The sequence below is a fragment of the Pantherophis guttatus genome, chromosome 4, assembly GCF_059756535.1.
Source record: "Pantherophis guttatus breed Tessera chromosome 4, ASM5975653v1, whole genome shotgun sequence".
NCBI lineage: Eukaryota > Metazoa > Chordata > Lepidosauria > Squamata > Colubridae > Pantherophis > Pantherophis guttatus.
In genome coordinates, this window is record NC_142066.1 from 99589263 (window position 1) to 100742695 (window position 1153433).

At 40.6% G+C, this 1153433-nt stretch overlaps 2 protein-coding genes, 1 long non-coding RNA gene and 3 pseudogenes across 10 annotated transcripts; 4 read left to right on the forward strand and 2 right to left on the reverse strand.

The window, feature by feature from the left end:
• Positions 1–201480: 201480 nt before the first annotated feature.
• On the forward strand, positions 201481–220091 carry LOC148114260 (uncharacterized). Its single transcript, XR_015733947.1, has 2 exons — positions 201481–201722; positions 219120–220091. It is a non-coding gene; the product is annotated as an uncharacterized LOC148114260 (long non-coding RNA).
• A 111249-nt stretch (positions 220092–331340) lies between these two features.
• LOC148114261 (uncharacterized) lies at positions 331341–332752 on the forward strand (annotated as a pseudogene).
• A 65612-nt stretch (positions 332753–398364) lies between these two features.
• On the reverse strand, positions 398365–403583 carry LOC148114262 (uncharacterized; annotated as a pseudogene).
• Positions 403584–417265: 13682 nt separating this feature from the next.
• On the forward strand, positions 417266–934323 carry CPNE4 (copine 4). Of its 8 annotated transcripts, XM_060683625.2 has the most exons (16): positions 417266–417586; positions 563768–563950; positions 729799–729978; positions 764395–764466; positions 767912–767986; positions 803482–803565; positions 821809–821898; positions 861288–861386; positions 896997–897083; positions 899583–899642; positions 918457–918590; positions 923367–923421; positions 925825–925876; positions 927322–927455; positions 928989–929225; positions 933748–934323. In XM_060683625.2, exons 2-16 carry the CDS (start codon positions 563771–563773, stop codon positions 933877–933879), a joined length of 1671 nt encoding a protein of 556 aa, XP_060539608.1. In that variant the 5' UTR covers positions 417266–417586; positions 563768–563770; the 3' UTR covers positions 933880–934323. The 8 variants fall into 8 exon arrangements, with proteins under 8 accessions (XP_060539608.1, XP_060539610.1, XP_060539609.1 ...); XM_060683627.2 differs by lacking the exon at positions 928989–929225 and having other exon boundaries at positions 417282–417586; XM_060683626.2 differs by lacking the exon at positions 896997–897083 and having other exon boundaries at positions 417282–417586.
• Positions 593386–602892, reverse strand: LOC148114263 (uncharacterized; annotated as a pseudogene).
• A 20868-nt stretch (positions 934324–955191) lies between the features above and the next one.
• On the forward strand, positions 955192–1017790 carry MRPL3 (mitochondrial ribosomal protein L3). Its single transcript, XM_060683748.2, has 10 exons — positions 955192–955426; positions 956960–957141; positions 959554–959645; positions 961254–961352; positions 967093–967192; positions 979777–979837; positions 995135–995243; positions 996279–996356; positions 997762–997839; positions 1016514–1017790. Exons 1-10 carry the CDS (start codon positions 955314–955316, stop codon positions 1016664–1016666), a joined length of 1065 nt encoding a protein of 354 aa, XP_060539731.1. The 5' UTR covers positions 955192–955313; the 3' UTR covers positions 1016667–1017790.
• The last annotated feature ends 135643 nt before the right edge of the window (positions 1017791–1153433 follow it).

Sequence of the window (1153433 nt, forward strand, 5' to 3'; positions counted from 1 at the left end):
CACCGAGACATCACTTCAAGGGTCTATTTGAGTCCTGCTTAGCCAATCTGCTTGGACGTTGGCTGAACTGGAGATATGTTCCACTTTCATCCAAGTGTGTGTTTCTCCGCCCAAGTCAGCATCTTCGTAGACTCGGCCATGAGGGCTTTGGGCCAAGTGCCGCTTTCCCGGTTCACATGTGCCTTTGTTGTTACATTGTCTGTGAGAACAAGCACATGCTGCCCTGTCACTGCTGAGTGAAAATGGCGCAGGGCCAGATGAACTGCCCGCAGCTCCAACCAGTTGATGTCGTTTTTTAGATCCTGTGGAGACCAACGACTCTGGGTGACGTTTGTCTGCAGATGGGCACCCCAGCCGAACATGCTCGCATCCGTTGTGATAGTAACTTGGTTGGGTTCCTGAAAACAACCTTTCTCTATGGCCATCGACACCCACCAGCGAAGGGACAGGTGGACAGTCGCCGGGAGAAATACTTTGGCTTTGGAGTTGGCACGGCAAGACCTCTGGTATGGTAGAAGGTACCACTGTAACAGGCAGTCATGCAACCGAGCCCACGGCACAATTGCAATGCATGAGATCAGTTTCCCAAGTAATTGGGACAACAGGATCAGAGGAACTGACTTGAGTGTCAATATCTGTCTCACCAGTGTCCACCATTCTCATACTGAGAATCCTGTCGGGAGACAGAAACATATAGGCTGATGGAGTCTATCACTGCCCCCAGGTGCAGGATGCAGGTGGTAGGTAGTAAATGGCTTTTCTCCAAATTCAGGGAGAACCTGTGCTGTTGCAGGACCCGGACTACCATATGTAGATTGTCCATAGCTTGCTCCTGTGTGGATGACAGAATTAGTATGTCGTCCAAGAACACAGCACTCTGATGGGCATCAGTCTGAGGGAGGTGGCTACCGTTGCCAACAATTTCATGAAGGTCCTGGGGGCCAATGACAGGCCAAATCGCATGGCCTGATATTGGAAATGACGATTGGAGTACGTGAACCGCAGAAACCTCCAATGAGATGGTCAAATTGGGACATGCAGATAAGCCTGTTTGAGATCTATCGACCTCATAAGGTCCCCCGTTCGAATGCACCCCAAAATTGATTAGAGGGACTGCATCTTGAATTGGTGGTACATAATGAATTTCTTTAAAGCCTAGAGATCCAATATTCTCCTCCAGCCCCTGGAACTTTTTGGCACTAGAAAAAGGAGTGAGTAGAAGCCAATGCCATGTTGTTCTATAGGTACAGGTTCGATGGCGCAGATGTCTAGTAGATGTTGAATCTCTGCGTCCATCAATTGCCTCTTTTCTGGATTGCTCGAGACCGGGCATGAGATGAAGCGGTTCAGAGGGCTGGAGTGGAATTCCAATGTGAGGCCGAGCCTCACCGTCTGGAGGACCCAAGCATCGGTCATGGATGATTCCCATTGGCTTTGGAAATGTATAAGTCGGCTGCCAATGGGCATAGTAGCATGGTAGTCACTAGCCTCTTCTGAATGACCTATTGGCCCCACCTTGGAATGAACGCTTGATCGAATTCTGGCCTCTATCCCGGTCACGGAATGTAGATCTGTCAGAAGACTGGTCAAAGCTTTGGGAATATTGTCGTGGAAAGTAGGACCCACTGGGTTCGGACTCAGTCTGAAAGGGCTGTCGCTGGGAATAAAGAATCCATCTCCTATCCGCCCGTGGGTAAGAGGATGGCATAACTTTACATTTGTCCTTGTCCTCCACTAAAATTGGGTCCAAAGCCTCTCCAAAGAGAAAAGATCCTTATAAGGAGCGGACGCGAGCTTCTGCTTAGATTTTGTATCCGCTCTCCAATGTCACAACCAAAGGAGGCGTCGAGATGTAACAGTGGAAACAAGAGCGCGCAAAGCAAATTTTGCGGTGTTTAACAATGCGTCTGCAGAATACTCAGTGGCAGTCACCAATTTATTGATGTCTGGTGGAGCCTAGTATCTTCAGGTGGTAAACGCTCTTGTAATTGGCGCAACCATATCAGAGATGCCCTATTAAAGAAAGAGGCAAATGTTGCGCCCTGAATGGCCCAGGCAGCCGCTTGATGAGTCTTGCAGAAGGATAGTTCAGCTTTCCTATCTTCCGTTCTCAATCCATCCATTATGTCATTGGATATGACAGAGGAGGAAGTTAGGCTGGCCACCGGTGCATAAACCGCAGGTAACTGGATCAAGTTCTGAAGACTTGGGTCAGAACAATAAAGCTTTTTGTCAAGTCCATTCGGAGCCGATATGGAGGCGGGTTGACACCATGTCTTTGTACTACCTCCGTGAAAAGTTCGGGGCACAGAATAAACTCCTGTTCCTGTTTAGGCATTTGAAATAGGTCGCCATGAGGATGAGAATCCCCTTGTTGAGTAGGTTGAGACTCCAAAACCCCCATGTTAGTCATTACTTTGGCTTTGTGGAGCAAAGACTTGAAGAGGGAAGGATGAAAGAGACCCATGAATGAAGGTTTATCTGATAATAAGCCCTCATCATCAGAAAACTCCATGTCTCCATGGTCATCATCATCCCACAAGGACTCTTCGCTGTGGAGTGACTCTGGATGATAAGAATGATCACAATGCGGATCCACATATGCATGGGTCTGCGGTTGAGAAGTAACCTGCAATGAAGGACAGTGGAGTCCTTGGTGAGATCTAGATGTCAGGACTCTGGAAGTGGTCTGAGAAACCAGGGCCTGAATGTCACGGGACAATGCCCGCTGTAGCCCTTCTCTGGTGCAGACCCCCGCTGCGGGCGGGGTAAAAGTTGCTTCAGGTGGAGGGCGACACGGAATAGGTGGAACCTGACTGCCAATCCCTGAGGTAGAAGGAACAACTGTCGGATCCCTGAGAGAAGCTCCAACCGCTTGCCCCTGATCGTTAACAGCGGCTGAGACGGCAGTCTGGGACACCTCTGGCAAAACACCTGGATCCTGGACAGAACCATGTGCAGGTGGTTGAGAGACAGCAAGCTGGTGGTCCGTGGCCTGCGCCTTCTGCCGAGCCATGAGGAATTGTCTCTCTAAGGCTTTGTGTCTCCTCTCTGCGATCTTGTCAGCCACAGAGGATCGTTTTGGAGGACGAGGACTAGAAGAACGTGTCCTGCCTGCCGGTTGTCTGGTGCCCCTAGAAACACCTTTGGAGGCATGTTTTGGCTGTTTCTGGACCTTAGGAGGGCTGAAGGCATGCTCCAGATCTGAGGACAAATCTGAATCTGCCATCGTATTGGTAAACCTGAGGAGGTGATGAGGGAGGTTCAATTGTATCGAAAGGCTTGCTTCCATTTATTATTAATATTTATTTATATTATTTTTATTTATTTATTTTATTTTTATTTTTTTGAATAAAGGTGGTGCTTGCAGGCACTCACAACTGACCAGCCACACAGACCCGGCTCCGATATGTGTTAGGGCTGATAAGTCCACTCAGCTCCTAAGCGCCTGACAGCTGAAGCAGAACAACTGCAATAGTGACCAACAAGTAAGCATGCGCAAGATGGCGACGCTAGCTGAGATCGCGGTGTGAGGATGGGCACTGATCTACCTTTTGGGACCCTCTGAGGATCGCCTTGAAGACCTGGCGACCCGGGTCCAGTTGGGGGAACTTCCTCCCATTCCGGGGATGGCTTTCTGCTCCCTCTTGAACATCGTGGTGGGAGCAGAGAGCAGAGAGCAGAGAGCACAGCATCGGCGAGGTTCGGAAGCCTCGGAACAGCTGAGAGGCGGCGGGGCGGCGTTTTTCCCCCCCAGCTGGAGCTCGCTGGGAGTGGAAGCGGCGGTGGTGGCATTGCGCTGGGGGCGCCTACCACGTGGACACTGCCCCAGGCTCTGGCTTTGTTGAGGTGCTGTCGGGGCTGTTGGGGCTGCCAGTTCCCTAAAAAAATCTCAGGGACGCTGCCGGGATTTCATTACGGCAGTGGGGGATGGCGACGAGGGCAACAACCGCGAAGACTTCCGGCTGGCTCTGACGGGGAGAGGAGCGCCCCATGGCCTTGATGAAGGGCGCTAATGTGGCCGAGGACCATCTTTTCGAGCCAGGATAGACGAGGATTGGGTGTGTTATCGAGGGGGGGTCTCCACTGGGGTGTTTTAGAGTGCCTCGGGGACTGGGGGGGTTAAAGTGTAACCCCTCCCTCTTTCCATCTCTCCCCCCTTAAAACACGCCCTTCTCGGACTTGCGCCCTCTTTTGGCTTCACCTCGCTGACATAAATAGCTCGCTTATTCCATCTGAGCCCTTCCCCTATTTGTTTGGAGGACTAATATCATCTGAACAGGAGCTGGTATATGACTCCATCCCACCAGCTGAGAGGACCAGCCAAGAGCCTAACCACTGTGAGAGAGTGACTTGGGCTCTGAGCCCCACGGGCTGAGCTGGGATGGCATTAGCTATTTGGCACTTTGCACTTTGTACCTGCTGGCAGGGGAATGACCATTGGACAAACCGCTGTGAGAGGGCGGATTGGGGACTTATATCCTGGGTGCTGTACTGTTTCTGTTGTACCATCATTCGGCACCTGCACTTTACACTTACACTTTGCTGGCAGAGGGACGGATCATCAAATCCGCCGTGAGAGGGCGGATTTTGGACCTATATTATGGGTGCCAAGTGCACAAGTTGAACCATTACTTCCATCTCACCAGTAAAGGGGGCAGACCATCGAGCCAAGCCGCTGTGAGAGGGCGGTATGATTTATTCTTCCTCCCCCCTTGGACTGTGTCGACCTGGAGACGGACTTGGCCTCTGTTGTGAGAGAACAGTGGACTGGGTCTTGAATCCTTTTGTGGCTCCTGTCTTTTTATGTTCTCCCTCGGACTTTTCTGTATGGACCCTTTAGGGGACGGTCACCCCATCCCTGTGGCAAGATGTACACAGCAGCGGAGCTTCTTGGTCTGCGAGATTCCCCCCTCTCGCAGGCTTGGCCCCCCACGTTATCGAGGGCCTACCTTGATGACGGATTTTGGAATCCCGAGAGGTGGCATGCCGCAAAGAGGGGGCTGAGGGGTTTTTTAAAATTGTCTTTGTGTAAATTTTTAAGGGGTTTGGGGAGGGGGGTGGGGAGGGAGGCCAGTCTGGCTGTTAATGGTGCCATAGGGGGTACGGACTCTGGGGGAAAGGAGACTGTTAGAATGCCCTCTATTGAGGGCTTTTCCATCAATACGCTGAGTGGGAGGGGCAGGTATGGCGGGAGCAGGGGGCCACATCATGTGGTGGGGGCACGCGCTCGCTATCTCCGAGCGATTGCGTGCCCCGGTCCCCTTAGCTCTTCCCGTTCCTCAGGCTGCTTAGAGTCTCAGGGCCCGAGTTTCCGGCTGATGTTGTGTAATGCCAGGTCCATAGTAAATAAAGCCCCCCTCATTTGTGATCTTATTCAGGAGGGGGGAGCGGACCTGGCAGGTATTACGGAGACCTGGTTGGGCCATGAGGGGGGGGTTCCCCTCGTGGAGATGTGCCCATCAGGCTTCCGTGCATTTCATCAGCCGAGAGCTCAGGGCAGGGGCGGGGGGGTGGCGGTCATTATAAGAGAGGGTCTTGATCCGAGGGAGACCACTGTGCCTCAGATAGCCGGATGTGAGTCCCTTTTCGTGAAGTGGGGTCGTGGGGTGCAGATGGGTCTGTTGATCACATACCTGGCTCCCTGCCACATGGCGACGACCCTGCCCGAACTCCTCAGTGTTATAGCCGAGGTGGCGGCTGATACCCCCAGACTTCTGGTCATGGGGGATTTCAACTTGCCATCCATTGGTGAAACTTCTGAGGTAGCTCGGGAGTTCATGGCTTCCATGATGGCCATGGACCTGACCCAAGTAATTCACGGCCCTACTCACATGGGGGGACACACTCTGGACTTAGTTTTTGTCTCTGGTCAGTGGTTGAGTGGCCTTGATATAGGGGATATAGATACTGAACCCTTGTCATGGTCTGACCACTCGCTCCTTCGACTTGACTTTCTGACCGCCGCACCCCGTCGCAGGGAGGCGGAGCCGACCAGGTGGTTCCGCCCCAGGCGCCTGATGGATCCTGATAGGTTCCAGATGGAGCTTGGGCCATTTCCTGAAACTCTAGCTCACGACTCGGCTGATGACCTGGTGGCCGCCTGGGATAGTGCGGCTGCCGGGGCTTTGGACCAGGTCGTGCCTTTGCGGCCTCTGACCCGGCACCGAACTCACTTAGCTCCTTGGTTCTCCGAGGAGCTGAGAGAGATGAAGCACCGGAAAAGATGCCTAGAGAGTGGTTGGAGGGCCAGTCGCTCCGAATCCGACTTGACACTGGTAAGGTCTCATATTAAGACCTACCTAGTGGCGATAAAAGCGGCGAAATCTAGCTATTTTGCCGCTCTTATCGTGTCATCAGATAACCGCCCAGCCGCCCTGTTCAGGGTGACCCGCTCCCTTCTCCATCTGGGAGCGCAGGAGGACCCCTTGCAGGGCCGAGCTGAGGATTTTGTACAGTATCTGGATGATAAAATAACTCAGATTCGGGAAAACTTGGCCACTGACTGGGTTAGTTCAGACGAGATGACTGAGGCAGGCCTTGAGAATGTTATCTGGGAGGAGTTTGATCCTGTGGCTCCCAAGGACGTGGACAGGATCTTGGGACGGCTGAACGCCACCACATGTTTATTGGACCCGTGTCCCTCCTGGTTGGTGCTGGCTTCCCGGGAGGTTACACGAGGCTGGCTCCAGGGAATTATCAACACTTCTTTGAGTGAGGGTGTCCTGCCGGCCGCCTTGAAAGAGGCGGTGGTGAGGCCTCTCCTCAAGAAGCCATCTCTGGATCCGGCTGTTTTGGCTAACTATCGTCCAGTCTCCAACCTTCGCTTTATTGCGAAGGTTGTTGAGAGTGTGGTAGTGTGACAGCTTCCACAGTACCTGGATGAAGCTGTCTATTTGGATCCGCTCCAGTCCGGTTTCAGACCTGGGTACAGCACGGAAACGGCATTGGTCGCGTTGGTAGATGATCTCTGGAGGGCTCGGGATAGGGGTTACTCCTCTATCCTGGTCCTGTTAGACCTCTCAGCGGCTTTTGATACCATCGACCATGGTATCATGTTGCGCCGGCTGGAGGGACTGGGAGTGGGGGGCACCGTTTTGCGGTGGTTCTCCTCCTATCTCTCCAACCGGTCGCAATCCGTGTTGACAGGGGGGCAGCGGTCGACCCCGAGGCGCCTTGTTTGTGGGGTGCCACAAGGGTCGGTCCTCTTGCCCCTCCTGTTCAACATTTATGTGAAGCCGCTGGGTGAGATCATCCGTGGTTTTGGGGTGGAGTTCCATCAGTACGCTGATGATACTCAGCTGTACATCTCCACCCCAGACCATGCCTTGGAAGTGATGTCCCAGTGCCTGGAGGCCGTGCGGGTCTGGATGGGGAGAAACAGGCTTCGACTCAACCCTTCCAAGACCGAGTGGCTGTGGCTGCCGGCGTCCCAGTATAGCCAGCTGACGCCATCGCTGGTTATTGGGGGTGAATCATTGGCCCCCACGGAAAGGGCCCGCAACTTGGGCGTCCTCCTGGATGCACGGCTGTCCTTAGAAGGGCATATGACGGCCGTGGCCAGGGGGGCTTTTTATCAGGTTCGCCTGATACGCCAGTTGCGCCCCTTTCTGGATCGGGACTCCCTACGCACAGTCACTCAAGCACTCGTCACTTCTCGTCTGGACTATTGTAACGCTCTCTACATGGGGCTCCCCTTGGGATACACCCGGAGGCTCCAACTGGTGCAGAATGCGGCCGTGCGGGGGATTATGGGAGCGACTGGGCGCTCCCATGTGACTCCTCTCCTGCGCGAACTGCATTGGCTTCCGGTGGACTTCCGGGTGCGCTTCAAGGTGTTGGTGATCACCTTTAAAGCGCTCCATGGCTTAGGGCCAGGGTACTTACAGGACCGCCTTCTGCCACCAATAGCCTCCCACCGGCCAGTTCGCTCCCACAGAGAGGGCCTCCTCAGGGTGCCGTCGGCTAGACAATGCCGGCTGGCGACCCCCAGGAGGAGAGCCTTCTCTGTGGTGGCACCTACCCTTTGGAACAATCTACCCCCAGAGATACGAGTGATCTCCGACCTCCGGACCTTTCGTCAGGCCCTAAAAACTCATCTCTTTCAGTTAGCCGGTCTCTCTTGATTTTATGATTTTATGGTTGGTTTTAAATTTTGATATGGATTTTAAATTGATAAATTTTAAACTATGGGCCAAATTTAATTATTTTAAATCTATTTTTAATCGTATTTATGTATAAATGTTTTTATTTTGGCTGTTCACCGCCCTGAGTCCGAAAGGAGAAGGGCGGTATAGAAATTCGAATAGTAATAGTAATAGTAATAATAGTGGGCCAAACAACAGAGTCCAGAAAACATCAGCTCGTGAAGGCGCAGGAGTAGACAGAACACTCCTTCAGCGCCGTTTCGCAAGGGCCACAAAAGCTAGGCACCGAATTCAGTAGATCCACTGTGCCCTTCGGGATGGCCAGGTAAGGCTGTGAATTAGGCATGGGAATCAAAGTTCTTCCCCAGCGCCACTGCGGATGACCATTGGAAACAAAATGGCACGTGGCTGACAGAAACCGTCCTTCAGCACCACCGCGGCAAGAAAACGGCCCAAAAATGGAGCACGAGTACTAAAGAGCACTCCCAGCACAGCGAAACTGTCAAGAATGGAGTATGCCGCTGTAATTGGGTAGGGACTCTGGGCCGCCTGAGGATGTTGGTGGAGCAGTGAGGATGGCAGTGGAGGTTGTGCTGGCAAGCCGGAAAACCAGCGCACATGCCGGCGGCAGTAATTACACTTGGAGATGCCTTCGGAAAGCAGAGCTCTGAGGACGCTGCCCAGGAATCCGGGATGGTGGTAGCCGGCCTGGAGCCTCAGGAAAGACTCACCCACTGCCGGCAGCTGAGGAGAAAGACTGAAAGTCCGACGAACAGCTGATAGACACCGCTCTTGACAGATGGTAATTAGTTTAGAACAACCAAAGAATGGATTATTTTCAGTCTATTTGCTAGAGCAAAGGAAAAAAACCAGTCTCTTGCGTGATTGAATGAATAAACGAGCTCAGCCGAGCGAAGGAGGCATGGTCAAGGAAGTTCTTAAAGAAACATACATTCAGTCTCTAGCAAACAGACGAAGAATAACCCATGCTTTGAATTCTCCAAGCAGCGTGCTGGGGAACCAGAAGCAATTTTTAATAAATAATTTAATTAATTCATTAATCAATGTGTACAGTTTTTACTGAATAGTTTTAGTAATATTTATTTTTCTTTTTAAAATTTTGATAATTATTAATAGTGGAGATGTGAATGTAAACATTAATGCTTATGGTTTTGCAGTGATTTACAATTATTTCTCAGAATGATATAATGAGCTTAATTTTATATATTTAATTAATTATTTAATCATTAAATAATTATTTAATCTGTTTATTTACTAACATTTTGCTTTTCATCCACTATGTTCTTCTTTTATTTCTTCTTTTAAATAGTCATTTTTAAAATTCTTTAAATATTTTAAATTACATAAACTAAAAAACAACAAAAGTCTAACACTTTGATACCATCTTACAGTATGTTCCTCCCCGCAACATAAATATATTCAACCTGACGGGACAATGATTCTTCAGAGACAAGTCTGTTAACTTATTGTTAGACCAATAAATAATCCTTTGAGAGATTCTGAAATAGAATAAATAATTCATATTTTCATAGAGGAATAATCTCTCTCCTTTTAGTGAACTCCTGTCTTGATACTGAATCCCAGCCCAGCCTTTAGAGATAGGCAGAAGACGGAAACTTAATCAGTGACTAAATAAATAAATGCTATTCAGGAAAACAGAAGTTCTTGTGTGCAAAATGGTATTCATTAATAAAATCCCATTTATAAAGTGAAACATCATGTGACTATGCCCGACTTAATAACATTAGATTTTTAGAGTAACAGAGTTGGAAGGGACCTTGTAGGTCATCTAGTCCAACCCCTTGCCCAAGTAGGAGACCCTAAACCAGTGATGGGTAACCTTTTTGCCGTTGCTTGCCAAAAGTGGGGGGAGTGTGTGGGGTCACGTGCCCATGTGCCCATACCAATAATTCAATGCACCCCATCACCCTGCACATGCGTGTGTGACACCCCCCCACTTCCCCTGCTTTTGTTACGCAATGGGACAGTGGGCCCGGTAGGCCCATTTTTTGCCCTCCCCAGGCTCCAGAGGCTTTCTTGGATCCTGGGGAGGGCGAAAATGGCCTTCCCCATCCCACTAGGCCCTCAGTAGGCTGGAAACAGCCCATTTCCTGACTTCCAGTGGACCCGGAAGGCCCGAAAATCAGCTGGCCAGTGTGCACATGCGCGCTGGATTGAGGTAGGACAACACTTGTGTGCCCACAGATATGGCTCCACATGCCACCTGTGACACGCATGCCATAGGTTCGCCATCACGGCCCTATATCATTTCTGACAAATGGCAGTCCAATCTCTTCTTGAAAGCCTCCAGTGATGAAGCTCCCACAACTTCCGAAGACAAGCTGTTCCATTGGTTGATTGTTCTCACTATCAGAAAATTTCTCCTTATTTCTAGGTTGAATCTCTCCTTGATCAGTTTCTATCCATTATTCCTTGTCTGGCCTTTGGGTGCTTTGGAAAATAGGTTGACTTCTCTGTAACAGCTCCTCAAATATTGGAACACTACTATCATGTCTCCCCTGGTCCTTCTCTTCACTAGATGAGCCATGCCCAGTTCCTGTAACCGTTCTTTGTATGTTTTAGACTCCAGTCCCCTAATCATTTTGGTTGCTCTTCTCTGCACTTTTTCTAGAGTCTCAACATCTTTTTTATAGTGTGGTGACCAAAACTGGATGCAGTATTCTAGATGTGGTCTTACTAAGGCTTTATAGAGTGATATTAGTACCTCATTTGATCTTTTTTTCTTCTTCAAGTTTTTTATTTTTTATTACATATACATATCAATGCATGAACAGTGTGACACCTGGGTACCATACATTTCAGTACAGATAAAATAATATTATTAATCATAGTTATTACATTCATCCAGCTTATATATTTCTAGTAGTAATACACATTTATATCAAATTATAATCTTTCATTATTTCATATTGTTTAAACATACATAATACTACCACCATTCAGTTTCTAAACCTCCCTCTTATCATTACAGTTATCTTATTTTATAAAAATGTGTATGCTAATATTTCCCCTTTCTCTTATTTCTGTCTTTATTCTAACTTTTATTCATGTCACTATTATATTAAAAGATATTCCCTTTGTATTACAATACTATCCTTCATTATTTCATTGTTCAATATTTAAATATACAATTCTAATACCAGTCACAATATTATTTAAACATACAAATTAATTCTATTCATATGCTTTACATTCGTCCAATCTATATGATTCCACTATTAATACACCTGTTTATATTAAAATATATTCTTTCATCATTTTATTACTCATTATTTCACTTTATTATTCCACTACAAATCATAATATTATTTAAACATATTCAATACCATTATTCAATCTCTAATTCTCCCCTTTTTAATACTTAGTTCTTATTCATATTTCTAATATTTCCCTCTTCGAATCTATTTATATTAAAATACTATCCTTCACTGTTTCATTATTCAATGTTTCAATATACTATTCTAATGCCAATCACGATATTATTTAAACATACAAAATAACTCTATTCATATTCTTTGCTTTCATCCAATCTATATGGTTCTAGTATTAATACACATGTTTATATCAAAAGTTCTTTTTGTTATTTAATTGCTCAGTGTTTACTAATCACAATGTTATTTAAGCTTACTTAATAATACCATCATCCAATCTCTAATTTTCCCATTTTATTATTACTTTTGTTTCATCATGTAAAGGTATATGTACAAGTAATCCCTCAATCTCTTATTGAACACATTCCTATCTCTGTTCTAATTTCTCCTCCCACCACCATTATAAAAAAAGGAAAGAAAAAGGGAAAACATCTATTTTCTTTCTTCTTTTTTCTATCTGCCTTCTATCCATCATCTCTTGCCCACATCAATACTTTAATTCTTTTTTTAACTTGCCTCCCATATTCTTCTCTTAAATCTTTATCTCTATCTGTATCTGTGTCTACATCCTGCCTAGTCAATCTAAGTATTTCTCCCATTCCTACCCTCTTCCACTGTCTAGTTTTGAAATTATCAGTCTGGACCCCGTCTCCCTTCCCAAAGTATGTTCCTGCTCCTCCAGTTCTCTTTTCAGATATCTTAGAATATTTTCCCCCTGGTTTGATTCATCAAACATTAATCCTACTGCTTTGCCTAAGGGTATTCAGATCTTGCTTTAGCTGGATGGCTTTCACTTCTGCTTAATAAAGAAATCCTTTTGAACAACCACGTTTCAAGAGTTCGTACTTTCTTAAATTGGAAGGAGAGGCAATCTTTACACCAGGAAAGGAAGGAGCTAGCAGAAGGAATAGAGGTTAAAACAGAATTGAGGAATCAATGAAAAGAAGATAACGAGGAGTCATAAATAAAATTAATGTTTGATGAATCAAACCATTCCAAAGCAGTAGGATTAAAGTGGTAGAAACCCCTCCCTTTAAGTCAGAATGCAGATTTTAGCCAATACACAAGTGTGAAGATGTTTTCTTTACTATTTCCTCTGAGAACCCAAACAAACATGCATTCCCACCATTATACTTTAAAGTGAGACATCCCACATGGCTATCATACAAATTCCTGCAGGTAAAGGGGATCTCAGGACTCTTTGGTGCCAGGATATAGGTTGTAAAGTATCTGTTGACACAGACAATGCTAGGGAATCAAATCCAAGTGTCTCCCCTCCTTCGATTGAATGGCATTATCACTTTTAGGGATCTGACATGCTACCCTCCTTAGAAAGCGAAAGGGTCCACCTGAAAAATATATATATACAAAAGATTTCATGATAGTATATTAACAAGGTTTGGTAGGATATTGGGAGTGAAATTTTCTCAGTAAGATAGGATCCCTAACGTGGTGTTTAGCAACCCATTCATTGTGTGCTGATGGTAAATGTTTCCAAGCAACTAAGTATTGGATTTTCCCTCTGTGGATCCTAGAATCAAGGATTTCCTTGATTTCAAAGTGTTGTTCACCTTCAGTCATGATGGGCACCAGTGGTCTAGATGCAGGTGGTCTGAGGGATGAGATTACTTCTTGTTTGAGTAAACTAATATGGAATATTGGGTGGACTTGCCTGAATGTCTTTGGAAGGAGTAGTTCAACTGCTACTGGATTGATGATTCTAGTGATGGGGAAAGGTCCAATGAACTTTGGCCCTAGTTTTTTCGATGGTTGTAATGATTTCAGGAATTTTGTAGATAAGTATACTCTGTCTCAAATATGAAAAGGTTTGGGTTCCATCCTTTTCTTGTCAGCTTGAATTTTAAAAGCTTCTCTAGCTTCCTTCAAAACTAGTCTAACTGCTGGCCACATGTTTTGTAAATTATCCATCCACTCCTTTAAGTGAGGGGATGGTGGGTTCTTCTGTGGGTAGTTCAGGCATGGGGCTGAAATCCTGGCCTGTTGCTATTCTAAAAGGAGTAAAACCAGTGCTTGAATGGACAGCATTATTAAACGCAACTTCAGCAAAAGGCAAAAGTTTGGTCCAGTTATCCTGTTGAAAATTAATAAAACATGTTAAATATTGTTCTAATACCGAGTTCAAAATTTCAGAATTTCCATTAGTCTGTGGATGATAACCCGAGCTTAACCCCTGGCCAGTACCAAATAAATCCAAAAATGCCCTCCAAAAGTTAGAGGTGAATTGAACCCCTCTGTCGGAGATGATCCTTTGTGGAGCACAATGAAGTCGATAAATGTGTATTAGGAATAATTTGGCTAAACTTTTAGCAGTTGGGATCTTTTGGCAGGGTATAAAATGTGCCTGTTTTGAAAACAGGTCTGTCATGACCCAAATAACAGTATTTCCCTCACTGTTTGGCAATTCCACAATGAAATCCATAGCAATCTCCCTCCAAGGCACTGAAGGTTCAGCTACCTTCTGCAATAGACCTGGGGATTTCCCCTGATGTCTTTTTGCTGCTGCACAAATGGGGCAGCTAACTACATAGCTTTCTATGTCCTTTTTTAGTGATGGCCACCAAAATTGTCTTTTAATCAGGTGTAAAGTTTTCAGAAACCCAAAATGTCTAGCTAATTTGAAGTCGTGGCACCTTACCATTAAGCATAGTCTTTGGCTGGCAGGAACATACAACTCCCCCCCCCCCAAGCCAAGTCTTCTTTCATCAGACAGCTGGATTTGTTGTTCAAAAACCATTCATCAGTGGCCAATGCTTGTTTAAAATTTTGGGTGGTGTCATTGCCCATCAATGTCTCTTGTTTTGCCTGGGATCTGGTGACTACTTTGGCAGCTAGTTGATTGTTTTGTACTATGGATTTGATTATGTCTGGCTTTGCACTATTGTATTGCGGTTTTCTGGCTAGCGCATCTGCCAGAAAGTTTTTTCCCCCGGGGAAATATTTTAGAGTAAAATCAAACCGTTTAAAGTACTGAGCCCATCGTACTTGTTTTGGGGAGAGTTTCCTTGGGGTCTTTAGGGCTTCTAGATTTTTATGATCAGTCCAGACTTCAAAAGGAGTCTTACTGCCTTCTAGGAAGTGCCTCCAGGTTAACAATGCCCAACGAACTGCATAAGTCTCTTTCTCTAAATGGCCCACCTTTGCTCAGTCTCATTCAACTTTTTGGATGTGTAAGCGCAGGGTTGTAGTTGGTCTTGCTCATTCTTCTGAAGCAGGACCGCTCTTATTGCCACATCGCTGGCATCTGCTTGTATGACAAATGGTTTCTCCATGTCTGGGTGTTTTAGAATTGGTTCTGCCGAGAACAGCCATTTAGCTTTTTCAAATGCCGCTTGGCATTCCATAGTCCAGTTGAATGGCTGCTTTGGTTTAGGGTTGTCCTCCCACTTAGTTTTTAAGAGCTTGGTGATGGGGAGGGCAATCTGAGTGAAAGCAGGGATAAACTGGCTGTAAAAGTTGGCAAAACCCAGGAAGCTCTGTAACTGTTTACGCGTGCGTGAAGGGTTCCAATCAAGTACAGCCTGCACTTTTAGAGGATCCATCTCAACCCCTGGTGTGAAATGTGGTACCCCAAATAGTCAATCTTCTCTTGGTGGAATTCACATTTGGAAAGTTTAGCATAAAGTTTGGCAGAGCGGAGTTGGCTTAAAACCGCCCTGACTAGTTTTACATATTCTGCTTTGGTCTCAGTATAGATTAAAATGTCATCCAAATAGACCAGGACCCCCTTATATAAATGTTGATGCAGCACTTCATTTATTAACTGCATAAACACCGCAGGGGCTCCTTGCAACCCTTGAATTGGTAGCAGCCAAGTGGGGTGTTAAATGCCATTTTTCACTCATCCCCCTCCTTAATTCTGACGCAGTAGTAAGCCTCCCTTAAGTCCAGCTTTGAAAAAAAATTCCCTTTAATGAGGTGGGCTAACATATCTTTCATAAGGGGAAGGGGATACATGTTCTCTACACTGATAGCATTCAGGGTATGAAAATCAATGCAGAGATGTTTAGAGCCATCTTTTTTTCTCTCTAAAGAGCACTGGAGCTGCAATTTTTGGTCGGGCTGGCTCGATGAAACCCCTTGCTAGGTTTTTCTCAATAAATGTTCTCAGCTCTTCCAATTCCCTTGGTGACATGCTGTACATCTTGGGTTTAGGGAGTTTTGTGCCAGGTAAGATTTCTATTGTACAGTCAGTGGCGTGATGGTGGGGGTGGGGGAGCTCATCTGAGGCTTTTTCACTAGAAACCTCAGCTAAATCTTTGTATTCTATGGGAATGCCCTCAGTTGGTATGGCATGACACGGCATGGCTGTTTCTTGATTCTCTGCCCCCTCAGTTCCTTTATGTGGATTCTCAGCAAAAGTCACATTCATCTGAAATTTTATGATGCCTTGTTTCCAATTGATTTTTGGGTTCCAGTTTTTCAGCCATGCAAGGCTCAGAACTAATGGCCATTCCATGCCAGATGCCACTATAAATGTAAGCCTTTCCTCGTGGCTTCTGATGCCTATAGGTAGAGGCTCAGTGGCAAAAGAAGCTGGTTCCCCTCCTGCTATTGACCCATCTAGTTGGCAGAAAGCAATGAGGGTTTGCAGCTTTCTTACATTAATTCCTAACTTCCCTACTAAGATTGGGCTGATCAAACAACAGTGCACCCTGAATCCACTAGGGTGGAGATATATCTCCCTGTTCTGGTTTGGGATAAATAGTCTTAAGGGGAGGGTAAGCGGTTTAATTGGTTTGCTTACCAGTGGTTCATAATCTGGGTCACTTCCAAATGAGTGTGATTCCTCCTGTTCAGATGCCAGGGTATCCTCCCCAAAGAGGGGAGGGGATGGAACTTCTGTGGTCTGCCTGCTCCTCAGAGCAGTCTCCTTCCCACGCTGACCCGGTTTTGCAGGGCCCTCCCCCGGTGGGTGGTTCCGGGCGGGTGTTTGCGAACGACACTCTGCAGCTCGGTGCCCCTCTTTTCCACACTTGAAACAGGCTGAAGATCTCGGAGAGAATGCGGTTTGTGGTTTGAGGGGCTCTTGCTTCCATTGGAGTGGGGATTTCTTCCATGCTTGCCCTGCTCGATACTGGTTTCTGGCCATATCGATCTCAGCTTCTTCGACGGTGACATACCATTCATGTAGGTGATTCGGTGCACCTCAGGCCATGCAGGCATTGTATAGATCATCACTCAGTCCGTCCTTGAAACAGCTCACCAAAATATCTTCCGGCCAGTGCACATGACACGCGAGGACCCGGAATTCTTCAGTATATTCTGCTACTGGCCATCGCCCCTGCTTCACCACCTTAATGCGGTCACTTTAATTCCTTGTTCCCACATTTAAATCTCCAGTAGTCATAGGGTAGATGTATATAGTCTAGTAAATATTTTCACAGTCCTTTAAATGAGTACTTCCAGACTTGTATTTTTCCTTTCTATCAGCAGATGGTACTCTCAGGTTAATTTTCAATATCATTACTAGAAATTTGGTTTTAATTATTTTAAATTGTAATTCAATTATAGAAGCAGTGTTAATTATTTAAATCCATAATTCCAGCATTTTAGATTGCCTTCCCAATGTCACATCTTCCCAATTTGAGAGTCCAATTTCCTGCAGGTTTTTTAAATTTTCTCTCTCTTTAATCCTTTCCTTCCGGTCTGGTAGTTTTCTCAAAGTATTTGATCACCGCTTTAACAGTTAGTTCTGAGTAAATCCTAGATTTCTCTTTTAGGGTTAACTTTTGGGTAAAAAAAATTCCTCTCACCTAGTTCCACACTGTTCACCAAAGTCCACTCCAGCTCAAAGCTTAGATGGTTGTTGGCTGTTCCAGCTTTGTGGCAGCCATCTTACACTGACTCTTCTCCTTGTCATAGCTGAGAGGGAAAGTAAGCCCTCTCAGGTAGGAGAACTGCGACTCTCCAAAGCGGCTTAGGCTCCTTTTGGAGCCCACCAATGGGGAGAATTCGGCACGGAAATGCGGTGACCCTCTCTCCATGTCTGATCTCACTGCAATGTCAGTTGGAAGTCCCTGTACCTCACTTGATTTTGATTGTATCCCTCTGTTCATGCAATTTAGGATTGCATTGGCTTTTTTGGCTGCCACTGCACACTGCTGTCTCATATTTAACTGGTTGTCCACTAAGATTTCAAGATTCCTCTCACAGTTACTGCTACTAAGACTGGTTTCACCCAGTCTATATGTGTACTTTTGGTTTTTCATGCCTAAGTATAAGACTTTACTTTTCTCTACATTGAATTTCATTTTGCTAGCTAGGGCCCAGCATTCAAGTCTGTCAAGATCCATATGGATCTTGAGCCTATCATCTAGGGTGTTGGCTACTCTTGCCAGCTTAATATCATCTGCATATTTGATAAGTTCCCCTTCTATTCTCTCATCTAAGTCATTTAAGAAGACACTGAAGAGTATTGGGCCTAAGATGGAACCTTGTGGTACTCATGCTTCCTTCCTTCCATGTAGATGTAGACCCATTAAGGACTACTCATTGAGCACGGTTTGTCAACCAGTTATGAATCCATCTAGTGGTGATGCTATTTACCCCACTTTTTTCTAGTTTACCAAGAAGTAGATTGTGGTCTACTTTGTCAAATGATTTGCTGAAGTCTAAGTATATTATGTCCACAGTATTTTGCTGGTCTACGAATATTGAAGAATGAAATTCTACACATTGTAGAACAAGATGGCGGGACCAGCCTTGCAAGCGAAAACAAAAAGTATTTTTCAAAAGAACAGGGTGAAATTGGGACTTGAACTTCAAAACAGCAAGTATTTGTGTTAGCCCTGTGATTAAATTTAAGTGAAAGATTGAAAGTTTCCTGAAAATGGCACCCGGCTTCAGCCTTAGTGAAAGCTGAAAGCGAAAGTGGATTTGCATAGTCATTTCAATACGCTACAAAGTAATACTGTCTACAACAAGTGAAGAGAAAGGGAAATTTTCTTTAAGTAAGCCTGATTCTGACTTAACTTTATCTTCAACTTGACTAAACCTGGGGGAATTTTTTAGAGGATTCTGTGGAAGAAGAAAGGGAAAAAAGACTTCCTTCTTTGAAAAAGTTAGACTACGTGGCAGAATGGCCTCAAAACAGACAAAGCAAGAAGTGAAGGCAGCAGGGGGGGGGATCTCCCATGCACAAGCCGCAACAACAGCCTCCTAGTCAGCAGAGCCAGAGAAAGGAGATTGATCTTGAAAATTTAAAAGAGTTTATTGCTCAGGTTTTGATGAGGCAAGATGAAAACATGGATGAAAAATTTAAAAGATCTCAACAGGAAATTAAGCAGGAGATTAAAGAAATCAAAGAGGTGGTTCAAGAAAAATATGATAAGGTGACTGGCCTGTCAGATGCAGTTGTGCAAACTGATAAAAAAGTGGAGGAACTTAGATTAGAAGTAGATAGCAAAATGAAGGAGACGGATCATAAAATCTTTAATGCTGATAATAAAATGCAAAGGATTGAAAATGAGATGACAATGATGCAATTTAGATCTATGGAATTTGCTATAAGACTTAGAGGTATAAGAGGGAATAGCAGAGAAGACCTGAGAAAGATCTGTGCTGATGCTTTAGCTGTGATGTTAAAGATCAGCCCTGAAGAGATTTTTTGCAAGATGGACAAAGTCTATAGAGTGAATTCTTGGGTGGCTAAACAAAGACAACTGCCTAGAGATGTGGTGATATATTTTACAGATAGAAGAATAAGAAATGATATTTTGCAAAGGTCCTTTGTGTCTGCTGTGCAAGTGGATGGAAAAGAAATTGGAGTTTATAAAGAGTTGCCGCCTAAGATGTTAAAAGACAGAAAGGATTTTGGATTTTTGGTGACTGAGCTAAAGAAACAAAACATCCCATTTAGGTGGGATGCTCCAACCGGCATAATATTGAGGTTTGAAGGAGAAAGATATCGATTAAACACTGTTGAGAAAGCGGAAGAATTTTATTCTACAGTTTTTAAAACAGGTTCAACATCCCCACGTACATCTTCAGTGTTGGAGATAAAGGAGAGTGATAAGGAGAAGCAGTTTGAACAAGAGATTGAAGAGCAGTGTAAACAGATGGAGAGGGAGGCAATGGAATTGCAGGGAGCTACAGGGGGACTTCTTGATGAGCCCCTGTTAGATCTCCCTCTGGAAACTGTAACTGGACTACCCAAGAATACAAGAGAAGTGGCTTTGGACCTAGCCCGGATGTGTGAAGCTAAAGATCACGTATAACTCGAGCAGCTTATAAGCAAATTAAAGAAAAACAACAACAGGGAAGGTCCAAGCCACAGCAAGACAAGAAGGGAGCTAAGGGCAATACACAAGCATGTGAAGCCATGGGAGGAGCTAAGCCGAAGACTATCAACCTGGAAGAAAGTCTTCAGCAGATGTTCTTATCGCTTCAAGAGGCCCCAGATGACAATTAAGTTTCTATCTTGGAATGTGAACGGATTAAATTCACCACAGAAAAGGAAGAAATTATTTAATTATTTGAGACAATTTAACAATGATATTATTTGTCTACAAGAAACTCATATTCGAACACAAGATCAAAAATACTTAGTAAACTCTAGATTAGGAACACAATTTATAGCTTCAAATTTGGAAAAAAAGAATGGCGTAGTGATTTACGTAAATAAAAGACTATCAGCTAAAATTATAGAAGCAGATGATTGTGGGAGATTTATAGCAATTGAAATTTATACAGAAAATGGTCCAATTTTGGTGATTGGAATTTATGCTCCTAATCAACAACAAGAAAATTTTTATAAGACATTGCATTTTAAAATATTGCAATGGGATTATAGATCTATTCTAATCATGGGAGATTGGAATGGAGTAATTGATCCCAAAATAGATAAAAAGAGTTTGGCAAAGTCAAGGATCAGACTACCGCAGACTTTTTTTGATATGAGAGAAGATTTGGAATTAAAAGATATTTGGAGAATAAATAACCCAAAAGATTTAGACTTTACTTTCTTCTCAGACAGGCACAGATCCTTCTCTAGGATTGATTTTATTTTATTATCATCTGATTTACTTGTTAAAACAAAAAAAAAACCAAAGATTTTTCCAAGGACTCTAACTGACCATAGCCCGGTATGGATAGAAATTGAAATGGGAAAGACTGAGAGAAGATCATGGAGAGTAAATGAAAACTTGTTTAGATATGAAAAGAATGAAAATGAACTTAAAAAGCAAATGAAAGAATTTTTTGAAATGAATTTGAATAAGGGTACCCCTATTGAAATTGTGTGGGATGCGAGTAAGACATATATGAGAGGGGTACTCATTTATATGAACTCTAAACACAAATTAAATCGACAAAAGAAAAGACTTGAAATGGAAGCAGAGATAAAGAAAAAAGAACAGTTACTTATAAAACACCCAACAGATGAAAGAATACGAGGAGCTATAAAACTCTTGAAAGATCAATTTCATATGCTTATGGCGGAACAAACAGCAATTAACTTACAATTTGCAAAACATAATACATTTTGCAATGCTAATAAACTGGGCAGATGGTTGGCCTACACATTGAGGAAACAACAGAGTACATGGGTTATTGGTAGCATTGAGAGTGGAGGAAAGGAAATTTTTCAACAAAAATTAATTAAAGAAGCTTTCTTAGACTATTATACCAAATTATATGCTAAAGATGATATAAAAACTGGACTTATAGATAAATACTTAGAAGAAAGAAGAGTTATGAAAATATCTAGTGAACAAAAGGAAAGAATGAGTCAACCGATAACAGTTGAGGAGATTATTGCCGCAATTAAACAACTGAAAACAGCTAAAGCATCAGGGACGGATGGTTTAACTGTGGTGTATTATAAAACTTTACAAGCAGAAATGGTTGAATACCTCAAAGACTTATTTTGCAGTATACAACAAGGGGGTAAAATACCTCCCTCATGGAAAGCACCTTATATTTCATTGATACCGAAAGAGCAAGCAGGTCTTAAAAAACCTGAGAATTTCAGACCAATATCTCTTCTGAATAATGACTACAAAATTTTTGCAAAAGTATTAGCCAACAGGTTAATGCCAGTTATTCAAGAGGTGATTCATCATGATCAAGCAGGATTTATAGAAGGCAGATACATGAAGGATAATGTAAGGCAAATAATAGACTTATTGGAATATCTTGAGAAGAATAAACAGATCTCTGCAGTGCTGGTGTTTTTGGATGCGGAGAAGGCCTTTGATAGAGTGGATTGGAACTTTCTATTAAAGACTTTAAGAAAAATGGACTTTGGGGATCAGTTTATACAGGCAGTTGCAGCAATTTATCAACAACAAATGGCACAAATTATTATTAATGGAAGTTTGACTACAAATTTTAATATTGAAAAAGGAACAAGACAAGGTTGTCCGCTATCTCCATTGTTATTTATTTTAACACTAGAAATCTTGTTGAATACAATACGGGACTCAAATTCTTTACATGGAATAGTTATTAGGCAAGAAGATTATAGGACTAGAGCATTTGCAGATGATCTGGTTGTTATCCTAACACAGCCGATGGAATCAATAATCCAGATGAAAGACATTGTAGAAGAATATGGTATGGTATCAGGATTTAGACTGAATCAGAAAAAAACGAAGATGATAGTTAAAAATATGACACAAGTTCGAAAGCAGGAACTTGAAAGCAAGGCAGGCTTTGAAATAGTATCAAAGGTTAAATATTTAGGAGTTCAAGTTGCAGATTCAAATTCAAAATTATTTCAAAATAATTATGAGGTGTTGTGGCGAGAGGTACAAAAGGATATGGAGACCTGGAAAAAACTGCAGCTGTCGCTACTTGGAAGAATAGCAGCAGTTAAGATGAACGTTTTGCCTAGATTTCTTTTTTTGTTTCAAATGATTCCGGTGCTTAAAAGTGATAAACAACTGAGTGAATGGCAAAGAGGAGTGAATAAGTTTGTCTGGAATGAGAAAAAGCCAAGAGTTAAACTGAAAATTATGCAAGATGTCCCAGAAAGGGGAGGCCTTAAACTTCCAAACCTACAACTGTATTATGAAGCAGCGGCCTTGACGCAAGCAAGTGATTGGTTTGGAAGGATAAAGACTGGAATATTGAATATAGAAAGTCATGATCTTGAATTTGGTTGGCATGCATATTTATTCTATGAGAACAAAGTGGACAAAGTATTCAAAAGCCACATACTTAGGAACTCTCTGATGAGAGTCTGGAAGAAGCACCGACTCAAATGGGATTACAAAATACCGTTATGGCTGGATCTTGGTCATATTATGTGGAATACAAATATAATGTCACTCGGGGGGGTTTTATACAAAGAAGTTTTTTTTATGGATGGGGGCAGATGGCAACTAAAGACATTAGAAACACTGTTGGAAGAAGGGATTAATTTAACTTGGCTACAGTATAATCAACTCCAATTGAGATGGAAAGATCAAAAACTTGGTATAATGATGCATGAAGAAGAATTGGTTAGACATATAAAAGAGAAAGGTCCAATGCACATTAAGAGGGTTTATAATGTTTTGTTAGAAAGAGACTCAGAAAATGAACTGGTTAAAGATTGTATGATAAAGTGGGCACAAAATTTTGCAGAACCAGTGATGTTGGAAACATGGGGAAAAATATGGGTCCAGAATGTTAAATTTACACAGACGCAGAACTTGAGGGAAAATTTTTATAAAATGTTTTATAGATGGCATTTAGATCCTAAGAAACTATCGTGTATGTATCCTAATGTTCAACCAAAATATTGGAGATGTGATTGTTTAGATGCCACATATTATCATATATGGTGGACCTGCAAGAAAGCGAAGGCTTTTTGGATAAAAATTTGGTGGGTTATGGAAAATGTTTTGAAGAAAAAACTTCAGTTTTCTCCACAACTGTTTTTATTGGGTATAGTTAAGGGTTTTACATTGGGTGAAACAAAGCTGATATTGTATATGGTGACAGCAGCGAGATTATTGATAGGCCAATATTGGAAAAATGATGCTATGCCCACTATTGAAGAATGGACTTTGAAGATGGCCAGTTTTGCAGAGATGGCGAAGATTTCAGCATATTTAAAAGATCGAACTCAAGAGACTTATGTATGGGAGTGAAAAAAGTGGATAGATTATGTGCAGAATAACTATCAAACTAGGAAATATCAGATAGCTTTTAGCTGAATGTATTATGTAGGGATAGATTAACTGAGTTCTATGAAGATATAAATAGTACACAGGGGGTGGAGGGGTTTAAGTTTCAAAGAATGTAATTTTGATTTTGATTTTATCTAGAGGGGAGGGGAGGGTTAGGGAGGGTTTGGGGGGAATTGGGGAGAAAATGTATTTGTAAAACTTTTTAAATAAAAAAAAAAGAATGAAATAAGATTGGTTTGACATGATCTGTTTTTAATAAATCCATGCTGACTGCTAGTTATTACTTTACTCATTTCTAGATGTTGGCAGATCTGTTTTTTTATTATCTGTTCCAGTATCTTCCCGGGTATTGATGTTAGGCTGATTGCTCTGTAGTTTCCTGGCTCTGTTTCCCCCCCCCTCTTTTTTTTTTTTATTGCAAAAGTTTTACAATTACATTTTCACCCTTTCCCCCCCCTCCCCCCCAAACTTGCCAACCTCCCTAACCCTCCCTAACCCTCCCCTCCCCCCAGACTTCCCTATAATATACTCATAACTGGTAAAAAGAAAACAACCAAAAAAATAAAAAAAAACCTTAATATAACACTTATATGTAAACTTGAACCCCTCCCTCCCCTGTATAATTTTTCTCTTTACCTCATTACATTAAAATATTTCTAATACATTGTTTTTAAATAAAAGCTATTTGATACTTTCTAGTTTGATATTTGTTCTGAACATATTCTATCCACCTTTTCCATTCCCATTCATAAGTCTCTTGTGAACAATCTTTTAAGTATGCTGAAATCTTCGCCATCTCTGCAAAACTGGCCATCTTCAAAGTCCATTCCTCGATAGTGGGCAAAGCTTCATTCTTCCAGTATTTACCTATCAACAATCTTGCTGCTGTTATCATATACAATATCAATTTTGTTTCACCCAATGTAAAACCCTTAACTATACCCAATAAAAACAGTTGTGGAGAAAATTGAATTTTTTTCTTCAAAACATTCTGCATGACCCACCAAATTTTTATCCAAAAAGCCTTAACTTTTCTACAGGTCCACCAAACATGATAATACGTAGCATCCAAACATTCACATCTCCAACATTTTGGCTGAACATTAGGGTACATACATGACAACTTTTTGGGATCTAAATGCCATCTATAAAACATTTTATAGAAATTTTCCCTCAGGTTCTGTGACTGTGTAAATTTAACATTCTGAACCCAATTTTTTTCCCATGTTTCCAACATCACTGGTTCTTCAAAATTTTGTGCCCACTTAATCATACAGTCTTTAACTAATTCAGTTTCTGAGTCCCTTTCTAGCAAAACATTATAAAGCCTTTTGATATGCATTGGACCTTTCTCTCTTATATGTCTAACCAAGTCTTCCTCATGCAACATAATACCAGTTTTTTGGTCCTCTTTCCATCTCAATTGTAATTGATTATATTGTAACCAAGTTAAATTAATCCCTTCGTCCAACAGTGTCTGCAATGTCTTCAGCTGCCATCTGCCCGCATCTGTAAAAAGAACCTCTTTGTATAAAACCCCCCCGAGTGACATTATATTTGTATTCCACAAAGTATGACCAAGATCCAGCCATAACGGTATTTTGTAATCCCATTTGAGTCGGTGCTTCTTCCAGACTCTCATCAGAGAGTTCCTAAGTATGTGGCTTTTGAATACTTTGTCCACTTTGTTCTCATAGAATAAATATGCATGCCAACCAAATTCAAGATCATGACTTTCTATATTCAATATTCCAGCCTTTTTACTTCCAAACCAATCACTTGTTAAAGTTAAAGCTGCTGCATCATAATATAACTGTAGGTTTGGAAGTTTAAGACCTCCTCTTTCTGGAACATCTTGCATAATTTTCAATTTCACTCTCGGCTTTTTCTCGTTCCAAACAAACTTATTAAGTCCAGTTTGCCAGACTTTCAATTGTTTATCGCTTTTAAGCACCGGAATCATTTGAAACAAAAAAAGAAATCTTGGCAAAATGTTCATCTTAACTGCCGCTATTCTTCCAAGTAGAGACAGCTGCAGTTTTTTCCAAGTCTCCATATCTTTCTGCACCTCTCGCCACAACACCTCATAGTTATTTTGAAACAATTTCATGTTTGATTCTGCAACCTGAACTCCTAGATATTTTACCTTAGGTACAGTCTCAAAACCTGCCCTTCTTTCAAGCTCATGTTTACGATCTTGTGTCATGTTTTTAGCTATCATTTTAGTCTTTTTTGGATTCAGTCTAAAACCTGAAACTTTACCATAGTCTTGTATAATGTCCTTCATCAGGATTATTGATTCCATTGGTTGTGATAGGGTAACAACCAGATCATCTGCAAATGCCTTTATTCTGTAATCCTCTTGCCTAATCATTATGCCTTTCAAGATATTAGAGTCCCGTATTGTGTTTAGCAAGACTTCTAGAGTTAGAATAAATAAAAGTGGGGACAACAGACATCCCTGTCTTGTTCCTTTTTCAATTTTAAACTCTGTTGTTAAACTTCCATTAATGATGATCTGTGCCTTTTGCTCTTGGTAAATTGCTGAAATCGCCTGTATAAATTGATCCCCAAAATCCATCTTTTTAAAAGTCTTTAATAGAAAATTCCAATCCACTCTATCAAAGGCCTTCTCTGCATCCAGAAAGACCAGCACTGCAGGAATCTGTTTATTCTTCTCAAGATATTCCAATAAATCTATTACTTGCCTTACATTATCCTTCATGTGTCTGCCCTCGATAAATCCCGCTTGATCATCATGAATCACCTTTTGGATTACTGGCATCAACCTGTTGGCTAATACTTTCGCATAGATTTTATAATCTGTATTCAAAAGAGATATTGGTCTATAATTCTCTGGTTTTTTAGGACCAACTTGTTCTTTTGGTATCAAAGATATATAAGCAGTTGTCCATGATGGGGGTATTTTACCCCCTTGTTGAATATTGCAAAATAAATCTCTGAGTTGTCCCACCATTTCAGCTTGCAAAGTTTTATAATACACTGCGGTCAAACCATCCGTGCCAGGAGCTTTGGCTATTTTTAACTGTTTAATTGCTATTATTATCTCCTCCTCTGTTATAGGATAATTCATTCTTTCCTTTTGTTGATCAGTAATTTTTGTAACTCTTTTATCATTTAAATATTTTTCTATAAGTCCATTCTGCACCTCCTCTTTGGCATATAGTTTGGTATAATAGTCCACAAAAGCTTCTTTAATTAATTTTTGTTGGAAAATTTCTTTCCCTCCAATATCAATACTATCAATAGTCCGTATACTTTGTTTTTTCCTCAATGTGTAAGCCAACCATCTGCCCGGTTTATTAGCGTTACAAAATGTGTTATGCTTCGCATATTGTAAGTTTGTTGCAACTTGTTCCGCCATAAGCATTTGAAACTGGTCTTTCAAAAGTTTTATAGCACTACGTATTCTTTCATCTGTTGGATTTTTAATGAGTAACTGTTCTTTATTCTTTATTTCTATTTCCAGTTCAGATCTTTTCTTTTGTCGAAACAGTCTATGTTTAGAATTCATATAAATAAGTACCCCTCTCATATAAGCTTTACTTGCGTCCCACACAATTTCAATTGGGGTACCTTTATTCAAATTTATTTCAAAAAATTCTTTCAAATGCTTTTTAAGTTCTGTTGTATTTTTTTCATATCTAAACAAATTCTCATTTAATCTCCAAGAACGTCTCTCAACCTTATCCATCTCAATTTCTATCCATACTGGGCTATGGTCAGTCAAAGTTCTTGGAAAAATCTTTGTTCTTTTTGTCTTAACAAGTAAGTCATCTGTCAACAAAATGAAGTCAATCCTAGAGAAGGATCTGTGTCTATCAGAAAAAAAAGTGTAATCCAATTCTTTTGGATTATGTATTCTCCAAACATCTTTTAGTTCCATATCTTCTTTTATGTCAAAAAAGGTCTGTGGTAATCTGATCCTAGACTTTGCCAAACTCTTTTTATCTAATTTAGAATCGATTACTCCATTCCAGTCTCCCATAATTAAAATAGATCTGTAATCCCATTGCAGTATTTTAGTATGTAACATCTTATAGAAATAGTCCTGTTGTTGATTGGGAGCATAAATTCCAATCAGAAGAATTTGGCTATTTGCTGTAAGCAATTCAATTGCTACAAACCTACCATCTTCATCTGCTTCTATAACTTTAGCTGTTAACTTTTTATTTACATAAATAACCACACCATTCTTTTTTTGCGAAGTTGAAGATATAAAATGTGTTCCTAGTTTGGAGTTTATCAAATATTTTTGATCTTGAGTTGTGATATGCGTTTCTTGTAAACAAATTATATCATTATTAAATTGTTTCAAATATGTAAATAATTTCTTCCTTTTCTGTGCTGAATTCAACCCATTAACATTCCAAGATAAACACTTAAAGGTCATCTCCCTCTTTCTGGAGCAAAGAGCAGAATAATTGAAGGTCATCCGAAAGCTTCGATCTCGCTCCCCCCATGGCTCCAATCTCTTGTGCAGTACTCTTAACTGCCTCCTTGTCTTGTCTTTCCTGTTGTTGTTGTTGCTTTTGTTTAAGTAACTTAGATTGAGCTCGAGTTATACGTTGATCCTTAACTTCGATCATCTGAGCCGGGTCCAAGATTGGAGAAAATTCCAGCAAAGGCTCATCCAAAAAACCTCCTTCTGCGCCTTGCAGAGGTTGCTTCTCTTCACTCTCCTTAATCTCCAAAACTGTAGATGTGCGTGGAGATGGTGTTCTTTCCTTAAAAATAGTAGTGTAGAAGTGCTGTGCCTTCTCCACGGTATTCAAACGATATCTTTCTCCCTTATATCTGAAAATTATACCAACTGGGGCGTCCCACTGGAAAGGTATCTGTAAATTTTGCAATTCCTTAACAAGAAAGCCAAATTCTTTTCTAGCTTTCAGCACTTTAGGGGGTAATTCTTTATAAATTCCAATTCGTGAGCCCCCCACTTGCACAGAAGTGTAAAAGGATTTTTGCAGGATATCGTTTCTTATTTCTCTATCTGTAAAATATATGACCACATCTCTAGGTAATTGTCTTTGTCTGGCCACCCAGGAATTCACTCTATAAATTTTGTCTATTTTGTGGAAAACCACATCTGGATTAACTTGTATAATCTTGGCCAGGGCCTCAGAACAAACTTGTCTCAAATCCTGTCTTTCCTCCTCTCGAATTCCTCGAAGCCGTATGGCAAACTCCATTGCCCTGAATTGTACCATAACAATCTCGTTTTCAACTCTTTGCATTTTATTGTCAACATCAGCAATTTTATAATCATTGTCTTTCATCTTAACATTAACTTCTGATTTAAGTTCTTCAACTTTAAAATCAACTTTCCCAATAAATTCTGCCAGGCCAGATGCCACTTCTGATATTTTTTTGGTCACCTTGTTTTGGTTCTGTTTCACCATATCTTTAACTTCATTAATTTCCTGGATAAATTCCTGATGTGATTTTTGAAGTTTATCATCTATCTCCTGTTGAGATTTTTGAAATTTATCATCCAAAGTTTTAGAAATAAATTCTTTTAAATCTCCCACATCAAATTCTTTTTTCTGAGTCTGTAGCTGTTGAGCAGGGGGAAGCTGCGTTTCATGTTTGTGTGTGGGGGATCCCCCCCTGTTGCCTTCCCTTCCTGCTTCTTTGAAGCCATCCTGCCACGTAGTCTAGTTTTTCTAAAGAGGGAAGTTCCTTTTCCTTTCCCTCCTGCACAAAGACTTCTAAAAAAGTCCCCCAGATTTGATCAAATAAAAGCTGAAGTAAAGCAAAGTCAAGTATTGAAAAGGGAGAAATTTTTCACTTGTTTCTCTTATTACAAACAAGGCAACTTTGTAGCAACTTGGTAACTTTGTAACAAAGCAAGATAACTTCACCAATCCACACTCGCTGGCTCGTTAACTCTGAGGCTGAGCGCCATGTTTTTTCAAAGCACTTTCACTCATTCGCATTTTTCTCAATTTGAAAAGTCAACAAAGCGCCAATACTTGCGTTTCCTAGTTTCAGGGTTCAGGTAGTTTCGCTGTTTATTAAAGCTGGTTCTTTCGCTTTGAGTTTCCTGTAGCCGGCTTGTTCTGCAAAAGCAGAATCGTCCCACGTCGCCCGGAGTTTCAGCAGGTTGGGAGGGAGCCGCGCCTGTTCTCTCCCCAGAAACAATTCCCTGGGGGGTTACAGGGGCTCGACCTGTGCCCTGCGATCTCTGCTTCAAGAATCCTGAGGATTTTGAAGTTTTCGAGCCGCTTCTGGGTCGCGAAGCGGCTCTACAGGCGGCGGGGCTGGCGGAGCTTCAAAAGGCGCCGCCGTCGCCGAAGACAAGGAAACCGGAAGTCTCCCCCCCCCCTCTTTTTTGAAGATGGGAACCACATTAGCTCTTTTCCAGTCCTCTAGTAGTTCCCTGATGCCTCAGGATTTTTGACAGATGTAGCACAGTGGTTCTGAGATATCATCTGCCAGCTCCTTTAGAATGCTGGGATGTAATCTGTCAGGTGTTCTCTTACTAATTTTTTTTTTTTTGCTTATGTTAACTTTTATTTCTAGTCTGTTTTTTACAATTATATTTTATGTTAGGGTTTCTTTTTGTGTGAAGACCAATGCAAAGAATGAGTTGAGCAGTTCTGCTTTCTCTCTGCTGACTGTTACTTTCTTGTCATCTTCTCTCTTTAGTGGACCGTTTCCTTGTTTTTTTTCTTATTATTTATATGTTGGAAGAAACCAGTGGTAAAATCTGAACCGGTTTACTACCAGTTTGCTGGCTGCGCATCTGCAGTGTACACCACACACCAAATGTGAGATGCATGTGCACAGTGCATGCCAAAAGGAGGCATGGGGTAAGTAGAACAGAACACGAGGGGGGGTGATCAGCTGTGGTGCACAATCTTTTTTTTTTACTTTTAAAACCATTGCTTTTAAAAGTTTAAAAAAAAGAGCCTCTGATGATCGTGTGGCTCAGCTGGGCATGGGGGGAGGGGCAAGGATTTTTGCTACTGGTTCTCCGAACCACCCACTGCCATCACTACCGGATCAGGTGATCTGGTCCAAACCAGGAGCACTTCACCCCTGGAAGAAACTTTTTCTCTTATCTTTGACTTTTGTGGCAAGTCTGTTCGTTCTGAGCCTTTGCTTTCCTGACTTTGTCTTTGCAGATTCTGGCTATCTGCTGATATTCTGCCTTAGTTATGTGTCCCTCTTTCCATTTTTTGTACTTGTCCTTTTTGTCTTTCAATTTGTCAGAGAGATCTTTGTGCAGCCATGCTGGTTTCGTCTTGGATTTCTCGTTTTTCTTTTTCAGTGATATTGTGCTGGTCTGGGCTTTTATGATCATATTTTTCAGAGTTTCCCAAGGTTTTTGAGTTGTTTTCCCCTTTAGAATTTTCATCCAAGGAATCTTTCCCAAGTTCTCTCTGAGTTTGTTAAAATCAGCTCTTTTAAAATCTAAGACTCTGGTATCATTATATTCTATTGCTTGTATTTGTGTTATGTTAAATTCTAGTATGACATGGTCATTCTCACCCAAGGTTCCTGCAGTTTCAACTCCCTCTACCACTTCTTCTCTGTTTGTAAGAATTACCAGTATGGCTGTCCCTCTAGTTCACTCCTCTACATTTTGGACAACAAAGTTGTCAGTTAGGTTGGTTAGGAATCTATTTGATTTCTCACTTGATGCGGAATTAATCTTCCAATTGATGTCAGGGTAATTGAAGTCTCCCATTACTATTGTGGTGTGTTTCCTACATATATTTGTTAGTTGATTACGAAAAGGACATTTATTTTTTCTGCTTGATTGGGTGGCCTGTAGTATACACCTATAGCCATGTCATTCTTTTTTTCTTTTATATTGACCCATATGCATTCTAGGAGGTTTTGTCTTTGGTCTCGTGCATTTCTGTAGCAATATAATGGTCCTTTACATACAGTACAACTCTACCTCCTCCTTTATAGGGTCTGTTTTTTTGAACAGTTTGTATCCTTCTATCAGTATGTTCCAATCATGGGTTTCACCCCACCAAGTTTCTGTTATTCCAACTATATCATATCTACCTTCATGTATTAATAGTTCAAGTTCACCCTGTTTGTTCCTCAGACTTTGCGCATTTGTATATAGGCACTTGAGATCTTTATATCTGAATCTGGGTATGCTTCCTATGTTTCCTATTTGGTGTTTGAGTTTGTCTTCCTTCCCATCCCTCCTTACTTTATTATTTGACTTGCTTTCTAGTGATTTTTACTTGGAATTAGATCCTGGAGATCCTAGAAAATTGATCACCCCTCCCTCCTCAATTTTAGTTTAAAGCCCTCCTGATAAATTGAGCCAGTTTTCTTCCGAAAACAATCTTCCCAGCTTTTGTGAGGTGCAGCCCATCCCTTGCCAAAAGCCCATCATGGAGATAGTGCTGACCATCGTCCAGGAATCCAAAGTTTTTTGGCAACATCAACCCTTTAGCCAGTGGTTCATTTCTAGAATCCTTTGTTCTCTTATCGGATGTTGACCTTTCATTGATAGTACAGATGAAAAAACTAGTTGGGTAGTAATCTGTGGGCCTAATTATTTTGGTTAGGTTCTCAGCCACATTTTTGATTTTTGGTCCAGGGAGACAACATACCTTTCTGAATTGACTGTCTGGTCTACAGATGGCTGGTTCTGTTTCCTTGAGAGTTGAATCTCCTATAATCAACACTCGCCTTTTTTTCCTAGGGAGGTTTGGGGTATTTTTCTATCTATTGCAGAAGCATTTGATGATGCTACTTTTTAAGGGACATTTGATGATGCTTCTTTTCTATGTGTCTGCATGTTTTCTTCCAGGAGAATCCATGAAATTGATTGCTTGGCACCAATGGGGCTGCATCAGAGTGGGTTGGGTTGGACAGGGGTTCTGTATTAGGTTTGTGCTTTTTTTTTCCCTATGAGTGACGTGTTTCCATCTGTCTTCTCCTTCCTCTAAGGCATGGGTCCTCAAACTACGGCCTGTGGGCTGCATGCGGCCCGCTGAACCAATTAATTCAGCCCATGGAGCTCCATGAGGTTGCCCTGCCCACATCACCCCACCCACCTTCAGCAGAGCACAGGACTTGCCTTCGGGAGACCTGTGGGCTGGAACCAAAAAGTAAGCTCAACAATTTTAGCCTGCAGAATGCTTGTGTGTGTGGGGGGGGTGTTAGAAGAGGCAAAAAAAGAGGCAAAAATGGCCCATTTGTGGCCAAAAAACGAGCCATTTTTGTCTGGTTTTAGCCTTCAGAATGCTTGTGGAGGTAGTGGGGGCGAAGGTAGAAGAGGCAAGAAAACAGGCAAAAACGGCCCATTTTTCACCTTCAGCACCTCCACAAGATAGAGAGAGAGAGAGACAGAAAGAGAGAGGAAGGGAGGGAGGGAGGGAAAGAGAGAGTGAAAGAGAAATTAAGAGAGGGAGAGAAATAGAGAGAGAGAGAGAAAGAAAGAGAGAAAGACAAAGAAAGAGAGAAAGAATGAAAGAGAAAGAGGGGGAGATAGAGAGAAAAAGAGAGGAGGAAGAGAGAGATAGAGGGAGAGAGACAAAGAAACAGAGACAGACAGACAGAAAGAGTGAGGGAGGGAGAGAGGGAGAGAGAGAGACAAAGAGAGACAGAGAGACAGAAAGAGAGAGGGAGAGAGAGAGGGAGAGAGAAGGACAGGGAGAGAGAAGGAGAGGGAGAGAGAGACAAAGAAAGAGAGAGGGAGAGAGAGAGGTAGAGAGAAGGAGAGGGAGAGGGAGAGAGACAAAGAGATAGAGAGAGACAGAGAGAGATTTCTCAAGCTCCTTGGGGCTGAGAAGAATTGCAGCAAAACTGACTTTCCTTTTTTTAAAAAAAAAATTTAAAAAGCAAAACTTTATTCATTCTTAAAAACATTTAAAACATACAAAAGCTTGATTAAGTTAAAAGTTAACTTAATCAAGAAACAAATTTACATATACATATACAATAAACAACTTCAACTACTAACTAATTTCTATTATTATATATACATATATACAAACCTACAGTGATATATTTCATTTTCTATCTATCTGACAGTGCATTTTTTAATTATATTAATTTCCTCTAAATTTCATCTCTACCAATTTGGCCTCCTCTGATTTATCCACTGGTACCATCTATTCCATATTATAAAATATTTTGAGTCCTCCTTATCCTGTAACTCTAAGGTTAATTTGTCCATTTCTGCGCATATGTATATCTTTTGTATTAGCTCCTGATCAGTTGGCAATCTATTTGTTTTCCAAAGTTGTGCTACCGCTAGTCTAGCCGCTGTTATTATGTGAAGTATTAAATATTTTATGTCATTCCTAATGTTCTTTTTAAGCATACCTAATAAAAAAATTTCGGGTTCTAATTCAATTTCATAATCTGTTATTTCTGCTATCCATGTTTTTAACTTGTTCCAATATTTCTTAATTTCTGGGCAGAGCCACCAAGCATGATAAAAAGTTCCCTGTGCTTTTTTACACTTCCAACAGGTCGGGTTTACATTTGGGTACATTTTTGCTAACCTTGCGGGGGCCAGATACCATCGATACCACATTTTATAGTGATTTTCTTTGTAGGCTACCGATTTTGTCATGCTATAGTTATTTTCCCATGCTCTTTCCCATTCTTCTAGTTGTATACTGTGCCCAATGTTCCTCGCCCAGGCTATCATCTGCCCTTTAACCAATTCTTCTGCCAGATCATATTTGAGTAAATATTCATAAATTTTCGAAATTAATTTCCCTTCTTTGGATTCTAATAATTTGTCCAATCGATTTTGTTTTAAATCTATTCCTCCCTCCTCCTGATCCTTCCTATATCTTATCTTTATTTGTGAGTATGGCCACCAGTCTATTGCTATTCCTTGTTCCTTTAATTCTTCTCTGGTTTTCAGTTTCCCCTGTCTATCTAGTATTTCTCTATATCTTAATATTTTTTGTTTTGATAATATATTGGGATGGGTTATTGCTTCTATTGTCGATAGCCAGCCGGGGATTTTCATGTAGTGTTTGTGTTGGATTTGTTGCCATGTATTAATTAAAGATTTCCTAATAGTGTGGTTATTGAAGCGTTTATATATTTTATTCCCGGTGTTCCAAATAAAGGCATGCCATCCCTTCATCAGGTCATGTCCTTCCAAGTTTAACAACCTTTGATTATCCAAGGTTATCCATTCCTTGATCCAGCTTGCAGCCTTGTAGTATTTTTGCCATGCTGGGAAACCAAATCCGCCTCTAATTTTATCGTCTTGCAATATATTTAGTTTTATTCTTGATTTTTTCCCTTCCCACACAAATTTTGTGGTTATTTTATCCAAATTATCGAAGAATTTCTTGTCCAATTTTATTGGAATTGTTTGGAATAAATAAAGGAGTCTTGGCAGTATATTTGATTTTATTGCTGCTATCCTCCCCAACAAAGATAGTCTTAATTTCCCCCATTTCTCTAAATCCTCTTTTATTTTCTGGACTAAAGGTTCATAATTATCTTGTTTTATTGTTATAGTTCTAGCCGTCAGATGTATCCCCAGATATTTCACTTTTTTAACTGCCTGTAATCCTGAATCTTTTCCTAATTTCTCTACTTGTTTTGTTGTCATATTTTTTGTTATCATATTTGTCTTTTCCTTATTAACTTTTAGACCTGCTACTTTTCCAAATTTTCCAATCTCTTTTAGTAATTTCGGGGTTATTTCTGTTGGGTTTTCTATGAAGAAGACCAGGTCGTCGGCAAAAGCTTGGACCTTGTACTCCTCTCTCTTAATCTTTAATCCTTGTATTTCTTTGTTTGCCCTAATTCTAATTAGCAGGTTTTCCAAGGTTAAAATAAAAAGTAGGGGTGATAGCGGGCATCCCTGCCTTACTCCTTTATTTATTCCAAAAAAATTTGTTGGATCTCCGTTTATCAAAATACATGCTTTTTGGTCCTGATATATTGATGTTATCATTTTAGTAAATTTCTCTCCAAAATTCATAGTTTTGATTTGTTGTTTCATAAATTGCCAATTTACTTGATCGAACGCTTTTTGTGCATCCAGAAAGATCAGAGCCACCTGTCTCTCTGGATGCACCTCGTAATATTCCAAAACATCCATTACCATCCTTATTTCTTATCTGTCTTGTGGGCAAGAAACCATTTTGGTCCTGATGTATTTTGTTGTGTAATATTTTTTTCAACCTATTGGCAATTATACTCATGAAAATTTTGTAATTGGTATTCAACAAAGAAGTCGGCCTATAGTTTTTTATTAATGTGGTATCTGCCCCCTCTTTTGGTATTAGGGAGATATACGCTTCTTTCCATGTGTTTGGTAATTTTGCCTCCATCAGCGCTTCATTGTATATTTCTAATAGCATTCCATTTAATAATTCCCCAAATAATTCCCCAAATTATAAAACTCCGTTGGTAGACCATCGGTCCCCGGAGTTTTATTATTTTTCTGTCTCTTCAGCGCTTCTTTTAATTCCCCTATCGTAATCTCCTTATCTAATAGTTCTTTTTCTTCCTCTGTTAGTATTTGCACTCCCTCTCCTTTTAGATAATGTTCAATTTCCTCCGTTGTTACTATGTCCTTCTCATAGAGTTTTTGATAGTATTGGACTACTATCTCCTTTTTTTCCTCTAAGCTCTGATGGATCCTTCCCTCATCATCTTGTAGCTTCTGAATTGTCTTTTTTTCCCTTTCCTTCCTCAGTCTGTATGCCAACCACCTCCCTGGTTTGTTTGCATGTTGGAAATAGTTCTGCCTTATATATCTTAAAGTAATTGTGTATTTCCCTTGTTCTAATATGTTCAGCTTGTGTTTTGCCGCTATCCATTTTTCCCTTATTTGTTCATCCCCTGGTTTTCCTTGCAATTTACGTTCCCAATTTTGAATTTCTTCTCGTATTTTATTATATTCTTTTTCTCTCTCTTTTCTCCGTTTTGCATTATATGCTATTGTAAGGCCTCTTACATACGCCTTAGTTGTGTCCCATAAGTTTTGTAGGGAGGTGTGTTGTTTTGTATTTTCCTTATAAAACAATTCTAACTCCTTTTCCATATAATTCTTATATTCTTTTTCTTTCATCAACTGTATATTCATTGTCCATCTGTTTTTCCTTTTCTGCTGCCCCTTCCACGTCATCATTATTGGGTTGTGATCCGCCCAATCGTTTGATAGAATTTCTACCGCTTCTATTTCCATCATTAACATACTGGATACCCATGCCATATCCAACCTAGACCAGGACTTATGTGGATTCGAATCATATGTAAAATTTCTAATTTTGGGATTATAGAATCTCCAGCTATCTATCATATTTAGCTCTTCCACCATATCTATAAAGGTTCTGGGCAATACATTTTTCTTATTTTTATTTTGCTGGACACATTTATAATCTTTTCTTGCATCTAAAATAGCACTGAAGTCTCCAATCAGACATACATTTTCCATTTTTTGATCCATAATTTTCTCGTGCACTTTTTTATAGAATTCTAATTGTTTACTATTTGGGGCATATATTACTACTAACAATATATTTTTAAAATCAAGTTTTAGCTCTATCATCACTATTCTACCTTCAGTATCCACATATCTTATATTGCTATCTATTCCTTCCTTAATATATACCACTACTCCTCTTTTTTTTTCTTCTGCCAATGATGAGTATGCTGTACCTAATTTCTTATATTGTATATATTTTATATCTTGTTTTCTTATGTGTACCTCCTGGAGGCACACTATATATGATTTTTGTTTCTCATTTTTTAAAAAATTTGTGTCGTTTTGATGGTGAGTTGAGTCCATTTACATTTACTGATAGAATTTTTAGAGTTCTTTCCATTTTTTACTGACTTTCCTGTTGTTTCTTCTTTGTTTCTTCCTGTTCCTTTTTTTTTTGCCTCTCGTTTGCATTCCTCCTTCCTCCTGTGTCTCTTCTTCGTCTTCTTTTCCTCCTTGTGGGGGGGGGGTTCATGTTCCTGCCTCTGTTTTCCTTTAATATTCCTTCCTCCCTCTTCTTTACTACTATTTGTTGCTTCCCTGCCCATCATTTGGTTGTATAGTTCCCTTGCCTTACTCTGCGAGTCCACCTTTATTTTCTTTCCCTGCCACATTACTAACATCCCTTCCGGCATCGTCCATCTAAAGGGTATATATCTCCTATTTAGCAATGTGGCCAGGAACCAATAGTCCTTTCTCAGATCTCTTATCCTTTTGGGAATTTGTTTCAGAGTAATTCTTTATTTCTATAGAACATAGGTTCGTCCTTTGTTATTTTGTATACGATATCCCTCACCTTTCTTCTTACGAATCTTATGTGTACCTCCCAGGGAAGTTTATTTTGTCGGGCATAATTTGTATGGACCCGATACACTTCATCAAGTTCATTTATTATTTCGTCCTTTTCTCTTTGGAGCGCCTCAGCAATCATCTTTGCCATTATCATCGTCAAATCTTCCTCCCTCTCTTCCGCTACATTTTGGAAACGCAGGTAAAATGCCGCTTTTTCCATTTCCAGCTGTGCCACTGTGTTCTCAAGTTCCTTGTTTAATCCTGTCATTTTTTTATCCAGTGCTTCCAGTTTTTCTTCTGTCAATTCTGTTTTTTGTTCTATTTCTTTTATCCTTTGGTCAGTTTTTTGAATAATTTCTTGTATCAGATCCATTTTTTTGTCAATCTTTTGGATATTGTTCTTACTTTTCTCTTTACCTCATCCATATCTTTTCTGGATTGCTTGTGGTTCCTGGTCATACATTCTTGCATTTTGGCCATGGTTTCTTGAATTGTTATTAATGTGGCTTGCATTGTTGGCATATTGGGTGTGCTGGGTTGCTTCTCTGATGCAAACATTCCTTCCAAGGTTTTCTGTGACACTGGGGAGGCTGCTGTTCCTGCTAAGATTGATGTTATCTTCTTCCCTGTCTTCAACGTTGTTGTGGTAGTACTCGTCATCTCTTTCAAAATTCTATGTTGCGCCACCAATATTTTATCAACTTTCTCCCAAATCACCATCCAAATTTTGTATAATTTCTTTCTCTCTCTTTTCTTTTCTCTCATAAAAAATTCAATTCAATAATCTCTCACTCACTTAATCTCTTTCCTTTAAGCAGATTTCTTTAAATAATCTTTAAATAATTAAATAATTAATTACCTCTATAAAATACTCTGTAAAAATGTGGCAGAAATGTAAGTATAAATATAATATAAAATAGCGATATAGATATTAATATACGTATAAATATATATAAATATGCAACTTAGATAATCAAAGACTTATTCAATCAATTCTTAATACTTAATATTTAGTATTCAATAATTAATAATCGGTTAATGCTTATAGTACTTAAATTAAGCACAAATTTCACTATAGTGAAATTAGTTAATTTCTTAGTTAATTCCAATAAAGAGAATAAATAAATAAATAAATATCCAATAAATATCAGTAACAATTATCTATTTTATCTATAATAATCAGTAACAATTATCTATGTCTAAATAAAAAGAAGGACTATATATGAGCAGTATATTTCAAATGTTCTATGAGTCTCGTTTGTTGTATCTTCAACAGAGGAAAAAGCAAGTCTCTCTCTCTCTTTTTTTTTACACTGAAGTCTTTTCCTATTTCAATATGGTGACCTCTAATCTGCACAGTCATAGTTTGCAGTTTTTACTTTGCCAAACTACCTCTCTCCTTCTGTTAGGGCAGCCAAAAAAGGAGGTTACAAAGAATGTCTATTCTTCTTCAAATCACCGCAGTTGATCTAAGTCCACTTCTTCTTCTCACCTTCGTTTTCGCTGTTTTAGTGTTTTGGTATTTTTTATTCTTTCTCTGCTGATCTATATCCCGTCCTCTTCCTTTCTGCTCACCTCTACAATTGCCGCCCATTCACGCTCTGAGGTCTTCTCTTTTCATGCTACCCCTCCGGAAAAATACTCTCTCCTTGATTTGCGCCAAATTATTCCAAATTATTGATTCTTGCTTTCTGCTCACCCTCCACGATCTTGCACTGTACTCACTCCTCCCCTCCCGATGGTCTCAATCGGCTCGTCGGGCCTCCGGGCCAGCTGCATTCATCGTGCCCGCTGGCTTCTCCCGAGTCTGGAATGAGGGATCTTCGCGGTGCAGCGAGAGATCGCACCTCTCCTCACCTCCCCCAAAGTTTCCCCTCCTTATTCCTGATCTCTCCAAGATCGGTCTCAGCCAAAAAAGGCACCAAAAGCTCAGAAATCCGACACCAAAGAGAGAGCGTTTCTCTCCTGTGCCGCCACGACTCTACGTCACCGCCGGAAGTCCAAAAACTGACTTTCCTGAAGTGGCCCACTAGACTCCTAAACAACTGAAAAAACTATCTAGTAAAAAGGAAAGGCAACCAAAAGAGCAACATGCAAACAAAAGCAAATAACACCCCTCCAGGAGCAAAACAAATTAAAGTTTAATTTGTATGCATTGTTCAATGGACGGTTAAATTGGCCCACCCAATCACATGACCTAGCCATGCCCACCTAGTCACATGCCCACCTACCCATGCCCTTCCAGCAGATCCACCCCCCCAATAGTTTGCGGGACTGTGAATTGGTCCCCTGTTTAAAAAGTTTGAGGACCCATGCTCTAAGAAGTCAATTCTTTTAGAAGTTGTTTGATCATTATTATGTTCAATTTGGGCATATTCTTCTTGCAAGATTTTGGGTTTCTCATTTTGTAGGTTATGTTTCAGAGTGGTTAGAGTTTCTTCTAGACTCTTTACTTTTTCTTCTAGTAACTTAATTAGTTTACATTTCGTACATATATAGTTTAGGTATTCTATGGGCATAAGTGTACACATGGAACATGTTTTGCAGACCACAATAGTATTAGTTTCTTTATTCATGAGTGGATTTTTAAAAAATTGAAAATGAAAGTGTAGAAGGTTTTACCACAGATTTTTAAAAGGGAAAAATGTCCAATTTAGAATTTTGATATTCTAACAGATCATTTAAAATTTAAAATTTAGGGGGAAAAGTCTAACTAAAAATTTAAAGTTCGAGCACTTAAAAATGTGTGAAGTTTCTGAAAGATGCCCTAATTAATTCATGAGCCACAAGCCAAACTTCAAAAGAAATACAGTCATTTATTAGGAGCACCATTTCGGCAATATTCAGATGCAGTTAGAACTAATCCCATGTAGATTTATGTTCTCCTACAATCCTGTCTCTCCCCTCCTCCCTGGCCATGTCATAAATCATATTCTCCAATTAACCATTTTGGCAGGTTGTGAAACCCAAAACTCTCCTACTGATTGTGGTAAAAAAAAAATCCGTGGAATGTAGTTTCAGTTAGGGAAATCAATCAGCTCCATCAGTTCTCCCTCCCCACCGCTCATGGCAACTTGAAAGCTTTATAAGTTGACATTCGGCTCTCCTCACTTCCGGAGGGCGACCTGTGCAAAGCAGAACAATTTGAGTACAGATGTAGAGTTTAGGAACGTGACCATCCACCTGGCTTGTTTGGATTTTCTGAGTGAAATTTGGTTATAAGGCGATCAGCCTGGATGTTTTGACTCTTTACCCAAGATGCCTCTGATAAGGGGTAACCTTTCCACTTGATTAAATATTGGAGTTGTCTCCTGTGCCACCTCAAATTGAGGATTCACTGCACCTCATAATGGGTCTGGCCCCCTATGACCATGGGGTCCAGGGGTTCACGGGATAGTGGCCTCAGGGGCAATCTGACCACAGGTTTTAAGAGGCTACTATCAAATACCGGGTGTATTTCCCTAGCAGTTGGGGCAATTTCTATTGCACTGTGACTGGGTTGATTATCTTTACTATGGGGAATGGTCCCATAAACTTTGGCCCCAGTTTTTTGCTAGGGAGTTTTAACCACAAATATTTTGTGGAGAGGTAAACTTTCTCCCCCAATTGAAATGGCTGTTGGGGAGCTCGGTGTTTGTCTGCCTGTTTCCTATAGGTTCGTGCCTCTTTAGCTAGTGCTTTCTTGACATTCTCCCAGGTTGCTTTTAGCGTCGCCATCCAGTCGGTCAAGCTGACTGAGGAGGGGAGCTCCCTTGGGTACTCAGGCATTGGGACAAAGTCCATGCCACTCACTACCTTGAATGGGGTTAGCCCTGTGCTACTGTGAACAGCATTATTATATGCGACCTCAGTGAAAGACAGGAGGTCCGCCCAATTGAACAGCTGATAGCTCACGTAGCACCTCAGGTACTGCTTTACCATGGCATTTAGCCTCTTTGTCCCCCCATTGGTGCTCAGATGAAAGGCTGAGCTAAGGCCCTGGGATGACCCAATAGACTGTAGAACTCCCTCCAGAACTTAGCTGTGAACTGGATCCCTCTGTCTGAGATAATTCTTCTTGGTACTCCATGCAGGCAGTAAATATGTTTCAGGAACAGTTTGGCCAACTGGTGGGCTGAGGGTAGTCCGCTGCAGGGTATGAAGTGTGCCTGTTTGGAAAATAGATCTATTACAGTCCAGATCACTGTGTTTCCCCCACTTTTCGGCAACTCCACTATAAAGTCCATTGCGATCTCCTCCCATAGTCTTGTTGGCTCTGCTACTGATCGTAGCAGTCTGGGGTTTTTTCCTGATTGTTTCTTCATTGTGGCGCAGATGGTGCAACTTTTCACATAACTGTCCGCGTCTTTCTTTATGCTGGGCCACCAGAACTGCCTCCGTAAATGTAAAGTCTTTAGGAATCCGAAGTGGCCTGCCGGTTTAACATTATGGCTCCTCTGGAAGATCAGGGTGCATAGGGATTCTGGGATGTAGAGCTTCGTCCCCTTCCATGAAAGGTCATCCCTTTTTGCCAGGATGTGTTGATTGTCTCAGAACCAGGGGTCTGCCAGCAGTTCAGTTTTGAGTTTTGCTATTAGATTGTTTGTTGGTTGGTCATGCCAGTCACGGCATTGTCGTCTGGTGGTTACTTGGGTCACTATTTGGGTAGGGGGAATGATGGCATCCACTACCTGCTCCCACTTGCATTTGTACTGGGGCATGCGGGAGAGGGTGTCAGCTAGAAAGTTTCTCCCCCCTGGAATGTGCTGTAGCACGAAGTTGAAATGGTTGAAGTATTGAGCCCACGGACTTGTTTGGGTGATAGTTTTCATGGGGTCCTAAGGGCCTCCAGGTTTCTGTGGATAGTCCAGACTTCGAACGGTTTCTGGCCCCCTTCCAGCAGGTGTCGCCAGGTTAGCAGTGCCCATCTCACTGCGAATGCCCCTGTCGAGACCCCATGCTCGACAATCTGACGATGGGATCTCACCTGCAGAAGCGGAAGCACCGAGAAGGGGGGTGGTGGGGGTGTGAACCGGGATATAAGTTCTGAGCACGATCTGGTGGAGGCAGGTGTGAGAAGAAGTAGGCGGGCGGTCACAACGCGGCCATGTTAGGATGGTGAGCAGCTGCTGCGTGTTGCCGTTCCTGAATGCTGGGACGCAGGGAGGAGCCCGGAAATACGACTAATGGGCGCGCTTATTTAACTTATGCTGAGTGGCGGCGACTCCCAACGCCGACTTTGTATTATCTTTACCTGAACTCAGCAAGCATTTGCAGCACCTCCGGACGCTGAATAAACTGTTTCCTGCTTTAACGAGCCTTGACTGCAGCGTCGCTTATTACCGACCTTGGGTGTGAGCGAGAGAGCTGAGAGAAAGTCGGCGTTTTCCTTTTTCACCGTGAGTAACGCCGAGAGTGAAGGGATGGCGGAGGGAGCGGAAACTGGGGCGGCGTCTCCCGAGGGACCGGAGGAAGACAACACCGTGTTGCAAGCGGAGGAACGGAGCCCCAAAGACCCTCCAGTGGTTAGAGCGAAGGAGAGGAAGCCTCACCATGCAGAAGGTGCCGTTGAGACCCAGGACTCGACCGAGACGCAGCGGATGAAGAGCTCGGCAGGGGAGTGGTGGCAGAGCTCCGCTCTCGTGGGCTCCGGCACCTATAAAGCCCCAACCCCTGGGGGTTACTCGGGGGAGTCTTCCTTCCGTGGCTGGAGGGAGAGAAAGTGGCTGCTAGACGACGACGAATGCGATGGAAACCAGTCTACTGGCCTTGGAGCATCCACCCTGGATATCTTAAGGGAAAAGTTCGGGGAAGGGAGTTTCAGAGATGCGGCGTCCTGGCAACCCTGGATGGGAACGGAGGCTACTGACTCATGGCAGAGAGGAGGAGGTGGTCGGGAGTCCCGGTTCCATTTAGCAAGCCCGAAGTTGTGGGTAGAACGGAGGGAAGGCAGCAGGGGCCAACCGATGGGACAGTCTCGACCCAGGGTTTCCTCAGCAAGCGAGCCGCCCCGCGACACTGACCAAGAACGGCAGCCGAGGGTGGCGAGGAGGGGGATGGACCAGAGTGGTGTTGGGGGACAGCCAGGACAGCCTCGGTCAGGGGCCCCGGCACAGGGCAGTGGAGCCAGCAGTCATCCCCCCCCCCATGATGTTGCCACCCGGATTGTGGCCACAGCAACATCCCGCGGTGTGGGGTCCTCCCCCTATACAGGCCTCTTTTGACGGGAGCCCTGATAGGGTCTCTATCTTCCTAAGCCAAGTGCTCAGTCACACGGATCTCTATGGCCATCTGTATCCCTCACAGTGGGCTGTAGTCATGGCCATAACCGCAGTTCTCCAGGGGGAGGCTGCTAATTGGGTTGCAGACCTACATAGCGAGCATGCTAGGGAACTGGCCAATGTGGGGCTGTTTTTGGAGGCGCTGCGAGGACGTTTTGAAGATAGCGCCAGAGTCCAGGTCACCGAGGGGGAATTGTTGGCGCTGAGACAGAGAGGCCGGCCAGCCAAAGAATACGTAAAGGACTTCCGGACACTGGCAGGAAAACTTAGGTTGTGGCCAGAACGATTACTAGTACACCAGTTTCGATCTGGCCTGGACAGGGAGGTGAAACAAGCCTGCGTATACCGTGGGTTACCCCCAAAACTGTCCGAATGGTTTAAGGCCGCAGTCGAGCTAGAGGTTGGACTATGGGAGTTTCGAGGGCGCGTGGGCCAACCCCAGCGTTTTATGACAACCGGAACGAAACCAAAAGAGTATGGGGTGAGCCCCTCACCCAGCAGACCAACAGCAGGCGGAGGACGAGGGGCTTTCCGTTGCTTCTGGTGCAACCAACTAGGACACCGGGCTGCCGAGTGTCCCATACCCCCCTTGCAAGCAACACCGGCACGCACCCCACCGTCCGGAGCCAAGGTGTGGGAGAGGGCATGGTCAACATCAGAGCGACCATCCATGTCCACACCGATGCCTGCTAGCTGTTCCCGATCCACACTAACCGGTGTGCAGAGCCCTTCGGGGGAAGGGGTTTTACCAACGTTAACGGATGGCAGCGATGACAGTGGACCAGAGGACCCTATGGTGAGCGGTCCTATACGTCCGTTTGTAATACCAGTGGTGCTGCGTAATATACGCACTCTAAAGGGGGTTCCACAGGGAGCGCTCATCGATTTGGGGTGTACTTGTTGTCTTATCCGGAGTACAGTTGCGGATCTTTTGGGGCTACAACGGGTGAAACTAAAAACCCCTATTCATTTTGAACAGATGGATGGGTCGTTGTTAGGGGGTTCACCGGCCTCTTACGTTACAGAGGCCGTCTACTTGGAGATCGGGGAACACACGGAGCAGATCCGGCTTATTGTAGTCGACCGGATGGTCGAGTCGCTTATCCTGGGCCTTGCATGGTTGGATAAGTGGCATCCCACTATATGGTGGGAGGGGGGTTACCGAAAGTTACAGATCAGTTTAGGACCAGACCCAATTCCCGAACCCCAATCACAGGTCCAGCAGTGTCATGGATTGGGACAAGCTGGGTCGGGATATCCAGATGTATATAAGGATTTAGCAGCTGTGTTTGACGAACGTGAGTGTGAGACGTTACCGCCTCACAGAGTGACAGACTGTGCAATAGAACTGATACCGGGAGCGAAGTTTCCTAAACCGTGTATGTACGCCATGACAAAACCAGAGTTAGAAGAGCTGCGGCGTTACATTGATAAGAACCTAGCTAGGGGGTTTATCCAGCCCAGTCGGGCACATATGGCAGCCCCGGTTCTGTTCCGCGAAAAGAAAGACGGTGGTCTTCGTCTCTGTGTTGACTTCAGGGGCTTGAATGCTGTTTGTGTCGAACACCTTTACCCTCTGCCGTTGATGAAGGATTTACTAGCCACGCTGGCGACTGGGAAGGTGTTCACGAAATTGGATTTATGAGAAGCTTACTACAGAATAAGAATAAGGGCAGGAGACGAGTGGAAAACAACATTTAATTGCCCGTTAGGGAGCTACAAATTTCGTGTCATGCCTTTTGGGTTGCAAGGCGCGCCGGCCGTGTTTATGCAGGTTATAAACGAGGTGTTACATGAGCATCTATATCGGGGCGTTCTTGTGTATCTGGACGACATTTTGATATATTCTGATACGATGGAGGAACATGTCCAGCTAGTGAGGAAAGTGCTGTCTAAATTACTGGACGCAAAACTCTTTGTCAAATTGTCGAAGTGCGAATTCCATCGCACTACATTAGATTATCTTGGGTATCGTATTTCAGCACGAGGTGTGGAGATGGATCCGAAAAAAGTCTCAACAGTATTGGAGTGGCAAGCACCCAAAACCCGGAAGCAATTACAGAGCTTTCTTGGTTTTGCCAATTTCTATCGGCAATTTATCCCGTCGTTCGCACAAGTGGCCCTCCCATTAACGGATCTGTTAAAGACGAAGCATTTAGGAGGGGGTAAGATAAGACCAGGACAACTGTTACCATGGACCATGGAATGTCAACAATCGTTCGAGCGGTTGAAGGGACTGTTCGCTAGGGAACCCGTATTAAAACATCCAGATCCCTCGTTGGGATTTGTGGTACAGGCAGATGCTAGCGACGTAGCAGTGGGGGCTGTGCTATTGCAGCGGACTTTAGATGGAACCCTATGTCCGTGTGCGTACACATCCCGCAAATTGACACCCACAGAGCGGGGTTGGGCTGTTTGGGAAAAGGAGGCATTTGCGGTGCGATGGGCTTTAATGACCTGGCGACATTTGTTGGAAGGAACGGACAGAAGGTTCGAGGTCTGGACAGACCATAAGAACCTAGAGGCCTTGCAAACCCCTAGGAAACTGTCGCCGAAACAGGTTCGTTGGGCACAGTATTTTCAGCAATTTAATTTCGAGTTAAAGTATGTCCCAGGGGGCAGGAACTTCCTAGCCGATGCATTGTCCTGGATGCCGCAATTCGATAGTAAACGGGAAGATGTGGTGCAAGCGATAATCCCAAAACCCCAACCAATAGCAAGGGAGGGTGATAAATCAACCCGACTCGAATGGCCAATAGAATTGGAAAAGGCAGTACAGTGCGACCCCTGGGTGGTTGAGCATAGAACAATGGTAACCATGCGTGATGGGTTAGCGTGGATGGGGTCTAAATTATATATACCACAGTCCATGCGGTCAACAGTGTTGAATAGATGTCATGATTCCAAAACCGCTGGACATTTTGGGTTTCTGAAAACACTCCATCTCGTTCGGCGGCAGTTCTGGTGGCCTCGTATGCGGAAGGAGGTAGAAAAATATGTGAAAGAGTGTCACGTATGTGCTGTAATGAAGACAAAACCCGGTAAACCACTCGGTTTGTTACAACCAGTCGCTAAGCCCAGTAGACCGTGGGAAGAAATAGGGATGGATTTCGTGGTAGACCTGCCTGATAGTAAAAGCCACATGGTTATATGGACTGTGGTTGATCTTTTTTCTAAGCAGGCTCATTTCATCCCCTGTAAAGGCTTGCCAACTGCGAGACAATTGGCTCGGTTGTTCGTACGACACATATACAGATTGCATGGTGCGCCCCGACGGATCATATCAGACAGGGGTGTACAATTCACAGCGCGCTTTTGGCGTGAGTTTATTGGTTTGATCGGTTCCTCCCAAGGGTTGAGCTCCGCTTACCACCCTAGTACCAATGGGGCTGCAGAAAGGACTAACGCTATGATAGAAAGATATCTACGTTGTTATGTATCATATCAACAGTCCGATTGGTCAGAGCTCATACCACTCGCTGAGGTAGCCTATAACAACGCGGTACACCGAAGTACTGGTGCTACCCCATTCCAAATTGTGTATGGGCGGGACTTTATTGCAATCCCTGAACTTGACGTAGGTGAGCCGGAGAGGGTGTCTCCTAAGGAGTGGGGAATACGGATTGGAGTCCAGTGGCCAAAAATCAAGGAGGCGTTACAAAAAGCGGCAAAAGAGTATAAAATATTCGCTGACAGAAAACGGAAAGACCACAAACCATTTCAGGTCGGAGACCAGGTATATGTATCCACTAAATACATTAGGTTACAGATACCCAGTAAAAAATTAGGTCCCAAATACCTCGGGCCTTTTACTATTGTAAAGGTTATAAATCCAGTAACAGTTGAGGTTCGATTACCACCATTACTGGGAAAGATCCATCCGGTGTTTCATAGCAGCCTGTTAAAGCCAGCAACTGGTATGCGTAACCCTCCACACCGTCCAGGACCTTTAGTCGGCTCCCATTACGAGATTGTAGAAATCCTGGATTCCAAATTAAGTAGAGGGAAATTAAAATATCTAGTGCGGTGGAAAGGCTATCCTCTGGAGGATGCCTCATGGGTACCAGTTGAAAGTCTTCGGGCTGAGAAGTTACTTAAACAGTATCACAGGAAATACCCCCACAAGCCTGGAAATAGCATGCAAGCGACTACATGATTACTTGTTAATCTCTTACCTTATCTCTTACAGGTGGACCCCTGGTAGGGGGAGCTGCCTGTCGAGACCCCATGCTCGACAATCTGACGATGGGATCTCACCTGCAGAAGCGGAAGCACCGAGAAGGGGGGTGGTGGGGGTGTGAACCGGGATATAAGTTCTGAGCACGATCTGGTGGAGGCGGGTGTGAGAAGAAGTAGGCGGGCGGTCACAACGCGGCCGTGATAGGATGGTGAGCAGCTGCTGCGCGTTGCCGTTCCTGAATGCTGGGACGCGCCGGCAGGGAGGAGCCCGGAAATACGACTAATGGACGCGTTTATTTAACTTATGCTGAGTGGCGGCGACTCCCAACGCCATCTTTGTATTATCTTTACCTGAACTCAGCAAGCATTTGCAGCACCTCCGGACGCTGAATAAACCGTTTCCTGCTTTAACGAGCCTTGACTGCAGCGTGGCTTATTACCGACCTTGGGTGTGAGCGAGAGAGCTGAGAGCCTCCTTTTCCCATGATGCCCATTGTCTCTCTGTGTCCGTGAGCTTGCGGGAGGTGTAGGCGTAGGGTTGTAAATTTCCTTGACTATTTCTTTGGAGTAGTACTGCTCCAACTGCCACATCACTGGTGTCTGCTTGGATGATGAAGGATTGTTCGGGGTCAGGATGCTTCAACACCAGTTCCTTCGCAAACATTTCTTTTAGTGTTTCAAATGCCTCTTGGCAGGTTAGGTCCCACTGTAGAGGTTGTCCTGGGAGGGGTTTTGTTCCTGGGCTCCCTGTCTTTAGGAGGTCTGTCATGGGTTTGGAAATCTTCGCAAAGGAGGGTATGAATTGCCTGTAGAAGTTTGCGAACCCTAGGAAGCTTTGGAGCTGTCTACAGGTGCGAGGGGATTGCCAGCCTAGGATGGCTTGCACTTTGGCTGGATCCATCTCTATTCCCTCATTTGACATTCGATAACCCAGGTAGTCTAGCCATGTATGGTGGAATTTGCATTTTGACAGCTTGACATACAGGTTGGCTGCCAGAAGTTTTTCCAGTACCTGGCGGACAAGGGGTATGTGGTAGTCCATGGTCTCAGTGTAAATGAGGATATCGTCTAAGTAGATGAGAACCCCCTTGTAGAAGTGCTCATGCAGCATCTCATTTAATAATTGCATGAACACCCTGCTGGGTGTTCCCTGCAGTCCAAAAGGCATCACTTTGAATTGGAAGCTCCCTAGGGAGCAGTTGAATGCAGTTTTCCACTCATCTCTCTCCCTAATGCGTACTCGGTAGTATGCTTCTCTGAGGTCTAGTTTGGTGAAGACTTTTCCTTTGGCCAGGTGAAATAGCATGTCCTTCATGAGGGGGAGGTGATATAGATTGTGTACACACATGGTATTGATTTCTTGAAAGTCCACACACAATCTCATAGTTCCATCTTTTTTTTTCTTTGAAGAGCACTGGCGCCGTGACCAGTGGTTTGGCTGGCTCAATGAACCCCCTTTCTAGGTTTTTGTCTATGTAATTGCGCACTTCTTGCATTTCCCGGGGTGTCATGGCATACAGTTTGGGCTTGGGTAGTTTTGCCCCGGGGATGATTTTGATGGCGCAATCTGCCTCACGGTGGGGAGGCAGGACGTTGCACTCAGCCTTGCTGAATACTTCTGCAAGGTCCTGATATTCCCTTGGGATCTGTTCAGTCTCTGGAGTTTTGTCAGATGTGGCTGCTAGTTGTTCTGGTGTGCTCTTTTGGAGGTTTCCCTGCATGGGCTGTGTTTCTGCTCGTGGTGTGGGAGGAATTGGGGCCCCCTTGCTAATCTCAGTCTGCGGGTACCCCCTTGCCACCGGATGGTTGGTTCCCCACTTGTCTAGCCAGGAGAGTACCAGTATAACTGGATCTGTCATTTTGGGGGCTATTACGAATCATATTACTTCCCAGTGATCCGCTAGCTCTAGCCTCACTGGTTCTTTTTTTTTAATTTTTATATTGCCCTTCTCCAGTAGGACTCAGGGCGGTGAACTGAACGAGATAAAACAGAGCATACAAATTTAAAAAAACAGTTTAAAAGATAATTAAATAATTTCAGCCCACAATTTAAAACAACCCAATTAAAACCAATTTCAAATTAAAACCGAACGGATGGGATCAAGCCAGCCCGGCTAGATGAAATAAATGAGTTTTCAGGGCCCGACAAAAAGTCCGGAGGTCTGGTATGGTGTGTATCTCTGGGGGTAGGTCATTCCAGAGGGCGGGTGCCACCACAGAGAAGGCTCTCCCCCTGGGGGTCGCCAGCTGACATTGTCTGGCAGACGGCACCCTGAGGAGGCCCTCTCTGTGCGAGTGTACTGGCCGGTGGGAGGCTATTGGCTGCAGAAGGCGGTCTCATAGATACCCTGGCCCTAAGCCATGGAGCGCTTTAAAGGTGGTCACCAACACCTTGAAGCACACCTGGAAGACCACTGGGAGCCAGTGCAGCTCACGCAGGAGAGGTGTCACATGGGAGTGCCCCGTCGCTCCCATAATCCCCCGCGCGGCCGCATTCTGGACCAGCTGGAGCCTCCGGGTGCACCCCAAGGGGAGCCCCATGTAGAGAGCATTGCAGTAGTCCAGGCGGGAAGTGACGAGTGCCTGAGTGATCATGCGTAGGAAGTCCCGATCCAGAAAGGGACGCAACTGGCATATCAGGCGGACCTGATAAAAAGCCCCCCTGGCCACGGCCATCATATGCTCTTCTAAAGACAGCCGTGCATCCAGGAGGACGCCCAAGTTGCGAGCCCTCTCTGTGGGGGCCAGTGATTCGCCCCAATAACCAGCAATGGCACCAGCTGTCTATATCAGGACGCCGGAAGTCACAGCCACTTGGTCTTGGAAGGGTTGAGTCGGAGCCTGTTTCTCCGACTCAAGTCACTCCAGTTCAGTCAGGTGAGTGGCATAGGCTCCCCCCATTGGAGACCCATCAACCTGTTCGATCCGGATTGGGTGGGTCAGTCTTTTTGCTCTGATCCCCAGTTTCAGGACTGTGGTTAGGTTGATCAAGCATCTAGTACAGCCTGAGTCTATCAGGGCTTGTAAAGCCCCTTGGGTCCCTGTTTTTGGGGCTGTGAGGCATATTGGGGAAATGAAAGGGTGAACTGGTCTCCTCACCATTGGGTCATTTTCGCCCTCATCCTCACTGTCATAGGATTCTGGCAACAGGTCATCATTGCCTGGGGTTCCCTCCCTTCAGCTGGGTGGGGAGGGACCTCTTCAGCCTGGAGGGCCCTCCGGGACATGTTGGTGGCCCATTTGGGGCCTCGTTTCAGTTGTGCCCTGGATGGTGGCTCTGGCCTAGGGTCCTGCACATAGATGCCATGTGGCCCTTCCCTACACATCTGTAGCACTTCAGCAGACTTCGAGGGAGGGTTGATTTTGGGGTCTGCCGTGGTGCTGTGATTCCCCATTGGCTGGTGGTTTCAGGTCAGGTTGCCCCCTCTCTTTCATGTCTGGTTGCTTTCTTGTGTTGTTGGCGCGCAATCCACTGTCGACTTTTATTGCTACTCGGAACCACTCAGAGAGCTGGTGTGGGATGTCCCAGTAAGCCGTTACTTGGGCAATTTGCTTGTCCACGCTTGTTCTGAAAAAGTACACTAGCAACCATTCTGGTAAATTCTGTCTATCCCTCCCAATAACGCTCCTAAATTTGCGGATGTGCTCTTTTTTTCTTTTTTTTAAAATTTGATTTATATGCCGCCCTTCTCCGGAGACTCAGGGTAGCTTACAATGCACTAAGCAATAGCCTTCATTCTTTTGTATATTTATACAAAGTCAGCTTATTGCCCCCACAACTGGGTCCTCAATTTACCTACCTTAGAAAGGATGGAAGGCTGATTCAACCTTGAGCCTTGGCGAGATTCAAACCTGCAGTAATTGCAGGCAGCTGTTCTTAATAACAGGGTGCTTTAGACCACTGTACTACCAAGGCTCTTAATGGGATGGCCCCTCTGCTTTAGATAGCTGAGCTCATCTTCTGCATAGGGTCTTCATCCGCCTCCTCAAATCTGGCCTCTAGCAGTCGTAGGAAGTCATCTGCGTCTTGCAGTTGGAGGGCTGTCCTCTTGTGGAGGGCTGCTAGCCATTTAATTTAATTTAATTTAATAAATTCAATTTATATGCCGCCTCTCTCCAAAGACTCAAGGCGGCTCACAATACATTTTTAAAAATCATTATAAAAAAACATTTAAAAATTAAAAACATTAAAAACATTAAAAACTCATTCCCGCCATTCAGGGCGGGATCTTGCCAGATCACAAGAGCGAGATCAACAGCCCGAGGCCTGCTGAAAAAGCCAGGTCTTCACCACTTTTCAGAAGGCCAATAGGGTGGGGATGGTCCAGACGTCAGGAGGTAACTGGTTCCAGAGAGCTGGGGCAGCCACAGAGAAGGCCCTCCCACATGGGCCCGCCAGCCGGCATTGTTTAGCTGATGGGACCCGAAGGAGACCAACTCTGTGGGATCTTACCGGTCACTGGGAGCTATGCGGCAGAAGGCGGTCTCGAAGATAACCTGGCCCTGAGCCATGTAGGGCTTTAAAGGTAATAACCAACACCTTGAATTGTGACCGGAGACCAATAGGGAGCCAGTGCAGCTTGCGGAGAATTGGTGTAATGTGAGTGTATCTAGGCGAACCCACAACAGCTCGCGCGGCTGCGTTCTGGACCAACTGTAGTCTCCGAACACTTTTCAAGGGTAGCCCCAAGTAGACCGTGTTGCAATAATCTAACCGTGAGGTGACAACGGCATGAGTGACTGTGAGGAGAGCCTCCTGATCCCAGTAGGGTTGCAATTGGAGCACCAGGTGAATCTGTGCAAAGGTCTCCCTAGCCACAGCTGTCAGATGTTGCTCTAATCTTAGCTGTGAGTCTAGGAGGACACCCAAATTGTGAGCCCATTCTGAGGGGGACAATTTCTCCCCCCCCCCAGAACCAAGCAACCATTCCTTTGCTTCCCCCTCTAACCCCTCTGCGATGGTATTCACCATGGCTCTGGGGGATTGGTAGAGATGTCCATAACATTCTAGGTGGATCTCAGCTGAGTCAAGGAATAGAGCTTGCTGGTCCGAGTCCCCATCAAACTTTCCTCTGAACTGGGGTGTTTCATTCAGCACTGCTCCTCTCTCCCCCTGTTGGCCTCTGTATGCTTGCGTTTGATGTAGCTGGTCCTCTTCCTCAGCTCTAGTTTGAAGGGAGAGAGGGGTTTGTCTGCCCTGGGCAGCCTGCCTGCTGTGGGGAAAAGACACTGGTTGCAGCCTCCTTCTGATGGGTGGAGAAGGGGGGCTGTGTTCCTGTCTGCTTCTCCCCACTTCAAAGAGATCCACTGCTCCTCCCCTCTCCTTTGGCCTGCATGATGGCCCCTCATCAGGAAGGGTGGCCCGGTCAAATTCCTCCCTCGGCTGCTCTCTGGAACTCCCCAGGGGTTTTGGGAGCCTGGCTTGTTTCCAGTCCAGCCTCCACTCCACTCTTTCCAGCTCGCTCAGGGGCTTCCCCTTTTTCCAGGCATTGGGGTGGGGGAACTCAACCTTAGCTGCTTTAGGGATTAACTCCCACCAATAATCATCTCTTCTTGCTTCCACCGCTGGAGCAGGCATCTCAGCTTTGATGTTTGAGGGAGGTTGCACTCTGGCTGCAATCAGGCTCTCTTCAGATAGCCCATCTTCGGCCATGGCTGCCTGATTTTCCCTCCTGGCACCCCAGATATCGGGGAGCGATTGGAGAGTCCAGAATTCAGAGAACCTGGTGATCTTGATAGATTTTAAAAGTAGTTCTACTGTCTATGAAGTTTCTGAAAGATGCCCTAATTAGCCACGAGTCAATCTTCAAAAGAAATACAGTCATTAGGAGCACCATTTCAGCAATATTCGGATGCAGTTAGAACTAATCCCACATAGATTTATGTTCTCCTATGACCCTGTCTCGCCCCTCCTCCCTGGCCATATCATAAATCACATTCTCCAATTTACCACTTTGGCGGGCTGTGAAACCCAAAACTCTCCTGCTGATTGCTGTAAAAAAAAAAAAAACATCTGTGGAATGTAGTTTCAATTAGGGAAATCAATCATCTCCATCAGTTCTCCCTTCCTCCCGCTTATGGCAACTTGAAAGCTTTGCAAGTTGACAAAAGGATTTAAAGCTCTGTAGTTCAAAATTGTCTAGTTTAAAAATTTTAAGTTCTAGTAGATCATTTAAATTTTCCAATTTTAAAAGTTTCAGTGGTTTTTTAAAATAAATTTTTTATGACTTTTTCTTTAACATCCATAAGTGCTTCGTGAACAGTGTATTATCTGGGTCAATATACTTTGCATACAATTCTGATAATAATATTACCATTTAAGTATACATAATCATAATTTTTTCTTTTTTTTTCATTGTAAACCATATTCTTCTTTATTTTAATTCCAGTAGAACAGAACCATAATCATAATTTTTCAACTTCTAACATTTGTGTATATATGGTAATTATATGTTCTATTATATTTCTATATACATAATACTATTTTCCCATTTTATATTTTCTACTTCTTTGTTCTAACACTTAATAAAATAACCACCATGTTAAAAAATATTCTATATCTATCCATCATCTCCTGCTCTTTCTTTAATTTCAACTCTTATTAACTTTTTGGTGAATCTTTCCTGCTTCTCCTCTTGTATCTTGTAACCCCCTTTTATCATATTTATTTAATCTAAATATTTCCTCTGCCACAGCATCTATCTCTTGCTGTTGAATCTAATCTGCAGTTTCCCCATTTTAAGGAGATCTTTCTCTTTATTCTCTTTTCTATTTTGAATTTTAAAAAAATATTCTATTTGTTCTGTGTTAGAGATTATTGCTATCTCTTCCATCTCTTTGTCTACTTGTATCGTTTTTGGAATTATCTCCTCTATTCTCTCCTCAGCTCTTTCTCATTTCTCCTCCATTTTTGTGGGGAGTTTTTTGTTCATTTCTTTATTGTCATTTGCTGGGGGTTTCCTAATCTCACAGTAGCTTGCATCAGTTCCATCATCTCCCTATGATTCCTTGTTATATCTTCCTTAATACATTGAAACATCAATAATATTTCTTTATAAACTACATTTGTTTTCTCCTGCTGAGACAGTTTGTGCTGATATACTACACTAATCACTGCTCAATATTTCACCAAAATTTCAATATCCCAATTGTCCAGAAACATCAAAAACACCAGTATTAATAAAATTTACACAGTCCTGGAACTGTTCCTCAAAATCCCCTAAATTTATAGTCCTTAAAATTTTCCAATTTGCACCCTCTACGTTTTCCAGGTTTTTAAGTCTTATTCAATTTTTCTTCTTTTGCCTCGTAGAATGTTCTGTCAAATGATCTTAATAATCCAGATTGGCCCACCATATTTCCCCAAATTTCAGTGTTCAGTGGGCTTAAGTGCAGGGTTCGCTCTTCGCCTGAAATGTAATGTTCTATAATTATCCCTTTCCTCCCTCCCTTCTTATGATCCTTTCCCTCCCTGCCTTCTTGTGGACTTTATTTATCTCTTTCTTCTCTGCCTTTATATGTTCCGTACTTGCTATTGTCTACTCGCCTTTGATTTTTTTTTTTTTGCCTTGTGTCCTGTGTTGTCTTTTATCCTCTCTTCCTACTTGCTTTTCTCCTGCCACTACTGGGTATTCAGCTCCCTTGTTTTTCTCAGTCCCCCCCCACTGTAATCTGTTGGACTGCCACACTGTTCTGTTGCTGTTCTCAGTCTATTCTGTTCTGTTGTTGTTCACTGGTCCGCTATGCTGCAATGCTCCACCACCACTGTCAGCCTCTGGTTCCACCACTGCTCTACCATCACTTTCCACATTGTTCTCTGTGTTGCTCTCAGGATTTGGTTTGCTGTGCTGCTCCTTGCTGCTGGCTCTCCTTTCTGTTGCACTGCCACTGCTCTTTGTTCCAGAACAGAACTGCCTGGATAGCCTACAGTAAGCTTGCCTCTTGTCTCCTCTCTACACATGGTTCTCCTCCTCCTCCCTGCTCTGCTGTCTCACCAGCTCACCTTTTTGTTCTATGCCAGTCATTGCTTTGCCCGCAGTTGGCTCGCCTCTCTGTCCCACAGATTATTTTCCTCCCTGCTTCACAACTGGCTCCACTCGCACACTGGCTCACCTCCTTGTTCTCTACCAGTTCGTTTTGCCTCTCTGCTTACCTCATTTCAATGGGTCTCCAGGTTCTTGGGTAGGCCTCTCAGGTGCAGCTGGGCTTCTCTAAGCGGGTAAAATTCACTGTGGGCTGCTGCCTTTGGTGGTGTTTTCCTCCTATTTCTCCAATCTTTCATCTCCTTTTCCTTTCTCCACTCTTTTTTCTTTTTCTGTGATTTAGCTTTCCTCTCCACTTCTCCTATCATTTATCTTAGTTTAATAGAAACTTTTCTCCCTGCGATGTAACTATGCTTCCTCTGTTGCTGCCATCTTGAACTCTTAGTTTTAGTTCCAACTCTGACTGTTAGGCAAATATTGTTTAACAATATTCCAGATGGGAAGTGACCAGGGCGTAGGTAACTGTGTGAAGTGCATGCTGGTACAGGAATGGGCATAAATGTCACCATTTGAAATTGTGCAAAGGTCCTCCTGGCCACAACTACTACTTGTTTCTCAAGCACTTGTCGCAAATTCAGGAGAACATTCAGATTATGCCTAAAGTCAGTTTGAGGCAATGTAACCCTATCCATGACCAAAAATGATAATTGTCGAAAAACCAAAGAGCCTTTAACCCAAAACCATTCAATTCTCCTCATTGGAAGGAAACAGCAGTCAGGCATGGGAGGTGACTTCGTCTATGTAGCATAGGACCGAGTCTGCAGATTTAAATAGCTCTGCCCTCTACTGGTGCTCTCCAGTGCCGCGACTCGGTCTATGCTGGACAGACATGTCTCCCAGCCTAGCCGTTTCCTCACAGATTTTTTTTGACTAAGTGGACTGTTTTGTTCTTATCTGGATTTATTCTGATCACCCTTCCTAATTGTTGGCGTGAAAGGTAATTTTGCCTGATACCGCTGAAGGCCATGAAGCCGGGGGGGGGGGGGCTGCCGGCCTAGGCCAATTTGGTTGTCTCAACCTCTGCCCCAGTTTCCCCAGGATATTGGGTGTGTCACTACTTTATATTGGCTGCGTTTTAACAGCATTTGCCTAGCAGCACACCTAGCGCTTCAGGAAGAGTAATTTCGGCGCTTTTAAACTGCATTTATTGCTGGACAGGTAGCAGCCCATTCTTGCAAGGCTGCATGAGAGGGAGAGAGAGGTCTGACTCCTCAGTTCCAGCACTTCGCCTCTGTTAGATCCGGGAGGCTTGTGATCCCTGCTGAAGTTGCCCGCACATTCCCTTTTCACTTGGACTGTGTTAACTGAGGCAAGGGTGAATGGAGCTGCTGTTGTTTATTTGGATTTGGCCGCATATTGCTCTCAGGACATTTTCAAAATGGCGGATGTCACGAGGCAGCATCACGCTAAAGGCACAATTGTTTGGGGGAGGCAAAGACACACTAGCGATCCAGGCGAGCACCCCTCGGGGTTACCCCCTCCCCCAAAGAGACCCCACCCAAAGGATCCGGATAATCTCCCCACTCAAGCCTCTAAGCCTTCCAAGGAGGAACTGAGGTGGCACAAAGCATTGGAGAAGGTTGTTCTTTGAGCCCAACAACAGCAGGTGCCTCAGCCAGTGGCCATTTTAGGAGCCTCATCGATTTTAAATTATGCTTCCCAGTGCAGCAGGGCCTCATCTCCCTCCAGTACTGTGGCCCATTCCAAATGGGAATTATCTCCGGATCACCCAGCCCCATGCGGTCCCTTCCCTCCCCCTGGGAGTGAACCCCTTTTTCAAACCCTTCCTTCCACCAGTCCTCTTCAGACTCTGGGGGCAGAAGCCCAGGGTGCAATTAGATCATCTCCTGATCACCAAGGATCTCTCCCTGTTGGTGACCCACAGGGTGTGTCCTTCCCTGCAGCCTTAGAGACCATAATCACCAGGGCTATTCAATAGGGGCTGGCTCAAGGTTTACAACAGGAATTCATGCCCTCTCTTCTGCAGTATGCTGCTATTCCACCTCAGCCTCAACCACCCCAGGAGGCTATTTCTGATTTGGAACAGATTGAATCCCCTGAGCATTCAGACCATGGGTCCATCTCTGAAGAGGAAAAGACCAGGGACCTGGCTCTTTCGGATTATGAGGGCCTCGCGCCCAATCAGCCTGCCTTCATTGGACTCTTCCATCCCCAGGTTTTTCGATCCTTACTTTTTAAGGCCCTTTCGGTCAGTCGCCTTGGCGGGACTCCCAATTCCAGTGAAGCTCCCACAACTTTTATCGACCCGGCTTCCTCGTTATTTGCAGAACCACAGGTAAAACCTGAGACCGTGCCTGCTCCTAAGCTATTCACCGATGTCATTCAGAGACAATGGGCCCTTCCTGGTTCCGGTTCAACTACTAATGGCCTGGACAACTGCCTGTACCACTCAGCTCCTGCTCTTTCAGGTCTTTTAGAGGTTCCTCCCTGGACACTCCTATAGCAGCTCTTACCTCCACTACCCGTCTCACAGGTGCCCCTGAAGAATATCTGCGTCCTGAGGACAGACGTGCTGAAAAGACCCTTATCAAGGGCCATCAGGCAGCAGCCTGGGCTATACGATCTTTCACTTCTGCTTCTTTCTTCAATCGGGCGTCTCTTCTTTGGCTTAAGCAGCTTCAGGATCGGCTACCGCCTTCTGACATGCGAACTCATCAAGATCTAAACAAGATCATGGCAGCATTGGAGTACTCGGCGGATGCTACTCTAAATTCCACTAGGTTCGCGGCTAAGTCCATTGGATTGACTATCACCTCCCATTGTCTTCTGTGGCTCAGACATTGGTAGGCTGATGCCAGGAGCAAATGGCAGCTGGCCTCTTCTCCCTACTCGGCCGGCTCTTTGTTTGGTCCACCCTTGGAACCTCTTCTCGTTGAAACCAGGGACCGGCGCAAGGTTTTACCTTCCATCTCCAGACGGAGTGATTCCGCTATGCTCCTTATACTCAGCCCCAGTCCTTTCATGCCTCTGACACCCGCTTCTATCAGCCTCGATAACAACGGTCCTTTCAGGCCAGGCCACAGCAACTGGATTCACAGGTCAGGCAAGGAGGCAAGTTCCAACCAAAGCGTTCCTTTTGGGGAGGCAGGGGCAGGTCTTTCCGTAGCCCCAAGTAACTCAAGTAACTTTTACGGCTTATCTTTGTTGTACTGTAGTAGTTGAATGGTGAGGCAAATATACCAACAAATCACCAGAACACCCCTGGGATCACTACTTTCAGGACTCATAGAGAGACAATATGTCTTCAAGAAGTATAAATCCTTCCATTCCCCACATCCAATCAGAGCTGAAGAAGCTTCTTGGATGAGAAGTGAAACATCTTCAAAGAAAAAACAGAAAGTCCAGTTGCCTCTTGAAAACACATCTTTGGAACTATTAGTATCGCATTTCCAGACTACAAACTCCAAGTCTCCTCCTCCTCCTCCTCCTCCTCCTCCTCCTCCTCCTCCTCCTCCTCCTCCTCCTCCTCCTCCTCCTCCTCCTCCTCCTCCTGATTTTCTTCTCACTATTCCTCCAAGCTACAGTAAATAGTTGTGGAAATAGGTTTAGGTTTAGGTTTAGGTTTATTAAATTTGTATACCACCCTTCTCCCGAAGGACTCAGGGCGGTGAAGCCAAAATTAAAATACATACAGTATAAAAATTAAATTAAATTAAATTAAAACAGAATTAGATCAGTTTGGCTTCCCCCTATTTTACCCATAAAATAGCCCATTAAAATAGCTCATCCATGTCTTCTACAGGAGGCATTATTTATTGCTTCCCAAATATTTTCCAAATATTTTCCTTCATTATCCAATACGGCTTATTAGAAAGTTCTTTTTACCCAATGTACGTAACACACTTTAAGTAGAACTAAATAGTCCTGTTGTGATTGGTTATTGGGTTTGACCCAATTTTGGGTAATCTACACAGATTTTGGAAGTACTGACCTAGATACAGATGACCTGAGAATGCTGAGACAGTTAGGTCAAGTTTCAGCTGCATCTCAAGGGAGCAACAGGTTAGCACAGGTTGGCATACAGCATATCCATTGGAAAAGGGCCAAGGTAGAGCACTGCTCTGAGTGCAGCACAGATAATTTAATACATAGCTATAAAGATTCTAAGTTATTTAGTCCCATTACTAACAATATACAGAAAGTGACAACTCAAACTGTTCCTAAACAAATGAAAAGTTATTTTAAAACTATTAATCTCACAGAGAAACAACTAGTGGATAAACAGACAGGCAAACAGACATAAAGACACACATTCAAAATTCAAAATCAGATATAATTAAAATACAATTTAAAATTTCTTTGGTAGTTCATATTAATAAGAGTTCAAATTATGGAAAATACTGACTTCTAGTGGCTATTCCTTTCTGGTGCGGGATAGCTTTTCTGTATATTATGTTTTTAATTCCCTATCTATCAACCTCAAGAGAGGTTGCTTGAATAGGAATCCCTTTCCTTTCTTTTGTCCTTGTGTCTTTCCCATCTCTTTTGACTCTAATGACATTTGTATGCTTGTATTTTAGATATTGTCACCTTCTCAGACTATAGCTGTGGTTGACTAAGTTCATCTACCTTTGAGCCAACATTAAAATGGTACATATGATCATAATTAACCCAATTTTTTTGTTGCTAAGTGACAAACAGTTGTTAAGTGAATTTTGCCCCATTTTACAACCTTTCTTGCCACTTGCCTTGGCTGGGTCAAGGAATGCGGGATTCCCTGGCTCCGGCCTTGCCTCAGAGCCACTGTCCTCTTGCCGCCCCCCTCAGCTGGGTCGGGGAATGCGCCATTCTCGGCTTTGGCCTTGCCCCGGAGCCGCCACCTCCTCACCACTTGCTCGCCCTCTGCCTTGCTCACCTACCTTTGCACCTTGGTGGTGGAGGACATGGCAAGGCTCGGCCATCTTTTGTGCCAAGAAGCCTCCAGCTGCCGGCAGTCATTTTCAGCTGCCTTCTGAGCAGCTCCGCTGTGACGCAATCCCTCTGGCTGCTGCCATTCTCCTGGCTGGAAGGCAATGGCACAAACTGTTATGGGGTTGCTTTTAATCTTTATCTCTATGTGCCTCTATGAGGTGTTTCCGGTTCCTGGGTGTTGCCTTTGAAGACGCTTTATAAGTGTTGTTTGTTAGTTTTACTTTGTTAATAAAAGCATATCTGAAACATGGTGTCAGAAGTGGTTCGGCCCTGAAAGTGGAGCGTTTGAAGTAAGAAATATAGCACCATGGCAGATAATATACCACTGCCGCAACCCATGCGAGTAAGTGAGGACTCTAGCACTAATTGGGAAAACTTTAGGGCAGAGTTTGAAGATTACTCTTCGGCGACAGGCTTAAATGATAATCCGGCAGCAGTACAAGCTGCCACATTAAGAAGATTGATGGGTGCAGAATGTCTTCATGTTTATAAGCATAGTTTAACTCTTACAGAAGAGCAGAGGACTGATACTAAGGCTATTTTGGATGCTTTGGAAGCTTTCTTCAGACCGCATAAGAATGTTATATATGAAAGATACCTTTTGGCAGCTGCACGCAGGAAGAAGGGGAGACAATAGACGCCTTTGTAACACGCTTAAAGGAAAGGGCGGCAAGTTGTGATTACGGTTCCCTGAGAGACAAACTCATCTGAGACAAAATAGTTTTGGGTGTTGCCAAGGAAAGTACACGCTGCCGTTTATTATGGGAACATGGTTTAACTTTGCAATTAGCCATAGAAATATGTCGGACTACTGAATTTACAGATAAATGGCTGATGGTGTTGGAGCGAGATAAACAGACCAACTATGTTAATGTAGCTTCCAGGCACCAGCCAAATGTGAGGAATCGTCAGCAACAGCAGCAGTTTAAACAGAAGCCTCGCAATTTGTCAGCAGACAACCACACACTGTGTAAATACTGTGACAATGTGCATGCACGTGGGAAAGATTGGTGTCCAGCGTATGGTAAAATCTGTAGGGAGGCTGAACCATTTTGCTGGGGTGTGTCTGGCAGCAAGGAAGTTGCATATGGTCAAGCAAATGCCGGACTTAGAGGATGTATCGCTGTTTACCACAGATGCGATCTATATGAAAGAATGCATTGTGCAGTACATTCAAAAGGCAAAAAGTGGTTTGTTAATCTTCAATTTAATGATATAACTCAATCTTGTCAGTTGGACTCGGGGGCAACATGCGATGTGATGAGCCTAAAGGATAAAAGGAAATTGGCACCTGAGACACCCCTTCAGCCTAGTAGTGCCACATTAAAGTTATATTCGGGGGAACTGATGGAGTCACGAGGCTTATTTTATATAGAGTGTAACATATGTGGGGTTACTCACAAATTGGAATTTGAAATTGTGGATGTAAATCAAAAGCCATTACTGTCAGGCTCAACGTGTGAGCGTTTGGGACTGATGCGATTTACCATTCTGAGGGAGTTGCATAATGTTGAAACCTATTCCTCCAAAGCCTTGGGGAGACCATTGATAAAGCATCAAGTCCTCCAAGTTTATAGGGAGGTGTTTGAGGGCCCTATTGCATCCGTTCCAAGAGAGGTTCACTTTCAACTTGATCCCGCTGTCCCTCCAGTACAGAGTGCCCCGCGCAATGTCCCTATAGCCATTAAGGCACAGGTTAAAGCACAGTTGGATAAATATGAAGCAGAGGGACATATTGTTTCAGTAGCCGAGCCAACCAACTGGATAAATAATATGGTGGTGATTAGGAAGTTGGAAAAGATCCGAATTTGCATCGATCCCAAGTTTTTGAATATGGCTTTGAAACGATCGCATTACCCAATGCCAACGTTAGAGGATGTTTTGCACAAGCTGCCTAAGGCACAGGTTTTTCCACTTATTGATGCCAGGGATATCTTCCTACAGTGTAAACTGGACGAAGAGAGAAGTTATATGACTACGTTTTGGATTCCTTGGGGCAGAAAGAGGTGGCTTAAACTGCCCTTTGGTGTATCCATAGCACCAGAGACCTATCAAAGGAAGCAGCAGGAATTATTGAGTGGCCTCAGAGGAATTGAGCTTATAGCTGACGATATCCTTATAGTTGGGTGTGGCGACACTGATGATGAAGTGGAGCATGATCATGACGGGAAATTGATGGCACTATTGGAGCGGTGTAAGCAGGTGAAGCTGAGGCTCAGTATAAAGAAGCTGCAGTTTAAGGTGCGAGAAGTCCGCTTTCATGGACATATTTTAACATCACAGGGGTTAAAAGCGGACCCAGACAAGATCAGAACTATTGTGAACATGTCACCGCCTACTGATGCTAAAGCAGTGCAGAGATTCATTGGCTTTGTTACATATCTAGCAAAATTCTTGCCACACTTATCTGAGGTGTGCCAGCCATTGAGACGTCTGTTGGATAAAGACGCAGTTTGGCACTGGCTCCCTAAACATGACCAGGCAGTGCAAGAGATAAAACGCTTGGTTACTAGTACTCCAGTATTAAAATACTATGATGTCACAAAGATGGTTACTATTCAAAGCGACTCAAGTAAGAACGGTCTGGGATGCTGTCTGTTACAAGAAGTTCAGCCAGTTGCATACGCGTCCAGAGCGCTTTCGCCAGCAGAGTTAAACTATGCTCAGATCAAGAAAGAATGTTTAAATATCGTATTTGCTTGCCAGCGTTTCCATTATTACCTTTATGGTAGAGATATAATTACAGTTGAAACTGATCACAAACTGTTAATAACTATATTCAAAAAGCCTCTTCTGTGTGCCCCGAAGAGTTTGCAAAGCATGATGCTCAGTTTACAGCATTATGATCTTGATGTCGTTTTTAAGCCAGGACGTGAAATGTATATCAGCGATACCCTGAGTAGAGCCACAGTAGATCAGACAGCTACGGGAGGAGAACATGAATATCAGACGGTTTGTTGGCTGCGACAGGAACAAATATGTTTTGCTAAAATTAACCAAGCAGATTATCTTAATGTTATGAATCAGCGGTTACAGCAGTTGAGGCAACATGCTGACGTGACCCTACAGACACTAAAGAATATTGTGCTGAGTGGGTGGCTGGATGTGAAAGAGGCAGTTCCCATGATTGTAAGGGAATACTGGTCCTCCAGAGATGAGATTGCTGTACAAGATGGCATTCTGTATAAGGGTCCAAGAATTATAGTGCCAAAGTTATTGAGATTGGAGATGTTATTGCCCATCCATTCAAGCCATATTGGTGGGGAGGCATGCTATAGACAAGCCCGTGACACATTGTACTGGCCGAATATGCGAGGCGAAATTGAGGATTTTGTCAGTAATTGTACCATCTGTAATGAATATGCATATTGGCAACAGAAAGAAACTATGATGTCACACGAGATACCATCCCGACCCTGGCAGATCATTAGTATGGACTTGTTTAATTATGCAGGGAAAGAGCACTTGATAATAGTGGACTATTATTTGGATTATTGGGAAATTGACCTCCTTCCAGACCTTTCAGCTGAGACCACCATCAAGAGATGTAAGTCTCAGTTTGCACGTTACGGGCAACCAAATGTAGTGATTACAGATAATGGTCCTCAATTTGTAAGTCTGCAATTCAAGAAATTTGCTGCTGAGTGGGAGTTTGATCATATTACTTCATTGCCACGTTATCCACAAGCGAATGGAAAAGCCGAATCAGCTGTAAAGATTGCTAAGAACTTATGTAGGAAAGCACATGGCGAATGTAGCGATCTGTGGAAGGCTATTTTACATTGGAGGAATACTCCAACCGAAGGTATGGACAGTAGCCCAGCATAAAGATTAATGTCACGGAGATTAAAGATGTCCTTACCCGTGGCAAATAAGTTGCTTGAGCCCGTGGTGATACAAGGGGTCCCGGAAAGGCTACGGCAGAGGAGGCAAGTGGCGAAGGCCAAATATGATAGATCTGCAAGAGACTTGCCAGAGTTAAAGGTGGGAGAACGAATTCGGATGAGACCACTGCCTGGAAATCGGACTGGCCGTTGGGAAAGGGGTACCTGTTTACAACAAGTGGCACCTCGCTCCTATTTGGTGGAGGTTGGAGGAACCTGATATTGGCGGAACCGTGTGGACTTGCGTGTGGCTGAGCAACCAGACTCCTCATATCCAGTGGGTGGGTCAGAGCCATTTGCCAAACCAAACCTACTTAAGGATAATAAAGAATGCTTGTCTGACATTGATGACAGTCCTGAGCAAGTTGGTGCATCTGGTAATAGCCAAACATCCAAGGCTTCAGAAAATGGCGAGCGAAGAGATCCGGCCTGCGTGAGAGAGTCAGGTGTGAGAGAGCCGGTCGTTACTCGGAGTGGTAGATGCTCACGCCCCCCTGATAGACTCAATTTGTAGAAAGTGTTGCTGTTATTAGAAAAGGGGAGATGTTATGGGGTTGTGTTGCTTTTAATCTTTATCTCTATGTGCCTCTATGAGGTGTTTCTGGTTCCTGGGTGTTGTCTTTGAAGATGCTTTATAAGCGTTGTTTGTTAGTTTTACTTTGTTAATAAAAGCATATCCGAAACACAAACAGGGCAGTGATGGCGGTGATGGGGGACAACGGGGTTGAGAAGTGGAAAATATGAAGGAACTGATTGGTGGACACATTTTGAACAAGTAAAATAGGTGATTAAACAAAGAAATATGTATATGTGGAGTAAAGATACTAAGACTTCCATTGTTAAAGGGAGGGAACACTGAGACAATCAAGCATGCACACTTGATTAGGATAGAATAATTGTGATTTCTCACCTCCTGCTTCCTTGATGAACTTTTTTTTAGGTGTGGGTTTTCATTGTTTCATTTGTGATAAAATTAAAAAGCTATTTTGGAAGCAGAAACATAGCCATGTTTGAGTTACACATTAGCCTAGGCCTGATCTAGTTTACAAACGCAAGTGTTTGTGGGATGAACAAGAACAGGAGAGGGAAAGAATTTGGAACAGAAAAGGCGGGGGAGGGGGAGAGAGGAGCAAGAGTTTGGAGAAGAGTTTGCAATCTTATTTTATTGTTCTTCCATCATAGTTGATATGATGTGGATTCATTCTTCAAGTCCTCAAGTAAAAAAAACAGCACCACAGAAAGATCAACAGGCTTAGGATGCCCCAAGATTGAAGAAGTATGACTATCAAAAAGAAATCAAAGAAACTAAAGTAGTGGGACATAATAAAGGAAGAGGAAGAAGAGGTTGAGGAAGAAAGAGGAGGAAGAAGAGAAGGTGGTAAATAAAGAATAAGTCCGGGGGGGGGGGGGTTGGTAGCACAACACATTGTTTAATACAGCAGAAAAAATTGAGAGCCTTTGATGCTGAAAAAAAATTGAAAGCTTTGGTGAAAGGGTAAACAGAATGAATAGAACCTCTAGCTAAGATTCTGTGCAGTTTAAAAAAAACCCAAATCCTGGCTGGCCCCGCCCACCTCACCCCGCCCCTCCCAGGAGTCCCCATGTAGCCTGTTTTGGATGCAGGTAAGTGCAAGGCGTGCGCGAAGGCTCGGGGAGGGTGAAAAAAGGGCCTACTAGAAATTTGGGAAGGCTGGAAATGGACCTTCCAGAAAGGGCCTCCAGAGCCTGGGGTGGCTGTTTTCGCCCTCCTGGAAGCTCGAGGAAAGCCTCTGGTGCCCAGGGAGGGCAAAAATGCCCCCCTCCCATCATGGTGCAGGAAGCCAACTAGGCCATGCCCACCATGGCCATGCCCACACAGCATCTGGGCAGAGACTCCCTTGCTAAAATTTTTGAAGCCCACCCCTGGTTTGTGTTATATTCAGAATACACTTGGAGATTTAAAAAATAATAATTCCAGGATTGTAGGCTTTACAGTTTTTTGCATAGTTATGCTGATCGGCTTAAAAGGCTTTGCTTACAATGTTACCTTTTCTCTAATGTTGTGTCTTTTCTCCATTTGAATAATAAAACACAATTTTGCAATAGTGGCTTGGCACAACATCCTGACTGGAATTTTCATGACAATGTTTAAGCTAAAATTATTTTGATCTCAAAAGTAATAACAGGCAGACAATGCATATTAATTACTGTATTTTTTGCACTATTAGACACACCGGATCATAAGACACACATTAGCTTTAGAGGAGGAAAACAAGAAAAAAAAAATCTGCCTCTGCCTCTAGCATCCATCCAGTATTCATCTGGCTAACATTCTTGCAGCAAACAGCAAACAGCCTGGTCAGCTTCAGCACGTTATTGCAGCCTCCGCCCCGTTGTGCCCACCACTGGTCAACTGAGCTGAGCTGCCACTGCCGGCAGGAAATACTAGAGCCTTTGCTGCTGAGCAGCTGATTGGTGGTTGGATCAGCCTCCCAGAATACTGCCTGTCCCAGAATATCAGCTGTTCTAGGGGGCAGGGATCACTGCCACCTATCGCCGCCGCCAATCAGTGGCAAATGGTGGTGGCATTCCCCGCTGCCTAGAACAGCTGATATTCTGGGACAGGCAATATTCCAGGAGGCAGATCCAACCGCCAATCAGCTGCTCTTCAGCAAAAGCTCCAGCATTCCCTGGTGGTGATGGTGAACTGCAGCAGTGGTGACAGGAAACGGCAAACACCACCACCGCGCCAACCCTCCTTCCCCCCGCCGCAATGCACAGACATTTCCACCCACTTTGGGGGGGGGGAGTGCATCTTATAATGTGAAAAATATGGTAGTCTACCTTCAAAATATCTTTGTGTTATGAAACCCTTCCTTCCTTCCTTCCTTCCTTCCTTCCTTCCTTCCTTCCTTCCTTCCTTCCTTCCTTCCTTCCTTCCTTCCTTCCTTCCTTGGGTTTTATCAAAATAAATCACTAAATTTACTCCATCATTATCATTAAAAAGAGGGCCTAATACCATAAAAAAGCAGGTAGGTAACTGCACACCCACTCGTATCATAATGTTTGTAAGCTATTAAGATGCACCAATGTTTTTGCTTCAAAATGTAATGTTTTCACCCCTAAATAATCTACAGTTGTATGTCAAAGTATTGAAAATGCAGAGCTGTCTTTTCCCAATCTTTTGGGCTACTTTTTCTCTTCTAACATTGCTCTGTCCCAGCAAATCATTAGTGGATGAGAAGTTCTTTAGGATATTGAGTTGTATAAGCAAACAGTATAATAAGATACTATGCAACAGCAATCTAAGAATGATTGAAGCCACCAGAAGAGCAAGAACTAGAAGTTTATATACTGTATCCTTCTACACTAGAAGTGGTAAAAGAGGAAAAAAAGAAGAAGAATTTAAGAATACCAAAGAATACAACATAATACAACAAAGAAAAAAATATATTGAAGACTATAGTAAGGCAAAGAAAGAAAGACCTTTCACCCCTTGTGCCAGTCAAGGAACCTCAAAGAGATGATGATGAATGGGCCCTTTTAAAGCCAACAATTATGCAGCACCCTCCCAATAAGGTCTGCATTGAAGTTCCATGCTATGAAAGTTTCTGACTAGCTTATATAGGCTTTAAACCCTATTTTATAATCTGCTTTTCAATGGGCTCCTTTCACTGGATTCTACTAAGGACAAGGACTGTTGGTTCTTCTTTGTATGGAAACATTTGCTTTCCTGCCAGGAATGAAATTATCAAAGTTCAAGGTTGAGAAATCATGTCAAGAATAAAACCAATAAAGTTTATACCAGGCAATGATACCATCTCAGAGTTAAAGAGTATCTGTTTTTCAAGGTTAATTGGACTGAATATGAGAAAAATAATCTTATACTACACAGGTGTTTTACCAAGGACAAGTCAGAACAAAGTATAACCCAACTTTGATCCTTCAGTGTCTAAAATAAATGCTTAATTCTACACTAGAACACTGATGCAATTAACGGGGGTGGGGGTGGAGGGAAGAAATCATATAATTAAGTACCAGGTACCTGAGGGAAAGAGGTTTGTCCCACTATTCAATTTTTCTTGGCAATCTTCTGTGGAACAGCCATAACTACAGATCGTTTTGGAAAAAGCTTATCCACATAGTCATTAAAAATCGACATTGAGTTTATGGCGTATATTAATGAGTATCTTTTGTGGGCTTTTTAATAATACTTTTCAGGTGGTATTTCTTATCTCTGGCTAGAGGGAGAATTTAATTATAGCTGTGTTAGTATTTATGCATCCAGCCATTTTAAAACATTCTGTGAATAAATTATGTTGTTGACAAGGAAAGAGCAGAACAATGATTTGCTTTGGAAACAGATCCAGCCAACTTTTGCTGATCTGAAAGTTTCACTATAGTGACTTCCGGCAGTGATGTCAGCATGTTAGGGATGAAAGGAACGGTCTCCGTTCTCCAAGTCCGTAATATCTTCAATTTAGGAACCGATTTAGGCACTATTGACCTCGGAGAGGTCAATAGAAAAAAGGGGAAACTCCGAGGACCTTGGGGAGGACAGCAATCCCCCCGAAGGTTCAGGAAATCCCCCTTAATCCTGATCGGGGAAGAACCAGCCACCCCAGCTGGCCAGAAACATTGACAGCTGACTAAGAGGGAAGCGAAAATCAAATAAAGAAGACTTCGGTGGAAGGATCGGGAAGAAAAAGAGCTCAAAAGGTATATTTACAATCCATAATGTGAGGATCGAAGGCGGGAGAAGATAAAACTCCAACTAAGAAGCGAACTATAGCTAAACAAGCGGCGACTGAGAAATAAGCGGAGACGGATTCCATCTTGACAGTGACAATGCACAAATTAACAACCGGCGAAATCGGAGGAAATCCAGAGGAAACCCAGGAGGAGAAAGTGATCCCAGAGAAACTTGGACTTTGGATATTTTGCTACAGAGGAGAGACGGAATTTAAGGAGAGAAAGGGATAATTTGACAGACTTTGCCCTTTGTGGAGGTGACGAGGCAATCAACAAGCAGCCGATGCCGGAAGAGGGGGGGTTGGCAGAAAAACTCCATTTAAAGTGGAAGCTAGGGGCTTTTGAAGCTAAATCAAACCAACCTAAGTGGAATATTTTCCTTTGGACTTTTGGATATTTGAAGATTTGGATGAAATTTGGACAGCATTTAGACATTTGGACTTGGATTTTTTTTTTTTGAAAGGTGGGCGCTTTGGAGTTTTGGTGGACACTGGACACTCAATCTAAAAGTATTGGGACTTGGATTTTTTTTTTGAAAGGTGGACGCTTTGGAGTTTTGGTGGACACTGGACACTCAATTTAAAAGTATTGGGACTTGGATTTTTATTGAAAGGTGGATGCTTTGGAGTTTTGGTGGACACTGGACACTCAACTTAAAAGTATTGGGACTTGGATTTTTTTTTGAAAGGTGGACGCTTTGGAGTTTTGGTGGACACTGGACACTCAACTTAAAAGTATTGGGATATTAGACCTTGGAAGTAAAGAGACAATAAATAAGAAGGATACAAATTTGAAAAAAAAAGAAGAGAGTGATCTAGAAGAAATAGAATCAATTGTAAAGTATAATTAATTGTATTAAAAGCTGATAACAAATTAGTGATTAATAAGCATAAAAAGTATTAATATTAAATGTACTGTTTTTGAAATCTCATATATAACCTTATATACCACATATATAACTGTTAACTTAGTTTTATATTTACTTTAAATATATATTTATACTTATCTTAGTTCTATATTTTATCTTGGTAGTTAAATATCATATTGTTTTGTATGTTTAGTTTTGAAAAATTATATTAGACAGACTAAGTGAATCTAGGATTGTAATTAAGGGTAATTGATATTGATAAATAGTAATTAATAATAAATTTAAATAAGATAGTAAGTAATTAATTATAAGGACAGTTAACTGATGAATTGCTGAAGTATTAGACTTTTCCCTCACTCACTCCCTCTCTATTTCACCCCCATGTTTAGAGAGTAATATAGGCTAAATAGCCATCAAGAATTGAAGAACTCTGTAAAACATTGAAAAGTGAAAGATAGAACTTATAGATAAATTTATATATAGATAGTGATTGTGTGACAAGGAAACTTATCCTAGTTGTTTATCTCCCTGGGATTACTGAAAGCCATAAATTGAATATAAATACCAAAAGAAATATAACAGCCCAAATAGTAATCAGTATACTGCTGCACCCTGCCGCAGGGAGGCGGGACCGACCAGGTGGTTCCGCCCCAGGCGCCTGATGGACCCTGATAGGTTCCAGATGGAGCTTGGGCCATTTCCTGAGACTCTGGCTCATGACTCGGCTGAAGACCTGGTGGCTGCCTGGGATAGTGCGGCTGCCGGGGCCTTGGACCATGTCGTGCCTTTGCGGCCTCTGACCCGGCATCGAACTCACCTAGCTCCTTGGTTCTCCGAGGAGCTTAGGGAGATGAAGTGCCGGAAAAGACGCCTGGAGAGTAGTTGGAGGACCAGCCGCTCTGTATCTGACCGAACACTGGTGAGGTCTCATATTAAGACCTACCTAGTGGCGATAAAAGCGGCAAAAACTAGCTATTTTACCGCTCTTATTGCGTCATCAGATAATCGCCCGGCCGCCCTGTTTAGGGTGACCCGCTCCCTCCTCCATCTGGAAGTGCAGGATGACTCCTTGCAGGGCCGAGCTGAGGATTTTGTATCTGATCTGTATGACAAAATCACTCAGATTCGGGAAGGGCTGGCCTCTGACTGGGTATGTCTGGACGGGATGACTGAGGCAGGTCTTGAGAGTGTTATCTGGGGGGAGTTTGATCCTGTGGCTCCCAAGGACATGACAGGGTCCTGGATGGCTGAACACGACCACATGTTTATTGGACCCGTGTCCCTCCTGGTTGGTACTGGCTTCCCGGGAGGTGACACGAGGCTGGCTCCAGAAGATTGTTAACGCTTCTTTGAGTGAGGGGGTCCTGCCGGCCGCTTTGAAAGAAGCGGTTGTGACGCCCCTCCTCAAGAAGCCCTCTCTGGATCCGGCTGTTTTGGCTAACTATCATCCAGTCTCCAACCTTCGCTTCGTTGCGAAGGTTGTTGAGAGTGTGGTAGCGCAACAGCTTCCCCGGTACCTGGATGAAGCTGTCTATCTAGACCTGCTCCAGTCCGGCTTCCGGCCTGGGCACAGCACGGAAATGGCATTGGTCACGTTGGTGGATGATCTCTGGAGGGCTCGGGATAGGGGTTGCTCCTCTATCCTGGTCCTGTTAGACCTCTCAGCGGCTTTTGATACCATCGACCATGGTATCATGTTGCACCGGTTGGCAGGGTTGGGGGTGGGGGGCACCATTCTGTGGTGGTTCTCCTCCTACCTCTCTGACCGGTCGCAATCTGTGTTGACAGGGGGGCAGCAGTCGACCCCGAGGCACCTTGCTTGTGGGGTGCCACAAGGGTCGGTCCTCTCGCCCCTTCTGTTCAACATTTATGTAAAGCCGCTGGGTGAGATCATCCGTGGCTTCGGGGTGGAGTTCCATCAGTACGCTGATAACACCCAGCTGTACATCTCCACCCCAGGCCACCCCAACGATGCCCTTGAAGTGATGTCCCGGTGCCTGGAGGCCGTACGGATCTGGATGGGGAGGAACAGGCTCAGGCTCAACCCATCCAAGACCGAGTGGCTGTGGTTTCCGATGTCCCGATATAGCCAGCTGATGCCATCGCTGGCTATTGGGGGCGAATCACTCGCCCCCACGGAGAGGGCTCGTAACTTGGGCGTCCTCCTGGATGCATGGCTGTCTTTAGAAGATCATTTGATGGCCGTGGCCAGGGGGGCTTTTTATCAGGTTCGCCTGATATGCCAGTTACGCCCCTTTCTAGATCGGGACTCCCTACGCACAGTCACTCAGGCACTTGTCACTTCCTGCCTGGACTACTGCAATGCTCTCTACATGGGGCTCCCCCTGGGGTGCACCCAGAGGCTCCAGCTGGTCCAGAACGCGGCCGCGCAGGGGATTATGGGGGCGACGAGGTGCTCCCATGTGACACCTCTCCTGCGCGAGCTGCATTGGCTCCCAGTGGTCTTCCGGGTGCACTTCAAGGTGTTGGTGACCACCTTTAAAGTGCTCCATGGCTTAGGGCCAGGGTACTTACAAGACCGCCTTCTGCCACCAATAGCCTCCCACTGGCCAGTACGCTCGCACAGAATGGGCCTCCTCAGGGTGCCGTCCACCAGACAATGTCGGCTGGTGACCCCCAGGGGGAGAGCCTTCTCTGTGGCAGCGCCCACCCTCTGGAACAACCTCCCCCCAGAGATACGTACAATAACAGACCTCCGGATTTTTCGTCGGGCCCTGAAAACCTATTTATTTCAACTAGCTGGGCTGGCTTGAGTTAAATTTTAAATTGGTTTTAAATTGGGTTGTTTTAATTTACGGCCAAAATATTTAATTATTTTAAACTGTTTTTTAAATTTTGTATGTTCTGTTTTTTACTTTGGCTGTTCAACGCCCTGAGTCCTATTTGGAGAAGGGCGGTATAGAAATGGAAAAAAAAAATAAAATAAATAAAAAAATAAATATGAAACTCTGGGAGAAGATAACAAAAGAAATACTATTGGCAACTACAGGCTCAGCAACAATTACTAAGTCAAGTAAGAAAATACCATCAAACCAGATGATACTCACGGCCCCTCCAGCACAACAAAAATCAGTTGAAACTATGGAAAAAGATAAAGCAACCCCCACTCTTAGTATGCAAAACATTCATTCCGTATTAACAATGATCCAGGAAGGAATGAGTAGAATGCAAGAGACCATGGCCCACAATCATTAGGAGACAAGGAAAAATCACGAGGAATTTAGGACGGATGTGGGAGAGATAAAGGATAATATTAGGAACATGGATGAGAAGATAGGAAAGATACAACAGAAAATAGAGGAAAATGAACAGAGGATTCATAAGGTGGAGGAGAGAATAGAACATATGGAGAAGAGAATGGAGAAGATGGAATACAACCAAGCAGCCACAAATAAGGACCTAGAGGACTCATTATCATATCTCGAGATGGAGAAGGCATCCTTCTATTTAAGGTTTCAGAACATAGAAGAGCAAAAGGAGGAGGACTTAAGAGAAATCATGACTGAAATACTCTCAGAAGTGACCCAGAGGGACAAGGAAGAGATACGAAGTGGAATAGATGAAATCTATAGAGTTCACACGAACTACGCCCGGAGAAATAAGTTACCAAAAGAAATACACATTAGATTTACAAAAAAATCTTTAAAAGAAGAGATCTACAGGAGGATGAGAGAGGATACAACTATATATAGGGGAAAAGAAATTTTAACCCTCAAACAGATACCAAAAAGGACAAGGGACCAAAGAAGGAACTACAACTTTCTAACGGCACAGTTGAATAAATTTAAAATAAAGTTCCGCTGGCTAATACCGGAGGGTCTATTAATCTCCTGGGAAGACAAAAAATATAGAATTGATAACTTAGAAAAAGCACAGGACTTTTTCGACCAACACTTCGGGAGGAGGAGCAGGAGAGTAGAGAAGAAGAGGAACTTAAGAGGCAAGAGGAACAGTGGACAGAGAAATAAGAAAGAGATCAAGAAGAAGGGAGAAGATTGGAAAGAGAAAGAATGGAGAGAGGGAGCGAGGGAAAAGACGCAAAGAATTACTAGAAACACAAAAAGACTGAAAACAACAAATAGATAAATAAAGAGAGATGGAAAGAGAGCTAAAACTTATTTCAATCAATATAAACGGACTTAATTCACCAGCCAAAAGAAAACAGACATTTACAAAACTTCAAAAACTAGAAATAGATATCATAACACTCCAAGAAGTACATATCAAAAGACAACATCAAAAATTATTGGACAATCAAAGATTAGGAAGACTATATGTATCTCTAGGAGACCAAAAAAAGAGAGGAGTCATAATATATGTAAAGAAACACCTAAAAACAAAACAAATATATGCAGATACAGAAGGACGTATCTTAATAATAGAAATACAAACAGGTTCCAAAACAATATTATTAATATCTATATATGCACCCAACAGAAACCAAAATGACTTTTTTAAAAAGCTACATAATATAATCAAAGACCTGGAATACGAAACTATCTGCATGGTAGGAGACTTCAATGCAATCATGGACATAGAAAAAGACTATCAGAGTAACAAACAAAGTAAAACTAGAAAGAAAATTCTACCGGAATCTTTCAAAGACATGATCAACGAACTGCACTTGCACGATGTATGGAGAGAGGCAAACACACAAACAAAACAGTATACATATTACTCGAACCCACAACAGTCATGGTCTAGGATCGACATGGCCTGGATGACTTCGGACCTCAAAGAGGAAGTAAAAGATATCAAAATAGCAGCGAACACCTGGGCAGACCATAACCCCATTAAAATAGTATGGAAAGGACATCGAAAGCAAAGGAGGTGGATGATGGACACGGGAATAATAAAAGATAAGGAATACATACAGATGATTGAGAAAGAGGTTAAAATGTTCCTACAAATAAATACTAAAGAACAGACATCGCTTCAAAACCTTTGGGACACAATTAAAGCATACATAAGAGGTCTTACAATTGCGTATATGGCAAAAAAAAAATAAAGAGAAACAACAGTCAAGGAATAAGTTGTTAGAACAACTCAGAATATACGAACTAGAATTGCAGAAGGAACCCCACAACAAAACAATAAAAGAAAAATTAAATCTTACTAAACATAAAATCAATCTGATTACCCAGACAGAAATTGCACAGAAAATCAAGCTAGCAAAACAGAAACATTTTGAGCATGCAAACAAAACCGGGTGGTGGTTAGCATATAAACTGAAAAAAGAAAAAGAAAGGAGAACAATATTTCAATTGCAGGACGAAACAGGACAAATATACCATACCAATCTAGACAAAAAACGTATAGTCAAAAAAATTTTTCAAAGTCTCTACAAGAAAGAAGAGATCCGGGATGAAGACATTAAGGAATACTTATGTAAAACAAACATTACAAAATTAGAGGAGTCCCATAGAGAAGCATTAAATAGACCAATTATGATGTCCGAGCTGGTGGAAGCAAGGAAAAAGCAGAAAAATAACAAAGTTCCAGGCCCGGATGGAATACCAACGGAGTTTTACAAAAACTGTCAAAATGCAATGGATGAACTGTTACTCCAAGTTCTCAATGATGCATTATTAGAAGCAGAAATTCCCAAATCCTGGACTGAAACCATTATTACACTCATCCCCAAAGAAGATACGGACCCCACACAAGTTAAAAATTATAGGCCGATCTCATTGCTCAATGTAGACTACAAACTCTTCATGTTGGTTATAATGCAAAGACTGAAAATAATTATTTATAAATACATACATACAGATCAGAATGGTTTTGTCCCAAGAAGACAGATCAAAAACAACATAAGAACAATTATCAACGTCCTGGAATATTACGAGAAAAGAGTTGACAAACAAGTAGCCTTAATCTTTTTAGACGCACAAAAGGCATTTGACAATCTAAATTGGAATTTCCTCATATTGCAACTAGAAGCCATGGACTTCGGTGTCAAATTTTTACATATGATTAGAAAAGTATACTCCTTCCAAACGACCAAAATTATGATTAATGGAGATATGACTGAAAATCTGGATATACAAAAGGGTGTGAGACAGGGTTGCCCTTTATCCCCACTACTGTTCATAATTTCATTGGAAATATTACTAAATGAAGTTAGGAAAGATGCGGAAATAAAAGGTTTGAGAACACGGAAAGAAGAGTACAAATTGCAAGCCTTTGCTGACGATGTGGTATTTATAATGGAGCAACCGGAAATAACAGGAACCAAACTTTTAGCGAAGATAGAGGAATATGGAAGAGTCACAGGGCTTAAAATTAACAAACAAAAAACTAAAGCATTAACAAAGAATTTGACAAAGGTACAGGAGACAAAACTAGAAGATAAATTAGGAATACAAATTGTAAAGAGAATAAAGTATTTAGGAATCTGGCTTACTGCTAAAGCAATAACAATTAGAGAAGACAATTATAACAAATTAATGAAACAAATTAGAAAAGATCTGGAAACGTGGAACAAATTACAACTGTCATTTCTAGGGAAAATCGCATCCATAAAAATGAATATACTGCCTAGATTACTCTACCTCTTTCAAGTAACCCCAATCTGGCCAGGAAAGAACTTTTTTAAGGACCTTAATAAAATAATAACAAAATTTATTTGGAATGGGAAAGGGCCAGAGTCAAAATAAAGTGTATGCAAGATATTCGGGAAAAAGGAGGTTTAGGCCTACCGGACTGGGAGTTATATTACAAAGCAGCATCGCTAAACTGGATAAGAGATTGGATAGATCTCAAGAATAAAAGAATGCTACTACTAGAGGGTTTTGAATTACAACGCGGATGGCATGCCTTTTTGTGGGAGGGAAAGGACAAGCACCATGGATATTTCCAGCAACATATTATCAGAGAATCACTGTACAAAACACGGCAAGAGATTAGAAAGCACTATACCAAAATTCCACGATGGTTATCGACAATGGAAGCACTAATATATCCCAACGCCATGGATATAGAGAAAATGAGGAGTTATAAAGAACTACTGAATAGTGAAGGAGAATTACAAACAAGACAAGAATTACAAAATCAGGGTATAGACATTGATTGGTGGCCATACATGCAAATAGAATCAAGATACAAAACTGATCGGGCACAATTCGGATTCCAAAATGAACCAAATGAACTGGATAAAATATTACAAAGTACAGATGAGAAAATGATTACCAAAATTTATAAGTACCTACTAAAATACAAATTAGAAGAGGAGGTCGTCAAAGAGAATATGATAACATGGGCCAAAAATATAGGATATACTATTGAACTGGATAAGTGGGAAAATTTGTGGAAGATCAATTATAAGATGACATTGTCTATACCCTATAAGGAAAACCTTTACAAAATGTTCTACCGATGGCACCTCCCACCGGCGCACCTGGCCAAGATGTTCCCAAATACGTCTCCAATGTGCTGGAAATGTAAATCACAGAAAGGGACATATTATCATCTTTGGTGGTCATGCCGAAGGGCAAAACAATACTGGCAACAAATTAAAATAACGATTGAAGAAATCACAAAACAAAAACTGGAAATGAGGCCGGAAATCTTTTTATTGGGAATAATCACAGCACAATATACCAAAGAAATAAAATATCTGATCATCCATATCCTCACAGCAGCACGTATACTCTTCGCCCAACATTGGAAATCTGAACAGTTACCCACAGAGGACAAAATAATAGATAAAATTACAGAATGTGCAGAATTGGATAAGCTCACAAAAGAAATACAAGAGAAAGACGATACTGATTACTATTTAGTATGGCAAAGATGGTACAGCTGGCTGGAGGCAAATAGGAATATAAAGATAATTTTCGACTATTCAATAGAAATGCATAGAAGTAAACAAGGAGTCAATTATATATATACATATATAACCATGTAAATATGTGAATGTAGATATAGATACAAATAGAAATATGAAAATAACCCACCGTTGTAGTAACTTCTAAAAATCAGTCATTGGACTGAATTGATATTTGTCCGTTTTGTATGTTGGTTTAATGTATTTATGTTGGTTTTTTTTATTATTATTATTAATAAAAATATTTTTTAAAAAAAGAAAGTTTCACTATAGTTATGGCAACAGCTGTCAGTGAATTTTAAAATCATGACAGTTAAAGCAGAAGTTGCTGGTATATATAAGAGATAAACATGTGGTAAGCTGAATATTTTATAGATTCTTTCAGAGTGTGGTGATGACTCCCTCATGGCAACCTTTTTGCCCTCAAAGTCGAAACAGCCTTGAAAGGAAATATTTATGGCAAAGCCCAGAAAAATGTCTTTAGCCATATACAGCTGATGTGGAAAGTTATAGCCTTAAGGTGAAAGTGAATAATATCAGGGACATTCATTGATATTGATCAGCTATACCCATTCCATTATGAATGGTTTAAAATTGGATTCAACCAATTAAAGATGATTAATTTCACACGATTGCTTCTTACAAATTTAATATTTCTGTCATCCAAAATTACCATTTGGCAGCAGCTGATGATGGGTATCTGGTAAAAGTTGAAAGGCATTGCATGTGGTCTGGACGCTTCAGGTGATGCAATATTGTTATTGGGAAATAGGTGATTTTTGTTATATACCATATAAGGAAGTGAGCTGCAGGCTTCACTCAGGTCCTCCAAATAGGTGGGAAAATACTTGAATCTCATTGGCTAAGCCGTCTGGCAGCCCTCTATAAAAGAGGACACTGCCAGACAAGCAGGTTGTTGAGTTGTACTGGTCTACTATTAAAGAGCTGTTGTTACTGAAGAACTGTGTCCATCTCTTCTATCACCGAATCCAACACTGACGATGAAGGTGGGATCAGAAGAAGCAGGACAAGTAGACCAGAGTCCCAGCAAAGCAGAAGCACGACCGGCACCGCTCGCTGCCTGCAGAATCAACTTCTGCCAGCATGATGACCACATACACACCGCCTGCTCCGTTCAACCCAGCGCTCGACAATTGGGATTCCTATACTAATCGCTTTGAGTGCTTCATGGAAGCAAACGACCTCCTGGGTCTGTCCAACAACCAAAAGTGAGCACTGTTCTTAGCTACTGTGGAATGGATGTGTTTGACACGGCGAAGGCACTTGTTGAACCAGTCGCGGTTCAAGTGGTACCATGGGCCACACTACAAAACACACTACGAGCTCATTATGTTCCAGTGCAGTCAAAATTTGTATGAAGGCACAAATTCCACCGCAGACTGCAGGAAGAAGGGGAACTGGTGAACCACTGTATAGCGGCGCTCAGAAAAGTCACCGCATATTGTGAGTTCCGATGTGGATGTGTTGTTGGAACAACTCATCAGCAGAGTGAGGGATGTTAGCTTACAATGTCAGTTGTTAGCCAAGCTGGCCCTCACTCTGTAAATGGCCTTAGATGAGGCCAGAGCAGCAGAAAACTCGCAGAAGTCAGCTGCAGCCCTGCAAAGAGCGGGAAACGTGCTGACTTTGCGGCCAAACGCTGCAGTGCATCAGGAGAGCACCGAGCTGATCGAGTCATCTGAAGACGAAAATGACATTTACCGACTCCAAGATGAAAAGGAAAAAGCAACTCACAATGTAGATAGGAGGCAAACCTTGTGTGCAGGGTGCGGAGGGCCCCATTCCAGAGCAGCATTATTTATTTTATTATTTATTTTTATTTTTTATTTATTTGATTTGTATACCGCCCTACTCCCGAAGGACTCAGGGTGGTGAACAGCCAACAATAAAATTCATAAATACACAAAATTTAAAAACCCGATAAAATCAAATTAAACTTTTTGGCCCAGACAAATTAAAATACCCCAATAATTTAAAAACAGATTAAAATTTACATATTTTAAAAAGGGAAGAGATCAGGCCAAGCCCGCTTGATGGAATAAAAAGGTCTTCACAGCACGGCGGAAGGAGCGCAGATCCGGGATCCTCCGTATCTCCGGGGGGAGCTCATTCCAGATGGTAGGTGCCCCCACAGAGAAGACTCTCCCCCTAGGGGCCGCCAGTCAACACTGTTTGGCTGACGGCACCCGGAGGAGTCCCTCTCTATGAGAGCGTACTGGCCGGTGGGAGGCTATTGGTGGTAGTAGGCGGTCCCGTAAATAACCAGGCCCTAAGCCATGGAGTGCTTTAAAGGTGGTAACCAAAACCTTGAAGCGCACCCGGAAGACCACCGGGAGCCAGTGCAGCTCGCGCAGGAGAGGTGTTACATGGGAGCGCCATGTCGCTCCCATTACCACCCGCGCGGCCGCACTCTGCGCCAGTTGGAGCCTCCGGGTGCTCCTCAAGGGGAGCCCCATGTAGAGAGCATTACAATAGTCCAGGCGGGAGGTGACGAGGGCATGAGTGGCCGTGCGTAACGAGTCCCGATCCAGAAAGGGACGCAACTGGCGAATCAGGCGGACCTGATAAAAAATCCTCCCGGTCACGGCCGTCAAGTGCTCTTCTAAAGACAGCCGTGAATCCAGGAGGACGCCCAAGTTGCGAGCCCTCTCCGTGGGGGCCAATGATTCGCCCCCAATAGTCAGTGATGGCGTCAACTGGCTATATCGGGACATCGGAAACCACAGCCACTCGGTCTTGGATGGGTTGAGCCTGAGCCTGTTCCTCCCCATCCAGATCCGTACGGCCTCCAGGCACCGGGACATCATTTCAAGGGCATCGTTGGGGTGATCCGGGGTGGAGATGTACAGCTGGGTGTCATCAGCGTACTGATGGTACTCCACCCCGAAACCACGGATGATCTCGCCCAGCGGCTTCACATAAATGTTGAACAGGAGAGGTGAGAGGACCGACCCTTGCGGCACCCCACATATGAGGGGCCTCGGGGTCGACCTCTGTCCCCCTGTCAACACGGACTGCGACCGGTCAGAGAGAAAGGAGGAGAACCACCGCAACACAGTGCCTCCCACCCCTAACTCTTCCAACCGGTGCAGCATGATACCATGGTCGATGGTATCAAAAGCCGCTGAGAGATCTAACAGGACCAGGACAGAGGAGCACCCCCTGTCCCGAGGCCTCCAGAGATCATCAACCAACGCGACCAATGCCGTTTCCGTGCTGTACCCGGGCCTGAAGCCCGAGTGGAACGGATCCAGATACGTCGTTTCATCCAGGTGCTGGGGAAGCTGTTGCGCAACCACACTCTCAACAACCTTTGCCACAAAACGAAGGTTGGAGACCGGACGATAATTTACCAACATTGCCGGGTCCAGGGAAGGCTTCTTGAGGAGAGGCCTCACCACCGCCTCTTTCAAGGTGGCAGGAAAGACACCCTCACCCAGCGAAGCATTTATAATCCCCTGGAACCAGCCTTGTGTCACCTCCCGAGAAGCCAGCACTAACCAGGAGGGACACGGGTCCAATAAACAAGTGGTCGTGTTCAGTCTACCCAGAATCCTGTCCACGTCCTCAGGGGTCACAGGATCAAACTCATCCCAGATAACATTCTCAAGACCTGCCCCAGTCCCTCCCCCTGAGACTATCCAGTCGGAGTCCAGATCTTCCCGAATCTGAGCGATTTTGTCATACAGATATTGGACAAAATCCTCGGCTCTACCCTCCAAGGGGTCCTCCCGCGCTTCCTGGTGGAGCAGGGAGCGGGTCACCCTAAACAGGGCGGCCGGGCGATTATCTGATGACGCAATAAGAGCAGCAAAATAGCTACATTTCGCTGCTTTTATCGCCACATGAAGATTTAAAGACACTGTGTGCCAGAGATGCGCCTGTAAGGGGCATCTGGCCTATTTCAATGCCTATTTCCTTCAGCCTAGATCCCAAGGTGGCCCTAATTAGGATTAAACCAAGAAGGGTACCCCTTGCAATTAGCCTAAAATTGATAAGGAACTAGATAAGTTAATTGCCCAGGGAATCCTTGAGCCGGTGGATCATGCCCATTGGGAAACCCCAATAGTCACACTAGTCAAAGCTGACGGCTCGGTCCACATCTGTATGGACTACAAGTCTACAATCAATAAGGCCTTGCAGCAGAGCGCCTATTCTGTTCCCATCGTTCAGCACTTACTGCACTCATTGGGAACTTGGACCACGTTTGCAAAATTTGATCTCGTGTAAGAGTACCAGCAGTTGCCAGTCGATGGCAGCACAGCCGAAGCACAAACAATTGTCACCCAAAGGGGTGCATTTAAATGCCGCTGCTTGCAATTCGGTATCAGCGTGGTACCAGGACTGTTCCAAACTCTCATGGAACAGATTTTACAGGGCATCCCTGGAGTGGTGCCCTATTTTGATGACATCCTGGTGTCTGCTACTGCTAAACCAACCTGTTTGTCCGCTTTAGGACTGTCCTAACCAAATTCAGGGAGGTGGGTCTTAAAGTTAAGCACAAAAAGTGCACATTGCTGTGCCCAGGATGGAATTCCTGGGTTACATGATTGACAGCTCAGGGATTCACCCAACCAAATCAAAATTGCCACCATTAGGGACGCCCCCACCCTCCAAAATAAGCAGGAACTGCAAGCCTTTCTAGGGTTGCTAAATTTTTATAGCATATTGTCGAGCCCCGGATGGGCCTCGCCATTGTTGGGGAGGAAGATGAGAAGGGGCCGAGCAGCTATAAACTCCAGTGACGTGCTCCCAGCTGTTTGGAGGGACCTTGCCGCTCAAGAACAAAAGAAATGAATGCTTTCATCGGAGCTCGGTGGAGCATAAAGCTTGTGAATGGCGCCTCCTTGTGATGTAACAGGAAGCGTGCCCTATCGTCGAGCAAGCTAGTGGGAAGGAGTGTGTGGTGTTAACTGTTTGATTGCCAAATGGTAAATTGCTTGTTACTAAGTGTATAAAGAGCACTACACAGCGGCTGCGTGTAGTGCTAACTTTAAACGTCGGTGCTGGCTTGTGCCTTACTCCTGCCTGTGTTGCTGTGCTTAACCTGATTAAAGACGCTGCAAACTGCTTCGTTTCCTTCTGGTTGTTGTTTGCTTCCAGAGTGGTTGGGTGGACAAGCTGAGAGAAAGTTAGCACTCTCCTCAATCACCATCCCAACCACCTTTTCTAGCAGCGTTTTGCGTGTTGGAGGAGTTTTGTTATGGCTGAGGGGACGGCGCCAGGAGCCTCGGAGTTGGAGGTACCTCTAGAGGCAGGTGTGGAGGAGGTGCTCATGGAAGCGGAGGAGCTGCAAACCGCACCCCCTGAACAGCCGGTGGTCAGACCCAAACTGCGCCAGCTCCGTGAGGAGGATTGTTGTGGGCTGGCTGGTATGCAGAGTCAGGGGTTTGAGCATTCTGGATAGGCTTCCGGTGGAGACTGGTGGCCCAGTTCCACCCACACTGGTTCTAAACTGCCAACTCCTCCCCTGTTGGGTCCATCTTTCAGGGGCTGGAGGGAAAGGCGCTGGACAGATGACGAGGAAGCGGATTGGGGTTTTGCAACTATGGGTCCTGACTCCAGTGCTATGGAAGCCCTTTGAGACAGGTTTGGGGAGGGGAGTTTTCGGGACGCCCCCTCTTGGCAGCCCTGGGCCACCGGATCGGAGCCATTACAGGCATGTCTTGGCAGGACAATGGACTTTCCAGGTCAGAGGTCCAGTTCCGCATCGCCAGCCCTAAATTTCGAAGGGAACAAGAACCAGGTCGAGCAGAGGGCCAGACCAGGGCCTGGGAACATCGGATGCCCAAGGGGGAGTCCAGAAACAGGGGTCCCGAGCAACCATCGCATAGAAGAGAGGTAGGGGCTGGAAAAAGGGCACAAAGTCTTGTGGGAGACCAGTTTGGTTCCACTGACAGGAGGACTGTTGAAGACCAAAGGAGTGATAGGGAGAATAGGCCACCTGTCCTGCCTCCAGCATGGCCTCCAGTTCCTGGGATGTGGGCACCTCAACCCACTTGGGGCCCCCCAGCACTGCAAGCTACATTCGACGGGAGCCCAGACCATGTGGCATTGTTCTTAAGCCAGGTGATCAGTCATCTAGACCAGTATGGCCGCTGGTATACGTCTCAATGGGCCATGATGGTGGCCATTACGGCTGTGTTGACAGGTGATGCTGCAGATTGGGTGGCTGGTTTACACCGAAATCATGCTAGAGAACTAGTAGACGTGGGCAAGTTCTTGGAGGCCCTCCGTTCTATCTTTGAGGATGAGTCCAGTGAGCAAGTTGCAGAAGGTGATCTTGTGGCCCTCAAATAGAGGGGTTTTCCAGCTAAGGACTATGTACGGGACTTCCAGAAACTTGCTAGTCACTTAAGGGACTGGCCAGAATGAATGCTAGTCCAGCAGTTCCGTATGGGGTTGGATCGCGAGTTGAGGCAAGCTGTGCATACTGAGGCCTAGCTCCACGCTTAGCCGTCTGATTCAAAGCAGCTATTGAACTGGACATAGTGCTCCGAGAGTTTAGGCCTCAGTCGGAAGTTAATGTGGGACAGAGAAAGACCGCCACGGAGAAGTCAGCGGAGAAGCCTCAAAGCATGTGACTCCAAACCCCTCTGTCCGGCGCAATTTTATTTATTTATTTATTTATTTATTTATTTATTTATTTATTTATTTATTTATTTAATTGAATTTCTATACCGCCCTACTCCCGAAGGACTCAGGGCGGTGCACAGCCATGAAATAAAACACATAGATATACAAAATTTAAAATCGAATAAAATGAATTAAATAAATTTGGCTGAATTAATACCCATAATTTAAAATACCCATATTTTAAAAATACAGTAAAAATTTAAAATTTACACTTAAAAGGGAGAAGATTTAGGCAAGGCCAGCTTGATGAAATAAAAGCGTCTTCAGCTCGCGGCGGAAGGTGCGCAGGTCCGGAATCCTCCGTATCTCTGGGGGGAGCTCATTCCAGATCGTCGGTGCCCCCACAGAGAAGGCTCTCCCCCTAGGGGCCGACAGCCAACATTGTTTGGCCGACGGCACCTGGAGGAGCCCCTCTCTGTGGGAGCGTACTGGTCGGTGGGAGGCTATTGATGGTAGTAGGCAGTCCCGTAAGCAATCTTGTCTGATAGATCTCAGAGACCAGCCTTCCTTTGTTTCCGGTGCAATCAGGTGGGCCACAGGGCGGCCGAGTGCTCTTTACCACCGTTGCGGTTACCACCCGAGAAACAGGCTGCGGGGGTGCCAACCAAGGGTTGATCACGACAGCCGCAAGAATGAACGCAAGCGCTCCAAGGACCAAAGACTGTCGTAGATGCACAGGCCAGGGATGTCGTACCAACACCAACGGCGGGGAGGTTCACAGTGGTGTCAGGCGACAGCGACGATGACGAGCCGGAGGACCCAATGGTGAGCGAACCTGTGTACCCTTTTGTAATACCTGTGGTGCTGAGAAACCCCCACTGCCCAACAGGTCTTCAGTACGGAGCTTTAGTGGACACTGGGTGTACCCGTTGCCTGATTCGTAAAGCTGTGGTAGATGCTCTGGATCTACGGACAATGTGGCTAAAAGTTCCTGTCAAATTCGAACAGATGGACGGGTCATTGTTGGGGGGGGCGCCTGCTACCCACGTAACAGAAAGTATGTTGTTGGCAATAGGCAACCATCAGGAGTCCATTTGGTTCATCGTAGTCGAGAAAATGATAGAACCTGTCAGGGCGTTGATTAATCCCATTTTTGGCTCTGGGACAAATCACCCTGGTTAATTAGAGGATGGATCATGGCTCCTCCTTGTTGCAATATTCTGAAAAGAAATGCGAAGAAAAGTTTCTAATAAAACTCATTTATTTGTTATAAAGAAAATAAAACACCTCACTAACTAAGAAAAGTTAATTGCTACATTTTGAAATAGCTTTTGCCGGCTATCTCAGCCGGACCTTTCTGGAAAGAGAACAAAGGAAGGAGTGTGTGAAGCAAGTGAAGGAATGTGGGTGGATGGACATGCGTAGTAGCTTTTGATAACAATTCTTGGCAAGGTACGGAAAGTCTGATAGTCCAGAAATAATTGGCTCAGCTGGTAAATAAAATAACGCAGTGACAGAACCGGTGATCCTGGCATGGTTAGACAAGTGGCAACCACACATCTGGTGGGAGGGGGGTTTACTGTAAACTCAGGATCCCCTTGGGACCAGCCATCCCACCCCCGTCCCTCCAGTTGTACAGCCAGGTGGGGGGCAGGACAGTAGCTGTGCATCCACAGAGGTTTTGCATGCACAGAGATACCCTAATGTCTATCAAGATCTTGCAGCCGTATTTAGCAAGGAGGAATGTGAGGTACTACCCCCTCATAGGCCCACGGATTGTGCTATCGAGTTGGTGCCTGGAGCTAAATTGCCGAAGCCACGAATGTATTCCATGACCCAACTGGAATTAGCTGAGTTGTGACAATATATCGACAAAAACCTAGCCAGAGGCTTCATTGTCCCTAGTAGATCCAGGATGGCCACCCCAGTTTTCTTCAGGGAGAAGAAGGATGGCGGGGTACGTTTGTGCGTTGACTTCCGAGGTTTGAACGGAGTGTGCGTAGAACATTTGTATCCTCTTCCGCTTATGAAGGATCTTTTAGCTGCATTATCAACTGGCTGTGTTTTCACAAAGCTCGATTTGCGGGAAGCGTATTACCAGATTCGGATCAAGCCAGGTGTCGAATGGAAGACCACCTTCAATTGTCCCCTCAGTAGTTACCAGTATCGGGTTATGCCGTTTGGACTCCAAGGCGCTCCAGCTGTGTTCATGCAGCTTATTAATGAAGTGCTGCATGAGCATCTTTACAGAGGAGTTCTTGTTTATTTAGACGACATCTTGATCTACACCCACAACTTGGAAGAACACATTAAATTGGTACATCAGGTTCTGGAGAAACTGTTGGCTGCTAAACTGTTTGTAAAACTCTCAAAATGCGAATTCCATAAGTCAAAAATAGATTACCTCGGTTATCAGATATTGAGCAACGGTATAGAAATGGATCCATGTAAGGTCCAGGCTATTGTGGAGTGGCAAGCTCCTAAAACAAGGAAGCAACTCCAAAGTTTCCTTGGTTTTGCTAATTTCTATCGCCAGTTTGTCCCCGCCTTTGCCACTATAGCTCTACCATTATCGGACCTATTACACACTAAACCAGCTATGGTAAACCCAAGACCAAGGCAGGTGTTGCAACGGTCAGCCCAATGCCAAAGTGCATTCGAGCAATTGAAATATCTCTTCACCAGAGAACCAGTACTCAAGCATCCTGATCTGTCACGTGAGTTCATTGTTCAGGCTGACGCCAGCGACGTTGCTGTGGGAGCAGTGTTGTTGCAAAAGGATGAACAGAATCAAATACATCCTTGTGCTTATACCTCACGCAAATTGAACACCACGGGGGGGGGGGCGATTTGCAAAAAAGAAGCTTTCACCATCCGATGGGCGTTGATAACTTGGCGTCACATTCTGGAAGGGGCAACCCTCTCATTTGAAGTGTGGACAGACCATAAAAATCTAGAAGAGTTGCAAACGCCTAGGCGTCTATCTCCAAAACAGCTATGCTGGGCACAATATTTTCGAAGGTTTTCCTTTAAACTGAAATATGTACCAGCAAGAAAGAATTTCCTTGCTGATGCACTATCACGTATGCCGCAATACAATAGCAAGCGCGAAGAAGTAGTGGAATCCCTTATACCGCCTATTGGGACTGGACAACCTGTTGCAGCAGCGCTACGAAAAGAATCGTCTTTCCTAACAGACCTACGAACGGCTATCCAACAGGACACGTGGTTAACCCAAAACCAGACATTGGTAATCTTACGAGATGGATTGGGGTGGAGTGGGGATCGGTTGTACATTCCAGAACCACTCCGAGCGACAGTCCTACGATGATGTCATGATGCCAAACCAGCAGGTCATTATAGTTTCCTTAAAAATCTTCACCTGATCAGACGTCAGTTTTGGTGGCCACGGATGCGTGGTGAAATTGAACGATACATGAAAGAGTGCCCCACATGTGCGGCAGCAAAACCATGGTCAGGGAAGCCGATTGGGCATTTGCAGCCAGTGGCTGATCCTAGTCGTCCGTGGGAGGAGGTTGTTATGGACTTTATAGTGGACCTCCCTTCTAGCAATGGATATACTGTCATCTGGACGGTAGTGGACCTATTTTCGAAGCAAGCGCACTTCATACCTTGTCGAGGTTTACCGTCTGCTCGACGGTTGACAGACATGTTCATCCAACATATTTACCGTCTTCATGGAGTTCCAAAGTGAATTATATCAGATCGGGGTGTCCAGTTCACCACTCGATTCTGGAGATCTTTGATCCACCGGATAGGATCTACCCAGGGATTAAGTTCAGCCTTCCATCCCAGTACTAACGGGGCCGCAGAATGGGCTAATGCCACAGTGGAACATTATCTCCGTTGTTATGTTTCTTACCAACAAACTGACTGGTCTGCTTTGATCCCGTTTGCTGAAGTCACATACAATAACATCAGCCATCGTAGTATGGGCTTTTCTCCTTTCCAAATCATCTCTGGGAGAGAATTCCCTGCCAAACCTGAAGTAAAACCTCCAGCTACAGATGTAGCTACGCCTTCCGGCTGGGCAGACAAAATCCGACAAACGTGGCCAGAGGTTAAGGCTGCTCTACAAAAAGCAGCGAGTGAATACAAACTGTATATTGATAAAAAAAGAGCAGATCCAAAACCGTTTTCAGTGGGGGATCAAGTTTATTTATCAACCAAATATTTAAAACTACAGTTGCCTAGTAAGAAATTAGGACCCAAATATATAGGTCCTTTCCCTATAACACGCGTGATCAACCCCGTCACTGTAGTGTTCAAATTACCTTCACTGTTAGGAAAAGTACTCCCTGTTTTTCATAGCAGCCTCCTAAAGCCCGTCAGTGGGGATAGAGCTACAACTCAGCCTGACCCACCAGGACCGAACTATACCGACCAGTATGAGATAGATAAAGTGTTAGATTCCCGACTACGCAGGGGCAGGCTGCAGTACTTAGTACGTTGGAAAGGTTATCCGTTAGCACAAGCGTCTTGGGTGGCAGCTCCAGACATCCATGCCGACCGGTTAATCCGTCGGTATCATCGCCAACATCCAGATAAACCGGGACCCAGTGGGTAGAGTATCTTCTGTAACTAATGTCTCTGTTTTACCTCTTGCAGGTGGACTCCTGGTAGAGGGGAGCCGCCTGTCGAGCCCCAGATGGGTCTCGCCATTGTTGGGGAGGAAGATGAGAAGGGGCCAAGTGGCTATAAACTCCAGTGACGTGCTCCCAGCTGTATGGAGCGACCTTGCCGCTCAAGCACAAAAGAAATGAACGCTTTCATCGGAGCTCGGTGGAGCATAAAACTTGCGAATGGCGCCTCCTTGTGACATAACAGGAAGCACGCCCTATCGTCGACCAAGCTAGTGGGAAGGGGGGTGTGGTGTTAACTGTTTGATTGCCAAATGGTAAATTGCTTGTTACTAAGTGTATAAAGAGTGCTACACAGTGGCTGCGTGTAGCGCTAACTTTAAATGTCGATGCCGGCTTGTGCCTTACTCCTGCCTGTGTTGCTGTGCTTAACCTGATTAAAGATGCTGCAAACCGCTTCGTTTCCTTCTGGTTGTTGTTTGCTTCCAGAGCAGTTGGGTGGACAAGCCGAGACATATTTTTGAGGCATAAGGCCACTGTTGCCGAACCCTTACATAAGTTGTTGGGAAAGAAGGCTTCCTGGGTATGGGGCTGGGCCAAGGCAGCTGCTTTCACCGCCATAAAGAAGCTGCTGACTTCTGACAGCATATTGGTGCATTACAGTGACTCCCTGCCCCTAATTTTGACTTGTGACGCTTCACCTTTTGGGGTTGGGACTGTCCTCAGCCACCAGCTTCCTAGTGGCCTGGAGGCTCCTCTTGCTTTCTATTCTTGCCATTGTCTGCCACCAAGCAAAATTACAGCCAGCTGGATAGAGAAGTGCTGGCTGCAATTGCTGGGGTCCGGCGTTTCCATGACTACTTGTATGGCAGACATTTCACCCTCGTGATGGACCACAAGCCCCTGTTGGGTTTGTTGGCTGGTGACCACCTGACTCTGAACATACTACCCCCCCCCCGGGATGGGGCGCTGGTTGCTGTTTCTCGCTGCCTACAGCTACTGGGCTGGTTCATCATCCTGGAAAGTCCCTGGGGCATGCAGATGCCCTTAGCCATTGCCCTCTGCCTACCTTGGTTGAGGACCCTGCACCGGTCTGCCAGGTCCGCCTGCTTGAGGACATTGCTGCAGGTCCCATCACCGCAGCTGAAATTGCTTGACTTACTGCTAAGGACTCTGAACTATTGCAAATTTTAAACTATGTGTGGAGGGGCTGGCCTGGCAAACCATTGTCGGAATCAGCACAGCCTTATTTTTTGCGGCGAAATGAATTGTCTGTGTTAAAAGGGTGCTTATTATGGGGGGAAAGGGTGGTCATACCTTCCAAGCTAAGAAAGGAGTGTCAAAGCGTGAATCAGCTTCATCCCCCCCACCCTGTGGGGAAACTGTAATTAAATAGAGGTGACTGGATCTTGTCTTCCATGGTGCATACTCCCAAAGAAAGAAAACCCGAAGTATATATTCTAAGAAACATTTTATTATAAAAGTATAAAACTAGCTAACTACATCGTACCAGCAGTTATCTCACACAGATGGACAAAGGAAGTATCAGGAAGTTAGAAAAGAAAAAATGTAGGCATGCACAGTAGTCCAATGTCTCACAAGACCAGTCTTATCTCAGCTACAGATAAGGTTCTCGGCCAGGCTACCATAAGACTTAGAATGGGAGCTCAGCTGGCAAACACTTAACACAGTGACAACCCCTTCTTTGTCAGTTGAGCGGACATCAGGTACTTCCATCAAATAAGGCACATCTTCTTACTCAGATACTCGTGCTGAGCTGCTGGAAGCAGTTTATTGAGCATATCAGCAATCTGATCATGTGTAGGCACATACTGCAATTTTACAAAACCTTGTTTCACTAATTGTTTTATATTTTTTTGTAATGGATGTCAATATGTCTGGACCTAGAAGCCGTGAAACATCATTCAGAAATATAAACTACAGATTCATTGTCTTCCATCACAATGATTGGTCAGCTCGGGTGTGTCCAGATATCTCTGACCAAAGCATCAAACCAAGTTAGAGAATTACATGCATCTGAAACACAAGCATATTCAGCTTCAGTAGATGAACAAGAAACAAAATTCTGTTTTTGCACATGCCAGTAAACAGGACATCCATTTAAGAACATCATATAACCTGAAGTACTTTTACGTGATTTCTTGTCACTCGCCCAATCAGAATCTGCATAACAACATAATTCTGCATAATCAGTGTGTGTCGGTTCTAACAATAACCTCATATGTTTAGTGTGTTTTAGGTATTTCAATAATTTCTTAACACATGTCCAGTGAAACTGTTTTGCCTTACCTACGTGTCGAGACAAAAGATTAACACTAAGTGTTTGACATGGCGAAGAATTGTGGGAAATTAATGAAAAAGGAGAAATAGCAACGAGATTGGTGTGGGACACCATGAAGGCGGTGACACGGGGAATATGTATTAGGGAAGCTTGTAGTGTTAAAAGGCAAGAAGCTGCATTACGGGAAATATTAGAGGAACAGATCAAGAAATTGGAAAAAGAGTATTGGCATATAAGAAATAAACAGAAATTAATAGAATTACAAACTAAGAAAAAAGAATTAGAGAATAAAAATTTAGAGGAAGTTCAGAATAATTTAATATACATGAAAAGAGAATTTTTTGAAAATAGTAATAAAAATTCTAAGCTGCTTGCCAGGCTCACACAAAAGGAGAAAGCTAAAAATTCAATAGGTATAGTGAAAGATAAATTGGGGAATTATTGTAGTACAATGAAAGGAAAGTTAAAAATATTCCAGGAATTTTATCAAGAGTTGTTCAAGGGTAAGGAGGTTAAGAAGGATAGAATGGAAGCTTATATTGGGAAATATATAAAAAGGGATCTGGAAACGGAGCATACAGAATTAATGGAAAGGAGTATATCGCAAAGGGAAATTGTAGAAGTAATTGAAAGTTTGAAGGTGGGTAAATCACCCGGGGTAGATGGATTAGGAACAGAATTCTATAAAATATTTAAAACATTGTTAGTACCAAAATTATTAAAGCTGTATAATGCAATATTAGAAGGGGAAAAGATTCCAGAATCATGGGAACAGTTGTTAATAATATTAATATCTAAACCAGATAAGGATCCAATGCTCCCTGACTCGTACAGACCTATATCATTAATAAAGCAAGATGCAAATAATTTTTCAACTATTTTAGCAAGAAGAATGAATTTTTCATTTTCATTTCATTTTATTAAATTTGTATACCGCCCTACTCCCGAAGGACTCAGGGCGGTGAACAGGCACAAAATAAAACACATAAATACAAAAGTTAAGACATGATTAAAACCCAATTAAATAATTTTTGCCCGAGACAATTTAAAACTCCCAATAATTTAAAACGAATTAAAATTTGAGTTTAAAAATTTAAAAGAAGGGGAAAAAATTAGGCCAGGCCGGCCTGCTGGAATAGGAGTGTCTTCAAAGCACGGCGGAAAGTGCGCAGATCCGGGATCCTCCGTATCTCCGGGGGGAGCTCGTTCCAGATAGTAGGTGCCCCCACAGAGAAGGCCCTCCCCCTAGGGGCCGCCAGTCGACATTATTTGGCTGATGGCACCTGGAGGAGCCCCTCTCTATGAGAGCGTACCAGCCGGTGGGAGGCTGTTTGTGGTAGTAGGTGGTCCCGTAAGTAGCAAGGTCCTAAGCCATGGAGTGCTCTAAAGGTGGTAACCAAAACCTTGAAGCGCACCCGGAAGACCACCGGGAGCCAGTGCAGCTCGCTCAGGAGAGATGTCACACGGGAGCGCCATGTTGCTCCCATAACCACCCACGTGGCTGCACTCTGCGCCAGTTGGAGCCTCCGGGTGCTCCTCAAGGGGAGCCCCATGTAGAGAGCGTTACAATAGTCCAGGCGGGAAGTAACGAGGGCATGAGTGACTGTGTGTAGGGAGTCCCAATCCAGAAAGGGACGCAACTGGCGAATCAGACAAACCTGATGAAAGATCCTCCCGGTCACGGCCGTCAAGTGCTCTTCTAAAGACAGCCGTGAGTCCAGGAGGACGCCCAAGTTGCGAGCCCTCTCCATGGGGGCCAGCGATTCACCCCCAATAGTCAGCGATGGCATCAACTGACTATATCGAGACATCGGAAACCACAGCCACTCGGTCTTGGATGGGTTGAGCCTGAGCCTGTTCCTCCCCATCCAGATCCGCACGGCCTCCAGACACCGAGACATCACTTCAAGGGCATCGTAATTTTATAGGTAATTATATAAGGGAAGATCAATGTGGATTTGTAATGGGTCGACAAATGCATAATTTGGTTGGAAGAGTGTTAAATGTAATTCACAAGATTAAAAATCTAAAGCTTAAAGCAGGGATATTAGCCTTAGACATTTTTAAGGCCTTCGATTGTGTGAGCTGGCAAGCATTAAAGATGGTAATAGACAGAATGGGGTTTGGAAACAAATTCAAAGTTGTAATAGATCAATTATATTCTCGGAATTCTGCTTTAGTGGTAGTGAATGATGGAGTTACAGACAAGATACAACTCGCCAGAGGAACAAGGCAAGGGTGCCCACTCTCACCTGTCCTATTTGTATTGCTTATGGAACTATTGGGCAATGCATTGAGAGATGACGGGGAGATAGAAGGGATAGGTAAAATAAAACTAAATATGTTTGCTGATGATATATTTTTAACAGTTAAGAACATAGTAGATAAGATGGAAAGAATTGGATGGCATCTAAAAGAATTTGAAGAAATAACTGGATTAAGAATAAATTGGTCAAAATCTGAATTGATGTTGTTTAATTATACTAAAAGGGAAGAGAAGGATTGGGAAGGGAAGGGAAGCGAAATGAGAATTAAAGATCATATTAAATACCTGGGAGTTAGAATTACAAAATATTTGGAGAAGTTAGAAAAGGAAAATCTAGGCAGCTTAAAGAAGGAGATTTTGGAAAGTTTGAATAAATATAAAAGGTTGAATTTATCATGGTTTGGAAGAATTGCTTTAGTAAAAATTAAGATTTTAGCAAAGATTAATTTTGCTTTTAGGATGCTACCAATAATAATATCAGATTTAGAGTTAAAGAGTTGGCAGAATATACTGAATAACTATTGTAATGGGAATAAGAAAGCGAGGATAAATAAAAATAAGTGGTATCTAAGCCAAAAAAAGGGGGGTTTAGGACTCCCAAATATTAAATTATATTATGTCGTTAATAGGCTTAGACATGTTATAGAGCCAATTTTAGGAATAGGAGAATTGGAATGGTTGGAAGATAAATCTAAAATTAAAACCAAATTAGAATGGAAGCTGGAAAATATATTTTTTATGGAAGGTGGAAAGAAATGGGCTGAAAGCATAAGCAATCTCTCCTGAAGTTTCATTGGGAAATTTGGAGTAAATATAAAGGGAGGCTGCTTCCGAAGAACTCTCCATTATCACCGGTAGTAATCTTGGAAAAATTCCCAGGGAATTTGAAGAATAAAGTGAATAAAATTTTAAAAGAGAAAAATAAATTGAAACTAAGGGAATGGTTAGGAGGAATGAGGACACGTGGGGAATTGGAAGAGGTTCTAGGAGGAAAACGGTTGTCTTGGTTAAATTACAGCCAAGTGGAACAATGGACTAAAAACTGGATAAGAGAACATGGAAAGTGTAGAGAGTTAACGAGGTTCGAGGAATTAATTGAAAAAAATGAAACTGTAAAGGAAGAAAATAAAGGGATAAAAGGCTTAATGAGTGGAATTTATAAAATATTGTTGGAGGAAGAGGAGAGGGAAAATTTAGGAAAGATGGTATGGGAAACTGATTTGAAGATTCAAATAGGGCAACAGAGTTGGGAAAGAACTTGGCAACAAAGAGTATTGAGAAATATGTCAGTAAGAATAAAAGAGAATTATTATAAAATGGTATGGAGGTGGTACTTAACTCCGGTTGGATTAAGCAATATGAATCAGAACTATTCAGATAACTGTTGAAGAGGTTGTGGGGAAAAAGGAACGTATTTACATATTTACTTATTTATTTATTTATTTATTTATTTATTTATTTATTTATTTATTTATTTATTTATTAAATTTATATACCGCCCTATTCCTAAGGGACTCAGGGCGGTGAACAGCGAATGATAAAAATACATGTAATACAAACGTTAATAATAATAAAAAAAACCAATTAAAATATACTAAACATTCTGGTCCTAGATAATTCAAGACATCCCAGTTTAAAATAAAATCAAAAAGCAATATAAAGGGAGAGTTAGGCCAGGCCGGCCTGCTGAAACAGGAATGTTTTGAGGGCACGGCGGAAAGTGCGCAGATCCGGAATCTTCTGTATCTCTGGGTGGAGCTCGTTCCAGATGGTGGGTGCCCTCACAGAAAAGGCTCTCCCCCTGGGGGCCGCCAGTCGACATTGTTTGGCTGACAGCACCCTGAGAAGCCCCTCTCTATGGGAGCATACTGGGCGGTGAGAGGCTATTGGTGGCAGAAGGCGGTCTCGTAAGTACCCCGGTCCTAAGCCATGGAGCGCTCTAAAGGTGGTAACTAAGACCTTGAAGCGCACCCGGAAGACCACAGGGAGCCAGTGCAGCTCGCGCAGGAGGGGAGCCACATGGGAGCGCCATGCTGCTCCCATAACTACCTGCGCGGCCGCATTCTGGACCAGCTGGAGCCTCCGGGTGCTCCTCAAGGGGAGCCCCATGTAGAGAGCATTACAGTAGTCCAGGCGTGAAGTGACGAGGGCATGAGTGACCGTTTTTAACAAGTCCCGATCCAGAAAGGGACGCAACTGGCGAATCAGGCGAACCTGATAAAAAGACCTCCCGGCCACAGCCATCAAGTGTTCTTCTAAAGACAGCCGTGAGTCCAAGAGGACGCCTAAGTTGCGAACCCTCTCCGTGGGGGGCAATGACTCATCCCCAATAGTCAGTGATGGCACCAATTGACTATATCGGGACGTCGGAAACCACAGCCACTCGGTCTTGGATGGGTTTAGCCTGAGTCTGTTCCTCCCCATCCAGATCCGTACAGCCTCCAGGCACTGGGACATCACTTTAAGGGCATCATTGGGGTGGTCCGGGGTGGAGATGTATAGCTGAGTATCATCAGCATACTGATGATACTTCACCCCAAAACCACGGATGATCTCACCCAGCGGCTTCACATAAATGTTGAACAGAAGGGGTGAGAGAACTGACCCCTGTGGCACCCCACATACAAGGGGCCTCGGGGTCGACCTCTGCCCCCCTGTCAACACAGACTGCGACCGATCAGAGAGAAAGGAGGAGAACCACCGCAACAAGGTGCCCCCCACCCCTAACTCTTCCAACCGGTGCAGCATGATACCATGGTCGATGGTATCAAAAGCTGCTGAGAGGTCTAATAGGACCAGGATAGAGGAGCAACCCCTGTCCCGGGCCCTCCAGAGATCATCTACCAATGCAACCAATGCCATTTCCGTGCTGTATCCAGGCCTGAAGCCCGACTGGAATGGATCTAGATAAGCCGATTCATCCAAGTACTGAGGAAGCTGTCGTGCTACCACACTCTCAACAACCTTCGCAACGAAGCGAAGGTTGGAGACTGGACGGTAATTAGCCAACACTGCTGGGTCCAGGGAAGGCTTCTTGAGGAGACGCCTCACCACCGCCTCCTTCAAGGCAGCAGGGAAGACACCCTCTCTCAAGGAAGCATTTATAATCCCCTGGAGCCAACCTCGTGTAACCTCCCGAGAGGTCAGCACCAGCCAGGAGGGACACGGGTCCAATAAACATGTGGCTGCACTTAGTCTGCCTAGTATCTTGTCCACGTTTTCCAGAGTCACAGAATCAAACTCTTCCCAGGTAATATTCTCAAGACTTGCCTCCATCCTCCCTCCTGAATCTACCCAGTCAGAGTCCAAATTTTCCCGAATCTGAGCGATTTTGTCATACAGATATTGTACAAAGTCCTCGGCTCTACCCTCCAAGGGGTCCTCCCGCGCTTCCTGGTGAAGCAGGGAGCGGGTCACCCTAAACAGGGCGGCTGGGCGATTATCTGATGATGCAATAAGAGCGGAAAAATAGTTACACTTTTCCGCTTTTATTGCCACCAGGTAGGTCTTAATATGAGACCTTACCAGTGTTCGGTCAGATTCAGAACGGCTGGCCCTCCAACTGCTCTCCAGGTGTCTTTTCCGGCGTTTCATCTCCCTCAGCTCCTCGGTGAACCAGGGAGCCAGGTGAGATCAATGCCGGGTCAGAGGCCGCAAAGGCACGACCCGGTCCAAAGCTCCAGCGGCCGCCCTATCCCAGACAGCCACTAGGTCTTCAGTCGAGCCGTGTGCCAGAGCCTCAGGAAATGGCCCAAGCTCCATCTGGAACCTATCGGGGTCCATCAGGCACCTGGGGCGGAACCACCTCATCGGTTCTGCCTCCCTGCGGCGGGGTGTGGCGGTTTGAAGGTCAAAGCGAAGGAGGGAGTGATCTGACCATGACAAGGGCTCGATCACTATATCCCCTATTTCGAGACCACTCAGCCACTGACCAGAGACAAAAACCAGGTCCAGCGTGTTTCCCCCCGTGTGAGTAGGGCCATGAACTAATTGGGTCAGGTCCATGGCCGTCATGGAAGCCATGAACTCCTGAGCCACCTCAGACGCCTCACCGACGGATGGCAGGTTGAAGTTCCCCATGACCATAAGTCTAGGGGTATCAATCGCCACCGCGGCTATAACGTTGAGTAGTTCAGGCAAGGCCGCTGCCATGTGGCAGGGAGCCAAGTACGTAACCAGCAGGCCCATCTGCACTCCATGACCCCACTTCACAAGGAGGGACTCACATCCGGCTGTCTGAGGAACAGTGGCCTCCCTCGGACTAAGACCCTCTTTAATGATAACTGCCACCCCCCCGCCCCTTCCCTGTGACCTTGGCTGATGAAATGCCCGGAAACCGGGTGGGCACATCTCTATGAGAGGGACTCCCCCCTCCTGGCCCAACCAGGTCTCCGTAATACCCACCAGGTCCGCTCCCCCCTCCTGAACAAGATCACAAATGAGGGGGGCTTTATTTACCACGGACCTGGCATTGCATAGCATCAGCCGAAGGCCCAGGGCCTGAGGGTCTGTGCCACTTGGGGAACGAGAAGAGCATTGGGGGCCGGAGCGTGCCACCGCTTGAAGACAGCGAGCGTGCACTCCCGCAACTTGATGTGGCCCCCTACTCCCGCCATATCTGCCCCTCCCACCTACAGTACTGATGTAATGTCTATCAATAGCACAAGCTCTAACCCTCTCCTTGGCCCCAGATTCTGCATCTCCTCCGCCGTGCTCTTCAGATGGACTAGACCCCGTCCCTCGCGGGTTAATCCCTGAACCCATACAACCCACCCCCCTCCCGGGAGGCCCCCCAGCCTCATTATTTACATTGGAAACCACCCTCCTCCCAGATCCCCTTAAAATAGAATTTGAAAAACTATCTAAAAAACCCCAAAGCTTCCGGTTCTTAGCATACCACCTCTCGGGGTTCCAAAACCCGTCCTTGAGGGCGGCCCTAGATAACTGGGAGGGCCAAACTTGCGAGAGGGGGGAATCTCGCAGTACTAGGAGTTCTGTTATTGAATACATCGGAGATGAGATAGAATTGGAGGCGATGAAAGGCCATTTTCTTCTTAAGGTGCTAAAGATGGTTTAAAACAGATGGTTAAGACAAAAAGGGTAAAGTAGATAATTGTACAAGGAAGCTAATATAATAGAACATCGGAATACCATCTCCCTATTACAGTGATGGGAAAGTCTTGTGATTAAAATAAGTTAGTCATAAAAAAGGGGGATGAGAGTCACAATGACCGCCCTCTCACGGCGACCAGTCCAGAGTTACAGAAACAAAGGAGAAGATGGTCCGTCCCATCCACTTGTATAAGTATTACAAATAAATTGTTCAAGACTCTCGATGTCTATGCTTCCTCCCTTTCTGATACCAGCAAAAAATCCGAAGATAAGGTCGAAAAAAGCAAAAGTGGAGCATCCAGGTAGAAGAGATGAAATCAAATAATCAGGATAATTAGGATAGTCAAGGAGGAAAAGATATTTAAAAAAGGCTATAAGTTGATCGAACAGCTGCAATTTTTTTTTACTTTTTCCGCTGAATGGCCAAACTAGGCCTAGGTCTAGTAAGGGAGGGGGGGAGAAGCAGACAGGGGAAGATCAAAAAAAATGTCTTCAGTTCTCAGCCCCCACCACTACCATGCTCTTTCAGATAGGGCCATTCAGGTGATTAAGTTGAATTCAGGTGATTAAGTGAATGTCCAGGCCCCCTCCCCATTACATCGAGGGGGGGTAACTGCTTGCAGCAAAGCCCTCTCCATTGTCTAGAGAGGGCATCCTCATAGCCTAGCCTCCCGGTGTTGCTGTTGCTGTTGCTGTCAACATCGTAGTTGCAAGTGTCATTTTAGTCGGCTCCGCCTCCGTATCCATGGCTGCCGCCATGTGGTGGGATTGTAAATTTGTGCAAAAATTGTGGAAGATGGTGTTTAAGGAGATTGAAGAAATTGTAGGAATAAAGATAGAAGAGGCACCAAAGGTAGCATTACTCTCACTATTGGAAGATATAAAGTGTAAAAAAGAGACTAAAGAGTTGATAACAAATTTGTTGACCGCAGCAAGGTTAATGATTTCTAGGAACTGGAAGATACGAGGTGATTATTGTTTGGAAGAATGGTATAAGGAAGTATGGGATATTGCCATAAATGATAAACTGACTTGTAATATTAAAGTAAGGAGGGGCATAATGAAAGGAAATGAATTCAATGGAATCTGGAAACAGTTCCTAATATATGTGTTTTCGGGAGGAAGGGGGATATCACCACCAGAAGAAGCTTTAAGATTTTGGAAGCAGGAATGATCCCGAGGGGTGGGGGAGCACTTGTTGATTGTTTGTATTGTGTATATTGTTATATATTATATATTATGATTTATGTATGTTAATAAAATCAATAAAAATTATTTTAAAAAAAAGATTAACACTAAGTGCAATGTCGGGTCTAGTCCAACTACTAATATACAACAGTGACCCAATAACTGAACGTTAAAGTGTTTGATCCTCGAACTCAGGACTTGCTTCATGTGTCAAGTTGTGAAAATCTGTTTGCATGGGTATGCGTGTTGTATTAGCATCTTTCGTGTTGCAATGATGCAAAATTTGTTCAATTTTATCTTCTTGTGAAAGACTAAACCCCTTCTGTGTTTTGTCAATCTGAACACCTAAATAAGTGCTAACATGACCTAAAGATTTCAATGTGAAATATCTCTGCAAAGCTTTAGCAAAAATCTCACTCATCTTCTTATTTGAACCAATATAAACAATATCATCAACATAAACAAGAACTATCTCATATATATTATCAGATCTTTTTGTAAATTCGCATTCATCAGTTTCGGACTTAATAAAGCCCATTGAATTTAGTTTGTCAGTAAGACATAAGTACCACATAAGTACCACATTATGGACTGTTTCAGACCATAAAGACTTGTGTAGAAACCAGGTATCCCCTTCTTGCTGTCGGAACCCTGGAGGACCTCTCACGTAGATCTCCTCATGCAGGTCAGCATGTAGATAAGCCGTGTCAACATCGAACTGGAAAGCTTCTAAACCAAGAATAGTTGCAGTGGCTAAAGCAATTTTTACACTTTCAGTCCGGACTGTTGGTGAGTAGGTATTTGTGTAGTCCTCAGGATAATGTTGAGCGAAACCCTGAGCTAGTCTGGCCTTGTACAATGACTCACCATTTGGCTTCTTCTTGATTCTGTAGACCCATCGAGTGCCAATGACTTTTTTGTTTGCTGGAGGTTTTGCAGGCATAAACACCTTAAGTTTCTTTAGACTGTCCATTTCAGCCTGCATTGCCTCATACCACTTCTCTTGCTCTGAGTCAGGAAGATGCTTGATTTGTGTGAACTTATCAGGAGGAAGTGTAACAGTACAGATCAAAGGCAATGGTGTTTTTGTCAGTTGCCACGAATATCGCTGTGGAGGGATCCCCTTTGTGGCCCTTTTGGAACGCCTCAAAACAACCATCCATTCTTCTTCCGTTTCGTCGTCTTCACCACCGTCGTTAGTGTCAGGATCCGCGGCTTGCGAAGACGGAACATCAGGTTGAGAACAACTAGTGCCTGGAACATTTGCTTGTGAATCTTGGTCATCAGACTGCGAGACATCAGCAACATCATATCTAGGAAAATAAACTCCAGGATCATTGGAATGAATCCCGGACCAGTCAGCATCTTCCTCAAAATTGGCGGATTGGGAAATCACTATCACATGTTTTGAGTCAATAAATTTACTCCATTTTGAATTATCATCAATACCCATAAATCTCATCCTCTTTGCTGCTGGACCTCCTTTCCTTCTTTGAGCTAAGGGAATGTTCACCATAGCGTATGAACCAAAAAATGGAGGTTTTTGAGATCGGGCTTGTACCCATACAACATGAAGAAAGGAGTCTGATTTATTACACTACTCCAAGTACGGTTGACAATGTAATTTGCATATTTAATAGCTTCACCCCAGTATGGGTTACTGAGGTTGGTGTCTTCTAGGAGACACCACATCATGGTTTGCAGGACCCCTTGTCATCTTTCTACCACTCCATTATGCAGCAGTGTGTAAGGGGCCGAGGTCTGATGAAGAATTCCATTCTTACGCATCCAGTCCTGGAACCACTGAGACATGAATTCAGCACCACGATCACTTTGAATTCTGGCGATGCTAATTCCATGTTGGGTATAAACAAGAGCGGCAAAGTCTTTAAAGATCTGAAAGGTCTCAGATTTTTCTTTCATGGGATATACATATCCATATCTAGAGTAATTATCAACAATTGTTAGAAAATATTTTTTTACCACCAAGTGTTGGCGTAAAAGGACCCACTATGTCAGTGTGTACCAAATCAAAAATGCGTGTTGACAGGCGTGTAGCGTGTTTTGGAACAGCTGCTGCTTTGGATTTGGCCTTTTTGCATACAGCACAATCCAAAAACACCTTACACCCCTTTAGATCCAAACCTTTTGCAAACTCCAGCATTTTCCTAAGAACACGGAAACTGGCATGCCCCAGTCTTCTATGCCACTTATGGATACACCTGTAATGCAAAGGTTTACCAGTTAGTGAATTTTCAACATTAACAGTTTTGTTAGGAACTTCAGTCTTACTCTGAGCAACCTGTTTCCTAATTTTCTTTTTGTTGGCTTTAGGAGCCTTTGGAGTAGCAACAGGATCTCTCACTGGAACATCTCTCTCTGGGCCTGTGCTCTCCTCTTTTGGAGTTTGTATACTTGCCTGTGCTTGCGGTTTAGATTTTGGCTTTATGTAATAAGCACCACCAATTAACATGGTTTCAGCAACAATATCTCCATTTTTAACTATATAACTTGTTTTTTCGAGGTGGTGGACCTGGAACTTTAATACTCTAGACAAGTGACTCTGACTAAGCAAACTACTATTTGCTGTTGGTATATAATAAACATCAGGAATGAATGCATCGAGCTCTTCAACATGAACAGTTCCTTTTCCTACAACCTGACAAGGATGATTGGAAAAAGAATAAAGTTCATGTAGTTCAGGTTCAGGTTCATGCATCTCTGTAAAAAGTTCCTTTCTGTAGGTAACATGCAATGCTGCACCACTATCCAAAGTCCACAGAAGTTGTCTGTCGTATTCTGGATGAGGTTGTGGATTGTTGGTTAAAGCCAATGTGGCGAGTGGAGCTTGCGGATCACGCCTTAGACCACGAAGACCTTGTCTTCCGCCTCTGCCTCTGCCTCCTCTGGAGTCTGTTCCTCTGGGCTGATACGTGATGGGAGCTGGAAATCATTGGGGACAATCCCGGGTGGCATGTCCCACATGATTACAGATGTAGTATCTTGGCATCCTTGGAACGTAGCTCTTCCTCGGAAGGGGCGCCTCACTGGAGCTCTTGATGCGGGTGGTCCTCTCAAATGAGTTGTGGCAAGCATAAATGCCTCTTGTTCAGTTAAAATTCTGCATGCATGATCTACTGTGCATTGAGCAATAGGCACTTGATTGATCTTTGTAATGGCATCTTTCCATTCATAATTCAATGTGTTAATAATAATGCTGATCATTTGAAAATTATCAATATTATAGCCTCTTTCGCCCAATTCCTTTCTCATTCCTTTCATTTTTGTTAAATATTCTCCAATATATTCACCAGGCTTTAATCTCGAACCATGGAACTCAGACAAGAGCAAACATGTAGATTCAATTGTAACAGGCCTGTAGCAATTTTCCAATTGGACCCAAATTTGTTGGGCAGTTGCATCAGGTGGAAAAATAACCTGTAGTTCAGTATCCATGGACATCAATAATGTTGTGCATGCTTTAATATCTAAGTCTCTTATTGCAGGAGTCCATGACTGGTCAGGAGGATTAAACACCATGCAATGGGTACCTTCTCTACAGAGCAAGAGTCCAACGTCACTGACCCATGCTTTATAATTTTGTCCTGAACGCTTGAATTTTGAATCACCAGCCAGTGGAACAATAGAAGTTGCCTGTTGAGGAAACACCTGTGGTACCATTGGAACAGGCGCTGGTCCTGGCTGAGCGGGCTGTGCAGCTAAAGGCACTTGTGGTTGAACCTGTGGTTGCTGTGCTCCATCTGAACCTGGTGCTTGAGCTGCAATATCAAAATGGCCTGCTGGAGATGCTGGCACTTGTCTTTGCTGCATTAAGCATTGTTGTGCTCCATCTAAATTAGGAATCTGGACAAAAACGTCATCAGTACCATCATGATGATTGAGCTGATGATTGAGCCTGTGGAGGCTTGGTTGCAGCCTGAGGAACTGATTGATTTAGAGACATGGCTGAAAAAGCCCGATGTAATTGTCCTAACTCCTGTTGCATTGTTCTGTGCATTTTAGCTTTATCTTGTAAATTACTTTCGCCAGCAGGTGGTGCTGCAGTTTCAGGCATTGCAGAAGACATTTCCTCTCTACCAACGTCATGTGAAATCTGAGAAGGGACAACATCACTAGACACATGTGACGTGTACACAGCTCTCTGTTCTGATTTGCCTGATACAAAACCCTCTTGGGGGTGTGGCTTTGGCTTTGGAGAAGACAAGATGGAGGACTTAGGAATTTGAAAAAGACGAGAGTCCTCTTATCTGGCTTAAGTATAGAAACAAATGCTTTTGCCTTGTGCAGCTCATGTTCCAGAAACTCTATTTGATCACAATAACCACACACAACCTTATCATGCAGAATTTCTTCAGGGGTAGGAGGAGAATAGTGAAAATCATCAATAGTGAAAACACAGCCGCTTGTGGAAATTTAGGTTTGGCACCAAGCGTTTCAAATTCCTGGGCTTCAATAGGAACTTCTTTAGTAATTAACTGGAGGCTTGAAGAAAGATAAGTGGGCATCACTGACCTCAGCACGTCTTCTTCAAGAGCCGTTCCCCTAACAGCACCTCCATCCAGTCTGGTTGCTGAAGCAAGCGGTGTTTGAAAAGTTGAAAGCCTCTTTAAAATTCTTTTAGCCGCTTCATCAGAGAGATCAGAGATATCTATGTCTTCAGCAGACTGTGTTCTGTATTTTGTTTTCTTTTTCTTTCTTGGCATATTTGCAATAAATAATCAGCGTTCTGCAGTCACTGAAAACTAATTGCCTAAATAGCCTATTCGCTTATCAGTTGAGTAACATCCAAGGAAAACAAAATAAATCAAGCCAAACTCTGCTACCATTGTCGAAGAGTGAATCAGCTTCGTTCCCCCCCTGGGGAAACTGTAATTAATTAGAGGTGACTGGATCTTGTCTTCCATGGTGCATACTCCCAAAGAAAGAAAACCCAAAGTATATATTCTAAGAAACATTTTATTATAAAAGTATAAAACTAGCTAACTACATCGTATCAGCAGTTATCTCACACAGATGGACAAAGGAAGTATCAGGAAGTTAGAAAAGAAAAAATGTAGACATGCGCAGTAGTTCAATATCTCACAAGACCAGTCTTATCTCAGCTACAGATAAGATTCTTGGCCAGGCTACCGTAAGTCTTAGAATGGGAGCTCAGCTGGCAAACACTTAATGCAGTGACAAGGAGGTGTTAGAAATTTTCCATGATGGGCATCCTGGTATATAGTCAGGATGAAAGCCCTGGCTGGAGTTACGTCTGGTGGCCTAAAATGGATTGAGACATATCGGAATGGGTCGCCATCTGCTCCCTGTGCCAGGAATCCCGACCTGCTCCACCCGTTGCCCCACCAAAAACATGGGAGACCCCCAGGCGCCTTGGGCCAGGGTGCACATTGACTTTGCAAAGGGGCAAACATTCCTAATTGTGGTGGACGCTTACTCTAAGTGGTTAGAAGTAATTCTAATGACATCAACCACTGTCAAGGCCATAATCAAGGCACTTAGAAAGCTGTTTGCCACACATGGCCTCTCCAATGTACTAGTCTCAGATAACGGCCCACAATTGACGGCTGTCCCATTTGAAACATTTTTAGCCGACTTGGGCATCAGACATGCCCTGGTGGCACCATTTCATCTGGCCAGTAATGGGCAGGCCGAATGATCAGTGAGATTTACTAAGGAAGCCTTGGCTAGAATGGGACCAGGGGATTGACAGGCCAGAATTGATAAATTCTTATTAGTACAGCACATTACTCCATGTGCAGCCACCAACAGAAGCCCCTCGGAACTCCACATGGGAAGGAGACTCTGATCGATTGGATCGACTGCACCCAAATTACATTGCAGATACTCTTATCAATTCAACTGGAAAAATTTGAAAATTTGAGATTGAGGACAAGGTTTATGCCCACAATTATGCCAGGGGTGCCCTTTGGATTCCTGGCCCGGTCGTAGGAATATCTGGTCCTCGCTCCTATCAAATTGAGTTAGAGGATGAAAGATTGTGGCGTCGGCACTTGGACCAACTCTGAGGCCGACTTTCTAATTCTCTACTCCGAACACCAGACCTAGCTCAAACTGACCAGTGGCCAATCCCTAACTGTACTAAACTGTTAAATCAATGTCTAACATGACTCAAACCCGATTGTGCAGCATGAACACCCACCTGTGGAACCAAGACTTCAGAAAAGATCTCCAGAGGGGTTGGACCTTCCAGTCCACGCCACACCCAAAGACGTATTCCAGGAGATTCCATTGGCAGTCTTAGAGACAGCAACTAATCCACCCACTCAGGACAACACCGAGGACCATACTGAGCTGCGCAGGTGAACTAGGACTCATACTAGCCCTGCCTACCTGCATGATTACTTTTGTAAACACGTAAATATGTAAATTTGTTCTAGGAAGGGAGGGGTGTTATATACCATATAAGGAAGTCAGGAAGTGAGCTGCAGGCTTCACTCAGGTCCTCCAAATAGGTAGGAAAATACTTGAATCTCATTGGCTAAGCCATCTGGCAACCCTCTATAAAAGAGGACACTGCCAGACAAGCAGGACGTTGGGTTGTACTGGTCTACTATTAAAGAGCTGTTGTTACTGAAGAACTGTGTCCATCTCTTTTATCACCGAATCCAACAATTTTGAATTTCACAATTACCCTAAAGTGATCAATTCAGGTGAGCTTCAGATTGGGAAGGAAGAGGAAGTAAGAGAAAATGATACAGAAAGTGAACAGAAGAGTAAATATCAGAAAAAGAAATGCTCTGTCCCTATGCAAGAACACATTCACTCTGAAAAAACTTCTAGGCTATGTGGTAATCCAAAGGCAGATCTAGTAGTATGTAAGTGAGAGAGCGCAAACAATAGCCCTTGCTCTCTCTGCTACTTTAGAGCACAACAATTTCACTACACTTGATAGCTGTGATGTTAAATGATTATCTGCTTAGGCTTCTGATTGCAGGAGAATGAGAGAGTGGGCTGCTTATTTGCCAGGATCAACTCTTGGGGTTCACAGATCTGGCACAAGTTAGCTATCCACAAGTAAGGAGCTATTTTTTATCTCTTTTACCTGCCACCTTTGGCAACAGAATGAACAGAGATGAGGGAAGGCTCTGATCCATGCTATCTGATAGCATTTATCCTACCATTCTTCCATCCCTGTGTGGCAGGCTCTCAGGTAAACATGTATTAGCAAAAGTGGCAGCCAGGCTGAAAAACTGTGGTGGGGGATAGCATCTCATTTCATGTCCTTCCAACACTTGTCATTTATTTGAGGGGGACTATTTTTAAACACAGGCACTCTTTAACACTCTTCTGAAAAAGCACCATATCCTTATTCAGGCTATTTTTAAATAGTGCTAAATCAGAGTAAAAGAGTAGTTTGACAGCAGCAGCAGGTTTGTTTGTTGCAGCAGGTGAGTTCCTTCATCTCAGAATCATCACTGCCATACTACACCTGCACGAGAGATACAACCAGAACTGGGAGGAGTGGTTGGAGAACTGGAAGAAGCTACTCCTTGCCCACCAATCCTCTATTTGTGAGACTAAGGGTTTGGCAGATAGACAGAAAATTTTCTGCCACCATCTCCTGTTTTACTAAGTAACTTCCCCCATCTCTTGGGTTGGCTATAATTCCAGCTCGGATCTGCAGGGTGGGACAGGGCATGAAGAAAGAGAATTTCTACTGCTGATTTCATCCACCCCAAAGATCACCTATGATGATACCAGGTCTCAACAGATGACCTAATCATTTTTAAAGTCACCACCTCTCAGGATCATCCTCATCCCATGTTGGATTTAACAATAGATAATAGTTTCCCATATTGGTGGGTGATATTTCAGGCATGAAGAAATGGAGCCAAGGCAATTCCTCATTTTCCATAATTTGCTCCACTAAAAACTATAAGGACAGTGTGGCTCATTACTGAGGCATCATGGAGTTCATCAGTTGTCACGAAATTTTATGCCCATATCCTTTTCTCTCACCTCTCATACTGGTGGATTGCCCTTTAATCTGACTATTTGGCTGTGACCTGACATTAACATCAGCTAAAAATTCTTCCTTCTTATTGCAAACAGGAAAGAAAGTGTGAGTTAAGGGATGGAGACATGGACCTTTCTCTTTGGGGTGGAATAGATGTGCATATATAAGTATATGAGGGTGGGATAGGATGCATATTTGAATGAGTAGAGATTGCAAATCTGTGAATGGAGAGTATTTGTACATATGTAAATGGCCAATTGTATATGAAAATAAAGTAGGTGGGTGACTCCAGACAACATATAGGAGCTGGATACTTACAATGATTTGGTTCAGTTTCATTCATTTTCAATGTTTCTAGCATTAAATTATTGTAATACCTCTTTGGAAACAATGCAGCCTTGGCTGAAATAAAGCGTAATAACACATAAAAGGGCAACTTATACCCACTTATTCAAGTGGGTAAGAGTCACACACTCTGCTACATTGAAGTGTCCTGAGGATGGGCTCCAGCATGAGTATGATGGACCTGGTCCTGCAACATCTGTATGCAGGATATACAGAATCTGTATATTTGCCTTCATCCTAAGTGTTACAATGCCTTTATCTCAGGGGTGAAATGCTAGCGGTTCGGGCCAGTTCACCAGAACCAGTAGTAAAAATTGGCTACTGGTTTGCTGAACCAGTAGTAAAAAATGAAAAAAAAAAGTTCTGATGATCAACTGAGCAATTGCATGATTGTCAGAATTTTTAAAAAAAACTTTTTAAAGCATTTTTAACTACCGGTTCTGAGAACCGGTAGTAAAAAAATGTTTAAAAAGTTTTTTAAAAAAAGTTCCAATGATCACGCATCACTCAGCTGATAGTCGGAACTTTTTTTTCTTTTTAGGCATATTTTTACTACCAGTTCGAGCGAATAGGTAGTAAAAAATGCTTTAAAAAAATAAAAAAAAGAGGCTCCGATGATCACAGCTGTGCTGTGCAATTGCCAAAGCCTTTTAAAAACTTTTTTAAAGCATTTTTTTTACTATCTATTCGCCCGAACCGGTAGTAAAAAAATGCTTTTAAAAGATAAAAAAAGGTTCCGATGATTGCGGGGCACAGCTGTGATTGTTGGAGCCTTTTTTTTACCTTTTAAAAGCATTTTTTTTACTACCAGCTCGGGTGAATAGGTAGTAAAAAAATGCTTTAAAAAAGTAGAAAAAAGGCTCTGATGATCACAAATGTGCCACGTGATTGTCGGAACCTTTTTTTTTTTTACTTTTTTAAAACATTTTTTACTAGCTATTTGCTTGAGCCAGTAGTAAAAAATGTTTTTAAAAAGTTTTTAAAAAGGTTCCCACGCATGCCACAGCTGATCACTCCCCCACGCTGTCTACTTACCTTCCCAATTGTCCTTTTGGCATGCACTGCACATGCATGCACACCTTGCGTTTGGTGCGCACTGTGCATGCACATGCCCAGTGCGAGTTTGGCACATGGTGCGCATGCATGGCCAGCAAACCGGTAGTACACCGATTCAGATTTCACCACTGCTTTATCTGCTGTCATGCTTTACAACTGTGATCTAAGACTTTGAATGCCCATGTTTCCTTACTTATTAATAGTTTATCCTTGGTTTGAAAATAAAGAAACATCAGAAAGGTAGTAAGCATGACATGTGATGGCTTGATTAATAAGTAGCTTGCTGACAAGGAGTATTGCAGAAAGTTACCAGGCTGCACAAGGGCATGTAATGTTCTGGAAAATGCAGGGAGGGAAGATCTTTTCTTATAACCAGGCATGTAAAAAATTTAATTCAGTCAAATGGAACACAAATCCAGAAGAGCAAAAGTCATGAGGTTTATCAACTAACTGGAATTGCAAGGACACAAGAACACATATCCAAGGCTGAAGAATTGTTCCACCACAACCTCTGCTAATCAGCCTCTGATAGCTAATGTTAAGTAGCCTAGATGCAAGTGTGGTTCAGCTACAAGTTGCTTGTCGAAGAGCTGAGTAGCCCACCTTTGGTTGGCTCCCTGAAGCTGTTAGTTCAGGGGTGTCAAACTGGCGGCCTGCAGACCAGATGTATCACACAAGCCATACCCATTCCAGTTACGTGAATGGGGAAAACATTGTGAAACATCACATGATGGCAATGTGAAAGCTGCGAGTTTGACACCCATGTGTTAGTGCATCTCAGAACTGGCTGGAGTCTTCCTGATGATTTTTTTATTGATTCAGCCTCAAATGTTTGTTTTCTCCTGAGGCTGATAATCTGATGGATCAAGCCTCTCACCTCCTTAGAGTCAGCATAGCTCAAATCAGCAAGATTCTTGTAATTGGCTTAGGAAAAATAATTCTAGAGTCTCTGGAAATGCATCAGCTTATACATTCTCACAATTAATAAGCAAGTTTTGTATACATTCAACAGACCACTCTACATACATTTTGTCCAACACAGTATTCTTTTATTACAGGAAACGTTTTGTGAGATGCATCATGGTTTCCTAGAAGTCCTCAAAATGGAAGAAATGAGGATAGCTGCTGCGCCCCACCTGTAATCCTATAGTTTAGGGTAATCCAGACATCTCAGAGTTTCAACTTTCATCATCCTTGGACAGTATGGCTTGTAAGATCTGTATTACAAAATAGCTGGAAGAAAGATGTTGACTAGCCTGCTGTACAACTTAACTGGCAGCACTATCTGATATGGCTTCAGATCTGCGTACACATTGTACAGCATAAGACTCATGTTGCTGGGGAATTCCCATTAGTATGAAAGCTTGTCATTGCAACACAAAAAAGCCACAAGTGATATCCCATAATATGTCTCTGCTAATAGGGGATTCCTTTTTTTTTTCCTAAGTGGTTATGAAGCAACTTGAAGCAACATCTGGAATTGTCCTGAGACAATTACTGATTATTGTGGAATTTCTTTTAATTAAAAATTGGCTAAAATGGAATATTAATTAATATCTAATTGAACCCAGTGGGACTTGCTTGAAGCAATATTAGATTTTGCAGTGGAAAGCAAAGGAAGATGGTTTATATTTATTACAATTTTTTGAACTGTCAGCTCAGTGTCTAGCAAAGTATTTTCCTGAGCATTTTCATTTGAAGAGACAAGTGTTTGAACCTGTGATTTCCTATGCAAACCATTATTAGTTCTTGAACTGTATATTTTTGCATAATAATTTTACATTCATATTCCTGTAGCATTTTTGGGTTTAGGATGAACTGTGTCAGTATATGAATCAGAGAGATTTCCATTTTGTAATGATCACTTTCATTTAAATTGACAGAGTAACAGTAGATGTGGAGAATGGAGTGAGTTCAGCTAATGTTGTCCAATGAAACATACATTGAACAAATGTACAATCACAAATAAGGATTGTACATTAAACTTCTAGAACCATGTCCATATTGCTGCCACATAGTATTCCTCCTGTTCATTTTGCAAGAGTATTTTAGAAACTGTAAAAGAAGAGAACTTATACCACTTAATTATTTCAACATGGGTGTAACTGCAGTGGTGGGTTGCTATCTGTTCGCATCGGTTCGGGAGGACTGGTAGTGATAAATTGGTGAGGGTTGCAGAACCGGTATTAATTGCTGGCTGGCCACGCCTCTGAACTGGTCCCCACCCCACCCAGTCACTTCCTTTTCCTCCTTACCACCTGGGCGGCTTGCCTGCCTAAGCTGCCTTCTCATGCGGTGCCTAACCTGCGCCCCAACTGAGCTGCCGCCTCCTGCCTATAGGTAAGTCGCGCTACCCCCCAAGCATGTTGCACCACCTCCATCGGGCTCACGACCTTACCTTCCCCGCCCCTTACAGGGGTTCCCCCCGTGCCCCTTTTTGGCTCCCAGGGGCTGCAGGGAGGCTTGCTAAGGCCAAAATGGGGCATGAGAGGAGTGCCTAGCAAGACTCCCTGCAGCCCCCTGGAAGCAAAAACGGGCTGCGGGGCGGGTGGGAGGGCTTCAAGGGAAAAAGAAACAAAGAAATCGTCAGTGTTTAGGGAGATCCTCAGGTGCACTGAGCTTGAGTTGGAAGCTTATTGTAAGTCCTGCACTAGCTATCTTTGCTCAGGCTAAGCTACAAAACGTTTTTCCTCACTGTTTGGGGATCCCCATGTGCACTGAGCTTGAGTTGAAAGCTTATTGTTAAGTGGCTGCTAGCTATCCTTGCTCAGGCTAAGCTGATCAATAGTGGAGCTCTAAGAATGCCAGATGATCAATGGGCATGTTCTGAGTTTCAAAACGTCTGGCTTTTCTTCCTCCTACCAAAGACCTTCTGGGGTTCTTCACAGAAAGGGAGAAAGGAGAAAGGGAGGGAGAAAGAAAGAGAGAGGGTGGGGAGGGAGGGAGGGAAGGGTAAACCTTTTTACTCACACTTCATCCTCACTGTTTGGGGATCCCCACGTGCACTGAGCTTGAATTGAGAGCTTATTGTAAGTGCCTGCACTAACTATCCTTGCTCAGGCTAAGCTACAAAACGTTTCAAAACGTCTGGCTTTTCTTCCTCCTACCAAAGACCTTCTGGGGTTCTTCACAGGAAGGGAGAAAGGAGAAAGGGAGGGAGAAAGAAAGAAAGAGAGAGAGGGGAGGGAGGGAGGGAGGGAGGGAAGGGCAAACCCTTTTACTCACACTTCATCCTCACTGTTTGGGGATCCCCACGTGCACTGAGCTTGACTTGAGAGCTTATTGTAATTGGTTGCTAGCTATCCTTGCTCAGGCTAAGCTAATCAATAGTCAGGGCCGGATTTTCCTATAGGCTAACTAGGCTTCAGCCTAGGGCCTCAAGATCAAGAGGGGCCTACATTCAAATTGTTAGCAAAATTAAAATTACACTTTCACTATAGGTGAAAGGGCCTCATAAGTGGAATAGCCTAGGGCCTCTTTTCATCTAAATCCGGCCCTGTCAATAGTGGAGCTCTAAGAATGCCAGATTATCAATGGGCATGTTCTGAGTTTCAAAATGTCTGGCTTGTCTTCCTCCTACCAAAGACTTTCTGGGGTTCTTCACGGAAAGGGAGAAAGGAGAAAGGGAGGGAGAAAGAAAGAAAGAGAGAGAGAGGAGAAAGAAAGAGATAAAGAAAGAAAGAGAAAGAAAAAGAAAAAGGAAGGGAGAGAGAGAGAGAATGCAGATATCTCTTAACAGAGGCTTGAACTTGCCTGAAATTAGATCAAGCCCTTAACCCAATGTATCAGATTAAATTGTTATTGAATTATTTTTGGTATATATACTACATTCTCTTATGTAATTTAGTTATAGTGTAAAACTAGTCTATTATGTCTCAAAATAAAAGGGAGATCAAAAATCCAATTAGTGCCATGTAAATTCTGGAATTCCCAAAGACCTTTCTCATTGTATTTATTAAACAAATTTATATAGCTACCCAACTCATATACAGTGATTTTATCACTTTCGTGTTCCTTTCATGTAGTTCTCAATGTGTCAATCTCCTTGCTATTCTATTTCCTCCACCAAAATTCTATTATAAATAATATTACCACACATTACAGCTCTAATTTTGTGTATTTGCGCAAGTAATTTTCAGAAAAAGATTTATTCCTCTCTTACATAGTTATTTAGAAGTAGCTTCATATGTCAGTTTACTTTTACCATTAAAAAAATGTTTTGTTGTATTATATGACTGCAAAAGCCTTTTAGTAGTTTCATGTAACAGGAAATATCCAGTAACAATTTTGAAAGTAGTTGTCATAGCCACAAACACCCTCCCCCAAAAAAGACAGAGAAAGAGAGAGAAAGACAGGAAGAAAGAGAAAGGAAGGGAGAGAGAGAGAGAAAAAAATCTCTGTGCTATTATTTTTAATTGTTCCATTATTTATCATGTGTTAATATTTTACACTGTCCCTACTCCTAGAGTGATTTTACTGCCTTTCTTTTGCCCAGGGCTACCACATATTTTTCAGGGATTTACATGCATTCAATGTCTATAATCCAGAGCATAAACATGTGTGTGTTTATTTTGTACATCAGGTTGCATAAGTCCATTTTAATATGCTATTCCTGGTATGTAATGTTTTGTATACATACAGAGAAAGAAGCACTCTTGTAATCTTTGACTTTTATGCTTGCTGTCAAACATCAGCCATAATACGAATTACTGTTTTGAACAATATGCACGAATGGCTATTTTATATGTGAAATTATGGCTGAAATATTTCTGCATCTATATTGGTTCTCACTGTCAGGAAGTTTCTCCTTAGTTTTAGGAGAAAAATTAACTTCCCTTTTTGTTCAGTTTCCATCCATTGCTTCTTGTTTTGCCTTCTAGTGCTTTGGAAAATACATTGCCTATACATTCTTTCTGGCAGCCCCTTAAAAACCTGTTGCCTATCACACTCTTGGGCAAGGCATGTGAGCCATTTCCTCCTTTCAATGGTCCATGAAACTACATCTATAATATGTAGATAATAAAGTTGAAAAAAGGTGAACAATATTTTTACAGAACTATAGATACGTTGAGGCTGTGTGTGACAAGGAAAGGCTGGGAGGGGAGGGGCCAGACAAGGGACCCCTTGACGTGAGTGACATTGAGTTGGCCACGCCACCCAGTCACATGACCATGAAGCCACTCCCACCATCATGACCAAGCCACACCCACAAAATAAGCCACGCCCACAGAACTGGTAGTAAAAATTTTTAGAATCCATCCCTCTTCTTCTTTCAATGATTTAGCCAGTAAAAACACTTTTGTGCTAATAGCCCTTAATTGACTATCCTTATGCAATAGCCATAGCAGCTGAAAAAACTGCCAAGTCAATATAGGATGCAAGTGTTATGAATGAAGTCAGCAAATTATTAGGTATCATGTCAGCACAAATAATAGCAGAGAAAAAATGATGCTATTGCTTTCTTCTGCTATTTATATTACTGAAAAGCTGCTGATATATATGTATATAATCCATAAAATGTTGGACATACTTAGATATTAATATTGGGGATTATGAGAATGATGTAAGCATGTCTAAATCCACATTTTTTTTCAAACAGAAGTCTTTGACAGTCTTTAATTATATGTAAAGCAAGTGGCATATAATTAAAGCAACAAGTGGCAGTAGTTTTCCTAGTAACACAGAACTAAACAATTTGAATGAAAGAATTTGAGTTATTATTATGTATGATAATCTACAGGAAACTTAATAATTCAATTCAAGTCCTAATCAACCTAAAATTTTAACTAACCATCAAACAACAACATCTGCAAATCCTAGACCTACATCCTTGGAAAAGTGGCTCAAATTGCCAAATCCAGCCTAAATATCTAGCTGACTGCCCAAGCAACCATAATAGTAATAATAATAATAATAATAATAATAATAATAATAATAATAATAATAATAATAATAATAATTTTTATCATTATAATTATTATAATAATTATAATTATATAATTATAATATATATATATATATATATATATATATTATAATTATATAATTATAATTATTATAATAATTATATAATTATTATCATAATTATCATAATGATAATATATTATCATGCCTTGCACCCTAAAAGTGATGTTGACCGATTATATTTACCAAGAGTAGAGGGTGGTCGAGGACTCCTACAAGTAAAGCAGACTGCGGAAGAAGAAAAATGCAGCTTGAATGATTACATCCAGAAAAGTGAAGAACCAATGATTAAGGAAGTAAATAAAGGAGGCCTTTTAAAGACAACTAAAACAAAAGCAGAATATAAGAAAGAAGTAATTGAGCAGTGAGCTGAAAATTGGAAACACAAAGCTCTGCATGGCCAATACTTGAAAAGTATTGAAGGCAAAGCTGACCAGAAACTAACTTGGAACTGGTTAAGATCAGGAGTACTGAAAAAAGAAACAGAAAGCTTTATTTTGGCAGCTCAAGAACAAGCCGTAGCCACAAACTGCATGAAGGCAAAAATTCAACATGTTACCACCAACAGCAAATGCCGCCTCTGCAATGAGAAAGATGAGACAGTCGACCACCTGATCAGTGGGTGCAGCAAAATTTCACAAACTGACTACCTACAACACCATGACCGTGTTGCTAAGATCATTCACTGGAAATTGTGCCAGAAGTTTGGATTTGAGTACAGCAAAAACCACTGGGAACATCAGGTTGAGAAAGTTTTAGAGAATGAGAAACTCAAGATCTTGTGGGACTTTAGGATTCAGACTGACAGGCACTTGGTCCACAACACACCTGACATAACAATAGTTGAAAAGAAAAAAGTATGGTTCATTGACATTGCAATAGCTGGTGATGCACGGATTGAAGATAAGCAGCAAGAAAAAATCACAAAGTACCGGGATTTGCAAATTGAAGTTGAGCGACTGTGGAAAAAGAAATTGTGTGTTGTCCCAATTGTAATTGGAGCCCTTGGAGCAATAACCAAAGGGCTACCCCGCTATTTAGAAATTCTAAATTTGCCAGACTTGAACATTTTGACTCTACAAAAAACCACCTTACTTGGAACAGCTTACATCCTCCGATGATATCTTAACAGTTCCTAGGTCCTTGGTTAGGACTCGAGCTGCTGAGCTATTAACCAGCCTCAAAGGCTGTGAATCTCACTAAAGATTAAATAATAATAATAATAATAATAATAATAATAATAATAACAACAACAACAACTTTATGAAAATATTAGTAATAATAATTTCCAACATTGAAGACTGTCCCTAGAAAACATTTGGCACCATTGCTGATAGATGCGAACTATGCACTTGCAGTAGTCCAGATAACATCAATTGAACAAACAAATCAGTTTGCCTACAGTACAGCAGCCATAGTAGGGGGCCAAAAAGCCCTACTAAGCAGGTATATACAAAAGTATGAAGGCTATTGTTTAATGTATTGTAAGCCGCCCTGAGTCTCTGGAGAAGGGCAGCATATAAATCGAACTAATAAATAAATAAATAAATAGTAATGGAAGAACTTGGGATTCAACAGCTGCAGGCCCATAGAAAATCGACTGGAAAACTGCAATGGAAAATCAGGCTGGAGTTGAAAATCAAGAGCCTGCGAGGAAATGCAAGCAACCTGAAGAATTTGCAGGAGAAAAAGCTGAAGAACAGCAAGTAACACCTGATAAAAAAATACAGGCTCAGCACAAGAAGAAATGATGAAGCATTGGAAATTGTGAAGCAGCAGATAACAGCAACAGCAAGAAAAATTGAAAGATACAAAGCCAGTGTCATCCAGTACAAACAAAATCAATTGTTTCAATCAGACCAAAGACGGTTCTATCAGAGTCTGAATCAGATGGGGGATACGAAAATTGAAAAACCTGAGAAAATGGCAACTACTCAATTTTGGAAAGATCTGTGGGAGACTGAGAAATGTTACAACAAAAATGCTGGGTGGATCAGAGACTTTGAGACGAAATTCTCCAAGAGCAAAATGGACCAACTGAAAATAACTACTGAAATGATAAGCAACAGAGTGAAAAATATTAAGAACTGGACATCGCCGGGCAATGATCAATTGCATGGCTTTTGGCTCAAATACCTGACCAGCCTGCATGGAAAAATGGCTGAACAATTCAATGAGATGCTGCAAACAGGAAACATCAGTGAATGGTTAACAGCTGGGAAAACCTACTTGATACAGAAGGATCCGGCAAAAGGGGCAACACCTGCAATTACAGCATTACAGGCCAATAACGTGTCTGCCAACTATGTTCAAGCTGCTGACTGGCATTATAGCTGACAGGATCCAGGACTACCTAGAAGCAAATAACATCTTGCCAGTAGGGCAGAAAGGAAACAAGCAAGGGAGCAGAGGCATGAAAGATCAGCTCCTGATCGACAAAATGATTCTAGAGAACTGCAAAAGCCGAAAAACAAATCTGCATACAACTTGGATTGACTACAAGAAAGCATTCGACTCACTACCACATAGCTGGATCATCAAGTGCCTGGATGTCATCAGAATATGCAAGTGCACTGGTACTTTCATTACAAATGTGATGAAGCACTGGAAAACGGAACTGTTTATTGGAAGTGAAAGTTACAGACTGGTCAACATCAAAAGAGGGATTTTCCAGGGTGATTCTTTGTCACCTCTGCTTTTCATCATCCCCATGACCCCTCATTTGCTGTACATAGATGACCTGAAGTTATACGGAAAATCAGAAATTGAAATCCAGTCACTGACCAATACAGTTAGAATTTTCAGCACTGACATCAGTATGGAGTTCGGCTTGGACAAATGTTCCACAGTGGCACTGAAGAAAGGGAAGATCATAGAAAGTGATGGAATTGAAATGCCCAATGGACAAACCATCAAGCGTCACCAACCCAAAGCCTACAAATACCTGGGCATACTGCAGCTGGACAATATCAAGCATGGGCAAGTGAAAAATGTGGTCAGCAAAGAATACACACAAAGGGTCAGGAAACTTCTAAAAAGTGAATGGCGATAACACTATCAAGACTATAAATACCTGGGCCATACCCATCATCAGATATACTGCTGGGATCATAAACTGGACACAGGCAGAACTGGATAGTCTGGATAGGAAAACAAGAAAACTTACGACCATACACTATGCGCTGCACCTGAGTAGTGACATCGACAGGCTATATTTGCCCAGAAAAGCAGGCGGCAGAGGACTTCTGCAAGTGAAGCAGACAGTTGAAGAAGAGAAGCATGCTCTGGCAGACTATGTGAAAGACAATGTTGAACCAGCTTTGCTGGAGGTCAACAAGAGGAAGCTGCTCAAAGTGCAGCAAACCAAGATTCAATATAGGAAAACAGTGATTGAAACTCGAGCTGACAGCTGGTGTAACAAAGCACTGCATGAACAGTTCCTTGAGAAGATCCAGGGAAAAGGAGATAAGGAAAAGACCTGGTTATGGCTGACCAACGGAACACTGAAGAAAGAGACAGAAGGCTTGATTCTTGCAGCCCAGGAACAAGCCATCAGAATGAATGTAATCAAAGCTAGAATAGAAAAATCTGCTGATGACCCCAAATGCACTCTGCAAAGAAGCGGATGAAACCACTGATCATATACTGAGTGGTTGCAAGACAATAGCTCAGACTGACTACAAACAACGTCATAACACAGTCGCTCAGATGGTCCACTGGAACTTGTGTCACAACTAAAATCTGCCTGTAGCAAAGAACTGGTGGGATCATAAGCCTGAAAAAGTGGTCAAAAATGAGCATGCAAAACTACTGTGGGACTTTCAAATACAGACTGACAAAATTTTGGAACACAATACCCCAGATATCATGATTGTGGAGAAGAAAAAAGTCTGGATCATCGATATTGCCATACCTGGTGACAGCAGAATCGATGAGAAACAACTTGAAAAAGTCACCAGATATCAGGACTTGAGAATCGAACTGCAGAGACTCTGGCATAAACCAGTGCAGGTGGTTCCAGTGGTACTCGGCACACTGGGTGCTGTGCCTAAAGACCTAGGCAAGCACTTAAAAACAATTGGCGCTGACAGGATCACCATTGGTTAGCGGCAGAAGGCCACCTTACTGGGACCTGCTCGCATAATCCGCCAATACATCACACAGTCCTAAACACTTGGGAAGTGTTCGACTAGTGATTTGTGATACGAAATCCAGCATGGTCATCTCGTTTGCTGTGTATTTTGTCATGATAGTAATAATAATAATTAGTAGTAGTAGTAGTAGCAGTATTATACCACTTCAAAACAATGATATTCTCCATGTCATGGCAAAGATCAATTAGCATGTTGATTTGATACATTTTTGATGAATAATAATGTGGGAATATGGATGCGGGGCAACGATACAAAAATAGCAGGTGTGACTTGATAACTAAGCAGAAGATGTTCAGTTTTCTTACATATCTATACACTCATTCACAGATACGCAAACACACTTTTTACATGCAAAGTCACTTGAGAAAGGACTATACTTTAACCTCATCTCTGCACAAGTAATATTGTTATTTTTTCTTTTTCCCTTTTTAATTTTACATTAAGCATTTGTACTGACTATGTAAGATTCCAAAAACCATTTAAAAATTAAACTAGATTAACTGGTTTTCAAAGACATTTGCAGTCACTCACAGCAGACTTCATGTCTTCTAATGGATAAAACATATTGACTTTCTCTTCTGCATTTAACGAATATTGTTCTGAATGCCTAACATTAAAGATTCCCAGATTTTAATTTGATAAGAATGCATTTTAAATGATGCAAATATTTAAAGGAATCCCAAAAATTAACATCAAAACCAGTTTGGTCTAATGATTAAAGCACTGGTCCTCAATCATTTGGGCACCATGGACTGGTTCCATCGAGAAAGGTTTTTCCATGGACTAGAGGGGGCGTGATTTTGCATGCTGCCTGCATCCTGTGGATGGGGCTTCACTTGTTTATGGCATGCCAGTGCTAGTCCACGGACTGGGGAATTGGTACCACTGGGTTAAAGCACCAGGGTAGAACCCAGGAATCTATGAGTTCCAGTCCTGCCTTAGGCATGAAAATCAGCTAGGGAGTTTGGGCCAGTCCTCTCTCAACCCAACCTATCTCAGAGGGTTGTTTTGTGAAAAACAACCCTTAGGACCGGGGTATCTATGAGACCACCTTCTGCCACCAGTAGCCTCTCACTGACCAGTACGCTCCCATAGAGAGGGGCTCCTCAGGGTGCCATCGGCCAAACAGTGTCGACTGGCGGCCCCCAGGGGTAGAGCCTTCTCTGTGGGGGCATCTGCCATCTGGAACGAGCTCCTCCTGGAGATATGGAGGATCCCGGATCTGTGCGCTTTCTGCCGTGCCATCAAAACATTTCTATTCCAGCAGGGTGGCCTGGCCTAACCTCTCTTTTAAATTGTTGTTTAATTTTTTTTTAATTTTTAAATTTTAAATTTTTCTTATGAATTTGGGGTGTTTTAAATTTCGTTTTCCGGGCCAATTATTTAATTGTATTTTAATGGTTTTTTAACATTTGTATTATATGTATTTTATTTGGCTGTTCACCGCCCTGAGTCCTTCGGGAGTAGGGCGGTATACAAATTCAATTAATAATGATAATGATAATGATAATGATAATGATAATGATAATGATAATGATAATGATAATGATAATGATAATGATAATGATAATGATAATAATCAGGAGGAGAAAGGAGTATTAGGTATGTTTGCTACCTTGATTTATTTATAAAAATAAAAAGGTGGAATATTTATTTATTTATTTTTTGAATTTGTATACCGCCCTTCTCCCTGAGGACTCAGGGCGGTGAACAGCCAAGTAAAAACATCAAATACAAATATTAAAATACAGTTAAAATATACATATATAAATTTGGCCCCATTAATTAAAAACAATAAACAAAACACTTAAAAACACTTAAAAAAATAGGCCAGCCCGGCTTGCTGGAAAAGGAAGGTTTTAAGGGCACGGCGGAAGGCACCGAGGTCTTGGATTCTCCTTATCTCTGGAGGCAATTGATTCCAGAGGGTAGGTGCCCCCACAGAGAAGGCCCTCCCCCGGGGGTCACCAGCCTGCACTGTTTGGCTGATGGCACCCCGAGGAGGCCCTCTCTGTGGGAGCGCATGGGTCGATGGGAGATCGTCGGTGGCAGCAGGCGGTCTCGAAGATAGCTAGGCCCTATGCCATGGAGCGCTTTAAAGGTGATAACCAACACCTTGAAGCGCACCCGGAAGACCACTGGGAGCCAGTGCAGCTCGCGCAGGAGCGGTGTTACATGGGAGCGCCAGGCTGCTCCCGTCACTACCCGCGCTGCTGCATTCTGGACCAGTTGGAGCCTCCGGGTGCTCCTCAAGGGGGGCCCCATGTAGAGAGCGTTGCAGTAGTCAAGGCGAGAGGTGACGAGGGCATGAGTGACTGTGCACAGGGAATCCCGATCAAGAAAGGGCCGCAACTGGCGGATCAGGCGAACCTGACAAAAGGTCCCCCTGGTTACAGCCGTCAGATGTTCCTCCAAGGACAGCTGCCTATCCAGGAGGACTCCCAGATTGCGAGCCCTCTCTGTGGGGGCCAACGACTCGCCCCCAATAGTCAGGGATGGAATATAAATAAATAAATCATACTAACATCAAATTTACAGTGCTTTTCAATGACATATATATCCACATGTGTGGGAATCAGGTGGCCATAGTATATGTGTAGACCAGTCTACCTGGTTGGACATGTGTACGGAGCTTGGTATCGAAATAATCTGAGTAGAAAAAGCGGGTTCAACTGGATGATCACTGAAGGGCCCTATTCATTCTCTCTTTGTTCATAATATTGTACAAACATAGGCTGTGTTTGCATAGCAGAGACATCTCCTTGTAGAACATTCCTGAGGACTGAGGTAATCTCTGATAACGGAGAGATGGGCCTCTCAGCTAGCAGAAGAAGATGCTGGGAGAATTAAGTTTCGTTTTTTCCTTAACTTTTGCTTTCCTGAAATCCACGTGATTTACTGTAATATTGTAGAATGTGAAACCTATATGGATGCTTTCCTTTTTTCATGTGTGTAATATGAGATGTGTAGCCATAATAATGCCTTTTGATGACGCTGTACTTTGATTACTAATAAAAGAGATTGCGGGGCTGTGTGCTTTGCTCTCTCATCCCGAGAAACATTTGTGCCTGTGTTTTCTCTAATCTGGACTACTCATGAGGAGCCCACCAGGATGATCACAACATCTGGTGACCCCGATGTGATAACCCTCGTGGCTATACGTCTCTTGGAACTCCTATTCTCACCGCCTGGAAAGAGGCTGCGCACCCGATTTCACCTGAAACACGACAATAATCTTTCGTGAGAATGGGGGGAGGTCTTTCCAAGCTACAGACGGAGCATCTGCGGGAGCTTTGTGAGATATCCAAGACTAATATTAATATTTTAAAAGATAACGGGAAAGTCCTGCCCGTGATATCAAAAAAAGAATTTGATTTACCTTCTAAAATACATTTGGCAACATTATCCGGCTTATCCAGAAAAGGGCTCTTTAAAAGTGAAAGTGTGGAAACAGATGGGAAACTGCCTCCACGAATCTCCTCGAGCCCCTGGAAAAATTCTTGCACTCTGGAGATTGGCTATAGAGTGTTTAATGATGCATGAGAAAGTTTTCAGGACACTGATAAGTTTCCCGACAAGCCCTCCACCTGATTATAAAGTTAAAATTGTTACCTCAAAACCATCTTTATTGAACCATCAGTTCCTTCTGAAGGAGCTGGTTACACCCCCATTAAGCAGAATTTAAAGAAACAGTTAGACAAAAAGAGGGGGGTGGAATATAGAAGAAATTCCTGAAATGCTTTCTGTCTGTCTACCGGCTGCAACTTTGCAAGTTTCTTCTGAATGTGCTTATCAAGCCTTCAGAAAAGTGCCTGTTTCTGGCAAGCGTCAACAAGCCTTCTCTAACATAAGGAAAAAAGCTAAAGAGAACGCCACTTCTGAATGCCAAAGAGCAATCGTTGGGCTGGGAAAAGATCTTGATTTGGCAGATATGATTAAAGTGTGTCAGGATATAGGAACATCGTATAAAACCAATTTGTTAGCAAGGCAGCAAGCCTCAAGAAAAGTGTTAAAAATCCGGGGGGGGGCATGTCTGTAACATCTCGCCCTCTCTTTTATCAGGGATCAAAAACCCTGGTTATCATCGTATGGATGACATTTTAATTGGAGCGCAAAAAATACAACCTAATTGGCTTTTTGAAATACAAAATGATAATACAAAGTGTAAATGAATTGCACATTGCCCCAGAAAAAATACAGCTGCATATCTTTGTTAATATTTCCTACTAGTAAGCTACCCACAGGAATATTGGCTGCTTTAGAACAGCAAAAAGTATATTGTATTGAATGGCTTTATTTGTCTCATTACCATCTAAAAATGTTTTACCCTTTATCCAAGCTATTGCTGAAATTATAACCTTGGGGCGTACTCCAGCCTGTCGAAGAAATGGAACTGATTTAATAAATATTATTCTTTCTATCTCAAAATCTGACTTTCACTTTTATCTTCAGAATAATTCATTTCTTCAGTGTGCTCTAACTGACTATGTAGGCTGTATTTCATATCATTTGCCTAAAGATCCTAGGTTTACTTGCTTAATGACTTCCTCCTTTCCTATTCGCTCATTACTTTCTTCTTACTCATGACAACATCTGGAAAGAATCTTACACTAATTGTCTGCGGCTATTTTAGCTTTCGACACTTTTTCTCAACAACCTTTTAATCTGATCTCTGACTCTCAGTATGTTTGTCAGGCTGAAAGAAGAAATTGTTTATTGTTCTTCCCACCCGGGGTTTAGCAGTTAATAAAAACATAAAAAGCCTGCCTAAATGGGAAAGCTCAGATGATTTGAACTGATCAACTTGAAGTGATTTCTGTTAAAAATATTTTGTTGATGTGCATCTATAATGATAGTATGTAGAATTGAATGTGGTTGAATTAATTATGATATTTTTGGCTGGCCAGTGAAAATGGATGAGCTTCGGCTTGAAGCTGTGGAGAAGCGGCCAATGGTTTGGACCCAAAAATCACCATTGTGATTAAAACTGCTGCCTGTGTTTTCCGCTGTTTTGGGAATAAGCTGGTTCATTGAAATAATTTTTAATGACTGATTTGCATGAAGGACGCATTATACAAAAGGTCTGATTTCAGTACAGATGTGAATGGGTGTGTATGTAGTCATTTATTGGATTGCATGAAATGTAATTTTGTGTATAAGCATTTTTTTTCCTTTCTCTGCCTGTCTTCCCAGGAAAAGGGAGGCTTGTCCATTTTAAAAAATTTTTTCCTTTTTCTCACCCCCCCTTTTTTTCCCTGGGAGGTGAGAGGCACGAAGAGGGGGGCTACGGTTTTTGTTCTTTTCACCATTTTTTTCTCTCTGCTGAACCAGCCTGAGAAAGGCGGGGTAAAGGGTGATATCTGATACCTGCCTTTGCAGTTTCAGAGTATTGACTCAAAATACCTCTTTTAGATTGTTTGTTTTATTTTTTAAGCTGTTTTTCTTACTCCTTAATGTTTTTAAGTCTGCGTGCATTCTGCATACTTAACAGATGGCACGTTTGTTCGTTTGTTCGTTTGTTTGTTTATTTGTTTGTTTGTTTGTCCGCAGAATAAGTTGCTGCCATTTTAGGAATTGTCACAGAGATGAGTTAGAAATTACAATATGTAGAAAGAGAGATAAAATACTTAGGACATTTAATTAATGAAAGAAGTAACACCTGAAGGAGTTGAGGAAATTTCTAGGATTGACTGGATATTGTAGGCTGTGAATAGATAATTGTGCTATTTTGAATAAAGACTGGTATGCAAAGAACCCAGTGTTACAGGGAATGTAAGGGAATGGCTTTGAGGGTTTTAACCCAGAAGTGGGGAGGGAAGAGAGAGTCAGTAAGGAAAGCAGAAAGTTGACTTTTGGAAGTATGCTTGTTTTTGTTTGAATCAAGCTCAGTTTATAAGGAGATTTAGAAGGACGATCAGATATTGGTGCTGAGAAGGGGTTGAATTGTTTAAGAGAAGACATTTAGGTAAGTTGGTTTGCACAGACTTGGGCTGGCTTGGAAGTCAGAATGGCAATGGGAGAAGGACTTGAATCTTTAGTGTTATAAGGAGATTTGTTTATTGGAAGGTTATAGATGTTGTGGGTGGCGGAGACAGAGAATTCCATCAAAATAAAAAAGCATTAGCGAAGCAATTTGGTCTCACGGCAGCCGAAGTGACTGCCATCATACAACAATGCCCTACCTGTAGTCAACAAGCTCATTCTATCCCTATGGGTGTAAACCCTGGAGGTCTCAAAGCTTGTGAAATCTGGCAAATGGATGTGACTCAATACCTTTCCTTTGCCCCATGGAAATATTTGCATGTTTCCGTGGATACTTATTCAGGATTTATTATGGCATCCCCACAAAGGGGAGAAGCAACCAAACATATAATAAATCATTGTATTCGGACTTTCGCATCGATGGGACACCCAATTGAACTTAAAACTGACAATGGACCTGCGTACACCAGTACTGCCTTTGCAGACTTTTGTAACAAGTGGTCCATCACACACAAATTTGGTTTACCCTACAATTCTCAACGGGCTAATCAGACCCTCAAAAACGCCCTGGATAAATTGAAAGAGGAAAAATGCCTCAGCCTCCAAGCCATGCAAAACAAACTCAGTCTTTGCTTATATACTTTGAACTTTCTTAACCTGACTGGACAGCCTCCCACATCGGTTGCGACCCGTCATTTTTCTGCTTTCCCATCAGCTGCCCCAAAACCGAAGGTCTATTTCTGCCAACCACCCGATCCTGCATGGAGAGGGCCCGCTAACCTTATTACCTGGGGCCGTGGATACGCTGCTGTCCAGTACAACGATCGCATCATTTGGATCCCCAGAAGACACGTAAGACCATATCATTTACAACAAAAGAAAGGAGAAACCCCTCGTGCTGAGTTTTAAGAAGAAAACACCTTGCTGAGTCCTACCGACAACGGACTCTCAACGCACGGTGGTGATCATCAGCTTTGTAGGACCACACCGGAAGCTGGTCCCTGGTACAAAGCGGAAGATTTGTAAGGAAGAACCTGTCTTTACGTTGTACATACACATTTATTAACTTTAACATTATTCTTTCTTACACATATTAATGTTGGTAGAAGTTTGGGAGTGGGTTTTGTGGGTAATTGTTTTTCTAATTTTGCTAGTAATTTTGTTTCACATGTATAAGTGACTATGATTTGTTTATGGCCTTGGACATTGTTAGCTTTGGGACTCTCAAGTGACCATGTAAGGAACATCAAATTTCCACATGCATGCACTCACATTGTTGTACCTATGTATCTGATTATCAGTATAACATCAATCACACCATAGAACATATGGAAAACTTGATCAAAAACAATCCCTTATCATCCGATGGATCTGGCACCATTGACATCTGGGCTGCCCTTTGGTCATGGCTCCCGGATGGTTCTTGGTTGAAATCAATTATGCCAACTATTGTATCTATAATCGTACTGCTTGTTTTGCTTTGTTGCTGTATCCAATGTCTCCCCTCCCTTCTGCAAATGTGCAAAGGTTTTATTCCCTCCAATAGGAAGGACATCCTGATAAGTGAAACCAAAGCCCTTCTGGAACTGGAGGAACAAATCAGGTGTGGTCAGAGAAGGTGCTCGGGACTTGCAAGATAGGGCTTCCAGAATAACTCAGAGGTTACAAACTCCTGATATGTGGTTTTCTTGGGTGCCTGGATCCAGATGGATTTATAATTTGTGCGAGCGATTTGTGGAAATGTATAACTGGAATACAACTCAGAAACTTGGCCTACCTCGCTTGACATCTCCTGGCCACTTTTCCACTAACTTTGTTCACCATAATAAAAGGATGGGTGAGCTAAAAACATTTGCAGAAAACGGATGGCTGAAGAACATATTGTCTACTATACTCATGATCATTGCTTTGCTTATTTCTGTATGTTGTAGTATCCAATGTATTCCTGCTTTGTTTGCTATGATGACAGGCATGTTTCCCAGGCATAAAGAGAACATCATAATAACAACACAGCTGAACCCCGTTGCAAAAAACAAAAACAGAGGAGATGTGGGAATCAGGTGGCCATAGTATATGTGTAGACCAGTCTAGCTGGTTGGACACGTGTACAGAGCTTGGCACCGAAATAATCTGAGTAGAAAAAGTGGGTTCAACTGGATGATCACTGAAGGGCCCTATTTGTTCTCTCTTTGTTCATAATATTGTAGAACATAGGCTGTGTTTGCATAGCAGAGACATCTCCTTGTAGAACATTCCTGAGGACTGAGGTAATCTCTGATAACGGAGAGATGGGCCTCTCAGCTAGCAGAAGAAGATGCTGGGAGAATTAAGTTTCATTTTTTCCTTAACTTTTGCTTTCCTGAAATCCACGTGATTTACTGTAATATTGCAGAATGTGAAACCTATATGGATGCTTTCCTTTTTTCATGTGTGTAATATGAGATGTGTAGCCATGCGCACGGTCACTCATGCCCTAGTTACCTCCCATATGGACTACTGTAATGCTCTCTACATGGGGCTCCCCTTGAAAAGCACCCGGAGGCTCCAACTGGTCCAGAACATAGCCACACGGGTGATTATGGGCACAGCTCGTTACGCCCATGTAACACCTCTCCTACGCGAGCTGCACTGGCTCCCGGTGGTCTTCCAGGTGCGATTCAAGGTGTTAGTTATCACCTTTAAAGCGCTCCATGGCTTAGGACGTGGGTACCTATGAGACCGTCTTTTGCCACCAATAGCCTCCCACCGACCAGTTCATTCTCACAGGGAGGGACTACTCAGGGTACCGTCAGTCAAATTATGTCGACTGGCAACTCCCAGGGGGAGGGCCTTCTCTGTGGGGGCTCCAACCCTTTGGAATGAATTGCCCCCAGAGATACGGAATATCCCTGATCTCCGTGCTTTCCGTCGTGCCCTCAAGACCCTGATGTTCCAACAGGTGGGGCTAAACATAGGAACATGTGAATGATTTTTTAAATGTTATCTAATTCTGGGTTTTATTTAATTGACCAAACTAAGTAATAATTTTAATTAGCAATTTTATGATGTTTGTGTGTCTATATTTTTCTTGACTGTACACCGCCTTGAGTCCTATGGGAGAAAGGCGGTATAGAAATATAATAAATAAATAAATAAATAAATAAATAAATAAATAAATAAATAAATAAATAAATAATAACACCTTTTGATGACGCTGTACTTTGATTACTAATAAAAGAGATTGCGGGGCTGTGTGCTTTGCTCTCTCATCCCAAGAAACATTTGTGCCTGTGTTTTCTTTAATCTGGACTACTCATGAGGAGCCCACCAGGATGACCGCAACAACATAAAATATTGTACATAATCTTACTATAATATTTATAAGTTTAAATTATTATTTCAACAACATAAAATTATATTTTATGTTAAAAGACCCCTGAATATTGCAATTTTCTGCAGCTGTCATGTTAGTTTATAGGAAAAAAATGGCATAAAAATAATTATGCACGGTTTTCTTTTGGTCTTTTGTAATTTTCCTCCAATCATCCTCTGATAGTGGTCTATGAAATTTACCAAGTTTAGCATTTTTTAAAAGCAGGCATTGCTTGTATCTCTCTTGAATAATAGTTTTCAGACTGGTTTTGTATAATGCTCCCCCCAGATAATGCATTGGCTACAAGAGTTTTAGACATTTTCTCTTTCTTATCACTTGAAGAAGAAAATAGCATCTGTGACAGATAATCACATAGAAATTTTAATTTCCTGTGAGCAGTATTTTATGATGTATTAACAGACAGGGCTTTACTTTATCTTTCTCTGAACTTTTATGATTTTAAGCAAAAAGCTGTGTTCTAACTTTGCCACTGAAATAATGTATATATTATAAGCCTATTATAAACTGGAGGGGTTCAGAGGTACAGTAGAACTATCAAAAGGTGAAAAGAAGTAAACCATTGTATAAACATGCTATCCCAGTTATGTAAAACAGCAAAATGTTTTTTTTAAAAAAAACTTGGATGAAAAACTACCTGATACATTATAAAGATCATTTCAAAGACTTTTAAGTACAATGTACTATAATATCCAAATGTTAAAAGTGCTTCACTGCTGGTTACCTCTTAAAAGACATATTTAATATCAGTGGTATGTAGAAACCAGCAGAGAATTATCATTGCTGTGGATTCTTTGTGTGACAGGAAGCAAATCATTAGTTGTATATGTCTAAACAATGGAGGATCAGAGCAGCCCATTTATTCAGTTCAGTTTTTTAAATCTAGCAAAACATTTTACAAACAAGCATAAATCTCTCTTGCTTTCTCTCACATACACACACATACACACACACACACACAAAGAGACATAGAGAAACACAGACATATAAAGAGACACAAACGTATAATGACAGATACACACTTAAAAAAAAGAACAGCCATGAACAGCTCTGCTGGAGCTGAGGAGGAAAGTTCAACTGAAGCAGAATCTATCAAAAGAAAATAGATTAAAACATGTAAAATATACCTTGGGAATGTAACCAATCAATAAAAATATGTGATTTTGATTTATATTTTTAACTCTTCTCAGATGGCATTGTAACTTTTCTCCCTTTGCAAAAGTTCTTTGAAAGATGTTTCTCAGCAATGTATTGTCTCCTTCCTATAAAGTAGAATAGGGACTAAACTATCAAAATGACTATCAATGACCTACCACATTCCTGTTCAGTACTTTAAAGTTAAGAAACTAAGTGTCTCCCCTGGATATTACAAAACCCTGAAATTCTTACTTTATTTGACTTCCTTGTCAGTTAAAATCTACTGTATTCTTGTTTCCAGTGTCTGTATATAGGAAGTGGAATTCATCTTTGGATACCATGTGATCTTTGCTTGGCATTGTTTATCTCAGGTGGAGAATACAGTGACTTATTGTAATAGTTTTAGGTCTTATTGGCTTTATTTGGTGAGACTTTCCACCACACTACTGAGATAGTTTTCAGCTCTCCTCCTCCTCTCTCTGGGAGGCTTTAGCTCATGTAGAGAAAGTCCAACCAAAGCAGATAGATTATCTACCTCCCTTCTCATTTTCTGTTGTATTTATACTTCCTTACAAAATTAACTTGAACACTGTGTAATTTATTTTAACATCCTTGATTATTATGGGCTAATAAAAAGTGAACTCTATTTTTCTCACCTCTACAAATGTGATTGCTCATCCATGCCTACACTTAACCCGCTGCTATGTGTAGATCTGTTCACCTTTACATAAGAGAGTGACCCCAACCCAATCCTCTATTCATGTCTGTTAGATCGGCGCTGGAAAGAAACGCGACTCAGCTGCTGTCCGTTCAGCACTCTTTATTAGAACATAGTAAAACAGACTGCTGGCAGTGGCTCCCGAGACTCCTTATATTCTGCTCGGGCCAGCCAGCCGGCCAATGAGAGTTGTTCAAACTTCCCGCCGGTGGAAGTAACCAATCCCCCAGTGGATGTCCTTATAAGGACATAACACCCCTCCCCTCTTAGTCCTCAGTCAATCATCCCGTGGCGTACGTGAGTCACGTAGTCGCGCAGGTAGGCGGGACGAACAATAGTTCTACCTGACTTGCGCGGTTCAGTTCATTCTCCGGTGCTGCTCCCAATGGGTCTGGCTCCTTCTGGCTCCCGTCCCCCTGGTGGACAGACCCAGAACTTGGCCATTGAGTGTGCGGGGCCTCGCCTAGTGCCTCCAGCTGGAGTGGCCAGTCCGCCCCATGGCTGGTGGATTACCTCATCGCTGCTGGGATGACATTGGGTCGGTTCCTGTCGTTCGTCGTGGAGTCGGACTGGACAGCTGAATCTCAGTAGAACCCTCGGCTCTTTCCTTTGGCCTCTGGCTTGCTTCAGGTGGCTTTCGCGGTTGATGGTGGCGGGGTTCCTCACCCAGGTCAGGTTGGTGTTGGCTTCCTGTGTCGGGTGGTCCCCGGTCTACCTCGTCCTGGTACTGGTGATCCCATGTCCCGGAGGGTCACTGGCCATCGTCGTCGTTGGCCTGGTGACTCATCCCGCTGGGTTGGCCCCGGTCTACTGTGTTCTTGTTGTGTTGCTGGCAGTAGTCCCCTTTGCCGTGAGGTCGCTGGCCTACTCTGTTGGGGTGTTGTAGGCCTACCTTGCAGGGGTGTTGTAGGCCTACTTCATCTGGGTATGGCAGGCCTACCTTGCTGGGGGGTGGCAGGTCTACTTCGATGGGGTGTTGTAGGTCTACCTTGTTGGGGTGTGGCAGTCCTACCTTGTTGGGGTGGTTTCCTACAACCTCCCTCACCCTTTTGCGGAGCTGGTCGATGTGCCTTCTGCATGACCGTCCGTCGTCCAGCTCCACCTCATATATTTTGGGCCGGTCACTCTTCCGATTCGGCCTTTTATCCATTTTGGCTGACCCTGGAAATTGAGCGCGAACACCAAGTCTCCGCTAGCGAAGCTTCGCGTCGGTGGTCGGTTGATCGGCTTGTCTTTCGGGTTGTACTGTGGATGAAGTCTATCTAGCAGTGAGCAGAGCCTTCTCCCCATCAGAAGTTTGGCTGGGCTTTTCTTTGTTGTTGTGTGCAGTGTGATGTGTTGTGCCAGCAGGAACTTGTCGATTTGTTCCTGCCAGTCCCCTGGGCCCATCCTGGTGAGCGTGTCCTTTGTGAGCCGTACCATTTTCTCAGCCTGTCCATTTCCAGCTGGCCTGTACGGAGCGATGAGGGCATGCCTGATGCCTTGACTCGCCAGGAAGTCCTCCATGGTCTTAGCGGTGAGCTGCGGGCCGTTGTCGGAGACCAGGATGTCCGGCAGCCCATGTGTGGCGAATAGGTGGCGGAGTGCCTTGATGGTGGCGTCTGTCATGGTGGATGGCATTGCGATGACCTCCAGCCACTTTGAGAATGCGTCCACAACGATGAGAAGAGATTTCCCATTCATCAGCCCTGCGAAGTCGATATGGATTCTCGACCATGGGCCACTGGGTTGCTCCCACTCTGTCGGCTAGGCTTGTGGAGGTGCTGGTCTCATCACTTGGCATGGATCACATCTGGCGATCCACGCCTCTATGTCTTTGTCTAAGGCGGGCCACCAGACGTAACTCCGTGCCAGTGCCTTCATGCGAACTATGCCCAGATGGCCGCAATGGAGGGTTTCCAAGGTGCTCTTCTGTAACGTGGGAGGGATCATGACCCGGTCACCTCAGAGGAGGCAGCCTTTCATGGTGGCCAGTTCGTGCTGCATCCGTATGAATGGGGTGAATTCTTCGCCCACTCTTCCCATCGGCCAACCCCTCAATGTCCATGATAGTACCTGTTTGAGGGTCTTGTCCCTCAGTGTGTGGGTTGCCACCATGGCAGACGACACCGGGCACATCTGGTCATCATCTATGTGGTGAAGTCCGAGGGTAGGTGCCAGGTCAACGACTGGTTCTTGCAGAGGGCATCTGCTGAGGCCGTCAGCATTGCAGATGTTCTTGCCAGGGCGATGTATGAGCTTGTAGGTGTAACCTGAGAGGAAGATGGCCCAGCGTGTCATCCTGGGTGACATGTAAGGTGGGGTCGGCTTGTCCCCGGCAAGCAGTCCAAGTAGTGGCTTGTGATCGGTGACAATCGTAAATGATCTTCCATACAGGTATTCATGGAAGCGTTTAATGCCAGCTACGAAGGCAAGGGCTTCCTTGTCGAGCTGGCTATAATTCCGCTCCACTGATGACATGGTCTTGGAGAAGTAAGCAATGGGGGCTTCGCTGCCATTGGGCAGCTGGTGGCTGAGGACAGCTCCGACCCCATACGGTGAGGCGTCACAGGTCAGGAACAGTGGGAGCGACTCATGGTATTGGATGAGGACGCTGTCGGAGGAGAGGAGACTTTTGATTTTTCGGAAAGCTGCTTCTTCTTCCTCTTCCCACTTCCAGGGCACCACCTTCCCTAACAGGCGGTGGAGTGGTTCAGCAATGGTGGCTTTCTGGTTCAAAAAGACACTGTAAAAATTCAGCAGTCCCAGAAATGCCTGAAGCTCCGTTTTTGTTTTGTGGGCTGGAGCCTCATGTATGGCCCTGACCTTGCTTTTGGTGGGGTGGATGCCCTTGCTATCGATTAGATAGCCCAGGAACTCAACCTCCTGGACCCCAACAATGCATTTGTCCCTTCTAACTCTTAGGCCCTTCACCTGGAACCGCTGTAGGGCAAGCCTGAGCCATTCCATTAGTTGGGCTTCCGAGTTTCCAGAGATTAGTACGTCGTCAAAGTAAGGCACCACCCCAGGAATGCCTTGGAGAAGGCATTCCATCATCAATTGAAATATCCACGGGGCGGCGCTGACTCCAAATTGGAGACGGTTGCACTTAAATGCCCCCCTGTGTGTGACAATTGTTTGTGCCTCCGCAGTCCTCTCGTCTACTGGCAATTGCTGGTAAGCCTGGGCCAGGTCCAGTTTTGCGAAAATGGTTCCGCTGTCAAGCGAATGCAACAGATGTTGCACCACTGGCATGGGATATGCGCTCTGCGGCAGTGCCCAGTTGATGGTACACTTATAGTCAGTGCAGATGCGCACAGATCCATCATGCTTCATGGGAGTCACAATGGGGGTCTCCCATGCCATCAGTTCCAGAATGCCCTGGGCAATTAATTTATCTAACTGGGCATCCACCTTAGGCCTGAGGGCAAACGGAACTCTGCGGGGCTTGAGCCGAATGGGTACAATTTTGGAGTCTAAATTAAAAGAGATGGGTTTCCCCAGAAATTTACCTAGACTCCCATCGAAGACGTCCTTGAAGTCCTCTAGGAGCTGGTCGAGTGTGCTAGCCTGGATTTTGTTGATTCCGCCAATCATGAGCCCTAGGGGCTTGAACCACTCCATGCCTAGTAAGGTTGGATGGGCTTCCTTTAAGACGGCGATGGGGAGGTCTCGTTCAAAGTCTTTGAATTTCACCCAGATATTGGTTCGTCCCAGGATGCCGATGGAATGCCCTCCAAAATCCACCAACCTCACCTGGAATGGCTCTAGCTGTTTCTTGGATAGTCGCAGTTGGAGTCTTTTAAGCTGGTCCCAGGCTATGATGGAGTACAGTGAGCCTGAGTCTATTTCCATAGGGCATGGGGTTCCTTCCACGTGGACGGTCACATGGAACTTGTCGGATCCCTTGGCTGCAGCATGTGCTATTGTTGTCTGGTGGATCCCTCTGCTTTTGGGGTGGCCGTCGCTGTCTTGCCGCGGGTACTGGGACCGTTTGGATGCCCTCTGGTACTCGCGGTCCGTGGCTCTGGGAGGTATGAAACTTGGTTCTGCCACCCTGTAGGCTTCTGCAATGTGGCCCTTTCTCTGGCAGCATCTGCAAGTTGCATCCCGCCAGCGACATCTGGCGCATGGATGGTCCCCTTTGCAGCTGGCACAGCGTTCCTCCGATCCGCCATCTTGTGGTTTTTCCCACTGTTGGGGTCTTGTGACCTTATGGATGGCCATCTCAGAATTGGAGTCTGACCCCGTGGAGGTCTCGTCAGATCATGGCTGGGGATTCCTGCGGATCTTGTGGATCTCCTTGGATCTTCTCATTGTGGCTGCTGCCCTGTCGGAGGACTCGGCGGCTGTGGCTTCCTCGATGACCTCTTTCAGGGACACTTTCTTTCAGCTGAGGAGCTTTTTCTGGACTGTGCTGTCCCTCATGCTGAAGATGATGCGGTCCCGCAGCTGGATGTCCACATTTTCAAATTCGCAGCTGGCCACGATTTTCCGGAGCGCCAAAATGAATTCTTTGACTGATTCCCCTTCTGCTTGATTCCTCTGGTGGAAATCGAATCGGTTAGCCAGAGGAGTGCTCACTGGGGTGTAATGGTCCTGGAGAACTTCTTGCAGTTCGGACCAAGGCATCTACTCGATATCTAGTGGTGCCACGAGGTCCATGGCCATCTCTAGGACCTCCAAGCCGCAGTGCACCAGGAAAAGTGCCCTCTTTCTGCTGTCGTCTAGGTCGGTGAAGCCGCTTCCTGCCAGGAACTGCCTGAAGCGAACCATGAAGGACTTCCATTTCTCTAGGCTCGGGTTGAATGGAGCCATCGAGATTTGTGGTCCGGACATGGTTGTGACTTAGCTCAGTGCTTCAGCTCTTTTGGTCAAGATGGCAGTTGGCTCGCTGCTCTTCATCGGTTCTTCTCTAGTCCTTCGTCGCCAGTGTTAGATCGGTGCTGGAAAGAAATGTGACTCAGCTGCTGTCCGTTCAGCACTCTTTATTAGAACATAGTAAAACAGACTGCCGGCAGTGGCTTGCAAGCCTCCTTATATTCTGCTCGGGCCAGCCAGCCGGCCAATGACAGTTGTTCAAACTTCCCACTGGTGGAAGTAACCAATCCCCCGGCGGATGTCCTTATAAGGACATAACAATGTCCAATGGTACCTTATCAGGTTTGTAAGAGACAAGTAAATAGGACCATTGCTACCTATACAGAGTTGAGAAGTGTGAAATTCTAACCAGTTTAGGATTTCAAACATGAGCCAGTGGAATGGGTGAGTTCATGCACTGTTATCAATAAACTGCCTAGTGGGAACAGAATATCTTCCCACACTGGACCTAGGCGGACTGAATAACTCATAGGCAGACCAGCTTTGCAGCCTCTCACTTCTTTTTCACATGACTTGTAGAATTATTACATTTAAGAGCAGTAGGTCAGAGCCCTGTAAAGTAAACAATATAATAGGAGCATTACAATTGAAGAACAACTACATTATATGCTGTTATGAGGTACAGCAGAATGTAACTTTCCATAGTTAAGTTGGAATTTAACTCAAGTTACAACATTCCAGCTGAGCTGGTCAGATTGATGCCATGGATTACTCTCCCTGATAAAGAGCAAAGAAAACGGAGGAGATGAAGAAAACACAGGCAAAAACGAAGCTGTAGAGCTGGACTACGTTAGGCTAGGTAAAAATCCTCACAAACCTGCATTGCCAAGTCTTTTTGTTTCAAATGTTAGATCTCTCCTTAATTGGAACTTACTATCTCTCTGCAGGAAAGCATTCAAGACTGCTGTGTCATGGTCTTTACAGAGACATGGCTTGACCCTACCATTCCAGGGGAGGCTATCGAATTACAAAGATGTTCAATATATTGAGCAGATAGAACCATTGTCTCTGGGAAGAGCAGAGGAGGGGGAATATGTGTTTACATAAATAATAACTGGAGCACAAATGTTAACATAATGGGCACGCACTGTTCTCCTGATCTGGAGTATTTGGCAGTGAAATGCCTCCCCTTTTATCTGCCTCATGAGTTTAATGTTGTAATAATAACTGCAGTATATATACCTCCTGATGCTAATACGACTACAGCCATGAGTCACCTGTTAACTGTTATTAGCAAACAGCAACAGGCCTACCTGGATGGAGTGCTGGTGGCTGCAGGTGATTTCAATCAAGCCAATTTAAAGACTGTCCTCCCTAAATTCTATCCTTATGTAGACTGTCCCACTAGAGCATTGGTGGGTTCCTCTCAGTTCGGCCCAGTTCGGCTGAGCTGGTAGTGGTGACGATATGACGTCACCGAACCGGTTCTCATTGTTCGGGAGCTGCAGCTGATCAGTGTTAAAAGGCAGTGTGGTGGTAGACCGGGACGCTCGAAAAACAAATGGGTAGACCGGTGCCTCCAAAAACAAATGGGTAGACCGGGACGCTCAAAAAACAAATGGGTAGACCAAGACACTCCAAAAACAAATGGGTAGACCAGGACGCTTGAAAAACAAATGGGTAGACCGGTATAGCTCTGCAAGCAGTTAAAAGCCTGGTAGACCAGTACCTCTGCTAAATCCTAAAGAATTGTCACATGACCACCAAGCCATGCCCACAAAATAAGCCATGCCCACAGAACCAGTAGTAAAAAATTTTAGAACCCACCCCTGCACTAGAGGGAAAAATACCTTGGATCAGATATATAGAAACATCATGCATGAATATAAGACTATGTCTTTATCCCATCTGGGACAGCATACAGACCTCTTGTCAACAGAATTAGACCATCGATTAGAGATATACAAGTGTGGCTACAGGGTGTATTGGAGCAAAGTGAAGATTGCTTTAGGAGTACTGATTGGGCACTGTTGGAGGAGGACAATATTGATACTTACACTTCAACAGTACTGTTTTATATCAAAAGCTGCATTGAGGTTGTCACTACCACCAGACAAATATGGGTGTTTTCTAACAACAAGCCCTAGATAAATAGAGAAGTGTGTCTTTTATTAAGAGCTAGAAATGCTGCTTTCCATTCTGGTGATGTACTACAGTATAGTGAGGCAAGAGCTAAATTGAAAAAGGGTATCAGGGACACTAAAGCTACGTTCAGACGGAGGATTGAAAAAGATTTTGAGAACTCAGACTCTTGTTGGGTATGGCAAGGTCTGCGACAAATCACGGGGCAGAGCAATAAAAATAGTTTGTTTGGCAGTAGTGATTCTTTGGCTGAGCAGCTAAATCAATTCTTCAGCCGCTTTGAGGTGAAAACAGGAATGACCATCATTCCAGCATCTACCACTGATAGCACACCACTAACATCTACCATCGATAGACAACCACTTCTACTGCAGATCTCTGATGTGAGACATGCTTTCCAGAATGTTAACATCTGGAAGGCAGCTGGGCCTAATGGAATCATGGGACAAGTTGTTAGGAACTGTGCTGCAGAGCTAGCTGGAGTGTTCACAGATATTTTCAATCTATCCCTGTCACAGTGCTCTATCCCTACCTGCCTGAAGACTTCTATTATAGTGCCAGTCCCTAAGCAGACAGTAGTGGTATCTCTTAATGATTATAGACCAGTAGCTTTAACATCTGTTGTCATGAAATGTTTTGAGAGGCTGGTGTTGAACTATATTAAGGCTAGTCTTCCATCTACTTTGGACCCATACCAATTTGCATATAGGTGTAATAGATCAACTGATGATGCTATGTCTATTGTTGTCCATATTGTATTGAATCATTTGGAACAATAGGGAACATATGTAAGGTTGTTATTTGTGGATTATAGCTCTGCCTTTAACACCATTCTACCCAACAGGTTGTTTCTTAAAATGACCAATTTGGGTATAAATCAGAGGATTTGTTTGTGGATAAAGGATTTTCTGACAGATAGGCCACAATAAGGATGGGATCTTACCATTCTTCTACTCTGAAACTAAACACAGGAGCCCCCCCCCCCCCAGGGTTGTGTGCTAAACCCCTTCCTTTATTCCTTGTATACACTTGACTGCACCCCATTGTATAACACCAACACAAATTAAATTTGCGGATGACATGACAGTGGTGGGGCTCATTAATAAGAACAATGAGTCTACTTTTAGAAAGGAAGTACAAGGGCTGACATTGTGGTGTAAAGAAAATAATCTTATACTTAACACCAAAAAACCAAAGAACTTATAATTGACTCTAGGAGGAAGAGAGAATGGTGACGAGGGGGAGAGGGTTGGTAGTTTTAAATTTCTAGGCATTTATATCTCGGGGGACCTCTCATGGACTATGAATGCTGACATGCTTGTGAAGAAGGCACAGAAGAGGCTGTACTTCCTGAGAATGCTCAGGAAGATAATTCTAACTCAGCATCTACTTCTGTCCTACTATTGTAGCACCATTGAGAGTATCCTGACATACGGCATTCTTGTATGGTATGGGAGAAGCTCTGCAGCAGACATAAAAGCTCTACAGAGAATTATTAAAACTGCCCAGAATATCATCGAGTTCTAGCTACCAGCCCTGGATGACATCTTTGCATCTTGCTGTTTGAGGAAATTGCACAACATTCTCAGAGATTCTTCCCATCCTGCTTACAATTTTTTTGGACTGTTGCCTTCTGACAGAAGATACAGAACAATTAAAACTCAGACCACATGTCTTCTGAATAGTTTTTATCCCAGAGCTATAATTGCACTCAACAATGAACTAAATGGCCACCATCAGTGAGCTGTTGGACAGCATTACTTGGTCTGCTGTGTAGATGCTTGGGTGGTTTAGGGGTGGGGAATTTTTGGTGGGTGGGTGAGTATCTGGGGATTGTCATGTGTGTTGGGCTTGGTTTCTGGGTGTTATGTGAATTTCATTGTATGGGTATACTGTGTATATACGTAGAATGACAATAAACTTTATATATTTAATCTCTTAGTTAGAAAAGCAAAACAAAAATGCTAGGTCAATCAACCTTTGTCAGCAAAAATTCATTAAGGGCAATTAGATATAACTATTTTTTTCATGATCTCTCTTCTGTCCATAGTTCATCTGTTAGATAAGAAAAACAAGTCTCTAATACTCAATCTTTGTCAGCAAAAATCCAAAGATTTAACTATCTTTACTTTTAACACTGATAAAACAAGCCAATCTTACAAATCTACCCTAATTTTTAAAAAAATGTTCTTTAACTCCTTGAAAAAAAGTCCCAGAGCTAATCTGCTGCTCATTTGTGTTTCAGCAAAAAATTTTCAGAACTTTAACAGTTCAGTTAAAGTATTCATAAGTAAAATTTATCCTTTTGCTTGTTATCTCTAAAAATGTCCTTCCAAATTTTAGCAGAGCTTTTTAATGAATTTGAGCCTCTTCTAAAGTTGCAGCCAAATTATCATATTTATCTTAAGGGGAAAATTAAATACATAAGAAATAATATTTTGGTGGTGTAGTCCCTAATCCCAGAAAGTTATACACTCAAAGAAGAGTGAGTTTCTTGAAGAAAAATGTCAGTGTACTACAAAAGGGAAAGGAAGAAAGATAAATTGTTGATTTATTAGAATTATTTCCTCCCTTTCCTTACAAAGTTTGATAAAAAATATAAAACAAAATAATAATTAAATATAAGCATAATTATGAAGTTATATTTTATGAAACTAGTTCAGTAGTATGTCCTATGTTTGTTTTGTATTTGAATGTAAGACATTCTAATTATTAATTATGTGAGCTTTAATAAGTGTCTGAATCAAACATTACAATCTTATATTTTAAAAAAAGAATGAAGGAAACAATCTAAATTTTCTCTTTTAGTCTAATTTAAGCAATGAGAGTAGCACTACCATTACAGGTAGTCCTCTACTTACGACCACAACTAAGCCCAAAATTTATGTTGTTGAGAAATTTGTTCAGTGAGTTTTGCCCCATTTTATGACTTTTCTTGCCATATTTGTTAACTGAATCACTGCAGTTGTTAAATTAGTACCATAATTGTTAAGTGAATCTGGTTTTGCCATTGATTTTGCTTGTCAGAAGGTTGCAAAAGGCGATCACATGACTCCAGGACACTGCAACTATCATAAATGTGAGTCAGTTGTCAAGCATACGAATGTAAATCACGTGACCATGGGGATGCTACAATGTTCATAAGTGTGAAAAACAATCATAAGTCACTTTTTCAGTGAATTTGAAACTTTGAACGGTCACTAAATGAATAGTTGTAAGTCAAGTAGTACTTGTATTACCTCTCTGGCTTTCAATCACTGAAAACATAATTTCATTGTGGAATTAGGTTATAAATATTATTATTTTTCTTTTTTATAACCCTGTAATCCCTTGATTTGGGTTGTAGTTGGGGCAACAGGGTGGAGCTGAGCATTTACTGGCTGGATGCCCTTCCTGATTTTTATGAGGAGTTCACAACAGATATTTTAATAAGCAATTGCAAAAGAGAAGTGTGAGTAAGAAATATGATGATGGATATTTGTACATATTTGTACAAACTTATGTACAAATATCCATCCTCATATTTGTATGTAGTATGTATCCTAGTACCTAGTATATATCCACATATATCCACATATATTATATCCTGAGTTTCTTTCTCTCACCCTTTTGCTGTGATGAACTGCTTGCTGCCTATTTTTTATATTGTCCTTTTTGATATCTGAACCATCTTTGTTCACAGGTTTCTTGTGTCCTCCCTTATCAGCTTTGGCCCGTTGAAGTTCAGATTGTTTATTCGCAATTAAGCTCTAGAAAACCAAACAGTTTATTAATGAAGCCAGAATGTATATTGGTCAAAAGTTAGGTTTAGGGAGAAGGAAAGGGTTATACATGGGAAGATGTAGGATTAGAGTTAAATTTGCACTTTCTGGTATCATCAGCATGTGACACTGACTACTGCTTTAGAGCAGGAACAGATTACACTGATATCCAACTCCCATTTTATTGTATATGAACCCCACACCCATGTTTTCCTGCTTCAACTCAAAACTACAGTTTTCTGATCTAAGCTGCCTTAAGTCCTTCAGAGTAAATGATCTCCAGCACTTGGTTCTGTTCTAGTAGTAGCCCCACCTCTGACTGCTTGTAATGCCCAAAATGCTCCCTCTGCTCCATCCTGGGCTGTTTTAAGAAAACTGTTCTCTGCTGTGACAATTGCTTGCCTCTTTTTTTTTTTTTTTTTTACAATAGTCATGTGGTTGATCCAACAATGGCCTATTAAGTCAGTCTTTAACCGTAGGCGCTCATGCTGCATTCAACCCCTACCCATAGTACAGTGAAACTTCAGTTCCCTTCATTCTTCTATTCATTTCTTTAGACAGATATGAGCTTGGCCACATTACAAACCAAATACATTCCCTTTGTAGGTTGGTTTAAGAAACAAACAGGAGCAGCACAGAAGACAAATAGGTTAGGCTACAGTGTGGAATTCCCTTCAGAATTAAGTCTGCTATTAGCTGGGGAAGGTCATTGAATGACTTCAGATTGGTATACTTCCCAAGTCCAGCAGAATCCTCACAGAGGAAATTGGATAAAGAAGACGTTGCTATCCTACTTTGAGCTCTGGAGTAAAGATGAATATAAATCTCACAAATAATAGTTGCTATTTCATTGAATTAAATGATCACCCAATGCTACTGTCATTCTACAAATTATACCTCCAACCTGCTTCAAAGTTTGTGCCGCTAAAATACTGTGGTCAAATGAACAGGTAAAAATGTGATTGCAGGGAAGAATTCAGGGGTGAAATTCACTTACCTTTGCTACCGGTTCACAAATGTGAGTGTGCACGCCTCCACGCATGCGCAGAGCCTTCTGTGCATGCGCAGAGGGTAAAAAATGGGACATGATGACGTCCGGGCGGGTGGGCGGAACCTCCCACCACCGGCGCTACCGGTTCGCTGTAGCCAGATAGAACCTGCTGAATTTCACCACTGGAAGAATTCCTTTCTAAGTAAGACTGGAGCTTATGCACAGGCAGAAGTAAGGTGATTTGAATAGCAGTTCTGGTAGCAACAAGGAATAAAAATAATGTACAAACAACCTAGACAAAGAAAGTTTGGAAAGGTCATCCCTGTACTGTTTAATATGACACATATCCCCCCCGAATATGATTTGTAGTGGAATGATTCAGCCCATGTGGCAAAAATTGGAGATGTCAGTGCCTTCTTCTAGAAATGGGTTTCTTTTCATCCTGACCCTACCTTCTGCTTTGGGTTAACAGCTTAGTACTTCCCACTGCTACCATCTGCCTTCCATGAGGACAAGGAGGAAATGTGCAAAAGCGGTGCCTCAGTACATGTATCTTTGGATGTATGAATGTTATATCTTTGCTGGGCCAGGAAGCCTCAGTAAATCTGACTTTTGTATCATAGAATGAATCAACTTTTTTCTTTTGTCTGTATTGTATAAATCAAATAACTTCTTGAAACGGCAGCCCTTTTCCCTGCCCCATGCTGAACTTCTACTTCATCTCATTGGAGATGCTGCCCTCTGAACTCCTGGCCTTTCTCTCAATGAACTGAATGAATTAAATTCTTTAGAAGTTAACTAGTTCATGAGGATTTATCAAATCAGAGTCATTTGTAGGTTTTTCAGATGCATAAGTCTGTTTAATAGCCTATAGTTTGTATAGTTAGCAGCTATGTTTAAAAGACATGATTATTAATTGAACATGATTAATGGAATTAAGCCAATTTTATTTTTTTGGATAGCACATTTCAATTTAGTCCACCATCTGGTACAAATCCAGTCACTTATGGATGGGGGAGAAATCCATGAAAGATAGTTCTTTATCTTATATGATCTTCTATTTCTTTGACCCCTGAGAACTCTGAAATGAAAAATCGTGTCAGATGCTGTGAAAGAAAAGTCATCCCCTCAAGGCGGAGTGTCTTTACAATAAAGATAGTTCCTTCTGCTGTGTCAGTTTCTTACACCAATGAAAAATTATTGCTTTGAATAGCAGCTATTCTCTCCACTTCTTGCCTTTGTGCAATGTAAATATCCTTCATATATCTTTTGTGGATGGTACAAATTAATTTAACAGATGCATAATTAAGCTGTTCATATTTCAGATGTAAAAAAAAAGTGGGACTGCAGTTCCAGCCCCCAATCTTGTGTTTCCAGTTGTAGCCTTGGTTGTTCTTAGATGCAGTTTACTGAGGGACTGTTCTACAAATGTTGCTGAATGGCATATCTCCAAACAAAGACAAAAAAAGAAGAAGAAAAGAAAAGAAAGAAAAAGAAATCAAATAGAAAGGTATAATTTAACCGAAACATGTGAGAGAAAAGAAACAATAGAAGAAATGGAAAACTTTCGTTTCTTTCAGCTGTTGAAGAGTACCACAGAAGTAACATAGAAATTTATCATTATCTCTGTTATGTTAAGAATATCATATCTTAATTTACGATGAGTGTATTGTCAGAATAATTGTAACAGTTATTTAAAGAGTCTCATTGCAATGGAACCATCAAAGTATTACTGGTTTCATGTAATGTGCTAGAACAGAGTTCCCCAATCTTTCCAGCTCTGGGGACTGGCAGAGGAAGGGGAGAAGGGATGGTTCCGCACAAGCAGCTAGCAAACATGCATGCATGCACAGCTCCATTTACAAGAAAGGCATGCATGCACACCTGCCACTCATGCAAATGGAGTGCATGTGCACACGCTCACCCACTGTTCATGCAAGTGAAGAGGTGTGTGCAATCATCTGCCATTTTCACAGCCTGGATGCAAACATAATACGGCCCCCTAGTGGGCTGTGGCCAGTGGTGGGTTTTAAATTTTTTTACTACCGGTTCTGTGGGTGTGGCTTGGTGGGTGTGATCTGGCTTGGTGGGCGTGGCTTGGTGGGTGTGGCAGGGGAAGGATACTGTAAAATCTGGATTCCCACCCCATTCCAGGGGAAGGATACTGTAAAATCCCCATTCCCTCCCCACGCCAGGGGAAGGTTACTGCAAAATCCCCATTTCCTCCCAATCAGCTGGGATTTGGGAGGCAGAAAATAGATGGGGGTGGGGCCAATCAGAATTTTTCTCCGAACTACTCAAAATTTCCACGACAGGTTCTCCAGAACTGGTCAGGACCTGCTGAAACCCACCTCTGGCTGTGGCCCAGAGATTGGGGACCTCTGGCTAGAAAAAGACTGCAATCCTAAATGCCTATGTTTGAGCAAAAAATATTAGATACAGTACAATACATTATGACACCGGGTATTCCTTCACTGTAAACAATGGAATTTCTTGTCCTGGACTTCCTTTGAAGGAAGACTTATGAAATTCAATACAACTGACTTGGGAGAAACCACTCATAGGATGACTTTGCTAATCATTTGTAGTTTGATTGGAGAAGATGACTTTTGTACTGGTCTGTCATGGCAGAACATTATGAACCATAAATATAACCATCTTGCAATAAGTTGCTAATATTTTCTCCATTATTTGAATGATTACGAATTCAGTATAATTCACCAAGTAACTTTAATATAATTTTTCTTCTCAAAACAATGCAACCAAAACAATTTATCTTGTCTTTTGTTTCTATGTTTGTTTAACTTGGTAAGTAAGAAAAAAAAGCTTTGCAAATTCATATAAATTTATACAAAGTGTTTTGGAGAAGCAATAAAATGATAACCCAGGGGGAGAGGCATGGCCAGCATCACAGCAGTATGGCAGACTCTTTGGAAGCGTCTAAAGAGCCATCGATATCTGCACTGCCCAGTGGTCTTAAGTGACCTAAGTTGTCCTGTAGGGACAACGAACAAGAGGAGCATGGACTGACCAACACAGGGGGGGATCACAAACTCCCTGCTTGGTCAGGAGAATTCCTCAAACTGGGCAGCAGAGAAAGCGATCCTAGAAGTCGCTAAGAAGCTGGGGCGGCCGCAACGGAAGAAAGCATAAGAAGACAGTGTGTGTCATTGAGGTGAGCAATAGAGTGGAAAAGAGGCTGAGAAAGAGGAGAAAGAGTGGGAGTGTATACGGCTCTCACATCCAGCATTGGCTGGTGAAGAAAGCGACAAAAAGAAACTTTCTTTTTGGAAGAAAAAAGAAAGAATTTGGGGATTCTTTTAAAAACTAGGATTAATAATAATAATAATAATAATAATAATAATAATAATAATAATAATAATAATAATAATAATAATAATAATTTTATTTCTATACCGCCCTTCTCCCGAAGGACTCAGGGCGGTGTACAGCCTATTTAAAAACACAAGACAAAACAGCAGTTAAAAATTAAAATGATTAAATAGATTTGGCTCAATTTAAACCCCCAGAAATTTAAAATACCCCAATTTAAAATTATTATGTTGATAGGCCAGCCTGGCGGAACAACAGGGTCTTCAGTGCGCAGCGAAACACCCGGAGGTCGGAGATCTTATGTATTTCTGGGGGAAGTTCATTCCACAGGGCTGGGGCTCCCACAGAGAAGGCCCTCCCCCTGGGTGTCGCCAGCCAACATAACTTGGCCGATGGCACCCTGAAGAGACCCTCTCTGTGGGAGCGGACTGGCCGGTGGGAGGCTATTGGTGGCAAAAGACGGTCTTGAAGGTACCCGGGTCCTATGCCATGGAGTGCTTTAAAGGTGGTAACCAACACCTTGAATCGCACCCGGAAGACCACTGGGAGCCAGTGCAGCTCGCGCAGGAGGGGTGTCACGTGGGCACAATGATTAAGCAATATAAGAAGTCTGAACTTTTTTTTCTTGTGAAGAGATGAAATAGTAGTAAATAATTGTGAAATTAAAACACAGAAAGAACTAATTAAAAGACTTAAAGATTTTTGTTTAAACGATTGAACTAGCCTGGAGTGCCATCTAGTGGCATAAGGAAAAAAAAGGGGGGGGGGAGAGAAAAGGACTTTGAATTAACTTTAGTTTTAAAACTGACCTTGATAATTCTAACTGAGAAGATAAGAAAACAGATGTGCAGAGAGAAGAACTGGATTGTTAACTTTGTTTTTACTTCTTAAATTTATATATATTTGTTTTGGCTTATTTGCTTACTTACTTTTTCTGAACACTTTGAAGTATTTTCTTTGGATTTTGTTGTGGTGGATAAGTATTGGAAAATTCTTTTTGTTTTTGCTTTTTTTTGGGACCTTGAATAAAGGGAATAAGGAGTAGAACATTCGAGGGTTTTTTTTCCTGGCTTTTTATTTTTATTTTTGCTCATCCTTCTTGTTCTTGCTATTAGATTTGAAAAGAACTGAATTGTTGGATTAAGACAAGAAGAGTCTAAAGAAATCTTTTTTTTTCGCTGTTCGAAATTAAATTTTTGTTTTTACTTTTTCTCCTGAATATTATTTTCCTTTTTTTCCCCCTTTAGTGGATTTTTTTCTTTTTTTTTCTTTTTTCCCATTTCTTTTTTATAGTTGGAATAATTTTTGCACTTCATTTTTGCGGGGTTGATTGTAGTCTTTTTCTTTTTTTTTCTTTTTTTTCCTAATCCAACCATCAGGGAGGATTAGGAATTTGGATTACAAATAAAACATAAAAAGATTATAAATATATCTTAGATAACATCGAAATGAAGAACATTTACACCCAGCAGCAAGCCTCTCATTGACAGAAACTAAAACTTCGGAGATACTGGAATTAAAAAAAATCTCATACAGTTTCTCCATGATGATTTGAAACAAGATTTAAAAGAAATGAAAGAGATGATTGGGAAAAATGAAGAAAGAATTCAAAAAGTAGAGGAAAAAACAGAAATGACAAAAAAGAGGGTTGAAGAATTAGAAGAAAAGTTGGTATCAGCTGACAGAAATCAAGAAAAAACAATGATTTCGTTGGAAATGGACCATTCCGACTATTACCTAAGATTCCAAATATAGAGGAGGAAAAAGGAGAAAATTTACCAGAGGCAATTGCTGAGATGCTGGCAGAAGCTATAGAAGAACCCAAGGAGAAGATTTTAAATGAGATTGATGAGGCCTTTAGAGTACATATAAGATATGCAATGAGAAACGAATTACCAAGAGAAGTACATGTAAGATTTACAAAGAAAGCACTAAAAACAGAGATACTACAAGTAACAAGAAGTACAGCACTGAAGTATAAAGACAAAGAAATAATAGTACTGAGACAAATACCTAAAAGAGATAGAGATTTGAGGAGAGAGTATCAATTTTTAACAAAATTTTTAATAACAAAAGGAGTGAGCTTCAGATGGTTAATACCAGAAAGAATCTTGGTGACATGGCAAGAACAAAGACATAGACTGGATTCAATTGAAAAAGCGAAGTTATTTTATGAACAATTTTGAGGACCATTAGAGGATGAATTAGGAGCAATAAGAGAGACTAAAATAAAGATGAAGAAAAAGGCAAAGAAAACATAAAGGAACAGGAAGAGAGAGCACTAAGAGAAGGAGCAAGATCAAAGGACCCAAAGGAACAAAAGGAGACAAGAGCGACAAAATTAAAAACTAGTAATAAGTAAAGTAAAATATGGAAGAAGAAATAAAAGCAATATCAATAAATGTAAATGGACTTAATTCAACTACAAAAAGGACTAGAATTTTTAGCAAATTAAATAGACTAAAGATGGACATTACATGCTTACAAGAAGTGCAGACTAGAAAATAACATGTGAAATTATTAGAGTATCCAAAATTAGGAGTCGTATTTACTTCATTGATACAACTAAGTAAAAGGGGAATAGCTTTATATGTTAAAGAAAAATTAGAGCCTAAATTAATCTTTGAGGATCAAGAAGGTAGGATTATAATGGTGGAAATAAAAATGAATTTTAAACAAATACTTTTGATAGCATTATATGCTCCAAATGACAAACAAGAAAATTTTTACAAGAAGCTACACAGGAAAATTATAGACTTGGACTATGAATATATATGCATAATGGATGACTTTAACGCTGTAATGGATGTGGAGTTGAACTATAAAACAACAAAGATAAATAAGAAATCCAGAAAAACTCTGCCAAAATCTTTTTTTTTTTTGCAATGATTGAAGAATTAAGTATTCAAGATATTTGGAGACAGAGACATTTGAAAGAAAAACAATATACTTTTTATTCAAATAGACATTTGTTGTGGTCGAGGATAGATATGATATGGATACCAACAGAACTTATAGATAACATACAAGAAGTAAATATTGAAATAAACACCTGGGTGGGCCACAATCCAACAACAATAACTTGGAAAGAACAGAAGAAAAAGACAAGATGGACATTAAATCAAACAATATTAAATGAAAAAGAATTTCAACAGAGTATGGAAAAAGAATTAGAGTTTTCCTTTAAAATAAATAAAAAGGAGGATACATCACTTCAGAATATATGGGATACAATGAAAGCATATATAAGGGGTTTCGCAATAACCTACCTGGGAAAGAAAAATAAAAAGAAAAGACAAATACAGAAGAAATTGGAAGAGGAGTACAAGAAATTAGAGAAAGATTTACAAAAAGATATACAAAGTAATAAAATTAAGAAACAAATGGAAATGAAAAAACATGAAATAAATTTGAATGAGCAAGAATTTTTGGCAAATAAATTAAGAACATCCAAGCAGATTTTTTTTGAAAATGCAAACAAACCAGGAAGATGGCTAGCATATAAAATAAAAAAAGAGAAAGAGAACAAAGTAATAAAATATTTACAAGATGAAAAGGGAAAAATATACTATAGAAGTGAAGAAAAAAAGAGAATAACTCAAAATTACTATGAAAAGCTTTACTATCAAGAGAAGATATCTGAAGAGAAGATAATAAAATTTTTAGAAAAATCAGATTTACGTAAAATATCTGAACAATACTAGGGGATCTTAGAAGAAAGAATAACAATATTTTAGAAGAAAGAATAACAATATTTTAGAAGGGGACTTCTGGTTTCCTCGTCTTCAGCGGCGGCGGTGCCTTTTGAAGCTCCGCCAGCCCCGCCGCTTGTAGAGCCGCTTCGCGACTAAGAAGCAGCTCGAAAACTTCAAAAATCTCTAGGAGTTTTGAAGAGAGATCGCAGGGCACAGGTTGAGCCCCTGCAACCCCCCCAGGGAATAGTTTCTGGGGAGGGAACAGGAGCGGCTCCCATTCAACCTGCTGGAACTCCGGGCGGCGTGGGACAAGTCTGCTTCTGCAGAACAAGCCGGCTACAGGAAACTTTAAACTGAAAGAAAAGGAACCAGCCTTAATGAGCAGCATACTGTTACTTGAACCCTGAAACTCGGAATCGCACGTATTAGAGTTTTCTTGGCTTTTTAATCTGAGTGAAAAAATGCGGATGAGTGAAAGTGAACTGTAAAAACATGGCGCTTAGCCTCAGAGTTAACGAGCTGGCGAGTGTGGATTGCTGAACTCATCTTGCTTTGTTACAAAGTTTCTAAACTGCTACGAAGTTGCTTCGCTTGCAACAAGAGAAATAAGAGAGAAATTTCTCCTTTTTCAATACTGGACTTTGCTTTACTTTGGCTCTTATTTGATTAAATCTGGGGGACTTTTTTAGAAGTCTTTGTGGAGGTGGGAGAGGAAGAAGAACTTCCCTTTTTAGTAAAACTAGCTTACGTGGCAGGATGGCCTCAAAGAAGCAGGAAGCGAAGGCAACAGGAGGTGGATCTCCCACACATAAAGCACAGCCTCCCCCAGCACAACAGATACAGACTCAGAAAAAAGATTTTGATGTGGGAGATTTAAAATAATTTATTTCTAAAACTTTGGATGATAAATTTCAAAAATCTCAACAGGAGATAGATGATAAACTTCAAAAATCACATCAGGAATTTATGCAGGAAATTAATGAAGTTAAAGATATGGTGAAACAGAACCAAAACAAGGTGACCAAAAAAATATCAGAAGTGGCATCTGGCCTGGCAGAATTTATTGGGAAAGTTGATTTTAAAGTTGAAGAACTTAAATCAGAAGTTAATGTTAAGATGAAAGACAATGATTATAAAATTGCTGATGTTGACAATAAAATGCAAAGAGTTGAAAACGAGATTGTCATGGTACAATTCAGGGCAATGGAGTTTGCCATACGGCTTCGAGGAATTCGAGAGGAGGAAAGACAGGATTTGAGACAAGTTTGTTCTGAGGCCCTGGCCAAGATTATACAAGTTAATCCTGATGTGGTTTTTCACAAAATAGACAAAATTTACAGAGTGAATTCCTGGGTGGCCAGACAAAGACAATTACCTAGAGATGTGGTCATATATTTTACAGATAGAGAAATAAGAAACGATATCCTGCAAAAATCCTTTTACACTTCTGTGCAAGTGGGGGGCTCACGAATTGGAATTTATAAAGAATTACCCCCTAAAATGCTGAAAGCTAGAAAAGAATTTGGCTTTCTTGTTAAGGAATTGCAAAATTTACAGATACCTTTCCGGTGGGACGCCCCAGTTGGTATAATTTTCAGATATAAGGGAGAAAGATATCGTTTGAATACCGTGGAGAAGGCACAGCACTTCTACACTACTATTCTTAAGGAAAGAACACCATCTCCACGTACATCTACAGTTTTGGAGATTAAGGAGAGTGAAGAGAAGCAACCTCAATGAGAACTGCAAGAACAGTCTAAGCAGGAATTAGAGGAAATGCAAGGCACAGAAGGAGGCTTTCTGGATGAGCCTTTGCTGGAATCTTCTCCAATCTTGGACCCGGTTCGGATGATTGAAGTTAAGGATCAACGTATAACTCGAGCTCAATCTAAGTTACTTAAACAAAAGCAACAACAACAACAGGAAAGACAAGACAAGGAGGCAGTTAAGAGTACTGCACAAGAGACTGGAGCCATGGGGGGAGCGAGATCGAAGCTTTCGGATGGCCTTCGATTATTCTGCTCTTTGCTCCAGAAAGAGGGAGATGACGTTTAAGTGTTTATCTTGGAATGTTAATGGGTTGAATTCAGCACAGAAAAGGAAGAAATTATTTACATATTTGAAACAATTTAATAATGATATAATTTGTTTACAAGAAACGCATATCACAACTCAAGATCAAAAATATTTGATAAACTTCAAACTAGGAACACATTTTATATCTTCAACTTCGCAAAAAAAGAATGGTGTGGTTATTTATGTAAATAAAAAGTTAACAGCTAAAGTTATAGAAGCAGATGAAGATGGTAGGTTTGTAGCAATTGAATTGCTTACAGCAAATGGCCAAATTCTTCTGATTGGAATTTATGCTCCCAATCAACAACAGGACCATTTCTATAAGATGTTACATACTAAAATACTGCAATGGGATTACAGATCTATTTTAATTATGGGAGACTGGAATGGAGTAATTGATTCTAAATTAGATAAAAAGAGTTTGGCAAAGTCTAGGATCAGATTACCACAGACCTTTTTTGACATGAAAGAAGATATGGAACTAAAAGATGTTTGGAGAATACATAATCCAAAAGAATTGGACTACACTTTTTTTTCTGACAGACACAGATCCTTCTCTAGGATTGACTTCATTTTGTTGACAGATGACTTACTTGTTAAGACAAAAAGAACAAAGATTTTTCCAAGAACTTTGACTGACCATAGCCCAGTATGGATAGAAATTGAGATGGATAAGGTTGAGAGACGTTCTTGGAGATTAAATGAGAATTTGTTTAGATATGAAAAAAACACAACAGAACTTAAAAAGCATTTGAAAGAATTTTTTGAAATAAATTTGAATAAAGGTACCCCAATTGAAATTGTGTGGGATGCAAGTAAAGCTTATATGAGAGGGGTACTTATCTACATGAACTCTAAACATAGACTGTTTCGACAAAAGAAAAGATCTGAACTGGAAATAGAAATAAAGAATAAAGAACACTTACTCATTAAAAATCCAACAGATGAAAGAATATGCAGTGCTATAAAACTTTTGAAAGACCAATTTCAAATGCTTATGGCGGAACAAGTTGCAACAAACTTACAATATGCGAAGCATAATACATTTTGTAACGCTAATAAACCGGGAAGATGGTTGGCTTACACATTGAGGAAAAAACAAAGTATACGGACTATTGATAGTATTGATATTGGAGGGAAAGAAATTTTTCAACAAAAATTAATTAAAGAAGCTTTTGTGGACTATTATACCAAACTATATGCCAAAGAGGAGGTGCAGAATGGACTTATAGAAAAATATTTAAATGATAAAAGAGTTACAAAAATTACTGATCAACAAAAGGAAAGAATGAATTATCCTATAACAGAGGAGGAGATAATAGTAGCAATTAAACAGTTAAAAACAGCCAAAGCTCCTGGCACGGATGGTTTGACCGCAGTGTATTACAAAACTTTGCAAGCCGAAATGGTGGAACAACTCAGAGATTTATTTTGCAATATTCAACAAGGGGGTAAAATACCCCCATCATGGACTACAGCTTACATATCTTTGATACCAAAAGAACAAGTCGGTCCTAAAAAACCAGAGAATTATAGACCAATGTCTCTTTTGAATACAGATTATAAAATCTATGCGAAAGTATTAGCCAAAAGGTTGATGCCAGTAATCCAAAAGGTGATTCATGATGATCAAGCGGGATTTATCAAGGGCAGACACATGAAGGATAATGTAAGGCAAGTAATAGATTTATTGGAATATCTTGAGAAGAATAAACAGATTCCTGCAGTGCTGGTCTTTTTGGATGCAGAGAAGGCCTTTGATAGAGTGGATTGGAATTTTCTACTAAAGACTTTAAAAAAGATGGATTTTGGGGATCAATTTATACAGGCGATTTCAGCAATTTACCAAGAGCAAAAGGCACAGATCATTATTAATGGAAGTTTGACAACAGAGTTTAAAATTGAAAAAGGAACAAGACAGGGATGTCCGTTGTCCCCACTTTTATTTATTCTAACACTAGAAGTCTTGCTAAATACAATACGGGACTCTAATATCTTGAAAGGTATAATGATTAGGCAAGAGGATTACAGAATAAAGGCATTTGCAGATGATCTGGTTGTTACCCTATCACAACCAATGGAATCAATAATCCTGATGAAGGACATTATACAAGACTATGGTAAAGTTTCAGGTTTTAGACTGAATCCAAAAAAGACTAAAATGATAGTTAAAAATATGACACAAGATCGTAAACATGAGCTTGAAAGGAGGGCAGGTTTTGAGACTGTACCTAAGGTAAAATATCTAGGAGTTCAGGTTGCAGAATCAAACATGAAATTGTTTCAAAATAACTATGAGGTGTTGTGGCGAGAGGTGCAGAAAGACATGGAGACTTGGAAAAAACTGCAGCTGTCTCTACTTGGAAGAATAGCGGCAGTTAAGATGAACATTTTGCCAAGCTTTCTTTTTTTGTTTCAAATGATTCCGGTGCTTAAAAGTGATAAACAATTGAAAGTCTGGCAAACTGGACTCAATAAATTTGTCTGGAACGAGAAAAAGCCGAGAGTGAAATTGAAAATTATGCAAGATGTTCCAGAAAGAGGAGGTCTTAAACTTCCAAACCTACAGTTATATTATGATGCAGCAGCTTTAACTTTAACAAGTGATTGGTTTGGAAGTAAAAAGGCTGGAATATTGAATGCAGAAAGTTTTGATCTTGAATTTGGATGGCATGCTTACTTATTTTATGATGACAAAGTTGATAAAGTATTTAAAAGTCATATATTTAGAGACTCTTTGATGAGAGTTTGGAAGAAGCATTGACTCAAATGGGATTATAAAATACCGCTATGGCTGGATCTTGGTCATACTTTGTGGAATACAAATATAATGTCACTCGGGGGGTTTTTATACAAAGAGGTTCTTTTTACAGATGCGGGCAGATGGCAGCTGAAGACATTGCAGACACTGTTGGACGAAGGGATTAATTTAACTTGGTTACAATATAATCAATTACAATTGAGATGGAAAGAGAACCAAAAAACTGGTATTATGTTGCACGAGGAAGAATTGGTTAGACATATAAGAGAGAAAGGTCCAATGCATATCAAAAGGCTTTATAATGTTTTGCTAGAAAGGGACTCAGAAACTGAATTAGTTAAAGACTGTATGATTAAGTGGGCACAAAATTTTGAAGAACCAGTGATGTTGGAAACATGGGAAAAAATTTGGGTCCAGAATGTTAAATTTACACAGTCGCAGAACCTGAGGGAAAATTTCTATAAAATGTTTTATAGATGGCATTTAGATCCCAAAAAGTTGTCATGTATGTACCCTAATGTTCAGCCAAAATGTTGGAGATGTGAAAGTTTGGATGCTACGTATTATCATGTTTGGTGGACCTGTAGGAAAGTTAAGGCTTTTTGGATAAAAATTTGGTGGGTCATGCAGAATGTTTTGAAGAAAAAAATTCAATTTTCTCCACAACTGTTTTTATTGGGTATAGTTAAGGGTTTTACATTGGGTGAAACAAAATTGATATTGTATATGATAACAGCAGCAAGATTGTTGATAGGTAAATACTGGAAGAATGAAGCTTTGCCCACTATCGAGGAATGGACTTTGAAGATGGCCAGTTTTGCAGAGATGGCGAAGATTTCAACATACCTAAAAGATTGTTCACAAGAGACTTATGAATGGGAATGGAAAAGGTGGATAGAATATGTTCAGAACAAATATCAAACTAGAAAGTATCAAATAGCTTTTATTTGAAAATAATGTATTAGAAATATTTTAATGTAATGAGGTAAAGAGAAAAATTATACAGGGGAGGGAGGGGTTCAAGTTTACATATAAGTGTCATATTAAGGGTTTGTGTGTGTGTGTGTGTGTGTTTTTTTCTTTTTACCAGTTATGAGTATATTATAGGGAAGTCTGGGGGGAGGGGAGGGTTAGGGAGGGTTAGGGAGGTTGGGAAGTTTGGGGGGGTGGGGGGGAAAGGGGTGAAAATGTAATTGTAAAACTTTTGCAATAAAAACAATATTTTAGAAGTGTTAAATAGAAATATAAGACGGAATGAAGAAATAAAAGGGATGAAAATTTAAAAAGAGGAATATAAATTACAAGCCTTTGCGGATGATTTAGTATTTATTCTGGAAGAACCACAAAAGACAGGACCTAAACTACAAGAAAAAATATGGAGAGGTTGCAGGTTTAAAAATAAATAAAGAAAAAACAAAAATATTGGTGAAAAATACAGAAAAACAAAAAAGAGAATTAATGGGAAAATTAGACATACAAATTGTGAAAAAAGTAAGATATTCAGGAATACAACTAACTTCAAGATGTGCAACGATAAAAGAGGACAATTATTATGACTTAAAAAGACAAATTGAGAAAGATTTGGAAAAATGGAAAACTTTGCAGTTATCACTCATAGGGAAGATTGCAATAATTAAAATGAATATATTACTGAGATTATTGTTTTTATTCCAGACAATTCCAATAAAAATTGAAAAGACCTATTTTCAACACCTCAATAAAATAATGAAGTTTAACTGGCAAGCGAAAAAGGCAAGAATTAATGTAAAGATGTTACAAGATGCAAGAATAAGGGGAGGTTTTGGATTGCCGAACAGGGAATTATATTATCAGGCAGCAGCATTGACTTGGATGAAGGAATGGATTGAATTAAGAAAGACAAGATTACTAACTTTGGAAGAGCATGATTTACAATTGCGTTGGCATGCATTTTTATGGTATGGCAGAAGTAAGATATATACGTATTTTCATAGACATTATGTAAGAAATGCATTGTTATTAGTGTGGGAGAAAGTTAGACATAAATACTATTTGAAAATTCCAATATGGTTATCAACAATAGAAGCATTGATACACCCAAACATGGATAATTTTGGAAAGATTTTTAGATATAAAGACTTACTTACAGATAAGGGGGAACTGAATTGGAAACAAGAACTGGAAGAACAAGGGATTGTGATAGATTGGTATATGTATATGCAAATACAAGCAAGATATGAAAAAAATCTAAGATTATATGGCTTTTATTTAGAAATGACAGATCTGGATAGGATACTCATGGGAACAGAGGATAAAATAATAATAAAAAATTATAATTTTCTACTTAGTATGGAATTAGAAAAAGAACAAGTAAAGGAAACAATGATTGCTTGGGCAAAAAACTGTGGATACTCAATTGAGCTCAATAGATGGCAATAGTTATGAGAAAGGAACTATAAACTAACAATGGCATATGCCCTCTGAAAAATTGGCAAAAATGTTTAAAGACAAATCAGCTAAATGTTGGAAATGCCATCAAATATCAGGATCTTATTATCATATATGATGGACATGCCCAGAAGTTAGAGTCTATTGGAACAGAATTAAGGTTTGGTTGGAGAAAATGACCCAACAATATATTGATTTAAAACCAGAGCTGTTCCTACTGGGTATCGTACCACAGAAAATTAGTAAAGAAAATGTATATTTGATTATTCATATAATAACTGCAGCGAGGATAGTATTTGCGCAAAGATGGAAATCTGTTGGAAGGAGAAGTTATTAAAAAAAATTTAGACTGTGCAGAAATGAATAGATTAATCTTGATGATTAAAGAGGAGAAGACTTCCGGTTTGGTTCCTGTCGCCGAAAGATGGTCTTTTTTCGGACCACCAGCCCCGTTGCCTGTTAGAGCCACTTTGAACAAGGAGAAGCGGCTCGGAAAATTCCGAATCCTGAAGGAATCGCGAATAGAGCCAGCGAGAGGCAGGTAGAGCCCCTGTGAGCCCCCAGATAGCACCCCTTTGCTTCTGGGGGGGAAACAGGCGCGGCTCCCTATTCAGCTCGCCGAGGCTCCGGTCAGTGAGGACAATTCTACATATCGTAGAACAAGGCGGCAGGACCAACCTTTCTATCGAGAACAGAGTGAACTCTCCAAACAAACAGGGTGGAATAGGAACTTGAACCATGAAACTGAAAGTATTTACTAGCCCTGTGACTAACTTTGAAACAAAAGAGTGAAAGTCTCTTGAAAATGGCGCCCAGCTTCAGCGTTAACGAGAGCTGAAAGCGAGAGTGGATTTGTATAGCTATTTCAACTAGTTACAAAGTAGCATTGCCTGTAACAACTGAAAGAAAAGGGAATCTCTTTTAAGACAAGCCTGATTCTGATCCAATTTCATCTTTAATTTGACTAAACCTGGGGGAATTTTTCAGAGGACTCTGTGGAGGAGGAAAGGGAAAAAAGACTTCCTTTTTTGAAAAAGTTAGACTATGTGGCAGCATGGCTTCTAAGCAGACCAAACAGGATGTGAAGGCGGCAGGGGGGGATCCCCCACACATAAGCCTCAACAACAGCCTCCCAGCCAGCAGAGCCAGAAAAAAGAGATTGATCTTTTTTATTTTATTTATATTTATTTATTTTCAATTTATATACCGCCCTTCTCCCTGAGGACTCAGGGCGGTGCACAGCCAGAATTAAAAACATGAAATACAAATATTAAAAACAATTAAAATCTATATAAATTTGGCCCAAAATTTAAAAAACCACAAACCAATTAAACATTTAAAAATTTTAAAAAATTTCTTCCTAAGCCAGCCCGGCTTGCTGGAAAAAGTGGGTTTTAAGGGCACGGCGGAAGGCACTGAGGTCTTGGATTCTCCTTATCTCTGGGGGCAGCTGATTCCAGAGGGTAGGTGCCCCCACAGAGAAGGCTCTCCCCCTGGGGGTCACCAGCCTACATTGTTTGGCTGATGGCACCCTGAGGAGGCCCTCTCTGTGGGAGTGCACGGGTCGCTGGGAAGTCATCGGTAGCAGCAGGCGGTCTCGAAGATAGCTAGGTCCTATGCCATGGAGCGCTTTAAAGGTGATAACCAACACCTTGAAGCGCACCCGGAAGACCACTGGGAGCCAGTGCAGCTCGCACAGGAGCGGTGTTACATGGGAGCGCCATGCTGCTCCCATCACTACCCGCGCTGCTGCGTTCTGGACCAGCTGGAGCCTCCGGGTGCCCGTCAAGGGGAGCCCCATGTAGAGAGCATTGCAGTAGTCAAGGCGAGAGGTGATTAGGGTGTGAGTGACTGTGCACAGGGAATCCCGATCAAGAAAGGGCCGCAACTGGTGAATCAGGCGAACCTGATAAAAGGTCCCCCTGGTTACAGCCGTCAGATGTTCCTCCAAGGACAGCTGCATATCCAGGAGGACTCCCAGATTGCGAGCCCTTTCTGTGGGGGCCAAGGCCTCGCCCCCAATAGTCAGTGATGGAGTCAACTGACTATATCGGGATGCCGGGAGCCACAGCCACTCAGTCTTGGAAGGGTTGAGCTTGAGCCTGTTCCTCCCAATCAAGATCCGCACAGCCTTCAGGCACTGAGACATCACTTCAAGGGCATCGTTGGGGTGGCCTGGGGTGGAGATGTACAGCTGGGTGTCATCAGCGTACTGATGGTATCTCACCCCGAAGCCACGGATGATCTCACCCAGCGGCTTCACATAAATATTGAACAGAAGGGGTGAGAGGACCGATCCCTGCGGCACTCCACAGATGAGAGGCCTCGAGGTCGACCTCTGCCCCCCTGCCAACACAAACTGCAACTGGTCAGAGAGAAAGGAGGAGAACCACCGCAATACGGTGCCTCCCACCCCCAACTCTTCCAGCCGGTGCAGCATGATACCATGGTCGATGGTATCAAAAGCCGCTGAGAGGTCTAACAGGACCAGAACAGAGGAGCAACCCCTGTCCCGAGCCCTCCAGAGATCATCAACCAACGCGACCAATGCCGTTTCCGTGCTGTGCCCAGACCTGAAACCCGACTGGAACGGATCTAGATAAGATGTTTCCTCCAGGAATTGTGGAAACTGTCGCGCAACCACACTCTCAACAACCTTCACCATAAAGCGAAGGTTGGAGACAGGATGGTAGTTGGCCAATATTGCCGGATCCAGGGACGGCTTCTTGAGGAGAGGCCTCACCACCGCCTCTTTCAAGGCAGCAGGGAAGTAACCCTCACTCAACGAAGCGTTGATAACACCCTGGAGCCAGCCTCGTGTAACCTCCCGGGAAGCCAGTACCAACCAGGAGGGACACGGGTCCAGTAAACATGTGGCCGTACTAAGTCTCCCCAAAATCCTGTCCACATCATCGGGAGTCACAGCATCAAACTCCTCCCAGATAACATTCTCAAGACTATTCCTCGTCACCCTGCCCTGATCTACCCAGTCAGAGTCCAAATCCCCCTGGATCTGAGCGATTTTGTCATACAGGTATTGTCCGAAATCCTCCGCCCTGCCTTCCAGGGGATCCTCCCGCACTCCCGGATGGAGCAGGGAGTGGGTCACCCTAAACAGGGCAGCCGGATGATTCCCTGATGACGCAATAGAGGCGGAAAAGTAATTAAACTTTGGCGTCTTTATCGCCACTAGGTAGGCCTTAATATGCGACCTTACCACTGTTCGATCAGATTCAGCGAGACTGGCCCTCCAACCGCTCTCCAGGCATCTTTTCCGGCGCTTCATTTCCCTCAGCTCCTCAGTAAACCAAGGAGCTGCGCGGGATCGGCACTGGGTCAGAGGCCGCAAAGGCATGACTCGGTCCAAGGCCCCACCAGCCATCCGATCCCAGGCGGCTACCAGGTCCTCACCCGAGTCATGTGCTAGATCCTCAGGAAATGGCCCAAGCTCCATCTGGAACCTATCAGGATCCATCAGGCACCTGGGGCGGACCCATCTTATTGGCTCCACCTCCCTGCGGCGGGGTGTAGTGGTTCGAAGGTCCAGGCGAAGGAGCGAGTGATCTGACCATGACAAGGGTTCCATGTCTATATCCCCTATAATAAGATCACTCAACCACTGGCCAGAGACAAAAATCAAGTCCAGAGTGTGTCCCCTCCTGTGGGTGGGGCCATGAACTAGTTGGGTCAGGTCCATGGCTGTCATGGAAGCTTAAAGGATTTTATTGCTCAGGCTTTGATGAGGCAAGATGAATGTTTGGACGAGAAGTTTAAAAAGTCACAACAGGAAATTAAGCAGGAGATGAAAGAAATTAAAGAGGTGGTACAAGAAAAATATGACAAGGTGACCAAAAAATTAATGACTGTGGTGACTGGATTGTCAGAAGCAGTTATTAAAACTGATGAAAAAGTGGAGGAACTTAGACTAGAAGTGGATGTCAAAATGAAGGAGGCTGATTATAAAATTTCTAATGTTGACAATAAAATGCAAAGACTGGAAAATGAGATAACAATGATGCAATTCAGGTCTATGGAATTTGCTATAAGGCTTAGAGGCTTAAAAGAGAATGATAGGGAAGACCTGAGAAAGATCTGTGCTGATGCATTAGCTGTGATGTTAAAGATCAGTCCTGAAGAGATTTTTTGTAAAATGGACAAGGTGTACAGAGCGAATTCTTGGGTGGCCAGACAAAGACAACTGCCTAGAGACGTGGTGATATATTTTACAGATAGAAAAATAAGAAATGATATTCTGCAAAAGTCCTTTGTCTCTGCTGTGCAAGTGGATGGAAAGGAAATTGGAGTTTATAAAGAACTGCCACCTAAGATGTTAAAAGACAGGAAGGATTTTGGATTTCTAATGAATGAATTAAAAAAAACAACAAATCCCATTTAGGTGGGATGCTCCAACTGGCATAATTTTGAGGTTTAAAGGAGAAAGATACCGATTAAATACTGTTGAAAAGGCAGAAGAATTTTATTCTAACTTTTTCAAAGTGAGTTCACCATCCCCACGTACATCTTCTGTGTTGGAGACAAAGGAGAATGACAAGGAGAAGCAATTTCAGCAAGAGATCAATGAGCAGTCTAAGCAGTTGGAATTGGAGGCAATGGAAATGCAGGGAGCTACAGGAGGATTTCTGGATGGGCCCTTGATAGATCTTCCCTCAGAAATTGTAACTGAACCACCTAAGACTACAAGACAAGTGGCTTTGGACCTAGCCCGGATGTGTGAAGCCAAAGATCAGTGTATAACTCAAGCAGTTGCTAAGCAAATTAAAGAAAAGCAACAACAGGAAAGGACCAAGCCACAGCAAGGCAAGAAAGGAGTTAAGGGCAATATACAAGAATGTGAAGCCATGGGAGGAGCAAAACCGAAGACTACCAACTTGGAGAGCCTTCAGCATATGTTCTTATCGCTTCGAGAAGACTTAAATGACAACTAAGTTTTTATCTTGGAATGTGAACGGATTAAATTCACCACAGAAAAGGAAGAAATTATTTAATTACTTGAGACAATTTAACAACGATATTATTTGTTTACAAGAAACTCATATTCGAATACAAGACCAAAAATACTTGATAAACTCAAGATTAGGAACACAATTTATAGCCTCGAATTTGGAAAAAAAGAATGGCGTAGTGATTTATATAAATAAAAGACTGTCAGCTAAAATTATAGAAGCAGATGACTGCGGCAGGTTTATAGCAATTGAACTCTACACAGCAAATGGCCCAATTCTGGTGATTGAAATTTATGCTCCTAATCAACAGCAAGAAAATTTTTACAAAACTTTGCATTCCAAAATATTGCAATGGGATTACAGATCTATTATAATTATGGGAGACTGGAATGGAGTAATTGACTCTAAAATAGGCAAAAAGAGTTTGGCAAAGTCAAGGATTAGATTACCACAGACCTTTTTTGATATGAAAGAAGATTTGGAATTAAAAGATATTTGGAGAATACATAACCCAAAAGATTTGGACTTTACTTTCTTTTCAGATAGACACAGATCCTTCTCTAGGATTGACTTTATTTTATTATCATCTGATTTACTTGTAAAAACGAAAAGAACAAAGATTTTTCCAAGGACTTTAACTGACCACAGCCTGGTATGGATAGAAATTGAGATGGGAAAGAGTGAGAGAAGATCATGGAGAGTAAATGAAAATTTGTTTAGATATGAAAAGAATATAACAGAACTTAAACAGCAGATGAAAGAATTTTTTGAAATGAATTTGAACAAGGGTACCCCTATTGAAATTGTGTGGGATGTGAGTGAAGCATATATGAGAGGGGTACTCATCCATATGAACTCTAAACACAAATTAAATCAACAAAAGAAAAGATCTGAAATGGAAGCAGAAATAAAGAATAAAGAACAGTTACTTATAAAAAACCCAACAGATGAAAGAATACGAGGAGCTATAAAACTTCTGAAAGATCAATTTCAAATGCTTATGGCGGAACAAACAGCAACAAATTTACAATTTGCGAAACACAACACATTTTGTAACGCTAACAAACCGGGCAGATGGTTGGCTTATACACTAAGGAAGAGGCAGAGCACACGGGTTATTGATAGTATTGATAGTGGAGGGAAGGAAATTTTTCAACAAAAATTAATCAAAGAAGTTTTTTTAGATTATTATACCAAATTATATGCTAAAGATGATATACAGAATGGACTTATAGAGAAATACTTAGAAAAAAGAAGAGTTACAAAAATTTCTAGTCAACAAAAGGAGAGAATGAACTATCCTATAACTGCTGAGGAGATTATTGCCGCAATTAAACAATTGAAAACAGCTAAAGCACCAGGGACGGATGGTTTAACTGCGGTGTATTACAAAACTTTACAAGCAGAAATGATTGAACATCTTAAACATCTATTTTGTAGTATACAACAAGGGAGTAAAATACCCCCATCATGGAAAACAGCTTATATTTCATTGATACCGAAAGAACAAGTAGGTCCTAAAAAACCTGAGAATTTTAGACCAATATCTCTTCTGAATAATGATTATAAAATTTTTGCAAAAGTATTAGCCAACAGGTTGATGCCAGTTATTCAAGAGGTGATTCATTATGATCAAGCGGGATTTATAGAAGGCAGATATATGAAGGATAATGTAAGGCAAATTATAGACTTATTGGAATATCTTGAGAAGAATAAACAGATCCCTGCAGTGCTGGTTTTCTTGGATGCGGAGAAGGCCTTTGATAGAGTGGATTGGAACTTTCTATTAAAGACTTTAACAAAGATGGACCTTGGGGATCAATTTATACAGGCGGTTTCAGCAATTTATCAAGAACAAATGGCACAAATTATTATTAATGGAAGTTTGACAACAAATTTTAGTATTGAAAAAGGAACAAGACAAGGTTGTCTGTTATCCCCATTGTTATTTATTTTAACATTAGAAGTCTTGTTGAACACAATATGGGACTCGAGTACCTTGAAGGGAATAGTGATAAGGCAAGAGGATTACAGAATAAGGGCATTTGCAGACGATTTGGTTGTTATCCTAACACAGCCGATGGAATCAATAATCCAGATGAAAGACATTATAGAACAATATGGTATGGTATCAGGATTTAGATTGAACCAGAAAAAAACTAAGATGATAGTTAAAAATATGATACAAGATCGAAAACAGGAACTTGAAAGCAAGGCAGGTTTTGAGATAGTACCAAAGGTTAAATATTTAGGAGTTCAGGTTGCAGAATCAAACATAAAACTGTTTCAAAATAATTATGAGGTGTTGTGGCGAGAGGTACAAAAAGACATGGAGACTTGGAAAAAACTGCAGCTGTCTTTACTTGGAAGAATAGCAGCAGTTAAGATGAACGTTTTGCCAAGATTTCTTTTTTTGTTTCAAATGATTCCGGTGCTTAAAACTGATAAACAACTGAGAGAATGCAAAGTGGAGTGAATAAGTTTGTCTGGAATGAGAAAAAACCAAGAGTTAAGCTGAAAATTATGCAAGATGTCCCAGAAAGGGGAGGCCTTAAACTTCCAAACCTACAGTTATACTATGAAGCAGCAGCTTTGACGCAAGCAAGTGATTGGTTTGGAAGGAAAAAGACTGGAATATTGAATATAGAAAGTTATGATCTTGAACTTGGTTGGCATGCATACTTATTTTATGAGAATAAAGTGGATAAAGTATTTAAAAGCCACATACTTAGAAACTCTTTGATGAGAGTTTGGAAGAAGCACCAACTCAAGTGGGATTATAAAATACCGCTATGGCTGGATCTTGGTCATATCATATGGAATACAAATATAATGTCACTTGGGGGGGGGGTTATATAAAGAAGTTCTTTTTACAGATGCGGGCAGATGGCAATTGAAGACATTAGAAACGCTGTTGGAAGAAGGGATTAATTTAACTTGGCTACAGTATAATCAACTTCAATTGAGATGGAAAGAGGACCAAAAAACTGGTATAATGATGTATGAAGAAGAATTGGTTAGACATATAAAAGAGAAAGGTCCAATGCATATTAAAAGGGTTTATAATGTTTTGCTAGAAAGGGACTCAGAAACTGAACTGGTTAAAGATTGTATGATAAAGTGGGCACAAAATTTTGCAGAACCAGTGATGTTGGAAACATGGGAAAAAATATGGGTTCAGAATGTTAAATTTACACAGTTGCAGAATTTGAGGGAAAACTTTTATAAAATGTTTTATAGGTGGCATTTAGATCCTAAGAAATTGTCATGCATGTATCCTAATATTCAACTGAAATGTTGGAGATGTGATTGCTTAGATGCTACATATTATCATATATGGTGGACATGCAAGAAAGCAAAGGCTTTTTGGATAAAAATTTGGTGGGTTATGCAAAATGTTTTAAAGAAAAAAATTCAATTTTCTCCTCAATTGTTTTTACTGGGTATAGTTAAGGGTTTTTCAGTGGGTGAAACAAAATTGATATTGTATATGGTAACAGCAGCGAGGTTGTTAATAGGCCAATATTGGAAAAATGAAACTATGCCCACTATTGAAGAATGGACTTTGAAGATGGCTAATTTTGCAGAGATGGCGAAGATTTCAGCATATCTAAAAGATCGGACACAAGAGACTTATGTATGGGAGTGGAAAAAGTGGATAGATTATGTGCAGAATAAATATCAAACTAGGAAATATCAGATAGCTTTTAACTGAATGTATTTTTTTTTAATTTTTTAATTTTTTATTAATTTAAGAAACCACATAATACATTTATAAATGCAAGTAAAACAATTTACAACAAACATCATCTTTATAACATCTATCTATAATATCTGAATTGTTACAATATCAATATCCTATATTCTTCAATATACAATATTTCTCTCACCTTATATAATGATATTATTTTATTGATATCTCGTGTCTCTTTCTTAAATTTCATTTGATGTAAAAATTTATTTTACTCTATTGATATCTTTTCTTTTATTTAATTTTTCTTTCTTTCTTCTTCTCTTTTTTTCCACTTCCCTCTAACCATTTATACCATTTTTGCCAGACCAAATAATATTCAGATTCTTCTTTTCCTTGGATCTCCTTGGTAAGTTTATCCATCTCTTAACTGAATGTATTATACAGGGATAGAATAACTGAATTTTGTGAAGATTTGAATAATATACAGGGGGTGGAGGGGTTCAAGTTTTATAAAATATGGGCTTGATTTGGATTATATTTTGCGGAAGTCCAGGGGGGAGGGTTAGGGGGGTTAGGGAGGGTTAGGGAGGGTTAGGGGGGGTTAGGGAGGGTTAGGGGGGAAATTGGGGTGAAAATGTATTTGTAAAACTTTTTCAATAAAAAAAAAAGAGGAGAAGATACAGAATATTTTAATATATGGGGAAATTTTATGATTAGTTAGAAAAGAGAAATAGATAAAGATTTTGATAACAAAATAGGAGAATATTATATTAAATGTACCGGGGTGAAATATTGTAAAAGAGAAATGGAAATTATATGGGAAGAAATGAAGATAGGAGGAGTAATCAAAAAGAAGTTACTGAAGAAACACTGAGATGACACACAGAAGGATTGATGTATTATGTGTTTGTGTAAACTTTTTAAAAAAAAATTACAAAAAAATATATGATAAACCAGTTAATCCCAGTTGCAGCTCTGGATCACTTTCAGTCAGAATTCCCAGCTGAAAAATGGGCCTTTCCAAGCTTTGAATTGTTGAGATGATGTGACTGAAAGTGTTCTCTTGTCTCCAAAGATCCATAATTAAATGATAAAACTATAATTCCCATAAATGTGTAAATACTGTTGCAACCAGGCCATTTTTGTAGTCTTTCTGGAAGTGTTTGGTTTGCAAGAATCTTCTAATAGTTTCTTGATGCCTCTTATGGCTCTTGCTCTTTTGGAAAAAATACATTAACAGAAAAAATACATTCTTTGTTTCCATAACTATGATTGCTGGTCAAAAATAAATCATGAATTGTAAACTATACATATTATATTTTAAAAGAAAAATAAGATTTTAGGTTTGTTAAAAAACTTAAATCTACTTGGAAGTTTTCAGATAACAAACAGCATGGAGGATAATATTATTAGTGAATACTAAACAAACACCATTCGTTTTTAATTCAAAACAGAACTCTGGCAGACTCCATGACTAATAAAACAAAACTCATGCACTATAAGCAAAACAGTACCCATCCTAAAGAGATGATATGCTAATCAATGACAAACAGAAACCTCAGTGTGATTCCAAAGAAAATTCTAGTATAAAGGCTCTATTGCAACAGAAGCAGACTAAACTTTTTTAAAAGTTTGAACAATATGACGTGTATTGTTAAATAAATTAATATGTGACTAGAATTCTAAATGAAGAAAACAATCTAGATTTCCCCCCTCTTTTAGTCCAATTTAGGCAGTACAGTAAGCATTACTATTACTACCTCTTTAGTTTTCAATCACTGAAAATGTAATTTCACTGTGAAATTAGGTTAATTTCCAATATTTCCCAATGGCCTATTACAGGGGTGGCAAACCTTTTACTCACCGAGTGCTGAACAGGTAGGTGCTTCGCACACTTCGCGCACTTTGCGCACACACGTGCTATCCACGCTAATGTGCAGCTCATCTCCATGCATTGCGCATGCAACCACACCATCTGCACATGAACATGGCTTTCGCGCGTGACCCCCCCATGCGCTGTGCATGCAACCACATCATCTGCACACAAGTGCGGTTTTTGCATGCCCAATGCACACACACAAACACTGTCTACACAACGTGTGCTGTGTGCAAGTACTCTCTTGTGCATGCACAAATGCACATGCATGCGCAAGAGAACTCCACAGACCAGCTAGGTCCCCTGAATTGCATGCATGTGCTCTGGATAGCAGCTGGGGTGTGCGCACATGCACAGCTGCAGGTGAGTTTGGCGACAACTCGCATGCCCAGAAAGATGGCTTTGTGTGCCACCTCGGGCACGCATGCCATAGGGTCACCATCACGGGCCTATTAAGATAAGAGGAGAGGTTTGTATATTTTTGTACTATTTATTTGTTGTTAAAATCTCAATTTTTGTGCAGACTTTCCTTCATAATATAATTATCATGGATACCTCACACATGGAATTTCAATGAAACCTGACCATTGTTTCATAGACTTTACTATTAAAAAAACTTGGTATATCTTCATAGTATTTTTTTTTTAGAATTTCAGTTGTGAATTCTATATTCAGTGAAGTATATATACTGAGGCTCACTAAAGTTTATGTCTTTTAATAAAATGAGATTGTCTGAAGAGGAGCTGCCATTGACTAAGATAGCAGTTCTCTTATGAAGTATAATTGAAGGGATCAAGAAATTGAAATTGATTCCCTCACAAAGTAATACAATTCACAGCCACCTCCCTCACCCTCTTCTCTCTCAGTTGCAGCTCTGTCCTTGGCTTCAGTCCTCTCTTTTTCCTTTGCCAAGCATCAGACCTAGAGACAGCTGTAAAAGTTCTGGCTATCTTAACTATTTCCTATGCAGATTTCAATACCCTGTATCCAGTGGTGGGTTGCTCCCGATTTGGTCCAGTTCTATAGAACTGGTAGTAAAACCAGTGGGAGGCTTAGCCCACCTGCCATAATGTCATCATGGGTGATCTGCGCATGCACAGAAGCGTGCGCACGCTCCCGCTGCGAACTGGTAGTAAAGGTAAGTGGAACTCACCCCTCCCTGTATCTTCCAGTTTTTCTCTTTATTCAAGTAGAAATTTATTTTGAAGTGGAAATTTAGCTTCTTCATTCTAACCAATAATATATTTCTAACTGAAAGCATTCAAAGAGCTATTTTGATCTTGTTTCATAATTTCTTCAAATGTGTAACTATTTTATTACCAATCAAGTTCCAATTGAGAAAACATTTTTTTTCCTGTCCAGAATAGTAGGCCTCATTATTTAGAAGTGAGAGTTGAAGTATTATTTTAACACCTTTTGATACTTTTCTGCTTTCTCTTCTCACCCTCTTAGTCCAGGTGATAAATACCTTTTTTCATGTAGTTATCTAATGTGTATGTCCATATAGATGATATTCCTTTTGTCACTTTGTTCTGATCTTATTCCTTTAATATTTTTGTTTCTTCCCCTCTCAAACTTCCACAATGTAAAAGACAAATGGATTATGCTACAGCAGAAGCAAAAACAGAGCCCTGAAAGATATGCAAGAAAGAAGGGAAGACATGAATGTTCATTAGTGACTTTTCTCATGTTTTCTTTGTGCAAAGTTCTGCCCAACAATGGCAGCTGGTAGGCAACCAGGCATAGATGCTTACTGTTGTGTGAATGAAAACATTACCATCAAAACTTGTATTTTCCTTACTTCTATATCTACAGTAAATGCTTGCTAGCAGACTAGGGGTACTCAGAAAGAATTTAGAAACGGGTGTTTCTATGCTGTGATCATTCTCAGTTTCATCTTGGAGGACAGTGCTTTCAAACAGAAGCTGCTTCAAGAATGTTTGGATTTTGTTGTTTATTTTGTAAAACATTCATATATATTAATACATTTGTTTTAAAAAAGGACGCCCATAGAAATTCAGTCTAAAATAATACACCATTTTATATTTTTATATTTATATTTTTTAAAACCCTACTTCTATAGTTGTCCTTCCATTGAAGGGCTATTTAGTATTCCATTTCTCACTTAAAATACACTATAGTAGGGGTGTCAAACTCGAGACCCGTGGGCTGGATGTATACTTCTTACAGTTTTGGTCATCATTTATACAAAAAAAGATCTTGAGACTAGAGAAAGAGTGTAGAGAAGAGCAACAAAGGGGACTGGAGACTAAAACATATGAAGAATGGTTGCAGGAACTGGCTATGTCTAGTCTAACATAGAAAAGAACTAGAGGTGACACGACAGCAATGTTCCAATATCTAAAGGGCTGCCACAAAGAAGAGGGTTCAACCTATTCTCCAAAAGCAACTGAAGGCAAGCAAGAAGTAATGGATGGAAAGTTATCAAGGAGAAATCCAGCCTAGAATTAAGGAGAAATGTGCTGACAATCAGAACAATTACTCAGTGAAATGGCTTGATTCTTGAAGTTGTGGGTACTCTGGAGGTTTTTAAGAAGAGATTGGACAGCCATTTATCTAGAATTGTATAGAGTCTCCTGCTTGAGCAGAGGGTTGGTCTAGAAGACCTCCTAGGTCCCTTCCAACTCTATTACTCTATTATTAGCAATAGCAATAGCACTTAGAGTTCATATACCGCTTCATAGTGCTTTTACAGCCCTCTCTAAGCGATTTACAGAGTCAGCCAGCATATTGCCCCCAACAATCTGGGTCCTCATTTTACCCACCTTGGAAGGATGGAAGGCTGAGTCAACCTTGAGCCGGTGAGCAGGGCCGGATTTAGATGAAAAGAGGCCCTAGGCTATTCCACTTATGAGGCCCTTTCACCTATACTGAAAGTGTAATTTTAATTTTGCTAACAATTTGAATGTAGGCCCCTCTTGATTTTGAGGCCCTAGGCTGAAGCCTAGTTAGCCTATAGGAAAATCCGGCCCTGCCGGTGAGATTTGAACTGTTGAACTGCAGCTAGCAGTCAGCTGAAGTAGCCTGCAGTACTGCACTCTAACCAATGTGCCACCTCGGCCCTGCGCCACCTCTTATTCTATTAAAGTTGGCCCTTTAATAAACTTCTTGCATATTTTTTCCTAGACTAGTGAGTGCTCTAGTTTGGATTTCTGACCTCAGTACATGTAGATTGTGGGATATTTTTACCTCTTCCAAGTACGAGGAGACATTTCTAAATATAATATCAAATGTATATTAGATTTGCTAGGTCACCAATTTTGCCTCCCCCCTGGGTAATTTTTGGAAGACTGAACTCAGAGGTGGTATTCAGCAGGTTTGAATCAGTTCAGGTGAACCGGTAGCCGAAATTTTGAATAGTTCAGAGAACCAGCAAATACCACATCTGATTGGTCCTGCCCCTGCCCGCCCAGTCTCGGGTTGCCCTGCCCTGCCCCACCCACCGTATATATCTTGCCTTCATCACACAGCCCAGCTAATCTCCGCACCTCGCCTCTGCGCCTCACCCGCTCTGCTCACCAAAGGTAAGCATGCCACCCACTCGCCCTTTGTCTTAGGTTGGGGCCCAGGGATGTGCCTTGCCCTGGAGCCTCTGCCCTCTCATTGTTCGCCTTGGCCAGGTCGGGGAACATGCCATTCCCTGGCTCTGGCCTTGCCCTGGAGCCTCCTCCCACTCACTGTTGGCCTCAGCTGCATTGGGAATGTGCCATTCCCCAGCTCCAGCCTTGCCCCAGGCCTCCGCCCACATGCTGTCACCCCCCTCTGGCTTCAACCTATGCCCCCCTGGGCCAAAGAAATTTATTTGGCCTGTGGCCTGCCACGTTAGGCCGAAGGGCCACAGGGGGGGCATGAGTGTAGGAGGGCCGAAGCAGGTTGGGAATGGACTGAAGTCTGGATGGTTCTTCTTAGCTGTAAGAAGTCCCATCTGGAAAGCGCTGCAGCAGAGATCTTGCAGCCGCTTCTTCCATCCCTTGATGAGCCTCAGTCACTCGCAGAGATGCTCCATGTGTTCTCCTGGTTGACAGCTGCTTCTCTCCACTGCTGCTCTTTCTGGAAGAGTGTCCTGTACAATTTAGCAGAAGTGAGCCACCACTTTCCTCTAAGTCCCATCCGAAAAGTGCTGCAGATGAGAGAAACAGCAGCCATGTTGAATGCTCTTTCTCTCAGCTGCAGCGTTTTCCAGATGGGACTTAGAGGAAAGTGGCAGCTCACAGCAGCTAAATTGCACAAGATGCTCTCCCAGCATGCGGAGAGAAGCAGCCGCTGCCCCAGAGAGCAAAGATGGAGGGGAGCAGGCCCCGAAAGACTGTTCGGTCGAGTCTTGCCATGTGGTGGAAGCCATGCATGTATGGAAGTCATGTGTGCGTGCATGTGTAGAAGCCACACGGGTGCATGCACAGAAGCTGTGCACTTATACATGTGCGCATGCACATTTTTGGCGAACCAGTGGTAGAATTATTTGAATCCCACCACTGACTGAACTGTAAACTGAAATTACTTTTCTTTTCTGCTTAACAGGATAGACTCTTGGAATAATTACTAAATGAAACATGTGCATAAGAATGGTTTATGAAACATAATATTGAAAACATTTAAAACATAATAAATAAAAATATAGTAATGAAGAGAAAATACTTCCTAAGTTCATCCAATGGCCACATGGTGGCACTCTTAACAACAATTTTTGAGATATGATAAGCAATGTATTTAGAACAAGAAAATTTGATGCTTTATAGTTCAGCAAAGTTGAACTAGAGATGAATCTAGAGTTGTTGTTGTTGTGGTGGTGGTGGTGGTGGTGTGTGCATTTGCTTATTGTTCTTTAATTTGCAGAATTACAAAATCAGTATCAGAAGTGAAAGAATAGCATATTGCATAAATGTTACAGTTGGAATGGCCTATTGCCATCTACTGTATTATTAACTTCTGTTTATAAGTAAAAGTTATATGACAAAAGAATTGTAGTTCCCATTAGATCTAAACTAGTCTCCTTTCTAGTAGAAATTTCAAGTCTTAAAGAGTTCCTAGTCATATGTGAGGTATGCTTTTGTATTTCTAGCTAATAAAATATGCCGATACAATATTTATTGGGTCAATATCCATCAAAAAATTTAAAAAAAAAAACAGAGTGTAGCAAATAGATTCAAGTCTTAGCCCTATGTCTTGGATTTAGCTGGCTTCCAGAAATAAATTTAATTAAATTGGCACTGTGTAGAAATGAAAAGACTACAAAATGGGTGCGAGTGTTATCATATCACTGTAAACAGAAATTCTTCAACTGGTTGTTGTGATTTTGCAGGAAGTCATGAAAAACTTTTAATGGGAGCCATTAAAAGCTCCCAAAGGAAATACCAAACAATTTTAATACCCAACAATTTATGACCAATTAACATAAACCTTAAAAGTTAATTATGAAAAGTCAACAGGAATTGCACAAATTTATTTACCAGATTAGAGAGCTGAAATTCTACAAATCTTCAGAAGCCCTCATGTGAAGAGTTCTGTGAATTTGAAATTTCTGCCATTTAAGAATCAAAGAATTGGTATTTGGGTAAGCATACGCCAGCCTCTGAAAGCAGTATTGAATGCACTGCATCCAATTCCCTTATGATCATTTGAAATCATAATGCCAGCCAACTATTTGTTAATTAAAAACAGATGCAGGCTGTATTTTGAATTATATTGAATTATATTGACTATGCATGGTGGAATGATGTGCTTTGGGAAGAAATGAAATATACTTAAATCCAGCAATTAAAAAGCATTGTTTTTTTGCTTTGTTGTCTAGCAATACCGATGATGATATAATTTTAGAATCCATTACTAATAATTAATTACTAGGTTCAGGACAGTCTAAAGCATCTGTGCATGTTGGTTTTTATATGGAGTTGTACGCTATTATCAAATTCCCGTGGACAGCTATGGCAGAGATTTGCAAGTTTAATTCTGAAAGTCAAATCAATCTAAGGCAGGTAGTTCAGCTACCCATGTCGTGCAAACTGCATATGGCCCCAGACTCCTTCCTCCACCATTAAAATCTGTAGAAAAGTATTGACTTCCAGTGGCATAGTAAACCTTCAATAGGCTTAACATAACTCTTCCACTAACAAGTATATAAAATACTCAGAGTAAAGAAATTTATAGAGCAAAAGCCCAAAATGTCCAGGAGACCTGCCAATTTCAGAATATAACCATTTTGTTTGACAAATATCTATATGGCCTTTTTCCCAATAAATCTGGGGCAGCTTCAGAAAACATAACTATAAAATCGAATTCACCAATTAAAATCATGCTATCAAAGCTAGAGAAAATCTTTCTTTGAATACTCATAGATAAAAGAATGAACTTTAGTCCCAACCATGCATTATTCTGTATGCTCCTCATAGTTGCACATCCTATCACAGCCATAATCTCTGCACACATTGGTGTTGCGTAACTAACAAATAGAGGGAGGAAGATAAGCAGCACCTAGCTAAAGAAACCTGACTAGTGCACATTGGACATTGATTCTTATCATGTGATTCCCTTTGTTAGATCTGTAAAGCCCAGGTCTACATGACATGACCTGGGAATATGGTCATTAAATGGATTAATAAGAGGCTGGATCGTTTGGCCAGAAGTGATCAGCACTTCGGTGGTTTGAGCCCAGCACCATGGGACAGAATGAGTTCCCATTACTTCATCTCTAGCTCCTGTCCACCTAGCAGTTCAAAAGCATACCATCTGTGAGAAGATAGATAGTATCGCCATTTTAGTGATGGGAAACACTAGTTGCATTCAGGGAGTAAAAGCTGGCACTGGATTTGCCTGGACACAATTTGCGGAAGACTGACAGAAGAAAGCTCTGGATAATCCGGTTTCCTCAGGAGTGTTGTTGGCCAGCTGGTGTGGAGCAAGTTCCCCTCCTGGTGGAGCACCAATGCAAGAAAAGACTAGCAATTGTTGTCTGCCAGAACACCTACCATGTGTAAACATTGTAGCCCTATGCCATAAACTAAATAAATAAATAATAACATGCAACACACAATAGATTTTCCTATTATAGTCAACAACAGAAGAAAGAAACATTGGTTGTGAATTCTGTTGCTGGATTCCAAGCATTATACTCCAATTTTGACTTTAATACTAATAGCAGGAATAGGAGTTAAACTGACATGACTTATGAAAATAGGTAACATCTGCAATTTCTTTGATGTAATTTAGCTGTTATAGCTATTTTTGTCTAAAACTTCCAATGAATTTTGAGGACTGATCAAATCATTATTTAAATAATAGAGTGAAATGCAACATGTTAAACTAATATATCAATCAGCCTTTCCATTCTGATTCTACTTTTTTTGTTGTGCTTTTATTTCAACATGATTTCCTCTTTTACTCAAAAATGTCAGTCTCATCATCTGTGTAATTTTCTCTCCTGGGAAAATTATATTCACTCATCAGTTTTATCTTCTTCAAAGATTCCTATTTGTAATTTTCATCAGCAGGAGTCATGATGACACAATTAGATCCTATAAATGGTTGTCAATATTAGTTTCCAAGTGAAAATAAGTAGGAGTGTGTGAATGTGTTGCTTTCAATACAGAAAATAGGTTTGGAGTCAGCAAGTGAGAAATCTGCTATCTCTGCTCAAATATTATTCCCTGAATTAAATAAGAAGATTCCCTGATATGAACATTAGCAAAATTTATGTAATAGCAGAATTTCAGATACCATCTTAATCTCTCAAAATCTTTACAGAGAGGTTGAAAAGCTGTTGGTGATGCTTTAACTCTGGATTTTAAGTATATGATTGAAACCAGTACTACAAGTCTAGTATTTGTAGACTACTAGTAATCTAGTAGTCTACAAGATTACTTTCAATTCTAGAATGAGGTTTATTTATTTTTACTTGTTTAAAATATGTATAACCAAAGAATAAACAAAGAATATTGGGACATATTATCATCCTTTGAAATATTTGGATTTTTAAATAATAATTTTATTAAATACTTCAATTTTATTTATCTGTTAAATTTATTGGCCACCTATCTCACCATGGAGCTATTCTAGGTGGCTTACAATAATAAAAAGGAAGAAAAGGAAAATAGTGTAAACAGAGGTAAAAGAATTAGAAATTTTTTTATTTTTAATTATTTTATTATTTTAATCATTAATTAAACAGATAAAAACTAATGTGAACTAAAACAAAAATACAAAGAAACAGAAAAATTGCAGAAAAGAAGAAAAATATAGAAAGAAAAATAGAAAGGAAAGAAAAATAGCTTATCATCTTCTCTTAAAATATAAGAAACAATTTCTTCTTTCTATAACTCATTTCTTATTTGGAAATAAATTCTTAAAGCCTCATCGTTTTAGTTCTAATGTCAGCAAAAGTCCATTAAAAGATACCAGAGGCAAAAATGTAACCTTTTAACTTCGATCAACAAAACAAATTTTATATTTCTTTTTTTTTACATTTAAAAATCTTGTTTTCAATCCTTTCAAATAATGTCCTAAAACTTTATTTTTGTTTTTTATTTTTTGCTTCCCAAAAATACTTCAAACCTTACCAAGGTTTTTTTTTTTTTTTTAAACTCTAATATAGAAAATTTATTCAGATCATTCTTTTGGTTTGTTATTTGTATATCTTTTTTAATTTTTAAGATTTCAGCCAATTATGTTTGCTTGTCCATTACAGCATCTGTCTCCATATCATTCTTGTAGCCTGTCATTTTTAAATCTCCATTCAAATCAGTCTCAGTCTAATCCAATCAAACTTGTTCTTCTTCCCATAGCATCTTTTAAACATACCTATAAAGGCAGACATTCTTAAAAATTAATTTCTGTTCACAAATATCTTTCAATGTCCAATGTTAAAATACTTTGCTTTAATTCTGTAGTAGTAATTTATGTGTTCTTCTTCATTTGCAATCTTTAGTCTCTTCTAGTTCCCTCAAATATTCAATCTTCAAATGTCACCCTATCATCTTTTTTTTAAGAATTCAAAACAACAGCATTATCCCATGGAAGGGATTCTTATATTAAATGTGTAAGTTGCTCTTGATAGTGAGATGGGTGGCATAAAATTAATTAATAAATAAATTCAATTGTTTATTTGGATTCCTTGTGAGTTTATAACTTTCTAAAATCAAAGTTCTATATAATTTTAAAAATGTAGGTTAAGAAAAAATACATATAAAGATATATGCTGCTTGATCTATGGTTGAACTGTATATAACTGCAGCGCAATCATGGATGGAGGCTTATAAATATTCAATTAAACAAACAATTCCCAAAAGTTAGCTTGCAAACTGGTTTATTATATTATATTATAAATATTATAAATGTAGACAGCTCTTTTATTTTTTTGATCCAATAAAATGATTTTAAAACATACAAGAAAAATAAAAGAATATTTGGAGAAATATAAAAATTGTTGATTAGTTCATCAGAAACTTCACCTCTCACATTGCTAATAGTGTGGATATAGCTCTTTTAATGCACAATTCACAGACAACATTTCATATTGAAGGAAATAATGTAAAACACCATTTAAAAGGTAGAGTGAAAAAATTTCAGGAGCAAAATATAACTTAGAGATCATTGTCTGCAGGTGAGAAACTGCAGGAAACAATGATATCAAAAATGGTACACAAATAACCTTGCAAAACAGTATATGAAAGAAGACATAATTAAAACACTAAGGGCAAAATCCCACTTTGTTTTCCAATTTACATATGATAAACTGGACCTTGATGTGAAAATTTGCCACATGCTTTCCTTCTTTCAATTTCCTTGCCATCTGGCAGGAAGAATAATTGTCATGAAAGATTCATTGTGTTTTTCTGGCTGAAGCTTCAGTGCCATTGTGCTAAGGTATTGTGCAAGCATAAGAAAAGGTCAGATCTTGCTTTTGCTTAATATTGTTTAAGTTCAGTCAAGAAGAGAAACGGAAGAACATTTTGGGTGAATTTCAAATGAGGATCGAAATAAATCCTCCCTCCATCATATGGTAGGTGGAGTTAATGTTTTCTGATGACACAGCAGTTCCATTCTGTTTCTAGAAACAACCATTTTAAATAAAGTATGTAGCATTATCCTGACAATTCAGCAAAACTAAACCATACCTGGAAGACTGCTTTTTCTCACATGAATTTCCCTGAATCTGAAATTATTATCTGAGACCCACCTCACAATTTTTTTTTTCTAGATAAGTAGCTCCAAAACAGAGAATTCTGAGTTAGGGCACTTAGGTTGTGGACATCAACGCTTATGTATCTTGTGAGGCATCCACTTTAAAGATTTTTAGATGTTATATGATGGAATTTTAAATTTCTTTATTATTATAGCTTATCTTTTTCTCCTTTTTACTTTTATTCTTAAGAATATTTGTTCCTACAGTGTAAAATATAGAGTCCTTTATAAACATTGAAAATAGAGAAATCAACAATAGGATTCAGATATTGAACAATTAAGTATCTTTCATGAAGCACAATCCATATAACATGGGAAATTACATAAAGGGCAAGGATAACTAGAGGAGAGGATAAAAAAGGCAAGAATAATATATTGTAATAATGATGCAGGTAATTACCCAAAGAGCCACTAAGAGTTAATTTTCCCTTAGAGCTTTTTTTTTTTAAACAAAACTCTACCAGAAGTCACTCACAATACAAATCTAATTTAGAAGCTCTCTATTTATGTTGCCGAGCAATGCAATGACACCGAGGAACTTAGATAGGCGTTTTGTGTGAATAGTAGTTTTACTCTGGGCAAGACTGAGGATCTTGTGGCTCCCCATATGCTGAAGAATTACAGTTCCCAGGAACCTCAGTCCTCAAAGCCATTTGTGAGCGATACAGAATGTTGCAGTTCAGCAGCATATGGAAAGCTGTTATTTATGCTGTCAATACTTTCAATACTTACTTATGCTTTCAATACTTTACTGAAAAACTAATTTCCTTACTTGAGTATGCTCTACTTTTGAACCTAGTAAACTTTGTCATTCATTGACTATAGGCTTATTCAGAAAATTTTTGTCATAATGTGTACTCAATAGAGGGCTATATTACATTTAGGTGAATCGAAGTTGAATCAGACCACTTTGGACTGATTTTAGGTAAAGCAGGAATAGATCTGTCAGGGTATGTAGATTTAATAGCTGTAAGCTGATGTAAGGTTGTAAGTGGAGGCAACTGAAAGCTGATGCAATGGGAATGAGGCAGCAGGGTTACTGCCAATTTAAGAAGCTGGGTAAGAAGCTGTCTATATAAGGGAAGCCATTAGAGGGTGTTCCCTTCTCATGTTCTCTCTCGTCGTGTATCTCATTGCTCTTCATGTGTCAGTAGCTGTATGATATGGTATTTAACCATTTATATGTATGTAAATATTTAGTTGTATATAAACCACTATTATTTATCTAAAGACTCTGTGTGATGTGTTTTGTTCCTGGGTTTATCTCATAATACTAGTTACGCAGTGTCAGTCAAATAACCTAGCAACTGTTCTTGTATAATTGCTGAATTACCTTGGTTAACTTCTGGTCCTGGTAACTGATCCAGATTGGATCCTGCAACATTATACTGGGATACATATATTCGCCTTCATTCATCAGGATTATTAAGGCAGCTGCAATGTTGCCATCTGAGAAACATTCATGAGGGCCTCTCCAGAATTATCTGCTGATAGAAACGATGTCAAACGGTTCTACAAAGTCCTCAGATCATTGTACAGCCCTCAGGGACCTCTCCTCAACTAGACTCAAATGGTCCAACTCTCATTACTGAGAAGACTGATCCTACAGCTTTGGGCTGAGAACTTCCAATCTGTACTGAACTGCCCATCTTCCATCAACAACGAGGCGATCGACAGAATGCTCCAGGTGGATATCAACCATAGCCTGGACACCCCAACATCAAAAACTGAAACCCTACAGGCCATCAGCCAGCTGTCCAGTGACAAGGCCCCAGTGGAATTCTATAAGGATGGCGGTGCAGCACTTGTCGACAAACTCACTCTGCTGTTCCAATCCTTCTGGAATCAAGGATCCATTCCTCAGGAACTGAAAGATGAGTCCATCATACACCTCTACAAGAGGAAAGGGAATTGACAAGTCTGTGATAATCATAGAGGAATATCACTGCTTTCCATTGCAGGCAAGATCCTTTCAGTGTTGCTGAACTGCCTGACTAACCAACTGGAACAGGGTCTATTACCAGAGACACAGTGCAGTTTCCACAAAGAGCGTGGCTCTGTGGACATGATCTTCACAACCCAACAGCTCCAAGAGAAGTGTCAAGAGCAGAATCGTGAATTGTATATCACCTTCTTAGAACTCACCAAAGCTTTTGACACTGTCAGTTGTGAAGGTCTGTGGCGCATCATGTCAAAGTTTGGGTGCCCTGACAGATTCATCCTAATAGTATGCCAGTTCCACAACTGCATGACGGCTCATGTTTTGGATGACAGAGAAGCTTCAGAGGCCTTTCCCATTACAAATGGCATCAAGCAAGGTTGCATTCAGCATAATGTTTTCAGCCATACTGTCAGATGCCTTCCAGAACAGTTCCTTGGGAGTTAGCCTTAGATACAGGACCAATGGGAAACTGTTCAACTTGCAAAGACTGCAGGCTGTCACAAAGATAAAGGAGACTGTGATACGAGACCTCCTTTTTGCTGATGACTGTGCCCTAAATGCTGGATCAGAGCAGGAAATGCAAGCCAGTGTGGACAAATTTGCAACAGCATGCGACAACTTCAGCCTCCTCATCAACACAAAGAAGACCAAAGTGATGCATCAGCCAGATCTAAAAATCTAACATCAAGAGCCCACCATCACAGTGAAGGGACAAAAGCTGCAAGCAATGGACCAATTTAAATACCTTGGCAGCACCCTTTCCTGTGGAGTGACAATTGACACCAAGGTCAACTGCAGAATCACCAAGGCATGCTCTGTATTTGGTGGACTACTGACCAATGTGTGGGACCATCGTGGAATAAGACTTGCTACAAAGCTCAAAGTCTACTGAGTAGTAGTGCTACCTACCCTGATGTATGCTAGTGAGACTTGGATTATATACAGGCAATTGAACCACTTCCACATGACCTGCCTCCACAGACTTCTGAGGATCGAGAGAAACCCGGAAGCGTTGCAATGAGACTGGTTGGGAAAATAACAGGCTCTAACGAGCTTGGTGAAAACCCAGTCAGACAAACCGCTGTCGGGGGGTCTTTGGACCGGAACTGTCCTATAGGCACAGTGAAGAAGGAGAGGCATCTTGTAGACTGAAGAGGAACAGGCATGTTCCTTGGAAAGCCAGAGAAAACTCTTCGATCTGACGGCGGGAGACAGCGGTCATTGCGAATCGCCCTGAAGCTGGGGCATCCAGAATAAGAATTGTGCAGGAGCAAAGATCTGGATGGAGTACTGGTACCACGTGAGTGATTGGCCAACTCATAGGTATAAAAGGAAAAATTCGGAAGTTTTAAAATTACCCCGGCGTAGAAATAGCGGCTAAACAGTGTCGAAGGGACATAATTGATGGCAAAGAGAGAAAGTGGAAACATTAAAGCCCAAAAAGGAAACTTATATTTAAATGTTATCTGAAGATATTGAATTTGGAGAGACTAATTTGATTACAAGAAAAAGAAACCCCAAAAATTTTTTGGAACAGAATTGGATATAAATGGTTTAGAAACTCTTGAATTTTAAAAGAAGATTAAAGGAGGAAGAAAAGCCCGTAACAGAAAAATCTGGCTAAAGATTTTAAATTGGATTGAATAGAAGTGGAATTTGGACTTTGTAAATTTAGATTGGACTAAAAACTGATTTGGTGTATATAAAACAAAAAAGAAGAAAAGGAAAAAAGAATTGAGATTAGTAAAATCTGTTAAAGCGGATCCCAAACTAAATGGATACTCTTTCTAGTTGCTGATTGAAATTGTGGATTGTAGAGAGACATCTTCAGGAGAAAAAAGATCATTACAACATTGAATTTTTGTTTTTGTTGCAAGAGATAATAACTGTGAGAAAAAACCTTGAACTTTAAAAGGAATAACAGCTGTGAGGATTAAGAAAGACTCGCCTGTTTGTAAGCAATTTGATTTCGAAAGGAGGATTATAACGTAATTTTAAATTGGAATAAATATTAACTTAGAAAGTAAAAAAGATGCAGGAACTTAAGGAAATGATGAAAATGATGTACCTTTCACTGAAAATGGACACAAGGAAAATGACTACAATGACTATAATGCAGGGAAAACTGAAATCTGATGACTCAAAAACTGAGTTAGAGTACATCCAAGTTGACAAGGAAACAACAAATGGGAAGCAAGAAAAAGAGATTGTTAACAAAGAAGAAGAGAAAGACAAAGACAAAGAGTATGGAAAATTAAATGATTATGTGGGTAGCAATAATAAAAAGGAGAAGTTTAAAGATTACATTGGGATTAACAATGGAAAAAAGAGAAAAGAGGGAAAGAGACAAAGTGTCAGATGTAAATGCCTTATTCTCCATTGTGTAAATAATGTATATATGGAACATCAGAGGTTAACTTATTCTTTGGACTTTAATGTATTCATAACTTACCACTCCCATTCCTAGCTCCACCCCTTGTATATATAAGGAGCCACCCTCACCATTCTCGTTGCTTCTACCTTGAATATTCAGTGAATATAGAATGCCTATCATAATTAAAAAGAAATATATTTAAAGCTCTAACTCCTATTATCTTTATTGAGTCTGATCCTGAAAATACTGCAACAATCTGGTAGCAGAGGATGGTTAATTGACTCAATAAGTAATTAAAAATGTCCAAGAAAGATAGGCCCAACACCAGGGCCTACAGCAAAGAAATAGAAACTGATCAAGAGATGATCAACGAATCCACCAATGCGATTTCGAGAGAATCCGAAGAATACACCACTGAAGAAGAAGAACTAATGAGTGAAAATAATGACCAGAAAGAAATCGAAATAGAAAATAACGAACTCAGGTCAGAGATATTAAAGATACTAAAAAGCCAAAAGAATGATGAAAGTCTCATCGCGGACCTCCAGGAGATGCTGAAGAACAGCGGAGCAGCGAGAGAGAAAAACGTCATTAAAGAAAAACCCAAAGATCAAAAAACCGTAAGTGAGATGACTACTGAGAAAATAGTTGTTAAAAAGAAAAGATGTGATCCCGCGCGAAATTTTGAATGGCAGCCATCTTGGTTTCAACGAACTTCAAAAGAGAATGGAGCAGAGCCAATCAAAACGCTCAGTTCAAAATTTCTGGCGCGAAAAACACTATCAGACGAAGAAAGTGAGAAAGAAGTCTCAAACTCTTCAGATGATCCAAAATCAGAAAGTGAAGACGATTTAACAAAATCTCAAGTAAAATCAGCAATGAAAACACTTTTTGCTGCTTTTGGGCCAAGACTGAAAATTACCAAGACATCTACGAAGAAGCAAGAAATCAAACCGGCGACTCAAGACCTGCACGCTCCCATCCTGACTTCGAAAGCGACGACGCCCGAGCCCAGAGAGCCATGCCGATTTCGCCCTACACCACAGACAAGATCGAATACCAACGCACACAAAAAGAAGAAAAGAACCGTCGCCACCACCAGAACCCCAAAAACCGAGCCAGAGACCGACTCATCTGAGGAGGAGCGGATCGAGAGAGCTGAAAGGGAGAGAACCTTCCACGACGCCACCAAAGAAGAAATGAGCAACGCGCATGTGCGAAACTACGTAGACGACCCAGAAGGACTTGAACTGGCCAGAGAACCGCGCAGACTCATTGCAAGCATCCCAATGCCGTTCTGTAATTTCCTGCACTTGAGAGATCACGGACTGCCCCAGGTTGTAAGTAATGGACAGAATAATGTAGGTAACTTACCCAGTGACTTCCCAAAACTTAGAATTGATGGCATTAATTTACAAGAGTGGTATCAACAGCTTCAGGTTATTTTCATGAAAGAAAATTTACTATTCTTTATAACTAGCCCTCCAAGAAGACCTTGGACTTTAAAAATAGATTGTTTACATCATAGAGCATTTTTCATAATAATATCTAGCGTGTCTCCTGCAATGTATCATAGCATCAAACCAAACCTAACTGTATCAGAAATAATTCAATGCATGTTTAATCTATTTCACAGCGATAGCGTAGCTACAACCACAAGGATGTCTAAGGATTTCTTTTCCTCTAGAGTAAAACCAGGGGTTTCTATAAGTGAGCATTTGATAAATCTAAACAAAATAAGAGCTGAGCTACAATTGAGGGGGGAAGTGATTTCAGATCAAACAATGAAAAGTGTTATTATCAATTCACTTGATCCATCATGGGATAGCTTTATGTCACACTTAGATACCATTAATTTGGGATATTTATCCATAGAAAGTCTATCTAACAAATTGATAGCAGAAGACAATTCAAGAAAAAATCGATCCAGTAACAAAACAGACCACAAACCTTTTAGGAAAGTAGTCTTTCAAGATAAACATAATGAGGCCTTTAGATGCTACAATTGTGGATCCAGGGAACATAGTAGAAGAGACTGTCCCAAAGTCTCAAGAGAGAGACATAGGCCAGAATATAGGAGCAAATATAATTACAGACAATCTTCCACAGATAGACACAAATATAGAAGTCCACCAAATTACAAAGAAGGTAGAGGGGGTAGAGAAAATTCAAAAGAGAGGAAATCTGGGTCACTGAATGGGCTAAATAAACAAGACAGCACCAGAACACAGCAGGACGAGAATAACAATTGGCTTATTGATTCTGGTGCAACAAATCACACCACCAACAACAAAAGTATATTATCTTCATTTATAGAAGATAAGTTTGTGATAAAGGTAGCTAATCAAGAAAAGGTTCAAGTACTAGGCAAAGGAAATGTGACCTTGCCTGGTCTAGGGAAAATAGAGGGGGTATTATTAATCCCAGAAATACCTCACAACATACTAAGTGCCATAAAATTAAGCAGAGAATCTGATATCAATATAGTTTTCTCAAAAGGGAAAGCAACTATAGAAAAGAACAAAACAAATGTAGGTACTGTAATGATAAAAGGAGGTCTACCCTATCTGATAACTAAAGAAAGATGTTTACATAACATTGATTCAAATATGGAAGATTGTATTGAAGCAGATGATGAAAATGTCAGTAACAGTGACAATGATGAGTGTAGAATAACTCATGATCACAAAAATACATACAAGGAAAAGAAACCAAAAATAGGTAAACCAATTCATGATGAGTGTGCTCACATCTTACACAGGAAGTTAGGACATGCAAGCTTTCCTGTAGTACAAAAAATGACTGAACACGCAGAAGGTGTCAAAATAAAAAATTGTGAAAATTATTTGGAATGCTCAGTATGTAAATCCACCAAACTAAAAACCAGTCCCAGACCAAAAAAATCTAACAGATCAACTAACAATATTTTTGATTTGGTACATATGGACTTAGTTGGTCCATTAAGTCCCTCAATTACCTATAGAAAACGTTACTTCCTAACAATAGTGGATGACTACAGCCGATATGGTTTTGTTTACACATTAAAGCACAAGGATGAAACATTTCAGAAATTTAAGGAATTCTACAAACGTATAGAAACACAACATAATATCAGAATAAAGCAAATTATGACAGATAGGGGATGTGAGTTCATGTCTAAAGAATTCTCCCAATGGTTAAAGGATAGAGGAATGTTACATTTCACGTCCAATCCTTTTTCTGCATTTCAAAATGGAGTTGCAGAGAGGAAAAATTCCACACTACAAACCATGATTAGGTGCACATTAGAGGATGCTGGTTTAGGCAAACAATTTTGGTCAGAGGCATTACATTATTCGAATTACACTCAAAATAGAACCTGGTCCAGTATTGTGAATAAGACACCATATGAGGTGATGTACAATAGAAAACCCAAATTATCACACATGCACATATTTGGAGTCACTGCAGACGTACACATACCTAAACAATTGAGGAGAAAGGGAGAAAACGTATCCAGGAGATTAAGATTCATGGGATACGAAACTGGAACCAAAGGGTACAGATTTATTGATAGTAATAACAAATTTATAGTATCCAGAACAGCTGTGTTCCATGAACAGGCCAATTGGTCAAAATTGCACCTTAATGAAATATTTCCTAATAAATGTAAAGATACGATATCTTGCGAGGAAGGAACAACAGAAAATCAAAATATTAACAAAAGTAAGAACAAAACCAAAACTTGGACTAATAGTCAGCATAAAATAAAGACAGACACATTAACAAAAAAGGAAGCTAGATATTTGCATGATAACCATAGCAAGCCTGAAAGAACTATTAGAAACAATAGAAACCAAATACCAAATAAATACAAAGATTACATAATGCATATGAATGGAGAACAAATAACACCTAATACATATGAAGAAGTATTGAAACTTCCACATGAAGAAAGAGAAAAATGGGAACTAGCTATGGAAAAAGAGATGGAAAGTTTACAAGGATTAAATGTATTCACACCTGCGATCGCACCTAAGGATAAAACAATTATAGGTACCAGGTGGATTTATAAAATTAAGAACTTAGAAGGAGGCAATACCTTATACAAGGCTAGACTAGTTGCACAAGGCTATGCACAAAAATATCCAGAAGACTATACTGATACATATTCACCCACAGTGAGAACAGAGAGTGTCAAAACAGCCCTTGTAGTAGCATCTGCACTCAATCTGGACGTATTCCAATATGACATACAGACCGCATACTTACATGCAAAATTAGATAAGGAAATATATGTAAGAGCACCACACAGTCAATACACTAATAAGAACGAAATTTGGTTATTAAATAAGAGTCTGTACGGATTAAAGCAATCCGGCAAAAGATGGTACGATTGCTTGGTAAAAGTACTTAAGACCATGGATTTCAACGCCACCACTGCTGATAATTGTTTCTTTGTAAAAAAAAGTAATGATCATATTGAATTTGTATTAATTTACGTGGACGATATTTTATACATTGGAAAGCATAAAGAGAGCAGGGAAATCTTTGTAAATAAGTTAAATGAACACTTCTCACTGAAATCTCTGGGTAAAGTGAATAAATACCTTGGTGTGCAAATTAACAAAACTAAAAGGGGATTCAAACTTACACAGAAAGATAAAATCATCGAACTCCTAAACAAATGTAACTTAAATAATGCCAAAACCTGTGACACCCCTATGCAAACTGATTTTCTTAGAAACACTGATGAATCTTCCCCTGAGTTTAAAGACAACACATTTTACAGATCAGTTATAGGTTCACTCCTTTATATATCTAATTGGACTAGGCCAGATATTGCATTACCTCTCAATCTATTGTCAAGATATGTTAGCAAACCAACCTTGTATCATTGGGAAGCTGTCAAAAGAATTCTAAGATATCTGAAGGGTACATTAGATTTTTGTTTAATGTTGGAACCCAATAATGACAGAGAACCAAAAATTACTTGTTATGCTGATGCAGATTGGGCTGGTGATACATCATGCAGAAAGAGTACTTCTGGTTATGTTTTTCTATTGAATGATTGTCCAGTTTACTGGTATACTGGTAAACAAGAACTAGTAGCCACTTCTACTACAGAAGCGGAATATGTTTGTTTGTCCAAGGCTGCAAATAACCTTGTATGGTTCAATGATCTGATCACTGATGTTTGGAAGAAACCCACTTTACCATTTATTATGCATGAAGACAATAAAGCGGCCATTGAAATATCCAGATCCGATGCAATTGGACAAAGGTCCAGGCATATTGATATAAAGTTTAAGCATGTGAGACAACTGTCTCAAGACGGATTCATTAAAGCAATACATTGCGATACTTCTGAACAATTAGCTGACATATTAACAAAACCCTTACCTTCTAAACAACACAAATATTTAACTTCTAAATTATATGTATTATATTGTCCTGAATCAGAATGTAATTGGTGTTGTGTAACGAACCGGCATTTAGAGGGGGATTTGTCAGATGTAAATGCCTTATTCTCCATTGTGTAAATAATGTATATATGGAACATCAGAGGTTAACTTATTCTTTGGACTTTAATGTATTCATAACTTACCACTCCCATTCCTAGCTCCACCCCTTGTATATATAAGGAGCCACCCTCACCATTCTCGTTGCTTCTACCTTGAATATTCAGTGAATATAGAATGCCTATCATAATTAAAAAGAAATATATTTAAAGCTCTAACTCCTATTATCTTTATTGAGTCTGATCCTGAAAATACTGCAACACAAAGTCTCAGCCCCTCTGGAGCCGCCGGTGCTTCGCCAGGCGTGAAGGAACACACACACACATACACATCCACGATAGAAGCTGCGGTTCAAAACCTGGTTTAATGAAAGCGACTACAGCGACGAACAGTAGGCACTGAGCTGCTTAGCAAAATTAAAGTCGGAGACGCCCAAGCTTCCCGCCCAGCTGGTTTTATAGGGCCTCATTAACCTCATTATCTGTCCCCAGGCAATCTCTCTCCGCTGTTACACTCAAATCTGCCTCTTGTTTTTCTCTTCATTTGCCATTGGTCGCAGCCCCTTGACGTCAATCTCCTTTTCACTCTCAATCCCTCAGACATATGTCCACTCCCCCTTTTCTTGGGTCCCGTCCATCACCCACTATCAGTGTGTATGCTGTCCTAACACAACACCCCCCCCTCCACCGTGATCCATTGCTGGAGTTTGTTCAGATGTTCTGGATCCTCCGACGGTATTCCCCCCCCTCCCATGGTCTTCCATGCTGTTAAGGTATGTGTGGTGTCGAGGATTATTTGACACTTGATACAAAGAAAGAAAAGAGAGTGGAACAGAAAGAATAAAAAAAAATTAAACGATTCCACTGGGATTAACAGTGAAAATACAAGAGGGAAAAGGGGTGGAAAATAATGGGAAATGTAAGGCAAAATAGAAGAGCTTATGTCTTTAAAATACAAAATGATTACATTGGGTTTAACAATGGTAAGATGAAAAAAAGAGAAAAGAGATGGGAAATAATGGGAAATATAGAAAAGAAAAGAAAGGGAGAGAAAAATAAAAAAATAAAAATAGAAATAGAAAGAAGAAAGGAAGAAAGAAGAAAGAGGAATATGATGAGAGGAATGTTAGAGATAAGATGTAATTATGATACTTTAAACAGTTTAAAATAATGGAAAACTAATTTAATTTAATTTAATTAATTTTAATTAATTCAATTTATATGTCGCCCCTCTCCGAAGACTCAGGGCGGCTATGGATGTATGAAGGTATGGATATATGAATGAAATGAAATAACTTTTAGAAATATGTTTTACCTAAAATTGGAGAAATTGTAACAATTGGAATACTTTTAATTTCATGGTTGGAATTTATAAAAGGACAAGATCAATTAGGGAAATTACAATAATTGGAATATTTTTAATTATTTACTTGAAATTTAATTTAAAAAATAATAATAAGGGGAAATGATATTGTATTATGAATTAATTAGATTGTGGTAAAAGCAGAAATGATTAAGGTGTGGTTTGAAATATATATCTTTGACAAAGTATTTGAAAATGAGAGAGAAAATTTAAGGAAGCAATTTGGTTTTTTATTATTATATTAAAAAGGGAAAAACTGTTACATAAGTAATTGATTCTTATTAAGATGTTGGAGTGTATTATTTGGAATAAGATTTAAGAAAATGTATGGTATAAAATGTTTTTGGTTTATTATTTTAGTAGAAATGATTAAGGGGTTTGAAATATGTATTTTTGACAAAATATTTGAAAATGAGAGATAAAATCTAAGGAAGATAAAATCTAAGGTTTATTGTTATTATATAAAGAGGGGAAAAACATACAAGTAATTAATTTTTATTAAGATGTGGGAGTCTATTATTTGGAATAAGATTTAAGAAAATGATAGAGACAAGATGTAATTATGATACTTTAAATAGTTTAAAACAATGGAAACTAATGGATGTATGAATGAAATGAAATAAGTTTTACAAATATGGTTTACTTAAAATTAGAGAAATTGTAACAATTGGAATATTTTTAATTGCATGGTTGGAGTCTATAAAAGGACAAGTTCTAAAAATATAAATAAGATTAATTAGGGAAAACTGCTATATAGGTAATTGATTATTATTAAGATATTGGAGTGTATTACTTGGAATAAAATTTAAGAAAATGTATGGCATAAAATATTCTGGTTTATTATTTTGATATTAAATGAATGATTGTAATATTAGGAATTATGTTAAGTGAGATTTTAAATTTAAGGAGTTTCATATAGAGATGAAGGAAAAAATGAAATTTGGTGAAGATTAGAGTTAGGATGAATGGGCAATACGGATTCAAAAAAAGGAAAAGAAGGGAAAAGAAGGGGAAATATTATGGCTAAAGGGAATATATAAATTGTATTGAAAAAAAATTTAAACTTATGAACCGGCCAATATTCTGTTCAGAAAAAATACATTGTTTGTGTATTTGTCTGTATGTTAAAAAATAAAAAAAAACTTTAAAAAAAAATCTTCTGAGGATCTGGTGGCAAGACAAGGTGCCAGACACAGAAGTCCTTTCCAGAGCAGGCCAGACATCAGTTCACACCTGCTGATGAAAGCCCAGACACGCTGGGCAGAACATGTTGCAAGGATTCCAGACCATCACATCCCTAAACAGTTCCTCTATGGTGAGCTGTCTCAAGGAAAGCGATCGCACAGGGGACAAAGGAAGCAATACAAAGACATGTTGAAAGCCTCCTTCAAGTCCCTGGATATTGACACCACCTCCTGGGAAACCCTGGCACAAGATTGATCAACATGGCGCACGTTGATCCACCAAGGCTGCCAGACATTTGAAGACAGAAGAACAACCATAGCACAAGAGAAGCGAGCACTCCACAAAGCCAGAGCAGCAAATGCTGTAACAATGGTGCCCACACATGTCTGCCCAACACATGGCAGAACATTTCATGCCTGTATAGGTCTTACCAGCCATCTGCGGACATACCATGGACAGCTCACAACCTGTTAGATATCAAGGTCTTCTTCAAACATGATGGATGAACATCATCTTTTGTACATACTTTTGGAAACTGCTTCTCAGTTATGATTGCATCCATATTAGTAGGGTATTGCTATATATTCTCCTAGCAACAGGTTGTGTGGGAAGCTATTTCTATCTCTGATGTGAAATTTTTGCTCCATATTGGATTCGTTCATTTGTTCTGCTATACTCAATACTTGTTTGCAATGTATGGCTGTGAAAGTTGGACCATAAGAAAGGCTGAGCGCCAAAGAATTGAAGCCTTTAAGCTATGGTGCTGGAAAAGACTCCTGCAAGTTCCTTGGATTGCAAGGTGATCAAACCACTCATCCTAGAGGAGATCAACCCTGACTGCTCTTTAGAAGGCCAGATCCTGAAGATGAAACTCAAATACTTTGGCCACCTAATAAGAAGGAAGAACTCACTGGAGAAGTGCCTAATGTTGGGAACGATTGAGGGCAAAAGAAGAAGGGGATGACAGAGAATGAGGTGGCTGGATGGAGTCACTGAAGCAGTCGGCATGAGCTTAAATGGATGCCAGGGGATGGTAGAGGACAGGAAGGCCTGGAGGAACATTGTCCACGGGGTCGCGATGAATCGGACATGACTTCTCAACTAACAACAACAACAACTCAGTACTTGCAGGGCTGTCACACATACTGGCACAACATTTATCTAAATTAACAGCTCGTATTAGGGACAGAACATCTAAATTCATAACATATATGTAAACACCCACACATAAACACCCACATATATACAGTTTATGCACTAAATAAAATAAACAGTATACATCATGTATACACACACATATACTTCTCTCTCTCTCTCTCTCTCTCTCTCTCTCTCTCTCTCTCTCTCTCTCTCTCTCTCTCTCTCTCTCTGTGTGTGTGTGTGTGTGTAGTGTTTTTCTATCAAAGCACCTGCTTTACCCCAATATGGGAAGGAGCATACTGCTTCCCTTTCACCTTTCAGGTCCAATCCAGGAGCACTCAAGCAGTCGCATTCACAACAAACCATAACCTAAATCTATTATTTGACTGATTAAGAAATTAAATCTAGAATTAGCTACAGATATCTCCTTTCCCTCTTAAGCTATGGGGGATAGGCTACCAGATTGGAAGGACAAGAAAAGCCCATCTGTTCTTCTCCACTTACCGTATTTTTTTGGAGTATAAGATGCACCTTTTCCCCCCAAAAAAGAGGGTGAAAATCTGGGTGCATCTTATACTCTGAATGTAGCCCCACCCAGCTTCTCAAACGGAGGTTTCAGAGGTTGAAAAAAGCATCAGAAATGAAGCTTCAGAAAAGAAGCCCCCAAACAGAGCTTCAGAAAAAAAGCCCCCAAACAGAGCTTCAGAGGCTTTTTTTCTGAAGATCTGTTTTGGAGGCTTTCAGAGGCAGGAAAAAGTTTTTTCTGAAACAGAGTTTCAGAAGTTTCAGAGGCAGAAAAAAAAAGCAAGACACAGAGCTCACAACCATTTTAGTTTGCTAAAATTCACCTCTGGGAACAGCTGATTGGGGGTATTCCGGGAGGCCAATCCACCTGCCAATCAGCTTTTTTCTTATTTTCCTCACCAAAAACTAAGGTGCGTTTTATACTCCAGTGTGTCTTATACTCCGAAAAATACGGTATAAGTTTGTTAGGCCAGTCCATCAGCCAAAGTGCATTTATGCTACTTTCAAAACTGAATTCCTAAAATTACAGTGATTTCTTGTTCTTTTTTTAAAAAAAAATTTTATTGAGTATTTTACATTTTAAAACCAAACACACAATAGCAAAAGAAGTCAAGAGACGAAAACAAAAAACAAAAACACACGCACATCAGATGTTAAAATACAATACTAACAACAGATATATACAATTTTACAACTTTCTGCATCGACTTTTGTCTTTACTCTTAGCTTTTATCCTCCCACTCCTTCTTTTTATTTTTAAATATTCATAATTAACTGTTTTGTTAGCAGAATCATTATTTACATTTATATCCAATATGTTAATATCAAATTTCACTTAATATTCTTATTTCTTAATTTGATTTCTGTTTTCCAACCATATATAAAATCTATTCCACACTTTATAATAATCCGAGTCTTCTCTTTCTTTGATCTCCGTTGTTAATTTATCCATTTCGGTGCATTCAGGGATTTTCTTTATTATTGTTTCTTCTGATGGTGTATTTATTTTATTTATTTATTTTATTTTATTTTTGAATTTGTATACCACCCTTCTCCCTGAGGACTCAGGGCGGTGAACAGCCAAGTAAAAACATCAAATACAAATATTAAAATACAGTTAAAATATACATATATAAATTTGGCCCCATTAATTAAAAACAATAAACAAAACACTTAAAAACACTTAAAAAATTAGGCCAGCCCGGCTTGCTGGAAAAGGAAGGTTTTAAGGGCACGGCGGAAGGCACTGAGGTCTTGGATTCTCCTTATCTCTGGAGGCAATTGATTCCAGAGGGTAGGTGCCCCCACAGAGAAGGCCCTCCCCCTGGGGGTCACCAGCCTGCACTGTTTGGCTGATGGCACCCCGAGGAGGCCCTCTCTGTGGGAGCGCACGGGTCGATGGGAGATCGTCGGTGGCAGCAGGCGGTCTCGAAGATAGCTAGGCCCTATGCCATGGAGCACTTTAAAGGTGATAACCAACACCTTGAAGCGCACCCGGAAGACCACTGGGAGCCAGTGCAGCTCGCGCAGGAGCGGTGTTACATGGGAGCGCCAGGCTGCTCCCGTCACTACCCGCGCTGCTGCATTCTGGACCAGTTGGAGCCTCCGGGTGCTCCTCAAGGGGAGCCCCATGTAGAGAGCGTTGCAGTAGTCAAGGCGAGAGGTGACGAGGGCATGAGTGACTGTGCACAGGGAATCCCGATCAAGAAAGGGCCGCAACTGGCGGATCAGGTGAACCTGACAAAAGGTCCCCCTGGTTACAGCCGTCAGATGTTCCTCCAAGGACAGCTGCCTATCCAGGAGGACTCCCAGATTGCGAGCCCTCTCTGTGGGGGCCAACGACTCGCCCCCAATAGTCAGTGATGGAGTCAACTGACTATATCGGGATGCCGGGAGCCACAGCCACTCAGTCTTGGAAGGGTTGAGCCTGAGCCTGTTCCTCCCCATCCAGATCCTCACAGCCTCCAGGCACTGGGACATCACTTCAAGGGCATCGTTGGGGTGGCCTGGGGTGGAGATGTACAGCTGGGTGTCATCAGCGTACTGGTGGTATCTCACCCCAAAGCCACGGATGATCTCGCCCAGCGGCTTCACATAAATGTTGAACAGGAGGGGCGAGAGGACCGACCCCTGAGGCACTCCACATATAAGAGGCCTTGAGGTCGACCTCTGCCCCCCTGCCAACACGAACTGCGACCGGTCGGAGAGAAAGGAGGAGAACCACCGTAATACGGTGCCCCCCATCCCCAACTCTTCCAACCGGTGCAGCATGATACCATGGTCGATGGTATCAAAAGCCGCTGAGAGGTCTAACAGGACCAGAACAGAGGAACAACCCCTGTTCCGAGCCCTCCAGAGATCATGAACCAACGCGACCAATGCCGTTTCCGTGCTGTGTCCAGGCCTGAAACCCGACTGGAACGGATCTAGATAGGATGTTTCCTCCAAGAATTGTGGAAACTGTCGCGCGACCACACTCTCAACAACCTTCGCCAGGAAGCGAAGGTTGGAGACAGGACGATAGTTGGCCAATATTGCCGGATCCAGGGACGGCTTCTTGAGGAGAGGCCTCACCACCGCTTCTTTCAAGGCGGCGGGGAAGTGACCCTCACTCAACGAAGCATTGATAACACCCTGGAGCCAGCCTCGTGTAACCTCCCGGGAGGCCAGTACCAACCAGGAGGGACACGGGTCCAGTAAACATGTGGCCGCACTAAGTCTCCCCAAAATCCTGTCCACATCATCTGGAGTCACAGCATCAAACTCCTCCCAGGTAACATTCTCAAGACTATTCCTCCTCACCCTGCCCTGATCTACCCAGTCAGAGTATTGGTCAACTTCCACATTTGCACTAGAGTAATTCTGGCCGCCGTTAGAATATGCAGTATAATATAATAGAGACTTTTTCCCATTTTTCTATCAATCATTCCTAGGAGGAACATCTCTGGTTTAAAATCTATCTTTTGGAATGTAATCTCTTCCAACCACCCTTTAATTTTATACCAAAATTTCCTCACCTTAGGGCACATCCTCCACATGTGGTAGTATGTCCCTAGTTTGTGACCACATCTCCAACATTGGGGTGATAAATTGGGGTACATTTTTGCCAGTCTTGCTGGTGCTAAATGCCACCTATAAAACATTTTATAGCTGTTTTCTTTGTATGATACTGCCATAGTCAATTTGTAATTTTTCTCCCACAATTTTTCCCATTTATCTAATTCTGTGGTATGTCCGAAATTCCTAGCCCAACTTATTATCGTTTCCTTTACTGTTTCTTCTTCCAATTTGTATCCTAATAGGTAGTTATAGATATTTGTAATCATTTTTCTTCGCGATCCTAATATTAATTTATCTAATTCCAATTGTTTCCTGTTTATGCCAAATTGTTCCTTATCTTTTTTAAATCTAGTTTTGATTTGTAAATATGGCCACCATTCCAAATTTATTCCTTGTTTTTTCAAATCTTGTATTGATTTTAATTCTCCTTTTGTATCTAATAAATCTGCATATCTCACCATTTTATCTAGGTCTGTGGTATTTGGATGTATCATTGCTTCCACTGTAGACAACCAAACTGGGACTTTCATATAATGATTCTTTTTAATCTTTTCTCATATTTTCAGTAGTGCATCCCTTATCTTATGACATTGAAAATAAGTGTCTGATTTATTTTTCCCATTCCATAAAAAGCCATGCCAACCGAGTTGAAGGTCATGGCCTTCTATCATTAATATCCGCTTATTTTTAAGTTGTATCCAATCTTTGAGCCACGTTAGGGATGCTGCTTGATAGTAAAGTTCCATTCTGGTAAACCGAAACCTCCTTTTTTCCTACTATCTTGCAATAATTTGAATTTAATGAGCAGCTTTTACTCTGACCTATGAATTTCGATGTCAATTTTTTCAGTTGTTCAACAAAAAAAAATGCCCTAATGCTATTGGTACTGTTTGAAATAAATATAGTAATTTGGGCAATATGTTCATTTTTATCATTGAAATTCTGCCAATTAACAATATTGGTAATTTAGTCCAGTTATCCAAATCTTTTTGTATTTGTAATAAGAGTGTATCGTAATTGTCCCTCTTTATGGTAGTACACTTTTCTAATAGCCAAATTCCTAAATATTTAATTTTCTTTGTTCTCAAGATTCCCAGTTCCTCCTCTAGTTGTTCACTCTGTCTGTTGTTTAAATTCTTAGTCTATATTTTAGTTTTCTCTTTATTCATTTTAAATCCTGCTACTGTGCCAAATTGGTTTATATCTTGTAGTCAAATAGGTGCAGATTCTAAAGGTTCCTCAATAATAAATGCCAGATCATCTGCGAATGCTTGGACCTTATATTCTTGTGACTTAATTTTTAATCCCTTTATTTCCGAATTATCTCTAATGTCTCCACAGACAGAATGAACAACAGAGGAGACAGCGGACAGTCCTGTCTTACTCCTTTAGTTATTTCATAACTTTCTGTTTCTTCCCCATTGATTATTATCTTTGCCCTCTGTATAGTGTATGTGGCTCTAATCGTGTCTATAACTTTTTCTCCAAAATTCATTCTTATTAATTGGTTTATCATAAAGTCCCAGTTTAAGTTGTCAAAAGTTTTTTGTGCATCCAAGAAAACCACAGCTAGGGGTGAGCTTCATAATATTCTAATGCATTGATGATAATTCTTATATTGTTTTTTATATATCTGTTGGGTAGGAATCCATTTTAGTCTGAATGTATAATTTCGTTCAGTATATTTTTAATTCTATCCACTATTATGACCATAAATATTTTATAGTCAGCATTTAGCAACAAGACTGGCCAATAATTCTGAATCTTCTGTTGTTCACTATTGTTTTGGGGATGAGAGTTATTAATGATTCCCTCTGGTATCCTGGCCTTTTTCAGTACTTTATGAAATGTTTCTAATAGCAGTTGTTCTAACGACTCTTGAAATCTTTTATAAAATTCAGCAGGAATTCCATCTGGGCCTGGAGTCTTATTATTTTTTTGCTTTTGAATTGCTCTTTGTATCTCCAGTTTCGTTATTTCCTCGTTTAATATTTCTTTTGTTATATCTGGTATTCTGGGAAGATTCTTTTTTTGAAGATATCTTTGAATATTCTCCTCTTCATTTTTTTCTGAATTGTATAGTTTTGGAAAATAGTTTACTGCTATACTTTTCTTTTTTTCTTCCTGTAGATGCACCATTCCATCCTCATCCTCTAATTGTTTTATTAATTTCTTTTTCTTTCCTTTTTTTAATTTATAAGACAACCATCTTCTGGGCTTATTGGCATTTTCAAAGTAATTTTGTTTAGTTGCTCTAATTTTTTGTGCTACTTCTTCTTGGGTTATTAATTGTAATTTGTGTTTAATTAACTCTTTTTCTACTTTGATTTCTTGGTTTTGGGGTTCTTTCTGTAATTTAGATTTTGCTTTTTCTAATTTTCCTTGGAGCTCTGCAAGTTGATTCTTTGTATTTCTATTTTTCCTTATTGTGTATGCTATTGATAAACTTCTTATATAAGCTTTCGTTGTATTCCATAAATTTTGAGTTGTAGTTTCTTCATCCCAATTTTCTTTTAAAAACAGGCTTAATTCTTTTGTTGAGTATTGAATAAAATTCTTCTCTTTCACTATCCTTTGGTTCATGGTCCATCTCCCTCTCCTCCTGACTTCTCCTTTCCAACTGATTTTTAATGGATTGTGGTCAGCCCAGGAATTGGCTTCAATTTCTATTTCTGCAATGTCTTTCCCTGTTTCTGGGTCCATCCATGCCATATCTATCCTTGACCATGATTTTTGGGGGTTAGAGAAGAAGGTATATTGCTTTTTTTGTGGGTTAATTTCTCTCCATGTATTTTTAAGTTAAATTCCTGGGCCAATTCAAAAAATGCAGGTAGTAATATTTTCCTTTCATGATTTTTCTTTTTTCCAGTTTTGTAGTCTTTTTTAGGGTCTGCCACCGCATTGAAGTCACCTAATATGCATAAGTTATCTACTTTTAATTCTATTAGTTATTTGTGTAACTTATTATAGTATTCTCTCTGATGTATGTTTGGTGCATAAATGACTACAAGTACAAATATTCTTTTTTGTTTTATTGAGATTTCAATCATTAGTGTCCTTCCCTCATTATCTGCATACATTTGTTTGGGATTTAACCTTTCCTTTATATAAACTGCTATCCCTCTTTTTTTTGTTTCTGCCAATGCTACAAATAATTTCCCTAGTTTAGGGGCTTCCAAAAAAAACACTTTTCCCTTTTGGAATGTGCATTTCTTGTAGGCATATTATTTCCATGTTCACTTTTTGGAGTTTAGTAATTGTTTGTCTTTGTTTTATTGGTGCATTCAATCCATTTATGTTGATTGATATTAAATTCACCTCCTTCTCCATTAAATTACTTATTTGTCCTTCCTACTTCCCTTTTTTGCATTACTCCCCTCTGCTGTCTTGTTCTTACCCCCTCTCTGTATTGGTTTCTGGTCTCTAACTGCTCTTCCGATCCTCAATTTGATTCGTTTTCTTCTTGACTTTTGGATTCTAATTCCTCTCTACTTTCTAATTCTTCTCCAAAGTTTTGTTCACTCAATTCCTGAGCCTTTTCTACCATATCTATTCTATTTTTTTTGTCTTCCCAGGTTATTAACATGCCTTCTGGTATTAACCATCGGAACATGATTCTATGATTGGTCAATTTAGCAGAGAGGAATTGATAATTCCTCAGTTGCTCACGAATTCTTTTGGGTAATTGTTTTAGTATTATGATCTCCTTCCCTTTAAACATCAGTTTATCTTCCCTTGTCTTTTTATAAATTTTGTCATGAATTGATTTCTTTATGAATCTGACGTGAATTTCACGTGGTAGTCTATGTCATTTTGCATAATTTGTATAAATTTGGTAAACCTCATCAATACTGTTCCCTAATTCCTGTCTATCTATATGTAGGGGTTCTGCTAATAATTCCACTATGAGTTTATATAGATCCTCTTCTCTGTTTTCTACCACTTTTTGAAATCTTAAGTAATAGGAGGATCTCTCTAACTCAGAATGGATCACTGTCTCTTCCAACTCCTTTTTCTCCATTTCCCATCTCTCTTTTATAGCTTCCAGTTCCTTTTCAGTTCTCTCTACTTTAATCTCTATTACGTTTATTTTTTTGTTCATTATTTACTATTGATTCCTGAATCTTTTCCATTTTGTCATCCAATTTTCTTATGTCTCCCTTCACCTCACCCATATCCTCTTTCATTTCTTCATGATTGTTTTGCATTGTTTCCTGCAGTTTCATCATGACCTCTTGAATCATATTCAAAGAGGTCTGCATGTTTTGCATGGCTGTTGCTGTTCCTAGTTTTTCAGAAGATGGCATATCTGTTATTAATTTCTGCCCTTCAGGTGAAGCTGTCACAGGGGTTGTCTTTTTTACTGTTTTTGTGATTGTAGCTGTATTTGACATTTTAATTTTTTGTAGAAGGGTATTCCACAGCACCATATATATCTAAGATTTTACCCCAAGTTGTATCTATATTTCTTTCTATTTCTAATCTTTCTTCTTAATCTTAAATCAATATAGAATATGGGATTTTCAATAGCAATAGCAATTATCAATAATATCAGTTCACAATTAATTTCAGGTCTATACAGTGAGAAAGTAGATGTATTTCCTATTATTAAATTAATTAAATTATTAAACAAAATCTAGAAGAAAAGGAAGGAAAAGTTAAGTCAATAGGGAGGATCATCAAATGTTGAAGAAGGGAGGGGAATCACATATAGTGAAAATTATATAACAATATTTAGTATTATCTATATTAAATCTTAGCTAACAAGTTCCAGAGTTACATTAAAAAAAATTGGATTAACTATAAATTTCAAATCTCATACAGATATATTAAGAATCCTTTACCAGTCAATATATTGGTTTATTTAATATCTCCAGTCAATAAGTCTTCTTCCAGTGAATCAACATTCTTTCTTCTTCAATCACTTTCACAATTCTCCCCTTTTTTTCTTCCTGTTCTCCAAATTTAAAGATGGCAGCTTTCAATTTGCCTAGTCACTGTCACTTCCTCCATCTCTATCTCCAAAGGCTATTCTTTACTTTCTTTTTTCTCTGACCTGTTCACCACCTACACATACCTTCAGTACCTCCTCGCAGCCACAATCATAGTTCCAGCTTTCTTTGTGATTTTCTCATCAATCCAATCCACAATCCACAGTCCACAATCCTTTCTCAGCACTGCTCGCAAAGCACTTTCACTCTCCACCAATCTTCCTTCTGCTCCCACCGCTAAGGCGCCACTTTTTTCCTCTTTGGAGACTCACTTTTTCCCCTTGTCTGCCACCTGTACAGTTTCACTGAGACACTTCAGATATTTTGCTTCTTGTAAAACTCTTCTCGCCAATCCTTCTTGTTGCTTCTCACTATTCTGCTTCCTTGTTTTCCATTCGGGTCGCCATGTCTCCAGACCTGGCTCTGACAGCCGGCCTCTTCCACGCTGGATTCAGGGGGTTCCACCCTCCTTGGTGGAGGATCGCCTTTCACTCCACCACCTCTGGGCTATCCCCTTTCGTTCGCTGTCCTCTTCAAGGTTCTGCATTGATGTTATTGGCTTCCATACATGGAAAATCGGGCAGGAGAAGCGGAGATTCCAATTCCCTGCACCAGCATGCACTGCACCAGCATGATGGTATCCTGGAAGTCGTCTTGTTCTATATAATAGTGTTTGGAAAGGGAGATAGATAAATACCAATACCTTTGAAAATCCAAGCTTTAGAAATATCACTGATCAAATACTTCTGATATGCTGTGTTTTGGCATGGTGGATGAACTACACACAATCCTCCTTTAGAACAAATCAGCTTCAGTCCCTATTCCTCTACATCTCATCAAATTAATACAGGGAGGAGGAAGCAAACCCAGTTTAGAAGTGGATAATTTCCCATATCTTTCTGTTGTGCTGATTAATACTAGGGCGAGGGAGGGAAAAGGATTCCTTTAATTTTTTTTTTTTTGCTACAGAGAATTAAAGAGTAGCCTAACAAATGGAAAAATAGGACAGAAGAAAAAAAACTGTGACAAGGTTGAAAACTCCAATTTTTCATTATATAAAATACATAATATAAGTGTTTATTTCTTAAAGAAAGTGAGTTCTTTGTACTGAGATTTTAGACAAAAGAATTCTTCTCTCTGAATGAGAGGCAGGACTGCTGCTGCTGCTGGAGCATGTTTGCAGCAGCTCCTCTTGGTTTTATTTTTATTTTATCAATTTTTAGTATACCATTAGAGTCTTTTTATTTAAATAATATTTTTCAGAGATGATAACAGCATAGACCACAATACAGACAAAGTTTTGGCTGCTGAGGACTAATAAGGCATGGGGAAAAGAAAGAAGCACCATGGCACCAGCCCTGGATCTCTCCCACCAATGAAGAATGCAAAACAACCAAAAATCGACAAGCACTTTGCTGACAAGAGATTTGTAAGTAAAAATATCCCCCCTCCATTTCCAACAACCTGGAGAGGTTAGAATGCGACCTGCAAAGAGATTTGACAAAACAGCAGATACTAGACTTTCCCAATCTGGGGGGAGGGGAGCAAAATGACAGCCAGCTGTTTTCACAAACAACAAGTCCAGCTACAACCTGTACGGAGACCAAGATAAAGTCTAAAAAGTTTAATAACACACTAATTCAGAGTGTGGAGAGCTTACTGTGGGAGAATACAACAAAGTTTATGGCAAAGCAATGCCTTCTTACAGCACAAATGGTTGTTTCAATATATATATATATATTAAAATTTATATACTGCCCTTCTCCCTGAGGACTCAGGGCGGTGTACAGCCAGAATTAAAAAACATAAAATACAAATATTAAAAAACAATTAAAATATATATAAATTTGGCCCAAAATTAAAAATACAAACCAATTAAAACATTTAAAATTTCTTCTTAAACCAGCCCGGCTTGCTGGAAAAAGTGGGTTTTAAGGGCACGGCAGAAGGCACTAAGGTCTTGGATTCTCCTTATCTCTGGGGGCAACTGATTCCAGAGGGTAGGTGCCCCCACAGAGAAGGCCCTCCCCCTGAGGGTCACCAGCCTATATTGATTGGCTGATGGCACCCTGAGGAGGCCCTCTCTGTGGGAGCGCACGGGACGATGGGAGGTCGTCGGTAGCAGCAGGCGGTCTCGAAGATAGCTAGGCCTGATGCCATGGAGCGCTTTAAAGGTGATAACCAGCACCTTGAAGCGCACCCGGAAGACCACTGGGAGCCAGTGCAGCTCACACAGGAGCGGTGTTACATGGGAGCGCCATGCTGCTCCCGTCACTGTTGCATTCTGGACCAGTTGGAGCCTCCGGGTGCTCTTCAAGGGGAGCCCCATGTAGAGAGAGTAGTCAAGGCGAGAGGTGACGAGGGCATGAGTGACTGTGCACAGGGAATCCCGATCAAGAAAGGGCCGCAACTGGACTTCCGGTGGCTCCGCGGACGACGAGGACGGTCTCCATAGACCGCCAGCCACCCGATCTGTAAAAACCGCCCTGACAGCGCTAAACAGCTGTCCGGCAGTTTGAAAAAACTCTCCTTCAGGCAAAGAAGGAGAGGAGAGTCGGAGGGGGTGGGTAGAGCTCCCCGAAAGTCACTGGATTAATTCCAGGGTCTCGGAGGGTGAGAGCTCCCCAGTTCACCCCTCCCATTGCTCCGGATCGCTGGTGCCTCTATTAATCAGAGCAAGACGTCTGCGTCCAATTCTGCCGGCAAACAGTGAGTTCTAATGATTTCTAACAAGGCAGACAGAGCGGAAGCAAGAGTGCAAGCTTTCTAAAAGAAACAGAACTTAACTCCGTAAATACATTGTTGCAAACGGAGCTCTCTTGAGCTGGAGGCTGGAGAGGAAGCCTTTGTTATGGGCGGAAGGGAAAGTGAAAGTTAAAGGGAAACTGCTTGTTAAGAGCCCTCTGCCTGAAGAGTAAACTGCTGGGGATTGAGTATAGCTTGAAGAGAGGATTGTTTATTTTGGAAAAACTTTGAAACATACTTTGTAAGACTGTTTATAAGATTCTGTGGCTGCAAAAGGAAAAAACTCTTTTTAAAAATAAAATGGCTGCTAAACAACTAAAGCCACCAACTTCTAAAGGGGGAGGAGGTTCCCCTGTAGTGACTCAAAAACAACAACTTCCGGCTGATACACAGTCACAAGACCTTAAAGAATTTATAATGGGTGCCCTGAACAATCAGACAGAAATGATGAAAGAATTTTCAGAGGAGTTAAAGAAAATTAAAAGTGTGGTGGAGGAAAAACATGATGAAATAAGAGATGACATTGTTTTTGCAGTTTCAGGACTGGCTATTTATATGTTAAAGATTGAGGAGAGAGTACGGGAAATTGATGATGCTAACTTGGAGCTTGCAACTAAAGTAGGAGAGGTTATGATACAAACAGAGAAAGTGGATGACGAAATGGTTATGTTACAATACAGATCAATGGAATTTGCCCTGAGGCTGAGAGGTTTGAAAGAAAAGAGTGGTGAAAATTTAAAAGATGTTTGTTCCAATGCTTTAGCAGAGTTGATCTCAGAAAGGCCAGAAGATATGGCAATTCAAATGGACAAAATTTACAGGGTCAATTCCTGGCTGGCAAAACAAAAGCAGCTACCAAGAGATGTGGTGATTTATTTCACAACAAGGAGAGTTAGAAATGACATTCTGCAAGCTTCTTACAGAAACAAGATTAAAGTGGATGGACAAGAGCTGGTGGTCCTGAAAGAGCTTCCTCCTAAAATGTTAAGAGACAGAAAGCAGTTTGGTTTTTTGGTGAATGAACTAAGAAACCAGCAGCTCCAGTACAAATGGGATGTCCCATTTGGGATAATAGTGACATACGCTGGGCAAAGACATCACTTAAACACAGTTGGAAAGGCAAAAGATTTTTATGCCAATGTTTTAAAGGCTGGAAGGCCACCCTCACCAGGGGGTGCTAGAAAGCAATTGGAAATTATACAACAAGAGAAAGATGGAGGGCAACCACAAACTTACGCTCAAGCACTAGCTGGAGGAGCCAATTTGGAAGAAGATCTACTGTTGAGTGGGGATCCACCACCAACCCTTGAGTCATTAACGATGATACAGCTGCCAAAAGATCAATGATTGACAAGAGCTACTTACAAACAACATCTGGCACAACAGCCTCAAGATTCAACCCAACAAGTCCAAAAAACACAAGCAGTGGGAGGAGCTAGGCCAAAGTCTAAAATGGCGGAGGAGGTTCAGCTGATGCTCTCAAAGCTTGGAGCGCCCAGAGATGGCAAATAAATTTTTATCTTGGAATGTCAACGGTTTAAATTCTCCACAAAAAAGAAAGAAAATATTTTACTATTTGAAGCAATTTCAGAACGATGTCATTTGTTTGCAAGAAACGCATATTAAATCCTCAGATCAAAAGTATTTGATAAATTCGAAATTAGGTACACATTTTGTGGCATCAGCACCAGAAAAGAAAAATGGCCTAGTTATATACGTTAAAAGAGGCTTAGTGGCCAATTTAATTGAGGCTGACACTCAAGGTTGCAATCGAATTAACAACACAGAATGGGAAGCTGCTTGTAATTGGAGTATACGCACCTAATCAACAACAAGATAAATTTTATAAACTTTTACATACCAAAATATTACAATGGGATTATAGATCTTTACTTCTAATGGGTGATTGGAATGGGGTAATAAATACCCAGAAAGATAAAAAAAGTCTTTCCAAGATTTCCATGCGTGCTAAGTTGCCTAAATCTTTTTTTTTGATATTTTGGAGGATATGGAGCTCAGAAACATTTGGAGAGAAAGGAACGTATTGGAGAGTGATTTTACTTTTTTTTCAGATAGGCATCAATCTTTTTCTAGGATTGATTTTATATTAACTACAAATGATCTTTTTTCTAGGGTGAAGAGTACGAAGATATGTCCAAGAACTTTAACTGATCACAGCCCGGTTTGGGTGGAACTAGAGCAGGAAAGAGGGGAAAGGAGGTCTTGGAGGTTAAATGAGAATTTATTTAGATATGAAGATAACTTCTGTGAGCTTAAAAAACAAATGAAAGAATTTTTTGTTAACAATATGAATAAAGGAACTTCGATGGAGATGGTATGGGATGCGTGTAAGGCATATATGAGAGGAGCATTAATTTTTTTGAATAATAAATATAGACTAAAACAACAAAACTGACGGAAAGAGATAGAGGAGGAAATTAAAAAGAAAGAACAATTGCTTATAATTAACCCGGGAGATAAAAAGGCAAAAGATATGATTAATATTTTAAGAGAGCAATTTAATATGTTAATGGCTGGGCAAGTAGCAACCAGCATACAATATGCCAGACATAATACATTTTGTAATGCTAATAAACCTGGGAGATGGTTGGCTTACACGATGAAGAAAAAACAAAAATCACGTGTTATAGACAAGATAGAATTTAGAGGTAAAGAGATTTATCAACAGAATTTAATAAAAAAGGCTTTTTTGGAGTTCTATACAAAGTTATATGCTAAAGATGCAATTCAAGATGTTGATATTGATAGATATTTAAAGATGGAGATTCCTGAATTAACGCTGGAACAGAGAGAGAGATTGAACCAGCCAATAACTTCCGAGGAAATTGTTGGGGCAATTAAACAATTAAAAATAGGTAAGGCTCCGGGAACAGATGGACTAACAGTTGTCTATTATAAACATTTACAATCTGAAATGTTAGAACCACTCAAAATTTTATTTAATAAAATACAAGTAGGAGGAGGAGTACCACCTTCTTGGAAAACAGCCTTTGTCTCACTAATTCCAAAGGAGGACCAAAATTCCATTAAACCTGAGAATTTCAGGCCAATTTCACTTCTGAATACTGATTATAAGATTTTTGCTAAGATATTAGCTAATAGATTAATGCCAGTTATGCAACAAATAATTCATAATGATCCATCAGGGTTTATAAAAGGGAGACAAATGAGATATAATGTTAGACAAATTGTAAACTTACTGGAATATTTGGAAAAAAATAATCAAGTCCCTGCAGCGTTTATATTTTTGGATGCAGAGAAGGCATTTGATCGTTTGAACTGGCAATTTTTGTTTAAAATAATAGAGAAAATGCACTTTGGGGAATATTTCACACAATCAATTAGAGCGATATATCAGCAGCAAACAGCACAAATTATAGTTAATGGAGGTTTAACAGAGGCTTTTAAAATTGAGAAAGGAACAAGGCAGGGGTGTCCTCTGTCCCCACTACTATTTATTTTGACTTTGGAGGTACTATTGAACAAGATACGTGATTCAGAAAAATTGAAGGGTATTGTAATTAGACAACAAGATTATAGATTAAGAGCATTTGCAGATGACTTGGTTATTACCTTATCCCAACCTATAGAGTCAGCTCCATATATATTGGATATAATTGATCAATACGGGAAAGTATCAGGATTTAAAGTTAACTCACATAAGACAAAGATGATAGTTAAAAATATGACTATACTTGAAAGAGATAAACTAGCAAGATTAACAGATTTTGAAATAGTTAAAAAGGTTAAATATCTAGGGGTATACATAGCAGCTTCAAATACAAAATTATACAAAAACAATTATGAGGTTCTTTGGCAGAAGGTACAGAAGGATATGGAAAATTGGAAAAAATTACAGTTGTCTTTATTGGGAAGAATTGCAGCAATTAAAATGAATGTCTTACCTAGATTTTTATTTTTGTTCCAAATGATACCTGTGCTTAAGAAAGATGAAAATCTGAGAGAATGGCAGAAAGGTGTTAATACTTTTATTTGGGCTGGGAAAAAACCCAGAATAAAAATGAAAATTATACAAGATACACGTGAAAGAGGGGGTCTCAAAATGCCTAATTTAAGATTATATTATGAAGCAGCGGTTTTATCACAAATTAGTGATTGGTTTAATTTAACTGAGGGGAGAATTTTGAATTTAGAAGGTTATGATTTGTTATATGGATGGCATGTCTATTTGTTATATGACAAAAAAGTGGATAAAGTATTTAAGGTTCATATATTAAGAAATGCTTTGTTAAGGGTTTGGAAAAAATATCAATATAAGTTAAATTATAAGATACCTTTATGGGCAAATCCTAGACATGCAATAGAAAATATAAGTATAGAACAAAAACAGGAGGTGATTACCTATAAAGAGCTTCTTATTATGGAAAGGGGGTTAATGTATTTGAAATCTTTAGATATACTGAGAGAAGAAGGTATAATTTATACATGGTTTCAGTATGGTCAACTTCAAGCTAGATGGAAGGAAGATCAAAAAACTGGCTTTGTGCAAAATGAGGAGAATTTGGTAAAATAAATTAGAGATCAAAAACAAATGCATATTAAAAGGTTGTATAATGTTTTATTGGAAATAGATTCTGAGACGGAATTGGTTAAAGACTGTATGATTAAATGGGCACAAAATTTTCAAGAGCCAGTAATGATGGAGACTTGGGAAAAGATTTGGATTAGAAATGTGAAATTTACACAAGCACAAAATTTAAGAGAAAATTTTTATAAAATGTTTTATAGATGGCATTTAGATCCTAAAAAATTATCAGGTATGTATTCTAATGTGCAAGCTAAATGTTGGAGATGTGACTGTGATGATGCAACTTATTATCATATATGGTGGACTTGTAGAAAAATCAAAGCATTTTGGATAAAGATTTGGTGGGTGATGCAGAATATTCTTAAAAAGAGACTGAAATTTACTCCACAGTTGTTCTTACTGGGTATAACTACGGACTGTACAGTTGCAGAGACTAAATTGATTTTGAACTTGATAACAGCAGCAAGATTGTTGGTAGCACAACACTGGAAGAAGAACTTTTTGCCTACTATTGATGATTGGATATTGAAAGTAACTAATTTAGCTGAAATGGCTAAAATTTCAGCGTATCTGAAGGATCACACACAAGAAAGGTATATACAGGACTGGAGAAGATGGATTGATTATATACAAAATAAGTATCAGACCAAAAAATATCAAATAGCTTATGAATGATCTCTTTTATTTGTATAAGCGTTATATAAGTGATATTAGAAGTATTATGTTTAAGAAATAGGATTTTATATATGGGGGGTTAAGAATTTTTTTTAGGGGGTGTTAGTTTAATGATTGGTTATGCAATTTAGTTTATTGTTAAAGGTCAATAGAAATACCTTGTGTTCTGCTCTGGGAAGTCGGGGGGGAGGGGGGGTTGGGAGGGGGGTTGTGGGGAAATTGTGTTTGTTTTAAAACTTTTTCAATAAAAAAAAAAAGAAAGGGCCGCAACTGGCGAATCAGGCGAACCTGACAAAAGGTCCCCCTGGTTACAGCTGTCAGATGTTCCTCCAAGGACAGCTGCATATCCAGGAGGACTCCCAGATTGCGAGCCCTTTCTGTGGGGGCCAAAGACTCTCCCCCAATAGTCAGTGATGGAGTCAACTGACTATATCGGGATGCCGGGAGCCACAGCCACTCAGTCTTGGAAGGGTTGAGCTTGAGCCTGTTCCTCCCCATCCAGATCCGCACAGCCTCCAGGCACTGGGACATCACTTCAAGGGCATCATTGGGGTGGCCTGGGGTGGAGATGTACAGCTGGGTGTCATCAGCGTACTGGTGGTATCTCACCCCGAAGCCACGGATGATCTCGCCCAGTGGCTTTACATAAATGTTGAACAGAAGGGGCGAGAGGACCGATCCCTGCGGCACTCCACAGATGAGAGGCCTCGAGGTCGACCTCTGCCCCCCTGCCAACACAAACTGCGACCGGTCGGAGAGAAAGGAGGAGAACCACCGCAACACGGTGCCTCCCACCTCCAACTCTTTCAGCTGGTGCAGCATGATACCATGGTTGATGGTATCAAAAGCCGCTGAGAGATCTAACAGGACCAGAACAGAGGAGCAACCCCTGTCCTGAGCCCTCCAGAGATCATCAACCAATGCGACCAATGCCGTTTCCGTGCTGTGCCCAGACCTGAAACCTGACTGGAACGGATCTAGATAAGATGTTGCCTCCAGGAATTGTGGGAACTGTCACGCGACCACACTCTCCACAACCTTCGCCATGAAGCGAAGGTTGGAGACAGGACGGTAGTTGGCCAATATTGCCGGATCCAGGGACGGCTTCTTGAGGAGAGGCCTCACCACCGCCTCTTTCAAGGCAGCAGGGAAGTAACCCTCACTCAACGAAGCGTTGATAACACCCTGGAGCCAGCCTCGTGTAACCTCCCGGGAAGCCAGTACCAACCAGGAGGGACACGGGTCCAGTAAACATGTGGCCGCACTAAGTCTCCCCAAAATCCTGTTGACATCATCGGGAGTCACAGCGTCAAACTCCTCCCAGATAACATTCTCAAGACTATTCCTCGTCATTTTGAGTAACTAATTTGAGTAACTAATAACCATCCAACATGATGTAGAGATACTGAAAAAAGATATAGCTGTTTTTCTGCAAGCACAACATCAGGCTATAGGCACCCCCACTAAAGTCTTGGGTAAATCCCATACTCAGGATAAGGAAGTGGAAAAAGAGCAAATACCCAGGGAAACAATTAAAGAGCCTGCCAAAAAGTGGAAGCCCACTCAGAAAAACAGTCCTTCTCCAGACAAGGTATCAAGAAGAGGAGGTATTAATAGAGCAGTTTCATTGGAAGACGGTGAAGCATCTCCCCCACAATTACAGCAATCACATCGCTCACTACAAACACATCAGGTTGCGCTTAGAATCCATATGAACAGAATTAATCCTGATGCTGGATTACCAAGAGTGCTATACTTAGCTGAACTAAGCCAGCTTCTTCACTGTCACTGGGGGCAGATTGATTTCCGTGCTGCGGAATGGCTTCCTGAGGCCCCAAATTGGAAGCGGATAGTTCTATCTTTCAAGCAACCCACCCTACCACTGATGCTATTCAAGATGAAGGCACATCTAGCCTCCTTTCAAATCTTTCCCATCAGAGTTTGAGGTTAAACCCTCAATTGTTAACATGCGAGCTTCCAAAGTTGCTGTCTCTTCTGCATTTTCAACCTGGGAAAAGAGAGAGGAAGAAAGTGGGAGTAAGCCAGCCTTGTCCAGCGAAGATGTACTTAACAGCACAGAAACCAGTCTCATTAATGCTTTTGGTGCTCTCCCAAGGAAAGAACAAGATAACATACTATTCAAGTTATAAAATTGAAAGAAATCCTTATTAGACATAATCAACATAGCTGAACTGCTTATTGATCTGGTTTCCCCTATAATTGAGCCTCTTACTTTTCCCCCAGGGTGCAAGGGTTTGCATGAATATGAGAGCATGGAAAACAGAAGCCAAGACATACAGGGGCCATTAGAAGCCCCAGTAGAGAAGGAGATGTTAGCATCCTTATGTGATTATCCTATGATACCTTTAGCACCATATCAAGAAATTGAGAGAGGGCCTACGTCAGTGTCATCAGCTCAAAGCTGAATGGAGCATGACTGAATAACCTCCTGCTCTACACCTAGAGAAGAGGCATCGGAATGGCAAGCCTTGTTAGCTGGTGCTAAATCCTTTTATCCTGAACAATTTTACCAGGAGTTGACACAGAATTTCGATGGGGCACCCCTCTTTTTAGAGAAGGCCAATTTTGTGTGGATGACACCTCAAGCCATTGCAACAACCATACAACTTCCCTTTGTATAAATAAAATTTCCTGATGACGTGCAAAAGAGGATCCCCTCTCCATCATAACCTGAAATATAGCGGGTTGGACTGTTCCATCAAAAGACCAACTTTTTTTTATATCAAATTTTTATATCACAATTTGGCATTCTCTTCTTACAGGAAACCTGGGCCTTCGCAGAGATACAGTTAGATGGTTATTGGATTAACTCTATCCCAGCTGTCCCAAGTAAGATGGGTGGGAGAGCTAAAGGGGGCATTGTGACATTAGTGAATACATCCTTGCAATTTAAATATGTATCACTGCCACCTTTGCAGACTACCTTATTCTTATTTAAACAGGTGGAGATTTTGTTTTTTAATATCTACATTCCCCCACTCAATAAGAATAATTTGATCAACAAGATTTGGGATGGTATAGAAGATTTTATCCTGGGCTGTTTAGATAAATACCCTAAGCAGCAATAATTATTGGGGGGACTTAAACGCTAGGATGGGCCCAAATGAACAAGCATTATTTAATCAATTTAAGATCAATTATGATGAGAACGTACCAGGAGAACCCCTGCATCCCAGACAATTTAAAGACACTAAGGCAAATCAGGCAGATCTGTGTGTAAGACTGATGACTGTACGCTTGGACCTTTGTATCATGAATGGTTCCACTTGGGTGACTACCCAGCAGACTATACTTATCAGGGAGAAGGAAGAAAATCCACAGTTGATTACTGGATAACATCATACGACCTCTTGAAGTTGGAGGTATATTCGCATCTGGAAAGCGATCACGATTCATTTATCTTTACTCTTACATTACACCAGAAATTACTAAGGGCTGGCTCAATCTACCTACCCAGATTAAAGAGCCAAAATACCCAGGTAAAAATTAAATGGACCGAGAAAAATGCAAAGAAAGTTAGTAAATGGATGTTAATTTCAGAAACCATAGAATTACATACATCTCTACTAAGAAATAAGTTTGAAGGACTATACTTAGAGGAATTTGAAACTTTAATTTCAAATTTGAAATCGGTTCCCACTAACAGAATACTAGCTCACTCCAAAAAGCCAGTTTTAAAGAACAAAAAAATGGTTTGATAGAGATTGTGTGCAATTAAAAAGGATATATAATAAGGAGTACAGAAAAAGTAAAAATGACTCTTCTGAGGATCACCCTCACTTCTTAAAACAGTTGAAGGCACAATATAAGACCCTCCTAAAAGAAAAGAAAAGTGCGGCTTTGAAGGAGTCTTGGCAGAGATTAATTACATCAGTCAGGACAAAAAATACATCCCTTTTTTGGTACATCACCAGAGGATTGGGGAAATCCCCCTTACCCCCAACTAATCAGGTACCGATTCAGGCCTGGGAAGAATATTTTAGAGAGTTATATACAGATCCTGACTATGTAACTAAGGAGAGCCAAATTAGTTTGGACCAAACTGCTTATTGGCCCCGTTACACCAGAAGAGATATCCCGGTTGATTGGAACCCTTAAGGCTAATAAGGCACCTGGTGCTGATAATGTCCTCCCAGAAATAATAAAAAAGAATACCAGTTGCTATTCTTTTAGCATCTCTGTTTACATTTATACATAAAATGGCCGTATGCCAAGAGATTGGGGATTATTATAGAGATTGGATAATTATTATACCAATCTATAAAAACGGTAATAGAAATGATCCAGGCAACTATAGACCCATTAGTCTTCTGAGTGCTATTAGTAAATTGTATGGTAAACACCTAAACTATAAACTTCAGGATTGGCTAATTTCAGGGGGAATAATCAAAGATGAACAAGCCAGTTTTAGGGAAGGAAAATCTATGGTGGATCATATCCTGATACTTCACCATCTGGTGCAAAAATATACGTACAAAAAAAAAATCCTCTCTCTATGTGGCCTTTCTTGATTTTAAGCAGGCCTTTGATTCAATATCCAGGAACACCCTACGGGAGAAATTAAAATGCACTACAATCGATAAACGCCTCCTTTTCCTCATACAAAAATTGTATGCCAATTCCACCTTAAAAATGAGTTGTAATCCTCAAGAGACTTTAACCGGCCCAGTAAGGGTTCAAAAAGGGATACAGCAGGGCTGCATCCTGTCCCTCTCCCTTTTTGACTTCTATATTAACCCCGATTGATCTCTTTCAGAACCCTACATCCTCCTAACGTAGCACAACATAAAATCCTGATTCTCCTATATGCCGACGATGCTGCTATTATTTCACAAACTCCCATAGGACTGAAGAGAGCAATTAGGGCAACACTTTTTGTAGGCAGAACAAGTTGGTCCTTAACTTTGATAAATCAAAAAATTTAGTTTTTGCTAAAAGACCCAGACAATACTCCTGGAAAATTGAAGGACACAGATTGGGACAGGTTAGGACATTTAGATACCTTGGGGTGCTCTTCCATTCGCAAGGGACATGGAAGGGACACCTGGAGCAGACATTGCAAGCAGCCAATAGGTCATCAAATGCAATTAAACACTTCTTTTATACAGGCGGAGGTCAATTAGTACCTGCTGCCTTAAAAGTTTTTGAGGCCAAAAACTTTATGGGGCACAAACAGGAATCCTTGCAAAGAAAAACTTGCTAGAAACCATACAAACCAAATTCCTGCAAGCCATCTTAGCTGTACCCAAAGGAACTCCAAATGCCCAGCTAAGAATTGAGACAGGTATGCCTCAAATTCAGGTAAGAGCCTGGAAGATGATGATCATTTATTGGCTAAAAATTCATTTCTTTCCAGAGGGACTGTCCCTGCTAGTGTTGACTGACAACTTCCCCTCACCCTGGAAACAGGAGATAGACCACAAGCTGGGCTCTTATGGGCTCTCATCGGTATTCTTAATGTTCCTAGGCTTTGATAAAGCAAATCAAGTAGTAATTGATAGAATGAAGGACATGAAGTTCCAAGAAGAACTAAATAGGTTGCCTCTCCACAGTAGGGACAGAATCAAGCAGGATGAGTGGAAATCAGCAAGATATCTAAATGATCTGATCTTCCCAAAACAAAGAATAGCTTTCTTCAGAGCCAGATTTAATATTCTCCCCTCAGCACTTCTCCAGGGTAGGTACAAGAGAATACCAATAGCAGAACGGGTATGTATATGTGGAAAAGGAGAAGTCTAAGATATCTCACATGTTTTATTGTACTATGAGTTATACAGAGTATGTAGATCAATATATATTCTCCCCTTACTAGAGAGATTGCCAGGGAGGACAGATGACTTTTATGTAGGCTTTCTCCTCCAAGACTCAAACCTGGCTACTTTGCGGGCAGTGGCAAAATTCTGTGTCACTGCAATGTCCTCAAGAAAAAAATTGGTTACAGAATTATAGATGTCAACTGGTGCCAATTTTTTTGAGTTATCTATAACAATTTTTGGAAAAATACATTTACTCACATACTTAATTTACTCATGTAAATTAGGGAGTGACCCTAAAAGTTTGAGATCATGTATTTTCATAACAGGGATGTTATTATTTACGATTAATGTCAGTGTTATTTTTAATTTATTATATGTCCATTGCTGGTCAATGACCGTAATAAAGTTTATATTCTAGTCTTCTCTCTGAATTATCAGTGCAAATGACCATAGGGGATGTGACCTGATCACAAGATAAAAATTGGAACACAATGAGTCTTTACTAATTAGACCTTGGGCCATATCAAAGTGCAAAGTTCCAGAAACAAATTATTACTAAAATTTGATAAAAGCAATTTAAAATGGAGTTGGATAAAATACAATTTAAAATGAAATTGGAATAAAATATAGTCTAAAATGAAATTGGAATAGAATACAACAATTTAAGATATAGATAAAATATCATAAAATTATACTCCAGTGTTACTCCTGCAATCTACCCCAATCAGTCCCACATATACACATCTCAACTGAATCATTTTGTTTAAGAACTGTGCTGTGTTAAATGTTATTTTCAGATTCTGGCCACACATAAGGTAAGTTGTTTTGATATGGGGATCCCAATGGGTCATTCGTTTGGTATATAGACCAAGGTACCTGTCTCTCACCCTCTTGTACAGGCAACAATCAAATAGGATGTGAACCAGGTCTTCTACCTCTGCTGCTCCACAAATACAGAGACATTCATTGTAGGGTATAGAATGGAAACTCCAATATCTGACCATTGTGTCAAGCTGTTCAAATCTCGCTTGCGTAAATATCTTCCTTAGATGTTTGGCAGTTGTAATTTCAAATTGTTGTCTATTTGAAAAGTATGTTTGTATTTGCTCAACCATTTCAAGTTACCCACCTTACTAAGGATAGCTATGTCATCTTGTGTTTCTATATCCTTAATTCTTTGGGCAGCTCTTTTTTTAAATCATTCTCCTGTTACACAAGAGACAGGAAGGCCACAGCTTCTTACAACATTTTGTTTTGTAAGAAGCTGTGATTAGAACTCAAAAGACAGTGATCTAGAAATAAATTATTCACTTAATAAACAGTAAATATTTAATTTGGGAAGAGATTCTATGGCTGTATGTTCTTCTAAACCTAATTTCTGGTTTTGGATTGGACTATACAAACACAGTTCATAAAACACTAGAGAAACACTTGTGAAACTCTATTAAACTAATAATGTGTTCGAGAATTTATTGCAGTTGTGGTAAAACTCCCCTGAAGTGAAAAGAACAAGGTCAAACAACAAGGTCAGTTTATGATATTAGGCTGATGATCATCAAGTGCCTTAGCAAATTGTTATTATTAAAACGTCATTCTCTTTGGGAAATGTCAAAGCATTATTGTTTTATTTTTTTTTCTTTAATCAGATTAGAATTTTAAGCTTTTCGAACAGAAAGCAAAGTTTGTGCAATTATATTGGAAAATTTTGATTATTGGTATGCTTTCATAAATGCTAGGAAGGTAAGTGACCTTAGTAACATTCAAATATAGGACAGTCAGATGAAGGGAATGGAACATTTTTTAATCTTCCATTCAGAGAATTTTTTAAAATCTTCCATTCAGTTGTATCCAATTTTTAGAGACTGTCTGGACAAGTCCCTGAAGTTTTCCCAACAACATTTTTTAGAAATGGTTTTCTATTGCCTCCTTCCTAGGGTTGACAAAAAGTGACTGAGCCAAACTCACCCAGTTGGCTTCATGCCCAGATGGGACTAGAACTCATGACCTTTCATTTAAAACTGCCAGAATGGCCAGTTACAAAACATATTGGAAATTGAAGTTCGACATTGCAAGGATTTCACTGAAAAATGCTATTATGTTTGGAAAAGGAAGGAAAAGGAAACCAGGTGTCAGCTCTGGTGTGCCAACCAGCCCGGAGCTGCCATTCGGGGAGGGGGGGCGGACATCAGAGACGACCACAGAGGAGGGGAGGCTGCATGCTGTTTCACTGACCTACTGGAGACCGAGATGGACAGCAACGAGGCTTCCTGTCATCCCATACAGCTGGGAGATGGTTGTGCAGTGATGACATAAACCAGGGAAGCAATAGAAGCTGATAGAGTCGTTCCCTGCCTCCCTCTTTCATCTCTACAGCACCCTTTGTCACTGCCAAGCTCTAGCTATTGCTAAAGCATGAACTGAGCCCTTGTCCCCAGGCAGCCCTACCCTGAGGGGCAAGGCATAGACTGAATTCCAAGCGCACCCACATTAGCACAATACTTTCAGGTCACATGGGAGGGCTGGCCATTCAAGATTGGGTAACAAGGGTTGGATGCATGGGTGAAATGTATAAATGATGATAGGAAGTCCAGGCAGATAGCCCTAACAATATTTTCATTTGAATGGTCAGTACATGCCAGAAATAAAAGGCAGCAGCAGAAAACCAGATTTGTTTTGTTTGTGTCCTTTATTATTGTTCTCGAACTACTAATCAAGGCTGGGGATGAATGGAAAACAGCCTTCAATTGTCCCCTAGGCAGCTACCAATTCTGTGTCATGCCATTTGGGTTGCAGGGCGCCCCAGCGGTGTTCATGCAGTTCATCAATGAGGTACTGCATGAACACCTGTATAAAGGGGTGCGCACCTTTTTAGACAATATCCACATCTATACCTGCTCCATTAAAGAACATATCCATTTGATGAGAACAGTACTTTAAAAATTGTTGAACGCACACCTCTATGTGAAACTCACAAATCATCCTTGGATTACCTAAACTTTAGGATATCACCCAAAGGAGTGGAAATGGACCCTAATAAAGTCAAGGTGGTCCTGGATTGGCAAGCCCCTAAAACTAGGAAACAATTACAAAGTTTTTGGGGGTTTGCTAATTTTTACCACCATTTTATCCCCTCCTTTGCTAAGGGAGCGCTCCCTCTGACCAACTTGTTATGGACTAAACATTTAAATAAAACCCCATGTCCAGGGTATGCTCTTCAGTGGACTCCTGCGAAGGGGGTCCTCCAGCTGTGTGCATACACGTTGAAGAAATTGAATGACACTGAACGTAATTGGCCCATTTGGGAAAAGGAGGCATTTGCTGTATGGTGGGCACTGTTGACATGGAGGCACCTCTTGGAAGGTGGGAGTGTCCCCTTTGAGGTCTGGACAGATCATAAGAACCTGGAGGCTCTACAATCCCCACATAAATTATCACCAAAACAGGTTCATTGGACGTTATATTTCAAGAGATTTAATTTCCACTTAAAGTACATCCCTGGGGGAAAGAATTTCTTAGCCAATGCCTTGTCTCGTAAGCCACAATATAATAGTGAAAAAGAGGGGGTAATCCAGGCGTTAATCCTGGTGAGGGCAGCAAAACCCATTATAGGCCTGCCGACAGGGTGACATATTCTAAGTGTTTGAAGAAGAACCTACCACAGGCTATTAAAGAAACCCTCACAACTGATCCCTAGTTTCTTGGAAACCAGACGTGACTGACAAGGGGGGAGGGGTTCGCATAGAAAGGGTAAAAAATGTACGTTCCAGAAAAAATGAGACTAACTGTACTGCAACAGTGTCACAATGTATTCCAGCAGGTCACTTTGGTTTCCTAAAAACATTCCATTCACCAGTTTTGGTGGCCAAACATGCGAAAAAATATCGAGGCATATGTCCATAGCTGCGAAGTATGTATAACCATGAAGGCCAGGCCAGGAAAACCTCTGGAATGTTACAAACAGTAGCTACTCCCACACAACCATGGCAACAAATAGCCATTTGTTGGGAGTTGACCTCCCAAAGAATCAGGGCAATATGGTGATATGGACAGTCATTGACTTGTTTTCAAAGCAGGAATATTTCATTGCCTGCCTGGGGTTGCCATCAGCTAGAAAACTCGCAAAGATGTTCATAACACATGTGTATCGTCTTCATGGACTACCTCAGAAAATAACATCCAATAGGGGTGTACAGTTTACCACCAGGTTTTGGAGGAAATTCCTAGAAAGGGTGGGGTCCAACAGAGGCTCAGCTCAGCTTTCCATCCAGCAACCAACGGAGCAGTTGAAAGGACAAATGCAATGGTGGAGAGATATTTGTGCTGTTATATAAACCACCAACAATCCAACTGGGCTCACCTCCTCCCTTTTGCAGAAATTGCCTACAATAATGCAGTACATAATAGTACCGGGTTCACACTCTTCAAAATAGTGACAGAAAAAGAATTCGTACCTATACTTGAGTGTCCACCATATGACACAGAGGATATGAATATAAAAGACAGGATGAATCAAATAAAACAGGTGTGGGAAGGCGCCACGGACATGTTAAAACAGGCAGCTGATAGGTATAAACGCCAGGCAGATAAAACTCGGTGTCCCCAAACCTCTTTCTATATTGGTCAACGAGTGTTTCTAACTACTAAATATTTGAAATATCTGAAACTACCCTTACCAAGTAAAAAACTCAGACCCAGGTGATCAACCTGGTGACCGTACAACTCCAGCTACCCAAATTATTAGGGAAGACATACTCTTGCAGTCTATTATGTCCTGCTGTCTCCTCCACACTCAGGGGGATGAGAACCATGGCCCCGCTGCCAATACTAGTTGATGGTGAGCAGCATTATGAGGTGGAGAAAGTGCTAGATACGAGATAGCCCAGGGGAAAACTCCAATACCTACTATTGTGAAAGGGCTATCCCCTTGCTGAAGCTACCTGGATCCCTGAAAAAGATGTAGCTGCTCCCAAATTGGTTGCCTGATTCCATAGAAAGCACCCAGAGAAACCCAGGGGACCAATGACTCAACCTTTGTCTCACTATTGTCTTTCTGTTACAGATAGATGCTCCATGGTAGAGGGCCCGCATGTCAGCTCCGGCGTGCCAACCAGCCTGGAGCTGCCATTCAGGGGATGGACAAACATCAGAGATGACCACAGAGGAGGGGAGGCTGCACGCTGTTTCACTGACCTGCTGGAGACTGAGATGGACAGTGACGAGGCTTCCTGTCATCCCATACAGCTGGGAGTGGTTGTGCACTGATGATATCACCAGTGGAGCAATAGAAGCTGATAGAGTCACTCCCTGCCTCCCTCTTTCTTCTCTACAGCACCCTTTGTTGATGCCAAGCTCTGGCTATTGCTAAAGCATGAACTGAGCCCTTGTCCCCAGGCAACCCTACCCTGAGGGGCAAGGCATAGACTGAATTCCAAGCGCACCCACATTAGCACAACACTTCGGGGTCACATGGGAGGGCTGGCCATTCAGGATTGGGTAACAAGGGTTGGATGCATGGGTGAATGTATAAATGGTGATGGGAAGTCCAGGCAGATAGCCCTAACAATATTTTCATTTGAATGGTCAGTATGTACCAGAAATAAAAGGCAGCAGCAGCAAATCAGGTTTGTTTTGTTTGTGTCCTTTATTATTGTTCTGGAGCCTGACACCAGGCTGCTAAAGGACACGTTGGCTGGACACCATCAAAACTAACACTAGACAGAGCATTAAAAAAACTCAAAGAAGTAGTGCAAGATTGGAAGATGTGGAGAGCTGACTATAGAATAACCAAGAGTTGGATTTGACTGAATGGATATCATCATCATCATCATCATCATGATTATATAATTCACACCTGGGCTGGACTGTTTAATTCAGTAATAGCCCTAATTGGAGCAAGATGCATTTGAGGAGAGCTCTTGGAAGTTTGATACTTCTATATTCCTGGCTTTTAATGAAAAAAGAAAGAAAGAAAGAAAGAAAGAAAGAAAGAAAGAAAGAAAGAAAGAAAGAAAGAAAGAAAGAAAGAAAGAAAGAAAGACAGAAAGAAAGAAAGGAAAAGAAAAGAAAAGAAAAGAAAAGAAAAGAAAAGAAAAGAAAAGAAAAGAAAAGAAAAGAAAAGAAAAGAAAAGAACTAGTTTAGTATAATGGTTAAAAAATCAGGCTAGAAACCAGAAGAATATGAATTTTAGTTCCATCTTGGGCTGGGTGACCTTGGGCCAATCATTCTAAGCCCTAGAGAACTGATTGTTAAATTATTTGAATACCACCACTGAGGCACACATATACATACACAAAGTATCAATGAAAGAAATTGGTGTATTTTAGAACCTACTCTCCTATCATTCGCTCAAGCAATTGTACATACATTTTGATTATGTATTTATGGCCCTCTCCCAATAATATTTTATCAAAACTCTGTTCCATTACATATATCCCATAATTATCTCTATCTCTCCTGTAACTAGATTGAACTGTAGCATAGATCCACCAATCTAGCCTAATTCCTTTATCAACCAAATCTCCCCTAGACCTTAATATCCCTTGGGCATCCACAAGATCTTTATATCTAAAAATATTATCCTGTTTAAGAATTGTTGGGTATGTCATCACTTCTATTGCTGAGAACAAGGTTGGGATCTTGGTATAAAATTTTCCTCTAATTATGTCCCAGGTTTCCAGCAATATTCGCCTTAGATAATGTCTCTTGAAATACTTATACTGTTGAACTTTCTCTCTCCATAGCAGTGCATGCCAGCCGTGTTGTAGATCATGTCCTTCTAAATCTAATAAAGACCTCCTCTTCAATAACACCCAATCCTTCATCCAGGCTAGCAGTGAAGCTCGATAATATAGTTCCCAGCAGGGGAGACCGGCTGGGGGAGGAATTTGGGGTACTCGATCCCCCTAGAAAAATGGCAACAAATGTGGGGGGGAAATATTAAAATGACTATGGCAACGTCTTTTAAGGAATATGCATATAAAATGTTGTATAGGTGGCACCTCTCACCAGCAAGAATTGCTAAAATGTTTCCGGGTACATCAGAGTTATGTTGAAAATGTGGGAAAACCAGAGGTATGTATTTCCACCAATGGTGGACTTGTATAATGGTGAAGAAGTATTGGAGAAGGATTAAGAATTGGATTAAGGAAATTACTAATGTGGACCTCCAATGGAAACCTGAGATATATTTACTAGGTATTTGCCCAGAGGGGCTGAGCAAGAAAAAATGGTATCTCACTCTACATATTTTAGTCGCAGCTAGAATAGTGTTTGCCCAACAGTGGAAAGGAAAAGAGATACCAGCTAGTGCCCAAATTATAAACAAAGTATTAGAGTGCGCTGAGGCAGATAGAATGACGTATATGTTGAAAGAAAAAGAGGATTCTGAATTTTTTCAAAGTTGGGATCGTTGGTATCGGTGGTTGAATAAAAGAATTGAGATGAAGTGAGGGCCTATGTTAATATGAAGAGAGATATACTTATTTAGATTGAAAAATAATTGTATGAAAATTACATTTGGGGATTATTTACCTTATTCTGTGTTGTGGGCATAATTATTTACCAATGAGGGCAGGAACAATATCTGCTGGGATAGATGTGTTTGTATGGGGTTTTTTTTTATGTTTAGTGTTATGAATAGGGGAGGGAGGGAGGGGAATGTATGGTTTTTTGTTTGTATGTATAAACAATGTTTTTGTCTTGTGTTGATTATAATTTGAAAAAATTAATAAAATTTATTTTATAAAAAAAAGAAATTGGTGTATAGATTCATATGTTTGGTTCTTCTCACTGTTGAAATATCTGCTCTGGCATTACTTCTACACTTTGGAAGGATAAATGCTTTGTGGCTTCCTTTGTGATCTATGAAGTGATTGAGAACCTCAGAAGAATAATGAATTGGAGAGAAACAAATGAATGTCATAGGTGTTTGCTATTAGAGAATGATATGTTTTGGTTATTGAGTTATATGAGGAAAGTTGAAGAAAAAGATGCTGTGTAACCGAAGGAAAATGAATTGTTGTTGAAAATTGAATAGGTGCTGGAAGGATAACTGTGACAGGACATTTAATGCCCCTGACAGCTGAGTAATGGATTAGCCCTAAGAAAGGGCATGATTCCCAAAAGAAAGCACCGGTAGAAAAGATTATTTTTTGTTTATTTTTTTTTATTGAAAAAGTTTTTCAAATACAGATTTTTTCCCCCTTTTCCCCCCCATCCTCCCTAACCCCCCCTCCCCCTCCCCTCCCCCTGTGGCTTCTCCAGAATAAAACCCAAATTAATAACAGATTATATAATACTTTACCATCCTTTTTACTCCACCCCCTATATGCTGACCCTTTCTAACAATATTATTATATCCCCCTTATACTATACATTTCAAAGCAACATTCAGCTGTAAAATTATATAATAAATCCTAATTTGGCAATTTCAACTCATAATCTATCCATTTCCTCCTCCCCCATACATATATCTCTTAATTCAAATCTTTTACGTATATTAATATAACATAACATCCCTTTTCCTAAACTAAACAATCAGTAAGCTAGCCTATCTCCACCCACTTTCCTGCAGGTCTACCATACATAATATTTTCAATATCTTTGTTCTTCTGCCCACACCACTAAAAAATATTTCCATATATAGATCCTCAAATGACTTTAAGCTTGTAATCCATATGGTATCTTCTGTAATGTCTTTCAACTGGATTGTTAATTCCATCACCCATGTTAGGGTAACATCAAATTCTAGTTCCAACAGTATGTTCAGTATCTTCAATTACCATCTGCCCCCATCAATAGTAAATGTTTTCGTATGTCAAAAAACCACCCGAGTGACTTTATATTTATATTCCATATAGTGTCTTTTGTAATGTCTTTTATCTAGATTATTCATTCCAACCACCATGTTAGGGTAACAACCAGATCTTCTGCATGCCCCAATCCCATAGTTCTCTTGCCTTATAGCTCAGCGTAAGCGTAATCCATTTGTCAAAGAGTCCAAAATAGAAAGTTCCAATCCACTCAATTAAAGGCCATCTTCCACATCCCAAAAGCACAGCACTGCAGAGATCTGTCATTCTTCTCAAAATAGTATAAACCAATACTTTGCCTCAGCTATATTTTCATGTATTTAATAATAATAATAATAATAATAATAATAATAATAATAATAATAATAATAATAATAATAATAATAATTTTATTTCTATACTGCCCTTCTCCCGAAGCACTCAGGGCGGTGTACAGCCTATTTAAAAACACAGACAAAACAACAATATAAAATTTAAAATAATTAAATAAAGTGGCTCAGATTTAAAACCCCAATAAATTTAAATACCCCAATTTAAAACAATTGTGTTGATAGTCCGGCCTGGCGGAACAACAGGGTCTTCAATGCGCAGCGAAACACCCGGAGGTCGGAGATCTTACGAATTTCCGGGGGCAGTTCGTTCCACAGGGCTGGGGCTCCCACAGAGAAGGCCCTCCCCCTGGGCGTCGCCAGCCGACATAACTTGGCTGATGGCACCCTGAGGAGACCCTCTCTGTGGGAACGGACTGGTCAGTGGGAGGCTATTGGTGGCAGAAGACGGTCTCGGAGGTACCCGGGTCCTATGCCATGGAGCGCTTTAAAGGTGGTAACCAACACCTTGAATCGCACCCGGAAGACCACTGGGAGCCAGTGCAGCTCGCGCAGGAGGGGTGTCACATGGGCACAACGAGTTGCACCCATAACCACCCGCGCGGCCGCATTCTGGACCAGTTGGAGCCTCCGAGTGCTCTTCAAGGGGAGCCCCATGTAGAGAGCATTACAATAGTCCAACCGGGAAGTAACAAGGGCATGAGTGACCGTGCGCAGGGCGTCCCGATCCAGAAAGGGCTGCAACTTTAATCATCTCTTAAGTAACTGGCATTAAACTGTTGTTTAGTCTAAAATTTTTTAGCTTTGTAGAACCTGCTTCTTCTTTTCTTAACTTTTTGCGATTTAGATCTCCATCCTGGTTGCCTTTCTAGGACTTGTATATCAGCTGATTGATTTCCATGCTGGTCTGTAACTTGATAAGACATCACATTAGAATCCAAAGCCGCCTCTCTTGTATTTAAAGGTAATCCAACTGTAACCTCTGAAGGAGAATCCAAAAGCGGCTCGTCCAAAAAGGCCTCTGTAACTTGTTGTTTTCCATTACCTCCACCTCCATCTGCTTAGCCTGGGTTTCAATCTCTTGTTGATTTTGCTTTTCTTTATTCCCCTCGTGTATTATACATGGAGATGTTGAATCCATTTTAAGAACCTTATAATAAAATTCTTCCGCTTTTTCAACAGTATTTAGTTGATATCTTTCTCCTTGATATCTCAATATTATTCCAACTGGAGCATCCCACCTAAATGGGATGTTTTGCTTCTTTAGCTCAGTCACCAAAAATCCAAAATCCTTTCTATCTTTTAACATCTTGGGCGGCAGCTTTTTAAATATCCAAATCTTCCTTCCATACATTTCAAGAGTGGAGTTAAAAGACTTTTGCACAATATCATTTCTTATTCCTTTATCGGTAAAGTAAATCACCACATCTCTAGGCAACTGCCTTTGCTTTGCCACCCAAGAATTTGCTCTGTAGGCTTTATCAATCTTACAGGATACCTCTTCAGGACTAACCTTTAAAATCCCAGCCAGAACTTCAGCAGACATCTTTCTCAAATCTTCTCTTTTATTTTCCTGTATTCCTCTAATTCTGACTGCAAATTCCATAACTCTGAATTGCATCATTATGACTTCATTTTCAATCCTTTGTTTTATATTATCTGCATTGTAAGTCTTGTAGTCAGCTTCCTTTATTTTTGACTCTACTTCTGAGCTATTTTCTTGAATCATTGTTAAATCATTTTCAATTCTTTGTATTTTATTATCCAAATTATGAATCTTATAATCAACTTCCTTCATATTAGACTCTATTTCTGAATTAAACTTTTTATCCATCTTTATCATTGCGTCTAAGAAACTTATCATATGTGGCTTGAATTTATCATACTTTTGTTGAACCAACTCTTTAATTTCCTGTCTAAATTTTTCAAGGTTCTGGTTCACAATCTCATCATGTCTTGCCATCTCCTCCAATACAAATTGCGTTAGATCTTTAAAGCCATTCCTCTGCATCTGCAAGCTCAAAACTTGTTCATGTGGTTTATAAATGGGGGAGTCCACCCCACAGCTTGGTTGTCTGGCTTTGTGAGTTTTAACACCATCCTGCCACACAAGCAGATTTTTTTTCCCCTTTAAAGAAGAAAACTTCTCTCCAAACAATATCAATATCAAGTCTCTAAGAAGGAAGAAGCATGAAATAAGAATTTTTCTCTTCACTTCTAGCCAGCGCTGTTGTCTCAGTTACTTTGTAACATATTAAACTAGTCAAACGGAAGGACTTTCACTTTCAGCTTTCTTCTCAAGCCTCAGCCAGTCGCCATTTTAAACGTTCTTTTTCCCCCCCTTCCACTCTTCTTTACTTTTAAAGTCAGTCTTAGGGTTGTTAAAAGTACTTGCAATTTAGGGTCCCAGGTCCGGATTTCATCCTACTTGTTCAGAGAGTCTGTTAGTTTTCATTAGTTGGTCTGGTCCCATCACCTGGCTCTGCAAAGTGCAGAGTTCTCCTGAAGCCTGGAGCAGCGGCGAGGAAAATAGGGAACCTCATCCTGCTTCCTTCCCAGAGGTAAAAAAGAACTCTGGGGACTTCGCAGAGGGCTCTACCTGCCCTCGCCGGCTCTGTCTCACGTTTCCTTATGGAAACAGAATTTTTCGAGCCGCCTTTCAGCTGTAAAGGTGGCTCTTTACGGGCGACGGGGCTGGCGGTCTCAAAGGACCGTCTGGCAGCGACGGAAGCCAAACAGGAAGCTTCCGGTTTGGCAAGGTTATTTTTTGTTTAGTTCCTTAATAAAATAGGTTATTGGTATCTTCTTGTCTGATGGAGAAACAAAAAGACTGAAGGCTGTGATTTAAATTTATTATTGTAGTAACTTGTAGGTTGGTCATCTTTGCTGTGGGTGACTAAACTTTTCTGATCCTGATCAAAAGAGGAAGCCAAGATGGTGGAGCAAAGTATTAGAGATATAGTTGAAAGGTCTCTAAATAAAATCCACCAATTTGTTGACCAGCTGTGCTCCAAGGATGATAAAAAATTCTCTCAAACTATGTTTGAGATGGAAATATGTGGAGAATGTTACCAAACTACTGAGGCAATTTCACAAGTAGCTGAAAATGCAGAGGAGTCCATTGCAATTTTGGAAAAACCTGGTGTTAACTTTCACTATGATGATTTAAATATTTATTTATTTAGTGTATGGAAAATACATGGACTTATAGTAGTTCAAATATTAATGTCCAGTCCACCCAGCCATTCAAGGACAGGGTGGTCTATGTTGAAAAAATCAGACATTGGGCCGACGTAGGCTTTTGATGGACATTCAGACACAATGTGATGGATATTTTGTCAAGGAGCACCACAGTCACGCTGAGGGGCAGAGACAAGACCCCACTTAAATAATGAGTCCTGGCAGACACCATGTTGGGTATGGATCCCATTCACAGTTGACCAATGCTGGTGAGGAAGATCAAAACCTGGCACCTTTTGGGTAGGGTTATCTACGTAACTGCCTGTATCTGGGCATTCAGCAGCCCATTTGGCTTTCCACTATGTGTTGATGTCAAAATTGTTAGACAGCTGTTGAGCGAGTTGTAATTTTGTTGTATTCTTTCACTAAGGCTTCCTGCCTTCGTAGAGCTGGTGGTGCAATGTGGCTCAGGACGGGGAGCCATTTTGTTTATCCATTGCCATGTATTTAGAGAGCCAGGAGTTCTACAAAGATGTCTGACTGCCAACTGTCATTAACTGCCAATTATTCAATGTAGTCTGGCTGCCAATTGTCGCTAGTTGTTTGGTTCACACCTCTGTGCTATCCAGGGTGCACCACGAGGAGGCGAACTAGCATCACACACCAATATAAATATAAATTTAAATAAATTAATATGTTTAAATATAAACCTCTCAATACAACTGCAAGAAAAGCATTGAGAAAAAAGACAAATTTGGGACTTTTTCTTTAAGGGCATTAACAAGGTTGACGATTGCATGATAAAAAGGACTTATAACTACTAGATCAGGGGTGTCAAACTCATGGCCCACGGGCTGGATGCATCACACCTGGCCATGCCCGGTTTAGCACAGGGGAAAAAAGTCATGATACATCATGTGATGACACCATGACGACTCGTGTTTGACACCCTTGTACTAGATACACAGAGAAGAAAAAGATTTTATTCCATGAAGACAAGCTGGAAGGAGTGACTTAAACTCAATGAAATAACTGGAAGTAGGATGGATCTTTGTTTGATATTTGTGTGTATGCGTGTAGGCAAAGTAGGCAAATGAAATGAAAATGAAATGAAAATATATTTGAGAATACTTGTATTAAGAGAAAGTAAAAGAAAATTATATACTAATTTAAAGATTTTTTTGTGTTAAAAAGGATGTTTATAAAAGAAAAAAATTATTCGATGATGGTAGTTTGGAAGTAGGGATCTAAATTTGATACTGAAGTTTAAAGCTTGTATGTTAATAAGTGAAAGAAAAAGATGCATTAGAAAGTTTTCACTTCAAAAAAAGTGTTTAAAGAAAATTTAGCACTTCAAAAAAGGGTAAAAAATAAAGAGTGGGTTTTTTTCCCAGTAAGGTCAAAGAATTTGAAAGAATACTGTCAGGGCTGCTTCTGTTCAATTCCTAGGAAAGAAAAATCCGTGGCTCCATAGATTTAGAGAAAAGTACTTTTACTAGGAACAAACTGAATGCAAGCGGTTTCAAGCAAGCTCTGAGGCACAGAGTGGGATCAGCACAGATACAGATACAGTATACAGCCCAGCCCCCTTGTAGCTAAGCAACCGGAGGCCACTGCATACCAGAGCAAATTGATATGGTGTTGAAAGTAACTGCAGTTGCAAAGCTGCAATGTAAACTTCCCCACAGTTCTCCCCCCACTCCTATTTTATGGCAGCAACCATCCAGCTAGTTGACAAATACAATGAACCTTGCTAATAAAAATGATGACAGTTCACAAATATTATTAGGTATAAATAGAAATACATACTATTTCCATAGCAAGGAAGATAAAGCAGGAATGGTTAAATTGATTTTTTTATTCAAAGAGGAAAATATATCACTTCTGGATTTCGTGCTTGTGATGAAAAAAATGAAACTGACTTTAGTTTTGTTGATCAGAAAGATTTGTTATTATAGAAATGGCTAGTTATATACTGTATTAATATGTAAAAGCAAAAAAATTGAGGCTGCAGTATTTTTATCTTGTACTGTGTTAAGAAGAGTCAGAAGTCAATGCCTCCCCCTCCCCCCATTTTTCTCCTTGTATCTCACACCTTCCCCCCCGCTCCTTTTCCTCCTCTTAATTTCCTATTTTTATTTTTTTCTATTTTATATAATTAAATAAATAAAAAAGTGAAAGTGAAAAAAAGCAAACTATTGCATCTGCAGATGCTTCTACAGAGTTTTGATTTGCTCTGATGTATAATAAAAGGATTATTAGAAATCTGTGGTATGTCCCTTGAGTTCTCTCTTTTTAAAAAAGTTTTTTTATTTATACATTTTCCATTAACATATATGTTATAGTGCTTGATAAACAGTGTATTGTCTGAATCAATTCACAAATAGTATAGTAATAACAGTAATACCATTCTTTACTTATATATAATGATATTTTTCCAATTTCTAATTTCTACCTTTATTATCTATTATACTAACCCCTTATCATATTTTTCTGACAGTATACCTAACAAAAATATTTCTGGTTTTAGGTCTATATGTTGTTTTATCATTTTCTCTAGCCAGGTATGTATTTTTGTCCAACATTTTTTTCCTTTGGACATGTCCACCACATATGGTAATATGGTGTGTATTACATTTCCACATTTGGCGGACATGTTTTTAAACATCTTTGCTTGTCTTGCCGGTGGCAAATGCCACATATAAAACATTTTATATAAGTTTTCCTTATATGCAGTTGCCATTGTCAATTTATAATTTATATCCCAGAGTTTTTGCCATTTGTCTAATTCTACTGTATATCCAAAGTTTTTTTGCCCATACTATCATTCTTTTTTTCACTTGTTCATCTTTCATTTTTAGGTTTAATAAATAACTATATATTTACTTTATTAGCTTTTCATCTGTTCCTAATAGTATCCGATCAAGTTCTGTTGGTTCTTTATAAAAACAATAAATTTTAATATTTTTCACATATCTTGATTGTATTTGCAAATGTGGCCACCATGTGAGGTCCACACCTTCCTTTTGTAGCTCCAGTTTAGTTTTTAATTCCCCTTTCTCATTTAAAATATCTTTATATGTTACAATTTTTCCAAGTATACAACATTTGGATGTATTAGTGCTTCCATTGTGGAAAATCAGACTGTAATTTTCATATAGTTTTTTGCTTTAACTTTTTCCCATATTAAGAGTAGAACATTCAGTAGAACATAATGTCTTTGGAGGTATTTATTTATTTTATTTTTTCCATACAACAAGAAGGCATGCCATCCCACTTGGAGGTCATGTCCCTCCAGCAGTAACAATCTTCTATTTCTCAAATTTATCCATTCTTTCACCCGTTCGTGTAGAAGCCTGGTTCCCGAGTCAGTAAAACACATGAGTAATCCCAAAAACCTCTTTTATTGCAACATCTGTGAATTCTGTTCATTCACAGATGAGTCCCAAATAGTTGTAAAGAATCCTTCGGGATAAGGCTGATAATCACCCACCTTTAACTCCCTTGACATGCTGCCAAAGACCTAATTGGCAAAGCCACACAGAGTCCAGAATCAAACAGAGCTTCAGACTTTAAACTGAACAGAATTAACAATGTTGCTTTCTGCAAAGACCCACGTACCTTTGCTCCTCTTTTAAGTCTTATGGGAGGGGCCAATCATCTCCAAGCCCTACTCCCGAGTTGTCCCTTTTGTTTTAACCGTTCTTGCCTTCTGGCAGCTCTGCGCATGTGCGCATTGGGAACAAGCTCCCCCTGTTCCTCTGCCTCACTGTGGTCCAACTCTGGAGGCTCCGAAGGCAGCACTTACCTCCCAGATGGCCCTTTCTCTGCCTCCAATGCAGCGCCCTCATCTGAGCCTTCCCCAGACTCCAGGACTGGCCCATGTTCCTCCCCAACCTCCTCACTGTCCAACTCTACTGCCAGCTCTGCAGGCCGCTGGCAGACCACAACAGCCTGATAATAAAGCTCCCAATCCGGCAGTCCAAAGCCCCCTATTCTTTTTTGAGTTTTGTAACATTTTCAATCTTATTCTCGCTCTTCTCCCTTGCCAAACATATTTCAAAATTATTGCATTTAATTCATCAAAGTATTTTTCTCTAGTTTTATAGGAATAATTTGAAACAAAAACAGTAGCTTCAGCAGAATATTCATTTTTATAGTTGCCATTCTTCCTATCATTGACAATTGCAAGTTTTTTCAATTCTCCAAATCAAGTTTATTTGTTGTGTTAACCTTATGTAGTTATCTTCTTTAATAGTTGCACATCTAGGGGACTTCCGGTTGATGTCATGGCAATTTCAGACACAGAGGAACGGGTCTCACGGTTCCCTGTGTTGAGTTCTTCCTGTTTGTGGGCTCTGGAGAGAGCCTAAGCTGCCCTGAAGGGAGGGTGAAGCAAAGAGGGGTGCCCTGTGAGGCCGGGGAGAGTTGCAGCTCTCCTGTCTGGCCTGGGGGCTTTTTTCCCTCTCAGCCACGGCAAGAAGAAGCAGCCTAAAGATGGCCACTACAAAGCTGGGACAACCAATGAATAACAGCTAAGACTGGTGCAGGAGAGAAGAAGGTGAGCCGTGGTGGAACTGGGGGAGAGGATTTTTCTTCATTTTAAATTATCCCAAGAAACAATTCAGAACTATTTGCCCAGAACTATGTGTTTAAGTGGCACCTAAGCCTTTTGGGGCATGCTGAAGAAATACCTAACCAGAAAGGAAATCTATTGGAGAATAAATAATAGAATTTGAAATAAACAGAAAAGGGACTCCTAAACTGGGAAGAAGCGATACTGGGAAGGCATTTTTTGAAATATTGGAATTATATATAGACAAAACTTACTCTGTTTATATATTTGTCGAATAATCCAAGTGATAACGGACTAGTAAACTGAAATCCAAGTGGAGAGTGCCACCTGCTGACAAAAAGGGAAACTACAAGGAAGTGATTGGGGCTTTGTGATAACCCCTGGGAGTATTCATATAGAACTGAATGTTTAAAGACTAAATAAATAGTTCTTGGACTGTTGGATGAAAATTAACTTTCTTTAAAAAATAAAATAAAACATTTAAAAAGGAGATATGAGTGGAATTGTCCAGGAGCTGGATCTACACTTTCAAAATAAAAAGGGATATCATGGACAAAGGATTTAAGGACATTTGGAAAAAATGGAAAATATCATACAAGGGATGATGGTTACAGACCAAGACGTCCAGGAAAGGGAGGAGCCAAAAGAAGAAATGAAGAAGGAAGAGGACAGAGAGGAGATTACAATGAAAATAATAATGATTGAGGAATTAAACCAGGGGACAAACATACAAAGAGAGTTGGAAGATATGCTTGAAGTGGAGGCAGGGACCTCAGTAGAAATTTTAGAAAATAGACAGTGGAGGAGAGTAGAGGTGGGAGGAACATTTAGATTGGACTTCCAAGAAATAAACATAGATGGAGACTTAAGAAAGGAATGGGGGAACCAAGTAAAAAAAAAGCGTAGCAATTGAAGTACAGAAGCAGGCAAGGGACAATGGGTAGATGAGTATTGTTTTCTTTCTTTATTACTGTTTTTCCACTTTCCTCTCCTTCCTTTAAAGTATAGCAATTAAAGTATAAAGAGGGCAAGAGATGATGAATGGATGATTCAATTTTTTATTGCTGTTTTGAGTTGTCTTTTTCTTATTCTCCCTCTCTACTTTCTTTCTTTTCTTTTCTATTTTTTTAGGCAGGGGACATGATTAAAAGCATGACAGGAAAGAAAGAAAAAACATTTTAAGATAGGATAACATGATTAATAGCTAGAGTAGGTGATAGAAATAAAGGGAATATTAATGTATACATTTTTATTTGATAAAATGAAAGTAACAATGAGAAATAGGTGGAATACTTAAATAACGATAGATTGTAATCTAATATGGATGTGTATTGTTATTAGAAATATATAAGGTGATTGAATGTAATAATAATGTTTATTACATCTATCTGTTAGATAAATTCTGAAATATTTTATTTTTTTAACTACCTGAAGGCCTATTTTCTTTGTCAGTTCATTTTTCTGTTTATCTGTAAAGTTTTTAGTTAGTATTTTCATTTTTTTTCTTTATTTATTCTCAGTCTTGCTACTTCTCCATACTCCTCAATTTTTTCCATTAAGTTAGGGCTGGATTCCAAAGGTTCTTCTAAAATAAATACCAGGTCATCTGCAAATGCTTGTAATTTATATTTTTCTCTTTTTATTTCCAAGCCTTTTATTTCTGGATCCTGTCTAATACCTCTATTTAATACTTCCAGTGTTAATAAAAATAGTAATGGGGACAGCAGACAGCAGTGCCTTTTTTATGTTAAAGTTTGCCGTCAAGTCTCCATTCATTATCACTTTTGCCCTTTGTTTGGAGTATATTATCTTAATCATATTCATAAACTTCTCACCACACTCCATACATTCTAACTGTTGTAGCATGAATTGCTGTTACAATTGAAAATACCTAACCTGTTTTCTGTATATATGTATATTTGTATATGAGTTAAATGTATGATGTTGTTATAGGAAAAAAACGGAACTAGGCCAAGCTCTTCAATGCAGGAAAGAGTTTATTGTGCACGGTTCAAACAGTCCAGTAGACAAGCAAAGGGTCTGAACAATGATGGCTGCTTTTGGCCAGATATTTATACAATATAAAGACAAAGTTATTACGAAGAGTGAGACATTTCACACGCAGAGGTTACCCTTTAATCTATCTCTAGGAAAGACATAACAGCCCTTTTCCCACAGGCTCAGTTTCTCAGCTCTGGAGCTCAAGACATAATAAAAGAGGAGATAAGGGGCTCAAAGGCGCCTCAAGAGCAGTTAAAGAGGACAGTAAGGAAAGCAGTATTTCTTCTCTAAGATATACATGACATTTAGGGTGTAATAAACATTAAACAACAGGATGTATCTGTTTAGGGTCAGTTTGCCCTTTTACAATTCTGTACCTATGTCAAATACCGTTTGTCATCTCAGCACCTTGGCACGGAAGAGGCACTTCTGTCCTGACCAAAGATTTGGATTTCTAATATTTGAGTTTTATCCCAATATCGAATCTTAGCCTGGCTCATACCCCCCTTTGTGACTCATCTGTCTTATCCAGACGAGTCACACCTCCAGGTCCTCTTCCTGCTGGAGCCGTTTGTAATCCCACATAGCCATCACCTGAGTGGTTGTCTTTCGTTCCACCAGCAAGGATAGACTTTTAGAAATAGTCTTAACAAACGGAGGTAAGATACATGGGAGAAAAATACACCCTGCAGCTATTAATCCCACCAGGCCAAAAATGGCCTGCAGGCCAGGTAACTTTGGCCACCATCCTGAAAACATATCCTTTAAATTAAGGCCTTTCCAAGTCTGGACTGGCACATGAGCTATTTTAACCATTTTGTCTGTTATTTCCTTAATAACCTTTCCGCTTTCATCAACTTCTATGCAGCAGTTAGTCAAATTAAACTTTCCACATACCCCTCCTTCCTTGGCTAACAAGTAGTCTAGGGCTAATCTATTCTGCATAATATATGTCCTTGATTTGACACACTCCCTAGCTAATTGAGTAAGACCTTTTACAGTTTCGTTGGTGATGATTTCAACCACAGCTTGCAGACGAATTAAACGGTTCAGAATATATATAGGGGTCCGATAGCCATACATGCCATCTTCCGCCCATGTAGCTGGTCCATAAACCTCAATAATTCGCTCTGCAGGCCACTCTTCATTTCCCCAACTACGTTGGTTACCTCCAACCCTAACTTTTCCTATTGCAGATGTGTCTACATGTCTTCTTTGTCTTAAATTTCCCACCTCATCATATACCGGGACACCTAAAACCTGTCAGGTTTTAAGGGGAAGCAAAAAGAATCCGGGCCTAATTAATCCCAAGACACAGGCTCCACACCAAGATTTTGGTAGAACTCCATATGCCATTTTACCACATATCCAGTATAGTCCATCAGGAGCCAGCCATTCAAGGGTCTGATTATCTGGATCCTTTAAAAAGGATAGCCCATTTATCAGAAACAGAGCCATTTCATCAGTTCCCTCTGTGGCATTGCTTCCTGACCACCATACCTTACTTTCCCATTTGCCTGTACATATGAGGTTTCCTACCTGATGACAGCCTGCCACAATTTTTCTCTGAAAACACACGTTCCCTACCAGACTAGTAGTCAATGTCCAATCTCCATTCTTACCCTTATTATATAACAGGTTACCTTTCTGATCCATTTCTAATATTTTGGAATAATTTAATTCCTGGGCTTCCCATGGCCATTTTTCTCCCATGTTAGTCCCTCCACAAACAAAACAATTTGATACATTCAGAGTATGGGCTATGTCTTCTGCCAGTTTGACAAAGGTATTTGTTACATGACTAGGAATTTCGGGTATATTCAACTTCTCCATCTCCAAATAATATGACCAGAACAATCCTTTTGTATCATGTGTTGGTCTGGTAACCTTAGTAACATACCATCGAAGGGTTACAAGGGGATCTTTTCCCTTAGCATAGATTCCTAATCCGTAATCCTCCTTCCATAATTTTGTCAGGATACATGTGATCTTTATAGGATTACATTCATTCTGTCGGCAATTGCTACTAGCTACCCCATTTTCCAACTTGCATCTCTGGGTACCCCCTGGTTGATCTCCTGTCCACATAACTGCACAAAACCAATATGGACAATAATTATATGTGCTTCGATCACTGCATTCTCCCTGCTTTCGGCACATATACTTTTTGTCCAACATATAACTTCTTTCCCATTCTAATGTCCCACATGTTGACTTCCAGACATCGCAGTTACGATTAATAGCTAAACAGGCATCAAATGTTATCTCTACTGGATTCCCCAACTTCCTAAATTCTGTCTTGTTCAAAAGTTCTTCTCTCCCACATTCTGTTGTGTATATTGACATTTCATAAGTAGTTATTTGTTTGGCTTCTGCTGGGTTATAGCACTACACCTTATCCTTTAGTATACACATGTGATATATGGTATTGTTTACTTGACAGGTTCGGGGTGTGTATTCCTTACACCCATCAGGTTTTTGAGTGTGATAAATCAAGGTTTTAGAAACTCTTGTTCCCTGTAATGTTGTGCGTATGCATGGGTCACAATTCTCCTTGCTTGTTGCTTCTATCCTGGGAATATCTGACTCACTTTGTAGGCCCACTACCCATCCACTTATCCATAATCCCAGTCCAACAATCACCATGTTCTGCATCCTCCCAGTCCTTTTTATTCCGATCTCTCAGTGCTATCTCAATAGTGGGGCTAGTCTTAAGTGTATAATAAGATGTTTCCAAACCTATTACCAAATAGTGCTCTAGCACGTCTTCTATGATCTTTATGTCACGCTCAACCAAACACCCTGTGCATAAAACACAATCTATACAATGAACGCAACAACAACACTCACATCAACAATTACAAAACCAACACATTGGAAAGACAAAAATTTTGGTACATTCGAGAATCGCCTTTCACCTATTACAACCAGTATTTCTTTGGTAAGCAGACAATTTATACTATATGGGTGTTCAGAAGAAGATCCGGGCAGTTAGGGATTGGGGTAGCTGGTGCCTCGATGCTCTTCAGTTGTCCACAAAACCACTGTTTATACCTGTAAAACACAATAATCGACAGGACCAAAACCCCCAATCCCCAACACGCCCACATCCAACTCTCCTCCCACATGGATCCTTGTTCTTCAGCCGCTGGTCTTTAATCAGCCTCCAAAATAATGCGCCACCCCAGGTATCCAATCCACTCTCTTGATCTATTGCGGGTCCCCACAGTTGGTCACAGCTCCAAGTATCCTATATGTAAAATAGAAAAAGCTGTCTTTAAGAACGCTTAAATGTTAGCTTAGTGGGATTTTGTTTATCCATGGTCACTTTCCAGCCAGATTCTGCCGCCGCCTTAACTTGTGTCCAATGAATCCACGGCTTTGATTCTGCAATCTTAAGAGCAAGGGGAGAAGTCATAATAACGGTAAAAGGTCCTTTCCATTGTCCTTCCAGTGGCTCCTTCCAATGTTTGACCCATACTTGATCCCCTGGTTTAAATGGGTGACAATGGGTTACTAACCGGGGGGGCACTTGTTTCATCACATATCGCTGGAGCCTCTCAACTTGCTTATTAAGTTCTTGTACCATTTCCATATTCCAAACTCCCCCCTTATGCCCCAGATCCGGCCACCCTGCCAAGTTCCTTCTTAACAACCCTGGCGGTCGTCCATACATTAACTCATATGCCGATAACTTGTGTTGGCCCCTTGGCGAGCTTCTGATTGCATACAAAGCTAGTGGTAAAGCATCAGGCCACTTTAAATGACTATCTGTACAAATTTTAGTAATTCTTTCCTTAAGAGTCCTGTTCATTCTTTCTGCACATCTACCTGATTCTGGCCGAAATGCACTGTGAAACCGCCACTTTATCCCTACCGCCGTTGCAACTGCCTGATTAATATGATGAACAAACTCAGGACCATTGTCCAATGAGATATAACTGGGAATTCCAAATCTGGGAATTATCTCTTTTAGTAATAGTCTCGCCACTTCCCGTGCCTGCTTGGTCTTCATTGGAAAAGCCTCAGGCCACCCTGTATACATATCCACCATAACTAACAGAGCTTTAAACAATCCACATCTAGGCATATCAGTAAAGTCTATCATAATATAATCCATGGGGATATATGACCGGGGTATGGCACCAGGGGGCAGTAAGGGCCCTTGCCTTGGGTTAACCTTTGTACATGTAACACACTTTGCAACCGTCCCGGCAGCAACTCTGGCCAACCCATTAATATAGTAATCCCTTCCCAATGCTAGTTCTAAAGCCATTTTACCCATGTGTGTTGTTTCATGGGCTAGGCGCGCTAGTGTCCATGCCATCGAGGCTGGTACGAAAATCCTCCTGTCTGGCAATACATACCACCCATCTTCAACCTGAGCTTTCAAATCTGTCACTGCTTTCACACTTTCCTGTTGCGTATATGTTGGTTTGATTTCAGGGGGTATAACCCCTAAATCCATTGCTACACAAACAGACAAGTCGGGCAGCGGTCCCTCTTGCTTTGCCGCTTCCCTTGCTTCTACATCAGCTGCTCTATTCCCCATAGCTACCTTATCATCTCCCCTCTGATGTCCTTTACAATGCATCACTGCCACTTTCTTTGGTTTATTCACCGCTTCAATCAAGCGGCTAATAAGATGTCCATGCAAAATACTTTCCCCTGCTGAATCTCTAAACCCTCGTTCCTTATAAACAGCCCCATGTGCATGTAAAGTAAGGAATGCATATTTACTATCTGTCCACACATTCAATGTTTCTCCCTTGGCCCTTTCTAAGGCACGTATCAGTGCCCACAACTCAGCCACCTGTGCACTATGTCCACTTCCTAGGGGTCCGCTTTCCACCACTCCTTCATCATCTACAATGGCATATCCAGACACCCGATACCCATCTACAATGTAACTGAATCCATCCGTGTACCAATTAAACTGTGCATTGGGTAATGGGATATCCGTTAAATCAGGTCGGGTAGAATAAACTTTCTCTAATACCTATATACAATCATGCTGTGTATCCACTTCCGTTGGCAACAACGTAGCAGGGTTCAGCCTATTGGACATTACCAAATGTACCTGGGGATTCTCAATCATAATTGCCTGGTATTTTGCCAACCTTTGTCCACTAATCCATAAGTGTCCTTTAGCGTCCAAAATGGACTGCACCGCATGGGGGGAATGTACAATTATAGGACAGGAAAAAGTAAGTTTATTACAATCTTGAATTAATTCTGCAATCGCAGCCAATACTTTTAAACAATGTGGCCAGCCTCATGCTACTCCATCCAATTGTTTTGACAGATATGCTACCAGTTGTTGCCAACTTCCCAGCGATTGGGTAAGCACCCCCACTACAATATTTCTACTTGTGTCTACATATAAATTAAAAGGCTTCTGCAGATTTGGTAAGGCTAACGCCGGAGCCTGGGTTAGCGCAATTTTTATATCTTTAAAGGCTTTTTTCTGTTCTCCCCCCCATTCGAGGGGTTCCGTATTAGCGCCCCTGGTGGCTACATACAAGGGTGCTGCCATCAAAGCAAAGTTAGGAATCCAAATACGACAGAAGCCCACCAACCCTAAAAAACTTCTCAGTTGTCTCTTTGTTCTAGGTTCAGCCAGCATCAAAACTGCCTGTTTCCGCTCTGGTCCTAAAGCTCTGTGTCCTTTCTCAATATTGTATCCCAAATACCTCACCCTCTCTTTCACTAATTGAGCTTTCTTCCTTGATACCCAATACCCACACTCTAGTAACAGATCCAACAACATTTTAGTATTATCCCAGCATAAATCCTCTGTCCGTCCTGTCACCAAAACATCATCAACATATTGTAAAATTGTATCTCCCGGTTGCTAAGGCATGTAATACTGCAGGTCCCTAGCCAATGCTGTCCCAAACAATGTCGGGGAATTTTTAAACCCCTGTGGCAACCTAGTCTATGTGTATTGCATTTTTGTGCCCGTATGAGGATTCTCCCACTCAAATGCAAACAGCGGCTGGCTTGATGGATGAATAGGAATTGTAAAGAAGGCGTCCTTCAAATCAACTACAGAAAACCACCCCGCCTGGGGTGGAATTAAACTTAACAAAGTGTATGGATATACTCTCATAGATGGCATATATTGCTTCCCATGAAACGGGACGTTGCCTTATTCTTACTGGCATTGCTCCTGGCTTTAGCTCAACCACCACTGGAGCTGCAAAACCTGGTGGATTATCCTCTGCCCACAAACCTGGCACATCAAACATCCTCCACTTTTCCTCCTTTTCTTTCTCTCCGACCTGTCTCCCTATCATCAACCTCCAAATCTCCTCCGGGGAATGCCTTATGGTCATTTTCTGACTACCTTCATCAAAAGAAATTGTTGCCCCTAATTTGCTCAGCAGATCCCTGCCTAGCAATGGAATAGGGCATTCAGGGATGTACAAAAATTCATGCTGGATTTCAGCTCCTTTAAAATCACACATCACAGGCTTTAGGACCTGCTGTCCCATAATCTGTCCTGATACCCCCTGAACCTGGATTTTACATGATCCAGGAGCTGCAATTTGCTTATTTACAACTGATCTACCCGCTCCTGTATCCACTAAAAATGTTGTCTGCTGGTCTCCTATCCTCATTGTAACCAACAGCTCAGGTCAGGGTTCTTCCAAGCCTGGTCCCCATCAATCCGACCACACCATGTCTGCCGATCCAATACTCTCTGCTTCTCTTGGTCCGGCACCCCCTCTGGCTCCTCTACCAAAACCTCGTCCCAAGCCTCCTTGTCCAAATCCTCTATTCAAGCCCCCTCTTATTCCTCGTTCTCCCCTTCTCCCCGCAAACTGCCCACGCATCCCTGATCCCAACTCCGATCTTCTCGTCATCCCTCTCCCTCTCATCATCCATCTGGGGCATTCCCTTTGCCAATGCCCTTCTCCTTTACAATAGGCGCATTGGTTAGGGCCCAGGGGAGCCCCTAGGTTAGGGTCCAAATTCATTCCTCCCTGTAATGCTACTGCCAATAATTCAGCCTTCTTTTGCATTCTAGCTTCTTTCTCCTTCTTTTCCACCTTATCCCTATTTACATACACTTTCCGTGCCAATTCCAACAATTCAGTAGTGTTCTTCCCAAGAGCTCCTTCTACTCGCTGCAGTTTTTGCCTTATATCTTCATAGCTTTGAGCTATGAATCTTTCATTCAGCACCCGCACATTAACCCCCTGCCGTGGATCCACCTGTGTATATAACTCATATGCTTCAATCAATCTCTGCAGGAAACTTTCCGGACTCTCATCCGCTCCCTGCATCACTAAAGATGGCTTAGACATATTCACTGGGGGCTTCCCTGCTCTTCTGAGACTTTGCACCACCAAATTCTAATAGTCCCTCAAACGTGTCCGGTCCTGTTCTTCCTTAGGGTCCCAGCCCAGATCCATTTCACACAGAGTGGGCCTCCTCAGGGTGCTGTCCGCCAGACAATGTCGGCTGGCGACCCCCAGGGGAGAGCCTTCTCTGTGACGGCGCCCACCCTCTGGAACAACCTCCCCCCAGAGTTACGTACAATAACAGACCTCCAGATTTTTTGTCGGGCCCTGAAAACCTATTTATTTCAACTAGCTGGGCTGGCTTGAGTTAAATTTTAAATTGATTTTAAATTGGGTTGTTTTAATTTACAGCCAAAATATTTAATTATTTTAATACTGTTTTTTAAATTTTGTATGCTCTGTTTTTTACTTTGGCTGTTCACCGCCCTGAGTCCTATTTGGAGAAGGGCGGTATAGAAATGGAAACAAATAAATAAATAAATAAATAAAAGGAATTAGACTACCTAAAAGAAGAACTAGCCACCCGAGAAAAAACGCGCTGGCAATCATACCCTGAAGAATACCACCCGAGGCCCATACAAGACAACCAAGACCCAAAATTTAAAATATCATACTTGCCTGTCGCAGAACACCTCGCTGAGCGATCCAAACTCACCAACGCTGATTGTCCGAACCGGGCCCTGTTCTCCAGCCGCATCAAGGAACAAGGCCGCCAGGCCTCCAATGAGGATTTCGCTGACTGCCGCAGTTCTGGAGACTTCCCGATGAGCTGGACAGCATCCCGGGCAATTCTCAGCCAACAGAGGCCTTCTGGAGCCAAAGCCGAAGACCAGAAGGCCGACTGGGACTTCATCCCAGGAGCCACAAGCACAGAGTCCTCTCTCGTCGACTGCTGGGGAAGAATGAGATCTGGGCATGCGCAGAATGAACCTGCAAGGAAAAAAGAAGAGGACCTAAATACAAGTCAGCGCAGATCCACCCCAAACATAGAGACAAGCCAATACAGACATGCCTCTAGTATACCTCTGCCTTATTGTGAGTATGCTAAGGTTTTAAACCATGGACAGCAACAGAATGTAAGTAACTACTCACATCACTCTGGGACACTACCTACAGACTTTGTAAAATTAAAATTAGATGGAAACAATCTGATGGAATGGAGCCAGCAGCTCCAAGTCATATATTTGAGAGAAAACATTTTGTTCTTTATTAATGATCCCCCAGACAAACCCTGGACTTATGAAATGGACTGCCTCCACCATAAGGCTTATTACATACTCATTGCATCTATATCCCCAAGTATTTTTCCTAGCCTTGAACATAATCTGACTGTGTCTGAAATATTCCAAAAATTATTTAATTTATTTTATAGCAAAAGTGTAGCCACAACTACTAGAATTTCAAGGGAATTCCACTCTGCCAGGTTAAGACATGGTATCCCCATGAGCGAACATATTCTAAATCTAAACGCAACCAGAGCAGAGCTCATCCAAAGGGGGGAGAATATATCTCATGGCAGTATGAAAAGTATTATAATCAATTCCTTAGACTCCAGCTGGGATAATTACATAACTTTACTTGACAGCTTAAGCTTAGAACATCTTACATTAGAAAATCTTACCAATAAACTTATAGCAGAAGACAAATTTAGAAGGGAACGATCTATACATCAAAGGAAGGCAGAAACCAAAGAAGAGTAGATTTCCGAGTCAGGGATAGATATCCACCTGAATGCGCAATATGTGGATCAGAAAAACATCAAAAGAGAGACTTCCCTAAGAACGCAGGATATAGAGATACATATTATTACAAAGATAGATCAGATAGAAGAATCCATTTCTCAGATAGAACTTCTCCTGACTACAGACATAAACGCAGGGAATCACCCTATTCAAAAGACAAAAAAAGATATAGAGACAACTCCAGGGAAAACAGATATGGGTCATTATATGGAATAAAAGACAATAATCCATCAACATAAGATTCATTCAACACATGGCTCATTGACTCTGGAGCCACAAGCCACACAACTCACAATCGAAAAATTCTCAACAACTTCACAGAAAAGGAGTATTACATAAAGGTAGCAAATCAAAATAAAGTTCTAGTAAGAGGAGTAGGTAACACTCATATCAAAGGTATAGGGAAAATAGAGGGGGTACTATTTATACCTGAAATTCCACATAATATATTGGCAACTCTAAAACTAAGCGAGGAGGATGGAGTAGAGACCACATTCAAAAATGGAAAAGTATCCATGACAAAAAACAATAGGCACATAGACAAAATATTCATTAAAGAGGGACTAACATATCTACTGCCACGAAATGACGAATTAATCTGTGCACACACTCAGTTAAAAAACAAAGAGACTAAACCCAATAGTAATGGAGGGAGTGAAAATATGTCAACAAGTGAACCCATTCTGTCAGAAAAATTATACAATGGTAAACCAATACATGACAACTGTACTCATTTACTTCATAGGAAGCTAGGACATGCCAGTTTCCCTGTTATACAGAAAATGTTAGAATGTTCCGAAGACATCAAAGTAAAGAGTTGTAAAAACTATTTGGAGTGTTCTGTATGTAAATCCTCTAAGCTCAAAACAAACCTAAGCCCAAAAAGGCCACTCGCACCACACAATCAATTTACCAATTGGTACATATGGATGTCGTAGGCCCAATGAAACCATCAATCAAATATAGAAAAAAATATTTCCTAACTATAGTTGATGATTACAGCAGGTTTGGGTTCGTGTACACTCTTAACCATAAAAGTGAAGTTTTCAAAAAATTCAAAGAATTCTTTAAAAGGGTAGAAACTCAACATAATGTAAAAATCAAGCAAATAATGACCGACAGAGGATCAGAATTTTTGTCTAACGAATTTTCCAATAGGCTAAAGATGCAGGGAATATTACATTTTAAATCTTGTCCCTTCTCACCCTTTCAGAACGGGGTCGTAGAGAGAAAAAATGGTTTATTACAAACTATGGTTAGATGTGTGCTAGACGATGCTGGTTTAAATCAATCTTTCTGGACTGAAGCCCTTACATATTCTAATTATACCCTAAATCGATTATGATCCAGTGTAATTAACAAAACACCATATGAACTCATGTATAACAAAAAACCAAAAATTGGACATCTACAAATATTTGGCGTAACTGCAGATGTGTATGTGCCTAAACAGTTGAGACACAAAGGCGAAAAAGTATCTAAAAGACTAAGATTCACGGGGTATGAATCAGGAACTAAGAGATATCGTTTCATAGATAAAAACAACCAATTCATCGTGTCTATATCTGCTGTGTTCCATGAACACTCTAATTGGTCCAAAATACACCTTAACGAATTGTGCCCCGAGTCAGAGAACACAACACCCACTCACAGAAAACACAATTCACCAGTTACTGAGCCCAAAATCATAAAGACAGACAAACACAATTATCAAAAAGTAATTAATGAGGAATGGAAAAAAGGGCATCCTATCTTGAAAGTTGACCCACTAACTGAGAAGGAAGCAAAATTTATGCAAGGTGCTGAATCTCCTCCTGATAGACCCATTAGATCAAATAGGGGTACAATTCCAAAAAGATTTGATGACTACATACTATCTCTCAATGCCAAAAAATTAACACCCAATACATATGATGACATACTTAAATTACCTCTGGAAGAGAAAACAAAGTGGGAGGAAGCGATGAAAAAGGAAATGGATAGTTTGAAGGAACTAAACGTGTACACACCAGCAGATCCCCCCGCAGATAAGTCCCCCATTTGTACTAAATGGATATTGAAAATCAAAGAACTAGAAGATAACAAATTCTTGTATAAAGCTAGGTTAGTAGCTCAAGGGTTTGCCCAAAGATTTCCTGATGATTACGAAGACACATATTCACCTACTGTTAGAGCAGAGAGTGTAAAGACTGCATTAGTACTAGCTTCCATTCTGAATTTGGACGTGTATCAGTTTGATGTATGCATGCCAACCTCGATAAGGAAATATATGTAAAGGCACCCCCAGGAAAGAATACTCAAAAAGGAGAAACTTGGTTGTTGAATAAGAGTCTATATGGATTAAAACAATCTGGTAAATGATGGTATGAATGTCTGTCAAAAATACTCAAAGATATGGGTTTTATAGCCACTTCATCGGATCTATATTTTTTCACTAAAAGAAAGGATAATTCTATTGAATATGTACTAATCTATGTTGACGACATATTGTATTTGGGACAAGATAAAATCAAATGTGATGAATTTGCTGAACAATTGGGTAAACACTTCAACTTAAAAATATTAGGAAAAGTAAATAAATATTTAGGATTGATAAAACCGATAAGGGATTCAAATTATCTCAAAGAGAGAAAATTATAGAACTTATACAAAAATGCAATATGATAAATTCAAAAACTTGCGAGACCCCCATGTCAACTGACTTCACTAGAAACATGCACAACAAATACGAGCCATTTAAAGAAAACACTTTATATAGATCTATTATTGGATCATTACTGTATATTTCTAATTGGACCAAACCAGATATCACCCTTGCTGTTAATCTATTGTCAAGACACGTAAGCAGCCCTAATGTATATCACTGGGAAGGAATCAAAAGAATTCTAAGGTATTTAAAATTTAGTGCTGATGTCTGTTTATATCTAGAACCATTTATTTCAGAAAAGCCCATATTGACTTGTTATGCTGATGCAGATTGGGCTGGAGACCCAAAAAGTCAAAAAAGTACCTCCAGTTATGTTTTCCTTATAAATGGTTGCACGGTACATTGGTATACTGGCAAACAAAATTTAATTGCCACCTCCACGGCAGAAGCCGAATACATTTGCCTATCTAAGGCAACCAATAACCTGACCTGGTTTGTTGATTTGTTGTCCAATATATGGGCCGAACCCATTTATCCTATTATTATCAATGAAGATAATAAAACAGCAATAGATATATCAGCTTCCGAGGCAATAGGCCGAAGATCTCGACATATCGATATCAAATATAAACATGTGAGACAATTATCAAGTATAGGTTTTATTAAGGCTATTCACTGCGATACAAGTGAACAGATTGCTGACATTCTCACTAAACCCTTAGCAACCAAACAACATACATATCTGACTTCTAAATTTAATGTACATATCTAAAACCAGTGGTTTATTATTAGTTAGGTATTTTAGAGGGGGATTTGTTACAATTGAAAATACCTAACCTGTTTTCTGTATATATGTATATTTGTATATGAGTTAAATGTATGATCTCACTATGCTCCTTCCCATTGGTCCCTACTTACCTTTTGCCCCGCCTCCTCTGTATATAAGTTGATGCTCCTGTCAGAGCAGTTGCAGTCCAAATGTAATTCTGAGGAAGATAAGAAACAAATAAATACCTTTGTTATAAGGAAGTCTCAAGTCTGTTAATTGGGCCTAACCAGAATAAACAAATAAGTAACAATTGCCAATTTACATTGTCAAATGCTTTCTGTGCATCTAAAAAGATCAACGCCATTTGTTTATCAGAGTGTGTTTCGTAATATTCCAGCATGTCTAAGATAACTCTTACATTGTCCTTAATTTGCTTTTGAGTAAAAAACTGTTTTGATCTGAATGGATAAGTTCATTCAAAAATCTTTTTAGCCTTTCTGCTATTATTGATGCAAATATTTTATAATCTGCATTTAATAGTGATATAGGCCTGTAATTCTTTATCTATGTTAAGTCTGAGTCTTCTTTCGGTATTAATGCAATATTTGATTCTATCCATGAATTTGGCATCTTAGCTTCCAATACTTCATTATAAACCTCTAGCATTGACAAATTCAATATATCCTGAAGTTACTTATACACTTCTACAGGTAGTCCATCTGGCCCTGGTGTTTTATTATTCTTTTGTCTATTTATTGCCTCTGTTAATTCCATCATCATTATCCTTTCATTTAGCATTGCTCTCACATTTTCAGACATTTTTGGTAGTTTAGCCTTCTCTAGATATTGCTTTATCTTTTCCTCTGAATTTTTTTCTTGATAATATAATTTCCCATTTTGTTATTGTTAGTTGTGAAGTCATGTCCGACCCATCGCAACCCTATGGACAATGTTCCTCCAGGCCTTCCTGTCCTCTACCATCCCCCGGCATCCATTTAAGCATGCCGACTGCTTCAGTGTCTCCATTCAGCCACCTCATTCTCTGTTGCCCCTTTCTTCTTTTGCCCTCAATCTTTACCAGCATTAGGCTCTTCTCCAGTGAGTCCTTCCTTCTCATTAGGTGGTCAAAGTATTTGAGTTTCATCATCAGGACCTGGCCTTTTAAAGAGCAGTCAGGGTTGATCTCCTCTAGGACTGACCGGTTTGATCACCTTGCAGTCCAAGGGACTTGCAGAAGTCTTCTCCAGCACCATAGTTCAAAGGCCTCAATTCTTTGGTGCTCAGCCTTTCTTATAGTCCAACTTTCACAGCCAGACATTGCAACTGGGAAAACCATAGCCTTGACTATACACACTTTAGTTGGCAGGGTGATGTCTCTGCTTTTTAGTATGCTGTCTAGATTTGCCATACCTTTCCTCCTCTTTTAATTTCTTGGCTGCAGTCCCCATCTGCAGTGACCTTGGAGCCCAGGAATATAAAATCTGTCACTACCTCAATTTCTTCCCCATCTATTTGCCAGGAATTGAGAGGGCCAGGAGCCATGATCTTAGTTTTCTTAATGTTGAGTTTCAAGCCAACTTTTGCACTCTCCTTCTTCACCCGCATCAAGAAGCTCTTTATTTCCTCTTCACTTTCTGCCATTAGAGTGGTATCATCTGCATATCTGAGGTTGTTGATATTTCTCCCCGCAATCTTAATTCCAACTTTTGATTCATCTAGCCCCGCCCTTCTCATGATGTGCTCTGCATATACGTTAAATAGGCAGGGTAATAGTATATAGCCTTGCCGGACTTCTTTCCCAATTTTGAACCAATCAGTGGTTCCGTGTCCAGTTCTCACTCTTGCTTCTTGACCCGCATTGTGAGAAAAATACCCTCACATATACAAATGCAGAGACCATGAACAATAAAAAGCATATTTATTTAAAAGATATATCATAAGCTTTTGCAAAAGGGTTCTCCAAGAAAAGAGTGAGAACAATATACAGGTCTGATTACATGGTTTAAATACATTTTCAACCAAGCAGCAAAACAGGCCAACACCCCAACTTATCATTGATTTATCGGACATTACATAGGTTTTTGGCTATTCCGCAATATTTTCTCGAGTCAGAAATCCCCTAAGGAAATCCCCTTAACACATGTTCTTGTAACAATACAATTAATCAGAACATAACAGCTTCCTTCCTTCTTCTATTAAATTAGCTTAGGTCAGCCTGACATGTTCTTCTATGAAAGTAGCCTTGGTCAGCCTGACCTGACTTGGAATGTACTAACTAAGTTTATAGCTCTATTTGTCCCAGAATCAATGTCATACATAATTCCTTATCTTAATGTCTTACACAGATGGCTAGCTTAGGCTATGAAAAGTTGAAATATCCAGTCACTAAGACTCTTTTCTTTACAGGAATAATTCTATTTCTCTCAATCCTGCCTTTTCTTTTTGATACATCCTTATTCCTGTAAACCATCATGTATATGATACAAGCATATTTGATACAAATACAAGAGATAAGGCATATAACTACAATAACAATGATACCTACAAACAAATAGTTATTCCACTTCTTCTGTTTGTACACAAATTATTTTGGGTTCTCTAGATGAACTGCCCTAGAAGCTTTATATCCCTCTTGAAAAGAAAGGAAGGAAAGTTGCTCAGTGCTGGACAGATTATGTACAAGCTGCAAGCACAAAATGTTTTGTGCAATACTTATGCTTTAAGAAAATCAGCATTATCTCTTCCATTACTCCTTTCCATTCTTCTATATTTTTTTTTACATAATGAAGAAGTTTGCTTTTTGCTGCAAAACAAAATTACTTCTTCTTACTCCATTCAACATCACAAATAACTCTTTCTAACTTTCCCACATCTCCATGGGATCTCTCTCATCTCCCTTTTTTGTTCAAACACTTGCTATCACCTTCACAACAACAACAAACCTTTGCCACTTACTGTTTTTTTATACAAAAGGAGATCTCGGGGGGGAGGGGAGTTTCACCACACAGGCATTCACAAGTCTCAGGATCACCTTATCACTCCTGTGTGAGGGCTTCTCACACACACTCACATTTGTACTGCAATAAGACTTTTTGTGTAAACTAACATACACATATGCTTTCCCCCTGCCAACTAATCAGTATAAGTATTGCAGGGAGCTTTTTTGTTTTTCCACAAGTCAATGGGCTCCATTGCTTAAACAACTTTATCTATTTATTATTATTATTAAAGGGTCTCATCTTCCCGGCAGGTCTGGAAATTATTACACACAGACACTTTCACGCATACATACCATTAAACATTTGCAGGCCTGGAATAAAACCTGGGAAGGTTTTATCCCTTCAAATGCCCATTTTGTTTCAGTCCTTGGCATCTTGTAGCTCATTCTTCAAGCAGTGGGAAACCTTAGGACGTGGTTTTTAATCACAAATGTGATTTCAGGCCCTAACCACCACCTGTTTCCCACAGCTCCAAGCTCAAGCCAAGAAGTTTACTTAATTTGCCGGCACACACATATCACTATCACTTCAAGTATAAATATGCATCCAAGTATGGTTAACAGAGCACATCACATTAATCAAAGACAAATTATTCCCATTTAGACCTCAAGTGGGAAGAACAATAAACCTTTTCTTCTTTACCCTTTATTCTTTCAGAGTTTTCTGTCTCTTTTGAGAATGATAACATTTCGAAATCTATACATCACTGCAGTATTCTTTTTCTTCTACTCCTTCCATCCATAACAGCATAAACTAACCAAATCATCTTTGGTCAGCCGGAATGTCTGAATCATCCCACTGGATGGAGGGGCCTCCCAACCTCTAATTATTATTTTTTTGTATTATTGTTTTAGTGAACTTCTCACTTTTACTCAAAGTTACCCCTGTTGTTCTATCCTCTTAAGCACCGGACTAGCTGTCTCTGCCCTGGGGATGTTCTATCTCTTCAAACAATAATTATTACGTTATTACCCTGTGCAGTATATGAACTCAACCAAACTTCCCTCCATCAATGTAGTAAAGGAGATAGGAGGGACATAGAAGGAATTTCCTTATGTTTCCTTCTGTAAATTTCTCAGGATCCTTAACAAATATATCATATCAGGGCCCCATTGTCTACCACCCAAGACTTTATATATTCCCTCCTTGAACTGAAAAATAAACAGCCACTCAGCACATCCAGCCTCTGGTTTTTCCTAGTGCTTCTCACCACACACAGCACTGTCATCCAGTCAAGGAGTTACAGACCACCCAGTGAGACTTCTGGACTTTTACTCACCTGGACTGGGTGTACCGGTGTCTGGGTTCTCTCTCCTTGGGCTGGTACAGCCCCTTGTTCAGGTCTCCGTCATTTCACGTTCAGTGGAGAGCATTCCTTCCCCGGAGGACGAGGTCTCACAGCTAAAAATCAGTGTAGCACGCCTCCCAGGGTGCAGACCAGTGCCACCCAGAGAAAAAAAAGTCTCCTAGTCCCTGTTCGGGCACCAATTTTGAGAAAAATACCCTCTCATATACAAATGTGGAGACCATGAACCACTGGTGAAATGTAAAATTTGTTACTACCGGTTCTGTGGGCATGGCTTGGTGGGGGGGCGGGTAATGAGACTGGGTGGGTGTGGCCAACTTTTTTTTTTACTTTTAAAAGCATTTTTTCTACAACCTTAAGAGGTTGCAGAAAAAATGCTTTTAAAAGCCTCTGACGATCAGGCAACTCAGCTGGGATCATCAGAGGCTTTTAAAGGCATTTTTTTTTCACAACCTCTTCGGCCGAAGAAGTTGTAGAAAAAATGCTTTTAAAATTTTTTTAAAAAGCCTCTGATGATCACACAGCTCAGCTGGGCATGGGATGGGGAGCAGGGATTTTGGCTACCAGTTCTCCGAACCACCCATCGCTACTGGATCAGGTGATCCGGTCTGAACCGGGAACATTTCACCCCTGCCATGCACAATAAAAAGCATATTTATTTAAAAGATATATCATAAGCTTTTGCAAAAGAGTTCTCCACGGAAAGAGAGAGAACGATATACAGATCTGATTATATGGTTTAAATACATTTTCAATCAAGGGCAAAACAGGTCAATGCCCCAACTTACCATTGGTTTATCGGACATTACATAAGTTTTTGGCTATTCTGCAACATTTTTTTGAGTCAGAAATCCCCTAAGGAAATCCCCTTAATACATGTTCCTGTAACAATACAATTAATCAGAACATAACAGCTTCCTTCCTTCTTCTATTAAATTAGCTTAGGTCAGCCTGACATGTTCTTCTATGAAAGTCGCCTCAGTCAGCCTGACCTGACTTGGAATGTACTAACCACATTTATAGCTCTATTTGTCCCAGAATCAATGTCATACATAATTCCTTATCTTAATGTCTTACACAGATGGCTAGCTTAGGTTATGAAAAGTTCAAATATGGAGTCACTAAGGCTCTTTTTTTTACAGGAATAATTCTATTTCTGTCACTCATATAGGTTTCTCAAGAGACAAATATGATGGTCTGGTACTCCCATCTTTTAAGAACTTGCCACAATTTGTTGTGCTCCACACAATTAAAGGCTTTAGCATAGTCAATTAAGCAGAAGTAGATGCCTTTCTGGAACTCTCTAGCCTTGTCCATGATCCAGTGTATGTTGGCAATTTGATCTCTGCCTCTTCAAAATCCTGCCTGCATTTCTGTTAGTTCTCAATTGACATACTGCTGGAGCCTAGCTTATAGGATTTTGAACATAACTTTACTAGCATGTGAAATGAGCGCAATGGTGCGATAGTTGAACATTCTTTGGCATTGCCTTTCTTTGGAATTGGAATGTAAACTGATCTTTTCCAATCCTGTGGCCACTGTTGAGTTTTCCAAATTTGCTGGCGAATTGAGTGTATCACTTTTACTGCATCATCTTTTAAGATTTTGAATAGCTCAGCTGGAATACTGTCACCTCCACTAGTTTTGTTGTTGCTCAGATTTCCTAAGGCCCATTTGACTTCACATTCTAAGATGTCTGGCTCGAAGTCAGTGACCACCCCATCATGGTTATCAGGGATGTTAATCTCGTTCTTGTATAGTTCTTCTGTGTAATTTTTCTACTTCTTAATTTCTTCTGCCTCTGTGAGGTCCCTGCCATTTTGGTCTTTTATCATGCCTATCTTTGCATGAAACATTCCCTTCATATCTCCAATTTTCTTAAAGAGATCTCTGATCTTCTATTGTTTTCTTCTATTTCTTTGCACGGTTCATTTAAGAAGTTGTTCTTATCTCTTCTAGCTATTCTCTGGAATTCTGCATTCAATTGGGTGTATCTTTCTCTTTCTCTCTTGCCTTTCTCTTGCCTTTTTTCCTCAGTTATTTGCAAAGCTTCCTCAGACAGCCATTTTGCTTTCTTGCATTTCTTTTTCTTTGGGATGGTTTTAATTGCTACCTCTTGTACAAAGTTGTGAACCTCCGTCCATAGCTCTTCAGACTCTGTCTATCAGATCTAATTCCTTAAATCTATTTGTCACCTCTACTGTATATTCATTAGGGATATGATTTAGTTCATATCTGGGTGGCCCAGTGCTTTTCCCTACTTTCTTCAATTTAAGCCTAAATTTTGCAAGATCGAAATTTTGCTCATGATTGAAGCCACAGTCAGCTCCTGGTCTTGTTTTTACTGACTGTAGAGAGCTTCTCCATCTTTGGCTGCAGAGCACATAGTCAATCTGATTTCTGTGGTGATGTCCATGTGTAGAGTTGTCTCTTGGGTTGTTGGAAAAGAGTGTTTGCTATGACCATTGTATTCTCTTGACAAAATTCTATCAGCCTGTGCCCTGCTTCATTTTGTACTCCAAAGCCAAACTTGCCTCTTATTCCGGTTATCTTTTGGCGTCTTACTTTAGCATTCCAATCCCCCATGTTGATAAGGACATCATTTTTTGGTTTTAATTCTATAAGGTGCTTTAGGGCTTCATACAACTGGTCAATTTCAGCACCAGTGGTTGGGGCATAGACTTGGATTACTGTGATTGGTTTGCCTTTGATTCAAACTAAGATCATTCTGTCATTTTGGGGATTGTATCCCAGTATTGCTTTTCCTACTTTTTTATTGACTATGAAGGCTACTCCATTTCTTCTGAGGGATTCTTGCCCGCAGTAGTATACCTGATGGTCATCTGAATTAAATTCACCCATTCCCGTCCATTTAAGTTCTCTGATTCCTAAGATGGCATATTCAGTCTTGTCATCTCTTTTTTGACCATGTCCAGCTTGTCTTGATTCATGGATCTTACATTCCAGGTCCCTATGGAATATAGCTCTTTACAGCATCAGACTTTCCTTTCACCACCAGATACATCCACAGCTGAGCATCCTTTCAGCTTTGGCCCAGTTGCTTCACTCTTTCTGGCGCTACTAGTACTAGCCCTCTGCTCTTCCCCAGTAGCATATTGGACACTTCTGACCTGAGGGGCTCATCTTCCAGCATATCTTTTTGCCTTTTGGTACTGTCCATGGGGTTTTCATGGCAAAGATACTGGAGTGGGTTGCCATTTCCTTCTCCAGTGGATCACGTGTTGTCAGAGCTCTCTGCTATGACCTGTCCGTCTTGGGTGGCCCTGCATGGCATAGCTCATAGCTTCATTGAGCTATGCAAGCCCCTTCACCACGACAAGACAGTAATCCATGAAGGGGATAATTTTCCATAGAACTCCTGAATTTTTTTCTTTTTGGACTCATTTTGGTACTGTAAAGTTCCTCTCTCATCTTATAGTTTATTTATCAGTTTCTTCTTTTTCTCTTTCTTCAGTTTATTTGCTAACCATCTTCCTGGTTTACTAGTGTTTTTTTTTTTAAATTCTTTTGCTCTTTTGATTTGTTGTGTCAATTCTTTTTGCATTAGATTTAATTTGTGTTTTATTATTTCCATTTGATTTGTTAAGCTTCCCTTCTGTGGCTCTTTTTTTTTATCAGTTTTTTTTAATTTTTTTTATTATTGTTTTTTTTCCCCCGTTATCTCTCCCTCCTCCCTCCCCCTCCACTTCCCAGAGCAGAGTACAGGGTATTTCATCTAACAATCTTAGACAAACATATGCTAACTGTCTATAAACACTTTTTCCACCCTTTCACACTTTAACTCCCTTTTTGCATAACTAAATGATAACACTTCTTCTTAAATACTTGAATTCATTCGTATGCTATTTGAAACTTTTTAGTCCCGTATTTACTTTGTATATAGTCAATCCAGCTTCTCCATTCCAAAATATAACTTTCTTGTGATTGATCTTTCAAATATGCAGAAATTTTTGCCATTTCCGCTAAATTGGATACTTTTAATGTCCATTCTTCTTTGGTAGGTAGGTTTTCCTTCTTCCAATATTGCGCCACAAAAAGTCTTGCTGCTGTTATTATTATTATTATTATTATTATTATTATTATTATTATTATTATTAATAATAATAATAATAATAATAATAATAATAATAATAATAATAATAATTTTATTTCTATACTGCCCTTCTCCTGAAGGACTCAGGGCGGTGTACAGCCAATTTAAAAACACAAGACAACAATGATTAAAAATTAAAATAATTAAATAGATTTGGCCCGGTTTAAAACCCCGAAAATTTAAAATACCCCAATTTAAAATTATGTTGATAGCCCAGCCTGGTGGAACAACAGGGTCTTCAGTGCACAGTGAAACACCCGGAGGTCGGAGATCTTACGTATTTCCGGGGGCAGTTCATTCCACAGGGCTGGGGCTCCCACAGAGAATGCCCTCCCCCTGGGTGTCACCAGCCAACATAGCTTGGCTGATGGCACCCTGAGGAGACCCTCTCTGTGGGAGCGAACTGGCCGGTGGGAGGCTATTGGTGGCAGAAGTCAGTCTCGAAGGTACCCGGATCCTGTGCCATGGAGCGCTTTAAAGGTGATGACCAACACCTTGAATCGCACCCGAAAGACCACTGGGAGCCAGTGCAGCTCGCGCAGGAGGGGTGTCATGCGGGCACAACGAGTTGCGCCCATAACTACACGTGCGGCCACATTCTGGACCAGTTGGAGCCTCCGAGTGCTCTTCAAGGGGAGCCCCATGTAGAGAGCATTACAATAGTCCAGCCGGGAGGTGACAAGGGCGTGAGTGACCGTGCGCAAGGTGTCCCAGTCCAGAAAGGGCTGCAACTGGCGAATCAGGCGAACCTGATAAAAAGCCCCCCTGGCCACGGCCGTCATATGCTCTTCTAAAGACAGCTGTGCATCCAGGAGGACACCCAGATTGCGAGCCCTCTCTGTGGGGGGCAAAGATTCACCCCCAATAGTCAGCGATGGCACCTGCTGACTATATCGGGATGCCGGCAGCCACAGCCACTCGGTCTTGGACGGGTTGAGTCTGAGCCTGTTCCTCCCCATCCAGACCCGCAAGGCCTCCAGGCAGCGAGACATCACATCAAGGGCATCGTTGGGGTGGTCTGGGGTGGAGATGTACAGCTGAGTATCATCAGCGTACAGATGACACTTCACCCCAAAACCATGGATGATCTCACTCAGCGGCTTCACATAAATGTTGAACAGAAGGGGCGAGAGGACCAACCCTTGTGGCACTCCCCATGCGAGACGCCTCGAGGTCGACCTCTGCCCCCCTGCCAACACAAACTGCAAGCGGTCGGAGTTAACATCAGTTTAGTTTCTCTAATAGTACAGTCTCTAATAATACCCAACAAAAATAACTGTGGAGTAAAACTTATCTTTTTCATATATATATGAAAATACGGGTGTTTGTATGTAGGTCTTTGGTTATTCAGGTTTTCTCCCGCGTAAAATTAGAGGTGTCTTGGCAATGTTTTAACGAAGTCTCATTCGTCATCTTCAGGCTGGTGTTTTCGGCTTCGTGCTTCTAGGAGCAATGTTCCTAGAAGTACCAAATTGCTCCTAGAAGCATGAAGCCGAAAACACCAGCCTGAAGATGACGAATGAGACTTCGTCGAAACATTGCCAAGACACCTCTAATTTTACGCAGGAGAAAACCCGAATAATTATCTCCTATATGGCATATAGGATCTAAATGCATCTATAGTACATTTTATAAAAATTCTCTCTTAAATTTTGTGCTTGTGTAAATTTTACATTTCTAACCCATATTTTTTCCCAAGTTTCCATATTATTGGTTCCTGAAAATTTTGTGCCCATTTTATCATACAATCCTTAACCAGTTCCATTTCTGAGTCTATTTCTATCAGTGCATTATATAACCTTTTTATATGCGATTGACTTTGATCTCTAATTTGTTTTACCAAATTTTCGTCAGTTTTCATTATACCAATTTTCTGATCTTCTTTCCATCTAGCTTGTAACTGTCCAAACTGAAACCAAGTCTGTATTATCTTTTCTTCTTTTAATACATTTAATGGTTTTAACTGCATTATGTTCCCTTCCATTTTAAGAAGCTCTTTATATGTAATCACATCTTGTTTTTGTTCCACACTTACACTTTCTATCGCATGCCTGGGTATTACCCATATAGGTATTTTATAATTTATCTTATGTTGATATTTTTTCCAGACTTGTAACAATGCGTTCCTTAATATGTGAGTCTTAAAGACACCTTTTTATCATAGAATAAATACACATGCCATCCATATAATAAATCATATCCCTCAATATTCAATATTCTTTCTTCCATTAAGTTAAATCAGTCATTAATTATTGAAAAAACAACTGCATCGTAATATAATCTCAGATTAGGCATTTTAAGACCTCCTCTTTCACGTACATCCTGCACTATCTTAAGCTTAACTCTCGGTTTTTTCCCTGCCCAAATAAACTTATTAATACCTTTCTGCCATTCGTTCAAGTTTGCATCTTTCTTAAGTATTGGTATCATTTGAAACAGAAATAAAAACTTTGGTAAAACATTCATTTTCACTGCTGCAATTCTTCCCAACAATGACAACTGTAGTTTTCTCCAACTTTCCATCTCTCTTTGTACTTGTTGCCATAGCAATTCATAATTATTTTTATATAATTTCACATTTGAAGCTGTAATATATACCCCCAGATATTTGACCTTTTTTACTATTTCGAATCCCGTTAATCTTTCTAACACTTCTTTTTGTTTTGTGTTCATATTTTTTGTTATTGTCTTTTGCTTATTTATCTTAAATCCAGACATTTGTCCATATTGCATTATTATATCTGTTAAATCTATAACTGATTGATCTGGTTGGCTTAATGTAATAACCAAGTCATCTGCAAACACTCTTAACCTATAATCTTGATGTCTTATTTTGATTCCCTTTATTTTATTTGATTCTCGTATTTTAATCAGTAATATTTCCAAAGTTAAAACAAGCAATAATGGTGACAAGGGACATCCCTGTCTGGTTCCTTTTTCAATTTTGCAAGTTTCTGTTAAGCTACCATTGATTATTATTTGTGTTGTTTGTTTCTGGTATATTGCCCTAATAGATTGTAAAAAATAATCCCCAAATTCCATCTTCTCTATTGTTTTCAATAAAAATTCCCAATTCAATTGATCAAATGCCTTCTCGGCATCCAAAAAGATCAGCGCTGCAGGGACTTGATTATTTCTTTCCAAATATTCCAATAAATTTACAATTTGTCTTACATTGTATTTCATTTGCCTTCCACTTATAAATCCTGATTGGTCATTATGAATCATTTGTTGCATAACCTGCATTAGTCTATTCGCTAATATTTTTCCAAAGATCTTATAATCAGTGTTTAAAAGAGATATTAGTCTATATTTTTTTAGTTGACTAAGATCCTGGTCTTCCTTTGGAATCAATGATATAAAAGCCATTTTCCAGGATGAAGGTACTTCTCCTCCAGTTTGAATTGTTCTAAATAACTCCTTAAGAGGTTCCACCATTTCTGACTGTAAATTTTTATAGTAAACAGCCGTCAGTCCATCTGTATCTGGTGCTTTCCCCACTTTTAATTGTTTAATTGCTAAAATAATTTCCTCAGAGGTTATTAATTGGTTCATTCCATCCCTTTGCTCTTGTGTAGCTATAGGGATGTTCGCTTCTTGTATGTATCTATCTATATCTATACCTTGAGTTGTATCGCTAGCATATAACTTTGAGTAAAATTCTAAAAATGCCTTTTTAATAATATTTTGTTGGTACACCTCTTTTCCTTTATGTTCTATTTTCTCTATAGTATGTGACTTTTGTTTCTTCCTTAACAAGTAAGCTAGCCACCTGCCCGGTTTATTAGCATTATAAAAAGTATTATGTTTAACATATCGTAAATTAGTTGCCACCTGGTCTGCCATCAACATATTAAACTGTCCTCTCAATAAGTTTATTGTTTCTTTCAATTTCTTGTCAGTTGGATTCAGAATAAATGCCCCCTCTTTCTTCTTTATTTCCTCTTCTAACTCCTTCCATTTTTGTTCTTGTCTACGTCTATATTTATTATTCAAGTATATTAAAACTCCTCTTATATAAGCTTTACTTGCATCCCAAACCATTTCCAATGAGGTACCCTTATGCATATTAATAACAAAAAATTCTTTCATTTGTTTTTTACATTCCTTCACATTTTCCTCATATCTAAACAAATTTTCATTTAACCTCCAAGATCTTCTATCTCCCTTTTCCTGATACAATTCCATCCATACAGGACTATGATCAGTTAAAGTTCTTGCACATATCTTAATCTTCTTTACCCTAGAAAAGAAATAATTGGTAATTAATATAAAGTCAATTCTTGAAAAAGATTGATGTCTATCAGAATAAAAAGTAAAATCCTTCTCTTCAGCATTTCGTTCTCACCAGATATCTCTCAATTCCAGATCATCCATCGTCTCAAAAAAAGATTTAGGCAATTTAGCACGATTTTGACTACCTTGGAAAACTCCTTTTTTATCTCTTTGTGCATCCAATACTCCATTCCAATCTCCCATTAAAATACACGATTTATAATCCCATTGTATTATTTTATTATGTAAAAGTTTGTAAAATTTTCCTTCCTTTGATTTGGTGCATATATTCCAATTAGAAGTATTTTCTTCCCTTCTATCAAAAGTTCAATTATAAAGTATCTTCCTTGATTTTCTGCTTCAATTAATTTAGCTGTTAAGTCCTTCTTTAAATATATAACTGTTCCATTTTTCTTATCTGGAGCAGATGCTACAAAATCTTCTGTGGCTCTTTTTGTAATTCTAATTCAAGTTTGTTGTGTTCTTCTAATGTCTTTTGTTGTTGTCTTTTTCCCCTATTTTTTCTTGCTAGGTAGGTTATGGCTAGTCCCCTAATATATACTTTGGCTGTATCCCATAAATTTTGCAGTGAGGTCTCTTATTTTTTGTTTTCCTTAAAGAAGAATTCCATTACTTTAACTGTTGTTTGTATAAATTCTTTATCTTTAAGTATAGCTTGACTCAATGTCCACCTCAACCTTTTCTTTTGCCCCTTCCACCTTACTTTTATTGGATTATGGTCGGCCCATACATTAATTTCAATCTATATTTCTTGCACATTTTTTCTCAATTCCGATGACATCTATATCAGATTAATTCTAGATCATGATTTGTGCCTATTTGAATAGAATGTGTACTGGTTTTTCTCTGGATTTACTTCTCTCCATGTATCCTGTATACATGTTTCCTCTACCATTTTAAAGCCGTAGGAAGGGTCTTCCCCTGATTTCTACTTCTATAATCAAGTTTCTTATCTTGATTATTAAAGTCTCCTACCACACAAATGTTTTCATATTCCATTTCAATTATCTTCTTGTGCAGCTTTTTATAGAAGTCTTCTTGTTTATTGTCTGGCAAATATATTGCTATCAAAAGTATCTGTTGCTCATTTAACACTACCTCCACCATCAAGATTCTTCCTTCTTCGGACTTCCGGTTTGCTTGCTGCCGACGAAAGACGGTCCCGTTTTTGGTCCGCCAGCCCTGCTGCCTGTAGAGCCGCTTCGATCCAAAGAAGCGGCTTGGAAGTTCCCAATTCTGAAGGATTTGTGGAAGAGAGTGGGCGAGGAGCGGGTTGAGCCCCTGTGAGCCCCCAGACAGCTGTTACTGGGGAGGAAACAGGCACGGCTCCCTTTCAACTCGCCGAGACTCCGGATGGCGTGGGACGACTCTGCCCAGCGCAGAGCAAGTCAGCAGGAGCAACCTTTCTATTTAAAGAAAACTAACTCAAATAACCAGGGGGAGATAACAACTTGAACCTCCAAACCTCGAAACTGCAAGTATTATTACTTCTGTGATTCAAAGTAGAAGCGTGAGTGAGTGAAAGCGGCTTGAAAAATGGCGCCCGGCTTCAGCGTTAACAAGCTGAAAGTGAGAGTGGATTAGCAACATTACTTCAACTAGCTACGAAGTTGCGCTGTCTGTAACAAGGAGGAAAAAGAAAAAAGAAGGAAAAATTCTTTTAAAATAAGCCTGAGCTTGCTTCAATTTAAATCTTATCCCCAATTTGATTAAACCTGGGGGAATTTTTTAGAGGACTCTGTGGTGGTGGAAAAGGAAAAAGGATCTCCTTTTTCAGAAAAGCTAGTCTACGTGGCAGAATGGCTTCCAAGCCTAAACAGGAAGGGAAGGCAGCAGGGAGGGGGATCCCCCACACGTAAATCTGAGCAGCAGCCTCCCAGCCAGCAGAGCCAGAAAAAAGAGTTTGATTTTGAAAGTTTAAAGGATTTTATTACTCAGGCTCTGGATGAGAAATTTCAAAAGTCACAACAGGAAATTAAGCAGGAGATTAATGAAATTAAAGAGGTGGTGCAAGAGAAATATGACAAGGTGACTAATAAATTAATGACTGTGGTGTCTGGTCTGTCAGAAGCAATTATCAGAACGGATGCTAAGCTGGAAGAATTTAAATCAGAAATGAATGTTAAAATGAAGGACACTGATTATAAAATTTCTGATGCTGATAATAAAATGCAGAGAGTTGAAAACGAAATTACAATGATGCAGTTCAGGTCCATGGAATTCGCCATAAGGCTTAGAGGTATAAAAGAGAATGATAGACAAGATTTGAGACAGATTTGTGCTGATGCTCTGGCTGTGTTGTTAAAAATTAACCCTGAAGAGATTTTTTACAAAATGGATAAAATTTACAGAGTGAATTCATGGGTGGCCAGACAAAGACAACTGCCTAGAGACGTGGTGATATATGTTACAGACAGAAGAATGAGAAATGATATTCTGCAAAAGTCTTTTCTCTCTGCTGTGCAAGTGGAGGGAGCTCAGATTGGAGTTTATAAAGAGCTACCACCCAAGATGTTAAAAGATAGAAAAGATTTTGGATTTTTAGTGAATGAATTAAAAAAACAACAAATTCCATTTCGGTGGGACGCTCCAACTGGCATAATTTTGAGGTATAATGGAGAAAGATATCGATTAAATACTGTTGAGAAGGCAGAACAATTTTATTCTAATGTTCTTAAAGAGAGTTCACCATCCCCACGTACATCCACTGTGTTGGAGATAAAGGAGAGTGACAAGGAGAAGCAACTTCAGCAAGAGATGGAAGAGCAACTTAAGCAGGTGGAACCAGAGGCAGCGGAAATGCAGGGTGCTACAGGAGGTTTTCTGGAGGAGCCCCTGTTAGATCCCTCTCCGATTGTGACTACAAGAGATGTGGCATTGGACCTAGTTCGGATGGCTGAAGCTAAAGACCAGCGTGTAACTCGAGCAATTTCTAAACAACTTAAAGAAAAGCAACAACAGGAAAGGTCCAAGCCACAACAATATAAGAAGGGAGTCAAGAGTACTACACAAGAAAGTGAAGCCATGGGGGGAGCAAAGTCGAAGACTTCGGAAGATATTCGGCAATTCTGCTCGTCGCTTCAAAAAAGTCTACATGATGATTAAGTTTTTATCTTGGAATGTGAATGGATTAAATTCACCACAGAAAAGGAAGAAATTATTCACGTATCTGAGACAATTTAATAATGATATAATTTGCCTACAAGAAACTCATGTCAGAATACAAGATCAAAAATATTTGATAAATTCAAAATTAGGAACACATTTTATAGCTTCAAATCCAGGAAAAAAGAATGGTGTGGTTATTTATATAAACAAAAGACTGTCAGCTAAAATTATAGAAGCAGATGAAGGTGGTAGGTTTATAGCAATTGAATTGCACAGAGTAAGTGGCCAAATTCTAGTGATCGGAATTTATGCTCCTAACCAACAACAGGATCATTTTTACAAAACTTTGCATTTTAAAATATTGCAATGGGACTATAGATCTATTTTAATCATGGGAGATTGGAATGGAGTAATTGACTCTAAAATAGATAAAAAGAGTTTGGCGAAGTCAAGGATTAGACTACCACAGACTTTTTTTGATATGAAAGAAGATTTGGAATTAAAAGATATTTGGAGAATATATAATCCAAAAGAATTGGACTTTACTTTTTTCTCTGATAGACACAGATCTTTTTCTAGGATTGATTTTATTTTATCATCAACTGATTTACTTGTTAAGACAAAAAGAACAAAGATTTTTCCAAGAACTCTAACCGACCATAGCCCAGTATGGATAGAAATTGAGATGGGAAAGATTGAGAGAAGATCATGGAGATTAAATGAAAACTTGTTTAGATATGAAAAAAATATAATAGAACTTAAAAAGCAGATGAAAGAATTTTTTGAAATGAATTTGAATAAAGGTACCCCTATTGAAATCATGTGGGATGCGAGTAAAGCATATATGAGAGGGGTACTCATTCATATGAATTCTAAACATAAACTGAATTGACAAAAGAAAAGATCTGAAATGGAAGCAGAAATAAAGAACAAAGAACACTTACTTATTAAAAACCCAACAGATGAAAGAATACGTGGTGCTATAAAACTTTTGAAAGATCAATTTCAAATGTTTATGGCGGAACAAACAGCAACAAATTTACAATATGCGAAACATAATACAATTTGTAATGCTAACAAACCGGGCAGATGGTTGGCTTATACACTAAGGAAGAAGCAGAGTATATGGACTATTGATAGTATTGATATTGGAGGGAAGGAAATTTCTCAACAAAAATTAATTAAAGAAGCTTTTGCAGATTATTACACTAAATTATATGCTAAAGATGACATGCAGAATGGACTTATAGAAAAATATTTAGAAAATAAAAGAGTTACAAAAATTACCAATCAACAAAAGGAGAGAATGAATTATCCTATAACAGCTGAGGAGATTATCGCCGCAGTTAAACAATTGAAAACAGCTAAAGCTCCTGGAATGAATGGTTTAACTGCGGTGTACTACAAAACTTTGCAAGCAGAAATGGTTGAACATCTTAGAGATTTATTTTGTAACATACAACAAGGGGGTAAAATACCCCCATCATGGAAAACAGCTTATATTTCTTTGATACCAAAAGAGCAAACAGGTCCTAAAAAACCTGAGAATTTCAGACCAATATCTCTTCTCAACAATGACTATAAAATATATGCAAAAGTATTAGCCAACAGGTTGATGCCAGTTATCCAAGATGTGATTCATGGTGACCAAGCGGGATTTATAGAAGGCAGATATATGACGGATAATGTAAGGCAAGTTATAGATTTATTGGAATATCTTGAGAAGAATAAACAGATTCCTGCAGTGCTGGTTTTCCTGGATGCGGAGAAGGCCTTTGATAGAGTGGATTGGAATTTTCTATTAAAGACTTTAAAAAAGATGGACTTTGGGGATCAATTTATACAGGCGGTTTCAGCAATTTATCAAGAATAAAAGGCACAGATTATTATTAATGGAAGTTTGACAACAGATTTTAATATTGAGAAAGGAACAAGACAAGGTTGTCCGTTATCCCCATTGTTATTTATTTTAACACTAGAAGTCTTGTTGAATACAATACGGGACTCAAGTACCTTGAAAGGAATAGCGATAAGGCAAGAGGACTACAGAATAAGGGCATTTGCAGATGATTTGGTTGTTACCCTAACACAGCTGATGGAATCAATAATCCAGATGAAAGACATTATAAAACACTATGGTACAGTATCAGGATTTAGACTGAACCAGAAAAAAACTAAGATGATAGTTAAAAATATGACACAAGATCGAAAACACGAACTTGAAAGGAGGGCAGGTTTTGAGATTGTACCAAAGGTTAAATATCTAGGAGTTCAGGTTGCAGAATCAAATATGAAATTGTTTCAAAATAATTATGAGGTGTTGTGGCGAGATGTACAGAAAGATATGGAGACTTGGAAAAAACTGCAGCTGTCTTTACTTGGAAGAATAGCAGCAGTTAAGATGAACATTTTGCCAAGATTTCTTTTTTTGTTTCAAATGATTCCAGTGCTTAAAAGTGATAAACAATTGAAAGAATGGCAAAGTGGACTGAATAAGTTTGTCTGGAACGAGAAAAAACCGAGAGTGAAATTGAAAATTATGCAAGATGTTCCAGAAAGGGGAGGTCTTAAACTTCCAAACCTACAATTATATTATGAAGCAGCAGCTTTGACTCAAGCAAGTGATTGGTTTGGAAGGAAAAAGACTGGAATATTGAATATAGAAAGCTTTGATCTTGAATTTGGTTGGCATGCTTACTTATTTTATGAAAACAAAGTGGATAAAGTATTTAAAAGCCATATACTTAGAGACTCCTTGATGAGAGTATGGAAGAAGCACCAATTCAAATGGGATTACAAAATACCGCTATGGCTGGATCTTGGTCATATTATGTGGAATACAAATATAATGTCACTCGGGGGGGGGGTTATATAAAGAAGTTCTTTTTACAGATGCGGGCAGATGGCAACTGAAGACATTAGAAACACTGTTGGATGAAGGGATTAATCTAACTTGGTTACAGTATAATCAACTTCAACTGAGGTGGAAAGAGGACCAAAAAATTGGTATAATGTTGTATGAGGAAGAATTGGTTAGACATATAAAAGAGAAAGGTCCAATGCATATTAAAAGGCTTTATAATATTTTGTTAGAAAGGGACTCAGAAACTGAATTGGTTAAAGATTGTATGATTAAGTGGGCACAAAATTTTGCAGAACCAGTGATGTTGGAAACATGGGAAAAAATTTGGGTTCAGAATGTTAAATTTACACAGTCGCAGAATTTGAGGGAAAATTTTTATAAAATGTTTTATAGATGGCATTTAGATCCTAAGAAATTGTCGTGTATGTACCCTAATGTTCAACCAAAATGTTGGAGATGTGACTGCTTAGATGCTACATATTATCATGTGTGGTGGACTTGTAAGAAAGTGAAGGCTTTTTGGATAAAAATTTGGTGGGTCATGCAGAATGTTTTGAAGAAAAAAATTCAATTTTCTCCACAATTGTTTTTATTGGGTATAGTTAAGGGTTTTACATTGGGTGAAATAAAGTTGATATTGTATATGATAACAGCAGCGAGATTACTGATAGGTCAATATTGGAAAAATGAAGTTATGCCCACTATTGAGGAATGGACTTTGAAGATGGCCAGCTTCGCAGAGATGGCGAAGATTTCAGCATATCTAAAAGATCGCTCACAAGAGACTTATGAATGGGAGTGGAAAAAGTGGATAGATTATATGCAGAACAAATATCAAACTAGGAAGTATCAGATAGCTTTTAACTGAAAGTATTATACAAAGATAGAAATATTTGAATTTTGTGAAGATGAAAAAATATATTGGGGGCGAGGGGTTCAAGTTTTATAAAAAGAGGATTTTGATTTAGATTATATTCTGTGGAAGTCCGGGGGGAGGGGGGTTAGGGGGGGTTAGGGAGGGTTAGGGAGGTTAGGGAGGTTAGGGAGGGTTGGGGGGGGGAATGGGGAGAAAATGTAATTGTAAAACTTTTTCAATTAAAAAAAAAGATTCTTCCTTCTTCATCTGTATATATTGGTCTAGAATTTATTATTTCATTAATATATAATACTACTCATTTCTTTTTCTCTGCTAATGAGGAATATAGTTTTGGACATTGTGGTAATTTGCTGTGCTGTTTTTTATGAGTTTCTTGAGGCAAATTATTTCAAGGTTTAATTCTTGTAATCACGTGAAAAAAAAATTCCTTTTCATAGGGGAATTCAATCCATTTATACTAATTGAGAACATCTCAATTTCCTCTTCCATCTTCTTTACTTATATATGGATCTTATACCCCAGCCAAACAATGTTTAGGTTTGAAGCTTTTATCTTCTCTGGCACTTGCTGACCATCCAAGCAATAAATAATGCAAAGAAAGGATTAACAGAGCTAACATCAGCTGCTCCCCGCCACTTTTAAACAATTCCCACCACTACACCCCCTCTCCTACGTCCCTGCCCTGTCACCCAGTGCTCCTGAAAGTGCTGAGTCTCTCTGAGTTGTCTTGCAGTTGTAAGTTGTGCTTCTGAGGCTCATCTGCTGCTGGAAACATCCTGAGGCAGTTCTGGAGGCCCTGTAAGGTGCTTGACAATGTCCACCTGTTTGCAGAAAGGCTGCATCCCCTGGGATTGATCATCTTTTCTCCCCCTCCCTGAATGGCACCTCCAAGCTGAGCATGCTAGAGCTGACATGGAGGCCCTCTACCATGGAGACGGCATCTGGAAGAGAGAGAACATGGTCAGGAGGGATATGGGTGGTTCAGGGCCCCCGGCATATCTGGGTACTTGTGGTGGAACCAGGCTACCAGTCAAGGTAGCCTGGTTCCTTGTAACAGGGACCCATGGGTAGCCTTTCCATAGGATGAGGTATTGCAGCTGCCTCCTATGCCACCTGGCATCTAGAAGGTCTTCCACCTTGTAGTGCTGTTCCCATCTATGTTCATGGGTGGAGGTGGCTGTACAGGACACACACCCCTTATGTGTGACGCCCAAACTGGCCGGATTAAGCTGCAGTGGAAGACCAGATACATTTTACCTAATAATTGAGGCAATTTTAATTGCACCATGACGGAATCAATCATCTTCACAATAGGAAATGGTCCAATGAATTTAGGGCCAAGTTTTCTACAGGATATAGATAACTTTAGATATTTGGTAGAAAGGAATACCATCTCCCCTACAAAGAAAGGCATTTGTGGCCTTCGCTTTTTGTCTGCCTGCTGTTTGTATTTCACAGCTGCATGGTGTAATGCCATTTTCACCACCCCCCATACTTTCTGCATCCGGGCTATCTACTCCCGCATACCCGGGTCATCAGTAGCCATCTGGGGACACTGTGGAATCAGAACGAAGCCCTGCCCAGTGTACCTGGAAAGGAGTGAACCCCATACTGCTATGAAGTGCATTGTTGTATGCAACCTCTGCGAATGGGAGTAGATCAGCCCAATCGGTCTGCTGATACTTAACATAGCACCTTAAATAGTGCTCCACCATTGCATTGGCTCTTTCTGAAGCTCCATTGGTTGCGGGATGAAAGCCTGAGCTAAGGCCTTGGGATGACCCTATCATGTTTACAAAATTCTACCAGAAGCGAGCGGTAAACTGCACCCTCTGGTCTGATATTATCCATTTGGGTACACCATGGAGCCGATAGATGTGGATGATAAACAGTTTGGCCAACCATTTAGCAGACGGGAGGCCGATACATGCTACAAAATGGGCCTGTTTAGAAAACATGTCTACCACCGTCCATATCACTTTGTTACCCTGGCTGTCCAGTAGGTCCACAATGAAGTCCATTGCTATCTGTTCCCATGGCTGTACAGGGGTCTACCACAGGTTGTAACAGTTGGGGGGAGGGCACCCTGGCCTGGCTTTCATGGTCGTGCACATGACAGAGCTGCCTATGTACTCCTTTATGTGCTTCCTCATATGGGGCCACCGGAACTGGTGATTGGTTAAATGCAATGTTTTGAGGAACCCAAAATGCCCAGCTAAGTGGACATCATGACATTGACAACACTAGCAAATGGACAGCACATACAGTACATATATTTTGGCTCCCTTCCCAGCAAGACTGTCTCTCTGAGTCAGGAACAGACAATTCTCTTGGTACCATTGATCTGCTTGTAGGGCTGCCTGGATGGTCTTGGGTATGTCCTCAATTTGGGCTTGTGCACGGGGTGTGGATGATGTATGTTGGGTAGCTAACACCTTAGTGGGTGGTGTTGGGATTATAGCTTGTATTGAGACCTCCCTCTTACTGTCATATTGCGGTTTACGGGAGAGGCATCTGTGAAGAAGTTCTTTTCCCCCAGGATGTACTTCAGCGTAAAGTTGAACTTCCTAAAATATAATACCCACCTCACCTGTTCGGCGATAGTTGCCATGGGGATTGGAGGGCTTCCAGATTCTTATGGTCTGTCCAGACTTCAAAGGCCAACCCTCCCCCTTCTAATAAGTGCCTCCACATTAACAAGGCCCACTGGACTATGAACACTTCCTTTTCCCATATGGGCCAATTATATTCAGTCTCAGTCAATTTTCTGGAGGTATAAGCACACGGCTGGAGTACCCCATCATTGTTTGCCTGCCAGAGAACAGCGGCCACCGCCATATCACTAGCGTCGGCCTGGACTACAAATGGCCTGTCTGTTTCTGGGTATTTAAGCACTGGCTCGTTTGCAAACAGGGCTTTCAATTGCTCAAACATCCACTGACTCTCAATCGTCCATACCACCAGACAACCAGGGCATGGAGATTTTTTGAGATATTTTGTTTTCAAGAGGTCAGTCAGTGGGAGAGCCACTTGGGCAAAGGATGGGTTGACCTGTGATAGAAATTAGAGAACCCAAAAAAACTCTGTAGCTGTTTGCAAGTTTTTGGGGCTTGCCAGTCCAACGCCACCTTTACCTTTGCAGGATCCATTTCAACACCCTTAGGTGAGATACGGAACCCAAGGTAATCCACCCATGATTAGTGTAACTCACATTTCAATAATTTTACGTATAATTGCACCGCTAGTTGCTTTTTCAGGACCTGATGCACTAGGGAGACATGTTCCTCCATGGTCCTGGTATATATCAAGATATCATCTAGGTAGATGAGCATCCCTTTGTATAAATGTTCATGCAACACCTCATTGATGAGCTGCACGAACACAGCTGGAGCTCCCTGGAGGCCAAAGGGCATAACTCTGAACTGTTAGCTACCCAGGGGACAATTAAAGCTGATTTCCATTTGCCCCCCTGACCATATCCTTATCCAATAATACATCTCCCTGAGATCTAATTTAGTGAAAACACTACCTTCCGCCAACTGGGCCAACATATCCTTCATCAACAGGCGAGGATATAAGTGCTCTATACAGATTGCGCTAATTCCCCAGAGGTCAACACAAAGGTTTAGGCTCCCATCTTTCTTTTTTGTAGAAAAGGACAGGTGCCAGCACCCGGGACCTGGCTGGCTGAATGAATCCCCTTTTTAAGTTTTTTTCTATGTATGCCCTCATCTCTTTCAGTTCCTGTGGGGTGATAGAATACATTTTGGGCTTGGGTAGTTTAGCCCTGGGAAGGATCTCAATAATGCAATCCATGAAGAGGTAGGGTGTTACATTCTCGTTCACTAAATACTTCTTTCAGGTCTTCATATACCCTAGGGCCATGATGGTGAACCTGTGGCATGCGTAGCCATATCAGTGGGTATTCCAGCTCAGCTCTGGTGCACATGTGCATGCTGGCCAGCTGATTTTCGGGCCTTCTGGCCCCACCAGAAGTAGGGAAATAGGCTGTTTCCTGCCTCCTGAGGGCCTGGGGGTGGGGGGTGGGGAAGGCCAGTTTTTCTTTCTTACCTGGCTCCAGATCCTCTCTATGCATCTGCAGAGGGCAAAAACAGCCTTTCCCACTCCCTCGGAGACCCTCCGGAGGCCTGAAAGGACCCATTTCCCAACTCCCAGTGGGACAAGAAGTGACATTTTTTGCTGTCCCCAGCCTCCAGAAACTCCTAGAGAGGCTCCCCCAACCCCCCCCCCCTCTGCTGGCATGCAATGACAAAAAGGTTACCCATCACTGCCCTAGGGAATTCTCCCTCATCCATTGTTTTAACATGGGGTGAAGTGATACTTTGCCCCTCCCTATCTGGTCTCAGTTCTTGGGGTTTCACCTCATGGGGTGGCGGGTCAGGGCCAATCCTGATCTGCAGATGGTGAAAGCCACTTCCCCACTGTATTGTTGGGCCCAGTGGTGGGATTCAATTTTTTAACAACTGGTTCTGTGGGCATGGCTTATTTGAGGGCTTGGCTTGGTAGTCATGTGACTGGGTGGGTGTGGCTATGTGCATAGAGACTACTCAGAGGGCTGAAAAAAGTCATTTCTGACCGGTCCTTGCACTTTTGATCAGTTCTTGCACTTATGATCGCCCATCATTTATGCCCATTGCAGCATTCTTAACAACCATGTCACTCATTTCACAACTGCGGTGCTTCATGTGACCGGTGGGCATGGCCAGGTGGTCATGTGGCATTCTTCCTTTGCCCTCATGACAGTTTGCTGCAATAGTCGTAAGAGTGAAAAATGGTCATAAGTCACTTTTTTCAATGCCACTGTAACTGTTGTAAATCAAGGATTATCTGTACAAAAATACAAAAAGCTTCTTTGCTTGCAAAAAGCTGCCCTAAATATCAATCATTAGATTAGAAATACCTGCAAACTGGATTACAAATCAGGCAGGGTGGCAGAACACCTTGAGAAATTAAAATAGTTAAAATCAAGGGTGGAATCTAGCAGGTTCTGACAGGTTCTGGAGAACCGGTAGCGGAAATTTTGAGTAGTTCGGAGAACCGGCAAATACCACCTCTGACTGGCCTCAGAGTGGGGTGGGAATGGAGATTTTGCAACATCCTTCCCCCAGGAGTGGGGAGGGAATGGGGATTGTGCAGTATCCTTCCCCTGGAGTGGGGTGGGAATGAGATTTTGCAGTATCCTTCCCCTGCCACACCCACCAAGCCACACCATGCCCACAAAGCCATGCTCACAGAACCGCGTAGTAAAAAAAAAATGGATTTCACCACTGGTTAAAATGCAATGATAACTATCAGCAGCCAACTCTTGCTCATAAAGTGAAACCCTTTAGCAGAGAGGTCATTTAAACTCTCCAGAATGAAGCAAAAGAGCAAACAGAGTATCTGTTGCTTGTTAAACCAATTACTAGAGCAAATAGACACAGGAACTAGTCAGATTTCCGAAGCTACTTCTTTTCAGGAACAGAGTTTAACATTTTCCCTTCCAAACAAAGCTGAATAGGGAAAATTATCTCATCACTAAACACAGGATTAAACATCACCAAGCACAGAATTAAACTTCACCAGAAACCAGTTTTAGACCAAAAGTCAGAAAGGGTATGTAAACTCATGATTGAATGTCAATCTTTCTAGCTAGCCAGAAAGCCTTGCTGAATGTCACTCACCTTGGTTCCTTGTCATTAAAAGCTTCTGCTTCATTATTCAATTATTTCTTCAAAGTGCTGATCATTGCACCCTGGCTGGAAGAACTCCAACAGAGGAGTACTTCCTCCCAACAGTGGTGTAAAAAGCTTAAAACAACCCTTCTCCTTTAAGAAAGTCAAGCAAAAAAACAACAACCAAAAACCTTCCAGAAGCTCAGGAACCAGAAGTGACAGTAAGTCTAGGCGTACTGCCAAGAATGTAATAAGGATTAACAGAGAGGCAGTTTCTGTAAGCAGGGCAATAAAGATTAGACTAGGAAACAACACCAGAAAGTTGCAATTCCTTACAGGATTAACCCTGTAAAGTGGGAAAAAAACAAAAGGAGATTTCTTCTAACAACCAGTTCTCTGAATTGCTTAACTACTTAACAACCGGTTCTACGGAACCAGTTCGAACTGGTAGAATCCCACCACTGGTTGGGCCCCACTTATCTAACCATGTTAGGCTGAGTACTATCTCCTCCGTAATGCTCGGGACCACAATAAATCTCAGTGCCTCTCGATGTTGCCCTATCTCCAATACCACCCTCTCTGTGACATGCGTGGCTGGTCAATCCCCCAACAATGACCCATCCATTTGCTGAAAGCGTATTGGCTTTGCCAATGACCTAAGGCCTACCCCCAAACTGGTGGCTATGGTACCACTCATCAAACAACGAGTACACCCTGAATCAATCAAGGCTGTACAGTTCCATCATTTGTTTGTCTCTACCACCATTGGTATGACAAATGGTTTGACTGGTCTACATACCATTTGATTGGAGTCTCCTTCCTAGTCGCTTCCACTGGCATCAGGGGTGTCAACTGTGCCACTAAACTTGGTAGGGGGGTGCTTGCCTGGCTTGCCCCCTGTGATTTCTCTGGCCCGTCCTTGATGCTTTTCCTGGCCATTCCCTTCTTTGTGCTGGATGAACTACTGGACCCCTTTGGAGCATTGTCATAGCAGTCAGCTGCCCTGTGACCCTGCCGCCCACACATGATCAGCGGCCTGACTGATGGCAGCTTTCCAAGCCCAGGTGCCACAGGGAGAGGGACCGTTACTGATGGTAGAGGGCCCCGTGGCCGAAGGCTGGTGGTCCAGGTTGGAGATAGTACTGGCCTTTGCCTTGGGTTCCCCACTCTCTTTTTGGTCTGTCCCCCCGGAATTCCATATCAAGTTCCATTGCGGCCTGGAACCATGCTGGCAATCTTGGGGGCAGTCCTCGGCACATACAGGTGCGGCATAGAGCACAGTCAAGGCTGACCTTGAAGTGATGCACAATCAGCCGCTCTGGCCAACCCCAGACCTTTCCAGCTAGGTGCCAGAATTCCCTAATGTACTCTCGTACAGGCCTCCCCCATTGATTAACTGCAAGCAGTTCACATTCTGCTTCCTGGGTCCTTGTACTGTCCTCAAATCTTTCTTGCAATGCTGCTAAGAACAGACCAATGTCACCTAGTTTGGCAGCATGTTCCCCATAGAGGCCCGCCACCCAATCAATGGCTTCTCCATCCATTACTGCTGCCACCGCCATTACCATGTCCCAATTGGATGTATATAAATGGCCGTAACGGTCCAGGTGGTTTAACACCTGGCCCAGGAAAAGGACTACTTTCCCTGGGCTGCTGTCAAATGTGGCCCGCACTGGAGGTGGATCCCAACAACCCAATGTTCCATGGCGATGGCCAACGGACACCCATCCATGGCCTCGGGGGGATAGTTCTCATATTCTGGTGACCTCTCCCCCAGCACGTGCTGATCTCTGAGGAACTGAGGTGTCTGGCGACTACCTGGCCTGGGTGGCCATCGGTCTGTCCCTGCGGGCTTCTCCTGGGGTTTATACGAGAGGTCTCTGCTGGGAACCTGAAACCCACTGGCCACCCCTCCTGGCTATTGGGATCCATGTGGTGGATGGCCTATTGCAGCCAGGTCCCGCCATTCACTGCCACACCCTGGCTCACGAAACCCCACTGCCCCGAACATCTCCTGCAGCATGTCTATGGTCTGGCTGCCGACTGCAGTGGAGTAGCTCCAATCATCATCTGATATCCTCCTTTCCCACCACTGGGCAAAATGGGTATCGGATGAGGTGAGTGGAGGAACAGATGGCAGAGTGGCCCTGTGACTCAGACCCCACTCCCCACTGGGCCCTGGTGGCCTTTCACCAGCCACTGGCTCCCCATGTTCCACGGGAGTGGACTTTGGGTCTAACATCCAGGGATGCCTCCCCTGCCAAGTCTGGTATGGCTTCCAGTACAGTGACTTCAGTTGCCACTGCAGAATCCTCCAAATCAGCTGCCTCTAACCCTGACATTGTACCTTCAGCCATGGTAAAGAGCTCTGTCAAATTGTCAGGTTCCGCAGAACAAACACCAGCCAAACAATGTTTAGGTTTGAAGTTTTTATCTTCTCTGGCACTCGCTGACCCTCCAAGCAATAAATAATGCAAAGAAATGATTGACAGAGCTAACATCCGGTGCTCCCACCACCACACTCCCTCTCCTACATCTCTGCCCCATCACCCAGTGCTCCTGAAAGTGCTGAGCCTTTCTGAGTTGTCTTGCAGTTGTAAGTTGTGCTTCTGAGGCTCATCTACTGCTGGAAACATTCTGAGGTAGTTCTGGAGGCCCTGTAAAGGGCTTGACAATGTCCAGTTGTTTGCAGCAAGGCTGCTTCCCTTGGGATTGATGGTCTTTTCTCCTCCTCCCTGAATGGCAGCTCCGACCTGAACATGCCAGAGCTGACAGTTGCTTACTTGTCTCTGATCTTTCGCTCTTGCTCCTTCATGTTCTGCTTTCTCTATTTTGCTTTCTTCTTGCTGTATGTTCTTGTCTTCACTTATTACTTCCTCTCACCTCCCTGGATCTTTTCCTCCTTGTACTTCTTGTCCATCATTTAAACTAAAGTAGTTATAAAATTCCAATGCTTTGTCTAATGAGTTCAATTTATATCTTTTGCTAGCCCACCTAACTAATATTCACTCAGGTATCAGCCATCTAAAATTTACCTCACTTTTAATCAGTTGATGGTCAAAAATTGATATTACTTCCTTAAGTCTCTAACCCTTCTAGGGATCTGTTTCAGTACCACAACTTCTTCCCTCTATATTGCAGTGGTTCTTCTCTTGCCTTTCTAAGTATTTTGTCTGTTGTTAATTTTTAAGGAATTTCACATGCACCTCCCTTGGTAGTTTATGTCATACTCCTATGTGGAGTATAAGCTCCACATAGCTTATATTTAATCTAAATATTTCATCTATCTCTGCATCTAGTTCTTGTTTTCCAATTTTTAAAGTATTTGCCAACAACTCTATTATCACTTCTGGGGAGTTTTCCTCTTTATCCTCTTCTATGTTTTGGAATCTTAAAAAGTAGGTTGCCTTTTCCCTCTCCAACATAATAATGATTTTTTCCAGGTCTTTATTTGCCTGTGTTAATTTTTGGTTTATCTCATCTACTTTTTTCTCATCTTCTTCTGATTTCTCCTCTATTTTATAGATTCTTTGTTCATTTTCTGTTATCATTTGTGGAAAGTTCCCTAGTCTCTCATCCATGCTATGGATCTATTCCTTCATTTCTCCCAAATCTCCCTTCATTTCTCCCAAATCTCCCTTCATTTCTCCCAAATTAGTTGTCATCTCATTGTGGTTCTTTGTCATGGCCTCCTGAATAGACTGGAGCACCATCTGTATGTCTTTCTGAAATGTATTAGTTTTTTCCTGTTATAACATAGTGTCTATTGTCCTTTGGCTTGATGGGCTTGAAACAGCTGACATTGATGGTGTGGATATTTTCTTGCCAGTTCTAGCTAAACTCGATACACTTGTCATTTTCCCTTTTCTCTCTATTCTTATCCTCTAATCATATTCATCATCTTAACCCCTAATCTTAAATCTCTTAAACACAGAAAAGACAATAATTCCAATAAAGGCAATTAATAGTGAAAGAAATAAATGGAAAATTCTTAATCCCTGTAGGCAAAAAAACCCAAACAATACAACACAACAGTAGAACAAGTTCTTACTTCCCATGAATTTAGAGGCTATTTTTTCAATTCAGTCCTGCAATATTTCCTTACTGTTTGTGGCTAAATAAGATGTGGTAGTGTTAAAACAACACAGACAAATTAATGGAATTAAAGTTCATGGTTAATTTACAGAATTAGTCAAGATCTATAAGGTGAGAGGCAGTACAGAAAAAAGCTTAATTTCTTCTTTGTATCTGTTTTTATGCAAAGGGAAAAATAGATCAACCTATCAAAAGCAACATTGAGGAAAGTAGAACAGGTATATAATCAAAATAGGCAAGAAATTAGTAAGAGAATACCTAATCATCCTCATTAAGTACAAATCACCTGGACCAGATGGGTTCAGAAGGACCCAGGCAGTGGTGGGATTCAACCGGTTTGGACCTATTCAAGAGAACCGGTTATTAACTTTCTAAGCAGTTCGGAGAACCAGTTGTTAGAAGAAATCTCCTTTTGTTTGTTTATTTTTCACTTTACAGGGCTAATAGCAATAGCACTTGCTATTAATCCTGTAAGGAAGGCAGGAAGGAAACATTCTGGTGTTGTTTCTAGACTAATTTTTATTGCCCTGCTTACAGAAACTGCCTCTCAGTTAAATCTTGTTACATTGTAACAGCTAAAGGTTCTTGGCAGTATGCCCAGACTTACTGTTGCCTGAGCTTCTCTGGAGTTTTTTTTTTTTTTCTTTGCTGGTACTTTGCTTTGCTTTATTAGGGGCTTGACTTTCTTAAAGGGGAAGGGTTGTTTTAAGCTTTTTACACAGCTGTTAGGAGGAAATACTCCCTGTTGGAGTTCTTCCAGCCGGGATGCAACGATCAGCACTTTTAAGCAGGGGTGAAATCTAAAACTTTTTTCTACCAGTTCTGTGGGCGTGGCTTAATTAGTGGACGTGGCTTGGTGGTAAGGTGACTGGGAGGGCATGGCTTGTTGGTAAGGTGGGCGTGGCCAAGTCAATGTCACTTCTTTGCCCTTTTTTAACTTACAAAACACAACACAACACAACTGGCTCATCCACAATATAAAAGCAGCTGTGCTAGACCCAAAATGGTCCCTGCAACAAGCAGGAACCTCACACAGCCACAAAAAGCCCAAAAAACCAACTTTGACACTTTACACACACAAAATTCCACATACAGCTTTGTGAGATTTTGTGTGTTTGTGTAGTTAGAGTGAAACACTACAGAAACACACTAAATCTCAGAAAGCTGCACAAATATTATTTTATTTTTATTTATTTTTATTTTTATACAAAAGCAGCTAAATTTAAAACTTCCTAAACTTTAAATGGCTAGGTCTAAAAAAAGAACAACTTAAAAAAAACCCCAATTAACTATTTTTTTTAAAGCTCCCAAAGGGGAAAAAACTTACCCAATTGAACAGGGGTCTCCAACCTTGGCAACTTTAAGACTTGTAGACTTCAACTCTCAGAATTCCTTAGCCAGCTTTGCTTTGCTGGCTGAGGAATTCTGGGAGTTGAAATCCACAACTCCCTGCCTGCTTGATTGCAGGTAGGGAGATACAGTTGCTTGCTGATGCAATCGATTGCTGGGATTACAGCAAGGCATTGCGACCAGCAGCTAAAGTAAGCAAGCTGAGGGAGGGAAGGGGAGGGAATTTTGCTACCGATTAGCAGGCAGAGCCATTTAAAAGAAAAAAAGTTTTTTCTTTTACATGGCTCTGGCGATCCAAGCTGAGTTGCCTGATTAGCAGGCAACTCAGCTGGGATCATCAGAACTTGGCTGGTCAGAGCCATTTAAAAGAAAAAAAAGGCTCTGATGATCGCATGGCTCAGCTGGGCATGGGGGGCGGGGGCAGGGATTTTTGCTACCAGTTCTCCGAACTGCCCGCCGCCATCGCTACCTACTCACCCGAGCTGGTCCGAACCGGGAGCATTTCACCCCTGCTTTTAAGAAATAATTGAATGACGAAGCAGAGCTGCCGGAAATAAGGTTTTAATTACAAGGAACCAAGATGAGTGACATTCAGAAAGGCTATTTGGCTAGCTAGAAAGATTGACATTCAAATGTGAGTTTATATACCATTTCTGAGTTTTGGTCTAAAACTGGTTTTTGGTGAAGTTTAATTCTATGCTTGGTGATGTTTAATCCTGTATTTATTGATGGGATAATTTTTCTATTCAGCTTTGTTTGGAAGGAAAAAGGTTAATCTCTGTTCCTGAAAAGAAGCAGGGTTGAGAAATCTGGCTAGTTCCTGTGTCAATTTGTTCTAGTAATTGGTTTAACAAGCAACAGCTACTGTGTTTGATCTTTTGCTACATTCTAGCACTAATTGCATTCTTTGTAGTTAGGCTTATCTCAAGTGTTTACACTTGAGCTTGCCTGGAGTATGAACTCTGGCAATGAGCCAGACAAGGCTTGTGTTTTAGTGTTAAAAGGATTTAAACTGTTGTGATTTAATTATTTGTATTGTGTTTGAATTTTTCCTGCCACATGGTTTCTTTTTCTATCTGGGGAGGGGGTCTTCCTTCACTGCTTTAGTGGTTCCTGACATTGTCCTTTTGGGTGTACTTCCAAGAGGCAAACTTGGCACTAATTTTTTTTATTGCCTTTTTTTCCTTAGGATATGTTGTGTGGTGAGAGAGACCAGCTGCTATCTTTAAGTGGTGCAAATGGATCTAAGGATTGCTTCTCCTGGGTGTGAAAGGGTGCTTTGTCAGTTCACTGAGCACAGGAGTCTCTTATCTATGGGGATTCTTCAGTCATCCAGGTCATGGTTGTCCCAAATGTGCTTTTTTCAAGAGGCAAGTGGACTTTCTTGCTTTCCAGAAAGTTCAGTTGTCTCTTGAAAAAGCACCTTTGGGACAGGAGTCTCTTGCATTGCTTCGGGGTGGCCAAGGCACATGATTGCTACTGATGTAAGATTTTTTTTAAAAAAGGAGGTAGGAGTGTGGATGCTCCCTCCAATTCATTTTAATTTTCTCTCATGTAATAAGGCTTCGTAACATGGCACCAGGATTGAAGTTTATTTAGATATCTGTGGCATGTACTAATTTTATTGTGATCCTGACAAGCTTGGGAAGGCAGAGACCTAAACCTGGGTCCCTTATATACTTTGTCTCTTTAGCTTGGTGTTTTGTAGCCCAAGTATGCTCATCCACTTTCTGAAGAGTTTAAATAACCTCTCTGCTAAAGGGTTTCACTTTATGAGCAAAAGTTGGCTGCTGATAGTTATTGCATTTTAACTATTTTAATTCCTCAAGGTGCTCTGCCACCCTGCCTGATTTGTAACTCTGGGTTGCAGGTATTTCTAATCTAATGATTGGTATTTATGGCAGCTTTTTGCAAGCAAAGAAGCTTTTTGTATTTTTATACAAGTAATCCTTGACTTACAACAGTTCATTTAGTGACCATTCAAAATTACAATGGCACTGAAAAAAGTGATTTATGACCGTTTTTCACACTTATGACTGTCGCAGCATCCCCACAGTCATGAGAGGCTGGGCGAGGTGAAGCACCCCTTGACATGAGTGATGTTGAGTTGGCCATGCCCACCCAGTCACATGATTACCCAGCCATACCTACCCAGCTGGTCATTAGGTCAGAGAACTAGTTGTTAAATTATTTGAATCCCACCACTGGGCCCAGGGTTCAGAAGGTACAGGTAAACATAATCTCAGATTAGGTAATCTTTCTAAATGTAATCTTTCAAAGTACATGGGAAATAACAGAAGACAGAAAAGAACTGGTTCCAATCTACAAAAAAGGGGGAAATGGATCCAGGAATTTATAGGCCAATGAGCTTGACATCAATATCTGGGAAAATCCTGAAAAAGAAAATCAAGCAGAGGATTTATGAGCACATAGAAACAAATAAGGACATAACAGATTGCAAAAGGATGAGCATAGTCAAAAATAAAAAAAATACTCAGAAACTTGTATTATAGCAAAACTCTGATGAAATGGAATCAATCCCTGTTATTTCTCACTTACTTCCATCCACTTCTATAGTTTCCCATAAATCCCAGAAAAATGCCACAGCATTCAGACTCCAACAGACAGACTTCACATTCATGTAGTGGTTAAAGACCTAGAAGTTTCCTAAGACCAGGCCTATGCTTCAATTAAGCCATAGTTTATAGCAAAGACTGCAGGCTCCCTTTGAAAAACAAAAGACAGGGATGAAAACTAGTAGTTATTTTCTCATCTATAGGAAGGAGGCAATGGAAAACCACTTCCATTGTAAGTAGTATTAGTAGCAGCATAGAAAAACAAATATAAAACCAACAGTATACCTACTAGTACTACAACATTTGGAGAATTACAAGATTTTCCCCACAATACTGAAATCTTGTTACATTTTGTAGAGTTAGCAATTTAATGACTTTCTTTTATAGCCCTGATTGAATTTTTTATTGCTGGATAATCTGTTTTTATATGTGGGCGATATAGATCTATCATGTCTCTACACATATTAATGCATCTATTTGCCCCCAGTACCAGTATATGAAACTAGGTTTGTGTTAGAATAACCAAATTATTTTTTCTTCCAGCCACATGTTCTTCTGATTTAAAATAGTTTCCATGAATTATGCTTTGTTGGGCTTAATTTAGCTTTTAAATTCATCATCACTAATTATAGCACAGAATTGAAGTTCTACAAATCATAGCATGAGAAAAAAATCAAGTCACTATCTCACAATTCCTAGGAATATTTTTTGCTGTAAATTCAAAGTAGTAGTTATTGGAGACAGCACTTTCCTTCCTTCCTTGATCAAGTCTACAGAATATCTTTTATAGCCTTTTCCCACAATGTGGCTTTCAAAAGAACACAGACATAAGCTTGATCTTAATAACTGGGTTTCCTTGCTTAGTTTATACAAAACACCGAGGGAGAATGACAGCACCATGCTTAAATCACACAACTATTCCGTGCATGCCTGTAGTCAAATAATGAAAATCTTATTTAAAAAAAAATCAGTATTTTGTCATTTTGCCAGGGAAATATTGTTGAAACAATCTATTGCTTTCTTGTTTCCAGTCTTATAACAATATTTAAACAGCATAAGTGATGATACAGGACTTGAAGTACTCATGGAATGTAAATGGAAAATTGCCACAGATTTTATCACATCAGATTAAGTTAGAACACAGTGGTGGTTGTATTTATTTATTTCATTAGCATTTTCTGCTAAATTATATGCTATATTCTGTAATTTTGTTACACCTTCTAACACATGCTGTAGTAATATCTTAAAGTCATTTTTTGTAAAAGGAAGTGCCCCTTCTGTTCTTGAGGCAAAAGATTTTCAGCAGAGGAAAGAAAAAGCCTAGGCAGCTCCCTTTTCTCATTTCCACCTTGCCCTACAGTCCTCAGCCATGGGTTTGAGTCTCTACTGGTTCCAAACACTTGTCCTCAACCACTCAACTGCTTTCCCAAATGGTAGCATAGATAGTAGTAGCCCATGAAAACAGTCTCATAGAAAAGCCACAGTGTAATATCTTTTTTTAATCAACATGGCTCAGGCATATATTTGCATCCGGTCTCTTCTAATTTGATTTTAAATAAATAATATATTTGTGTTATTATTTTGTTATGAAAACTGAAGAAAAGCTGTAAAAAGTAAATACATAATAAAAAGGCTTACAGTTTTCCCTGCAACAGTAAGTTCACAATATATTATAGGATAATAATATATTTGTCAAGATCTTCTTTATCAGACTATGGAGCAGTGGTGAAATGCAATTTTTTTTTGCTACCGGTTCTGTGGGCATGGCTTGGTGGGCGTGGCTTGGTGGGGTGGGGTCACGTGACTAGGTGGGCATGGCCAACTTAAAAAAAAACTTTTAAAAGCATTTTTTACTACTTATTTGCCCGAATATTGGACCTATTGAAAATCAGCTGTGCTGCATGATCGTCAGAACCTTTTAAAAACTTTTTTAAACCATTTTTTTACTACTGGTTCAGGCGAATCAGTAGTAAAAAAATGCTTTAAAAAGTAAAAAAAAAAAAGGTTCCGATGATCGTGCGGCACAGCTGTGATCGTCGGAACCTCTTTTTTTACTTTTTAAAGCATTTTTTTGCTACCAGTTTGCCTGAACCAGTAGTTTTTATCACTACCGGTTCGCCCAAACCGGAGCTAACAGATAGCATTTCACTCCTGCTATGGAGACATTATTGACATAGCATTTAAACATTTGATAAAAGCAAATTACATATTATTACTTATAATATGTTATAATGTTTCAATGTTTTACTTAATTAAAACCTTTAAAAAAAAACAGTGATTTTAATAGAGTGCTCCAATGTAGCATGAGTTAAAAATTGAAATGAATTAATGACAGTGAAATAACCTGGCATTTTCAGGCTGACCAGTACTTTCTTATCTTTTCAGAGAATGGACTGCTATTCTTAATCAACTGCACTGATTCGTTTGGCACCTTCTTTCAACTGATTTTATGCTCGAGCTTATTCATTTTGTCTGTATCTGCCAATTGCTATAGTGCCTAGTAGGGCTGTAATCTTGTGATCAGAGAGTCACGCCCATTTAATTCACACTGATTTCAACTTAAAGTCAAGGGACCGGGTGGCAAAATCGCAAAGTACAGCTGTGTACTCTTGCTCACACAAATGTTGCTCCAAAACAAAAGGGGTGTCGGCTGTACAAATAAATGATTACAGGATTGCATGCAGTGTTCTTTGTGGGCCTCATAATCCTGTAATTTCTAATACCAGTAAATAGGACTTGCATTTTGAAAGAATAAATACATTCAAATCTTTCCCAGAGATGTTTTTTCTTCCCTATGTGAGGTTTAGAAACAAAACAAAATTTAGCATGTTTGGAGTAAGAGTCCTCACTCCTTTGCACTATATTGCACTGGCTGTTTCTATAGAAATTCTGGATAATATTTTGAGATAGACTTCATATTATTTATCTGAATCAGAAAACAGAATATCCAGTTCTTGGTTTGGGCTGATAAACAGGATGGACATATGCTGATCAATTGTTCATTTTCTAACAATATCCACTTAGGAATTATGATAATTTTGATAACTCCCTTACTAAGTCTTCAAGCTGGAAAGTGCCTATAAAATAAAATAGAGGCAATTCTATATTTATTTCAGGAAATTTGTACTTTAATCAAAGACCTATCTTCCTTCCTCTCTCCCTCCCTCCCTCCCTCCTTCCTCTATCCCTCCCTCTTTCCTCCCTCCCTTCCTTCATTCCTTCCTTCAAAATACTGACTTTTTAAATGTAGCTATTGTTTTATAATGAAGGTGTTGGATGGGGGCACAAACTTGGTTGAAGTATTGATTATTTTTTCAGTATTTTGTTGGGAAAATATTTGAATAATTATAATATTGTTTGTTATATTTTTATTTTTTCTTCTCTTTTTTATATTATTATTCTTTCTTTTTCCTTGTTTGTTTCAGCACATTCTATTTTTTTTCTTTTCATTTACTATTTATAGTTTGTATCTGTATCATTGCAATACCTAATACATTTATTTGTGAAAGAAGTAAATATTTCAATGTTATTATAGAGACTAGGACTCTAATCTTAAGCATCAATTACAGATTTAATATTATTGATCTCTAAATTTCAAAAAAAAAATATTTAAAGTTCCTGAATCTCAGAAATGAATTCATTTCTAAAAGAGAATACTACTTTCTATCTAAGTTACTAGTTGTATTATTTTTCCTTCTTCTGTTCAATCATGTCTATTTTTTAGAGACTGTCTGGACAAGTTCTTGCAATTTTCTTGGCAAGGTATTTCAGAAGTTGTCTGCCACTGTCTGCTTCCTACAGCTGAGAGAGAGTGTCTAGCCTAGGGGTGTCAAACTCAAGGCTAGCAGGCCAAATTTGGCCCATGTGGCTATCCTGGAAACTGTAAGGGTCCAGCCTGCATCACTTTGACCCAGCCCCCAACATCCCAGCAGGTGGGCGCACCCACAGGCCCAGTTCTCTGTCGCCGCGTGCAGAGCAACTAAAGTAGTTCATGGGACTACAGTAAAGTAGTCTGTGGGACTATGGTAAAAAAATACCCATAAATTGGAAGGTCTGGACTATTTTTTTTACAGTAGTCCCACAAACTATTTTAGTTGCTCTGCACATGGCGGCGGCAAAAGGAGCTGGAAAGGTTAGTGAAGAGATGTGGCTTCCCTGGGAGGGGGGGGAGGGTTTGGCCTGTCTGAAGTGCTCTCAGGTAAGCCTGAGGTAGACAGTAAGACTGACCATGGAATCAGAATTGGCTGGGTGCAGGAACCAATGCCATCTGTGGCCCTGGTGCACCACTCACTTATGTGGGCCAGCCTTACTGTTTGAATGAAGCCTTCAATTGAGTGAGTAAGCACTGCTGGGCCAGGGTCTTCACACCCGTGTCCAGCCCATCAGAGTTCACTGTGCCGGGGCAGGAATGAGGTCCTGTCCCACGGAGCCTGCTGCAGCTTGGGCAGGGAGGACGAGGAAAAGAATGGTGAGGTTTTGCACCAGCTGGCAGGGAGCAGGTCAGGTGGTGCTGGCTGGCTGGCTGGCTGGCTGGTTGGGGAGGGGGCAATCATTAGGTGGCTGTTGCTGCCAGCAGCTTAAATGCCTTGATTGAAGCTGGAGTTCACTGCACCAGGGGAGAAATGAGAGGTCCTGCTGTCCCGCAGAGTCTGCACTGCTTGAGTGGGGAGGATGAGGAGAAAAACAGATGCTTAGTTGGCTCTACCCCGCCCCTCGCCACTGCTAGCAGTTTGAATGCCCCAGCTAAAGCAGGGATCCCTCTCCCTCTCCCTCTCCCTCTCTCTCTCTCTCTCTCTCTCTCTCTCTCTCTCTCTCATACACACACACACACACACACAGAGTTTGGAGAGTACCCCCCCACTCTGTCTCGCTGTGGTGGCAGTTGCAGCACCTGAGTGCCTGGCTGGCAGGGTGCTCAAGTAAGCTGGTGCTTGGTGAGGGAGGCAGCTCCGCACCCCCTGCCTCGCTTCATACTCCACCACCCTGCCTCGCTGCTCAGGTGGCTCCTGTCTCACTCCATTTGCATGCAAGCATGCTTGTGGGACAACAAAGTCTCATTAAATAGTTAAGTGGAGTTGGGGGGAAAGGGAGGAGCAGGAGACCAGCAAACGCTTTTCAAGCTGAGAATGAACATTTCTGGGTCCCTGACTCTACAAAAGAGATGCTGAATCTGCGTAATATTATAGCACACCGAAGCGTCCATTCTCAGCACAAAAAGTATTTCCCAGCCAACTTTCCTCTCCCTTCCTCAAAGCAGAGACAAAGAAACAGAGAAACAAAGAGAGGAGACAGATGTTTGCAAGGTAAGTGAACCTTGTGGCAGGAAGGGAGGGAGAAGCATGAGGTATCTTAGTGGGTCAGGGGGGCCTTGAGGGCCTGTTCTATCACTAGGCCCCCATGGCCTTTCCCACCCCTGAGATACCTTTTGTGCACATTGGTATTCTTGAATTGTGAGCTCTTAGGAAAGTATCCCCTCCTTGTGTTTTGTAAAGAGCTATTTCCAGTGGAGAAAATAGGACAAGGAAAGAGGAGAAGAGAGCAAGGAAGGAAAACGAAGGAAAGAGGGGAAGGAAGAAGAAAGAAAGAATGAAGAGGGAAGGAAAAGGGAGGGAGGGAGGGAGGGAGGGAGGGAGGGAGGAAGGAAGGAAGGAAGGAAGGAAGGAAGGAAGGAAGGAAGGAAAGAAGGAAGGTTAAAATGAGAGTGAGGGTAAATCCTGCCTTAGCACTTGACCACCAGCAGCCATGCTGCCTTTGCCATCCCCTTGTCCCCTTCTGACCTCTCCTGGTGGCCTCCCATCCTATCACTGAGGATGCTTTGGTTACAAAGCCAGGTCTCCTCATAAGGGGATGGAGTGGGCCCTCCCTCTGACCCACACACTTTGCTCTCCTGCACATATCATGAGCAACCTGGCCAAGGAGAGTGAGTACAGCAGTAGTGGGAGCTGGCTGGCCACGCCCACCCGGGCCATACCTACCCCACTCCAGCCCCTCCCCCTCAAAGTCAATCACAATTCTGATGTGGCCCTCAATGAAATTGAGTTTGCCACCCCTGGTCTAGCTCATGTGGCTTTGTGACTTAAGATGGAACTTGAACACATGGTTTTCCAATTTCTAACCTGATGTCTTAAGCAATCTTAAGACATTGAGACCCTACAGTTGTCCTATAGTTTTCCTTTATTTAATGAGTTTTCCTTTATTTAGAGTTGTTGGAATAGGATGGTTTTTTTAAATTAAGTAATAAATACTCTGGATAAAGGATACATTTGTGTGGTTCAATTTTAATATGTAGTTCTTTAATTTTCATCTTTGAATTACTATATGAACTGGAAAACCATCATCCTTCCTTCCATCTTTGCTGATCTCCAAGTTTAGATAAATAGCATTTTTATTTAAAAAATAATAATCAAAATTTCTTTCAAAAGTAGAAAGTATATGCAATATATACTGCTATCTGTGTGGAAGAGATTGCTTTTAATTGCAAAAAATTACAGTTAAATACATAAACGTCTGAATATTATTTTTAGAACTTTGGGGTGATTGAATTTTATTAATGATACTCTAGAATAAGTGACCTTGGAGCTTTTGGAGTTTCTTTCTCTCCTTTTAAACCTATTTGTCAATAAATGTAGATATTGGATTACATCTGTTCTTTTGAGACAAAGTCTTGAATTTAGAGGGGAAAATGTATATTAAAAGTTAAAAAATTAAAATATTTTAAATGTTTTATTGCTTGAAGTTGTTAATTTGCTTCTTTTTAATGAATTAGTTTATGTTAGTTGAAAAATATCTAATCATCCATATATAGACATTTTTTTATTTTGTATATTTTATATTTTTCATTAATTTCACAGTTACAGTATGAGTTACAGTTTCCAGTAAGTAGGCTTTTATTAGAAAGCATCCTCCCCCCCCCATGCTCTGCTAGGACTGTAGGAAAAAACTAAAAAAAAGTTTATTATCAAATAATTGAAATACGGAGCTGATCATATGCTCCATCACTGAAATCATGATTTTATAGCCACTTCTTTAAACTTGATGATCTCTGGCTGTTTTGAAATTACAGTATTTAATTGCATGCTCAATGTATTGAAAGCATCAGGTTGTGCAAAGCTGCTTTATGTGTTTTAGTTTTGTAGTTTATTGGTTTTGTTTATAGAATTAAAAATCTAAGGTTTCCTACATCATTTTGCAAATGAACCTAGGATAACATAGCTCTTATATATTACTTTGATAAATCTGTTAATATTTGTAAAGCTTATTGAAAGGACTAAAAAAATCCCCAGAAGTGCTGCTGCTGTTATTTCAAAGCAGGCTTTCACAAAAGAGCTTCCTGTTGCTCCTTTATGGTGTGAAGGAGAGGAGAAATAATATGACAAAGGACTGTGATCTGTCACATCACTGTTACTCATATTCTGTGACCTTTCCAAATCATATTTGATTGTCAGCTGAATTATTAGCATTATTAACGAATATTAATATTCACTGGATATATTTGATATATTAATGTTCATTGAGTATATTAATTCCAATTTTAATAATATCCAGCATCACCTTAATGGAGGGGCAGGTAATTTTATGGACACAAATACTTTTCTATATCAACATCAACATCAACAATAACTTCTACACACACGGATGTACACAATGGAAGTAATCTTTGCATTTCCAGTATTATAGCATTTGCATTTCTACCGATCTATCAGATAGACTATGTTAATAAATTTCTTTAGTGCTGAAAGTCTGTGGGAAATTGGTCCTCTGTTTAACACTGAATTCCAGTCATATGATTTCAGTAGAAATCAGTGTGTGTTCGTGTGTGTATGTGTGTGTGTGTGTGTGTGTGTGTGTGTGTGTGTGTGAATAAATAGAGAAGTAATGGATCATAATCCAACTGAGTAAGCAATATCAGGAAAGATGGCCACTAATTTCATTCAGCAAACAAGTCGAGTCAACCCCTAAAGTGGACATTAGAATGTCAGCTGAATTGAAGGTGCTGTTCAGCCAATCCTCAAGCACCCTGATCCAGAATGGCCCTTCATAATCCAAGCCAATGCCAGTGATGTGGCGTCACAGCAGTCCTCGTTCAGAGAAATACAGACGGCAATTTACAGCCCTGCACTTACACCTCCAAAAAAATGACTGAAATTGAACGGAGGTGAGCAATGTGGGAGAAGGAAGCCTATGTGATCTTATGGGCCCTGTTAACGCAGAGGCATGTCCTTGAGGGCAGTTGCCTTTTGAAGTATGGATTGACCACAAGAACTAAAGACACCAAAGACACACACACCCCCGCGCAAAAAAAACCTCTTCTCAAAACAGGTCCGTCGGGCGCAATATTTCAAATGATTCAATTTTGAACTGAAGTACATCCCTGGGGGGGAGGGATCTCCTGGCCAATGCTTTGTTGCATAAACCATAATACCATAGTAAATGTGAAGAAGTGGTTCATGCAATGATTCCCCCCTCTCAACCTTCATCAGAAACTGTAACTAGGGTGCAGGCTACACAAAGGAGGACCACGGATGGGGCAGGGGATGACCCAAAAGCTAAAAGATGAGCTGCTGGCTGACCTGTGGCACAAAGATAACCCAAAAATATTAACTGTAAAAGATGGACTAGCCTGGAAAGGCTCAAAATTGTATGTGTCCAGTAGCTTGTGACTCCAAGTCCTCCAAAAGAGTCATGACTTCAAGAAAGCAGGGCTCTTTGGCTACTTGAAAACTCTGAATCTGGCCAGGAGGCAATTTTGGTGGCCAAAGATGAAGGACATTGAGGATTATGTTAAGAGTTGTGCCACTTGTGTGGCCATGAAGATGAGGCTGAAGAAATCTCCTGGGCTGCTCCAGCAAGTGGCAGAATTGTTCTGACCCCGGGAAGAAATAGCTTTGGACTTTACTGTTGAGCTCCCTGGGAGTGGGGGGAGAGAGTGGTAATGGGAGCGACATGGCGTTCCTATGTAACACCCCTCCTGCGTGAGCTGCACTGGCTCCCGGTGGTCTTCCGGGTGCACTTCAAGGTTTTGGTTACCACCTTTAAAGCGCTCCATGGCTCAGGACCTGGATACTTGCGGGACCGCCTACTACCACCAATAGCCTCCCACCAGCCGGTACGCTCCCATAGAGAGGGGCTCCTCCGGGTGCCGTCAGCCAAACAATGCCGACTGGCGGCCCCCAGGGGGAGAGCCTTCTCTGTGGGGGCACCTACTATCTGGAACGAGCTCCCCCCGGAGATACAGAGGATCCCGGATCTGCGCACCTTCCGCCACGCTCTAAAGACCTTATTATTTCACCAGGCGGGCCTGGCCTAATTTTCTCCCTCTTTTATAAAAGATTTTTAATTTTTAATATTTTTTAGTATTTTATATATTCAAATTTTAAAATTGGTTTTAAATTGATTGGGGTTTTAAGTTGTCTGGGCCAAAACTATTTAATTTGATTTTAATTCTACTTTTTAAATTTTGTATATATGTATTTTATTGTTTGGCTGTGCACCACCCTGAATCCTTCGGGAGTAGGGCGGTATAGAAATCAAATCAAATCAAATAAATTAAAAAAAATGATCATCTGGACTGTCCTAGATTTGTTCTTGAAACAAGCCCATTTCATAGCTTGCCCAGGGCTTCTGTGGGCACAGAAGCTGGCTAATCTATTTATAAAACATATCTATAGGTTGCATGGTGTCCCCTGAAGGATCATATCTGATAGAGGGGTCCAATTCACTGCTAAGTTCTGGAGGGAGTTCATGGGGGCCATTGGGTCTTCGCAGAGACTTAGTTCGGTGTTTCATCTGAGCACTAACGGGACTGCAGAATGTGCAAATGCCATGGTGGAGCAATACTTGAGGTACTATGTCAACAATCATCAAACAGACTGGGCAGAGTTGCTGCTGTTTGCTGAGGTGGCATACAACAATGCAATGCACAGTAGTACTGGCCTGTCTCCTTTCCAGGTCACCAGTGGCATGGAGTTTATCCCCATGCTGGAACTCCCCAGGGAACCACCCTCCTCCATGTCACTAGCAGAATGGATGGAGTTGCTGAAAAAAGAATTGGAAAATACAAAGCAAGTCCTAAAAGAGGTGGCAAGAACTTATAAAAAGCAAGCCAACAGTACCATTCTCTCCAACCACAATTTAAAGTGGGGGATAGGGTCTACTTGTCCATGAAGTACTTAAAATTGAGACTAGCCTCTAAGAAGCTTGGTCCAAAGTTCGTAGGACCGTTCCCTATAGTAAAGGTGATTAACCCAGTTACTGTACAACTAAAACTTCCCCGGTTGCTGGGAAAAGTGCATCCAGTTTTTCACAGTAGTCTATTAAAGCCTGCAGTGAGTTCCCAAGTCCGACCAGTAGATTGGGCACCACCTAAACCACTTGTAATCGAGGGTCAGATGCACTATGAGATAAAGAAAATTTTAGACTCAAGAGTGCATAGGGGTCCATTGCAGTATTTAGTGTAGTGGAAGGGATACCCTTTTTCTGAGGCCACATGGGTGAAGAGTTGGAAGGTAAAGGCAGATAGACTAGTAAAGCAATTCCATGACAAGTACCGCCAAAAGCCAAAGGGTCCTCCTGGGGCAGGGAGAGGGGGTTAGGGATGCTCAATTAACCTTACTGTACTTTGTCTCCTCTTTGCAGGAAGGTTCCTTCAATTGAGGGGGGGCAGCCTGTCAAGCCTGAAGGTGACCTGGCTGTGGTTGATCCCTTTTCATTGGGGCTTTTGTTTCTATCGGGGTTTATTCTCACATGGCTTCAGTTGACACAGTTTGGAGTTGAAGGGGGAGAGTAAAGAGTAGAGTTTTGCAGCCAAAACAACATAGCTCTCTTATGAGTCAAAGACATTCCAACGGCTGACTGGCCAGAGGAGGAGGAGAGAAGTCACCAAGCAACCAGCCAGTATCCTGATTGGACAATGGTGGAAAGCATGGGAACCTTCAGTACTGGCTTTCCATCGGTTTGTTCCAAGATGATGTATCTGAATAAACTTGTTTTTTGAGGAGCCAAACTGCCTTGGAGTTCTGTTTGCAATGGGTAAATTAATTAGAACCTGACACTCATATTTGTGAGTTACATTTTAAAGACTAATTTGCAATTTATACCAATTTGATGTAAATATAGATGAGGGGATAGAAGGGGAACTCATAAAATTTGCAGACAACATCAAGCTGATAAGAATAACCAACATTCCAGAAGATAGGCTCAAGATAGAGATGCATCTTGACCAACTTGAACACTGGGACCTATCTAACAAAATAAAATTCAATGGTGAGAAAAGTAAGGTTCTACACTTAGGCAAGAAAAACCAAATGCACAGGTATGGAATAGGTCAGTGATGGCTAATCTTTTTGCCATTGCATGCCAGGAGAGGGGGGCGGGGGAGGGTTGTACACGCACGTGCCCACACTCACGCACTTGCAACACCCCTCCGCTCCTGGCACATGATGGCCTGGTAGGCCCTTTTTTTTTTTTTTACCTGGTTCCAGATCCTCTCTATTTATCTGGAAAGGGCAAAAACAGCCTTTCTCACTCTCTCAGAGGCCCTCCAAAGGCCTGAAACAGACCATTTCCCAACTCCTGGTGGGACAGGAAGTGACATTTTTTGCTGTCCCCAGCCTCCAGAGCCTCTCTAGGAGTCTCTAGGAGCCTCTCTGGGAGCCTCTGGAGGCTGGGGACAGCAAAAAAAATCATTTCCTGTTCCACCGGGAGTTGAGAAATGGGGCCTTTCAGGCCTCCGAGGGAGTGGGAAAGGCTGTTTTCGCCCTTCCCAGATAAATAGAGAGGATCTGGAGGCAGGTAAGAAAGAAAAACGGGTCTTCCCCACCCCCCAGGCCTTCCAGAGGCAGGAAACAGCCTGTTTCCCTACTTCTGGTGGGCCCAGAAGGCCCAAAAATCAGCTGGCTGGTACGCACATGCGCCCCAGAGCTGAGCTGGCATGCCGACTAATATGGCTCCGCGTGCCACCTGTGGCACGCGTGCCATAGGTTCGCCATCACGGGAATAGGTGGTATGTGTCTCAACAACAGTAACTGTGGAATGGGTCTAGAATCACTTAAACATGAGCCAGCATTGTGCTGCAGCCACCAAAAAACTTACACCATTTTAAGCTGCATTAACAGAGGAATATAAATAAGCTCATATGAAGTGTTAGTATCATTTTATAATGACTTCATAAAACCACACTTGGTATACTGCATCCAGTTTTGGTTGCCATGATATTAAAAAAAAGATTTTGAGACTCCAGAAAGAGCTCAGAAAAGAGCAAAAAAGATGATTAGGGACTGGAAGCTAAAACACATTAAAAACAGTTGCAGGAACTGGATATGTCTGATTTAATGAAAAGAAGAACTAAGGGTGACATGATAGCAATGTTTCAATATCTAAGAGGCTACCCCAAAGAAGAGACAGTCAATTCTCCAAAGTAACTGAAGGCAGAACAAGAAGTAATGAATGGAAACTAATCAAGGAGAGAACCAATGTAGAAATAGGGGGGAATTTCCTGACAATGAGAAAAATTAATCAGTAGAACATCCTGCCTTCAGACCTCAGAAACCACTGGAGGTTTTTAAGACGAGATTGGACAACCACTTTTCTGAAATGGTATAAACTCTCCTACTTGAGCAGGGAGTTGGACTAGAAGACCTCCAAGGTCCCAATCCTGTTATTCTGTTATAATTGGATAGAATTGTTGGATGCAATATGGGGGTCCTGCTGATGATGGGCATCTATAATATCCTATAGCTTCATCTAGTTGCATTATGTTGTACTTCACCTTGTTGAATTACAGCTGCTGTTAACTCAATATGTCAAGAGTTTAACTTTTGTTATTTCTCATTAAAAGCAGAATAACAGAATTGGAAGGGACCTTGGAGGTCTTCTAGTAGAACCTACTAGATACAGGAAATCCTATAACATCTCTGCCAGTATCTGAATATTTGGTGACAAAAATGAATGAAAGAAGCTTGCTTTATGGAGTCTATTTCCAGTCAAAGAATAAAAGGTGTTTCCAGATGAGCAGTGCAAGACAACCTACTTCAATTTTTTAAAATAATGAAAACATAAAAGAAACATGGCTGGAAAGGTGAAGAGTTATTTAGCAGAAAAAGTAATGGCTCTCCTGTGTAATTCTGTGAACAAGGAGATAGCTCGATATAAACATTCTGGAAACATTATAAATGCCTGCACTGCAGGTTGTCTGCCTGTTACAAAGAATAAAGGCAATACTTGTGAACTCATTGAAATTTAAAAGGAGCATGCAGGCAATGTTTCCTCATTAGAAACATTAGTGGCAGGAAGGAAAAAAAGAAACGCAAAATCACTGAAGTTCTCATTTTTATGTATAATAACGTGGAAGAAAAACTTCAGCTTGGCAGTATTAGGTCTCAGTAAATAGCAGAACATCAGATAAGCTTTTAAAGAAGAAACTAAAAAGTTCTCTTTTTTCTGCTTTTTAAAAAAACATTTGACATCTGTATTTTAACTCTGGAAATTTGCTCCAGAATAAGAAAGGATTTTCTCTTTTGGACAGAATGAAAAAATTCTTTTGGTCTTTGGAAATTCTCCAAATGTGGGCAGAAAATTTAGGTGGATAGTTCTTTTTTTAAAAAAAGTATCCATTCCAATAACTTTCAAAAAGTTCTGAAGGAAAGGCCATTATAATGATAGCAATGCCACTGCCAAAGCAGTTAACAAAACATAGCAAGAGTTTTCTCATTATAATTTTTCTTGGGATTTAATTGAAGTTGGGAAGCCAGATAAGCTGTAGAGAGATGTTTTAGCACAAAAGACAGGGATTTACATATACAGTACATGTATTTTGGGCATTTTGAGGCCAAATAAAGGAACTTCAAATTCTCATTTGAAATAATTTTTGAAGCAAATTTCAGCAAATGGAATTAGAACTGGTAAGAAACCTCAAGACAATGTATTTCTCTACTACTACAGATATTCCTCAATTTACAAACATTTGTTAGTGTACCATATGAAATGATGAAGATGTTGAAAAAAAGGACTTACAACCGTTCCTCACAGTTACAATTGTTACAGCATCTCTGTGGTCACATGATCAAAATTCAGGTTCTTGCAACTGGCATAGATGTACGATGATTGTAGCATTCTAGGATCACATGAGCATCATTTGTGACCTTCCCAGTTGGCTTCTGACCAAAGTCAATTGGGAAAGCCAGATTTGCTTAATGATTGTATGCTTCATTTAACAACTATGTTTGTTCATTTAACAACTATAGTAAAAGGTTGTAAATAGGGTGTGATTCATTTAACCATGTTTAGCAGTTCTGGTCTCAATTGTGATAATAAGTCAAAGACATCTGTTGTTGGTAATTTGGATTGTTAGGAAAATAAAATACAGAAGAAGATGGAAGTAAGTCTAGAATCTTCCAATGTTCTAATGTTCTAGTTAGGATGGGCAATCTCCTCAAGCTAAGAGCTAAGCTTTATCTTAGTGTGCATGGTCACTGGCTTCAAAATGGTGGGTATGATGAATTATTAAAAATATTTTTTAACATGCATCACCAATGATGTGCTGGAGCTAGCTTGTACTGATTCGCAAAAGCTCATTGTTAAATCTTTGGGAACATGGTGAGACAGTTGAAAGCAGAGAAGAGCCCCAGATATCTAATGCTTTGATCAGCAGTTTTAGTAGTGTGGCAAGGCAATAGTAATGGAGCTATCGGAACTGTTTACCATTTGTCAGCACATCACTGGGCATCATAAACAGTTAATGCATGAAAAAGGGGGCGTGTCTTTGATCAATAAGTTTTGCTGATTGTGGTTTAAAACCAAAGATTTGAGTATTGAATAATATTAAATTAAATTTCACGATAATCCATAAAAATAGATAAAGTCAAAGTTTCACAACAACTGTGGAAGGGCGCTGGGCATCTAAGATCATGAAATTGGGACATTTTATTTTATTTATTTATTTATTATATTTCTATACCACCTTTCTCCCGTAGGACTCAAGGCGGTGTACAGTCAAGAAAAATATAGACACACAAACATCATAAAATTGCTAATTAAAATTATTACTTAGTTTGGTCAATCAAATAAAACCCAGAATTAGATAACATTTAAAAAATCATTTACATGTTCATATGTTTAGCCCCACCTATTGGAACATCAGGGTCTTGAGGGCACGGCAGAAAGCACGGAGATCAGGGATATTCCGTATCTCCGGGGGCAGTTCATTCCAAAGAGTTGGAGCCCCCACAGAGAAGTCCCTCTCCCTGGGAGTCGCCAGTCAACATAATTTGACTGACGGTACCCTGAGTAGTCCCTCCCTGTGAGAACGAACTGGTCGGTGGGAGGCTATTGGTGGCAAAAGACGGTCTCGTAGGTACCCAGGTCCTAAGCCATGGAGCGCTTTAAAGGTGATAACTAACACCGTGAATCGCACCCGGAAGACCACCGGGAGCCAGTGCAGCTCGCGTAGGAGAGGTGTTACATGGGCGTAACGAGCTGCGCCCATAATCACCCGCGCGGCTACGTTTTGGACCAGTTGGAGCCTCTGGGTGCTTTTCAAGGGGAGCCCCATGTAGAGAGCATTACAGTAGTCCATACGGGAGGTAACTAGGACATGAGTGACCGTGCGCAAGGCGTCCCGATCCAGAAAGGTGGATCAGGTGAACCTGATAAAAGGCACCCCTGGCCACGGCCGTCAAATGATCTTCTAAAGATAACCGTGAATCGTGGACTTCCACTGGCTCCGCGAGCTTTGAAAGACGTTCTTTTGAGAGCGTCTGCTCCCTGGCTCCGTTAAAGCCCCAGAACAGCCGACAAACGCTGTCTGGAGGCTTGAAATTCTCCCCTCAGGCAAAGGGGAGAGAGAAGAGCAGGCAGGTGGAGATAGAACCCCCCCGAACGCCCTAGGAAAAATCCTGGGGCGCGAAGGGCGCGCGTTCCCTAAAAGCCTGTCAAGCCGCTCCAGACCAGGGACGTCTCCGCTAATTAGCTAATTAGCGGAATTAGAAGCCGCGACCAATCTTGCTGAATGGAAATGAGGGAATTAACATCTTGAACTAACAGCAGGCGGAACGAGCAAGGAGAAATCAGACTGCAAGTATTTTTTACCTAACTCCAATGCCTAGAGCCTCCTTCGGAAGTAATCACTTAGTACTTTGCAACAATATGGCGATTGAAGCTTGAAAGGGCGGGGGAAACGGAAAGTTACAGGAAAAGTTTTGTTTTGCTGGCAGCCCTTCGCTTGGGGAAAAAAAAAAAGCTTTTGTGCTGACAGAAGGAGGATTTTAAACGTTAATTAACATTGGGAAATCTTTTGAGGAACTCTTCTTTTTGACTCTGATTAAATATAAAGACTAATTTCAAACTGGAAATGGCCTCAAAATCTGTAAAAACTGTTCCTACTAAAGGAACTGGGAGTGCTGGTAGCTCCCCAGCTTATATTCCTAGATCACAAGTTTCTGCTCCTCCAGCGGATCCACAGACTTTAACGTTGGAAATGTTGCAACAAGCTCTCCAAATCACCCAAAATAAAATTGTTGATGTGATTGATGAAAAAATTAAGGAAACTAATGAAAAAATTAAGGAAACTAATGAAAAGATACAGGCTGTGTCAGATGAGATTGCAATTCGCAATCAGGGGATTAGGGATGATATATTAATGGCATTTAAGTGTTTGGCAAGCAATATTGAGATGGTGGATGACAGAGTTGAGGAAATTAAACAATCTTCTGAAATTTTGGATAGTAAAATAGGAGAAGCTCAAAACAGAATTCAAAGGGCTGAAGACGATGTAATAATGGTACAATACAGAGATATGGAATTTGCTTTAAGATTTAGAGGGGTGAAGGAAAATAAACAAGAGAATTTGAGAGAAATGATGTCTGAGGCATTGGCACCGCTGGTGGGGGAGTCCAAAAATGATCTGGGCTGGCAGATGGACAAGCTGTACCGTGTTAACTCCTGGATTGCTAGACAGAAACATCTACCAAGAGACATTGTGATATATTTTACTACAAGGAGAGTACGCAACGAAATTTTACAGGCTACTTTTAAAAACAAGCTTCGGGTGGAAGGCCAGGAAGTAATGACAATGAAAGAAATCCCCCCTAAGATCTTGAGAGCTAGAAGGGAGTATGCCTTTCTGGTGGATGAACTGAGAAAACGTCAGATACAGTACAGATGGGAGGTGCCAACTGGACTAGTGGTGACTTATTCAGGAGAGAGATATCGGCTTAACACAATTTGGAAAGCAAGAGACTTTCATACTAATGTATTAAAGGCTGGCACACCCAAATCAACTAAATCACCAGAAGGCAAAAGAAAGAAAGAAGTAATGGAAGCTGAGACAGAAGAGCTCTTGACAGTAGTTCAGGGGGGAGCTTTGGCTGATCAAGAAGAAATACAAATTCAAATGGCTACTCAAGAGTTGGCGCTGATTGATTTCTCGCAGTTACCAAAGGATCAAAGACAGACCAGATCGGTGACAGCTAGACTCAAGGAAGAATTAAGACAGCAACAATCCCAGATGGCAACTCAAGAAATGATTCAAGATACTACTAGAACAGGAGCAGTGGGGGGCGCAAGACCTAAAACTCAAATGAGATCAGAGCATCAGGACTTGCTTCAGAGGCTCCAAAGGCCCAGAGATGGGAACTAGATTTTTGACCTGGAACGTTAATGGCTTGAATTCCCCACAGAAAAGAAGAAAAATATTTCACTATCTTAAGCAATTTAAGAATGAAGTAATTTGTTTACAAGAGACTCATATAAGAATACAAGATCAAAAATATCTGATTAATGCAAGACTTGGTACATCTTACGTAGCAGCAGCACCAGAAAAGAAAAATGGTATAGTTATATATTTGAAAAGAGACTTAGTTGCTAAATTAATTGAAGCAGACGATCAAGGCAGATTTTTAGCGATAGAACTTTTAGTAAAAGGAGAAAAAATACTTGTAATCGGAGTTTATGCCCCGAATCAACAACAAGAAAACTTTTATAATTTACTACATTCAAAATTGACACACTGGGCATATAAAACTTGTATCCTGTTAGGCGACTGGAATGGTGTTTTGGATGTTAAAAAAGACAAGATGGGACCTAAACAAAATGTGTCAACAAGAGCAAAATTGCCCAAAGCGTTTTGGGAAATGATGGATGACTGGGAGTTGAGAGATATCTGGCGTGAAAGAAACCTGGAAGAAAAAGATTTTACTTTTTTTTCAGATAGACATCAATCCTTTTCAAGGATTGATTTTATATTAATTACTAGCGATCTTTTATCCAGGGTGAAAAATATGAAGATTTGCTCAAGAACATTGACAGACCATAGTCCAGTTTGGCTGGAATTGGAGTATGAGAAAGGGCCTAGGAGGTCCTGGAGGTTAAATGATAATTTGTTTAGGTATGAAGAAAATGTAAAAGAGTGTAAAAAATTTATGAAAGAATTTTTTGTTATGAATATGCAAAAGGGCACATCGATGGAAATGGTATGGGATGCAAGTAAGGCATATATGCGAGGAATTTTGATATATTTGAATAATAAATATAGAAAGAAACAGGGGACAAAAAGAAAAGAATTAGAAGATGAGATTAGTAAACAGGAACGGGCTTTAGTAGCTAATCCAACAGATAAGAAAATTAAAGAGGCAATCAATTTATTGAAAGGTCAATTTAATATGTTAATAGCAGATCAAGTGGCAACTAATTTAAGATATGCAAAACATAATACTTTTTACAATGCCAATAAACCAGGCAGGTGGTTAGCATATTTGTTAAGGAAAAAGCAAAAATCAAGGACAATAGAGAGAATAAAATACAAGGGTAAAGAGGTTTATGAGCAACAATTGATTAAAAAATCTTTTTTAGAGTTTTATTCGAGGCTGTATACTGGTGATAAAATTAAAGATATAGATATAGATAGATATTTGCAGAAAGAGAATATTTATACAATTTCAAATGAGCAGAGGGATAGTTTAAATCAATCGATAACTTCTGAGGAAATTGCGTTAGCAATTAAGCAGTTGAAAGTGGGTAAAGCTCCTGGGACGGACGGTTTGACGGCTATTTACTATAAAACCTTACAGGAGGAAATGATAGAACCGCTGAAAGAATTATTTAACAATATACAACAGGGAGGAGAGGTACCTCCAACTTGGAAGACAGCATTTATTTCGTTGATCCCAAAAGAAGGGCATGACGATACAGATCCTAAAAATTATAGGCCAATTTCATTATTAAATACAGACTATAAGATATTTGCAAAAATTTTGGCAAATAGATTAATGACAGTCATGCAGCAAATGATTCACCATGATCAAACTGGTTTTATAAATGGTAGACAAATGAAGGGTAATATAAGGCAAATTGTTAACTTATTAGAGTATTTGGGAAGGAACAACCAGGTCCCCACAGTGCTTGTGTTCTTGGATGCTGAGAAAGCCTTTGATAGATTGAATTGGCAATTTTTACTTAAACTAATAGAAAGGATGCAATTTGGAGAACAATTTGTACAATCTATTAAGGCAATATATCAAAAACAAACAGCGCAAATAATAGTTAATGGTGGTTTAACAGATGTTTTTAATATAGAAAAAGGAACAAGGCAAGACTGTCCCTTGTCCCCGTTATTGTTTATTTTGACGCTGGAAATTTTATTAAACAAGATACGCGAGATGAATACAATTAAGGGAATTAAAATTAGACAGCATGAATACAAGGTATGAGCATTTGCGGATGACCTGGTTGTTACCTTAACCCAACCGGTACAATCGATTACAGCCTTGATGGATATAACCTGCTTATACGGACAAGTATCTGGTTTAAAAATAAATGCAGCTAAAACAAAAATAATAGCTAAAAATATGGTTAGGAGCCAAAAAGAAGAGATAGAAAGGTTAACAGGATTTGAAGTAGTTAAGAAGGTTAAATATCTGGGGGTCTATATTATGACTGCAAATACGAAATTATATCAGTATAACTATGAACCATTATGGCACAAAATACAGAAAGAGTTGGACAACTGGAAAAAACTACAACTGTCTTTGCTGGGAAGGATAGCTGCTGTAAAAATGAATATTTTACCAAAATTTCTATTTCTTTTTCAAATGATACCAATACTTAAAAAAGATGAGAATTTGAAGGAATGGCAGAAGAGCATAAATAAGTTTGTGTGGGCAGGGAAGAAACCACGAGTCAAACAAAAGATATTGCAAGATACTAGAGAAAGAGGTGGTCTTAAGATGCCCAATTTAAGATTGTATTATGAAGCTGCTGCCCTCTCAGCAATCACAGATTGGATAAACTTAACGGAGGAAAAGATATTGAATATTGAAGGATATGGTTTGGTTTATGGCTGGCATGCTTACTTAGTGTATGATAAGAAAGCAGATAAGACTTTTAAAAGTCATATATTAAGAAATGCTCTATTGCATGTCTGGAAAAAGTATAAATATAAACCAAATGATAGGTTACCAATATGGACAGTACCCAGACACGCGATAGAGAACATAAATTTAGAGCAAAAGCAAGATAAGATTACATATAAGGAACTCCTTTATAAGGAAGGAGTCAGACTACAGTTAAAATCCATGGAACAATTAAAAGAAGAAGGGATTATTAAGACTTGGTTTCAATATGGACAGCTGCTGGCCAGATGGAGAGAAGATCAAAAAATTGGTATTTTGCAGCAGGATGAGAATTTGATAAAGCAAATAAGAGATGAAGGTCAAATGCACATAAAAAGGTTGTACAATGTATTATTGGAAATAGATTCAGAAACAGACTTAGTCAAGGATTGTATGATAAAATGGGCACAAAATGTAGGTGAACCAATAATGATGGAAACATGGGAAAAGATATGGGTTAGAAATGTAAGATTTACACAAGCACAAAATTTAAGGGAGAATTTTTACAAAATGTTTTATAGATGGCATCTAGACCCAAAAAAACTAGCTTGTATGTATCCAAATTTACAACCCAAGTGTTGGCGATGTGAGTGTGAAGATGCTACATATTTTCATATATGGTGGACATGTAAAAAGATTAAGGCTTTTTGGATAAAAATATGGTGGATTATTCAAAATATTTTGAAGAAAAAAATTAAATTTACACCACAGTTTTTTCTGTTGGGAATAGTTACGGATTGTACTGTAATAGAGACTAAGCTGGTTTTGAACTTAATAACAGCTGCCAGATTACTGGTGGCACAGTACTGGAAGAAGGAAGATCCACCTACTATTGAGGAATGGATATTAAAAGTTGTGCATCTGGCGGAAATGGCAAAAATTTCATCATACCTTAAAGACCATTCAAATGAGAGATATATATCGGAATGGAGAAAATGGATTGATTACATACAGAAGAAGTATCCGAATAAGAAGATTCATATAGCTTATGAATGAAATAATATTAAGTAGTTTATGTTTGTTTTTTCTGAGTTATAAGGAGTTAAGGACCTAGGGAGAATATGAAATGTAATAATTTGTTAGCACATTTTAGTTTTTGGTTTGTGAATGTTATACCCTGTGCTCGTTCTGGGAAGTCTAGGGAGGGGGGTGGGGGGAGGGAGGGGAAGGGAGGGTGGGAAGGGGAGGGGGGGTTGAGGGGGGAAGGGTGGGGGGGTGAAAATGTTTGTATTTTTCATAAAACTTTTCAATAAAAAAAATAATAAAGATAACCGTGAATCCAGGAGGACACCCAAGTTGCGGGCCCTCTCTGTGGGGAGCAAGATCTCATCCCCAATTGTCAGTGATGGTACTAGCTGACTATACCAGGACGCCGGAAGCCACAGCCACTCGGTCTTGGAGGGGTTGAGTCTGAGCTTGTTTCTCCCTATCCAGATCCGCACGGCCTCCAGGCAACGGGACATCACAGCAAAGGCATCATTGGGGTGGTCTGGGATGGAGATGTATAGCTGTGTGTCATCAGCATACTGATGAACACTCACCCCAAAACCACAGATGATCTCGCCTAGCGGTTTTACATAAATGTTGAACAGAAGGGGTGAGAGGACTGACCCTTGCGGCACCCCACAAATAAGGTGCCTCGAGGTTGACCTCTGCCCCCCTGCCAACACAAACTGCGAATGGTCAGAGAGGAAGGAGGAGAACCACCGAAGCACGGTGCCCCCTATTCCTAACCCCTCCAGCCGGTGCAGTAAGATACCATGGTCAATGGTATCAAAAGCCGCTGAGAGATCTAATAGGACCAGGATAGAGGAGCAACCTCTGTCCCGAGCCCTCCAGAGATCATCCACCAATGCGACCAATGCCGTTTCCGTGCTGTATCGTGACCTGAAGCCCGACTGGAACGGATCCAGATAGACAACTTCATCCAGGTATCGGGGTAGTTGTCGCGCCACCACACTCTCAACAACCTTCGCAACAAAGCGAAGATTGGAGACTGGACGATAATTTGATAATATAGCCGGGTCCAGGGAAGGCTTCTTGAGGAGGGGCTTCACAACCGCCTCTTTCAAGGCAGCGGGAAAGACACCCTCACTCAGAGAAGCATTTATAATCCCCTGGAGCCAGCCTCGTGTAACCTCCCGGGAGGCCAGTACCAACCAGGAGGGACACGGATCCAATAAACATGTGGCAGCGTTAAGCTTGCCCAGAATCCTGTCCACGTCCTCAGGAGCCACAGAGTCAAACTCTTCCCAGATAACGCTCTCAAGACCTGCCCCCGTCTCCTCCCCTGGATCTACCCAATCGGAGTCCAGGCCTTCCCGAATCTGAGCGACTTTATCATGCAGGAATTGTACAAAATCCTCAGCTCGACCCTTTAAGGGATCTTCCCGTACCCCCACCTGAAGTAGGGAGCGGGTCACCCTAAACAGTGTAGCTGGGCGGTTCTCTGCAGATGCAATAAGAGCGGAGAAGTAGCTAGACTTCGCCGCTCTTATCGCCACTAGGTAGGTCTTAATATAAGATCTCACCTGTGTTCGGTCAGATTCAGATCGGCTTGTCCTCCAATCGCTCTCCAGGCGCCTTTTCCAACACTTCATCTCTCTCAGCTCCTCGAAAAACCAAGGAGCTAGACGAGATCGGCATCGGGTCAGAGGCCGCAAAGGCACAACGCGGTCCAAGGCCCAGTAGCCGCCCTGTCCCAGGCGACCACCAGGTCCTCAGTCAAGTTGTGAGCCAGAGTCTCAGGAAATGGCCCAAGCTCCATCAGGAACCTTTCGGGGTCCATCAGGCGCCTGGGACGGAACCATTTGGTTGGTTCCGTCTCCCTGCGGTGGGTGGAAGTGACTTGAAAGTCCATGTGAAGGAGAGAATGATCAGACCATGACAAGGGCTTGATGTCTATATCCCCTATTCTTAGATCATTCAGCCACTGATCAGAGACAAAAATCAAGTCCAGAGTGTGATTCCCCAAGTGGGTGGGGCCTTGAACTACCTGGGTCAGGTCCATGGCTGTCATGGAAGCCATGAACTCCCAAGCCATCTCCGACATCTCACCAGCGGATGGCAGGTTAAAATCCCCCATAACAATAAGTCTGGGGGTTTCCACCGCCACCCCAGCTATAATGTCAAGCAGCTCAGGCAGGACCGCTGTTAAGTGGCAGGGAGCCAGGTATGCAATCAGTAGGCCCATCTGAATCCCCCGACCCCACTTCACAAGGAGGGACTCACATCCGGCTATCTGAGGAACAGTGGCCTCCCTCGGGCAAAGACTTTCTCTAATGATTGCTGCCACTCCCCCACCCCTTCCCTGAGTCCTTGGCTGATGGAATGCACGGAAACCTGGCGGGCACATTCCACAAGGGGAGCTCCTCCCTCCTGGCCTAACCAGGTCTCCGTAATCCCTGCCAGGTCAGCATGACTCATTTGACTGACATGCTCCAACTGGTCCAGAATGCAGCAGCGTGGGTAGTGATGGGAGCAGCATGGCGCTCCCATGTAACACCACTCCTGCGTGAGCTGCACTGGCTCCCAGTGGTCTTCCGGGTGCGCTTCAAGGTGTTGGTTATCACCTTTAAAGCACTCCATGGCATCGGGCCTAGCTATCTTCGGGACCGCCTGCTGCTACCGACGACCTCCCATCGTCCCGTGCGCTCCCAGAGAGGGCCTCCTCAGGGTGCCATCAGCCAATCAATGTAGGCTGGTGACTCCCAGGGGAAGGGCCTTCTCTGTGGGGGCACCTATCCTCTGGAATCAGCTGCCCCCAGAGATAAGGAGAATCCAAGATCTTAGTGCCTTCCGCCGTGCCCTTAAAACCCACTTTTTCCAGCAAGCCGGGCTGGCTTAAGAAGAAATTTTAAATGTTTTAATTGGTTTGTATTTTTAATTTTGGGCCAAATTTATATATATTTTAATTGTTTTTAATATTTGTATTTCATGTTTTTTAATTCTAGCTGTACACCGCCCTGAGTCCTCAGGGAGAAGGGCAGTATATAAATTCAAAAATAAATAAATAAATAAATAAATAAATTTCAAAATCTCATAGGACAAAAAGCCTTGTTGAACATGATCCAAAAGGTACAGAATTAATACTGTCCTGTATTCTGTTCCTTGCTGCCTGCTGTGCAAATGATAAATCAAGTTCTATACATGACATTGGAAGGTGATTCTTGCACTGATTAAAAGAGTCAAAAACATTTAGAGTGACAAATAATATGGGATGATGGTAACTATAGCTCAGAAACGTTTGGACAGACATAGATTCACAATGTCTGTTTTAGGTTATTCAAACTGAAATAAAGCTCTAGCTTTTCTACAACCAAAGCAAGGGACAATATTCATTCAGTAGTTGGGCTGTTCTTCAAGGATTTAATTTCAAGTATTACAATACTAATGGATGTCATGAAGGATTAAGTGAGTCAAATGCCAAAATATTCCTGACCACATCACACTAATGCTGTTTATATATTTTAGGTCAGACTTCAGGATGCAAGTATGTAACAGCAGAATTTGCACCATGACATCAGTGCATGCATATTCTCATTTTGGCATAATCGTGATTTGCTGTGGATGCCAGTAGAGGTTCTCCCAGGCTTCCTCTCAGCTGTTCTATAAAAAAAAAAAAAATCCAAACTTTTTATTTCACAAAAGAAACAAATAGGTCAGGATATTCTTGCCTAAAACTTTTATGATGTAGCAAGCATATTACCTGTCTAATTTGATTACAAATTGCTGTAAAACTTCATTAACAACAGAAGCTGAGGGGAGCTAAGACATTGACACTTATGTACAAAGCCACCCACACACATTTGATACTTTATCTGAAAGCAAATGCAATATTTCTGGGAGTCAATGACTCATCCACATTAAATAGATCATACCTGCATTTAGGACAGACTAATGAAGCATACCTGCTGAGCAGGGAAAATCCTGTTGGGACCACTTATATAGGTAAGACTGCTATTTTGGTTTTATTCTAAAACATACATGCTTGGCAAAGAATACACTAAAAAAAAAATCAGAAGAAAATTTGCATTGTATGACGGTCTATAAACTATGCTTTACCAAATATAACATGTGAATTCATAAAAAAAAAGTTAAGTAAGGCACACGAGAGCTTAACATAAAGTCAGCCCCTAGAGTTTATAAAAATTGTTTAATATCAGGAGCCCACAATCAGACACCAAGAAGCCAGGACCTGTGAAAGAGTTTAGAAATCCATTAGTAAAACTTTAATGTGGCACAGAAAGAAAATTATGCCATTAACATATCACATTTAAATTTATTTATAATGAATTTTTAAAAGTGTTGGTTTCAACTCACTTCCCACTTTGGGAATATGATCCTCAGTACACTACAGAGAAGAGAAATACAATCTTTGATCAAGAAAAAGTTGTGTTGATTATTTATGGCAGAGTGTATTATATTAATTAAACCAGTTGTGGTTTATTGCATAAACTAAATTAAACAAATGATGGCTGATTATGAATCAGGTCAACAAATGATATACCACATAGCAACAGTAGATATTGCCATGGAATATTAAAAATATTCACCGTATAAATCTTTTATACTCTTTTTCCAAATATCCTTAAGATTACTAAGGGATTGCCAATTCTTGGTAACAAAAAGCCAGATGACTACTTGATGGATAATGTAAGTCTACTTGCTTCTCTCTACTAAACTTCTAGATTTTCTCTTAAGTGTAAGGTGACCAGATTTTAACATTGGTAAAGAGGGACATTGTGGGTGTGGCTTATTTTGTGGCTAGCTGGTCATGTGACTGGGTGGGCATGGCTAGCTGGTCATGTGACTGGGTGGGCGTGGCTAGCTGGTCATGTGACCGGGTGGCCATGGCTATGTGTATAGGGACTACTCAGAGGGCTGAAAAGTCATTTCTGACAGGTCCTCACACTTTTGACTGGTCCTCACACTTATGACCATCCTCACATTTATGCCCGTGCAGTATTCTTAACAACCATGTCACTCATTTCACAACTGCTTCTCTTCACCATGGTGACATGATAGGGCAAAAACATAAAATGTGAGGACAGTCGTAAGTTCGAGGACTGGTCAAAAGTGTGAGGACCAGTCAAAAATAACTTTTTCAGCCCTCTGAGTAGTCCATATGCACAAAAGGACTAACCAGAGGGCTGAAAAAAGTCATTTCTGACAGGTCCTCGCACTTTTGACTGGTCCTCACACTTATGACCATCCTCACATTTATGCCCGTGCAGCATTCTTAACAACCATGTCACTCATTTCACAACTGCTTCTCTTCACCATGATGACAAGATAGGGCAAAAATGTAAAATGTGAGGACAGTCATAAGTTCGAGGACTGGTCAAAAGTGTGAGGACCAGTCAAAAATAACTTTTTCAGCACTCTGAGTAGTCCATATGAATTAAAGGATACAGCAATAGAGAGGGATGAAGGAATGGAAATTAGAGTAGGAGTGAGGGTAAGAGAGGGAGGAAGAGAGGAGGAGAAGGAGAAAGGAAGAGGAGAAAGTAGGGAGGAGAAAAAGAGGGTGGGGGGAAGAGAAAGTAAGAAGGAAAGAAAAGAGAGTGGTGGTAGGTTTGAGGAGAAAGATTGCTGTACAATAAAAAAGATGAAAGGGAAGAAAGCCAACCCCAAGCAAATATAAAGATATTAAGATTAAGAATGAATTGTTAAACTTTAAAGAATAAAAGAGAACAAATATGAATAAATAGCAATAATTAGAAACACACATACAAACATACAATGTATTTTCTTTGAACAGAATATTTGGCTGGTTCACAAATTTAAACAGCGTTTAGTCATTTCAATTAAATTTACAATTTCTATATTTCCTTTTTGCCATATTTATTCCTCATCTATTTTTTTAAAAAAACAATATTACCCTTCATCCTCATGAATCTTAATCAAATTCTAATCTTAATCAAATTCAATTTTTCCCTTCTATTCTATATTATACCCCTTCCCATTGTCATCTATTTTTATATCCATCCTCACATTGGTTAATTATGTAATATTACAGTTGTTTAATATAAATTCAACATTTTAATATAAATCAATTAGTTATATAACTACCTTTTTTGTATATTAATCAATATGAACATGAATATTCCAATTATTTCCATGCAATCCAATTTCTTACAAATCAATTAATTATATTTACCAATAATAATAAACCAAATAATTTCCCCCATATATTCCTCCAAACCACAACTTAACCATTTCTGCTTTCAACACAATATACAATTATTAATAGTATCTCAATTATTACAATTCCCTAGTTAAATAGAGCTTTTTTTCTTTTGTGTTTTAAAATCTTGAACTCTCCTCTTTTGCCCAAAATTTCCCATTGTTTGCAGTTTTGTACCTACCTTTTTTGGTGAGGAAAAAGAAAAAGAAAAAGAAAGAAATCTCTCTCTGCCTCATTTTGTCACGTTGCAGCTTTACTTTCGCTTTCGCCTTTGTTTTCAGCATAGCTAGGGGAAAAAAAATCTGCTCCAGGAACTTTTTGCAGCTTTTTGCAGCTAATTAACCTAGCGGAAGCTGTTAACAGGGGCTGTTTTTTCTACTCATTTTTTTTTTAACACTGATCAGCTGTAGGTCGGCCCTTTGAAGCCCCGCGGCAAGAGTTTAAACAGTTTTTTTTCCCTCTAGCCATCAGCGGGGATTCAGGAGGCAGAATGAAAAACCGGGACTTTTTTAAAACGCCGCGGGACACGGGACAAATTGCTCAAAAGTGGGACTGTCCCGCCAAAAGCGGGACGTCTGGTCACCTTACTTAAGTGAGAGGCCATGTGTGTATTTTGCATGGCCATACTGATTCATAAACCTGAAGATTAGGCCACGTTGACAGATAAATGAGCAAGACAGATTTAAGAGCCAGAAATGGACATCATTGAGAATTAGGTACATGCTATGAATTCATCTGTCTGTTCTTTAAGGGTTAAGTATAAAACCTGCCTGTTTATATGCATGTTTTAAAGCAAGCCCTTACTCTCAGTTTTTTTTTTAAAAAAAACTTTTTAAAAAATTGCTCAACTAGTTCTGAAGTCAGAGCAATAAATTACTGCTGTTACACAAGTTCTACAATCAAGGCAATATATGAACAGGGCAGAATCACGTGCCATTTGACAAATGAGAATAATGCTTGCTCTACAGAATACTCCAGGTTAAGCATCCAAAGGGGAACAGACACTATATTATACATAGGTGCTAAAATGGGGGAGCAACATATAGGGTGTAACAAATTCAGTGTAGAATTAAAGGTTTCATTCTACAAAGGGCAGATTTTTATCCCTACCATTTAGCCACTTAAAATTGGAGTGAGGAAATTGCATTAAAGAGTTTCTTTTGTTTCTTGTTTGTCCCTTATTTTTAGACATGATGCCTGGTAATTTAGTTTTATTTGAACTTGTGTTTGTCCACCTTATTTTTAATTCTTAAATATCTGGCAAGCTTTTTAAAAAGTCTAGTTTTCTGAAAGTGAATTAATCACATATCTGATATCTTTCAGAGAATCTACTTTTCACTTTACATTATGTGATATTTTTTAAAAAAAGAAAGATAATGGGGAAAGGATTGTGACAATTCACTTTTAATGCTATAGAACAGTAGTGAAATCTAAAATTTGTTACTACCAATTCTGTGGGCATGGCTTGGTGGTGGTGGTGGGGAGGTAATGTGACTGGGTGGGCTTGGCCAATTTTTTTTTTTTACTTTTAAAACCATTTTTTCTACAACCTCTTCAGCGAAGAGGTTGTAAAAAAATGCTTTCAAAAGGCTCCGACAATCCTAGCTGAGTTGCCTGATTGGCAGAGGCTATTTTTCTTTTAAAAGCCTCTGACGATCAGGCAACTCAGCTGGGATCGTCAGAGGCTTTTAAAAGAAAAAAAGCCTCTGACGATCAGACAACTCAGCTTGGATCGTCAGAGGCATTTAAAAGAAAAAAGCCTCTGCCGATTAGGCAACTCAGCTTCGATCATCAGAGGCATTTAAAAGAAAAAAAGCCTCTGCCGATCAGGCAACTCAGCTTGGATCGTCAGAGAATTTTAAAAGAAAAAAAGCCTCTGCCAATCAGGCAACTCAGCTTGGATCGTCAAAGGCTTTAAAAAGCATTTTTTCTACAACCTCTTCAGAGGCACGATCATCAGAGGTTTTTTTTTTACTTTTAAAAGCAATTTTTTCGGCCGAAGAGGTTGTAGAAAAAATGCTTTTAAAAATTAAAAAAAAAGCCTCTGATGATTGCGCGGCTCAGCTGGGCATCGGGGGTCCAGGGATTTTTGCTACTGGTTCTCCGAACCACCCGCCTCCATCGCTACCGGATCGGGCGATCCAGTCCGAACTGGGAGCATTTCACCCATGCTATAAAAATTTATAAGAAAGGTTGCTTCTTCTTCTTCTTTTTTAAAAAATATAATTAAAAAAGAACTTTTGTGCCGCCCACTCTCCGAGGACTCTGGGCGGCTTACACCAAAGACGGTATACTATTTTTTTTATTAGTTTATTTCCATTTTTAAAAATCAATATTTTACATATATACATACAGAGTTATTGCAACGAACGTATACAAATATGCATCTATACAAACACTACTGAAGTCCATTTCATTTCCCTCTCTTTTCTTTCACCCAAATATACCATAAATTCCAACATTCATAATAATCAGAGTCTTTTTGGTTCCTAAGTAATTTTGTTTTTTTTTTTATTGAAAAAGTTTTTCAAATACAAATTTTCCCCCTTTTCCCCCCCTCCTCCGTAACCCCCCTCACCCCCTTCCCCTTTGACTTCTTCATAATAAAACCCAAATTTATAACAGATTATATCATGCTTTACTATCCACTTACTCCATCTCCATATACTGACCCTTTCTTTCTAATAAAATTATCATACCCCCCTTATACTATACTATAATATGCATTTCAAAGTGAGATTCTATTATAACAATGTCTAATAACTCCTGATTTAACATAATAATATTATTATATCTCCCAATTTAACAATTTCTGCTCGTGATCTGCCCTTTTACTACCCCCCATACGATATAACATTTCAAAGCATACTTCCACTCTAAGGCTATTCAATAAATCCTAATTTAACACTTGTTCAGTTTAACTACCCATTTCCTTCCCCCCCTTCATTACATATATTCACATCTAAACATAATATCCCTTTTCTTTAAACTAAACCATCCATAACCTAACCTATCTCCACCCACTTTCCTACAAAATTACCATAATTGTTCTTAATATCTTTATTCTTCTGCCCACTCCCCTAGAAAAATATTCCCTTATGTAAATAAAATCCTAAAAGAAAAAAACTTTAAACTTGTAATCCATATAGCATCTTCTGTAATATCTTTCAACTGGATGATAAACTCCATCACCCGTGTTAGGGTAACATCGCATCCTTGTTCCAGCAGTATTTTCAATATCTTCAATTACCATCTGCCCCCATCAGTAACAAGTATCTTCATATTGGAAGAAAGAGAAAAAAAAAAAAAAACCCGACAACCACCCGAGTGACTTTATAATTATATTCCATATAATGTTTATGGAGGTGTCTTTTATCCAGATTATTAGTTCCAACCATCATAATAGGGTAACAACCAGATCTTCTGCGTGTCACGATCCAGTAGATCTCTTGCCATATAACTCAGCATACAAGTAATATATTTATCCGGAAATCCAAAAAAAACAAACAAGATATTTCCAACCATTCAATTTAAGGCCTTTTTCACATCCCAAAATAATTCAGCACTGCAGAGATCTGCCCTATCCTCAGGATAAAATAAGCCAATACTTTGCCAATTATCATTTCATATGTTCAGTCCTCTCATAAGTAACTGGCATTGCACTGTTTAAAAGTTTTTATATTTGTGAGACCTACTTCTTCTTTTCTTGACTTTTTGTGGGTTGGATCTCCATCCTAAATTCCTTTCTGTAGGTTGTGTATCAACTATTTGGTTTTGCTGATGTATAACTTGATCCTGTTGGGTTTGCTTTTGTGGCTGAGATCTTTCTGGTTCTGTAAATTGTATATCAACTGAATGACTTCCATGCTGGTTTGTGGCTTGACAAATCATTGCATTAAGGTCCGGAACCGCCTCTCTTATATTAAAAAATCCAGCTGAGACCTCTGAAAGAGAATCCAAGAGCGGCTCATCTGTGGAGACCTCTTTAACTTGTTGTTTCTTCATTGTCTCCATCTCCTTCTGCTTTTCTTGAATTTCTGTCTCTTGTTGATTTTGCTTTTTAAGTACCTTATGATAAAATTCTTCCGCTTTTTCAACAGTATTTAACTGATATCTTACTCCTTGATATCTCAGTATTATACCCACTGGGACATCCCACCTGAATAAAATATTTTGTCTTCTTAACTCAGACACCAAGAGTCCAAATTTCTTTCTATCTCTTACCATTTTAGGCGGCAATTCCTTATATATCCAAATTTTTCTCCCATTCAGTTGTAAAGTAGAATTAAAAGATTTTTGTACAATATCATTTCTTATCTCTTTATCTGTAAAATAAATCACCACATCTCTAGGCAGTTGCCTTTGCTTTGCAATCCAGGAATTCATTCTATAAGCCTTATTAATTTTACTAAATACCTCCTCAGGATGAACCTTTAAGATCCCAGCCAAAACTTGAGCAGATGTTTTTCTTAAATCATCACTGTTATTTTCCTGTAAGCCTCTGATTCTGATCGCAAATTCTGTAATCCTGTATTGCAGCATTACAACCTCTCTTTCAATTCCTTGCTTTATATCTTCTGCATTATAAGTCTCGTGACCAGCTTCCTCTTTAGACTTTAGTTCTGAGCTATTATCTCGAATATTTATTAAGTCCTTTTCAATTCTTAATATTTTATTGTCCAAATTATCAATTTTCTCCATTTTAGACTCTAGCAATTTAATATTTGTATCCAACTTTATAACAATTTCTGAAAAACCATTAGTCACTGTTACAATCTTTTGTTGCAAGTTGTCATACTTTTGTTGTATCATTTCTTTAATTTCCTGCCTTAAATTTTCAAATTTCTGGTTCACCGTCTCATAATATTTTGCCATTTCCTCCTGAATAAATTCTTTTAAATTAGAACCATTCTGCAGAGTCTGTAGGCTCAGAGCTTGTTCAAACAGTTGTAGGTGGGGGAGCACCCCCCCTTCTTGTCTATCAGATTTAATTAGTAACGCAATCCTTCCAACAAACTCTTCTTTTTTACCCCCCAAACAAGATCAAGTACAAATCTCCAAGAAGAGAGGAACTTAAAATAACTATTTTTCTTTCAAATTGTAGCCAGCACTATATATTCCGCTACTTTGTATCTGTTATGGAAGGACTCTTACTTTCAGCTTTCTTCTACTTCCCAAGCCTCAGCGGCCATTTTAAAGCTTTTTTTTTTCTTCTCTTTCACTTTAAAATGCTTGTAAGTTCATTAGGGATACTTGCGATTTAGGGTCCCAAGTCCAAGTCTCATCTTTTTTAAATAAGACCATCTGTTAGATTCATTAGTTAATCCGGTTCCAGCGCCTAGCTCTGCAAAAAAAAAAGCAGAGTGCACCTGATGCCCGGAGCAGCGGCGAGGGACAATAGGGAGCTCGAACCTGCTCGTCCCCAAGAGTTAAAAAAAAACTCTGGGGACTTCGCAGATGGCTCTACCCACCCCCGCCCGCTCAGACTCACATTTCCATCAGGAAATGGGTTTTTCGAGCCGCCTTTCAGATGTAAAGGCGGCTCTTTTACAGGCAACGGGGCGGCGGTCACGGAGGACCGTCTGGCGGCGCCGGAAGCCAGACAGGAAGTCTCTAAGTAATTTTGTTAACCAATCTGCCTCTGCGCATGCTGAAATTTTCCAAATTAATTTATTCTCTGTGGGTATTAATTTACTTTTCCACTCTTGCGCGTATAATATCCTAGCTGCAGTAGTAATGTGGAGGATCAAATACCATTTTTCCTTAGTTATTTTATCTGGTTTCATTCCCAATAAGAAAACCTCTGGTTTCAGCTCTATATTATAGCCTGTAATTTCCACTATCCAGTTCTGAACTTTGGACCAATATTTGCCTGCTTTGGGGCAGGTCCACCATTGATGGTAATATGTCCCATTACTATTCCCATACTTCCAACATGCTGGGGAAGCTCCCGGAAACATTCTTGCGATTCTTGCCAGGGGAATATGCCAATGGTAGACCATTTTATAGATATTTTCCTTGTAGGGGTTTGCCAAAGTAAGTTTCATATTCCTGTTCCGTATCACATCCCATTTGTCCAGATTTGGAGAAAATCCGAGATTCCTCCCTCAGGCAATCATAGTATCATTAATCACCTCCTCACCTATCCATCGTGATATCAAGAACTGGTAGCACCTTGAAAGTAATTTCTTTTCGATTCCCAGTAAGATTTTATCTAGCTCCTGTAGTGATCTATAGATTCCCTCCTTTCCTTTGTCCCTTCTGACCCTCGACTGTATTTGGGCATAAGCCCACCAATCTACCTTCTTGCCCTGGTTCATGAGCTTCTCACGGATCTTCAGCTCCCCTTGGGGATCAAGCAAGTCTTGATAAGTCAATAATGTTTCCTTATTGTATAATGCCGAATATGTTATCATCTCTAGTGGGGCAAACCAAATTGGGATCATTGAATACCTGTTCCTAACCCTTTCCCAAGATTCTAATAAAATTCTCTGAAGATAGTGTCTCTTAAAATGTCCACATTTCTTGTCCTTCTCTCTCCATAGAAAGTGGTGCCAACCTTGACACAAATCATAACCCTCCAATGTAAGAATCCTCTTCCTATTTAAGAGCATCCAATCTCTAATCCAAGTTAAATTAGCCACTTGATAGTAGAACTCCCATTTTGGTAAGCCAAATCCCCCCCTTCTTGAAGCATTTTAAGTTTTATCCGGGGTTTCTTCTTCTGCCAAACAAATTTCCTCACATAACTATCTAACAATTTAAAGAAGCCACTATCTAATCTCGCGGGGGCAGTTTGAAATAAATAATTCCATTTCGAGAGGGTTTTAATTGTGGCTATCCTACCAAGTAAGGAGAGTTGCAGGTGTTCCCACTTCTCTAGATCTATCTTTGTTTGGGCTAACAACTGTGTATAATTATCTACCATAATAGACGTATTTCTGGAGGACATCCAAACACCCAAATATTTTATTCTTTTTGTCACTTGAAGGCCCAATTCTCTCTACAATTCACTCCAACGATTCCGTGTTATATTCTTTGTTATAATCTTCATCTTCTCTTTGTTAATTCGGAAACCTGCAACTCTACCATAATTCTCAATCTCTTGGAGTAAATTTTTACCTGAATCTAAGGGGTCCTCTACGATAAAAACCAAATCATCCACAAAGGGCTGACTTTTATATTCTTCAGATCTCACTTTCAGCCCCTTTATTCCCTGATTTCTCCTAATTTCCCATAGAAGAGGTTCTAGTGTAAATATAAATAACTTCCGGTGATGTCACTTTGTAGCAGGTCAGGATCGGAGAGAACTCCTGGCTTGATCTGCTTCTTCCCAGCTGGAGAATGGCTTTTGTTGCTGACGCTAACCGCGAGGAGGTCAGTGAGGGTGTGGTGAGCTGAGATACGCGAGGAGGTGGCGATCCCGCATGTTGTTTAGCAGATATCTCGACCCTAGCAAATGGGGAGAGGGAGCCATTAATGGCTGCCCCTGGACCATGACTAAGCTGTTTTGGAAGGGAAGTCCACATTGCAATGAGCGGTAGGAGGGACTAGAAACAGTTGAAAGTTTGGGACAATTGTCATCGCGATCAGAGAAAGAGGAGGAAGAATTGAGACTTTTTTGTGCTAGATCTGCCAGCGAGTGTGGCTTTAACCACATGTAGAGTGGCTGCAGCGAGAGAGGCGAACTTTTTTTCTGGTGTTGATTGGAGGGTTTAAATAGACTAAACAGACCGAATTGTTGGTAATCTAAAGAAAATTAGAGATTTGAAGCTCTTCGTGGTCCTTTTCATATCTGTAATTATCCCATCATTGCTGAGAAGATGAATATGGACTGAACGCTCGATCTCTGTCCTCCCCCCTCCATCTGATGGGGAATCCCTGCAGAAGAGAGAACTGAGAACTGAATGTTGTAATCTACACTTCTATGGAACTTATTATTGATGGCTTGTTTAAATTCTAAGGGAGACCTGATGCTGGAAGAGTGAATTCATAATTTCCAGTATTATATAGATTTATTAGCAACCATGTCAACCTCAGCGACAACTACAGCGATTAAATCAGGGAAAAAAGTTGTTATGCTCCCAGTTGTATCATCTCCAATTTCATCAACCTTGATGACAGTGAAAAATACAGAGGATCAGACCTCTATGGGAAAGGCTCCCATTCTGCAAAGCCTTCAGGGGATGCTCCAAGCTATGCAGGAGGTTATGATAAAGAATCAGGAATCTATCTCCAAAAAACTTGGAAAACTTGAGAACCTTACTTCAGATATGAAAGATGAAATGGGAGCGGTACGGGGGGATATTAAAGAATTTAATGAGAAGTTGGAAGAAATACATGGTGATGTGGTAAAGTAGGAGGGAAGACTACAGGAGGTGGAAATTAGGTTAGGTAGATGCGACGGTCGACTGGATGGCTATGAACATGAACAGACCTCAGTAAATAGAGCTGTGGAAGAGGAGATAATTTTCTTGGAACTTGAAAGATCTTCCTTTATTTTAAGATTGCAAGATGTAATAGAGGAAAAAGAAGAAGATTTAAAAGGGATTATAGGGGACATTATTTCTGAAATTTTGGAAAAAGATAAAGCTGTGGTCCTTAGCGATATTAATGAGATATTCCGGGTTTTTACCAATTACGCAGAGATACAATCACCCACGAGAAGTGCATATTAGGTTTAATAAGAAATCTGTGCGGGAGGAGATCTATAAGAAATCCCGGTACCGAGTTGTAGTATTTAGGGGAAAACAGATTTCAGTGTTGAGGCAAGTCCCAAGATGGGTTAGGGAAATTAGGAGGAATTACCAGCCCCTAACGCTGCAACTGAGGAAAAATGGGATTATGTATAGGTGGTTATTACCGGAGGGTCTCATGTTCACGTGGAATGATAGGAAAGTGAAAACAGAAAACTGCCGGGATGCCCAGGAATTTTATGAACATAATTTTAAATCTATGCAACTGGAGCTGGAATTAGAAAGGGAGGAGGAAAGTAGAAGCTCAGAGGAGTTACAGGAAGAAAATAGTGTGGGAACCCAAGAGGAAAGGAAGAAGGAGGGGAAATTGGAGGGAAAAGGAGGGGGAGGCAGAGAGATAATGCTACCAAGAGAAACCTGGCAAACCAAGAAAAAGGTATTAGGAAAATAGGACTAATAGGAAGAGGGGAAGAAAGGTGGGATGGGGGAAGAGGTGTGACTCGTTTCATTGAATGTTGATGGTTTAAATATTCCTTCTAAAAGAAGGAAAATACTAAATAATTTAGCGAAACTTAATTATGATATTACTTGTCTTCAAGAAACTCATATAAAAAAACGCATGAGAAACTCTTGCTGTGTTCAAGACTTGGGAAGATGTACCTCTCATCGGCAGATAAGAGGAAATGGGGGTGGTGATATATGTGAAGGACCATTTAAATTCTAAGGAAATTTTTAAAGAAGAAGAGGGAAGACTATTGTTAATAGAATTAGAAATAAGGCAATTGAAATGTTTATTGGTTACTATTTATGCTCCGAATGGGAACCAGAAGTCTTTCTACGAAGTTATATACAAAACTGATTGAATTAAACTATGACCATGTTTGCCTGGTCGGGGACTTTAATGTCATATTAGACAACAACCTGGATTATATACTGGGTATTAACTTGTCAGAAGGAGAGAAGAAAACATATAGGAGGGGGTTGCCAAATAAAGGAATTATGATGAGAGAAGAAGTAGGTCTTCAGGATATATGGAGAGAGCAACACCCAGAGACGAGACAATATATATTCTACTCCCCCAGGCATAAGTCATGGTCACGGATCGATATGGCCTGGATGACACTGCAATTAGGGGAGTATGTTTCCGAGATAGAGATTGGGGTTAATGAGTGGGCTGATCATAGTCCTCTGCTCGTAGCATGGAGGGGCCAACAGAAAAGGAAAAGATGGAAGATGGGTGTGAGAGTGCTGAAGGATGAGGAAATTGTGACTGGGATTAAGAGAGAAACAGAATATTTTTTTAAAGAGAACAAGAAAGAAGATATGAGCTTGCAAAATAACTTGGATTCTTATAAGGCATTAATTATGCCTTATATATATATCCCTCTCCTCTCTCCTAAATCTTCTCCCCTTTTTAAATGTAAATGTAAATTTGTTTTTAAATTATGGGGTATTTTTAAATTTGTCTCAGCCAAATTATTTAATTTGTTTTTATTCTATTTTAAATTTTTGTATTTATGTGTTTTATTCTGTGGCTGTTCACTGCCCTGAGTCCTTCGGGAGTAGGGCAGTATAGAAATTTAATAAAATAAAATAATAAATAAAATAAATACATAAATAATTAGGGGATTGGTAATAAAATACACAATAAGGAAGCGGAGGCTGGAAAGAAAGGAACTATTAAATTTAATAGATGGTTTAGGACAGGTGGAAAAGGGATTGCAGAATAAACCAATGGACCAGGCATTAATAGAGGAAAAAATTTTAATCCGCCACAAAATAAATTTAATAGACCAAGAGGAAGTAGCTGAAAAAATTAGGTGGGTTAAACAAGGCTATTTCGAAAATTCTAATAAGCCGGGAAGATGGCTAACCTATAGAATTAAAAAGTTAAGAGAAAGAAGTAAAGTAGGTGGATTGAAGGATGTGAACGGAAGATGGGTAACAGATGGGGAAGGTATGAAGGGAATTGTACAGAAGTTCTTCATGGATTTATACAAGGGAGAGGAAGGGTCAGATGAAGAGATGGATAAATATATAGAGGGGTTGGACCTTCCAAAAGTGCCAAAAGAGGTAAGACAAATACTTAATAGGGAAATTTCAGAGAAGGAGATGGAAGAGGCAATTGGGAAAGAGAAATTAGGGAAAACTCCAGGGACAGATGGGATACCTATGGAATTTTATAAGGAAATTTCTGAGACAGTGGGACAATATATGACTGAAGTTTTTAATGGAATCATTTTGAAGGGTAAGATCCCAGACTCCTGGACTGAAGCCTATATTTCCCTGATTCCCAAGGCAGAAACAGATTTATCGCTGATTCACAATTACAGTCCTATATCCCTCCTGAATACTGATTATAAGATCTTCACTTCAATCTTAGCAGGGAGAATGAAAAATTTCTTAAACCACTATATACATAGAGACCAGAATGGGTTTTTGCCGCAAAGGCAAATAAGAGACAATGTGAGGATGATAATAGATGCAATGGAGTATTATGAGAAGTTTTCGAATAAGGAAGTAGCATTTATTTTTATTGATGCTCAGAAGGCCTTCGATAGGGTCAGCTGGAGATTTATGTTTGCCTTGTTAGACAGGATGGAATTTGGAGACAACTACATATGGCGATAAGATCGATTTATTCAACTCAAATAGCTAGAACTTTAATTAATGGGGAAGAAACGGGCAAGATTAAAATTGGAAAAGGTACGAGACAAGGATGCCTACTGTCCCCATTTCTATTTATAGAAAGGTTGCTTCTTAAATAATTGCAGGCTATGTTCTCCACCAACTTCAGCCAGTTGGTGGAGAACATAGGGGCTGAAGGAGGAGCTGAAGAAGGCAATCTGTAATCAGCAAACAATTGAACCTCTTTTTCCAGTAAACAATTTGTAGGATTAATTTGCAACCTTTATAGTGGTATTGGATACAAAATTAAACTACCTGTCAGGTCCCATATATTTTGACAGGGACCCTGGCATTTTGTGGAAGGAATGAAGTGATCTGTATATGAAGTTTCTGTTTCTGTTTCTTGCATTACTGTATTAATCTCTATATGAAGTTTCTGTTTCCCTGCAATAATGTAGTGTGGGAGGGATTTGGTTAGCATTACTTTAAATAGCTGGTTTTAAGTGAGAAGCTTCAATTCTTGCCTTGATCTCTTGTTATCACAAACCTTTCAATAAAAGCTCCTTCTGGAACAATTGCAGTTTCAAGAGTCCTGTTTCTTCCGAAGATTGGAGAGGTAAGACCTTACATTAGGCAAGAACTGCAAACTAGTCAACCTGGAGAGGTAACAGCCCTATTGTTATGTATGTATCTATTTTGTGCGGGAAATTCAAATGTAAAGTGCATTATGATTGGTTCTTGGTCACCTCTGAAAAGTATATAAGGAAGGCTGTTGCCTGTGTTCTTTTGCTGAAGTCTCACCCTGAATTAAAGAGCTGTTGTCACTAGCTTGCTTGTGCCTCTCGTCATTCCCGCACTACAACATTGGCGACGAAGGTGGGATTGAGGCCACAAGAAGCAATTCGAAAAGAGCTCTGAGTTTCAGCCAGGGTGACTAGCGAAAACGGAGACACGGCATGTCTGCCTACGTTCCGCCAAAACCCTTCGACCCAACCCGAGAGAAGTGGGGATGGTATCTGACCAGGTTCGAGTGCTCCTTGGAAGCGAGCAAAATGCAAGGGCTCTCAGCAAACAGAAAAAGGGCCCTGTTCTTAAGCCATTGCAGGCCAGACATATTCGAGATGGCCGAATCCCTCTGCGAGCCAACCCCAGTCCAGACGGTTCCCTGGGACGTCTTACAGGCCAACCTGAGAGCTCACTACGCTCCGGTTCCGTCCAAATTTGTACAGCGTTACGAACTCCGGCAACGAGTTCAAAAAGAAGGAGAGCCGGTCAGCACTTATGTGGCTGCGCTTCGAAAAGCCGCAATGCATTGTGACTACAGAGATTTAGACGACGCACTGCTTGAACAATTGATTTGCGGGGTTCGAGATACCCGGTTACAAAGGCGTCTTCTAGCCAAGCCAGACCTAATGCTAGCCGGTGCGCTAGACGAAGCCTAAGCACACGAGGCATCAACGAAAGTTTCGGAAGCGCTGCAGCGACCAAGTTCAAGCAAAGATGGGCCGAAAACAGCCCCGGTTCACAGAGAAGAGGTGCGAATCAGCACAGAGGAAGAGTTGGACGAGGACGTCTTCCATACAGAAAAGAAATTGAGTGAACAAAGCCGCCACCACGAGAACTGTCCTAGCTGCGGCGGGGATCACGAGAGACATTCGTGCTAATACAGAGAAGCCATTTGCAGGTGTTGCGACAGGAAAGGCCACCTAGCACGAGTTTGCAGAGCTCAATTTCCGCGTAGTCGAAAGCCACGTGACTACCGCGACCAACCAGAGCCGGCTCGTTCAAAATAGCCAATCAAAGATGATGGCACAAGAAAACGGCGCGAACCTCAAAAGCGGAAGACCTACAGCACGAGAATCGGCCAAGCCAGCACAACCGACGATGAGAAAGTCTACATGAAAGTAGAAATCGATGGCAGACCGTGCGAAATGGAAATCGACACCGGGTCTACGTTATCGATCATGTCCTGGACAACACTCAAGGTGCTCCTGCCCAAATTCCAGAAAACCCAGCTGTCCCGTCAGAAAATTCGCCTCCTCGACTACCAGAGAAACCGAGTTCCCGTTGAAGGCGTAGGCACGTTCCGGGTCACCTACGGCGAGTTCCAGAAAGAGCTGCCCCTGACCGTCGTCAGCAAGCCCCTACCAAGTCTACTGGGCATGAAATGGTTCCGAGCCCTCGGCATGGGCTTCACGGGCATTCACAGCATCAGCGGATCATCTCTCAAAGAAACCCTCCTCCACGAGTTTCGGGACATTTTCAAAGAGACTCTAGGCAAGTACATGGGGACCCCAATATCCTTTAATTTAGACCCCAACGTAGCGCCAATCAGACTGAAAGCAAGACGAGTGCCCTTTGCGTTAAAGCCCAAAATTGATGCTGAGCTCGACAAGCTCATTAAGCAAGGGGTGCTAATTCCCGTAGATCACGCTAAGTGGGAAACCCCAATAGTCATGCCAGTCAAGTCGGACGGCTCAATTAGAATTTGCACCGACTATAAGTGTTCGATCAACAAGGCGTTGCAACAGAGCGCCTATCCAGTTCCGATAGTCCACCATCTACTGCACTCCCTGGGGCCTGGCAAGCTATTCGCAAAACTAGACCTTGCGCAGGCGTACCAACAACTGCCTGTAGATGACGCTACGGCAGAATCACAGACAATAGTAACTCACAGAGGTGCCTTTAAATGCACCAGACTTCAGTTTGGGGTCAGCATCGCCCCTGGGCTCTTTCAGAGCACAATGGAGCACCTTTTTCAAGGCCTCCAGGGTCTCCAGGTATTTCGACGACATTTTGATTAGTGGCCAAGATGAGACTCAGTTAGGCCAGAGGGTTAGACAAGTCCTAATCAGATTCAGAGAGGCGGGACTTAAACTCAAATGAGCAAAATGCAAAATAGCGGTTCCATCAGTGGAATACTTAGGCTACCGAATCGACAGCACAGGCATTCACCCCACAGAAAGCAAAGTCAGGGCCATCCGAAGCGCGCCCACCCCCAAGTCGAAGTCCGAACTGCAGGCCTTTCTGGGCCTTCTCAATTTCTATATGATGTTTTTAAAACACAAAGCCACTGTTGCGGAGCCCCTGCACAGGCTCCTTGGAAAAAACGTTCCGTGAGTTTGGGGCAAACGAGAAGCGGCTGCATTCAATGCAGTAAAGAGACTTTTGTCTGAGGACAGTTTCCTTATTCAATACAATGCTGAACTACCCCTAGTGTTGGTCTGTGACGCTTCCCCCTTTGGCATAGGCACGGTTTTAAGCCATAGACTGTCGAATGGGTTAGAGGCGCCCATCGCCTATTACTCTCGCACTTTGTCTAGTGCTGAAAGGAACTATAGCCAGATAGATAGGGAAGCATTAGCGGCTGTAGCTGGGGTCAAAAAATTTCACGAGTATTTGTTTGGTCACACCTTTGAACTCATTACAGACCACCAGCCTCTTTTGGGACTTTTGGCTGGAGATAAACCAACCCCGGCTGCTCTTTCCCCATGGATGACCAGATGGTCCATTTTCTTAGCCGCTTATTCTTACAGACTGCTCCACCAGCCGGGCAAAACCTTAGGAAATGCTGACGCCCTCAGCCGATGCCCCTTGCCCGAATTGTTGGACAACCCGACTCCGGAAGCCCCGGTTTTGCTTCTTGACATTGTTTCCCAGGGCCCCATATCCTCAAACGAGGTGGCGAGGGTTTCTGCCAGAGACTCTGTCTTGCGCACTGTAATGGGCTGGGTAACGAGGGGTTGGCCTACCAAGGTGGACGGTGGTGACTTTCAATTGTACTTTAACAAAAAAATGAACTGTCAATGTTGGGGGGTTGTTTGTTGTGGGGAGACAGGGTGGTCATTCCTTCGCAGTTAAGGCACAGAGTTCTAGAAATGTTGCATGAGGGACACCCTGGTATTGTTCGTATGAAAGGCCTAGCTCGTAGCTATGTTTGGTGGCCACATCTCGACCAAGATGTCACTGAGTGGATGGGGAAGTGCAGGCCCTGCCATGAGTCCTGCCCAGATCCTCCCATAGCTCCCATTCGGGAATGGGAAAAACCAAAGGGGCCATGGGGGAGGATTCACATCGATTTCGCTGGCCCGTTCCACAGCCAGAACTTTCTTATTATTGTAGATGCATATTCTAAGTGGCTCGAAATTGCCTTGACGCCATCTACCACTTCTGAGGCCGTAATCAAAGTACTCAGAAAACTATTCGCAACACACGGATTGCCAGACATTCTGGTATCCGACAATGGGCCCCAATTCATGGCTACTCAATTTGAGGGCTACCTGGCCGAATTAGGCATAAGACATGCATTATCCGCTCCTTTTCATCCGGCTTCGAATGGCCTTGCAGAGAGATTTGTAAGAATGGCCAAAGAAGCTCTTTCCCAGCTAGATGCAGGGGACTGGCAGGCTAGAATAGATGAGTTCTTAGCGGTACAGCACGCCACCCCGTGCCCCATCTCGGGCCTCAGCCCAGCCGAGCTCTTAATGGGCCGAAAGCTAAGATGCATTCTCGACCGACTGCATCCCAATTACTCCTCTGATAGCTTCACGGGGGAAGGGGGAGGACTAAGACAATTCCAAGTTGGAACACCAGTTTTTGCTAGAAGCTACACCAATGGGCCCTTATGGGTAGAGGGAACCATAGTAGGAATCACCGGTTCAAAGTCTTACACAGTGGATATAGGGCATGGTAAAATCTGGAGGAGACACATAGATCAATTGTGTAAACGTTTACCAAACGAAAACTCTTGTCCTAACTATCAAAGTCTTCCTGACACAGCTACCTCAAGCCTGAGTAAGCCGGAATACTTATCTGGCAACCCAGAGTTCCAGCGCCGCCCCAGCGAGTCGACACTCCCAGCCGGAGATAGTCACACCTCCAGAGAAATCCAGGAGGTTCCATTGGCGGAGCCGGGAGAGACAGGAGGTCCCTCCGACCGGCTCGACGCCTCGCCAACAACTGAACTGCGCAGGTCAACCAGGATTAAGACACGCCCTGGTCACCTGCGTGATTTTGTATGTAAATATGTAAATAGATAGGATAAGTGCCTTCTGGGAGTGGAGGGGTGTTATGTATGTATCTATTTTGTGCAGGAAATTCAAATGTAAAGTGCATTCTGATTGGTTCTTGGTTGCCTCTGAAAAGTATATAAGGAAGGCTATTGCCTGTGTTCTTTTGCTGAAGTCTCACCCTGAATTAAAGAGCTGTTGTCACTAGCTTGCTTGTGCCTCTCGTTATTCCCACACTACAACACCTATCATGGGCACCATGCACACCATGTCTGCCCAGGACAGTGACCATGAAGAGGCTGAAGACTGGGGGAGAACCCTACCTTCCAAAATCTCAATTGAGGCCCTCAATGTCTGTCTTGAGGAGAACATTGTCTTAAGCACTGCTGCCAAGCTGAGGTGATACATCAGTGTTGGGAAGATGGAAAGCTGGGGTGGCAGAACCAAAGATGTCACCCTCAGCCATGGGAGCCAATGACCTGGTTGGAAGCAGGAGAAGGGAGACCTTTATGACAATGATGAACTGGAAGGAGCCCCAGACTGGCCCAACTAACTCCTGAGGGAAGCCATGAACCTTATGAGGGAGGCCATCCATAGCATGCGGATCCAGGATGCCCAGCCTTGCACTGCAGGCCAGTTAGGAATACAAAAGGGGACTGCTGATGAACAAAAGGGATCCCCAACCCCAGGGGCATTGGCTGAAACCACAGGGGCTACTGATGAACCCATTTTTACCATGGAAGATCCACCCAGGAGACATCTCAATGCAAAGCAAGGCTTGCAACTTGACAAGAGGAGGCTTCCACCCTTAGAAGAGAAGGCTCTTGGCATCAAATTCAATGGAAATCCCCAGCAACTGGGATTTTTCATTGCACACATACTGACCTACATGCAGGAGTACGGGAGGGCTTTTCCTACAGAAGGAACCAAAGTAAAGCTTGTCACCTTGGCTCTAAAAGGATCAGTTGCACGTTGGATGGTGAGCCTCTATAATGCAGATGTACTGGAGCTCCGCAATTTCAACTGTTTCATGAAAGCTCTGAGATGGAAATTTGAGGACCCCCTAGGCAACCAAAAGGCTAGAGACTGCATAAGGCGCATCAGACAGAGATACCATTCAGTCACCGAGTACATCAAAGAGTTTCGTGATCTGACTTGCCACATATATTGGCCAGAGAAATACTCATGCGTTGGTTCAAAGATGACTTAAACAATGACCTGTACAATGCCTGTGTTGCCCGTGGAGCCCCAGTCCACCTGCACAGCTGGTGTGTCTTGGCTGAGGAAGTGGAAATCAACCAAGCTTGAAACCAGTACCATGAAAACTGCTCCTGGAAGAGATCCCCGCCAGAAAGGAGAAGGGAGGGAACCAAACCTCACTCTGCCCTGCCATGCTCAGCCATCTGCTTCCATTGCGGGAAGGAAAGTCACCACGCAAATGAGTACCATGTGACAATGTCCTCCCAAAAGGGGGAGAAGCAGGTTGGAGGGAAACCCTCAAAGCCACCACCGTGTTCGAAAGATGTCACCCTGAAGACCCATGCTGTCATTGAGTTCCCGCTGGAATCAATTATGGCGCGAGGAACTCTGACCCCTCCAGTGGAGGAACCTAGTCAGTCAGAGAGCGACTACAAAGACCCTTTGGTGAATGGGGTTGTTGAACCCTTTACAACCCTTATAGAACTGTTAATTCTGGTAACAGGGAGAAAAGTGAGACTTAATGAAGTAAAATACCTTTCCAAGTATGGACCGACCACAAGAACTTGGAAGCACTTAAAACCCCATGGAAAATGTTTCCAAAACAAGTCTGGTAGGCACAGTACTTCCAATGCTTTAATTTCACTTTGAAGTATTTACCAGGAGGGAAAAAACTTTTGGCAGATGCCTTGTCCAGACTAGCACAATACAACAGTGTCAAGGGGGAAGTAATTAAGCCATGATCCCAACATCCCAATTAGCAGCTAAGATAGTCACATGCTCTCAGGTGAAGAACGACCCCTCCACCTTAGACAATGTCACCACCACAGATTTCAAAAAAGCCTTAGAAATGGATGAGTGGTTTAGTACCAATAAACATACTTGCATAATAAAAGAGGGGTTAGCTTGGGTGGGAAATAAGCTGTATGTCCCAGCTGGGGAAAGGCTGAGAACTATACAAGCTTGTCATGACTCCAAATTAGCTGGTCACTTTGGTTTTGTAAAAACATTACATTTACTGAAATGGCAATTCTGGTGGCCCTCATTAAAAAAGAACATAGAAAGTTACTGTATATAGCAAGCTGCCCCATTTGCGCTGCCACTAAACACAGGCAGAGGAAAACCTCCGGTCTACTGCAGCCGGTGGCCGAACCTTCAGCACCACGGAGAGAGATCTCCATGGATTTCATTGTTGAATTGCCTGAGAGTTCTGGAAACACAGTGATCTGGGTTGTCACAGGTCTTTTCTCAAAACAGGTTCATTTCATCCCATGCCAAAAGATCCCTACACTACCTTTAATTAATTTGAAGTAAATAGCACTAGCAAGCAACAGCATTTAGACTTATTTACCACTTCATGGTGTTTTACAGTCCTCTCTAAATGGATTACAAATGTTGCCCCCAACAATCTGAGTTCTCATTTTACCAACCTGGGAAGGATGGAAGATTGAGTCAACCTTGAGCTGGCAGTTGGTAGTTAGTCTGCAATACTGCATTTTAACCACTGCGCCACCAAAGTCTTAAATATTGCAGATATTTTTGTTTGAAATAGTAACAATTTTTGCAAAGAAAAAAATCAGCGAGATTGATGCTATCACATTCTGATTATCTTGGGAGAAATTGTCCTATTAGTGCTTCTTTTGCCATTTTGTACTAATGCCTTTAAAGGAGTGAGCAGGTAATGAAATTTTAAAGTATGCCAGTATTATTTACCCTTGTTAACAGAATGTCTGTGCCTCAGAACTTTCTTTTTACAATCACAAGACTCATCATGTAAAGATGGAGAAGAAATGTGCAATTCCATTTTGGACAAGGGAAGAATAACTGAAAGCAGGACAAGTGCAGACATAGCATTAATTGCAACCACCCAGACTCACATTGTTGGGGAGATGGGCAACATAGAAATTTAATAAATAATATAATTCACAAAAAAATCAAATTATTGACCAATCTAGTCTTTTGACTTTTAAAACCTAACATTTTTATTTTTAAATAATCCTGATTATGATCATCATGATAGTGACCATCATCGTCAACAATGGGCAGCAAAGCAGTTTCAGTTTCAGTTTATTTAGATTTATATACCGCCCCACTCCTGAAGGATTCAGGGTGGTGAACAGCCAAGATAAAACACATACAATATAAAATTTTAAAAATAATTTAAAATGCATTAAATACATTTGGCCCATACTAATTAAAAACCCCTGTTTTAAAAAAAAACAAATTAAAATTAAACAATTAAAAAGAGTTAAGCCAGCCCAGCTTGTTGAAATAAAAAAGTCTTGAGGGCGCGGCGGAAAGTGTGTAAATCCGGGATCCTCCGTATCTCCGGGGGGAGTTCGTTCCAAAGGGCAGGTGCCTCCACAGAGAAGGCTCTCCCCTTGGGGGCCACCAGTCAACATTTTTTGGCCGACGGCACTCTGAGGAGCCCCTCTCTGTGGGAGCGTTCTGGCCGGTAAGAGGCTACCGGTGGCAGAAGGCGGTCTCGTAGGTATCCAGGTCCTGAGCCATGGAGCGCTCTAAAGGTGGTAACCAATACCTTGAAGTGCACTGGGAGCCAGTGCAGCTCGCGCAGGAGAAGTGTTACATGGGAACGCCATGTCACTCCCATAACCACCTGCGGCCACATTCTGGACCAGCTGGAGCCTCCAGGTGCTCCTCAAGGGAGCCCCATGTAGAGAGCATTGCAGTAGTCCAGGCAGGAAGTGACGAGGGCGTGAGTGACCGTGCGTAAGGAGTCCTGATCCAGAAAGGGATGCAACTGGCGAATCAGGTGAACCTGATAAAAAGTCCCCCTGGCCACAGCCGTCAGATGTTCTTCTAAAGACAGCCATGTGTCCAGGAGGACACCCAAGTTGCGAGCCCTCTCCTTGGGGGCCAACAACTCGCCCCAATAGTCAGTGATGGCACCAACTAGCTATATAGAAATGCCAGAAACCACAGCCACTCAGTCTTGGACGTGTTGAGCCTGAGCCTGTTTTTCCCCATCCAGATCCGCACGGCCTCCAGGCACCAGGACATCACTTCAAGGGCATCATTGGGGTGGCCCGGGGTGGAGATGTACAACTGAATGTCATCAGTGTACTGGTGGTACTTCACCCCGAAACCACGGATGATCTTACCCAGTGGCTTCACATAAATGTTGAATAGGAGGGGCGAGAGGACCGACCCTTGTGGCACCCCGCACACAAGGCACCTTGGGGTCGATCTCTGCCCCCCGCCAAAGAAAGTCTTATATTTATGACCTTAGATGTTTCTATGCCCCATAAGTTTCCTAAAAGATAGAAGGACAACCAGCTGCAGATCAGTGGTGTATCACCCAGCTGTAAAAGTTGGCAGAGCTAAGACAGAGTTTCTGATAAGAGGGGAAACTCATAATATTCAGCTACACATTGGATGAACAGAGCCTTCTCATGAGATTAGCAGGGTGGAGCCCTCAATATTGGCTTCTGAAACTGTGACTGAATTCTTTACTTAGGAGATTGTCCACTTTCATATAAATGTATCCTCTCTGCCAATTTAATGTTAAATCAGATCTCAGGTTACAGTTTCTGAAATAAGTATATGCCTCACCTGGTTTCATTAAAGAGAATATGATCACCACAATAAATGAAGTCAGCTTGAACTTTTTCATTTGTAAACAATTCTCTACATTGTTTACTGACAATATTCTTGTGCAAAGATTGTTTCCAAGCTTGAGTAATAAATAGGAGAACAATTGACTCTACTATTTACAGGGGTTTTCCCCTACTCCGCTCCTTGACTGTAGCTCATTCCTTCTCGAATTGATGAAAGAACAATCCTACACTACTGTACATGTCCCCAGTCATGTAACTTATTAAGCATAATATACTGTAGTTCATTTGATTTGGTTCTTTTATTATTTATGTATTATTTATTATTCAAATGTATATAGCCACCCATCTCCTTGAAAGAGGACTGTAAGCAGTGCACAACAATAAATAAAAAGCTAATATAAAACTAATAAAAATCTAAAAATACATTGTAATAAAAAGCATGAAAATAAAAATACTAACCTTAGTGAAATGGCTCCCTCAGCAATGGGTCCATTGGTGCCAAGGCCTAGTAACAAAACCAGGTCTTGAGGGCCTTATGAAAAATCAAAAGAGATTGGGCCAATCTAATTTCAGGGGAAGAATGTTCCATAAGACAATAGAGAAGGCACATCACTTAGGACCTCCCAGATAATATAATAGAATAACAGAATTGAAAAGGACCTGGGAGACCTTCTAATTCAACTCTCTGATCAAGCAGGAGACCCTATACCATTTCGAGTAAATGGTTGTCCAATTTCTTCTTAAAAGCCTCCAGTGATGGAACACTTACAACTTCTGAAGGCGAGCCATTCCACTGGTTAATTTTTTCTGACCATTAGAAAATTTCTCCATAGTTCTAGGTTGCTTCTCTCCTTGATTAGTTTCCATCCATTGTTTCTTATCTTGCCCTCTGGTGCTTTGAAAAAAGATTGATCCTTTCTTCTTTGCATAACCCCTCAAACATTGGAACACTGCTTTGATGTCACCTCAGTCTTTCTTTTCACTAGACTAGACAAACCAATTCCTGTGACCATTCTTTATGTTTTAGCCTCCACTCCTTGAATCATCTTTGTTGCTCTTTTCTGTACTCTTTTCAGAGTCTCAGCATCTCTTTTAAATTGTGGTGACCAAAACTGGATGCAGTATTTCAAGTGTGGTCTTACCAAGACATTATAAAGCTTCATGTGGTCTTGATTCTATCCCTCTATTAATGCAGTCTAGTATTGCATTGGCTTTTTTGCTGCCACACACTATTGATTCATATTTAAGTGATTCTCCATTAGGAATCCAAGATTCCTCTCACAGTTATTGAGCCACGTTTCATCTACAGTAATCCGTACCTGTACATTTGGTTTTTCTTGCCCAGGTATAAAACCTTACTTTTCTCTACATTGAATTTCATTTTGTTAGATAGGGCCCAGTGCTCAAGTTTGTCGAGATCCATCTGGATCTTGAGTTTATTTTCTAGAGTGCTGGCTACTCTTGCCAGTTTAATATCATCTCCACTGGGTCCTGATGGATTACTTCCCATCAGGAACTGCAGAAATGATCTCAAAACATTGAACCTTATCTTTTCCAGGCCTCAAATAGATCCCCGAAGCTCCAAGTATTTTGAAAGATATGATTCAATGTTTCTGCAGTTCCTGATGGGAAGTAATCCATCAGGACTCAGTGATTTAAACTGATTTAGAGTGGATAGATGTAGCTGATGGTTTTAACAGTATGCCTTCTCTGCAAGATGTGTTAGGATGAGTTGATGTAACTGGGAAGAGATGATCCCTCTGAAAACTCAGTCCCATACCATGGAAGGCTTTAAAGGTTAAAATCAGTACCTTGAACCTTGGACCTGGAAGCCAACTGGCAACCAATGCAGCCCTCAGAGATGTAACATGCACTGTTGTAGGAGTCCATATAACTGCCTTCTGTCAATGGTCTGATTAGCGAACCCAAAAAAAGTAGGCACTCTCAGGAACTTTGTGATGATAAAAGCAAAACGTTATTGGATACACAATTTCAGTACTGAAGAATCAAAACCAGCTCTGGTTTTTCCCACACAACACTTGCATGGTTAAACAATAACTTTGCCCTTTCCCCACCCATAGATGTTCACACTGGCCAATTATGAATTGCCCTTTTGCTTGAGAACAGTTCACTTCTTTGTTGGATACCTGCATCAGTGCACTTGATGGGTTCTTGGCTCTCACGGTCTGTTTCTGAAGTATCTGCATTCTTCCCTTCCTTTCCAACAGGTTTTTGGCAAGTTGAATAGAGATAAGATTCAAAAGTTTCAAAAGGGGTTCAATCTTGACATGCCGACCCCCTGGGGAAAAAAATTGGGTTTGGATCCAGTCACAAAAAAGGTCATCACAGCAATCAGAGTGGAGCAGACCTTCCCAAGCCTGATTGACCAGCCTTATCACCAAGCATGCCACCAAGCAGACATGAAAGAAAGGACCCTGAGATGGACTAGTAAAGACTAAAAGACTTTTCAATCCACAGAAGACAGCTGGAAAGACTATAGGGGGAAGGTGGAAATTTGTTGTAAGGTTTGCTTTCTTGTCTCCTTTATATTGTAATCAGTAATGTACTCATGTAAGAATTTTATTTGGCACAGCAAGTTCTGAACACCTTAGATTTCTGTCTGATGGTAGGGAAATTTGTCCAGCATGTTTGTATTGTTTTTATTGCCTATATTGTAAAAGTAACTGCATACACATGCTCACACAGAGAGACACACCATTCAGAATTAGACTGAAATTTCACTTACCTCCATACAAACCTTCTCCTAGGTTGATTTTTTCTCTGTGGCACTAAAGCCCAAGCAGTCACATTTCCCTGCTAATTTCATGGGGAGGGACATTCCTGTCAGGCAATTCCCTCACTTGAAGAGATAGTAGAAAAGTGATATCCAAAACCCAAGCCCTGACTGTGACTGACAAATGATGCTGCCCAGTTGCCCAGTAAAGCAGGATATGTTGCACTGGTGGTCTCATAAGTAGAAGTCCCAGGGCTCATTGTGTGTAATTAAAAAAAAAACCTAAATAGTCTGGACTGCAGACTGACATCTGAAATTAATTGGCATGGAAAATTGGATACTGTAAATTTCTTTCTAGAACTTTTCTCCTGGCTGCTAGACCTTCATGGTTGAAAGCTTTTTTGGGAGCCACTGAAGGAATCCTTCTTCTGCTGCCTCTATCAATGCCTTCCCTTTGCACCAGAAAAAAATTAAAAGCACCCATCAAGCCTCCCTGATCTGATCAATTTTAATTTTTTGCCAAGAACATGTTTCAAAACTCACACATTTTGGGGGAAAAAAGGAGAGATTGTAAGAAGTTAGCACTCGCCCCTTTCCTAGAAGAATAAAATATTTCAGGAAATATTTAAAAAGGCAGAATATTATATTTCCCTCGATGAGAAATGGAGAAACATGTTTTAAAGACAAAGCAGCTTCCTGCTGCCCCCACCCACATCTTTGTCAATGGGCCATTAAGGCCTCAGCCAAGCTCACTCATTTCTTGTCAATGGGCCATCATCTGCAACACAATAGGACTCATTGCTTGCTTGCTCAGCTGCCATGAAACGGGGGGGAGGGGGGAGCTATTGAAATTCTTGGGAGGGGGGAATTGAGCTGGTGGAGAAGAGGAGAGAAACTTTCCTTCAGCAGTTTCTTTGAAGCTGATAACAACTCAAGGTCGACTGTTGTGGCATAGCAGGAGGATGGCACCACCAGACGTTGCACCACACATGACCCCTGGGGGAATTGTGGATTGGATGATTTATGCTGGACAGTTGGGGGAAGGCTTTTGGGGATGCTTTCTATATGTAATTTTCACACCTTTTGCTTCAGACCTTGCTTTTTTTTGGTTGAATTCAGTTCATACTCAGTAAAAGTACCTTTCTCTATGAAAATGGACTGGGGGTTTTCTTTCTTGAGTATTGAAAGGAGGCACACCTGACATTAAGCAAGGTCAACCTTAACAGCCATCCCGGACAACTACCATGGGGGCTGAACAAACAATGTCTGACCAGGACAGCGACCAGGAACAGATGGAGGCAGCCGGCTCAGCAAATTCATCACCACAGCCTGCCTGGGAGGCATCAGACTGGATGGCTAATTTACAACTGGAGGAAGATCCAGAGAAAGCCAAATGGTCGCTGGGTGAGGGGAGGTTACCAGAGCTGGAGAAGACTCCCCAAGGTGTAACAAGTACCAGACGCCAAGGGGGAGAAGCTGGCTGGCTGCAGGAGCAGAAAGAAAACCTCCTGGTCACACAGGCCCTGCAACTTTTGAGAGAGGCTGAAGAGAGCCGAAAAAGCTGGGAAAGGTATGCATACTTCTCCAGGAGGGAGGATGAATGCCCCAGAGGTGGAATGGAGGCTGCTGCTTGTGGGGAAGAGAGAGGCCAAGCTGGGGAAGGAACAGCTCAAGCCTCCGGAACTGAAGCGGCTGCTGCGGCAGCCCAGGGCCCCCCAGCAAGACAGGCACCACCACAGAGGCAAAGTAAGCCAAAAATTCCCCCGATATCAGAAAGATTCGGAGGAGACCCAAAGAAATTGGGATTTTTTCTGACCCAAGTGTGGAACCACATGCAGGACTGGGGGGAGGATTTCCTCTCAGACGCCGCATGCATGAGGTGCGTTACCAAGGCCCTGGAGGGGGTAGCAGCTGAGTGGATGGTGGGGCTCCAGAATGAAAATTCCCCCTGCTGAGGAATTATGACCAATTCATGGCAGCTCTCAGAATGCATTTTGAGGACCCATTAGCCAAGCTAAGGGCAAGAATTAGAATGAAGGCCATTCACCAGGGGCAGAGATCGGTGGCGGAGTACACCCAGGAGTTCCGCAAGTTGGCACCCTACATGAGAGAGTGGTCAGAGGTGGCCCTACTGGAGAACTATAAAGATGGGCTAAATGAGGATGTCTACAAGGGTTGCCGTTCCCGAGGGGCCCCTAACGATCTGCAGAGCTGGTACGTATTGGCAGCAGATGTGGAGATCGACTTGGCCCGAGGTCATCTCCATGGTGGGTGCACCTGGGATCAACCACCTTCCTCATTCCACAAGGGGGCACCAAAGACCGCAATGGGGACAGCAGGGTCAAAACCAAAATCCTCCACTTGTTTCAAATGTGAGAAGGAGGGGCAGCAAGCCATTGAGTGCTTCTCCAAGCCTGGAACCAAGGCGCCCTCTACCGGAGGAAAGAGAACTGATAAAGCACTAGTGAGAGCCCACGAGACTGCCCTAAAAGGAGTAGACGTCATTGAGTTCGCTCCCCTGAAACAGGGTGAGTTGGGAACTCCAACCATCGCCAATGACAGCGAAACCGAAACCGATTCCAACAAAGACCTCCTGGTAAGTCAGAATGGGGGCCCCATGACCATCCCTGAAGAGGTTAAAGGTTCAGGTAATTGAGAATTCTTTGGTCAAATCCCAAAGCCTCAATATATAGGCCTGAAACTTTGGTCAAGGTTACATATTTGCTTTTTGCCAGTAAGGAGTTGCTGAGATGACAGAGAGTATTTTTATCTGAAAAGAGCAGACTGACCCAGACAGATGCATCCTGTTGCTGACTTCTGCTGACTTCTGCATTTAATTTCAAATGTGTGCTATGTATAATTACACTCCAATACATTTGTATTATTTCCTCTTTCTTGATATCTATTGCTAAATGTCTGGACTAAACATTTTTCATTTCCTCTAAGACCAAATATGTCTTAATGCACCCTCGACAATTATCTACGTAGTACCCCTTCGGGGTTCAGACAATTTGCTGTGTAACTGCTGTTTGAACCTTATGCATAATAAATCTTTCCTGCATTGAAGGGCTTGGTCTGGTCCTGTGGTTTTTTTTTCCTATAACAGATGGCGACTCCGCCGGGACTTTAGACTGAGGCAATATTTTGCTGAGGGCCGTTCAACCCTTCAGGCCCCCACGGCAGCCGCTCCTGAACATCCTCCAGGGCCCACGGGAGTTTTAGACTTCCGGGAGGCGGCAGCGACTTCCCTGTGAGGCTGACGGTGCTGTGAGCGAGTCCAAGAACCCTGTGGTGTAGGAAAGGAGGTGTGAGTGGTTCCTGGCCAGGATGTGTGAAGTGAAGACACCTCAGGTGAGTATATGTAAGAGATTGGTACCTGTCTCATTTGAAGACAGAAGAGGGGACCTGATCCCTCCCCTGGACTCGGGACGGCTGTCCTAAAGAAGTCCCTGTGAGGTAATTGTGTGGGGTGGTTAAGTCATCGCATTTCTCTTCAGTGGCCGTTGAGTTCCGGGGCTGAGAGTCGGTGACAGTGTGTTAGAATGGGGGGGGAATACCCAAAGCGTGCCCAAAACACCGTTGGCATGCATGTTGAAAGGTTTTGACAGCTATTTTAAGAACCCCTCATATCCCAAAATGAATAAAGAACGTTTGAAGTATTTGTGCACCACTGTGTGGCCTAATATGGGAACTGGGTGGCCCCCAGAGGGCTCGTTTAGGGAGGAGGTAGCAGATGACCTGTGGGGTATCATAGCAAAAGATCAAGAAAAGTACCCAGATCAGTTTTCATATATTGACCAGTGGGTAAATGCGTTGACAGAACAGGCAGAGGATTTGCTACAATGTCAGGCAGAAATGGTGAGACTCTGTGTTGCTAGACCAAAGATGAAATGTTGCAGGAAAAGTGTTATGAAGGAAGGGAAAGGTAAATATATGAACACACCGCGTCGGACGCGAAAGATTTTAGTCGGGGATGAGGAAGACTGTTTTCCTACTGCGCCTCCATTACCGCAGTATCAGCTGCCCGCTGGGGGGGCTGCCTATCAGCCACCCGCTGGGGGGGCTGTTGCAGGAGATGCTAGTGGAGGTAGGGGAGACATGCAGGATGTTGTACGCCCGAAGGTAAAAACAAGCCCGTCGGTGGAGGAAAGTGAGCAGGCTGAAGGGGAAGAGGCTCGAGGAGCTGCTGGGGGTGTAGTTGAAGGAGTACAGACCCGCGCTGCAAAGGCTGCTGCTTTAGCGGAGGCAGAGGCAAGGGCTAGAGCTGCTGAGGCAGAATTGGTGGCTCCCTTGAGGCAGATTGATCAGCCAGTTGTGAATGCCCAAGGTGACGTGGCGATACATCCTATGTTTCAATACGTACCATTTTCTACTACTGATTTGTTAAATTGGAAACAACATTATGGACCCCTCTCTGCTAAACCTACTGAGATGGCGGACCTTTTTCAAACCATTATGCAGACCCATAACCCTACGTGGAATGATATACAACAGTTACTGAATGTCTTACTAACCCCTGAGGAAAAGGAAAAATGGAAGTTGGCCATGAGGAAGGGAGTTAGGGAAGCGTTCCAAGGTGATGCTGATTTTGCTAGGGAGTTACCATTACGAGTGCCAGAGGTGGATCCAGGGTGGAACCCTCGGGTGCCCGATGATTTCACTCGTTTAGCAGAGTACAGGAATGTGGTAGTAAGAGCTTTGAGAGTGGCAGGGAGACCCCCAGTAAATATGTCTAAACCCTCGTTAATAACACAGGGGGCGGATGAGAGTCCTGAGAGTTTCTTGCAGAGGTTAGTTGAGGCCTATGAGTTGTACACACAGGTGGACCCTAGGTTGCCAGAGAATGTAAGGATTTTGAATGAAAGGTTTATAGCTCAGAGTCATGACGATATTAGACGGAAATTGCAGAAACAGGAAGGAGCTTTAGGGAAGAATACGAGTGAGTTGTTGGAGATAGCGAGGAAAGTGTATGTTAATAGAGATAAGGTGGAGAAGAAGGAAAAGGAGGAGCAGGCTAGAGTTAAAATGCAGAAGAAGGCCGAGTTATTAGCGGTGGCTTTGCAAGGAGGAGTGTCCTTGGGACCGAACCAGTGCGCCTATTGTAAAGGTGAGGGACACTGGCAGAGAGAATGTCCAAGGCGTATGATGAGAGGTAGGGGTGAAGCCAGGAACTTCTGGAGAGGGGGTGGAAGGGTACAGTCACCTGAAAGAAATCGAGGAAGTCAGGAAGATGGTCAGTTTATGGGAAGAGGTGGATTTCGTGGACGGCGAGGTAATAGGAGAATGAATAGAGGTTTTGGAAATCCTAACAGGCTTCGAGAAATACCAGAGACTGTGGGGTTGGCCGACACTGATTGGATGGACTGACGGGGACCAGGCTTGGAGGAGGCCCCATCCGAGCCATTGGTTACAGTGGATGTTGGGGGCCAACAGACAACCTTTTTAGTCGATACAGGAGCAGGAACATCAGTTGTAAATAAACCAATAGCAGCACCTGGACCTTATACAGTTCAGGTTCAGGGAGTATCAGGAGCCGTTTTGAGGCATCCAGTTTTGAAACCTGTATCATGTGATTTTAAAGGAACCAAATTAGAGCATGAGTTCCTCTATATTCCTGAGTGTCCGCTCCCATTACTGGGCAGGGATCTGCTTGGTAAATTAGGAGCAACTATTTCTTTTGATGCAGGAAAACAGAGAGTGACAGTCAGACATTCTCCGGAGGAGATGTGGCGATTGATGGTAGTTAGGCAAATAAAGGAAGAGGTTAGAGATGATGCATGGCAGGAGTTTGATGTACCAAGATTGTGGGCTGAAGATAATCCTCCGGGATTTGCAGCTCATCATCTTCCGGTAGTGGTGGAACTGAAATCAGGCGCTGTCCCTGTACGTATAGGTCAGCGACCTGTGTCTAGGGAAGCAGTTTGTGCTGTATATGATAGTATCCAGAGATATCTTGAGGCAGGAGTGTTGGTACCTATTCAGTCTCCATGGAACACCCCAATAATTCCAATTAAGAAGGCAGATGGCTCCTTTAGGCCCGTACAGGATCTGCGCCCTGTAAACTGCCTGACAGTGACCTTGCACCCCTCTGTGTCGAACCCCTATACTCTACTTAGTTTAATTCCACCCCGAGCTGCTTGGTTTTCCGTTATAGACTTGAAAGATGCTTTCTTTACGATACCTATTCATCCAGTTAGTCAGCCTTTGTTTGCCTTTGAGTGGGAACACCCCAGAAATGGAACTAAATCTCAATATACATGGACTAGACTTCCTCAAGGATTTAAAAACTCCCCTACCTTGTTTGGAACAGCTTTAGCCAAAGATTTGCAATACTATGTGCCATGCCAACAGGGAGATACTATCTTGCATATGTAGATGATGTGCTTGTAACAGGACAGGATGAAAATACTTGTTGGGAAAACACCAAGGCATTATTAGAACTGTTGTTGAAATGTGGATATAGAGTTTCCCGGAAAAAGGCCCAGTTGGTGCAACGGCATGTGAGGTATTTAGGGTACGATATTGAACGAGGACAAAGAGCGCTGGGGCCAGAGAGAAAACAAGCAATTTTGGCTCTAGCAGAGCCAAAGACGAAGAGACAGCTGCGAAGCTTCCTGGGATTAGCAAGCTTTTGTCGGATTTGGATTCCAAATTTTGCTTTAATGGCCGCCCCTTTGAATGTTGCAACAAGGGGGGCGAACATTGAGCCGTTGGAATGGGGAGGAGAACAAAAGAAAGCATTCCGAGACATTAAGGAAGCTTTGACACAAGCTCCTGCATTAGCTTTGCCAAATTTGCAGAAGCCTTTCAATTTATATGTAGATACTAACAAAAATATCACTTTGGGGGTATTGACCCAACCGCTTGGGAGTTGGCAGCAACCGGTGGCTTATCTTTCTAAACAACTAGATGGAGTTGCAAAGGGCTGGCCTCATTGTCTCAAAGTGTTAGCTGCTATTGCGGAACTAATACAAGATTGTAATAAGCTTACTTTTTCTTGTCCTATAAATGTGCACACTCCTCATGCAGTGCAATCAGTGTTAGACGCAAAAGGACATCTGTGGATAAGTGGACAACGGTTGGCAAAATATCAAGCTATTATGATCGAGAACCCTCAGGTGCGACTAGTTGTTTCAAATAGATTGAATCCGGCTACTCTATTACCAACTGAGGCAGAGCCGGTGCATGATTGTTTGCAAGTGCTTGAGAAAGTGTATGCTAGTCAAGCTGATTTAACTGATATCCCTTTGCCAGATGCCCAGCTTAACTGGTATACAGATGGATCTAGTTACATGATAGAAGGAAATAGAGTGTCTGGATATGCAATAGTGGATGATGACAGGGTGGTAGAGTGTGGTCCTTTGGGAAAAGGACATAGTGCGCAAGTAGCGGAGTTGTGGGCCTTAATAAGAGCATTGGAACTGGCATCGGACGAAACTTTAAATGTGTGGACTGACAGCAAATATGCTTTTCTAACTTTGCATGCTCATGGAGCAGTGTATAAAGAAAGAGGATTTAGAGATTCAGCTGGAAAATACATTTTACATGGGCATTTGATAAGTCGTTTACTTGATGCTGTACAGAGGCCAAAGAAAGTGGCAGTGATGCATTGTAGAGGACACCAAAGAGGAGATGATAGGATAACCATGGGAAATAGGGCGGCAGACTTAGAAGCAAGGGAAGCGGCCAAGCGCCACGGGCCAACCCCCGATTTATCAATATGTGTAGCCATGGATATGGGAGTGATACCACCTGAAATAAAACCTACCTATACACAGCAAGAGAGTGTAAAAGCAGTAACTGATTTACAGGCTATGGTGGAAAGTGGATGGTATGTGTTACCAGACCAGAGAGTGTATGTGCCGTCGTCTGTAGCCTGGACTTTGGCACAATTAGCCCATGGAACTACTCATATGGGAAAAACAGCTCTGGAAGCTGCTTTAAAAAGAGATTATTACATTGATGGCCTAACTGGTATTGCTGCGGGGGTGGTGTCCAGGTGCATTACCTGTGCAAAAGTTAATCCTAGACAAGGACCCTTATTGCCCCCCGGAGCAATACCACGTGCATACATTCCTATGGATTACATCATGATTGATTTTACTGACATGCCAAGATGTGGACTGTTTAAGGCTATGTTGGTTATTGTGGATATGTATACTGGATGGCCAGAGGCATTTCCTACGAAAACTAAACAGGCGAGAGAAGTGGCACGGCTATTGCTTAAAGAGATTATACCCAGGTTCGGGATGCCTACCAATATTTCCTCTGATAATGGTCCTGAGTTTGTTCATCATGTTAATCAGGCAGTAACTCAAGCTGTAGGGATTCGGTGGAGATTTCACAGTTCTTTTCATCCACAATCAGGAAGCGCTATTGAGAGATTGAATAGAACCCTGAAAGAAAGAATTACTAAGATTTGTACTGAAAGTCATTTGAAATGGCCTGATGCTTTACCACTAGCTTTGTATGCAATTCGAAGCTCTCCAAGAGGACAACACAAGTTGTCTCCCTATGAATTGATGTTTGGGCGACCTCCAAACCTTTTGCGGCGACATCTAGCGGGATGGCCGGATTTGGGCCATAAGGGGGGTGTTTGGAGTATGGAAATGGTGCAGGAGCTAAGTAAACAGGTTGAAAGATTACAACAATATGTGATGGAACAGGTACCCCCCAGACTGGTAACTCGCTGTCATCCCTTTAAACCTGGAGATCGAGTGTGAGTTAAACATTGGAAGAAAGAACAGCTAGAGGGGAGATGGAAGGGACCTTTCACCATTGTCATGTCTTCCCCTCTCGCTGTTAAGATTGCAGAATCCAAATCATGGATCCATTGGACACGGGTAAAAGCGGCAGCAGACAAGAGCTGGAGAGTGTCCATGGACCCGAAAAATCCAACCAAGCTTACCTTTAGACGCAACTAAACAATGTCTCACATATGTATATAGGTTATTTGGAGTGTATGCTGTATCCAGGTATGGCTGAGTGGTTGTAAGAAGAAAGAGACGTCTTGCCCTGCCGGAGCACACCGGAAGCTGCTTCTCAGCGCACGGCTGAAGATTGGCCTCACTTCATGTGGGAGACTTGGATGTGGGGATTGTGGATCGTTGCTGTTTTATTATTTGTTCCTTTTATATTCTATCAGTATAGACTGCGATTGTGTGGAGAAACCCTTAATCCACCGGTTCGTTTGTCTCACTCCGTTCTCTTCGCCCAGTCTATTCCTCTGCCAGAACTGATTACATGGCAGGAATTTCTCAAGGAAGGAAGAAACCCTTGCTAAGTCACACCGGAAGCTGACTTTCTACGCACGGGGGAAGATTGGATGAAGACGTTTTTATTTATTTCTTTGCTGTGTATTCAATCTCTTTTGCTTATTGTATGTGTTGGTTTTGCTCACGTAAGTGTGGATGTTGTTGCTGTGCACATTGTATTGACTGTGTTCTTTGTATACATTGTAATGATGAGTGTGATATAGTGATCATAGAAGACGTGCTCTTGCAATATTTGGTGATTTGTGTAGGGGAACCTTCCTATTACACTCTTAAACCTACCCCTACAATACAGGCAGTACTGCGAGACGCCCAAAGAGTGGAATTAGAAAACCTGGAAGCAGATAAGTATGCTTATAAAATCTGGAGGTGGACTAAGGATGGCTGGAAGGTTTGGATTTGAATGGGTATGGATGAACTTGTTGTTGATTGGAGTTCAAAGCAATTCGGTCTGCGTTAGTAACTCGGGGTTGTGGAGTAATCCGGAAGAACAACCACGCATAATAAAGTCATATGACATTGGTAGCGGGGCTTGCGATGGAACACCACCCATTGCGTTCACCCCTGATTGCTGGAATGGTGTTCTACCACATCCTTGTACTACTCCTAGGATATTTGATAAGATAGCAATGATTACTTGTCAAGCCCGAGGTTACACCAATCAAAAGGTATGTCAGTATGTGGGTTATGTTTTGCGAAAAGGGATTTGTGTTACTGCCCCTTACAAAGGAGGGACATCCTCCTTAACCCTGGACTGTGGGCCCCCCAGATATTGGGGATGGGAACGTGTCCTATCCCCTACACAGTTAAAACCTGGGTGGCAAGGAACATGTATACTGAAAATAGAAGCTTTTGAATTCGGAGCAACACGGTCCAGGCAGGTAAAAGGGAAACCGAGGAAAACCAGGGGACTTGAGGAACGGTTAGGAAGAGGACCGTGTGTGCCGTGTCTTAGTGAGGATGGCACAGCTATCCGGATGACATCGGGGATACCGAACTCCTGTAAATGGTTTGACCTAACCACATGTGTTTTTGGCTCCGATCGCCCAATGGTTGTTTACCGCTGTAATGGGACAGAAGGGGTACTCTGTTATGACCCTAAACGGAGAGGTAAGGGAACAACCACCACCCTAACACCCACATTGCGCACACGACCAGCCTCACTTAGTACAGCTGCAGGGGTTTCAGTAATAGCTTCACCGGTGGCGAAACCACGGGGTACAGTAAAGACCATAGATAAGGAACAATGCAGCCCTTGTATAAAAACTACAATCCAGGGCACTTTAATCTCCAATACCCTGGTATACCATACTTACAAGCCTGACGAATGTACACCTTATACTCCGCCCACTTGTCAGGTCAACACAACAGTATATCATATGTGTGTATTAAATGGTAAGGTGCAATGTTACAATCCCATAGAGGCTAAAGTAATTATCACATATGAAATGTCAATATATACTACTGAGTGTGGTAGGGAGGAATTGTTAAATAAGACAGAGTTCCGGTCTTTGGGCAAGCCAGTTGAGTTATCCTTTGATGCTTGTATGGCCATTAATCGGAATTCCTGGAAGGCCACTTGTGGGAGCTTAGAATGGGAAAGGAGTTATATGTTAAATAAAAAGTATATGTGTTATAATCAGGGTGAGTGTCATGATCAAAACACTTATAGCTATTGTCCCTATTGGTCATGTGTAACCATGTGGTCCGGGGACCCCCATGTAGGAAATCAGAAATGTAAATTGGAAGTGGGAGTAGCATCCTCTAATTGTCAAAGGAATGGGTGCAATCCTGTTAAGCTTACCTGCACCCCTACTAGAACTTGGGATGTGAGGTATGGACTAGGAATCTATGGTAAAGGGGCAGATCCTCATGTCACACTCAGCTGGAAAGTTACCAAAACTACTAGAAAATTACAGGATACGAAAGGATTATTTTGGTCATTCTATTTAGAAATGGAAAAACTCAACATCCCCGAAATCCCCAAATATGTAACTAATACCTTTGTTAAGTTAGCCGAAGATATAGCACGTACCTTAAATGTCTCTAATTGTTTTATTTGTGGAGGAACTAATATGGGAGAAAAGTGGCCATGGGAGGCTCAGGAGTTAAACTATTCAAAGGTATTAGAAATGGATCAGAAAGGTAATTTGTCATACACTAAAGGGAAAGATGGAGATTGGACACTTACCACTAATTTGGTAGGTAACGTATGTTTTAAACGTAAGATTATAAAAGGATGCAAAGAAGTTGGAAACTTAATATGCATTGGAAAGTGGGAAAGTAAGATATGGTGGTCGGGTAACAATGTCACAGAGGGTGTTGATGAGCTAGCCCTGTTTAAAGTTGCTGGCTTGACATTTCTGAACGATCCAGATAATCAGACCCTCGGATGGCTGGCTCCCGATGGACTATATTGGATTTGTGGTAAGATGGCATACAGATATCTACCTAAGAATTGGTGTGGAGCATGTGTATTAGGAATAATCAGACCTGGATTCTTTCTTTTACCTTTGAAAACTAGACAGATTCTGGGAGTCCCTGTGTATGACGAAGTGGGAAACTTGAACAGGCAAAGGAGACATGTAGATACATCTCTCATTGGAAAAGTTAAAGTGGGTGGCAATCAACCTAGGTGGGACAAGGAGGAATGGCCTGCTGAACGGATTATACAAGTTTATGGACCAGCAACCTGGGCAGAGGATGGTTTGTATGGGTATAGAACTCCTATATATATCCTGAACAGGCTGATCCGTTTACAGGCAGTGGTTGAAATAATTACCAACGAGACAGTAAAAGGCCTAACCCAATTAGCTAGGGAAAGTGTGAAGTCAAGGACTTATATTATGCAAAATAGATTGGCCTTAGATTATTTGCTTGCTAAGGAGGGTGGAGTGTGTGGAAAATTTAATCTGACCAATTGTTGTATTGAAATAGATGAAAGTGGTAAGGTCATAAAAGAAATCACAGATAAGATGGTTAAGATAGCTCATGTACCTGTACAAACCTGGACAGGATTAAATCTGCGAGACATGTTCTCCGGGTGGTGGCCAAAGCTACCTGGATTACAAGCAATTGTAGGCTTAATAGGACTAATAGCTGCAGGTTGTGTTATACTCCCATGTATTCTACCCATTTTTGTCAAAATTATCTCTAACAGTCTGTCCTTATTGGTGGAAAGAAGAGCAACGGCTCAGGTAATGGCCATGTGGAATTATCAAGACCTCAGACCTAGTCAGCCCGGAGAGTCTGAGTACGTGACTCTTCTGGACATGTCAGATGAGTCACGTAGGGGGGAGTGAAGAGGTTAAAGGTTCAGGTAATTGAGAATTCTTTGGTCAAATCCCAAAGCCTCAATATATAGGCCTGAAACTTTGGTCAAGGTTACATATTTGCTTTTTGCCAGTAAGGAGTTGCTGAGATGACAGAGAGTATTTTTATCTGAAAAGAGCAGACTGACCCAGACAGATGCATCCTGTTGCTGACTTCTGCTGACTTCTGCATTTAATTTCAAATGTGTGCTATGTATAATTACACTCCAATACATTTGTATTATTTCCTCTTTCTTGATATCTATTGCTAAATGTCTGGACTAAACATTTTTCATTTCCTCTAAGACCAAATATGTCTTAATGCACCCTCGACAATTATCTACGTAGTTTAAAAGTATATAAGTAACGCCTCTGTACACCCTTCGGGGTTCAGACAATTTGCTGTGTAACTGCTGTTTGAACCTTATGCATAATAAATCTTTCCTGCATTGAAGGGCTTGGTCTGGTCCTGTGGTTTTTTTTTCCTATAACATCCCGGTAGAACTAAAAGTACCATCCACCAGGGCTCATGGGTAGATGCTAGCCCTTCTAGATTCGGGATGCACCAGATGTGTCATCAGACTGGACATCGTAAAACAGATGGGTCTAAGACTAAAAACGATGAAAAGGCCTATCGCATTCTGTCAGCTAGATGGATCGATGGCTGGGGAGCAGCCCATTTTGTGGCCAAACCAATCAAGATGAGGATGGGGGAATCACCTAGAGACTCTGAGTTTTATTGTGGCCCCGGGCATGGAACAGCCCCTCCTAGTTGGGTTGTCCTGGTTCCGAAAATGGAACCCACACATAAACTGGAAAACAGGTGTGTTGCACATCCGCTCCAAGCAACCAGGGAAGAGAGGGGAGGAACCCCATTGCATCATGACTGAAGGGGCGAGCAAAGGGGCCGCAACTGCGGCAGACATTATGGGGGAAGAAAGGATCCCAAAAGAGTACCAGGACCTATGGGAGGTGTTCAGTGAAAGGGCGTCAGATGTATTGTTCCCCCCACCGGCCAACGGACTGTACCATTGAAATCCTCCCTGGGGTAAAACTCCCTAAACCAAAAATCTACCCCATGACCCTCCGGGAGCTGGGGGAACTATGAGACTTTATTGACAAAAACTTTGTCAGATGTAAATGCCTTATTCTCCAATGTGTAAATAATGTATATATGGAACATCAGAGGTTAACTTATTCTTTGGACTTTAATGTATTCATAACTTACCACTCCCATTCCTAGCTCCACCCCTTGTATATATAAGGAGCCACCCTCACCATTCTCGTTGCTTCTACCTTGAATATTCAGTGAATATAGAATGCCTATCATAATTAAAAAGAAATATATTTAAAGCTCTAACTCCTATTATCTTTATTGAGTCTGATCCTGAAAATATTGCAACAATCTGGTAGCAGAGGATGGTTAATTGACTCAATAAGTAATTAAAAATGTCCAAGAAAGATAGGCCCAACACCAGGGCCTACAGCAAAGAAATAGAAACTGATCAAGAGATGATCAACGAATCCACCAATGCGATTTCGAGAGAATCCGAAGAATACACCACTGAAGAAGAAGAACTAATGAGTGAAAATAATGACCAGAAAGAAATCGAAATAGAAAATAACGAACTCAGGTCAGAGATATTAAAGATACTAAAAAGCCAAAAGAATGATGAAAGTCTCATCGCGGACCTCCAGGAGATGCTGAAGAACAGCGGAGCAGCGAGAGAGAAAAACGTCATTAAAGAAAAACCCAAAGATCAAAAAACCGTAAGTGAGATGACTACTGAGAAAATAGTTGTTAAAAAGAAAAGATGTGATCCCGCGCGAAATTTTGAATGGCAGCCATCTTGGTTTCAACGAACTTCAAAAGAGAATGGAGCAGAGCCAATCAAAACGCTCAGTTCAAAATTTCTGGCGCGAAAAACACTATCAGACGAAGAAAGTGAGAAAGAAGTCTCAAACTCTTCAGATGATCCAAAATCAGAAAGTGAAGACGATTTAACAAAATCTCAAGTAAAATCAGCAATGAAAACACTTTTTGCTGCTTTTGGGCCAAGACTGAAAATTACCAAGACATCTACGAAGAAGCAAGAAATCAAACCGGCGACTCAAGACCTGCACGCTCCCATCCTGACTTCGAAAGCGACGACGCCCGAGCCCAGAGAGCCATGCCGATTTCGCCCTACACCACAGACAAGATCGAATACCAACGCACACAAAAAGAAGAAAAGAACCGTCGCCACCACCAGAACCCCAAAAACCGAGCCAGAGACCGACTCATCTGAGGAGGAGCGGATCGAGAGAGCTGAAAGGGAGAGAACCTTCCACGACGCCACCAAAGAAGAAATGAGCAACGCGCATGTGCGAAACTACGTAGACGACCCAGAAGGACTTGAACTGGCCAGAGAACCGCGCAGACTCATTGCAAGCATCCCAATGCCGTTCTGTAATTTCCTGCACTTGAGAGATCACGGACTGCCCCAGGTTGTAAGTAATGAACAGAATAATGTAGGTAACTTACCCAGTGACTTCCCAAAACTTAGAATTGATGGCATTAATTTACAAGAGTGGTATCAACAGCTTCAGGTTATTTTCATGAAAGAAAATTTACTATTCTTTATAACTAGCCCTCCAAGAAGACCTTGGACTTTAAAAATAGATTGTTTACATCATAGAGCATTTTTCATAATAATATCTAGCGTGTCTCCTGCAATGTATCATAGCATCAAACCAAACCTAACTGTATCAGAAATAATTCAATGCATGTTTAATCTATTTCACAGCGATAGCGTAGCTACAACCACAAGAATGTCTAAGGATTTCTTTTCCTCTAGAGTAAAACCAGGGGTTTCTATAAGTGAGCATTTGATAAATCTAAACAAAATAAGAGCTGAGCTACAATTGAGGGGGGAAGTGATTTCAGATCAAACAATGAAAAGTGTTATTATCAATTCACTTGATCCATCATGGGATAGCTTTATGTCACACTTAGATACCATTAATTTGGGATATTTATCCATAGAAAGTCTATCTAACAAATTGATAGCAGAAGACAATTCAAGAAAAAATCGATCCAGTAACCAAACAGACCACAAACCTTTTAGGAAAGTAGTCTTTCAAGATAAACATAATGAGGCCTTTAGATGCTACAATTGTGGATCCAGGGAACATAGTAGAAGAGACTGTCCCAAAGTCTCAAGAGAGAGACATAGGCCAGAATATAGGAGCAAATATAATTACAGACAATCTTCCACAGATAGACACAAATATAGAAGTCCACCAAATTACAAAGAAGGTAGAGGGGGTAGAGAAAATTCAAAAGAGAGGAAATCTGGGTCACTGAATGGGCTAAATAAACAAGACAGCACCAGAACACAGCAGGATGAGAATAACAATTGGCTTATTGATTCTGGTGCAACAAATCACACCACCAACAACAAAAGTATATTATCTTCATTTATAGAAGATAAGTTTGTGATAAAGGTAGCTAATCAAGAAAAGGTTCAAGTACTAGGCAAAGGAAATGTGACCTTGCCTGGTCTAGGGAAAATAGAGGGGGTATTATTAATCCCAGAAATACCTCACAACATACTAAGTGCCATAAAATTAAGCAGAGAATCTGATATCAATATAGTTTTCTCAAAAGGGAAAGCAACTATAGAAAAGAACAAAACAAATGTAGGTACTGTAATGATAAAAGGAGGTCTACCCTATCTGATAACTAAAGAAAGATGTTTACATAACATTGATTCAAATATGGAAGATTGTATTGAAGCAGATGATGAAAATGTCAGTAACAGTGACAATGATGAGTGTAGAATAACTCATGATCACAAAAATACATACAAGGAAAAGAAACCAAAAATAGGTAAACCAATTCATGATGAGTGTGCTCACATCTTACACAGGAAGTTAGGACATGCAAGCTTTCCTGTAGTACAAAAAATGACTGAACACGCAGAAGGTGTCAAAATAAAAAATTGTGAAAATTATTTGGAATGCTCAGTATGTAAATCCACCAAACTAAAAACCAGTCCCAGACCAAAAAAATCTAACAGATCAACTAACAATATTTTTGATTTGGTACATATGGACTTAGTTGGTCCATTAAGTCCCTCAATTACCTATAGAAAACGTTACTTCCTAACAATAGTGGATGACTACAGCCGATATGGTTTTGTTTACACATTAAAGCACAAGGATGAAACATTTCAGAAATTTAAGGAATTCTACAAACGTATAGAAACACAACATAATATCAGAATAAAGCAAATTATGACAGATAGGGGATGTGAGTTCATGTCTAAAGAATTCTCCCAATGGTTAAAGGATAGAGGAATGTTACATTTCACGTCCAATCCTTTTTCTGCATTTCAAAATGGAGTTGCAGAGAGGAAAAATTCCACACTACAAACCATGATTAGGTGCACATTAGAGGATGCTGGTTTAGGCAAACAATTTTGGTCAGAGGCATTACATTATTCGAATTACACTCAAAATAGAACCTGGTCCAGTATTGTGAATAAGACACCATATGAGGTGATGTACAATAGAAAACCCAAATTATCACACATGCACATATTTGGAGTCACTGCAGACGTACACATACCTAAACAATTGAGGAGAAAGGGAGAAAACGTATCCAGGAGATTAAGATTCATGGGATACGAAACTGGAACCAAAGGGTACAGATTTATTGATAGTAATAACAAATTTATAGTATCCAGAACAGCTGTGTTCCATGAACAGGCCAATTGGTCAAAATTGCACCTTAATGAAATATTTCCTAATAAATGTAAAGATACGATATCTTGCGAGGAAGGAACAACAGAAAATCAAAATATTAACAAAAGTAAGAACAAAACCAAAACTTGGACTAATAGTCAGCATAAAATAAAGACAGACACATTAACAAAAAAGGAAGCTAGATATTTGCATGATAACCATAGCAAGCCTGAAAGAACTATTAGAAACAATAGAAACCAAATACCAAATAAATACAAAGATTACATAATGCATATGAATGGAGAACAAATAACACCTAATACATATGAAGAAGTATTGAAACTTCCACATGAAGAAAGAGAAAAATGGGAACTAGCTATGGAAAAAGAGATGGAAAGTTTACAAGGATTAAATGTATTCACACCTGCGATCGCACCTAAGGATAAAACAATTATAGGTACCAGGTGGATTTATAAAATTAAGAACTTAGAAGGAGGCAATACCTTATACAAGGCTAGACTAGTTGCACAAGGCTATGCACAAAAATATCCAGAAGACTATACTGATACATATTCACCCACAGTGAGAACAGAGAGTGTCAAAACAGCCCTTGTAGTAGCATCTGCACTCAATCTGGACGTATTCCAATATGACATACAGACCGCATACTTACATGCAAAATTAGATAAGGAAATATATGTAAGAGCACCACACAGTCAATACACTAATAAGAACGAAATTTGGTTATTAAATAAGAGTCTGTACGGATTAAAGCAATCCGGCAAAAGATGGTACGATTGCTTGGTAAAAGTACTTAAGACCATGGATTTCAACGCCACCACTGCTGATAATTGTTTCTTTGTAAAAAAGAGTAATGATCATATTGAATTTGTATTAATTTACGTGGACGATATTTTATACATTGGAAAGCATAAAGAGAGCAGGGAAATCTTTGTAAATAAGTTAAATGAACACTTCTCACTGAAATCTCTGGGTAAAGTGAATAAATACCTTGGTGTGCAAATTAACAAAACTAAAAGGGGATTCAAACTTACACAGAAAGATAAAATCATCGAACTCCTAAACAAATGTAACTTAAATAATGCCAAAACCTGTGACACCCCTATGCAAACTGATTTTCTTAGAAACACTGATGAATCTTCCCCTGAGTTTAAAGACAACACATTTTACAGATCAGTTATAGGTTCACTCCTTTATATATCTAATTGGACTAGGCCAGATATTGCATTACCTCTCAATCTATTGTCAAGATATGTTAGTAAACCAACCTTGTATCATTGGGAAGCTGTCAAAAGAATTCTAAGATATCTGAAGGGTACATTAGATTTTTGTTTAATGTTGGAACCCAATAATGACAGAGAACCAAAAATTACTTGTTATGCTGATGCAGATTGGGCTGGTGATACATCATGCAGAAAGAGTACTTCTGGTTATGTTTTTCTATTGAATGATTGTCCAGTTTACTGGTATACTGGTAAACAAGAACTAGTAGCCACTTCTACTACAGAAGCGGAATATGTTTGTTTGTCCAAGGCTGCAAATAACCTTGTATGGTTCAATGATCTGATCACTGATGTTTGGAAGAAACCCACTTTACCATTTATTATGCATGAAGACAATAAAGCGGCCATCGAAATATCCAGATCCGATGCAATTGGACAAAGGTCCAGGCATATTGATATAAAGTTTAAGCATGTGAGACAACTGTCTCAAGACGGATTCATTAAAGCAATACATTGCGATACTTCTGAACAATTAGCTGACATATTAACAAAACCCTTACCTTCTAAACAACACAAATATTTAACTTCTAAATTATATGTATTATATTGTCCTGAATCAGAATGTAATTGGTGTTGTGTAACGAACCGGCATTTAGAGGGGGATTTGTCAGATGTAAATGCCTTATTCTCCAATGTGTAAATAATGTATATATGGAACATCAGAGGTTAACTTATTCTTTGGACTTTAATGTATTCATAACTTACCACTCCCATTCCTAGCTCCACCCCTTGTATATATAAGGAGCCACCCTCACCATTCTCGTTGCTTCTACCTTGAATATTCAGTGAATATAGAATGCCTATCATAATTAAAAAGAAATATATTTAAAGCTCTAACTCCTATTATCTTTATTGAGTCTGATCCTGAAAATATTGCAACAAACTTAAAACGCGGTTTTATCCATGTTAGGCCGCGGGTGGCAGCACCAGTACTATTCCAGAAGAAGGATGGGTCTTTTCATCTGATGGTCGATTATAGAAATTTAAACATGATTTGCGTAGAAAATGTCTACCCCCGGCCACTCATGAAGGACATGTTAGCCCACCTAGGCAAAGGAAAGATTTTTACAAAGCTGGATTTACGGGAGGCATATTATAGAAGGGAATGAATGGAAAATGGCTTTCAACTGCCCGCTAGGATGTTTCCAGTTTCGGGTGCTCCCTTTCGGATTGCAAGAAGCCCCTGCCATGTTCATGCAACTAATTTGTCACTGCATTTTTGTATTTACCAGATGAGCTCATTATTTTTGGACTTTCAGACTTTCCATAGCTTGCAAAGTTTATTATCAGTAAACTAACTACGCATGTCCGCATTCCTTTCTTTCTACTTCACTTTTCTTTGTTCTCTTGCCAAGAAGTCTGGCTGCAGAGAGGTGGCTGGCAGGAACGTTGCCAAAATGTAACTATTTTAGATTAGTCAGATGTTTTATTTTCTTTATAACAAATAAATGAGTTTTTCTTAGAAAATATCTTCGGTGTTTATTTTCTTGCAAAAGTATGCTTCAAGGGAAAAGTCACGATCCACGTCTCTAAATCAAGGTGCGATTACCCAAAAGCAGAATGACACCTGGTAGCAGAGGATGGTTGATTTATGGCTTTTTCCTTGCTTGTTACTTTGATGATTAGACCTCTAGGCTAGTTTAGCCAGATGATTATTTTTGCAACTGCAGAACGCTGATTAATTGTCTGCTAAGATGCCAAAAAAAGAAGAAGAAAGGAAAAATGAAATTAAGACCACTCTTCGTAAATGATTTGATTGATTTTTCCAATGAAGAGGAGGCAGAAAGGAGGTTTTCAAATTTCCGGCCGCTCACCTCAGCCACCCAGCTAGAGGGGGCCGTGGGAGTAGACGAAATGGATGAAATGCTTTTACAAAGGCTTCAGAAGGAAGATAAAGGCAGAGCTGCTTTTGAAGGTAATGTGCTGCGACCGAGGTCGCTGACGCCCCCTTCCAATTATGCAGGCTCTCAAACAGTCGTCCCAGAACCTTCTGAATTTGTAACGCTTGGTGCAGGGGCAGATTTTCTACAAACTGCCGAGCATTTTTACTCCCACACAGAGAGAGAAATAATTCATTATTCTCCTCACAGTTCTGATCTCTCCCTTCATGAGCTAGCTGTAAAAAGCTATAGTGATCTGATAAAAATTTTTGAACATGAGCTATCCCAGGCAAAAATGGCTTTATCTATGTTTGAGCAAGATAAGAGAAAGTCTAGTGCTTTTAAAATCTCTGAAAACGCCATTTTGCCTTCTCCTTCGGTGCCAAAGACACACCCCCTGGTGGATTTTGTGTCAGGCAAATCAGAACGGAGAGCTGTGCACACGTCACATTTGTCACATGGTGTTCTCTCTGATCAAATTACATATCATGCCACGTATGCAGAAAGATTACCTGAGCTGCCCGAAACTAGAGTTGCAGCACCATCTGCTGGCGAAAGTAATTTACTAGAGAAAGCTGAAAAGCACCACATCTTGAGAGAGCAATTAAAATTGTTGCAGAAGACTCTATCAGAGATGTCTTTAACTCACTCAGATATTCAGGCTGCCATGCCACAAGTGTCTCCACAGGCTCAATTTTCAGCACCCCCTGGTGGTGCTGGTGTCCTTTTAGATGGAGTACAACAAAGGCAAATGACTGCATCTCCAGCAGGCCATGTTAATATTGCAGCTCAAATGCAACAGTCTCAACCACAAATGCATGCACAGGTGCCTCCAGCTGTACAACCAGGGCCAATTCCTGGTCCACCTCCAGCACAACAAGTGCCTTTACTTCCACAGCCAGCATACCAAATGCATGTTCTTCACCAGGCATTTTCTGTTACTCCACTAGCTGGTGAGTCGAAATTAAAGATGTCAGGACAGAATTATAAAGCCTGGGTCAGTGAGATTGGATTATTACTTCGCAGAGAAGGTACTCACTGTATGGTTTTTAATCCTCCGGCTCAGCCATGGACTCCTGCAATAAGAGACGTAAAGACTAAAGTTGCACAACAGTATTGATGACCATGGATACTGAACTGCAGGTTACCTTTTCGCCTGATGCAACAGCCCAACAAATTTGGGTCCAATTGGAAAATTGCTACAGGCCTGTTTCAATTGAATCTTCATGTTTGCTCATGTCTGAGTTCTATGGTTCGAGATTGAGACCTGGTGAACAAATTGGAGGACATTTGACCAAACTGAAAGGAATCAGAAGAGAATTGAGAGAAAGAGGCTATAATATTGATGATATTCAAATGATCAGCATTATTATTAACTCATTGAATTATGAATGGAAAGATGCCATTTAATCTAGTGCCTATTGCTCAATGCACAGTGGACCATGTGTGCAGACTTTTAATTGAAGAAGAAGCACTCATGTTAGCCACGCCACACTTGAGAGGACCACCCGCAAGAGCTCCAGCTAGGCGTCCCTTCCGAGGAAGGACCTACGCTCCAAGGATGCCAAGATGCAACATCTGTGATCGTGTGGGACATGCCACCTGGGATTGTCTCCCATCGAGTTCCAGCTCCTGTCTCATACCAGCCCAGAGGAACAGACTCCAGAGGCAGAGGCAGAGATGGAAGAAGGTTGTCGTGGTCTCTGGCATGATCCACAAGGTCCACTCGCCACATTGGCTTTAACCAATGATCCACAACCTCAACCAGAGTACGACAGATGACTCCTGTGGACTTTGGACAGTGGTGCAGTGTTGCATGTTATCTACAGAAAGGAACTTTTCACAGAGATGCACGAGCCTGAACCTGAACTGTGTGAACTTTATTCTTTTTCAAATCATCCTTGTCAGGTCAAAGGAAAAGGAACTGTTTATGTTGAAGAGCTCAATGCATTCATTCCTGATGTTTATTATATACCAACAGCAACCAGTAATTTGCTTAGTCAGAGTCACTTGTCTAGAGCATTAAAGTTCCAGGTTCACCACCTTGAAAAAGCAAGTTACATAGTTAAAAATGGAGATATTGTTGCTGAAACCATGTTAATTGGTGGTGTTTATTACTTAAAGCCAAAGCCTAAATCGCAAACACAGGCAAGTATGCAAGCTCCAAAAGAGGAGAGCACAGGCCCAGAGAGAGATGCTCCAGTGAGAGATCCTGTTGCTACTCCAAAGGCTCCTAAAGCCAACAAAAAGAAAATTAGGAAACAGGTTGCCCAAAGCAAGCCTGAGGTTCCTCATAAAACTGTTAATGTTGAGAATTCACTAACTGGTAAACCTTTGCATTCCAGGTGTATCCATAAATGGCATAGAAGATTGGGGCATGCCAGTTTCTGTGTTCTTAGGAAGATGCCGGAGTTCGCAAAAGGTTTGGATCTAAAGGGATGTAAGGTGTTTTTGGATTGTGCTGTCTGCAAAAAGGCCAAATCCAAAACAGCAGCCATTCCCAAACACACTACACGCCTGTAAACACGCATTTTTGATTTGGTTCACACTGACATAGTTGGTCCATTTCTGCCAACACTTGGTGGTAGAAAATATTTTTTAACAATTATTGATAATTATTCTAGGTATGGATATGTATATTCTATGAAAAAAAATCTGAGACTTTTTAGATCTTTAAAGACTTTGCTGCTCTTGTTTCTACCCAACACCGAGTTCGCATCGCCAGAATCCAGAGTGATCGTGGTGCTGAATTCATGTCTCAGCGTTTCCAGGACCGGATGCGTAAGAATGGAATTCTTCCTCAGATGTCGGCTCTTTACACACCGGCTCTTAACGGGGTCATAGAGAGACGACAAGGGGTCCTGCAAACCATGATGCATTGTCTCCTAGAAGACGCCAACCTTAGTAACCCATACTCGGGGCCGGAGGCTTCTACTTCACGCCGGCGGCAGCGGGACGGCAGCCATGGTGGCTGTCCTGAAACTGCGGCAACCGGGAACAAGGATTGAGCTGGAGGAAGAAGATGAAGAAAGAGCAAAAATCAAGAAGCTAGGTGAGTGACACCAACCCAGGCAATAACGTACCTATTTGGAATTATTGGAAAATAAGACCCCAAAATTAAAAGCAGCTGTTGGACTGCGGGGCTTAAAGATTAAAAAGGGGGAAAAAATAGGTAAAAGACCCAAATTGAATTTTGTTGCAGTAAACTTAAACTGGATGATTTGGTATTAATAAATTTCTGAAATTTGACTGTGCCTTTAACTGGAGTGGAGAGGAGAAATGGATATTCCTGAGAATTAATGCCTCTAAAAGAAAATGAAGCTAATGAAGATAGACAGATGGATAGCTACAAAATAGCCATGGAGCCTGCAGTGATTAAACAGAGAAGTGGATTAAAGAGATTTCCCTTTCTGGGTGGAAAAGAAACATGTTAATTGGCTTTTTACCTTGGATTACTTGAAATTAATATTGGATATAAAGATTTTGGAGATTCCTACTCAGTCCCAGATGATTTTAAGAAAGAAGAAAGAAAGAACATTTTGGATTTTAACAATGGAGACTGACAAAACTAGGTGTGGCGTAGTTAACAAAGACAGGAAGCTGATGCACTATGCTTGGATCAGACATTTTAAAAGTTTTAAAGGGACATACAGAAATTCTTTACTTTAAACTGATGAACCTTGAAATAGAGCACTTTGGACAGAGAGGAAAAGGAAGAAAAAGAAGAATTAAAGTGGATAAATTTAAGTGTGACTAACTGAAATGTAAAGTTTAAAAGCCTAGGTATATATGATAAAGTTTAAAGCCTAGGTATATATGATTTTTGGATAAAAACAGGAAGGGTTGTGAAATAATAAAAATAGAAAATAAGAGGTGGCTATTAAAATAGTGGATGATATCAAGGGGATAAAAATAATAAAGAAGAATATATTTTGAGGCAGGAAAATTTTAAGAAAATGTACTGTTTGATGTAATACGTTTTAATTTTAATTTGCAAACAAATGTTAAACTGATGAATAAGGACTGATTGAACAAAATACAAGATACACAGATGCTAGTGATTAGTCTTGAATTAAGGTAATACAAGTTGGAAATGATGACTATTATGAAATATACTGAGATTTAAATTGAAAGAGCAGGATGGAAAAATGATATAAAACAGATAATTATATTACAGTTAAAATGTGTGGGATGGATACCAACTAGATAAGAGTTTGAGACTCGGTGGAAATACATTGGAAATTAATTTAAAATGCTGGAAACAGCCAAACAAATAGGAGGAGAGTTGGAGGAGACTATGCTGGTAATCAGCCAAACAATGGAGGGAGTCAAGGAGGAGACTATGCTGGAAATCAGCCCACAAAATGCTGGAAACAGTCAAACAAATAGGAGGAGAGTTGGAGGAGATTGAGGAACTATTCTAAAATCAACTAGATAGTTGGTGTTTTGGAGGGGATCAAGCTGAGAATTAATCAAATAGAACAAGCTGGAAGATAGTTAAATATTAGAGGGAGATATAGTGGAAAATATATTAGAAATTGGAGTAAATAAAATATGCCTTTGAGAGAAATCTGTGTAATATGTAAACTGGGAAAGAAAAACCTAAGGTAAACTGATTTGAGGATAAGGGTCAAAGGATTAAAATTAGATAAAATGTTGTTTTATAAAATATAATAAAAATGGAGTGGTATTGAATTGAAACTAAGAATAAATGGTGATAAAATTGTAAGGTAAACACTTAACAAGAGGTTAGAATATTGTAAAAATTATTTTGATATGACTTGTATAAGATATAAGGTAAAGAAGAATAAAGATATGTTTAGAATTGTTATGCAGATGTAAAAATGAGTGAAAGTGAATTTGAAACTAATTTTGGATAGATATAATGGATTTATATAAATGAAAATGTGAAATTTGAGGTAAAATTGGTTTTTTCTTAAGTTTTGAATTTCTTTTTTATCTTCTTTTTTTTATCTTTTTTTGTTTATTTATAAAAGATGTAATGGAAATTGTGAATTGAGCTTGTGAAAGGAATGTAAGCGTGATAACCATCTATGACCGGATCGAGATTTTTGCTCTTGAAAGTTATGTTTTTATGTTTAAATTTGAAAAAATAAATAAAAAATATTTACAAAAAAAAATGGAGCAAATTTATTGACTCTAAACATGTAATTGTGATTTCCTGCTAATTTTGAGGAAGATGTTGATTGGTCCAGGATTCATTCCAATGATCCTGGAGTTTATTTTCCTAGAGATGATACTGCTGATGCTGTGCAGATTGATGATCAAGATTCCACTAGTTCTTCTCAACCTGATGTTCCATCTTCGCAAGCCACAGATGCTGATGCTAGCAACGAATGTGAGGACGAGGACGAAGCAGAACAAGACTGGACTGTTGTTCCGAGACGTTCCAAGAGGGTCACAAAAGGGATCCCTCCACAACAATATTCTTGGCAACTGACAAAAGCACCCTTACCTTTGATTTGTAATGTTACACTTCCACCTGATAACTTCACACAAATCAAACATCTTCCTGATTCAGAGCATGACAAATGATATGATGCAATGCAGGCTGAAATGGACAGTCTAAAAAAACTTAAGGTGTTTAATCCTGCAAAACCTCCAGCAAATAAAAAGGTCATTGGCACTCGATGGGTCTACAGAATCAAAAAGAAGCTAAATGGTGAGTCATTGTACAAGGCCAGACTTGTAGCTCATGGTTTCACTCAACGTTATCCTGAGGACTACACAAATACCTACTCACTGACAGTCCAAACTGAAAGTGTAAAAATTGCTTTAGCAACCGCAACTATTCTTGGTTTAGAAATTTTCCAGTTCGATGTTGACATGGCTTATCTACATGCAGACCTAGATGAGGAGATCTACGTGAGAGGTCCTCCAGAGTTCCGACAGCAAGAAGGGGATACCTGGTTTCTAAAGAAAAGTCTTTATGGTCTGAAACAGTCTAATTTAATGTGGTACTTATGTCTTACTGACAAACTAAATTCAATGGGCTTTATTAAGTCCAAAACTGATGTGTGCATGTTCACAAAAAGATCTAACAATGCATATGAGATAGTTCTTGATTATGTTGATGATATTGTTTATATTGGTCCAAATAAGAAAATGAGTGAAATTTTTGCCAAAGCTTTGCAGAGATACTTCACATTGAAATCATTGGGTCACATTAGCACTTATTTAGGTGTTCAGATTGACAAAACAGAGAAGGGGTTTAGTCTTTCACAAGAAGATAAAATTGAACAAATTTTGCATCATTGCAACATGAAAGATGCTAACACAACAAAGACACCCATGCAAACAGATTTTCACAACTTGACACATGAAGCAAGTCCCGAGTTCAAGGATCAAACACTTTATCGTTCAGTTATTGGGTCACTGTTGTATATTAGTAGTTGGACCAGACCCGACTTCCGGTTGGCGCCTTGGGGACACAGACGGGGAAATGGCAAGCTCTGCTGAGCCCTGCCAAATCCCCTCTGTTAAGCTGCCGCCAATAGGTCTGCAGACCTCCCCTGTCTTGTAGGGACAGGGGGACAAGAAGGAATGCCTTGGGTGGCCGAGAGGAACGGGCGGGTTCCTCGGGGCCGGAGGCTTCTCCTTCACGCTGGCGGCAGCGGGACGGCAGCCATGGTGGCTGCCCTGAAACTGCGGCAACTGGGAACAAGGATTGTGCTGGAGGAAGAAGATGAAGAAAGAGCAAAAATCAAGAAGCTAGGTGAGTGACACCAACCCAGGCAATAATGTACCTATTTGGAATTATTGGAAAATAAGACCCCAAAATTAAAAGCAGCTGTTGGACTGCGGGGCTTAAAGATTGAAAAGGGGAAAAAAATGGGTAAAAGACCCAAATTGAATTTTGTTGCAGTAAATTTAAACTGGATGATTTGGTATTAATAATTTTCTGAAATTTGACTGTGCCTTTAACTGGAGTGGAGAGGAGAAATGGATATTCCTGAGAATTAATGCCTCTAAAAGAAAATGAAGCTAATGAAGATAGAGATGGATGGCTACAAAATAGCTATGGAGTCTGCAGTGATTAAACAGAGAAGTGGATTAAAGAGATTTCCCCGTTCTGGGTGGAAAAGAAACATGTTAATTGGCTTTTTACCTTGGATTACTTGAAATTAATATTGGATATAAGGATTTTGGAGATTCCTACTCTGTCCCAGATGATTTTAAGAAAGAAGAAAGAAGAAAGAAAGAACATTTTGGATTTTAACAATGGAGACTGACAAAACTAGGTATGGCATAGTTAACAAAGACAGGAAGCTGATGCACTATGCTTGGATCAGACATTTTAAAAGTTTTAAAGGGACATACAGAAATTCTTTACTTTAAACTGATGAACCTTGAAATAGAGCACTTTGGACAGAGAGGAAAAGGAAGAAAAAGAAGAATTAAAGTGGATAAATTTAAGTGTGACTAACTGAAATGTAAAGTTTAAAAGCCTAGGTATATATGATAAAGTTTAAAGCCTAGGTATATATGATTTTTGGATAAAAACAGGAAGGGTTGTGAAATAATAAAAATAGAAAATAAGAGGTGGCTATTAAAATAGTGGATGATATCAAGGGGATAAAAATAATAAAGAAGAATATATTTTGAGGCAGGAAAATTTTAAGAAAATGTACTGTTTGATGTAATACGTTTTAATTTTAATTTGCAAACAAATGTTAAACTGATGAATAAGGACTGATTGAACAAAATACAAGATACACAGATGCTAGTGATTAGTCTTGAATTAAGGTAATACAAGTTGGAAATGATGACTATTATGAAATATACTGAGATTTAAATTGAAAGAGCAGGATGGAAAAATGATATAAAACAGATAATTATATTACAGTTAAAATGTGTGGGATGGATACCAACTAGATAAGAGTTTGAGACTCGGTGGAAATACATTGGAAATTAATTTAAAATGCTGGAAACAGCCAAACAAATAGGAGGAGAGTTGGAGGAGACTATGCTGGTAATCAGCCAAACAATGGAGGGAGTCAAGGAGGAGACTATGCTGGAAATCAGCCCACAAAATGCTGGAAACAGTCAAACAAATAGGAGGAGAGTTGGAGGAGATTGAGGAACTATTCTAAAATCAACTAGATAGTTGGTGTTTTGGAGGGGATCAAGCTGAGAATTAATCAAATAGAACAAGCTGGAAGATAGTTAAATATTAGAGGGAGATATAGTGGAAAATATATTAGAAATTGGAGTAAATAAAATATGCCTTTGAGAGAAATCTGTGTAATATGTAAACTGGGAAAGAAAAACCTAAGGTAAACTGATTTGAGGATAAGGGTCAAAGGATTAAAATTAGATAAAATGTTGTTTTATAAAATATAATAAAAATGGAGTGGTATTGAATTGAAACTAAGAATAAATGGTGATAAAATTGTAAGGTAAACACTTAACAAGAGGTTAGAATATTGTAAAAATTATTTTGATATGACTTGTATAAGATATAAGGTAAAGAAGAATAAAGATATGTTTAGAATTGTTATGCAGATGTAAAAATGAGTGAAAGTGAATTTGAAACTAATTTTGGATAGATATAATGGATTTATATAGATGAAAATGTGAAATTTGAGGTAAAATTGGTTTTTTCTTAAGTTTTGAATTTCTTTTTTATCTTCTTTTTTTTATCTTTTTTTGTTTATTTATAAAAGATGTAATGGAAATTGTGAATTGAGCTTGTGAAAGGAATGTAAGCGTGATAACCATCTATGACCGGATCGAGATTTTTGCTCTTGAAAGTTATGTTTTTATGTTTAAATTTGAAAAAATAAATAAAAAATATTTACAAAAAAAAATGGAGCAAATTTATTGACTCTAAACATGTAATTGTGATTTCCTGCTAATTTTGAGGAAGATGTTGATTGGTCCAGGATTCATTCCAATGATCCTGGAGTTTATTTTCCTAGAGATGATACTGCTGATGCTGTGCAGATTGATGATCAAGATTCCACTAGTTCTTCTCAACCTGATGTTCCATCTTCGCAAGCCACAGATGCTGATGCTAGCAACGAATGTGAGGACGAGGACGAAGCAGAAGAAGACTGGACTGTTGTTCCGAGACGTTCCAAGAGGGTCACAAAAGGGATCCCTCCACAACAATATTCTTGGCAACTGACAAAAGCACCCTTACCTTTGATTTGTAATGTTACACTTCCACCTGATAACTTCACACAAATCAAACATCTTCCTGATTCAGAGCATGACAAATGATATGATGCAATGCAGGCTGAAATGGACAGTCTAAAAAAACTTAAGGTGTTTAATCCTGCAAAACCTCCAGCAAATAAAAAGGTCATTGGCACTCGATGGGTCTACAGAATCAAAAAGAAGCTAAATGGTGAGTCATTGTACAAGGCCAGACTTGTAGCTCATGGTTTCACTCAACGTTATCCTGAGGACTACACAAATACCTACTCACTGACAGTCCAAACTGAAAGTGTAAAAATTGCTTTAGCAACCGCAACTATTCTTGGTTTAGAAATTTTCCAGTTCGATGTTGACATGGCTTATCTACATGCAGACCTAGATGAGGAGATCTACGTGAGAGGTCCTCCAGAGTTCCGACAGCAAGAAGGGGATACCTGGTTTCTAAAGAAAAGTCTTTATGGTCTGAAACAGTCTAATTTAATGTGGTACTTATGTCTTACTGACAAACTAAATTCAATGGGCTTTATTAAGTCCAAAACTGATGTGTGCATGTTCACAAAAAGATCTAACAATGCATATGAGATAGTTCTTGATTATGTTGATGATATTGTTTATATTGGTCCAAATAAGAAAATGAGTGAAATTTTTGCCAAAGCTTTGCAGAGATACTTCACATTGAAATCATTGGGTCACATTAGCACTTATTTAGGTGTTCAGATTGACAAAACAGAGAAGGGGTTTAGTCTTTCACAAGAAGATAAAATTGAACAAATTTTGCATCATTGCAACATGAAAGATGCTAACACAACAAAGACACCCATGCAAACAGATTTTCACAACTTGACACATGAAGCAAGTCCCGAGTTCAAGGATCAAACACTTTATCGTTCAGTTATTGGGTCACTGTTGTATATTAGTAGTTGGACCAGACCCGACTTCCGGTTGGCGCCTTGGGGACACAGACGGGGAAATGGCAAGCTCTGCTGAGCCCTGCCAAATCCCCTCTGTTAAGCTGCCGCCAATAGGTCTGCAGACCTCCCCTGTCTTGTAGGGACAGGGGGACAAGAAGGAATGCCTTGGGTGGCCGAGAGGAACGGGCGGGTTCCTCGGGGCCGGAGGCTTCTCCTTCACGCTGGCGGCAGCGGGACGGCAGCCATGGTGGCTGCCCTGAAACTGCGGCAACTGGGAACAAGGATTGTGCTGGAGGAAGAAGATGAAGAAAGAGCAAAAATCAAGAAGCTAGGTGAGTGACACCAACCCAGGCAATAATGTACCTATTTGGAATTATTGGAAAATAAGACCCCAAAATTAAAAGCAGCTGTTGGACTGCGGGGCTTAAAGATTGAAAAGGGGAAAAAAATGGGTAAAAGACCCAAATTGAATTTTGTTGCAGTAAATTTAAACTGGATGATTTGGTATTAATAATTTTCTGAAATTTGACTGTGCCTTTAACTGGAGTGGAGAGGAGAAATGGATATTCCTGAGAATTAATGCCTCTAAAAGAAAATGAAGCTAATGAAGATAGAGATGGATGGCTACAAAATAGCTATGGAGTCTGCAGTGATTAAACAGAGAAGTGGATTAAAGAGATTTCCCCGTTCTGGGTGGAAAAGAAACATGTTAATTGGCTTTTTACCTTGGATTACTTGAAATTAATATTGGATATAAGGATTTTGGAGATTCCTACTCTGTCCCAGATGATTTTAAGAAAGAAGAAAGAAGAAAGAAAGAACATTTTGGATTTTAACAATGGAGACTGACAAAACTAGGTATGGCATAGTTAACAAAGACAGGAAGCTGATGCACTATGCTTGGATCAGACATTTTAAAAGTTTTAAAGGGACATACAGAAATTCTTTACTTTAAACTGATGAACCTTGAAATAGAGCACTTTGGACAGAGAGGAAAAGGAAGAAAAAGAAGAATTAAAGTGGATAAATTTAAGTGTGACTAACTGAAATGTAAAGTTTAAAAGCCTAGGTATATATGATAAAGTTTAAAGCCTAGGTATATATGATTTTTGGATAAAAACAGGAAGGGTTGTGAAATAATAAAAATAGAAAATAAGAGGTGGCTATTAAAATAGTGGATGATATCAAGGGGATAAAAATAATAAAGAAGAATATATTTTGAGGCAGGAAAATTTTAAGAAAATGTACTGTTTGATGTAATACGTTTTAATTTTAATTTGCAAACAAATGTTAAACTGATGAATAAGGACTGATTGAACAAAATACAAGATACACAGATGCTAGTGATTAGTCTTGAATTAAGGTAATACAAGTTGGAAATGATGACTATTATGAAATATACTGAGATTTAAATTGAAAGAGCAGGATGGAAAAATGATATAAAACAGATAATTATATTACAGTTAAAATGTGTGGGATGGATACCAACTAGATAAGAGTTTGAGACTCGGTGGAAATACATTGGAAATTAATTTAAAATGCTGGAAACAGCCAAACAAATAGGAGGAGAGTTGGAGGAGACTATGCTGGTAATCAGCCAAACAATGGAGGGAGTCAAGGAGGAGACTATGCTGGAAATCAGCCCACAAAATGCTGGAAACAGTCAAACAAATAGGAGGAGAGTTGGAGGAGATTGAGGAACTATTCTAAAATCAACTAGATAGTTGGTGTTTTGGAGGGGATCAAGCTGAGAATTAATCAAATAGAACAAGCTGGAAGATAGTTAAATATTAGAGGGAGATATAGTGGAAAATATATTAGAAATTGGAGTAAATAAAATATGCCTTTGAGAGAAATCTGTGTAATATGTAAACTGGGAAAGAAAAACCTAAGGTAAACTGATTTGAGGATAAGGGTCAAAGGATTAAAATTAGATAAAATGTTGTTTTATAAAATATAATAAAAATGGAGTGGTATTGAATTGAAACTAAGAATAAATGGTGATAAAATTGTAAGGTAAACACTTAACAAGAGGTTAGAATATTGTAAAAATTATTTTGATATGACTTGTATAAGATATAAGGTAAAGAAGAATAAAGATATGTTTAGAATTGTTATGCAGATGTAAAAATGAGTGAAAGTGAATTTGAAACTAATTTTGGATAGATATAATGGATTTATATAGATGAAAATGTGAAATTTGAGGTAAAATTGGTTTTTTCTTAAGTTTTGAATTTCTTTTTTATCTTCTTTTTTTTATCTTTTTTTGTTTATTTATAAAAGATGTAATGGAAATTGTGAATTGAGCTTGTGAAAGGAATGTAAGCGTGATAACCATCTATGACCGGATCGAGATTTTTGCTCTTGAAAGTTATGTTTTTATGTTTAAATTTGAAAAAATAAATAAAAAATATTTACAAAAAAAAATGGAGCAAATTTATTGACTCTAAACATGTAATTGTGATTTCCTGCTAATTTTGAGGAAGATGTTGATTGGTCCAGGATTCATTCCAATGATCCTGGAGTTTATTTTCCTAGAGATGATACTGCTGATGCTGTGCAGATTGATGATCAAGATTCCACTAGTTCTTCTCAACCTGATGTTCCATCTTCGCAAGCCACAGATGCTGATGCTAGCAACGAATGTGAGGACGAGGACGAAGCAGAAGAAGACTGGACTGTTGTTCCGAGACGTTCCAAGAGGGTCACAAAAGGGATCCCTCCACAACAATATTCTTGGCAACTGACAAAAGCACCCTTACCTTTGATTTGTAATGTTACACTTCCACCTGATAACTTCACACAAATCAAACATCTTCCTGATTCAGAGCATGACAAATGATATGATGCAATGCAGGCTGAAATGGACAGTCTAAAAAAACTTAAGGTGTTTAATCCTGCAAAACCTCCAGCAAATAAAAAGGTCATTGGCACTCGATGGGTCTACAGAATCAAAAAGAAGCTAAATGGTGAGTCATTGTACAAGGCCAGACTTGTAGCTCATGGTTTCACTCAACGTTATCCTGAGGACTACACAAATACCTACTCACTGACAGTCCAAACTGAAAGTGTAAAAATTGCTTTAGCAACCGCAACTATTCTTGGTTTAGAAATTTTCCAGTTCGATGTTGACATGGCTTATCTACATGCAGACCTAGATGAGGAGATCTACGTGAGAGGTCCTCCAGAGTTCCGACAGCAAGAAGGGGATACCTGGTTTCTAAAGAAAAGTCTTTATGGTCTGAAACAGTCTAATTTAATGTGGTACTTATGTCTTACTGACAAACTAAATTCAATGGGCTTTATTAAGTCCAAAACTGATGTGTGCATGTTCACAAAAAGATCTAACAATGCATATGAGATAGTTCTTGATTATGTTGATGATATTGTTTATATTGGTCCAAATAAGAAAATGAGTGAAATTTTTGCCAAAGCTTTGCAGAGATACTTCACATTGAAATCATTGGGTCACATTAGCACTTATTTAGGTGTTCAGATTGACAAAACAGAGAAGGGGTTTAGTCTTTCACAAGAAGATAAAATTGAACAAATTTTGCATCATTGCAACATGAAAGATGCTAACACAACAAAGACACCCATGCAAACAGATTTTCACAACTTGACACATGAAGCAAGTCCCGAGTTCAAGGATCAAACACTTTATCGTTCAGTTATTGGGTCACTGTTGTATATTAGTAGTTGGACCAGACCCGACTTCCGGTTGGCGCCTTGGGGACACAGACGGGGAAATGGCAAGCTCTGCTGAGCCCTGCCAAATCCCCTCTGTTAAGCTGCCGCCAATAGGTCTGCAGACCTCCCCTGTCTTGTAGGGACAGGGGGACAAGAAGGAATGCCTTGGGTGGCCGAGAGGAACGGGCGGGTTCCTCGGGGCCGGAGGCTTCTCCTTCACGCTGGCGGCAGCGGGACGGCAGCCATGGTGGCTGCCCTGAAACTGCGGCAACTGGGAACAAGGATTGTGCTGGAGGAAGAAGATGAAGAAAGAGCAAAAATCAAGAAGCTAGGTGAGTGACACCAACCCAGGCAATAATGTACCTATTTGGAATTATTGGAAAATAAGACCCCAAAATTAAAAGCAGCTGTTGGACTGCGGGGCTTAAAGATTGAAAAGGGGAAAAAAATGGGTAAAAGACCCAAATTGAATTTTGTTGCAGTAAATTTAAACTGGATGATTTGGTATTAATAATTTTCTGAAATTTGACTGTGCCTTTAACTGGAGTGGAGAGGAGAAATGGATATTCCTGAGAATTAATGCCTCTAAAAGAAAATGAAGCTAATGAAGATAGAGATGGATGGCTACAAAATAGCTATGGAGTCTGCAGTGATTAAACAGAGAAGTGGATTAAAGAGATTTCCCCGTTCTGGGTGGAAAAGAAACATGTTAATTGGCTTTTTACCTTGGATTACTTGAAATTAATATTGGATATAAGGATTTTGGAGATTCCTACTCTGTCCCAGATGATTTTAAGAAAGAAGAAAGAAGAAAGAAAGAACATTTTGGATTTTAACAATGGAGACTGACAAAACTAGGTATGGCATAGTTAACAAAGACAGGAAGCTGATGCACTATGCTTGGATCAGACATTTTAAAAGTTTTAAAGGGACATACAGAAATTCTTTACTTTAAACTGATGAACCTTGAAATAGAGCACTTTGGACAGAGAGGAAAAGGAAGAAAAAGAAGAATTAAAGTGGATAAATTTAAGTGTGACTAACTGAAATGTAAAGTTTAAAAGCCTAGGTATATATGATAAAGTTTAAAGCCTAGGTATATATGATTTTTGGATAAAAACAGGAAGGGTTGTGAAATAATAAAAATAGAAAATAAGAGGTGGCTATTAAAATAGTGGATGATATCAAGGGGATAAAAATAATAAAGAAGAATATATTTTGAGGCAGGAAAATTTTAAGAAAATGTACTGTTTGATGTAATACGTTTTAATTTTAATTTGCAAACAAATGTTAAACTGATGAATAAGGACTGATTGAACAAAATACAAGATACACAGATGCTAGTGATTAGTCTTGAATTAAGGTAATACAAGTTGGAAATGATGACTATTATGAAATATACTGAGATTTAAATTGAAAGAGCAGGATGGAAAAATGATATAAAACAGATAATTATATTACAGTTAAAATGTGTGGGATGGATACCAACTAGATAAGAGTTTGAGACTCGGTGGAAATACATTGGAAATTAATTTAAAATGCTGGAAACAGCCAAACAAATAGGAGGAGAGTTGGAGGAGACTATGCTGGTAATCAGCCAAACAATGGAGGGAGTCAAGGAGGAGACTATGCTGGAAATCAGCCCACAAAATGCTGGAAACAGTCAAACAAATAGGAGGAGAGTTGGAGGAGATTGAGGAACTATTCTAAAATCAACTAGATAGTTGGTGTTTTGGAGGGGATCAAGCTGAGAATTAATCAAATAGAACAAGCTGGAAGATAGTTAAATATTAGAGGGAGATATAGTGGAAAATATATTAGAAATTGGAGTAAATAAAATATGCCTTTGAGAGAAATCTGTGTAATATGTAAACTGGGAAAGAAAAACCTAAGGTAAACTGATTTGAGGATAAGGGTCAAAGGATTAAAATTAGATAAAATGTTGTTTTATAAAATATAATAAAAATGGAGTGGTATTGAATTGAAACTAAGAATAAATGGTGATAAAATTGTAAGGTAAACACTTAACAAGAGGTTAGAATATTGTAAAAATTATTTTGATATGACTTGTATAAGATATAAGGTAAAGAAGAATAAAGATATGTTTAGAATTGTTATGCAGATGTAAAAATGAGTGAAAGTGAATTTGAAACTAATTTTGGATAGATATAATGGATTTATATAAATGAAAATGTGAAATTTGAGGTAAAATTGGTTTTTTCTTAAGTTTTGAATTTCTTTTTTATCTTCTTTTTTTTATCTTTTTTTGTTTATTTATAAAAGATGTAATGGAAATTGTGAATTGAGCTTGTGAAAGGAATGTAAGCGTGATAACCATCTATGACCGGATCGAGATTTTTGCTCTTGAAAGTTATGTTTTTATGTTTAAATTTGAAAAAATAAATAAAAAATATTTACAAAAAAAAATGGAGCAAATTTATTGACTCTAAACATGTAATTGTGATTTCCTGCTAATTTTGAGGAAGATGTTGATTGGTCCAGGATTCATTCCAATGATCCTGGAGTTTATTTTCCTAGAGATGATACTGCTGATGCTGTGCAGATTGATGATCAAGATTCCACTAGTTCTTCTCAACCTGATGTTCCATCTTCGCAAGCCACAGATGCTGATGCTAGCAACGAATGTGAGGACGAGGACGAAGCAGAAGAAGACTGGACTGTTGTTCCGAGACGTTCCAAGAGGGTCACAAAAGGGATCCCTCCACAACAATATTCTTGGCAACTGACAAAAGCACCCTTACCTTTGATTTGTAATGTTACACTTCCACCTGATAACTTCACACAAATCAAACATCTTCCTGATTCAGAGCATGACAAATGATATGATGCAATGCAGGCTGAAATGGACAGTCTAAAAAAACTTAAGGTGTTTAATCCTGCAAAACCTCCAGCAAATAAAAAGGTCATTGGCACTCGATGGGTCTACAGAATCAAAAAGAAGCTAAATGGTGAGTCATTGTACAAGGCCAGACTTGTAGCTCATGGTTTCACTCAACGTTATCCTGAGGACTACACAAATACCTACTCACTGACAGTCCAAACTGAAAGTGTAAAAATTGCTTTAGCAACCGCAACTATTCTTGGTTTAGAAATTTTCCAGTTCGATGTTGACATGGCTTATCTACATGCAGACCTAGATGAGGAGATCTACGTGAGAGGTCCTCCAGAGTTCCGACAGCAAGAAGGGGATACCTGGTTTCTAAAGAAAAGTCTTTATGGTCTGAAACAGTCTAATTTAATGTGGTACTTATGTCTTACTGACAAACTAAATTCAATGGGCTTTATTAAGTCCAAAACTGATGTGTGCATGTTCACAAAAAGATCTAACAATGCATATGAGATAGTTCTTGATTATGTTGATGATATTGTTTATATTGGTCCAAATAAGAAAATGAGTGAAATTTTTGCCAAAGCTTTGCAGAGATACTTCACATTGAAATCATTGGGTCACATTAGCACTTATTTAGGTGTTCAGATTGACAAAACAGAGAAGGGGTTTAGTCTTTCACAAGAAGATAAAATTGAACAAATTTTGCATCATTGCAACATGAAAGATGCTAACACAACAAAGACACCCATGCAAACAGATTTTCACAACTTGACACATGAAGCAAGTCCCGAGTTCAAGGATCAAACACTTTATCGTTCAGTTATTGGGTCACTGTTGTATATTAGTAGTTGGACCAGACCCGACTTCCGGTTGGCGCCTTGGGGACACAGACGGGGAAATGGCAAGCTCTGCTGAGCCCTGCCAAATCCCCTCTGTTAAGCTGCCGCCAATAGGTCTGCAGACCTCCCCTGTCTTGTAGGGACAGGGGGACAAGAAGGAATGCCTTGGGTGGCCGAGAGGAACGGGCGGGTTCCTCGGGGCCGGAGGCTTCTCCTTCACGCTGGCGGCAGCGGGACGGCAGCCATGGTGGCTGCCCTGAAACTGCGGCAACTGGGAACAAGGATTGTGCTGGAGGAAGAAGATGAAGAAAGAGCAAAAATCAAGAAGCTAGGTGAGTGACACCAACCCAGGCAATAATGTACCTATTTGGAATTATTGGAAAATAAGACCCCAAAATTAAAAGCAGCTGTTGGACTGCGGGGCTTAAAGATTGAAAAGGGGAAAAAAATGGGTAAAAGACCCAAATTGAATTTTGTTGCAGTAAATTTAAACTGGATGATTTGGTATTAATAATTTTCTGAAATTTGACTGTGCCTTTAACTGGAGTGGAGAGGAGAAATGGATATTCCTGAGAATTAATGCCTCTAAAAGAAAATGAAGCTAATGAAGATAGAGATGGATGGCTACAAAATAGCTATGGAGTCTGCAGTGATTAAACAGAGAAGTGGATTAAAGAGATTTCCCCGTTCTGGGTGGAAAAGAAACATGTTAATTGGCTTTTTACCTTGGATTACTTGAAATTAATATTGGATATAAGGATTTTGGAGATTCCTACTCTGTCCCAGATGATTTTAAGAAAGAAGAAAGAAGAAAGAAAGAACATTTTGGATTTTAACAATGGAGACTGACAAAACTAGGTATGGCATAGTTAACAAAGACAGGAAGCTGATGCACTATGCTTGGATCAGACATTTTAAAAGTTTTAAAGGGACATACAGAAATTCTTTACTTTAAACTGATGAACCTTGAAATAGAGCACTTTGGACAGAGAGGAAAAGGAAGAAAAAGAAGAATTAAAGTGGATAAATTTAAGTGTGACTAACTGAAATGTAAAGTTTAAAAGCCTAGGTATATATGATAAAGTTTAAAGCCTAGGTATATATGATTTTTGGATAAAAACAGGAAGGGTTGTGAAATAATAAAAATAGAAAATAAGAGGTGGCTATTAAAATAGTGGATGATATCAAGGGGATAAAAATAATAAAGAAGAATATATTTTGAGGCAGGAAAATTTTAAGAAAATGTACTGTTTGATGTAATACGTTTTAATTTTAATTTGCAAACAAATGTTAAACTGATGAATAAGGACTGATTGAACAAAATACAAGATACACAGATGCTAGTGATTAGTCTTGAATTAAGGTAATACAAGTTGGAAATGATGACTATTATGAAATATACTGAGATTTAAATTGAAAGAGCAGGATGGAAAAATGATATAAAACAGATAATTATATTACAGTTAAAATGTGTGGGATGGATACCAACTAGATAAGAGTTTGAGACTCGGTGGAAATACATTGGAAATTAATTTAAAATGCTGGAAACAGCCAAACAAATAGGAGGAGAGTTGGAGGAGACTATGCTGGTAATCAGCCAAACAATGGAGGGAGTCAAGGAGGAGACTATGCTGGAAATCAGCCCACAAAATGCTGGAAACAGTCAAACAAATAGGAGGAGAGTTGGAGGAGATTGAGGAACTATTCTAAAATCAACTAGATAGTTGGTGTTTTGGAGGGGATCAAGCTGAGAATTAATCAAATAGAACAAGCTGGAAGATAGTTAAATATTAGAGGGAGATATAGTGGAAAATATATTAGAAATTGGAGTAAATAAAATATGCCTTTGAGAGAAATCTGTGTAATATGTAAACTGGGAAAGAAAAACCTAAGGTAAACTGATTTGAGGATAAGGGTCAAAGGATTAAAATTAGATAAAATGTTGTTTTATAAAATATAATAAAAATGGAGTGGTATTGAATTGAAACTAAGAATAAATGGTGATAAAATTGTAAGGTAAACACTTAACAAGAGGTTAGAATATTGTAAAAATTATTTTGATATGACTTGTATAAGATATAAGGTAAAGAAGAATAAAGATATGTTTAGAATTGTTATGCAGATGTAAAAATGAGTGAAAGTGAATTTGAAACTAATTTTGGATAGATATAATGGATTTATATAGATGAAAATGTGAAATTTGAGGTAAAATTGGTTTTTTCTTAAGTTTTGAATTTCTTTTTTATCTTCTTTTTTTTATCTTTTTTTGTTTATTTATAAAAGATGTAATGGAAATTGTGAATTGAGCTTGTGAAAGGAATGTAAGCGTGATAACCATCTATGACCGGATCGAGATTTTTGCTCTTGAAAGTTATGTTTTTATGTTTAAATTTGAAAAAATAAATAAAAAATATTTACAAAAAAAAATGGAGCAAATTTATTGACTCTAAACATGTAATTGTGATTTCCTGCTAATTTTGAGGAAGATGTTGATTGGTCCAGGATTCATTCCAATGATCCTGGAGTTTATTTTCCTAGAGATGATACTGCTGATGCTGTGCAGATTGATGATCAAGATTCCACTAGTTCTTCTCAACCTGATGTTCCATCTTCGCAAGCCACAGATGCTGATGCTAGCAACGAATGTGAGGACGAGGACGAAGCAGAAGAAGACTGGACTGTTGTTCCGAGACGTTCCAAGAGGGTCACAAAAGGGATCCCTCCACAACAATATTCTTGGCAACTGACAAAAGCACCCTTACCTTTGATTTGTAATGTTACACTTCCACCTGATAACTTCACACAAATCAAACATCTTCCTGATTCAGAGCATGACAAATGATATGATGCAATGCAGGCTGAAATGGACAGTCTAAAAAAACTTAAGGTGTTTAATCCTGCAAAACCTCCAGCAAATAAAAAGGTCATTGGCACTCGATGGGTCTACAGAATCAAAAAGAAGCTAAATGGTGAGTCATTGTACAAGGCCAGACTTGTAGCTCATGGTTTCACTCAACGTTATCCTGAGGACTACACAAATACCTACTCACTGACAGTCCAAACTGAAAGTGTAAAAATTGCTTTAGCAACCGCAACTATTCTTGGTTTAGAAATTTTCCAGTTCGATGTTGACATGGCTTATCTACATGCAGACCTAGATGAGGAGATCTACGTGAGAGGTCCTCCAGAGTTCCGACAGCAAGAAGGGGATACCTGGTTTCTAAAGAAAAGTCTTTATGGTCTGAAACAGTCTAATTTAATGTGGTACTTATGTCTTACTGACAAACTAAATTCAATGGGCTTTATTAAGTCCAAAACTGATGTGTGCATGTTCACAAAAAGATCTAACAATGCATATGAGATAGTTCTTGATTATGTTGATGATATTGTTTATATTGGTCCAAATAAGAAAATGAGTGAAATTTTTGCCAAAGCTTTGCAGAGATACTTCACATTGAAATCATTGGGTCACATTAGCACTTATTTAGGTGTTCAGATTGACAAAACAGAGAAGGGGTTTAGTCTTTCACAAGAAGATAAAATTGAACAAATTTTGCATCATTGCAACATGAAAGATGCTAACACAACAAAGACACCCATGCAAACAGATTTTCACAACTTGACACATGAAGCAAGTCCCGAGTTCAAGGATCAAACACTTTATCGTTCAGTTATTGGGTCACTGTTGTATATTAGTAGTTGGACCAGACCCGACTTCCGGTTGGCGCCTTGGGGACACAGACGGGGAAATGGCAAGCTCTGCTGAGCCCTGCCAAATCCCCTCTGTTAAGCTGCCGCCAATAGGTCTGCAGACCTCCCCTGTCTTGTAGGGACAGGGGGACAAGAAGGAATGCCTTGGGTGGCCGAGAGGAACGGGCGGGTTCCTCGGGGCCGGAGGCTTCTCCTTCACGCTGGCGGCAGCGGGACGGCAGCCATGGTGGCTGCCCTGAAACTGCGGCAACTGGGAACAAGGATTGTGCTGGAGGAAGAAGATGAAGAAAGAGCAAAAATCAAGAAGCTAGGTGAGTGACACCAACCCAGGCAATAATGTACCTATTTGGAATTATTGGAAAATAAGACCCCAAAATTAAAAGCAGCTGTTGGACTGCGGGGCTTAAAGATTGAAAAGGGGAAAAAAATGGGTAAAAGACCCAAATTGAATTTTGTTGCAGTAAATTTAAACTGGATGATTTGGTATTAATAATTTTCTGAAATTTGACTGTGCCTTTAACTGGAGTGGAGAGGAGAAATGGATATTCCTGAGAATTAATGCCTCTAAAAGAAAATGAAGCTAATGAAGATAGAGATGGATGGCTACAAAATAGCTATGGAGTCTGCAGTGATTAAACAGAGAAGTGGATTAAAGAGATTTCCCCGTTCTGGGTGGAAAAGAAACATGTTAATTGGCTTTTTACCTTGGATTACTTGAAATTAATATTGGATATAAGGATTTTGGAGATTCCTACTCTGTCCCAGATGATTTTAAGAAAGAAGAAAGAAGAAAGAAAGAACATTTTGGATTTTAACAATGGAGACTGACAAAACTAGGTATGGCATAGTTAACAAAGACAGGAAGCTGATGCACTATGCTTGGATCAGACATTTTAAAAGTTTTAAAGGGACATACAGAAATTCTTTACTTTAAACTGATGAACCTTGAAATAGAGCACTTTGGACAGAGAGGAAAAGGAAGAAAAAGAAGAATTAAAGTGGATAAATTTAAGTGTGACTAACTGAAATGTAAAGTTTAAAAGCCTAGGTATATATGATAAAGTTTAAAGCCTAGGTATATATGATTTTTGGATAAAAACAGGAAGGGTTGTGAAATAATAAAAATAGAAAATAAGAGGTGGCTATTAAAATAGTGGATGATATCAAGGGGATAAAAATAATAAAGAAGAATATATTTTGAGGCAGGAAAATTTTAAGAAAATGTACTGTTTGATGTAATACGTTTTAATTTTAATTTGCAAACAAATGTTAAACTGATGAATAAGGACTGATTGAACAAAATACAAGATACACAGATGCTAGTGATTAGTCTTGAATTAAGGTAATACAAGTTGGAAATGATGACTATTATGAAATATACTGAGATTTAAATTGAAAGAGCAGGATGGAAAAATGATATAAAACAGATAATTATATTACAGTTAAAATGTGTGGGATGGATACCAACTAGATAAGAGTTTGAGACTCGGTGGAAATACATTGGAAATTAATTTAAAATGCTGGAAACAGCCAAACAAATAGGAGGAGAGTTGGAGGAGACTATGCTGGTAATCAGCCAAACAATGGAGGGAGTCAAGGAGGAGACTATGCTGGAAATCAGCCCACAAAATGCTGGAAACAGTCAAACAAATAGGAGGAGAGTTGGAGGAGATTGAGGAACTATTCTAAAATCAACTAGATAGTTGGTGTTTTGGAGGGGATCAAGCTGAGAATTAATCAAATAGAACAAGCTGGAAGATAGTTAAATATTAGAGGGAGATATAGTGGAAAATATATTAGAAATTGGAGTAAATAAAATATGCCTTTGAGAGAAATCTGTGTAATATGTAAACTGGGAAAGAAAAACCTAAGGTAAACTGATTTGAGGATAAGGGTCAAAGGATTAAAATTAGATAAAATGTTGTTTTATAAAATATAATAAAAATGGAGTGGTATTGAATTGAAACTAAGAATAAATGGTGATAAAATTGTAAGGTAAACACTTAACAAGAGGTTAGAATATTGTAAAAATTATTTTGATATGACTTGTATAAAATATAAGGTAAAGAAGAATAAAGATATGTTTAGAATTGTTATGCAGATGTAAAAATGAGTGAAAGTGAATTTGAAACTAATTTTGGATAGATATAATGGATTTATATAGATGAAAATGTGAAATTTGAGGTAAAATTGGTTTTTTCTTAAGTTTTGAATTTCTTTTTTATCTTCTTTTTTTTATCTTTTTTTGTTTATTTATAAAAGATGTAATGGAAATTGTGAATTGAGCTTGTGAAAGGAATGTAAGCGTGATAACCATCTATGACCGGATCGAGATTTTTGCTCTTGAAAGTTATGTTTTTATGTTTAAATTTGAAAAAATAAATAAAAAATATTTACAAAAAAAAATGGAGCAAATTTATTGACTCTAAACATGTAATTGTGATTTCCTGCTAATTTTGAGGAAGATGTTGATTGGTCCAGGATTCATTCCAATGATCCTGGAGTTTATTTTCCTAGAGATGATACTGCTGATGCTGTGCAGATTGATGATCAAGATTCCACTAGTTCTTCTCAACCTGATGTTCCATCTTCGCAAGCCACAGATGCTGATGCTAGCAACGAATGTGAGGACGAGGACGAAGCAGAAGAAGACTGGACTGTTGTTCCGAGACGTTCCAAGAGGGTCACAAAAGGGATCCCTCCACAACAATATTCTTGGCAACTGACAAAAGCACCCTTACCTTTGATTTGTAATGTTACACTTCCACCTGATAACTTCACACAAATCAAACATCTTCCTGATTCAGAGCATGACAAATGATATGATGCAATGCAGGCTGAAATGGACAGTCTAAAAAAACTTAAGGTGTTTAATCCTGCAAAACCTCCAGCAAATAAAAAGGTCATTGGCACTCGATGGGTCTACAGAATCAAAAAGAAGCTAAATGGTGAGTCATTGTACAAGGCCAGACTTGTAGCTCATGGTTTCACTCAACGTTATCCTGAGGACTACACAAATACCTACTCACTGACAGTCCAAACTGAAAGTGTAAAAATTGCTTTAGCAACCGCAACTATTCTTGGTTTAGAAATTTTCCAGTTCGATGTTGACATGGCTTATCTACATGCAGACCTAGATGAGGAGATCTACGTGAGAGGTCCTCCAGAGTTCCGACAGCAAGAAGGGGATACCTGGTTTCTAAAGAAAAGTCTTTATGGTCTGAAACAGTCTAATTTAATGTGGTACTTATGTCTTACTGACAAACTAAATTCAATGGGCTTTATTAAGTCCAAAACTGATGTGTGCATGTTCACAAAAAGATCTAACAATGCATATGAGATAGTTCTTGATTATGTTGATGATATTGTTTATATTGGTCCAAATAAGAAAATGAGTGAAATTTTTGCCAAAGCTTTGCAGAGATACTTCACATTGAAATCATTGGGTCACATTAGCACTTATTTAGGTGTTCAGATTGACAAAACAGAGAAGGGGTTTAGTCTTTCACAAGAAGATAAAATTGAACAAATTTTGCATCATTGCAACATGAAAGATGCTAACACAACAAAGACACCCATGCAAACAGATTTTCACAACTTGACACATGAAGCAAGTCCCGAGTTCAAGGATCAAACACTTTATCGTTCAGTTATTGGGTCACTGTTGTATATTAGTAGTTGGACCAGACCCGACTTCCGGTTGGCGCCTTGGGGACACAGACGGGGAAATGGCAAGCTCTGCTGAGCCCTGCCAAATCCCCTCTGTTAAGCTGCCGCCAATAGGTCTGCAGACCTCCCCTGTCTTGTAGGGACAGGGGGACAAGAAGGAATGCCTTGGGTGGCCGAGAGGAACGGGCGGGTTCCTCGGGGCCGGAGGCTTCTCCTTCACGCTGGCGGCAGCGGGACGGCAGCCATGGTGGCTGCCCTGAAACTGCGGCAACTGGGAACAAGGATTGTGCTGGAGGAAGAAGATGAAGAAAGAGCAAAAATCAAGAAGCTAGGTGAGTGACACCAACCCAGGCAATAATGTACCTATTTGGAATTATTGGAAAATAAGACCCCAAAATTAAAAGCAGCTGTTGGACTGCGGGGCTTAAAGATTGAAAAGGGGAAAAAAATGGGTAAAAGACCCAAATTGAATTTTGTTGCAGTAAATTTAAACTGGATGATTTGGTATTAATAATTTTCTGAAATTTGACTGTGCCTTTAACTGGAGTGGAGAGGAGAAATGGATATTCCTGAGAATTAATGCCTCTAAAAGAAAATGAAGCTAATGAAGATAGAGATGGATGGCTACAAAATAGCTATGGAGTCTGCAGTGATTAAACAGAGAAGTGGATTAAAGAGATTTCCCCGTTCTGGGTGGAAAAGAAACATGTTAATTGGCTTTTTACCTTGGATTACTTGAAATTAATATTGGATATAAGGATTTTGGAGATTCCTACTCTGTCCCAGATGATTTTAAGAAAGAAGAAAGAAGAAAGAAAGAACATTTTGGATTTTAACAATGGAGACTGACAAAACTAGGTATGGCATAGTTAACAAAGACAGGAAGCTGATGCACTATGCTTGGATCAGACATTTTAAAAGTTTTAAAGGGACATACAGAAATTCTTTACTTTAAACTGATGAACCTTGAAATAGAGCACTTTGGACAGAGAGGAAAAGGAAGAAAAAGAAGAATTAAAGTGGATAAATTTAAGTGTGACTAACTGAAATGTAAAGTTTAAAAGCCTAGGTATATATGATAAAGTTTAAAGCCTAGGTATATATGATTTTTGGATAAAAACAGGAAGGGTTGTGAAATAATAAAAATAGAAAATAAGAGGTGGCTATTAAAATAGTGGATGATATCAAGGGGATAAAAATAATAAAGAAGAATATATTTTGAGGCAGGAAAATTTTAAGAAAATGTACTGTTTGATGTAATACGTTTTAATTTTAATTTGCAAACAAATGTTAAACTGATGAATAAGGACTGATTGAACAAAATACAAGATACACAGATGCTAGTGATTAGTCTTGAATTAAGGTAATACAAGTTGGAAATGATGACTATTATGAAATATACTGAGATTTAAATTGAAAGAGCAGGATGGAAAAATGATATAAAACAGATAATTATATTACAGTTAAAATGTGTGGGATGGATACCAACTAGATAAGAGTTTGAGACTCGGTGGAAATACATTGGAAATTAATTTAAAATGCTGGAAACAGCCAAACAAATAGGAGGAGAGTTGGAGGAGACTATGCTGGTAATCAGCCAAACAATGGAGGGAGTCAAGGAGGAGACTATGCTGGAAATCAGCCCACAAAATGCTGGAAACAGTCAAACAAATAGGAGGAGAGTTGGAGGAGATTGAGGAACTATTCTAAAATCAACTAGATAGTTGGTGTTTTGGAGGGGATCAAGCTGAGAATTAATCAAATAGAACAAGCTGGAAGATAGTTAAATATTAGAGGGAGATATAGTGGAAAATATATTAGAAATTGGAGTAAATAAAATATGCCTTTGAGAGAAATCTGTGTAATATGTAAACTGGGAAAGAAAAACCTAAGGTAAACTGATTTGAGGATAAGGGTCAAAGGATTAAAATTAGATAAAATGTTGTTTTATAAAATATAATAAAAATGGAGTGGTATTGAATTGAAACTAAGAATAAATGGTGATAAAATTGTAAGGTAAACACTTAATAAGAGGTTAGAATATTGTAAAAATTATTTTGATATGACTTGTATAAGATATAAGGTAAAGAAGAATAAAGATATGTTTAGAATTGTTATGCAGATGTAAAAATGAGTGAAAGTGAATTTGAAACTAATTTTGGATAGATATAATGGATTTATATAGATGAAAATGTGAAATTTGAGGTAAAATTGGTTTTTTCTTAAGTTTTGAATTTCTTTTTTATCTTCTTTTTTTATCTTTTTTTGTTTATTTATAAAAGATGTAATGGAAATTGTGAATTGAGCTTGTGAAAGGAATGTAAGCGTGATAACCATCTATGACCGGATCGAGATTTTTGCTCTTGAATGTTATGTTTTTATGTTTAAATTTGAAAAAATAAATAAAAAATATTTACAAGAAAAAAAAAGATAAAATTGAACAAATTTTGCATCATTGCAACATGAAAGATGCTAACACAACAAAGACACCCATGCAAACAGATTTTCACAACTTGACATATGAAGCAAGTCCCGAGTTTGAGGATCAAACTCTTTATCGTTCAGTTATTGGGTCACTGTTGTATATTAGTAGTTGGACCAGACCCGACATTGCACTTAGTGTTAATCTCTTGTCTCGACACGTAGGTAAGGCAAAATAGTTTCATTGGACATGTGTTAAGAAATTATTGAAATACCTAAAGCACACTAAACACTTGAAATTATTGTTAGAACCAACACATACTGATTATGCAGAATTATGTTGTTATGCAGATTCTGATTGGGCAAATGATAAGAAATCACGTAAAACTACTTCAGGTTATATGATGTTCTTAAATGGATGTCCTGTTTATTGGCAAGTGCGTAAACAGAATTTTGTTTCTTGTTCATCTACCGAAGCTGAATATGCTTGTGTTTCAGATGCATGTAATTCTCTAACTTGGTTTGATGCTTTGGTCACAGATATCTGGACACACCCGATCCAACCAATCACAGTGATGGAAGACAATGAATCGATGGTTTATATTTCTGAATCACATTTCACAGGTTCTAGGTCCAGACACATTGATATTCGTTATCAAAACATAAAACATTTAGTGAAAAAAGGTTTTGTCAAAATGCAATATGTATCTACACATGATCAAATTGCTGATATGCTCAACAAACCACTCCCAGCAGCTCAACACGAGTATCTGCGTAAGAAGATGTGCCTTATTTGATGATGTACTGATATTTTCGCTCAACTGGCAAAGAAGGGGAATGTCACTGCATTTTTTTATTTCCCAGCTGAGCTTCATTATTTTTGGACTAATAGACTTACTGTAGTTTGCCAAGTTCCTTATCAGTATTTTACTACGCATGTCCACATTCTTTCACATTCCTTCACTTGCTTCACACACGCCTTCCTTTGTTCTCATGCCACGGGGGTGTCGACTGCTGGAAAGCAGCCGGCCCGAATTACTTTCAAAATGTAGCAATTATTTTTCTTAGTTAGTGAGGTGTTTTATTTTCTTTATAACAAATAAATGAGTTTTATTAGAAAATATCTTCAGTGTTTATTTTCTTGCAAAAGTATGCTTCAAGGGAAAAGTCACGAACCACGTCTCTAAATCAAGGTGCAATTACCCAAAAGCAGGATGGGATTAATTAGCGCCCTGACAAATGAAGTGTTGCAAGAACACCTGTACAAGGGGGTGCTGGTCTACTTTGATGACATTCTTATCTACACTGAGACCATGGACAACCATGTAAAATTGGCCGTCCTGAAAAAGCTTAGAGCTGCTGAACTGTATGCTAAACTATCAAAGTGTGAATTCCACCAAACTAAAATTGACTATCTGGGGTACCACATCTCACATGAGGGGATAGGAATGGATCCAGAAAAGGTCCGGGCTGTGTTGGAATGGGCTCCCCCATGCACCCACAAACAACTATAGAGTTTCCTGGGATTTGCTAACTTCTATCGACAATTCATCCCCTCGTTCGCAAAAATTGCACTACCAATTACTAATCTTCTGAAAATGAAAGGAGAAGAGAGGCCAAAGCCCTCCCAGCCTCTCAAGTAGACTAAGGACTGTCAGGCAGCGTTTGAGAAACTAAAACGATTGTTTGCTGCCGAACTGGTCCTTAAACACTGACATGGAAGCCCCTTTTGTTGTACAGGCTGACGCCAGTGATGTAGCTGTCGGGGCAGTGCTTCTTCAAGCGAACGCAGAAGGAAAGCTGCAACCCTGTGCCTATAGCTCTTGGAAATTATCGGAGACCAAGAGGAGATGGGCCATATGGGAGAAGGAGGCTTTTGCTGTTCATTGGGCACTGTTAACGTGGTGACATTTCCTTGAAGGGGCTAAACACCCATTTGAGGTGTGGACTGACCACAAGAACTTAGAAGCTTTGAAAATGCCATGAAAGCTGTCTCCAAAACAAGTCTGCTGGGCTCAGCACTTCAAACAATTTAATTTTTCCCTGCGCTACCTTCCTGGAAGGAAGAACTTTATGGCAGGTGCCTTTTCAAGACTGCCGCAATACAATAGTGTTAGAGAGGAAGCGATTCATCTGATTATCCCCTCAAAACAACTGGTGGTACCAGAAGTTACTAGAGCCCAAGCAAAAGCAGATCCAACTTTGTCTGGCAACTTGAGCAAGCAGCTAAAAGAAGCTCTAAAAACTGACAAGTGGTTTTTGGCCCATTCAAATGAATGTAAGCTTTGAGAAGGACTCACCTGGGTGGGAGCTAAGCTGTATGTTCCCACCAGTCTAAGAGTGATAGTATTACAATATGGCCATGATGCCAAAAGTGCCGGGCATTTTGGTTTTGTGAAGACACTACATTTAGTTAAACAACAGTTCTGGTGGCCCGCACTAAAGAAGGACATAGAAGCATACGTGGTAAGTTGTCCCATATGTGCTTCTGCAAAGGGACCTCCTAGGAAGCCACCCAGATTGCTTCAGAGTGTTGCCAGACCAGGAGCCCCATGGAAGAAAATTTCCATGGATTTTATTGTTGAATTACCTGAAAGTGGGGGGGAATACAGTTATTTGGATGGTTACTGATTTGTTCTCTAAACAAGTGCATTTTATCCCATGTTCTAAGATCCCTTCTGCTAAAACACTTGCAAAATTGTTTGTCCAACATGTATACAGATTGCATGGGGCTCCAGAGCGGATAATCTTGGACAGAGGAGTTCAGTTCACCTCCCATTTTTGTAAAGAGTTCCTAGGGTTGTTAGGCTCCGCCCAAAGGTTAAACTCTGCCTACCACCCTCAGACCAATGGGACTTGTGAGAGGACTAATTCTGTGTTAGAGCGATACCTGAGATGTTACATAAATTATCAACAAGATAACTGGGCAGATTTGCTGCCGTTTGCAGAGGTAGCCTATAATAACTCTATCCATAGAAGTACTGGGTTTACTCCTTTTAAGGTATTCTCCAGCCAGGATTTCATACCCATTCCAGAGTTGCCTCAGGAAAACCCACAGATACCCTCCTTAGTTGAGTGGATTGAACAGTTACGTGGCACTTGGTCAGTAACACGTAAGGCTCTGGATGAAGTCCATCGAGCTCATAAAACCCAAGCCGATAAGAAAAGGATTCAGGGTTGGAATTATAAAGTAGGAGATATGGTTTTCCTTTCCACCAAGTACTTGCAAACTACCCAAAGGCAAAAAAACTTGGACCCAAGTATGTGGGTCCTTCTCCTATAGTCCGTATCATTAACCTGGTTACAGTGCAATTGGAATTACCCAAAAATGTGCGGAGGATTCATCCGGTATTCTATGTCAGTTTGCTGAAACTGGAGCATTCATCCCTTTACGTCCGGACCAAGAACCTCCTCCTGTCCCCATACTAATTGAAGGGGAACAGCATTTTGAGGTCAAGGAAATATTGGACTCTAGAAAGCATTGTGGTAAGGTGCAGTATTTGGTGGCCTGGAAACATTTCCCGTTATCCAAAGCTGAATAGGTAAATAAGCGAGATGTTCGAGCTCCAAAACAACTGCAATTGTTTGCAGTTGTCCAAATGGCTAGATGGCCTGACACCCATCTAGCAACAGAAACTCACCACATGACAAGACTCAAGCAAGCTTGAGAGACAACCTACAAAGTTAGCTAAGACCTCTAGACCACCTGGGAGTTTGACAACCAATCAGGATACATTTCTTATACAGGAACAAGAAACTCAGAGGTGGGGCCCAACAGAGGGCATAAAACCAAGGCACTCCCAGCATCTCTGGCTTCTTTGTTTTCTACTCAGGAACTCAAGCCATGTGCTCCTGTTCAGGAACTCAAGTCATATGATTCCTGTCCACCATTAAACCATCTTTCCAAGCAGTCTCCATGTTTCCAATGTCTTTTTCCCCACTTGGAACTGAACCCAGATGGACATTTTTTCCAACAAGTATAAAGAGTGTGAGTCCTAAGACACTGCCTTGGGGGACACCACTATTAACAGGTGCAGGGTTTGATAGAGCATTCCCTATTTTGACTTCTTGTTGCCTGTTTGATAGGAATGCAGCAATCCACTTATGCAGAGATCTGGAAATGCCATAAGATTTTAGTTTTAGAAGTAGTTTGTCATGTACCACTGAATCAAAGGCTTTACAGAAGTCTATGTAAATTGCATCTATTGCTTTACCCTGGTCGAGTTGTAAAGTCCATATGTTTTTGCAGAGTAAGAGTTGCAGATTGCAGGACAATTTTTTTCTGAAGCCAAACTGCTTGTTAGAGAGTAGGTTGTTTGTCTGTAGGTAGATAGTAATGTATTGGTTTATGATTGATTCCATGACTTTGCAGGTGATGCAACATAATGAGATTGGTCTGTAATTTTCAACTAGGCTGGGGTCATCCTTTCTGAAGATAGGGATGACCGTGGCTAGTGACCATAAATTAGGCAAGGAGTTGGTTCTGAAAGATTTTTCAAAGATTATGAAAGAGATTCTGCTATGATGGTTGAGAGCTTTTTTAAGAAGTAGGCACATAATCTACCAGGACCAATAGATAGAAATGGTTTTAGGTTGTGTAATGCCTTTCCAACGGTATTGTTGTAGACAAAAAATGACGGACTAGGCCAAGCTCTTCAATGCAGGAAAGAGTTTATTGCGCAAGGTTCAAAGACAGCGAAGGGTCTGAACAAAGATGGCTGATTTTAATCAGATATTTATACAGTATAAAGGCAAAGTTATTACGAAGAGCGCGACATTTCACACGTAGAAGTTACCCTTTAATCTATCTCTAGGAAAGACATAACAGCCCTGTTCCCACAGGCTCAGGTTTTCAGCTCTGGAGCTCAAGACATAATAAAAGGAGATAAGGGGCTCAAAGACACCTCACGAGCAGTAAAGAAGACAGTAAGGGAAGCAGTATTTCTTCTTTAGAATCTACATGACATTTGGGGTGTAATAAACATTAAACAACAGGATGTATCTGTTTAGGGTCAGTTTGCCCCTTTTACAATTCTGTACCTATGTCAAATACCATTTGTCATCTCAGCACGTTGGCACGGAAGAGGCACTTCTGTCTTGACCAAAGATTTGGTTTTCTAATATTTGAGTTTTATCCCAATATCGAATCTTAGCCTGGCTCAGTATCTTCTGTGAAATCAACATGTAGTAGATCATTATAATTAGTTGTGGTATGATTGGGAAATGTGGGTCATGATCTGTTGCTGTATACAAAGACTGAACCAAAGAATGTGTTGAAGAGGTTGGCCTTAACAGTTTCATCATTACAGTCTTTCCCGTTTGGCTCTTTTAGTGGTGGGATGGATCTTGAGTCTTTTAAGCTTGTTGTTTACAAAATTGTAGAAGGCCCAGATGGATTTTGTGCATAGTAGGTTTTCCTCTTGTTTGCTGTGATAACGGATGTATTCTGCCTTTATTTGTTAGCATAACGATTTGTAGTGAAATCCTACATAGCTAACTTTTTGAAGTTAGCTACATAGCCAGTTTTGTTTTTGCACCAAAGATTTTTTCTTTTGGACTGAAGCTTCCTTTTTTTTTTGTAGTAAAGTTTTTTTATTTTTAAACAGACAGACAAACATACAATACATCTTTTCTAGACAGAACATTGACCCAGTCATAAATTTGTACAAATTTTTGTTCAGCTTTAAAACAATTTTGTACCTTCAATTTTTGGCATAACATTTATTTCTCTCTAATTTTAAAAAATCTGATGTTACCCTTCCTCTTAACTTAATTCAAATTTTTCTTTTTCCTCCCTAAAATTTGATCTCCTTAATTTGCATTGACACAACGTAATATCATCTCCAATTATTTATCAAATATACCAAATAATACCTTTATTTCACATTTCTACATCATTCAACATTAATAAAAACCAATTAAATCTAACTCTTACCCCAATATGACAACTATTATAGTCATATATGTTAAACTTATTCATATTTCTAAATCTATTAGAATTTTTAAACTTCCATACAATTTTGACCTTCTTCTTAACTTCTATTCCTAATATAATTCAATTTTTCTTTTTCTTCCCTAAAATTTGAACCCCTAAATTTGCATTCACACAACATAATATCATCTCTAATTTCTTTATCTAATATTCCAAATGATACAATTATTTCCAGTTTTTGTTATAGTTTCCCTAATTAATTAAGAGTGTTCAAAAGAAAGTCAATTGAGTAAAAATCTTAATTCAAATAATACACCATAATGCAGTTCACAACCATTTCCTTAAATTCTCTTTATTCCCAATAGTACAATTCAACAACTTTATAGAAATCAATATATATATATATTTTCCACTCAGTTCATTATTTCATATCATTTCAACTTTCTTTTCTTTTTTGTTCAATTCCAAATATATAATTAAAAATATTCCAATTATTACATTCATCATACATTTGTATGTTAAATTGTTTAGTTAATATCACAATTCTCCCTTTCCATTTTTGTATTTTTTTGCTTTTTCTTTCCCTTGCTTTTCTTTTGTGCTTTAAGTTCCTGAACTCTCTCTTCCCTTTTTCTTATCTTTCCACTGTTAATCCCAGTGTAATCATTTTGTCTTTTAAAGTCATAAACTCTTCTGTTTTGCCCTGCATTTCTCCTTATTTTCCATCCCTTTTCCCTTTTTCTTATTTTCCCACTGATAATCCCAGCGTAATAATTTAAATCTTTTGTATTCTTTCTATTCCACCCTCTTTTTCTCTGCTTCATTCCCCCTTTTCTGTTTCTTCCATTATTAATCTTAATATAATCTCTGGAATTCTCCTTTTTATTATTACTAGCCCCATAATCATTTAAGTTTCCATAGTCAGTCTCTTTGTCTATGTCTTCTCCTTCTTTATTATCAGTCTCTTTTTCTTGCTTCTCCATGATTATTTCCTTGTCAATCTGAATAAATTCTAAGTCATTTTTTAGATCATCAGGTTTTGGTTTTCCATGTAGTATTATAGTCATTTCCCTTATTTCTATCTTCAATGATAAGTACATCGTTTTCATCATTTCCTTAAGTTCCTCCATATTGTATTTTTTCAGTTAATATTATTCCAGTTTCAAATTACATTGTAATCCTCCTTTTTTAATCATCAAAGTCACACTTTGTGATGGAGGGGGCCTCAATGGACCATAACCTTATCTCTTTTACAATCTACTAGAACAAATGAGCCTTACGAGCAGTTTACACTAAACTGTCTTTTTTTTTATTAAAAAGTTTTTTAAAAAAAATTTACACATATTTTCCCCTCCCTCCTCCCCCCTCCTGCCCCAACCCTTCCCTCCCCAGACTTCCCAGAGCCAATACAGGGTATAGCATTTAACAAACATAAACATAACATAGGCTAACTATCTATAAATTTATCTCCCTCTTGCACTTTAACTCCCCTTGTTCAAATCTAAATATAACTAATTAAACCAATTATTGCTTGAAAGTAATCAATCCACCTTCGTTCTTGTCCATTCTTCAATAATAAGTAAGTCTTCTTTCTTCCAGTATTACACATTAGTCCAATTACAATTAACCATCACATTTCCAACCCTTACATATATTAACACATTAACAAAATATTTTAACCAATCTCAAATAAAATATATTGTAAGAACCTTATCTTTACTTTTTACCCCATACACTTATGTTAATTCTTCCTGGAAACATTCCTTACTTAATAGCTTTACATAAACTTATTCATCTTATTCTCTACAAATCCACTACATGTAGTCAAATACCCTCTTCACTGTTTAATATCTATAAAAAATATTGTAAAAACCTTCCCTCAACCCTTGCACCACTTATATTTTCCTTATAACCCACAAGTTTATATTTATTCTTCAACAAAACATTCTTCAGTATAACATTAATGTAATTTAAAACAAAATATAAAGGTTTAAGTAATATCCTTCTTCTAACCCATAAATTTATATTAAATGATCTACACTGTCCATAACTTTTACATCCACAATATTTTTCTTTTAACCCATCAGCTTATATAAATTCTTCAACAAAGCATTCCTTGAAATATACTTCAAGACAAAAGTGAAAGTTTGGTCAGTGGCCCATAACAATTCAAACATAGCATTATTTAATATAACTTTTCAGAACAAATCATGTCCCTAAATATAAGTAAATCATTCATTTTCACTATAATATAGCTTTTCAAAGCAAATCATATCCCTAAATACAGGTACAGTCATTCATTTTCACTATTACTATCCTCCCCAACAAGGAGGATTATAATTTTTCCATCTCCATTTTTTCCTGACTTTTTTGCGAACCTTCTTCTTCAGTCTTATTCCTCCGCCTTCTTTTATTTTTATAAATTCTTTAATTTGCTGAAATTGCTGTACTTTACAATCTTGTTCTCTTCGCAAAGTAGTTCCTTTCAGTAAACACACCTCTTTAACTGCGATTGAGAGTCCATTTTTACAAAAAAGTTGTGACAATTTTCCAGTTAACTGTGTCATAGCCTCTGGAGAAATCTCTCTCAGTATTTCCTGGTTACACTCCTTCAAACCTCTCAGCCTTTCCTTCTTAATTTGAAAAACGTCCATTCCATTTTCCAAAGGCACATTGAACTGGATTGTTTCTCCCACCTCTTCATTCAACAACTCACGATTATTTGGCATCTGAAATACCGATACAGTATCTTCTCTTGTATCTTTGTTGCAAGTTTGAGTAAAATCCTTCTTGAAAAACCCTTCCATTCTTTCCACTATCACAGAGGTAAATGATTCTAAAATTTCTTTAAAGAGATCCACAGTCAGAATTTGTGTATTTAGTGATGTATATAGTGGTAAGCCTTCATCACTTTCAAAAAAGCCAGCCATTTTTTTTCTTTTTTTTCCCCCTCCCAATAAAACTTTCACTTTATACTTTTCCAGCAACTAAATCAATTATTCAAGTCCTTAAGTGGTACAAGTCTTTTTTTTTTTAATTTTAAATCCTTCTCCTTTAAGATAAAATCCTCTTCTTTTAAACAGGGGCTTTCAACACAGCATAATACTTTGTATCTAACTTTCATTTCTTCATGTCCCATTAGAGTCAAACACCATCTTACTTTCTCTTTCTCCCATAGAAATTCAGAGGGAAGTGATAAACTTTCCGGAGTTAAAGTTTAGTACTTGCAATTTTAGTTTCTCCTGTATTTGCTCTGCCAACTTTCAAGTCCAAAATCTTTTTTTTAAAATTGAGTTGCTGGGGTGGTCGCGGCATCTGGTTCTGCTTGAAGCAGAAACATCCCAGGTCTGGAGCAATGACGGGCTTCCTGGGGAGCTCTCACCCTTTAAGCTCCAGATTTAAAAAGAAACCTGGGGCTCTTGGGAAGCTCTACCCACACCCATCGGCTCTCTTTCTCCCCTTCTCTCAGGGGGAAAGTTTTCAAGCTGCTAGACAGCTGATTTTCGCTGTTCTAGCGGCTCTAATGGAGTCCCAGGGCTGGCGCTCACCAAGGAGCGTCTTTCGGCTCCGGCGGAGCCACCGGAGGTCCACCCTCTGCTACCAATTGTGATGGAAGGGGCCTCAATGGACTGTAACCTTATATCTTTTACAATCTACTAGAACAAATGAGCCTTATGAGCAGTTTACACTAAACTGTCTTTATTTACATAAAATAAAACAAGGTCTATTCAAAAAGAATATTAGATGTCATTCTCTTTCTTAAGTTTCTGTCAGCTCTCTGGTGCAATTGCTCTATGCGATTAGAGTTTGGGCCTTTCTTCCTCAGAAGGAAGAGGCTTTAGTGACTTCAGCTCTGCCTCTGATTCTGAAGAGAATGTCTGCTGGCAAGCATCTTCTTTTATACTGTCACAGTGGCAGTTAGGGGAGGGCATAGAAAAGCCCGGGAGATTCAAATCCAGGAGCTGCTCTCTGATTGGCTTATTTAATTGTCTAAGCCAAAGGCCATTAATAGGCACAGCAACTGTGAGGGAATTTTTCTCTCACAATCCCCTTCTCTGTGGCTATTGATGTCAGGTATGGGTTTCTTATATACAATATATTATACATATCAATGACAATCAGTTCATGCTTCATAAGACCAGAGATACTTTACCTAGGAGGTATTGGTGTTGTTCCCGGGGCAATGGTTTCATAAGGATATCTGCTATTTGCTTTTTAGTATCACAAGATTGTTTTGATAAAACCCATTTTGGACAGTTGTCTCATGCTTGTATTTTATATCAATATGGCGTGACCTTTGTCCCACAGCATCAGCCTTTGATATGTTAATGGCTGCCATATTATCCTTGTGAATATTTATAGGGTACACAGGTTCCTCCCACAGATTCATCAAAAGGTCATCAAACCAGACCAAATTGTTTGAAGCCTTGGACAGACATACATACTCTGCCTCAGCAGTAGAAGTGGCAATCAGTTTCTGTTTCCCTGAATACCAGTGGATAGGACTCCCATTTAAAAATACAACATACCCCGAAGTACTCTTCCTGGACTAGATGTCCCCTGCCCAATCCGCATCTGAATAACAGTATAAATTTGGGTTGTCTGATCCATGAGACTGTAAGAGAAGTGAGTAATTTGCAGTACTCTTCGGATACCCGAGAACCCTCTTGATTCCATTCCAATGAAATTGGGTGGGGTTTTCAGAATGCCTGGACAAGATATTGACAGCTAGACTAATATCTGGTCTTGTCCACCACACAATGTACAAGAGTGAGCCTATTACTGATTTGTAGAATGTCTTCTGTTCAAACTCGGCACTTTCGGCATACATGTTTTTTAGAAAGTCCGTTTGCATGGGAGTGTCATAGGCTTGGCATCTGCCATGCTGCATCTGTCAATTAAGCCTAAAATTTTATCCCACTGAGAAAGCCTAAACCCCTTCTCAGTCTTAGTGAATTGAACTCCCCAAAATTTGTCAATTTGGCCAAGAGGCTTTAGGGCAAAATTCTTGCCTAATTTGTCAGAGAATATTTTACATTTGCTCTCTGATTTGCAGACGTACAAAATGTCATCTACATAAACCAAAATGGTTTCTTTGGTGCCCTGGTGACTTCTGATGAACACACATTCATCAGCCGATGACGCAGAAAAACCCATCTGCCTTAGACGTTTGATAAGACATTCGTACCACCTCCTGCCCAACTGCTTGAGACCATAGAGGCTTTTATTTAAGAGCCAAACATCACCTTTCTGATGATCTATACCCTGAGGAGCTTTGACATATAATTTTTTGTCCAATTTGGCATGTAAATAGGCAGTTTGTATATCAAACTGGTACACACTCTCCTCGTGTATGGCAGCTATGGTGAGCGCAGTCTTGACGCTCTCCGGGTGCACTGTAGGTGAGAAGATACCAACGTAGTCATCAGGGAATCTCTGTGAGAAACCCTGTTCACCCAACCTCGCCTTATAAATAAACTTCCCTTTCTCAACGGGTTTCTTCTTGGAGACCCATCTAGTGCCAATTACCTTTTTGCTTTTTGGTAGTTTTGTTGGTGTGAATACCTCTAACTTCTTTAGACTGTCCAATTCAATATCCATTGCAGTACGCCAATTCTCCTGCTCTTTTTCAGGTAGTGTTAACACATCCTCATATCTTTGAGGTGTGGTCAAGATTTGATCAACAGAGGTAACAGAATCTTTGTACCTCTTGGACTTCTTACCCCTAGTGGATTGAATTGGCCTATTAATTGGTTCCTCACCTGCATCAGAGCTATCTGATGAGCTGTCCTCCTCATCACTGCTACTCTGAACTTTTAGAGTGGAGTGCCCCTTCTTCCAGGCTACTCCCTTCTTTTTCTTGAGGATCCCCTTTAAAGGTCTGGAGGGCATGCACTCTCCCTCATCCTCAGATCCAGATATGTCACCATCACTAGATGGATTTTCTGACACATCTTTTACCTGTTTATCCAAATTACGAGGAGGGCTGGGAGTCAGGATCTTGTTGCCATGAATCCTGCTCCAATTTGTACTCTCGTGGAAAGTAGCTGACCTGGATATTACAATTTTTTTGTTTGAGTCCACAAACCTAAAAGCCTTAGAGCCTGATTTGTAGCCAACAAATCTTAATTTAACTGAGACTTTCCCCCCCTTTTTTCTAAGTTCCTTGGGGATGTTGACATCGGCCATCACTCCAAATACATGAAGATGTGTTAATCTTGGCTTATGGCCATACACTACCTCATATGGGGTCTTTTGCACCACACTGAACCATACCCAGTTGAGAGTGTAGTTTGCATACAAAGCAGCTTCTGCCCAATATGAGAAATCTAGGTCAGCATCCTCATGGGCGCACCACACCATCACCTGCAGTACACCATTTCTTCTGTCCGCCACCCCTTCTCCTTCAGCCAATCAGAGAACTGAGCTGAGTTGAACTAAGTTCCTCTGTCGGTCAAGATCCTCTGGATGTTGACCTTGTGCTGATTCTCAACCAGACTGCAGAACTCCTTAAATTTGGATAAGGCCTGATTTTTGGATTTGAGGAGATAGACAAATCCGAACCTGCTATGGTCATCAACAATGGTCAAAAAATAACGGCTCTTACCAATGGAGGGTTTCAAAGGACCCACCAAGTCCATGTGCACCAACTGGAATATGCACGCAGATTGCTTTTCTGATTTCCTGGGCACTGGCTTTACCTTGGATTTTGCACTCCTGCAAATGGAACAATCCAAAAAAGTATTACAATTTTTAATTCTAATTCCATTGGAGCACTCAGACACTTTCTGTACCACAGGGAAACTCAGATGACCCATTCTGCGATGCATGAGGTGAGCACACTCATCATGGAGTGGCTTGCCAATAGAGATTGAATTGGCATCCTCGGGCCTTTCATCGCCTTGTTCCAAATTAAAGCTCACACCCTTTTTATTTCTTGAATCATATTTACAATTATAGTTGTATCTCCTCTTTCCTTGGGGACCCTGTTTCACCCTCTGATTCTGGCTGAGATCCATCATCACTGTCATAATCACTAACCTGGTTTCTGACCTCAGACTCCTCAGCTCTCACAATTGGAGAGTAGTAGGGCAGACCATTAATTTTTAAAACTTCTCCAACTACACGCTTATCATTGGTGACTATGGCAGTACCTTTTGTAAACAATACTTCTATCTTTGTGTTTTCACGTATTTTTATGGTGCTAAACAAGTTGTAATCAATTTCAGGTACATACAGGACACCACTAACCTCCACAAGCCCGGGGATGAGCACCTTCCCAATACCAGTGACCCTTGCCCTTATGCCATTGGCAACCTTGACCAAGGACTTATGGTCTTTTAATTCAGTAAATAATTTTCAGTCACTTACAATAAGTTTACTCACCCCACTGTCCAACAGCCACAGTTGTTCACGTTGTTTCTTTGAAAGTTTTGACTCAGCAGTCTCGACCACAGCAGCAAAATTGTTGGTGAAGTTAAATTTGTCCTTTTTGTCATCTTTCCTTGGCCACCTGCCCCTTCTCTGGCTGGAAGGGTTGTTTTGTTGTTTTCTATGTGGGGTAGGTGATCTCCTTCTGTACCTGCCACCAGAAGGTACCCTTTGACATGCCCTGGTGTTGGCATTATGCAGGCAGTCTTTTTTTGTAATGGTCCTTGGACCCACAGTTAAAACACTCCCCAACAGTGTTGACCCTTTCAGGGCTATTAGATCTCCTTGGTGGTCTCTCCTTCCTGTGGAAGACCGCCTTGTCCTTCCTCAGGTTGTCTTCTGCAATAAGTTTACCAGACAGGACTTCCAGGGACATACCCTCATAGCTGGTATTTAGGTTTAGGTTTAGGTTTTATTTGATTTGTATACCGCCCTGCTCCCGAAGGACTCAGGGTGGTGAACAGCCAACAATAAAATACATAAATACACAAAATTTAAAAACCCGATAAAATCAAATTAAACTTTTTGGCCCAGACAAATTAAAATACCCCAATAATTTAAAAACAGATTAAAATTTACATATTTTAAAAAGGGAAGAGATCAGGCCAAGCCCGCTTGATGGAATAAAAAGGTCTTCACAGCACGGCGGAAGGAACGCAGATCCGGGATCCTCCGTATCTCCGGGGGGAGCTCATTCCAGATGGTAGGTGCCCCCACAGAGAAGGCTCTCCCCCTAGGGGCCGCCAGTCGACACTGTTTAGCTGACGGCACCCGGAGGAGTCCCTCTCTATGAGAGCGTACTGGCCGGTGGGAGGCTATTGGTGGTAGTAGGCAGTCCCGTAAATAACCAGGCCCTAAGCCATGGAGCGCTTTAAAGGTGGTAACCAAAACCTTGAAGCGCACCTGGAAGACCACCGGGAGCCAGTGCAGCTCGCGCAGGAGAGGTGTTACATGGGAGCGCCATGTCGCTCCCATTACCACCCGCGCGGCTGCACTCTGCGCCAGTTGGAGCCTCCGGGTGCTCCTCAAGGGGAGCCCCATGTAGAGAGCATTACAATAGTCCAGGCGGGAGGTGACGAGGGCATGAGTGACCGTGCGTAACGAGTCCCGATCCAGAAAGGGACGCAACTGGCGAATCAGGCGGACCTGATAAAAAATCCTCCCGGTCACGGCCGTCAAGTGCTCTTCTAAAGACAGCCGTGAATCCAGGAGGACGCCCAAGTTGCGAGCCCTCTCCGTGGGGGCCAATGATTCACCCCCAATAGTCAGTGATGGTGTCAACTGGCTATATCGGGACGTCGGAAACCACAGCCACTCGGTCTTGGATGGGTTGAGCCTGTTCCTCCCCATCCAGATCCGTACAGCCTCCAGGCACCGGGACATCACTTCAAGGGCATCGTTGGGGTGATCCGGGGTGGAGATGTACAGCTGGGTGTCATCAGCGTACTGATGGTACTCCACCCCGAAACCACGGATGATCTCGCCCAGCAGCTTCACATAAATGTTGAACAGGAGAGGTGAGAGGACCGACCCTTGCGGCACCCCACATATGAGGGGCCTCGGGGTCGACCTCTGTCCCCCTGTCAACACGGACTGCGACCGGTCAGAGAGAAAGGAGGAGAACCACCGCAACACGGTGCCTCCCACCCCTAACTCTTCCAACCGGTGCAGCATGATACCATGGTCGATGGTATCAAAAGCCGCTGAGAGATCTAACAGGACCAGGACAGAGGAGCACCCCCTGTCCCGAGCCCTCCAGAGATCATCAACCAACGCGACCAATGCCGTTTCCGTGCTGTACCCGGGCCTGAAGCCCAACTGGAATGGATCCAGATACGTCGTTTCATCCAGGTGCTGGGGAAGCTGTTGCGCAACCACACTCTCAACAACCTTTGCCACAAAACGAAGGTTGGAGACCGGACGATAATTTACCAACATTGCCAGGTCCAGGGAAGGCTTCTTGAGGAGAGGCCTCACCACCGCCTCTTTCAAGGCGGCAGGGAAGACACCCTCACCCAGCGAAGCATTTATAATCCCCTGGAACCAGCCTCGTGTCACCTCCCGAGAAGCCAGCACTAACCAGGAGGGACACGGGTCCAATAAACAAGTGGTCGCGTTCAGTCTACCCAGAATCCTGTCCACGTCCTCAGGGGTCACAGGATCAAACTCATCCCAGATAACATTCTCAAGACCTGCCCCAGTCCCTCCCCCTGAGACTATCCAGTCGGAGTCCAGATCTTCCCGAATCTGAGCGATTTTGTCATACAGATATTGGACAAAATCCTCGGCTCTACCCTCCAAGGGGTCCTCCCGCGCTTCCTGGTGGAGCAGGGAGCGGGTCACCCTAAACAGGGCGGCCGGGCGATTATCTGATGACGCAATAAGAGCAGCAAAATAACTACATTTCGCTGCTTTTATTGCCACTAGGTAATTCCTAATATGAGCTCTTACCAGTGTCCGGTCAGATTCAGAAAGACTGGCCCTCCAACTACTCTCTAGGCGTCTTTTCCGGCGCTTCAACTCCCTCAGCTCCTCAGTGAACCAAGGAGCTAAATGAGATTGGCGCCAGGTCAGAGGCCGCAAAGGCACGACCCGATCCAGAGCTCCAGCGGCCGCCCTATCCCAGGCGGCCATTAGGTCTCCAGTCGAGGCATGTGCCAGAGCCTCAGGGAATGGCCCAAGCTCCATCTGGAACCTATCCGGTTCCATCAGGCGCCTGGGGCGGAACCATCTTACCGGCTCCGCCTCCCTGCGGCGGGGTGTAGCGGTTCGAAGGTTGAGACGAAGGAGAGAGTGATCAGACCATGACAAGGGCTCGGTGACTATATCCCCTATCTCGAGATCACTCAACCACTGTCCAGAGACAAAAACCAGATCCAGCGTGTTTCCCCCCGTGTGGGTAGGGCCATGAATTAACTGGGTCAGGTCCATGGCTGTCATGGAAGCCATGAACTCCCGAGCCACCTCAGATGCCTCACCAACGGACGGCAAGTTGAAATCCCCCATGACCATAAGCCTAGGGGTCTCAACCACCACCGTGGCGATGACACTGAGTAGCTCGGGCAGGGCTGCTGCCACATGGCAGGGAGCCAGGTATGTGATCAGCAAACCCATCTGAACCCCGTGGCCCCATTTCACAAGGAGGGATTCACAGCCGGCCGTCTGAGGAACAGTGGCCTCCCTCGGTCTCAGACCTTCGTTAATAATAACCGCTACTCCCCCGCCCCTACCCTGCAACCTCGGCTGATGGAATGCGCGGAAACCTGGTGGGCACATTTCAACAAGAGGGACCCCCCCCTCTTGGCCCAACCAGGTTTCCGTAATACCTGCCAGGTCCGCTCCCCCCTCCTGAACAAGATCACAAATGAGGGGGGCTTTATTTACTACAGACCTGGCATTGCATAACATCAGACGGAGGCCAGGGCCCTGAGGATCTGCGCCACCTGGAAAACGAGTGGAGCTTTGGGGGCCGGAGCGCACCACCGCTCGAAGACAGCGGGCGCGCGCTCCCCTAACATGATATGGCCCCCTGCTCCCGCCATATCTACCCCTCCCACCCACGGTACTGATGGTAAAAACCTTATCTGGATGAACTTTATCCCCCCTCTTGACCCCAGGCCCCCCACCCCCCATGCCGTGCTCCACAGCCTTACCTGGCCCTCCCCTTAGTGGGTTATCCCCCATACCCACGGCCTTACTTCTGATCCAACCCTCCCCCCCCGGAACCCCTTAAGACATTTGCTAAAACTTTATCTAAAAAACCCCTCAACCCCCTCTTCGTGACATGCCACCTCTCTGGGTTCCAGAGGAAACCAATTGGAAACCAATTATCCAATTGGAAAATAAAATTATTCCAGCTAGAGTCTAAAGAATTAATTATAAGGCTGATTAAGCTCTGCTCAGACACAGGCTCGCTCCTTAAAATTAGCTCCTCCCTCATTTTGTTGAGCTCACAAAGATGCTCATTCATATCCACCCCTGCCCTCAATTTAGCAGAATGGAATTCTCTGGAAATCCTGCTAGTTGTATTTGAATTTTTACAATAGAATAAATTAAACAATTTTTCCCAGACTTCACATATACTCAAATTATGTGGAATACTTGGATATAATGCTGGGTCAATTGATAATAATAAAATACAAAAGGCTTTATGGTGCAATAAATCAATTTCCAGAGTCCAGGGCTTAGGGAGAGGTTCTAACAATAATGACAGCACATTCTCTTTCATCAGAATCACCTGAACTCCTTTCACCCATTCCTTCAGTTTCTTTCCATTTCCATTTAAAGTTTTAAACCCAGGCGGCAAAATGCTTGCATTAGCAGGCACTGAAACAGATAGCTGTTGCTGTCCATGGTGCTGTAAGTTCTTAAAAGGACAGAACGGCATCGGTATTGAAGCAGCTGGCTTGAATCCCATTGGCCAGCTGTTTGACAGTTGCCCCTCCCTTGTGGGAGGGGTTGAAACATCAAACTGTGCAGGTGTGCAGCTCATTCTCGTCAGGACATTGAGGAGTGAGGAGCTCTTTGGCTGCTCCTCTATAGAAGGCCTTGGGCCTGCCTCTGGGACCTCAGCCTCGGCTGGAGTAGTCACAGAAATGGCCCCGAAGGCTGGAGACACCGCAGGAGAGTCCGCCATCTTGGAAACATGTAAGGAATGGGCTGCAGCCATCGAAAAGGTGTCACGGTGGGCTGCTGTTGCACGGTAGGTGGGAGGGAGCTGAAAAGTGACCCCAAAGGACGCTGTCAGTGTCTCGATCACATTTGTGATCTCAAGCTCGGTAGGTAAGCTCGATTTTGTTGCTTGGGCTGCCGCAACCAGGCTGGTTGCCTGGCCACGGACCCATTAGGCCGGTGCCAGTGGCATGCTGAGCACAGCTGGGACCAGCAGTGCCGCTGCTGCCAGGAAAGCTAGCTCTTCAGCTGGCTGGTCGCTTTGGGCCATGCAGAGATATGCACTGCCAAGTGGGTGGCCTCAATGCCGGTGCCCACTCGCCATTGCGGGCCACCAGTAGCTGACAGGGTGACAGGTGGCGCCATGTTAAGTTGGCCATCCTGAATTAGGAGCTGGCCAGGCAGCATACTTTTTGGCGGGAAACATGAGGATGACAGTTTGTAGTTTCCCACCCTCGCCTCACTAGCGGTAAAAGGGGTTGCAGGACAGGACTGGTTGGATCTTACCGATCTGGCACTGTCCTGGATCTCAGTCCTGTCCCTCGCTGCTGTTGCCATGGTTGTGATCCGTAGTAGGGCGGTGAAGTCGGTAACCGGGTCTTCGCTTGCCATCAGCAAGCCAAATGCTTGAAGTATTGCCAACCTCATCTCGTCCCTCTCTGCTGGGTTCATGGTCAAGGCCAGAAGGGGCGTCCTTCTGGTCTCAGCTTCTGCAGGCGGAGGGTGCTCACTCTCGGTGGCGAGTAGTTCGTGAACCGGGACACTCGCTTTGGGACCTGTCATCCCTCTGGTCTCCTGTGCGATTGATTCCTTGGGCACTTCAGCCGAAGTCGCCCTGGTCCCAGGTTCTATTGGTCGGCATTGGGGCGCCGTGCCCCTGGTGAAGGCTCGGGTTACGATCCTTGCCTTTCGCGTTGACTTGAGAGTGGGCATTTTTGTTTAGTAGATTGTGATAAGGTTTAAAACCATCCTCTGCTACCAATTGTGATGGACTGTAACCTTATATCTTTTACAATCTACTAGAACAAATGAGCCTTATGAGCAGTTTACACTAAACTGTCTTTATTTACATAAAATAAAACAAGGTCTATTCAAAAAGAATATTAGATGTCATTCTCTTTCTTAAGTGTCCTGTCAGCTCTCTGGTGCAATCGCTCTATGCAATTAGAGTTTGGGCTTTTCTTCCTCAGAAGGAAGAGGCTTTAGTGACTTCAGCTCTGCCTCTGATCCCGAAGAGAATGTCTGCTGGCAAGCATCTCCTTTTATACTGTCACAGTGGCAGTTAAGGGAGGGCATAGAAAAGCTCGGGAGATTCAAATCCAGGAGCTGCTCTCTGATTGGCTTATTTAATTGTCTAAGCCAAAGGCCATTAATAGGCACAGCAACTGTGAGGGAATTTTTCTCTAACACACTTATAGACAAACAAACCTCTTTAAAGATTCACAGCTATTTCTTTCAAAGTTCAAGGTTTATTATTATTCTTTTTTCCAAAACAGAAATTCAACGTTGTAATGCTCCTTTTCTCTCTCTTTTTTGGACTGAAGCTTCCTTATTGTTATGGATAATTTGTTTTTCTTGGTTTTGGGGGTTATTAGTGGTATGTGTAGTTTGATGTTTCTTTTGACTTCGTGTAAAAAAATGTTATAATGGCCTTCAGCAGTGGTGCAGCCAGTGAACAGAGTTTGCCAATCAAGAGATGAGAGGTCATCAGTTATGAGATCATTGTTGGGTTTTCTAAAGTTATATTTTGGGATTCTATCATTATGATTGTCTTTGTAAGGACATAAATTGAGACAAAAGTTAATCATGCTGTGGTCACTGTTTAAAAAGGGTTCATTTATTTGTAGACCATAGATTGAGTTTAAACAACTGCAGAAGATGAGATCAAGGCAATTGTTGAGTCTAGTGTTGTTTGTTACAAGTTGATCCAATCCCAGATTAGTAACAGCATTGTACATGGTTGTATGTATTGGTTCTGTTGTACATTCGTTTAGGATCCAATTAATAAGAGGTAGATTGAGGTCACCAAGAAAGATAAGAGGATGTGGGGAAGAGGCTGTCCATGTTAGTAGTGAAGTTAGTTTGTTCACATGTACAAGGTCATAGTCAGGGACTCTGTAACAAAGTAAGAAGCGAAGTGTAGTGTTTAGGGACAGCTCACATACAATGGTCTTAAGAAGAGCAAGCTCCTGTATAACTTGAATATTTTTTAGATTTAGGGATTTTTTATAGAAGATAGCAACACCACCTCCTCTACGGATTTCATGGTCGTACTGGTAAACATTATAGTCTCTTACTGTGGTAACGGGGTCTGGGAGGGATAAATTCAGCCATGCCTTGCAGATAAATATAATGTTGAATATAGCTGTATTTAGTAAGAAGAGAAATTCTGGTATTTTGTTTACAAAGCTTCTTGCATTAAGTAGCTTGCATTTAAGGCCTGTGGCGATAGATTTTGAGGAAGTTAGGGGCGTGCATGCCTAGTATTAGTTGTTGGGTGGTGATTGTTGAGATGTTGGCCATTGTTCTTACTTTTAATACCGTCAGCGTGGTAGTCAATGTATAAGTCAGTTTCTCCCTGGTCTTTGCGTCTTTTCAGTTCAGCGCATAGTTCATGGGCATGGACTCATTGTAGTGTGGATAGGTCAGGCTTTGAGCGAAGTTTGTTATGGATTGTGTTGCTTCTGGCAATTGAGTTGATAGTACATATGAATTTGTGTTTGCTGGTCTAATTCTTGCAAACGACTCTGCAGAAGCATGAAGCCACTGAGCCGTCACCATACTTGAACTCAGGACCGTCGCGGGAAACATTGATAATTTCCTCTGTGGAGATGGTTGGTGTCTGACAGTTACTGATGATGTTGCATACCTTTGTAATATCATCAGTTTCATTAGTATCCTCAAGACCAAATAAAATAGCATTGGAACGTTTTTGTTCTCATTCAGTGGCATCTTTGATGAGTAATGAGATGCTATTTGTTGGGTAGGTGGCAGGTTGTGGTTGTGGTTGTGGTTGAGGTTGTTGAATTGGAATAGAATTTTGAGTTGCTGGATGTTCACTTTTCTGTGTTGAATTTTAGTTTTCAAGAGATACTAAACTTGCTTCTATGTTTTTAAGGGATGATAGTAAAGTTGTTTCTATGTTGTTAAGGGATGATAGCCATGTTTCCATGATGTCGATCCTATCAAATATGACACTAAATTTGGCTAATTTGGGTTTGTATGATGGGCAGACATTGGTAAGTGAATTTGGTGATGTTTGTAAAAGTTGGACTACATTTTTGGTTAATCCCAAGCATGTGTGGTGGGCGTAATTGTTACATAGGTAGCATTTCATGGTATTCTCATTCTCCTTTAAGGAATCTGTACATAGAAAGCATTCGGAGGGGTCATTTGTGTCATTGGTAGAAATGTCATTCTTTTTGATTATGCCATTGGTAGTGATATCTATCTTTTTGATTGATTGTTTGGTTATTTGGTAATGGAATTTTTTCTTGGCATTGTAGATTTGTGTTATAGGTGCATAGTTGAGAACCTCTTATTTGCTGGTATCCAATGTTGAATTGATTGATTTCTTATTTGCTTGATGATTAATCATGCCATAAATCAGTTAAAAAGTAAATATGCTAATCAGTTAAACATTAAAACAGTAAATATGCTAATCAATGCCATGCTGATCAATAATGCTAACTAATCAGTGTAATAGATGCTCAATTAATTAATAGATGCTCAATTAATTAGTCACTGCTGCAATATTCACAGTAATTAATCAGTTAACAATAGATCAGCAAACAATGTCACTCTAATCAATTAAACTAATTAATTAATTAACTAGACTATTAATTAATCAGCTAGACAATCAATTAATTAAACAGTGCTAATCAAGTAATTAATAAATCAATAATATTAAAAGTTCTATCATTTAATCAATGAGTAATGAAGTAAAGTAGTAAAGTAGGATCAAACGGAAGGGTTTCATAGTAATTGACTTTTACTTCCTCATGTAACTTCTGCTGTACTTTGTTGGAGTGTCTTTGATGTTATCCTTTGTGTTCTGTTCGAGTGTCTTCTGGTGTGAGGATTCCAATCCAATATAGGGTTTGAAATGGTGGAGAATTGAAATCCAATCCAGTGGGAGTTTACAGGCAATCTCAGGGATTTTTCAACACACCAATTCCGGTGGGAGTTTAAAGGATTTTTTCACACCAATTTCGGTGGGAGTTTTAAAGATGATAGATCACATTAGAGGGATTTTTTCCTCACTCACTTTAGATCAGGAGCATTCTGGCTCACTGACTTGTTCTGACGTGTTCTGGCGGTGGGAGTTTAAAGATGATAGACAGAAGGATCAGGAGTGGTCACAGCAGCGGTAGCAGCAGAGGCAGCAGTGGCGATAGTAGCAGTGGGGGCTTGTGGAACCTGCGAGTCGATAGAAGTAGTGGAGATTTGTGGCGGGGATCCGATGGCAGCTTTGACTGCCTTGTGAGGATCTTTCTCAGCGGCCTCTCAACCAGGCCAGACAATCAACTGGGCCAGACAATCACTCTGCAGTTTTCTTTGCGGGATTAGTTTAGCAGTTAGCTTATTTAGCTTAGCAGTTAGGATGCGGTGGGTGCCTTAGAACAAAAGCTTCACCTCACCTCACCTCATGCTGGTCTCCGGGTAGTCGGGCGCTTTGGAGCTTCCCAGTGATCTTCTCTGAGCCTCACGGAGCCTCATGGAGCCCCACAGCGACTTTTTCGAAGTAGGGATGTGGTGGGTGAACCTTTTCTAGCTATTCAGCAACTTTATCGAGGTAAGGATGCAGCAGGCACTTCAGAGCGCGAGCCTGACCATCCTACCTGGACACCGCCATCTTCACATGCTTCTCCATTGTTTTGGAATAAATGAGGATGTCATCAGGTAAAACACATTGCAGTAATATGATCTGGAAATGATGAGTTGCACAAAACCATTTTGATTTGTAAACCATGATCCTTCTCCATCATAGGATTCCTTAAGATGGATGGGGTTTGAGTCTTAACATTACCAGATAGTATGATCATTCTGGAGTTTATGTTTAGAGTATGTAGGTTGAAGAAGGCAGCATGGGTGATTGGGTTCACACAACATGCTAAAGTATAATGTGGTTTTTGAGGATGTTTGAGGACGTAATATCACATCTGATATTAACAACTGCTCCTATTCCAGCAATTGCAATTGGTACAAAATGGGTTTTGGCTTAGCTTAATATGGAAACTCAGCTAATTATCACTTTACTCAAGACAGTTGAATATAACTATAATCAGTGTGATCTGTGAACTGTGCCACAATTTCTTTCAGGTTTAACGGTAGCAGTACAAAATAATAAATTTTTATGTCAAAATAATTTTCTGTTGCCTTCTAGTTGCTGATGGGATATAGGACTACCATAATGTACTTTACTAGTTCAGGACCGGTTGGTGAATAAATGTTTTCTGACTTTCCAAACTAAGAAAGTTGTTTAGAGTTATCCAGCCAGTTTCCATGCTAAAAGACAACTAGAACTTGGGTCTCCCCATTCCTAGCCCAACACGTTAACCACCCTCCTCCTTCTTTTCCTCCTCTTCCTCCCCCCTCCCCTCCTTCTCCCAGTTGATATCAGACATTATTGTTCATGGTGTAGTCAAATCACATTAGTCAAAGACACCATTTATATTTCCACTATGTGTAGAGCCTACTCATGCTTTGCTGCTGCTGGCCAGCACTCAGATCCATAGAGGGCAACTGGATGCAGTTCTGTTCTGTAAATCTTTGACTTGAGACATAGGGGCATCTGATGATCACACAGGACTCCAGTCATCTGGTGCCATTCTGGGCCCAATGTCTGGTAAACCAGGCTCTGCCTATCACAAGCCAGGACAAAAGGTGAGTGATGGAGGTGTAACACCTCTTTAAAAAAACATTGGTGCAACTGGCCCAGCTGATAGCACCTTGTAAGGGCCCCTTTGCAGGGTTACAGGAGAAGATGGTCAGTGGTTTTGAAGGTGGAAGAGGACCTTTGTCTAAATGACAGATAAAGCAGAGGAACTGTCTTCACTTAGCAGTATCTGTACTTTGGTGAAGCAGCTGCAAAAGGCATCTGTTCTCCAGAGGAATGGCCTTTTATTAATTCCTGGAAGTAGGTATAAAATGTCTTTAATGACAGATGAAGCGACATATTAGTTGGAGTACCTGTCAGGTCCCCTTAGAGAAACTCCCATTCTGGAGGGAGAGGGGGCAAGTTGTTGGAGCTGAATTCTTTCCATGCTTTTGCTTTTGCTGTAACACATGGGATTTAGGGAAGGGGCGATGGATGGGCTTTGCTTCCACCCAGCCAGTTCCAGCTCTCCAAGGTCACAACTTCCTGAGTATGAACTGCTATCAACCTAACATTTCAAAGTTCTCAAAACACCTTTGCAGCATATTATTGGCTGGTGGACTGGGGGATCAGGGTGTGGTTTGAAGAGGGAAAAATAGCTTAACATTTGCACAGAAACTTCCGTCTGACTTCTCTGCAATCACTTTCTCTCAGTAAAAATTTCCTTTTAAACCACTACTGTTTCAGGAGTATGCTTTCCTGAGAGGATAGCTGAGGCAAGTCCTTATAGTAATATCAATGGTAATGTCTAGCACCCTTAACTACAATGGTTCTCATTAATTAAAATGAGTAGAATTACAGAAATGCTGTAACTTTTAATGCCAGAGATCCAGAAACTCTGGTCTTCTTAAGTGGAGCTGCAACAGTGAGATGGGCAGCATATACATTTAATAAATAAATAAAAAATTAAAGCCTAACTTTCAAATTAAGTTACGAGTTGCACTGGTGAATCATAATAATGCAACTCTGATTATCTCAGAGGTTTTGCAATTCAACATGATTGGAGGTACATTGGGAGATATCCTTAGAACTTGGAAAGAAGAGAAAAGGGTCTGTTTTATACATCAATCCAATGCATGCCTTTTTAAAAGAAAGGCCCATTGAATCCATTATGATTTATTCCCAGATAAGTGTTGAAGGACATCACTTTAGGAATCTCCTATGCTTCATATGTGTTCCCAGATTACAGTGCTCTCAAATTGGATTAATTTGTATTACAGGTAGTCCTCTACTTACGACCACAATTAGTCCAAGATTTCTGTTGCTAAGTGAGACAGTTGTTAAGTGAATTTTGTCCCATTTTATGATCTTGCTTGCTACAGTGGTTAAGTGAATCAATGCAGTTGTTAAATTAGCAACCTGGTTATTGAGTCAACTATTTCTTGAGCTGGCCTAACCTTAAAACAGAAGATGTTAAATATGAAATTATCATGATTTCTGAGTAGAAAAGTATTTTCCCTTCCTAGTCCATCACAATAAATAAACCAAGACTACTATTTTCTTTTAATTAATTGATGAGAACAATAAATTTAACAGCTATGCATCAGCCTAGATGAGGTTCAGAAGGATAGAACAATGCAGATGATTTTACAGTGTCCTAACCTCTTTATTCTGAATCATTCCACCAGAACTGATTATGGAAAGAACAAACTCCAACAACATATCTTCTAAGATAAAGAAGAAATTATATTACATACATGCTAATATAAAATCCTTACCACTGGTTCAGTTGATATAGGATTTGGATGAAAAATAGCTTCCTTGATATCCATATCTGTCTTAGGTATGTAGACAATCTTCAACATTGTGCTAAACCATATCTATTTAGCATAGTTTATTGAACAACCCACCACTGGTTTTGTTTACATTCTACTGTATATGAAGTTGTAAGTCATGTTCATAAACTACAGTGGCTAAGCTCATGTAATATACAAAGCTAAACAAGTTATACTAAGGTTCAATGCGTAATGTAACCCCAGTGTCAAACTAAGCTCACATCTGCTAAGAAGTCAAAATGTGTTTTACCATATTTTGACTAAACCATGAATGTTATAGATTAAGACATAATTTAGATTAAGCCATTATTAGACAAGCACAGTAGTTGGGGCATAAAGCATATTAAGATAAAATCAAACAGATTATAATTCAGTGCAGTGTATCAATGCAATCTTTATAAAATAGTATTTGAACACTATTGTCTGACAGCACCACTATTTCCAAATCACAGCAAGTACTTGAACAGATATTTAAAATGCAGTTTGTATTGCCTTATTGAACTGATACTTGGCAAGAATAAGGAAATCTTTCTGCAGGAATATCTAGCATTCTGGAAGGTATTGTTTTTTAAATTAAAAGTTAGGTTCTGGGTAGAAGTTAGTTTAGTTCTTCCCAGCCTTTTGAGAAATGGGGCCTGGTGGCTCAGCAGACTAAAAGTATTGTGATTAACACCAGCTGTCTCCAATTACTGTAAGTTCAAATCTCACCAGGCTCAAGGTTGACTCAGCCTTCCATCCTTTCTAAGGTAGGTAAACTGAGGACCCAGTTTGTGGGGGCAATAAGCTGACTTTGTATAAAATATACAAAAGTATGAAGGCTATTGCTTAACTCATTGTAAGCTGCCCTGAGTCTCCAGAGAAGGGCGGCATATAAATCAAATTTAAAAAAGAAAAAAGAAACTGCCCATATTATTCAAAATTAATTGTATTCTCATAGTTTGTTGCCACATTCATGCAACTTACTGTGACAGAATTGTTCAATAGTAAGATTTTTTTATTGATAATCTTCATGCATATTTTACTGTGGTTCAAGAGTCACCATTTTGTTCAAATGGTTGCCCTCAAACCTAGTTGATGTAATTAATAAACTGAAGTTTGCAATAATAATCAAATTAATTTTGGATTAAATTATTCTGCATTCAAGTAACATTATGCTTAGTTTCACCTGGAATAACAAATTAGGTCTCTGCCAAAGATGAAGTGTTGTACATTCTTGCTAACTCAGAGATTATAGGAATCAGGAAAAGGCAGTTTAGTTTGCCTTAGTTTGGTAGAGTAATGAATCAAACTGCTCTGTTCCAGTCATTTGAATTACTGGAATCTGAACAGCTAGGAAATCATGGTACTATGGGAGTATGTTCAAACTATCCTCTAATAAAAGAATTTGAAGAATGGCTGAATACAGCAGAGACATCTAGACCTTATTGCTGAGGACTGGCAATCAGAGAACACATTTCCCAAACCCTGATTTGTTCCAGTGTCCAAACCCTGTTCCAAGTCTGCCTATCTGGCCAAAAGGGAAGTGTCCATTTACATGATGAAGTGGCCATCAGTACACTCCTAATATTCATGGAATACCAGACTAAATAGGAAGTGATGCACTTTATATTTCTCTAATTGCAGTTGCTGACCCACACTACTAAACCCAGTAGTCCAAAACAATAACTGGCTTAATGTTGGTTATATTTTTTGTAATGAATGAGAATACAGCCAGTGAGCCTGAAATCTTAGAAAAAACATATGCATTGGACATGGGCAACCCCAAGGGATAAGAGGAGTGAAGATGTGTGACAATGTCATCATAACATTTCTGCAACTGTGTGAAACCTCAGATGCTAATATTGTATGGATTGACAGCATTTGCATGAAGATATCATCAATTGTGTCTCTTCAATTTGACTTCGTCATTGGAGTTTGCAGCAGGGGCTGCTGGCTTGGGAAGGAAGATTAAAAATGGAGCTCTGTCCATTCTTACTATTCAATAATTCCCCCTCTGCTTAATGTGAATTTGGCCATTATGTATGTTGATGTTGGGCTGCGTATTTTTAATTGCAGTCACAAATGTTAAAGTCAAAAGGAAAAGCTTACCCCTCAAAAATCTGGAAAAAGCCAATTAGCCTGGATTGACTGTAAAAAGTCAGACTTTCAGGCCATACTTTTGTTAGCTCCAACATCATAAATTTTGCTAAGTTTTTCAAGAGCTTAAATTCTTTCAGCCAGATACAATAACAGAAAATTTGGGTGTAAGAAAAATAAAGGAAGAAAAAAGGCTGCCTCTCATTTTTCAGGCTGTGCATGTCATTTTAGCATGTTGAAATTTTTTATTACAAAATTCAAATAGAACATGAAACCATCTAGCTTTCTGTCTGTTCTGTCTTAGAAGCCAAATCAAAAGAGCAATCATATCATGACTGTTTCTCCATGTTCTTTATTTTTTAAAGTTTTTTATTTATAAATACAGACTAAACAAAACAGTAAAACATACAAAACATATAAACATATAGACATAAATTTACATACACGTCCAGTTTATTGCAACTGTAATATATATACTCATTCGTGTTTTGACTCCTCCTTGTTTGGTCTTTCCCTTCTGTCTATCTTTATAATTCTTATTGACCTATATTTGTAGTTTACATTCCTCTTTCTATATTTGGTCATTTCATTTATTTCCTAGTCTTTCATCTTTTTCCTATCCTCCAACCAGACATACCACTTTTCCCATACTAAATAATAGTCGTGTTCCTCCCTGTTTTGTAGTTCCTTTGTGAGTCTATCTAGTTCTGCACAATCCATGATTTTGCTAATTACCCTATCTTCTGTTGGTATATCATTGCTTTTCCAATATTGTGTGTAAGTTATTCGTGCTGCTGTTATCATATGTATGATTACGTATGTTGTTTCTTTTCCATACTGTCCATTTACTATACCAAGTAGGAAGGTTTCTGGTCTTAATTCTATCTTTTGGTGTGTTATTTCCTGTATTTGTGTTTTAATCATTTGCCAATATTGTTTTGCCATTGGGCAGGTCCACCACATATGGTAATAAGTGCCTTTGTGGTGTTTGCATTTCCAACATGTTGATGGCATACTGGGGAACATTCTTGCCAATCTGGCTGGTGGCAGGTGCCACCTATAAAACATTTTATAAAGATTTTCTTTGTAGGGTACAGACATTGTCAGTTTATAATTTATTGTCCATAATTTTTCCCATTTGTCTAGTTCGATATTATAGCCAAATTTTTTTGCCCACGTTATCATATTTTCTTTCACTACCTCTTCTTCTAATTTGTATCCTCTTAAGTAATTATAAATTTTTTTGATCAATTTATCCTGTGTCCCTTGCAAAATTTTATCCAATTCAGTTTGACCTTTTTGGAATTCAAATTGAGCCGAATCTTTCTTGTATCTTGATTTTATTTGTGCATAGGGCCACCAGTCAATGTCTGTACCCATCTCCTTCGGTTCTTGCCTTGTTCTTAGTTCCCCCAGGTTATTTAGTAGATATTTGTAGGTTTTCGTTTTGTTATGATCCATGGCGTTTGGGTAGATCTGGGCTTCCATTGTTGACAGCCATTCCGGGATCTTGTTGTAGTGTGCCTTTTTAATACTCTGCCATGTTTGATATAGTGAATGTCTAATTGTATGTCTCTGGAAATATTCGTGTTTTTTGTTTGTGCCTTCCCAATAGGAAGGCATGCCATCTTCGCTGGAGATAGAATCCTTCCAAATTCAGTAGTCTTTGGTTTTTGAGTTCCATCCACTCCTTAATCCAAATTAATGCTGATGCCTTATAGTATGTTTCCCAATCGGGTAGTGCCAGTCCTCCTCTTTCTCTTGTGTCCTGCAGGTGCTTTAATTTAATTCTTGCTTTCTTCCTCTGCCATATATAATCTGCTATTAATTTGTTAAAGTCCTTGAAAAAGTTCTTCCCCGGTTTTATTGGGATCACTTGAAACAAAAATAATATTCTGGGTAACACATTCATTTTAATTGAGGCAATCCTTCCCAAGAGTGATAGCTGTAATTTTTTCCAAATTTCTAAGTCTTTCTTGATTTGTTTTGTTAATTTATCGTAATTATCTTCTCTAATTGATGAACTTTTATTAGTCAGCCATTTTCCTAAGTATTTTACTTTTTTTGTCGTTTGTATGTCCAGTTCATCTTCTAATTGCTTTTCTTGTTGATTGGTAAGGTTCTTGGTTATTATCTTTGTTTTCTGTTTATTAATTTTGAGCCCAGCTACTCTCCCGTATTTCTCTATTTTATCTAGTAACTTGGTGCCAGTTATTATTGGTTGTTCTATAATGAATACAATGTCATCAGCAAAGGCTTGGAGTTTATATTCTTCCCGTTTAATTTTTAGGCCTTTTATTTCATTATCTCTTCTGATTTCATTTAAGAGGGTTTCCAAGGTTAGTATAAATAATAGGGGAGACAGGGGGCATCCCTGTCTCACCCCTTTCTATATTGGAAATTGTTCTGTCAAGTCGCCGTTAATTGTTATTTTCGCTGTCTGGAAAGAATAGATTCTCTTTATCATATTTATGAATTTATCCCCAAATTTCATAGCTTCCAGTTGTAGAATAAGAAATTTCCATTTGAGATTGTCAAATGCCTTCTGCGCATCTAAAAAAATTAAGGCCGATTGTTTATCTATATTCATTTCGTAGTATTCTACTACGTCAATTATTAATCTCATATTATTTTTTAACTGTTTCTTCGGGATGAAGCCATTTTGATCTGGGTGTATATAATATTTAATTATTTTCTTAATTCTTTCTGTAATAATTGATGTAAATAATTTGTAGTCCACATTCAACAAGAATATCGGTCTATAATTTTGAATATGTGTATGGTCCGCTTCTTCTTTAGGTATTAATGTGATGATAGCTTCTGTCCAGGAATTTGGAATTTTGGCCTTCCATAATTGTGTCGTTGAATACTCCAAGCAGGGTTTCATCTATTGAGTGTTGGCAGTTCTTGTAGAACTCTGCTGGTATTCCATCCGGTCCCGGGGTTTTATTTATCTTCTGTTTTTTCCTCGCCTCAATAAGTTCTATCATTGTAATTGGCCTGTCCAATAAGTCTCTGTGTGCCTCTGCTAGTTCTTTAATCTTGGCTTCTTTTAGGTATTGTCTAATGTCTTCTTCTGGGGGTTCTTCCTGTTCATATAGTTTTTGGAAGAATGTTCTTGCTATATTCTTTTTGTCCTTATTCCTGTATTGTATCTCTCCAATGTTGTCCTGTAGTTGATGTATGGTCTGTTTTTCTTTTTCTTTCTTCAGTTTGTATGCCAGCCATCTCCCTGTTTTGTTGGCATGTTCAAAATAATTCTGTTTCACTAATTTGATTTTCCTAACTATTTCTATTTGTGTGATCAAATTTATTTTATGTTTTATCAGACTTATTTTTTCTTTGATTCTTTTATTTTGGGGTTCATTCTGTAATTCATATTCATGCTCCTTGAGTTCTTCTAACAGTTTGTCTCTTTTCTGTTGTTTTTCTTCATTTTTCTTCGCCAGATATGCTATTGTCAGACCTCTTATGTATGCTTTCGCTGTGTCCCACAGATTTTGGAGAGAAGTTTGCTCTTTGCTGTTAATCTTGAAAAAAAACTTCATTTCTTTTTCTATCATTTGTATATATTCTTTCTCTTTTAGAATTTCGGTGTTTATCATCCATCTCTTTTTTTCCCGATATCCTTTCCAGGTTATTTTTAGCGGACTATGATCTGCCCATACATTTGTTGATATTTCTATTTCTTCTAGATCTTTCCTGAGGTCTGTTGTCATCCAGGCCATGTCTATCCTAGACCAGGATAGATGTGGATTGGAATAGAACATATACTGTTTTTTTTTCTTTGTTTATTTCCCTCCATGCGTCCGGTAAGCATAATTCTTGGGCCATTTCCAAAGGTATCTGGCAGGGTTTTTTTCCTAGTTTTGTTTTTCTTGGTACTCTTATAGTCTTTTTCTGTATCCGAAATCGCATTAAAGTCACCTACAAGGCAGATATTTTCGTAATCCAAATCTTTTACTTTATTATGTATATTTTTGTAAAAGGCCCGTTGGTTTTCATTCGGTGCATAGATCGAGATTCAATAATATTGTTTTTAACTCTATCTGTATTTCGATCATTAAGACTCTTCCCTCATCGTCTGTATATACCTGTTTTGTTTTTAGATGCTTCTTAATGTAAACTACAATACCTCTTTTTGGGGGGGCTGATAGTGAAGTGTAAAGGTTTCCTAATCTTGTGTTTTCTAATATTTTTGATGGCATTTTTTAATGTGAACTTCTTGTAGATTAATTATATCCATCTCCAGTTTATATAATTTAGCAAATGTCCAGGTTCTTTTAGTTGGAGCATTCAATCCATTTATGTTGATCAAAATCATCTTTATTTCCTGTTCCATCTTCCTTCTTATTTATTGGTTGTCTTTTGTTTGCTTGTGTTCCTTGTTATTCGTTGTGTTTTTCCCCTTGCTCCTTCTCTCTCCAATTTTTCTCTTTCCAGTTTCTCCTTTTCCTCTTGTTCATCTTCCGTTCCTTCTATGGATTGATCTTCTTGGCTCTTATTTTCCGGTTCCTCTCTGACTTCTTGATCTTCTTCCATGACAAAATATTGGTCGAAAAATTTCTGGGCTTCTTTTAGGTTGTCTATCTTCACTTTTTTGTCCTGCCACGAAATCAAAATGCCGTCTGGTATTAGCCAACGGAACATCACTTTGTGCTTATTTAATTGAGATGTGAGGAAGCTGTAGTTTTTCGTCTGGTCTCTCACACGTCTCGGGATTTGCTTCAATGTTATTATTTCCTTTCCTTTGTGGCACATCGCTTCCTCTTTCATTTTTCTATATATCTCCTCTTTTATTGTTTTCTTTGTGAATCGAACGTGTACCTCTTTTGGGAGCTTGTTCCTACGTGCATAATTGGTGTGCACCCTGTAGATTTAATCAATATCTCTTCTTATGTCATTTTTATCCCTCTGCAATGCTTCCGCAAAAATCTCCGTCATAATCTCTCCCAGGTCTTCCTCTTTGGTTTCCGTTATGTTCTGGAACCTTAAGTATAGTGATGCTTTTTCCATTTCCAGGAGTGTGAGTGAATCTTCCATCTCTCAATTGCTTGCCAGCTGTTGATGTTCCAACATTTCTACTTTTTTCATCGTTTGTTCCATTTTAAGTTCTGTTTTTTGCATCTTTTGTTCGTTTTTAGCAATGTTCTGTTGGATCTTTTCTATCTTATCATCCATTTTCTGTATGTTGTCATTTATCTTTCCCACATCAGATTTCAAATCATCATGGTTTCGTTTTGTCTCTTCATGATTGTTAGCAATCGTTTCCTGGGTTTTGCTCATCGTTTCCTGTATCATTGCCAGAGCTAGTTGAATATTTTGCATGCTGGAAATGGAGGCTGCCTTCTCTTTTTCTGTTCCTAACATTGTTTCTATAGATCTCTGTTGGGCAGGGGATGCCGTAGTAGAGGCCTGGCTTGGCATTATTTTTTTGGTTGTTTTAGTTATGATGGCTATGCCGGTGCTTGTCATATTAATTCTTTTTAGTAGGTTCTCCCAAAATGTCATAAAATTAAGTACTCTTTTTGCTTTTCAGTTTTGATACTTATAATGATATGTTTATTAGTAGTAGTATCTAAAGCTTATGTTGTATAGATCTTCCAATATTAATTAACATGTAATTTCTATAAATATTTTTGACACTTAGCACTCTAATAAATGGTTAAATATGTAAATATATCAATATATCTTATGCATTCTAATGAGGAAAGGGAAGTATAGAATAGAGGAGGTATGGGGAAAAACTTAGAATTTTAACACTTCATTGAATCTTAATATAAGTAGTGCAGTAAAATAGTCAATTTGTCAAGTTAAATCTATCAGTTCAAATGTCACTAATGTAGAATGTAAATAAGGATTAAATGTTATTAAATATTAAATATTATTTAAACTCTATTATTGTTAATTAATTCCTAAACAATCATCTATGTAATTAGGTAAATATCAATTATTCAGAATCACACAATCACAAAATAGTTAATAAAGCTTTGTACTTACTAGGAAAATTAATCAAGTATAGATACAAGGTTATTTAACAGTTAATATACAGTTCTTTTCAGCTCTTACGTGCAAAAGTTCTTATGGCACGATTTTGTATCTTTTAGTCCTTGATGTCTCTCAGGCTTCTCGAATCACCAAAAGTTCACTGTCCAAGTTTCGTCTCCTTAATGCAATCCGTTCACTAAATATTGTCAGTTAATTAACATATTAATTCCTCTGTTGTTGTCTTAAATCACTGCTTATCCACTTGCCGTCCTATTGTGCCACTTTCATTTGCTCTCACCGCTTCAATGGTGCTGCCACTCTCGCTTTCACTCTCGTTGTTTCTTTGTCTCCTGCTATTTCCTATCTGGATACTTTCATCTGTCACTCTGTGGTTCTTTATTTAAGTCCAAAAGCCTTCCTTCTCTATTCAGTTCAAATCCAAAGTCTGGTCTCATTTGGCAGCATATAATTTTTTTTGAAGTTTCTCGTTCTGAGCAGTCTCTCTGTTTTTCGTGCAGTCACCACCCGTCAGTCTTCTTTCGCCCCTGTCGTCTTTCGTTGCCGCTCTCCGCTTCTTTTGGGGTCTCGAATTCTCCGCTCTCCACTTTCTGGTATACTTTGTTGCTGTGCTTTACTCACTCCCTTTCGTCTCAATCAGCTTTCAAATAAAACTGGATACAGTTGCGATTCTTTGGTTTAATCTTCGCTTCCCTGCTTTGCGGTTTCAACGCTTCAGGCCAGCCAAAATGGCTGGTTTTTTCCCCTCCAGAATTAGGGGGTTTCTCCTGAGCCTTTGGGTTGGTTGCTTTCCCCCCCCCCCCCGAGATCCTTGGAGGTTCCTCCTTGTTCTATTGATCTCTCCAAGATCAATAGCGCCTAAATCAGCTTCCTAGGTGGAAATCTTGGACTTTCAAGAATGGAGCCCCGTTCTCTAGTTCCAGATGCGCTGACGTCACCACCGGAAGTCCTGTTTCTCCATGTTCTAAAGTATAGAATTCAACTCTCTATCTTCTAACTTTCAACAAAACATAGGGATAAGTACAAAAAGGTTGAAAAATTACACTTTATATATATATATATATATAAATAATTTGGTGAAGCATTTTCCCTTAAAAGATATATATTTTCTTTTCCCTTTATTTTCAGTAGTTTGTCTCAATATAATATATATGGTTATTAATAATTAGTTGCTAAGCAAGAATGTTCAAAAATATAATTCTGTATAGATGTATGGTTTTCTGTATGTGTGGGTTAGAATGCTGGACTCTTTTTGGAAACCTAAAAATTCTCTGCCATATTTTGTATTCACAAGCTTGTAAAAAACTGCATTGTACTAGCTAAAAGATTGTTATAGTGCTGGCAGAGTTCTGATTCTGAATTTTTTAGGATACTTGTAGTAATTTAAATATTTTTTTTCAAAAATAATCATTGGAAAATACTCTTAAAGATGGAAACTATATTTTACAAAATATAATTTTATTGTTTTTCTTGTTCTAGTTCCCATTTTCTCACATGCTTTTCTATCTGTGTGCATTGTGTTTTTTAAATATACTATTTAAACATTTAAATATATGCTAAAGTTATATTGATGCCAAGCACAGGAAAAAGGTGAAAATTTTGATTCTTCCCTGGAAGATTGTTACATGAAAAGGAGGATGGAGTATCTTCAGCAACACTAGATTAGAGACTAAGCAATAAGATCTTGCAAACAGTTAAACTGTTGGAAGGCATATCAGAGAGATAAATGAATAGCTGTAGGCTGACATTAAAGGTTACAGTATATACACAATCATATTAATATTATGTTGGATTTGTCAATCATTGACACACACCCTTTTTTGAGAAACTAGTTTGAACAATAAGAAAAAGCAGGAAATTAAACAAATACAGTCAACTAAAACCTAGAGCTCAACACCACAAATTGTCTGTCTATCTGTGATCTTTCCACAGCACTTTTTCTGAAGAAAAAAGCACCAGAAGCTCTGCTTGGTACTGAGAGATATGGTGCTGTCCAAATCATTTGTCTACAATGAAGGATAAATAGTGCTGAGATGAACAAAAAAGAGAGTTTTGATTAGACAGGGTGGAAGAATAACTAGCCTGCATTTATCCTACATAAACTATATAAATTGAAGAAAAAGAAAAAACAAATGAGCTGATGAAATGGTAACAAAATCCAAAATCCATAACTATATCAGTAGGAAATAGATTTGTAAGGACAATTAGAGCTTTTGCATTTATAAGACCTCATTATTTAAAACATTAAAAAAATGTTTTAAAAGAGATTTTTAAAACAAGGATGAGGAAGAGGAGGTCTATTTGATATATAAGATATGTTTTCTCCAAGCAATGTTTTCTAAAAGAAGGAGAAGGAGAAAGAAGGGAGAAAGAGAAAGAGGAGGAGGAGGAGGAGGAGGAGGAGGAGGAGGAGGAGGAGACAGAAAAGAAAAAGAGAAGGAGAAAGAGGAGAGTGAAAGTTGATCTGATCAATAATTCATGTTTTCTACAAGTTTTTTTCAAGTTGTGAAATGTTGGAGTATAGATATACCTTACATATAAATAGGATCTTCTCTGATACATTGATATACAATTGGAGTAGTAGAAACTCTCCCAAAGCTTCCTGGATGAAAAGAAGAAACAAATACTTGTTTTCCCTTCTTTTAATAGGAGAGTAAAAACCTAGCCTAACTATGAATTCATATATCTATGCCCATTCAATGTGTATTATGTTCATTTTGCAACATTTTCAAACCCACACAACAGTTTTAGGCTTTGATAATTTTATAATTTTATTACATCGATATCCCAACAATTTATTTCATAGAAATCAGGACAATATACATAATGCTCCTGCCTCTTATTTCCCCCACAGTAGCCTTATATGGTAGGTTGAACTGAGAAAGAGTGAATGGCCCAAAGTCACTTAGCCATTTTTTGTGCTTAAGAGAGGACTAAAATTCACCACTTTCCTGTTTCTAGTCTGGCAACTTAACCACTACACAAAGTTGACTCTCCTGGTGATAACATAATTTTTAAAAACATATTTATCAAGGCATGATATTGTGGAAGGAGATCAAAATAGGGATCTGGAAGAGAAATGGATAGAAGAAATATGAACATGAGCAATGTGAATTTCAAGAATCCCCAAAAGCATTCTTCCTTGCTGGTAAGGGGACAGAGATACTACAAACCAGCTGCAAAACCTTACTAAAGGGTATTTTCCCAACCAAACCTTTCTTTCTTTCTGGTGTATAGATGCTTGCCAAATCTTGAACATTAGATTCCTCCCTTTTGTTCAAATAAATTGCACAAGCAATTTTCACAAGAGATCTCATAACAGCTCTGGTTTCACAAAAGCAATTTAAGCATAAGATCTGGATAATGGATCAACATCTTTCTGTAATAGCAATAGACAGGGAAATATGCCACCAGGGTTTGGAGGTGGGTAGTAGCCATAATCATACAATCCATAATCTTTGGCCATATTCAGGAAAAAAATATATTTACCTTGCCTTCTTTACCCTAGTTCAGAGAAGGAGATATTATGTAAATGATAACCAAGATTGATAATATCTAAAGAATTCTAGCATTCCGAAATAGAAAAAACCTAGGTTTATATAGTTAACTTGGAATGTTAGTTAAATTTATACTGCAGTTTGCTTAAGAAACTTTATTTCTTATTCTCAACCACACATTCACAGATTTTCTTCTTTTGATGTAAGTAGCTTGAACAATAGCAGGTTGCTGTCCCTTAAGGTATTAACCCACAGACTCCTATGTCTCTATTCAAAGCAAAAATATACAATTATTTTTGCTCTCAGGACCAGGAGAGATTAAATAGCTAAACTGTTTTGCCATAGATGTTCTAAATAAGGAATCAGGAAGATGACATTGATTTTTTTGCTGATCACAATGGACATAGGAAAGAGGTTAAATGGGAAACAGACAAATAATGATAAGATTTTTAAAGATAGTCTCATGTGGAATTTTAATAGAATATTGAGTTGATTTATTTATAGATTTATTATGGACACCTTGATATGGCCAACTTATCTTGATTTGCAAATGACTCAGGTTATTTTGTATAATTTAATAGATAAAATGCATCTACTAACATGTAAGACTGATGACATGAAGAAAAGCTAAAATCTATGGCTATTAAGAAATATTCATTAAAAATAAAAATCCTGGCAATGACCGACTAGAGAATTCCTTTTAAACGATGGGTTTGTTTTTCTAAAAAAAATTCTGGCCGTGGCCAATTAATGTTTGTCCAGTTGTCAATTTTTCATCCACAGTACTCAGTTGGTTTAGTTCAATGGAGTTTAAATGAATTCTGGTTTATGTTTTCTGGTCATTGAAATTGAGTATTCCTAAAGAAACTTAAAATCTATTTGTATTGAGGAATCTATTCTTCATGAAGAGAGGATTATCTTCCATACCAATACATGCTGCTAAAAAATAGTTTACTGCCTGTAAGGAAAACCACCTTTAGGAAAGGACCCACCTGACAGAGTGTGAAAAGTTGAATAATTTTAGACTTCTGTCCCAGTGGTGGATTTCAAACTCATGGTGTACTGGTTCCTTAACCAGTTCAGTTCCTTAACCAGTATGCCAAATTAGCCCTCAGCCAGTTTTGACTCCTAGCAACTACTTGGACAAGTTGCTGCAGTTTTCTTGGCAAGATTTGAGAAGTGGTTTGCCATTGCTTGCTTCTTAGGGTTAAGAGAGAGGAGCTGGTCCAAGGTCACCCAGATGCAAGTGACTGCTCCAAGGTCATTCAGCTGGTTTATGTCTGCAGCAGAACTAAACTCATGATATCCTGGTTTTTAGCCTAATGCCTTAATCACTGTACCAAACTGGTTCTTATTTAGGTGATGTGCTAAAGCATAATTTTAAAATTATTATTAAAGCATAATCAGCAAAGACTGTATCTAATTATAAGAGAGAAAGTGAGATGTTTGTATCATACTCTTGTTTAATGTGATAGAGTTAAAAAACCACTCTGAAGCTTTTCAAACATTTCATTGGCTTGTTTTATTCAGAGGATTGGAAGTGAAGCTTCCCTATTAAGTAATTCTCATGCTTCTGCTACATGCAAGACACAGATAAAGGAGTTGAACAAATCTCAATTTTTTGCTACCTTTAGTGAAGATATTAAATAAACCACAAGCTCTATCATCCAGTGGTTGGAAGGGAAAGATAAGCATTGTAATAGTAAACATTTGGAGAACACCAGATTGTGAAAATTTTAATCTACAATTTGTTTGGCAATTATGTCCTCCTATAGAATCCTAAATTGATGAAAGAGTGATGCACTGAAATAACCATACAGTAATATAGGGTGAGTTTTCTGCCCAGAAAACTCAAGCTTTACTTCAGTTTCTAATCCCATTTTTCCTCCTTGTTTGGTCGTTTGGCCAGCTCTCTGCTGCAGTACACTGAACATTTTAACATCCGGACGAAAGCGCTTGAGCGAGCGAGCGAGCATCTATTTTGTAATGAACTGATCCCAGGAGGATCGTTCAACTCCCCGGCTTTCCAACAACGAAAAACTAAAAAAAAAATCAGGGTCGGAAGGGAAAGGGGAGGCGGCGGGTATTTGTTGTAATTGCCTAGGTCCTCCAGGTGGCGCGCGAGTAGAGCTTCCCCCTTTCCCCGCCCGCTGCCCAGCCTCTGCTCCTTCTGAGGCTGGGTGCCCGCCCGCTTCTTCAGAAAAAGGGGGAAGCGCGCCTAAAGCGGAGGTGCTTGTCCTTTTCTCCCACTCCTCTGCGGGCGACGAGTGGAGGATGGAGCCCGGCTTTCCGGAGGCATGAAACTCCCTTCTCTGGCAGCAGTTGCCCTCCACCGCACAACATCTTTGCTGAAAGGGAGATATTCAGGAGTCCTGGAGGTTCCCGCTTGATCGCCGTCCAGAAAGACACTGTGTAGTATTGAACACTTGCTTCTTTATAGATCGGGTTGTGCAGGTAAGGGAGCAATGCGCTTCCCGGGTCTCCCGAAGCTGCTTGGTTCTGCATTACAGAGGGCGTGTTCGCTAACTTTTTTCGGAGACATTGTATGCCGGAAATTTAGAAGGGTGCTTGGATCTCAGGTTTGGTGTCTTTTCCCTGACCAAGATCAGGCAGCCTTTATTGGGTAGGACCCAGATCGAGAGCATATTTAGAATCGGTGTGTTAAATTAGCCAAATGGTAAATCTCTCCCGTTGATTTCCACGGTTTTTTCTAGATTGGGATTTAATCAATTTCACACATTGACTAAATCTACCTACAATCCTCGGTCAATTTCGCCGGATTGCAAATAGTGTTAATAGGCAAGTTTCACACTGTCCCGGGCACAGATAACCCGGGATTCCTTTGCAGCGTTAGTTTCCAGTAGTTGCTGGAGGCAACTCTTTGCCCTGATGCCCCCAACTGATTTAAGGGTGTCAAGTGAAATGAGTGGTATATCTGAACCTTTGGGCTTCCATTGACGAAGATGATGGTATAGAAAAAGGATTTAAAGCAATTATGAAATATTTTTATTGAAAGATTTTCACTTGGAAAAGTTTTTTTTTCTTTAAAAAAACTCATTTTGTGATTTCTCTATTTCTAATTCACCCTGTCCTCAAGTCTTTTCTCCTTTCATGGATGATCTAATTCCCAGACTTACTTTTAGAGAAAAAGCATCTCTAGCCTTAAAATGCTGACTATATCATGGATGCATCTGCTTAAATTCTCAAATTTAATCAGGTAAGGAAGTGTGTTTAATTCCTTTGAGCTGTGCTCTGTTCAGTGGCAATTATTGTATCTGATCCTTCAGACTTCAGATCCACCTCACACATTAATCTGGTGTGACAGACCAGGGAGGACCAGCCATTGTTTTGGATAGGATCAATATTTGTGCAGACTTATGTGACAATGCCTAGAGACTGAAGGAATCCCAGTTTATTATTTAGAACATACTATATAATTTGAACTCTAGTATACATGTCTTCTAACACAACAAAAGAAGATAGCTTTACTTGCCTGTCTTATTTTGGGATGCTTTACATGGCCTATGTTTGAGATTTAATTTCAGAAGACAGGAATAAGCATTTGTAAACCATTACGTAAAGATGAACAGTTTGCTCATTCTTACATTTTCCATCCACTTATAAAGAGTGTTGTGAATGGCCTTAAATGGGAGAATTATAATACTGTGATAATATTATAACCCTCTCCTCCCATCACATCAGATGCTTATCAGAAAGCCACCTTTCTCAATCTTTAGGTGTTACTATTCTCCAATTTTCAACAATTGATTGACTGGAAATGATGAGACTGGAGCCAAAAGTGATGTCTCTGGACACCAAGCCAGGAAAGTCTGAAAAGAGTGTGTGGACAAAGTGGAAAATACTTCACCATTGGTCTGATTGATTAATGTAGTTCCTGTAAAGGGCCAGATGATAGTCCATCCCCAAATGTAATTTCTAGTTATAGAAATATATTTATATTTAACATACAATGTTCCAATGCAATCTGGGCAGTAATAGACAATAGAAAATGTTGTATTTATATAATAATTGCAGGAAAATATAAATATAAAATTTTCCATAGATCTTTTTAAGGAAATGTGAGATATAGTAAAGATATAAACAGTGCTGATGGCTTGAAATTACTAGGACAAAACATTAGTAACATACAGTTTGGAGTTTAGTGGAATTAATAGGAGACATCATTTAAAAAAAAAGAGATGAATATGTGTTTTTTCTAACCTGAGTAAAATTCTTTGGGAATAAATGCGGGGACAATTTGTGTAAGAATTCTCTCCCCACATATAGGTGTAGTTTAATTTAGCTTTTTTTGGCTACTTATGTAAAAGGTTTGATTGGCTAAGATATTTGATTTTCATTTCAATGGCTCTCTTGCATAATGAATGAGAGATTTCAAGAACAGCATAACCCTAAGCATCTTTCCTCAAAAATAACCCCTGCTGAATCTGTAGGATTCTCCATCGAACAAATTGTAAACACGTTGGTAGATTTAAAGATTCTTAAGATTATTTCCTACATATTGATGAAAGCATAGGGCTCAAAGGTTAAATGTCAAGGTTTGCCTTTCAAACCTCCCAAATATTAATCTGTAAATATTTGTTTCATAGCAGAACATGGAGGTGAACATCTGCTCAATTTAAAACCCTAACTAGAATATAAAATGAATTATATGCTAAATATATAGCTATAGAGTAGTATAAAGAATGCCATTGTCCACTAAACATGCTGATGAAATGAGCAGAAGCAAAGAACTAGAGAAAGAACTATAGATAGACGATAAAAGGTTTGCAGAAATCTATAGATTAATTTGATAGCATGCAGTGAGTTGTGAGGGGAGATGGGTGGCAGTTGTTCAGAGAATAAACACTTGCATATTTATTTAGGGGTGAAGATGGTCGTGTGGCATTTCATGTAGATAATTATATAGATAAGGTTGCAAGTTCAAACACATACCTGGAATACATGTCATTGGATGGAGTAAAACTAACTGCTGAATAGGTAGATGCATAGGATTACCCTGTAAATTGGGTCACTTTACTTAAGCATCCATCATTAGTAGGGCAGAGAGCTATGCCCAAGTGGGCACCCTATTGGCATTCAGACATTAAACAAATGCTGACAGCTGAGTCCTTGACTTAAGAAATACTAGCTGGAGAGAATTCTGTACAGGTGGAGTCAGTTTTAATTAGACTTAATTCCACTGACTTCAGGGAATTTATGTGTGTGTGTGTGTGTGTGTGTGTGTTTGCTGATAAAGAAAAATAAAGGGAGATGGAGCAATATGCTCCCTCCCATATTGGGGTAGACCAGGTGTTTCGACAGAAAAAAAAACCGATAGATGATAGATAGATAGATAGATAGATAGATAGATAGATAGATAGAGCGACAGACAGACAGACAGACAGACAGACAGACAGATAGATACACCAGATCTTCCATCTTTTATAGCAAGCAAGTAAAGGCTGACATTCTAAGAAAAGAGTTCTGAATATTAATTATGATATTCTTTTTAAGGCTCCTGGGATAAACCCAAACTATGCTTACTGCTGCAACTGGTTCTACTTTGCTATTCCTTTTCAACATATGGATTGACACTGGTATATAGAGGCATTGAGGCATAATATTCTTGTTTTCAATCCAAAATCATGAACAGAATGACATATTTGGGGCTTGATGTTTCTTTATATTATTAAAAACTGATAGTGTAGAAAGCCATTTCTATTTTATTGGACAGAGTCAATAAAATGGCTGTTATACTCCTTGGGTTTAAAATAGATAATTGCTGAAATGCTGCACTGTATACCCCATCAACTTAAGAAAGAAAACAAACTGAGTAAAGTAAAAACCTAGCATTAGATCAACCAATAGCGCTATGCAAAACTTCAAATATTTCTTCTGGAAGAAATTGCTTTATTTCAGACCAGACTGCTTTTTGATGGCTGATGTTTACTCTGGATAGCAGCAGCTCTCTGGGCTCCACTCAGCCTTCTTTTAGACCTGTTTTCTGATCCCTTTTCTACTGAAGATACCAAAGATGGAAAGTTGAATCTTTTGCATGCTGGGCACGTTGCATTCCACTCCCGAGCTACAATTGCTTTCTGTAATGCAATCAGTAGATAGATAGTAAACATGGAGTTAGCAGCCTAGGAAGCCCACATCACAATCCAAAGCTAAGGCTGAAATCCTGAACTTCTAAGAAGGGCACAATTTATCAGATATTACTTCTGAACTAAGATGAATTGGCTCAATGTATAAAAATGGTTTATAAGCATTATACATGGGAGTGCTCTTGAAGAGTATTTGGAAACAGCAGCCATGCATAGAGTTTTTGGGACCCTTAGGGTGGTCTATGTTTCACTGCTGTTGCACCGGCTGCAATGGTTGTCAGTTTGCTTCTGCATACAATTCAAGGTATTGAGTCAAGAAATTCTGGCTGATAGACTTCAGAAGAGCCTTTTCTGTTGTGGTTCCTGCCCTTTGGAACATTGTGCACCCCTCAAGGTGAGATCTTCACTCACTCAAAAGAGCCTGAAGACCCAGCTCTGCCATCTGGCTTGGGGTCCCAATGGAGGCATGTCATTCTGGAGGTGAGATAAGACTGAGATAAGATTCCACCTCCTCCCCATGTGCATCTTGTTCTCTTGTTTTCCCACCTTTAATGATTTTTAATGAATTCTAATGTTAATATTTATTACTTTAATATTTTCATGTTTTATCTCGATGTTTTTATTTGTTTGTAAACCACCTAGAGTTGTCTCTTGGTAAGATGGGCAACATACAAAACAAACAAACAAACAAACAAACAAACAAACAAACATATTACTTTGCACATTCTGTCATGTGATAGAATTTACTTTATAGGCTTTTATTTCAGAGGCACCATGGTGCTGCTCTTTGCTACATTTTGCGTTCCAGTTATTGTTTTGCATGCATATGACTTTGAAGTTGCTTCCTTAATCAATTTATGCTAGTGTAGTCATGGGAAAAAAGAAGAGACCTTCCTCACCCCAAAAAAGCCGGGGGTTTGAAAAGTCAGAAATCATGTGTCCTTTGTGGTGATTTCCATGGGCACATCCATGGCAACACATGCAAGACATGGACCAGGACGGTCCAAAAAGTCAAGATAACAGACATAATGGATGCACATATGATGCATGTAAAAATCAGGCAGAGTTTCCATCCAGTGACAATTTAGAGGTTTTGGACCTTATCGTGCGGACAGACTTGTTACTGAATCTTAAAAAGGAAAGGTCCATTTTACTTTGGGGCAACCTGTTCCACAAAGCACCATAACAAAAAAGTCTATTTGCTGTTCTGCTTTTTTGTATCATACAAAATCATACTTGTATTTCTACAAGTATGTGGAGTACCTAAGTTCCAAGGCAAACAGAGATTTAGAGCTAGTGATGAGCACCCTGAACCAGGAAATCAATTGATAGTCAGTTAGTTTCTAAACAAAGATGTAAGCATCTCTGTATCTGCTATTACCAATTAGCAGGCAAGTAGCTGAATTTCCATCAGCTGTAGCTTCTGAACACTCTTCAAGGACAAGCCCACTACATTATTTGTAGTGCAGGTAATACTTGACTTATGACGATAAGGAAGCCTATGCATTATGGTGGCAAGTTACAACAGTATCCATCGAATGACTGACCCAATTTTATGACCTTTTTTGCTGTGGTGATTAAGTGAATGTGCTGGTCATTAATATAAGCAGTGGTTTACTAAGAATACAGATTTGCTGAAAACTAGAAATGCCTGGTAAAATGAGATCATGAGACTGCAGGATGCTGCAAACGGCCATAAATGTGACTGTAATGCCAAGCACCAAGGTGTGGACATGTTACATGGGGGGGTGGGCTGGGTGTCAGAACTTCAGATCCAGGTCATAAGTCTCCTTTTTCAGATAGGTCATAACTTTGAACAGTTGCTAAGTGATCGGTTGTAAGTCAAGGACTACCTGTAGTCCAGATGCAAGGTAACAAGGACTGGGACACTATTGCAAGTGTATCTCATATTGCATGACACAAGAAATTCCAAGGACCATATTAGATGTTTTTTTTTTAAAAAAGCTAAATTTGTATGTTTTATTTAAAATGACTACATCCCTGTTTGGGGAATGTTGAAAATCAGACTCCTGATGTTACCTTGACTAACACTCATTTGTGGTCTGTAAAAAGAGGAGAAGAGTATGGAGAATAATGAAAATCATTGCCATATTTTTAAAAAGTTTAAAAGAATTCCAAATTGAGAAACCATTGGAAGAAAAATTATTAGGAGACGCAACTGGATGATGCACCAAGGCTGTGAAAGTGAATCAGACACCATAGTAGAAAAAAAAAGCCTAGTGTGGTTTGGGTGTGTATCAGTTGATTTTCCTATCTAAAGGAAATTGATTTTCCTATCAATTGAAGATATGAAGTGCTCTTAACTTGAAAAGCATGGGATGAGACATAGTAATTCAATCCGGCATAATAGTACTAAGTCAGTCTTTTGGTAATATGAACTTTTGTGTCCGCATTGACCTTAACTGTAAAAATGAACTATTGCTTTCAAATTACCTAATTCAATAAATTGCCATTGGATGATATTAGCTTATAAAGTATTATTAACATACTAAAACTTTATAAATATAATGCTTGATATAGGGGATGTTTCCTTAGTACTGGAAGAAGTACTTTGATGATTTTTTTCCCTGTGAAAATATTTATTGTCTATCTAAACAAAGGATGAATCTATAATTTTTAGGCATGGTAGATTAAACAAGGAAGCAAGCAAAATTCAGAGTGGTCTTATTTAAATTATATTTGTTATAGATTTCATGCTGTGAGTCAAACAGGGACGCTGTATTATTTTTCTATTGATGTGCAAGTACCAGAATTGACATACCATTAAACATTATAATGCAGTGTGCACATTGAAAACCTAGCTGATTCGAACCATACAACAAATTCAGCTGAACAACCTTGCTTTAAAGTTTTTTTATGAAATACACTTGCAGAAAAATAATATAAAAGGTAAGTTTATTTTGAGAAACTCACATTTTTAAATAAGTTACTGAGAGGAATTAACCTTATTGTCTCTCTTTAGAACAGTTTTTTCTATCATTCCCATCATTGCAAGCAAATTGGGGGACACCAAAATGGGAATTTATTTATATGTTGCGTATTAAAAACCAGGCATTCCTTGTTTAAGTAATTGTTTCAGATTCTAGGGTTAATGATAGATTGCTTGTGATAGATAAACTAGCTTGTTTTTACTTGGCGAAACAACCTAAAAGCAGGAAAATACAATTTAAAATCAGCTTGAGGTAAGACAGTTTGTGAGAACAAACTAGAATTTGTTGAAATTTTAAAGTTTAAAATATTTGTTAATTTAAATTAAACATTCATTTGCTTGTTCATCTGTTTGTTTTCTTACCTTTATATCATATCTTTAAGGAGCTCAAAGTGCATACAGTGAGTCCTCCTGCTTATTTCATCCACATCTGGGGTGGGCTTTAAAAATCAAAAATCTCAGCAACAGATTCGCTGCCCTGTTGCTGGGTGGGTGTGGGCATGGCCTAATCATGCATCACGGCAGGGGGCCGTTTTTCACCCTCCCCAGGCTCTGAAGGCTTTCTTGGAGTCTCTGGGAGGGCAAAAATGGCCGCCCCGGCCCTCTGGAGGCCGGAAATGGAGACCCTTTTTTTGCCCTTCCAGAGCCTCTGTGCAAGCCCTGTACATATCTGGTATCCAAAATGGGCCACGCGGAGATTCCTGGGAGGGGTGGGGAGGGGTGGGAGGGGCAGGGAGGGTTAGGTGGGGCCAGCCAGGGTTGGGATTTGGGGGTTCACCGAACTGGGTAGAATCCTAGCTAGAGGATCGCCTGAACCTGTGCAAACCCCCAGCAGCCCGTCCCTTTCCACATCACTGAAAGCAACTGACTGACAAAATGATTCAATTAATTTTGTGTTTTAGTGAGGATTATGGTCTGCTCTTTTACAGTCCAACTCTCTAACCTGGAAATTTTGCTCCTTTTTAAAGCCATGGAACATTTAGTTTAAAAAAAAATGAAAAATTCTGAATCCATGTTCAAGAGGCAAAGATATAGTGATAAAAAAATTGACTAGTGATTTTTTGCCACCTTACTTTTTCACTAAGAACTGTAGCATTCTGTAGAACAGTGGTCACCAACCGGTGGTCCACAGACCACTGGTGGTCCATGAGAAAATTTTGGTGGTCTGCAGAGAAATCATTGCATTTCTCTCGGGGAGCTCAGCCAAGCTCATGCTTCAGCGCTTTAATTCCCAGAGACATGATGGGGTTCTTCAGGCAGTTAGCTTGGCCACCTGTTAGCAGAGAGAAGCAGCCGGAGTCAACCCTGGCTTTGCTGTCCATTGCAGACGCTAGATCGGCCCCCTGCAAACTCTCGTCTCTCAAGGAGCACTCACTGAAACGGCACGGGAAACTTTGGCTGGGCTCCTCGAGAGACGAGAGTTTGAAGGGGGCTGATCTAGCGTCTGTAATGGACAGCAAAGCCAGGGTTGACTCTGGCTGCTTCCCTCTGTTGTAGTGCTTCCTGGACGTGGTTTACCGCTCTGAGCCCCAAGCGCCCCCTCATCAGTCCCCTGCAGCAGCTCCCCTCCAGCTGGCAGGTCAAGCCCAGCACCAGCTCTTGTATGCCAAGCCAAGCCCTTCGTCTACTTCAAGCCATCCCCCATCAGAGAGGCCCCACAAAGCCCTCACCACCCCTTCCATCCTTCTGCCCCCAGCCTTTTGGATGAGGTGGAAATATTGGATCTTCAGAGGTTAGGTGGCTACGGCTGAGAAGAAAAGGAAGAAGAGCAGCAGCGGTTCCAGGAGGAGGAGGAAGAAACCTTCCCTGGAGATATCTTTGAGATATCTTTGCCTGACTTTTCTGTACAAAGCCGACTGCTCTTTCCCCTTCTTTCCCTGTGGCTCTTTCTGGAAAAAAAAAAGACCCCTTCCTCTTTTTGTATCCAGCTGGCGCTTTCCAAAGCTGGCTTTTCCAGTGTTAGCTGCCCAAATCCCCTTTGATTGTGATTTTTAAAAATTATTATTTACATCGGCTGTCCCTTTCCGGACATCACCGGGCTTTAAAGACTTCTCTTTGTATTAGATTGGTGGATAAATCTCAGGCATGAATATGCCTATGTATTTAAAATGGGAATGAGCAGAAATTCTTAAAAGAAATTTAGCATGAAGCGGGGGAATTGAGATTTGTTAGCTTTGCTTTCTTTGCTGCATTGCCTTGATTATGTTGTGCAAAAAATAATTGTTGTGCACAACAATGTTGTGCACCGGTCAAGATTCTAGGTTGATGCTGATTAAATTTAAAATAGGAGAGTTATGAACAGTGTACTGTAATGTAGGGAAGAAATGATAAAATGGAAAAAAAGCTGTAGTGCTTCCTGGATGCGGTTTACCACTCTGATCCCCAAATGGCAGGAGACAAGGGCTGCCTTGGTGCCACCAGCTGGCACAAATATACCATGGTGAAGGCAGAATGCTGATGCCATGCAAATGCAAGTAGCACTTCACTCCTGCACCTTCCAGCCATCGCCACCGCCACTTCAGCCCGCTTGGGCCACCCCCCCACCTCTGTAACAGCACCATTATCTCATTCAGGCCAGCAAGGGCTGTGCTCCTTTTTGCATGTTGCACCACCTGCAAAGTTGCACATTGCTTGTGCCACATCCTATGGCAGAGATTTCCAGCCCCACCATGGCCTGGTCCCATATTCCAGAGCTGTGGTAGTCACCTCCACCCGGGTGCACTGGCCTGCCAGGGAGCAGGCAGCTCCTCTGCAGGCCGGTGCACCTGGGTGGAAGAGCTGCTCCAGGATGACCAAAGGGCCAGTCCTGTGACTACCATAGCTCTGGAATATGGGACTGACTTTCCCACCAATGTCAGCAAGCCACCGTCAGTCTTCCTGTCTTCGTTTTCCTTCACTCAGATTGACCAAGCTTCTTGAGAGAAGGAACACAAAAGAGGTTTCCAGGCTGTGTGCCTGGACCAGGCACTTTCTCTCGGGCCTCCCACCTGAAAGCCTTGCAGAAGCAGACAGGTAGGCCCGAAAGGCAGCTGAACCTCCCCCCCCAGTGGTCCACGGGATTTAAAATTATGAGTTTGGTGATCCCTGAGGTCCAAAAGGTTGGAGACCCCTGCTGTAGAACACAACTGTAAAACTCTGCTCTAATTTCTGCACCGGCTCTTAATTTTTTAGACTATAGGTTTTTCTTTCTTTCCCCAAATTCTCAAAGGAGATTTTACAGAAACGAGTCAGGGCTGGAAATATTCTTTGCTTGGCTTTCATTAAGTTAACATATTTAGGCTATAAGTCATTGCTTGTCATTCTAAGTGCATCATATGACTTACTGTATGTTACTGCAATCAAATTTCTGAAATTATTGTAATTATTTTGTCACATATTCGCTACAATCTAATGCAAAGCTGATTCACGCCTTGAATTGAATCATATAACTTTTTTGCTTTTGTGTTTGGTGTACTATTATTTTTTTTTGTTTTTTTATTCTTCCTTCACTATATTTTATAAATAACTCAAGGTGGCAAACCTATATAATACTACTACCTCTCATTCTCCTGTTTTCCCCACAACAACAACAGCCCTAAATAATGGGTTGGGCTGAGAGAATGATTGGCCCAGTTAGCCAGCTGGCTCTTATGCTAAAGGTAGGAGTGGAACTCATGGTCTTCCTGGTTTCTAGACTAGCAACTTAACCACTACATCAAACTGGCTTATTGTTATGCCACTCTGAATATTGTATATGATGACTGTGATATTTTCAATTGCTTAATCTCTTTCCCTGCTGAACATTAACTTAAAAATCTCCTAGGGCCGTGATGGTGAACATATGGCATGCATGCCTCAGGTGGCATGCAGAGCCCTCTCTACTGGCATGCGAGCCGTCACCCCAGTTCAGCTCCTCAGCGTATGCGCGCGCCTCCCACCAGCCAGCTGGTTTTCAGATCTCTGCCACGCATGCGAGGGGGGTGGGCCACATGTGGATGATATGTGCGCATGCACAGGGGGCAGGGTGCATGTGGGGGGTCGCACACAGGGGGCGGGGCACACATGGGGCAGGGTGTGCAGGGGGGCAGCACTAGGCGACAAAAAGGTTAGCCATCACTGTCCTAGGGTCTCATGTGGATCTAGAAATCAAAATTTGGTTGCAACCCACTGAGCAAAGATAAAATCAGTCCTAGAACTGTTGGTGATATTGATAGTATTGACAGAAGCAAATTCCTACAATATTTATTTATTTATGTGTTTATGAGGTTTATATTCATCTCACAAAGCGACTCTGAATGGCTAACGCAATAAATAGCACAATACCACCATAAATTGCGTCCAATATTTGCCTCAAGTAACAAACTTGTCTCTTGTGCTCTGCTTAGAATTATGTTCAAGAAAGTGCATAGAAATAATTATTAATACTAATTCAGTTACAGCAATGCATGCTGCAGAAGGGCTGTAAATACTTTAAAAATACATTGAGAGAAATGCTTAAGACCTTGCACACAAGTCATAAAGCACCACTCTGTTATTCTTTCATTAAGGCAGGGAATCTGAAAAATGGTGCAGCTGCTTTAAGAGTTGTATTAACTTTAATAAGTAAATCCCTTAAAGCAGGAGTCCCCCAACCCCCACCCCCCGGGTATGTGGACTGACATCAGTCTGCAGCATGCCAGCAACTGGGCTGCAGAAACAGTGAAGCCCGATCCACAGTATGCAGGCAGCATGCAAAACCATGCCCCCTCTAGCCTGAGGATAAACCTTTCTTCACAGAAGGAGGCCCCCGGTGCTCAAAACGTTGGGGGTTGCTGCCTTAAAGTAGTGGCATCTTTCAGGCTTGTGCAGAGGCCCAAAATAAGTTAGGTTGCTTTAATACGCAGCAGAAAGTTTTTGCATTTGTGTAAGATCCAAAATATTTTTTTCCAAATCCTTTTAAAAGTACATGGTCCTATGTTGCAATACTACAGGGATGGGCAAATCACAATTCTTGGGCCATGTCCTTGAGTTTACATATAAGCAATTTCTGGAATTCCTTCCAACCTGCAGAAATCAGATACCAGTAGTATAGTTTTCTGTTTTCAGATGGAAACAGTATTCTGCTTGTCACGTAAAAAGGAAAAAAAATCTTCCCAGTAGAAAGGAGCCCAGATAATTCCAGCCATTCATTCTGCACTGCTATTATATCTATAATAGCACTGGGTGCTAAAAATGAAAATAAGAATACTATTTTGCCTACACAATTGGCAAATAATTTAGAATCTATAGTTTACTGAAGTATTTGCAAGTTTTTTTAGTTTCTGAAAACTCTGTATCGGGCAAAGTGAGTAATAATCAGGAATTGTCTTGATAAAGTTATACATATAATTATACATACAAAATAATTTGTAATTTGACTAGAGATTCTAAAAATATGGTATTTGCTTTTGGTATTCTGAGCATATTCCTTCTACCTCTTATTTGATGAGATGTGGACCAGGTTATACTGGATTGTAAGGTAATCTTTAGGGTAGGGAGCCTAGCATTCACAAAATAGCGTGAGCATGCTTGTATATGTGGGCTTTGGCTGAGATATTCTGTCCAAAATGTGCTAAAGCCATTGTTACCATTACAATGATAAAGGATAGTATGCTGTGGACTGTTTAGCAAATGATTCAAAACTGAGTAAGTGTTATGGCAAGGATGTATGATGATTCCATAATGTGTTTATGGATAAATATATAAATAATGCCTTTGTGCTGGTTAGGAGCATAAAAGTATTTGTAGTTTTAAAAGCAAAGGTAGCTATATTGTTGGTAGCTATATTGTTGAAAATTGAAATGATGTGCAATGAATGATGCAGTGAAGAAAACTGATCTGAAAATTAATATATTAAAACCAAAATATTTGTCTCTGATGTGTTTGAAGAAGTACATTATTTAATCATAGAGAGAAAATGAATGAGTATTAAATTGAAAGGGATGGGTCAAGAGGAAGACTGAGAAGACCGAGCTGTGCTTATGGAGCTGATGAGATCCTCGAAAAGAAAAGTGAGAAATTTGAAGAAGGAAAAGAAATATATGTATGAATATATTTGGTGTATGAATATGCTGGTTTGTAAGTCTAGAAAGATGTAGAAAGATATAATAAATGATGTTGGTATAAAATAGTTTTAGCTATTTTTCCTTTTTTTTATTCTTTATCTCATTGCTATAATTTCTTTGTCTTAATCTTACTTATTCCTTATTTCTTTTTCTGGAGTCTATATTATAACATTTATCCAAGAAGTAAATAGCATGTGCTATTTAGGTATGTACAGTGTTTTCTCTAGCTAGATTGTGAGGATGGAAAATAAGAGAAATTGAAATGACTAGTCTTGTATAATCACATTGATTGAAGAGATATGTTAATCGTAAATCATTTAAGAGATAAAATAAGATGAAAAATTGCAAAATTAATGTTTGTAGAATCTTGTACAAGCAAATTCAGAAGTAAGTCTTATAAAGACATTTTGTAAGATAAGTGGGTATTATATAAGATACCAGCTCTTCCATGCCTCCATATGACTGGAAGGAAAAGCCCCCAACAAGCTTGTATTTTTCACCAACTAAATATTATGTCTCAGTCTATATTATTTCTTTGCTTTTCAAGGTTTCTGTTGTGCAATATAGTAATAAAATTCTTTATGAATCCTGCTCAGGGAATAAAACATATGAGTGTGACAAATTAACCATAATTTAGCAATTTTTAGCAGCTTGTTTCAAATATATTTCTCATTTTTTGTTGAAGTGCTATTATATTTTTTGTTCCTAGTTGTTTTTTGAACAATAGCTAATAATCACTCTATTTGTCCATGCGTACTTGCAGTGGGCCATACATTCTCAAATACTTTATTAATTGTATTACCATTGTATGAAACAATATGTTTCATGTAGTATTATTATCAGATCAATTTGTTTATTCCTCTGGCAGGAAGAACTGTTGATTTCTAAAGATTAAGATGATATTAAAAGCACAGGTGCAGACTCCTTTGTTGGCACATCTCCCAATCTTGTGGAAATAAGAATAAATAGATGTATACTGGAATAAAGTGTAAACCATCTTGCTGACTTGTGTAATGCTACCCACTTCCAAGGTGAAAATGGGGTTGCAGACAAATGAAAGCATGCTTTGGGAACATATGACCCCCAATTTGTATGAACCAAATCAGATGTATTTTAAGCAAGACCTAATATTGCACAAGGACACACATACTATATATCAGAAGGAAAGCAAACAATGAATCCTTAGGAAAGGAAAAACAACAATGAAGATAAAACTTTATATATGTGCTGTGACCATTACATTAACTGACTGCATTTCATTCAGAGATCACAACCTCAAGCAGCAAGAATCCAGGCAGATGTTGACAACTTTAGTCAACAAACTTTTCAATGCAATAGAAAGGAAACAATCATATTTATGAAAAATGATCGTAGAAACATAATTTTATTACATTAAAAAGAATTCTAAATTTTTAGTGCACATGTTTGTTGAGGGGCGCTCAGAGGTTAAAGTCAAGTGATGAAGTCCCTATCTTCCTGCCAACTGTGCATTGTGCATCCCCCCCATCTTTTCATATACTGAAATAGGATGAAAGTGCCAGTGGACTTTGGTATATGAAATTATATGTGAATAGCAATAGCACTTAGCTTCACAGTGCTTTACAGCCCTCTCTAAGCCCCCAACAATCTGGGTCCTCATTTTACTGACCTCGGAAGGATGAAAGGCTGAATCAACCCTGAGCCTGGTGAGATTCAAATTGCTGAACTGCAAGCAGCCGGCAGTCAGCATACTGTAAATACCTTGTTTACAATGTAAGAGTCAAAATGGTTCTGGAAGGTAGAAGTGTAACACCTGGGATGAAAAAAAGATCATTCATTTCCTTCTTTTAAATAAAAAAACCTAAATCTAATAATTATATCTATTTCAATGGAACTCATTAGAACTCATCTCAGCATTAATTATCTGTTTAAAGATTTATACCTGATGGTCTGGCCATGCAAATGTCTGCATTGTGCTACTTTTTGACTACTTGAAATGCTTAATTATTATTGAATCCACAGATTCTCTGAATTCATATAATACACAAAGGTGTGCATGTGGTTGTGCTGCCTGTTGTCCTTTTTCTGTTATTCCCCCCCCCAATTTTATTTTATTTTATTCTGTTACAAGATTACAAAAGATAAAATTATAAAAGGTAAACAAAAAATGAAATACAGAAAGCAACCAATGAGCAAAAAAAATAAATAAAATAAACATAATGAAAGAATATTAAGTTATTGAATTTGCAAATATAACATATCTCTTTAGCCAGGTTCTACCTACATAAACCAAGATATTATGCAGCCCTAGTTCAGTGAAATCATTCGGCTTTATAAGGCCGAAATAGATCTATCTTAGTCTCCCAATGGGCAGCAAAGGGTTTGCTGGCTGCCAGAAAAAGAAAAAAAGCCCAGGAACTAGTGAATTGTGATTTCACTGAACTAGGGCTGCATAATATCTTGGTTTACGTAGGTAGAACCTGGCTAAAGAGACGTACACATAAAACCTACGAAAAAGAAAGAAAAACAAATATTGTACCTTTACAGGGAGGATACATGAGATGAGGGTGTGGCTAACTGATGAGGCCATATAAGGCCGAAATAGATCTATCTTAGTCTCCCAATGGGCAGCAAAGGGTCTGCTGGCTGCCAGAAAAGGAAAAAAAAGCCCAGAAACTAGTGAATTGTGATTTCACTAAACGAGGGCTGCATAACATCTTGGTTTACGTAGGTAGAACCTGGCTAAAGAGACATACACGTAAAATCTACGAAAAAGAAAGAAACACACACACACACACACACACAATTTGTTTTATTTATTTCTTGCAGAAAATGGGAGCTTATGATTATGGTGTAATTTCTAATTTTTGTCCTTGGATGATGAATATGATTTTATGCCTGGTTTGGGAATCTAATTATTAATTTTAAATATGCGTAAATTATGTAGTCATTATGGTTATAGTCTGGGGATATTACTAAATCTTGGTCCTTAGCCAAGGTGACTGGGCTCATCTAGCAGTTTCTTCATCAAGCTTACTTCTTTTAAATGAGCAGAGAATCCTGAATTTCTGTAATCTTGTTCAAGACCATTCTTGACAGTTTTCTGAACTCTGAAGAAATGAAACATATCACCTAATTGCTTTGAAGGAATGATCAAATCAAAATAATAAAAAAAAAGAAATGCAACATCTCAGTTCTTGTGTTTTGTAAACTTGTGACATGATCACTATGTCATTTTCCTGACAGGTTCTATTCTGAAATAAGCACTTGAACCATCCTTATATGCATCGTACAGTTTGGGACTGGGGAATTTGAAAAACCATCTGCTAGTACTTGAAACTATGCCAGATGACACTATCCACTGAAGAATGTCGAGTCTGACTGCCCTTTCTCCAGGATATGCTCTCCCTCTTGCTCAGGGCCTGATTATTTAAGATGCGTGGTTTAATTGATATTAACATTTTTTTATGATGTTAGGGTGGACTGGTGTCATTAAGCAGTGGTGGGATTCAGCCAGTTCGCACCACTTCGGGAGAACCGGTTGTTAACTTTCTGAGCAGTTTGGCAAACTGGTTGTTGGAAGAAATCATTAGGGCAGAGAACCGGTTGTTAAATTACTTTAATCCCACCACTGTCATTAAGTTAGTAATGAAGTTCATATAGGACTTAGGAAGGGAAAAAAGTTATATTTGGTTTATTTTTTTCTTCTTAACTTAAAAAAAAAAAGACTGATACCTGGTGGGAGCACAAGACTTCCCAGCTTCATCTTCCTCCTTTCAATAATCACTAAAACAGTATTTCTCATCCTTGACAACTTTGAAAGGTATGGACTTCAATTCTAAAATCTACAACTGGTTGAAGGAATTCTGGGAGTTAAAGTCTGCTTATCTTAAAGTTGCTGAGATTGTGAGGTGCTGCACAAGAGTATCAAATGCTTCCTTTGTGATTCATTGTGTGATTTGATTACTTATTGTAAGAAGGTGGTCATGAGCTCTCATTCCACTAGGGTAGTCAGGGTATTTTTAAATGTAGGAACAAACAATACACTTAATGACTACTAATAAGTTTGCTTACTTTTCTCATCCCAGTTTCTGACTAAAATTCAGAATATACCCTATTTCTTCCCAGTCTATTTTAAAATGCTTGTTATGCCATGGAAAATGATTCCTGTGGGATTCTCTGCCTCATGTGCCAAAAGAACATGGCCACCCTCGAGTATTATGTAGCTTGACTTAAGAGTACCATTTGATCCTTTATCTCTGCCTACAGTATGTGTGGGATAGAACCTCATATCTTTGTGTTGCAAGATGAAGACGAAATAAAATAATCCAATGTATTTTGAACCTTGGCTGAGATGTGTAGAGCTAATGTTAGTGTTAAAGTTGAAAAACTTGTTAATGTTAATTGTAAACTGCAAGATGGACAATTCACCATTTAAAATATAATTCAGGTAATATTTTCTCTGGTAAACAATGTACAGTTGGTAGTGACACTTGTTACACTCCACTTGTCACCCAGACAGTCCTGCACAGAGAAAGAAGCAGAAGAAATTTATAATTTAGTCAAATGAAAAAAGAGGAAAGTTGAAATCACAGAGTAACCAAATGAGGAAAAGTGATGTATTTGATTCCTTTCAGTTCACTTTCAATATGCTCCGCAGAAAGCAGAGACTGTTGTTTCTCCCATCAGTGTTCCAGAAGCAGAAAAACAAATAACAACACCCCCACCTTCTACTGGGTTCTTAATGAAAGTTCTATCACTTCTAAAACACCCCACCTATCATTTTTGAAATGTGCTTTTGGGAATGATCTTGTTAGGTAATTTCTTAAAAGGCTGTAAGAGTTTTGAGTAAACACAATAAAGCAAACTACACGTTTTTTGCTTTATAAGGATATTGAAATATCAGATGCTGCTTAATTTCTTGAAGAAAGTGTGTGCATGTGTGTGTGTGTGTGTGGGGGGGTTATACAAAATGTAAAACAGCACACTTTCCTTCTTCAAGATGGTTCACAGGGAGCTGAAGCCGACCAGCATTGCTATTTCAATAGCAAGACACTAGGGAGCACTGAAGCACTAGCTGAAATTCAGTTTATAGACAAGGTAGAGAGAAATTATCTTTGCTCCAGATCTATGTATGTGTTCAGACCTCTGCTTGCCCCTAAACTGGACCTGTTTGTCTCTGAGGCCTTCTAGATGAGGAATCTGCAGCCTTTCTGCAGCCCCCAGTGTATTAGCCAATTGCATACAATGCTAGGTTCATAGCTCCCCATTTATGAATAAAGAACAAATCCTTCTTTATATATAATCACAAGTGGACACTGAAATTTGCCCCCTCAATCTTATCTCAAGAAAAAAATACTAACAGAGTAGAAAAACCTATCTCAGGTTTATTTTAAAAGCAGCCAGTGATGATTGGGATTGAAGAGTAGTGGTGAAAGTCATTCCTGGGGTCTTGAGAGCTGAGCAGACAGAAAGTGTGATCCAAAAGTGCAAATTGATGTCAAGCTTGTGGTAAACTAAAAACAGGAGGTGGATAACAGGCTGTGGAGAACATGTCAATTAGGCTGACAATAGACATGGCTTCAACATCAAACTGCTGCTAAATGAAGGTTTTAATGTCTACATTTCTACCTAGATTCAGGTCATATTTTCAGACATCAACAACACAGAATTGCGTCGTTGAAAGATAGTGTCAAATGCCAGATTTTGGAAGAACATTTTTCTTTTTGTCCAAAAGAAATAAAATTCAAAATAGGCATGTTAATTGGTTAAAGGCACCTATTTTAAATGCTTCCATCATACCCTTCCAGAAAGTCCGTAAATTTTTCCTGTGGGGACATGATTCCTAAAAAAGTTGAGAGTTGGCTGAAAATAGTTTTCCAAATCTGTGCCAAGCTCTTTTTCCTCATTAAGATCACTTTAGGCCACATGATTTCTTAAACCAATTTCTTAACCAAATATCCTCTGGAGGAACATTTCCTGAAAGTTAAACTGTTGCTCAACTTTGGCTCTTAGTCTAACTCTCATCCTTTATAGAGACTGATAGGTGTAGGCACACTGGATCTGGTTTGTTATCAGCCCCACAGGAAGACTAGAGACTAAAACTATTATTGAAATTAGTTGTAACTAAAGAATCTTGAAAGTCTGATTGCACTCCACCGTCATCTACTTGTTCAATGAATCAGGGAATCATTGGACTCAATATCTTCTGAATGTTATCTGGGCTTTAAAAAAGTGTGAGAGTTTCTATTGCCTAGGCTTCTTTATATTTCCATCCATATTCCCATATTACAGTTGCAATCATTTGGATGACTTTGATATGGCAGAAGATATAAGGAGAAACTCTCTGTCTGCCCTCTAATGTTTATCTGTCTTTTTGCAGCTTAGATATGACATGATATGACATATCATGATATGATATGACATGACTAGTTGGGCAGATCTGTGTCAGCAATAAATTTCTCTGACAGGACCCCACCAGCATCTAGGCACTTCTGAGTTACAGAAGAGGACTTCTTCATGCACAGAGACAGGCTACCCCAAGGCATTTTGTTCCCTGAGGAAAAACAGCATTGATGCCCCCTCATCAAGATGCCCATAGGCAGCCAGGTTTGTTTAGCACCTGAGGCAAAAAAATTCCCTGAGCAATCTTACCCATTAAAAATAGAATCATGATAAATAAAAGAGCTAACCATTTGCAGCCCTTTTGTGGCATCTGCCATCTGTTGCCTAAGGCATCTGCTTCACTCTGCACAGAGGCATTGCATGAGCACTGAATAACTGGCAACCCCTCCCTCACCAAACCCAACTCTCTTTCCTTTTGACATCATTGTGATTGAAAAATTGTGCTAGCCTAGTCCAGCACTGCTTGTTCCCACTGATGGTCTATCAGTTGTGTAAGATAGAGAAAAGAGCGTTCCCCTAAAGTTTTTAATATTGAACTGGGGATGTGCTTCTAAGGGAAATGAAAGATGTAAATGTTCCACAGCTAGTCACTGTGCTAAATCTAAGTGCTAATAGTAGATAAGCAAGGATTGGTATATGTGATATTAATTAAAATGTGATTATAAAAGCAAGGAAAGTTCACACTAGTGACTGATGAGGGCAAGCCATTTCAATTGAGCTTATGCATGAATACATTAAGTGTTCCAAGGTACTTTGTTAAATGGAACTGTTTTAAGGATCTTTAATTTTCTCCCTAGCAATCTGATATTAATTGTCCAAGTCCAACCCATGATAGGGGGCTGGAGAGAGGAACCCCCATTTAACAACCATAATGGGCAGAAAGTGGATTGGAAATCTAGTTATCCAAACAATGGCTGGATTTGAATCAGATTTGACTTTCTGACTTCCATTTGTTTAATCACCAAATGACTTTACTTTCCTATCTCAAAAGTTATACTGTTGAAAGAAAAGAAAAGGAAGGGATAGAGACTATCGGGAATGCCTTTGCCCATGAGAAGATTGTAAAGCACAGTTATATTATATTTTACTAAAACTGGAAATTACTCATTTAAATGTATTACTCAGTTATCCTTGTATTATTTACTATTCTCCATCAGATTTATTAAACAGTTTTTGCTGCTTTGCTGAAACTGTTGTAAATAAAATGATATTTTAGGAAAATATTTTATATTACATATACATATCAATGCGTGAACAGTGTGATACCTGGGTACCATACATTTCAATACAAATAAAATAATATTATTAATCATAGTTATCACATTCATCCAGCTTATATATGTCTAATAGTAATACACATTTATATCAAATTATAATCTTTCATTATTTCATATTGTTTAAACATATATAATACTACTGCTGTTCAATTTCTAAACCTATCTCTTATCATTAAACTTATCTTATAAAAATGTGTACACTAATATTCCCCCTTCCTCTTATTTCTGTCTTTATTCTAACTTATATTTATGTGACCATTATATTAAAAGACGTTCCCTTTTTACAATACTATGCTTCATTATTTCATTGTTCAATATTTAAATATGCAATTCCTATACCAATCACAATATTATTTAAACATATAAATTAATTTTATTCATATGCTTTATATTCATCCAATCTATATGATTCCACTATTCATACACCTGTTTATACCAGTATTAAAATATGTTCTTTCATCATTTTATTAATCATTATTTATCCTTCATTACTTCATTATTCAATATTTCAATACATTATTCTAATGTCAATCACAATATTATTTAAACCAGTGATGAAATCTGAACCAGTTTGACACCAGTTCGCTGGCCGCACATGTGTGTGTGCTACGTGCACACCAAAAGGAGGTTTGGGAAGGTAAGTAGAACAGCGAGGGGGGATCAGCTGTGCCATGCAATTTAGATTCACTAGAAAGCAGGATTTTCTGCTTTCTAATGATTTTTAATCTGCGGTACAGCTGATTGTCGGAAATACTGGTTTGGGATTTGACCAGAAGTAGCGCGGCAAGACAGTCAGGGAATTAGTGGGCTCTGATGTGCTCCACGAAAACCCGGACTCACGAACCGCTGCCGAGGGGTCTTCGGACCAGAACCGTCCTGTAGGTATGGGGAAGAAGGAGAGGCACCAAGAGGAACAGGCAAGTTCCTCGAAGATCAGAGGAAACTCTCTATGACTCGGCGGCGGGGGATGGCAGCCATTGCGACTGTCATGAAGCTGGGGCAACCGGACTAAGCACTGAGCAGGAGTGATGAATGGAATGGAGTTTTTTGAAGCCTGGTGAGTGACAGCCAACCCATGGTTGAATCAACAATAAGGAATTTTTTAAAAAAATTTAAGACTCCTAACGATAAAACAGTGGCTAATGAGCATGGGAGGAAGAAAAGAAGATTTTGAAGCGTAATCTTAAAAGGACAAAAACCCAATGGAAAATTGACTTTTGAACAAAATTATTTGGAAATAATTTGGAAAATCTTAAATAACTAGAGAAATTGCCCCAAGATTGGTTAAAGGATCGAAAAGAAATAAATAGATTCTTTTTTTCCCTTTCTTTTTCGAATTTCAAGAAAAACAAAAGAGAATGGACAATAAGCCCTATAACAGAAGTGTTGTATAAATAAAAAGAAAAAAGGAAAAAAGAAGTGAGAAGAGTTGTTTAAATTCGGACTGGACTATAAAACTGATTTGATATTTTTAAAGCTAAAAAGAAAAAGAGAAGCTAAGTAAGATTGTTAATGTAGATTGAAACAAAATGGATATTTGTTAGATAATCGGAAATTGTGGATTGCAGAGAGACACCTTCAGGAGTAAAAAGGAATATTGCAACTTGGTCTTGTTTTGGAAAATTGTGAACTTTACAGATAACAGCCGTGAGAACTTTTGGGGAGGATTTCTTTGTCTGCAAGCGGCTTGACTTTGGGAAAAAAAACGGAATACAATGGAACTTTTAAAATTGGAATAATATTAACTCAAAAAGAATAAAATGGTGCAGGAAATTAGAGAAATGATTAAATCAATGTTCTTAAGAGAAATAACTACAATGTTACACGGAGGATTAAAATCTGAGGACACAAAAGCTGAGATGGAGCATACGCAAGCAGACAAGGAAATGAAGATGGAGAAGCAAAACATATAGGCTGAAAATAAAGAAGATAAAGATAATGTGATTAAATATGAAGAAGTAACTGAACATGTGGATAGTAATAATAAAAAGGAGGTTTTTAGAGATTACATTGGGATTAACAATGAAAAAAATAAAGAGGATAGAAAGAGACAAATAAGGAAGGAAGGATGGAACAGAAAGAATGTAAAGAACTTAAATGATTACACCAGGATTTACAGTGAAAAGATAAAAAAAAGAGAAAAAGGGTGGAAAATAACAGGAAATATAGGGCAAAATAGAAGAGTTCAGGACTTTGAAATACAAAATGATAATACCGGATAAATAGTGGGATAAACAGTGGTGAAACAAAAAAAGAGAAAAGAGAGGGGGAACAATTGGAAATATAGGGCAAAACAGGAGTGATCAGGATTTTAAGGCACAAAAAGAGAAAAGAGGAAAGAAAAAGGGAAAAATAAAAAGGGAAAGGGAAAAAAGGAAAGAAATGAAAGAGGAATATGATGTATATGACTAGAATTGAAATATGAATTGTAGTAAGAAATAATATTAAATCATATGGTGGTGAAAATGAATTGAAAAATAATTGGAATAATAATTGAAATTTTTGTAATGGTTTACGGTGATGTGTGTACAAACGATTAAGTGATGATTTGGAATAATACAGGGGGAAAGCTACAGTATATGATTAGAGGATAATAGTTAGAATATTTTTAAATTCAACTAAGGTTTTTTTTTTCTTCTGGTTCATATATAAATGAAAAAGATATCTATATAATCAATCGATTTATATTAAAATGTTGGATTGTATCCTTAACTAATACAATTATAATACAGTTATAAAATAAGTGGGTTTATTATTAATATAAGAATTAAATAACTGTAACACCACTTAATTAATTATTTGATGATGGATATAAAAAATAGATGATAATGGGAAGGGGTTTAATATAGAATAGAAGTGAAAATGGAATTTGGTCAAAATTAGAGATGAAAATGAAGGGTAATATTGGTACAAAATAGATGAAAATAAATGTTATGCCAAAAAAGGAGGAATAGAAATTGTAATTTTAGTTGAAAGGACTAAAACTTGTTTAAATTTGTTAACTGGCTGAATATTCTGTTCAGTAAAAATACATTGTATGTTTGTGTTTGTGTAAAAAATAAAAAAACTTTACAAAAAAAAAAAGGAAATACTGGTTTGGAGGAACTGGTAGCTTTTTTTACTACCAGTTCACCTGAACTAGTATTTTTTATTACTACTAGCTTGCCCAAACCGGTATGAACCAGTAGCATTTCACCACTGATTTAAACATACAAAATAACTCTATTCATATTCTTGCTTTCATCCAATCTTTCTAGTATTAATATACATGTTTATATTAAAATATGTTCTTTTCATTATTTAATTGCTCAGTGTTTACCAATCGCAATATTGTTTAAGCTTGCCTATTCTAATTTCTCCTTAAGCCACCATTATAAAAAAAGGAAAGAAAATGAAAAAAAGAGAATTTTTTTCTTTCTTCTCTTTCCTTTCTTCTTTTTCCTATCCACCTTCTATCCATCATCTCTTGCCCGAATCAAGACATTAATTCTTATTCTTTTTAAAACTTGCCTCCCATATTCTACTCTTAAATCTTTATCTCTATCTGTATTTGGGTCTACATCCTGCCTGGTCAATCTAAGTGTTTCTCCACTCTGTACCCTTTTCCATTGTCTAGCTTTAAAGTTATTAGCCCAAAGTATCTTCCTACTCCTCCCATTCTCTTTTCAGATCTCTTAAAATATTTTCCCCCTGGTTTGATTTATCAAACATTATTAATTTTATTAATGGCTCCTCATTATCTTCTTTCCGTTGATTTTTCAATTCTGTTTTTCCCTCTATTCTTCTGCTAGCTTCTTCCTTTCCTGGGCATCTTGTTCATTACACATTATCCTTTGATGTTTTCCAATTTTTGATCTATGCCATTCATTAATTCCATCATTGCCTTATGTTCTTTCTGTGTAATATCCTTTATGCTTTGAAACATCAAATTCATTTCGATCAAAGTTCCGCTTGTTTTCTCCTTCTGTTGCATCTTATCTTGTTTTAATTCTACTTTTAGTCAATAGCCCAAGAACCATTTATTCCAACCTGAGATTACTCTTCAAAGTATCTGCTGATCACAGTTCTTTATGTTCCATACATAGTCAGTCAGATCCATTTATATAGCCCAGGGAGTTATCCAAGCCTCTTTGAGTCATTTTTCTAGATTCAGTCAAATAGCTTAACATTCAGGGGTAACTTTAATTAAATGTCTTCCTTGTTCTCAAGTTTAAATCTTCAGTGGTCATAGGGTAGATGTATATAATCCAGTAAATATTTTCACAGTCCTTTAAATGGGTATTCCGAGACTTGTATATTTTCCTTTCATCAGCAGGTGGCGCTTTTAGGTTAATTTTCACTATTACTAAAAATCTGATTTTAATTATTTTAAATTGTAATTCAATTATAGAACCAGTGTTAACTTTTAAATCTGTAATTTCAATATTTTATTTTAAATTGCCTTCCCAGTTCACATCTTCCCAATTTGAAAATCCAATTTCCGAATGAGGAAAATTTGGTGAAACAGATTAGAGATCAAAGTCAGATGCATATTAAAAGGTTGTATAATGCATTACTGGAAATAGACTCAGAAACTGAATAGGTTAAGGATTGTATGATAAAATGGGCACAAAACTTTCAGGAACCAGTGATGATGGAAACGTGGGAAAAGATTTGGGTCAGAAATGTTAAATTTACGTAAGCACAAAATTTGAGAGAGAATTTTTATAAAATGTTTTATAGATGGCACTTAGATACTAAGAAATTATCATGTATGTATTCGAATTTGCAAGCTAAATGTTGGAGATGTGAATGTAATGACACAACCTATTATCATATATGGTGGACTTGTAAGAAAGTCAAGGCATTTTGGATAAAAATTTGGTGGGTGATGCAGAACATTTTGAAAAGAAGGTTGAAATTTACTCCTCAATTGTTTCTATTGGGTATAATTACGGACTGTACAATTTCAGAGACTAAATTGATTTTGAACTTAATATCAGCAGCTAGGCTGCTGGTAGCGCAATATTGGAAGAAGGACTCTTTGCCTACTATTGAAGAGTGGATATTGAAAGTAACAAACCTAGCAGAAATGGCGAAAATCTCGGCGTACTTGAAGGACCACACGCAAGAAAGATACGTATCGGAATGGAGAAGATGGATTGATTATATTCAAAATAAGTATCAGACAAGAAAATATCAAATAGCTTATGAATGAATGTTAGTATTAGAAGTATTTGGTTATCTGTAGTGGAGTTAAGGTTTCAGTGGGGGAGGTAGTATTTTGAGGATAAATAGATTAATCTAGTTTATGTTTGATTAAATGAAATACCTTGTATTTTGCTCTGGGAAATCGGGGGGGAGGGTGGGGTGAAGGGGGGAAAAGGGTGGGGGGAACGGGGGAAATTTTTTTTTGGTATTCTTTTTGTAAAACTTTTCAATTAAAAAAAAGAAAAGAAAATCCAATTTCCTGCATTTTAAAGAAAAAAAAGTTTTTTTCCCCTCTCTTTAATCCTTTCCTCCCGGGCTGGTAATTTTCTCAAAGTATCTGTTCACAACTTTCAATAGTTCTGAGTAAATCCTATTTCTCTTTTGGGGTTAATTTTTGGGTAAAAAAATTCCTCTCATCCACACTGTTCACCAAAATCCGCCCCAGCTCAAAGTTTAGGTGGTCATTGGCTGTCCCAGCTTTGTGGCAGCCATCTTAGGCTGTCTCTTCTCCTTGTCGTGGCTGAGACGAAAAGTAAGCCCCGGGTCAAGCAGGAGAGCTACGACTCTCTGAGACCTCACAGGGCTTCCCTTTTTGCTTCACCACCCCTCCAAGGTGCCTTTGGCTCCTTTTGGAATCTACCAATGGGGAGAACTCTGCACAGGAGCACAGAGACCCGCGCTCCATGTCCAATCTTGCTGCAACATCAGCTGGACATCTGGGGGGAAAAATGCTTCCAGTGCCTGCGTTATCTTGAATATTGCAAACTTAATTTTTCCCACTCTTTTCCAATCTTTTTAAGTAAACCAAATCAGTTAAATATGGTTATTTTAAATTATACCTGAGGCATTAATAGTAATGTGTGCATACAACTTCAAAAATAAACTGGCTTTTAATAATTTCTTATTAATGCTTAACTATTTCAACTGATAATATTTCTAACTTTTCATAATTGACTCAATTCAATTCAAAAGTTTCTCAATATTGGGCTAATGCTTTTTTCAGTTTTGGTAAGGAAAATAGGTCTTTCCTATTTATATAACTCAGTTATCTATATCTATACTCTTTGGGGTTCACACTGATTATTTATATAAATTAAGAGTTTTATAAGGTATGTATAAGCAGTCATGAGTTCTGCTTCCCATAAGACAGTCCTCTGTTTTAATTACCTTGAGGTAACCTTTAATTACTGTATTTTGAAAGTTTTCCAGCCTGCCACTGGTTGGAGAATACAGAAGTAGAAGAAGGAAAAGATGGAGCCTGAAGTTTAGGTAACCAGATTTGGGTGCAGAATTCCAGAACCAACAATAAATTGTATGGCAGAAAAAAGATTCAGAAAAGTTAACCTTTTGCTGCCACCTAATCTGGAGTTTTTCAGACCAGAATTACTAAACCTGCTAAAGTTTCTGACAGAAATTGAACTATAGATAATACAGGGTGACTCTGGACAGTTTACAGTTACATAAAATCTAAAACAAAAGGTTAAAAACAAACGTTAAATCAAAAACACATAGGGAGAGCGGGGATGGAGTGGGAGGAGGTGGGATCTGTTTTCACTCAATTAACCACCTCTGTTGCATTGATTCCTCACTGGAGCCCCAAGCCAACTGGCACAGCCACATCTTTATAGGCTTCCTTACAAAAGCATAGGAGGGTTGGGGGCAATCTCACATCGGGGTGCAAGATGTTCCAGAGGGCAGGAGCAACAGCATTTTTTTTCATTTTTCATTTTATTTAATTTGTATAACGCCCTACTCCCGAAGGACTCAGGGCAGTGAACAGGCACAGAATAAAACACGTAAAATACAAAAATTAAGAACAGAACTAAAATTGAATTAAATCAATTTAGCCCAAGACAAATTTAAAACCCCAGGTTAAGAACAAATTAAAATTTACATTAAAATTTACATTAAAAAAGAATGGGAAAGGTTAGGCCAGACCAGCCTGGTGAAATAAAAAGGCTTTAAGAGCGCGGTGGAAGGTGCGTAGATCCGGGATCCTCCGTATCTCCGGGGGGAGCTCGTTCCAGATAGTAGGTGCCCCCACAGAGAAGGCTCTCCCCCTGGGGGCCGCCAGCCACATTGTTTGGCCGACAGCACCCGGAGGAGTCTCTCTCTGTGAGAGCGTACCGGCCGGTGGGAGGCTGTTTGCGGCAGCAGGCGGTCCCATAAATAACCAGGCCCTAAGCCATGGAGTGCTCTAAAGGTGGTAACCAAAACCTTGAAGCGCACCTGGAAGACCACCGGGAGCCAGTGCAGCTCGCGCAGGAGAGGTGTTACATGGGAGCGCCACGTCGCTCCCATATCCACCCGCGCGGCCGCACTCTGCGCCAGTTGGAGCTGTAGTTGCAGTTGTCCAGGCGGGAAGTGAGGGCATGAGTGACCGTGTTTAAAGAGTCCCGATCCAGAAAGGGACGCAACTGGCGAATCAGGCGAACCTGATGGAAAATCCTCCCGGTCACGGCCGTCAGGTGCTCTTCTAAAGACAGCCGTGAATCCAGAAGGACGCCCAAGTTGCGAGCCCTCTCCGTGGGGGCCAGCGATTCGCCCCCCGATAGTCAGCGATGGCATCAACTGACTATATCGGGGACGTCGGAAACCACAGCCACTTGGTCTTGGACGGGTTGAGCCTGAGCCTGTTCCTTCCCATTCAGATCCGCACGGCCTCCAGGCACCGGGACATCACTTCAAGGGCATCGTTGGGGTGGTCCGGGGTGGAGATGTACAGCTGAGTATCGTCAGCGTACTGATGGTACTTCACCCCGAAACCACGGATGATCTCACCCAGCGGCTTTACATAAATGTTGAACAGAAGGGGCAAGAGGACCGACCCTTGTGGCATCCCACATATAAGGCGCCTCGGGGTTGACCTCTGCCCCCCTGCAACACAGACTGCGACTGGTCGGAGAGAAAGGAGAAGAACCACCGCAACACGGTGCCTCCCATCCCCAACTCTTCCAACCAGTGCAGCATGATCCCATGGTCGATGGTATCAAAAGCCGCTGAGAGATCTAATAGGACCAGGACAGAGGAGCAACCCCTGTCATGAGCCCTCCAGAGATGATCCACCAACGCGACCAATGCCGTTTCCATGCTGTACCCAGGCCTGAAGCCCGACTGGAATGGATCCAGATACGCCGTTTCATCCAGGTGCTGGGGGAGCTGTCGCGCAACCACACTCTCAACAACCTTCGCAATAAAGCAAAGATTGGAGACCGGACTATAATTCGACAACACTGCCGGATTCAGGGAAGGCTTCTTGAGGAGAGGCCTCACCACCGCCTCTTTCAAGGTGGCGGGGAAGTCACCCTCACCCAATGAAGCATTTATAATCCCCTGGAGCCAGCCTTGCATCACTTCCCGGGAAGCCAGCACTAACCAGGAGGGACACGGGTCCAACAAACATGTGGTCGCATTCAGTCTCCCCAGAATCCTGTCCACGTAAAGTGAAGACCCTCCTCCTTGACCCTGCCACCCAGAATACTCAGAACCAAGCTGCTAAATGCTGGATTGGGAAAAGGTTGCTGCATCTGCTCCTTGTGCATAATCTAAAAAACAAGAGTGGTTAGCATGCTACCAAGAAATGTTCTTTTCTATTATATGTATATTCACAAATGTACATCTGTAAATATTGCAAAATTATTGTTTAGAATTATTGCAAATTCCAACAATCTCCGTTTATGTTTTCAACTAAAATGTCCCTTATGTCCCTAAGAATCCCAGATATTTTTATCAATATATTGATCCCTTATAATAATGCTATTGTAGTCATATGAAGTCCTTTAAATTTCAAGTTATTTGATGGGAAATAATTTCATGACTGAAATAGAAAGGATTAGGTATCCAAATTTACATCAGAGTGGCTCAAAAATAAATTCCCAAATGTAAATTCTAGCACATTATTAATGGGGACTGGCAGAAGTCAGTCTTAATCTTACTTAATGATTCTCTGAAACTGCGGATCCCCAAGTTAAACTATACCTGATGTTGTGATATATGTTGTATTCTAACAGGTTATCAGCTGATGGATCTCTCCTTTTTTAAAAATATAAAATCCTGTTGAACTCCGTTCATCCTGAGACAAAACTCACAGGTTGTATAACAGACAGAAGACAGAAGGGACCATTCTGAACTAGGAAATATATTTCTGTCCTGTTCCTTCCTTCATGCTTGGGCGTATGTTATATGTAGGACCATTTCTCTACTGATATTCTCTGTGTTTACTTTTGCTGTGCCTAAAAGCCCCAATCCAGGAGCCAATGCCTAATATAAATCTTAAGGATTTCAATTCAGTATGGCTTGTAGTTAACTAATCGCTACTTCATACATCCCTTTAAATTGAATGCTTCTTTTTAGGTTAGGTGGAAGGTGATCAGGAAACTGGCAAGTGTTTTTGTAGACAAAAATGGACATACTTTGTGAGATCTTTTTAATTAGAACTCTGGGAGCTGTTAATCATAGAAGGCAATAAGAAATTGAAGATTTGTCCATCACATTAAGATATAATATAATTTTGTTGGTTCAGGTTTAGTGAGTTGCATGAAAGCAACTTCCTAATTTGAAGACAGTGGTTTATGATTTAACAGGCACAAATCCAGCAACTATTAAAAAAATGATGATGGACAAATTTAATATAAGCTTAACATAATGTATATACTAAGGCAATTTTTTATTAGTTAGAAAAATACACCATTAAACAAGCAACACTCTGTACAGTATTACATCTGTTGAGTAAAAAGACATGGAAGCACATATTATCATTAATGTTTCAAATTTAATTAGGAAAATGAATTGATTCCATCTAGTTAAAAGGTTTTGAAAACATAGAAAAAATTAAATATCTAATAGCTTGTGACAATATAGCCATAGGAAAGAGCATGTTTCTTAACATGAGTCATGGTGGCGCAGTGGTTAGAGTGCAGTACTGCAGGCTACTTCTGCTGACTGCTGACTGACTGCAATTTGGCAGTTCAAATTTCACCAGACTCAAGATTTTCTCAGCCTACCATCCTTCCGAGGGTAAAATGAGGACCCAAATTGTTGGAGGCAATATGCTGACTCTGTAAAACTGCTTAGGGCTGTAAAGTACTGTACTATAAAGTGGTATATAAGTCTAAGTGCTATTGCTATTGCTATTGAAATATAATTTTATCTCTAAACGGTTGCAGTAATAATTCAATCCAAACAATGGCAAACACTATTTAATACATTTGATAGGAAATAGTAAATAAAACAGATTATTGAGTAATACATTTAAATGTAAAATTTTCAATTTTAGTATAACAGCACAATTCATTGTAGCTGAATTATCCATTCAAAATAACTGGACTATGAGAAATTGTGTATAGTAGCTATATTATATAGGGCTATCAGATCCAGAATGTAAAACTCTGGAGGGACATTAGACGACAGCAAAGTTCTTATGCTTTTTTATCTTTTAGTGATCATCTGGATTTTTTTGCCTCCCAAATCCAATAATCCTAGCTTTCCCCAACCTGATGCCTTCTAAATAGAATTTGCAACTCTCATAAGTGCACAAAATGCCCAGGTATCATTCTGATTGGAAATTTTGTGTATACAAGGCATAACAATATAAAGGCAGCAGGTTGGGAAATATTGTGATCATTTTGCTGTGATAAAAATCAAATCAGGTATGAACCAGATACCACTCTTCTGACTTTATCTGGTTTAACTCAAGGTCTAGACTGGCATTTGGCAAAAATTTCCCACTTTCAACTCAATCAACATACAGTATATGGCCTTACTCCTATCCTATGATGGTTTAAAACTCTTGTTTAGTTTTGAAAAATGAACAGACTCTGTTAAATTCTTAAAGACATTTGTGCAAAAGGATAAAGAAGAACTGAAGAGAAATCAAATTCTACAACAGTAGTTAAATTAACAAAAAATTAAGATTATTATAAATTAAAAGAAAAGACTATAAAATTGGTTTATTGGATTATGGTTAAAATAACTATCTCCAGTTTACAACGCAGCCCTGAAGCAGTTCCAAGAAGATTCCACAATCAATTGTATCCTGATTCAGGTGACATGAGGGCACAGATAAATCCCCCAAGTGGCCTCAATAGCCCTCAGAAAGGGCTAACAACCAAATGCCAGCAAAGAAATACAATCCTTTCATCCATCCCCTAACATCTATCAGAATCTATCCTTGTACCACCATCCCGAACTGTCAGTACCTATCCTTCTGTCCCTCTGCCATCAGAACTGATGAAGCTTCGTGGATAAGAAGCGAAACATTTTCTTCTTCTTCCCCAAGGAAAAAACTAGTTGCCCTTTGAAGAAAAAAGCACCTTTGAACTCACAAAGGATAAATTTTCCTATCAATATTATCAATTTCCACGCCCCAAATTTGTAGCTACTTTGATTCTGGAAATTCATGCTATTGAATAAACTACAGGTAGTGCTCAATTTACAACAGTTCGTTTAGTGACTGTTCAAAGTGACAACAGTATTGGAAAAAAGTGACCTATGACCATTTTTCACACTTATGACCCTTGCAGTATCCCCATGGTTATATTATCAACATTCAGCTGCTTGGCAAATGGTTCATATTTATGACGGTTGTGGTGACCCGGGATTATGTGATCAACTTTTGCGATTTTCTGCCAAGCAAAGTCAATGAGGAAGCCAGAGTCACTTAAAAATCGGGTTACTAAACAACTACAGTGATTCACTTAACTATGGCAAAAGAGGTCGTAAAATGGGGACAAAATTCACTTAATGTCTCACTTAGCAACACAAGTTTTGGACTCAGTTGTGATTGTAAGTTGAGGACTACCTATACTTCCTCTTCAAGCAGCTTGTTCTATGCATTTTTTCCAAAATTTTCTTCTGACACCGGCACCTTGAATTGCACCTGGAAACAAAATAACAAGCAATGCAGTTTATGGAACAGAGATGTAACTAATTCAGATCTAGGGGCACACTTAATTACTCATGCTGACTGCATTTTGCACCAATTGAAGCTTTCCAGATACTCTTTAAAAGCAGCCTCATGTAGAGCATATTCCAATAGTTCATTCAGATGGTAGCCAGAACATGAGCGATTGAGTGCAGAGCTATATTTATGTCTATCAATATTATTGCCATTTCCAAACTTATTTTTTAAACGAATCAAGTTTAAAATATGTTGAAGAACTTAAAACCCAATTGTAATATAAAATGTGTCATAGCTTAGATGAATTTGATACTGATTAACTCTGAAAGAGAATATGAAAATGAACATCAATGATTATGCTTGAAATGAAAGGTTAATGAAATGTCGGTTAACAAATTGCTTATTTGCACTAGAAAAACATTTCTCTACAATAATTTAAAGAAAAAAAAAACAATGGTGAGCATTGTGGGATGTGACAAGAGCCTAATTGGAGTTTGCTTTCTGAGGAATGTGGAGGGTTGCACAGGGGATGCAATTCAGCATGTGAACATGTTAACAAAAGAAAGTGGTATTTCTAGAGGTTTTAAACAGGGTTATTTACTTTCAGCATATTCATTTTAAAATGCTGGATTGAACTTTGAGAAATTATGATGTTTGATTCTTGTATTGCAGACATTCAGTTTTAAAAACTATGATGAAACAAACTGCTATAATGAAAACTGTGGAGCTAATTATCTTTCTTCTAACTCAACCTTTCCCAACCTGGCACCTTCCAGATATACTGTAAGTGCAACTTTCAAAAGGTTCAGACTGGCATGGCTTCCATTTAGGAGTTCATGGGGATGACTATGAACTCTGGGAGCTCAACCTATTTCCTGGAATTTAAAAATTGGGTTTTAATTCCTTTCATGTCATGTTTTTTTTATAAATCAAGTGAATGATGTGATACCTGGGTATCATACATTTCAATACAAATAAACGTACTATTATTTTTCCTATTTATTACATTTCATTTTCATTGTTTCATATTTACACAAATGCTTTACTATCGCCCTTCATTTCTAAACCTTCTTTTTGTTCTTTCATATATAATACACACACACACACACACACACACACACACACACACATTATTATTCCCCTCTTATTTCTATCTCTATTTTAACTTTTTTTCCTTTCCCATATCGCTATAATAATCAATGATGTGTGTTTTTTAAATTCATATTTCCCTTATTATCCCTCTTCACATCGATTTATATCAAAATTTCATCCTTCATTCTTTCATTATTCAGTATCTCAGTATACCCTTCTAATACCAATCACAATAATTTATACATTTAAAGTACATCTATTCATGTTCTTGCTGGTCCTTCAATCTACATAATTCTACTCCTAATACACATGTTTACATTAAAATATATTCTTTCATTTTCTAATCGGTCACTATTTAATTCTGACATTTCACTGCTAATAATATTTTTATACATATTTAATAATAGTGTCATTCAAATTCTAATTTTCCAATTGTTGTTTAGTTCTTATTACTCTATCGCACTACATATAAAATAATTATCCAACTTATATAGTTCTAATTTCTAATCCCCCCCCTTTATTCATCATCTCTTGCCCGCATCCAAACTTTTGATCTTATTTTTTTTTTGCTTACCACCCATATTCTTCTTTTAAGTTTTTTACTCCATCTACTTCTATATTCTAACTATGCAATCTAACTTTTTCTCCTCTTTCTACCCTTTCCCACTGTCTAATTTCAGAACTATCCATTCCAGGCCCCATCTCTTTTCCCCAGTTCTCTTCCTACTTCTCCCATTCCCTTTTTAAGTCTTTTACAGTATTTTCCTTCTGTTTTAGTTCCTTAATAACTATTAATTTTAGTAATATCTCCTCCTTGTTGTCTTCTTCTTCCTGGGTTCTCAGTTCTGCTTTCCCCTCCATTCCTTCTAATGGATCCATTCTTTCCTCATTGTCTTGGTCTTTACCCATTATCCCTTGTATTATGTTTTCCAGTTTTTGGTCTATGCAATCAAATATTTCCTTAATGCTTTGAAACAGCTCCATTCCATTTAGCTTCCTGTCACTTCCGTCTTGTGTTGAGTCTGTATTTAATAGATCTCCTTTTTGGCCAATTGTCCAGGAATCATTGATTCAAAACAAAACTTCCAGATCACAATTTTAAATGTAATCAGTCCAATCAGTCCAATCAATGTAAATACATCAGGGGTTCACACCTGCTCAAGTCCCTTTTATGTATTTAGTAATATTCAGGGGTCTCTTAATTGAAGTTCTTATTTAATATTCAGATCTCTAGTGGTCTTAGAGTAGATACATGTCCAGCAAATATTTTCAGTCTTTTTAAATGATTATTTCCAAGTTTGCATAGTTCCCCTTTCATCAGCAGATGGCGTTCTCACTTCAGTCTGCTTCAGCCTGTCTATAATGTTGTTGACAAGTCCGATTTCAATTATTTTAAATTGTAAATCCAACAAGTGAACAATATTAAAGAAGAATTTGGGACTATAATTCCAGCATTTAAAAAAAAATCTTGATACCACATCTTTTAACTTTGAGAATCCAGATTTCTATTTATTTTAAAAAGTTTTTCTTCCTTCTTAAATTCTCTAGTATTTTTTCCAAGTGCTTGTTTGCCTCTTTGACAAATAGTTCTAGATATGCTTTCCCCTTAGATTTCTCAGGGGCAAATTTCAACAAAAAATATTCTCTCATCCTGTTCACATACTAGTCACCTTCTCAGCTCCTGCTCTGTCTTAGGTATTCAGACTGTCCCCCACTTCATAGCAGCCATTTTTGCTGCCACTGCTCCCCGTCTTCAGATGAGGGGGCTTTCCTAGTCCAGGAGGAGAGATGCAGCTCTCCTCGACCTGCCAGGTGGTCCCCCTTTACTTTGCCACCCCTCCAGGGTGGCTATGGCTTCAATTGAAGTCCTCCAACGGGGAGAGCCCAGAATGGGGCCGCAGAGCTCGCGGTCCTCACTTCTGATAGTGCCGGAAGTACAGCCGGAAGCACAGCCGAAAGTCTCCCCTTTCATGTCATGTTTTATGAAAAGCGACAATTGAGAGATTGGAAATGCTCTGGTTCAATATAGAAAACATTCCATTCTCCCCCTCCCCCTCACACCACTTTCCATCTCCTTTAGACAATAGTACATTATGAAGGCTGTAATCCAGATGTTCCCACCTCTCTAAAAAAACAGAGTATAATTATGAATAATCTTTTGGAACCCTTTATGGATGTTACAGTCTTTTAGCTAAAATAAATGATGAGATACAGATACAAAAATGTGTGGCTATGTATGCTACCTGCACATTTGGCAGATTTCTTTCTAAAATTGCATAAAGGCCCTACTGTTGGGAGCATTAAACTGTGCGCCATGGGACCCCATCTGATGTTCCACAATTAAAAGTTAGGAAGCAATCTATCTGGTCATTTGAAAAGAATAGGGCAGAGAGTGTAGCAAGGCTCAGCAACTATGTGCAGCTTAAAGAGGCAGCTGAGTAGTTTGGCTGTCTAAATCCCATTGATTTTGAGAGGAAGCAAATTTGCTTTGGCCTCCAAATGTGTTGGTGTGAAAAAACTGTTGGTACTTGCCAATTTTGCACAGCTTTACCTTGATTTTGTTAGTTTATACTCTTTGTATTAGCTTGTATTTTTATTTTTATTTTTTTACTTGTTTTTATTATTAACCAAAGCCAGGAGAGTGTGTTAACTAATTTACAGAGATGCTGGTGCATTTCTTCCCTGAGGGACTCCTTTGGCATATACTGCAAATGAGATGACTTCCAGATAGCTTTTGCTTAACCTCCATTGATTTCAGCTCAAGAATTAAGGACATGCTCAGCTTTCTCTCCAGAAGAAATCAATGGGACTTAGAACCATTTCATCTTAGCTGGATGGTGCCCAGCTTTCTATGTTAGCCTCCTTGGACCTGTAGCCATCACAGAGATATTTTGTAAGGATATATCTTGCAGTTATTATATCTTGGCCTACATTGAAGACAGTGAACAACAGATTTTCTCTTTCAGGTTGTAATAAATGTGATTTGGCATATTCCATACCCTGTTATCTGGAGCCAATATGTTCATTCATGGTGGCTGTTTTTCTTGACCTTTATCTAAATCTATCAGATTCAACAGGTGCTAGCCTTCAGATTAGATATAGTTTATAGGAGTCAGCTGTGCTAAATAGTGTATGAAGCAAATTTCAAATTCTAATTTTGTGGTGGACTGTAATATTCCTCCAGTCAGTTATGGAACAATGTAGAAAATCAGATCATAAGCAGTTATTTGTAATCTAAGGGTACAGCCAGTGGTGGGATTCAAATAATTTAACAACTGATTCTTTGGGTAGGCGTGGCTGGGTGGTCATGTGACTGGGTTGGCGTGGCCGACTCTATGTCACTCGCATGGATGGTGCCTGTGTGGGCCAGATGGGGTTGGGAAGGGAATCCGGAGGTCTCCAGTGGATGGGGTGGGGAAAAAAGAAAGAAAGATCCAACCCCCCCCCTCTCTCTCTCTCTCTGTGTGTGTGTGTGTGTGTGTGTGTGTGAGAGAGAGAGAGAGAGAGAGAGAGAGAGAGAGAGAGAGAGCACTTTTGCAAGCCCTGATATAATGCTGCAAGATTGAATCGGCTCTCTCTCTCTCTCCCCTCTCTCTCTCTCACACACACAGAGGTTTTTTTTTTAAAAAAATTATTTTCCCTATGGGGGGCTACCAAAATGGGAAGTGTGTCTCTGCCTACGTAACTAGGGGGAGACTCTCCACCCTGCAAAAATCAATGGCTCAAAAGCAGCTCCTCTGCCACTCCCCATTCTCCTGCAGCCTTCCCCAAACACCTCCCCCCATTGCAAACACAGCATGCCCTTTGGGTGGGAAATGCTTGGTACACAATAAAGCCAAACCCACTCATCTCCCACTGGCAGGCTGGCTAATGGGGTGAGAGGAGAGGCAGAGAAGCAGGAGAGGAGCCCTCTGAAAGAAGGGAGCTGAGAGAAAGTGCATGAGCTGCAGCATGCTGCAGATGCCATAGCTCCCCCACTTTGCCTGATTTCCATCCTCTTGCTGTGTGTGCTCTTCTTCCCCAGTCTATCTTGATGCAGGCGGAGCCACATTGCCCTTGCAAGCCTGTTGTTGGTGAAGCTGGGTGCCGGTGAGGGCTGGCTCTGTCTACATTTGCCCAGCTGTGGGGGGGAAAATGGCTTCCTCCCCAGCCCCCTGTCCATTTCCCCCCCCCCGACAGCCAGACAAACCTAGGCAAAAAGCCAGCCCCCACTGGTACCCAGCTTCACCGACAGCGGGCTTGCAAAGGACAATGTGAGCTGCCACTTGCATCAAGATAGACTGGGGAGGGAGAGCACGAGTGAGCCAGTTGCACTTCCCTCTAGCCTTCGGCCAAAGCCCTGTATTGCACCAGGAGGCTGAAGTCATAATTTCTTCCCCCCTGCGACCTGTGTGTACCTAGGCAATAGGACTGTTTTTCTCCATTTCCTTTTCCTGTTTTGTCTGCTGGATCGGCGCAGGGGGACAAACCTAGCTTTGCTGCCCATTGCAGCTAGGAATCTCAAATCCGAGAATGAATGTTTGTGTTGTAGCCCATCTGGGTGCTAAATCGGCCCCCTACAAATTCTGTCTGTTGAGGAGCCTGGCCGAAGTTTCATGTGCCATTCACTGAGGCAGAGGGAGGGGCTAGAGTTAATAGGTGGCCAAGATAAATGCCTGAAGGACCCCATCCCATCATCAGAACTCCTGGCGCCTCAGCAAGCGAGACTTCGGCTGGACTTCTCGGAAGATGACAGAGTTTGCAGGGGACCTGCGTATCTAGCGCCCAGATTGGCTACAACACAAGCATTCATTCTTGGCTTTATTTGAGGTTCCTAGCTGCGATGGACAGCAAAGCTAGCACTGACCCTGGCCGCAGCTTCCAGCTACGAGCTGAAATGGTGGGAACCAAGGGCTGCCTTGGGTGCCACCAGCTGGCACAAATGTACCGTGATGAAGGCAGAATAGGCAAGGCAAAGGCAAGTTGCACTTTGCTCCTGCACACCAAGGGTTCATCCATTGCTACCCCCACTTCAGCCTGCCTGTGCCGCCTTCCCCCTTGCTGCCACAGCACCATTACCTTTAGGGAGCCCCAGTGTCAAGATTGCGTGGCAAGAGAAAAGGCAGCTGCATGTGCTGCTGTTCCAGACAGCTGCCTTGGGAGCGAGGGGGAATAAAGAAACCAGAAGGTTTACTCACTTGCTTTGCTCTCCCGCCTCCGCTGCATTTTCACTTCCCAGCTCCCCTTGTCTCTCAGCCATCTTTCTCATTTAGGGAGCCACTGCAGTCTCAAAGATTGGAAGGGCCACGTGGCGAGAGAAAAGGCAGTGAAACCTGCAAGTGCGGAGATGGGACACCAAATCAAATGATGCTTTGGGCCCCCGGCTGGCCTCTTTATTCCCCCTCACTCCCTGGGTAGCACAACACGAGACTGCAGAGGCTTTATAGTGTTCTGGGACGATGTGGCTGGGAGGCCAGGCACTCTCACAACCTGACCGGGTGGGCACGGTTGGGCTGGCTGGCAGAGGGCAATTGGTCCTTTGCTCATGGCCCCAGGGGACTGGCCAGGAGCGCTTGACAGTCTCGGGCTAGGCTGGCTGGCTCATGTGGCAGCACCCCCCCCTCTGAGCAGCAATCCCTGCTGCTGCCACATGAACCAGCCAGCCTAACCCCAGCCTGGATGCGGCAGGCTGCCCTCACCTAGGCAGCACCAAAATTAAATGCAAAAAGTGGCATACCGCGGGACGGAGACCCGCTCCGGACTTGCCCATTTGGCCAAAGGGCTGCCTTGGGGGCAACATGGCAAGGCTTGGTCTTCTTTTGGGCCTGGCTCTTGGCTTCCACCTGCTCACCTCCCCTCCACCTCGGGTCCCGCATCCAACCTGCAATGAGGTGACTCACCTCTTCCAGGCAGCGGGTGAACAGATGGGTGACCCTTGGGGGAGAGCGCCACACTGGGGTGCTGAGTGTCCACCCCAGGCATTTTCTCTTGGGCCTCCCTCACAGAGCCAGGCCCAAAAGACGGCGTCGCCTTGCCATGTCCCATGGACTCTGTTATGTAGGCCAGGAAGGAGAAAGCTAGGTAAGAGGTTTGAAATATGATTCTATACTATTCTTGAAATGCACCGATGCTTAAGTTTTCAATAATGGTTTTCTATCTTTCTTCAGTGAATATTATTTATTTCTTGAGAGTCATTTCGAAAAATCCTTTCTTAGAAAGCACTTAGAAGCCAAGAGGAACATACATGCCAAATTTCAAGTTTGTAGGCTTTACTATTCTGGAGATTTCATGTCTACAAAACAAAATATAAAATAACCTTATCCCTTTTCTGGATCAAGATCTGGACTCTGCCAAGAGATTCTACTTTGGTTCTACTTCCGAAATACAGTTATTATCTTGTAAAAATAAGATGTTTCCTATTTTGATGTCCAATATCTGTAATATCTACCTAAGAGACATCTCATTGGTCCCATTGCTGGTTGCTTTTAGACAGGTACAACAACAAAGGTTTTACTAGACCAGTTTTTAAAATATCATGCATGTGCAATTTCTTCTTTGAATGCTGTTCTACATATGGCCCAACATCACCATTCTTCATAAAATGGAAGCATCGACAGGATTAAAGAACAAAAAATCACGTGGCAGTGAATGTGGGAGGACTTTATTTTCATTGACTGTTCATTTTATCTAAATGAAAATAATGAATATGTATTCAAAATCACATTTAAAGAAATACCTCATCACACTATTAAGCCACAAATGGCACCTACCCCATGAAAATTAACCCAGTTGATGGCCCACTGGAAGGCCATGGTGATTATTTTAAAAAGGAGTTTTGCACAGGAATGGATAGATAAGAGAGAAAGCACTTGTCTGATTTGCTTTAGCAGAGCATTGTGAAGCTGGAGAGCAGCTGCTGTCATCAAATGTAAGCCAGCAATATTTGGCAATGTCCATGCTTAATTCCCATGGCTTCAGCATGGCAATAAATCCACCTAATCTGTCCTTTATTTTTTGTTCTATGTGTGTTCATGGGTCACTGTACCTGAAGCAAGGCATCTTGTTAAAGCCAACTGTCAGTCATGTGAGAGATTTCCTTTTTTACTTCCTCCTGCAGCTTCTATTGGATTCTGCAAGTGTGTTTTCAAGAACACACAATCAATTTCTTGATTGCCTGAGGAGCAAGTCAATTTTGTTTTCCCATGATATTATCCACATCTTATCTGCACTGATTTATTCCTAATAATTGCATTTCTTAAGCCCAACAAGAATTTTCATGGATATCACATGTTTATATACAATGGACTTTCTCACCATGAAGGCTGATAAATATTGTATGTATGTATGTATATATGTATATGTGTGTGTGTGTGTGTGTTTGTGTTTGTATATATATATATGTGTAAGTCTTTGGTTATTCAGGTTTTCTCCTGCATAAAATTGGAAGTGTCTTGGTGACGTTTCGACGAAGTCTCATTCGTCATCTTCAGGCTGGTGTTTTCAGCTTCGTGCTTTTAGGAGCAATGTGTGATCGCAGCTGTTTCTTCCTTTTAACTGCCAGTGGGGGTGTGAACTGATTGGGTGGGAGCTTGGCCGTGTTCTGATTGAGTGGAGGTGTATTCTGATTGGTTGGGGGCTTGGCTGTGCTCTGATTGGATGGGGGTGTGTTCTGTTTAGGTGGGGGCTTGGTTGTGCTCGGGTTAGTCTGAGTTGCAAGGGGATTTGAGCTGGTGAGCTGCATTGCTGTTGTTTGGCTTCGCGTTCGTCGTCGTGCCACATCTTCATGGTGGGTGTGAGTTTGCTTCATGTATGGATTGGGGGAGTTTAAAGTGACTAATGATGCAGCTATGGTCTGGCTTCTGGTTTATGGCCATGCCTCATCGGTGTGGGTTTGCTTTTTGCGTGGATGTGTGGTAGTGACATCCTGTGTGGTTTTTGTAAGTGTGGGTCTGGTGTCATTCTTTGTGTTAGGGACTCGTTTGTTAATGAGGGCGGGTTTCCAAATGGCTGGTAGGCGGGAGGTATCATCTTGTTTATTCATGCTGTGTGGGCATTTTTCTATCTCGATGGCTTCTCTGATTATTCTGTTGTTAAAGTGTTCAGTTTTGGCGATAGTTCTGGTCTTTTTAAAGTCAATATCATGTCCTGTGGCTTTAAGGTGTTGGACCAGGGAAGAAGTTGGTTCCTCTTTTCTGACTGAGTTCTTGTGTTCTTCTATGCGTGCACTTATTCGTCTGTTGGTTTGTCCGATGTATGTGGTTGGGCAGGCGGTGCATGGGATTTCATATACTCCTTGATTTTCTAACTCAATTTTGTCTTTGGGGTTTCTTAGGATGGTGGATATTTTTCGGTTTGTGCAGAATGCTGTCTTGATGTTGTGTTTGTGGAGGATCTTGCAATTTTACGCGGGAGAAAACCCGAATAACCAAAGACTTACATACAAACACCCATGAAAACCTCAGAAAACAAACATATATATATATATATATATATATATATATATATATATATATATATATATGTAGGTCTTTGGTTATTCGGGTCTTCTCCCACGTAAAATTGGAAGTGTCTTGGCGACGTTTCGACGAAGTCTCATTCGTCATCTTCAGGCTGGTGTTCTCGGCTTCATGCTTCCAGGAGCAATGTGAGATCGCAGCTGTCTCTTCCTTTTAACTGCTAGTGGGGGTGTGAGCTGATTGGGTGGGAACTTGGCTGTGTTCTGATTGGGTGGAGATGTGTTCTGATTGGTTAGGGGCTTGGCTGTGCTCTGATTGGATGGGGGGTTGGTTGTGCTCAGCTTAGTCTGAGTTGCAGGGGGATTTGAGCTGGTGAGCTGCGTTGTTGTTGTTTGGCTTCGTGTTTGTGGCCGTGCGAGCTCTTCATGGTGGGTGTCAGTCTGCTTCATGTATGGATTGGAGGGGTTTAAAGTGGCTAATGATGCAGCTGCGGTCTGGCTTCTGGTCCTTGGTCGTGGCTCATTATCAGTGTGGGTTTGAGTCTGCTTTCTCGCCAAACAACTATAGCCCTATGCAGAATCCATCACCTCATACGTAAAAAACTCATTCCAGTTCATAGACATCATAAATGGCGTTCCCATACATGGCGTTCCCATGTAACACCTCTCCTGCGCGAGCTGCACTGGCTCCCGGTGGTCTTCCGGGTGCGCTTCAAGGTCTTGGTTACCACCTTTAAAGCGCTCCATGGCTTAGGACCCGGGTACTTGCGGGACCGCCTACTACCACCAATAGCCTCCCACCGGCCGGTACGCTCCCATAGAGAGGGGCTCCTCCGGGTGCCGTCAGCCAAACAATGCCGACTGGCGGCCCCCAGGGGGAGAGCCTTCTCTGTGGGGGCACCTACTATCTGGAACGAGCTCCCCCCAGAGATACGGAGGATCCCGGATCTGCGCACCTTCCGCCGCGCCTTAAAGACCTTACTATTTCACTAGGCGGCCTGGCCTAATTTTCCCCCTCTTTTATAAAAGATTTTTAAAATTTTAAATATCTTTTAGTATTTATATATTCAATTTTAAATTGGTTTTAAAAGTTTGGGGTTTTAAATTTGTCGGGGCCAAAATTATTTAATTTGATTTTATTCTATTTTTTAAATTTTGTATTGTATGTGTTTTTATTGTTTGGCTGTGCACCGCCCTGAGTCCTTCGGGAGTAGGGCGGTATAGAAATCTAATAAATAATAATAATAATAATAATAATAATAATAATAATAATAATAATAATAATAATAATAATAATAATAAAGCAACAAAACTTACAGCCCAGTGACCTACTCGTGAGCTTCGATGTCATATCCCTCTTCACCCAAGTACCAATCAAAGAAGCCTTGACAGTTATCCAAAACAAATATAACCCCCCCAAGCACATCTTAGATCTGACCAACCACTGCCTATCCAACACATACTTCATCTATAATGGACAGAAATACAAACAAACAGAAGGAGCACCCATGGGATCACCCCTCTCACCTGTCATTGCCAACCTCTATATGGAATACTTTGAAACCCAAGCTCTAGAAAAATCTGATCACAAACCCAAACTCTGGCTCAGATATGTGGACGACACCTTCATAATCTGGCCGCATGGGAAAGAAAAACTGGACAACTTCCTCTCACACCTTAACAGCCTACACCCCAAAATACAGTTCACCATGGAAACAGAAGCGAACAACCAACTTCCCTTCCTGGATGTCTTAGTCTACAGAAAATCCAATGGCTCCCTAGGACACACTATCTACCAGAAGAAAACACACACAAACCGCTATCTGCACGCACTCTCACACCACCACCCTGCCCAGATCAACTCTGTAGCCAAGACGAGTGTCATTTCCAGAACAAAACGCTTAGCTGACGAACAACACCTAAAAACCGAACTACACACTCTCACTAACGTACTAACATCCAATGGATTCCAAAGAAATAAGATCACCAACCTAATCCAAAAAGAAACCCCCACTAAAATCCAAGACAGAGAACAAGAAAACGGCAAAGCCCTCCTCCCATACATAAAAGGCACCACAGACAGAATAAGCAAAATCCTCCACAAACATAACATCAAGACAGCATTCTGCACAAACCGAAAAATATCCACCATCCTAAGGAACCCCAAAGACAAAATTGAGTTAGAAAATCAAGGAGTATATGAAATCCCATGCACCGCCTGCCCAACCACATACATCGGACAAACCAACAGACGAATAAGTGCATGCATAGAAGAACACAAGAACTCAGTCAGAAAAGAGGAACCAACTTCTTCCCTGGTCCAACACCTTAAAGCCACAGGACATGATATTGACTTTAAAAAGACCAGAACTATCGCCAAAACTGAACACTTTAACAACAGAATAATCAGAGAAGCCATCGAGATAGAAAAACGCCCACACAGCATGAACAAACGAGACGACACCTCCCGCCTACCAGCCATTTGGAAACCCGCCCTTATTGACAAACGAGTCCCTAACACAATGAATGACACCAGACCCACACTCACGAGAGCCACACAGGATGTCACCACCACACATCCATGCAGAAAGCAGACTCAAACCCACACTGATAATGAGCCACGACCAAGGACCAGAAGCCAGACCGCAGCTGCATCATTAGCCACTTTAAACCCCTCCAATCCATACATGAAGCAGACTGACACCCACCATGAAGAGCTCGCACGGCCACAAACACGAAGCCAAACAACAACAACGCAGCTCACCAGCTCAAATCCCCCTGCAACTCAGACTAAGCTGAGCACAACCAAGCCCCCACCCAAACAGAACACACCCCCAGCCAATCAGAGCACAACCAACCCCCCATCCAATCAGAGCACAGCCAAGCCCCTAACCAATCAGAACACATCTCCACCCAATCAGAACACAGCCAAGTTCCCACCCAATCAGCTCACACCCCCACTAGCAGTTAAAAGGAAGAGACAGCTGCGATCTCACATTGCTCCTGGAAGCACGAAGCCGAGAACACCAGCCTGAAGATGACGAATGAGACTTCGTCGAAACGTCGCCAAGACACTTCCAATTTTACGTGGGAGAAGACCCGAATAACCAAAGACCTACATACAAACACCCGCGAAAACCTGAGAAAACAAATATATATGTATGTATGTATGTATGTATGTATATGTTGTGTGTATATGTACTCACACACGTTCATTATTTTTTCTTTTTATAACCTTGTATTCCCTTTAAATTGAGGTAGAGTAAGGGTGACAGACTAGACTAGACTAGACTAGACTAGACTAGACTAGACTAGACTAGACTAGAATAGAATAGAATAGAATAGAATAGAATAGAATAGAATAGAATAGAATAGAATAGAATAGAATAGAGCTGGAAGGACCTTGGAGGTCTTCTAATCCAGCCCCCCGATGAAGCAGGAGAAACTATATCGTTTCAGATAAGTGACTGTCTAGTCCAGGGGTGTCAAACTCGATTTCATCGAGGGCCACATCAAGCTTATGTTTGACCTCAGGGGGCCAGGGTGGATGTGACCAGGTGGCCATGGCCAGATCAATGTCAGTCATGTCAGGGAGGCGTGTGGTGGCCCATGCACTCTGCTAGCGAAAACATGCTCCATATTTGGCCGCAACGGCCTCCTGCAACCCTTTGCCAGTGAAAATGGAGTTCCGGAGGGTTGCCCTCATGAGCTCTCTTTTCAGCTGTGATGGCCTCCTGCAACTCTCTGTCAGCAAAAACAGAGCTCAGGATGGCCACGGGCATCATTTTTGCTGGCAGAGGCACTGCTGGCCGGTCCTTTGCTGTTTCCAGGGCAGTCCTGTGGGCCAAATCTAAGCGCCCTGCGGGTCTTGAATTTGACACCCCTTGTTAAGGAATTCCCAGAGCAACCCTTGAGCACATGAAAGCGATTGAGACTAGTTATGAAGTAACACAGCCAACACAGAGATACACTGAGTTGTGCTTACTTTCAGGAAATAGTAATAATGACAGTCCAATAAACAGTCCAGGTCTTACACATATAAAGCAGTAGATAGTAAAACAATAGTCCAGGGATAATCCAATAACAAAGTCTTCTTACCAGTCAGTGTAGTCATACACATTAGCAGTTCTTCTGTATTTGCAAACAGTAGCAAACACAGCAATGAGCAGTAAAAAGCAGTAATGATCAGCAAAGAGGCAGTAAAGAGAAACAAACCATGTTTCAAGCTCCCTCTTAAGGACATTGGCTACAGAGCTAACCAATCAGGACACAGTATGATGCAATACAGCAGGCTTAAAGCAATATTGATGGTTTATATATTGCCAACCCAACAAGTTGGGTAAAATCATTTCCTAACATTCTCCCCTTTGGGTAGGATGATATATAATACCTTACATTCTTTTTTTTTTTATTAAAAAAGTTTTTCAAATACAAATTTTTCCCCCTTTCCCCCCATAGATATATCTCTTAACTCAAATCTTTTACATATATTCATATCTAAACATAATATCCCTTTTCTTAAACTAAACAATCAATAAACTAACCTGTCTCCACCCACTTTCCTACAAGACTACCATACTTAATAATTCGTAATATCTTTATTCTTCTGCCCACACCACTAAAAAATATTCCCTTATGTAAATAAAATCCTCTTAAAAAAGACTTTAAGCTTGTAATCCATATGATATCTTCTGTAATGTCTTTCTTACATTCTTAAACCATAGTTATCACAACACTCTTTGTGCTTAACTGCACCCTGAGCCATGGTGAAATGATCTGCAATATTATGTTCAGTCATACAGTACTCTAACTGAATCAATTTACTTTTTATACACTGTCTAACGTTTAAATATCGCAAATCAGTATGCTTAGACCGTGTTCTTACAGCTAAATTAGTAGCCATATTGATTGCAGATTGATTGTCTTCGTACACTATAAATGGATCATTCACATTTACTCCTATATCAATTAACAATTGTTTATAATATACTAATTCAGTACACATCAAGAATAAACATGAAAATTCAGCTTCCATAGTTGACAAACTAATATGCTTTTGCCGAATAGATTTCCATCCTATCAAAACATTATCCAACATTACCACAATACCTGATGTTGATTTACGAGTAAGTAGATCATTTGCAAAACTTGCATCAGCATATGCTGTTAAAACTAAGTTTCTACTAGGCTCCAAATATAACAAATAATAAATCGTTTGCTTCAGATATCTAAGTATTCGCTTAGCAGCTTGCCAGTGCCTTTCAGTAGGTTCAGCATTATATCTAGCCAGTTGGTTTACACTATAAGATATATCTGGCCTAGACCAATTACTTAAATATGATAGACTGCCTATTAAGGATTGATATATTTCCTTATCGAATACAGGACTTTGAATATTACTATGTTTAAAATCCTGACTCATTGGTGTTTTAGCAGATTTACAGAGTTCCATATTGTAACGTTTTAGTAATTGGCTTACTTTCTTGGCTTGCGAAATTTTGTAACCTTTACTAGTTTTAACTATATCAAGTCCCAGATAATGCTTAATTTCTCCCAAATTCCTAATTCTGAACTTCTTTTGCAACTCAGAAATAATTTCGGTTGCTTCGTGTTCAGATTTTGTAATAAGTGCTATATTGTCAGTAAATAGCAATAATAAAGAAACTAAACCATCTTTCTCTTTCTTGAATAAACATGGATCAGCTTTACCAGCTACAAAACCCATAGCAACTAACTTGTTCACAATACATTTGTTCCACTCGTAACCTGACTGCTTTAAGCCATAAAGACTTTTCTTCAGTCTCCAGCAATCTGTCTTCCCATCAGTATTCAAACCTAGGGCTTCTTCATGTAGATTGTATGTTGTAATTGTGCATGCAGTTATGCAGTTTCAACATCTATATGGTTTATCCTGTATTTATTCTAAGCTGCCCACACTAATGCTGCTTGCAAAGTAATCGCCCTCAGACTAAGTGCAAACACTTCATCATAGTCCTTATCTGACTGAGTAAATCCTTGAGCAATTAATCTTGCCTTATGAGTAATAGTCCCATCTACACCAGTTTTCAGTTTATAAACCCACTTGCAACCAATTGCATGCTCACCTGGTGGTAGCCTAACATTCTCATAAACATCTAACTCCTTCAATGATGTCAGCTCTTTGTCCATCGCTTTCTTCCAAGCTATCTGATCCTTTTCAGGATACAGTTTAATTTCATTAAACTTAAATGGCTCTATGTTCACCTGACATACAACACTTGCTTGATATCTATCAGGTGGACATCTATCTCGAGTTGAACATCTAGGCAACTCAGAATTCGGTATAGATATTTCCTCTTCTACTTCCCCTATAACCTCTTCTTCCTTTACAGTAATAGAAGGTTCTTCGACTATCTCATTATCAGGGTTATCAGCAAATACTTGAATATCCACAATAACACTATCATTTACCTTGTCAGATTCCTGCTCAAGCTTACTCCAACCAACATGCTCAGGAACTTGGCATTAACACTGCAGTACACACTAATGGTACCTGGCACCCAAAATCTATATGACCTGTGGTTGGATTCATAACCAACAAAAAACAGCTTCTTCGCTCTATGTTGTCCCTTTCGCCTCAATTGCGAAGGAATATGAACCCATGCTGGGGCTCCAAATGTGCGCAAATAACTTAATTCTGATCTTCTACCAAGCCAACATGTGAATGATAATTCACCAGTTGTTGAATTAACTATATTATTCAAGACATGGTTAGCACACATTATTGCCTCACCCCAAAGTTTCTCAGGTAAACCAGAATCAGATAACATGGTTCGAACCATAGCCTGCAACGTTTGCCCTCTGCGTTCAATATACACATTACGTTGTGGTCTATAAGGGGCAGAATGTTCAATGCCAGCTTTCTGTAACATAATTACAAACCTATTATTGGTAAACTCAGTACCATTGTCAGTTACCAGGCAAAGAACCTTGTGTTTCTTTTTCCTCTCAGCAAACCTCAGCCAGTTTGAAAAATGCTAGAATGTTTCTGCTTTTGTTTTCATAAGGTAACAGAAACCATAATGGGAAAAATGGTCTCTTATGCTCAATATATAACAGGCTTCTCCTAAACTAGGCTTTTTTAGGACCAATGATATCTGCAAACACTACCTCTAAAGGTTCATTGGTTGTAAACTCATTAACTCTGTTTGCAGGAGTTACCTTATTCTTTTGTTGGTTACAAGCATTGCAGTTTAAACATTTTTTACAAGGTTTTAGTTTTATCCCATCAGATAATTCCAGAGTTTTCTTTAACATTTTAAAGTTTACATGTCCCAAAGCCTATGAAGCAAGTGAATGCATTCATCATGTGGCTTAGTGTTATCGTAAACTGAGTTAGCATTAGCCATGATTAATGGATCATCATTCAGAACAAACAAATCATTCTCTAACTTTGCAATAACACTTGTACCATCTTTTTCTATCATACATTTATCTCCCCTAAATGTTACTACAAACCCAGCTTTTAACAATGCTTTCACAGATAGCAGGTTAAATTTTAGTTTAGGTACATACAACATAGGTAAATGCTCATTTATACATGAACAATATGCAGTACCTTCTCCAGATACTTTCATTTTCCATCCATTTGCTAATGATACATGTTGTTTACTCTTGGTCATTTTAACAAACCTCTCTCTACTATTAGTTATAGACTGCAATGCTCCACTGTCAACTACCCACAAATCATGGTTTACAGTTGTAATTGAGCTGGATATAGCTAAACTAACATCCTTTTTATCTCTCTGTTGACTACCAGTATTCAGTTTCTTGCCCTTTTCACAGAATCTAGCTATATGACCCTTAGCCCCACAAGAAAAACACTTTCTAACAGTATAGGCAGTTGAAGACAGGTTTTCTTCCTGTGGTTGTCTCTTTCTCAGTTGGTCTTTATCTTGCCTTCTTCTGGACTCTTCTAACAATCTTCCGGTTATGCCAGTCAATGTCAGTTCATCTCTGGTCAGGACTTCCAGTGAAGATACATAATCATCATAACTTTCATCCAAAGAGGAAAGAATGATATAAACCTGATGAAGCTCTGAGAAACTCAGCTCCTTTTCATATAGCTCTTGTAAAGTTCCTTTCATAAATTCCAGATGAGCTAACATACCTCCACCTTTCAGAAGACGAGCTCTAAACAGTTTATGTGTAAGGGGTATGTGTGCACCCACACTATCACGAACATAAATCCTCTTCAGAGTGTCCCAACACTTGGCAGCAGACTCCTCACCACGAATATGGACTAGCTGCTGGTCACTCAGTGTCAGTCCAATTATACAAAGAGCCCTTTCATTATCCCGCTTAAATTTGGCTATTTTCTTTGCATCTTCATCGTCTGCTGGATTCCAAGCAGTTACATCCGGTGGATCATGAACTACAACCCATAGTCCTTCTTTACTCAGAAGTAGGCTGCACTTCATAGCCCAGGAAACATAGTTTGTTCCATCCAGCCGGGTTATCAGGGATATGCTGGTTGTTTCACTTGGACAATAAACCACAAAAACAGCTGTCTGAATATGGTACTGTGTATTCACACTAACTCTCAATATTCTGGGCCCATAATCAATGTTAAGGAATTCGCAGAGCAACTCTTGAGTAGCAAGGGTGTGCCCATAAAGTGATTGAGAGTAGTTACGAAATAAGACAGCCAACACAGAGATACACTGAGTTGTGTTTACTTTTGGGAAATAGTAATAAGGCACAGTCCAATAAACAGTCCAGGTCATACACATATAAAGCAGTAGATAGTAAAACAATAGTCCAGGGATAATCCAATAACAAAGTCTTCTTACCAGTTGTTGTAGTCATACACATTAACAGGTCTTCTGTATTTGCAAACAGTAGCAAACACAGCAATGAGCAGTAAAAAGCAGTAATGATCAGCAAAGAGGCAGTAAAGAGAAGCAAACCAAGTTTCAAGCTCCCTCTTAAGGACATTGGCTACAGAGCTAACCAATCAGGACATAGTATGATGCAATCTTAAGCAGTCTTAAAGCTATATTGATGGTTTATATATTGCCAACCCAACAAGTTAGGTAAAATCATTTCCTAACACCCCTGGTCTAGTCTCTTCTTTAAAACATCCAGTGATGGAGCGCCCTCAATTTCTGAAGGCAAGCTGTTTCACTGGTTAATTGTCCTCACTGTTAGGACAATTAACTGTTAATTCCAGTTTGCTTCTCTCTTTGATTAGTTTCCAACCATTGTTTCTTGTCCTTTCCCCTGGTACTTTGTAGAATAATTTGACCTCCTCTTCTTTGTGGCAGCCCTTCAAATACTAGAATATTGCTATCATATCACACCTAACTCTTCTTTTCTTTAGACTAGCCAAACCCAAAACTTGCAGCCGTTCTTCATATGATTTAGTCTCCAGGCTTTTGATCATTTTAGTTGCTCTTCTCTGAACTTTTTCTCAAGTCTCAACATCTTTTTTGTAGTATGGTGACCAAAATTGGTTGCAGTATTCCAAGTGTGGTCTTACTAGGGTTTTATAAAGTGGCACTAATATTTCACGTGATCTTGTTTCTGTGCCTCTGTTTATACACCCCAGGATTGTATTAGCTTTTTTGGATGCTGCTGCACACTGCTGGCTCATATTCAAGTGATCATCCACTAGGATTCCAAGGTCCCTCTCACAGTTACATTTTTTGAGCCAGGTCTCACCTAATCTGTACTTATACTTTGATTTTTCTGCCTAAACATAAAACTTTGCTTTTCTTCACATTAAAATTTTGCTGGATATGGCCCATTTGTCAAGATCTTTTTGGGTACTGAGCTTGTCTTCTATGGTGTTGACTATTCCTGCCAGTTTAGTATCATCTGCAAATTTAATGAGTTCCTCTTCTATTCCTTCTTCTAAGTCATTTATGAAGATATTGAAGAGTACTGGGCCTAAGACAAAACCTTGTGGTACCCCACTACTTATTCTCCCCATGTGGCTGAGGTACCATTAAGGACTACTTCTTGAGTACAGTTTGTTGGCCAGCTACAAATCCATCTGGTGGTGATGTTGTCTTTTCCATATTTTTCTAACTTATCAAGAAGTAGATTGTGGTCTACTTTGTCAAATGCCTTACGAAATCTAAATATATATCCACAACATTTCGCTGGTCTACTAATTTAGTGACTGTCAGCCTCCACTTTTATATTACTTGCTTGCTATGGCTGTCATTGAAACAGGGGGAGGGGGGAGCTGTCTGGATAGTTGGGAGGGGAGAAGTGAGCTAGTGGAGTAAATTGGAGAAAGTTTTCCTCAGCGTTTCTCTGCAGCTGGGAGGCACGCTGATAACCAGTCAAGGTCAACCATCCTGGCATACCAGAAGGATGGAGCCATCAGAAGCTGCACCCCATATGAACCCTTAGGGGGATGTGGATTGGATAATCCTGACTGGACCATTGGGGGGAGGGTTTTAAGGATGTTTTCTATATGTAATTTTCGCATCTATTGCCTCAGACCTTGCTTTTCTTTGGTTGCATTCAGTTCATACTCAGTAAAAGTACCTTTCTCTATGAAAATGGAGTCGGAGTTTTTCTTTCTTGGGTGCTGAAAGAAGGCATACCTGACATTAAGCAAGGTCTGCAATTAACAGCCATCCCAGAAAACTACCGTGGGGGCTGAGCAAAGAATGTCTGACCAAGACAGTGACCAGGAAGACATGGGAGCTGCTGGTTCCACGACCTCCTCGTCACACTCTGGCTAGGAGGCTTCGGAGTGGATGGCTGATTTACAGCTTGAGGAAAAGCTGGAGATAGCCAAATAGTCGCTGGGCATGGGGAGGTTGCCAGAGCTGGAGAAGACCCCCCAAGGAGTAACAACTACCAGACGCTGACGTGGAGATTCTGCCTGGCAGGAAGAGCAGAAATAAAATCTTCTGATGACTCAGGCTTTGCAACTACTAAGAGAGGCTTGTGAGAGTTGAAAGGTATGGATTGCCTGCCCATGGGTTGCCTGCCGGGGGCGGGGGGAGGCTGAACGTCCCAGGAGTGAAACTGAGGCTGCTGCTTGCATAGAAGAGAGAGCCCAAGCCCGGAAAGAGACAGCTCAGGCCTCTGGAACTCAAGTGGCTGCTGCGATCCAGGGCCCCCCTGCTGGGCAGGCATTGCCACGGAGGTGAAAAAAGCCCAAAATTCCCTTGCTATCAGTAAGATATGGGGGAGATCTGAAAGGACTGGGATTTTTTTTAACCCAAGTGTGGAACCACATGCAAGACTGGGGGGACGATTTCTCCTCAGATGCCACATGCATGAGGTGAATTACCAGGGACCTGGAGGGGGTGGCAGCTGAGTGGATGGTGGGACTCCATAATGAAGATTCTCCTCTGATGAGAAATTATGACCAGTTCATGGCAGCCCTCAGAATGCGCTTTGAGGACCCGTTAGCTGAGCGAAGGACAAGAATCAGAATGAAGTCCATACATCAGGGGTGGAGTACACCCAGGAGTTCTGCGAGCTGGTGCCCTACATGAGAGGGTGGTCAGAAGTAGCCCTGCTGGAAAGCTACAAGGATGGCCTCAATGAGGATGCCAACAAGGATTGCTGCTCCCGAGGGGCCCCTAGGGATCTGCAAAGTTGGTACGTGCTGGCTGCTGATGTGGAGATTGACTTGGCCAGAGATCGCTACTGTGGTGGGTGTACCTGGAGCAATCCACGCTCCTCACCCCACAAGGGGGCTCCAAAGGCCATAGTAGGACCTGCAGGCTCCAAGCTGAAGTCCACCGCGTCCTTCAGATATGGAAAGGAGGGGCACTGAGCGGCTGAGTGTTTCTCTAAGCATGGACTCAAGGTGATCCCCAGTGGAGGGAAGAGAGCTGACAAACTGCCCACAAAACCCCGTGAGACCACCCTAAAAGGGGTAGAAGTCGTTGAATTCGCTCCCCTGAAACAGGATGAGTTGAGAACTCCGACCCCCACTGATGACAGTGAAACCAAAACTGATTCCGATGAGGACCTCCTGGTAAGTTAGAGTGGGGGACCCATGACCATCCCAGTGGAACTAAAGGTACCATCCACCAGGGCCCAATGGAAGATGCTAGCCCTTCTAGATTCGGGATGCACAAGGTGTGTCATCAACCCTGAGATTGTGGAAAAGATGGGTCTAAGACTAAAAACAATGAAAAGGCCCATAGCATTCTGTCAGCTAGATAGAATGTCAGTAGCTGGGAGGGGGCAGCTCATTTTGTAACCGAACCGATTGAGAAGAGGATGGGGGATCACCAAGAAACTCTGAGCTTTATTGTGGCCCCTGGCATGGAATGACCCCTCCTACTTGGGCTGCCCTGGCTCTGAAAATGGAACCCGTGCATAAATTGGAAGAAGGGTGTGTTGCGCATCCGCTCTAACCAGCAAGGGAAGAGAGGGGTGAGCCCCTATTGCCTGGCCAAAGTGGCAAGTGAGGTGGCGACTACAACAGGACACATTGTGAGGGAAGAAAAGATCCCAAAAGAGTACTGGGACCTCCAGGAGGTGTTTAGTGAGAAGGCATCAGATGTGCTGCCCCCTCACCAGCCTACAGACTGTAGTATAGAAATCCTTCCTGGGGTAAAACTCCCTAAACCAAAGATCTACCCCATAACCCTCCAAGAGTTGGGGGAACTAAGAGACTTTATTGATAAAAACCTAAAACGCAGCATCATCCAACCAGCTAGGCCACGTGTAACCGCCCCGGTGTTATTCCGGGAGAAGAAGGTTGGGTCTTTTCGCCTGGTGGTTGACTATAAAAACTTAAACGCTATTTGCATGGAAAGTGTCTATCCCCTGCCCCTCATAAAGGACATGCTAGCCCTCCTGGCCAAAGGAAAGATTTTTACTAAGCTGGATTTGCGGGAGGCATATTATAGAGTTCGAATTAAGGAAGGTGATGAATGGAAAACTGCTTTCAACTGCCCACTGGGATGTTTCCAGTTTAGGGTGCTCACTTTTGGACTACAAGGAGCCCCTGCAGTGTTCATGCAACTGATCAACGAAGTACTGCATGAACACCTTTACGAGGGGGTGCTGGTCTACCTGGATGACATTCTTATTTACACTGAGACCATAGACGACCATGTAAAACTGTTGAGAGCGGTCCTGAAAAAAACTTAGAGCTGCGGAGTTGTATGCTAAGCTGTCAAAATGCGAATTCCACCAGACTAAAATTGACTATCTGGGATACCGCATTTCACATGAGGGGATAGAAATGGACCCAGTAAAGGTCCGGGCTGTATTGAAATGGGCTTCCCCATGTACCTGCAAACAACTACAAAGCTTCCTGGGTTTTGCTAACTTCTATCGACAGTTCATCCCCTCGTTTGCAAAAATCGCCTTACCAATTACTAACCTCCTGAAAACAAAAGGAGAGGTGAAGCCAAAACGCTTCTGGCCTCTCGAGTGGACTATGGAATGTCAAGCAGCTTTTGAGAAACTGAAATGACTGTTTGCTGCCGAACCGGTCCTTAAACATCCTGACATGGAAGCCTCATTTGTTGTTCAGGCCGACACCAGCGATGTGGCCGTCGGGGCTGTGTTACTTCAAGCCAATGCTGAGGGGAATTTGCAACCCTGTGCCTATACCTCTCGGAAATTATTGGAGACCGAGAGGAGATGGGCCATCTAGGAGAAGGAGGCTTTTGCTGTTCGTTGGGTGCTGTTAACATGGAGGCATTTCCTGGAAGGGGCGAAACACCCCTTTGAGGTGTGGACTGATCACAAAAATTTAGAGGCCTTAAAAACGCCCTGAAAATTGTCACCTAAGCAAGTCCGTTGGGCCCAACATTTTAACTGATTTAATTTCTCTCTACACTACCTTCCTGGAGGGAAGAACTTTATGGCAGATGCCCTCTCGAGACTGCCTCAATACAATAGTGTTCAAGCAGACGTTATTCATCCGGTTATCCCCTCGAAACAGCTGGTGGCACCAGTGGTTACCAGAGCCCAGGCGAAAGGGGACCTAACCTTGTCTGGCGACTTGAGCAAGCAGTTAAAAGAAGCACTAAAAACTGATGAGTGGTTTTTAGCCCACTCCAATGAGTGTACACTTCAGGAGGGTCTCGCCTGGGTGGGAGCGAAGCTGTATGTCCCCGCCAGCCTGAGGGGGGCAGTATTTCAATACGTCCATGATGCTAAAATCGCAGGGCATTTTGGATTCGTGAAGATATTACATTTAGTTAAACGACAATTCTGGTGGCCGGCACTGAAGAAAGACATAGAAGCCTATGTGGCAAGCTGCCCTATATGTGCATCAGCAAAGAAGCCTCCTGGGAAACCCCTTGGGTTACTTCAGAGTGTAGCCAGGCCGGGAGCCCCATGGAAGGAGATATCCATGGATTTTATTGTTGAGTTGCCCGAAAGTGGAGGAAATACAATCATTTGGGTGGTCACTGATTTGTTTTCTAAGCAGTGCATTTTGTCCTATGTCCCAAGATCCCTTTGGCTAAAATTCTGACTAAATTCAGCATGTGTATAGATTATACCGGGCTCCAGAGCAAGTAATCTCGGACAGAGAGGTTCAGTTCACCTCCCACTTCTGGAAGGAGTTCCTGGGATTGTTAGGCTCTGCCCGGGGTTAAGCTCCGCCCACTACCCTCAGACCAGTGGGGCTTGTGAAAGAACTAACTCGGTGTTGGAACAATACCTCAGATGTTACATAAATTATCAGCAAGATAATTGGGTGGACTTATTGCCGTTTGTGGAGGTCGTCTATAATAATTCTATACATAGCAGTACTGGTTTTCAGGAAAACCCACAGATATCTTCCTTGGCTGACTGGATTGAACAGTTACATGGTACCTGGTCTGTAACACGTAAGGCCCTGGATGAGGCTCACCAAGCTCATAAAAACCAAGCTGATAAGAAAAGGATTCAGGGTACGGATTATACAGTAGGAGATAGTGTTTTCCTTTCCACCAAGTACTTGCAAACTATCCAAAAGTCGAAAAAACTTGGACCCAAATACATGGGTCCTTTCCCTATTGTACGCATAGTTAACCCAGTTATGGTGCAATTAGAGCTGCCTAAAACCTTGCGGAGGATTCATCTGGTGTTTCATGTTAATTTGCTGAAACCTGAGCATACGTCCCCCTTGCGTCTCCCCATACGTCCTGACCAAGAACATCCTCCTGTCCCCATACTCATTGAAGGGGAACAGCATTTTGAGGTCAAAGAGATATTGGATTTGAGGAAACATCGGGGTAAGGTGCAGTACTTGGTGGCCTGGAAACACTTTCCATTAGCTCAGTTTGAATGCGTAAATGAGTGAGATGTTAGAGCTCCAAAGCAGCTGCAATTGTTTTATTCCAAATATCCTGATAAATCTTAGTTATGGACCTGTACATATTTTACCTGTTTATGTAATTTTCTATTTTCCCTTATTCTGTTCTTTTTCTAGGACTAATGTCTCTTCTGCAGGAGGGCTGAATGTCAGCCTCCACTTTTATATAACTTGCTTGCTACCGCTGTCATTGTAACGGGGGAGGGGGGAAGTGAGCTGTTGGAGTAAATTGGAGAAAGTTTTCCTCAGCGTTTCTCTGCAGCTGGGAGGTGCACTGATAACCAGTCAAGGTCAACCATCCTGGCATACCAGAAGGATGGAGCCATTGGAAGCTGCACCCCACATGACCCGTGGGGGAGATGTGGATTGGATAATCCTGACTGGACCATTGGGGGGAAGGTTTTAAGGATGTTTTCTTTTTTTTTTTTTTTTTATTGCAAAAGTTTTACAATTACATTTTCACCCCTTTTTTCACCCCCCCACCTCCCTCCCCAAACTTCCCGTCCTCCCTAACCCTCCCCCCCCAGACTTCCCTATTATGTACTCATAACTAATAACACTGATATATATACCTGAACCCATCCCTCCCCCTATATAATTTTCCCTCTTTGTCTCTTTATATTAAAATGTTTCTAATACATTGTTTTCAAATAAAAGCTATTTGATACTTTCTAATTTGGTATTTGTTCTGAACATATTCTATCCATCTTTTCCATTCCCATTCATAAGTCTCTTGTGAACAATCTTTTAAATATGCTGAAATCTTCGCCATCTCTGCAAAACTGGCCATCTTCGAAGTCCATTCCTCGATAGTAGGCAAAGCTTCATTCTTCCAATATTTACCTATCAACAATCTTGCTGCTGTTATCATATACAATATTAATTTTGTTTCATCCCGTGTAAAACCCTTAACTATGCCCAATAAAAACAATTGTGGAGAAAATTGAATTTTTTTCTTCAAAACATTCTGCATGACCCACCATATTTTTATCCAAAAAGCCTTAACTTTCCTACAGGTCCACCAAACATGATAATACGTAGCATCCAAACATTCACATCTCCAACATTTTGGCTGAACATTAGGGTACATACATGACAACTTTTTAGGATCTAAATGCCATCTATAAAACATTTTATAAAAATTTTCCCTCAGATTCTGCGACTGTGTAAATTTAACATTCTGAACCCAAATTTTTTCCCATGTTACCAACATCACTGGTTCTTCAAAATTTTGTGCCCACTTAATCATGCAATCTTTAACTAATTCCGTTTCTGAATCCCTTTCTAGCAAAACATTATAAAGCCTTTTAATATGCATTAGACCTTTCTCTCTTATATGTCTGACCAATTCTTCCTCATGCAACATAATACCAATTTTTTGGTCCTCTTTCCATCTCAATTGTAATTGATTATATTGTAACCAGGTTAAATTAATCCCTTCATCCAACAGTGTCTGCAATGTCTTCAACTGCCATCTGCCCGCATCTGTAAAAAGAACCTCTTTGTATAAAAACCCCCCGAGTGACATTATATTTGTATTCCACAAGGTATGACCAAGATCCAGCCATAGCGGTATTTTATAATCCCATTTGAGTCGGTGCTTCTTCCAAACTCTCATCAAAGAGTCTCTAAGTATATGACTTTTAAATACTTTATCAACTTTGTCATCATAAAATAGGTAAGCATGCCATCCAAATTCAAGATCAAAACTTTCTGCATTCAATATTCCAGCCTTTTTACCCCCAAACCAATCACTTGTTAAAGTTAAAGCTGCTGCTTCATAATATAACTGTAGGTTTGGAAGTTTAAGGCCTCCTCTTTCTGGAACATCTTGCATAATTTTCAATTTCACTCTCGGCTTTTTCTCGTTCCAGACGAACTTATTAAGTCCAGTTTGCCAAACTTTCAGTTGTTTATCACTTTTAAGCACCGGAATCATTTGAAACAAAAACAGAAATCTTGGCAAAATGTTCATCTTAACTGCTGCTATTCTTCCAAGTAAAGACAGTTGCAGCTTTTTCCAAGTCTCCATGTCTTTCTGAACCTCTCGCCACAACACCTCATAGTTATTTTGAAACAATTTCATGTTTGATTCTGCAACCTGAACTCCAAGATATTTTACCTTAGGTACAATTTCAAAACCTGCCCTCCTTTCAAGCTCATGTTTACGATCTTGTGTCATATTTTTGACTATCATTTTAGTCTTTTTTGAATTCAGTCTAAAACCTGAAACTCTACCATAATCTTGTATAATGTCATTCATCAGGATTGTTGATTCCATTGGTTGTGATAGGGTAACCACCAGATCATCTGCAAATGCCTTTATTCTATAATCCTCTTGCCTTATCATTATGCCTTTCAAAATTTTTGAGTCCCGTATTGTATTTAACAAGACTTCCAATGTTAAAATAAATAAAAGTGGGGACAACGGACATCCCTGTCTTGTTCCTTTTTCAATTTTAAACTCTGTCGTCAAACTTCCATTAATAATAATCTGTGCTTTTTGCTCTTGATAAATTGCTGAGATCGCCTGTGTAAATTGGTCCCCAAAGCCCATCTTTTTTAAAGTCTTTAGTAGAAAATTCCAATCCACTCTATCAAAGGCCTTCTCCGCATCCAAAAAGACCAGCACTGCAGAAATCTGTTTATTCTTATCAAGATATTCCAATAAGTCTATTACTTGCCTTACATTGTCCTTCATGTATCTGCCCTCAATAAATCCCGCTTGATCCTCATGAATCACCTTTTGGATTACTGGCATCAACCTGTTGGCTAATACCTTCGCATAAATTTTATAGTCTGTGTTCAAAAGAGATATTGGTCTGTAGTTCTCTGGTTTTTTAGGACCAACTTGTTCCTTTGGTATCAAAGATATATAAGCAGTTGTCCAGGATGGGGGTATTTTACCCCCTTGTTGAATATTGCAAAATAAATCTCTAAGTTGTCCCACCATTTCAGCTTGTAAAGTTTTGTAATACACTGCAGTCAAACCATCCGTGCCAGGAGCTTTAGCTGTTTTTAGCTGTTTAATTGCTGCTATTATCTCCTCCTCTGTTATAAGATAATTCATTCTTTCCTTTTGTTGATCAGTAATTTTTGTAACTCTCTTATCCTTTAAATATTTTTCTATAAGTCCATTCTGCACCTCTTCTTTAGCATATAGTTTAGTATAATAATCCACAAAAGCTTCTTTAATTAATTTTTGTTGAAAAATTTCTTTCCCTCCAATATCGATACTGTCAATAGTCCGCATACTTTGTTTTTTCCTCAATGTGTAGGCCAACCATCTGCCCGGTTTATTAGCATTGCAAAATGTATTATGCTTCGCGTATTGTAAGCTTGTTGCAACTTGTTCCGCCATAAGCATTTGGAATTGGTCTTTCAAAAGTTTTATAGCACTTCGTATTCTTTCATCTGTTGGGTTTTTAATAAGTAACTGTTCTTTATTCTTTATTTCCATTTCCAACTCAGATCTTTTCTTTTGTCGGAACAGTCTATGTTTAGAATTCATGTAGATAAGTACCCCTCTCATATAAGCTTTACTTGCATCCCAAACAATTTCAACTGGGGTACCTTTATTCAAATTTATTTCAAAAAATTCTTTCAAATGCTTTTTAAGTTCTATTATATTTTTTTCATATCTAAACAAGTTCTCATTTAATCTCCAAGAGCGTCTCTCAACCTTATCCATCTCAATTTCTATCCATACAGGGCTATGGTCAGTCAGAGTTCTTGGAAAAATCTTTGTTCTTTTTGTCTTAACAAGTAGATCATTTGACAACAGGATAAAATCAATCCTAGAAAAAGATCTATGTCTATCCGAGAAAAAAGTGTAGTCCAATTCATTTGGATTATGTATTCTCCAAACATCTTTTAATTCCATATCTTCTTTCATATCAAAAAAAGTCTGTGGTAGTCTAATTCTAGACTTTGCCAAGCTCTTTTTATCTAGTTTAGAATCAGTTACTCCATTCCAGTCTCCCATAATTAAAATAGATCTATAGTCCCATTGCAATATTTTAGTATGTAACATCTTGTAAAAATAATCCTGTTGTTGGTTGGGAGCATAAATTCCAATCAAAAGAATTTGACCATTTGCTGTGAGCAATTCAATTGCTACAAACCTACCATCTTGATCTGCTTCTATAACTTTCGCTGTTAATTTTTTATTTACATAAATAACCACACCATTCTTTTTCTGCGAAGTTGAAGATATATAATGTGCTCCTAGTTTTGAATTTATCAAATATTTTTGATCTTGAGTTGTGATATGCGTTTCTTGTAAACATATTATATCATTATTAAATTGTTTCAAATATGTAAATAATTTTTTCCTTTTCTGTGCTGAATTCAACCCATTGACATTCCAAGATAAACACTTAAAGGTCATTAGCCTCTTTCTGGAGCGCGGAGCAATATGCTTGAAGTTCATCCGAGAGCTTCGATCTCGCTCCTCCCATAGCGCCAATCTCTTGTGCAGTGCTCTTAACTGCCTTCTTGTCTTGTCTTTCCTGTTGTTGTTGTTGCTTTTGTTTAAGTAGCTTGGATTGAGCTCTAGTTATACGTTGATCTTTAACTTCAGTCAACTGAATCAAATCCAAAATTGGAGAAGAATCCAGCAATGGCTCACTCAGAATACCTCCTTCTGCACCTTGCACGTTTTCTAATTCCTGCTTAGACTGTTCTTTCAATTGCCTCTCTTCACTCTCCTTAATCTCCAAAACTGTAGATGTACGTGGAGATGGTGTTCTTTCCTTAAGAATAGTACTGTAAAAGTGTTGCGCCTTCTCCACGGTATTCAACCGATATCCTTCTCCCTTATATCTGAAAATTACCCCAGCTGGTGCATCCCACCGGAAGGGTATCTGTAAATTTTTCAATTCCTTAACAAGAAAATCAAATTCTTTTCTAGCTTTCAGCATTTTAGGAGGTAATTCTTTAAAAATTACAAGCCGTGAGCCCCCCACTTGTATAGAAGTGTGAAAAGATTTTTGCAGGATATCATTTCTAATTTCTCTCTCAGTAAAGTATATGACCACATCTCTGGGTAATTGTCTTTGCCTGGCCACCCAAGAGTTCACTCTGTAAATTTTATCTATTTTATGAAATACCAAATCAGGATTAACTTGTAAAATCTTAGCCAGGGCTTCAGAGCAAACTTGTCTCAAGTCCTGTCTTTCCTCCTCTCGAATTCCCCGAAGCCGTATGGCAAATTCCATCGCCCGGAATTGTATCATAACAATCTCATCTTCAATTCTCTGCATTTTATTGTCAACTTCATCAATTTTATAGTCATTATCTTTCATCCTAACATTAACTTCTGATTTAAATTCTTCAACTTTAAAATCAACTTTCCCAATAAAATCTGCCAGGCCAGACGCCACTTCTGATATTTTTTTGGTCACCATAATTTGATTCTGTTTCACCATGTCTTTAACTTCATTAATTTCCTGCAAAAATTCCTGATGTGATTTTTGAAGTTTATCATCTATCTCCTGATGTGATTTTTGAAGTTTATCATCTATCTCCTGTTGTGATTCTTGAAATTTATCATCCAAAGTTTTAGAAATAAATTCTTTTAAATCTGCCACATCAAATTCTTTTTTCTGAGTTTGTAACTGTTGAGCAGGGGGAAGTTGCGTTTGATGTTTATGTGTGGGGGATCCCCCCCCTGATGCCTTCCCTTCCTGCTTCTTTGAAGCCATCGTGCCACGTAAGCTAGTTTTTTTGAAGAGGGAAGTTCTTTTTCCTTTCCCTCTTCCACAGAAACTTCTAAAGAAGTCCCCCAGATTTAATCAGGTGGAACTAGAATAAAGCAAAGTCAAATTTTAGCAAAAGAAATTTTTTCTTTAGATAGAGCAACTTTGTAGCAATTTTACAACTTTGTAGCAAAGCAGGGAGGCTTCACAAATCCACTTTCACTAGCTCGTTAACTCAAACGCTGGACGCCATTTTTTTTTTCAAATCACTTTCACTCGCTCACTTTCTCTTTTGGTTTAAAAAGTCAACAAAACACCAATACTTGCAGTTTTCAAGTTTCTGGATTCAAGTTGATATTTCCGCTGTTTGTTAAAATTAATTCCTCTCACTTTAAAAGTTTGCTGCTGCCGGCTTGTTCTGCTGAAGGCAGAATCGTCCCACGCCGCCCGGAGTCTCCGCAGGTTGGAAGGGAGCCACACCTGTTTTCACCCCCAGAAGCAATTCCCTGGGGGGGTTACAGGGGCTCAACCTGTACCCTGCTGTCTCTGCTCCTGCAATCTTCAAGATTTCGGAGTTTTCGAGCCGCACCTCGTTCGCGGGGCGGCTCTACAGGCGGCGGGGCTGGCGGTCTTTAAAAAGTCACCGCCGTCGCCGAAGCTCGCAAACCGGAAGTCCAAGGATGTTTTCTATATGTAATTTTCGCATCTATTGCCCGAGACGTTGCTTTTCTTTGGTTGCATTCAGTTCATACTCAGTACAAGTACCTTTCTCTATGAAAATGGAGTCGGAGGTTTTCTTTCTTGGGTACTGAAAGGAGGCATACCTGACAGTGACTTTATCAAAGAATGAAATAAGATTGGTTTGGCATGATCTGTTCTTAACAAACCCATGCTGGCTACTACTAGTTATAACTTTATTTGCTTCTAGTTGTTCACAGATCTGTTTTTTGATTATCTTTTCCAGTATCTTTCCAGGCATGAATGTTAGGCTGATTGGTCTGTAGTTTCCTAGGTCTGTTTTTTTTCGCTGTCTTGAAGATGGAAACCACATCAGCCCTTTTCCAATCCTCAGGTACTTCTCCAGTGTTCCAGAATTTTTAAAAGATATGGTACAATGGTTCTGATATAACACCTTCAGAACTCTGGAATGTAATCTGTTGGGTCCCTGTTATTTATATTCATCAAGATGATATAGGTGTTCTCTCACCATTTTCTTGCTTATTTTAATTTTTATTTCTAGTTTGTCTTTTACAGTAATTTAAATATGAAATGTTAAATAGAGTAATTACAACAGAGGAATTGAAGGGGGTAATATCCAAATTAAAGAGCAATAAAACCCCTGGCCCTGACGGTTTACCAGGAGAATTGTACAAAAATCAGGATTTGGAAGAAATACTTATACCAAAACTTCTGACAATATGTAATGAGGCCCTGAGAGGCTCCAGGATCCCAGAATCGTGGAAGGAGGCGTTCATCACACTGGTAGGAAAAGAAGGTACCGACCCCAAGCAAATAAAGAATTATAGGCCGATCTCCTTACTTAATACAGACTATAAAATATTTATGGGAATTTTAGCAGGTAGGATGAAGATAATACTAAATAATTGGATCCACCCCGACCAAAAGGGGTTCCTCCCTGGCAGACAGATCGGAACTAATATGAGAGTGGTGATGGATGTGCTGGAGTATTATGAAACACACTCTGAGAAACAGCTGGCCTTGGTCTTCCTCGACGCTCAGAAGGCCTTTGACAATCTAAATTGAGGATTTATGATCCAGCAAATCAAAAGAATGAATTTTGGGGGATACTTTGAGAATGCGATAAAAACAATTTATGATAAGCAGAGTGCAAAGATTATACTGAATGGAGATATGACCAAAACTTTCTGGATTGGTAAAGGGGTAAGACAAGGCTGTCCACTCTCTCCACTCTTATTTATATTAGCTCTGGAGGTATTGCTAAGGAAAATTAGGCAAAATAACGAGATACGTGGATTGGAAATTAGGAATGAAACTTTCAAGATTCAAGCTTTTGCTGACGATGTAGCGTTGATTATGGAGGACCCGTCAACAACCGAGCCAAAAGTATTGGAAGAATTAGACGAGTACGGGAAGCTATCTGGATTCAAATTAAATATGACAAAAACTAAAATGTTAACAAAAAATACCCCAATAAGAGAACAGGAAATATTAGTAGACAACTTGGGCATCCAAATAGTTAAGAGGATAAAATATTTAGGGATTTGGATTACTGCTAGATGCTCAACCTTAAAGGAGGACAATTATATACCCTTATTGACAAAGATCAAGCAAGATTTGGAACATTGGGGGAAGTTGCAAATATCGTTTCTTGGTAGGATAGCCACCATTAAGATGAGTATTCTCCCCAAATTAATATACTTGTTTCAAACCACTCCTGTTAGTATTGACAAAAAATATTTTTCGGATCTAAATGGGATAGTAAGGAAATTTATTTGGGGAGGGAAAAAACCGAGAATTGCATTACGGTCATTGCAGGGAAAAAGGAATAAAGGCGGATTCGGCCTCCCAGTTTGGGAGCTATACCATAAAGCAGCCAACTTAGTATGGCTACGAGAGTGGGACTCATTAAGAGACAAAAGAATTTTACAACTGGAAGGGCACGACCTATTGAGAGGTTGGCATGCCTATCTCTGGGATAAAGGAAAGGGGGCATGCATATGTTTCCACCAACACAAAATTAGAGATACATTAATGAAGACATGGAAAGAAATTAGGCACAAACATTATTTAAAATACCCAAAATGGATCTCTACAATGGAGGCAATGATTCATCCAAACACAATAAGTAGAGAGAAAATGTTCACCTATCAAAACATTCTAGATAACAGTGGTAACCTTAAACCTAATGAGATTTTAAAAGAGCAAGGGATTCATATTGATTGGTGGCCTTATTTACAAATTAAATCCCGATATAATAAAGATAAACAGGAAAAGGGAATAGAGACAGGGACAAATAGTTTTGATAAGGTATGGCTAGGCAGTGAGAATAAACTATTAGCTAAATTATACTCCTACCTGCTCGAATATGATAGAGAAGGAGAAATATTAAAAGATCAAATGATTGCTTGGGGAAGAAATATCGACTCAAAGATAAATCTAGATGATTGGGAAGAAATATGGAACAGCAATCTTAAACTGACGAGAGCTATAAGTTATAAGGAGAATCAGTATAAGATGCTGTATAGATGGCACCTAGCACCATCTAGAATTGCAAAGATATATCCAAATGCAAGCTCCAAGTGTTAGAAATGCAGCCACCACCAAAGTATCTTCTACCACATGTGGTGGACGTGTCCGGAAGCGAGGAAGTTTTGGAAAAAAAATACAAAAATGGATCCAAGAAATATTAAATGAGGATATCAACTTTTTGCCTGAAATTTATCTCCTGGGAGTGCTAAAACGAACATTTGTTAAAGATAAGAAATATTTGATTATTCATATTGTCACAGCCGCTAGACTCTCTTATGCCAGATATTGGAAAGAGAAAAGAGGTCCATCTGAGGAACAGATAGTCAATAAAGTACTGGACTGCGCAGAAATGTGCAGATTAACGTATGTGTTAAACGGAAAGGAGGATTCAGAATTTTACACGATTTGGGATCTGTGGTATAGGTGGTTGAAAAATAAATGCAAAAGTTAATACTTATGAGGAACAATGTACAACTACTAATTAATTCTATATATTATTGTATCATAATTTAACTGTAATTAATTTTATAAGAATTTTTGTATAAATTGTATAATATTTAGATAATTGATTAGATACCGCACTTGTAAATATATAATATGACTACACGTTGCCGAACCGTAAAGTTTGAATTCTAATATATTCTTTATTCAATAAAATTTCATTAAAAAAAAAAAAGGAAAAAAAAAGAAAGAGGAAATCAAACTATGTGATATATAGGCCCCTATTTGAATTTTTTTCCTGTTTATACATAATATTTATGTATAAATATTATGCATTATGCAAATGCTTTATTCATTTCCATTATTTTTATCTTTTCTCTGAGAGCTAAAGTAACTGTTATGGTAGAGGGCTATTCCCACATTTTAATCCCATAAAAACTATCTTTTGAAGTAGCTCAAGCAAAGAGAAAGTGACTGACAGGCTCAGATTCATCCCTGTCTATATATCTGAGTGGGAACATGAACCTGGATCTCATTGTTCATAAACCCAACAATTTAAACATTTTGCTTTATTGCTTCCAATATCTTTTGCACATACATATGGTGCTTTATGCACTTGCAAGAATCAGACATAGAAAAAAAAATTCTGGTGCTAGAGCTGCCAAATTCTTTGTCCTCTTACAGTCTCATGTTTTTGTCCAAAAATGTTGGAATTGTGTCAAAACTGTATATAAATTAGGACTCTTGAGAAATATTACATGTGTATAAATAAGGTCCTGCCTCTACTCCCCATTCAAAAAAGTACGAACTCTTGAGATAACAGCATTTCAAAAGTAATATTTTATTGAAAGGAAGTGATTGCAAGACAAAAGCAAAGCAAGCTCTAAGTTCCCCGTAGGCAATTCTGTTAGGATAAAGAAGTTAGAAACCTCTCCCCTCAGTCTGATGTTGAATGAGCCAATCCACAAGTGCGAAGATGTTGTGGAAATGACCGTCCTGGGAAGGAGATAAGGAACTGTTCCTAGGTGCTTCTTTCAGGGGGCTTCAGAACTGAGGCAACACAGATGGCCCTCCCCCCTTACACATTCCCCCAAAGGTAAATCAAAGCATAGGGTAGATAGGTGCCAGACCTAGGGTTATAAAAGAAGGGATTACAGGATATGCAGAAAACAGGAAGAGAGCAATAAGTGAATAAAGGGATCCAGGCCCCCTCCCCACAGAAATGGCAATATCATGGTAGGGATCTGACATGCTGCCCCCCTAGAAAAATGAAAGGTCCACCTGTAAAGGAAACACAAAGAGAAACAATGTAGTGGGTTAGTTGGGTTTGTCAGGATACTGCAAGTGGAATACAGGAGTCCTAACATGTTTTTAGCCACCCACTCATTCTTGGAGAGGGTAATCCTCCAATATTGCATGCAGCCATGGTGTGTGTGAGAGTCTAGGATTTCCTTGATCTCAAAGTGGTGTTCCCCCTCAATCATAATAGGGATCAGAGGAATGTCTGCAGGTGGCCTTATAGTGAGATAATTTTTGGCTTCAGTAGGCTGCAGTGAAATACTGGATGGACCTGCCTAAGTGTTTTAGGGAGGAGTAATTCCACAGTTACTTCCCTAGTGATAGGGGAAGATCCTATGAACTTAGGTCCCAACTTTTTGGAGGGTTGCAAGGACTGTAGGAATTTGGTGGGTAAGTAGACCTTATCACCTATTTTGAAAAGTTTTTGTTCAGTTCTTTTTTTGTCATCTTGAGCTTTAAAAGTGGCTCTAGCCTTGCTTAGAGCTAATCTTACTACTGACCAGGTGTTTTGCAATTGTTGTATCCACTCCTTAAAGGAGGGTATGATTGGTTCTTCTACTGGTAGTTCTGGTTTTGGGGTGAAATCCTGGTGTGTCGCAACTTGGAACGGAATGAATCCTGTATTAGAATGTACAGAGTTATTGTATGTCACCTCTGCAAAGGGCAGGAGGTCTGTCCAGTTATCTTGCTGATAATTAATAAAACATCTCAAATATTGTTCTAGGATGCTGTTTAGTCTCTCTGTCACTCCAATTAGTGGCTAGATGGTGGGAAGAGCTTAGGCCCTGGCTAGTACCTAGGCAGCCCAAAAAAGCTTTCCAGAACTTTGAAGTGAACTGAACCCCCTGATCAGGTATTATATTTTGTGGTGCCCCATTCAGCCGATAAATATGCTGCAGGAACATTTTGGCAAATGCCTTGGCAGTAGGGATACTTTGGCAGGGGATAAAATGGACCTGTTTGGAGAACAGGTCCATTATGACCCAAATGACAGTATTTCCCCCACTTTCTGACAGCTCTACAATAAAATCCATAGAGATCTCTCTCCAGGGTGCTGAAGGCTCGGCTATGGTTTGTAAGAGTCAAGGGTTTTTTCCCTTCTTTTTGCTGATGCACAGACAGGGCAACTGGCAATGTAGCTTTCTATGTCTTTCTTGAGGGATGGCCACCAGAATTGTCTTTTTATAAGGTGCAGTGTTTTTATGAACCCGAAATGGCCAGCCAGTCTGGAGTCGTGGCATACCTTCATGAGAAGAAGCTTCTGGCTAGCTGCAATGTATAATCTTCCCCCTACCCAAGCCAGGTCATCTTTAAGCAAACAGGTATTTTTAAGGGCTTGGAATCAATCATCGTTAAGTAGGGCTTGTTTAAATGCCTGAATGGTGACATTGTCTGCTAGCAGGTCCTGTTTGGCCTGCACTTTGGTTATCACCTTGGCTGCCAGCTGGGAGGCTGGGAGCACGGGTTTGATCACCTTGGGCTTTTTGCTATTATACTGTGGTTTTCTGGACAGTGCATCTGCTAGAAAATGTTTTCCCACAGGAAAATATTTGCGGCTGAATTTTGAAACATTTAAAATATTGAGCCCAGTCCACTTGTTTTGGGGAGAGTTTCTGTGGGGTCTTAAGAGCCTCCAGATTCTTATGATCAGTCCACACTTTGAAAGGGATTTTGTTCCCCTCTAGGAAATGTCTTCAGGTAAGGAGACCCCATTGCACTGCATATGCCTCTTTCTCCCAGATAGCCCATCTCTGTTCAGTATCTATTAGTTTTTTAGAGGTGTATGTGCAGGGTTGTAGTTGGCCCTGTTCGTTTTCTTGGAATAGGACTGCCCTGACAACCCGTTGCTGGCGTCTGCCTATATGATAAAAGGTTTTTCTGGGTCTGAATGCTTTAAGATTGGCTCAGCTGAGAATAATTGTTTCAATTTCTCGAATGCCGCCTGGAATTCCATAGTCCAATTTAAGGGTTGCTTCGGCTTTGGCGTGTCTCCCCCCCTTTTTTTTCAAAAGATTAGTGATGGGGAGTGCAATTTGCACCAAAGCCAGGATAAATTGTCGATAGAAGTTTGCAAATCCCAGGAAACTCTGCAATTGCTTGCGTGTGTGGGGAGAGGCCCAGTCAATCCCCACATGTACTTTCTCTGGGTCCATCTTCACACCCTTGAGAGGTATCTGGTGTCCCAGGTAGTCTATCTTATCCTTATGGAACTCACATTTAGACAGTTTTAAATAAAGCATAGTGGCGCAGAGATTGTTTAGGACTGCCCGGACAAGTTTTACATTCTCTGTTTTCATTTCAGTGTATATTAAAATGTCATCTAAATAGGCGGCTTCCAATTTGGCTTCCGTCGCTGTCAGACGGTCCCTTGGGACTGCCAGCCCCGTCGCCCGTAAAGAGCCGCCTTCACAGCTGAAAGGCGGCTCGAAAAACTCCATTTCTATAAGGAAATGTGAGATAGAGCAAGCGAGGGTAGGTAGAGCCCTCTGCGAAGTCCCCAGAGTTTTTCTTTTACTCTTGGGGACGAAGCAGGATGAGGCTCCCTATTTCCTTCGCTGCTGCTCCGGGCTTCGGGAGACCTCTGCCTTTTGCAGAGCCAGGCAACGTGACCAAGCCTCTTATCGAAAATCAACAGATGGTTTAATTAAAGAGGACGAGATTTGGACTTGGGACCCTAAATCACAAGTATTTTTAACAATTTTACAAGCGTTTTTAAGTGAAGGGAAAAAAAAAGTTTAAAATGGCGACTGCTGAGGCTTGAGAAGAAAAAGAAAGCCGAAAGCGAAAGTCCTTCCGTAACAACCTACAAAGTAGCGGAATAAACAGTGCTGGCTAGAATCTAGAAGAAAAATATCTATTTTAAGTTTCTTTTTTCTTGGAGATTTGTACTTGATCTTGTTTGGGGAGAAGTTTTCTTTCTTTAAAAAGAGTTTGTTTCTGTGGCAGGATGGCGTTAAAACTAATAAAGCCTGACAAACAAGCAGCGGGGAGGGGGTGTTCCCCCATTCACAATTATGTGAACAAGTTTCGAGCTTACAGACTCAGAAGAATGGCTTTAATTTAAAAGAATTTGTCCTGGAGGAAATGGCAAGATATCACGAGACTGTGAACCAGAATTTTGAAAAATTTAGGCAGGAAATTAAAGAATTGATACAACTAAAGTATGATAATTTGCAACGAAAGATTGTAACAGTGACTAATGCTTTTTCAGAAATAGTTATAAAGATGGATACAAATATCAAGTTATTAGAGTCTAAAATGGAGGAAATTGATGATAAGATTTATAATTTGGACAATAAAATACAAAGAATTGAAAATGATTTGATAAATATTCAAGACAATAGTTTAGAAGTAAAGTCTAAAAAGGAAGCTGGTCACGAGACTTACAATGCAGAAGATATAAAGCAAGGGATTGAAAAAGAAGTTACAATGATGCAATACAGGCTCACGGAATTTGCGGTTAGAATGAGAGGATTACAGGAAAATAATAGAGATGATTTAAGAAAAATATCTGCTCAAGTTCTGGCCGGGATTTTAAAGGTTCACCCTGAGGAGGTATCTTGTAAGATTGACAAGGCCTATAGAGTAAATTCTTGGATTGCAAAGCAAAGGCAATTGCTTAGAGATGTGGTGATTTACTTTACAGATAAAGAAATAAGAAATGATATTGTGCAGAAATCCTTTAATTCTATTCTACAATTGTATGGAAGAAAGATCTGGATATATAAAGAGTTGCCGCCCAAGATGTTAAAAGATAGAAAGAAATTTGGATTTTTGGTGGCTGAGCTAAAGAAACAAAACATCTCATTCAGGTGGGACATTCCAGTTGGCATAATATTGAGATATCAAGGAGAAAGATATCAACTAAATACTGTTGAAAAAGCGGAAGAATTTTACTGCAAGGTTCTCAAAAAGCAAAATCAACAAGAGATAGAAATTCAGGATAAGCAGAAGGAGGTGGAAGTAATGGAAAAACAACAAGTTACAGAGGTTTTTGTAGATGAGCCGCTTCTGGATTCTCCTTCAGAGGTCTCAGCTGGACTATTTATAAATACAAGAGAGGCGGTTCTGAATTCTAATGTGATGACTTATCAAGTTACAGACCAGCATGGAAATCAATCAGTTGATATACAACTTATAGAACCAGAATGGAGATTTAAGCCACAAAAGCAAAACCAACAAGATCAAGTTATAGATCAGCATGAAAACCAAACAGTTGATATACAATTTATAGAAAGGAAATCAGGATGGAGATCTAACCCACAAAAAGTCAAGAAAAGAAGAAGCAAGTCTCACAAAAACAAAAACTTTTAAACTAAACAACAGTGTAATGCCAGTTATCTAAGAGATGATTGAATATATGAAAAGATAGCTGAGGCAAAGTATTGGTTTATATTATCTTGAGGAGAGTGACAGACCTCTGCAGTGCTGTACTTTTGGGATGTGAAAAGGGCCTTAAACTGAAGGGATTGGAATTATCTTTTTTTGGATTCTTTGACAAATGCACTACGTTTATGCTGAGCTACAAGGCAAGAGAGTTATGGGATTGGGGCACGCAGATGATCTGATTGTTACCCTATTACGGTGGTTGGAATTAATAATTTAGATGAAAGACACTACTATAGACACTATATGGAATACAAATATAAAGTCACTCGGGTGGTTGTTTTTTTTTTTTTTAGAAGATATTTGCTATTGATGGGGGCAGATGGTAATTGAAGATACCGAACATACTGTTGGAATTAGGATGTGATGTTACCCTAACATGGGTGATGGAGTTAACAATCCATCTGAAAGACATTACAGAAGATATCATATGGATTACAAGCTTAAAGTCATTTTAAGAGGATTTTATTTACATAAGGGAATACTTTTTAGTAGTGTGGGCAGAAGAATAAAGATATTAAGAATTATTAAGTATGGTAGTTCTGTAGGAAAGTGGGTGGAGACAGGTTAGCTTATTGATTGTTTAGTTTAAGAAAAGGGATATTATGTTTAGATATGAATATATGTAAAAGATTTGAGTTAAGAGATATATCTATGGGGGTGGAGAAAATGGGCAGACTATGAGTTGAATCAATGTTAAATTAGGAATTATTATATAGTTTTATAGTGGAAGGTTGCTTTGAAATGTTATATTAATATACATAAAAGATTTGACTTAAGAGATATATGTATGGGGGGGAGAAAAAGGGTAGATTATGAGCAGAAATTGCTAAACTGGGAGATATAATAATATTATTATGCTAAATTAGGAGTTATTATATAATGTTATAGTAGAATGTTATTTTGAAATGTATAGTATAAGGGGGATATAATAATATTATTAGAAAGAAAGGGTCAGCATATGGGGGATGGAGCAAGGGGATGGTAAAGTATTATATAATCTGTTATGAATTTGGGTTTTATTTTGAAGAAGCCACAGCGGGAGGGGAGGGTGAGGGGGGGTGTTAGGGAGGAGGGGGGAAAAAGGGGGAAAATTTGTATTTGAAAAACTTTTTCAATAAAAAAAAAAGTCATCTAAATACACCAAAACCCCTTTGTATAGGTGCTCATGGAGCACCTCATTTATGAGTTGCATGAACACAGCGGGAGCCCCTTGTAGTCCAAACAGAAGCACTTTGAATTGGTAACACCCCAAGGGGGTGTTAAAAGCTATTTTCCATTCGTCCCCTTCCCTAATCCTGATTCGGTAGTTAGCCTCTTTTGGGTCCAGTTTTGAAAAGATTTTCCCCTTGGATAGGTCGGCTAACATGTCGTTCATGAGTAAGGTGACCAGATTTTAACATTGGTAAAGAGGGACATTGTGGGCGTGGCTTATTTTGTGGGCGTGGCTAGCTGGTCATGTGACCGGGTGGCCATGGCTATGTGTATAGGGACTACTCAGAGGGCTGGAAAGTCATTTCTGACAGGTCCTCACACTTTTGACTGGTCCTCACACTTATGACCATCCTCACATTTATGCCCGTGCAGCATTCTTAACAACCATGTCACTCATTTCACAACTGCTTCTCTTCACCATGGTGACAAGATAGGGCAAAAATGTAAAATGTGAGGACAGTCGTAAGTTCGAGGACTGGTCAAAAGTGTGAGGACCAGTCAAAAATAACCTTTTCAGCCCTCTGAGTAGTCCATATGCACAAAAGGACTAACCAGAGGGCTGAAAAAAGTCATTTCTGACTGGTCCTCGCACTTTTGACTGGTCCTCACACTTATGACCATCCTCACATTTATGCCCGTGCAGCATTCTTAACAACCATGTCACTCATTTCACAACTGCTTCTCTTCACCATGGTGACAAGATAGGGCAAAAATGTAAAATGTGAGGACAGTCGTAAGTTCGAGGACTGGTCAAAAGTGCGAGGACCAGTCAAAAATAACTTTTTCAGCCCTCTGAGTAGTCCATATGCATAAAAGGATACAGTAATAGAGAGGGATGAAGGAAGGGAAGGGAAATTAGAGTAGGAGTGACGGTAAGAGAGGGAGGAAGAGAGGAGGAGAAGGAGAAAGGAAGAGGAAATAGGGAGGAGAAGAAGAGGGTGGGGGGAAGAGAAAGTAAGAAGGAAAGAAAAGAGAGGTGGTAGGTTTGAGGAGAAAGATTGCTGTACAATAAAAAAGATGAAAGGGAAGAAAGCCAACCCCAAACAAATATAAAGATATTAAGATAAAGAATGAATTGTTAAACTTTAAAGAATAAAAGAGAACAAATATGAATAAATAGCAATAATTAGAAACACACATACAAACATACAATGTATTTTCTTCGAACAGAATATTTGGCTGGTTCACAAATTTAAACAGCGTTTAGTCATTTCAATTAAATTTACAATTTCTATATTTCCTTTTTGCCATATTTATTCCTCATCTATTTTTTTAAAAAAACAATATTACCCTTCATCCTCATCTCTAATCTTAATCAAATTCAATTTTTCCCTTCTATTCTATATTATACCCCTTCCCATTATCATCTATTTTTATATCCATCCTCACATTGGTTAATTATGTAATTATGTAATACAGTTGTTTAATACAAATTCAACATTTTAGTATAAATCAATTAGTTATATAACTATCTTTTTTGTATATTAATCAATATGAACCTGAATATTCCAATTATTTCCATGCAATCCAATTTCTTACAAATCAATTAATTATACTTACCAATAATAATAAACCAAATAATTTCCCCCATATATTCCTCCAAACCACAACTTAACCATTTCTGCTTTCAACACAGTATACAATTAATAGTATCTCAATTATTACAATTCCCTAGTTAAAAAGAGCTTTTTTTTCTTTTGTGTTTTAAAATCTTGAACTCTCCTCTTTTGCCCTAAATAATTTCCCATTGTTTGCACCTACCTTTTTTGGTGAGGAAAAGGAAAATAAATCTGCTGCCTAATTTTCCAACGTTGCAAGCAAACAGCAAAGCCAACAGCCTGTTTTACTTTCAGTTTCGTTTTGAGCTTGGTTTGCACAAAGAGAAAAAAAAACTGCTGAGCAATTTAGCAAGAGCAGAGCCCTGTGCAAATCAGCTGAGAGGGGGAAGCCGAGCTAATCAACGTAGGGCGGCCCTTTGAAGCCCCGCGGCAAGAGTTTAAACAGGTTTTTTCCCTCTAGCCATCAGCTGGGACTCAGGAGGCAGCCGGGACTCAGGAGGCAGAATGAAAAATCGGGACTTTTTTAAAACGCCGTGGGACGCGGGACAAATTGCTCAAAGGTGGGACTGTCCCGCCAAAAGCGGGACGTCTGGTCACCTTATTCATGAGGGGAAGGGGATACATATTTTCTATGCTTACAGTGTTTAAATTTCTACAGTCTACACATAAGCGCAAAGACCCATCTTTCTTTTCTTGGAACCACACTGGGGTGGTGATTTTTGGTCATGTTGGTTGAATGAATCCCCTAGCCAGGTTCTTATCTATGAAGATCCCCAATTCCTCGAGTTATCTGGGGGGACATGCTATACATCTTGGACTTTGGTAGTTTGGCACCTGGGAGGATCTCAATGGTGCAGTCTGTGGGACTGTGGGGTGGGGGAGCTCGTCGGAGCACTCTTCGCTGAACACTTCAGTTAAATTCTTATATTCCCTGGAATGCCCCGTGTTGCCACAGCTCTCCCGACCACAGGTGTTTCTTTGTTTGGCTTTCCTCCCAGTTCCTCCCTTTGGCCATCCGGTCATTCCCCATTGGAATCTTAGGGTCCCCTGTTGCCAGTTTACTCTGGGGTTCCATTTCCTTAGCCAGGTGAGTCTCAGGACTAGCAGCCATTCCATTCCACATGCCACAATAAATGTGAGTCTCTCATCATGGGTCCCCATGGCTATGTCTAGGGGTTCTGTAGTAAAAGTTGCCGGCTCCCCCCCCCCCGCGGCTGATCTGTCTAACTGGCAAAATGTGATGGGGGTTTTCAGCTTTCACAGGTGGATGCCTAGTTTCCCCATCAGAGTTGGACTAATTAAGCACCGGGTGCATCCTGAGTCTAGGAGGGCTGAGAGTTTTACTCTTTTCCCTTGAGTGGGGATGAATAGTCTTAGGGGTATGGTGAGCAGTTCAATTGGTTTGCTTACTAGTGGGTCATCTTCAGAGTCACATTTATTTATTTATTTATTTATTTATTTATTTATTTATTTATTTATTTATTTATTTAATATTTATTTATTTATTTATTTATTTAATATTTATTTATTTATTTAATATTTATTTATTTATTTATTTATTTATTTATTTATTTAATTTGTATTAATTTGTAGTCCCCAGAAGGGACTCAAGGCAGTGAACAGCCAAAATTAAAAAAACATACAAATAGAAAAGTTAAGATAATTAAAAAGAATTAAATCATTGGCTTCCCAATTTAAAACCCCCAAGTCCATAAAGTTTAAAATCCCAATTAAGAACCATTTAGGCTAGGCCGGCTTGGTGGAATAAATAAGTCTTCAGGGCCTTACGGAATGTACAAAGGTCCGGGATCAGCTGTATTCCAGGAGGCAGCTCGTTCCACAGGGCGGGTGCCCCCACAGAGAAGGCTCTCCCCCTGGGGGCCGCCAGCCGACATTGCCTGACTGACGGCACCCTGAGGAGGCCCTCTCTGTGAGAGCGTATTGGCCGGTGGGAGGTTATTGGTAGCAGCAGGCGGTCTTGCAAATATCCTGGCCCTAAGCCATGGAGCGCTTTAAAGATGAGAACCAATACCTTAAAGCGCACCCGGAAGACCACCGGGAGCCAATGCAGCTCGCGCAGGAGAGGTGTTACATGGGAGCGCCATATCGCTTCCATAATCACCCGCGCGGCCGCTTTGCACCAGCTGGAGCCTCCAGGTGCTCCTCAACGGGAGCCCCATGTAGAGAGCGTTGCAGTAGTCCAGGCGTGATGTGACAAGGGCATGAGTGACCGTGCACAAGGAGTCCTGATCCAGAAAGGGGCGCAACTGGTGTATCAGGCGCACCTAATAAAAAGCCCCCCTGGCCACGGCCATCATATGCTCTTCTAAAGACAGCCGTGTGTCCAGGAGGACACCCAAGTTGCGAGCCCCCTCTGTGGGGGTCAGTGACTCGCCCCCAATAGCCAGCAATGGCACCAGCTGGCTATATCGGGACGCCGGTATCCACAGCCACTCAGTCTTGGAAGGGTTGAGTCGAAGCCTGTTCCTCCCCATCCAGATCCGCACAGCCTCCAGACACTGGGACATCACTTCAAGGGCATCATTCATACAGGTGGCATAGCACCCCAAAACCATGGATGATCTCACCCAGCGGCTTCACATAAATGTTGAACAGGAGCGGCGAGAGGACCGACCCTTGTGGCACCCCACAAGCAAGGCACCTCGAGGTCAACCTCTGCCCCCCTGCCAACACGGACTGCGACCAGTCAGAGAGATAGGAGGAGAACCACCGCAACATAGTGCCTCCCACCCCCAATCCCCCCAGCTGGCGCAGCATGATACCATGATCGATGGTATCAAAAGCCGCTGAGAGGTCTAACAGGACCAGAACAGAGGAACAACCCTTGTCCCGAGCCCTCCAGAGATCATCCACCAATGCGACCAATGCCGTCTCCGTGCTGTACCCAGGCCTGAAGCTGGACTGGCACGGATCTAGATAGACAGTTTCATCCAGGTACTGTGGGAGCTGTCACACAACCACACTCTCCACAACCTTCGCAACGAAGCGAAGGTTGGAGACCGGACGGTAGTTTGCCAGAACAGCCGGGTCCAGAGAAGGCTTCTTGAGGAGGGGCCTCACCACCGCCTCTTTCAAGGTGGGAGGCAAGAAACCCTCTCTCAAAGAAGCATTTATAATCCTCTGGAGCCAGCCTCATGTTACCTCCCGGGTGGCCAGTACCAGCCAGGAGGGGCACGGGTCCAATAAACATGTGGTTGCGTTTAACCTCCCCAGGATCCTGTCCATGTCCTCAGGAGTCACAGGGTCGAACTCATCCCAGATAATATTCTCAAGACCAGCCTCAGTCACCCCGCCAGGATCTACCCAGTCAGAGTCCAAGCCTTCCTGAATCTGAGCGATTTTATCGTGCAGATACTGTGCAAAATCCTCAGCCTGCCCTTGCAAGGGGTCTTCCTGCGCTCCCTGATGTAGAAGGGAGCATGTCACCCTAAACAAGGCGGCTGGGCGGTTATCTGCCGATGCAATAAGAACGGAAAAGTAGTTACACTTTGCCGCTTTTATCGCCACTAGATAGGTCTTAATATGAGATCTAACTAGTGTTCGGTCGGATTCGGAGTGACTAGCCCTCTAACCACTCTCTAGGCATCTTTTCCGGCGCTTCCCTCAGGAGAACCAAGGGGCCGGGAGCGTTCGGCGTCGGGTCAGAGGCTGCAAAGGCACGACTTGGTCCAGAGCACCGGCGGCCATCCTATCCCAGGCAGCCACCAGGTCTTCAGTCGAGTTGTGAGCCAGAGTTTCAGGAACTGGCCCAAGCTCCCTCTGGAACCTATCAGGATCCATCAGGTGCCTGGGGCAGAACCACCTGGTCGGTTCCGCCTCCCTGCAGTGGGGTGCAGCGGTCAAAAAGTCCAGCCTCAGGAGAGAATGGTCCGACCATGTAGTTCAGTAACTACATCCCCTATATCCAGACCACTCAGCCACTGACCAGAGATAAAAACCAAGTCCAGAGCGTGTCCTCCCGCGTGAGTAGGGCCATGAATTAGTTGTGTCAGGTCCATGGCTGTCATGGAAGCCATGAACTCCCGAGCCATCCCAGACGCCTCAACGGCAGACGGCAGGTTGAAATCCCCCATGACCAAAAGTCTGGAGGCATCAACCGCCACCCTGGCAATAACGTTGAGAAGCTCGGGCAGGGCCTCTGTCACGTGGCAGGGAGCCAGGTACGCGATCAGCAGGCCCACCTGCATCCCATGGCCCCACTTCACCAGGAGAGACTCATATCCAGCTATCTGAGGTACAGTGGCCTCCCTCAGATCAAGACCTTCCTTTATAACGACTGCCACCCCCCCACCCCTGCCCTGGGTCTTTGGCTGATGGAATGCGCGGAAACTTTCAGGCAGGCTGGGTCTTTCCCCTGGCAGTGCCGGAGTCCCTTTCTCCAACTTTGCAAGGGGGCAAAACTCCATGGCCTCTCCACTTCTCAGTGTGATGTCTTTTCTGCTTGGGTTGGTTTTTGTGGGCTTTGGACAGGCGTTCAGGTTTCTTGGCAGGGGTTTTCGAATAGCATTCAGCTGCACAGTGCCCCTCCTTCCCACACTTGAAACTGGCGGATGACTAGGGTAGTTTGTGGCTTGGATACTTCCCACTTCCCCTGGGGTGGGAATCTATTCCAAGGTCTCCCTGCCTGGTACTGGTTCCTGGCCAGGTTGATCTCTACTTCTTTGGCTAGGATATACCATTCATGTAGGCAGTTTGGGGCCCCTCTGGCTAGGCAGGCCTGGTAGAGGTAGTAGTAGTAGTAGTAGTAGTAATAATAATAATAATAATAATAATAATAATAATAATAATAATAATAATAATAATAATAATAATTTTATTTCTATACCGCCCTTCTCCCGAAGGACTCCGGGCGGTGTACAGCCTATTTAAAAACACAGACAAAACAACAATATAAAATTTAAAATAATTAAATAAATTGGCTCAGATTTAAAACCCCAATAAATTTAAATACCCCAATTTAAAACTATTGTGTTGATAGTCCGGCCTGGCGGAACAACAGGGTCTTTAATGCGCAGCGAAACACCCGGAGGTCGGAGATCTTACGAATTTCCGGGGGCAGTTCGTTCCACAGGGCTGGGGCTCCCACAGAGAAGGCCCTCCCCCTGGGCGTCGCCAGCCAACATAACTTGGCTGATGGCACCCTGAGGAGACCCTCTCTGTGGGAACGGACTGGTCGGTGGGAGGGTATTGGTGGCAGAAGACGGTCTCGGAGGTACCCGGGTCCTATGCCATGGAGCGCTTTAAAGGTGGTAACCAACACCTTGAATCGCACCCGGAAGACCACTGGGAGCCAGTGCAGCTTGCGCAGGAGGGGTGTCACATGGGCACAATGGGTTGCGCCCATAACCACCCGCGCGGCTGCATTCTGGACCAGTTGGAGCCTCCGAGTGCTCTTCAAGGGGAGCCCCATGTAGAGAGCATTGCAATAGTCCAACCGGGAAGTAACAAGGGCATGAGTGACCGTGCGCAGGGCGTCCCAGTCCAGAAAGGGCTGCAACTGGTGAATCAGGCGAACCTGATAAAAGGCCCCCCTGGCCACGGCCGTCATATGCTCTTCTAAAGACAGCCGTGCGTCCAGGAGGACACCCAGATTGCGAGCCCTCTCCGTGGGGGGCAAAGATTCACCCCCAATAGTCAGCGATGGCACCTGCTGACTATATCGGGGCGCCGGAAGCCACAGCCACTCGGTCTTGGAGGGGTTGAGTCTGAGCCTGTTCCTCCCCATCCAGACCCGCACGGCCTCCAGGCAGCGAGACATCACATCAAGGGCATCGTTGGGGTGGTCTGGGGTGGAGATGTACAGCTGAGTATCATCAGCGTACAGATGGCACTTCACCCCAAAACCACGGATGATCTCACCCAGCGGCTTCACATAAATGTTGAACAGGAGGGGCGAGAGGACCGACCCTTGCGGCACTCCCCATGCGAGATGCCTCGAGGTCAACCTCTGTCCCCCTGCCAACACGAACTGCGAGCGGTTGGAGAGGAAGGAAGAGAACCACCGCAAAACGGTGCCCCCTATTCCTAACCCCCTCAACCGCTGCAGCATGATATCATGGTCGATGGTATCAAAAGCCGCTGAGAGATCTAATAGGACTAGGACAGAGGAGCAACCCCTGTCCCGAGCCCTCCAGAGATCATCCACCAATGCGACCAATGCCGTTTCTGTGCTGTGCCCCTGCCTGAAGCCCGACTGGTACGGGTCTAGATAGATAGCTTCATCCAGGTGCCGGGGAAGTTGTCGTGCCACCACGCTCTCAACAACCTTCGCCACAAAACGAAGGTTGGAGACTGGACGATAGTTGGCTAATTCAGCCGGGTCCAGGGAAGGCTTCTTGAGGAGGGGCTTCACTACCGCCTCTTTCAAGGCGGCAGGAAAGGCACCCTCACTCAGAGAAGCACCTATAATCCCCTGGAGCCAGCCTCGTGTAACCTCCCGGGAGGCCAGTACCAACCAGGAGGGACACGGGTCCAATAAACACGTGACGGCACTAATCTTACCCAGAACCCTGTCCACATCCTCAGGAGTCACAGGATCAAACTCCTCCCAGATAACATTCTCAAGACCTGCCCCAGTCTCCTCCCGTGGACTCATCCAATCGGAGTCCAAGCCATCCCAAATCCGAGCGACTTTATCGTGCAGGAATTGCACAAAATCCTCAGCACGACCCTGCAAGGGATCTTCCCGCACTCCCCCCCCCAAAGAAAGGAGTGGGTCACCCTAAACATGGCGGCTGGGCGGTTCTCTGCAGATGCGATAAGAGCGGAAAAATGGTTAGATTTTGCCGCTTTTATCGCCACTAGGTAGGTCTTGATATAAGACCTCATCTGTGTCCGGTCGGAATTGGATTGACTAGTCCTCCAAATGCTCTCTAGGCGTCCTTTCCGATGCTTCATCTCTCTCAGCTCCTCAGAGAACCAAGGAGCTAATTGAGATCGGCATCGGGTCAGAGGCCAGAAAGGCACGACGCGGTCCAAAGCTCCAGCGGCCGCCCTCTCCCAGGCGGCCACCAGCTCTTCAGTCAAGTCGTGTGTTAGAGTCTCAGGAAATGGCCCAAGCTCCATCAGGAACCTTTTGGGATCCATCAGGCGCCTGGGACGGAACCATCTGATCGGTTCCGTCTCCCTGCGGCGGGGGCAGGCAGTAGGAAAGTCTAGTTGAAGGAGTGAATGATCTGTCCATGACAAGGGTTTAATATCTAGGTCCCCTCTACCAAGATCATTCAACCACTGACCAGAGATAAAAATCAGGTCCAGAGTGGGTCCCCCTATGTGAGTGGGGCCTTGAACTAACTGGGTCAGGTCCAAGGCCGTCATGGAAGCCATGAACTCCCGAGCCACCTCTGACGCCTCACCTGCGGATGGGAGGTTGAAATCCCCCATGACAATAAGTCTGGGGGTATCAACCACCACCGTCATCACTCAGGCCATCCCTGAAACAGCTCACTAGGATGTCTTCCAGCCAGTCTATCCTGCAGGCGAGGTCTCGGAATATTTATTTATTTATTTATTTATTTATTTATTTATTTATTTATTTATTTATTTATTCATTCATTCATTCATTCATTCATTCATTCATTCATTCATTCATTCACTCACTCACTCACTCATTCATTCATTCATTCATTCATTCATTCATTCTAATTTTTATACCACCGTTCTCCCGAAGAACTCAGGGCAGTGCACAGCCAAAGATAAAACATTCCTCAGTGTATTTGGGCACTGGCCGGTAGCCCTGTTTCACAGTTCTGATGCAGTCACGGACTTTTCGGTCCACCAGGGGGTCATCGAGCCAACGGTGGAGAGCCATCATAAACCGACCAAAATTTCTCAGCTCAGGAGCATTGGCATTGTGGAGGCTCACCATCCATTTGGCCTCTGTCCCTTCTAGGGCCAGGGTGATGACTTGAACTCAAGCATCCTGGATTTGGAAATCCCGCCCGTACTTTTGCATGTATGTGAGGATATGCTCCAGAAAGAACCCCAGTTGTTATGGATCACCATCATACTTTACTCCTGGGGGGTGTCTTCCTTTGAAGTTGTAATGCCCTGGGCTCACTGGGGACATTTGTAGGAGCCAATGCTGGACAGATTTGACGGGGCGGCTGCTGCTCCTGTGGTGTTGTTGGCTGGGTCTATGGCCATTGGGTCTGGGGTGATGGTACCGGCTCCCTTAGCTGCTGCTGCAGCCTCACCCCTCCCCCCTCTAGTGAGGATCCAGCTCCCCCTGGACTCTCAGGTTCTCAAAAGCTTCCATCATGCATGGCATGATATGTCTTTTGACATGCCAGTTCCTCAGTTAGTTCTTCTTGGTCTGACAGAGCTTCCAGCTCACGTTTTCAGCCCGGTTGTTGGCTGCTGCAGGCAAGGGTGACTCCTCTGGTTCTGCCATCCCACTTGTCTTTCTTCCCCACTTCAATCGACCACCTGGGCTTTGTGGAGCCTTGCAGCATAGCTTCAATGTCTTCAATGGGGCAGGTGGAGCCGGCATCTGGCTGTGTGGTTGTAGAGGTCTCATCCCAGCATTCGGCCTCACCTCGCTCGCACCTTTGTTCAGACTTTTTCTGAATGGTCCTCTTGATAGAGCAAATTTGCTTTTCCAGGTTGCCCACATTTTTAAAAAAAATTAATATTTTTATTGCATTTTTACAAGTAAACAAATCTTACTCATCTTATGCAGAACTGCGATCATTTACATACTATAACATTCCAATTCAAATACACTATACATTTTTACTATACATTTTAATTCTATTTTGTCTGTTTCTTTTCCTTTTTTCTGTTCTCAATCCAATTGTACCACTTCTCCCATATTGCGTAGTATTCCGAATCTATTTGTCCTTTCAGTTAATTTATCTATTTCAGCACAAATACTTTTTTAATTACTAAACCTTCAGAATGTATGTTTGTATTTCTCCAACATTACGCAAAAGCTAACCATGCTGCGGTTATTATATGTAAAATGATATATGTTATTCTTTTATCGTATTTCCTTTTAGCTATCCCTAGGGGAAATAGTTCCGGGGTATATTCTATCTGATGTCCTGTTATTTCCTGTAACCATCTATGTATTTTCTTCCAATACTTCTTCATTTCAGGGCACAACCACCATGTATGATAAAAGGTACCTTGTTTTTGACCACATTTCCAACAGTTCGGGCTTAAATTTGGATATATCTTCGCTAACCTAGAAGATGCCAAGTGCCAGTGATAGAACATTTTATATTGGTTCTCTTTGTATTTTGGCGATTTAGCTATCTTATAATTTCTATTCCAAATTTTCTACCAATCCTCCAATTCAATACTATGCCCAATATTTTTTGCCCATGCTATCATAACTCCCTTCACTCTATCTTCAGCTCTATCAAATTCTAATAAGTAGTTATAAATTTTTGTTATCAATTTTTCATCTGGGCCAATCAATAATTTGTCCAATTGTTGTGGCACCATCTCAATTCCATATTCATCTTTGTCTTTTTTATACTGCGATTGAAGTTGCAAATAAGGCCACCAATCTATAATTATGCCCTGTTCTTCCAATTCCTGCCTATTTTTTAGATTCCCTTGGCTGTCTAAAATTTCATTGTATTTAACCATTTTACCTATATCTAGAGTGTTAGGGTGGATCATCACTTCCATTGTTGATAACCAAGTGGGGATTTTTATATAATGTTTTCTTTTAGTCTCTTGCCATATTTGCATCAGAGCTTTCCTTACTTTATGTCTAAAACATACAAATGAGATTTATTCTCCTTGTCCCATAAGAAGGCTTTTTGTAGGTTATGGCCTTCCAGTGTAAGTAATCTTCTGTTTCTCAAATTAATCCACTCCCTGACCCATACTAAAGTTGCCACTTTATAATACAGTTGCCAATCTGGAAGCCCAAAGCCACCTCTGATTCTACTATCCTGGAGATCTATTAATTTTATTCTTGCTTTTTTACCTGCCCATATAAACTTTGTTGTAATTCTATTCAACTCTGTAAAAAAATTCTTCTCCAAATTTATGGGTATAGTTTGAAAAAGGTAGAGTAATTTTGGCAGAATATTCATCTTGATGGTTGCAAGTTGACCTAGTATAGATAGCTGTAATGCCCCCCATCTTTCCAAATCCAATTTTATTTGTTGTATTAATTTCACATAATTGTCTTCTTGAATCGAGGAACACCTCGCTGTCAGCCAAATCCCTAATTATTTAATTTTTTTCATACTCTGTAGAACTAATTCTTTCTCTAATTCTCTTTTCTGTTTTGATGCTGCATTTTTAACTATCATTTTTAGTTTTTTTTTTAAATATACTTTATTGAATTTTTCCATAATAAAAAGAAAATATACCATCTCTATCTCCTTCAGAGGTACAGTGTTTATACAATTTGGTAAATCATACGTTAAATAAACTTCATCCTTAGCTATACAATATTCTGTGCAATATAACTCGAATTCAAGTACAAAACAGGTCATATCCTAAAATCATGTTTTTATCTTGTTCTTCAACCAATTATACCAGTTTCCCCATACTTCATAATATTTAGAATTCTCCTCATTATTTAACTCACTCGTCAATTTTGCCATTTCTGCGCACTCTAGGATTTTGTTTATTAATATTTCTTCTGAGGGTATAGATTTATTTTTCCAGTATTTCGCAAAGGCTAGTCTAGCCGCGGTTGTAATCTGGATTATGAGTTGCGTTTTGTTGTTATTAAGGCCATCTTCAGTTATACCCAGGAGGAAAGATTCTGGGGCTAGGACTATCTCCTGTCCCGTTATTTCACAGAGCCAGTGTCGAATTTTTGACCAAAACTTTTTGGTCTCAGGACAGGTCCACCATAGATGATAGAAGGTGCCGACTGTTTTTCCACATTTCCAACATGTGGCTGAGAGATTTGGAAACATTTTCGCTAACCTAGCTGGGGCTAGGTACCACCTGTACAACATTTTATAATGGTTTTCTCTAAATGTTGCCGATTTCGTTATTTTATAGTTCCTATTCCAGGCCATCTCCCAGTCGTTAAAATTTAGTCTATATCCCAGGTTTTTTCCCCAAATATTTAGCTGATTTTTTGCTATGGTCTCTGCCCTATCCTCATCTAATAGGAAGTTATAAATTTTTGTTAACATTTTCTTGTCTTAGTTTTGTTTTATTGATTTTAAGGCCCGATACTTCTCCATAGCTCTCTATTTCCCATATTTGGATAGGTTCTGTCTCCCTTGGGTCCTCAATAAAAAATACCAGGCCATCTGCAAACGCTTGTATTTTATACTCTTCCTTTCTGATTTTGGTTCCTTTAATCTGAATTTGCTCTGATTTTCATTAATAACGACTCTAATGTCAAAATGAAGAGCAGAGGTGACAGTGGGCATCCTTGACGAACTCCTTTAGTTATTTCGAATGGTCTTGTAATATCTCCATTTATTATAATACTTGCTTTTTGGGAAGAATATACTGCTTCAATCATTTGTTCAAATTTGTCTCCAAATTTCATTTCTCTGATTTGTCGAATCATGTAATGCCAATTTAAATTGTTGAATGCTTTCTGAGCAACCAGAAAAACAAATGCTGCTTGTTTCTCTGGATGGACTTTGTAATATTCTAATATGTTTAATACTGTTCTTATATTATCTCTAATTTGTCTCAATGGGTGAAAACCATTTTGGTCAGGGTGAATAATCTCATTTAATATTTTTTTTATCCTTCCTGCTATGATAGTCATGAAAATCTTATAATCAGTATTCAAAAGTGAAATTGGCCTATAATTTTGGATTTGATTTGAATTGGTACCTTTCATAATCACCGTGATATATGCTTCCCTCCACGAAACAGGCATTTTTGTTTCCATCAAAACGTCATTGTACAATTCTAAAAGTATTGGTTCTATTATTTCCCCCATGTTTTTATAAAATTCCCCTGGCAGACCATCTGGTCACGGAGTCTTATTGTTCTTTTGTCTTTGAATTGCTTCTTTTAATTCCATAATTGTTATCTCCCTATTTAATCTTTTCTTCCTCCACTATGGGCATACTTTCCTCTTTTAAATAGTCCTCTATTTTGTCTGTCTCAATTTCCTCTTGTTTATATAGATTTTCGAAATATTTTAATGTGATCTTTTTTATTTCTTCTTCCTTGTTTTGTTCTACCTCATTTTCTACCTCATTTTCAATTTTCTACCTCATCCTGCAACTGATGTATTATCCTACTTTCTCTTTCTTGTTTTAATTTGTATGCCAACCACCTCCCTGGTTTATTTGCGTTTTCAAAAAAATATTGTTTCATATGTTTACTGTTTTTTGCGTACTCCACTTGTTCTATTAAGTTTAATTTATGTTTGATTAATGTTAACATTTCATTAGTTTGTTCATCGCCTTGCTTTACTTGAAGCTTTTTTTCTAACTGATCTATTTCTTTCAGTAATGTGTCCTGTTGTTTCTGTTTCTCCTTATTTCTCTTTGACATGTAAGCTATTGTTATCCCTCTTGTGTACGCTTTTATTGTATCCCAAAAATTCTGTAGGGAGGTATGTTGTTTTTGTTTACATAGAAGAATAGGATCAATTCTTTTTTAATCTTCTGGAGATATTCATTTTCTTGTAATATTTGCGGATTCAAAGTCCATCTTTTAATTTTCCTCTTTCGACCTCTCCATATTATTTTCAGAGGGTTATGATCTGCCCAGATGTTGGGAGGGATTTCTACATTTTCTATATCCTTGCTTAATTCCCTGTTTGCCCATACTATATCAATTCTCGAGAAAGATTTATAAGGATTAGAATAAAAGGTATTTTTCCCCCATTGGGGTTTAATGTTCTCCACACATCTATCAAATTTAACTCCTCGACCATATTAAAGAAAGTTTTTGGTAATACATTCCTCTTTTTTTTGCTTTTTCTTATCACTAACATAATCTTTTTTAATATTTACTATTCCATTGTAGTCCCCCACTATACATATGTTTTTACAACCTGTCCCAATAATCCTTTCATGGGTTTTCTTATAAAACTCCCTCTGATTTTTATTGGGGGTGTAAATGTTAGCTAATAACATTTTAATTTTCCCTATTGTTAATTCAAGTAATAATGCCCTTCCCTTAGGGTCCGCATAAACTAAGTTAGTTTTTATTTCTTTTCTAATATATACCACCACCCCTCTCTTTTTTTTTTCTGCCAGTGCTGAAAACAATTTCCCCAATTTGTTATATTCTAAATATTTCTAGTCTTGTTTTTGGATGTGCACCTCCTGAAGACATATAATATCTACATTCTGCTTCACAAATTTTGTGAGTATTTTTTTTCTTTTCACAAAATCATTCAATCCATTCAGATTTATTGACAGTAGTTGGGTTTCTTTCTCCATTTTCCTAGTTGTCCGCCGATCTCTGGTTTCTATTTGTTCTGGTAATTCTTTGTGCCCTAGTCCTGGTACCTCTTTCTTCTTCTTGGTTCTCTTTTATCACCTTGCTTCTTTCTTCCAACTCTTCACCTCCAGATTCTTGTTTCTGTTCTTCGAGACTAACTGTCTCCAATTTCTCTCTGCTACCTGAATCTTCTTCCATCCCCATCAGTTGATCGTATAGTTCTTGGGCTTTGTCTAAATTGTCGACTTTAATTCTTTTGCCCTGCCAGGATATCAACATTCCTTCTGGGATGATCCATCAGAATAATATATTCTTCCTATTCAGCAGAGATGCTAGGAACCGGTAGTCTTTGTTCCCGAATCTGCCTAGGGACCTGCTTCAACATTATGATTTCTTTCCCATTATAAATCATGGGTTCGTCCCTTGTGATTTTATAAATGATATCTCGGACCTTCTTTCATGCAAACCTGATGTGTACTTCTCTGGGCAGGTGATGACGCTTTGCATAATTTGTTTGGACTCTATAAACTTCGTCCAACTCATTTATTATCTCTTTTTTTCCTCTCTGGAGGGCTTCTGCAATCAATCTGGCCATTACCCCTCCCAGGTCATCTTCTTTCATCTCCACAACATTTTAGACCCTCAAATAAAAGGAGGATCTCTCCATCTCGAGGTGTATCAATTAACTCTCTAGATCTTTATTCACTGCCATCATTCTTTGGTCCATCTGTTCTTCTTTTTTTTCCGTTTGCTCAGTTTTCATTTTCACTGACTTAATTTTTTGTTCATTCCTTTGTATCACCTCTTGAATTGTATCAACTTTATTGTCCAAATTCTGTACATCGGTTTTCAACTCTCCATGATTTTTCATCATCATCTCCTGGAGTTTAACCATAGTGTCCTATATCATTAAAAGGGTAGATTGCATCATTTGGGAAGTCAGGCTGGAACTTGATTTTTCCATAGGTAGCATCTCTTCTATTGATCTCTGATGTGATGGAGAAGCTGTCGCCACCGTCAGGTTAGATACTATCTTTTTCCCTGCCCTCAGTAATGTAGTGGTAGTGCTTGTAATTTCATTTAAAATTCTCTTTTGTTCTTCCAAAATTTTGTAAATCTTTTCCCAAATTACCATCCACCACTTTTATAAATACTAATAGTTTCTTTCTATCATTCGAGATTACTTCTTTTATATCTATATTTCTTTCTTTAAATTAAATTAAACCACGAATAAGTTGGTAAGAATTATTAGTATCTTTCTGTTCTTCTATCAATATTATAGCATTTTCTTCTATCAAATTTTATTTGTTTTAAGTTCTATTTCTATTATCATAAATTATCTTCACAATATTCTATATCTATAAATCAACATAAAAGTATACAGTACAATGCAATATGACTAAAGATCACTAAGTATATTTCCTCTATATTTAACCAATTAAATTGATTTAATTAATCAAACTAACGTAACTATAATAGATAGTTCTATTATATCTACAATCTATTATATCTAAAAATTAATATTAATATAGTTATATATAACTGTAAATACAATCCCACTAAGACAGCAATGCCATAAAAGCAATATTCAAGGAAATTGTATTAATCAGGGTATTAATCACAATATACAATATAACACTCTTTTTGATACTCAGAATTGAGCAACTCCGTTGTTTAGATATTTTGTTTCTCCGGGTTTTTCAATGTTCTGAGATAGTGTCATCCTTGTTATCCACTCTGCCTCTGTCAGTTTTTCTGCTTAGTCATTCAATGTTATGTCTGGATCTCTCAATCCCAACAATTCCTTTTCTTCTCTCTGCCCTCTCACTGTCTCTTTCTAGCGTCTTTACTTTCACTGTTAAACTCTGGATTACCCAAAACACTCACCTTTCACTTCTTCATCATTTATCACAGTTCTCCTCCACCAGACACCGTCTTCATTAGCTTATTCCCAATTCTGTCTGCTCTCCACTCCTCTCCAGACTCCTCTCCTTTCAGTCTTTTGTTCTCTCTGATCACCCATTTTTCTTCTGTCTTAAATCGTTTTTTTCAATCATCTGATTTTCTTATCAGATAATGAAACGTGGATTCCACCTTTCTCTTTCTCCTTCTCTTTCCATTCCTCCATTATCTTGCGCTCTTCCACTCTCACTTTTGCTTTCGCTTTTACAATCTTTTCCGATCTTCCCTTTCTTTTAGCTCCCCTCTCTCTGCAATTATTTTTTTATAGATCGCAGCTCTTCTCTTTAACTCGTCGCTAGTTTTCTGCAGGAACTTCCTTCCTTTTTGCCAAATATTTTAAAATTATTCACTTTGACAGTTCAAGCTGCTGTACATATGGAAGTTCCTTACAAACAAAGATGGATACAATCTGCAAATAGTGTTTTCTCTTTGAAGTCTGTTGTGGCTTCTCAGTCTTGGGTCCGCCATGTCAAAATGACATGACAGGACACTTTTGCACCAGTTTAAAGAGGATTTCCCTTGTTCCAGTGGGTGGTTGCTTTCCACTTCGCTGTCCCCCGGGCTTCCCCTCTGTTTTGCATGTCTCCCCAAACTCAACGCGCCTTCGAAGGGTTCCCAAGCACAAAAAAAATCAGAGTCAAAGGGCGGAGATCATCCTTTTCCCTCTGCACTGCCCTGACGTTGCCACTGGAAGACCGGGTTGACCACTTTTGCAGAGCCTGCTTTACTGCAGGCTCTAAGTTCCCCTTAGGCAATTTCATTAGGATAAAGGAGTTAGAAACCCCCTCCCCTCAGACTGATGTTGAATGAGCCAATCCACAAGTGCGAAGATGTTGTGGAAATGGCCATCCTGGGAAGGAGATAAGGAACTGTTCCCAGGCGCTTCTTTCAGGGGGCTTCAGAACCGAGGCAAAACAGATGGCTCTCCCCCCTTACACATTCCCCAAAGGTAAATCAAAGTACAGGGCAGATATGTGTCAGAGCTAGGGTTATAAACTAAGGGATTACAGGATATGCAGGAAACAGGAAAAAAGCAATAAGCAAATAAAGGGATTCAGGCCCCCTCCCCACAGAAATGGCAGTATCACAGTAGGGATCTGACAATATTATTGGTATGATAAAATAAACTAGGTCAATTCTAAACTTAAACTTAAAGTTACATAATTATAATTGATCTATGAGTACTAATAAAGTTCTGCAATGATATTTCCTTAAACTTCAGAAACTCTAAAAGGTTTGTTTACACCTAGTCCTTGACTTATAACTGTAATGGAGCCTGCCAATTTATGGTTCTAGATCATGATAGTTGTTGAGTATAGTGTATCATGTGACTAACCTGATTTAGTGACCTATTTTTGCATACTCATTAAGTGAACCCATTGTTTACAATGAAGCATGTTAAGTAAATGCCAGTTTTTGGCAAAAATATAATAAATCAGTCATGTGACTGCAAATGGACATAAATGCAGGCTAGTTGTCAAGTGCTTGAAATGCAGTCATGTGACTGTAGGGGAGACCCTGGCGATTGAAATTTTGGAACTAAGTCATAATTTTGAACAGTCACTAAGTGACTGGTCATAAATCAAGGATATTGTAAAAATCAAAGTTCTTAGGTTTATTATAGCTACAGTATGGTGCTATGTTATCCAGCACATACTATAGAGAAATAGCACACAGCAATTTCCAATTGTTGTTTCAAAAAATGGTTAGATCAAATGGCTATTCTTGTGGAAATGATTTTGCCTTTTAGCTATATTATAGTTGCAACATCAATTCTCTTGACTTGTTTAACCTGAAATGAATGTGCCTTCTAAGTGACTAAGTGACTGGTCATAAATCAAGGATATTGTAAAAATCAAAGTTCTTAGGTTTATTATAGCTACAGTATGGTGCTATGTTATCCAGCACATACTATAGAGAAATAGCACACAGCAATTTCCAATTGTTGTTTCAAAAAATGGTTAGATCAAATGGCTATTCTTGTGGAAATGATTTTGCCTTTTAGCTATATTATAGTTGCAACATCAATTCTCTTGACTTGTTTAACCTGAAATGAATGTGCCTTCTGTCCTCTGTGTTAGAAATTATGCTAACCTAATGCTGAAATAATACATAATCAACATAGTGCCCCAGTTACACTTCTTCACTGATTATAACAAAGAGAGAGAGAGAAGAAAGAAGAAAGAAGGAAAAAGGAAAAAGAAGAAAGTCAGTGGGGTATTATTTTGAACAAACCAGAGTAAACATTGATATCATTTCTGGATGAAAGTGTGTTTAGTATACGGAAGTACTAGCTTACTGCATGCCCCTCAGTAGATGAATCACATAGGTAGCCCCTGATATTTTATTGCTTGCTAGCTGATTAGCTGCCACTTGCTGTGTTGTTAATTAAAACTCCTTCTGTATACAAGCCTGAGCAGAACAACTGAGATGGCCCTAGTCATATATGACTCCCAAAAGGCATTTGTCTCAGTATCACTGAAATCTGTCATTGTTGGATTGCTGATTGTAGGGTGGCCTCTGATACCTTTTAGGGTTGTAAGTATCATGTATGTGTGAAACTTGTCATACATAGAGTCTAAGCACATTTGTGAATATTTAGAAGTCCTGGAGTTTTAAATCCCCATAGGAGCTCTTACCTGATGCTATGTTTCTTCCAGAATTGGCTGTTTTTCATATTCTTGCTTTCTGCTTAACAACAGCATTATAACTCAAAAGTGACCTAATATAAATAGAACGTCCTTTCTCATTCCTCATAGGATTACAAATGGCTAATGCTGAAATGATTTCAAGTCTTTGCTGTGGATATAGTAAGTGTGCAGATGGAATGGAGCACTTGTGATAAAGCTGCCAGATTGCATTAGAAAACTGTGATAGGTGTGACCTGCAAATCATCCAGCTGTCCTTTTCATTCATGTGATCCTTAGTTCTATTACACTAATCTTCCACATCTGGTGCCATCCAGATACATTACACTTCAATGCCTATGTTTTATTTCTTTGTTGATTTGGTTTAATTTCTTTGTTGGATTTTTAAGCCATAGTAATCTTATATTTTTCCAATAATTTTATTGAAGATTATATTATATAGATAAAACTAATAGAATCACAACTAATATATCAATATATATTTTTAAAAATTGAAAATTTTTAAAAAATTAAAAATTCAGAAAAAGAAAAAAGAGAAAAAGGAAAGGAAAAAAGAGAAAAAGAAACATCCACTTCATCCCCAACGTGTAATCAACGTTAACAATTTATCACTATTTCTTAAAGTAAACTCAAACAACTCTTCATCCACAGTTCATTCCATTCTTTATGATTCATATTAAAATTTCATTCCCCATATTAATCAGCAAAGTTTATTAATGATTATTAGAAATAACAGCATAACCATTACTATAAAACCCAATTTGAAGCCTTTCCTTTATATATATATATATATATATATATATATATATATATATATATATATAAAACTCCATTTCTCTTTAAAAACATCTTCCCCATTTCCTCTCTTCAAATAAACAAAATCTTTAAAATACCATCATGCAGCTCAAGTTTTAAAAAAATTACCAGAAATAGCAACCCATTATTTTAACCTTGATTAAATAAACTGTTTTATATTCATTCTTCTTTCTCCCAATGATCTTTAGATTCCTCAAAAAAAAAATTCTAATAGCTGCTTTCTCATTGCCTTTTCTCTCAAAGTTGTCAGTGTCTTTGTTAAATTCCTTTTGCAATTCCGGTGTGGCAACTTTAGCAAATCTTTTTTGTAAATCCATGTTAAAAAAAAATACTGAATTCTAGTTTATAATGTGTACGTTTTTCTAAAAAAATTATTGAATCATTATCCAGTTCCATTTGTAAATCTATTATTTCTCTATTTCTTGTAAAATATCACTTTTTAATCCTTCTGCAGCTTAATTTAAATTTATTCAGTGAGGCCTGTTCCTGTTCAGTAACATTTCTGATTATTCTTTAAAGGCAAAATACCTTTAAAAGTTCTTGGTCTGATCAAAATTTATTTTAAAACTATCCTGCACCCTCTAGTGTCCAACTTTCAAAGTCATCAGTTATTGAAATATAAACATAGACATTTTCCCATGAGAAAGGATCCTTTCAATTAACTTCAAAGTCCTAAATCAAGTCAATGAGCCATTAATTCATTTAACACTTTTTAAAGCCAATATTAGTAATCTTTGCTATAAATTCCCCCTCCCCCATTTTTTTTAGTTACAACTTTTCAACAAATCTTTAATTGCAGTTAAACTTTTTTTAAGAATTGAAGAAACCTCATCCACTGATTTCAATAAATCTTTAAAAACTATCAAAATATATTAAATCCAAAATGATTAAAAGGTGAGTGTCAGGGCTGCCTCTGTTCATTTCCTAGGAAAGAAAAATCCTTAGCTCCATAGATTTAGGGGAAAATATTTTTACTAGGAATAAACTGAAAGCAAACAGTTTCAAGCAAGCTATGAGGTAAAACGTGCGAGCACAGCAACTTCATACACAGTATACAGCCCAAACCCTTTGTAGCTAGGCAATTGCATACCAGAGCCAATGGACTTGGCCTTAGAGATAACAGCAGTTGCAAAACTGCAATGAAAGCTATTCCCTCCCCCCTATTCTATGGCAGCAAGCAACAGGCTGGCTGACATTTGGCCCGTGTGACAGAGGCATTAGCCAGACAATTTATACAGTTAAAACACACCAAAAACAGTGATCCCATCAGGGTTTGTCAGGGTATTTTCTATGGAAAGTCTGGAGGAGTTTAAGCGCCCGGCCATGTTTAGCATCCACCCATGGATCAGACTTATTACTACTGAAGTTGTTTCTCTCTTGTCATCCCCAATATTTCTGCCCTCAGGAGGTCTCTTGGCTTCTGAGCTATTTTATTCCTGGAGTCCCACCTGATAACTCTACATGATCAATCACTATATTCAAGTGCATTTATGGTTGTCTCATTCATAGACATGGATTTTTGTCATTTCTACATCTTCAAAATTTAGCACTTGTATATCAATGTATTACTCTCATAAGATTTTCTTTGTCTTTATCATTTTTTCATGTAAAAATATACAAAAAATATTTCTACAATATTTATGTAAGTGAATGTAGGATTGCATAAAGTAAATTCTCCATTATTAAAAAGAAATAGTATCAGAAAGAAGCAATGACTGAAATTTGGATAAAGAAATGAATTTTCTGTTTACAATTGCTGCTTATGTTGGGGAAGCAGATTTTTAAGTTGATTTATCTGTAAGTGGATTACGCCTTAATATTACTGCCTATTCTTTCATTAAATACATTTGGACTGTGCTATAGTTTTTTTTTCCACTTCTGAGATCCAATAATTAATTTCTTATAAAGATCTCTTCCAGTCTTTATTTTATTGGTAATAATAACTATATTTAATAAGTTTATTACCAACATAATTAATCTATATTTTTGATATATTGCTTTGGTACTTAAGATTTTACCTAACCTTCTAAGGTTAGGTTTGGTATTCTTTGTAATACCAAAACATTAAATATCCAGATTTTAATTCTAGAATAATTTGTAACTGGAAGAATTATCATGGAATAATCAGAATTAAATAATGTACATTTTCTTTTTTTTTTTAGCCACTAAAAATAAGGGCATGACATATATCATTCTCATGGCTGGGACTGAATTCCTGTTTCTTTTGTCTGTGTCTGTGTCACGTATAAATGCCTAACCCATATGCCCACACCACGAGGCAAAGACCTGTGAGGTTAACTCCCACAGCCCCCTTCACCCCTTGACCCCTCCTCACCTTAACTCTGCCTCCAAGGTATATAAGCTCTATCCATGTGGTCCGGAGTCCAGTTCCAGCTGACCACCTGTAATAGATAAGACATGTTGTAAATAAATACTTGCTGATTCAACATCTGTTTTGTGGGCTGGAGTTATTGGGCCAGATCCTCGAAAATAAGTAACAAAATGGTAGCAGAGGATGGTTAACTAGCCCAATTACTCTAAGATATGTCGGGAACCCCCAAGCTGCCTGAAGCAAAGGGAAGAGCAAACACCTGAGCCTTTGCGAAGAAAATGGCAGCACAGCTATCGCCTGCAGGAGCCATACCAAGAGAGACGCCGGACACGAACAAACAGATCTCCAGCCCAGGCACCCCAGCCAAAATCGAGGGAGAACAAACCGAAAAAGAAAACGACTCCGAGGCCACCGCAAGCAAGGAAGGCGACCTCAGGAGAAAACTGCTGAAACTGATAGAGTCAGCTCCAACCAACCACGATCTCATTGCGAACCTCCAAGCCTGATAGAGGACTGCGGAGCAGCGACCGGAGAGGACGAAGCTGGACCAAACCACATGACCACTGACATGGTAGGAAATGTGCATCCTTACCATACCCCCGTCGAAAGAGCCGAGGCCGAATTCACGCCTTTTTTTTGCGGCGGCCATCTTGGATAGTGATGTCACCAAAGATGGCCGACCAACCACCAATGGGCTCCCAAGATTTAAAATGCAAGGCGGGAGCCGAGGCCTACTCGCGAGTAATTAGGGAAAACAACCACAAAGATGGGGATGAGCGAGAATCTAACCCAATAAGCTCGCCTACCAAGCTTGACATCGATAAGGCCATACGGGTGTTAACCACAGCCTTCGGCCCCAAAATAAAGCTACCGGGCCCGCACCCAGACACCCCGGAGTGGCCCAAAGAGGCAGCCAATGTACAAGAGGCCATCGCCAAAAACTACCCAGGGGATGTGACCACCAGAACATGAGTGCCGCTACAACCGCAACCCACCGGGGACCTCCCCATGCTGCCACCGAGACCCACACCGGAACCCAGGGGAGAAATCAGTCACTCACCAACCCAGTGACCCCAACCGAGGCACCTGGAACATCCGACGGGGGTGGATTTCGGCCCGGTCCCAACCTGCAGCTATCACACCGGACCAGGCCACCCGGACCTTCACCCGGCTACCACGGGCCTTCCGAGTCTCCAGAATGATCCAAGGAGTACCCCGGTGATCCAGACGGTGTCCCGAATGCCCATTGACCACCTCAGACCATTCAAGACCGACGGGGACCCATCCAATCGAATGGGGCCTCCATCCAGGAGCTACAGCCACAAGCTCCTTCCCCGGCGATTCCTGAATGAAAATGAATCTGGAGCATGCACAGAATCCGCCTGCAAAGAGAGAAGAAAAGAACATAGAAGCAAGTCAGTACAGACTAACAGCAAGCATACCCATGCCATATTGCGAGTTCCCTTATGTCCAAAACCATGGACAGCGACAGCCTGTGAGTAGCCTCACACACAGCACAGGGACATTGCCAATTGACTTCCCTAAATTAAGATTAGACGGGACAAATCTCCTAGAGTGGAACCAACAACTCCAGGTCATCTTCTTAAGGGAGAACTTGCTATTCCTGATCACTGACCCTCCTGAAAGGCCATGGACATTTGAATTAGACTGCCTGCACCATAAAGCATATTACATGTTGATAGCTAGCATTTCACCCAGTATATATCCCAGCATCAATCATCACCTAACTGTTCCAGAACTGATACAAAAAATGTTTAATCTGTTCTACAGCAAGAGCATGGCCACCACCACCAGAATTTCTAGAGACTTCCACTCAGCCAGACACCAGGCAGGGACCTCCATGAGCGAGCACCTACTAACCTTAAACGCCACTAGGGCCAAGCTAATACAGAGGGGGAAGTCATAACTGAGGGGAGCATGAAAAGCATTATTATTAACTCCCTAGACCCCAGTTGGGACAACTTCATTACTCAGCTGGACAGCCTTAGCTTGGAACACCTCACTTTAGAAACACTAACCAATAAGTTGATAGCTGAGGACAACTAAGGAAGGACCGCTCCGTATGTCGCAGAGATCATAAACCAGCCAAAAGAGTAGAGTTCCAAGGCAGAAACCACAATGCGCCCAAATGCTTCCTATGCGGTTCCAGAAACCATTATAAGAGGGACTGTCCCTGAAACACAAGAGATAGGGACCGCGCCTATTGCAGGGACAGACTAGACCACAGGCCAAGGTTCCCAGACAGGCACTCCCCAGACAGCAGATACAGGCGCAGAGACTCCCCCAACCCAAGAGACAGAAGAGGATACAGGGACAGCTTTAGAGAAAGCCAAACAGGCTCACTATATGGCCTTGGGGATCAGGGGCACACCATCAACCAAGCCAAGAAAGAAAATACTTGGCTCATAGACTCAGGGGCCACTAACCACACCACATAGAACCCAAAATTACTCCCATCCTTCACGAAAGAGAACTTCATAATCAAGGTGGCAAACTAAGACAACGTTTTGGTAATGGGAAAAGGGAACATGTACATACCGGGAGTAGGAGAGATAGAGGGGATGCTACTTGTACCTGAAATACCCTACAACATACTCGCCACCTTGAAACTAAGTAGGGACACCGGCATTGAGATCACATTCAAGGAAGGAAAGGTACACATGACTAAGAACGTAGGAAGAACCATAGTCAGTGGAGGCCTACCGTACTTCTACCCAGACAGTGATGATCACCCAAGAGTAAATCCCAATCTAAGCGCCAAGGTGAGCCCCGTACCCACCAAAAGCGAAAATGGTGACAATGAGGAAATAGAGGGGGTTAGTCGTGAACTCATCCCTGATGATATACACGTTCGTGAATCATCTGACAGGAAGAAGCCCTCGATAGGCAAGCCCATCCATGACAACTGTGCGCACCTCTTGCATAGAAAGTTGGGACATATTAGCTTCCCCATCATACAAAAGATGGTTAACTGTTCTGAAGGCCTGAAAGTAAAGAATTGTGAGAACTATCTTGAGTGTTCTGTGTGTAAACGTTCCAAACTCAAGGCCAAACCCAGACCAAAAAAGTCAGTACGCAGCACTGATTCCGTTTTCCAATTAGTGCACATGGATTTGGTAGGACCTCTAAGACCATCCATCAAATACAAAAAGAGGTTCTTCCTGACTATTGTAGACGACTTTAGTCGCTACGAATTTGTATACACTCTCAACCATAAGGACGAGGTATACCAGAAGTTCAAAGAATTCTACAAGAAGGTAGAGGTTCAACACAACATCAAAATCAAGCAGATAATGACAGACCAGGGGTCTGAGTTCCTATCAGGGGATTTTTCACATTGGCTAAAGACACGCGGGGTATTACACTTCACTTCCTCGTTTTCTGCTTTTCAAAACAGGGTGGTAGAACGCAGAAACGGCACCCTACAAACCATGATGAGATGCGCCCTAGAGGACGTAGGGTTAGGACAATCCTTTTGGTCAGAGGCACTTATTTACTCCAACTACACATTGAACAGACTGTGGTCTAGCGTGATAGACAAGACCCCATATGAGTTAATGTACAGGAGGAAACCACAAATAGCACACTTACACATATTCGGGGTCACAGCAGACGTACACATTCCCAAACAGCTACGGCACAAGGGGGACAAAGTATCGAGAAGGCTGAGGTTTATGGGGTACGAACCGGGGACCAAGGGGTTTAGGTTCATAGATAACCACAATAAATTCATAGTGTCCCGAACAGCAGTTTTACATGAACATTCCAATTGGTCAAAGATACACCTAAATGAGGTATTCCCCAAAAAGAAATAACCCAATAGCTAACAAGATGAGGCAGGTCAAATCATAAAGGAGAACAGGGGACAGGGAAAAATCAAACCAAAACACCAGGAAGTAGAAATCAGGGAGTGGAAGGAAAATCACCCGAACATAAAGCTAGACACTCACAGAGAAGGAAGCCAGATACTTACACGAGGCAGAAACTCCACCAAACAGGCCAGTTAGAACAAACAAGAACAAGACTCCCAAAAGACTCGAAGATTATGTCCTATCCATGCAAACTAACAACTTAACCCCAAACACCTATGAAGAAATACTAAACCTACCCCAGGAGGAAAGGACCAAATGGGAGCAAGCCATGGAGAGGGAAATGAGTAGCCTCTGGGAGTTAAATGTGTACACCCCAGCCAAGGTACCAAATGACAAGACCCCAATTGGAACCAGGTGGATTTACAAGATCAAGACATTAGAAGGCAATAAAGTGTTATACAAAGCTAGATTAGTGGCACAGGGGTTCGCACAAAAATATCCAGAAGATTACACAGAAACATATTCTCCCACAGTCAGAGCTGAGAGCATCAAGTGTGCCTTAGTGATAGCATCCATCCTAGGTTTCGAAGTGCACCAATTTGATGTGCAGACAGCATACCTACATGCGGAACTTGACAAGGAAATTTACGTCAAGGCCCCATCCGGCAAAGGTACACAAAAGGGGGAAACATGGCTTCTGAACAGAAGCCTATATGGGCTAAAGCAGTCAGGGAAAAGGTGGTATGAATGCCTAGCCAAAATCCTCAGATCAATGGGCTTCTCCGCCACATCAGCAGACAACTGTTTCTTCATCAAGAGAGAAGGTGACTCCATTGAATATGTCCTTGTTTATGTGGATGACATATTATACATTGGTAACCAGACATGCAAATGCGATAACTTTGCTGATGAACTAGGGAAACATTTCTCCCTGAAAATATTAGGAAAGGTAGACAAGTATCTAGGAGTACAAATCACCAAAACTGACAAAGGTTTCCGGCTATCACAAAAGGAGAAAATTCTAGAGCTCCTACGTAAATGTAATATGTTTGATGCCAAGCCCAGTGAAATTCCAATACAGCCAGACTTCTTGAAGAACATGTATAACGAAGCAGAAAAATTCAACGATAACACTCTTTACAGGTCCACCATAGGCTCACTACTGTATATTGCAAACTGGACAAGGCCCGACATCGCTTTACCCATCAATCTCCTATCCAGGCATGTTGGCAAGCCCACCACATACCACTGGGAAGCCACCAAGAGAATACTCAGATACTTGAAATACAGCTCAAATGCTTGCCTATGTCTGGAGCCAGAAATCTCCAAAGGGCCAACGCTGATGTGCTACGCTGATGCTGACTGGGCGGGGGATGTAAAAAGCAGGAAGAGCACATCTCGGTACATATTTTTCCTCAATAACAGCCCCGTGCATTGGTACACAGGCAAACAAAACTTGGTAGCCACATCCACCACTGAAGCTGAATTCATATGCTTGTCCAAGGCCGCCAACAACTTAATTTGGTTGCTCTCCAACATTTGGGCTGAACCTACATACCCAATCATCATCCATGAGGACAATTGAGCAGCCATCGAAATATCTAAGGCAGACGCAGTAGGCAAGAGATCGAGACACATTGACATTAAAAACAAGCACGTCAGGCAGCTTTCAAGTATTGGGTTCATCGAAACCACACATTGTGAACCGAGGAGCAAACAGCAGACATACTCACCAAGCCACTACAAAACAAACAACACTCTTACTTAATGTCAAAGTTGGGCGTCCACATGTAGTGCTTTCCCCGCACAACTAACTCACCCTAAAATCTTGGTCAGGCATTTAGAGGGGTTTTTGTCATATATAAATGCCTAACCCATATGCCCACACCACGAGGCAAAGACCTGTGAGGGTTAATTCCCACAGCCCCCTTCACCTCTTGACCCCTCCTCACCTTAACTCCGCCTCCAAGGTATATAAGCTCTATCCATACGGTCCGGAGTCCAGTTCCAGCTGACCACCTGTAATAGATAGACATGTTGTAAATAAATATTTGCTGATTCAACATCTGTTTTGTGTGCTAGAATTATTGGGCCAGATCCTCGAAAATAAATAACAGTCTGACAGGCTAAATTTATGGCTAACAATAGACCTGAGCTGTTTGTAAAAGACAGATAATGTCAAATCTCCCTTTCTTCTTTCTTTGAGAGTGTGGGTTGTTCTTGATGACATGTAATGCACCTGCTGAAGTGAAGGAAAAAATGCTTGACTGGCTTTAGGTTGTTCAATTACTTTTAAGTTCTGCAACTTGACAGCATACTTTTAAAAATTGGCAAGAAGTTATTTTTCTTCTCATCTGTTTGCTCTTGCCGTTGTTGGACTCTGTTTATGGATTTGGCTCAGGGTTAGCCAGAAGCTGCTTATACATAGACAGAGTAAAATAGATAAGTAGGAATACTAAGGGCTTTTCTTAGTGGGTTTTTCATGTCCATATTTAGCAAAACTTCAGTTACTGTATATCCTTCTCTAATAATAAAGGTAACTTGTTAAGCAGCATTATATATAAGTAAGCTATCACCCATGTAGTATAATTAGCCTTCATTATGATAAATAATGAATTGAAATAATGTGACTGAGTGTACCCAGAGCATTAATAATGATGCAGAGAAACCTGTGCTGGAATAGTTGAAACACTGCTGTTTCTGGAAGTAGTGCGCATTTCCCCATCCTTTTTTATTTTCTATTATATATAATTTTCATTAAAAGTTTTAAATGAGAAGATAAAAAGTAACAGAAACTAAAAAAAGAAGGAAAAAAAGAAATTAAAAAAAGCAAAAGGTCCAAATAATAAAAATTGAAGAAGCATAGAAAAGAAAGAAAAGCAATATAAAGAATTGACTTCTGTTAGTCTTATAGCAGTTATAAGTACAAATATATATTTAACTTCTGTCTATAAAGGTACGACATAGTATTCTTCTTCTATAATCTACAGCAGTGATGGCTAACCTTTTTGACATCGCATGCCAGGAGTGTGTGTGTGGGGGGCTTCCACGCATGCATGCCCACACCCATAATTCTATGCACCCCACCCCCGCACATGCACACATGACCACCCCCCCACGCTACCCATGCTGAAAATGGCCCATTTGCCAACTTCCAGTCCCACCAGAAGTTGACAAACGGGCCATTTCTGGCCTCCAGAAGGCCTCCGGGGTGTATGTGGGGAAGGCCATTTCTGCCTTCCCCAGACTCCTAGAAAGGCTCTGGAGGCTGGGGAAAGAGAAAAATGGGACTTCCCCACCCCGCCAAGGTCCTCCGGATGCAGGAAACAGCCTGTTTCCCTATTTCTGGTGGGCCCAGAAAGCCCGAAAATCAGCTGGCCGGCGCATGCATGTGTGCTGGAGTTGAGCTCCATAGGTTCACCATCATGGATCTATAGTATCTAATCATAAAAATAATAAAACACAGGGACATTTTTCTATTTTTACGCAAAAACCCTTAAGAGGCTTCCAGGTACCAATAAATGTAGATAATGTCTTTTCTCTAATCAAAGAAGTTAGTTTTGTCATTTCAGCAAAAGCTGTCAACTTTACAACTGTTCTTCCATAGAGAATAGTGTGGAATCTTTCCAGCTCATGTGCTTGCACAAAACACGTGCAAGTAATATTGTTGCAGTAATTATATATTGCAGCAATTATGTATATTTCCATGAATAGTTAGGAACAGTTTTTTTTTCTAACTATTTATCCATTAATCTTAAAAGGAAAAGTTCCAGCTTCAATTTATTATTGGTTTTCAAAAGCCTCTATCAAACAATGTATTTTAAATCCATTTTTAAAGCTTTTTATATTATTTTTTTTCCCATTTTCTCTGGCTAAAAAGTAGAGGAACCAACAAAAGTAATAATTAATTTTCAGTTTAAGAAAAAAATCTTTCAAACCCAGTTCTATTCATTTTCTCTCGGAGTCCCAGCATAGCTGCTGATATGTTCTTCTTCCTAAAGAAATGGAGCTATTTGCCAATGAATAGTCTATCTCCATCTTGTTTTAAAATAAGGGTGGGAAATTTTTTTCTTCATTAATCCATTTCGGGCAGATTGAAGATTAAAACTAATTAAATTATAGCTAGTGTTGCAAAATTGGTGCTATTTAGTGATGCACATAGATACGGCTGCAGGTTTTTCTTTTATTTTTTTTAAACCACACTAAAACTTTTAAAAATAATTTTTAAAACCTAGTGCTATGTTAAGATATTGGAGTGGGGCCCAGAAAAGCTCAGGTTCAAACCCACTATCAATTCATGGATATTCACTGGTAAGTTTGGACCACTTGTTATCTATCATTCTAGCGAATTCTGATTGTTATCGGAACATAGTATACCCAAAAGAAAGGCAGTCTGCAGTGATATACCAAGAGGGTAGGAGGGTTGCCTAGGAAACAGGCAAGAAAGAGTGCTGCTAAAGACAAAGGGAAAGCAAAGGGTGTGAAACTGGCCACTGCTGTTAATGCACAAATCAACTGTTTGGCAGTGGTGACAATGTACCTGTCCCTGCAACTCAGTTTTGACTCCTGGCAACTATGTTTCATACAGCATTCACTGAATAATATTGTATAATCCTTGAATACCTCTTTAAATCTTGGAGGGCTGTGAAACTGACTTGGGTTTACCTTAGGTCTGCAGTTTCTTATTCACCTAACTTCTACCAAGGGACCCAATCCCATTAGTATGCAATAATAAAAGCCTGCTTATACCTTGAACACAAACAGTTTTTATTAGACAAGAAAAGAAATAACAACCTTAATACCCTAGAGATTTTGAAAGGTGGTATCTTTAAAAATCCATAACAATATTCTATTTTATTGCTTTGTAGTTTCTTTTATTACAATTCTTTTTTTTTTTTTGAGAACTTGGTGTGTTTTGCAGGATTATGATAGTATAGGCAACCGATAGAATTTTAATGCTACATGAAACTACATTATTCTGATTATATGTTTGCATCCTGCACTGTGACCAACAAGTTTTGTATAATTGCAATCTTACCAATGTATTGAGCTCTAAGCAACATTTGTAAACATTTGTAAATAAAAGCAAGTTTCTGCAATAATATGATACACTTTTGGGGTTGAATTAAGTTTTGATTTGCAAACAGTTCTTAAGTAAAAAGTATGACATGGCTGGAATTAAATAAACTGTTCAGCCTGTTGTATTGCAGTTATAAGTATGGTAATTAAAATAGTGATTTGCAGCCAGTGGGATTCAATTTTTTTAACAACCTGTTCCGAGGGCATGGCTTATTTGGGGGTGTGGCTTGGTGGTCACATGACCGGGTAGGTGTGGCCAGCTGGCCATGTGACTGGGTGGGCATGGCTATGTGCATAGGGACTACTCAGAGGGCTGAAAAAAGTCATTTCTGACTGGTCCTCGTACTTTTGACTGGTCCTCACACTTATGACCATCCTCACCTTTATGCCCATTGCAGCATTCTTAACAACCGTGTCACTCATTTCACAACTACTTCTCTTCACCACAGTGACAAGATAGGGTGCAAAACGTAAAATATGAGGACAGTCATAAGTGCCAGGACCGGTCAAAAGTGCGAGGACCGGTCAAAAATAACCTTTTCAGCCCTCTGAGTAGTCCATATGCACATAGGGACTACCCAGAGGGCAGAAAAAAGTGATTTCTGACAGGTCCTCGCACTTTTGACCAGTCATCATTTATGCCCATTGCAGCATTCTTAATTAAATTAATTAAATAAAAATGACCTGCTGGAGTGGTCAGAGGGAGTCCGAGATGGGCGTTCGGGCCAACCGCAAGGCAAGGTGATACAACCGGGGTAGGTAGGCCACTGCTGCCCAGGTGAGAGGCAGGCACAGGCCTATAGGGCTGGCTGCAGGGTGAAGCGATTGGAAGGGGTAGGCCAGGGGTCTGCAACTTTAAATACTCAACCTTAAACACATGTAATGTGGGCATTGCCAACTCCATATCACTTACTCCTACCCAGGTTTTGTGGCTCCCAGTATTTTCTTTTAAATAGGTATCTCTGTGTGTCTCTTTCATCTCTTTCTTTCTCCCCCCCTCTTTCTCTCCTTTCTCTCTTTCTCTCCATCTCTTTCTCCCCCCTTTCTCTCCTTCATCTCTCTTTCTCTCCATCTCTTTCTCCTCCCTTTCTCGCCTTCATCTCTCTTTCTCTCCATCTCTTTCTCCTCCCTCTCTTTCTCTCCTTCATCTCTCTTTCTCTTCATCTCTCTTTCTCCCCTCCTTTCTCTCCTTCATCTTTCTTTCTCTCCATCTCTTTCTCCTCCCTCTCTTTCTCTCCTTCATCTTTCTTTCTCTCCATCTCTCTTTCTCCTCTCCCGCCCGGGTGGCAGTGGTGGTGGCAGCGCATCTACCGCACCATCGGGTCGCCCCTTGGCCTGGAGGCAGCACCCTAAGCCTATGCCCCACTGCGCATGCGCCCGCCCGGCTGCGGCTGCAGCCAGCTCTCGTTGCTCTTACTGAGCTTCGCAGTGGGGCAGACGGTGCCCCTTCTCCTCCTGGAGCCCATTATGATGTGGAACATCGGCTGCAGCCTGGGCAGCCAGTGTTCCGGGGCGGAGAAAAGTCGTGTGTCTCCCCCAGGTGACTGGATGGGGTTGGGTAAGCTGCCACCGCGTGGGTGGGAACAGTCCTGCTGGGTCGGCGGCAAGCCAAGATGTTTGGATGGGGTAGCCAGCGGCTGCCAGCCACTGGCTACTTGATCCAAGTGCCTCGCTGGCTACCCGATCCAAGTGCCTCGCTGGCCACCCGATCCAAGCGCCTTGCTGGCCACCTGATCCAAGCGCCTTGCTGGCCACGCGGCCACTGACCGCAGCCTATCCCCATCCAAACACCTTGCTAGCGGCTGGCGGCTGCATGGCAGCAAGGCGCTTGGATGTAGTGGCCAGCGAGGTGCTTGGATATGGTAGCCAGCAGCTCACAGCTGCTGGCAACCCCATCCAAGCATCTCGCTAGCCACATAGCCGCCAGCCACTAGCAAGGTGCTTAGATGGGGGTAGGCCACGGCCGGCAGTCATGCGAGCACAGGTCGACCACCTTTCCCAGCCCCGCTTCCCCAAGGGCAGCACTCCACTGTACTTGCCTGTTCTGTTGCTGGAGTGGTCAGGGGCAGTCTGAGGTGGGTGTTGGGGAACAGAGTGGGAGGCCGCCGTGGACAAAGTGAGGAAAGCAGGCTGTGCCACGTAGTCAAGGAGCAAAAGAATAACTGCAGGCAAGCTGTGAGCGAGGGCAATAAATAGTGGTGGGTGGGGCGGGGCGAGGGGCGGGTGAGCCAGCAATTTAACAAACAGTTTGGTGTGCTGCAAGGCCAATAAATGATTAAAAAACACTGAACTGTTTGTTAAATTGCTGATTTGCCCGCCCTGCCCCTCGATCCACCCCACCCACCACTATTTATTGGCAATAAATAGTGGTGGGAAGGGGCGGGCAAACCAGCAGTTTAACAAACAGTTTGTGTGCTGTGAGGATCGAGGCCAATAAATAGTGGTGTGGAGGGGCGAGTCAAGGGGCGGGGCGAGCCAGCAATTTAACAACGGTTCGGCCAAACCGCCTAGAACCGGCAGAATCCCACCACTGTTTGCAGCTATATTTGATACACTGTTTCTGAGCACAATATTGAATACAAAATGTTATTCCCTTAACAGTTAGATTTATTATGCAAAAAACATTTATAGCTCAATTCTGTATGTTTGGGGAGAAGGAATGAAGCTAGCAACTGATGATGTATGCCAATATATTTATTTACATAACCTGTTCTGCCCCAGCTCCTGATTCCCGAGGATATTGACATACACCAACAGTCCTTATCAAATTTATTAAGTAGCAAGAATAAACCAAAGTCCGGCAAAGGTTGGCAACCAGCCCAGAAAACAAGATATGATAAGACTTTTCCAAAAATGCTCTGATGATAATTACAAGTTGTTTCTAGCAAGAAACTTACTAATGGCTTAAATAGGCTAAGGCCAATTATCCTCAAGCCTTACTCTCAAGGAGACCTCCTCCTCCTGAGTAGCCACTCCTGCCTTTTGGCAGCTCTGTGTGCTCGAGCAATGAGGAGAGGCTCCTCCACTTCGCTATCTCCACTTGAAGGAGCCTCTAGAGGTTCTGAAGGCCCTGGCTGAGTCTCTGCCTCTGGCACCACATCCTCTTCAGCGTCCTCGCTGTCCGACGCGAGCGCCAGCTGTGCCGGCTGCTAGTGGGACACCATATCAGCCTCCTTGTTGGGATCAGCCACGATCCGCGCAGGCCACTGGAGGGCCACAACATAACCATATTTTATTGTCTACTTAATGGGTATTGAATTCAAGGCCTGCAGGCCAGATCTGGCCCATGATGTGGTTAGATCTGGCCCATGGAGCTGCCCTGGAAACAGAGAAGGACAGGCCCGCAGTGCCTTGGCCCAGCCCAGGTCAACTGGGTGCTGATCTACAACCTGGTGGTGGCCATCTGAGCCAGAACATAATCAGTCTCAGATCCACGAGGCCAGCCTGGAGCCAGCAGGGGACCACCCCTGTCCTGCTCCCGCCCCACCCCCGCCCCACCTTGCCCTCCGCTCCACTCACCACCACAGGAGGTGGTGAGCACATGCGGAGCCTGGCATCCCTAAGGACCATTTTGCCCTGCAGGCTGACTGTATTCTGAGCCCTTCCCTTTCACCCAGGACACCAGTGCTTGCCACCTCCTGTGCATGCCCAAGGGGCAGGAGCGAGGCAGTGAGGTTGTCTCTCACTGGCTCCAGGGCAACTGTGTGGGTCAGATCTAAGGCTGACCACATTACTGTGACAGTCTCCACCCCCTTTGGAAAGATCATGCCCAGCACCTGCTCCTGGCACCAGCGGGCTCCCACATCCTTTGAACCTGCCAGGCAGGAGTTCCAGTGGCAAAGCGTGTCCAGGTTTCCCAATATGTGGGTAGAGGAAAGGTTTACAGAGCCTCGTTCTACACCCTACATTCCGAGGCAGCGCCTGTGAACAGGGTTTGGCCAGGAGCATCTGCGGGTGAGGCTGTGAGCTGTTGCATCTGGAGGGCACAGTGGGGCCGCAGTGAGTTGGGAGTGAGTTGGTCACCCTGCGTTTCGTGGCAACTGCGGAGGAGCCCATGGAGCTGGGAGTGGCTCAACCTCGCCTGACAGCCCAAGAGCGAATGCGGAGACGCCAAGGGGGATTGTGCCTCTATTGCGGGGAGACTGGACATTTTGCCGCCTCCTGCCCCAGGAAGCGCAGTGGGGCGCTCAAGCCTGTTCTGGAATCTCGGCGTGACCAGCCAGGAAATGGGGCAGGCCCGGTCTGCGGGAAACCTTAGGCCGGGCACGTATTAATGCCCCGCCTGATTCAGCAGATGTGGACTGTGAGCCCCCTCGGCACCTGATTCTGGACACCCAGAGGGGCTTCAAACGCATGTGCTGGTGGACTCGGGGGCCACGATGAACTTCATGGACCAGGCCTTTGTGGCCCATTTTAAGGTTCCCTTGGTTCCGGTGGACCCTCCGTTGAGGATCGAGACTATAGACAGGCGGGAACTTGTAGCAGGGCCCATTAAGTTCGTGACTCAGCCTTTGTGCCTCGCCATTGGGGCCCACGAGGAAGTGATCCAATTTTATGTGACGGCGGACCTGCATTTCCCGCTGGTCTTGGGGATGGCCTGGCTTCGGGTCCATGATCCGCAGGTGGCCTTGTCGAGGAACGCCATCTCCTTCCTGAGCCTGCAGTGCATCGACCACATCCGCCACACCTGTGCCGGCCAGGAGGTCTCCACCCCTGCTGTCTCCTTGCCTCCTGAGCTGACGCCCTTCGCCGACGTGTTCAGCGAAAAGGAGGCGGACCGCTTACCCCCGCATCGACCCTATGACTGCCCAGTGGACCTGATCCCCAACGCGCCACTGCCCACGGGACGCCTGTATTCCATGTCGGAGCCCGAGTTGGCTGCCCTATGGGACTTCCTGGACAAAAACTTGGCCCGAGGGTTCATCCGGCCTTCGTCCTCCCCTCTCTCGGCCCCAGTCCTCTTTGTGAAGAAGAAGAAGACGGGGACTTATGCCTGTGCTGCGACTACCGGTGGTTAAATGCAATCACCGTGCAGAATCGCTACCCCCTGCCGCTCATCCCGGAGCTGATGGAGAGGTTGCGGGAGGCCTCGATCTTCACTAAGCTCGATCTCCGAGGGGCCTACAATCTGGTGCACGTGCGAGAAGGGGACGAGTGGAAGACAGTGTTTGGCATCCGATACGGCCACTTCAAGTACACCGTCATGCCGTTCAGGCTGACCAACGCCCCCGCAGTCTTCCAGCATCTAATGAACGACATTTTCCGGGACATGTTGGCCTGGTTTGTGGTTATATACCTGGATGACATTTTGATCTATTCCCAGACCCAGGAAAGCCCCCTCCAGCATGTCCGCCAGGTCCTACAGCACCTGCGGGAGCACCAACTCTATGCGAAGTTGGAGAAATGTTTCTTCTTCCAGACTTCCATAGAGTTCCTTCTCCCCGGAAGGCATCGCCATGGACCCTCGCAAGGTAGAGGCCTTGCGTAGTTGGGAATCCCCTCGTCGGGTGAAGGACATCTAGCGTCTGCTGGGGTTCGCCAACTACTACCGAACCTTCATCCCGGGCTTCGCCACCCTGACCTTGCCACTGACCCAGCTCCTTCGGAAGAAGGTTCCATTCCAGTGGGGTCCCCCGCAGCAACAGGCCTTCGAGGTCCTGAAACAGGCCTTCATCACGGAACCTGTCCTGAGGCACCCCAATCCACATCGTCCGTTCGTGGTCGAGACGGATGCGTCCAATGTGGCGATTAGGGCGGTGCTGCTACAGGCCCCGGTGGATGGCGGCACTCTTTTTCCCTGCTTATTACTCCTGGAAACTCAATCCTTCCGAGCGCAATTACACCATCTGGGAAAAAGAGTTGCTGGCTATCAAGGCCGCGTTCAAGGCTTGGTGGCATCACATCGAGGGGGTCTGACACCAGGTGGAGGTGCGGACAGACCATCGGAACCCGGAGCACCTCACCACGGCCAGGAAGTTGAACCAGCGGCAGATCCGGTGGTCATTGTTTTTCGCCCGGTTCAACTTCCACGGGGATATTTGTTTCCATATAGAAATGGAAACAAACAAATAAATAAATAAATAAACTTATATCCCGAGCGGCCACAACCAGAGAGCAGATGTTTTATCCCGCAAGCCGGGGTACATTTGCCCTAAGGACTCCCTTCCCCTACAGATGGTGCTGCCAGCGGAATCCTTGGCCGCGTCCCAGGAACCGACGGACTTGCGGGCTCAGGTGCTGGAAGCGCAGCGTCGGGATGACTGGTCACAGCAGCGGAAAGCGGAAGTCGGCCCCGCGTCCCCATGGACTTTGGAGGAGGGCTTGTTGAAGCACCGGGGCCGGTTGTACGTGCCCACGAGTCTGCTCCGAGCCCTCGTCATGAACCAGTGCAGCGGGACATTTCGGGTTCTTTAAGACACTGAATCTGGTGACGCGGACTTTTTGGTGGCCTCGGGTATGGCACAACATGCACGCGTACATGACGTCCTGTGTGATGTACCAACAGGTCAAAGCCGCATCCGGCCCACCTCCTGGACTCCTCCAGCCGCTGCCGACACCAGAGAGACCGTGGGGAGCCATCTCCATGGACTTCCTGACGGACCTGCCACCATCCACTACTTTCACGACTGTCCTCGTGGTGGTGGATGCGCTCACGAAGATGGCACATTTTATCCCGTGCCGTGGACTGCCATCAGCCTGCACCACAGCCCGCCTGTTCCTGCAACACATCTTCCGCCTCCACGGCCTGCCGTACCAGGTGGTTTCGGACCGCGGGGCCCAATTCACGGCCCGCTTCTGGAAAAGCCTGATGGCCGCGTTGGAGGTGCAGGTGTGCCTGTCGTCGTCGCACCATCTGGAGACTGACGGAGAACGGAGAAGGTCATTGGCATCCTCGAACAGTACCTCTGCTGTTTCGTCAACCAGCAGCAGGACAACTGGGCCGAGTACCTTCTCCTGGCGGAGTTCGCCTTTAACAACTCCCAACACACCTCCACCCAGATGACCCCGTTCCATGCCAATGCAGGATACCACCCATGGCTTTTCCCACTGTCCATCTTGGACTCCCCTGTTCCCGAGACCCAGGACTTCCTCTTGGAACTGCAAGCAGTGCAGCAGCTGGTGCGGCGGCAGCTGATCCAGGCGAAGGAGGACTACAAGCGGGTCGCTGACCGCTCTCGACGGGCGATGCCACCCCTGGAAGTGGGAGACCGGGTATGGATGTCCACGAAACACCTCCCCACGGACCGGCTGGTAAAGAAACTCGACCACCGTTTTATTGGTCCCTTCCCGGTCGAGGCGGTCATCAACCCGGTGGCCTACCGGTTGATTCTGCCACGCTTGATGCGACTCCACCCTGTTTTCCATCGGTCCCTTCTGGTCCCTGAGGCCCCGCCGTGCCACCTCCAGCGTCCGACGACTCCTGCTCCCCCGCCCACTGTTGCCGAGGACGGCTCCACAACGTATGAGGTGGACAGCATCCGGGACTCCCGTTGGCTGAAGGGGCGCTTCCAATACCTCATCGCCTGGAAGGGGTACGGGCCCGAGGATTTCAGCTTGGTGGACGCTTCTTCCGTTCAGGCCCCTGACCTGGTACGGGCCTTTCACGACCAGTTCCCGTCCTGACCACATCCCGACCGTCAGACTCGGGGGAAGGGCCCTGCGGTGGGGGATAGTGTTGTGGCTCCGTCCTCTGAGCCTCTCTTATCGGAGGAAGAAGGCTCCGAACATGAAGGAGAGGAGACGGCCAGGCCTCCCTCTCCAGGACCCTCCTCTCTGGCAATGCCTCAGGTGTCTCCCGAAGGAGAAGAGATTGGCCAGGAGCCAGGTGTTTCCGAGCCGTCGGATAGTGATGAAGAAACATTGTGGTTGGACCCACGCCAGCGTCGGAGAGACAAGCGTGCACAGCAGAAAAGGAGGCGTGCCAGAGATTAAGCTGAGTCACTGGACCATATCCCACAGGCTATAAAAGGGAGTGTGGTGGCCATTCGGACTCTGTGACAGACAAAGCTAATCTCTGGCAAGGCACTTTGCACCTTCGGACACAATGCCTATTTGCTGTGGATTTAATTACAAACTGGACTATTCAAACTGTGTGTATTTTTGTCTGTGTTATCGGAGTAAAAGTTCTTGGCAGGCAGCCACGGAGTTGCTGCCAAGTTCTATATCACTGACGTTGAGTGTTTGAAGAGTTTATTTAACCCTCGGCTGGCTGGTTGGGTGTGTGCGTGGTACGGGGACAGAGCACCTCCCTTTCACCCAGGATACCAACACTCGCTGCTTTCTGTGTGCATGCCCAGGGGGTGGGGCTGAGGCAGTGGGGTGGGGTGCGGTGGGGTGGGGTGGGGTGGTCTCTCTCTTGCTGGCCCAAGGGCAGCCGGGTGGGTCAATCTAAATCTGACCAAGTTCCAGCCCAGATGGCAGCACCAAGTTGATCAGCACCATGTCTGCACCAACGCCTCCATGCCCCACTCACTGGCCTGGCCTCGCAGTCACCTTTCACTGGGACCGCCCTGCCCTGCATGGAATAGCCATGGCCAGCAGCAGTGATGCCAATCTCTCCCCTTGTCCTTGTTCCTTCCTGAGCATGGAGGAAGATTGGGACTGCATGAAAACCGTTTGCAATCCGACAAGACTGGGGCAGCAAAATCACTTGCTTCAAGCCTCCCATCGGCTTGTAAATGTTATTTGGACTGTCCCAATCTTGGCATGAAAATCATTTGCAAGCTGGCAAGACTTTGGGGCAGCCAAATCACCTTGCTTGAAACCTCCCATCAGCTTGTAAATACTCTTCTTGCCAAGACTGGAATGGTGCAAAAGGCATTTTCAAGCTGATGGGAGCTTCAAGCAAGGTGATTTCACTGCCCAAAAATCTTGTCGTCTTGCAAATGCTCTTTGGCAGGATCTGGTACAAGCCTCATTTTGCAGAAAACAGAGGCCTAAACTACTGTAGTGTGAGATCAGTACTACAAGATCTTGCGCTACTGATCTTGTGTGATCTTGCACTACAGGATCTTGCACGAACTGCAGGGCATTGGTGTTTGTGCGTGGCTGAGGATGGTGCCTGGAGGGTCGAACAGTACTACACAGCAGGGGTGGATTCCACTTACCTTTACTACCGGTTCACAGCAGGATCACGCTTTGCTTCTGCGCATGCACAGATTACCCATGATGACGTTGTGACGGGTGGGCAGACTGAACTGGGAGGAACCCACCACTGCTACACAGACTGCAATTTGGGAGGGGGGTGAAAATGGGAAGCCTCTACGGGCAATCAACAGGCAAGCAGTGAAAAGGGACTTACCATGTTGATCTCTCCCCACTGCTGTTGCCTCTGCACCTGGACTCCAGCCTAAAACTGAACAGGCAGTTTGGCTGCTCCCTCACCACACCCTCACAGTTTGACCCCCCAACCATTTGCTACCAGTTTGCTGGCCACACCTGCATGCTGTGCAACAAACATGTGCTGTGTGCGCATGCGCAGTGTGCACCAAATGTGCACTGCACATATGCACAGTATGCGGCAAAAGGAGGCTTGAGAAGGTAAGTAGAACAGCGAGGGGGGGGATCAGCTGTGCCGCATGATTTAGCTTTCTAGTGAAGCTAACCACCACCCGGCACAGCTGATCATCGGAAATACTGCTTCGGAAGAACCGGTAGCTTTTTTAAACTACCTGTTCAACCGAACTGGTAGCTATGTACCGGTTCACCTGAGCCGGTAGCTTTTTTTATCACTACCGGTTTGCCCAAACCGGAGTGAACCGGTAGCATTTCACTCCAATAGTCTGCCCCCAGGCTTTGGCGCTCACCCTGGATCACCCCTCCCAGCCTTGTCTCGCCATTACAGGTGTCCCTCGACATGAGTGACATTGAATGGGCCAGGTTGAGTTATCCATGCCCATCCAGTCATGTGACCATCCACCTACCCCCACCTGGCCCTTTGAGGGTGACCATAATGCTGATCTGGACCTCAATAAATTTGAGTTTCACACCCCTGATCTACTTCAACAGACTTGAATAATACAGCACAATAAAAATATGGTATGGTAAAATAATGAATACAATCTCTTCCAAATAATGATTTTTAAGGGTAGGACAGATCTACTATTTGTACTAGCTGATTGGAACATCTTATTTTTACTATCTTAAGATGGGGCACCTTGAGGCATGGCATTTCACATAATTCCTAATAATATTTTAATTCTGTGTTTTAATCTTTTAATTTTTAAAACATTTTTTACTTGTTTTATAACTTGTCAGCCATCCAGAGTCACCATGTAAGGGAGATGTTTTCTCAGGTTTTCGCGGGTGTTTGTATGTAGGTCTTTGGTTATTCGGGTCTTCTCCCACGTAAAATTGGAAGTGTCTTGGCGACGTTTCGACGAAGTCTCATTCGTCATCTTCAGGCTGGTGTTCTCGGCTTCGTGCTTTCTAGCCAGGTTTTACCTACGTAAACTAAGTTGTTCTACAGCCCTGGTTCTGTGAAATCTCATTCACAAGTTTCTGGGCCTTTTTCTGCTGACAAACTGCAACTCTATCTATCCAAAATTAGTTTCAAATTCACTTTCACTCATTTTTACATCTGCATAACAATTCTAAACATATCTTTATTCTTCTTTACCTTATATCTTATACAAGTCATATCAAAATAATTTTTACAATATTCTAACCCCTTGTTAAGTGTTTACCTTACAATTTTATCACCATTTATTCTTAGTTTCAATTCAATACCACTCCATTTTTATTATATTTTATAAAACAACATTTTGTCTAATTTTAATCTGTTTTTAAATTATTGGGGTGTTTTAATCTGTCTGGGCCAAAATGATTTAATTTGATTTTATCTGGTTTTTAAATTTTTTGTATCTATGTATTTTATTGTTTGGCTGTTCACCGCCCTGAGTCCTTCGGGAGTAGGGCGGTATACAAATCAAATAAACTAAACTAAACTAAACTAAACTAATCCTTTGACCCTTATCCTCAAATCAGTTTACCTTAGTTTTTTTTCTCCCAGTTTACATATTACACAGGTTTCTCACAAAGACATATTTTATTTACTCCAATTTCTAATATATTTTCCACTATATCTCCCTCTAATATTTAACTATCTTCCAGCTTGTTCTATTTGATTAATTCTCAGCTTGATCCCCTCCAAAACACCAACTATTTAGTTGATTTCAGAATAGTTCCTCAATCTCCTCCAACTCTCCTCCTATTTGTTTGACTGTTTCCAGCATTTTGTGGGCTGATTTCCAGCATAGTCTCCTCCTTAACTCCCTCCATTGTTTGGCTGATTTCCAGCATAGTCTCCTCCAACTCTCCTCCTATTTGTTTGGCTGTTTCCAGCATTTTATGGGCTGATTTCCAGCATAGTCTCTTCCTTAACTCCCTCCATTGTTTGGCTGATTACCAGCATAGTCTCCTCCAACTCTCCTCCTATTTGTTTGGCTGTTTCCAGCATTTTGAATTAATTTCCAACGTATTTCCACCGATTCTCAAACTCGTATCTAGTTGGTATCCATCCCACACATTTTAACTGTAATATAATTATCTGTTTTATATCATTTTTCCATCCTGCTCTTTCAATTTAAATCTCAGTATATTTCATAATGATCATCATTTCCAACTTGTATTACCTTAATTCAAGACTAATCACTAGCATCTGTGTATCTTGTATTTTGTTCAATCAATCCTTATTCATCAGTTTAACATTTGTTTGCAAATTAAAATTAAAACGTATTACATCAAACAGTACATTTTCTTAAAATTTTCCTGCCTCAAAATATATTCTTCTTTATTATTTTTATCCCCTTGATATCATCCACTATTTTAATAGCCACCTCTTATTTTCTATTTTATTATTTCACAACCCTTCCTGTTTTTATCCAAAAATCATATATACCTAGGCTTTTAAACTTTATCATATATACATAGGCTTTTAAACTTTACATTTCAGTTAGTCACATTTAAATTTATCCACTTTAATTCTTCTTTTTCTTCTTTTCCTCTCTGTCCAAAGTGCTCTATTTCAAGGTTCATCAGTTCAAAGTAAAGAATTTCTGTATGTCCCTTTAAACCTTTTAAAATGTCTGTTCCAAGTGTAGTGCATCAGCTTCCTGTCTTTGTTAACTATGCCACACCTAGCTTTGTCAGTCTCCATTGTTAAAATCCAAAATGTTCTTTCTTTCTTAAAATCATCTGGGACAGAGTAGGAATCTCCAAAATCCTTATATCCAATATTAATTTCAAGTAATCCAAGGTAAAAAGCCAATTAACATGTTTCTTTTCCACCCAGAAAGGGAAATCTCTTCAATCCACTTCCCTGCTTAATCGCTGCAGACTCCTTGGCTATTTTGCAGCCATCCATCTGTCTATCTTCATCAGCTTCATTTTCTTTTAGAGGCATTAATTCTCAGGAATATCCACTTCTCCTCTCCACTCCAGTTAAAGGCACAGTCAAATTTCAGAGATTTATTAATGCCAAATCAACCAGTTTAAGTTTACTGCAACAAAATTCAATTTGGGTCTTTTATCCATTTTTTTTCTTTTCAATCTTTAAGCCCCGCAGTCCAGCAGCCCCTTTTAATTTTGGGGTCTTATTTTCCAATAATTCCAAATAGGTACGTTATATTGCCTGGGTTGGTGTCACTCACCCAGCTTCTTGATTTTTGCTCTTTCTTCATCTTCCTCCAGCACAATCCTTGTTCCCGGTTGCCACGGTTTCAGGGCAGCCGCCATGGCTGCCATTCCGCTGCTGCCGATGTGAAGGAGAAGCCTCCAGCCCCGAGGAACCCGCCTGTTCCTCTTGGCTGCCCAAGTCCCTACAAGACAGGGGAGGTCCGCAGAACTATCGGCGGCAGCTTAGCAGAGGGGATTTGGCAGGGCTCAGCGGAGCTCACCATTTCCCCATCTGTGTCCCTGTGGCGCCAACCGAAAGCTTCCCTGTTTTTACAATTTTTCTTGCCATAGTTCAAATCAAAGTTCAAATCAGATTTGATAGTTCAAATCAGAGATTTGATAGTTCAAATCAAAGATTTCTGAGACCAATGTTGAATACTTAAATTTCAGTAGTCACCAATCCCAGTCTTAAAATGAGTTTAGAATCAGTGGGAGTCACTGATAACAATGAACTAACTAGCTACTGATAATGAGTCCAGTCCTGCCTTTCTTTTCCTTCTGTCCAAGTTTTGCAAGTATTTTTTCCAGGTATATGTTTTATTCCAAAGTATACAAACCATTATTGTTAGGGGGAAAAAAGGTCTTCCAAGCAATTTTAAAAGACACTGTCAGAATGACTCTGCTCTCAGCCCCCCTTGTGGCTCCTTGAAAAGCATCCTCCCCCCCCGCCACATATGTAAATGAAAAGAATAAGCTTTAAAAACCTAGCCTTTTAAAATTGAAAATATGGAGAATTGGGAGGATGAATATGAGACACTAAGGGAGATGTTTCAAAAAGTAAGGGAGGCATTTACGGGAAATAAAGAAGCAGAGAATTGGTTCGCTTGCAAAAAAAAAAAAGAAAGAGAAAAGATGAATGAGAAGCAAGAGAAACAAGGAAATAATATTGAAAAGGAAATAATTGAAAAAAAAGATAAAGATGATTACACTGGGTTCAATAGAAAAAATGGAATAAGATGAAATATACTGCTAATAATTAAAAAGATGAGGGGAAATTTTGAGAAATATACTTGATAAATGAAAGAAAGACTGGGGACTCCATAGTGGAAAATATAAAATTGAAAATGAATATAGCAATAGAGAGGGATGAAGGAAGGAGAAGAGAGATGGAAGAAGGAAGGAGAAAGAGGGAAGGAAGAGAAGGGAGGAAGGAAAGGAAGGGAAATTAGAGTAGGAGTGAGGGTAAGAGAGGGAGGAAGAGAGGAGGAGAAGGAGAAAGGAAGAGGAAGTAGAGAGGAGAAGAAGGAGGGAGAGAAAGTAAGAAGGAAAGAGAGGTGGTAGGTTTGAGGAGAAAGATTGCTGTACAATAAAAAAGATGAAATGGAAGAAAGGCAATCCCAAACAAATATTAAGATATTAAGATAAAGAATGAATTGTTAAACTTTAAAGAATAAAAGAGAACAAATATGAATAAATAGCAATAATTAGAAACACACATACAAACATACAATGTATTTTCTTTGAACAGAGTATTTGGCCGGTTCACAAATTTAAACAGTGTTTAGTCATTTCAATTAAATTTACAATTTCTATATTTCCTTTTCGACATATTTATTCCTCATCTATTTTTTTAAAAAAACCAATATTTCTCTTCATCCTCATCTCTAATCTTAATCAAATTCAATTTTTCCCTTCTATTCTATATTATACTCTTTCCCATTGTCATCTATTTTTATATCCATCCTGACATTGGTTAATTATGTAATATTACAGTTGTTTAATACAAATTCAACATTTTAATATAAATTAGTTATATAACTATCTTTTTTGTATATTAATCAATATGAACATGAATATTCCAATTATTTCCATGCAATCCAGTTTCTTACAAATCAATTAATTATATTTACCAATAATAATAAACCAAATAATTTCCCCATATATTCCTCCAAACCACAACTTAACCATTTCTGCTTTCAACACAATATACAATTAATAGTATCTCAATTATTACAATTCCCTAGTTAAATAGAGCTTTTTTTCTTTTGTGTTTTAAAATCTTGAACTCTCCTCTTTTGCCCTAAATTTCCCATTGTTTGCACCTACTTTTTTTGGTGAGGAAAAAGAAAAGAAATCTGCCTCTGCCTAATTTTCCAACGTTGCAGCAAACAGCAAAGCCAACAGCCTGCTTTACTTTCAGTTTCGTTTTCAGCTTGATTTGCACAAGGAGAAAAAAAAAATCTGTTCCAGCAATTTAGCTCTTTGCAGGAAGCAGCAGAGCCCTGCGCAAAACAGCTGAGAGCAAATCAGCTGAGAGTCGGGAGGCCAATCTAATCAATGCTAATTAGCCTATGCTGAAGCTGAAAGGAGTTGTTTATTCTTACTGTTTCCTTGCAAGGAGATAACTGCACAGGCCAAAGGGTGCGGGCCACCCTCCTTGCCACTTAGCGCCCCCTGCCATCCCCTTTTGCCTCTAGTGCCCCCCTGCCGCCTCCCTTGCCTCTTACCGCTCCCGTAAGGCATCCCACCACCACCCAGGGGGCGGTACCACCCACTTTGAGAACCACTGGTCTACTCATTTGTTTTCTTTTAATACTGATCAGCTATAGGGTGGCCCTTTGAAGCCCCGCAGCAAGAGTTTAAACAGTTTTTTCCCCTCTAGCTGATCAGGTGAGACTCAGGAGGCAGCAATAGATTGGGGGGTGGGGCAAAATAAAAGGTAAGAATAACGCGGGCAGGCAGGGGGGCAGAACCGGTTCGGTGACATCATATTGTCACCGCTACCGGCTCGGCGGAACTGGGCAGAACCAGGAGGAACCCACCACTGGTTTAAGGACTTGTGTAACTGTTACTCCTATATCTCTGCATCTTCTTTACAAAATATATTCTAATGATTAATCCCTGAAGTTGAACTTTCTTCCCTCACAGTTCAAGGATATCTTTGGTCCTTCATTACTGCAAGGGTGGGCGGTGTTGTTTGCATGCCGTCATCACTTCATTTGTAGGGGTAGATTGTATGATGATGCAAAATGGACTGGACTTGTTGAAATATTCCTTTTGCTTAGATGGATTTTGGTGATGGTTTTCTACATTTTGTTTGTTTCTTCAAGCTTTTTTTAAAAAATGTTTTCCTCTCATAACATAAGGCTGTATAATCAATTTTCAACAACTGCATCAGAAAAATTAATGCCACTGAAATGCATCAGTACTTACTTGATTTGTTTTGCTTGGTTTATCACATTCATCTTCTATGTTTTGTTCAAGGAGTTAAAAATGGCATAAATAATTTGCCTTTTTCTCTCTTCTATGCAGATATTCCTCACTTCTATGCAGATATTCCACCCATAAGGGCTGGCCTGGCACAACATACAGACCCATATTTTATGTGTTGTGCAAAACTAGCCAATGTGATAATTACCACGTCCTCTCTGACATTATTGGTCAATAATTGTTCATATACTTTTAGTAAGTATCCCTGAAACAGTTTATAGTAGATCATACCCAGAAAGTTATTTTAATCTGACAAACTGTGCTGAATATGTTAAATGCACACTAACAACTTTTGTAAATGAAACTATCCCCCCCCCCCCGGGGTGTGTGTGTGTTGATTATGTAGTAATTTGATCACCTACACAACATTCAGATAATTCTAGTAGTCTTCATATTCTGTGGGAATGGGAAAATGGTAGAATTATTTTATACAAAATGAAATATAGGATTATTTCTCAAGCAACAATTTCAATAGCCCAAACCTTTTTGTAAGTACAGGTAATGCTATGACTGAATTGAACCTGGAATTGTGGTCACAAATTGTGGTAGTTGTTAAGCAAATCATCACATGATCACAACCTATTTTATGACCTTGTTTTGTAGTGACCTTGTTTTGTCATTAATCAAATGCTATGGTTATTAAAACTAATCCATTTTGGCAGTTTTTTTGCTGGAAATTGGACAGAAATGTCATAAACTGGCAAAATACAATGAAAATGATGGTCCACATGTACATGGGATGTTGGAAATGGCTATGTGTGTCATTTGGTAGTCAAACAACCAAAATGCAATCAGATGATTTGATGTGTATATGTGGCTATCATAACTCTGGAACCAAGCTGTTCATCATGTCTTCAAATGCTTGAGGATCAACCAGTTGTTAAGCTATATACTACCTGTATATATCTTCTTATTAGAAAGCTCAGCTAAGACAAAAGGTGCTGGAAGCCAGCCTTGTTGTAAGAACCCACACAATATATCCTGAAAATCCTCAAAGCCCCAAAACTTGCCTCTCTCTGACCCGAGCATCCTCCTTACCTCTGTCATCAAAACTTAAGAACAAACCAGTTCTTTTGTCAGTTACAAGGAAAATTTGTCATGTCATTTACCGGCTATATTTTTAATGATGATTCAAATAATTTAGTTGAAAAAGACAGGACAGTTCCCCTTAAGCTTGAAAATATAACCATCAATGGCTTTCTTTTGAGTTAAGCCAAATTAATATAGCTTCTCCAGTTAAATATCCAGTATTTTTATTTCTTTTCACTGTGTCTCCTGATTGTAAGTTAATATTTCAAAATTGATTATATGGTTATATATCATATGCACCTTTGGTACTTTCAATAAAAATATTTCTATTTATAGGATTTGCCCTTTTTCCTAAGACCTTCTCCCCTGTTGTCCTGTTATATTATCTATGGCAAAAGGTTACCTAGTATTAACAATTTTGCAATTGTAATTCTTCTCATGTTGTTATCTCAGTGAATGTATTAGTTGTACTCATGATGCAAAGAGGAATTTTTTTCTTTCAGAGATGTCATCTTAAATAATTATCTCTGACTGTGACTTCAGTTGCATAAAGATAGAGGTACATTAGGATAAATTATTTTTTCATAGCATTGACTTTTTCTTCGGAAGGCTATAGTTCACCTCTTGCCCTTTTCATAATAAGCAACAATATTGTATTCTATTTATTGCTGACAGTTTATATTTTCTTTTATTAACGGAGATAATTTTAATAAGCAGGTGCATTATCACCATAGAGACTGATCATAGCTAGCCTATAAAGAATACTTTTTAGCTCTCCTTTATATAGTTGCTTTCAATAGTAGATGATAAAAATACCTGAAGTTATTAAAAAGCTGATACTGTACTTGTTAAAGTGTTAGAAAATGTTATCACTTTTTAGTGAGAATCCTTTTTTTCTTATTGAAAAAGTTTTCAAATACAAGTTTTTCCCCCTTTCCCCCCCTCTTCCCTAACCCCCCCTCACCACCCATCCCCCCCTGTGACTTCTTCTTCACAACAATAAGCTAATTCATAATTAATTACATAATATTTTACCATGCCCTTACTCACTCCTCAAAGTACTGACCCTTAGCATAATATTCTTATAACTCCGCTTTTCTCCGCTTTTCGCAATAATCTACCCTTTTTCTCCTCCCCCAAACTTATAAAATATTATTATTATTACAACAACATAACCTTTAATCTTTTATATATATTAATATAACATTTCAAAACAGCCTTCTCCAAATTTAACATTTATTCAGTTCAATCCAATTCTTCCACTCCCCAAAATATATGACTTAAAAATCCTTTTTCTTAAACTAATCAATCACTAAACTAGCCTATTTCAACCCAGTTTCCTGCAAGATTACCATACACTACAATTCTAAATATAATCCACTGCCCACTCTGCTAAATTATACATATGTCTATATATACATTCCATTTTATAAAAAGAGAAAAGACAATAACTTTAAATTTATAATTCATTTAGTATCTTCTTTGATGTCTTTCCACTAGATTGTTAAATCCATCATCCATAATAGGGTAACATAGCATCCTGGTGCAACAGTTTATTCAAAATCTTCAGTCATCTTCTGCCCCCATCAATAATGAATATCCTCATGTATATATAAAAGTAAAAACAACCACCCGAGTGACATTATAATTATATTCCATATAGTTGTAATTGTGGTTTTCATCAGGATTATAAATTCCCATCATCTTAGTGGGTAACAGCCAGATCTTCTGCATGCCCCAGCATGACTCTCTTGCCTTGTAACTCAAAATAATTATAATATATTTATCGGTAAAAGAAATCCAAAATAGATAGTTCAAATCCAACAATGTAAGGCTCTTTCCACATCCCAAAATCACGGCATTGCAGAGATCTGCCACTTTCCTCAAGATAGTATTAAACGATAATTCGCCTCCAATATCTTTTCACATATTCATTTATTTTTTAAAATCCCTGGCTTCACTGTTGCTTGGTTTAGAAACTACTATTTCTACGAGATCTGTTTCTTTTCTTTTTCTTTTGCGGGTTGCATTTCCATCCAGATTTCCTTCCTACAAGTTGTGTATCAGCTGATCGGTTGTCATTCTGCTTTGTAAATTGATCTTGTTGGTTTTGTTTTATTATCTCATATGTCTTTCCCATCACTTGAATATCAACTGGTTGATTTACGCACTTGTCTGTAACTTGATAATTCATCACATTAGAATCAGATGACACTGCTCTCAAATTTATAGACAGTCCAGCTGGGGTATCCAAGGAGTCCGAAGACAGTTTATCTACCACAGCCTCTGTAATTTGATGTTTTCCCTTTATTTCCAGCTCCTTTTGCTTGTCCTGTGTTATGCCTAAAGATGTTAAATTTATTTTTTAAATTTTTTGATAAAATTCTTCCGCTTTTTCGACAGTATTCAGTTGGTATCTTACTCCTTGGTGTCTCAATATTAAACCAACTGGGACGTCCCACCTAAATAAAATATTCCTTTTTTTTAACTCATTCACTAGAAAACCAAATTTCTTCCTCTCCATTAACATCTTGGGCGGGAGTTCCTTAAAAATCCAAATCTTTCTTCCACGAAATTGCAAAGTAGAATTATAAGAATTCTGCAAAATATTATTTCTAATTTCTCTGTCTGTAAAATAAATCACCACATCTCTAGGCAATTGCCTTTGTTTTGCCAACCAGGAGTTTATTCTATAAATTCTGTCAATCCTGCAAAACACTTCATCAGGTTGAACCTTTAAAATCCCAGCCAGAATTTCAGAAGATATCTTCCTTAAATCATCTCTGTCATTTTCCTGCAGACCTCTCAGTCTAATTGCATATTCTGTAAAATTGTGTTGAATCATTAAAACTTCTCTTTCAATCCTCTGTTGTACATTTTCTTCATTACCAGTCTTTTGATCAGCCTCCATTTTAAGTTTGTCTTCTGAACTATTATCCTGAGTGTTTGCCAAATCCTTTTTAATTTTTTGGATCTTGTCATCCAAATTCTCCTCAGTTTCTTTCATTTTAGACTCTAATAATTTAGTATTTGCATCCAACTGAATCACAAAGTCTGCTAAGCCATTAGCTGTTTTTAAAATCTTTCGATCCAAAAAGCCAAACTTAGATTTCACCAATTCACCAATTTCTTTGATTTCCAACTTAAATTTTTCAAGTTGCTGATTCACAATCTCATCCCTTCTTACAATCTCCTCAAGAAGAAATTCTATTATATTAAAGTCAGGTTTCTGAGACTGGAGAGTTAAAACTTGTTGATATAATTTATTAATGGGGGAATCCCCCCCCACTGCCTGTTTGTCTAGCTTTATAAGTCTCAGTGCCATTTTTCCACGCAGACAAAATTTACTGGAAAAGAGAAAAAAAAAACTTTTTTCCAACCAAGATCAATATCAGATCCCCAAGGAAAAAAAAAGGAAAAAAAAACAGAAGTGAGAGTGAGGTTTTGCCTTCAGTTACAGCCAAAAGTATTCATTCCGCTACTTTGTAATTGAAAACGGAAGGAGTTTCCCTTTCAGCCTCTCTTCAAGCCGCAGCAGCAATCGCCATTTTAAAAAAACTTTTTTCCCTTCACTTCACTTCTTAGGCAAAATAGAATAAAAAAAAAATACTTGCGCTTCAGGATCAGAGGTCCAGCTCATATCTTCTTTAATTAATTTATTTGACAGATTTACAGGCTTGCTTCTGCCCCCTAGCTCTGCGTGTAGCAGAGATTTCCCAGAGCCCGGAGCATCGGCTGGGGATACGGGGAGTCTCTTCCGCTCCCTCCCAAAAGTAAATAAAAAACTTTTGGGATTAGGCAGAGGACTCTACCCACCCCAGCCGGCTCTATCTCCGTTTCCTAATGGAAACGGAGTTTTTTCGAGCCGCCATTCCGCTGAAAAAGGCGGCTCTTACAGGCAGTGGGTTCGACGATCCCGAAGGAGCGTCCAGCGGGGACAAGCAGCCACTTTTTAGTGAGAATCCTTAACTACAAACCTGGAAATAATTTTAAAGCACATTAATACTGATGTGGACTTTTTACTAGCTGTACTTAATTTTTTGGGAGAAAGGATTGTAGCTAGGGCAGTAATGCATATTGGCAAGACTGGATAATATCAGTAAATGCAAACCCAGAATGTCTTTGGAAAATATTATTTTGATCTACTGTAGAATATATGATCATTTTTATGTGTTTCTTGCCTCAAAATTACTGCTATTGTTTTGTACTCCAAGAATTGCAATAGGCTCCAGGGCTTTAGGTTACTGTCCTCTGCCTAGCAGAGGTTTCAACAAGTTTAATGCCTAAGAATAAGAATATGAACTAGGAATTCCTAGGACCTAGGAATAACTTAATTAAAATTAATGGGCTTTACTGTACTGTTCATGGGAAAACCCAACGTATTGTACCTTAAATCATTAAATCAGAGCAGAAGAAGCACTAGCAATACTAAAACAGCAACAACAATAACCTAAAGACAAATAGAAGTAAAAGCCCAGGGGACACTGAAGGTAGAATTGCATATTATCAAAGTGCCCAGGTCTTTGAGTTCAGGTCACTGAGTTATGAAAGCACAGAAATGTCTACTTTCCCTTGCTACTTTCTTCAGTGAGCTCTTTAATGGAGTGATGGAGCACCTACAATCCCAGGAGGCAAGCTATTTCATTGAGTAATTGCTGTCACTGTCAGATAATTTCTCCTTACTTCTTGGATCTCTTTTGACAGCTGTTACTTCTTGTTCTGTACTCTGGTTTTCTCTCCCCTAGAGAATAAATCATCCTCTCTTCTTTGTAACAGCTCTTTGAGTATTGGAGTATTATGTCCCCCCTGATTCTTCTCTTTGATATGCTATAAATACTTAGGTCCCTTCAATAAGCTATACATACCTGGACCTTTTTTTTTTTTTATTTGATTTATATGCCACCCTTCTCCCGAGACTCAGGGCTGCTTACAGTGCGTTAAGCAATAGCTTTCATACTTTTGTATATTTATACAAAGTCAGCTTATTGACCCCACAAACTGGGTCCTTATTTTACCTACCTTACAAAGGATGGAAGGCTGAGTCAACTCTGAGCCTGGTGAGATTCGAACTTACAGTAATTGCAGACAGCTGGTGTTAATCACAATGCTTTTAGTCTGTTGAGCCACCAGGCCCTTTTGTTATACAATTTTGTCTCCAGTCCCTTTATCATCTTTCTTATTCTTTTTGGTACACTTTCCAGGGACTCTTTTTTGTATCATGGTGACCAGAACTGGATGCAATATTCCAAGTGTGGTCTCACCAACATGGTGTAAAATGGTACTATCACTTCTTGATAGTCTTAATGCTATCCATCTGTTGATGCAACTTAGAAATGCATTGTCTTTTTTGGCAGCTGCAGCACACTGCTAATTCATATTTAAGTGATGGTCTACTGGAACACCAGATCCCTCTCACAGTTACTACTGTTGAGCCAGGTACCACCTATTCCAGTGATGGCGAACCTTTTAGAGATCAAGTGCCCAAACTGCAACCCAAAACCCATTTATTTATGCCAACATGGCAATTTAACCCGAATAATGAGGTTTTACTACCTAAAATAATGATAAACAAAGCAGAGTTCAGCTAATTGTTCTAAGAAAAGCTTGATAAATCCACTTTTAAGCCACTTCATTTTTTTCTGCTTTTGAAATACTATGTTTAGCAATAATAAAAAAGAAAAACTTTTATAATATCATTTCTCTTTCCCTCTCCCTCTCTTTCCCTCCTTCTCTCTCTTTCTCTTTCCCTCCCTCTCTTTCTTTCTCTCTCTTTCCCTCCTTCTCTCTGCCTCTCTCTGTTTCTCTCTCTCTTTCTTTCCCTCCCTCCCTCTATCTCTCTCTCTGTTTCATCTATCTATCTATCTATCTATCTATCTATCTATCTATCCATATTCTCCTGTCCAACTTCACTTGTTGTGTGAATTCAATCACTTGGGCTGTGGCGAGGGAGTGGAGGCTGGCAGCCAAAGCCAAGTGTTAGAGATCCACACAAAATAAGGCAACTCCAACCTGGATCTTGTCAGGGAGACCCCCCCTTCCCTCTCCCTCTCTTCCCCCACAATGGGGGCCCAGGTAGCCTGAGTGCAGCTCACTCCTCGGAGGTGACCAGCAAGCAAACAAATGTAGCACTCTGGCTGGGAGGCAGTGGCATGGAGCCCCACCTCTGACTATCAAGAGCAGAGCAGGCAGGGCCCACACCTTCCCCGCCACCACTGCAGCGCTAGTGTTGGCTGAGAGGGATGCGCGAGCCGAATGTTTGGAGCCACACTTGGTGGAGTTTGCAAGTGGGCTCAGCAGGGCCACTTAGTGGGAGACCCCGGCCCATTTGGTTCACTTCAGCATGGGGTGGGAATGCAGAAGGCAGCATGGGGTGGGAATGTAGAAGGCAGAGGAAATCCATGCCTCTTGGTGTTCAGCCCTCAAAGACTCCTTTGGGGTGACTTTTTCTGCTTTTGAAACACTACATTTAGCAACAATAAAAAAGAAAAACTTTTGTAATATCATTTCTCTTTCCCTCCCGCTCTCTCTTTCCCTCTCCCCCTCTCTCTCTGTTTCTCTCTCTCTCTTTCCTCCCTCCCTCTCTCTCTCTCTCTGCCTCCATCTGTTTCTCTCTCTCGCTCTCTCCCCCTCCATGGGGAGGGGGGAAAGGAACCCCTGAACTGGTGTTGGGTAGTGGGAATGATGTGTGAAGGCTGACGAGCCCAGTAGCAGTATACCCATGCTCAACTGGCTGGCGAGGAAGCAGGCATCCCAAAACAGGCAGCTCTGCAAGAAAAGCAACTGCTCTTTTTTGCTGAGTTGAGCCAATGCAAGGTCGCATTATGGCTCTGCGTCGTAATGGGCTTCAGGAGGAGGGGACCCCGTCTTCCCCATTGTGAAGTGCACGAGTGAAAAAGTTCACTCAATCAATTCCAACTTTGCAAGATCTTTTTCTTTCTCTAGAAGTTGGAATTGATTGAATGAAACGTGATGGAGAAACGCGATTGGAGCTGGACTGGGGTGACTACATGCATGCCCACCGAGAGGGCTCTACATGCCACATCTGGCATGTGTGCCATAGGTTTGTCATCATGGACCTATTCTATGCCTATGCCTTTAGTTTTGCCTGCCAAATTGCAGGATTTTTCATACCACTGAACTGCATCTTGTTAGATAGGACTCAATGCCCAAATCTGTCAAGAGCCTTTTGGATCTTGAACTAATCTTCCAAATAGTTGGGGTAAGTGAAACCGTCTCTCTTGATTAATGTTTTTTATAACTTCTATGGAAAATGCCAAAATCTTATTAAGATGAATTGAACTTCCACCAAAAGTATATAAAACAATAATGAAATTGCTTCTCTGTATAGTAAGTTGCAATGCTATTCCATTCCAGCCCCATATTAACATGTCAAAATTTTACGTTGCACTGGTTTTGTGTGACTATAGTAAGTTTTGATGAACTGGGTTGGAATTTCATATAAAAATCTGAATAGCAAAGCAGCCAAGAGTCTTACAAACCTTACTTCATTATAGTGAACTCTCTGACTGTGAATAATTACATACTACAAACTTGAATTTTGTAAGTAACATATCCTCATTTGATGTTAAATATACAGAAACCTATGTGAACTTAAGATGCAGTGATAAGATATTTGAATAAATTGCTTAACTTCTGTGATTTGCCATCTGTAAAATGAATTGATAGGCAAAGCAGAAAAATGAACATAGAAAAACTATTTGTGGAGCATCAGAATGAAACTTCTTACAAACCATTGTTGTATTATAATTGCATTGAAAAAGAAAACTAAAATTAATGTTTACTTCAATGGATTTCAGTCATTAGTATACATGAAATGTATTGGCTTTGCTCTCTGACTGATAATCTGATACATACTTATGTGCAAGTTCAGCACAACATTGAAACATCATTTTCAAACATATCAAACATATAGTATAGATGAATTAAGGCAAGTAGACATCATACCAACTCCAAAACTCTATAATTACAAGTATGGATTCATCCTTCCTCTGTTAGAACTATTTATTCTAGTGTCAGACTTCGATGCTATCTCAAAATAAATGAATTTCCAAACTGCCAATCATTAAGGAAATCTTTTCTTTATTCGAGCACAGCAACCGGATCATGATTCGATGCGGACAAGACTGACCTTTTGCCCCCCAATTCCTCCCTTTCCGATCCCCAATTATCTGCTTCTCATTGGCTATCTTCCAAATCACTCTCCTGACTTCTTGTCTCGTCATTTCACAGGAATGTCCCCCCTCCCTTCATTTCCATGGTGACCGAGCTTCAAAGGATTTAGCAGGCAAAAGTCCAGGGCTTATCTTGTAATTGCAATTGTACAATCTTCCTTTCTATGTCAGCGGTGAGACGCTGACATCTAGAGCAGTGGTTCTCAACCTGGGGGTCGCGACCCCTTTGGGGGTCGAATGACCTTTTCACAGGGGTCGCCTAAGACCATCGGAAAACACATATTTTCAATGGTTTTAGGAATAATTTTATGGTTGGGGGTCACCACAACATGAGGAACTGTATTAAAGGGTCGCAGCATTAGGAAGGTTGAGAACCACTAGAGACATTGGACATAAAGAACTTCAAGTCAAAGTAAAGGACCAGATCTCAGATATACTTTTTTTAAAATAAATAAAGACACAGTGGCTAAATTATTTAAATAGCTATAATAATAATCCTGTCTTAATAATTTCATATTAAGCATTATATGAGTCTCACCCTGAAAGTTATTCAAAAATACCAGCTAGCCCAAATGTGGTTTTTGAATATTATCTAATATCTATATACCATAATGACAAGCCTTGGAATAATTGTATTGGCTTCTAATTTATTTCTGAGGCCAATTAAAAGTGCAGGTTCTCATGCAAAAACCATGAAGTATTTGGGGCCATGATACCTGAAATAAAACTATTTTCTTCAATATGAACTTACACAAAATATATGTTAATGATATGAAGAAACAGCCTGTTTTTCTGTAAGGACTAAGTATCTTTTTGGATTTACATTTATTGTATGTATGATTATATCTGTCTGTCTGTCTATCTAATCTATACCAATATATGGTTTTGCGAAAAAGAAATATGCTAATATCATATTTTACTATCTACTAATTTACATATTTACTACTGCTAATATTACTATTCTACTATCAATAGTATAAAGGCTAGATTTCTTACAACCATTACAAATTAGCATGAAAATTAATCAGAAAATTGGTAGCCTTTACCTTCATATGGATTCCTTGCACACATAACTAGTAGCATGCTTCTTATTTTTCTGATAGCTCCATACCTTAAAGAATTAGAGTCTCATAGTTTTTATAAAATAAAGTATTAGGCATTAGCATTAGGCAGCTATCTTGCTGTTGGTCTCCTATTCTCAACCACCTTCCACCATTTGAATCGTTAGTATAGGGAATGGAGAACTATACTATACAGTTCCTACTTTGGTTGGAAAAAAATTGGATAGATTAACTGGAGATTGCATTTAATAACTTTTTATTCCAGTATAGCCTTAATTACTAGGATGTTGGGTAACTGTATATATTTGCAGTGCAATTAGGTGCACATTTATCCAGAAATTGATTTTACTGAGTGCAACTTGCTTTCATATCCATATGAATATAGTTTTATAGCGCAAGTCAATGCATGTCTATTCAAAAATAATTTCAGTGGAACTTTCTTTTAGACAAATATATACAGGAGTGCAAATTAAATTATGTTTTGCCAATCGTATTCAGGAAAATATTGCTTGAAACTTAATCTTTCTGTTTCATTAGAAAAGCCTGGTTATTCCTGCCTGTCTAGCTGCCCAGTTGAGTGAAATCTGTGGAGACACTCTATGGATGCCTCTTTAGTTGAATTTCTGATTTATCTGTTCCTTCTTCGTTGTCATTTTCAGTACATAGATACTGGAAACATGGTGGCTGTTTGGAAAGATGGTTTTAATGGTGGACAGGATCACATGTCTTGATGTTGGGTAAAGAAAGAAAAGGGCCGAGATGCTGAGAGTGCCCTGGCTTTATGCCCTCTCTGGGCCCTACCCTACAGTTTCCTGTTCCTGTGTAAGAAATGCACTCTGATTCGTGGTCAGACTCCCAGGGGGTGGGGGTCTTAGTTAACAGAACTCTAACAGAACTCACCACATGGCACCTGGGGAGATTACATCAGCACCAGCAAGGCTCAACCAAGCCTGGGAGTCAGACAGTCTCCCAGGCTTGGTTGAACCTTGCTGGGGGCTGATGTAATCTCCCCAGGTGCCATGTGGTGAGTTCTGTTACTATATGAGTAGAGGGCTAATCCTATCTTTGTTATGTAGAATGACTGGCTCAGATGTTAATGGCCCATTAACAAAGGTGGGAAGGGCTGAGTTTCTGCCTCCCTTTTAGGGAAAATATTCTGCCCTTTTAATATTTCCTAAAATATTTCATTTTTCTAGGAGAGGGGTGGGTGCTAACTTCCTACAATCCCCCCTTTGGGCCATAAAAGTGTGAGTTGAACACTTTTTCTGGCCCAAGATTAGGAATTGATCTGATCAGGGAGACTTGATGGGTGCTTTTAATGTTCCTGATGTGAATGGGAAGGCATTGATAGAGGCAACAGAAAAGGATTCCTTCAGTGGCTCCCAAAAGGAGAGCTTTCAATCATGAAGATCTAGCAGCCAGGGCAAAAGTTCTGGAAAAAAATTTACAGTATCCAATTGTCTATGCCAATTAATTTCAGATGTCAAATATTTTCTTTATGTGAGCTTCCAATCAGGTTTCAAGCAAGCACACATCCCAAAATTCTTCACAGCTATGGTTTTCCTTTAAATTACAGGCTGCCCATTTCCAAGGGATGGTTACTAAACCTGCCTTAACTCTTACTTTAGTGAATTCAGGATTTGTGAGTCCAAACTGAGGTTAACCATTGTGCAATCCAGACTATTTGGTATTTTTAAAATTACACATAATGAGCCCTGGGACTTCTACTCATGAGACCACCAGTGCAACATATCTTGCTTTACTGGGCAACTGGGCAGCATCATTTGTGAGTCACAGTCAGGGCTTGGGTTTTGGAGATCTCTTTGCTGCTATCTCTTCAAGTGAGGAAATTGCCTGAGAGGGATGCCCCTCCCCCATGGGATTAGCAGGGAGATATGACTGCTTGGGCTTTAGTGGCACAGAGCAAAAATCATTTTAGGAAAAGCTTTGTGTGGAGGTAGATGAAGGGGATAACCTCTGTCTAATTCTGAATGGTGTGTCTCTGTGTGTGCATGTATATGCAGCTACTTTTACAATACAGGCAATACAAACAATACAAACATGCTGGGCAAATTTCCCTATCACCAGACAGAAATCTAAGGTGTTCAGAACTTGCTGTGTCAGCCACTCTCAAATACAATCCTTACATGAGTACATTAAACTGATTACAATATAAATGAGACAAGAAAGGAAACCTTATAACGACTTTCCACCCTTCTCCGTAGTCTTTCTGGCTGTCTTCTGTGGATTGAAAAGTCTTTTGGTTTTTACTAGTCCATCTCAGGGTCCTTTCTTTCATGTCTGCTGGATGGCATTAGGCTGGTCAGTCAGGCTTGGGAAGGGCTGCTCCACTCTGGTTGCTGTGATGGCTTTCAAGTGGATGACTGGATCCAAACCCAATTTCTGGCTCAGTGAATGGAAAGTAGTATCTGGAGGCAATCATCTGGATCCATCTGTTCTGCTTCCACAGGTTGCAGAGTCATCTGTGCAGGGCTGAGAGACATGAGAACAAGGGTTCCCTTCCCCCTTTCTGGGTGAGGAAAGGCATTGTTGGAGGATTACAGGGGGGTGGGGGATAGATAGCTTGCAGGCAGTTTGGAAAAAAACACATCAGTATTGCAGTTACTAAACAAATAGAATAGAATAGAATAGAATAGAATAGAATAGAATAGAATAGAATAGAATAGAATAGAATAGAATAGAATAGAATAGAATAGAATAACAGAGTTGGAAGGGACCTTGGAGGTCTTCTAGTCCAACCCCCTGCCCAGGCAGGAAACCCTACACCACTTCAGACAAATGGTTATCCAACATCTTCTTAAAAATTTCCAGCGTTGGAGCATTCACAACTTCGGCAGGCAAGTTGTTCCACTTATTAATTGTTCTAACTGTCAGGAAATTTCTCCTTAGTTCTAAATTGCTTCTCTCCTTGATAAGTTTCCACCCATTGCTTCTTGTTCTACCTTCAGGTGCTTTGAAGAATAGTTTGACTCCCTCTTCTTTATGGCAACCCCTGAGATATTGGAACACTGCTACCATGTCTCCTCTAGTCCTTCTCTTCATTAAACTGAACATACCCAGTTCCTGCAACCGTTCTTCATATGTTTTAATTTCCAGTCCCCTAATCGTCTTTGTTGCTCTTCTCTGCACTCTTTCTAGAGTCTCCACATCTTTTTTACATTGTGGCGACCAAAATTGAATGCAATATTCCAAGTGTGGCCTTACCAAGGCATTATAAAGTGGTATTAACACTTCATGTGATCTTGATTCTATCCCTCTGTACATGCAGCCCAGAACTGTGTTTGGCAGCTGCTGCACACTGCTGGCTCATATCTAAATGGTTGTCCACTAGGACTCCAAGATCCCTCTCACAGATACTGCTATTGAGTAAGGTACCACATATACGGTGCATATACTGTGCATTTTGTTTTTCTTCCCTAAATGTAGAACCTTGCTTTTTTCACTGTTGAATTTCATTTTGTTAGATAGAACCCAATGTTCAAGTCTGTCAAGATCCTTCTGTATCTTGAGCCTATCTTCTGGAGTGTTGACTATTCCTGCCAGCTTGTCATCTGCAAATTTGATGAGTTCCCCATCTATTCCATTGTCAAAGTCATTGATGAAGATGTTGAAGAGCACTGGGCCTAAAACAGAGCCCTGGGGTACTCCACTGCATACTTTCCTCCATGTAGATGCAGTTCCATTGAGGACTACACAGTGAGTGCAGTTGGTCAGCCAGTTACGAATCCATCTGGTGGTGATGCTGTCTAACCCACATTTTTCTACTTTATCTAGTAGTAGGTTATGGTCTACTTTATCAAATGCTTTACTGAAGTCCAAATAAATTATTTCGACACCATTCCTCTGGTCCACTAATTTTGTCACTTTGTCAAAGAATGCAATAAGATTAGTCTGGCATGATCTGTTTTGACAAAGCCATGTTGGCTTTTGGTTATTACATGGTTTGCTTCTAGGTGTTCGGTGATTCGTTGTTTGATTATCTTTTCCAGAATCTTCCCTGGTATTGAGGTCAGGTTGATAGGTCTGTAGTTTCCTGGATCTATTTTTTTTTCCTTTTTTGAAGATGGGAACTACATCAGCTCTTTTCCAATCCTCTGGCAGTTCCCCTGTGCTCCAGGATCTTTGAAAGATATAGTTCAGTGGTTCTGAGATCTCGTCTGCCAGTTCCTTCAGAACCTTGGGGTGTAATCCATCCGGTCCTGGTGATTTGAACTTGTCTAGAGTAGACAGGTGTTCACTTACCATTTTCTTCCCTATTTTAACTTGTGTTCCTAATCTGTTTTTTGTGGTGCTGTTTTTGATAGGTTGGATGGTTTTTTCCTTTTGTGTAAAGACAGATGCCAAAAATGAGTTAAGTAGTTCTGCTTTCTGTCTGTTGCTTGTCACCTTCTTGCCACTTTCCCCCAGCAATGGAAACCAATTGTTTCCTTGACTTTTTTCTTGTTTTTAATATGTTGGAAGAAGCTTTTTTTTGTTATTTTTTGCTTTAGTCGCAAGCCTTTGTTCATTGTGAGCCTTAGCTTTCCTCACTTCATCTTTACAGGCTCAGGCTATTTGCTGATATTTTGCCTTAGTTATTTGCCCTCTTTCCACTTTTTATACTTTTCCTTTTTGTCTTTCAATTTGTTAAAGAGTTCTTTATGCAGCCATGCTGGTTTCTTTTGAGGTCTATTATTTTTCTTCTTCGTTGGTATTGTGCTAGACTGGGCTTTTATAATCTCACTTTTCAAAATTTCCCAAGCTTCTTGAGTTGTTTTCCCCTTGTGGATTCTCATCCATGGAATCCTTCTCAAGCTGCCTCTAAGTTTATTGAAATTAGCTCTCTTAAAGTCCAAGACTCTAGTTTGACTTTGTTCTACTACTTGTGTTTGCATAATGTTGAATTCCAATATTGCGTGATCACTTGCCTCCAAGGTTCCTGTAGGTTCAACACCTTCTATCATTTCATCTCTGTTAGTGAGAATTAAGTCCAATATGGCTGATAATGAATGAATAAAAACTTAATTACGGTCATCGACCAGCAATAGATATACAATAAATTAAAAATAATACTGACATTAATCATGAATAATAACATCCCTGTTATGAAAATACATAATCTCAAACCGTTAGGGTCACTCCCTAATTTACATGAGTGGAGAGCCGATAAGTATGTGAGTAAATGTATTTTTCCAATAATTGTTATAGATAATCTCCAAAAAATTGGCACCAATTGACATCTATAATTCTGTAACCAGTTTTTTTCTTGTGGACATTGCAGCTACCCAGAATTTTGCCACTGCCCACGTAGTAGCTGGATTTGAGTCTTGGAGGAGAAAGCCTACATAAAAGTCATCTGTGTGAAGTTTCTGAAAGATGCCCTAATTAATTCATGAGCCATGAGCCAAACTTCAAAAGAAATACAGTCATTTATTAGGAGCACCATTTCAGCAATATTCGGATGCAGTTAGAACTAATCCCATGTAGATTTTCGTTCCCCTATGACTCTGTCTCTCTCCTCCTCCCTGGCCATGTCATAAATCACATTCTCCAATTAACCACTTTGGCTGGCTGTGAAATCCAACACCCTTCTTCTGATTGCGGAAAGAAAGCATGTATGGAATGTAGCTTCCATTAGGGAAATCATTCAGCTCTATCAGTTGTCCCTCCCTCCTGCTCATGGCAATTTGAAAGCTTTGCAAGTTGACATTCTGTCCTCCCTGGCAATCTCTCCAGTAAGGGGAGAATATATATTGACCTACATACTCTGTATAACTCACAGTACAATAAAACATGTGAGATATCTTCAACTTCTCCTTTTCCATATATACATACCCCTTCTGCTATTGGTGTTCTTGTACCTACCCTGGAGAAGTGCTGATATTAAATCTAGCTCTGAAGAAAGCTATTCTTTGTTTTGGGAAGATCAGATCATTTAGATATCTTGCTGATTCCCACAACCCTGCTTGATTCTGTCCCTACTGTGGAGAGGCAACCTATTTAGTTCTTTTTGGAATTGCATGTCCTTCATTCTATCAATTACCACTTGCTTTGCTTTGTCAAAATCGAGGGACATTAAGAATACTGATGAGAGCCCATAAGAGCCCAGCTTGTGATCTATTACCTGTTTCCAGGGGGAGGGGAAGTTGTCAGTCAGCACTAACAGGGACAGTCCCTCTGGAAAGAAATGAATTTTTAGCCAATAAATTATCATCATCTTCCAGGCTCTTACCTGAATTTGAGGCATACCTGTCTCAATTCTTAGCTGGGCATTTGGAGTTCCTTTGGGTGCAGCTAAGATGGCTCGCAGGAATTTGGTTTGTATAATTTCTAGCAAGTTTTTCTTTGCAAGGATTCCTGTTTGTGCCCCATAAAGAATTTGCGCCAATGTTTTGGCCTCAAAAGGTTTTTTTTTTTTTCTAATAATTTTTATTATTAAAATAACATTACAAACAACATATACAATATTTCACCCTGTGCTATACATAAGAAAGGAAGATTTGGTTCTTCAGATATATCCTCATGATTGCCAAAATCCACGTTCTCGGGGTACAGGTACCAAAGCATCCAATTTTCCCAGCACATAGTCCACGAATGGTTTCCAAATTTTCCAGAAAATATCTTCTTTATAGTCACCATTTCTAATTTTAATATTGCATGTCATTTTATCGTTTAAAGCTAATTTCCACATTTCACAATACCATTCTTCTATTCTAAAATTCACATCTAATTTCCAATATCTGGCTATTATAATTCTACCCATTATAATCATAATTCTAATCAATTCTTTCTCATATTTTGTTGGTTCTATTTCCTTAATTATCAACAGTAATATAGTTTCTGGTCTCAATATTATTGCTTTCCCCATCATTTCAAATATCATTTTCTCCAATTGTTGCCAAAACTTTTTAACTTTATCACATTTGTACCACATATGTTCATAAGTCCCTAATTCCATATCACATCTCCAACATTGTTTACTAATTTTGTTATCCATCAATGACAATCTTAATGGAGTAAAATACCATTTCCAAACAACCTTATAATTATGCTCTTTAATCCTTACAGATAAAGTCTTCATAATTCTACTCTTCCAATTCACATTCCAATCTAAATCTGATATTTTAATATTAAGTTCTTTTTCCCAATTCATCTTCATCACCCTTTGTGGTTTTCCATCAAAATTTATAATCTTATATATCTTACTAACGAGTCCCTTTAACCTAATTTCATCTTTCATAATTTGGAATACAAAATGAGTCCTATCGGCCCATCTCTTTAATTAATCAAGATGCAAAGATATTTACCACCATTATAAGTAATAGATTACGTAGATTTATAGATAGATATATAAGTTATAACCAAGTAGGCTTTGTGAAGGGTAGATACATGAGTGATATTGTCAGAAGAGTATTAAATATTATAGATGTTGCTGAATATAATGCTGATAAAATAGGTATAGTATGATTAGATATTTTTAAAGCTTTTGACACAATAGGAAACTATTAAAACAATCGTTGAGGTACTAGGTTTTGGTAATAAGTTTATACATGTTATTTCAAAACTGTATCAAAAAAGTAGTGCAAGAGTGAAGGTGAACGGAAGGTTGACAGAAGAGATAAGATTGGAAGCGGGTACGAGACAAGGATGTCCCCTGTCTCCAACATTATTTTTATAAGTTATGGAAATTTTGACTAAAATGATAGAAAAAGATGAAGAATTGGAAGGGTATAAGGGATATAAGATAAATCTGTATGCGGATGATATTTTGATTATTTTGAAAGATATAGAGAAAGATTTGAAAAAGATACATAAGCATTTGGAAGAATTTGAGGAAATGACAGGTTTGAAAATAAACTGGTCAAAATCTGAACTATTAATGAATAATAATGGTAAGGAGTGGGAGATTATGCAAGAACAACTTGGGATAAGGATTAAAAATACATTGAAATATTTGGGTATAAAACTTTCACTCAAAGTTAAAGAAATGAAAAAAACTAAATTATGATGTGGTGATGAATGAAATTGAGAAAAAGATAGATAAATATAAAATGATAAAGTTGTTTTGGTTTGGTAGAATTGCAATGTGTAAGATGATGTTGTTGCCAACGTTTAATTTTTTATTTGAAATGTTAAACTTGACAGAGAAAGATATTGAAGGATATCAGAAGAAATTGGATAAATTTTGCAATGGTGGGAAAAGACCTAGATTACTGAAGAAAATGTGGTATCAAAATCAAAAGGAAGGTGGATTAGGAATCCCTAAACTACTCAATTATTATTGGGCTTATACTATTCGGACTGTGGTAAAAATATTTAAAGGTGAAGATAGCCATTGGAGAGATTTAGAATTAAAAGACATCAAGAGATTTGGCTCAACATGTTTTTTAGATAAAGCAAAATCAAAATGTGTAATTAATAGCTATTGGTTAAAGGGACTGAGTAAAATTTGGAATAAATTTGTTAAAATTTTAATTCCAGATATAATTTTCTTAGGGAAGACAATTGAAAATTGGCCGATTAAAACTAATATAAGTCGTGATAAGGTAATGGAAGATGAAAATATACAAATTATAATAGATTGGTTAAAAACTTCAGAAAATGAAAGGAGGAAAAAAGAAATCATTGAAAAATTGGGTTTAGGCTGGTTTGAAAAAATACAGATAGAAAAATGGACTAAGAAAGTAAGGGACAATTGTTCGATAAGTACAAGTAAAACTGAAAAGGCCTCAAAAGGTTTTAAGGCAGCAGGTACTAATTGGCCTCTGCCAATTAAGTGTTTAATTGCATTTGAGGACCTATTGGCTGCTTGCAATGTCTGCTCCAGACGTGCCTTCCATGTCCCTTGCAAGTGGAAGAGCACCCCAAAGTATCTAAATGTCCTAACCTGTTCCAATCTGTGTCCTTCAATTTTCCAGGAGTATTGTCTGGGTCTTTTAGCAAAAACTAAAATTTTTGATTTATCAAAGTTAAGGACCAACTTGTTCTGTCTACAGAAGCCAAGTGTTGCCCTAATTGCTCTTTTCAGTCCCATGGGAGTTTGTGAAATAATAGCAGCATCGTTGGCATATAGGAGAATCAGGATTTTGCGTTGTGCTATGTTAGGAGGACGTAGATCAGGGTTCTGTAAGAGATCAATCGGGGATTAATATAGAAGTTAAAAAGGGAGGGGGACAGGATGCAGCCCTGCTGTATCCCTTTTTGAACCCTTACTGGGCCGGTTAAAGTCCTTTGAGGATTACATCTCACTTTCAAGGTGGAATTGGCATACAATTTTTGTATGAGGAAAAGGAGGCGTTTATCGATTGTAGTGCATTTTAATTTCTCCCATAGAGTATTTCTGGATATTGAATCAAAGGCCTGCTTAAAATCAAGGAAGGCCACTTAGGGAGAGGAACTTTTTTTGTACGTATATTTTTGCACCAGATGGTGAAGTATCAAGATATGATTCACTGTGGATCTTCCTTCTCTAAAGCCGGCTTGTTCATCTTTGATTATCCCCCCTTAAATTAGCCAATCCTGGAGTTTATAGTTTAGGTGTTTAGCATACAATTCACTAATAACACTTCGAAGACTAATGGGTCTATAATTTCCTGGATCATTTCTATTACCCTTTTTATAGATTGATATAATAATTGCTAATCCCCAATCTCTTGGCGTACGGCTCGTTTTATCTATAAATGTAAACAGCGATGCTAAAGGTGGGGCCCACCAACTGGTGTTCTTTTTGATTATTTCTGGGAGGACATTATCAGCACCAGATGCCTTATTAGCCTTGAGGGCTCCGATCAACCGGGATATCTCTTCTGGTGTAACGGGGCCAGTAAGCAGTTTGGTCCAAACTAATTTGGCTCTCCTTAGTTACATAGTCAGGATCTGTATATAACTCTCTAAAATATTCTTCCCAGGCCTGAATCGGTACCTGATTAGTTGGGGGTAGGGGGGATTTCCCCAATCCTCTGTTGATGTACCAAAAAAGGGATGTATTTTTTGTCCTGACTGATGTAATTAATCTCTGCCAAGACTCCTTCAAAGCTGCACTTTTCTTTTCTTTTAGGAGGTTCTTATATTGTGCCTTCAACTGTTTTAAGAAGTGAGGGTGATCCTCAGAAGGGTCATTTTTACTTCTTCTGTATTCCTTATTATACATCCTTTTTAATTGCACGCAATCTCTATCAAACCATTTTTTTGTTCTTTAAAACCAGTTTTTTGGAGTGAGCTAGTATTCTGTTAGTGAGAACTGATTTCAAATTTGAAATTAAAGTTTCAAACTCCTCTAAGTATGGTCCTTCAAACTTATTTCTTAGTAGAGATGTATGTAATTTTATGGTTTCTGGAACTAACATCCATTTAGTAACTTCCTTTGCATTTTTCTCAATTTTTACCTGGGTATTTTGGCTCTCTAATCTGGGTAGGTAGATTGAGACAACCCTTAGTAATTTCTGGTGTAATGTAAGAGTAAGGATAAGTGAATCGTGATCACTTTCCAGACGCGAATCTACCTCCATCTTCTGCAAGAACTTCAGGAGGTCTTATGATATTATCCAGTAATCAACTGTGGATTTTCTTCCTGCTCCCCGATAAGTATAGTCTGCTGGGTAGTCACCCCAAGTGGAACCGTTCAGGATGCAAAAGTCCAAGCGTACAGTCATCTGTTTTACACACAGTCCTGCCCAATTTGTCTTAGTGTCTTTAAATTGTCTGGGATGCAGGGGTTCTCCTGGTACATTCTCATCATAATGGATCTTAAATTGATTAAATAATGCTTGATCGTTTGGGCCCATCCTAGCGTTTAAGTCCCCCCCCCAATAATTATTGCTGCTATAGAGTATTTATCTAAGCAGCCCAGGATAAAATCTTCTATGCCATCCCAAATCTTGTTGATCAAATTATTCTTATTGAGTGGGGGAATGCAGATATTAAAAAGCAATATCTCCACCTGTTTAAATAAGAGTAAGGTAGTCACAACCCATGGCTGCAAAGGTGGCAGTGATACACATTTAAATTGTAAGGATGTATTCACTAATGTCACAATACCCCCTTTAGCTTCCCCCCCCCACCTTACTTGGGACAGCTGGGATAGAGTTAACCCAATAACCATCTAACTGTATCTCTGCAGAGGTCCAGGTTTCCTGTAAGAAGAGAATGTCAAATTGTGATATATAGTCAAAAAAAAGTTGGTCTTTTGATGGAACTATATGTCATTGTTTCTTTTACCTGTTCATCTTCCATTTTTAAGCTTAACAAGAAATTGTATATTTTCTTTATTAATTTTTCATCTCCTCCTAACATTATTTGGTCAAATATGGTAGACTCTTTGTAGAAACCATAATCCTTAATAGTTTTCTCATATCTTGATTTTATTTGTATATGCGACCACCATGATAAGTCCACATCTTGATTCTGCAACTCTTGTTTGGTTTTAAGTTCCCCTTCTACATTTAAAATATCTTTATATGTTAAGATTTTTTTTCCAGATTTACTACCTTTGCATGTATAAATGCTTCCATTGTTGAGAGCCAAACTGGAATTTTAATATAAATTTTTGCTTTTATCTTTTCCCATACTGAGAGCATTTCTTATATAGTGTCTTTGAAAATATCTATGAGTTTTGCTTTTTGTTATACCATAAAAAAAGCATGGCATGCTAATTGGAGATCATGGTCTTCTAAAAACAGTAATCTTTTATGTCTAAGCGTTATCCATTCCCTCACCCATGTTAGTACAGCTGCATGATAATAGAGCTCCCAATCTGGTAGTCCAAAACCCCCATTGTTTTTGGACTCTTGCAACATTTTCGATCTTATTCTTGCTTTTTTCTTGCCAAACATATTTCAAAATTATAGTTATTTAATTCATCAAAATATTTTTTTTCTTTTTTTATTGGGACTGTTTGGAACAGGAAAAGTAACTTTGGCAAGATATTCATTTTTATGGTTGTGATTCTCCCTACCATTGATAGCTGCAAATTTTTCAATTTATCTAAGTATGTTTTACTTTGTTGTAATAGACTTGTATAATTTTCTTCCTTAATTGTAACACACCTTGCTATTATATATATTCCCAAGTATTTAACTTTCTTAACTATGTATAAATCTAGTTTCTTTGTCAATTCTCTCTTCTGTTTTTCTGTGAGATTTTTAGCTAAGATTTTAGTTTTATCTTTGTTTATTTTCAATCCTGAGACTTGTTCATATTCTTCTATTATTCCCATTAATTTAGGGCCCATTTCCAGTGGTTCTTCTAAGATAAATACTAAATACCACTTGCCTATTATTGTGCATATTATCATTTGAAAACTGCTTTGAAAACTGGAATAGTGTTGTAGTGATGTTATGATGCTTCTTACCCATCTACCCAATTACTGTGTTTGAATTAAAATGATACCCAGTCTTCCAATAATTGTCTTATTTTAAATGGTAATCATCTAGCTAATTCCAATAATATATCTTCCTCAGTTTTCTTTTATTGTCGGGTACTTTGTGATATTTGTATGTAATTTGGAAATTATTACTTGCATTAAAGCAATAAGTTTGGAGTAAGACTCAAACTGTTTATTTATCATTTATCTTCTTCTAATAATTTATAAAAGATACAGATCCATCATAAAAATAGTAGTTGTGATCTCTCTGAGTTAGAGATCCATTTTCAATAAATCCAAGAGGAAAAAATGAAGTTGCTAGTTCTGGTTGTGTAGCCTAATTTGGAGGCCAAGACTGATTCAACACATTTTCAAATGTGTTTTATACAATTATAATAATTCTGTAATCCCAGAGCCATTCATCAACCAGAGTCAAGAACAGTATGGCTTTTTATAGGTTCCCATGAGCATTTAGTTGATCCACAAATCATTGGACTAGAGAATACTATAGTCTTATCCAAGTATTCTTAAGTTCTTAAAATAGTGCAGATGTATATTTTATCTTGCTGAAGACAATCTGTTTGAAAACATTTCTTATTTGAAAATATCCTTTCAAAATTGGGGAACCTGTTTATAATGAAGATACATATTCTTGTTTAGCTTTTTAGTTTTGAGGTGTGGCAGCTCCCAAGAGCTATGGGAAATGTGGCCATGATGCAATGAGATAGAGTATTTTTTCCCACTTACTGAAAAAAATATAATAGGTAAATTAAGTCTCTTAAGGTAGAGGTTTGGGCTACTTAGAGATCATTTGAGGAGAATGCAACATATATTTCCCAAATTGTTCTATTTGTTCCTGCTATTTTCCTATTACTCATTCTAAAACAGTGAAAGATATGCTTTTTCAAAAATTATGTTATGGGAGGAAAGAATTTGGTAACATTTTTATGGATGCCATGTGATTTTTTCACTTATTCAGTCACAAAGGAATGAATGTTTCCTATTTGTTTAATAGAAAATAATACTAACAGTATCATCCTATAGTCTACTAGCTTCATTTAAAAGAAAAAACTCAAAACTTCATCAAGATAAATTGTTAACAGTTTCTGAAATTCCCTACGAATTAGATATAGAACCTTATTGTGGGGGTAAGAAAACATTTTAAAAATTGCAAAGCAGATTTTGTCACAGTACTAGAAAAAATAGAAACTATTGTGAAATCCTGAAAAGAGGCATGATAAGAGTAGCTGCTTAAGAAATGGGGTGAATTAATGGTTTACCATAGTTTATTGGAGAGATTGTGTGTTCTGTGACAGGAGAAAAGAAGGAGGGCTGCAACACACAAAAAAAAGTTCAGGTCAAAAGTGTGTGTGTGTACACACACACACACATATATACATACACATCTGTTTTCTCATCTAATTCCTTACCCTGAACTTCTTGTATATACACACAATGCTTTTTTTTTTTTAAATTTGAAGAATGGTCAAGAGCTTTAGAAATGAATCAAACAATGCTATCACACACACACACACACACACACACACACACACAAAACAACAAATTAGTATCCTCAATTTGTTCAAAATGCAAGATTGAAGAGAATAAACTAACCACTGAGGCCAGACCTCCCCAACTGATGTACTCGGACTAAAAATCTCATTATCTTCTAGATGGTGGGTTGTTGGGAATTATGGGTGTCATGTTCAATCTATCTTGAAAATGCTATGTTGAGCAAGAACTGATTTGTAACATTTAGATAAGATTTTTAGACAACTGATATATGTCAAAGGTCTGGTCAAAATCTCAAATCTCCTGAAACACAAATAAGAAAATTCATACATCCATGAGCTATTGAACTAGCAAAATCTTATGAAAAATGCATTTTTAATAAATCTGTGCTGTCACTGTGTTGTGAATATCTTAAAAATAGTTATCTGAGGACTTCATTACGATTTTTAATAAATTTAGTGTGTCTTTTTCTAATTACTGTTTCAAGTTCATATTGAGGCAAAAAGGTTTTAAGACTTATTTCAAAGTGACATTTCAAGAAACTTGTTTCTTATAAAACAGGGGTCCCAGCTCCTGGTCTATGGACTGGCACCAGTCTGCAGCATGCCAGCAACTGGTCTGTGCAAACAAGCAAAGCCCCATCCGCAGGATGCAGGCAGCACACAAAACCATGCCCCCTTTGGTCCGCAAAAAAAAAAAAAACTTTCTCCATGGAACCAATCCCTGATGCCCAAAAGGTTGGGGGGCCACTGCTGTAAAAGATGCATAATTGATAAAGTACAGGAACTATGGTTTTTAAACAGTGAAAGTAACATTTCCCATAGGAGTTAAAAGTTGATTCTCTGTATGAATGTCAATATGTGATCCTGTTGAAAGAAATCTCTGTGATATACTAAACGACTCTTATTCCAAGTCACCATACCTTGTGAGCAATTTGGACATTGATAATTACCTCTGCTTAGAGAATTAATTATAGGAACAACTTTTATAGGAATCATAAAATGTAGTATTGTTTTAAATTATTTTTATTTTATTTTTTACCCCTCACAGATAATGAAAAAAATGAGTAACATCTATGAATCAGCAGCCAATACTCTGGGAATTTTTAGCAGCCCCTGCCTGACCAAGGTAGAATTGAGAGTGGCATGCAAAGGCATATCTGACAGAGATGCCCTCTCTAAACCAGATCCCTGTGTCATACTGAAAATGCAGTCTCATGGACAATGGTTTGAGGTAGGTGTGCAATTATATATTTATTCTCTCTCTCTCTCTTCCTCCCTCCCTCCCTCTCTCTCTCTTCCCTCCCTCCCCCTCCCTCCCTTCCTCTCTTCATATGCTACACTTTCAAAAGAAAAGAAAAGGATTTGAATTTGCCCAAAGCCACACTTCCTCCTGGAGATGAATGACACTGTCTTATAATTCTTCCAGTCCTGTCCAAAAAATTAACCAAAAACATAAGTCCCATCTGCTGCAAGGATGCCCAATTTGATCTCAGGGGCACTGGGTAGTTTTTTAATCCTATGTCAGTGGTATTTCTGAATGAAACTGCTACAAATCTATGCCTGATTTGGCAGAAAACAATAGGAGAAGGAAATTTGCTGTCTTCATTGAGAATCCTAGCTTGTCTTTATTATCTTTACTATTCATCTATCATTGCTCAAGTAGCAAATGGTGACAGGTATATATTCTATACTTTGAGACTGTTCTAGAATAGTGTCAGAACAAGAGAGAAAATCTTATTTCAATACTAGTAGAGCTCATAATTACTTCAGACTATTTCATTAATAGGCCAGAAGCCAGATGAAGGTACGCTCATGAACAAAAGGAGTAAATTGTTCTTATCAAGAAATTATTGTGCTATGGCAAAACGAGCTGGCTGAAAAAATGCCAATATTTTGATCAAGGCCATATTGGGAAAACATTAATTTGGGACTATGAAAGGAGTACACAATTAAGAAATTGATTAATTGAAATTCAGTAATTTGCTTGGGAAAAAAAGAAAGAAAATGAAATATTTTCAATATATGTAATGGTGGATTTAAATTAACCCTACCAGCTTAAAAGATGCCTGGCCTAATCAGTACTAGCAACTCATCTAGTGATAAAACATACAGAAGCATCTGGGGCTCTCAATGCAAACCACTGAAAGGGAAATTCCAAATAAATAAATTAATCCTTTTCGACCCTATGGTTCTATTATTCTAGTCAAGTGCATGTATTTTGTTTGTAGCTAATCTTATTGCACAAGATCAGAAGTATGCAGGGCCAGGGTCAGAAGTATACAGATTAGAGCATTGCATGTAGGCTGGAAGATAGCTCTAGCTAATCATTTAACACAAAGAAAATTACCTATTGAGGAAAGAGATATTTTGGGAAGGAGTAGATGGCAGACAGAATGTTCCAGACACTCTGAATGAATGTCATCCATAGTCCCAATCCAGCTCAAGATCCAACATGCTGTGGATCTTATTCTGCTGTGTAGAATGTATTAAACATAGCTTACTTTTACCCTAAGGCAAGCAATGTGGACAGTTTTTGACTTCTGGATGTTAATTTCCAGCCTTAATTTCTAAGGCTGCATATACAATGAATCATGACTTTGGAAGTTAGTTCTCCTTCCGATGATGGTCTCTAATCTTTTGCAGGGCCTTTTAGGCAGTTTTGAGAGAAAATCAGGATATTTAGTGAAATGTACAAGTACATATTATGTGAAACCTGGTTCAAAAATAGTAACTGGGAAAGGAATTTTGGAGTCCTAGTAGACCAGGGGTGTCAAACTCACAGCATCATGTTGTCATTTGACGTATCATGACCTTTTCCCCCTTTGCTAAAATGGGGGTGAGCGTGGCCAGCATGTGACGCATCCAGCCTGCAGGGTGCAAGTTTGACATCCCTATAGTAGACAGTCACTTAAATATGAACCAGCAGTGTGACAGCAGCTAATGTGATCCTTGGTTGCATAAACAGAAGAATAGAGTCAAGATCATTTGAAGTATTAGTACCACTTTATAAACCCTTAGTAAGACCACACTTGGATGCTGCATCAAGTTTTGGTCACCACGTTATAAAAAAGAAGTCAAGGTGTTTGGAAAAGTGCAGAGAAAAGCAACTAAAATTATTAACGACCTGGAGACTAAAACATATGCAGAATGTAGGTTGCAGGATTTGGGTATTGCTAATCTAGAGAAAAGGACTCATGAGTTCTAGATGCAAAGCTGGGTGACCTTGGCCAGTCACTTTCTCTCATTCCTAGAAAAGAGGCAATGGCAAGCCATTTCTGAAAAATCTGGCCAAAAAAAAAGGAATATTCTATTATATTTCTATTATGTGAGGTTTCCAATATTTGAGGGTTTGTGACAAAGAAGAGGGTATCAACTTATTTTTCAAAGCATCAGAAGACAAGATAAAAAGCAATGGATGGAAACTAATCAAGGAGAGAAGCAACCTAGAATTAAGGAGAAACTTCCTAACAGTGAGAACAATTAACCAATAATTGCCATTAGAAGTTGTGGTGCTTTAACACTGGAGGCTTTTAAGTAGCGACTGGGTACTACTTGTCTGAAATGATATAGGGTCTCCTGCTTGAGCAGAGGGTTGGACTGGAAGACCTCCATGGTCTTTTCCAATTCTATTCTATAGGTATGTTTCTAAGAACAAATTCCAAAGGAATATATTTCTTTTTCAATCAAAAGTCTTCTTATAATCTTATTTTTCAGATACAGTAGAAAAGTAAATTCTTAAAATGAATTTATCTAGATATGTTTATTTCCCCCCTGTTTTCATAGACTACTAAATCAAGGAAAATAAGAATTGGAGGGGAATGAGTAGTCTCAACAGCCCTGTTCTACAACATACTTAGTTGGGTCAGTTGTGGGGAGGGGTGGTGAGAGAAACAAATAATCCCTAAGAGATTATATTTAGGTTAAAAGTGGCCCAGCAAGTTACATCTAGTCACTCAAAAGAAAGGAAAATTCAAATTTTATGTGAGAACACAGAAGTGTAAAATACCTTTAAATTGGAAACAATTCTGATAACAATATTAAAAATAAAATCAACATAACTGGTTAATCACCAGGGATAATTAAAACTTTTTTTCAATTGTTATATAAGGCCATTCTCTTCAAAACACATTAATTATGGAAACAAATGCCACTGCAAAAAAATATGTCTTTAACAGCAAAGAATGATTCTGACATCAATGCTATGACTTATAAAGAATCATAAATGCCTGTTATTCCTTCTTTAAATCATGAAAATATTTTGCTTAGATATGTATGAATGGAAGATTCATGTTCTTTATATAGTTTAACATCAGTTGGTACAATTATCAGTAGACTGAAGAATTAAGAAATGTTGTTAAAATTGTGAAGTCTGAGGAAATACGAATTTATAGAGAACTCCTAAATTGGATAGAAGTAAATAGCAGATACAGAGCCAGTTTACTGTACTGATTAAAGAATTAGGCTAGAAACTGAAAGATCATGAGTTCTAGATACAAAGCTGGGCGACCCTGAGCCAGTCACTTTTTCTCATTCCTAGGAAAGAGGCAATGGCAAGCCATTTCTGAAAAATCTGGCCAAAAAACCTGCAGGGACTTATCCAGGCAGTCTTCAAGAATACTCAATAAAAGATTAAAATGAAGGGTCTTTTGTGTTCTCTGAGTTTGATTGTTTTCTTGCAGATATTTCATTACCCAAACTAGGTAATACCATCAGTGTTAGTGTTACCTAGTTTGTGTAATGAAACATTTGTAAGAAAACAACCAAGCTCATAGAGCACTAAGGTCCCTTCAGTCTTCAAGAATCAAATATGATTTAAAAAAGGAAAAAATAGCAGATGGTTGAACCTCAAATATTAAAAGATCTTTTAACTTACAGAATCATAGAATAATACAGTTGGAAAGGATCTACATCCTAGGACGTCTTCTTATCCAATCTCCTGCTCAAGTAGGAGACCCTATACCATTTCAGACAAATGACTGTCCAATATCTTTTTAAAAGCCTCCAATGATGGAGCACTCACAATTTCTGAAGGCAAACTATTCCATTGGTTGATTGCTCTCACTGTTAGTGAGAACATTTCTTCTTAGTTCTAGGTGCTTCTCCCCTTGGTTAGTTTCCATCCATTGTTTCTTGTCTTGCGTTTTGGTATTTTGGAAAATGGACGTTGCTTACCTGAATGTCCCTTCTGAGCACACTGCTGGAGAATCCAAGAGCGTGGGTATCTCCCCTCAGTCAGGTTGATATACTGAGTGTCTGTATCTTTAAGAATTCGTTGACTCCGCCTTCATGGCCTAGCTGAGGCTCAGTTTCTTTCACGAAGGAGGCACAAAACAAGGTCCAAAAGCCAACCGGAAATCCGGAGCAGAAGCCAGCCAGGGAGGGTTGGATTCTCCAGCAGCGCGCTCAGAAAGGACGTTCAGGTAAGCAACGTCCATTCTCTAGCGCGCTGCTTGGAGAATCCAAGAGCGTGGGACATACCCAAGCAAGTGTCAAGTAGGGCGGGAGGCTGATTGCTCCCGGGTGGCCAGATCAGAGATGACAGATTGTAAAACACACCGTCCAAAGGACGCCTCAGCCAAGGCGAAGGAGTCAACCTTATAATGGCGTATGAAAGATATAAGAGATGTCCAGGTTGCCGCACGGCAAATGTCCAGCACTGATGACTGGGTGGCCCAAGTGGCCATCGTAGAGGCGCTCCTTGTAGAGTGTGGTAGAATAGGGCCCGGCGGTGATCTGTTCTGGAGTGAATACGCCTTAGCAATACACGCCTTGAGCCAGTGGCCAATTGTGGTCGAAGACACTTTACGTCCCATCGATGCCGGCAAGAAAGAGACGAAAAGCACCTCAGATTTGCGAAAAGGCACAGTGCACTTGATGTAATGGCGGAACGCCCGTCAGACATCTAGGGTGTGCCATTGAGCTTCAAGCCGATGCCGGGGTGCAGGGCAAAAATCCAGGAGGACAAGCTCTTGAGAGCTATGGTAGAGCGAATTCACCTTCGGTAAGAAGGAAGGATCCAGTCGGAGTACCACCCTGTTGGTGTGGAAAAGTCAGAGGTCGGGACGGACCAAAAGTGCTGCGAGCTCAGAGATTCTCCAGGCGGAGGTAATCGCAATGAGGAAAACCACCTTCAAGGTAAGAAAACGCAGGCTGGTGGAGGATAAAGGTTCGAAGGGTGGGGCCATCAGAACTCGGAGGACCAAGGGAAGATCCCATGTTGGGTATCGGTGGACGACAGGGGGACGGAGATTAGTGCCTCCCCGGAGAAAGGTCCGAATCCTCGGATCCTGTGCCAAGGGTAGAGTCGATGCTGCCGGTAAGACCGTGCAGAGAGCAGCCATCTGGTGGCGGAGAGTATTTGGCACGAGACCTCTGTCAAAGCCGTCCTGTAGAAATTCAAGGAGAGCAGAGACAGACATGACAGCCGGATCGGTGCTGTGCGTGGAGCACCAGCATCGGAAAGCCCGCCATGTGGCGTCGTAGATTCTATTCGAGGAGTCGTGATGGGAGGCTTGCATGGTGGCGATTACCTGCCCTGGCAGGTTGTCCCTCATTAGGAGGATCCTCTCAAATGCCAGACGGTCAGCTGGAGCCACTGAGGTTCAGGGTGGCGAATGACCCCCTGGCAGAGAGAGATCTGGTCCTGGGGGATCCTCCAGGGACAGGAGATGGACAAGTCCAGGAGGTCCGCATACCATGGCCAACGAGGCCAGTGTGGGGCAACCAGGAGAACCTCCGCGCCCTCCGACAGGATCTTGCGCACCACTTTGGGAATGAGAGGGAGGGGAGGGAAAGCGTATAGCAGGCCCAGGGGCCAGGGGCATTGGAGAGCATCCGTTCCCTCCAATGTTGGGCAGGGGAACCTGGAGAAAAAACGGGGAAGATGAGTATTGCGGGGGCTCGCAAACAAGTCCACGAGCGGGGTCCTGAACCTGGCTGACAGCTCCCGAAAGAGAGCTGGGTATAATCGCCATTTGGCATGGTCGATCTGGGAGCGGCTCAGCCAGTCCGCCTGGATGTTGTCTGACCCGGATATATGTTGTGCCGTAATGGAAGGCACATGTTCCTCCGCCCAAGAAAGAAGAGACATGGCCTCGTCCAGGAGAGGTTTGGAGCGAGTGCCGCCCTCTCGGTTGACATGTGCCTTGGCCGTGGTGTTGTCCGTTAAGATGAGCACATGCTGCCCCTCTATGTCGGCCTGAAAATGCCGGAGAGCCAGGTGAACTGCCCGCAGCTCCAACCAATTTATATCGTGCCTGAGGTCCCTCTATGACCAGCGACCCTGCGCTATCTTGGTAGAAAGATGGGCACCCCAACCCACAAGACTCGCATCCGTTGTTACCGTCACCTGGTACGGCTCCTGGAAAAAGAAGCCCTTCGTCACAGCCGGGGAGGTCCACCAACGGAGGGACTGTTGTATCGAGTGAGGGAGGAATACCTTGGTCTTGGAGTTGCTGCCGAGGGACTTTTGGAGCGGGAGAAGGAACCATTGAAGGGGGCATGAATGGAGACGTGCCCACGGCAGTATGTTGATGCATGAGATGAGCTTGCCAAGGAGTTGAGACAACCTCAGGACGGGAACTGTCTTGGAGGAACAGATCTGCGATATCAAGGTTGCAATGCTTAGCCGACGATCCGGGGAGAGGAAGACATAGCCTGAAGCTGAGTCGATGATGGTCCCGAGGTGCAGGAGATGCGAGGTGGGTTGCAAATGGCTCTTCTCCAGATTTAGAGAAAAACCGTGACGTTGCAAGGTGTCATGCACAATCTCCAGGTCCTGTAGAGCATGCTGGCGGGATGGAGACAGAATCAGGATATCGTCTAGGTAGCAAAGGACTCGATGGGAATGAATCTGAGCGAGGCGGCTACCACTGCGAGGATCTTTGTAAAAGTGCGAGGGGCCGATGAGAGCCCGAACGGCATGGCCCTATACTGAAAGTCCTGGTTGGCATAAGAGAAACATAGGAATCGCCGGTGGGACGGCCGTACCGGAATGTGGAGGTAGGCCTCCTTCTGGTCGATCGAGGTCATCATGTCCAATCGCCGGATGCAGCCCAAGATCGACTGTAGGGACTGCATTTTGAACTGATGGTACGATATCCACTTGTTCAGCTCCTTCAAATCCAGTATCCCTCTCCAGCCCCCGGAGCTTTTCTGAACGAGGAAAAATATTGAGTAGAAACCAGTTTCACGATGTTCTATGGGAACCGGCTCTATAGCGCAGATGTCCAGAAGACGTTGTATTTCCTCGGACATCCGGCGTCGTTTCTCAAGGTTGGCAGAGACGGCAGAAGCGGTTGGGAGGGCAGGAGGAGAACTCCAGGGTCAGGCCCAGCCTGATCGTTTGAAGGACCTATGCATCTGATGTTGAAAGCTCCCATTGGTGGAAGAAGTGGGCGAGCCGGCCGCCGATGGGACGAGAAGCAATGCAGTCATTTGCCACGTCTGAAGGGGCGAGATCCCGTACCTCGGAAGGAACGCTTGGCGGGCTGTTGGCATCTGCCACGGTCCTGAAAGGCAGGACAGTCAAATGGGCAATCGGAGGAGAAGGCAGAAGGGCAGTAGGTGGCGGAACTGCTGGTTCCAGGTCCGGCCCAAAAGGGCTGCCCCTGACCACAAGGAGAATAGCGGTGATCAGCTCTGCAGTAGGAGGATGGCATAATTTTTCTCTTGTCTTTATCCTCTATGAGGATAGGGTCCAGCGCCTCCCCAAAGGGGCTGGAACCCTTATATGGAGCAGAAGCAAGTCGCCATTTAGATTTTGTTTTTTTGTTTTTTGTTTTTTTTTATTTTTTTATTATTAAAATATAAACACAGATATAAAGACAATACAATACAATACAAAGACAAACAAAAAACCCACCACCTACAAACCCACCTAACATTTTACATTTACGTTTTTGTCATCAGCAGAATATATGTCATTGAGCTTATATAGTTTAATAAAGAGTAATTATTAAATGTCTAATTCCAATGTTATAACTTTTCACTACAAATTTACATTTCTTATGGGTTCATCTCCTTGTGCAAGTCAAGATACAAGGCGGATAAAATTAAATATGGAATTGCAAAAGATCTGAACGAACTGGACAGAATTTTATTAGGAGCAGACCAGAAAATGATTACTAAAACATATAACTACCTTTTGAGAGACAAATTAATAGAAGAAACAGTTAAACATAATATGACAATGTGGGCCAGGGACATACGACATAATATTCAATTGGCAGACTGGGAGAAATTATGGAAGCAGAACATTAAAACGACAAGAGCCACATCTTACAAGGAGAACCTCATTAAAATGTTTTATAGATGGCACTTACCACCAGCCCAACTTGCCAAAATACACCAAACACTTCGGCGTTGTGTTGGAAATGTAAATCAAAAAAGGGGACATATTATCATACTTGGTGGAAATGTAGGAAAGCCCAACACTATTGGCAAGATATAAAAAATACTATTGAAGAAATAACGAACATTCAAATAGAAAACAGTCCAGAATTTTTTCTATTTGGCATGATAACGGCACAACATCTTAAGGAAACGAAATATCTCATCATACATATCTTGACAGCAGCAAGACTACTGTTCGCGCAAAACTGGAAATCAGACCAACTCCCATCCAAAGACAAAATCGTTGCAAAGATAACAGAGTGTGCTGAAATGGACAGATTGATGCTGGAACTCCAGGAAAAGGAAGAAAGCGAATACTATCTTGTATGGCACCAATGATATCAATGGCTGGAAAGGAAAATCAGCAAAAATGTAGAGGACAGAAATTAGGGTAAAGGCCATTTAGATATTGTGTCCGCCTTCCAATGGCGGAGCCACAGTAGGCGGTGGGACGTAAAGGTAGAGACCAGGGAGCGGGAGGCGAACTTGGCCGCAGCAAGGGCCGCATCGGCTGAATATTCCTTGGAGGCCACCAACTTGTTCATGTCCTGGTGGAGACGCCTATCATCGGGAGGGAGCCGTTCCTGAAGCTGGCGAAGCCATATCAACGATGCACGATTGAAGAAGGAGGCTGATGTAGCCGCTCGAATGGCCCAGGCAGCCGCCTGATGAGATTTGTGAAAGACGAATTCAGCTCTCTTATCCTCCGAGCGTAGTCCGTCCGCAATGTCGTTGGAGAGGACTGCAGACAACGTCAAGGCAGCGATCGGGGCATCCACGGAGGGCAGAGTCAGCAAAACTTGGAGATTGGGTGCCGAGCAGAATAGCTTCTTATCGAGACCATTGGGTGCCGCCAGAGACCCAGGTTGGGACCAAGGTCGCTGAACAACTTCAGAGAAAGGCTGCGGGCAGGGAATGAATTCCTGATCCGCTTTGGGCACCGCAAAGAAGGCCTCGTGTGGAGATGGATCGCCTGGTTGATCAAGTTGAGCCTGAGCAGCGGCCAACTGTGTTGTAACAATGGCTTTGTGGAGTAAGGCTTTGAACAGAGAGGGCTGGAACAAGCCCGTGAAGGCTGGCTTCTTGGGCAAAGTGTCCTCGTCCTCTGAGAGCTCCATGTCTCTGTCATCGTCGTAGTTCAATTGCGAGTCATCACTGTGAATCGACTCCTGTAGGGAATAATCACTAGTCTCGATGTCGGCTCGTGGAGGGACCGGAGCCACAGCAGTGAAGCATGGTTGACATCTCTGAGGTAGGATCCCCTGGGGCTGAACCACTGGAGGAAAACCGGTCACCAACACTTTAGAGAGGATCGCCGAAATCATGGCTTGGAGGTCACAGTAAAGGGGCTGTTGACCTTCCAGCAACCGGAGCCCCGCCGCTGTGGGCGTAAAGGTGGCCTCGGGCGCAGGGTGAGACAAAGGAGGCTGATGTACCGGGAGTGGTGCAGGAGGCGGCGATAGGTCTGGCAACAAAGTTTGCTGGCCAAACGCTTCCAGTTGGTAAAGCGAGATGACCCCGGTGGTATCGCCCGGAAGCAACGTAGGAGAGGCGAGCTGAGGTGAAGGAGATGGTGGGGCGGGCATCGCAGCAGGCGGTGCAGCAGGTTGAACAAATGGTTGGGCCTTGCATTGCACCTGGTCAAAGCAGCGTTCTAAGGCATTGTGCCGCCGCTTTGCGGCCTTGACCTCAGCTGAGGAAGGCTTGTGGCCCTTGGAAGTTGAGGGCTGGTCTTTGTTGGAAGCCCGCTTGGAGCGTTTCTTGGGCCCCTTGTGAGAGGAGCACTCAGGCGGTTGGGCCTTGGGAGGGCTGTGGGCCTGCTCGAGATCCGAAAATAGTTCGGAATCACCCATCGCAGAGAAGAGGTTTTTTAAAAAAAAATGGGGGGGGGAGGACGACCCCTACTCAGGTACCCCCAGCACAGTCATCTCTGAAGGCGACGATTGAAAGAGTCTGCTGAGAAACTGGCGAAGGGAAAGGCAAGGCCCAGACTCAAAATGGCGGCTGTAGGTAAAATGGCGGCCAGGCCCGACAAGATGACGAGAAGATGTAGCGCCAAAGCGGGAGACCCCAAGGCAGTGAGCAAGATGGGCGGTGGCTAAATTACAAGGGCCCAGAGAGTTCAGATCGTGATTACCGGCCCACCTTGGCGAAAGGCACCAAGGCTTGAGGAAAATCCTTCCAGGACTTCGCAGCCGGCCGACGATGGAATCACCAAAATGATGCGAGCGTGGGAAAACCCGGCCGTAACGCGCAAAGCAGCTAGATTTAAATGCAGTCCTCTCACCGGACTTGGCGCGAGCCTGGAGAAACGGCTCAAAGCACCGCCGCCAGCGAGCTGATGCCCGTGAGCGCGCAAACAGTCCGCAGTCCTTTGAGCGTTTCGGGCAAGGATAGTCTGTGCGGGGTGTGCCGCGGAGCACCGGGCAGGGACCCCAAAGCCTCCCAGAGGGGATGAAGGCTGAAGATGGCGGCGGTTGTGGCGGCAAGCCGGACAATCGATGCGCTCACCAGCGGCTCGAGAAAAGGCGGCTGAGGAGAAAAAATGCTCGCAGAGATGCCGATGACAAGGCAGAGCTCTGCGGCTGTCAATCGAAGAAAAGCGAATGGAGGCAGACGGCCTGGAGCCCCAAGACCGATACCGCCCCGCCAGCAGCCGACAAGCAAAGTCTGAGCGCACGCAGAGATGCCGATCACAAGGCAGAGCTCTGCGGCTGTCAATTGAGGAAATCGAACGGAGGCAGGCAGCGTGGAGCCCCAACGCCAATAACGCAGCGCCGGCAGCCGAGCGGCCCAGTATAAAATGAGAGCGCTCGCAGAGATGCCAATCGTTAAGGCAGAGCTCTGCAGCTTTCAAATGAATAATGCAGGGGACCTGGAGCCCCAGGTCCAACACCGCCCCGCCTGCAGCCGAGTAGCCAAACACGAATCCAAACAACAGAAGGGGAGTCAGAAGCAGAAAAAACAAAGTAAATCAAATTAAAGCAAAGTCCAAGAGGATTAAGGCAAAAGAGTCCAGAGGAGTAAGCGAAAAAACACTCTATCAATCCTGACTGAGTGAAAGGAACTGAGCCTCAGCCAGGCCGTGAAGGCGGAGTCAACGAATTCTTAAAGATACAGACACTCATTATATCAACCTGACTGAGGGGAGATACCCACGCTCTTGGATTCTCCAAGCAGTGCGCTAGAGAATAGTTTGACTCCTTTATCTTTGTAGGAATCCTTCAAATATTGGAATACTGCTATCATGTCTCCCCTTGTCCTTCTTTTCTATAGACTAGACATACTCAGTTCCTGCAACTGTTCTTTATTATGTTTTAGCCTCCAGCCCTCTAATCATTCTTTTTGCTCTTTTCTTCATTCTTTCCAGAATCTCAATATCTTTTTTATATTGTGGTGACCAGAACTGGATGCAGTATTCTAAGTGTGGTCTTACTTAGGCTTTGTAAAGCAGTACTAGCACTTTACGTGATCTCTCTTCCTCTATTAATGCAACCTAGGATTGAATTAACTGTTTTGGCTGCTGCCGCACACAGTTGGCTAATATTTAAGTAATTGTCCACTAGGATTCCAAGATCCCTCTCACAATTACTGACATTAAGTCAAGTTGATTTTTCTTGCCTAAGTGTAAAACCTTACTTTTATCTATGTTGAATTTCATTTTGTTAGATAGGGCACAGTGTTCAAGTGTGTCAAGATCTTTTTTGATCTTAAGTTTGTCTTTTAGGGTATTGTCTATTTCTGTCAGCAATGAGGAAGAGAAGGTATCTTTTACTTTCTCCTCCAATTACTTTTCTTATTTGCTGTTTTTCTTCTTTTTGAAACAAATGGAGACAAATATTTATAGCAGCTTCAGCTTGGAAGATGTTAAAGATCAAAAACCATTGATCCAAGAGTGCCATAGACAGGCGCACAAAAACTAACTCAGTGCCAATAGGAAGTCAGTCATGGTACTCCCAAGTCACAGAACTTTTTCATTGATTTAATTGGAGTGCTGTATGGTTGTCATGCTCCTCTTCTACTAATGTTCCTCATTTCTGACAGAACAAAACTGCCCCATTCTAAGTCCCCTCAGTTTGCAGCAGAATGTTTAGGCTATGTTCCCAGACTCCTGGGTCTGAGAAGGATTATCTGAGAAACTTTTAGGAAAATATTTTAATATAATTCACAAATTATAAAATTATAAAATTCTTCATTTTAAATATTCTTTATATAGATGATGCTATTTTTATAAGACAGCAGTACAAGGAATAAGAATAAATCCTGGGAATAAGAAATCAGCTCTCTATGATTTATTCTTGTCAGTTATGAAGAATCCATGAACAAAATTATTGATATTACAAGAAGCTGATGTTTGCAAATGTCCATGTAGAATGGCTTGATATCCATTTCAGATTTTACACAGCTGAGACTGTATCCATCCAACATTTCACAGTTCTCCAAATAGATACCATTCTTGGCAACTATGGAATGCCCTGGAAGGCATGGTTTGAAATCAGTGCACATTTACATACATATATGAAAGTCCAATTTAAATAGGCACTTGGGGGAAAGGGCTCAACTTATTTTAAATATTAACAAATTTATCTATTGATCAGCTATTTCCCAAGGAGGAGATAATGCTGCTGCAATTCAGTGTCATGTCACTAAAGTTCAGCAATGTGCTTTTGAAGTATTTTGGGGAATCAGAGAAAAAGCTCTCAAGATCCAGGTACAGGCCATTAAGGCATGGGTTGTCCACAGCAGTGCTAAGAATTTGCAGACTTATTGCAAGTCAAATCCTATGTACTGGGCAAAAATAATTAATTTCCATTTTGATATAAGCTAGCTTCATATTTGGGTTATCCTCATATATGTGAATTAGATAGATAAATATAATCTCAACTGCAGATGATATATGTGTACTTCTCTTTAAATAGAAGGCATATTACTTTGGCAGGTGGCTGTGCCTTGCCAGTTTGTAAAATGTATCAAAACCTGGCATTTGAGATTTGTGGCTTAGATAGAAAGCTGTTAACAGATATATCAGTTTTAGAAACTGGGAGGAAAAAAAGATGATTATTTTCCTGCACTGGTTTATTTCCTGAAAGCAGTGAAGGCAGGTTACCTTGTTATCTAATGCAGTTGTTCTATTGTAGCCGCTGTCTTTATTTTTCAAATGAAGAATAGGTTATTCAGTTGCTGTCAGAAAATAATGTGCCAAATAGCCAAGCCAAGAATGTTGAGAGGGAAAATATTGACCATTTTTAATCAACAAACTGTCAATTTTCTGGAATAAAATCATTTCAAATATATTATCATTGCAGAACTCCTGTAACAATCAGTTTTGAAAATAATTGTACAGGAGAGAGTGATCACCTTGTCAATCACTCTAAGAGAAGCCCAAGGAGTACTTTGACTAATAATTGAATGTTCTTAGAAAGTTCTTGTATAGCTTCTGCTATCTGCTCACTCTGTTCCTGGGCCTTTCACCTTTATTTCATCTTTACAATGTGATCCTATATTATATGGTGGGACTGTCAAACTTGCAAACCATGGGCCAGATGCATCACATGCTGGCCATGCCCATGCCTGGTTTAGCAAAGGATAAAATGTGATACATCACTTGACAACACTGTGACAATGTGAGTTTGACACCCCTGCTTTTTGGTATTGATGATAGGTAGTTCATTTTGCTGAACTATAATTTCAGTCTGACTGATGATAAGGGATGTTGGAGTTAATGCAGGGATGAAATGCTCTGAAGTCTGCTACTGGCTTACTTCACTACCGGTTTGCTTCACGCATGGATGCGCGGTGTGCACCAAATGTGCACTTCACATGCATGCACACCGTAGGCGTTACTGCACAGTGCTGAAAAAGGATAATTAAAAAGCGTTTTCTGAGTCTTCAAAGGTAAGTAGAACAGCAAGATGAGGGGAACAGCTGTGCTGCGTGATTTAGATTCACTAGAAAGCAGGATTTCCTGCTTTCTAGCTAATATAAATCGCGCGACACAGCTGATTGTCGGAAATACTGGTTCGCCTGAACTGGTAGCATTTTATTTTTACTACCGGTTCGCCTGAACAGGTAGCATTTATTACTACCAGTTCGGGCGAACCAGTCCGAATTGGTAGCTTTTAACCCCTGAGTTAATCGATTTATTTCCTAGTAATGCATATGAATACACTATTACTAAATTAATTGTGTGCCATACAAAGAATTTCTGTCACTGGACTGTAAGGTATAGTAACAATTATTAATCGTACTACTACTATTACTAAGAAACAATTGATATTTCGATAGGAATCCAAATATTATTTTTATTTAAATAATAATTCCTTAATAGAATAGAATAGAATAGAATAGAATAGAATAGAATAGAATAGAATAGAATAGAATAGAATAGAATAGAATAGAATTTTTTATTGGCCAAGTGTGAGTGGACACATAAAGAATTTGTCTTGGTTCATATGCTCTCAGTGAACATAAAAGAAAAGATACTTTCATCAAGAATCATAATGTACAACACTTAATGATAGTCATAGGGTAGAAATAAACAATCAGGAATAATATCAATATAAATCATAAGGATACCAGCAACAAAGTTACAGTCATACAGTCATAAGTGGAAGGAGATGAGTGGTGGGAATGATGAGAAGATTAATAGTAATGCAGACTTAGTAAATAGTTTGACAGTGTTGAGGGAATTATTTGTTTAGCAGATTGTTGGCGTTCAGGAAAAAACTGTTCTTGTGTCTAGTTGTTTCAGTGTGCACTGCTCTATAGTGTCATTTTGAGGGTAGGAGTTGAAACAGTTTATGTCCAGGATGTGAGGGGTCTGTAAATATTTTCACAGCCCTCTTTTTGACTCGTGCACTATACAGGTCCACAATGGAAGGCAGGTTGGTAGCAATTGTTTTTTTGTAGTTCTAATTTATCCTCTGAAGTCCGTGTCTGTCATGTTGGGTTGCAGAACCAAACCAAACAGTTATAGAGGTGCAGATGACAGACTCAATAATTCCTCTGTAGAACTGTATCAGCAGCTCCTTGGGCAGTTTGAGCTTTCTGAGTAGGCACAGAAAGAACATTCTATGTTGTGCTTTTTTGATGAAGTTTTTGATGTTAGCTGTCCATTTTAGATCTTGCGATATGGTAGAACCTAGAAATTTGAAAGTCTCTACTGTTGATACTGTGTTGTCTAGTATTGGGAGAGGTGGAAGTATGGAAGGGTTTCTCCTAAAGTCTACCATCATTTCTACTGTTTTGAGTGTGTTCAGTTCCAGATTGTTCTGGCCGCACCACGAGGTTAGTTGTTCAACCTCCCATCTGTATGCGGATTCATCATTGTCTCGAATGAGACCGATCACTGTTGTGTCATCTGCAAACTTTAGTAGTTTAACAGATGAATCATTAGAGATGCAGTCATTGGTATATAGAGAGAAGAGAAGTGGGGAGAGCACACAGCCTTGGGGGGGGCCTGTGCTAATTGTACCGGTGTCTGCTGTGATTCTGCTTAGCTTCATGTGCTGCTTCCTGTTTGTTAGGAAGCTTTTGATCCACTTACAAGTGTGTTCAGGTACCTGTAGCTGGTTTAGCTTAGTTAGAAGTGTGTCTGGAATGATGGTATTGAATGCTGAACTAAAGTCTACAAAGAAGACCCTTGCATAGGTCTTTGGAGATTCAAGATGTTGTAGGATGTAGTGCAGAGCCATATTAACAGCATCATCTGTTGATTTAATTTGTATATAAATATGCACAACATTTATGCCAATTAGTATCTTCTTCGTTGTTGTTCCGCTGTTGATAAAGCAAATGTTGCTTTATTTTTGTAGATTTCCCTGTTATTTGAATAGAATCAGAGCTAGCTGATTATTAGCAATGCTATTTTGCAAATGAAACAAAAATGGAATATAATTTTTGTTGTTTTCTTTCCCTCACTAGCAAATCTTGGCATCAAGTCTCTGTTTATGAGAATTACTTAAAGTGGGCTCTTGCCAGATGTGCTGTTTAATCTAATTTCATATCTAATTTAATATCAATTTTGCACTGAGCATCCTCTTATAAAAATCAATTGTGCTGGTTGTTTATATTCACTCATGGTTTGAATGCAAATAGCAAACAAAGACATTTGGGGTAGCTTTAGTGCTGTCCTTATGACATGTTACTTTATGGCAGGGATGTCAAACTGGCAGCCCACAGGCCAGATGCATCATGTGCAGGCCACACCCACCCCTGCTCTGCAAATGGAAAAAAAGTCATGAAATGTCACGTGATGACAATGTGATGCCATGAGTTTGACACCCATGCTCTATGGTGATCTATTTCATGTTTGCTGGCTTATGCCACAGATCACCCTGCAGTATATGTCTCTAAGATGCTGCCAAATATTCTGCTCCTATTACCCCAGGCCCACACAACTTCTGTTTTGCCAGTTTCCCTGGTTACCTATATTGGCCTACCAGATGCTTGATAAAAAAATTGTGTTTTAATGGCTATCTAGGGCTAAGTAAAATTTGAGGCATGAATGTCAACTGCCTGATGGGCCAGAAGCTACGATTTGTGGCTTAAAAGCTTCATGAATCTCATATAATGAAGCTTGCAGTTATATTGGTCTTAATGTTATCTTACTTACTAAGATCGGCATGTGATATTGAATCAGTTTTATCTAGTTCCAGCTCTCTCTTCCTGTTTGTCCTGGAATGCTAACCATTTATTACTCCAAGAGCCTATGCATAGTCTTAATTTGCCATATCCATCTTAAAAAATGTCCATCTTGGAAAATGTAGGATGAGAGATCCTTGGTGTTCTCTAACCTTCTTTGCTTTTTTGCAGATCTTTCTATCTGCAAATAACACTGTCATACATCAAAAACATCTCAGAAACCACCAACAGACTATTACAACCACATAGCATCAGCATACACAAACCAACTAAAGCTCTTCAAAACATTCTAAGGAAACCAAAAGCCCCAACAGCCCAGAATGAAAAAACAAAACAAAACCCAGCAGTCATTTATAACATATGGTGTAAGGACTGCCATAGCCATTGTAGCACAAAAAGGAAGAAGACTGGAAGAACACGTCCTTGAACACTATCTAGCAGTAAGAAAACATATTGAAAACTCTTTAATTTCACAATATATGGACAAACTTAACCATAGTTTCAACTTGGAAATTGTGACCATTCTAGACCAAGCCTAGTCCAAAAATGCTATAGAGAATTTCTGGAAATCTGGCAGGCTGACAAATCGGCTGTGTGTGTGTGTGTGTGTGTGTGTGTGTGTGTGTGTGTGTCTTTAGCCAGGTTCTACCTACGTAAACCAAGATATTATGCAGCCCTAGTTCAGTGAAATCACAATTCACTAGTTTCTGGGCTTTTTTTTCTTTTTCTGGCAGCCAGCAGACCCTACAAAACCTACGAAAAAGAAAGAAAAACAAATATTGTACCTTTACAGGGAGGATACATGAGATGAGGGTGTGGCTAACTGATGAGGCCTTATAAGGCCGAAATAGATCTATCTTAGTCTCCCAATGGGCAGCAAAGGATCTGCTGGCTGCCAGAAAAATAAAAAAAAGTCCAGAAACTAGTGAATTGTGATTTCACTGAACTAGGGCTGCATAATATCTTGGTTTATGTAGGTAGAACCTGGCTAAAGAGACATACACTTAAAACATACGAAAAAGAAAGAAAAACAAATATTGTACCTTTACAGTGAGGATACATGAGATGAGGGTGTGGCTAACTGATGAGGCCTTATAAGGCCGAAATAGATCTATCTTAGTCTCCCAATGGGCAGCAAAGGGTCTGCTGGCTGCCAGAAAAAGAAGAAAAAGCCCAGAAACTAGTGAATTGTGATTTCACTGAACTAGGGCTGCATAATATCTTGGTTTACGTAGGTAGAACATGGCTAAAGAGACATACACATAAAACCTACAAAAAAGAAAGAAAAACAAATGTGTGTGTGTGTGTGTGTGTGTGTGTGTGTGTTTCTTTCTTTTTCGTAGGTTTTATGTGTATTTCTCTTTAGCCAGGTTCTACCTACGTAAATACGTATGCATAATATCTTGGTTTACGTAGGTAGAACCTGACTAAAGAGAAATACATATATACATACACCAATCAACAAGCTGAAAAGGGACAAAAAGACAAAAACACCTCCCCAGCAATCAACAAGCAGATGAGCATAGATTAACCCCAATTTTAACATCAGACCAGCAATCAAAAGGTAAATAATACCCTAATCAAGGAAGTGTCAAACAAAGAATTTCCAAGACCACTCTCACCAACACTGGCAAGGCAAGCCAGTAGAATATAAATTGAGAGTAAACTCCATTCTCTATTAGCACTGATTATTTTACCTAGTTTAGATAATGAAATGTCTCACCAAGCTCAGAGAGCACCAAGGATTCCTAATTTCAACTCTGAACTACAAATATTCTCTCCTATTTATAGAATGTAGAATGGTTAACAGTTTGAAAAAGTTGCATTTAAAACAGACTTTTATCCTAATACATGAATCCAGATAGAATGGGAAAACATTTTTTTTCCTGTTGCAGAGCAATAGCAATCTAATCAAACAAAAGCAATTCCAATTTGGAAAAAGATATCCCCATCTTTAAAAATGTTAATTGTGAGAAAAATAGATTTTCTGTCCATTAGTTCACAGCTTGTAGATTCTGCCACATTAAATTAAATGGCTTTTCAAAGTTGGTCTTTTAATGCAATCTCTCAGTTGGAAGCTTTTTCTATCATGACTGCTTGAAACTGCAATTTTAAAATAACTAATAGTATAGCCTGGTTGGGACTTTGTATTTTGGTCTTTTCTCTGCTCATCATAAAATTGTTGTTTTCCCTGCCACACTTCTCCATGTCTCTGACATTATTCCAACAAGATTGCTGTGGTACATGTTGACAATTATAGACGTATTGTAGTTTATTTGGTACATAAATCTTAAAAACTGCAGTTTAAAGCTTTGTCTCGCCTTATTTCAGGTTCTATCTATTTTTACTGATTCCCATATATTTATAGTATAAAATATATCAGTTGACTGAAAACTAATACAGATAATTCATCACTGATCCACAGATGCTTCATAATGTAAAACGTCTAAGTATTTTCTTAAATATAATGATTTTTCTTAGGTATGTGAATTTTAACATAGTGAAACTTGCATTTAAAAAAAAATCTATCGCATCAACATTCTGATTTAAAAATGATCAGTTACAGCCCTCTGTTGATGATTCATATTCCCTAAAGAAAGGAAGGGTTTGGGTCATACATTGTCCAAATTATAATTTTCTTACTCATGTTTTTTTTAAAAAAACAGCAGCACCACCACCACCACCTCAAATGTACAATTAAACTGGATTCAAGCACTAAATTAATCAATAATCAAACCCATGGGCTTCCAATATCTTTTTTATGGTTCCTGGGGCACCTGTCAGAATCCAGAAACCAAGAAAGATACATTGAGATGCTTCTGAACAGTTTTATTTATTGTTCCACATCTGTAGACAGAAATGTTACCAAATTAAAACTGAACACTTACACCATAAAACATATATTCTGAGAACTATTAGGGTGGAACTGTCTTCACCCTTTGTTTCCCATGTCGCATTGTCTCTTCCTCCTCTAGAATGCATTTCCTCTCTCCTGGGAATCCAGGCAGCATTCCATCACAACATCTCCAGAGTGTATCAAAATCTACCCCTTCCACCCCTTGTGATAGAAAATATGTTCATTCTTGTTCTCAAGATGCAACTTATTTAATTCCCAGTAGTTTTTAGGGATCTTTTTCTTGTCTAAAGAAAAATGGTTGAGTATCCCTGTCATGATTCATATTTTTATAGGTTCATGGTTTATAAACTAGATTGGCTGGTTTATATACCACCTCAAGTGAAGATACCATAGTAAGGCTTAGTTTGATGTATGTAAATCCATAAAGTATGAAACATTTTGACAAAATTAAATTGACTACAACAAATAGTTATGTAATCTCCATATAGCATTGCTTGAATAAATCAGATTAATATAAGAAAACAGTGAAATCCTTTGAAGTTCTGAATTCTACATAGACATTAGTCTTTAAGGAATAGTTGGAACTAAAAGTATTTCTAAGTAGTGTATACATATACACTGATTTGCACATAGGTTATTTTCAGAGAGGCAGAAGGAAATTAAGTAACTTTTTTCCTATATAATTGGCAAATGAGTTCCCCATCACAGAACTGTAACTTCTCCTAGATATCTTACTGAAATTGTGTTCCCTGTTTCCCAATGTCTTCTTATAATAACCCCTCTCAAAAACCCTGATAGAATTTCTCTTGAGATTATAAGATTTATGAATTTCCAAGCATTCATAAGGTAGATATATCCTCAATTAGGCTGCTAATGGGATATCATGCTTTGCTATTTGAAAACCACAGCATGTGCTCTGAGAATTTATTGTTAAAGCTAAGGACATACCGTATTTTCCAGCGAATAAGACGACTGGGCGTATAAGACGACCCCCTACTTTTCCTGTTAAAATATAGGGTTTGGGCTATACTCGTTGTATAAGACTACCCCTCTTCCAACGCACACCAAATAAAAATTAAAAAACATCAGATTTGATTTCAATATGGTAATTTTAATTCAAAATGACATGCAGGTACTTAGCAGGAAAACTGTCACTTATAAACATAAGGCTGCTTGTCATCAAACATGTAAACATAAAACAGTGCAATTGGATTAAACTTTTCCTAATTCACTCTAAAGCTGAAAGGAAGGATAAGACAATAAACCCATGGGAGCTGCCATGCTGTTTGTTTTCTAAGCTGTCAACCAAACTGGAACTGATGATGATAGGAGGAAGATAACAAACAATAGAGAGCCAGTGCCAGGCAAGTCCCTGGCGAGTCAGCAACGCCCATCATAACTGCAAGCTATTTTTACAGGTTTTGCTGGCGTCACAGTTTCCCTTTAAAAGCCTTCAAAATCCTCCTGTTCGTCATCTGATATCATAAGTACATCAATGACATCTTGTGATACATTTGTAAGGCAGTCATCGTATGGATCTAATTCCGTATCAGATGGTGTGGTCTCAGCTTCGGCTTCCTCTTCATCTTGCCACAAGTAGTCGTCCTCCATACCATCTAATGAATTTGATATGCCACACTTCTTGAAAGACTTGATTACTGTTTCTGCATCAATATCATTCCAGGCTTTTATGACAAACTTGCACAAAACATCCAACTGTGGAGTACGCATGTTTCCTCCTTTTGTGAATGACTTTTCACCGCTAACCATCCACTCATTCCACTGTTCTCGAAAGCGATCTTTAAATGGCTTGTTTAGGCACACATCCAGACTCCTGCAGGAATCTGTGTTTATTCTTGCAAGCCTTTGCTTGGTGCTGGGAGTTAAATGAGCCCTGAACATATCCCACACCAATAGACTACGTTTTTGAATAAGTCCACCTGGTCACCTGCTCCATACATTATCAAGCCATAGCTTTACCCCTTCTTCATCCATCCAGCCTTTTTCATTCACATGTACAAAACAACCAACAGGGAACTTGAGTTTTGGCATTGTTTTTCTTTTAAAAATAATCATTGGTCTCAGTTTGGAGCCATCAGCTGTGCATGCTAGTACCACTGTAAAACTGGACTTCTCATATCCTGTTGTTTTAATTAAAATTGTTTTTTCACCTTTTGGATGGACAGTTTTATTTCCAATCATATCAAAATTCATTGGAGTTTCATCCATATTTCCGATACTACTTAACACATAGCCATGTTTATTGCGCTGCTGTATTATGTATCGATGGAAACTATTTACTTTGGCATCAAGATCTGCAGGTAATTTTTGTGCAATTTTTGTCTTTTGCCTCAGTACCAAATTATGCCTTTCCAAGAATCTAGTACACCAGGATACAGTGGCCTTAAATCTGTTGCTGTGATCTGGGTTAGATTTGGCCCACTGAAGTTCAAACAAACGTATTTTATTTCGTGTCACTACATAACCGTTTTGGCGATGCTCATTCACCATGTCTGCTACATGTTTTTCGAGTTCTGGCCAATGTGGGGTGCCTCTTCTTAATGCACACTTACCCCTTGGCTTACTCTTTAATGCTTTTACATTTGCTTTCCAGTCCCGAACCATCTTTTCTGTTACTCCATATTGTCTTGCAGCAGCACAGTTATTATGTTCCATGGCAAAGTTTACAACTTTAGGTTTAAAACTGGCTTCATATTTCTTTCTTCTTGCTGGTGGAGCCATGATGGAGTCTTGACTGTTAGCTATTTGTATACTGTACCGTATGTACTGTTGCTGTACTGTATGTACTGTTGCTGTACTGTATGTACTGTTGCTGTACTGTAGAGATACCTATGAGCCAGGCTGCACATCTGCCTGTCAAGGTAATGGGCTACGCTACGTGTAGTGGCAAGAGGGCTATTTTGTACCAGTTTTTTTTCCTGTCACCCATGTCCTGTCACCCATGCAGCCTTGACGAGATCGGCACAGCTTCATGAATCTGAGTTGCTGGCACTGACTGATGACGCTACGGGAGCGCTAACAACATTGATGGAAAGCGGTGCCGATCTCGTCGAGGCTGCATGCCGCTGAATGCTGGACCCAGCTGGTTGCTGAGCGGAGGTTCCCCCGCCATCCCAGGCATCCAGGTGGATATTACCAACGCTCTGACTTCCCTAGACCCCCAGTGATGGCGAGCCCCAGCTGTCTGGGGAAGTCGGACGGTGGGGGAAGCTCCGCGCAGCAACCAGCTGGGTCCAGCATTGAGCAGCATGCAGCCTTGATGAGATTGGCAGAGCTTCCTGAATCTGAGTTGCCGGCGCTGACTGATGACGCTAGGGAGTGCTGACAACATTAAGGGGAAGCTGTGCCGATCTCGTCAAGGCTGCATGCCGCTCAATGCTGGACCCAGCTGGTTGCTGAGCGGAGCTTCCCCCAGGCATCCAGGGGGATATTACCGATGCTCTGACTTCCCCAGCTGACCCCCAGTGATGGCGAGCCCCACCTGTCCGGGGAAGTCGGAGCGTCGGTAATATCCCCCTGGATGCCTGGGACAGTGGGGGAAGCTCTGCTCAGCAACCAGCTGGGTCCAGCATTCAGCAGCCTGCAGCCTTGACTAGATTGGCACAGCTTCCCGAATCTGAGTTGCCGGCGCTGACCGATGACGCTACGGGAGTGCCGACAACATTAAGGGGAAGCTGTGCCGATCTCGGCAAGGCTGCATGCCACTCAATGCTGGACCCAGCTGGTTGCTACGCGGAGCTTCCCCCGCCATCCCAGGCATTCAGGGGGATATTACCGACACTCCGACTTTCCCAGCTGACCCCCAGTGATGGCGAGCCCCACCTGTCTGGGGAAGTCGGAGCATCGGTAATATCCACCTGGATGCCTGGGATGGCGGGGGAAGCTCCGCGTAGCAATCAGCTGGGTCCAGCATTCAGTGGCATGCAGCTTTGACGAGATTGGCACAGCTTCCCCACAATGTTGTCGGCGCTCCCGTAGCATCATCGATCAGTGCCAGCAAATCAGATTCGGGTACTCGGCATATAAGACGACCCCTGACTTTTGAGATGATTTTCCTGTGTTAAAAAGTCGTCTTATATGCCGGAAAATACGTTAAATTCAGCAAACAGAAGGTGTTGTTTTGTTTGTGTTTTGTTTTGTTTTGTTTTGTTTTGTTTTGTGCGGCCCCATTGTGAACCGGTAGTAAAGGTAGGTAGAACCCACCCCTGGTCTGTGTGTATGTCTCTGTGTTATATATATAATGTTTTCCAGTGCGCTGCTCCCACAATCCATGGCTGGGTTCATTCTCCATGTCTTGGCAGCAACTGAGAGAAAAAAACTTTCTTCATGCTATAACCATGCTCCCTTGTCTCCTTGCATTCCAGTCTTTCTCTCTCAGTCGTTGACAGACTGGTGTCTTTTTCTTTGTGCTGGGGTTTCACCCTAACAATTTTTAGGCTCGTTAGTTTACTTGCTTTATTTTTGATTAGTTGGTGTTTCGCGAGAGAGCTTAATTTATTGCCAGCTGCTGAGGCGTGCATGACGTGTCTGGGGCTCCAGGCTGTCCTGCACCTTTCCTCCATCGCAGACAGCAGCCTCCTGATTCAGTCCCTTCGGGGCAGCTCTGCGCTTGGCAATTTAGCCGCCAGTGCTGGTGCTGGGCTGTCAGTCTGCCAATTTGCCCACCCGCACCATGTTTTTTTCTTCAGGCTCAGCTCTCGCTAGTGGCGGCTCCGGAGTCCCTGCATTGCTTCCGTGCACACTCTGACATGTTAATTAGCTTTGTGGCGCTCAGGAGGGCGATTCGCCTCGTGCCTGGTCTGATTAGCCAGTCATCCCACAGCCTTCAGTTTCCCGCTGTCGCTGCTACGGCCACCATTCTGTCACTGGCATGGCCGCCATTTTGGGGATCACTGCGGCTGCCATTTTACCATCGACGCAGCTGCCATTTTGGATAGTTGTGGCCGCCATTTTGAATCATCAACGTGGCCGCTTCTTTGAGGGCTCCCTCGAGACCAGTACAGCGGCGCATGAGGCCAGCCCTCCCAGGCCTTCCAAACACAAGTCCAAGATGGGAAAGCAGGTGGCCTCCTCCAGCCATGCTTCTCACCAATCTAAGGCCTCGTCCAGCTCAGATAAAGATGCACTACGGCTCACAAGGCGCTGGAACGCCAGTATAATAAGGCAAAACTGGCTGGTTCTACATCTCTGGAGTTAGAAGCACAACCATTGCAGCATGCTCCTATTACGATTCCCATAACCTCTGGGCCCAATTTGGCACCAGCCCCATCGTCCGGCCCCCGGCAGAGGGTCTCATGAGCTCTGGTCAACCGTTTGCTCACTCGAGAGGGGTTTCGCTCTCCATGCCAGGTGTTTCGGCTGTGGATTTGTCAGCACCGCCAGCTCTCCAATGGAAGAAACCAGAGGCTACCTTTACCCCGACTACCGCGGGGCTCCGCGCAGAGGAGGGGCACCTGGCAGGGAGCCAGCTGGACTTTTAATCTATGTTATCTATGGCACTATCATCTCTTTTGGTGGCCGGTATTCAACAGGCCACCCAGTTGCCCTATCTGCCTATACCTATGCAGTCCCTGGCACAGGGTCAGCTAGCCATGAGACCTCATACCCCTCCTCACAAGGAGCCTACTTCCTCCATTGATTCAGAACACGGAGAGGATTGTCCTGAGGATATAGCATTTTCAGAAGATGAGGGCCTACTGCCGGATGCCCCAGCCTTTACCGGTCTTTTCCGGCCTTCTCTTTTCAAGTCTCTTTTACATAAGGCCAGATTGACAATGAACCTTGGGGCGAGTGATGCACTGCCCAGCGGATCTCAAGCTACAACAGGACCTCATGATGCCCTGTTTATGCTTTCCAAACCGGACAAAGAATTTCTTCCTTGCCCTCAACTATTCTCCGAGGTGATTCAGAATCCTTGGAATCAGCCTGGCTCCTTGACAGCACCCAGCAGTCAAGACAAGAAGTTGTACTGCGCTGCCCCGGAGTTGAAGGACCTTTTGGCTTTGCCATCTGTAGACGCCCCGGTCGCGAGTTTGTCATCTGCATCAGTGCTCTCCTCGGACTCGTTGGATGGACTCAAGTCAGAGGACAGGAGAGCTGAACTCGCTTTCCGGAAAGCGCATCAAGCGGCATCTTGGGCAATTAAGTGACAGCTACATCGTTCTTTAATAGGGCGTCGTTAATATGGCTGAGTCAGCTAGAGGAGAGGCTTCCTCCCGAGAAAACCAGATTACACCAAGATATTAATAAGATTGTAGCCGCCACCAAATACTCCTTGAATTCAGCCAAATTTGCCTCTCGTGCCCTGGATTCCAGAGTCACATCAAGGCAACTATTCTGGCTTCGCAGTTGGAAGGCTGACGCCAAAGCCAAATGGAAGCTAGCTGCAGCTCTGTACAAGGCCCCCAACCTCTTTGGAGCCACTTTAGATCCGGTCCTCATCGAGGACAAGGACAAGCACAAAATTCTGCCAACATCATACCGCAGACCGGAGCGCCGCTATACTCCTACTCTCAGCTGCAGCCCTTTCGCGCTTCCTCAGGGCCCGGGGGGTCCTTTTCCCAGAGGTCTTCCTTCCAAGGCAATGACCGTTTCACAGACAGACAACAATCCCGCGACCGTGGCAGGTCCCAGTTCTCTACGAAGTGCCCGTTCTGAGGGTCCGGGTTCAAGAACTTTCGCAGGGGCAAGTGACTCCCAGCCTCCAGATCCCATTGGTGCTCGTCTCCAACTCTTTCACCGCCAGTGGGAGTAATCGACCTTGGATGTGTGGGTTTGTTGCACTGTCGCCCAAGGGCTCTCCATAGAGTTCACTGACTACCCTCCCACTCATTTTCTGCATTGCCCGGTTCCGGTCTCAACAGAGAAGCAACACCTGATAGCCGAGGAGATTCAACATCTCTTGGACATAAAGGCAATAGAACCAGTTCCCTTGGATCAGCATGGGACCCGCTTCTACTCGAATCTGTTTTTGGTCCCCAAAAATTCAGGGGGCTGGAGGCGGATCCTAAATCTAAAGCAACTGAATCTGTCCATCTGCTATCGCAGGTTCAAAATGCATTTCCTTCGATCAATCCTAGGCAGTGTGAGAGAGGGAAACCTCTTACAGTCACTGGATCCCAGGGAAACTTACCTGCATGTTCCGATTCATCCCGCCCACCGGAAGTACCTGAGATTCGAGTATGTGGGCAACCATTTTCAATATTGTGCCATGCCCTTCGGGTTCTCCTCGGCCCCCAGGATATTCATAAAATTGGTGGCGGTGGTGGCCGCTACTCTCAGACCCCTCCCTGTGAGGGTCTTGTGTTACCTTGACGATATTCTGGTTCTCTCATCCTCTTTCACTCAGGCGACTCGCGACATCTGATCTGTGCCTTCCAGCAGCACGGCTTCTCGATCAATCTCGACAAAAGTCAGTTAATACCTTCCATCCGTCTGCTTCATCTTGGGGCGGTGATAGACTCAGCCAAGGGACAGGTGTTTTTGTTGTCGGACAGAGTCCAGAGTCTCACAGAATTGGTAACCCAGGTACTTTCCCAGAGGTCTGTCCCCTTGCTGCTCCTGTCCCAGCTGTTGGGGAAGATGGTTTCTTGCTTTTCCATTGTCCACTGGGCTCTCAGACACTCTCGCCCTCTACAGTGGTTCCTCCTTCCCTTTCAGCGGACGGGCCGCAGCAACTCATCACACAAGGTGACCTTACCTCCGCAGATTCATCTCTCACTCCACTGGTGGACATCTCCTGCCCTATTGCGGGGCTGTTACTTCCTAGAGCCGGTCCATCTAGTTCTGACTTCAGACACAAATCTTCATGGCTGGGGCGCGCACCTCCTCAATCAGGTGGCGCAGGGTCAGTGGTCTCAATCTGAACGATGGAACAGCATCAATCTACTGGAGCTGAGGGCGATTCGTCTGGCTCTTCATCACTTTCAGCCAACCTTGGAGGGCCATCACATATTGGTCCTCACAGACAACACATCGGCCAAAGCACATGTGAACCGGGAAGGGGGCACGCGATCAAGGCCATTGATGCTAGAAGCGGAGAGGATGTTGCGTTGGGCTGAACGCTTTGCTCTTTCCATCAAAGCGGACCACATTTCCGGTGCCACAAACGTTCGTGCCGATTGGCTCAGTAGGGAGCAAATCGACCCTGCGGAGTGGCAGCTTCACCCTGGCCTGTTTCGGGAGTTCACGAATCGGTTCAGGAATCTGGTCATCGACCTGTTTGCCAACCAATTGAACGCTCAACTTCCTCAGTTCATGTCCCATTACCCGGATCTACTGGCGGAGGATTGAGATGCCGTTCGGTGCCGTTGGCCCTGGGGCCTGTTGTATGCATTCCCCCCGATTCCCCTCATTCCGCGGGTTGTCCGGAAGATGCTCGTCAAAAAGGCAGAACTGCTGTTAGTGGCACCCAATTGGCCACGCCGTCCGTGGTTCGCCGATCTGGTGGCGCTTTCTGTCTCTCGTCCATGGGTGATTCCTCCAAGTTGGATCTCTCTGTGCCAGGGGGTCATAAACCACCCAGAGCCTCAGTGGCTCCAGCTGGCTGTCCAGCTTGAGAGGGTCATCCTGAAGAAGGACCGCCTGTCAGACAAGGCGATTGGGACAATCCAAGCTTCCAGATGGTCATCCACATCCCGTATCTACCAGGCGTCTTGGAGAGCGTTCTGTGCCTGGTGTTCCAGGCACCACATTGATCCGATATCTGCGGAAATACTGGACATCCTTGACTTTCTACAGGCAGGTTTGAATAGAGGTTTGGCTCCCTCTACTCTATGGAGGCAGACCGCCACCTTGTCAACCGTCCTTATGTGCCTGCCTTACCAATCCTTGTCGCACCATCCTCAGATTTGAGGTTTCCTCCATGGCGCCACGAATCTGCAACTGCTACGGTCCATCGATATCCATCCTGGGACCTTCCGCTAGTCCTACAGGCTTTTACATCACTTCCGTTTGAACCATGGGTTCTGTCGCTCTCAAATTCCTCTCGTTCAAGGTGGCCAGGAGGATTACATCGGCCAGGAGGGTTTCGGAACTCTTTGCCTTGTCAATTAGGAAGGATCTCTGCATATTTCATGCCAATACTATGATTCTCAGACTGGACTCTGTGTTCATGCCCAATGTGAACTCCTGGTTTCACTGGGCCCAGGAGCTCATCTTGCTGGACTTTTGCCTGTCTCCTCGGCACCACCGTGAGGAGCGCTAGCACACGCTGGACGTGAGGTGGGCCCTTCATAGATACATTCACCGTACAGCTTCCTTTCCACAGACTGAGGCCCTTCTGGTCTCATTCCATCTGGCTTCCATGGGCCAGAAAATTTCTGCTTCCACAATGGGCCAGTGGATTAAAGCCTGTATTTCGCTTGCGTATGAGCTCAAAGCCAGGCCCCTGCCAGGCAAGATCTTACCACATTCCACCCATAGCGCGGCTACCACGGCCGCTTGGGTCACCCAAGCCTCTGTCTCAGACATCTATCATGCAGCCACGTGGTCATCGATTTTGCCCTTAATTCATCACTACAAGATTGATGCTTGTGCCTCAGCTGAGGTGTCATTTGGGTGAAGGGTTCTGCAGGCTGTACACTTGGACCCGGACTCAGGGAGCAGTCAGCCTCCCGCCCAGAGGGTTTGAGCTTGGGTATATCCCAGCCATGGATTATGGGAGCAGCACACTGGAAAATGGACGTTGTCTTACCTGAATGTCCCTTTTCTGGGCGCTGCGACCACAATCCATTCCTTCCCCTTTCAGCCTCCTACTCCAGACCTGGGGTGTCGGAGGTGCGGATTTGTGCTATTCTAACTGTACAGTGTTCGTATTTAGGTTGTCCACGCCTTCGAGACAAAGACTAGAGTGCAAGGAGACAAGAGGGCGTAGTTATAGCACGAAGAAAGTTTTTTTTCTCTCAGTTGCTGTCAAGACACGGAGAATGAACCCAGCCATGGATTGTGGTCGCAGTGCCCAGAAAAGGGACATTCAGGTAAGACAACATCCGTTCTTTAGTTGTGCATAGGCATATAATTTTTGACTTAAATAAGTTAGGAATGAAGTCAGGAGTATATTAGTTAGGCATGAAATCAGTTAGAATTGCATTTGTTTGGAACTGCATTTTATACTATATTTATGAAAATATAAGATTTAATTTTTTTTCTTTTGAAATAATCCTCCAAGTTAAAGGTCTCTAAAGAATTTCCCTATAGTCTCTACATAAAATTGTGAATATTTATTGGAATGTTATCTTTAAAAAAAGAAATTAAATTGAGTGGTTTTTAATGAATGCCATATATTAAAGTAATTGCCACATATCAGTATGTGGCCTGTTCTTTTTTCACCATTTTAAAGCACTGTATTTTTCAAGCAGTCTAATCAACCCTTTGAATAGGTAAAAATGAATTTTGTAGAATTACAGAAATATTAGGTACTCTTAGACAAACGATCCCTTGGCCATATTCTTTAACAAAAATCCAACACTTAAGTCTTATACTTGTATTACTAACTATTTTGTTGATCATTTCTGTCTGCTTCTTTTATGATAATAAGTTAGATATTCTATTTTGAATCCTTTGGCAAACCTTTTTGACATGGAGTGCCGAAATGGGAGTGCACATGTGCACGCGTGCCAGAAACCAGAAGAGCAGCCACCCAGTGTCCATGTGCGCGCCAGGAAAGTGATCTTTCGGTTTCCCGAACCTGGTTTTCCAGTTTCTGGTACACACATGTAAAGACCAGCTGTGCACGCGCATGTGTACTGGCCACCTGGTCTTCTGTTTCTGGCACACATGCATGCACGAAGACCAGCTAGAAACTGGAAGGTCATCTTCCCGGCGTGCACATGTGTGCCGGGCAGCTGCTCTTCTGGTTTCTGGCACTCCTGCATGGGTAAAAACTAGCTGGCTGGCATGCCAGAACCCCAAAGAGCAACGGGCGATGGCTCGTGTGCCTGAGAGATGGCTCTGTGTGCCATTTCTGGCATGTGTGCCATAGTTTCACCATCACGGCTCCAGAGAATAAAAGAGAATCTAGTTATAACTGAGTCATGCTTTTCCAAAGGCCAGCGTGCAAGATTTTTTTATTTATTAAAATAACAAAGTTCTTAGTATGACAATGCTATGGAATGAAGGTTCTCTATAATTTCATTAGAACCACCTCAATTTTTTCATGGTGTTACTAGATATATTTTGAAACAATTTTCAAGGTCTTTTTAAAATCAGTTGCATAAATGAAGAAGAACATGGATAACTTTAGAGGCAATTTTTTGCAATGTCCTATAGCAAAGGGGCCAAACAAGCAGCCCACAACACACTTAAATATGATTTGAACCATATTTAAGTACAATTGAGGAATATTCAACAAAATAAAAATACAATAAAACATAGATATTATATTTTAACACTAAATAGTAAATTTATTCACTAACTACCATAAAACTCCAAACTCATGAGAAATCCTGCACATATTCATTGCCTCAGCTTAATTTCAGCAGCAAATATTGGTTGGCACTGCCATGGCATGGGCAGGCAGAAGCAATGGGAGACAGAATGGTTTTCTCTTAGTCCTGCAGCAGCCTCAAGCAACCTTGCAACTGCCTTTGCAATGGCAGCCAGGCTATTCTGGACCTCAGAGTTTCCCATGCATGAAGGACTATCTCTCTCCAAAATAAGTTGCAATTTCTCTCCTTCCTCCATAAATAACATAGTTTTTGTCAAAAGATGAACACTTTCCAGTACAAAATATTAAGGTTAAATATTAAAACAGAAAATTGTATGCTTTGTATCCATAACTAGTTCTTATTGTAATGAGATGTAATGTAATAAATAAATATATAGAAATACACATGAATTGAAAACGAATAGTTAAATGTGTACTAATATATTTATTTTTTTAATGTAGTAGTATCTAGTTCTTTCAATATTAATCAATGTGAATATTTTAATATGCTGATGTATTAATAAAGAAATATTATTTATTTATTTATTTTATTGAATTTATATACTCCCGAAGGACTCAGGGCGGTGAACAGCCATAGAATAAAACATATAAATACAAAATTTAAAATAAAATAAAATAAAATTTAAAATAAAATAAAATATATATGAACAAGTGTGGTTTTCTAAGTCAAATATATGTCCCACAGGAATCCTTTTGTATGATTTAGTGGCCACCTTTTCTATTTGAGTTTGACAGTTTTAGAGGAAGAGTTTATTCTAGATAAGAAATGTTCTTAGAGATAGGTAAGAAACTCTCTAGAGAGAGCCTAAGAGAATTTAAGAGAGCAACCTATTCAGTCTCTTGGTTCATTCATAGCTAGATCATGGCAAACAGATAACAATCAAGATAAGCATTTATTCCTTTAGATTACTCATTTGCTGCTGAACTGCTTTTATTAGGGCTGTACACAATGTAGTTTGAAAAATCTTCAAAGGCTTACCAGAAACTCCTCACATCATCTGAGGACAAAGGACACTTTTGCTTTGATTGTTACTAATGGGGCAGCATATCTTTCCTCACTCTTGCATTTCAATATCTGAGATATATTGTCCAATTTAGGATGTGCAGGCAAAATTCTATGGTAATTTGCTACTTTTTCCAGCAACTTTCTTATCTTTGCTGCATTACTTAATAGTGTGCATAAATAGTCTCTGTGTTATGATTTTTTTTTATTAAAAAGTTTTAAAATTTTTTACAAATGTTTTCCCATCCCACCTCCCACCTCCCTTCCCAACCCTCCCCCCCCGACTTCCCAGAGCAAAATACAGGGTATAGCATTTAACAATCATATACTAACATATGCTAACTATCTATAGACTCCTATCTCCCTCTTGTACTTTTAACTCCCCTTTTACATGACTAAATTTAAATACTTTCTAAAGACTCTTTATTCATTCATAAAATATTTGAAACTTTTTAATCCCATATTCGTTTTGAATATAGTCAATCCATCTTCTCCATTCCAAAATATATCTTTCATTTGAATGGTCCTTCAAATACGCTGAAATTTTGGCCATCTCTGCTAAGTTTATTACTTTTAGTGTCCATTCTTCAATAGTAGGCAAATCTTCCTTCTTCCAATACTGCGCCACCAAAAATCTTGCTGCGGTTATTAAATTTAAAATCAAATTAGTCTCTATAACCATACAATCTGTAATTATACCCAGCAAAAACAGCTGTGGAGTAATCTTTATCTTTTTTTAAAGAATGTTTTGCATAATCCACCATATTTTTATCCAGAATGCTTTGATTTTTTTACATGTCCACCATATATGATAATACGTGGCTTCATCACACTCACATCTCCAACACTTAGATTGTAAACTTGGATACATACAAGCTAACTTTTTAGGATCTAGATGCCATCTATAAAACATTTTATAAAAATTTTCTCTCATATTTTGAGCTTGCGTAAATTTTACATTTCTAACCCATATTTTTTCCCACGTTTCCATCATTATTGTTTCCTCAATATTTTGTGCCCATTTTATCATACAATCTTTAATTAACTCGGTTTCTGAATCTATTTCTATCAATGTATTATACAACCTTTTTATATGCATTTGACTCTGGTCTCTGATTTGTTTTACCAAGTTTTCATCCGTTTGCATGATACCAATTTTCTGATCCTCTTTCCATCTAGCTTGTAACTGTCTGTACTGAAACCAAGTTTGAATTATCTTTTCTTCTTTTAGTACATTCAAAGACTTTAACTGTAATATACCTCTTTCCATATTGAGAAGCTCTTTATATGTAATCACATCTTGTTTTTGTTCTACATTTATATTCTCTATCACATGTCTGGGTACTGCCCATATAGGTATCTTATCATTTAATTTGTATTGATACTTTCTCCAGACACGCAATAAAGCATTCCTTAATATATGGCTTTTAAAAGTCTTATCCACCTTCTTATCATATAATAAGTATTGGTATCATTTGAAAAAGAAACAAAAACTTAGGCAAAACATTTATTTTTATTGCTGCTATTCTTCCCAACAGGGACAATTGTAGTTTTTTCCACTTGTCCATCTCTTTCTGTATTTTTTGCCATAACAGTTTATAATTATACTTATATAATTTCACATTTGAAGTTGTAATATAAACCCCTAAATATTTAACCTTTTTTACTATTTCAAATCCTGTTACTCTTTCTAATTCTTCTTTTTGATTTGTAGTCATATTTTTAATTATTATCTTTGTTTTCCCTATATTTATTTTAAAACCTGATACTTGACCATATTGATTAACTATATCCATTAAACCTATAGCTGATTGCACTGGTTGGGTTAAAGTTACAACCAAGTCATCTGCAAATGCTCGTAATCTGTAATCATAATGCCTAATTTTAATTCCCTTTATTTTATCTGACCCCCGTATTTTGTTCAGCAAAAATTCCAAAGTCAAAATAAACAATAATGGGGACAGGGGACACCCCTGTCTTGTTCCTTTTTCAATTTTGAAGGTTTCTGTTAAGCTACCATTAATTATTATTTGTGCTATTTTTCCCTAGTATATTGCCTTAATAGATTGTGTAAAATACTCTCCAAACTGCATCTTTTGTATTATTTTCAGTAAAAAATACCAATTCAATCGATCAAATGCTTTCTCCGCATCCAGAAATATAAGCACTGCAGGGACTTGGTTGTTCTTCCCCAAATACTCCAGTACATTAACAATTTGCCTTACATTGCTTTTCATCTGTCTCCCATTTATAAATCCAGATTGATCATTGTGAATCATTTGTTGCATAACTAACATTAACCTATTTGCTAATATTTTGGCAAAAATCTTATCATCTGTATTAAGTAGCGATATAGGCCTATAGTTTTTTGGCTGACTATGGTCTTGGTCCTCCTTTGGGATCAAAGAAATAAAGGCTGTTCTCCATGATGGGGATACATTTCCTCCAAATTGTATTCTACTAAATAGTTCCTTAAGTGGTTCCACCATTTCTAACTGCAAATTTTTATAATAAATGGCTGTCAATCCATCTGTTCTAGGAGCCTTACCAACCTTTAATTGCTTAATTGCCAAGAAAATTTCCTCTGAAGTTATTGGTTGATTCAATTTTTCCCTTTGCTCATCTGTAAGTATAGGGATATTCTCCTTCTGTAGGTATCTATCTATTTCTATACCTTGAATTTTATCACTAGCATACAACCTCGTATAAAATTCTAGAAATGCCTTTTTCGTAAATCTGATGTGTACTTCTTTAGGGAGTTTGTTTCTTCTGGCATAGTTTGTGAAGGCCCTGTAAATTTCATCGATACCACCTCTTATTTCATCTTTATCTTTATGTGTCGCCTCTGCCAAGATTCCAACCATAATTTCGCCCAAGTCTTCATCTCTCTGTTCTTCTATATTTTGAAATCTTAAGTAGAAAGATGCCTTTTCCATTTCAAGAAATGTCAATGCATCTTCTGTGTCTCGACTCCTTGTCGCTTGTTGATTCTCCATCTGTTCCAACCTGGTAGCTGTGGCTTCCGCCTTTTCCTCAACTTTGTGGATTCTCTATTCGTTTTCGGTTATATTTTGTTGAATTTTCTCTATTTTCTCATCTATATTTCTAATCTCATATTTAATTTCCCCTACATCCAATCGCATTTGTTCATGGTTCCTTTTGGTTTCATCATGATTCAGGGTCATCTTATCTTCCATCCTTTTCATTCCCTCCTGGATCATTGCAAGGGCAGCTTGGATGTTTGGATACCTATGTTAGTCTTTTCTTTATCTGTTGTTTCCCCTGTCTTCTGCTGAGCCGGGGAAGCCACCAATAGTGTTTGGGTTGGAGATATTTTCTTGGTTGATTTAATAGTAGTTGGTAATATGGAATCTCGAATAATTTGAACGAATTGGACAAGATTTTACAAGGCCCAGAACAAAAGATGATAACCAAATTATATAACTACCTTCTCAGATATAAATTATTGGAAGAAACAGTAAAAGAAAATATGATAAGGTGGGCCAGGGACATAGGGCACAACATTCAATTGGCAAACTGGGAGAAATTGTGGAAACAGAACATTAAAATGACAAGAGCCATACCCTACAAAGAAAACCTCATAAAAATGTTTTACAGATGGCACTTAGCACCAGCCAGATTAGCCAAAATATACCTGAACGCCTCCCCACACTGTTGGAAGTGCAAAACAAAAAAGGGGACATACTACCATGCCTGGTGGAAATGTACAAAGGCCCAACAATACTGGAAGGACATAAAGGAAACTATTGAAGAAATAATAAATCAACAAGTAGAAAACACTCCAGAATTTTTTTTATTCGGAATGATAACAACACAACACAACAAAGAGACAAAATACCTCATCATACACATTTTGACAGCAGCACGGTTACTGTTCGCGCAAAATTGGAAATCAGACCAACTCCCAACCAAAGACAAACTAATCTCAAAGATAACAGAGTGTGCCAAAATGGATAGACTGACACTAGAACTCCAGGATAAAGAAGAAAGTGAATTCTATCTTGTGTGGCATCAGTGGTATCAATGGCTGGAAAAGAAAATCAGTACAAATATAGATGAAAGAGAATAGGGTAGGAAAATTAAAACCGGAAATGAATAAAGAGGAGATGCAAGATTATTTCTAATTTAAAACAGCTGAATTGACAATGTATCATTTATATATTAACTTATAAAGCAATATATATTCTGATGATGATCACAACATATATGTAAAGTATGGTGTGGATAGGTTGGTGGTGGGAATTTGTTTGTCTTTGTAATGTCTTTGTATTTTTAGTATTGTCCTTATATCTTTGTTTAAAATTCAATAAAAAAAATAAAATAAAATAAAATTCTAGAAATGCTTTTTTAATCATATTTTGTTGATACACCTCTTTACCGTAATATTCTATTTTCTCTATAGCATGAGACTTTTGTTTTTTCCTTAGCAAATATGCTAACCATCTACCTGGTTTATTCGCATTGAAAAAAGTATTGTGTTTAGCATATTGTAAATTAGACATCAACATCTTAAACTGCCCTCGCAATAAAATAATTGCTTCTTTTATTTACTTATCTGCTGGATTCAATATTAATGCCTGCTCTTTCTTTTTTATTTCCTCTTCTAATTCCATCCGTTTTTTCACCTGTCTACGTCTATATGTATTGTTCAAATATATTAAAACACCTCTCATGTATGCTTTGCTTGCATCCCAAACCATTTCCATGGGTGTACCCTTATGCATATTCATAACAAAAAATTATTTCATTAATTTTTTACGTTCTTTCACATTTTCCTCATATCTAAATAGATTTTCATTTAACCGCCAAAACCTCCTGGAACCCTTTCCATATTCCAATTCCATCCAAACCGGGCTATGGTCTGTTAAAATTCTTGGACATATCTTCGTCTTCTTCACCCTAGAAAGAAAATCATTAGTAATTAATATGAAATCAATTCTAGAAAAGGATTGGTGCCTATCAGAGAAAAATGTAAAATCTTGTTCTTCAACATTCCGTTCTCACCAAATATCTTTCAATTCCATATCATCCATCATGTCAAAAAAGGATTTAGGCAATCTAGCACGCGTTCGGATGTTTGACAAGAGCCCTTTCTTATCTTTTTGGATATCCATTACTCCATTCCAGTCACCCAATAATATACACGATTTATAATCCCATTGTATTAATTTGGTATGCAGAAGCTTATAAAATTTCTCTTGTTGTTGATTAGGTGCATATACTCCAATTAAAAGTATTTTCTTCCCTTCTATTAAAAGTTCAATTGGTATATATCTTCCTTGAGCATTTACTTCAATTGATTTAGCAATTAAGTCTTTCCTTAAATATATTACTATGCCATTTTTCTTCTCTGATGCAACAAAATGTGTTCCCAATCTTGCATTTATCAAATATTTTTGGTCTCTTATTCTAATACGTGTTTCTTGCAAACAAATTACATCATTTTTAAACTATTTCAGATAATGAAATATTTTCTTTCTCTTCTGTGGTGAGTTTAAGCCATTAACATTCCACGTTAAGAATCTAATTGCCATTCTTGGCCCCTGAAGCTTTTGGAGCGCAGGCTGAAAATCTTCATGGATTTTCTTCTTCGGCCTTGCTCCTCCCACTGCTTCTGTATTTGTAGTTTCTTGAATTATTATCTGAGTTTGCTGTGCCTTTAATTCTTGTTCTTTACATTTGGCTGCCGCTCAAGTTTGTCATTTATCCTTTGGTCCTTCTATTTTTTTAAATAATTCCAAAGCTTGAACAGTACCCGAAAGTTGCAATAAATCTTCTTGCATAATCAAAGCCCCTCCTTGGGCTTGTGCCTGCATACCTTCCTTCTCCCCCTTTCTCCTCTGTTTCTTTTCTTCTTCTAACTTCTGGGGATGGTGGGTGTCCAGCCTTTAGTACATTGATGTAAAAATCTCTAGCCTTCCAAACTGTATTAAGACGATATCTTTCTCCTGAGTAATTCACCACTAATCCAGCTGGAACCTCCCATCTGTACTGCATCTGGCATTTTCTGAGGTCTTCAACTAGAAATGCATAATCCTTTCTAGTTCTCAACATTTTTGGGGGAATTTCTTTCAGTACTAAAACCTCCTGTCCTGCCACTTGGAGTTTATTTTTGTAAGAAGCTTGTAAGATTTCATTTCATATCCTCCTTGTAGTAAAGTAAATTACAATATCTCTTGGTAATTGTCTCTGTCTGGCAACCCATGAGTTAATACGATAGATTTTATCTATTTGCCATTCAAACTCTGCCTTTGAATCTCCAGTTAGCTGTGCAAAAGCTTCTGCAAAAATCTCTCTCAGGTTCTCTTGATTATTTTCTCTCAGACCTCTTACTCTCAGGGCAAACTCCATCGCTCTATATTGTATCATTGTAACTTCTGTGTCTGCCTTTTCCATCTTAGTTTGAACCTCACCCATTTTATTCTCCAAATTCACATTAGACTGGTTTATTTCTTCCACCATTTCCTCCAACGATTCAACATGACCTGCCAGACCCTGAAGCGCCAAAACAATGTCTTCTCTTATTTCTTTATTTCGAGTTTGGATTACTTCATTAATTTCAGCCATCTCCTCAGACACGTCTTTAATTTTTTCCTCAAAAACGGATGTAATTTTTCCTTCTAGAACAGAGGCTTGCACCTTTAAAGCCTCCTGAAGGGCTTCTAGTGTCAATAATTGTGTATCCACTTGGGCTAACAAAAATTGCAGTTTAGATGATTGAGCTGGTGATTGAGCTGGTGATGCCCCGGCACTTTTAGTAACTCCAATTTTAATTTGCTTTGAGGCCATTTTTTAATTTTCAAATTGCACTTTTACAAGAGACAAATCAATAAGTCCAATAAGTCCAATTAATTCCCAATCCTTAGTAGATATTATAATTTGTTAAAAGTCAATACTGTATTCTTTAATCCTGAAGTCTTAATTCTTTTAAGCCAAGGTCCATTAATTTTAAACGGAGCTGTCAATGTTAACAAACACTTTCCTCTTAACTTGGTAGTACAATGGTCTAAGGCACCCTGTTATTAAGCTGGTTATTAAGACCAGCTGCCTGCAATTACTGCAGGTTCGAATCTCGCCAAGGCTCAAGGTTGACTCAGCCTTCCATCCTTTCTAAGGTAGGTAAATTGAGGACCCGGTTGTGGGGGCAATAAGCTGACTTTGTATAAATATACAAAAAGGATGAAGGCTATTGCTGAGCACATTGTAAGCCGCCCTGAGTTTCCGGAGAAGGGCGGCATATAAATCAAATTAAAAAAAAAAAAACCTTTCATTTTCACACCCTTCTAGAGTTCCGGCGCCATTTCCTTTCCTCTTTGTTTTACAAAATAGCCTCAGAAGAAAGAAGTATAGATACAGAGTTAAAGTTCAGTACTTGCGATTCCTGTAACTCCTGTCTTTGCTCTGCCTGTTTTTGAATTCACTGTTAATTGTTGATTGCAGGGGTGGTCGTGGCGTCTTGTTCTGCTTAAAAGCAGAAGAATCCCGGATCAGGAGCTCTGTCAGGCTTCTAGGGAGCTCTCACCCTCCAAGCTCCAGAATTATTCCTGGGGCTTTTGGGGAGCTCTGCCTTCACCTGGCTGCTCACCTCCCCCTCTTCTCCTGAGGGGAAAGTTTCCAAACTGCTAGATGGCAGATTTATGATGTCCTGGCAGTTTTACGAGATCACGCGGCTGACGATCCCAAAGGAACGTCTTCCAACGCCTGCGGTGCCACCGGAAGCCCTCTGTGTTATGATTTAATGTGAAATCTCATCTTCTTCACACAAAATATGCTGATGAATACATTTTAGATTATTTCCCCTCGCTTGACATTCTGCTTGATTTTGTACGATTATGAATTATAATTTCGCACAGGCATTGGATCAGGATATCATATGAATCTACATAGCTGTGTATCTGCAATTAATTGTCTCTGGCATAATACATTTCTAATGGATTTGTTATTTTGTATACTGATGTGTTTAATTCTCTGTCAACTACCCAGAGTCACCTGATGAGTGGGTACCCTTAACAATCAAATAAAAATAAAAGATTGGTATGTAAAAAGATCTTCAACAGTCATAGCTGAAAGTCATGCATGCCTTGGTCATCTCCCATTTGGATTACTGCAATGTGCTCTGCATGGGCTACCCTTAAAGACACCCATAAACTCATTGGTACAAAATGCAGTGACATGCACTGTAATAGGGACCATTAGGTTTGCACATGGAACACCTATGTTGCACAAGTTGCACTGACTTCCATTTTCTGTCTGGGTGTAATTCAAAAACTAGTCATCATCTTTAAAGCCCTATTGTCAGCTTTGGAAACCATATTAGCCCTAGATGCTTCCCCGCTACTAACTTCTTGCACTTGGGAAAGTGAGAGGGGAATTTAGAGGAGTGATTGTAGTTAGACATAATAGCATTCTTCCCTTCGGTCAAGGTCATGGAGTTGATGCATCTATAGGAGGAGTGGTTGCAGGGATAGCTCAAGTTGGGACGGATGGTGATTGGGCCATGTGACAGACTGATGGGTGCAAGGGTTGGATTTGGAGTTTTGATTTACTGAGGGGAAACTGGAACTCTCAGGTTCGGGTTTTCCCAGATGTGCCAGTTTACCTTCTCTAATAAATGGAACTTTGAGAAATGCCTGACTCGGAGTTTTTACTTGGAGTTGGGGACTTTCTGGAACGTTGACATTAACCCGAATCTCTAAAATGAGTAACGGCACCCCAAAAGGGGCTGCCAGGCATCAACCTGGCAGGTTGAGCCCAAGCATCAACCTAAACCTCAGGTGGTGCGAAGACAGTGAAGATGGAGAAGGAAAAAGATATTGTAGAGGGAGCCATGGGGACTGATACCGGCTGAGACCTGGTATTCTCCTTCTGAAGAAATGGTGCAAGCCATTGAAGCTGCAGAAGCAATGCGAAGGCTGGGTGCTTGGCCCAAGGAGTCGGATTTCTGGAAAAGTTGCCAATCTGATCCAACTTCAGAAAGGGGACAGGAGGAGAGACTGCCTGAATCCCATGCCACACCCAGCCCAATGAAGTCACCACATGAGTCAGAATGGAGATATGTAACAGCTTTAGGATCAGGGGATTCCCAAGACTGGAACCTGTTGCCTCCATTACTCCAATCATTAACTGGACTGCCAGAGCATTTTGAATGGATGGAACTGGGAAGTTATGCCTCCCCCTACACAATCTCCTCAAGTGAGATGGAGCTTAACGCAACCCACTTTCACTTTTCCTGATCTAGGTGGAGGAATTAGCAGCCAGCAGGCACCTTTCTACTCAGCTGGAGATGACAGGAGGAGCAGCTCTGCGCAGCCAGGCAAAACAGCATTTGGGAGACAGCAGACGCAGCAGGCATGGGGACCACCACTACCCCTGCTGCCCCCAGCCTGCTTTTGCGCTACCCGCTGCAGAATGTATCCCCCCCAGGCTGGGGATTCTATCCTAGCCAGGGGTGAGTCCAGTACCAGTGGTTGCCAGCACCTTGTGCTCCAATTTTCCAGGCCAGCCCAGGGGCCCAATTTGCCCCAACGATCCCGATATATTAGTGGGGGATAATCCAGCAGCCGGCTGGAGCTCCCACCCCTCTCTGCCCAATAAACAGTGCAGTGGCTGGCCCCTGTCCCATCTGTGGCCACAATCCAGCAATCAGCTGGAGCTCTGCCGCAGATTCCAGCTCAGCCGCTCGCACCCACCCCACCGCCCACTGGGGTGCATCAGCAGTTCTCAACCCCACTGCCCGTCGCTGGGGCCACCTGCAAGGCCACCTCCACCCCGAGGTGGCTTACCATTGCCACCTTCGATGGTAAGCCTTCCGAAATGGCTTGATGTCAGCGTTCCAAATTAGGCTCTTTTCCAGCGCTGACATGATTGGAATGAATGAAAGAGAAGAAGCGTTGATTTATTGCTGAGATGAACTTTTACCTAGTTTTCTGCAGACAGCAGATAGGGTTACCTGGGTGATAGAGGGAGGGGGGCAAATTCCTGTGAAAGAACGTGCTGGGACGAAGAGATGGATCTGCATGATGGCCAATGGGACATTGGGGTTGGAGAGTGGAAGGGGAGGGTGTTGGGAGGAGGGGCCAGTTTGGCTGCAAAAGAGTTCAGAAATGTCGTTCTCTATCCTTAAATAAAAAAAAAGATTCATTAGAGACTTTGCGTTTGAAAATGAAGTTTATTTAAGATAGCAACGAAACCTGACAGACAGCCAAACTCCTCCAAACCCAGGCTGGCTGAGTTTAAATCATCCCATTCCCTCCCAGACGACGGACTATGGCTGAAGCCAAGCTCTCGGAGGAAAGCCTGCTTCAAGCAACGGGAGGAGCAGAAGCGGTCGTGATCCCAGCCAACTTGGAAAATACAAAGGTTCAACTTTCTCCGCCTCCCCCCCCGGCAGAACTTCAAGCAAAGAAACGTGAGCCAGATAAGTACCCGGGGACTGTGCCAAAAGCCTCAGAGGCGGGATTTCCCTTTCCAAATGTAAAAGATAAAGAAAAACCCCTAAGTGAATTGGGAAGGGCGAACTGGGGATGGGAATGGCAGCGAAGCCCAGACAAGGCAGCACCTCCCTACCCGAGGATGAGAGACGAGGCAGAGCTCAGCACAGAGAGGAGAGGGCAGAGAGGGAGGAGCCACCCCAGTTCAGAGGGAAGTTCGATGGTGACCCAGACAACCTCGCCCAATTCCTCGATTCAGCTGAGATATACATAGAGCGGTTCGGATCCGGAACAGCCTTTTGTCATCCAAGCAGATGCAAGTGATGTGGCAGTAGGAGCTGTGTTACTCCAAAAGAACAACCAAGGTGATCTACAATCCTGCGCCTACACCTCTCGCAAACTCACCGATACAGAGAGACGATGGGCGGCGTGGGAGAAGGAAGCGTTCGCAGTAAGATGGGCCTTGTTGACCTGGCGGCACCTACTAGAGGGAGGCCAGAAACCGTTTGAAGTCTGGACTGATCATAAAAACCTAGAGGCCCTAAAAACCCCACGGAAACTGTCACCCAGGCAAGTACGGTGGGCACAATACTTCAATCGCTTCAATTTCGAGCTTAAGCACATCCCAGGAGGGAGAAATTTCCTGGCTGACGCCCTCTCCCGGATGCCCCAATACAACAGTGAGCGGGAGCAGGTAGTGAATGCCATCATCCCCTCCACCCAAGCTGCGGCTCAAGTGATCACCAGATGGCAACAACGTGACCAGCAGGGCCAACTTGCAAGTGACTTAACTGCAAAATTAAAAAATGAAACGCTGACAGACCCCTGGTATCGAGACAATCAACATCTCTTGACAAAAAGAGATGACCTAGCATGGAGGGGGACAAAGCTCTATGTCCCACAGACTTTACGCATCCTGATTCTCAAGAGGAGCCACAACGTTAAACCAGCGGGACACTTCGGGTTCCTAAAGACTCTGCACCTAGTACGAAGGCAGTTCTGGTGGCCCCACATGAGAAGGGACGTAGACAGTTATGTAAAAAGCTGCACCATTTGTGCCACGATGAAGACAAGACCAGGGTGTCCGCCTGGGCCGTTGCAACCAGTAGCTGAACCAACAAGACCATGGGAGGAGATTGCAATGGACTTTATAATAGACCTATCGAGGAGCAGTGGAAATACAGTGATCTGGACTGTAATAGACTTATTCTCCAAACAGGCACACTTCATTCCTTGTAGCGGACTGCCTTCAGCCCGCCAGTTATCCAAACTGTTCCTGAAACACATCTACCACCTGCATGGAGTTCCCAGGAGAATAATCTCTGACCGAGGGATCCAGTTCACAGCAAAGTTCTGGAGGGAGTTTCTACGATCCATAGGGTCATCCCAAGGGCTCAGCTCAGCATTTCACCCGAGCACCAATGGGGAGGCGGAAAGACTGAACGCTATGATAGAACAGTATTTAAGATGTTATGTCGACTACCAGCAGTCCAATTGGGCAGACCTCCTATCTTTTGCGGAGGTCGCCTATAATAATGCTGTCCACAGCAGCACGGGGCTAACCCCGTTCAAAGTAGTGAGTGGCATGGATTTTGTTCCCATGCCAGAGTACCCAAGGGAGCCCCCTTCCTTAGTCAGTTTGACCGACTGGATGGCAATGTTGAGAGAAACTTGGGAGAATGTTAAGAGGGCGCTGGCAAAGGCGACTCAATCTTATAAGGAACAAGCAGACAAGCACCGAACTCCCCAAAGACCATTTCAGTTGGGAGAGAAAGTTTACCTCTCCATCAAGTACTTGAGACTGAGACTCCCGAGCAAGAAATTGGGCCCGAAATTTATAGGACCATTTCCTATAATAAAAATAATTAACCCCGTTACAGTGCAATTGCAGTTGCCACGGCTTTTGGGGAAAATTCACCCCGTTTTTCACAGTAGCCTTCTATAACCTGTAGTGGGGTCTACTTTAAGGCCGACGCCACGTGAACCCCCTGGGCCCCTGGTTGTTGGGGGCCAAACATATTACGAAGTGCAGCGAATTCTTGATTCAAGATGGCACAGGGGGCGCCTCCAATACTTAATTAAATGGAAGGGCTACCCATTGTCAGAGGCTTCCTGGGTGAAGAGCTCAAACATCCAAGCTGACCACCTTATAGCAAAATTCCATGCAGACCACCCGGAAAAGCCGGGAGGGGGGGTTCGCAGCCAAGGAGGGGTTAATGATGCTTATCTTGTTGTGGTTTTTCCTATGGGGCAGGTTACGTCGCAGAAGTAAAGGGAGAGGGGCCGGATGTCAGCGTTCCAAATTAGGCTCTTTTCCAGCGCTGACATGATTGGAATGAATGAAAGAGAAGAAGCATTGATTTATTGCTGAGATGAACTTTTACCTAGTTTTCTGCAGACAGCAGATAGGGTTACCTGGGTGATAGAGGGAGGGGGGCAAATTCCTGTGAAAGAACGTGCTGGGACGAAGAGATGGATCTGCATGATGGCCAATGGGACATTGGGGTTGGAGAGCGGAAGGGGAGGGTGTTGGAAGGAGGGGCCAGTTTGGCTGCAAAAGAGTTCAGAAATGTCGTTCTCTATCCTTAAATTTTAAAAAAAGATTCATTAGAGACTTTGCGTTTGAAAATGAAGTTTATTTAAGATAGCAACGAAACCTGACACTTACTTCCTCAGCAGAATCTGGGCCCACATAGATCAGTATAGGGAACAGTACGGAACTGATTGCAACCTAGTATCTGCAATTTCAGAGGGGATGAATGAAGGAGATGCTTCACTGGATAGTCCAGCTGCACAACAAGGGAGCAGCTGAACTAAATGATGCTGAAGGGTTTGTTCAGCTGCTTCGGGCCCGATTCGATGACCCTGACTGGATCAATGAGAACAAAACCACAACAAAGGAGATGAAGCAAGGTAACCGACCCACAAAAGACTGTGTATGGGATTTTAGACAGGTCACAGGGAGCCTTGTCCATTGGCCATACCGCATACTCCTACACTATTTTAAAGAAGCCATTGACCAAGAAGTCAGGAAGGCATGTGGCATCCAAGGGGTGCCAGAGCGACTGCAGGACTGGTATACCATGTTATGGAGTTTAAGTAAGAAAATTAATACTAGATGGAGTCTAGCAAGTGCCAGGAGTTTTTCTTTTTAAATGACTGGGAATCCACAAGACCCTAAAATATTTTTACACAATAACTAAAAATAAAGATTGATTGATTCCCCTTTTTTCTACAATTATTAAGGTCAAATGAGACAGGGAATCTAGGAGACCATATGAGATACATTGAATACCCCACAACACCATGGTCCCAAGTCCTGTATTATCTCAAACGTTGTTGCTAAAATTACAATAATCATGATTAAAAATATGTCTTGTATTACTTGGGTAAAATAAGTATATAATCATCCTTTTAAAATTCTTGGTATTTTAGAAATTGCCAACCCTTTTGATTTTTCTCCAGTAAATTATTGTTTCTCTACGAAGATTACATCCTAACATTCTGACAATTTAAGTTCTATTGTCTTTATCTAAAAATAATTCTAGCCTGCTTTGGAATTTTGAAAACATGTGCAAATGTAATAATTTAAAAATAGGCTTTGAAATTTCATTTTATCTTTTGGCAATGTTAGTTGCTATGGTGTTCAAGTAATAGGTTGTGATTTTTAACACTGAATTAATAACTACTTCTCACTCACAGAGAACATCTAATTATACATATTCATGAAAAACAGTGTTTGGTATTCTGTTGGGAGAAAGAGAACTATTTTCTGTACTGTGTATATTGCATCTGATTTAATGCATGCTTCTGCTTTATAGATTTTGCTTTCCCACTCCACTCCAAGTTTTCAACTGTCCAAACTTTGGGACCTATGACTTTCTTTACCTACCCCTAGTGGATTTTATGGAAATCAACAAAATATAAATTCAAATATGTGCATATATTTATTATCAGAATACTTGGGGACAAACTGCAATAGATACTATTCACATTATTAATAATTGTGTCAACAGGTTTTTAAAAGCAAAAAAGGGACTCATTATCCCTACTTTAACACTGATATGTATGTATGTATGTATGTATGTATGTATGTATGTATGTATGTATGTTCAGTCAGTCAGTCAGTCAGTCAGTCAGTTTATATAACAGCCCATCTCAATCAATGACTCTGGGCGGCATACAATACAAGGAGCACTACCTTCATATTTATTTGCTTTCCTCCTGCACCTCATTATAGAACTGAATCTGCATCAAGACTTCAGTGGGGAGGAGGAAATTAGAATGCTTCTCATCACCATTCAGTGAGGATCTTCATAAGAATCCAATCCTCTTGTTTTGAAAAGTCACCTATGCCATTAATTATATGAACAATATCTTATCTAGCCTTGCTGATATTGTGTGTATTTGTTTACAAGTATTGATTATTACATGTCCTGCCTTTAAAAGGACAACTTGGAATTTGTTGATTGTCATAATTTATAAAGAGCCACAGTATTAAAAATTTTATGTAGGGGTGTGTGCAAGAATTAAAAAAACCTCTGCTTCTGCTAGATGACTTTGTAGAGTAAATTTACTCAGTTAATGTATAATGTGTGTGTGTGTGTGTGTGTGTGTGTGCATGTGTGTGTGAGAAATTGTACCTCTTAGTCGTGGCCATAATGCTGCTATATTCTTCTGGCCATGAACCAAATGATTTTCAAGTTGCAAGCCCTTCAAAGAGGGTCAGATCAGCCACAGAACTACCAGTATTCTACTTTAATATTGAAAGTCAGTTTCTTTTTCTCTTTTTTTCCTACTAAAGAGAATCAAGGCAGGGCAATCTTGAATTTCTTTCTCACCCCTCTCTTCTCCCTTTTCCTCTCCCTTTCAGGACTAAGTGTAACATTCCTCTTGCAATCTTTCATCAAGATTCACTCAGTGTTAAACCAACCACTAGATCCTTTCAAATCATTCATGATTTGAATCTGCAATTCAGAAAGTCTGGAACACTAAGATCAAACTTCTTTGACTGTAAACATGCCTCAAAATAATTAGCCTACAACCTACAGTATGTGCTCAACACAATGTTTCATCTATGAGATGATAAGATATTTTAATGAGAAAGTCTCGACCATAGCTCACATATTCTGTAAACTAAACCTTTCATGGGCAGAAACTGAGGTAGTGTTTGGAATAATACTTTTGATTATTACCTGGCACTTATAAAGTGAGCATGTTCCCTAAAATGAATTGTGGGCATGATCCACAGTACTTCTGCCTTTTTGGGTTGCCAGGAGATGTGTAATGGGCTGGGTCTGGGACATGATCAATATTTATTTGAGAGACAGGTATTGCTAACTGCCTTGAAGGAAATAATGATATGCTGCCTTCTCAAGAAGTCCTCCTTGAATCCAGCAGTCTGGGCAACCTTGCTCCCAATCTTATATTTTTAGAGAAAATTGTTGAGAAAATGTGAACCAGCTATAGAATGTACTTATAAGCAGATTTCCTGGACCTATTTCAATCTATTAGTTGTTCTGGTTGATGCCTCCATCCAAACCTGGTTGGGAGAATATATGAAAAAGACATCATTTTTATTACCCCTCAGGAGCATAAGATTCTCCTACATACTATGCAAGGATTGAGAAGGTTGGAATTTAGGAATACTATATTTCAATTGTTCCATTACTTCCAAAGCATAGGTAGATAGGTAGGTAGGTAAATGAATGGATAATAAACAGGGTGCTTTTACCAGTAGGAGTCCTTAGCAATGGTGACATGCATTTATCTTCAACCATATGGATTATTGCTATAGAAAGGGCTTAAGTTAAAGATCACCCACAAACTGCATTTTGGTGAAAATTCATCACTTTTCATATGAGAGAATCAAGACAATCATAATGACCTATTGTTGTTGTACTTATACTTGTTAAATTAATGTCACCCTTCCCATGTAGACCAGACAGGAAACACAACCAGATGAGCTAATCTACTTTACCGTAAAGCTATAATAATACAGTCTTGCAAGTCTGATAGTAAAAATCTCCCACTATTTCTTTTACAGCCTCATAAATTAGCGAGGTTCTGAATTTCTTCATCTGCCAGTTATGTAGGCCATGCCCTCTCTTATCTCATGTTCCTAAGGCAGCATCTCTCCCCTCCCCCACTTCATATACCATTCTCACATAATATTACACAAGACCACCTTCTCCACCTGCAACCCTAACTTGCCAACAGTTTCATGTGGTGAAGGAGATGCTAATCCTCAGACAATGTTTGCCAATCAGAGTCACTGTACCTTGGCATAGTCACCCTTTCAGGATCAGGTTAGAACTCTCATTTATTGTTCTAGAGCAAGGGTCTCCAACCTTTTGGACCTCAGGGATCACCAAACTCATAATTTTAAATCCCGTAGACCACTGGGGTGGGGGGAAGGCTCAGCCGCCTTTCAGGCCTACCTGTCTGCTTCTGCAAGGCCTTCAGGTGGGAGGCCCAAGAGAAAGTGCCTGGTCCAGGCACACAGCCTGGAAACCTCTTTTGTGTTCCTTCTCTCAAGAAGCTTGGTCAATCTGAGTGAAGGAAAACGAGGACAGGCAGACTGATAGTGGCTTGCTGACATTGGTGGGAAAGTCAGTCCCATAGTCCAGAGCTGTGGTAGTCACAGGACTGGCCCTTTGGTCATCCCAGAGCAGCTCCTTCCAGGTGCACTGGCCTGCAGAGGAGTTGCCTGCTCCCTGGCAGGCCAGTGCACCTGGGTGGAGGAGCTGCTTCAGGATGACCAAAGGGCCAGTCCTGTGACTACCACAGCTTTGGAAAATGGGACCAGGTCATGGTGGGGTTGGAAATCTCTGCCATAGGGGGTGGCATGTGCAATGTGCAACTTTGCAGGTGGTGCAACATGCAAAAAGGAGCACAGCGCTTGCTGGCCTGAATGAGATAATGGTGCTGTTATAGAGAGGGGGGGTGGCCCAAGCGGGCTGAAGTGGCAGTGGCCATGGCTGGAAGGTCAGGAGTGAAGTGCTACTTGCATTTGCATGGCATCAGCATTCTGCCTTCAGCATGGTATATTTGTGCCAGCTGGAGGCACCAAGGCAGCCCTTGACTCCTGCCATTTGGGGCTCAGAGTGATAAACCGCATCCAGGAAGCACTACAGCTTTTTTCCATTTTATCATTTCTTCCCTACATTACAGTACATTGGTCATAACTGTCCTATTTTAAATTTAATCAGCATCAAGATAGAATCTTAACCGGTGCACCATTATTATTTTTTGCACAACATAATCAAGGCAATGCAGCAAAGAAAGCAAGGCTAACAAATCTCAGTTCCCCCGCTTCATGCTAAATTTCTTTTAAGAATTTCAGCTCATTCCCATTTTAAATACATAGGCATATTCATGTCTGGGATTTATCCACCAATCTAATTCAAAGAGAAGTCTTTAAAACCCGGTGATGTCCGGAAAGGGACGGCTGATTTAAATAATAATTTTTAAAAATCACAATCAAAGGGGATTTGGGCAGCTAACACTGGAAAAGCCAACTTTGGAAAGCACCAGCTGGATACAAAAGAGGAAAGATTTTTTTTCCCCAGAAAGAGCCACAGGGAAAGAAGGGGGAAGAACCAGTCGGCTTTGTATGGAAAAGTCAGGCAAAGATACCTCAAAGATATCTTCAGGAGAAGGAGGAGGGGGAGATTTCCTCTTCCTCCTCCTGGAACCGCTGCTGCTCTTCTTCCTTTTCTTCCCACCCATAGCCACCTAACCTCTGAAGATCCAGTATTTCCACCTCATCCAAAAGGCTGGGGGCAGAAGGGTGAAAGGGGTGGTGAGAGCTTTGTGGGGTCCCCCTAATGGGGGATGGCTTGAAGTAGACGAAGGGCTCGGCTTGGCATACAAGAGCCAGCACTGGGCTCAACCTGCCAGCTGGAGGAGAGCTGCTGCCGGGGACTGATGAGGGGGCGCTTGGGGCTCAGAGCAGTAAACCACATCCAGGAAGCACTACAACAGAGGGAAGCAGCTGGAGTCAACGCTGGCTTTGCTGTCCATTGCAGATGCTAGATCAGCCCCCTTCAAACTCTTATCTCTCGAGGAGCCCGGCCGAAGTTTCCCGTGCCGTTTCAGCGAGTGCTTCTTGAGAGACGAGAGTTTGCAGGGGGCCAATCTAGCGTCTGCAATGGACAGCAAAGCCAGCGTTGACTCCGGCTGCTTCTCTCTGCTAACAGGCGGCCAAGCTAACTGCCTGAAGAACCCCATCCTGTCTCTGGGAATCAAAGCGCTGAAGCGTGAGTGGTGCAGGAAACCTTGGCTGGGCTCCCCGAGAGAAATGCAACGATTTCTCTGTGGACCAGCAAAATTTTCTCACGGACCACCAATTGGTGACCGCTGTTTTAGAGGGCATTTGAGGGTTGAAAAGTAGTTACCCTTTGCACTGTTTTTTTCCTTTTTTTCACTGTGCATTTTTCCTAATGCACTTTTTCTTTTTTTATTAAGCCTATGCTTGTTTTTCATATTTTATTTTATTATAATAGAAAAATATAATTATATATTTTTATGGATGAAAGCTGCTTGAACAGCATTAAATTACAGTAGATACTAATTTAGTAAATAAATAAGTAACCTGATTGCAAAAGCATTTCTAGATTAAGCAAGGAGACATTCTGGATATGGGAAAAGACTTAGCTCTTGACTGCTTTCTTCTTCCCAGGGAAAGTAAAGATCACTCATCAGATCCAAAACTCTAGATTCAGACTTTCAAGATTCATTTCATATACAGAATAGACTACCCAACAGTTTTTAATGCAATTGACTATACTAATTTTTGTGAAGAAATTACCTTTGTTGATGAAAGTTGAACTTCTTTCACTACTGGAAAAAATATCTCATAGTAAAATAGTTTCATCATCATCTCCTTAATTAATTTTCTGCATGATTTCTTTTTATGTTGTTTGAGTGAATTGCATATAGTAACAGTAACAGAGTTGGAAGGGACCTTGGAGGTCATCTAGTCCAACCCCCTGCTCATGCAGGAGACCTATACTAGGGATATTTGTTGTAGTTAGTTGCAAAGTTGTGTCCAACCCATCACGACCCCATGGACAACGTTCCTCCAGGCCTTCCTGTCCTCTATCATCCTCTGCAGTCCATTTAAGCTCGCGCCTACTGCTTCAGTGACTCCATCCAGCCACCTCATTCTCTGTCGTCCCCTTCTTTTGCCTTCAATCTTTCCCAGCATTAGGCTCTTCTCCAGTGAGTCCTTCCTTCTCATTAGGTGGCCAAAATATTTGAGTTTCATCTTCAGGACCTGGCCTTCTAAAGAGAAGTCAGGGTTGATCTCCTCTAGGACTGATCGGTTTGATCGCCTTACAGTCCAAGGGACTTGCAGGAGTCTTCTCCAGCACCATAGTTCAAAGGCCTTAATTCTTTGCGGCTCAGCCTTTCTTATGGTCCAACTTTCACAGCCATACATTGCAACTGGGAAAACCATAGCTTAGACTATACACACTTTTCTTGGCAGCAGTGATGCAAGGGTGAAATGCTACCGGTTCGGGCCAGTTCGCCTAAACTAGTAGTAAAAAATTCTACTGATTCGCCAAACCAGTAGTAAAAAAATGAAAAAAAAAGTTCTGATGATCAGCTGAGTGATGTGCGATCGTCAGAACTTTTTTTTTTTTTGTTACTTTTTTAGTATTTTTTTATTACCGGTTCTCTGGAACCGGTAGTTAAAAATGCTTTAAAAAGTTTTTTAAAAATGTTCCGACGATCGCACGTCGTTCACCTGATTGTCAGAACTTTTTTTCTTTTTTGGCATTTTTTTTACTACCGGTTCGGGCAAATAGGTAGTAAAAAATGCTTTAAAAAGGTAAAAAAAGGCTCTGACGATTACAGCTGTGCTGCACGATTTGCGGAGCCTTTTTTTTACTTTTTTAAAGCATTTTTTTACTACCTATTCACTCGAGCCGGTAGTAAAAAATGCTTTAAAAACATTTTTTAAAAGGTTCCCACATGCGCCAAGCTGATCAACCACCCCCATGCTGTTCTACTTACCTTCCTAAGCCTCCTTTTGGTGCGCACTGCACCTGCACACACGCATCTCATGTTTGGTGCACACTGTGGATGTGTGCATGCAGTGCCCATTTGGCACGCATGCGCAACCAGCGAACCGGTAGTAAACCGGTTCAGATTTCACCACTGGGGTGATGTCTCTGCTTTTTAGTATGCGATCTAGATTTGCCATAGCTTTCCTCCCCAGGAGCAAGCGTCTTTTAATTTCTTGGCTGCAGTCCCCATCTGTGGTGATCTTGGAGCCCAGGAAATTAAAATATGTCATTACCTCCATTTCTTCCCCATCTATTTGCCAGGAATAGAGAGGGCCTGATGCCATAATCTTAGTTTTCTTAATGTTGAGTTTCAAGTCAACTTTTGCACTCTCCTTCTTTACCCGCATCAATAGGCTCTTTAATTCCTTTTCACTTTCTGCCATTAGAGTGGTATCATCTGGATAGCTGAGGTTATTGATATTTCTCCCAGCAATCTTAATTCCAAGTTTTGATTCATTTAGCCCCGCCTTTCTCATGATGTGCTCTGCATATAAGTTAAATAGGCAAGGCGACAGTATCCAGACTTGCCGGACTCCTTTCCCAATTTTGAACCAATCAGTGGTTCCATGTCGAGTTCTCACTGTTGCTTCTTGACCTGCATATAGGTTTTGCAAGAGACAAATAAGATGGTCTAATACACCCATCTCTTTGAGAACTTGCCACAATTTGTTGTGATCCACACTATCAAAGGCTTTAACATAATCAATGAAGCAGAAGTAGATGTTTTTCTGGAACTTTCCAGCTTTCTCCATGGTCCAGCATATGTTGGCAATTTGATCTCTAGTTCCTCTGCCTCTTTGAAATCTTGCCTGCACTTCTGGTAGTTCTCGATCCACATACTGCTGGAGCCTAGCTTGTAGGATTTTAAGTATAACCTTACTAGGATGTGAAATGAGTGCAATGTTGCAATAGTTTGAACATTCTTTGGCATTGCCTTTCTTTGGAATTGGAATGTAAACTGACCTTTTCCAATCCTGTGGCCACTGTCTAATTTTCCAAATTTTCTGGCATATTGAGTGTAGCACTTTTACAGCATTGTGTTTTAAGATTTTGAATAGTTCAGATGGAATAATGTCTCCTCCATTAGCTTTGTTGTTGCTCAGATTTCCTAAGGCCCATTTGACTTCACATTCTAGGATGTCTGGCTCGAGGTCAGTGACCACGCCATCTTGGTTATCAGGGATGTTAAGCTCGTTCTTGTATAGTTCTTCTGTGTAATTTTGTCACCTCTTCTTAATCTCTTCTGCCACTGTTAGGTCCCTGCCATTTTGGTCCTTTATCATGCCTATCTTTGCATGAAACGTTCCCTTCATATCTCCAATTTTCTTGAAGAGATCTCTGGTCTTCCCTATTCTATTGTTTTCTTCTATTTCTTTGCACTATTTATTTAAGAATGCATTCTTATCTCTTCTAGCTATTCTCTGGAATTCTGCATTCAATTGGGTGTATCTTTCTCTTTCTCTCTTGCCTTTTGCTTCCCTTCTTTCCTCGGCTATTTGCAAAGCTTCCTCAGACAACTATTTTGTTTTCTTGCCTTTCTTTTTCTTTGGTTTTAGTTGCTACCTCTTGTACAATGTTGTGAACCTCCATCCATAGTTCTTCGGGCACTCTGTCTATCAGATCTAATTCCTTAAAGCTATTTGTCATCTCTATTGTATATTCATCACGGATATGATTTAGTTCATACCTGTGTGGTCTAGTGCTTTCCCCTACTTTCTTCAATTTAAGCCTAAATTTTGCAACGAGAAGCTCAGGATCTGAGTCACAGTCAGCTCCTCATCATGTTTTTAGTGACTGTAGAGAGCTTCACCATCTTTGGCTGCAGAGCATATCGTCAATCTGATTTCTGTGTTGACCGTCTGGTGATATCTATGTGTAGAGACATCCCTTGGGTTGTTGGAAAATTGTGTTTGCTATGACTATCGTATTCTCTTGGCAAAATTCTACCAGCCTGTGCCCTGCCTCATTTTGTACTCCAAGGCCAAACTTGCTTGTTATTCCGGTTATCTTTTGGCTTCCTACTTTAGCATTCCAATCCCCCATGATGATAAGGACATCATTTTTTGGTGTTAATTCTATAAGGTGTTGTAGGGCTTCATAGAACCAGTCAATGTCATCCTCTTCAACACCCGTGGTTGGGACATAGACTTGGATTCGAACTGAGATCATCAGTCATTTTGGGGATTATATCCCAATACTGCTTTTCCTATTCTTTTATTGACTCTGAAGGCTACTCCATTTCTTCTGAGGGATTCTTGCCCGCTTAAGAAGAAATTTTAAATGTTTTAATTGGTTTGTATTTTTAATTTTGGGCCAAATTTATATATATTTTAATTGTTTTTAATATTTGTATTTCATGTTTTTTAATTCTGGCTGTACACTGCCCTGAGTCCTCAGGGAGAAGGGCGGTATATAAATTTAAAAATAAAAAAAAATAAAAATAATAAAAATAAATAGTATGCCTGATGATCATCTGAATTAAATTCATCCATTCCTCTCCATTTTAGTTCGCTGATTCCTAAGATGTCGATGTTCAGTCTTGTCATCTCTTGTTTGACCATGTCCAGCTTGCCTTGATTCATGGATCTTATATTCCAGGTTCCTATGGAGACTAGATCTTTACAGCATCAGACTTTCCTTTCACCACCAGATGCATCCATAGCAGAGCGTCTTTTCGGCTTTGGCCCAGTCACTTCACTCTTTCTGGCGCTACTAATACTAGCCCTCTGCTTTTCCCCAGTAGCATATTGGACACCTTCCGACCTGAGGGGCTCATCTTCCGGCATCATATCTTTTTTCCTTTTGGTACTGTCCATGGGGTTTTAATGGCAAAGATACTGGAGTAGGTTGCCATTTCCTTCTCCAGTGGATCACGTTTTGTCAGAACTCTCTGCTATGACCTGTCTATCTTGGGTGGTCCTGCATGGCATAGCTCATAGCTTCATTCAGCTATGGAAGCACCTTTGCCATGACAAGGCAGTAATCCATGAATGGGATACTAGAGATATAAATGATGCTAAATAAATAAATTATACAGGTATGATATATTAGAGCCCACTCCCAGTTGGAACATAGAAAATGTTCTCAAGACTTATTGGACCAATGTAAGGTGGCGGTGGGAGACAGGAAGGCTGCTTGAGAAAAGAATCTCAAGCATTCTCAATAGTTTCTAAGCTACATTATGGTGTCAGGCCCAGAGAAAAAGCCATTTGAAAAGAGCCATTTTATTTAGGACTACAAAGCTGATATCTAGGACTAAATGTATTCTCTATCTAGTTTTGACTGTGCATATGCTAATGTGCATATGCCAAAACAAAAAAAATGTATCTGAAAAACATGGTGATAGGGATTTACTGCTTATTTTTCTGGCAGCCAATTAATAGGCATAAAACTTAGAATGCTTTTCTTATGGGGGACCTTTATTTTATTCTGAAGATTTATTTTGGAAAATAAATGATCAGGCAAAAATCAGTTCATCATCACACTGTGTCAAGTCATGAGAGTCTCAAAATGCAAATGAACTGACTCTTTATAAACTGATTTGTTTCTTTATTTCAGCAGTGAAATATTTCAGTACTTTCAGACTATGGAATTGATACTTTTATGTCATGTTTACTTGAAGAGAACACTATTTGGATCCAAAATAGCACATTTGAAAGTAAAAATAATTTAAATCTGTTAGGAAATGGCTACTGTCTAACTAGTTGGTCAGGCAATATATAAACTATCAATACATGTTTGTCAAAAGGTATTATATTGCTTTAAGACTGTATTGCATCATCCTGTATCCTGATTGGTTAAGCTCTAGCCAATGTACTTAAGGGGAAGCCTGAATCATGGCTTATGGGCACTACACCATTTTATCTGCTTATTTGCTGTTACTCTCTACCTGTTCTCTCTGTATGATCATTGTTTGATCATTGCTACTTGTTGCTTTCTATTATTTATTGAATGTTTTAATACTGAACTTGTTCTGTTTGAAACTCAAGAAGAACTGTTTTATTGTGTAATGGCAGCAATGGTAAGAAGACTTTGTTCTTGGAATATCCCTGAATTGATATTTTAACTATCACCTTATCTGTGTATGACTTTGATTGTTATTGGACTTTGCTTTACTTTTTTCTAATAAAAAGTAAAAGACTACCACAACTCAGTGTGTCAGTATATTAACTGTGGTTATTCATTCTCAGCTGCTTTCATGTGCATACTCAAGGGGTACTCTGCTCAATAACCCATAACATCGAATGTACAAAGGCCCAACAATACTGGAAGGACACAAAGGAAATTATTGAAGAAATAATAAACCAACAAGTAGAAAACACTCCAGAATTTTTTTTATTTGGAATGATAACAACACAACACAACAAAGAGACAAAATACCTCATCATACACATCTTGACAGCAGCACGGTTACTGTTTGCGCAAAATTGGAAATCAGATCAACTCCCAACCAAAGACAAACTAATCTCGAAGATAACAGAATGTGCCGAAATGGATAGACTGACACTAGAACTCCAAGATAAAGAAGAAAGTGAATTCTATCTTGTATGGCACCAGTGGTATCAATGGCTAGAAAAGAAAATCAGTACAAATATAGATGAAAGAAAATAGGGTAGAAAAAATAAAACCGGAAATAAATAAATTAAGAGGAGATGCAAGATTATTTCCAATCTAAAACATCCAAATTGACAAAGTATTACTTATATATTAACTTATAAAGCAATATATATTCTGATGATGATCAAAACATATATGTAAAGTTTGGTGTGGGTAGGTTGGTGGTGGGAACTTGTTTGTCTTTGTAATGTCTTTGTATTTTTTGTATTGTCTTTATATCTCTGTTTAAAACTCAATAAAAAAAAATAAATAAAAAATAACCCATAACATCGGTTATGAGCCAAGAATATCCTTAACAAAATCAATTTAGGTAAATTTGAGACTGAAGACAAGCATCGTGAACATGTTTGATGTGTAAAAAAATAGTCATATCATGGAGAAATTGGATAATTTTTCCTTCTCAGAAAACCCTAGGAACAAATCCAGTCCATAAATCTGATGGAAGGAGATTAGAACAAATCAAGGAAAGCATACCTTCATGGAGCCCATAATTAATTTGTGAAAATCTTAATCAATCTTGCCCTGACAGCTACCTGAGATAATTACAGTACTCTGATGAACAGTAGGACTGGCCAATTCTGTCGTCGTCATCATAATCATCGTCATTTTGGCATTCCAGAAAATTGGTGAAAGATGGGGACTGATTGTCATAGAGAAAAATCTGTCTGTGTGGTCACGAAGAGTTTTCGCACATAATCAATCAATCTTGAATGCTAAGATGGTAGACTAATTCATTCAGTCACAACTACATGGCAAAAAACATGTAAAATAGGAAGAAAGTCCAACTCTCAAGCCTTTCTTTTATTTAAATAATGGAATTTGTGGATTTATAAATAGTATAAAGTATAGTATAAAGTACTGTATAGTATAGTATAGTATAAAATTCTGTGTTATTATTCTGGTGTAGTAATTTTGTTCCATTTTGGCACTGTTTTCTCCTCTCGCATGCAATTAAATTAGAGTCATTTTTTCCAATTAATAGTTTAGAATAATTCTAGATACCAAATTTAATAGATTCAATAGATTGAAAGTTGATTGAAATCAGTAATCAGCTTTCTAAATGTTTTCATCAAGAAAAAATATTTAATTGTCTTTTTTTAAAAAAATTAACTCAGTATATGATTTTATAGTTCAGATTGATAAAACATTATTTCATTTTATATTAAGGCAGTTAAATAGTCTCAGATATTGCTATATTATTATCATAGCTATTTAAGCAGAGGCATAAAATCTAAGGTACTTATCCCTTAGATTTACCATACTTGGGAAAGTGGTGTTTAGTTTTTTTTACAGATGTTTTATTTATTTTTTTCAAAATTTTCAAAGTGGATCCTGGCATAAATATTGTCATAATCATAAAAACACTGCAATTCTGTAGCAAGATATGAACAATTAAGGGTTTTAGAAGTTGAAGTAAGATCACAATATTTCAGATGAAATTATTAACTTTAGCTACAAATTCTTAACATTAAAAATCCTATCTTTGATATGAACAATTAAAGGTTTTAGAAGTTGAAGTAAGATCACAATATTTCAAATGAAATTATTAACTTTAGCTACAAATTCTCAACATTAAAAATCCTATCTTTTCCTGTGTTAAATTAACAACATTCTGTGGCAAATTACTACAAATATATTGTAGTTTAGCACTGTGACAGAGACTAGATCAAACTCAGATTCTTGTCCAAAATCACTTGGGTGTGATTTAAATTACTCTTTCTCATGTTCAGCCCTGGGACAGCATCTAACAAACTTTCTGGGCTGAGAAACATAGCATCTTCATGTCTGGCTAGTACCTGAATGGGAGACTTCGAAGGAATATCAAAGCTATAGGTTAGATTAGGAAACTGAAATAATATTCTGGAAGAAGGCGGTAATAAATTTCTGTACTTTTTTTCTGATGCAAAGAAACATACCTTTACATGGACTTGATTTTGTCAGAAAACTATGTTTACAGAGTAGGTGACTGATTTTGATTTTAATTATCTTCTGTCCTGCAAGAATGTCTGTTAAAAGAAAATAGAGTCAGCAGATTTATCATCTGATTCCAGGTTGAAAAGTATTTCATGCTGAAAGCTTTCAGGACTTTTTAACTGGTAAAACCAAAAATATATTTTTTTTATTGAAAAAGTTTTTCAAATACAGATTTTCCCCCCTTTTCCCCCCCTCCTCCCTAATCCCCCCTCCCCCTCCCCTCCCCCTGTGGCTTCTCCAGAATAAAACCCAAATTAATAACAGATTATATAATACTTTACCATCCTTTTTGCTCCACCCCCCATATGCTGACCCTTTCTTTCTAACAATATTATTATATCCCCCTTATACTATACATTTCAAAGCAACATTCAGCTGTAAAATTATATAACAAATCCTAATTTGGCAATTTCGGCTCATAATCTATCCATTTCCTCCTCCCCCATGCATATATCTCTTAATTCAAATCTTTTATGTATATTAATATAGCATAACATCCCTTTTCCTAAACTAAACAATCAGTAAGCTAACCTATCTCCACCCTTCTAACAATATTATTATATCCCCCTTATACTATACATTTCAAAGCAACATTCAGCTGTAAAATTATATAATAAATCCTAATTTAGCAATTTCAACTCATAATCTATCCATTTCCTCCTCCCCCATACATATATCTCTTAATTCGAATCTTTTACGTATATTAATATAACATAACATCCCTTTACCTAAACTAAACAATCAGTAAGCTAACCTATCTCCACCCACTTTCCTACAGGTCTACCATACATAATACCATAGGGTAACATCAAATTCTAGTTCCAACAGTATGTTCAGTATCTTCAATTACCATCTGCCCCCATCAATAGTAAGTATTTTCGTATAGCAAAAAACCACCCGAGTGACTTTATATTTGTATTCCATATAGTGTCTTTTGTAATGTCTTTCATCTAGATTATTCATTCCAACCACCATGTTAGGGTAACAATCAGATCTTCTGCATGCCCCAATCCCATAATTCTCTTGCCTTTTAGCTCAGCATAAATGTAATCCATTCGTCAAAGAGTCCAACATAGAAAGTTCCAATCCACTCAATTTAAGGCCATCTTCCACATCCCAAGAGTACAGCACTGCAGAGATCTGTCACTCTCCTCAAGATAATATAAACCAGTACTTTGCCTCAACTATATTTTCATATATTCAATCGTCTCTTAAGTAACTGGCATTACACTGTTGTTTGGTCTAAAATTTTTTATTTATGTAGGACCTGCTTCTTCTTTTCTTAACTTTTTGTGGCTTAGATCTCCATCCTGGTTTCCTTTCTATGAGTTGTATATCAACTGTTTGATTTCCATGCTGGTCTGTAGCTTGATAAGTCATCACATTAGAATCCAAAGCCGCCTCTCTTGTATTTATAGGTAATCCAACTATAACCTCTGAAGGAGAATCCAGAAGCGGCTCGTCCACTAAAGCCTCTGTAGCTTGTTGTTTTTCCATTACCTCCACCACCATATGCTTAGCCTGAATTTCAATCTCTTTTTGATTTTGCTTTTCTTTATTCCCCTCGTGTGTTATACATGGAGATGTTGAGCCCATTTTAAAACCCTTATAGTAAAATTCTTCTGCTTTTTCAACAGTATTTAGTTGATATCTTTCTCCTTGATATCTCAATATTATACCAACTGGAACATCCCACCTAAATGGGATGTTTTGTTTCTTTAGCTCAGTCACCAAAAATCCAAAATCCTTTCTATCTTTTAACATCTTGGGCAGTAGCTTTTTAAATATCCAAATCTTCCTTCCATGCATTTCAAGAGTGGAGTTAAAAGACTTTTGCACAATATCATTTCTTATTTCTTTATCAGTAAAGTAGATCACCACATCTCTAGGCAACTGCCTTTGCTTTGCCACCCAAGAATTAACTCTGTAGGCCTTATCAATCTTGCAGGATACCTCTTCAGGACTAACCTTTAAAATCCCAGCCAGAACTTCAGCAGACTGTCAGGGCATTTATTAATCCCATGTTTGGCTCTGGGACTAATTACCCTGGTTTAAAGGACGCATTGTGCATTGAGCAATTGGGACTTGGTTAATTTTTGTAACAGCATCTTTCCATTCATAATTCAAAGAGTTAATAATGATGCTGATCATTTGAATATCTTCAATGTTATGGCCTCTTTCTCTCAATTCTGTTCTCAGACCTTTCAGTTTGGTCAAATGTCCTCCAATTTGTTCACCGGGTTTCAATCTCAAACCGTGGAGTTCAGACATGAGTAAACATGAAGATTCAATTGAGATAGGCCTGTAGCAATTTTCCAATTCAGCCCAAATTTGTCGGGCTGTTGTGTTTGGTGGAAAAATGACCTGCAGTTCAGTATCCATGGACATCAATAATGTTGTGCGAGCTCTTATCTCTAGATCTCGTATTGCAAAGTCCCATGGTTGTGCAGGAGGGTTAAAAACCATAAAATGAGTGCCTTCTCTAAGAAGCAATAGTGTAATCTCACTGACCCAGGCTTTGTAATTGTGTCCTGACATTTTTAGTTTTGACTCACCAGTTAGTGGAGAGACAGAAAATGCCTGGTAAGGAGCCTGCACTTGGTACGCTGGCTGTGCTGGCAGAAATACCTGTGGTATTTGCTGTGCCTGTTGTGGACCTAAAAATGGTCTTGGTTGTGCCATTGGAGGTGGGCCAGGAAGTGGCCCTCTTTGCACTTGTGGCTGGGGCACATATGCAGGCATTTGCAGCTGCTGTGGCTGATGCACTGGAATCTGCTGTATTCCAGTTGCCATTTGTGCTTGAGCTGCAATATTGGCATGACCTGCTGGGGATGCAGTCATTTGCCTTTGCTGCATAAAGTTTAATTGTGTTCCATCTAAAAGGACACCAACACCGCCAGGGGGTGTTTGAGTTTGGGCCTGTGGAAACACTTGTGGCATTTCAGCTTCCTGTAGTAAATTACTTTTGCCAGCAGATGGTGCTGCACCTTTGGGCAGCTTTGCATACGTGGGATTGTATGCTTTAGAGTAGGAGTGGTTATGTAAGACATGTGTAACTTGATCAGGGAGACTTTCATGTGACGTATGCAGTGCTCTTTGCCTTAATTGGCCTGACACAGGATCCACCAGGGGGAGTGTCTTTGGCTCTGAGCAAGAAGACAATATGGCGCTTTTTGAAAAATTTAAGTTATCTCCCATATCTTGCTCAAGCATAGATATAGCCATTTTTGCCTGGGATAGCTGCTGTTCATAGAGTTTTATACGGTCACGATAGGCTTTCATGGCCAGCTGATCCAGGGTGAGCTTAGAGCTTCGAGGAGAATAATGAATTGTTTCTCTCTCTGCGTGGGAGTAATTTTGCTCAGCAGTGCTTGCACCAAGCTTTACAAATTCAGAAGGTTCTGGGGAGACTTTTTCAGAGCTTGGAAGATCAGAAGAAAATGTTACTGACCTCAGTCGTAAATCATCATCTTCAAAAACAGCTTCTGTCTTATCTGTCTCCATTTCTGTTCCCACGGCTTTTTCTTGTTCCAGGCGTGTGGCTGTAGTAAGGGGCTGGAAATCTGGAAACCTCCTTTCTGCCACCTTCTCAGCAAAACACATTTTGTATTTGTTTTACTTCTGTTTCGGCATCTCAGCAATATAATTAGCGTACCTCAGTAGCTAAAAACTAATTGCCTATGCGCTCTTATCAGAAATAACAAAACAAGGAAAAAAGCCATAAATCAAACCATCCTCTGCTACCAGAATGTCAGGGCATTTATTAATCCCATGTTTGGCTCTGGGACTAATTACCCTGGTTTAGAGGAGGAGATGAATCGAGGCTTATTCCAAGTTTGCAATAATCTGAAAAGAAACGCGAAGGAAGGTTTCTAATTAAAACTCATTTATTTGTTATAAAGAAAATAAAACACCTCACTAAGAAAAGTTAATTGTTACATTTTTGAAAGTAATTCGGGCCGGCTATCTTTCAGCCGGACCTTGCTGGAAAAAAGAACAAAGGAAAGAGTGTGAAGCAAGTGAAGGAATGTGGGTGGATACGGAAACACGTAGCTTACTGATAAGAAGTTGGCAAAGCTACGGAGAGTCTGACAGTCCAGAAATAATGAGCTTAGCTTGTAAATAAAATAACGCAGTGACACAGACATCTTTCTCAAATCTTCTCCTTTATCTTCCTGTATTCCCCTAATTCTGACCGCAAATTCCATAAATCTGAATTGCATCATTATGACTTCATTTTCAATCCTTTGTTTTATATTATCTGCATTGTAAGTCTTGTAGTCAGCTTCCTTTATTTTTGGCTCTACTTCTGAGCTATTTTCTTGAATCATTGTTAAGTCATTTTCAATTCTTTGTATTTTATTATCCAAATTATGAATCTTGTAATCAACTTCCTTCATAATAGACTCTGTTTCTGAATTAAACTTTTCATCCATCTTTATCATTGCGTCTAAGAAACTTATCATATGTTGCTTGAATTTATCATACTTTTGTTGAACCAACTCTTTAATTTCCTGTCTAAATTTTTCAAGGTTCTGCATCTGCAAACTCGAAACTTGTTCATGTGGTTTATGAATGGGGGAGCCCCCCCCCACAGCTTGGTTGTCTGGCTTTGTGAGTTTTAACACCATCCTGCCACACAAGCAGATTTTTTTTCTTTTTTCCCCTTTAAAGAAGAAGACTTCTCTCCAAACAATATCAATATCAAGTCTCTAAGAAGGAAGAAGCATGAAATAAGAATTTTTCTCTTCACTTCTAGCCAGCGCTGTTGTCTCAGTTACTTTGTAACATATTAAACTAGTCAAACGGAAGGACTTTCGCTTTCAGCTCTTCTCAAGCCTCAGCCAGTCGCCATTTTAAACTTTCTTTTTTTCCCCCTTCCACTCTTCTTTGCTTTTAAAGTCAGTCTTAGGGTTGTTAGAAGTACTTGCAGTTTAGGGTCCCAGGTCCAGATTTCATCCTTCTTATTCAGAAAGTCTGTTAGTTTTCGTTGGTTGGTCTGGTCCCATCGCCTGGCTCTGCAAAGCGCAGAGTTCGCCCGAAGCCCGGAGCAGCGGCGAGGAGAATAGGGAGCCACATCCTGCTTCCTCCCCAGAGGGCTCTACCTGCCCTCGCTGGCTCTGTCTCACGTTTCCTTATGGAAACGGAGTTTTTCGAGCCGCCTTTCAGGTGTAAAGGCGGCTCTTTACGGGCGACGGGGCTGGCGGTCTCAAAGGACCGTCTGGCGGCGACGGAAGCCAGACCGGAAGCCCCAAACCAAAAAATAATTTTAATCACAAACTGATATTGCTAGCTACTACCTTTTGACAACTGCATTAGCTTAATTAGAGCATCCTTATTCTCAGACTTCTGAGGAATATTTGTTCCTAGGTCTTGCAGAAAATGTGGAATAGCAGTCAAATCTTCATTGCAAAAAAGAAAGAAAGAAGAAAGTAAGTAAGAAAGAGAAAAAAAATCAATTCAAAATGCATTTATTTAAACATCCTAACGAAATAGCTTCAAAAACTCCACTATCATCCCAGTGCTGAAGAAGCCTTCCATCAAGGAACTGAATGACTACAGACCAGTTGCTCTAACATCTGTAGTTATGAAAATCTTTGAAAGGCTAATGATGTCCCACCTGAAAATCATCACGGATCTGCTGTTAGACCCCCTGCAATTTGCATACCAAGCAAATAGATCGACAGATGATACTGTTAATATGGCTCTGCACTACATCCTACAACATCTTGAATCTTCAAAGACCTATGCAAGGGTCCCCTTTGTAGACTTTAGTTCAGCATTCAATATCATCATACCGGACATTCTTCTAACTAAACTAAATCAGGTAGTGGTATCTGAACACACTTGTAAGTGGATCATAAGCTTCTTAACAGACAGGAAGCAGCAGGTGAAGCTAAGCAGAATCACATCAGGTACCTGTACAAATAACACAGGGGAACCCCCAAAGACGTGTGCGCTCTCCTCTTCTCTATATATACCAATGACTGCATCTCAAATGATCCATCTGTTAAACTACTGAAGTTTGCAGATGATACAACGGTGATTGGTCTCATTCGAGACAATGATGAATTCACATACAGACAAGAGGTTGAACAACTAGCCTCATGGTGCGACCAGAACAATCTGGAACTGAACACACTGAAAACTGTAGAAATGGTGGTAGGAGAAACCCTCCCATACTTCCCCCTCTTACAATACTAGACAACACAGTATCAAGAGTAGAGACCTTCAAATTTCTAGGTTCTATCATATCTCAAGATCTAAAATAGACACCTAACATCAAAAAAGTCATCAAAAAAGCACAACAAAGAATATTCTTTCTGCGTCAACTCCGGAAGCTCAAACTGCCCAAAGAGCTGCTGATACAGTTCTACAGAGGAATTATTGAGTCTGTCATCTGCACCTCTATAACTGTCTGGTTTGGTTCTGCAACCCAACAAGACAGACACAGACTTCAAAGGATAATTAGACCTGGTGAAAAAACAATTACTACCAACTTGCCTTCCATTGTGGACCTGTATATTGCACAAGTCAAAAAGAGGGCTGTGAAAATATTTACAGACTCCTCGCATTCTGGACATAAATTGTTTCAACTCCTACCCTCAAAATGACACTATAGAGGACTGCACACCAGAACAACTAGACACAAGAACAGTTTTTTCCCAAATGCCATCACTCTGCTAAACAAATAATTCCCTCAACACTGTCAAACTATTCACTAAGGCTGCATTACTATTACTATTACTATTAGTCTTCTCGTCATTCCTATCACCGATCTCCTCCCACTTATGACTGCATGACTGTAACCTTGTTGCTTGTATCCTTACAATTTATATTGATATTGTTCCTGATTGCTTATTTATACCCTATGACTATCATTAAGTGTTGTACCTTATGATTCCTGACGAATGTATCTTGTCTTTTTATGTACACTTAGAGTATATGCACCAAAGACAAATTCCTTGTGTGTCCAATCACACTTGGCCAATAAAGAATTCTATTCTGTTCTATTCTAAACTATCCTAGGAGTTATTTGTAGCATCTGTAATTGCTGACCATTGCTGAAAAGGAACTTCCACAATAAAATCCTTCTGGCAAAAAAAAAATCATATATTGAGTTTATTAAAGAAAATTGCATTTCCCTGTTCAGATATTACCTGATAAGAGCAAAACCAACGTCAGTGATACTAAAATGACTTTTGTGTGCTTTAGCAAAAATGCCGTGGCATGGATTAGGTTTAAATGGCACATACATTATTTGAATTTTGCACAACTTGGTTCCTTTTTAGTTTTTGTAAAATGTTCCTAACAATATATCTGGAGTTTACTGCAAAACAAGGAGCCATTTTGAGGCTTCCACTCCTATTTTCATAACTTCCATGTTATAGAAAATTATTTTGGGGAAGCAACTCTGAGAATGATAGATCATATGTTATATCTTGGAGCTGTCAGGTTTGATTGGGATAATTCAGGCTAATAATAATAATAATAATAATAATAATAATAATAATAATAATAATAATAATAATAATAATAATAATTTTATTTCTATACCGCCCTTCTCCCGAAGGACTCAGGGCAGTGTACAGCCAATTTAAAAACACAAGACACAACAATAATTAAAAATTAAAATAATTAAATAGATTTGGCCGATTTAAAACCCCAAAAATTAAAATACCCCAATTTAAAATTATTATATTGACAGCCCTGCCTGGCGGAACAACAGGGTCTTCAGTGCGCAGCGGAACACCCAGAGGTCGGAGATCTTACGTATTTCCGGGGGCAGTTCATTCCACAGGGTTGGGGCTCCCACAGAGAAAGCCCTCCCCCTGGGTGTCGCCAGCCAACATAACTTGGCTGATGGCACCCTGAGGAGACCCTCTCTGTGGGAACGGACTGGTCGGTGGGAAGCTATTGGTGGCAGAAGACGGTCTCGAAGGTATCCGGGTCCTGTGCCATGGAGCGCTTTAAAGGTGGTAACCAACACCTTGAATCGCACCCGGAAGACCACTGGGAGCCAGTGCAGCTCGCGCAGGAGGGGTATCACGCGGGCACAACGAGGTGCGCCCATAACCACCCGCGCGGCCGCATTCTGGACCCGCTGGAGCCTCCGAGTGCTCTTCAAGGGGAGCCCCATGTAGAGAGCATTACAATAGTCCAGCCAGGAGGTGACAAGGGCATGAGTGACCGTGCGCAAGGCATCCCGGTCCAGAAAGGGCTGCAACTGGCGAATCAGGCGAACCTGATAAAAGGCCCCCCTGGCCACAGCCGTCATATGCTCTTCTAAAGACAGCCGTGCGTCCAGGAGGACACCCAGATTGCGAGCCCTCTCTGTGGGGGGCAAAGATTCACCCCCAATAGTCAGCGACGGCACCTGCTGACTATATTGGGACACTGGTAGCCACAGCCACTCGGTCTTGGAAGGGTTGAGTCTGAGCCTGTTCCTCCCCATCCAGACCCGCACGGCCTCCAGGCAGCGAGACATCACATCAAGGGCATCGTTGGGGTGGTCTGGGGTGGAGATGTACAGCTGAGTATCATCAGCATTCAGGTGACACTTCACCCCAAAACCACGGATGATCTCACCCAGCGGCTTCACATAAATGTTGAACAGAAGAGGCGAGAGGACTGACCCTTGTGGCACTCCCCATGCGAGATGCCTCGAGGTCGACCTCTGCCCCCCTGCCAACACGAACTGCGAGCGGCCGGAGAGGAAGGAAGAGAACCACCGCAAAACAGTGCCCCCTACTCCTAACCCCTTCAACCGCTGCAGTATGATACCATGGTCGATGGTATCAAAAGCCGCTGAGAGATCTAATAGGACTAGGACAGAGGAGCAACCCCTTTCCCGGGCCCTCCAGAGATCATCCACCAACGCGACCAATGCCGTTTCTGTGCTGTGCCCCTGCCTGAAGCCCGACTGGTACGGGTCTAGATAGATAGCTTCATCCAGGTGCCTGGGCAGTTGTCGTGCCACCACACTCTCAACAACCTTCGCCACAAAACGAAGGTTGGAGACCGGACGATAGTTAACTAATTCAGCCGGGTCCAGGGAAGGCTTCTTGAGGAGGGGCCTCACCACCTCCTCTTTCAAGGCAGCGGGAAAGGCACCCTCACTCAGAGAAGCAGTTATAATCCCCTGGAGCCAGCCTCGTGTAACTTCCCGGGAGGCCAGTACCAACCAGGAGGGACACGGGCTACAGTGTTCTCCTCCCAAAATAAACATAAAATTCCAGGGATTCTGCTGCCAGGCTCTATAGCAAAATTGTTTGCCTGTCAACAAAGCAGTATAAGACAACTGCCAATCTATCTAACATATCTTTACTGCACAGAAGTAAAATTGATCTTCATATTTTATGTATCATATTTTTCTTGCCATTTTTTTCTCTCTCAGAATATGTGTGAAGTTTTTCCATAGTGGAAAATTTCAATGTTCAAACATTTGATATTTGAACACTGAAGCAATTGTATTAGATATGCTGGACAGCAGCTTGAAATTAGAAATAAAGTTACTTACTTACTTATTTACTTATTTGTTTCTTTGTTTTGCTTCTTTAGTATTTTTACAAATAATTTAGAGTAGCATACATATCTTCCTTCCTCCTTCTATTTCCCCCCAAAAAATAACCCTATGAGGTCAGTTGGGCTGAGAGAAACTGACGGCCAAAAGTCACCCAGCTGGCTTTCATGGCTTAGGTGCCACTTGAACTCCCAGTTTTCTGCTTTCTGCCCTGGCACCTTAACACTAGAGCAAACTGGCACACTCTCATTTGGTTCTTATTTAAATGCAGATGTCTTCCATTAAACATTTCTGAGCCAATTCACAAACCAGGAATTAATATGCAATAACATTCATGCTCACTGAAATATGCAATACAAGCTGCCAATTTTAAAAATATAAATATATAAAACCCATGCACCTAAAACAATATTTCTGGACATCATCCTGAACCACAATAACAGCATGAAGAAAAAAGAGTAGCACTTGAAATCTAAGAGGAAAAAAAGAACATCAATTGTTCAAAATGATACTGGACATATGTTTCTATCTAAAAAATATTAGCATTTTTCAAGTTGCTAAAAGCCCAACAAAAGTCTCTTCTTCAGTGGCTTAATATCTAGTATAATAATCCAGTATCTCTTAGAGTCTTTTGCATGCTTTTTCAACTTTTTTTTCCCCCAAACAGCTGCAACTCAGCTCCTCTGCAGGGGACATACCTTCCCATTTGTCATCTAACATGAATAAGGCACTCAGTGGGTGGTTTTATTCTTCTACAATTCTGTTTCTAATACTTATTTTGCAGGTAAATTTCTCTAGTTTGGTCTAGTATCATTCATATATTTTTATTTATTCTAACATAAAATAATACTCTGGAAAGGAAGTTTCCATGGATATTTCCCATTACTAACAATTGCCTTTCAGTTCATTTGTAATTGTGATGACCTTTTGAACTATATGTAAACGAAAGTACCCTAGGAAGCTCACAGCAAAAGGATTATTTCCTAGAGAGCATTAAATGAGGCTAAATCAATGTTCTCCTTACAAGGAAAACTTACCTTTCTAGTTGATATAAGCCATACTCAGAATAATATTCTTTTCATGAAGCCACAAAAATGAACTTAATATTTCTTAAGCTCTGTGTTTGGTTTGATTTGTGACAAGTATTTGCAAGTTGCTTCAATACAATTGTCATGCTAGTAGGTGTGTGTGTGTGTGTGTGTGTGTGTGTGTGTGTGTGTGTGTGTGTACACCAATAGTGGATTCCACTTACCTTCGCTACTGGTTCGGAACTGTGAGCGCATGTGCACACTTGCTTCACTCGTTCATGGCACTTCTGCCCATGCGCAGAGCATCCATGATGACGGCCGGCTGGGTGGGTAGAGCACACACACAAACACACAGTGGTGGGATTCAGTGGTTCGCACCAGTTTGGGAGATTTTAAAATATGAAGAGTATACTTATGGAACAAAATGATTTAGTATTAACCACTCATATTAGCTTGAATGCAGCTCAGTTTTTAAGAATAGATTTAGAAGGAGGATTGGATATTGAACATTATTGTGTTCAAGTAATTGAATTATAGACCAGAGTTAGACTTGATTTAATGGATGTTCCCTTGGGAGAAAGGGCTAATTTGTTTTTAGATGTGTCCCCCCAAGTGATAGAAGGGAAGGAAAGCAATGTGGGATTCAGCCGGTTCGCACCATTTGGGAAAACCGTTTGTTAATTTTCTGAGCAATTTGGTGAACTGGCTGTTGGAAGAAACAGCCTTTTGTTTTTCCCACTTTACAGAGTTAATCCTGTTAGGAAGGCAGGAAGTAGACATTCTTGGTGTTGTTTCTAGCCTAATCCTTATCTTTATTGCCCTGCTTAAAACTGCCTCTGCGGTTAAGCCTTGTTACATTGTAACATCTAATGGTTCTTGGCAGTATGCCCAGACTTTCTGTAGCCTGAGCTTCTCCGGAGGGTTTTTTTTTTTTTTTTCTTTGCTGGTACTTTGCTTTTCTTTGCTTTATTAGGGGCTTGACTTTCTTAAAGGGGAAGGGTTGTTTTAAACTTTTTACATTGCTTTACTGGTTCCCTGCAATGTCCTTTTGGGGTGTATTTCCAAGAGACAGGATGCGAGCTTGGCACTCTGTCTGATTTTTTTTTACTGCCTTTCTGGGGGCATGTGAACTTTCATGGATCTAAGGATTGCTTCTCCTGGGTGGGAAAGTGTGCTTTATTAGTTCACTGAGCACAGGAGTCTCTTATCTATGAGGATTCTTCAGTCATCCAGGTCATGGTTGTCCCAAAGGTGCTTTTTTATTTTTTATTTATTTATTTATTATTTATTAATTTTATTTCTATGCAGCCCTTCTCCCGAAGGACTCAGGGCGGTGTACAACCTGATTAAAAGCACAAAGACAGACAAAATTTAAAAATAATTAAAATTATTAAATAATTGGCTCAATTATAAAACCCGCAAATTTAAAATCCCATATTTAAAATCAATTAAAATCTTTACATTGATAGCCTGGCCTGACGGAACAACAAGGTTTTGAGGGCACAGTGAAATACACGGAGATCGGAGATCTTATGCATTTCTGGGGGCAATTCATTCCAAAGGGCAGGGGCTCCCACAGAGAAGGCCCTCTCCCTGGGTGTCGCCAGCCGACATAATTTGGCCGATGGCACCCTGAGGAGACCCTCTCTGTGGGAGTGGACTGGTCGGTGGGAGGCTACTGGTGGCAGAAGACGGTCTCGAAGGTACCCAGGTCCAATGCCATGGAGCGCTTTAAAGGTGATAACCAACACCTTGAATCACACCCGGAAGACCACTGGGAGCCAGTGCAGCTCACGCAGGAGGGGTGTCACGTGGGCACAACGAGTTGCACCCATAACCACCCGCACGGCCGCGTTCTGGACCAGTTGGAGCCTCTGGGTGCTTTTCAAGGGGAGCCCCATGTAGAGAGCATTACAGTAGTCCAGTCAGGAGGTGACAAGGGTGTGAGTGACTGTGTGCGAGGCATCACGATCCAGAAAGGGCTGCAACTGGCGAATCAGGCGAACCTGATAAAAAGCCCCCTGGCCACGGCCGTCATATGTTCTTCTAAAGACAGCCATGCGTCCAGGAGGACGCCCAGATTGCGAGCCCTCTCTGTGGGGGGTAAAGACTCACCCCCAATAGTCAGCGATGGCACCAGCTGACTATATCGCGACTCCAGGAACCACAGCCACTCAGTCTTGGAGGGGTTGATTCTGAGCCTATTTCTCCCCATCCAGACCTGCACGGTCTCCAGGCAGCGAGACATCACATCAAGGGCATCGTTGGGGTGGTCTGGGGTGGAGATGTACAGCTGAGTATTATCAGCGTACAGGTGGACTCTCACCCCAAAATCACGGATGATCTCACCCAGCGGCTTCACATAAATGTTGAACAGAAGAGGCGAGAGGACCGACCCCTGCGGCACTCCCCATGCAAGGCGCCTCGAAGTCTACCTCTGCCCCCCTGTCAACACGAACTGCGAGCGGTCGGAGAGGAAGGAGGAGAACCACCGCAAAATGGTGCCCCCAATTCCTAACCCCCTCAACCGCTGCAGCATGATACCATAGTCGATGATATCAAAAGCTGCTGAGAGATCTAACAGGACTAGGACAGAGGAACAACCCCTGTCCTGAGCCCTCCAGAGATCATCCACCAACGTGACCAATGCTGTTTCTGTGCTGTACCCCTGCCTGAAGCCCGACTGGTACGGGTCCAGATAGATAGCTTCATCCAGGTGCCTGGGCAGTTGTCGTGCCACCACACTCTCCTCACCTGTGTCCAGTCGGAATCAGATTGACTAGTCCTCCAAATGCTCTCTAGGCATCTTTTCTGACGCTTCATCTCTCAGCTCCTCGGAGAACCAAGGAGCCAATTGAGGTCAGCATCGGGTCAGAGGCCGCAAAGGCACGATGTGGTCCAAAGCCCCGGCGGCTGCACTCTCCCAGGCAGCCACCAGGTCTTCAGTCGAGTCTTGTGCCAGGGTCTCAGGAAATGGCCCAAGCTCCGTCAGGAATCTTTCAGGATCCATCAGGTGGCAGGGGGAAGGATCCTGGGACGGAACCATTTGATCGGCTCCATCTCCCTGCGGCAGGGGGAAGCGGCAGGAAAGTCCAAGCGAAGAAGAGAATGACCTGTCCATGACAAGGGTTTAATGTCTAAATCCCCTCTACCAAGATCATTCAACCACTGACCAGAGATGAAAATCAAGTCCAGAGTGTGTCCCCCTGTGTGAGTGGGGCCCTGAACTAATTGGGTCAGGTCCATGGCCGTCATGGAAGCCATGAACTCCCAAGCCACCTCTGATGCCTCACCTGCAGATGGCAGGTTGAAATTCCCCATGACAATAAGTCTGGGGGTATCAACTGCCACCCTGGCAATAACGTCAAGCAGCTCGGGCAGGGTCGCTGCCAAGTGGCAGGGAGCCAGGTATGTAGTCAGCAAACCCATCTGCCTCCCACAGCCCCACTTCACGAGGAGGGACTCACATCCGGCTATCTGAGGAACAGTGGTCTCCCTCGGACTAAGACTTTCCCTAATAATCGCCGCCACTCCCTCACCCCTCCCCTGAGCCCTTGGCTGGTGAAATGCACGGAAACCTGGTGGGCACATTTTGACGAGGGGAAACCCCCCCTTCGTGGCCCAACCAGGTCTCCGTAATACCTGCCAGGTCTGCACCCCCTCCAAAATAAGATCACAAATGAGGGGGGCTTTGTTAACAACCAACCTGGCATTACATAACATCAGCCGCGGACCCAGGGCCTGAGGCTCTGTGCAACCCAGGACCCGAGTCGCGCATTGGGGGCTAGAGTGTGCAATTGCTCGTAAACAGCGTATGCGCACCCCCGGAACATGATATGGTCTCCTGCGCCCATCATATCTGCCCCTCCCACTCACTATTTCAATTGCACTACCCTTCCCGACACCCCGCTGTTCCCCAGACAAATTTTCTTCCGTGAACCCTCTGCTGCACCCAAGCAACCCATCATCCCACTTGGTGGCTATATGAACCCCCCCCAGGTCTATCTCTTCAACCCCCTCCCCTCCTCCAGGGTCCCCTTAAAATTTTCCTTAAAAATCCCGATAAAAAACCCCTCAACCCCCTCTTCGCTGCATGCCATCTCTCGGGGTTCCAAAACCCATCATCAAGATAGGCCCTCGATAACGTGGAGGGCCAGGCCTGCGAGAGGGGGGAGTCTCGCAGCGCAAGAAGGTCGGCTTTTGGGAGCATCAACCGAACCAAGGACGGGAGAGGAAGGGCAGTCCGGGAGTCCATAATAGTCCAAAGGGATAACTGAGCATAAAAGGTCACAAAATATCCATTTGTAGGGCTGGACTCCACTGTCCTCTCACGACAGGGAGAAGGTCTAATGTTCTTTTTTCTCCAACGGAGGCTGATGACCAACCATCCTCTCATGATGGCTGGTCCCATTACAGGTGGTTCTCAGGAATGATGTTATGTCTTCTCTTTTGGGATATAGAAAGTCCCTCAGCTCCCTCATAATGGTGCTCAGTCTCTCCCACAAGCGAGGGCGTGAGTGGAACATGGTAAGGGGTCCAAAGTATAGCGGTTCGTAAACCCCTCCCCCCATAAAGAAGGGAGGAGGGGAAGGCAGGGAGAGGGAGGGAGAAAACAATATCTCCAGAGGAGGGTATCATCTCCTCCTCTGCCGATTTATAAGTCCAGGCCTCCTCACCTCAGCTTCTTCTCTTCACCCTCAGCAAACAACTACCATTGTGGTATTCTGCGACAGACGCCATCAACGGCGCCAGTGCCGCCGCCCCAGCACCCTAAAACAGATGCATCTATGGGGGGGGACAACCAGCGCCACCAGTCAGCCTCCTTCACCAGCACTGCCTTGGCTCTGTTGCTTTGAGTGGGGGGGGAGGAGGGGGGCATCACCCCATGGCTACTCGCGCTACTGCCGGAGCCGCCATCCCCCTCCAGCCCCTCGTCTTTGATAAAATAGAGACTGCAACCAGATGATTTCCTGCGGCCAAGCCAAGCTGCCACCACCATCACTATCGCTGCTGCCACCGCCGCTGCTGCTGCTGCCACCACCACCGCCGCCATTGCCTTTGCGACGCTTCGTGGTGTTCTACAGTGCCGCCACTGCCGCCATGTCCTTGCAGTGCTCCAAGGCAATTCCGCAGCGCCCAGGGTGGTTCCACAGTGCCGCCGCCGCCGCTTCCATTACCTCTGCGGCATTCCGCAGCGTCTCCAGGGCCTCTTCCAAGACGCCAGCCCCTCGCACCAACCACGATGTCACAGGGGGAGCAAAAGTCCTCCCCAGGTTGGGCAGGGGCTCTCCTCACTGGGGCTCGGGGTTGCAGCTGGATTCAACAACCCTACACCCCCCGAAAAGGCCAAACAGCCCCCATCATCAGACCGGGAGCTAACCCAACACCGCCATCTTCAAGCATGTGCAGAAGGTATTTTAAGAAGCAACTGGACTTTTTTGGTTTCCAGAAAGTCCAGTTGCCTCTTGAAAAAATACCTTTGGGACAGGAGTCTCTTGCATTGCTTTGGAGTGGCCAAGGCACATGATGGTTCACTGATAGTAAAATAAAAAAAAAAAAATAGGAGGTAGGGATGTGGATGCTCCCTCCAATTCATTTTAGTTTTCTCTCATGATAATAAGGCTTGGTAACATGGCACCAGGAATGAAGTTTATTTAGATATCTGTGTCATGTATTAATTTTATTGTGATCCTGACAAGTTTAGGAAGACTTGAACCTGGGTTGCAGAGACTTGAACCTGGGTCCCTTATATACTTCGTTAATTTGTCTCTTTAGCTTGGCATTTTGTAGCCCAAGTATGCCCACCCACTTTCTGGAGAGCTTAAATGACCTCTGTGCTAAAGTGTTTCACTTTATGAGCAAGAGTTGGCTGCTAATAGTTATTGTTGCATTTTAACTATTTTAATTCCTTCAAGGTGCTCTGGCACCCTGCCTGATTTGTAACTCTGCGTTACAACTATTGCTGATGAAAAGGAAGGTATTCAGACAGAATGCTTTAGGTTTCCATGATGGCTGTGACTGACATTGATTTTCAGTGTATATTCCCCCATTTCTAATGTAATGATTAGTATTTAGGGCAGCTTTTTGCAAGCAAAGAAGCTTTTTGTATTTTATTTATTTATTTATTTATTTATTTATTTATTTATTTATTTATTTATTTATTTATTTATTTATTTATTTATTTGTTGTGATTTATATGCCGCCTTTCTCCCTAGGGACTCAAGGCGGCTTACAAAATGACAACTTCAATACAAATCACAATACAATACCAAATTAAAATCAGTAACCCAATTAAAAAACGATTTAAAATTATACCAGTGTACCCCCAAACGGATCAGTTTAATTGGCGGAAGAGCCACGTCTTCAGCTCGCGATGGAAGGAAAGAAGGTCGGGGGCTGTCCTGAGCTCAGTGGGCAATCCATTCCAGAGGGTTTTTTGTACAGATAATCCTTAATTTACAACAGTTCATTTAGTGACCATTCAAAGTTACAATGGCACTGAAAAAAGTGATTTATGACCGTTTTTCACACTTACAACCATTGCAGCATTCCCACGGTCACAAGAAGCTGGGCGAGACAAAGCACCCCTCGACATGCGTGATATTGTGTTGGCCACACCCACCCGGCAACATGACCATCCAGCCACGCCTACCCAGCCGGTCATTAGGGCACAGAACCGGTTGTTAAATTATTTTAATCCCCACCACTTTGTGGGTGCGGATGTGTCTATTGGCATGACAATATGTATGGTTTTCCTAGACTAGAAACAGAAAACCTTTTTGTTTTTCCTTATGAAAAGTGCTGATGGATAAATTAAACCATGTATATCTTTTAATGAAAGTCCAATTTTCTTAGTTTAGGACGTCTTCTCATAACTATTGTATTTTATGCTGCAAAAATATGTAGGTCTATATACAGTGGTGGGATTCAGCCAGTTCGCACCACTTCGGGAGAACCGGTTGTTAACTTTCTGAGCAGTTTGGCAAACTGGTTGTTGGAAGAAATCATTAGGGCAGAGAACTGGTTGTTAAATTATTTGAATCCCACCACTGTCTATATAATATGTAATGCACCTGTCCTCTATTAAATGGATGAGGCTAACTAGGCTAACTAAAATGATATATATCTATTAAATTTAAGTTAAATGCATTTGTTGATTCTGTCCTGGTCTAACTATCCAGATGTCAGGACAAGGTTTTGGGGCAGATGTATCTGATGTATTTTGACCATTCTAGACAAACCAAAAACAGGAGAACTTTTTTTTTAATTTAAAAAGTTTTAACAATCATTACAACAGTTTTCCCCCCTCCCACCCCCCTCCCCCCTCTCCCTCCAACCCCTCTCCCCCCAGCCACCACCCCCCCAGACTTCCCAGAGCAAAAACAGGGTATAGCATGACAAACATAAGCTAAAATAAGCTAACTTTCTGTGGTCTGCAAACTCCCTCTTGCTCTTTAACTCCCCTTTCAACTAACTAAACATATTTTATATATATATATATATATATATATATATATATGCAAAAAATTAAAATCTCGGGTGTTTTCCCACGTCATTATAAATAAATTGGTTAAAATATTTAAAATCCTAGTTAAAATCCCAGTTTAAAATCTTCTAAAATTCCCTACAGAGCACTCTGCAAGGTCCTTTAAAACCTCAGCTAAAATCCTACCAGTGACTTTAAAAGTTTTTCTTAAAGCAACGTTTCGACAGGCTCACACCCTATCATCTTCAGGCTCTGTTTCATGTAGAAGCTATGGGTTCTCTGTTGCGGGGCTGGAGCTGTCGCTTATCTATATTTGCTGCTGCTGACGTATGCTGGCTAGCCTGCAACTCTGTGTTCTGATTGGAGGACAACAGTTTTTCTTCCTGCTTTCTCCTCCTAGCTACTTGGCTTCGTGTTACAAACCTCTAAGCACTGACCCAACCACATATTTAGAAAAAACTACCAAAGCCAAGATAAAGGCCAGTCCCATAGATAAAGAAGTTCAACAAACAATCATTCCCAGAGAGAAGTCATCAAAATGTCCAAAACTATATGGCCTCCCAAAAATACATAAAGAGGGCATACCCCTCAGACCTATAGTCAGCTCTATAGGCTCTCCGCTACAAAACTTGGCTAGATACTTAGCCAAACAATTACAACCATTTGCAGAATCGATTGCTTCCTATGTGCAGAACTCATATCATCTCATAGAAATTCTGAGAAACCAACGCATAGAGCAGGGTGACCTACTTGTAAGCTTTGATGTGGTCTCATTATTCACCAAGTACCTGTTACAGAAGCTCTAGTAACGATCAAAAACAAATACCAGCCACCAAACCACATCATAGAATTGGCAGAGCATTGCCTATCTAACACCTACTTCATGTACGGAGGGCAAAGATATAAACAAATGCAAGGGGCACCAATGGGGTCACCGCTCTCCCCAGTTATTGCCAATCTGTTCATGGAAGGATTTGAAATTAAAGCATTGGAACAAACTATCTATAAACCAAAATTATGGCTCAGATATGTAGATGATACGTTTGTCATCTGGCCTCATGGAAAAGACAAGCTAGACAATTTTCTAGCACACTTGAATAACATGCACCCGAAGATAAAGTTCACTATGGAAACGGAGAAGGAAAATCAACTCCCATTCCTAGATGTACTAATATATAAGAGAACTGATGGCACCCTAGGACACAGTGTTTACCAAAAGAAGACACATACAAATCGTTACCTGAACGCACACTCACACCATCATTCCTCACAAATAAGTTCAGTGGCAAAAACTTTAATCACTAGAACTAAACGTCTAGCAGATGAGGCACATGTACAAACAGAGCTTAAGACCCTCACAGAAGTATTAATGGAAAATGGGTTCCACGAAAATAGAATTAGAACTATAATCCAGCAAGGGACAGTAGGACAGAGCAAAACCCAAGAAGAAGAACAGAATATGGGAACTGCCATCCTGCCCTATATAAAAGGGACCACAGATAAAATTAGTAAGATATTACAGAAACAAAAAATAAAAACAGTGTTCCGTACAGATAGAAAAATATCGATGATGGTGAGAAACCCTAAGGATAAAATTGAGTTGGAAAACCAGGGGATATACGAAGTACCATGTGCCTCCTGTCAGTCATCTTATATTGGACAGACAAATAGACGAATAAGTGTGCGTTTAGAAGAACATAAAAATGCAGTGAGGAAAGAAGAGCAAACTTCTTCTTTGGTACAACACATGAAAGCCACAGGACACAATATTGATTTTAATAAAACCAGAACAGTGGCGAAAGAGGAACATCTCAACAAAAGAATAATCAGGGAGGCCATCGAAATTGAAAAGAGGCTGCAGAATATGAACAGACGAGATGACGCCTCTAGGTTATCAAGTATTTGGGGACCTGCACTGAGAGAAACTCGAGTGTTAACATCAGAAGAGAGGCAGAGATTCCAACAAGCAATCAGTGGTGTTGTAAGGCCTGCCAGAATTCTTCCTCCTTTGCAGAGGGTGGCTAGCAATAGGGAGAGAGAGAGGATCGAGCCAGAAGACAGGCTGAGATCTCAACTAACAATCAAGGGTGCTGTGATGCCTACCAGAATCCTTTCCCCTCTACAGCAGACAGATAATAATAGAGAATCTGAGAAAGCTGGGCCTATAACACAAAGCCAAGTAGCTAGGAGGAGGAAGCAGGAAGAACAACTGTTGTCCTCCAATCTGAACACAGAGTTGCAGGCTAGCCAGCATACGTCAGCAGCAGCAAATATAGATAAGCAACAGCTCTGGCGCCGCAACAGAGAACCCATAGCTTCTACATGAAACAGAGCCTGAAGATGACAGGGTGTGAGCCTGTCAAAACGTTGCTTTAAGAAAAACTTTTAAAGTCACTGGTAGGATTTTAGCTGAGGTTTTAAAGGACCTTGCAGAGTGCTCTGTAGGGAATTTTAGAAGATTTTAAGCTGGGATTTTAACTAGGATTTTAAATATTTTAACCAATTTATTTATAATGACGTGGGAAAACACCCGAGATTTTAATTTTTTGCATATGCATACCCGCGAAAACTTAAGAAGACAAATATGTGTGTGTGTGTGTGTGTGTGTGTGTGTGTGTGTGTGTGTGTGTATAGTTAATATTTCGGGTTTCTTCCCGTGTAATTGTGGATATATCCCTAAAAGGGTAGAAGCGACGTTTCGGCAGAATCCCATCTGCCATCATCAGGCTTATGTCAGCAGTCATTTTGCACTAACTGACGTTGGTATTTCAAATCTGGTGCTGGTATTCTGGGATGGCTCCACCTTTTCATTCTGATTGGTTGGGAGTCCCAGTATGTGTTTATTGGCTTGGCTTCGGGTGTATGGTCGGTTTTTCTCCACTAGGTGGCAGGGCTTCATCTTTGTGGCTGGTTTGAATATGATTTGGTTGGGAGTTTTTTGTGTAATGTTTGGTTTATGTTTTATATATGGTGTTAAGATTCGTCTATCTATGAGAGCAGATTTCCAAATAGTAGGCAGACGTGAAGTGTCATCCCGTTTATTCATGCAATATGGTCTTTTTTCTATTTCTATTGCTTCTCTGATTATCCTGCCATTGAGATGTTCTATTTTTGCAACTGTTTTTGTTTTATTAAAATTAATGTTGTGTCCTGTTGTATATGAATCTTAATACCATATATAAAACATAAACCAAACATTACATAAAAAAATCCCAACCAAATCATATTCAAACCAGCCATAAAGATGAAGCCCTGCCACCTAGTTGAGAAAAACCGACCATACACCCGAAGCCAAGCCAATAAACACATACTGGGACTCCCAACCAATCAGAATGAAAAGGTGGAGCCATCCCAGAATACCAGCACCAGATTTGAAATACCAACGTCAGTTAGTGCAAAATGACTGCTGACATAAGCCTGATGATGGCAGATGGGATTCTGCCGAAACGTCGCTTCTACCCTTTTAGGGATATATCCACAATTACACGGGAAGAAACCCGAAACATTAACTATACACACATACATACCCGTGAAAACTTACATATATATATATATATATATATATATATATATAGATAGATATATATATGTATGTATGTATGTATGTATGTATGTATGTATGTATGTATGTATATGTTTCATTCATAAGCTATTTGAAACTTTTTAGTCCGATATTTGTTTTGAATATAGTCAATCCATCTTCTCCATTCCAATATATATCTTTCATTTGAATGGTCCTTCAAATATGCTGAAATTTTGGCCATCTCTGCTAAATTCACTACTTTTAGTGTCCATTCTTCAATAGTAGGCAAGTCTTCCTTCTTCCAGTACTGTGCCACCAAGAATCTGGCTGCTTGTTATTAAATTTAAAATCAACTTAGTCTCTATAACAGTACAATCTGTAATTATGCGTAACAAAAAGAACTGTGGAGTAAATTTTATCTTCTTTTTGAGAATATTTTGAATAATCCACCATATTTTTATCCAAAATGCCTTAATAATATGTGGCATCATCACATTCACATCTCCAACACTTGGGTTGCACACTTGGATACATACAGGCTAGCTTTTTAGGATCTAGATGCCATCTATAAAACATTTTATAAAAATTATGTCTTAAATTTTGGGCTTGCGTGAACTTCACATTTCTAACCCATATTTTTTCCCATGTTTCCATCATTATTGGTTCTTCAATATTTTGTGCCCACTTTATCATACAGTCCTTAACTAACTCCGTTTCTGAATCTATTTCTACCAACGCATTATACAACATTTTTATGTGCATTTGACTTTGATCTCTAATCTATTTTACCAAATTCTCCTCATTTTGCAGAAAACCAATTTTCTGATCTTCTCTCCATCTAGCTTGCAACTGTACATATTAAAACCATGTTCGAATTGTCCTTTCTTCTCTTAGTTGATTCAAAGTTTTTAATTGTAGTATACCTCTTTCCTTGTTAAGAAGCTCTTTATATGTAATCACATCCTGCCTTTGCTCTACACTTATATTCTCTATTGCGTGTCTGGGTATTGCCCACAATGGTAACTTCTCGTTTAGTTTATACTTATGCTTTTTCCAGACACGCAATAGAGCATTCCTTAATATATGACTTTTAAAAGTCTTATCCACTTTCGTATCATATAATAAATAAGCATGCCACCCGTAAACCAAATCATATCCCTCAATATTCAATATTCTTTCTTCTGTTAAATTCATCCAATCACTCATTGCTGATAGGACAGCTGCCTCATAATATAGTCTTAAATTAGGCATTTTGAGACCACCTCTTTCACGTATATCCTGCATTATTTTTTGTTTTATTCTCGGTCTCTTCCCTGCCCAAACAAAATTATTAATACCCTTCTGCCATATCTTCAAATTCTCATCTTTTTTAAGTATTGGTATCATTTGAAAAAGAAACAAAAACTTAGGCAAAACATTCATTTTTACTGCTGCTATTCTTCCTAACAAGGATAATTGTAATTTTTTCCAGTTTTCCATCTCTCTCTGTATTTTTCGCCACAACGGATCATAATTGTACTTAAATAATTTCACATTTGATGTCATAATATAGACCCCTAAATACTTAACTTTTTTTACAATTTCAAATCCTGTTAGTCTTTCTTTTTTTTTTCTCATTCTTTTTTATTGCAAAAGTTTTACAATTACATTTTCACCCCATTTTCTCCCCCCCAACCCACCCCAAGCTCCCCAACCTCCCTAACCCTCCCAAACCCCCCCTAACCCTCCCCTCCCCCCGGACTTCCACAGAATATAATCCCATCAAAATCCCCTTTTTATAAAACTTGAACCCCTCCATCCCCCATATAATTTTTCATCTTCACAAAATTCAAATATTTCTATCTTTATATAATACCTTCAGTGAAAAGCTATTTGATACTTCCTAGTTTGATATTTGTTCTGCACATAATCTATCCACTTTTTCCATTCCCATTCATAAGTCTCTTGTGAGCGATCTTTTAGATATGCTGAAATCTTCGCCATCTCTGCAAAGCTGGCCATCTTCAAAGTCCATTCCTCGATCGTGGGCAAAGCTTCATTTTTCCAGTATTTACCTATCAATAATCTCGCTGCTGTTATCATATACAATATCAACTTTGTTTCACCCAATGTAAAACCCTTGACTATACCCAGTAAAAACAATTGTGGAGAAAATTGAATTTTTTTTTCTTCAAAACATTCTGCATGACCCACCAAATTTTTATCCAAAAAGCCTTAACTTTCTTACAAGTCCACCAAACATGATAATATGTAGCATCTAAGCAGTCACATCTCCAACATTTTGGCTGAACATTAGGGTACATACACGACAATTTCTTAGGATCTAAATGCCATCTATAAAACATTTGATAAAAATTTTCCCTCAAATTCTGCGACTGTAAATTTAACATTCTGAACCCAAATTTTTTCCCTTGTTTCCAACATCACTGGTTCTGCAAAATTTTGTGCCCACTTAATCATACAATCTTTAACGAATTCAGTTTCTGAATCTCTTTCTAACAAAACATTATAAAGCCTTTTAATATGCATTGGACCTTTCTCTTTTATATGTCTAACCAATTCTTCCTCATGCAACATTATACCAATTTTTTGGTCCTCTTTCCATCTCAATTGAAGTTGATTATACTGTAACCAAGTTAGGTTAATCCCTTCATCCAACAGTGTTTCTAATGTCTTCAGTTGCCATCTGCCCGCATCTGCAAAAAGAACTTCTTTATATAACCCCCCCCCCGAGTGACATTATATTTGTATTCCACATGATATGACCAAGATCCAGCCATAGCGGTATTTTGTAATCCCATTTGAATCGGTGCTTCTTCCAAACTCTCATCAAAGACTCTCTAAGTATGTGGCTTTTAAATACTTTATCCACTTTGTTTTCATAAAATAAATAAGCATGCCAACCAAATTCAGGATCAAAACTTTCTATATTCAATATTCCAGTCTTTTTCCTTCCAAACCAATCACTTGCTTGAGTCAAAGCTGCTGCTTCATAATATAACTGTAGGTTTGGAAGTTTAAGACCTCCCCTTTCTGGAACATCTTGCATAATTTTCAATTTCACTCTCGGTTTTTTCTCGTTCCAGACAAACTTATTCAATCCACTTTGCCATTCTTTCAGTTGTTTATCACTTTTAAGCAACGGAATCATTTGAAACAAAAAAAGAAATCTTGGCAAAATGTTCATCTTAACTGCTGCTATTCTTCCAAGTAAAGACAACTGGAGTTTTTTCCAAGTCTCCATATCTTTCTGTATATCTCGCCACAATACCTCATAATTATTTTGAAACAATTTCATATTTGATTCTGCAACCTGAACTCCTAGATATTTAACCTTTGGTACAATCTCAAAACCTGCCCTCCTTTCAAGTTCGTGTTTTCGATCTTGTGTCATATTTTTAACTATCATCTTAGTTTTTTTCTGGTTCAGTCTAAATCCTGATACTGTGCCATAGTCTTTTATAATGTCTTTCATCTGGATTATTGATTCCATCGGCTGTGTTAGGGTAACAACCAGATCATCTGCAAATGCCCTTATTCTGTAGTCCTCTTGCCTTATCACTATACCTTTCAAAATATTCGAATCCCGTATTGTATTCAACAAGACTTCTAGTGTTAAAATAAATAACAATGGGGATAACGGACAACCTTGTCTTGTTCCTTTTTCAATATTAAAATCTGTTGTCAAACTTCCATTAATAATAATCTGTGCCTTTTGCTCTTGGTAAATTGCTGAAACCGCCTGTATAAATTGATCCCCAAAGTCCATCTTTTTTAAAGTCTTTAATAGAAAGTTCCAGTCCACTCTATCAAAGGCCTTCTCCGCATCCAAGAAGACCAGCACTGCAGGGATCTGTTTATTCTTCTCAAGATATTCCAATAAATCTATAACTTGCCTTACATTATCCTTCATATATCTGCCCTCTATAAATCCCGCTTGATCATCGTGAATCACCTCTTGAATAACTGGCATCAACCTGTTGGCTAGTACTTTTGCGTAAATTTTATAATCATTATTCAGAAGAGATATTGGTCTATAATTCTCCGGTATTTTAGGACCTGCTTGCTCTTTTGGTATCAAAGAAATGTAAGCTGTTTTCCATGATGGGGGTATTTTACCCCCTTTTTGTATGTTACAAAATAAGTCTCTAAGTTGTTCCACCATTTCTGCTTGCAAAGTTTTATAATACACTGCAGTCAAGCCATCCGTTCCAGGAGCTTTAGCTGTTTTTAATTGTTTAATTGCTGCAATTATCTCCTCAACTGTTATAGGATGATTCATTCTTTCCTTTTGTTGGTTGGTAATTTTTGTGACTCTTTTATTTTCTAAATATTTTTCTATAAGTCCATTCTGCATATCATCTTTAGCATATAATTTAGTATAATAATCTACAAAGACTTCTTTAATTTTTGTTGAAAGATTTCTTTCCCTCCAATATCGATACTATCAATAGTCCATATACTCTGCTTCTTCCTTAATGTATAGGCCAACCACCTGCCCAGTTTATTGGCATTACAAAATGTATTATGCTGCGCATATTGTAAATTTGTTGCAACTTGTTCCGCCATAAGCATTTGAAACTGATCTTTCAGAAGTTTTATAGCACCACGTATTCTTTCATCTGTTGGATTTTTAATAAGTAACTGTTCTTTATTCTTTATTTCTACTTCCAGTTCAGATCTTTTCTTTTGTCGATTCACTTTATGTTTAGAATTCATATGAATGAGTACCCCTCTCATATACGCTTTACTCGCGTCCCACACAATTTCAATTGGGGTACCTTTATTCAAGTTTATTTCAAAAAATTCTTTCATCTGCTTTTTAAGTTCTATTATATTTTTTTCATATCTAAACAAATTTTCATTTAATCTCCATGATCTTCTCTCAGTCTTTCCAGTCTCAATTTCTATCCATACTGGGCTATGGTCGGTTAGAGTTCTTGGAAAAATCTGTGTTCTTTTTGTCTTAACAAGTAAATCATCTGATAACAAAATAAAATCAATCCTAGAAAAAGATCTACGTCTGTCAGAGAAAAAAGTATAGTCCAATTCTTTTGGATTATGTATTCTCCAAATATCTTTTAATTCCAAATCTTCTTTCATGTTGAAAAAAGTCTGTGGTAATCTAATCCTTGACTTCGCCAGGCTCTTTTTATCTAATTTGGAGTCAATTACTCCATTCCAATCTCCCATGATTAAAATAGATCTATAATCCCATTGCAGTATTTTAGTGTGTAAAGATTTATAAAAATGATCCTGTTGTTGATTAGGAGCATAAATTCCAATCATGAGAATTTGGCTATTTACCGTATGTAGTTCAATTGCTATAAACCTGCCGCCTTCATCTGCTTCTATAATTTTAGCTGACAGTCTTTTATTTATATAAATGACCACACCATTCTTTTTTTCCAAATTTGAAGCTATAAAATGTGTTCCTAATTTTGGATTTATCAAGTATTTTTGATCTTGTATTCTGACATGAGTTTCTTGTAGGCAAATTATATCATTATTAAATTGTCTCAAATATGTAAATAACTTCTTCCTTTTCTGTGGTGAATTCAATCCATTCACATTCCAAGATAGAAACTTAATCGTCATGTAGACTTTTTTGAAGCGACGAGCAGAATTGCCGAATATCTTCCGAAGTCTTCGGCTTTGCTCCCCCCATGGCTTCACTTTCTTGTGTAGTACTCTTGACTCCCTTTATGTATTGTTGTGCCTTAGATCTTTCCTGTTGTTGCTTTTCTTTGAGTTGCTTGGAGATTGCACGAGTTACACGCTGGTCTTTGGCTTCAGCCATCCGAGCTAGGTCCAAAGCCACATCTCTTGTAGTCAAAATTGGAGAAGATTCTAACAGGGGCTCCTCCAGAAAACCTCCTGTAGCACCCTGCATTTCCGCTGGCTCTGATTCCACCTGCTTAAGCTGCTCTTCCATCTCTTGCAGAGGTTACTTCTCCTTGTCACTCTCCTTTATCTCCAACACAGGAGATGTACGTGGAGATGGTGATCTCTCTTTAAAAACAGTAGAATAGAAATGTTCCGCCTTCTCAACAGTATTCAATTGATATCTTTCTCCGTTGTACTTCAGAATTATGCCAGTTGGGGCATCCCACCGAAATGGTATTTGTTTTTTTTTTTAATTCATTCACTAAAAAGCCAAAATCTTTTCTATCTTTTAACATCTTAGGTGGTAGTTCTTTATAGATTCCAATTTGAGCTCCCTCCACTTGCACAGAAGAGAGAAAAGATTTTTGCAAAATATCATTTCTCATTCTTCTATCTGTAAAATATGTCACCACATCTCTAGGCAGTTGTCTTTGTCTGGCCACCCACAAATTCACTCTGTAAATTTTGTCTATTTTGTAAAAAATCTCTTCAGGATTAATTTTTAACAACACAGCCAAAGCATCAGCACAAATCTGTCTCAGGTCTTGTCGATCATTCTCCTTAATACCTCTAATCCTTATGGCGAATTCCATGGACCTGAATTGCATCATTGTAATTTTGTTTTCAACTCTCTGCATTTTATTATCAACATCAAAAATTTTGTAATCAGTATCCTTTATTTTAACATTCACTTCTGATTTAAATTCTTCCAACTTGGAATCCATTTTAATAATAATTTCTGACAGGCCAGACACCACATTCGATAATTTATTAGTCACCTTGCCATAATTCTCTTGCACCACCTTTTTAATTTCATTAATTCCCTGCTTAATTTCCTGTTGTGATTTTTGAAATTTATCATCCAGAGCCTGAGTAATAAAATCTTTTAAACTTTCAACATCAAAGTCTTTTTTCTGACTCTGCTGATTGGGAGGAAGCTGCTGCTCAGGTTTACGTGTGGGGGATCCCCCCCCTGCTGCCTTTCCTTCCTGTTTTCTTAGAAGCCATTCTGCCACGTAGATTAGCTTTTCTGAAAAAGGAGATCCTTTTTCCTTTTCCACCACCACAAAGTCCTCTAAAAAAATCCCCCAGGTTTAATCAAATTGGGGATAGAATTAGACTGAAGCAAGCTCAGGCTTATTTTAAAAGAATTTTTCCTCTTCTCCTGTTCCTCCTTGTTACAAGCAGCGCTACTTTGTAGCTAGTTAAAATAACTTTACAAATCCACTCTCACTCTCAGCTTGTTAATGCTGAAGCCGGGCGCCATTTTTTCAAGCCGCTTTCACTCGCTCGTACTTTTACTTAAATCAGAAAGTCACAAAAACAATAATACTTGCAATTTCTAGGTTTGAGGGTTCAAGTTGTTGTTTCCGCTAATTATTGAAGTTGATTTCATTTAATTTGAGAGGTTGCTGCAGCCGACTTGCTCTGCGCAAAGCAGAGTCGTCCCACGCCGTCTGGAGTCTCCGCAAGTTGAAAGGGAGCCGCGCCTGTTTCTTCCCCAGTAGCAATTTTCTGGGGGCTCACAGGGGCTCAACCTGCTCCTTGCTCACTCTCCTCCACCAATCCTTCAGATTTGGGAGTTTTCAAGCCGCTTCTTGTAAACGAAGCGGCTCTACAGGCGGCGGGGCTGGCGATCCGAGAAGAAGGACCGTCTTTCGTCGGTAGCCAGCAAACCAGAAGTCCACCAAATCCTGTTAGTCTTTCTAATTCTTCTTTTTGATTTATAGTCATATTTTTAGTTATTATCTTCATTTTCCCTGCATTTATTTTAAATCCAGATACTTGTCCATATTGATTAATTATATCCATAAGACCTACAACCGACTGTAATGGTTGGGTTAAGGTAACAACCAAGTCATCTGCGAATGCTCGTAATCTATAATCATACTACCTAATCTTAATTCCACTTATTTTGTCCGACCCACATATCTTACTTAACAAAAATTCCAAAGTCAAGATAAACAATAATGGAGACAAAGGCATCCTTGTCTTGTTCCTTTTTCTATATTAAAAGTATTTGTTAAACTAACATTAATTATTATTTGCGCTGTTTGTTTCTGATATATTACCTTAATAGATTTTGTGAAATGTTCTCCAAACTGCATCTTTTCTATTATTTTCAATAAAAATTGCCAACTCAATCAATCAAATGCTTTCTCCACATCAAGAAATATCAGCAGCGCAGGGATTTGGTTGTTCTTCCCCAAATACTCCAATAGGTTAACAACTTGCCTTACATTACTCTTCATTTGTCTACCATTTATAAAACCAGTTTGCTCATTATGAATCATTTGTTGCATGACTGTCATTAACCTATTTGCTAATATTTTAGCAAAAATCTTGTAATCTGTATTTAAGAGTGATATAGGCTTATAATTTTTTGGCTGGACGTGGTCTTGTTCCTCCTTTGGAATCAGAGAAATATAAGCTGTCCTCCAAGATAGGGATACATCTCCTCCAGATTGTATATTAGTAAATAATTCTTTGAGTGGTCCCACCATTTCTAACTGCAAATGTTTATGTGGTCGACAGGTAAATCCCATTATCATTTTAAAGAGACAAAGACCAAATCCTGGAACAAAGTTTATTCTTTGCAAAGGGCCTTTCTCTCTAAAGTAGAGAAAGACGAAAATAAAACAATTTACACAAGTTTTTATAGTCTTCAGGACATTCAGAATACACGTCAATAAAGTACCTTGGGAATCAGTTCCAGATCTTACATAACATCTTATATAACATATGCAGTACATAATTCCACCCTGGAAATTCCCCAATTCCCAACAGAAATACCCCTCAAAAACATCAATTGCGTACTTCCTTTAATTAATAAGGGCAAGTTAACCCAGGAACGTATTTCCTGCAAGACAACATCTTCTCAAAAACAGGAATTACACATTTCCTTTCTCATGTTCTTAAATGTCAGCTAAATTATATAATCAGGTTATACAAGGTAAAACAAAACCTTAACATGATTTCAAAATGGCGTAACTCAGGTTATGCTTTTACAGGAATAATTCCTATTTTTCTCACAATCCCCAATTCTCCTCTTCATTATTTTTTATTTCTGTAAACTATGAATATCCTGTAACAGTATAGAAACTCCTCTCCATACAATAGGTAATTTTGTCAATACCATGTTACCACATAAAAACATTAACTTGGAGAGAACTTGTATCCTTAGACATAGAAAATGTAACCCTTCCTCCAAAATCCAAAACTTCTTGTATGAAGGTATATAATTACCAAATAGCTCAGTACATTGCTTATATAAAAATTCCATTCTATTTGTAAGGCCAATGTATTGAGGAACTATCTCATATGTACGTTTGCACTTGGCACACACCATCTTCAAAAGATGACTTAATACATATCTCAGCTTCCTCAGTGGTGTCTATTAGGGTTAGTGGTGTTTCTATAAAAGAATAACGGTGCTCGAATTCAGTATGGAAACATAGCTGCTACCATGTTATAGGGTAACTAGGCAACACAGCCAAAATCCCCATTCCTATCCACACCTGTAGAATAACAAACATTACCACAAAAAACCCCATTATTCCTAGTGAACTAGCTCCCCCAACATCAATCAATCAAGGAGAACTTACATCCACTGGATATCAAAACATAGATTTACACCAATCAATAATATCTTTCCTCAATACAATCAAAAACACAACAAGAATTATTACCACTCCTAGCCAAATACAAATCTCTTCATAAAACTCTTCTTCCATCCATTGGTCATCAATTGTCTAAAGGTTTGTCATCAAAAAGTCAATTTAAGAGGGTTTGCAGGTTCCGTAGCAACTGTCCTTCCATAAGGCAAAGCCACCAGTCCCTTGACTCTGGAATAACATACCCAAATTTGTTCCTTAGTCCTTACAGCCGATTCAGTAGTCAGCAAAACTTGGAACGGTCCCTTCCACACCAGCTGCAACTTCTTCTCAGTAATGGCTTTTATCGGACCCAGTCTCCATTTTTGTATTCATGTGCTTGGAAATCAAGAGGTGGATTCTGTCCTTTTTACCTTAAATGAGAAAAACACTGGGACAGTCTCTGTATATATATTTTCAGAAAAAACATCCTTCCATTCTATCCTAGGCATCTCAACTTTCCCCACATATGGCAATCCAAACATCATTTCATACATAGATATCCCCAGATCTTTCCTAGGACTACTTCCTATTCTTAATAGAGCTAAAGGCAAACACTTCATTCAAAGTAGTTGAAACTCTAACATTAATTTTTATAACATAGATTTACTTATCTGATTAGCACATTCACAACACCCTATAGAACTTTGCATAAACAATAAATGTAATTGCCAATCAATTCCTAATTGTTCCATAACCTTCATCACCTTGGACAATGAAATGTATACCCCTATCACTATATTTGGGTATTATTCGCTCTAATATGATTTAACAATCTTCTGAGCACCTATCTTTACACAAAGAAAGGCTTCAACCTATCCAGTAAAATAATCCACTATTATTATTACATATATCAATGGTCACACCAGCAGCATTTCAATGTAATCTACTTAGATTCATTGAAAAGGCCAAATGGTCAAATCTCTACATATTTTTTACATACACAATGTATTCATTTCCGTACCATTCATATAACTATTGTATACACACCCCTATACACATATATGCATATACATTTAATAAAATCAATAAGTGCTTGCGTTCCCCAATAGGTTCCCTCATGCACTCATTCAATCACATTCCACATCACAACTTTAGTAAAAATTTGCACTCCATTTTAGTAATCCATTTCCCATTCACTTACACACCCCTTCATCCACTATTTATATAATATCAAGTTTAGAAGGATCCTCAGCTGCCTTTAAAACAGCTGTGATAAGTTCCACCTATCGCAATTCCTTTTACTAAATATCAACCCCCTTTCAATCCAGATTATCCCAAAAGTATGTAAGATACCATAAGCATAGTTTAAATCAGCATAAATATTCCCTACCTCATTAATTAATATGTGCAATGCTTACAATAAAGCAAAAACCTCACATATCTGCACTGACCATTCAAACGGTAACTTTCCACCTTCCAATATCTCAATAGTGTCTCCATTCACAACTGCATCTCATCCAGTCTCATCCCATTCTCAATTCATTTATTCATAACCACACAATTTCATTCCACATCTTCCCATCTCTCTCTCCTATTGGTCAAGAGAACCAAACTCTCTTGAGACAATTTTAAAAACCTAGCATTTGTGCACCACCTTTTAGTTCCCAGTTCACATGCAAACCAACATTCCTTTGGCTATACCATCTTCCACTACTACAGACAAGTGGAAATTTTTCCTTAAACCAGGCAAACATAACACTGGAGCAACACTATATTATTACTTTCTTCAACTCTTCAACTCTTCAACCTTTCTTCCAAACAACTTAGTTTAAAATTAATTATCAATAAATCAATAGAGTCTCAATAAATACTCAACTCTTCCCACTTCAGAGGAATCACACCACACTTCTATCAAAAATTAGCTAAACTATTTCCACAAGCTTCAAAAAAATGCAAAGGTAAAGTCTTTTTCTTCGGGGTTTCTCTCTCACCAGATATCTCTCAGCTCCATATCCTCCATCATTTCAAAAAACGATTTTGGCAATCTGGCACGCGTTGAAATGTTCTGCAAGAGCCCCTTCTTATCTTTTTTAGTGTCCAAAACTCCATTCCAATCACCCAATAAAATACATGATTTATAATCCCATTGTAGTAACTTGGAATGTAAAAGCTTATAAAATTTTTCCTGTTGTTGGTTCGATGCGTAGACTCCAATTAAAAGTATTTTTTCTCCTTTTATTAAAAGTTCAATTGCTATAAATCTTCCTGGATCATCTGCTTCAATTAATTTGGCAATTAAGTCTTTTTTTAGGTATATAACTATACCATTCTTCTTCTCGGGAGCAGATGCAACAAAATGTATACCTAACCTTGCATTTATTAAGTATTTTTACTTCTAATATGAGTCTCTTGTAAACAAATTACATCATTTTTAAACTGTTTCAAATAATGAAATATTTTTCTCCTCTTTTGTGGTGAATTTAGGTCATTAACATTCCAGGTCAAAAATCTAGTTGCCATTCTTGGCCCCCTGAAGCATTTGGAGCATATGCTGGAAATCTCCATGTATTTTACTTTTTGGCTTCGCTCCTCCCACTGCTTCTGTTTTTGTAGTATCTTGAATCATTTGAAGTTGCTGCACTCTTAATTCTTCTTGAAGCTTGGCTGCCGCTCAGGTCTGTCTTTGATCCTTAGGTTCTTCTATTTCCAAAGCTTGAACAGTAGTCGAAAATTGTATTAATTCTTCTTGAATCATCAAGTCACCCTTTCGGGCCTGTGCCAACAATTCTTCTTTCTCCCCCTTTCTTGCCCCCTCTATTTCCGTCTTCCTTCTAGCTTCCTGGGGCTATGGGCATCCAGCCTTTAATACATTGGTATAGAAATCTCTTGCCTTCCACGCTGAATTGAGATGATATCTTTCTCCTGAATAATTCACCACTAGACCAGCTGGAACTTCCCATCTATACTGTATCTGACGGTTTCTCAGTTCTTCCACCAGAAAGGCATAATCCTTTCTGGCTCTCAATATTTTGGGGGAAATTTCTTTCAATGTTAAAACCTCCTGCCCCTGCACTTGAAGTTTATTTTTAAAAGTGACTTGTAGGATTTCATTGCATAGTCTCCTTGTTGTAAAATAAACTACAATGTCTCTTGATAGATGTTTCTGTCTGGCCACCCATGAATTGACACGATAAATTTTGTCAATTTGCCATTCCAAATTTGCTTTTTGATCTCCCATTATCTCTGCAAATGCTTCTGAAAAGATCTCTCTCAAATTCTCTTGCTTATTTTCCTTGAGGCCTCTTATTCTCAGAGCAAATTCCATATCTCTATATTGTATCATTATCACATCAGCCTCTGCTCTTTCCAGGGTGGATAAAAATCAATGATTTTTTTAAAAAAATCAAAAAAATCGGATTTTTTTTATTTAAATCGGATTTTTTTTTATTTAAATCAGATTTTTTTTTATTTTTATTGAATTTATTTTAATAAAAAACTTTTGGGGTAAAAATCTATCGTAAGATAGTTTTCTATTTAAGATACATAAATAATTTAGTTTATTCAGCATGAAATGGAGCTTAGTTATGTAGCACAAGGCTGTATATTTTGCAACACTGGGACTATCGGTGAGTCAACAGCGGGTCAAAGGAGTAGCAGAGATGACAGTTGCTCTTTAAAAATTATGATTTAAATCGAGTTGATTTAAATCAAGTCTTTTTACTAGTGATTTAAATCAATATTTAAATCGACTCAATTTAAATCAAATCCACCCTGGCTCTTTCCATCTTGTCCTGGACCTCCCCCATTTTATTTTCCAAGCTCTCATTAGACTGCTTAATTTCTTCCACTTTTTCATCTATTGCTTCAATATGTCCTGCCAATCCTTGTACTGCCATGATATCTTCTCTAATTTCTTGGTTTCGTTTTAATAGTCTCTTTGACTTGAGCTATCTCTTCAGCAACCTCTCGAGTTTGCTCCTGAAACATTGAAGCAATTTTTTTTTCTGTAACAGAGGCTTGTGTTTTGAGGGCTTCCTGCAACATTTCAAATGTTAATATTGTTGGTTCCGTTGGAACAGAAGGAGAGATTGCAATCTGGACGTTTGAGCTGGTGACAATAGCCTTAATTTGTTTTGAAGTTTCCAATTTAAATTTAATCAGCTGCCAGAACAATAAATCCACCAAATCCAGAAATCAGTCTTTAAATAATATCAATCCTTTTTTAAAAAAATCACTGCTGTAATCTTTGATCTTTTCCTTTTTTTTAAAGCACAAATCTCTAATTTTGAACAGGGGCTGCCAACACTAAAAGAAACTTCCTTTTTAACTTTCGCTTTCACGCCCCATTAAAGCTCAATCACCATCTTGGTTTCACTTTCTCCCCTTAATAAGTCAGAAGGAAGTAATATACATTTGGAGTTAAAGTTCAGTACTTGCAGATCTAGTCTCTCCTGAATTTGCTCAGCCTGCTTCCGAATGATGTTTATTCCAAGCGTTGTTTGCAGGGGTGGTTGCGGCGTCTTCTTCTGCTTAAAGCAGAAATGTCCCAGATCCGGAGCTCTGTCGGGCTTCCAGGGAGCTCTCACCCTTCAAGCCCCAGAATTGTTCCTGGGGCTCCTTGGGGAGCTCTACCTACGCCCGTCTGCTCTCTTCCTCCCCTTTTCCCGGGGAGAAAGCTTTCCAGCCGCTAGACAGCTGATTTGCGCTGTTCTAGTGGCTTTATGAGATCGCGGGGCTGGCGCTCAAGAAAAGAGTGTCCTCGGCACCTGCGGTGCCACCGGAAGTCCCAGGAGCACTTCAATGTAATGAAAAGTTACATCTGCTGACACTTCCTCTCATATAAAAAGTGTAACCTTACCAGGATAACAGAATTACTAGGAGAGTCTCCACAACAAAGTACCACAACTACATTTTGAATTTGAGTGCAATAATAGCAAGTATCTTATGAGGAGGGGGTGTATTTATTCCTTAAGATCAGAGTTTGAAACATTTTCAGATGATACACATAGAATCAACTATTAAGCTATATGCACCTTTCTGTGATCCATGATCTATTTTAAATATGCCAAATATTGACGTAGCCTGATGTATTTTATTTTTGTATTGTGCTGTGTTTAATAATTTAGTTCTGATCACTTCATTATTCATATGTGAGACTTTATTTTAAAAATGAAAACACACACACACATATACAAAGCATGAAACAAAAAAACTTGCTATGAATCAGAAGATAAAAATTGTTGAAGGTATCATATGTCTGGCTCTGAATATTAAATACATGAGCTTACTGGGGAAAACTTACTTTAATTTATAATAACTTTCTACATTAACAGAAAGTGTGAAAACAAGTAATGGTGAATTTTTATTTGCAAAAATAATTGTCCTCTGTCTTAAGTTGTGCTTCAGTCATATTGTATATCTCAGTTAATATAGAAAGTAAAAAAAAAATTAGACCCCAAAATCCAAGTCCAAGCCAGTTTTACAACAGTTGACTTTCAGATGTATTGAGTACAACTCCCAGAATTCACAACTCATTGGACATCACAAAGCCAGCAGAGTAGAGAAAATTCATTCGGAGAACTAATTTCAACAATCTAGGCTCTTCGGATCACATAGAATGATATTTCTCCATCTTAATAGTTTTAATTTTCACTGGCTGGGGAATTCTGGCAGCTCATAGAAATTTAAGTTTAAGAAGTTCACATGTCTTAAAGTTGCTGAGGATGAGAAACACCAAAAAAAATGCAAAGATAAGATCTCTATCTGTGGATCTCCATACAATTGAACATTTCATTCAATTAAGTATCAGTCCAAAATAACTAAAATAGATCTGAGCATCATAAATTTCTCATAAATCATAAAACCTTATTTTAAAATATGTAAGCCTAGACTTTACCCAACTCTGTAGCTTTTGCACCCAAAAGATAGTCTTGATCTAAAGTAAAATAATACACTATGTACATTGTCCCTTGTAGACCCTCCAAAGGATTGCAAAAAGAAGCATCTTAAATATTTGTACCATGGATTAAAATTGAAATTCATATGTGGGAGACGTTCATGATATTTCTGTGGAAGGGGGGTGGGGGCAGGGTGGTTTGGCAATAAGAATTTCCAAAGAAATGCCTAAAACTTTTTTTAAAGCTCTCATACATAAGCTATTAAAATCTTCTAACTTGCTCAACAGCAAGAAGCAATATTTTTTAGTTTACTTGGTTTTTGTCCATCTGTTCATTCAAACACTCAAGGAGACAGTAACCAAAAGAGAAAGTATAGCTTGTCCTCGACTTACGACCACTTAGTGACAATTCAAAGCTACTATGGATTTACCTGGGGGATACTTATGACCAAGATTCAAAGTTGCAACCTGTTGTCACTCCATGGTGATGGGATCAAATTTCAGGCACTTTTATGGCCATTTGCAGTGTTCCATGGTTATGTGACTATGTTTATAGCAGTTTTGCTGACAACCAGCATTTACTTCTGTTTTTTTGGCAAATCCACACCTATAGTAAGTCACAGCTTTGGTTAATGATCACTTAATGATCACAATGGCTGCTTTATGATTGTCATGTTTGATTAATAACATTTACAAACACATCAGACACATGATGGGCAGAGTCCATTATGGTCATAAATTGAGATTATCTTTAATAAATTATTTCTTCAGAAACATGTCTGTATAGGAACATTGGACATGGACATATGTTTTTTGATTGCAACATAAAAAAAGTACGCCCATGCCTTCATCTGGAATGTTTGACTTCTTAATCTAATCTATAGCTCTTGGATTGTTAGGATTTCCTATATATGTAATAAATAGTAAGTAGCTACACCAAAAGCTGCCTCACTAAACATGATTCTCCCAGTCTGATCTGGTTGAGAGAGGACTTATTTGACATCCTACTCCCATGTGAATCAGAAAGAATATTGCCAAACTATTTTAAAAGTAAATACAATAAATCCACAAATAATGTGTTACCTCAAGACTTGGCCATCTTGGAGAACTTTTTTGCCTCAAGACATTATCATTTTAAAGGGCTTTGAAAGGGAATTTAGATAACTTTGTGAAGGGTGGATCTATCTTCAGATGCCATTTGGATGTTCAGTGTTAACATTGAATAGCATGTGAGCAAATGCCAGTTGCAAGGGAATCCTGGCAGGAGAAAGTATGCCTCAATGTCTTTGTAAGCACCCCAGAAGTTTCTAGGTACTGAGAGAAACATATTCCTGAATGGAGTTGGTCTTGGTCTGAGCCAATAAGGTTATTCCTGTGTGATTGCATTAAGTGCTGTCTGAGAAAAATACAAAAAAAAATTAAATAAATAAACACATTTTTTTAAAGTGTTATAAATCTGGGTTTATCAAATTCTAATTACTGGTTTATTCAATTCTATCACATTGTCCATGATCTGTTTGAAAACTTTGTCCATGATTTATCTGAAAACATAATCATAGTCATATGTTGCGAATTACACACATCTGTGTATGTATTAAATGATATATACTGTAAATGTGGTATCTTTCTATCCTACCTACAGATGGCTGCCTACCGAGCAGTTAGATAACTGTTAGCAATGTGACATGCCCCTTAATTCCTCTTGTTCCTTACTATATAATGAGGAAAAGAAAATGACTAATGTATCACAGGCTGAGAAATGTGATATGATTTTATTTTTAAGTGTAAAGTTGTAAATAGAAGTGCCAAAAATTAAGGCTACCAAGACAGATGCACAACAGAAGTTACAGACTTACTTTACCAGGAAACCTTTAAGACTACTTACGCACTGAAAGTTTGAGAGAAATACTCTTGCCTGCAGTGGATAGGTCCACAAACTGGTTTTTATTCCTTGCAAGCTAAATGTTAAATCATATATTCATTGCAGATACAATCAGGCTATTAAATCATAAGTCCCTACTGTCAAATATCTGTTCATTTGAGTCTTTTGTTTGGTCAGATTTGTTTACTTCTATTTCAAAAGATTAGGAGTAAAGTCAAGTGAAGTGAATGATATGAACAGCTCCATGAATGTGATTTTGGGACCAGTGAAAAATGTATAGTATTCCCCAGTGATTTTTTAACTTCTCAGTATAACTTACAACCCTGTGATTTCAGAAGTCTCCCACCCTAGTTTTTCACCTGTTAGTTTTCTTTAAGATCTGTCAAGTTTCTTCAGTTTTGCTACCTGTGACAGGTTTCTCTCTGAAGATAATTATTCAAAGTGTAATGTAATAGCAACAACATATAACAATGATTCTGCATCCACTCCATATATATCATCTTAGATCTGATCCAAACTGTTACGTACTGCATACCTTCATTATTTGCCTTCTTAGTCGATTTCCTTTCTTTTTTAACACGTTGCATGAAGAAGAGTTGCATAACCATGCATAACGATGCATAACTTTTTGTGTTAATTTGGAAGAGGTCAGCAAAAAATTTTTAGACAACTGCTGCCTTGTTACAGTCAGATACGATCAGCCCTTTGAGATAGGCCATGTCAGAAAACAGATACCACCAAAAAAAAAAAAAAAAAAAGCCAGATACCTAGAAGATATAGGATATAGCAACAGAATTTTGACAGCCTAATATCATTTTCTCCTCCTTCCTTGTACCAAAAAGAATCAAGGCAGGACAATCTTTGGTTTCTGTCCAGGCTTCCTTGATTTCCTACAGCTAGGCTAAGCCCATATTTTATGTGTGTTTTCTTTAAATCAGTTTTGACTCCTGGCAATTGCCTTAACTAATTTCTGCAGTATTCTTGGCAAGGTTTTTCAGAAGTGGTTTGTCATTGCTTCCTAAGGACTAAGAGAGAGAGACTGGCCTAATCTGACCCAGCTGGTTTTGTTCCCAATATGAGACTAGAACTCACAGCCTTCTAGTTTCTAGCCTGGTGCTTCCAAACTGGCTCTCTACCAATCAGAATAAAAATTCTAAAGTATGTAAGACTGGGATAGATTTAGCAGTAGACAATAGCAAAAGCAGCACTATGCAAAGGCATCAAGAGAAAATATGGGAGAAAGTAATGAGTGCTGTTTCCTGATAAGTGTTTGAAAGAGAAAGGGAGTGCCAGCAAGCATAAAAATCATATGCTGCTGTCATGAAGTCCCCACAGGTACAGTGGTTTCTGGATGCTTATAAGTGTTGTATGTTGTTGTTTTGGCTTTTCGCTAGAGAGGAAGTGATATAAATGATTTAATGAGTTATTTGCAATTGTTCTGTGGTATAGGATAAAAAGAAAGTTTATGATATATGTAATACATTACATAACAAACCACTACTCCAAACTGTCTTTTAATGTTTGATTAAGTTATAAAATAAGATACAAAATACAAAAATAAATAGGAAAACAGTGGGGGGAAGGGGAGGGAAGAGAAGTGATGAAGGGTTGAGAAAAAGAAAAAGAAGATTGACTTCCAACTCGCTCTGTTGTAGTAAAATAAAACATTAACATCAAACCACGATGTTTTGTTTTTTCATGATAATATGAACTAGCCATTTCTATAAGGATTTATCAATCTAATCAGTAAAACATAAAATCAAAGTTTCATTCTTTTCCATTCAAGCACAAAATTCAGAAGCAGTCTCCATGTGGAAACAATCAATTTTGCCATTTCAGCCAACTCCATCAGCTTCTGCAACCATTTGTCCATGGTAAGAATCGAAGTATCCTTCCATTTTTGTGTATATAATAATCTTGCTGCTATCAACATATATAGTGTCAAAGTTTCAATTTTTTTTCCTCCAAGCTTTTTTCCATTAGACTCAAAAGGAAACTTTCTGGTTTCATCTTTATCTTCATTTTCAGAATTTTCTGTATTAAAATATGAATCATGCTTTTTGTTTTATCACATGTCCACCATAGATGATAAAAAGTCCCTTCTTTACTTTTACACTTCCAACGTTCATTTGACATACTTTTATACATCTTAGACAATTTATCTGGTGTTAAATCATATATTCTAATCTAATGATTAGATACATCACCTTATAATTGTTTTCTTTTAAATTATTTTAATGTAAATTTTAAACCCTTCATCCACATATTTTCCCATTGTTCAAGCATTATATCCAAAATTCCTTGGCCACTGACTCATGCAATGTTTTACATATTCACTTTCTAAATTCATTTTCAATAATATTTTATAAATCTTAGCAATAATATATTTATCAGTTCCACACAGTAAGATTTCCAATTAATTTTTAACAAAATCAAATCTATAAGTCTTTTTATCCAGTTTAAATCTTTCTTTCAATTATTGGTAAGTAAACCAATGGCAAACATAGCCTTCTGATTCAAGTTCTTCTCTCAGCTTAGGTATAGGCTCACTAGAGTTGAAAAATAAAATTGTATCATGTCTCTGGCTTTGCTATCATTTCTTTTCTTTAAAAAGCTTCCTGGGGTGACACCCAAAGTTTCATAGAGAGCCTTGTTTTATATTTATTCCAAACTCTTAGTATGGCACGTCTAATAAAGTGGTTATTAAAATCAGCATTAGCTTTAATTTTATCACACCAAAGATAGCCATGCGATCCAAACCTTAATTCATGGCCCTCTAGTTCAAGTAACATCTTTTTCTGGAGGTTCACACATTCTTTTAACCAGGCCAGACAGCATGCATCAAAATACAATTTCAGGTCTGGTAGACCCAAATCCCTCATTCATTAGCATCTTGCAGTTTTTTATATCTAATTCTTGGCTTTTTCCCCCCTTGCCATATAAAATTAGAAATATCCTTCTGCCATTGTTTAAATGGATTATCAGTTGCAAGTATTGGTAATGTCTGGAATAAAAAAAGCATCTTTGGCAAAATATTCATCTTAATTACAGAGATTCTAAATTCTCAACTCTAAAATCCGACTTTTTGGTCAATATATCACTGTCCTGGGAAGACATATTCTTGATCAACATTGTTGTTTTCTGTTTGTTTATTTTAAAACCTGCCAAACTGTCTTTTTCATAGTCATTTTAAATGATAGCTGTAGCTCCTAGATGTAAGATATTATTTTATAATAATTCAGTTTTATTGATGAGATAAACCACAGAACATTATATGTTGCTAAACAATCAACTCAGATGTTATAATATAATACATGAATTATTATTCTATTTTAATAGTTTTGGTCCAATTTATAAGCTAAAAACCGTATTTTGTCTTTTTATTTTGATATTCAATTCACAATACTGTTTGCAGGATTTTATACTTATTGGAGACAGTTTAATAGAAATGCTCTGTTTCAAGTGGCAGACTGCTTGGTACAGACAGATAAAATCCACAGAAAGGGTATCATTCAGATTACTTTAATTTGTCAGGCATTCTCTAAAAAATAACTCACAGCCACTGAAGAGATTCTTTTGAGGTATACATAGTCTGTTCCCAATTCACGTAGGTGAAACAAGGTAATTTGTCCCCATGTTGAGGGAGCAAACAGCTTCCGGTAGGGCTGAAATTTAAAAAGCCCACTAATCTACACATAGCAAGTTAGCCCCACAGCCAGTCAGGAGTCTGACCCAGTGGCCAATCAGAAACACAGATGTGACCATGTGACATAAAACTACATTTCCTAAAAGCAATCCCTTAAGGAGATGGTTCTTAATTCCTAAACTAACTACTTACTCTAACCAGCACGCTCCCCACCTGGAATTATAAAATTTCCACTATTAACTAACTACTAACTAAAATAAACCGAAGCATAACATCAAACAGTGCGACAATAAGGTAAACACAAGATATGTATAATTTGAGGTTCAATCTTCAAGTTCGGTCTTCCTTAGCAGCAGCACCAGGTGATTGGCCTGGTATAGAGCTTCTTGACAAAAGTCTGTGGGTCACGACATGACTCTCGTGGCTTCACGAGCTGAACTTCAACTTGGCAAACTAGTCCATCAGAGCTGGGTAGAACTTAGTGCACAAGCCCCATGGGCCACGAGTTCCGATGCACGCCCTTGTCTCTCAACAAGACAAGGTCTCCTTTTTTGAGGTTAGGCTCTTTGATCTTCCATTTGTGACGATCCTGTAGGGTAGACAAGTATTCTTGCTTCCAGAGCTTCCAGAAGGTGTTGGCAAGCAGTTGAACTTGTCTGCATTATTGTTTATACATGTCTTTGGGAATGAAGTTCCCTAATGGTGCTGGCCAGTCACCTGTCTTCTGGGTTAGCAAGGTGGCCGGGGTGAGGATAGTTGGATTTTCAGGATCCAAGGACCTGGAACCAAAGGTTGAGTATTGATGATAGCTGCCACTTCTGCCATGACAGTGGTGAGGAGCTCACCACATGTCAGCATGGGTGTCTTTGTCAACATGGAATCCAGGATTTTGCGGACTATGCCGATAATATGTTCCCATGCTCTTCCCATATGGGATGCATGGGAGGATTAAATGTCCGTACACAGTTATGGGCCTTTAGATAGTCATCAATTGCTGAATTGAGGTGATCTATTCATCGATCTATAATTCCTTGCAGACTCCTACAAAGTTCGTTCTGCGGTCAGATTTAAATACCTTGACTGGACCTCTATAGGCTTGGAACCTTCTTAGAGCATTGATAAAGCATGAGGTGTCCATGGATTCGATGACTTCAATATGAACAGCTCAAATGCTAAGACATGTGAAGAGAATGGCCCAACATTTGCTGTTAGCTTGACCACCTCTGGTCCAATGGGCAGTCACGGACCAAGGGCCAAAGATGTCTAGAGCTACATTGGTGAATCGTGGTCTGGGACTAAGATGCTCAGGTGGCAGGTCAGCCATCAGCAGATGTTGTGTCGCACCCCATTGTTTGTGACAATGCAGGCACCTGTGCAAGACAGTAATGATGCACCTCTTGGCTCCCACGATCCAGAGTCCAGTAGTTCTGATGGCACCTTCTGTAAAGTGCCGGCCTTGATGGTGGACGGTTTTGTGGTGATGTTGGACCAGCAGGCTCATCACATGTTGACGAGCAGGAAGAATGATAGGGTGCTTGATATTTGGGGCTATTTTAGCCTTAACTAGATGCCCCCCTACTCAAAGTAAGTCATGGCTGTCAAGGAACAGGCTCAGCCTCAGAAGTGGATTAGACTTTGGGATAGGCTTCTTAGCTTTTAGGCACTCGAATACTACTGTGTATGCATCTTGTTGCACACTTTGTAGAATTCCTCTCTCTGCTTGGAGATATCTGTTTGGGAAGCTTGTCTCGTGGTGCAGGAAATGGATGATCCCTGCTACGCCCAATACAAGAGGTCTCCATCTGGAGAAGCATTCAAAGTGAGCTGGTTCTAAGGGATGGTTAAGGGGCAGTTTTTCTGTCTCCTTGACCATTGTTGACAAGCAGGTAGCCTGGACTGTCATCTTCTTGTCCTGTCTGAGCAATTTGCTGGCCACCTGAGGACAAACGTTGACATCTTGATCTGGGTCTAGAAGCTTATGATGTTCTGGTCTCTGTGACATCAAGGTGTCTGGGCGAGCCAAAAACTCAGGACCTTTTAGCCAGGTTGATTCTGCCAACTGGAATGCGGGGTTAGATCGTGTAGCATGATTTGCTGGATTCTGGTCTGTTGGCACATATTGCCACTGCTCAGGACTCGAAGATCTTCTGATCCTTTCCACTCTATTGCTTACATAGATGTAGAAGCATCTACTTTGGTTGTGAATGTAGCTCAGCACCACCTTGCTGTCTGTATAGAAGGTGGTGGGTTGTAGCTCAAGGTCTATTATTTTCGTTATCAGGTCTGCGAGTTCTACAACCAAAACAGTACTGCAGAGTTCCAACCTTAGTACAGTGTGACCTTGTTGTGGTACTAGTTTTGCCTTTCCTGTGACGAAGCCAAGGTGAATGTCGCTCTCCCCGCCATAGACCTTGATGTATCCCACAGCTGCTATTGCCTTCATTGATGCATCTGAGAAGACATGCAATTCTTTCTTTGGTGTGATGACCCAGGGTGTGACACAAAGGCAACACAGCCAAAGAACCCATATGAGTCCCTTTATTATCACCAATTGTGCCCCCAATGTCCCTTTCAACTCTCTGGCCTGGAGAGAGCTCTTCCACCAACCTGTAATAGTGTTTGGCTGGCAATACTTCAGTCCCAAATGTTGTAAGCAGAAAACCTCTAAGAAAAAATCCAAAGGCAAGACAAGGTAATTAATCCGGCAGGGCAAACAAAATAAGGAATTCCATAAGTAAAGTAGCACGGCAATAAATCAAACCAGTTGGGAGGATGCCAGGATTCCAAGAAACACCAGATAAACTCAGTGTTTGTTCCTGACAAATGCCCTTCCCATTTGCCTCTACTTTTAAACTCCATCAGCACCTGTGCCTTGTAAAGAGGATTGGGTCTCTTTCCTCCCTTATAAGCCATGCAACCCATGTTGCTCTCTTCTCTGTTCCTCCCTGCACTGCCTAGGATGAGGAGGGGGTGGACCTTGGTCTTCATCTGAACCCCCTCTCCCTTGTTCTACCTCTCCCCTGCTCTGTCCAGCCTGACTTTGCTCTTCCCCAGTTTTTTCCACAGCCAATAGATCCACTCTCTCACTCTCACTCTCTGTCAGCCATTCCTCTTTCCCTTCGGATTCAGACTCTGACAGGGGCATGACATTCTGTGCAGTGGCGGGTGAGATGGAAACATGCTTGCACTGCACATGGACACTTTGGAGACAACTCAGGGAGGCACACCACATCTCCCAGACTTCCTTCTGTTCTGGCAAAAGTGGCTCATCCCGATCTTTGATGCTTTGGGAGAGCATGCACAGAAGGAGCCTTCCTTGGATAGTTACAGGTGCAGCAAACCTTAGAGGGGCAAACAGGCTGTTCACTGTTGACAGAACTCCTCTCTTTGTGAAGACAGTCTTCTGGGTTGGGGCTGTAAAGGTGAAGACGTCCCTCTTCAAGTCCCAACACAGACCGAGACTGCATTGGATAAGAGGGGTATGGTGCCAAAATCGAGGTCCTGTAATCCCTTAGCATGGTCATCAGGATTGATGGCTTCTAGCACTTCTTCACTGAAGGTTGTACAACCTAAAGTTGACTACCACTAGCATCTTGTCTGTTCTTTTTAATAAGTCTATGGCTTCTGCTGGAGTGGATACAGATTTTAGGCCATCATCAATGTAGAAATCCCGTTCTACGAAGCGTCTGGCATCTGCACCATATTTGGCTTCACCCACATGAGCGGTGTGTTGTAAGCCATAGTTGGTGATTGCAGGGGAAGAACCATTTCCAAAGATGTGCACTCGCATTCTGTATTCTGTTATCTGTTAGTTGCGCTGTTCGTCACTGAACCACAGGAAACATAGGTAATTGCAATGATCTTCCCTGATGAGGAATGAGTAAAACATCTGCTGGATGTCGGCCATGATGGCTGTGGCTTCCTTTCTGAAGAGGATGAGCACGCCGAGCAGACTGTTGGTGCGATCAGGCCCTGTGAGAAGGACTTTGTTCAGAGAGAGGCCTTGGAAGTGTGGGCTGGCATCAAAGAGTACTCATACATGACCTGGCTTTTGTGGATGGTACACTCCAAAGAATGGCAGGTACCAGCATTCTTCCTCTTTCCCAGAGTGGGGCAAGATCAGCATGTCCAATGTGGACCATCTTGTCCATAAACTCCACCAGGTGAGCTTTCATTTCAGGCTTCCTGTTCAGGATTCACCTCAAACTGATGAGATGAGAGAGACCTTGCCCGGCAGGTGCTGCCTCGGTATGCGAAAGGGTAGTGGAGCTATCCAGCTCCCGGTGGCATCCTGTTGAAGTTCCTTATTCATGAGCTGCAGAAATTCTTTGTCCTCTATCGACAAAGCCAAGTCATTGTCTTCTTTGCTGGTTTGGAACACTGTCACTCCTAAATCAAGGTTGATTGTCGAAAGCATGAAGTGTTTTTGGCATGGCTTCAAGTGGGATGCTCTCCGATTATTGAGAATTTAATTTAATTTAATTTAATTTAATTTAATTTCCAATTTATATACCGCCCTTCTCCCTGAGGACTCAGGGCGGTGTACAGCCAAGATAAAAAACATAGAATACAAATATTAAAACATTTAAATATATATATAAATTTTGGCCCGAAAGTTAAAAAATCACAGACTAATTAAAAGAATTAAAAAATTTCTTCTTAAGCCAACCCGGTTTGCTGGAAAAGATGGGTTTTCAGGGAACGACGGAAGGCATTGAGGTCATGGATTCTCCTTATCTCAGGGGGCAACTGATTCCAGAGGGTGGGAGCCCCCACAGAGAAGGCCCTCCCCCTGGGGGCCACCAGCCTACATTGTTTGGCTGATGGCACCCTGAGGAGGCCCTCTCTGTGGGAGCGCACGGGTCGATGGGAGGTCGTCAGTAGCAGCACGCGGTCTCGCAGATAGCTAGGCCCTATGCCATGGAGCGCTTTACAGGTGATAACCAACACCTTGAAGCGCACCCGGAAGACCACCGGGAGCCAGTGCAGCTCGCGCAGGAGTGATGTTACATGGGAGCACCATGTTGCTCCCATCACTACCCGCGCTGCTGCATTCTGGACCAGCTGGAGCCTCCGGGTGCTCTTCAAGGGGAGCCCCATGTAGAGAGCATTGCAGTAGTCAAGGCGAGAGGTGATGAGGGCGTGAGTGATTGTGCACAAGGAATCCCGATCGAGAAAGGGCCGCAACTGGCGAATCAGGCGAACCTGATAAAAGGTCCCCCTGGTAACAGCCGTCAGATATTCCTCCAAAGACAGCTGCCTATCCAGGAGGACTCCCAGATTGCGAGCCCTTTCAGTGGGGGCCAAAGACTCGCCCCCAGTAGTCAGTGATGGAGTCAACTGACTATATCCGGATGCCGGGAGCCACAGCCACTCAGTCTTGGAAGGGTTGAGCTTGAGCCTGTTCCTCCCCATCCAGATCCGCACAGCCTCCAGGCACTGGGACATCACTTCAAGGGCATCGTTGGGGTGGCCTGGGGTGGAGATGTACAGCTGGATGTCATCAGCGTACTGATGGTATCTCACCCCAAAGTCACGGATGATCTCACCCAGCGGCTTCACATAAATGTTGAACAGAAGGAGGTTGCGAAGATATTCACCTAGGTTGGGGCCTGCAGCTGATCGACACAAACCATTCCTGAGATGATCCATCTGAGTTCTATCTTGAGGGCAAGTGGGGAGCCTATTGGACCTCTGACCATTCCATGGCAAGCAAAAGCATCAGGGGCGTCCACTCGCAACAAGAGCATGATTTCGGCTTCAGGATCTAAGGCAGGAAAGTGATTAGCCATGTTCCTCAAGTGAGGTATGGTGCTTGCTACCTCTGGTGTTGAAATCTGACTACGAGTATCTGGTAAGGCGTCCCATTCTAGCAATGGTGGCAGTGGGAACCATGAACTCCCATCTAATGATTCTATGCAGAGTCCAATGACTTTCTTCCCAGATGTGCACTGGGCTCCAGTGAATGTTGATATTGTGAAGTGTGTTTCCTCACTTTGGATGTCAAACAGGTCGAAGAATGCTGACCTGGCTAATGAGCGATTGGTTTGTGTATCCACTATTACATACATCTTCACGGCTTCTTCTGGGTGTCCAGCGGGGTAGACTTTAGCTAAGCAATATGGTCTGGGGGCATGAGCGAGGGAATGGTGAGTCACCACATACTGATACGCAGTTGACACTTGCGACCACCTCTGTGTGCACTTTGGTGCCATGCTGAGGCTCCTTGATCAGAGGAGGGGTAGAAGTTGCCCATTGTGACAACTCAGAGTCTGGATGCAGGGCTCCCGGGTGCTTGTCACTTTTGCATAGGTGGCATTGCGCCTTAGCTGTGCAAGCTTTGGCCATGTGTACCGTAGACTCACAGCACTTGTAGCAGACTTTGTACTCCCTGATCAAAGCTTTTCTTTCATCCAGGGACTTCTTTCCGAATTCTCTGCACTTGTTCAGAGCATGTGAAGATTTGTGGAATGGACAGATCAGACCTTTCTTTGTTTTCAGAGTTCACGACCGCCTCTGGTTCGTACCAGTTTGGGCAAACCAGTAGCGATGATCGCGGGTGGGCCTGCCCCCACCCACCTGCCCCAGCTCCAAATCGTGCTATTTAGGCATGTTTTCGAGGCCAGGTGGATGTGCGGAAGGTGTGCAAGTGAGAAAAGCACATGCGCAGAAGGCTGGGCACAAACAGAGTGTGTGCATGAAGCGAATGTGTGCACACAGCGAACCAGTAGTAAAGGTAAGTGAAACCCACCCCGGGCACAAAATGTATAAAGACCCCTGCTCCTTGCTTTACTGTTAACTGGTCAAGTATCTCAGGTGCTGGATATATTTCTTCTGGATGTTTTTCACTGTTTTCATTGCTTTTAAAATGTCTTTTATTATTTTAATTGTTTTATACTTTTTGAATTTTAACCTCCCCAAAGATGGCCCCACTCAGATGGCAGTTATAAAAATTGAATAAATAAATAAAATATAAACAATTCAACAGGGCTCAACTATCAATCCATCCCAAGACCTGGGATAATAGCCAGATCTTTAATAGTTTTCTGAGTGTCACCACAGAAACTATCAATGGTATAATTTGTCATAATATTAGTCAGCAATGAAGTGGTCTTTGTTAACAGCTTACCTCTGTTAGCTATAGTGGCATCTTTATGATTTTACATACATCTAACAATTGAGGAGGTGAGCTGAGCTGCCACTTTAAATTTCTTACAATGTCCTAGAGTAACAGCAGATCAGGGACATTGTAAGAAATCTTAAATGACAGTAAGTTCCGGGCCAGCAACCCATCCAGGGGTTTTTTAAAGTTCCATCAGTCCTGGCCATAGTACTAAGCCATGTACAGCTTGCATGTAATGGCAAAATATATAAATAAATCTAATAGAAGAAATCTATAATTTGAAGCCAAACTAGCTGGCAACCCTTAAGGCAGTGGTTCTCAACCTTCCTAATGCCGCGACCCTTTAATACAGTTCCTCATGTTGTGGTGACCCCCAACCAGGGGTGGGTTCTAAATTTTTTTACTACCGGTTCTGTGGGCATGGCTTATTTTGTGGGTGTGGCTTGGAGGTGGGTGTGGCTAGCTGGTCATGTGACCGGGTGGCCATGGCTATGTGTATAGGGACTACTCAGAGGGCTGAAAAAAGTCATTTCTGACAGGTCCTCGCACTTTTGACTGGTCCTCACACTTATGACCATCCTCACATTTATGCCCGTGCAGCATTCTTAACAACCATATCACTCATTTCACAACTGGTTCTCTTCACCATGGTGACAAGATAGGGCAAAAATGTAAAATGTGAGGACAGTCGTAAGTTCGAGGACTGGTCAAAAGTGCGAGGACCAGTCAAAAATAACTTTTTCAGCCCTCTGAGTAGTCCATATGCACAAAAGGACTACCCAGAGGGCTGAAAAAAGTGATTTCTGACAGGTCCTCGCACTTTTGACCGGTCTTCGCACTTATGACTGGTCATCATTTATGCCCATTGTAGCATTCTTAACAACCGTGTCACTCATTTCACAACTGCTTCTCTTCACCATGGTGACAAGATAGGGCAAAAACGTAAAATGTGAGGACAGTCATAAGTTCGAAGACTGGTCAAAAGTGCGAGGACCAGTCAGAAATAACTTTTTCAGCCCTCTGAGTAGTCCATATGCATAAAAGGATACAGCAATAGAGAGGGATGAAGGAAGGGAAGGGAAATTAGAGTAGGAGGGAGGGTAAGAGAGGGAGGAAGAGAGGAGGAGAAGGAGAAAGGAAGAGGAACTAGGGAGGAGAAGAAGAGGGTGAGGAAGAGAAAGTAAGAAGGAAAGGAAAGAGAGAGGTGGTAGTGTGGAAATTGGGATCGTAGAAACACCCAGGAGCATAGAAGAGTCCAAAGGCAGATGCATGAATAAATGTGATATATGTGTTTATTCATATAACAAAACATATTAACTATATACAAAGGCTGTCTTAATATCCATTAGGATAGGGGGCACACAGTGTGTGTGACTACCCTTATCAAAGATCATGTCTCATGGAGGACAAACGTAAAAAGAGAGCATGGTGGAAAGGTTAGAGGGGGTTTTATACTCAGTGTAAGCCCCTCCTCTCCACATAGGGGTGGGGGCACTTTCTGCCTCCACTAGTGTCTGTATGATATATGTGCCAATGGCTTGCAAATACTTGACAGTTCCCCTCCTTGCGAGCCAATGGCATGCAAACATACAAATGCAATGTACAACAGATTTTACCCTGTGAGACATAACTTTTTACACAGATCTTTGTGCCTATCTGCTGGTAGAGGTTTTGTGAAAATATCAGCTGTTTGATATTTGGTCTGACAATGTGATAAAGATATAAACCCCATCTCTACTAGTTGCCTAACATTTTGATAGCGGATATCAATATGTCTGGACCTTTTTCCCACCGCATAGGCTTTGGCAATGCCTATGGCCCCGGTGTTGTCTTCTATAATTTGGATGGGCAAAGTTGGTGGTGTCCAGATGCTAGAAATTAAGGCATCAAACCATATCAGATCGTTCCCTGCCTCTGATAGGCATGCATATTCGGCCTCAGCGGTGGAGCACGAAACAAATTTCTGTTGCCCCACATGCCAATGGATGGGTGCCTCATTTAATAGTACCAAGAAGCCCGAAGTACTTCTACGTGTCTTGGTATCTCCGGCCCAGTCCGCATCCGCGAAGCATTTTAATTGGGCCTTGTCTCTATTCTCAGGTTCCAAGCGAAGCACGTAATCTGCTGTGGTCTTGAGATACCTTAATAGCTTTTTAATGGCCAACCAGTGGAACTGGGTAGGATGTTCCACTTGTCTAAATAGCAGGTTTACGGCCAGGGCAATATCTGGACGGCTCCAGTTACTTATATATAGTAATGAGCCGATCACTGACCTAAATAGAGTATTATTTTGGAACTCTGGGCTATCCTTGTGTGCCAATCCATAATAGTCGGTCTGCATTGGGATAGCCATTGGCTTGCTATCTTCCATTTTACATTTCACCAGGAGTTCCTCTATCTTTTCCTTTTGGGAGAGACCAAAACCTTTTGGTGTAGTGATGATTTGTACGCCTAGGTACTTGTCCACATATCCTAAAGACTTTAGAGTGAACTTTTTTTGTAGGGTCCTGGCAAATATAATACATCCCCCCTTGTCAGGCCCTATATATAAAAGGTCATCGACATACACTAGGACTTTCTCCAGCCCCCCTTTGGTATCCCTTGTGAAGGTACATTTATCAGCTGGAGATGGATGGAAACCCAGTGATTTGAGAGTTTTAGTCAGGCATTTGTACCACAGTCTGCCTGATTGTTTGAGGCCGTACAAACTTTTCTTCAGAAGCCAGGTGTGGCCTTCTTGCCGTTGAAATCCGGGGGCACCTCTGACGTAAATTTCTTGTTTTAGATGTGCGTGTAAATAAGCAGTTTGCACATCAGATTGAAAAATGTGTTCCCCATGTGCTGCTGCGGTGACCAAAGCAGCCCTCACACTTTCCGCTCTCACGGTGGGGGAGTATGTTTCATCAAAGTCCTGCAAGTAGCGCTGTGCGTAGCCTTGTGCTACCAGCCGGGCCTTATAGAGGAGTTTGTTGTTGGGCATTGGCTTGACCTTGTAGACCCAACGGGTGCCAATTGCTTTCCTCTTTTTGGGGACTTCCATGGGGATGAAGACTTTCAATTTTTTGAGACTATCCATTTCCCGCTCCATTGCCACCCTCCACCTGCGCTGTTCTTCCTCGGGAAGCTGAAGGACATCTGAGTATGTTTTAGGGGCCATGGTAACGCTGTTGACCGAGGCAACATAGCCAATGTCCAACCTTTTGGGTGGCACCCCTTTATTGGAGCGTTTTGACCGTCTGGGAAATTGCCACTCACCATCATCATTGTCATCCGGAGCATCGGTGTCAGAATTGGAGCTGCCGGAAGTATCTTTCCAATCAAAATGGGGCGGGTCTCTGTCCCAGGTGCTGCGAAGATATGGTCGTTTAGGTGAGGCAGGAGGTGTGAAGTCACCCAGGGATTCCTTGTCTGAATCGTCAGAGTCAGGTAGGGATTCATCACCATCTGGATCTTCGCTGGTCAGTTGCTTGGAGTTTGTTGGTTCATCCTCTTCAGGTGGTGCTACTTGTTCAGTGTCGCTTCTAATAGGGGAATAACCGGGTTCATTGGAATGAATTTTTGACCAATTTGACCCCTCCTCAAAGGAAGCTGATCTAGAGACAAGGACAAGGTTATTTTTGTCTACAAACCTAGAGGCCTTGCTGCCGGTTGCATAATCTATAAATCTGAGCCTCCTTGATGCCTTGCCCCCCTTTCTTCTGAGGTGCTTGGGAATATGGACCCAGGCATAGGAACCAAAAATTCTCAGGTATGAGAGGCTAGGTTTCCTTCCATGGACCAGGAAGTATGGGGTTTGGTTAATGGCACTACTCCACGTCCTGTTGACTAGATAATTAGCCATTTTGACCGCTTCTGCCCAAAAAACTTGGCTCATGTCAGCATCTGCAAGTAGGCAGTTCATGACATTCTGCAGCACGCCATTTCTCCTTTCTGAAATGCCATTCTCGGACGGAGTTCGAGGGGATGATTTAAAATGGAGGATACCTCTCTCCTTCATCCACTTTTCAAAAATCTTGGATGTAAACTCAGTCCCCCTATCACTCTGCACCTGAGCGATGCACACCTTGTGTTGCGTTTGGATCTGGTTGTAAAGATATTTGAAGTTGGTAAAGACTTCAGTTTTGTCCTTTAAAATAAATACATGGCCATAACGAGAGTAATCATCTACTACCGTTAAAAAATAACGCCCCCTACCAAGGGAGGGTCTAAAAGGACCAACCAAATCCATGTGTACCAGCTGATAAGGGTACCTTGCACGACGGGAAAAGACCTTAGGTATAGCAGCAGTTTTAGATTTTGCTGCCTTACAGATGGCACATTCCAAATAGGTATTACAATTCTTTATCTTAAGCCCATCAGAAAAATCTTGCATTTTCTTAATAACCGGGAAGCTGGCATGGCCAAGCCTGCGGTGTAATATATGAGCATAATCCAAATGTAAAGGTTTACCCATGCATACTTTGTCAACCTTATGTATCTTACCATTACAAGCCTTGGTCTGTTCAGTAATGAGAGTAGGTACTGGATTAATGGTCACCTTAGAGTTCCTCAGGGTTGGCTGAGGAGTTGTGACCTTAATGGGCTCAGCCTTAATGGCTTTGGATGTCCTAGGAGCTGGTTTAAAAGCTTCATTGGTTTTAGGTCCAGGGTCCTTGAGTTTGGACAACCTGGGGGCTGGCACAGAACCTTTCTGATCTATCTGGGTGTTAGCTCCCTGAGCCCTCTTGTTAGGTTTCTTGTGCCTTTTGACCTTTACTTTTGGGGAAAAATAAGGCAAATTGTTGATTTTTACAATATCGCCAACAACACCCCCACTTTCGAAAACATAACCTCCACCCTTCTCAAAAACCAGTTTTACATTTTTATCCTCAGTCAATTTTAAGATGCTTAAAAGGTTGTTCTTGATTGAGGGAACATACAGTGCCCCTGTGACATCTCCTATACCAGGCACATTGATCACGCCTTCCCCAGTTACCTCTGCCTTGTCCCCAGTGGCAACTTTTACTGAGGACTTGAGTGGGTGTAAAACCTTAAATCGTTGCTTCGTGTTGGCTATATGCGTTGATGCACCTGAATCAAGAAGCCACAGCCCCTCAGCATCCTTTACCTGGGAGGTGTGATTGTCACTAGTGGCACTACAGAATTGGTATCCTTTATGACCACCTCCCCCTCTTCCACGGCCTCTTTTATTTTTATTGTGCTTAAGTCCAGCCGTGTTGGCCCTAGAGCGAGGGCACTCCCTTTTAAAGTGACCTTGTATGCCACAGTCAAAGCAAGTGGGAAGGGTATTAATCCTTTCACTTGTGTCCTGGCGCCTCCTCTGAGGCCTAGGCCTGTGATATGCCTCCTTCATTTCTTGTTGTTCCTCATCTCTGCGCCTTAAATCTTCCTCAATAAAGCGGCCAGAAAAGTATTCTATATTTCTTTGTTCCCTAGAAACCCCTTCTAGAGAAATAATAAAGGGACTCCAGGATTTGTCTAGGGAGTTCAACATCACACTAATTAAAGTGGATTCAGAAACAGGCTCCCCCCTCTGTATAAGCTCATCCCTCATGGCTTTAAGCGTTGCCAAATGTTCTCCCATTTTGACACCAGGTTTGAGTTTATAGTTGTGGAAAATTCTTGACAATCTGCTGGTTGCAGCCATATTGTCACTATGGAACAAATTATATAGGGCAGTCCAAACTTCCTGAGCTGTGAGGCCATCTGAAAGACTGGCATACAGAGCTGTGTCTATAGAACTTAACAGGGTTGTGTAAGCTCTTTTATGCAGGAACTCAATTTCAGGGCTCCAAGGTAAAGGGGGTGGTCTTTTGATCATGTCCAGAGTATTTTCTCTTAAGAGAATTATCTGAATCTCTTTACACCATTTTTTAAAATTCTGACCACTTAAATGTAATTTTTCAAAATTATTTGGCAAAGTTACAAAATTATTGCCATTAAACTGCATGGGGAGTTGTTCAAATGGCTGAAAAAAGCCTGTTGTGAATGGCATTGGGATCCCTAAGCCTGGGATCGATTGCTTAGGTCTGGCTCCTTTTTGTAGTCCTTCTGTAGTTTGAAGCAACTGGGCATGTGCAGGAAATGGAGCATGCTCCAAAGCCTTTTCTTGTTGGAGCTCCGATCTCCCTCTCTGAGCTCTGAAGTCAGGTCTGGCTGGAGCTTCAGCATAGGCCCGGACATCGGCTGTGTGGCAGGGAAACCTTGGAGGAGTGGGAAGAAGGCCTGGAGATCTTTCTGGAGACTGGAGGCCCATCAGATGAGGACCATGGGCTGGGTAGGCCTGGAAATGTCTCTGGATCTCCTCTTCTCCATCAGAGGAGCAGGATTGCAGCTCCAGATCATCCCAGCAGGACCGGAAGGGTGTGGGGGCCTCAGCCTGGGCCCCCATGGAGCATTCAGTGAATGGTGAGCACCTCTGCAGTGGGGGATGGGAGGCTACAGGTCCATCTGGGTTCCTCCGGGGGTGGGAGGTTGGATTTGGGGCCCTCCTTAAGTGGGCAGCTGGGTCTGGGACCTCGGGGCGGCCAGTGGGTGGTTGCTCCATAAGTTGCAGGGCAGCGACCAGGGCCTCTATGGCCTATTTGATGTTTGCCTTGGCAGGCAGGGCCTGGCAAGGGGCTTGTGGGTTCGGAATGGTCCTCTGGGCCGCTGGAATGCTGAACTGACTGGCTGGCGTTGTAGGCCTGGGCTGTGGAGCTGGGGATGGCCTGGCTCGTGGTTCTGGCAAAGTGCCCAAGGGAGCAGCCATCTTGGAGGAAGTTGCCTCCGGAAGTGGCCTGGCGGCCATTTTGTTTGGCGGGAAACTGGGTGGGGGGGCAGTCTCTCTGGCGGCAGGCGCCATCTTGGAGAGATCAGGCAGGGGAGTCCTTACCGGGATGGCAGGCATCTCTGGTGCTGCCTCCTCAGGCCTCTTTCTGGCTGCTGCCCTTGTCTTCAGGAGGAAGGTGAGCGCTGCTCGGCACTCCTCTTCTGACATCTCAGCCACTTGCCTGTCTAGGCTTTCATCTGGTCCTTCTGCCCCCTCTTCGTCAGTGCTGAAGAAGCCTTCTCCAACATTGCCTGGCTCGGCCCCTGAGATCTCTTGCTGCATCTGGGTGGCCTCTGGCTGCCAGGGTGTAGCTGGATGAAAACCCCCTTCAATGTTTTCCATCGTTGATTCAGACTGGGGCTGCTGTGAAGTTTTCCTCCGTTGAAGGCCTCTGGTCACAACAGGGGAGCTTCTCTCACAGGTTATTTTGGAGGGCATCTCGCCTTTTCAACAGCTCTTGGAGTGGAGTTCTGCTACCATTCCCTCTGCTACCATTCTGTGGAAATTGGGATCGTAGAAACACCCAGGAGCATAGAAGAGTCCAAAGGCAGATGCATGAATAAATGTGATAAATGTATTTATTCATATAACAAAACATATTAACTATATACAAAGGCTGTCTTAATATCCATTAGGATAGGGGGCACACAGCGTGTGTGACTACCCTTATCAAAGATCATGTCTCATGGAGGACAAACGTAAAAGAGAGCATGGTGGAAAGGTTAGAGGGGGTTTTATACTCAGTGTAAGCCCCTCCTCTCCACATAGGGGTGGGGGCACTTTCTGCCTCCACTAGTGTCTGTATGATATATGTGCCAATGGCTTGCAAATACTTGACAGGTAGGTTTGAGGAGAAAAATTGCTGTACAATAAAAAAGATGAAAGGGAAGAAAGCCAACCCCAAACAAATATAAAGATATTAAGATAAAGAATGAATTGTTAAACTTTAAAAAATAAAAGGGAACAAATATGAATAAATAACAATAATTAGAAACACACATACAAACATACAATGTATTTTCTTTGAACAGAGTATTTGGCCGGTTCATAAATTTAAACAGTGTTTAGTCATTTCAATTAAATTTACAATTTCTATATTTCCTTTTTGCCATATTTATTCCTCATCTATTTTTGTAAAAAACCAATATTACCCTTCATCCTCATCTCTAATCTTAATCAAATTCAATTTTTCCCTTCTATTCTATATTATACCCCTTCCCATTGTCATCTATTTTTATATCCATCCTCACATTGGTTAATTATCTAATATTACAGTTGTTTAATATGAATTCAACATTTTAATATAAATCAATTAGTTATATAACTACCTTTTTTGTATATTAATCAATATGAACATGAATATTCCAATTATTTCCATGCAATCCAATTTCTTACAAATCAATTAATTATATTTACCAATAATAATAAACCAAATAATTTCCCCCATATATTCCTCCAAACCACAACTTAACCATTGCTGCTTTCAACACAATATACAATTAATAGTATCTCAATTATTACAATTCCCTAGTTAAATAGAGCTTTTTTTTTGTGTGTTTTAAAATCTCCTCTTTTTCCCTAAATTTCCCGTTGTTTGCACCTATCTTTTTTGGTGAGGAAAAAGAAATCTGCCTGCCTAATTTTCCAATGTGCAAAGCCAACAGCCTGTTTTACTTTCTCTTTCCATTTTCAGTAAAGCTAGGGGGAAAAAATCTGCACTCTTTCCAAGCAAGCAGCAGAGCTCTGAGCAAAACAGCTGAGAGCAAATCAGCTGGGGGTCGGGAGCCGAGCTAAGCAAGGGCTAATTAGCCTATGCTGAAGCTCCGTGGGCCAATAAAATTACAAAAAAAACACCGAACCCTTTGTTAAATTGCTGGCTCCCCCGCCCCTCGCCCACCACTATTTATTGGCAATAAATAGTGGTGCGGAGGGGTGGGGCAAGCCAGCAATTTAACAAAGGGTTTGGCTGCACCACTGGCTCTCGGGCGGCCCTTTGAAGCCCCGCGGCAAGAATTTAAACAGTTTTTTTTCCCTCCAGCCATCGGAGGCAGCAATAGATTGGGAGTGGGCGGGGTAAACGAACGGCCGGCGATCCAACAGAGGCAGAGGGTGAGGGTGAGTGAAGGCGTGGGGGGGGGGGAGAGAGGGCTTTGGTGACCCCTGTGAAATGGCTGTTTGACCCCCAAAGGGGTCGCCACCCCCAGGTTGAGAACCGCTGCCTTAAGGGATGCTGCTTAATCTAAAAAGCTACATAGGTCATTCCAGGACTATAAATAGAATGAGAAGTCAAAATAGAAGACTGTGATAAACCTCTTATGAACCCTTGCAAAGAAAATTACTACAAGTAGTTGCACTCAACTCAAAAGCAACTTTACTTATTTAGTTTAAAGTTGGAAACACAGAAGATAAACAGCAATTTTCATTAAAAAATAAACAAGACAAAACAAATAAAGTAGCTTGCAGCCTATACTGGTCAAAGTACTGCCTACATCATACGGAGAATGAGATATTTTTTTAAAAAAAATATTATATTACAAAATATTTATAAAATAAATATTATAAAAAATTTTCTATCAGTTTCCTATATTTAGAGGAGAAATTAGGAAAATGCATGGAAAAATTATTTATGGAAAGAGAGATCTGCCACTAGTTACCCATCAGTTGTGGTGGCCTTTACCTGCATCTTAAACTGTATTAAAACAATCTTACTTAATTTGGGAACAGATATTCTGGGAAATGCTGGGAGCTGTTGTCCTAATACATCCAAAGGAGATGAATTTGTGGAATACTGTTCCATAGTATTTTTCATCCATGTCTAAGAAGTGTTAATCCCTGTGTCAAGCTTCAAATATGGAGAATCTTTGGGTGAGAGGTGCATTTTTGCAATACTGAAATTGAATTCATCCCACAAATTAAATTTTTCTAATGATATATCTGTGTTCAACTCATTGTCAATCTTTCAGACATGGCATTTTTTTAATTAAATGTTATTCTTTTATAAAGTAAAAATGTTTTCATTTGTTTGTCTGTTTTTGCCCTACTTTCAAGTTATTTACAGATGGTGAACAGAGTTATAACCAGTAAAGATAACAAAGTAATAATATAGAATTGGTACAGCTAAAAATAGAGAAATAATAAAATTGCATATTTACTAGAGCAACCTTTTCATATATCTCTCAACTGAAATTGTGATCACAAAACTGAGATATGCAATTAAAAATGTGAGAGTAAATTGATTTTTTTAAAAGCAGAGATGAAAATCTGTAGATCGACAATAGAATGGTCAGATAAAAAACTCTATGTTTACCACTCATAATTCAGATCGCTGCCATTTTAATTTTGTCTTCTTGACAGAATATAAGTGGTTGGCTCCAGTGCAATAGTGAAACATGTTAAAATCAGAACTAATATGACTTCCTCCTAATCATATTCAACCAGCTTTTTTGTTATTCAGTTTCAAAATAATGAAATAACTGCTGTTCAAATAGTCAAAACAAACCATTAATAATATTTCACATAGAGATTCATGTGACATGATTAAAATCCTATACATAATTATCTGTGGGTAATTCTCCAGTGAATTTACTCTGTGTAACTTACTGCTTTTCTGTTTATTCAATTGATGAAATAGATTGAGCTGCAAGATAAAGTATTTAATCAATTGAAAGGCAATCTATAGCTTTCTGTCACCAGGGCAAAGTCTGAATAATTGTCCATTGAGGCAGTTTGTCCAGTGGGGGAATAAAAAAAATAGCAGAAAACCTTGTTACCTCTTTCACTTTATAAAGAAGGGAATGCTATTAATAATTCCAGGCCCTAAGAAGTTGATATTATCATCTATAATCTGCAAAACAAAGATGTGCTCTATTTTTCCCTCTAGTACCATAGCTCTAGCCACTGAATTGGAATCGACACGGCAACAGATCAGCCAATGGGGCAAAGATGAAATCCAGCAGGTTCTGAAAGGTTCTGGAGAACCGGTAGCGGAAATTTTGAGCAGTTTGGAAAACCAGTAGCGGAAATTTTGAGTAGTTCGGAGAACCGGCAAATACCACCTCTGGCTGGCCCCAGAGTGGGGTGGGAATGGAAATTTTGCAATATCCTTCCGCTAGGAGTGGGGAGAGAATGGAGATTTTGCAGTATCTTTCCCCTGGAATGGGTCGGGAATGGAGATTTTGCAGTATCCTTCCCCTGCCATGCCCACCAAGCCACGCCCACAGAACCGGTAGTAAAAAAAAATGGATTTCACCACTGCAATGGGGACTGTTTGGTGACTCAGACAATATGGAGCCTGGACGTGACTTAGTTTGACTATTATGCATAAAAGAGTTGGTTTGTTCTTGCATTATTGCTTCTGTGATTATATTGATTCTGTGCTTATGGATTCTGAGTTCTGGCTTCTACTGCTTGGGTATTGTATACATGCATCATGCTTTATATTACTGTATATAAAGAAGTTTCATTTATACATGAATCCTGCTGAATTATTTACTTGTGTGCTGGTTGGATTGCTGCAAACTCTAACAAAATTGAACATGAATACCAGGTGGTCATGTTCTCTGAGCTGAGTAGGACAAATGGGAACTCCCATCTGTTCCTTATTTGTTTACTTGTTAGATTTATGTTCCATTCTCCCCCCCAACTCAAGACAATGCTCCTTTCTCTAATTTTAATAGCAAATTGGTAAAGTAGAACGTGCTGAAGACAGTGACTTTTCAAAAATTAATCTTAGTATTCTTTGAATTCATAGCATAGTATTCCCAAATGCAAAATTATGTTGTCCTTCTGAACATAAACATTCCTGATAATGGCTGTGTTCATACAACATGCCTAGCCATGGTTTAACTATAATTTGTTAAATAAATCACTATGAATGGACTCACACAAGACAATAAGCCCCCCCCCCAAAGATACTATGTTATAGCTCAGTGTATATTTGCATCTAGTTATTTCCTAGTTAATAAATTATGCTAAGTCATGTTTTATATTAATTATGGGTTATTTTTTTAGAAAGTCACAATTATTAGTGCATAGTAATATATTGGTCTAAGCTGCAAATCTTGTTTTCAAAACATAAAGTCTGGGTTTAAACATACTGAGCCAAAACAAAGCGAACACATATTATGACTTAATCAATGACTAAGCCCAGGCAATGATTCGAAACGTAGGTATTATGTGGTTCTAGCCTAGAAGCAATTTGTGTCTTCCATACCAAATTTCCTGTTGATATATGATTTTTAGTGGCTGTTTTTAAAAATGCTAAGTACAGAAAGTAACAAAAAATAACTCAAATGTATCACTTTTCATTTTTGTTCATTTGATTTTGCTTCACTTGATTTTAGGTAGATATGCCAAATGCTTAGTTTCACCTGCTTTTGATTGATGATGGAGGGAAAAAATGGGTAGAAGAAATAATAGCAAGACATTATTTTTATTTATTTATTTAATTAATTTGATTTATATGCGCCCTTCTCCGGAGACTCAGCGCGACTTACAATGTGCTCAGCAATAGCCTTCATCCTTTTGTATATTTATACAAAGTCAGCTTATTGCCCCCACAACTGGGTCCTCAATTTACCTACCTTAGAAAGGATGGAAGGCTGAGTCAACCTTGAGCCTTGGCGAGATTCGAACCTGCAGTAATTGCAGGCAGCTGGTCTTAATAACCAGCTTAATAACAGGGTGCCTTAGACCACTATACTACCAAGGCTCTTTAAAAGAAATTGTGTAAAATAATGGATTTGGGTGGGAAAGATAGATAAAAATATTGTTTAAATCTAATGTTTATTTGGTTGTTGTACTGTTTTTCATTAGCTTCATACTATCCCTGGTGAAATCTCCTGAACTGGGTGTCTTTCAATTTGAAACAAGATTACACAATTTTTGTCAGTGTCAATTACTCTGCCATTTTCTACGGGATGACTGGCAATCCCAATGTGGAACTGAAGAATGCAGCATAGATCCTATCATAGAAAACTCTGCCTATTTGTGTCACTTTTTCAGAGCCTTTGTTATTTTCCAAGTAGGTCAATACATTAGGCCTGTTTCTTGTATCCCAGGAAATGTACTATAAAACCATTAATAATGTTTTGTAAATGCATCAGTGAGCGATGTAGATCATGTCTTATGACATGGTCAGGGCAGTGGTGAAATCTAAAATTTGTTACTACCAGTTCTGTGGGCGTGGCTTGGGAGGTAATGTGACTGGGTGGGCGTGGCCAATTTTTAAAAAACTTTTAAAACCATTTTTTCTACAACCTCGTCAGCAAAGAGATTGTAAAAAAATGCTTTAAAAAGGCTCTGATGATCCCAGCTGAGTTGCTTGATCGCAGAGGCTTTTTTCTTTTAAAAGCCTCTGCTGATCAGGCAACTCAGCTGGGATCATCAGAGGCTTTTATAAGAAAAAAAGTCTCTGCCGATCAGGCAACTCAGCTTGGATCATCAGAGGCATTTAAAAGAAAAAAAGCCAAAACTTCCAGTTTGGCGTCGCGGCAAGACAGTCAGGGAATTAGCTCTGATGAGCTCCGCAAAAACCCAGACTGACAAACCGCTGCCGATGGGTCTGCGGACCAGAACCGTCCTGTAGGGACGGGGAAAAAGGAGAGGCACCTCAGAAGACCAAGAGAAACAGGCAAGTTCCTCAAAGGTCAGAGGAAACTCTCTATGACTCGACAGTGGGGGATGGCAGTCATTGTGCAACCGGATTAAGCATTGAGCAGGAGTGATGAATGGAATGGAGTTTTTGGAAGCCGGGTGAGTCACAGCCAACCCATGGTTTGAAACAACAATAAGGAAAGCATCTTTGTAACTTTAAGACCCCTAGTGATGAAACAGCAGCTAATGAGCGGGGGGGGAAGAAGATTCTGAAGTGCAATTTTAAAGGGATAAAAACCCAATGGAAAATTGACTTTTGAACAAAAGTATTTGGAAATTTTAAATAACTAGAGAAATTGCCCCAAGATTGGTTAAAGGATTAAACAAAAAGAATGGATAATAAGCTTTAAAACAGAAGTGTCGTATAAATGAAAGAAAAAAGGAAAAAAGAAGTGAAAAGAGCTGTGTAAATTTGGACTGGACTACAAAACTGATTTGATATTTTTAAAAGCTAAAAAGAAAAAGAGAAGCTAAATAAGATTGTTGATGCAGATTGAAACAAAGTGAATACTTGTTTGATAATTGGCAGTTGTGGATTGCAGAGAGACACCTTCAGGGGTAAAAAGGAATAATTGCAACTTGGTCTTTGTTTTGGAAAATTGTGAACTTTACAGATAAAATCCATGAGAACTTTTGGGGGAGGATTTCTTTGTCTGCAAGCGGCTCGACTTTGGAGGGGGAAAAAGGGGGGGAATACAACAGAACGTTTATAAATTGGAATAATATTAACTTAAAAAGAATAAAATGGCACAGGAAATTAGTGAAATGATTAAATTGAGGTATTTGCCATGGAAAATGGAAATAAGAGAAATAATTAGAATATAACATGGAAGACTAAAACTTGAGGACATAAAAGCTGAAATGGAGCACACGCAAGCAGACAAAATGAAGACAGAGAGGTGAGATATAGAGATTGAAAATAGAGAAGACAAAGTCAATATGATTAAATATGAAAAAATTACTGAAATGTGGATAATAAGATATCTAGAATTGAAATATGGATTGAAGCTAAAATATATGAACAATGGACATAATGAGTTAATTTTTAATGAGATGTTGGATGGTACTATTTGAGAAAATTGATGGCTATTTTTAGAGATTACAGTGGGATTAACAGTGAAAAAAATAAAGATGATTACACTGGGATTAACAGTGAAAAAGATGATTACACTGGGATTAACAGTGGGCAAATTAGGGAAAATACTAGGGAATATAGAGTAAAATAGAAGAGTCCAGGACTTTGATTTAATGATTATTAATAATGGTAAAATGAGAGAAAGAGAAAAGAGAGGGGAAACAACGGGACAGATAGGGCAAAATAGGGGAGAGAGAAAGGAAGATAGAAAAGAGAGAAGAATATGTTATAGATATCTAGAATTGAAATATGGATTGAAGCTAAAATATATGAACAATGGACATAATGAATTAATTTTAATTGAGATGTTGGATAGTACTATTTGAGAAAATTGATAGCTATTATTAGAGATTACACTGGGGTTAACAGTAAAAAAGATGATTACACTGGGATTAACAGTGGGCAAAATAGGGGATAGAAAAAGGAAGATAGAAATGAGAGAAGAATATGGTATAGATACCTAGACTTGAAATATGGATTGAAGCTAAAATATATGAAAATTAGATTATGTAAAAAGAAAATGGATATCAATGGATATAATGAATTAATTTTTATTGAAATGTTGGATGGTACTATCTGAAAAAAATGATGGCTATAATAATTGGGATATTGTTTCAATACTACAACAATTGTAATAAGTTGAATATCTTCAATAATACATTTATTTAAGCAAAGAGAAAAGAAAATTGAAATGATATAGGATTATGATTTACTAAATAAGACTCATTTAAATTGGCTTTTATATAAATGGTATTGTTAAATAGAATTTAGGGAAATAATTGTGAATTGTATTATGTTTGTTATTTGAATTAAGAACTTTGTTTAAATGTTAAATTGGTATATTTTCAAGATTAGAGATAAGATTTAAATTTGATGAAGTAATAATTAAATAAAGACTTAATGAATATTATATGAAGTAGTAATAAAATGTAAGGAAGTGCTGGAAATGGAAATAAGATTTAGAAATATAAACATGTTTGAATTGTATTTTTTTTTTATTGGAAAAGTTTTACAAATACAAATTTTCCCATTTCCCCCCCTCTTTCCCTCCCTAACCCTCCCTAACCCTCCCCTCCTCCCATGACTTCCCCAAGGTGAAATCCAAATCCAAATCATATGTTATCATACTTTACCGCCCTTCTATTCTCCCCCCTGTATACTATACATTTCTACATGACATTGAAGTATTCTACCCCCTATATACTATACATTTCTACACATCATTCAACTAAAAGCTATCTGGTACTTCCTAGTTTGGTATTTATTCTGCACATAATCTATCCATTTCTTCCACTCTCATACATAAGTCTCTTGAGTCCGGTCTTTTAAGTATGCTGATATCTTCGCCATTTTTGCAAAACTGGCCACCGTCAAAGTCCATTCTTCAATAGTAGGCAAAACATCCCTTTTCCAATATTGACCAATCAGTAACCTAGCTGCTGTCACCATATACAATATTAATTTTGTTTCACCCATTGAAAAGCCCTTAACTATGCCCAATAAAAACAATTGAGGAGAGAATTGGAGTTTTTTCTTCAAAACATTTTGCATAACCCACCAAATTTTTATCCAGAAAGCCTTCACTTTCTTGCAAGTCCACCATATATGATAATATGTGGCATCCAAACAATCACATCTCCAACATTTTAGTTGAACATTAGGATACATGCATGACAATTTCTTAAATGCCACCTATAAAACATTTTATAAAAATTTTCCCTCAAATTCTGTGACTGCGTAAATTTAACATTCTGAACCCATATTTTTTCCCATGTTTCCATTATAACTGGTTCTGCAAAATTTTGCGCCCATTTTATCATACAATCTTTAATCAATTCATTTTCTGAATCTCTTTCTAACAAAACATTATAAACCCTCTTGATGTGCATTGGGCCTTTCTCTTTTATCTGTCTAACCAGTTCTTCTTCATGCAACATTAAACCAGTTTTTTGATCTTCTCTCCATCTCAGTTGAAGTTGATTATACTGTAACCAAGTTAAATTAATCCCTTCTTCCAACAGTGTGTTTAATGTCTTTAGTTGCCATCTGCCCCCATCATTAAAAAGTACTTCTTTGTATAAACCCCCCCCCCCCCGAGTGACTTTATATTTATATTCCGTATAATATGACCAAGATCCAACCACAACGGAATTTTGTAATCCCATTTGAACCGGTGTTTCTTCCATACTCTCATCAAGGAGTTTCTAAGCATATGGCTGTTGAATTCTTTATCCACTTTATTTTCATAAAATAAATATGCATGCCAACCAAATTCAAGATCATAACTCTCTATATTCAATATTCCAGTCTTTGTCCTTCCAAACCAGTCACTTGCTTGTGTCAACACTGCTGCTTCATAGTACAGTCGTAGGTTTGGAAGTTTAAGACCACCCCTTTCACGAACATGTTGCATAATTTTCAATTTAACTCTTGGCTTTTTCTCATTCCAAACAAACTTATTCACTCCTTTTTGCCATTCCATCAGCTGTTTATCACTTTTAAGCACCATAATCATTTGAAACAAAAATAAAAATCTAGGTAGAACATTCATTTTAACTGCTGCTATTCTTCCAAGTAAAGACAGCTGCAGTTTTTTCCAGGTTTCCATGTCCTTTTGTACCTTTTGCCACCACACCTCATAATTGTTTTGGAACAGTTTTATATTTGAATCTGCAACTTGAACTCCTAGATATCTCACCTTTGGTACTATTTCAAAGCCTGCCTTCCTTTCAAGTTCCTTCTTTTGATCTTCTGTCATATTTTTATCTATCATCTTGGTTTTTTTCTGATTCAGTCTAAATCCTGATACCATACCATATTTTTCTATAATGTCTTTCATCTGAATTATTGATTCCATCAGCCGTGCTAGGGTAACAACCAGATCGTCTGCAAATGCCCTTGTTCTGTAATCCTCTTGCCTTATAACTATTCCATTCAAAGTACTCGAGTCCCGTATTGTGTTCAACAAGACTTCTAGAGTTAAAATAAACAACAACGGGGATAATGGACAACCTTGTCTTGTGCCTTTTTCTATACTGAAATTTGTAGTTAAACTTCCATTAATGATTATTTGTGCTGTTTGCTCCTGATAAATTGCTGAAACTGCCTGCACGAACTGATCCCCAAAGTCCATCTTTCTTAAAGTCTTTAATAGAAAGTTCCAGTTCACTCGATCAAAGGCCTTCTCCACATCCAGAAACACCAGCACTGCAGAGATCTGTTTATTCTTCTCAAGATATTCCAATAAATCTATAATTTGCCTCACATTATCCTTCATGTATCTGCCTTCTATAAATCCTGCTTGATCATGATGAATCACCTCTTGAATAACTGGCATTAATCTGTGGGCTAGTACTTTTGCAAAAATTTTATAATCCGTATTCAGGAGAGATATTGGTCTAAAATTTTCCGGTTTTGTAGAACCTGCTTCCTCTTTCGGTATCAAAGAAACAAAAGTTGCTTTCCATGAAGGGGGTATTTTACCCCCTTGTTGTATGCTACAAAATAAGTCTTTAAGATGTTCAATCATTTCTACTTGTAAAGTTTTATAATATACCGCAGTTAAACCATCCGTTCCTGGAACTTTAGCTGTTTTCAGTTGTTTAATAGCAACAATAATCTCTTCAGCTTTTATTGGTAGACTCGTTCTTTCCTTTTCATCACTAGAGATTTTCATAACTCTCCTTTTTTCTAGATATTTATTTATAAGTTCATTCTGTATATCATCTTTGGCATATAATTTAGTATAATAATCTAAGAAGGCTTCTTTAATTAGTCTTTGTTGAAAAACCTCCTTCCCTCCATACTCAATACTGCCAATAGTCCGAGTACTCTGCTGCTTCCTCAGTGTATAAGCCAACCACCTGCCCAGTTTATTAGTGTTGCAAAATGTATTATGTTTCGCAAATTGTAAATTAGTTGCTGCTTGTTCCGCTGTAAGCTTTTGAAATTGATCTTTCAAAAATTTTGTAATTCCTTGTAGTTTTTCATCTGTTGGATTTTTTATGAGTAACTGTTCTTTTTTCTTTATCTCTCCTTCCAATTCTAGTCTTTTTCTTTGTCGATTTGATTTATGCTTAGAATTCATATAGATCAGTACCCCCTGCATATACGCCTTGCTCGCGTCCCAGACAATTTCAATAGGGGTACCCTTATTCAAATTCATTTCAAAAAATTCCTTCATTTGTTTTTTAAGTTCATTTACATTCTTTTCATATCTAAACAAATTTTCATTTACCCTCCACGATCTTCTCTCATTCTTTCCCATTTCTATTTCTATCCATACCAGGCTATGGTCAGTTAAAGTCCTTGGAAATATCTTTGTTTTCTTTGTTTTTAAAAGTAAATCAGCCGTAAGTAGAATAAAATCAATCCTAGAGAAGGATCTATGTCTATCTGAGAAGAAAGTAAAGTCCAATTCTTTTGGGTTATGCACTCTCCATATATCTTTCAATTCCAAATCTTCTTTCATATCAAAAAAGATCTGTGGTAATTTAACACATGACTTTGGCAAACTCTTTTTATCTTTTTTGGGATCTATTACTCCATTCCAATCTCCCATAAGTAAGATAGATCTGTAATTCCATTGTAATATTTTAGAGTACAATATTTTATAAAAATTTTCTTGTTGCTGATTAGGAGCATAAATTCCAATCACCAAAGTTGGACCATTATATGTATAAAGTTCAATTGCTATATATCTTCCACAGTTATCTGCTTCTATAATTTTAGCTGGCTATCTTTTATTTGTATAAATCACTACACCATTCTTCTTCTCCGAATTTGAGGCTATGAAATGTGCTCCTAATCTAGAATTTATCAAATATTTTTCATCTTGTATTCTAATATGAGTTTCTTGTAGACAAATAACATCATTATTAAATTGTCTCAGATAATGAAATATTTTCCTTCTTTTCTGTGGTGAGTTCAGTCCATTTACATTCCAAGATAAAAACTTAATTGTCATTTGTAGTCTCCTGAAGCGTTAAGAGCATTTGCTGAAGTTTTTGTTCCAAACTGGTAGTCTTCGGCTTAGCTCCTCCCATAGCTTCAGATTTTTGTGTTTTACCATTAACTCCCTTCTTATCTTGCGGTGGCTTAGACCTCTGCTGTTGTTTTTCTCTAGAATTTGTTTATAAGCTGCTCGAGTTATACGCTGATCTTTAGCTTTATACGACATCAGATCGAGATCCACTGCCACTTCTCTTGTATTTTTGGGTGGTCCACCTAAAGCCTCTATAGGAGGATCCAGCAACGGTTCATCCAAAAAAAACCCTGTTGCTCCTTGAGTTTTCATTGCCTTCACCTCCATCTGTTTCCGCTGTTCTTCAAGCTCTTGTTCAAATTGCTTCTCTTTCTCACCCACCTCTATACCTAACACTGAGGATGTATGTGGAGATGTTGCGCCAGTTTTAAAAACATTGAAGTAAAATTCTTCCGCTTTTTCAACAGTATTTAATCGAGATCTCTCTCCGGTTGGTGCCGCCGCCGTCGCTAGACGGTCTCTTTAAGACCGCCAGCCCCACTGCCCGTAAAGAGCCACCTCTACAGCTGAGAGGCGGCTTGAAAAACTCCACGTTCTTGAGGAAACGGGAGGAGAGCCGGCGAGACCAGGTAGAGCCCCCTGCGAAGTCCCCAGATTGTCTTTTTTGCTTCTGGGGAGGAAGCAGGGTGAGGCTCCCTATCCAGCTCGCCGAGGCTCCGGACTACGGGGACAACTCTGCATCCAGACGAGCCAGACGACGCGACCAACATAACCAGCGAAATCCAAGAGAATCGTCAAAAATAAACAGGGTGGAATCTGGACTTGAAACTCAAAACTGCAAGTATTTGTATTAGCCCTGTGATTAAATTTAAGAACGAAGAAAAAGTGAAAGTTTGCTAAAATGGCGTCCGGCTTCAGCGGTAGAAAAAAAGCTGAAAGCGAAAGTGGATTTGCCTGAGTGTTTTAATACATTAATACGTTACAAAGTATCTAAAGCAACAGCGCTGGCTAGAAGAAAAGGGAAAAGTTCTTTTTAAAGTGACTTTGATCTGTTCCTTCTCCCATAGAGACTTGATTAAAGCTGGGGAAATTTTTGAGAGGACTTTGTGGTGAAAAGGGAGGGAAGACTTCCTTCTTAGAAAGAGTTAAACTGCGTGGCAGAATGGCTTCAAAGCAGACAAAGCCAGCCATTAAAGCTGCAGGGGGGGGGTTCCCCCACCCACAAGTCACAAGAGCAGCCATTAAGTTTGCAGACTCAGAGCCAAGGACAAGAGACTGGTTTTAAAGACTTGAAGGAATTTATTGCTGCGGCTCTGATGAATCAAAATGAAGTTTTGGACCAGAAATTTTAAAAATCTCAACAGGAAATTAAGGAGGTGGTTCAAGAAAAGTATGACAAGATGAAGCGTGCTATATTGACAGTTGTGACTGGCTTGTCAGAAGTAGTTGTCCAGTTTGATAAAAAAGTGGAAGAACTTAGTTCAGAAGTAGAATCTAAAATGAAGGAAGCTGATTATAAAATTTCTAATGTTGATAATAAAATGCAAAGGATTGAAAATGAAGTGACAATGATGCAATATAGATTCATGGAGTTTGCTGTAAGGATGAGAGGAATAAAAGAAAACAACAGAGAGGATTTGAGAAGGGTTTGTGCTGATGCCCTGGCTGTGATGCTAAAGGTTAGCCCTTAGGAGATTTTGTGCAAGATGGACAAGGTCTATAGAGTGAATTCTTGGGTGGCAAGGCAAAGGCAATTACCTAGAGATGTGGTGATCTACTTCACAGATAGAAGAATAAGAAATGATATTTTGCAAAAGTCTTTTGTTTCTACTACTCAAGTGGATGGAAGGGAGATTGGGATTTATAAAGAGTTGCCGCCTAAGATGCTAAGAGACAGAAAGGATTTTGGATTTTTGGTGACTGAATTAAAGAAACAACAAATTCCATTCAGATGGGATGCTCCAGTTGGAGTTGTATTTTTAATAGTGAGTATTTGGGGTAAGAATTGTGAAATGTATTATGAGGTATTAATTGAATTAAGATTTAAGATGGATTAATAGAAGGGTAATTGCTTTGATTAAGTTAATATGAGTTAGCTTTTTATAAGATGGTAATAGTTGAGATATGTGATAAGTGTTATGACAAAAATAGAATATATAAAATTCTGTTAAAGATGAACAAAAAGTTGAACAAATTTATGACCGGATCAATGTTCTGTTCCGAAAAGGTGTATTGTATGTTTATTTGTGTGTTTTAAAAAATAAAAAGAAAAATTCAAAAAAAAAAAAGAAAGAAAAAAAAAGCCTCTGCCGATCAGGCAACTCAGCTTGGATCGTCAGAGGCTTTTAAAAGAAAAAAAGCCTCTGCCGATTAGGCAACTCAGCTTGGATCGTCAGAGGTTTTAAAAGAAAAAAATAGCCTCTGTCGATCACGCAACTCAGCTTGGATTGTCAAAGGCTTTTAAATCTGTCCCCCCACCCCAATGTCCGGCTGAGGCTTTTAAAAGCATTTTTTCTACAACCTCTGAAGAGGTTTTAAAAGCCTTTGACGATCCCAGCTGAGCCGCACGATCATCAGAAGTTTTTTTTTATTATTTTTAAAAGCATTTTTTCAGCCGAAGAGGTTGTAGAAAAAATGCTTTTAAAATTTTTTTAAAAAAGCCTCTGATGATTGAATGGCTCAGCCGGACATTGGGGGGGGGGGACAGATTTTTGCTACCGGTTCTTCAAACCACCCGCCTCCATCGCTACCGGATCAGGTGATCTGGTCCGAACCAGGAGCATTTCACCCCTGGGTCAGGGGCTGATTTATGGGCAATTTCTTTTTGTCTGGAGATGCTTGAAGGGCAGATCTACTTCCCAGCTCTTCATTCTTCATCATGGTAATTGGCCCTGTTATCAGTCCACTAATTCTTTCTCTGAAAGTCCAAATGTAAATTCTATCTATTTCTATTTTCTTAATTTCTTGCCAATATTGTTTCGCCTTTCGGCATGACCACCAGAGATGATAGTATGTCCCCTTTTGTGATTTACATTTCCAACACATTGGAGATGTATTTGGGAACATTTTTGCCAGGCACGCCGGTGGGAGGTGCCATCGGTAAAACATTTTGTACAGATTTTCCTTATAGGGTATAGACATTATCAGCTTGTAATTTACCTTCCATAATTTTTCCCAGTTATCCAATTTGATGCTATATCCTATTTTTTTTGCCCAAGTTATCATGTTTTCTTTAACCACCTCCTCTTCTAGTTTATATTTTATTTCTAAGTTTGTAGGTTCCAACCTAACGTATGTCAGGAGAGTGAGAACAACAAGGAATAAAGGCTTAGAATGAGGGAAATAATGCTTGTGATAGCATGTGCATTTCTAACATAACTACTTTTATGATGGACAAATAGGTTATTCCATAGAAATAACATCACAGATTCTGAGGTTAGTTCCCTTAGATGCCTAACAAAAAAATGGAATAGTATTCAACAGATGCTATTCATAACAAATGTGGGTGTGGGTGTGTGTGTGGGGTGATTTCTAAACTTTCTTTTACCTCAGAAAGAGTTGAATGGAATTGTGGCCCATCGTATTATATCTTACATAATTATAAAATTGTCATGCCTTATTGACATAATTAATTTGTCATTGGATTATTCAATTGAAAGTGAATTAATAAATGTTTCATTAAAAATGTGTCATTAGCAGATAGTATTTCTTAAATTAATAGCTACACCAAATCTGTATCAATTGATATAATTCATCAACCGATCTCTGAAAATAATATTAGTAATGCTTCAGTTATCCAAGCGTATTAAGCAGCATTTAATGCTTAAATACATTACTATTTATAGGTTATTCATTAAATTGCAAATTACATGAACAATGTAATGAGATTTCACTCCTTTTCATAATCAAATAAAGATCAAATAAAAACCTGCATAATAATAGCATCATTGTACTCTATGAAAAAACATTCTTTCCTTCTAGACATGGTGACAGCATGATGGCAACATTTTCATACTGTGGCAGTTGCTTTTAAATAAAACCAAACACTTGTGCAACACAAACCAAATAATGATTTGGTTTGTGTCATATACATTCTCTTGAAGTATTTAAAACATGGGTCTGAAAACAGAGACTTAATATTTAAAAGTCTGCCATGATTAATTGAATTTGTCTAAGAATATCTGTTCTGGCCTTAATATCTTTAAATGCAGACAAGTGGTAGACCAATGGAATTTTCAGTAGTGGCGTTAAAGATACAGTGTAATAGGAACGTACTGTAAGTATGAAGATGACACTGTGCAAACTTGAAGGCAGTAGTTAGATTCTTCATACTATGGCAAGATAATGAGGTGATAATAAACTTTTAAAACTATTGTTGGAAACTATTGTTGGTAACAAAAAGACGTTACAATGGATAAAATAATAAGTCACATAGAGACACTACTGTTTTCTTTTGACTGGATTCCTATTTCATCAACTGTTTTATTCAGTTTGCTTTATAGCTCATTTGAATAAAAATTTATCAGAGAGTGGGAAATATTTTATTTATTCTAAATTGTATTGCTGACATACTTTTTAAAGTGTGATTATGGATTATTCTTGGAAAGTGTCTACAAATTGGAAGCTTCTGAACTTCAAATTTTGTTATAGAATCATGGCTGGCATAGTGGAATTCTTTCATTTTCCAGGTGACACAGCAGGTACCATGTTGTTTCTCAATATAAGACAAAATCCTAGGCTTTTGAGTCCTAAATTTCTAATTTTAATTAATCTAAATTACGCTGAGATTTCTTCAGAGTAGAACTTAAATAATTATAGACAACCCATTTTGAAAATTTGGTACATTTATTCATAACTCTTCTCCTTTCCTTAACTACATCCAAAATTGAAAATATGCTATTTTATCCCAAATACAATAGACTTTGAAAATAGCATAGAGCATAAAAAATTATGTATACTTTCTAAGGAATATATATGCATTAATGCAATGCACATATTATTTTTAATTGTTTTATATATGTATTTGCATGCATCTTCAAGTCAATGTCGATACCTGGCAATTCCCTGAAGTAGTCCCTTCTTGGCAAAGTGTTTCTGAAGTTGGTTTCCCATTGCCTCTTTCCGAGGGCTGAGAGAAAACGACTGGCCCAGGTCACCAGCTGCCTTCGTGCTTAGGTAGGACTAGAATCCAAGGTCACCCAATTTCTAGCCTGTTGCCTCAGCAAACTGAGCCTTTATGTATTTAGAGACATTATATTTAATCATTTCATATTATGGTGTTATAATCCTAGTGGAAAAACACCAGATGCTGAGATGTAGTGAGCAGGAACAAAATTTAAGATTTAGGACCTGTTTTTCCTCGTGCTAAATTGGGCATATTTTTTCTGCTTCTAGCCTGAGGAGCTTTAAAAAAGTTTCCCTCCAATTTATTCTATGCAGAGGAAATAAGTGATGCCATTTTTCTGCTCTTCCAAGGGAATTTTGATGGAATTGGAGGACTTCGGATTCTGAAGATTCATAGATTCTTGAAACCCCTTTTTGTTTCTTCTAAGATCAGAGCATCAATGTTGGTGAGCCATTTAATCATGTAAAAATATATCAAAGTGTGCATAAAATTAATTAATTATAAAATTAAATATTTTGAAATATGTGCTAAAGGAAATCCTATTGTGCTGTATTTTAAAATAGACAAAAATCAATAAATTATAGATGTTTTTGATATCTGGAGTAATAGTATTTTTTCAATGTCTCGGTATAATTCTCTTAATTATTCACCATACTTGATATAGTCATTATTCTTCAAAAACAGATTCCACAACTTTGAAATATAATTTACAATAACATTGTTATTTACTACTTCAAAACATTTACCCAGATATCCACTAACATACATTATAATATTTTTCCAAAAAGGAATTGAATACAATCAAATTGTGTGAGTTAAAATATCCATTTTATTTCATCATCAGCAATGACAATCTACCATTCATCAATTCTGATACGTTTTTCAGGAGTTAAATAGACCTGTAATAAAACATTTTAATAGATTAATATTCAACTTCAAATTTAAGGGAGCACATGTCAGATTATTCATGAACTGGCAGAGACTTGGTAACAAAGTCAGCCAATGAATAGGCATACCAACTAAATCAGCCAATGGGAGCTGAAACAGTTTTGGAGGCTGGGCGTGGCTCAGCTCTGTGCTGTGCTGAGAAACAAAACTGAAACCAATCTGGATTGCATCTCTGCTGTACTGCTGCCTGTGTGTTTTGCTTGTAACTACTACATTGGAAGTATCTTCTATTGGTATTGTAAATTTACTTCCTGCATTAATATGTATATAAATAAGTTAATGAATCCTGCTGTATCAGTCTGTCTGTGTGTGCTTTCTGGATTTAATTTTCTGCAACAAATTCTGACAGCACATTTATTTTAAGTATTTGATCCACTGATATTTCCTTACCAAGTTGCTGTAGCGCGGGAATAACGAGAGGCACAAGCAAGCTAGTAACAACAGCTCTTTAATTCAGGGTGAGACTTCAGCAAAGGAACACAGGCAACAGCCCTCCTTATATACTGTTCTGGAATAACTGTTAACCAATCACAATCATTCCTGCATTTGAATTTCCCACACAAAATAGATACATACATAACACCCCTCCATTCCCAGAAGGCACTTATCCTATCTATTTACATATTTACATATAAAATCATGCAGGTGGCCAGGGCGTGACTTCACTCTGGTTGATCTGCGCAGTTCAGTTGTTGGTGAGGCGTCGAGCCGGTCAAAGGGACCTCCCGTCTCTCCTGGCTCCACCAATGCAACCTCCTGGATTTCTCCAGAGGCGTGGCCATCCCCAGCTGGGAGTGTCGACTCATTGGGGTGGCGCTGGAACTCAGGTTTACCCGATAAGTAATCTGGTTTACTCGGGCTTGAGATAGCTGTTTCGGGGAAACTTTGGAAGTTAGATTTAACAATATTGAAGCTCTCACAGGTTTCACAATTCAAACATTTACGCAATTGATCTATGTCCCTTCTCCAAATTTTACCTTGCCCTACATCCACTGTGTATGATTTTGGACTGATTCCAACGATAATTCCCCCAATCCACAGTGGACCACTAGCATAATTTCTTGCAAATACTGGGATTTGGAATTGTCTTGCAAATTGTCTTGAAAATACTGGGATTTGGAATTATCTTAATCCTCCCTCTTCCCCCTTAAAATTATCTGTGGAATAGTTCGGGTGTAAGCGATCAAGAGTGCACCTGAGTTTACGGCCCATTAAGAGCTCTGCTGGGCTGCACCCCATGGCAGTGCACGGGGTTGCATGCTGTATTGCTAAGAATTGATCAATCCTAGCTTGCCAGTCCCCCGCATAAAGTTGGAACAGGGCTTCTTTGGTTGTTCGTACGAATCTCTCTGCAAGGCCATTCGAAGTCGGATGGAATGGGGCAGATAATGCGTGTCGTATTCCTAACTCAGCCAGGTAGCTTTCAAATTGAGTTGCCGTGAATTGTGGCCCGTTATCAGAAACCAGGGTGTCTGGCAAACCATGGGTTGCAAATAGTTTCCTGAGGATCTTAATTACAGCCTCGGAAGTAGTTGATGACATTAAAACTATTTCCAGCCATTTGGAAAAAGCGTCAACAATTATCAGAAAATTCTGGCCATGGAAAGGCCCTGCAAAATCAATATGAATCCTCCCCCATGGTCCCTTAGGCTTTTCCCACTCTCTAACAGGAGCTACAGGGGGATCCGGGTGGGACTCCTGGCAGGGCCTGCACTTCCCCACCCACTCAGTGACGTCTTGGTCGAGATGTGGCCACCACAAATAACTCCGAGCCAGACTCTTCATTCTGACAATACCAGGGTGTCCTTCATGTAACAATTCCAACACCCGATGCCGTAACTGTGAGGAATAACCACCCTATCGCCCCACAATAAACAGCCCCCCAGAATAGACAATTCATTTTTTTTGTTAAAGAACACTTGGAAATCCCCACTGTCCACCTTAGTTGGCCAACCCAGCCCATTACAGTTCGTAAAACAGTGTCTTTGGCAGATGCCCTTGCCACCTTGCCAGACAAGAGGGGCCCCAGGGATACAACATTGAGCAACAATACAGGGGCTTCCAGAGTCGGGTTTTCCAACAGCTCGGGCAAGGGGCATCGGCTGAGGGCATCAGCATGGCCCAGAGTCCGGCCCGGTCAGTGGATTAGTCTATACGAGTAAGCGGCCAGGAAAATAGACCACCTGGTCATTCAGGGGGAGAGAGCGGCTGGGGTTGGTTTGTCGCCAGCCAAAAATCCCAACAATGGCTGATGGTCCATTATAAGTTCAAAAGTCCGGCCAAACAAATATTCATGAAATTTTTTGACCCCCGCTACAGCCGCTAAGGCCTCCCTGTCCAGCTGGCTGTAATTTCGTTCCGCACTGGACAGAGTGCGAGAATAATAGGCAATGGGCGCCTCTAACCCATTCGGTAGTCTATGGCTCAACACAGCGCCCACCTCAAAAGGGGACGCATCGCAGACAAGTACAAGTGGCAATTCGAATTGTATTGGATAAGAAAGCTGTCTTCAGACAAAAGTTTTTTAACAGCCTTAAACGCGGCCGCTTCAGTCTTACCCCAAACCCAGGGAACATTTTTCCCTAGTAGTCTATGTAATGGTTCCGCAATGGTGGCTTTGTCTTTGAGGAACATGGTATAAAAGTTCAGGAGTCCCAGGAAGGCCTGCAGTTCTGCCTTCAACTTTGGTGTGGGTGCATTTTGGATGGCCCTAACTTTGCTTTCTGTGGGGTGAATGCCTGTACCGTCAATTTGGTAGCCCAAGAATTCTACGGAGGGTACTGCAATTTTACACTTGGACTTTTTGAGTTTAAGTCCCGCTTCTCTAAACCTGGTTAGCACTTGTCTAACTCTATCTCTAAGCTGTGCCTCATTCTGGCCACTAATGAGGATATCGTCAAAATAGGGTACTACCCCCGGGAGTCCTTGCAGAAGGCGCTCCATAGTGCTTTGGAAAAGCCCTGGTGCAATGCTAACCCCAAACTGCAGTCTGGTGCACTTGAACGCACCTCTGTGCGTTACTATAGTTTGTGATTCTGCCGTAGCGTCATCTACCGGCAGCTGCTGGTACACCTACGCAAGGTCTAACTTTGCGAATATCTTGCCAGGGCACAGGGAGTGAAGTAGATGGTGGACGATCGGAACTGGATAGACACTCTGTTGCAACGCCTTATTGATCGTGCATTTATAATCAGAGCAGATCCTGATTGATCCGTCTGACTTTACTGGCGTGACTATTGGGGTTTCCCACTTAGCGTGATCTACAGGAACTAGCACCCCTTGCTTGATCAGTTTGTCAAGTTCTGCATCTATTTTTGGTTTCAAGGCAAATGGTACTCGTCTTGCCTTTAGCCTAATCTGGGCTACATTAGGGTCTAGGTTAAAAGAAATAGGGGTCCCCACGTACTTGCCTAGCGTATCTTCAAAAATGTCCTGGAACTTGTGCAGGAGGCTGTCCTTTAGAGGCGGTCCGCCGAGGCTGTGGACCCCCATGAAGCCCATGCCGAAGACTCGAAACCAAGCTAGGCCCAGGAGGCTTGGCAGCGGCTTGCTGACGATTGTCAGGGGAAGCTCTTTCTGGAACTCGCCGTAGGTGACCCGGAACGTGCCCATGTCTTCCAGAGGAACTCGGTTTCCTTGGTAGTCGAGGAGCCAAACTCGTTGCTGTGAGAGCTGGTTTTTCTGGAACTTCGGTAGTAATGATTTAAGCATTGCCCAGGACATGATTGACATGGCAGACCCGGTGTCGATTTCCATGTCGCATGGTCTCCCTTCAATTTCTACTCTCGTGTAGACCTTTTGCTCTACAGACGTGCTGGCTTGGCCGATTCTCGTGCTGTAGGTGTCTCGCTTTTGATTCTCGCGCCGTTTCCTCACGCCGCCATCTCTGGTTGGCTGATTTGAACATGTCAGTTCTGATTGGTCGTGATGGTCACGTGACTTGTTATTTCGAGGGAATTGAGCTCTACAGACTCTAGCCAAGTGGCCTTTCTTTTCACAACGCCTGCAAATGGCGTCTCGGTATTTGCAGGACTGTCTCTCGTGAGCTCCACTGCAATTTGAGCAGTTTTCACGGTGACGACTTTGCTTGCCCTTCTTTTTATCCGAGTGGAAGACGTCCTCGTCTGACTCTTCCTCCATACTGGTCCGCGCCTTCTCTCTATACACAGGCATTGACTTTGGCCCGTCTTTGCCCGGCTGGGGACGTTGTAGCATTTTGGAAGCCTTGGTGGACGCTTCGTGTGCCCTAGCTTCATCTAGCACGCCGACTAATGTCAAATCTGGCTTCGCAAGCAAACGCCTCTGTAATCGAGTGTCTCTCACGCCACAAATTAACTGTTCGAGGAGTGCGTCGTCTAGATCCTGGTAGTCGCAATGCGTTGCGGCTTTTCGAAAGGCAGCTACATATGCGCTGACCGGTTCTCCTTCTCTTTGTACTCGTTGCCGGAGCTTGTAGCATTGTACAAACTTCGAAGGAACGGGAGCGTAGTGGGCTCTCAGGTTTGCTTGTAGGACATCCCAGGGAACCGTCTGAACCGGAGTTGGTTTGCAGAGGGATTCGGCCATCTCGAAAACGTCTGGCCCGCAGTGGCTCAGGAATAGCCACTTTTTCGATTCGCAGAGAGCCCTTGCATCTTACTTGCTTCCAGGGAACACTCGAACCTGGTCAGATACGACCCCCACTTCTCTCGGGTCGGGTCGAAGGGTTTTGGCGGGACGTAGGCAGACATCGCAGGATGTCTCCGTAGTCCGCTCGTCACCCTGGCTGAAACTCAAAGCTCTTTTTGATTTGCTTCTTGTAGCCTCAATCCCACCTTCATCGCCAATGTTGTAGCGCGGAAATAACGAGAGGCACAAACAAGCTAGTAACAACAGGTCTTTAATTCAGGGTGAGACTTCAGCAAATGAACACAGGGAACAGCCCTCCTTATATACTGTTCTGGAATAACTGTTAACCAATCACAATCATTCCTGCATTTGAATTTCCTGCACAAAATAGATACATACATAACACAAGTATTCCCAGCTTTTTATTCCATAAGTCACAAATATCAGTAATTTTAACTTTAAAGGTATTTTTAAATTTATGATGTAATAGACTCAATCAGAAAATATAGTATCTCAATCTTACTTGAAGTAACTAAGGCAGTGAGGCACTTACTTGCCTTACTTACTTGAAGTAGCTAAGGTACTTTTCAAGACCAAGTGCCTAAAGCGTGCACAACCCCCCCCCCCAAATGCAATGCATGCATGGCCCCCTTGCATGCGCCCCACCCCTTGCGCATGTCCCCTTCGCCCCTGTGCCCTCCCCCTGTGCATGCAAGCACACTCTCCACATACCCCCCTTCTGCACATGCACGGTAGAGACCTGATGACCAGCTGGCCAGCAGGAGGCGTGCAAGCATGCGCGGCAGAGCTGAACTGGGGCGACAGCTCACGTGCCCACAGAGAGGGTGTTGGGTGCCACCTGTGACATGCGTGCCATAGGTTCGCCATCACGGAGCTAAGGTATTTGGTCCATACTAGAATCAAAATTTGCTTAAGTTGGTTATATTGTCACTGATGTGTATTAATCAAAAAAGCTTCATCTATACATTGAAAATCCTTATAAAGCAATTGTTTTAAAGGAACTATTTCAGGCTCTGGCCATAATTTCTAATTGAACTTTATGCCACCAATTTTAAAAGTCAGATTTTCACAAATTTAAATATTTCTGAAACTTAATCAGTCTCTATTGTAATAAAGCTCAAATATGTCTGTTGCTGTATAATTGTTAGAGATTATACAGAGATTCATAATAACATTTGTGCCTCTAGAGGTTGTTCAATTAAATTTTCATTCCACAAAAATATACATGATAAAATAAACACCAATTGATATTGTTGAAACTCACTAATTAGCAAAACATGTCTATAAGTTGCACAAAACTTAAGATCTTTATATAGTTTTAAAATCAATGTTATATATGTCTCCTGTAAAAGATAAAGGTGATTTACCAAATATACACAGTATATCTAATAAAATTGGAGCCAAGACATCTGTAAGAAATCATTTTGAAAAGACGTATGGACCAGGGATTTCCCATTTTTCATCTACTGAATTTGAATTTTTACAATATTTCTTGTAACTTCAAAGGATTCTTCCAAGCTATCCATACAGTCCTGCAATGATGGTTGAATATCAGCCTCACAAAAATACACATTCCATTTGCCATTCATCCACCATAATCAAATCTGTGTAGTTTAAATAATTGTAAATTAATGGACATGTCTCAGTTCAATTTGTTAAAATTTCAGAAATCATATTTTGTTGTTTCACTTGTTTAAAATAAAGTGTTAATAATTTACCTTCTTTTTCATCAGATTACCAATATTTTAAATTTAATCCATTCAAAAAGAATTCAATTTGATCAGCATAGAAATTGCCCAACTGTAATTTAACCAATTTAAAGCATTACAAGTCTGTTCCAAAGAGTTCCTTACATATACAAGTAAAGTAAGTATTTTAGGATGTGATATATTAAGATGATTTTTATAGAATGTTAAGAATTTTGTCTGTTAATTTGTTCAATTTTTGTTTTTTCTTTTTATTCATTCTGATATTAAAATTTCATAACTACTTTTTTTGTATGCTTTTTTCCTGTACTTTCTTTTTAAAAATTGCAAGTAAAGTATGTTTTTAAAAATGTTGAAGCAACATACTTTTTGAATTCTGTAAAGTCAAAACATTCTTTCCAGGAATGGAGTTCTTTCCCCTTTCCTGCACTTGGAAAGGGAGATCCAAAAAAAACCTTTGGATTCCGAGTCATCTTTCTAGGCTGCAGCTTTACAGCAAGTAGCTGAAATTCTGAATACAGTTAATTCCAGAGCACAATTCAGATGTAGGTTCTTTTCTGCACTTATTTATATAGCCATCCATTTCACATAGTGATTCTATCCTGTATATTTTGTGTGTATGTGCTGTGTGGGTACACATTATGTACAGACACATACATGCACCTCCTTTTTTCTTTAAGCAATTATTATAGATACTATAATTACCAACTTAAAGTATTCATTATGTTCATATTCACAGAATCCCTTGATAGAATTGCCTCCTCTTTTCCATTTTCCTAGAGCTTTCTGCCCTTTCAAATCTTATCCAAAAGTTCCCTTTAACCAATTTATTGTTCTTTTTATAGAATATATTTTTTTATTTAAGTACTATATTTTTGGTTTGAAACTACTGGTTCCACGCAAAGGGATAATAGTCCTATCCCTATATATATGTTCCTATTAATGTGGAAATAGTGTTTTGACTAAATGCAGTCATCTTTGTATTATCTTTGCTATTCATAGAGCTGGGCTGAATTGGTTATTTATCTCTGAAATCACTTAGAAAGTTAGTTTTGATATACTTGTTCCACTGATTTCAGTGAGGTTAAAGCAAAAATAACTTATCCCAAAGGTGCTTTTTCAAAAGGCAACTGGATGTTAGCTGTTCCAAGTAAAACTGCTTCTTGCAATTGAGTCATGGTGAATTTATCAATGCCAGTGGTGTTCAAGTGGTGCTCCAATTATTTTGGTATTGCATCCAGGGCATCTATTACTATTGGTAGTGCTTTTGCTTTCTTTTGGTACAATTGTTCTATTTCTATTTGCTTGGTCTTTGTGTTGTTATCTTCTCCAGTTGTTTCTCTTCTATTCTGCTGTCTCCAGATATTGCTTCATCCACCAGGCAGACTATTTTTTCTTTCTTCATAACCATTAAATCTGGAGTATTATGTGGCAGGTGGCTATCTATTATTATTATTCTTTTAATCATTAAATATGAAAATAATAATAATCCACAACACACCTGACATAACAATAGTTGAAAAGAAAAAAGTATGGTTCATTGACATTGCAATACCTGGTGATGCACGAATTGAAGATAAGCAGCAAGAAAAAATCACAAAGTACCGGGACTTACAAATTGAAGTTGAGCGACTGTGGAAAAAGAAATCGTGTGTTGTCCCGATTGTAATTGGAGCCCTCGGAGCAATACCCAAAGGGCTACCCCGCTATTTAGAAATTCTAAATTTGCCGGACTTGAACATTTTGACTCTACAAAAAACCACCTTACTCGGAACAGCTTACATCCTCCGACGATACCTTAACAGTTCCTAGGTCCTTGGTTAGGACTCGAGCTGCTGAGCTATTAACCAGCCTCAAAGCTGTGAATCTCACTAAAGATTAACCAATAAATAATAATAATAATAATAGTTGTTGTGTTGTTGTTGTTGTTGTTGTTGTTGTTGTTATTATTATTATTATTATTATTATTATTATTATTATTATTATTCCTGATTCTGTTACCCAACAGGCAGGCAGGCTCTTTCCTCCCCCTCCCCATTCTTTATTGTTCTATTTATAAAACAGGGTAAGCAATGGAAGGAGGCAAGACAGGATAACAATTAACAGGTTTTATTGCTAACAATAATCAGCTAACGGTGGGCTTGCTCTGTGCTAACAACGTGGGAGTGAGCCGGCTTCTATTCCTCTGACAGCTCTTATATAGGCAAGCTGTCAGTTACTGGGCCAATCAGAGGGCGTCTCTTTCCCGCCTTCTGTGTGCCGGCGGTTCAGCCAATCAGGAGCACTTCCGCCTCCACGTGTTGCTGGGGGGAATGTAACTGTCCTCCCGTCCTGGATAGCACAAGCATAATCAGCTAGATAGGCTGGGCATCTGCAGCTCCTCCCCAATCTGCGCAGTTCCATAAGAGTTCTCGGACTGGGCGGATCTATCGCCAGGGCCTCCAGAACGTCTAGACACACTGACACCGACTCTGGCAGATGAACAGGTGGTGAGGACGTAGCAGCCATTGGTAGGTCCTCCAACGGGTTGGCATGGGTTGGTGACAGTGGGTACCCGTCATCATTGGTCTCATCGAATAATTGATCTTTATTTGTGTTTGGCATGTCGCTGCAGGCCTCACTCAATTCCGCCTCTAGTGCGGGGAACCGGTGGGTCCGCAGCTGGTCGACATGTCGTTTACACATGCGGCCGTCCCTTAGCTCCACTCTATATGAGTAGGGGCCTGTCACATCCACTACCAGCCCGGGCATCCAATTTGGGTCTCCGCAAAAGTTATTAGCATACACCCAATCCCCTTTCTGGAATGACCTGGCCCCACCAGATGAATGTACTGTTTTTTTTTCAGAATAACTAGGGTGCATACAGTCTAGGTCTATCCGTAGCTGCCATCCCATCAGCAGTTCGGCAGGGCTACGTAGGGAGGTTGGGCACGGCGTGGTATGTTGGGCAAGGAGATAAGAGGCAATCTTATAGTGCCAGTCTCCTGGGCTCATTTTGCTTAAGGCATCCTTTGTTGAGCGCATGGCCCATTCTGCAAGGCCATTACTGGTCATCAAAATACAGCATCACGCCAGGGATGCCCTGCAACAGCTTTTCCACAAGGCTTTGAAAAATTCCAGGGGCCACACAGACCCTGAATTGCAGGCGACAGCATTTAAAGGCTCCTCGGTGGGTGATGATCGTCTGAGCCTCAGCAGATGCCTCATTGACAGGAAGCTGCTGATAAGCTTGTGCCAGGTCTAACTTAACAAAAATTTTCCCGCAGCCCAATGAGTGTAGTAAATGGTGGACCATGGGTACTGGGTAGGGGTTAGCCTGTAGTGCCCAGTTCAGTGTTCACTTATAGTCTCCACATAGGCGAATAGATCCATCAAGCTTGATGGGAACAACAATGGGCGTCTCCCATCTCACATGATCCACAGGTTTTAATATATCCTGAGCCAATAGTTTGTCAATCTCCAAGTCTACTTTGGCCTGAAGTGCAAAAGGCACCCTTCTAGCCTTGAGGCAAATTGGATAAGGTGACCAGACGTCCCGCTTTTGGCGGGACAGTCCCGCTTTTGAGCAATTTGTCCCGCGTCCCGCGGCGTTTTAAAAAAGTCCCGATTTTTCATTCTGTCTCCTGAGTCCCCGCTGATGGCTAGAGGGAAAAAAACCTCTTTAAACTCTTGCCGCGGGGCTTCAAAGGGCCGCCCTATGTTGATTAGCTCGGCTTCCCCCTCTCAGCTGATTTGCGCAGGGCTCTGCTCTTCCTAAATTGCTCCAGCAGTTTTTTTTTCTCTTTGTGCAAACCAAGCTCAAAACGAAAATGAAAGTAAAACAGGCTGTTGGCTTTGGTGTTTGCTTGCAACGTTGGAAAATTAGGCAGCAGATTTATTTTCCTTTTCCTCACCAAAAAAGGTAGGTGCAAACAATGGGAAATTATTTAGGGCAAAAGAGGAGAGTTCAAGATTTTAAAACACAAAAGAAAAAAAAGCTTTTTTTAACTAGGGAATTGTAATAATTGAGATACTATTAATTGTATACTGTGTTGAAAGCAGAAATGGTTAAGTTCTGGTTTGGAGGAATATATGGGGGAAATTATTTGGTTTATTATTATTGGTAAATATAATTAATTGATTTGTAAGAAATTGGATTGCATGGAAATAATTGGAATATTCATGTTCATATTAATATACAAAAAAGATAGTTATATAACTAATTGATTTATATTAAAATGTTGAATTTGTATTAAACAACTGTATTACATAATTACATAATTAACCAATGTGAGGATGGATATAAAAATAGATGACAATGGAAAGGGGTATAATATAGAATAGAAGGGAAAAATTGAATTTGATTAAGATTAGAGATGAGGATGAAGGGTAATATTGTTTTTTTTAAAAAAATAGATGAGGAATAAATATGGCAAAAAGGAAATATAGAAATTGTAAATTTAATTGAAATGACTAAACACTGTTTAAATTTGTGAACCAGCCAAATATTCTGTTCAAAGAAAATACATTGTATGTTTGTATGTGTGTTTCTAATTATTGCTATTTATTCATATTTGTTCTCTTTTATTCTTTAAAGTTTAACAATTCATTCTTTATCTTAATATCTTTATATTTGTTTGGGGTTGGCTTTCTTCCCTTTCATCTTTTTTATTGTACAGCAATCTTTCTCCTCAAACCTACCACCTCTCTTTTCTTTCCTTCTTACTTTCTCTTCCCCCCACCCTCTTCTTCTCCTTCCTATTTCCTCTTCCTTTCTCCTTCTCCTCCTCTCTTCCTCCCTCTCTTACCGTCACTCCTACTCTAATTTCCCTTCCCTTCCTTCATCCCTCTCTATTGCTGTATCCTTTTGTGCATATGGACTACTCAGAGGGCTGAAAAAGTTATTTTTGACTGGTCCTCGCACTTTTGACCAGTCCTCGAACTTACGACTGTCCTCACATTTTACATTTTTGCCCTATCTTGTCATCATGGTGAAGAGAAGCAGTTGTGAAATGAGTGACATGGTTGTTAAGAATGCTGCACGGGCATAAATGTGAGGATGGTCATAAGTGTGAGGACCAGTCAAAAGTGCGAGGACCTGTCAGAAATGACTTTTTTCAGCCCTCTGGTTAGTCCTTTTGTGCATATGGACTACTCAGAGGGCTGAAAAAGTTATTTTTGACTGGTCCTCACACTTTTGACCAGTCCTCGAACTTACGACTGTCCTCACATTTTACATTTTTGCCCTATCTTGTCATCATGGTGAAGAGAAGCAGTTGTGAAATGAGTGACATGGTTGTTAAGAATGCTGCACGGGCATAAATGTGAGGATGGTCATAAGTGTGAGGACCAGTCAAAAGTGCGAGGACCTGTCAGAAATGACTTTTTTCAGCCCTCTGGTTAGTCCTTTTGTGCATATGGACTACTCAGAGGGCTGAAAAAGTTATTTTTGACTGGTCCTCACACTTTTGACCAGTCCTCGAACTTACGACTGTCCTCACATTTTACGTTTTTTGCCCTATCTTATCACCATGGTGAAGAGAAGCAGTTGTGAAATGAGTGACATGGTTGTTAAGAATGCTGCACGGGCATAAATGTGAGGATGGTCATAAGTGTGAGGACCAGTCAAAAGTGCGAGGACCTGTCAGAAATGACTTTTCAGCCCTCTGAGTAGTCCCTATACACATAGCCATGGCCACCAGGTCACATGACCAGCTAGCCACGCCCACCCAGTCACATGGCCTCCAAGCCACGCCCACACAATAAGCCACGCCCACAATGGTGTCCTTCTTACCAATGTTAAAATCTGTTCACCTTACCCTATACACATAGCCATGGCCACCCAGTCACATGACCAGCTAGCCACGCCCACCCAGTCACATGACCAGCTAGCCACGCCCACAAAATAAGCCACGCCCACAATGTCCCTCTTTACCAATGTTAAAATCTGGTCACCTTAAAATTGGAGCCACTTGTGGGTCCAAGTTAAAGGACACAGGGGTTCCTTTATATTGTCCTAACTCCTCACTGAATACATCAGCAAATTCAGCTGTCAAGTCTTGCCACCTGTCATGGTTGACAGTGTGTATTCTTGCAATGCTTAGTCCCAAGGTATCGAACCAGTCTAACCCCAGTAGACTGGGTAAGGCTCCTTCTACAATGACTAATTTCAAAGACCCCTGAAAGTCCTTATAGGCGACCCTAAACTTGCCAGAGCCAGCAACCAGAATGTGATTGCCCTGGTAATCATGTAGCCGGACATAACAAGGTGTAAGGCGTCATTTGGACATAGAAGGCAGTAACCTTTTAAGGGTACTCCAGGAAATGAGAATAAGGGATGAGCCCTTATCAATTTCCATTTTACAAGGCTTATCGTTAATGTTTAGAGTGAGGTAAATTTTTATCCTCAAATCATTGCTGGCATGGTCAATAATAGCTTCAGGGAGGCAAGGCTCCTGATAGACGGTGAAACATTCTTCACTTTTCCTGTCTGCCTGCCTGCCTGCCTGCCTTGCCTGGGCATAAATTCTTCCCTCGGGGCACTTGGAGGAGAGCCCTTGGCTGGCTGAGGAGCACGGCAAACCCTTGCCAAATGTCCTTTTTTTCTGCAGCATCTACAGACTGCCTCCTTAAATTTACAATCAAATCTGTGATGGTTTCCTTCACAACCCCCACAGGGAAATTGTGTTCTCTTTCCTGACCCATCCCCTTATTTTTTTTGAGTTGCCCTCAGGCAGCTCACTGCTTCCACTTCTTCATCGGAGTCATTCTCCTCCTCAACCATTTCCTGATGGACGGTTGAGGGTTTTCCTCCTATAGAGGGGCTCATTGTTTTCTGGATTTCTGAGGCTGATCAGTGTGACAACTCCGATGCTGTAGCCTCCTCCAAGGCTGACTGCAGGGTCACATCTGTCTGAGCCAAGAGACGGCGTTGCAATTGGACAACTCTAACCCCGCACATTAACTGGTCTAATAATAGCTCTTCGAGATAGTCCCTAAAATCACAATATAAGGCAGCAGTTCATAAAGCTGCCGTATATTGATTGATTGTTTCCCATTCTGCCTGATAGCGATGTCTAAAAGCATGGTGCCTAGCTACCCTTGAGGGCATACCCAGCAGAATATCCCATGACACATCTTGGACCTTCTGGGGTGCTAAAAGAGCCCTAGCATTTTCAAACATATCGTGACTGCAAATACTGAGGAAAACAGCTTGCTTACATTCTCTTGGTAGTCCCTTGTAATCGTTGGCCACCATAAAACAATCCACTTGATCCAAAAAAGAGTCCCAAGTTTCTGTTGCCTGGTTAAAAGATGTGAAAGTAGAAAGGGTAGCCATCTCCTTGATGAGGAAGTGCTCGGGTATTTATTGTGCAACGTTTTGTCGCCTCAGTCAGCTCTTTTTTTTCCCCCTTGTCACCGATGTTCTATTTATAGAACGGGGTAGGCAAGACAGGATAACAATTAACAGGTTTTATTGCTAACAATAATCAGCTAATGGTGGACTTGCTCTGTGCTAACAATGTGGGAGCAAGCCGGCTTCTATTCCTCTGACAGCTCTTATATAGGCAAGCTGTCAGTTATTGGGCCAATCAGAGGGTGTCCCTTTCCCGCCTTCTGTGTGCCGGCGGTTCAGCCAATCAGGAGCGCTTCTGCCTCCACGTGTTGCTGAGGGGAACATAACACTTATCCTGCCTTTCTGCCACTAAGGAAGCAGTTAGGCTGCCGTGGCTGGGCCTGGACAACTATTCAGTGCAGTTCCTATGGTTATGGAATTATTGTATTTGGATCAGTAGTGGCTTAACAACTGTGAACCAACCCAGGCACCTACCTTCACTAATGATGAGAAGGAATCAACAAAATTCCACACTGGATCAGTCGTCACCCGAGTCAATAAAGACCGTGTCAGATGCTATGGCTCCTGGACATCTGTCAAAAAAGGGGCTAAAGCAGTGGTTCTCAACCTTCCTAATGCTGCAACCCTTTAATACAGTTCCTCATGTTGTGGTGACCCCCAACCAGGGGTGGGTTCTAAATTTTTTTACTACCGGTTCTGTGAGCGTGGCTTATTTTGTGGGCATGGCTAGCTGGTCATGTGACCGGGTGGCCATGGCTATGTGTATAGGGACTACTCAGAGGGCTGAAAAAAGTCATTTCTGACAGGTCCTTGGACTTTTGACTGGTCCTCACACTTATGACCATCCTCACATTTATGTCTGTGCAGCATTCTTAACAACCATGTCACTCATTTCACAACTGCTTCTCTTCAACATGGTGATAAGATAGGGCAAAAAACGTAAAATGTGAGGACAGTCGTATATTTGAGGACTGGTCAAAAGTGCGAGGACCAGTCAAAAATAACTTTTTCAGCCCTCTAAGTAGTCCCTGTGCACAAAAGGACTACCCAGAGGGCTGAAAAAAGTCATTTCTGACAGGTCCTCACACTTTTGACCGGTCTTCGCAGTTATGACTGGTCATCATTTATACCCATTGTAGCATTCTTAACAACTGTGTCACTCATTTCACAACTGCTTCTCTTCACCATGGTGACAAGATAGGGCAAAAACATAAATTGTGAGGACAGTCGTAAGTTCGAGGACTGGTCAAAAGTGCGAGGATCAGTCAAAAATAACTTTTTCAGCCCTCTGAGTAGTTCATATGTATAAAAGGATACAGCAATAGAGAGGGATGAAGGAAGGGAAGGGAAATTAGAGTAGGAGTGAGGGTAAGAGAGGGAGGAAAAGAGGAGAAGAAGGAGAAAGGAAGAGGAAGTAGGGAGAAGAAGAAGAGGGGGGGAAGAGAAAGTAAGAAGGAAAGAAAAGACAGAGGTGGTAGGTTTGAAGAGAAAGATTGCTGTACAATAAAAAAGATGAAAGGGAAGAAAACCAACCCCAAACAAGTATAAAGATATTAAGATAAAGAATGAATTGTTAAACTTTAAAGAATAAAAGAGAACAAATATGAATAAATAGCAATAATTAGAAACACACATACAAACATACAATGTATTTTCTTTGAACAGAGTATTTGGCCGGTTCACAAATTTAAACAGTTGTAGGAGGTTAGCACCCACCCCTTTCCTAGAAGAATGAAATATTAAAAAGGCAGAATATTATATTTCCCTGGATGAGAAATGGAGAAGCATATTTTACAGACAAAGCAGCTCCCACCTTCCTGCCCCCCGCCCTTTATTAATGGGCCAGAGGCAGAAAGTCAATCCTTTGTCAAAGGACATTTGCAACACAATAGCAACAGAAACTAACACAATGGGCCCCATCTAGCAACCGAAACTCACCACACGTGACCTGGGAAGCATGTGACCTGGGAAGCACATGTGACCATCAGCCAGCAAGGCTAGCTAAGACCCCCACCCCCTGGGAGTCTGACAACCAATCAGGATACTCTTTCGGGGCCCCAAGAAATGCAAAGCCAGAGAGAGCATAAAAACCCGAGGATTTACTGTATCTGCCCCTTTTCTGTTCAGGAACTCAAGCCATGTGATCCTGTCCACCATTAAACCATCTTTCCAAGCAGTCTCCATGTTTCCAGTGTCTTTTCCCCACTTGGGAGCAGAACCCAGAAGAATATTTCTTCCAACACAGTGTTTAGTCATTTCAATTAAATTTACAATTTCTTTATTTCCTTTTTACCATATTTATTCCTCATCTATTTTTTTAAAAAAAACAATATTACCCTTCATCCTCATCTCTAATCTTAATCCAATTCAATTTTTCCCTTCTATTCTATATTATACCCCTTCACATTGTCATCTATTTTTATACCCATCCTCACATTGGTTAATTATGTAATTATTTAATACAGTTGTTTAATACAAATTCAACATTTTAATATAAATCAATTAGTTATATAACTATCTTTTTTGTATATTAATCAATATGAACATGAATATTCCAATTATTTCCATGCAATCCAATTTCTTACAAATCAATTAATTATATTTACCAATAATAATAAACCAAATAATATATATTCCTCCAAACCACAACTTAACCATTTCTGCTTTCAACACAATATACAATTAATAGTATCTCAATTATTACAATTCCCTAGTTAAATAGAGCTTTTTTTCTTTTGTGTGTTAAAATCTTGAACCTCCTCTTTTGCCCTAAATTTCCCATTGTTTGCAGTTTTGCACCTACCTTTTTTGGTGAGGAAAAAGAAAAATCTCTCTGCCTCATTTTGTCACGTTGCAGCCTGCTTACTTTCAATTTCGCTTTTTCAGCATAGCTAGGGGGAAAAAAATCTGCTCCAGGAATTTACCTCTTTGCAGCTAGCTAGCAACAGAGCCCTCCGCAAAACAGCTGAGAGTAGGGCGGCCTTTTGAAGCCCCGTGGCAAGAATTTAAAGTTTTTTTCCCTCTAGCCATCAGCCGGGACTCCGGAGACAGCAATAGATTGGGAGTGGGCAGGGTAAGCGAATGGCAACCGGCGATCCAAAAGAGGCAGAGGGTGAGGGTGAGTGAAGGCATGGGGGGGCGAGAGAGGGCTTTGGCGACCCCTGTGAAATGGCCGTTCGACCCCCAAAGGGGTCGCAACCCCCAGGTTGAGAACCGCTGGGCTAAAGGGTTCAGTTGTTACTGCTAGAGAACCAGGGCGTGCAACTGCAAACAACTAAAACAAAAGTGCAAAACTTGAACATCCGAAGAAAATTGAGAAATCATCAAATATTATTACCAGGCAGAACCAACAGCCAGGGGATTTCCAAAAAAAAAAAAAAATGATGCAACTTTGAAAGGAAAAACACCCAGAGAGTGATGTAACTGAACAAAGATTAATGGATCAAAGAAGCTTCATCATCCGAAATAAAGTTTTCACAGATGTGGAAATGCAACATCTAGAAATATTGGCTAAAAAGAAAACAAGTAATGATGAACAGGCTGGAGAAACTGTTCCAACACCTAAGCAAACTGACCATCCAGTGGAAGAAACCAACATACAGGATGAAAATCCTTCTGTGCAACAACTCAAAAGTGTAGAGCTAAGTGATCTAGCAAAAATGCTGAAAGAAAAGATTGAAAACCACATCAAAGAAAACATAGAAAGAAAAAAATTACCTACCATTCACAAAGTGCATAGCAAAGGAGTGAAAGATCTACTAACTGCCATGAACAGCATTTTAACGTCCATCCCATCCAGCACACCATATGAAACCAACCAACTAATGTATAGCACAGCCGCCATTATAATTGCAGAATTGGGTTATAAAATGCCAAAAAAGAAACCCACTGGAACACCAAAGTGGAAATTCAACTTGAAAATAAAATTAAAAAAAACTACGAGGGGATGTCAGCAATCTGAAGCACTTGAAAGAAGGAAAATTAAATAACAAAAGCTGAAAAATAATTTACACAATAAATACAACCTGGAGGAAAAAACAATAACGGAAATCATGGAAGAAATAAAACAATGTGTAATAGCAACAGCAAAGAAAATTGAAAGATACGAAGGACGAATTAAACAATATTGTGAAAATGTCCAGTTCAGAAGAAACCAACACCTCTTCTACCAGTCCCTTGATGAAAATCAAGTCCAAACTAATGTTCACCCATGTAAAGAAAAAACTTTGAACTTTTGGAAAGAACTGTGGGAAAACCCAGTGGAACACAACAAAACTGCCTCCTGGATCAAAGATATTCAACAACAAACAAGACAAAACAAAATGGAAAATATTGTAATAACAACTGACATGGTTGTAAAACAAGCAAAGAAGGTCAAGAACTGGAGTGTACCTGGCTGGACGAACTGCATGGATACTGGCTAAAACACCTGACCAGCCTCCATTATCTCATGGCCACTCAATTTGATCAAATGCTTCAAAATGCAACAACTGAAGAATGGTTAACAGCTGGTCGAACATATTTGATAATGAAAGATCCAGAAAAGGGCACAGAGCCAAGCAACTATCGCTCAATTACTTGTCTGCCAACAACATTCAAACTTTTTACAAGAATACTGGCAAATTCAATATTCAATAATCTGATGGAAAACAGTTTGTATCCAGTAGAACAAAAAGGAAATTATAAAAAATCAAGAGGAACAAAAGATCAGCTGCTCATTGACAAAATGGTACTAAAAAATGCAAAACGAAGAAACACGAATTTAAATATGGCATGGATTGATTACAAGAAGACATTTGACTCATTACCCCACAGCTGGATTAACACCTCTCTGGAAAACTTTGGAATCAGCAAAAATATTTGTACATTTTTGAAAGCAAATATGCAAAAATGGAAAACAGTTCTAACAGCAAATGGGGAAAACATTGGTGAAGTCAACATCAGACGAGGAATCTTCCAGAGGGACTCACTTTCACCACTACTGTTCAACATCACATTAATTCCATTGACAATAATCCTATGAAACACAAAACTGGGATACCAAATCTCAAGCCAACATGCAAGATAAACCATCTACTATACATGGATGATTTTAAAATGTATGCAAAAAGCCCCACTGAACTTAAATCAATACTCAACACAGTTCAACTGTTCAGCAGCGACATCAAAATGAACTCTGGACTTGAAAAATGTGCTATATTATCCATGCAGCAAGGAAAAATGAAAGAAATAGAACGAATAGAACTGGTAAATGGAAACATAGTAAAAGCATTAGCAAAGGATAATGGTTACAAATACCTAAGCATATTGGAAGCGGATAATATCTTGAATGGAAAAGTCAAAGAGTTAATGCAAAAGGAATACATCAGGAGGGTCCACAAAATATTAAAATCAAAGCTGAATGCTGGAAACATAATTAGAGGCATTAATACATGGGCAGTTCCAGTGATAAGCTACTCAACTGGAATCATCAACTGGACTTTGGCTGAACTGGAAAACTTGGACCGGAAAACGCGCAAACTTTTCAATGTGTACCACACTTTACATCCACGAAGTGACATCGACAGGTTGTACCTGCCAAGAAAAATAGGGGGCAGAGGACTATTGCAAATCCATCAAACTGTAGAAGAAGAAAAACGAAGTTTAAATGATTATGTGAACCAAAGTACAGAAAAATTGCTGCAGGCTGTGAAAACAGAGAACATTATAAAAACAACAGAAACAAAGGCAGAATATAAGGAAAAACAGCTGAATGACAGATTAAATAGATGGAAAATCAAAGCTTTGCATGGACAGCACTTGAAAAACATTGAAGGAAAATGTGATGACAACTTTACATGGCTTAAGATGGGAACCATCAAGAAAGAAACGGAAGGTTTAATACTCGCTGCTCAAGGACAAGCACTACAAACTAATGTCATGAAAGCAAAGATACAAAAATCCACCGACAATCCAAACTGCCGACTTTGCAACAACAAAGTCAAAACTGTTTCACATTTAATATGTAAATGCAGCAAAATTGCACAAACTGATTACAAAGCTAGACACGACCGAGTTGCTAAATTAATCCACTGGTCATTATGTAAAAAATATGACTTATCTGTATCCAAAAAGTCATGGGAACATAAAGTGGAAAAAGTTATTGAAAATGAGAAGGTGAAGATCTTGTGGGACTTTCGAATACAGACAAATCGTCACTTGGAAAACAACACACCATATATCACAGTTGTCGAAAACCAAAATGTACAATTTATTGACATCGCAGTACCAGGGGATGCCAGAGTCGAAGAAAAAGAACTGGAAGAAATCATGAAATATCATGACCTGGCCATTGAAACTACACGGCTATGGATGAAACATGTAACCGTGATACCCATTGTCATCGGGGCACTTGGTACCATGTCCAAGAATTTGATAAGATACATCAATAAATTGCAGCTTCCTGCAATAACACCAGCGGAACTGCAAAAAACTGTGCTACTTGGAACATTGTACATCTTAAGAAGGTACTTGGTTAATACCAAGGCACTGGCAGCAACCCGTATCAACCATTAGCACCAGTCAATGGTATTTGTGATGCATTTTTGAATGTTCAGTTGACTGAGTTTCATGTTTAATGAATAAAGTAAATAATAATAATAATAATCCACTGAAAAGCCAAACTGCCGACTTTGCAACAACAAAGTTGAAATTGTTTCACATTTAATATGTGAGTGCAGCAAAATCGCGCAAACTGATTACAAAACTAGACATGACCGACTGGTCATTATGTAATCCACTGGTCATTATGTAAAAAATACAAATTATCTTCCTTTAGACTTCCTTGTAAGAAAATGCAAATATGCTTCAACTCTTCTCACTGCTGGATATTGCACTCTTTGGCAAGAATCGCTTTTTTATGCAAGCACTACAGCGACAGTAATTTTCCAAAATGCAATTACTACTCATTAAGGGCATTAAAAACACTATAATGTAATACCCATATGAGTACAAAGTATATATCTCATAACTACAAAGTATGGGAAAGTTCACATATTTTTGGCAACTAATTGCAAGCTCTGATTGGGGGATTGTTTAGATCCAAACCTATTATTCTTTTATTCGTGCATATTTTATACTATCACAAACCAAACCAAACAATCCTTTCTTGATCTCCTGTCTCTTGTGAAAGGTATCTTTTCTTAGCAGCATTCAGAAGATTTTGACTAGATGTGAAAAGCACTAAATTTGGAGAACAATATGATGTGGTTTGTGAAGGAGATCAGTCAGCACTCTTGTAGGATATAACATCTATGTAAATATGTTCCTGGGTCTTGGCATTTTCCAAGCCTGGCTAAAGATATGCAGTATGTTACAATTTACAAAGCTTAAAATAGCTTAGCACAGTATTTCTCAATCTCAGCAAATTTTAAAATGTATGGGCTTCAACTCTGAATTCCCAGGCCAGCACACTGGTTGGGATAGTTTAATCCCACATAATTTAAAGTTGCAGAGATAAGAAACACTGCCATAAAAGACCATTTTCCAATCAAAATAAACTTGTTCTCTATTGAATTTTCCTGGCAATAGTGCAGAAGTGATTTAAAATTGCTTTCTTCTGGGATGCTTTTCAGCTTCCTGTTCTAGTCTATAGCATTGGTACTCCCTAGTAATCTCCTGTCAAAGCATAAGAGGAAGTATAATTCTCTTTTGGAGACTGTCTCTGTCTCTCTTCCTCAGGTTTTGTATTGCAATTACAACAGATTTCCTCTTGGAATGACCCAGTTTTGGATTATGCTCCAGGAGATTTTCCTGGTGCTGAAGGTTAATAATTCAACATATATTGTATTTTAGCTTGTATTTAGTATGATAATTTAAAACACTTTTCACAGAAGGTTTTGATCTGCTACACATTTTATTGAAGTCTTGAGTTTTATTACATTGCATGCATTGAGAAACTATATTTCTGAAAAATGCTTTACAAAACTTTGAAAAAAATAATATTGGAAATGTATCCTTTATAGTCATGCTGGAAAACTTTAGGCCATCAGTCAGGAATTCAAAGTCATTAAAAAATTTGTTTAATGCATTAAAAGGAGTATAGATGGACAACTCATGCTTAATTATTATCTGGCATTCCAGGATTACTGATAAGGCAGCAATTCCATAAGTGAGTCATATTGTAGGAATTTGATGTTCCTTCAGAAAGTTGTTCTTATAGTACGAGATACCTGTAATGTGGCTCTATATGCTGGTCATAGGGTATTATCGGAAATTTAAAAAGTTCTAGAATCACCTGGTAGGAGATACTGTAGTTATTCAGAGAATATTTTGTTTTGTGATCCCCTTAGTGTTCTGTTCCCCAGGCATCTGGCTCCACTGGGAACAGGCAGTTAAACTTTAGCAAACAGGTTTTCATACAGATCATGTATCCTCAAAAATCATAGGCTTACAATCATGGTGAGTCATGGTGAGATTCATCCTTATATTTCATAATCTGTCCCATTTCCTAATGTAAAATGATAGTAGATCTGTCCCCCTGTTCAGAAAGCATGCTTCTCACCTCTGTGGCAATTCATAATGGCCGGGCTTTGTTCTACATCCCAGGCAGAGAGCCTTAGTGGCCAATCAGACACACAGATGTGATCACATGACATGGACTACATCTCCCATAATGCAATCTCTTTCTACATCTCCCACAATGCAATCTCTTAAGGAGGCAGCTCTTAATTCTTGGTAGAAGAACCTTGGTAGTACAGTGGTCTAAAGCACCCTGTTATTAAGACCATCTGCCTGCAATTACTACAGGTTCGAATCTCACCAAGGCTCAAGGTTGACTCAGCCTTCCATCCTTTCTAAGGTAGGTAAATTGAGGACCCAAGTTGTGGGGGCAATAAGCTGACTTTGTATAAACATACAAAAGAATGAAGGCTATTGCTTAGCGCATTGTAAGCCGCCCTGAGTCTCTGGAGAAGGGCGGCATATAAATCAAATTTAAAAAAAAGTAACTAATTCGCTTTAATTCATCATCTGAACAGCACACTCCCTGCCTGGAATTATAAAATTCCACTACTAACTAACTATTTAACTGAGATAAACAAAGGCATAGCAGAAAACAATACAAAGTTAACTATCTAATTGACTAAAATAAGCAAAGTTATATCATCAAACAATGCAAACTGTAAGGTTGATACGAGGCATGCAAAGCTTGAGGTTCAATCTTTGAGTTCTTTAAATTTGGTCTTCCGTCGCAGCAGTTCCAGATCGGTGACTGGCCTGGTGTAGAGCTGCTTGGTAGAAGTCAGGGGCAGTCCTGTAGCCGGACGATACAAACCGGTCCTATGATGGCTCATCCAAGTTCTGTCTTGATGGCACATGGAGAGCTTGCTGAGCCTTTGATCACTGCCTGGTAAGGGAAGGCTTTGGGGGCATCCACTCCCAACAGGAGCAGGATTTCAGCTTCGGGATCTAGGGCAGGAAACTGATTAGCAATGTGTCTCAAGTGACCTCTGGCATCGCAATCTGACTATGATTATCTGGTAAAGCGTCCCATTCTAGCAGTGGTGGCAATGTGAATTTAGCACTCCCATCTATTGATTCTATGCAAAATCTGGTGGCTTTCCTCCCTGCTGTGTGCTGTAACCCAGTACATGTTGAAATCGTGAAGTGCGTTTCTTCGGTTTGAATGTCAAAGCGGTCAAAGAAAACTGATTTGGCTAAAGATTGATTGCTCTGCGTGTCCACTATCACATACATTTTCACCACTTCTTCTGGGTGTCCAGCTGGATAGACTTTAGCTAGGCAGATCTGGTGGCATGAGCAAGGGGATGGTGAGCCACCGCATATCGACATGCAGTTGACACTCGTATCTGGGTGTTTTTTCGTTGTCGTGCTGAGACTCATTAGTCGGGGTATTAGGAGTCCACCGTAGAGTAAGAGTCGACCATGGAGCAGGAGTTGGTCATGGTGTCATCTCATGGTCTGGATGCAGGGCAGTTGGGTGCTGGTTGCTTCGTCACAGGTAACAACTCACCTTTGCTATGCAGTCTTTGGCTATGTGCTCCTTAGATTCACAGCACTTGAAGCAAACTCTGATCTGAAGCATACTCTTTGATCAAATCCTCTCTTTCCTTTAGGGGTTTTTGGCAGAATCCTCTGCATCTATTCAGAGTGTGCGAGGTCTTGTGCAGTGGACATAATATATTTCCATTTGTTGTCAGAGGTTTATGTTGAACTCTCTTTGAAGGTTCCTCATCTGAGTTCCTTGTGGGCAAGGTGCTGACCTGTGTTTTATGCACAGACACGGAGGTTTTTTCCCTTGGGGCCTGCACTGAGCTCTTGATCGAACCAAGGCTTTGGTTGGTTCTTCTGCTGGCAGAGATCCCTTGCATTCTAAGATTTTCATTTCATGGCTCATTGTACAGCTTTGATATGCGGGCAACAAATTCTTGAAGGGCGGTGAAGAATGGGTCTCTGCCAAGGTTCTTCACCCTGTAATTATCAGCCAGGTTGATCCATGTGTCAACCAGTTTCGGTGATAGTTTTTTAATGATAGAACTTTGTGTCTTAAACAGGTGGAGGCAGCTAAGTCCCGGCAAGGTGGGATTCATTTGTGCTGACCTCAGCTGTGTAAGGAGGAAGGAGAAGTGCCATAGTTCTTCAGGGTTACTGAGGTCTATGGCAGGAAACTGATCGACATGCTCTAGGAACGAGGACTCTGTCAGCATAGGTGCACCATAACGCTCATCGAACATTTCCCATGATAGCCTGAGGGCTTCAACTGGCTCGTACAATTTTGATGCGTAGACCTCCTTTACTGCTCGTATTGATTGTGGGCCTAGCCATGCTATCATATGGCCAAGTTCCTCGGCTGGGCTCCAACCATTCACCCTTAATGGCGTTTACAAAAAGAAGCTTCCGCAGCATATAATCTGTGCCTGATTCGTCGGAGAACTTGAACACTCCCCTAGATGCTAAGTCCATCCTTCTCCAGGATGTTGTAGTATCCTTTTGGACTTTAGGAGAGTTATATGATGGGGGAGTGGCAAGGTGTACCCCACAGAGTCGGCTAGGGCAGGATCATGTGCCAACGACAGCTGGTAGTTCCTTACAGAGTATTTACAGACAATTTCGTCTTCCCATGCCACGGGTGATGATAGCTCTTTTTGCTGGCAGGCAAGTTGAGTACCTCCATTGGGCCGGATATCTGCACTCGGAATACCTGGAAGGTTTGGCAGGAACTCCTTAGCCTCCATGTTGAGATTGTATATCGCAGCTTGTGCTTGTGTACCTGTCTGCTGAGGAGCCTTCACTGCTGCTGATAGAGTACTGTGGTTGCCCCGTATGTCTTGGTTTGTCGGGGTAGGTTGTCCACTTCCAAAGACGGGGTCTTGTGGTCTGGATCTTATGATATCAACCATCTGAGTAGTTCGTAGATCTGGTGGTTGAGGTTCTCCTGCTTGTCCCTGCTGTGGGGAGTTCTGGTCCTCAACACAGGCCTTGACACGCTCATACGAGTTCTCCTTCTCCAACTGTCCAGGATTGAAGTTGAGTGAAGCGTGGTTAGCCTCTGCCTGTAAAGCTTCAGCCAGTGCTACTTTTCCCTATGTCTCCCTTTCGTACTTCAAAAAGACAAGTCTGGACTGAACTCTGGCCATTTCTTCCTATTGTCTGGCCTGAGCTTTGGCCATTTCTTCTTTCTGCAATTGCTCTTCCTTTGCAACGCTCAAGGTTGCCTTGGCTGCCACAGCTTCGGCTCATGACTTTTCAGCAGCTAGACTCCCTGCCATCGCAGGGAGATCTCTGGTTATGGCGAGAAGATGCCTTGGAAGAATGGTAGGAACCTAGGATGGAAGCTTGCTGTGAAACACTGCTGCCTGTCTGTTCTGCCCCAGCTATGGACCCCAAAGAACACAGCACACACAAAATCCGTACAAACCTTAGTTTACTAATTAAGGACTACTAATGAGCTTTCTTAGTAGTTGTTTGAACACAAGTACAATTTAAATCAGTCTTTTCTGAACAAGGGCTGTTAATTTAATTTCATTAACAGCCGACAAGAATTCAAAGAATAATAACTCAGTTCTGAGGCACAGTATTTCAGATAACCATAATCTTACTGTGGTTGGCAGAATGCCCAGAAGCAATTTGCAGGAAAACTGATAAGAGAAAAACAAGAGCCAAAATCAAACGTTTCTGGAATCAAGACTAGAAGGAATGTGAACAAAGTTGTTTCCTGCAAATTGTATCAGTCATCGTCCTTCCTTAAATAGGCTAGGGGAGTGGCCAATTAGCCCCAAGCCTTACTCTCGAGGAGACCTCCTCCTGAGGAGCCACTCCTGCCTTTATCGAGAAGAGGCTCCTCCTCTTCTTCCTCTTCATTTATGGGAGCTTTTGGAGGTTCTGAAGGCCCTGGCTGAATCCCTGCCTCTGGCACCACATTTCCTCCAGCCTCCTCATTATCTGACTCAAATGCCAACTGCACAGGCTGCTGGCACAGCACCACACCAACCTCCTCACTGTCGGAATCAGCTACTAACTGCACAGGCCGCTGATGGGCCACAACACTGTCTGAGAATGGGATGGTTTATGCAAACGATAGGTTGCTTTGGACTCGGCCTTCTCGTTCACAGCTTTCTTGGAAGAATGAGCAGCAGACGCATGTGAGTGTTGGGGTGAGGAGGCTTTCCTAGAAGAGTGAGTGGTGGGCTCCTGAGGTACCTGTGATGGCACATGCAAACGATAGGATACCTCGGATTTGGCCTTTACATTTGTTGTGATCTCCGCCTGGAGATTGGCTTGAGGCTGAAGATCGATTTGGGCAAAGTCTATTTTGCTTAGAAGGAGCTTTTCTCACTCTCTGTTCAGTAGTTGATGCATTGGATGTCCTCCTGGAGCCCCTGGTCTTCTAACTTCGCTTGGATGAGGATCAGGTGGTGTTCACAATCCTTCCATTGCAGTACATCTTCTCCTTATCCTTCTCCAATATGCTAATGTGCCCTGGTGAGAACCTCTGTTTGGGAACATTGTAAAACTGTATCAATTTCTCCCAGGATCTTTGATATTGTAGATAGTATTTATCCCATTCCTCTAACAGGCTCAATCGCATGGCATCGGTAAGCTTTCTGTGCTGTCTCAGGTCATAGGTTTTTTTGCCTCTGCCTCTTTTGGAATTTGGACATCCAATTCTGAGTTTGTATCGAGGTTAGGTGGGGGAAGGATCATCGTTCCTAATGAATCAGATGCTTCTGCCATGATTGGACAAGACTCCATGATGTCTGATACTTCATACGTGTCAAGATTGGCTGGAAGGACCAACTCTGCTGACACATTAGAGGCCTCAGCCATGACTGGGAAAACTCAGTGGATTTCCTGGATACTTTAGGACCACTAGAGTTGCAAATTTGGAGCCAGAGAGCAGAGTCGATGCAGTTCACTTATTGACCACTAGGGTGCGTTGCAAACTTTCAGAGACATCGTTATAGGTTGCCTTCTGACCACTGGAGTGCGTTGCAAACTTTAGGAGACGTGTTAGCAGTTTGCCTTCTGACCACTGGGGTGCGTTGCAAACCTTAGGAGACATCGTTGCAATTTGCCTTTTGGCCATTGGGCTGAGTTGCAAATTCTAGGAGACATTGTTGCAGTTTGCCTTTTGGCCATTGGGGTGCGTTGCAAATGTTAGGTGACATCGTTGCAGTTTGCCTTTTGGCCACTAGGGTGCATGCATGCATGTGGTGTGGTTAATGCAATACACTTTTTGGCCACTAGGGTACGTTGCTTGCATAGCGGCATGGTTGGTGCAGTACACTGTTTGGCCACTAGGATGCATTGCTTGCATAGTGGCATGGTTGGCATAGTACACCTTTTAGCCACTAGGCTATAGCCACTGCTGTAACCTAACTAACCTAACCCAGCTGCTCTCTGGTTCCTTCACTTGCTTGCTTGCCTAGACCACACAGTCCCCACGGCCCAACTGATCTCCATGCCTCGCCTGCTTGCCTGCCTTCACCACAGCCTATCACGCCAACCATGTGGCCCAGCTGATCTCCCTGCTTTGCCCGCTCCCCGTGGATGCCCATGAAGGTAAGGCGCTTGGCCGAAGGGCCGCCTCGGTGGGCGTACAATTTTCTGAATGTTGTTGGCTGCCCTGCTCCCTCCTGGTGGTTCTCTAGCCTGCCAGAGTGCTGCCTTCCCTGCTCCAGGAAGACACAGCCTCTCTATAGCTGGCCGAGGAGGGCACCAGCAAGGGAAGAGGTTTACAAGCATGCGGGATCATGGAGCTATTTGTCTGAGGTTTTTACGGCCTGCCAGGACAGTGAAATCCAAAACCCGCCCAAGAATCAAGAGAAGTGTGTAGGCAAATCCCTTTGGCGCTGTGAGGTGTGTGTGTGTTTGCTGTGTGTGTACATTTAAGGCCAAGAAGGAGGAGAAGACTTGGCTGTACTTTTCCTGCCTCCCTTCGCAGTGAATCTGCTTGGAAGGCAGCTGCCGCAGCCTGTCCCTTTATGATCCTCCAATTCTCCCCTCCCCCCGCTACCTGGCTTCAGCATGCAGAGTGACCAGGACCAAGAGAATCAAGCCCTTTTCCTTTGGCAGCAGCGGCCCTGCTTGGCTGTTTTTGCACAGGGTCAGATGGCAGGCAGCATCGAAGTACTTTAAAAGGACAGACCGCAGCAGCTGCCTTCCAAGCAGTTTTGTTGTGAAGGGAGGCAGAAAAGTTCAGCCAAGTTGTCTCCGCCTTCTCAGCCTTAAATGTACACACAGAGCCAACACACATACATCTCATGGGGCCAGAGGGACTCACCCATGCTCCGTCTCCTCGCAGAAGGTCCCAGTGCCAAGAGATGTGTGCGTGTTTGCTCTGTGTGTATGTTTGAGGCCAAGAAGGAGGAGACGACTTGGCTGAACTTTTCTGCCTCCTTTCATAGTGAAGCTGCTTGGAAGGGAGCCTGTCCCTGATTTAGTCTGATTTAGCGAGACAAAGCAGACGCCTTGGGCCAGGAGGGGAGAGCTGGTTTTTTGGGCTCGGGATTGGATCTTGGCTGCGGCATTGGAGGTTTCATTAAAAGTCCTTTTTAAAAAGTGTGGCCGTGGAGCATTTCTTCACACGGGATCTCCCAGCAGTGAGGAAGAAGAGGGAGAAAGGGGTGGCTGCTGGCAGAGAGGAGAGCACTTCTGGGACAAGGGGAGCCAGGAAGAGAAAAGGCAGCTTGCAAGATCAGAGGCAGGACAGCAAAGCAAGCGAGTGAGTGAACATTTGGCCTGCTGGGTGGGCTCTTTATTCCCCCTTGCTCCCAAGGCAACTGGGTAGCATCCATCTCCTCATCTGAGAAGCAACTGAAGAGCCTTCTTGCCGGGAACGCTGCCCTCATTCAGATTCCCCACCTCCCTCTGGCAGCCCTCGGCTGAGCATGGCTGTCCCACCAACCAACACCAGCTTTGGTGATACCACCACCATTTGCACCCAAAATCTTTCATCTTGAAATGTTTCTTGAAAGCCACCCCCAAAGGAGTGAGCAAAGTAGGCTCCTTATCCTACATTCTCATTAGGGGTAGTCCTTGATTTATGGCCACAACTGAGCCAAAATTTCCATTGCTAAGCAAGATTTAAGTGAGTTTTGCTCCATTTTATTATTTTCCTTGCCACTGTTAAGTGATGTTCAGTAGTAGTAAATAAATAGATTGTATCTCTATTTGAGTTAACTGAAATCATTGGGTAACCATCAGTGTAGGACTTCATTCAGTGGAATTTAATTCAGTCAGCAGGATCTTCCTTCTTTTCTGTATTTACCTGCATACTCCTCAGTCTATTTAGGTTTCTCAACTTGAAGTGGATATGTAAGATCCTACAAGTTGAGAATCAATTCCTTCAGAATTCCTGTTCCAGGACTGGATGATTAATTATATCACTGTGTTTAAGTGCGATAGCTCTGTCAATCCATTTGTAATGGTAATATACTGTAGATATGCATATCTTAGTATCTTTAAATGAACTTAATCATATAGTTTAATTTACAGATTAAATTAGTGCTAGGGGAAAGCAGCTCTAACACAATATTTCAACTATACTTGGAAAAGGTTAATTTCACATTAGTTACTGGTTGCTATTTTCAAACATCAGTTAATGCAAAAACAAAAACTCTAACTGACCTTTTTCATTGGCTTTTCATTTGTGGCATGGAGATGAAATAGTGTGAAAACATAGTTAATAAAAACAGTCTTGGGCTCTGGAGTGAAGTGTAAATTGCTTTATGTTTGTATTGCAAATTCATAGATTATATTTTTCTTCCAATATTTCTTACTAATTTCCCCTTATCCTATAAATAATATTATTTTGTTTCCTTTTCAGTTGCAAGATTTTCTTTCATAGGCTTCCTGAATGTAATCAATACTTAGGCACTGACAATGGCATAACTACATATTTCAATAAGTAAAAAATGCTTTACATGTCATTGGAACTGCACTGCTGACTTTTCTTCATAGGAAATAAGGCCCACTGAATATAGTAGAATACATAGCTTTGCACTCTTAGTACTATAAAAAATGTTTATTGGGACCGTATTTTTATTTTCACATTACTAAAGTTAGACAATTATTAGACAATCCAAATGTATAATTAGCAGGAAAACTCTTGATGCTATAATTCAGGTTGCCTTTTCAGAGTTCTCAGGTAGGATTATCAGGTATTTGAACAGGCAAAGGAGGACACTGACAATTGGAAAGAAGAACAAGTGGGGGGGGGGCGGGAAGAGAAGTACTGTAGGCTACTTCTGCTGATCACAGGCTGCCAGCAGTTTGGCAGTTCAGGTCTTACCGGCTCAAGGTTGACTCATCCTTCCATCCTTCTGAGGTGGGTAAAATGAGGATCCAGATTGTTGGGGGCAATATGCTTAGAGAGGGCTGAAAAGCACTGTAAAGCGGTATATTAGTCTAAGTGCTATTGCTATTTTGCCAGATGGCTGATCACTCTAGTTTCATGCCAAGGAGAGCTATTGTATTTGGTTTCTATAATCTCTTGAACTTCTGCAGATGCAAATCATTGAGTGAGAGCCATCATATTCTGTTTCACACTCTCATATTCCTTCTTGAGCAGGTATAACCTACGTTATTCATGGCTATTGATAGAAATCAGTCATGAAGGGAGGACATAAAACTGTTACAGACCCAGATTGGATTTGTTTGCTCTTCTGTATGTCAGAATACGTGACAATAAATATAAATTCATTCCTAATCTAATCTGTACTAGAATCTGTACTAGATAACAGATGCTAATATGAAGTTGTTAATTTAGCTAGAAATATTGATGGTTGCTATAGTTACTACACAGTTTGTTCTGTCCATCTTAAACTACTTACCAGAACTGTTCCTTGAGTCCTTGAGATTCTCAGTCATCCAGGTCATGGTTGCCCCAAAGGTGCTTTTTCAAGAGGCAATTGGATTTTCTGGTTTTTCTTTGAAGATGTTTCACTTCTCATCCAAGAAGTTTTTCCAGCTCTGGCTGGATGGTGTTTCTTGAGTCTAGGTGTATTATTAGAATGATTTTTATCCTCTATAATTTCTCATTTTTAAAATAAAGTTTTTTTAACTGAAATTATGTTAAAAATAATTTTTTCCTTTAGTAAGATTGTTACAAGTGTTCTACACTTCAAATCTGTTTTAAGTGACTTTTAAAAACCGTAATAACTGACTCTCTTGATTGGCAGGTTGACCGGACAGAAGTCATAAAAACTTGCATAAACCCTGTCTTCTCAAAGCTATTCACAGTGGACTTTTATTTTGAAGAAGTACAGAGGCTACGATTTGAAGTCCATGATATCAGCAGCAATCACAATGGGCTGAAAGAAGCAGATTTCCTTGGTGGCATGGAATGTACTCTGGGGCAGGTAAAGTATTAGTGGTTTTCTTGACTGATTTTTTTTTTTTTTTTTTGCTGCCCTCATTTACTTTAGTCACTGCCAGGAGTCTTTGCTGACTTTGGCAATAAACAAGCCAAAGACTAAATATACACTATCAATAAATATTAATAACTCTGGTTTTCATGCAATATCCAAAAGAGATAAAGATTTGGAAAACGAGCTGAATGAGTGGGATATTGTTCCACGATGAGTAGGGTATGGTACCACAATAAAATAACTTTGACAGATGGGGTAATTGAAGCAATGTCTGGCTATATTGTGTAATATGCAATGCCTTCAACATCATGTATAGTTAACAAAAATATATATATATGAGGAAATACAAGTAAGCACATCCAAGGGACCTACACTAGAAGCAACAAAAGATTTGACAGGTTTGAAAGACAATCCATAAGCATTAATAATGAAGAAGAGAAATGTAATATTACTAAGAATCAACATAAATAGAATTTTAGAAGAAGAAAAAAGCAAAGAAAAAGACACTAGTACCTCCCAAGTTTTTAATGGAGACAAAACGAATGATGTTTTAATTTATTGTATATCACTGCTTGGCCAAGTCCCAGACAACTTGAGAGTTAATCTGGTTAAGAAGGGAAGATAAATTCTTCAGAGTAAAGAATGGTCTTTTCTCTGTCACTGAGAAAGATAAAATAGCAAAGGTGCAGTTGATCCTTGGCAACTTAATGGTTTCAGAAATACTTATGAAATGGAGAAAAACTGTTGAGAATAGGGATAGTTTATTCAAAACCAAATTACTTTTCTAAGTTATTTATTTTTCTGATGTGAAGCTTTGGAAAAAGTTAATCTGACACAAAGATAAAGTATTTGCAAATAGCAGAATTAGCCTCAAACAATAAGCAGTGAAACACTGAGCTTTAAAATTGTTCCTTGGTGCCCACAAATTGTGGAGAAGACCATTTATTATTGAATTATAACATGTAAGGAAATGGAAATTTATGTAGAAAAAGAATTAAATTTTAATAAAGAGGCCAGACAAAAGTGTAAAAAATGCTAATCATAAAATGCCAAAAGAAATCAAGGGCACAATGCTGAATGCCTTGCCTGTTTCACCTATTGCTAGGCACTTATTCTAAAGAAATGTATCAAATAATGGCAGTGTTCACTATGATTCACTATTCATTCATTTTTGCTTTAAAAAAAAAAGACCTCTGGAGGATGTTATCAAATGTAATAGAAATTTATAACACATTCTCCTGTGAAGATATTTTAGAGGAAAATTTTCATCTTTGGAATCATTTAAAAGCCACTAGAATCTATGCCAAAGAAATAAAGACATGTATAGTATTGTAATTTCAAGGTTTCATTATAAAATGGGTTTTAATGAATTTCTACCAAGCTTATCTATCGATCCATCCATCCGTCACTTATTTTTATTTAGCCTTTATTATTTTTATAAATAACTCAACACAATAAACATATTTAATACTCCTTCCTCCTATTTTCCCCAGTTGGGGTAAAAGAGACTGACTGGCCCAAAGTCACCAGCTGGTTTTTCATGACTAAAGTGGAACTTTTCCTAATTTGTATACCTGTTGATTGGTGTGAAAGAAGCTTTTCAATGTTGAAATTAATAATAAATAATAAAATGATTTTAGTCAACTATGAATGAAGATCTGGCTATATTGTCCCTTGAACATAAATACACAAGAAAGATCAATGTTAATGAAGTCATTAATCAATTGACAAAAGAGAGATTAATAAAACAAACCTTTCACTGTATTTTTATGGCCATTGTTGTTATTCATTTCATTTTATAATTATTACTGAATATAATTTTGCAGCATAAAGAACAAAAGTGTTTTAAAAAAATCTGTCTCAGATGTCAAATTCCTTAGTATGCCGCTGTGGTGGAGCTCTATAAAAAAATATGGAATATCCATAAAGGTCAGTGGTGCTAGGAATCTGGTAATTAATTCCAAATTGGGGGGTAGTTCTGGGCCTGATAATACTCCAAAGTCAAGGTAAAATGTTAACACCCTCTTCTAGTGGAGAGTATCAACACATGATTTTGTGAAATGTTAATCTTCAATTCTCATGGTTGCCTCACTCTTGCATATACACGTATACATGATTTTTAAAGTTTTTACATTTTCTTTTTTTTAATAATGTATATAATCCCAGTGGACATAGTATATAGATGCAGACTAGGTTGTTGTCCACATGTTGTTAAACAGTATCTCCTACCACCTGTCATTATGGATTGTGAAGCTGCTGGAAATCGTGGCTCAGCATTATTTGGAGGACTTCCAGTTGCTAATCCAGTGGTGGGATTCAGCTGGTTCTGGCCAGTTGTACCAGTGGTAAAAATTCTGGCTGATCACGCCCCACCCAGTCACTCCTCATCTTGCCCGCTCGCCTGGCATAGCTGCTGCTGCTCTCCATCTGGCTTGCCTCGACCACATGGTCTCTGAGGCCCAGCCAGCTTGCCTGCTTTCTACACAGCTGAATCCCATGCGGCACTCTCTGCACAGCCCAGCTAAGCTACCCTGATCTGCCTAGATGAGTGACTGCTAACAGCAAGGCCTGAATCCTGGCCTAGCTGCCTCCTACTATGTCACCCCACAGTCCCTGAGGCCCTGCATGCTTGCCTGCTGTTATGTACTGACAGATTGGCGCATGTGTGTCAGCCACCGCCAGGCGAGGGCGCTCTTCTGGCGGGAATGAGCAGAGCGCTCATTGGATAAGACGCTGACAGCTCGGGTATTTAAGAGCTGTCAAAGCCTGACAGAATTGCTTAGTTCCTCAGTTAGTTGTTGTTGTAGAGATCCAGTCGTTGCTGTTAACTCGTTCTAATTAAAGGAATGGTTATGGTTAATTGAATTGGCCTCGTTTATGCCTACCCACCTCAGTATTTATCACTGGCGACGAGGATGGGATCGTGAGGCAGCAAATCGAGCAACTACGTTTCAGCTGTCACTGAGCTATTAACCATACCGGAACGCAGAGTAAGTGCCTCAGGCAATCGTCCGGGCACCATGGCCACCCTAACGATGTTTGCGCCCTTTAACCAGACGCAGGAGATGTGGGACTCTTTCCTAGACAGTTTTGACTGTTTCTTAGCAGCTAATGACTATAAGGCTTTACTGGGTGATCGGAAGCAAGCCGTTTTCCTCAGCGTCTGTGGTCATGAGATGTTTGAGACTGTGAGATCTCTATTAGCGCCCCTGAGGGTTCAGGACGTACCCTGGGATACTCTGGAATGGCCAAGTTAAAAGGACATTATGCCCCACTGCCTTCCTGTGTTGCTAGGCGTTATGCTTTCCGCCACAGATATCAGGCTGAAGGGGAAACGATTAACAAATACATGGCCGCGTTAAGGACAGCCGCCTTGTATTGTGAATTCCGAGACCTAGATGACCTCCTGCTGGATCAATTAATTTGCGGGGTACGGGATCTTAATCTACAACACCGTCTGTTGGCCAGAATGGACGCCACCTTGCAGTGGGCAATTGATGAGGCCTGTGCATCCGAGCTGTCAGATAAGTCCTCGAACGAAATGCAGAAGACAGCTAGCCCTGCATTAGCGAAACAGGCATCAGCTGTTCACCATGAAGACATCAACTCAGACCACTCCACAGATGACGAAGGGGTGAGCCATTTGAAGACAGCGCCTAAGAAGGATCGGGACCCCAAGAAGCGGAAGGCACAAAGTTGGTGCGATGGTTGTGGCGGAAACCACAACCGGTCTTCCTGCAGATTCAGGAACGCAGAGTGCAGGCGATGTGGCAGGAAAGGCCACATAGCCAAAGTCTGCCGAGCCGGCCAACCATCCACAGTTAAGCCTAATAGACTATTTCCCCGGGAAGCCCAACCACAAGGTAGACAAGGCCCCGGGGGGGAGAGTGCTTTACCATCTATCGAGACACGCACAGCCCTGAGGTAGTTGTTGGCCAGGCCAGTGGGGACGTAAAAAGAAAAATTTTCCTCACTTTGTTAATTGAGGGTATTCCATGTAAAATGGAAGTTGATACGGGATCCTCAATGTCCATAGTGTCATGGAGCACCTTTAAACGCTTGTCGCCCAAAATTTCAAAATGCCGTTTGTCTCCATGCAATATTAGGTTGTGGGACTATCAAGGTAACTCCATTCCCATTCTGAGGCACGGATACGTTAGAGTGCAATATAACAATTTTAGTGGCCGCCTGCAAGTCATTGTTGTCAGCAGCTCCTTGCCCAATCTCCTGGGGTTAGATTGGTTTGATGCCCTGGGTCTGGCCATAACGGGGGTTAATAGGACTAGCGAGGATAAATTTGCCTCCTTATTTGATGAGTTCACTGACGTATTCAGCGAGGGTCTTAGTACCTACAGAGGTTCCCCTGTATCTTTTAGCCTGGATCCTGGGATTGCCCCCATCAGGCTCAAACCTAGAAGAGTCCCCCTGGCACTCCTGCCCAAGGTTGATGAGGAACTAGATAGACTAATTAGTCAAGGGGTCCTGGAGCCTCTGTGGACTACGCTAAATGGGAGACCCCCATCGTGCTGGCAATTAAACCTAACGGCTCCCTTCGAAGTTGCGCCGACTATAAGGCAACATTAAATAAGGCGTTGCAGTCCAACCCGTATCCTGTTCCTGTGGTACAACACTTGCTGCATTCTTTGGGCCACGGTATGGTGTTTGTCAAGTTGGACATGGCGCAAGCTTATCAACAGCTTTGGGTGGATAGCAGAGGCCCAAACAATAGTTACCCACCGTGGCGCCTTCAGGTGCAAGCGCCTGCAATTCGGCTTCTGTGTTGCCCCTAGAATTTTTCAGAGCTTCGTAGAGCGGCTAGTACAAGGACTACCGGGAGTAATACCGTATTTTTATGACGTCTTCGTATCAGTGAAAGATGAACACGAGCTCCTGAGTCGTTTGCGACAGGTCCTAGCTAGATTCCAGCATGCTGGCCTTAAATTAAAGTGCGACAAGTGCCAACTTGGCTCTTCACAAGTCGAGTTCTTGGGTTTTCAGATTGACGCTGCAGGAATTCACCCTACTCAGGCAAAGGTACGTGCCATCAAGGAGGCCCCCACTCCTAAGTCCAAGTCCGAATTGCAGGCCTTTTGGGGCCTTTTAAACTTTTACAACATGTTTCTTCCTCACAAGGCCACTCTCGCTGAGCCTCTCCACCGTTTGCTTAAGACTCAAACGCCTTGGTCATGGGGGCCCCGGGAGGCTGCTTCTTTTGCTGCTGTTAAGGACTTACTGACTTCTTCCAACCTGTTGGTCCAGTATGATAGCTGCCTCCCATTGACCCTTGCCTGTGATGCTTCGCCCTATGGCGTCGGGGCTGTCCTCAGTCACCGCCTTCCCAATGGCTCTGAGGCTCCAATTGCTTATTTCTCCCGCACACTCTCCCCAACTGAGCGCCGCTAAGGCCAAATCGATAAGGAGGCTCTTGCTTTGGTGCTGGAGTCAAACGTTTCCACCACTACTTGTATGGCCGTTCATTTGACCTCGTGACTGACCATAGGCCCCTCCTTGGTATTCTGGCCGGGGACAGACAAACCCCTCAGATCATCTCCCCTCGCATGGCGAGATGGGTCGAGTTCCTGATGGTTTATCATTATTGCCTCCTACACCGCCCCGGTAAGGCACTGGGCCACGTGGATGCCCTGAGTCGTTGCCCACTTTCCTCTCCGGTCGACGACCCCGCACCTGTCGCTGCTGTTCTGCTGATCGACGACCACCACCTTCCCGTCACTGCCGCGGATGTGGTGCGGCTCACCATTAAAGACAAAACCCTCTCACAAGTTCTTGACTGGGTTCGGAGAGGATGGCCTCTTGATCCTACTGTCCCTGAGTTCCAGCCCTTCAAGATCCGCCAGACTGAACTGACTACTCTAAAGGGGTGTTTGCTGTGGGGTTCGAGGGTCATTATACCGCCTGCCTTGCAGGGGAGTGTTTTATCTTCTTTGCATGAGGGTCACCCAGGCATCGCCTGTATGAAAGCCTTGGGGCGAAGTTATGTTTGGTGCCTGGTTTAGACCAGGATATTGCAAATTGGGTCGCTGACTGTTCTCCCTGCCAAGAGTTGTGAGCATCTGCTCCGGCTGCCCCCTCTCGGGAGTGGGATTCTCCCCGCATTCCTTGGTCCCGTCTGCATGTTGATTTTGCGGGACCTCTACAAGGTCATACATTTATGGTTGTCGTAGATGCCTATTCTAAATGGGTTCAGGTGGTGCCTATGCTTTCCACATCATCGGACGCTGTTGTCCGGGCATTGCGCCTATTGTTTGCTACCCATGGGCTCCCTGATGTCATTGTCTCCGATAATGGCCCTCAACTTACATCTGCCACTTTCCAAGGGTTTTTGGCAGTGCTAGGCATTCGCCATGCCCGTGTGGCTCTGTTTCATCCAGCCGGAAATGGTTTGGCTGAGAGGGCCGTGAGGTCAGTTAAGGAGGCCCTCCATAGGTTGGGGTCAGGGGATTGGAAATCTAAAATAGCCACCTACCTTTTGACGCAACACTCTATCCCCTGCCCAGTTTCCAATCGCTCCCCAGCGGAACTGCTTATGGGCCGCCGCCTGCGAATTCCCTTAGATCGTTTACATCCGACCTATTCCCCTGAGTTGCCCTTAGACTCCATGGGTGGGGTCCGAGTTTTCACCGAAGGGGACCCTGTCTATGCTAGAAATTACAGTGGCGACCCCCATTGGATTCCGGGAAAAATTTCAGGGGTAATGGGACCACGTTCTTATTCTGTCCTCCTGGCTGATGGCCGTCTGTGGTGACGGCACATTGACCAGTTGAGGGCGCGGTGTTTGCCAGACTCGCAGGAGTTTAGCCCCCGATCCTCACCCATTCCTGTGAGTCCACCAGTGTGCATGCGCATGCCTGACCACCTACCGCCATCTCTCCTGTTGGACTCACCTGTGCGGAAGGAACCGGCAGCGTTTGAGACTCTGGGCGACAAGGGGTTAACTCCTCCGTCCCCGACCATCGCCGATCCTCCAACCCAGTCGCCCATTCCGACTGCCGGGACCAATTTATGCCATTCAGGGAGGAGCCATCACCGCCCGGCATACCTGCGCGATTACGCTTGTGCCATTCCAGGGGAAAGGGGTGTTATGTACTGACAGATTGGCACATGCGTGTCAGCCACCGCCAGGCGAGGGCGCTCTTCTGGCGGGAATGAGCAGAGCGCTCATTGGATAAGATGCTGACAGCTCGGGTATTTAAGAGCTGTCAAAGCCTGACAGAATTGCTTAGTTCCTCAGTTAGTTGTTGTTGTAGAGATCCAGTCGTTGCTGTTAACTCGTTCTAATTAAAGGAATGGTTATGGTTAATTGAATTGGCCTTGTTTATGCCTACCCACCTCAGTATTTATCAATCACTCCTCATCTTGTCCGCTCGCCCGGCATAGCTGCTGCTGCTCTCCATCTGGCTTGCCTCGACAACATGGTGTCGAGGCCCAGCCAGCTTGCCTGCTTTCTACACAGCTGAATCCCATGCGGCACTCTCCGCACAGCCCAGCTAAGCTGCCCTGATCTGCCTAGATGAGTGACTGCTAGCAGCAAGGCCTGAATCCTGGCCTAGCTGCCTCCTACTATGTCACCCCACAGTCCCTGAGGCCCTGCATGCTTGCCTGCCTTCCCTGCTGCCTTCCCCATGGTCCCCGAGGCTCTGCACACTTGCCTGCCTTCCCCCCAGTCCCCGAGGCCCAAAGAAGGGCCAATGGAAATGCCCCATTTTCTCCCTCCATTGGGCTGTCTGTACCACGCTGGATCGGGAGGGGGAGGGGGAAGCAAAAAGTGTGCTGGTGCTGCTGTTCCAGAGGACTGCTTCAGGAGTGAGGGGGAATAAAGAGGCCAACCGGCAGGCCAAAGCATCACTGGCTTTGCTGTCCCACCTCTGCTCTTGTAAAGTGAAATGAAATTCCTTTTCTCTTGCTGTGCGGCCCTCCTGATCTGCAGCAGCTCCCTAAATAAGAAGGCTGGCTGCAAGATGAGGGGAGCCAAGAAAAGGCAGCAGAGGCAGGAGAGCAAAGCAAGTGAGGGACCCTTTGCTTGCTTGCTGGCTTCTTTATTCCCCCTCACTCTTGAGGCAGCCCTCTGGAACGGCAGTGGCAGCACATGTGGCTCCTTTTCTCTTGCCACACAATCTTTGAGACTGCAGCTCCCTAAAGGTAATGGTGCTGTGGCATCAAGGAGGGTGGCACAGGCTGAAGCGGCGGTAGTGACAGCCTTAGTGTGCAGGAGTGAAGCACAAGTTGCCTTTGCCCTACCCACTCAGCCTTCATCCCGGTACATTTGCACCAGCTGGTGGCACCCAAAACAGCCCTTAGTTTGGAGCTGGAAGCCGCGGCTGGAATCAGTCCTAGCTTTGCTATCCATTGCAGCTAGGAATCTCAAATAAAGCCAAGAATGAATGCTTGTGTTGCAGCCAATCTGGGTGCTAGATAGGCAGGTGGTCTGCAAACTCTATCTTCTTCTGAGGAGCCTGGCCAAAGTTTCATTCACTGAGGCACCAGGACTCCTGATGACAAGATGGGGCCTTCAGGCACTTAGCTTGGCCACCTATTGGCTCCAGCCCCATCCTCCACCTCAGAGAGTTGGCACACAAAAGTTTGGCCTGGCTCCTCAAGATACAGAGTTTGCAGGAGGCTGATCTAGAGGCTGGTAGCACAAATGTTCGTTCTCAGCTTTGAGATTCCTAGCTGCAATGAGCAGCAAAGCTAGGTTCGTCCCCCTGATCCAGCATCAGGAAAAGGGGGTGGAGAGAAACAGTCCTGTTGCCAAGGTACGTGTGGGTTGGAGTGGGGGTAAGAAATTCCAACTTCAGCCTTCTGGTGTGGTGCGAGGCTTTGGGTTAAGGCTTATCAGATATATATTGATGGTCATGCTCATTTGGTTCTATGAGGAAGTTATTTCGTCAATACAGCTTCAGGTTCAAAAGGTTGTTTTATTATTTACAAATATATACATGCATACGATAATGAACAGGGTGTCCTGTTGCATTTTTACCCTAACTGTATGACTCAGATGTTGAGAGGAGAGAGAAGTTCACGTGTTGTCTTGCTGAGAGATAGATGAGAGAGAGAGAAAAAAGGGGAAGATATCCAAATGGTTTCTAGGTAAGAGTCCAATAAGAGAGTTCATTGGCTGATATAGTCACATGTGATGTCTGTAAAGACTTAACCCCTTCTAGTCTCTGGTGCATCATATGCATGCAATATCTTACAAGGCTGGAGGGAGGTTGAGCAACAGGTTGAGGGGAGGCAGCGGTTGTTTCTATGTGGTGCTGGCAGTGGCAAGAAAAAGGGCTGGATGCCCCTGCTCCTCCTCAGCACACATTCAAAGGCCGTCGAGCGAAAAGGAGGGTAGGAAAAAAAGTGGAGTGGAGGGTGCAGGGTGACTGAGACCCTTGCCCTGTGCATGCGTGCCTCTCGGGCTTTGCCTGTATATGCTGCCTCTAAAGCAGTGAGTTAAAAAAAAAATGAGGCAAGGGGAGGGAAAAAAGATGATCTGTCAGGGCAAGCCAAGCAGCCTGGCTGTTTCTGACTTTAACTCTGCGATACAGGCAACACTGTGTGCTCCTGCCAGGTGGGCAGGCTGTCCGGCTGTGGTGGAAATGGGGATAAGTTAAATGCTGTGAAACAGCAGGGGGGAGAGCAGAACAAACGCCTAGAACGTGGGCCTAGATCCCACCTGTTGCTCCAGGAAGATGCGTGCCATTTGGCTGTTTTTGCTTCCCCTCTGTTAAAGCTCAGGAAAGAGAAGAGAGGAAAGTCTCGAGCCCCGCAGGCACCGCAAGGGGAACGGCAAGCTTGCGGGGGAGAGGAAAAGAAGAAGAGAGCAAGACCTCAACAAGAGGGGGGGGAAGAGGAAGAAGCGGTTGTGATGTTGGCCGTCAGGACCGCGACGCAGTCTCAAACCCCTTCCTGTGCCAGGAAAATGGATGGCTCTCTCCTCTATCAGGCTTGTGCACACGCATGCATGCATGCACACACACACACACATGAGAGAGACAGAGGAGAGCCCATCTCAAGAGAAAGAGAAAGGGAGAGATGAGAAAGAGGGAGAGGGAGAGGGAGAAAGAAAGAAAGAGATGAGAAACAGAAATGAGAAAGAAAGAGAGGAAGAAAGAGAGAAAAATGAGAGAGAGATGAGAGAGAGGGAGGGAGAAAGATGAGAGAGAGAGATGAGAAACAGAGGAAGAAAGAAAGAGATGAGTGTTAAGTCCTCGACTTACGACGGGCGTCCCTGATTGGCTGAGACGCACGGACTTGCCGGCGGGAGAATGTTGCCCTCCTATTGGTTGTTTAGTTTGACAGCTACAGTATAAATAGCTGTCAAACCCCTTGTTCTGGGTTCTGTTTATTCCAAGCCTCTACAGCTGTTGTTAGAAATAAAGGGTTCCTGTTTGACTTAACCTGGTCTCGCCTCAGTTAATTGGACCCCGGGTCGCCCTACAGAGCACTGGCGACGAAGGTGGGATCCCGGGCATGAAGAGACAGGTGGTCAACAGCTGAAGTCACTAGCGCTAAGCCAAGGCGCTAGCTGAGTCACTAAACGACGAGACGTCGTTTTGAGAAACAAGTTTCTCACAGAAACAGAACCGTCCTTATCAGGATGGCACCCCCAACATTCGCTCCTTTCAACCCAGCCTCAGAAACCTGGAACTCATACGAGGCTAGATTTGAGTGCTTCCTGGAAGCGAACGACTATACTGGGCTGTCCAGCAGCCGGAAAAGGGCGCACTTTTTAAATGCCTGCGGCCCCGAAATGTTTGCTGTTGCGCTAGCCCTGCTTGCCCCAGTTCCTGTCCAGACAGTGTCGTGGGAAGTCCTGAGGGACAAACTCAAGAGCCACTACGAACCCACGCCATCGCGGATAGCTCGAAGGTTCGCTTTCAGACAGATCCTTCAAGCTGAGGGGGAATCCATCAACCACTACATGGCCTCCCTCAGGACTGCTGCCTTGAACTGCGAATTTGCCCAGCTAGAGGACTCCCTCCTGGAGCAGTTCGTGTGTGGCGTAAAAGACTTAAGAATACAACGCCACTTGTTAGAGAAGAAAGAAATTACCCTTGCAACTGCCATAGAGGAGGCTCAGGCATGCGAACTATCTAGCAGATCTACATTAGAAATTCGTAAATCGCAATCCGCCGCTCCTGCCACCAAGCCCAACACCGTCCATTCGGAAGAGGCAGGCTCTGAGGTGATCGAGGAGGAGGAGGATGAGGTTAGCCGCCTCAAAACCTCCAAGGGTAAAAGAATTACCTCAGACAAGGACTTCGCAGGGTCTCCCTGTCAAGGCTGCGGTGAAATGCATCCCAGAGCAACTTGTCGTTTTAGAACCACCATCTGCCGCAGATGTGGAAAAAAGGGGCACCTGGCAAGAGTCTGCCGGGCTAATCTGCAAGGCACACAGCCGAACGCCTCCAGACGACTGTTTCAAAAAACACCCAAGCCAAGCGGTGACTGTTTTGCCGTTTCCAAGAGTAACAACGCTCCTGCAGTGTCTGCCCGCCAAACCAGAGTTAGTTCCAACAAGAAAATCTACATGACAATTACCATAGAAGGAAACCCCTGCCAAATGGAGGTCGACACGGGGTCTTCCAAGTCCCTAATCTCTTGGCACACTCTAAAGCAAGTGGCACCAAATATTCAAAAACGCGCCCTTCAACCATGCCAAGTACGCCTCCGGGACTATCAGGGGAATGACATTCCTGTCATGGGTGGCGCCAAGCTCCTAGTGGAGCACAAGACCTTCACTGGCAAGCTTCCTTTGATCATCGTACGAGACCCGCTGCCCAGCCTGCTAGGGCTCGATTGGTTTGGCGCCTTGGGACTTGGCATAACTGGCATCCATTCAGTACGCCCTGATAACTTTGAGGATCTCATGGCTGAATTCGCAGACGTTTTCAACGACAACTTAGGTAAATATAAGGGATCTCCCATCTCCCTCAATTTAGACCCAAAAGTAGCCCCCGTTAGATTAAAGCCCAGGAGGGTGCCATTTGCACTCAAACCTCTGGTGGATAAAGAGCTAGATAAACTTATTGCACAGGGCATTCTTGAACCCACCGACCACGCCCCCTGGGAGACCCCCATAGTCCTACCCATCAAGCCTGATGGGTCTATCCGCATCTGCGCGGACTATAAAAATACAGTAAATAAGGCCCTCCAAGCCCACCCTTATCCTGTACCCGTAGTGCAACACTTGTTGCACTCATTGGGCAAAGGCTCCATTTTTGCCAAACTGGACATGGCGCAAGCCTATCAGCAACTCCCCGTTGATTCTGCCACAGCTGCAGCCCAGACCATAGTTACACACCGGGGGGCATTCAAATGCCACCGCCTCCAGTTTGGCATTAGTGTGGCTCCAGGCATATTCCAGAGCCTTATGGAGCGACTCCTGCAAGGGCTGCCAGGAGTCGTTCCATATTTTGATGACATCATCATCTCTGCCTCCAGCCAGTCAGAACTTAAAGTCAAGCTGAGGACAGTCCTGTGCCGTTTCCAAACGGCTGGCCTTAAACTCAAGAAGGCTAAATGTAGACTCGGGGTGCCCCAAGTTGAATTCTTAGGATATTTGATTGATGCCTCTGGCATACATCCCACCCCTTCAAAGATAGCTGCCATTAAGCGGGCCCCCACCCCTGGCAACAAAACCGACCTACAAGCCTTCCTCGGGCTTTTGAATTTTTACAGCACCTTTTTGCCACACAAGGCCACTGTTGCCGAACCCCTGCACCGCCTGTTAGATAAGAAATACCCCTGGCGCTGGGGCCCCCGGGAGGCATCCTCCTTTGAGGCTGTCAAATCCCTCCTGTCATCTGATGCCGTTTTGGTACAATACTCTGAAAGCCTTCCCTTAGTTCTTGCTGCCGACGCCTCCCCCTTCGGGATCGGGGCCGTTTTAAGCCACGCCCTCCCTAATGGCACTGAGGCCCCCATTGCCTTTTATTCCAGGACGCTCTCCTCCACGGAGCGCAATTATGGCCAGATTGACAAGGAGGCGCTGGCTGCTGTGGCAGCCGTCAAGCGTTTCCATGATTACCTTTATGGCCGGCCCTTCACCTTAGTCACAGATCACAAACCCCTCTTAGGCATCCTGGCTGGCAACATCGCGACGCCCCAGGTCCTCTCCCCTCGCATGTCACGCTGGGTTGAATTCCTAGCCGCTTACTCGTATTCTCTCGTCTATTGCCTGGGCAAACTTCTGACACATGCAGATGCCCTCAGCCGCTGCCCCTTGCCCATCTCTATCTATGATCCCTCTCCGACTTCTCAGGTCCTCCTCATTGAGTCCCTGCACCTGCCACTCTCTGCTTCCGATATTGCGACCCACTCTGCTAAAGACCCCATCCTCCGCAGAGTTTTAGACTGGGTGCGCAGGGGATGGCCTCCGGGAAGTGTAGGTCCTGAGTTCAAGCCATACCACGTCAGACAGCATGAGTTGTCTGTACAGCGAGGGTGTTTGCTGTGGGGAAATAGAGTAGTAGTACCCGCCAAACTCCAGCAGCGAGTTTTGGAATCTCTGCATGAGGGACACCCGGGAATAGCTAGGATGAAATCTCTAGGGTGCAGTTACGTCTGGTGGCCAAATTTTGATCAAGCGGCCACTCTGTGGGTCGCAGGGTGCCAGCCTTGCCAACTGTCCCGACCATCAGCCCCCGCCACTCCAGTCAAAGAGTGGGAGATGCCAAAGTCGCCTTGGTCACGAATCCATGTGGACTTTGCCAGACCCTTCCATGGGCAAACCTTCCTAGTGGTGGTCGATGCCTACTCAAAGTGGGTGGAGATAGTCGCCATGGCATCAACCACCTCGGCCGCCCTAATCAGGGCCTTGCAAAGACTTTTTGCCACCCACGGGTTGCCCGATGTCATCGTTTCGGACAATGGCCCGCAACTAGCATCTGCTGCCTTCCAGGTCTTCCTAGCAGGACATGGGATACACCACGCCAGGGTGGCACCATTTTGCCCTGCCAGCAATGGTTTGGCAGAAAGGGCCGTGAGGTCAGCCAAAGAGACCCTCTCCCGATTCACCCACGGGGACTGGCAGGAGAAAGTGGCCCTATACCTGTTGGCACAGCACGTAACTCCATGCCCTTCTACCAACAGGAGCCCCGCAGAACTTCTAATGGGCCGACGTCTCCGCACCGACCTCGACCGCTTGCACCCTGCCTACTCTCCAGAGAAGCCCCCTGACTCAACCAGTCGCCACCGTAGCTTCAGTGTTGGCGATTCTGTGTATGCCCAAAACTTTGGGGGCGAACCCAAATGGCTACCAGGAACCATTGAGCAAAACACCGGCCCGTACTCCTACCAAATCCGGCTACCCGATGGCAGGCTCTGGCACCGTCATCTGAATCAAATCAGAGCCCGTTTAACATCCCATACAGATATCTCAGCCGGCCGGGATGAGCCCGCAACAGTTCCAACCCCTAACTATACACCAACTGTCCCTAGCTCAAACGCGGCCCCAGAGCCCAACTTACTGGAAGAACCTGGCCAGCAATCCGACGACGAGGCCGACTCGGGTGTTCCAGACGAGTCGCCGGGAGTTCCGCTGGTGACACAAGCACCGCCTACTACTCAGGCAGCCACCCCTGAACTGCGTAGATCTAGTCGAACGTGCAGGCGCCCTGCGTATCTGGCCGATTACGCCTGCTCCATCCAGAGGGGAAGGGGTGTTAAGTCCTCGACTTACGACGGGCGTCCCTGATTGGCTGAGACGCACGGACTTGCCGGCGGGAGAATGTTGCCCTCCTATTGGTTGTTTAGTTTGACAGCTACAGTATAAATAGCTGTCAAACCCCTTGTTCTGGGTTCTGTTTATTCCAAGCCTCTACAGCTATTGTTAGAAATAAAGAGTTCCTGTTTGACTTAACCTGGTCTCGCCTCAGTTAATTGGACCCCGGGTCGCCCTACAGAGCAATGAGAAAGATGAGAAAGAGAAAGGGTGAAAGAAAAAGAGATGAGAGAGATGAGTGAGGAGATGAGAGAGAGAAAGGGGGAGAAAGAGAGATGAGAGTGGGATGAGAAACACAGAAGGAGAAAGAAAGAGAGATGAGATGAGAGTTGAGAAAAGGAGAAAAAAATGAGAGAGATGAGAGAGGGGGAGAAAGAAAGAGATGAGAGAAAGAAATGAGAGAGAGAGAGATAAGATAAATAGAGAGGGAGAAAGGAAGATGAGAAAGATGAGAAAGAGAGAAAGGGTGAAAGAAAAAGAGAGATGAGAGATGAGTGAGGAGATGAGAGAGAGAAAGAGGGGGAGAAAGAGAGATGAGAGTGGGATGAGAAACACAGAAGGAGAAAGAAAGAGAGATGAGATGAGAGTTGAGAAAGGGAGAAAAAAGAAATGTGAGACGAGATGAGAGAGAAAGAGAGAGGGAGAAAGATGAGAGAGAGGGAGAAATGAGAGAGAAAGAGAAAAGGAGAGAGAAAGAGAGATGAGAAATAGGGAGAAAGAAATAGAGAGATGAGAGAGAGATGAGATGAGAGAAAGAGGGGGAAAGATGAGAGAGAGATGAGAAATGGAGAAAGAAAGAGATGAGAGAAAGAAATGAGAGAGAGAGAGATAAGATAAATAGAGAGGGAGAAAGAAAGAGATGAGAGAAGAGAGAGAGATGAGAAACGGAGAAAGAAAGAGAAAGAGATGAGAGAGAGAGAGGAGTGAGAGGAGATGAGAGAGAAAGGGAGAGAGATGAGAGAGAGATGAGAGCGAGAGAGTGAGAAAGAAAGAGAAAAAGATGAGTGTCAACTTGCAAAGCTTTCAAGTTGCCATGAGCAGGAGGGAGGGAGAACTGATGGAGCTGATTGATTTCTCTAACTGAAATTACATTCCATAGATGCTTTTCTACTGCAATCAGTAAGAGACTTGTGGGTTTCACAGCCAGCCAAAGTGGTTAACTGGAGAATGTGATTTATGACATGGCCAGGGAGGAGGGGAGAGACAGGGTCATAGGGGAACTAATTAGTTAGAACTAATCCCACGTAAATCTGCGTGGGATTAGTTCTAGCTGCATCCGAATATTGACGAAATGGTGCTCCTAATAAATGACTGTATTTCTTTTGAAGTTTGGCTCGTGGCTCATGAATTAATTAGGGCATCTTTCGGAAACTTCACAATGAGAGAGAAATGAGAGAAAAAGAGAGATAAGAGAGAGGAGATGAGAGAGGGGGGAGAAAGATATGAGAGAAAGAAAGAGAAAAGGGGAAAGAGTGAGTTGAGAGAGAGAAAGGGAGAAAGAGAAAGAGAGATGAGAGACAGATCAGAGACAGAGATGGAGAAGGAGAGGGAGAGGCAGAAAGAAAAAGAGAGATGAGAAAGAGAGAGATGAGAGAGAGGGACACACACACACACACACACACACACAGAGATCTGTTTAAAAGAAAATAGACAAATGGCTCTTTGAGTGTTTAAGGTTGCAGAACCTGGTCGTTAAGTGAACCTTGTGGTCAGTAAGCAAACACTATGGTTGTTAAACAAGTCAATTTTCCCCAATGGGCATTTTTAACCGGAAACCAGAAGGAATTGTTGGAAACTGGCAAAAAACATAGAAAACCATAGTCACATGACTGTGTGGGATGTTTAACTGGTCATAAATTGTGGGTGTATGTATACATGGCTGTCAAAACTCCAAAAACAGGTCAAGTAGCTCTGGGGAGGCCAGTCGTAAATTAGAACACTTGCTAAGCAACCGGCCATTAAGTGAGGACGACTTGTATTTGGTTTGCCTTAAGGGTATGGAAACTGGTTTCCTTTGACACTTTGGGGGATTGCAAAAGGTCTGGATGGGGGAATCCTCATAGGGGGAACTAGGATTGTGCCCACCATTTTTGGGAAAGTCGCTGTCTCACATGTACAGTTAGTCCTCAACTTACAACCACAATTGAGTCCAAACTGTTTTATACTTAAAACAGTAATTAAGGCAAAGAAATAATGTTTTTTTTTATTTTTTATTTCTATCTTTTTTTCTTTTTTTTTTTAAATTGAAGTTTTATAAGAAATACAAACATTTTCTCCCCCCGCCCTTCCCCCCTCAGCCCTTCCCTCCCCCCTTGCCCTTCCACCCATCCCTCCTCAGCCTTCTCTCCACCCCCCTCCCTTGACTTCCCAGAACAAGCACAGGATATAGCATCCACAAACATAAAACTAAAATATGCTAACAAATTGTTGACTTCAAATTCTTTCTAGGTCTTTAACTCCTTATAACTCAAAACACTATAAACATAAGCTAAAAGTTTAAAATGTTTCATTCATAAGCTATATGAATCTTTTTAGTCTGATACTTGTTTTGAATATAGTCAATCCATCTTCTCCATTCCGTTATGTATCTTTCATTTGAATGGTCTTTAAGATATGCTGAAATTTTTGCCATCTCTGCCAAATGCACGACTTTTAGTGTCCATTCCTCAATAGTAGGTGGATCTTCCTTCTTCCAATACTGTGCCACCAGTAACCTGGCAGCTGTTATTAAATTCAAAACCAACTTAGTTTCTATTACAGTACAATCCATAACTATTCCCAACAAAAAAAAACCTGTGGTATAAATTTAATCTTTTTCTTTAAAATATTTTACATAATCCACCATATTTTTATCCAAAAAGCCTTAATTTTTTTACATGTCCAACATATATGAAAATATGTAACATCTTCACATCCACATCGCCAACACTTAGGTTTTAAGTTTGGATACATACAGGCTAGTTTTTTTGCATCTAAATGCCATCTATAAAACATTTTATAAAAGTTCTCTCTTAAGTTTTGAGCTTGTGTAAATCTTACATTTCTAACCCATATCTTTTCCCATGTTTCCATCATTATTGGTTCTCCTACATTTTGTGCCCATTTTATCATACAGTCCTTGACTAGCTCTGTTTCTGAATCTATTTCCACTAACACATTATACAACCTTTTTATATGCATTTGACTTTTGTCTCTTATTTATTTCATCAAATTCTCATCCTGTTGCGAAATACCAATTTTTTGATCTTCTCTCCATCTGGCCTGCAGCTGCCCATATTGAAACCAAGTTCTAATTATTCCTTCTTCTCTTAATTGCTCCATAGGTTTTAATTGTAGTCTGACTCCTTCTTTATAAAGGAGTTCTTTGTATGTAGTCTTATCTTGCTTTTGTTCCAAATTTATATTCTCTATCGCGTGTCTGGGTACTGTCCATATTGGTAACTTATCATTTAATTTATATTGATACTTTTTCCAGACACGTAATAGAGCATTTCTTAATATATCACTTTGAAAAGTCTTATCTACTTTCTTATCATACAATAAATAAGCATGCCAGCCATAGACCAGACCATATCCTTCAATATTTAATATCCTTTCCTCCGTTAAATTTATCCTATCAGTAATTGCTGAGAGGGCAGCAGCTTCGTAGTACAATCTTAAATTGGGCATTTTAAGACCTCCTCTTTCTCATGTATCTTGCATTATCTTTTGATTTACTCGCGGTTTTTTCCCTGCCCAAACAAATGTATTTATGCCCTTCTGCCATTCCTTCAAATTTTCATCTTTTTTAAGTATAGGTATCATTTGAAAAAGAAATAAAAACCTTGGTAAAACATTCATTTTTACTGCGGCTATCCTTCCCAGCAAAAACAGTTGTAGTTTTTTTCCAATTTTCCATCTCTTTCTGTATTTTTTGCCATAACGGTTCATAGTTGTGCTGATATAATTTCGTATTTGTGGTCATAATATAAACCCCTTGTGAGGGCGCTGATTAATCCCATTCTGCTTTTGGGACAATCGCACCTTGATTAAGAGGAGTGGATCGAGGCTTTTCCTTGCAAGCATACTATAAGACAACAAAACCCGAAGATATATCTTCTAAGAAAAAACTCATTTATTTGTTATAAAGAAAATAAAACATCTAACTATCTAAAGAAATTAATTATTACATTTTTGCAAAAGTTTGTGCCGGCTATTTTCTCAGCTGGACCTTTCTTGGCAAGAGAACAAAGGAAAGTGTGTGTGTGAAGAAGAAATGTGGGTGATGACATGCGCATTTTAGTTTACTGATAAGGATCCTTGGCAAGCTACGGAAAGTCTGATAGTCCAGAACTGAGAGCTCAGCTGGTAAATAAAAGAACACAGTGACAATCCCCTTCTTTTGCCAGTTGAGCGAATATCAGGTACATCATCAAATAAAACACATCTTCTTACCCAGATACTCGTGTTGAGCTGCTGGAAGTGGTTTGTTGAGCATATCAGCAATTTGATCAAGTGTAGATACATATTGCATTTTAACAAAACCTTTTTTCACTAAATGCTTTATGTTTTGATAACGGATGTCAATGTGTCTGGACCTAGAACCTGTGAAATGTGATTCAGAAATATAAACCACCGATTCATTGTCTTCCATCACTGTGATCGGTCGGATCGGGTGTGTCCAGATATCTGTGACTAAAGCATCAAACCAAGTTAGAGAATTACATGCATCTGAAAAACAAGCATATTCAGCTTCAGTAGATGAACAAGAAACAAAATTCTGTTTACATACTTGCCAATAAACAGGACATCCATTTAAGAATATCATATAACCTGAAGTAATTTTACGTGATTTCTTATCACTTGCCCAATCAGAATCTGCATAACAACATAATTCTGCATAATCTGTATGTGTTGGTTCTAACAATAACTTTATGTGTTTAGTGTATTTTAGGTATCTCAATAATTTCTTAACGCATGTCCAATGAAACTGTTTTGCCTTACCTACGTGTCGAGACAAGAGATTAACACTAAGTCCAATGTCGGGTCTGGTCCAACTACTAATGTACAATAGTGACCCAATAACTGAACGATAAAGTGTTTGATCCTCGAACTCAGGACTTGCTTCTTGTGTCAAGTTATGAAAATCTGTTTGCATGGGTGTCTTTGTTGTGTTAGCATCCTTCATGTTGCAATGATGCAAAATTTATTCAATTTTATCCTCTTGTGAAAGACTGAACCCCTTCTGTGTTTTTTCAATCTGAACACCTAAATAAGTGCTAATATGACCTAAAGATTTCAATGTGAAGTATCTCTGCAAACTTTGGCAAAAATTTCACTCGTTTACTTATTTGGACCAATATAAACAATATCATCAACATAAACAAGAACTATCTCATATGCATTGTTAGATCTTTTTGTGAACACGCACTTATCAGTTTCAGACTTAATAAAGCCCATTGAATTTAGTTTGTCAGTAAGATATAAATACCACATTAAACCAGATTGTTTCAGACCATAAAGACTTTTGTTTAGAAACCAGGTATCCCCTTCTTGCTGTCGGAATCCTGGAGGACTTTTCACGTAGATCTCTTCATCTAGGTCAGCATGTAGATAAGCCGTGTCAACATCGAACTGGAAAACTTCTAAACCAAAGATAGTTGCAGTTGCTAAAGCAATTTTTACACTCTCAGTTCAAACTGTCGGTGAATAGGTATTTGTGTAGTCCTCAGGATAACGTTGAGCGAAACCCTGAGCTACAAGTCTGGCCTTGTACAATGACTCACCATTTGGCTTCTTTTTTTTTTTTTTTTATTGCAAAAGTTTTACAATTACATTTTCACCCCTTTTTTTTTCACCCCCCCACCTCCCTCCCCAAACTTCCCGTCCTCCCTAACCCTCCCTAACCCTCCCCCCCAGACTTCCCTATTATGTACTCATAACTAATAACACTGATATATAAACCTGAACCCATCCCTCCCCCTATATAATTTTTCCTCTTTGTCTCTTTACATTAAGATATTTCTAATACATTATTTTCAAATAAAAGCTATTTGATACTTTCTAGTTTGGTATTTGTTCTGAACATATTCTATCCACCTTTTCCATTCCCATTCATAAGTCTCTTGTGAACAATCTTTTAAATATGCTGAGATCTTCGCCATCTCTGCAAAACTTGCCATCTTCAAAGTCCATTCCTCGATAGTAGGCAAAACTTCATTCTTCCAATATTTACCTATCAACAATCTTGCTGCTGTTATCATATACAATATTAGTTTTATTTCACCCCGTGTAAAACCCTTAACTATACCCAATAAAAACAATTGTGGAGAAAATTGAATTTTTTTCTTCAAAACATTCTGCATGACCCACCATATTTTTATCCAAAAAGCCTTAACTTTCCTACAGGTCCACCAAACATGATAATACGTAGCATCCAAACATTCGCATCTCCAACATTTTGGCTGAACATTAGGGTACATACATGACAACTTTTTAGGATCTAAATGCCATCTATAAAACATTTTATAACAATTTTCCCTCAGATTCTGCGACTGTGTAAATTTAACATTCTGAACCCAAATTTTTTCCCATGTTTCCAACATCACTGGTTCTTCAAAATTTTGTGCCCACTTAATCATACAATCTTTAACTAATTCAGTTTCTGAATCCCTTTCTAGCAAAACATTATAAAGCCTTTTAATATGCATTGGACCTTTCTCTCTTATATGTCTAACCAATTCTTCCTCATGCAACATAATACCAGTTTTTTGGTCCTCTTTCCATCTCAATTGTAATTGATTATATTGTAACCAGGTTAAATTAATCCCTTCGTCCAACAGTGTCTGCAATGTCTTCAGCTGCCATCTGCCCGCATCTGTAAAAAGAACCTCTTTGTATAAAAACCCCCCGAGTGACATTATATTTGTATTCCACAAGGTATGACCAAGATCCAGCCATAGCGGTATTTTATAATCCCATTTGAGTCGGTGCTTCTTCCAAACTCTCATCAAAGAGTCTCTAAGTATATGACTTTTAAATACTTTATCAACTTTGTCATCTTAAAATAAGTAAGCATGCCATCCAAATTCAAGATCAAAACTTTCTGCATTCAATATTCCAGCCTTTTTACTTCCAAACCAATCACTTGTTAAAGTTAAAGCTGCTGCATCATAATATAACTGTAGGTTTGGAAGTTTAAGGCCTCCTCTTTCTGGAACATCTTGCATAATTTTCAATTTCACTCTCGGCTTTTTCTCGTTCCAGACAAACTTGTTAAGTCCAGTTTGCCAAACTTTCAGTTGTTTATCACTTTTAAGCACCGGAATCATTTGAAACAAAAACAGAAATCTTGGCAAAATGTTCATCTTAACTGCTGCTATTCTTCCAAGTAAAGACAGTTGCAGCTTTTTCCAAGTCTCCATGTCTTTCTGGACCTCTCGCCACAACACCTCATAGTTATTTTGAAACAATTTCATGTTTGATTGATTTGGCTTCTTTTTGATTATGTAGACCCATCGAGTGCCAATGACCTTTTTGTTTGCTGGAGGTTTTGCAGGTGTAAACACTTTAAGTTTCTTTAGACTGTCCATTTCAACCTGCATTGCGTCATACCATTTGTCTTGCTCTGAATCAGGAAGCTGCTTGATTTGTGTGAAATTATCAGGTGGAAGTGTAACATTGCAAATCAAAGGCAAGGGTGTTTTTGTCAGTTGCCAAGAATATCGTTGTGGAGGGATTCCTTTTGTGGCCCTCTTGGAACGTCTCGGAACAACAGTCCAGTCTTCTTCTGTTTCGTCCTCGTCCTCACATTCGTTGCTAGCGTCAGCATCCGCGGCTTGCGAAGACAGAACATTGGGTAGAGAAGAACCAGTGGAATCTTGATCATCAATCTGCACAGCATCAGCAATATCATCTCTAGGAAAATAAACTCCAGGATCATTGGAATGAATCCTGGACCAGTCAACATCTTCCTCAAAATTAGCAGATTGGGAAATCACAATTACATGTTTAGAGTCAATAAATTTGCTCCATTTTGAGTTATCATCAATACCCATAAATCTCAATCTCTTTGCTGCTGGACCTCCTTTTCTTCTTTGAGCTAAGGGAATGTTCACCATAGCATATGAACCAAAAATATGGATGTTTTTAAGATCGGGCTTGTAGCCATACAACATGAAGAAAGGAGTCTGATTTATTACACTGCTCCAAGTACGGTTGACAATGTAATTTGCATATTTGATAGCTTCACCCCAGTATATCGTATCAAGGTTGGCGTCTTCTAGGAGACAACGCATCATGGTTTGCAGTACCCCTTGTCTTCGTTCTATGACCCCATTATGGGCCGGTGTGTAAGGAGCCGACGTCTGATGAAGAATTCCATTCTTACGCATCCAGTCCTGGAAACACTGAGACATGAATTCAGCACCACGATCACTCTGGATTCTGGCAATGCGAACTTGGTGTTGGGTAAAAACAAGGGCTGCAAAGTCTTTAAAGATCTGAAAGTTCTCAGATTTTTCTTTCATAGGATATACATATCCATATCTAGAGTAATTATCAACAATTGTTAGAAAATATTTTCTACCACCAAATGATGGCGGAAAAGGACCAACTATATCAGTGTTAACCAAATCAAAAATGCGTGTTGACAGGCGTGTAGCGCGTTTGGGAATGGCTGCTGCTTTGGATTTGCCCTTTTTGCAGACAGCACAATCCAAAAACACCTTATACCCCTTTACATCCAAACCTTTTGCGAACTCCGGCATTTTCCTAAGAACACGGAGACTGGCATGCCCCAATCTTCTATGCCACTTATGGATACACCTGGAATGCAAAGGTTTACCAGTTAGTGAATTTTCAATATTAACAGTTTTATGAGGAACCTCAGGCTTGCTCTGAGCAACCTGTTTCCCAATTTTCTTTTTGTTGGCTTTAGGAGCCTTTGGAGCAGCAACAGGATCTCTCTCTGGAGCATCTCTCTCTGGGCCTGTGCTCTCCCTTTTTGGAGTTTGTATACTTGCCTGTGTTTGTGTTTTAGGCTTTGGCTTTAAGTAATAAACACCACCAATTAATATGGTTTCAGCAACAATATCTCCATCTTTAACTATGTAACTTGCTTTTTCAAGGTGGTGAACCTGGAATTTTAACATTCTAGACAAGTGACACTGACTAAGCAAATTACTGGTTGCTGTTGGTATGTAATAAACATCAGGAATGAATGCATCGAGCTCTTCAACATAAACAGTTCCTTTTCCTTTGACCTGACAAGGATGATTTGAAAAAGAATAAAGTTCACGTAGTTCAGGTTCAGGTTCATGCATCTCTGTAAAAAGTTCCTTTCTGTAGGTAACATGCAATGCTGCACCACTATCCATAGTCCACAGGAGTTGTCTGTCGTACTCTGGTTGAGGTTGTGGATCATTGGTTAAAGCCAATGTGGCGAGTGGAGCTTGTGGATCACGATGGGGACCACGACGACCTTGTCTTCCGCCTCTGCCTCTGCCTCTGGAGTCTGTTCCTCTGGGCTGGTATGAGACGGGAGCTGGAACTTGTTGGGGACAATCCCGGGTAGCATGTCCCACACGATTGCAGGTGTTGCACCTTGGCATCCTTGGAGCATAGGCCCTTCCTTGGAAGGGGCGCGTAGCTGGAGCCCTTGATGCGGGTGGTCCTCTCAAGTGTGGCATGGCTAACATGAGTGCTTCTTCTTCAATTAAAAGTCTGCATACATTGTCCACTGTGCGTTGAGCAATAGGGACTTGGTTAATCTTTGTAATGGCATCTTTCCATTAATAGTTCAAAGAATTAATGCTAATGCTGATCATTTGACTATCATCAATATTATAGCCCAGTGATGGCTAACCTTTTTGGCATCGCGTGCCAGGAGAGGGGGGGTCAGGGGAGGGTCGCGCGCGCACATGTCCACGGGCATGTGCATGCAACCCCACCCACCCCCACTCCTGGCAAATGATGGCCTCGTAGGCCCGTTTTTCTTTCTTACCTGGTTCCAGATCCTCTCTATGCATCTGGGAAGGGAGAAAACAGCCTTTCCCACTCCCTTGGAGGCCCTACGGAGGCTGAAAGGGCCCATTTCCCAACTCTCGGTAGGACAGGAAGTGACATTTTTTGCTGTCCCCAGCCTCCAGAACCTCTCTAGGAATCTCTAGGAGCTCTCTAGGAGTCTCTAGGAGCCTCTCTAGGAGTCTCTGGAGGCTGGGGACAGGCAAAAACGTCACTTCTTGTCCCACCGGGAGTCGGGAAATGGGCCCTTTCAGCCTCCGTAGGGCCTCCAAGGGAGTGGGAAAGGCTGTTTTCGCCTTTCCCAGATGCATAGAAAGGATCTGGAGCCAGGTAAGAAAGAAAAACGGGCCTTGTCCACCCCCCACCCCAGCCTTCCAGAGGCAGGAAACAGCCTGTTTCCCTACTTCTGGTGGGCCCAGAAGGCCCGAAAATCAGCTGGCCGGCGCGCGCATGCACCCCTGAGCTGAGCTGGCGTGCCCACTAATATGACTCCACATGCCACCTGTGGCACGCGTGCCATAGGTTCGCCATCACGGTTATAGCCTCTTTCTCTTAATTCTTTTCTCAGTCCTTTCAGTTTGGTCAAATGTCCTCCAATTTGTTCACCAGGTTTCAATCTCGAACCATGGAATTCAGACATGAGCAAACATGAAGATTCAATTGAAACAGGCCTGTAGCGATTTTCCAATTGGGCCCAAATTTGTTGGGCTGTTGCATCAGGCAAAAATGTAACCTGCAGTTCAGTATCCATGGACATCAATAATGTTGTGCAAGCTTTAATTTCTAAATCTCTTATTGCAGGGGACCATGGCTGAGCAGGGGGATTAAAAATCATACAGTGAGTGCCTTCTCTGCGAAGTAACAATCCAATCTCACTGACCCAGGCCTTATAATTCTGTCCTGACATCTTTAATTTGGACTCACCAGCCAATGGAGCAACAGAAGATGCCTGCTGAAGAATGTGCATTTGAGGTGCTGGCTGTGGAAGTAAAGGCACTTGTTGCACTGGAGGTGGACCAGGAGCTGGCCCTGATTGTACAGCTGGAGGCACGTGTGCATGCATTTGTGGCTGCTGTAGCATTTGAGCTGCAATATTAACATGGCCTGCTGGAGACACAGTCATTTGCCTTTGCTGCATTAAGCTTTGTTGTGTTCCATCTAAAAGGACACCAGCACCACCAGGGCGTGCTGGAGATTGAGCCTGTGGAGACACTTGTTGCATTGCAGCCTGAATATCTGAGTGAGTTAGAGACATGTTTGCTAAAGTCTGCTGTAATAGTTCAAAATGTTCATGTAGGCTGCGATGCCTTTCAGCTTTCTCTAGTAAATTACTTTCGCCAGCAGATGGTGCTGCACCTTTCGTTTCGGGCAGCTCAGCTCTTTCTGCTTTCGTGGCATTTGTAATCTGATCGGTGAGAATTTCATGTGACGTGTGCACGGCTCTCTGTTCTGATTGGCCTGACACAAAATCCACCAGGGGGAGTGTCTTTGGCTCCGAAGAAGAAGGAGCAAAAATGGCGCTTTTAGAGATTTTGAAAGCACTAGACTCTCTCTTATCTTGCTCAAGCATAAATAAATCCATTTTTGCCTGGGATAGCTTCTGTTCAAAAATTTCTATCTGGTCACGATAGTTTCTTATAGCTTGCTCTTTAGGAATGACCCTGAAGGTTTGAGAGGGATAATAAATTGGTTCTCTCTCTGCGTAGGAGGAAAAAGGCTTTGCTGTTTGTGGAGAATCTGGCTCTGCACCAAGCGTTACAAAATCAGAAGGCTCTGGGGCAACTGCATAATTGGAAGGGGGCGTTACTGACCTCAGTCATAGTGTTTCGCCTTTATCTTCCTTCTGAACCCTTTGTAAGAGCATTTCATCTGTTTCTTCTCCTCCCACGGCTCTGAGTTTCATTTTGCCCTTTTTCTTCTGTTTCGGCATCTTAGCAGACAATTAATTAGCGTTCCTCGGTCGCAAAATAAATAATCATCTGTCTAATTAGCCTAGAGGTTTTATCAAAGTAACAAAGCAAGGAAAAAACCATAATTTCAACCATCCTCTGCTACCAGGTGTGAGGGCGCTGATTAATCCCATTCTGCTTTTGGGACAATCGCACCTTGATTAAGAGGAGTGGATCGAGGCTTTTCCTTGCAAGCATACTTTAAGAAAACAAAACCCGAAGATATATCTTCTAAGAAAAAACTCATTTATTTGTTATAAAGAAAATAAAACATCTAACTATCTAAAGAAATTAATTGTTACATCTTTGCAAAAGTTCGTGCCGGCTATTTTCTCAGCCGGACCTTTCTTGGCAAGAGAACAAAGGAAAGTGTGTGTGTGAAGAAGGAATGTGGGTGGATGACATGCGCAGTTTAGCTTATTGATAAGGATTCTTGGCAAGCTATGGAAAGTCTGATAGTCCAGAACTGAGAGCTCAGCTGGTAAATAAAAGAATGCAGTGACACCCCTAAATATTTAACCTTCTTAACTATCTCAAATCCTGTTACCCTTTCTATCTCTTCTTTTTGGCTTCTAGTCATATTTTTAGCTATTATCTTTGTTTTAGCTGTATTTATTTTAAAACCAGATACTTGTCCATATAAGTTAATTATATCCATCAAGGCTGTAATCGATTGTACTGGTTGGGCTAAGGTAACAACCAGGTCATCCGCAAATGCCCGTAACTTATATTCATGCCGTCTAATTCTAATTCCCTTTATTATATCAGTCCCACGTATTTTATTTAATAAAATTTCCAGCATCAAAATAAACAATAACGGAGACAAGGGACAACCTTGCCTTGTTCCTTTTTCTATATTAAAATTATGTGTTAAACCACCATTGATTATTATTTGCGCTGTTTGTTTTTGATATATTGCCTTAATAGATTGTGTAAAATGTTCTCCAAATTGCATCCTTTCTATTAGTTTTAATAAAAAATGCCAATTCAATCTATCAAAGGCTTTCTCAGCTTCCAAAAATACTAGCACTGCGGGGACCTGGTTGTTCCTTCCCAAATACTCTAGTAAGTTAACAACTTGCCTTACATTACTTTTCATTTGTCTACCATTTATAAAACCAGTTTGATCATGATGAATCATTTGCTGCATAACTGTCATTAATCTATTTGCTAATATTTTAGCAAAATCTTATAATCTGTATTTAAAAGTGAAATCGGCCTATAGTTTTTAGGATCTGTATGATCCTGACCCTCTTTTGGGATCAAAGAAATAAAAGCTGTCTTCCAAATTGGAGGTACCTCTCCTCCCTGTTGTATATTATTGAATAATTCCTTCAATAGTTCCACCATTTTATAATAAACTTTTATAATAAACAGCTTTTATAATAAACAGCTGTCAAACCATCCGTCCCAGGAGCTTTATCCACTTTCAACTGCTTAATTGCAAACAAAATTTCCTCAGAAGTTATCAATTGATTTAAACTATCCCTCTGCTCTTTTGAAGTTATGTAGATGTTCTCTTTCTGCAAATATCTATCTATATCTATATCTTGAATTTTCTCACTGGCATACAGCCTTGAATAAAACTCTAAAAAAAGTTTTTTTAATCAGTTCTTGCTCATAAACCTCTTTACCCTTGTGTTTTATTTTCTCTATAGTCCTTAATTTCTGCTTTTTCCTTAACATATATGCTAACCACCTACCTGGTTTATTAGCGTTACAGAAAGTATTATGTTTAGCATATTGTAAGTTAGTTGCCACTTGATCTGCTATTAACATATTAAATTGACCTTTCAGTAAATTAATTGCCTCTTTAATTTTCTTATCTGTTGGATTAGCTATCAAAGCTCGTTCCTGTTTTCTAATCTCTTCTAATTCTTTTCTTTTTCCCCCCTGTTTTTTCTATATTTATTATTCAAATATATCAAAATGCCTCGCATATATGCTTTACTTGCATCCCATACCATTTCCATAGATGTACCCTTTTGCATATTCATAACAAAAAATTCCTTCATAAATTTTTTACACTCTTTTACATTTTCTTCATATCTAAACAGATTATCATTTAACCTCCAGGACCTCCTAGGCCCTTTTCCATACTCCAGTTCCAACCAGACTGGACTATGGTCTGTCAATATCCTTGAACAAATCTTCGTATTCTTCACCCTAGAAAAAAGATCATTAGTAATTAGTATAAAATCAATCCTTGAAAAGGATTGGTGTCTATCCGAAAAGAAAGTAAAATCTTTTTCTTCTGGGTTTCTTCCACGCCAAATATCCCTCAACTCCCAATCATCCATCATCTCCAAAAACAACTTGGGCAATCTTGCTCTTGTTAAACCATTTTGCTTAGGTCCCTTCTTATCCTTTTTTACGTCCAAAACACCATTCCAGTCACCCAATAGGATACAAGTCTTGTATCCTCATTGTATCAACTTTGAATGTAGAAGATTATAAAAATTTTCCTGTTGTTGGTTCGGGGCATATACTCCAATTACCAGTAATTTTTCTCCTTTTATTAAAAGTTCAATCGCTAAAAATCTTCCTTGATCATCTGCTTCAATTAATTTGGCAATTAAGTCTCTTTTCAAATATATGACTATACCGTTTTTCTTCTCTGGTGCTGCTGCTACATAATGTGTACCTAATCTTGTATTTGTCAAATATTTTTGATCTTGTATCCTAATATGAGTCTCTTGTAAACAAATTACATCATTCTTAAATTGTTTAAGATAGTGAAATATTTTCCTCCTCTTCTGTGGCCAATTCAAACCGTTGACATTCCAGGTTAAAAATCTAGTTCCCATCTCTGGGTCTCTGAAGCATCTGGAGCACTTTCTGATGTTCTTGCCTCATTTGACCTTTAGGTCTGGCTCCTCCCACTGCTTCTGTTTTGGTAGTTTCTTGAGTTGCCATCTGAAATTGTTGCTGTCTTAATTCTTCCTGCGTTTAGCTGTTGCTGCTCTAGTCTGTCTTTGATCCTTCAGTTCTTCTGATATATCAATTAAATCCAAATCTTGAACAGCAATCTGTAACAATTCTTCTTGACTCGTTGAAACTCCCCCTGAACCACTGTCAGTAGCTCTTCTCTCTCTCCTTCCAGTACTTCCTTCTTTCTTTTTCCTTCTGGTGATTTGGATGTCCCAGCCATTGACATAAAAATCTCTTGCTTTCCCAATTGTATTAAGGCGATATCTCTCTCCCGAATATGTCACCACTAGGCCGGCTGGCACTTCTCATCTATACTGTATCTCACGCTTTTTCAGTTCATCCACCAGAAAGGCATAATCCCTTCTAGCTCTCAACATTTTGGGAGGAATTTCTTTCATTGTCATCACCTCCTGGCCTTCCACCTGAAGCTTGTTTTTGAAGGTAGCCTGTAAAATTTCATTGCGTAATCTCCTTGTAGTAAAATATATTACAATGTCTCTTGGTAGATGTTTCTGTCTGGCCACCCATGAATTGACATGATATATCTTGTCAATCTGCCAGCCTAACTCCACTTTCTTCTCCCCTAACATCTGTGCCAATGCCTCTGACATCATTTCTTTCAAATTCTCTTGTTTGTTTTCTTTTACCCCTCTTATTCTTAAAGCGAATTCCATATCCCTGTATTGAATCATGATTACATCAGCTTCAGCCCTTTCAATTCTATTCTGAGTCTCTGCAACTTTATTATCCAAAATTTCTGTAGATTGCTTAATTTCTTCAACTTTGTCATCCAATATTTCAATATTGCCTGCCAGATCTTTAAATGCCAGTAATATATCTTCCGTAATTTCCTGATTCCGAATTGAAATGTCCTCTGAAACAGCCTGTATTTTTTCATTAGTTTCATTAATTTTTTCGTTAATCACAGTGGCAAGTTTAGTCTGCGTAGCTATTAGGGCTTCTTGTATCATTTCAATCGTTAAAGTCTGTGGGTCTGTTGGGGGTGCAGAGGCTTGCATTTTAAAAGTGCGAGCTGGGGAACTTCCAGCACTCCCAGTTCCTTTAGTGGAAACAGTCTTTACAGGTTTTGAGGCCATTCTCAGTTTAGGTTAAATTAATCTTTATATTTTAGTCAGAAGCCAAAAGGAAAAGTTCATCAAAGTCAAAAGTTTTCCCCAAACTTAAATTGATGTCTTAAAATCCTCCTCCTCTCATTACAAAAGCTCTTTTCAGGCAAGAGGCTTCCAGCGAAACGAAACTTTCCTTTAACTTTCATTTTCCATGCCCTTTTCAAGCTTCAATCGCCATTTTGTTGCAAATTTACTAAATTGTTATTTCCGAAGGAGGCAATAAACATTGGAGTTAAGTTAAATACTTGCAGTCTGACTTCTCCTGGCTTGTTCTGCCTGCAGCAATTCAGGATGTTGTAGTTCCCCTCATTTGTATTTAGCAGAATTGGTCGCGGCTTCTTGCTCTGCTAATTAGCAGAGTCGACCCAGGTCTGGAGCGGATTGACAGGCTTCTAGGGAGCTCTCGCCCTTCACGCCCCAGAATTTCTCCTAGGGCACTTGGGAGGCTCTACCTCCGCCTGTCGGCTCTCCTCTCTCCCCTTTGCCCGGGGAGAGGGTTTCCAGCCTCCAGACAGCTGTTTTTTTGCTGTTCTGGAGGCTTTTACGGTGCCGGGGATCGGGCGAGGAGCATCTCGAAGCGCGCAGAGCCAACTGGAAATCCCAGCAAAGAAATCGTGTTGAGTTGGCCATGCCCACCTAGTCACATGGCCACCTAGCCACGCCCACCCACTCATATGGCCACCTAGCCACGCCCACCCAGTCACATGGCCACCTAGCCATGCCCACCCAGTCACATGCCACCTAGTGACACCCACAGAACTAGTAGTAAAAAAAATTGAATCCCACCACTCTGCCAATCCATATACTTGTGTCTTGCAATCCCCATACTGTTGTTCCCTACATGTAAAATGTAGAAGCTCCTGTTAGTTTGAATAGGCTTATTTGATTATCTAGAGAGTCAGTTTGTATAGTGGTAAAGATATTACAGTAGGAAACAGGAGACTTTGAATTCTAGTCCTTCCTTGGGAACAAAGCTGGGTGTTGTTTTAGTCCTAGGAAGAAGGCAGTGGGAAACCACTTCTGAAAAACCTTGCCAAAAAAGCTTCAGGGACTTGTACACTTGTGTCTGATAATCAGGTACAGAATTTTTAAAGATCTATTTATCTACCTGCTATCTTTTGCTTTACTTGAGATTTGGTAAATATGGAATCTTAGCAAGATTTTCCTCAGGCTGCTGTACTTTATCAAACCCATATGTGCAAATCAATTTGTGTATAAATTGATAGATGCAATTCAACTTTCTAAGAATCAGTTTTTTCTATCATTGCAGAAAAAACATTAAAGCTGAATGTATTGGCAGTCAGGTGGCTTTCAAGAAAATCTATTTATTCAGCCATATCAGAATTCTGTCATGGTGCCTAATCTTTGAGCATCCATTTTTGATGGCTTCTGAATTTCATCTGCCAATTGCTTCTGATGTGTACTCCTTAGTTGCAATGTGCTTCCTTACAAAGTAGTAAGCTGATAGGGAATTTTTGTGCCGATGAATAAGCCATAAACATGATGTATGATTGATGGCAGTTTCCCAAAGTGACTAGTTTGGTAGCATAACTTAGCATGCATATTCAAAGTGCAGTTTAATGCCATAAATTGATTACCTCTCAATTACATAAGTGATGTCCTGCAATCAATAATTATTAATTACTCTTAAAGGAATTGAATTGCTAAATGCATCTATTTTACTTCTCATTTGATAACTGGGAGATCACATAAGAGGTATTTTTATCCTGAAATTGTTTGCTGCGCCAACATTGCACAATTGCCCTTTAAAGGAAATGAACAACACAGTGATCAAAATAAGTCCAGCTATTCTATTTATGAAAAAATTGCTTGCAGGCGAGTATACATTTCAGCATAGTAAACTGCACCAGGAATCTTCTAATGTATTTTATTGACAGAATTGTAATCTGTCCCACTTTTATTGTATTATTTAGTCCCTTTTTATTCTTGTCTCTCTAGGAAGTTGCTCAAATTGGCTAAAATAATCTCTGGGTTTTTTCCTTCAAGCAACGCAGTGATGTAGGTAGAATAGTCAAATCATACTGCAGCTTGTTCAAGCTCATACATCTTAATGACATTATTTGCAAAGTATTGGCTTTGGGCCAGTGGTGAAATCCAATTTTTTTTACTACCGGTTCTATGGGCATGGCTTGGTGGGCATGGTGTGGTGTGGCTTGGTGGGCGTGTCTTGGTGTGTGTGGCAGGGGAAGGATACTGGAAAATCTCCATTCCTACCCCACTCCAAGGGAAGGATATTGCAAAATCTCCGTTCCCATCCCACTCTGGGGCCAGCCAGAGGTGGTATTTGCCGGTTCTCCAAACTGCTCAAAATTTCTGCTACCGGTTCTCCAGAACCTGTCAGAACCTGCTTGATTTCATCCCTGCTTTGGGCTAAGACAGCGAGACTTGGGTTCAAATCTTCAATTGGCCACAAACCTGAGGCAATTACTGATATTGCAATACAAGTGTTATTTAACATTAAACATTTAATATTATTTACATTATCACTAATATTTTTGGCTCATTTCTGATAGCTGCATCCATGCAGTTTTCTTGGCAGTGTTACAGAAGTAAATTTTTAGCCTTTGGTAGCCTTTTTAGATTTCCCTAGGCCTGGCGTATTAACATTTTTTTTCCTAACAGGACAAAAGATTTGGTTTCCAAGATAAGGTGAGGTGAATTTGCTGCTGCCACCTGCTGGGGCAAATTTAAATATGCACTATATTAAATTAAGTCAGATTTAATATGCACTATATTAAATTAAGTCAGGTTATGAGAGCAGAATGAAAGTTCTGACATATATAGCATAATTGAACCAAAAGTTATGCTCATTTCTTGAGAGTTGAATTAGAGGCAGCCCACCACAAACAAGAGGGAGTTGTAACATTTGTTACATGCATTGCGTAAAGCTAATGTAATTGTATTTTTTAAAAAAATCTCTCCTCATTTTTTGCAAGAGAAGTATCATTTTTTTCCTGTAATAAATAGCAAATAACCAGCATTTTTTTTCAGAAATAGGTTATTTTTAATGAATTTTTAAAGCAAACACAAACATTTTTGTTGATCTTGCATTTAATCTTCATCTTCCAGTCGTGGATAAAAATCTTTGCTTTCTAAGTCTCCTTTTTCAGAGTTTTCTTTCCTCTGCTATAGCAGCTGTTGCTGATACTGATTTACTGCAAAGCTATGAGAAAAGAAAACAGGTGTGGGCCCTATTTTCTCTGGGAAATTAAGTGAACATATGACAGATAGCTGGAAACTCAGAGAATGACAGGTCTGTAGATCTTTTAGCCACAATATAGACGGCAGTTCCAGAGAGTAACAGTGATGTTTAAGAAAAATAAAATAACTGAAATGGGCTTATCTCTGGCTACATCAGAAGTCTGGAATTTGTTGTCTCCTTTCTTGTGTGATTCATTTACTTATCCATGTTAAAAGTATTTAACATAGGAATTTTTCACCAATTATTGTGGACTATTGTGCTTACTATTGTGGCTTAAATTTTACTGTGCTTCATAATTTTGAAGCATATTTTAAAATTATGTGGCATAACCTTTTTAGTTTTGTTTTCTATTAATTATTCAGTAAACTGCATGCATATATCATTGAGACATAAACTGTAGCTTGTTTGATCAAGTTTCCTTTTTATTATTATTATATACAGATCGTTTCTCAGAGAAAACTCTCAAAATCTTTATTGAAGCATGGCAACACAGCAGGGAAATCTTCCATAACGGTAGGTCTATCTGTAGTAATGTTTTCTCTCTTTCATCTTGAGTGGAAAAAAAAGTAATTCATATTTAACATTAGCTTTGTCCATCTTTGCTGAATTGTAAATGCAAATCTTTTGTTGGCATCTGTACACTAGTTTCCAAAACCTAACAATGATAAAACAGCACGTGTTTTAAAGTATTTGTTAATTTATTAAACGTATGATCTGCTTTTCACAAAATATACCCACATAAGACTAGTTTACAGGCAGAAATTACTAGCTTTATATACTGAAAACAGTGTAGCCAATTACAAAAAAATTCAATTGTTATTCAAAATATCCAGAAGGCACTAGGGCAGGGGTGTCAAACTCAATTTCATTGAGGGCCACATCAAGGTTGTGTTTGACCTTGGAGGGCTGGGGGTGTGTATGGCCAGGAGTGGGCATGGCCATGGTGGGCGTTTGACACAGGCTCGAGATGCATTTTTCCCTTCTCTTCTTTCTTTCCACAGTTCTTTACTATAACCATTTTCCTACCTCTTCTACCAGATATTACTGGCAAACATTTATTACTTATTCTTCATACTCTACTAAACTTTTTATTTCTAAATTTATACCCCATTGTTTAATAGTAAATTGCTTTTCCAGGCAGAAAAGCTATTTATACTATTGTATTTTTATTATTCAATTAATAATAAAAATACAATAGCATAAATAACATGATAATACAAGATCTAACAGCAGAGGTAAATTCCCAGGATAGTAGATAGAAATGGCTGTCAATTATAGATTGTTGATTGTAAATTAAATGGATCTACAGTATGTAAAATCTGGTATTAAACTGTAGTATTAACATAGGATGTTGCTTTTTTTCTATCCAGATCAGGCATTTACTTGAAGCCACATAATTGTAATTCAGTCCAATCAGTCCTCCTGCAGCACTCTGCCAGCCGAAAACAGGCCGTGCGGAGGCCCCACATGGCCCATTTTGGCCAGCAGAGGCCCCACAGGCCGGTCCTTTGATATTTCCAGGCCGGCCCTGCGGGCCAGATTTAAATACCTCATGAGCCAAATTTGGCCCACAGGCCTTGAGTTTAACACCCCTGCACTAGTATATATATTCCTTCAATTTCAAATCAGCAATTGTTAGCCTTAAGTATAGAACAGCATAATGGTTGCTGCCCTCTTAACGCAAACCATTTTCCTTTTAAAATCTAATTTTATCTCACCACATGTAATTCTTTGTGAAACTTTCACTTCTTAGTCTTTCTTTTTTTACAACTGTGAAATTTGAAAAGCGCTACTGAAATATGTACTTTTAAGTTAAATGTTACTGGTGATATCTCAGGAAACTATTTTCATTAGTTTCCCATTATATGAACAATGGAATAACCAATAATATAATATTACTATGTAGTGATAAATACAACATTTTAAATTGGAATGGGATTTAAAATTGTTGTGAGGGATCTATAATGTAATTAAGTGAGCCCCATGACAGGAAATATAAACGGAATCAGTTTGTGTTACCTCAGCAGTAAGCCTGGAACAGCAGTTTTGTTTAGGACTAATCAAATGCCCAGCAATATTTGTCTGAAAATACAATGAAAATATCTGAGATTAAAAACCAGTCTTGACAAACTGGTATCCTCAGTGGGTATGCCCACCGGTGGTGATGGTGGGGCAGTGATCAACATTTGAAGATAGCAAACACAGAATCACAATCCCAAGTCCCTGCCCCTTTATTCCATAAAGAGAAGGAATGGAATTATTTTACAAGTCTGCCCCTGCCATGTTGTAGATATTGACTCTCCTGAGCGGACTCTGCAAAATGCCCTTATGTTTTGGAAAAGATGTTCAACAATCCAGCATGCATGGTTTGTTGTTCTGATAACAGTAGATGATTAAGATAGCATATCAGAAGATTCTTGATTGACAAAGGCTTCCATTAACTTTAAGAAAATAAAAGCATGTCCACACAGTAAGGTGGCAATAGATTTAATTTTATTTCTAAGAAGATTTTAATCACACAACTGCACATTAAACACCTTAAAGATGCTTTGTCGGCTTCAAAGTGCCAAAATGAACAGACAAATAAGTTCTGTATTGTCATAACTCTCATTGAGTTGTTATTCTGTGCAATTTAATTCTTTTTTTATCCAGGAAGGAAAAAACAAAATGCAAGAGATTATGTGAGTTATATACAAAATTGAAATGGACCACGTTTTACATATAAATTGCCATTTGAAGAATAGTAAATAATATCAAATTTGTCTTTCCAAACATTTGAGATTCTTGTAGATTTTTATAGGCCTGTGACTGAGCAGACTGTGTTTGATGACAAAATTACAAATACTGAGTGTAAAATTCCAATTTGTCAATATAATGTCATCGGTCTATTTTCAATCATTTCATTGTCCCTGAATGCATGGAAAAGAGACAGGAATATCTACTGTTCATTTCACTAAGCTACATTCATAAATGTATGAATGAATTAACCAATGTGGAAGCCATTTTCATGCATTTAAGGAAACATAAGCATCATCATGAGTATGGCCTGCAGATATGTTTCTGCTCAGCTCATATAGTTCTTTTGCTCTCTTCGCATGTTTGGGCATGTACAGAGCACGGCCACAATAATTTAAGCATATCATTTCAAATCACAAACACACTGAAGATAGTCATTGGCCAAAGCCATATTATTTGGTTCCTAGTGGCTTTCATGTTTTATTTGATGCAGATGAACAAGCCTCCTTGTTCCTTTTATAAAGGAAACAAAATTTTTTAGGTAAATGAATATTGGGAGTGAAATCACACATTATATTATAACTCTCCATAGATATTGTGTGTAATACCTTAACATCTTTCTATAAAACTCTGGCTTTTAACTCTCAAAGGGTTAGAGAAGCTCCACGGTTGTGCTTGAATGAGAGGACAAGTATATTTACTTTTCATTTTTAAATGAAAATGAACTTTTTTCAGATCAATATGCAATTTGAAATATTGTAAACGTTCAGATTATTCTGGATGTTGGGTGGCAACAATGCAGCAATGCATAATACATAATATGTACAGCATGCAACTAGTACTAAGATACTATAGTATAATATATATACAATAAAATATGATATATCAATTGTAATTCATATCAAATATTATACACATGATAAAATGTTTCAAATAAATTATCAACATATAAAATAATGTTATATATCAAATGTTTGGAAGTATGTGTATTCTTCTGACTTCCAATCATGTTCTGGAGAACATAGCCTACAAGAATGCAGAAATGGAATATTTGTTAATTATATTGGCATTTGTGTTTCATTCCTGATAGTGAAGTTATCACCTTATGGGCCTCATGAATCTTTCTGTTCTCCATGCATGCACATCATTAGATTGTATTGCCCAAGATTTTATTCCTCATTCCTTGCCTTCGATTAAAATGTAACCTTGTCTTTTCACATAGGTAATCGCTGAAGAATTATCTGGCAATGATGACTATGTTGAGCTTTCCTTTAGTGCAAGAAAATTAGATGACAAGGTAAGCCAACTGTTTTATATTAACTTTACTGAATGAAAGAGAAATGCAGACAAATGTGATTTAATGAGACATCCTCCCTTGCAGCTATTTTTGTAGTGCTAATGTTATTAAACATATTGGAGATTGTCAGATTAATTCTCATAATGAGGCTTTCGTCAAGTTGCATAGTTATAAGTTATAAGTTCATATGAACTCTAAACATAAATTGAATCGACAAAAGAAAAGATCTGAAATGGAAGTAGAAATAAAGAACAAAGAACAGTTACTTATAAAAAACCCAACAGATGAAAGAATACGTGGTGCTATAAAACTTCTGAAAGATCAATTTCAAATGCTTATGGCGGAACAAACAGCAACAAATTTACAATATGCGAAACATAATACATTTTGTAACACTAACAAACCGGGCAGATGGTTGGCTTACAAACTAAGGAAGAAGCAGAGTACACGGACTATTGATAGTATTGATATTGGAGGGAAGGAAATTTCTCAACAAAAATTAATTAAAGAAGTTTTTGTAGATTATTACACTAAATTATATGTTAAAGATGACACACAGAATGGACTTATAGAAAAATATTTAGAAAACAAAAGAGTTACAAAAATTACCAATCAACAAAAGGAGAGAATGAATTATCCTATAACAGCTGAGGAGATTATTGCCGCAATTAAACAATTGAAAACAGCTAAAGCTCCTGGGACGGATGGTTTAACTGCGGTGTACTATAAAACTTTACAAGCAGAAATGATTGAGCATCTTAAAGATTTATTTTGTAATATACAACAAGGGGGCAAAATACCCCCATCATGGAAAACAGCTTATATTTCATTGATACCGAAAGAGCAAATAGGTCCTAAAAAACCTGAGAATTTTAGACCAATATCTCTCCTGAATAATGATTATGAAATATTTGCAAAAGTATTAGCCAACAGGTTGATGCCAGTTATTCAAGAGGTGATTCATTGTGACCAAGCGGGATTTATAGAAGGCAGATATATGAAGGACAATGTAAGGCAAGTTATAGATTTACTGGAATATCTTGAGAAGAATAAACAGATCCCTGCAGTGCTGGTTTTCTTGGATGCGGAGAAGGCCTTTGATAGAGTGGATTGGAATTTTCTATTAAAGACTTTTAAAAAGATGGACTTTGGGGATCAATTTATACAAGCGGTTTCAGCAATTTATCAAGAACAAAAGGCACAGATTATTATTAATGGAAGTTTGACAACAGACTTTAATATTGAAAAAGAAACAAGACAAGGTTGTCCGTTATCCCCATTGTTATTTATTTTAACATTAGAAGTCTTGTTGAATACAATACGGGACTCGAGTACCTTGAAAGGAATAGTGATAAGGCAAGAGGATTACAGAATAAGGGCATTTGCAGATGATCTGGTTGTTACCCTAACACAGCCGATCGAATCAATAATCCAGATGAAAGACATTATAAAAGACTATGGTACAGTATCAGGATTTAGACTGAACCAGAAAAAAACTAAGATGATAGTCAAAAATATGACACAAGATCGAAAACACGAACTTGAAAGCAAGGCAGGTTTTGAGATAGTACCAAAGGTTAAATATCTAGGAGTTCAGGTTGCAGAATCAAATATAAAACTGTTCAAAATAATTATGAGGTGTTGTGGCGAGATGTACAGAAAGATATGGAGACTTGGAAAAAATTGCAGCTGTCCTTACTTGGAAGAATAGCAGCAGTTAAGATGAACATTTTGCCAAGATTTCTTTTTTTGTTTCAAATGATTCCGGTGCTTAAAAGTGATAAACAACTGAAAGAATGGCAAAGTGGACTGAATAAGTTTGTCTGGAACAAGAAAAAACCGAGAGTGAAACTGAAAATTATGCAAGATGTTCCAGAAAGGGGAGGTCTTAAACTTCCAAACCTACAATTATATTATGAAGCAGCAGCTTTGACCCAAGTAAGTGATTGGTTTGGAAGGAAAAAGACTGGAATATTGAATATAGAAAGTTTTGATCTTGAATTTGGTTGGCATACCTACTTATTTTATGAGAACAAAGTGGATAAAGTATTTAAAAGCCACATACTTAGAGACTCTTTGATGAGAGTTTGGAAGAAGCACCGACTCAAATGGGATTACAAAATACCGCTATGGCTGGATCTTGGTCATATCATGTGGGGTTGAGCTGGGCTGGCTTGAGCTAAATTTTAAATTGATTTTAAATTGGGTTGTTTTAATTTACGGCCAGAATATTTAATTATTTTAATACTGTTTTTTAAATTTTGTATGCTTTGTTTTTACTTAGGCTGTGCACCGCCCTGAGTCCTATTTGGAGAAGGGCGGTATAGAAATTTAAACAAATAAATAAATAAATAAATAAATGTGGAATACAAATATAATGTCACTTGGGGGGGTTATATAAAAAAGTTCTTTTTGCAGGTGCGGGCAGATGGCAACTGAAGACTTTAGAAATGTTGTTGGCAGAAGGGATTAATCTAACTTGGTTACAGTATAATCAACTTCAATTGAGATGGAAAGAGGACCAAAAAATTGGTATAATGATGCATGAGAAAGAATTGGTTAGACATATAAAAGAGAAAGGTCCAATGCATATTAAAAGGCTTTATAATGTTTTGTTAGAAAGGGATTCAGAAACTGAATTGGTTAAAGATTGCATGATTAAGTGGGCACAAAATTTTGCAGAACCAGTGATGTTGGAAACATGGGAAAAAATATGGGTTCAGAATGTTAAATTTACACAGTCACAGAATTTGAGGGAAAATTTTTATAAAATGTTTTATAGGTGGCATTTAGATCCTAAGAAATTGTCGTGCATGTACCCTAATGTTCAACCAAAATGCTGGAGATGTGATTGCTTAGATGCCACATATTATCATGTGTGGTGGACTTGTAAGAAAGTGAAGGCTTTTTGGATAAAAATTTGGTGGGTTATGCAGAATGTTTTGAAGAAAAAAATTCAGTTTTCTCCACAATTGTTTTTATTGGGTATAGTTAAGGGTTTTACATTGGGTGAAACAAAGTTGATATTGTATATGATAACAGCAGCGAGATTACTGGTAGGTCAATATTGGAAAAATGAAGCTATGCCTACTATCGAGGAATGGACTTTGAAGATGGCCAGCTTTGCAGAGATGGCGAAGATCTCAGCATACCTAAAAGATCGCTCACAAGAGACTTATGAATGGGAGTGGAAAAAGTGGATAGATTATGTGCAGAATAAATATCAAATTAGGAAGTATCAGATAGCTTTTGATTGAAAGTATTATATAAAGATAGAAATATTTGAATTTTGTGAAGATGTGAAAAATATATAGGGGGTTCAAGTTTTATAAAAAGGGGATTTTGATTTGGATTATATTCTGTGGAAGTCCGGAGGGGAGGGATGGGTTAGGGAGGGTTAGGGAGGTTAGGGAGGGTTGGGGGGGGGAAATGGGGAGAAAATGTAATTGTAAAACTTTTCCAATAAAAAAAAAAGTTGCATAGTTATAAGGGAGTAAAATTCCCAATGGAATGTAATTAGGAAAAAAATTTAATTATGTGAGCACCTTATGTATTTAAAATGCCAACAATCACAGCAGATGGCTTCTTCCAACTTATCACAGACAATAACATTCAAAGTTGACATCTTGCAATATACCGTATTTTCCGGCGTGTAAGACGACTGGGCATATAAGACGACCCCCAACTTTTCCTGTTAAAATATAGGGTTTGGGCTATACTTGCCATATAAGACTGCCCCTCTTCCAATGCACACCAAATAAAAATTAAAAAACATCAACTGGCTCACCTACAATGTAAAAGCAGCTGTGCTAGACCCAAAATGGCCCCTGCAACAAGCAGGAACCTCACACAGCCACAAAAAGTCCAAAAAACCAACTTTCACACTTTACACACACAAAATTCCACATACAGCTTTGTGAGATTTTGTGTGTTTGTGTAGTTGGAGTGAAACACTACAGAAACACACTAAATCTCAGAAAGCTGCACAAATATTATTTTATTTTATTTTATTTTTATTTTTATATGAAAGCTAAATTTAAAACTTCCTAAAAGGCTTCCTAAATGGCTAGGTCTAAAAAAGAACAACTAAAAAAACCCCAATTGACTATTTTTTTTAAAGCTCCCAAAGGGGAAAAATCTTACCCAATAGAACAGGGGTCTCCAACCTTGGCAACTTTAAGACTTGTAGACTTCAACTCCCAGAATTCCTCAGCCAGCTTTGCTTTGCTGGCTGAGGAATTCTGGGAGTTGGTCCACAACTAACTCCTTGCTTGATTGCAGGCAGGGAGTTGCTTGCTTGCCTGAATAGATTCAACCAAGCAAAGCAAGGCAAGCGTTGCGATTAGCAGCTGAGGTAAGCAAGCTGGAGGGGGAAATCTTTTTCCCTTTTACATGGCTCTGGCCATCCCAGCTGAGTTGCAGGGAACTCAGCTGGGATCGTCAAAGCTGGGATCCTCAGAGTAAAAGGTAAAAAACTTTTTCCCTTTTATGTGGTTTCTGGCGATCCCAGCTGAGTTGCAGGGAACTCAGCTGGGATCATCAGAGCTGGGATCCTCAGAGTAAAAGGTAAAAAACTTTTTCCCTTTTACGTGGTTTCTGGTGATCCCAACTGAGTTGCAGGGAACTCAGCTGGGATCGTCAGAGCTGGGATCCTCAGAGTAAAAGGGAAAAAACTTTTTTCCTTTTACGTGGTTTCTGGCGATCCCAGCTGAGTTGCAGGGAACTCAGCTGGGATTGTCAGAGCTGGGATCGCCAGAGCTGGGATCGCCAGAGCCATTTAAGGCTCGTCAGAGCCTTTCGGGCTGGTCTGCCTGGTTACAGGAGAACTACACCCGGCGTATAAGACGACCCCCGACTTTTGAGAAGATTTTCATGTGTTAAAAAGTCGTCTTATACGCCGGAAAATACGGTAAATTTGGACAAACATTTGAGCCTGAATTATTAAGCATGCTCCCCCTCACCCTGAAAGATTTTTCCAGCTAATGTATCAAGTAGCCAGAAACTTGATGCTTTTCATGTATTCCTGCCAAAATACTTCGACCATTTAACCAGAGAAGATAATCATTCATTAAGAAAAAGTTACTTATTTTAGAGATGATATTTAGTTTTATTTATTTTATTTATAAGTTTTAGTTTAAAACACTGCTCTGTTTTTATTGTAAAATATTTATACTTTACCTTCTGACTATCTCTTTGCATATCTCATAATAAAGGCTAGAGAACTGAGAATGGACTCAAACAAAGAGATACCATTCTATACCTTAAATCTAAATAAATGAAAAACGATGTCATACAGTACACGTTACACCAATCTGTGACAAAATGGTTGATTAGTTCTTCTTCTTCTTCTTCTTCTTCTTCTTCTTCTTCTTCTTCTTCTTCTTCTTCTTCTTCTTCTTCTTCTTCTTCTTCTTCTTCTTCTTCTTCCTCCTCCTCCTCCTCCTCCTCCTCCTCCTCCTCCTCCTCCTCCTCCTCCTCCTCCTCCTCCTCCTCCTCCTAGCATATTCCTGCAAGGTCCGCTTTTTTGATCTTTGAACTCAACTTTGCATGGTCAATTGCGTCTCTAGGGCACAGGCCGCAGCTTCCATATCTTTGTTATTGGTGTCTTCCCATCTCAGTTTTGGGCACTGTGAGGTCTGGCCATTGACTTCTAGTTGATAGGCAGTCTTGGCAATGGTGGAAGATATTGCTCTCAGGACATGTTCATACCAGTGGAGCCAATCTTCTCTCATCTTCTCTATAGTTGATGCCACACCAAAATGTTGTCAAATGGTGTCATTTGTGATGTGGTCAAGAAGGGAGATGTCTGATATCCAATGGAGCATTTGCATTTCCAAAGCATGGACATAGCTTTCGGTCCCTGTTGTTGCTGCATAGCATTCAGTGCAACAGGGCAGATGGTTGTCTTCTAAATCTTAGATTTAAGATGGGTTGGCATTTGTCTGTCATATAACACACCAGTGAATTCTCACCAACACATCCAGGCTGCATTCATCCTTGCATGACCTTGCCATTGATGTTGCCATTGCCTTGGAGGTGGGATCCCAGATATTGAAAAATGTCCACTTTCTTTAGTTTTTCTCCATTGATTTGAAGCATTCAAGGGCTGGTGACAGTCTCTAAGTATTCAGTTTTCTTGATGTTAAGGTGGAGTCCAAAATGGTTGAGGCAATCATTCCATGTTTGAACTTGCTGCTGTAGTTCACCTCTGGTGGTGGAAGCAAGCATAACATCATCAGTCCAGGGTCCGTTCTGCTGCAGGTCATGCGTGATGGTATCCACACCCAGTATGAACAAAAGCAGTGACAGTCAGTACCCCAACCGTCACTGGAATCTGTTGGACAGGCCATCTGGGCATTGTTGGTGTTCTTGTATAGCATTTGGACCCTGTCAATGAATGGTTCAGGTACTCTGTGATCCCGGAGGGCATACCAGATCAATTGGTGTGTGACACAATCAAATGCCTTCTCCAGGTCTAGGAATGCCATGTGTAGTGGTTGTCTCTTCTCATGGTGTTTCTCTATGAGCTGACAGACTGCAAAGAGATAGGGGATATAGCGATTGAGCCCTTGTCATGGTCAAGCCTTCTTAGGCTTGACTTTCTAAGTCAAGGGGTTCAAATGGGCTTGTTGCTTACGTACCTGGCTCCCTGCCACGTAGCAACAGTCCTACCTGAGCTACTCGACGTGATAGCCACGGTGGCAGTAGATACACCCAGGCTTTTAGTCATGGGTGATTTCAACTTGCCATCCGCTGGTGAAACGTCTGAGATGGCTTGGGAGTTCATGGCTTCCATGACGGCCATGGACCTGACCCAGTTAGTTCATGGCCCTACTCACAGGGGAGGTCACACTCTGGACCTGATTTTTGTCTCTGGCCAGTGGTTGAGTGGTCTTGTTATTGGGGATATAGACATGGAACCCTTGTCATGGACAGACCACTCACTCCTTCGCCTGGATCTTCGAACCGCTGCCTCCCGCCGCAGGGAGGTGGATCCAATTAGATGGATCTGCCCCAGGCGCCTGATGGATCCTGAGAGGTTCCAGATGGAGCTTGGGCCATTTCCTGAGGTTCTAGCACATGACTCGGCCGAGGACCTGGTAGCCGCCTGGGATCGGGCGGCTGGTGGGACCTTGGACCGAGTCGTGCCTTTGCGGCCTCTGACCCAGTGCCGATCCCGTGCGGCTCCTTGGTTCACTGAGGAGCTGAGGGAAATGAAGGGCCGGAAAAGACGCCTGGAGAGCGGTTGGAGGGCCAGTCTCGCTGAATCTGATCGAACACTGGTAAGTTCGCATATTAAGGCCTACCTAGTGGCGATAAAGATGGCAAAGTTTAATTACTTTTCCACCTCTATTGCGTCATCAGGGAATCGTCCTGTTTAGGGTGACCCGCTCCCTGCTCCATCCGGGAGTGCGGGAGGATCCCTTGGAAGGCAGGGCGGAGGATTTTGGACAATACCTTGGTATTGTACCAAGAGCCTTGGTACTACAGTGGTTTAAAGCACCCTGTTATTAACACAGCTGCCTGCAATTTACTGCTGGTTCGAATCTCTCCAAGGCTCAAGGTTGACTCAGCCTTCCATCCTTTCTAAGGTAGGTGAAATGAGGACCCAGTTTGTGGGGGCAATAAGCTGACTTTGTATAAATATACAAAAGTATGAAGGCTATTGCTTAATGCATTGTAAGCCGCCCTGAGTCTCCGGAGAAGGGCGGCATATAAATCAAATTAAAAAAAAAAAAAAAATACCTGTATGACAAAATCGCTCAGATCCAGGGGGATTTGGACTCTGACTGGGTAGATCAGGGCAGAGTGACGAGGAATAGTCTTGAGAATGTTATCTGGGAGGAGTTTGACGCTGTGACTCCCGATGATGTGGACAGGATTTTGGGGAGACTTAGTGCGGCCACATGTTTACTGGACCCGTGTCCCTCCTGGTTGGTACTGGCTTCCCGGGAGGTTACACAAGGCTGGCTCCAGGGTGTTATCAACGCTTCACTGAGTGAGGGCCACTTCCCCGCTGCCTTGAAAGAGGCGGTGGTGAGGCCTCTCCTCAAGAAGCCGTCCCTGGATCTGGCAATATTGGCCAACTACCGTCCTGTCTCCAACCTTCGCTTCATGGCGAAGGTTGTTGAGAGTGTGGTCACGCGACAGTTCCCACAATTCCTGGAGGAAACATCTTATCTAGATCCGTTCCAGTCGGGTTTCAGGTCTGGGCACAGCACGGAAACGGCATTGGTCACGTTGGTTGATGATCTCTGGAGGGCTCGGGACAGGGGCTGCTCCTCTGTTCTGGTCCTGTTAGATCTCTCAGCAGCTTTTGATACCATCGACCATGGTATCATGCTGCACCGGCTGGAAGAGTTGGGGGTGGGAGGCACCGTGTTGCGGTGGTTCTCCTCCTTTCTCTCCGACTGGTCGCAGTTTTTGTTGGCAGGGGGGCAGAGGTCGACCTCGAGGCCTCTCATCTGTGGAGTGCCACAGGGATCGGTCCTCTCGCCCCTTCTGTTCAACATTTATGTAAAGCCGCTGGGCGAGATCATCCGTGGCTTAGGGGTGAGATACCACCAGTACGCTGATGACACCCAGCTGATGACACCCACCGCAGGCCACCCCAATGATGCCCTTGAAGTGATGTCCCAGTGCCTGGAGGCCGTGCGGATCTGGATGGGGAGGAACAGGCTCAAGCTCAACCCTTCCAAGACTGCATGGCATTAGTAATTAATATAAAATCAATCCTTGAAAAAGATTGATGTCTATCCGAGAAAAACGTAAAATCTTTTTCTTCTGGGTTTCTTTCACGCCAAATATCCCTCAACTGCCAGTCATCCATCATCTCCCAGAACGGTTTCGGCAATTTTGCTCTTGTTAAAACATTTTGTTTAGGTCCCTTCTTATCTTTTTTTACATCCAAAACACTATTCCAATCTCCCAATAGGATACAAGTTTTATATCTCCATTGTGTCAACTTTGAGTGTAGTAAGTTATAAAATTTTTCTTGTTGTTGGTTCGGGGCATATACTCCAATTACAAGTATTTTTTCTCCTTTTATTAAAAGTTCAATCGCTAAAAATCTTCCTTGATCATCCGCTTCAACTAATTTTGCAATTAAGTCTCTTTTCACATATATAACTATACCATTTTTCTTCTCTGATGCTGCTGCAACGTAATGTGTACCTAATCTTGCATTTGTCAAATATTTTTGATCTTGTATCCTAATATGAGTCTCTTGTAAACAAGTTACATCATTCTTAAATTGTTTAAGATACTGAAATATTTTCCTTCTCTTCTGCGGAGAATTCAAACCATTGACATTTCAGGTCAAAAATCTAGTTCCCATCTCTGGGCCTCTGAAGCACTTGGAGCAATTTCTGATGGTCTTGCCTCATTTGACCTTTAGGTTTTGCTCCTCCCACAGCTTCTGTTTTGGTAATTTCTTGAGTTGCTATCTGCAGTTGTTGTTGTTGTTATTGTTGTTATTGTTGCTGTCTTAATTCTTCCTTACGCTTAGCTGTTGCTGCTCTGGTCTGTCTTTGATCCTTCGGTTCTGCAAATATATCAATTAAATCCACATCTTGAACAGCCATCTGAATTTGTAGTGGTTCTTCTTGACCAGTCAAAACTCCCCCTGAACCACTGTCAGTAGCTCTTCTCTCTCTCCTTCCAGTACTTCCTTCTTTCTTTTTCCTTCTGGTGATTTGGATGTCCCAGCCTTTAATACATTGATGTAAAAATCTCTTGCTTTCCATATTGTATTAAGCCGATATCTCTCTCCAGAATACGTCACCACTAAACCGGCTGGAACCTCCCATCTGTACTGTAATTGACGTTTTTTCAGCTCATCCACCAGAAAAGCATACTCCCTTCTCGCTCTCAACATCTTGGGGGGGATTTCTTTCATTGTCATCACCTCCTGGCCTTCCACCTGAAGCTTGTTTTTAAAAGTAGCCTGTAAAATTTCATTGCGTACTCTCCTTGTAGTAAAATATATTACAATGTCTCTTGGTAAGTGTTTCTATCTGGCCACCCAAGAGTTAACACGATATGCCTTGTCAACCTGCCAGCCCAGCTCAGTTTTCGTCTCCCCCAGCAACTGTGCCAATGCCTCTGACATCATTTCTTTCAAGTTCTCTTGTTTATTCTCCTTCACCCCTCTGAATCTTAAAGCAAATTCCATATCTCGATATTGTAACATCGTTACATGATCTTCAGCTCTCTCAAGTCTGCTGTGAGTCTCTCCCAATTTTTTGTCCAAAATTTCCATAGATTGCTTAATTTCTTCAAATTTATCATCCACCATTTCAATATCACCTGCCAAACATTTAAATGCCAATAGTATATCATCTCTGATCTGCTGGTTCCGAATTAAAATCTCATCTGAAACAGCCTGTATTTTTTCATTAGTTTCATTAATTTTTTCCTTGGTTTCATTAATTTTTTCATTAATCACAGTAGCAATTTTATTTTGTGTGGCTTGTAGGGCTTCTTGTATCATCTCAAACGTTAAAATCTGTGGGTTTGTTAGAGGGGCAGAGGCTTGCAATCTAGGGGTATGAGCTGGGGAGCTTCCAGCTCTCCCAGTTCCCAGATTTTGAGGCCATTTTCAGTTTAAATTGATCGTTGTATTTTATTCAGAAGCCAAAAAGAAAAGTTCATCAAAGTCAAAGAATTTTCCCAATCGTAAATTAACGTTTAAAATCCTCCTTCTCTCAGCACAACAGTTCTTTCCAGGCAAGAGGCTGCCAGGGAAACAAAACTTTCTGTAACTTTCCCTTTCTCCGCCCCTCCCTTTCAGGTTTCAATCGTCATTTTGATGCAAATTGCTAACTTGTTACTTCCGAAGGAGGCTATAAACTTTGGAGTTAAGTGTAAATACTTGCAGTCTGACTTCTCCTGGCTTGTTCTGCCTGCAGCAATTAAAGGTGTTAAAAATCCCTCATTTGTTGTCAGCAGAGATGGTCGCGGCTTCTAGCCCCGCTAAATAGCGGAGTCTTCCCAGGTCTGGAGCAGATTGGCAGACTTCTAGGGAGCCCTCGCCCTTCACGCCCCAGGATTTCTCCTAGGGCACTTGGGGGGCTCTACCTCCACCTGCCAGCTCTTCTCTCTCCCCTTTGCCCGGGGAGAGGGTTTTCAAGCCCCAGACAGCTGTTTTTCGGCTGTTCTGGGGCTTTTACGGAACCGGGGATTGGGCACCCACAGAGGAGCGTCAGCGAAGTCCTGTGGAGCCAACCGGAAGTCACACCTGATGGATCCTGATAGGTTCCAGATGGAGCTTGGGCCACTTCCTGAGGCTCTGACTCACAGCTCGGCTGAAGAACTGGTGGCCGCCTGGGACAGGGCGGCTGCTGGCGCTTTGGATCGTGCCTTTGAGTCGTGCCTTTGCGGCCTCTGACCCGTCGCCAAGTTTACTTGGCTCCTTGGTTTTCTGAGGAGCTGAGCAAGATGAAGCGCCGGAAAAGATGCCTGGAGAGCAGTTGGAGGACCAGCCGTTCCGAATCTGACCGAACACTGGTGAAGTCTCACATTAAGACCTACCTAGTGGCGATAAAGGCGGCAAAATGTAATTATTTTTCCGCCCTTATCACATCTGCAGATAATCGCCCAGTCGCCCTGTTTAGGGTGACCCGCTCCCTCCTCCATCTGGGAGGTGGGAGGATCCCTTGCAGGGTCGGGCTGAGGATTTTGTGCAGTATCTGCACGATAAAATCACTCAAATTCGGGAAGGGTTCATCTCTGGGTAGGTTCAGGCGGGATGATGGAGGCAGGTCTTGAGAAAATTATCTGGGAGGAGTTTGACCCTGTGGCTCCCGAGGACGTGGACAGGATTCTGGGATGGCTGAATGCGACCACATGTTTATTGGACCCGTGTCCCTCCTGGTTGGTACTGGGCTCCAGGGAGGTTACGCGAGGCTGGCTCCAGAGGATTATTAATGCTTCTTTGAGTGAGGGTGTCTTGCCTTCCACCTTGAAAGAGGTGGTGGTGAGACCCCTCCTCAAGAAGCCCTCTCTGGATCTGGCTGTTTTGGCTAACTACCATCCAGTCTCCAACCTTGGCTTCGTGGCGAAGGTTGTTGAGAGTGTGGTGGCATGACAGCTTCTGCAGTACCTGGATGAAGCTGTCTATCTAGATTTGCTCCAGTCCAGCTTCAGGCCTGGGCACAGCACGGAAACAGCATTGGTCGCACTGGTGGATAATTTCTGGAGGGCTCGGGATAGGGTTTGTTCCTCTATCCTAGTCCTGTTAGACCTCTCAGCGGCTTTTGATATCATGCCGCGCCGGTTGGAAGGGTTGGAGGTGGGGGGCACCATTTTATGGTGTTTCTCCTATCTCTCTGACCAGTTGCAGTCGGTGTTGGCGGGGGGGCAGAGGTCGACCCCGAGGTGCCTTGTTTGTGGGATGCCGCAGGGGTCGGTCCTCTCACCCCTCCTGTTCAACATTTATGTGAAGCCATTGGGCGAGATCATCCGTGGTTTTGGGGTGGAGTTCCATCAGTACGCTGATGATACTCAGCTGTACATCTCCATCCCAGGTGCCCATCCCAATGGTGCCCTTGAAGTGATGTCCCAGTGTCTGGAGGCCGTGCGGGTCTGGATGGGGAGTAACAGGCTCTGACTCAACCCTTCCAAGACCAAGTGGCTGTGGCTTCTGGCGTCTCGATATAGCCAGCTGGTGCTATTGCTGGCTATTGGGGGCGATTTACTGGCCCCCACGGAGAGGGCTCTCAACTTGGGCATCCTCCTGGACGCACGGCTGTCTTTAGAAGAGCATATGATGGCCGTGGCCAGGGAGGCTTTTTATCAGGTCCGCCTGATTTGCCAGTTGCGTCCCTTTCTGGATCGGGACTCCTTACGCACGGTCACTCAGGCACTCGTCACCTCCCGCCTGGACTACTGTAATGCTCTCTTCATGGGGCTCCCCTTGAGGAGCACCCAGAGGCTCCAACTGGTGCAGAATGCGGCCGCGGGGGGATTATGTGAGCGACGGGGCGTTCCCATGTGATGCCTCTCCTGTGCGAGCTGCATTGGTTCCCAGTGGTCTTCCGGGTGCGCTTCAAGGTGTTGGTTACCACCTTTAAAGCGCTCCATGGCTTAGGGTCTGGGTATTTATGGGACCGCCTTCTGCCACCGATAGCCTCCCACCGGCCAGTACACTCCCACAGAGAGGGACTCCTCAGGGTGCCGTCAGCTAGACAATGTCGGCTGGCAACCGCCAGGGGGAGGGCCTTCTCTGTGGCAGCACCTGCTCTCTGGAACGACCTGCCCCCAGACATACGTAGGATCCCAGATCTCTGTGCTTTTCGCCGTGCCCTTAAAACTTTCTTATTTCATCAAGCCGGGCTGGCTTAAACCCCTCCCCCCTTAGATATTTTTAATTGTAAATGGATTTTAGTTGGGGTGTTTTAACCTTATTGGGCCAAAATTTTGTTTGATTCTTTTTAAAATTTTATATTTTGTGTTTGATGTTTTTATTCTTGGCTGTTCACCGCCCTGAGTCCTGTGGGAGAAGGGCGGTATAAAAATCTAATAAAATAAATAAATAAATAAATAAAGATGGCATCAGTTGTTCCACACCCTTTAATAAAGCCGCATTGGATGATGGTGACTTGGGCAATGCTGCGAATACATTGATCAAGGATTCTCTCAAAGATCTTCATAGTGTGAGACAGAAGGCGGATTGGGCGATAGTTGGCACAGTCAACTGGGTCACCCTTGTTCTTGAAGATGGGAACTGTTATGCTTGTTGACCAATCAGTTGGTACATGGCCAGTGTTCATTACAGCATTGAAGAACTCAGTCAGCCAAGATATCCCTGTGTCTCACAGTTCCTTTAGTTTCCAGAAGTCCGTGGGCAGATTGTCAGATCCAGGGGCCTTCAAGCTCTTCATTCTGTCCACAGCATTGTTGACTTCTTCCTCAGTTATGAATGGAATGAGTCCATGGGTTGGTGTGCCTTTTAGAATTGGTGAATATGGGTAGATTAGTTGCATTTCTCTAAAGTTTATAAGGAAGCCAAGTAGGAAAGTTAAGAGAATATGGAAAGAGTTATATGAAAAAGGAAGGAAGCAATTGATAGAATAAAAAAATAGGATAGATAGGATAGGGTAGAAAAAACAGACAATCAGTGCAGAAGAAAGACAAGAAACTGGTATTTTTGATAAAGTACCTCCAAATAATAATAACACTATCAAGACAACAACTTCTGTCTATCCCAGGTCATTTGAAAGGACTCTATAGGTGGGTTAAAATACAAAATGCAGCCTAAATATCTGGATGACTGTGTGACCAACCATAATATATTAAATTTATATACTTCTGACTCCCAATGACACATCTGTAAATAAATGCTGAACACTGTTCTCATATAGAAGCAACTTATACCTTGCTGTGTCTAAATTTAATGTTATTGTTAAATAAATTTATATAAATTTTTAACTTTTTTGAAATTTGGTATCAACCAAGTACCTTCTTAAGATGTACAGTGTTCTGAGTAGTGCAGTTTTTTGCACTTCCGCTGGTGTAATTGCAGGAAGCTGCAATTTCTTGATTTATTTTATAAAGTTCTTGGATATAGTACCAAGTGATGACAATGGGTATCACTCAAGGGCAGGTTTCAAAACCGATCGCTACTGGTTTGCTCATGGGCACATGGGCGCTCATGCACACCACACTTCTGCACATGCGCAGAACGTCCAGGTGGGTGGGCAGAGCCTTCTTCTGCCACTGCTACCGGTTCGCCCAATCTGGGGTAAACCGGTAGCAACCCACCACTGGTATCACTGTTACATGTTTCATCCATAATTGCATAGTTTCAATGGCCAGGTTGCGATATTTGGTGATTTTTTAAAAGTTCTTTTACTTCAACTCTGGCGTCTCCTGGTACTATGATCTCAATAAATTGTACGTTTCAGTTTTCAACAACTGTAATATCTGTCGTGTTGTGTTCCAATTGACAATTCATCTGTATTCGAAAGTCCCACAAGATCTGCACCTTCTCATTTTCGATAACTTTTTCCACTTTATGTTCCCATTGGATACAGGTAAGTCGTATTTTTTACATAATGACCAGTGGATGAATTTAGCAACTTGGTCGTGTCTAGCTTTGTAATCAGTTTGTGCAATTTTGCTGCATTCACATATTAAATATGAAACAGTTTTGACTTTATTGTTGCAAAGTTGGCAGTTTGGATTGTCGGTAGATTTTTGTATCTTTGCTTTCATGGCATTAATTTGTAATGCTTGTTCTTGAGCAGCGAGTATTAAACCTTCCGTTTCTTTCTTGATGTTTCCCATCTTAAGCCATGCCCATGTAAAGTTGTCATCAACCTGAGTGGCGTAGGAGGCTAATGCCTCCTACTAAGGCAGCATTTAACATCCAGCTGCCTGCAATTACTACGAGTTCAATTCTCACCAGGCTCAAGGTCGACTCAACCTTCCATCCTTTCTAAGGTGGGTAAAATGAGGACCCGGTTTGTGGGGGCAATAAGCTGACTTTGTATAAAATATACAAAAGTATGAAGGCTATTGCTTAACACATTGTAAGCCGCCCTGAGACTCTGGAGAAGGGCAGCATATAAAAATAAATATAAATAAATAAATAAATAAAAACATTTCCTTCAATGTTTTTCAAGTGCTGTCCATGCAAAGCTTTGGTTTTCCATCTATTTAATCTGTCATCCAGCTGTTTTTCCTTATATTCTGCCTTTGTTTCTGTTGTTTTTATAATGTTCTCTGTTTTCACAGCCTGCAGCAATTTTTCTGTACTTTGGTTCACATAATCATTCAAACTTCGTTTTTCTTCTTCTTCTTCTTCTTCCTCTTCTTCTACAGTTTGATGGACTTGCAATAGCCCTCTGCCCCCTATTTTTCTTGGCAGGTACAACCTGTCGATATCACTTCGTGGTTGTAAAGTGTGGTACATATTTGCTTTCAAAAATGTAAAATATTTTTGCTGATTTCAAACTTTTCCAGACAGGTATTGATCCAGCTGTGGGGTAATGAGTCAAATGCCTTTTTGTAATCAATCCATGCCATATTTAAATTTGTTTTTCTTCGTTTTGCATTTTTTAGTACCATTTTGTCAATGAACAGCTGATCTTTTGTTAATCTTGATTTTTTATAATTTCCTTTTTGTTCTATTGGATACAAACTGTTTTCCATCAGATGGTTGAATACTGAATATGTAAAATTCGTAAAAATTTTGAATATTGTTGGCAGACAAGTAATTGAGCGATAGTTGCTTGGCTCTGTGCCCTTTTCTGGATCTTTCATTATCAAGTATGTTCGACCAGCTGTTAACTATTCTTCGCTTGTTGCATTTTAAAGCATTTCATCAAATTGAGTGGTCATGCGATGATGGAGGCTGGTCAGGTGTTTTAACCAGTATCCATGCAGTTCATCCAGGCCAGGTGTACTCCAATTCTTAACCTTCTTTACTTGTTTTGCAACCATGTCAGTTGTTATTACAATATTTTCCATTTTGTTTCGTGTTGTTTGTTGTTGAATATATTTGATCCAGGAGACAGTTTTGTTGTATTCTACTGGGTTTTCCCACAGTTCTTTCCAAAAGTTCAAAGTTTCTTGTTTACATGGGTAAACATTAGTTTGGACTTGATTTTCATCAAGGGACCAGGAGAAGAGGTGTTGGTTTCTTCTGAACTGGACATTTTCACAATATTGTTTTATTTATCCTTTGTATTTTTCAATTTTCTTTGCTGTTGCCATTACACATTGTTTTATTTCTTCCATGATTTCCGTTATTATTTTTTCCTCCAGGTTGTATTTATTGCGTAAACTATTTTTCAGCTTTTTGTTATTTAGTTTTCCTTCTTTCAAATACTTCAGATTGCTAACATCCCCTCGTAGTTTTTTAATTTTATTTTCAAGTTGAATTTTCCACTTCGGTGTTCCAGTGGGTTTCTATTTTGGCATTTTATAACTGGGTTATAAATCTGCAGTTATAACGGCGGCTGTGCTATACATTAGTTAGTTGGTTTCATATGGTGTGCTGGATGGGATGGAAGTTAAAATGTTGTTCACGACAGTTAACAGATCTTTCACTCGTTTGCTATGCATTTTGCGAATGATAGGTAGTCTTTTTCTTTCTATGTTTTCTTTCATGTGGTTTTCAATCTTTTCTTTCAGCATTTTTGCTAGATCACTTAGCTCTACACTTTCGAGTTGTTGCACAGAAGGATTTTCATCCTGTATATTGGTTTCTTCCACTGGCTAGTCTGTTTGTTCAGGTCTTGGAGCAGTTTCTTCAGCCTGTTCATCATTACTTGTTGTTTTCTTTTTAGCCAATATTTCTAGATGTTGTATTTCCACATCTGTGAAAACTTTCTTACGGATGAAGAAACGTCTTTGATCGATTAATCTTTGTTCAGTTATATCACTTTCTGGGTATTTCTCCTTCGACAGTTGCATCATTCTTTTTTGAAATCCCCTGTCCGCTGGTTCTGCTTGGTAGTAATATTTGATGATTTATCACTTTTCTTTGGTTGTCCAAGTTTTGCACTTTTGTTCTAGTCACTTTGCAGTTGCATGCCCTGGTTCCCTAGCAGTAACAACTGAGCCGTGTAGCCCCTTTTTTGACAGATATCCAGGAGCCATAGAATCTTACACTGTCCTTGTTGACCCGCACGACGACTGACCTGGTGTGGAATTTTGTTGATTTCTTCTCATCATTAGTGATGGTAGGTGCCTGGGTTGGTTCACGATGATGGTTGGTTCACTATTGATCCAAAAACGGTAATCCCATAACCATAGGAACCATGTATTAACCCTAGCTGCCTGTTTGGCGGCAGAAAGGCAGGATCAGGAATGCGGGGGGTGGGAGGAAAGAGGCCTAACTGCCTGTTTGGTAGTAGAAAGGCAGGATCAGGAATGCAGGGGGAGGAGGAAAGCGGCCTAACTGCCTGTTTGGTGACAGAAAGGCATTGTTGTTGTTGTTGCGTCGGCACATTGCCCTGACACCAGAGCCACCTTGTCCTAATTGGTCACATTATTCCTTTTGTTTAAGCGGGAGTTTCTGCAGTTCCTGATTGGTTAGAGCGATTCTGACAGCAGCTATATAAGAGCCGTCAGGCATTTTCTTCTGTTGTTGTTGTTACTGGGTTATGTTCGTTACTCAATAAATGATGTTCTCTGCCCCCGGTGTTGCCTCAGTAATTACCACCCTCGCTAATTTAATACTGGTGACGAAGGTGGGATATTGAGGCGCATGGTTATTGGAGTACTGAGGAAGGGGCCGATTTGTTGAGGGAGCTTGCTGGAAAGCCAATTTTAACAAACAACCAGTTTAAGAGCACTATACAAATGGTTCCGCCAGTGTTCGCCCCGTTTAACACCGCCGCCGAAACCTGGGATGCCTATGAAGAGAGGTTTGAATGTTTTTTGGAGGCAAATGACAATACTGATTTGTCTAGCAGCCGTAAACGGGCACATTTCTTAAATGCTTGTGGCCCTGAGGTCTTTGCGACAGCCCAAGCTTTAGTAGCACCTCAGCCAGTCCACACAATTCCTTGGGATGTCTTGAAGAAAAAGTTAAGGGGCCACTATTCTCCGGTTCCATCCCGCATAGCCCGCCGTTTCAAATTAAGGCAGATACTACAAGAGGAGGGAGAGCCAATTAACCAATATGTGGCTTGCCTCAGGACTGCTGCTCTTGACTGCGAATTCAGGGAGTTAGAGGATGCCTTGCTGGAACAAATAGTTTGTGGGGTGCGTGATATCGATTTACAAAAAAGGCTCTTGGCAAAGAAGAGCTTAGACCTCCAAACAGCTGGCTGGAAGAAGCCCAGGCGGCGGAGATGTCCGATAAATCTACTGCGGACATATGCCGGTTTCATATGTTCCAAATTAGTCAGCCTGCAGCTGTTCATTTCCAGGAAGTAAATTCTGATGAGGCCACAGATGATGAGGCAGACGTCAGCCGCCTCCGGGCATCCGCCCCCCCATCCAAAGGGACTGACTGAGAAAAAGAATCCACCGGCATTGTGCCTCAGTTGTGGAGATGATCACCCCCGCTCCACTTGTCATTTCCGCATGGCCACCTGCCGCCGTTGTGGGAAGCAAGGACATATTGCACGGGTCTGCCACTCGGGAAATCAGTCTACTACCAGCCGAAAGTATAAACATGCGGTTGGCGGATCAATTCCAATTAACGAAGATTGTTTTTCCACTACCTGCGCCCGCCGGGTCACTGAAGTGACCGCACATCCCAGAAGTCCAGCCCAGTCCGCCAAGCTCCTTATGAATGTCAGGATTGAAGGTGCAACCTGCCAGATGGAGGTGGACACCGGATCGTCTAAGTCGATCGTTTCCTAGTCCTCCATGAAGAAACTGCTGCCCAACCTGTGGAAAAGCAGCCTATGGCCCTGCCCCATTCAGCTTAGAGATTATCAGGGGAATCACATTCCCATTGTTCGGCATGGCTGATTTTTAGTAGAGAAGGATGGGTTCACTGGCCGCCTTCCCTTGATAGTCGTAGATAGAGCCCTCCCCAGTCTTTTAGGGTTGGATTGGTTTGGCTCTCTGGGGTTGGGTATTATTGGAATCCACTCCACAGCCATGGCAGATGTTGATGCACTTTACACTGAGTTTGCTGATGTGTTCAACGAATCCCTGGGTAAATATGTTGGGTCCCCGATCTCCCTAAATCTAGACCCTCAGGTAGCCCCTAATAGACTCAAGCCCTGGCGTGTCCCATTCACCTTGTGCCCAAAGGTGGACGCAGAATTAGACAAGCTTATCAGCCAAGGGGTGTTAGAATCTACTGACCACTCCCAATGGGAAACCCCAATAGTAATTCCTATAAAACCAGATGGCTCAATTTGTATCTGTGGCGATTTTAAATGTACGCTAAATAAGGTGTTACAAGCCCATCCCTACCCTGTACAGTAGTTCAGCATTTGCTCCATTCCCTAGGGCAGGGTTCAATTTTTGCTAAACTGGATTTAGCCCAGGCTTACCAGCAGCTCCCGGTGGATGACACATCGGCGGAGGCTCAAACAATTGTGACACACTGGGGAGCCTTTAAATGCCGGGATCTACAGTTCGGCATTAGCATAGCCCCGGGTCTTTTCCAAATTTAATGGAGCGTTTATTACATGGCCTGCCTAGAGTCATCCCCTATTTCGATAATGTGCTCATCTCCACTTCTTGCCGGAGTGAGCTCATTGATCGTGTTTGGTCTGTCTTATTACGTTTTAGGAAGTCTGGTCTTAAATTAAAGAAAACTAAATGTGCAATTGGTGTCTCCAGGGTGGAATTTCTAGGCTACCTGGTGGATGCCTCCGGAATTCACCCTACCCCTTCCAAGGTGGCCGCTATTAAACTTGCTTCTGTGCCCACCTGTAAATCTGATTTACAGGCTTTCCTGGGCCTTTTAAATTTCTTGCCACATAAGGCTATGGTGGCTGAGCCTCTTCACAGATTGCTAGATAAATCCACACCTTGGTCCTGGGGGGCTAAGGAATCCCGTTCTTTCCAGGCTGTGAAAGACTTGCTCACCTCTTCAGCTGTCCTAGTGCAGTATAATCGAGACCTTCCCCTTGTCCTGACAGCTGATGCATCCCCGTTCGGCATAGGGACTGTATTGAGCCATAGACTCCCAAACGAGTTGGAACCTCTGATTGCATTCTACTTGAGGACGTTGTCCTCTACGGAACGCAATTACAGCCAGTTGGACTGGGAGGCATTAGCGACTGTGGCCTCAATCAAACGTTTCCATGATTATGTGTATGGTCGACCATTTGAGTTGGTGACGGACCATCAGCCACTATTGGGTCTGTTGGCTGGGGACCGGCAAACTCCTCTAATTCTGTCGCCCTGGATGTCCCGCTGGGTGGTCTTTTTAGCAGCCTATTCGTATACCTTAGTTTACCACCCCGGGAAATTGATACCGCATGCAGACGCCCTCAGCTGTTGCCCCTTGCCCATCTCTATCTTCGATCCCACCCCAGCCCCCTCTGTTCTCTTAATAGACGAGCTTAACCCCTTCTTAACAGCTACAGACATTGCAGTTCATTCGCGGAAGGATCCCCTGTTCGCCCAAGTCATTGACTGGGTGACAAGAGGATGGCCCGTAGGGAAGGTGACCAAGCCTTATGTGCCCTTTCGGATTCAGCAGCATGAATTGTCAGTCCAACGTGGTTGCTTGCTCTGGGGGAGTAGGGTGGTGATTCCCCCCAAATTGCGACTCTCGGTTCTTGAGATGTTGCATGAAAGCCATCCTGGTATTATACGAATGATGGGCTTGAGCCGGAGTTATGTCTGGTGGCTGGGGATTGATAAGGATGTCACCAGTTTGGTCACGGAATGTCAAAAGTGTCAGCTATCCAGAGCTTCCGCCCCAGCTTCTCCTCCAAAGGAATGGGAAGTTCCCAAGGCTCCATGGTCAAGGATTCATATAGATTTTGTGGGCCCTTATTTGGGCCACATTTTCCTTATAGTAGTGGACGCCTACTCTAGGTGGGTGGAACTGGAAACGATGCCTTCCACCACATCGGAGGCCGTTATCAGGGTATTGCGCAGGTTGTTCTCCACACACGGCCTTCCTGACATTCTGGTGTCGGATAATGGACCGCAGCTTACATCTGCTGTGTTCCAGTTATTCCTAGCCACTTTAGGTATCCGCCATGCCCAGGTAGCCCCTTTCCATCTGGCCAGTAATGGCCTGGCTGAAAGGGCAGTGAGGTTGCCAAAGAAGTGTTGGCCAGGTTAGAACCAGTGGGGTGGCAGGAGCGGGTGTCCACCTATCTACTCGCGCAACATACAACCCCTTCCCCATCCACTAACCTAAGCCCTGCGGAACTGCTGATGGGCTGTCATCTACAGACTAGACTAGACTGGCTGCACCCTTCATACACGCTCCTGGGCCCAAGACATACCGGTGGGGTTTCCAGGACATTCAATGAGGGAGATCTAGTTTTCGCCCGGAATTACGGGGGGGATCCACTTTGGTTACCGGGATGAGTGACCCAAGTAACGGGTCCCTACTCTTACAGGGTTCAACTCGATGATGGAAGAACCTGGCGGCACCATGTGGACCAATTAAGAGAGCGAGCTACAACTAGTCTGCAGCCGATTGCGAGAGACGTACCGTGCCTGCCCCCGGAGAGATCCCCACCATTTCTGGGGTCTGTTGCTGATCCTCTGCCCACCATAACAAACAACCTGCCGTTGGACTTACCTGGAGAAGTTACTCCTGCTAAATCCCCAGTGGAAACCTCGCCCGACCCGCCTATGGATCAGGAATCTGCGCTGCAAGCGGTTCCTGCGCCATGGTGATCTGAGCAAGTGCGCAGGCGCCCTGCTTACTTGCAAGATTATGCATGCACCATCCAGAGGGGAAGGGGTGTTGCATCAGCACATTGCCCTGACAACGGAGCCGCCTCATCCTAATTGGTCACATTATTCCTTTTGTTTAAGCGGGAGTTTCTGCAGTTCCTGATTGGTTAGAGCGATTCTGACAGCAGCTACAGTATATAAGAGCTGTCAGGCATTTTCTTCTGTTGTTGTTGTTGTTACTGGGTTATGTCCGTTACTCAATAAATGATGTTCTCTGCCCCCGATGTTGCCTCAGTAATTACCCCCCTTGCTAATTTTATTATTGGTTAATCTTTAGTGAGATTCACAGCCTTTGAGGCTGGTTAATAGCTCAGCAGCTCGAGTCCTAACCAAGGACCTAGGAACTGTTAAGGTATCTTCGGAGGATGTAAGCTGTTCCGAGTAAGGTGGTTTTTTGTAGAGTCAAAATGTTCAAGTCCGGCAAATTTAGAATTTCTAAATAGCGGAGTAGCCCTTTGGGTATTGCTCCAAGGGCTCCAATTACAATCGGGACAACACACAATTTCTTTTTCCACAGTCACTCAACTTCAATTTGCAAGTCCCAGTACTTTGTGATTTTTTCTTGCTGCTTATTTTCAATCTGTGCATCACCAGGTACTATTATTATTATTATTATTATTATTATTATTATTATTATTATTATTATTATTACATTATTTTTATTATTACATTATTTTTATTATTATTATTAAAAATGCAGTATATCATTTCTGATTAAATGAATCCAGTTTTGCCATACCATTCTTACTTGAATAATAAATGAATATAGTTGTACAATTGATGGAAATTAAATAACACTCTTGAACTAACATCAACAACTCATGATTTTCCATGTTCAAGCTGGAAAAGATGAGGTCATGAAATCCAGCATTTACATCCAAGCAAGGGACCCTTCTGAGCCTTAACAAGTTCAAACTAATTGTGCAATGACCCTCTTGCTGAGTTGCTGAATTGGGAAACCATCATTTTATTTTCCAGATTTTTGTTAACAATGTTGCATGATGGGAAACGTAATATGGTAGCTTCTGCTTGGTACTAATTAGGAAACTGATAATGGTAACGCTTACTATTACTGCCATTAAATCAGTGAGAGGCCTCTTGTAAAAAAAACGGCCAGCAGAAGGCAAAATTCTGTTGATCGTGTGAAAAAAACTTGGATTTCTTTTCACAAATATCCACCTACGCCTTTGCTGGGATTCACATACTTAATTAACTGCAGTTTAGTATATCTCCTTAAAGGTTCAGGCCATATGGATCTCTACTATTGAGATTCAGGTATTTCAGCTATAAAAGTACCTATGTTACAGCAAAAATTGATTCTTTAAATAGAAAAGACTGAAGACTTTCTTTAAAAAAAAAAGAATCTTGCTAATATTGAATGACTATATGCAACATTTGCAGTATAATCTGTATGTGATTAGAAGGAAGCCATAAATCTAATTAAAATTGCCAATATTTAGGTTAGCAAAGTGTAATGAATCTGTAGCTTGACTAAGGTGCAAAGGTTAATAGCATCCCTAAATTAGGTATCTTTAATCACTCTTAAATATCCAAGACCTTTGTTATGTGGCTCATCTGAAAGGTAAATTATCCTTATTGGGAGAACAGTTTGTTCTTGACTATGAAGTTTTAACCTCTGGTCATTATGTTTAATTTTTCAGAGACTTAATGTAGTCACATTTTTAGATAGTATGAAATTATAGGAATCTGTTATATATAGTTTGAAAACATCTGGTTATGCAAAAAAGATACAAAGGAGAAGGGGAGAAAGGCACGCCCCAAGATACAAAAGAACAGGTGCACCAGTGGTGGGTTGCTACTAGTTCACCTCAGATCAGGCAAACCAGTAGTGGCGACAGCGGGAGGCTCCACCCACCTGCCCGGATGTCTCTGTGCATGCGCAGAAGCACGCGCGTGCCCATGAGCAAACCGGTAGCGGCCAAAATTGAAACCCACTACTGAGGTGCAGCAATAGTTGATTTTTCTGTTTAAACAAATGTACTCCATAATCTGGTGAAGTGCCTTGAAAAGAAGGTAGTTATCATTATTATATTATAATAATATTATAATATTATTAAATATTGTTAAAATAATAATATATTATAGTAATTAAGTTCAGCAACTAAGTTTTTCATAGGGATGTTCCAGACTCAATTGACTCTGAAGCAAATAAGATTATGAATCAATTCTCCAGGTCAAGTGAGTTAGTTAGGAATTTCAGCAGGTGATTATTATTCATACAGAAGTAACATATCCTCTGAGCAGTGGTGGGATTCAAATAATTTAACAACAGATTCTGTGGACGTGGCTAAATGGGCATGGCTAGGTGATCATGTGACTGGGTGGGGGTGGATGAGTGGGCATGTGACTGGATGGGCATGGCCAACTCAATGTCACTCACATCAACGGGTGCCTCACCTGGCCCATCCCCTCCCAGCCATTCCTTGTCACACCCAGTCTCAATGTGTCTATTGTTCTATAAAAATGTTGTTCACCTTTTTTTGACTTTATTATCTGCGCCTACATACTAAAGATGTACTTTCATGGACCACTGAAAGGAGGAAATGGCTCACATGCTTTGCCCAAGAGTATGATGGGCAACAGGCTTTTAAGCGGCTGCCACAAAGAAGGTGGTGGCAATATATTTTCCAAAGAAGCAGAAGGCAAAACAAGAAGCAATGGATGGAAACTGAACAAAGAGAGAAGCAACCTAAAACTAAGGAGAAATTTCCTGACAGTGGAACTGCTTGTCTCCAGAAGGTCTGGTGCTCGATCACTGGAAGTTTTTAAGAAAAGACTGGACAGCCATTTCCCTGAAATGGTATAGCGTTCTCCCCCTCCCCCCAAAGGTCCTTTATAAGTGTTATTCTGTTATTCTGACACCTTTCCCAGGCCCTCTACTCAGATTTTGGCATCCTCAGTTTTCCTGCATGAGCAGGGGGTTGGACTAGAAGACCTCCAAAGTCCCTTTCAAGTCTGTTATTCTGTAATTCCTGAGCTAAATAGCTAAGACCCTCATTGGAATCCTATCTCTTTTGCTCCCTCTGGACTAATGAGTTAAAGAGCTGCCTCTAGACATTCATTTTAATAAGATTTTTCTAAACTTACAGTTGAAAGTTCTTCATGTCTCCTTACCCTGAAGACCCAATTTCATTTGGAATTTAATCCTTTTGGGATTAAAAGGATTAAAAGGGAATTTAATGAAATCCTTTTGGGATTTCTCTTGATACTTCTCCAAAATACTTCTCCCCACCTCTCTCCCTCCCTTTCCCACCTCCCTCCCTCTCTCTCTCTCTCTCACGTACACACACTCAATTTAAGCAAATTCCCTTGTCTTGGAGACTTTAGAATTATAAGATAGAAGAAGGTCTTGGAGGTCTTATAGTTCAACCTTCTGCTCAAGGCAGAAGACCTCATATATACTTGCAGGTTCGCAGACATCCCGGCTTTGGCTGCAAGAACTACAGGCAGCCTTCCTGGCCACACACTTCCTTGTCCCACCACCCCATGTGAGATGGGAGGCCCAAGAGAAAGCACCTGGTCTGGGCACACAGCCCTTCACAACAGAGACCTTCCCGAGGAGCAAAGCATGGCTTAGACAAACTGATCTGTCTAGAAGGTGAGCTCCAGAGCAGCAGTAGTGGTGGCAGAAGGAAGAAAGTGAGCTCCAGAGTGGTGGTGGAGGTGGCGAAAGGCGAGCTCCAGAGTGGTGGCACCAGTGTCAGAAGGCGAGCTCCAGAGTAGTTGTGGAAGGTGGCAGTGGAAGGCGAGCTCCAGAGTGGCAGCAGTGGCGGTGCACCAGGAGGATGGGTGGATATCCTGGGGCTGCATATGCGCACCACAGCAGAGCAGCAGTCTTGGCCCATGCAACATCTCCCTCAAGGGCTGCCTGCCCACCCGTTGGCCAGGCCAGCTGGAAGTACCGTGTCCCCCATCATGGGCTTGATGCGGGACTTGAGGCAGAGGGGGAGGCAAGTGGGTGGCAGTCACCTGGAGGCCCGGCAGAAGCTGAGTGTGCCAGGCCCAAAAGGTGAGCGAGCTTCGCTGTATCCTTCTGAGGCGGCTCTTCGGCCGAGTGCAGAGGATCTCCCTGCCCCACTGCCAGCATTGGCCTTACCTTTTAGATCTTCCACGTGCCTCTGCTGGCCTGAATACCATGCCCTTCGGATCCCAACGGGGCCAGTGTGCGGCTGCCAGTGAAGGTAAGGCTGACGGCAGGTGGCCCTCGGGGGAGACACTACCCTGGGGCTGAGACTGCTGCTCCACTGCGGTGCAGGTGTGCAGCCTTGGGACATCTGTCCACCCTCCTGGAGCACCTCCACTGCTGGGCGCTGGCCCCATTGAGAACTGAAGGGCAGGGCCCTTGGGCCGATGGAGGCATATTGAAAGTCTGCTTCTCCTCAAGGTCTTTGGGACAGATCAGACTGTCCAAGGCTTTGCTCCCCAGGAAGGGCTCCATCGTGGAGGGCTGTTCTCAAGGCTTCTTGGGCCTCGTGAAATGGTAGGAGGTGGAGGGAGAGGAACAGATTGAGGCAGAGAGAAGTGGTAGGAGGCGGAGGGGGACAGAAATGGGAGGCTTTGGAGATGAGCACCCTTCCCAGCCCCGCTTCCCCGGCTCTGGCTTGAGGCTTCTGCTGCTGAAGCAGGTGGGAGCAGGCCAAGGCAGCTGGGCGAGTCTCGTCTATGTGAGCAAAGAAGGAGCGGAGATCGGTGAAGGAAAGCAGAGGCAGAGAGCTGGGCTGCAGCCAGCCCGTGGGAGGCCGCAGCAGAAGGTAGATAAGCTGACTGGGCCACGTGGGAGGCAGCTAGGCTAAGATTCAGGGCTTGCTTACAGGCTCATCCAGGCAGATCAGGGCTGCTCAGCTGGGCTGCAGGGTGAGCACTGCATGGGATGCAGCCACGGCGGCAAAGGCAGGCAAGTTGGCTGGCCTGCAGAGACCGTGTGGTTGAAGCAAGCGAGGGAGCCAGACAGAGAACAGCAGCAGCTATGCCTGGTGAGCGGGCAAGATGAGGAGTGACTGGGCAGGGTGGGCTGGGCTGGGCGGGGCGGGGCAGGGTGGGTGGGGCCAGCGCAGAATGTTAACAACCTGTTCAGCTGAATCCCACCACTGCTTCTGAGTTATCCCAAACTGGAGCTATACTCCATTTTTATTCAAGGACTGAATAAAGTGAAGAAGGGATAAACTCTTTTGCAGATATTGTAATGGAAAATTGCTGCTGTCTGTTTACCAGATTATCTCTTGAATTTTTATTAGCCTGTGAAACTAATAAATAACCCCATAGCAGCAGGCTTGTATGGGAGATAGTTTTCTAATGTGGCATATTAAACAAATATCCTTTACCAACCCACAGGAGAGCTTCTCTCTTCACCTTCTAGAATGTCCTATAATCTTCTCAGTTAGAAAAAAATTTCACAGTGATCCTGTGCAAGAACAGGCTTTTCCCTAATTCACTGAAGGAAATAGAATTTTTTCCCACATCATCATCTTATCATGTCTTTTCTACACAGCATGGCAAACTGAATTAATAATGCTTCTTTTAATAATAACCAATTTATTAAATTTATTAAAGGATGAGATTGTTGCCTCTTCTAAGCAGAGGCATCACCGGATATCTTCAGAAGTTCACTAAATTCATTGCACTTATCAGAGCTGTTAGATATTCAACTGTCTAAGAATTTTGATAATTTGCTTATCTTTTAAAGTTAATTTTCTTTTTTATGTAAGCCGCCCTGAGTCTTCGGAGAAGGGCGGCATATAAATCAAATCAAAAAAAAAATTATATACATCTTTTATGTAGTGTATATTCTATTTAACTATGGTGGTGCAGTGGTTAGAAAGTAGTATTGCAGGCTAATTCTGCAATAGAACATTCTATTTGTATATAAATCAAGTGCTATTCCTATTCTCTTTTGAGTGTTTTAATCTGAAAACTGTTTCTTCTTACTTTTTTTTTATTCTTTGGGATGGTTTATTTATTGTAAATTCAAATACAAATACATAAATAAGCTTATGATGGAATGAACTGTAACGTATTCATTTAATCTGAGAGTTCAGTGAATTTGGTATACATATCTGTTAACTATATATGAAAAACTGCCAAATATGTTTCTGCATCAGAGGTGTTATTAAGATTTTCTCTAGCAACATTTTGTATTCAGTTCGAGTTGACTACTTTCCATTTATAGAAAGTAAAAATATCTAGATGATCTGAGATATGTTTCCAAAAAAATCTAAGCACAAACAAATGATTTGTACTTGGTTAGAAGACAAAGGGGAAAAATCAGAACTGTTCAGGAAAGCCACCTGAAAAAAACCAGACCTGGGTATTTAGAACATTTTTTTAAAAAATTAAGAAAAAAGTTGTGTTTATGTAATCAAATTGAGATTGCCCAAACTTTTAAAAATGTCATTCCAATGGGAAAATCACCAACTGTTACTTATTCATAGGATGATGGCTACTTTCATTTGTCTTGCCATTTTAAAGCATCAGGCAGTGATGAACAAAATAATTTTACGTTATCTGAAAGGGAAAATTACACACACACACACACACACACACACACACACATTTGGACCTCTATTCAATATTTATCTTTATCGACTTCCGGTTTCTCTGCCTTCGGCGACGGCGGTGCCTTTCGGAGCTCCGCCAGCCCCGCCGCCCGTAGAGCCGCTTCGTTACTCAGAAGCGGCTTGAAAGCTTCAAAATCCTAAGGATTGAAGAAGTAGAGATCGCAGGGCACAGGTTGAGCCCCCGTTGTCCCCCAGGGAATTGTTTCTGGGGAGAGAACGGGTGTGGCTCCCTCCCAACCTGCGGAAACTCCGGGCGACGTGGGACGATTTTGCCTTCGCAAAACAAGCCGGCTGCAGGAAACGTAATTTGAAAAGAATCAGCTTTAAAAAACAGCGAACCTATCTGAACCCTGAAACTTGGAAACGCAAGTATCAGCGCTTTGTTGACTTTTCAAACTGAGACAAATTTGAGTGAGTGAAAGTGCTTTGAAAAAAAACATGGTGCTTAGCCTTAAAGTTAACGAGCCAATGAGTGTGGATTGGTGAAGTTATTTTGTGTTACAAGTTTCCAAGTTGTTGCAAAGTTGCCTTGTTTGCTATAAGAGAAGCAAGTGGAAAATTTCTCCCTTTTTAATATTGGACTTTGTTTTACTTTAGCTTTTAATTGATCAAATCTGGGGGACTTTTTTAGAAGTCTTTGTGCAGGAGGGAAAGGAAAAGGAACTTCCCTTTTTAGAAAATCCAGACTACGTGGCAGGATGGCTTCAAAGAAGCAGGAAGGGAAGGCAGCAGGGGGGGGATCCCCCACACATAAACAAGAAACGCAGCTTCCCTCTGCACAGCAGTTACAGACCCAGAAAAAAGAATTTGATGTGGGAGATTTAAAATAATTTATTTCTAAAACTCTGGATGATAAATTTTTAAAATGTCAACAGGAGATAGATGATAAACTTCAAAAATCACATCAGGAATTTATGCAGGAAATTAATGAAGTTAAAGACATGGTGAAACAGAATCAAAATAAGGTGACCAAAAAAATATCAGAAGTGGCGTCTGGCCTGGCAGAATTTATTGGGAAAGTTGATTTTAAAGTTGAAGAATTTAAATCAGAAGTTAATGTCAAGATGAAAGACAATGATTATAAAATTGATGAAGTTGACAATAAAATGCAGAGAATTGAAGATGAGATTGTTATGATACAATTCCGGGCGATGGAATTCGCCATACGGCTTCGGGGAATTCGAGAGGGGGAGAGACAGGATTTGAGACAAGTTTGTTCTGAAGCCTTGGCCAAGATTTTACAAGTTAATCCTGATGTGGTATTTCACAAAATAGATAAAAGCTATAGAGTGAACTCTTGGGTGGCCAGACAAAGACAACTGCCTAGAGATGTGGTCATATACTTTACAGATAGAGGAATTAGAAATGATATCCTGCAAAAATCTTTTCATACTTCTGTACAAGTGGGGGGTTCACGACTTGAAATCTTTAAAGAATTACCTCCTAAAATGCTGAAAGCCAGAAAAGAATTTGGTTTTCTTGTTAAGGAACTGAGAAATTTACAGATACCCTTCCGGTGGGACGCACCTGCTGGGATAATTTTTAGATATAAGGGAGAAGGATATCGGTTGAATACCGTGGAGAAGGCACAACACTTTTACACTACTATTCTTAAGGAAAGAACACCATCTCCACGTACATCCACAGTTTTGGAGATTAAAGAGAGTGAAGAGAGGCAATTGCAAGAACAGTCCAAGCAGGAATTAGAAGTAGTGCAAGGTGCAGAAGGAGGTTTTCTGAGTGAGCCCTTGTTTGATTCTTCTCCAATTTTGGATTTGATTCAGTTGACTGAAGTTAAAGATCAACGTATAACTAGAGCTCAATCTAAACTACTTAAACAAAAGCAACAACAACAACAGGAAAGACAAGACAAGAAGGCAGTTAAGAGTACTGTACAAGAGAGTGGAGCTATGGGAGGAGCGAGATCGAAGCTTTCGGATGATCTTCAAGCATTTTGCTCTGTGCTCCAGAAAGAGGCTGATGACCTTTAAGTGTTTATCTTGGAACGTCAATGGGTTGAACTCAGCCACAGAAAAGGAAGAAACTATTTACATATTTGAAACAATTTAATAATGATATAATATGTTTACAAGAAATGCATATTACAACTCAAGATCAAAAATATTTGATAAACTCAAAACTAGGAGCACATTTTATATCTTCAACTTCGCAGAAAAAGAATGGTGTGGTTATTTATGTAAATAAAAAGTTAACAGCTAAAGTTATAGAAGTAGATCAAGATGGTAGGTTTGTAGCAATTGAATTGTTTACAGCAAATGGCCAAATTCTTTTGATTGGAATTTATGCTCCCAATCAACAACAGGACTATTTTTATAAGATGTTACATACTAAAATATTGCAATGGGACTATAGATCTATTTTAATTATGGGAGACTGGAACGGAGTAATTGATTCTAAACTAGATAAAAAGAGTTTGGCAAAGTCTAGAATTAGACTACCACAGACTTTTTTTGATATGAAAGAAGATATGGAACTAAAAGATGTTTGGAGAATACATAACCCAAAAGAATTGGATTACACTTTCTTTTCTGATAGACATAGATCCTTTTCTAGGATTGATTTTATCCTGTTGTCAAATGATCTACTTGTTAAGACAAAAAGAACAAAGATTTTTCCAAGAACTTTGACTGACCATAGCCCTGTATGGATAGAAATTGAGATGGATAAGGTTGAGAGACGTTCTTGGAGATTAAATGAGAACTTGTTTAGATATGAAAAAAATACAATAGAACTTAAAAAGCATTTGAAAGAATTTTTTGAAACAAATTTGAATAAAGGTACCCCAATTGAAATTGTTTGGGACGCAAGTAAAGCTTATATGAGAGGGGTACTTATCTACATGAACTCTAAACATAGACTGTTCCGACAAAAGAAAAGATCTGAATTGGAAACGGAAATAAAGAACAAAGAACAGTTACTTATTAAAAACCCAACAGATGAAAGAATACGAAGTGCTATAAAACTTTTGAAAGACCAATTTCAAATGCTTATGGCGGAACAAGTTGCAACAAACTTACAATATGCGAAGCATAATACATTTTGCAATGCTAATAAACCGGGCAGATGGTTGGCTTACACATTAAGGAAAAAACAAAGTATACGGACTATTGATAGTATTGATATTGGAGGGAAAGAAATTTTTCAACAAAAATTAATTAAAGAAGCTTTTGTGGACTATTATACCAAACTATATGCCAAAGAGGAGCTGCAGAATGGACTTATAGAAAAATATTTAAATGACAAGAGAGTTACAAAAATTACTGATCAACAAAAGAAAAGAATGAATTACCCTATAACAGAGGAGGAGATAATAGCAGCAATTAAACAGTTAAAAACAGCTAAAGCTCCTGGTACGGATGGTTTGACCGCAGTGTATTACAAAACTTTACAAGCTGAAATGGTGGGACAACTTAGAGATTTATTTTGCAATATTCAACAAGGGGGTAAAATACCCCCATCATGGACAACTGCTTATATATCTTTGATACCAAAAGAACAAGTTGGTCCTAAAAAACCAGAGAATTATAGACCAATATCTCTTTTGAATACAGACTATAAAATCTATGCGAAAGTATTAGCCAACAGGTTGATGCCAGTAATCCAAAAGGTGATTCATGAGGACCAAGCGGGATTTATTGAGGGTAGATATATGAAGGACAATGTAAGGCAAGTAATAGATTTATTGGAATATCTTGATAAGAATAAACAGATTCCTGCAGTGCTGGTTTTTTTGGATGCAGAGAAGGCCTTTGATAGAGTGGATTGGAATTTTCTACTAAAGACTTTAAAAAAGATGGACTTTGGGGACCAATTTATACAGGCGATTTCAGCAATTTATCAAGAGCAAAAGGCACAGATTATTATTAATGGAAGTCTGACGACAGAGTTTAAAATTGAAAAAGGAACAAGACAGGGATGTCCGTTGTCCCCACTTTTATTTATTTTAACATTGGAAGTCTTGCTAAATACAATACGGGACTCTAAAATTTTGAAAGGCATAATGATAAGGCAAGAGGATTATAGAATAAAGGCATTTGCAGATGATCTGGTTGTTACCCTATCACAACCAATGGAATCAACAATCCTGATGAAGGACATTATACAAGACTATGGTAGAGTTTCAGGTTTTAGACTGAATTCAAAAAAGACTAAAATGATAGTTAAAAATATGACACAAGATCGTAAACATGAGCTTGAAAGGAGGGCAGGTTTTGAAATTGTACCTAAGGTAAAATATCTTGGAGTTCAGGTTGCAGAATCAAACATGAAATTGTTTCAAAATAATTATGAGGTGTTGTGGCGAGAGGTTCAGAAAGACATGGAGACTTGGAAAAAGCTGCAACTGTCTTTACTTGGAAGAATAGCAGCAGTTAAGATGAACATTTTGCCAAGATTTCTGTTTTTGTTTCAAATGATTCCGGTGCTTAAAAGTGATAAACAACTGAAAGTTTGGCAGTCTGGTGTGAATAAGTTTGTCTGGAACGAGAAGAAGCCGAGAGTGAAATTGAAAATTATGCAAGATGTTCCAGAAAGAGGAGGCCTTAAACTCCCAAACCTACAGTTATATTATGATGCAGCAGCTTTAACTTTAACAAGTGATTGGTTTGGAAGTAAAAAGACTGGAATATTGAATGCAGAAAGTTTTGATCTTGAATTTGGATGGCATGCTTATTTATTTTACGACGATAAAGTAGATAAAGTATTTAAAAGTCATATACTTAGAGACTCTTTGATGAGAGTTTGGAAGAAGCACCGACTCAAATGGGATTACAAAATACCGCTATGGCTGGATCTTGGTCATACTTTGTGGAATACAAATATAATGTCACTCGGGGGGGTTTTATATAAAGAGGTTCTTTTCACAGATGCGGGCAGATGGCAGCTGAAGACATTACAGACACTGTTGGATGAAGGGTTTAATTTAACTTGGTTACAATACAATCAACTACAACTGAGATGGAAAGAGGACCAAAAAACTGGTATTATGTTGCATGAGGAAGAATTGGTTAGACATATAAGAGAGAAAGGTCCAATGCATATTAAAAGGCTTTATAATGTTTTGTTAGAAAGAGATTCAGAAACGGAATTAGTTAAAGATTGTATGATTAAGTGGGCACAGAACTTTGAAGAACCAGTGATGCTGGAAACTTGGGAAAAAATTTGGGTTCAGAATGTTAAATTTACACAGTCGCAAAACCTGAGAGAAAATTTTTATAAAATGTTTTATAGATGGCATTTAGATCCTAAAAAGTTGTCATGTATGTACCCTAATGTTCAGCCAAAATGTTGGAGATGCGAATGTTTGGATGCTACGTATTATCATGTTTGGTGGACCTGTAGGAAAGTTAAGGCTTTTTGGATAAAAATTTGGTGGGTCATGCAGAATGTTTTGAGGAAAAAAATTCAATTTTCTCCACAGTTGTTTTTATTGGGTATAGTTAAGGGTTTTACACGGGGTGAAACAAAACTGATATTGTATATGATAACAGCAGCAAGATTGTTGATAGGTAAATACTGGAAGAATGAAGCTTTGCCCACTATCGAGGAATGGACTTTGAAGATGGCTAGTTTTGCAGAGATGGCGAAGATTTCAGCATATTTAAAAGATTGTTCACAAGAGACTTATGAATGGGAATGGAAAAGGTGGATAGACTATGTGCAGAACAAATACCAAACTAGAAAGTATCAAATAGCTTTTATTTGAAAATAATGTATTAGAAATATTTTAATGTAAAGAGACAAAGAGGAAAAATTATACAGGGGGAGGGATGGGTTCAAGCTTATATATCAGTGTTATTAGTTATGAGTACATAATAGGGAAGTCTGGGGGGGGAGGGTTAGGGAGGGTTAGGGAGGATGGGAAGTTTGGGGAGGGGGTGGTGGAAAAAAAGGGGTGAAAATGTAATTGTAAAACTTTTGCAATAAAAAAAAAATATTTATCTTTATCAATGACCTAAAACATATTCTGTTTTCTACAGAGAGATAAAGAAAACTCAATTAAATGAGTCAAAAAACTTCTTCATTCAGAAAAATGACTGAAGGCTGCATATTTATACGTGGCAAAAATATGTGAACTTTTGTTTTCAATAACTGGTGTGCCCTGTTGGCCAGAAATAACTGCAACTAAATATTTCCAATAATTATTGATCAGTCCTATAAATCAGCTTGGAGAATTTTAGTTCCTTGCCTCCCTATGGAATAGCTTCAATTCATGGATATTGATAGACTTCCTCATGAGAATTGCCCACTTCACGTCTTTCCAGATTAAAGTCAGGATTTTGCCTTGGCTAATCCAAGAAAGTAATTTTGTGCCAAGCTACCCTGGTCAAGAAGCAGCAAAGCCAGCCCAAACCATAATAGTGTCAACACTATTTCACAGCTATGATGAAGTTCTTTTACTGGAACATATGAAACTACTTGGAAAGAAACAGATATTGATTGAAAGATTAAACAAAAATTGCCTTTTCCCCTATTCAATAGTTAAGCAAATGAGATTGTGTAAAACAATCCAAGAGTTTTGACCATTAAAAAGTGCCATGTTTTCCATTTCAGGATTTCTTCAGCAAATCTGATCCCTTTCTGGAAATCTTCCGAATGAATGATGATGCAACCCAACAGCTTGTTCATAGGACTGAGGTAAGTTGAGAAATATCACACACATACACAAACATACTCATCTAAATAAATGTTTATTTGTAAACTCACAATTTCTTTTGACGGTATTGTTCTACTTGTGCCCCTCTTTTTTTAATACAGCCACTGAATTACAGCCAATGTGGTTCTTGTCTGTGATGCTACAGCAGAAATTTAGGCCTTCAAAAAGTGCTATATTATAAAAGTATTATATCCTGTTTCTAGGATGTGACTCAGTGGTGAAATCTATTTTTTTTTTTGCCACCGGTTCTGTGGGCGTGGCTTGGTGGGCATGGCTTGGTGGTGGGCATGTGACTGGGTGGGCATGGCCAACTTTTTTTACTTTTTAAAGCATTGTTAACTAGTAAAAAATGCTTTAAAAAGTAAAAAAAAATGTTCAAATGATCAGCACCTGACCAGTCTGACCCCCCTCGCCAAGCCAAGACCCAATGCCTCCTAGCCCCGAAGATTGCCCGCCTTTCTGGGCGATCTGGGCACTGCCATTCTGAGCCTGTGTGTGTGTGTGTGTGTGTGTGTGTGTGTGTGTCTTTGCTCCTGGTCTTTTGCAACAGTTCATGCCCGATGTCCCATCCCTGGCTGCTTGTCTTAAAGGCGCCTCCCAAGGAGTGTGATCTGGGGGTGGCTTCGGCCAGCCCGGCCCGGGCAAGGCCAGAAGGGGTGAATTCCCCAACTCCAGTTCAGCTAGCTGGGGACGAGAAGTCGGGCATGGGCTGCTGCAAAAGACTAGGAGCAAAGACACAAACACACACACACAACCCGGTTTTTAACGAGCAATGTAGGAAGCCAGACTTGCCTTTACAGGTATGAAAGCTTCCTCCAAATGGAAAAATGCTAGGAGCAAGCCTGTGCTTCTTTTTGCGCTTGCTCCTGGCATTTTTCCATTTGGAAGATGGAGAAGAGGAGGAAGAAGAAGACGAGGGCAATGATCCCAGGCGCGTGAAACAAGGCATGAAAATCTGCAGCAGGCAGCTCGGGAACCGGTAATAAAAAAATGCTTAAAAAGTTTTTAAAAAAAAGTTCCAAGGATTGTGCATCGCTCAGCTGATCGTTGGAACTTTTTTTAAAAAAAAAAATACTACCAGTTCGGCGAACCAATTGCACATTTTACTACCGATTCAGGCGAACCAGCCCGAACTAGTAGAATTTCACCCCTGGTGTAACTGAAGAGTGATAGCCTTGCTAAATTTAAGCTTAAAATTTAAGCTTGATTGTGGGCTAGGAAAACAGCAGGAGATATTTCAGTTCCATTCTTCTTCATTGTTACAATCTTAACCTAATTTCTCCTCTTCATGCTAGACTGTTTGATGCTGATGCAGTTATAAACAATCAGATCCTCACACTTGCTATTTGCATGGATGGGAAACTTCCACTGAAACAAATGGAAGCTCACTATCTTGCTAATTGCAGGCCTTGATCTAGATCAATGTTTCTCAATCTTGCAACTTTAAGATGTGTGAGCTTCTTAACTTCAAAAATTCTCCAGCCAGGATGGGGTAGAGAAAGCTGGGAGTTGAAGTTCACACATTTAATATTGCCAAAGCTGAGAAACATTAATGTAGATTATGACCAGAATAAAAAGCAATGTATTAGACCTCCCCTAGAGTACAGTTCCTGTTCATTCATTCTGGTTGCAAATATATATATATATATATGTACTATATATATATAGTACTCAAAAGCGAACCATACAAATAACACAATATGTATCTTTCTTTAATACAAAGAAATGATTTTAAAAATATTTGACTACACTATCAAAATATTTGCTCAAAAATGGAAAGTTGAATTCTTCAGTCTTTTAAAAGCAAAAGGGATTGTGAAGGCTTGATTTAACTGGAGTGGGAAGCTTTGGAGTTGTGCTGTGCCATTCTTTTGCTTCAATAGCATAATGAGCAAGTGCTTCAATACTCAAGGAATAAATAATCATTTAAATACTATCTGGAAAAGCTCACAAATGGTGCAAGTAGTATGGAAAATGTAATTGTACTTGGATTGCATGCATACTTTGGATAGTACAAACAGCACATTGCAATTGATCCATCTTTTCTCCTCATTTTCTGCTTTCATAAATGAAAATCAAGGGATCATAAAATAGCTAAAAAGTGTAATCATTCTTTGTATCAATGTGTCTCTGTCCAGTGATAAGATCAGAGCATAGTACAGTATATTGTGATCACATTATTACTTCCATGCTAGCGTAAATGTGATGTTGCCAGCAGTGTTCTGGAAAAATTATTTCTAGCACGTGACATTTATTGTAGCAAAATCTTCTCTCTGGAAATTTATTATTTAAGCAGAAAAGTAGTTGTTTCAGTCTAAACGGAAAGAAAACTATTGGAACAGTGACCAGGTGTGTCCTCACTCTCATTCACAAAACCCAAAATGCCAACTGAAAAGACATATATGTTACAAGATGGCTTTGTATAATAAAAATTGACCCATTTTATCCCCACTTCTAATCTTCTACCCAAAGACAGTCTATGGCTACTGAGCATGCCATCTTCTCGTTATGAGGTTGGGAGCAACTCACTTCCTTAGAGTCTTTCCATAAATATAGTTTGTATTCTAAGCTAACTAACATTTCCTCTTTGTTCCCTTAACTGACCCAAGAAGGAAAAAGTGTAGACAATTCCCACCCTTAAAACATTTGCTTGCCAAGCACTATCGGTTCTATTAATTCTTTCAACTGTTTTACTTCGATATTGCTGTTTCGTTGTTAACATAGCACTGTGGCAATTCTCATTGGACACATCCTTGAATATTCCAGCGGTGTTTGAATTTGAAATCATATGACAAAGATAGAACATTTGGGAAATTCCTATATTTATTCTGAGTTTTCTTAAGTGTTGACAAAGAGAATTAGAGAAAATCATTATGAAAATGGCAGTCATCTAGGTGCTTGCAAATGTGTAACAGAAGGAGACTTTCTAAGACAGTATTTTCCAATAGAATGTTTGTTCTAAGATTTAATCTAAGTTATTTTCCTTGTGCTTAGAATCTACATTGTAGTTTGATTTTTTGGGAATAATATACCGGTAGTTGTGACATCATGATATATATTTTCAAATAATTATGACCTTTAACTTTATCTTTCCCAGGCTAAAAACTGCATGCAATTCTTCAGCTCCATTTTTATGGCCTCCAAAAGGTCCAGAAATGTGCTGTTAAAATATAGTGGCAAAATATTCATCTTAGACTGCTTAAATCTTAGGGGGAGGAGAAAAGAAGGTTAATGAAATATATCTTTAAAATGCATAATCAGAGGTGGGTTGCTACCACTTCGGGAAAACCGTGGAAATTTGGCATGTTTTCCTGAACCGTTAGTGACCTTTGGCTTCCCCCTCACTCACCCCGCCCGCCTGATGCTCGCCCGCCCCGTCCAGCCACTACTTGCAGAATCTACCCCCATACTTCTGCTCACAGTATGCTGGCAAAGGTAAGGCGGAAGGGCACGGGTGGCCGGGGGAGGGAGAGTTGGTGGAAGGGTGATACCAGCAACAGGTGGTGGACCAATGCATGCAGGGAGGGAGGGGAGCGCGCAGAAGATCGTGGCACTGGAGCTCTTCCTGTGCGTTTCCCCCAGCTGGCCTGGCTTGGCCTGTGAGGGAAGCACGCAGGAGATCCTAGCTGCAGTTTACTCGTGAGCAACATTGACTGGGAGAGGCAGGGAGAAAGGCCAATGGTGCTCACTGTTAGATATCAAGTACAATTCAAATGAGCCAATCAGGAATTAGTCCTGAGAGCGGGAAATTAGAAGGCACGTCAGTGGTTGCAGCCGGGGACAGCCCCTTCCTATATAAAGGGTTGCCCGGGGTTTGAATGGCCATTGCTGTTTCTGGAGTTAAATAAAAGAGTTACAGTTACATTGTTTCGAGTCTTCCTTCAATCGCCCACGATTTAACATTGGCGACGAAGGTGGGATCTGAAGGAACAGGACTGCACATCAATCTCCAAGCAATCATCAGCCACCCATCCGATCCACCGAAACACTGGTCAGATCATCGGCTATCATGATGTCTGCAATCACACCGCCCGCTCCATTCAACCCAACCGGGGAAGATTGGGAAGCTTACATGGAGCGATTCTATATGTTCATGGAGGCGAACGATCTGCTGAGCTTATCAGAGCAGAGGAAGAGGGCCCTTTTCCTCACCCATTGCGGCCCGGCAGTGTTTAAAATGGCAAAAGCGCTTGCCGCCCCAGCCGATCTGAAGACCATGACCTGGACAACGTTGCAAGAAATACTCAAGGCACACTACGCACCACAAGCATCATCCCTGGTAAGAAGGCATGAGTTTTATCGGAGGGACCAAAGAGAGGGAGAGACAATCAGTGCGTTCGTGGCGACCTTGCGGGAAATAGCTGCCGCATGCGATTTCCTGAATCTAGAAGAGGCCATGAGGGACCGTCTAGTACTGGGACTGAGGGACCTCACGTTACAGAGTAGGTTGCTGGCCCGGCCTCAAATTACATTCAAGGAGGCCTTGGAAGAAGCATCCGCAACCGAAGCTTCCCAGAAATCGGCGGCGGCTATGAAGAAAATGAAAAGCGGGCCGCCCGTAAAGGAGGAGGCGGCCGTGCACTATGAAAGAGTGGAATCGGGTTCAGAGGAAGAGGACGAGGAGGATGAAGTCCATCACCTCCGAGCCGATCGCAAGGAGAGACAACAGGGGAAGAGAGAGGCCTGGTGCTCGGGATGCGAAGGGAACCACCCGAGAGCCGAATGCAGATTCCGGGACGCTATCTGCCAAAGATGCGAAAAGAAAGGGCACATAGTGAGGGTCTGCAGGGCATCCCAGCCAGCCTCAAGGAGGACCAGACCCCCCCGATCGCCAACAAACAACAGAAAATTCCAGACAAGTGGGAAGAGACAACCGTTCGGGCGAGGACAAAGAAACGATGACCATCGGGTGGATCGAGGCGAGACCCATCAAACCATCGTGATTGGCCATGCCAGCGCGGGAAGGGCAAATAAGATGGCGGCAACAGTCTTGATCGAGGGGAGACCCTGCAGAATGGAGGTGGACTCGGGATCCAGCCTATCGATGGTATCCTGGACAACAATCAAGAAGCTCCTGCCACACATCACAGCCCGCGACCTCAAACGACAGCACCTCACCCTCATCGACTACCAAGGGAACCGAATTCCTGTGGTAGGCATTGGCAAGTTCAACGTAGCCTACAAGACATTCAAAGCCACGCTACCCCTCACGATTGTGGACAGAGACCGGCCCAGCCTGCTGGGCATGGAGTGGTTCGAACCATTGGGGCTAGCCATCACCGGCGTCGATCACATCGGAAACGACACCTGGGAGGAGGACCTGATGAGGGAATTCGCAGAGGTCTTTAACAACGAGCTAGGCAAGTACAAAGGGTCCCCAATCTCATTCAATTTAGACCCCCAGGTAGCCCCAATCCGAATCAAACCCCGGAGAGTCCCTTTTGCGCTACGGCCAAAAATAGACGAACAATTAGATAAACTGGTCGCGCAGGGAGTGTTAGAGCCAATAGACCACGCGAGATGGGAAACCCCCATTGTGACACCGATTAAACCGGACGGGTCAGTACGCTTGTGCGGAGACTATAAAAGTACATTAAATAAGGCGCTCCAACAAAGCGCATACCCTGTACCTGTAGTCCAACACCTCTTGCATTCCTTGGGGAGGGGAAGAATCTTCGCAAAATTGGATTTAGCACAAGCATACCAGCAGCTGCCCGTAGATGAAGCCACCGCGGAAGCACAAACCATCGTTACACACAGGGGCGCATTCAAATGTAAGAGACTGCAATTTGGGGTGAGCGTAGCGCCCGGGCTTTTCCAAAGCCTGATGGAACGACTCCTACAGGGAATCGAGGGAGTCGTCCCATATTTCGACGATGTATTAATATCAGCAAGGGACACGACTCAATTGAAGCAGCGGCTGAGGGAGGTGCTGACAAGGTTCCAGAAAGTGGGACTCAAAGTTAAAAGGGACAAGTGCCAACTAGCAGAGACTCAGGTCGAGTTCCTGGGATACTTGATAGATGAGTCGGGAATTAGACCCACCCCCGGGAAGCTGAGAGCGATCAAGGAAGCACCCCCCCAAAAAAATAAAACCGAACTGCAGGCATTTTTGGGGTTGCTTAACTTTTATAATATCTTCCTACCGCAGAAAGCTACCACTGCTGAACCACTCCACCGGCTACTGGACAGGAAGGCAGAATGGAAATGGGGGGAGCGAGAGAGGAAAGCGTTTGAAGACATAAAGAACCTGTTAACGTCAGACAGAGTTTTAGTGCAATACAGCGGGACATTACCCATAAGACTAACTTGCGATGCATCCCCCTTCGGCATCGGAGCTGTATTGAGCCACAAGATGCCTAACGGAACAGAGGCCCACATGGCATTTTTCTCCCGGACTTTGTCAAAACCCGAACGGAACTATAGCCAATTGGACAAAGAGGCGTTAGCCGCAGTAGCCGGAATAAAAAGGTTCCATGAGTATCTCTACGGTCGGAGTTTTGAACTAATAACCGACCACAAGCCATTGTTAGGCATCATAGCAGGGGACAAACCAACACCCCCCGTTTTGTTGCCCAGAATGCTAAGATGGGTGGAGTTTCTGGCGGCCTACAACTACACACTGCTCCACCACCCGGGAAAATCAATCGACCATGCAGACGCCCTCAGCAGGTGCCCACTTCCAGAAACGGGGGAGGATCCAGCGCCAGCGATGACCACCCTGCTAATCGAGACGATGGAGGAAGCCCGAATTTCTGCAGCCGACATCGCGAGGGCCACCTCAAAGGACAAAATACTGGCGCGGATTTTAAATTGGATCTGGAAGGGGTGGCCGGAGGAAAAAGACATAAGCACAGAGTTCCTGCCATACAAACGGAGGCAAAATGAACTGTCAGGACTAAGGGGGTGCGTGTTGTGGGGGGATAGAGTCATTGTTCCAAACACACTAAGACAACAGACACTCAGATTACTCCACGACGGGCACCCGGGGATTGTGAGGATGAAAGCCCTGGCCAGAAGCTACGTGTGGTGGCCCGGGATGGACAAGGAAATCGAGACGTGGGTGTCCTCCTGCGCAAACTGCCAAGAGTCGAGGGCGGCACCAAACTCAGTCCCCGTCCACGACTGGGAAAACCCGGGAACACCATGGGCCAGATTGCACATCAACTTCGCAGGGCCGTGCAAAGGGAATACGTTCCTAGTCATCGTGGACGCATATTCAAAGTGGCTCGAAGTAGTGCTCATGTCGAAGACCACAGCAGACGCAGTGATTAAAGTATTGAAACGCCTATTCGCCACACATGGGATTCCCGACCTCATAGTCTCCGACAACGGGCCGCCGTTCACATCAAACACCTTCGAGATGTTCCTCGCTGACCAAGGAATAAGGCACGCCTTATCGGCCCCCAAAAAACCTTCGACGAATGGTTTGGCGGAACGGATGGTGAGATCTACAAAGGAGACGCTTATGAGATTAGGCCCAGGGGACATTCAGGCCAAATTAGATAAACTATTAGCCATCCAGCACATTACACCAAGCGCCACGACCCACCGAAGCCCAGCAGAATTATTAATGGGCCGTAAGCTGAGATCCCCTCTGGACAGACTGCACCCGCAGTACAGCACAGAGAAGCCAACCGACTCCACGAGCAGAATCCGAGAGTTCCAGCCAGGGGACAGAGTCTACGCAAAAAACCTGAGCGGAAACCCACTCTGGGTACCAGCAACAATAACCCAGGTGACGGGGCCCCTGTCCTACCGGGTCCAGACAACAGATGGCCAGCACTGGAAAAGGCACATCAACCAGCTCAGGGGAAGATTAACGAGAGTCGAGAGGGAAACCCAGCACAACAACCAGGGGGAAGGAAAAGACATGCAAGCGGTACCAGAGCGGGCCAATACACAAACGCCAGTTCTGGACACGCCTAACACCAGCCCGGAAGAAGATAACAGCGAACACGTACCTGAGTCCACGGAGGAGGCGACAGGCGCCGAAAGGAGCCGGCGGGGACAGCCAAGTAAAGTGGGAGAAGGAGGCGAATCCACGCCGGAGACTGAGTTCGAGAGAGTTCCAGAGCCCACACAGAGGGAGCAGCGGACCTCAACCTCTCAACCCGAAGACACCGGAACGACTGAACTGCGCAGGTCCGGTCGAACCTCCAAGCGACCCGCCTACTTACGCGACTACGTAGCATAGAGACCCCGGACGGGCGGACACTGAACTAGGGGGGAGGAGTGTTAGATATCAAGTACAGTTCAAATGAGCCAATCAGGAATTAGTCCTGAGAGCGGGAAATTAGAAGGCACGTCAGTGGTTGCAGCCGGGGACAGCCCCTTCCTATATAAAGGGTTGCCCGGGGTTTGAATGGCCATTGAATTGAATTGTATAGTTTATTGAATAGCCCGAAGGCCTTTTCAAACAAAACAGAAAAGAAAAGGGAAAAAGGTAAAACGGTTACAAAAATAGCAATTTAAAAATATATGATAGATGACGTTAAAATTTTACAATATCAATTTTCAATAGCCAAGACTAGATAACCCAAATAGGATAGCTCCTCTCTAACTGAGCTCATCTTCCTTACAATCGATAAAATGTTTTTTGATATAACTGGCTCATATTGCTGTCATTTTTTTAAGATATCGAGTGATCGCTCTTACCAGGGGAGGAGAGTCAGCCCTCAACAGAAATGCTAGTTTTTGGCTTATATTCCAGTGGGGAAATTTATTTATAATTGGGGACAGATATTGTTTTCTTACTTCTTGATAGAGACTACATTCGAATATTATATACGCCATGTCCTCCACGACGTTTACCCCACATATGCATATTCTTTTGTCATACGGGATTTTCCGATAGCGGCCGAATCTAACGTTTGTATCTAGAAGTTCGAATCTAAACTTAACAAATAACTGTCTCTCCACTGATGGCATTTCTAAATGTAAATACTTTTCCAGAGTGAAAGTTGTTTTAACTGCTGTCAGCAGTTTAAGGGAATGATTAGTTGAAAGGGTTGCCATGTCCATTTGCCCATGTATATCTTTAATCCGTTGTTTAACTTGGTTCAGTGTGTCACACAACGGGAACCCTACGCCATATCGGTTCAATATTTCTGACAGCCGGGTTAGCCAGGAATACCTTTGAGGATTTGAAATCTGCTGTTCCTCTAGACATATTTTGGGGAGTCTGCTGGCATCCATCTGGGTCATTTTTAGCCAGTAGGCTACCGCCCTAGTGATTGTATAGGTGTACAGTGAGAAATGTCCCAATTCAGCTCTGACGGCTGCAGCTGAAGTGGAATTGTTTACCCCAAGCATCCTCCTTAACAAATTATTTTGAGTTCTCTCTAATATGGGGGCCTCTGTAAGACCCCAAATTTCAGCACCATAGAGCATGATCGGGACAAGTTTAGCCTGAAAGACTTTACGAAGAGGTAAGATGGAGGTTGGTTGGATTCGTTTACTTAATTTGGATACAAGGCTTGCTCCTGCTCTGACCTTTTGAGAAAGGTGTTGATGGTGCGGAGTCCAACCTCCTGCACTGGAAAAAACAATTCCAAGATAAGTATATTGGGTAACTTGCTCAATTTTTGTGTCATTAATCTGCCAATTGTGCTTTTTATTCTTATTGCCAAAGACTAAAACTTTTGATTTAGCTACATTTATAGTCAAGTGGCTTGCAGTACAGTAACGTGTGAGCTTGTCAAGAAGTCTCTTCATTCCTATTTGGGTTCTAGAAAACAACACTAAGTCATCGGCATACATTAATACGTTAATAAATCTAGAGCCTATTTGGGGGCTGTGCGTCAGAAGATCATCCAGCTGTGCTGGGATATCATTTATATAAAGGTTAAAAAGAGTAGGACCCAGCAGGCAGCCCTGCCTCACCCCTCTAGTTGTCGGTATGCTGTTTGTTGAGGCCCCATTTGCTGCATATCTGACTCTAATTGCCGTATTAGTATAGAGAATCCTGATCAACAAAATAAGTCTGGGGTCCATCCCCATAACTTGTAGTTTCCTCCACAAGTGGTTCCTATCTATAGAATCAAAAGCAGCAGTAAGGTCAATAAAGGCAGTATACAGCTTTTTCCCCTGGGTCTTGTATTTATTAATTAAGTGGGAAAGGACAAAACAATTGTCTATGGTAGACCTACCTGATCTAAAACCTGCCTGCTCATTTGCCAGAATTTCCTTATCCAAGCACCAGTCCTCTATTTTATTTAGGAGATGTTTCGTATACATTTTTGAAATTATATTAAGAAGACTGATGGGTCGGTAGTTGGATGGGGCAGCTCTGTCACCTTTCTTAAAAATTGGAAAAACTATAGCTAACCTCCACCCTTCAGGGATTATCCCTACTTTATCGATATAAGTAAACAGTGCTACCAGCACCGGTACCCAAAAATCAATGTTGGACCTAAAGAGTTCAGGAGGCAACAAGTCCTCTCCAGGGGCCTTCCCGGCTTTTAAGGATTGAATTATATGCTTAACTTCGGTAGGGGTAACTGGTGTCCATTCCGGACATTTCCTTAATTCTTGCTGGAGGATATCCAATTGCAAGACATTTGTTGTATTGTTACCATCAAATAAAGCAAGATAGTGCTTCTCCCATTTTACTGCTGATATATCAGTGTCCATAAATGGGGAACGTTGTTTTAATATACCGGCTATCTTATGCCAAAAGATCGTAGGGAATTGGGATTTTGCTGCCATTTCTACCTCTTTCCACATCCTGGTGTTATAGCTACTTTTCTTGTTTTTCAGTAGGGATTTGTATGCTCTCCTGAGTTGAACCATATTTGAATAATCACCATCCTGTCTGGATCGGTTAACTTTCTTAACTGCGGCTCTTAGATTTGACCTCAAGTTATGGCAATCATCATCAAACCACTTTCTAGAGATCCCATCTACTTTTCTATCGTTCTGGATCATTAAGTTCCTAAGAGTAGAAGTTAGCTCTGTATAAGCTGGCATTGGGGTGTTGTCTCCGGGCTTAGATTGGGAGATTTCCCTTGCTAGGTGTCTGGCTTCGTCTGAGCCCAAATAAGTGGTGACAGATTTGACATCAAGTCTGTGCCAATATAGCCTTTTATAGTTATAAACCCGGGCGTTTGCTAAGGTGTCAATTTCCTCTCTTGAATGAGGCCTAACTTCTGAAGAGAGTGAAACCAGAGCCGTGATGGGAAAGTGGTCACTTTCCTCTCTAAATATAGCTCTTACTTCTGAAAAATGGTGTACTAAACTAGAGGAAGTGCAGATATAATCGATAGAGGTTGAGGTTTTGTTGGACGAGAAAGTATAGGGATATATATAGCCATCACTCGAGCCACTAAGTACTTGCATATCATTCATAAACAGCAGGGAAATTAATCTCTGGGCATATTTATTGGTCCTCTTGTCCATTGAGGACCAAGTGAACTCATTATATAAGTAACCAGTTGGTACCAGGCCTCGGTTAGCATAGCTCTTCATTGAGGGACCTAGTCTTGCATTAGTATCTCCAGCGAATATAATTTTTGCTTGGGGAAAGCGTCCCTTTAAGGTAGCTAATACTGAATCTAATTCATCCCACAAATCCCTTCCTAAAAGGTGGAATGAAAATGGAGCGATATATACATTAATTAAGATTAAGTCCATCCCCCTGAATGTACATCTAATAGGCAGAATATATTGGAATTGAGGATCTAAAGAAATTTCTTCACCCTTCCATCCCGTATCCCTTTTGACCAACGTGGTTAAGCCCCCAATTGCCCTCCCTCTTAAATTGACTTTGCCTGCCGGTTTATGCCATGAGGCAAAACCCGGTAAACTGATCTGTGGATCATTAGTAGTCAGCCAGGTTTCTTGAAGGAGGATGAGATGATGTGTTGAAATCAATTTTATAAAATCCATCCGGTTTGCAATGCCTTTCCAGCCCGCTATATTCCAGGACAGGAGGGAAAGGCTAGGGATATAAGATACCCTAGTTGTTGGCCATTTGTTGTTTAGTCAGTCACCCCGAGGCACTACTCCTTGTGTCTCTTCCTCCACCCTTCTGGTGGGGGGGTCCGGAATTACTACCACCGCCTTCTCTGGAGTGCCAAAGGAGTCAAAAGTGGCCTCTGTTTGTTGTGGAAGTACCTCCTCCGTTCTTAAGGAAGATGAGACAGGTGAGGGCAGTTGCACTGTTGGGGGAGGGTGAACTTCTGCCGCTACGTTCATGGTCTTTGTTTCTTTGAAAAGACTTTTGCCTTCCCTTCTATCCCGCTGGACGGACTTAACGACTTTAGGCCTTGTCTGCACATGCTTTCCCCGTTCTTCCGACTTGGATAGCCTTCTCGTTGAACTACACGCTTGTGCTAGCGAAGATCTTAATAAATCAAATTCAATTAACATCGACCTTTGCTCCTTTGGAGACAAGGAGACAAATTCGCTGATTATAGCATCCTCTGGTTTGTCGGTGCTTGCCTTCATATGTGGGACCTCCCTGATCTGACCTGCCTCCATAGTTTCTCCGGATTCTGGAGGAAAGACCCTGGAGGTAGCAGCGTGGTTCTTGGGTACCATTTTTGATGTTTGGTTAAGTCCTTGTAAAAGCGGTTTAATGGGCCCACTTGAGAAGACTCTTGTAGGAATGACTTCAAATCTGAGCAGGGATCCTTTTCTTTTCATTACAGCGTTCGGTATAGTATTGCTGTCAAAATGGAGTATTAGTCGGACACAATTGCTATGCTGGGGAAGTTTTTCATATCTGAGTAGATCTATTAATAAAGGATCAGATTTCAATAGCTGTGCAAGTGAGAGGGTTATCCTTTCCTTTGAAGTCCATTGTCCTCTATTGCATGGGATTTTCCTTATCCTCAAAGCGATTTGTTTCTTTAACAACAACCTTCTTCCTTGATGAGGGTTAGCATCAGTACTTGCAATGCTTTGTTGTTTGGGTTGAGGTCTTACACCCTCCCACTCTCTCCGCGCCTCAGGACGGTGTGCAATCTCACCCTCCTTAGCTGCAGAGTGAGGGCCATTTAAGAATTGGAAGATCCTCTCGATGTCTCTTTTGATCGATGTCAGTAAGTCATATATTGAATCTACTGTGTGCGCAGTTAACATACTCTGAGTACAGACCATCTCTCTGAGGTCTGAATATGTCGGAACTTCTTTTAAGCAGCTAGGAGTAGGAGAGGGGATAGAGCTTGAAAAATCACCCATTCTAGCAGGGGAGTTTGAATCTGAAATCCGGGAAGAAAACTCCCCTTCTGTATCTCCCCCTCCCAATGATACAGTCGACAGAGACAAAGTTCGAAGTTCAGATTGGGGTTCTGGATTACACCTCTCCATAAAGTCATCCAATTTAAGCTGTTTAAGAGGCTTGGAGTAATTAAGTTCCGTCATAGATTTTGGGGAGAGAGAGCAAGCTCTCTGCCTCTTACTTTTCTTTCCCATTCTGGTAGATAGTTGATCCAGTATCTCCCAGCGAAATTAAATATCGCAACAATTTATCCTCCCTCAGCAATCGTAGTTAAGGTAGGCCTTAATGATGGTCTCAGCCGAGGCACCACAGAGGTAAAAACCAATCTCCTTTCCAAACAACGGCTTGTCTTTTACTCCCACTTCTTTGCTATCATCTATTTTCAGAATTGTTTAAATTGCTTAAATTATTTCACAAGGGAAATATGTGGGAGAAAGAGACTAAAAAGCTGATAGAGTTTCATTAAAAGCAGGCCTACCGGGAGTGTCTGCAGCCAGCCAGTTCCTTACTGTACTCGTTCCAAAAACAAACAGCTCAAAATCCCCTCCGAGGTTAGGGGCCTCCACTGAGGTTTGTCAACAAGTCCGGTAATCCGAATTTCAGGCCTTGCAAGGAGAAGTCACAGGAGTAGCCTAAGCCAGGAATGCAGGTTGTAGTGTTGTTAAAATATGTCTAAAACAAACAGTAGCCACACTATATGTGCTTTGTAAAAGTCCAGTATAAATAAAAAATAGATTAAAAATGAATTAAAAATATAAAAATACTTTAAAAACGTTAAAAAGAAAAACCTAATTTGGTTTTGGGAGAGCTCCTTACAGCCGTTGCTCTCGAATGGCCATTGCTGTTTCTGGAGTTAAATAAAAGAGTTACAGTTACATTGTTTCGAGTCTTCCTTCAATCGCCCACGATTTAACACTCACGAGTAAACTGAGGCTCCTAAGAGGGGGTCCTCACCCCCCACCCACAACATCTTCACCTGAGGGCATCGCTGGCAGCCACTTCTTGCACTTCCCATCCCGTGCTTTTCCCACTGCTGCTCAGCCTTCTCGATGCACGGAGGCAGGAGGCAGTGGTTTCTTCCTCTGCGTGTGAGCTGCTGACTGACTCTAATCTGCAGTTTACTCGTGAGCAAGTTTACTCATGAGCATGGTGCTCACCAGTAAACTGCAGATTACAGGAAACGGGCAGATTGCTGGCTTACTCACTCTGCTGCTCACCTGGCAGAGTGCAGACTGTCAGCTCCAGGTTATCTCTCAGCCGTTGTGTGCAGGGAAAAACCTTGCAAAGTAAAGGAAAACTTCTCCTGAGTGCGAGAAGTTAATTGCCTCACACTCCCTGCACTCCATGGCTGAGAGATGACCCAGAGCTGCCACTGTCCGGTAAAATGTATGTCTCGCAGTGGGGCACAATTTGGGGTGGCAGGTGGGGCAGGGGATGGTGGGAGCTCGGTAAGCTTTGCTTTGCTTTGCTTTGCTTTGCTCCCCTCTCCCTGCCAGCCAGTGTCGTTGCATTCAGCCGCTGCGCTGGGACTGATAGGGGCGGCAGCAGCCCTCTACTGTCTTTTTCCAGTGGGGTGGGAAAAAAAGGAGAGGAAATTCACAAACAAAAGAGAATTCCCTCTTTTGGCACCAGAGCCAAAGCTAAAAGAAACTGATGGGGAGAAAAAGAGGGAGGGTAGGAACAGGGGAAGGGCAATTTTTTCATTGTTTTAACTCCGTAGCAACATCCTTCCCAGCTATTGCTTTCTCTGCTCAGCAGTAGAGCTTTCTTTCTTTTCTTTTCTTTTAAGGTTAGTCCCCTTCTTCCCAGGAGAGAGAAGAGTAGGGGCAGGGAGAGAAAAAGAAGGCAGAGTGGGATGGTGGGGGGTGGGAGTAGGGGTCTTCTTAGTCTCGTCTGGATGCTGCTTCCTTGGGTCCCCTCAACTTTTCAGTCCCAGAAAGCTGCTGAAAAATGCCTCCTGTTTTGCAGCCATTCACCATTTTCTGTCCTTGCCTCCTTCCTGTTTTTATTTGGTTTTCCCTCCCACTCTGAAAGGAGTTTCAAGCAAAAGAAAGCGGGGGGGGGGGGGAGAAGGATCCGGGAGTGGGAAGGGAGGAGATTGGGAAGAATGAGAATGAAGAGGGCTTCCCGGCTCAGGGAAGGCTAGGAGTCCAGAATCCAGAGCGTGCCTTTTCCCTTTTCTCTTGCTGCGCTTTTATTTCCAAAGGCCCCCCCCTCCAGTCCACTCTCTTTCCCTAAAAACGGAGCTCTTGGTCCGAAGCAGGTGGTGTGTAACGAAAGCAAGATTTAAAGGAAAGAAAGTTGAGCTAGTTTGTAAGCAAAACAAGTACTGTCAAGGTTCAGTGCAAGCCATACTAGTATTCCAAACTAATGAGTCTTAATGTCTAGTTAAAATGGATAGTACTTCCATTTAAAGAAGAAAAGCATAGCTCAGACTATTGCTATGATTTTTTGCTCCTATATTCTGTTGTTTAGATATAAATTTTGTTAATGTAGAAATTTTACTTACAGCCTATTAAACAACTGAGCTAGCTGTTTGCCTGCAATCATGTGTATCTATTAGGAGTAATTCCCACTGAAAGAGAGTAGCCTTACTGCCAAGTAAACACGCATAGGCTTTATGTAGTTGAGAGATAGGGTATCGATTAGTATCAGGTGTATTATAGAGAGAAATGAGAACTTCTGTAACAACAGATACTTTGTGCCCAGACCAGGTGTGTGTGCGTTTGTGTGTGTGTGTGTGTGTGTGTGTGTGTGTGTGAGTGAATGAGTGAGAGAGAGAGACAGAATGAGACAGAAAGAAAGAAAGAAAGAAAGAAAGAAAGAAAGAAAGAAAGAAAGAAAGAGGAGAGAGAGATAGAAGAGAAAGAAAGAGGAAGGAAGGGGGAGAGAGAGAGAAAAAACTCTGTGCTATTATTTTTAATTGTTCCATTATTTATCATGTATTAATATTTTACACTGATCCTACACCTAGAATGATTTTACTGCCTTTCTTTTGCCCAGGGCTACCACATATTTTTCAGGGATTTACATGCATTCAGTGATAGTCCAGAGCATAAATATGTGCGTGTTTATTTGTAGATCAGGTTGCATAAATCTATCTTAATATGCTATTCCTGGTATGTGATGTTTTGTATACATATAGAGAAAGCACTCTTATGCTCTTTGACTTTTAGGATTGCTGTCAAACATCAGCCATAATACCAATGACTGTTTTGAACGATATGCAGGTTGTATTACACGAATGGCTATTTTATATGTGAAATTATGACTGAAATATTTCTGCACCTATATTGGTTCACACTGTCAGGAAGTTTCTCCTTAGTTTTAGGTTGCTTCTCTCTTTGTTCAGTTTCCATCCATTGCTTCTTGTTTTGCCTTCTGGTGCTTTGGAAAATACATTGCCTATACATTCTTTTTGGCAGCCCCTTAAAAGCCTGTTGCCTATCACACTCTTGGGCAAAGCATGTGAGACATTTCCTCTTTTCAGTGGTCCATGAAAGTATATCTATAGCATGTAGATAAAATTGAAAAAAGATGAACATTTTTACAGAACTTTAGATAAGTTGTGGCTGTGTGTGACAAGGAATTACTGGGAGGGGAGGGGCCAGGCGAGGCACCCCTTGACATGAGTGACATGGAGTTGGCCATGCCCAGCCAGTCACATGACCAAGCCACCCCACTGTCACATGACCATCAAGCCACGCCCACAGAACCGGTAGTAAAAATATTTAGAACCCACCCCTGTACATAATGTTTAAAAAAACTTTAACTTCTACAAAAGCTTTAGTGATTTAAAATTTCAACTTCAGATCCCCCATGATATAAATGCATTGCTGTCATGTCTTCTAATGGCTAATGGAAATTTTTAAAAATTGTGTTCACAACCACAAAAAACATGTTTATCCTGTTTTATTGGGATATATTTCCAAGTTTCCCACATGTTTCTTAGTGTTCTTCAGTTCATCACTTAGCTTTCTTATATCAGAGTGTTGCTAATATTTCAATCATCTAGGTCAGTGATGGCTAACCTTTTTGCCATTGTGTGCCAAAAGTGGGGGGAGCGTGGGGGAGTCATGCGCATGCGTGCCCACACCCATAATTCTACGTACCCCACCCCCCATGCATGCACGCACGACCCCCCCTGTGCTCCCCCCGCTTTTGGCATGTGATGGCACAGTGGGCCCGGTAGGCCCAATTTTCACCCTCCCCAGGCTCCAGAGCCTTTCTAGGAACCTGGGAAGGGCGAAAAAGGCCTTCCCCACCACCACCCCAGAAGCCCTCCAGAGGCTGAAAACAGCCTGTTTCCCTGCTTCCGGTAGGCCCAGAAGGTCCGAAAATCAGCTGGCCTGCGCACGATGAGCTGAGCTGAGCTGAACTGAGCTCATGTGCCCACCAATATGGCTCCAGGTGCCACCTGTGGCACTCATGCCATAGGTTTGCAATCACGGATCTAGGTTTTATCAGTGGGATGTAAGATGCACCAACAGGTTATAAAGGGAATAAATTTCTTCCCAGTAGTTCCCTTCATTCTGGAGTAAATCTCCTTTCCCTGCTTTTGAAGATTTATTTTTTTAATCTCTTTTTTCACTATTTTATTTGTGTTTACTTTTTAATCAAATGTATATAGCAAAGCCCCTGTTTTCTCATTCAGTATTCTTTATTTTTGCTTCACCCAAAGCAAAGGAAATCAGTAAAAAAAGATTCCCAGTGATTTTAAAGTGCTTTGGAAAGGAACCTAATGGCAAAAAAAAAAAAAAAAAAAAAAACCCTCAAATGTAAAACCTATTGCTTATCAAGCATGTTCTGTATTGGCAAGAAAAAAGCTTTCAAAAATATATCAAAAAGTGTAGGCAAAGATATCATGCTTAATTATTCGTAAAGCTTAATTATTCTTGCCAATTTAAAAATGTATTTATAATAAAAGACTATTTTAAATCATCATTATAGCTTTGCGTTTTAGGTTGAAATCATCTTATTCTTTTCCTTTAATTTCCAGGTGGTGATGAATAACTTAAACCCAGCTTGGAAGGCATTTAAGGTGTCTGTAAATTCCCTTTGCAGTGGTGACCAAGATCGCAGACTGAAGGTTTGTGATCTTTGAACTATGAAATAAATAGAGTTGTATTTTTTTTTAAAAAAAACTTTCTCTTTAAAAAAGAATTAAAGTTAAAGTATAGTGCTACTTTTAAAGAAAACTTTATTTTTATATTTATTTATCCTCAGCCAGTTTGAATTAAACTTTTCTCAGCTTTATATTCTCCTAATAATGCTACATAATATTTTGAACATCAGCAGACAGTCAACACAGAAATCAGATTGATTATGTACTCTGTAGCCAAAGATGGAGTAAAAACAAGACCAGGAGCTGACTATGGCTCAAATCATGAGCTTCTCGTTGCAAAATTTAGGCTTAAATTGAAGAAAGTAGGGGAAAGCACTAGGCCACTCAGGTATGAACTAAATCATATCCCTGATGAATATACAGTAGAGGTGACAAATAGATTTAAGGAATTAAATCTGATCTGATAGACAGAGTGCCTGAAGAACTATGGATGGAGGTTCGCAACATTGTACAAGAGGTAGCAACTAAAACCATCCCAAAGAAAAAGAAAGGCAAGAAAGCAAAATGGCTGTCTGAGGAAGCTTTGCGAATAGCTAAGGAAGTGAAAGGCAAGGGAGAAAGAAAGATACACCCAATTGAATGCAGAATTCCAGAGAATAACCAGAAGAGATAAGAATGCCTTCTTAAATGAACAGTGCAAAGAAATAGAAGAAAACAATAGAATAGGAAGGACCAGAGATCTCTTCAAGAAAATAGGAGATACGAAGGGAACGTTTCATGCAAAGATGGGCATGATAAAGGACCAAAATGGCAGGGACCTAACAGAGGTAGAAGAGATTAAGAAGAGGTGGCAAAATTACACAGAAGAACTATACAAGAACGAGCTTAACATCCATGATAACCATGATGGGTGGTCACTGACCTCAAGCCAGACATCCTAGAATGTGAAGTTAAATGGGCCTTAGGAAATCTGAGCAACAACAAAGCTAGTTAAGATGACAGTATTCCACCTGAGCTATTCAAAATCTTAAAAGACAATGCAGTAAAAGTGGTACACTCAATTTGCCAGCAAATTTGGAAAACTCAACAGTGGCCACAGGATTGGAAAAGATCAGTTTACATTCCAAATCCAAAGAAAGGCAATGCCAAAGAATGTTCAAACTATCACACCATTGCACTCATTTCACATGCTAGTAAGGTTATGCTTAAAATCCTACAAGTTAGGCTCCAGCAGTACAGTATGTGGATCGAGAACTACCAGAAGTACAGGCAGGAATTTAAAGAGGCAGAGGAACTAAAGATCAAATTGCCAATATGTGCTGGATCATGGAGAAAGCTAGGGAGTTCCAGAAAAACATCTACTTCTTCTTCGTTGACTATGCTAAAGCCTTTGATTGTGTGGATCACAACAAATTGTGGCAAGTTCTTAAAGAGATGGGATTACCAGTCCATTTTATTTGTCTCTTGAGAAATCTATATGCGGGCCAAGAAGCAACAATGAGAACTGGACACAGAACCACTGATTAGTTCAAAATTGGGAAAGGAGTCCGGAAAATCTGTATATCGTCGCCCTGACTATTTAACTTATATGCAGAGCACATCATGAGAAAGGTGGGGCTAGATGAATCAAAAGTTGGAATTAAGGTTGCCGAGAGAAATATCAACAACCTCAGATATGCAGATGTTACCACTTTAATGGCAGAAAGTGAAGAGGAAATAAAGAGCCTCTTGATTCAGGTGAAGTAGGAGAGTGCAAAAGTTGGCTTGAAACTCAACATTAAAAAAACTAAGATCGAACTTCCGGTTTTCCTTGTCTTCGGCGACGGCGGCGCTCTTTGAAGCTCCGCCAGCCCCGCCGCCTGTAGAGCCGCTTCGAAACAAAGAAGCGGTTCGAAAACTTCTAAATCCACAGGATTGAAGAAGGAGAGATCGCAGGGCACAGGTTGAGCCCCTGTAACCCCCCAGGGAAGTTTCTGGGGAGAGAACAGGCGTGGCTCCCTCCCAACCTGCTGGAATTCCGGGCGACGTGGGACGATTCTGCTTTTGCAGAACAAGCCGGCTGCAGGAAACTTAAAGCGAAAGAACCAGTTTTAATAAACAGCGAAACTACCTGAATCCTGAAATTTGGAAACGCAAGTATTAGCACTTTGTTGACTTTTCAATCTGAGAAAATGCGAGTGAGTGAAAGTGCTTTGAAAAAACATGGCGCCTAGCTTCAGAGTTAACGAGCCAGCGAGTGTGGATTGGTGAAGTTACTTTGTTTTGTTACAAAGTTTCCAAGTTGCTACTAAGCTGCCTTGCTTGTTATAAGAGAAACAACTGGGAAATTTTTTCCCTTTTCAATATTGGACTTTGCTTTATTTTAACCCTTATTTGATCAAATCTGGGGGACTTTTTTAGAAGTCTTTGTGCAGGAGGGAAAGGAAAAGGAACTTCCCTCTTTAGAAAAACTAGATCACGAGCCAGGATGGCTTCAAAGAAGCAGGAAGGGAAGGCATTAAGGGGGGGATCCCCCACACACAAACATCAAACGCAACTTCCCCCTGCTCAACAGCTACAAACTCAGAAAAAAGAATTTGATGTGGGAGATTTAAAAGAATTTATTTCTAAAACTCTGGATGACAAATTTCAAAAATCTCAACAGGAGATAGATGATAAACTTCAAAAATCACATCAGGAATTTATGCAGGAAATTAATGAAGTTAAAGACATGGTGAAACAGAATCAAAATAAGGTGACCAAAAAAATATCAGAAGTGGCGTCTGGCCTGGCAGAATTTATTGGGAAAGTTGATTTTAAAGTTGAAGAATTCAAATCAGAAATTAATGTTAAGATGAAAGACAATGATTATAAAATTGATGAAGTTGACAATAAAATGCAGAGAATTGAAGATGAGATTGTTATGATACAATTCCGGGCGATGGAATTTGCCATACGGCTTCGGGGAATTCGAGAGGAGGAGAGACAGGACTTGAGACAGGTTTGCTCTGAAGCCTTGGCTAAGATTTTACAAGCTAATCCTGATTTGGTATTTCACAAAATAGATAAAAGCTATAGAGTGAACTCTTGGGTGGCCAGACAAAGACAACTGCCTAGAGATGTGGTCATATACTTTACTGAGAGAGAAATTAGAAATGATATCCTGCAAAAATCTTTTCACACTTCTGTACAAGTGGGGGGCTCACGACTTGAAATTTTTAAAGAATTACCTCCTAAAATGCTGAAAGCTAGAAAAGAATTTGGTTTTCTTGTTAAGGAATTGAGAAATTTACAGATACCCTTCCGGTGGGACGCACCAGCTGGGATAATTTTTAGATATAAGGGAGAAGGATATCGGTTGAATACCGTGGAGAAGGCACAACACTTTTACAGTACTATTCTTAAGGAAAGAACACCATCTCCACGTACATCTACAGTTTTGGAGATTAAGGAGAGTGAAGAGAGGCAATTGAAAGAACAGTCTAAGCAGGAATTAGAAAACGTGCAAGGTGCAAAAGGAGGTTTTCTGAGTGAGCCCTTGTTGGATTCTTCTCCAATTTTGGATTTGATTCAGTTGACTGAAGTTAAAGATCAACGTATAACTAGAGCTCAATCCAAGCTACTTAAACAAAAGCAACAACAACAACAGGAAAGACAAGACAAGAAGGCAGTTAAGAGTACCGTACAAGAGAGTGGAGCTATGGGAGGAGCGAGATCGAAGCTCTCGGATGAACTTCAAATATTTTGCTCTGCGCTCCAGAAAGAGGCTGATGACCTTTAAGTGTTTATCTTGGAATGTCAATGGGTTGAATTCAGCACAGAAAAGGAAGAAATTATTTACATATTTGAAACAATTTAATAATGATATAATATGTTTACAAGAAACGCATATCACAACTCAAGATCAAAAATATTTGATAAACTCAAAACTAGGAGCACATTATATATCTTCAACTTCGCAGAAAAAGAATGGTGTGGTTATTTATGTAAATAAAAAATTAACAGCGAAAGTTATAGAAGCAGATCAAGATGGTAGGTTTGTAGCAATTGAATTGCTCACAGCAAATGGCCAAATTCTTTTGATTGGAATTTATGCTCCCAACCAACAACAGGATTATTTTTATAAGATGTTACATACTAAAATATTGCAATGGGACTACAGATCTATTTTAATTATGGGAGACTGGAATGGAGTAATTGATTCTAAACTAGATAAAAAGAGCTTGGCAAAGTCTAGAATTAGACTACCACAGACTTTTTTTGATATGAAAGAAGATATGGAATTAAAAGATGTTTGGAGAATACATAATCCAAATGAACTGGATTACACTTTCTTTTCTGATAGACATAGATCCTTTTCTAGGATTGATTTTATCCTGTTGTCAAATGATCTACTTGTTAAGACAAAAAGAACAAAGATTTTTCCAAGAACTCTGACTGACCATAGCCCTGTATGGATAGAAATTGAGATGGATAAGGTTGAGAGACGTTCTTGGAGATTAAATGAGAACTTGTTTAGATATGAAAAAAATACAATAGAACTTAAAAAGCATTTGAAAGAATTTTTTGAAATAAATTTGAATAAAGGTACCCCAATTGAAATTGTTTGGGACGCAAGTAAAGCTTATATGAGAGGGGTACTTATCTACATGAATTCTAAACATAGACTGTTCCGACAAAAGAAAAGATCTGAGTTGGAAATGGAAATAAAGAATAAAGAACAGTTACTTATTAAAAACCCAACAGATGAAAGAATACGAAGTGCTATAAAACTTTTGAAAGACCAATTTCAAATGCTTATGGCGGAACAAGTTGCAACAAGCTTACAATACGCGAAGCATAATACATTTTGCAACGCTAACAAACCGGGCAGATGGTTGGGTTACACATTGAGGAAAAAACAAAGTATACGGACTATTGATAGTATTGATATTGGAGGGAAAGAAATTTTTCAACAAAAACTAATTAAAGAAGCTTTTGTGGATTATTATACTAAACTATATGCCAAAGAAGAGGTGCAGAATGGACTTATAGAAAAATATTTAAAGGATAAGAGAGTCACAAAAATTACTGATCAACAAAAGGAAAGAATGAATTATCCTATAACAGAGGAGGAGATAACAGCAGCAATAAAACAGCTAAAAACAGCCAAAGCTCCTGGCACGGATGGTTTGACTGCAGTGTATTACAAAACTTTACAAGCTGAAATGGTGGGACAACTTAGAGATTTATTTCGCAATATTCAACAAGGGGGTAAAATACCCCCATCTTGGACAACTGCTTATATATCTTTGATACCAAAAGAACAAGTTGGTCCTAAAAAACCAGAGAACTACAGACCAATATCTCTTTTGAACACAGACTATAAAATTTATGCGAAGGTATTAGCCAACAGGTTGATGCCAGTAATCCAAAAGGTGATTCATGCGGACCAAGCGGGATTTATTGAGGGCAGATATATGAAGGACAATGTAAGGCAAGTAATAGACTTATTGGAATATCTTGATAAGAATAAACAGATTTCTGCAGTGCTGGTTTTTTTGGATGCAGAGAGGGAGGGAGGTGGGGGGTGAAAAAAAAAGGGGTGAAAATGTAATTGTAAAACTTTTGCAATAAAAAAAAAAAAAAAAAAACTAAGATCATGGCATCCAGCACTCTTAATTCCTGGCAAATAGATGGGAAAGAAATGGAGGTAGTGACAGATTTTATTTTCCTGGACTCCAAGATGACCGCAGATGGGGACTGCAGCCAAGAAATTAAAAGACGCTTGCTCCTGGGGAGGAGAGCTACGGCAAATCTAGACAGCATTGGACTACAAGGCGATCAAACTGGGCAGTCCTAGAGGAGATCAACCCTGACTGTTCTGTAGAAGGCCAGATACTGAAGATGAAACTCAAATACTTTGGCCACCTAATGAGAAGGAAGGACTCACTGGAGAAGAGCCTAATGCTGGGAAAGATTGAGGGCAAAAGAAGAATGGGATGACAAAGAATGAGGTGGCTGGATGGAGTCACTAAAGCAGTAGGTGTGAGCTTAAATGGACTCCAGAGGATGATAGAGGAAAGGAAGGCCTGGAGGAATTTTGTCCATGGGGTTGTGATGGGTCAGACATGACTTCGCAACTAACAACAGCAACAATATTATGAAGGTCTTTCAAAATAACACCACTTAAACCAGCAGAATCAAAATATTTCAAATTAATTGAAAAATATAAATATCAATCAGATTTGCAAATAAGTTGATCAAATGCTAATACATATAAAACATAAGATGATAGAAGCATAATATAAATTTTAAAGCTCAGTTCCAAAATTTGATTTCAGTGAGTGACTTTGCTTATCATGTAAGTGTGTTCTACAGATTCAACTTAACCATTTGACATTCTCTGATTTTTTTTACCAGTTTAAATGTCTTATTTACTGGTATGAAATAATTCCAGAATTATGCATTCCATGGATTCTGTTAGGATTATGCTTCAAGTTCAAAATCTTGCATATTTTTATTTAGGGCAGATGATAAATGCATGCATTAAATATATGAAGAACCAACACATTGTAGTAAGTATACCAGGAGTGAGCATATTTTTAATGTCCATTAGCTGCAGAGAATAACATGATGAATCGCCATGCATAAATGGGAGTCTTCATGTATTCATATTTGGGAGAAAGCTTATCTGTGTTGGAGGAGAGGAGTGTGTTAAATCTATTGTAGAGTATGTATGTATGTATATCAGAGCAGCAAAAAGAAGCTATTCTGAAAAGCTAAAATATCGTTCTCAACAAACGAACCAGCAAACATGTGGAAAACTCTTAAAAATATCACCGGTTACGGCAAACCTCCTTCCCAGGCTGAAGGAAATCAACAACTGGCAGATGACTGAACGTGTTTTACTGCAGGTTTGAAAGGAAACTACAGCCACCTATCTCTACAACCCCCATCCCAGACACACCAACAACAGCCAAACCTCCTACAACTGACCCCATCCCATTGGGTTCACAACCCCTAGTGATCCCAGAAAAGGAAGTGCAAGATATATTTCACAGACAAAAGCCAGGAAAAGCACAAGATAACTTCTTCTTGCTTAAAAGTCTGTGCTGAGCAATTGGCCCACATCTTCATCCGAATCTTCAGTAAATCACTAGAGATGTGCTATGTTGCTTCTTGCTTCAAACGTTCCACTATCATCCCAGTACCGAAGAAATCCTCCATCAAGGAATTGAATGACTACAGACCAGTTGCTCTAACATCTGTAGTTATGAAAACCTTTGAAAGGCTAGTGATGTCCCACCTGAAAACCATCATGGATCCACTGTTAGACCCCCTGCAATTTGTATATCGAGCAAATAAATTGACAGATGATGCTGTTAATATGGCTCTGCACTACATCCTACAACATCTTGAATCTCCAAAGACCTATGCAAGGGTCCTCTTTATAGACTTTAGTTCAGCATTCAATAACATCATACCGGACATTCTAACTAAACTAAATCAGCTAGCGGTACCTGAACACACTTGTAATTGGATCACAAGCTTCCTAACAGACAGGAAGCAGCAGGTGAAGCTAAGCAAAATCACATCAGATACCTGTACAATTAGCACAGCCCCCCCCCCCAAGGATGTGTGCTTTCTCCACTCTTCTCTCTAAATACCAATGACTGCATCTCAAATGATCCATCTGTTAAACTACTGAAGTTTTCAGATGATACAACATTGATTGATCTCATTTGAGACAACAATGAATCTGCACACGGACGGGAGGTTGAACAACTAGCCTCGTGGTGTGACTGGAACAATCTGGAACCAAACACACTCAAAACCGGAGAAATGGTGGTAGACTTTAGGAGAAACCCTCCCATACTACCACCTCTTACAATACTAGACAACACAGTATCAACAGTAGAGACCTTCAAATTTCTAGGTTCTATATTATATCTCAAAACCTAAAATAGACACCTAACATCAAAAAAGTCATCAAAGAAACACAACATTGTTCTTTCTGCACCAACTCAGGAAGCTCAAACTGCCCAAGGAGCTGCTGATACAGTTCTACAGAGGAATTATTGAGACTGTCATCTGGATCTGTATAATGTCTAGTTTGGATCTGCAACCCAACAAGACAGATACAGACTTCAGAAGATAATTAGAACTGCAGAAAAAACAATTACTACCAACCTGCCTTCCATTGAGGACTTGTATACTGCATGAGTCAAAAAGAGGGCTGTGAAAATATTTACAGACCCCTCGCATCCTGGACATAAATTGTTTCAACTCCTACCCTCAAAACGACACTATAGAGCACTGTATACCAAGACAACTAGATACAAGTACAGTTTTTTCCCGAAACTATTCACTAAGGCTGCATTATTATAGCTATTGATCTTCTCAATGTTCCTGTCGTCCATCTCCTCCCATTTGTGACTGCATGACTGTAACTTGTTGCTTATATTTTTGCGATTTATATTGATATTGTTTCCTAATATGATTTGATTGCTTATTGTACCGTATGACTGTCACTGGGTGTTGTGCCTTATTTTTTATTTTATTTATTTTATTTTATTTTAAATTTATATACCGCCCTTCTCCCTGAGGACTCAGGGGGGTGTACAGCCAGAATTAAAAAACATAAAATACAAATATTAAAAACAATTAAAATATATATAAATTTGGCCGAAAATTAAAAATACAAACCAATTAAAACATTTAAAATTTCTTCTTAAGCCAGCCCGGCTTGCTGGAAAAAGTGGGTTTTAAGGGCACGGCGGAAGGCGCTAAGGTCTTGGATTCTCCTTATCTCTGGGGGCAACTGATTCCAGAGGGTAGGTGCCCCCACAGAGAAGGCCCTCCCCCTGGGGGTCACCAGCCTACATTGATTGGCTGATGGCATCCTGAGGAGGCCCTCTCTGTGGGAGCGCACGGGACGATGGGAGGTCGTTGGTAGCAGCAGGCGGTCTCGAAGATAGCTAGGCCCGATGCCATGGAGCGCTTTAAAGGTGATAACCAGCACCTTGAAGCGCACCCGGAAGACCACTGGGAGCCAGTGCAGCTCGCACAGGAGCGGTGTTACATGGGAGCGCCATGCTGCTCCCATCACTACCCGCGCTGCTGCATTCTGGACCAGTTGGAGCCTCCGGGTGCTCCTCAAGGGGAGCCCCATGTAGAGAGCGTTGCAGTAGTCAAGGCAAGAGGTGACGAGGGCATGAGTGACTGTGCACAGGGAATCCCGATCAAGAAAGGGCCGCAACTGGCGAATCAGGCGAACCTGATAAAAGGTCCCCCTGGTTACAGCTGTCAGATGTTCCTCCAAGGACAGCTGCCTATCCAGGAGGACTCCCAGATTGCGAGCCCCCTCTGTGGGAGCCAAAGACTCTTCACCAATAGTCAGTGATGGAGTCAACTGACTATATCGGGATGCCGGGAGCCACAGCCACTCAGTCTTGGAAGGGTTGAGCCTGAGCCTGTTCCTCCCCATCCAGATCCGCACAGCCTCCAGGCACTGGGACATCACTTCAAGGGCATCATTGGGGTGGCCTGGGGTGGAGATGTACAGCTGGGTGTCATCAGCGTACTGGTGGTATCTCACCCCAAAGCCACGGATGATCTCGCCCAGCGGCTTTACATAAATGTTGAACAGAAGGGGCGAGAGGACTGATCCCTGCGGCACTCCACAGATGAGAGGCCTCTAGGTCGACCTCTGCCCCCCTGCCAACACAAACTGTGACCGGTCGGAGAGAAAGGAGGAAAACCACCGCAACACGGTGCCTCCCACCCCCAACTCTTCCAGCCGGTGCAGCATGATACCATGGTCGATGGTATCAAAAGCCGCTGAGAGATCTAACAGGACCAGAACAGAGGAGCAACCCCTGTCCCGAGCTCTCCAGAGATCATCAACCAACGCGACCAATGCCGTTTCCGTGCTGTGCCCAGACCTGAAACCCGACTGGAACGGATCTAGATAAGATGTTTCCTCCAGGAATTGTGGGAACTGTCACGCGACCACACTCTCAACAACCTTCGCCATAAAGCGAAGGTTGGAGACAGGACGATAGTTGGCCAATATTGCCAGATCCAGGGATGGCTTCTTGAGGAGAGGCCTCACCACCGCCTCTTTCAAGGCAGTGGGAAAGTGGCCCTCACTCAGCGAAGCATTGATAACACCCTGGAGCCAGCCTCATGTAACCTCCCGGGAAGCCAGTACCAACCAGGAGGGACATGGGTCCAGTAAACATGTGGCCGCACTAAGTCTCCCCAAAATCCTGTCCACATCATCGGGAGTCACAGCGTCAAACTCCTCCCAGATAACATTCTCAAGACTATTCCTCGTCACTCTGCCCTGATCTACCCAGTTAGAATCCAAATCCCGTCGGATCTGAGCGATTTTGTCATACAGGTATTGTCCAAAATCCTCTGCCCTGCCTTCCAAAGGATCCTCCCGCACTCCCGGATGGAGCAGGGAGCGGGTCACCCTAAACAGGGCGGCCGGACGATTCTCTGATGACGCAATAGAGGTGGGAAAGTAATTAAACTTTGCCGTCTTTATCGCCACTAGGTAGGTCTTAATATGCGACCTTACCAGTGTTCGATCAGACTCGGCGAGACTGGCCCTCCAACTGCTCTCCAGGCATCTTTTCTGGCGCTTCATTTCCCTCAGCTCCTCGGTGAACCAAGGAGCCGCACGGGATCGGCACCGGGTCAGAGGCCGCAAAGGCACGACTCGGTCCAAGGCCCCACCAGCCGCCCGATCCCAGGCGGCTACCAGGTCCTCGGCCGAGTCATGTGCTAGAACCTCAGGAAATGGCCCAAGCTCCATCTGGAACCTCTCAGGATCCATCAGGCGCCTGGGGCGGATCCATCTAATTGGATCCACCTCCCTGCGGCGGGGGGCAGCGGTTCGAAGATCCAGGTGAAGGAGTGAGTGGTCTGTCCATGACAAGGGTTCCATATCTATATCCCCAATAACAAGACCACTCAACCACTGGCCAGAGACAAAAATCAGGTCCAGAGTGTGACCTCCCCTGTGAGTAGGGCCATGAACTAACTGGGTCAGGTCCATGGCCGTCATGGAAGCCATGAATTCCCGAGCCACCTCAGACGTTTCACCAGCGGATGGCAAGTTGAAATCACCCATGACTAAAAGCCTGGGTGTATCTACTGCCACCGTGGCTATCACGTCGAGTAGCTCAGGTAGGGCTGTTGCCATGCGGCAGGGAGCCAAGTATGTAAGCAACAAGCCCATCTGAACCCCATGACCCCACCTCACAAGGAGGGACTCACATCCGGCTATCTGAGGCACAGTGGTCTTCCTCGGACCCAGATCCTCGTTAATAATAACCGCCACCCCCCCGCCCCTCCCCTGGGCCCTCGGCTGATGGAATGCTCTGAAGCCTGGTGGGCACATTTCGACCAGAGGGACGCCGCCCTCCGGGCCCAACCAGGTCTCCGTAATACCCGCCAGGTCCGCTCCTCCCTCTTGAATAAGATCGTGAATGAGGGGGGCCTTATTTACCACGGACCTGGTGTTGCACAGCATCAGCCGAAGGCCCAGATCCTGAGTATCTAAGCCACCTAGTGTCCGAGTGGAGCCTTGGGGACCGGGACAAGCAATTGTTCTCAGATAACAAGTGCGAGCCCCCGACACATGATATGGTCCCCTGCTCCCGCCATATCTGCCCCTCCCATTCAGCGTGCTGATGGAAAATTCCTCCTCCGGATAGTCCTCCAGCCCCTCCCCAATCCCTCGACCTGCACCCTCCAAACCGTCCCCCTGTGCTGGGCTCGGCTCTGACCCTAGTGGGTTCGTCCCCCCAAACCCCTTGGTCTTCCTCCCGATTCCCCTTAAAAAATCATTATTCCCTTAAAAATTTCATTAAAAATTTATGTAAAAAACCCCTCAACCCCCTCTTTGCTGCATGCCATCTCTCGGGGTTCCAAGACCCGTCATCAAGATAGGCCCTCGATAACATGGAGGGCCAGACCTGCGAGAGGGGGGAGTCTCGCAGTGCGAAGAGATCAGCAAATGAATACATCTTAAGGTTCCAAAAGTCTGTCTGGGGCAGATGGAAAAAGGCCAAGGATTCTTAATGATGGTTTAAAAAAGGTCCAGGGGAGAGAGTCCACCATTTCGGCCGGGGGGTCAAACCGGACTCCACTGTCCTCCCACGACAGTGGAGAGGAGTCTCAGGCAGCTGTCCCAGAAGGCAATGACCCGGTCACCCTCTCACGGTGGTCAGTGTCAGCAGGTCTTATACAGTGGCAGCTGCAACAAGATGACACCCTCAGTGCCCCCGCCCAGGCTCACATCTCTCCTCACAGCAAGTGGATGTTAATGTCAATAGGGCTGATGGGATTGCCGGAAACCGGAGGTCAGCTGTGGGCATACAAGGAGCTATTAAGTCCGGGTGCAAGAAAAATCTGGTCAAGGAGATAGTAGTCCAAGCCACGCCCACAAACCAGGCCGTGGCGGAAAAAAGAAAGAGGGAAGGAATGATTCTTGACCAGTGTACTTTGTCTTTTTATGTACACCGAGAGCTTATGCAGCAAAGACAAATTCCTTGTATGTCCAATCACACTTGGCCAATAAAGAATTCTATTCTATTCTATTCTATTCTATTCTATTCTATTCTATTCTATTCTATTCTATTCTATTCTATTCTATTCTATTCTATAAATGCCTTTGTGTCAGTCTTGACTCCTAATGAACAATATAGCCAAGTCCCTGCAGTTTTGTATGTTTTTCAGATGCTGTAGGAAGTCACAGATCCCAAGGCAGAAAAGGAAATTTGGATCCACTGGGATTGTGGATCTCAGGTTGTCCATTCCTGGACTAAAGGAAGAGGATTAATAAACTGCTTATGGTTTCTTTCTTACAGTTCATTCCTCCTATGCTTGAGTTAGCATTAAAATATGTTGACCTATCTTACATGAGATCGTAATTCTAAGAAGTCTGCCATAAACACTCAAGGCAAAATGGCGGTAGAGTTGTGTTGCCCAGCCACTGGATAGGGGAAGAGGCATGCCTGCATGTAGTATCTGTATTAAATTGTTGTCTCTTCTGAAGAAAAAAGGTTCAGAAGTATAAACTATTCTTTTTTCACAGGTGATATAATCTTCCTTTCAAGATATAGAACTAGTGATACTTTAATTTTTTAAAAAAATTTAAAAAACAGTTGCACAATCTATCTTGTGACAAATATTGCTCCAAAAGGAATGTGGTTAGATAAACTGCCTACACAATTTTTGTCTTTTGGGTTGTTTCTAGATTCCGAGGGAAAATTCATAAATGTTCTGAGCCTACAGCATGGGTTATACTTTGTCTGGTAGTTCTGCCATTTCCTTAGCCCTCTACAAATATGATATGATGAGGCTCCTGTTCAGCACAGCATGAGAAAAATCAATCTCTATCATAACTTGGAAGAAAGAGGAGGTGTCTTTCATAATTCATTGAGCTTTAGAGCAGGCAGATGCTACTCATGCTGATTTGGCCTACTCTAAAGCTCAGTATGATTACAAATGAAACTCTTCCTTCTCTTGACACAGAGGCAGAAAGGATAAAGTAATGGGGTGAAGTAGAGAGACCTGCACAGTTTTAATTTACTCAAGAGATCAGCATACTATTAATTCATTAGCCAAGTATGTTTTTATATGGCTTTCCAAGAAATCCTTTCAATGCAGGACACAAAGTCAGGATTTAAATAGTAAATTAAAAACAGTCCATTTAGAAAAAAGATGGGTAGAAAGAGAATTTTAAATCCCCATTCATTTAAAACATTCACACTTCAGGGAAATGCCACTATAATATTTGATTTCTCCTGCATTCTGTTCTGTTTTATCTTGCTAATAACTCCACTTTATATTTTAAGATAGGTGTGTGTGCTATTTTTAAATTTCATGTGAGGTTTATATCTCTTTTTTTTTCTTTTTCTTTTTTTCTTTTTTTTGCATGAATGAGAAGAGAGATACATAGCTCTCTTTCATCCAATTTTTAGTGACAACTACAGTACAACGCTGTGAAGTAGGTTGCTTTGAGAATTGATGACTGGCTTGAAGTCACCCAATAAACATCTGCAATGTCATCTCCTCTGTATCTACTACCTTAAAACAACATCATATTGGTTCTTTATTTCTCCTGAAGGGATACTGTTAAATTGGGTGATAAGTTGGGAGAACAAAAAGTTCCAAAACAACAGCTCTTTATTCAGGAAACAGATTCAATGCAGCTACCTGCCTGTTCGACAGCTTGCCCTTTTAAGGGGAACTGTCAGACAGCTCAACCAATAATATTCAGCCTATTTTCCCGCCAGAAAGGCGGACCAATGAATTTAAACTATTATTTCCTGCCTGGAAGGTGGACCTGAGTAAAGCCTATGTTCCTTGGCTTCACTCCTCATTAGCATACTTAACACCCCTCCCCTCTAGGAAAGAGTGTTGTCCAATCAGCGATGCTCAATTGACTTAGTCCTGCAGGTAGGTGGAGTGACAGTGGGTTCTACCTGACCTGTGCAGCTCAGTTGTATTAGTGGTGGCGGCCTGGGCAGTCAGGTCTGCTGCCGCTCTTGAGTCAGACAGTGGAAACGCCTGGAAGTTCTCCTGGGGCGTGGCTGACTCTGCCGGAATCAGTTTCCCTGGAACCCTTCGCCGGATTCCCGGTTCCTCAGATACATGTATGCGTTACTGATCTGGGTTTGGGCCTGCTATAGGTAGAGTGTTGGGTTGAGGAACTATTTCTATAGGTATTTTAATTGTTTGGGTAGGAGTTGTTTCTGGTTGCCTTAGGACTGAGTTTCCTAGCCGTCCCCGGAGTTGGTCTTTGTGTCTTCTCCATATCTTACCGTCCTCTAGTTCCACGCTATATGAGCGGGGACCCATAATTGCTACCACCTTGGCAGGGACCCTGAAGCACCTCCGGCATAGTTTTGGGCATATACTAGGTCCCCTATGCTAAATGACAGGCGCTGGCTTGTCGAGTCAGTGGGTGCCTCTGCATTGTAATTTGGGTGTAACCTATCTAATTGTGATCTTAGCTTTTGCCCCATTAGTAGTTCTGCCGGGCTTCAGTGTGTGGTGGCTCTAGGCGTGATGTGCTGCAAGTCAATTTTAGCTTGCAAGTCCCTGGGCCCATTCTTAATAAGGCTCCTTTGGTTGACTGCACCATTCTCTCTACTTGACCATTGCTCGATGGGTGGAATGGTGCAACTAAGGCATGTCTGATCCCTAGCTCTGCTAAGAATGTTTCAAGTTGGGTCGCAGTGAATTGGGCCCATTGTCCGATACCAAAACATCCGGTAGCCCGTGGGTGGAGAAGAGTCTCCGGAATACTTTAATGACTGCTTCTGCCATTGTAGAGGTCAAAAATATTACTTCAAGCCATTTTGAGTATGCGTCCATGATTATTAAGAATGTTTGGGCTTGGACTGGCCCTGCAAAATCAATGTGCACCCATGACCAGGGTGCTCTGGGAGTCTTCCATTAGTGCGCTGGTACAGAGGGGGGGGTGTTGGTCTGGACTCTTGACAAGGTATACAGGTAGCCACCCATTCAATTATGTCTCTGTCCATATTAGGCCACCGTACATAGCTCCTGGCCAATGCCTTCATCCTGACAATGCCAGGATGCCCCATGTGTAGAGCCCCCAGCACTTGTTTCCTTAATTTATAGGGTACAACAACTTGGTCCCCCCACAGTAGACACCCCTTTTGGGCCAATAATTCATGTTGTCACATCTGAAATGGTTTTAGATCACCCGCAAATGGCCCCGTAAGCCACCCCCTTCAAACCCAATTTAGAACTTGTGCCAAAGTTTTGTCTTGGCTGAATAACCTGCTATTTTGGCCGCTGTGACAGGGCTGGACGCAAAGTCCTCGATAAGGAGTATGGGTGTGATGGTGGCAGGGTCTTCCATGATATGTGGAAGCGGGCACCATCTGAGGGCGTCGGCGAGGCCCAGAGCTTTGCCCGACTGATGGATCAGCTGGCATTTGTATGCCGCCATGAAAATCATCCATCTTGTCATTCACGGCGATAAAATGTTCGGAGTGTGTCAGTCTCCCTCAAGGAGACCTAGAACCAGTTTGTGGTCAGCAATTAGTTCAAAGTCTCTCCCATATAGATATTCATGAAACCGCTTGACTCCAGCTATGGCAGCCAGTGCCTCCTTGTCCAGCTGGCTGTAGTTCCATTCTGCCGCTGATAAAGTTCTGGAGTAGAATGCAATCGGGGCCTTGGTTCCATTTGGCATCTAGTGGCTAAGGACAGCCCCAATGCCAAATGGAGAGGCGTCACAAGTCAGGATGAGGGGCATAGTCATTATATTGTATTAGGACGCTATCAAATGACAAAAGTCTGTTGACTTCAGTGAAGGCGGTAGCTTCCTTGCATACCAAGGTCCATTTTGCCTTCTTGTCTAATAATTGGTGTAACAGTTCAGCCACTCTCGCCTTCTGTGGCAGAAAAATACTATAAAAGTTTAACAGACCCAGGAATGCCTGGAGTTCTGTCTGGTTTTTTGGTGTGGGGGCTTCCTTGACTTTGCTTTTGGTGGGGTGTATTCCCGAGCCTTCAATTAAATATTCTAAAAATTTGACTCTTGGTACAGCTATCTGGCATTTTTCCTTTTTTACTTTAAGCCTCTTGAAACTGACTCAGAACTATTCTTAGCCAGTCGATGAGTTCTTCCTTGTTGGCTGTGGACACTAGAACATCATCGAAGTATGGTACCACCCCCGGAATGCCCTGTAGAAGGCATTCCATTATGCTTTGAAACAGTCCTGGTGCCACACTTAGCCAAATTGCAGCCGGCAGCATTTAAATGCCTCTCTATGTGTCACAATTGTTTGTGCCTCTGCAGTGGCATCATCCACTGGCAGCTTCTGGTACGCTTGGGCTAAATCGAGTTTTGCAAAAGTTCTGCCCTTTCCTAGGGAATGTAGTAAATGCTGTACAACTGGCACAAGGTAGGCACTCTGTTGCAATGCCTTGCTGATTGTGCATTTATAGTCCACACAGATGCGGATTGAGCCATCTGGCTTGATCGGCGTGACAATTGGGGTTTCCCATTTAGCGTGATCTACTGGCTCCAAAACCTCCTGAGCAATCAGTTTGTCTAATTGGTTGTCAATTTTGGGCTGAAGAGCAAAAGAGACTCTTCACAGTTTCATTCAAATAGGGGTGATTTTGGGGTCTAGGCTGAAAGAGATGGGTGTCCCCATATACTTGCCTAAACTTCCATTGAAGATGTCTGTTAACTCCTTGATCAGCTAATTGATGCTGTTATCTTGTACAGCGTGGATGCCTGTCACTCCTAAGCCCAAGGAATTGAACCAGTCTAAACTGAGCAGGCTTGGCAGGGCACTGTCCACCATGGTCAGCTGAAGTGGTCCAACAAATTCTTTAAATTGGACTTGGAAGTACCCGCTTCCTATGACAGGCATACGGTTCCCTTGATAGTCCTTTAACTGCACCCTCTGGAACTTCAGATGCTTCTTTACTAGTCTCGGAACCACCTTCTTTATGGTTGTCCAGTATACAATGGTCATGGACGCCCCTGGGTCAACTTTCATTTCACACAGGGATCCTTCGATGAGGACTTGGATTTTCTTGGCACAATGTTCACTGGTGCGCCCAATGATCAATTGGTGGGCTTCTTTTGTTTCTGTGGCTTGATTTCCTCCCTGCCTCGGTCTCTGGAAATGCGCTTCCCAGGGTCCCATCTGGGGAGAAGGCTGCCGCTGACAGTATAGGGCTGGTTGAGTGGCAGGGCAGACCTTTGCAATGTGCCCCTTCCGTTCACACCTTTGGCAGATGGTGTCTTTGAACCTACATGCTGCCCTGGGGTGATTACCCCCACATCAGGCACAAAAAGACTGCATTTCTTCCACCTCTGGGTTTCCTTTCTTCCTCTCATAGCACAGGCGGTGGATTTCTTCATCCTTGTCAGTCGATTCTTCGCATCTTGTGCTTTCGTGATGCACGGTAGCCATTCTGTGCGAGTGATGTGGGCTGCTTGCTTTCTGTATGGCTCCCATTAACTTGTTTGAGGATTGTGTTACTCTTGCCTCATCTAGTGCTGTTTGCAATGTGAGATCGGGCTTCGCTAATAATTGCCCCTGTAGATTTTGATCTCTCTTTTTTTTTCTCTCTCTCTTTTTTTTGAACAAGTTTTATTAAATTTTTCTTTTATATACATATTTTATGAACAGAGTATTGACCGGGTCACATCTTATACAACTTATAGCATAGTTATATATTGATTTTTATAATCTATTCCAATCTTCTTTTTGGTTTTTTCCAAATACAATTTGCATATTTCAATTTCTGCCATCATATTCTTTTTCGCTTTTTTATCTTATCTTAATCTCTGCTTAATACATAATATATAAACAATATCACCATCCGCCCTTCAAATCTTAATTTCTTAACATTACTTTAATTAATTATCTTATTTCTTCATTTATAAAGTATATTTCTCAAAATCCCATCACATATTTTGGCTATAAACAATATACTTCATCTTATTCAATTCTTACATTGAAACCCTTTAATTTAATTGACCTTCCACATGTTATCTTAATCTCTTCTCAATACATAATAAGCAATATCACTATCCGTCCTTAATTCCTAATTTCTTATTATAGCATCAATTAATTATTTTATTTCATCATTTGCAACATATTATTTCAAAATCCCCATCACACTTTTTTACCTTTCAGTTGTGTCTCTTGATTTCAATTATTTTCATAATTGAACCAAATTACCATTTCATATTTCATCTGCTGTTCCATTTTACAATACACAATATACATCATCATATTTACTTTTTACATTCACAATTTATGTTAATAAATGTTAATACAGTTCCCTTAGATCTACTAATATATACCTTATTTCTCTTCCTCCTTTCCACTATTCTTCCCCTTGTAACCATTTTATCTTGGTCTCCAGAATTCCACTTCTTAATAATTTCTCCCTTCATCCCATTCTCTTATCTTCTTCTTCTTTTTTTCTTTTTATATTTATTATATCTTTTCTTCCTGAATCCTTTCTCTAACTTTTGAGTCTATTACTTGCATAATTTGCCCCAGGCTTTTACCTAATCTTTTCCCATTTCCTTCTCTTCCCTTTGATTGATTCTTTTTTGGAAAATATTCCCCCCATCCATTCTTTTTTTGCCACTGTAAATCCCAGTATAATCATCTAACTTTTTACCTTCAATTCCTTTTCCTTCAATATTATTTTCTTGCTTCTCATTTATATTCTCTTTTTTCTTTTTTGTGTGCTCTAACAAAGTTTCTAACTTTTTATTGCCCTTTATTGATTCACACATGTTTTTAAGCATCTCAATTAATTCCTCACACATCCAAGACTCCATATTGTCAATTTAAAAAATTATTGATATTTTAACTTATATTTAATTAAGATTTAAATCCATATAGTCTCTTTTTTATTTCCAGATGATATCCAGTACAAATGCTTGTCCAATCCACTCCAATTTAAAACTTTATTGTTTTCCACCTCCTTTAGAGGTTGAGACCAAGCAGTTTAAGAAGAAACAAATACTCCTTAAAATTTCTCACAGCTCTTGTAGTGATCAAGGTCACCCGGTATCAGTACTCAGTTCAAACACCGCTCCTGCACAAAATCTTTTTCCGGTTGCCCCAGCTTCAAAGCCGTCATTTTTCATGGCCGCTACCCCTGCCACCAGTTCAAAGAGCTGCCTCCGACCTTTCAAGGAATTTGCCTGTTCCTCTTGGTTGTCCAAGGTGCCTCTTCTTCTTCACTGTCCCTACAGGACAGTTCCCGTCTGAAGACCCTCTGACAGCAGTTTGTCTGGCTGGATTTTTGTGAGGCTCATTGGAGCCTGCTATTTTCTAGCCAGTCTTGCCATGACACTTCCAGTTTTCCCTAGATTTTGATATCTCACGCCCAAGATAAGCCTATTTCGTATTGTGTCATCCAGATGGTCTCTGAATTTGCAGTATGCTGCAGCTTTTTTTAGCACTGTGATGTATTGGTTAATCGACTCCCCTTCCTCTTGATCCCTGCAGCCAAATTCATGTCACCTCACAATGGCCAACAGCATGGGTGCGTAGTACATTCTGAGTGTGTTCTGGAGTGTTGTCCATGGTACCATCTGGCAGCCGCTGGTTCGGATAGTGCTTGAGCCATATCAAAGACTTTGGGCCCGCGGTAGATTACGAAGAATGCCCCAAAGGGTCATTTGCCCAAAAGGTCATTTGCTTCCATGAAACATTCAAAGTGAATCATGTAGGTTTTCCAATTTTCCATGGCTGGGTTGAATGGAGCTGGTGGGACGTGCATGGATATCTCAGGAGGCCGATGCAGATTCTCGACTTCTGAAATGATGGCCGTTGGTGCCAACTACGGTTCAGCTCAATCTCACTCAGCTCCTTTGTTCTTCAAGATCTCACCCTCATCGCCAGTATTAAGTTGGGTGATTGAAGAGGTGGGACGCAAAGATCCAAAACAATAGCTCTTTATTCAGCAAACAGATACAATGCAGCTACCTGCCTTTCCAACAGCTTGCCCTTTTAAATAGAGCTGTTGGACAGCTCAACCAATAATATTCAATCTATTTTCCCGCTGGAAAGGTGGACCAATGAATTTAAATTATTATTTCCCACCTGGAAGGTGGACCTGAATGAAGCCTATGTTCCTTGGCTTCACTCCTCATTAGCATACTGAATAGATACATTTGTTCTGCATTTTTTCTCATAAGCAACACTTTGCAAACAATCTCTTTTAATACAAAGCATTAAGTATATTCACAAATGTATACACAATTTTATGGACACTTTTTCCAAGTTTATACATTTTTGTACATATATTTTGGTTAGAAAACTTCATTTCATAACCTGTACAGTTTTTGTGATAATTACATTTTAATTAACATATTGTTTCAGGAAAGCAATGTTTATGTTAAAATCTGTGGCTAAATAATTTCTCATCTACACACACATGGGTGTATCATTTTCACTCTTGCTATAGCCAAATGAGCTATTTACAATTGATATCGGATTTTTAGGTTTTTTAAATAGTCTTTCTTTTGTCCTCAGTATATATTTTTAAAGAAAAATGCTGAGAGGGCTCTTCATGGATATTCTAATGATGGTACTTATGTGTATACATTCAGGATCTATGTCGGGTCCCTTGTGTCATAAAAAAATAATGCATAAACACACATATACAAACTTATTTTAGTCAATATTTCAAATACTTCAAAAAATAAAGGTCCATGTAAGTGATTCTTAATCACTTAGTTTCTCAGGAGTTAGTTGTCAAGGATATAAAATAACTGAAAAGAACACTCTACCCTGAATTTCCAAGGACTTTTCTGTTTTTAAGAAATGGCAGCCTGAGGGCGAAGGATATCAGTGATGAACAACTATTGGTGGCAGAATAAGACTTTTGGAGACAACACAACTTTACTCTGTTTGCTTGGATGATTCTTGCAAGGCTGACAAGATTCCCTTTCAACCTGAGAGGAAACCTTTTCCCAAGACTCCACTACATTTTAGGAACATAACAGTAAAAGTCTTCTGTCATGATGGAAAGGCTGTGAAATACAAGCACTAAGTAATGAAAGTAAACAAAATGATTGACACCTCATACTCCTTGACTGCAGACTTTTTAGAAGTCAGCAGGATTTCCTAATGTTATTTCTAAAGCTAGGCAGAAAAGCAAGTCAAAGGGCTTTTCAAAGCAAGCATGATGGGGAAATATTGCCTCTATTAAAACAGAACAGGGTTCCTTATTCACCCTGGGTCACATTTTAAGGAGAAATAACTAATGGCTCTATGTAATTTGTAATCCCTTTTTAAACATTTAAACATCTTTTGGAGTATTTCTGTTAGGAATATGGGTGTAGATGAAACAATGTAATTGGAGATCAATTTATTTTGTCAGTGGACTAGCTACCTTATTTTACAAGATTTTTTTTACCCCAGCCTCTTTGAATCCTTTTTGGGATTGTTTACTAGGTATGTGTTGTGAGCACATATTTGTTGAGTGCGAGATAGTTGGTATTTGTTTCAGTTGAAGTTAGCAAACAAAAGTTAACAAGCTGGAGAAGCTTGTGCAGAATTTTTGTCTTAGTAAATATTTTGTCTACTCTTCATCCTGAGATGATGATCTTACATTTCAGTTAAAACTGATATATGTGTTTGTTTATTCAGCTAACCAATATTACTGTATGGTCTCTGTTTTTAGTAATCTTTAGATATGTTGGATGAATGGATAAACTTTCTCAGTCAGTTCTCCTGCCTCCATTTCTACCTATATAAGGCCTGCTCTTTCATTTTAATAGAACTATTATTTTCCTGAAGAGCACCACACTGAATTAGCCAAAGCTCAAATCAACACCACACTGAATGAGCGTGCTTTGTAAGAGAGGAAAATGTATATTCTGAACTTAAATTTAATGAAAATACATTCCAGAAAAAGCAAAGCCTAGCCACTTTCATAAAATTGCCAAAAATGCCAATGTGGAGTTTAACTCAACTCAATGGAAATTTTGCTTTTTACATAAATGAACTATTTCTGATGTAATGGGAATACAGACTTTCCTGAAAAAGGAACAAAATTCTATCTTGGGCTTGCATATTTACCAGCATCCTGTTGTTGTCTTCATATCATAGGGGATTTTTTAAAATTTAAACTACTTTCCCATAATATTTTAACTCAGAGAATAGAGGTTTACTTAAGCTATAGCAAGAGAGGAAAATCAAATTTAATGCATTTTCAGACTTGCAGGCTTGTAATGAAAACCATGATCTTCTATTATGTCTTAATGAAGCCTGGGTGAAGAATTTTTAATTAATTATGATTATGATTAGTAAGAGCTCACCTAGTGTACATATTAATATTATACGTAAGCATTATTAATTATTTTCAATTAACACTGTTTAGTGAAGGTCAACTCTATAGTATGTTTTCCACTGCAGACAAAAGGAGAAAATCTCTAGAAGGAAGAAAGAAAGGGCATTTGTATATTTGAAATAAGAACATTTAATATAATGGAAGGCACATGCATTTTTAAGTTTAAGAATGTATATTCTTAAAGTATATTAGAGTACATTTTTACTTTTATTTCTACTCCCTGTCTGTCTCTTCTGGTGAATAAGAATGCCCGCTAGTAATTCATGTCATTCATGTCATGTCATAAAAGTTTGGAACAAGATAACTGTTCTTTTGAAATTAATGAAGCTTGGAATCTATTAAAAGTTATTTTGAAACATTTTTAATTCCTTCCTTTTGATTTTCTAAAAGCCAACGAGGCTTAATAGAGTCTCTTTTTTCATTCAGTGCTGTGTGCAAAGTCTTCATCTTCATCAGTGTTTCGTCTTTGAAACAAGAAGATACCATCTTTAAATAGAAATAATGCTAGCTTCTGTTAAAATGATTTAAGTCCAACTAAGCCTGTTCTTTTCTATATTTCAAAACAAAATTGAAATCCCTTTGTCCAGTTTTCTTTCAGCTTGGTTTATGGCAATCTTGCCAAGACCAATTGTGATTTAAAATGTCTTGGGATTTCTGTAGGACAAATCTACAGATCTGGCACTATGACAACTATCTCCCTTTCAGCGTACATGATACAAATTCCAAACTGAGCACCATATTTCCTAACAAGATGGCTTCTCCCCACTCCCTTTGTCTGCTTTCTTTTATCATATATTTATTCAAAATATATTTCAAAGTTTTTTGCATTTGAACTTCCTGATGGAAAGAAACACAATCAGAGAAGAAGGGGGAGCTCAGGAATTGGCATGAAAACAAATTCCTTTTCTCCCTCAGCAAGTTCCCAATTGCTTTGTGTGTGTGTGTGTGTGTATAGCTGCTATTTTACATTCATTACCAGGTACCTACGTTGTCCAAGTGAGAATAATTATGCTTTTAATAATTGCAGGTTTGAAATCAAAGTCTTAATCAAAGGTGGCACCTGGTACCAATATTTTGCGCTTAGAGTGCTATTTCTTGAGCATTACAAAGATAACAGCAATGCCCAATTAAATACTACACGTGGCAGTCATACCATAATCAACACCCAATTAAATACTACACGTGGCAGTCATACCATGATCAATGCCCAATTAAATACTACACGTGGCAGTCATACCATGATCATGGTATGATTGCCACATGTAATATTTAATTGGTATCAGGAGCCACCTTTGATTAAGACTTTGATTTCAAATCTGCAATTATTAAAAGCATAATTATCATCACTTGAACAATGTAGGTACTTAGTAATGAATGGAAAAGTAGCAGCTAAATATCTAAATAAGCTAACCTACTTCTTCCTTCCATAATTAGGAATTAAAACTTAAATATTAGAGATAGAAAGCCTAGGCCAGACCCTATATTTTCTCTCTTGAAACAGGTTCTAGTCCTTTTTTTAATCCTTTAAAATAATTAATACCAAGAGTTATTTATAAAATACAGGTGCTAGATCATGGCTTTTTATTTCAAATGCAGTGATTTGGCTCAAATAAAGTTTCTCACATGTAGATCTTTATAATATTTGATTCTATACTACCAACATATTGTTGTTCATATCATCAGTAGCAAAAATATGTTATGTTTAACATCAATCATAGTTACGTAACAGTTTGAAGGTATAGTTTTACAGCGATATTCCAGGAAGTCCTATTTATTGCTTCAATTTTCAGTTAATATTTTTCTGCAGATCAAATTAACTGCCAGAGCTGTGAAGGGTCAAGAAGTTACATGTTCGTTTAAACTTTACTTTCATTAAGCACTTACTATTTGCTGTCAAGCATGTTTTAAAAGACTTTTAATCCACTTGAATAGCTAGAGGATCTACCTAATTTTTACCAGAGAAAAGATGAAAGATTGAGTGAAATGTCATGCTGTAAAATATTGAACAGGAACATTTTACATGTTTATTCAAGCAATTTCAAATTAGCAAACTTTTTTTTAGTAGACATGGCCACATTAGCAGGAAGATGCATATGTATTATTTATTATTAGTTCTTACTTCACTGGGATTCAACTGTTGTCCTTTGGCTTCATAGAAAAAAATCAGCAAGTGGTAATATTGATGAATACAGTTGTACATTTCTGGAGAAATATGTATAACTGAACTTCATATAAATGAGAAACTTTTTTTAAAAAGCTGTTCATCCCTTGATTGTACAAACAGGGGATCTCACAAGATTCTGGTGGCAAAAGGAAAGCAGACATGACCACATAATTTGCACTTAAAACAACAGATCTGCAGGTAACCAGGAGCAAGAAAGAAAACGATTCCATTAAGCAGCTAGGAGTGAGCTCCAACTGATACCTAGTTATACTCACCAAAATATGCAATCTATTAATACAAATCTTTATTCTTCATTGTTCTTATGGTACTCATAGTCAGAGATAGAAGTAATGAATTGTTAATCATATATATATATGACTTAAACCCAGGGGTGAAATGCTTCCGGTTTGGACCGGATCGCCCGATCCGGTAGTGATGGCGGCGGGTGGTTCGGAGAACCGGTAGCAAAAATCCCTGTGCCCCCCCACATGCCCAGTTGAGCCGCGCGATCATCAGAGGCTGTTTTTTTTTTAACTTTTAAAAGCATTTTTTCTACAACCTCTTCGCTGAAAAAATGCTTTTAAAAGTAAAAAATAAAAAGCCTCTGATGATCGTGCGGCTCAGCTGGGATCGTCAGAGGCTTTTCAAAGCATTTTTTTCTGCAACCCCTTTGGCTGAAGAGGTTGTAGGGAAAAAATGCCTTTAAAAGCCCCTGGCGATCCCAGCTCTGCCTGATCGTCAGAGGCTTCTAAAAGCATTTTTTCCTGCAACCTCTTCAGCCAAAGAGGTTGTAGAGAAAAAAATGCCTTTAAAAGCCTCTGGCGATCCCAGCTGACTTGCCTGATCGTCAGAGACTTCTAAAAGCATTTTTTTCTGCAACCTCTTAAGGTTGTAGAAAAAATGCTTTTAAAAGTAAAAAAAAAAAGTTGACCACATCCACCCAGTCACATTACACACACACCCCCACCAAGCCATGCCCACAGAACCGGTAGTAACAAATTTTAGATTTCACCCCTGCTTAAACCCTCTGGATTTTATTTGAACAACTCCTTGCCATCTCAGTCTATTTTCATCCAGTTTTAAACAGGTTCTGACAATGATTCTTTTAAGGCCAGACCTCTAGGTATTTTTTCCCTGCCAACATGCCATTAACCTTCCTGTTCCTTAGTTCTCTTTGCTATTAGATTTATCTTCCATATGTCTGTTATCAATGGTTTTGTCAAAATCACTTTTTTGGCTGAATTTCTATTATCTGGTATAACAGTTAATATGGAGAAGAAGTTCCTTCAAAAACTTAAATTAAAATCTATGACTGCACAGACCTTTTAGAAAAGATTACATACCAATTAAATGATAGTGACAGTTCTGCTTCTTAGACTTCTAGAAGCCAATATCACTCAGGGAACTGTAGTGATACATAATGCTCTGTGGGATAGCATGATGGCACTAGATTTAGAAGATGACCCATCCAGACCTGGATTTAAATCTTTGTGCAGCTATTCTGCTTTCATTGTGTAACTTTGTGTTATGTAGTTTCTATCAACTAATAACAGGAAATAGTTATCCTGAATTCTTTTCTTTGAGATCTCCTTGAATTTGTGAAAGAAAAGACCTTTAAGAAATTATTTCAAGGGAGAAGAAACCTTCAAATAAATGATGATATGTGGAAAGGGATACATTTATCCTTGATATTGTTATGGGAGGACCAAACAGAATATTAAAATGTCCTACCTTTTGTATTACAATAGTCTCTCAAATGGTCTGCTGTCTTCTGAGGCTTCAAGTGAATCCCAAGGGAAGGTCTCATAAAAGAATTCTTCTTAAGGATCATTTCAGTAATGGTGTTTGTTACCATGGTGGGTTGTTGGTTTTGAAAAATTGCTAGAGCAGTTATTCTTCTGTTGGGGAAATCATCCATCCAAATTATCTGCCCACAAATCTCATGAGGAATTTCAAAAGCTTGATTGAGTATTCTTCCAAAAGAGAAGTTGTATCCATAAGAGGAAAAAAAACTCTACAGAAATTTAGTTAAACTTAAGAAATTGAGTCCATCATGAAGCAATTCTACTGAGCAACCATATCTCTGTATAATTTGCTAAGAAACAGGAGAAAAATAACCCAGTAAGAAATATTAAGCAAAGCTACGCAAACTGCAACTTTCTCTTGCAAACCTCCTATACGCAATCAATCTAAATCTCTATCAAGAACAATCTGTTCCCTCACCAGACACCTGATGTGGACAGATAGAGAGGTTCACAAATCATGCTAACTCATCATATAATTTGGTCTGAATTAAGTGTATTAGAATAGTCTACCCAATTGTGGTAAACTATGAATAAAGAGAGCACCACTTACTATGCTGTGTGCTCTGAATGTGTTTGCAAGAGAAGCATTAGCCCACCCGCCTTCCTTTTGGCTTTTCTTCACTTATCCAAGTGGCCTCAGTCATATTCAGCACCAGCATATGAATTCTCAGCTTATCGCCTAAAGAATTTATTTATTTATTTATTTGTTTAAATTTCTATACCGCCCTTCTCTAATATAGGACTCAGGGCGGTGAACAGCCAAAATAAAACAAGACATACATACAAAACATACAAAATCTAAAAACTGATTAAAATAATTAAATCTTTTGGCCGTAATTAAAACAATTCCAATTTAAAATCAGTTTAAAATTTGACTCAAGCCAGCCCAGCTAGTTGAAATAAATGGGTTTTCAGGGCCCGACGAAAAATCCGGAGGTCTGTTATTATCCGTAACTCTGGGGGGAGGTTGTTCCAGAGGGTGGGCGCCACCACAGAGAAGGCTCTCCCCCTGGGGGTCGCCAGCCGACCTTGTCTGGTGGACGGCACCCTGAGGAGGCCCACTCTGAGCGCACTGGCCGGTGGGAGGCTATTGGTGACAGAAGGCGGTCTCGTAAGTACCCCGGCCCTAAGCCGTGGAGCGCTTTAAAGGTGGTCACCAACACCTTGAAGCGCACCCGGAAGACCACCGGGAGCCAGTGCAGTTCGCGCAGGAGAGGTGTCACATGGGAGCTCCCTGTCGCTCCCATAATCCCCTGCACGGCGGCATTCTGGACCAGCTGGAGCCTCCGGGTGCACCCCAGGGGGAGCCCCATGTAGAGAGCGTTGCAGTAGTCCAGGCGGGAAGTGACGAGTGCCTGAGTGACTGTGCATAGGGAGTCCCGATCTAGAAAGGGGCGCAACTGGCGTATCAGGCGAACCTGATAGAAAGCCCCCCTGGCCACGGCCGTCAAATGATCTTCCAAAGACAGCCGTGCATCCAGGAGGACGCCCAAGTTACGAGCCCTCTCCGTGGGGGCGAGTGATTCACCCCCAATAGCCAGCGATGGCATCAGCTGGCTATATCGGGACGCCGGAAGCCACAGCCACTCGGTCTTGGAGGGGTTGAGTCGGAGCCTGTTTCTCCCCATCCAGGCCCGCACGGCCTCCAGGCACTGGGACATCACTTCAAGGGCATCATTGGGGTGGCCTGGGGTGGAGATGTACAGCTGGGTGTCATCAGCGTACTGATGGAACTCCACCCCGAAGCCACGGATGATCTCACCCAGCGGCTTTACATAAATGTTGAACAGAAGGGGCGAGAGGACCGACCCTTGTGGCACCCCACAAGCAAGGTGCCTCGGGGTCGACTGCTGCCCCCCTGTCAACACAGATTGCGACCGGTCAGAGAGGTAGGAGGAGAACCACCGCAGAACGGTGCCTCCCACCCCCAACCCCGCCAGCCGGTGCAACATGATACCATGGTCGATGGTATCAAAAGCCGCTGAGAGGTCTAACAGGACCAGGATAGAGGAGCAACCCCTATCCCGGGCCCTCCAGAGATCATCCACCAATGCAACCAATGCCGTTTCCGTGCTGTGCCCAGGCCGGAAGCCGGACTGGAGCGGGTCTAGATAGACAGCTTCATCCAGGTACCGGGGAAGCTGTTGCGCCACCACACTCTCAACAACCTTCGCAACGAAGCGAAGGTTGGAGACTGGACGATAGTTAGCCAAAACAGCCGGATCCAGAGAGGGCTTCTTGAGGAGGGGCCTCACAACCGCTTCTTTCAAAGCGGCCGGCAGGACCCCCTCACTCAAAGAAGCGTTAACAATCTTCTGGAGCCAGCCTCGTGTCACCTCCCGGGAAGCCAGTACCAACCAGGAGGGACACGGGTCCAATAAACATGTGGTCGCGTTCAGCCGTCCCAGGACCCTGTCCATGTCCTCGGGAGCCACAGGATCGAACTCCCCCCAGATTGTGGGCCTTAGAGATGGATACAACATTTATTTGCACTTCCCACTTATATTTTTTTGCTACTTCTGCTATAGAAAACAAAGAGTTTAAAAACCATCTATCAGCTCACCTAGAATTCTATAGGACTGACTGGGAACTTGGAAATATTCTTGGAATTCCGAGAATGGTCATTGCAATCCATCCAAGGAACATAAAACTAGAGAATATTTTAGTCTGCCTCCTCAATGAGAATTCTTTCCAATGAAGCTAAATTCTATTTGAGAGTTGTTATAGCACTGGTAGCACTGCTGGTAGCCTGTCTGTCTGATTTTATTTGCCAGATAAAGTCTCAAACAATGGATAAAGATGATTGAGGAATCTTGGGCAATGGCCATTTAATTGGTTAAGTATTTGTGCTTTCAGTCACTGTCTTTGAAGTCTTCTTCTGTCCATTGGACAGTGGCTCATGTTTCAGAGTTCTTTACTCGTTCATCCCTAGAATAGTGTTCATGAAATCTGACTCCATGTTCCCGGGCAGGATCTGATTTATTATATTGAATGATGCAATTCCTCATTCAGAATTTAGTGTTTGGGTTATGAGGTGGCTGAATAAGAACCATTGACAATATACAAAATATACAATACTAGCTGGATACCCATGCTTCGCTACGAAATTATGTAATTGGGCTTGATAAATCGACACCTACAGCTTGAAAATTAATGAGTAGTTACGATCAGCCTCTCCTCTCCCCTTCTCTCCCTCAGCCTTGCCCCACAGAAACATCTCCTATCCTATCCTCCTTCTCTCCCTCAGCCTTGCCCCACAGTGTCAGGGCATTTATTAATCCCATGTTTGGCTCTGGGACTAATTACCCTGGTTTAATTAGAGGAGATGAATCGTGGCTCCTCCTTGTTTGCAATATTCTGAAAAAGAAACGCGAAGAAAGGTTTCTAATAAAACTCATTTATTTGTTATAAAGAAAATAAAACACCTCACTAACTAAGAAAAGTTAATCGCTACATTTTTGAAAGTAATTCTTGCCGGCTATCTCAGCCGGACCTTGCTGGAAAGAGAACAAAGGAAAGAGTGTGAAGGAATGGAATGTGGGTGGATACGGAAACACGTAGCTTACTGATAAAAAGTTGGCAAGCTACGGAGAGTCTGACAGTTCAGAAATGATGAGTTCAGCTGGCAAATAAAATAACGCAGTGACATTCCCCTTCTTTGCCAGTTGAGCGAATATCAGTACATCATCAAATAAGGCACATCTTCTTACGCAGATACTCATGTTGAGCTGCTGGAAGTGGTTTGTTGAGCATATCAGCAATTTGATCATGTGTAGATACATATTGCATTTTGACAAAACCTTTTTTCACTAAATGCTTTATGTTTTGGTAACGAATGTCAATGTGTCTAGACCTACTTGCCAATAAACAGGACATCCATTTAAGAATATCATATAACCTGAAGTACTTTTACGTGATTTCTTATCACTTGCCCAATCAGAATCTGCATAACAACATAATTCTGCATAATCAGTATGTGTTGGTTCTAACAATAATTTCAAGTGTTTAGTGTATTTTAGGTATCTCAATAATTTCTTAATACATGTCCAATGAAACTGTTTTGCCTTACCTACGTGTCGAGATAAGAGATTAACACTAAGTGCAATGTCGGGTCTGGTCCAACTACTAATGTATAACAGTGACCCAATGATTGAACGATAAAGTGTTTGATCCTCGAATTCAGGACTTGCTTCTTGTGTCAAGTTGTGAAAATCTGTTTGCATGGGTGTCTTTGTTGTGTTAGCATCTTTCATGTTGCAATGATGCAAAACTTGTTCAATTTTATCTTCTTGTGAAAGACTAAACCCCTTCTGTGTTTTTTCAATCTGAACACCTAAATAAGTGCTAATGTGACCTAATGATTTCAATGTGAAGTATCTCTGCAAAGCTTTGGCAAAAATTTTACTAATTTGCTTATTTGGACCAATATAAACAATATCATCAACATAAACAAGAACTATCTCATATGCATTGTTAGATCTTTTTGTGAACACGCACTCATCAGTTTCGGACTTAATAAAGCCCATTGAATTTAGTTTGTCAGTAAGACATAAGTACCACATTAAACCAGATTGTTTCAGACCATAAAGACTTTTGTTTAGAAACCAGGTATCCCCTTCTTGCTGTCGGAATCCTGGAGGACTTTTCACGTAGATCTCTTCATCTAGGTCTGCATGTAGATAAGCCGTGTCAACATCAAACTGGAAAACTTCTAAACCAAGGATAGTTGCAGTTGCTAAAGCAATTTTTACACTCTCAGTTCTGATTGTCGGTGAGTAAGTAAGGATAACGTTGAGCGAAACCCTGAGCTACAAGTCTGGCCTTGTACAGTGACTCACCATTTGGTTTATTTTTTGATTCTGTAGACCCATTGAGTGCCAATGACCTTTTTGTTTGCTGGAGGTTTTGCAGGTGTAAATACTTTGAGTTTCTTTAGACTGTCCATTTCAACCTGCATTGCCTCATACCATTTGTCTTGCTCTGAATCAAGGAGCTGCTTGATTTGTGTGAAATTATCAGGTGGAAGTGTGACATTGCAAATCAAAGGCAAGGGTGCTTTTGTCAGTTGCCAAGAATATCGTTGTGGAGGGATCCCTTTTGTGGCCCTCTTGGAACGTCTCGGAAAAACTGTCCAGTCTTCTTCTGCTTCGTCCTCGTCCTCACTTTCGTCGCTAGCGTCAGCATCCGCGGCTTGTGAAGACGGAACATCGGGCTGAGAAGAATCAGTGGAATCTTGATCATCAATCTGCGTAGCATCAGCAGTATCATCTCTAGGAAAATAAACTCCAGGATCATTGGAATGAATCCTGGACCAGTCAATGTCTTCCTCAAAATTAGCAGATTGGGAAATCACAATTGCATGTTTAGAGTCAATAAATCTGCTCCATTTTGAGTTATCATCAATACCCATAAATCTCAGTCTCTTTGCTGCTGGACTTCCTTTTCTTCTTTGAGCTAAGGGAATGTTCACCATAGCATATGAACCAAAAATATGAATGTTTTTAAGATCAGGCTTGTAGCCATACAACATAAAGAAAGTCTGATTTGTTACACTGCTCCAAGTACGGTTGACAATGTAATTTGCATATTTGATAGCTTCACCCCAGTATATCTTACCAAGGTTGGCGTCTTCTAGGAGACAACGCATCATGGTTTGCAGTACCCCTTGTCTTCGTTCTGTGACTCCATTGTGAGCCGGTGTGTAAGGGGCCGAAGTCTGATGAATAATTCCATTCTTATGCATCCAGTCCTGGAAACGCTGAGACATGAACTCGGCACCACGATCACTTTGGATTCTGGCGATGCGAACTTGGTGTTGGGTAGAAACAAGGGTTGCAAAGTCTTTAAAGATCTGAAAGGTCTCTGATTTTTCTTTCATAGGATATACATACCAATATCTAGAGTAATTATCAACAATTGTTAGAAAATATTTTCTACCACCAAATGATGGCGGGAATGGACCAACTATGTCAATGTGAACCAAATCAAAAATGCGTGTTGACAGGCGTGTAGCGCGTTTGGGAATGGCTGCTGCTTTGGATTTGGCCTTCTTGCAGACAGCACAATCCAAAAACACCTTACACCCCTTTAGATCCAAACCTTTTGCGAACTCCGGCATCTTCCTAAGAACACGGAAACTGGCATGCCCCAATCTTCTATGCCATTTGTGGATACACCTGGAATGCAAAGGTTTACCAGTTAGTGAATTCTCAACATTAACATTTTTATGCGGAACCTCAGGCTTGCTCTGAGCAACCTGTTTACCAATTCTCTTTTTGTTGGCTTTAGGAGCCTTAGGGATAGCAACAGGATCTCTCTCTGGAGCATCTCTATCTGGGCCTGTGCCTTCCCTTTTTGGAGTTTGTATACTTGCCTGTGTTTGTTTTTTAGGCTTTGGCTTTAAGTAATAAACACCACCAATTAATATGGTTTCAGCAACAATATCTCCATCTTTAACTATGTAACTTGCTTTTTCAAGGTGGTGAACTTGGAACTTTAACATTCTAGACAAGTGACACTGACTAAGCAAATTACTGGTTGCTGTTGGTATGTAATAAACATCAGGAATGAATGCATCGAGCTCTTCAGCATAAACAGTTCCTTTTCCTTTGACCTGACAAGGATGATTTGAAAAAGAATAAAGTTCACGTAGTTCTGGTTCAGGCTCGTGCATCTCTGTAAAAAGTTCCTTTCTGTAGGTAACATGCAATGCTGCACCACTGTCCAAAGTCCACAGGAGTCATCTGTCGTACTCTGGTTGAGGTTGTGGATCATTGGTTAAAGCCAATGTGGCGAGTGGAGTTTGTGGATCACGCCGGGGACCACGACGACCTTGTCTACTGCCTCTGCCTCTGCCTCTGGAGTCTGTTCCTCTGGGCTGGCACATGACGGGAGCTGGAACTCGTTGGGGACAATCCCGGGTGGCATGTCCCACACGATTGCAGGTGTAGCATCTTGGCATCCTTGGAGCTTAGATCCTTCCTCGGAAGGGGCGCCTAGCTGGAGCTCTTGATGCGGGTGGTCCTCTCAAATGTGGTGTGGCCAACATGAATGCCTCTTCTTCAATTAAAAGTCTACAGACATTGTCCACTGTGTGTTGAGCAATCGGGACTTGGTTAATTTTTGTAACAGCATCTTTCCATTCATAATTCAAAGAGTTAATAGTGATGCTGATCATTTGAATATCTTCAATGTTATGGCCTCTTTCTCTCAATTCTGTTCTCAGTCCTTTCAGTTTGGTCAAATGTCCTCCAATTTGTTCACCAGGTTTCAATCTCGAACCGTGGAGTTCAGACATTTTTAGTTTTGACTCACCAGTTAGTGGAGAGACAGAAAATGCCTGGTAAGGAGCCTGCACTTGATATGCTGGCTGTGCTGGCAGAAATGCCTGTGGTATTTGCTGTGCCTGTTGTGGACCTAAAAATGATCTTGGTTGTGCCATTGGAGGTGGGCCAGGAGGTGGCCCTCTTTGCACTTGTGGCTGGGGCGCATATGCAGGCATTTGTAGCTGCTGTGGCTGATGCACTGGAATCTGCTGTATTCCAGTTGCCATTTGTGCTTGATCTGCAATATTGGCATGACCTGCTGGAGATGCAATCACTTGCCTTTGCTGCATAAAGCGTGGCTGTGTTCCATCTAAAAGGACACCAACACCGCCAGGGGGTGTTTGAGTTTGGGCCTGTGGAAACACTTGTGGCATTTCAGCTTCTTGTAGTAAATTACTTTTGCCAGCAGATGGTGCTGCACCTTTAGCTTCGGGCAGCCCAGTTACAAGAAATGATTGCGTGGCAGGTTTATATGTAACTTGATCAGGGAGACTTTCATGTGACGTATGCAGTGCCCTCTGCCTTAATTGGCCTGACACAAAATCCACCAGGGGGAGTGTCTTTGGCTCCGGAGAAGAAGGCAATATGGCACTTTTTGAAAATCTTAAGTTGTCTCCCTTATCCTGCTCAAGCATATATATAGCCATTTTTGCCTGGGATAGCTGCTGTTCATAGAGTTTTATACGGTCACGATAGGCTTTCATAGCCAGCTCATCCAGGGTGAGCTTAGAGCTTCGAGGAGAATAATGAATTGTTTCTCTCTCTGCGTGGGAGTAATTTTGCTCGGCAGTGTGCTTTGGCCTTGCATCGAGCGTTACAAATTCAGAAGGTTCTGGGGAGACTTTTTCAGAGCTTGGAAGATCAGAAGAAAATGTTACTGACCTCAGTCGTAAATCATCATCTTCAAAAACAGCTTCTGTCTTATCTCCCTCCATTTCTGTTCCCACGGCTTCTTCTCGTTCCAGGCGTGTGGCTGTAGTAAGGGGCTGGAAATCTGGAAACCTCCTTTCTGTCACCTTCTCAGCAAAATACATTTTGTATTTGTTTTTCTTCTGTTTCGGCATCTCAGCAATATAATTAGCGTACCTCAGTAGCTAAAAATTAATTGCCTATGCGCTCTTATCAGAAATAACAAAACAAGGAAAAAGGCCATAAATCAACCGTCCGAGAGCTACCAGATGTCAGGGCATTTATTAATCCCATGTTTGGCTCTGGGACTAATTAGCCTGGTTTAATTAGAGGAGATGAATCGTGGCTCCTCCTTGTTTGCAATATTCTGAAAAAGAAACGCGAAGAAAGGTTTCTAATAAAACTCATTTATTTGTTATAAAGAAAATAAAACACCTCACTAACTAAGAAAAGTTAATTGTTACATTTTTGAAAGTAATTCTTGCCGGCTATCTCAGCCGGACCTTGCTGGAAAGAGAACAAAGGAAAGAGTGTGAAGGAATGGAATGTGGGTGGATACGGAAACACGTAGCTTACTGATAAAAAGTTGGCAAGCTACGGAGAGTCTGACAGTCCAGAAATGATGAGTTCAGCTGGCAAATAAAATAACGCAGTGACACACAGAAACATTTCCTATCCTATCCCCTTCTCTCCCTCAGGCTTGCCTCCAGAAGGCTCCCCTATACTATCCCCTAACTCTCCCTCAGCCTTGTCCCACAGAAGCCTCCCCTATCCTCCCCTATTCTCTCCCTCAGGCTTGCCCCACAGAAGCCTCCCCTAATCTATCCCCTGGTTGCTGCTGTGAAAGTAAAAATGAAAATGAAACTCCTCTCCTCTGCTTGTGTTTTGCATTTGGAACAGATTTCTTTTCAGGTGGGGAGGGGGAGTAGAACTCCTTAGCATCAGAGTTTGAAAAGTGAAACAGTATTTGCTGTGTGAGCAAGAAGAAGACAGGAAGGAGGCTGGCTGTGGCTTAGCTCAAGTTTTCTGTATTAAAGCTGCTTCCTACTGTGAAAGTAAAACTGAAAGTGAAACTCCTCTCTTCTGCTTGTGTTTTGCATTAGGAACAGATTTCTTTTCAGGTGGAGAGGGGGAGTAGAACTTCCTAGCATCAGAGCATGTTAATCATAATATAGGAAATACTAATGCTCTGATGGTCATTTCAAAAAATCCTTTCTTAGTGAAGCAAAGAGGAACATATGTGGCAAATTTCAAGTTTGTAGGGTTTACAGTTCTGGAGATTTTGTGATTACGGCATAGATTACCAAGGGCAAGAGGCTCAAAATGACAAGATAGTTACTGTAATGATATAATTAAAGTTTAGCCTCTTTTTGTATGTGTTGCAGGCATGACTTGCTTTTAAAAAGGGTCAAAATTTTGTTCATACAGGAGCAAGTGCCATCATGACTTTTTTTGACCCATACCTTTGCAAACACCCAGTATCTGATCCTGTTTTACTGTAAGAGACTCACTGTGGTTTATAGTTTGACAAAATAAAATAAAAATAAGTACTATGGAAATAAATGAAAACAACAGAAGTTAAGTCATGGAGGTGGAAGCATTGCAAATTTACATCCAAGTCTTGGTTTGAAAATTCTGACATTGAACCAGCCCCAATCCTGAGCTTCCTATTTCATCACCTTGGGACTGTGATTCCTTATCATTAATAATATTTCAGAAATGTTCCAGAAAAAGTATGACATGTTTCCAGGTGTTTGGAATTAACATACAGTCTTTGAAAATGGACAGGCTGGGTCTGATAAGAATAGCTTTATTTTGACCTTCCAATAAATCTTGAGAATTTGAAAGTAGAATTCAGAGTATGTGTCTTTGTAGCATACTAATGGTATGTGGGAAAGACTTTGAGAGACAAGCAACAAAATTCTGCTTAGGGACTGATCATATAAGAGATAATAACCAGAAACTGAATATTGGGCAGGACAACATAACCAGAAGGGAACTCTTCATAGTTTCTCAGGTTGTAAAGAAATCAGTGGGAGAATTGTACTTTCAGTGTTTCAAGATTCTGTTCATGTAGCTTTACAATAAAGTAGAATTAGCTTACCCGGTGGTATTTCCTGTTTGGTCTACCTGGTAAGGCTAAAATCACATATGTACCATGACGACACAGAGGGTTATATATGGTATATTGATCTATATATCATATATCCAAAATGAATATTTCCAGACATCAATCATGCTTCTAAAACTTCCTTCTAATTATAGCTATGCAAACAACAATGAAATAATGTCAGTATCTTTTGTCCATGAACTTTGGTACTAAATCATTTGGCTTTCTAAAGGTCTAGGAACTACTTCTCTAAAGTTAGGAGTTTAAAAAATCAGCTTTAGCATGTTAACCTTAGCAGTCTTCAATGTAATTTGCGATCTCCAATTAAAATTCAAACCCCAGACAATCTAAAATTGTCCTTTCTCTTTTGAAACAACTTTCTGACATTCTAATTAAAGACTGATGAATGGATCATTAACACAATCATGATCCTTTGTCTTTTTCTTTAATCAGCAAGTGGCAATTCTGTGTACTTGTTTTTATAAGTGGTAGGATGGGAGAGGGAGTCAAAGGCAGTTACGTATCATGTAAGGTATCTTCATCAAGGAATAAAGGCTTTGTGATTGAAGCTATTTTGTATGCATTTTCCCTTTTATAAAGAAAGAATAGAAGATACTGTACAAAATAATGTACAAAAGGCTCAGGGTGTAACCATTTTACCATAGCTGCGGGGCATTAAAACAGTTAGTTTACAATTTCCAGAAAAGTCTGGCTCTGTCACTCACATATTAAATATTGGCTCTACTTAGAAGTAATTGTGCAGAGTTCAGTGATAGTGTCCTTGCTCAGCACTGTCTCAGAATCAGTTCCTTAAAACACTGAGTAAGAAAAGATCACAGTCTGAAACTCTTGAAGGTCATTGCTCAACTATGCAGAGGAGAGATAGCAATCTCCTCTGCCTCATGGGTTACATGTATTGTCAGGAAGCTAGTTGTACATGCTAGTGGGTCCCACCCTTGTAATCTGGTTCTTCACTATTTTAGTAGCACTAGGAGTAGGAAGGCAGTAGGAGAAAAAATCAATCTAACAGTATGAGTCATAAGTGCTCAAATGTAAACTATTTTATAAAGAGTTTTGAATATCTATCCTTTGAATATCTTATCTTTCTCACTTGTGACTTTCCTCTAAGAAGACAGTATTTTACAGTGGTGAAATTTACTTACCTTCCCTACTGGTTCACCAATGTGCGCGTGCCGTCATCTGCACATGCACAAAGCCTTCTGTGCATGCTTAGAGGCTTAATATGTCGCAAAAAGATGATGGCATGACATCCGTGCAGGTGGGTGGAGCCTCCTGCAGCCGCCGTTACAGGTTCACCCGAGCCGGATAGAACCGGCTGGATTTCAACCCTGGTATTTTATTTGTACCAGGTTAAAGAAACTATTAAAATAAAATCAATCCGAGCTTTCTGTTTAGAAAGCATTCCACAATGAAAATACAGTATATTATAATAAAATGTATATGAGAAGACAATCTTTGCTGATATGAATTGGATCAAATATTAGATGAATAATCACAATAGGATGAAAATGCATAATGCCAAAATCCTGATGCACCCTATATGTATCAGAAAAAGATGAAGCAGGTGATCCTTTTCTTAATGTTTTCCACAATAAAACTGAATTTAAGTTGAAGAAAGAAGAGACTACTGGTAGTCCTCACTTAACAACCAGTTGTTAGCAACCATTCAGACCACAATGGATCCCTGCAAAGGTACTTATGACCCAACTTTAATGATTAGAAAACATTATTTAGATTTCTTATTTAATAAAGCTCAATTATTATTTTTTAAATTTCCATGTGAGCCTGACAAAAATGCCACTGTCTTAAAGGTCTTAACTTTAGTAAATGGTCTCCCTAAAGCAGCTGCAAATTTTTTAGACAAGCATGATAACCAGAAAATCTGAGTGGCTTTAATATATATGAAATGGGATGCTCACCCCTTCCCAAACAGAGATTAAATGTTTGTTTTTTACCATGGCTTTGTTACCTGTGGTGAACCATAGTTAAGGGTTATGACCTATCACAGGACTCTTGCTAGCTTTTGTTGAGATAGGTGTCCATGGATTTCATGGAGTAAGTAGGTGCTTTCTCATTTCATTGTAGAGGAGATATTAAGAATTTGAATATGGTTTGCACAGTCCTTAATTGATATTTTTTTTTCCCATAAAGGGATTGTTTCTGCTGTTTTAATCAAATTTCTGGGATTTTTAGTTTTTATATTTCTCTTTCAGTGCATAGTCTGGGACTGGGATTCCAATGGCAAGCATGACTTCATTGGAGAATTCAGTTCAACTTTCAAGGAAATGCGAGGAGCAATGGAAGGAAGACAGGTAGGCTTAGATAAATGTATATTATTTGTAAATAAACAGATAACAATCTATCAGAGTAATGGAAAAAAAGTAGGTGCTGTTTTGCTTACACTTTGGTTTTTATGATGCTTTATACGGGAAATCAGACAAAGAATTATTAAAACACATACATATCATCTTGGCAAAAAAAGTTAAACACATGGAAATAATACATTAGTAGTGAGCTGGAATCAGCTCACTTGGCAGAAGAGAAAATGGTTGAGAATGTTTTTGACTGAATAATCATCTGAAGCACATTTGAGATAAATTGACACAATAGTACAAGGAGCCAGTCCACTGATCTTTCACCTCTGTTAATGATGTTTGGGTAATGGCACTACTCATAAATGCTGTATATGGAGTTACATGGAAGAGAGCTTTATCTGGATCCATCAACACATCTGCTTTTCCTCACCTAGAGATATCAGTAAACAGTAATGTGTTTTACATCTCAGATTAATTGGTGAATACAATACATTTGGTGAATACAATTGGTTCTTGCTGCTACCACCACCCAGCCAACACAACACAACACAATCATAGATACAATGATTGGTATCTATGCTGTCTTTAAATGTCATGAATTATTTCAATAGGAATTGAAGGTAGATTTTAATTGGAGTTTATGAGAAATCCTATTCTTTTCAGGGCAGCTGGACTTCATTCCTAGAGTCTTTCAAAAAGTTTGTATGAATTGGAAAGTTTTGGGTGACCAAAGTGGGAAAATATAATATATCTATAGTTTTACTTCTTATAATGATTTTAAAAATATAGAAAATCATAACAGTACTTTTTGGCATTTTACCATTAAATTTTGGTAGCAGAAAGAAATGGGCAGTTAAGAAATAGGAAATATAAATAAAAGCCTTCATAGTACAGTGGTCTAAAGCACCCTGTTATTAAGACCAGCTGCCTGCAATTACTGCAGGTTCGAATCTCGCCAGGCTCAAGGTTGACTCAGCCTTCCATCCTTTCTAAGGTAGGTAAATTGAGGACCCAGTTGTGGGGGCAATAAGCTGACTTTGTATAAATATACAAAAGGATGAAGGCTATTGCTTAGCACATTGTAAGCTGCCCTGAGTCTCCGGAGAAGGGCGGCATATAAATCAAATTAAAAAAAACAAAAACACTTTGCTAGTGCTGATTTCGATTTTGGGTAAACCAGAATTATGGGTGTCCTGCACTAAACTTAATGTTATAGTTTATACTGTAGCTTCTTATAACTTTGCGGGGGGGGGAGAGTAAGGGAAGTGAGGGATCAAAAAGATGTTTTTGATTATTAATTAATTATTACAGTTCTGGTTAGCAGCTCTAGTGGTTGTTGTTAGTTGCGAAGTTGTGTCCGACCCATCGTGACCACATGGAAAATGTTCCTCCAAGCCTTCCTATCCTCTGGAGTCCATTTAAGCTCACGCCGACTACTTCAGTGACTCCATCCAGCCACTTCATTCTCTGTCGTCCCATTCTTCTTTTCCCCTCAATTGTTCCAGCATTAGGCTCTTCTCCAGTGAGTCCTTCCTTCTCATTAGGTGGCCAAAGTATTTGAGCTTCATCTTCAGGATCTGGCCTTCTAAAGAGCAGTCAGGGTTGATCTCCTCTAGGACTGACCGGTTTGATCGCCTTGCAGTCCAAGGGACTCACAGGCATCTTCTCCAGCACCATAGTTTCAAAGGCCTCAATTCTATGGCGCTCAGCCTTTCTTATAGTCCAACTTTCACAGCCATACATTACAACTGGGAAAACCATAGCCTTGACTATACGCACTTTTGTTGGCAGGATAATGTCTCTGCTTTTTAGTATGCTGTCTAGATTTGCCATAGCTTTCCTCCCCAGGAGCAAGCGTCTTTTAATTTCTTGGCTGCAGTCCCCATCTGTGGTCATCTTGGAGCCCAGGAAAATAAAATCTGTCACTACCTCCATTTCTTCCCCATCTATTTGTCAGGAATTAAGAGGGCTGGATGCCATGAATTTGGTTTTCTTAATGTTGAGTTTCAAGCCAACTTTTGCACTCTCCTTCTTCACTGCATCAAGAGGCTCTTTCGTTCCTCTTCACTTTCTGCCATTAAAAGTGGTATCATCTGCATATCTGAGGTTGTTGATATTTATGCTGGCAATCTTAATTCCAACTTTTGATTCATCTAACCCTGCCTTTCTCATCATGTGCTCTGCATATAAGTTAAGGGCGACAGTATACAGCCTTGCCAGACTCCTTTTGCAATTTTGAACCAATCAGTGGTTTCACGTCCAGTTCTCACTGTTGCTTCTTGACCCGCATATAGATTTCTCAAGAGACAAATAAGATGGTCTGGTACTCCCATCTCTTTAAGAACTTGCCACAATTTGTTGTGATCCACACAATCAAAGGCTTTAGCATAGTCAATGAAGCAGAAATAGATGTCTTTCTGGAACCTACTAGCTTTCTCCATGATCCAGCATATATTGGTAATTTGATCTCTAGTTCCTCTGCCTCTTCAAAATCCTGCCTGTACTTCTGGTAGTTCTCGATCCACATATTGTACTGCTTGAGCCTAGCTTGTAGGATTTTAAGCATAACATTACTAGCATGTGAAATGAGTGCAATGGTTTGAACATTCTTTGGCATTGCCCTTCTTTGGAATTGGAATGTAAACTGATCTTTTCCAATCCTGTGGCCACTGTTTTTCCAAATTTGCTGGGAAATTGAGTGTATCACTTTTACTGCATCATCTTTTAAGATTTTGAATAGCTCAGGTGGAATACTGTCACCTCCACTAACTTTGTTGTTGCTCAGATTTCCTAAGGCCCATTTGACTTCACATTCTAGGATGTCTGGCTCGAGGTTAATGACCACCCCATTGTGGTTATCAGGGATGTTAAGCTCATTTTTGTATAGTTCTTCTGTATAATTTTGCCACCTCTTCTTAATCTCTTCTGCCTCTGTTAGGTCCCTGTCATTTTGGTCCTTTATCATGCCCATCTTTGCATGAAATGTTCCCTTCATATCTCCAATTTCCTTGAAGAGATCTCTGGTCCTTCCTATTCTATTGTTTTCTTCTATTTCTTTGCACTGTTCATTTAAGAAGGCATTCTTATCTTTTCTAGCTATTCTCTGGAATTCTGCATTCAATTGGGTGTATCTTTCTCTTTCTCCCTTGCCTTTCACTTCCCTTCTTTCCTCAGCTATTTGCAAAACTTCCTCAGATAGCCATTTTGCTTTCTTGCCTTTCTTTTTCTTCGGGATGGTTTTAGTTGCTACCTCTTGTACAATGTTGCGAACCTCTTTGCTAGATGTATTCTCCTTTCAACGCTTAAATAGAAATTCCCATTAGCTCCTGATAACCTATTGTAAATGTAGTTTCACCAGCAATGTCCAACCTGCTCCAAATTTCTCCAGTCAGGCTCTTGTATTGTCCAATGAGTTATACCCCCATAATCTCCTACTCTGTCCACAGGTTGAGACTGGAGTGATCAATAATTGTTAGACTGCTAGTGTTACTGTTATCCTAAAATATCTTGCTAATTTCAGAATCAAAATATTCCTTCTACATCCTATTTTCACCAAGATGTTCTACATACAGTGTCAAAATGTGTGTGTGTGTATGAGTGTGTGTGTGTGTGTGTGTGTGTGTGTGTGTGAGAGAGAGAGAGAGAGAGAGAGAGAGAGAGAGAGAGAGAGAGAGAGAGAGAGAGAGTTATGTGTATCTATCTATGGTGTCAGCAAATTGGGGACAAAACTTTGTGGATCCTTTGTAATTAAGACATAATGAGTTGGAGCTGTCTATATATTTATATTTTTATAAGTGAATACAAATCTATCCAAAATGGCACTAAACTGATCTGGGTTTAAATTTCATTGTGAATTGGAACACAACTCTAACATGTAGCCTTTCTCTTCCTAATCTCTATTGGCATTTAATTTTATATCAATTTATCTGAAAAACTAGAGCTTATCATGAAAAAGAGAAATCCAGTATTGCTTAATCTATTAATTTCAAAACATTAGTTGGGAAAAGAGTGTTTGTGGCTAGGATACTTTTAATCTTCAACTTAAACAAGTTTTAATAAAAATGAAGCTAAAGCTATTTATGTGTGCCAAGGAAATTCCTCTGCTCAACTGTAAAAAATAACCTTAAAATAAAGTTGCACCTGAACAATTAGCAGTGGGATTATTATATAAATGGTGTTGGAATTCAGCCGGTCCTGGCTGGTTCAGGCGAACCACTAGTAGAAATTCTGGCTAGCCCCGCCCACCCCACCTGCCCCTCCCCACCACTACTTGCAGAATCTAGCCGCTGCGTACGTCTACTCACTGCTGCTTGCAAAGGTAAAGCCGAAGGGCATGGGCCAGCAGGTGGGTAGGGGAGGGTGAGCTGGGGGAGGGGCGATACCAGCAGCAGGTGCATGCAGGGAGGGGGGAAGTGTGTGGGAGATCGCAGCACCAGAGCCATTCCCATATGTTTCCTCAAGCTAGCATGCCCTGCAAGGGAAGTGCATGGGAGATCGCATCACCGGAGCCCTTCCTATGTGTTTCTCGAAGCCGGCCTGACCTGCACGGGAAGCACATGGGAGATCGCTTCACCGGAGACCTTCCCTGGTGTGTCCCCAAGCTGGCCTGGCAGCTAGCTAGATGCCCCCCATTCCAGTCCTCCAGCGCCACTTCCCGCATTTCCTGGATCTTCCTGGATCTTTCTGTTTGCCTCTGAATGCTGGCTGAGAAGCCGCATGGCCACGCTGACCAGGAGGATCACTTGCTCACCTGGCAGAGAAGCTGTATGGCCCTGCTGGCTGGGAGAATGGGGAATATGGCCATGGAGGAGAGCCTTCTCCAGCCAGCGCAGCCATGCAGTTTCCCTGCCCCAGCTGTATGGCCACGTTAGTCAGGAAGAGGTTCACCTGCCTGACCGGAAAACTGCATGGCCGCGCTGGCTGGGAGGACACTTGCTCCATGCAATGCTGCTCAGCTGCCTGGCCAGTGTCAGAAGAGAGGGAGGCAGAAAAGTTGGGCCAAGTCTTCTCCTCTTTCTCAGCCTCAAACATACACACAGAGTAAACATGCACAGTCACACACATCTCATGGCCCCGGGACCTTCTGCGAGGAGACACATGTTAAGGCCGAGAAGGAGGAGAAGACTTGGCCCAACTTTTCTGCCTCCCTCTCTTCTGACACTGGCCAGGCAGGTGAGCAGCATCATGTGGGGCAAGTGTCCTCCCAGCCAGTGTGGCCATGCAGCTTCCCAGTGAGGCAGACAATCCTCTTCCTTGGCAACAATCTAAGGAAACGTCTTCCAGCTCTTTAAGATTGACTTTAAGAGCACTGAGAAGCCAAGAGCAAAAGTAGCAGTGGTGGAGGTGTATGTCCCTCTGCAAGGAGTATGAAGGGAGGCAGACACTGCGTCTCTGAGGAAAGAGGAGGCGGCAAAGCCCTGGCTGTCACCTGGCAGATATTGTGGTCCACCAGCAGCCTGCGGAGCTGGCTAAGGGAGAACATGGGCCAGTCCTGGAGGCTGGGGAAGGCCCAAATGAGGGCTCTGCGTTGGAGGCAGAGATGAGGCCAGGGCCATCGGGGAGTGATGCACAGGCTTCAGAGCCTCCAGAGTCTGACAGTAGAGAGGCAAAGGAACAGGAGGAGCCTGTTCCTAGTGCACATATGAGAAGAGCTGCCAGAAGGCAGGAGCAGCTAAAGCAGAGAAGATGACTCGGGAGTAGCGCCAAGAAAAAAAACAGTGTCGACTGGCGGCCCCCAGGGGGAGAGCCTTCTCTGTGGGGGCACCTACCATCTGGAACGAGCTCCCCCCAGAGATACGGAAGATCCCGGACCTGCGCACGTTTCGCCGTGCTCTCAAAACTTTTCTATTTCAGCAAGCTGGCCTGGCCTAACTCCCCTCTTTTAAATTCTTAAATTTTAAATTTTTTAATTCGTGATTTTATAAATTGGGTGTTTTAATCTGTGTTTCGGCCGAAATATTTAATAATTTTAAGGGATTTTTAATATTTGTATTGTCTGTATTTTATCTTGGCTGTTCACCGCCCTGAGTCCTTCGGGAGTAGGGCGGTATAGAAATTTGATTAATAAATAAATAAATAAATAAATAAATAAGAGATGACTGGTCCCTCCCATAAGGCTTAAAAGACCAGCAACAGCTCTTGGCCTCTTTGCCAGAAAACAACCGTTGAGATATTTGCTTCATGTATTTCTTTCTTGTCAGCATCTTCTGTTCCTGAACTTTTGTCAAGAAAAGCCTTTGACAGTTTGCCTAATTATCCCAAGGTCAGAGATAAACTGAAGGTGTTTTGAGAACTTTGCTTTCATTTAATTTGGAATAAGCTGAAAATGAGTTAATTCTCAACTGTTTTAATAAAATCTGTTTTTTGGAACTGTTTTGCATTTAATATTAACTACGTGGGCCTGGGTCACAACAGGAGGGGACCACAGAGGGACACGTCACACGCCCCTGTCGCCCTTGCCACCACTACTTTTGCTCTCAGCTTCTTGGCTTCTTGGCACTCTTAGGGTCTTGGGCAAAGTTCTCTGACTTCTAAAACGCATCTGCGCAGTGTCTGCCTCCCTTCACATGCCAGGAGCACCGAACCGGAAAGCATGCATGGGAGTGAGAGTGCGCAAAGTTGGCCGCTATGTGGCAAGCACCTTGGCTTCCCCCTTGCTCCTCACAGTTGCCCTGAGGTGAGTCGGTGCAGTTCTTTACCTGGGCAGCCCCAACGGCCGCAGCAGCAACAAGTAATGCCACAACAATGAGGTACAGTAAGATTTGGTGGCACAGAAATTGTTCCGTAAAAAATAGTGCATCTCCAAGGAGCTTCTGGCAAAAAAAAAAAAAAACCACCCCAAAACAAAACCCAGGCTTGCAGCAACAGTTTGGAGTTTGTTAAGGAGGACCGTTCCTCTGCCCCAGCCATGCGTTTTTCAGTCCGGGCTGCCTGGCAGGCAGGCTCGGCAGACAGGCTTTTATTTTGTCAGCCCGGGGGGGGGGAGGTACATAGGAAATCACCCTATCTCTATAGCATCAGTCATGTGACTGAATGGGTGTGACAAACTCGATGTCACTCACAGCAAGGTGCTGCCCAACCTTGCTGTGAGTGGCATTGAATTGGCCACACCCACTCAGTCACATGACCCCACCATGACCCCACCGAACCGGTAGTAAAATAATTTGAATCCCACCACTGTATATAACTGAAAAATATTACCTCTATATAATAGGAAATGGAATATGAAGTGAAATAAAATTAATATTGAAAAATATTCTTATATTTATACACTCCATGCAAATTTCCATTTCCAAGTGGAACTATTATATAACTTTGTTTATAAACTTGTCTTTAAAATGTAACTTTGCAAACATTGAGCTTTGGATGTTCAGAAACGATAATTACCTGAGCTGTGTATATGTTCATAATAAATATAAAACTGGTAAATGGTGAATCTCTGCAGATGACATCAAATAGCCATTTTGGCTGATTTTGTAAACTAAGTAAAGTCTGCTGTAGCTAGTATGCAGAGAAGGAACGGTTTGGGAATTCTAGGGCTGTGAGTAGGCTGCAAAATTGGAAAAATAGCCCAGGAGAACACATGGGCAAAGTACTGCCATTACACTGCAAAGAATGTGGCAGGGATGCCATTTGGGATAGCCCATCCAAATAGACAAACTTGGCATCAAGTTAAGATAAGATCAACTTAAAAAAATAAACCTACAAATATTAATTGGTCGGAGGCGGTTTAGAATTGGCAGTTAATGTAGGGCCAATAGGCCTCTGATGAGATCAGCAGGAGTTAAATAAAAAGCTTTTAACTTTTGAGGACTTCCGGCGGTGATATCAGCGTGAGTGGGGCGAGAGAACAGGGTTCCGTTCTTGAAGCTCAAATTTTCCCAGCCAGGAAGCCTAAATAGGCACTATCAATCCCGGAGAGATTAATAGAAAAAAGAGGAAACTTCAAGGGCCTCGGTGGGAAAAGCAATTTCCCCGAAGGTTCAGGAAAAACCTCCTAATTCCGGCAGGGAGAAACCAGCCATTTTGGCTGGCCCGAAGCGCTGACAGCCGAGGAATATGAAGCGAAGATCGAAATCAACAGATCGCATCGGTAGGAGAAGAGATTCAAAAAAGGAGGTACAGTTTTATTGTTGAATGGGGGAGCAGAGATATCAAGACTCCAAAATTAGTGGCAGAAATACTGCCAAATAAACATGGCGACTAAAAGGAAACAACTTTGACAAGCAGTGACTGCGCAAAAAGAGAGATATTGGGTGAGAAGAGGAAAGAAAACTCCAGATGGATATACCTTGAGGTTTGAGCGAGGTGGTGATTATAAAGTAAATATATCTATTTCATGATTGTGCATCGGATCAGGATTATGAAATTGACGGAAGGTTTTAAAGATCGAAAAAGACTTAATTAGTGGCAGAACTGGAGTGGTGATTCGTTACATGATGGACTTAGTGGAGGTCTAGATGGAATAGAGTTGGAAAACAACAAGATCAGGGTTCTCTAATTAAAGTTGTTGAAATTGGATATTTGGACATTTTTGGAGATTGGTAGTAAACTTTACAATTGAAGAGAACTGAAGTGGAGGATAAATGACAGGCAAGGAAAAAAAAGGACTGGACAGAGAATGATGCAAGACTGAGAAAGGATCGTATGGAAAAAGAATAACAAAAATATACATATATAGATATATATAAGAGAATTTCACAGTTTGGAATATAAAAATATTAAGAATCAATTATAATTGTGAGAAATGAAATAATGATTTAATTGAAAGTAATTAAGTGAATAAGATAAATGGTGGAATATATAAATTAATATGTTTATAAAATTTTGCAAGACTAAGTGATTATTGATAAATACCTAATTATTGCTATTAGAAAATTAATTACTAGTAATTATTAATAATTGATATAAGATGGATTATTGATATCTGAACGTTAACCTCAAGTAATTTATAGTTATATTTACTTATTTTTATATTTGGTTATATATATGGTGCTAATATATTAATAAGTCTTTAGATCTTTATAATTTTTTTCTTTTTTCTTTTTTTTCTTCTCTTTTATAAACCTATACATGAGTAAAAATTTATAGAGTCTTAAATAAGTATATAGAGGTATATAGAATATAGAAAACAAGGATTTGAGAAATATAGTAAAATATATAGCTTTGTAGAGTGCTAAACATATTAATACAATCATAGCAATAATCTTATACATATATATTGATATCTAAGAAACTGGATTGCTTAGTTTAAATTAAAAAACTATATAAGGGAAAGGAACTGACCACTCTTATAGTTAATAAGTTTAAGATCATTAGAATTAATCTATTGTATGAAAATTTGGAAGAATCTACAGCAGACAGCAAAAATGACAAGTACAGGTACTACAACAACTAAAATAAGTAAGAAAACAGCCTCTAATCCGGCATCACATCATCACCAGTACAGCAGCGATCAATAGAAAGTATGCTTGGAGCAGATAAAGCAGGCTCTATGTCCAATATACAAAGTATTCAATCAATGTTGGCAATGATTAAGACACAAGAAATCATGAGGAAACAAAAAGAAACCACGATGACCTTAAATCTGATATGGGAGAAATGAAGGAAAATATTTTAAAAATGGATGATAAAATAGAAAATATCCAACAGAATATTTCCAGAAATGAACAAAAGATCCAAAAAGTGGAATCAAAAATGAAACAAACAGATAAGAAAATAGAGACGATGGAACAAAAACATGTGTCAATCAGTAGGGAACTAGAAGAATCGATTGTATATTTGGAAATGGAGAAAACATCATTTTACCTTAGGTTTCAGAACATCATGGAAACTAAAGACGAAGACTTAGGAGAGATAATGATGGAAATCTTGGCAGAAGCAATGCAAAAAGATAAAGATGGTATATGAAGGGATCGTGATGAGGTCTATGGAGTTCACACAAATTACACCCCTAGGCACAGATTGCCAAAGGAAGTGCATGTTAGATTTACCAAAAAAACGATAAAGAAAGAAATCTATAAAAAAAATGAGAGATGAAGCAATACTATACAAAGGAAAGAAATAAAAACTCTCAAACAAATCCCAAGACGAGTAAGAGACCAGAGAAGAAATTATAACTTTCTTACATTGCAATTAAACAAATATAAAGTCATGTTCCGATGGTTGATACCGGAAGGTATCTTAATCTCCTGGCAAGAGAAAAAATTTAAAATAGACACACTGGACAAGGCTCAGGAGTTTTTTGAACATCATTTTGCCCTAGAGGAAGATCAAAAAAGTAGGGAGGAACCCTAGAGTAAAAGTCATGAAGAATATCTAACGGAAGAAAATGATCAAGAAGAAAAAAGAAGATTGGAAAAGGAACGAATAGAGAGAGAAGGAGCAAGGGGAAAAAAACAAATAAAAACAAGAAACACAAGAAAATTAAGAACAAAGAACAAATAAGAACAAACATGGAGGAAAAAATAAAAATGATCTCAATAAACATAAATGGTTTAAATGCACCAGCCAAAAGAATGCAAACATTTACGAAGCTACAAAGATTGGATATGGATATTATAAATTTGCAGGAAGTGCATATTAAAAAACAGCACAGAAAGATATTAGAACACCCAAGACTAGGCGAACTATACATCTCATTGGGAGAACAAAAAAATGAGGAATAGCAGTATACATCAAAAAGCATTTAAAAACAAAACAAGTATACATAGATGAGGAGGGAAGGATCTTAATGACTGAAATACAAACAGAACAAAAAATATTATTACTGATCTCAATTTACGCACCAAACAATAATCAAAATGAATTCTATAAAAAGATACATAACAAGGTAAAAGAACTAGAATATGAAAACATCTGCCTAATAGGCTACTTTAACCCAATCACAGATGTGAAAAAAGATTACCAAAGTAACAAGAAAAACAAAACCAAGAAAAAGACACTACCAGACATGTTTCATGAGACGATACAGGAATTATGTCTTCAAGATACATGGAGGGAGATAAACAAGAAAAAAAAACAATACACATTCTATTCTAGTCCACATCAATAATGGTCTAGGATAGATATGGTATGGATGACGACAGAACTTAGAAAAGATGTAGAAGAAGTGGAAATAATGACAAACATGTGGTTGGATCCTAATCCAGTAAGAGTAACATGGAAAGGCCAACGGAAAAGAAAAAGATGGATGATGAATAAAGAAATACTAAAAGATAAAGATTATGCCCAGATGATTGAAAAGGAAATGAATATATATTTTTAGAATAAACACAAAAGAAGAAACTTCCCTTCAAAACTTATGGGACACTGCAAAAGCATACATAAGAGGTCTAACAATTGCCTGCACAGTGAAGAAAAATAAAAACAAAAAACAAGAATGAGATAATCTGTTAAAAGAACTTAAAGAATGTGACTCTAACCTACGGAAGGAACCTCAAAATAAAAAGATCAAGGGAAAAATAGATTTGATAAAACACAAAATTAATTTGACCACACAAATAGAGATAGCACGGAAAATTAAGTCAGCAAAGCAAAACCATTTTGAATACATAAACAAAACGGGATGATGGCTGGCATAGAAACTGAAAAAAGAGAAAGAGAAAAGAACGATATATCAATTACAAAACGAGAAAGGAGAGACACACTATAGAAATGAAGATAAAAAATATATAGCAAAAAAATTCTTTAAAAAGATATATGCGCAAGAGAATATACTCGAAGAAGATATTAAATGATATCTAAACAAATCAGATTTAATGGAATTAGAAGAGATGCAGAGGGAAATACTATATCGGCCAATTAGTTTGACTGAATTAATGGAGGCAAGGAAAAAACAGAAAAATAACAAAACTCCAAGTCCAGATGGCATCCCAGCAGAATTTTATAAGATATGTCAACAACCATTAGACGAAATTTTATTAGAAACTTTTAATGAAGCACTTTTGAAGGCCAAAATACTCAATTCAAGGACTGAAGCTATTATCACACTTATCCCAAAAGAGACAGACCAATTACAAATAAAAAATTATAGACCAATATGGTTATTAAACGTAGATTATAAATTATTTACATTGATAATTGCGGAAAGATTTTAAAAAGTAATAAATGAATATATTCACCCTGACCAGAACGGCTTCCTGCCAAAAAGGCAAATAAAAAATAACATGAGAACAATAGTTGATGTATTGGAATATTATGAAGCAAACCCAGACAAACAAATGGCATTACTTAGATGCACAAAAGGCCTTCGATAATTTAAATTGGAAGTTCCTTACTCTACAATTAGAAAACATGAAATTTGGTAATAAATTTGTAAATGTGATAAAGAAAATATACTCAACCCAAATAGCAAAAATAGCAATAAATGGAGATAAGATTGAACAACTTACAATAACAAAAGGAGTGAGACAGGGATATCCTTTATCACCTTTATTGTTCATTCTATCACTAGAGATAATATTAAACAAAATTAGAAGCGATAATGAAATAAAAGGACTGAAAATAAAAAAAGAGGAATACAAACTTCAAGCTTTTGCTGACAACCTGGTCTTCATCCTAGAGCAACCAATATCGACAGACCCAAATTACTATCACAAATAGAAGAATATGGGAAAGTAGCAGGACTCAAAATCAACAGGCTAAAAACAAAGGCACTAATGAAAAATCTTACAAAACAACAGGAGAAGGAATTAGAAGACAGAATGGGTATACAAGCGACAAAAAAAATAAAATATCTAGGAATATGGCTAACAAATAAAAGTTTATCGATCAGAGAAGACAATTATAATAAATTAAAACAACAGATAAAGAAAGACTTAGAAATCTGGAGCAAATTACTGTTATCTTTTCTAGGAAAAAATAGCTTCAATTAAAATGAATGTGTTACCAAGAATACTATTTTTATTCCCAGTAATACCTATAAAATTAGGGAAAAAATTCTTTAAAGACTTCAATAAACTTATAGCGAATTATATTTGGCAGGGGAAGAAAGCAAGGATTAAAATAAAATGTCTACAAGATAGCAGGGAAAGAGGAGGATTCACACTCCCAGATTGGGAAACCTATTATAAAGCAATATCATTGATATGGATCAAGGATTGGATGGAATTAAAAAATAAAAGAATTTTAGCATTAGAGGGGTACGATCTACAAAGAGGGTGGCATGCTTTTCTGTGGGAGGGAAAAAGTAGACAGCATGGATATTTTCAAAGGTATTTAATTAGGGAAGCACTGCTACAGACATGGCAAGGGATAAAAAAGAATCACTATGATAAAATTCCGGAATGGTTATCCACAATGTAGGCACAAATTTACCCAAACACTTTAAATATTGGTAAAATGAAAAGATATAAAGATTTGTTAAATAATCAAGGGGAATTAAGAACAAGACAGGAATTAAAAGAACAGGGTACAGACATTGATTGGTGGCCTTATATGCAAATAAAATCCAGATACAAGACAGATTTGATACAATTTGGATTCCAAAAGGAAGCATACGAATTGGACAAAATTCTCCAAGGCACAGAAGACAAATTGATAAAAAAATATATATTTTTATTTTTTAACATACAAATTGGAAGAAAAGGTAGTCAAAGAAAACATGATAATTTGGGCGAAAAAGTTTGGATATAATATTGAATTAGAAAAGTGGGAGAAATTATGGAATACAAATTCTAAATTAACAATGTCTATACCAGGGGTGAAATCTAAATTTTTTTACTACTGGTTCTGTGGGCGTGGCTTGGTGGGGGGTGAGTAATGTGACTGGATGAGCATGGCCAACTTTTTTTTTTTAACTTTTAAAAGTATTTTTTCTACAACCTTAAGAGGTTGCAGAAAAAAAATGCTTTTAGAAGCCTCTGACGATCAGGCAAGTCAGCTGGGATGGCCAGAGGCTTTTATAGGCATTTTTTTTTACATCCTCTTTGGCTGAAGATGTTACAGAAAAAAATGGTTTGAAAAGCCTCTGACGATCTCAGTTGAGCCGTGCAATCATCAGAGGCTTTTTTTAAAAAAACGTTTAAAAGCATTTTTTCGGCTGAAGAGGTTGTAGAAAAAATGCTTTTAAAAGTAAAAAAAAACAGCCTCTGATGATCGCATGGCTCAGCTGGGCATGGGGGGGGTTCCACAGGGATTTTTGCTACTGGTTCTCCGAACCACCCACTGCCATCGCTACTGGATTGGGTGATCTGGTCCGAACCAGGAGCATTTCACCTCTGGTCTGTACCCTATAAAGAAAATATGTATAAAATGTTTTATAGGTGACATCTGCCACCAGCTAGAGTGGCAAAGATGTTTCCTAATACTTTACCACTATGTTGGAAATGTAAACACCAAAAGGGAACATATTATCACATGTGGTAGTCCGGTCATAAAGCGAAACAATACTGGCAAAAAATTAAAACACAAATAGAAGAAATTATAAATCAACACATAGAAATGAGGCCAGAAACTTTCTTACTGGGAATAATTTCAGGGTCGTATGATCCATGGCATAGGACCTGGGTATTTGCGGGACCGTCTTCTGCCGCTGATAGCCTCCCACCGACCAGTACGCTCCCACAGAGAGGGACTCCTCAGGGTGCCGTCAGCCAGGCAATGTTGGCTGGCAACCCCCAGGGGGAGGGCCTTCTCTGTGACAGCTACTGCCCTCTGGAACAATTTGCCCCCAGAGATAAGAAGGATATCGGATCTCCGGGTCTTTCGCCATGCCCTGAAAACTTTTCTTTTCCATCAAGCAGGGCTGGCCTGAAGCCCTGACAGCCGAAGAGTAGGAAGCAAAAATTGAAACAATAGATCGCAATGGTACGAGAAACGAGGAAAGAAAAAAGTATACCAAGTGAGGTACAGTTATAAAGTGGAAAAAGAGAGCAGAGAAATCGGGACTCCAAAACAAGCGGCAGAACGGCAGCCAGATAAGCGGTGACGAAAAGCTGAAAGGAGCGGAAGAAGAAACTTTGACAGGTGGTGACTGCGCAAAAGAGAAAGAGTGGTGGGAATGAGGAAACTTCAACAGATTTACTTTGACTCTGTCTGAAAAGAGGTGTGGATTATAAAACAAGCAAATTGAATAGAAAAAGGAGACTTGGTCTTGAATTATTAGTTGGACGGAAACAGAAATATCTAGAGATTGGAGGAGATAACGAGCGGTGGAAGAGAGAAGGAACTTTGACAGGTGGTGAGTGTGAAAGGCGAGAGCGCGGCGGAGACAAGGGAGGAAATTCTAACGGATTTATTTCGACATTGACTTCACAAAAGTGTGGATTACAAAACAAACAGAATTACAGGAAGATGGGGTTTAGGATTAAGGACTGTGAGATGGACGGAAGCCATTAAAGATTGGAGAAAGAGAGCGTGTGGTGGAAACAGAATGGCAAACAGAGAAGTGGTGACTTTAAAAGAGTGATATACAGATTTGGTGTGGAAAGCAACAAACTTTGAATTAGTTACCTAAAAGTATTACATTTGGACATTTGGACAAATGTGGTGAGAGACATTAAAACTTTATACTTCAAGAGAATTTGGAAAGAGATTGGAGCAGATGACCGAGCAGAAAATGATGCAAGAGTGAAAGAGGATTGTATGATAGGAGAATAACGAAGTATATATGTAACTGATTAATTTGATTACAATTATACACCACTTATTAATAATTGTTGACTGCGGATTATTGACTGATAATTAGTGTTTATCAAAATTAATTTAAATAATGCTTAATCTTATTTATTTAATGTTATAGACTGATTATATATATTGTGTTAACTATAGTGAGAATAAATTAATGAATTGTTAGATTCTTAAATTTTTCCCCTCACTTCTCTTGTCTTACTTTACTTTTCCTTTAACATAAGTGTAAATATAAGTTAGAATTTATACATTTTGAATAAGTTTATAGGAAGATATATAGTACTATATATTGCTTGATAGAGTGGTTAAGTGGTAGAGTGATAAGAATATTTATATAGATAAAGTTATAAATTTATAAATATAGACTGCTATTTAAAGATTGTCATTTAAAAAATTTGTATGATATAGAAGTCAAATAACTGTTATAGACAACAAATTCAAAGATATCAAAAGTAAGCTAGTGTATGAAATTTTGGGAGAATCTACAACAAAGAGTAAAAATGACAAGCACAAGCACAACAACTATAACTAAAGTAAATAAGAAAATAACTTCGAATCAAGCATCCCCTGCACAACAAAGATCGATAGAAACCATGTTGGAAACAGATAAAGAAAAGGCAGGCTCCACTTCTAGTATACAAAATATCCAATCAGTATTGGCAATGATCCAAGAAGCAATGAATAAGACACAAGAATCCATTGCAAACAACTACGAGGAAACAAGAAGAAACCATGAGGATCTGAAAGTGGATGTGGGAGAAATAAAAGACAATATAAAGAAAATGGATGACAAAATTGAAAAGATACAACAGAATATTGTTAAAAATGAACAAAGGATCCAAAAGGTGGAATTAAAAATGGAACAAACGGACAAGAAGATAGAAATGTTGGAACAAAAACAGATGTCAAGCAACAGAGAACCGGAAGAATCGATTACATAGCTGGAAATGGAGAAGGCATCCTTTTATCTTAGGTTCCAGAACACAGCAGAAAGCAAAGAATAAGATCTAGGAGAGATAATGGTGGAGATTCTTGCAGAAACAACATGGAGGGATAAAGTGCACATACGAAGGGACATAGATGAGGTCTATAGAGTGCATACAAATTATGCACACAGGCATAAATTGCCAAAGGAAGGGCATGTCAGATTCACCAAAAAAAACGATAAAGGAAGAGGTCTACCAAAAGATGAGAGACGAGGCAATTTTGTATAAAGGGAAGGAAATAATAACACTTAAACAGATTCCAAGACGAGTAAGGGACAAGAGGAAAAGCTACAACTTTCTCACATCACAGCTAAACAAATATAAAGTGATGTTTCGTTGGCTAATACCAGAGGGCATTCTGATCTCGTGGCAAGATAAGAAATTCAGGATAGACAGTTTGGAAAAAGCCCAGGAGTTTTTCGAACAGCATTTCGTCCTAGAGGAAGATCAAGAAACCAGAGAAGAATCGGAAAATAAAAGCCAAGAGGAATATCTCACAGAAGAAATAGAGGGTGAACAAGAGGAAAAGAGAAGATTGGAAAGAGAAAAAATGGAGAGAGAAGGAGAGAGGGAAAAAACACAAATAGTAACAAGAAACACAAAAAAACTAAGGACAACAAATAGATAGGAATAAAAATGGAACAGGAAATAAAAATCATTTCAATCAATATAAATGGATTCAACGCACCTGCTAAAAGAATCCAGACATTTACAAAGTTACAAAAATTGGAGATGGATATTATAAATTTACAGGAAGTCCATATCAAAAAACAACACCAAAAGATGCTAGAAAATCCAAGATTAGGGAATATATATACCTCATTAGCAGAACAAAAAAAGAGAGGTATTGCAGTTTACATCAAAAAACACCTGAAAGCAAAACAAACATACGCAGACAAAGAGGGAAGGGTCTTGATTATTGAAATACAAACAGAATTAAAAACAATATTATTGATTTCGATCTATGCACTAAATGGGAATCAAAACGACTTTTTAAAAAATATACATGATAAAGCAAAAGATTTGGAATATGAGAATATCTGTATTATAGGTGATTTTAATGCAGTTATGGACATAGAAAAAGACTATCAGAGTAATAAGAAAAATAAGACTAAGAAAAAGACACTTTCAGATACCTTTAAGGAGATGACACAAGAACTATGTCTCCAAGACGCCTGGAGGGAGATAAATAGAGAAAAAAAACAGTACACATTCAATTCTAGCCCACATCAATCCTGGTCTAGAATAAATATAGCCTGGATGACGACAGAACTCAGGAAAGACATAGAGGAGATAGAAATAATGGCAAATACATGGGCAGATCACAATCCAGTAAAAATAATATGGAAAGAATATAGGAGGAAGAAAAGATGGATGATGAATAAGGAAATATTGAAAGACAAACACTATGCACAAATGATAGAAAAAGAAATGAAAATATTCTTTAAGATAAACACAAAAGAGCAAACCTCCCTCCAAAACCTATGGGATTCGGCGAAAGCCTATATAAGAGGCATAGCATACGTGGTGAAGAAAAACAAAGATAAACAAAAAAAAAGAGATAATTTGTTAAAGGAACTTAAAAGATATGAATCTGAGTTACAGAAAGAACCCCAAAACAAAATGATCAAAGGAAAAATAAATTTGACAAAACACAAAATTAATTTGATCACACAAACAGAAATGGCAAGGAAAATTAAATTAGTTAAACAAAATCATTTTGAACATGAAATAAAACAGGGCACTGACTGGCGTATAAATTGAAGAAAGAAAAAGAAAAGAGAACAATACACCAACTACAAGACGATACAGGAGAGATATACCATAGAAATTAAGACAAAAAGAATATAGCTAAAACCTTCTTTCAAAAACTATATGAGCAGGAAGAGATTTTAAACAAGAGGATATTAAACAATACTTAAACAAAGCAGATATCAAAGAACTAGAAGAAACACATAGAGACTCACTGAACAGGCCAATTACAATGACAGAATTAATAGAGGCAAGAAAAAAACAGAAAAATAATAAAACCCCAGGACCAGATGGTATACCGTCAGAATTCTACAAAATATGCCAGCACCCAATAGATGAAATTTTACTCGGAGTATTCAATGATGCACTCTTGAATGCCACAATTCCTAAATCTTGGACTGAAGCCATTATTACACTGATACCAAAAGAAAAGACAGATCAAACACAAATCAAAAACTACAGACCGATATCACTATTAAATGTAGATTACAAATTATTTACACTGATTATTACAGAAAGAATAAAAAAAGTAATAAATGAATACATACACCCGAATCAGAATGGCTTTCTTCCAAGAAGACAAATAAAAAACAATATGAGATTAATAATTGATGTATTAGAATACTATGAAATAAATTCAGACAAACAATTGGCATTAATCTTTTTGGACGCACAGAAGGCCTTTGATAACGTAAACTGGAAATTTCTCACACTACAATTGGAAACCATGAAATTCGGTGATAAACATGATAAAGAACATTTACTCCTCCCAAACTGCAAAAATAACAATAAATGGAGACATGACAGAACAATTCATAATATCAAAAGGAGTGAGACAGGGGTGCCCTCTATCTCCCTTGTTATTCATATTATCCCTAGAAACATTATTAAATGAAATTAGAAGAGATAAAGAAATAAAAGATCTGAGAGTTAAAAAGGAGGAATACAAACTTCAAGCCTTCGCTGACGACATGGTTTTTATTGTAGAACAACCAATAGTAACAGGAACTAAACTATTAGCAAAAATAGAAGAATATGGGAGGGTAGCTGGACTTATAAGAAACAAGCAAAAAACAAAGGCAGTAACAAAAAACCTTACTAATCAACAAGAGAAGAAATTAGAAGACAAAATGGGCATTCAGATGACAAAAAAGGTAAAATATCTAGGAATATGGCTTACCAACAAAGGATCATCAATTAGGGAAGACAACTACAATAAATTGACAAGACAAATAAAAAAAGATTTAGAAACTTGGAATAAACTACAATTATCATTCCTTGGAAAGATTGCCTCAATTAAAATGAGCATACTACCCAGAATCCTATATCTATTCCAAGTGATTCCAATAAAACCGGGGAATTTAAAGACTTCAATAAATCAATTGCAAACTACATCTGGTGGCGGAAGAAAGCAAGAATTAAAATAAAACACCTACAAGACACAAGGGAGAGAGGAGGACTAGCATTACCGGACTGGGAGACATACTATAAAGCATCATCACTGATTTGGATTAAGGACTGGATAGAACTCAAAAACAAAAGAATACTGACGCTAGAAGGATTTGATCTGCAAAGAGGATGGCATGCATTTTTGTGGGAGGGAAAAGATAAGCAACATGGATATTTTCAAAAACACATCATCAGACAAGCATTGTTCCAGACATGGCAGGGGATAAAAAAGACACACTACGATAAAATCCCTGAATGGCTGTCGACTATGGAGGCACAGATTTACCCCAATGCCATGGACACTGCCAAAATGAAAACCTATAAAGACCTGCTAAACAACCAAGGGGAACTAAGAACAAGACAAGAACTGAAAGAAATGGGTACAGACATTGATTGGTGGCCATATTTGCAAATAAAATCTAGATATAAGACAGATTCGGCACAATTTGGATTCCAAAAAGATCAATATGAATTAGATAAAATTTTACAAGGGACTGATGACAAATTGATAAAAAAAACTTACAAATTACCTATTAAGATTCAAATTAGAAGAAGAAGTGGTTAAAGAAAATATGATAATTTGGGTGAGAAATTTCGGATATAACATTGAATTGGAAAAATGGGAAAAATTATGGACAATAAATTATAAATTAACAATGTCTGTACCCTATAAAGAAAACATGTACAAAATGTTCTATAGGTGTCACCTCCCACCGGCCAGACTGGCAAGGATGTTCCCGAATACCTCCCCAACATGCTGGAAATGAAAACTCCAAAAAGGAACCTATTACCATATGTGGTGGTCCTGTCAAAAAGCAAAACAATATTGGCAAATAATTAGGAAACAAATAGAAGGAATCATACACCAAAAAATAGAAATGAGGCCAGAAACCTTTTTATTAGGAATAATTATAGGACAATATGAAAAGGAAATAAAATATTTAATTATCCACATTCTAACAGCAGCATGAATAATCTTTGCCCAAAATTGGAAGAATAATGATTACCAACAGAAGATAGTGTAATCAGTAAAATTATGAAATGTGCAGAAATGGACAAACTTACAAAGGAAATGCAAGGAAAAGAGGAAAATGATTATTATCATGAAATGGTACATCTGGTTGGAGGATAGAAAAGAAAAAATATAAGGAAATAAACGAGAAGATAATAGATATCTTAGATAATAGATATCATAAGTATAATAGATATGAACATTAAGTATCAATTTAGGTTAATAGTGAATTAAAAATATTGATTAAGAGAAGATATAGAAATGATGTATTAGGAATATAAATACAAGAGATAGGTTAAAACAAGAAAGAGTAAAGGTATAAACAAAAATATAGATATCTGATGTGACAAGTTTGAAAAGAGACTGTATAGCTGATTTTTGTTTATTTGTTTGTATCTGTATGGTTTGTTGTTGTTTGTTTGTACTTTCTAATAATTTTTTTAAAAAAAAAAATATTACATGAATTTGACCAGCTATGGTTTAGTCCATAAGTTTAATAAACTATAGTTTAATATGAAAAAAAAGAAAAAGAAATACAGTATTTAATCATTCACATAATTACAGCAGCATGAATAGTTTACGCTCAGAACTGGAAAAATAACAATATACCATCAGAAGACAATGTGATTAGAAAAATCATGGAGTGTGCAGAAATGGATAAGCTTACGAAGGAGATACAAGAAAAAGAGGAAACAGAATACTACCTAGTCTGGGAGAGATGGTATAAATGGTTGGAGGAAAAGGGAAAAAAAGGACAAGGAAAGATTAAATAATGGTTGAATTAGGAGTAGAAATACAAGAACAAATGGGAAGAAACAAAAAATGTGGAAAGGAAATTGGGTACACGTTTATGTCTAATGTAAATAAAACAATTAGAATAATATAATACAATATAGTGGTATATATATATATATTTTAATTTGATTTATATGCCGCCCTTCTCCAGGGACTCAGGGCGGCTTACAATGCATTAAGCAATAGCCTTCATACTTTTGTATATTTATACAAAGTCAGCTTATTGCCCCCACAAACTGGGTCCTCAATTTACCTCAATTTACCTGGATGGAAGGCTGAGTCAACCTTGAGCCAGGTGAGATTCGAACTTACAGTAATTGCAGACAGCTGGTGTTAATCACAATGCTATCAATCTGCTGAGCCACCATATATATATCAGTCTGCTGAGCCACCATATATATATCATATATATATATGGTGATATATTAAATATATATATATATATTTCTAATATATCATATATAAATGATATATTAGAAATATATGTATAAAAGATATATTAGGATAAGAGAGAGAAAATGTATAAGTATGGATTATTGACGCAAAACTGTTGAAAAGAAGAAAGTGTTAATATTTCTTTTTGGTTTTTTTAAAAAAACTTTAATAAAAATATTTTTTTTTAAAAAAAAAGCTTTTAACTTTTGTAGTTTCCCTCTGTATCCACATATTTTAAAAATTGATGTGTCTGAAGTTAATACTTCTGTAGGTATGCAGCATGCAACATAAATATAAAATAACCTTTGGTATAACCTTAATAACTATTTAAAAAATAAACACTAGAACAGATAATGTTATCTAGTTTGGCAATGAAATGTCTCCAAGAAAACTGCCAAACTCAGACAGGACTCCACACATAAATTCTCTTCAAAATAATCTTCAAAAAAAAAAATCCAACAGTGATAATTGTAGTAGTACTATGTAGTCATAGTAATACCTCTTGATTTATATCAATCAATCAATCAATCAATATACTTAATGTTTTAAGCATATTGTCACTGGTCACTGGTAATACCACTGTTACTGGTAATAAATGACAATCACAATCTATGTTATTATGATTATATATATGGTTTTAGACCATGCCAGTTTCTTTAAATTATACTGCTAATTGTCATTTTCTTTTTTGGATGAAATATTAATAATTGTAGTTTTCTGATTCATAGAAAATTAAATTTTTTATTGTTCTTACAAAAATAACAGAACTAAAAAGGGTTGAGTTTTCAAATCCACTGAATTTGAATTCAAATTCTGAATTTCGGATTTCTTTTAGAAATCTAACACTTAAATTATGAAAAATATGGTTACTTTTTATTTTGATTACTAACACATTTTGCTAATTATGGGGGGCTGAAAGGAACATCTGAATTATAAATTTAATACATCTCTATCAATGTTGTTCTCAGTAATTTGTGTTTTTATTTCTGTGTGTTTCTTTAGCTAGGGGGAAAAAATCTCAAAATACCAATATTGAGTTAGGTAGATAGAAGATAGAAATAATCAATTATCTGGGCTTTCTACTTTAGGAAAAAAACACTTGTTCTCTTTCTGGATTTATCAGGTTCATTATAGTCCAATTACAAAAACAGAGATGGATTTTTTTTCCCCTTTGGATATTAGAATAACAGAATTGGAAGGGACCTTGGAGGTCTTCTAGTCCAACCCCCTGCCTAGGCAGGAAACCCTATACCGCTTCAGACAAATGGTTATCCAACACCTTCTTAAAAACTTCCAGTGTTGGAGCATTTGCAACTTCTGGAGGGAAGTTGTTCCACTGATTAATTGTTCTAACTATCAGGAAATTTCTCCTTAGTTCTAGGTTGCTTCTCTCCTTGATTATTTTCCACCCGTTGCTTCTTGTCCTGCCCTCAGGTGCTTTGGAGAATAGCTTGACTCCCTCTTCTTTGTAGCAGCCCCTGAGATATTGGAACACTGCTATCATGTCTCCCCTAGTCCTTCTTTTCATTTAACTAGACATACCCAGTTCCTGCAACTGTTCTTCATATGTTTAGCCTCCAGTCCCCTAATTATCTTTGTTGCTCTTCTCTGCACTCTTTCTAGAGTCTCAACATCTTTTTTACATTGTGGCGACCAAAACTGGATGCAGTATTCCAAGTGTGGCCTTACCAAGGCATTATAAAGTGGTATTAACACTTCACGTGATCTTAATTCTATCCCTCTGTTTATGCAGCCTAGAACTGTGTCGGCTTTTTTGGTAGCTGCTACACATTGCTGGCTCATATTTAAATGGTTGTCCACTAGGACTCCAAGATCCCTCTCACAGTTACTGCTATTGAGCGAGGCATCACTCAATATACTGTACTTGTTTTTTGTACTGCATTTTGTTTTTCTTGCCTAAATGTAGAACCTTACTTGTTTCACCACTGAATTTCATTTTGTTAGATAGTGCCAGGGGTGGGTTCTAAATTTTTTTACCAGTTCTGTGGACGTGGCTTATTTTGAGGGTGTGACTTGGAGGTCATGTGACTGGGTGGGCGTGGCTAGCTGGTCATGTGACCGGGTGGCCATGGCTATGTGTATAGGGACTACTCAGAGGGCTGAAAAAAGTCATTTCTGACCAGTCCTCGCACTTTTGACTGGTCCTCACACTTATGACCATCCTCACATTTATGCCCGTTGCAGCATTCTTAACAACCATGTCACTCATTTCATAACTGCTTCTCTTCATCATGGTAACAAGATAGGGCAAAAAACATAAAATGTGAGGACAGTCGTAAGTTTGAGGACTGGTCAAAAGTGCGAGGACCAGTCAAAAATAATATTTTCAGCCTTCTGACTAGTCAATATGCACAAAAGGACTACCCAGAGGGCTGAAAAAAGTGATTTCTGACAGGTCTTCGCACTTTTGACCAGTCCTCGCACTTATGACTGGTCATCATTTATGCCCATTGTAGCATTCTTAACAACCGTGTCACTAATTTCACAACTGCTTCTCTTCACCATGGTGACAAGATAGGGCAAAAAACGTAAAATGTGAGGACAGTCGTAAGTTCGAGGAGTGGTCAAAAGTGCAAGGACCAGTCAAAAATAACTTTTTTGGCCCTCTGAGTAATCCATATGCACAAAAGGATACAGCAATAGAGAGGGATGAAGGAAGGAGAAGAGAGGTGGAAGAAGGAAGGAGAGAGAGAGGGAAGGAAGAGAAGGGAGGAAGGAAGGAAAGGGAAATTAGAGTAGGAGTGAGGGTCAGAGAGGGAGGAAGAGAGGAGGAGAAGGAGAAAGGAAGAGGAAGTAGGGAGGAGAAGAAGAGGGTGGGGAAGAGAAAGTAAGAAGGAAAGAAAAGACAGAGGTGGTAGGTTTGAGGAGAAAGATTGCTGTACAATAAAAAAGATGAAGGGGAAGAAAGGCAACCCCAAACAAATATAAAGATATTAAGATAAAGAATAAATTGTTAAACTTTAAAGAATAAAAGAGAACAAATATGAATAAATAGCAATAATTAGAAACACACATACAAACATACAATGTATTTTCTTTGAACAGAGTATTTGGCTGGTTCACAAATTTAAACAGTGTTTAGTCATTTCAATTAAATTTATAATTTCTATATTTCCTTTTTGACATATTTATTCCTCATCTATTTTTTTTTAAAAAAACCAATATTCCCCTTCATCCTCATCTCTAATCTTAATCAAATTCAATTTTTCTCTTCTCTTCTATATTATACCCCTTCCCATTGTCATGTATTTTTATATCCATCCTCACCTTAGTTAATTATGTAATATTACAGTTAATACAAATTCAACATTTTAATATAAATCAATTAGTTATATAACTATCTTTTTTGTATATTAATCAATATGAACATGAATATTCCAATTATTTCCATGCAATCCAATTTCTTACAAATCAATTAATTATATTTACCAATAATAATAAACCAAATAATTTCCCCCATATATTTCTCCAAACCACAACTTAACCATTTCTGCTTTCAACATAATATACAATTCATAGTATCTCAATTATTACAATTCCCTAGTTAAATAGAGCTTTTTTTCTTTTGTGTTTTAAAATCTTGAACTCTCCTCTTTTGCCCTAAATTTCCCATTGTTTGCACCTACCTTTTTTGGTGAGGAAAAAGAAAAGAAATCTGCCTCTGCCTAATTTTCCAACGTAACAGCCAACACCCTGCTTTACTTTCAATTTTGTTTTGAGCTTGATTTGCATAAGGAGAAAAAAAAATCTGCTCCAGCAATTTAGCTCTTTGCAGCAAGCAGCTGAGCCCTGCACAAAACTGCTGAGAGAAAATCAGCTGAGAGTCAGGAGGCAGATCTAATCAATGGGCTAATTAGCCTATGCTGAAGCTTAAAGGAATTGTTTTTTCTTGCTGTTTGCTTGCAAGGAGGTAACTGCTGTGAGGCACAGACCAAAGGGTGGGGGCCACCCTCCTTGCCACTTAGCGCCCCCCTGTTGTCCCCTTTTGCCTCTGCCCCCCCTCACCACCCCCTTGCCTCTTACCGCCCCCCTAAGGCATGGTACCGCCCACTTTGGGAACCACTGGCTTAACTACTTAACTACTTAACAACCAGTTCTTAATAACCAAAGTAGAATCCCACCACTGGGTCTACCCATTTATTTTTGCAGACACCGGTCTACTCATTTGTTTTCTTTTAACACTGATCAGCTATAGGGCAGCCCTTTGAAGCCCCGTGGCAAGAGTTTAAACAGTTTTTTCCCCTTAGCCATCATCTGGGACTCAGGAGGCAGCAATAGATTGGGAGTGGGGCCAAATAAAAGGTAAGAATAACGCGGGGGGTTGGGGGGGCGGGCGGGGGGGCAGAACCGGTTCAGTGACATCATATCTTCACTGCTACCAGCTCGCGGGAAACAGGCCGAACCAGGAGGAACCCACCACTGGATAGCGCCCAATGTTCAAGTCTGTCAAGATCCTTATGCATCTTGAGCGTATCTTCTGGAGTGTTGGCTATTCCTGCCAGCTTGATGTCATCTGCAAATTTGATGAATTTCCTCATCTATTCCATTGTCAAAGACATTGATGAAGATGTTGAAGAGTCCTGGCCTAAAACAGAACCTTGGGGTACTCCACTGCATACTTCCCTCCATGTAGATGCAATTCCATTGAGGACTACACGTTGACTGTGGTTGGTCAGCCAGTTATGAATCCATCTGGTGGTGATGCTGTCTAACCCACATTTTTCTACTTTATCTATTTTATTTATTTTTATTTATTTATTTTATTAAATTTCTATACCTAGTATAGTAGTATCTAATAGTAGGTTATGGTCTACTTTATCAAATGCCTTGCTGAAGTCCAAGTAAATTATATCGACAGCATTCCTCTGGTCCACTAATTTTATCACTTTGTCAAAGAATGCAATAAGATTAGTCTGGCGTGATCTGTTTTTGACAAAGCCATGTTGGCTTTTGGTTATTGCTTGGTTTGCTTCTAGGTGTTCGGTGATTCGTTGTTTGATTATCTTTTCCAGAATCTTCCCTGGTATTGAGGTCAGGCTGATAGGTCTGTAATTTCCTGGATCTATTTTTTTCCCCTTTCTTGAAGATGGGAACTACATCAGCTCTTTTCCAGTCCTCTGGCAGTTCCCCTGTGCTCCAGGATCTTTGAAAGATATAGTTCAGTGGTTCTGAGATCTTGTCTGCCAGTTCCTTCAAAACCTTGGGGTGTAATCCATCTGGTCCTGGTGATTTGAACTCATCTAGGGTAGACAGGTGTTCACTTACTATTTTCTTGCCTATTTTAACTTGTGTTCCTAATCTGTTTTTTGTGGTGCTGTTTTTGATAGGTTGGGCTGTTTTTTCCTTTTGTGTAAAGACAGATGCAAAAAATGAGTTAAGCAGTTCTGCTTTCTGCCTGTTGCTTGTTACCTTCTTGCCACTTTCTCCCAGCAATAGACTGTTTCCTTGACTTTTTTCTTATTTTTAACATGTTGGAAGAAGCTTTTTTTGTTATTTTTTTACTTTTGTTGCAAGCCTTTGTTCATTGTGAGCCTTAGCTTTCCTCACTTCATCTTTGAAGTGGACTATTGCAACGCTCTCTACATGGGGGTCCCCTTAAGGAGCACCCGGAGGCTCCAACTGGCGCAGAGTGCGGCCGCGCAGGTGGTAATGGGAGCAACATGGCGTTCCCATGTAACACCTCTCCTGCGCGAGCTGCACTGGCTCCCGGTGGTTTTCCGGGTGCGCTTCAAGGTTTTGGTTACCACCCTTAAAGCGCTCCATGGCTTAGGACCTGGTACTTGCGGGACCGCCTACTACCACCAATAGACTCCCACCGGCTGGTACGCTCCCATAGAGAGGGGCTCCTCTGGGTGCCGTCGGCCAAACAATGCCGACTGGCGGCCCCCAGGGGGAGAGCCTTCTCTGTGGGGGCACCTACTATCTGGAACGAGCTCCCCCCAGAGATATGGAGGATCCCGGATCTGCGCACCTTCTGCCGCGCTTTAAAGACCTTATTATTTCACCAGGTGGGCCTGGCCTAATTTTCTCCCTCTTTCATAAAAGATTTTTAATTTTTAAATATCTTTTAGTATTTTATACATTCAATTTTAAAATTGGTTTTAAATAGTTCGGGGTTTTAAATTTGTCAGAGCCAAAATTATTTAATTTGATTTTATTCTTCTTTTAAATTTTGTATGTATGTGTTTTATTGTTTGGCTGTGCACCGCCCTGAGTCCTTCGGGAGAAGGGCGGTATAGAAATAAAATAAAATAAAATAAATAAATAAATAAATAAAAAATTTACAGGCTTTGGCTATTTGCTGATATTCTGCCTTAGTTATTTGCCCTTCTTTCCACTTTTTATATTTGTCCTTCTTGTCTTTCAATTTGTCAGAGAGTTCTTTATGCAGCCATGCTGGTTTCTTTTGAGAGCTGTTGTTTTTCTTCTTCATTGGTATTGTGCTAGACTGGGCTTTTATAATCTCACTTTTCAAAATTTCCCAAGCTTCTTGAGTTGTTTTCCCCTTGAGGATTCTCATCCATGGAATCCTTCCCAAGCTGTCTCTAAGTTTATTGAAATTAGCTCTCTTAAAGTCCAAGACTTTAGTTTGACTTTGTTCTACTACTTGTGCTTGCATAATGTTGAATTCTAATATTGCATGATCACTTGCCCCCAAGGTTCCTGTAGCTTCAACACCACCTATCATTTCATCTCTGTTAGTGAGAATTAAGTCCAATATGGCTGATCCCCTTGTTCCCTTCTCTACTTTTTGGGAAACAAAGTTGTCTGCTAGATTTGTTAGGAACCTGTTGGATCTTCCACTTGGTGCAGAGTTTGTCTCCCAGTTGATGTCAGGGTAGTTAAAATCCCCCATTACTATTGTGATGTGCTTCCTACATACCTTAGTTAGCTGACTAGCAAAAAGTTCATCTATTTCCTCTGTTTGGTTGGGTGGCCTATAGCATAGACCTATGGCAATGTCATTTTTCCCCCTTTGATATTGACCCAAATGCACTCAAGATAATTTTCATCATTGTTGTGCTCCATTTCTGTAGAGATGTAGTTATTTCTTATATATAGTGCAACTCCACCTCCTCTTTTATTTGGTCTATTTCTTTTAAATAATTTAAATCCCTCTAGCTGTATATTCCATTTGTGGGTTTCATCCCACCAAGTTTCCGTAATGGCAACAATATCATATCTGCCCTCATTTACTTGAATTTCTAATTCACCCTGTCTATTCCTCATACCCTGTGCACTGGTGTATAGACATTTGAGTCCATTTTGATTGACCCTGTGTTTACTGTCTACATAACCTGTGTTGTGCCTGACTGCCCCTACTTTCTTGCCACCTGTTTGATTAGTGCACTTGGTATGGCACTCACTATTAAATTCTTGTTTTTACTTGACAGCAAGGTTGATAATCTTACCCGCACAAACATCTATGTTACATGCACTGATAACCCTATTAATTTTAGATTGCTGGGGACAGAAATGTTCTGCATCAATTAATTCTCAGTCCCCGCTGTTCAGTTTAAATGTTTAAATTCACATTAAATGTGAATTTAATGCCAAGTAACTCAGTCCCTTTCTTTGATAGATGCAAACCATCTCTTTTGTACAGTTTTTCATTGGACCAGCTGCGGACATCATGACTAATAAAACCAAAGCCTTCCCTTTTACACCACTCCTTTAGCCACACATTAAACTCCACTACACACTGGCCTTTCCCTTTTTGTTCCTTATATATTGGTAAAACCTCTGAAAAGATAAACCTACAACCTATCCTACTAAGTTCATACCCCAAGCTCTAGAAACCATTCTGCACAGAAAGAATGATCTTTCAGATGCACGTGCATGTGTCCTTTTTGGGACAGATCATTTGTGCCAAGATGATAATAGCATCAACATTATCATTCTTACTGGCATTCTTGACTATCTTAAGAATACACCTCTTTTCTCTGCTAGCAGGAGCACCTGGCAGACACCTGACCTGCTTCTAAATCTCCATATCCTTTCCCAAATTTACATCCCTTACAATTGAATCACCAACCAGAGGGTGGCTTCTCTTTTTGGATAACTTGCTCTTCTTGTGTGACTGATGTTTAATACCTGATTTACACTTTCCCCTTTCCAAAGTAAGTTCTTCATCTCGGACCATAATCCCCTGCTTATTTGAGTTATCATTATCACAACTACCTTGACCTGTCACTTTAGTGTCCCTATTAAGGTCAGCAAGGGCATTATATCTGTTATGCTGGGACACAGCAAAAGTTTTGTGTTTATCGTCCACAGCTCTCACCCTGCCAGATCCCATGGTTGTCCATACTGCCCTTCTCCTGCAGGATCTTTGTGGTAGAGGGGGCTGATAGTCCAGCAGCTCAATAGTGTGGAATGGCTGAATTGGGCACCTAATTTCTGCTTGGAGAGCACAGATTAGAGATTCTCGATAGGTAATCTGTCCACGTAGACTACTAATTTATTTATTTATTTGTTGGTTCGATTTATATGCTGCCCTTCTCCGGTGGCAAAGAAGACAGTATCCAAATTTTAAAAGAGTACTGCGAAAGACAGCTGCAAAACAAATATTACACTGAACTAAGCTGGTCATTTTGAAATAAAATAAAATCACAATCACTAACCCTGAATGTATTATTGCTATTTTTGGTTTATAGTTATATGATTCACGCACTTAACGGCGCGTGGGCCGCTACCTTTCTCCTCTGTACTCATTCTCAGACTCCCCCACTCACAGCTAGCAGCTCCTTCTATCAGCCTCTGGGAAGTTAAAATCAGCTGTAGTAAAAATCCAAGCTCTGCCAGGCTCTGATGCATGTGTATATAAGCAGAGTGCATATAAACTCACCTTTATCAGAGTCCAAAATTATATCATGCGTACTGTGGGATTACACATTTTCCTACATTAGCGAGAAGGGGTCAACATAGTCTCATGCACAGCTCATGCATTCATGCTGAAATCTCTACACTGAGACAACTGGATGGGAACGCCTATCAAATTAAAATTAATATCGGTAATCATTAGAAGAAGAGTTAATGCCATAAAAAGAAATTAATTACAGAACATTTACACTAGTTATATCTTTGATTCTACTTTTACTATTTTGATAATAAAAGGGAACCTCCAATCTCAATGTGGTGTTGTCAAAGCCCTTTTTTTGGGGGAGTTCCTGGAGACTTTCCTTGCTCTCAAAGAAAAGTCTTCCTGAAACCAAACTTTTTTCCTAGGGACTACATGAACAACATTATGCAATTTTCTTGGCAACAACATACAAATAGTTTATCATTGATTGCATTCTTCCCATTTCTTAAACTTCTGATTCTAGCTTATGTCCCTAGAGTTTCCTTGTGGTTGCCCTTCAATTATTGAGCAGATCTGACTTTACTTAGCTTTTTTGAATTCCCCAAGGTTGAGTAGTTGCTACAACCTGCTGTGATCTTATGTATCTATGTTTCCAATATTCAGAAGATGGAGTTCCGATTTTGATGCAGAAATATACCAAAGCTCTAAGGCTTGGAAAATGTAAAAATGAAATGGGAAACAAAAACAATTATAAAAGACAAATTTCAGCCAATGTACATATGTAAGCAATGTTGAGTTTTTTGGGGTTACTAAAGGGTTGCTAATTCCTGGTTTAAAGAATGCTCACAAAATTGTATACCTTTTAATAAATTGTATTTATCAAAAAGGTGCTACGAGACTTCTTTGGTCACAACATGTTTCTGCTCTTCCTGTGCAGTCTTGCATACTTCTGTTCAAAATACCAATATGTTCAGTGGAACCTATTCCCAAATAAGTTGCATAGGTTTTGCCCACTTACTTGGAAATACATTCCATTGAACTGAGTGAATTGCTAAATATCAGATTGTGTTATAAATGTAAATTGTCATTTCAAGCAATCTGTGACTGTAGCACAAAGTGGCCTCTCTTAGTGTGGCTGATTATTTACCCTTCAAATAATATGTTCAAATCCATTAAATGTTTTCACAGAGATTAAGTGCTTGTGCAGGTGAGTCCGCTAATGGACTGAACTGGAATAACTTCAAATAAACATATATAGAAAAGATAGACAGAAAAACACATTTATATTATTGGTTAAAAATTAAAATAATAAAAAGATAAAACTTAAATTTCTGGTTTGACTGGGATGGAGAATTAATCAGTATCAGTGCCTAGTATATTAAATAGCCATAAAATATCCCCATTTTGTATATTTGGGAATATATTTCAGTAAAAATTAATTCAATATTATTTCAGTTTAAATTAATTTCTTAGTTATTCATTATATGCATAAAATTTATATTAACACATTAGGACTTTAAACTATTAGTCTCAACATTTATTTCTTTGTACTAGACTGGGTATCAGCAACTCGTGGCTCTGGAACCCCATGCGGGTCTTTGGGCTCTCTGCTGCAGTTCTCTGTCCCATCACTGGCTGGCACCACCCCTCGCCCTCCCCTCCCAGTCACTCCTCATCTGTCCTGAGAAGGAAAGGGCAACAGCAGGGGATAGAGAAGTGGATGGAGCTGATTCTCTGGTGCTTCACTCTTGCTGGAGCTTCTTCCAGCCCTTGTTGGTGCTGAGCATGCACCAACAAGGTCACTTGGAGAGATGCGCAACCTCCTCTCCGTCCCGAGACACTGGCCTGATCTGGCCACGAACGACGCCCGCCTCACTAACATGAGGGCTGATGGGGTGGGAATGGAATCCAGGAGGAGGGGAAGATGGAAAGGGGGATGGGCCCACAGCACCCAACCATGGTTTTAAGAAGGTCAGGGTAGCAAGAAAAGGGGGCTGGCCCTGCCGAACCTCGCATGCCCAGCCCGAGGGTCAGGCTTAGAGAAAGCTGGAGCATCTTCACCAAAAACACTCACCCATCAGCCAGTCTCCCCTCTCTGTGCCTCTCTCTCTATGTCATGTATGTGTGTGTATCTCTCTCTCTCTCTTTCTCTCTCTCTCTCTCTTGCTCTGTATCTCTTTTCACTCTCTCGGAAAGCCCAGCGAGCTCCCCTTGGGGCTCTTTGCTACTCCTTTCCTTTCTTCTTGGCAAGTTTTTAGAAATCTGGGCTGGCTGAAGAACGAGCTCAAACCGCGGTGGAGGTTTCCCTCCTTCTCTCCCTCCTTTTCCTCTGACAACCCCTGGCTGTGGCAGGGCCGAGAGGGTGTGCATGAGTGGGGATACTCTTCTCAAGTGAGTGGCCAGCTGCCCTGCTTGCACTTTGGCCAAGGCCAGCTGCTCGCTTGAGGGTCTCCCCACTCGTGCATACCCTCCTGGCCCCACCACAGCCAGCCAGGGGGTCGTGAGAAGGAGGAGGAGGAGGAGGGTCACCAGAAGGAAAGCCTCCACTGTGGCTTGTGCTCATTCCTCAGCCAGTCCTGATTTCCACAAAGTTGCCAAGAAGAAAGAAAAGGAGTAGCGAAGAGCCCTAAAGAGAGATTGCTGGGCTTTCAAGAGAGTGAGAAGAGACAGAGAAAGGAGGGATGAGGGAGAGAGAGATACACAGAGAGATATACAGTGGGAGAGAGATACAGAGAGAGGGGGGAGAGGGAGAAGGGAGAGAGAGATACAGAGAGGGGGAGAGGAGAGGGGGGAGAGAGACATAGAGAGAGACACACAGAGATACACAGGGAGAGGAAGAGAGAAAGATACAGAGAGAAAGATACAGAGAGGGGGTAGAGAGAGGAGAGGGGGAGAGAGACATAGAGACACACGGAGAAATACAGAGAGGGGGGAGAGATACAGAGATATACAGTGGGAGGGAGAGAGATACAGAGAGAGGGGGGAGAGGGAAAGATAGAAAGAGATACAGAGAGAGGGGGGAGAGAGATACAGAGAGGGGGAGAGGGGGAGAGAGACATAGAGGCACACAGATACACAGAGAGAGAGGGATGGGGGAAAGAAAGATACAGAGGGGAGAGAGAGGAGAGGGAGAGAGAGACAGGGAGACAGAGAGAGAGACATACAGAGAGGGGGAGAGGGAGGGAGAGATAGAGATACAGAGAGGGGGAAAGGGGGGAGAGAGATACACAGATACAGACAGAGGGGGGAGAGAGGAAGAGAGAGACAGAGGGGGGAGAAAGAGAGAGGGGGGAATAGGGTTTTGTGGTTTTTTAACAACTGGTTCTCTGCTCTAATGACTGGCTGGGTAGGCATGGCTAGGGGGTCATGTGACTGGGCGGGAGTGAGTGATGTGGAGTTGGCCATGCCAACCCAGGTTTTGTAGCTCCTGGTGTTTGTTTTCTGTGGAAATGGGTCCAAATGGCTCTTTGAGTGTTTAAGGTTGCAGACCCTGTACTAGACCAACTTTCCCCAATATTATGTCCCACAGATGTGATAAATTTAAGTTTCCCTCATCTCAATTCAGCCCAGACAATGACAATATACAAAAGGCATAATGTTAAGGAAGGGAAGACTGCACTAGGGAATAGTATTTAATTTCCTTAAGAACTGGGATTAGACTATTTAATAAGAAGAATTTAGGATCTGGGACTCAGTGCTTAGTTTGTTGTCCCAGTAATACTCTTCCAGAAGAAGCCACTGGACTGGATATCACTAAAGCATATATCAACAAGATAATACTGCAACTCATTCACTCAGCTAATAGTTAGAAAACACTAGGGGAAATATGGCCATATAAAGCAGCCTGTTGCAGTGTCTTCCAGGTATATGGACCAATTCTTAGACTGTCTAGCTACCATGACCATGCTGGAAATTTAGGAAGTTGAAGTATACAGATTGGGACAATGGCCAAATTTGGTATGGTTATTACAAAATATTTCCTTAATTATTTTCAGTCTTGTTTTTATGACCAAAAGAAAGCACTTCTTTTTTTACAGATTACAAAATTTATTATTGGGACTATTTTGGACTATTCTTCCAAAAGTTGTATCAATAGATTTAGTTAAAATAATTAAGGAGAAGTGAACTTCTGAATACTAGCCGTTATGAGAGATGAGATAGAGTTGGCATAAAATACATATACATTTTACAGGTTTTGCAGTGGAATTTTCTAGGGGCAAGCCTTTGAATTAGTTAGTTTTGATATAAATCAGAGGATGCTGATATAGTCTGGCTGCTTGTCCCAGAACTGTGGTTGACATTAACTTGATCTGAGCATTCGTCTGCAAGGTGTGTAGATTCAAAATGGAAAATGTCAAGGAAATCTTAATGAATTTTCTATAAACTCAGAAATAAATTTCATTTGCAGATCAGCAATCAATATGGCTTCTGATCATCTGTGTCATGCCCTACATTTTGCAATTTTAGATCTTGGTCAGTGATGGAATGACAGGGTAGCATATGTCCATACTATAACAGCTTTACAATAAGAGCATGCCAAATCAAAGTTACTGTAGCAACATTCTCAAGTAGCTGAAATTATATTTACAAATTTGTAATAAAGAGTTCTGATCTCTTGTGGTTATTTTGTGTGATGTTTTGTATAGATTCAACTGCACATTATGTAATCTGAGTAAATGATAAATGAAGACAGGACTTTCATGCTCTGACTTGTGTTTTCACAGGTTCAGTGGGAGTGTATAAACCCCAAGTATAAAGTAAAGAAGAAGAATTACAAAAACTCTGGCATCGTCATTCTTAATCTGTGCAAGGTGCTATTATTTAAGCAGTGCTTTAATAATGAATGTGAAAGTATTGTTTTCAACATCCGTGACAAAAGTAAACACAGGAGAGGGAATAGGGTTCTGCTGTCCATATTTTATAGATTTTTATACATGTCAAAAATAGAACATGTCATAAAAATGCATATTTTGGGATTCCCAAAGGTAGGATAACAGATGTTGCTACATCATGGTAGATCAACATTTTCATTGGGTTGACAGCTGCAGATCCAAAATGGGCATTGACCCTCATACATTCAATCTGTCAGCCATGTATATTCAAAAGAATACATTTGCTTCATTATACTAAAAGATACTAATAAAGTCTCTAATAAAGAGTCAAGATTAAATTCTGGTAATCTCTGGACACATCAAAAGAGTTATATTGGTGTTTGTCATCTTCAAGGACATGTTTTGACTTTTAGATAACATCTGCTACTCTTGGTAGTTCCCCAGGCAGATACTAACTAAAGCAATCATATTTAGCTTCTGAACCTAGATAATGTAAACCAAGGATTAGTATCATCACTGAACTTTGTTATGTTCACAATATAGAAATTAAATGGATAATCTAATAAAAAAGAAAATGGGATTGAATAAATCTAACATCAGGATGCACTGAAGTTACTTCAAAACCATCCATAATTTAATTGCATTGGTTTTAAATGAAAAAGAAGTTTAATATTTTACTGGTCCAAATGATGGTTAGCCTGAAATTGCTGGAAATGTAATCACTGGGCATCCAGATGGAGGAGTGAGAAAAACTTATTATAATTGAGTCATTAATTGAGATATTGTCTGATCTGGTTAATATATGGATGGGAGACACCAGAAACTCTCAGGGCTATGGAAAGAAAAATTTTAAGCAAAAACAACTTGGAATAAAGCAGAAGCAATCCATTTCTGTATTTCTACAGGAAAGTTACAGAAATGTGTCCATCTAATCACCAGATATCAAGATTTACCAAGCAAAATCTTCATTTTTTTATCTTATGTTTATATTCTTAGAATTTGGCAAGATATTATTGTTCATCTATGTTTTCCTATACACTTATGTATTTTTTCATTAGACCAAAATGAAATTTTAAAAAATTAGGCAATAAAGGGCAAAATAGTGTACAGCATTTTGTAATTACCGTAATAGTTCTAGAAACCCTCTACAGAAAAGAACGCAAAGTTTATTATTCCACTGAAGTATTATTCACTATGGAAAGATATCAAGAAAGATGGAAGCTTGGGGATTTTTTCTATTGCAGTCCACATGAATCACCTTAGGAAAGGATGGAGTACTCCATAAGAAGAAATACAGGTAGTCCTCCACTTATGACCGCAATTGAGCCCAAAATTTCTGTTGTTAAGCAACACATTTGTTATGTGAACTTTACCCCATTTTATGACTTTCTTGCCACAGTTGTTAAGTGAATCGCTGTAATTGTTAAGTTAGTAACAAGGTTGTTAAGTGAATCCAGCTTCCCCATTGACTTTGCTTGTCAGAAGGTCACAAAAAGTGATCACATGACCCTGGGACACTGCACCCATCATAAATACAAGTGAATTGCCAACCATCTGAATTTTGAACACAGGACTATGGGAATGCTGCAATGGTCGTAAGTGTGAAAAATGGTCATGTTCCTTTTTTCAGTGCTGTTGTAATTTTGAATGGTCACTAAATGCACTAAATGAACTGTTGTAAATTCAGGACTTCCTGTAAATAGAAATAGCTTGGCTTGGAAGGGTCATGAGTAAATTGACTTTGAAGAAATATTACAGAATTCCCACGGATGATGTTAAAACAGATCAAACTATTTTATTCCCTTCTTGCATTTGCAAAGAAATAATTGAAACTTCTTTTTCCAAGACACTCATTGATGTCCCTAACTGTCTGAAAATAAGCAAGCACAAGTTAAACAAGCAGCAACAATAGCAACAGAATGTTCTTTTTTTCATTTCTTCAACACTTCACATGATGGACAGATCTGTCTTGAGTTTTATTGTTAATGGTGCACTGACTTTCGGATACTGTAGCAATCCTAAGTATGGCATTGAACCATAGAACATCATATATGGAAATTCTCAGTCATCCAGATCATGGTTGTCCCAAAGGTGCTTTTTCAAGAGGCAACTGGACTGGAAAAGCCACCTTTGGGACATAGAACATTGTCCATTTCTGGAAATCCCCAGTCCATTCCCATTAAATGACATCTCAGCTAGGAACCCCATATGATTATATAATTTTCAACTCTCTTTCAAAACAATTTTATGCTATGATTCTTAGCATTGAAAGTCTTTTTTTCCCTCCTTTATGTAAAGGTAGGGAGAAGGAATGAATATTTATTTTTACTGTGCGAGACATTATTTCCTATATCGCTTATTTTCAATATTCTCTAAATTACTAATGGCTACAAAGATATACCTTCCCATATAACAGAAAAGGGAAATATTTAAGAACACATGGTTTTAAACACAAATTTCTGACTTTCTTCCCTCCAGATTCACAAGATGCATTCATTCTTAGATTACATAATGGGTGGCTGCCAAATACAGTTTACAGTAAGTATTTTGTTTATTTTTTAAAAAGACAAAATCTTTCACAATGCAAATATTATTTTACAAACAGGATAATAGACAGGAAGTAGTATTGCAAGGTTTTGTTGAATTCAAGTAAGATAAATGTATTAAAATATTTAATTTTTAATAATCTGTTGAAAAATATAACATTTTACGTGTAATAGCTTGTATAAATTACACTCAATAATGAAAACTTGCATGTCAAATTTAATTTTGCCTATAAATATTTGTCATTTGCATAACTAATACAATAAGTTAGATACTCATTTTCTAAAGCAGTGCCTCAAAATAAACTCTGATGTGGTTGTATTAATCTTTGGGTATTTATCAATTCATAGTATATATCTAAAAGTTTGTTCTTTGGACTTTGCTTTGTTTTTCTAACTTTGCTAAAGCCAACATGTTTGAGGATTGATACTGTTGTTTTTGGAAACAAAATTTCCAAAAATGCTGGTGCATTTGAATGCAAACTACATTCATTTGGATTTTTAAACTGAATTGTCAATTGGAATACATTTGTCCTTCCAGCTTTATTTGAGATTTGTGAAATAAGTGTTCCGCTTTAACTCTTATTTAAAATTCATTTTAGTCATATATAAATTTTATGCTCATATGTAAACATATATGAACATATAAGTTTAATATCAAAATGTATGTTTTAATATTATACACACATGCATATATAATATGAAATGCTTTTATATACACATACATACCAGGAGTGGGTTCTACTTACCTTTACTACCGGTTTGTAACGAGGCCGCGCATGCGCAGAAGCATTTTATATATGTCAGGGTCAGTGGGCGGAGCCTCCCGCCGGTTTTACTACCAGTTTTACAGAACCGATGCGAACCGGGGACAACCGAGAAAGAGAGAGAGAAATATGTGTGAAGTCAAAATTCCATGCAGGTTTTTTTTAAAAAAAAAAATACAAATGAATACAGAAGGTGGGCAGAGCAGATATATGACTAAGTACTAAATACTGATTAAACTATGCTCTTAGAGGGATAGCTAATAAATGTTCCCAAGGGACCACTTGGGAACTGGGGAACCTGAGGAACTGGGACTGTTGTGGAGGGCCGGCACAATAACTTCTAGCTACACTCTACGCACTTGCTTGCAAGATAGCGCTTTAACCTAAGCAACAGTGACCTGAGCCCAGATGCCCTCAAAAATAACCACTGCTGCCACCTCAGGCTGCTTTAGGTGAGGGATAAGTGCTATGCAGTCAAAGAAAATTGCTTTCTCTCCTTCTCCTCCCATGGTCACCAGCCAACTGAAGGGAGTGACTGCAGAGAGCTATACCTGATTCAGCCCCTTCTTCCATCCACTATGACATGGTTATTTATATTTGATTTTTAATTTCCAATTGACCTGACACAGGCCAAACAGAGACAGCCAAAGGGCCAGATGTCGCCTGGAGGACTGTAAAATGCACAAGTCTGTCTTAGATCAATCTATAGATATTCCTTTTTTCTAGTGACATATTGTCCTCAAATATTAAAAGCCATATGTCAATTTTAAGAGACTTAAAAAAAAATAATTGTCTCCTGTTTAAGTTTCTGGTTTCATAAAGCAGATATTAACTTGGCAATAAAATGTTTGGCCACAGTCCTGAAAAAAAAACTAAAGAATTACAGGTCTTCCCAGATATTAAAGGAAATTATGAGCATGGAGTTTTTACTCCCAAGATTCATCTAATTCATTTTTTCTGGAAGAACATTTGAAGAAAATGTATTCTATAATAATGCCATAATAATATGGCAATCAAATTTTTCTAGAGACATTCTCAAAAAATATAAATTAAATCTAGTAAAGGTTCATAGGAATTTGTGCCATTAATCATTCAGATGTTATAAGATTTTCAGTGTTTTGTTTTTTAATTTAGAATAAGTCCAATTGAACTCAGTAGAATTTAATTCCAGATAAGCATGTTTAGAATCAATGTCTATGGAGATTCTCAGTCATCCAAGTGACATCATTCAGATGTCATAAGATTTTCAGTGTTTTGTTTGTTGTTTAATTTAGAATAAGTCCAATTGAACTCAGTGGAATTTAATTCCAGATAAGCATGTTTAGAATCAATATCTATGGAGATTCTCAGTCATCCAGGTCATGGTTGTCCCAAAGGTGCTTTTTTCAAGAGGCTACTGGACTTTCTGGGGTTTTTTTTGAAGACCTTTTACTTCTCATCTAAGAAACAAAGAGCTGAAGAAGCTTCTTGGATGAGAAGCAAAACTTCTTCAAAGAAAAAACAGAAAGTCCAGTTGCTTGAATAAAGCACCTTTGGATTTAGAATCAATATTAATGTGTCATGGAAATCAGTGGTAATACAATTTTCAGAATTCACTTTAAAAGTACTGAAACCAAGTACTGTATCTATATCTATATATCCATATCTATATTCATACTCATATCTGTATATAATATTAACTATATATTATTGTATTAAATAAAATTAATTATTAGAATTGTGAATCATTTTTAACCCATAACATGTGAAGGACTGTAGTACATTTTATATATAATGTAATTTATATATGTATGTGTGTATGCATGTATAAATGCACACACATGCGTTGCAGTTGTTCACATGTTCTGTTATCTAATAGTTGATTTTATTTAATACAATAATTGTTATAACGTTTGTGAAAATTTTCAGAGAAGAAAACAGAAACCATAATTCACAAGGAGTCTGATACCAGATTAAGGACTACATTTTATACTGGCAGTATTTCTGCAGAAACAGGTGCAGAATTCTGAAGTTTTTTGCAAGTCAGCCCACTCTCTTTTTGTTTTCAAATTAATTACGTCTTCAGTGAGTTCAAGTAGGGGGCAGACAATACAATGCAGCTGTGATCTGAAAGGCTGTTTGATAGGGGAGGGACCAAGTTGCTAAGCATAGGTTTGTGAACAAAAAGCTATAGTATGATGAACCTGCTAATTTGAAGAACTAATGAGAGCTTTTGTAGCATCAAATTGGGTCTTCTGAAGATGCGCCTTTGTAAGCATATCATGTCTTGCTAGAAAGAATGTATCTGATAAATAAAAGCAAACACTTGTTTTTTCAAAATTCTATGGTTCTTTTAAGATTCTGTGGTCATTTTCAAGGGAAAGCTTTATTTTTTAAAAAAAAAAATGACTGTCAATGATTCTACAGCATTGTATTATCAATACTGATAAGAAAAAAAACTTACCCTACTATTAAGGTAATAAAATTTATAGGGCAGACTTTCACTTAGCTTACCTGACTCAAATAGAAATGTTATAAAGAAAACAGTTGCTGCTAATTCTACTCAAGAGAAAAGTGACATTCCCATAAATCTGACCAGATCATGGATGATGATTTTAAAATATGTTGTAGATTTGAAATCCCACTGCTATTATCTGCCTTTTGAAGATATAAATTTAATAGCAGAAAAGACAAATTCAGATATGCCCTCCTTATTCACTCCCATCAAAGGAACTGGGATTTCTATTTCATATTTCATGGATAATTGTGTCTTTTAAAGACAATGATGCATTCAGATAATAGCCCTCATTTAAAAATCAAGATATTCTATAAGAGAATATACAGAACAATTCCTGATACCTCATTTATAAAACTGTATAAAGTTGAAATACTATGAGCTGCATAATGATATTTTGATGGAAAATCAAAATTTTGATATGTGTAAATACAGAAACTTTCAAACTATTCTGCATGAGTAATCTCTTGGCTTTAATTTTTTCATCAGCTGGGAGTATACAATATTTTAAAAGTTATGATATCGAGTCATCCTCAAAGTGATTAAACATTAGTTTTACATAAATGAGAGGGAAGGAAAAGAGATGAAAAATGCATAAAGCCTAATAAAGAAATGATTTGGGAAAATTATATTAAAGCCACCTTATTATCCTTCTCAGATTTGGCAGAAACAAGTCTTACAAAGTTACCATGCAGAACAAAGTTGGAAACTAAATACCAACATAGAAAACACCCTGATCCTTATGAATGTCATTCCAGGTACAAAGGAAGCTTCCTAAATATTGGATAATAATAATTCCAGTGGAAATGGAGTAGCTTCAATGCATTCTACCTATCTCAGGGGTGAAATGCTACCAGTTCGGGCTGGTTCACTCGAACAGGTAGTAAAAAATGCTACCATTTGCCCGAATCGGTAGTAAAAAAATGCTTTAAAAAGTTCCAAGGATTAGCTGTGCGACAATCAGCTGTGTTGCCCGATCGTTGGAACTTTTTTTTTTAACTTTTTAAAAGTGTTTTTTACTACCTATTCGCCCGAACCGGTAGTAAAAAAATGCTTTAAAAAGTTTTTAAAAAAAGTTCGACAATCATCTGTGCTGGGCAATCATCGGAACTTTTTTTTTAAAAAAAATTAGCATTTTTTTACTACCGATCAGCTGTGAGACAATCAGCTGTGCCTGATTGTCTGTGAGGTTCCTGCTTGTTGCAGGGGCAATTTTGTGTGAAGTCCAGCTGCTTTTGCACTGTGTGTGAGTCAGTTGTGTAGCTTTTGTGCTATTTTTATGTAAAGTGTGATAGTTTGTTTTTGAGCTCCCTGTGACTCTTCTTGTTGCAGGGGCCATTTTGTGTGAAGTCCAGCTGCTTTTACATTGTGTGTGAGTCAGTTGTGCAGCCACGCCCACCCGGTCACATGGCCACCAAGCCACGCCCCCCGGTCACATGACCACCAAGCCATGCCCATCCGGTGCCTGGAAGCCGTGCGGATCTGGATGGGGAGAAACAGACTCAGGCTCAACCCATCCAAGACCGAGTGGCTGTGGTTTCCGACATCCCGATATAGTCAGTTGGTGCCATCACTGACTATTGGGGGCGAGTCACTGGCCCCCACGGAGAGGGTTCGCAACTTGGGTGTCCTCTTGGACTCACGGCTGTCTTTAGAAGAGCACATGACGGCCGTGGCCAGGGGGACTTTTTATCAGGTCTGCCTGATTCGCCAGTTGCGTCCCTTTCTGGATCGGGACTCATTAAATATGGTCACTCATGCTCTCGTTACTTCCCGCTTGGACTACTGCAATGCTCTCTACATGGGGCTCCCCTTGAGGAGCACCCGGAGGCTCCAGCTGGTCCAGAATGCGGCCGCGTGGGTGGTTATGGGAGCGACGTGGCGCTCCCATGTGACCCCCCTCCTGCGCGAGCTGCACTGGCTCCCGGTGGTCTTCCGGGTGCGCTTCAAGGTTTTGGTTACCACCTTTAGAGCGCTCCATGGCATCGGACCGGGGTATCTACGAGACCGCCTTCTGCTACCAATAGCCTCTCACCGACCAGTACGCTCCCATAGAGAGGGGCTTCTCAGGGTGCCGTCGGCCAAACAGTGTCGACTGGCAGCCCCCAGGGGGAGAGCCTTCTCTGTGGGGGCATCTACCATCTGGAACGAGCTCCCCCCAGAGATACGGAAGATCCCGGACCTGCGCACGTTTCGCCGTGCTCTCAAAACTTTTCTATTTCAGCAAGCTGGCCTGGCCTAACTCCCGTCTTTTAAATTTTTAAATTTTTTAATTCGTGATTTTACAAATTGGGTGTTTTAATCTGTGTTTCGGCCGAAATATTTAATAATTTTAAGGGTTTTTTTTAATATTTGTATTATCTGTATTTTATCTTGGCTGTTCACCGCCCTGAGTCCTTCGGGAGTAGGGCGGTATAGAAATTTGATTAATAAATAAATAAATAATAATAATAAATAAATGACCACTAAGCCACGCCCACCAAGTCACGCCAACCAAGCCTTGCCCACAGATCCAGTAGGGGAAATTTTTGAATTTCATCACTGCTCTATCTAATAGATGTATCTAATCTATTTAATAGATGTAGCATCTTAAAATGAGCCCAACAAATAACGAAAGATATGTTCTTTTTGTACCGGAATAATATTTGTCCTGTAATTGATTGCAATAGGAATCCAAAATCTACACCCTATGCTATTTGTAATTTCAGAAATTTGAAGTTTTTAGGAAAAAGATAGTGATTGTGTGCCATAGCATAGGCAAGAAATACAATGCTAAAAAAGTAAATCTTTTCAGTAGCAGAATTTTGTTCCAGAAAGACATTTCTGGAACTTAGATTATAATTTTTCTCTGTATTGTGTGAGTATAGTTGTATTATAAAACTATAACATTCCACAATCTACATACCATGTAGTGATGTTGAATATTTTTGCAGTCAGTTTTATAATCTGCATCATTATTACTGCTATTACTGTAATTTGAGTTTGCCTTCTGGTTCTTCTAGCTGTTAATTAGTTTATAAAATAATTTGGAGAGGCAAAGTCTAATACCAGATATTAGTTTTATAATAATCAAAGTAATGATTAAGTATTGAGGAGGAGATGAGCACGACAATCTGACATGCCTGGAGTTTAAGTGTATATATGCAGTGGAAATTAAAAGAAAGAAAAGCCAAGAAATTAAAAGACTCTTGCTCCTGGGGAGGAAAGCTATGGCAAATCTAGACACCATACTGAAAAGAGAGACATCACCCTCCCAACAAAAGTGTGTATAGTCAAAGCTATGGTTTTCCCAGGTGCAATGTATGGCTGTGAAAGCTGGACCATAAGAAAGGCTGAGTGCCAAAGAATTGAGGCCTTTGAACTATGGTGCTGGAGAAGACTCCTGTGAGTCCCTTGGACTGCAAGGCGATCAAACCAGTCAGTCCTAAAGGAGACTGCTCTTTAGAAGGCCTGACTGCTGACTGCTCTTTAGAAGGCCAGATCCTGAAGATGAAACTCAAATACTTTGGCCACCCAATAAGAAGGAAGGACTCACTGGAGAAGAGTCTAATGCTGGGAAAGATTGAGGGCAAAAGAAGAAGGGGACGGCAGAGAATGAGGTAGCTGGATGGAGATACTGAAGCAATAGGCGTGAGCTTAAATGGATTCCAGAGGATGGTAGAGGACAGGAAGGCCTGGAGGAACATTGTCCATGGGATTGCGATGGGTTGGACACGACTTCGCTACTAACAACAACAATATCAAATACAATGGAAAATATTTTATTTTGCCATGGTTGTATTCTAGATAGAGTACCTGAGAGTGAGGTATTTGATTAAACTCTCAGTGCTTCAGTCTTATAATCAAAGAAATGAATGTAATGGAAAAAGCATTGTATTTCATTTTTTCTACCGGCATAAGTTTGATTAAAATAGTAAAACAAAGAAACACAATTGTATTGGAATATGTTCATTTTAAAATGTACTTGCGCATTGCTTGGAAAATACGATATATCTTAAATTGTGCTAAGGGTTCAAATGCTTCTTGGTCTTCTGTAAATGTCCTCTTTGACTTTGTTCAATAGAGATCATGTAATTCAACTCCTTTCCTGGCCCCAATAATTTCCCCCCTCTCTCTTTTTCAATTGGTTTCTCAGTGATAACCTACCTGGTTGGAGATAGTTCTGTTTAGATTTGTTTAACCAAGCTAATTAGTTTTTCTGTCTAATATTTAAAATTTGCCTCACTTCTTTTTAATATACTCCCCAGCAGAGTAAGAAGGACAGATTTTTTTTTTGCCTTAGCTTTTAATTTAAAGGATCATATGGAAAATCTCAACCATATTAGATCATTTTCTCCAGTCTTTTCCTTGTGATGATGAGTATTACCATATATTTTCTTCCTCTTTGGTCTTTGTCTGTAAACAAAGTTAAAACTTACTCTGGGAGAGAGGATGAATATTCCAGATTGCATCAAAGGCCCTGTAAGATTTCCCCTATAATCCAGGTGTGCCTTTTAGATATCTGGTAACAAATATAAATGAGAGAGGCAAAAGATAAGAATGATAAATTTTCAAGTGATTTAGTATTTTGATTAACAGTTTAATCCAATTGTACAATGCTTTACACTGTGTGTGGAACAGTTCTCAATAGTTTTCACTTTAAAAAAATACAAAGCATGTAAAATATAATGATGTAAAATATTTAGTTTAAAATTATGTAACAAAAAATGAAGCATGATGAGAGACAGAGAGAAAAAATTCACTCATATATATCAGTGTCATAAATCCTGAATAAATAACCGAGTCTTTAGCAAGAACCTAAAAGAAAAAAAAATCTGAGGAAAACACTTTTGAGTATCAGATATAGAAGAAGAATATTCAATTCCCAACAGTTCAACCATAGCAGAGGAAAAAACATTCCCCCTCCTTTATCAGCTGTTAAAGTCAAAATGACTTTATGTGGGAAAACAAGAATGATTTTTTATATTAATAAATCTGTGTCTATCAACTTAATCTGAGTATGAGTTCAAATGCATCCTGTACTTTAGAGGTCCATCAAAATATCTAAGAACAGTATAAGCAAAAGAGCAATGTTTTGAGGTAGCTTTTTAATAACTAAGTTCATCTCCCACTAATAATAATAAAAAATAGTAATGTTACATGAATATTCATCAAGTCTCTAAAACCATTCCCCGCCACAAGCACTTTTCTTGTACAAATTTGTTTTCTTACAAGACATCTGGAAAGTAAAGCTGTTATATGAGAGCAGCAAACCTCCAAGTGTCCATTAAATGGCAGCAAAGAGATAGATGAAAATAACTTGTTTTGCAAGCCCGGTTGTTAGGTAAAATGGAGAAATGATTAATTCATATATAGACACATACACATATCTTTAAACTTTTGGAGGAAAGCTGAAATATAAATCTAACACATAAAATTTATTTGTTTGCTTATTTGTTTACTTGTTTGTTTGTTTGTTTGTTTGTTTATTCTCCATAATCCTAATGGAGAGATAGAAGTCATAAATGAACAAATTAATTAATTAATTAATTTGTTTATTTATTTATGACTTCTATCTCTCCATTAGGAACTATGGCTGACATAAAGATCTTAATTTCTCATTTGTTCTGTTAAGGAAGGCTATTTTACACAATATTGATTGTGTTATTTCATGGCCAAAGAGTTTTACAGCATAAGCTAGAGTGAAAAGAAAATATGAAATATTCAATTTAATACAGAAATATTATGATCTAACTGAAAAGCACTTAATGAGGATGAAAAGTCCATGATTTCTGTTCTTTATATCATCTCAATAACTTTGCTTTTAGCTATTGGCACTTTAAAATGTGCATTGGTTTTAACGGTTGTTATATTGTGAATTGTTTTTTGTTTGGTGTGTTGATGGGTTTCTTTGCTTTATTGTAAGCTGCCTAGGTATTTTACTGGAAAGGCTAGATAAAAATATACATATCTATAATATAAGAAATAATCTATAATATAGAAAATAATATTATATTCTATAATATAAGAAACAATCGTTATGTTCAATTTTGCTAAATGCAGCACATTATAAAGGAATTGGTTTCATAACCAATAGTAGCACAAAATAAATACATTGCACAATAAACTCTTGTTTGACATTTTCAATTTCCAGGTTTTGACATTGATTGTGATAGGAGATGAGGCCATGAAGTACAGGTAGTCCTCGACCTACAACCAAAATTGAGCCCAAAATTTGTCAGCCCTGAAGGCCATCTTTTTCTTTGGATCTTCAGGGCTGCCACACTTAGTTCTGTGGGAAACTGGGAGGGGGGAATTGCATGGAGTTGCAGAGGTATCTAAACATAATAACATTCTTTTCTCTGGGAGTCAAGGAAATTCTGCCTGCACCTGGAGTGGTGTGATTAGGAGGCATCTCCTGTTGGGATGGTGCATTGATTGGACCATGTGATGGATATGTGGGTGCTGGGGCAGGGACTTGGACTTTCTTCTGGGTGGAGAAAATCTGGAAGCTTTCAGATTCGGGTTTTCCCAGATGTGCCAATATGACATCTCTAATAAAATGGAACTTTGAGGAACTTCTAGCCTCAGAGTCTTCTTTCGTTAGGGATGTTACTTGGAACCCTGACATTAATCCAAATCTCTTTTAAAACCTCAACCAGCTCCCCGACCTCCGGAGCTGTCCAGGGTCCTGCGCCCTGAGCGCTGACCTGACACCGGGCAGCGTGAAGACTCAGGGAAGATGGAAGAGAGAATGGCGACCAAAGAGGGAACCACCAGGACTGATTTGATGGTCCATGTCAAGACCCTCTACTCCCCTTCTGAATCTGTAGTGAAGGCAGCGGAGGCTACTGAAGCCGAATGTCAATAGGGTGTCTGGCCCAAAGAGCCAGCGCCCTGGCAAGCTGCTCAATTGGATCCCTCTCTGTAGGGTGAGGCTGCAGGAGCTGTGTAACCCCAAGAGTTGCTGACCAGTGCGATGCTGCGGGAACAGCAGTAGGGGTGAGCAGAACAGAGCAGACCCAGACCCCTGAATGGAGAGCACTGGGACTGGATGATCTCAGCGATTCCCAGGAGTGAAGTTTTCTGCTGCCAATGCAAATCCAGTCGCTGGCAGATCTACCGGAGCGGTTTGACCAACTCAGCTTCGGCAGCATTGCACAACCTCCTATTACCGGCCCACCCAGCTGGTTTCTGGCTCAGCCCACATTCACTTTCCTGGGCCAGGGGACTGCAACTGCACCAAGTGGAGCATCGGCCTCATTTCACTCAGCATGAAGTGGATCACACCTTAGCCTTCCTCATTGGGCCTGGTCTACCAGGATGACAGCTCCTGCTCGAGTCTGAACAGTGCTGCAGCAAGGCCTGTTAGGCCAGTCCAGTCCAGTGCTACGAGGATAACTATTGAGACCACCGAGACCCAACACTCCCCCTCGCCCATCGGTTCTCAGATTGCCTCCTGCCAACCAGATTCCCCCCTGACTGGGCCTTTTACCCTGGCCAGGGGTAGGTTCAATATCTGTTAGGAAATGGTTATTGCCTAATTGGTTGGCCAGGAAATATATAAGCCAACATTGTATGTTTGTATTATGTGAATGTATTATGTAGCTTTAAGAATTGTGCTTAGTCATTCTGCATCCTGATTGGATGACCTCTGTAGCCAATGTATTTAAGGAGAGCTAAAGTACTACTACTACTACACCATTTTACTTGCTGCTATGCTGTAACTCTTTTTGATCTCTCTATGGTCAACTGTTTGATCATGATTATTTATTTACTGCTTTCTGATATTTATTGAACTGTTTTTATATTGTTCCTGATTGTTCCTTGTATTTTTCTACAAACTGGTAAGATTTTATATTCCTGGGTTGATCTTATATTGCACTTTATATGGCTAAGACTTGGATTGTTAAAGGACTATGAATTTGCTTTTCCCTAAAAGTAAAATACTATAAACCCAGTTTGTCTGTATGTTATTCACAATTACTCTCAAAACCGTTTCCGTGCATAAAACTCTAATGGGACTCTGCTTTATAAGCCACAACTTCAGGTGTAACGCAACAATATCCTTAACAATACCAATGGACACCAGCCCCGCAACCGTCACCAGCCTCACAATGGCACTGCCAGCTACTCCTCCTCCACGGTTTAGAGCAACATTCAACAGGATCCCAGGGAAGCTGGCTTATTTCCTCAATCAGATTTGGTCTCACATTGATCGCTATGGAGACCAGTATCAGACCAATCGGGACATTATTTCGGCAATCATGGATGGCATGAATGAAGGGGAAGCAGCAGATTGGATCTCTGAACTGCACAATGAAGGAGCTCCAGAGCTAGAGGATGCTGACGAGTTTGTTCAACTGCTCCAAGCCCAGTTTGAGGACACAGCCCACTGGCAAGAAGCCGAAGCTCAGATCAAAGCATTGAAGCAAGCCTGGCCCCCAAATGACTTAGTGTGGGAATTCTGGAGGCTGGCCGGAAAACTGAGAGACTGGCCTGAACGCCTCCTTGTCTACCACTTTAAAGAAGCCCTGGACCCGGACCTCAAACAAGCCTGCAGTATCAGAGGAGTTCCAGAACATACACAAGCCTGGTACAACATAGCTGTGGCCATGGATCTGGAGATCCACCCCCATCGGAAGCCGACTTCAGAGAAACCAGCAAAGAGGACTCTGGGCTGCCGAGCCCCAGTAAAGCCAACTGAAGCACCACAGCCTACACCACCCAGGATGATCAAGTACTACCGATGCAGTCAGCATGGGTACAGGGTGTCCAAGTGCCTGGCCCCTGCCCCAGTCCCTCAGATCCAGACCCCCTTGGCACTCCAGGGAAGAAGAACCCTGAGGAAACCACCAGATAAGGGGAGGATCACCAAACAGGCTGTTGAGGTTCCTCTCCTTCCAACCAGGAATGAGGAAACTCCAGCCAGAGAAACTCCTCCAGGTTGCACCGAGGGGAGCAGCAGCGAAGAGGACCTAATGGTAAGTGAAGCCATCCACCCCTTCACTATCAAAACCTGGATTGTAGTGCCAGAAATGGGAGCCCAAGGGGAAGTAGAGGCCATCATAGATACTGGCTGTACCAGATGCCTGATCAGCCTCCCCATAGTTCAGCAGCTAGGGATAGGCATGAGACTCCTAGTGCACCCCATCTGTTTTGAACAAGATGATGGCCAGAGCAAGTAATAGGTGGAGCCTTTGCCACCATGGTCACAGAACTTGTTAGACTGGAAATGGGGTGCCACGGAGAGCTCATCCAATTCATCATAGTCCCCAAAATGACTGAGTCAATCATATTGGGTCTCACTTGGCTAGACAAATGGGGACCAACCATCATATGGGAAGACATACTGAAATCTAAGAATAGGCATTGGCCCACTGCCGCCCATCAAACCAGACAGGTGCCAAAGGGCAATGAACCCCATCAGCCCCAGCAAGCGGGAAAATGTGGCAGCCGCCACAGACGGACTTCCTGGCAGCCCACAGGTGCTCTGCATGGATTTTTGCAAAATTAATGCCATATGCATGGAAAACACCTACCCCCTCCCCCTCATGAAGGACATACTAAGCCACTTAGCGAAGGACAAGATGTTCGCCAAACTGGACCTAAGAGGCCTATTACCGCATACAGATAAAAGAGGGGGATGAATGGAAGACTGCTTTGAACTTCCTGCTTGGTAGCTTCCAATTCAGAGTCATGCCATTTGGCCTACAAGGAGCCCCTGCAGTCTTCATGCAGCTGATTAATGAGGTGCTGTATGAGCACCTGTATAAAGGGGTCTTAGTTTACCTAGATGACATCCTCATATTCAGTGAGACTCTAGAGGAGCACGTAAAGCTAGTGCAGCAAGTGCTGAAAAAACTCCTAGCTGCAAAGCTTTACACAAAACTGTCAAAATGCAGTTAACTTCAAATTAAAATACATCCCGGGGGGGAAGAATCTGCTAGCTGATGCATTATCGAGAAAGCCACAGTTGAACAGTCAGAAGGAAGAAGTCGTCCACACCATCATCCCCCCCTCACAACTAGCAGCACAAGTCATCACTAGGGGCCAAGCCAGATGCCAACCTGATCCCGTACGGGACAAACTGACAGCCGCACTGAATACAGCACTCCCAGCTGATTAATGTTCACAGGTAACAAAGATGTCTTGACCATGAGAGATGGACTGGCTTGGAAGAGGTCCAAACTGTATGTCCCCACCAGCTTGATGCTGGAAGTCTTACAGCACAGCCATGACTCACGACTGGCAAGCAATTTCAGTTTCTTGAAAACTCTGCACCTGGCCAGAAGACAGTTTTGGTGGCCAAGGATGAAGGCCAATGCAGAGGATTATGTAAGTATTTGTGCCACTTGCGCAACAATGTAAATGAAGCCAGGGAAACCTCCTGGACTCCTCCAACAAATGGCTAACCCCAGCCAGCCCTGGGAGGAAATCACAATGGACTTTATAGTCGAGCTCCCAGAGAGTGGAGGAAATACAGTTATTTGGATGGTGAAAACAAGTGGGCTTGTTTTCCAAGCAAGCCCACTTCACTGCTTGCTCAGGATTACCCTCAGACAAGAAATCTGAGCTGGCAGGGGATCATATCATGTTTCGGGAGTGCACACTCGCTACCTTCGAGCGATTGCGCGCTCCGGTCCCCAATGCCTTTCTCGTTTCCCAGGTGGCTCAGATCCTCAGGCCCTGGACCTCCAGCTGATGTTATGTAATGCCAGGTCTGTGGTAAATAAAGCCCCCCTCATTTACGATCTTATTCAGGAGGGGGGAGCGGACCTGGTGGGTATCATGGAGACCTGGTTGGGCCCAGAAGGGGGGGTGCTCCTTGTAGAAATATGCCCACCAGGTTTCCGGGCATTCCATCAGCCGAGGGCCCAGGGGAGGGGAGGGGGTGGCGGTTGTTATTAACGAAGATCTATGTCTGAGGGAGACCACTGTTCCTCAGATAGCTGGATGTGAGTCCCTCCTTGTGAAGTGGGGCCATGGGGTGCAGGTGGGTCAGCTGATCGTGTACCTGGCTCCTTGATACGTGGCAGCGGCCCTGCCTGAGCTGCCTGATGTGATAGCCGGGGTGGCAGTTGGTACCCCCAGGCTGATTGTCGTGGGGGATTTCAACCTCCCATCGGTCAGCTCCCGGGCTGCTATTGATGTGTCACCGACCGATGGGAGGTTGAAATCCCCCACGACAATCAGCCTGGGGGTACCAATGACAGCCTTGGACCTGACCCAGTTAGTTCGAGGCCCTACTCACATGGGGGGACACGCTTTGGATCTGATTTTTGTCTCTGGTCAGTGGCAGAATGATCTAGAAATAGGGGATTTAGTTATGCAGCCCTTGTCATGGTCTGATCATTCACTCCTTTGACTGGATCTTCGAACCGCTACCCCTCGCTGCAGGGAGATGGAACCGGTTAGATGGTTCCGTCCCAGACACCTGATGGACCTGGAGAGGTTCCGGACGGAGCTTGGACCACTTCCTGAGGCTCTGGCCCACGACTCGACTGAAGAAGTAGTGGCTGCCTGCATAGGGCGGCCACTGGGGCTTTGGACCGCGTCGTACCTTTGCGGCCTCTGACTCGGCGCTGTTCTCAATTGGCTCCTTGGTTCTCCAAGGAGCTGAGAGAGTTGAAGTGCCGGAAAAGACGCCTGGAGAGCAGTTGGAGGGCCAACTGTTCCGAATCTGACCAAACACTGGTGAGGTCTCATATTAAGACCTACCTAGTGGCAATAAAGCGGCAAAATTTAATTATTTTTCCACTCTGATTGGGTCTGCAGATAACCACTCAGCCATCCTGTTCAGGGTGACCCGCTCCCTTCTCCATACGGGAGCACGGGAAGACCCCTTGCAGGGTAGGGCTGAGGACTTTGTGCAATATCTGCACGACAAAAATCACTCAGATTCAAGAGGGCTTGGACTCTGACTGGATGGGTTCAGATGGGATGACAGAGGCAGGTCTTGAGAATGTTAGCTGGGAGGAGTTTGACCTTGTGACTCCGGAGGACGTGGACAGGGTCTTGGGTAGGCTGAATGCGACCACATGTTTGCTGGACCCGTGTTCCTCCTGGTTGGTGCTGGCTTCCAGGGAGGTTACACGAGGCTGGCTCCAGAGGATTATTAATGCTTCTTTGAGTGAGGGTTTCTTTCGCACCGCTTTGAAAGAGCGGTAGTGAGGCCCCTCCTCAAGAAGCCTTCCCTGGACCCGGCTGTTTTATCAAATTATTGTCTTGTCTCCAACCTTTGTTTTGTGGCGAAGGTTGTTGAGAGTGTGGTGGCACGACAGCTTCCTCAGCACCTGGATGAAGCGGATTATCTGGATCCGTTCCAGTCTGGTTTCAGGCCTGGGTATAGCACGGAAACGGCATTGGTCGCATTGGTCGATGATCTCTGGAGGGCTCGGGACAGGGGCTTTCCTCTGTCCTGGTCCTGTTAGATCTCTCAGCAGCTTATGATACCATCGACCATGGTATCATGCTGCGCCGGCTGGAAGGGTTAGGAGTGGGGGGAACCGTTATGCGGTGGTTCGCTTCCTTCCTCTCCGGCCGTACGCAGTCTGTGTTGGCAGGGGGGCAGAGGTCAACCCCAAGGCACCTAGTCTGTAGGGTGCCACAGGGATTGGTCCTCTCGCCCCTCCTGTTCAACATTTATGTGAAGCCACTGGGCGAGATCATCCGTGGCTTCGGGGTGGATTTCCATCAATACGCTGATGACACTCAGCTGTACATTTCCATCCCGGGCCACCCCAATGATGCCCTTGAAGTGATGTCCCGGTGCCTGGAAGCTATACGGATCTGGATGGGGAGGAACAAGCTCAGACTTAACCCTTCCAAGACCGAGTGGCTATGGTTTCCGGCATCCCGTCATAGTCAGTTGACTCCATCACTGACTATTGGGGGTGAGATCTTGACCCCTTCAGAGAGGGCTCGCAACTTGGGTGTCCTCCTGGACTCACAGCTGTCCCTGGAAGACCATCTGACAGCTGTGGCCAGGGAGGCTTTTTATCAGGTTTGCCTGATTTACCAGTTGCATCCCTTTCTGGATCAGGACTCCTTACGCACAGTCACTCACGCCCTCGTCACTTCCCGTCTGGACTATTGTAATGCTCTCTACATGGAGCTCCCCTTGAAGTGTACCCGGAGGCTCCAACTGGTCCAGAATGCGGCCACGCAGGTAATTATGGGAGCGACCCGACACTCCCATGTAACACCGCTCCTTCGTGAACTGCACTGCCTTCCGGTGGTCTTCCAGGTGCGATTCAAGGTGTTGGTTGCCACCTTTAAAGCGCTCCATGGCATGGGCCCTGGGTATCTACGAGACCGTCTTCTGCCACCGATAGCCTCCCATCGACCGGTACGCTCCCACAGAGAGGGGCTCCTCCAGGTGCTGTCAGCTAGACAATGCCAGCTGACGACCCCCAGGGGGAGAGCATTCTCTGTGGGGGCCCCTACCCTCTGGAATGAGCTGCCCCCGGAGATTCGTAGGATTACCGACCTGCGTACCTTTCGCCGTGCCCTAAAAACATTACTATTCCAACAAGCAGGGCTGGCCTAAATAATAATAATATTTTTACTATTTTAATGAGTTGTTTTATTAGAATTTTCGGCCAATTGATTTAATTGTTTTAACTTGTTTTTAATTTTTCTATTGTCGTGGTTTTATTTCTGGCTGTACACTGCCCTGAGTCCTTCGGGAGAAGGGCGGTATAGAAATTTAATAAAATAAATAAAATAAAAATAAATTGGCAAAAATATTAATCAAACAGATTTACCGGCTACACAGAGTACCCCACCGGGTAATCTCATACTGAAGTGTCCAATTCACCACTATGTTCTGGAAGGAGTTCCTGAAATCAGTCGGGTTTACTCAGGGATTTAGTTCGGTTTTCCATCCAAGTACGAACAGAGCCTCAGAAGGAGCGAACACAATGGTGGAGCAATATATAAGATGTTATGTGGATTACCAGCAAGAGAACTGGGCGGACCTGCTGCCGTTCGCCAAAGTGGCTTACAACAATGCTATATATAGCAGCACCGGCTTGACCCCCTTTCAGGTCACCAGCGGCATAGACTTTGTCCCCAGAAACTTTGTCTCTGCCCAGAGAACCACCCTCCTCCATGACTCTAACCAAGTGGATGGAATTGCTAAAGAAGGGATGGGAAGACACCAAAAAAGCGCTGGCAGAAGCTGCTGAGACATATAAAAAACAAGTGGACAAACACTGAACTCTCCAGCCCCCCTTCTGTGTGAGATATCGGGTTTACCTATCAACCAAATACATTAAATTGAAGTTGCTAGTAAAAAGCTGGGACCTAAGTTTTTAGGACCTTTCCCAATAGTGAAAGTAATTAACCCAGTGACAGTTCAGCTTAACCTCCCACGCATACTAGGGAAAGTGCATCCTGTCTTTCACTGCAGTTTGCTAAAGCCGGCAGTCAGGTCAAGGTTGAGACCACAGACCCGACCGGCGCCCAAGCCTATAGTGGTGCAAGTGGAAACCCATTATGAGGTTAAGAAAATCCTGAATTCTAGATTGTATAGAAGTCAATTAAAGTATCTAATTCATTGGAAATGGTACTCTTTGTCTGAAGCTACTTGGGTTAAATGCTGGGATGTAAAGGCAGAGAGATTAGTGAAGCAATTCTATGACAAATTCCCTGATAAGCCAAAGCGCCCCCCCTCCCCGTGTGTGGGGGAGAGGTGGTTAGGGAATATTGAATTAACCCTCTATTTTCCTCTCATTGCAGAACACGATCATTGGTTGCGGGGGAGCAGCCTGTCAGCCCTGAAGGCCATCTTTTTCTTTGGATCTTCAGAGCTGCCACACTTAGTGCTGTGGGAAACTAGGAGGGGGGATTGCATGGAGTTGCAGAGATATCTAACCATAATGACATTCTTTTCTCTGGGAGTCAAGGATATTCTGCCTGCACTTGGAGTGGTGTGATTAGAATGCATCTCCATTTGGGACAGTGCATTGATTGGACCATGTGATGGACATGTGGGTGTTGGGGCAAGGACTTGGACTTTCTTTTGGGTGGGAAAAACCTGGAAGCTTTCAGATTCAGGTTTTCCCAGATGTGCCAATATAACATCTCTAATAAAATGGAACTTTGAGGAACTTCTAGCCTCGGAGTCTTCTTTCGTTAGGGGTATTACTTGGAACCCTGACATTCCTGTTGTTAAGCAAGACACTTGCTAAGTTATTTTTCCGCACTTTACATGCTTTCTTCCCATAGCTGTTAAGTGAATCAGTGCAGTTGTTATGTTAGTAATACAGTTGTTAAGTGAATCTGACTTCCTTTGACTTTGCTTGTCAAAAGGTCACAAAAGGTGATCACATGACTCCAGGACACTGCAACTATCATAAATATCAGTTGCCAAGTTCCTGAAATTTATCATATGTCTATGGGGATGCTACAACAATCATAAGTGTGAAAAATTGTCATAAGTCACTTTTCCAATGCCATTATAACATCAAGCTGTCACTAAATGAACTGTTGTAAATCGAGGACTACCTGTATAGATACAAGTATAATAAAATGTATATGACTTTTTTGGGGTTTTTTTCTAGGTGGCTATAGATTTTACAGCCTCAAATGGTGATCCTCGGAACAGCTGTTCTCTCCACTATATTCATCCATATCAACCAAATGAATACTTGAAGGCACTAGTGGCTGTTGGAGAAATCTGCCAAGACTATGACAGGTGAAAAATTATCATGTTCTTTCAGAATAAATATCTGTCAAGTAATGCTGATAAAGCTGATAGTTAGCTATTGATAATTGTAGAGCAATACTAATTCTATTGCACTAAAAAAAACAACAAACATTATAGTATAATTGCACTAAAGTACACACAGAGTTTTGATAAATACTACTTATTGAGATCTTGATTAGAAATCCCTAGAATTTCATAAATGTTGTTTAGAAATTTGGACTCTAAACGTCAATTATTTCCTTAAACTTAGATATGCATATTTTCAAATAGCTCCCACAGCTTTCATTGCTACAGCAACAATAATATATAAAATGTACATACATATGTCTGATCTGGCATAATACTCATTTGAACCTTATTTTGAATTATGACTCAAATAATTATTGATAAGTAATTCAAACTAAGGATTAAAACATTTCTAAGTCTTTAATATTGGCTGTTCCAAGATTTTTTATTAAACACTTGATTTGCAAGTGCCATATAGTGATAAAGTAAAATTGCATGTTATTTATTGGATAAATCCGTGTTTAAATATCTTCTCTGTAAAATAGTAACATTTCTTCTGTTCACTTGAAATATATTATAATGTACATCATATGAAGTGTCATGAATGTGTATACCAGATAGAAATACCACACTGACAATGCTGACAACTATTACTGCTTCTGATTTATTCTTGAGGTATTTTCTAGTGTCTTCCGTGTAATTAGCAAGGCATTGCTATTTGCATCATAATGATGCTACCTTTTAAAGATGTGAAGGACTTGAATTAAATACTGCTGGAGTTGCATAAATAAAACTTCTGAAAATTAGAATAAAATCTCCAGAGTGGGAACAATTACGTATGTGGCAGCCAAAGACTTTGACAAGAATTGACTATAATCAAGGGCCATCATTCAACCCTTTGTCCACAAAATGATACAACATCCTAATATAGTTGTAGGAACTGCATATTTAATCAATAGACAAGTTCTCCAAACTTTAAGCAAAGTTTAAAGTTATTAGAATGAGTCAAGATGAGCACAGAAGGGTACCTGGAATTTTCTGTTTTCTCGTGACAATATACGGGTACATTCCTGGGAATTGTTATGTTTCCCTTTTTTTGCAAGTTGTGCTTTAAATTTTAATTTATAATTTGACCTAATCCTAGCTACTATATATATCTTGCCTTTCATTCCAAATTACATAATTTATGGCAAGGATAACGAATCCATGACTCATAGGTCATCTGTATGAGGTATGAAACTATTGTTAGTCTCTAATTTGTCTATATTTGCTTCCAAAATGATTACTATGACTGAGCACATTACTAATTTTCAAGAGCTAGCTACTTAAAAAACATATTATCTTTAATGTATGATCTAAAATCTAGGTGATCTGAGCTAAAAAAGAGTTGAGAAAAACATTCAGTAAAATGAATAAACTATAATGACATTGTGCTTATCATGAAGTCTATAGCTAATGCAAATTACATCAGTCACAACATTTGCACAATGTCTTTGTGACTCATATGACATGACTTCTCTTCCTTTCCTTGGCATCCAATTGGAAATTCATCCACTTGGGTACCAAGGAAAGGAAGAGTAAGGGGAACAAATAATATCATATGAGTCACAAAGACAAATGATGTGACTGATGTAAGTGGATGAGTTTCCACTTGGAAACATGTTGAAATTGGTCTGTTAATTTTTAAAACTGCACTTGTTCCTTCTTTTCAAATGCCCCAAATTATGATAAAATAATTGTGTAGGTATGCATCAGCATGTATATTTTCCAGCCTGAGGAAAAGTACGGCTTCCTGAAAGGATTACAGACAGGAGACATATTTATACCAAGAATGTTGCAAAGCACCTTTTTGTCCTTGAATCTGAAAGGCTGCATAGTTTTACCATTTATTATACCTGTGTTGAATTCCTGCTTTAGACCAGTCTATGGTCCTCTCCCATAATATAACAGAACTGGGATTTTAACTAATATTTATTAAGGCTATGCAGCACTGCAGATTCATTTGTCAACAGGAACTTTGGAGCAAGTGGCAGCCTTAAAGAAGCAACACCTGTGATATCTTAAAGGAGCCATAACTGCTATTATACACATTGGATATTCAGTTTCAGCTTCTACTTTTGGAGACTGAATACTCTCTAGTAAAGTGAAAGCCTTACTTGGTTTTAGATGGATTTTTGCACATGATGATTGTTTGGGTTTGATATTTATTACCCTGTAGATCAGTAGGACCAAAATGCAAACAACCAACTTGTATTAATAGACTATTGGCCTTCTAACAAATGTTTACCAATTTCCTTATCTGCTGTGAAGTTTCTGGATATTCATAAACATTTTAAATGCTGACATGTAAAGTATTTATTTTAATCTATCACAAAACATGGGCAATCAATATAGCTAAGGATACTCAGGTTGTCTGTGTTCATAATGCAGATATTGAATCCTGGTTTACCATTTTATGGGACTGTGGCTACACTGTTTCTTATTTTCAATCCTGTATTTATTCCTTGCTTTATATTCATGAGTAAAAATGTGTTGATAACGTATTTTTTGATTAGCTTGCACATTTGAGACTCATTTAATAATTAAGGGAGGTTGGCATTCCTTTGTCAGCAGTGCTGCTCTTACTGTTAATCAGATAAGTTTATGGGTATAATATTTGTTATAATTAATTTGTTGGTTAATTCATTAGGAAATACCTTTTAGAAGTTTCTGTTATGGCAAGTATATTTCTCATGTTCATTAATTACCCCTTTTGTAGGTAGCATATTAGTGTTTTCTATTTTCACATACTTAATGCTCAATTATAAGCACACATTTCCTGCTAGTCAGCAAGTTCAGCTTCCCAAAGGCATTAAGCAGCAATTTGTTTTATTTTTTAAGGAAAAAATTAACAGAGCAGTGTTTAAAGTATGCCCATATAGTTTAATTTCTTTTTTTAAAAAAGAGTAATATTTATTTTAAAATAATGTTATCATGCAGCAATTATGTCATCTTACCTTAGGTTTGTAGGGCTTCTAGAGACATACAAATTATGCAAAATTAAGCAATCAATCTCTATACTTGACATATGTTTATTTAATCTATCAATCAATTTATATAGCTGCCTAATCACATGCAATTCAGAGCAGCATGCAAGATAAAAACTAATATGACAATAGCTTCAAAAAAATAAAAAACCCAAGAAACAAACAAAAATCCTAAAACATTATTGCATATAAGACAACCAAAATAATCAAGATGAGCACAATACCCCCTCCCCCCTCCCCATCCAATTCCTGGGGGAAAAGCCAGATGTTAAGAGCTTCTTATAGTACTGACAACTTTAAAAAATCAGCATTTATTCAAGAGGTTGCAACAGTAGGATAATTAGCATAAAATCAATTGCCAGTTCACTTTTTGATACAGATAGAGGTAAATGGAGTCCTAGTGGACAACCATTTAAATATGACCAGCAGTGTACAGCAGCTGCCAAAAAGCCAATATAGTTCTGGGCTGCATAAACAGAGGAATAGAATCAAGATCACGTGAAGTGTTAATACCACTTTATAATGCCTTGGTAAGGCCACACTTGGAATACTGCATTCAGTTTTGATTGCCATGATGTAAAAAAGATGTTGAGACTCTAGAAAGAGTGCAGAGAAGAGCAACAAAGATGATTAGGGGACTGGAGGCTAAAACATATGAAGAATGGTTGCAGGAACTGGGTATGTATAGTTTGATGAAGAAAAGGACTAGGGGAGACATGATAGCAGTGTTCCAATATCTCAGGGGTTGCCACAAAGAAGAAAGAGTCAAACTATTCTTCAGAGCACCTGAGGGTAGAACAAGAAGCAATGGGTGGAAACTAATCAAGGAGAGAAGCAATTTATAGAACTAAGGAGAAATTTCCTGACAGTTAGAACAATTAATAAGTGGAACAACTTGCCTGCAGAAGTTGTGAATGCCCCAACACTGGAAATGTTTAAGAAGATGTTGGATAACCATTTGGTATAGGGTTTCCTGCCTAGGCAGGGGGTTGGACTAGAAGACCTCCAAGGTCTCTTCCAACTCTGTTATTCTATTCTATTCTATTCTATTCTATTCTATTCTATTCTATTCTATTCTATTCTATTCTATTCTATTCTATTTTAATATGGATATGGATATGGATATGGATATGGATTGAGGTATGGATATTATTATAGATATAAGAGCTAATTACAAGCTAGCACAGATTCCCAAGACTTACTGTCAATATATAATAGAATAGCATGTACTTTGTTATATATATTTATATTGCTATAAATGCTGCTAAAAATACAAAATCTTTTGATGCTGTTAAATGATGAAGAGAAGCAGTTGTATAACTGCTTATACTTATTTTATTAAAAATATAATGGTTGCAATTTAACACACACTTGGCAGTGAAATATTTTTTCAAATAAATTGCAAATTAATTCAACATAATCATATCATCAGATGCAAGCTAACAGGCCAAAGATTTTTGCCTATTTGATTTTTTAAAAAACAGAATAGACCTTAACTTCCATAATGGCTTACTAATTATCAAAGGAGAGGCAAGAACCTAGCTATCTCATATAGAAAAAATTATATTTGCAAACTGAGGTAGGTGAAACCTATATAATTGGTATGTAGTGGGTCCTACTCTTTCATAACTTTTTTCTGCCTTGTAATTTATTTATGAATTTGGTGGAGGAGGAAAAATGAAATGAGATCAGTATAACAAAGATCAACAATCCTTGTCTATCTTAATTTCAGTGATAAAATGTTCCCAGTGTATGGCTTTGGAGCCAGGATACCTCCCGACTATAAAGTAGGTGAACAAGTGAAGCTTCCTCATTTTCTTGATGTCTCTAGCATAATGTATAAATTACTGAAGAGAGAAGCAATGGTGTGAATGGTAGGAGGGAATAAAGAGGCGAGGCAGAAGCAATTTTAGATTCATTTGCATGATTTTAAAAATCTTGGGGGTCTCCGCTCAAATAGCATCATGTTATGCATAATTTCAAACCAGTGAATTTCAAACCAATGAAGATAATTTTAAGACCTTTAAGGTTTTCCGCATGAGAAAGTTTCTCATTGCTCCCAATTTCTCCTCCTATTGTGACCAGGTTTATTTTTAGCATATAGTACAGTTGATATTTTGGATGGTTATCAAAGCTTTAGAGGGCTAAAATTAAAATAACTTTTGAGAAGAATTTTTTTTTGTTAAGGTCTCTTAACAAAGATGAGTATGTTTTGTGACTAAGGAATGAGTACCAAGTAGTAGAGATGAAAAGGAAGATGGACGCCATATTGAGCAAAATTAACAGGACCCCATACAGAAAATATAAATATATATTTAAAAATATATAAATATAAGTGGATATAAATGGCTTCAATGAAAAAAATATAACTGTGGATAACTGAATACATTTGGGAGGAGGATAATATATGTGTAGTTCCAGCCACCCATTCAGGACTACCAAAGTTCTGTATGATATCTCACATACTTCCAAATAAATTAGTGAATTCCAATCATTTTTATTTTATTATGTCAGCCCAGAAGTCAGACTGCAGAAAGATGTTGCTTTGCTATATGTCCTCTTTCATTAATTTTTAATTGAGAAGAATCTTGTGAATGAAATAAAGACAGATTAGAGATTTCATAGACGGTTAACCTTACAAAATAGGCCAGACCAGAAAAATGGCACCACAGGAAGACTACAACTGTATTTTATTGAGATAAGTATAGTAATAGAACTTTCCATATCTTCCCTTCCTTCTCTTTTATTCTTCAGGCAATATAAGAAAATCAATCTGAATCTTTTTCTAATTCCTCCCATTTCTGGGATTAACATGTGCTTTTCTACCTGTTGTTGTCTTAAAGGCTTCATGACTCCCTTCATCAACATCAGAGAGCATGTCTTAGCTATATGATAATATAAACTAATCCATCACATTATATACTTCTGTATTAAAGTATTTAAATTACCTATATCAGTGGTTTTCAGCCTTTTCTTTACTATGGACCACTTTTAATATCTTTTGTGGTCACGGACCATGGCCATGGACCTCAAGACTTAACTCAAGATTTAAATTCGTCAAGCTTTTGTGAACCCCCTGTGATGACATTGTACACACACACACCCTGGGGGACATGCACATTGACCTATGTAATATTAAATAAGAAAGGTGCATTTCTTTATTAAGTGTTTAGAAGAGCATTCTACTTTCTGGGGTATAAATATTATTTATTGGACTAAGGTAATGTAGCTTATGTTTTGACCTAGTCTAAATTAAAAAAACAGGGAAGAGATATATTCATTCATTCATTCATTCATTGCTACATAATCATCAACTATTTCCTGTTATTAGTATAATAAAAAACGAACATCATATGTAAAGAAAAGTTTAAAATCACTTAAAACAGCAAGGAATTTTTCTCTTCAGAAAAATTCTGTTTCATCCAATTTTCCAAATTATATAACAGCCTGATTTCAGAAAGGACACTTTTACATGAAATAGGAAACGTCATTGAAGTACAGATCTGGGACATGATTCTCCTTCACTTCACTAAATCAGTAGCAGCTTCTCCTAGATTGAAATTAATGGATGGGTCAATTCAATCTAAAGAAATTAGTTTTGGAGTTTGTTTGCAGTTACTGAAAATTTGGGTGTAAGATTTATAGCAATTTTCAGGATAGTTTTATAAACATTAATTCAAGTTTGCAGCAAAATACTTTTTTTGGTATTATAAACATTTTTCAAGTAGTTTCCCCAATAAAATGCTTGTGCATTATTTTCATGTTTTTTTGCAATATATGCATAATTATTTTATATGTAATTTACAGGCTTTAATATTACTATTATTATTAGAAACTGTAGTACAGAATTTCAAGAACTGCAAATTTGAATGTAATTAAATTTTGAGTCATATAATGGTTGGAAAATGCAAAATTAGGTAAGTTCATATTTGGATATGAATTCACAATATTTTCCCACTCTTGTTTCTTCTACTTTAAAAAATACTCTTGACTTGAATTGTGTAAATACTCTTCCTTAATGCACCACACAAAATCTGCAACACAATAAATAATTATTTGGAAAGCATTTGGTATTGCATCTCTAGAAGAAAATTAATTTGAATTCTCCACTTGCCAATGGGAAACAAGAATTATTTTTAGAGCAAACATAAATCTAATTCTTGGGTGGGGGGGATTGGCTTTATCCACAGGTATCTCATGATTTTGCAATCAACTTTAATGAAGATAATCCAGAATGTGCAGGTAACCAGCTTTTTTTCTCAGCAAACAACATAATGTAGCTCTGCTGTTTACTTTTTATCCATTGTTGAACCCAAGCTGTTTATTTCAGTCTATCTATCTGTACAGTACTGATTTCATATTTAGTGTCCTTTGCTTGCTTCTTAGAGCTCATACTCAGTGGAAGGGTGATATGAGAAGTGTTAAATGCACTTCACACAGAACTTCCCAGGATCAATGTCCAGCACTTCAGGTATAGCTGGGAATGATATCTCCCTGCAGAACTGAAAGTGATTGGACCTTCAATAATTGGACTCAGTATTAAGACAAATTCCTGTATAGATATTACTTTCATATTCTTAAATGTGAATCATTCAGAGAATCCAGAAAAGATTACCTATAACTATTAAATGAGAATAGAAATTCAATAATTTGTAGATTAATAGGTGATCTTAGAACAAGTTTGTTACTAAACTCTTGTTTTAATTTGTTGTAAACCCACATTTTAATTATTCAGGAGTTTGTTTATAATTGATTGCTTTACTAGATTGCTTTTCTAAAAAAAGATGATTTTTATATATAGTTCTCTTTGAGAAGAATAATGATGTCAATCGCAGCAGCAGCAACAACAACAATGATCCATGACAAGTCTTTCTTATTCAAGATCTAGTTCTTATTCCAAGATTTTGTTTTTAAATTTCTTGATAAAATGCAGGTCTTTAGAAAGGCCATATAATGGCTTAGTCCAAAAGTACTAAGGACAGTGAGAGAAAACAAAATGTACCAGGTAATTTCCATCTAATAATTAATCTCTATAAACTTTTAAAATTACATTAAAATTAAAATAGAACATTTTTCTGATGCTCGCATTATTAGCAAAGGCTTCTATGGCATATAAAACAATCATATTTGCAAAGAGTTCTAATATTTGGGCTGGTTAATATCTATAAAATGCACAGTTGAATGCTGATAGCAAGGAAGAGAGCTAGTTCATGAATTATGTACTACATGTCATATAAATGAGGTCAGGTCAGCGGGTAGATTCGCTTTCTTTCAACTATTTCAGAATCATGGCTGGGAAGATTAAATAGGCTGTCTAGCTGATCACTTTCATGAATAAGATTACATGAATTGTTTAAAACAATTTCACTTGGAAGAAAACTTGGAGTCATGTCCTCCTTCCCAAGAAATTTGCTCAGTCTTTGGCTTCATCCAAAGAAACCAGGGTTTCTACTGGTTTGCCCCAGTTCGTGCGAACTAGTAGTGGCGATGGTGGAAGGTTCCACCCACCTGCCCGGACATCATCACGGACACTCTGCATATGTGCAGAAGGTTCTGCGCATGCGCAGAAGCTCCACACATGAGCAAAGCGGGCACGCACATGTGCGCACTCCTGATTCCGAACCGGTAGCAAAGGAACCCACTACTGCCTTCATCACAATTTTTTCTTCATCTTGTCATTTTACAAGGGATTCAAGGGGTTGTGGAAGCATATCAGAATTGCCTCCCAAAGCTTCAGCTTTATGGACCAACCAACATTGCTCCCATCATCCAAAAGGTGGCTAAATCAGCATCAGAAGAAACAAACACCAAGGAGGCATCGGTAAGGATCATGGAAAATAACAAACTACTTTATGAAACCATTCCTTCTGAGAGCAGAAAATAACAGTTTAGATATCCATTGACATGCTTTAATCCATTTTTGATGCTTCAGCATCTGGGCAGTACAAACATAAAAGCAGATAATTTCCCTTACTCTTTCAATTTGACCCATTCTATGTTTTTTATTCATGATGGTTTTCATTGTGGAAATGGTCATAAGAGTATCTATTTCCAAAAATGTATTTTAAAAAACTAAGTTAAGTTTTTAAGAGCCATGGTGGCGCACTGGTTAGAATGCAGTATTGAGGCTAATTGTGGTGACTGCAGATTTTGGCAGTTCAATTCTCAATCCATCTTTCCGAAATTGGCAAAATGAGGACCCAGATTGCTGGGGGCAATAGGCTGATTCTGTAAACCACTTAGAGAGAGCTGTAAAGCACTGTGAAGCTGTATATAAGTCTATGTGCTATTGCTATTTTAAGGAATTGTTAGCTAGATTTGATACTAATTATAAAATATCTGCTTACCCATTCATGAATACAAATTGTAGTTAGGTTAGCTATGTTTAGCTACAATTGAATGCATAATGTTGATGTGCATCTTATGTCAGCCCTAACTATGTCCTAGCTTTCTGTGTCACATAAAAGAGGTACTCATGATATTATTGTGTGAGTAATTCAAAAACAGAATGTCTTATTATACTATTCTATATTGCTGCTAATTTATGCACACAGTAGTTGGTGCCAGTTCTGCTACAAATATTGTGCAGTAATTCCATATATTTTAATTGTAAGTTAAGTTGTGAGAAAATTTGTGACATTTCTTTTAATGTAGTAATTAAAGATAATTATTGTCACTCTTTATATGGCTCATAATTTCTGTTACCTTTATATATATATATATCTATATATATATATATCTATATATATATAGAGGTGGGTTTTTTAGCAAGAGGACTGGGCAGCCAGCAGTTCATACATAGGTTGAGAAAGGAGTGTCTTAGTACTATCAAAGTCTTATAGTTGCTTCCAAATTAGATACTGATGCCATTAAACTAATTATTTTCAGAAATCTTTTGATTCTTTCTTTGGATTATTTCTACTTTTTATCAGACACTTTCCTGATATTTACTGGCTGAGAAAAATACCTATTATTTAGTTTTGGTAGGTTCATACAACATGCATATGATATACCATGATTTAGCAAATACCGTTAGCTGCTGATTCAAACAACATGAGCCAAAACCAGCTAAATCACAAAGCGGCCTACAATATTATATGAGCCCTGTCTACATGAATAACTCTTCCCAAGTAAGCATATCTTACTGTTGCCTTCATACTTCCTGTAGAATAAATTTATTATATTTTCTTTGATCTGATTATATTTATTTAACTTTCCACCTCCAGTCATCATCAATGAAAAGTGCCATAAAGCTAATTACAGTATGAATTGCCAGGGAATCTCAGCAGCACTGTTTTTAGCAACAATTGTCAGAAATACATTCAAATGCTTATGTTCCCTTTCTACCCTTTAGCAATATTTCATTTTGTTGATTCTGACGGATGGGGTCATCACAGACATGGCTGACACACGTGAAGCCATCGTCCATGCCTCTCACCTCCCCATGTCAGTCATCATTGTTGGAGTCGGAAATGCTGATTTCAGTGACATGCAGATGCTTGACGGGGATGATGGCATCCTGCGGTCTCCCAAGGGAGAACCAGTTCTACGAGATATTGTTCAATTTGTGCCATTCAGAAACTTCAAACATGTAAGATTTGTTTCAACCATATTTTTAAAATAAGGCATTATTTCTAAGTACAGGGATTCCGCCGGTACATATTATACCTATCACAATAATATTCACCCATAATTCAGATAGAAATTCAAGGATGATTTTACTGAAGTGTATGGTAAATGCTTATATCTTTGAATATATACCATAGCTCACCAGCAAAACTGACAAATCAGTTAAATATAGATTATGTGTATTTACATAATGATACTTGTTTCATAAAATACACTTATAATTTTCTCAAAAAGTCACAATATTAGAATATACTGTAGAAGCATAAAACAGTGAAAATATTATAGAATGATGACTAATATGGGGAAGAGGGAGATGTAACGCTCGAAGTTTTGATCTGGGTATTACAGAATTATAACCTGGCACTGGAGGACACTACTATTGTCACAACAAGATGAAACATGTGCTAATTAAAATAACAATATAACATAAACACAAAATAAAAATCATCATTCAGACTTTTAAAAATGCAATCTATTTTGATATTATTAAATCTACTATAAAAATAATACCATCCTGATACCAGTTGATATTGTCTTGATCTTGTCAATTTGCTTGTTACTCATAAAAATTAATGCAAATTGCCTATTTTATCATCTTGCCCCAATGGGATTAGCCCACTCTACTTGGTCCAATGGAAGGGGATTAAAACCAATGCAATCCTAAACTGCATTAACAGAGGGATACAATCAAAATCAAGTGAGGTACTAATACCACTCTAAAAAGCCTTAGTAAGACCACACCTAGAATACTGCATTCAGTTTTGATCACCCCACTATAAAAAAGATGTTGAGACTGTAGAAAAAGCGCAGAGAAGAGCAACCAAGATGATTAAGGGATTGGAGTCTAAAACATATGAAGAATGGTTACAGGAACTGGGCATGGCTAGTCTAGTGAAAAGAAGGACCAGGGGAGATATGATATTCCAATATTTGAGGGGCTGCCACAGAGAAGAAGAGGTCAAGCTATTTTCCAAGGCACCTGTAGGCCAGACAAGGAATAATGGATGGAAACTGATCAAGGAGAGATTCAACCTAGAAATAAGGAGAAATTTTCTGACAGTGAGAACAATCAACCAATGGAACAGCTTGCCTTCAGAAGTTGTGAGAGCTTCATCACTGGAGGCTTTCAAGAAGAGATTGGACTGCCATTTGTCAGAAATTGTGTAGGGTCTCCTGCTTGGGCAGGGAGGGTTGGACTAGATGACCTACAAAGTCCCTTCCAACTCTGTTAATTTAATCTAATATCTAATATTCTTTCCTTCTCCTATTTTCTCCACAACAACAACCTTGTGTGGTGAATTGGGCTGAGAGAGAGCAACTGAGTCAAAGTCATCCAGATGGCTTCCATACCTAAGGCAAGACCAGAACTCATAGTCTCTTGGTTTCGAGCATGGGACCTTAACCACTTGTTGGAACAAATATGCTTAAGTCTTCAAACCATCAATCAACATCTATTGACCACCAGGAGCAATTTGTGACTAGTTTCATTCTATATTTAGATTTTTCAACATAGATAACCAGATTTTTCTACAAAATTCAGTCCTCTTTTAGAATTGGACCACAACACTTTAGATGACTACTGATGTATATTGCATTAACTGTAGGAGCTATTTGGGTCCCGGTACTCATTAGAGTTACAGGAAGGTAAACAGATAATCTAACCATAGAATAATATTTACAGTCAACATTTCCTTAAGCTCTCAAAGATGTTACTTTATACCATGTCATCAAGTGTGACATTTTGGATATAGGAGTGGGTGGGTAGAAGTCATGTAATCAGTGGTGGGATTCAAATAATTTAATAACCGGTTCTCTGCCCTAATGACCAGCTGGGTGGGCGTGGCCAAATTGATATCACTCAAGTCAAGGGGCATCTCACCTAGCCTCTCCTCGCTCCTCCCCTCCCAGCCACTCCTCGCCGCGTGGGCTCCTTAGGGCCCCAACAGGAGAGCAATTGTTGGAGCTAAGTAGCCACCACGAGAAAGAGTTGGCAAAACAGCTGGCTCAGTTCAAATTGGATCTGGCCAAGAAGGAGACTCAGCAGAAGCACCTCACTGAGGAATACAAGCATAGGCATTCCAAGCAGAGGGAAGACCTGTGGGTGCAAGGCCAGGCGCTGGTGCCTGGAGGCTCAGCAGGCCAAGATGGTCAGCCAGTTCCAGGCCATAATGCAGTCTGACTGGAATGAGGCCCTCTGGCTCTTTGCCACCAGCAGCGCTTTCATCCAGCCTTCACCCAAAGCACCCGAGTCAGAATTTCTGCCCCCCTCTGCCCCGCATAAAAAGAACCCGAAAGGGGAGGCTCTGCAGCAATCCCAGCATGGGCAGCTACAAGGAGCTGGTGCGGGCCAAGGTGGGGCTGCTGCAGCCTGTCCTCCAGCAGCAGAACGAAATGCAGGGGAGCTCAGGCCTCATCATAAAAAACCCCATGCTCCTGGGAAGATGGGGAAGAAGCTCTACAGTTTGTTGGCCTCCCACTCTCACAGCAGCAGCTGGGGAGCAAGCGTGTGGAGATAGTACCTTGGCAACTGGACTGTTTCTCTCGAACCCCCTTTCCTGTTCTTTTCCCTACTGGATTGACACAGGTGGACGTCAAACCTAGGTTTGCTGTCCATTGCAGCTAGGAATCTCAAATAAGGCCGAGAATGTAAGTTTGTGTTGTAGCCACCTCGGGCACTAGATCAGCCCCTGCAAAGTCCACGTCTGCCAAGGAGCCCAGCCAAGGCCTCCCTCACTGCCCACTGAGGCGCCTTCACTCCTGGTGACAGAGGGAGGGGCTGGAGCTACTAAGCCAAGCTAAGTGCCTAAAATACCCTATCCCATCAATGGGAGTCCAGGTGCCTCAGCAGGGGGTGAGCGAAGCCTCGGCCGGGATCATTGGCAGATGAGGGCTTTGCAGGGGTCTGATCCTTACATTATTGGCCTTATTTGAGATTCCTAGCTTCAATGGACAGCAAAACTAGGGTTGATGTCCATCTGCATTGATCCAGCAGACAAAACAGGAAAAAGTCAGAGAGAAACAGTTCAGTTGCAAGGTACTCTTTCTACATGCTTCCACCCCAGCTACTCCTGCTGTTGTGAATGTGGGAAGCCAGAAAACAGAGCTTCTTCCCCATCTTCCCAGGAGCATGGGACTTTTCACGATGAGGCCCTGAGCTCCCCTGAGTCCAGTTGCCAAGATGCTTTCTCCCCATGCTTCCTCCCCTTGGGCACCTTAGAGCTGCCTTGGGATTTTTCCTGCACAGACTTGCTTGCTTGGAGGGGCCAGGGGGGCAGTTAGAGGAGTGCCGAGATACCAAAATGGCCTTCAGTCTGACCAGATGGAAAAGTGAGAAGGCAACTCTCTTTGGTGCAGCATAAGGAGGGAAGGGGAAGCAAACTGTCAATAGTCCCTTACTCTCAGCCAAAGTATGAGTCGAGCAGTGCAGCAAGGAGAGGCAGGCAAGGGGAGGAGTAGCTGGGAGAGAAGGGTCAAAGATTCAGCTGGTTCGCCGAACTGAACAGTTAGCTACCAGTTCAACTGAACTGGTGAGAACCGGCTGAATCCCACCACTGCACGTAATGTATATTACCACACAAAATGTATGCTGTATAAAAATAGAGAAATTTATTTCTCCTCCAAGGGGTGGAGAGGTAGATGTCATGTAAAACCTTATACCTGGGGGCATGACATAATGTAATATCAATATCTATGTATTCTAAGAGTTTAAGGAATGGTGGACTGTATATATCATTCTAAGGATGGATTCAGTCAATAAGGCAGCCTTATTCTCCTCTTTGTAATCTGCTATGTATAATGGAAATATCTGATATGGAGACTGTCCCTGACTGAGGATCCTGATTTTTCTTTATACCTTGTTTGCATGGTGACACTTCATGGGCATAAGCAGATCCTCACCTTCAACAAATTGTGAAGATGGGCAGAGGGTGGTAATAGGAGATGAAACTATTATGTTTGCCCTTCTCCAGATGATGCCTCTATTTCAATCACTTCATTATTTTCACTCAAATTTGCATTTACTCACTTGCAATGACATCTTCCTCTATTAATATTTCTCATGGTATCCCAATCTAATTATTTGGAGGGAGAGAGCAGATTCATTTTCTTTCTGGGTAAATGCTATGTTATAAGTATTCTATAGTTTTTTTAGTATAGTATAAATTTAATATAAGAGGGTTTTTTTAGAAGTGATGACTAGATTGAAGTAAAACATCTTTCATCAGCTAAGTGACTAAGTAATAGTGACTAAGAGACTGGCCTTGAACTGGGAAGTCAATTAATTCATCCCACCTCACAGGATTGCTGTATGGATAAAATAATATCTTCCTTTCTACCTATGGACCATTTTGAACTTATAAAAAAAAAAAAGCTGAGATATAAACATAAGTTCATAAGAGTTATGAACTCAGCATTGTCAGTTATAAAGAAATGTTGGAACAATTAGACCTGAAGTAACATACATTATTTTCTGCCATTTCTTGCAGGCATCCCCAGCTGCATTAGCAAAAAGTGTTTTGGCTGAAGTTCCAAATCAAGTGGTTGACTATTATAATGGGAAAGCAATTAAACCAAAATGTATGTCAGAATATGAGTCTTCCAAGACACTAGCTCCATGAACTTTCCTACATACTTGACAGAGTTCAGATATACTATTTACAACTATTGTACTTAAAATGAAAATAGCACGTTTTTGTGATTTTTACTTAAATTCCCCTCCCCTCTTTCATTTTTGCATGTGTAGCCTAAAGGCTTACAAGTAAAGATTAAACTACTGTATTGTTGAAGACTTTTTATGGAAAAAAACAAACAAAATTATTACTCTTTACATTACAGCATGTCATCTTTAAAAGTTATCTGTATCTGTTTTTTATACTGGTTTGTTGAAATTTTGCTAAATTTCTTATTATCTTTACACTGTAAAGCATTTTGAAACATTTATTGGAAGTTGATAGCCAAAATATCTTTGGGTTTATCTGCTATGAAAGGAAAAGTTTTTTTCAAAGTGGCAGATGCATGGATTGTATTTGCATGTTCCAGAATAAAAACAACACAGTTTTGCACTTGTTGTGTGTATTTCTTGCTACAAAGCTGTTCATTCAAATGTTTTCATACAGAATTCCATTTTCAGATTATGACAATTCCTATTATCAAAACCTCTCCAAACTATTTCAGGAAATTATACTTCAAACATGAATCTAATATATATATAACAAGCATGATAATTGCTTACATATAAGAAATGTGGCCAAATATAGCCAAGTGTTAATTATTAAGCTTTAAACTCTAGTTTACAAAACATACTGGCTAATTTCCCAGAAACAATAAACCAAACAAATGTCCCAAAGATGCTTTTTTTCAAAAGGCAGCTGTACTTTCTTATTTTTTTAAAAAAAAAATTCACTTCTCATTCAAAAAACTTCTTCAGCTCTGACTGGATGATGGGGAATGGAAGGATTTATACTCCTTGCAGACAGCTGGTCATTTGCATTCTTTTAGCGAGTTGTTAAGGCTACCTGGAGTTTTATCTGTGTCATCAAGGTCACCTGAATGGTGCAAATAGGTTGGAGCCTTTTTGGAACTGTTGAAAGGACTGTGTTGTAGACTGGAGATAGTGTTCTGATCTAGACTTCCTGAGAAAGTAAAACACACAAGTAGTCCCAAAAACTCTTTTATTGAAACAGATGTGAATTCTGTTCATTCACAGATGAGTCCCAAATAGTTGTAAAGAGTCCTTTGGGATAAGGCTGATAATCACCCACATTTATCTCCCTTGACATGCTGCCAAAGACCTAATTGGCAAAGCCACATGGAGTCCAGAATCAAATAGAGCTTCAGACTTTAAACTGAACAGAATTAACAATGTTGCTTCCTGCAAAAGCCCACGTGCCTTTGCTCCTCTTTTAAGTGTTATGGGAGGGGCCAATCATCTCCAAGCCCTACTCCCAAGTCGTCCCTTTTGTTTTAACTGTTCTTGCCTTCTGGCAGCTCTGCACATGTGCGCACTGGGAACAGGCTTCCCCTTTTCCTCTGCCTCGCTGAGGTCCAACCCTGGAGGCTCCGGAGGCAGTATGTACCTCACAGATGGTCCTTTCTCTGCCTCGGACACAGAGCCCTCGTCCAAGCCTTCCCCAGCCTCCAGGACTGGCCCATGTTCCTCCCCAGCCTCCTCACTGCCCGATTGCTGCCAGCTCTGCAGGCTGCTGGCGGATCACAACAGATAGATGATGTCATATCCCTCCCCCTCTATTGAGAGAGGGCTGTTCAGTTCTGACATAGATGGCAGACCAGCAGTCCTCTCTGTCCAAAATGTGGACTTTGCTGTCTTCAAAAGAGTGGCCTTTATCTTTTAAATGCAGGTGGACTGTTGAATCTTATCCTGATGGTTTTGTTCTCCTATGTTGTACCATGTGTTTATTTATTTATTTATTTATTTGTTTCAATTTGTATACCGCCCTTCTCCAATAGGACTCAGGCCGGTGAACAGCGAAAATAAAAACAAAACGTACAAAATTTAAAAACAGTTTAAAATAATTAAATATTTTTGGCCGCAATTTAAAACAAACCCAATTTAAAATCAGTTAAAATTTAACTCAAAACTGTGGGATCAAGCCAGCCCGGCTAGTTGAAATAAATAAGTTTTCAGGGCCCAAAAGAAAATCTGGAGGTCTGATATTATACGTATCTCTGGGGGGAGGTTGTTCCAGAGGGCGGGCGCCACCACAGAGAAGGCTCTCCCCCTGGGGGTCGCCAGCCGACACTGTCTGGTGGATGGCACCCTGAGGAGGCCCACTCTGTGTGAGCGTACTGGCCGGTGGGAGGCTATTGGTGGCAGAAGGCGGTCTTGTAGATACCCCGGCCCTAAGCCATGGAGCGCTTTAAAGGTGGTCACCAACACCTTGAAGCGCACCCGGAAGACCACTGGGAGCCAGTGCAGCTCGTGCAGGAGAGGTGTCACATGGGAGCTCCCTGTCGCTCCCATAATCCCCTGCACGGCGGCATTCTGGACCAGCTGGAGCCTCCGGGTGCACCCCAGGGGGAGCCCCATGTAGAGAGCGTTGCAGTAGTCCAGGCGGGAGGTGACGAGTGCCTGAGTGACCGTGCGTAGGGAGTCCCAATCTAGAAAGGGGCGCAACTGGCGTATCAGGCGAACCTGATAAAAAGCCCCCCTGGCCACGGCCGTTAAATGGTCTTCTAAAGACAGCCGTGCATCCAGGAGGACTCCCAAGTTGCGAGCCCTTTCTGTGGGGGCGAGGGATTCGCCCCCAATAGCCAGCGATGGCACCAGCTGGCTATATCGGGATGCTGGAAGCCACAGCCACTCAGTCTTGGAAGGGTTGAGTCGGAGCCTGTTTCTCCCCATCCAGGCCCGCACGGCTTCCAAGCACTGGGACTTCACTTCAAGGGCATCGTTGGGGTGGCCTGGGGTGGAGATGTACAGCTGGGTGTCGTCAACGTACTGATGGAACTCCACCCCGAAGGGTGCTTATGAAGTGGTTGTTTTGTTTCCAATGTACAGATCTGCACATGGCTCACTGCATTGTACTGCATATACCACATTGCTCAGTTTGTGTCTGGGTGTTTTATCCTTGGGGTGGACAAATGTCTGTGTTAGTGTATTCTTGGGTTTGAAGTGTGCACATATGTTATATTGGCTGAAGATCCTCCTGAGCTTTTCTGATATTCCTGTAAAATGACAATGTTACTTCATTTATTGTGTTAGGATATGGTTTGAGCCTAACAAGCTGTCCAGACAATATATGTGTTCTGTGACTTTAATATGAATATGTATTGTGTGACTTTAAAGTTTTACTGTTGATTCATTGTAATGCTGAGTCATGCTGTAATTAGATAATCACTGGTTGTAAATGTATTTAAGAAAGCTACTGTAACATATTCAGTTGATGATATGCTACCATAGTGTGTGGAGTTGCTATCATTGTGCTATCATCGTTGGATGGATCTGCTATCATCGTGGTTTGTGAACCAGAGTGAGTTTGTTATTTTAACCAACTACTGTTTGTGTGGTAAGAAGAGTTTTTGTATCACTGGACTGATTTAACTGGCAAAGACTTGGATTGATTTAAAGACTATGAGATTGTTTTTTCATTATAAAGTAAACTTTTGATAAACCAGTTTGCACATCTCTTATTCATTGCTCTCAGCAACGTTTCTCTGTGTTCTACACTCTGCTGGTTGGTAACACAACAACAATATCCTTAACATTGGTTATGGGCCCAGAGCCAACCAGAACTAACTAGGATTGTTAAGAGCTAAACTGAGAGTTAATGTGAATAGTACAAACTGTGTTTGTGATATACAATCCAAGTGAAGATGGCACTAGAACAAGCAGCAAATTTTTCCATGATAACCCGGCTGGATGGAACAAACTATATATCCTGGTCTACAAAATGTAATCTACTTTTGCGTAGAGAAGGACTGTGGGACATAGTTAATAAGCCACCGGATGTAACAGCATGGGATCCTGCTGATGAGGAAGATGCGAAGAAATTAGCCAAGTTTAACAGAGACAATGAACGAGCTCTTTGCATTATTATGTTTTTATCTGGCTGTACACCGCCCTGAGTCCCTCGGGAGAAGGTGCGGTATATAAATTCGAAATAAAATAAATAAAAAATTATTGGACTGACACTGGGTGACCAGCAGCTTGTCCATATTCGTGGCAAAGAGTCTGCTGCTAGGTGTTGGACCAAGTTGAAGAGACTATATGTTCGTGACTCTGTGGGTGCTCATATTTATCTCACACGGAGATTATTTAAACAACATCTTCTTAAAGGTGGAGATATGATGGCTCATTTGGAATCCATGACCAGAATTTTCCAGGAGCTGCATGAAAAGGAACTTGTTTTCTCAGAACTACAACAAGTTTATATAATTCTTTCTTCTTTGGACGATAGTTATGACGACTATGTTTCTTCGCTAGAGGTTTTGTCCAGATATGAACTGACATTGGCTGGCATAACCGGTAGGAAGAATCCAAAAGAAGACAAGAAAGGGATCAGTTGATAGTGCAACAACCAAAAGAAGAAAAAATGTATTCAACTGCCTATTTTGTAAAACGTTGTTTTGCTTGTGGGGCTAAAGGGCATATAGCTAAGTATTGTAAGAATAAGAAAATGTCTGTTAGGGACAATACTAGACCCAAGAAGGGTTGTAATTTAGCTATATCCAGTTCAACTACTGATGTTAACCAGGATTGTTGGGTTGTTGACAGTGGTGCTTCTCAATCTATTTCTAGAAACATTTTTATTATGCCACACAGAAAAAGAGAGTGTGACACTAGTACTAGTACGTAATACATTAAATTCAAAATGTTCTTTGACAAGAAATAAGGAACTCCAGCTATTTAGCTAACCATAAAAACATAAAAAAAAATAAAATACCCCATATAGACCAACCTGAGTTACTCATCCCAGGAGACCAATATACCATTGGCTACTTTCAATGTCATAGGGAGGCCTTTCTAAATAGTCAGGAAAATTTCCAAGGAAAGTCAAAAGGTAGTTGTTACCACATGTTATCAAATGGAAGTTGTTTACCATATGCACAACAAAGTGTGCCCCAGAAATAAATAATATAAAAGGTGATGTGTTATGATGTACTCAGAGCACAATGGAATGTGGCATGCCAGATTTAGAAATCTGATTTGAAATGCATCATATTTCAATGATTCTATCAGAAATACCTGTATATGAAAAATGTGGCTGAGAGAATGATTCAATGTAAACCACAAAAAAAAAAAAAAAAGATTTTTTTCTTTTACATTTTTCTTGCAAGATTTCTTCCATTTAAGGCAACTCAGTAATTAAGAGCTGGATCAAATTTCCTGGTATCTTGGAAGAAAATCTATCAGCCTTCAAAATAAATATTTCCATCGTTAGAGTTGTCTCTTATTAGCAAGTTAATCATATTTTTACAAGACAATATGATTTTTCACATCTGTCAGTCGAATGATACAGAAGCTTTCATGTCCAATTTAGAAGCAATTAACCAAATTGATTTCATTGTAAAGATGCAAAATTTATAATAAGAGGTAGTAAGCTAAAATAATGACAACAGGTAGCAATTAAAGTGTCAGCATTCCAAGTAATGCACTCATAGAAAGCAGAATTCTGAGACAGGTAGATACCTCAAAGAACAATTTATTGAATGCATCATATTGGCACAATTGTAAAAACCAACTCTGAAAGTTCCCACGGTTTTCACCTAATTAAAAAGTGAAAGTTCCCCCTTCCCCCAAGTCACCAGTCCCATTGTCCAATAGAGGTGCTGGCCGGTTGCTTGATTACTCCACTCATCCTCTTCCCAGCACCTGTTAGAATGCCCTTGGTTCCCACAGGAAACCTTTTTGTTTTGACTACAAACCTCCTCTATCTATTCTGCCCCCTCCCTGTCCCATCTTCTCCTTTGTGGCAACCCTGAAGCCTCAAAGATGGCCTCAGCCAGGTTCGCTTCAGGGTTGACATAAAGCAGGGGTGTCAAATTCACGTTGTCATGGCAGCATCACATAACGTATCAGGACTTTTTCCCCCTTTGCTAAACCAGGTGGGGGTAGAGCCAGCCCATGGGCCGCGAGTTTGACTCCTGATATAAAGTGTTCATATACAAGGCAGAAGCTATCATATATAATGGTCTCCACATTACCATCCATTTCTGGTTTAAGGAGTGGGAGAAGTTTATTTTATTTTGCAATGCATTAAGAAAAAACACTTTTCTATTTATATCTTAACTGGATCATTTTTATATTTTGGTTATTAATTTAATACAAATATAAAAATGAATCGTGAAATCTTCTCCCTGCCATTTTTCTTTTTATATTAAAAAGTTGTTTATTTTAAACACATTAAAAACAAAACATAGGCATACAACATTTATAGAAAAATAAAAAAGAAAATATCACTTTTCTTTTCAGCTAAGTGCAGTGATCCATTCTTTCTATATATCAATATTTACAGATATTTTAGTATTAACTTATTTAACATTCATTTTCTACTTTCAATCATTCCTTCTATCCTATCAGTTGATCAAACACATTTTCCCCTTTCTTTCTTCATTCATTTATCTTATTTCCTTATTTTTCAACCATTCATACCATCTACTCCATACCTTAAAGTGTTTTGATTCTTCTTTTCCCTTAATTTCTTTAGTTAGTTTATCTAATTCTGCACATTCCAGAATTTTCTTAATTAAATCCTCTTCGGATGGTGAGTTTTCTTTCTTCCAATATTGCACATATACAATACGTGCTGCAGTCAGTATATGCAATATGAGGTACTGTATTTCTTTAGTATAATTTTCGATCGAGATTTCTAACAAAAACTGTTCCGGTTCTCCCTCTATTGAATTCTGAATTATTTCTTCTATCCAATTTTTAATTTTCGTCCAGAATTTCTGTGCAGTCGGGCATGTCCACCATTGATGGTAGTATGTTCCATAACTAGTCTTCCACTTCCAACACTTCGGGGAGTTGTTAGGGAACATTTTTGCAATTCTGACTGGGGGGAGGTGCCATCTATGAAACATTTTCATCTGGTTTTCCTTGTATGCCGTCGCAATTGTCAATTTCATATTCGTTCTCCACATCTAATTCTATCACATGGTTAAAATATTTTTCCCATTTGATCGTGTCTTTTACTGTTTCCTCTTCCATTTTATACCATAATAGAAATTTATACAATCTACTGATTGGTTTTCGTTCATTCCCTAATAGAATTTTATCTAGTTCAGATTGTTCTAGTCAGACTTGATCCTTTTTAATCTCCTCTGTATACTTTGATCTTATCTGTAGATATATCCACCATTGCACTTCCCTACCTAAATCCTGTTCCAGTTCGTATTTGGTTTTTAGTGTTCCCCTCTCATTTATTATATCACTATACCTGATTATTTATTGTAATGCTCTCTACATGGGGCTCCCCTTGAAGAGCACTCAGAGGCTCCAACTGGTCCAGAATGCGGCCGTGCGGGTGGTTATGGGTGCAACCCGTTGCGCCCACGTGACACCCTTCCTGTGCGAGCTGCACTGGCTCCCAGTGGTCTTCCGGGTGCGATTCAAGGTGTTGGTTACCACCTTTAAAGCAATCCATGGCATAGGACCCGGGTACCTTCGAGACCGACTTCTGCCACCAATAGCCTCCCACCGACCAGTCCGCTCCCACAGAGAGGGTCTCCTCCGGGTGCCATCAGCCAAGTTATGTCGGCTGGCGACACCCAGGGGGAGGGCCTTCTCTGTGGGAGCCCCAGCCCTGTGGAATGAACTGCCCCCCGAAATACGAAAGATTTCCGACCTCCGGGTGTTTCGCTGCGCTCTGAAGACCCTGTTGTTCCGCCAGGCAGGGCTATTAACATAACGTTTTAAATTGGGGTATTTTAAATTTCTGGGATTTTAATTGGAGCCTAATTATTTAATGATTTTAAATTTTAAATTGTTGTCGTGTTTTTTGTGTTTTTAAATAGGCTGTACACCGCCCTGAGTCCTTCGGGAGAAGGGCGGTATAGAAATAAAATTATTTATTTATTTATTTATTTATTTATTTATTTTAGTCCAATATACGAAATTTGGGTGTGTTAGTGTTTCATCTGGGGAAATCCAAAACGGTACTTGTATATAATGTTGTTTTTTAATTTTATTCCAAATTATTAATAATGAATTCCTAATTGTATGTCTTTTGAAATATCCATAGCATTTTGTCCCCCCCACACACAAAAATGTGTGCCACCCTATAGCTAAATCATGTCCTTCTAATATTAGTAGTCTTTTATTTTTTAATTCTATCCAATTCTTTATCCAGACTAATTCTGCTGCATGATAATAAGACTCTCAGTCTGGGAAGGCAGCCCCGCCCCCCCATCTCTAGTGTCTTGTAGTACTTTTAGTCTAATTCTAGGCTTCTTCCCTTGCCAAATAAATTTTGTAGTCAATCTATTTAATAGGTCAAAAAAATTTTTTTTTCTATTTTTATCGGGATAACCTGGAAGAGGAATAAAATTTTGGGTAAGATGTTCATTTTTATCACTGCCACTCTTCCCATCCATGAGATCTGTAACTTTGTCCAGTTTTCCAAATCTTTCCCAATTTGTTCAATTAATTTATCATAGTTTTCTTTTTTAATTGAGGAGCTTCTTGAAGTCAACCAAATTCCCAAGTATTTAATTTTTTTTGTTACTTGTATATTCATAATCTTTTCTAATTCTGTCTCCTGTTTTTTTTTTAAGGTTTTTAGTTAATAATTTTGATTTATTCTTATTAATTTTTAAGCCTGCTACTACACCGAATTCTTCTATTTTTCTGATCAATTTGGGGCCTGATTCTAAAGGTTCTTCAATTATAAATACCATATTGTCTGCATATGCCTGGACTTTATACTCCTCATTTTTAATTCTCAAACCCTTTATTTCTTGATCTTCCCTAATTCTATTTAAGAGTGGCTCCAATGATAGAATAAAAAGAAGTGGAGAGAGTGGGCAACCTTTGTTACTGCGTTTTTGTATTTACCAGATGAGCTCTTATTTTTGAACTTTCAGACTTACCATAGCTTGCCAAGTTCTTATCTCTAAACTAACTGCGCATGTCCACATTCTTTCACTTTCTTCTCTCTTTCTTTGTTCTCTGGCCAAGAGAGGTCCGGCAGGAATGCTGCCAAGATGTAATTAATTAGCTAGTAAGATGTTTTTACTTCTTTATAATAAAATGTGTTTATTAGAATATATCTCGGTTTTATTTTCTTAAAGTATACTTCAAGGGAAGGTCACGATCCATTCTCTAATCAAGGTGCAATTACCCAAAAGCAGAATGGGATTAACTGCCACCCTAACACCTAGTAGCAGAAGGACAGTTCGAAATTATGGCTTTTTCTTTGCTTGTTACTTTTGACGATAAGCGCATAGGCAATTAGTTTTTAGCTACTGAGGTAAGCTAATTATTTTTTGCAAATATGCCGAAAAAGAAGAAAAACAAATACAGAATGCATTCAGCCAAAGATATAGATATCTCTGATCTCTCTAATGAAGAAGCGAAAAGAATTTTAAAAAGGCTTCAGGAAGAAGATAACAGAAGAGCTGCTTTGAAGAAAATGTGCTACAACTGAGGTCAGTGACATCTCCTTCTGAATATACATGCTCTCAAACAGTCCCCCCAGAACCCTTTGATTTTGAAACACTTGGTGCAAGGCCAAAGTTTTCACAAATGGCAAAGCATTTTTCCTCCCATGCAGAGAGAGAAGTAATCTATTATTGTCCTCGAAGCTCTGAGCTCACCCTGGATGAGCTAGCTATAAAGAGCTATCATGATCAAATAAAATTTTTTGAACATGAGCTATCCCAGGCAAAAATGACTTTATCTTTGCTTGAGCAAGATAAGAGAGAGTCTTGTGCTTTTAAAATCTCTGAAAATGCCATTTTGCCTTCTCCTTCGGAGCCAAAGACACACCCCCTGGTGGATTTTGTGTCAAGCAAATCAGAACAGAGAGCTGTGCACACATCACATTTGTCACATGATCATCTCTATTCTCAAATTACAAGTGCCACGAAGGCGGAAAAATTATCTGAGCTGCCCGAAACTACAGGTGCAGCACCATCTGCTGGCGAAAGAAGTTTACTAGAGAAAGCTGAGATGCATCGCAATTTGAGAGAGCGATTACAATTGTTGCAGCAGACTTTATCAGAGATGTCCTTAACTCATTCAGATATTCAGACTGCAATGCCACAAGTGTCTCCACAGGCTCAATCTTCAGCCCTGGTGGTGCTGGTGTCCTTTTAGATGGAGCACAACAACGCTTAATGCAGCAAAGGCAAATGACTGTGTCTCCAGCAGGCCATGTTAATATTGCAGCTCAAATGCAACAGCTCCAAGCTCAAGCACAAATAGCAGCTGGAGCACAGCAGATCCCAATGCAACAGCCTCAGCCATAAGTGCACGCACAAGTGCCTCCAGCCGTGCAACCAGGACCATTTGTTGGTCCACAACAAGCACAACAAATACCACAGGTATTTTTACCGGCACAGCCAGCATACCAAATGCATGTTCCTCACCAGGCATTTTCTGTTGCTCCACTAGCTGGTGAGTCAAAATTAAAGATGTCAGGACAAAATTATAAGGCCTGGGTCAGTGAGATTGGATTGTTACTTCGCAGAGAAGGTACTCACTGTATGGTTTTTAATCCTCCTGCTCAGCCATGGACTCCTGCAATAAGAGACTTAGAGACTAAAGCTTGCACAACATTATTGATGTCCATGGATACTGAACTGCAGGTTACCTTTCTGCCTGATGCAACAACCCAACAAATTTGGGTTCAATTGGAAAAGTGCTACAGGCCTGTTTCAATTGAATCTTCATGCTTGCTCATGTCTGAGTTCCATGGTTCGAGATCGAAACCTGGTGAACAAATTGGAGGACATTTAACCAAACTGAAAGGAATCAGAAGAGAATTGAGAGAAAGAGGCTATCTTATTGATGATATTCAAATGATCAGCATTACTATTAACTCATTGAATTATGAATGGAAAGATGTCTTTACAAAGATTAATCATGTACCTATTGCTCAACGCACAGTGGACCATGTGTGCAGACTTTTAATTTAAGAAGAAGCACTTATGTTAGCTACCCCACATTTGAGAGGACCACCCGCATCAAGAGCTCCAGCGAGGCGCCCCCTCCAAGGAAGAGCCTACATTCCAAGGATGCCAAGATGCAACATCTGTAATCGTGTGGGACACGCCACCCGAGATTGTCCCCAACGAGTTCCAGCTCCCGTCTCATACCAGCCCAGAGGAACAGATTCCAGAGGAGGCAGAGGCAGAGGTGGAAGACAAGGTCGTCGTGGTCCCCGGCGTGATCCACAAGCTCCGCTCGCCACATTGGCTTTAACCAATGATCCACAACCTTAACCAGAGTACGACAGACGACTCCTGTGGACTTTGGACAGTGGTGCAGCATTGCATGTTACTTACAGAAAGGAACTTTTTACAGAGATGCACGAGCCTGAACCAGAACTACGTGAACTTTATTCTTTTTCAAATCATCCTTGTCAGGTCAAAGGAAAAGGAACTGTTTATGTTGAAGAGCTCAATGCATTCATTCCTGATGTTTATTACATACCAACAGCAACTAGTAATTTGCTTAGTCAGAGTCACTTGTCTAGAGCATTAAAGTTCCAGGTTCACCACCTTGAAAAAGCAAATTACATAGTTAAAAATGGAGATATTGTTGCTGAAACCATGTTAATTGGTGGTGTTTATTACTTAAAGCCAAAGCTTAAACCGCAAACACAGGCAAGTATACAAGCACCAAAAGAGGAGAGCACAGGCCCAGAGAGAGATACTTCAGAGAGAGATCCTGTTGCTACTCCAAAGGCTCCTAAAGCCAACAAAAAGAAAATTAGGAAACAGGTTGCTCAGAGAAAGTGTGAGGTTCCTCATAAAACTGTTAATGTTGAGAATTCACTAATTGGTAAACCTTTGCATTCCAGGTGTATCCATAAATGGTATAGAAGATTGGGGCATGCCAGTTTCCGTGTTCTTAGGAAGATGCCGGAGTTCGCAAAAGGTTTGGATCTAAAGGGGTGTAAGGTGTTTTTGGATTGTGCTATCTGCAAGAAAGCCAAATCCAAAGCAGCAGCCATTCCCAAACACGCTACACGCCTGTCAACATGCATTTTTGATTTGGTTCACACTGACATAGTTGGTCCTTTTCCTCCAACACTTGGTGGTAGAAAATATTTTCTAACAATTGTTGATAATTATTCTAGATATGGATATGTATATCCTATGAAAGAAAAATCTGAGACTTTTCAGATCTTTAAAGACTTTGCTGCTCTTGTTTCTACCCAACACCAAGTTCACATCGCCAGAATCCAGAGTGATCGTGGTGCTGAATTCATGTCTGCGCGTTTCCAGGACTGGATGCGTAAGAATGGAATTCTTCATCAGACATTGGCTCCTTACACACTGGCTCACAACGGAGTCATAGAACGACGACAAGGGGTCCTGCAAACCATAATGTGTTGTCTCCTAGAAGACGCCAACCTTAGTATGCCATACTGGGGTGAAGCTATCAAATATGCAAATTACATTGTCAACCGTACTTGGAGCAGTGTAATAAATCAGACTCCTTTCTTCATGTTGTATGGCTACAAGCCCGATCTTAAAAACATCCATATTTTTGGTTCATATGCTATGGTGAACATTCCCTTAGCTCAAAGAAGAAAAGGAGATCCAGCAGCAAAGAGACTGAGATTTATGGGCATTGATGATAACTCAAAATGGAGCAAATTTATTGACTCTAAATATATAATTGTGATTTCCCAATCTGCTAATTTTGAGGAAGATGTTGACTGGTCCAGGATTCATTCCAATGATCCTGGAGTTTATTTTCCTAGAGATGATACTGCTGATGCCACACAGATCGATGATCAAGATTCCACTAGTTCTTCTCAACCCGATGTTCCGTCTTCACAAGCTGCGGATGCTGACGCTAGCGACGAATATGAGAATGAGGACGAAGCAGAAGAAGAATGGACTATTGTTCCGAGACGTTCCAAGCGGGTCACAAAGGGGATCCCTGCACAACGATATTCTTGGCAACTGACAAAAGCACCCTTGCCTTTGATTTGCAATGTTACACTTCCACCTGATATGTTCACACAAATCAAACATCTTCCTGATTCAGAGCAAGAGAAGTGGTATGAGGCAATGCAGATTGAAATGGACAGTCTAAAGAAACTTAAGGTGTTTACACCTGCAAAACCTCCAGCAAACAAAAGGGTCACTGGCACTCGATGGGTCTACAGAATCAAAAAGAAGCCAAATGGTGAGTCATTGTACAAGGCCAGACTTGTAGCTCAGGGTTTCGCTCAACGTTATCCTGAGGACTACACAAATACCTATTCATCGACAGTCAGAACTGAGAGTGTAAAAATTGCTTTAGCAACTGCAACTATCCTTGGTTTAGAAGTTTTCCAGTTCGATGATAACACAGCTTATCTACATGCAGACCTAGATGAAGAGATCTATGTAAGAGGTCCTCTGGGGTTCTGACAGCAAGAAGGGGATACCTGGTTTCTAAACAAAAGTCTTTATGGTCTGAAACAGTCTGGTTTAATGTGGTACTTATGTCTTACTGGCAAACTAAATTCAATGGGCTTTATTAAGTCAGAAACTGATGAGTGCGTGTTTACAAAAAGATCTAACAGTACATATGAGATAGTTCTTGTTTATGTTGATGATATTGTTTATATTGGTCCAAATAAGCAAATGAGTGAAATTTTTGCCAAAGCTTTGCAGAGATACTTCACATTGAAATCATTAGGTCATATTAGCACTTATTTAGGTGTTCAGATTGAAAAAACACAGAAGGGGTTTAGTCTTTCACAAGAGGATAAAATTGAACAAATTTTGCATCATTGCAACATGAAGGATGCTAACACAACAAAGACACCCATGCAGATTTTCACAACTTGACATATGAAGCAAGTCCTGAGTTCGAGGATCAAACTCTTTATCGTTCAGTTATTGGGTCACTGTTGTATATTAGTAGTTGGACCAGACCCGACATTGCACTTAGTGTTAATCTCTTGTCTCGACACGTAGGTAAGGCAAAACAGTTTCATTGGACATGTGTTAAGAAATTATTGAAATACCTAAAATACACTAAACATATGAAGTTATTGTTAGAACCAACACATATTGATTATGCAGAATTATGTTGTTATGCAGATTCTGATTGGGCGAGTGATAAGAAATCACATAAAAGTACTTCAGGTTACATGATGTTCTTAAATGGATGTCCTGTTTATTGGCAAGTGCGTAAACAGAATTTTGTTACTTGTTCATCTACCGAAGCTGAATATGCTTGTGTTTCAGATGCATGTAATTCTCTAACATGGTTTGATGCTTTGGTCACAGATATCTGGACATGTCCGATCAGACCGATCACCGTGATGGAAGACAATGAATTGGTGGTTTATATTTCTGAATCACATTTCACAGGTTCTAGGTCCAGACACATTGACATCCGTTATCAAAACATAAAACAATTAGTGAAAAAAGGTTTTGTTAAATTGCAGTATGTATCTACACATGATCAGATTGCTGATATGCTCAACAAACCGCTTCCAGCAGCTCAACACGAGTATCTGCGTAAGAAGATGTGCCTTATTTGATGATGTACCTGATATTCGCTCAACTGGCAAAAGAAGGGGTTGTTACTGCGTAAGGTGTTGGCAACTGCGTAAACAGAATTTTGTTACTTGTTCATCTACCGAAGCTGAATATGCTTGTGTTTCAGATGCATGTAATTCTCTAACATGGTTTGATGCTTTGGTCACAGATATCTGGACATGTCCGATCAGACCGATCACCGTGATGGAAGACAATGAATTGGTGGTTTATATTTCTGAATCACATTTCACAGGTTCTAGGTCCAGACACATTGACATCCATTATCAAAACATAAAACAATTAGTGAAAAATGGTTTTGTTAAATTGCAGTATGTATCTACACATGATCAGATTGCTGATATGCTCAACAAACTGCTTCCAGCAGCTCAACACGAGTATCTGCGTAAGAAGATGTGCCTTATTTGATGATGTACCTGATATTCGCTCAACTGGCAAAAGAAGGGGTTGTCACTGCGTTTTTGTATTTACCAGATGAGCTCTTATTTTTGAACTTTCAGACTTACCGTAGCTTGCCAAGTTCTTATCTCTAAGCTAATTGCGCATGTCCACATTCTTTCACTTTCTTCTCTCTTTCTTTGTTCTCCGGCCAAGAGAGGTCCAGCAGGAACGCTGCCAAGATGTAATTAATTAGCTAGTAAGATGTTTTTACTTCTTTATAATAAAATGTGTTTATTAGAATATATCTCGGTTTTATTTTCTTAAAGTATACTTCAAGGGAAGGTTACGATCCATTCTCTAATCAAAGTGCAATTACCGAAAAGCAGAATGGGATTAATTGCCACCCTGACATCCTTGTCTTACTCCCTTTGTAATTTCAAAGCCTTCTTGTCACGTCCTGATTAAACATTACTTTTGTAGTCTGTTTTGAATAAATTTTTTCAACCAATTGTCCAAATTTTTGTCCATAATCCAATTCTTTTTATTAATTTCTTTATTAATTGTATCATAAAATTCCAGTTCAGATTGTCAAATTTGTGCATCATGGAAAACCAGTGAAATTTGTTTCTCTGAGTGAACTTCATAGTACTCTAGTATATCTGTACATTTAGGCCGTTAATATTCATGGAGAATAACGTTATTTTTTCTTCCATCTCTTACTGTGCTTGCCTTTTGGTATTTCTTGTCTCTCTCTTGACTCTTCCTTTAGCTCTCTCTCTTTCTTCTCGTTTCTTTCCTTGGGCTTTCTTTTGTTCTTTCTCTCTTTCTATTTCCTCCTGTTGTTCCTCCTCTTGACTTTTGCTTTCTAAATCGTCTTTGCTTTCTTGTTCTTCTTCTAAGTAATTTTTATAAAACTCCTGCGCTTTCTCTACTGAATCAATTTTAAATTTTTTGTCTTGCCATGTAATAAGGATTCCTTCTGGCATAATCCAATGGAACATTACTTTGTGTTGTATTAATTGAGATGTCAGAAAATAATATTGCTGTCTTTGGTCTTGTACTCTCTGTGGAATTTGCCATTTTTCTTTTTATGGATCCCTCTCCAAAGGAAACCTGTGCCATTCTGACATTTTCCTTTTTGTTTTTACACTTTCCAAGCTTCAGTTTAAGAACCAAGGGAGCAGTTTCCACACTAAATGAGCTGAAAGCAAATGCTTTTCCTGTTAGAAGTGGTCACGGTGATGGCCAGTATTAATCAGCATCAGAATATGAAAAAAGTTTACAGTCTCATTTGGTCAGTCCTGCCACTTCAGAAAATAAGGGAGGCAAATAATGTAGTTGGATATTATAACTTCTCTGAGCTTTTTCCCATTCCAACTTCAGCCATCCCTTCCCTTTGCCAGTTTTTTAAAAGAAATAATGCTTGAAACAATATTTTTCAGTCTGGAGGTTCTGTATCTTGCCTGTGTTTCAGTATCAGATGTTTCCTTAACAGTTTCTAAATGGCTTTTCCAAGGTCATCTCCAGAACTTCCTACACATTTGTAGCTCAGTCCCATTTGTGGGACTGCAGGTCTAGATAGACAGCCGTACTGGATTTAATTCTTACAAATAGAGAAGAAGTGATAAAAGGAGTTGAAACTGCAGGAACCTTGGGTGAGAGTGACCATGTCACACTAGAATTCAACATAACGTGAACACAAGCAATAGAACATAATGATACCTGAATCTTAGATATTAAAAAAGCTGATTTTAATAAACTTAGAGAGAACTTGGGAAAGATTTCTTGGATGAAAATCCTAAAGGGGAAAACAACTCAAGAAGTTTGGTAAACTCTGAAAAATATGATCATAAAAGCCAAGACCATCACAATACCACTGAGAAAGAAAAACAAGAAATCCAAGAAGAATCCAGCATGGCTGCACAAAGATCTCTCTGACAAATTGGAAGACAAAAAGAACAAATACAAAAAATTGAAAAAGGAACCCACAATTAAGGCAGAATATCAGCAGATAGCCAGAATCTGCAAATAGAGGAAAGCAAAGGCTCAGAATGAACGAAGACTTGCAACAAAAGTCAAAGATAATAGAAAAGGTTTCTTCCAACATATAAATAACAAGAAAAAATAAAGGAAACAATTGGTACACTAAAGAGAGAAGATGGCAAGGAAGTAACAGTCAGCAGAGAGAAAGCAGAGCTACTTAAATCATTCTTTGCATTGGTCTTCATGCAAAAAGAAACCCTAACCTTACCAAAAACATAACTGTAAAAGACAGACTAGAAATAAAAGTTAAAATAAGAAAAAAAAATAGTAAGAGAACACCTGTCTGATCTTGATAAATTTAAATCACCAGGACCTGATGGATTACATCCCAGAGTTCTAAAGGAGCTGGCAGGTGTCATCTCAGAACCACTGTACCACATCTTTCAAAAATCCTGGACCACTGGGGAACTACCAGAGGACTGGAAAAGAGCTGATGTGGTTCCCATCTTCAAAAAAGGGGACAAAACAGAGCCAGGAAACTACAGACCAATAAGCCTAACAACACCTGAAAAGATACTGGAAAAGATAATTTAAAAAAAACAGATCTGCCAACATCTATGTAGAAATGAGTAAAGTAATACTTAGCAATCAGTATGGGTTTGTTAAACATAGATCATGCCAAACCAATCTTATTTCATTCTTCAACATAGTGACTAAATTAGTAGACCAGCGAAATACTATGGACATAGTATACTTAGACTTCAGCAAGGCATTCGACAAAATAGACCACAACTTATTTCTTGGTAAGCTAGAAAAAAGTGGGATAGATAGCATCACCCCAGATGGATTTGTAATTGGCTGACAAACCGTAATAAGTATTCCTTAATGGGTCTATGTTTACATGGAGGGAAATAAGCAGTGGGGTAAAACAAGGTTCCATCGTAGGGCCAGTACTCTTCAATACCTTCATAAATAACTTAGATGACGGAATAGAAGGGGAATTTACCAAATTTGCAGATGATACAAAGCTAGCAGGAATAACTAACACCCTAGAACAGGGGTATCAAACTGAAGGCCCATAGGCCTAATTCAGCCTGCAGGGTGCTTAAATCTGGCCCACAGGGCCAGCCTGTGAATAACAAAGGACTGAGCTGGCAGAGTGTTGCAGGAGGCCATGAAGAGCGAAAATGAGGTGCAAGGGGGCAGTGTGTGGCCTCGCATGCCCCGTTTTGGCCGGTAAAATGCTGCAGGAAGCCATTCAGGCCAAAAATGGGGCAGAGATGACTTGTAGGTCATCTAGTCCAACCCCCCACCCAAACCGGGCACCCTACACCATTTCTGACAAATGGCTGTCCAATCTCTTCTTGAAACCTTCCAGTGATGAAGCTCCCACAACTTTTGAAGGCAAGCTGTTCCACTGGTTGATTGTTCTCACTGTCCAAAAATTTATCCTTATTTCTAGGTTGAATCTCTCCTTAATCTGTTTCCATCCATTATTCCTTGTCTGGCCTTTGGGTACTTTGGAAAATAGCTTGACCCCCTCCTCTCTATGGCAGCCCCTCAAATATTGGAACATTGCTATCAGTCTCCCCTGGTCCTTCTCTTCACTAGAAGATGCTTGCAACCATTCATCGTATGTTTTAGCCTCCGGTCTCCAGACTCCTAATCATCTTGCTTGCTCTTCTCCACATTTTTTCTAGATTCTCAACAATTTTTTTAAATAATTTGATAACCAACACTGGATGTAATATTCTAGATTTGGTCTTACTAAGGCTTTGTAGAATGGTATTAGTACCTCACTTGCTCTTGAGTGTATCCCTCTGTTAATGCAACTTAGTATTGCAGTGGCTTTTTTGGCTGCTGCTGCACACTATTAGGTCATATTTAATTGATTGTCCACTAAGACTCCAAGATCCATCTCACAGTTACTGCTATTAAGCCTGGTTTCACTCAGTCTATATGTGTACTTTTGGTTTTTCTTGCCTAAGTGTAAGATTTTACTTATCTCTACATTGAATTTCATTTTGTTAGATAGGGCCTAGTGTTCAAGTCTGTCAAGATCCATCTGGATCTTGAGCCTATCATCTAGGGTATTAGTTATTCCTGCCAGCTTGGTATCATCTGCAAATTTGGTAAGTTCCCCTTCTATTCCCTTATTTAAGTCGTTTATGAAGATATTGAAGAGTATTGGGCCTAAGATGGAACCTTGTGGTATCCCACTGCTTACTTTCCTCCATGTAGATGTAGTACCATTAAGGACTACTCATTGAGTATGGTTTGTTAGCCAGTTACAAATCCATCTGATCATGATACTATCTATCCCACTTTTTTCTAGTTTACCAAGAAGTAGGTTGTGGTCTACTTTGTCGAATGTTTGCTGAAGTCTAAGTATATTATGTCCACAGTATTTTGCTGGTCTACTAATTTGGTCACTGTGTTGAAGAATGAAATAAGATTGGTTTTGGCATGATCTGTTTTTAACGAACCCATTAAAAGCTTATCATCAGAACCAACATTTCAATATTTATAATAAAATCCAAGGTGCTTCTGTTTGTTGCTTGTGTATGAATTTATTTTCCCCACTGCTGAGTTTAAGAGTGATTTGCCCACCCCTGAGTCAACAGAAAAGCAAATCAGCATTGCAGTTAGCTGCTCTCACTGCAGATCCCTATACTGCCTCTGTTGCTTGGTTGCTGAACAATCCTGGATTGATTTGTGCATGATTTCTTTGACTTTGATATACTCCCTCTCCTGCAAATCATTAGCCAACAGGAAAAACATTGGCCAGTCATAGCACTATAGTATGTTTGGGGAGTTTGGCTACAAGTATCTACTTCTCACCTTCAGGTTCTTTGCTGTGTCCTCTTACTTATTTTCTATAGCCTACAAATGTGGATTTCCAGATTTCTCTTTTCTGTGTTAGGAAGCCAATAGGAAGGGAGTCAATGCTGCTGTTTCACTATCTTACTGTTTCAGGTGAAGGAAGGTCCCCTCCCCAGATAGAAGAAGAAACCATGAGGCAGCAAATAATTCAAACATAATACAAATAAATCAAATACAAATGATTAAATCACAACAGTTTAAATCCTTTCAGATTAAAATACTAGCCTTGTCTGACTCATTTCTAGAACTGACAGCCCCAGGAGGGCTAATAAGGGAAACACTTAAGACTAACAAAACCACCAGAATGTAGCAAAAATGTAGCCAGACGCCTAATACAGTGGCTGACACCTAGCGATATCTTGTGCAACCAATTACCATCTTGTTAAACCAATTACCAAATTAAACAAGGCACAGGAACTAGTCAGATTTCCCAACTTCATTTATTTTCAACAGAGATAAGCCTTTTCCCTTCCAAACAAAACCAAACTAAGAAAAATTATCCCATCAATAGATGTAGGATTAAAACGTTACCAAATACAGGATTTAATTATCAAAAACATGCGTTAAGCTGAAAGGCTCAGAAAGAATATATAAACTCATGTTTGGATGTCAATCAGGCTAGCTAGCCAAGAAACCTTGATGAATGTCACTCGTCTTGGTTTCTTCCATTAAAATGGAATCGCTATTCCATTTATTCTTCAAAGCATCGTTCATTGTTTCCCGGCTGGAAGAATCCTCATCGGGAGGCATTTTCCTCCCGTTTAACTAAAATGATACAAACTCTACAATTAAAGTTTTAACAATAGGAGCTGTTGAACAGTCTAGCATTATTGTACAATACTGATTTAACAAGATTTGCAGCAGATAGATCCATATCCTATTTAGATCATTCTAAAGTGGTCCTCAAGATTCTCTCTACAGTCTGGCAAAATCAAAATTGCCAGATATTAAAGATATTTGTAAAATTTTAAAACAATATAATTCTTATTTTTTGTTAAAAGTTTTTATGAAAAAATGTTTTATGTTAATATGGGTTTAATATTGTCATTTTATATGATTCAAAAATATTTTACAAATGTGTCATTTTTAATTTTAAATACAATAAATACAACCAATACAAATAATTTTTGTTGAGTCCTCCATAATGTTTAAAAATGAGAAGGAGTTCTAAGAGCAAAACGTTTAAGATGGATTTAAAAAGTGATATAAGAGTAGAGACCCCCTGTATCAGGAGAGAAGTGCGTTCTCTTTTGTACTTTTTTTGGGGGGAGTTTTCACCAAATCCCAAAATGTTGAAACGCTTCAATGTCTCCTAGCTTTCCTATAAATCCCTTTTCAAAACAAGAGCTGAATGCACTAATACCACCTTTCTTGCAGTGACGACTTTCATTCAGCAGAGGCCACTAATGTGACGCAAACTATACTCCCCCCCCCCAAAGTTACAGAGGGCTCTCTGGCCTCGAATATTCTATGAACTAAGTATAAGCTCCACCTTTTCCTCTGAAAGTGGAGTAAGTAGGAATGAAATATTTCCGGAACTTAAGAATGGGGACCGCGGGAGGAAGATTTTTTCGGTTGAACGCTGTTTCGACCGGTTATTTGATGTAGAATCATGTCGGGAGTTGGCGTGCTGTGTCGTGTAGGATTGCGACGGTTGTTACCTGGAGGCATCCTTAATTCAGTTCTCGGGGCAGCGGAGGCTGCGGAAGTTGGATTTAGACGACAGTAAGTCTGTGGCGGGATGGAGCCGAGGGACACTTGTTTTGCTACACGTATAATTCTTTTTAGGTGTCCTTTGTGTACAAATAGCTCCCCCCCCCGATCTGCCTTTCGCTTAACGATAAGAAAAGTAAAAATCCAACACGAATCACTCGTATCTATGCATGATTGTTTGGGTTAAAGCTTTTCTACCTCCAGGAACTGCACGTGAGTCAAGCTGGGGGACAGTTTTAATGCGGAGACAAAGAATTACAAGAAAGGCATTGAACAGTGTTGAGTTTAGTCATCGGATCTTCAAGGTCAATAGTATTCCCCAAGTAGTGTTGCCTATAATGCTATCAAACTAGTTTTCCTCTTTTCTCTCCTTTACGTGATCCCCATTTTCGCTGGGATAAAGAGTAAAAGAATTTGGAAGAGTGCCTGGTAAGAATGCACATAATATAGGTAGCAGGCAACTGAGCCCAATTTCCAGAAAATTAGCACCCTTAACCAGGTTTGCATATTTATCCCTGTTGCTCGTTGGAAATTTGTAGGAGTTGGCAGCATGGGATGATTTAATAAAAAAGGCATATTCTTAATGCAGATAAGTGGGGAAAGTTATACAGTTTGTAAATAATGCAGCCTAAATCTTTACCCCATATAAACTTCTAGCGTCTCCTTATTCATCCAAAGGGAACAGGTTTGTCAGTATAATTGTACCATACACTTGATCTTCGGTATGTTAACATATATATTTGAAAGATTTAAGTTTATACCAGCATGGCTGAATCTTTCTTAATGCTTCAACTTCTCTATTTTTCAGAGAGAGAGAGAGAGAGAGAAAGAAAGAGAAAAAGAATTTTATTTTATTACAATTAAAATTAATTTACATAGAATCAGACCTACATTTGATCTCTGTCTATTTATTTTTTCTAATCCTGCTTCCTTTTTGAAATGCAGCTCCTAGCACAATAGCTCTTAAACTGTTGAATCCGATTACTCTTTTTCCCAGTCTGGAATAATGATATTAACCACCTTCAAAAAAAAATTGTTTTACACCATCATTAGTCTCAGATTGGATCCTCAAGTCACAAACGAGTAATTACAAATTGCTCTATAACCTCCAAGATATGCTGGTTTGGTGTAGTGGCTAGAAACCAGGAGACTTTATGTTTTAGTCCTGCCTCGGGTGTGAAGACAATGGAGCTAGTCACTTTTTCTTCTAGGAAAGAGCCAATGGCAAGATGCTTCTGAAAAAAACCCTCACTACTCTAGTATTTCAGTCAAAATCTAGGTGCTGCCTTTGTTCTAAAAATTTTGTGCATTTCAACATCAGCTGATATTAATTGCTCTAAGAACCTAACCCTCCATAGTTATATTTTTTCCTTTTAGGATACAAATTGCAGAAATTTCCTAGTCCTGTATTATGATCATTATTTCCTGACCCTTTCTTTATTATTGGTAGGTTGGGCATAAAAGTAACAAGTCAAGGTTATTGCACTGGAAGTTTGAAAATGCAAACATGCATTTTTCTGAATTTATTTTTCTTCTCTTTGGTAGGGATCTGTGGTTGGTCACAGCTCGGCATATTATTTACAATAGCACATGGTGGGATGAGCATCTTTCAGAAGAAAATGTTGAGTTCCTTAAGAAACTTTCAACAGAAGAATATAAAGCTCAAACTGCTAGTAAACTTTGTCCTCTGAAAGATGAGCCTTGGCCTCTGCACTCATGGGAGCCAGGTTGGTATACAATAAATTCAAGGATAAAGTAAAGGGTTATTCTGGATATATCTGATTGGATCAGGGGTGAAATGCTCCCGGTTTGGACCGGATTGCCCGATCCGATAGCAATGGTGGCAGGTGGTTCAGAGAACCGGTAGCAAAAATCCCTGTGCCCCCCCTCCCCCATGCCCAGCTGAGCCGCACGATCATCAGAGGCTTTTTTTAAAAAACTTTTCAAAGCATTTTTTCTACAACTCTTCCGACGAAAAAATGCTTTTAAAAGTTAAAAAAAAAAAAGCCTCTGATGATCGTGCGACTCAGCTGGGATTGTCAGAGGCTTTTCAAAGCATTTTTTTCTGCAACCTCTTGGCTGAAGAGATGGTAAAAAAAATGCTTTGAAAAGTCTCTGACGATCCCAGCTGAGTTGCCTGATCGTCAGAGAGGCTTTTCAAAGCATTAGAAAAAATGCTTTGAAAAGTTTTTTTTTTAAAAAAGTTGGCCATGCCCACCCAGTCACCCCCCCCCCAAGCCATGCCCACTGAACCGGTAGTAACAAATTCTACATTTTACCCCTAGATTGGATATATATATAATTCCTTAATTAAAAAGGAGCCGAGGTGGTGCAGTGGTTAGAGTGCAGTACTGCAGCTACTTCAGTTGACTGCTAGTTCAGCAGATCAGTGGATCAAATCTCACCGGCTCAAGGTTGACTCAGCCTTCCATCCTTCCGACGTGGGTAAAATGAGGACCCAGATTGTTGGGGGCAATATGCTATTTAGTATACTATCTTTGGTGTAAGCCCAGAGTCCTCGGAGAGTGGGCGGCATAGAAATATGAATAATAATAATAAAAAAAACATATTTCAAATCAATGAATTAGGTCTACTAAAATTGCATCTTATGATTCTTTTACTTTCACTTTAGTAAGTTTATATATTTTACAGTAATCTGTGAAAGTCTATGCCAATTATTGGCAAGTCAAATAACAGTTATTTCAACAAGTCCAACTCTGGGGAATTCTTATGCATATCTCCATTATAATAAACTCATTTGCTGCCTGATTCTCAAAGTCATTACAGTACAGAAAGAAATTACAATAAAATCAATAAAACATTAAAGACAAAAGATAGTGAACTGCAACAGACTAGATGGAAGGAAGCCAGAAGTATCACTTTCCCTCACCAAAGATTGGGTAAAGAGCCATACCTTTATGCCTCTTTTAAACAATAGCAGTGTGGGGGCCATCTGGCTCTCATTGCAGATGGCAGATACTGCGACCAAGAAGAGGCACTTCCAAGATCCTGACAGATGATATTGCTTAATTTTAAGAAACCTGGTTTGTGCTAACCCTGCAGGACGAAATAAACTGGACAAGTATAGTAGTCCCTCAAGTAACCTGGCCCTTATTCCATAGTGAGGTGCAAATGCCAGTTATATCCATAGGATTAATACACTGCCTAGACCCGTGATGGTGAACCTGTGGCATATCAGTGGGCACGCGAGCTCAGCTCTGGCGCACGCAGCTGATTTTTGGGCCTTCTGGGCCCACCAGAAGTAGGGAAACAGGCTGTTTCCTGTCTCCAGAGGGCCTGGGGGGGGGAAAGGCCCCCGTTTTTCTCTCTCACCTGGCTCCAGAGCCTCTCTAGGAGTCTGAGGAGGGCCCTCCCCAGAGGCCCCCTGGAGGCCAGAAATGGCCCGTTTCCCAACTTACGGTTGGACAGGAAGTGACTTTTTTGCTGTCCCCAGCCCCTAGTCTCTGGAGGCTGGGGACAGCAAAAAAGTCATTTCCTGTCCAACCGGAAGTTGGGAAATGGGCCGTTTCTGGCCTCGGGGGGGAGTGGGGAAGGCCGTTTTCACCCTCCCCAGACTCAATAGAGAGGCTCTGGAGCTAGGTGAGAGAGAAAAACAGGCCTCCCGGGCCATCACATGCCAGGAGTGGAGGTGTGTGTGTGTGTGTCACGCACGCGTGCATGGGGGCAGGGTGCATAGAATTATGGGTGTGGGCATGCCCGTGCACGAGCCCCCCCATACCCCGCCTCCTGGAATGCAATGGCAAAAAGGTTAGCCATCATTGGCCTGTAGTTCACACTACAATGGGAGGGATATAGTTTTGTTAAATGTATAGTAAAGGATGGCAGTGCAGTTATAACACAGCAACATCGCATGGTACTTGTTGCCCCTATATGTTTAAAAACATTAGACATTAAAATAGCTGACATTACTTGTTTTCATAACATGTCCAGTGTAATTTAATCTAAATGTTATCTATCAAATAGTAGTAGCTGCCACTTGAATGTTGATTGTGTTGCAAGATGCTGTTTGTAGGATCTGTACATGCTGTGAATTAATTTAAGAATTAATCTGTCATGACTTTCTGAACTCCATTAGGCTTGAAATTTAAGAAAGGATTGTTTCATTCTTTTATTCACAGGTTCTAAAAGAGTTGGTATTATTGCAGTAAAGTTGGGAATGATGCCATTATGGACTAAGCAGGGTAAAAAAATACCTGTCACAATGCTTCAGGTAAGGCAGAGAATACATAATAATAATATTTAATTTGTTATGTATTGCACTTCACATAAAAATTTCAATACAAAAAAAACCTTAGTCCAGGTGGAAAAAAATAAATTCAGAAAGAGAACTTTGATAAGCAATCAATAAAAGTACAATCATGATAAAGTTTAAGATATTAAGATTTGAGGGAAAGGGTCAAGAGACTAAGAAATATAGATAGAACTTTGCTTTATAAAGTGTAATAAAAATGGAGTTGTATTGAATTTGAAATTAAGATTTGTGGTGATAAAATTGTAAGGTAAATAATTAGAATAGGAGGTTAGAATATTGTTAAAAATCATTTTGACATTGATGGTAAAAGATATAACAAAGACAATGTGGAGAAGAACCAGATATAATCAGGATTGATATATAGATATAAAAATGAGCTAAATTTAATTTGAAATTAAAATTGTATTGATATAATGGACTTGTTTAGATGAAGATGTTAGAATCTATGTTAAAATTTGTTTTTTTTATGTTTTGAATTTTTACTTTTAAAAGATGTAATGGGAAATTGTGAATGGAGCTTGTTAAAGGAATGTAAGCGTGGTAACTATCTATGACCAGATCGAGACTCTGTTCTTGAAAGTTATATTTTATGTTTATGTTTGAAAAAAATAAAAAAATATTTACAAAAAAAATAAAATAAAAGTACAATCAATAAAATGATAATAGTGTAATAATTCTTACCCACCCAGATAAAGCAGGATTTTTAGAGTAGGGCGTGGCTGGATTTGTTTCAAAGCTGAAATGCTGGTGATGTTTGTTCACAGTGTGCTAGTGTATGCTGCCTCATAATTCCAACTTGGTCTACATCTTAGAAGCACTACCATGTTCATGAATTTTCCAAAAAGAAAACAATCAACGTCATCTCTGAAGTGGGATTTATATTATACTGTTTTTAAACAAACCAAGCATTCCCCCAACATTAATTCTTTCAGATTCTAGTTTGCAAAGAGAGTTACAAAACCTAAGGTTGTAGAATCTAATAATAGGCCATCTTTGTCTTCCAGAAGGCTATTAAAGCCTGATTTTCCTCTCAGGCATTTGGTCTAGTGCTTAAGGGACTAGGCTAGATAGCAGGAGATCATCAGCTCAAGTCCTGCTCTAGCCTTTGGGTGATCAGGCCAGTCTTAGCCCAACAGGGTTGTTGTTGTGGGTAAAATAGAAGGAGGAAGTCTGTTGGATATGTTTGCCACCTTCAGTTATTTGCAAAGATAATAAAGCTGGAATATAAATAAATAAATAATAAATGTGTATCTGTTTTCCTGGAAACGCTGTATAGTGCCTCAGTTTTCTTTATTTCTTTTTATTGGATTATTTTAATTGACTGAAGAGTTTTTATGTTGATTTTACAATTGTTTGCTGTCCAAAGTTATGCATTTAATATAACAGTCATATAACTAAATAAAGTTGTGCACACATAAACATACCAGAATAGAATCTCACATCTTATTATCTAGAATTAGATGTAAAATAGATTGTTGAAGCCAAAAACAGTTTGAAAGTTTAGAACTAAAGCTAATTGTCTTTTTCCTCAACTAATATGTGATAAACCTGAATAATTTTTTGTAGGTTCAAGACTGCCATGTTATTAAATACACACCCAAAGAAGAATTTGATGGGAAAACTCCCAGTCTAACTGTTGGAGGGAAAAATGTGTCTGAATTCCATGTAAGTCTGATTTATTTTTCTTTTTGGAGTGGGACAACAATTTTTATTGCATTATCCAAAGGAATGCTTTTTAGAAAGAAGATGTCTTAATAATTTAAAAGACTGTCTTTTTTTGGTCTTTTTTAAGGAAACTTTCTGGTTTTGTCATAATTTCTTGAAGATGATCTTATACCAATACATTTTTTCACGGAACATTTATGAAGCTAAGATGTTTGCTTTTGTGTTCTAGTGCCTTTAGTGTTTTGTTTATTTTGACTAATGATTAAACATAGTATAAACTATAATTCATAAATGATGCCATATTGGGCTATGCAGGAAAGTTTTAGTCATTCATTTTACAGTCTTTTTACATGCATATATAATTGTGTGCTATAGATAGTCGTCAAAATGTCTGCTTCAGTTATTTGCTAAGTGAAAAGAAGCTAACACAACTCCTACATGGTACAAAATTAAACATCTTTCTGTAATTGCGAGTGTGTAATTATTGTTTATGTGCAGTTTTCTATAAATTCAAAATAAGAAAACATGACAAAAACAAGACAAAAGTTTGGACAGCTTGCAATTAGTGTTTTCACATCTCAGAAATAACTGTATAGTTGTTTCCTATAACCAGCTACTAATATTTTTATTCATTCTTATCGATTATTACCCATCCTTTTTTATAGACCACTTCTAGCTCAGAAAACATACATGTAATGCATGCTTGAGATCTCCAGATTTTCAGTAATACTCAAATCTGGAGAATGTGAAGTCCATTCCAAATTTTTACTTTTATAGCTAGTCCTCATTGAACAACCACTCATCTAGGGACCATTCAATGTTACTATAACACTGAACATTGATGATGGATCTTTGTGGTTGCAGCCATAGTAGCCCTTGTCACTTGATCATGCTTTGGGTGCTTGACAGCTAGTTTAATTATAATGATCACAGAATCCCACAGTCATGTGATCGCTTGTTAGAAGCTAGCAGTAAAGGACACAAATGGCAAAGGCAATGGGAAAGGTGGTAGGCAGTCACAAATGGTGATTATGTGACTACAGTAGTACAGAATTTGCCTAAAAGGCAACTGGGATTGCCTCAGCTGTTTGTTGTAAGTTAGCAGGATCACATGACATTGCATTTTACAATCCCAGTGACTATCATTAAGAGCTACATACATGTACTTCATGATCGATTTGGAGCTTTTTTAGCTTGCTGCTTTGGTGAAACGGTCAACCACAATTTGTCTGTGTGTGGTTTCTTATCTGACTAGAGGATATTAACTTTTAGGGTATATTGATATTTAATTGAAATCATTCTTCCTACCTCCTGTATCGTATTTTGTACCATATATAGATAGTTCTCAAGTTATGACCATAATGAAGACTGCATATCATGATTCTAAATTGGGTCGTCCACATGACCAATCTAATTTCATGATCCTTTTTGTAGCTGTGATTATGTAAATGCTTTCATTGTTAAGCAAATTATTTTTTTCTGTGGACCAATTCTGTCAAAAACCAGAAGTAAATGCTAGGAAAACCATTGTAAAACACAATCATGTAACCACAGGATGCTCAAATGGCTATAAATGTCAACTGCGGAGCACCCAAAGGTTAGTCAAGTGACTGCAGAACTTTGAATCTGGTTCATAAGTATCCCCAGATAGGTCCATTATACCTACTAAGCGACAGTTTATAAATTGAGAATTACCTACAGTTTATGTTTATTTAGGGATTTGTTGAAACACAAAATTTGACCATGGCCTACATCGAACTGTGTGTAGGTGTGAACTCCAAGGCGTTCCTTTGTGTACCAATATTCTCCTGCTTTTTTAAATTTAATTGGTTAACACAGTTTATAACAATGAAACAAATGTCTGTAATTCCACCTATCATTTAGTGAAGCAGAGATTGGTAACCTCCCTTCATATACTAAAAGAAATATGTTTTTGAGAACAAATTAGAATAAAATATAATTGGTATATTGCCAATGAGTTAGAAAAACACTTCTGATTTCCATTCTACAACCAATATTTCAGTGCTTCTTTAGTATATTATCACCGACCTAATATCTGATTTTACACTATTTTTACATTGATGTTTTTATATATTACTTTAATTGTGCATTAAATAGAATCAATTTTCAAATGGCGTGAAGTAGTGTACATTTTGTTTTCTGACAGGAATCTGAAATACCCCATCTGCGCATTTTACATCAAACAAATATATGGAATTAAAGGGTTTTTTTAGAGAAAGAGACAGAAAAAAGTATGAAAGGAAATTATGGAAGAACAGAATTATGAGGCTAGCTGGCCAATTTGTACTTTTAATCATTCTTTGACCTAATAATCTCTTGCATATATTTTCCTGGATTAAATCATGCTATTCCAAATTTACAGATCACAATGACTTGATTTGCCAATATATTAGGCCAGAAATAAGTCTTGATTACAGTGAAGTTTAATCAAAAGTATGGATACTCTTAATGTCAGAAAATTTTCTGAGAAAATTATTTAAATTATTTTAGCTTTGATTTCCAAAATGATCTTGTGAGACAGGATCACAAGATCCTGTGCAGGATTATAGAGGATTAATAATTTATAGATTTTCTGGCAATGCAATCTATCTTCAAAATTAATCTGAAAAATCAGGCATTTTTACAAGGAAATCTGACAGCCATTGGTTGGATGGTGATTATCCAAGTGTGCTACTGCTGTCAGTCATGTAAATTGCTTTTTGGAACAATCCATTTAACCACAAAATTCCGCTATGTTGATTTCTTCCATTTTCAGTTTTCATTCATTGATCATTCATTTAGTTACTATAATAAAAAAGAAGCTCAGAGGAGCTTTTGAATGGTTCCACAATGAAATGTTGATAAATTATTATGTTCTTCTATATATTGGCTATTAACTTAAGCAGAAGTCGTTAAAGTTGATTTTCTTCTTGTGAATTTAGGCTAAAATTCCTGACTTTAGAGTCTGTCTTCTAAGACTGCCATTACAATATTGTCCTGAACTTATATCTCATACTTTATTTTGTAAAAAAAAAAATATTATCACTTATCCAGCACCTGGATTTTAGGAGTTAGTGGAATTTTAGTTGGGTAGCAATTTTGAATATATAATTAAACTGTATATATTTCAGTACTGCATAAAGTGCATATTAATACAAGGTATGTTGCAGCTATAGTGTACTACTATATCATATACACAGATTGCACAGAGAAATAAACTATTCTTTAACATAGAGGCTAGAACATTTTCAGATCCTATTGATTGACCCGGATCACTTTTTCTCCAAAACTTCCCTAATTTCATAGGAGTGTCAAACCTTTAAATATTTGAAGATACAACTCCATTTCAACTTTGGGTAGCATATTGTATTAAAAAATATAATAAAATAATCTTCATAATATTATACCAAAGCAATATTATACCAAAGCACTGGCTGCCGGTGGTCCTCTGGGTTCGTTTCAAGGTGCTGGTGCTCACCTATAAAGCCCTACATGGCTTAGGCCCAGGGTACTTGCAGGACCATCTTCTGCCATCCTCCCATCGTCCTGTGCGCTCTCACAGAGTGGGCCTCCTCAGGGTGCTGTCAGTCAGACAATGTCGGCTGGCGGCCCCCAGGGGGAGAGCGTTCTCTGTGGGAGCGCCGACCCTCTGGAACGGTTTGCCCACCGGGCTTAGGACAGCCCCCGACCTCCTCTCCTTCTGCTGCGAACTGAAGACGTGGCTTTTTCATCAAATGGACTGACCTGTTGAGGGGGGTTTTTACATTGTAATAATTTTAATTAATTTTAATTGGATTTTAATTTATATTTAATTCATATTGTTGAATTTTTATCTTGTAAGCCGCCCTGAGTCCTTCGGGAGAAGGGCGGCATATAAATTGCAATAAAATGAAATAAATAAATAAATATGCAGAGTAAACTGCTATCATTTTACAAATGAGCCCATAAGGTAGCCATAATCCAGTATACCACAAGGTCTGTAAAAAGAGTCAGGTTTTAATGGTTCATGTAAAAAAGGAAAATTAGGTGGGGCCTGAAAAAAATTATAGAAAGGTTTTGTTCCAGAGGGCAGGCACTACAATAAAAATTGCATTCCCTGTTTCTTTCTCTCTCTCTCTCCCTCTCCCCTCCCTCCCTCTCTCTCTCTCTCCCTCTCCCTCTCCCTCTCCCTTTCCCTCTCTCCACACACACAGAACTCTTGCCTGATTGAAATTTTCTTGACATTCTTTTTGCTGTTTCTATAGTGGTTATAATTTTTACAGGGATGGGTTGGTAGCCTGATGCCTAACCCTCGTTCTTTCTCATTTGCACTTGGGCTTGGCAATGGCAGAGTTAATGTGCTTCTGATTACTGAAGATGAGCTGAATAAAAGATGGTTTGAACACTACCAGGAAACTCTTAACCAGTCAAATCCACCTGCTATATACAATTTTAATGAAGAGTGTTCCCAACAAGAGATGGTGAAACTGGTGAAATTACAATTGAAGAAGTAAAGATAGCAATTAGAAGCCCTAACATCAGGGCAGCTGGCTTTGATGAGATATGTGACAATACAATTTTTAATGGGTTTCTGTATACTTTATGTGATCCAGGAAGTGTGCCTTCTCTATTGTAGTACCTGTCGTCTGGAATATGCCACCCTTTTTGAAATAATGCTCTTTCCTTTTATGCTGTAGTTAAGATTTATCTATGTTACTAAGCCAGGTGACTTATTTTTTTCAAAAAAACTGCTGAAAACCTCGTGATAAAAAGTGTGATATAGAGAAAAAAGTATATATTACATATGCCTCTTTGTAAAAAAGATGCATACATGCAGATTCCAAGTGAGAACATATCTAGAAGTAGAATAATGAGTAAAAAAGAGCACCTTTAATTATTGCACAAAAATGACATTTTATTCATTTTATATACCTCTAATAAGTGTTTGTCCTTGCTCTACATATTTATTATTGAAATTTTTATAAAGGTAATATTGATTCCAATAAAATAGAACTGAAAGGAATAACATTTTTGCTTCATTTATGTGTTCTGTTTAATACACATGATTGTGTTGTTACTTGCTTGTTATCTTTTGAGCTATATGATCTCAGGGTGACAAGATTCTATTGTGGTATTGTTTTTAATATTGGATAAGCCAGCTTTATTCTGAAGTGACTATTTGAGAGCATCCTTTTCCTTTCTGCTCCCACAAGTGCTGCTTCCTTGCAAAGTATGAAGCGAGAACATGAGACCTATATGTATCAGTGTGCTTTTAATTCATAGCATACCCCAGGAATACTTCTTATTATTAATACTTATTTATTTAATATTTATTATATTTGAATCCTATTCTGTCATAGGTTTATAATTTGTTCAATTCCATGAAAATACATTCTAATGAACACCTTATTGTAGATATAGATGGGCTCTCACGGCATTCAGCTTTTACTAGCACAGATAGAATAACTAATACAGTAACTCAAACATTTTACATTTAAAGTTTTAATAAAAGAATTAAGATTATTGTACTGTGCTTTTTAATTGAGTATTAACTTTTATTTAGAGCATTGGCACTTTTTAAAAATACAGACTATTATACAATTACAATCAATGATGCTCTCTGTCATTCTGTGTCATTCTGTTTGCTGACATTTGTGAGAGCAATAAAAAGTTAAATTCTAGTTTTATTGTTTAAAGGGGTTGCATATTATCTAAATTCCATTTTTTTCTATGCTTACTGTAGTTTTATGTTTTTTTCCAGAGAAGTTCTTCTATCATGAAAATGTACAGAGAACTAGGGCTCCCACCAAAACAGAAAACTTCAATATTTCGAGTGTCGCCTAATGCTGTCATTAAACCAGGTAATGTTAACAAAGTGCAGTATAATTTTTCATTATATTCTCCCTAATAATTAAAAGCTATTTAGCAGAAGAATAACAATATGCTAAACTACTATTCTATACTACTAAAAAAATAATACGTACAATTCCATGTATGTAAAAGGAACTAATTAAAAGCTTCTCATTCTCCAAAGAAAAATTATTATTGTCATTATATTAGGTGCTTGTATCTTACATTTATTTGAAATAACCTTGAGACAAAGTGAAGTGACTTTAAAAAAAAGTTGGCTATAGCAGAAACATTTTTTTATTTAGTTTAAACATAGCTCATAGCAACTGTTAGCTTATTTGGTTTTTTTTTTTTTTTTTTGAAAAATATATTTTTATTTTTAAAAAAAAACAATAAACATAAAATACATCTTTTAAGAACGGAGTCTTGATCCGGTCATGAATTGGTACATTCGCTTAAAACTCTTTAACAACTCTTTCCCGAATTTCCTCCATTACATCTTTTAACATAAAAATCAAAACACAAATTTTTAACAAATATTCTAACATCTTAATCTAAGTATTTACCTTATTATTTTATCACCACAAATCTTTTTTTTTTCCCCAATTTTTTATTTTTATTTTTTTTAGCATTAAACATAAAATACATCTTTTTAGAGCAGGGGTTTGGTCCGGCTTAAAATAAGTACAATTAGTCACATTCCCTCAATCAATTTTGTTCCAAATTTTAAAATCTTTAAGAAGAAAAAAAAAGAACAATAAAAAAAGACAAAATTCTTATTCTAAACATTTATCATTCTACTATAACACCCAAAATTCTAAACAATAAACACCTTTCTAAATCTTTATCATTTTGACAATTAATATTTCATATATATTCCTCAATCCTAAAACCCATTGTCTCAAAATTATATTTTATCTCTCTTAAATGACAACAGATATCCAATTCTTGACAAAAAATATTTTCCTCCTCTCTTAAAATCATTTTGAAATAAATCAACATTTCTTTCTATATTTTATTACTTCCAAAATATTTTACCTTAATACTTCAAATTTATTCTCAAATTCTATTAGACCAGCTGTTTAACGGATTCATGGCTTAAATATCTATTTCCTAGTTATAATTTCCAATATTCCTTTCTCCATTTATTTAACTGTTTCACAGTTCAATTACTATTCTCCAATAATGTCTCTTCCACTTCCTCCTAGGTTTATTTTTGAGCTGGTTCGCATCTTAATCAGCTGCTTTCCAGCAATACTTCCTCCACTCCTTACCTTAATTATCTTGGCTGGTTCCCAGTATAATTTTAACTGCATACCAACCTTCTCCTTTACTCCTCCTAAATCTAATGTAAAACTGGTTCACAACTCAGATGGTTGCCTTCCAGCAATGCTTTCCTCCACTCCTACCCCTATTTTTAACTGGTTCACAACTTTATTTCAATTGATCCCCAGGTATAGTCTCCTCCATGCCTATCTTTTTATTTTTTGCTAGTTTACAGTTTTGCTTTAACAGTTAGCCAGCGTATGCTTTCCTCCATTCCTAACTGTATTTTGGCCGGTTCACAGCTTTGCTTTAACTGCTTTCCAGTGCATATTTCCTCCGCTCCTAACTCCTATTTTTATTTTTAACTGGTTCCCAGTTTGCATTAACTGTTCTCCAGTATGATGCTTTCCTCCACTCCTACCCTATTTGTAAGACTGGGTCTCAGCTTTTCTTTCTCTGATCACCAGAATCTTGCTTATATTTTCCTCCACTCCAAAATCTCTTATTCAATTATTTAGCTTCAAATTACTTCAAAGTGTATCACCAATGGTATTTTCAATCTATTCTCCTCCGTATCTTTTGCTAATTTAAAAAAAAAAAACATTTCAACAAATATCTTATCTCTTATTTTCTCCTAAATTTTCTCCTGTTACTTGCTTATTTCATATTTCAATACAAACATCATTTTAACCATTTTAAATTCATTTTTCTATGCTTATTAAATCTATGATAATTCTTTTAACATCCAAGACCTTAAAGGAAAAAACATTTTCTTCTAGATTATTAAATCTATAAATATTACTTGTTAAAGATTTAAAATTCAAAAAGGCATTAGAACATCCAAAACTCATGATTCTTCCTTCAAACATTTCTTAATCAAGTTATTTATATGTTTATATAAAAGTAATAATAATTATAGAAAACGGGAAATAGTGACAATAATAATGTAATTACCTTAAAATAGTGACAATAATAATACAACAATAATAATAATAATAGTAAAAAAGAAAAAAAGAAAAGGGAAGAGGGTAGAAATATATCAAAACAAAGGAAAAAAGAAAGAAAAAAAACCAAAGTAGATTTAAAAAAAAGTTTAAAGAGGAAAAATAAAAACAAATAAAAACAAAAAAAAAATAGAAAAGGGAAATAGAGAGAGATGGTATAATAAGAAAAAAAAAAAGAAATGTCTCCTAACTCTGTTCATTCACCCAAAAACTATTATATCTATTTAAATCAAAATATAATAATTTGCTGTCTTGTTACATAGTATGTTCCAATATTCCTTTCTCCAATCTGTCCAAATATATTTCTTCTCCATTTTAATGCCATCAAAGTTCCAACTTTTTTTTTTAAATTAGTTCTTTTTTTAAATTAGCTATTCCATATATGGTATCATCATGTCCTTCTTGTGCTGCCACACCCTTCTCTTATTGCCACATCTGTTAGTTCAGTTTCCATTGTTCCATTTAATTTCTTCCTTCTGATCTTCAATAAATCCTCCAATAAACAAATTTGTCTATCCAGAATCAGGCTCTCTTAATCTGAGTCTTTCTCCCTCTCCCCCCCCCACCATTAGTCAAGTTTAAAGAAACAAGTAACAAAGTTTCTCCCTTTATGTAACAAGTAGGCAGTCTGTAAATCAGTAACAAGAGGTCAATCTGAAGTTCACACTTTCACTTGCCAATTAGCAGCCATTTTCTCTGTCTCCATTTGTCTTCTTTTTTTCCTTTATTTTTAAAAGCATAGTTATTTCCTCTTCTCCTTCCTCTCTCTCTAACATAGTCCAATCTCATTTTTCCATATAAAGAAAAAAAACCCATATCCAACACTGTAATGCAGCCATTTCCAAAAAATCATTCTTTCACGTTGTTCTCCAACAGGTCTTTTGCCTTTATGCCCCAATAGTTCACAGCCGCTGTTAAGGCTGGGGCAAAGACTCATCTTAATCCAGAGTCCATGGGCAGTTCCTGCCTGGGCTGATGGTCGCTCACCCGGCAAACAAACTCCCGGCTCTGTTCTCCGCTTCTCCTCCTCTCCTTCTGCGCATTCTTGTGTCCCAGTTGCTGCGGTTTCAGGGCAGCCGCCATGGCTGCTGCTTTGCCACCGCCAGCGCAGAAGGCAAGCCTCCGGCCCCGAGGAACCTGCTCATTCCTCTCGGCTGACCGAGGGGTCCCTCTCCATGTCCCCTGTCCCTACAGGACAGGGGAGGTCCGAAGACCTGCTGGCGGGGGCTTTAGCTGACAGGGTTTTCATGGGGCTCCAAAGAGCCCACTATTTCCCGTCTGGATCCCCGCGGCGCCAACCGGAAGTCTCTCAAATCTTAATTTTCAAATAAACACAACTCTATTTTTTTTTATTGTTAAAGAATAACAGAAAAAAGGAAAAAAAAAACAATACAAAAATCAATAATAAAGAAAAAAAAATCCCCCCCCCCCAAGCGTGCTATACAAATGGAAAGGAAGTTTTAGGAAATTAAAGTCTTCAATTCTTCCAGAAATCTCTTTGATAAGGTACTGGCGCCTATTCATCCAATATCCCAAGTGCATAGTCCACAAATGGTTGCCAAGTGTTCCAAAAAACATTCTCTTTATATATACCACTTCTAATTTTAATATCACAAGTCAATTTATCATTTAATACAAATTTCCATGTTTCATTATACCATTCTTCTAATTTTAAGTCAACATTTAATTTCCAATATCTAGCAATTATAATTCTCCCCATTATAACCAAAATCCTCACCAATTCTCTTTCTCCAATTGTTAATGTTGCTTCATTCAATATTAATAATAATATGGTTTCCGATTTCAATTTGACCCTGTTCTTAATCATTTCAAATATTTCATTTTCTATCCTAGACCAAAAAAGTTCAACCCCATTACATTTACACCACATATGAACATATGTCCCAAGTTCCATTTTACATCTCCAGCACATTTTATCCACTTTATTATCCATTTGAAAAAGTCTTATTGGGGTCAAATACCACTTCCAAATAACTTCATAATTATGTTCTTTAATCCTTATTGATAATGTCCTCATTATTCTGCTAACCCAGTTCATATTCCAATTTTGATTAGAAATTTCAATACCCAGTTCTTTTACCCAATTCTCTTTCATTACCATTTGTGAATTATTATCAAAGTTAGTAATTTTATAAATTTTGCTAACTAATCCCTTTGGCCCAATTTCATCTTTTATTATTCGAGATGTCAAATTTTCAAATTCCGTTTCCTTTCTACTCTCATCATTCCTTTCTTTACATTTCCTATTCCATTTATTCATTTGAATTCTTTCGAACCAATTAATGTTTAATTTTCCATAAATTTCCTCTTTCCTCATTTCATTTTCTGTAAATTTCAAACACAACTCTATTTTTATTTCCATTTATAAATCAAATTTCTATCTATACTCCTGGATCCATTTCATCAAATTTTTAAATCTTAAACCCTATTGACTTACATCTAATTTTCTTAAACGTAGCATCAATTGCCCTTTTCATTTTAACAGAATCATTTCACATTCATCTCACTTCATTTGTTGGAATATCTTCCAACATATTCTTCTTCACCCCATATCTATTGTTTTATCTATTATTTTGGCTGATTGGCAGCATATTTTATTTTAGCTGTTTTCCAGCGTATTCTCCATACCTCTAACTATTGTTTGGCTGATTCGCAGCATATTTTGTTTTGGCTTTTTCCAGCATATTCTCCTCCATATCTCCAACTATTATTTGGCTGATTCCCAGCATATTTTGTTTGGCTGTTTTCCAGCATATTCTCCTCCATATCTCCAACTTTTGTTTAGCTAATTTTCAACGTGTTTGTTATTTCACTGTTTCCCAACATATTCTTCCTGGATGATTTCCAGCATATTTCTAAATGTTAACCATTTCCAACATACATTAAGCTCAATCTTAATTTACTACTTAAGTCTGTGTATCTTATTTTACCATCCAACAATGAATTAAACATTCATATTTAATCATATTTACCATTCTCTATTTTGTTTACAATTTAACATTGAGACTTATTGCATCAAACATATTTATATATATTCTCCACATATTCTCCTATAAACTAATAATTTTTTTTAAGTTTATCTTATATTCATGTATGCTCTTATTCTTATATAAAAATATCATTTTTATCCACCTTTGCATTAATTTTCTGTTTTAATTACCTTATTTTATTTTCCATCTTTGTTATTCTATAAACACTTCCTGTTTAAATTCAAAATTCATTTAAATATAACATTTTCATTTTCAATCAAACTATTTTATATTCTTATTTCAAAACCAAGTATATTTTATTTCTTTATTTCCTTATCTGCAGTAAAATTTCTTGGATTTTTCTCATATTCATATACAATCATATTCACCTATAAGAAACTCCTTTTTATCAATACATTTCATCTTTACTACATTTTTCTATTTTAATCACATTATTTTATTTTCCATCATTATTTTATTTATTTATTTATTTATTGGTTCGATTTATATGCCGCCCTTTTCCGGAGACTCAGGGCGGCCTACAATGCGTTAAGCAATTATCTCTTTATATCTCTTTAGACACCTCCTTTTATAATTAATAATCAAAACAATACAATTCATTTATTAATCAAACTCTTTTTGTATTCTTCTTTCCAGCTGTGTGTATTTTGTTTCTCCATTTCCTTGTCTAGCAATTTATAATCCATGTCAATTTCGGTGTTCTCAAAATTGTTTCTTCATATATCAATTAAGTCTTTTTATTACTTCAGTTCTCTGCAAAGTGTATCGGCTTTCCTTCTTTTGTTCCTGTGCCATTTGACTTCTTTTATTCCTGCGCCAGTTAGTCTCAATTTATACAAGTTCTGTTGTATTTCTTCTTTCTTTCCACCAAAAAAGCCATCTGTAGACAAAGGAAAAGCCTCTACCTCCAACCTCTCACAGCTATTATCATTAATTTCATGCGTCTCCCAAACAAGCAGCAAGTTACAATGTTTCTTTTTAAAATGGAAGGTGTTGCTCCTCAATCCAGACTTTCCCTTAGTTACACCAGTCTCCATTTTGTTGTGATTATAAAACAGTCCAATTTAGTTTTTTCTTCTTTTTGGTTTTAAAAGTATTAAATCCCTTTTCTTTTTCCCCTTTTTTCCAAGTCCAATTCTAATTTAAAATTTTTTTCCAGGCTTTTCAACCTGCCTCAATGTTTAATTGTTCCAATTAATCCATTACCATAGTAATTTTCCCTGTGGGTCTTCTTTTAAAATCACTTTTCAAGATTTTCTAAGCCCCTCAAATCCACAGCCGCTATTTAAGGCTAGGGGTCTTACAAATATCAATTATTGCTCTAGCGTTGTTCCAAGCCTACGGTGGTGTCACTCACCCGGCTTCAGAGCTTCGTTCTTTTTCACTTTCCTCCTGCACATCTCTTGTTTTGGTTTGTCCCAGCTTCGTGGCAGCCTCCATGGCTGCTGCCCCCGCTGCCGACTCAGAGGGTTCCCTCCGACCTCCGAGGAACTTGCCTATTCCTCTCGGTCGTCCAAGGCACCCCTCTTCTTCCCCTGTCCCTGCAAGACGGGTTCAGTCCGCAGACCCATCGGCGGCGATTTGGCAGCCAGGGTTTTCACAGGACTCATCAGAGCCTGCTATTTCCCCGACTGTCTCGCCACAACGCCAAACCGGAAGCTTATTTGTGATATTTGCTGATTGACTAAATTGTGGTCATGAACAGGAAAGTAAATCCATAAAAGTTACTATATTTTTAAAAAAAAAAAACAGATCATAAAGTGAACCAAATAAAAGTTACTTTTTTTTTTTGGTAAATATTTTTTATTATTTTTCAAACATAAGCATAAAATATAACTTTCAAGAGCAAAAACTCGATTCGGTCATAGATGGTTACCACGCTTACATTTCTTTGACAGACTCCATTCACAATTTCCCATTGCATCTTTAACAGGTAAAAGTTCAAAACATAAGAAGAATAAATTTTAACATAGATTCTAACATCCTTATCTATATAAATCTATTATATCAATACAATTTTAATTTCATATTTACTTTAGCTCATTTGTGTCTAAATATCAATCCTGCTTATATCTGGTTCTTCTCCACATTATCTTTATCATCTCTTTTACCATCAGTTGCAAAATACTTTTTAACAATATTATAATCTCTTCTTCTAATTATTAACCACAATTTTATCACCTCAAATCTTAATTTCAAATTCAATACATCTCCATTTTTCTTACCATTTATACAATAAAATTCTAACTACATTTCTTAGACTCTTGACCCATTCCATCAAATCTTGATATCTTAAATTTTATCATTACTTTTACATATTTCAAATTACACAGATTCATCCCTAAAATTTTATTTAAACGAATTGCTAGCATGTTCTCCTCCATACCTCCTTCTATTATTTGGCTAATTTCCAGCATGTTGTGTTTGGCTGATTTCCAGCCTAATCTCCTCCAGAGCACCCACTATTTTGGCTAATTTCCAGCATATTCTCCTCTGAGCCTCCCACCATTATTGGCTGATTTCCAGCATTTTATGTTGGCTGATTTCCAGCATATCTCCTCCAACTCCGCTCCTGTTGCTTGGCTGATTTCCAGCATTTTATTGGCTGATTTCCAGCATATTATATATTTGGCTGATTTCCAGCATAGTCTCCTCCAAAACTCCCACCATTATTTGGCTGATTTCCAGCCTATTCTCCTCCAACTTTCCTACCATTGTTTAGCTGATTTCCAGCATTTTAACTAGTTTCCAACATATTTCTCCCGAGTCTCAAACTCTTAACTAGTTGGTGCCCATCACCTCTTCTTTTAATTTTCCCTTGCAATATAATTATCTATTTAATGTCAGTTTCCCAACATACTTTTTCAAATTAGTTCTCAATATGTTTCATAATAATCATTTCCAGCATATTTTAGATTAAATCACACCTTGTAACTAAGGTCTGTGTATCTTCTTGTTTCATTCAATAGAACCATAATTAAACATTTACCAATCTAACATTGCTTACAAGTTAAAGTCAAACATATTACATCAAACATTTATTTTTCTTAAAGTTATCCCGTATTTGTATATATTCTTCTTTAATATTTTTAGCCACCTTTATCTCAATCCTCTATTTTGATTACCATCTTTTATTTTCTATTTTTATTACTCCAAAACCCCTCCAGTTTTTATCTAAAAATCATTTATACTTTTAAGCTTTTAAATATTACATTTCAATTTAATTACATTTGATTTTATCTTTTTCCTTCCTTCTCCTTTCTGTCCAGCTGTTCCACTTCAAAAGTCTATCTGCTCAATTTAAAAATTGTGTGTGTCACTTTAATGCTTTTGGAATGTCTAGTCCATGTGTGATGCATCAACTTCCTGTCTTTGTTCCTACACCGCACCCAGTATTTTTGCTAGGCTTGTTAAATTCCATTGTGAAAAATCCAAAATATTTTTTCTTTCTTCATAGAATCACCCAGGGACAGAGTAGGAATCTCCAAAATCCATAAATTTAATGTTAATTTCAAAATAGTCCAAGGTATAAAGCCATTTACAATGTTCTTTTTCCAAACGAAAGGGAAATCTCTTTAATCCACTCTCCTGCTTAGTCACCACAGACTCCATGGCAATTATGTAGCCACCCGTCTGTCACTCTTCATTAGCCTCGTTAACTTTCTAAAGGTGTAAATTCCCAGAAAAACATTTCTCTAATCAACTCCAAATAAGTAAAAAAAGATAGAATCCAATTTTAAAATTATTAAGTGCCAATTATTCCAAATGGAATTTCAAAGTCTGTCATGGGTCTTTGTCTCCAAAAAAAAATTTTTTTTCCCCTTAATCTTCAAGCCCCATAAATCTGCAGCCGCTATTTAAGGCTTGGGGTCTTATTTTTCAATCCATTTAATTCTGTTGCTTTGCCTGGGTTGGTGTCACTCACCTGGCTTCAAGGTATTGCTTTCTCCTCTTCTCTCCAGCACAATCTTTTTCCCGGTCCTCTGCGGCTTTGCGACAGCCGCCATAGCTGCCTCCCCCCATCTCTGATTTAGAGGATTTCCTCTGGCCTCCGAGGAACTTGCCTGTTCCTCATGGCCCAGCGAGGTGCTCCTCTTCTCCCCCCATCCCTACAGGATGGGGTTGGTCCAAGACCGATCGGAGGATGGATCATCAGTCAGGCTTTTTGCGGGCTTGTTAGAGCCCGCCATTCCCCCGACTGTATCGCCGCGGTTCCAGACCAGAAGTCCAAATAAAAGTTATTTCTAATAATACTGAAAATAAATGTTTCTGTTCTTTTGAAATGATAGAAAAAAATAAAATCAGTGAAACCATATACTTTTAAAAATACAGATAGTCCTTGACTTATGACCAGTAACTTAGCAGGCATTCTGAGTTACAGGGGACCTCTCTAAAAGCTACCTATGACCTGCTGTGGAAGTTATGGCCACTGTAGTGCCTCTGTAGTCATTCACCCTTGCCTTAATTTAATTAAATTTAAATTTAAATTTAAATTTAAATTTAAATTTAAATTTAAATTTAAATTTAAATTTAAATTTAAATTTAAATTTAAATTATTAAATTAAATTAAATTAAATTAAATTTAATTTAATTTAATTTAATTTTTTAATTTAATTTATCGCATTTCTATGCCGCCCAACTCCCAAGGGACTCTCCCAGTTGACCACTGCAACACACACTTCTCCTGTCTTCACACACACACACACACACACACACACACACACACACACACACACACACTTCAGTACACCAGATCTCCGCAGGCATTGGCTTGGCTTCCCACTCCATCAGATTCCATATCCTCCTCACTTATCTTTCAAAGATTTGTGGAACTTCAGAGCTTGGATTATGGAAGAGAACAAGTTGCTTCATCATGCGGCTGCATGGGTGATTTTGGAAGCAGCCACTATTTTCTGAGCAGCCACACTGAATTGTAGTCTCTCAGAAAACGGCAGCCACTTCTGGAATTCTACCATGTGGTCACATGAGAAAGAAAATTGTTCTACTTCCTTAACCTGATCTGTGCAGTGCTGTGGAAAGCACTGGAGCTTTGACATTCTTCAGAAGATAAGAGCATATGGGGGGGGGATGCCCAAGCCCTTGGTGGGGCAGAGAAAACAGGTCCAAGGGCTGGGGGGACCCCAAGGGGCAGAAACCAGAGCACTGGGTGTCTCAAGTGATGGAGGATACCTTGGGAGGCTTGAAGCAGGTGTGGCTGATCTGCATTAGGCCTCCCAGGGGGAAACAAATAGAATGGAATATGAAATTGATTCAGAATTGGGGAAAGTATGTGAAGGTTGTGTACTTTCACCTAATTTATTTAATGTATAGAATGATAAATGCTACACTAGAAATTAGCAATTAAAATCACTGAGATCCAGCTTTAGATATGTTGATAACACCACTTTTTTGGTTGGAAGTGAGAGGTATTTCAGGAATCTCATGTTGAAGGGGAAAAAACCTTTTAAAAATGGCCTCAATATTTTGGGTTGGCGGGGAGAAGAGCCCTAATTTGTCAATAGTCAGTGCCAACCACAAACAATAGGTAAAGAACAATAAGAGTTTTAATAGACTCTGATCCTTAAAAACCTTGGGTATGGCTCCTAAGAATCTTTGGGAAAAAAATGACAGAATTTTGGTAGTGGTTTGCTCTCCAAACTTGTTTCAATTTAGTTTCTGAACATTTTATTATCAGACTAGGTAAGATCATCAGAATGATTTTCTTGTCCTATTCTCCTTAGCTTATAAATGTCTAGTGTGCCAGTGTAGTCAGTTGGTCGTTTGATTGGTTGATTGTTTGGACTTTGGAGCTTTATTTAAATTGTGAGCAGCTGATTGGTTCTCTTGTGGATTGGTCATTAGAATGGTCTGGTCTCTTGTGTATTCATATGCTGGTTCTAGATCAATGTGCTTGTTAATTGTTCCTTTGGTAGAATATAAGGCTTCAATAAATTCATGTGTGTGGCGGGTGCTGGCATGACCAATTATTTTTCTTCCTTCCCAATCGAACTGCTGTTGTTCATTATCAATGTGGTTTGAAATCAGGGATTTTGAGTCATGCTGTTTAACTGCTAGTTGATGTTAATGAACCCTTTCTGTTTGTCCCACATAGAATTGGTTACAATCGTTGAAATTGGTTTTGTATACTATGTTGCTGTTGTTTTCCTTCTGTATTTTGTCTTTGACTTTAGATCAACGGTCACCAACTGATGGTCTGTGAAGCACTGATGGTTCATGAGAAAATTTTGGTGATCCGCAGAAATATTATTTGCATTTTTTAATATTGCACTAAATACTATTTATCTTTTTAAAAAATTCATATTGGTGGTCCGCAGAATTTAGGTACGAAAGGTTAATGACCCTGCTTTAGATAGCTTTTTTCTGTGTGTAAATGTGGGTTTATGAACTATGCAGTGTATTTTGGCTCTTTTGAAAAGGGTCTGGATGCAGCTCTTCTTGTGTGCAGTGGAGTGGTTGCTTGTGAAATTTGGTCTGTGTGCGTGGTTGTTAATTCGCCGCTATTTTGTCTCGTTATGTCAATATCTAGGAAGAGGAGTCATTGTTCTTTTTCTTCCTCACATGTAAAACTGATCCCATTTATTGAAGCCTGGTATTCTACCAAAGGAGCAATTAACAAACATATTGATCTAGATCCATTGTATGAATACATAAGAAACCAGACCATTCAAGTGACCAACCCACAAGAGAATCAATCAGCTGCTCAGAATTTAAATATAGTTCCAAATAAACAACCAAACGACCAACTGACCACGCTGGCACACAAGACATTTATAAGCTAAGGAGAATAGGATAAGAAAATCCTGCTGATGATGTTACCTAGTCTGATAATGAAACATTCAGAAACTAAATTAAAACAAGCTTGGAGAGCAAACCACTGCCAAAATCTAAAATCCAAGCTACAAGTATTTTCTATTATTTGAAAATGACAGAATATTTATCTTTTAGTACTGAAGGAAAACAGATATAAACTGAAAGTAGAATAATCAGATTGCTGATAAATAAATGAGAAGTAATTCTTTGTCATAGTTGCATCTACTTTTAGAGTGGGGACCTCATTCTTGAAAAAAAATAATTAGAATGGAGTCATGTCATTATATAACACAGCAAGATAGTTTATATTTTTCTCAAAATGCAGAAATTGTAATAGATACGTTTTGCTGCAGCTGATATGAAGTACCAAGTAGTTTGACTGATTCCTTAATTAATCTTCATAGTTGTAGCCAAACATTAATGGTTTCCTATGTGGTGTTTTTTTTTACCTAAATTGTTTAATCTCTCTTCATTTACTTTAAGGTACACCTCTATATGCAGCTCATTTCCGCCCAGGGCAGTATGTGGACATCACTGCTAAAACGTCAGTTCCAACTCTATTTGTTTATGTCCTAAAATTTTAAGTACAATTTAATTAGCTTTTCTTGGAAGTCTCTTCTATTTTTTATTAAGCTATTGATAGGTTGCCCTTTAAACATTCCTAACTGATTTGAGTAAAATATATATAAAATACACTAATGAGTTTTTATAAATATTATAATAAATCTGCTGCTGAAAATCACATTTTTTCCCTACTCTAAAACAAAATGGTGCTGAATTAGATCTGGGGCGGGTTGTCAGTAGAGTAAGGCAACTTCAGTTACAGTACTGAGAAATAAAGCAAGGTGGTTTATCTCCTTTCTCTCATTATATAGCTTATTAATACTATTTCAAATAATGGTTCTTGTTTATGAAACAGCCTTCATAGTATAAGTAGAATTAAAAACTAACAGGTCTGATCTATAAAGCATTTTTTTTCTACTATGCTGGTACTTTATTCATAAAATTCTTTTCCATTCCCTGCCTGCCATTTTGGTACTTCAGATTTTAGAAATAAATCTTTGTTTGGGTTGTAGTACTTTGAACACATTACTGATCCTAAATTGGTACCCCAAAAAACCCATGTATCAAGAAGAAAAGGTATGCCTTTCTGTTGTGGTGGTGATGGTAGTCATTCAAATCAACTTTGACTGCCAATGACTACAAGGGCAAGTCTCTGCAATTTTCTTGGCAATATTTTTTTGGGGGGAACTGGTTTGTCATTGCTCTCTTTCTAAGATTGAGAGAGTAATCGGCCCAAAGTTATCTAGTTTCTATGCTTTCAACTGTTATAACAAATCGGTTGTCGTTTGGTTCTTTCCCCAGATGTACATACAGGGATTTTAGTTTCTTTTGTGTTTAAAAAAAAACAACAGAATTTACTTAAATGCCTTCCCACTATAGTATGATTTATAAGTCAGTACCTTTGTTTTAAAATGACACAATTAAGAATTAGATAATTATTGTATCACTAAGTTTAAGCCTGTTGTATTTGTTTAATTTTGTCTTTATTATCTGATTTCTTTTTTTTTCATCTTTATAACTTACCAGTGGTAGAAAAGTAAGAAGACCACTGTATTTATTAGGGTTAGGGTAAGTTTTTTGTCTATTACCTAACTAGTAGAGTGATGACCTCCTCAGTTAAATAAATTATTCAGATTCCTTAGCTTTACTAGGAAAAGCACAGTATTTTATTATGGAACAAGCTCAAGCAGATTGTCATTCAAAGCATTATATATTTAATTTTTTTAACATCAGAGTTAGTTTCATGTTCTGTATTGAAAATAGAATTCCACATGTAAAGAAATGTGTATTGTGTGAACATTATGTCTAGTGAGATAGAGCACGTAAATGCAGGATTTATTCCAAATATAAGGAGAATAAAGATGAAAAAGTGTCTAAAAGGTCTGAAGGTATCCAAGGCAATGTATTACTTTTCATCGCCTAATTTTTCATCATGTGAAAAATATGTCCATGCAATAAATGTATTACATTGAAAGGATCCATAAGAAAGGCAGTGTATGTACCACAAAAATAACTAACAATCTGCAGGCTATTAAGAGCTGAAGCTTTCCATTTCTGTATTCTTAGAAGTTGTTAAAACCTGAAGCAGACACAGAAAGAAAAATGGTTCTAGGAGTGCTGCCACTTATATGTATGCAATTTGTATGTTGAAATTGCTTTTCGATTTTATCCCATCAAAGGCACTATTTGTGAACTATGTGGATAATTCCCATCTATGCTATTTTATAAAAAAGGACATCTAGATAAAAATACTGAAATGGACACTTAGTTCTTTGCCAGGGATTATATTGCTTGATTGAATTTGACAGAGATATGGTCAACAATCCAAGACTAAATGTTGTTTCATGTTTTGGCTTGCTCTAAACATTTCTCTATTAATATATATACATATTTCTTTAAAATAGCTTTTTGTTCACAAGACATTTAATTGATTCATAGAGTATTGGTATATTGTGAAAAAATCAGGTTTCCAATCTCCATTGCTAATTCTACAAGAGATTGGTATGAACTTCAAAAGCAGCAGGGATTCTGGATTTAACTAATCATTAAGGTAGAATGCACACACACATACACACCCTATTTTCAGGCACAAACACCCTGATTGTGCTGCCATGGATTTGTCTTTTATTTTTCCTTTTATGAACTGAAACCATAGGTGGGAGTTTCTAAAAAAGGAGATACTAAAAGCGAAATTGGAAATATTTCCAATAAGACAAAAAGGGTAGCAGAAGATATTTGGCAACATAAATCTAGAGAATATCAAGAAAGCTAAAATTTAGCATGACCTGAAGCAGAGATAGATGCTAGTATTCAATCAATCAATCAGTTTATTACAGTCTTAGACCAGAGACCAGAACAAATAAAAACGCTCAGTAAATATACAATTAAAAATTCTAGTATAAAATAATAAATAACAACTGAAATCTATAATGAAATTCTGTCTATCAATTATACATGGTCTAACTATACTAAAATTACAATCCATAAACTGTGTGGCCCATTGTAGGTTCAACACTAAAAGGGAAAAGACTAAGCAGTGCAAAGGGTTTGCCACATTTTTTATATAATATAACTATGGTGGAAAAGACACGTATTTGCAACGAATCCCCAGTGCTGCTGCACAGAATCTGGCCACCTGCGCTGTAGTTAGGGACTGTTCATCCTTAAGCAGCCACTGAAGATAGATAGTATCGGAATGGCCAGGATACCTAGCAGTTATTAGTAGAGTTTTTTTCTTAATCTCTGTGTAAAAGGAATATCTAAGGAGCATGTGACCCGCAGTCTCCACCTCTCCTGAGCTGCAGGAACAGAGTCTTTCCATCAATGGTATCCTTTTATACTTACCATACAGGATGACAATGGAAGCGCATGGCACCATGTGAGCAAAAATGCTTTCTGGTGGTTTGCTGAGTCCAACTGACTAAGATAGCTGGCAGGAGTGACAACACATTTAATGTCATCTGGAGCCAGAAACAGTGGAGCTTTCCCTAAATCCCACCTGCCTCTCGATGTCCTCTATCCTTTGTCGCAAGATTTGTCTTGCTAGGTCATAGTCCATCTTGAGTATTGAAGCTGGGGAGAAGCCTAGTTTGGCAAAGTTGGACTCGACAGCCTTGATCCCTTCCATCCTTTCTAAGGTGGGTAAAATGAGGACCCGGTTTGTGGGGGCAATAAGCTGACTTTGTATAAAATATACAAAAGTATGAAGGCTGTTGCTTTACGCATTGTAAGCCGTCCTGAGTCTCTGGAGAAGGGCGGCATATAAAAATAAATAAAAATAAATAAATAAATCCATGCCGAGGAGAATTTGTCTTGGAGGATTAATGGAGCAAGATCTTGCGGAAAGAAGTTAAGCTTTAGCCAGAGATTTAAGGACACTATACAGATTCTTGCTTTGACTTTTGTCAATTCTGTCTCCAGGCGCAGAAGTGCATTTGAGGCACAATGCGGCATATGGAGAATTGATCTAATGAATTTGGATTGAACTTTTCCTAATGGTGTAAAACACGAAGCTGATGGTCCGAGCAAGGTCCCATAAAGAAGCTGTGCTAGCGTCTTGGCCAGAAAAAACTTAATTGAGGCAGGGACATAATATCCTCCCTTTATGCGAAAAAATTTAACGATGGCGTTTGCTGATCTTTGACCGAAGGCAGCTGCATATTCTGCATATGCTTTTCTTGAACCGTTGGCCTGAATGACCAACCCCCAGGTATTTGAAGGTGGTTACCTGCTCTATTTTGTGGCCATTTAGATACTATGAAAAAAGTTTTGGCCTTTTGGCAGGGGCCATGATGTTGTTTTCTCATAATTTATGTCCAGTTTATTGTAATACTGGACAAGGGCTCGCAAGGCTCTTTTAAGGCCTACTGTTGTCCTGGAGAGGATCACAGCGTCATCTGCATAGAGCAGCAGGGCGATGCTTTGATCACCTATTTTTTGGTGGTGGTAATTTGGTTTGTTTAGCCATTTTACCATGTCATTTATATAGAAGTTGAAAAGCAAGGGGTCCAAAATACACCCCTGTTTAACCCCCTTTTGAATTTTAACTGACTTTGAGAGGGATGAATATTACACCTCACCTTGAGGGGTGTTTTAGTATGTAGAAACTGTGGTCGATTGAGGCATCTTCCAGCTTCTCCCATAGCTTAGTCCTGGTAACCATATCAAAGGCTGCCTTAAGATCTATAAAGCCGGCGTATAATGATACAAATCTATTTGATATGTATTTTTCAATCAGATGATGAAGAACTAAGCACTGATCTGTGGTGCTCCTCTAAACCTGGCTTGCTCTTCAGCGATCAAGTTCTCAAGATCCAGCCACTCCTTTAATTTATCTTGGAAGTGTTTGGCGTAAAGTTTGCTAATTATATTTAGTAAACTTATTGGTCTGTAATTGGCAGGGTCATCTCTCTTTCCCTTTTTAAAAATTAGGACAACTGCCAAGCCCCAATCTTCTGGGACATAGCCAGTAGAGTCAATATAAGTGAATAGCACCGCCAAAACTGGTATCCACCACTCCAAATTGTTCTTTAATAATTCAGCAGAAATGAAGTCAGCTTCTGGGGCCTTCCCAGTCCTGAGTTGACCAATGAGCGATTTGATTTTGGACTCTGAAATGGGGGGGGGGGCATTCAGGTAAATCCTTCATAGTATACCTTATAGCCGTGATGGCGAACCTATGGCACACGTGCCCGAAGTGGCACGTGGAGCCATGTCACCTGGCACATGCGGCATCACCCGTTCCTTTTCTGGGTTTCTGGCATGCAAGTGCACGCAATGGTCAGCTGGCCTTTATGCATGTGGCAGTGCCGTAAACTGGAAGAGCTGGTCTTCTGTTTTCCTGCGCGAGCATCCGTGCTGGCCAGCTGATAGTTGCACGCGCATGTGCACCAGAAACCCAGAAGAGTAGCTGGCTGAAACTGGGTGTTCAGTAGCTGAAACTGGAAGTTTTGGGGCATGCGTATGTGCCTTAGGCAGCTCCTCTTCCAGGTTGCAGCCCAGATGCGTGCGCTCCCTTTTCGGCACTCTGTGCCAAAAAGGTTCACCATCACTGCCCTTGCTAGGGGGGTCTTCATATATTCTCCAAAAGTGAAGTTCCTAGGTTGTAGGACGTATATGGGGGGGTCTAGTGGGGTATGAATTCTATCAGAGTGACTAGCTATTAGACACCAGAATAGAGAAGAGTTCTTTTGCTTTGCTGCCACAATAAGCTGTTCTCAGGAGGACCTTGTGTCTTTTCTTAAGAGAAATCAGTTAAATTGTTTTTTGAGAGTAATAAGACATTTAAGACTTGTTTTATTACCATTCCTAGTCTCTCTCTTATACATTTTATAAGCCAAGGTGAGAGCTTTCTTGGCTTCTACACAATCCTTGTCAAATCACGGTTTGGAGGCAATACAGGGCCTCTTAGCGGAGAAGTTCTGGTCATGTACTAGTAATGGTTGTAGCTTATGAACTGTGTTTTTATATAGTTCTAGTAAATCTTGGGAAGGGTTGGCTGTAATACAGGATGAATGGAATTTTTGAAGATTGTCCTCTGATAGGGCTCTCCTCTGGTCAAGTTGTTGGGACCATTTGTCTGTACATCTTGTTGGGCCTGCTGGAGAAATTGCAGGAATAAATTGGTCCCCAAAGGGCATCTGCCAGATGAAGGGCTTCATATATATACACAAAGGTAGATGATCGTTTTTCAGGTAAGGTGGGACTTCAACATTTTCTACGTAATGTAGTAAGTCCATAGAAGTTAGGATATAATCAATGGTGCTGGTTTTGGACCCTGCCATAAATATAATCTTGCCAGGATAGTCACCATCCCAAGAGCTGTTGGATATAAAAAGGTTGAGTTTATTCGCCATCTTTGCAAGACAGAGGCCAGCGAAATTTGCTCTATTGTCTTTAGAAAGTCATGTGAGGGAGGAGCTGGTTTGTATGGGAACTTCTGATGGTGGATAATGATCATATTTCATATATAGTGTGTAATCATCTAGTCCCAATCTAGCATTGAAGTCTCTTCTTAGTAAGATCCCGGCTTTTGGATGGTCCATGTAGTGTTTACTAATATAGTGTTCCAACTCCATCCATACTGCAGTGGTTTCAGCTTTTCTTAATGGTGGCAGAAGATAAACATTAATTATTAAAAGTAGGACTGAGTTCATCTTGAGGAGAAGGGCCATAGCCATATGTTTTAATGGGGCAATAAGAATGGGCTCTGTTCTCAAGTTGGTAGAAATGAAAATACCTAGCCCTCCCTTCAGTCTTCCTGTTCCTTTGCCTGGCCTTGCTTCTAGCTTATGCGAGTGATAACCATTTAGCAGGAAGTCATCCGTGGTCCGAGTCTCTTGCACCAAAGTGATATCCTTATCTATCAGAGGATCAGAGGAATTTAGGCCTCTAAAATGGTACCACTCAGCTACATTCCATGATATAATGTTCAAGGTATTTTTCTTGCACTGATCTTCGTATTGTCATACGAGTTCTCAGTAGAGGCACTTGTTGGAAGATAATTATGCGGGTACTGTTTGTTAATTGATGCATTTAACCCAGAATTTGGCATATTTTACAAGTTTAAGGGAACATCATCAGCAACATCAAGGGTAGCCTCCGCATTTGTGTGGGGTACTGAGGCATGCCTCTGCCTCTGTCTTTGATAGCCAGCTGATGGCTGGAACAGAGCATCTTCATCTTTAGCAATTATCTCCGCAAAATCCACGTCCAAAACCCATGTAGATTTATGTCCATTTTTGGAAGGACGTAGCTGGGGATTGATCTTGTCAGAAGATGTTGAGCTGGATTATATCCTTAGTGTTTGTCCACTTAGGGGACATTGTATGATGCAGCATTTTTTCCTTCAGCTGTTTTTTCTGTTCCAAGATGGCGCCGCCGAAGGTTGCCTCGGTGAAATGCTCTCTAATGGTTTCTTTATTTTTAATTATTCTCTGCGACTCACTACAGATTTCTTACTCATGAGACCATCTGCTAAAAATTAAGCAACATTTCTTTAAGGTGCAGCTTTCTGTGATTTCTCCCTCCCTCCCACCCTTTACAAACACAGAGGAGATTCTAACATAGGAAGAAGCTATCTCCCCAGAGCCATGGATTATCAAAAAAACCAAATGGAAAAAGCGAAGAAAGAGAGGTAAAAGGGCAGGGATTTTAAACAGATTAAGGAATAGGAGAAATAAAACTCCTCTGCCTTCAATTTTCCTAACCAACGTATGTTCACTTGCTAATAATAGGGATGAAATACTGTTGAATCTGAAACCCTGGGATATGCAAGCTGTTATCTTCAATTGATTCATTTAATCAGGTTTCAGAGAAGCATAGAGCTGCTGAATTGTAAAAGTCAGAATTGTATCTGTTTAAAAGGAGTATTTCAGACAGAATTGCAGAAACATCTGGTAAAAAGAAGGGAGGAGGCTTATGCTTATATATCAACAACAGTTGGTCTCAGGATATAACTCTAATATATAAATTCTGTGACAAAAACCTAGAGATATTAATTATCAACTACAAACCATACTATTCGCCTCGTGAATTTTCCTTATTTCTTCTAATTGCTGTTTATGTCCCACCACAAGTCTGTGTAAACAAGGCGTTATGAACTCTAGCTGAACAAATAATGGAGGTTGAAGCCAAATACCCTGATTCACTGGCCATTATTTTGGGAGATCTAAACAAGGCAAAGTTAAGCAAAGAGCTACCAAAATACTTTCAGCATGTCAATTGTCCCACTAGAGGCAAGAATACTTTAGACCATTGCTACACAACACTAAAAGATGCTTATCGGTCCTTACCACGAGCAGCTGTGGGACACTCTGATCATTGCATGATTCACCTTGTACCTGCTTACAAGCAAAGACTTAAAACCACAAAACCAACAATTAAATCAGTGAAGACCTGGATGGAGGAGGCAAAGTTAAAGCTACAGGCCTGTCTTGACTCCACTGATTGGAATGTTTTTGAAAGTACCTCTGCAGACTTAGATGAACTCACAGATACTGTAACATCATATGTCAGCTTCTGTGAAGACCTATGTGTATCCACCAGGAACTTGCGAATATACAATAACAACAAACCTTGGTTCACAGCTAAACTTAAGCAGCTACGTCGTTCCAAAGAGGAAGCCTACAGAAAAGGTGATAAAATGCTGTACAATCAGGCCAGAAATGTATTAACAAGGAAGATCAGAGCAGCAAAAAGAAGCTATTCTGAAAAGCTAAGTAATCAGTTCTCAACAAATGAACCAGCAAACATGTAGAAAACTCTTAAAAATATCACCGGCTATGGCAAACCTCCTTCCCAGGAGGAAGGAAATCAGCAACTGGCAGATGACCTGAACATGTTTTACTGCAGGTTTGAAAGGAAACTACAGCCACCTATCTCCACAACCTCCATCTCAGACACACCAACAACAGCCAAGCCTCCTACAACTGACCCCATCCCATTGGATTCATAACCCCTAGTGATCACAGAAAAGGAAGTGCAAGACCTATTTCACAGACAAAAGCCAGGAAAAGCTCCAGGCTCAGACAAGATAACTCCTTCTTGCTTAAAACTCTGTGCTGACTCACCCGTATCTTCAATAAATCACTAGAGATGTGCTATGTTCCTTCTTGCTTCAAACGCTCTACTATCATCCCAGTGCCGAAGAAGCCCACCATCAAGGAACTGAACGACTACAGACCAGTTGCTCTAACATCTGTAGTTATGAAAACCTTTGAAAGACTAGTGCTGTCCCACTTGAAAACCATCACGGATCCACTGTTAGAACCCTTACAATTTGCATACCGAGCAAATAGATCGACAGATGATGCTGTTAATACAGCTCTGCACTACATCCTATAACTTCTTGACTCTCCAAAGACTTATGCAAGGGTCCTCTTTGTAGACTTTAGTTCAGCATTCAATACCATCCTTCCAGACACACTAAGTGGGGGCACCTACTCTTTGGAACAAAATACCCCCTGGAATACGAATAATCCCAGATCTTCGCACTTTCCGACGTGCCCTGAAGACCTTTCTATTTCAACAAGCAGGGCTAGCATAAACATCTAAATTCTATGCCAAGGTCTTAGCAGATACACCAATTTGATTCAATTTATTATTTACTGTTTATAATATATATATATTATATATATATATATATATATATATATATATATATATATATATATATATATATATATATATATATATATATATTTGTTTTCTTAGGTTTTCGCGGGTGTTTGTATGTAGGTCTTTGGTTATTCGGGTCTTCTCCCACGTAAAATTGGAAGTGTCTTGGCGACGTTTCGACCAAGTCTCATTCGTCATCTTCAGGCTGGTGTTCTCGGCTTCGTGCTTCCAGGAGCAATGTGAGATCGCAGCTGTCTCTTCCTTTTAACTGCTGGTGGGGGTGTGAGCTGATTGGGTGGGAACTTGGCTGTGTTCTGATTGGGTGGAGGTGTGTTCTGATTGATTAGGAGCTTGGCTGTGCTCTGATTGGATGGGGGGTTGGTTGTGCTCAGCTTAGTCTGAGTTGCAGGGGGATTTGAGCACAGCCAAGCCCCTAACCAATCAGAACACACCTCCACCCAATCAGAACACAGCCAAGTTCCCACCCAATCAGCTCACACCCCCACCAGCAGTTAAAAGGAAGAGACAGCTGCGATCTCACATTGCTCCTGGAAGCACGAAGCCGAGAACACCAGCCTGAAGATGACGAATGAGACTTCGTCGAAACGTCGCCAAGACACTTCCAATTTTACGTGGGAGAAGTCCTTCGGGAGAAGGGCAGTATAGAAATTTCAATCAATCAATCAATCAATCAATAAGAGTTGTATGTCAATGGAGAGTCTTAGTCATCCAGGTCATGATTGTCCCAAAAGTGCTTTTCAAAAGGCAAGAAGACTTCCTTTGTTTTTTTCCTTGAAGATGTTTTGCTTCTCATAAAGAAGCAAAACATATGCGAGGAAAAAACAAAGTCCACTTGCCTTTATAAAGGACCTTTGAGACTAACACTTGTATATACTTCTACTCAAAAAGTAGTGCTGAATGATTATAATTCTTTCTGTTGAGATGTTGCTTGCAGTCTTCCAAGAGTTTATTGGTACTTTCATTCCATAAGGTAATCCTCAATTTAGAGTCATTTGTTTAGTGATCGTTCAAAGTTATAATGGCACTGAAAAAAGCGACTGACCATTTTTCGGACCTATGACTATTGTGGCATCCCCAATGTCATGTGATCAAAATTTGGATGCTTGGCAACTGGTTCATACTTATGACGATTGCAGTGTCCTGGGATCATGCAAATACCTTTTGCGACCTTCTGACAAGCAAAGTGAATAGGAAAGCCAGATTCACTTAACAACTATGTTTCTAATTTAACAACTGAGTGATTCACTTAACAGCCGTGGCAAGAAAGTCGTAAAATGGGGCAAAACTCGCTTAACAACCATCTCACTTAAAAATGGAAATTTTGGGCTCCGTTGTGGTCATAAGCCGAGGGCTATCTGTTATATTATTTATCTGTAACTGTATTATAACAAAGAATGTTATCAGATGATAGGGATGCCACTCTGGACAATTGACCTATTTAAGAGCCTTGTTTCAGGAATCGTTTTGGATTATTGCCTTGCATATTCTCAAAATAATCTGTCACAGAGGTCTAGCATAAATGTTAGGGACTTTTGCTTTGAGCACTCTGAATAAAACATAAGTAACATAACTGAAACATTAACAAACTTTTTGTTAAAATTAATGCTGTAAAAATAAATTTAAAAATTTTATCTAACCATTACTCTGGGAGTTGAAGTTGAATGTATTGTGAGCCGCCCTGAGTCTTTGGAGAGGAGCAGCATATAAATTGAATTAATTAAATTAAATTAATTATATTTTGAAGCATAAAAAGGCCTGTTAATACAACTTACATAATTCTATTGTACACCACCCAGAGTCCCTCAAACAAACAATGATATAGCAACAGGAAAGTGATCAAGAGTTGATCTGATATAGCCAACAGTTTTATTGCTTTATAAAAATGCTACTGGCCTGTTTAAGGGAATCCCTAATCTTTTCAGAAGAACGAATCTAAATAGGAAAAAAAATGGGGTTAAATTAGGCAAGGACATAAAATTGAAAGAGAGGAAGAAAATAAGATCTAATCCCCAACAAAAATCAGTCTACATACTAATATTTTAATACAGTGCTAATTGTCCAGTAGTATTGTTCTGGCCCCACTGCACGTTAGTCTGTGTGCAGCTCAACAGACAGCTAAACCAACCTATCCTCCAATAAAACGGACTGTGTGCATAGATCTGAATGCTTTATTGGGAGAACAGGTTATGGTGAAACTGAGGAAAATAGGGATACATACAGTGAGACTCAAATATAAGATAGTATTAAATTACTGCTGAACATAATTAGTAAATACAAGCAATTTAAATCTCACCAGCAATGCTCGGTGTGTGGGATGTGGGTTTGTCTTTGGATGACCATGTGCTACAGATTAAAATGGCTGCTTCTGTCTTCTCCAAATGCTAAAGGAAATGGAGTCTGGCTTCCCAGTGTGCACTTGGTTTAAGTGCAGGCTGATGGGAAAATGGGCGGAATCGGCTTCAGACAATGTAGTTGGGGCATATTTGTCTCTCCAGCCACTAGCTGGGGCTAGAGCGCAACAACAGTATAATAAAGTTACCATATTTTTTGGAGTATAAGACGCACCTTTTCCCCTCCTAAAAGGGGGTGAAAATTTAGGTGCGTCTTATACACCGAATGTAGCCCCGCCCACCAGCTGGCCCCCACCCTTTGGCCTCTGCCTCGCAGCAGTTACCTCCTTGGAAGCAAACAGCAAGAAAAAACAGCTCCTTTCACCTTCAGCACAGCCTAATTAGGACAAGTTGATTGGATCGGCCTCCTGACTCTCAGCTGTTTTGCGCAGGGCTCTGCTGCTTGCTGCAAAGAGGTAAATTGCTGGAACAGATCTTTTTTTTCCCTTGTGCTAATCAAGCTATGCTGAAAACGAAAATGAAAGTAAAGCAGGCTGTTTGCTGTTTGCTGCAACAAGGCAAAATTGCTCAGAGGCAGAGGAAGATTTCTTTTTCTTCTTTTCCTCACCAAAAAAGGTAGGTGCGTCTTATACTCTGGTATGTTTTATACTCCGAAAAATACGGTATATGTTGTGGCATGGCACTCCCTGCTTGGTATCAACAGATACCACTATTTGAGGTTATTTTTTTATTCATAAACATTTGAATACAGTTTATTGTCAGAGTATATCATTTACAAAAGAAAGAGAGAAAACAAAAAGAAATATTAACACATATACTGGTAACAATAGTAATAATATAACAGAATAGTTTTGGCTCAATTTCTCTTTATATTGGCTTATTTTACTTATTTTTTTTTTCTTTTATTTAATTTGTATACCACCTTTCTCCCGAAGGACTCAGGGCAGTGAACAGCCAACAATAAAATACATACATACAAAATTTAAAAAACAGAACTAAAATCAAATTAAATAATTTGGCCCAGACAGATTAAAATCCCAATCAATTTAAAACAGATTTAAACTTTGAAAATTAAAAGATATTGAAAATATTAAAATATTAAAATTGTTTAAAAATTGTTTAAAATTATATTGTTTATATTTTAAAATTGTTTGTTTATAATTCTGTTAATTATTTTGGCATATTTATAATTATAAACCATATTTATATTTAATTCCTATATAGCAATAATCTTTCTTCATCTAATTTCTACCTCTTATCTCTAGCCACTTATAAAATCTATTCCATATCAAGTAATATTCTGTGTCTTCTTTGTCTTTTATTTTTAATCTGTCCATCTCTGTACAATCTAATATTTTCCTAATTACATCCTCATCTGATGGATTGTTCTCATTTTTCCAATGTTGTGCAAATACAATCCTTGCTGCTGTCAGTACATGCAAAACTAAATATATAGTCCCTTTATCATAACCCTCCGGTATTATATCCAACAAAAATATTTCTGGTTTCAAATCGATATGTTGCTTAATCATCTTTTCCAAACAAGTATGTATTTTCTTCCAATATTTTCTTGCTTTCGTACAAGTCCACTAGGGTTGCCAGGTCTGCTTCCAAAAAATAGTGGACAAGCGGGGGGGGGGGGGGGGGGGTTAAGTAGTAAAAAAATAAAATAAAATTTACAATTAAATTATATATTTTCTTACAAACAATTTACAGTAGGCCGTCGTATTTGTTCTGTCGGTTTCGTTGTTGGTAATCCATGCAAAAGTAGCTTTCCAGTCTTTGGTGTATTTGCATACTTCTCTCTTTCGTTTTAAAGAATTCGAAATCTCGCCTCTGTCAGTCTCATCACTCGACGCCATTTTAGGTCAGTCGACACAAGCTACGATACATTTTAAAAATGTGAACTACATAATTTTACAATATATTTTTATTTTAATCTCATTAATTTTTTTGGAGAATCGAGTTCAATGGTATTCGATCTTTGTCTCATTCTAACTTATGAAAAAAAGACAAAACGCGATTCTCCTATCCTTATTCTCTTAGACTGTACAGCTTTAGATTACGTACCATTTTATCATAAAGGTTTTGAATAAAAAAAATGTCCACTGTTTTGTGAAAAAAAATAGTGAACATAATGTGAAAAAAGCGGACTGTCCGCTCAAATAGTGGACACCTGGCAACTCTAAAGTCCACCACGTATGATAATAAGTACCTGGTGTCTGATTACATTTCCAACATTTGGCAGACATATTACTAAACATTTTTGCCAATCTTGCTGGCAGCAAATGCAACCTACAAAATATTTTATAAAAATTTTCCTTATATGTAGTAGCCATTGTCAGTTTATAGTTCCTATCCCAAAGTTTTTGCCATTTATCTAATTCTATAGTTTAACCAAAATTGTTTGCCCATACAATCATTGTTTCTTCGACTTGTTCCTCTTCTATTTTATAACTTAATAAATAATTATATATTTTTAATCAGTTTTTCATCTGTCCCTAATAAGATCTTATCAAATGTTGTTGGTTCTTTAAAAAGACCCCATGTTTTTACATCTTTTTTGTATCTTGATTGTATTTACAGATACAGCCACCAAGTCTGACTTCCCAGTGTGCACTTGGTTTGAGTGCAGACTGATGGATAAATAGGCGGAATCAGCTTCAGACAATGTAGTTGGGGCATATTTGTCTCTCTGGCCACTAGGTGGCCACTGGAGAGCAACAATAGTATAATAAAGTTTTATGCTGTGGCATGACAAGTATGATTGCTTTTTCCCCTCCATCTAAATCAGAAGTAAAAGCTGATAAATGGAGCATACTTTAATTCTAAAAAAATTAAATTTTAATACCTAATGTGAGTTTTCTGGTCAGTTTACAAAATTCATTTTAAATGTTTAATTTGTTTGATAACAGTTATGGGCCAGTACAAAATAAATTGAAAATTAAAACATATAATTCCCAGTAATGACTAGTGACAAGAATAGTACTATACAAATCTGTGAAACCTATGTATGTCTAATAAAAGAGCCATAATTACCAACAAACAATTGCCTTGTTTTGTTGAAAAAAGACAACTAAAATCTGCCAACTGTTAATTTATAGTGAACATTACAAATGAAAAAACAGTAGTTTTACTTTTAATTAGCCACATACAGGTTTCACAGCAATATTCTATAAAAGTCTTACGTTGAATATACAAGTTACCCGTATTTTTCGGAGAATAAGACGCTCCAGACTATAAGATTCACCTACCTTTTTTAGGGAGGAAAACAAGGGAAAAAAAAATCTGCCTCTGCCTCCCAGCAATTTGCCTCCTTGCAGCAAACAGCCTGCTTTAGTTTCATTTTCATTTTCAGCACAGACTGATTAGCACAAGAAAAAAAAATCTGCCTCCCAGCAATTTGCCTTCTTACAGCAAACAGGAGGCCCATGCGGCAATAGGCAATGGCAATCCCTGCAGCCTGAAACAGCTGAGAGTCGGGAGGCCGATCCAACCGACAATCAGCTGCTTGTGCTAATCAGGCTGTGATGAAGCTGAAACGGGCTGTTTGCTACAAGGAAGTAAATTGCTGGGAGGCAGAGGCCAAAGAGTGGGGGCTGGCCGGTGGGCGGGCTACATTCGGTGTATAAGACGCACCTAAATTTTCACCCTCCTTTTTGGGGGGAGAGTGCGTCTTATACTCGGAAAAATACAGTATATAATAATTCTACTAGAAAATGTAATTCTGCTATCAAATTTGTTTATGAATATTTTAAAAATATTTAATTTGGCTTGCTTGCTTTCAGAATTGGCAAAGGTTTCCAAGGAGTCATGAAAAGATGGGGATTTTCTGGCCAGCCTGCTTCCCATGGCCAAACTAAAACACACAGACGACCTGGATCAATTTCTAGTTCTGCAAGTATTCTTATATTATTTTGATCAGTTCAAAGAAGATACAAATTGAAAGCATATAGTAAATTGAGACATTTTGGTAATATCAAAATCTTCATAAGCTAAATTCTGGCCCCTTACAAATTGATAGTGATACAGATTCTGAGTAAATTTAATCACATTTCTTGAAAACTGTATAAATTGCCATGGGGAACCTTACTTTGTGCCTAATTATCTGTGAGTATAGTTAGTCCTTGACTTAATGACCAGAATGGAGCCCCAAATTTTGTTCATAAATTACTGTAGTCATTAAACAAAGGGCAATACAAGCTCTCCCCATTGTATGACATCACCCACTGATACACAGAAACTTGCTATGGGTTGGGAGATGTCAACTAGCTAGGCCCACCAGTTCACAAACCCTCTCCGCACCACATCAGATCCATTTACTTTTCCACCAACTCACTCCATTTTGCACGTGGACCATTCCCATGATAGTTTAGAAGGTTCAAAATCTTTAGTAGTTTCTCCCCCAGAATCCACCTCTTTTGCTAGCATTATTCTTTTCGGAGGAGAAAATGCTAGGGAAGCCAACATTCTGAAAGGCTCTGCACTAGCTTTACTAGTGGTTTCTCCAGATTTAAGGACTGTTTCTCAAGCACATGGGAAGATTTCCCCTCCCTGCAGAAAGGGGAGGGAAAATCCCTTGTTACACAATGGAACAGATTTCAAATCCTCATCACTTGTGTTTGCAATCTTCACTGCCAATTTCCCCAGAAACCAGTAAAGAATATTGCAAATAGCAATCATATGATCACAGGGCCATTGGCAATCAATCATAAACAGAAACAGGTTGCCAAGCTCTCTGGGTCATAACTCTTGTTTTTGGAAGTTGTGGTTAATTTGAACTGTTGTGAGGCAAAGGCTCATAAATCAAGGATATTAACAGGGAAGAATGCAATCATACTAGTCATTTAATGGGCTCCATTCTTCCATGGTATTCCTATGCCAGATAATAAAATCAAGTTTTGTCTAACATCACTTTGATTTTTGAGACAGGGTGTTGCAAAGGTCTTCAAGGGAAAGAAAATGCCAGGACAATTAGGAAACTTCTATCGGACAGCTAACGGTCTAAAGGTAAGGCTGCTGAAGAATATCTCATTTGATTTGATAAATTAACTTCTTAGTGCACCATGATTTCTGTGTAATAGTAAAGTTTACATATTCTTCTCAAGAAATTCAAAATAATTAATTGAAGAAGCCAGTGTCATTTTCATCTGACTTGAAAAATAAAGCCTTGCCTTCTCATACAATGAAAACATTACCCTACTTCAAAGCTAGAGAAGGAGCTTCTTAATCCTCTTTTTGCCAATGTGGCTGTTAATGGAGCCCGGAAATAAAGACAGAAAAGTTTCTCACATGGCCATTTGTCCAAGCATAGTTTATGCTATTAAAGATTATCCACGACTGGGCTGTTGAACAAATTGAATGGTATATAGCTTTATGTATAAATTCAATAATCCCTGATTATATTTTTAAGTGATCAAAAACTGACACAAGCTTTCTATGGCACAAACTTAATCATGAAATCTAGAAATTTGAATCCAGAAAGTCTCTTAGTTGCTGAAGAATGCATAGAGGAGGCTGTTATTTAGTGTTGCAAAGTACTTATTAGAATTAGAATTCTTTATTGGCCAAGTGTGATTAGACACACAAGGAATTTATCTCCGATGCATAGGCTCTCAGTGTACATACAATAGTGATAGATCATTATCATAGTCATTATAAGAATACATTTATAATAAAACATTAGATACAACAGTCATGGATACTAAATAAGCAATCAACATAAATCATACTAGGATACTAAGTAAACAATATAAATCGTAAGATACAAGCAACAAATTTATAATCATAAGAAGATAAGGAGACAGGGAATAGGGAAGATGAGAATAATGATGGTAATACTGCCTTTCTAGATAGTATAACAGTTTTGTGGGAATTAGTTGTTAGGCAGAGTGATGGCATGAGGGAAAAAACTGTCCTTGTGTCTAGTTGTTTTAACATTCAGTGCCCTATAGCGTCATTTTGAGTGTAGAAGTTGAAACAGTTTATGCCCAGGATGCGAGGGGTCTGTAGATATTTTCACAGCTCTCTTCCTGGCTTGTGTGGTACACAGGTCCTTAATGGAAGGCAAATCAATTGTTTCGTCTGCAGTTCTAATTATCCGTTGAAATCTGTTTGTCTTGATTGGTTGCAGTGCCAAACCAGACAGTTATAGAGGTACAGATGACAGACTTATTCAAAGGGAATGCAAACTTCTGTCCCTGCCATATTTACAGATGGATTCAGATTCATAAACAACAACTATATAATCATTTTTACTTCTATTGAAAGAGATTACATAACTGTCTTTTTCTTAAATTTCTGTTGTTCTAAGAGAGTTCCTCATAAAAGATGTCTTTTTACTTAAAAAATAAAGTTAGATATAAGTCAATAATAACAACGTGTTAATTCTTACTGGGTAATTTTAATCTTACAGATATGGCAGGTCAATGTGAAGCACAATATTTTATATGTACATGGAAGTGTTCCCGGTCATAGGAATTGCTTAGTAAAGGTAAGTTTGATACTTAGAAATGAACAGAGAATGGCTTACAAAATACTAAGTTTTCTTATCAGTGTTATATAAGATCCTCTGTCACAGAGACCTCTGCTTGTTTCTACTGTTACGTTAGAAAAAGCTGAAATATTACTATTCCTACCAGTCAAGTAAAACCTTTGAAGATACCTTTGTTTGTTCTTTGTGTACAGAGTAGACATACAGACATGGTTACATACAGAAACCATTATTAACATATCTTTACTTAAAAGCTACAGGGGATGATTTCACATATAAAGCACAGTTTGAAGTGTATGTGAGCCATATAAATGAGGTATCATTTTCCTTTTAACAATTTAAGAATCTTGAGGTTCCTGCTATACTTCTGGTGGCGTTGAAGGCGAGGACCGCAAGCTCTGCGGCCCTGCTCTGAGCTCTCCCTGTTGGAGGGCTCCAAAAGGAGCCATAGCTACTCTGGAGGGGTGGTGAAATAAAGGGGGTGCCTTGCAGGTGAAGGAGAGCCACATCTCTCCTCCCTGACTTAGAAAATCCCCCTCACCCAAGGAGTAGCGACAGTCAACATGGCTGTCATGAAGCTGGGGACAGCCAGAACACCTAAGAAAATGCAGGAGCGAAGAAATAGTGAACAGAGATTGTTTCTGGGTGAGATGATTCTTCTTTTACTTAAAAAGAAAAAATTAGTGATAAGAGACTCTAAAAAAATAATTGTTTAAGCCGTGAAAATAAGCACTTCCGAGATTTATGTTGAAAAGCAAGTTGGAGAGAGGGTGTGGCCGGCATCAGGCGAAACGGTGTGGATTCTGGGTCTCCAGGAGAACACCGATATCCTAGCTGATTTTGGAGATTTCCGGGATCATAGCTGTCTTGTGGAGACAGCGAAGAAAGAAGACACTGGCTGGCATGGATAGGGAATGAGCAAGTTCCCTGAAGTGCCGGCGTTAGTCTTCGACCCGTCGGTGAAGGAAGGCAGCCATTAAGGAGCTGTCACAAGCCAGAACGGCCACAATCTGAAAGAGGAAATGCAATAAATGGTAATTGAACAGAGTATTGTCACTGAGTGAGTAATGGGCCAATTCACAAGTAAAAGGGGAAAAAACTTTGACAGCTTGAAAAGATTGTAGCGAAAGATTGCCGGCTAATTAGCACAAAGACTAAAGTGGGGAGGGCAGGAACCCGGAACTTTAAAAAATCAGACCTAAAACCTGGAAAAAAATCTTTCATTCGGAGTTAAAACTGGATTTGGGGGGGAAAAATAAGACACGGAAAAGAAGACAGAAAAAAACAGCTGAAGAATTTAATTTAAAGTGTGAATGCTTTTGTGTATTGCAAGATGGCTATTTTATTATGGAAATTGTGAATCGGAGAAATAGCTGCTAGAGGGGGAACTTAAGAAGAGAGAGAAAAGGAACTTTAAAATCAAACCTAAAGCCCTAAAAGGAATCTTCCACCTGGATTTATAATTGGATTCGGAAAAATAAGAATAAGACAAGGAAAAAGGAGACAGAAAAACTTTTTTTTAAACAATAAAGGATTTAATTTGGAAAAGAGAAAATAAGCGTTCCTGTGAATTATAGAAATGGAGATTTTATTGCCAGAAGACTAGTGAAGCAGAGAAAGACATCTGTTGGCAGAAGGAGCGTGAGAGAAAGGCGTGGGAGTGCATATTGGTGCAGCTGAAGCAAGGTTAAAGAGACAAAGACTAAAACTGTGCTGGCTCAAGTAAATATTTGAAGTGGACATTTTTTTAAAAGAGATATTATATCAGCGGTTCTCAGCCTGGGGGTCGCGACCCCTTTGGGGGTCGAACGGCCATTTCACAGGGGTCACCAAAGCCCTCTCTCCCCCCCCCACGCCTTCACTCACTCTCACTCTCTGCTCTGTTGGATCGCCGGCCGTTAGTTTACCCCGCCCACTCCCAATCTATTGCTGCTTCCTGAGTCCCAGCTGATGGCTAGAGGAAAAAAAACTGTTTAAATTCTTGCCGCGGGGCTTCAAAGGGCCGCCCTATAGCCAGTGGTGCAGCCGAACCGTTTGTTAAATTGCTGGCTTGCCCCGCCCCTCCGCACCCCTATTTATTGCCAATAAATAGTGGTGGGCGAGGGGCGGGCGAGCCAGCAATTTAACAAATGGTTTGGTGTTTTTTTGTAATTTTATTGGCCCACGGAACTTCAGCATAGGCTCATTAGCCCTGAATTAGATCCGCTCCCGACCCTCAGCTGATTTGCTCTCAGCTGTTTTGCTCAGGGCTCTGGTGCTTGCTTGCAAAGAGTGCTGATTCTTTTCCCCCTAGCTATGCTGAAAACGAATCTGAAAGTAAAGCAGTTTGCTGTTGCTGCAAAGCAGTTTGCTGTTGCTGCAAAGTTGGAAAATTAGGCAGGCAGATTTCTTTTCTTTTTCCTCACCAAAAAAGGTAGGTGCAAACAATGGGAAATTTAGGGCAAAAGAGGAGAGTTCAAGATTTTAAAACACAAAAGAAAAAAAGCTCTATTTAACTAGGGAATTGTAATAATTGAGATACTATTAATTGTATATTGTGTTGAAAGCAGAAATGGTTAAGTTGTGGTTTGGAGGAATATATGGGGGAAATTATTTGGTTTATTATTATTGGTAAATATTAATTGATTTGTAAGAAATTGGATTGCATGGAAATAATTGGAATATTCATGTTCATATTGATTAATATACAAAAAAAGTAGTTATATAACTAATTGATTTATATTAAAATGTTGAATTTATATTAAACAACTGTAATATTACATAATTAACCAATGTGAGGATGGATATAAAAATAGATGACAATGGGAAGGGGTATAATATAGAATAGAAGGGAAAAATTGAATTTGATTAAGATTAGAGATGAAGATGAAGGGTAATATTGGTTTTTTACAAAAATAGATGAGGAATAAATATGGCAAAAAGGAAATATAGAAATTGTAAATTTAATTGAAATGACTAAACACTGTTTAAATTTATGAACCGGCCAAATACTCTGTTCAAAGAAAATACATTGTATGTTTGTATGTGTGTTTCTAATTATTGTTATTTATTCATATTTGTTCTCTTTTATTCTTTAAAGTTTAACAATTCATTCTTTATCTTAATATCTTTATATTTGTTTGGGGTTGGCTTTCTTCCCTTTCATCTTTTTTATTGTACAGCAATTTTTCTCCTCAAACCTACCACCTCTCTCTTTTCTTTCCTTCTTACTTTCTCTTCCTCCCCCTCTTCTTCTCCTCCCTACTTCCTCTTCCTTTCTCCTTCTCCTCCTCTCTTCCTCCCTCTCTTACCCTCACTCCTACTCTAATTTCCCTTCCCTTCTTTCATCCCTCTCTATTGCTGCATCCTTTTATGCATATGGACTACTCAGAGGGCTGAAAAAGTTATTTCTGACTGGTCCTCGCACTTTTGACCAGTCCTCGAACTTACGACTGTCCTCACATTTTACGTTTTTGCCCTATTTTGTCACCATGGTGAAGAGAAGCAGTTGTGAAATGAGTGACACGGTTGTTAAGAATGCTGCACGGGCATAAATGTGAGGATGGTCATAAGTGTGAGGACCAGTCAAAAGTGTGAGGATCTGTCAGAAATGACTTTTTTCAGCCCTCTGACTAGTCCCTATACATATAGCCATGGCCACCCGGTCACATGACCTCCAAGCCACGCCCACCCAGTCACATGACCTCCAAGCCATGCCCACAAAATAAGCCACGCCCACAGAACCGGTAGTAAAAAAATTTAGAACCCACCCCTGGTTGGGGGTCACCACAACATGAGGAACTGTATTAAAGGGTCGCAGCATTAGGAAGGTTGAGAACCACTGTATTATATGGACTTTGAAACCTGAAGCATATGTAAATGAAAAGAACAAGCTTAAAAACCCTAGTCTTTTAAATTTGAAAATATGGAGAATTGGGAGGATGAATATGAGATACTAAGGGAGATGTTTCAAAAAATAAGGGAGGCATTTAAGGGAAATAAAGAAGTAGAAGATTGGTTAGATTGCAAAAAAAAAGAAAGAGAAAAGATGAATGAGAAGCAAGAGAAACGAGATAATATTGAAAAAGAAATAATTGAAAAAAAGATAAAGATGATTACACTGGGTTCAGTAGTGATAGAATAAAAATGGATAAGGGAAAATACATCTCAAACATGAAGAGAAGAAAAATAAATGGGGAAAGATTGAGAATGAAAAGCAATAGTTAAAATTAAAGGAAAAACGCTGAAGGGGAGATATAAGAAAAGGAAAAAGAAGAAGGTAAAGAAATAGGAGAAAGGGAGAAAAACATCAAGACAAGGAACCGTGGAGAGACTAAGAGAAAATGGTTAAGAGTCAGTGAAAATGTTAATTTGTTAATAAAGAGAAGGATGCTAGTTGTAGAAATTGTATGTGAAAATGCTGTTAAATGAAAAATAGAACAATGTAATGTGAAAGAAAGAATGATATTGGAAGAAGCACTAAAAGGAGAGAATAAATTATTATATAAAAATTAATTGAAATTAAGATGGAAAATAGAAATTAAATGTAAAATTGAATGAAATTGAAATGTAAAAAATGATTTAAATGGCATACTTGTAGGAAGTAAAGTAGAAAAAATATATTGTTAAAAGTAAAAAGTCTAAGGATTGATTGAGTAAAGATTTAAAAGAAAAAATGGAATAAGATGAAATATACTGCTAATAATTAAAAACATGAGGAGAAAGTTTGGAGAAATATACTTGATAAATGAAGGAAAGACGGGTTGCCTGGACTCCATAGTGGAAAATATAAAATTGAAAATGAATACAGCAATAGAAAGGGATGAAGGAAGGAGAAGAGAGATGGAAGAGAGAAGGAAGAGAGAGAAGGGAGGAAGAAAGGGAAGGGAAATTAGAGTAGGAGTGAGGGTAAGAGAGGGAGGAAGAGAGGAGAAGGAAAAAGGAAGGGGAAGTAGGAGAAGAAGAGGGGAAGAGAAAGTAAGAAAAAGAGGTGGAAGGTTTGAGGAGAAAGATTGTTGTACAATAAAAAGGATGAAATGTAAGAAAGGCAATCCCGAACAAATATAAAGATATTAAGATAAAGAATGAATTGTTTAAAGAATAAAAGAGAATAAATATGAATAAATAGCAATAATTAGAATTTAAGGGCAAATGAAGATGTTCTTTATGTAAGCAAGCATAGAAATATTGAGAAATGATAAAAAAAAGGGGGAAAAAAGATTTTGACAAAAACTGTAATTGAGTAAAATGTATTTGAATTTGATTAATTGTATAAGATAAGATATGGCCAATACTCTGTTCAAAAAAAGATATGGGTAAATGTGGGGGAGGGAGGGCAACAATAAAACTTGTTTAAAAAAAAGAAAAGAAAAGCAAGTTGAAAGCCCCATCTACTGATGAAAAGAAAAGTGACTCTAGACTCCTAGGATATCTGGTGGTGAGCTGTGACTTTTAACTGTTTATTGTCTTACGCTTACCAGAGGTGGAAATAAGAAAGACACTTTATAAAAGAAACTCTTGGAAACTAGAATAAAAGACTAAACTTGAAGAGCAGATTTAAAGAACTTGGAAAATAGCTTGGACTATTAAAATATGGAGTAAACGTTGGAACTGGCCCATTTAAATAAAAGACTTTGTTTTGAAATAAATGGCTTTTGATTGGAATTAATATCTGCTGGAAAAAAGGCAGCATGGAAATTTGAGAGGAAAATGCCATCCACTAATGATTGGAAACCTATAATTTTGAACTCTTCTTGGAATAGATTGAGACTTTTACTTTTTAATGTACCTATATCGCTATCATGACTGGAGTTGAAGGAACAGCTGTGGAAATGTGAAGACTTTTTAATGAGATGACTTAGTTGTTCCAAAACATTATGGATTCAGTTGATGGTATAGGTGAGAAAGTGGAAAATATTCTGCAAAGAACAATGAACAAAGATCAAACTGCCCATGAACTGGTGGAAGCAACAGAAAGGCTAGATGAAATGGATTATTCAAGCCAGCAAATTGAACATGAACAGGGGAAAAATATGGATCAGGAAAACCAGCAAATGAAGCAATATCTCGATGAAGAGGAAGACCAGATAAATGGCAAGCAAAAGGAGCAGAGAGAACAGATGGATTGGTCATGTCAACAAATAAATCAAGGACTGGAGCAAAAAATAGGACTGACAAATAGACTGATAAAGGGAGAAAGACCAAAGAAAATAAAACAGACAAATTGAGAACTGGAGAGACAGGAAGATACCTTTGATAAGGAGATTGGGACATGGACAGACATCTGGGAGAACTGGCAGTGTAATATTGTACTGGGAGAAAGGTTTAGATTGAACAAGAAAGATAGAGATGAAGATAGAGACAAAGATGAGTGTGAGAGACAAATTAAAAAATAGATAAGAACTGAAACACTAAAGAGGAGAAGAGATAATGGATAGGAATAATTGCCCTTTAAATATTAAAGTACCCTGATTGTAAGCTGAAAGAGGCAGAAATAAAATTAGATAGGGGAAATATTAGAATATAAATTTTTATAGAATGAATAAAAATAATAGAAAGATTAGAAGCTTACACATGTTAAGCATTTTTATGTATGTTTAAATAATATGAGGATTACTTAAATTTGATAAATGTGATAAAGATTACTAACATTCTTAGCGTGAATTGGATTAATATGAATGATACCCAGAAACAATTTTACCTGTACATAATAGAGAAATGTTTAGATTGAAGAAGAAAGATATAGATGAAAATAGAGATAAAGATAAGGAGTTAGGCATTTTTGTTTATGTATGTTCAAACAATATAATGAGGATTACTTAAAATTGATAAATGTGATAGAGATTATTAATATTGTTACTGTGAATTGGATTAACATGAATGATACCCAGAACCAACTTTGTCCACACACAAGGTGGATGTATATTTTAAAAAAAAGAAGAAAAAATATATTTTAAAAAAAAAACAATTTAAGAATCTTGCTTTCTAACTCTTCTTTAGAGAACAAAGTTTCTTGTTTGCATATGATATACAAGTTACCACAAAAAGTTCTGAGTTTTTATTAGCTAACTGAAAGGAAAACCAAAGGTGAAACACTGAATAGCATGTACCAATGCGCTACTTATTCAAAGGCAAGCCAAAATTCTTTCCAGTACTAGATTCCCTTTATTTGCAAAAAAATGACCAATAAAGACATTACAGTGTTCAATTCAGTAATAAAAGATGAATGCCCCACCCCAAATTACAAGATATTCAGGTCTTTAGTAGCTGCACAAGCAAATGTCACACTGTCACAGCCTTATATAGAGAACATGATAGTACCAATTACTTATTATATCAGATATAGAATAGAATAGGAATAGAATAGGAATACACTAGAGTAGAGTAGAGTAGAGTAGAGTAAGAGTAGAATAGAATAGAATAGAATAGAATAGAATAGAATAGAATAGAATAGAATAGAATAGAATAGAATAGAATAGAATAGAATAGAATAGAATAGAGCAGGAAGGGACCTTGGAGGTCTTCTACTCCAGCCCCCTGCTCAAGCACGTGACCCTGTATTTTAGACAAGTGGCTGTCCAGTTTCTTCTTAGAAACCTCCAGTGATGAAGTACCCAGAACTTTTGAAGGCAAGCTGTTCCACTGGTTAATTGTTCTTACTTTAGGAAGTTTTTACTTATTTCTGAGTTGATTCTCTCCTTGATTAGTTTCTTCTCCTGTCCTTTGGTGCTTTGGAGAATAATTTTACCCCCTCTTCTTTGTGGTAGCCTCTCAGATATTGGAATATTGCTATCATGTCACTGCTAGTTTTTCTTTTCTCTAAACTAGCCAAACCCAAATCCTGCAGCTGTTCTTCATATGTTTTAGTCTCCAGGCCTTTGGTCATCTTAGTTGCTCTTCTCTGAACTTTTTTCAAAGTCTAAACATCTTTTTTGTAGTGTGCTGACCATAATTGGCTGCAGTATTCCAGGTGTGGTCTTACTAAGATTTTACAAAGTGGTACTAATAAATACTTCACATGATTTTGATTCTATGCCTCTGTTTATACAACCCAGGATTGTATTAGCTTTTTTTGGCTGCTGTTGCACACTGCTGGGTAATATTCAAGTGATCATCCACTAGGACTCCAAAGTCCCTCTCACAGTTACGGTTTTTGAGCCAGGTCTTGCTTACTCTGTACTTATACTTTGGTTTTTCCTGCCTAAATGTAAAACTTTACTTTTTTCCACATTAAAATTCATTTTGTTGGATAGGGCCCATTGTTCAAGTTTGTCAAGAACTTTTTGGATCCTGAGCTTGTCTTCTGGGGTGTTGGCTATTCCTGCCACTTAGTGTCATCTGCAAATTTGATGAGTTCCCTTCTGTTCCCTCATCTAAGTCATTTCTGAGGATATTGAAGCATACTGGGCCTAAGACGGAACCTTGTGGTACCCCACTGCTTACTTCCCTCCATGTCTATGTAGTATCATTAAGGACTACTTGTTGAGTACAGTTTGTCAATCCATCTGATGGTGATGTTGCCTATTCCACATTTTTCTAGCTTACCAAGAAGTAGGTTGTGGTCTACTGTGACGAATGCCTAACTGAAATCTAAGTATACTATATCCACAGCATTTCACTGGTCTACTAATTTAATCACTTTATCAAAGAAAGAAATAAGATTGGTTTGGCATGATCTGTTTATAACAAACCCATGTTGGCTACTAGTTATATTTGTTTCTAGATGTTCGTAGATTGGTTTTTTGATGATCTTTTCTAGGATCTTCCCAGGTATTGATGTTAAGCTCATTGGTCTGTAGTTTCCTGGGTCTGTTTTTTTCCCCTTTCTTGAAGATGGGAATCACATCAGTCCTTTCCCAATCCTCAGGTACTTCCCTGGTACTCCAGGATGTGGTACAATGGTTCTGAGATAACATCTGCCACCTCCTTCAGAACTCTAGAATGTAATCTGTCAAGTCCCAGTGATTTATATTCGTCAAGGTCAGATGGGTGTTCCCTTACCATTTTCTTGCTTATTTTAATTTTAATTTTTAGTCTTTCTTTTACGGGTTTTTTTGTTTGTTTGTTTGTTTGTTTTTTGTAATAGCGGGCTCTGATGAGCGCCGCGAAAACCCCAGCTGCCGAACTGCTGCCAATGGGTCTTCGGACCGGAACCGTCCTGCAGGGACAGGGAAGAAAGAGAGGTGCCTCGGACGACCGAGAGGAACAGGCAAGTTCCTTGGAGGTCAGCGGGAACTCTCTGTGAGTCGGTGGCGGGGGGTGGCAGTCATGATGGCTGCCATGAAGCTGGAACAACCGGGCTATAGTTTCTTTTTGTGTGAAGACTGATGCAAAGAATGAGTTAAGCAGTTCTGCTTTCTCCCTACTGCCTGTTATTTCTTTGCCATCTTCTCTCTTTAGTGGACCAACTGTTTCTGTGACTTTTCTCTTGTTATTAATATGTTGAAAGAAACTTTTTTTGTTATCTTTGACTTTTGTTGCAAGTCTGTTAATTCTGAGCTTTTGCTTTCCTGACTTTATCTTTGCAAGTTATACATGACCTATGTCTGGGATTATTTATTTAATGAATTTCTAGGGCTGCCCAGTTCAAACAATGAATCTACTGTATGTGATATATAACAAAAACAAGCAGAAAATATTCATTCTACATTTAAAAGAAACCAATCTAGTACTCCTTATTTGGTGACTACCTAAATTATCAACCATTTGCAAATACGCTGGTATTAAAAATATATTTTCTGACCAACCTATTTTCATAACCCATTCATGACCCAATTTTATGTGCCTGACAATGCATGCTGTAGTGAAAATAATACTGTTATAGCTCTTGAGAGAACTTTTGTCTGAATGTGTAATGTAATGTGAGAATAATCTTGGAAGATAGAGGGGAGAGATTCTGTCTAGGGAATGAGAAATGGGTGCAGAAAAAAACTTAGGAAGGATCCACGCTAATTCATCAGGCAGTAAAAAGAAACAGTAGGAGATCTGTACTTTCAGATTTGCAAGATTCTATTAATGTAGCCTTACAATAAAGAAGGATTATCTCCAGTGGTGGGATTCAGCCAGTTCACACTGATTCAGCCGAACAGGTTGTTAACTTTTTGTGTAGTTCGGCAAACCGCCTGATCCCACCACTGGCTGGCCTTGCCCCTCCCCTCCCAGTCACTCCTCGCCTGGCCTGAGAAGGTAAGGATGATGGCAGAGGAGGGAGATTTGCTGTGGGTGGGGCTGGAAATCTCTCCCGTAGAGGGTGGTTCAAGAAATACAAGGAGTAGCGCAGACCTCTCCGGCCGGAGCAAGGTAATGGCACTGTTGCAGCAAGGTGGGGCGGCGTAGGTGGCCAAAGCGGCAGTGGCGATGGCCAGCGCCTTAGTGCAGGAGCGAAGTGCTCCTGTACTTGCCTTTGTGCAGCAACAGCAATCCACCTTCGGTGCAGTACATTTGCGCTCAAGGCAGCCCTCACCTCCCGTCGCTTTGGGCTCGGCGCTGTAAGCAGTGTCCAGGAAGCACTGTGGTGGAGAGAAGCAGCTGGGTCTGATTTTCCGGTGCCTCATCTCTTGCTGGGTCTTGCTGCCCAACAGTCAGGGTTTTTAAAAGCTATTTGCAGCAAGAAGTGGCGGGCACTTACTTCCAGCCTTTGTTGGTTCAGCTGGGTGTGCCTTGGTCACTCGAGGAGATACACAACCTGCCTTCCCCCCGAGGGGGAACACCTGCCACATTCGCCATCGCAGCCACCTCATGATCTGCTCACTGACCTGTGCCACAGCTGTGGCAGTCTCATGGCCTACCCCTGAACCAACTAGTGCTGCTGCCGTGGCCGCCTCATCGCCTGCCTGCTGATCCTACCCGGCCACCTCCACCTCATGTCTTGCCCACTGATCCGACCTGCGTTGCCGCTGTTGTTGCCGCCTCCACTGCTATTACCGCCTCATGGCTGAAGTGGCCTGCTCATTGCTCTCGCAGTGCCTTGCCCAGCACAGTGAAATTTAGTGCACTTCACAATGGGGAAGATGGGGTCTCCTCCTCCTCCTAGAGCCCATTATGATGCGGAGCCACAATGCTACCCTGCCCCACTTGCCCTTGGCAATGGTAGTGTTGTCAGCCACAGTCAGCCGGCAGGCCATGAGGCGGCTGCAGTGAACATGGCAGGCCAGTGTCTCAGGGCAGAGAGCAGGTTGTGCATCTCCTCGAGTGACTGAGGCATGCCCAGCTGCACCAACAAAGGCCAGAAGTAACCACCTACCGTTTCCTGCTGCAAAAATCTTTTTAAAACCCCTGACTGTTGGGCAGCAAGACCCAGCACGAGATGAGGCATCGGAAAATCACACCCGGCCGCTTCTCTCTGCTGCAGTGCTTCTCAGATGCAGTTTACAGCTCCGAGCCCAAAGTGGCCGGAGGCAAGGGCTGCCTTGAGCACAAATGTACCGTGACAGCGAAATGCTGTTGATGTGCAAAGGCGCTTTGCTCCTGCACTAAGGCTCCGGCCATTGCTTGCACCGTCCCACCTTGCTGTGAGTGATGTCGAGTTGACCACGCCCACTTGGTCACATGATACTCCCCAGTCATGCCTACCCAGCCGGTCATTAAGGAGAACCGGTTGTTAAATTACTTGAATCGCATCACTGATTATCCCATCTTGTCATGTTTCCCATGTGCTCCATTTGGGAGACTGACAAAATGACAGATGGCAATAGCTAATGATCTTCACAACATCCTCCCCACCACTCTCTCTCTCTATATATATATGTGTGTGTGATGTGTTCACTTATTTTCCATTTCCCTTAACAACCTGATCATTAGAATAGAACTTGGTTGCTAAACAAGGAGTGAGTATATGTAAAATGTAAAGGCCATTATCTTTATGATATTATTCCTTTAATTTTTATAAAACACAATAATTTTCATAGGAGAATGAAATTGCGGATTTTCCCAAGAGCTTATTTAAACTGGAGACCTGCATCCAATTCCGTAGATTGTTTATGAATCATTGAAGCATTGATTGTTTATGATGATTCCAAAATTAGCAGAGGTTAGCTAAAAATAGATGGAGGCACAATCACTCTAAAAAACGTTATGCAAATTAGAAAACACATCTATTTTCCAACAGCAAAGTAATTAATTGGATATAGTAGCATCTTATTTGTCAATGAGATTAGATATGAGGTGATAAGGTGAAGCTAAAGAAACCATAGTGGAAAACAAAGGATTCTATACTTTCCAAACAAGCATACAGTCATTTAAACTGATTTTAATTCCAAGAGCCTTTGCTAATCTCCAAGTATCTTCTTCTGATGTTATCAAAAGTCCATGTTCCTCATATACTTTCTAACAGAGCTGGCAAGATTTATCATTTCTCTAATTCCTGGGAGGAGGAGGATGTTTTTGCTTTATTTTCCTTGTCCTAATTGGTGCCATACTGTCTTCTATTCCTTAAAACAATTTCTTTTCTTTCAGCTGTGCATAACATGCAAAACATATCTGTAAAGGAAAATCACTTTGGAATGTTTCTATAATTCCTACATCTACAATTTCCATATAAGTAAAATTCGGTGTTCATTATTTTTCCCGTGGTATGATTTGTGGAAAGTAACATCATTACCTTTTCTAATACGTAACCTTTGTGCATAATTTTTCTACAACCCCCACTCCGAGAAATATGCATAGTTGTCTTGAAAAATATAACTACATGAATGTCATTCCCCCCTCCCCCACTTTAGATTGCTGTTTTGTTCTTACTTTCACATAGAGTTATCAAGGAATGGTGCAAATAGCAATACTGTCAGGTGTCAATACTCAAGAAAGAAAAATCCCGACTCCATTTTCATTGAGAAAGGTACTTTTAGTGAGTATGAACTGAATGCAACCAAAGAAAAGCAAGGTCTGAGGCAATAGGCACGAAAATCACATATAGAAAGCATCCTTAAAACCCTCCCCCCAATCATCCAGTCAGGATTATCCAATCCACATCCCCCCAGGGGTCCCTTTTAATTTGCTTTTAAGTTTTATACAAATTGGGTGTTTTTTTATTCGTTTTTGGGCCTGAATTATTTAATATATTTTAAATGGTTTTTAACTTTTGTATGATGCATTTTTATCTTGTGGCTGTTCACCGCCCTGAGTCCTTTGGGAGTAGGGCGGTATATAAATAAAATAAAATAAATGTGGGGTACAGCTTCCGATGGTGCCATCCTCCTGGTATGCCACGACGGTTGACCTTGAGTGGTTATCAGCGCTCTTCCCAGCTGCAGAGAAAACGCTGAGGAAAACTTTCTCCCCTTTTCTCCACCAGCTCACTTCCCCCCTCCCAGACATCCAAACAGCTCCCCACCTCCTCCCGTTACAATGGCAGCCGAGCAAGCAAGCAATAAAAAGCTGGAGGCTGACAAATACATAAAATTAACCAACAATTAGCTTTAGGACCTATTACTGTGATAATAGTGGTGAAACAACAATAAAGAACACTGAAAGGACTGCAACTTGGTAACCTTGGGGAAATAGTTGTGATTGTGCATGCTTGCAGTTCAGAGTGCAGATGGATGTTACTTCAGGGAGTAACAGGTAATTTAAGAAAAGGTAGTTTCTAGGATTCAGTTGCTAATTTTAAAAGGGGGGGGGAACAATCCTCAACTAAAGAATCCTTGAGAGTCTGGAAGTTGAAGAAGTTGGGTTTTAAAGTTTCAGAAATGGTGAAATGGCAACAGCATTCAAAATTCTTAAAATCAAAGTGTCTTTTCTAAAAACACATGGTAGGAACACTGCAAAATGCTGGAAATTGCTTGAATAAGTAGTCAGAGGTTCATACAATATTTACGTAGGTATGTAAAATAGCAAAAGTGACCAGAGCAGAATAGCAAAAATCAATGAGATAAATGATATCACCGACAAGACACCTGTAAATCAGCTGGGAAAAGGGGGTGGGGGGGAATAATAGCTTGTTTAATAGTTTAGCCTACTGGTTAGTTCTTTTTGCATAATTTTTATGGACAAATAAGATTGCCCTCATGGAGATTAATAGTTCCTCCAGAAATTCTATTTAACACCAATACTTTGATAGTATTTAATGCTAAAGATCAAAGAATTTGAATCTGAATCATCAACAGAGGTACAATTGATGATCCCCTGACTTTGGAAACAAAGTCAGGGGCTCATCAATTGATCCGTAAGATTTCTTCAGGATGTAGTCATGAATCTTCATAAATTAACTACAATTTCTTGGCAGTCTTTTAAAAGATCCTGGCAACTAATTAGAATCTGTTATGCAGGAAACCCAATAGATTTATTTACACAGCGCTCTGGATTGTAGCAAATATTAAGTTAGGCAGGTTTTATGTTTAATATTCAGGAATAAATATAGGCTCTGGATGTTAAAGCTTTTCATTTAGACATTATTCTACTGATATTTCTGTTACCTGTACAGTTTTGCTCCAGTTGACAAAAATCATATTTTTTCGTTAAATACTCCCTTAAAAATCAACTTACTTTAACACAGATTTCCTTTTTGATATATACATAAAATTATTTTTATTCCTTAATGTCCACATTCAATAAAAATATTTTCCTAAATCAGAATTCAAGATTCAGTATAGACTACAGTTAGGCATAGAAGAGAAAATAAGACATAGCTTGCCTCCAGGCTCATGGACTAAAAGAGAAGATAGAAAAAAGGATGGAAAGAAGGAAGGTCACCTGTTTGAAAACAGATATGAATTCTTGATATTCTCATCCTGTTTATTGCTGTGTTAGGGAATGGTTCATTGGCAAATAACAGTCTGTTCTTGAGCGATGGGCTAGATGGGAATAGAAATTACAAATTTGGAATACATATATAATAAAAACGCTATTACATAACTCGCAAATCTTAGTTGTGAGGTTGATACATGACTAGTAACCTTAAAATTAATTAAACAATTGATGATCATTTAGAATTTGTTTGCTATCTTCCTTGTACTTCTTGATCAAAGCCATGCATACTCCTTCACCAAGCCCTGCTAATTTATCTAGCAATGATCTTTCTCCAAAAATTAATACCAAGCAAAAGAAAGAAAAGGAATGAGTATTAGCTATAAATTCTCCCATATCCGACTAAATTCCAAGATATGCAGTTTAGTAAACCAGAATTATACACATTAATATAAATAAAACTGATTATCTCTGCAAATAAAAGAAAATCAGTCAAAAACAATATAATTTCTAAATACAGTAACAATGAATACTGCCAACATAGATAGGCTTAAATACCAAAGACTCTGTTGTTACTTATCCAAACAATCGCCTGGTCCCCTAAATTCTGTCACATTAACAACTGTATGTAATGTGATGCTCATACCATAGTATGGCCAATGTCTCTAATCCAGGAGTTAATAGTCTCTCTGTCTGTCCTGCAACTATGTTTCTTTTAAACTGCCTTTAAACTGCCATTACCTTGTATGGTAATGGGACATCACCATAAGGGGGAATTGGAAGTTCCAGATCTTCTCTGAGTCAGATGTGGCAAATAGGTATCTTAGGATGTATCAGAAGCTTTACATGTTCATTTTTTTTCTTATTCCCTCTCTTTTTTCCCTTCTACTTTCCTTTTCTACAGAAGCTGCACAAAATAGAATGCAATCTATTGGTGAGCTTCAGAGATTATTTATCTAAGAGGTGCTCAGAGTATTGGACTATTGTCTGTCCACTTTTGCTCTGTTCAGCATATTTTGAAGAGTGTGTCAACTCCACAGTGATTTGGAAGAAATGCTTTGAATCTTGCCTGAGCACAGCATTTCTCTCTTATTGATTAAAAGGTGCTTTTTTTTATTTCCATGCGAATCAAAAATAGCAGCTCTTTAATGAAAGTTTTAGAAAAGCTTCATCCTGAACTAGGTTTGTGCTGAAGTATGAACCGCCCTAAAAAGTGTCATCAAAACTTTTTGATGCTTTAAAAATGAGATATTTAATCCACATACAAGATTACAGTCTTGATTAGAGAAATGTGCTTATACTCAGTAATATTGTAAGTTAGCTGACTAGTAGCATCTGTTGTCTCAGGAAGGTATTGACTGGATGATTTTTTTTTTTTATGTAGTTGTGATGCTACAGAGCAGGAAGTCTGATCCTCATTGTACAGTCATATGAAAAGAGACACTATACCTATAAGAATATAATTAGCTTCTTTTGGCTTAGAATGAGTATGAATTCTATTATGGCCTAATAGGCTGTCCTGTTAAGGTTTGTACCACAAACATTTTTAAAAAACTTAATTGTACTTCATATGTAAACAAAGACCACTACAAACCCCATGAAGCAATTATTTACTTCCAGTTCCAAATCACTCTAAGCTAATGACTCATTTTTATGCATGAATTGCCAGTCTGGAGGAATGGTTCAATTAATTTTGTTGTAAGCCAAGGTAAAGTCAGGTTCATGTTTCAATCTCAGCCATAGAAATTCTGACTGATCTTTATCCAGCCACTTTTCTTGATCCAACATACCTCCCAGGATGATAGTTGGGGGGGAAATGGAGAAGGGAGTGCTGTGTGTCCTGCTTTGAGGCAGTACTGTATATAATCCTGAACAACTAAATAACAAATGAATTTAATGAGTCTGGTTCTTAAACTAATATTTTTAATGAAATACTTTTTTGCTGGAGGCTTTATTATCAGCGGTTATAAAAACGGTGTACTGATGTAATATTTAGTTGCTTGGCAACCATTAAGCCAATGTGTATCTTGACAGGCACATTTTTAGAAGGCATTCTTCTCAGTAAGCTGAATGTAGCTTAAATGAATGTCATAAATTCTTTCTGAAAATTTAATTTAAAAAAAAACGTGAACATCACATTTTTAAACAGTGCATAGTTTCATGCTCACCATGCATTATGTCAAATAACAAAAACTGTGCAGAGAGTTTTGTTTTTCTATTTTTAATATAAATAAACTGAAATTTATAATACATTAATCAGCTTTTTGGTCCATAATCTTTATAATTGTATACATCTTATAATCTCTTTAAATAAATAGGTGGTATATAAATATATTAATGTACAAAATAAGCAGTTCAAGTCCTGTGTAGTGAAGGCCGAGTTGCAAACTTTGAATTAGCAAACTATAAAACTTTGAATTTATTTTTTATGAAAATGATAATGTTGTATCATTGCTTACTAGTGATATTTTGATTCCTTGTTGTATTCCCATAGTTGAATGAAGCAGAATAAATAAAGCAGAAAAGAATAAAAGCAATATTAAAAAATAGCAAAATAGTGTGTTCTTGTGCCAATTCTATTGCTTAACTTTCATTGAAAGATAAATTTGTCATTGGAGTATCTCATGTAGTTTCAGAATTGTTTCTTTTGTCCTTGCTTGTGACAACACTGGACAATATTCTCTCATTTGACAAGACACTATAGGGTGAGTGTGTGTGTGTGTATGTGTGATACAAAGTTGGCTTTCCTTAACTCGTAATAGAGAAGATGTGACTAAAAAAAAATCTGAGGCATGATGTAGGTAAACAATGAGTGACAGCTAACAATGTTACCAGGTAATGTAACAATGTTACAAGTTAATGTAGGCAGTAAATAAAAATAATTGTCTGATACACAGTTCACTTGGGAGAACTTATTGACCTGCTCAGCAAGTTGCTCAGCATTTAGTAACTCTTATCAAAGAAGCAGTCAAGATGTCTTACAGAAAGAAATTCTTTGCTCAACACATAGCCTTTGGGTATTATTTTTGCTGAGAGGAAATGCTTTTCTTTGCTACATAGGTGTCTTCAGCATTTAATATATTCCTAAAAATGGTTTGGTATAGCCTGGAGCTTTTGTTCAACAACAGTATAAGTGGTTATTTCACTTGCTACCCAGACATGTTTCTCACATTGCTCAAGTTATTTTTAGTTATTCTGCTTTGTAGAATTTTGGAGGGTCACACTTGAAAACTTTACTTTCAATAGCATAATTGTGTGTGGGGGGGGGGGAGTTGCATGTTTCTTAATATAAAATAGAAATAGAAATAAAGACAATGGAAAAATTTGAAAGGAAAAAGAATAGAGGTGATAAAATGAGGAAAGGGAAAAGAAATAAAAAACAAAAAGCAGTAACTTCTGACTTTTTTCAGTATAAAAAAAAAGGTAGTAAAGTTGTAATGCCAACTTTTTAGTTTTGCCAAATAATAACCAGTAGCCATTCATTTAACTCAGTTGTCAAAAACCAGACTCAAAGTTTCATTGTTTTTCTCTTTCACACAAAGTTCAGAAGCGTTTCTAAATAACTGCAAAATTATTTACATTCTTGTTCCTAATTAATGCAGTCGGCTTCATTCATCATCTTTTCAATCCATTCCTCCATTGTGGGAGTTAACACTTTCCATTTCTGGGCATATATTCCTGCAGCTGACATCATATATAGCAGTAGAGTTCCAACCCCCCCCCCCCCAATTCTTTAACACTTCTAAAAAGTTTCTGGTTTCCATTGTAAATTCATTTTTAAAACTTTCTGAATTAAACCATGATCTGTACCCAATATTTCTTTTTCTTGTCACATGTCCCCAATTTATGATAAATGTTTGATTTTTAATTGTTGGTTTTGTTACTAATGACAGGCAAAATCAAAAACAATAATAAACTTTTAAAGGGCAGCTAGTACCTATTTTATTGGGAATGTTTTGAGTTATGTGAAATTTTGTTGTGCTTTCTTTTCAATTCCTCTGGCTCTTATATTCTAGGTCACTGACACAGTTTTACCAGCTTACCAAGATAATCTTAAGAATCCACCATTTCCAACATTTTTTGCTGATTCTGAAGAGCTGCCTGATGAGCTGTATGACGAAGAGATTTTCCAGTTCACTGAAGCCTCCATTGCACTCTCTGAGTCCTAAAGAATTAATAGCTATTCTACCTTCAGTCTTCAGAACTAAACATGAAGCCCTCATTGAAGGGCCCTATGACTTCCTTAAAACGGTGTCCACATAATGCTGGACCTTTATTGATTTCCAGATCCACTACTAAATAAAAAAAGTTATTTGAAACTGTAGAGAAGCATTCAGTAACATGTTAACAAATTAATATGATTCATATAATAAATATATATTTTTATGTTGTAATTTAGAAATATCTGCTGGTTTGCACACACCACATTTCCTATTGTGCAAAGACATCTGTCTTTTTATGACACATATCCTCAAGTCCTTTTTGGTTCAACAGACAACATCCAACAGCTGAAAAGAAATAGACCTGGCAGGCTTCCACAATTGCCTAAAGTATTATGAGATTGATATACAAATTCAATAAGAGTCTGTGTCAATGAACTTAATAGGGCTTGTTTCTTATTAATGCACACATTTTTTGTTATGAAGATGTATTTTGCTTTTTGCAGAACGTGCTTATTTCAATACAAAACAATCCTCAAATATGAAGGAAAATTGCTTTAAAATTATCAATATCATTTTAAAATTGTTTTCTCCCTAGTCATTCGTAGGGTCACCCAATCATTGGGGTGTGCTTTCTTACTGAGATAGCTGTCACACTTTTTTTTTTTTGAAAAACAATTTTTTATTTCAAATAAAAAACATAAAAGTATCATCCGTTCAAACATTTACAGACAGTGTATCAATTGGTTAGTATCCTTTTGTGCTCACAAAATCTTCAAAATATCCATATATGACACAAGCTTCTTTTCCCTGAAGACAAATTTTTACACATTTTATCTTAACTTCCACTTCATATATCATATTTCATCTCCATATTTTATTATCTATCCAATGATAAAATAAACCCCATATCAAATAATATTGATTGTCTTCCTGTTCTTTTATTTCAAATGTCAGTTTATTCATTTCAGCATAATCCAACATTTTCTTAATAATTTCTTCAGTAGGTATTTTCTCTCCAGTTTTTAGCAAATACGATTCTAGCCGCTGTTAAAATATTCACAATTAAATATTGCAATTCTCATATGTCTCTGGTAAGATCCCTAATAAAAATATCTCTGGTTTAAAGTCAATATGTCTCTTCATCATTTTTTCCAACCACGTGTGTATCTTAGTCCAATATCTCTTTGCTTCTACATATGTCCACCACATATGGTAATATGATCCTGGAGTCTGATGACACTTCCAACAGTTCTCCGATTTATTCTTGAGAAATGGCTATCCTAGTCAGGGGTAGGTGCCACCTGTAAAACATCTTATACAAATTCTTCTTATATGCTGTAGACATTATCATCTTATATTATATGACCACAATTTTTGCCATTTCTCTAAATCAATACCATGACCAAATTTTTTCCCCCAAGCTATCATTGATTCTTTAACTTGTTCTTCCAATTTCATCTCTAACAAATAACCATATAGTTTTTTTAATTACATGATCATCAGAACCCATTAAAATCTTACCTAAATTAGTCGAAACATTATAAAAACCTTGTTTGAGATCTTCATATCTAGAAGGTATTTGAGCATATGAAAACCAATCCATCTTATAACCCTGATCTTCTAGTTCTTGCTTTGTTCACCCTTTTCATCCAATAATTCACTATATCTACCAATTTGTTCCCTTTTAAATACAACTGAGTATGTAAAGGCTTCAATCGTGGATACCCAGACTGGAATTTTTAAGTAATAATGTTTTTTAACCTTCTCTCAGTTCAACAGTAAAGCTTCTCGTATCTGGTGCCTTCTAAAATACCCCTGCATTTTTGTTCTTTTATACCATAAAAAGGCATCCCATCCCATCAACAAATCATGTCCCTCCAAATTCAATAATCTGGTGTTTCTCAAAGTTATCCATTCTTTAATTCACATTAAACTTGTTGCTTGATAATGAAGTTCAAAGTTAGGCAGACCAAAACCACCTCTCATTTTAGTATCTTGTAACAACTTTAATCTTATCCTCGCCTTTTTCCCCTGCCAAATATATTTCAACATCATTTTATTCAAGTCTTCAAAAAATTCCTCACCCAACTTAATTGGAATTATCTGGAATAAATACAAAATTCTAGGCAAAATGTTCATCTTAATAGTTGAGATCCTACCAATCAATGATAACTGCAAATTTCCCCATTTCACCAAGTCTTGCCCTATCTGTTGTTTGAGCTTATTATAATTATTTTCTTTAAGTGCACTACATCTTGTTGTCAAATATATCCCCAAATATTCTACCTTATTTGTGACCTGCATCTTCGAGATCTCCATCAGTTCCTCTTTTTGCTTTTTCAACATATTTTTTGTCATTATCTTCGTTTTATCTTTATTAATTTTCAAGCCTGCTACTTTCCCAAATTCACCAATAGTTTCTATCAATTTATTTATTGTTGTTAATGGTTCTTCTATAATGAAGACCAGGTCATCTGCAAAGGCTTGCAATTTATACTCTTTTTGAATTTTCATACCTTTTATCTCTTTCTTCTCTAATATTTCTATTTAAAACTTCCAACGTCAATATAAACAAAAGTGACAGTGGGCATCCTTGTCTAGTACCTTTTTCTATCTCAATAGAATGAGTCAATTTTCCATTAATCATTACTTTTGCAGTCTGTTTGCAATATATTGCTTCAATTGCCTGGACAAATTTTCTGCCAAAGCCCATCTCTTCCATTTGAAACATCATAAATCGCCAATTTACATTATCAAAGGCTTTTTGAGCGTCTAAAAATATCAAAGCCATCTGCTTTTCCGGATGAGCTTCATAATATTGTAATGTGTCCAGAATTATTCTTACATTATCTCTGATTTGTCTTTTTGGGAGGAAACCATTTTGATCTATATGTATGAAATTATTCAAGTATCTCTTAAGACTTTCTGCCAATATCGAAGCAAAAATTTTATAGTCCGAATTTAGCAAGGGTATAGGCCTATAGTTTTGGATTTGTTGTGGGTCTGTGTCTTTATGAATCAGCGTAATATACGCCTCAGTCCATGATTTGGATATTTCCTTCTTTATCATCACTTCATTCATAACATCCAATAGTGGGAGTCTCAAAATTTCTTGTAATGTCCTATAATATTCAATAGACAGACCATCTGGCCCTGGTGCCTTTCCATTCTTTTGTTTCTTTTTTTTATAGAGCTTTATTAATTATTTACAGATAAAAAAACATATAGTGTAATTTTTGAACAAATATAAGTTGTATATACCCATATATATACAACACAACATATAAAGACAACCACAGAGAAAGACAAACCGGGGGTTGTATCAAACCCCCAAATATTTATTCATAGTTACATCCCAGTAAATCCTTTTGTTCAATTAGCGTTGACTATTTTAAATAGTAAACGCTATCTCATTATAATTAAGTATATATTTAATACTATGTTATTTATTCTATATTTGTCCTCTTCCTTAACCATAAATACCAGTGTTCCCAATTGCTGTAATAGATGGATTCTTTTTTGTCTCTTAGGATATACGTTAATTTGTCCAGTTCAGCACAATTCAATATCTTGTTTATTATAAATTGATCTGATGGTGCATTTACATTTTTCCAATGTTGGGCAAGTGCCATTCTCGCAGCTGTTGTAATATGGATGAATAAATGCCAGTCTTGTTTGCCCACGTCTTTTAGTTTGATTCCAAGTAAGTAAGAATCTGGAATTAGGGGGAAACTTGCACCTTGTCAAGTTTCGAGGTCGTCTCAAATAAATTGCATTTCAAACAAAGTCTTTGAAGAAAAAACTCCTATTTATTAAGCACGACATTCTACAACCTGACTCCATTGAAGTCAACACGTGACTTCCAGACCCAAAACCCTCCCTTTCCATTCCCCACTCCCCTGCACTCATTGGCCATCTTCCAAGTCATTCTACCCCTAATCTTACCGCTCCAGCTCAAAGGAATTTTCCTCCTCCCATCCCCTCTCCTAGGGGATATTATCTCCAGGGAAAATAAGTAGGTGAAAAGTCAAATGTCCCTTTCCAGATGCCTCCACTTCTTCTTATGTCAACACTAGAGTGAATGCAGCTTGAAGTGCTGACACACCTATTATCTCATTCAACCATTTTTGATCTGAGGACAGGTCCACCACTGGTGAAAGAAAGTACCCCTGGCCGAATTGCACTTCCAACATTTATCCGAGGATCCAGGGAACATTTTAGCTGGTAGGAGTTACCAGCTATATCTGGTGGAAGTTACCACCTATAGATCATTTTATAAAAGTTCTCCTTAAATGCTGTTGATAATGTCAATTTCATTGATCTACTCCATATTCCCTGCCATTCTTCAAGTTGTATCAGTCTTCCTAAATTTCTTCCCCAGGCAATCATCATATCTTTTACTATCTCCTCAGCTGTATAACAACAAAAGATTATAGGTCTTAGATATAAATTTTGTTTCAACACCCAGAAGGAGTCTATCTAACAGTTGTGTCGTTTGGTAAATACCATACTCTTGTTTGTCTTTTCTGAATCTAGCTTGAGTTTGGGCATATGACCACCAATCTATATCTATTCCTTTTACTTGGATTTCCTTTCTTGATATTAAGTTCCCTCCTCCATCCATCAGGATGTTGTAGGTCCAATTTCTTTTTATATTATAAACCGTCGGGTAGGTTGCTATCTCCAGTGGGACCACCCATTTAGGAACTTGGGTATAAGTTTGTTTCTTCACCTTTTCCCATATTTTTATTAAAATTCTTCTAATATAGTGGTTAGTAAAATATTTAGATTGTTTTCCTTGTTGTGCCCACAAAGCTGAGTGCCAGCCTTGGTGAAGATCAAATCCCTCAATCGTTAATATGCGTTTCCTCGAAAGGGATACCCAGTCTCTTATCCAAAGAAGGGACGAGGCTTGGTAATATAACTCCCAATTTGGGAGCCCCAAGCCCCCCCCCCCGTTTTGTGTTCCTGTAACATTTTTCTCTTAATTCATGTTTTTTTCCCTTGCCAGATAAATTTGCATATTGCCTGTTCCAATTTTCTAAAGAAATTTTTATCCAAATTTGCAGGAGCCGTTTGAAATAGAAAAATCCACCGTGGGAGGATATGGGCTTTGATTGCAGCAACCCTGCCCAAAAGTGAAAGCTGTATATTCTTCCATCTATCTAGGTCCTCTACTGTATCAGCCAATAGTTTGAAGTAACTGGTCTCTTTAATATTAGAGCATTTGTTTGTCATCCAAATCCCTAGATATTTTACCTTCTTAGTAAATTTAAGTCCCATAGCTTTCTGCACCTTATTTTTTTGATCCTCTGTTAAGTTTTTGGATATCATTTTAGTTTTATCTTTGTTAATTTTTAATCTCGCAGCTTCTCTATATTCTTCCATTCTCCTTAGCAGTATCGGACCTGAAGTTAGGGGGTCTTCCAAGATGAATACAAGATCATCAGCAAACACTTGGAGCTTGTATTCTTTTGTTTCTTAATTGCTTCTGTTAACTCCATCATCGTTATATTTCCTTCCAACATCTCCTCCATATCTTTGGAAATCCAAGGTAATTTTGCTTCTTGTAAATATCTTTTCACTTTTCCCTCCTCTATTATCTCTCTTTTGTATAATTGTCTATAATATTCTTGTATTATTTTCCCCATCTCTTTATTTCCAAATTTACTTTGCCCTTGATCATCAATTAATTGTGTTGTTTTTCTTGACTCTTTTTCTTTTTTCGATTTATATGCTAGCCATCTTCCTGGTTTATTCGCACATTCAAAATAGTTCTGTTTGGCATTTCTTATTTTTGGGGCTAATTCTTCCTTCTCCAGTAGATCCATTTTATGCTTTATTATGTCCATTTTAATTTTAACATCTTTCTTATATGGATCTTTTTGGAGTTCCTTTTCACATCTTTTATAGTCATCAGTCAATATTTTATATCAGTCAATATTGTCTTTTCTTCACATTTCTTTTCCTTGTATAGTCCATAATTAAGCCTCTGGCATAGGCCTTCATTGTATCCCAATGATTTTGTGCCGATGTTTCTTCTTTCTTATTTTCCTTGAAGAAAAAATCTAACTCTCTTTCCATTTTTTGTACAAAGTCTTTCTCTTTTAATATTATATTATTTAAAGTCTATCTGGATCTTCCTTTCCGCCCTTTCCAAATAGTTATCACAAGGTTGTGGTCCGCTCATAAATTTGCTTCTATTTCCACGTGTTCAATATTCAAAGTCAAATCCATTGTTGTCCATATCATATCTAGTCTAGACCAAGATAGATGTCTATCAGAATAAAAAGTATATTGTCTTTTCCCCATTTTTCTCCCTCCTCTATCTTTCAAGCTTATTTCCTCTATCATCTTAAAAAAGGATCTCGGTAATGTCTTCCTGTTATGTCAATTTCATTAAAATCTCCCATCACACATATATTGTCATATTCCTTTTCAGTTATTTTATTGTGTATTTTTCTATAGCTATCACTTTGATTGCTGTTTGGAGCATATATTGCTACCAAAAGAATTTTCATATTATTATCAATTATTTCCACCATCAAAATTCTACCCTCTGTATCTGCATATTTCTGCTCTGCCAATGTTACATTTTTAATATATAAAGCAACTCCTCTCTTTTTACTTTGTGACAAAGATAAAAAAGTTCTTCCAAGTTTTGGTTGTATTAGTAATTGTTCGTGCTATTTTTTAATATGTACTACTTATAAACAAATTATATGAAATTTTAATTTCTCTAATTTATGAAATACTTGTCTTTTAGTAGCCGAGTTAAGTCCATTTACATTTATTGAAATTAATTTCCTTTCTTCCATGTTCATACTTTATATGTAGGTTTTGTTGCTGTAGTTGATCTTACTTCACATTGTTCCTTGTGTTCCACAACCCCACCAACAGCACCTTCTGTTGATTCAAGCATTGTCAATTCTTCTTCTGTAAATTTTATTGGGACTACTGTAGTTTGGGTTTCAACTTCCATTTCTACTTCTTTCTCTTTAAGGAATTCATCATAGAAAGTTCTCGCTTTATCAATTGTATTCAATCTATATCTTTGAAGTTGCCATGTTAGACTTAATCCTTCTGGAATCAACCATCTATAGTTAATTCCTTTTTGAATCAGGATTTTAGTCAAAAATTGATATCCTCTTTTCAACTCTCATTTTTCTTGGTATTTGTTTTAGAACCGCCACTTCTTTCTCCTTGTATTTCAGAATTTTTTCTCTGGCTGCCTGAAGAATTTGTGCTTTAATTGATTTCTTAGTAAATCTTATATGTACTTCTCTTGGCAATTTATTACGCATTGCATATCTAGTATAAACTCGATAAATCTCATCGACCCCATCCATCATCTTCTCTTTAGTGACTTCTAATGCCTCGGCCAACATCTCAATCATAATATCTGCCAAATTTTCCCCTTTTTCCTCTTCGACATTTTGAAATCATAAGTAGAATTCTGCTTTATCCATTTCCCATCCAATTAGACCAGTTGTTTCTTGTTCAACCTCTCCCAATCTGTTCTCTATTTCCTTCATTTTTTCTTCTTTTTGGTCGTCTTTTTTCTCTAATTTGACCAGTCTTTCTTCATATTTTGACATTGTTTGTTGAATGCTGACCACTTTTTCATCTGTCTTAAGCAGCTGTTGTTCCATCTTCTGAACTTTTTCATCTATCTTCAATAGTTGTTGTTCCATTCTTTGTTGTTATTGTTCCATCCTTTGAAGTGTTTCTATAATCATTTGTACTGGTAATTCTTTCTCTTGTTGCAACATTGCCTGAATAGTATGTTGGCCTCCAGATGGCGACGAAGACGTATGGTTGCTGCAGCTCCCACTGTCGCTATTTTTCTGCTCATTTTTTTTTTTTAATATTCAGCCAAAACCACTTCCAAAAAGCAAAAAAAAAGGGAGAAGCAATTCTTCAGGTTCTTCCACAACCTTAATCCTTTAAATGTTAGGGAAAAATAAAAATAAGAATAAAAAGTAAAACGTAAAAGAAAATAGCAAAAAGCAGGGAAGAGAAAAAGGGGCAAAAAGAAAACAAGCCAGCCAGAATTGAAAAAAGGAAGGAAAAAAGGACTAAAAAAAAATTTATTATAAAAAATAAAAAAATAAAAATCCACATCCAAATGAAAAAAGAAAAGAAGTCAGTAAATCTTCAGGCTCTTGGGTGCCTTAATCCAATGGAGTTATATAAAAATCCCAAATAAAAAAATAAAAAAGGAAAAGGAAATAGTCTTTCAAACACTTTTATATCCAGAAAGCATACAGAGAGTGATTTCTTATCCAAGCCACAATTAACAAGAAAGAAAAACAACTGCTCAAAAGAGATCAAAAGCCTTCCAGAGTATTTCCAGACTCCTACTTCAAATAAATCTGACAAAAGCACCTGTATAAACAGTGCAAATAGTTCCACTTCTTCAGTTGCTTTCCCCTCTTATCAGTCACAATGCAGAGCCTCTCTGTTATGGCTACAATGTATCTTTCAGCTGTTACTTGAATAAACATAAAAACAAAGTTTCTTTTCCAGCAGGTGGCAGTTTTACACACACTCCTATTTTTCCTATTCTTAGAAGTCCCAAGTTCTTCCGTTTAAAGTTAATCAAAAATTACAAAAAAAGGAAAAAGAAGAAGGGAAAAAGGGAAAAGAAAGGGCTCCGGTCCAAATAATCCAACCAACATTAATCAGTTATTTTTTAAAAAAACAAAATTTAAAGAGTTACCAATACTGCTCTTTTCTTCTTCAGTCTAGTCCAGTTCAGGTCAATAGTAAAAACGAAGCAATTTTTAAATCCTACAAATTAGGTACTTGGGTAAAAAAAAAAACTGTTCCCAAATAAATTCACCGCTTATTCTCACTTACTCTCAATCTCAAAGTCATTCATCCTGCAGGGTGTTCTTTGTATTATTTAAAAAGAAGTAAAAGTCTCTCACCAATCTGGTCACTGTCATTCCCTTTCTCTTCCTGAAACTGTCCCAGCCTCGGCAGCTTCAATGGCTGCTACTCCGCCGCTGGAAAAAGGGCTTTCCTGGATCAACCAGGGACTTTGTGGTGTCCCTGGGATCCACAGGATGTGCCCTCCACTACCACAGTCAAAACTAGACTATGGGGTCTGTCCAGCAGCGGAGCTATCGGTGGGATTTCTGGAGCCCCAGAAATTCCCGCTCATCTCGCTGCGACATCAGTTTCCCTCTGTCACACCTTGTTTTGAATGCTTATGAAAAATATCTGGGCAGTCCATATGGAAAAAAAATAAAGATCAGTATGACTCCTTAATCAGTTCCACCATAGCTCTTTGCATGAAGAGCTAGGGTGCATCTGTGGCAGACCTTTTTAAACTTTGAATCAGAAGGAAGTTGCTCTGGAAGATCAGGCATAAAGGAAGATTTTTAAGAATCTGCTTAAACCATTGCTTTTTGAGAAACCTGCTGAACTTCCAAGCAATCCAAACCTACAATAAAAGGATCTTGTTGGAGCAACTGTTTTTCCTTTGATTTATATCATCGTCATTTCTTCTCCTTCCTCAATTTTTTCCCAAAATGAAGCTAGCTCAGGGCTATCAAACTTCTGGCCCATGGGCCGGATGCATCATGCAATAGCCACGCCCACGCCCAGTTTAGCAAAGTGGGAAAAAAGTCCCGACATGTCATCTGATGCTGCTGTGATGACGCGAGTTTGATACCCCTGAGCTAGATAATAACTTCCCAAGCCAAGGAAGATACTTTCTCAAAGACTTGCAGTATTTGATACCAAATACTGAACATGGCACTGGAGTTTTGTATTGCTTTTTTCAAGAAGTGCAAGAAAAGAAATTGCCTTTTCAATGATAAGTTGCTTTTCCCACAATAGATCCACTAGCTAATAAGATTTAATCCAACTCTCCTCAAAAGCAAACCGGCCGGAGGTGCAAAAAGATAGAAAGGAGTGTCAGTTGTCCTTGCCAAAGGCCTGGGTAAGGAACCAGGCCTTTTATATATTTCCTTTGCAGCAAATACAAGTATCGTCACAAAATTATTTCTTACTCTATGATTACAACAAAGCACTTTTTCTGTTATCCTATTTTCAACTCATCAAGCTCACAGTTTATAAATGCATGTTTTCTGTTTCATGCAAAAAGTCTAGTGAAGAGTCCGTTCTTTAAGGATCTTCAAAATACTAGTAGGGTGGGAGTCATTCAAAATTTTGAGGGGGAAATTCCTGTTGGCAGATGTTGCTACAGAAAAGTACATTTGCATTTCCCAGTTGGTGGCATTTAATCAATGGAATCCAGAGCACGCTAGCTCTGTAAAATAAAATTAGCTATGGCAGACAGGCAATCCATCAAGTAATCAGGCCCTATGCCATGTAAGAAATAAGAATCTTAAATAAAAGTCCAGTTGCTTTTGAAAAAGCACTTGGGACAACCATGACCTGGATAACTGAGAATCTCCATAGACAGTAAGAAATAAAACTAATCCTGCAGAGATTATCCAGCTATCTGCAATTCACTTCCATAATCTAAAAAGTTCTAGAAACCCCTTTTAAATCATATGCCATGAAAATTTGTTTACATTTCTCCCAGATATTTTTAATACGTATATAATACATGTAACCAGCGGAACAGCTTGCTTTCAGAAGTTGTGGGTGCTTCATCACTCGAGGTCTTTAAGAAGAGACTGGACAGCCACTGGTATAAGGTTTCCTGCTTGACAGCCACTGCTTTAGAGTCTCTACCAGTTCTGTTCTGAGTATGTGTATATACAAAAATTGCCCACAAGAATGGAAGGAAATTAAAATATATCTTAGTATGTGCACTAAGCACACTCAAATAATATGCAATTATTTTTGCAACTCTAAAAAAAAAATTCCTCAATGAAAATCTATTGTTTTCTATCACTGCTTGTTTAATGCTGAATCAATTCTATTAATAAATGTCCAAGTTGTCGGCTTTGATCTGGATAAGTAGCATATCTATAATGAATGCCATGTCAACAATGGTTAGCTGTTCTTAAAGTTTTAAATATGAGTTCCTAACTAATAAATTTACATGAAGTGTTTTGTCTCATTAAAAATAATTGCTTATTTATAAGCCTAATGAGATTTTAACTGAAAAATAGTTTCATTCTAAGACACATATTAAAAGATAAATGAGATTTTGAAAATCTATACCTAATTTAGTATAAGGGACAATCCATTTGCCCGTATACTAGTATTGAAATACATGTCATTTGATGCTGTATCCATGTCCCACTATCCTTTAAATTCACCAGTTATTTAATTTATGATTATGTTAAATGCTAATATCTCGGTTGGTTGGTCGGTTTTGGGGAGCTGTTGGGTGTTTCCAGACAAGGCTTATTCTGAAAGATCATTGGGTTCCATTCAGGAATGATGTTGGGGAGAAGAGTTTTTATAAAAGTGAAGATGGTGGCCACAATTCTATCATAAAAGCCCTCCCCCTTTTTTTATTACATGCATCATGATTGTTCCCACAAATATGTTGATTTATGTCAATACTTGAGGGTAATCCAGATCAGGAAACAGATTCCACATAAGGGTCTATGACAGGCATCCTCAAACTACGGCCCGCGGGATGGATATGGCCCGCCGACTCAATGCATCTGTCCCACGCGCAGTGGTGATTCAGCCCCACCTCCCTCCCCTCCCAGCTAGTCCTTGCATGGCTGTCTGCTCCGCCTGCATCGCCTCTCCTCCAGCCGTCTCCCTTATCTTCCAGCCCACGGGTGTCTGCTCACAACAAAGGTAAGGGCAAAGGGCGAGGTTAAGATCTGCTCATTGCAAAGGTAAGACTGAAGGGCGTGGGCTAGTGGGTGGGCGGGCGAAGGCTGGCTGGCGTAGGGGCAATGCCAGCAGTGCAGCCATGTGGTCCCTGGCCACTCCCAGCAGCTGCGCTATGGAGAGTCCAGATGGAGATGCAGGCTGGGGAGGGGACTGAGCACCGTCAGCCTTTCCAGCTTGTGGGGCTTGCAAAGCTCACCACGTCTGCCTGCAAATGTAAGGCCAATGGTGGGGGAGGGAGACACGCTCTGCGCCCACTCTGCTTGGCCAAAGGGTGTGGGCCGGCAGGTGGGCGGGGACTGGACAGTTGCACAGGGACCCAAAAGAACTATGGCAGAGCCTTGCAGCTTTTATTTGCTGACTGGCCTTCGTGTAAGGCTCCTCCTCCTTCTCTCCCTTTCCCCTTTCCACACTGTCCTGTTTTTCCAAACATCTAGGTGGGCCCGGGCAGCAATTCCCAGGGAAGTGCCCTGACTGAGGAGGCTCAGACTGTATCCCACGGTTTGCCCGCCACATAAACTGCTCCTGCCCCCTTTGAAACGGCCACCTGGCCCTCGAGCACCCAGGGCCAGCAAGCGGTTCTTCCGAAAACTGGGGGAGGGAAGGCAGGCATGCCAGGGGAGCAGACTGGCTCGTTCTTCTGCGACCCCAAGCGGCTCACAGGCACTTAGTCTGCCAGGGGAATTTAATGCAGCCGTCGTGAGCGGGGAAAGCTCGATCCACATCGGTGCTATGGCTGCCCAAGCCCAACCAGGATTGCATGCTTCCCCCCCCCCCATCTCTGCTGGGCCTGAGCAGCCAGAGCTCTGATGGCAATTGAGCCACTCGGAATGGCCGTTTTTTGCCTGCTGGGCCTGGGCGTGCTTTACCACCTCTACTCAGTCTGGCTAGCTGTCCACTTTGCCTCCATTGGGCTGGGTGGCTCTGCCTAGCAGCAGCGGAGTTGCCACCCAGGAGCTACTAGGTGCATCTCCTTCACCAGGGCTGCTCGGCAGGGAGAGCCGAACCGAGCTGAGCTGAGCCGAGCCGAGCCGAGCCGAGCTGAGCCGAGCCAAGCAAAGCCCTGCCCTGCCCTGCCCTGCCCTGCCCTGCCCTGCCCTGCCCTGTGACACCGCAGCTCCAGAGTGCTTTTGGGATGCTGCCCAACCAACACAGCTCCTTCAGATGGAGCCCCCAAGGCTGCGGCCCCTTGCCTGGCCTGAAGGCAACCTTCTGTCTTGCAGATTCCAGGAAGGCGTGGCTCATGGATAGTGGGGCTTTCCTCCCTGCGACCAGGAGAGTCGGCAGGGTGCTGCCTGAACCAGTGCCTGTGGCTCAAAGGCCCTCTTCCTCCAGCCTTGGGACAGGCACCGCTTTCTACCCATCCCCCTTTGGGTAAACCCGGCTGGGTGCCACATTTTGGGTCTGGTAATGGACAGGGAAATGCTGCGCCTTCCCCCAATTCCTGCTGGGCCTGCTGGTGAAGCGCCCCTCTTGTGCATCCGTTGCTGCAGTCAGCTGTGTGAGGGGAACCTGCTCCAAGTGCAGGCAAGGGCCAGACCCTTGAGGGGGCTGAGGAGAAGATCAGCAGCAACCTGTTCTCCAACCTCAAGCCAAAAGAGACAGTGGGATGGAGTAAGAATGTACAGCGGTTCGCATCACGTTCCTCCCTCCCACCTCCGCTTGCTGCTTGGACAGCCAGCCCGGTGCTGGCAATGTGTGTGCCAGTTGAGGGGATGGCAGGCTGTGTCTACAGCCAGAAACCCCCTTGCACACAAAGGGTGGTGAGCGCACTGTCCTTCCCCTTGCCTCACCTCATCTCCCCTTGCCTCACCTCATCTCACCCTGCCCACCACACCACCCACTGGAGACCCCTGGATTCCCTCCCCAACCCCGCCCAAACCCACAGGCACCATCCCCACGAGCCATGTCAAGTGGGTCATGCCCCCTGGCCATATCCAGTCGGTCACAACCACCCTGACCGTGTCCCTTCCCCTGCCATGCCCCTCCCTTGGCCCTACAACAGTCTGAGGGACCATGAATTGGCCCCCTGTTTAAAACGTTTGAGGACCCCTGGTCCATGACGATTCACTGCATCCAAGTGAGCGTGACTGGGTAGGTTTGGACATCTGAGTGTTGCCAGATGGGCATGGGTGAGTAGGCGTGGCTGGGTCGACGCAAAGAATTGGGTGCAGCCCACTTGGGGTGGCTGGGCATGGTGAACATGCTGGCAAACAGGAAGCAGGGAAGCAGCAAAATTTGAAAGGCAAAGGGTGGATTTCTCCCCCCCCCCCCTTAAGAGAAAAGCTCCTTTTTTCTTGCTTCTTCCTGAATGGTTTTTCAGCTAACTTTGGCAGGGGAGGGAGGACTGAGTGGATTCCCCCACATCTCATTTGGTGAAATGGAGCGTTTTTCTTACTGCTTCCTGAGAGGTTTCTCGGGTAAATTTGGGGAGTGGTTCACAACATGGAGCATGTGAGGATGATCAGTGCTGGATGTGACTTCTACATTTCTTCGGAGTTATAAATCCTCACAAAGCACATCCATTTGCAGAAATCTCACTGCATCAAGGAAGGGATTCATCATTCCCATTTAATTTAATTTAATTTAATTTAATTTAATTTAATTTAATTTTATTGTTAGTTTGTCAAACATGTACAAGATAACAGGTATAAGTATAAACATGGACATAAACATAGGAAATGAGTACAAATAAATGGGGACAGTAGGACAGGGATGGTAGGCATGCTAGTGTACTTATGCACGCCCCCATTATGGACCTCTTAGGAATGGGGTGCGGTCCATGGTAGACAGTTTAAGGTTGAATCTGTGGGGGTTTGATGTGTAACAACAGAGTGGAGTAGAGCATTCCAGGTGTTGATCACTCTGTTGCTGAAATCGTATTTTCTGCAATCAGATTTGGAGCTGTTTACCTTGAGTTTGTATCGATTGTTTGCCCATGTATTATTGAGGTTGAAGCTGAAGTAATCATTGACAGGTAGGACATTGTAACAGACAATTTTGTGTACTATGCTTAGGTTAGACTGTAGGCGGCATAGTTCCAAGTTGTCCAAGCCCAAAATTTCGAGCCTGGTGGCATAAAGGATTCTTTTTTTTTTTTAATTGAAAAGTTTTACAAAAAGTTTACATATTTCCCCCCCACTTTCCTACCTCAACCTCCCCCCTCCCCCCTCCTCTTCCCAGAACAAATTACAGGGTATAACCTTCAACAATCATAATCAATCCTAGTCTAAATAATTATGACATTCCACATCTCTTGTTCCTTCAATTACCTGTCTAGCTTTATTACTTAAAGACACACCAAATATCTATATAATCATTCATAACCTATCTGCAATTTCTTATTCCGGTATTTATTTTGAATATATCCATCTTCTCCAGTCTCTTAAATATCTTTCATTTGAATGATCCTTCAAGTAGGCCGAGATTTTTGCCATTTCCGCTAGGTTTGTAACTTTCATTGTCCACTCTTGGATTGTAGGTAAATCTTGCTCCTTCCAATATTGTGCCACCAACAGTCTTGCTGCAGTTATTAAGTTCAAAATCAATTTACTCTCTATAACTGTACAATCCATAACTATACCCAGCAGAAACAGCTGTGGTGTAAATTTCAACCTCTTTTTAAGAATATTTTGTAAAATCCACCAAATTTTAATCCAAAACGCTTTAACCTTTTCACATGTCCACCAAATGTGAAAATAAGTGGCATCCTCACAATTACATCTCCAACATTTTGGTTGTACATTCGGATACATACGAGATAACTTTTTTGGGTCTAGATGCCATCTATAAAACATTTTATAAAAGTTCTCCCTTAAATTTTGCGCTTTGGTAAATTTCACATTTGTCACCCATATTTTTTCCCACGTTTCCATCATTATTGGCTGTTCAAAATTCTGCGCCCATTTTATCATACAGTCCTTAACTAACTCTGTTTCCGAGTCCATCTCTATCAATATATTATACAATCTTTTTATGTGCATTGGGCTTTGGTCTCTAATTTGTTTAATTAAATTTTCATCACTTTGTATAACACCAGTTTTCTGGTCTTTTCTCCATCTGGCTTGTAATTGTACATATTGAAACCAAGTTTGAGTTATTTTCTCCTCTTTCAACACATTCACAGGTTTTAATTTTAATATACCTCCCTCCATAATGAGAATATCTTTATATGTAATTACATCCTGTCTACTTTCTATACTCGTATTCTCTATTGCGTGCCTGGGTGCTGTCCATATAGGTATCTTTTCATTTAACTTATATTGATATTTCTTCCAGACACGCAATAAAGCATTTCTCAATATATGACTCTTAAATGCTCTATCCACCCTTTTTTCATACACTAAATAAGCATGCCAACCATAGACCAGGTCATGCCCTTCAATATTCAATATCCTTCCATTTGTTAGATTAATCCAATCACTAATTGCTGATAAAACAGCTGCTTCATAGTACAGTTTTAAATTTGGCATTTTCAATCCTCCTCTTTCTCGTATGTCCTGCATTATTTTCAGTTTTATCCTTGGTTTCTTACCTTGCCATACGAACTTATTAATACCTTTCTGCCATTCTTCCAGGTTGGCATCCTTTTTTAGTATTGGTATCATTTGAAAGAGGAATAAAAACCTAGGTAAAACATTCATTTTTATAACTGCTATTCTACCCAACAAGGACAGTTGTAATTTTTTCCATTTATCCATTTCAGCTTGTATTTAATGCCATATCAGTTCATAATTATGCTTATACAATTTACCATTAGAAGATGCAATATAAACTCCTAGGTACTTAACTTTTTTAACTATTTCACATCCCGTTACCCTTTGTAACTCCTCTTTTTGATTTGCTGTCATATTTTTAACTATCATCTTTGTTTTTCCAATGTTTATCTTAAACCCAGATACTCATTTCCTGCAACAATACTGTTTTATTATATCCATCAAAACCTTTGCTGATTCCACTGGATGAGTTAAGGTCATAACCAAATCATCTGCAAATGCCCGTATCTTATATTCATAGTCTCTAACTTTGATTCCCTTTATCTCTGTTGCCGTAATTCGAGGATCGGACTCAATAAAGAATTCAGAATTATAGTATTCAAACAAAGTATTGTTTATTTACAGCAGGCATTCTATATTCACTGAGTGATTGTAGATAGAAGCAAGTAGGAGGAGTATGCATCCCCTTTTATATCATTGAGGCGGGATTAGAAGGTAGGAGTGGTTACAGAGGAATACATTAGGGAAGGAAGAATAAATTAACCCTTAGTACTCTATGAGCATATGTCTCTTTCATTTAAGAATAAGGCATTTATCCATGACAAATCCCCCTTAAATGCTGATTCGACATACAGCAATAATTACATTCAGATTCAGATTCAGGACAATATAAAACATACAGTTTTGAAGTTAAATATTTATTTATTTATTTATTTATTTATTTATTTATTTATTTATTGAAAAAGTTTTCAAATACAAATTTTCCCCCCATTTTTCTCCCCCCTCCTCCCTAACCCCCCCTCACCACCCATCCCCCCCTGAGACTTCTTCACAACAAAAACCTAATTCATAACAGATTATATAATATTTTACCATCCCCTTACTCCCTCCTCTAAATACTGACCCTTACTTACTAATAATATTATTAATATTATTACTTCACCCTTTTACCATACATTTCAAAAAAACATTCAACTATAACATTGTATGAAAACTTCTAATTTAACATAATATTATTATAACTCCCAATTTAGCAATAATCTGCCCTTTTTCTCCTCCCCCATACTTTTATCTGTATATTATTACAACATTTCAAAACAATCTTCCACTATAAAACTATATAATAAATCCTACTTTAAGATTTAATCTTTTGTATATATTAATATAACATTTCAAAGCAACCTTCCCCATAAATCCTAATTTAACATTTATTCAACTCTATCCATTTTCTCCACTCCCCTAAATATATCACTTAAACATCCCTTTTCTTAAACTAAACAATCAGTAAACTAACCTATTTCCACACACTTTCCAACAAAATTGCCATACACAACAATTCTTAATATCTTTAAGCCACTGCCCGCCCTGCTAAAAAAAAATATATTCCGTTATATAGAAAAAATCAATGATTTTAAATTTATAATCCATATAATATCTTCTTTGATATCTTTCCACTGGATTGTTGAGTCCATCATCCATATTAGGGTAACATAGCATCCTGGTGCAACAGTTTGTTCAAAATCCTCCGTCATCATCTGCCCCCATCAATAATGAATATCCTCATATGTATATATATATATATATATATATAAAAAACAACCACCCGAGTGACATTATAATTATATTCCATATAGTTGTAATTGTGGCTTTCATCAGGATTATTAATTCCCATCATCATATTGGGTAACAAACAGATCTTCTGCATGCCCCAGCATAGCTCTCTTGCCTTATAGCTCAAGATGAATATAATATATTTATCAATAAAAAAAAGAAAACCAAAATAGATAATTCCAATTCAACAATTTAAGGCTCTTTTCACATCCTAAAATTACAGCATTGCAGAGGTCTGTCACTCTCCTCAGGATAATATTAACCAATACTTCGCCTCAACTATCTTTTCATATATTCATTCATTTTTTTTTTAGAAATAACTGGCTTCACTGTTGCTTAATTTAGAAGTTTTTATTTTTGTGAGACCTATTTCTTTTTTTCTTTTCTTTTTGTGGGTTTGATCTCCATCCTAGTTTCCTTTCTACAAGTTGTATATCAACTGATCGATTTTCATTCTGCTTTATAACTTGATCTTGTTGGTTTTGTTTTTGTATCTCATATTTCTTTTTTGCTCCATACTTGTCTGTGACTTGATGAATCATCACGTTAGAGTCCGATGCCACTTCTCTCATATTTGTAGATAATCCAGCTGAGTTGTCTAAAGAGTCCAAAGGTAATTTGTCCACCACAGCCTCTGTAATTCGATGTTTTCCCTTTATTTCCAACTCCTTCTGCTTATCCTGTATTGTGCCTAAAGATGTTAAGTTCATTATCAAAAATTTTTGATAAAATTCTTCCGCTTTTTCAACAGTATTTAGTTGGTATCTTTCTCCTTGATATCTCAATATTATACCAACTGGGGCATCCCACCTGAATAGAATATTTCTTTTTTTTAGCTCAGTCACCAGAAAACCAAATTTCTTCCTTTCCAATAACATCTTAGGCGGGAGCTCTTTGTAAATCCAAATCTTTCTTCCAAACAATTGCAAAGTAGAGTTGAAGGAATTTTGCAGAATATTATTTCTAATTTCTTTATCCGTAAAATAAATCACCACATCTCTAGGCAATTGCCTTTGCTTTGCAATCCAGGAGTTTATTCTATAAACTCTATCGATCCTACAAAATACTTCCTCAGGTTGGACCTTTAAGATCCCAGCCAGAATTTCAGAAGATATTTTCCTTAAATCAACTCTGTTATTTTCCTGCAATCCTCTCAGTCTAATCGCATATTCAGTAAAATTATATTGCAACATTAAAACTTCTCTTTCAATGCATGTTTTCTGCATTACAAGTCTTTTGATCAGCCTCCATTTTAGGTTTTTCTTCTGAGCTATTGTCTTGAGTGTTTGTCAAATCATTTTCAATTTTTTGTATTCTATTGTCCAAATTGTCCTCAATTTCTTCCACTTTTGACTCTAATAAGTTAGTATTTGCATCCAACTTGATCATAAATTCTGAAAAGCCATTAGCCATTTTTATAATCTTTCGGTCCAGAGTATCAAACTTTAATTGCACTAATTCTTTAATTTCCTGCTTAAATTTTTCAAAGTTCTGATTCACAATCTCATCCCTTCTTACAATCTCCTCCAAAAGAAATTCAATTATATTAAAATCAGTTTTCTGAGACTGGAGCTTTAAAACTTGTTCACGTAATTTATTAATGGGGGAATCCCCCCCCCACAGCTTGTTTGTCTGGTTTTGCAAGCTTTAATGCCATATTTCCACACAGACAAACTATTTTTTTTTAAAAAAAAAGAGAGGCAAAGAAAAAAAAAGTCTTCTTTCCAACCAAGATCAATATCAGATCTCCAGGAAGAGAAAAACACAAAAAAAGAGCTTTATCTTAAGTGTAGCCAGAAGTATTTATTCCGCTACTTTGTATCTCAATGGGAAACGGAAGGACTCTCCCTTTCAGCCCCTTCTCAAGCCTCGGCAGTCGCCATTTTTAAAAATTCTTTTTTTCCTTTTCCCTTTCCTTCTTCAATAACTGTTGTAAAATGAATAAAATACTTGCGATTCAGGGTCACAGGTCCAGCTCATATCCTTTTTAATTGTTCTGTTAATTTTTGTAGGCTTGTTCTTGTCACCTAGCTCTGCATGGGCAGAGGTCTCCCAAAGCCCAGAGCGGCGGCGGGGGAAATAGGGAGCTTCGTCTGCTTCGTCCCCAAAAGTAAAAAAAAAAACTTTTGGGGCTATGCAGAGAGCTCTACCTGCTCCCCCCGGCTCTATCTCCATTTCCACATGGAAATGGAGTTTTTTCGAGCCGCCTTTCAGTTGTAAAGGCGGCTCTTTACAGGCAATGGGGCAGCGATCCGAAGGGATCATCTGGCGGCGGCAAGAGGCAAACCGGAAGTGAAGTTAAATATTTATGTTGTTTTGTTTGTAAAGGTTTAGTCAATATATCAGCTATTTGTTCTGTGGTTTCACAGTGAATAGCTTTAATAAATCCATTTTGAGATAATTGTCTTACATGTTTGTATTTGATATCTATATGCCTAGATCTCTGACCAACGGCATCTGCTCTGGATATCTCTATGGCAGCTTTGTTGTCTTCATGTATAATAAATGGTAGTGAAGGACTTTTCCAAACATTGGTTAATAGATCATTAAACCATATGAGATTATTAGAAGCTTTTGACAAGCATATATATTCTGCCTCAGTAGTTGATGTAGCTACTAGATCTTGTTTTCCAGTATACCAGTAGACTGGACAATTGTTAAGAAAGAATATATAGCCGGAAGTACTCTTCCTGCTTTTAGTGTCGCCTGCCCAGTCAGCATCAGGGTAACAAGTGAGAATAGGCTCTTTAACATTGTTGGGCTCTAACAATAGGCAAAAATCTAAGGTGTGTTTCAAATACCTTAACACTCTTTTAATAGCTTCCCAATGATAAATTAAAGGCTTACTGATATATCTGGACAACAAATTGAGGGGTAGAGCAATATCGGGCCTGGTCCAATTAGCAATATATAAAAGGGAACCAATAACTGATCTGTAAAGTGTATTATCATTAAACTCAGGGGATGATTCATTCATATTCTTTAGAAAGTCAGCTTGCATTGGGGTATCACAAGGTTTCACATCATTCATATTGCATCTATTCAATAGTTCAATAATTTTGTCCTTCTGGGACAGTCTAAATCCTTTTTTAGTTTTACTAATCTGTACTCCAAGATATTTATTCACTTTCCCCAATGATTTCAATGAGAAATGTTCTCCTAATTTTGTTACAAATGTATCTCTCTTATCTTTATGTTTACCAATATACAAAATGTCATCCACGTAAATTAACACAAATTCTAATGAATCACCATCCCTTCTAACAAAGAAACAATTATCTGCAGTTGTGGCATTGAAGTTCATAGTTTTGAGTACGTTGACCAAACATTCATACCAACGTTTACCGGATTGCTTTAATCCATACAAACTTTTGTTTAGTAACCATGTTTCGTTTCTATTTGTGTTTTGACTATGAGGAGCTCTTACATATATTTCCTTATCGAGTTTTGCATGTAGGTATGCAGTTTGTATATCGTATTGAAAAACTTCAAGATTAAGGGCTGAGGCTATTACTAAAGCTGTCTTAACACTTTCAGTTCTTACAGTGGGAGAATATGTGTCGGTATAATCCTCAAGATATATTTGAGCAAACCCCTGTGCAACCAATCTTGCTTTATATAAAGTGTTACCCCCTTCTAAATTCTTAATTTTAAATATCCACCTAGTGCCTATAATTGTTTTATCTTTAGGAGCTGGGGTTGGAGTGAATACTTTGAGTTCTCGTAAACTGTCCATTTCTTTGACCATGGCTAATTCTCATTTCTTTCTTTCTTCTGTGGGAAGTTTCAATACATCTTCATATGTATTAGGTGCTGATGTATCATTTTTTATATGCATTATGTAATCCTTATATCTTTTTGGTACTTGATTCCTGTTACATCTAATTGTTCTTTGTGGTCTGCTGTCATTATCATGTAAATATCTTGCTTCCTTTTGTGTTAATGAGTCTGTTTTGATTTTGGGACAATTTCCCATCCATGTTTTGGTGTTGCCTATTTGTGTACTGTAGTTTTGTCCTTCTCTTTCTGTTTTATCTTGTGTCTTAGTATCTGGTCTTGTTGTTGGAAGTATCTCATTAAGATGTATCTTAGACCAATTGGCCTGTTTGTGAAATACAGCTGTCCTAGAAATTATGAATTTGTTATTATTGTCAATAAATCTATATCCCTTTGTACCTGTTTCATAGCCCATGAACCTGAGCCTCCTAGATACATTATCTCCCTTACGTCTCAATTGTTTCGGTGTATGTACATCCGCTGTAACTCCAAATACATGCATGTGGGCTATCTTGGGTTTTTTACTATACATCAATTCATATGGTGTTTTATTTATGACACTAGACCAAAGTCTGTTAAGAGTATAATTGGAATATAATAGTGCTTCTGACCAGAAATGTTTGCCTAAACCAGCACCTTCTAATGTACATCTAATCATGGTTTGTAGTGTCGAGTTTTTTCGTTCCGCTACTCCATTTTGAAATGCAGAGAAAGGACTAGAGGTGAAATGTAACATCCCTTTGGCTTTTAGCCATTGGGAGAATTCCTTTGACATGAATTCAGATCCTCTGTCTGTCATGATCTGTTTTATTTTTATGTTGTGTTGTGTTTCTACACGTTTATAAAATTCTTTAAACTTTTGAAATCTTTGTGTTTTAAGGTGTAGACAAAGCCATAACGACTATAGTCGTCTACAATAGTAAGAAAGTATCGTTTTTTGTATGTAATTGATGGAGTTAATGGACCAACTAGATCCATATGTACCAGGTTAAAAATATGATTTGATGATCTTGTTGCTTTTTTGGGTCTGGGTTTGGTTCTGAGTTTTGAGGACTTACATACTGAACATTCCAAGTAATTTTTACAATCTTTTATTTTAACACCTTCAGCATGTTCAATCATTTTTTGTATTACAGGAAAACTAGCATGTCCTAATTTTCTATGTAATATATGTGCACATTCATCATGAATTGGTTTTCCAATTATTGGTCTTTTGTTAGTATGTGTATTGTTGACAGATATGGTTTCATCATTATGTTCTGGTTCGTGTTCCTCATTGTCACTGTCACTGTTATTTTCATTTTCTATGCTAGTGTCATTTTCCATGTTTGAATCAATGTTGTGTAGCCATCTTTCCTCTGTGATTAAATATGGTAAATCTCCTTTGGTAATCACATTATCTAAGTTTATTTTGTTTTTCTCTAGAGTTACTTTTCCCTTTGAGAATATTATATTTATGTTAGAGTCCCTGCTTAGCTTTATTGCACTGAGAATGTTATGAGGTATTTTGGGTATTAATAAAACCCCCTCTATTTTCCCTAGACCGGGTAAATCTACATTTCCTCTTCCAATGACTTGGACTTCCTCTTGATTAGCTACTTTAATTACAAATTTATCTTCTATGAAGGAAGATAATATTTTCTTATCATGTGTTGTGTGATTTCTTGCCCCGGAATCAATGAGCCAGGCATTATCCTTTGAGTCTTGGTTTTTGGTTATAGTGTACTTATCTAATCCATACAATGATCCAGACTTTCTATCTCTTGAGTTATCTCTGCCCCCTCTATGTTCTCTAAAGCTTGGTGAGTTTCTATGTCTGTATCTGTCAATAGATGATTGTCTGTTGTGGTATCTGTTTCTAGTGTCATGTTTTTGTCTTTCTCTTAGAGGTTTTGGACAGTCTCTTCTATAATGTTTTTTGGATCCACAATTATAACACTCAATTGATTCTTGATACCTGTCTTGAAATACTACCCTTTCGGTCTGTCTGTGTTCTTTGTATGCACTGTAGTGACTTCTTCTCAAATTATCTTCAGCTATTAATCTATTTGATAAACTCTCTATAGATAGATATCCTAAATTAATTGTATCCAAATGTGATATGTAATTATCCCATGATGAGTCTAATGAATTAATGATAACGCTTTTCATTGTCTGATCAGATATTATTTCTCCCTTTAAATGAAGTTCTGCTCTAGTTGTGTTTAGTGATAGTAAATGTTCACTTACAGTAGTTCCAGGTTTTATCCTGGCTGAGAAGAAATTTTTAGACATTCTCGTTGTGGTTGCCACACTTTCACTATGAAACAATTTAAACATACAATGAATTATTTCTGAGACAGTTAGATTATGCTTAATACTATGATAGATAGCAGGTGATATACTAGATATTAGTAAATAGAATGCTCTGTGGTGTAGGCAGTCCAATTTTAGGGTCCATGGTTTTTTAGGAGGGTTAGTTATGAAAAATAATAAATTCTCTTTTAAGAAAACAACCTGGAGTTGTTGACTCCATTCCTGTAAATTAATACCGTCTATTCTCAATTTTGGAAAATCATTAGGCAAGTTTCCAATATTATTTGTTGCATTATTTACAACTGGAGGCTGTCCATGGTCTTGTAAATGCTGATAATTGCAGAATGGTGTAGGTATACTCGCGATTAGTCTGAATGGTTCTCTCTGTTCTTCATTGTCTCTATATTCATCTGGGTGTATTTGCGCATGCACATTGTTCATTTCGTTCCTGAAGCTGTCGGAAGAGGTTCTCGTCACTGTAGCTCCCTCGTAGTGTTCTTCCTCTGATGATTCGCTCTCTGGTTCGACTTTAGGTGTCCAGGTGATGATCGGGGCTTGCTTCTTTTGTTTCTGAAGTTTTCTTTCTTTGGCATGTCTGTTTCTTATTGAGTCAGCCAACCATCCTCTGCTACCAGATTGTTGCCATAATTCGAGGATCGGACTTAATAAAGAATTCAGAATTATAGTATTCAAACAAAGTATTGTTTATTTACAGCAGGCATTCTATATTCACTGAGTGATTGTAGATAGAAGCAAGTAGGAGGAGTATGCATCCCCTTTTATATCATTGAGGCGGGATTAGAAGGTAGGAGTGGTTACAGAGGAATACATTAGGGAAGGAAGAATAAATTAACCCTTAGTACTCTATGAGCATATGTCTCTTTCATTTAAGAATAAGGCATTTATCCATGACAATCTCATCTATATTACGTATTTTGTTTAACAACAATTCCAGAGTTAATATAAATAATAATGGCGATAAGGGACATCCCTGCCTCGTACCTTTTTCAATTTTAAAAGTTTCTGTCAAACTTCCATTAATAATTATCTGAGCTGTCTGTTCCTGATATTTTGCTTTTATGGACTGCATAAAGCAATTCCCAAATTGCATCCTATTAACCACTCTCAATAAAAATTGCCAATCTAATCGATCAAAAGCTTTTTCCGCATCCAAAAATATAAGCACCGCAGGGATTTGGTTATTCCTTTCCAAATATTCCAATATGTCAACAATTTGTCTTACATTATTTTTCATTTGTCTACCTTGTATGAAACCAGTTTGGTCAGCATGAATCATTTTTTGCATTACTAGCATTAACCTATTTGCCAATATTTTAGCAAATATTTTATAATCTATATTCAATAAAGATATGAGTCTATAATTTTTGGGATGTGTCAAATCTTGATCTTTTGGAATTAACGAAATAAAAGCTGTTTTCCATGAAGGTGGTACCCCTTCACCCAACTGAATTCTATTAAATAATTCTTTAAGAGGTACAACCATCTCCAGTTGTAAATATTTATAATACACAGCTGTTAATCCATCCGTGCCAGGAGCCTTACCAGTTTTTAACTGTTTAATTGCTGAGAGGATCTCCTCCTCTGTTATTAATTGGTTTAACCATTCTCTTTGTTCCTCTGTAACTATAGGAATATTCTGTCTATCCAGATATGTCTCTATCTCTGCACCTTGTATTTTGTCTGCAGTATACAGTCTTGCATAAAATTCTAAAAATGCCTTTTTAATCATATTTTGGTGATACACCTCTTTACCTTTGTACTCTATTTTCTCTATGGTACGAGATTTTTGTTTTTTCCTCAGCATGTATGCCAACCATCTACCTGGTTTATTTGCATTACAAAAAGTATTATGTTTAGCATATTGTAGATTGGTTGCCACTTGGTCTGAAAGCATCATATTAAATTGCCCACGTAATAGACTGATCTCTTCTTTGATTTTCTTATCCCCTGGGTTATCAATTAATACCCTTTCTTTTTTCTTGATCTCTTCTTCTAATTCCCTCCTTTTTTCCACTTGTCTACGCCTATATGCATTATTCATATTTATCAAAACTCCTCTCATGTATGCTTTACTAGCATCCCATACCATATCCATAGATGTTCCCTTGTTCATATTAAAAACAAAAAATTCCTTCATTAGTTTTTTACATTCTATTACATTTTTCTCATATCTGAAAAGGTTTTCATTTAACCGCCAAGATCTCCTAGATCTTTCCCCACACTCCAGTTCCATCCAAACTGGACTATGATCAGTTAAAATTCTGGGACAAATCTTTATCTTCTTTACCCTGGAAAAAAATCATTTGTAATTAATATAAAATCAATTCTTGAAAAGGATTGATGTCTATCTGAAAAAAATGTAAAATCTTGTTTTCTATAGTTCCGTTCACGCCAAATGTCTCTTAATTCCATATCCTCCATCATATCAAAAAAAGTCTTAGGCAGTCTGGATCGCAATTTAGTAGATTGTACTATTCTTTTCTTATCAATACTAGGGTCTATCACTCCGTTCCAATCTCCCATCAATATACATGAATTATAATCCCAATGTAGTAATTTTGTATGTATCAACTTATAAAATTTCTCTTGTTGTTGGTTAGGAGCATATATCCCCAATAAGAATGTTTTCTTTCCTTCTATCATTATCTCAATTGCCAGGAATCTTCCTTGTTGATCTGCCTCAACTAATTTAGCCATCAAATCTCTTTTCAAGTAGATCACTATTCCATTCTTTTTTTCCGGGGCTGATGCAACAAAATGTGTTCCCAATTTTGTATTTATTAAATATTTTTGATCAGTTGTCCTTATATGTGTTTCCTGCAGGCATATTATTTCATTTTTAAATTGTCTCAAGTGGTGAAATATTTTCTTCCTTTTTTGTGGTAAGTTTAAACCATTAACATTCCAGGTTAAAAACCTAGAAGCCATCCTCAGACTCTCGAAGCTTGGCGAGAACCGCTTGATAATCCTCTTGGAATTTTCTTTTGGGTCTCGCCCCTCCCACAGCTTCTGCACCAGTATTCACTTCTTGTGATAAAGCCTGCTCTTATAACTTTTTTAAATCTTCGACTTTACGTTTAGTAGCTGCTCTGGTTTGTCTTTGATCTTTGCCTTCTTCTTGTTTTTCAGCTATATCCCATGCTTGGACAGCACTTGAAAGTTGCAGTACCTCCTCCTGCATACTCATAGCTCCGCCTTCCAATTGCTTCTGCAGGTCCTCTTTCCTTCCCTCTGTCGCCTCTCTTACTTTTTTAACTCCTGGCACTGGTGGTTGTCCAGCCTTTAGTATGTTACTATAAAAATCTCTTGCTTTGCATATTGTATTGAGACGATATCGCTCTCCTGTATAGTCCACCGATAATCCAACTGGGACTTCCCATCTGTATTGTATCTGTCGATTCCTCAGCTCATCTGCCAAAAAAGCATACCCTTTCTTGGATTTCAGCATTTTGGGTGGTATTTCTTTAAATACTGCAACTTCTTGTCCTGCCACTTGCAACTTATTTTTATAGGCAGCTTGTAGAATCTCATTTCTAATCCTTCTGGTGACAAAGTAAATCACAACATCTCTTGGTAGTTTCCTTTGTCTAGCTACCCATGAATTAACACAATAGATCCGGTCAATTTGCCATTCAAGTTCACCTCTGGGCACTCCTATAAACTGTGCCAGAGCATCTTCAAAAATCTCTTTCAAATTTTCCTTAGGATTTTCTTTCAAGCCTCTTATTCTCACAGCAAATTCCATCATCTTGTATTGTGTCAACAACATTTCAGCTTCTGTTTTGTCAATCTTCGTTTGTGATTCCTCAACTTTACCATCTAAAATCTCATTGGCTTGAACAACCTCATCAATTCTATCTTCTACATGACTAACATGTTTTGCCAGTCCCTGGAGTGCAAGAACTATATCTTTCCTTATATGTTGATTTCTTGTCTTAATTATGTCCTTCATTTCTTCCATTTGTTCTGAGACTCCTTTAAATGCAAATGCAATGTCCTCTTTAAAACCTTCTTTAATTTCTTTCATGGCTTCCTGAAACATCTCAAGTGTTAACATTTGTGCTTGTGGTTGTAATTGTGGTTGTAATTGAGCTTGTGTATCTGCCGGAGGCAATAAAGTTTGCAACCTGCTAGTTTGAGCTGGGGAACTTCCCGCACTCCCTGCTTTAGGCAGCACCAATTTTGTCTGCTTTGAAGCCATTTTAAAATCACACAGTCTGAGAAACAGTTCTTAAAGTTCTTATAGCCAGCGAGGAAAAATCAGAAAATCTTTAAAATCTTTAAATTTTGATTCCCAAAGTCCAAGATATAAGGTTAAATCCAAAAAGTTTTAAGCGGAGTTGTTAACTGATAGGCATTAATGAGTTAACAAGTCTGTAACAACTTTCTTCTTAACTTTCACTTTCGTCTCTTTGTCTTAACGAGCCAGCGCCATCTTCCCCTCCCTTTCCACTCCAGCTCTTAGAGGCTCGAAAAGAAACAATGTTCAAAGGAATTAAAGTATAAGTACTTGCAATTATGTAGTCTCCTGTCTTTGTTTTGCCTGTTTCAATTTTCTCTTTGTATCAATTAGTAGCAGCGGCGGACGTGGCGTTTTGTTCTGCCTTCTGGCAGAGGCGTCCCGGCTTTGGAGCTTTCCCAGGTTCTTGGGGAGCTCACACCTTTCGAGCCCCAGAATTAATTCTAGGACTCTTATGGAGCTCTACCCTGCACCTGGCTGCTCGCTTCCCCCTCTTCTCCCGGGGGGGAAGGTTCTTCACCGCTAGACAGCTGATTTTTTGCTGTTCTAGCGGCTAACAAAGTCGCGGGGCTAGCGCTCACCCAGGGAGCGTCCTCAACGTCCTACGGAGCCGCCAGAAGTTGGCATAAAGGATTCTATTGTGAGCAGAAGAGTGGAGTACTCTTCTTGTGAAATACCTCTGGACCAGTGGTGAAATCCAATTTTTTTTACTACCGGTTCTGTGGGTGTGGCTTGGTGGGCATGGTGTGGCTTGGTGGGCATGGCTTGATGGGCATGGCAGGAGATGGATACTGCAAAATCTCCATTCCCACCCCACTCTGGGGCCCGCCAGAGATAGTATTTGCCAGTTCTCAGAACTACTCAAAATTTCTGCTACCAGTTCTCTGAACTGCTCAAAATTTCTGCTACTGGTTCTCCAGAACCTGCTGGATTTCACCCCTGCTCTGGACCCACTCAATTGTATTAATGTCCGATTTATAGTGTGGATTCCAGGCAGATGAGCTGTATTTGAGAATTGGTCTGGCAAAGGTTTTGTATGCCCTAGTTTACAGTACAATGTTACCGGAGAAGAACCTTTGCAAAATTAGGTTAACAACTCTTAATGCCTTTTTGGCAATGCTGTTACAATGAGCTCTGGGGCTTAGATCATTTGAGATGAGTACTCCTAGGTCCTTGATAGAGTGAGGATTGTCTACAAAGCCATATCCGCCCAGCTTGTATTTGGTGTTCTGATTTTTGTTGCCAATGTGTAAGGCAGAGCATTTGTTAGTTGAGATTTGGAGTTGCCAATTGCGTGACCATTCTGACACATAGTCAAGGTTACTTTGTAGGACAGCAGCATTGTCGGTGGTGTTAAATAGTTTTATATCATCAGCAAAGAGGACATGGCTGCTTTTAATATGATCACATAGGTCATTTATGTAAAGCAGAAAGAGTGTGGGTCCTAAAACGCTGCCTTGGGGGATACCACTGTTAACTGGTGCCAGTTTTGATAGGGTGCTCCCTATTTTGACGACTTGTTGCCTGTTTGACAGGAATGCGGCTATCCATTTGTGCAGGGATCCAGAAATGCCGTAAGAGCTTAGTTTCAACAGTAGTTTGTCCTGCACTACTGAGTTAAAGGCTTTACAGAAGTCTATGCAAATTATGTCTATTGCTTTACCCTGGTCAAGATGTGAGGTCCAAATGTTTCTGCAGTGTAGGAGTTGCAGATTACAGGACAATTTTTTCCTGAAACCAAACTGCTTGTTAGAAAGCAGGTTGTTTGTCTCTAAGTGGAGGGTGATGCAACACAGTTGTCTAATCCACAGAAATGGGGAAAGGGAGGATAAAAATGGAGGAGAAGGAGGAAATAAATAAAAAGAGGGAGGGTGGATATTTTATATTTTCAGTAGTTCGACATAGTTCTTTCTGTAACTCTTCCCCCCCCCCTCAAAAAAAATCCATAACAATTTGATTTTGGATACCAACGTCCATCTCTACATTCTGGTATTATCTTTGGAATATGAGGCGAACTGGTTTTACAGTTATATACCATGTTATGCTTTATCCAGGTACTAATTTTTTAGGTTATTACAATGTATTTAATAATGTATTTTTCCTGGTTCTTATTCCAGCCACTTATTTCTCTTGCCCTGCATCCACATGTAGTGTCGGGAAAGTCAGTGCATAGGATATGTACAGTTTGTTTTCTTTGATTTCCTAACTGCGTGCCCAATTGGGTATGTGCCATCCAACCATTGGGAAATTCATCAATTATCTGAGGGAGTTCCAAAAAGGCAGAGATACGTTTTATGAACAGCTCTTTTCTGGACATGGCCCTCCACTGAAACTCAAGAAGTACCACATAGCAGATGAATACATTGTCATGATTGTAAGCAAATAAGGCGAATAAGGCAATAAAAGGTCCCAGGGGAGGGGTGGGGAGGGTGCTTCTGGTAAAGGAAGGTCTCGCCCCAAGGGAGGCCACTGTACCTCAGATAGCCCGATGTGAGTCCCTCCTTGTGAAGTGGGGACAAGGGAGGCAGATGGGCTTGCTGATTATGTACCTGACTCCCTGCCACATGTCAGCGGTCCTGCCTGAGCTCCTCAACATGATTGCTGAGGTGGCGGTGGAGACCCCCAGGCTTATGGTCATGGGGGACTTTAACCTGCCATCTGTCGGTGAAGCATCGGAGGTGGCCCGGGAGTTCATGGCTTCCATGACGGCCATGGACCTGACCCAATTAATTCATGGACCCACTCACACAGGAAGACACACTCTGGACTTGATTTTTGTCTCTGGACAGTGGATGAATGATCTCGAGATAGGGGAGTTAGTGATTGAGCCCTTGTCATGGTCAGATCATTCCCTTCTTAGGCTTGACTTTCTAATCACCACACCCCGCCACAGGGAGGCGGAACAGACCAGATGGTTCCGCCCCAGGCGCCTGATGGGTCCTGATAGGTTCCAGATGGAGCTTGGGCCACTTCCTGAGGCTCTGACTCACGGCTCAGCTGAGGAGCTGGTTGCCCCCTGGGATAGGGCGGCCGCTGATGCTTTGGACCAAGTCGTGCCTGTGTGGCCTCTGACCCGTCGCCGAGTCTACCTGGCTCCTTGGTTCTCTGAGGAGCTGAGGGAGATGAAGCACCGGAAAAGATGCCTAGAGAGCAGCTGGAGATCTAGTCTCTCCGAATCCGACTGAACACTGGTAAGGTCTCATATTAAGACCTACCTAGTGGTGATAAAAGCGGTAAAATGTAACTATTTTTCCACTCTTATCGCATCAGCAGATAACCGTCCGGCCGCTCTGTTTAGGCTGACCTGCTCCCTCCTCCATCTGGGAGCATGGGAGGATCCCTTGCAGGGTCGTGCTGAGGATTTTGTTCAGTATCTGCACAATAAAATCACTCAGATTTGGGAAGGCTTGGTCTCTGACTGGGTAGGTACAGACGGGATGATGGGTGCTGGTCTTGGGACTGCCATTTGGGAGGAGTTCGACCCTGTTGCTCCCGAGGACGTGGATAGGATACTGGGGCGGCTGAACGCGACCACATGTTTATTGGACCTGTGTCCCTCCTGGTTGGTGCTGGCCTCCCGGGAGGTTATGCGAGGCTGGCTCCAGGGGATTATCGATGCTTCCTTGAGTGAGGATGTCTTGCCATCCACCTTGAAAGAGGCTGTGGTGAGGCCCCTCCTCAAGAAGCCTGCTCTGGATCCAGCTGTTTTGGCTAACTACCGTCCAGTCTCCAACCTTCCCTTCTTGGCAAAGGTTGTTGAGAGTGTGGTGGCACGACAGCTTCCTGGGTACCTGGATGAAGCTGTCTATCTGGATCTGCTCCAGTCCGGCTTCAGGCCTGGGCACAGCATGGAAACGGCATTGGTTGCATTGGTGGATGATCTCTGGAGAGCTCGGGATAAGGGTTGCTCCTCTTTCCTGGTCCTGTTAGACCTCTCAGCGGCTTTTGATACCATCGACCATGGTATCCTGCTGCGCCGGTTGGAGGGGTTGGGAGTGGGGGGCACCGTCCTGCGGTGGTTCTCCTCCTATCTCTCCGATCGGTTGCAGTCGGTGTTGGCAGGGGGGCAGAGGTCGACCCCGAGGCACCTTGTTTGTGGGGTGCCACAGGGGTTGGTCCTCTCGCCCCTTCTGTTCAACATTTATGTGAAGCCGCTGGGTGAGATCATCCGTGGCTTTGGGGTGGAGTTCTATCAGTACGCTGATGATACTCAGCTGTACATCTCCACCCCAGGCCATCCCAACAATGCCCTTGAAGTGATGTCCCAGTGCCTGGAGGCCGTGCGGACCTGGATGGGGAGTAACAGGCTTCGACTCAACCCTTCCAAGACCGAGCGGCTGTGGCTTCCGACGTCCCGATATAGCCAGCTGGTGCCATCGCTGGCTATTGGGGGCGAGTTATTGGCCCCCACAGATAGGGCTCGCAATTTGGGTGTCCTCCTGGATGCACGGCTGTCTTTAGAAGAGCATATGATGACTGTGGCCAGGGGGGCTTTTTATCAGGTTTGCCTGATTCGCCAGTTGCGTCCCTTTCTGGATCGGGACTCCTTACACACAGTCACTCAGGCGCTTGTCATTTCCCGCCTGGACTACTGCAATGCTCTCTACATGGGGCTCCCCTTGAGGAGCACCCGGAGGTTCCAACAGGTGTAGAATGCAGCCACGCGGGGATTATGGGAGCGAGGGGGCGCTCCCATGTGACACCTCTCCTGCATGAGCTGCATTGGCTTCCAGTGGTCTTCCGGTGCACTTCAAGGTGTTGGTTACCACCTTTAAAGAGCTCCATGGCATAGGACCTGGGTATTTGCAGGACCGCCTTCTGCCGCCGATAGCCTCCCACCGACCAGTACACTCCCACAGAGAGGGACTCCTCAGGGTGCCGTCAGCTAGGCAATGTCGGCTGGCGACCCCCAGGGGGAGGACCTTCTCTGTAGCAGCTCCTGCCCTCTGGAACGATTTGCCCCTGGAGATACAAAGGATATCGGATCTCCAGGTTTTTCGCCGTGCCCTAAAAACCTTTCTTTTCCATCAAGCAGGGCTGGCGTGAACCCCGCCCCCCTTTTTGGCCTTTTTTAGCTTTTTAAATTGTCAATTGGGTTTTAGTTTGAATGTTTTAAATTTTGGGCCACAGTTATATAATTCTTTTAAAAAATTTAAATTTTGTATTGGTATGTGTTTTAGATCCAGCTGTGCACCGCCCTGAGTCCACTAGGAGAAGGGCGGGATATAAATGTATGTGATTCTCTCCCCTCGGTGGATTTCCTCTAACCCAGGCCTTAAACAAAATTTCAGGCCTGTTTCCTTATATAATGAGTCTTGTTTACTTCTTTCAAGGTCATGTCCCAATTCTCTGGGGAGAATAATACAATTTTGCAATGCATAATCTCAGCAGCAGCCCCCTGCGTAAAAATGAAGATCTTCCTATAAACGTAAAGGTGATGAATATTTTTTAAAAAAAGCTGTTAGACTTCAATAAATTATAACGCAAGATATAAAAAAGATATTGAGACTGGAAAGAGTGCAGAGAAGAGCAACAAAGATGATTAGGGGACTGGAGGCTATAACATATTTATTTATTTATTTATTTATTTATTTATTTATTTATTTATTTATTTATTTTTCAAATTTATATGCCGCCCTTCTCCCATAGGACTCGGGGCAACTCACAAAATAAAAACAACACAACAATCCAAGTGCTAAAATTAGTCAATTAAAAACCCCAAACAATTAAAAAACCTCGCGACAGATCAGGGAATTTGCTGAAAAAGCCATGTCTTCAGCTCGGCGCAGAAAGTGCGGAGGTCTGGGGCCGTCCGGAGCCCCAGTGGGTAACCCTTTCCAGAGCATCAGTGTGGCCACAGAGAACGCCCTCATCCTGGGGGCCGCCAGCTGACATTGTCTGGCCGACGGCACCCGGAAGAGGGCAGTCCTATGTGAGTGCACTGGGTGGTGGGAGGCCGGTAGGAGATGGTGCTGCAAGTACCCCGGGCCCATGCCATGAAGGGCTTTATAGGTAAGTACCAGCACCTTGAAGCGAATCCGGAGGGCCACCGGCAGCCAGTGCAGCTCATGCAGGAGAGGTGTTACACGGGAGTAGCAGGAAGCTCCCCTAACAATCCACACAGCTGCATTCTGGACCAGCTGGAGCCTCCGGGTGCACCCCAAGGGCAGCCCCATGTAGAGGGCATTGCAGTAATCCAACCGAGAAATGATGAGAGCATGAGTGACTGTACAGATGGCATCCCCGTTTAGGAGGGGGCGTAACTGGCACACCAAGCGAACCTGTGCAAAAGCCCCCCTTGTCACGGCCATCAGATGATCCACCAAGGACAGCCGTGAGTCAAGGAGGACGCCAAGTTTATGAACCCTTTCAGAGGGAGTAAGCAACTCCCTCCCCATCCGAAGTGATGGGGATACTAGATCACGAGATGCCGGTAGCCACAGCCACTCAGTCTTGGAGGGGTTGAGTCTGAGCCTGTTCCTGCCGATCCAGACCCATACCACCTCCAGGCACTTAGACATTACGGAGAGGGCATCCCTGGGTTGATCCGGGGTGGAGATGTACAGTTGGTTATCATCAGCATATCGATGATACCTCACCCTGAAGCTACAAATAATCTCACCCAGCAGTTTCATGTAGATATTAAAGAGCAGGGGGAGAGAACCGACCCCTGCGGCACCCCCCAAGTGAGGGGCCTCGGGGAGGATCTCTGAACCCCCACCCAAACAAACTGCATACGGCCTGAGAGGTAGGAGGAGAACCACTGTAAAACAGTGCCCCCCACCCCCAATCCCCAGAGCCGTCGCAGTAGGATACCATGGTTCATGGTATCGAAAGCCTCTGAGAGGTCAAGTAGCACCAGAATGGAGGAATAACCCCCATCCTGGGCCCGCCAGAGATCATTCACCAGGGCGACCAATGCCATTTCCGTGCTGTGTCCACACCTGAAACCCGATTGGTACGGGTCTAGATAATCCATTTCCTCCAGGAATTGTGGAAGTTGGTATGCCACCACAGACTCAACAACCTTCGCTATAAAGTGAAGGTTGGAGACAGGATGAAAGTTGTTCAGGGAGGCCAGATCCAGGGCAGGCTTCTTGAGAAGGGGATGAACCACCGCCTCCTTAAGTACGGCAGGGAAGAGCTCATCCCTCAATGAAGCATTGATAATCGCCTGGACCCAGTCTCCAGTCACCTTTCTGTTTGCCACAACAAGCCAGGAGGGACATGGGTCCAATAAACATGTGGAGGCCCCCAATCTGCCCACAATCCTGTCCACTTCATCTATGGAAACAGGGTCAAAGTCAACCCAGATGTTACCTTCAAGACTTGCTCCCATCTCCTCGTTGGATCCTGCCCAGTCGGAGTCTAAACCCATCCGGATCTGAGTGACTTTGTCTTGCAGAAATTGTACAAAGTCCTCAGCGCTTCCTTCTTCTCTGATTGAGAAGAGAGTGGGTCACTCAGAACAAGGCCGCTGTGTGATTTTCTGCAGACGCGATGAGAGCAGCGAAATAGTCACGTTTCGCCACTTCGATTGCCACAAGATAAGATCTAATATGGGTTCTTAACTGTTCGATCAGATTCGGAACGGGAAGATCTCCAACAGCCCTCTAGGTGTCTCTTCCGACGCTTCATCTCCCGCAGCTCCATGGAGAACCATGGAGCTGTCCGGGATCCCTGTCGGAGGAGAGGCCACAAAGGGGCAATTTGATCCAGTGCCCCGGTGGCTGCCTGTTCCCAGGCATCCACCAGTGCCTCTGGAAAATCGCGGGAGAGGTCAGTGGGAAATGTCCCAAGCTCCGTCAGGAACCTGTCTGGGTCCATCAGGCGCCTGGGGCGGAACCAACGAGTCGGTTCCACCTCCCAGCAGTGGGGGTTGACGGATGGAAAGTCCAGCTTAAGGAGGGAATGGTCAGTCCATGACGGGCTGAATGGAAAGTTCGTCCCTACCCCGAGCATTTATCCATTGCCCAGAGATAAAAATCAGGTCCAGTGTGTGCCCACCACTGTGAGTTGGGCCCTGTACAACTTGAGTCAGGTCCAAGGCCGTCATGAAGGCCATGAACATATGTAGAACGATTGCAGGAATTGGGTATTTAATGAAAAGAAAGATTAATGCTGACATGATAACAGTATTCCAATGCCTAAAATGCTGCCAAAAAGAAGAGGGGGGCAACCTATTCTCCAAAGCACCTGGAGGCAGGACCAGAAGCAATGGATGTAACTAATCAAGGACAAAACAAATAGAATAGAATAGAATAGAATTTTAACTGGCCAAGTGTGTTTGGACACACAAGGAATTTGTCTTGATGCATATGCTCTCAGTTTCCTTAAAGAAAATATACGTTCATCAAGAATCATAAGGTAAAACACTTAATGATAGTCATAGGGTACAAATAAGCAATCAGGAGACAATATCAATATAAATTGTAAGGATACAAGTAACAAAATTACAGTAAATACAGTCATAAGTGGAAGGAGATGAGTGGTGGGAACGATGATAAGATTAATAGTAGTGTAGCCTTAGCTTGACAGTGTTGAGGGAATTATTTGTTTAGCAGAGTGATGGCGTTCGGGAAAAAACTGTTCTTGTGTCTAGTTGTTCTGGTGTGCAGTGCTCTATAGTATGGAAGGGTTTCTCCTAAAGTCTACCACCATTTCTACGGTTTTGAGTGTGTTCAGTTCCAGATTGTTCCAGTCACACCACGAGGCTAGTTGTTCAACCTCCTGTCTGTATGTGGCTTCATCATTGTCTCAAATGAGACCGATCACTGTTGTGTCATCTGCGAACTTCAGTACTTCAACAGATATATTGTTTCAGATGCAGTCATTGGTATAGAGAGAGAAGTGGAGAGAGCACACAGCCTTGTGGGGCCCCTGTGCTAATTGTACAGGTATCTGATGCGATTCTGCTTAGCTTCACCTGCTGCTTCCTGTTAGGAAGCTTATGATCCACTTGCAAGTGTGTTCAGGTACCTGTAGCTGGTTTAGCTTAGTTAGAAGTGTGTCTGGAAGGATGGTATTGAATGCTGAACTAAAGTCTACAAAGAGGACCCTTGCATAGGTCTTTGGAGATTCAAGATGTTGTAGGATGTAGTGCAGAGCTGTATTAACAGCATCATCTGTTGATCTATTTGCTCGGTATGCAAACTGCAAGGGGTCTAACAGCGGATCCATGATGGTTTTCATGTGGGACAGCACTAGTCTTTCAAAGGTTTTCATAATTACAGATGTTAGAGCAACTGGTCTGTAGTCGTTCAGTTCCTTGAAGGTGGGCTTCTTCGGCATTGGGATGATAGTAGAACGTTTGAAGAAAGAAGGAACATAGCACATCTCTAGTGATTTATTGAAGATATGAGTGAAGTCAGCACAGAGTTTTAAGCAAGAAGGAGTTATCTTGTCTGGGCCTGGAGCTTTTCCTGGCTTTTATCTGTGAAATAGGTCTTGCACTTCCTTTTCTGTGATCACTACGGGTTGTGAACCCAATGGGATGGGGTCAGTTGTAGGAGGCTTGGCTGTTGTTGGTGTGTCTGAGATGGGGGTTGTGGAGATAGGTGGCTGTAGTTTCCTTACAAACCTGCAGTAAAACAGGTCATCTGCCAGTTGCTGATTTCCTTCCTCCTGGGAAGGAGGTTTGCCATAGCCGGTGATATTTTAAAAAGTTTTCCACATGTTTGCTGGTTCATTTGTTGAGAACTGATTCCTTAGCTTTTCAGAGTAGCTTCTTTTTGCTGCTCTGATCTTCCTTGTTAATACAGAAATGTATTAACAAGGAATAAATGTATACAATAAATGTATTAACAAGGGAGATCAGAGCAGCAAAAAGAAGCTACTTAAAATGCTGATTGTACAGCATTTTATCATCTTTTCTGTAGGCTTCCTCTTTGGAATGACATAGCTGCTTATATTTAGCTGTGAACCAAGGTTTGCTGTTACTGTATATTCGCAAGTTCCTGGTGGGTACACATAGGTCTTCACAGAAGCTGACATATGATGTTACAGTCTCTGTGAGTTCATCTAAGTCTGCAGAGGTACTTTCAAAAACATTCCAATCAGTGGAGTCAAGACAGGCCTGTAGCTTTAACTTTGCCTCCTCCATCCAGGTCTTCACTGATTTAATTGTTGGTTTTGTGGTTTTAAGTCTTTGCCTGTAAGCAGGTACAAGGTGAATCATGCAATGATCAGAGTGTCCCACAGCTGCTCATGGTAAGGACCGATAAGCATCTTCTAGTTTGTGTAGCAATGGTCTAAAGTATTCTTGCCTCTAGTGGGACAATTGATATGCTGAAAGTATTTTGGTAGCTCTTTCCTTAACTTTGCCTTGTTTAGATCTCCCAAAATAATGGCCAGTGAATCAGGGTATTTGGCTTCAACCTCCATAATTTGGTCAGCTAGAGTTCATAACGCCTTGTTTACATAGGCTTGTGGTGGGACATAAACAGCAATTAGAAGAAATAAGAAAAATTCATGAGGCAAATAGTATGGTTTGCAGTTGATAATTAATGTCTCTAGGTTTTTGTCACAGAATTTATATATTATAGTTATATCCTGAGACCAGCTGTTGTTGATATATAAGCATAAGCCTCCTCCCTTCTTTTTACCAGATGTTTCTGCAATTCTGTCTGATCGTTGAATCTGAAACCCTGGGATATGTAAGATGTTATCTTCAATTGATTCATTTAACCAGGTTTCAGAGAAGCATAGAGCTGCTGAATTGTAAGAGTCAGAATTGTATCTGTTTAAAAGGAGTATTTCATCCATCTTATTAGCAAGTGAACATAAGTTGGTTAGGAAAATTGAAGGCAGAGGAGGTTTATTTCTCCTATTCCTTAATCTGTTTAAAATCCCCGCACTTTTACCTCTCTTTCTTTGCTTCTTCTGTTTGTTTTTTTTGGTAATCCATGGCTCCGGGGAGATTGCTTCCTCCAGTGTTAGAATCTTCTCCACATTTGTAAAGAGGGGAGGGGGGGAGATCACAAAAAGCTGCTCCTTAAAGAAACGTTGCTTAATTTTTAGCAGTTGGTCTCATGAGTAAGAAATCCATAGTGAGTCGCAGAGAATAATTAAAACAAAAGATCTAGAACTATGGAGAAATTTCTTGACAATTAGAACAATTAATTAGTGGAAAGATTTGCCTCCAAAGTTGTGGATGCTCCAACACTGAAGTTTTTAAAAAAGAGATTGGACAATCATTTCTCTGAAATAGTGTAGGGTTTCCTGGTTGAACAGGGTTGGACTGGAAGACCTTCCAACTCTATTATTCTATTACTCTGGGCCTTGGAAAGTATTTAAAAGGACTCATAAGCCATGTTTTAAAAAGTAGAAGTGATAAATGCAAAGGGAATTTAATATTTAGGTGAAGAAAAATCTGGACAAATTGTGGGACTAATGGTTCAAAGTTATGATAGCCTCAGAAAAAGTGACATGACCTGTATTCACAATTAAGACTGATATACCACCCAGTCATGTGATTGCAATTCAGACAATTGATAACTAGTTGACCTTTAGAACTATCTTATACTCGATGTTATTTTGAATTGCCATTCTTTTCAGCAAAAATTTCCAGCAAAAATCCACCAGGTCGGCAACCCGCGGCTCTGGAGCCACATGTGGCTCTTTGGCCCCTCTGCAGAGGCTCCTTGCCAAACCGGTAAATGTCTGCAGTTTGGCAAACCAGTTGATCCCACCACTGGCTGGCCCCATCCCTCAAGAGGTGGGTTTCAGCAGGTTCTGACCAGTTCTGGAGAACTGGTAGTGGAAAGTTTGAGTAGTTCGGAGAACCGATAGTAAAAATTCTGATTGGCCCTGCCCCCATCTATTCTCTGCTTCCCAAATCCCAGTTGATTGGGAGGAAATGGGGATTTTGCAGTAAACTTCCCCTGGAGTGGGGAGGGAATAGAGATTTTACAGTATCCTTCCCCTGCCATGTCCACCAAGCCATGCCCACCAAGCCATGTCACGCCCACCAAGTCACGCCCACAGAACCGGTAATAAAAATTTTTGAAACCCACCACTGCCACCCCTCTCCCCTCCCAGTCACTCCTCACTTGCCCTGAGACGGTAAGGGTGATGGTGGGGGGATGGAGAATCAGCTGGATCTCATCTCTTGCTGGGTCTCACAGGCGCTTCTTCCAGCCCTTGTTGATTCTGGACATGCCTCGGTCTCTTGAGTAAAGATGCTCAGGGCAGTGGGAAAAGGGGGCTGGCCCCGCCAAAGCTCGCATGCCCACCCCAGGGGTCAGGCTCATAGAAAGCCAGAGCACCCTCACCAAAGATCCTTGCCTATCAGCCGATCAACCTGCCCACCCTGCGCACCTTTCCTGTGCTTTGACCAAGCATGGCCAGTCACTTGAAGAGGGTCTCCCAGTTTGTACGCACCACAGCTGGCCAGAAGGTTGTGTGAGGAGAAGGAGGAGAAGGATCATCTTCAGGGAAGCCTCCACTGCAGCTCATGCTTCCTCCATAGCCAACCCAGATTTCCAAAAAGTTGCCAAGAAGAAAGAAAAGGAGTAGCAAAGGGCCCCAGGGAGAGCTCATCGGGTCGGCTTAGCCTCGCCTTTCCAAGAGAGAGAGAAGAGAGAGAGAGGGAGACAGTGAGAAAGAGACAGCGAGAGAAAGAGACAGAGATGAGAGAGACAGAGAAGGGAGAAAGTTATGGAGGGAGAGAAGAGAGAAAGATGAGAGAGACTGGAGAGAGGAGAGAGAAAGGAGAGACAGAGCGAAAGAGAGGGAGGGAGGGAGAGAGAGAAGGTGAATAGCACATCCGAGGCCGGGTGTGGCACGAGGTGAGGGGAGGGGTGAGGTGGGGCTGGGTGGGGCAAATAATTTAATAACTGGTTTCTGTCCTAACAACTGGCTGGGTAGGCATGGTTGGCGGGGGTCATGGGACTGAGTGACATTGAGTTGGTCACACCCACCCAGTCACACTGGTTGTTAAATTATTGGCTCCCGGTGTTTTCTGTGGGAAAGGGTCCAAATGATTCTTTGAGTGTTTAAGATTGCAGACCCCTAGTTTAGGAGTCTTCTAATTTATTTCATGGTAATTGGCAGACTCATCTTCAGATTTTAATTACATGCCAGAAAAGAGATGGAATATGTCAGCATGCTGTGATATGCAATCAAAGTTGTTTTCACTTTGTGTCATTTTGGAGCCAGTCTTTTGAGTTTGCCTTTTGGAAATTAGGGCAACACGTTTATATCATAATAGAGCAGATCACTTTGCTATATTTAATTATATGTCTGTTTCTCATAAATGTGGCAAATCTAGGGTCTACTCAAAACATTTGGGTGCTGAGATATTCGCATTCCACATGCAAAAGGCAACTCCTCTTCCTCTTTCTCTCCCTCCCCCTCCCATTTTTAGGTAGCTTATGCTGCAATTACATGACCCCAAGTTATTTCTTTAACAGTATATTCTTGCTATTGATTGTTACAACAGATAGGTGATTTAGAACCATAGCTTGATATAAGTATTCCAAATCTATAAACCATTCAATCTACTTTTGTTAGTAGTGTTTTATACTTAGCAATATCTATTAGTGTACATATTATATGGTTTAGTTCTAGAAAATTTGATATATTTTCTACTTATATAAAATATAAACTGTATGGCGAGTAGGCACAGAATAGAACAATTGAGAGTTTGGGTGTACTGGAGGGAATTACGAAGACTGTAAATAAGTGGGATGGCTGATTTAAAATAGTGTTTAAGATGACAAGTATTCCCATGAGAATTGATACAGGAAGGAGGCAGGCAGCCTATGCCACAACAGTTGAATTGAGCCAGCAGAACAAAGGTCTATAGAAGAGATGATACAACGAGAAAGATCAAATTCATTTAAGGACTTGCAACTAATGTTACAATCAATGCAGGATGTAATGTTGAAAAAACAGATAGACGTAATTAAACATGAATTGACTATTATTGAGAAGGAAAGTCTGGCACAGCAAATAAAAAGTACTAAACAATTTTTTTTGAAAATGTGAACAAACCAGGGTGTTGGTTGGCATACAGACTGAAAAACAGAAAGATAGAGGATGGGTTAGCAAATTATGTAATGATGAGGGAAAGATAATATACCAGAATGAAGGGAAGAGAAATGTGACATATGAGTTCTTTAAAAATTTGTACAAAGAAAGAGGAATATATAGGTGAAGACAAGTTCTTACAATACCTTCAGAAAGCAGGACTGCCTAAAGTTTCGGAAGATTTTAAAGATTTGCTGAATAAGAACATAACACCTTTAGAGCTAACAGTGGCAATAACAAAAACAAAAAATTAACAAAGCTGCAGGCCCTGATGGACTACCATCAGAAATATATAGAAACCATCAAGAGACATTAGGCCCCATATTGTTAGAGGTATTTAATGAAGTACTACATGACGCAAAGATCCCAGCCTCATGGAGGGAAGCAACGATCACATTGATTCCCAAGGAAAACTCCGACCCGACACTGATTAAAAATTATAGGCCCATATCACTATTGAATTCAGATTACAAATTTTTTATGGCAATAATGGCTGAAAGGCTTAAGAAATTTTTGGAAGAATTTACTCATACCGATCAGAATGGATTTTTGCCTAAAAAGCAAATAAGAAATAATGTCAGGACCATTTTAGATATCTTAGAGTATTACGAGGTACATAATGAGAAGCAAATGGTATTAATATTCGCCGACGCATAAAAAGCATTCAACAATGTTAAATGGGAGTTTATGCTGAATCAGCTATGTCATATGGATTTTGGTGTAAACTTTATAAATATGTATAGAGCAATCTATTGTAAACAGGAAGCTAAAGTAATAATTAATGGTGAATTAACTAAAAACTTCCAAATTCAAAAAGGCACAAGACAAGGTTGCCCACTATCGTCGTTATTGTTTATACTATCATTAGAAATTTTGATCAGAATAATTCAAGAAGACAAAGAGTTAGAAATTAAGAAAGAAATTTTTAAGGTACAGGCTTTCGCAGATGACCTTGTCTTTATCATAGAAGAGTCCCTACAGTCTGGAGTAAGGCTAATGGAAATACTGGGGGAATATGGGAAAGTAGCAGGCCTAAAGATAATTAAGGATAAAACGAAAATGTTAATAAAAAATATGACCAAATTGCAAGAAAAGGAATTGGGTGAGAAAATGAACATTGAGACACACAAAAAAATAAGGTATCTAGGAATCCAAATGGCTGCAAGATGTAGCATACCTCAAAGGGGATAATTATGACAAATTAATTGAACAAATTAAAATGGATTTAGATAGGTGGAAAAACTTGCAACTTTCCCTCATGGGAAGAATCGTGACAATCAAGATGAATGTTCTACCCAAATTACTTTTTCTATTTCAATGTTTCCCAATTAGATTAAAAAAGGATTTTTTTTTCAAATTTGAATAAAATCACATCGAAATTCATTTGGTAAGGTAAAAAACTGAGAATTAAACTAAAATTATTACAGGAAAGAGGGGATTGGGCCTTCCAGACTAGGAAGAATATTATCAAGCAGCAACTCTTGTATGGATGAGTGATTAGATACATTTAAAAAATAGAAGGTTGTTAGCGCTGGAAGGCCATGGTATGCAGATTGGGTGGCATGTTATTCTCTGGGAAGAGAAATACAAAGTTCACAAGTATTTCCAGAAGCACTTCATCAGATGGGCACTCTTGGAAGTTTGGGTCAAAATGAAGTAATGTACTTATATGGAAGTTACGAATTGGATATCAAAATTGGAGATGTTTATACACCCAAATTTCATCAAGTCAGGAAAAATTATTACATACAAAGATTTGTTAAATTAGAGGGGAGAGTTGAAACCCAGGAAAAATTGAAAAGAGGAGGGAATTGAACTTGAATGGTGGGCATATCTCCAAGTACAATCAAAATATATGAAGGAAAAAAAGATTGGGGAATAAAAACAGAGTTAACAGAATTTGATAAAATTTTATTAAGAACAGAGGAGAAGGCAATAAGGAAAATATATCATTATTTATTGGAACAAGATATGTTAGAAGAACAGGTAAAAGAAACTATGTTAATTTGGAGCAAATATGTTGGCTATAGTATCGATCTAGACAAGTGGCAGGATCTTTGGGAAAGAAACATAAAAATTACATTAGCTATTACATACAAAGAAAATTTATACAAAATGTTTTATAGGTGGCATCTCCCACCTACAAGATTGGCAAAAATAAGCAAAAAACATTCGTCGATGTGTTGGAAGTGTGAGGCAGTGCCAGTGTCTTTTTATCACATGTGGTGGGAGTGCCCAAAAGCCAAAAAATACAAGAAGACCACAATTTACCTAATGTTACACATTCTAACAGCAGCAAGATTAACTTTTGCACAAAAATGGAAAAACAAAGAGACCCCCATAGAAGAAGAAGTATTAGCTAAAATATTAATTTGTGCAGAAATGGACAGATTGACTTTGGAACTTAAAGATAAGAATGAATCAGAGTATTATGAAATCTGGAACAAATTTCATTATTGGCTGGAAAGGAGGAGAAATGCTAGAATATGTAGGACCATTGATGAGTAAAATGCTTGGAAGTTTTTATGTTAATTTCTTATGATAGATATGATTGAATTACATATCAAAATAATCTATATGGATGAAAGAATATATGTATTTGAAATGTGATAATTAGTGTAAATATGTATAGAGTTAAGGAAGTATATTAATTATATGACAAAATTTGATGAAAATGTTTAAACTGGAGATGTCACGCTATGTCCATTGTTTTTAATTTTTATATAAATAAAAAACTTTAAAAAAACAATCTGCACATGCACAGAAGCTTCTGTGCATGTGCAGAAGTGATGTGCGCATGAGAGAACCAGTAGCAAAGGTAAGTGAAACCCACCCACTCTTGTGTGTGTGTGTGTGTGTGTGTACATGCATACTTTTTACAGAAACTTTTGGGTCAGCACAGGCAATCCAATTCTCTGCTGTTCAGTAAAAATAAGAAAAGCAGTTGCTGTAGCACACTGGTTTCAAATAGCGATAAAGCACAGGCTTAAAATAAATTCTATAACAAGTCAACTGGTTTCTGAAATTGCTGAGCAGTGAATTGAGAAAGGTTTTGCTTTATAGCTTACTGGTGTTTTAAAATAATTTAAAAACTAAATATACCTTAAATTAAATTTGTATATGCTATAAAGCATTTTACAAAACACATCAAGAAACTGCAGCTTCCTGCAATAACAGCAGCGGAACTGCAAAAAACTGTGCTACTTGGAACATAATATATTTTAAGAAGATACTTGGTTGATACTAGGATGCTGGCAGCAACCCATATCAACCATTAGCACCAATCAATTGTATTTGTGACACATTTTTAAATGTTCAGTTGACTGAGTTTCAGGTTTAATGAATAAAAGAGATAATAATAAAAATAATAATAATAATAGCAACAGCAACAACAACACTACAACCACTTTAAGAAGTAAATATGATTATTAAAGCAGTCACATCTTTTTTCAGATTCACATTGAAGCTTGAGAAAAAAGATAAACTGTGTTTCTGCAGAGCAGAAAGATATTGTGCTCACAGTTGCATAAAGTCTGAAGTATTTCTTTCACCTGATTACCAAACTACTGAGGATAAATCAAGCAGTTAAAATACCTACCCATCCCAGACTAGAGCAACCTCTCTGGAAATCCTATAATCTGCAGATAAAAGGACAGTAACCAACTCATCTCAAGGGATGAGGAACAAGTTGAAAAATGCTGAGCTAAGGAATCTGCTTCTGGATCCTGAGTCCAAAAGCATTTTCTTTCTCCTCTGAATTCTGACACCGTCCCACTTCCTCTGCAAAGAAAATCATTTGATCATAAGCTCTCAATTTGATTCCAGTTGTATTGACAAGTTATTCCTAGACATTAAAAATATCATAATTTATAGCATTAAATGAATGTGTAAAGTGGGAGGTAAAAAGATAAGAAACAGAAAGTTCTTCTTTGCTTAGCTCAGTGGATGCCGGACTTGGCTTGCTATATAACATAATTATAATGCACATAAAATAGATCTTTGATCACAGGTTGAGGCTGCCTTTGTGAAATATAAAGTATTGCTTCTGCAGTTTTAATTATAGTTAAATAGCTTTTTGAAAAATAAGTATTATTACAGTTAACATCACTGTTTCCAGGGCAGCTCTGTGGGCCAGATCTAACCACATCATGGGCTGGATCTGGACCACGGATCTTGAGTTTGACACTTCTGAGCTTTGCTCTATAGCTAGGGAATATTTGTTAATAAGCATTCTGGATAGGTTGTGAGCTTGTTAGTATCAAGCCAATGGGAAACTAGAACAGTGTTGAGTGTGGGGGGAGTATAAAAACATGTTTCATATTTTGATCTGGGTCCACCTCATGTGCACCTGTATTTGCAAATACCCATGTTTCCCCAAAAGTAAGATTGGGTCTTATATTTATTTTTGCTCTAAAAGATCCATTAGAGATTATTTTCAGGGGATGTCTTTTTTCATGTACAGGAGAGAGAGCATGAGGCCCGACAGGAATGGGAGTGCTGGTATCACCATGCCGTCCCTCTCTGTCCCACCGTCTGCTTGCTCGCAACTACAACGGGTCAAGCTCTTGGTGCGCCCAGGCCTCCACCCACTTTGCCTGCTGACCCTGCTGCTGGTGGGACATTTCTTGGCTGCAGCAGGCAGTGTGCTGGCTACCGAGTGACTGCCCATGCTGCTGCTGTCCTCATGGGGCTCTTCACCCTCCTGGCCGCACTTTTCTTAGCCAGTCTGCTGGGCTGCTCCTGCCTGGCACAGGGCAAGTCGCCCCAAATCTACAACCTTCGGAGAGCCCACCCCCAACACCGGCCTGCCAGGGCCCCTTCGCCAGCAGTCACCAGTGGAGCCAAACCACCCACGATACATCACCTGCCACCACCTTCAGACTGCTGTGTGCCAGCCTGCATACCTATTCAGTGCTGTTGTTGCCACCTCCCTCATATCAACTCATGAAGCATTCCTGACCTGCTCTCGAGTTGCCATAGGCAGGGGGATGGGGAACTGAGCCTCACAGCTGCATCAAGAAACTTGCATTTCAGTAAAAATAAAGCACATTCCAGCCACCAATGTCAAGGTCACCTCCAGGGGGACCCACAGTGGCCAGAGGGAGTGACTTCTACAACCTGCGAAAATGCTTCGTTGGGGAATGTGACTGATGACACACCTTGTGGGGAGAGGGAAACAGGGTCAGAGCCAAGGCATGAATTAAGTGAGGTCAGAGTTGGCTTCACTTGCTTTGTGCCGACATGAAGCTCCTAATAAATAACTGGATTTCTTTTGAAGTTTGGCTTGAGGCTATGATTTGATTAGGGCATTGGCCGGAACCCTGATACCTCACTCTCATTCCTTGGGGGAATAAGGCTAGCCTGTACCACTCGACACGGTGAGGAACTGTCAGTCAGGTGGCTACACAAACAACACCTTCCACATACTCTCCCCATTCCCCCCTGCAGGGGCCAGCCAAGAAGCCCCACCTTTGGCACATTCACACCGACACATGCACACCGCTCTCTCATGCCATGTCTACTGTGAAGTTTCTGTGCTGAGGAAGGTCTGTGCTTTCTCCTTCCCTTCTTTTCCCTCCCCTCCTCTTCCAGCTGTTCCATCTCAGTGCCCCTCTGCCTGGACTTTCACAGAAAACAATTCGTCAGGGGTGGAAGCTCCCTCGCAGTTGGCAAATCCCAACTGTCCAGGTGGGCATGAGCTCCCCCAGCCCAGAAAGGAGAAGGAGTTTATAGGAGGACAGTGGGGAGGTGTATTATTTTATGCCTTCAGGCTGTTGAGCTCTGGCCTGCATGCCTACTCAATGCTGCAGGCACTGGGCTATGGGCTGAGCTCCATGCTCTTCAGGTCCTGGCCCTGATGGGAACTGCAGCTCTCATGCCAGCTGTGTGAAGTGAGCATGGGGCTGCCTCTGTCTGCCTTTGGCCTTTACCTCACCTGTGGCTGCTCTGTCACCACTTGCTGCCACCGCCTCACCTTTTACCCAGACCGGCCCGGTCCACTGCCAAGCCCCAGGTACTACCCAGCAGCCTCCACTAGCTCCTGCTGGAGCTGCCCCATGCACCCTGCAGGCTGGGCGGCATGCCTCTGCCCTGCATGTGCAGCTTCAGCAAGTGTGTCATGTCCCTGTCGGAATGCTGCCATTCTGGATGAAAGGGGGAAGGCAGCAGACATAGTTTGCCTGCTTTCACTTTTGCTGTAACTGCTTGGGAGCTTGAGGGAGGAGAGGTTCACACTATCTCCATCAACTCCTCCTGACTGCTTCATGCCAGGTATTCAAGATCGCAGTGCCCCAGAGATGGCATCTTTCTACTGTGTCGCCTCGACAAAGTCAAAACACCTTTGCAGCAGATTATTTGTTATCAATGGACACTGGGTTTCGGGGTGGAAGTTGAAGGGAAAAATTAGCTTTATGCTTCGCACCTGATTTTCAGATTGTCTGACTTTTTATTGAGGGATGGAGTAAGGAAGCAGCGGGCTTCGGAAACCCCAATAAGCCTAGATAATAACATAACAGTAACAGAGTTGGAAGGACCTTGGAGGTCATCTAGTCCAACCCCCTGCTCACACAGGAGACCTATACTAGGGATTTGAACTGCTGAACTGCTGATCTTTCTGATTGACAAGCTCAGCATCTTAGCCACTGAGCCACCTAGCTAGATGGTCCATAGGTGTTAGGAAGAAAGATGACTGGGAGGGGAAGACAAAAGAAGTCACCTTCACCAGAGGCAGCCATCAGAAAGGATGTTAGAGGATGAGGATGAAGAGGGGGGGAGACCCTGACCGAGCCAATTTCCTCATGAGGCAAGCCATGCGATTTATGATGGATGCCTTCCAGAACCTGAAAGCAAGAGAGGCTCTCGCCACAAGCAGTGATGGGCACTGAAGCCAGGCAGAGGAGGGGAAAGGGGAGCCCTCATCCCTGGACACCACGGCAGCAGTGGCGGCCACCCCATTAGTGGTGGCAGCAGTGGGGAGGACCCCACCAAGAGACACCAGGGCAGGAAATGCCCTGAAGAGGGAGAGATGGAGTGGCTCCACACAGACAGAAGCCCCCCCCCAGTGTGAAATTTGATGGAGACCCCCAGCAACTGGGATTCTTTCTAGCCCAGGTCCTCACCTTCATGCAGGAGGATGGGAATGAAATCCCTACCAAGGGGGCTATGGTCCAAGTTGTTACTCTATTCCTGGAGGGAGCTGCAGCCTGATGGATGATAACCATCCACAATGCCAATGCCCCTGGGCTCAGAAACTTTAACCCTTTCATGACTGCCCTGAGACTGGAAAGCCAGAGATCTGAATTGTGGGGCAAGGGCGCAGACCAGTGGCCGAGTACATGGAGGAGTTTCGGGACCTGGCTTGCCCTTTAAATTGGCTGTTTCAAGTATGGCTGAATGACGACCTGTACAATGCCTGCATTGCCAGATGGGATCCTGTTCATCTCCATGACTGGTGTATGCTGACTGAAAAAGTGGAGATCGACCAGAACCTAAACAAGTATTGTGGCAGCAAAGGTTGGAAGAGGTCCCCTCCAGAAAGGAGAGAGGCTGCCAAGAGCCAAGCCCAACAACAATGATCCTTGGCCTGCTTCAAGTATGGGAAAGAGGGGCAATGAGCAGCAGAATGCCGAGCAATCCGCACCATCAAAAAAGCAGAGACGACCCCAGCAAGGAAACCCATGAAAGCACAACCTCAGGCTAAGGAGAGGGCACTAAAAAGCTTGGAGGTTGTGGAGTTCACTGCCCCACCCCTCATTGAGAGGAGAGAACTCTGACGCCACCTGAAGAAGATCAAGGGCCAATGGACAGTGAATCAGATGATGATCCCCTGATAAATGGCTCCATTGACCCCATAACCATGTCTGTAGAATTAAGACTCCCTAGGACTGGACAAACCACTCAGTTAAAAGCCCTTCTGGCCTCTGGGTGCACTAGATGCCTGGTAAGCCTGGCTCTGGTGGAGAAACTCGGGATTCGTCTACCGTGTTTCCCCAAAAATAAGACCCTGTCTTATATTTTTTGAATCCCGAAATAAGGGCTTGGGCTTATTAATGGGGGGTCTAATTATTTTGGAGATGCAGGAGGCGGTGAGCATGGCCACTTCATGGCTGCTGCTGTGTTGCACTGCTGTAGCAGCGTAACACAACTGCTCAGAAGCTGTTCGCTGGGGCAACCAAAGATGGGAATATCCCCAGCGTTCTTGGCACTTGCCCACCTCCCATCCATCCATCCTCCTCACATGCAAACTCCTGCCCTGCTCCTGCCTCTCTGCCGGGAGACCCCTGGCAACCCCAGACACCCAAAGCCTGTGCCTACCTGGCTCCGTTTTCCACAGCACCCTGCTCTTTATTGAGGGGGCTGGCATGTGGGGCAAGGGAGAAGCAAGATGTGTGGAGCGAGATGGGGCTCTCTCCTCTTGCTGTTTCTTCTCCCCCCCCTTGCCAGGGGCCGGGGAGACACGAGACATGCATCTTACCTGCCTTGCAGCTCTGTCGCACGCCTCGTCATTGTCTGCAGGCAAACACGTTGTAGGGTAAAACCAAACTTCTTGCAAGTTCAAGAAGTTTGATTGAACTTGTGAGGTTTTTTTTTACCCTACAATGTATTTGCCTGCAGACAATGGCAAGACACGCGACAGAGCTACAAGGTAGGTAAGACGGCTCCATGCGCCCCAATGGTACCAAAATAGCAGCTTGGCTGCTGTCCTTCCCTGCCATCTCTTTGTCAAGGGGGGTGGCAGGTAGGGCAGGGGAGAAGCGAGATGCATGGAGTGAGACAGGGCTCGCTCCTCTTGCCATCTCTTCTTCCCCTCTTGCTGGGCATGGCAGGGCTTCCTGCCCCTGCCCAAATTGGATTCAGGTGGGGAGGGGTTGGGCTGGGAGACACGAGACACGTGTCTTATCTGCCATGCAGCTCTGTCATGTGTCTCGCCATTGCCTGCAGGCAAACACATTGTAGGGTAACAAAAACCTCATGAACTTGCAAGAAGTTTGGTTTTACCCTACAACGTGTTTGCCTGCAGACAATGCATCTAACTTTTCCCCCACCTCACCTGCCACTGCCCTCGATAAAGAGCCAGGTGCTGTGGAAAAGGAAGTCAGGCGGGCATGGGCTTTGGGCATCTGGGGCTGCAGGGAGTCGCCCAGTGGAGAGGCGGGAGCGGGGTGGGAGTTTGCAAGTGATCGCTTTCCCTTTGCCTTCTCTCCCAAAAGTGTTGGCCATGCCCAACCCATCACTAGGGCTTATATTTGGGTTAAAATCAGGCTTGGCTTTATATTCAGGACATGTCCTATTTTTGGGGAAACACGGTAATAAGACTCAAAACCTCAATTGCATTCTGCCAATTGGATGGTTCAGTGGCAGGGGGCATGCCTGCTACTTTTGTTATGAAGCCCGTGGGGATGCAGATGGGGGATTAGTTAGAAGCTCTAACATTTATAGTCACCCCAGGAATGGAATGGCCTCTTGCACTGGGGCTAGCCTGGCTGAAGCAGTGGAATCCACATGTGGATTAGAGAAAGGGACTGCTAAAATTCCTCTCAACCAGAAATCCCAATATAGATGGGAATGTGTACTGAAAGAGATTCATATTGGGAGATAGGAGCTGCAATGCAAGAGAGACCCTTGCTGGCCATTCCAAAAGAATATTGGGATCTGAGGGAAGTTTTTAGTAAAAAGAGATCGGAGGAACTTCCCCATCATGGGCCTATGGACTGTGCCATTGAAATTACTCAAGGGGCTAAAATACTGAAACCAAAGCTTTATTCAATGACCCGTATAGAATTAGATGAGCTCCGTGCCTTCATTGATAAAAATTTGGCACTGGGTTTTATCCAACTGGCCGGACCATGGGTGGCTGCCCCAATGTTATTTAGAGAAAAGAAAGATGTACCTTTATGTCTCTGCATAGATTACCATGATCAGAATGCTGTTTGCTTGGAAAATATGGACCATTCTCCCCCTCATGAAGAACATGTTGGCTCACTTGGCAAAGGGGAGAATCTTTACAAAACTGGACTTGTGGAAGACATATTACCATGTCAGAATTTGAGAGGGAGATGAATGCAAGACTGCTTTTAATTGCCCTCCTGGCTGTTTTCAATCCCGAGTGGTCCTGTTCAGCCTACAGGGGGTGCCTGCAGTATTCATGCAATACCTGATAAATGAGGTACTACATGAGCACCTATACAAGGGTTTCTTGGTGTACCTGAATGGCATTTTAATCTATTCTGAAATGAAAGCTGAGTACATGAAACAAGTTAGAGCTGTCCTACAGAAACTCCGGGCTTCTAGGCTATACGCTAAGCTGTCCAAATGTCAATTCCATAAAGACAAAATTGGCTTTCTGGGCTACTGAATATCCCAGAAGGGTGAGGTAGGACAGGGGGCATCGGCCTGGAGTGTCCGGGGATGTGGCTGCTTCCCCAGAGAAATGGCACAGCGGCTGACAATTGGGGGGATGAGTACCGAAGGATCAGCGCCTTGCACTGTGGCTGCTGCAATGAATATGAGAAGCCCAGGTAATGTTTTGAGTGCAGTTAACATCTCCAGCCCGATGAGCTTAGGCCAGCCTGTTACCATAGCCAGCCCTTTGTCCATGACTTCTCCATTAACACTCACCACACCTGTCAATTTACCAACTCCAGTTACTGAGCCAGTGAACATCGCATATCCAGTCACTATCACCTCACCAATGAATCTCCCAACACCAATGACATTAGCTAGCTCTTTAAATATAGCCATGAGACCTGTGGAAACATGCCTTTCCTTCCCCAGGCATTGCCAACCTCTCCCCCTGATAAAAAAAACAAAGCTAGAGCAAAAACTTCATGCAGTATTAAAAAGAAGAATAGAAAAGGGGGCTGCTGTGTATTGTTTAATGGACTGCTAAATCGGCAAAATGGATTGCTAAATTGACAACAGCCATCCAGTCACATGACCACTTAGCCATGCCCTCCCAGTCACATGACCACCTAGCCACACCCACCCAGCTGGTCCAGCCCCCCAACAGTCTGAGGGACCATGAATTGGCCCCCTGTTTAAAAAGTTTGAGGATCCTTGCCCTGGACTTTATTGTAGAGCTTCCTAAAAGCTCAGGGAATGCAATCATTTGGAACGTGACAGATCTGTTCTCCAAGCAGGTCCAGTTTATTCCTTGCCAAAAAATGCCTGCAGCTAAACCACTGGGAAAACTGTTCCTGCACCACATTTATTGGTTACATGGTGCCCCAGAGCAAATAATTTCAGATGGGGGGGGGGTTCAATTTACTTCAAAATTTTGGAGGGCCTTTCTGGACCTATTTGGTACCAAACAAGGATTGAGTTCATTGCACCATCCTCAAACTAATGGAAGCTCAGAGAGAACAAACTTGGTCCTAGAAGAGTACCTGCAATGTTTTATCAACCTATCAGCAAGATAATTGGACTGACCTGTTGCCATTTGCTGAAGTGGTTTACAACAATGCAGTGCACAGTAGCACTGGTTTCATTCTGTTCCAATAACTACTGATCAACAATTTAATCCTATGCCTGAACTGTCAGTAAAGGATCCAGTAGTCTCTTGGTTGAAGGAATGGATCTCACAGTTGCAAAACACTTGGCCAATCGTTCTTAAGGCCCTGGATGAAGCTAGGGCCAGTTACAAAATCCAAGGTGACAAGAAAAGAATTGAGCCTAAGGAGTTTAAAGTTGGGGATTGTGTTTATCTGTCCACATGGTTCCTCCAATCCTTACAACCCTCTAAAAAAATTAGGCCCTAAATTTGTAGGTCCCTTCACAATCAAATGCATTACCAATCTAGTTACTGTGGAACTGAAGTTGTCTAAATTGCTGAGGAATGTCCACTCAATCTTCCATTGCAGCTTATTAAAACCTGAGTATCAATCCTGGAGCCATATTTGAGTGTCTTCAGGGTTGCCACAGCAAGGCTAGCTGGAGCTGTGAGAGTAGAGATAGCTAAGAGGAATATGTAGCTAAAATAACATTCTTTCTTCTGGGAACCAAGGACATTCTCACCAGCACCTAGAAGGGCATGGATGGGAGGCATCTGGGATGGGGAGAGAGGCCTGATTGGGGCATGTGATGGTTGTGTGTAATGTTGGATAGAACTTTGGATTTTGAACTGGTTGGGGAAAACTCGGGGGACTTCAGATTCAGGGTTTCACCAGCTGTGCCAATATGACATGCCTAATAAATCTATACTTTGAGGAAGAGCCTTGGTGGCACAGTAGACTAAAGTGCTGTTAAGTAACACCAGCTGCCTGCAATTACTGCAAGTTCAAATCTCACCAGGCTCAAGGTTGACTCAGCCTTCCATCCTTTCGAGGTAGGTAAAATGAGAACCCGGATTGTGGGGGCAATAAGCTGACTTTGTATAAAAAAGAACACCACTTGGGGGGGGGGGCGAAAGCCCTACTAAGCAGGTATATACAAAAGTATGAAGGCTATTGCTTAACACACTGTAAGCCATCTTGAGTCTCCAGAGAAGGGCAGCATATAAATCAAACCAATAAATAAATAAAATAAACCCTGCCTTGGAGTTTTGATTTTGTGTGGGCTGTTACTTGGAACCCTGACACTGAGTCAACCTTGCCTTTATGGCCAATCCCTCCTCTTGTTCCTGAACCTTTTATGATTGAAGGTGAACAGCATTTTGAGATTAAGCAAATTCTGGACTCATGGGTCCATAGAGGGAAGGTGGAATGGAAGGATTTCCTGGGTTCTCAAAGTGAGTGGGTTGATAAATCTCACATCAGAGCCCCTACATTGCTCAAATGCTTCCACACCCAATATCCTAACAAACTGAAATGATTGTATTTTCATTGTCTTCTCCTTCTTCTGGGGGGAAGTATGTCAGATCCCTGTCAGAACACTACCATTCTAGATGAGAAGGAGGAGCCAGCAGACATAGTTTATATGCTTTTGCTTTTGCTGTAACTGCTTGGGAGCTTGAAGGAGGAGAGGCTCACACCATTTCCATCGACTCCTCCCAACCATTGTGCACCAGGTGTTCAAGGCCACAGTGCCCCAGAGATGGCATCTTTCTACTGTGCCACCTTGGTGAAGTCAAGATACAAGTAGCTGATTATCTTTGCAGCAGATGATCGGTTACTGATGGAAACAGGGTTTCGGGATGGGGGTTGAAAGGAAAAATTAACTTTATGCTTCGCACCTAATTTTCAGACTCCACCTGACTATTCTGCAGTCACTATCTCTCAGTAAAAGTTCCTTTTGAAATGTGATGAAAAGTTCCTTTTGAAATGGTTTCAAGAGTGTTGCTTTCTTGGGAGAGGAGTTGAGGCAGATCCTTACAGGGTGTCTAGTGGGTGGAGGGAGGCAGTTCCACCCCCACCCCTGCCTCACCTCACCTCATGGTGGGGGCACTGGCCCACCAGACTGGTCGGACCAGGCAGAAGGTGAGGTGGCGTCAGCAGCTACAGATAAGGTAGAGGCTGAAGGCTGTCAGGAGCAGCCCCACGCCTGCCTCGCACAGCCGCCACGAGAGCTACAGCACCTACTAGAGCCAGGGCTCAAAGATCGCCAGGCTCAGCCCATAGCCTGGCATCTGACCAAGTAGGCATGCAAGCCAGCACTCAACAACCCAAAGACAGTGGCAGGTAAGGTGACGCAGGCAGCATGGCTCCACCAGTGGCTGCTGGCAAGGGACCCTGGCTGGCCAGCGGGGGGGGGGGGAGGGGCGCTTTGGAGGTAGTAGATCTGGGCTGACACACCCTGCACCAGGCAGGAGCTGTCCAGCAAGATAGCCAAGGACAGCATGGCCAGGAGGGAAAAGAGACCCTGCAAGCCCAGTAGCAGCACCGGCAACCACTTGGTGGCTAGTATGGCACTTGCCATGACTGAGAAGTGTCGCAGCAGCAGCAGGGCCAGAGGCAGGGCAGGAGGAGGCCTGAGTACACTGAGACCTTAGCCTGCAGGCTAAGGCACACTGGGCACACTGAGAGCTTAGCCCTCAGGCATCGTGAGAGCAGTAGGGTAATGGCCGGAGCTGAGGTCAGGCAGAGCACAAATTAGATGACCATATTCTCTTCTATTCTGATATTAAAGGTACTTTCTTTTCAACAACTGTACTAATGTTCCTAGAAAGGAACTCTTGAAAATGGCCTATTCTTTAAGTTCACTTTAATGTGTGGGAAAAATTCATATATAAAAATTTAGGTTTTTTTTCTCCAACCCATGTTGAACAAGTTGTGAACATCACAGCCCTAAACTGCTAAGCACAAGCCTGGCAATTTTTTTTTATCTTCTGTCCCCCACAACAAATCTTTCTCCAGGTGGAAAAAAAATCAGTCATTGCTATGATGAAAAGGAAATGATTATACAGGAGTGAAATCAGCTTTCAAGAACCAAAGCCTCTCACAGGAAAGAGGAAAATGTATCATAAATCATCACTTTCTTACTCATTGCAGCAGTTAATTATTCTATTTCACATTTAGAATGGTGTACCTGGAGATTGCTATTTTTCTTTCTTGTGTCCAATCAGGAAGGAACAGGAGACCGTTTCTTTGAATGACACACTGCTACTTGTGGAGTGCATTTTATGCAGTACACTGAAATGACCACTAGGTTGCCAAGAAAGAAGGTGTATAAAGTTATCCACTTCAACAAAAGTTGTTTTGTCTCCCTTTTCCCCCAGAGGTACATATAACTTCATGTGAATTGTCATGCAACACAGCTGAATTTACTGGGAAAACTAACATAGGCTTAAATAATGTCAAACTTAATAGGTGGACTATACATTTAATCCTGAGAGGATTGCCAATAGAAATAGGAATAAGAACTTTAAATAAGAACTTATGTATTACAGATGTAAATGAAAGCAGGGGGATACAGAGAAGTCAACATAGTCTACAACCATGTCATCAAAACCCTTTTTTTAAATAAGTGTGCTTACACAGTTCTGGACATTACATTTAATTTTACTAATGAAATAATAAAAGCAATATTGCTATTAGTGTCTTTTATTATTCAACCAATATCAGTTAATGTGAAACAAGGTCCTTTCACAAGATTTCTCTCTTACGTTGTTGATAAAGTTCTGTTTCAGAGAATAGAGGAAAAGACAAAGATATAAATTAACCCTGATTTGATCTTAATCAATAAAGAAGAATTAGTAGGCAAAGGGGAAGTAGCAGAAACTTTTTGGGAAAGAGGACCTGCTATTAAGAAAAATTTAGGTTAGTTTATTTTCAAGGAGTTAACTGAAAAAAATTGCTGATGGTGTGACCAAATGTATATATGTCATTTCTGAGAATGTTTGAGGAAAGAGTGAAGTATTAGATTACTGGAAGAAAACAAATAGCACTCTCTTTAAAAGGAGACTCAAGAGAAATGCAGACCAGTTTGCTTGTTATTAATAGAAAAAAGATTCTATACGGATTCTAGAAAGATACAATTAATTGATGATTATCTAATTAATCCCTACTTCAGGTTTTGATTGGGTAGATTATCCTTCCTATTTTCACCAAGTATTATATATTGCTCTGATTAGAAAGTTAATTAAATATAAGCTGTTTAGCATATCTATCAGGTTGAACCACAGTTAGTTTGAAATCCCTAGCCAAATAATGGATTCTCATCAAAGGAAGTAAGATATAGCCAACAATTTCAGTCCTGATCTCAGTACTCTTTGATATTTTCATGGAGTTGGATGAAGAGAGGGAGGGAATGTTTATCAAATGTGAAGCCAACGCAAAATATTGTGGGATAGTTAATGCAGGTAGTCCATGAGTTATGACCACAAAATTTGAGCCCAAAATTTATGCTGCTAAGTGAAACATTTGTTAAGTGAGCTTGCCCCATTTTACGACTTTTTTTGCCACAGTTGCCAAGGGAATCATTGTATTTCTTAAGTTAGTAACATGGTTGTTAAGTGAATCTGGCTTCCCCATTGACTTTGTTTGTCAGATGGGTGCAAAGGTGATCACATGACCCCAGGACAGTGCAACAGTCATAAAAATGAACCACTAGATAAGCATCTGAATTTTGATTACGTGATCATATGGATGGTCATAAGTGTAAAAAATTATAAGTCACTTTTTTCAGTGCCGTTGTAATTTTGAACAGCCACTAAATGAACTGTTGTAAGTCGAGGACTACTTGTACCTGTGAAGAGAGAAGCAACATTCAAAATGATATTATAGGTTAGGGAATTGAGCTTAACACACTGAAATTCAGATAAGTGCAAGGTTATTTTCTTAGGAAAAAATCCCAAATGCAAAATTATAGATTGAAGGAACTCCCAATTTGAGAAAACTAAGTCTGAAAAGAATCTTGACTTTTTTAAAATCTGAAACTGGATAGTAATAGAGCTAGGCAAAGCTGTTGATGAGCATTTCCATGAAGTGCATTGAACAAGTGAAGAGTTCTTCCATCAATTGCTTTGGAAATTACATTCTCAGTGCTGCCTCTCTCATACTCACACTGGCAGGAACAGTTGTTGTTTTGTTTTGCTGATAGCACACAATATACAAGTTATTGAAAGAAATCTCTCAAAGCAGTTGATCTCAATTTTCAATACATAACCTCAACCTAATGCACATAGCTGCCTCAACACTTCCAGGAAGGATAGTTTTTGGACCACTTTATCTTGACCACTTCGCACTGTGTTAGACTTTTAGCCTGTATCAATTAAAAAAACATAACTTCAGTCCATCTAGACTGCTCTTCTGGTTCTGTACACTTCTGAGAGCTGATTGAAGATTCAGATAAATTGGAATGGGGACAAAAAGAATGCCCAGTGGATTGAAAAGGATTTCTTTAAAGAGATATAGATGGGTTTCTCCTTGAGGAAGAAAGACAGCTGGAATTAAACTGAACTTTTGAGGTATTCAAGAAGTGACATATGGAAGAAGATCTAGGCCTGTTTTCTGTTGCTCTGAAATGTAGCAGTGATGGGTTCCTCCCAATTCGGCTCAGTTCGGCCGAGCCGGTAGCGGTGACGATATGACATCACCGAACCAGTTCTGCCCCCCGCCCCCTCCCCGCGTTATTCTTACCTTTTATTTGCCCCCACCCCCAATGTATTGCTGCCTCCTGAGTCCCAGCTGATGGGCTATAAGGAAAAAAACTGTTTAAACTCTTGCCATGGGGCTTCAAAGGTCCGCCCTACAGCTGATCAGTGGTAAAAGGCAGTTTGGTGGTAGACCGGTGCCTCCAAAAACAAATGAGTAGACCGGTGCCTGCAAAAATAAATGGGTAGACCAGTGCCTGCAAAAATAAATGGGGAGACCAGTGTCTGCAAAAATACATGGGTAGACTGGTGCCTGCAAAAATAAATGGGTAGACCAGTGCCTGCAAAAATAAATGGGTAGACTGGTACAGCTCTGCAAGCAGTTAAAAGCCTAGTAGACCAGTACCTCTGCTAAATCCTAAAGAATTGTCACATGACCATCAAGCCACACCCACAAAATAAGCCACACCCACAGAACCGGTAGTAAAAAATTTTAGAACCCACCCCTGAAATGTAGGATATAGAATAATAGTCTTAGGACAGCTGACAGACTCCAGTTAAATAAGAACAGGTAACTGGGGAAAGTCTGACTTAGGGAAGCAGTTATTTTCAGCATTCAGGCAGAGGCTGCCAGTGCCTGGCAATCTGATGGGATACTTTAATTTACATTCTAGCACTGAGCTGGCAGTTGTACTTGATGACCTAAATTACTTCTTACAGTTATGATTCTGTGATTTTCTTTTATATGACTTTGGGAAATTTATAGAAATAATAAAAATGACTGCCTAGCAAAATCACTTCCAAGTCGAAGCTTATGAACAGAATCTCTATCCTTAAAATTGCTTTCTTCATTACTTCCTATATTCCAATCTTACAGAATAACAGAGTTGGAAGGGACCTTGGAGATCTTCTAGTCCAACTCCCTGCTCAAGCAGGAGACCTTATACCATTTCAGATAAATGTTTGTCCAATCTCTTCTTAAAAACCTCCAGTGATGGAGACTCACAACTTCTGAAGGCAACCATTAATTGTTCTAATAGTCAGAAAATTTCTCCTTAGTTCTAAGTTGGTTCTCTCATTGATTAGTTTCCATCCTTCGCATCTTTTCCTGCCTTCTAGTGCTTTGGAGAGTAGGTTGACCCCCCTCTTCTTTGTGGCAGCCCCTTCAATATTGGAACACTGCTATCATATCACCCCTAGTTCTTCTTTTCATTAAACAAGACATATCCAATTCCTGCAACCATTCTTCAGAGGTTTTAGCTTCCAGTCCACTAATCATCTTTCTTGCTTTTCTTTGCACTCTTTCTAGAGTTTTAACATCTTTTTCATATTGTAGAGACCAAAATGGGATGCAATATTCCAAATGTGGTCTTACCAAGGCATTAAATTGGTGCAAACACATGTTCTAGATTCTATTCTTCTGTTAATGCATCTTAGGAGTGCTTGGTTTTTTTGGCTGCTGCAGTGCACTGCTCATTCATATATGTGATTGTCCATTAGGACTTCAAGTTCCTTCTCACAATTACTACTATTGAGCCAAGTACCTCTTATTCTATACGTTTCATTTTTCTTGCCTAAATATAGAACCTTACTTTTCTCACCATTGAATTTTATTTTATAGATAGAGCCCAGTGTTCAAGTATTTTGAGATCTTTCTGTATCTCAAGTCTAACTTCCGGATTGTTGGCTATTCCTGCCAGTTTGGCATTGTCTGCAAATTGGATGAGTTCCCTGTCAGGAATTTTGCAAGATAGAAGGGGTGTTACCCTCTCATCGAAATCATTTATGAAGATATTAAAGAGTACTTGGCCTAAGGCAGAACCTTGAGGTACCCCACTGCATACTTCCCTCCATGTAAATGCAGTTCCATTAAGGAATATTCACTGGTTGGTAAGCAAGTTATAATCCATCTGGTGGTAAGGCTGTCTAATCAACAAATTCTATCTTATCAAATAGTAGGTTGTGATTTATTTGATCAAATGCTTTGCTGAAATCCAAGCAAATTATATCCACAGCATTTTGTTGGTCTACTAATTCTGTCACATTGACAAAAAATGCAATCAGATTTATCTGGCATGATCTGTTTTTGACAAACCCATGTTGGCTTCTGATTATAATTTTGCTTGCCTCTAGATCAGGGGTCCTCAAACTTTTTTAAAAAAAATATTTTTATTACAATTTTCTTTTTCAAAATACTAATACATAGTCAAGCAGACAGTGTCATTTTTTAAAAAAAAAAGTTGGAGTAACAGTTCATATGAAATCTACATTATATACATCTATCTATACTTCTTCAAATTCCTTATAAACATTACCTATTTTTATTTCTGTTATCTATCCACCTATACCATTTATCACACACCGCATAATATTCTGAATCCTCTTTTTCTTTTAGTTCTAAGGTTAATTTATTCATTTCGGCACATTCAAATATTTTTTGAATAATCAATCCCTCTGGTGGTAAGTTATATTCTTTCCAATATTGCGTGAATGCAATTCTTGTTGCTGTAAGTATATGTAGGATCAAATATCTTTTTTTAAAAATTGTATTTAGTTTTTAGTATACCCAGGAGAAATGTTTCTGGAATTAACTCAATTTGAGTTTGTTAAGTATTGTAGCCAGTGTTGTATTTTGATCCAATACCTCTTCGCTTCGGGACATAGCCACCACATATGAAAGAAGGTACCCTGGTGATGATTACACTTCCAACACTTGGGACTTAGGTTCAAGTATATTTTGGCCAGTCTTGCAGGAGCTAGGTGCCAACGATATAGCATTTTATATTGGTTTTCCTTATATGCTGCCAATTTTGTTAACGTATAATTTTTATTCCAAATAATTTCCCATTCATCTAAATTTATATTGTGGTCTATGTTTTTGGCCCATGTGATCATCGGCTCTTTTACCACTTCCTTCACTCTGTCAAATTCTAGTAAGTAATTATATAATCTAGATATTAGTTTTCTTTCAGGGCCCATCAGCAATTTATCCAATTGGTTTGGTTCTATGTCGATACCAAATTCTTCCATGTCTTTCTTATATCTGGACTGTATTTGTAAATATGGCTACCAATCAATGAGCATTCCCTGTTCTTTTAATTCCTGGTTACTTTTGAGTTTTCCTTGTTTGTTTAAAATTTCTTTGTATCTAAGCATTTTACTGATATCTACTGTGTTGGGTGGATCATAGCTTCCATGGTTGATAGCCAACCTGGGATTTTCATATAATGCTTCCTCCTTACATCTTCCCAAACTCGTATCAATACATCTCTAATTTTATGTCTAAAAAAGTATGATTGAATCCTATTCCTTTTGCCCCACATAAAAGCATGCCACCCCTTTTGTAGGTCATATCCTTCCAAAGTTAAAATTCTTCTATTCCTTAAATTGACCCAATCTCTTATCTAAACTAACATAGCTGCTTTATGATACATTTCCCATGCCGGGAGACCAAAACCGCCTCTGCATCTACTATCTTGAAGCGATTGTAATTTTATCCTTGGTTTTTTCCTGGACCAGACGAATTTGGTGGTAATTTTATTAAGTTCTGTGAAGAATTTTTTATCTAATGGAATGGGTATCATTTGAAATATATATAGTAATTTAGATAAAAAGATAAAAAGTAATTTAGTCCCGGAACCAGTGAAATCTGGGGGCTGGGCAGGGGACAGAATGTATCTGCCCTCAGTGTGGAAGAGATTGCCACTCTCGAATTGACTTTTTTAGTCACACTAAATGCTGTTTTAGGACCTCTTTCCAGAGCATGTTACCATAGTCTCTTGAGACTGAAGGATGCCAATGATGATGAATTTAGGTAGGATATTCATCTTAATAGACGCTATCCTACCTAAAAGCGATATTTGTAATTTCCCCCACTTCTCCAGATCCTTTTTTAGTTTTTGGACCAAAGCCACATAATTATCTTCTTTTAGTGATGAACATCTCGCTGTTAACCATATCCCTAGGTATTTAATTTTTTTAACAATTTGTAAATCCAATTCCTTTTCTAGTTCTTTTTTCTGGGTTATTGTTAAATTCTTAACCAACATTTTGGTTTTTCCTTTGTTAATTTTAAGTCCTGATACTTCCCCACACCTTCCTATTTCTTGAAGTAAAACTGGGCCTGATTCCAGAGGGTCTTCAATAATAAATACCACATCATCTGCAAAGGCCTGTGCCTTATATTCTTCTCTTTTAATCTTCATTCTCTTTACCTTACAATTCTGTTTAATAGGATTTCTAATGTTAGAATAAATAGCAATGGTGACAATGGGCACCCTTGTTGTACCCCTTTATTTATCTGAAATGTACTTGTAGTATCCCCATTCACTATTACCTTTGCCCTTTGTGATTTATATATTGCCTCTATCATGTTCTCAAAATTAGTTCCAAATTTCATTAATTTAATTTGCCTAATCATAAATTGCCAATTCAGGTTATCAAAAGCTTTTGGGGCATCCAGAAAAACAAGAGCCACTTGTTTCTCTGGATGTGCTTCATAGTATTCCAGAGTGTCTACAATTATTCTCGTACTGTCCCTTATTTGTCTGTTGGGAAGAAAACCATTTTGATCAGAATGTATAGTATCATCTAGTATTTTTTTTAACCTTTCTGCAATTATATTCATAAATATTTTATAATCCGCATTTAAAAGAGATATCGTTCTATAATTTCTAATTTGACTCTTATCTGTACCTTCTTTCGGAAGTAGGGTGATGTATGCTTCCCTCCACGATTCTGGTATCTTCACTTCATATAATGCTTCATTGCAAATTTCCAATAATATTGGTTCTATAATTTTGTCCAATTTTTTATAAATTTCTCCTGGGAGACCATCCGGTCCTGGCATCTTGTTATTCTTGAATCTTAAAATTGCTACTCTCAATTCTTCTGGTGTTATTTCTTTGTTCAACAGTTCCCTTTTTGCCTCCCTGATGGTGTAATTTCTTCCTCCATTAAATAATTATCAATCTTCTCCATTGGTATTTCTTCTTTTTTATAAAGATCTGCATAGTAATCTCGTGTTATCTTCTTTTTCTCTTCTTCATTATTCTGAATAGTCCCCATTGTATCTTCCAGTTGTTAAATAATCCGACTTTCTCTTTCTTTTTTCAATTTGTAGGCTAACCACCTTCCATTTTTATTAGCATGTTCAAAGTAAATTGTTTAGAGTGTTTTAGGTTTTTTGCAATTTCCTCTTGCTCTGATAAATTTAGTTTATGTCTCATTAGGGTCAAGTTCTCTTTAACTAATTCATCTCCTGGTTTTATTTGGAGTTGCTTGTCCAAATTTCCAATTTCTTCCACTAGAGTATTTTCCTTCTCCCATTTTTCCTTATTTTTCTTTACATTATAGGCTATTGTTATCCCCCTTATGTAGGCTTTCACAGTGTCCTATAAATTTGTTAGAGAGGTCTGTTGTTTTTTATTTTCTTTAAAAAAAATAATCTCAATTCCTTCATTATCCTTTCTATATACTCCTTTTCTTTTAATATGTGAGGGTTTAATGTCCATCTTTTACTTCTTTTTTTGGGGGGGGGGCTTTCCATGTTACCTCAAGGAGATTATGATCTGCCCACGTATTAGGAGAAATCTCAATTTTTCCTATTCCTAATCCTAGTTCCTTTTTCATCCACAGCATATCAATTCTAGACCAAGAAGCATGAAGGTTTGAATAAAAGGTATATTTATTTTCTTTAGGGTGTAGCATTCTCCACATATCTATTAAATTTAGTTCCTCTACCATATTAAAAAATGTTTTGGGTAATATATTTCATTTTTTCTTATTATCTTAACCACTGGCATAGTCTTTTTTGGTGTCAACTATCCCGTTATAGTCGCCCACAATACAAATATTTCTGTAACCTGTCATAATTATCTTTTCTTGTAATTTCTTATAATAGTCCCCCTCTTCTTTATTTGGCGCATAAATAACTACTAGCAAAATTGAAGAATACCCTCTCTTTATTTCCACCATTAACGTTCTTCCTTTTGTGTCCGCATAGATTTGTTTAGCTATTATTCCTCCCTTAATATATATCACCACCCCTTTCTTTTTCTTCTCTGATAGAGCTGTATATAATTTCCCTAGCTTGCTATATTCCAAATATCTTTCATCCTGTTTCTGAATGTGTACCTCCTGGTACTGCTTTTTGCTTAATTAACTTTGTAAATACCTTTCTTCTTTTTGCTGTTGCATTTAATCCATTTACATTTATTGATATGAGCTTCCAGTCTTCCATTCTTTAGTCTGTCTACCTAGTGTTAGTGTCTATTTGCCCTTGTAACCCTTTGAGTTCTTGTTTTACTACCTTTTATTTCTTGGTTATCTTTTTCTTCCTTGTTCTTCTTTTCCAGGGCTCCTTTTTTAGCATCTCATTGGTGTAGCAGTTCTTCCTGGCTTATGGTCTCCACCTCCACTTTGCTATTCTGCTCCTCTTCATTTCCCGTCAGTTGATCCAAAAAATCTTGTGCTGTCACTAAACTGTCTATTTTTATTTTCTTGCCTTGCCATGTGACAAGCATCCCTTCTGGAAGTATCCATCTAAACATAATATTTCGTTTGTTCAGTTGTATAGCCAGGAAGTGATAATCTTTACGTTGCTCTCAAACTCTTCTATGAACTTGTTTCAAGGTAATGATTTCCTTTCCCCTGTATATCATAGGTTCTTCTCAAGTTATATTGTATACTATATAATGGACCCTCTTTCTAACAAATCTGATATGGACCTCTCTGGGCAGTTTGTGGCGTCTGGCATAATTCGTTTGAATTTGATATACCTCATCCAATTCCATCACAATTTCTTGTTTATCCCTCTGTAAGGATTCTGCTATAATCTCTGCCATTATCTGTCCAAGATCTTCATCTTTTGCTCAATCACATTTTGAAATCTTAAATAAAATGATGCCTTGTCCATTTCCAGCTGGATCACTGAATCTTTGAGGTCTTCATTTAGAGCCATCATCTTCTGATCTACCTGATCCAATTTTTTTTCAGTTTGCTCAGCTTTAGCGTCTACAATTTTTATTTTTTGTTTGTTCTTCTGAATTGCTTCCTGGATTGAGTTCATTTTACTATCTAATTTTTGAATGTCAACTTTCATTTTGCCGTGGTTACTAAACATAGGTTCTTACATCTTTACCATTGTCTCTTGAATCAACATCAGCTTGCATTGTTTGCATATTTGGAGCCATGGTAGATTTTTCTGCCTTTGAAGGTCCCTCGGTTGATCTTTGGTTTGAAGGAGACACCATTGTTATTGTTGGGATTGATACTGTTTTCTTTCTTGCCTTTAAGGTGTAGTTGAAAGACTGATCATTTCTTTAAATATTCTACTTTGCTCCCTCAAGATCTTATAAATATTTTTCCATACAATCATCAACTGAAGACTATTTATTATAATTGTTGTTATTATTATTTCTCATTATTATTGTTAATATAGCTGTAAATATACCAAAATGCAGGTACGCTAAATAACAAAAATCAATATCCTATATATTCTATATTAATTAATCAAACTATCTTAAACCACTAAACAAATCTATATGTATATCAATTTTAAAATCAAAACTAGCAGTTAAGATTAGAGTATCTGTTAACAATCAAGTAAATATATTTCTCAAATTAATTCAAAAATATAAGTCTCATAAGTCTCAATTTATAGTATGATAAACAAATCAATTATCAATTATCAATATTTCATATATTCACCAATCTATATTATCTATATCTATAAACTGTTTTCACTCTTTATAAGATATGGGTTTTATCAATATTGCAGTTGTCTATTATTTATACTTAATATAATTGTTAATACCAGATATAATAAAGATAAAATCTTCTTAATTACTTCACAATTATTCACTTAATCATTAAGAAGTTATAAAATACTTTAGGTATACACCAAGATTCAAGTAACCAGTTTCTTAGAGGTATAAATCTTGTGTCTTCTCTGATGCCTTCTTTCCAATACAACTCTTAACTCCTCCCAAGTCTCTTATATTCCGACAGTATGAACAGTGTATAATATTATAAGAAATATTTAGTTCCTTAAGTCAATGTTCTCCTCCTTTACACTTTAATTTCACCTCAATGCTCTTTAGATCTTCTATTCAAAAGTTCGATTAAGACAAAAAGAGGTTCTTTCCTTTCTTCTACAATTCAAACACTCCTCCGAGTCTTCTATTTCCTTTTAATGCTCAGTTCTCACCAGCTCTTTACAGTCGTGCTACAACTTCACAATTTTCACACTTTCTCCTCATTGCCATCTTAAACAGTTAGATGTGTTGGCTGATTCACTCTCCCTTCCACCAAATCACTGCTCACTCTCTCACTGGAGATCTTTTAACCAGATAAGACCGGACCCAATTCTTTGAAACACTCTTTAATCTTGCGATATTCTAAATAGTCATCTAAAATGACACTGTCTGCTATAAATCTTCTCTTCCCTGTGCTCACCGGCTCATCGCAGCCTCAGATCTGCCATTACAAACTGTCAGACACATTCGCGCTGGATCGACAGAGGTGTCCATTTGAGCAATGAGTGATCGCCCTTCACTTCACTGCTCTCTAGACTTCCCCTTTAGTCTGCAATGCCCTACAGGCTTTTTGCATCCCGAAGGGTCCCCAATACGCAAAAAAATTGGGGTTAGAGAACAGAGACCATTCTCCTTCCACCACCCCACTATGTCACCAACTGGAAGCCCGGAGTCCTCAAACTTTTAAACTGGGGGCCAATTCACAGTCCCTCAGACTGTTGGGGTGCCAGGGGAAGGGCATGGCAGGAGAAGGGGAAGGGGCATGGCTAGGGGGTTGCAACCGACTGGGCATGGCCAGGGGGCAAGAGCCACTTGATGCCACTCGCAAGGATGGTGCCTGTGGGTTTGGGCAGGGTTGGGGAGTGAATCCAGGGGTCTCCGGTGGGTGGGGTGGTGGGCAGGAGGCTCATCCCACAGGATGAGGTGAGGTGAGGCAAGGGGCAGGACAGTTACAGCCGGAAACCTGTCAGCCATCATGCGCTCACTGCTCTTTGTGTGTGAGGGGGAATGATAGACACAGACTGCTATCCCCTCAACTGGCACACACATTGCCAGCACCCGGCTGGCTATCCAAGCAGCAAGCGGCGGTGGGGGAGGAATGTGATGTGGACCACTGGATATGCTTACTCCATCCCACTGTCTCTTTCGGCCTGTGGTTGGAGAACAGGTCGCTGCTGGTCTTTTTCTCCTCAGCCGCCTCATGGGTCTTGCCCTTGGCCTGCACATGGAGCATGTTTCCCTTGCACACCTGACTGCTACAGTGGATCCATAAGAGGGGTGCTTCACCAGCAGGCCCAGCAGGAAGTGGGGGAAGGCACAGCATTTCCCTGTCCGCTACCAGACTCAAAATGTGGCACCCAGCCAGGCTTACCCGAAGGGGGATGGGTAGAAAGCTATGCCTGTCCCAAGGCTGGAGGAAGAGGGCCTTTGAGCCCCAGGCACCGGTTCAAGCACTGCCCTGCCAACTCTCCTGGTTGCATGGAGGGAAGCCCCATTACCCCTGAGCCACACCTTCCCAGAATGCTGCAACACAGAAGGCTGCCTTCAGGCCAGGCAAGGGGCTGTAGCCTTGGGGGGCTCTGTCTGAAAGAGCTGCATTGGTTGGGCAGCACCCAAAAGTGCTCTGGAGCTGCTGCCTTGCAAGGCAGGGTGGGGCCTGCCCTCCCTGCTGAGCAGCCCTGGTGAAGGAGGTGCACCTGGCAGCTCCTGGGTGGCAGCTCTGCTGCTGCTCGGCAGACCCGCCTAGCCCAAAGGAGGCAAAGCAGACAGTTAGAAAGGCTGAGTAGAGGTGATAAAACACACAGAGGCCCAGCAGGCAAAAAGCGGCCACCGCGAGTGGGGAAAGCCAGATCCCCATTGGAGCTCTGGCTGCTCAGGCCCAGCAGAGATTGGGAGGAGGCACACAGTCCTGGCTGGGCTTGGGCAGCCATAGCACTGATGTGGATCGAGCTTTCCCCACTTGCGGTGGCTGCATTAGGTTCCCCCGGCAGACTAAGTGCCTGTGAGCCGCTTGCAGTTGCAGCAGAACAAGCAACCAAAGCCTATCTCCTCCACTAGTGTGCCTGCCTTCCCTCCCCCAGTTTTTGGAAGAGCCGCTTGCTGGCCCTGGGTGCCCAAGGGAAGGGCTGGGTGGCTGTTTCGATAGGAGTAATAACAATTTATGTGGTGGGCAAGCCGGATACAGTCTGAGTCTCCTCGGTCAGGGCGCTTCCCTGGGAATTGCTGCCTGGCCCAGCCTGGGTGTTTGGAAAAACAGGACAGTGCAGAAAGGGGAAAGGGAGAGGAGGAGGAGGGGCTTTATGTAAAGGCCAGCTGGCAGCTAAAAGCTGCAAGGCTCTGCCATAGTTCTTTTGGGTAACCCATCCCTGTGCAACTCTCTGGTCCCCACCCACCTTCTGGTCCATGCCCTTTGGCCAAGCACAGTGAGCGCAGAGCTTGTCTCCCTCCCCCGCTGTTGGCCTTACGTTCATGGGCAGCTACAGTGAACTTTGCAAGCCCTGCAGGCTGGAAAGCAAGACTGACAGCGCTCAGCCCTTCCCTCAGCTCACATCTCTACCCAGACTCTCCACAGCGCAGCTACCGGGAGTGGCCAGGGACCACATGGCTGTGCCACCAGACAGCTGGCCCTCCCCCACCCGCCCACCAGCCCACGTCCTTCAGCCAAGTGCAGTGGGCATGGAGCATGTCTCCTTCCTGCATTGTCAACCTTATGTTTGTGGGCAGCCACGGTGAGCTTTGCAAGCCCCATGGGCTGAAAGGTAAGGCTGATGGCACTCAGCCCCCTACCCCAGTTCACATCTACACCTGGATTCTCCACAGCATAGCCCTGGGACTACATGCCTGCGCTGCTGGCATTGACCCTATGCCAGCTGGCCCGCCCACCCACTGGCCCACGCCTCTCATCCTTACCTTTACACTGAGCAGACATTAACCTCACCCTTTCCCCTTACCTTTGTAGTGAGCAGACTCCCGTGGGCTGGAAGATAAGGGAGACAGCTGGAGGAGAGTCGATGTGGGCGGCGCAGACAGCCATGCAAGGACTGGCTGGGAGGGGTGGAAGCCGGGTGGGGCTGAATCACCACTGTGCATGGGCTGGATACATTGAGTCGGCAGCCATATTCATCCCGTGGGCTGTAGTTTGAGGATGCCTGCTCTAGGTGTTTGCAGATTCGTTACTTGGTTATTTTTTTCAGAATCTTCTCTGGTATTGATGTCAGACTGATGTCTATTGTTTCCTGGATGCATTTTTTCCCTTTTTTGAAGATGGGAACTACGTCAGCCTTTTTCCAGTCATTTGGTAATTCCCTGGTTCTCCAGGATGTTTGAAAGATATGGTTCAGTGTTTCTGAGATCATGTCTGCTAGGTTCTGTCTTCAAAACCTTGGAGTGTAATCTATCTGGTCCTGGTAATTTAAACTCATCTAGAGTGAATAGGTGTGCTCTTACCATTTCCCTGCTTATTTTGACTTGCATTCCTAATCTGCATTTTATAGAATAGTTTGGACTGTTTGGACTAGGTCTCTCCCCCCCCCCTGCTTTTGTGTAAAGACAGATGCAAAAAATGAGTTAAGCAGTTCCATTTTTTTTCCTGCTGCTTGTCATCTTCTTGTCATTTTCTCCCATTAATGGGCCAATTGTTTGTTTTTGTTACTTTTTTCTTGTTTTTTACATGTTGAAAGAACAACAACAAGTTTTTTTTGTTAGTGTGGGAACCTCACCCCCTTCCCCAGAGTAAAAATATTCTGCAGGATATTAAAAGAGGCAAGATAGAATATTTCCCCTCCAGGAGAAGAAGGAAAAAAATCTTAACTAAGGCAGAAAGCAGCCCCAGTCTTCCTGCCATAGGAAAACAGTCTCAAGGAGAAGCTTGAAGAGGCTAGTCTTTAGGAATGGAGATTTTGTATCCATTCAGAAAGACCTATTCATATGCAAAGAGCAACCAGAAACTCCAAATAAGCAACACAATAGGCAGGGAACCAAAGCTGACAAGATTAATTCAAACAAAACACCTAGGAGTTCCATTTCCCTTCTTGCCTGTAGACCCAGCCATGACCCCTACATGACCCCATAGGAATCTGACAACAGCCATTAAAATAAATGACTTATTCTTACACAAGAACAGGCATCTCAATCACAAAGCCCCAAAGAATGTGTAGAACCCCACCTACTCTCAACCCTGTTTTGTCAGCCTCCCCAGAAACATGCTGCTATCACTAGTTTCTGACTACCAAACAGAGACTTTCTTTACTGCAGTCTGCCTTCATTTTATTTCCAGCGTCTTTTCCCCAGTCTGGAACCAGACCAGATTTTACTTCCAACAATTTGGCACACCAGATGGGACTCAAGCTAATCTGACCAATGGACCTCCACCTTGCTGGCAGCAGACCCTTTTTCTCTGTCGGTGGCTTTCCTGTGACTGTTCCAGTTTGGAGCAAGGGTAGTAAAGAGAGTTTTGACTTTTGAGCTCAACAGCTACTTGGAAAGGAGGCAAGTACCTCTAAATTTTAACTTTTAAAACCCAGGAAAGCAAGGGAAGTGTGTGTATACCTGTGTATGAGTGAGAGGACCTTTCTCCCAATCACAGCTGGATCCTGCTCTCTCTGTGCCTTTCCTAGCTGTCCCCAGGCTATTCACTAATCCCTAAGGACCATGACTGACAAACTCTGAAAAGCCAGGGGGATTGGCAACAGTACAAGACCTTCTGTTAGGGAAAAGGAAGAGGCTGTATGAAAGTGAATGGAAAACTGAGTGGGGAAGTCGCACCTGGGTAACTGGTCTGAAATCACTGAGCAAAGTCCTACTCTTCTAGGAGGGATCCCCAAACTCTGAAAAAAAAGGAAGTCAGAGTCCAGAATGGGACTTTTCGGCTTGAACCCTTGGCCCTGCCTGTTTTTCCTCCAGGGTTTCACCTCCACATTATTATACACAAACTTTTCTCCTTGGCTGTCCCTCCCCCATTCTTTTGCCCTGGCACATGGGCCATGGCCCCTCCATCCCAGTCCTTTCGCTACGGCCCATTCATTGAAGTACAGTTCACGTCGGGCTTTTGGGCACCCAGGACAGTTCACAGCCAGCCAATCGGTGCAGGGACTCGGGGGCTTTGGGAGTGGAAGAGCAGGGGCTGCAGTTCAGAGGGAGGCTCAGGAGTGTCCAAAGTGCTTGACACAAGGGCTGGTTTGCATCTCTTTGCCACAAAAGATGTGGGGGGGGGGACTGTAGAGGGTGAGGGATTCATCAGGTGGGGTTCCCAGGGCCTTTCCCTGTGGAAGAGGGGGCTGGGAGGGGGCAAAGGTATTTCATCCCTGACAGGGGCTGCCCTAATTTGTAGCGCTTGGGGCTCTGCCCCCCCACAGCCCGGCCACGAGTCCCTTGCCTGTCACTTTGGAGCCTCCTGAGGCTGCCAATAGCAGCAGGGGGGAGGGGGGATGTAGAGGGCAAGGGATGCAGCCACAAAAGATGGGGGAGCCTCACCCTCTACAGCCCCCCTCCACCCATCTTTTGTGGCAAAGAGATGCGAACCAGCTCTTGTCTCAGACACTTTGGACAAGAGGGGGTGCTGTTGGCCCTCCTGAGCCTCCCTCTGAACTGCAGCCCCTGCTTTTTCACTCCCAAATCCCCTACGTTCCTGCACCAATTGGTTGGCTATGAACTGTCCTGGGCACCCAAAAGCCCGATGCAAACTGTACTTCAATGAATGGGCAGTGGTGAAGGCACTGGGATGGAGGGACCATGCCCATGTGCCGGGGCAAAAGAATGGGGAAGGGACAGCCAAGGAGAAAAGTTTGTGTATAATAACGCAAATGCGAAGCTGTGGAGGAGAAACAGGCAGGGCCAAGGGTTCGAGCCAAAAAGTCCTAGACCCATTAGAGTCTTCCCAGAACCTAATAGTCTGAGAACTGAGGCACAGGGCTAGGGCAACAAAAAGTTGCCTTGCCAGGATCTAGGGCTGAAAGATTGCCTTGACAGGAGCTAGGGCCAGAAGATTTGCCTTGACAGGTCAGAGGACCCCAGGAAAGAGTCAATCTGCAGATGCAGGAGAGTCAGGAAAGGAATCTCACTGTGTGTAACAGGAACCAGATCAAAGTATTGCCTGAAAATATGGGAATCTCTTACTCCAAGGTCCTCCAAAGCTGATGCCTCCTTTAGGGAGACTGTTAAAAGTTTGGGATAAAAAAATATTACCCATCCAGGTGGAATGAAAAAGAAGTGTGCACAACAATTATGCAGGAGATGGACTTTGCTCAAGGATGAAGTAGGAAAACCAATTTGGCTAAATTTATTTATTTATTTATTTGTCAAGCATATATAAGATAACAGGTAAAAGTATAAACATAATTTGAATACATGAAAAGAGTAAGTAAAAAGGAATATTAGGACAGGGACGCTAGGCACACTGATGCACTTATGCATGCCCCTTACATACCTCTTAGGAATGGAGTGAGGTCAACAGTAGATAGTTTAAGGTTAAAGTTTTGGGGGTTTGGGGAAGAAACTACAGAGTCAGGTAGTGCATTCCAGGCATTGACCACTCTGTTACTGAAGTCATATTTTCTGCAATCAAGTTTGGAACGGTTTACCTTGAGTTTGTATCTATTATTTACTCGTGTATTGTTGTGGTTGAAGCTGAAGTAGTCATTGACAGGAAGAACATTGTGGCAGATAATTTTATGTACTATGCTTAGGTCAGACTGAAGTCAGCGTAGTTCTAAGCTGTCTAAGCCCGAAGTTTGAAGTCTGGTGGCATAAGGTATATTGCGGTTAGAGGAATGGAGCAGGGGTGAAATCTAAAAATTTTCACTACCGGTTCTGTGGACGTGGCTTAATTAGTGGGTGGGGCTTGGTGGTCAGGTGACTGGGTGGGCATGGCTTGTTGGTCAGGTGGGCATGGCCAAGTCAACGTCACTTTGTTGCCCTTTTTTAACCTACAAAACACAACACAACTGGCTCACCCATAAGGTAAAAGCAGCTGTGCTAGACCCAAAATGTCCCTGCAACAAACAGGAACCTCACACAGCCCCAAAAAGCCCAAAAAACCAACTTTCACACTTTACACACACACAACACAACACAACTGGCTCACCCACAATGTAAAAGCAGCTGTGCTAGACTCAAAATGACCCCTGCAACAAGCAAGAACCTCACACAGCCCCAAAAAGTCCAAAAAACCAACTTTCACACTTTACACACACAAAATTCCATATACAGCTTTATGAGATTTTGTGTGTTTGTGTAGTTAGAGTGAAACACTACAGAAACACACAAAATCTCAGAAAGCTGCACAAATATTATTTTATTTTATTTTTATTTTTATATAAAAGAAGCTAAATTTAAAACTTCCTAAACTTTAAATGGCTAGGTCTAAAAAAAGAACAACTAAAAACCCCCTGAATTAATTATTTTTTTTAAAGCTCCCAAAGTGGAAAAAAAACTTACAGGCAGGCAGGCAGGCAGGCAGGCAGACAGATAGAGCTGCTCACCGATGAGCTTGATTTCAGGCAGGGAGATTCAGTTGCTTGCTGATGCAATGGATTGCAGGGATTACAGCAAGCAAAGCAAGGCAGGCGTTGCAACCAGCAGCTAAGATAAGCTTAGGAGGCTGGGGGGTGGGAGGGATTTTTGCTTCTCCGAACTATCCGCCACCATCACTACCTACTTGCCCGAGCCGGTCCGAACTGGGAGCATTTCACCCCTGGAATGGAGGACTCTTCTGGTAAAATATCTCTGGACTCTCTCAATTGTATTTATGTCCGATATGCAGTGCGGGTTCCAGACAGATGACTGTATTCAAGAATTGGTCTAGCAAATGTTTTGTATGCTCTAGTTAGTAGTACAACATTACCAGAGAAGAAGCTACGCAAGATTAGGTTAACAACTTTTAATGCCTTTTTGGCAATGTTGCTACAGTGGGCACGGGCACTTAGATCATTAGAAATGAGTACTCCAAGGTCCTTGACAGAATGAGGGTCATCTACAAGGTCATGTTCATCTAATTTGTATTTTATATTTTGATTTTTTTTTTTGCCAATGTGCAAGACAGAGAATTTGTTGGTTGATATTTGAAGTTGCCACTTGTTAGACCAATCTGACACATAGTCACGGTCTTTTTGAAGGGTAGTTGCATTGTCAGTGGTGTTGAATAATTTAACATCATCAGCGAAGAGAACACAGTTAATATGATCACAAAGGTCATTTATGTAAAGTATGAAGAGTGTTGGACCTAAGACACTGCCTTGGGGAGCACTGTTATTAACATGTACAGGATTTGATAGAGCACTTCCTATTTTGACCACTTGTTGTCTGTTTGATAGGAAGGCAATTATCCATTTATGTAGGAGTCCAGAAATGCCATAGTATTTTAGTTTTAGAAGTAATTTGTCATGTACCACTGAGTCAAAAGCTTTTCAAAAGTCTATGTAAACTGCGTCTATTGCTTTGCCCTGATCGAGATGTGTAGTCCATATGTTTTTGCAATGTAGTAGTTGTAGATTACAGAATAATTTTTTTCTGAAACCGAATTGTTTGTTAGAAAGTAGGTTGTTTGTGTCTAGATGTAGGGTAATAGATTGGTTAATGATTGATTCCATGACTTTGCAGGTGACGCAACATAAAGAGATTGGTCTGTAATTTTCAACTAGGCTAGGGTCTCTCTCTTTATATATATATATATATATATATATATATATATATATATATATATATATATATATATATATATATATATATATATTATTTTTAAACATAACAAAACATAAAACAACCATCATCCATTACCATCACAGAAAGTGTGTCGATTGGTTAAAATTCTTTTGTGCTTAATCCCATATCCAAAATTTACAAGTTATTTAATTTCTCTTATTTAAAAATTTTATGTATCCCTTTATGTTATTATTCTCATTTAACAATTATTTAACAAAGGCTTAACTCCCATAAAAAATCACTTCATATGTTTTATCGTTACATTAATTTCATATTTCATACTTCATTTCCATGCCTTATTATCTAGCCATTGATAAAATAAATCCCATATCAAATAATATTGTTTGTCTTCCTAATTTCAAATGTCAATTTACTCATTTCATAATTTTCCATAATTCCATTCCATAATTTTCTTAATAACTTCATCTTCAGTAGGTATTTTCTCTTTTTTCCAATTTTTAGCAAATACAATTCTAGCCGCTGTTAAAACATTCACAATTAAATATCTCAGTTCTCAATTATTCATTTCTGGTAAAATCCCTAATAAAAATATCTCAGGTTTAAAGTCAATGTGTTTCTTTGTCATTTTTTCCAACCACGTGTGGATTTTAGTCCAATATCTTTTAGCTTCTACACATGTCCACCACATATGGTAATATGATCCTGGGGTCTGATGACATTTCCAACATTTCTCCGATTTGTTCTTGAACATTCTGGCTATTCTCGTCTGGGGTAGATGCCACCTGTAAAACATCTTATACAAATTTTCCTTATATGCTGTAGACATTGTCATCTTATAATTTTGCAACCACAATTTTTGCCATTTCTCTAAATCAATCCCATGTCTAAATTTTTTCCCCCATGCTATCGTTTCTTTAACTTGTTCTTCTTCCAGTTTTACCTCTAATAAATAACCATACAATTTTTTAATTACATAGTCATCAGAACCCATTAAGATTTTATCTAAATTAGTCAAGACATTATAGAAACCTTCTTGTTTAGAGTCTTCTTCATATCTAGAATATATTTGCAAATAAGAAAACCAATCTATCTTAACACCTTGTTCTTCCAATTCTTGCTTTGATTGTTCACTCTTTTCATCCATTAATTCACTGTATCTAACAATTTGTTCCCTTCTAAATATTATTGGATATGAAAATGCTTCAATCGTTGATACCCAGACTGGAATTTTCAAATAGTGTTGTTTTTTAATCTTCTCCCAATTTAATAACAAAGCCTCATGATGTCTTCTAAAATACCCCTGTACTTTTGTTCCCTTGTACCATAAAAAAGCATGCCACCCAACCACTAGGGTCTCCCTTTTTGAAGATAGGGATGACCCTGGCTTGTGACCATTGGTAGGGCAAGGTGCTGGTACTGAAAGATTTTTTAAAAAATATGCTTAGATGTTCTGCAATTGCAGTGGAAAGCTTTTTTAAGAAGTATGCACATAGTCCATGAGGTCCAATAGATAGAGATGGTTTTAGATTGCGTAGTGCCTTTTCAACATTATCTTCTGTAAAATCAATATGTATAAGATCACCATAATCGTTGTAATTGTCTGTAGTACGACTGGGAAATATTGGGTATGTGTTGTTGCTGTTTACAAAGACTGAGCCGAAGAACGTGTTAAAGAGATTGGCTTTAATGGTTTCGTCAATCTTCATTGTTTGGTCCTTTTAGGGGTGGGATAGATCTTGAATCTTTAAGTTTGTTCTTTACAAAATTATAGAAGGCACAGGTGGATTTTGTGCATACTTAGGTACTTAGAAGAAAAAAAAAATATAGTAATTGATCTTTGTCCCCTTCTAGTTTTTTTTGCCTTTCTTAATTTAGATTAACTGAGATTTATGATGAGAATGATCAAGGTATATAAACCTGAGAGTTCTATTTTCCCTTTCTTTTTTCTTTCCCTTGTCTTTGTGTGGTATGTGTGTCAAAGTCTTTGTGTACCCTTTAAATATAACTGTTAAATGTCTCTAATCCCTAGAGACAGAAGAAATTCTGTTAGAAAAATGTTAAAATAAACCATAAAAGAAAAATGCTTTCACCCTAGTTTGCCTGGCCAGCAAAACAGGGTGAAGAGAAATGTGTTCCCTCCCCGCTCTCTCTGAACCTTTAATAATAGCCCCATAGGCTATAGGTTATCAGGAGGGAATGTTTTAAGTTCACTTAGAGGAAAAAGAAAAGGTTTATTCTTGTGTTTACTGTATATGTTGTAAGTGGGAAGGTGGTCTTGGCCTCATATCTTTCAGCCATGCACAGACAACTCCACAACCTGTGGAAGCAGAGTGCACTGACCCAGATGCTGCCTCCAGAGGCGATCAGGGGTCTGGATTTGGATCAAATCGTCCACTTGGAAATCACTATAGCAGCCCAAGTGGAAATAGCCCTTCCAAGTACCCCTGATGACTCAGACAACAGTGAAAGTAGCTGAAAGGGACTTCTGTATTCATTGGTCCCATGTAAAGTCAGCCATAACTGACCATAGCACTGAGCCAAGCCCAACACCAAAGTCTGCATCCATCAGACTTAAAAGAGAGAACCCTGAGAAGGACAAATGGAGACTAAAGTGTTAGATCAGGCGCAGGAAATGAAGACGTGACCAGCTCGATACATTAAGTAACTTTATTAGCTACAAAAGTAACAAGACAAGACTGCAGGCGCGCTGCCGGGGCTCTCCTTATATTCGCTCCCGACAGACGCACCGCCCCTTGACAGGGATTCAAATCTCCCGCCCGATGGCTCGCAGCCAATCCGGGCGGATGTCCTTATAAGGACATAACACTCCTCCCCCCTTAGTCCGAACTGTCAATCTCGTTCACAAAAGTCACGTAATCGTGCAGGTACATAGGACGCCTCGGCACCCTAGCTGACCTGCGCAGTCTCACTTCTTCTCCGTCTCCAGCCTGGATGGACGGGGCTCCTTCGTCTCCTGGTTCCCTCTCCGGAACCGGGCTCGGTTCGGCTGTCGAGTGAGCGGGGTCACCCCCAGCGCCTCCGGCCAGACCGCAGACCTTGGGTGGCTGGTTCTGTTAGTCTTCCTCCTGGCCTGTGGATCTATCGCCTCGTCTCGATTGCTCGGTTCCGACCCGGGAAGAGCGTCTGAGTCTCGGTAAGTCTGTCGCTTGCTCTTCCCTGGTCTCCCGGCCGCTGCGGTTCGGTCGCGGTTCGGCCTGCTGCCGGTTGGGTGGTGGTTCTGCTCGGTGCCCCCGGTCCAGTCCGCTGGTCGCGGGTGGTGCTGGCTTGCATCGTGCTGTCCAACCTCGCAGGGGTGGCGTTGGTCCCCTCGGTTGGGCTGGTGTTGGTCTACCCCGTCTGGTTGGTGGTGGTCGACCCGGTCGGGATGTTGTTGCGGGACTACCTCTGCTGGGCGGCGGAGTTCTCCCCTGCCGTGGTGGTGTAGGTCTCCCTGGCCGGGTTGTTGTTGGCTTTCCCTTCCCCCTAGTCCCTGGTCTACCGTCGGGTGGTGCCTGGGGTCATCCGGGTCGGGTTGTTGTCCGCTGGCTGTTCTCTGAGATGGGCGGGGGTCCCTCTCGCCGGGGAGTCGTGTGCCACCCTCGCCCATGGGTAGTGGGGTGCCCGTCTTGGCTGGGTCCCGGTCTACTCGCCTGGAACTGCGGTCTCCCTGGCTGGGCTGGTGTAGGCTGCCATCACTGGTGGGGTGCGCTGCTCCTTCTCTGGGCAGGTCCCGGTCTACTTGCGGGCTGGGTTGGTGGTCCCTGGCCCTGCTGTGCCGGGTGCCCACCTGGCTGGGTTGGTGTTGCCATCTCCCGAGCGGTTGGTCCCGGTCTACCTCGCTGGACTGCCGACGTGACAGTACCTGGTAGTGAGCCGGGCCGACCTCGTCGGGATGGGGTTGCTCTGCCTCGCAGGGGTGTGGTAGGCCTACCTCGCCGGGGTGTCGTAGGCCTACCTCGTCTGGGTGTGGTAGGTCTACCTCGCCGGGGTGTTGTAGGCCTACCTCGTCTGGGTGTTGTAGGCCCCCCTCGTCAGGCTGGTTTTCGTGTGCTCCCCCCACCTTTTCCGGAGTTGGTCGATGTGGCGTCTACAGACCTGTCCATCTTCCAACTCGACGGTGTAGGATTTGGGGCCGGTTGTGCTGGCAATCTTCCCCTTCAGCCACTTAGGAGAGCCGTTGAAATTCAGCGCGAAAACTGAATCTCCCTTGCTGAAGGCGCGAAGCGGGCGGCTGGCGGTTGCGGTCACTTCCGAGCTGTATTGGGGGTGCAGCCGGTCCAGGGGTGACCTCAACCTTCTGCCCATTAGTAGTTCGGCCGGGCTCTTGTGGGTGGTGGCATGTGGCGTGATGTGCTGGGTGAGGAGGAAGTTGTCTATGCATTCTTGCCAGTCTCCCGGGCCCATCTTGGTGAGGGCTTCTTTGGTGAGTCTGACCATGCGTTCAGTTTGTCCGTTTCCGGCCGGCCTGTACGGGGCGGACAGGGCGTGGCGGATGCCCAGTCCTGCCAGGAAGGACTCCATGGCCAGGGATGTGAGCTGGGGGCCGTTGTCCGAGACCAGCACGTCCGGTAGTCCATGTGTGGCAAACAGACGGCGCAGGGCTCGGATCGTCGCTTCTGTTGTGGTAGATGCCATGGGCACCACCTCGAGCCTTTTGGAGAAGGCATCTACCACGATGAGGAGGTGTCGCCCCTGCATCGGACCCGCGAAGTCGATGTGGATCCTCGACCAGGGGTTGCTGGGGGTCTCCCACTTCGCGACTTCGGATTGTGGCGGCGCTGGGTGAACTTCTTGGCACGGGTCACATCTGGAGACCCATTGCTCAATGTCTCTGTCCATGGAGGGCCACCAGACGTAACTCCGTGCCAGGGCCTTCATGCGGACGATGCCCGGATGCCCTTTGTGCAGAGTCTCTAACGTACGCCGTTGCAGAGTGCTTGGAATCAGCACCCTGTCTCCCCATAGCAGACAGCCCTTGATGGTGGACAGCTCCTTCTGTTTCCTGGCGAACGGGCTGAACCTCTCCTCCGTCTTTTCCGATGGCCACCCTCTGAGGATCCAGGACTTCACTTGGCGGAGTGTGGGGTCCTTTTGGGTATGAACGGCCACATCTGCGGATGAGACTGGACAGCTGGCGTCGTCGTCTATGTGGAATAGGTGGAGCGTGGGGGCTGGGTCTTCGACTGGATTCTTCGATGGGCATCTGCTGAGTGCGTCGGCATTTCCTATGGCTGTGCCTGGCTGGTGCACGAGCCTATAGGAGTAGCCGGCTAGGAAGATGGCCCATCTCGTCATCCATGGGGACATGAAGGTCGGGGTGGGTTGGTCGCCTGCAAGGAGTCCCAGGAGTGGCTTGTGGTTGGTGACTATGGTGAAGCGTCTTCCGTAGAGGTATTCGTGGAAGCGCTTCACTCCTGCCACGATGGCCAGGGCTTCTTTGTCCAGCTGACTGTAGTTCCGTTCTGCGCCGGACATGGTCTTCGAGAAGTAAGCAATCGGGGCTTCCGAGCCGTTGGGCAGTTCATGGCTGAGGACTGCCCCCACCCCGTAAGGTGACGCATCACAGGTCAGCTTGATGGGGAGCGTCTCGCTGTATTGGATGAGAACGCTCTTGGACGTCAATAGTCCTTTGATGGCCCGGAATGCTGCTTCCTCTTCCTGGCCCCACTTCCAGGAAGCCGCTTTCCCCAGCAGGCGGTGGAGTGGCTCAGCAACTGTGGCTTTCTGTTTTAAGAAAATGGCGTAGAAGTTGAGCAACCCAAGGAAAGCCTGAAGCTCCGTTTTGTTTTTTGGGCTTGGAGCTTCATGGATTGCTTCCACTTTTGATTTGGTGGGGTGGATGCCAGTGCTATCAATGAGATAGCCCAGGAACTCGACTTCCTGTACTCCTATGGTGCACTTGTCCCGCCTGACTCTCAAGCCCTTGGCCTTGAACCGCTGCAGGACAAGCCTGAGCCGTTCAAGGAGTTGAGCTCGTGAGTCACCTGAGACGAGCACATCGTCGAAGTAAGGTACCACCCCTGGAACGCCTTGGAGAAGGCGTTCCATCATAGATTGGAAAATGCCTGGGGCAGCGCTGACTCCAAATTGGAGGCGGTTACATTTGAATGCCCCCCTGTGCGTGACAATTGTTTGTGCCTCCGCCGTTTTTTCATCCACTGGCAGTTGCTGGTAAGCCTGGGCCAGGTCCAGTTTCGCGAAAATTGAGCCAGATCCCAGGGAATGCAGCAGGTGTTGCACCACTGGGACTGGGTATGCGCTCTGTGCCAACGCCTTGTTGATGGTACAACGGTAGTCGGCGCAGATGCGCACAGACCCATCATGCTTCAGTGGGGTCACAATGGGGGTCTCCCATGAGGCATGATCGATCGGTTCCAGGACGCCCTGGGCGATCAGCTTATCCAGCTGCTCGTCTACTTTAGGCCGCAGGGCAAACGGAACTCGGCGGGGCTTGAGCCTGATTGGGGTGATTCCCTTGTCCAGATTGAAGGAAATTGGCCTCCCCACAAATTTCCCCAGCTTACCATCGAAGACTTCTTTGAACTCTTCGAGGATGGTGTCGAGTTCGTCCCTATGGATTTCGTGGATGCCCTCAATGGAAAGCCCCAGCGGCTTAAACCACTCCACTCCCAACAGGTTCGGTCGGCTGTTCTCCACGATGGTGATGGGCAGCTCTCCGTTAAAGTCCTTGTATCTGATGTGGATGGTGGTTCTGCCCAGGATTCCGATGGGATTTCCGTTGAAGTCCACAAGCCTCAACTTAGGGGTTTTCAGCTGGGTCTTCTTGCAGGATGGTTTCAGCTGCTGTAGGTGCTGCCAGTCCATGATGGAGTAGGCGGACCCGGAGTCTACCTCCATCTTGCACGGTGACCCTTCCGCCATCAGCGTCACGTGGAACTTGGTGGTCCCCTCATCACTTGTGTGAGCGATGGTTGTCTGGTGCACCGTTCTGCTGCGGGGATAGTCGTTCTCCCCGCGCCGGGACTGGTTCGAGGACCGTTTGGATGTCCTCTGGTTATCTTTGCGATTCTCACGGAATCGTGGTCTGGGCGGTTCTGGGGCTGGATCTGCTGCTCTGCAGGCCTCGGCGATGTGCCCCCTCTTCAGGCATTGGCGGCAGGTCGCGTCCCTCCATCTGCAGGTTGCCCTGGGGTGGTCGCCTTTGCAGCTGCCGCATCATTCTCCCCAGTCGCCCTGCTGTGGGTTTTCCCGCCTGGGGGGACGGGAAACCTTGTGGATGGCCCTTTCCTCATCAGACTTGGATTGCGTTGTTGAGTCGTCTGATGAGGTCAGAGCCGACTTGTGGATCTTATGGATCCCTCTAGCTTTTACCATCACGGCGGCTGCCTTCTCGGATGTTTCAGCCGCTGTTGCTTCGTCGAGGACGTCTTTGAGTGGTATCCTCTTCTGGCTGAGGAACTTCTTTTGCAGACCCACATCTCTCATTCCAAAAACAACGCGGTCTCAGATGGCGTTGTCCACATTATCGAACTCGCAGTTGGCAGCGATCTGGCGAAGCGCTGCCACGAATTCTTTGATGGATTCACCTTCCCGCTGGTTTCTCTGCTGGAAGGTGAACCTGTTTGCGATTGGGGTGCCTGTAGGTGCGTAATGCTCCTGCAGGGCTTCTTGCAGGTCGTTCCAGGACATCTCCTCAATGTCCCTGGGTGCCACGAGGTCAATCGCCATCTCCAAAACGTCCGATCCGCAGTGAGCCAGGAAGAGGGCTCTTTTCCGCTCATCATCAAGGTTCTGGTAGCCCTTGCCTCGCAGGAACTGCCGAAATCGGACCATGTACGACCTCCACTTCTCTCGGGATGGGTCGAATGGGTTCAGTGCGGCAATCGGGGCTTGCGGAGTTGCCATTCTGAGGGTCACTGTGGTTTCGAGTCTTCAGCTGGGTGGCGATCGTGCCACCAGTCTTGTTCAGGTTCTCCTCTCTAGTCCTTCGTCGCCAGTGTTAGATCAGGTGCAGGAAATGAAGACGTGACCAGCTCGATACATTAAGTAACTTTATTAGCTACAAAAGTAACAAGACAAGACTGCAGGCGCGCTGCCGGGGCTCTCCTTATATTCGCTCCCGGCAGACGCACCGCCCCTTGACAGGGATTCATTGGCTCGCAGCCAATCCGGGCGGATTATAAGGACATAACATAAAGACTCTCTTCGAAGCCTCAGAAGACAATAGAAAGACTATTGGGGGAAGGCAGAAATGTATTGTAGGTAAACATGGCTCAATAGCAGTAACTGCAGGAGGGATCTTAGAGTCCTAGTGGACAGTCACTTAAATATGAGCCAATATTGTGCTGCAGCTGTCAAAAAAGACAATGCAATCCTAAACTACATTAACAGAGGAATAGAATCAAGATCGTGTGAAGTATTAGTACTTTTTTTGTAAAGCCTTAGTTAGATCACACTTAGAATACTGCGGCCAGTTTTGATCACCATATTAAAAAAAAAATTAGAGTCAGAAAAGAGCAACAAAAATTATTAAGGGGCTGGAGGCTATAACATATGAAGAACAGTTATAGGAATTGGATATGTCTAGTCTAGTAAAAAGACTAGGGTAACATGACAATAGTGTTCCAATAGTTGAAGAGGAATCAACATATTTTCCAAAGAACTAGAAGGCAAGACAAGAAACAATGGATGGAAACTAATTAAGGAGAGAAGCAACCTAGAACTAAGGAGAAATTTCCTGACAGTGAGAGCAATTAACCATTGGAACTGCTTGCCTCCAGAAATTGGGGGTGCTCCAGCACTGGAGGTTTTTAAGAAGAGACTGAAACTGAACAGTGATTTGTCTGGAATGGAATAGATCTCCTGCTTGAACAGGGGGTTGGACTAGAAGACCTCAAAGGTCCCTTCCAACTCTGTTATTCTGATGGAAGACAGAGCAGCATCCAACCTGCCATGCTCCCTCAGAGTATTGCTTTAGTTGAAATGGAAGAACTTTCATGTCAGTCAGCTTTTAAGTGACAGTGGAGACATTCTGGCTCCTCTTGTAACAAAACCATTCCAATAAGAGATATGTATACAATTGAATTCTAATGTTATAATTTCCAAGGTTTTTACAGAAACATTTCTGGTACCTAAAAAGCAGCTAAGCTTTGTGAAATTCTTTATCAAATTAGATTATTTGAATTGACAGATGGAATTTGTAATATCCAGGATTATGTTCTACAGAAGAATTATTGAGCCTGTCATCTGCACTTCTATAACTGTCTGGTTTAGTTCTGCAACCCAACAAGACAGACACGGACTTCAAAGGATAATTAGAACTGCAGAAAAAACAATTACTACCAACCTGCCTTCTATTGAGGACCTGTATACTGCACGAGTCAAAAAGAGGGCTGTGAAAGTATTTACAGATCCCTCGCATCCTAGACATAAATTGTTTCAACTCCTACCCTCAAAACAATACTATAGAGCACTGCACATCAGAACAACTAGACACAAGAACAGTTTTTTCCTGAACGCCATCACTCTGCACAAATAATTCCCTCAACACTGTCAAACTATTCACTAAAGCTGCATTACTATTACTATTAATCTTCTCATTGTTCTTATCACCCATCTCCTCCCACTTATGACTGCATGACTGTAACTTTGTTGCTTGTATCCTTACAATTTATATTGATATTGTTTCCTAGTATGATTTGATTGCTTATTTGTATCCTATGACTATCATTAAGTGCTGTACCTTATGATTCTTGACTAATGTATCTTGTCTTTTTATGTACACTGAAAGCATATGCACCAAAGATAAGTTCCTTGGATGTCCAATCACACTTGGCCAATAAAGAATTCTATGTCTTTCAGGTTAGTTAATGTCACAGCTCCCAGAATTGCCATTCAATTGTCTGTTTCTACCCAAAGCATCTGAGGGGCAGTAGATGGAAGATATGCCCAACACCTTATGTTAATATTTGTCTGGATTTATTGGAAAACGTTTACCTCCTGCCATTGAACTACTGTTTTATGGTAATCTTCTCTGGATAAAGAACTATTCCTTTCACTCTAAAGGAAATAGTGAACATTATGCTAAAATATATATCCAGTTACCAAAATTATATCATATCAAAGGAGCCATTTTTAACATAATATAATTACATCTAATGGTATTCTAAGAAGAAGTAGCATAATTTTGCAGTATTTTTTTTAAAAGAACATTTTAGTCTTACTATATATGGTTACACACATATAGTTATTATTGTACAAAAAACCCAGTGTAATTACTCTATATACCCTATATAAATATGAAGGACAGAGAAAAATGACCTTTTTGAATGTTACAAAATTGTTTCTGAGGCAATTGAAGGAGAGGGGAGAATAAAACTATGAGAAAACTTTCTGTAAAAAAAAAAAAAAACCAACTAAGAGAAATTCAATCTCTTTAGCTGTTATGGAATATCTGATACAGATATAAGGTATGTATCATTTATAGTTTCATAAACCCAGTGGTGGGATTCAGCCATTTCACACCAGTTCAATAGAACTGATAGCTAACTGTGCAGTTCAGTGAACTGGCTGAATAGTGTGCCTCACACCTATTATAAATCCTATTAAAAATCCTTGGGAACAGGACCTACCTGCTCTCGCCTTGGTCCAGGGTGTCATCAGAAGGCCTGGACACAGCTGGCCTCTCCTCACCATGCCCAGCCATGCTTTGCTCCTCCCCTCCCAGCCACTCCTCTCCTCGCTGTGCTCAGGCCTTCTGATCTGTCCCCGTCCACACACACACACAAACACAGCCAGCCGAGGGTTAAGGAAACACTTTGGAACACACCCAGTTTCTTTATCTCCAACTTGGCAGCGATAGACACACCGTCTGCCAAGTGCCTTTATTTTCACAGAAAAACAGAAAGATAAATATTCAGCTTCCAAATGTCCAACAACAACAAATATTTCTCTCAGCAGTTCCGAACGAGGCTTTAGTGACTATCCAAGGTTAGTTTTGTTCGTCACAAGGATCACTGACCACCACCCTCTATTATATAGTCTCTGGGGTGTGGTCCAGTGACTCAGTTCTAATCCCTAGCACGCCTCCTGAGCTGCTGCAATCGTTTATCACGCCTTCGGAGGCGTGCGTCCAGGAATGATGTTTCTCCGTCACTCTGATCCGAGCCACCTGTCTCCCTGCTAATCTCCCCTCCCTCGGCCGGCACCTGAGACAATGCCAGAGGGGAGGGGCCTGGAGAGGGAGGCCTGGCTGACTCCTCTTCCTCATGCTCGGAGCTTTCTTCCTCCGATGGGACAGGCTCAGAGGGCGGGGCCACAACACCTTCTGACAAGGCCTGGGCCAAAGCCAGCCGCCCATTAACTCGGCCGCCCAGGACTTCCATTCACCCAGCCACCCAGCTGCGCCCAGATGTGCCCAGGGCTTCCTAAGACACCCTTGGCCAAGGCCAGTGTGGAGCCCATGGCATGGCCCACAGGACACTGGAACAAGCAGAGCTTGCCTGCCCATGTTATGCCTGCTTCTAAAAGGAAGAGTGAGAAAAGGACAGAGGAAATTAGACACCACAGAGAATCCTTAGCCACCTCCATGGTGCTCCTGCACAGTACCATGGAGCTGATTTACTTGGGTGCTTCAGTGTGGGGCCCGCTGGAGGAGGTGCCTGCCAACTCCACCCACAGCATCCCTCTGGGGGAGGTGTGGGGGGCTCCTGCAAACCAGTACCTGGTGCTCGAACTGTTGGAGATCCTGAGATCCTGAGAGTGGGCAGCCTCTACGAGTGGCGGTTCGCCTTTCAGAGGAAGATTCAGCTGGTTCACCTTTCAGGGGAAGATTCAGCTCAGACTACTCTGGGCTCTTTGTGAACATTTATGAAGATGAAGGTGGGAGCAGGTAGGTCCTGTTCCCAAGGATCCTGGTTGGAGGCTTATAATAGGACTGGTGAGAACTTGCTACCTTGAATACTATTCAGGAAAGAAAGGCAGAATGCACATCTAGGGAGTTATTCTAACCAAGGCCACCATACCATAATCATCATGCAGATAAATATCCATTTCTTTAAGAAAAAGGATGCCCCGTTCCAAAATAGAATGAAATGAATTTCAGTGACAATGCATTCAACTGGTTGACCAAGATTATTACCTGTTTTTAAATTATAAAGGGTATTAAGTAACACTTCTATGATCAGCTGATACTCCCTGAAGTTTCCGAAGACCTTTTATAGCTACTCAGTATTGGCTACTTCTTTTTTCTTCCTGGGGGAAAAAAGATACAGGATGGGACAATGATGCAGCTTGCTCATAAAGGCCCTGAATTTAATGCATGTGTGGTCCATATTGCTTCTGCTGTGAAGCATCCAATTTAGAACATAGAGAACATAGAATAATACAGTTGGAAGGGACCTCAGAGGTCTTCTAGTCCAGGGGTCACAAACCTTTTTGACCTCAAGGACCACTAAATTCATAATTTTAAATCCAGTGGACCACTAATATGATCTGCTTAATGACTGGCTATGTGGGTGTGGCTAGGTAGTCATGTGACTGGGTGGGCGTTGCCAACTTGATGTCACTCATCTTGAGGAGTGTCTCATCAACCCCTACTCACCCCTCCCTCACAGCCACTCCTCACCTCCCCACCCGGGCTCCTTAGGGCCCCAACAGGAAGCAGTTGTTGGAGCTAAGCAGCCACCATGAGAAATAATTGGCAAAACAGTTGGCTCAGTTCAAATTGGATCTGACCGAGAAGGAGGCTCAGCAGAAGCACTTCATTGAGGACTATGAGCATAGGCTTTCCAAGCAGAGGGAAGACCTGTGGGAGTGCAAGACTGGGTACTGGCACCTGGAGGCTCAGTGGGCTGAGATGGCCAGCCAGTTCCAGGCCATGATGCTGTCCCATTGGAACAAGGCCCTCCGGCTTTTCGCCTTTCCTGTTTTGTCTGCTGGATCGACACAGGGGGATGTCAACCTAGCTTAACACTAGGGCGCTGTGTGCCCAGATCAGGTACTTTCTCTCGGCCTCCCACCCGTCTCTGCTTCTGCAAGGCCTCCGGGTGGAAGGCCCAAGAGAAAGCACCTGGTCTGGGCACACAGCCTTCCAGCAACCTCTTTTGTGTTCCTCCTTTCAAGGAGAAGCTTTGTGGTCAATCTGAGTGAAGGAAAAAATAAAATGGGCAGACTGACGGTCGCTTGCTGATGTCGGTGGGAAAGTTGGTCCCATATTCCAGAGCTCTAGTCATAGGACTGGCCCATTAGTAGTCCCGGAGCAGCTCCTCCACCCAGGTGCACTGGCTTGCCTGGATGACCAGCCCAGGAGCAGGAGGCATGCCTGGTGCAGTGACATCCCCATCCACACACAAGTGCTTTCACACTTGCAACTAAAGCCATCTGCGCTTCTCCAAGGATCAGTCGCTGTCTGCCTCCACTCGATCCACTGCAATCTTCGCTGAAGTTCTTCACCCCCTCTAGAGTCTGTAAAGGAAGAAAGAACACTGCTCCTTCGAGGTCTTCCACAGCCCTGGCAGAGGGAAGGGAGGGGGGTCCTAGCTGGACACCAGTCACAACACACAGTGCCCGCCAACTAAGTTTAGCACGTGAATGACCTAGTCACACCTGTTGTGTGAATGCAGCCTCGCAATACCCTCCTCAGGCCCAGGTGCGGTGGGTGGGCAGGTGAGTGGAGCGAACAACCCAGGGATTTAGGCAACCCTTACATGGCTGGGATGTCTGCAGGATCCTTGACTTCTGAGGCCAGCGAGGCCCAATATTTGGGTTCCAGTACGCTCTTCTCCTCCCCGGTGGCAGGAGTTTTGCACGCCGCTCATTGAAGCACCTGGATTCCCAGGGAGGGAGGGAGGGGCTGGAGCTAAGCGAAGTGCCTGAAGGATCCCATCCAGTGATGAAATCTAAAATTTGTTACTACCGGTTCTGTGGGCATGGCATGGTGGGGAGGTAATGTGGCTGGGTGGGCATGGGCAACTTTTTTTTTTTTTTTACTTTTAAAACCATTTTTTCTACAATCTCTTCGGCCAAAGAGGTTTTTTTAAAATGCTTTTAAAAGCCTCTGCCGATTAGGCAACTCAGCTGGGATCATCAGAGGCTTTTAAAAGCATTTTTTACAACCTTTTCAGCTGAAGAGGTTGTAAAAAAATGCTTTTAAAAGCCTCTGATGATCCCAGCTGAGTTGTCTGATCGGCAGAAGCTTTTAAAAGAAAAAAAGCCTTTGCCGATCAGGCAACTCAGCTAGGATCATCAGAGGCTTTTAAAAGCATTTTTTCTACAACCTCTTCGGCCAAAGAAGTTATAGAAAAATGCTTTTAAATTTTTTTAAAAAACCTTTGATGATCACACGGCTCAGCTGGGCATGGGGGGGGGCAGGGATTTTTGCTACCAGTTCTCTGAACCACCCACCTCCATCGCTACCAGATCGGGTGATCCGATCCGAACCAGGAGCATTACACCCCTCATATCATCCCAGGGACTCCAGGCGCTTCAGAGAGCAGTGTGTGAAACTTTGGCTGGGCTCAAGAGATAGAGTTTGCAGGGGCTGACATAGCACCCCTGCTGGCTACAAGACAAACATTAATTCCATGTCTATGGCCCAGGGGCCGTAGTTTGAGGAATATAAAAAATGCAAATAATTTTTCTGCGGACCACCAAAATTTTCTTGTGAACCACCAGAGGTCCGCAGACCATCGGTTGGTGACCACTGTTCTAGTCCAACTACCTGCTCGAGCAGGAGAACCTATATCATTTCAGACAAATAGTTCTCCCATCTCTTTTTTAAAGTTTCTAGTGATGGAGCACCCACAACTTCTGAAGGCAAGCTATTCCATTGGTTGATTACTCTCACCCTTAGGAAATTTCTCCTTAGTCCTAGGTTGCTTATCTCTTTGGTTAGTTTCCATCCATTGTTTCTTGTGCCTTTTGGTGCTTTGGAAAATAGATTGACCCCTTCATTTTTCTAGGAACCCCTCAAATATTGAAATAGTGCTATTTTATTGTGAATTGGGGAGATATTTTCCATTGATTAAATGGAAAAAAGGGCATGGTTGAATTTGCTTTTTAAATCCTATCATCACTTCTCTAGATAAAAAGTGAAAGATCGTTAAAAAGATCACCAGTATTGTAGAGCTGGGGCAATTTTTCAGTTTGAAACAAACTCAAAATTTCCAATGGAAAGAGCATGAATGACTTTCCTACTTTTCTAAAGTTGACTAGTTGTGCCAGTTTGATGAAAGGTGGATGTCTCAGCTCTCTTCTCCCTAAGATCCTCTGCTTTTTGTACTCTGATGCCTCAAAGCCTTAATGTAGCTGCTTAGTGATTTCTGCTGTCATTGCCTATCAGTCACATGGATGTAATGTGGGAAAGTGACAAATAAAGTAATAAATAAAGTAAAAGCGGGTCCAACTAGATGATCACTGAAGGTCCCTCTTTGTTCTTAATGTTGTAAAAGAGAAAATGCTTGCAATTGTATCCAGCATGTAGGCAGGCACATTCCTTTCAAGTAGGATTTCTACTTCAAGGCCTCTCAGTTGTCACAGATAAGGACAATCTGGTGATTTACATTTTTAAGGTCAGAGAAAGGAGATGTCCATATTGTTGTTTCAACAAGAGATAATTTGAATCTATGCTTCAGTAACTTCTAAGAAGAATTATAACTGTTTTGCAAAGATAGTAACAAACTCAGTAATTAGGAAATGTCAATTAAAAATGACAAATGTATATGACCATATGAATTGCTGACTTCACAGAATCCTTTGTTTGAAACTGTATAAATGCTTTGAGCTGAAATTCATAGATTGTTCAGATCTCCATTTTTATGGTAGTGATACCAAGGTTTGATCCTTTATTGCAATAAATAAATAAACTGATTCTGTCTGCCCTAAAGGGATGGTTCTGAATTCCTTCTTCCACAACAGATGTGTTTACCAGATGTTTTCCCACATAACCCTGGCATGTGAGACAGGTAAGAATTTCACAGGCTATGCCATCATTGAAGAATAAACCAAAAGCAGAGAAAAATAAAGTGGATAAAAATGCAATAAATGCAGTAGTGTAAGGCATATGACAAGGCAGTCAGCACCCCTTCTCCTTTTTGAAGGACATCATTCTCACAAATGATTTATTTGTTTCATTAGATGTTTATCCTGTTTTTATTACTTTATAAGAAACTCAAGGTGGAGAACATTTAATATTCCTTCCTTCTCTTAGTTTCCCAACAACCAGAGGTGACCAGTTTGGACCAGATCGCCCGATCCGGTAGCGATGGAGGCGGGTGGTTCGGAGAAGCGGTAGCAAATATCCCTGCTCTCCCCCCCATTGCCCAGCTGAGCCGCGCAATCATTAGAGGCTTTTAAAAAAACTTTTAAAAGCATTTTTTCTTCGGCTGAAAAAAATGCTTTTAAAAGGTTTTTTTAAAAGCCTCTGATGATCGCGTGGCTCAGTTGTGATCATCAGAGGCTTTTTTTTTTACCTTTAAAAGCATTTTTTCTACAACCTCTTTGGCTGAAGAGGTTGTAGAAAAAATGCTTTTAAAAGACTCTGACGATCCCAGCTGAGTTGCCTGAACATCAGAGCCTTTTAAAAGCATTTTTTTTACAACCTCTTCAACCGAAGAGGTTGTAGAAAAAATGCTTTTAAAAGGCTCTGATGATCCCAAATGAGTTGCCTGATCGTCAGAGGCCTCCTCTGATTTTAAGAGTCTTGGTGGTGCAGCAGACTAAAGTGCTGTTAAGTGCTAGCACTTAGCTACCAACTGCCTGCAATTAGTGCAAGTTCGAATCTCACCAGGCTCAAGGTTGACTCAGCCTTCCATCCTTTTGCGGTAGGTAAATTGAGGACCCAGATTGGGGAGCAATAAACCAACTTTGTATAGAACAACACCGCTTAGGGGGTGCTGAAAGCCCTAATAGGCAGGTATATACAAAAAAGTATGCAGGCTATTGCTATAATGCATTGTAAGCTGTCCTGAGTCTACGGAGAAGGGCGGCATATAAATTGGACTAATAAATAAATAAATAAATAAATAAATAATGTTTATATATCTTCTTTAAGATCTTTGCTTGCTCTTTGAAAAATAGCCTTTTCCCTCTTTTTCTTCTTTCTATTGACAAGTTTTAATACTGGATGCCAGATGAATTAAAATATTTGAAAAATTGATCTAGGCTGGAAATTAAATATATCTGGGATGGAAGCTAAATTACAGCCACATAATCAAACAAAACCCCTCCCGAAACTAACAGTATTCTTGAGTGTTTATAGGCACACAGTCAACATATTGAGGATAACTTTATACAGGCTTACTGCAATCATACCTGAAATGTGAAGGGTTTATACAAGTGAGCTCTCCCATTTCTTCATATTGCTCCTTTTTGGCAATACATGTTTCTGATGTATGCAATTTAGTAGGAAATGTTAAAAATACATGAGTTTAATTTCAGTTAAAATTCAGGATTCAGGATTTTTTTCTCACGATATAAATATGAACGAACAATCAGTTTAATTAAACAAAAAACATTTAAGAAATTCTTACAATGCCAGATTGCTTATAATAATAATAATTGCAGCAAAAGAAATTAAATATAGTAATGTTGGAAGAAATGTCCATCTGGGTTCAGTTCCAAGTGGGAAGAAACACACTGGAAATATGGAGGCTGATTGGAAAGGTGGTTTAATTGTGGACAGGGTAAGAGAGAGAGAGAGATTTATACCCTCTCTCAGACTTTGAACTTGCTTCCTATTCCTGTGAAAGAAATGTATTCTGATTGGTTGTCAGACTCCCATGGGGCCATGCAGGGGTAACTTTGTAGGTTGTCTTGAGTCCCAGGGTTGGCTGAATCTTGCTGGGTGATGTAATGAAGGAGCTTTGGGCAATTCCTATTATGGCTTAATGGCTTTGTCCTGGTTTGGAACTTGAGTGAGGGATAATCCTATCATGTCCTGAGGGTGAAGGTCTTTTGTTTTGTAGATAAACTGGCCCAGCCTTTTCTCTTGTAGATAGGTTGGCACCAGTTTTTCTGGGGCTATTAACAAAGGTGGGGGCTGCTTTCCAAGAGCATGTTTCTCCTTTTCTCATCCAGGGAGGTATAATATTCTGCCTTTTTAATATTTCCTAGAATAGTTCATTCTTCTAGGAGAGGGGTGGGTGCTAACTTCTTACCATCCCCCTTTATCCCCTGAGTCCTTCAGGAGAAGGGCGATATAGAAATGTAATAAAATAAAATCAAAATCAAATCAAATCAAAATATGTGGGTGGAACACACATGTTAGTGGCAAAAGATTAAAAATTGATCAGATTAGGGATACTTGATGGGTGCTTTTAATTTTTCTGATGCAAAGGGGAAGGCATTGATAGAGGCATCAGAAAAGGATTCCTTCAGTGTCTCCCAAACGGAGAGCTTTCAGCAATGGCAAGAAAGGCAAAAGTTCTGGAAAGAAATTTACAGTATCCAATTTTCCATGCCAATTATTTTCATTACTTTCTGGGATCTTCCAGTCAGGTTTCAAGCACCACAATCCCCAAAATTCTTCACAGCCATAGTTTTGCCTTTAAATAACTGCAGGCTTGTAGGAATCCGCAATCTGCATATGTGCAGGGATTTTCCTATCTTGGATGGCAAACTTCAGATAAGGAAGGTTACTTGCACGTAAGCACCAGGAAATTACATTAGAAGATAAGACCCTAATTCTGTAAACAAGAGGAACAGGAGGAGAGGAAGTGGGATGTGTGTTAGATTTTAATTATAGCCAAATATTAGAAGTGCTTAAGACAGCAGTAATGATTAACCTATGATTTAAGTAACCTGGAAGATTCTGTGAGCCAATGATATTCTGCCAAGTATGCTGTAACTTGAAAGTAACAAACTATATAATGTCACTATGTAAGACAATAAAGTTACCACATATATTCTCAACCTTTGTATGTGTGGTCACTCAACACAGGCTGCCCATTTCAAGGGTTGTTTCTTGAACCTGCCCTAGCTCTTCCTTTTGTGAGGCCAAATTGAGATTAGCCAGTGTGCAATTCAGGCTATTTATGGCAACCCTGCCAAGACGGAGTGGCTGTGGATACTGGCATTGCGGTTCCAGGAGAATATTCCATCGTTGGCTATAGGGGGTTAGGTGTTGCCCCCTGTAGAAAGGGCGCACAATCTAGGCATCCTCCTGGATTCACAGTTGACTCTGGACAACCATGTTACAACCGTGACCAGGGGGGCATTTGCTCAGATTCGTCTGGTGCACCAGTTGCGCCCCTACCTGGACCGTGATGACCTGCGCACAGTCACTCATGCACTCGTCACCTCCCGGATCGACTACTGCAATGCTGTCTACATGGGGCTGCCCTTGAAGACCACCTGGAGGCTTCAGCTGGTGCAGAATGCAGCCACACGGGTAGTGATGGGAGTGTCCCGACACTCTCATGTTACACCCCTCCTGAGGGACCTGCATTGGCTACCGGTTGCCCTCCGGGTGAGATTCAAGGTGCTGGTAATTACCTATAAAGCCCTACATGGCTTAGGCCCGGGGTACCTGGCGGACCATCTGTGGCCAGCGACAGCTCCCCATAGCCCGGTGCGCTCTCACAGGGAGGGCCTCCTTGGGGTCCCATCGGCCAGACAGTGTCGGCTGGCGACTCCCAGGGAGCGGACTTTCTCTGTGGGCATACCTACTCTGTGGAATCAGCTCCCCCTGGAGCTCCGGATGGCCCCTGACCTTCGCTCTTTCCGCCGTGACCTCAAAACATGGCTATTTGGCCTTGCCGGGTTGGACTGAAGGGGTTTTTAAAGGGGATTGTATTGGTTTTTATATTTGAATACTGAATTTTATGTGTTTTTTATCGTTGTGGGCCGCCCTGGATCCTTTGGGAGAGAAGGTGGCATACAAGTTTAATAAAATAAATAAATAAATAAATTTAGAATTTTCAAAATGACACACAATGAGCCCTGGGACTCCTACTCATGAGACCACCAGTGCAACATATATTGCTTTACTGGGCAGCAGGGCAGCATCATTTGTGAGTCACAATCAGGGCCTGGGTTTTGGATATCTCTTTTCTGCTACTTCTTCAATGAGGAAATTGTCTGAGGGGGATGCCCCTCCCGCATGGAATTAGCAGGGAGATATGACTGCTTGGGCCTTAGTGCCACAGAGCAAAAATTAACCTAGGAGGAGCTTTGTGTGGAGATAGGTGAAGGGGATAGCCTAAATCTGATTCTGAGTGGAGGGTGTGTGTTTCTGTATGTATGCAGCTACTTCTACAATACAGGAAATACAAACATGCTGGACAAATTTCCTTCCCACCAGACAAAAGTCCAAGGTATTCAGAACTTGCTGTGGAAACCACTCCCAAATACAGTCCCTACATGAGTCCATTTAACTGATTACAACATAAATGAGAGAAGAAGGAAAACCTTACAATGAATTTCCACCCTCCCCCCATAATCTTTACAGCTGTCTTTTGGGGATTGAAAAGAGTATTTAGTCTTCACTGGTCCATCTCAGGGTCCTTTCTTTCATGTCTTCTGGGTGGCATTAGGCTTGGCTTGGTGGTAAGGGTGGTCAGTCGTCTTGAGAAGGTCTGCTCCACTCTGGATGCTGTGATGACTTTCTAGTGGAGGGCTGGATCCAAACCCAATTTCTGGCTCAAATGGATAGAAGGTCTCCTCTAGAGGCAGCATCTGGATCAGTGTCTGTTTCCACACGTTGCAGAGTCATCTGTGCAGGGCTGAAAGACATGAGAATAAGACCCTGTTAAAGGTGTTCAAGGATCGAGCCCAATAACTCCATTACACAGGTATTCATTTAATCAGCAATCTTTATTCATAACGTGTCTCATCCTTACAGGTACTGTTCTGGAACTGGCTCTGGACCGCATGGTTCGATCTTAAGTACCCCTGGGGCGGAGCTAAGGTAAGGAGCGGTCAATGGGTTAGAGTGGACCCTGGGAGTCAACCTGGCCAGCCCCCCTGCCTCTAGGCCCGGGCATGAGGCCAGGCATTTATACGTGACAGACCCCCTCCCCCCTTTGTGGGTAATCCTACCAGGAAAAGCATTGTTGAAGGATAAGAGATGGGGAAGTAGAATGGGGATGGGTAGATAGCTTGCAGGTAGGGTTTGAGGAAAAAACACACATCACTACTGCAATTATTAAACAGATAAAACAATTTCAACAAAATGCGGACAGAACAGATGAGAAAAAGGAGCTGGATTCACATGCTTCAGAAAAAGGGTGGACAGATAAAACCATACAGTAAATGCAAGAATGATTTTTTTTTTCTGTAAATGAACTTAAAATATACCCTCATAACCTTGGGCTGTTCTTAAAAGTACAGAGAGGGAAGGAAATTTCATCCTGTTCTGCTGGCCAGGCAAGTTCAGTGTGAAGGCATTTCCATTGCTTAATTCAACATTATTTCTAATAATTTAATTATTATTTTTTCTCCTAGGGATCAGAGACATTTAAGAGTTACATTTACCTTGAGGGAACACAAAGACTTACACACACACACACACACACACACACACGGAGAAAATGAGAGAAAAAAACAGAATTCTAAGGTTTACACACGCTGGTCATTCCCACCATAAATCTCAGTTAAATTAGGGAATGCACAAATCTTAACAAACATATTACATGGTTGCATGGAAGACAGAGAGGGAGAGAAACAACCAAACAAAAAAATAAACAAAAAAAAAACAAAAATCCTAACATTCCTATTTACATATTTCCCTTTTCTTTTAAGTACCTTTATTTAGCCAAGTTGCTTTTCCAGCTTCGTCTCATCCCTGAGCAAAGCCCACCCTTTACACAATTTGCTCACATCTTCTTACCAACCAGGACAGGCATCTGCTGTTCATCCTAAGCCTTGAGCAAATCTCCTAAATCTCCTAGGAGAGTTCCTATCACAACCCTCGAGTTACAGCTTCCCATGTTCCCCTTCCAATGTGGGGTTCACTTTGGCCTAGCCAGGTCACAGCCTATCACAGCCTATCAGGGGTGTGTGGCCAGGGGGCAGAGCCAGCATGACATCAGTTGTATTGGGGAGCACATGTGGTGGCCCAAGCACTCTGCCAGTGAAAACAAGCTCCCACGCTCCATTTTTGGCTGGGACGGCCTCCTGAAACCTCTGCCACTGAAAACGGAGCTCGGGAGAGCTGCGTGTGGCCCTCCCGAGCTCAGTTTTTGCTGACAGAAGCATCGCGGGCTGGTCCTTCACTATTTCCAGGGTAACCCCACAAGCAAGATGTAAGCACCGCTCGGGCTGGATCCAGCCCCTGGGCCTTGAGTTTGACATCCCTGATCTACACAGAAGCATGATGAAACCAGCCTCCTGTTGGCTGATTTGGGAAACTCTACAGTGCATATTGCTTATAATAATAACAATTGAAAGCAAAATGTAGTACCAATAGTAATATGGGCCTTGGGTACAATCCCAAAACAACTGGAGCACCACTTGAACACCACCGACATTGACAAATTCACTATCAGTCAATTGCAGAAGGCAGCTTTACTTGGAACAGCTTATATCCTGCAATGAGGTTTTACATTCAGTTTTATTTACATATAAAGGATTTATTTTATTAAAATTCTCTCATGTAAAGCTATTTCATAAGAAGGATAGGGAATTTCATCCAAAATCTTTATTTTAAAAAAGTACATTTGACTGTTTATTTGTTTTTCCAGTGTGAAAAATTATTTCCCACAGTACTCCACACATATAGTTAAAGAGCTGTGTGGTAAAACATCTCACATTAGACTTCATTTCATTCATGCCTGACTAGGTCTAATTTAGAGTGAAGAGAAACAAAGGATTCACTTCTTTTGTAAAAGTCTACCATGCATGAAATTCAAGCCTCTTTCAGAATGCACAGATCCATGCATATTCCCAAATGTAATTTTGAAAAACTTTTTACAGGTTCAATTTCTTTTTCTATGTAACACCAAATCTAATTTGCCTCAATACCAATTTTATCCACTCCTTCTCTTCTTAGGAAACTGAGCTTGTATTTAGGGTTGCCAGGTGTCCACTATTTGAGTGGACGGTCCACTTTTTTCCCATTATGTTCACTATTTTTTTTCACAAAATAGTGGACATTTTTTTTATTCAAAAGCTTTATGATGAAATGGTACGTAATCTAAAGCTGTACAGTCTAAGAGAATAAGGATAGGAGAATCGCGTTTTGTCTTTTTTTTCATAAATTAGAATGAGACAAAGATTGAATGCTCATTGTAATAATCACATTTTACACAACAGCGCAAAAAATGCATTAAAGCAGTTATCTTTTGATATCGAAAATGTAGTGCTGAAGGTTTTTGCCGAATTTTCGAATTCTGCGAAGAAACGAGAAGAGTTGAAATCATTTTTTGAGTTTTGCGAGTCAGAATTCCATGAAGTTTTGCACCATGTTCCACCACGTTGGTTAAGTTTGTTTAAAGCGGTCGAAAGACTTCTTTTAAACTGGATACCTCTAAAATCGTATTTTATTTCTCTTGGATCTGATGAGTGCCATAAGGTTATCAGGAACCTTATTTCGGATCAGGAAAATGAACTCGCAAAGGACAATGAATCAACAATTTCAGAATTGTATTTATATTTCACACACTTCTTCATGTCAATAATGCAAGACACCCTACTGAAGCTGGAAAGCAAGAAAATTCTTGCATGTGATCTTCACATTATCATGTGTAAGCTGCGTGATTCTTTGCAAAAAAAATACGATGAGCAGTTTTTTGGAATGAAAGTTTTATTTGCCTTACGTAAAAAACATTTGCCTGAGAATGCCATGCAAAAGTTCAAGAAAGAAGCCATTGTATCAAAGAGCCATTGCATACCTAGAAAAGTGGTATAATTTCACCGATTCAGTAGATGAGACGCTAAGTTGTTTCAATCTAATTGATCTCAATAATCCTCCAACTTTAGAAGAAATGACGAACATCTGGTTATTATCACCATGGCAAGAAGAACTTCCATCCAATACTCTCTTCGATGAAATTTCTGCCTTAGAAGAAGTTTATGTTCGTCAGCAGGGCGATTCATCCCTTGATAAGTGGACATACTTTTTCAAGAAAGAGACAGCTCCGAGTTACTGAAACTGTTCCAGTATTGTGCATCAATTCCGGTATCAAATGCAAACGTTGAACGAATTTTCAGCGTCATGGGAAATTTGTGGACTGACGAACATAACCGACTGCTTGTATCAGTTCGAAGTGAACTTTGTATATTTTTTAATATTTCTCAACGTTGTACTGAAATTAAAGAATTATTCCTTAAACACAAAGAATTGATCAAAGCTGCGCAGTCAAATAAAAAATACACACGATAGCAAAGTAAAATGTAATTTAATATTTTACATATTATTATAATATATTTGATGTTTTGAATTTTAAGTAAAGTTTTGAAGTGATTATTTTAATACGTGTTAAAATGTTTGTAAGAAAATATATAATTTAATTGTAAATTTTTTAAAAAAAAATTTACTACTTAACCCTCCCCCCCCTCGCGCTTGTCCGCAATTTTTTGGAAGCAGACCTGGCAACCCTACTTGTATTTTGAATTGTGGCCCATGAATCCGTTCAAAAATATCAGAAACCTTTTAAAAATGGCAAAGATAATCAAATTGCAAGAGGTTATGTTAAATTATGTCGCCTTTCATAGAGAGTATAAATTCTTTGCACAAAATGTAATAGAGGAAACAGAGAAATATTTAATCCTTGGCAGTGAAGCGGACAAGCTGTTCCTTAAGTTATTATTCATATGAATCTTCCAATTCATCTCATTCAGAACTAATACTTTCATATGTCATCTGTAATTTCTTTGACTTTACACAAATGGCTCTTCCTTGTGCAACCCATCATCTGCTCTCATTTATCTTCTTTGCTTATAACCACAAGCTCTTAGCATTCCAAAAGCAATTATCATGTTCTCCCTAGTACCTTAGGCATATTTTGCTTCTATAATGTCACTTAACGTTCAATTCAAGCAAATTATATGAAACTGAAAACCACAGTGAATTTGAATTAAACATGTGAGGCTGGGGAAAGTTCTTATTTCTTTGTGCAGGCCTTACATTATTATGTAAAAAGAAGATGGAAGATGTTTGAAGCCTAAACATGAATCTGGGTGCTACATAGATAATCCTCAATTTGTAATCATTCATTTAATGACCATTCAAAATTACAACTGGTTCTTACACTTACAACCAATATAGCATCTCCATTGTCATGTGATCAAAATTTGAGCACTTGGCAATTGGCTTGTATTTATGATGGTTGCAGTGTCCCAAAGTCATGTACAATCTTCCCAGATGGCTTCCTATAAATAAAGTCAACAAGGCAAGCAAGCCATATTTGACTAATGACCACATGATTCACTTAACAACTGCAGTGATTTGATTAACAACTATGGCCAAAAAAGGTAATATCAGATGTGATTTGCTTAACAACCATCTTGCTTAGCAATGGAAATTCTTGTTTCCAATTCAATTTTTATTTATTGATTAGCCCTTTGGGCCATATCAAGTGCAGAATTACAAAGACAAATCATTACAAAGGTTTGGTAAAACAAATTAAGTAAGATTGGAATAACTCACAATTAAAATACAATTAGAATAAAATACGATCTAAAATAAAATCGGGATAAAATACAATAATTTAAAATACCATTTAAATATAATTAAAATTATATTATAATGTCGCCCCTGCATCTACCCAATCAGTGTTAACTGCTATTAAAATTACATTGTTAGATCAAGTGATCATTCTTACAATCTCAGGGTGAAAACTGAGAGGAGCTTAACGGGCCTAGGACCAAAGAAGAAAGACCCCCTCCCGGGATATCTTGGCGGCTGTAGAGGACCTGGAGGTCCCCTGTGACATCCAATGGAGGCTGGGGTTTGGATTTGTTATCCCGGAAGAACTGAACTATCTGAGGAATGTAGGGCTGGGGGGCGACGGAGGAGTTTTCCGTCACATAGATACCAGCCCTTTTCTCCTCCCCCTCCTGGGTACTGTGTCCGCCTAAATGGGCTTATTATTTGCCCTAATTGAGGGAATTTTCTCTCTCCCCCCCCCTTTTCTTCCCCTCTTCCTTCTTCCCCTTCCCTTCTTTCCCTTTTTCATCGGGACTTACTCGAATATGATCTTGAGTATAAGACTTTGCCAAGGATTTTCCATCTTCGCCCCTGGCGTGACTCATAGACTGACTGATGACTGATAAATCTTTCTTCCGACCATGGTCAGTCAAACTGATGTAACTGTTGAGGGATCCTCTATTACATCATGAATCTTGTCTGTGGGAGAACTTTTTCAATCTACGGCCCCATGGGGTTCTGCCGTGAGAGGGTGGGCCGGAGGTCGCCCCCATTGGAGGAGATAATTAGGACCCTCCTGCTGTTGTGGGAGGACAGTTGAGATACCAACAGTACATCGATGAACAAATGGCTGTGTTACATCTTTTGTGAAGTCCCCTGTCTGAGCTTTGAGCCTCCATCACTGCATTTTGGAGATGTATACGACTGCAGATCTTCTTGTGCTGCGAGATTCCCCCTTCTCGCAGATGTGGCCCTCCTCACTATTGAGGGCCCACCTCAAGGAAGGGTTTTGGGACCCAGAGAGGTGGCATGTGAAAACGAGGGGATTGAGGGGTTTTCTAACGAAATTTTTAGTCAAATTTTTAAGGGGTCCCAGGGAGGGGGAGGGTCAGATTGGAATTCGGGCTGTGGGTATGGGGGATAACCCACAAGGGGGAGGGTCGGGTCTGGCAGTGAAGCGTGGCATGGGGGGTGGGGGACCCGGGATCGAGGGGGAGGGTTAGAGCTTGTCCGGGTAGTTTTTTGAACATCAGTACTGTAGGTGGGAGGGGTAGATATGGCGGGAGCAGGGGGCCATATCGTGTTAGGGGAGTGCGCACTCACTAGTCCCACTCACGCCACGAGCAGTGGCGTGCTCCGGCCCCCAAGGCTCTACTCGCTCCTCAGGATGCATAGACCCTCAGGACCCAGGCCTTCGGCTGATGTTGTGCAATGCCAGGTCCGTAGTAAATAAAGCCCCCCTCATCTGTGATCTTGTTCAGGAGGGGGGTGCGGACCTGGCAGGTATTACGGAGACCTGGTTGGGCCAGGAGGGGGGGGTTCCCCTCGTTGAAATGTGCCCACCAGGTTTCCAAGCATTCCATCAGCCGAGGTCACAGGGGAGGGGAGGGGGGGTAGCAGTTATCATTAAAGAAGGTCTGAGACCGAGGGAGGCCACTGTTCCTCAGACGGCCGGCTGTGAATCCCTTTTTGTGAAATGGGGTCATGGGGTTCAGATGGGTTTGCTGATCACATACCTGGCTCCCTGCCACGTGGCAACAGCCCTGCCCGAGCTACTCAATGTCATCGCCACGGTGGCGGTTGATACCCCTAGGCTTATGGTCATGGGGGATTTCAACCTGCCGTCCGTGGGTGAGACGTCGGAGATGGCTCGGGAGTTCATGGCTTCTATGACAGCTATGGACCTGACCCAGTTAATTCATGGCCCTACCCACACAGGGGGAAACACGCTGGATCTGGTTTTTGTCTCTGGACAGTGGTTGAGGGATCTTGAGATAGGGGATATAGTTACTGAACCCTTGTCATGGTCAGATCACTCTCTCCTTCGTCTCAACTTTCGAACCGCTGCACCCCGCCGCAGGGAGGCAGAGCCGGTAAGATGGTTCCGCCCCAGGCGCCTGATGGAACCTGACAGATTCCAGACGGAGCTTGGGCCATTTCCTGAGGTTCTGGCACATGCCTCGACTGGAGACCTGGTAGCCGCCTGGGATAGGGTGGCTGCTGGTGCTCTGGATCGGGTCGTGCCTTTGCGGCCTCTGACCCGGCGCCGATCTCAATTGGCTCCTTGGTTTACCGAGGAGCTGAGGGAGTTGAAGCGCCGGAAAAGATGCCTAGAGAGTAGTTGGAGGGCCAGTCTTTCTGAATCTGACTGGACACTAGTAAGATCCCACATTAGGAATTACTTAGTGGCGATAAAAGCAGCGAAATGTAGTTATTTTGCTGCTCTTATTGCATCATCAGATAATCGCCCGGCCGCCCTCTTTAGGGTGACCCGCTCCCTGCTCCACCAGGAAGCGCGGGAGGACCCCTTGGAGGGTAGAGCCGAGGATTTTGTTCAGTATCTGTATGACAAAATCACTCAGATTCGGGAAGATTTGGACTCCGACTGTGTAGTCTCAGGGGGAGAGACAGGGGCAGGTCTTGAGAATGTTATCTGGGATGAGTTTGATCCTGTAACCCCTGAGGACGTGGACAGGATTCTGGGTAGACTGAATGCGACCACTGTTTATTGGACCCGTGTCCTTCCTGGTTAGTACTGGCTTCCCGGGAAGTGACACGAGGCTGGCTCCAGGGGATTATAAACGCTTCGCTGGGTGAGGGTGACTTTCCTGCCACCTTGAAAGAGGCGGTGGTGAGGCCTCTCCTCAAGAAGCCTTCCCTGGACCTGGCAATATTGGTAAATTATCGTCCGGTCTCCAACTTTCGCTTTGTTGCGAAGGTTGTTGAGAGTGTGGTCGCGCAACAGCTCCCCCAGCACCTGGATGAAACGACGTATCTGGATCCGTTCCAGTCGGGCTTCAGGCCCGGGTACAGCACGGAAACGGCATTGGTCATGTTGGTTGATGATCTCTGGAGGGCTCGGGACGGGGGTGCTCCTCTGTCCTGGTCCTGTTAGATCTCTCAGCGGCTTTTGATACCATCGACCATGGTATCATGCTGCACCGGTTGGAAGAGTTGGGGGTGGGAGGCACTGTGTTGCGGTGGTTCTCCTCCTTTTTCTCTGACCAGTCGCAGTCTGTGTTGACAGGGGGACAGAGGTCGACCCCAAGGCCCCTCATATGTGGGGTGCTGCAAGGGTCAGTCCTCTCGCCTCTCCTGTTCAACATTTATGTGAAGCCGCTGGGCGAGATCATCCGTGGTTTCGGGGTGGAGTACCATCAGTACGCTGACGACACTCAGCTGTACATCTCCACCCTGGATCACCCCAACAATGCCCTTGAAGTGATGTCCCAGTGCCTGGAGGCCGTACGGATCTGGATGGGGAGGAACAGGCTCAGGCTCAACCCATCCAAGACCGAGTGGCTGTGGTTTCCGACGTCCCGATATAGTCAGTTGACGCCATCACTGACTATTGGGGGTGAATCATTGGCCCCCACGGAGAAGGCTTGCAACTTGGGTGTCCTCCTGGATTCACGGCTGTCTTTAGAAGAGCACTTGACGGCCGTGACTGGGAGGATTTTTCATCAGGTTCGCCTGATTCGCCAGTTGCGTCCCTTTCTGGATCAGGACTCGTTACGCACGGTCACTCATGCCCTTGTCACCTCCCGCCTGGACTACTGCAACGCTCTCTACATGGGGCTCCCCTTGAGGAGCACCCGGAGGCTCCAACTGGCGCAGAGTGCGGCCGCGCAGGTGGTAATGGGAGCGACATGGCGTTCCCATGTAACACCCCTCCTGCGCGAGCTGCACTGGCTCCCGGTGGTCTTCCGGGTGCGCTTCAAGGTTCTGGTTACCACCTTTAAAGCGCTCCATGGCTTAGGACCTGGGTACTTGCGGAACCGCCTACTACCCCCAATAGCCTCCCACCGGCCGGTACGCTCCCATAGAGAGGGGCTCCTCCAGGTGCCGTCAGCCAAACAATGCCGACTGGCGGCCCCCAGGGGGAGAGCCTTCTCTGTGGGGGCACCTACTATCTGGAACGAGCTCCCCTCAGAGATACGGAGGATCCCGGATCTGCGCACCTTCCGCTGCACCTTAAAGACCTTACTATTTCACCAGGCCAGCCTGGCCTAATTTTCCCCCTCTTTTATAAGAGATTTTTAAAATTTTAAATATCTTTTAGTATTTTATATATTCAATTTTAAATTGGTTTTAAAAGTTTGGGGTTTTAAATTTGTCGGGGCCAAAATTATTTAATTTGATTTTATTCTATTTTAAATTTTGTATGTATGTGTTTTTTATTGTTTGGCTGTGCACCGCCCTGAGTCCTTCGGGAGTAGGGCGGTATAGAAATCTAATAAAATAAAATAAATAAAAATAAATAAAATCTACCACATTTTGCTGCACCAACGTTGTCCTCCTTCCCATCAACTTTACCACAAATTTAGCAATCCATTTTACCAACTGCAAGTTGGAACTTAACAAACAATATCACAAAAAGTGCTCTTTAGACTTAGGGGTGCTGGTATAAAAGATCCTGCCCAGTTGATGTTCCCTCAGGTCTGAATATAGGGGGCAATCAAAAATTATGTGGGACGTTGTTTCGACTTCCCCCGTCCCACATAGACAGACCCTTTCCCTTACAGGAATACCCTTATATCTACCCCAGAGCATATTTGTTCCAAGTTGGTCCAACCTCAATTTTGTAAAGAATCTTCTCAGGACGGGAAACAAAGGCACAGCTAAATATTTTTCTATTTTGCAAATTTGTTTATTGGCTGATAACCAGGGGCAAACTTTTACTGCTGTCACCTGTGCAATATCCGACTGGGCACTTATGTCCTTAAATCTCTGTGCAATCCAATTTCGGATCTGCCTATAGTCGTACTGCTGCCAATTTAAAGGGATACCAGAGCTAGATACCTGCTTCAGAACTCTTGATAACCAGTTATTTTTATTACTTGAGATAATCTGCTCCATTAGCACTAATTTTGGTAACCTCCCTTCCTCCATCTCGATTATTCTCAACCAATAATAAACAATCTTCAACAAAGTCCTAGTGCCTAGTCGCATGGACTCCTGTTTCTGCCCTTACTACACATGCTGGGGTTCCGGGGGACACTGCCAAAATTCTCCTCAGGAACTTATTTTGAGGGGTTTCCAGCCCAGGCAGCTTAACTGACCCCCATATTTCTGCCCCATAGGTAAGTACTGGTTCGATTTTCGCCTGGAAAACCTTTAGCACTGGGATTAATGAAGATGGAGTTTTCTCTAAAATAAGTTTGTTTAATTGAGCCATCCGAGCCATGGCCTTCCGAGCTCCGGCTTTTACCTGCTTATTCCATTTGCCATTTGTCTGAAATACTAGCCCTAAATAGGTAAATGACTGAACTTGTTTTATTCTTCTGTCATTTAGAACCCATCTCCTTATATTTTGTTGCCTGCTAAATATCATTACCTTTGATTTCTCTATATTAATTGTCAGGCGATTTTTTATACAATATGCTGCCAACCTCCCAAGTGACCTTTGTAGCCCCACCTGTGAGGCCGACAACAAAATTATATCATCGGCATATAACAAGCAATTGACCTGTCTTGTTCCTATACTAGGCCTATGGAATGATGTATCTTCCAGACATTTTGGGAGGTCATTTAAATATAAATTAAAAAGTGTTGGGGCTAAAGTGCAACCTTGTCTGACGCCCTTTTTTAATGGGATCGCATTTGTTACCGATCCTGACCTATTCACTCGAACTCTTACTTGGGTTTCCGTGTATAACAGTCGAATTAAATATAACAATTTCTTTTCTATTCCCATAGCCTCTAATTTATCCCATAAAATTTTTCTATCAATTGTATCAAAGGCTGCCTTCAAATCTATGAATGCCACCTACAGAGGTTTTTTCCAAGACTTAAACTTTGTTATTAGATGGTCCAGCACAAAACAATTATCCATAGTAGATCTTCCGCTCCTGAAACCTGACTGCTCTTCAGCTAAAATGTTATTTCTCATTATCCAATCCTCTAATTTATGAAGCAAGTGCTTAGCATAAATTTTTGCTGAAATATCGATTAGACTAATTAATCGAAAATTATCTGGGTTATCTCTAGAGCCTTTTTTATGTAAGGGGATAATTATTGATGAACGCCAACTAGCAGGAATTTGCCCTGTTCTATTGATAAAAGTAAAGAGACCCGCCAGGACGGGCGCCCACCAGGCTATGTTATCTTTAAATAACGAAGCTGGGAGCGCATCCTGTCCTGGAGCTTTGTTTGTCTTCAGGGAGGAAATTAAACTCCTCACCTCCGTGATTGACATTTCTTCCCACTGCGGTAGGGCTTCATATTCCTGTATCAAGCTCGGAGAGGATATAAGCTCATCGGAGCTATCCGCTGCTGCTGGCGTGGCCAAATGCTTCTCCCATCTTTCTGCACTAATGTTTGGGTCACTTATTAGTTTTCTATCTCTAATAATTTTTGAGACCTCCAACCAGAATAGTGTGGGTGAGGCCAGCTTTGCTGCCTGTTCTAGACCAGCCCATAAGTTGTTGATATAGGAGGCCTTTTTTCTCTTCAGTAGCTGCTTATATTTCTGCCTTATGGTAATATACTCCTTCTGTAGTTCCATGTTTGGGCTGCTTAAGTATCTCCTAAGTGATTTCCTAAGCTGTTTTTTCTTTTCCTTACAGTCATTGTCAAACCATATTGAGTTACTAGAATCAGACTGGCCCATTGGCTTGGTAGTCATGGAAAAATGCTTCAATTTAGGAGCCTTGGTAGTACAGTGGTTTAATGCACCCTCTAATTAACACAGCTGCCTGCAATTTCTGCAGGTTCGAATCTTACCAGGCTCAAGGTTGACTCAGCCTTCCATCCTTTCTAAGGTAGGTTAAATGAGGACCCCGTTTGTGGGGGCAATAAGCTGACTTTGTATAAAATATATATACAAAAGTATGAAGGCTATTGCTTAACGCATTGTAAGCCGCCCTGAGTCTCCGGAGAAGGGCGGCATATAAATCAAATTTTAAAAAAAATATGGCATATTTCCGCAAAACAAACTATAGGCTCTTGTTCACCCGTACTGTTTGCGCATATATGCGCTAAGGCTTCCATACATGGTGAAAATCATGAATTCAGTCACTGCTTTGCTATCAACCCTCTTCCATGTTAATCTTCTCTCTTGGGCTATTTCTAAGTTGAGGCCTATTTGTTGGATTGTTTGATTCCTTTTCCTTAAATCTGAAGGGATTGCCAGGGACGTCGCAATCGGAAGGTGATCACTTTCTGGCCTTGGTAATGTCAAGACCGAAGTTGCCCCTGCTACTAAGCTGTGAGAGACACAAAAATAATCAATAGAACTACATGCCTTGGGGCCAAAAAAAGTTATGGGGTATCTTCTGAGCTCTGAGTACTGGCCTACAATTTGGAGGTTACAGTTGTAGACCATTGTTAGAAATTTCTCCCTATCTTTGTTCTTTTTCCTGTCTTGGGAGACCCATGATTGTTGGTTAGGTAAATATCCCTCTGGAATTGTACCGTTTTCAATAAAAGGTTCCAACGAGGGACCCACACGTGCATTAAAGTCTCCTGCCAAAATTAGAGGTGTTTTTGTGAATTTTTTCCGTATATCTAATATTTTTACCTCTAGAGCCACCCACAAATCCCCCATTGCTGGGTTGACGTACACATTTGCAAATATCATTGACTTCCCTTCATATACCAAATGGATTGCTTGAAAAAATAGAGGGCCATCCTCCAAGCATATCTCGTTTCCCTTCCATCCTAGTTCGGCTTTTACCAAGATGCCCAATCCTCCAGAGGCTCTTCCTTTTTTAGCTACTCTCTTTGCTGGCAGCTGCCAAATATTAAACCCGGGGAGCTCAATTGGGGTCTCATCGCTGCTAACCCATGTCTCCTGCAAGGCAATTACATGGTACCTATTTAAAAATTTAATACAGTCATCTGTGCACCAACTTCCTCTCCATCCTGCCACATTCCAAGAAAGGAAGTTGATCTGTCCCCGTCCACACACACACACAAACACAGCCAGCCGAGGGTTAAGGAAGTACTTGGCACGCACACAGGTCGTTATCTCAAACTTGGCAGCAATATAATCACCGTCTGCCAAGAGCTTTTATTGCAACAGATAACATAACATTACATAGGCATTGCAAATAGTCCAGCAAAACAATATTCCTTTCGGCAGCTTCAGACGTTGTACAAGTGACTAGCCAAAGTTCATTTTTGTTCGTCACGGAGTTTTATCAGCCACTACCCTCTCTTATATAGTCTCTGGGGTGTGGTCCAGTGACTCAGTTCTAATCCCTAGCACGCCTCCTTAATTGCTGCAACCGTTTATCACGCCTTCGTTGGCGTGCATCCAGGAATGACGGCTCTCCTTTGCTCTCATCCGAGACACCTGGCTCCTGGCTAATCTCCTCTCCCTCGGCCGGCACCTGAGACAGTGCCAGAGGGGAGGGGCCTGGAGAGGGAGGCCTGGCTGACTCCTCTTCCTCATGTTCGGAGCTTTCTTCCTCCGATGAGATAGGCTCAGAGGGCGGGGCCACAACAGAAGTGCACTCTTGAAGGACATGGTTGTTCGCTATTTCCTAGTCAGGCTTCTTGGATAATCTCTCCTACCCCTCCTCCCTCATTTACACACACACACACATTTAATCGCCTGAGTTCAATAGAAGTCTGTTTGGGCATCATTGCACTGCCTGTTACTTTCGGACTTGCAGGTCCATGGGCTCTATTAATCTCTGCCTCCACGGTAAATGATTTTGCATGAGGCACTGCGTTTGTGTCGTTTCTTGGTATCATCTTTGCCACTAAGCGGGATTGGGGGATTCTTTCCTGGGTGCCTTCCATCTCCGATGTTTGTCCCACAAAACTATGTGTTATCAAATCTACTGTCTCTGGTACCTTGTGCTGTATAGACGTGGGCATCAGGCTTCCTGGGTTTATAGGCTGCTGACTCTCTGGAGCTGCATCATGCCTTGAAGAGGGTAGAGCTATCGACGCTAAAGGAGCGGCAGAGGAAATAGTCTGCTTCAGCAGCTTCCTTGTCTCTTTAAGTTTTTTAAAATACTTCTTGCTGCTCCATTTGTGAAAGTGAGGAAAAAGTTTCCAAACAGGCAGAATCGAATGTCTCATCTTGTACCAAGCCAATTGAAGGAAGTTTCACTTCAGCTGGGTCCAAAACCCTAACCGACATTTCCTCTGTAACGCTAAATCTCCTCCCTACCTCAGCTAGCCTGCTTTCCCTATTCAGTCCACTTTCCCAAACAGCTGTCCCATGCACTGCCACACTCTCCCTAGGGGCTCTCTGAATTAGCAGGATGACCTCACCACTAGAAAAAACTCGGGTAGGTAAAATTTGATAATAAGCCAAGAATCCTCTCATTCGCATAAGCAGGCTTGGGAAGAGCTGTTGTTTGAACTTAAAAAGAATTCTGAAATAATTATCATGTTGTGGAAGATGTTCATATGCTGCCAAATCTACTGCCCTCCAGCTCACTGAGTAAGCTGTGACAAAGAGGTCAATATCTGTCTTTTTGAAGACCATCTACCCACATTTATCTCAGAATTATATATATTCAATACAATCTGCTCCTTCAATAATCGCCTGTTTCCCCCCCCCCACTCCTGTACCGTGGGATTTCAGGTCCAACCAGCTCACCATCTCTTGCTTTTTTTCCATGCTTACAGTCAATATATTGTCTGCTTGTTCTTTCCCTTGGTTGCACCATCTGGCTGGGTCGTTCTGTCTGACAGCCAGTTGAACATACCTGCGGCTTTTTCGTCTGTGCCGTAGCAATAAAATTGATCACAGAGTCCAACTTTAAACGCACCTCTGCAAATTGGTCAAAAATGGCCAAGACTGTCTGAGAAGTGAATATACTGTGTCAGCTAATGAAATCCCTTGTACTAACATTTGATGATCTGTCCCCGTCCACACACACACACAAACACAGCCAGCCGAGGGTTAAGAAAGTACTTGGCACGCACACAGGTCGTTATCTCAAACTTGGCAGCAATATAATCACCGTCTGCCAAGAGCTTTTACTGCAACAGATAACACAAAATTACATATGCATTGCAAATAGTCCAGCAAGACAATATTCCTTTCGGCAGCTTCAGACATTGTTTAAGTGACTAGCCAAAGTTCGTTTTTGTTCGTCACGGAGTTTTACCAGCCACCACCCTCTCTTATATAGTCTCCACCTTCCTTACTGTTTGGAGAGCAATATGCCGTCTTTCTTTTCTTCCCCTTGGGAGAGGCCATCCGGACTCCAGTCAACACAGCTGCAAAGGTTCTTCCCTGGGGCAAATCAGTTGCTATATGAATAAGCCACAGTCAGGATCTTAGGTTGTCTGAGCACTGGATGGCTGCCATGGATAGCTGGTTTGCTTAGTAGGGAAGACTTACTTCCTCTCATTCACTAAATGCTTCACCAGATGGAGTAAAAGCTGAGGTAACAAGCCAGGATAAAAAGTGAACCTTTCGAATAGTAAAATTGATAGCTAAAAGTTAAAAAGTTAAAAATTAAAATTAAAATTGAGAGTTAAAAATTAAAAATAAAAATAGAGAATAAAAAGTAAAAAGGGGAAATAAAGGTTAAAATTGATTTAAAAGTTAAAAGAGTATTTTAAAAGGATTTGAAAGGGATAAAAATAGAGAGTAAAAAGGAGAGCAGGCACAAAGCTGCTACTCACTCCCCAACTCTCTCAATCAATTGCTCAGGTCTGTTTCCAACGTAAATTGAGCATCACCTATATCTTAAAATAATGTTGCAGTTCACCCAATTCATTGAACCTGCTGGTTTTGAGTTGGGATGGCTTAAATCTCACTCTTTAAAATGCCCGTACCAAAAAGCTAGGTCCTTTCTATTAAATCTGATTTTAATATTTGTTTTTTTTATTAAGTTTTTTTTATTTTATTTTTTCTGATTTTAATATTTGACTTCCATGATATGTGCTTTATGTCAGGGTATCACATCTTAATTCATAGCAGTATATCTGGCTTGAAGAAATGTAATTAGACTCATTGCATATCTGTTCTTCTGTTTTTTCTTGATTTTGTACTATCTAAACATCTTTACAATACAGAACATGAAAAGGTGTATCAGCAAAAAATAGGCAAAGTAAAAATATTCTTTGCAGATACAAGCCCTGTGCAAATAAAGTGATGGCCAAAAGCAAATTCCTTTGTCATCAAAATATTCTCTAGATTGTCAACATTAATTCATAAAGATGATCCATTAATTTGCCATGGCAAATCTGACCCTAAGAAGCCAAACTGAAGTGAAGCTGCACTGGATTAAAAGTAACAAAATGCAAAGCAACATTCATATGGCAAGTATGAAGAGTCTTAGAAATGATATGACAAGAAACAATATAAAAGATTATAAATATCAGAATAATAAATAGCTAAAGAGGCTAGATTAACACTGATAAAGTGATTCTGGCAGCCAGCAGTCTGGAACAGAAGCTGGTAACAAGTTTCCATGGGAATGAGCTTGGAAGCAGGTTTTAAAATCAAGATGAGCTTTGTCAGGCAGTCAGAAAAGGGATTTGCTTTAGGTGACATAGATGAATATATGAATAAATGAAGGCAAAAATTATTTGGATGGTATAGGCAGTTCAATACATTAATCTCTGTATGAAAATAATTATTAGAGTAAAAATAGGTCTACTTCTCATAATTTCCTTTTATTTCTAATCCAGATTCTGTGTCATGTTACCCTGCCTGTATGCTCAAGGTTAAATCTTGTGATTACTCACTGTGCTTGAGCACAAAAGTGCTATACATAATTTCTCTCAACTGTTTCTATCTATTACAGTCCAGAATTAATGTGCTATAGAAGAAAGCAGAGTTTCAGAATTCTCTGCAGGGAAAAAAGATGCTCACATACTGGTATACTACATATAATCCCACTTCCAGTTGTGAAGATGTGAAGAGTGCCTTCATTTAAAACTGTGTTCACATTTATGCATTGTAGAAATCCAGCCTGTCTCTTGGTCCCTAACAATGCACTGTATTTTTAAGCTGCAGTTTAATTTCACCAAGCCATGTTCTTTAGAACTGCATTGTAGGAAATTCTGCTAATCTAGCAAAAAAAAATCTAAGTTATTGATACTTGAAGGGTATCCTGATGGAGATGGTTTATTGTATGATCTGTTTATAGAAATCTGTTCTATAAGAGGATTATGTTTCTATATTTGTCAAAATGTCAATTTACCAAGATTAAACCACAAAAGCAAATACATTGTTAAGTCTTGCATTTAGCAAGCGCTTCCATTCACAGGATTATTAATGCTTGTAAAAACTGCGTACACAGTTTTGTCCTTTTCTGCTTGCCTGTAAAAAAAGAAAACATTAAGATTGGGAGAACATTTTAAAACAACCATGAATTGAACTTAACCTTTCCATTACTTAAACACACACACCAACATTTATATGCCATTGATCTACCAGAGAATAGTTTCAGTCTCTTAATGCCTCATCCCAGTAGGCATGAGACTGAAACCGTGTGTGTGGTCTCATTGTGAACCGGTAGTAAAGGTAAGTAGAACCCATCCCTGGAATGGGGTGAGGTCCACGGTAGACAGTTTGAGGTTGAAGTTGTGAGGGTTTGAGGCTGTAACAATGGGGTCGGGTAGAGCATTCCAGGCGTTGACCATTCTGTTGCTGCAATTTTTTTTAAAAAAATTGATTTATATGCCGCCCTTCTCTGGAGACTCAGGGCGGCTTACAATGTGTTAAGCAATAGCCTTCATACTTTTGTATATTTATACAAAGTCATCTTATTGCCCCCATAATCTGGGTCCTCATTTTACCTACCTTAGAAAGGATGGAAGGCTGAGACAACCTTGAGCCTGGTGAGATTTGAACTTGCAGTAATTGCAGGCAACAGATGTAAGTGGATGATAATTAGTCTGCTGAGCCACCAGAGCTCCTTATTGAGTTTGGAGCGGAGAGATAAGATGTTGCAGCAGACAATTTTGTGTACTATGCTTAGATCAGACCACAGGCAGTTCCAGATTGTCAAAGCCCAGAATTTCAAGTCTGGGGGCATAGGGGATTCCATTGTGAGTAGAAGAGTGGAATACTCTTCTCATGAAATACCCTTGGACCTGCTCAATAGTGTTAATGTCCGATATACAGTTTCATCCACCTGGATTTCAAGTGGATGAGCTGTATTCAAGAATTGGTCTGGCAAAGGTTTTGTATGCCCTAGTTAGCTATACAATGTTACTGGAGAAGACGCTTCACAAGATTAGGTTAACAATTCTTAATGCCTTTTGGCAATGCTGTTACAGTGAGCTCTGGGGCTTAGATCATTTGAGATGAGTACTCCTAGGTCCTTGACATAGTGAGGGTCATCTACAAGATTGTTTCCGCCCAGCTTGTATTTGGTGTTCTGATTTTTTTTTTTTTTTGCCAATGTGTAGGACAGAGCATTTATTAGTTGAGATTTGAAGTTGTCAATTTTGTGACCATTCAAACCAAGGTCACTTTGTAGGGTAGCAGCATTGTCAGTGGTATTAAATAATTTTATGTCATCAGCGAAGAGGACACGACTGCTTTTAATATGATCACATAGGTCATTGATGTAAAGCAGAAAGAGTGTGGGTCCTAAAATGCTGCCTTAGGGAACACCGCTGTTAACAGGTGCTGGATTTGAATGGGCCCTCCCTATTTTGACTATTTATTGCCTGTTGGACAGGAACGTGGCTATCCACTTGTGCAGGGATCCAGAGATGCCGTTAGAACTTAGTTTCAACAGTAGTTTGTCATGTACCACTGAATCAAAGGCTTTACAGAAGTCTATGTAAATTGCGTCTATTGCTTTACCCTGGTCAAGATGTGTGGTCCAAATGTTTCTACAGTGTAAGAGTTGCAGATTACAGGACAATTTCTTTCTAAAATCAAACTGCTTGTTAGATAGCAGGTTGTTTGTCTCTTCATGGAGGGTGATGGATTGGTTTATAATTGATTCCATAACTTTACAGATAATGCAACACAGTGAGATTGGTCTGTAATTTTCTACTAGACTAGGGTCTCCCTTTTTAAAGATAGGTATAACCATAGCTAATGACCACAGATTGGGCAAGGAGTTGGTTCTGAAGGATATCTCATAGATTGTGCATACAGGTTCAGCTAGGGCAGTGGCAAACTTTTTCAAAAAGTAGGCACATAATCCATCAGGGTCAATAGATAGAGATGGCTTTAGGTTACGTAGTGCGATTTCAATGTTATCTACTGTAAAATCAATACGTAGTAGATCAGTGATAACTAACCTTTTTGCCGTGAGGTGCCAAAAGCGAGGGGAGTGTGTGGGGGTCGTGCACGCATGTGCCCACACCCATAATTAAATGCACCCCCTGCACATGCATGCACAACCCCCCCAGTGCTCCCCCCACTTTTGGCATGCAATGACACGGTGGGCCTGGTAGGCCCATTTTTCTCCCTCCCCAGGCTCCAGAGTCTTTCTTGGAGCCTGGGGAGGGCGAAAACGGCCTTCCCCACCCCCCTGGAAGCCCTCTGGAGACCAGAAACAGCCCATTTCCCGACTTCTGGTGGACCCAGAAGGCCTGAAAATCAGCTGGTCATCGAGCGCATGTGTGCTGGAGGGCACTAGGGCAATGCTCACATGCCCACAGATATGGCTCTGTGTGCCACCTGTGGCATGTGTGCCATAGGTTTGCCATCATGGTAGTAGATCATTACAATTTGTTGTGGTACAACGATGAAGCTGGTAAAGCCAACCTCTTCAATACGTTCTTCAGTTCAGTCTTTGTCAACAGCAATGACAAAAACTGAACTGAAGAACGTATTGAAGAGATTGGCTTTACCAGCTTCATCGTTACAGTCTTCCCCGTTAGGCCCTTTTAGGGGTGGGATAGGTTTCAAATCTTTAAGTTTGGCATTTACAAAATTATAGAAGGCTTGGGAGAAGTTTGAGTTTAGCAGGTCTTCCTCCTGTTTGCAATGGTGATTGGTACAATCGGCCTTTATCTGGCGGTATAAGGCTTTGTAGCGGTTTTTAAAGTTGGCTATGTAGCCAATTTTGTTTTCTCACCAAAGAGATTTTTTCTTGGATTGTAACTTACTTATTGTTATGGATATTTTTTTTTTGTGCTTTAGAGGTTATTTTAGGTACGTATACATTAATGACTTGATTGACTTCGAGCAAAAAAGTGTTACAATGGTCTTCTGCAGTTATACAACCTGTTAACAGAAGGTGCCAATCAAGAGATGTGAGATTGGCAGCTAAGAGATCATAGTTGGCTTTTTTAAAGTTATAATTTGGAGTCACATCATTATGACCCTCTTTGCAAGGACACAAATTGAGACAAAAACCAATCATGCTGTGATCACTGTTGGTAAAAGGTTCTTTAACTTGTAGGCCATAAATTGAGATTAAGCTGTTGCAGAAGATGAGATCTAAGCAATTGTTGAGCCTCGTGTTGTTCATTACTAACTGCTCCAGCCCCAGAGTCATAACAGCATTGTACAGGGTTGCATGTATAGGTTCAGTTGTACATTCATTTAGGGTCCAATTAATAAGTGGCAAATTGAGGTCACCAATGTTTTGGATTTTGTAACAATTTTAAATGTTGTTTTCTAATATGTACTTCTTGTAAACATATAATGTTCATCTTCAAAATATTTAATTTAGCCAATGTTCTATTTCTTTTTATTGCTGCTTTCAGTCCATTTACATTTAAGGAAATTGCTTTAATTTCTTCTTCCATGTTTTACTTATTACTAGTTTTTAATTTCATCGCTCTTGTCTCTCTTTGTTCCATTGGGTCTTTGCCTCTGGCTCCTTCTCTTAACACTCTTTCCTCTTTTGCTCTTTCATCTTTCTCTTTCTCTTCCTCTCTCTCTTTTGCCCCACCTACAGCTCCCAAATCTTCCTCCAATGGTTCACAGAATTGCTATAAAATAATTTTGCTTTTTCAAGTGTGTCCAATTTATATTGTTGTTCTTGCATTGTCACCATAATTCCTTCAGGAATTAGCCATCTAAAACTCACTCCTTTGTATATTAAGAATTTCATTAGGAATTTATATTCTCTCCTCAAATCTCTAACTCTTCTGGGTATTTGTCTTAATACCACAAGTTCTTTATCTTTCTATTTCAATGTTGTAATTCTTGCCGCTTGTAATATCTCTGTTTTCTTTGCCCTCTTTGTAAATCTTACATGCACTTCTCTTGGGAGTTTATTCCTTTTTGCATATCTAGTGTAGACTCTAAATGCTTTATCAATCTCATTTAATATCTCTTCCTTGGGTTGTTTCAAAGCCTCAGCCAGGACCTCGGCAATTACTTCAGGTAAATTTTTCCCCTTCCTCTATGTTTTGAAATCTTAAGTAGAAGTCAGAACACTCCATCTGCAACAGGATAATTGTTTTTTCTTGTGACTTGTCTGTTGAAACCAATTTCTCTTCCAGCTCCTCAACTTTTTTTCTGTCATTTCTATTTTTTCTTCTACTTTCTGAATCGTCTCCTCATTTCCCCCCATCGTTTCTTTCATTTCTTTCAATTCCTGTTTTATATCATCATGAAGTGATTGCATAAAATTTCATAATTCCATCATCTCTGGATTTTTCTGCTTTTCTGGCGCTGAGGGGCTTGGTGCTGGCTGTGTAAATTTCTTCATTTCTCCTCTTCTCAAATACTTTATATTCTACTTGCAGTTTATTTGTAATCCAAATATCAAATTCAACCTATTGTTGAATTAGTTAAAATAAAATAAAGTAATGTGGAGAGAAAAAAAAGAGAAAAGAAAAAAAGAAAAGAAAAAACAAAAAATGAGAAAAAAACCCCAAGATTTCCAACAACTTCCACCCTCCAAAAGTCTCCCCTTCTCAAAATACAATCAAAAATCCAAAAAAGTGGGTTTGATAAAAAGAAAAAGAAAGAAAAAGAAAAAAGAGAAGATAATAAAAACCAACAAGAAATAGAATAAATTTTTAAAAAAGGTTTCTTCTGACTCTTCAAGTCTTAATCCAAGGGAAAAATATTTTAAAATCCAATTCCATTGAATCCAGTAAAAAGGGGGGAAAAAACCCCTCTAAATATATAGAGAGAAAGAAAAAAAGGAGTGAAGCTAAGATCTTTTTCCACCAGCAATTCTCAAAACATAAAACTAGTCAATCCAAAAAATAAGAGGTAATAAAAAAATTTGAAATCCAAAAAATCGGACAATCCGAAAGCTTAGAAAAAAAAAGAAGTTCAAAGGCAAGTTTCAGTCTAATCTTCATAGCTGTTCTATTATCTTCTATTCAAAATGTCAAGGTCAGTTCTCACAGTTTCTTCAGAAATATATGTCTTTTTTCCTTCTGCCACTAGTTGGCACTGCAGGTTAACTTTTAATATTGAGTCCGTACTTCCATCTCTTTACAGTTGCTACAAAGTTACACCAATCATTTTCTTTTATATCCCATCCATAAACAAAGTATCTGTCAGCCTCAGCTTTGCCTGCTTCAGCTGCCATAAGAAACGGGGGAGGGATTAGTTATGGGGTGAAGGGAGGGGGAAGATGCAGGAGGTGTTTTTTTTCTTTCCACTGTAGGACATGTCTTCCAAGGAATCAAAAGTGGATCTTCAAAGGGAACGGCTGACCAACTGCCCTACATTCCTGATGAATGACGCTGCCAGACGTGATGCCACCTGACCTTTGGGAGACCTTTGGATTGGCTGATGACCAATGGACATGGGGGGGGGAGAAGCTTAGTAGATGCTGTTTCGCGCGTTTTGCTCACTTCCAGCTTTACCTGGGTTGCTATCATTTCATATTCAGTAAAAGTACTAAATTCTTCAAAATGCTTGAGTTTGGGGTTTTCTTTCCTGGATACTGAAGGAAGCATACCTGACATTAAGCTGGAAGTCACAACCAGTCATCCCGGACAAAAACCGAGGGGACTGTAAATCCAAAATATGTCAGATTGAGGGAGTGATGGAGAAGAGAAGATGGGGGCAGCGAGTTCAACCGCCCTCCAGTCGGAAAGAGAAACTGCAGAATGGTTGGAAAGACTCCGTTTGGAGCCGGAGGAAGCTAGATGGTCCAAAGGAGTGGGGAGACTGCCGGACTGGGGGGAGGAACCCCAGGGAGTGATGACTTCCAGACCCCGTAAAAAGGAGGCAGTGTGGATGCAACAGCAGAAGGAACGTCTCATGATAGACCAAGCCTTGCAGCTTATCCGTGATGTAGAAGAAAGCAGAAAAAACCATGAGTCTTTTGGAATTCCTGTGGAGAAGGGGGAAGCAGGCCCCAGGGGGGAGCCAGAAGAGACAGCCTGTGGGGGAGAGGAAGAGTTTGAGGAGGGAACATCCCAGGCTTCGGCAGCTCGAGGGAGAGATGCAGCCGGCCAGAGAACCCCAGCCTTGCAGCCCCCCCCCGCAGACGTAAAAAGCCAAAAATCCCCCCCCTTCCTGGGAAGTTTGATGGGAATCCTAAAGCCTTGGGATTTTTCCTGACCCAAGTGTGGAACCACATGCAGGATTGGGGGGAGGACTATGAAACAGAGGCGGCTAAAGTCAGAAGCATCGCGAATGCCCTAGAGGGAGTAGCTGCTGAGTGGATGGTGGTTCTCCACAATAACAACTCCCTTTTGCTGAGAAATTACAACCAGTTCATGAGAGCCCTTAGGAGGCATTTTGAAGACCATTTAGCTGAACGAAAGGCGAGACTCAGAATGAAGAGCATTCAGCAGGGCCGGTAGCAGAGTATATCCAAGAGTTTCGTGAACTGGCACCCTATATGACAGGCTGGTCAGAAATGGCTCTTTTGGAGAGTTTCAAGGATGGATTGAATGAAGAGATATATCAAGACTGCAGAAGCATGGGGGTCCCCGATGATTTGGATAGATGGTACATAGTAGCTGAGGATGTAGAGATCGAGCTGAGATGGAGCGAACTCCGAGGAAGGTGGATGGGGGACCAGGCATCCTCTTTCCACCGTAAGGGGGCACCCAAGATGGCTGGCGGGAAGACCGAATTCAAACCCAAGTCAAAGCCCTTCACCTGTTTCAAATGTGGGAAAGAAGGGCACCGGGCTGCCAAATGTTTCTCCAAGCCACCGCCAAAAGTTTCCGGGGCTGGACAAAAGAAAGGCGACAAAATACCCGCCAAAACCCGCGGCACCGCCCTGAAAGGAGAAGTCGTTGAGTTCATTCCCCAAAACCAGGGTGAGTTGGGAACTCCGACCAACGATGACGACAGTGAGACGGACTCCGACTCCGACACCGATGATCGGGTGAGTCACACGGAAGAACCCTTACTCATCCCTGTAGAAATAAGGGTGCCCTCCACAGGGGCTCACGCGCAATTTTTAGCCCTGTTGGACTCGGGGTGCACTAGGTGCATAATTAGCCCCAAAGTAGTGGAGGAAATGGGACTGAGACTAAAAACTTTAAAAAGACCCATTGCATTTTGTCAATTAGACGGGTCGATTGCAGGAGGGGGCCCAGCTAGCTTTATGACTGAACCCCTTGAACTGCAGTTGGGGAATCATATAGAGAATCTCAGATTTATTGTAGCCCCTGGTATGGAAAGACCCCTCATTCTAGGACTGCCCTGGCTTCGCAAGTGGAACCCACGAGTAAATTGGAAAACGGGGGTCCTACGCATCCGCACGGCAGAACCAACTCCGGAAAAGGAAGCCCCCCCCCCGAGGGACGACATAAAACCAGAAAGGGCGGCAGTAGCCATTAACTATATTGAGGGAGAAGAGAAAATTCCAAAGGAATATTGGGACCTCAAGGAAGTATTTAGCGAAAAAGCATCGGATGCTCTGCCTCCCCACAGGGCCACTGACTGCACCATTGAAATATTCCCTGGGGTGAAGCTTCCCAAACCAAAAATTTACCCATGACACCTCGAGAATTGGGGGAATTGCGAAATTTTATTGACAAAAACTTAGAATGGGGATTCATCGAACGAGCCAAACCCAAGGTGGCAGCGCCAGTAATGTTCCGCGAAAAGAAAGATGGATCCTTCAGATTAGTAGTTGATTATAGAAACATGAATGCCATTTGCGTAGAAAATGTCTATCCCCTCCCACTCATGAAGGACATGTTAGCCCATTTAGGGAAGGGAAAATTTTTTACCAAACTTGATTTAAGAGAGGCATACTACCAAGTGAGAATAAAAGAGGGAGATGAATGGAAGACAGCATTTAATTGCCCACTGGGATGTTTCCAGTTTAGAGTACTCCCTTTTGGACTACAGGGAGCCCCGGCTGTATTCATGCAGTTGATCAATGAAGTGTTGCATGAGCACCTATATAAGGGGGTGTTGGTCTATTTGGACGATATTCTAATTTATTCTGACAACATGGCCGACCATGTAAGATTGGTTCGAGCGGTCTTGAATAAACTCAGAGCAGCTGAACTCTATGCCAAACTTTCTAAATGTGAATTCCACCAAGACAAAATTGAATATTTTGGATATCATATATCGCATGAGGGAATAGAGATGGACCCGGAAAAGGTACGGGCAGTGATGGAATGGGCCGCACCACGCACCCGTAAACAGTTACAGAGTTTCTTAGGGTTCGCAAATTTTTATAGACAAATTATCCCCTCTTTCGCGAAAATCGCACTGCCAATTACAGACTTGCTAAAAACCAAAGGGGAAGTAAAACCCAAACCCTCGAAACCACTAGAATGGACTATGGACTGTCAAGCTGCTTTCGAAAAACTGAAACGACTGTTTGCAGCTGAACCTGTGCTCAAACACCCCAACATGGAACAACCTTTTGTAGTACAAGCTGATGCTAGCGACGTCGCTGTAGGAGCAATACTCTTGCAAAAGAATGAGAACGGGATATTACAACCCTGTGCTTACACGTCCCATAAACTATCAGACACGGAAAGGAGATGGGCCATATGGGAGAAAGAAGCATTTGCAGTTAGATGGGTGCTGTTAACATGGAGACAATTTTTAGAAGGGGCAAAACACCCTTTTGAGGTGTGGACTGATCATAAGAATCTAGAAGCATTAAAAACACCACGCAAACTATCACCAAAACAGGCACGCTGGGCCCAACACTTCAAGCGTTTCAATTTTACTTTACGTTACCTTCCTGGTGGAAAAAAATTCATGGCGGACGCACTTTCCAGATTGCCACAGTACAACAGCATAAAAAAGGAAGTGGTTCAACCAATGATCCCCTTGACGCAATTGGCAACACCTGTCACTACCAGAGCGCAGAGTAAAACTGAACCAGAACTCTCTGGGGATTTGCTCAAAGAATTACGAGAAGCGCTAAAAACTGACGAGTGGTTTAAGGCCCACTCGAATGAATGCACACTTCGTGACGGACTAGCTTGGGTTGGATCGAAATTGTATGTTCCAGCCACATTAAGAACAACCGTATTGAAATATGCTCATGATGCCAAGGCCGCAGGACACTTTGCGTTTGTCAAGACTCTACATCTTGCTAAGACACAATTTTGGTGGCCTGCACTTAAAAACAATGATGCAATTCAAATTTATGGAATTTGCTGTAAGACTGAGGGGGGTAAAGGAAAACAACAGAGATTTGAGAAGGATTTGTGCTGATGCTTTGGCTGTGATGTTAAAGGTTAGCTCTGAAGAGGTTTTGTCCAAAATTGACAAGATTTACAGAGTGAATTCTTGGGTGGCAAGGCAATTGCCCAGAGATGTAGTGATATACTTTACAGATAAAAGAATAAGAAATGACATCTTGCAAAAGTCTTTTGTTTCTACCCTACAAGTGGATGGAAGGCAGATTGGGATTTATAAAGAGTTGCCGCCTAAGATGCTAAAAGACAGAAAAGATTTTGGATTTTTGGTGACTGAACTAAAGAAACAACAGATTCCATATAGATGGGATATTCCAGTTGGCATAAAATTGACGTATCAAGGAGAAAGATATCGATTAAATACTGTTGAAAAAGCGGAAGAATTTTATCACAATGTTTTTAAAATTGGCCCAACATCTCCATGTATATTTTCAGCGTCAGGAATACAGGAGGGAGATAAAGAAAAGCAAATTGAACAAGAGATTGAAGTCCAGTGGAAGCAGATGGAGGTGGAGCCAATGGAAATACAAGGAACCACAGGGGGCTTTTTGGATGACCCGTTTTCAGATCATCCTTTAAAGGTTTTAGGTGGACTACCTAAAAATACAAGAGAAGTGGCTTTGGATCTTGATCTGATGTCCTACAAAGTTAAAGATCAGCATATAATTCGAACAGCATACAAACAAATTCCAGAAAAACAACAACAGCAGAGGTTCAAGCCAGCACAAGGCAAGAAAAAAAGCAGGTTCCACAAAACTAGAAAATTTTAGTCCAATATTTCTTTTGAATATGGATTATAAAATTTTTGTAAAATTATTAGCCAACAGATTAATGCCAGTTATCTAAGAACTGATTTATGTTTAAGCAGGATTTATAGAAGGCAGATATATGAAAGATAATGTGAGGCAAATTATAGATTTATTGGATTATCTTGAGAAGAATAAACAGATCCCTGCAGTGCTGGTGTTTAAGGATGTGGAGAAGGCCTGTAATTGAGTGAATTGGAATTTTCTATTATAGATTTTAAGAAAGATGGATTATGTGTACATTGAAGGGAATAATCATGAGGCAAGAGGACTACGGAACAAGGGCATTTGCAGTTGATCTGGTTGTTACCCTAACAAAATTGATATGGTATATGGTGATAGGCTAGGTTATATTGGAAAAGGGATGTTATGTTAATTATTGAAGAATGGACTCTGAAGGTGGCCAGTCTCGCAGAAATGGTGAAGTTATCAGCATATATAAAAGACTGGACACAAGAGATTTATGTAAGGGAGTGGAGAACATGAATAGATTATGTGCAGAATAAATACTAAACTAGGAAGTACCAGATAATTTTTAGTTGAATGTTGTGTAGAAATGTATAGTTTACAGGGGATAGTATACTAGAATGTCAGGAAGAAATGTATAACACACAGGGGGTAGAGTAGATGGGCGGTAAAGTATTATATAATATGATTTGGATTTGGATTTCATCCTGGGGAAGCCATGGGGGGAGGGGAGGGTAAGGGAGGGCTAGGGAGGGAAAGGGGGGGAAAGGGGGGGGAAAGGGGGAAAATTTGTATTTGTAAAACTTTTTCAATAAAAAAAAAGAAATTGGAAAAAGAATTTCAGAAAGATACCTTAAATAAAAAAATTAAGAAATTGATGGAATTGAAAAAACATGAAATAAATTTGAATAACAAGAAGCATTAGCAAATAAATTTAGAACAACCAATCAGAATTTTTTTGAAAATGCAAACAAACCCAGAAGATGGCTAGCGTACAAGTTAAGAAAAGAGAGGGAGAAGAAAATAATAAAATGTTTTTAAGATGGAGAAGGGAAACTACAATATAGAATTGAAGATAAAAAGAAAATAACTCAAAAATATTATGAACAACTCTACTCTCAAGAGAAGATTCCAGAGGAAGAGATACTAAGCTATTTGGAAAAATCAGATTTGACTAAAATATCAGAACAATACAAAGGAATGCTAGAAGAAAGAATAACAATGATAGAAGTAACAAAAGCAATAAAAAGACAAAATAGTGGGAAAGCACCAGGACTGGATGGTTTACCAGTGGAGTTATATAAAATATTGCAAGAGGTCATCAGTAATATAATGTTGGACTTATTTAATGATTTATTAATAAAGACAAAAATGCCAGATTCATGGAAGGAGGCATATGTAACACTTATACCTATAGAAGATACGGATTTACAATTGATAAAAAATTATAGACCGATCTCGTTGTTAAATGCAGACTATAAGATTTTTGTGTCGAAAATGGCACCCAGACTGAAAAGACCACTTAAATGAATATATACCTGCAGATCAAAACAGATTTTTTACCAAAAAGACAAATTAAAGACAATATGAGGACGATTTTGAACGCTTTGGAATATTATGAGAACTATTCAGAAAAACAGATGGCACTGATATTTTTAGATGCCCAAAAAGCTTTTGATAATGTGAGTTGGCAGTTCATGATAAAACAATTACAGAGAATGGATTTTGGGGAGAGATTTATAAATCTAATAAAAACAGTATATGATAGACAATTTGCTAAGATAATGATAAATGGGGAAATGACAGAAAAGATAAGCATAATGAAAGGTACTAGAAAAGGATATCCTCTTTCACCATTGTTGTTTATCTTGATATTAGAAGTTTTAAATAGAAATATTAGACAAGATGAAGCGATAAAAGGGATAAAAGTTAAAAAAGAAGAGTATAAATTGAAGGCCTTTGCAGATGATTTGGTATTTATTATAGAAGATCCGCACATAACAGGCCCTAAATTATTAGAACAAATAGAAGACTATGGGAAAGTCTCCAGCTTGAAAATAAATAAAGACAAAACAAAATTTTTGGCTTAAAAATATGACAGAAAAACAAAAAAGAGAGATGGAAGAAAATTTGAATATACAAGTAGTTAAAAAAGTTAAGTACCTTGGAGTACATTTAACTTCAAGATGTGAAACAATAAAAGAAGATAATTATTATAAATTAAAACAGCAAATTGAAAGAAATTTGGAAAAATGGAAGAATCTTCAACTATCACTCAGGAGACGGATTGCACTGATAAAGATGAATATATTACCAAGATTATTGTTCCTATTTCAGATGGTGCCGATAAAAATTGAAAAGACCTATTTTCAATATCTCAATAAGATAATAAGGAAATATATATGGCAAGGGAAAAAGACAAGAATAAGCATAAGAATGATGCAAGATACAAGATTGAGAGGTGGATTTGGGTTACCAAATTGGGAACTATATTACCAGGCAGCAACTCTGACATGGTTGAAGGAATGGGTGGAGTTAAGAAATATAAGGTTGTTAACATTGGAAGGGTATGACTTGCAACTGGGATGGGATGATTTTTTGTGGTATGGCAGAAATAAGATACACACATATTTTCATAGAGACTGTGTAAGAAATGCATTCTTATTGGTCTGGTAGAAAGTAAGGGACAAATACTATGTGAAAATACCAACATGGTTATCGACTATGAAAGCATTAATACACCCAAACATTTTTAATTTTGGCAATATTGTTAGATATAAAGACTTACTAACAGATGAGGGAGAATTGAAAGGGAAACAGGAACTAGAAGAACAGGGGATTGAGACAGACTGGTATATGTATATGCAGATACAAACAAGATATGAGAAGGATGCTAAATTATATGGTTTTTATATGGAAAAGACTGAATTGGATAGGATACTCATGGGAACAGATGATAATTTAATTTAAAAAATTATAATTTTTTGCTTAGTATTGAATTAGAGGAGGAGCAACTAAAAGAAACAATGATAGCTTGGGGAAGAAACTTTGAATATTCAATTGATTTGGAAAAATGGCAACAACTATGGGAAAGGAATTATAAATTAATGGTGTCCACTGCATATAAGGAAAATCAATATAAAATGTTTTATAGATGGCATATGCCACCTGAGAAATTAGCAAAAATGTTTAAAGAAAAATCAGCTAAATATTGGAAGTGTCATCAACTACCAGGATCCTATTATCATATGTGGTGGACATGTCCGGAAGCTAAAAACTATTGGATTAAATTTAAGACTTGGTTGGAGGAAATGATACATAAACATATTGAATTTAAACCAGAGATGTTCCTATTGGGTATTCTACCTGAAAAAATTAGCAAGGAAAAAGTTTATCTGATAATACACGTAATAACAGCTGCAAGGATTGTCTATGCACAAAATTGGAAAGTGGAGAAAATACCTTTGGAAGAAGAAGTAATAAGAAAAATCTTAGATTGGGCAGAAATAAATAGACTAACTTTGATGATTAAAGATAGAGAATACTCAGAATATTTTAAAATATGGAATGATTTTTATTATTGGCTGGAGAAGAGATATAAATGATTAATTATTGAAGTATGTAAAATATGTGATGAGTTGAATATTATGTTACTGATGAATTGATATTGCGGACTGGATAAGGATCAAGATAGAAGTAACAACAACTATACAGAAAAAGAAAGAATTTTGGAAGATAACACCAAGATGTCACAGGAAAGAGAAAACTAATGTATTAAATGTTCGTTTGTCTAAAAAATAAAAAACTTTTTTTTAAAAAAAATTGAGGTCACCAAGAAAGATAATGGGGTGCGAGCACGAAGCTGCCCATGTTAGTAGTGCAGTTAGCTTGTTCGTATGACCAAGGTCATAATCAGGGGCTCTATAACATAGTAAGAAATGAACTGTGGTATTTAGGGACGGTTCGCAGACAACGGTCTCAGGAAGAACAAGCTCTTGTGTAACATTTATCTTTTTCACCTGGGGACTTTTTATAGAAGATAGCAACACCACCCCCTTTACAATTATCATGGTCAGACCGGAAAATGTGATAGCCACTTACTGTAATAAAGGAGTGTGGGAAAAGATATATTCAACCATGTCTCGCAGACAAAAATAAGGTCGAATAGGGTCGCACTTAGAAGCAGGAGGAATGCAGGCATTTTGTTTGCAAGGCTTCTTGCATTAAGTAGCTTGCATTTTAGTCCTGTAGGGCGGACCTGGTTGTTAAATTAGTAACACAGTTGTTAAAAGAATTGGGTTTCCCATTGACTTTGCTTGTCAGAAAGTTACAAAAGTTGATCACATGACCCTGGGACCCAGCAGCTGTCATAAACACGAGTCAGTTGTCAAGTGGCTGAATTCTGATCACGTCACCAATGGGGATGCTGCAACGCTTGTCAGTGTGAAAAATGTAATTCAAATTGTAATTTCTAAGACTTTTTTTTATATGATTGAAGATACGGCAGAAAGATTGAATACTTGATGGCACAGCTAATGGAAACAATACAGATCTTTTCCAGATCATGAGTTATTACTAATGGTGGAAGGGAAAAAACATGGCTTGTTTTTGAAGGTTTAGTTTTAGCTGCCATAGTTTAGAGAGGAATCCAAGTGAACATCTAAGATCTTTATTTCTGTATAGGATTATACTATAACATGCATCAGGATTAGATTAGGGTTCATCCTCACAGCTGCTTTTCTGCAGTTTTTCCCCTTCTGTAGTAATAGAAAATTGTGTTAGTATAAATCAGCCTCTCCTTCATGAACAAACTCATGTTAAATGTCAACGAAGATTCTCAATCATCCAGGTAATTGTCTTGAATTGAGTCATAGCAACTGGACTTCTTTTCTTGTTGGTTCAAAACATTTTGCTGCTTATCCAAGAAGCTTCTCCTCAAGTTGGTTAGGGTGATTCCATATATGTCCTCCAAGTTTATGATAATGTAGTTACTCAGAGCTCTATTGTGTGACATTATAAAGCCAAAGATCGGCTTAGTTTTCCCAGATGGCAGGCCTTATTTTGTTTTTCTTGGTAAACAGAATGCTAGAATATCTTAAAATACTGGCTTTTAGTGTGTTTCAGCGGATGGAATTTCCTTTGTGAGGACATGTCCTTAGCAAATGGTAAGAAGCATTGCCAGATGGTGTAAGCTGATTGGATGGCAAATTCATACAGTGATCAAACACATCATGAACCATAATGTGACTCCCAGTCTGATTTCTTTGCTCCCACAAGACTGTTTCTTGATCGGGATTCTGTGTGCACAGTCACTCATGCCCTCGTCACCTCTCGCCAGGACTACTGCAACACTCTCTACATGGGGCTCCCCTTGAGCACCCGGAGGCTCCAACTGATCCAGAATGCGGCCGTGCGGGTAATTACGGGAGCTGCATGGCGCTCCCGCATAACACCGCTCCTGCGCGAGCTGCACTGGCTCCCAGTGGTCTTCCGGGTGCACTTCAAGGTGTTGGTTACCACCTTTAAAGCGCTCCATGGCATAGGACCTAGTTATCTTCGAGACCGCCTTCTGCCACCGACGACCTCCCATCAACCCATGCGCTCCCACAGAGAGGGCCTCCTCGGGGTGCCATCAGCCAAGCAATGCAGGCTGGTGACCTCAAGGGGGAGGACCTTCTCTGTGGGGGCTCCCACCCTCTGGAATCAACTGCCCCCAGATATAAGGAGAATCCAAGACCTTCGTGCCTTCCGCCGTGCCCTTAAAACTTTCCTTTTCCAACAAGCCGGGCTGGCCTAACAAATCCTTTTAAGTGATTTTAAATTCGTTTGTCTTTTTAAATTTTGGGCTAAATTGAGATATTTCCTTTTAATCTGTTCTTAATTTATGTATTATGTATTATGTGTTTATGTGTTTTTACTTGGCTGTACACCGCCCTGCGTCCCTAGGGAGAAGGGCGGTATATAAATTTGAAGTAAAATAAAATAAAAAAAATAAAAATGTTGGACTACTGCTATTGAATTAATATTCAGTCTACTGAAACTCATAATGATATTTCCTCTATCATTATTTCTATGGCTTCCTCTCCTTTGTTTGTATTGTCCTATTAAACTTCAGTTTGCATATGTATAAAAATGTGTTTAAAGCTTGTATCAAAATCTTGTAAAAGGTAGCTAACAAGGCCATGCCTTTTTCTTCTCACTTCTGGATTTAAAAATAAAAATACCATTGTCTTTTGCCATCTCCATCTCCTGCTTATTTTTAACAGCTATGTTACCAATATTCTAAGAGTTGTCATTGTCCTTCTTAGTATTATATTCTTGGGGCAGATTATTTTCTATTCCAAGGGATACATTTAGTTTCTGAATGGCCTACCAAAGACTGCACTCTAGAAAGAAATATATGGAATCAAAATAAATACATTGATGCACATTTGCCAAATATTAAATTAAGATCATTTCTTTCCAGTCACATATTTAATAAAATCTCCTATTATATTAAAATTATGATTTGTAACAATTTTTAGAAATTTCTGGGCCGTAGGTTATAAGATGTGCATCTTTAGCTCATATAAAAGTGTTTATATATAGTCTACTTTTTCATTTACACGTAGAGACCAAACATGTTTTTGTATGTATAATCCATATGCTTGCAGTTTTGGACTAGCCAAATTGTGATAATCTCTATTTGCTCTTCTCAAAGAAAACCTACTTCAGTAATCTTTCCAAAGAGAGTTGCAGAAATGATGTTTGTTCTGCCCTAAAAGGCATGATTTTGTTGATGATCGTATAAGTGGATTGTATTTTGCATGTCTACAATTCATTGATTTAAAAACAGGAACATTTTTCAGAATATGAGACACCATCCCTACATATTATGTAGACAGTATTGCTGCCTTTCTATCTGCTCTTTTTTTACAATAACATTATACTCCAAGCTTAAGGTGACCAGATTTTAACATTGGTAAAGAGGGACACCATTGACCGGGGGGGGGGGGGGGCGCTAGTCAAAAATAACCTTTTCAGCCCTCTGAGTAGTCCATGTGCACAAAAGGACTACCCAGAGGGCTGAAAAAAGTGATTTCTGACAGGTCCCTCGCACTTTTGACCAGTCTTTGCACTTATGACTGGTCATCATTTATGCCCGTTGTAGCATTCTTAACAACCGTGTCACTCATTTCACAACTGCTTCTCTTCACCATGGTGACAAGATAGGGCAAAAATGTAAAATGTGAGGACAGTCGTAAGTTTGAGGACTGGTCAAAAGTGCGAGGACCAGTCAAAAATAACTTTTTCAGCCCTCTGAGTAGTCCATATGCATAAAAGGATACAGCAATAGAGAGGGATGAAGGAAGGGAAGGGAAATTAGAGTAGGAGTGAGGGTAAGAGAGGGAGGAAGAGAGGAGGAGAAGGAGAAAGGAAGAGGAAGTAGGGAGGAAAAGAAGGGGGGGGGAAAAGAGAAAGTAAGAAGGAAAGAAAAGAGAGAAGTGGTAGGTTTGAGGAGAAAGATTGCTGTACAATAAAAAAGATGAAAGGGAAGAAACCAACCCCAAACAAATATAAAGATATTAAGATAAAGAATGAATTGTTAAACTTTAAAGAATAAAAGGGAACAAATATGAATAAATAGCAATAATTAGAAACACACATACAAACATACAATGTATTTTCTTTGAACAGAGTATTTGGCCGGTTCACAAATTTAAACAGTGTTTAATCATTTCAATTAAATTTACAATTTCTATATTTCCTTTTTGCCATATTTATTCCTCATCTATTTTTTTAAAAAACCAATATTACCCTTCATCCTCATCTCTAATCTTAATCAAATTCAATTTTTCCCTTCTATTCTATATTATACCGCTTCCCATTGTCATCTATTTTTATATCCATCCTCACATTGGCTAATTATGTAATTATGTAATACAGTTGTTTAATACAAATTCAACATTTTAATATAAATCAATTAGTTATATAACTATCTTTTTTGTATATTAATCAATATGAACATGAATATTCCAATTATTTCCATGCAATCCAATTTCTTACAAATCAATTAATTATATTTACCAATAATAATAAACCAAATAATTTCCCCCATATATTCCTCCAAACCACAATTTAACCATTTCTGCTTTCAACACAACATACAATTAATAGTATCTCAATTATTACAATTCCTTAGTTAAATAGAGCTTTTTTCCTTTTGTGTTTTAAAATCTTGAACCACCTCTTTTGCCTTAAATTTCCCATTGTTTGCAGTTTTGCACCTACCTTTTTTGGTGAGGAAAAAGAAAAAGAAATCTCTCTCTGCCTCATTTTGTCACGTTGCAGCAAAGACCCTGCTTTACTTTCAGTTTTACTTTTTCAGAATAGCTAGGGGAAAAAAACATTTGCTCCAGCAATTTACCTCTTTGCAGCTAGCTAGCAACAGAGCCCTCCGCAAAACAGCTGAGAGTAAATCAGCTGAGAGTTGGGAGGCTGATCAAATCAACTTATGGTAATTAACCTATGCTGAAGCTGAAAGGGGCTGTTTTTTCTATTTTTGCAGGCACCAGTCTACTCATTTGTTTTCTTTTAACAGTGATCAGCTGTAGGGCGGCCCTTTGAAGCCCCGTGGCAAGAATTTAAACAGTTTTTTTCCCTCTAGCCATCAGCTGGGACTCAGCAATAGATTGGGAGTGGGCGGGGTAAGCGAACGGGGACCAGCGATCCAACAGAGGCAGAGGGTGAGGGTGAGTGAAAACTGTATATTCCCTTCCTGTTCTTCCGCCGTTCCCTAGCTTGTCGTGCATTCTTTCCAAAAATAGGGAGTTTTTTAAAACGCCACGGGACATGGGACAAATTGTTAAAAATCAGGACCGTCCCGCCAAAAGCGGGACGTCTGGTCACCTTATCCAAGCCATATGACACGAATGCATAAACATATATGGTATGTACTTCTTCCTTTGGGACAAAGGAATTGGCTTTACCAGCAAGCAAGACAGATATGTAACATGCGCATGGGAAATAGGGTGGAGTGGGTGGGTGGTACATTATTCATATTAATGTAGCTGGGATTTTTATTTTATTGGGAATGCCAGTTGTTATCTACTTAGTCTGCTAGTTGTGTTGTTTTATTGTACTAGCCATATAATACTTTGCATCGCCTTCTAGTTCTGCTTAAGTCCAGTCAAATATGCCAGCTGTGTATATAATAACTGAAATTTCCAAAGTGTTAATTGTGTTTATGGTATTTCCTCCACTGAGTTTGAACTTTAAGTATCTACTCTCTCCTGATATATTCACTACTAACCTTCTTGATGTGTTAATTAATATTTGCATCTGTGTTTCTGTATAAAATAAAGTGCCATTTTTCCTTGCTGCTTCTGTGCTTTTCTAAATAAAATCAATTCTTTTTTTAAATTGTTTTTTATTATTTTTGTAACACAATATAATAGTACAAGACATACAACAACATTTATAAACAAACTCTCTTTACATCTATTGCATGGTGGTCTTCTTTGTTATTCACAATTTCCCCTTCTTTCTCTTTATGTTATTCTGATTTACTATTGTCCCCAACATTTTAATTGCAATATATACAATGTTATTCTCTCATTTATATCAATTTCCTATTTTTTATACTTTAACATATCCTTTCTTGGTTTATGGTCAGTTTATCCATCTCGGCACATTCCAAGATTTTTTTTATCAGCTCTTCTTCTGTTAGTACATTCTCTTTCTTCCAATTCTGGGCATAGACTATACGAGCGGCTATTAAAATGTGTAATATTAAATATTTTATTTCCTTCATGAATTTTTCTGTAAATATCCCTAGTAGGAAAGTCTCAGGTTTTCCGTTTATCGGTTGTTGTATTATTTTCTCTAACCAGTTTTTGATTTTGGCCCAGAATTTCTTTGCTGCTGGACACGTCCACCAAAGATGGTAATATGTTCCATAATTGTTTTTACACTTCCAATATAATGGGGATTTATTTGGAAACATCTTAGCTATTCTTGCCGGTGGTAAATGCCATCTGTGAAACATCTTCATCTGGTTTTCCTTGCATGCCGTAGACATTGTTAATTTTATATTTGTTTGTCACATCTTTTCCCACTTTTCTAATTCTGTTGTATGGTTGAAGTTTTTCGCCCATTTAATCATTGTGTCTTTTACTATTTCCTCTTCCATTTTATACCGTAATAAAAATTTATATGTTTTACTAATTAGTTTCTGCTCCGTCCCTTGTATAATTTTATCCAATTTGTTTTGTTCCAATTGTACTTCATTCAATTTTATATCTTCTTTGTATTTTGACCAAATTTGCCCACCAATCAATTTCTCTTTCTAAGTCTTGTTCTAATTCTTGTTTTGTTTTTAATTTTCCTTGGTCTTTTAAAATATCCCTGTACCTAATTATCTTGTCCCATTCTATTAAATTTGGGTTAATATTTCTGTAGGGGAAATCCAAATTGGTAATTTTGTATAATGTTGTTTTTTGATTTTAGTCCAAATCAGTAGCAATGCATTCCTTAATATATGTCTTTTAAAATATCCATGTACTTTGTATTTATCGTCCCACAGGAATGCATGCCATCCCACTTGCAAATCATGTCCTTCAATTACTAATATTCTTTCATTTCTCAATTCCATCCATTCTTTCAACCATACTAGGCCTGCCGCTTGATAGTATATCTCCCATTCTAGCAGTGCTAGTCCTCCTCTGTCTTTAAAATCTTGCAAGGTTTTTAATCTGATTCTAGGTCTTTTTCCTTACCATATAAATTTTGTAATTGTTTTATTTAAAGTATCAAAAAAAATTATCTAATTTTACCGGTATAACCTGGAAGAGGAATAAGACTCTGGGCAAAATATTCATATTAATCATGGCAACTCTTCCCATGAATGAAATTTGTAAGTTTTTCCAATTGTCCACATCTTTTTTAAACTGCTGTAATAATTTATCATAATTGTCTTGTTTAATTGAAGATCCTCTTGCAGTGAGCCAGATCCCTAAATATTTTATTCTTTGTTGTTTGAATCTTTATACTACATTCCAATTCTTCCTCTTGCTTTTTTGTGAGATTTTTAGTTAATAATTTGGATTTATTTTTATTTATTTTTAGTTCAGCCACTTCGCCAAATTCTTTTTTTTTTTATCAATTTTGGGTCTGGTTCTAGAGGTTCTTCCACAATAAAGACCAGATCATCGGCGAAGGCCTGTAGTTTGTATTCTTCATTTTTTATCCTTAATCCTTTTATCTCTTGGTCCTCTCTAATTCCCTTTAGAAGCGGTTCTAATGACAGTCTAAAGACACAGGCGGTGTGTCTTTGGCTCCAAAGAAGAAGACAAAATGCCATTTTCAGAGATTTCAAAAGCACGAGACTCTCTCTTATCTTGCTCAAGCATAGATAAAGCCATTTTTGCCTGGGATAGCTCATGTTCAAAAAATTTTATTAGATCACTATAGCTTTTTACAGCTAGCTCACGAAGGGAGAGCTCAGAGCTGCGAGGAGAATAATAAATTATTTCTCTCTCTGCATGGGGTGAAAATGCTCGGCCGTTTCTGAAAACTTTGGCCTTGCACCAAACGTTTCAAATTCAGAAGGTTCTGGGAAGATTGTTTGAGAGCATGTATAATTGGAAGGGGGCATCACCGACCTCAGTCATAACACATTACCTTCAAAAGCAGCTTTTCCAACAGCTTTTCTGTTATCTTCCTCCTGAAGCCTTTTTAAAATTCTTTTTGCTTCTTCATTAGAAAGAGCAGAGATATCTATATCTTCAGCAAAATGCATTCTGTATTTGTTTTACTTCTTTTTTGGCATATTTGCAAAAATAATTAGCTTACCTCAGTAGGTAAAAAACTAATTGCCTATGCGTTTATCATCAAAGTAACAAGCAAGGAAAAAGCCATAAATCAACCATCCTCTGTGTTAGGATGGGGTTGAGGGTTGTCCCCGAACCGTGAACCAGCTCACAAGCAAACACACTATGACTGAAATAAAACTAGCAGAGGAGTCTTGTATAAAAATATACTTTACTTCAAAATGTTTAAAAAACACTATATCTTTAAAAAGGCACATTAATAACAAAGTCTTATCTTGGTTAAATGAAGCCAGGCCATCTCCCTAAATTCCTCTCCACAATACCGAAACAGTCCATAAGAAAAAACTAACATGACATTAAACAGCTTCGGTGTCGATACATCATCGAGGTGGTAGAAGGGCAGCAGCGTAGGCTTCACAGCTAAAAGTCACCTGTGAAAAACAATTCAATCAGCAAACGTGGCTTGAAGCTCCTGGGAGGGAAACTGTCCAGCAGCAACAGTTCAGATGTTGGCTTGCGTGCTTCAACTCAGCAAAAGGCAAGCCAAAATTGGAGACTTCAAAAGGCTCTTGGCTATCTCAACTCACAGTTGCAGCTGGCTCCGTGGGAGTATCTGATCAAGTAGCTACAGCAATCCTGAAAACACTCATGACACTCTGCTACCAGGTGTCAGGGTGCTAATTAATCCCATTCTGCTTTTGGGTAATTGCACCTTGATTTAGAGACGTGGATCATGACCTTTCCTTGAAGTATACATTAAGAAAATAAACCCGAAGATATATTTTCTAAGAAAAACTCATTTATTTGTTATAAAAAAATAAAACATCTCACTAGTCTAATTAGTTACATC

Excerpts from the sequence above, each read along its gene's own strand:
- CPNE4 (XM_060683625.2), top strand. The coding sequence starts at position 563,771 with ATGAAAAAAATGAGTAACATCTATGAATCAGCAGCCAATACTCTGGGA. Across the intron at positions 729,979-764,394 it reads TGGAATGTACTCTGGGGCAG|ATCGTTTCTCAGAGAAAACT; the intron begins GTAAAGTATTAG and ends TATTATATACAG. Across the intron at positions 927,456-928,988 it reads CAAACACCAAGGAGGCATCG|CAATATTTCATTTTGTTGAT; the intron begins GTAAGGATCATG and ends TCTACCCTTTAG.
- MRPL3 (XM_060683748.2), top strand. The coding sequence starts at position 955,314 with ATGTCGGGAGTTGGCGTGCTGTGTCGTGTAGGATTGCGACGGTTGTTA. Across the intron at positions 957,142-959,553 it reads TCTGCACTCATGGGAGCCAG|GTTCTAAAAGAGTTGGTATT; the intron begins GTTGGTATACAA and ends TTTTATTCACAG. Across the intron at positions 967,193-979,776 it reads TAATGCTGTCATTAAACCAG|GTACACCTCTATATGCAGCT; the intron begins GTAATGTTAACA and ends ATTTACTTTAAG.